The sequence below is a fragment of the Trachypithecus francoisi genome, unplaced genomic scaffold (genome assembly GCF_009764315.1).
Source record: "Trachypithecus francoisi isolate TF-2019V2 unplaced genomic scaffold, Tfra_2.0 Lachesis_group19, whole genome shotgun sequence".
NCBI classification, from domain to species: domain Eukaryota; kingdom Metazoa; phylum Chordata; class Mammalia; order Primates; family Cercopithecidae; genus Trachypithecus; species Trachypithecus francoisi.
The window spans coordinates 47,067,253-47,988,926 of NW_022681464.1; the positions used below are offsets into that span (position 1 = coordinate 47,067,253).

The 921,674-nt window shown below is 45.7% G+C and overlaps 7 protein-coding genes, 3 long non-coding RNA genes and 3 pseudogenes across 36 annotated transcripts; 6 read left to right on the plus strand and 7 right to left on the minus strand.

Moving 5' to 3' along the window:
- The first annotated feature begins 21,173 nt into the window (after positions 1 to 21,173).
- Positions 21,174 to 22,124, plus strand: LOC117064185 (annotated as a pseudogene).
- A 6,492-nt stretch (positions 22,125 to 28,616) lies between these two features.
- LOC117064186 lies at positions 28,617 to 55,511 on the minus strand. Of its 3 annotated transcripts, XR_004429312.1 has the most exons (6): positions 53,299 to 55,511; positions 42,900 to 43,031; positions 42,151 to 42,236; positions 35,075 to 35,179; positions 31,702 to 32,388; positions 28,617 to 31,036 (listed from the first exon to the last, which is right to left on the minus strand). It is a non-coding gene; the product is annotated as an uncharacterized LOC117064186 (long non-coding RNA). The 3 variants fall into 3 exon arrangements; XR_004429313.1 differs by lacking the exon at positions 31,702 to 32,388; XR_004429314.1 differs by lacking the exons at positions 31,702 to 32,388; positions 42,151 to 42,236.
- Positions 55,512 to 55,672: 161 nt separating this feature from the next.
- SEH1L (SEH1 like nucleoporin) lies at positions 55,673 to 94,765 on the plus strand. 2 transcript variants are annotated; one of them, XM_033178413.1, is made up of 9 exons: positions 55,673 to 55,919; positions 59,837 to 59,887; positions 63,646 to 63,792; positions 72,298 to 72,509; positions 80,252 to 80,350; positions 88,476 to 88,616; positions 89,757 to 89,914; positions 91,279 to 91,429; positions 94,089 to 94,765. In XM_033178413.1, the coding sequence occupies exons 1-9, from the start codon at positions 55,809 to 55,811 to the stop codon at positions 94,282 to 94,284; spliced, it is 1,266 nt and encodes a 421-aa protein (XP_033034304.1). In that variant the 5' UTR covers positions 55,673 to 55,808; the 3' UTR covers positions 94,285 to 94,765. The 2 variants fall into 2 exon arrangements, with proteins under 2 accessions (XP_033034304.1, XP_033034305.1); XM_033178414.1 differs by having other exon boundaries at positions 55,674 to 55,919; positions 92,481 to 94,762.
- Positions 87,049 to 87,618, minus strand: LOC117064188 (annotated as a pseudogene).
- A 4,112-nt stretch (positions 94,766 to 98,877) lies between the features above and the next one.
- CEP192 (centrosomal protein 192) lies at positions 98,878 to 278,097 on the plus strand. 6 transcript variants are annotated; one of them, XM_033178418.1, is made up of 49 exons: positions 98,878 to 99,006; positions 99,665 to 99,832; positions 104,282 to 104,449; positions 106,268 to 106,393; positions 113,353 to 113,516; positions 118,473 to 118,525; positions 120,829 to 120,949; positions 122,687 to 122,835; positions 124,282 to 124,417; positions 131,335 to 131,459; positions 143,159 to 143,498; positions 143,963 to 144,106; positions 150,436 to 150,500; positions 151,554 to 151,763; positions 154,402 to 154,528; positions 155,793 to 155,923; positions 162,983 to 163,808; positions 163,892 to 164,018; positions 167,380 to 167,551; positions 170,238 to 171,156; positions 172,108 to 172,256; positions 173,616 to 173,846; positions 183,311 to 183,436; positions 183,573 to 183,716; positions 183,838 to 183,901; positions 184,340 to 184,479; positions 184,577 to 184,669; positions 185,241 to 185,359; positions 186,832 to 187,005; positions 188,552 to 188,642; positions 188,804 to 188,980; positions 204,089 to 204,349; positions 204,604 to 204,719; positions 206,845 to 206,954; positions 210,368 to 210,518; positions 213,745 to 213,923; positions 214,425 to 214,548; positions 216,421 to 216,526; positions 217,260 to 217,467; positions 220,468 to 220,547; positions 221,937 to 222,032; positions 229,967 to 230,086; positions 230,511 to 230,632; positions 233,327 to 233,456; positions 234,250 to 234,308; positions 240,314 to 240,659; positions 244,024 to 244,199; positions 251,380 to 251,463; positions 276,295 to 278,097. In XM_033178418.1, the coding sequence occupies exons 2-46, from the start codon at positions 99,726 to 99,728 to the stop codon at positions 240,450 to 240,452; spliced, it is 7,719 nt and encodes a 2,572-aa protein (XP_033034309.1). In that variant the 5' UTR covers positions 98,878 to 99,006; positions 99,665 to 99,725; the 3' UTR covers positions 240,453 to 240,659; positions 244,024 to 244,199; positions 251,380 to 251,463; positions 276,295 to 278,097. The 6 variants fall into 6 exon arrangements, with proteins under 6 accessions (XP_033034309.1, XP_033034307.1, XP_033034306.1 ...); XM_033178416.1 differs by lacking the exons at positions 251,380 to 251,463; positions 276,295 to 278,097 and adding an exon at positions 245,416 to 246,129 and having other exon boundaries at positions 113,341 to 113,516; XM_033178415.1 differs by lacking the exons at positions 244,024 to 244,199; positions 251,380 to 251,463; positions 276,295 to 278,097 and having other exon boundaries at positions 113,341 to 113,516; positions 240,314 to 240,809.
- LOC117063822 lies at positions 257,989 to 258,897 on the minus strand (annotated as a pseudogene).
- Positions 278,098 to 307,010: 28,913 nt separating the features above from the next.
- LOC117064195 lies at positions 307,011 to 318,327 on the minus strand. Its single transcript, XR_004429318.1, has 2 exons — positions 317,866 to 318,327; positions 307,011 to 308,607 (listed from the first exon to the last, which is right to left on the minus strand). It is a non-coding gene; the product is annotated as an uncharacterized LOC117064195 (long non-coding RNA).
- A 1,095-nt stretch (positions 318,328 to 319,422) lies between these two features.
- On the plus strand, positions 319,423 to 756,141 carry LDLRAD4 (low density lipoprotein receptor class A domain containing 4). 11 transcript variants are annotated; one of them, XM_033178426.1, is made up of 7 exons: positions 319,423 to 319,515; positions 384,504 to 384,587; positions 494,445 to 494,864; positions 545,616 to 545,756; positions 725,942 to 726,096; positions 746,899 to 746,952; positions 748,586 to 756,141. In XM_033178426.1, exons 3-7 carry the CDS (start codon positions 494,825 to 494,827, stop codon positions 749,114 to 749,116), a joined length of 921 nt encoding a protein of 306 aa, XP_033034317.1. In that variant the 5' UTR covers positions 319,423 to 319,515; positions 384,504 to 384,587; positions 494,445 to 494,824; the 3' UTR covers positions 749,117 to 756,141. The 11 variants fall into 11 exon arrangements, with proteins under 11 accessions (XP_033034317.1, XP_033034322.1, XP_033034321.1 ...); XM_033178425.1 differs by lacking the exon at positions 319,423 to 319,515 and adding an exon at positions 320,504 to 320,737; XM_033178431.1 differs by lacking the exon at positions 746,899 to 746,952.
- On the minus strand, positions 749,718 to 766,529 carry LOC117064194. 2 transcript variants are annotated; one of them, XR_004429315.1, is made up of 5 exons: positions 764,298 to 766,529; positions 760,255 to 760,382; positions 758,864 to 759,082; positions 757,492 to 757,583; positions 749,718 to 754,695 (listed from the first exon to the last, which is right to left on the minus strand). It is a non-coding gene; the product is annotated as an uncharacterized LOC117064194 (long non-coding RNA). The 2 variants fall into 2 exon arrangements; XR_004429316.1 differs by lacking the exon at positions 757,492 to 757,583.
- Positions 766,530 to 767,926: 1,397 nt separating this feature from the next.
- Positions 767,927 to 828,505, minus strand: FAM210A (family with sequence similarity 210 member A). Of its 6 annotated transcripts, none has more exons than XM_033178439.1 (6): positions 828,254 to 828,493; positions 822,079 to 822,210; positions 794,637 to 794,799; positions 787,387 to 787,887; positions 774,314 to 774,425; positions 767,927 to 769,171 (listed from the first exon to the last, which is right to left on the minus strand). In XM_033178439.1, the coding sequence occupies exons 4-6, from the start codon at positions 787,857 to 787,859 to the stop codon at positions 768,938 to 768,940; spliced, it is 819 nt and encodes a 272-aa protein (XP_033034330.1). In that variant the 5' UTR covers positions 787,860 to 787,887; positions 794,637 to 794,799; positions 822,079 to 822,210; positions 828,254 to 828,493; the 3' UTR covers positions 767,927 to 768,937. The 6 variants fall into 6 exon arrangements, with proteins under 6 accessions (XP_033034330.1, XP_033034331.1, XP_033034332.1 ...); XM_033178440.1 differs by having other exon boundaries at positions 794,566 to 794,799; XM_033178441.1 differs by lacking the exon at positions 822,079 to 822,210.
- A 52-nt stretch (positions 828,506 to 828,557) lies between these two features.
- On the plus strand, positions 828,558 to 863,227 carry RNMT (RNA guanine-7 methyltransferase). 3 transcript variants are annotated; one of them, XM_033178422.1, is made up of 12 exons: positions 828,558 to 828,653; positions 831,985 to 832,113; positions 832,824 to 833,282; positions 836,296 to 836,431; positions 839,188 to 839,313; positions 842,700 to 842,812; positions 844,162 to 844,343; positions 845,145 to 845,309; positions 848,344 to 848,461; positions 855,020 to 855,121; positions 856,162 to 856,195; positions 862,220 to 863,227. In XM_033178422.1, exons 3-12 carry the CDS (start codon positions 832,866 to 832,868, stop codon positions 862,255 to 862,257), a joined length of 1,431 nt encoding a protein of 476 aa, XP_033034313.1. In that variant the 5' UTR covers positions 828,558 to 828,653; positions 831,985 to 832,113; positions 832,824 to 832,865; the 3' UTR covers positions 862,258 to 863,227. The 3 variants fall into 3 exon arrangements, with proteins under 3 accessions (XP_033034313.1, XP_033034314.1, XP_033034315.1); XM_033178423.1 differs by lacking the exon at positions 831,985 to 832,113 and having other exon boundaries at positions 828,574 to 828,653; XM_033178424.1 differs by lacking the exons at positions 831,985 to 832,113; positions 832,824 to 833,282 and having other exon boundaries at positions 828,596 to 828,653.
- A 9,618-nt stretch (positions 863,228 to 872,845) lies between these two features.
- MC5R (melanocortin 5 receptor) lies at positions 872,846 to 874,896 on the plus strand. Its single transcript, XM_033177677.1, has one exon. The coding sequence runs from the start codon at positions 873,065 to 873,067 to the stop codon at positions 874,040 to 874,042; it is 978 nt and encodes a 325-aa protein (XP_033033568.1). The 5' UTR covers positions 872,846 to 873,064; the 3' UTR covers positions 874,043 to 874,896.
- A 5,238-nt stretch (positions 874,897 to 880,134) lies between these two features.
- Positions 880,135 to 882,818, minus strand: MC2R (melanocortin 2 receptor). The gene has a single exon (XM_033178444.1). The coding sequence runs from the start codon at positions 882,698 to 882,700 to the stop codon at positions 881,792 to 881,794; it is 909 nt and encodes a 302-aa protein (XP_033034335.1). The 5' UTR covers positions 882,701 to 882,818; the 3' UTR covers positions 880,135 to 881,791.
- Between the last annotated feature and the right edge of the window lie 38,856 nt (positions 882,819 to 921,674).

Consider the following 921,674-nt stretch of genomic DNA (forward strand, 5'->3'; position numbering starts at 1 on the left):
GCTTCGCACATATTGCCATCTGGTGTGTGTCTTGGTGCCTGAGTATTTCACAAAGGCTAAAGTAATGTGTCTTTAATAAATGGTGCAGCATCCAAAAGAGCATAACGATATGTTTCCATTTTATATGAAGTTCAAAAATAGACAACAGAATAGTGTTACCTGGGGGGTGCCTCTGGTAGGGTGGGGGTGTTGCCTGGGAAGGAGCATGAGAGAATCTTCAGAGGTCCTGGAAATATTCCATATTTTGATTTGATTGGTGGTACACTGTTGTATATAATATACACACATTTGTATGTGTGTGTATAAAATGCCATTCAGCTCCACATTTAAGATATTTTGGACTTTATTATATGTATACTAACCTCAGTAAAACTAAAAAAATCCTCACTCAAGCTAAAAGTGAAATTTTTTTTAATTTAGATGAAAATAAATGGTGCTATTTCATTTAGAAATGGAAACCAGGCACATTATCTTACACAGTATTTCATAAACTACCATCACCTAGTGAATACAGCAAAAGACTGTATATGGCTTCAAAGTCACACAGTGCACCTAGATTCTCTAAAATTGCCAGCAATTACAAGGTGATAGATACGAGCCACATGGGATTAAGATTTTGGAGCCACAAAGTATATCTGCTGCCTAGGTTTGGACCAAATGCAATTAATGTATCTAACAAAAAATCCTAATATTTATTCAGCTTCATCCACAGCCTCCAAAAATGGTTTTAGTAAAAGACCAAATAAATTATGGTTTAAAAAAAAACTTTCGGGGCTGGGCGCAGTGGCTCACACCTGTAATCCCAGCACTTTGGGAGGCCGAGATGGGCGGATCACGAGGTCAGGTGATCGAGACCATCCTGGCTAACACGGTGAAACCCCGTCTCTACTAAAAAATACAAAAAACTAGCCGGGCGAGGTAGCGGCGCCTGTAGTCCCAGCTACTTGGGAGGCTGAGGCAGGAGAATAGCGTGAACCCGGGAGGCGGAGCTTGCAGTGAGGGGAGATCACAGCCACTGCACTCCAGCCTGGGCGACAGAGCGAGACTCCGTCTCAAAAAATAAAAATAAATAATAAATAAATAAAATAAACTTTCGGGCTAGGTGTGGTGGCTCACATCTATCACTGCAGAACTCAAGGTGAGTGAGTCGGCCTGGCTAACACGGTAAAACCCCGTCTCTACTAAAAATACAAAAAAAAAAAATTAGCCGGGCCTTGTGATGGGCGCCTGTAGTCCCAGCTACTCGGGAGGCTGAGGCAGGAGGATCGCTGGAACCCGGGAGGCGGAGGTTGCACTGAGCCAAGACCAGGCTACTGCACTCCAGCCTGGGCGACAGAGCAAGGCTCCGTCTCAAAAAAAAAAGAATAAATAGCTGGGTGTGGTGGCACATGCCTATGGTCTCAGCTACCCAGGAGGCTGAGGCAGGAGAATTGCTTGAACCTGGGAGGCAAAGGCTGCAGTGAACCAAGATGGCGCCGTTGCACTCCACCCTGGGTGACAGAGGGAGACTCTGTCTCCAAAAACAAAAACTTCCAAAAAGAACTGCCTCACCCAACCACACAGAATATGTGGTAGGCCTTCCAATGAACTATCATAGTACTTAAATATGTCAGTTATCAATGTATTGACATTAAGCTCAAGGCTTCCTTTTTCACCTTCTCTATGAGACTGGATCTGGGCCCTTTAGATACTTTTCCTTTGCCAGCTGACAGAGTGTTAAGCTTTGTCTGCAGGGGGAGTGGAGAGACACTTAAGGAGAAAGAGCTTGCCAGGAAGCGCACAGGGGAACTGAGACTGCTGGGCTGACTCCAGTGACCAGCGGCCTCCCCCAGCACGTCTGTGGCAGAGTACCACCCATGAGACATCTCCCGGTGAGCAACTTTCCCGTACACCCAGAGGGCAATAGAGAAGATTGAATGGAGGCCTCCCAAAAATGTGTCTGCCTGGAACCCGTGAAAGTGACCTTCTATGAAAAAAGGGTATTTGCAGATTGAGCTACAGATCCTAAGATCAGATCATCCTGGATGATCAGGGTGAGCCCTAAATCCAATGACAACTGTCCTTCTAGGAAAAGGGCAGGGAGAGATTTGAGACGGGAAAGCGCCATATGAAGATGGAGGCAGAGGTTAGTCACTCAGCCATGGGGAACACCTGGAGCACCCAGAAGCTGGAAGAGGCACTGAAGGCTCCTCCCTGAACTCTTCCGAGGGAGCAGAGCCCTGCAGACACCTTGGTTTTGGACTTCTGGCCTCTAGAACTAACTGAGGATAAATGGTGTTTTAATCCACCAAGTCCATGGTCATTTGATACGGCAGCCAGCTGTACAAGGTTTCCAGCTGGTTCCACAAATGCATCCTCACAGGGAGGGCTCTCCATGCAGTGGGCTAGAGGCATGGAGAGGTCTAAGGAGGTCCAGGGCTCCTTAGAGCTTCATCCCTCAGCTTCTCAATGAAAAAAAATCCTTCGGCTTCTCAATGAAAAAACTTCTGAATTGAAGTACCTTAAAATTAAGGATTTCTGTTCAGCAAATGACAGCATTAAGGGAAAGGTTGAACTGCGGAGTATAAGTTTTGCAATGAATACGTCCCAAAAAGACTCAGGCCCAAAACAAAGAATGCCTAGAAGTCCGTATGAGAAAGATAGCTTAATAGGAAAATGGGCAAGATATTTTTGAGTAGGTATTTTGTGAAGAGGATATCTAAATGGCCAGTAAGCACGTGAACCGTACCCTCATTAGTCACTAGAGAATATACCAGTTACACCTATAATGAGATATTACCTCACCCCACCAGAGTGACCGAAATGGGGAGCAGCTATAGGTCTTACACCTGCAGAGTGAATGAATGTTGACTGGGGGAGAGAGGAGTGTAACTGGGCCCTTTGAGATTTCAGCACCCTGCATTTTTAGTGGCTGAAACCATAAACATTCTGATCAGGCCCTTGCCTACTTGCACATGTTAACTGCCCACTTTCTGCCAATATCTCTTGGTCCCTCAATATAATGATAAACTGCTGATGTGCTGTTTCTTCGTCAAGAGAAGGAGATAACTTCAAGGTCACAAAACATTTTTGCAGAGGGAATGGATGCCATTAAGGATGTCACAACCGGCTGCTGACGTCCAGAAACACCAGTGTCTCAGTGTTTGGCCCCCACTGCTCATGGGGTACACAGGTCTGAGTTTGGGGTTCTACAGTAGAAGTACAATTCTAGCAAATCAAGCCACATTGAACCATTCCAGAGGACAAAGGGTGGCATAAAAATCTGTTGGAAGGGAAGTTACCAGAGAGTAACAGGTATATACTTTACCACATTGTTAAGATAAATATCACAATTTTGCCTTGATTAGTCTTGGAAGGAAGAATAAATAATGAATAAAGGAAGGTGAAAACTAGGTGACTTTGATCAGGATTCTAAAAATGATTCATGTGTGTTTTGTTGTTGTCGTTTTAGAGCAAGGATCTCACTCTGTCTCCCAGGCTGGGGTACAGTGGTGCGATCATAGCTTACTGCAGACTCCAACTCTTGGGCTCAAGAGAGCCTCCCGTCTCAGCCTCCAGAGCTGGGACTACAGGCATGCATCATGCCCGGCTAATTTTTAAATTTCTTTTGTAGAGACGGGGTCTCACTATGTTGCTCAGGCCAGTCTCAAACTCCTGGCTTCAAGTGATCCTCCTGCCTTGGCCTCCCAAAGCATTGGGATTACAGGTACATGCCACCATGCCGGACCCTAAAATGATTAGTTCTTGAGTACTTTGTTAGAACCATATTCCTTTGTATGTGTTAGATGGTTCTCAAGTCTCCTTAGTTATTGAAAATCTAGGGCTTTTTATTTATTTTGATAGTTTTGAGTCTGCATCCGTCACTGTCCCAGAGGATGTACAGTTGTGAAACAGTTGGCACACTAAAAAAGGTAATTAGAGAGTTTAAGGACAGAACGATTCACAGAGTTGTGAACAAGATTAGAACAAATCAGTAAAGCAGGGCCAAACACTCAGGGTTAGCAACTGTGCAGAAATTCTACCAATCGATGGGTCTGAAGGTGCAAGGGACAGGAGCAGTTACCAAAACCCAGAGAGAGGGCAGGAGAGGGCTGCCAGATGGGCACTGTGGCTTTCTTTGAAGGAGCACAGCCACAGCAGGCCCGTGACTTCGGCAGGAACACACACTGTATTCCTTTCCTACTGCTGCTGTGACAAACGACCACAAGGAGTCCAGGGGCCCTGGCTCATATTCAACTAGTATGAGGGCTCACAGAAGTGAAACAGTGTTGAAGCAATTAAAGCTTCTCCAGCTCAGCTTATCACATCTGAATTCAAGACCTTGTCTATAGGCCAGGCGCAGTGGCTCACGTCTGTAATCCCAACACTTTGGGAGGCCGAGGTGAGTGGATAACCTGAGGTCAGGAGTTTGAGACCAGCCTGGCCAAAATGGTGAAATCCCATCCTACTAAAAATACAAAAATTAGCCGGGCTTGGTGGCGCGCCCCTGTAATTCCAGCTACCTGGGAGGTTGAGGCAGGAGAATGGCTTGAACCCGGGAGATGGAGGTCGCAGTGAGCCGAGATCATGCCACTGCACTCCAGCCTGGGCAACAAGAGCAAAACTCCATCTCAAAAAAAAAAAAAAAAAAAAAAAGACCTTTGTATAAAACTGTCTTCTTTCCCTGTTTTCCCTATCACAGCTAATGGCATCACTTATTCAACCAAGCTACACACCTGGAAGTCATCTTCAGCATCTCTCTATCCTTTATCTTCTGTATCTAATGGGTCGCTGGTTTCTGTTGCGTCTTGCCTCCTAAATCTCTCAAATCAATGCTCTGCTCTCTGTCTCCCCCTGCTGCTGCCTTAGTAAAGATTTTCTCCTCTTCCTGTCTCCTGCTGTATCCCGAGGCTCGAACTTCCCTTGGGTACCACCATTGGGTACCAGTGTGGTGCCTCAGTATGGTGCCTGATTATGATGATGGAAAGTCAGTGTGATTGCAAGAATAACAGTGAATCTTTGTTGGACGTTCTATTGTTTCCAAATTTCCTATTACATAAAAATATGTAATATCTTTTTCAGACATAACTCCTCCCTTCTTCTTTTTTTTTTTTTTTAGATGGAGTTTCGCTCTTGTCACCCAGGCTGGAGTGCAATGGTGCGATCTCGGCTCACTGCAACCTTCGTCTCCCGGGTTCAAGCGATTCTCCTGCTTCTGCCTTCTGAGCAGCTGGGATTACAGCCACCACGCCCGACTAACTTTGTGTTTTCAGTAGAAACAGGGTTTCTCCATGTTGGTCAGGCTGGTCTCGAACTCCCGACCTCAGGTGATCCACCCGCCTCAGCCTCCCAAAGTGCTGGGACTACAGGTGTGAGCCACTGCACCTGGCCCACCTCCCTTCTTTTTAAGAATTTTTCCTTTGGATAAATACCCAGAAGTGTAATTATTGGTCCAAAAGGTTATTACCTCCATTTGAGTTTGTCTAGAAGCAAACCTGAGATGGAGATTTGAGCGTGTCCTACATGGGAGGTGATGCCAGGAAACACTAGTAAGGGAGAGGGGAAGGGAAACAGGGAAAAGAAGAAAGCCAATGGCATGTTTATTAACAACCAGTTAGCACTGTGAGCAACAGGAGGACTTCCGGCGTGCTGGGAAACTCGCGGGGGCAGCAAAGAACATACTGTCAACGGTTCCAAACCAAAGGGCAAGGAAACTCAGTGTTAGCCACAGACTCCCCACCTGTCATGGTTGGAAGATGGTTTCTAGAGCTAGTTAGCTCTCTGGCACTCCTACTTTGCCCTGTGTGTAAGCTGAGCTTGTTTCCATGGCCAGAAAAAAAATTAAAGCAGAAAATAGCCTCTGGGTGTAGAAGTACGTGCTGAAGGTATGCGAGATAGGTGCTCAAAGCACCTGCTGCTCTTTTTTTTTTTTGAGACAGGGTCTTACTCTGTCACCTAGGCTGAGTGCAGTGGTACAATCTCAGCTCACTCTTGGGCTCAAGTAATCCTCCCACCTCAGCCCCCTGAGTAGCTGGAACCACAAGCGTGTGCCACCATGACCAGTTGATTTTTGTATTTTTTGTAGAGAGGGGGTCTTGCCGTGTTGCCCAGGCTGTTCTTGAACTCCTGGACTCAAGTGATCCACCTGCCTTCACCTCCCACAGTGCTGGGATTACAGGTGTGAGCCACTGTGCCCAGCCAGATATTTTTATAGCTTTTGAAATCCACTGTTAAATTGCTGTATGAAAGAACAGAACCAGCATAATGCTATAGGCAGCAATTTAGAACTGTATGTTTGCCCACATCCCTATTAACTCTGGTAGTTGCAATTTTCTTAACAGAATGTCAAATGTACTTCACTGTTTTTTCTTTTGCTTTCTTTTTTAAAATAAAAAAAATTAATAGAGTCCTCCTATATTGCCCAGGCTGGTCTTGAATTCCTGGGCTCGAGCCACGCTCCTGCCTTGCCTTCCCCAAGTGCTGGGATTACAGGCATGCACCACTGCACTTGGCCTGCTTTCTTTTTATCCACAGCTACTTCCCACTTCTTACTATTTTATGCTTAAGTACATATCAGGCTGCTTCTAAAATGAAATACTATCATGTTAATAAAAAACACAAAAGAATTGATGTTGTTGCAAAAACATACTTTCTCCCAGGTGAAACAGAGTTCAGACAGTTTTAAGTAACATTTCTTTGACTAGAAAAATTTACATGAAGTATATTGTATATTCTTGTCATGAGGAGACACATTCAAATCCCTGAATCTTAATAAATTCACCGCCATATGAACCATCATCTCTGAGCACCTTTTCCTGTCCACTCTGGGGCTTCTCTGATGCCGTAACTTGCAACACTTAAACAAACACACCAGTCATTCAAACATTCTTAACTCAGATGTGCACAGGAGTTAGCACCAGTGGCATCACTCTTCACCGATGTGGATTTCCCCTTTCACACCCCAGGCAGGCAATTATTTGATGTTGTTTTGTTTTGCTTTTGTTTTGTTTTGTTTTGAAACAAGGTCTTGCTCTGTTGCCCACGCTGGAGGGCAATGGTGTGATCATGGCTCACTGCAGCCTTGACCTTCTGGGCTCAAGTGATCCTCCCACCTCAGCCTCCCGAGTAGCTGGGACTACAGGTGCATGCCAACATGTCCAGCTAATTTAATAAAAGTTTTTTTGTAGAGATAAGGTCTCACTATGTTGCCCAGGCTGGTCTTGAAGTCACAAACTCAAGGGATCTTCCTGCCACGGCCTCCCAAAGTTGCTGGGATTATAGATGTGAGCCACTGCACTGAGCCTCCAGGTGTCCGATTCTCAGTTGCATTTCTTAAGGCTCCTTAGAAAGTCCTAGTGGGGGCCGGGCGCGGTGACTCACGCCTGTAATCCCAGCACTTTGGGAGGCCAAGGAGGGTGGATTACCTAAGGTCAGGAGTTAGAGGCCAGCTTGACCAACATGGTGAAATCCCGTCTCTACTAAAAATACAAAAATTAGCCGAGTGTGGTGGCAGGCACCTGTAATCCCAGCTACTTAGGAGGCTGAGGCAGGAGAATCGCTTGAACCCAGGAGGCAGAGGTTGCAGTGAGCCAAGATCACACCATTGCATTCCAGCCTGGGCGACAGAGTGAGACTCTGTCTTAAAAAAAAAAAAAAGAGAAAAAGAAAGAAAGGAGAAAGTCCCAGTGTGAACAAGCATCATTTGTGCCTGGTGATGGACGTGAGAAGGCTTTCTTATGTTTGCTTTTCCTCCTCACCTGTTCATCCCCCTTCCCTGCACTGATGCGCTCTAGAAGCACTTTCCCAAAAAAAGTCCTTGCATACAAGCTTTGCTCTCAGAGTCTGCTTTCAGGGAACTCAGGCTAAGGTAATTAGTCACAGACATGGGCCTAGGAGGCAGATTCTCAGGGTGGGATTTTGGAGCTGGGAAACACAGAGCTAAGAAACACAAGACTGGAGTGAGTGGCATCTGGCAACATCACGATTGCTAAGGATCTCACCTTGGTGGCTTAGGATGAGGTGCAGGGGGAAGGTAAAGCATTGGGCTGTGTGGCAGCTCTGGCACCTAAGTGGCATTAGGGCGAGGGGAACTATAACGATTTTGGACATTCCTGGTCTTTGTTAAATGCTCCGAAAGTCTTCAAAAAAAAAGTGACACAGGTTTCTGCCCGCAACTGTCAGCCTGAGGCAGGTGTGGAAGCAAAGGGTCTCCATAACCACATTCAAGGAGACGCTCATCTTACTCATAGAGTGTGTAGATGAAAATCAGGCACAGCACTGGGTTATTAGGAAAACAGAGATACAAAGGAGCCTGAACTCACAGTCACAAGTGGTCTTGTCCTCAAATCATTGACTTGAGAAATACCTGGGTGGACTTAGACCAGCCTGAGAACCTTGCAACCCCAAGTTTTTTGGCTCCCCCGGGCCAGCAGATGCACACCCCCATTCTTACTAGATTCACAGAAGCCCTCACATGAGAAAGCGTCTCAAACAATGCTGTGCTTCTCGAGAGCACCCCCTGCCACCACTTGTGACCTCTATACTGAGAAGCAGGGTCTGATCCCGACACAGCTTGGGCAGGAAACACAGTCCAAACTCCAGGCAGAAATCTTATGTATCCAAAGAATTGTAAGATCTGGCTCATGTGGACCAACAAAAAGAAGAGGAAAATGGGCAATTATAAAGCTTAAGGTGTTGGGCCAAGAAAGAGGCAAATATAAGGATGAGTAGAGGAGGATTTATTGATATAGGAATATACCCCTTGGTTTGGGAGTCCTAGGGAGGACATCTGAACCCACTTCTCATCCACTGCTCGGATAGTTTCCTGAAGCTTGGGCAGGATGATGCCCTACAGTGAATGAGGTGAGGATGCTTTAATTTCCTTGGCAGAATACTAGAAGAGCTCAGGGAAATTAGACATTAGAATAGGCTTAGTGTGTGGGATCAGAGAACCCACTTCCTGGCTGTGCTCTCTGGGAAAACTCAGAGGAGACTCCCTTCATAAAGTGCAAAGACCTACTGGAGAGGGAGGCCTGATCATCTTTGAGAAGCTTGGTAGGAAGTGTACTTTGTAGGCCAGAGCCAGCCAGTGGAAGATGCTGCCAATGGATGCCAGGTATCAATGGGCATGATGGGATTCTGAAAGCACAGAAGGGAGGCAGCAGCACAAGGGGAATGAAGTTGCTATCATGAGCAGCAAGGCCAGCATGGCAGGGAGGCTGCTGTGACCTGCTAGGATCTGTGAGCTCTGTTCCAGGGGCTGAGATGGGTGAACAACAATTAGGTTGTGACTTGACTTGGACAATTTGAAAAAAAAAAGAAGTGCTATGAAGCTGAAGTTTGAAATTAGCCACTGCAATGGAAAATCACAATCCTTCATTCAATTTCCAAAGCTAGATCTGTCAGTTCACAGATCGAATGCACATTGAAGGGAAGCCTGCCGGTTCTCTGTAATGAAAGACTCCGCACCACCACTGAAAGTACAGATGAAAAACATTACCCTAGTCCTTCATCAATAGAACCTGCAGCCACCTAGCAGCCCAGTGGTGCCAAGGGAATGGATAGAAAATCTGAGTTGAAACTTCAGATACCATGGGACCTGAAATCCCATTATGTTCCTCCAGTTATACTCAGGGCTTTTGAAGGGCAGATGATACATGGAGTTCTGACCCAAGTATACCCTGCAGTGGGTCCACTGGGTCCAGGAACATGGCCTGTCGTTATTTTCTCAGCTCCCACATGTATAATTAGGATAGATAGATACCTAGTAGTTGGCAGAAACCTTACAATGATTTCTTGACGTGTAGACATTGGGGGAAGACACAGGGGAGAAGTCCCTGAAAAATCAGAAGCAATGCTAGGAGGAATTGCAGAGATTAGCACCACCATAAGCAACGTTAAAGGTGGAGGGTGGCGGTCCCCTTCAATTTACCTAAGTGGTGCTTACAAAAATTACATGGATCGTGGCAGATAAGGGTGGACTACTGTACCCCTAACTAAATGGAGCCCTGCTGGGTGTGGTGACTCACACCTGTAATCCCAGCACTTTGGGAGGTTGAGGCAGGTGGATCACCTGAGGTCAGGAGTTTGAGTCCAGCCTGGCCATCACGGTGAAACCCCGTCTCTACTAAAAATACAAAAATTAGCTGGGTGTGGTGGCGTGCACCTGTAGTCCCAGCTACTCTGAAGTTTGAGGCAGGAGAATTGCTTGAACCTGGGAGACGGAGGTTGCAGTGAGCAGAGATCATGCCACTGCACTCCAGCCTGGGTGACAGACTGAGACTTTGTCTCAAAAATAAATAAATGGATGAATAAATAGGCTGGGCGCAGTGGCTCATGCCTGTAACCCCAGCACTTTGGGAGGCCGAGGCGGGTGGATCACGAGGTCAGGAGTTCAAGACCAGCCTGGCCAACATAGTGAAAACCTGTCTCTACTAAAAATACAAAAATTAGCCGGGCACGGTGGTGCACGCCTGTAGTCCCAGCTGCTCAGAAGGCTGAGGCAGGAGAATCACTTGAACCTGGGAGGCAGAGGTTGTGGTGAGCCGAGATCAAGCCACTGCACTCCAGCCTGGACAACAGAGCGAGACTCCATCTCAAAAAATATATAAATAAATAAATAAAGCCCCAATCATAGGTGGTATGGACTGTAGCATGGACTGAACATTGTGGTATGTGGTATGAACCATCAACATAGTTTTCAAAGCTTGTTGTGTTATGTGGCTACTGAACCATTAATATCATACTTCTCAACATCCGCCGATAAAGAGGATCAAAATAGTTAGTTTTTACTTGGAATTAACAACATTCATCACACTCACTGTCTTGCCCCAGAAACTCTACTTTCTGTCACAACATAGCCCACCAAGGTCTTGATCTTCTTGGAATCTGCAGAATGTCACATCAGCCCACTGTTTGAGGATGTCATGTTAACTGGACCTGGTAAGCAGGAAGTCGCAAGTCCTCTGGCTGCCTTGGTAAGAAGTGTGCATCAGAGTGTAGGAGGTACACTGTAAATATTAAGACATCCAGGCCGGGCGCGGTAGCTCACTCCTGTAATCCCAGTACTTTGGGAGGCCAAGGAGGGCGGATCACCTGAGGTCAGGAGTTCGCAACCAGCCTGACCAACATGGAGAAACCCCGTCTCTACTAAAAATATAAAATTAGCCAGGCGTGGTGGTGCATGCATATAATCCCAGCTACGCGGGAGGCTGAGGCAGGAGAATCGCTTGAACCCGGGAGGCAGAGGTTGCGGTGAGCTGAGATGGCGCCATTGCACTCTAGCCTGGGCAACAAAAGTGAAACTCAGTCTTAAAAAAGGAAAAGAAAAAGAAAAAGAAAAAAGAAATCCATCCAGTTGGGTGTTGCAGTGCACACTTGTAATCTCAACTACTCAGAAGGCTGAGGCAGGAGGATCCCTTGAGCCTAGCAAATGGAGGCTGCAGCATGCCATGATTGTACCACTGCCCTCCAGCCTGAATTACAGAGTGGGACCCTGTCTTGAAAAAAGAAAAGAAAAGAAGGCCGGGCGCGGTGGCTCAAGCCTGTAATCCCAGCACTTTGGGAGGCCGAGACGGGCGGATAACGAGGTCAGGAGATCGAGACCATCCTGGCTAACACGGTGAAACCCCGTCTCTACTAAAATATACAAAAAATTAGCCGGGCGAGATGGCGGGCGCCTGTAGTCCCAGCTACTCGGGAGGCTGAGGCGAGAGAATGGCGTAAACCCGGGAGGCGGAGCTTGCAGTGAGCTGAGATCCGGCCACTGCACTCCAGCCTGGGCGACAGAGCGAGACTCCGTCTCAAAAAAAAAAAAAAAAAAAAAAAATACAAAAAACTAGCCGGGCGAGGTGGCAGATGCCTGTAGTCTCAGCTACTCGGGAGACTGAGGCAGGAGAATGGCGTAAACCCGGGAGGTGGAGCGTGCAGTGGCGCGATCTCAGCTCACTGCATGAGATGATTGTGCACCTATAGTCCCAGCTACTTGGGAGGCTGAGGCACGACGGTTGCTTTAGCCCAGGAGGTCAAGTCTGCAGTGAGCCATGACCAGGCCACTGTACACCAGCCTGGGCGACAAAGCGAGACTCTATATCTAAAAATTTAAATTTAAATTTAAATTTAAAAGATGTTGTGATAAGCTAAGGTTAATTTATTATTGTTGTTGTTGTTGTTATTTTGAGACATGATCTCACTCTGGCACTTAGGCTGCAGTGCAGTGGCACAATCACAGCTTACGGCAGCTTTGACCTCCCTGGTTTAAGAAATCCTCCCTCCTCAACCTCCTGAGTGGTTGAAGCTACAGTCCTGCTAATTTTTCAGTTTTTTTTTTTTTTTTTGTAGAGACAGGGTCTCCCTATATTGCCCAGGCTGTGTTGAACTCTTGGCCTCAAGTAATCCTCTTGCCTCAGCCTCCCAAAGTGCTGGGATTATAGGTATAAGCTGCCACACATGGCCTAGGCTTGTGTTTAGTAGTTTCATTTAAATGTCCTGCTGCAATGTATTTATTCAATCCCCTGTTGTTGGGCGTTTAGATTGTTTCCAACTTTTCACTATTAGAATAACAGCACAGGGCTGGGTGCTCACGCCTGTAATCCCAGCACTTTGAGAGGCCGAGGTGGGCAGATCACTTGAGATCAGGAGTTGGAGACCAGCCTGGCCAAGATGGGGTAACTCCGTCTCTATTAAAAACACAAAAATCAGCCAGGTATGGTGGCACGGGCTCGTAATCCCAGCTACGGGGGAGGTTGGGGCGTGAGAATTGCTTGAACCCATGAGGTGGATGTTGCAGTGAGCTGAGATTGCACCACTGCACTCCAGCCTGAGCAACAGGCAAGATTCTGTCTCAAAAAATATACAAAACCACCCCCTCAAAAATAAATAAATAACAGTACAATTAAGAGCATTTAGATACCCATTGTTCAGTTTCCTTACAGAGACACCGGACCCATCCCCTTCCAATTGGCAGCGTGCTCTGTGTGACTAGGGCAACCGAGTCTGGAAATACAAGTCAGCCTTGAACACCGGGACTACTCCTGATATGCAGCATCCTGGACAAATACACACAGCTTGTTCTAATACAAATGTGTACACAACTTGTTTTTAAAATGCATTGCAACATTCATAGGTCCACATGATATATATAGATTTATTGATAAACTATAATGGATTTAGAATAATAGAGAGATAAGAGGGATTTCTGTATTTTACCATCCAGCCAATGCACATGAAGGTTCTCTGTAGTATCCAGGCACCATCGCTTCTTGCTTTTCATTGTCAAGTGCCTCTCCTGGCTAAAGTCGTATCTCCAGGAGGAAATGGTAGCAAAGCTATCAGCACTGCCCATGCTGTGCTCTCAGGAACTCGTTTGTGCTGAAGCAGTGTCGACCTTCCTGTCTCTGCAGCTGCCTGGGACTTATACCCCACTGGTGGCATCCTCACTTGTGAGGCTGCAGCATCGCTTGCTGCCATGCATGCTGGCTTCTGCTGATGCTCTCAAAGCTGCTTCTGGGCTTCCTTGATGATCACCAATGCCAGTCCTACCGGTAGGATGCAGGAGAATACAAAGGTTGGTGCTTCTTCTGGTCATTGTAAATTCACTACTTGGGATTTTATAGCATGAAGGTAGAATAGAATCTTCCATCCATGTCTTTCCTTGAACTCTTTAGCATAATCACTGCAGTCTTAGAAGGTGATCTCTCTCCAAGTTGAGCCCAACCTGCTGTCCACACCCTGCCACCAGTGCAGTGGTGGGTAGCAAGGAGCCCACACCTTCCCAGCAAGCCAGAAACTCATCCTGAAGGACTTAAGCCTGACCAGGTAAAATGAGAGATGGTCACATTGACTGGAGGCAAGAGAGGACAACTGCAGGTCCCATGAGCAGTGGATAGCAAAGGTCACACAAGTCCTCAGAGGACACAGCATGCGGCCTGCAGAGGGGCCGAAGCGACCCCTTTGGGTGCCAGAGGCAGGGGCATAGGGTACAGGACACTGAGGCCACCCCTGCTGCCCTCAGGTGCTGTGGCCCATTGGCAGCATCGCACCCAGATGGGCCACGCTGGTCCGCACACATGCCCATCAGTAACTCAGTGCTCTGAGCTGGCCAGGAACCTGAGGCAATCGAGAGTCACCACAGTCAGTGTGTCGGCGACACTCTGGTGGCCCGGCCACTTGAGATTCCGGGGGAGAGGCATTGTGCCAGTAAGAGCTTGCATGGACTCGTGCCCTCTGGGAACAGGGAGTCTTTCCCACCCTCTTCCCACCCCTGCAGCCCTGGCCAGCACTTTGGGCTGTGGATCTGCACTCAGGGTGGGAAGCAGAGGGTCAGAGTGTGCTCTGAAGGACAGAAATGGGCACAGAAACCCCTAGAGTCCTGGTCTGGACCTGGGGTACCCACCCAGTCAGCCAGGCCCAGTGGGGGCTTGGAACATGTTACAAAGGTGGCACAAAGCAGGCTTCCGAGGCACAGCACCTGCGTCTAAAGGCTGAGTTCTACCTGCAGCAGTCACTGAATGGTGACTTTTTCGGTCCATTCACCCCAGCGAGGGGTTGTTCTTCTTACCACTGCTGGAGGAGGGAGCACATGTAGACAGCCTTGTGCCTTCCAGCCAGGGGTACCCCAGCACTCTGTTTAGCCAGACTGTTAGTAAATGTACAGTAACGGCTTATAAAATATAGAAAGGGAAGTTCGGGAACACACCGTTCTCATCCACTAAAAGTAACTTGGAATGCTTATTTTTTAGTAAAACTCTTTTAGCTCTAGATTTCCTTCATAGGCTCTTGAATCCTTGACTCTCTCCGGCTAAGCGCTGAGACTAACTTTTTTTTTTTTTTGAGACGGAGTCTTGCTCTGCCACCCAGGCTGGAGTGCAGTGGCTGGATCTCAGCTCACTGCAAGCTCCGCCTCCCGGGTTTACGCCATTCTCCTGCCTCAGCCTCCCGAGTAGCTGGGACTACAGGCGCCCGCCTCGTCGCCCGGCTAGTTTTTTTTTTTTGTATTTTTTAAGTAGAGACAGGGTTTCACCGTATTAGCCAGGATGGTCTCGATCTCCTGACCTCGTGATCCGCCAGTCTCGGCCTCCCAAAGTGCTGGGATTACAGGCTTGAGCCACCGCGCCCGGCCAAGAGACTAACTTTTAAAACGCTGTTCTAAGGAAGGCTAATGTTTTTACAAGGTTTGCCAAAATAGATAGGGATGACTTTTTAAAATAACAGTTCCAGGAAGTATGTAATGACTTTTTTTAAACAAAGGATTCAGAATCTGGATTGTGGAAAATGCTGTACGGATGCTTCCTACAACATTTTTGGGAATGTTTTAAAATGAAAGTAATGATTTAATTAACAAAAATATGTGGCTTAAGGGACTGCTTGTGGGCAGCTTGGGATTGTTTAAAGCTAATTTTTTCGGCTGAGCGCGGTGGCTCATGCCTATAATCCCAGCACTTTGGGAGGCCAAGACAGGCGGATCACCTGAGGTCAGGAGTTCAAGACCAGCCTGATCAATATGGTGAAACCCTGTCTCTACTAAAAATACAAATATTAGCCAGGCATGGCGGCAGGTGCTGGTAGTCCCAGCTACTCAGGAGGCTGAGACTCGGAGGTGGAGGTTGCAGGGAGCTGAGATCGTGCCACTGCACTCCAACCTGGGCGACAGGGCAAGATTCCGTCTCAAAAAATAAAATAAAATAAATAAATAAACCTAATTTTTTATCTTTTACAAGCGGGAAAGAAATTTTTCATACATTATGAGAGCGAACAGTGATTGTTTCTTCGTTACATGGATTTTTAAAATCGCTCAAATTTTAAGTCTTTACCCATCCTGGGTTTTTAGACTCTAGGATCAGCTTTCAAATGAAAACTTTATGCTAGCAGTTTTGTCTTTCTAATGTTTTTCCAAGGAAGAGAAAAGAGGAGACAGACAGGAAGGAAGGAAGGAAGGAAGCAAGGAAGGAAGGAGGGAAGGAGGGAAGGAGGGAAGGAGGGAGGGAGGGAAGGAGGGAAGGAGGGAAGGAGGGAAGGAGGGAAGGAGGGAAGGAGGGAAGGAGGGAAGGAGGGAGGGAGGGAAGGAGGGAGGGAGGGAAGTAAAGAAGAAGAGAGGAAGGGAGAGAAAGAAAATATAAGCTTCTGGATTCATAATTACAGACCACCTAGCTAACCATATCCACTTTATGTCTGTGTTTAAAGGACAGGACAAACAGACAATGCTTTCAGCATGAATTCTCAGTGACACCGCCTTGCAAAGACTACTTGTATGTTACTCTCTGCTTTACAAGGTTAGGTTGTTTGAGGGCAGGAGTTGGTGAGAATTAGTTTGGAAAACTGACTTCTCTCATTCAGACATAGCTTTTCTGAAGCAGAGTTTTTCAGAACATTTACTGGCAGCATAACATAGATGATGTCACAGAAGTAATTCCCGCACTGCCGAGCTGCTTAATTCCCCTATTAAACGCTGCCCTCATGTCAGCGGCCCACGCCAGGAAGACTGTCAGAGCTGTGCTGCATTCACAGACTCCTTACCACCTCTAGAGCTGTCCTGCATTCACAAAGACTCCTTACCACCCCCAGAGCTGTGCTGCATTCACAAAGACTCCTTACCACCCCCAGAGCTGTGCTGCATTCACAGACTCCTTACCACCCCCAGAGCTGTGCTGCATTCACAGACTCCTTACCACCCCCAGAGCTGTGCTGCATTCACAGACTCCTTACCACCCCCAGAGCTGTGCTGCATTCACAGACTCCTTACCACCCCCAGGAATGCCATTTTTCAGTAACATTGATTTCAAATTATAAGTTATATTGTTCTAATCAAGATTTGATTTACTTGAGATTTGAAATTTTAACTAAAACTTTTAGAAGTTAATTCATTTCAAATGATAGAGCCTGATCTCATGACACCAATGTCATCTATAGTGGGGCTGGGAAAAGACATGAAGTTGTGGTTTTCATATGTTTGCCACATGTAACATATAAAAAGCAAGGTGGTACTGAAAAATACAGAAGAATCAAGAATGTTAGCATTTTTTAGGAATGCATATTCCCTGCCCTCAGAAAGATGTTTTAAAAAGGTATGTAATTCCTTTATATTTCTTTTGTTGTTGTTGTTTTGAGACAGAGTCTCACTCTGTCGCCCAGGCTGGAGTGCAGTGGCGTGATCTTGGCTCACTGCAAGCCTCCCGGGTAGCTGGGACCACAGGGACCTGCCATCACACCTGGCTAAATTTTTGTATTTTTAGTAGAGACGGAGTTTCACTGTGTTAGCCAGGATGGTCTGGATCTCCTGAACTTGTGATCTGCCCGCCTAGGCCTCCTAAAGTGCTGGGATTACAGGCGTGAGCCACCGCCCCCGGCTAATTCCTTTATATTTCTAGTCCTAATTTTCAACATGTTTTGGATATAAAATGCCATTTTGTTATACCTTAAAGGTCTTTTTATAGTTCTGTTATTCTAAGAATTCATTGCTTCATCAAAGAAGAGAACTGGACACAGGACTTTAGTGGCCAAGAAAGACCTTTGCGGCCGGGGCGCAGTGGCTCACCCCTGTAATCCCAGCACTTTGGGAGGCCGAGACGGGCGGATCACGAGGTCAGGAGATTGAGACCCTCCTGGCTAACACGGTGAAACCCCGTCTCTACTAAAAAAATACAAAACACTTGGCGGGCGAGGTGGCGGGCGCCTGTAGTCCCAGCTACTCGGGAGGCTGAGGCAGGAGAATGGCGTAAACCCGGGAGGCGGAGCTTGCAGTGAGCTGAGATCCGGCCACTGCACTCCAGCCTGGGCGGCAGAGCAAGACTCCGTCTCAAAAAAAAAAAAAAAAAAAAAAAAAAAGACCTTCGCTATTAACACTCTTATTCACGTTATATTGCAGTACTGCGTGGGGATGAGTGAATATCTGGGCTTAGAAGGTACTCTGCTATTATAACGATGAGGAGCACCAGTTCCTTTTCAGTAAATCTACTGTCAGAAATCATTCTGTTCACATCTCTATCAAACATAAATCCAGCCAGGTGCAGTGGTTCACGCCTGTAATCCCAGCACTTCGGGAGCCTGTCGCAGGTGGATCACGGGGTCAGGAGATCGAGACCATCCTGGCTAACACGGTGAAACCCGGTCTCTACTAAAAATACAAAAAATTAGCGGGGCGTGGCGGCGGGCGCCTGTAGTTCCAATTCCTCAGGAGGCTGAGGCAGGAGAATAGTTTGAATCTGGCAGGCAGGGATTGCAGTGAGCCATCTGGCCACTGCACTCCAGCAGCCTGGGCAACAAAGCAAGACTCCGTGTAAAAAAAAAAAAGAAGAAAAGAAAAAAGTCCCAGACACGAGTGGCTTCTGTTTTATGGGTTTTTTTGTTTGTTTGTTTTTGGTTTTGTTGAGACTGAGTCTCCCACTGTCACCCAGGCTGGGGTGCAGTGGTGCAATCTTGGCTCACTGAAACCTCTGCCTCCCGGGTTCAAGCGATTCTCCTGTCTCAGCCTCCCGAGTAACTGGGATTACAGACGCCTGCCACCACGCCTGGCTAATTTTTGCATTTTTAGTAGAGATGGCGTTTCGCCATGTTGGCCAGGTTGGTCTTGAACTCCTGACCTCAAGTGATTTGCCTGCTTCGGCCTCCCAAAGTGCTGGAATTACAGGCGAGAGCCACCACACCCGGCCAATACTATTTTTTAATTCTAGCTAATATGTACAAATTTTATTGATCTAGATGTACTTTGGAATAAATTTTAAAAGTCCACCAAAATCTTGTTGGTCGAAACTCTTTTAAACATATAGATTATTTTGGGGGAAATTGCCTTTACAGTATTTAATCTTCCTTTCCATTTGTTCCAATCATCTGTGCAGAGTGCAGGGCTTATAGAACTCTCCTCATATGAATTCTACAGAATTTTTCTTTTTTTTTTTTTTTTTTTTTTTTTTGAGACGGAGTCTTGCTCTTTCGCCCGGGCTGGAGTGCAGTGGCCGGATCTCAGCTCACTGCAAGCTCCGCCTCCCGGGTTTACGCCATTCTCCTGCCTCAGCCTCCGGAGTAGCTGGGACTACAGGCGCCCGCCACCTCGCCCGGCTAGTTTTTTTTTTTTGTATTTTTAGTAGAGACGGGGTTTCACCCTGTTAGCCAGGATGGTCTCGATCGCCTGACCTCGTGATCCGCCCGTCTCGGCCTCCCAAAGTGCTGGGATTACAGGCTTGAGCCACCGCGCCCGGCCCAGAATTTTTCTTAATAGTAACAGCCAATACGCCTTCAACTCTTACTATGTCAGAAACTGTTTCAAGTACTTGAAGTGTATTAACATTTTAATCCACAACCCTATAGATAGTTGCATCGATTAATATTATTCCTACATAGGAGCCCGCTTCTTGGCAGACGGGGAGGCCCAGCGTCCCCGGGCGAACGGAGGCTGCAGGTTGGGGGAGGCCGGGTGCGGCCCCGAGAGTGGGCGGAGGCGGGAACGGGCCCGCGCTGCACTCCTGCCCGGTCTAGTCGCCTCCCAGGCGGCAGGCGCGGGGTGGCTCGCCCCCGGGGACTTGCGAGTGGGGCCCGACTAGCTCTTCACCACGCTCCACTGCATCGGCGCGAGCTGGTTCTGGGAGGGGCGCAAGGGCATCCACCCCCGCACCAAGGAGGTGACGGCCGTTAGGGCAGCGGCCCCGGAGGAGGCGGAGGACGCCCAGCAGGAGATCCCTGCGCTCAGCTGTGCTACGGCCCCGAGTCCACGCTGCTCCTGCCGCCCAGTGTGGGTTTCCGACGGAGGGCCCGAGCGGCGGCAGCGCGCAAGACTTGCAGAACTCGGGTCCCCTAGAGGAGACCGGCCTGCCACGGCCCTGGGGAGGTCCCGGAGGGCCTCTGTTGTCTGCACTCCCAACGCAAGAAACTCCAGAGACGCGAAGCCGCCAGCGTGCTGCCCTCCGAGCAGGGCGACGCGAAGCCGGCGGACCCCGGGGTGGCGGGGCAGCCCACAGAGGCGCAGGCCGACTGGAACAGCTCTCGGCAGCCCCTTCCGGAGGGCGTCTGAGGTCGCCAGCCGGGCCTGCGGCTTCCAGGCAGGCTTCTGGCGCCTGGGGATCGCGGCCATCGGACTGGCCAAGGAGGAGCCCTCGCACTCCGACCTGCCCGCGTGCGCGTCCAGTTCCTGATCTCCAAGAACAGTCCGTCTCCGCCGGGGGACCGCGGCAAGCCCTTGGAGGAGCTGGCAGGTCTGGCCAGGCGAGGACCCCGCGTCCTGCCACCTATCGAGGAGCTCCGGGAGCGCAAGGCGACCGCGCGCTCCACCAACACCCTTTCTTCCGGGGTTCATGGGCGCCGCCGGCGCTGGAAGTCCCAGGGGCACCGCGAGGAGCGCAGCTCCCAGGATCCCGACATCGCCAGTGCGCAGAGGACGCGGATCAGGCCTCCCCTACCCCGGCGTCCGTCCACAAACCGGCGGAGTCCACGCAGCAAGCTGTGCGGGAGGCCCCGTGTTCGTCCACGCCGGGCGGCTGGCCTCCCGGGAGCGCAGAAAGAAGCGGAGGCAGAGCTGCGGCCGCAAGGCCCGCCTTGGAGCTCCACGAGCCGGCGCTGCACACGGCAGAATCCCCGCCACGTGGGCCCGCGCAGCCGGAGACAGAGAGAGTCTGAGCTCCGTAACGGCGGTGATGACCTGGAGGTGCCTCGTGCGCATTGGGCCTGCAGGCCAGGTCTCCTCCCACCCCTGCGCTGTGCTGCGCTGCACGCGGGGACGCGGGGCCTGCGACGAGCTCCCCCCCTTCTCGGCCCCGCTGCAGTCACACCAGGCAGCGGAGCCCGACCCCTCTGCGGACCCGCGCGGCCCGGTGACTGCTCAGACCAAGGAGCACAGCAACTGTCGGGCAGCTCTGCCTCCTCCTTCCACGGGTCGTTGGGGAGGCGACAGGGCAGCCCCCAGAGGAGCGCCCTGGCCGGGCCTCTTACCCTGCCCCCGGCCGCGGTGCTCTCCGCCCGTGATGGCCATAGATTTGCCTTGTGGTGTTGGATCAGGAACTGTGTCTGCTCATAAGTGCTTGTGTCACCCAGAACGTTTTGTTTTTTAAGAAAATTGGTCTTTTCAGTTGGGTGCTGAGTGGTTTTCCAAATCACGTCTCGGATTATAACAGAGAACATGGCGGCCCAGAGGGAATAGACTCAGATGGTGTCATCTAGAGCACCTGGGATGAGATTGTTGATAACTTTGATGATATGAACTTACAGGAGTCTCTTCTTCGGGGCATCTATGCTTATGGTTTTGAGAAGCCTCCAGCTATTCGACAGCTCTAGTATTTTCTGCATTAAAGATCCAAACAGTAATTCCGGCACCGACTACATGGGAGTCTGCATTGTCTTGCTTGCATTGGTGGAACAAATGTTCGAAATGAAAGGCAAAAACTGCAGCCTGAACCATCACATACTGTTGTTGGTGCACCAGGGAGAGTGTTTGCTTTGTTAAACAGAAGATATTTTCTCCAAAATGGATCAAAACTTTTGTTTTGGATGAAGCAGAGGAAATGTTGAACCAAGGATTTAAGAATCAAATCAATGAGATTTTCCAAAAATTAAATACAAGTATTCAGGTTGTGTTGCTTTCTGCCACAGTGCCAGCTGATACGGTGGAAGTGACCAAAACGGTCATGAGAGATCCAGTTTGAATTCTGGTGAAAAAGGCAGAATTGAACCTTGAAGGAATCCGTTTTATATTAATATTGAGAGAGAGTAATGGAAGTTGGAGATACTCTGTGACTTGTAGGAGACACTGACCATTACACAGGCTGTTATTTTTCTCAATACAAAGCACACTGTCAACTGGCTGGCTGAGAAAATGCATGCCGCGGACCTCACAGTTTCTGCTCTGCGTGGTGACATGGACGAGAAGGAGAGAGATGTCATCATGAGGGAATTCCAATCAGGGTCAAACCATGTTCTGATCACTACTGATTTGTTGGCTTTTGGGATTGATGTGCAATAAGTGTCTTTGGTTATAAACTATGATCCATCTACCGATTGTGAAAACGACATTTACAGAATTGGCAGAGGTGGTTGATTTAGGAAGAAAGGTGTGGCTATAAGCTTTGTTACTGAAGAAGACAGGACGATTCTTGGTGACACTGACACTTTCTATACACTACTACAGTGGAGGAAATGCCCATGAATGTGGCTGACCTTATTTAATTCCTGGGATGAGATAGTTTTGGATGCAGGGCTCAATGTTGTTGAATAGGGATCACAACCTGCATTATGCCTCTTTCTTTGGGAATATTGAATCTTGTCTCAATACTCATAATGGACCAGAAATACAGATTTTGATAGCAAAGTGGCATTAGTCATGAGGTCTTGTGAGGAAAGCCTTTGGCTTTATCCTCTTTAGAGTTAGACTGTTGGGATGGGTATAAAACATGGGATCTGTAAAATCTTTCTTCTTTAGAAATTTATTTCATAGTTCTGTAGAAATGGTTGTATTCAATGTTCTCTATCATTTAATCATATACTTGTGGACTAAAAGATATAAGTGCTGTATAAAATCAGCTAACTATGTTAAATGACCGTATCTGTCTTTACTGCGTTTGTCATTAGCCTGAGTAGAAAGGCCTTTCAAATTGTTTTTTAAGAAAGCATTTGAATGCATTTTGTTTGGTATTGTGTTTTTTGTTTTTTTGTTGTGGGACCGTGTCCCACTCTGTCACCCAGGCTGGAGTGCAGTGGTGCCATCTTGGCTCACTGCAGCCTCGACCTCTTGGACTCAAGTGATCCTTCCATCTCAGCCTCCCCAGTAGCTGGGACTACAGGCACTGGCCACCACACATGGCTAATTTTTGCATATATTGTAGATACAGGGTTTCACCATGTTGCCCAGGCTGGTCTTGAACTCCTGGACTCAAGGAGTCTGCCCACTTCGGCCTCCCAAAGTGCTGGGATTACAGGTGTGATTACTGACACCTAGGCTTTGGTATTGTATTTATTCAATAAAGTATTTAATTAGTGCTAAAAGTGTCTCATAAATGCTACCTTTCTCCTTAATATTTTCACTTTTTTTGCTTGTTTGTTTGTTTTTTGAGACGGAGTCTCGCTCTGTCGCCCGGGCTGGAGTGCAGTGACCGGATCTCGGCTCACTGCAAGCTCCGCCTCCCGGGTTTACGCCATTCTCCTGCCTCAGCCTCCCGAGTAGCTGGGACTACAGGGGCCCGCCACCTCGCCCGGCTAGTTTTTTGTATTTTTTAGTAGAGACGGGGTTTCACCGTGTTAGCCAGGATGTTCTTGATCTCCTGACCTCGTGATCTGCCCGTCTCAGCCTCCCAAAGTGCTGGGATTACAGGCTTGAGCCACCGCGCCCCAGCCAGTATTTTCACTTTGTTAGCTACACTAGAATTAACTCAGACCTGTTAGCAATGAGACTATCATGTTCTTCCATTCTCCTGAAGTTGCCCATTCTCAGGCAGAGATTGTGACAGTGTTATGAGGTGGTGCCATTTCTGGTTTCATTTGTTTGTTTGTTTTGTTTTTTATGAGACAGAGTCTTGCTCTGTCACCCAGGCTGGAGTGCAGTGATGCGATCTTGGCTCACTGCAATCTCCATGTCCTAGGTCCAAGCGATTCTCTTGCCTCAGCCTCCCTAGTAACTGGGGATACAGGCATGCACCACCACGCCCGGCTAATTTTTGTGTTTTTAGTAGAGATGGGTTTCACCATATTGGCTAGGCTGGTCTTGAACTTCTGACCTTAAGTGATCCACCTGCCTCAGCCTCCCAAAGTGTTGGGACTACAGGCGTGAGCCACTGAACCCAGCCCGTTTCTGGTACCTAAAGCTTTTGTGTTTCTTTCTCTCTCCTCCTAGTCTAACACTTTTAGAAATTTTATCATTTCTTTTTTCTTATAATGAAATACTTAACTCCAGCTTTTCAATAACATGCCAGGTGTGTAACCAAAAAAGGTGCTTTTTCCTTCTGCTTGGAAATTATAACCTTTCTTTCTTTAAGACAACTCTGTCTCACAGGCTTATGTTTATGATCTACAGATCTTTATGGTAGTCTCAACTCAGAGTTGCCCTTAAAACAAAATAGGGTCTACCAGTCATGTAAGTTACTTGAGTTCACGTAGACACACAGGAAAGGTTGATTGTACTGAACTCAGGCAGGTCCATTTGTTGAACTGAAAGCCTGAATCTAGCCAGTGATATTTCCACCCCAATTCTGTTGAGAATTAGTTAATAACCTTCAGCTTGGTATAATGCTTGTAAAATTTATTAGATTTGAATAAATAAATTGGAGAGAACCCTGACTTGGAAATTCACACATACATATATGCTACTACGGGAGAGAAAGGTACAATGAACTGTGAGTTTGTAAAATGTCACATTAAAGAATCATTATTTTAAAACTTTAGTGATTTTAATAAAAGCTGCTAAAAATAAACTCAAGCTGGATCAAGGATTTAAATCTAAGACCTGAAACTATAAAAATTCGGGAAGATAACATCAGAAAAACTCTTCTAGACATTGACTTAGGCAAAGATTTCATGACCAAGAACCCAAAAGCAAATGCAATAAAAGCAAAGATAAATAGCTGGGACTTAATGAAACTAAAGAGCTTTTGCACAGCAAAAGGAACAGTCAGCAGAGTAAACAGGCAATCCACAGAGTGGGAGAAAATCTTCACAAGCTATACATTTGCAAAGGACTATTATCCAGAATCTATAAAGAACTCAAACAAATTAGCAAGAAAAAAAAAAAAAACCAATCCCATCAAAAAGTGGGCTAAAGGACATGAATAGACAATTCTCAAAAGGACATATACAAATGGCCAACAAACATATGAAAAAATGCTTAACATCACTAATTATCAGGGAAATGCAAATCAGAACCACAATGTGATATCACAATCCTGCAAGAATGGCCATAATAATTGAAAATAATAGATGTTGGTGTGGATGCAGTGAACAGGGAACACTTCTACACTGCTGGCAGGAATGTAAACTAGTACAGCCACTATGGGAAACAGTGTGGAGATTCCTTAAAGAACTAAAAGTGGAACTATCACCATTTGATCCAGCAATCCCACCACTGGGTACAGAGGAAAATAGTCGTTATATGAAAAAGATAATTACACACACATGTTTATAGCAGCACAATTCACAATTGCAAAAATATGGAACCAAACCAAATGCCCATCAATCAACAAGTGGATAAAGAACACACACACACACACACACACACAATGGAATACTACTCAGTCATAAAAAGGAATGAATTAATGGCATTTGCAGCAACCTGGATGAGACTTGGAGGCTGTTATTCTAAGTGAAGTAACTCAGGAATGGACAACCAAACATCATATATTCTCACTCATAAGTGGGAGCTAAGCTATGAGGATGCAAAGGCATAAGAATAACGCAGTGGGCTTTGGGGGCTCGGGGGAAAGGGTGGGAAGGGGATGAGGGATAAAACACTACAAATTAGACCAGGCACGGTGGCTCATACCTGTAATCCCAGCACTTTGGGAGGCTGAGGTGGGTGAATCACCTGAGATCAGGAGTTCAAGACCAGCCTGCCCAACATGGTGAAACCCCATCTCTACTAAAAATACAAAAATTAGCCAGGTGTGGTAGAAAGCACCTGTAATCCCAGCTACTTGGCAGGCTGAGGCAGGAGAATCACTTGAACCTGGGAGACGGAGGTTGCAGTGAGCCGAGATAGTGCCACTGCACTCCAGCCTGGGTGACAGAGCCAGACTCAGTAAAAAACAAACAAACAAACCTACAAATTGGGTGCAGTGTATAGTGCTCGGATGATAGGTGCACCAAAATCTCACAAATCACCCCAGAAGAACATATTCATGTAACCAGACACCACCTGTTTCCCAGTAACCTATGGAAATAAAAATTAAAAAAACAAACAAATAAAAGCTGCTGAAACCACGCAGCCGCCTTCACAGTGAAAAAGGTGCTGTGTTTTCCACGCCCATTTGCAAACTTTGTGCCAAACTAAATGTTAACAAGAACCTTAAAGAAAAGTTTCACCTCCAAACCGCAGTGCTCTGAAAGTGCAAAAACAGCAAAAAGTCAAACACAAACAAGCCTAAAGCTTTGTGAGGCCAGAAGAAACCACAGGTCATAGAAAAATACACTTTCCCTTTCACACTCTCGGTGTCACACTCGGGGGCTGTCCTGACAGCGAGGGTGTCTGGGCTTCATACAGTCACCGTGCAGCACCTAAGCCCTGATACCTCAGCCATCTGCGGGTAGCACAAGGAGGACGCTGAACAGGGATGCAGTGTGCACATCGCTGAGAGCGTTTTTATGTTGACTTTCCTCTCTGCATCAGCACCAGAATGTCTTCCTGTTAGCTTCAGTGGTCTCTGTGTTGTCAAGGAAAATGACCCACAGTAACTGTCTACTCACCAGCTTTGCCTGAGTCATACTTATAAGGCTCTTGATGCGTAACAGGTTTATTCGTTTCCAAGCAGGCAGCATTGATTGGTAAAGGAGGAAATGACTCCATTTATACTATCAAGCAGCCTCTCTTACAGTAATCTTTTAGGCATTTCAACAGTAAAGTAGGCAGGCGTTTACCAAAAAAGCTTTCGTAAGCACATCAACATTCATGTTTTAGCTGCTTAAGAAAAAAAATTAACTATGGGACATTTCCATAAACAATAGAGCAGGCACAGTGGCTCATGCCTGTAATCCCAGCGCTTTAGGAGGCCGAGGCAGGTAGATCGTCTGAGGTCAGGAGTTCTAGGCCAGCCTGGCCAACATGGTGAAACTCTGTCTCTACCAAAAATACAAAACATTAGCTGGGCGTGGTGGTCCTCACCTGTAATCCCAGCTACCTGGGAGCTGAGGCATGAGAATCACTTGAACTCGGGAGATGGAGGTTGCAGTGAGTTGAGATCACACCACTGCACTCCACCCTAGGCGACAAAGTGAGACTCCATCTCATAAATAAATAAACAAAGAAAGAAATAAATATTTTGTCTTAATGACTAATTTGTAGAAGTCAATGTATCATTCAAGGCAATGAAGTTTAACATAATGCTCAAGAGCTCAAGATCATATATAAAGACCTGACCTCAAATTCCCCTCAAATGAAAAACAGTATGCCAGTAAGTTTGGTAAATAATTCATGGAAAAAAAATACATTTCTAGAAAATGAATTTTTTAAAAATTTATTCATTAGATTGCACTGTTTATAATAGCAACAAATTGGATGCCAAGCAGTAGAAGACTGGTTAAAATACTGGCACAGAGTAAATGCTCACTAAACACTTACTGAATGAATACATGAATGATAATAGTTTCCATTGCTTCCAAAGCTCCCTTGCTTCCCTCCTGTTCTCTAGGTTCCTGTTGATTCTGTGAGCCCCAAAAGCTCTCCAATAAATCTTGTCTCTGTTTATGATTGCAACACAAAAAAGCTGATGGATATATATTAAATGTGGTAAAAAAAATCACTTTATACCAATTCTATTCTACAAACAATATTATATTTCAGTTCAGTATAATTATAAAGGTATAGTTTTAGAATTAGTTTGGTTGTTTCCTGATATACCAGATCCCACTTCAACCCTTAAGAAGTTTAAAAATAGGCCGGGCGCGGTGGCTCAAGCCTGTAATCCCAGCACTTTGGGAGGCCGAGACGGGCGGATCACGAGGTCAGGAGATCGAGACCATCCTGGCTAACACGGTGAAACCCCGTCTCTACTAAAAATACAAAAGCTAGCCGGGCGAGGTGGCGGGCGCCTGTAGTCCCAGCTACTCGGGAGGCTGAGGCAGCAGAATGGCGTGAACCCGGGAGGCGGAGCTTGCAGTGAGCTGAGATCCGGCCACTGCACTCCAGTCCGGGCGACAGAGCGAGACTCCGCCTCAAAAAAAAAAAAAAAAAAAAAGAAGTTTAAAAATAAAGTGAGCTGTCATCACTTGACATGTATCAGAATGGAACACTGGTAATTAGGAGGACTTCTCGGAGATCATAGGCTCCAATGGAGAGAAATGTCCCAGATAGTCACAAGGTGAAAAAATGCACACCAGTGACAATTATGAAGACACACAGGTTGGTGGTAGGCATACTGATTTAGTCGCGAGTAGAATCGGCCAAGTAGGACAATGAAGAAGGATACTGAAGGATATTGAAAGGATACTGAAAAACAGGGTCAAGGAAAGCAGAAGGCACTCTTTACTGGAGGACTTAACACAAAATAGGTAGCAGAGAAATCCAGGATTATCCTAATTCAAAATACGGGACCTGAAGGAGAGAACTAGTAGGGGAAAGCAGTTCTATGCTGTAACTTTATACTCCGCAAATACTGCCATCCAAATAACCTGCATTTGGGCTGGGTTCTGTGACTCACACCTGTAGTCTCAGTGCTTTGGGAGGCCAAGGCGGAAGAATCATTTGAAGCCAGGAGTTCAAGACCAGCTTGGGTAACAAAGTGAGAGCCCGTCTGTACAAAATAAAAAGTTAGCTGGGGTCAGGCGCAGTGGCTCACACCTGTAATCCCAGCACTTTGGGAGACCGAGGTGTGTGGATCATCTGAGGTTAGGAGTTCAAGACCAGCCTGGCCAACATGGTGAAACCCCATCTCTACTAAGAATATAAAAATTAGCCGGGCGTGGTGGTGGGGCCTGTAGTCCCAGCTACTCAGGAGGCCGAGACAGGAGAATCACTTGAAGCTTGAACCCGGGAGGCAGAGGCTGCAGTGAGCTGAGATTGTGCCATTACACTCCAGCCTGGGTAACAGAGCGAGACTCCATCTCCAAAAAATAAAAAGGTAACTGGACGTGGGGGTGCGCACCTGTAGGCCTAGCTACTTGGCAGGTTGAGGTAGGACGATAGCTTGAGCCCAGGAGTTGGGAGCTGCCGTGAGCTGTGATCATACCATTGCACTCCAGCCTGGGCAACAGAGTAAGACTCTGTGCCTAAAACAAACAAACAAACAAACTGTATTTAATCTTCAAAGTAACCTTATGAGGAAGGTATTATTATCCCCAGTTTGAAAGTGGGAGACCCAGACCTTAAAGGTATGTATTTGTCTCAGCATAGGAAGCTCAGAGAGCAGAGACTCAGGCAAAGGCTCGTGTGCTGTATGTTATCAAGGGGACGAAGCGCAGGCAGCAGGAGCAACAACCAAGGGAAACAAAAAAGGGAAGGAGGAGGAGCCCAGTGGAAAGCTTGGTGTGGGGTCAGCCGCCCTGGATCCCGCTGCACAGAAGCTTACCCCACAGGGAGTTCACGCCCCATATGCCTGGCCTGTGCATGCATGGGCGCTGAGAGGGCTACGACCATGCACCCCTGGCCTCATTGTCTACTGAGAACTCTGGGCAGAGGGCACTACGGGCAGGCAGGGTGGCGTGAGGTTACACCTGTGTGACGTCAGCTGGAGCCTTGCAGGGCTGATCACTGCAGAGGCAGCTGCATCTACAGAAGACCTAAGTGGTAGCCAGGAGGTGCCACACACCGTGCTGTTCAGTGTGTCTGGGATTTGTTCTGTGTCTTCTAGTACATCTGGATAAGGGATGAAGGGATAAAGGTAAAGGAAGTGGTGGTTGAGTTAAATTCCAGGCTGTAGACAGTCTGAGAGTCATGCAGTTTAGGAGAATCCCAAGAATGTTCTTAGTATGACACAGGACTTTCCACAGTCTTATGGTTTGTGCTTCACAGGTAGACACTATATAAACTGTTCACATACATGAGCACAATTTAAAACTTTAGGGTAAAAGAATGGATGAGTTGGCTTTCATTCATTTATGATTTGAACAAATATGTTTGCATTTGCCAAAATGTATCAGTCCCTTATTCTACCTTGACAAAACCATGATCCGGGTACAATGAGGCATGAGAAGCCTTGTTGGCAATTGCCTTCGTGCTGTCCAGAGACAGAAACATTGTTTCTAGGTGGGAGCTCCTGGTTCCAAACCTCTTACCTGGAAGTGACTTTGAGTGGATGATAAAATCTCCCTTCTCACCCCCATCTTTTACATTGAAAACACCCTTAATTTAAGTGAGAAATTGAATCAGTATAATGATGGATGAATCACAAACACACACACGCGCGCACACACACGTGACCCTCTTGCTTCAGCCCCCCAAGTAGCTGGGATTACAGGCGCCTGCCACCACACCTGGCCTAAAAATATGGACTAAGGTCTATTTTTTAATTTAATTTCATTAGTACTGCAGATTACTCCATGAATATTGAGTTATTATTAGCAAGTTCTATAAGTTGACTGGAAAACATCTATCATAAGGCAGGGCAGCCACTAACGGGCAGAAACAGGCGCCGTGCAGAAGAATCCATTACGTTGTCCTCCAGAGTCGCTGAGAAAAATGACTGTATGGTAATTCATTGTGAAGACCTGGACTCTGCAAGGACTTTATAAATACCAATGTCAGCATATCCATTCATCACATGGAGTGGCTAATATGTATTTTTCAGGGAACTTTCTAAGAATTAAAATGTATTCATATAGAAAAATATCTGTCATTTATTTTTGTTGGATTCTAATTTATAATCATGAAAATCAATAATCTCATTTGAATTTACTTGCTCTTCTTACCATCATCTAAATCATTATTAAATGAAGCCAAGTGATATGCTTCTCTTCATCTCTAAGTGGAAATGCACATCCAATTTATTTTAAAACATTTTTGCAAAGCAACATCACTTTCGGAAAACACTTAATAATTGCCTGGCAAATTATTCTCTATGGCCTAGTGCTATTCTTGTTGTATGCAAGAGCTCGGTGCAGGAAAACCTCAGGGGACTGAATAAGGAGCATCCTCCCATTCTAAAGATGGGCCAAAGGGAAAGAAGCCCAGACTCCATAATCTTTCTCCCAAAACTTGGACGTTCAGTTAGCTAAGTTTAGCTGTCCTGGCCCTTCTTGTGCTAATGGCTTGGTTTGTTCCCATCTCTGTGTTGCACTCAGGAGCTGAAGGTGCCCTTCTCCATGCAGCGTAGACAGAGCTGTGGAGGCACAGGGCACCCAGCTGCAGGAGAGTCCAAGGACTCAGTGCTGTCTCAAAGCTTAAGCTCATCATGGCTCTTCCTCCTTCAGCACAGGAACTGCTTGCCCTTCTTCTGTGTCCCCAAACCTAGAGGAGATATTCAAAATATGTAAGGGCCAGGACAGTGAGGGCATTGATGAATCAGAACAGATGCCCACCAGTACCTGAACGGGGACTTCCCAGCTAATGGTCAGACCCGTCCAGACCCCTAATCCCTAACCTGCCTCCTCAGCTCTCCATCCACCCAGGCCCTTGAGAGTGTTTCTAGATATCGAAGAGTAGCCAAATGTGTCAGGAGACATGGCCTAGGGCAAGACATGTGGGAGCAACATTCTGGCCTGGACAAATGACAAGGGAGGATGAGCCTCAAGGAGGACGGTAGGAGAGAGAGAAGTGCCAAAGAAAGTAGAATAAAAAAGAGACAGGCCGGGCGCGGTGGCTCACACCTGTAATCCCAGCACTTGGCCGGCTGAGTGGGGGCGGATCACTTGAGGTCAGGAGTTCAAGACAAGCCTGATCAACATGCAGAAACCCCGTTTCTACTAAAAATACAAAAATTAGACAGTCCTGGTGGTGCACACCCATAATCCCAGCTACTGGGAGACTAAGGTGGGAGAATTGCTTGAACCTGGGAGGCAGAGGCTTCAGTGAGCCAAGATCGTGCCACTGCACTCTAGCCTGGGCAACAGAGGGACGCTCTGTCTTAAAAAGAAAAAAGAACAGAAAAAGCAGCTAGACAGACAGACACACACCCCGCTGGTGGGATACACGCAGCTGGACCAGGTCTGCAGGGACTCAGACGATCTGCTCCGGCTCTCGCCCAACAGCTGGGAGTGGTCCGACTCATCTGGCAGGCAGTGGGCAGTCAGAGGGTCTGCTGTTTTGCATGTTTGCACCTGGGGCATGGTCCTCAGAACAGGCAGGAGTGCAGAAGAGGGGGTAAAGCCCTTCAGAGTGCCAAAGGGTGTGTTCATATGCCTGGCAATCTGCTCTTCCAGCAGGGAGACTGGCAGATGCATGTGCCTGGGAGGATCTGGGGAACGCAGGGTCCTGCACATCCAGCTGGAAATGCCATACTTCTTCCTCCTCTGTGTAGCCTTCTGTGTCCGCTGCCTTTAGAGAAACCTTGTGCCATTTCACTGTTTGTGTTTTGTGAATCGCTCTCTATTGTGGCAGCAGCACACATACACATTTGCAGATAGATTCCAGAACAAGAGTGGTAATTGGCCGTTCACAAAAGCACTCGGCTACCAGGTTATAAGCCACATTTTCTATATTATTTCTCTTTCTTCCAGGACAGAACTCTTGTGAGGAAAAGTCTGACTCACAACCATTTCTCCAATCACCTCCCTTGAAGAACATTAGGGTAGGAAGCTTCCTGGGGAAAGGACCTTTGTTCACCTGGATGCAGTCTTTGGCTCTGTCTCCCCTAGACATTCCTGGGAAAAGGGGAGCACATCTAAGGAAAACAAAGCTGCAGTTGGGCTCGTCAGTGGGACTTACCCTTGGAAGGTGATACCTAGCTGAAAGGCAACCTGGAAGTGATTTTTGTTCTGCAGTCAGCAGTGTATAATGACAACTACTGAAGAACCAGGCATACGACTAGTTGATTGATTGAAATGGAGCGTGGTGTAGTGCCTGGCCACTCACAATATGATCCATGGATCAGTATCAGCACTACCTGAAACTCATCAGAAAAAGAAGCACTTGGCCCCATCCCAGACCTATTGTGTGAGAATCTGCATTTCAACAAGACGCCCAGGTGAGCTGTAGAAGTGAGCTGCAGTTTGAGAAGCCCTGGTGTGGTGTGCAAAGGTGCTGGACTTGGAGTTGGAAGATCTGGCTCCTTGTGCCAGCTCTGAGCCTTACTAACCATGTGACCTCTGAGCCTCAGCTTCTTTATCTCTAAAATTGAGATGATCCTAATAATCTCTTCCAGTATTTCCTTACACAGTTGCTATAAATCAGCCTGAAATAAATATATGAAAGCATTCTATAAATGTACATCACTCTGATTAAAGCACTATGATGATAAGGTCACATACGTTTAGTGTGGATTCGATTCCTGTGTTGATGTTACCTAAAGCTGTACGTTGTTGCAGGTTTAGACAGTTGCTTGTAGACATGAGCCTTGATTCTCAGAGAATCCAAGTATGAGAGTGAACTGATTTAGGATTGCTGAATATGTGACATGTCTCGTGCCAATTTCAGCCTCGAAGTTTTGCATTTACGATATCTGCAATGCCAGACTCCGTGCTACTGCCAGCCCTTGCTGCCTGCACTGTTTCTGTCCTCCATGCCTTTCTTTCACTTGAAGTACAAGGCATTAAAAAACAAATAAATACCCCATGGAGATATTATTTTGTACAATTTCCTCATGTATCTAAAGCGTTATAATAACCCCCACACTCCTAGTCTTTTATCTATGGCAAATATTGGTGATCTGAAAATTATGCCTAAAATAGAAGATATTCTCCGTAACTATGAGAAATTTTAAGTTGAAACCTGATACTGCCCTGCAAATATCATAATCTGTGCATGTAGTGGCAGCAGAGACATCTGCTTACGACTACTTAATTATTAAAACAGTCTAGGCCGGGCGCGGTGGCTCAAGCCTGTAATCCCAGCACTTTGGGAGGCCGAGACGGGCGGATCACGAGGTCAGGAGATCGAGACCATCCTGGCTAACACGGTGAAACCCTGTCTCTACTAAAAATTACAAAAAAACTAGCCGGGCGAGGTGGTGGGCGCCTGTAGTCCCAGCTACTCGGGAGGCTGAGGCGGGAGAATGGCGTAAACCCGGGAGGCGGAGCTTGCAGTGAGCTGAGATCCGGCCACTGCACTCCAGCCTGGGCGACAGAGCGAGACTCCGTCTCAAAAAAAAAAAAAAAAAAAAAATAAATAAATAAATAAATAAATAAAACAGTCTTTCCAGAGCCCGATTCTCAACTCCATCTTAGAGATGAGAAAATGGAGGTAAGAAGTCATTTTAGGTCATTTTAAGTGACTTGCCTAGGGTCACATGGTAGGCAAGTGTTGGAGCCAAGTCAAAGTCAGGCGATTTGATTCCCAACCTCCACACTGGACCCCAGTTTTGTCCTTCCAGGAAAAGGAGGAAAAAAGCACCAGGCCAACGGTCTCAACCTTGGCTACATGCTGGAGTCATCTGTGGAGCTTTGAAAACTACCAACGTCACATAGACTGGGAAAAAATATTCACAGCTCATTTATCTGACAAACGCCTTGTATACGGAATATATACAGAATTCCCACAAATGAACTAAAAAAAGAGAAACAACACAGTGTTTAAAAATGGGCAAAAGACTTGAATACATGTTTCACAAAAGACAATATACGAATAGCCAGTAGGCAAATGAAAAGATGCTCAACATCATTTGCAATCAAAGGACTGAAGATAAAATGACCATGAGACGTCCTTTCACACTCACTGGGAGGGTTAACATCGAAAAGATGATCACACCAATGTTGGCAAAGACGTGGGTGACGGAAGCTCTTGCACATGGCTGTGGGGAGTTTAAAATAGGACAGCCATGTGGGAGAACTAGAGCAAATCTTTATAACAACTTTAATCTTCAACCTAGAAATTCCTTCCTACGTACTTAATGGGGAGAGAAATGAATAGGTTCCCAAAAGAGACTCCTCCAAAAATGCTCATACAACATTGTTCCAGTTTATCCAGTGTGACTAGAAAAATCCCCCTACGTTGGTGAAATACAGCCAGCATTTTTCATGCGCATCAATTCCGCCCGTGGTCAGGAACTGAGAAGGGGCATAGCAGAGAGCTCTTGTCTGCCCCATGATTGCCAATGTCGGGCACAGCTTGTCCCCAGTGGCCCTCCCACTCACGCGCCAGCAGTGGGGCTGGGTGGCTGAAGACTGGGCCAACCAGGACTTCCATTTGGAGTGTCTGCAGTGGCCTCCCAGCCCTAACGCCAGTGTTCCCAGAGAACTCCCAGCTCTGGGAAGCTGCCCAGCCTGTTTATTTGCATGGCCTTTTTAAACATAGCCTCAGAAGCAACATAGCGTCTGTAGTAGGCTACTCGGGCTGTCGTAATAAAATGCCACAGATGGTGGCTTAAACAACAGATACTTACTTTTTTCTCACAGTTTTGGAGGCCGGAAGTCCAAGGTCAAGGTGCCAGCAGGGTCAGATCCTAGCTTGTGAACAGCCACTGTCTTGCTGTGTGCTCCCAGTTCCTTCCCTCTGCACCTGTGCGGGGAGAGAGAGAGACTGAGATCTGGTGTCTCCTCTTGTTCTCAGGAGGACACACCAGGCCTGTTGAATCAGGGCCCCACCCTTATAACCGCATTTAATTGTAATTGCCTCCCTAAAAGTCCTACCTGCAAATACAGCCACACTAGGGATTAGACTTTGACATGTGAATTTTGAGGGACACAGTTCAATCTTTTACTAGTCTCTATTAGTTGAAGCAATTGCAAACCCACCTGGCTCCAGTGGGAGGGGCTATAGAAACCGTTTCTGGTGAGAGTGTCAAGGACTGTGGCCCTGCTTCGAAACCTCAGCCTCATTCATAATAGCCCAAAACTGTAAACAATTCAAAAATCAATCACCATCAAAATGGATAAATACATCATGATATATTCATGTAACCAAATGTTACTCAGCAATAAAAAGGAACATACAGCCACATGGGTGAATCTCAAAAACATTGTTTTGAGCAAAAGAAGCCAGACCTACCAAAAAAACAAGCCATGTGATTCCATTTATATGAAGTCTAAGAAGAGATAAAACTCATCTATTGTGATGGAAGTCTGAAAGTGGTTGCCTCTTGGGGTTGGAGTTCATTGCAAGGGGCATTACAGACATAACTTTCAGTTGTGATGGGGATACTCTGTATCTCGCTTCGGATGGTGGTTACAGGGGTGTCTACAACTGTCAAGTGTCTTTGAAGTAAACATCTAATATATGTATATTTCCGTGTCATGTAGATTATTCTCTATTTACAAAAGGAATGATGATGATGATGCTGGGTCCTACTCCCAGAGATTCTCATTCAGTTAATCTGGGGCAGATCCTGGGCAAGAGGATCTTCAAAAGTTTTCCATGGGATTCCAAGGGAAAGGGAAGCTGAAGACCACCATGCCAGGCCAGCGCGGTTCTCAGGGGGAGGAGAGGCTGACAGAGCATCCTTCGTGAGAATCCAGTGCTTGCTGTGTCACAGATGGCCACACACTTCGCTTAAAACAACTCAGATTTGGCTGGGCGCGGTGGCTCAAGCCTGTAATTCCAGCACTTTGGGAGGCCGAGACAGGCGGATCACGAGGTCAGGAGATCGAGACCATCCTGGCTAACACGGTGAAACCCCGTCTCTACTAAAAAATACAAAAAACTAGGCGGGCGAGGTGGTGGTGCCTGTAGTCCCAGCTACTCGGGAGGCTGAGCCAGGAGAATGGCGTGAACCCGGGAGGCGGAGCTTGCAGTGAGCTGAGATCAGGCCACTGCGCTCTAGCCTGGGTGACAGAGCAAGACTCCGTCTCAAAAAAAAACTCAGATTTGTTCTTACAGTTTTAAAGATCAGAAGTTTAACATTTGTCTCAAGGAGGCCCTGGAGAATATCCATTCTGCTTTAGTCTGTTGGGGCTACTATAACAAAATACCACAAATTGGGTGACTTCCAAGCAAGAGGAATATATTGCTCATAGTATGGAGGCTGGGAAATGCAAGATCAAGATGGATTTGGTGTCTGGTGAGGGTTCGTCTTCTCACTGGAAGGGGCAAGCTAGCTCTTTTGGTGGACCTCTTTCACAAGGATGCCAGTTTCAATCATGAGGGTCCACCATCGTGACCTTATCACCTCCCCAAGACCCCACCTCCCAATATCATCACCTTGGGGGTTAGAAGGAAACACATACATTTGAGGAGACACAAACATTCAGACCATAGCACTGCCCTGCCCCTTCCAGCTTCCAGGGCTGTCTATTTGCTCTGGAAAGGGCTACCCTGTCTTTCAAGCAATTGTGCTTTGTTGTAAAGAGTGAGAGCAAACCGCCTTTTGCTCTGGAGAAAGACACTATTGTTTGTCTTCCACGGCTGTTCATTTCACCAACACTCTTGGAAAGGTAACCCAGAACAAAGGGAAGCCGGCGTCTCACTGCCAGACATGGCCGCATTGCTCTAATCACAATGCCTCCTCCGACACTGACCCTCCTGCAACCCCTTACAAGGACTGTTCCGTCACATGCGGCACCCAAATAAGCCAGGACCATCCCCCCATCTCAAGGCTCTTAACTTTCTCACATCTGCAAAGGTCCTTTACCATGTAAAGTCACCTATTCACAGGTCGTGGGGAGTGGGACATACGTGGGGGGCCGTTATTCAGCCACCACACTGTGCTGTTCAAAATGAACTTTGTTGAGATGTCAGAGTGAGGACTAAATCTCTACCTAGAATATTGGAACCCAAAGGGCTCAGAAAGTTTCCAGAGCCGTCTCAAACTATTTCTTAAAAGTGACCTACAAAAAAATTTCCATATCTCCCTAGACTATAGCATTACACATCAGCTGTCCCAAATAAACGGGCCCTGGGGTAGTGGTCGCATTAACCGAAAACTCAATTTTCTTTCTCAGGTCCCAGGACAACAAGCCCCATTACAACATAAGAACTTGGGAACAGTAACTGCCCTTTGTGACAAGGGGAAGAGGAAGTGCAAACGTTAGTTACAATAGCAGTGAGGAGTACTGGTGGCAGTATGCACTCCTATTTCTCCCTTCACAGAAAGATTGAAGTGGATCCCAGCTGTTTCTTACAAGCATGTTGGTAGGACTGATCATGGAGCATTCTGTCTTCCTCCCTCTCTCTCTCCAAACATTTTTAAGAACTTACTGTATGCTGGGCAAAGAATGCTTGCGAAGATCCTGTGCTTCCTTCCCTCCTCTCTCACTCTTCCAGTGTCTTCCAGAGGCAATTCCTGCAGTTCTTGCAGTGGTTGCCAGTTTTCCTGCTTATGGACTGCCGATTGCTCTCCTCTGCCTACAGGATGAAGTCCAGAGCCTCCAGTCTGGCATCTGCGGTCCCGCCTTGTCTAGGCAGTGTTCTCCCCCAGGACTCACAAAATGAATCTCACACCCCAACAAAGTCCATCTAAATAGGGACACCCAGCCATTTTTTATGGTGTTGCTTAAACATGAAATTCTTGACATAAAGCACCATAAAGTTTCCTTCCTGCAGTTTACAGTGGAGGATGCTGAAGCTGCTGGACACCAAGGTGGCTGCCATTGCCACCACGATGCACAACAGCCTGAGAACTTCTCTGGCCCAAGGCCTGCTTCCTGATGCCAGCCATGTCTGAATCTGCCTGGCTACACTGACCTCTTCTTGCCCAAACTCCAGAGACCCATCTGTTCTGTGACTTATCCGTCACCTAGGAATGGTTTGATCCCAGTCACCTGACAAACTTCTGCAAACTCAAATGTGTCACACTAGAATAAGGTTGGATCCCTGAAACCCATCCAGGAAAGCCTGAGTAGTCCCAGGATCTCGGCTAAGAAACTACTAGACTAGGCCATCTCTGAGGTCCTTTCCTCCAGTGAAAGTCTGTAATTCTGTAATTTTACTCCAATTGTGTCCTTCCAATACATAATACAAATTCCAGTGGGAAGAAAAGATCCCAGGGAAGTCATCAAGGAAGACCCACCCTTCCCTTATTCCCAGCCACTGTAGGCGTCCCAGGCCTGCAGCATACACTCTTCTTGGCAAGGCAATCCAAAATGCTCTGACTCCTTCACAGGAAAGAGATTGAGCCCTTCATCCCTGCCCCAACTGCTGCTGCTTGTACACTAGGAGAGTGGCTAGAATAGCAAGCGTTTCCCTCAACAGAAGGACTGTTGACCTAAGGAAGAAAGGTGGCTCTCCTGGGCTCCTGCCACCTGGCTCTGCCCTTCTCAGCACTGCTACTGCCTCTGCAAGAGCCTTCTCTCACCTTGGACCTCAATCAGAAAGGAAAACATGCACTCGGGGCTTCTTTTGGTTTAGAAAGGCTCTCCCCTCCAGAGCACAGGAGTGAGGAGCAAAGGATGTCTGCATGACATTGTCTCCAGTGCTTGCTATGGGGAGACAAGAACACTACTGCCCAAAAGTTCCAGAGGGGAAGGCCACTCAAGGCCATGGGCCCCAGGCAGCCGTTACTGTGCAGATGGCAGCCCCCTGGTGCAGAGGACTGATGTGACTCCTCAGAAAGCCTCGAGGTGCCATTCTGCAGCCACCTTCTCCATTCTAGCCACACACTTTTCTCCCCCACCACACCTCCCGGGGAAGAGGACCCTCTTCATCCTCTATATTCCTCTTGCCGGATGAGTCTCCCTGGGGATCTCACATTTTTGCACGTCTTGCAGTCTTTGCATGTCTGCCTTCCCTTTGTTCTGGGTTACCTTTTCAACGATGGTGAAATGAACAGCCTTGAAAGACAAACAACAGTGTCTTTCTCCAAAGCAATGGGCAGTTTGCGTGCACTGCTTACGGCAAAGGGAAGTTGCTTGGAAGATAGAAAGAGCAGCTCTTTCCAGAGCAAATGGGTCGGCAAGCTTACTGCCCACTGTCAGACATTCAGGGCCCCCAAGCTCAGAGACTGTCCTGAATTGCAAGTCACTGCCTGTGCAGGTGTCATCCGGCCCCACATGCTGGGACTCAGACAGGGCAAGGAAATGTGGGTACTACGGCTACAGTGATTGCTGTAAATAATAACACGGCTTCTAGCTGGGCACAGTGGTTCATGCCTGTAGTCCCAGAACTTTGGGGGTACTGAGGCAGGAGGATCGCTTGAGCCCAGGAATTTGAAGCTGCAGTGAGCAATGATTGCATCACTGTACTCCAGCCTGGGGGACAGAGTGAGACCCTGTCTATAAAATAAAAATTAAAAAAAAAAAAAAACACAGCTCCTGCCAGTATCATATCCACAAGTCTGTGACAGCCCAACGCATTAGCTGTCAAGGAAAGTCCCAGACCCCTCCAGGGCATTGACACTCCCTAGTGCTGGGCTCAGGGCACATCAGCCCTCTCCTTTCCCCCTGCCACAGTTTACTTCTGTGAAGGCCTTCTGTGTCCTCAGCACTTCAATTTTTATTATTATTATTACTACTATTATTATTATTATCATTATTATTGAGAGAGAGTCTCACTCTGTTGCCCAGGCTGGAGTGCAGTGGCATGATCTTGGCTTACTGCAGCCATCTCTTGCCGGGCTCAAGCAATTCTCCTGCCTCTGCCTCTCGAATAGTTGGGATTACAGGCACCCACCACCACATCCAGTTAATTTTTGTATTTTTAGTAGAGATGGGGTCTCGCCATGTTGGCCAGGCTAGTCTCGAACTCCTGACCTCAAGTCATCTGCCTGCCTCGGCCTCCCAAAGTGCTGGGATTACAAGCGTGAGCCACCGCGGCCGGCCAAATTTTATCGACTCAATTAACATCAAATTTAGAAATGTGAAGATTTTATTTCTAGTTTGACGACAAGCTATCTGCCCTGTGATGTCGACCACTGAAAAATTCAGCTGTGGCTAACTCCTAGGAATTTGCAGTTACAGGACTTTTCCAAGTTCCATATGAGATGTCGTAGTGCCACCTGCTGGCTCCTGTCTCACAGGCACTCTACACATGCAGACGGTGGGTCTTACCCCACAGTGCACGCACAGTTCACGGATGAACCTGAGGAAAGTAGGGATGAAGCTCACAAATGTCATGCAGAACAAAAGGAGCTGGGTAGGAAAAGTGTAGATTATGTAATTTCATGCATAGGTAATTTCATATAAAAAAAGTGAAATGTCACAAAACAAGTGAAACTAACTGTACGAGTCAGGTTTTCACAGAGAACTAATAGGAGATACATGGATATATTTTAAAGGAATTTATTTAAGGGAATTGGCTCATGTGATTGTGGGGCCTGGCTGGTCTATAATCTGTAGGGCAGGCCAGCAAAGCAGAAAGTCTGGCAGGATTTCTGTGTTACAGTCTTAAGGCAGAATTCCTTCTTTTTCCCTGGGAAACCTCAGTCTTTGCTCTCAAGTCCTTCGACTGAATGGGTGAGGCCTACTCTCATTATTGAAGGTAATCTCCTTCAAGTCAATGGATCATAGATATTAGTCATATCTACAAAATATCTTCACAGCAACTTCTAGAACTAGTGTTTGAGCAAACAACTGGGCAGCATAGCTTAACCACAGTGGTGCATTAAAGTAACTGCTGCAGGCTGGGCGTGGTGGCTCATGCCTGTAATCCCAGCACTTTGGGAGGCCAAGGTGGGTGGATCATGAGGTCAAGAGATCAAGACCATCCTGGCTAACACAGTGAAACCCCGTCTCTACTAAAAATACAAAAATTAGCCAGGCGTGGTGGCGTGCACCTTAGTCCCAGCTACTTAGGAGGCTGAGGCAGGAGAATCACTCGAACCTGGGAGATGGAGACTGCAGTGAGCTAAGATTATGCCACTGCACTCCAGCCTGGCAACAGAGTGAGACCCTGTCTCAAAATAATAAATAAATAGATAAATAAATAAATAAATAAATAAATAATAAATAAATAAATAAAATTAACTACTGCAGTCAAGTCTTTGTCAACTTGGCACCTCTATGTATCTCCTTAAACTATACTTAATCTCCAAATAACAGCAAAATCATGCTTGCACCTCATCTGATTCAACTATCCTGGGTGAAACCAGAGACACACTAACACTTCCCCAGAAGAGGACGTAGGGTTCTCGGGTCATGTTTACTCTTCTCTTTGGTATCCTATAACTGAAATACTAAGATATATCTTATGTCATATAAGGGAATAAGAGAGAGAAGAAGACAAAGATATTTTCTAAACACACACACACACACACACACATACACATACACACACACCCCCCCCCACATTTGTAACCAAATAAGGAAGAAATACTCATAACAATTACAGCCAGCATTTTTGTAAATGGCCATGTGGTTGTAGCTGGTATTTATAACTACCTGCTTCCACTACCCATTCCAGATTCCCTTTATCCTCAGCAAGCACCTCAGCTGGTCACGGTTTGTCACCTGGTGGGGTGACCCAAACGTTTCTTCCCTCCTGAAGAGTTTGGACCATTGAGTAGTATGGCCTGAATTAGGCTGTGATAGTTTTCCATTGACCTCAATCACAGTGAAGAGTAATATTGAGATTGCCTGTACTCCAGATGCACTCTTGCTTACCTCCGTGGGGGAGTAGCAGCCCAATTTTTCCTTGGTAGCTAGCCAGCACTAATCATCCGAGAAAACACAGCAGCTCCCTTCTTAGCCTGTTGATTCAAAAGCATGAGGAGCCCAAAGTGGCTGGGTGGCATCTTAACTGAGAGTTCAGTGGAATCACTTTTGTTTTCCCTGGTGGAAGCACTCTTCCTTTTGGAACTAAGACTTTTACATCAGCAGAGCATTCGGTCATAGGACAGGAAGAAAACACTTTGCTAGTGGGTCAGTATAGGGGTAATAGTGAACGGTGCCACTTCCATTTCCATCCCTTGATTCCTGGACTTGTGTATCACGGCTACTGGCGAAGCAGCACCCTATATTGGATGCTAACTTATATTTATTTATTTTGAAACAGGGTCTTGCTCTGTCACCCAAGCTGGAGTGCAGTGGCATGATCAAGGCTTACTGCAGCCTTGGCCTTCCGGGCTCAGGTGACCCTCCTATCTCAGCTTGCTGAGTAGCTGGGAGTACAGGTGCATGCCACCACGCCCAGCTAATTTTTTTAAAACTTTTTTCTTTTTAGAGACAGGGTCTTGCTCTGTGTCTCAAGCTGGTTTCAAACTCCTTAGCTCAAGTGATTCCCCAACCTCAGCCTCCCAAAGTGCTGCGATTACAGGCATGACCCACCATGCCCAGCCCCTTGGGTGCTAATTTGAAGCATACATAACCTCCCGGAGAATATTGCCCCAGTCCTGCAAAGCGTTACCACCTACCTGACACTGTATCTGAGTCTTCAAAAGGCCATTTCACTGTTCTGATCAAGGCACTCACTTCACAGCAAAAAAAAGTGCAGCGATGGGCACAGGCTCATGGAAATCGCTGGTCTTACCACGTTCCCCACCATCCTGAAGCAGTAGGCAGAAGAGAACAGTGAGTAGAATAGAACAGGCTGAATAGGATAGAAGCAATGCTTTGTGGAATCTACCACAGTGGTGAATACCGCATTCTGTGGATTCACGGATAAGTTTTGGCAGAGGTATTGTGTACAGGGAAAGCAAATCCATATTCAGACTAAGTGTCCACTCCAGGACCTACCATGATGGAAGGAGTCCCACGTAACCAACATGCCACATGTAGCTGGCTGATTGTCCTGGGGAATGGTGCCATATTGAATCCTCAATGTCGGTCTCTACCACTGACAGATTGGGCACTCAGTGGTGGGTGTAGCCAGGTTGGCCTTAGTGGGTGGATGTCCATGTTGCTGAACCCATGTGTAACCTCCATCCCTGACACCATGGCTGCTTTGTTCATGAACTCACTGGGCACGACAGGGATGGTTACAGAAAGAGACTGCCTGGCATCCACAGAACAGGTTTTTCTATCCTATTATTAAAATTCTTCTCTGCAGATGTCACCCTTTGGTGGGCATTTATACGGAACACAAATATCTTCTATTTTTTGCTCATTCAGAGAGAGAGAGACATCAAATTTCCTTGTCACCAATTTCCAATAATGCTCCTTCCAAGTCCCTGACCATCAAGCAAAATCTCATAAATTAATATACAATTAAACCTCTTGCCATGTCTCCTTCCAAAGAAAAACCACTGGATTCATTGCCTGAAGTTGGGGATTGCTCCTGATGGGAGGAATTCCCTTCACCACTGTTTCTTGGGGATGTCCTAGAAAGGGACTATGGTGCTGCAGTTGTCCATACTGGGGTGCCTGCATACCATGCGGAACTATCTACATGCCTGGTATACCTCGTCTTGTCTTCCTCAGTCAACTGATTGTAGGAAACACTGTATGAGGCCATAGATGGGGCTGGAACAGGTAAGACTGTGTAGCAGGACTGGAAGCCAAGTGTCCCACTCAGAACTAGCAGCTTTTGGGCCACTTGGTGGATAAGCTGGAGTGGCACACCCAAATGAGGAATGTCTTGCCTCCAAAATCCAAAAGGGCATTGTACCTCTTTTTTGGTTACAGGAGGAGCCAAATGTAACAACTTGTCTTTCATTTTGTGAGGAATATCTTGACATGCCCTACACCACTGGATCCCTGGAAATTTCACTGATGGAGAAGGCCCCTGCATTTTGGTTGCATTCATTTCCCATTCTCTGACATGCACATTTCTTACTAATAAGTCTAGAGTAGTTGCTACATCTTGCTCATCAGGCCCAATCTGCATAATGTCATCAATGTACTAAACTGGTGTGATGTCTTGTGGAAAAGAAAGGCGATCAAAATCCCTGAAGACTAGATTATGGTAAGAATGGAGAGTTTAATCTACTCCTGACATAAGACAGTTGTTATGGACTGAATTGTATTCTTCCACATTCTTATGTTGATGTCCTAACCCCTCATCTATGTTTGGAGAGAGGGCCTTTAGGGAGGTAGTTAAAATTAAATTAGATCATAAGAGTGGGGCCCTTATCTAATAGAACTGCTGACCTTATAAGAAAAGGAAGAGACAACAGAGATTTCGCTCTACACACAAGCATAGAACAAAGGCGTGTGAGGACGCAGTGAAAAGGTTGCTGTCTACAAGCCAAGAAGAGAGTCCTGAATAGAAATCAAATCTGCCAGCACCTCCTTCTGGGACTTGTAGCCTCTGGAACAGTGAAAAAGTAAATTTCTGGGCCAGGTGCAGTGGCTCACGCCTGTAATCCCAGCACTTTGGGAGGCTTAGGAGGGTGGATCATCTGAGGTCAGGAGTTTGAGACCAGCCTGGCCACCTTGGTGAAACCCTGTCTCTACCAAAAATACAAAAATTTGCCAGGCGTGGTGGTGCACGCCTGTAATCCCAGCTACTTGGGAGGCTGAGGGAGGAGAATTGTTTGAATGGAGGTGGAGGTCACAGTGAGCCAGGACCGTGCCACTGGACTCCAGCCTGGGCGACAGAGCGAGACTCTGTCTCAAAAAAAAAAAGTAAATTTCTGTTGTTTAAACCACCCAGTCTGTGGTATTTTGTTATGGCAGCCTGAGTAGACTAATAAAACAGTAACCTTGCCAGCTGGAAGCAAATTACTTCTGGTAATCTTTATTAACAGATAGAGGAAAAAGCATTTGCCAATCGATAGCTGCACACCAAGTACCAGGGCACCAAGGCATGTGTTAACTTACTCAAGCAGTGAAACCACATCTGAGACAGCACTTGCAATTGGTGTGGCCACCTGGGTAAGTATACAGGTGTCATTCTCCAAGATCCATCTTTTTTTCTGCACAGGCCAAATAAGCTAATTGAAGGGGATGTGGTAGAAGTCACCATCCCTGCTTTGTTCAAGTCCTTGATAATGACGCTCATCTCTGAAATCCCTCTAGCAATGTGGGATAGTTTTTGGTTTACTGTTTTTCCTCGGAAGAGGCAGTTCTAGTGGCTTTCACTTGGCTTTTCCTACCACAATATCTCTCACTCCACAGGAACCAGCGTGGGGATTCTGCCAGCTGCTGAGGAACTGGTCTATACCAGTTATGCATCCTGGAACTGGGAAAGTAACCACTGGATGGGTTTAGGGACCCACTGGCCCGGTGTGAGATGGACCTGGGTTCCACTGACCATTTTACTTCCATAAGCCCCTACTCTGAATGGCCTCCTGGAATGAGCATGAGTTCAGAGCCAGTTCAGTAATCCCACAAAAGTCTGATTGTTTTCTTTTTCACAATGTACAATCACCATGGTAAAAGACCGTAGGTCCCTTTAGGGCCACCTGAGAGGAAGATTAACAGTATACACTCTTGACAGTGCAGCAGTGTCCTTCCTCAAGGTGACCTTGACTTCCCTTCGTTTGAGGAATTCTGGGTCATAAACTGGTTCAAGTCCAGGAATTGAGTGAAGAGCTGCGACTCTTTGTTTTTATGATTCAAGTTAGGTGTTCATTCACTTGACCCAGAACTCTTCTAATTATACAGATAAAGTAAGAATTTAACAGGCTGTCCGTCTACTCTCTTCTAGGGACACTACGATCAACAGCCAATGCCATAGGTCTCTGCCAGTCAGACCATTATTACCAGTTTGACTCTACTGCCCATTACGGTGACTATGTTCTCCTTGCTTTTGGCAATTACATGTTGCCACTTGTCCCCTTCCATCCCAGAAACTAATTGTCTGCACTGCATCTAAGGATTCCCAGTTCCATGACAGTAGATCCCACTGCAATTTCCAACCTACAAGGAAAAGCAACCACAGGACTCCTCAGGGATGCAGGGGCTCTACTCACAAGTGCACTTCTCAGTCATGGTGAAAGCCGTGTCCTCTGGATGCTCCTAGGGTGGGTGGGTGGAGGTCACATGTTAAATCTAATATTCTGACCTCCCTATACCTTCCTCTACAGTGCACAAAGTCAGCTCTGCCATTTCAGCTTTATTTAGTGTGGGCCACGTTTTGGTCCATGCTTCAGCCAAACCAGACTGTCAGAGCCCTTTTCTGAGCCCTGGTGGTACAGCACTGAATCCAGAAGATCTGAGCAGTGGGCCCATCTCTATAAATTACCCCCAATCCAACTTCATGCCCTGGAGGTACAGCACTGAATCCAGAAGATCTGAGCAGTGGGCCCATCTCAATCAATTACCCCAATCCAACTTCATGTTCCTTGCATCATTATCCCACACCCTAACACTCATTCCCAAGATTTGTCTGTACAAATTGGAACCATCGTGCAGTTCTTTTGGAGCACAGTGAACCTCCTGAGTCACACTTTGGATCTCACCTTTTGGGGCCTGTAGGGACTTGAGTCTTGTCATAGTTCTAGAAGCAAAGAGGTATTCCTAGGGTAGGTCCTGAGGAATCAGCACTGTCTTCTGAGGCAGCTACCTCAGAAGAGGCCACCACACGCTCCTGAGTGATAGCAGAGTCAATGTCCTCAGATGGGATGGAAGGCTTGCTTCTACTGGCAAAGAAGACTCCACAGAATTTAGGAGCTCAATGTCCCCAGCTTCACCAGGATCTGCCCACAGGTCCCCATTCAAGTTTTTAGGTGTCCTTCTCATATGAAGGCAGTAGGAGAGAGAAAAAAAATTCAGGACCCTGTTCCTTCCCAATTCCTGCCCTTACTTTAACAGCAGAGGCTCCTGTGAGGTCGGGAACTCAACTTGTGTCATCATTCAACCACTTGCAGGATGAGACTCTGGATTTGGCTTTCAGAAACGTCAGCTCGGTGGCGACAGGAGATGTGTTTTTCTTCTCTTTTCTTTTCTTTTTCTTTTTCTTTTTTTTTTCAGGGCAGACAGAAATGTTTCATTCAGTTATGTAGTAGTTGAGCTGGGAGTTTGAAACCCTGAGAGTTCATCCTTTCTTTCGCTATCTTGTCAAGCACAATTAACAGCACCGGCCAATTTCATTATACTCATTAATTTGATAAAAATGTTCCAAGGTGGCAAATATATGGCCACCCAGAACCTTGCCTCTTATGAATATTTGTGTAGGAGTGTCCAATGGCGGTATTTTGGGTATCTCTTCTGCCAGATCACACTATAGGTGCTCCCTTTACCACTGGAAGTAGTCATTAGTGCATTAAAATCCAACCAGAGGCCGGGCGCGGTGGCTCAAGCCTGTAATCCCAGCACTTTGGGAGGCCGAGACGGGCGGATCTCGAGGTCAGGAGATCGAGACCATCCTGGCTAATACGGTGAAACCCTGTCTCTACTAAAAAATACAAAAAACTAGCCGGGCGACGAGGCGGGCGCCTGTAGTCCCAGCTACTCGGGAGGCTGAGACAGGAGAATGGCGTGAACCCGGGAGGCGGAGCTTGCAGTGAGCTGAGATCTGGCCACTGCACTCCAGCCTGGGCGGCAGAGCAAGACTCCGTCTCAAAAAAAAAATAAATAAAAAAATAAAAAATAAAAAAAAAAATAAAATCCAACCAGATTGGCCAGGTGCAGTGGCTCACACCCGTAATCCCAGCACTTTGGGAGGCTGAGGTGGGCGGATCACAAGGTCAGGTGTTCGAGACCAGCCTGGCCAGCATGGTGAAACTGGTCTCTACCAAAAATGCAAAATTTAGCCGGGCATGGTGGTGCCTGCCTGTAATCCCAGCTACTCAGGAGGCTGAGGCAGGAGAATCGCCTGAACCCAGGAGGTGGAGGTTGCAGTGAGCCGAGATTGTGCCATTGCACTCCAGCCTAGGCGACAGAGCAAGACTCCGTCTCAAGCAAACAACAAACAAACAAACAAATAACAAACAAACAAACAAAATCCAACCAGATTAGAGAATCAATTCCAGAAACCACAGAACGAATTCCGAAAACTCATCCTTAAGATTCTGTTCTTCTAGGCTGGGCGCAGTGGCTCACGCCTGTAATCCCAGAGGGTGGATCATGAGGTCAGGAGATTGAGACCATCCTGGCTAACCCAGTGAAGTCCCGTCTCTACTAAAAATACAAGAAAATTAGCTGGGTGTGGTGGCGGACACCTGTAGTCCCAGCTACTCAGGAGGCTGAGGCAGGAGAATGGTGTGAACCCGGGAGATGGAGCTTACAGTGAGCTGGGATTGCGCCACTGCACTCCAGCCTGGGTGACAGAGCGAGACTCCGTCTCAAAAAAAAAAAAAGATTCTATTCTTCTAGAACCACTCTCAGTATAAAATCTGTATCAGTCAGGGTTCGCCAGAGAAACAAGACAATATTTACATCTTTCTGTCTTATTTCTAGGAATACAAAAGTGTTTTATTTTAAGCAATTGGCTCATGTGATTGTGCAGGCTGTTAAGTCTAAAATTCTTAGGACAAACTGGTGGGCTGGATATGGGCTAGGAAATGATGTTGCAGACTTAAGTCTCTAATCTGTAGGGTAGGTTAGGAACTCAGGAAGGATTTCTTTTTTTTTTTTTTTGAGACGGAGTCTCGCTGTGTCACCCAGGCTGGAGTGCAGTGGCCAGATCTCAGCTCACTGCAAGCTCCGCCTCCCGGATTCACGCCATTCTCCTGCCTCAGCCTCCCGAGGAGCTGGGACTACAGGCGCCGCCACCTCGCCCGGCTAGTTTTTTGTATTTTTGATCTCAGCTCACTGCAAGCTCCGCCTCCCGGGTTTACGCCATTCTCCTGCCTCAGCCTCCCGAGTAGCTGGGACTACAGGTGCCCGCCACCTCGCCCGGCTAGTTTTTGTATTTTTAGTAGAGACGGGGTTTCACAGTGTTAGCCAGGATGGTCTCGATCTCCTGACCTCGTGATCCGCCCGTCTCGGCCTCCCAAAGTGCTGGGATTACAGGCTGGAGCCACCGCGCCCGGCCTAGAGACGGAGTTTCACCGTGTTAGCCAGGATGGTCTCGATCTCCTGACCTTGTGATCCGCCCGTCTCGGCCTCCCAAAGTGCTGGGATTACAGGCTTGAGCCACCGCGCCCGGCCTCAGGAAGGATTTCTGTGTTACAGACTTGAGGTAGAATTCTTTTTTTCTTTAGGAAATCTGAGTGTTTTATCTTAAGGCCTTCAGTTGGATAGATGAGGCCCAGCTACCTTATCAAGGTTAATCTCCTTTACTTAAAGGCTACTTGTAGGGACAAGAGTGACTTTTTCATTTTTTATTTTTTATTTTTTTTGAGACGGAGTCTTGCTCTGTCACCCAGACTGGAGTGCAGTAGTGTGATCTCAGCTCACTGCAGTGTCCGCCTCCCCAGTTCAAGTGATTCTTGTGGCTCAGCCTCCTGAGTAACTGAGATTACAGGCAGCTGCCACCGTGCCCGGCTAATTTTTTAATTTTTAGTAGAGACGGGGTTCCACCCTGTTGGCCAGTCTGGTCTTTAACTCCTGACCTCAGGTGATCTGCCTGCCTCAGCCTCCCAAAGTGTTGAGATTATAGGCGTTAGTCACTGCCCCTGGCCGATTTAAAATGCCAATCTACCATGTAAGTTCCCACTAACCCTGAGTTTGAAAATGCTTCCAACATGTCTAGTTGATCTGTTACTCTTCGTGTAGGAACACCTATTTATTGTAAGTTGCCTCCAAAACAACCTTTGCTGTTGCAGAAATCACAGGCTGACAGCATAGCCACCTACCCATTCCTTCCAGAGCACGTATGCTTTTCTCCCAAGATATAAGCTGTGTGTCGGGGGGGTTGTGGAGTGGAGATCTACCTGTCTTGCAGCCACCCAAGACCGCAAGACCCAAGACTTCTGTCTGTAAGTTCCCCATATAAGTCAATAAATATAATCCCCTAATAAATTCCCCAAAATATACTGCTGTAATAAATCGCCCAAAACTGACAAACTGGATTTGTCTGCCTCTTTCTTTGGTTTCTCAGCTCCTTCAGCAGTTGGGGGTCGCTTTGTATATATTAATATGACCCTTTCACGGAACACAACTGATTGCAGATATATATATATATATATTTTTTTTTTTTTTTTGAGACAGAGTCGCGCTCTGTCGCCCAGGCTGGAGTGCAGTGGCCGGATCTCAGCTCACTGCAAACTCTGCCTCCCGGGTTCACGCCATTCTCCTGCCTCAGCCTCCCGAGTAGCTGGGACTACAGGCGTCCGCCACCTCGTCCGGCTAGTTTTTTTTGTATTTTTTAGTAGAGACGGGGTTTCACTGTATTAGCCAGGATGGTCTCAATCTCCTGACCTCGTGATCCGCCCGTCTTGGCCTCCCAAAGTGCTGGGATTACAAGCTTGAGCCACCGCGCCCGGTGATTGCAGATATTAATCACATCTACAAAATACCTTTATAGCAACATCTGGACTAGTGTTTGAGCAAAGCACTGGGCTTCATAGCCTAACCATGGTGACACATAAAATTAATCACACCAACCTATGTTGTTAGGAAGGAAGTCAATAGTTACTGCTTGGGGAGGGGTGTAAAGACCAGAAGGGACCACAGGAGAGCTTTAAGGGTGTGAGTCATGCTCCCTTTTTCGAGGTGATGATGGCTGCATGAATGTGTTTAGTTTGTGAAAATCCAGTGAGCTGTACATTTATGATATGTGTACATTTTGGAATCTATATTATACTTCATTGAAAAGCAAAATGTTAAGAAAAAAGATAGTAAGACAAAAAGCAATGGAAACAAGAAAAAAAGCCTTACATCAGATACGGAGACTTTACAGATTGCAAGAAATTGACATATATAACTCTATATTAATAAGTTTAAATATTTTGGTGAAATGACTATTTATTTATTTGAGACAGTGTCTCACTCTGTCGCCCAGGCTGGAGCGCAGTGGCACAATTTCAGCTCACTACAACCTCTGTCTCCTGGGCTCAAGTGATCCTCTTCCTGCCTCAGCCTCTCAAGTAGCTGAAATACAGGCGTGCGCCACCACACGTGGCTAATTTTTTTTTTTGTAGAGATGAGGTCTCACTATGTTGCCCAGGCTGGCTTTGAACTCCTGAGCTCAAGCAATCCTTCTACTTCGGCCTCACAAAGTGCTGGGATTACAGGCATGAGCCATCATGCCCGGAACAAAATGGCTGATTTTTTAAAGGAAGATACAAATGATCAAAATTGTCTTGACAAAAGGTAAAAAATCTGAAGAGGCCATGAATAAAATAATTTTAAAAGGTAGTTAAAATTAACTATACTTATCACCAAAGGCATCAGGCTGATAAAATTTTGTGAACGTCATCTACAAAATCTTCACAGAATCTTCTACAAAATCCTCATAGGAATCTTTCAGTTCCTATGCTATTTAAACTGGCCCAGAGCAGGAAAAAAATGTGAAAACTTCTTAACCAATTGTAGGTTATTTATTTATTTATTTATATTTTTGAGATGGAGTCTCACTCTGTTGCCCAGGCTGGAGGGCAGTGGCACAATCTCAGTTCACTGCAACCCCCGCCTCAAGGGTTCCAGCGATTCTCCTGCCTCAGTCTCTCGAGTAGCTGAGATTACAGGCGCTCACCACCACACCCAGCTAATTTTTGTATTTTTAGTAGAAACAGGGTTTCACCATCTTGGCCAGGCTGGTCTCAAACTCCTGACCTTAAGTGATCTGCCTGCCTCAGCCTGCCAAAATGTTGGGATTACAGGTGTGAGCTGTCATGCCCAGCCTTCACTGTAGATCGCATTCTTTCCAGAATACGAGCTGGAAACCTCCAAACTTGCTTTCCCAGACTCTTATTAGCTCTCTATTTCGAGTTGGGTTCTGCCATTGAGAGACACAGGGGATTCAGATGTAGGAGGAAGAAGACCTTTTATCCAATTTGTGGAGGCAGCTCACACAGCTGAGTAGTGGTGGCAATGGGTGAGCTTGGCTTCCTGCTCAGAGGTGATCTGAACAGCAGCAGTAGCAGCAGCACTCAGCCCTAGCCCCAGCAGTAGCAGCAGAGGTTCCAGGAACCTCAGCTGTTCAGAGTTTGTGGGCTCCATGGCTGTTGCTCTGTTGGATGCCTGCAGTGTAAGCTGGAGTATTGGCTCCTGGCTTTCTGCCTGTTGGTGGTAAAGGCGCCAAAGTGAGCAGCCTCAGAGAGGCAATGATGGTAGCTCTGGGTAAAACTATTTTCCCTTTCACACTTCCAGCCCAGAGTTTCCCGTAGTTACTAGTCTCTGGGTAATCTCATATGTTCCCTTTTTGCTCTTAATTAACCCCTCGGATATATTTGTAACCAGTTTCCCGTGTTAAATTCTTTTTTTTTTTTTTTTTTGAGATAATGTCTCCAATTTTTTTTTTTTTTTTTTTTTTTTGAGATAATGTTGCCCAGGATGGAGTGCTGTGGCGCAATCTTGGCTCCACTCCTGGGGCTATTTTTTTGTATTTTTATTTTGTATTTTTAGTAGAGACAGGGTTCTCGCCACATTGCCCAGGCTGGTCTTGAACTCCAGAGCTCAGATAATCTGTCCGCCTCGGCCTCCCAAAGTGCTGGATTATAGGGTAACTTAGCCACCAGGCCCAGCTGACACAACCACTTTGGAAGATAGTTTGTAAGTTTCTTGTAAAACCAGGCCAGGCACAGTGGCTCATGCCTGTAATCCAGGCACTTTGGGAGGCCAAGGCAGGAGGATTCCTTGAGCCCAGGAGTTTGAGACCAGCCTGGTCAACACGGTGAAACCCCACCTTTACAAAAAATAGAAAAATTAGCTGGGTGTAGTGGCACTGTGCCTGTAGTCCCAGCTACTGGGGAGGCTGAGGTGGGAGGATCATCTGAACCCAGGGAATTTAAAGCTGCAGTGAGCCATGATTGTCTGCCATGACAGAGTGAGACCCTGTCTCAAAAAACAAAACAAAACCCCCAAAAACAAAACTAAACTTACTCTTACTATATGATCCAGCAATCATGCTTCTTGGTATCTATCCAAAGGCGTTGCAAACGTGTCCACACAAAAACCTGCGCACTGATGTTTGTGGGGGCTTCACTGAGAATTGCCTAAACACAGAAACAACCAGGATGCCCGTTAGTTGGTGAATGAATAAACACTGTTACAGCCTGACAATGGAATATGATTCAGCACTAAAAAGAAATGAACTATCAAGACAAGACATGGAGAAAGCGTAAATGCATACTGCTATAAAGGAAGGCAATCTGAAAAGGCTAGCCACTCCCAGATTCCCATTATATGCCATTCTAGAAAAGTCAAAACCATGCAGTCAGTGGAAAGATCAGCGGTTGCCAGGTGTTTTCAGAAGAAAGGGATGAACAGGAGCACTAAGGATTTTCAGGGCAGTCAAACTGTTCCGCGTGATACTATAACGGTGGATCCATGTCATTATATATTTGCCAAAACCCATAGAATAAAACACCAAGAATGTTTTGAGATAATGTCTCCCCCCTTTTTTTTTTTTGAGATAGTGTTGCCCAGGATGGAGTGCTGTGGCACAATCTCAGCTCTACCACCACTCCTGGGGATTTTTTTTTTTTGTATTTTTATTTTGTATTTTTAGTAGAGACGGTGGTCTCGCCACGTTGCCCAGGCTAGTCTTGAACTCCAGAGCTCAAATAATCTGTCTGCCTCGGCCTCCCAAAGTGCTGGATTACAGAGTAACTTAGCCACCAGGCCTGAACTTTGGGTGATAATGACGTGTCAATGTAGGTTCACGGATCATAACAAAGCTACCACTTTGGTATGGGACGTTGATAGTGGAGGATGCTGTGCGTGTGTGGGAGTATGGGTACACACGGGAACTATTTTCTGCTCAATTTTGCTGTGAACCTGAAAGTATTCTAAAAACTAAAGTCTATTTTAAAAAATCCACTGTTTCACCTAATTCAACACTTCACTTCCACTCTGATAATCTCTGGCAACCACTGATTTGTTTACTGTTTTTATTTAAATTGAATTAAAAGAATTTTTAAACTGTTTTGTTATTTTTATAATAATCAATATATTTTGATTGGACTTTTATAGTGAGCACTTTCTTTGGATATGAGTGTCTTTGACCTTCAAAAAAGTTGTAGTTGTTATCAGTTATCATAAGAGATGGGGTCCACCTCTTAAAGTAGCAATGCAATCTTATTTACGGTTGAAAAAGGTCATGTCGCCACTTCTCTTGGCAGGTTTCTGTGCAATCCGTCAGGGGAGAGCTGGGACCCATCATTTAAAAACCTTTCCAGCCTGCTAATCTTACTGTACCCCACGTTCTTGTCATTCCTGGCCAAAATCCAAAGGGGTTTTCTACAGCCTCAGTTTTAGTTTTTTTTTTCCTGTACTTTTGCTCCCCTGACGCAAGCTTCCAACGTCTCCATCCTAAGCTTTATCACTACGCCCTCTAGAATGCCTTTTCCTGATAAGCAAACCCCGAGTCCTTGGCGTCTCGGAAGAGGCTCCTCCACTTTCCCGTTTTGGCAGAATCCGTGATCTGAGCCAGGCCTCCTCCCAGGGCGTCTGGTCCTCCTCACTTCCTTTCCCCGGAGGACTCTGGCTCCCGGCGAGCAGGCAGCCACTTCCCCCGGCCGCTTCCTTCCCCCGGGATGACACGTTTCTACAGGCGGACTCTTGTAATTCCTCCTATTTCTCTACCCCGTGGTGGCTCCTATAACCCCCAGGCCTGGTCTGCCGGTAAAATGTTGACACATTTAAACCACTACTTCCGATACTTTCCTCCCCGTCCAGCCTTCGCTCTTCGGCTGCCGAGCCTGGACTGCTTGTCATCCCCTCAGGCGTCTCCCCGGCCCTCCCTGCTCTTCAGCCTTCCCTGCAGAGCGCGGCTCCTGACCACACCCACGGTTCGCCTTCTCCACCTGCTCCGCGCGCCTCGCACGTGTCTGGGGGGAAACACATCCAAACGTCGACTTAAATGATTCATCGACGAGGACCCTGAGAGCAGTCTTCACTCTTCAGCTTTCTTCATTTGCACAGTATACCAATAAGCTCTTACTACTTCTCATCACAGGTAACTCCCCTTTTGCAGAGCAACCTCCGCCGCGGAACGGTCAGAGCCCGGAGGCACCAGCACCAGTCTCGCAGGCCACGCCGGCCGAGGACAGCGCGGGGCTTGAGGGGGCGGGAGGGTGGGGCGAGGCGTGACGGCCCGGGGGGTAGGCGGGGCTTGACGGGCCAGGGGGCGGGGCGAGGCTTGAGGGACCGAGGGGTGGGGCGAGTCATGATGAGCCGGGGCCTGGGCGGGGCTTGAGGGGCCAAGGGACAGTGTGGGGCTGGACGAGCCCGTGGGTGGGGCGGGGCTTAATGGGCAGGGGCGGTGCGGGGGCGTGGGCAGCACGCGCCGTGCGCTCCCGGGCTGCGAGGTCTGGCTGGGCTGCGGACCGCGCGCCGCTGCCGCTGCCGCCGCTACTGTCCTCTTCGGAGGCGCGGGCCCGACGGAAACCATGTTTGTGGCTCGCAGCATCGCGGCGGACCACAAGGATCTCATCCACGATGTCTCTTTCGACTTCCACGGGCGGCGGATGGCGACCTGCTCCAGTGATCAGAGCGTTAAGGTGCGCGCGTCGCTTGCGGGCGGGGCCGAGCCCGGAAGGAGGGGGAGTGGGTGGGAGGTGCGGGGAACAGGGCTGTGTCTTGGTTTCAGTGACGCCGCGGGAAGCTGTGGGGTGGCGGGCGAGCGCTGGCTGGACCGGGCGGAAGCCCTCCCCGCCCGCTTATTGTGGGGTCACGGCGGCCTCGCGGGCCGCGCTCCCGTGCGCCTGCGCAGCTGGTGCCACGTGCGCGCTCCCGCCCGCAGGGGACGCCGGGCTTTCGCGCGGGCAGCGCGGCGGTGGCTGCGAGCGGGAAACCAGGGGCGTCCCGCCGTCCGCCTGGGCGTGGTGTGTCTTGCCCGCGCTGTTCACCCGAGGACCTGCAGTGGGACCTGGTGGGAGACTCTGCCTGGCTGGCGCTGTGTCGAGTTCTGTGCTCCCCCGGTGTTCACTTCCTAGGGCACATGGTTTTCTCCCTGGGTTCAGAGCAGAAGCTCATTTTGTTACGCCAAGGAAGAGAAATACAAACCATTTACATCCAATGACTTCTCTGCTTGCTGCCCAGGAATCGGAGGGTTTATTTCTTGAAGTTCCTGTAAAAGTCTGTAGACACTTCCGACAAGCAGAATTTCTTTTTTTTTTTTGGAGACAGAGTCACTGTCACCCAGGCTAGAGTGCAGGGGCACGATATCGGCTCACTGCAACCTCCGCCTCCCGGGTTCAAGCGATTATCCTGCCTCAGCATCCCAAGTAGCTGGGATTACAGGTGCGCGCACCACGCCCGGCTAATTTTTTGTTTGTATTTTTTAGTAGAGACGGGGTTTCACCATGTTAACCAGGATGGTTAGTAGAGATGGTGTTTCACCATGTGGGCCAGGCTTGTCTTGAACTCCTGACCTCGTGATCCGCCCGCCTCGTCCTCCCAAAGTGCTGAGATTACAGGCATGAGCCACTGGGCCCAGCCGACAAGCAGAATTTCTAATGTGGGGATGCTATATGGGATTTAGGAACCACCCAGATGTGTTGCAGGATGAATGAAAGCTGGAGTGCGGCTTATTTTGGTTCTCGACAACTCCAGAGTCACTGAAAATCTTAAGGACAGTTTTTCCTTTTTCACATTCGAGTTTGATACCAGTGATCTCTCAAAGATACACTTTTTATAAGTAGTGTTGCAGTTCTTAAAAGATGTAGTTTCTTTTTTTAAAACAACTTTATTTTTGTTGTAATAAACTACGTTAACCTTTTTCAAGTGTAGAATTCAGTGACATTGAGCACAGCATTCACGTTGCTGTGCAGCGTCACCACTGCTCCTCTCCAGAACCTTCTCATCATCCTAACCTGAAACTGTACCGAGAGCACCCTGTTCCCTCCAGCTCACCCTGTGGTAACCTGTTTTCTACTACTTTCTATTAATTTGCATATTCTAGGTACCTCAGATAAATAGAATCATAGAATATTCCCCACCCCCCCCTTTTTTTTTTTTTTTTGAGATGCTGGCCCTGTCGCCCAGGCTGGAGTGCAGTGGCCGGATCTCAGCTCACTGCAAGCTCCGCCTCCCGAGTTTTTTTACGCCATTCTCCTGCCTCAGCCTCCCGAGTTGCTGGGACTACAGGCGCCGCCACCTCACCCAGCTAGTTTTTTTGTATTTTTTAGTAGAAACGGGGTTTCACCGTGTTAACCAGGATGGTGTCGATCTCCTGACCTCGTGATCCGCCCGTCTCGGCCTCCCAAAGTGCTGGGATTACAGGCTTGAGCCACCGCGCCCGGCCTAGCCCTTTTATATTTGGTTTATTTCACTTAATTTTTTTTCTTTTTTTTTTTTTTTTTTTTTTTGAGACAGGGTCTGGCTCTGTCACCCAGACTGGAATACAGTGGTGTGATCTTGGCTTTTTGCAGCCTCAACATCCCAGGTTCAAGCCATCCTCCCACCTCAGCCTCCCCGGTAGTTGAGACTACAAATGCACGCCACTACACCTGCTTACAAATTTTTTTTTTGTAGAGGCAGGGTGTTGCTGTGTTGCCCAGGCTAGCCTCGAACCCCTGGGCTCAAGTGATCCTCTCACCTCAGTCTCCGAGAGTGCTGGGATTACAGGTGTGAGTCACCTTGCCCAGCCTGCTTATGTCCATTTATTCCAGAGTACTTTTTTTTTTTAAAGGAGGAGCCATGTATTTATTTGTATATATTTTTAAATGAGCAAGTAATATATTTTTCTTTTTAGAAAGTGAAAAAATTACAGGCTTATTGCTAATGTTTGTTAATATTTATTGATTTCCTCTGTTTTTCCTTTAACATTTTAAATTGCCATGGTAGTGTGTGTGTATGTACATATATGTCTTGTCAGAAAGTGTTGTACTGAAAATTTTCATTAGTTTAGCATTTTATGTATTTTGAATGATTTTCGTAGGCTAATTCCAGAAGAGAAATTAGTGGATATTTTAAAAACTGTTGAAGAGAATGGGGAAATTGCTGTTTTTCAGGTCGCACCACTTTATCCTGCCAGTGATAGGTGTGATTTCCTAGTGTTACTGCCTTCGTTACATTTTTAAGAGGTGAAATTGGCACCTGCTTACTGTGTAATCTATATTTTTTCTGGGTAATAAGGTTCAATTTTTTTGTCTTGAGATGGAGTCTTGCCATGTTGCCCAGGCTGGAGTGCAGTGGCTCTTCACGGGCGTGATCAAACTCCTGGGCTCAAGTAATCCCTCCTGCCTGAGCCTCGTGAGTAGCTGGGACTACAGGTGTGCACCACCATGCCTGGTTTCAATATTTTTGCTTTACCATTTGTTACATACACAGTTGAGCCTATTGTTTGTAGATTCTGTAGTTTTTGAATTTGTCTACTCTGCAGTTTACTTGTATCCCAAAAGTCACACTGCTTTTGCAGTCATTTGTGCCTGTGTGCGGAGTGGTGAAAAGTTGGAGTGTCAGGACAGACGTTTCCCATTGAGGTGAAACCAGGCAAGACTCTCTTTTGGCTCGTACTGTAAGCAGGTGTTTTTTGTGATCTATTTAGTGCAGTGACTTTTTTCATTATTTGTTCTTTCTATTGGTGATTTCGCTGTTTAAAATGGCCTCCAAGCGTAGTGCTGAAGTGCTGTCTAGTTTCTAAACACAGGAGGCGGTGATGTGCGTTAAAGAGATAGTACGTGTGTTAGAGAAGCTTCCTTCAGACATGAGTTACAGTGCTGTTGAGTGAGTTCAATATTGATGAATAAACAATATGTATTAAATAAGTTCTCTTTAAACAGAAACACACATTAAACAAGGTCATGTACTGACTGGTTGACAAAAATGTAGACCAGAGACTCACAGGAACCTAACCTCGTATTTCCCCTGGCAGCACTGTTTCTGTGGTGGAGGCGACGCTGTAGAAAATAACTACCTTGAATTAGGAGATTTGACTGTAACTAATTGTCTCTGTTATTTAGAGCTCAGCTTCCTGCATCCCTCAGTGCTTGGCCCAGTGCTTGACACATTCAAGGTTCTCAATATATATATATATATTTTTTGAGACAGGAGTCTCGCTCTGTTGCCCGGGCTGGAGTGCGGTGGCGTGATCTCAGCTCACTGCAACCTCCGCTTCCGGGGTTCAAGCGATTATCTTGCCTCAGTCTCTCTAGTAGCTGGGATTACAGGCATGGGGCACCACGCCTGGCTAATTTTTGTATTTGTAGTAGAGACAGGGTTTCACCACGTTGTCTAGGCTGGTCTCAGACTCCTGACTTCGTTTGCCTTGGTCTCCCAAAGTGCTGGGATTACAGGCGTGAGCCATCGCACCCGGCCTCCCAATAAATATTTAATTGAATGAATATTTACTTGCTGGTTGTATTCTTTTGTGAATTATATGTTCATCCCTTTGCTTGTACACTGATTCAGTCTTATAGTTTTTGTATCAATTTGTAGGAATTTTTGTATAACATATCTGCCTTTTATTTTGTAGGTCTGGGATAAAAGTGAAAGTGGTGATTGGCATTGTACTGCTAGCTGGAAGGTGAGTGTTTATTTTTACAGTTATTAAAAATACAGAAATATTTACTGTTTATTTCATAGTTATCAATGAATTGTTTTGAGAAGATGATAAAATTAATATAGTAGTTCTTTTCCTGGAGAGACATTTTACTGTTTTTCTAACAAGTGTGTTTCTCAGAATTTGAGAGTAAGAAAATCTGTAATCATGTAGCATTCTAACATAATTATCTTAGTAATTCAGAATATTCCTTTTTCCTTTACGTATTTTAATAGTTGTAATGTAACTGGCCGGGCGCGGTGGCTCAAGCCTGTAATCCCAGCACTTTGGGAGGCCGAGACGGGCGGATCACGAGGTCAGGAGATCGAGACCATCCTGGCTAACACGGTGAAACCCTGTCTCTACTAAAAATACAAAAAACTAGCTGGGCGAGGTGGCGGGCGCCTGTAGTCCCAGCTACTCGGGAGGCTGAGGCGGGAGAATGGCGTGAACCCGGGAGGCGGAGCTTGCAGTGAGCTGAGATCCGGCCACTGCACTCCAGCCTGGGTGACAGAGCAAGACTCCGTCTCAAAAAAAAAAAAAAAAAAATAGTTGTAATGTTACTTACATAGTTTTCGCTTTAAAAAAAAACCTTTACTCAAGTAGAAATTTTTTTCTTTTTTTGGGGGTGACAAAGTCTTGCTCTGTTGCCCAGGTAGGAGTGCAGTGGTGTTATCTTGGTTCACTGCAACCTCTGCCTGTTGGGTTCAAGTGATTCTCCTGCCTCAGCCTCCTGAGTAGCTGGGACTATAGGCGCACACCACGATGCCCGGCTAATTTTTGTGTTTTTAGTAGAGATGGGGTTTTGCCATGTTGGCCAGGCTGGTCTCAAGCTCCTGACCTCAGGTTATCCACCCTTGGCCTCCCAAAGTGCTGAGATTATAGGCGTGAGCTACCGTGCCCATCCAAGTAGAAATTTTCATACCTTAAAAGTCATCCATTTGAAATGTACAGTTCAGTGAGTTTTAGTCAACTTACAGAGTTGTGCAGTCATCATTGTGATCTGGTTTTAGAACATTTGTCTCAAACTCAGACATTTGCTTGTGGCCTATTCCCACTCCAAGCCCCAGGCAACCACTGATCCATTTTCTGTCTCCATGGGTTCCTCTCCCCTACCCTCCTCTGCCCTTTTCTTGAGCTGGAGTCTTGCTCTGTCGCCCAGGTCGAAGTGCAGTGATGTGATCTCGGCTCGCTGCAACCTCGGCCTCCTGGGTTCAAGCAATTCTCCTGCCTCAGCCTCCTGAATAGCTGGGAATACAGGCACCTGCCACCACGCTTGGCTAATTTTTGTATTTTTAGTAGAGACAGGGTTTCACCATGTTGACCAGGCTGGTCTCGAATTTCTGACCTCAAGTGATCTGCCCGCCTTGGCCTCCCAAAGTGCTGGGATTACAGGTGTGAGCCACCACGCCCGGCCTGGTTTATCCTTTCTAGAAATGTCATGGAAATGGAATTTTGAAATACATAGTCCTTTGTGTCTAGTCACTTTCCTTTTGCATGTTTTGAGGTTCATCCATATTGTGTCATGTGTCAGTTTGTTCCTTTGATACTGAGTAGTCAGTTGTATATATATTGCCATGTTTTGTCTGTCTGTTCACCAGTTGATGGACATTTGAGTTGTTTCTAGTTTTTGGCTATTACAAGTAATATTAAGAACGTGCCATGTAAGTCTGTGGACATATATTTTCATTTCTTTTGGATAGGTGCCTAGGAGTGGAATTGATGGGTTATATATACTTAGCTTTCTAAGGAACTGCCGAACTCTTCCAAAGTGACTGTGTCCACCAGCCGTGTGTGAGGTTCCAGTTTCTCTACATCCTCACCTGCACTTGATGATACTTGTCTTTTTTATTATAGACATTTTAGTTGTTGAGAAGTGACCACAAAATCATTGCATTTTATTTGTATTTCCTTAATACCTCATGTTGATTATTTTTTCATATGCTTATTTGCCATGCATGTATCTTCTTTTGTGAAAGTTCTATCCAAACTCCCTCCCTCCTTTGAGGTGAGATTCACATATCATAAAATTAATGCTTTTAAAGTAAACAATTAATTGGCTTTTACTTAATTTACAGTGTTGTGCAGCTATCACCTCTTTCTAGTTCTAAAATATTTTTATCATTCCAAAAGGAAACCTCTATCTCTTGCTTGTAAGCCTAACATATTTCATATGTACTTTTCTATATCTAAAGGCTTTTTATTAACAGCCAATAAAAATACCATTTTACTTAACTAATGGATATTTAAGTTTCCATTTTATTGTCATGAGCATCTTTGTGCAAACCTTATTCTTTAGATTGCATTTTACTGTAAATCTAATAAAACTTACCTGCCTTAATGTGCATTTTTAACTTTATAGCCCTGTATAAGTAAGAATTAAAGATGGTACAGAAAACACTGGACAAAACAAGGTTAAAAAATAAGGGTGCAAAATGTACCTTTAATTGGTGACATTACCATGTTGAAGTTATTGGTTAAACTATTTTTATGTTGTTGAATGTAAAAAATGTTAGCTATAGAGTGAAACACATTTTCTGCATGTTGTTTGTTATTATACAGTATTTTCCCTGAGAAGCACCTGAGAATTATTTTGATGGTGACATTCTTTAAGATCTTTATATCCCTTCTCTAATCCCCTCCACTCCCACCCCTTGCCAACATGAGGGGTGTAAGGATTTGGGCTTCCCCATATATACTCTTCATACAGTAGTCTATTATCAATAGACTATATTGTCAGTTAAAATCATTTAAGCATTTTATGGCTACAATTTCTATATATTATTAGACACCCAGGCTGGAGTGCAGTGGCGCAATCTGGGCTCACTGCAGCCTCAACCTTCCAGGCTGAAGTGATCCTCCCACCTCAGCCTCCCAAGCAGCTGGGACCACAAGTGCTGCACACCACCACGCCTGACTAATTTTCTGTAGAGATGGGGTTTTGCCATATTGCCCAGACTGGTCTCGAACCCCTGGGATCAAGCAGTCTGCCCACCTCAGCCCCTCAAAGTGCTGGGAATACAGGCATGAGCCACGATGCCTGGTTGAAGCAAATTTTTAAAAAAAATATTTTTTTCATTGAGCTATAATTTACATATCATAATGTGCACCCATTTAAAGTGTACAATTTAGTGATTTTAAGTATATTCATTAAATTCACCACCACTTCTAATTTCAGAACATTGTTTGCCACCTCTAAAGGAAACCCAGCACTCATTTAGCCATCACTTCATGTTCACTCAGCTCCCAGCCCCTGGTAACCACTCATCTACTTTCCGTCTCTGTGGATTTTGGAGCAAATAAATCTAATGTTATTTATTTTATTAGATGGGTATTTTCTGTAGAAAGAATTTACAAGTAAAATGGTGGACTTGTAGAATCTTTGTTTTACAAAGGTTGGTTACGCTCAACTCTGAAGCATCTCTCCACCTGTCAGCACTGGAAGTAGTCAACTTTATCTGGCTAGATTTTTGTTTTATTAGTAAAATGTCAAAAGAACTGAACTCCAGAAGCGCTGTAATCCTAAATATAGAATGTCTTCTAAAGGTTAAAACATTCCGGATTTAACTTTTTATTTACGTGTTATGTTGATAAGTTTTCTCCTCTTATAGAAGTAAAACTATATTCTGTTTCCTCACATAAAACCAGTGTTTATGAAATATAAATAAACTAAGTTTTTAGGAAAAAAAGGAGCCCTGGAATAATGAATATCTGTTCTGTTCTTTTTCTTTTGGATTCCCCAGACACATAGTGGATCTGTATGGCGTGTGACATGGGCCCATCCTGAATTTGGACAGGTTTTGGCTTCCTGTTCTTTTGACCGAACAGCTGCTGTGTGGGAGGAAATAGTAGGAGAATCAAATGATAAACTGCGAGGACAGAGCCACTGGGTGAGACATTTGTTAGTATTCTGGGGACTGGGAAGACGTGAGCAGCCAAGGAACGTTAGTCTCAAGGCTACCTCAGATAATTGGTAAATTATCACCACTCCCTCTATTTTTACCAGTTTTAAAGTTCTTTCTTCCATGTTTTTTTCTTTCTTGTTTATTTCATTTTAACTTGGGTCTGAAGCAATACTTAGGAGCATCATTGCATTGCTTATAACTTTTATGATGAATCCAGAATATCTGCATTGTATTTGAGTAGACCTATTAGTGTATTTTATGATGGTCGTATATGATTTTTAAGTATTCTGGTTCACTGCAGTCTCAAACTCCTGGCCCCACCTCAGCTTCCTGAGTTGCCGAGATTATAGGTGTGAGCCACTGTGCCTAACTCTAAAATTCTTTTTGTTTTTTAACCTTAAACTCTTAAGGGTTAATTCAATTCTTTTTTTTTTTTTTTTTTTGAGACGGAATCTCATTCTGTCGCGCAGGCTGGAGTGCAGTGGTGCGGTCTCGGCTCATTGCAAGCTCTGACTCTCGGGTTCACGCCATTCTCCTGCCTCAGCCTCTCGAGTAGCTGGGACTACAGGTGCCCACCACCATGCCCGGCTAATTTTTTGTATTTTTTTTTTTTTTTGAGACGGAGTCTTGCTCTGCCACCCAGGCTGGAGTGCAGTGGCCGGATCTCAGCTCACTGCAAGCTCCGCCTCCCGGGTTTACGCCATTCTCCTGCCTCAGCCTCCCGAGTAGCTGGGACTACAGGCGCCCGCCTCGTCGCCCGGCTAGTTTTTTGTATTTTTAAGTAGAGACACGGTTTCACCGTATTAGCCAGGATGGTCTCGATCTCCTGACCTCGTGATCCGCCCGTCTCGGCCTCCCAAAGTGCTGGGATTACAGGCTTGAGCCACCGCGCCCGGCTATTTTTTGTATTTTTAGTAGAGACGGGGTTTCACCGTGTTAGCCAGGATGGTCTTGATCTCCTGACCTCATGATCTGCCCTCCTCGGCCTCCGGTCAAGGGTTAATAAAATTCTTTAAAAATTGTTTCCTCTGTTTTGTGGTTACTTTTGTTTTCTTAGAAAATATACTCTCCTCGGCCGGATGCAGTGGCTCACGCCTATAATCCCAGCACTTTAGGAGGCCGAGGTGGGCGGATCACCTGAGGTCAGGAGTTTGTGACCAGCCTGACCAACATGGAGAAACCCCGTCTCTACTAAAAATACAAAACTTAGCTGGGCATGGTGGCTCATGCCTGTAATTCCAGCTACGCAGGAGGCTGAGGCAGGAGAATCGCTTGAACCCAGGGGGCAGAGGTTGCCGTGAGCTGAGATCGTGCCGTTGTACTCCAGCCTGGGCAATAAGAGTAAAACTCCGTCTCAAAAAAAAAAAAAGAAAATATCCTCTCCTCATGCCTGTAATCTCAGCACTTCGGGAGGCCAAGGCGGGTGGATCACCTGAGCTCAGGAGTTTGAGACCAGCCTGACCAACATGGTAAAACCCCTTCTTTACTAAAAATACAAAAATTACAAAAATTAGCCAGGCATGGTAGCAGGTACCTGTAATCCCAGCTACTCTCGGGGCCGAGGCAGGAGAATCATTTGAACCCAGGAGACAGAGGTTGCAGTGAGCCAAGATCGCTTCATTGCACTCCAGCCTGGGGGACAACAGCGAGACTTCATCTCAAAAAAAAAACACTCTCCCTTATCTGCCTCTGTTTTTATCGCTGTCTTTGCCTGACTGGATGTTTGATTTTGGGCAAGAACATAATATAATCTGTGTGCTGTTGAAGTTCTTCATCTATAAAGTGGAAACATTGAATTAGATTATATGTAAGACTCTCTAGCATTTTCATATGAAGGTATTATCATCTGCAGGTTTTTCCCCCCCTTTTATGATTTGTTTTTTGTAATAGATAATCATGGACATGGTATAACTTTCAAAAGAAACAAAAGGAAGTATGTAGTGGGAGTGTCCTGCTGTTACCCCTCACCTGCCCTCCCTAGTGCATGATACTACATTAGACCAGTCGCAGCTCATTGCCTTCTCAACCTCCTGGGCCTAAGCGATCCTCCCACCTTAGCCCCCCAGGTAGCTGGGACCACAGGCGTGCGCCACAGGCTAATTTTTTTATTTTGTAGAGATGGGGTTTCACCATGTTGCCCAGGCTGGTCTTGAACTCCTGGACTCAAGCAGTCCTTCCACCCAGGCCTCCCAAAGTGCTGTGATTATAGGCGTGAGCCACTATGTGGGCCATGATGCAGTTTTTTATTGTGGTAAAATATGTATAATGTAATATGCCTCAGTTTAGCTATTTTTTTTTTTTCCCCCCACACAGAGTGTTGCTCTGTTGCTCAGGCTGGAGTACAATGGTGGGATCCCGGCTCACTGCATTCTCCGCCTCTGGGGTTCAAGTGATTCTCCTGCTTCAGTCTCCTGAGTAGCTGGGACTACAGGCATGTGCCAACATGCCCGGCTAATTTTTTTGTGTTTTTAGAAGAGACAGCGTTTTACCACGTTGGTCAGGCTGGTCACGAACTCCTGACCTTAAATGATCCGCCCGCCTTGGCCTCCCGAAGTGCTGGGATTATAGGCGTGAGCCACGGTGCCCGGTCCATTTTAACTATTTGTAAGTGGTATAGTTCAGTAGAATTAATTATGTTCACAGTGCTGTGTACCCATCAGTTATCTATACCCAAAATTGTTCATCATTGCCAACATAAACTCCGTATTGTTAAAGAATGCCTCCCCCTTCCTCCTCCCTCTACCCCCATTCAACTCTCTGTCTATCAGTTTGACTAGGTACTGCATATAAGTGGAATCACAGTATTTGTCCATTTGTGACTGGCTTGTTTCACTAAGTAAAATGTTTTCAAGGTCTGTCCATATTGTAGCATATGTTAACTTTATTCCTTTTTATGGCTGGGTAATATTCCATTGTGTGTGCATACCACATTTTGTTTATCCGTTCATTTGTAGACGGACCCTTGGGTGGTTTCCACTTCATGGCTATCGTGAATACTGTGAGCATTGTTGTACAGATGAATGTTTGAGACCGTGCTTTCGATTATTTTGGATATACACCTAGGAGTACAATTGCTGGCTCATATGGTAGTTCTGTGTTTCACGTTTTTAGGAACTGTCCGACTTTTCCACAACAGCTACACCATTTTACATTCCTACCAGCAATGCTCAAGGGTTCCAGTTTTTCCAGATCTTCATTACCACTTGTTATTGTGCTTTTTATTGTAGCCATCCTAGTGACCGTGTTGTGAAGTGATATCTCCATTGTGGTTCTGATTTGCATTTCTCCAAGAATTACTGATGTTGACCATATTTTCATGTACTCATTGACCAACTGTATGTCTTCCTTGGAAAAATACTATTCATATCCTTTGCCCATTTTTTAAAATTGGGTTTTCTGTTGTTGTAGGAGTTCTTTATATGTTCTAGATATTAATCCCTTATCTGGTGTAGGTTGAGTATTCCTTATCCATAATGCTAGGATTCAGAAATGTTTTGGATTTCAGATTTTGGAATATTTGCATTTATACTTACCAGTTAAGCATTTGCCTACTTATTTATTTACTTAATAGAGTTGCCCAGGCTGGTCTTGAATTCCTGGGTTCAAGCGATCCTCCACCTTGGCCCCTCCAGAGTGCTGGGATTACAGGTGTGAGCCACCATGCCCGACCCCAGTTAAGCATTCTAAATCCAAAACTTTGAAATTCAGAATGCTTCAATGAGCTTTTTTTCTGAGCATCATGCCAGTGCTCAAAAAGTTCTGGATTTTGGAGCATTTCAGATTTCAGATTTTTGGGTTTCATATGCACAATCTGTAAATGATTTACAAACACTTTCTCCCATTCTGTGGGTTGCCTTTTTCACTCTTGATGATTTTCTTTGATGCACAAAATTTAAAAATTTTGAAGTCTAGTTTATCTATTTTTTTCTTGTGTTTCCCATGCTTTTGGTGTTATATCCAGGAAAGCATTGCCAAATCCAGTGTCAGGAAGACTTTCCCCAGTGTTTTCTTCTAAGATTGTTACAGAATCCTCAATTCAGGCTTGTATCCCCAGTGCGGAGCTGAGACCAAATACTGAGTCACCGGTACTTGGAGATAGAGAAAGGTTTATTCGATTTGGCTAAAGCAAGAAGGTGGGAGGGCAAGATCTCTTAAATCCATCTAAACAAAAGGAAGCAGTGGGTAGTTTTTTTTTTTTTTTTTTTTTTTTTTTTTTTTGAGACGGAGTCTCACTCTGTCGCCCAGGCTGGAGTGCAGTGGCCGGATCTCAGCTCACTGCAAGCTCCGCCTCCCGGGTTTACGCCATTCTCTCGCCTCAGCCTCCCGAGTAGCTGGACTACAGGCGCCCGCCATCTCGCCGGCTAATTTTTTGTATTTTTTTAGTAGAGACGGGGTTTCACCGTGTTAGCCAGGATGGTCTCGATCTCCTGACCTCATGATCCGCCCGTCTCGGCCTCCCAAAGTGCTGGGATTACAGGCTTGAGCCACCGCGCCCGGCCTGCAGTGGGTAGTTTTTAATGTGACTAGAGAGTAAGGGAGGGGGAGTTCCACAGAATCTAGTGGAAAAGTCTGTGTTTTTTAAGTCTCAGGTAACGCCTTGAGCAACCAGACATCTGGTTGTTAGCAGCTGGTAACAGTGTCCCTAAAGCCATTCATTTCTTCTGGCAACATTTTTCTTTACGTGACCCTGAAGTTATCTCTTCCTGCTTGACAAAGAAAAGCAGTACATCAACAGTTTACCATTATATTGTTTGCAACAAGGAATATTTAGCAAAAAGTGAGTGATTAACATGTGCAAGCAAGCAACGGCCTGATAAAAATTATTTATTTCAGTCATTAAAAAAATGCTAGGGTGCTGAAATCTAGTTTTCCCAGCACCATTTATTGAAAAGACCATTCTTTCCCCTGTTAAATGGTCTTGACACCTTTGTTGAAAATTAATTGGCTATATATATGGAGGATTGCTTTCTGGGCTCTCTTGTGGACCACTGGTTTGTATGTCTCCTTGTCCTAATAGCGCACTGTTTTAATTCCGGTAACTTTGTAGCTTGTGTGGCTATTCAGACTGTTTTACAGCTCTTCTAGGGGGAGGAGTATGTCTGATTGTCTTTGCACTAGGGCTTCCCTAAGCCAAACAGCTGCTTATGGGGAGGAAAGAATAGAAATTTATAGACTTATAAAGGATTTTTTTGGCGTTAAGTCAGAGGTGTGTCAGTTCAGTATACTATAGGTTGGACTTGGGAGTGGTGGCATAAGAAGGACTTTTCTTCGAACTTCAAGATACTTACTTGTATTTAGTTTAGTCACCTTTCATTAATATATTAGCAGTGGCAAATCCATTTGTGTGCAGCAACCTTATTTCTTGCCTCCTCAGAAGAAAGAATTCCACCTAGGGGCATAAGGCAGAGTAAGAGACTAAGGTAAGTTTTAGAGCCAGAGTGGAAGTTTGTTAAAAATTTTTACAGCAGAAATGAAAGGAAATAAAATACACTTGGAAGAGGACCAAGTGGGTGACTTGAGAGAGTCAATGCGAGGTTTGACCTGTTGTAACTGAGCGAGTGGTGGACAAACGTCACACTGTGAGACTAATTCAGGAGTCCTTTTATTGCTGGTGACCGAGACGGCTAGCGCTCAAAATTCTCTCGGCCCCGAAGAAGGGGCTAGATTTCTTTTTATACCATGGTCTAAATAGGGGAGGGGGAGTTTAGCTGAAGCATTTTTTACAGAAGCAGAACAGGCGAAAAGTTAAAAAATTAATTGGTTGCAGAAGCAGTTACAGAAAAATAAACAGTTCCAGGCGCAGGGACTCAAAACTATCACAGAGAGATACATGCAGGGGCTTTAGGTACCATCCACCAAGCGCATCCCCAGGAGCTGCTGATTCAGCTTGCCTCAGTATCTTATCAGCAAGTGCATTCCTGGACGTCAGCTTGCACTGGTTACGCCTTTAAGGGGGGAGGTAAGGTGAGCTGCAAGTGAAGGCACTAAAATGGAGTCTGTCCGGCTCTCTCAGCTAAGAGAGACAATCAGGTTAAAACAGACCTTTGACTTGGCTTGTTAGACGTCGGCGTGCTTCCCGGGGGTTGCGTCTCTTCTCTGATTCCTCCCTTGGGGTGGGCAGTCTGCGTGTGCAGTGGCCCACTCGTGCTTGGGAGGGGCTGCGTGTGCAGTGTGTTTACTGAAGTTGTGCAGATGCTCGCTTGAGGCGGTCTTCCCTTAACAGAATGTTCCTAGAAGGTCATAGATCAGCCGAGTGCCGCCATTTGGCCTCATAGTGCCCATGCGCAAGCCCGCTCGTCCCCCTCCTGAGGTCTTGCCAGGCGCTGCTGATCGCCAGTTTTCGGTGTGTGTGTCTGTGGGGAGACTGCCTTTCGCGGGCGCTGGCTGCAGCCAATGATTAGTTCAGAGAGAAAGTTTAACAACTGCCTGCCCGTCACCTGATGGTTGCTTGATGTTCCTGGTGGGGTGGGGTCCTCTGCTGCCCTGCTCGTGTCTGACTACCTACTGTAACAAATGCATTGATTTTCTCCACATCTGTGTTTATATTATTCAGTGGTGTCTGTAGACAAAAGTTTGCTAAGGTATGATCTTTGAAGTTTATGTAATATCATCCTTTTAATATTGAGACTCTTGTTTTTTGAGACGGAGTCTCCCTCTGTTGCCCAGGCTGGAGTGCAGTGGTGCGATCTCTGCTCACTGCAAGCTCCACCCCCTGGGTTCAGGCCATTCTCCTGCCTCAGCCTCGCAAGTAGCTGGGACCACGGGAGCCCACCACCACGCCCGGCCAATTTTTTTGTATTTTTAGTAGCGACGGGGTTTCACAGTGTTGGTGAGGATGGTCTCGATCTCCTCACCTTGTGATCCGCCCGCCTCGGCCTTCCAAAGTGCTGGGATTACAGGCGTGAGCCACCGCGCCTGGCCAATATTGAGACTCTTTAAGAAGCATTTTGGTAACCATAGACAGTAATCTGTTGATTTCTAAACTTTATTGACTTTTTTTTTTTGAGACAGAGTCTCACTCTGTCACCCAGGCTGGTGAGTGGCATGATCTCGGCTCACTGCAGCCTCCGACTACCACATTCAAGCTATTCTACTGCCTTAGCCTCCCTAGTAGCTGGGATTGCAGGCGCCTGCCACCAGGTCTGGCTAATTTGTATATTTTTAGTAGAGATGGGGTTTCACCATGTTGGCCAGGTAGGTCTTGAGCTCCTGACCTCAAGTGATCACCCACCTTAGCCTCCCAAAGTGCTGGGATTACAGGCGTGAGCCACCGCACCTGGGCTTATTGATGTTTGTAGTAAGGTTTCATCTTATCTGTGTGCCAGAAGGTAACTTTTAAATGTGATGTTGGAATTTTACAGTGATCACAGAGCTTGCTTTCTACCATTCTTTTGGTCTCTGTTAAATGCCTTCACTTAAAAGTGCATGGTAGCTGCGTGCAGTGGCTCACACCTGTAATCCTAGCAACTTGGGAGGCTAAGGTGTGAGGATCGCTTGAGGCCAGGAGTTGGAGACCCATCTGTGCAACATAGTGAGACCCCCATCTCTAAAAAAATAAGAAAAACTAGCTGGGCGTGGTGGCAGGTGCCTGTCATCCCAGCTACTGGGAAGGCTGAGGCAAAAGGATCACTTGAGCCATGATCATGGTGCTGTATTCCAGCCTGGGTGACAGAGCAAGACCCTGTCCTTAAGAAAAAAGAAAAAAGAAAGAATAATAGTGGTTCAACTGGGATTAACAGAAAATTACTCTTGAGAGAAGAAATTGCATGCCTTCCTTAGTGTTTTTATTTATTTATTTTTTTGTTTGTTTTTTGAGACAGGGTCTTGCTCTGTCACCCAGGCTGGAGTACAGTGGTGCGATCTTGGCTCATTGCACCTTCTGCCCCACTGGCTCAAGCAGTCCACCCCCCTCAGCCTCCCAAATAGTGGGGGCCACAGGCGTGCACCACCACACCTGGCTTTTTTTTTTTTTTTTAATTTTTAGTAGAGATGGTGTCTTGCCATGTTGCCCAGGCTGGTCTTGAACTCCTGAGCTTAAGCAATCTGCCTGCCTCGGTTTCCCAAAGTTTTGGGATTACAGGTGTGAGCCATCATGCTCAACTCATTTGCTGTTAAAGGATCTAATGCCTGCAGCATGCTTTATATGACAAAACTACTTGTCTGCAAATTCTAACGTTTTCTGTTTTTTGTGACCAGTCTGCTTAAGAGAGATTACTTATATAATAAAGGTAGGCTTTTGGAGGTAGACTTTTTTTTTTCATTAAAGGGAGTAACTAATTATAGCTCGCTAATTTGTTAGTGATTCCCAGCCATGTATGTGGTATTTTGCCATGTACTTGTAGGAAATTGTGGCCCAGACACATATCCAAGCTTGTGCACCTAGTGAATGACAGAGGAGTTTCCGTGTGAATCCAGAGTCTGTGTGTCTTTCCCACTCTACCATGCTTGCTTTTTGTATAGAATTTAAATTGTAAATTTTTTTTTTTTTAGGTTAAAAGGACAACTCTGGTGGATAGCAGAACATCTGTTACTGATGTGAAGTTTGCTCCCAAGCACATGGGTCTTATGTTAGCAACGTGTTCGGCAGATGGTATAGTAAGAATATATGAGGCACCCGATGTTATGAATCTCAGCCAGTGGTCTTTGCAGCATGAGATCTCATGTAAGCTAAGCTGTAGTTGTATTTCTTGGAACCCTTCAAGGTAAGTTTACATGTTAAACCTCTGATAACATCCTAGTAAAATAAACGAGTAATTTTTTTTTTTTTTTGTGAGACAGCTTCTAGCTCTGTCCCCCAGGCTGAAGTGCAGTGGCCGGATCTCAGCTCACTGCAAGCTCCGCCTCCCGGGTTCACGCCGTTCTCCTGCCTCAGCCTCCCGAGCAGCTGGGACTACAGGCGCCGGCCACCACGCCCGGCTAATTTTTTGTATTTTTAGTAGAGACGGGGTTTCACCCTGTTAGCCAGGATGGTCTCGATCTCCTGACCTTGTGATCTGCCCTCCTTGGCCTCCCAAAGTGCTGGGATTATAGGCGTGAGCCACCATGCCCAGCCCATAAACTAGTAATTTTTAAGGTAACAATTTGATAATTTATTCTCTCAAAAGTGCTTTTTCTCAAGATATATAGATTATATGTTCTCCGTTTTTCACCCAGGCATGTCACTTGTCCCTGTTTTCACTCAACAGAGGGAACCAGCATTGTCAATATGTTCATGTGAACCTTTTGGATGTTTTCTATGCATATACAAATAACTAATGAAGTCATATACACACATATATGCAAACACGCCCAGATGTTTACTAGTACAGGTAGACACAAAGCACACAGACATTGAAACCCATACATTTGATTGATTGGTTGATTGAGACGGTGTTGCTCAGTTGCCCAGGCTGGAGTGCAGTGGCACCATCTTGGCTCACTGCAGCCTCCACCTCCTAAGTTCAAGCAATTCTCCTGCCTTAGCCTCCCAAGTATCTAGAATTACAGGCATGCGCCACCACATCCGCCTAATTTTGCATTTTTAATAGAGACCATGTTTCACCATGTTGACCAGACTGGTCACCTCAGGTGATCTGCCTACCTCAGCCTCCAAGAGTGCTGGGATTACAGGCATGAGCCACTGCACCCAGCCAGAAACCCTCACATTTTCCTTCCTTGCAAGTAGCTTTTTTTCACTTAAACATACATTGTGGGCATTTTTCCATATATTAATATATTTAGTTCTACCTCATTTCTTTTTAACTGCCATATAGAGCATGATTGCATGTACATTACCATAGTTGCTTTTTATTAAACTATTTTTAAACAATTACAAGAATCACTTGGTAAAGAAAAGAATTGAAATAATCTATGAGAATACAGAAAGAAAGGTAAAGTTCTTTTACCCCCTAAAAACAAATGCTGTTATTAGTTCTGTTTTCAGACTTTAATTCTGGTAGTCACTAGTATATTTTTAAAGGATTTACTTATACCTCTGGTTCTTGCTATGTTATCTTTTTTTCTTTTAATTTTTATTCTGCTATTTTTCCACATGTTCTTGCTATGTTATCATTAAACAATATCCAAACTGATAGGAAAGATGAATAGAGCACATTTATACAACTTTCCACATCCCAAGGTATGACTTGATAGATATCTTATTTGTGGTGATGTTGATAGTTGAGTTATGTTGGTAATTATTATAATTTCAAATAATATATATCTCTATACATATTTATCAATTTTTAGACTATTTACTCCCCCCCTTTTTTTTTTTTTTTGTTTCTTGAGACGTAGTCTTGCCTTGTTGCCCAGGCTGGAGTGCAGTGGCGTGATCTCTACTCACTGCAACCTCCACCTTCTGGGTTTAAGCGAGTCTCCTGTGTCAGCCTTCCAAGTAGCTGGGATTACAGGCGCCCGCCACCACACCCAGCTAGTTTTTTTTATATTTTTGGTAGGGATGGGGTTTCTCCATGTTAGTCAGGCAGGTCTTGAACTCCTGACCTCAGGTGATCTGCCCACCTTGGCCTCCCAAAGTGCTGGGATTACAAGCGTGAGCCACTGTGCCCAGCGTCCACTCTCTTAAAAAAAGAGGAAATCAGTTTAGTTTGCTTCCCCCTCTATTGCCCCTTCCATTTCCTCATCCTTTTTTTTTTTTTTTCCTTTTATTTGAGGCGGAGTCTCGCTCTGTCACCCAGGCTGGAGTGCAATGGCGTGATCTCAGCTCACTGCAACCTCCCGGGTTCAAGTGATTCCCCTGCCTCAGCCTCCTGAGTAGCTGGGATTACAGGCACCTGCCACCATGCCCAGCTAACTTTTTGCATTTTTAGTAGAGAGAGGGTTTCACGGTATTATCCAGGATGGTCTTGATCTCCTGACCTTGTGATCGGCCTGCCTCGGCCTCCCAAAGTGCTGGGATTACAGGCGTGAGCCACCCAGTCCATTTCCTAATTCTTGTATTGCTTGTATACTGGCAAGATTTGTAATATTTACATTCTGTAAATATTTAACACATATGTATAAGTATTTTGTCTTTTGACTACAAATTGATTCTAAAAATTAAGTAGCAGCCAGCTTTACAATCTAGATTATGTAAGTATTCATTTAGATGCCAATATCTGTTTCATGAAAGCTTTGTTGTTCCTGTAGCATAAGCTGGTATTACCTTATGATGAGTGCTCTGTTTTCTTTCTTGATTTCTTTTACTTCTGGTTTATACTTAGCGGTCACAAATTTTCTGTCACATGTTGTCTTTAGATTTTTTTTTTTCATTCAAGCAGTCTTCTTCGCCTGGCCTCCCAAAGTGCTGAAATTACAGGCATGAGCCACTGCACTTAGCCAGTCCTACTTGACACTCAGTGGTCCCTTTAAAAATGAATGTTTTTGTCTCAAATTGGGGATATCTTATGATCCTTTAATAATTTCTTTTTATTCTCTTGTCTCTATTCTGTCTTTCTGGCACTCCTATTTGATTATTCCAGGATTTACTCTCCATTTAAAAAAAATTGTTTGGAGATTTAGTACTCCATCTCCCAGAGCTCCACTTTGTTCTCCAGGTATACATTTTATCCCATCATTGAATTTTTGTGTGAATGGCAATCATTTTTAATTGTTCAGACTTTCTTTTTCTCTGATTACTTCTTTTTTATACCAGTCAGTTTTTGTTACATGTATTACACTATTTCCCTGCGGTTCCTAGTTAGGATTTTTTAAAATTTGCATTTGTTTGCTGAATTACAGTCAATTATCATTTGCCCTGGCTATGTTCTATAACGTTGCCATGAACACTGAATTAGCTAATACTGGATACTGAATTGCTCCTAGGGGAAATACAGGCTTTCCACAAGTCTCTCACTACATTTCTGTCAACTGATCAGTATATAACCTTTTTGTGTGTCTTTCTTTTTTTTTTTTTTTTTTTGTTGAGACGGAGTCTCGCTCTGTCACCCGGGCTGGAGTGCGGTGGCCGGATCTCAGCTCACTGCAAGCTCCGCCTCCCGGGTTCACGCCATTCTCCTGCCTCAGCCTCCCGAGTAGCTGGGACTACAGGCGCTCGCCACCTCACCCGGCTAGTTTTTCGTATTTTTTTTAGTAGAGACGGGGTTTCACCATGTTAGCCAGGATGGTCTCGATCTCCTGACCTCGTGATCCACCCGTCTCGGCCTCCCAAAGTGCTGGGATTACAGGCTTGAGCCACCGCTCCCGGCCGTGTCTTTCTTTTTAAAGGTAACTTATATGTTGTTGATTCATTAACATGGAACTCACAGCCAACAACACAAACTACTCAGGCCTGAACAAGGCATTTTGAATATACATATTTTCTCCATAAAGCGCATCCCGGCCTTCCTATGTTTAGGAACACTAGACAGCGCTTCAGCAGCATCCACGGGATTTTAAACTGTGAAATCACTTTTGAATAGCACAAAAATGTGAAAAACGTGAGGTGAACTGACTAGACTGTGAAAAGGACATTCGTTTACCAGTGAGAGCCACAGGAGGAAGGCATCTGCTGGGAGACTGTGCATCAGGCAACTGGATTTTTTTGCAGAGCTGCTTTGTACCTGCCAATCAATGACCATGAAAGCCTGGGCCGGGCACGGTGGCTCACGCCTGTAAGCCTAGCACTTTGGGAGGCCGAGGTGGGCGGATCACTTCAAGTCAGGAGTTTGAGACCAGCCTGGCCAACATGGCAAAACACTGTTTCTACTAAAAATTCAAAAATTAGCTGGGCGTAGTGGTGTGCGCCAGTAATCCCAGCTACTCAGGAGGCTGAGGCAGGAGAATTGCTTGAACCCTGGAGGTGAAGGTTGCAATGAGATCGTGCCACTGTACTCCAGCCTGGGCAACAGAGTGTGACTCTGTCTCAACAAAGAGAAAAAAACAATAATAAAGCCTGAGAGAATTGGGTTTTATGGTTACAAATAAATTTTAGGCCAGTTTACAAATGCAGAATCTCTAAATAGTGAGGATTGGCTATATGTGTTTTCTCAAAGATCGGTCCTTTTCATGTGCCTTGGTCTTTATCTTCTGCACTGCTTGTTTTTCTTTGGTGTCCGCTGGTCTTTGCTTGTTTGTATTTATGAGTGAGTGACTGTTACTGCTAGTGGAGAAAACTGGTATTGGCATTTTTCTCCTGCTGGGTGCTCTGTTGGGTTAACAGCTTACTCTCTCCACTAGGGAGGCTGACTGCATTTTGTGGAGGGCGTGGAGTGGGTCGGCAGGGTTTCCTAAGGATGTGTGAGCCAAGAGCAGGCCGGGGCACCCTCAAACTCGCAAAGCAAGAAAGATTTTCCATTGAGCACGACAAAGCATTTGAACGTATTTTCTTCTTCCCTGCCCCTTTCCCCGTTGGTTTTGGAGTACCCCTTTATTTCCAGCTCTTAACTTTTCTCTTTCAAGTTCTAATTGTCTCACTAAGACAGTGTTTTTTGACCAAATCACTCCATGATTGTCCATGACTCGTTTCTATTCTTTGCATTTATTAATTGGAGGTTAGATCTTCTGGAATTTTCTTTTTTTTTCTTTTTTTTTTTGAGATGGAGTCTCGCTCTGTCCCCAGGCTGGAGTGCAGTAGCATGATCTCAGCTCACTGCAAGCTTCACCTCCCAGGTTCACGCCATTCTCCTGGCTCAGCCTCCTGAGTAGCTGGGACCACAGGCACCTGCCACCACGCCTAGCTAATTTTTTTGTATTTTTAGTAGAGACGGGGTTTCACCGTGTTAGCCAGGATGGTCTCGATCTCCTGACTTTGTGATCCGCCTGTCTCGGCCTCCCGAAGTGCTGGGATTACAGGCGTGAGCCACCGCACCCGGCCAACCTTCTGCAATTTTCTACTTACTGATGGTGATATGGGCTCTTTTTTCCTTTGTATTTTCTTTCTCAGTCTGATCTGCTTCCTGACTTCCTGGAAGCCCTGCAAGTTTCTTGATTTCTAATGGCACTCTTTCTAGATTTCTAGCCCAGTATGATAATATTATTTCATCATTTCAGTGGGGTTTAGGAGGGAGGCAGAGATCCAGGTAATCTGTCTACACTATTCAGTCAGAAAGCTAGATGGTTTTTCTCACTGTTTAGCTGTGAATCATACTTAGAAAGTGGTTTAAATGTGAATATCTTATATCTGGTTGTACAATTGAGGTAATCCTCAATTCAAGTTGCTGTCTGGACATTTCATGACTGGATTTAAAAATATTTTTAAGGCCGGGCACGGTGGCTCACGCCTGTAATTCCAGCACTTTGGGAGGCTGAGGTGGGCAGATCACCTGAAGTTGGGAGTTGGAGACCAGTCTGTCCAACATGGAGAAAACCCCTCTCTACTAAAAATACAAAATTAGCTGGATTTGGTGCCACATGCCTGTAATGCTAGCTACTCAGGAGGCTAAGGCAGGAGAATCATTGAACCCGGGAGGTGGAAGTTGCGAAATCGCAACATTGCACTCCAGCCTGGGCAACAAAAGCAAAACTCTGTACCTCCACCCCCTGCCCCCACGCCAAAAAAAAAAAAAAAACACAACAAACAAAGAATTTTAAAAATCTTATATTTTTTAACTGGGTGTGGTGGTGCACGCCTGTAGTTTCAGCTACTTGGGAGAAGGATTGCTTGAGCCCAGGAGTTCAAGTCCAGCCTGGGCAACATAGTGAGACTCCAATCTCAATTAAAAAAAAAAAATCTTGGCCGGGCGTGGTGGCTTATGGCTGTAATTCCATCACTTTGGGAGGCCGAGGTGGGCAGATCACGAGGTCAGGAGATCGAGACCATCTTGGCCAATGTGGTGAAACCCCATCTCTACTAAAAATACAAAAATTAGCTGGGTGTGGTGGTGCGTGCCTGTAATCCCAGCCACTCAGGAGGCTGAGGCACGAGAATCGCTTGAACCCAGTAGACGGAGGTTGCAGTGAACCGAGATTGTGCCACTGCACTCCAGCCTGGTGACACAGCAAGACTCTGTCTCAAAAAAAAAAAAAAAAAAACCCACAAAACTTATGTTTTTAGTAATTTAGAATATGTTACTATAAATGTACTTTTGGTCCTCATTCACACTATTAATGTTATAAAAACAAAACTAAGTATTTGTAGAACACTGAAAAAGGAAGTTTGTGGCTGGGTGTGGTGGTTCACGCCTGTAATCCCAGCTACTCAGGAGGCTGAGGCAGGAGAATCACTTGAACCCAGGAGGTGGAGGTTGCAGTGATCAGAGATCTCGCCCCTGCACTCCAGCCTGGGTGACAGAGCGGTGCTCTGTCTCAAAAAAACAGGAAAAAAAAAAGCAGAAGGAAGTTTGTGAGATACAGAAATTTGCTGTGGAATTTACGTCTCTTTGAATGGCCAAAAATTATTATCAATAACTTAAAATTTTATTTTATTACTGTAGCATTTTGTAGTTTGCCTGGTAATTTTCTTAATTAGATAATTTGATCTAATTACCTGAAGCTTTAGTAATAAAGAACTAAAATTTTTTATCAGTTACCACATTTTGTTTTTAGCTTTAAGAGGTCAGTAGTTCACAATATCGAGGCTAAAGATTAAGCAAGGGTGCCAGGTTCACAGAGATATTAATCTGGATGAGGGAGGCAAAGGAAATTATATTAATTAGGCATAGAAATTAAAAAGTCGTTCGACTGTTAGTTCAGGAGGGCCATTCTTTCATTGCTGGTCTTTTGCTCTTTCAAAATGAGGTTGACCACAGATGAGTCTGGCGGGGGGGATGATGTGGGATCATGACTTCTGCAGGGGCAGTCTTTTCCACTTTTCCTGTGTCCATCTGGTGTTTTTTTTCTGAAAGAGGCTCTCACTCTTGCCCAGGCTAGAGTGCCATGACACGATCATAGCTCACTGCAGCCTCCAACTCCCGGGCTCAAACTCCAACTCCCGGGCTCCTAAGTAGCTGAGACAAAAGGCACACGCCACCACAACAGGCTAATTAAAAAACTTTTCTTTTGTAGAGGTAGGGTCTCATTATGTTGCCTAGGCTTTTCTGGCCTCAAGTGATCCTCTAGTTTCAGCCTCTCAAAATGCCAGGATTACAGGCATGAGCCACCCTGCCTGTTTCTTCTTTTTGTCAAAGCACTTAAAATCTTTTTGTCATGAAGTTAGTCACAGTAGGGTAACTTTTTGTTTCATCGTTAATGACCAAAAATTTCAGGAGGAAAAATTACTAAGACCTCTTAAGTATTTTTTAAAAATAAGTTGATTGCTTGAAAGCTTTCTTTCAGGCAAAGAGCTCCTTTCTATCTGAGCCGTAAGAACATACTAAACACAGTTCATAAGGATGGAATCCTCAGTTCCCATGTGTGCCATTCTAAGTGCACACACTTGCAGTGTGGCCATGTCAGCAGTGTGGCAGAGACCTACATGTCGCTAGTAGTGACAGACTGGCTGTAAGCTGGGTGACTGCTTGCCTGCCGTGTGTTCATTCTCTGAAGTATTTCTTTTGTTACCTAAAATGTTCTTTCTCTCCGTTTCTAGCTCTCGAGCTCATTCCCCCATGATCGCTGTAGGAAGTGATGACGGTAGCCCCAACGCAATGGCCAAGGTTCAGATTTTTGAATATAATGAAAACACCAGGTCAGTCCTGCTTTGGTTTTAATAATCGTTCAGCATTGCATTTCAGTTTTTTAAAATGTTATTTCTTTATTCGTTTACAAAATTATGTATCATTCGTCATATGTTTGCTGATTTACTATAATATACCAAGTTCTGTGCTAGGCTGTGATAGTACAGGCATGAGTGATAAAGAGGAGAAGGTAGACCAGCCTGGCCAATACATTGAAACCCCGGGTCTACTAAAAATACAAGCAATTAGCCGGGCGTGGTGGCAGGTGCCTGTAATCCCAGCTACTCAGGAGGCTGAGGCAGGAGAATCACTTGCACCTGGGAGGCGGAGGTTGCCGTGAGCTGAGATCGTGCTATTGCACTCCAGCCTGGACAACAAGAGCAAAACTCTGCCTCAAAAAAAAAAAAAGGAGGGGAAGGTAATTGATCTCCCAGTACTTACCATCTTGCAGTGAAACAATCATAGTAAAAAACAGTGATGAATTTTATGAAGTGGAAGAATCAGGGTGCTAAAGAGCTTACACCTGGGGAACCTAATCTGGTTTAGGGACTAGGAAGGTTCACCTGGAGGATGACCTATAGGATGAGTAGAAGTTAGCCAAACGGAGGGCAGAAGCGCTCCTGGTGGAGAAAACTGCATGTGGTAGGGCCCGTGAGCAACAGAGAGGGAGTATATTTATACTGTGCTTGGAACATACTGGGCAAAAGTGAGTGTGGAGAGAAATAGGCAAGACTTGTATCTATAAAAAGTAGTGTCCAGTGTTTCAGTTTTATCTTACAGGTAATGTGAATAGGGACTAATGGGGTCAGATGGATCTTCCATAGATGTGACAGGTATGTTGGAGGGAAACATGGTGGGTTCAGGGCTTGGATGCTGTGAAGACAGTCCAGGTAGGGGAGTACGTGGCTTTGGGATAGTAGTAGCAGTGGCATGGAGGTAAGTGGACAACTTGAGAATAATTGAGAAGTGGAATCAATAGGATCTGGTGATTGATTGGATAAGAGAATTGAAGGAGAAGGAAGCAAGTGTTAAAATGATTTCTAAGATTCTGGCCTAAGAGTTCAGTGTGTAATTTCAGTGTGTGTAATTTCTTGAGATAAGGAACTCTGGGAACAAGGCAGATTTGGGTAGAGTGTAGCAGCACGTGAAGGGAAGTTAATTTTGGTCATGCTGAGATACAAGTGTCTGCAAAGCTTCTGAGAGCCAAAAACACTGTCTCAGAGGCACACTACTCAGCCTTACGGGAGATGAGAGCACCTGTCACGTGATCAGATGGGTTTCACAGGTACTAGACAAAATTCTTGGGTCTAATAGTCAGATCTTAGGCAGGGCCAGCATTAGAGAAGGAACTAGTGTTACTCCCGTGGACTCTGCAATTCCAAATGTTACCATCTGAGTTGCCAAGGAGATCTTATACCTTCTGCCTTCCTAGATTTTTGATGTCTGCAGAGAGGCTTGGTCTTCAACAGTGCCGTCCAGTAGAACGTGCTGCCATGGTGGGAAATGGTCTTAGAGATTTTCATGGTTTTTTAAGCTGTGAAAGCTATGAGCCCTATTAATGGCACATTTTATAGAGGCTTCATGAAGTGTTGGGCTTGTTAAGTAAATTTCAACCTCAGCTGAGCAGAATGAATATGTAGACATAAGCCCGAAACGTAAAAAGGTGTATCATTGGCCAGGGGAGGTGACTCATGCCTGCAGTCACAGCACTTACTTTGGGAGGCCGAGGTGGCTGGGTCACTTGAGTCTAGGAATTCAAGACCAGCCTGGACAACATCGTGAAACCCTTTTGCTACAAAAAGTACAAAAATTAGCTGTGGGGATGGTGGCACACGCCTGTAGTTCCAGCTACTTGGGAGGCTGAGGTGGGAGGATCACCTGAGCCTGGGAGGTCAAGGCTGAGGTAGGTCAAAACTGTACAACTTCACTCCAGCAGTGTCAAAAAGAAAATCCTAAAACATAAGAAAAGAAAATGTATTTCATAAATAAGATTCGAGTGAAAAGGTAAATAACTTGCAGTTAGTTCTGAAAGAAAATACAGGCAAATAGAAATTACCTAATTTTGTTTTTTTTTTTGAGACAGAATCTCACTCTCACCCAGGCTGGAGGGCAGTGGCGCAATCTTGGCTCACTGCAACCTCTGTCTCGCGAGTTCAAGTGATTCTCTGCCTCAACCTCCTGAGTAGCTGGGACTACAGGCTCCTGCCACCACGCCCAGCTAATTTTTGTGTTTTTTTTTTTTGAGACGGAGTCTCGCTCTGTCACCCAAGCTGGAGTGCACTGGCCAGATCTCAGCTCACTGCAAGCTCCGCCTCCCGGGTTCACGCCATTCTCCTGCCTCAGCCTCCTGAGTAGCTGGGACTACAGGCGCCCGCCACCTCGCCCGGCTAGTTTTTTGTATTTTTTAGTAGAGACGGGGTTTCACCGTGTTAGCCAGGATGGTCTGGATCTCCTGACCTTGTGATCCGTCCACCTCGGCCTCCCAAAGTGCTGGGATTACAGGCTTGAGCCACCGTGCCCGGCCAATTTTTGTGTTTTTAGTAGAGATGGGGTTTCACCATGTTGACCAGGATGGTCTCGATCTCGTGACCTTGTGATCCGCCCACCTCAGCCTTCCAAAGTGTGGGATTACAGGTGTGAGCCACCACGCCCGGCCTGTTTATCTTTTTCTAAGTAGTATCACCATTTAGTAGACAGGAGACATTTGCCAAATTAGCCGATGTTTGATGTACTTATTTGTATTTGTGAGTGAAAATACTAAAGCAGATCTAGCATTGATAGTGATGATAGAAGTGCCATGTGTTTTTATAGGTTACAGGGCATTTTTATATGTATTATGAAGTTTGAATCCTACCCACCACCTTGTAAGTAGGGGAGACACATTTTCATTAACACTATTTTACAAATGAGGAAACCGAGACCAACAGAGTGAATGGCTAGTCTAAGGTCCAGAGTCAGGGCCAGAAACAAAGTCTTTTTTGTTCATTCCTTTCATATACACTCTCATTGAGGATCTTATTTGGCTCCTCCTGATAAGAGAACCTTTAGATAACCTTAATTGTTTTTATTTTTATTTTTTTTGAGGAGAAGTTTTGCTCTTGTTGCCCAGGCTGCAGTGCAATGGCACGATCTTGGCTTACCGTAACCTCCGCCTCCCCAGTTCAAGCGATTCTCCTGCCTCAGCCTCCCGAGTAGTTGGGATCACAGGCGCATGCCACCACACCCAGCTAATTTTGTATTTTTAGTAGAGATGGGGTTTCTCCATGTTGGTCAGACTGGTCTCGAACTCCCGACCTCAGGTGATCCTCCTGCCTCTGTCTCTCAGAGTGTTGGGATTACAGGCATGAGCCACCGTGCCCGGCCACCTTAATTAATTACAATATTAGCTTGCCTCAGGTAAGAAAAAAAAATCTAACTTTTTCAACATTTCATAAGCAGCAGGGACTGTATTAAGAGCTGAAGGAGCTCACAGCACCTAGGATATGGACGAGGATGGTAACCTGCTAGAGATGGCAGCACGTACCTGCCTGGCAGGGCAAGAAGTGTCAGGTGGGAGCTGATGATGTTTGAGCATTAGTCTTGAAAGACAGAGGGTGTTCAGCAGGCAGAGAGGAGGCAGGAACAAAGACAAGGGCACGGGGTTGGGCCTGGTGAGGTGGTGGCTGGGGAGGCTAAGGCAGGGGAGGGGCAGGCCAGCAGGGCAGGCAGATTTTGGAGAGTGCTGCTTGCCAAGTCTGGTCTCCATCCTGGCAGCATTTGGACTTTCGCAGGGTCCAGTAGAGTTACAAGGTTGTATTTACCTTTTAGGGAGATGCCTTTGGCAGCTGTGTGGACGGGGAGCAGGGACTCAGGGATGAACGCAGTAGCCCACGGTGGTGTGGAATGTGGACATGCACTGTGGCGTGGGATGAAGAGGGACCAGGGAGACTTGTCTAGGAGGCACTAGCCGTAGGTCACGTGAGTCTTGGTTTCTGACCTGGCTGATGGTGGTGCCACTCGTTGAGATGGGAGTGAATGTGGTCAGCATGGTTTATTTCAGACATACGTTTGAGGTGCTTGTGGAACATCCAGGTTGGGATGTGTAAAGGCAGATGGGTAGAATAGCTGAGATTAGTTGTCTGTTGCTGCACGACAGCGTTATCACTCAGTGGCCGAAACAGTACAGATTCGGTATTTCAGTGTCTGTGGGTCAAGAGTCAGGCCAGACTGGGAAAGACTCCACTTCGGCGCTCACCTGGTTGTTGGCAGCACTTGTGTTCCTGCCACAAGACCCTCCCTTGTGTCCTCACAGCATAGCATGGCAGCTGCTTCTGCAAGGCCTGAAAGCGGGAGAGTCTTCTCATAAGGCAGGTGTCACAGGCTTGTGCCTTGCAGTCACACAAGTGTCCCACCACCTTGCCACGTTCCTTCCCCTGGGTGGAACACAAACCGTGGGCCCCACTCACACTCATGGAGAGGAGCCTTTACGAGGCCGTGACCACCAGGAGGTGCGGGTCATGGGGGCTCTTAGAATCTCTCTGCCACAGTCCTGGTGTTACTCCCACTTTATGGAGAATTTCTTGCTGAAGGTCAAGTTACAGCCTGGATTCAAATACGTTCTGGCTGCAGCGTGTGCTCTTAGCTCCCTCTGTCCTATTTCTGGCCTTTGGTAGAAGGTCCTGAATCGCAGGGGATAGATTTAGGAATTACTGGTTTATAGGTACTGAAACCGTGAGTGTAGAAACTTCAGTGTCTGTGTGAATCATCTGGGGATCTTGTTAAAATGCATATTCTGGCCGGACGCAGTGGCTCTCGCCTGTAATCCCAGCACTTTGGGAGGCCGAGGCAGGTGGATCATGAGGTCAGGAGATCGAGACCTGGCTAACACAGTGAAACCCTGTCTCTACTAAAAAATACAAAAAAAAAAAAAAAATTAGCCAGGCGTGATGACGGGCGCCTGTAGTCCCAGCTACTCGAGAGGCTGAGGCAAGAGAATAGCGTGGACCCGGGAGGTGGAGCTTGCAGTGAGCTGAGATCACGCCACTGCACTCCAGCGTGGGCGACAGAGTGAGACTCCGTCTCAAAAAAGAAAAAAAAATGCATATTCTGATTGTATAGGCCCCGGGAAGGGGCTGAGATTCTGAATTTCCCAGAAGTTTCCAGGCTACTGCAGACCACACAATAGAAGCAAGGATGTGGATGAGATTGCTTAGGGTGATTGGATGGGTGAGAAAGGTCAAGGAGAGAACCTTGAGGTGTGTACCAGCTTGGTAGATGTTTTAGGAAGAATGTTGCGGTGAAAAGAAGGTCAAGCACAAAACGCTGGAAGCGCCACTGTTTTAGAAGAAGGTAGTAGAAAGGTGGGATGGGGAGATCTCTCCAGCCGGTCTCCTGCACTCAGGGTAACGTGCTGCAGTTCTGTCCAGGATATTCAATCTTAGAAGAACCTAGTAGAAAACTCTGATCTACCACTGCCTTCATTATCCTCTTATTCTGTGTTTATATGTGAAGAAATAGAATTGCAAAGATGAAATAGCCTTTGCATAGTTTCCTTTTATTATCACTTAACTCAATTCCTGCTGAGCGCAGTGGCTCACACCTGTAATCCCAGCACTTTGGGAGGCAGAGGCAGGTGGATCACCTGAGGTCAGGAGTTCGAGACCAGCCTGATCAACATGGTGAAACCTCGTCTCTACTAAAAATACAAAATTAGCGGGGCGTAGTGGTGCACACGTGTGTAATCCCAGCTACTCAGGTGGCTGAGGCAGGAGAATCACTTGAACCCAGGAGGCGGAGGTTTCAGTGAGCCCAGATCGGACCATTGCACTCCAGCACAAGAGCGAAACTCTGTCTCAAAAAAAAAAACGGAAAACTGAAAAAACCTCAATTCCTGTTACCAGCTTTACTTTTTTATTTACACTCAAATACTTAGGCAATGCATTACTCTTTTCCTAAGAAAGATGTCAGTGGGTAATAAATCAAGACCTTATTCTTTTTTTTTTTAAATGAGTATTTTAATTCAGTTTCAAAAAATGGTACATGACTTTCATGAGAAAGTATAAAATTAAGAGGCTGTTCTGGAAATCCAAGAAAAAGAAATAACCATTAATATGTTCAGTGATAATTTTCTGGATTTTCTTCTTGTATCAAAAGCTATATATTTTCTCCTCAAAAGCAGCTGCTCCAAGAACTGACTAGCCCTCTTTATCTCCCTCTAGCTGGGACAGACTAATTCCCCTCCCCCCACTTCTCTTCTTTCAATAACACTGCATAGGTCTTAATGGCCTGGGCTCTCACCAAAGAACAGAATTGCCCTTTAAGCCAGCAGCCCACAGGCAGTGGCACCCAAAGCCTCATCCCCCATCCTCAGGGCAGAAGCCACAGAGCTGGCATTGTTTCCAGTGTTTCAGGAAGAAGGAGCCAAAAGCTGACCCTCAGCACAAATTAGAGCCCAATATGGAGAGAGAATAACTGCTTCTAGGCCGAGAATAGGCAAGCTGTGGGCAAAAAAGGGGAGTTTTTGCAGCCACCCCATTTTTAGAAACGAGGAAAACTAGACCCTTTTCCACGATTATAATCTACAAGGTAGTCTGCTGCTCAGCGGGGATCTGAAAGTACAAAAGGATCTAAACAAATAAGGAGAACTTTTCCCAGGCTGGAGATAGGAATGACAAACAGAAAGATGGGTGAATGTTATGTGTAGGAAGATGATACTGGGAACCTCCGTTCTTCACATGGCTGCCAGCCCCATGGAGGACATCACGGTAAGAACCAGGACGACCGCTCCAGACTGGTGTACGTGGGGAATCTTGAGGCCTTTTCCTAGGTCCCACATCAAGTGTCGGATCCCATTCCAGGTGTGATACGTGAGAGGGAAGACGAGTGCAAACTTAGCTGTGTGGATCAGTGCTGGCCCCAGACACAGGGACTTCACGAGTTCCAAATAAGACTGAGAGTTCCCAGGGAGTAGCAGGGCCGACATGCCAAAAAGAGAGACCCCTGCGCTCAAAGCAATACCAGTGCCAGGCGGCAGATGGACATCACCATGGGAAGAGACCAACTGTAGATAGTGATGTGGGGAGACACAGGACGGTTTGAACCTGTGTTCTTATTCCAGAACCGCTCTTACCTCTTCTTTTGCCGTGGTCCCCAAGGGAACAGCATTTCTGATACCCAAAGTGGGCTTGGAGGTAATGACAACCCACATGTCTCAGCAAGAGTGCAGCCATCTTGGGTTCCTTTTTTTTTTTTTTTGCAATAGAGCCTCACTCTGTTGCCCAGGCTGGAGTGCAGTGGTGTAATCTCAGCTCTCTGCAATCTCTGCCTCCTGGGCTCAAGCCATCCTCCCACCTCAGCCTCCTGAGTAGCTGGGACTACAGGTGTGCACCACCATGCCCGGCTATTTTTGTATTTTTTGTAGAGATGGGGTCTTGCTGTGTTGCCCAGGCTGGTCTTGAACTATTGGGTTCAAGCATTTCTTCCACTTCAGCCTCCCAAAATGCTGGGATTACAGGTGTGAGCCACTGTGGCCAGCCAAGACCTTATTCTAGTTAAATTTTTATTAAACTATTTCAAGCTCAATATACTTTATCAAAGGAGGAAACATGGGAGGTTGTATTAATTTCCTAGGGCTACCATAACAAATTACCACACATTAGGTGTCTTAACACAGAAATGTATTTCCGCAGTTCTGGAGGCCGGAAGTCTGAAATCAAGGTGTTCGTGGGGCTGGGCTTCCTCTAGAATCCTTCCTGGTCTAGTCCGGCTCCTGTTGGCTCCAGGAGTTCTTTGCCTTGTGGCAGCATAACTCCAGTCTCTGCCTCTGTGTTCACGTGGTCGCCTCCTCTGTGTCTTCATGTCTCTCCTCTTCTTTTTTAAGGATACTTACTGCACATTGGATTTAGGACCCACCCTAAATCTAGGATGTCATTCTGAGGTCCTTAATTACGTTTTCAAAGACCTTTTTTTGAATAAGGTCACATTCACAGGTTCTGGGGGTCAGGACTTGGACATATTCTTTTGGGGGACACTATGGAGCCCACTACAGAGGTGAGCACGACATGACTGTGAGCAGTATGAAAAAGGTGAGATGCAGTGATGTGTGCATTTTGGTACATTTTATTTCTAAAATGTTTAAATTGTTTCTTTTTCCATTAGGAAATATGCAAAAGCTGAAACTCTTATGACAGTCACTGATCCTGTTCATGATATTGCATTCGCTCCAAACTTGGGAAGATCTTTCCATATTCTAGCAATAGCAACCAAAGATGTGAGAATTTTTACATTAAAACCTGTGAGGTGAGTTTTCGAAGCATTTATGAATTTGAAAATACTCTTGCCTCCTGATTACCTTTGTTTGTGGAGGAGAGAGTAGAGGTAACTATGATTTGGTTTATATTTCTGCTCTGGAAGTTTTACTTAAAAATGTAAACTCTGAAATATTTTTTAAAAATGGTCTTTTACAGTTACTTTTAAATTAATGTCATTTTTGAAGAATGGACTATTTAATGAACATTTTATATATAAATATGTCTTTTTGGAAAGGGGAATTGAGTAAGGAGTAGATTTATATTCTCTTAATTGTGCTTTATTTAGGCTAATACTAACAATTCTCTGAATATAACTGATATTCTATAAATATTTAATGACAAGTGGCAGTCTATTTAGGGAAAACTAAATTAGTATTGATACAGTCTTGTGAATAACATATTTAACTTTAATTTTGAATTGTGAATTTCAGTCTTTTCTTTCTGTTCTTTCATTCTTCCTACTTGCTGCCCTGCCTTTTTTTTTTTTTTTTTTGAGGCAAGGTATCGCTTCATCACCCAGGCTGGAGGGCAGTGACTTGATCTTGGCTCACTGCAACCTCTACCTGCCAGGTTCAAGCAATTCTTGTGCCTCAGCCTCCTGAGTAGGTGGGACTACAGGTGCCCACCACCACGCCTGGCTAATTTTTTATTTTGTATTTTTAGTAGGGACTGGGTTTCGCCATGTTGGCCAGGCTGATCTTGAACTCCTGGCCTCAAGTGATCTGTCCATCTTGGCCTCCCAAAGTGCTGGGATTACAGGTGTGAGCCACCGTGCCTGGCCTTGCCCTGCCTTTTTAAATTAATTATTGTCATCTGTTTTATTCCTCGGCCTTGTGTGGGAGAATAAAATCATCCTGTTTTGTTGTTTCTTTGTTCCATGAAACAGTCACTGAATACCGTTTATGTGCTGGGATCACTCCAGGTCTTGGCGAGTTAAATGGAAATGACATTGGCCCAGCTCAAGGGCCAGGGGGTGTGGTTTATGGAGATGAGTACATTATTATAAAGTGATGTGGTGGGGAGACCACTTGTATTAATTTAGAATTTTATATATGTGTGTGTGTGTGTGTGTATGTGTGTATTTTAAAACTTTGCTTAGAATGCCTCAGAAAATGTTTTTTATTAACAGGAAAGAACTGACTTCCTCTGGTGGGCCAACAAAGTTTGAAATCCATATAGTGGCTCAGTTTGATAATCATAATTCTCAGGTCTGGCGAGTGAGTTGGAATATAACAGGAACAGTGCTAGCATCTTCCGGAGATGATGGCTGTGTAAGATTGTGGAAAGGTAAGATTTCAGTGGAGGGGTAATTGTTGGTTTATATTTCTGCTCTGGAGTTTTTACTTAAAAATGTAAACTCTGAAATATTTTTAAAAAATGGTCTTTTACGGTTACTTTTACTGTCATATTTATGTTATTTCGAACATCAGTTTAGTTCATAGCAGTTAATCACTGAATTGTTTTTCAAGTTATATGGAACAGAGCAACTTTTAAAACTAAAGTAATTACAACAGAATATGCAATATCTCCAATAAAAAGATAGCAGTTGTCATATATGTGCCTTACATGACTGCTCTACAAACTCAGGCTAGGACTATAGTCGCTCTTATTTTATCAAATAAATTACTTTAGACAATCAGTCCTCAATAGGAGAAAATTCAGTATCTTCTCTGCTTTGTCTGTGCAGCTTGCAAAAGTTAAGAGCCTTGGGGCCCTGATTGTAAGTTTTTTGCAAGTGCCAGGGTGAGTGAGAAGGTGTGGACAGTTGACACTGACTGTGGTCTCTGTAGCCTGGTTCTGCACTTCTCTCTGGATGATTATCTGTTGGGCAGACATTTCTGTGATTTGTGCATCACCATAATGAATGGTGTCCCATACTTAGCATTTAAAATTATAGCTGTCTTAGGTTATTTACCCTTTAGCAGTTATTGTTTCCCAAAGTGCAGTTTGGGTAAGCTTGAGGGCCTCCCATGTTCGATTTTGGGCTTTGGCAAAACCAGCTCAGACCTTCCTTTCTTCAGTATAATTTGATTTCAAGGGCTTTGCTGTCATTTTCTGCCTCTGGGCTTCAGTCGGGACCACCTTGCCACGCTCCCCAGCAGGCTGCTCAACTTGATTTTCTTGGGCTCATTGTCTTCAGAGACCAATTTTGCATTCAAACTAATAAGGCCATTTTAGATAAGCCACTCAATCTTCAAAGGTTTTGTTACCTACATCCATTTCAGAACACATTAGGTACCCATATAACTTATACTTGCATAATTAAGAAGACAACTTCATGACCTTATATATATATGTAAGTGAAATGCATTATAATGAAGACTTTAATATTATAATGGAGATTTTAATATTAATTTCATAATGTGATAATACGGTAGCTCAGAAAATTGTCTCTGCTAATATCTGTAACATGGATGGTGAAAGCTTTATATTTTTAAAGTTATTGATACTTTGAAAACGTCTAAAAATTTGTTAATACTAAGATAATGTGTCTTTCATTTAAAAAGTGTCTTTAATGTTTATCCTGAAAGAAAGGTAGCCCCTAGCCTCTCCCTCATTTCTTTAATTGTAGTTTAAGGACATGGGGACAGACTTGTGCCCTTAGGCACTGGTATTGATCACGTTAATGTATTCGATTATTTTCCTTTCAGCTAATTATATGGACAATTGGAAGTGTACTGGTATTTTGAAAGGTAATGGGAGCCCAGTCAATGGGAGTTCTCAGCAGGGAAACTCAAATCCTTCCCTAGGTTCAAATATTCCAAGTCTTCAGAATTCATTAAATGGATCTTCTGCTGGCAGGTAGGCTGTTTCATGGGAAAACTAGAAATTCGCTTTGTTTTAAATCATTCTGGTAGCTGTACTTAAGGTGGATGATTTCCTGGATTATATGATGGAGTGGAAATGTTCACGTGTGATTATATTAGCATTTAAGGATTCATTTCGTTAGCTCTGTATTTGGCTACTTGGCCATAGTATTTGCAGGTAGGTTATGAGGCCATTACATCATATTCTGAAGCTTTAGTGGTCTGTGGGTAGAAATGTTACAGGTTTAAGATTCAGCTTCACTTCTGCAACAGTGAGAGGCAGATTATCTGGTTTAATAGTGAGGGTTTTAGTCTAAATGAACATTAGTGTTTTTTACTGCTTGTAGTGTGGTCTTTGCATTAGGTCAAACTGAAATTTTAAATAAAATACATTTATTAAGGCTTTTTAGAAGAGAGTACATTAAATTATTTGGCTTTTGTGTTTAAAGTTTAATGGAAATAAGAGGAAATAATAAAACCTGAGATTGATTTTTAGAATATTTAGCATATGTTACATTCTTGTGTATCATAATAAGGAATATTTGATGTCATCTAAAGAGTCACCCTTTTGTTTTCATGTTCAAATTTTAAATATGTGAATTTGTAAGATAAAATTATTTTAATATGTCTTTGTGAATAATTTGGAATAGAATTCAGGAAACGTCAAAACACAGCCTAATGGACTGTCCTGTGGTTATCCTGTTGTTATCCTAAATAAAAGAAGAAAATTGTATTTAAAATTTCAACTATTTTTATATTGTTATGTTTTTATAAAGAAGTCCTGCTTTTGATTTTGAGGTTTTAAGTATGTGCATCAAAACAATTTCAGGTTACCATGGAAGATACCAGATTATAAAGATTATTTCATGAAACAGATAATATTAGAGTTGATTTTTTAAGGCTGGTTCTTGGTCACTGCCTGTACTGCATATTTTCTTTTGTAAATAGCTTCTGTTTTTTGATCTGTATTCTTATTGTGCCAATAACCATCTGTGTTAGATCTGTGATGCATTTCCCTTTTCCATTTGTATTATGTCCTTTAACAGAAAGCACAGCTGAGTACAAGCTAACTGGAGTAACTTTGCTGTTTTGCTGCTTGTTGCATGCACACTGGAATGGAAAGCGAGCTCCTTTCCCCCTTCCCCAGCGCCGTTTGACCTCTCCCAAGATACACCAGCAGCCTGCTTACTACTAAACGCAATCCAAAAGGCCTTTAAAAATACAGTGTATTTTTTTTGTATTAGTCAGTTTATTGACACTATTTGAAACTTTTGAAATATAAATGGAGAGGCTTTCTGTTGAGACGTTGTCACCAAAACAATTTTTTGAAATATTCCTGAAACTAATTTGGGTTTCAAGATTAAAAGGGTTGTTACCATTCTTATCTAAGTAGTTGGGAGGAGGGGAAATATCACTTTATTTCATTTGGAAAATATAGACATATTTCTTTTGCTTTCTTAAAACAGCTTAAAATGATGAACTTTTATAATTTTAATTTGAAGATTGAATAAATATTTTTTATAAAGATTGTTTTGAGTGATTTACTTTTTGTAGAATTGTTTTATACATGATATTCAGTACAACTCTGTCATTTCCTTGTAGTATTTGAAGAATGTTAGTAAAGGAGTGAATTAGTAAAGTAGTGATAGTGAAAGGAAAGGAACTTGACTGTAGCCAGGTTAAGCATTTGCGATTGTTTCATTTACAATTTGGAAGATGGAAACACTTTTTTATAAGTTTTTAATTCATAGTCACTAAAGAGATAAATGTTTCTTATATACATTTGTATATTTTTATGGTGTTATTTATTCCATGGCTTAGTTTCCTTCAAATCGAAATTTGGACACACACTATTAAGAGAAGCCATTAAAATTTTACTAAAATTGTGCATGTACATTAATATCAGCATTCCATGTCTCAAGATTTTCTTAATTGAGTTGGCTGTTTAAATTAGTTCATATCCTGTAAAGCTCTGACCTTGATAACAAAGGTATAAATATTTAAGCTTGCTAAAATGTGTAAGTATCACTGGTAAGTTACAAAATGGAAGAAGAATAACAGTAGGGCACAGTCATTCTGTGAGTCCTTTCACTTATCAAAATTTGGTAGCTATTCTAAGGCTTTTGCAGAAAAATAAGTGTTCAATGTTTGTAGTTCTTCAAACGCATGTTGCAGTAGCCAGCCATACTGTGTGCGTTCCCAGTGTCATGTATGCACTAAAAAAAATGTGTGCTTGCTGCTGTTGTGAGTGAACCATTGCTTGAGAGAAGAAACTGACTAGATTTGTAAATGTACAGAATAGCATCAGATATTTCTGAGAGATTAGAACATGTTTTGAATTTATAAAATTAATGTTTTTCTTTGTAACATTTATATTGATTTTTTTTTGACATTTTAAGTTTAACAGATTGTATTCCTTTCAAGTTTCTATATTTGCTTAAGCAATCTTGATTTGAGTAAGGGTCTTGATTTGTGCTATTATGTTCTGTTAGTTTTGGCATGAACATACTAAAGCTTTTTTTTTTTTTTTTCTAGCATGTGTTTTCTCCTCTTTGGTTCTCTTTGTATTTACTATTTTCTCTTTTTCTTGTGTTTTTTTTTTTTTTCCTGTTTTTGTTTTGTTTGGTGTTTTGTTCCTGTCTTCATTGTTTCAGGTATTTCTTTCCCCCTCTGGATTCCCCACGGGCTGGATCGAGATGGTCCAGTTATGCCCAGCTCCTTCCTCCTCCTCCTCCTCCTCTGGTAGAGCCCTCTTGCGATGCTGACACTGCCAACCTCCAGTATCCTCACCCTCGCAGACGATATCTCTCTCGGCCTCTTAATCCCTTACCTGAGAATGAAGGGGTTTAAAACACTGATTTAACATTGAAAGGCCTTATTCAAGTGCTTGTAAATGCTTTCATTTCTGGCTGCTTTTTGTTTTTCTTCACTTTCTTTCAGAAGATTTTTCTAACTTAGGGTCTGTCTTGCATGTATTACAACTGGAATACGGTGTTTCGAACCTAAATCTGTTTGTGCGTCTCCATCAAAGGAACGTTTGCTTCACTGGGTGATAACCTTTGATGAAATGAGACATGTCCAAGTAACGTTAACTGTGAAGTTACACACAGTAGCTGACTTCAAAGTGCCTGTTTTGTAAATTTTATTTTGAACTGTTACCATAGTCTTAAGTTGTGTATGCTTTATCAGACTGGCTAATGTGAAAGCATATTCTTATGAAGTTGATTCTGTCTTTGAGATCTTAGAAAATGGATTTCATTTTACAGGCTAATGTTGCAACCGACTAGTATGTAAAATAAATCATTCCTGTGTATAAAGCAGCAAAACCCAATGTGGAGTTTTTGGTCTTTTTTTTTTTTTAAAGGAAATTGCCTTTCACTACTTGGAATTACTGTTTAAAGCTTTTGTAATTATTATCCAAGTAGGTTCTGTAATAAAATATATTTTAAAATACACAAATCTCTTGCCTTACAAAAACAGAATGTATTTTATTTAAGATAGTTGCTAAGGCTTACTCTCCTTTCACTATCTCACAAAAAACGCAAACAAACAAAAATTAGGAGATGTGAGCAAAAATACTACATTTATTTAAAAGGTAGAAAGTCAGTATGTAGACTAACATTTAGAATGCACAGATGTTGACTTTCAACCTAGTTAGTCAACATTAGAATATTTTCTAAAATATTTTAAGATGAGAATGTACTTGATAGAAATTGTGGTAAAATGGTTAAAACTAGTAATATGCTTGTTGTTTCAGTTCTGTCAGGAATTGTCAAGGGTTTAACCTCTTATCAGGGCTAGAGAGAGAGAGGTGTTCTGAACATTATGTCATGGGTCTTATCAGGTAATCACATAGGTGACATAATTGTTATAACTATCCTAATTTTCAAAGACGCCTTTCCTTGAATACTGTCATATCTCTAGTACTTCTTAATATGCAAAGGATTAAGAGCTATTCGTTTTATTTTTTTTTTTATTTTTTAAGACAGGGTCTCATGCTGTTGCCCAGGCTAGAGTGTAGTGGCATGATCATGGCTCACTGCAGGCTTGAACTCCCAGACCCAAGCGATCCCCTGACCTCAGTCTCTTGAGTAGCTTGGACCGCAGGTGCACACCACCATGGTCTGGCTATTTTTTTTAAATTTTTCGTAGTGAGGGGTCTCAGTTTTTGTCCAGGCTGGTCTCAAACTCCTAGGCTCAATCCGTCATCCCACCTTGGCCTCTTAAAAGTGCTGGGATTATAGGCGTGAGCCACCTCACCTAGCCTATTCATTTTAGTTTAAGGAACATGGGAGTTTTATTGTCTAATCATCAAAGTGTTTTGTCTCTAAAGTTAGCATTTCTATGTAAATATCTCTTTCAGATAATTCTCAAAGGTCTTCCTCTGGTTAATTGACTTGCTAGGCTTGTAGCCTTATGGAGGATCAAACCAGAAATCTTAATGCTGAATCTAACTCAGAATGAGAAGGCATGTCTTTGAGCTTTCAGTCATAGAGGTACCTGGGGTAAGAATGGGATAATGAAATTGAGACCATTCTCCAATTTAATGTAGTGAATCCTGAGCATCTACCATGTGCAAGATACTGTATGTAAAAAAATAGAAAGGTAGTGTGCACACAAACTTACACTCGTGGGAGAAGGCATTTCTAGAATTTACAAAAGGTAATGGCTTCAGCTTTGTAATAATGGTAGAAATTGTATAGTAGGCATAAAAGACAAGTTATTTGAGCTGGCAGAATTTGGAAGGGATGTCTGATTTCAATAGGTAAAAGAGGGTAGGGGTATGTTTACAGAACAGGATATAAGTAACAGTCTGGTTCATTTAGGGAACTAGTGGGACATAAATCTGGAATCATACCTTGTGGTTACATGGGAGAAGGTTTTGAGTATTGGTGGCTGAGGCATACCACTTTAAGCAGTTGGTAAAAGGGGAGCTGAGAGATGTCTGAACTTAAAACTGGATAGGCCTCACTTCTAATTCCCTGGGAGACACCCTGGTCATGGGGCCTCTGTGGGCTCTACTCAGTGTCTGAAGAGGTTTGGAAATCACGGTGGGAGTTCTGTTGCTCCTTTCCAGTCGGCCTGTGAGGTGAGATACTGAGGTATAAGATAATAGCTGATGTCTGCTGAGTATTGCCATGAGCCAGTACTTTTCTAGATACCCTACAGGGGTAGCTTTAAATTCTCTCAGCAAGCCTCTGAGGCAAATGCTTTATCCCCTTTTTACAGACAAGAATACCAGCAGGTTAAAGCTACTTGCCCAAGGCTGCACAGTTTGGAAGAGGGAGGTAGAGCCAGGATTCCGATCCAGGCAGCCTGGCGTCAGAGTCCAGGCTGTCTTGCTGCCCAGACTCTGAATCCGAGATCTCTATCAACAGAGTCCTATCAGGTTGCTGAGTGTTGTGCGGAGTGCTTTGGTGACTTGAGGATATTTATGGAGGAAGGACATTTTTTTTTTTTTTTTTTTTTTTTGAGACTGAGTCTCGCTCTGTCGCCCAGGCTGGAGTGCAGTGGCCTGATCTCAGCTCACTGCAAGCTCCGCCTCCCGGGTTCTCACCATTCTCCTGCCTCAGCCTCCCGAGTAGCTGGGACTACAGGCGCCCGCCACCTCGCCCGGCTAGTTTTTTGTATTTTTTAGTAGAGACGGTTTCACCGTGTTTGCCAGGATGGTCTTAATCTCCTGACCTCGTGATCCGCCCGTCTCGGCCTCCCAAAGTGCTGGGATTACAGGCTTGAGCCACCGCGCCCGGCCGGAAGGACATTTATTAACAAGGATTTGGTGTGAGTGACAGTCTGGAACATGTAGACATGTTTAAGCAGTTCACCTCCAATGTGTGACCGTTTTGTAGAAAGAAGTTAAGATACTCTGAGAAAGAAATGTGGCTCATTACACTCCAATATACTCTTTCAGCTCTAGGGCTAAGCATTTGGCTTAACTTTTTTGGATTCAGAAAATCTTGAGATTTTCTGCATTCATCTTTGCTCATTGAGTGTGGACAAAGGTAGAATAAAGGTAATTACTCTTTGCAAATACCAAGGCTGCAGGGTTCCACGAAGAGGTGTAAAGAACTGTGGAGATAATCGCTGAGTTTGACCATTAGGAGTCTATGCCTGATAAATGTTAAAGTTTTTAGGACCCAGCTAGACACCATGAAATGCGTCAAAATAAGGTGTAAAAAGTGGAAGCCTGGCTTCTTCTATGGAAAAAAAGTGGAGACCATTAAGGGAAGGAGCCAAGAATGGTCATTAGGTGATGAAACAGAATCAAGGAAGGGGTGTGTGTGGTGTGTGGGTGTATTTGTGTGTGGGTGATGTGTGTCTTGTGTATGTGTGTGGGGGGGTGTATGTTGTGTATGGATGTGGTGTGTATGCGTGTGTGTGGTTGTATGTGGGTGTGTGTGGCTGTGTGTGGTGTGTTTGATGTGAGTGGTGTGTGTGGCATGTGTGGTGTATGTGTTTGGATAGAGAAGTGCTGCATTTTTGTAGGCAGAGAAGGAAACCAGTGGTGAGGATATCCAAGAATGACAGCTGAGCCATGTTTGCAGGAGGTAGAAAGCGGTCAAGTAAACAGACGTCTTTCCCCACCAAGCTAACCTCAGGTCTAGGGACTTTTAAACTTTGCGTTTTCCCTATTCTCTCCTCCAAAGTGCGCCGGGCATCTTTCAGTAACTTGAATGAAGTTAAGGGGTTAGCTTTGGTAAAGAGGGACTTTTCCCTCTGTGACTATATGGAATAAATTTTGAGATAAGGGACCTTACTGAAAAAGACTGAGATACATTTTGAGTGAAAGGCATGGTCTCAGTGAAGCAGTATAGTAGTTAAGGGCTTGTGCCGAGCAGATGGCGGTGATGGGATTTGTGGCCTAAGAAGGATGGACAAAAGTAGGAAGCTACTTAGTAGGACAAATTATGCCTCACCTCACTTTTTTCCAATCGAGACAAAGCCTACTGTGTCACAAAGAGGCGACTAGATGTGGCGAACTGTCATGAAACTTGGATCCCGAGGAACTGACTGACTGAAGGTGAAACCTGACGCCTTTCAGGTCTACCAACAGGAAGGTCTGCATCTGCCCACGGAAGGACGAACCCTATCGGGGGGGATTTGTTGGCAGGGAATACTTCTTTGCGCATAGAGTGACTGGCGGTGCCCTGGAGCCCCAAACTGAATAAATAAGCATTATTTTCAAATTCGCCAAGACCTTGAAGGCGGCGCCAACGGCAGCAGCCCCCCGAGTCCCAGCCGGCGCAGAGCTCCCTCTCCTCCTCCTCCTCCTCCGCAGGCGCACGGCGCGCGGCTTCCTCGCTTCAAATCCAGGAACGCGCGGTCCCCACCAATCACTGGGCTTCTTCCCGCCCCATTTCTTCCTGCTGTCCAATCAAAAGCCGGCTCAGTCTCCTCCCCTTGCCTGGTGCTGCGAACAGACGTAAACCGGAGGCGGGCGCGGTACGGCCGTTCGGGGCTGCAGCGGGAGCGGGGTCCGTGCGCACACGCACCTGCAGCGCCTGGGACACCCCTTCGCTGGGTGGACGTTCCCGCTTCACGCTGCCCCCCGCAGTCGGGGACGCGGGCTCGGTGAGGAGGGACCCCGGTGCCTCGGCCTGCGCCTGGACGGGAGGCAGACGCATGCCCCTTTGGCCTACGTTTCGGCTGCCGGACCGGCGGGACGGTGACGGTTGGGCCGGGCGGGGGCGCAGGCTGTGGGCGGCAAGGCCGGCAGGGCGCGAGCGGGTTGCCTGCCGCCCTGCCCGCGCCTCCACGCCTGGCCCGGCCTCCGAGCCGAGCTCCGCCTGGTTGGGATGAATTGCACGCCTGTGTGTCATTGGGCTTTGGCCGGGCGTGATGAGATAGACTGTTAGGGGATCACATCTTTCCTGCCTCCCCTCTTGTCTGGGGACTTCCACCTCTTGAGGGACAGGCCCCCTCCGTGCTTCCCTCTGGAGCGTCTTGCCAGGTGCCTGTGGACTGACCGGTGGTGTTTGCTTTCAGTGCCTTGTGTTGGGCGGTTCTGTTTCTCTTTTTTGTTTAAAATTGTGACCCAGGAAGTAACTTTATGAACTTAATGCTTAATGCCCTTGTCTTCCGTGTACTCGCTTGCTTTGGTTTCTGCTGGATTGCGTTCATTTCTTCCTAATAGTTTACCTACATTCCTTGCCTATGATTTCATTATCAACAGAACGTGAAATGAGACGAATGTTAATACACTCTGCTTGTACTTTGCTGTTAATTTCAGAGTTTGTTTAGTAAAACGTGAGGACCTCTTCAAGGCAGTCGTTTGGAGAACAGCTGTTCATATGACCATAGTCCCATTTGCTGTTAGTATTTTGAAGTCATTCGACTGGCGTTTTTACTGCTCCAAAATCAGCTTTTTCTCCAAATTTCAGCTTTCTGGGCAAAAACGGTAAGCCTTGAACAATAATATACCAAATGCCTACCTAGTTTTAAAGTATATCTTAAACTGCCAAGAGTAAATGATGAGTTTTGGGGAAGTTTGGCTCGGCTTTGGGTTCCACGGCATGTGCTTTTAAATGTGTTTAATCGTATACCGAGACCTACGATTGCTGACTATAGTCAATCATCTTTTATGTATCTGGGAATGTAATTAGTGAACCCAGATGTGAAATTTGAGGTCACTACTTTAAGGAAATAGCAAGAGAAATTGCAAATATAGCTACTCAGTTCAAATATAGTAGAAGAAGAGATAACATACTGTCTTCACTTGAGATGATGGAGGAGGGGTGGGTAATGCAATAATGTGAGAAGTTAAAGGAAATTTCTTTCAGGAATGTGTTATGTCCTTGAATGGTTTACAAGTGTAATCTTTTCTGGAGAAGAGACTAGGTATTAGGTTACATCTTGAGGAATCTTCCCGTGGGTGTTGTTACCTTTGCACCCTTAGCAAAGGTCTGTTGAAGCACTTACCCCTATCGTAGTTGATAGGGATTGTCGGCTCCCTGGAGAGAGCTGCCTTACTTATTTGTGCATTCTTGGGGCCAAGTAGAGTGTTCTTCATGGTTTGTGTTTCATAATGATTGCTGCATGAATGATCTTTGCATAATTTCTGAGTTTTCTTTGGATTAGGCCCCTTCTAAATAGGAACAACTGTTGAAGTGTTTTGTATACATTTTAATAGTTTACATGTCTGTGTATGAATGAGTAACTTAGTAATTACAAGACTAGACTTGGGGAGGCTAGTTGGGAGATTTGTGTGATAGTTCAGAATAAAAAGTGATGGGCATCCGGCATTAGGAATATGGAAGTGGAGCTCAGCTCCAGAGGTGTATTTGACGTTAGAATTTGGTGAGAGAGCAGGAGGGGATCAGAATGGTCCTACGTGTCGGTCTTGTATTGCCAGTTAATAGGGATGGATTTGGGCAAAGACTAAAGATAACGGCAGGAATGAACGGAGGAAAGGTAACAAGTTTAATTTTGTATTTTGTATTGCACTGGGGGGTAAGGTAGATGTCAGAGAGCCATTTGGAAGTATGGTTGTTCCCTCAAGTTATCCATGGAATTGGTTCCAGGATCTGCCTCTGCCCCAGGATGCTGAAAGCCTGTAGATGCTCAAGTTCCTTACGTAGATTGGTGTAGTATTTGCATATAACTGATGCGTATGCTCCTGTGTATTTATTTAAGACAGAGTCTCACTTTGTTGCCCAGGCTGGATTGCAGTGGCTATTCACATGCGGGATCATAGGTCACTGCAGCCTCAAACTTTTGGGCTCAAGCTGTCCTTCCATGGTGGCCTCCTGAGTAGCTGGGACTTCAGGCATGCACCACGGGGAGATGGAATTAGTGCAGAGGAAAGAATACCCTGGGGCCAGACTTGCCTGGGTGGGAATCCTCTGGCCTCATTTGTGCTGTGTGCACTGGAAACGTCTGTTAATTGTCTCTTTCAGCCTCATTTCCCTCAATAATAGGAAGGATGGCTACCTTACAAATTTGACATGGGGATTAGAAAAATGTATGTGAAATAATTAGCACATTATTTGATAATAGACACTGAGTATCAGCAAACTAGGAGTTACAGATTCTTCTTTACATCTCATTTTTTCAATTCGTATTTCCACTTCTCTGTCAGTGGATGAACAAGATAGACATTTCCCCAAGAAGCTGCTCTTCTAAATATATAGGGGTTAAAGTTAAAGTTGAGGTTACCCACTGCCTGAAAATGTTGTCATTCATTAGTTTCACAGATACTTACTGAGTACCTGCTGTGTGCTAGGCGTTGTTCTAAGTGTTAAGGAAATAGTGATGGACAGATAGGCAAGGCCCCTGCTCTTAGGGAGAAATTATTTCACGGGAAGAAGACAGATAAATGCAAGAATAAATAGTGATAAAACTGGATGGTCAGTCATGATTCCTCTGGAAGCTTGTGATAAAGGGAGCATGGATAGGTGTGGTGGCAGTTCAGGGGATAACGAAGAGGAAGGCTTTTTTAAAAGGTGGGAGAAATAGCGGCATGCCCAGCGTGGGAGGACTTGCACAGACAGAAGACTCGATCACATTAAGAAAGGGGGCCGGTTGGTAGAGTAGTTGTCAGTGCAGTGAGGGGTTGGGATCGAGTGAGGGGTTGGGATCGAGGGGTTGGGAGCGGTGGGCTTCAGACAGGGGCATGGGCACCTCGTAAACTGTTGTGGGATAGTTTAGGAATCAGACTGAAGGATTGAGGAGGATTTATTATTTAGGTGCACCAGACCAGTCAGATTAACATCCAAAAAGTCTGAGCCCTGGACAAGTCTGAGCCCTTCAAAGAGTTAAGCTACCTTTTAAGCATTTTGTGGGGCGGCCGGTGGGGGGGGGGAGTCTGTACAGGGAATAGCGTATTACAGAAGCAAGAAACAAGAACAGTTATTCAATTAATTTGAGACATGCATTACATCATTTCTTACTTTCCAAGGAAAAACATGTTTTCCGGCTTGAGTTTATCTGTCTAGTGACCTTGCAGCTGCACAGCCAGAGAAACAGGGTCTTCACAATGCCTTGGAAAGGAGGAGAGATAAGGCTCACTAGCCACAGAAAAACAGACAATTTTTGAAGGGCTCCAGCTCTTTCTCTTTCTCAGGGGGAATTGGGTTTTCTTACATAGAACTGAGTTTCGGCTTACACATTCTTTAATTTGTTTTAATTCCTATTCCAAAACAAGTAAGTTCTTCTTATTTTTGGTGGGGGATAGAATCTCGCTCTGTCGCCCAGGCTGGAGTGCGGGGCCGCAATCTTGGCTCACTGCAACCTCCGCCTTGCAGATTCAGGTGATTCTCCTGCCTTAGTCTCCCAAGTAGCTGGGGTAACGGGTGCCTGCCATGACGCCCGGCTAGTTTTTGTATTTTTAGTAGAGACGACGTTTCACCTCGTCTTTGGCCAGGCTGGTCTTGAACTCCTGACCTCAAGTGATTCGCCTGCCTCAGTCTCCCAGAATGCCAGGATTACAGACATGAGCCATCGCACCTGCCTCATACTCTCTTTAGTGGTCGTGAAACTTTTTCTTTTTATATTTTGTAGAGTAATTAGTCCATACTGTCTACAATCTGTGCTTTAATCCAGTTTGTCATTCATCCTAGCATACTCCTGTATTACTGAAGCAGCTCTTTGACTAATCTTCCAGGTTTTTCAGTTCTCTCCCTTCCCATCTTATAGGTTGATTGTGCCAGTCCTTCGTTGGTTGCAGAATACAGTTCAAACTTTCCAATACACCATTTCAGACTTTTAGAATCTGGCTCCATTCTGGCATTCTAGCTTCGTTTACTGTGTTATTTTGTTCACCTGCTGCCAAAATACGTTGGAGTATTTGCTACTGCCAGCATAGACATAGCACTTAGAGTGGGTTTTCGAGTCAGACCTGGGTCTGAATCTTACTACTTACAACCCTGGGAAAATGGAGCTAATTTAGTCTCTCAGTTTGCTTCTTCATCTGTCAAATGGGGTAACACCTATATTGTAAGATTTCCTGTGGATTCAGTGAGTTAAGTTGGTAGATATGCAATAAAATTTGATTCTTTTCCTTCTTGGCTCATGTTTGTCATCCTAAATAAACTCTCTTATCCCATACTCTGCCTTTTAAAAGTTCTTCTCAGTCTTCAAGGCACATTGCCAGTATCTTCTCTTTTTTTTAGCTTTTCCTGATTATTTATCTTTTTGTCCTCCTGACATTATTTCCTTTACTGATTTCCATCCAGTGTATATATGATTCGTACTCTGAAAAATTGTTGAGGCTGGCTAACATCTTCAGAGTACCGTGGTCAAGTTCTCTAGTAATGGCATAGGTTTTGTGCTGGTCTTTTCCAGATTTAGTCATTTGGGTACCCCTTTTACCCCTTTTACCTTGTCCATGTGCCAACTATACTTTAACTGAAAATTTTTCTTTGAATGTGTTCACTTTTTAATTTGCTCTTAACGGCACTCTGAGATCCAGGCTAGATTTTTGCTAGTTGTACTTTCTCTGTTCTGTATTAGATTGAGTACGTAACTACCAAACTTTTAAATATGCCCTAAAATCATTTGTATATACCATCAGTGTTCTGCCATCTTTGCTTTCTTTACTAGATAAGTTTGTAGTAATTCATTTTCCTTGCTACATCAAGCAAACAGCAAATTAAAATGTGTTGTATTGCGTTATTATGTTAATTATAAGAAGATAAGTTTAATGTTTAAAGTTTCTCTTCTTATCTATAAAGTAGCAAAGTATTCTGAGATTTATTTTACCTCAGACTGTTTGGCTATTTCCCCCTTACTGATGCTACAAAAAGGATTTTTTTCCTAAGATTTATTAATTTTCTAAGATGATGCTTTTAATCATTTAAAAACATTTTATAGTAATATGTGACCTATTGAAATACTTTTGTTATTGCAGTGAGATGGAAGATTTTCGAGGTATAGCGGAAGAATCATTTCCAAGCTTTCTCACCAATTCATTATTTGGTAACAGTGGGATTTTGGAAAATGTCACTCTTTCTTCAAATCTTGGCTTGCCGGTTGCTGTTTCCACACTTGCTAGGAATAGATCCAGCACTGATAACAGGTAAGATTTGTTTGAGCAGATTTTTTCCAGGTCCATAAAGCCGACAGCATGCTGATACTTATGTTATGTTTCTCAGTCAAGCCTGAGCTTTTTGTTTTGTCTATGAGGGAGATGGCCAAATATGTGAAATGAATACGAAAAAGGCAGAATTTACTGTCTCTTTCCCCATTGCATTGCCTTTTCAGTGGGTAGGTTTGGGATTTGAGCAGCAGTTACCTATTTTGGTCTATTATTTTTTTTTTGTCTATAGTGTTTTGGATTTGTATTAGTTCAGTCAGATTAATGGCTAGTAATGTAAAACAAGTTGTGTTAGCGAAGTTCAAAGGAAAATTAATCATAAGGTTATAGGAGTACCTCTTGTCATCAGGGGGAGGAGTGCAGAGCTTTGCTGCAGGAAGGGACGGGGATTGAGATTTGGGAAGCCGTCAGGACTTGGGTTTTTGTCATCCCACTCCGTGTCTCCCTGTATAACTCATTCTCTTCTCTCTCTTTTTTTTATTGCTAATTAAAAAAATTTTTTTGTAGAGATAGGGTCTTGCTGTGTTAGCTAGGCTGTTCTTGAAGTCTTGGGCTCAAGTAGTCCTCCTGCCTCAGCTTCCCAAAGCGTTGGGATTACAGGTGTGAGCTACCATACCTGGCCTCTTCTCTTTTTCAATACATTGGTTTTATTTGCTTTTCTGTTTATGTTACAGAATATGGCAACACAAATTCTCAAAAGACATCTATAAATTACATTTTTAACTACACTGAACTGTCTCCTCATGTCTCATGAGTTTCTGGTCCATCTTAGGTTAGGTGTCTGTTCCAAATCCAGTCACCTGGGACTAGAGTTTTGGGTCATTGGATCTGTTTAGAGGTCTGACAGAGTCTGACTTTTTAATTCATTTCAGCCAGGTTTACTCTTTACTGGACTTGTATGGCTGTCTTTCTCTTTCTCTTCCAGCTTTCAGTCTGTCCTAGGTTTATGAAGTAACTCTTCAAGTAACTCTTGTTGTTCTAGTAACTTTCATCTCCTGAAGTCAAGTTTCTCTTCCTTAGAAACTCAACCAGGCTGGGCGTCATGGCTCATGTCTGTAGTCCCAGCACTTTGGGAGGCCAAGGCGGGCAGATCACTTGAGTTCAGGAGTTTGAGACCAGCCAGCGAAACCCTGTTTACTAAAAATACAAACATTAGCCAGGCGTGATGGCTCATGCCTTTAATCCCAGCTACTCGGGAGGCTGAGACAGGAGAATCGCTTGAACCCGGAAGGCGGAGGTTGCAGTGAACTGAGATTGGGCCAGTGTACTCCAGCCTGGACGACAGAGGGAGACTGTCTCAAAAAAAAAAACCCCAAAACTCAACCAGCTTTTATTTTCTTTACTTTTAAAATTTCTGTTTTGTTACCAGATTGATGTTTGGTTAAATACACCTTGTTTTGTATCTTCAACTGTACTGTGTATAGTTTATACATCCATTACATGTAGGATCTTGTGTAACGTATGAAGTTTGCCTATGCTTAAACTTTCCCGTCTTCTCTCAACCTAACCATTTAGTGAGGAGCATCATCTTGACCTTTGGGATGAAGGGGTTGTATTAACGCTGTCAGCTCTTATGGCTTTAAGATTTTTGTGACTGTGTTGTTGAATACAGATAAACTCCCCATTGCTGAGCCACAGGTTTCCGTGCTTTGCACAGAGGATGATGGTTTCAAGTATAGGGGCCGTATTTGTTTTTGTCCCTGTGGTTGGTTTTACTGTCATGCAGCCGTATGTCATGATGACATTTAAATATGTGTAATTTTATTCTTAACAATTAAAACAAAATTTTTTCTTGTGTAGGTATCCTGATGTCCAGTCATCTTACTTAGTAGAAGGGAGATTTTCAGTTCCATCCGGGTCATCTTCCGGAAGCCAGAGTGATGCTGAACCAAGAGAGAGGTTACAGCTTAGCTTCCAGGATGATGAGTAAGTTCATGCCATCATTTGCTTGTACTATGTTAAAAGTAGGTCTTATGCAGTCTTGCGGAAATTGACAATGTGATTGTGTCTGTAAGTAATTCTGATTAATTCTAAGAATCTTTAAGAGTTTTCTTTTTTTTTTGATGCGGAGTTTCACTCACTCCGTTGCCCAGGCTGTAGTGCAGTGGTATGATCTTGGCTCACTGTAATCTCTGCCTCCCTGGTTCAAGCAATTCTCCTGCCTCAGCCTCCTGAGCAGCTGGGATTACAGGCATGTGCCACCACACCCAGCTAATTGTTTTTGTATTTTTAGTAGAGATGGGGTTTCACCATGTTGGCCAGGCTAGTCTCAGACTCCTGACCTTGAGTGAACAGCCCGCCTTGGCCACCCAAAGTGCCGGGATTAGAATTACAGGTGTGAGCCACTGCACCCGGCCAAGAGTTTTCTTTATGCTTTTTAATCACATTTTTAGTCTTTCAAAACATTTTTTTATTCTAAAATTAACATGTGCTATTGAAAAAAACAGAGAATATAGAAAATTATTTGAAGACAGTAAAGGCCTATAATCCCACTAACTAGAGAACAGCCATTTAGTACATTTTTATTTGTAGTCTTCCATACTACAAACTTTTGTATGTGCATTTATGCCTTTAAATATTCTTTTTACTTCTAATATGAAGCTATAGAAAAAAAATGAAAATTTTATTTATTTATTTTTTTTACAAAATAAGTTAAACTCTTATTCTGTTTATTACACAAAAACTTAAGATGCAGTATTATGTTCAGCTTTCAATTACTATTAATATGAGTCTGTGTCATAATGTTAATGGACTGTATACTCAGGTCTGTGCTGGTCATTTAGATTATTCCAGTTTTGCTATTATAAATGTAGTGAACTTCCCTGTATGTACATTTATATATACATTTTTCACACCTAGGATGTTATTAAGATTTCTAGGGTTTAAATTGCTGAGGTAAAAACAGTGTATTTTAAAGGGCATGACAGGTTAACACATTGCTCTTGAGCAAACTTGTGCCAGTTTCTTCTCCTAGTAGACGTGTGATGAAAATGCCGGCTTCTCCCAGCCCTGCCCAGCATTTGCTGGTGCTATTTTTAATCTTTGATTTTTGGAGGGAAAAATAATTTGTATAATACACACGTGTATATGCATAGAAGAAAGTCTGGAAGTCTAAAAAACCAAAATGGTAATGGTGGTATGACAGACAATCTTGTTTTCTGTGTTTAAATTTGTATTTGAGTGTTTATGGAATTGAGCTTACTTTAATGTCTGTTCATTACTTATATTTATGTTGTGAATTGCCTCTTGATAGTCTTTATATATAGGTGCTTTCTTTGTATTAAAGATGTTAACCGTTGTGTATTCATTGCTTCGCTGTGCAATTTGGACTGAGTGCCTACTGTGTGCGCCACACACTTTCCAGGTGGTTAGGAGATGCCAGTGATGAAAACAGATGTTAAACAAGACACTAAAATATGCTAATTTTATAGTATATTAGAAGGGAAAAGTGCTAGAAAAAAGTAGAATATGATAAAGGAGGGTTATTAGGAAGGCTGAAGGCAGTGTTCAGTATGGGTCTCATTGTGGACATAAGATAGGAGCCAAGGGCACAATGGCTCACGCCTGTAATCCCAGCACTTTGGAAGGCTAAGGCAGGTAGATCACCTGAGGTCAGGAGTTTGACACCAGCCTGGCCAACATGGTGAAATCCTATCTCTACCAAAAACACAAAAATTAGCCCAGTGTAATGGCATGTGGCTGTAATCCTAGCTACTTGGGAGGCCGAGGCAGGAGAATTGCTTGAACGTGGGAGGTAGAGGTTGCGGTGAGTGAGCCGAGATCACGCCACTGCACTCCAGCCTGGGCAACAGAGTCAGACTCTCTCTCAAAAAAAAAGAAAAAAGATTTGAGCCAAGACTTGAGGGAGGGAGTTAACTATGTGGACGCCGGGGGAGGCAGACTTCAGGCCAAAGGTGCAGCCAGCCTGAAGGAACTAAGGCAGGCGTGTAGCCCGTGTGGTTCACAGAGCCTCAGGGAGGCTGGGAAGGTGGTGAGCAGGACCTTGACTCGTAGCCTGTGTGGTTCACAGAGCAGCAGGGAGACTGGCGAGGTGGTGAGCAGGACCTTGACTCAGAGATACGGGCAGCCACTAAAGGGCTACATCTGAGGATGTAAAAAGCCCACTCTGAGGATCACTTGAGCCCAGGAGATCCAGGCTGCAGTGAGCCGTAATTGCACCACTGCACTCTAGCCTGGATGACAGAGTGAGACCCTGTCTCAAAAAAAGGCCCCCTCTGGCTGTTGTGTGGAAGAGACTGTGGGAGGCGAGAGTGGGAGCAGCATGGCACTGAGTCTTGATTGTCTGGAAGTGAGGCAGATGGAAGAGAGCAACCAGGCCTGGTCCTGAGGGGCTTCACGGTGAGAAGCTGGGGACAGGAGGCATCAACAGCGAGATGAAGAGTTAGTGATCAGCGGCAGGAGGAAAACAGAGCATCCTGGAAGCCATGTCAAGAGCATGTGTAGAAGAAGAGTTACCCAACTATGTCAAATAAAATGAGGACAAAGAACTGACCCTTGGAATTAGCATAGATTAGGTCATTCGGAACCCCAGTAAGTAGTTTGGTGGAAGTAGGGACAGGCACCGTGATGGCCTACTCAGAGTGAGTTTCAGAGAGAACGGGAGTTACTGTTAGAGGCAGTAGACAGCGTGTGGAGTTTTGCTGTGAAAGGGAGTAGAGAAGCGAGGTTGTGATAGCTGGATGGTTGTCGTGGGTGAAGAGAAGTTTCACTTTTTTTTTTTTTTGTGGTGGGAGAGGTTGCTGCATGTTTACGTGATAACAGGAATAATATCCTGGAAAGGGTAAAGCTTGGCGATGTAGAAAGGGAAGAGAATTGCTGCAGTAATGTCTGTGTCAGTAAGAGAGGGTAGGCCACAATGTGCAGTGCGGGGAGTGGCTTTAGCTGGGTAGGACTGCGGACAGTGCCTGTGCGGGAGCAGGTGGGAGGATGGCCTGGGTGGGTGCATGTAGTGGTAAGAATCTGTGGAAGTTACCTTTTCAGTGCTTCAGGCTGAAAGTAGGGTTAGTGAAGTAGGAAGTATAATCATGAAGTCAGAGTGAGGGTGGAGGAGGAGGAGTTTGGTGGTTTAAAAAAAAGATGTAAAATTATCACATGGGAGCATAGGCAAATGAAGGGACAGGGTTGAAATGTTAGGATTCCTAGACGACAGCAAGGGCCCAACCTGAGGGCCATGGGCATGACTGTTAAGGGTGATTGTGATGTTTTTCCAGCCACACTGAACTTAGGAGTGCCGGTGAAGAGGAGGCAGAGAATTGGCTTTAACCAGGGTTGTAGTTTATAAAGAGAGTGAGGGACAAGGTTGCTGAGGATGTCAGACTGGCCATGGGCTTTAGGTTAAGGAGGAGGAGAGGGTATGGACAGTGGGAGGGAGAGTGATGTGGTGGTACAGATGGGTTGGAGGTGCAGGTAGGGTCAGCATCATATAGTTGTGGTACTAGAGGCAAGAGGGGTAGTAGGTGATTCAAAGCTGTGAGGCTCTAGGGAGAGTAACCTGGAAGTGGCACTGAGGGCAAGAAGGGCGTATATATTCCATCTCCACGCCAGGTGATGATGCCACGGCTGTGGGAGAGATGAGGGTCCCCCCTTGTCAGAGCTTGGGGGTAATAATGTCCTCACAGGATATTCAGGCTTTCATTACAGCAGTAAGGTGAAAGGAATGTTCAGAGAAGGGATTCGGGAATGGCAGATCTTGTCAACCCAGCTCTGTAAATTACAGAAGGCACAGTAGAAGGGTTTTGTTTGTTGGGGAGTAGAAGGGCTGGGCAGTCTTAAGGGGCTTGGAGTGCCAGCAGTGAGGCATCCTGGGCTGGTTTTAGGAGCTGAGAATCGGTGGTGAAAGGGCATTGTGAAGGTGGGCCCACTCACTTGTTGCTGTCAGGGATGGGAGGACACCTTGGGGGGTATCCTCTTGACTCTTGCTGGAGGCCAGGAGCTCTGGAAACTGGTCTTGTTGGTCCTTGTTGATGGAAGACAGGCCTGGTGAGATGGAGTCTTAGACTCAGTGCCTGGGGAGAGGTAAGTGCTTGGAGCTAGCTCTTGACTTTTGAACAGTCTGAAGCCCTGAGTTGTTGGTCTGAGTAATAAGCTTACTTGGACACTGTACTGGAGGGGCCAGCAGCCTCGAGAGGCTTAGCCACAGTCTCCTGGTGAGGGGTGACTTCTTTGACTCTTTCTTGGGGAGGAGGGAATTTGTGTTTCAACATGTCTTTATTCTAATCTTGGAATAAATTAATACTTTAGCTGAGTACAGACTTTTAGGATGAAAATAAATTTTCACACAATTTTGAAGATATTGCTACATTGTACGTGAAGTCTGGTGTAATTTCGATACTTGGTTTTTTATCTGAACTATGTTTTCTCTGGAAAATTTAGAAATCCCGTCCGAGTCTCTTGTGGGTGGGGCTATTTTCCCCATTCACTGAATTCTAATTGGCATTGATTTGGAGATCAGTTCTAGATAATTATGGTTTTTCTTCTAGTTTTTCCTTTTCTTTTTCCAGAACTACTGTTGTGGATTGCCTGGGTTGTTCTACTTCTATTTTTTTCCCTTTTTTTCTGTTTTAGTGCAAAAAGACGTTGTTCTAGATAAGTTTCTTTTTTTTTTTCCTGCTCATTAAATCATTTGGCAATGATAATTTTAATCATGAGAGCTCTTTTTTTGACCTTTTTTTAAAATGGGTCCTTTTTGTGGATGTACACTTGACCCTTCAACAACCCAAGTTTGAACTGTGTGGCTCCACTTATAAGCAGATTTCTTTCAACCAAATGTGGATGGAAAATACAGTATTTGTGGATGTGAAACCTGAGTGTAGTCAGTGCTAACTGTGGGACTTGAATATTGCATATTTTGGTAGACACGGGGGTCCTGGAACCAGTCCCCCACGTATACTGAGGGTTGACTGTAACAGCTACATGGATACTTCTGAAGATTCTAAATAGAAATTTTGAAAGTTCTGTAAACTGTTCCTTTTCTCCGGGGCTGCTTGTATAGTTTGTTCATTTTTATTTTTGTCTCTTGAACTGCTCCTTTTTTTCTTGTCTGATTTGTGGCTGTCTTCTAGGCTGCCTAGTGTGGGCATCCTTACTGTTGTGTATGTAACTCTCGTTTCTCATTGACTTCCACGCAAGAGGGACGTTGTTCCTGGCCATTTACTGTAGAGTGCGCAGGTTGGAGTCTTAAATTTTATGCCAGATGTTTAGTGCTTTCTTCTGGGTCATTGTTACTGCCGTCGCTTCGTTCTCCACAGGCATTTTCTGTACTTGGATTGCAGGCAAGCCCTTCCCTCCCCCTTACCAGGTGTTCACTGTCGTGTGCATGGCTGTTGTCTCTGGGGTGGGGCAGAAGGGTGGGTGCTCCTGCCACACTTCATGCCGGGCTTTCAGTCCCCCCTCTCCTGCCCTTCCCGACTCCCTCCTGCCCTCCTTCTGACTGTAGTCACGGAACTTTTTTGTGGTTCTTCCTGGCAGATTTGTTTCCTTTTCTGCTTCTGGGCCCTTCTGTTCTTGGATTGTGGCTTTCTTTCCCCCTGCACACCCCATCTGCTTTTCGGATTCCAGAATCTGGGGTAAGCATGGGTTAGGACTGGTAGTTCTTACCCAGATTGCCTCACTTTTATAGCTTTCCTTGCTGTCATTTTATTGGACACTTGGAAGTTGCTCTTTCCTCTTTAACTTGAAACTTGTGACTTAGTTTGAAAAGGTGTTTTGAGCTAATAAAAATATAGGATATCTGTAGTTTTGACGAAGTAGCTTTTTTCGAGGGATGGTGGTGAATGTAGGGTGCCCTGCTCTCAACTGTCCCTGTCATTCTAAAGTTCTGGTGGTCATACTACATGCTTTTCTCAGTGTGGGGCTTTAACATATGGAATGGACCTAAACGTCCTGACTGTTGTTTATTTATTTCCTGTCACCATCTTGCGCCCCCACCTCTTTTCCGTTCTGTCCTTGCTACCCCTTGACTTTGTAACTGTGTATAGTCTTTCCACTGATGCCTTTCCTTTCCTGTACTCAATGACATTTTCCTGTACCTACCCACCAGTGCACCTTTGGCTTAAGCTAGTGACTTTGTATGTACTACAGCTCCAGCAAAGAGATGGAGAAACTGGGAAGTAAATTGTAGTTAGGGTTGGAGTGTTGCCTCAGGCATGAAAGGTTGGGATTTGAGAAATATGGAAGGGCTTTTAAAAAAAAAATTCATCCTGGCCAAATTTGAGTCCGGCTCTTGGTATCAGTATGTCATGTAATGAATTTGTTGCATTTAGAGGCTTTTTCCTGAAGTTCCATTCCCACTCCTCCTCTTTCTGTGGTGAGCTGCTCTAGACCCAAGAGCTTTTGGAGTAGGGCAGGAGGAAAATTGCCTGTAAGAAAAATACTTTCATCCACACAGAAAACAGCAGAGGCAGAAAGAAAGATAAGGATAAGAACCAGGACTAGGGATAAAAGTAAAAACAATTGAAACCTTTATTAATTCAGAGATTTGGCTATTTTGGCAAATACGCCAATATCCTTTAAGTCTGCAGATTTTAGCAAGCTGTATTGTGTAGCCTGGTTTCAAGGATACTTATTCTGGAAATAAAAAAACCACTTTTTGCTGCTTGAGAGAAAGAGCAGCTGTATGACGTTCTCTTTGATTTTGGTAGACTGTATATCACTGCACCCAAAAGGTTGGTTCAGTCCCCAGAATACCGTGCAGTGTTAGCAGTTGTAGTTTTCTGGCTAGACTCAAATGTTTCTTTTTATTGCTTCCATTTTTTCTTTTTAAGAGGTGGAACACATAACTGATTAATAGATATTTTGTAGATTTACCCAAGGTAATTAACATTTTATCATTCTTCTATTTCCTAATAAAAAAGTTCTGTCTCTAGGAAAAAGAGCTGTGTGGAAAGTCAGCGTTTGTCAAATGCTCTCAGCAAACAGTCAGCTTTCCAAATGGAGACAGCAGGACCAGAAGAGGAGCCAGCCGGAGCTACAGAATCCTTGCAGAACCAAGATCTCTTCAACAGGGCTTCACCACTGGAACAAGCACAAGGTACTGAACTATTGGAAATTATTGCTTAATGCATATGTTTTTATTTCCTTTTTCATTTCCCCAGCTTTGGAATTTTTTTTTTTTTTTGAGGAAGAGTCTCACTCCTGTGGCCCAGGCTGGAGTGCAGCAGCGTGATCACAACTCACTGCAACCTCAACTTCCTGGGCTGCTCAACCTATCTTCCCAGCTCAGCCTCCTTAGTAGCTGGGTCTGCAGGCACACACCACCACGCTGGGCTAACTTTTTGTGTTTTTAGTACAGACAGGGTTTCGTCATGTTGCCCAGGCTGGGCTTGAACTCCTGGGCTCAAGCGATCTGCTGTGCCTTGGCCTGTCAAAATGCTGGGATTATGGGCATGAGCCACTGTGCCTGACCTTTTTTTTTTTTTTCCTTTTCCTTAATTTTGAGATGGATTCTAGCTGTGTTGCCCAGGCTGGTCATGAACTCCTGGGCTCAAGCAATTCTCTCATCTCAGCCTCTCGAGTAGCTGGAACTGGATGCATGCATCGTCACTCCTGGCTTGGATGTATTCATTTTGTACTATCACACCGTAAACTGAAAATGCTTTGGTTTGCATTATACCTATTAGTATCATGTTTGCAGTACTTTTATAGGAAAAGGTCTCCTTTTAACCTTGTTGACTGATGTAAGCTGAAATTCTCTTTGCTTTGGAAACCATGCTGTCGGATGGCCACAGCATACTTTATATTCAAGACGAGCCCACTTTTAGTGTATCTTCCACTTTTCTCCCACTATTTAATTTATATTCTTATTGAGAGTCAATTTTATTTCTAAGCTTATTTTTTTTAAATAAAACTGGTGAATTATAAGTTCTAAAAGAAATTATTGTTTCTAAGAAAACCAGGTTAAATGTATTGGAAATACTCAAGGGTAAGACATTTGAAAAAGTGCCCTTGGGTCAGGCATGGTGGCTCACGCCTGTAACCTCAGCACTTTGGGAGGCTGAGGTGGGCAGATCACTTGAGGTCGGCAGTTCAAGACTAGCCTGGCCAACATGGTGAAACCCTGTCTCTCCTAAAAATACAAAAATTAGCCAGGCATTGTGGTGGCTATCTGTAATCCCAGCTACTTGGGAGGCCGAGGCAGGAGAGTTGCGTGAACCCGGGAGGCAGAGGTTGCAGTGAGCCGAGGTTATGCCACTGCACTCCAGCCTGGGTGACAGTGTGAGACTCCGTCTCAAAAAGAAAAATTGCTGTCAAATTAGATGTGGAGAAGAGACTACAAAAATATGGGGTTTCAGGCACAGTGGCTCACGCCTGTAATCCCAGCACTTCGGGAGATCGAGGTGGGTGAATGGCTTGAGCCCAGGAGTTCAAGATCAGCCTGGGCAACAAGGTGAAACTCTGTCTCTCCAAAAAATACAAAAACTAGCAGGGCATAGTGCTGTGCGCCTTAAGTCCCCGCTGCTTGGGAGGCTGAGGTGGGATTGCTTAAGCCCAGGCGGTCAAGGTGATCATGCCATTGCACTGTAGCCTGGGAGACAGACCCAGACCCTGTCTCAGAAATAAATAAATAAATAAAAATATAGGGAAAGTTGTTTAAAAAAATTATAGGTTTCTGCTGTCTGATTGCTCTTAAGTACTCTGCATTCACTTTCTTTCGTCAAAGAAATCAAAACTGAAAATTGAAAAGTACATTTTATGTACTTACATGGCAGTGGTATTCTGTAACTCCGAACGAGTTCAGTACTCAAAAGGACTTGCCTGATTGTATGTTGTAAGATTGATGAATGAGTACACATTATATGTTAGAAAAATTTTAAGGGAGGTTTGTGTTTCTCTTGATGAAAAATGTTACATATGTGAAAGAAAAAAGGGGTATTATAACTCAAATAAGCAATAAAAGAAAAAAATAGATGAATTGGACTTCAGAATTGAAAACTTTTATGCTTCAAAAGACGCTATCAAGAAAGGGAAAAGACTGGGCCAGGCGCAGCGGCCCACGTCTGGAATCCCAGCACTTTGGGAGGCCGAGGCGGGTGGATCACCTGAGGTCAGGAGTTTGAGACCAGCCTGACCAATGTGGAGAGACCCCGTCTCTACTAAAAATACAAAATTAGCTGGGCGTGGTGGCTCATGCCTGTAATCCCAGCTACTTGGGAGGCTGAGGCAGGAGAACTGCTTGGACCTGGTAGGCGGAGGTTGCGGTGAGCTGAGATCGCGCCATTGCACTCCAGCCTGGGCAACAAGAGCGAAACTCCGTCTGAAAAAAAAAGAAGTTGTACAAATGGCCAGTAAACACATGAAAATATATGCAGTATCATTAGACATCCAGGAAATGCAATTCAGAACCACAATGAGGCTGGGCTCAATGACTCATGCCTGTAATCCCAGCACTTTGGGAGGCTGAGGCGGGTGGATCACAAGGTCAGGAGATCGAGACCGTCCTAGCTAACATGGTGAAACCCCGTCTCCGCAGAAAATACAAAAAATTAGCCGGGCGTGGTGGCGGCGCCTGTAGTCTCAGCTGCTCAGGAGGCTGAGGCGGGAGAATGGCGGGAACCCGGGAGGTGGAGCTTGCAGTGAGCCGAGATTGCGCCACTGCACTCCAGCCTGGGCGACAGAGTGAGACTCTTGTCTCAAAAAAACGAAAGAAAGAAACAATGAAAACAAAAACACAGTGAGCTGCTGCTTCACACTCAATAGGCTAGGCTAACTATAATAATAATAAAAAAAAGGAAAATAACGTGTTTGTGAGGATATGGAGAAATTGAAATCTTCATACATTATTGGTAGAAATGTAAAGTGACACAGCCACTTTGGAAAGCAGTTTGACAGTTCCTCAAAACGTTAACCGTTGTGTTACCATGTGACTCGGCGTTTGCATTCCTAGGTATATACCCAAGAGAAAGGAAACCATATGTCCACACAAAAACTTGTGGTTTTTTTTGAGACAGAGTCTTGGTCTGTCCCCCAGGCTGAAGTGCATGGTGTGATCTCGGCTCAGTGCAACCTTCGCCTCTTGAGATCTAGTGATTCTCCTGCCTCAGCCTCCCAAGTAGCTGGGATTACAAGCGTCCACAACTATACCCAGCTAATTTTTGTAGTTTTAGTTGGGGAGGGGTTTCACCATTTTGGCCAGGCTGGTCTCGAACTCCTCACCTCAAGGAATCCATCCGCCTCAGCCTTCCAAAGTGCTGGGATTACAGGCATGAGCCACTGTGTCCGACCTCACACAAAACCTTGAACGTGAATATTCATAGCAGCATTACCCACAACAGTCAAAAAGTGGAAGCAATTCAAATGTTAGTAAACTGATGAATGGACAAAGAAAATGTAGTGTGGCCACATGAGTGGAGTATTACTCATCCACAGAAAGGAGCAAAGTGCTGATACGTGCTTTCATACAGGTGAGCCTTGAAAACATGCCAAGTGAAGGAAGAAAGACACAGAAGGCCACCAAATGTATGGTTCTGTTTATCCATAGGGAAATCTATAGATCCAGAATAGCAAATAACAAAGTAAAGTATTGGTTGTCAGAGGCTGGCAGGTAGCGGGAATGGGGAGTGACTGCTAATGCGTATAGTGTTTCATTTTGGAGTCGTGGAAGTAGTGGTGATGGCTGCACAACCTAGTGAACACACTAAAAGCCACTGAATTGTATGCTTTCAAAGAATGAATTGGCCGGGCGCGGTGGCTCACGCCTGTAATTCCAGCACTTTGGGAGGCCGAGGCGGGCGGATCACAAGGTCAGGAGATCGAGACCACGGTGAAGCCCCGTATCTACTAAAAATACAAAAAAAAAGCCTGGCGCCGTGGCGGGCGCCTGTAGTCCCAGCTACTCGGGAGGCTGAGGCAGGAGAATGGCGGGAACCCGGGAGGCAGAGCTTGCAGTGAGCCGAGATCGCGCCACTGCACTCCAGCCTGGTGGACAGAGCGAGACTCCGTCTCCAAAAAAAAAAAAAAAAAAGAATGAATTAATGATATGATGATATGTGAATTGTATGTATCAATTAAAAAAACCTCCCCTGTACTTATCCATTGGTATAGGATTTTATCATACTTGCATCATCTCTCCTTTTTACTACTTTTTTCTGATATTTTATTTTTTTATTTTTTGAGACAGAGTCTTGCTCTGTCGCCCAGGCTGGAGTGCACTGGCCGGATCTCAGCTCACTGCAAGCTCCACCTCCTGGGTTTACGCCATTCTCCTGCCTCAGCCTCCCGAGTAGCTGGGACTACAGGCACCCGCCACCTCGCCCGGCTAGTTTGTTTTTTTTGTATTTTTTAGTAGAGATGGGTTTTACCATGTTAGCCAGGATGGTCTCAATCTCCTGAACTTGTGATCCGCCCATCTCGGCCTCCCAAAGTGCTGGGATTACAGGCTTGAGCCACCGCGCCCGGCCTTTTTCTGATATTTTAAAATTTCTGTTGCCATTTGTGCATATTTCAGTATGCATCTCCTAAAGTGTGGACATTTTCTTATATAACCACAGTACTATTAACACAGCTAACGAACTTAGTGATTCTTTTTTTATCATCTGATAGAGTTGCTCGTATTGATTTGTGTGAACGGGGATCTGAGAGAGGTTTTTTTATGCTGTGCACCTTTGTTGCGTCTGGTGTGTCAGTGCCTTGTTGAAATACTCTAGGTCAGTCACAGTGCAGTTTGTCCCGCTGTTTGGGTTTGTCCCTTTGGTTAGTCATAAGATGCCATTTCTCTTACTTCTCTCTCCACATCTCCTTCAAAGCAAACGTTAGCTGTAAAGTCTTGATTAGATACATACTCAAATTCTTTGGTACAGTTTTTTTTTATGAATCCCCACCCTAACATTTAAAAACATTCAACTGACCTGTGATGGACTCGTATACATCATTTAAAAGTGCTTCTATTCTACTGCAAGAGAAAAATATTTCTTGTTATTTTTAGGTATCGTTGGGTATTTAGTTGATAAAATAACCTGGTCTCTCAGTTTGTTTTTGTTTTCTTATACAGACTCACCTATTGATTTTCGTTTACAGTCACGGATGAATGATAAGGAACCCAAGGTAACCTTTTATATATTTGTTACCATTTTCTGGAGTATTATAGGGGAGTGAAAATTCATATTTCACATATGTAAGTGTTAATATGAGTTAGACGTCATCTACTTTTTTCTAGTAGAACTCTAACTTACCCAGTTTCAGTAAAAATGGGAGTTTCTCTCAAGTAAAGTGAAGGTTCAGGGGTAGTGCTGGTGCCTGGGACTGTATTCTTGGGCTTGGTGATGTCGGAGCTGAGTCCATCTGTTTGCTCTGCTTCACTCTGTACTGGCTTCATCTAGAACGTTAGCTCCATGAGGGCAAGCATTTCTTAGTGTGTGTGTGTGTTTCATTGTATCCTGAGTGCCTGAGTGTCTCATGGCTCTTGGCCCTTAGTTGTCACTTAATAATTTGTTAAATGATAGGCAGTCTGTCTCATTTGTTGGCAACACAAGCCTACGCTCTTAACACTTGTGATCAGAAAAGAGGAAAAAGACAGATCTAACGAGCTCACTTGGCTCACATGTCCTCCCCTCTGCATATCACTGTGCCAAGGGGTGGGTTGGGATGAGCCTGGTCTAATGTCCAGTTCTGTGTGTGTGCTTGTGCATGAGTGTGTATACATGCACAGATAGAGGAATGCAAGTGACAGCCCCACTGGACCACGTGAAGTATAAAGGATGGTCTCTTCAAACGAGAGATGCTGAGAAGATAAACAGTTTATGCCCAACATTACCACCAAACCTGAATTTCAGGCAGGCAGTCATGAATTTATGAGAGTTGCTTACAAAATATAAACTAAACACTGTTAAAACTGATAAAAAAAGAGGTACACTTTTTGTTTTACTTTTGTAAGAGTTGTAAAGTTTATAGAATGGTTGCAAAACGGTCTAAAGTAAAAGTTACTTCCCTGTACCAGTGATTGGCACACCATAGTTTATGACTTGCATCCAGTCTGCTGGCTGTTTTTGTGAAGTTTTATTGGAATACGGTAGTGCCCATTTGTGTATGTTTTGTTTATGGCTGTTATTTGTGCTACAATAGCAGAGTTGAGAAGTTGTGACAGAGATTGTACAGCTCATAAAGCCTGAAGTATTTATTATCTGGTCCTTACACAAAATGTTTGTTGACCCTGCCCTATGTGCTCACCCTGTATGTGACCCCTAGTAAGTTTCAAGTGTGAGAGGTGCTTTTTAGAGGAAGTGCAGGTGTAGTGAAGTTGAAATTAATTTTTGGAATTACTAATATAAGGGACAGTAAAACTGGAAAGCAACAGAAGTATAGAAACGTGAGATGCTTGATTAAAAAGAGGAAGAAATGAGAATAGGGGAAAATAAATGTGTTAGAAAGCAGACTGAAGGGAGCTGCTACCACATGTAGGTCTCGTCTCACCTGTGGCGCTGTGCCACTTTATCGGAGTGCAGACGTTTTCCAGGGACCAAGCCTGGCAGAGTACGCGGTATTCTCAGTAGCCAACGTGACCAAAAAGACAGGGACGTTTTACATATTGTTCTTTCCCATATAGATTTTTTCCCAATTTTTATATTATAAAAACTTTCAAAGCACAGAGCTTACATTGCACAGCTGTTAACGTTTGCCATATTCTAAGTGATCATCTATTTTAAATAACAGTTGATTATAGTAGTCTTGGATGCCCCTGGTGCTTAAATATTTGTGAGAATAGCTCAGCATTGTCCTCTGTAAATGTAAAATTGGATTAAGATTCCATGTTTCTGTCTTAAAAAGTAGTGTGCATTTTACAATATAATTACTATGCTGGTGTTATTTACATATATATTTATGTAATATATATGACATGTAATCATGTTATATTACACATAATTACATTTTCATTCTGGGCCTTGGTTATGCTTATTAAATGGCTGTGTGCCCTTTAGGGTTACATGTTGCCGGATTGTGGAGCAGAGAAGTTGATGATTCCAATGTAATGGTGCAGAGAGTTCCTTAGATACAGGCTGCCAGGTCTCGCTTTGTTGTTATCTTCACTTTCTTGTAAGCCTTGTGTTGCTGAAGTTCAGTTATGCATTTGTGTACTTACTATATTACGAGCCTCTCTGAACATGTGCACAGTTTCAGAGAAGCCTTAAGTTTTAGGGATGCTCTATTGGGTAGGTCAGGTGAGGGAGGTGGCGTGGGAGAAAGGAAAGTTCTTAATACATGCACCGTTGCTAGCCCTTTATTTCCTAAGCTGTGATTTACAGATACTGAGCACACTGGAAGTTGAGAGCGTGCTTGGCCCTTTTTGGGCCTGTGCTGTGCTCTTCAGAGCCTGAATGTGCTTCTCTTACCTGCCATTTTGCTTCTTACAGATTGTTGTGCTCGATGCTGGAAAACATTTTGAAGGCAAGACTCAAAACAGTGACCTAAGCCATACTAGCTTATTAGAAAATGAGAAACTTATGTTACCGGCAAGCTTGGAAGATTCTTCTGGTACTGCAAGTGACCTGTGTTTCCCTGCTCTTCACCTTGCCACTCCACTTTATTCTTCTTTGTTGCAGTAGTTATGATGCCAACTTGTTGGGTTTTTTGTCCTTACCTTTTCTTCCTACCTGCCGGCACTCAAATGGCCACTTCTATTAAGTGATGCAATTCAAGAATTTATTTCTATATATCTATCCTGATATGATTATACTCATCCCTCATCCTCAGTTTAACATTGTTATGGTATAAAGTAGTCACCTGGAGGTGCCATTTGGTATATAGCACTGTGTTTAGAAATTGGGGAAACCATGAATTTTTTTTTTTTTTTTTTGAGATGGGGTCTCGCTCTGTCACCTGGGCTGGAGTACAGTGGTGTGATCTTGGCTCACCACAACCTCCGCCTCCTGGGTTCAAGTGATTCTCCTGCCTCAACCTCCTGAGTAGCTGGGATTACAGGTGCCCACCACCATGTCTGGCTAATTTTTGTATTTTTAGTTGAGACAGGATTTCACCGTGTTGGCCAGGCTGGTCTGGAACTCCTGACTTAAAGTGATCTGCCTGCGTTGGCCTCCCAAAGTGCTGGAATTATAGGTGTGAGCCACTGCGCCCGATCAGAACCATGAAATATTTGGCCTCTGCTCTCAGACACCTTAGGTGCAGAGAAGAGATGCAGAGCCAATTGTCAGATTGGGTTGCATAAACCCAACAGGCCCCAAATGTGCCTGGGAATTATAGGGGGTGAGAAATTAACTCTGATTGAGGCAGGTAATGAAGCCTTCTAGAAAAAGGATGGAGCTTGTGCCAGGCCTTAGATATGGGAGGAGGAGGACATGTCAGGAAGCAGGAACAGCATCAGCAAAGGCCCTGCTGTAAGCACGTGGGTTGTGTTTTGGGGAACAGCCAGGGGTTTTGTGTGGCAAGTTTACAGCACATATAGGAGGCCACGTTGGTATATAAGCCCAGAAAAGTGTGAAATGGGGCCACATTATGCATGGCTTTGAAAGCCAGGCTGATGAGCTGAGTGAGCATCACATCCATGGAGAGAGCAGGTTTTGCTACCAAAGGAGTTTTCAGACTTTTTTGGATTTTGGAATAGTGGATAAATAATTACTGACCTGAATGTATCTACTCTTTGAGTGCTTTAGTATGCTAGATTCTTGTAGACGGAATTGCTAAGACATAGGTGATGAGTGTTGTTGAGACTCTTAATAATTGCAAAATTGACCTCTAAAATGACACTGCCAACTTAGAAGACCAGCACTGATTGAGAGTTCATGTTTTATTTTGTGCTTGCTGAGCTGGGTGTTACAGCGTTGAAAACTCCTGCAGTGGCCCTTCTCCTTCCCTCCCTCCTCCCTGTTTCCTCTCTTTTTTCCTTTTACTCCTCGTGTGATAGGCTCATCTATACTTTTTTGATAGAGGTAACCATTTGCCACACCATTTTCTGAAAAGTCTGCTCTCTTCTCATTGATTTGTGATGCCACATTTATGGTATCCTAACTTTTGATAACATGCCAGGGTCTGTTTCTGTCCTGTCTTCCCAAAGAGGTTAAATATTTATTTTGTATTAAAATGTTCATAATGATTTATAATTGACTAAAGTTACAATAGTTTTCTCATGTCAAAAAAACCCACCAAAATCTTAGTCCATTGACTCATTTATGTCTTATCAGCCTTTTTAATTACAAATTATTGCTTAGTCACCACTTTAAAGCGTATTCTATTTTTTCTCGATTTTATCAATAGATGATGATATTGATGATGAAATGTTTTATGATGATCATTTGGAGGCTTATTTTCAACAACTGGCAATTCCAGGAATGATATATGAAGACCTAGAAGGACCAGAACCTGCAGAAAAAGGTTTTAAGTTACCCACAAATGATCTTAGTCAGGTGTGTTCCAGTCTTTTTGTTTTTTCAGAAATTTGACATTAGAAAATTACTATTGGCCGGGCGCGGTGGCTCAAGCCTGTAATCCCAGCACTTTGGGAGGCTGAGACGGGCGGATCACGAGGTCAGGAGATCGAGACCATCCTGGCGAACACGGTGAAACCCCATCTCTACTAAAAATACAAAAACTAGCCGGGCGAGGCGGCGGGCGCCTGTAGTCCCAGCTACTCGGGAGGCTGAGGCAGGAGAATGGCGTAAATCCGGGAGGCGGACCTTGCAGTGAGCTGAGATCCGGCCACTGCACTCCAGTCCGGGCCACAGAGCGAGACTCCGCCTCAAAAAAAAAAAAAAAAAAAAAAAAAAAAGAAAATTACTATCAGTCTCCCTGGATGTTCCCATGAAATGTGAGCCTTTGGTTTTCTCTGGACTCTGTTTCCCAGGTGTGAATTGATGAGATGTGTCTGCCCGCTCTTCCTTCTTGGTACCTTTCCCTCACAGAAAATTACAGGAGTAACACAATGGACAGCTACACCATCTTCCTCCAGTTAACTAGTTGCTACAGTTTGCCACTTTTGCGTTTTCTTTCTCTCTCCATAAATACTTTTCTGAATCATTTGAAAGTATGTCGCAGAGAGTATGACATTTCACCGGAATCCTTCAGCATTTATCTTTTGTAGATAAGGACATTTGCCTGCATAACCACAATTCTGTTACCTAACTTTGATATAATAATTTAAATTACTGTACAGTCCATATTCACATTTACCCAATTGTTCCCAGAATGTCCTTTATTCTTAAAATTTTTTGTCTACAATTTAATCAAAGATTAACCTTGGCTTTGGTTGTCCTGTCTCTTTATTCTCTTTTAATTTGGAGTGGTTCTTTCATGACATGATCTATTTTGTAAAATCTAGGCCCTTTGTTTTGTAGAGTGAACCATAATCTAGTCAGGAGGGAAAAATAACCATAATCTGTTTGCCCTCCTGACTAGATTAGATTAAACATTTTGGCAAGAATACAGATTAAACAGTTTCTCATGAGTGGATTCATAGTAAACCAGGCAGTGTTGTGTACTTCTCATTGCCCTACACCAGGAGACGTTTGTCTCTCCCACAATTGGTGATAACTGTTTTTGATAATTTTGGCTAAGGTGATGTCAGCTGTATGTCTCCTTGTGAAGGTAGCTTTTCCCGTTTGTTATTAATAAGTCATCTGTGGGATGAGATATCAGCCCTTTGATCATCTCATTCCCCGACAACCCTTCACTAGCTGGCTTCAGTGTCCTTGCTGACTCTTAGAAATACTGATTACTCTTGTGGTGACAATGGTGATTTTTCTAATTCCTTCCACATTTATTTTCTGGCATCCTTCAGTAAAGCCACATTTTCTCTCTCAAAATATTTCATTTTAATTTAAAAGATTAATACAGCTAAGATATTTTTTCAACAGGCAAATGAAAACGGTAGCTTAAACTGCAAGTTTCAATCAGAAAATAACAGCTCTCTGATTTCCCTTGATTCACACTCTTCTGAAACAACTCACAAAGAGTCTGAGGAAAGCCAAGTTTTTTGTCTACCTGGGACTAGTAAGTATAGAAATATGATTCTTTTGTTCTTAAGTTCTAGTTTTGAATTTACCTTTTTTTTTAACTTTTTTTTTAAAATTATACTTTAAGTCAAAGGGTACATGTGTATAACATGCAGGTTTGTTACATATGTATACATGTGCCATGTTGGTGTGCTGCACCCATTAACTCGTCATTTACATTAGGTATATTTCCTAATACTATCCCCGACCTGGGACAGGCCCTGGTGTGTGATGTTCCCCTTCCTGTGTTCAAGTGATCTCATTGTTCAGTTCCTATCTATGAGTGAGAACGTGCGGTGTTTGATTTTTTGTACCTGCGATAGTTTGCTGAGAATGATGGTTTCCAGCTTCATCCATGTTCCTACAAAGTACATGAACTCATCTTTTTTTATGGCTGCATAGTTTTCCATAGTGTATATGTGCCACATTTTCTTAATCCAGTCTATCATTGATGGACATTTGGGTTGGTTCCAAGTCTTTGCTATTGTGCATAGTGCCACAGTAAACATATGTGTGTATGTGTCTTTATAGCAGTATGATTTATAATCCTTTGGGTATATACCCAGTAATGGGATCACTGGGTCAAATGGTATTTCTAGTTCTAGATCCTTGAGGAGTCACCACACTGTCTTTCACAATGGTTGAACCAGTTTACAGTCCCACCAACAGTGTAAACGTATTCCTGTTTCTTCATAGCCTCTCCAGCACCTGTTGTTTCCTGACTTTGTAATGATCGCCATTCTAATTGGTGTGAGATGGTATCTCATTGTGGTTTTGATTTGCATTTCTCTGATGGCCCATGTGATGAGCATTTTTTCATGTGTCTGTTGGCTGCATAAATGTCTACTTTTGAGAAGTGTCTGTTCATATCTTTCGTACACTTTTTGATGGGGTTGTTTTTTTCTTGTAAATTTGTTTGAGTTCTTTGTAGATTCTGGATATTAGTCGTTTGTCAGATGAGTAGATTGCAAAAATTTTTTCCCGTTCTGTAGGTTGCCTGTTCACTCTGATGGTAGTTTCTTTTGCTGTGCAGAAGCTCTTTAGTTTAATTAGATCCCATTTGTGAATTTTGACTTTTGTTGCCATTGCTTTTGGTGTTTTAGACGTGAAGTCCTTGCCCATGCCTATGTCCTGATTGGTATGCCTAGGTTTTCTTCTAGGGTTTTTATGATTTTAGGTCTAACAGTTAAGTCTTTAATCCATCTTGAATAATTTTTGTGTAAGGTGTAAGGGATTCAGTTTCAGCTTTCTACATATGGCTAGCTAGTTTTCCTAGCACCATTTATTAAATAGGGAATCCTTTCCCCATTTCTTGTTTTTGTCAGGTTTGGCAAAGATCAGATGACTGTAGATGTGTGGTGTTATTTCTGAGGCCTCTGTTCTGTTCCATTGGTCTATATCTCTGTTTTGGTACCAGTACCATGCTGTTTTGGTTACTGTAGCCTTGCAGTATAGTTTGAAGTCAGGTAGCATGATGCCTCCAACTTTGTTCTTTTGGCTTAAGATTGTCTTGGCAATGTGGGCTCTTTTTTGGTTCCATATGAACTTTAAAGTAGTTTTTTCTATTCTGTGAAGAAAGTCATTGGTAGCTTGATGGGGATGGCATTGAATCTATAAATTACCTTGGGCAGTATGGCCATTTTCACGATATTGCTTCTTCCTATCCATGAGCATGGAATGTTCTTCCATTTGTTTGTGTCCTCTTTTATTTTGTGGAACAGTGGCTTATAGTTCTCCTTGAAGAGGTCGTTCATATCCCTTGTAAGTTGGATTCCTAGGTATTTTATTCTCTTTGAAGCAATTGTTAATGGGCGTTCACTCATGATTTGGCTCTCTGTTGGTCTGTTATTGGTGTATAGGAATACTTGTGATTTTTGCACATTGATTTTGTATCCTGAGACTGCTGAAGTTGCTTATCAGCTTAAGGAGATTTTAGGCTGAGACAATGCGGTTTTCTAAACATACAATCATGTCATCTGCAAACAGGGACAATTTGACTTCCTCTTTTCCTAATTGAATACCCTTTATTTCTTTCTCCTGCCTGATTGCCCTGGCCAGAACTTCTAACACTATGCTGAATAAGAGTGGTGAGAGAGGGCATCCCTGTCTTGTGCCAGTTTTCAAAGGGAATGCTTCCAGTTTTTGCCCATTCAGTATGATACTGGCTGTGGGTTTGTCATAAATAGCTCGTATTGTTTTGAGATACGTTCCATCAATACCTAATTTATTGAGAGTTTTTAGCATGAAGGGCTGTTGAATTTTGTCGAAGGCCTTTTCTGCATCTATTGAGATAATCATGTGGTTTTTGTCTTTGGTTCGGTTTATATGCTGGATTACATTTCTTGATTTGCATATGTTGAACCAGCCTTGCATCCCAGGGATGAAGCCCACTTGATAATGGTGGATACACTTTTTGATATGCTGCTGGATTCAATTTGCCAGTATTTCATTGAGGATTTTTGCATCGGTGTTTATCAGGGATATTGGTCTAAAATTCTCTTTTTTTGTTGTGTCTCTGCCAGGCTTTGGTATCAGGATGATGTTGGCCTCATAAAATGAGTTAGGGAGAATTCCCTGTTTTTCTATTGATTGGAATAGTTTCAGAAAGAATGATACCAGTTCTTCCTTGTACCTCTGGTAGAATTCGACTGTGAATCCTTCTGGTCCTGTACTGTTTTTAGTTGGTAGGCTGTTAATTATTGCCTCAATTTTAGAGCCTGTTATTGGTCTATTCAGGGGTTCAACTTCCTCCTGGTTTAGTCTTGGGAGAGTGTATGTGTCCAGGAATTTATCCATTTCTTCTAGATTTTCTAGTTTATTTGCATAGAGGTGTTTATAGTGTTCTCTGATGGTAATTTGTATCTCTGTGGGTTCGATGGTGATATCCCCTTTATCATTTTTTATTGCATCTATCTGATTCTTCTCTCTTTTCTTCCTTATTAGTCTTGCTAGCGGTTTATCAATTTTGTTGATCTTTTCAAAAAACCAGCTCCTGGATTCATTGATTTTTTTAAAGGGTTTTTTGCGTCTCTATCTCCTTCAGTTCTGCTCTGAACTTAGTTATTTCTTGCCTTCTGCTAGCTTTTGAATGTGTTTGCTCTTGCTTTTCTAATTCTTTTAATTGTGATATTAGGGTGTCATTTTTAGATCTTTCTAGCTTTCTCTTGTGGGCATTTAGTGCTATACATTTCCCTCTACACACTTCTTTAAATGTGTCCCAGAGATTCTGGTATGTTGTGTCCTTGTTCTCATTGGTTTCAAAGAACATCTTTATTTCTGCCTTCATTTCGTTATGTACCCAGTAGTCATTCAGGAACAGGTTGTTCAGTTTCCATGTAGTTGAGTGGTTTTGAGTGAGTTTCTTATTCCTGAGTTCTAGTTTGATTGCATTGTGGTCTGAGAGACAGTTTGTTATAATTTCTTTTCTTTTAAATTTGCTAGGGAGCGCTTTACTTCCAATTATGTGGTCAATTTTGGAATAAGTGCGATGTGGTGCTGAGAAGAATGTACATTCTGTTGATTTGGGGTGGAGAGTTCTATAGATGTCTATTGGGTCTGCTTGTTGCAGAGCTGAGTTCAATTCCTCGATATCCTTGTTAACCTTCTGTCTCGTTGATCTGTCTAATATTGACAATGGGGTGTTAAAGTCTCCCATCATTATTGTGCGGGAGTCTAAGTCTCTTTGTAGGTCTCTAAGGACTTGCTTTATGAATCTGGGTGCTCCTGTATTGGGTGCATATATATTTAGGATAGTTAACTCTTCTTGTTGAATTGATCCCTTTACCATTCTTTGTCTCTTTTGATCTTTGTTGGTTTAAAGTCTGTTTTATCAGAGACTAGGATTGCAACCCCTGCCATTTTTGTTTTCCATTTGCTTGGTAGATCTTCCTCCATCCCTTTATTTTGAGCCTGTGTGTGTCTCTGCATGTGAGATGGGTCTCCTGAATACAGCAAACTGATGAGTCTTGACTCTATCCAATTTGCCAGTCTGTGTCTTTTAATTGGAGCATTTAGCCCATTTACATTTAAGGTTAATATTGTTATGTGTGTATTTGATCCCGTCATTTTGATGTTAGCTGGTTATTTTGCTCATTAGTTGATGCAGTTTCTTCCTAGCATCGATGGTCTTTACAATTTGGCATGTTTTTGCGTTGACTGGTACTGGTTGTTCCTTTTCATGTTTAGTGCTTCCTTCAGGAGCTCTTGTAGGGCAGGCCTGGCAGTGACAAAATGTCAGCATTTGCTTGTCTGTAAAGGATTTTATTTCTCCTTCACTTATGAAGCTTAGTTTGGCTGGATATGAAATTCTGGGTTGAAAATTCTTTTCTTTCTCCTTTTTTTTGAGACAGAGTCTCGCTCTGTCGCCCAGGCTGGAGTGCAGTGGCCGAATCTCAGCTCACTGCAAGCTCCGCCTCCTGGGTTTATGCCATTCTCTTGCCTCAGCCTCCCGAGTAGCTGGGACTACAGCGCCCGCCACCTCACCTGGCTAGTTTTTTTTTTTTTTTTTTTGTATTTTTTAGTAGAGACGGGGTTTTACCATGTTAGCCAGGATGGTCTCGATCTCTTGACCTCGTGATCCGCCCGTCTTAGCCTCCCAAAGTGGTGGGATTACAGGCTTGAGCCACCACGCCCGGCGAAAATTCTTTTCTTTAAGAATGTTGAATATTAGCCCCAATTCTCTTCTGGCTTGTAGAGTTTCTACTGAGAGATCCGCTGTTAGTCTGATGGGCTCCCTTTGTGGGTAACGCAACCTTTCTCTCTGGCTGCCCTTAACATTTTTTCCTTCATTCCAACCTTGGTGAATCTGACAATTATGTGTCTTGGGGTTGCTCTTCTTGAGGAGTATCTTTGTGGCGTTCTGTGTATTTCCTGAATTTGAATGTTGGCCTGCCTTGCTAGGTTGGGGAAGTTCTCCTGGATAATATCCTGAAGAGTGTTTTCCAACTTGGTTCCATTCTTCCCGTCACTTTCATGTACGCCAATCAGATGTAGATTTGGTCTTTTCACATAGTCCCATATTTCTTGGAGACTTTGTTCATTTCTTTTTACTCTTTTTTCTCTAAACTTCTCTTCTTGCTTCGTTTCATTCATTTGATCTTCAGTCACCGATACTCTTTCTTCCAGTTGATCGAATCGGCTACTGAAGCTTGTGCATGCGTCACGTAGTTCTCGTGCCATGGTTTTCAGCTCCGTCAGGTCATTTAAGGACTTCTCTACACTGGTTATTCTAGTTAGCCATTCGTCTAATCTTTTTTCAAGGTTTTTAGCTTCTTTGCGATGGGTTTGAACTTCCTCCTTTAGCTCGGAGAAGTTTGATCGTCTGAAGCCTTCTTGTCTCAACTCGTCAAAGTCATTCTCCATCTAGCATTGTTCCATTGCTGGTGAGGAGCTGCGTTCCTTTGGAGGGGGGAAAGGCGCTCTGATTTGTAGAATTTACAGCTTCTCTGCTCTGTTTTTTACCTGATCTTTGTGGTTTTATCTACCTCTGGTCTTTGATAATGGTGACATACAGATGGGGTTTTGGTGTGGATGTCCTTTCTGTTTGTTAGTTTTCCTTCTGACAGTCAGGACCCTCAGCTGCAGGTCTGTTGGAGTTTGCTGGAGGTCCACTCCAGACCCTTTTTGCCTGGGTATCAGCACTGGAGGCTGCAGAACCATGAATATTGCTGAACAGCAAATGTTGCTGGAAGCTTCTCTGGAAGCTTCCTCTCAGAGGGTTACCCGTCCCTGTGAGGTGTCAGTCTGCCCCTACTTAGGGGGTGCCTCCCAGTTAGGCTGCTTGGGGGTCAGGGACCCACTTGAGGAGGCAGTCTGTCTGTTCTCAATTCTCAAACTCCGTGCTGGGAGAACCACTGCTCTCTTCAAAGCTGTCAGACAGGAACATTTAAGTCTGCAGAGGTTTCTGCTACCTTTTGTTCGGCTGTGTCCTGTTCCCAGAGGTAGAGTCTACAGAGACAGGCAGGTCTCCTTGAGCTGCAGTGGGCTCCACCCAGTTTGAGCTTCCCGGCCATTTTGTTTACCTACTCAAGCCTCAGCAATGGCGGGCGCCCCTCCCTGAGCCTCAGTGCCGCCTTGCAGTTAGATTTCAGACTGCTGTGCTAGCAATGAGCAAGGCTCGGTGGGCGTGAGACCCTCTGAGCCAGACGCGGGATATAATCTCCTGGTGTGCCATTTGCTAAGACCCTTGGAAAAGCGCAGTAGTAGGGTGAGAGTGACCCGATTTTGTAGGTGCCGTCTGTCACAGCTTCCCTTGGCTCGGAAAGGGAATTCCCTGACCCCTTGAGCTTCCTGGGTGAGGCGATGCCTCGCCCTACTTCAGCTCACACTCGTTGGGCTGTACCCACTGTCCTGCACCCACTGTCTGACAAGCCTCAGTGAGATGAACCCGGTACCTCAGTTGGAAATGCAGAAATCACCTGTCTTCTGCATTGCTCACGCTGGGAGCTGTACACTGGAGCTGTTCCTATTCAGCCATCTTGGACCCAACCGACTTTACCTTTTTGAAAAAAAAAAAAAAAATTTCTCTGGTATGATTTAGCATATATTAACTCTTCTAGTTCCCTCAGATATTTAGACAGTCTAAAACTTTTCAAAAGAGCTTTTAATAATAGCTAAGTAAATTAGTGTTACTAGAAATACCGTAGTATATATTTCTTGGATTGAATATTACAAATAATTACATTCTTTCCAGACATCGATAATTAAATATGAATTCTTTCTGTATGGTAGCAGTTTATAATGTTTATTATTGCCTCTTACTGTTGCTTATTTTCTCTCTATGAAAATGGCTAAATTTGTCATAGGAGTGCTAAGTATTAGGTTTACATAAAATAATTTCACTAGGAAGAAACAGTTATTATGTTAGATTGCTCAGATTCAGTGTGGCTCCGTTAACCTTTTTCTTTATTTTTTCAGGTAATTCTGTAGGTACTGGAGGTAGTAGAAGGCACACAGATGTTATGTTACCATTTTCCTCTGGTACTTGGGGACTTGAGAAAGAAATAGAAAATGTGAAGGGTATCGTTCCAGATCTTAGCAGTGTAAGTTATGCATTTTTCTTAGATTTCCTATGAAAAAAGGAATAAGGTATCTTTTGTGTTTATATGATATCAGTTTTTCTTTTAAAGGAACAGTTACTGTTGACTTCTGAAAAATACAGAAAAAGTAAAAAACTCACTGCTGATAATGTTTCAATATGTTTGTAAGTATCTTTCATACAATTATATACATTTTCTTGCATTTAAGTATTCAATGACTTGCATTTAGATTAGTCATTTGGAAAGTTCTTTAGCCCATTGTTCAGTCATTAAATGAAAAAAGCAAACGGATATTTTACCTTGGTCAAACATAGTTGGTTTTCATTGTTTCAGTTTTTTCTGTTTCTTAATATTACCCCATTTCTCCTGTGCCTGAAGCTTGGTAGTTATTTTGGACTCATACCTATTCATTATGCCCCTTTTCAGTAACGTTATTATAGTTTTATAAACTGTGATTTGAATTTTGCATGTGGGTTAATTTTTTCTGACTTAGACCCACTTGTCCAGTATTGATTAAAATAATGCTTGCTGTTTTGCTTTATTCTGTGCATTTCTGTTTTGTACGTTAAATATATTTTTAATTTAAATTTTAACTTGTGAAATACATATAACATAAAATTTACTATCTTAATCTTTTTTTTTTTTTTTTTTTTTTGAGACAGAGTCTTACCCTGTCGCCCAGGCTGGAGTGCAATGGCGCGATCTTAACTCACTGCAACCTCTGCCTCCCAGGTTCAAACAATTCTGTCTCAGCCTCCCGAGTAGCGGGGATTACAAGCGCACATCACCACCTGGTTAATTTTTGTATTTTTAGTAGAGATGGAGTTTCACCATGTTGGTCAGGCTGGTCTCAAACTCCTGGCCTCAAGTGATCTGCATGCCTTGGCTTACCAAAGTGCTGGGATTACAGGAGTGAGCCACCACGCCTGGCCACTATCTTAATCATTTTTAAGCGTACAGTTCAATAATGTTAAGTACATTTACATTGTGCAGCCAATCTTCAGGACTCTTCATCTTGTAAAACTAAAACTCTGCCCATTAAACAACAAACCTCAATTCCCTCCTGCCTTCCAACTCATGGCAACTACCATTCTACTTTCTGTCTCTATGAATTTGCCCACTCTGGGTAAGCTCATATAAGTGGAATCATACAATATTTGGCCTTCTGTGTCTGTCTGATTTTATTAAGCATGATGTTTTCAAGGTCTGTTCATGTCGTAGCATATATCAACATTTCATTCTTTCTTATGGCCAAATAATATTCTATTATATACACCACATTTTATTTATTCCCTCATCCTTCAATGGACACTTGGGTGTTTGTGTCTTTTGGCTTTTGAGTGTAATGCTGCTGTGAACATCAGTGTACAAATACCTGTTCGAGTCCTAGCTTTTAGTTTGTTTGGATATATATGTAGGAGTGAAATTGCTGGGTCGTATGGTAATTCTGTGTTTAATGTTTTGAGGAGCTGCCATAATGTTTTTCATAGCAGCTGCACCAGTTTACATCCACCAGCAAAACACTAGGATTCCAATTTTTCCACATCCTATTTAACACTCTTTACTTTTTTCCCTTTTTAAATTATAGTTATCCTAATGAGTATGAAGTAGTATCTCGTTGTGGTTTTGATTTGCGTTGTCCTGATGACTAGTGATATTGAACATCTTTTCATGTGCTTCTTTTCATGGATGGCTTCCTTGGGGAAATGTTCATTTAAGGCCTTCGCCCACTTTTTAATTGAGTTTTTTTGTTGTTGAATTGTAGAGTTCTTTATGTCATCTGGATATTAATTCCTTACCAGATGTCTGAATTGTAAATTTTTCTCTCATTCTGTAGGTTGCCTTTTACTTTCTTGATATTGTCCTTTAAGGTGCAAAAATTTTAAATTATGATGTAGTGTGATCTATTTTTATATTGCTAGCTGTGCTTTTGTTTTTATGTCTGTGAAATTGTTGTCAAATTCAGTGTCATGAAGATTTTCCTGTTTTCTTCTAAGAGTTTTATAGAGTTAGCTCTTACATTTAGATTGTTGATCTGTGACTTTGTGAGAGAAAAAGAAAAAAGGGAAAAAGAGAAAACGATGGCTGATTTTTTTTTTTTTTTGAGACAGAGTCTCGCTCTGTCGCTCACGCTGGAGTGCAATGGCGCGATCTGGGCTCACTGCAAGCTCTACCTCCTGGGTTCATGCCATTCTCCTGCCTCAGCCTCCCGAGTAGCTGAGACTACAGGCACCCGCCACTACACCCGGCTAATTTTTTTGTATTTTAGTAGAGACGAGGTTTCACCATGTTAGCCAGGATGGTCTCGATCTCCTGACCTCATGATCCACCCGTCTCGGCCTCCCAAAGTGCTAGGATTACAGGCGTGAGCCACCACGCCCGGCCTGTTGATTTGTTTTTAGTTTATTTTTATGTGTGGTGTTAGGTAAGGTCTTACTAACATCATTCTTTTGCATGTGGATAGTAAATTTTCTCAGCACTATTTATTAAAAAGGCTGTTCTTTCTTCATTGAATGGTCTTGACACTTTTATGAGAAATCAATTTATCATGTATGTGAGGGTTTATTTCTGGCTTCTCTGTTCTAGCCCGTTGGTCTACTTGTCTGTCCTTTTGACAGTGCCACACTGCTTTAATCACTGTATCTTTGTAGGATGTTGGGAAGTGTTAGTCCTTCAACTTAATTCTTCTCTTTCAAGATTTTTTTGGCCGAGGCCCTTGGCAATTCCATATGAAATTGAGGATCAGCTTTTCCATTTCTTTAGAAAAGGCTGTTGAAATTTTGAGAGGGATTTTGTTGAATCTGCAGGTCACTTTGGGTAGTATTGATACCTTTGCAGTGTTAAGTCTTCATATTCATGAAGACACAGGACGTCTGTCCATTCTTTTAGGTCTTTTGGTCTTCTTTCTTTCAACAGTGTTTTGTAGTTTTCAGTATGTCTTTCACTTCCTTGATTAGATTTATTCCCAAGTACTTTAGTCTTTTAGATACTATTGTAAATGGAATTGCTTTTTTTGTTGTTTTGTTTTGTTTTTGTTTTTGTTTTTGAGAGCGGAGTCTCGCTGTGTCGCCCAGGCTGGAGTGCAGTGGCGCAATCTCGGCTCACTGCAAGCTCCTCCTCCCGGGTTCCCGCCATTCTCCTGCCTCAGCCTCCCGAGTAGCTGGGACTACAGGCGCCGCCACCTCGCCCAGCTAGTTTTTTGTATTTTTAGTAGAGACGGGGTTTCACTGTGTTAGCCAGGAGGATCTCGATCTCCTGACCTCGTGATCTGCCCGTCTCGGCCTTCCAAAGTGCTGGGATTATAGGCTTGAGCCACCGCGCCCGGCCTGCTTTCTTAATTTACAGTTTGGATTGTTTATTGCTTGTGTTTAGAAACATCTGATTTTTGCGTGCTGATCTTGTACCTTCTAGATTTTTCTCCAGTGTTATCTTCTAGGAGTTTTATAGTTTTGCATTTTACATTTAGGTCTGTTATCCATTTTCAGTTAATTTTTGTGAAAGGTATAATGTCTTTGTTGAGATTCATTTTTTTGCATGTAAATATCCAATTGTTCCCGTACCATTTGTGAAAAGACTATCTTTGCTTCATTGTGTTGCCATTGTTCCTTTGTCAAAGATTAGTTTGACTATATGTATGTGGGTCAGTTTTTCGAATCTCTGTTTTGCTGATCTGTTTGTCTGTTCTTTCACCAATACATCACTGTCTTGGTTGCTACAGCTTTATTAAGTAATGAAATTGGACAGTGTCTTCTCACTTTATTCTTATTTTTCGAGATTGAGTTGGTTGTTCTGGGTCTTTTGTCTCTTTGTGTAAACTTTATTTTTTAAAAATTTATTATTATTTTTTATTGTTTGAGACAGAGTGCCTCTCTGTCACCCAGGCTGGAGTGCAGTGGCATGATTTTGGCTCACTGCAACCTCCACCTCCCGGGTTCAGGCGATTCTCTCTCCTCAGCCACCAAGGTAGCTGGGATTACAAGTATATGCCATCGTAACCAGCTAAGTTTTGTATTTTTAATAGAGATGAGGTTTCACCATGTTGGCCAGACTGGTCTGAAACGTCTGATTTCAAATGATCCACCTGCCGCTGCCTCCCAAAGTGTTGGGACTACAGGCATGAGCCACCATGCCCAGCCTGTGTAATCTTTAAAATCAGTTTGTCAGTATCCAAATTAAGAACTTGGCTGGGATTTTGATTGGTATTAAATTGAATGTATAGGTGAAGCTGGGAAGAACTGACATTTTCACAGTGTTGAGTCTTCCTGTCCATGAACATTGAATATCTCTCTCTTTATTTGATTTTCTTTTATTTCTTTCTCAGAGTTTTGTAGTTTTCTCGCATATAGATGTTATATATATTTTGATTTATACCTAACTTATTTCATATATGGGGGTGTTAATGTAGATAGTATTGTTTTAAATTTCAAATTCTACTAGTTCATTGCTAGTGTATAGGAAAGCAGTTAACATTTATGTAATAAATATGTATGCTGTCATCTTTTATTAGTTCCAGGAATTTTTTTGTCAGTTCTTTTGGATTTTCTGTATAGGTGATCATGTCATCCACAAACAAAAGACAGTTTTTATTTCCTCCCGATCTGTATACATTTTATTTCGTTTTCGTGTCTTAATTGCATCAGCTAGGACTTATAGTGTGATGTTGAAAAATAGTGGTGAGCGGAGACATCCTTGCCTTATTCCTGATCTTAGTGGAAAGGCTTCTAGCTTCTTACTATTAAGTATGATGTTAGCTAAGGTTTTTTTAAAGGTTTTTTTAACTTTTATTTTATTTTTATCAAGTTGAGAATGTTTCTCTCTAGTTTACTGGGAATTTTTATCATGAATGAGTGTTGGATTTTTGTCAGATTTTTTTTTTTTGCATCTATTGATATGATCACATGATTTTGGTTTTTTTTTTGTAGTCTGTTGATGTGATAGATTACATTAATTGATTTTTGATTTTTTTTTTTTTTTGAGACGGAGTCTCGCTCTGTCGCCCAGGCAGGAGTGCAGTGGCGCGATCTCGGCTCACTGCAAGCTCCGCATCCCGGGTTCACGCCATTCTCCCGCCTCAGCCTCCCGAGTAGCTGGGACTACAGGTGCCCGCCACCTCGCCCGGCTAATTTTTTTTTTTGTATTTTAGTGTATTTTAGTAGAGACGGGGTTTCACCATGTTAGCCAGGATGGTCTCAATCTCCTGACCTCGTGATCTGCCTGTCTCGGCCTCCCAAAGTGCTGGGATTACAGGCGTGAGCCACTGTGCCCGGCCAATTTTTGATTGTTGAACTAGGCTTGCATACCTGGGATCTCCTTGGTTATGATGTATAATTCTTTTTATATATTATTTGATTTGATTTCCTAATATTTTGTTGAGTTTTGAATCTGTGTTTATGGGAGAAATTGGTCACTAGTTTTATTTTTTTGTGATGTCTTTAGTTTGGGTATTAGGATGATGCTGACTTCATAGAATCTGTTAGTAAGTATTCCCTCTGCTATTTTCTGAAAAAAGTTGTAGAGAATTAGTATAATGTTTTCCTTAAATGTTTGGTGGAATTCACTGTTGAACCTATCTGGGCATGGTGTATTCTATTTTGGAGGGTTATTCATTATTGCCTTTATTTCTTTAACAGATAGGGACCTACTCAAATTGTGTTTCTATTGTGTGGGTTTTTTTCTGATAAGAAGAATGTGTATTCTGCTGTTTTTGGGTGAAGTATTCCATAGACGTCTATTATATCTAGTTGATTGTTAGTGTGTTCATCTGTGTTCTTATTGAATTTCTTCTAGCTGGATCTGTTTCTGATAAAGGAGTGTTGAGGTCGTCAGTTATGATAGTTGGTTTATCTATTTCTCTTTGTAGTTCTGTTGGTTTTTTCATACCTGTATGTTGATACTCTCTTGTCAGGTGTATACACGTTAAGGATGGTTATGTCTTCCTACAGAATTGATTCCTCTGTATCATTATGTAGTACCCTGCCTTATCTCTGATAACTTTTCCTACTTTGAAGTCTGCTCTGTCTGAAAGTAATATAGCCATTCCTGCCTTCTTTTGATTAGTGTTTTAATGCCATATCTTTCTCCATCCATTTACTTTAAAAGTGGTTTCTTGTAGACATCATATACTTAGGTCTTGTGTTTTGATTCTCCTCTGAAAATCTCTTCCAGTTGGTATGTTTGTTTTTTTATTTATTTATTTTTTTGAGGCGGAGGCTTGCTGTGTTGCCAGGCTGGAGTGCAGTGGTGCGATCTCGGCTCACTGCAACTCCCTGGTTCAAGGGTTTCCCTTGCCTCAGCCTCCTGAGTAGCTAGAATTACAGGCATGCACCACCATGCCCGGTTGATTTTTGTATCTTTAGTAGAGACGGGGGTTTCACCATGTTGGCCAGGATGGTCTTGATCTCCTGACCTCGTGATCCACCCGCCTTGGCCTCGCAAAGTGCTGGGATTACAGGCTTGAGCTACCGTGCCCGACCTGTTTATTTTTACTTATTTATTTTTTTGATACTGAGTGTCACTCTGTTGTCTAGGCTCTAGTACAGTGGTGCGATCTCAGCTGTCTGCAATCTCCACCTCCTGAGTTCAAGCAAATCTCCTGCCTCAGTCTCCTGAGTAGCTGGGATTACAAGTGTGTGCCGCCCCACCCGGCTTTTTTTTGTATTTTTAGTAGAGATGGGGTTTCACCACGTTGGCCAGGATGGTCTCGAACTCCTGACCTCGAGTTATCCACCCGCCTTGGCCTCCCAAAATGCCGAGATCACAGGCGTGACCCACTGTGCCCAGCCAGTTGGTGTATTTAGACCATTGACTTTGAAAGTGATTAATTGATATAGTTGGATTAACGTCTACCATGTTATTCTTGTTTTTTTTTTTCCCTATTTTTTTCTTCCAGTCGTGTTCTCTTTGTGGTTTTATTTTAAGAATATTATTATTATTATTATTTCTATTTTGAGACAGGGTCTCTATGTTGCCCAGACTGGAGTGCAGTGGCAGAATCATAGCTCACTACAGCCTCGAACTGCCAGGCTCAAGCCATCCTCCTGCCTCAGCCTTCTGAGTAGTTGGGACAACAGGCATATGTCACTACACCTAGCTAACTTTTAAATTTTTTGTAGAGCTGGGATCTTGCTGTGTTGCCCAGTCTGGTCTTGAGCTCCTGGCCTCAAGGGATTCTCCCACCTTGGCCTCCTAAAGTACTGGGATTACAGGGGCCAGCCACTGTGCCTGGCCTCTTTGTGGTCTTAATTCAGCATTTTATATGATTGCATTTTCTCTTCATTAGCATATCAGATATATTCTTTTTCGTCCCACTTTTTTTAGTGGTTGCTCTAGAGTTTGCAATATATATTTACAGTTAATCCATATTCACTTTCAGATAACATTATACTGCTTAACAGGTAATTTGAGTATTGATAATAACAAAATATTCCTAATTCCTCCCTCCCATTCCTTGTATCATTGCGATCATTCATTTCACTTACATATAGGTATATATAAGCATATATGTGTCTACATATAGGCACACCCTCACATATATATGCTTATACATACACACAGGTAACCATACATAATTGAATACATTGTTGCCATTATTTTTCTGAACAGTGTGTTATTAGACCAATGAAAAATTAGAAAAATAAAATTTTTGTTTTACCTTTACTTATTCTGTCTTCGATGCTCTTCCTTTCTTTGTAGATTTAAGATTCTGACCTGTATATTTTTCTTCTCTCAAAATAACTTTTAAAAAAATTTCTTGCAAGGCAGGTCTACTGGCGATAAATACCTTCAGTTTTTGCTTGTCTGAGAACGTATTTCCCTTTCATGTTTGAAGGATAATTTCTCAGGGTACAGAATTAGAGATTGTTGGTTTCTTTTTTTCAACTCTTTAAAGTAGTTTACTTCACTGCCTTCTTGCTTGGCATGGTTTCTGAGATGTCAAATGTCGCTCTTTGTTTCTCTGTGAGTACGGTGATTGTTTTCCTCTCTGGTTCTTCTTTAGGATTTTTTTCTTTATCTTTGATTTTCTGTAGTTTGAAAATGATATGCTTAGGTGAAGTATTGGTTTTGGCTTTTATTTATTTTTTTCCAAGTACAGCCCTATTGCAGTAGGCCTTGATCTTATTTGGTGTTCTGTGGGCTTCCTGGATATCTGGCTTGTGGTCTGAATTAATTTGGAGAAATTCTCATTCATTAGTGTTGCAAATACTCTGTTGCTTTCTGTTTATCTTCTCTTTTTGATGTCTCCGTTATGCATATGTTATACATTCTGTAGTTGTCCTGCAGTTTTTTGAGATCGTTTTTTTCATTCTTTGTTGTCTTTGCATTCAGTTTTAGAAGTCCATTTGCATATCCTAGAGCTCAGAGTATGTTTCCTGTGCTGTGTTCATCTGCTAATGAGCCCAGCATAGACATTCCTCATGTGTTATAGTTTTTGATCTCTGGCATTTCTTTCTGATTCTTTCTCATAAGTTCCATTTCTCTGTTTACATTGCCACTGTGTTCTTGCATGGCGTCTGCTGTATCCATTACAGCTCTTAGCATATTCATCATAATTGTTTTTGATTTCTGGCCTGAGTATGCCAACATCCCTGCCATATATGGTTCTGATGGTTCTGATGCTTGCCTTCTCTCTTCAAACTGTGTTTTTTGGCCGTTTTGTATGCCTTTTTCTTTTTTCTTTTTTCTTTTTTTTTTTTTTTGAGACGGAGTCTTGCTCTGTCGCCCGGGCTGGAGTGCAGTGGCCGGATCTCAGCTCACTGCAAGCTCCGCCTCCCAGGTTTACACCATTCTCCTGCCTCAGCCTCCCGAGTAGCTGCGACTACAGGCCCACGCCACCTCGCCCGGCTAGCTTTTTGTATTTTTTAGTAGAGACGGGGTTTCACCGTGTTAGCCAGGTTAGCCAGGATGGTCTCCATCTCCTGACCTCGTGATCCGCCTGTCTCGGCCTCCCAAAGTGCTGGGATTACAGGCTTGAGCCACCGCGCCCGGCCAATTGGACGTGATGTACCAAGTAAAAGAACTGCTGTAAATAGGCCTTTCCTGATGTTGTGGTAAGATGTTGCGGAGGGAAAGCATTCCGTGATTCTGTGGTTCGGTCTCAGTCTGTAAGTGAGCCTGAGCCTTTGGACTGTGCACTCCACAAGTGTTTCTCAGTTTTTTCCTCCCCTTAGCATGGACAGGGTGGCTAGAGGGAGCTGGAGCTGGGTATTTCCCTTTCCCCAATCTACTTAGGCTCTGATAAAACCCCAGCAGGGTTAGGTTTTCTTGAGGGCAGATCTAAGCACAAAGTGCCCTGTTACATTTCAAAATGACCACTTTCTCCTCCCCATACTGGAAGCCCAGGGGGATTTTTCTCCATTATTTGCTGTGAGAACTTGGTCGTGCTGGAGTTGAAACTCACAAAAGCATAGGACCCACCTGTGACTGAATCCCCTGGAGTTTTTAACTCAGACTTTTCCACACTGAGCCTGCAGCAATTCATCAGTTACATGTTAGGTGTTCCTTCTCTGCTGCTTACTGTGGAGGTTTCTGCTTGGGAGTATATCCCGTAGTAGGTTAGAATTCTCTGTATTTGCCTGTCTCTCCAGTTTTAGAGGCAGCAGTTTATCCTGTTACCTTCTCTTATGGATCTACGAAGAGTTGTTGATTTGTCAGTTTGTTCATCTTTTTACTTGTTGTCAGAATGGAGTGGTGACTTCCAAGCCCTTTACACGCAGAACTGGAAGCTAGAAGTTGTAACTGCCTTCTTTATTCAAGATTAAGTTGCTTTATGGATGAGACAGCCAGTTTTCTACATTATGTTTCTTTTTAATCTTTGCAAGTGTTGTATATGAAAAGCAGTTATCTCGTTTTAAGTAGCATTTGTCATTTTTTTTTCTATTGGGGTATTTGTATTTTAACTTAATTTTATAAGGTTTTTATGTTATGAAAATATAGTGATCTTTATATATGTTTTAGTCTTGAATGTGTGTATGAGCTTCCTAGGTTGCCAGAGCAAATTACCACAGGCATGCCTAAAACAACAGAAATTTATTTCCTCACAGTTATGGAGGCCAAAAGTCTGAAATCAAGGTGTTAGCAGGGTGGTTCTCCCTCCTAAGGCTCTTAGAGGCGAATGCTTCCTGATTCTCCCAGCCTCTGCTGGCTCCTGGTGTTCCTTGGCTTGTGGCAGCAGCACCACTCAAATCTCTCTCTGTGTGTCCATGCGGCCTTGTCCTCTGTGTCTTTGTCTGAAATTTTCTTCTCTTGTCTCTGATGCAGACATTGGTCATTGTGACCAATTCAGTATGGTCTTGTCTCAGGATCCTTAAGTTCATTACATCTGTAAAGACTTTGTTTTAGAATAGTATCACAATTTATAGTTACCAGGCTTAGGACTTGGATATATCTTTTTGAGGGGACACAATTCAGGACATTAGAGTGTTACACTTAGAAGATGTTATTCACTGAAGAATAAAAGACAGTCCATCTGTATTTTTTCCTAGTATTTTTTTATCTAAATCTTTAAGTCATCTGCAATTTGTTTTTGATGTTTGTTTATTTATTTTATTTATTTATTTTTTGAGACGAAGTCTCTCTCTTGTCCCCCAGACTGGAGGGCAGTGGTGGAATCTTGGCTCACTGCAACCTCCGCCTCCCGTGTTCAAGTGATCCACTTGCCTCAGCCTCCCGAGTAACTGGGATTATAGGCGCACGCCACCACGCCTGGCTAATTTTTGTCTTTTTAGTAGAGACGGGGTTTCACCATGTTGGCCAGGCTGGTCTTGAACCCCTGATCTCAGGTGATCTGCCCGCCTTGGCCTCCCAAAGTGCTGGGATTACAGGTGTGAGCCACCGCGCCTGGCCTTGATGTTTATTTTTATATAATAAGTTGGCAAAGCCCCCAGTTAATAAATGGTGGCACTAAGATTTGAACCTATGTCTTTCTTATTCGAAAGTCATCATTTATTTAGAATGACCTCCTTTTAGTGTTGTAACTTTCAGAAACTGTGCCTTATCAGGTTGTTCTTACTGCTTGTCTTATTATAGCAGAAAGGACTGCTGTGAGTAAGTTTCACTGGCATGTGATACCATGGTGGCAGCCAAATGTCCACACACAGTATTGAAGACACTGGAGCCCCTTTTCAGCAGTTGTTATTGTAGGAAAGAGTAAGAAGTGCCGCTTGGAAAAATGTTTTGGAGAGCATAATTTGACGGCACTGGATAAATTTGCTCTGTCTGATACAAATTTTATTGGACTGGCCAGGGGCATTTGTAGTATAAATGGCTTTACTTCTATTAAAAGATATTAATATCGAGGGCTGTTTATCCATATTAATTTTATGAGGCTAGTCACACTTATAGAGGCTTACCATGTTTGTAGAGACTTTTATTGATAATGGTAAAAGTTGAGCTGACAATGTTTCTGTCATCCTGTAATGTAATGTAATGTAATGCACACGTAGAGCCCACTTCTGGTGTGTAAATCTCTTGATGTGTTTCCCATGACCACATCACAAAGTCTGGTTTTGGTAAGTTTCTTATCAATGGTTCATATACTCACATATAGTCTAGAATACAGTGAATACTGTGTGTTCTGTTCCTTCATATAATAAACATTTTGTATCAACTGTATAATTTTTCCCATAAGTTTTAAAATAAGTTATAAAAAGCAAGACTTACTGTTGCTCTATGAAGAAATCTGATTTTTTTTTTTTTTTTTAAAGGAAAGTACAAGTAAAGATGTTCTGGTGAAGACCCTCAGGACTACTGACCTGAAACTTAACTCTGATAATTTTCATGATGCAAATGCCAATAAAGGTGGTTTTGACCCGACTGACCCTGTAAAACAGGGGGTGGAGTGTCCTCATCAAAATAAGACAGTTTTGCACATGGATGGATGTTTAGACACTGAGACTCCTACAGTGTCCATTCAAGAAAATGTGGATGTAGCCTCTTTGAAGCCCATTAGTGACAGTGGAATTAATTTCAGTGATGCCCTTTGGTCACCAACTTGTGAAAGGCGAACATGTGAACGTCACGAGTCCGTCAAAAAGAATAAAGACAGTAAGTGGACTTTTAAAAAAATAGAGTGAAAGAAATAAATGTTCATACATCTTAATAGGATATATTTTCATGTGAAATGTGCCAGTCTTTCCTATTGAAATATTTTAGCGTTTTATAGTTTAAACAAAATTTTAAATCTACTAGTACAGGGAGGATTGCTCAGAAGTGGTCTCTTTTCTCAGAGATCTAGTGAAAACCTACCTTTCTAGCTAAGTCTTAGCATTCTTTTCCTTTATTCCTCATTCTCCATTATAGACTTTTTTGGTGAGTAAGGCTGGCTTGTCTTCCGTGAAAGAGATACTTTTCTTTTGGGGAAATGGTTTTTCCTTTTTCTAACTAGCTTTGGCAGACTTCAGTACTGTTGGTAACTAAGGTAGTCATCTGAATTTTTAAAAAATTGAGAATGTTTTATCATTTTAGTTGTTACATGTATCATTTGATATTTTGGGGATTTTATTTTTTAGAAACAGATCTCCCACAGAGTGTGGTCTATCAAAATGAAGAGGGTAGGTGGGTCACAGACCTTGCCTATTACACATCTTTTAATAGCAAACAACATTTAAATGTGTCTCTAAGTGATGAGATGAATGAAGACTTCAGATCTGGTTGTAAGTATATGGATAAACATTTATTATAACATTTTCACTGTTTCTGATCTTTCTAAGATTACTCTCTATATGTTGGTCAGTAACATCAGATCCCTTCTGGACTATCACTGTATTCTGGATGCGCTTCACTTGTTTTTATAGGACCTAAGGTTTCAGCCAGTCTTAATCGTTGTAGAATGAGCCGAGCCATTTCCTTAAGCAAAGCCAATGAGTGAGAATAGCATTTGTATACTACTGTGCAGACACCATAGTATTGCAGGGCTGGAAGGGACTTCAGGTTTTGCCTGTCCCTTTAAAATTTCTGACTTGAGCAAAGGAAATGTCCTGGTAAATCAGCAGTTACAAAAACCAGTCCATGAAAGGTAGAAAGTGTGGTAGAAATGATGGAAGAAAAGTAACCAGAAAGGTAATGAAATCTCAAGGGATAAAAGCGTTAACAGAAGCAGTTAGCTTGTTGATCAGCATCATCCCTGACAGTGAATAGAGAAACTGGTTTCGGTCTACACGAAGCCAGGTCACGGGATTTTGAGCTGCAGCCTGTGAAGATGCTGTGCTGCAGCCCTCAGGGCTGAGCTCTGCTGTCACTGTAAGGAGCCACGCCACTCACGGGCCTGTCAAGCCTGGCCTTATTGTTCAGAGGCTTGCGCCAGGGGAGGAAATTTTCCCACTTACTGCTTGTACTAAGCTTCTTTCAAAAAGTCTCGTGGTGTGGAGTTACAGCAATAAATGAGGTAGTATGCCAGTCCTTAACTGCTCATCAGCCCAGAGTGATGAGACGGGAATGCAGTACACAGTTGTCGGCATCGTGAGAAACTCAAACCAAAAGCAATGGAATTCAGAGAAGAAACAAACGTTGCGTGAGTAGGTAGCAAAAGAGTAGGAAGCCACTTTTGAGGTAGAGTTTTCACAGGTAATGCTTTGGGGGCATGAGAAATTTCAAATGGAGAGAAAGCCCAGTTTGGAAGGGAATGAGATGGTGAAGTGTAGGCATGTTTGAGAAGGTGCATGGTCCAGTGTGGCCAGCCTTTATGGCAGGATTAAAGGGAGAGTGGCCAGAGGCTAGGAGGTGAAGCTGGAGAGGTCAGTGGGCCAGGAGTGGATTGAGTTTTGACGACCATGCCCAGGATTGAGGCTTGTCTGGAAAGCGTGAGGACTCGCTGCTTGTGGATCTTGCTCGGTGAGTCTTCTTTTGGCAGTCACGGTCGTTTGGGAGAGTTCTTAGGATGTTGTCGAAATCTAGATGTCCCAGTGAAAATGAAGAGAGTAGCTAATGAAAGACGCAGAAGTAAAATGGTTAGGATTTGGTGGCTGGATTTCAGGGGAGAGTAGAGAGGCAGAAAGAGAGGGAGGGTCTGTGGTCTGAGTTACTTGGGACAATGGCAATACCATTACCTGAGGCAGAGAGTCAGAAGAAAGTATAGATTTTGGGTGATTGTGGTTTGAGGCAGAAGTAGTCATTAGTGGAAATAGGGGTCAGAAGTGTGAAGCTGAGTTGCAGTTGGGACTTAATGATATCTTGATCTAAAAATGATGATGCAGACTGGATGGTGGATATTTATCACTTAAGAGATCATGGAATTCTCATGTGTTGCTGGTGGGAGTGTAAATTGGTACAGCCATTTTGGAAACCTGTTTGGCAGTGTCTTGTAAAGGTGAACTTAATGAACTTCATACTTTATGACCTAATAATTCTATACCTGAGTACATACACAGCAGAATAGGGTGTACATATTCACCGAAAGACATACTAGAATGTTTATAGCAGCACTATTTGTATCAGCCCTGAATTCTGAAATTCCCATTAGCAGTGGAAGTTTCCAAGTCGCTGCGGAACCACCCTCCCCTCCCCCAGCCATAGAATGGATTATGTTTATTCATACCCTGGAATATTAGGTTGCAGTGGGAATGAGTGATGTGAAGCTACTTGCAGCAACATTGGATGAATCTCAGTAACATGTGGAATGACATGAAGCTGACTAAGAACGCAGGCTCTGTGGTTCTATTTGTGTACAGCTCAGCCGTGCAGTCCTGCAGAGCCAGCCGCAGGGCAGTGGTTACATGTGAATGGGCAGGTAGCATGGGAAGCAGGCTCGGGTGGTTTGGGTACTGACAGTGTTATGCTTCTTAATCTGTGCTGTTGGCTACACAGATGTGTTCAGATTGTGAAAGTTCCTTGAGCTGTACACTTCACCTCTCTATCGTAAAAAGTTTTTAAAAATTAGCAATCAAACTGAGAATAAAAGATTTGTAATTCATATTATAGGTTTAGAGCCCATTCTCCTAATATATAAACAGTTGTAATAAACAATAAGAAAAAGACCAACTACCTCAAAATTGAAAACAATTTATAGAAAAACAAAAATGGTTGTTAAATGTACAACAAAAAATGTTCATTTTTACTCATGGAAAGAAATGCAGTGTAAATCCACCCAGTCATAGTATTTTTCAGTTACTTCCTTGGTAGTGATCCAAATGTTTGATAATAAAACTGTCTTAGCAAAGATGTGAGAGACACAGGTACGCTAGTCCATTCTTGGCACAGCCTCTGGGTATAATGACATGGCAGCATCTAGCAAAGTTACATGTGTACTATCCTGTAACTGAGTAGTTCTGCTTCTGGGAATTTATTCTTCGGATACACTTGTACAAATGATACATGATGTATGTGCAAGCTCATTACTTGCAGCATTGTCTGTAATAATAAGGTTGGAAGCAATGTAGATGGACAAAATAGGGTATAAATTAAGGGGCATCCATACAAGGAAGCACCCTGTGGCCATACAGAATGGTAAAGGAGCTCTTTAATTACTCAGATGGAATGATCACCAAAATAAATTATGTAAAATCCATCTCCAAGCACATAAAGTATTCTAACATTTGTGTAGAAAGGTAGGAGAGGGGAGGATGGACATACAGATATTTGTAAAGACATACAACGGAAAGATAAAGCAAGATACTGACTACAGGAATCTCTAGCTACTTGAACTCAAAAATCAAAAATTCAGATAGACATTTCAGAAATATTTTAGCTATTGGTTGCATCTGAGGGTGTGGGAACGAGGGTCAGGGATGGGGAGATAGTTTTCAGTATATACCCTTGTAAGTCTTTGGTTAACTTTGAAAAGCTCTTTATTGTGGTATCATACATACACCTTTTAAATTTGAATTATTAGATATATTACTATTAAAAAGTAAAAAATGGTATTGGAAAGACTGAATGACCAACCTTGTGCTTGGGGAATGAATGCGAGTCTGGTTGGAAAGGATGACTAGCGTGGGTGGGAGGAAAGGGAGACGGGGAGATGGAAAGCTGTTAAAAAGGTTGGTGGACAGAAAAAGCTGATGGGTGCTGGGAAGGATGGACTAGATCCAGGGAAATAGGAGTGGAGGTAGCATTAATGAAATGGGAGCCTTTGTACTGAAAAGGAGAAAGGAACTTTAGAAATGTAATAGAAGGAGATATTCAGAAGAGGAACGTTGGAAAAAAGGGTGTAATCTTGTTACGTCCAAGTCATTTTAAATGAAAATTTGCCTACTTACAAACTTTATTCAGAACAGTTCCTTAAGACAGCCTGCCTCGGCCAGGCGCAGTAGCTTGTGCCTGTAATTCCAGCACTTTGGGAGGCTTAGGTGGGTGGATCACGAGGTCAGGAGATCGAGACCATCCTTACTAACCCACGGTGAAACCCCCATCTCTACTTAAAAAAAAAAACAAAAAACAAAAAAAACACAAAACATTAGCCTGGTGTGGTGCCGGGCGCCTGTAGTCCCAGCTACTTGCGGGGTGGGGGGCGGAGGGGGGAGGGGGGAGGGGCTGAGGCAGAATGGCATGAACCTGGGAGGCGGAGCTTGCAGTGAGCCGAGATTGCACCACTGCACTCCAACCTGGGTGACAGAGCAAAACTCCGTCTCAAAAAAAAAAAAGAGAGCCTGCCTCCTCTTCTTCCCCGTGCCTGCCTTCCTCCTTGCTGATAGCTCAGCTCTGTCTATTCAAGGTGCTCCATTGCTGCTGCTATGACCTGAAAGTTCAGCAGTGGGGGAAACGCAAATGGGCTGCTTCCACGTTTAGTCTCAGAAGCATTCAATACAAGAGGATTGTTGTTTTAGGTATGCCGAAGAATTGGCATAGATTCTCATAAAATAGGAAGTTCTGCTTTCTTATTGGCTGTGATTGATTTCTGATGAGTAGACAACATAGTGTTAATATAGATGTTTCTCTGAAGAATCCCTTATAGTTCAGAGAAAAAGCACTTAGGATTATAATAAATACTATTTGGAGCCTCTTGGTCAATTATTTAAAAACCAGGTGATATTTAACTCCTCAAAGTACATTAAGTTTCTTTTGGGTTACCTTCCATATTAGTTCATTTTTATGCTGCTGATAAAGACATACCCGAAACTGGGAACAGAAAGAGGTTGACTTGGACTTGTAGTTCCACGTGGCTAGGGAAGCCTCAGAATCATGGTGGGAGGCAAAAGGCACTTCTTATGTGTCCGCGGCAAGAGAAAAAATGAGGAAGAAGCAAAAATGGAAACCCCGGATAAACCCATCAGATCTCGTGAGGCTTATTCGCTGTCATGAGAACAGCATGGGAAAGACCGGCCCGTGTTTCGATTACCTCTTCCTGGGCCCCTCCCACAGCATGTGCGAATTCTGGGAGATCAATTCAAGTTGAGATTTGGGTGGAGACACAGCCAAACCATATTACCCTCTTCAGGGCTGAGTTTCCTACTTCCCTTCTCTTGGCTCTCAGATTTGGTTGGTTGGTCATTTCATCTTTTAGGGCAGTGGTTTTTAACTTAGCTTGAGTTATAGATTCCACAGTGAATCTTCATAGAAATATATTTATATGGAATGTATGATTTTGCACGTATTCTGAGGGCTTCATAGTTCTTGTGATGCTCATTCCTAGGTTCTATGCTGTAGGTTAAGAATGTGTGTTTTTTTTAGGCCAGGCATTTTGGCTTATGCCTGTAATCCTAGCCCTTTGAGAAGCCAAGGTAGGTGAATTACTTGAGCTCAGGAGTTTGAGACCAGGCAGGGAAACATGGCAAAACCCCATCTCTACCAAAAAATACAAAAATTAGCTGAGGGTGGTGGCACATGCTTATAGGCCCAGCTACTGGGGAAGCTGAGGCGGGTGGATCGCTTGAGCCCAGTAGGTAGCGGTTGCAGTGAGCCAAGATTGTGCCACTGCACCCCAGCCTGTGTGACAGAGCCAGACCTTGTCTCAAAAAATAATAATAATAATTGTGTGTGTGTGTGTGATAAGAAATGGTCACTTAACAAGTTGAAGAACTAGCACTGTTCTGACAGGTAGGAAGCCTCAGCAGTCTTTGGTGCTCTGCTTTTCCTGAACGGAAATATCCTGTGTCTGCTTTTCTTTTGTCTTAGGTTGTGAATGTGGGATACAGTCTAGGTTCCCAAAGGAGCACTGTGGATCTGATTGGTCCCTCATGGACACATGATAGTGGGGAGCCTCCATCATGTTTGGGCCATGAGTGGACTGTGCCCTCTGGGTCACCATTCACTTTTTTCCTTTCTGCTCCAACCCTGCAGTGCCAGGCAGAGGTCCAGAGTGCTGCAGCCAGGCAGTCTAGCATCTGGCTGGCAGACATTTCACCAACACATTTAAAGTTCTTGGCAATTCTGATGCCTCAAGCAGGGTCTTGGGCCTCCTAGTTTGCTACGAATCCACCACTCCCAGTTGTGTTTCTGGCCCTGGCCCTCTTTGCCCATTTGCCCCATCCCTCTGGGGCGTTTTAGTGATGGTCTTCGGCCTGGGGTTGAGTGTGCTCAGGCTGGTGTTCCTTTCCCAGGGGGAGCTGAGGTACTCGGCAGGAACCTTGAGGGCAGACATTAGGGGACTCCTAGCCTTTGTCCAGTCCGGGGTTTCCTGGGATGGGGGGCCAGCGGGTCCTGGGGCACCCTTGCAGCCATCTTCATGACAAGCTTATAGAGGGTTTATCAGTCTGATGACTCCCGATGAAATTCCACCAGCATTCATGGACGAATGCCTCAATGCAAGAGTGCCTAACTCTCCAAAGCAAAAATTAATTTTAGAAAGAAAAAGCTTTCATTGTAAAGCCCCTGAGTAAACTGGGGTAAGTTAGTGACAAAACCAGCTACAGCAAGGTGTTCTTTAGCAAAAGTTTGACAACCGTAGACTTCAGCATTTAATACCGATGCGTCAATCGTGAGTGCAAGCTTTTACATACTTGTTACAACTTTATTTCCTTAGTATTTCATTTTCCTAACTTGTATCTGTATGCTAGTGTTTGTTTAGGTATTAGTGTAATTTATTTATATAAACATATTCTTTTTTAAGCTGAAGCATTTGATTTGATTGCACAAGATGAAGAAGAATTTAATAAAGAGCATCAATTTATACAGGTTTGTAATTATTTGTTTTATCCAAAATTTAAAATTTTTCCTGTATTAATGTAAGTGTAGGCAAAATGTTCATTTCTTTCTGAATATACAGTTAGCATAGAATTATTTCATATTTTTCTTGTGGCTAGACGACTTCTGCTTTTTCCCTCATCCTCTAAATTATTAATTGGAGATCATTGACATGCTGAAATGTATCTTTAATTCACTTAAAATTGCTTTAATGGCGTTAATGGATATTTCCATAGTTTATGTTTATTTTTTGAGGCAGGGGCTTCCTGTGTCACCCAGGCTGGAGTGCAGTGGTGATCACAGTTCACTGCAGCCTCAAGCTTTTGGGCTCAAGTGATCCTCCTGCATCAGCCTCCTGTGTAGCTGGGATTGCAGGCATGCACTACCACACCTAGCTATTTTTTTATTTTTTATTTTTTGTAGCAATGGAGTCTTGCTACATTGCCTAGACTGGTCTCGAGCTCTTGGGTTCAAGCAATCCTTCCATCTTGGCCTCCCAAAGTGCTGGGATTACAGGTGTGAGCCACTGTACTGGGCTGTATTTCTATAGTTTTAAAAATACGTTTTAAAGTGAGGCAGTCCTACCTCCTGTTTGTTTTTTATGAAGATTCTTATTTATGACAATCTTATTTCAATCTTATTTTGAAGATTCAAAATTTATGACAGTGTTTGATGAAGCAATAGGTGAAGATAACATTCTTATTATTTTTCAGATGGGGTCTCGTCATGTTGCTCAGGCTGGTCTTGAACTCCTGGGCTCATACAAGTCTCCCAGGTAGCTGGGATTACAGGAAAGCTCTGTCATGAGCAACTCAAGATCGTGTGTATTATTACTCAGGTGTTCAAAAATACTCATTGTCCTCTACTGGACTTCATTAGCTGTGGTAGCTGATTATGCTTCAGTTTGTCCAATTTTTTTTTGTCTAGTTTTTAAAAAATTACTTTTTAAATTTTCTTGGTAAGACTTTTTTAGTTTTTGTATATTAGGACAACAGAAAAGTGACTTGCTGGGGGAAAGAAACGAAACAATAACTTTCTCCCCAGGAAGAAAACATAGATGCTCATAATACTTCGGTTGCACTGGGCGATGCGTCCTGGGGAGCTACAATTAATTACAGTCTGTTGAGGAAATCACATAGCACATCAGATTTGGATAAAGATGATGCCAGTTATTTACGTCTGTCTTTAGGAGAGTTCTTTGCTCAAAGATCTGAAGCGCTTGGTTGCCTTGGTGGTGGTAACAATGTGAAAAGAGTAAGTATGGAATCTGCTGGGAGTGCTCACAGCCACCAGATTGTAGATTTTGAGTAGTATGATGGCAGAGTGACTTTAAAATAGAGATAGAACAGGATGGGACAGAAGAGTGGTAAAAAACTTAGGTTTCATCATCAGTCAGACCTTTACTGCAGTTCTAGCTCTGTCTTTTAGCTAGTTCTAGGACGCTGAACAGTTTAACTCCTCTGTGCCTTCATTTCCCATGAACAGCACAGTTTTATCGGGCTTTGTAAGAGTTAAATGTGATGGTTCATGTAAAGCATTTAGCGCTAGGCCAGCGTTTGGTAAGTATTTAATAGTTGTTCATTGCTATTGTTATTGCTGGTTGGTGTAAAGAATTCTAAAACTGATTTTTAAAAACTTTTGTCTAAAGAGATGTTTTGAAATATAGAAGTATTTTGATTTAATTAAATGTAATGCATGTACAATTAAAAAGACACAAGTTATTCAGGTAGTGATAAGTCCTGTAAAGCATGAGTGAGGAGAAGGAGCTACTTTAGCTTTGCTGGTCAGGTTGACGTTTGGGGGAGGACATTGAGTTGGCATCTCAGTGATGAAAGGAGGCAGCAGGCCAGGCGCAGTGGCTCACGACTGTAATCCCAGCACTTTGGGAAGCTGAGGTGGGCAGATCACTTGAGGTCAGGAGTTTAAGACCAACCTGGCCAACATGGTGAAACCCGTCTCTACCAAAAATATAAAAAATTAGCCGGATGTGGTGGCGCATGCCTGTAATCCCAGCTACTCGGGAGGCTGAGGTAGGAGAATCGCTTGAACCTGGGAGGTGGAGAGTTGCAGTGAGTGGAGATCACACCACTGCATTCCAGACTGGGCAACAGAGTGAGACTCCATCTAAAAAAAAAAAAAAAAGTGTTTTTTTTTGTAAGAAGAATTAAGACTTCTCCCTCCATTAGTGACCTGGCCTTTGTCTGTGTGCAGGCCTGGAGGCAGGAACCAGGGTGGCATATTGGAGGAGTGGAAAGCAGGCAGGCAGAGCTGCTCTGAGGAGCAGGGTGGGAGGGTGTGAAGGGTGAATGGCAGATGATTGCAAGGGCCAGATCATGAGGGCTTCTAGTAGGAGGGGCTTTTATCTTAGATGAACTGGGGAGAGGTGCTTAGAGGCCCAGGACAACTTGGTTGTGGTGCTGGCCCATCTCCAGGTGCAGCAGGCTGCCGCCATATGTCAGGTGCCCAGGTAGTGAGAGTTGGCAAAAGACAGAAGATGGAAAGAAGCAGGCAAATGCTTAGGAAATGGGAGAGACGTGATGAAGGCTGGGGACAAGGATGACCTAGTAGAAGCAGAGAAAAGGGCAATAATTCAAGATTTATTCTATAGAGTCAAAGAATTTGTTGATAAATTCCACAGAGGGAATTAGGGTTATTGGAGGGAGCGTTTATCAAAACTGGATTTCATTAAGAGTATGATTTTGAAATAATAGATGTAGTGTTAGAAGTCACAGCTGGTTCATAGAACTTTGAAATTGAACTGTGGTCTTGCTCAGTGCAGTGAATTGAAAAATGAAAATAAATACTTTAGAAAGGTAGATTTTTCCGCTTGGATTGATTGTGACTTTGAGATTATGACAGAAGTTGAAGAGTAACTGAATTCCTTATTAATAGAATTATAGTAAGGGAAGATAAGATGGACAGAGCACTGGATCGTGAAAAACAATTGATCTATTCTTTGGAATTTTTGTTTTGGTATAAGTAGTGAAGTTTTATTTGCATTCAAGTTACTGAATCAAGGGAAGAAATTCCCAAGTGAAGACCAATAAAAAATTGAGTGCATTTAATGAGTTGACATTTTAGTTCTGTCATGTGACTGCTGTATAAGAAAGCCAAGTGGAAACTGCTTACTCTTTAGCAAGCTCCTTGAATGCAAACCTTCCAGAAACTTTCATGCAAGTTGGTAGGAGCGTCCCTAATCCTAATACACGTTTTTCAAGGATATGTTTATTCTATAAAAGAAAGTACATTTGTATTGTAAGTTCCAGGAAGCAGGAGTTTTTATCTTTTTTCTCATTAATGTGTCACTGATGATTAAACAGTGCTTAACACATAATAGGTGTTCAGTAATAATTATTGGAGGAATAAAGTATCATTTCTGTGTTGTTTTTTTGAGACAGAGGCTCTTCTGTTGCCCAGGCTAGAGTTCAGTGGCTTGATCTCAGCTCATCACAACCTCTGGTGCCTCCGCCCCCCGAGTACCTGGGACTACAGGCGTGCACCACCATCCCCAGCCAGTTTTTATAGTTTTAATAGAGATGAAGTTTTGCCAAATTGGCCAGGCTGGTCTTGAACTCGTGGCCTCCCAAAGTGCTAGGATTACAGGTGTGAGCCACTGTGCTCGGCCTCATTTCTGTGTTGTTTTAATTTGAATTTCTTAGTAAGGGCAATTTATTTGACAATATGAGTTCTAATGATTAAAAGGTAGCTAGTATTAAGGAAATGAAAGGTTCTACCTGGACCTTTGAAGGTCATCTCTAGTAATTTGAGGTTAAGTGGGAAGAACAATTTTTTGATGTCATTTAGCTGTGTTACCACTCTTAGATAAAATAGTCTAGAATTTCTCAAAGCAGTTGAATATCAAAGAAATAATTTACATTTAATTATTTTGTAGCCGTCATTTGGCTATTTTATTAGATCACCAGAGAAGAGAGAACCTATTGCCTTAATAAGAAAATCTGATGTATCGAGAGGTGATTTGGAAAAAGAAATGACTCATCTTAACCATGATCTATATTCAGGTAATGGATTCAAAGCAGGGGCCGTTAGGAATCTCTTTTTTTTCTTAAATGTGTAACTTAGGGGTTAAATGTGTGACCATGTTCTTTATGAGTGAAAATTTATGTAACACTTTGTAGTTTCTCAGTGCTGGTTATAGATTTGATTCATGTGTAACCCCATATATCCTTTTCAATCTAAAGTGGAAACAAGTCAGCCAAAATCTACCTAAATTTGTGAAAACCACAGTACATGATATAATTTCAAATCGGCTAGTTAATGTTGGATGTTGAATTATTGAGTTAATTAATTGTAGATATATTTACTATTTAGGTTGACTTTTAAAGAGATGTTTTGAGATTTAGACTGTGATAATCTATGATAAATTTTTATGATGAGTATCTATAATATTTTTAATCAGATGTTCTTGGTCAACTTAGAATTATCAAGCAGCTACTTTTTATTAGTACAATGTCTTGTGCTACATATCATATAAAGTTGTATAAGATAAGCTCCATTCCTTAAAAAGCCTGTATTCCAGTAGGGAAGTTGGGACAGAGGGTCCATGTATACAAAGTCAGTTCATTTTCCATTTCTCTAAAGATGCACTCACTTATTTCTTTCTTTCTTTTCTTCTCTCTCTTTTTTTTTTTTTGAGACAGTCTCTCTTTTTTTATTTGGAGATGGAGTCTTTCTCTGTCACGCAGTGGCGTGATCTTGGCTCACTGCAGTCTCCACCTCCTGGGTCAAGCGATTCTCCCACCTCAGCCTCCCGAGTAGCTGGGATCACAGGCTCACGCCACCACGCCCAGATAATTTTTTGTATTCTTGGTAGAGACAGAGTTTCACCATGTTGGCCGGGCTGGTCTCAAACTTCTGACCTCAAGTGATCTGCCCACCTTAGACTCCCAAAGTGCCAGGATCACAGGCGTGAGCAATTGCACTCGACCAAGTAGTGCTCAGTTTTAAATTCAACTTATTGTATGTTTGTGAAATGTTTAAAGCTGAAAAATATTAAATGAGTTTATATGTGCATTTGCAAGGGAGATATTAAAATTCACAATCCTCCTTCAAAGTTTGGACTCTGCAGCATTGAGCCAAATTAACTATGTTGTTGTTCTCTGTCCAAATGTCTATACATTTAAACTGTTTTAGTGAAGGCAGCTGACATTTGGGGTACAAAGACATCTTCCTTGGTAATTAGTCATTTTGCCTGATCCTTATTCCACAGACTGTGTTTGCCAAATAGTGTATACTTATAAGTTGAATATTATATATTTCCTGCAGGAGATTTAAATGAACAGTCCCAGGCACAGCTAAGTGAAGGATCAATTACACTTCAGGTTGAAGCAGTGGAGAGTACTTCACAAGTGGATGAAAATGATGTGACGTTAATGGCTGATAAAGGCAAAACAGAGGTAGCTTAAGCCTTTCGTAAGGAAATCTAAGATTGTCTTGTTGTAGTTCTTATATAGGATGAAGACGAGATCACCTGTGAAAAATATATGCCGTTTGGCATGTTTTCTTTCCTGGCTTCAAATTTCTTGCAAATGTCTTTTAAATTTTTATTTTGAAGTTTTTGTTGTGATATAATATACACACAGATGAGTTTATAAAACAGATTTGTAGTCAGTGAATGAATGATCACAAGGCATACACTTGTGTACACGTCAGATCAAGAAAGAACATTGCCAACAGCCCACAAACAAGTTTTTTGCCGCCTCCAGTTGCCTGAGCTTTAATCCTGTATTGATTTTATCTGATTCTGAACTTCATGTAAAAGAAACCATGTGGCATGTATTCCTTTTCTTTGACTTTTTTCACCTCACCTTACATTTGTTAGATGAGTATAGTAGAAACTTATTTTTATTACTGTATGGTATTCTGTTATATGAATATTCTCTTGCTTTTATATCCATTTGTGAACATTTGGAATATTTCCACTGCTGGACAATTATAAAACAGTGCTCCATGGACAGTCTAGTACCTGGGAAGTGTGCACACATTCATGTGAGTTGTGTGTGTATGTTGTGGGGTTTGCATAACTTCACTTCAGTGGTTTTGACAGTTTTCCAGAGCAGTTGTACCATATAGATTTGTTCAAGAGCGTGTGCTTCCTGTCACTGCACATCCTCACCAGCACGTGGCTTTACTCGTTATTCTGGTGGGTGCACAGTGGGGCCTTCTTGTCTTCATGTGCATTTCTCTGATTACTAATAAAGCTGGTTCGTGCTCATGTTTGCTGGTCATTTGGAGGCTTACGTTGTGAAGTGCCTGTCCAAGTCTGTTGCTCATTTTTCCAATGGACAGTTTGTTTGATTTGATTTGTAGGTGTTCTTTACATTGGATAGGAGCCTTTTGTCAGTTATGAGTGTTCCATGTGTCTTCTCCCAGTCTGTGACTTGCCTTTTCACGTTTTTAATGGTATTTTTATTTGTTGATTAGGCTGTGCTTTCATTATTTCTCTTATGTGCTAACTTTGTCATAAATCAAATTCCATGACATTGTTGGTGTATTTCTGGGGTCTCTGTTGTGCTTCTTTGGTCTGTTTATCTTGGGTCAAGATGACACTTGAATATTGTAACTTTATTATAATAAGTCTTGATACCTGGAAGAGTAAATCCTCTCGTATTTTTCTTTAAAAGTATCTTGGCTATTCTTGGCCCTTTACATTTCCAAGTGTGCTTTGCAGTCACGTGGTCAGCTTCTACACACCAACCACTAACCACCAACAACCCTGTTGGACTTTTTTGGGGATTAAATTTAATTTATGGAACAGTAAAATTGACATCTTTATAATATTGAGTTTTTCTAATCCATGAAACTTACATATTACTTGTCGTATTGTATGAGTTTTGTGCAGATTTTTCACGTCATCTTGTTACATTTCTTCCCAAGTTGTTGAAACTTTTATTTTAAATTTTTGTGGGTATATAGTAGATGTATATATTTATGGGGTACACGAGATGTTTTGGTACAGGCATGCAATGCGTAATAATCACATCATGGTAAGTGGGGTATCCATCCCCTCGAGCATTTATCCTCTGTGTTATGAGCAATACAATTAGATACTCTCAGTTATTTTTAAATGTACAATTATTTTGACCCTGTTGTACTATCAAATGAAACATTATTTTAATATTATGTTTCTTTATTTTCTGTTTGTTTTGGCTAAACAAATACACAATTGTATTTGTTTTTTAAATATACTCACCTTATATCCAGCACATTTACTTATTAACTCTAATTATCAACTCTTTGGATTTCCTATATATATAGTTTTTCATTTGAGAATAGAAGTTTTATTTCTTCATTTTTAATTTTTATACCTTTGTTCTTTGTCTTGCCTTCCTTGACTGGATGGACCTCAGAACAGTGTTGATGTCATGATGTTGGGTTGCCCTGATTCAGTGGGAACTCTTTTTTGGTATTTCATCTTTAAATTTGATGCCTGCTGTAAGGTTTTTGTTTTAAATTACCGGATCAACAAAGTGGTCTTCTTTGTTCACTAGTTTTTTATTCTGTTTTGGTGTCAGATGCTTTTCTGGATCTGTTAAGAAGAACTTGAGCTTGCTCTGTTTTTTTGATGTGAATTTTGTCAAATGGTTTTTGAATATTAAACTATTCTTTTATACTTGAAATAAACCTCACTAGGGTTGTAATGTGTTATCTTTTGATATATCATTGGATTGGGTGTGCTAATAGTTTGGTTAGAATTTTGCATTTTTGTGAGATGAATGACTTTTCATATAATGTTCTTGTCTGGTGTTGGTATCTAGGTTTCACTGGTCCCATTTTTTCTGTTTTCAGGAAGAGTTTTTGTAAGGTTGGTGCTTTTTAAACGATTTTGGTAGAATACATTAGTGAAATCACTTGAGTCTGGTATATTCTTTTTTATGTATTTTTGTTTTTTGAGACGGAGTCTTGCTCTGTCACCCAGGCTGGAGTCCAGTGGCATGATCTCGGCTCAATGCAAGCTCCGCCTCCCAGGTTCACGCCATTGTCCTGCCTCAGCCTCCCGAGTAGCTGGGACTACAGGCACCCACCACCACTCCCAGCTAATTTTTTGCGTTTTTAGTAGAGATGGCGTTTCACCGTGTTAACCAGGATGGTCTCGATCTCCTGACCTCGTGATCCACCCGCCTCGGCCTCCCAAAGTGCTGGGATTACAGGCGTGAGCCACCACACCCAGCCGAGTCTGGTATATTCTTTATCTAATGCCTTTAATTGCAGATTCAGTTTTCTTTAATAGTTGTAGTACTATTCTGATGTTTTAATTTTTTTATGTCAGTTTTAGTAAATTGTAGTTTTCTAGAGATTGTAATCTTCTGCTACACTTGAAAATTTATTTTACTATCATGCTGACCATAATATCCTCTTGTGGTTAATATTTTAGGTTGTTAAGCTATGTCTCTTTTGTTATTTCTATAATTGACTGTTTTGCCTCTCTTTTACTTAGTCTCACCAGATACTTTCAGTTTTGTTAATTTGTCAGTTTTATTTATTCTCAATTTTGTTTGTCTTTCTATTTCATATTTTCTGGTCTTCATTTCTTTCCTTCTACTTTCGATGGATTAAATGTGTTGTTTTTCTGACTTTTTGAGATGGATGCCTAGTGTGCTTATTTTTCTGCCTTCCTGCTTTTTCAGTGGTGTAAGTGCATCAGATGCGTGTAGGAGATTTTCTAATTTTTGAAATAATTGATTTTAGATCAAATGTACTGTGGCCAGAGAATGTTTAGTTTTAGACCTTTGAAATTTGTTTAAGTATGATAGATAGCTCAGCATTTGTTCAGTTTTTGGAATTATTTTCTGTACACTTTAGGGAATGTCTGTTACGTGACTTAATGTCTGTCTCACTTAGGTGAGATTGATTTAAATCGGGATGCTCAAGCTGCCTGCATTCTTAAAATTATTGTGCTGTTCTTTTAAAATCTCCCACCATGACTGTGGGTTTGTTCATCAATCATTAGAGGTATATCAACATTTGCTTTAAACATTTGAAGCTGTATTTTTAGGTGCATACAAATTGCGCATAAAACTTGTTGCATTAAATTCTTCATAAAATTGTTTTGGTGCATAAAATTATTGTTGCTGACAAATCAAATCCTTTATTGAGCATGTCTCCCTCAGTGTGTAGTAATGCTTTTTTCCTAAATCTAGTCTGAGATTAACAATGTCAATACCAGCTTTCTTTGGTTAGTGTTAGCATGTTGTATTTTTTGCCATTATTTTACTTTTAATCTTTCTGTGTCCTTATATTTCGGGTGTTATAGGGACATACTGTTGGATTTTGTTTTTCAACCAGTCTGGCAGTCTGTATTAGGCTGTTTCTTGCATTGCTATCAAGAAATACCAGAGACTGGGTAATTTATAAAGAAAAGAGATTTAACTGGCCCATCGTTCTGTGGGCTATATAGGAAGTGTGGTGTGGGCATCTGCTTGGCTTCTGAGGAGGCCTCAGAAAGTTTACAGTCATGGCAGAAGGCGAAGCGGGAGCAGGCACGTCACGTGGCCAAAGCAGGGATGGGGAAGGTGCCACACACTTTAAACAAGCAGGTCTGGCCGGGCGCGGTGGCTCAAGCCTGTAATCCCAGCACTTTGGGAGGCCGAGACGGGCGGATCACGAGGTCAGGAGATCGAGACCATCCTGGCTAACACGGTGAAACCCCGTCTCTACTAAAAATACAAAAACGAGCCGGGCGAGGTGGCGGGCGCCTGTAGTCCCAGCTACTCGGGAGGCTGAGGCAGGAGAATGGTAGGAACCCGGGAGGCGGAGCTTGCAGTGAGCTGAGATCCGGCCACTGCACTCCAGCCCGGGCGACAGAGCGAGACTCCGTCTCAAAAAAAAAAAAAAAAAACAAGCAGGTCTTAGGACAGCTCGTTGACTACCGCAAGATAACACCAAGCCATGAGGGGTCCACCGCTATGACCCAAACACCTCCCACTTGGCCTCACCTCCGACACTGGGGATTACATCTCAGCATGAGATTTGGAGGGGCATTCAAACTGTGTTACAGTCTTTCTACTTGCACTTAAGGGAATGTCCAGTACATGGGGGTTTGAATCTGCTCACTTGATTTGCTTTTTATTTGTTTCACCTAGACTTTGTTCTTTTTCTTCTGGCTTTCTTTGAGATCGTTGAAGAGTTTTATATGATTCCAGTTTTCTCCTCTGTTGATTTGGTAATTATATATATTATTTTAATGATTACCCAAATAATTATAACCTGTCTCTTGGCTTACTGATGTTTAGTAAAAATTCTTTGTTTTCTTTTAAATGTCTTACTTGGCATTCCAGGGATCACAAAATACTAATTTATTCCATACTTAAAAAGCTTTTCTTGTATTATGTTTTATTTCTATATTTAACCCAATAAGATATGATGATGGTTTATAAATAACCAATACTTTTGATGTTTCATCTCAGATTAGTTTTCTTCTTAAAGAATATCCTTACTTTTTTTTTTTATAAGGGACTGCTGATAATGAATTTTGTTTGTTGTCTCTCTGAAATGTCTTTATCTCCCTGTTATTCTTGATGTGTATTTTTTCTTGCTATAGGATTGTTAGGAGCAACTTTCAGCACTTCGAATGTATTTTTTCATGTCATTTCATTTTAAAAGTTGGCTGTTGGTCTTTTGTTATTTTTCTCTTTGGTTTTTATCCATCTTACTGTGATGTGCTTGGGTAGCTTTTGTTTTACCCTACAGTTTAGAGGAAAAATCTTTGAATAATTTGAGGCTAAGGGAGATGATGTCTTCCACACTAGATTTATGTCGGCTTCTGACAGGGAGCAAGGAACACTAGCATTTGCAGATCACTTTCATGCATTTATTGTAGTCAAGCTGATTGGAACTGAGCCTCATCCTTATGAAACCAGTCAGATGCTGATTTACCTTTGCGGCTGGAGTGTATCCCTTTGTCATCTCATCCCAAAGCATGGATGTTTTACTGCGGTATCTTTCTCTCCCTCAAACATGTACACACACGCACCTCCTAATCCCCCAGTGCCAGTCATTCATTGGCAGACTCAGTTTTTTATGCCTGCATTCCCACAAGAACAACTTTGCTTAGCCTTTTCTTGAAGCAGCAGATACGCTTAGGGAACAGCATCCCCCGTGTTGGGCTTACCTCTCTGGGTTGCTTTCTTCTCTTAGATTTTGGCCCCATAAATTTACACTGCTTTTTAAACTTGCTAGTCCTTTCAAAGATAAGTTTTTGCATATGCTATTCAGTTCTAGTTGTTCTTAGCAGGAGGTTGGTTTGCTTTACCTAGTCTGCTATTAATGGAGGCAGAGGTCTTAACACGTGTTTTTGTTGTTGTTGTTGTTGTTAAATAGTTTATGTTTCTTAACTGTTGGGCCCATTTCAGTTTTTTACTCATGGTTCCTATTTATGTCTTGCTTATAAATAATTCTAACAGTTGAATGAAATTACCAAGAATTATACTTGTAGTCACAATGACTCAGTGGCTTTTCAATCTCAGTATCTTAAGTTTTTGGTTTTGAATTATTATCTGATTCAATTTTACCATGTCTTTCGTTCCTGATGATTTTTAGAAAACAAAGCATAATCAATTGGATAAATAACCTGGTACTATATAATTAAAGTTGATGGCAGCTGTCTTTTTCATTAGGATATTTAACTGGTATGCCCTTAATTTTTTTGTTGCTATTAAATCCTACATCGTGGTTATAAAGATCAAACTAATATAATAGCCCCGTCTTTTCCACAGTTTTGCCTTCTGCAGTTTTAGTTACCCATGGTCAACTGTGGTGCAAAAATATTCAGTGGAAAAGTCCACAAATAGTTCATAAGTTTTAAATTATATGTCATTCTTAGTAGCATGATGAAATCTTCCCACCAACTTGCTCCATCCTGGTAGGATATGAGTCTTTCTTTTGTCCAGCCTCTCCACCTGTATTCACTTGTTGCCTATTAGTCACTTAGTAGTGTTTGGTGATCAGATCAACTCGAGTGATATTGCAGTGCTTGTGTTCAAGTCACTCTTATTTCATAATGGCCCCAAAGTGCAAGAGTAGTGTTGCCTGCAGTTTGGATACACCAAAGAGAAGCTATCAGGTGCTTCCTTCAAGTGAAAAGGTGAAGGTTCTCGACTTAATAAGCAAAGAAAAAAAAAATGCTGAAGTTGCTGAGACCTATGGTAAGAATGATCTTCTTTATGTGAAATTACAAAGAAGGATAGAGAAATTCATGCTTTGCACTCCAGACTTCAAACGTTCCAGCCACAGTGAGTGATAAGTGCTTAGTTAAGATGGAAAAGGCATTACATTTGTGAGTGGAAGATGGGAACAGAAACATGCTCTGATTTACGGCAGCTGGATTTGGTACTATCTGAGGTTTCAGGTATCCACTTGGAGGTCTTGAAACGCATCTCCCAGCGATAATGGGGGGACTAATGAATGTTCATGAAACTGGGGTAAATTTATCTGATGTTTGATGTTCTCACTTCTAGGACACTTTCTTTATGAGCAACACACCCCAAAGATACAAAGACAAGCTACCAGATAGTGGTGATTCTGTGCTTAGGATCAGCACCATTGCGTCAGCCATTGCAGAGGCATCAGTTAATACTGATCCTTCCCAACTTGCTGCTATGATCAAGGCACTTTCAAATAAAACCAGAGACAAGACTTTTCAGGAAGATGAGAAACAAAAGGACTGTTCTCACGTGTGTCATTTCTTACCTAATGATTTAGAAAAAAGTAATGGATCCAATGCATTTGATATGGAGAAATACCTTAAAAAAACCGAAGTTAGTAGATATGAAAGTGCATTGGAAAACTTTTCAAGGACTGGTGTGTCTGATACTTGGGATTTATCTTTGCCCAAAGAACAAATTACTCAAGACATTCATACAGTGAACTTAAGTGCTACTAATGTAAGTGTGAGGGAACCAGAAGAAAACACAGCAGCTGTTGTTTATGTTGAAAATGGAGAGAGAGAGAGTCAAGAGTCATCTAGAACCGTAAAGTCTTCAAATTCAATTACAAATATGAGAGAGAATAGCAGTGCAGTAGTTGATGGGAAGACATGTTCCATTGACAACAAATTACAAGATGTTGGTAACAATGAAAAAACTACCTCAGTTTCCACTCCATCTGAGAGTTATTCATCAGTGAGGAGCTCCAGAATAACATCCCTTTGTCTGTTAAAAGAGTGTGAAGAAATACGAGATAGTAGAGAAAATCAGAGGCAAAATGAGTGTGTCAGTGAAATAAGCAACAGTGAGAAGCATGTGATTTTTAAAAACCATTGCATAGTCTCACCTAAAAATAGTGGTAAGTGTCTGAGTTGTTGGTCACATTCATAAAATTACAAAGTTTATTTTCTGTTTTCACTGGAAAATACCCCTTTCTGACAGATTTGAAAAGTATCTCTCCTGAGCATGGTGGACGTGGCTCAGAGGATGAGCAGGAGAGCTTCAGACCTTCCACATCACCACTGAGTCATTCTTCTCCTAGTGAAATTTCTGGAACAAGTTCATCAGGGTAAGTGTACACCTTCTTTTTAAAAAAATAAACATAGAAATATGTGCTCATTATGGGAAACTGGGAAAAAAAATGTGTAAAGAAGAAAAATTACTCATCTATGCATTCATCTCTCAAAGGTAACTCTTGTAAGCTGCGAATTTCTTACTGGCTATTTTTCTATGCAAATTTTTGTATACTGCTTTTTTCTTTTACTCATTATAACAATCACTCTCTGAATTTGAAAGAAAGCTAGTAATGTTACAGACCACCTAATGGGTCTGTCGTGGCTCCTTTGATGCTTCTGGTGAATACTTTGTATATTAACTTTTGCTATCTAAATGATATTGGGTTGAATAACTTTGTTCATAAAATTTTAATTTTACGAATGTCTTTTATGGCTTTATAAAAGATCTTTTATGTATTTATTGAAAGAGTCTAATAAAAGGAAAAATTTGCCTAACCAGCAAAATTGTCAAATATGTTAAATATAGTTTTGATTTGTTTCAAAAGATCAGATTTCAAAGATACCTGTTAGCTATTTCCCAAGCTGCCATTCACGTTTTTCATGTTCATCTGAAGCGGCATGGTGTGGTTCAGCTGGTACTAAATGTCAGTGGAGAGTTTAGTTCTTTCTGTGACTCCTTATGGATGCCTCAGTTTGAGACACTCATATATATATACACAGTCACTTCTTATTTAATAGTTGATTGCTTTTTTTTTTTTTTTTGAGATGGAGTCTGACTCTGTGGGCCAGGCGGGAGTACAGTGGTGCAATCTTGGCTCCCTACAACCTCTGCCTCCCGGGTTCAAGCAATTCTCCTGCGTCGGTTTCCCGAGTAGGTGGAACCACAGGCACATGCCGCCATGCCTGGCTAATTTTTATATTTTTAATAGAGATGGGGTTTCACCATGTTGGTCAGGCTGGTCTTGAACTCCTGACCTCAGGTAATCCACCTGCCTCAGCCTCCCAAAGTGCTAGGATTACAGGCATGAGCAACTGTGCTCGGCCTGCATATTTTAACAAATGTATTACTAGTCATCCAGCCCAAAGCAAATTTGAAGATGATCTGGCTGTGATACGGTGTAGTATGTTTACAATCTTTGACTTACACATTCTTCCCTTATGTTTCTTACCGGTATTGCTTTACTCTCCCTATGGAAGACTAGAGGGATATCTGAGACTAGCCTGATTCTTTTTGGCTTTGAATTGACTTGATGTTTTTGCAAGTTTTTGCCAAAATTCTTTATTTTTCAAGTCTAATAATTGTATTAGGCTATATGTCTGTGTTGATTCTTCATTGTTACTTTGCTCTATCATGTAGTATACCCTTTCAGTATGTCTCCCCTTTTATTTTGCATGTGTTCTTGCAGTTCACTTTTCTTTATTTTAGGTAATTTCACCTAAATGCATTTGTTCTTGTTAACCAAAGGAGTCAAATGAATACAACACATCATCCAGTGACTCAGAACATTTTCCGTGCTATATCATGCTGTGTGTATGTGTTTGTGTGTATGTGCGTGCGTGTGTGCGGGTGTGCATGTGGATACAGAAACCCATGTAGGTGCATGTCATGGGGGAGCTAGAGAAGGCCTGAAGCAGTTTGGTAAGTAATTCTTTGTTGCCATTGGTTAGAAACTTACTAACTGGTATTTTGACAATACCGTCTTGATTTGGGACTTTTTACTTTTATTTTTATTTTTATTTTCATGAGACAGAGTCTTGCTCTGTGCCCAGACTGGAGTGCAGTGGTGCAATCTCGGCTCACTGCAAGCTCTGCCTCCCGGTTCACACCATTCTCCTGCCTCAGCCTCCTGAGTAGCTGGGACTACAGGCGCCTGCCACCACGCCCGGGTAGTTATTTATTTATTTATTTATTATTATTATTTTTTTGAGACAGAATCTCACAGTCTCGCCCAGGCTGGAGTGCAGTGACGCAATCTCGGCTCACTGCAAGCTCCACCTCCTGGGTTCATACCGTTCTCCTGCCTCAGCCTCCTGAGGAGCTGGGATTACAGGCGCCCGCCACCAAGCCCAGCTTATTTTTTTGTATTTTTAGTAGAGATGGGTTTCACCATGTTAGCCAGGATAGTCTTGATCTCCTGACCTCGTGATCTGCTTGCCTTGGCCTCCCAAAGTGCTGGGATTACAGGCGTGAGCCACCGCACCAAGCCCACACCTCGCTAATTTTTTGTATTTTTAGTAGAGATGGGGTTTAACCATGTTAGACAGGATGATCTCGATCTCCTGACCTCGTGATCCACCTGCCTCGGCCTCTCAAACTGCTGGGATTACAGGCATGAGCCACCATACCTGGCCAATTTGGACTTTTTAAAAGTTCAGAATTCAAATTTGAATTTTCCGTGTGCGTCCGTTGCCTAGCTGAGTATTCTGAACTTTGTACAAAAAAGAAAGATGGGGAATCCAGTCAAGTGAAGGGCTGAATTCAAGCTAACCAGCAGAGCGTTGGTGTGGAGACTGTTTCCAAAGGTGGCTTGACACTTATTTCCTATCCCCTGTGCTCTTTTGCACTGTGACTTTGCCGCTTTCCCTCAAGAGGTGCAGTCCGTATCCCGCTCCATGCGTCTCTGCTGGCAGCCCTGTGAAAGATGCTGATGAACAGAATAATGAGGAAGTAACCCTGGTGTGTTTGCAGATAGATGTGAGACTCTCTGTTTGTCACTTTCTGATCTTTTCATTTCACGTTGTATAGCAGGGACATCTTTCTGAACCAAGGCTGGAGCAGCATGCTTTTGAATGGCTGCATAGTGTTGTATAGCATGTTTGTGCTCTAATTTCTGTAGCTCACTTCCTCCTGGGGAATCGGATTTAAGATTTCCCACTTATTGTCCATAGTGATGTGATGACATGTCCTTTTTGTGAAGTCTTCATATTTATCATTAATTTTTTTCTCAGGATAAATTCTTAGATGTAGAATATCTTGAGTCCAGAGGCCTTGGATAAATACGGCTTAATTGCTCAAGTGAAAGTTGAACAACTTGATCGTCCCACAGTGGCGTGTGACTGTTCTCATTTCTTTGCATTTATCTGCGTGATTTTTTTTTCCTCTTTGCCCGTTGAGGGTTGGAATTCTTCTGTTCATTTCTCTGTATGAGATACTTAGTAAATTTTTATAGAATGAATTGCTGACATTGCTGTGTGTCTTTATATGGTATTTATTAATGAAAATGCTACAATACATTTTACAGTTGCTTAACAGAGGCTTAATTCAATGGGAATAGTTTTTACAGTTTTAGATAATTAAGTGTAAACATTGAATTCGAGGTAGAGTTATTTGTAAGATTATAGGCACATAGGAGTGGTTTTTTGCTAATGTAAATAGTTGAAGAACTGCAGGTATGAGCTCCTCTTCTCTTCCAGGTGTGCGTTAGAGTCCTTTGGTTCAGCAGCTCAGCAGCAGCAGCCTCCCTGTAAGCAGGAGTTGTCTCCCTTGGCGTGCTCGCCTCCTGGGGTGAGCAGGCTGACGTATGTGTCTGAACCAGAGAGCTCCTATCCTACCACAACCACAGATGATGCTCTGGAGGACCGAAAGGTGGGCAGCCACTTGGATTATTTATTACTAAGGCTTTCAACTCTTAAAAGTGTTACAGGTATTTGATTCAGACAACAGTTCAAGCCTATATAACTTCTGTGTTGCTCTTTTACCTTTAAATTGATTTTTGTATTTGTGTGCACATATTAAATCCCTACTCATGCTGGTAGGCACAGAGGCACAAACATTTTAGGATCTGCCCTGGAGGAGCTCTGTCTGGTGAGGCACACTGTGCAATGAAGTGCGTCATGCTGCGCGTGTACTAGGGGGACCCAGAAGGTGGTGGTTGGAAGTCTCACTGCCTTTGCTTCAGCAAAGGTTTCTGCAGGGATAGATACACTGAAGCCACACTTGGCCCGACTGCTAGGAAGGAGTTAGGCAACAGGGAAGCAGAGTTAACACATGGGGAGGTGGAGAGTTGTAAGATGCAAACTGCGTCTGAGGCACTCCAGGAAGTTTAGAACAGCCACAGTGAATCATGTCAATGGGGAGAAGTGGATGAGGCTAGAATAGGGGGGCTCCAAACTGGGAAGGGTGCTGGGTTTAAAACATGGGAGTTTGAAGGCTTTTAAGCAGGTCACTGTCGTGATCTGTTTTGATTTCGTTTTGTTTTTGTATTTTTTAGAGATGATCTCGCTCTGTCACCCAGGCTGGAGTATGGTGGCACGATCACAGCTCACTACAGCCTGGGACTCCTGGTCTCAAGTGATCCTCCTGCCTCAGCCTCCCAAGTAGCTGGGACTACAGGTGTGCACTGCCACACCTGGCTAATTTTTCATTTTTTTGTAGAGACAGTGTCTTGCCATGTTGCTCAGGCTGGTCTTGCACTCCTGGGCTCAGGTGTTCCTTCTGCCTTGACCTCTCAAGTAGCTGGGACTACAGGTGCCTACCACCACACGTGGCTAATTTAAAAAAATTTTTTTGGAGGTGGGGTCTTGCTGTGTTGCCAGAGCTGGTCTTGAACTCCTGGCCTCAAGCGATCTTCCTGACTTGGCCTCCCAAAGTGGTGGGATTACAGGCATGAGCCACCAAGCCCAGGCTGGTTTGATGTTTTAAAAGCTCATTCCAATAGCCGTGAGGAAGGAGGGACCAGTAGGAGAAAATTAAAATCGGAGATTTGACATGAGACCACTGTAGTGGTTTAGGCAAGAGACACTGGATGCTTGGCCCAAGACCATAACAGTGGGGACAGAACAGAAGAAGATCAGAGAGATTTATGTGGGAGAAGCTAGTATTACCTGTTTTTGTGTGTGGAAGTTGTGGATGTGACATTGTTCAGTTTTTTAATGAGCTGACTGACTGCTGTGGGTATGCTGCGTAGTCTTCCTCCACCAGGCTGCTGGAGAGTTACTGAATACACAGCATAGTGTTAGAGCATTACACCCCTTCCTTTGAAAGCTGTCTTTTTCATGTCGTTGTTAGATACTGAGTCTGTGTGTTCTTAGCGTAGTGGTTGAGACCTGGGTTATGGTGTCAGATAACTTACCTTCTGCTGCCTCCTCAGACAGATTACTAAACTTCCCTCAACCTGTTTCTTCATCTGTAAGGAGGAATAGTATGTGAGGGCAGTGCCTGTCACCTAGTAAGTCACCACGGGATACTTATTATTTGTTATTATTACTTGGCAAATAGTATAGTCTTTGTTTCTTAGTGTCTTTATTTCTGAAGCTTTGGCCAGGAGAAATTTATAAACCAAGTACCAGAGCAATCAGTGAAGGTTACGTCTGTCTAGTCTGTAAATTTCAGCTGGTCTGTCCTGCAGAGCTGCAGATGTCACTCCTCAGATTATGCATTACGTACAAAGAAATGAGTGTGGACATTTACCAGGACTGTTAACTTCATGCTTCATAGAGCCACACAAGTTTAGAAATGGGAGAGGACTTAGAACACATAAAAGATAACATCTTTGGCCGGGCATGGCGGCTCATACCTGTAATCCCAGCACTTTGGGAGGCTGAGGCAGGCAGATCACCTGAGGTCAGGAGTTCAAGACCAGCCTGTCCAACATGGTGAAACCCTGCCTCTACTAAAAATACAAAGAATTAGCTGGGCATGGTGGCGGGCCCCTGTAATTCTAGCTACTTGGGAGGCTGAGGCAGGAAAATGGCATGAACCCAGGAGGCCAAGGTTGCAGTGAGCTGAGATTGTGCCATTTCACTCCAACCTGGGCAACAAGAGCGAGACTCTGTCTCCAAAAAAAAAAAAAGTTAACATCTTTGAGTGTTCAAGCCCAGGCAGTAGCATGGACAGGTGGTGGGGTGGGGCCCTGCCAGCCTGCTGAGCCGCCGCCTGACCTCAAAGTCGTTATCATTTCAAGCTTACTCGGCCCCCGCTCCTTCGTTACTAATTTATTTAGATTTTTATTGTAAAGTTTATAGAAATCCCTTAAATCCTTAAAAAGTTACTAGACTCTAGTCCTTTATCTGTGCAAAATTTTCAGATATTCTTAGTGTATACCTATGTTCCTCATAGTATAACTCCTTTTACAAAACAACAAACACACATTTTCTAATGTAAGTCTGCATTTCACAACTGCAAGACTACTATTTTTGTGTAAAACAATTTTTTTTTTCAAAGAGAAACCTCATGCACATCTCTTTGTTACTTGAGCTTTTACCAGCATGGTTTCAATTTGTTGTATTAAGTTTATCTGTGGATTGTTAAAAACAAATTTTCTTGCACTCAGAGCGATACCACCAGCGAGTTGAGTACCACAATTATTCAAGGCAGTCCAGTTGCATTGGAGGAACGGGCTATGGAAAAATTGAGAGAAAAAGTTCCATTTCAGAATAGAGGAAAAGGAACATTATCATCTGTTATCCAGAATAACTCTGATACAAGAAAAGCAACTGAAACCACTTCTCTGAGTAGCAAGGCTGAATATGTAAAACCTGACTTTAAATGGAGTAAAGATCCCTCCTCCAAAAGTGGAAATCTGTTGGACACCAATGAGGTAGGTTTGACATCAAACCCGGAAGAAGTGGACCTGATCAGGCTGGCTCTCCTGGGCAAGTCAGGTCTGAGCTGCCAGGTGGGGTCAGCCACATCCCGTCCTGTGTCCTGTCAGGAGCCTGTAGATGAAGATCAAAGAATAATTCCTAAAGATAAGTCAACTGCTGGCCATGAGTTCAGTGGCCAGGTTTCTCATCAGACCACCTCTGAAAACCAGTGCACTCCGATTCCCAGCAGCACAGTTTGCGGCTCTGTGGCTGACATGCACAACGTGCCTGCTGCTGTGCACGCACTCTTGACGCAGCCCTCTCTCAGCACAGCTCCCTTTGCTCAGCGGTGTTTGGGAACACTCCCTTCAGCTGGAAGCACCACCTTGCCTCAGTGTCATGCAGGCAGTGCCACAGTCTGTGGCTTCTCAGGAGGCCTCCCCTATCCAGCTGTCGCAGGAGAGCCTGTGCAGAACTCTCTGGCTGTGGGAATTTGTCTAGGATCAAATATCGGCTCTGGATGGATGGGTACCTCTTCCCTCTGTAACCCATATTCTAATACCTTAAATCAGAACCTGCTAAGCGCAACAAAACCTTTTCCTGTGCCGTCTGTTGGTACCAACTGTGGAATTGAACCATGGGATTCAGGAATGACATCAGGATTGGGTAAGATGCTTTTTCTCTGTTATTGTTGCTTGGTATTATTTTCTCAAATGACACCACAAAGCTGGTTTGTTCCAAGGAGTTACTGGTTAGCATGAATTCTTTGTGAGTTTTGTGCTTCTTCCTAAACTGAGAACACCATATATTTCTGTGCAAATATCCCTGAAGTTGGCTTAGAAAAATGCTACACTTATGCAGGTGACAGGCTGCCTATGGCTCTGTCTTCCTGATCTCTTTTTTGCTCTGCCATTGCAGTGTTGTGATTATTTCACCTGGGAAATGTCCAGTTTAGAGTTGAATCCCAGAATGAGTGAGTGCCCCCACCTTGTGAGCCTCTGGGTGGCCAGTTTAGAGTTGAATCCCAGAATGAGTGAGTGCCCCCACCTTGTGAGCCTCTGGGTGGCTGTTGTGCTGGAGAGGCAGCACTCTCAGGTGCGTGTGTGGGGCAGCTTCTCTCTGCGAGCTGTGCTTCTACTGACATGGCACACACGGCCACTGGGGCACTGTCTTCTCTGCCCTCCAGAACAACTGCATGAGGATGTTGGAAGATAGGTGGCAGTGGTAAAATCTGCTGAGTGTCTACGTCTGGAAAGTTAGAGCCTCTGGAGTTCTTTGTTTTTGTTTTTTGTTTTGTTTTGTTTTAGCATAAGCAGTGACTTATAATTTATGAGAGGAGAGATTACTTACAGGCAGTAACCTCAAAGAATTGATTAGCTGTAATTGTGAGTTTGATCCAATTTTAATTTTCTTTTCCTGGGCTGGATGGAAGCAGGAAAAAATTGTTGGCAGGTCTCTGAGGCTCATGCAACATCAAGGACTCCTTCATCTGGAGCACTTTGACTCTAGCTCTTAAGTGTAAACGGGCCATCTTATAAACTCCTTGCTGTTTAACAGATTTGGCTTATAATCAGGAGTTTGCTGTAACTTGCGTTTTTCTGCCTTCTTCTCACCCAGGGAGTGTCCGAGTGCCGGAGGAGTTGAAGCTTCCTCATGCTTGCTGTGTTGGGATCGCTTCCCAGACCCTCCTCAGTGTGCTCAATCCAACCGACCGCTGGCTGCAAGTCAGCATCGGGGTCCTCAGCGTTAGTGTGAATGGTGAAAAGGTAGCTTTCTACGTCTTTCTCATGTAACCTAACAGTTGCATTGTGATTAGGTGCTTGATTTCCCCCATCTCTAGTGCTCGGTTCTCCCTTCACCCCTTTATTAATGCACTCAGTCATTGCCATGCTGTCTTCCTCTCAGACCCGTTTTGTTGAAGTGCTTGTAGAGTGTAAAGTGAAAGACTTTTTTTGCATTTTCCATCATTTATTGTTTATATTTTATTGTTATTTACTTGTAAAATCCTATAAATTTGCTTTTAGTGCTGTTATTTAAATCATCCAAAGCTCTGAGTTTCTCGTTGCTACTTGTCAGTTTTGTTAAAGGTGATTGAATATAAGTAACCATGACTTATCGAAAAAAAAAAAAAAGAAAGCAGCTACTCTTGGAGCTTATGCCTTCATTGGCAGGGGAAGTCTTTTTGACTAATTTATCTGATGATTTTCTTACATTAGCTTTTGAAATACCTGGAAACGCAGTTTTAATATGAACTCCTAAGACAAACGTCTCTTACATGATCAATTATAGTTCCTATAATTCTAGACTCTAAATCTTCTCTCCTGGTTACAGTGACCGTTTGCACGTCGGTGAGTGGGGAGCTGGGTATGTGGTCAGCAGCTGTTTTGAAATGCCCCAGTTTGATGACTGTTACTTGTGAATCACCACTGGTGCATGGGTTTCCTCTTCCCTCCTGCCTCTTAGTGGCCATTGTTTGCCTGGTAAAATAAGATAGCCTCCCCCCACGCCTTCTTGGCTTTTCCCCTCTACTTCCAGTCCTCAGGTTAAATGAAAAGCAGGTGATTGAAGGAGAGGGTTGAGAGTGGAAGGTGAGCTGTGAAGACTTTGTAGGGGCATCCTGGAGTCTGTGAATGAAGCAGTGTTGTCTGTGGAAGTGGAGAGTGGAAAAGAAGATCCCCATTGACAGTGAGGAGGGAGGGTGGCTGGAGTTGTCACTGCAGTTGAAGCAGAGTCAGGGCTGTGGGACCTCCGTGGTTAGCCTGACTCTTCTTCCCCCCAGCCCCCGCCCACCACTGTGTTGTGTGTCCTAGAGAGACTTACAGGGCTGTGAAAGAGTGACCCTTGTCAGTGTCCTTTTTAAGACAAGTGAGTGTACAGGTCAGTGTGCTTGCTTGGAGATGGACTGGGGAGACAGCCCTGGTGCAGCAAGAACATTCAACTCATGAAGGATTTGACTCGTTGTACTTTAGAGACCATGGATGACAAGGTTTTGACATTTTTGAAGGATAATAAATGTCTTAATTTGGCAGTTTGAGTGATTGGGAAAAGGAATCTTAAACTAGGTGATTCTACTTGATTTTCATTGTGAAGCCATTAATAACGAACTTTGTGGCTCTTTTTTGAAGGTGGATCTTTCAACATATCGTTGTTTAGTTTTCAAGAATAAAGCCATCATAAGGCCTCATACCACAGAAGAGATAAAAGTGCTTTTTATACCATCCAGTCCTGGGGTTTTCAGATGCACATTCAGTGTTGCTTCTTGGCCATGTTCGACAGATGCTGAGACCATCGTACAGGCAGAAGCTTTGGCCAGTACCGTCACTCTCACTGCCATTGCCGAGAGTCCTGTTATCGAGGTACCCATTTGTAAATGAATCTTTGTTACACCTGGCATTTTAAAGAAGACTGTTTAATGTTAGAAGTAAAATTTGGGAAGAAGAAATTTGTGGACAAAGGAGCCACAAAGTTAGTTTCAAGCTGAACTTTATTTTAGTTCTTAGTATTTTTTTATTTCAAAATTTAAAATTAGTTTTACAGAAACACAAGTATACTTGCTAAGATATCTATAAAGCAGAGTATAAGGTTAAGCAGTGTTTTCCAACTGATTTCTATTATATAATCCGGTGTCCACTTAGCAATGTGCCAGTGGTTCATATTCTTTTTATATTTCTGCACCTGGACATTATTTGCCATCTGGAAAGGTTTCCCTTCTCTAGTCACCTATTTTCTGGAAGCCAAAGAAATTAAGTCTGGGCAAGTTGGGATAATAAGTGGTTATTAGATTATATGCTCATTTAGGATGATGACTCTCAACCGTGGCTGCACATTGGAATAACACTGGGGTCTTTTTGTTGTTGTTGTTGTTGTTGTTGTTGTTGTTGTTGTTGAGACGGAGTCTCGCTCTGTCACCCAGGCTGGAGTGCAGTGGCCAGATCTCAGCTCACTGCAAGCTCCGCCTCCCGGGTTTACGCCATTCTCCTGCCTCAGCCTCCCGAGTAGCTGGGACTACAGGCGCCCACCACCTCGCCCGGCTAGTTTTTTTGTATTTTTTTAGTAGAGACGGGGTTTCACTGTGTTAGCCAGGATGGTCTCGATCTCCTGACCTCGTGATCCGCCCGTCTCGGCCTCCCAAAGTGCTGGGATTACAGGCTTGAGCCGCTGCGCCCGGCCCCACACTGGGGTCTTTTAAATGTACCCCAATACCCGAGTCCCACTTAGACTGATTGAATCAGAATGAGGGAGGGTGTGGCTGCCTCTCGGTAATTTTTAAATCTTCCCAGATGATTATAATTCATAGCCTTAGTTAACAACGACTGTTTTATAAGAGCTATCTCCTCTTAGTTATAGTGAAATCAGAACTCACATATTGAAAAAAATTAAGGAATGTGAGAGGGAGAGATGGGAGGGTGCAGAGCAGAGGAAAAGCAGAACAGGTCTTGATACAGTAATGAGTCGCTTAACAATAGGGGTATGCCCTGAGGAATGTGTCCTTAGGCAGTTTTGTCATTGTGTGAATTTCGCAGAGTGTACTCACACAAACCTAGACCTTATGGGACAGTCCATTGTTCCTAGGCTATGCACCATTGTTCCCATACAGCTTGTTACTGTACTTAATATTGCAGGGCAGTTGTAACACCATGGTAAGTGTTTCTATAGCTAAACGTAGAAAAGGTACAGAAAAAATACATTATAAAAGATTAAAAAATGGTACATTTTATAGGGCACTTACCAGAGGACTCAAAGTTGCTCTCTGTGAGTCTGGTAAAGGCCTAGGACGTTACTGTACACTCTTGTAGACGTTATAAACACTGCACATTTAGGCTATGCCAAATTCATTAAAAAAATTATACTATGATGTTATGATAGCTATGACATCACAAGGTGTTAGGAGTTTTCCGTCTCCATTATAATCTTATGGGATCACTGTCCTGTATACAGTCCGTCATTGACCAAAACATCATTATGTAGCATGTGACTTTAATTAAAAATTAGTTGATTTCAGCTGGGCACTGGCACACACCTGTAATCCCAGCACTTTGAGAGGTCAAGGTGGGTGGATTGCTTGAGCCCAGGAGTTCGAGACCAGCCTGGACAACGTAGTGAGACCCCCCGTCTCTACACAAAATTTTAAAAATCAGCTGGGTGTGGTGGTGCATGCTTATAATCCCAACTACTCCAGAAGCTAAGGTGAGAGGATCACTTGAGCTCAGGAGTTTGAGGCTACAGTGAGCTATGATCACATCACTGTACTCCAGCCTGGGCAACAGAGCGAGACTCAGTCTCAAAAGAAAAAAAAATTAATTTCCTAATATGTGAATTGAACGTAACATATTTAGCTAACCATACTTAACAGGTGTTACTGATATCCTCCTAAAGTTAATTAGTTGTTTCAGGCCAGGCGCGTGGCTCACGCCTGTAATCGCAGCACTTTGGGAGGCCAAGGCAGGCGGATCACCCGAGGTCAGGAGTTTGAGACCAGACTGGCCAACATGGTGAAACCCTGTCTCTAGTAAAAAGACAGAAATTAGCCGGATGTGGTGACGGGCGCCTGTAGTCCCAGCTACTCAGGAGGCTGAGGCAGGAGAATCGCTTGAACCCGAGAGGCGGAGGTTACAGTGAGCTGAGATCACACTATTGTACTCCAGTCTGGACGACAGAGCAAGACTCTGCCTCAAAAAAAAAAAAAAAAAGATAATGAGTTTTTTCATTCTGCAAAGCTGTAATTGTGACTTGCAGTTTAGAAGTGGGTATTGGGGATGAGACACAGGGTAGCCACTCTGGGAGACGGGTGAGAATCACCAGTGTTTTCCCCACAGTACACGTTCTCCAGGGGATGCTTAGTGACCCAGCTCAACAACTTTATTTTCTAGGGCATGGAGGAGGAAGTCGATTGGAAATGTTCTTATAAAGTTTTTTTTTCATGTTTTCATGTTCCTGTGTCCTTACGTTGATATCTGCACATATTATAAACTTTTAGTGATCTTTTTTCTTTTTGGCTAAGTGCCATTTTATATACTTCTCAGTCAGCTCTGCTCTGCTTGCCTTTCTCTAGGTCAAGGTTTTTCAGCATTAACACTAGTGCCATTTTGGGCTAGAAGATTCTTTGAGGGTAGAGAGGGCTGTCTTGTGCAGTGTAGGATGTTTAGCAGTGACCCTGGCCTCTACCCACTGGATGTGAGTAATACCTCTTCCCCCACTGTGGTAACCAGTAACGTCTCCAAACATGGTCACGCCACCCCCGATAGGAAGCACTGAGAACCGGTGTTATTAACCTCCTGCATTTCAGTACATTTCACTATACCAACTGTTGAGCCTGCCTTTAAGCAGCTTACCTTTCTGTAGCAGACATGATAAATCACATTTATGCAATATTTGGCATTGCTGTGTCCCGAGTGGCTCACATATATCAGCGGTGTTTGGTAGTAGAAGGCAGTGGTTCCCTACTGGTGTGCTTATTGGAATCACCCGATGAACTTCAAAAACTACTGATGTCTGCGTCTGAGCTTTGAATCCGACAAACAGACAAGTTTGGGAACCACTGGTATAGGGAATAGTTCAGTATTAATCAAGCTAGTTAAAGTTGCCTTCTTGGAGGAGTGGAACTAGAGGAATTAGGCCCTGATGGCTCAGCAGGGTTTGACTGGGGAACAACATTCCCTATGAGAGAGCATTCGGGAATTTTATGCAGAGACCACATGCATAGAAACTGTTAGATTACTTTCTCAGCGTGATAAAGGGTCTCCCAGGTACATAATGCAAATGTTACAGTTTAAAGTATGTGCACCTTTGTTTTGGCTAGATATTGCCAATTTGCTCTCTCTCTCTTTTTTTTTTTTTTTTTTTGAGACGGAGTCTAGCTCTGTTGCCCAGGCTGGAGTGCAGTGGCGCGATCTCAGCTCACTGCAAGCTCCGCCTCCCGGGTTCACACCATTCTCCTGCCTCAGCCTCCCGAGTAGCTGGGTCTACAGGCGCCTGCCACCTTGCCCGGCTAGTTTTTTGTATTTTTTAGTAGAGACGGGGTTTCACCGTGTAGGCCAGGATGGTCTCGATCTCCTGACCTCGTGATCCGCCCGTCTTGGCCTCCGAAAGTGCTGGGATTACAGGCTTGAGCCACCGCTCCCAGCCGCCAATTTGCTCTCTAATTTACATTCCTGGGAGAAATGTATGCAGGTTCCTGTCACTGCTAACTTTTGGTATTGTTAGATTTTTTTTTTTTTTAATCATTCTGGAGTGGTATGGAATTTTTTTTAATTTAAAATGTTTCTTTTATTTAAAATTTTTTTTGTGGGTACCTAAATAGGTGTATGTATTTATGGGGTACATGAGATGTTTTGTTACAGACATGCAGTATGAAATAAGCACGTCATGGAGAATAGGTTGTCCCCTCAAGCATTTATCCTTTGAGTTACAAATAATCCAGTTACATACTTTCAGTTATTTTAAAATACACAATTGTTGGCCGGGCATGGTGGCTCAAGCCTGTAATCCCAGCACGTTGGGAGGCTGAGGCAGGCGGATCCCGAGGTCAGGAGATTGAGACCATCCTGGCTAACATGGTGAAACCCTGTCTCTACTAAAAATACAAAAAATCAGCCAGGCGTGGTGGTGGGCTCCTGTAGTCCCAGCTATTCCAGAGGCTGAGGCAGGAGAATGGCGTGAACTTGGGAGGCGGAGCTTGCAGTGAGCTGAGATCCGGCCACTGCACTTCAGTCTAAGCTACGGAGCAAGACTCCGTCTCAAAAAAAATAATACACAGTTATTATTGGCTATAGTCATCCCATCGTGCTGCCAAATAGTAGGTCTTAATTCATTCTTTCTATTTGTTTAGTACCCATTAACCATCCCCACCTCACCCCCAACCCCTACCCTTCTGAGCCTTTCATAACCATGTTTCTATTCTCTATGTCTGTAAGTTCAATTGATTTGATTTTTAGAACCCACGAATAAGTGAGAACATGTGATGTTTGTCTTTCTGTGCCTGGCATATTTCACTTAACGTAATGGTCTCCAGTTCCATCCATGTTATTGCAAATGACTGGATCTCATTCTTCCTGTGGCTGAATCGTCCTCCATTGTGTATATGTACCACATTGTCTTGATCCACTTATCTGTTGATGAGCACTTAGGTTGCTTCCAAATCTTAGCTATTGTAAACAGTGCTGCAACAAACATATTTCTTTAATATACTGATTTCCTTTCTTTTGGGTATATACCCAGCAGTGGAATAGCTGGATCACATGGTAGCTCAGTTTTTAGTTTTTTGAAGAATCTCTAAACTGTTCTCCATAGTGGTTGTACTAATTCACATTCTCACCAACAGTGTGTGTGAGGGCTCCCTTTTCTCTACATCCTCACCAGCATTTGTTACTGCCCGTCTTTTGGCTATAAGCCATTTTAACTGGGGTAAGATGATATTTCATTGTAGTTTTGATTTGGATTTCTCTGATGATCAATGATGTTGAGCACCTTTTCATATGCCCGTTTGGCATTTGTATGTCTTCCTTTGAGAAATGTCTATTCAAATATTTTGCCCAGTTTTTGATTGGGTTATTAGATTTTTTCCTGTAGAGTTGTTTGAGCCCCTTATGTATTCTGGTTATTAATCCCTTGTCAGATGGATAGTTTGCAAATATTTTCTCTCATTCTGTGGGTTGTCTTTTCACTTTGTTGCTTGCATCTTTGCTATGTAGAAGCTTTTTAACCTGATGTGATCCCATTTGTCCATGTTTGTTGTGGCTGCCTTTGCTTGTGGGGGGTTGTTCAGAAGAAGTCTTTGCCCAGTCCAATGTCCTGGAGATTTTCGTGAATATTTATTCATTCATTCATTCATTCATTCATTCAGAGACGGAGTCTCACTCTGTCGCCCAGGCTGGATTGCAGTTGCGCAATCTCGGCACACTGCAACCTCCGCCTCCCGAGTTCGAACTGTTCTCCTGCCTCAGCCTCCCTGGCAGCTGGGATTACAGGCGTGCACCACCACGCCCGGCTAATTTTTGTATTTTTAGAAGAGGCGACGTTTCACCATATTGGCCAGGCTGGTCTTGATCTCCTGACCTTGTGATCCGCCCTCCTCAGCCTCCCAAAGTGCTGGGATTACAGGTGTGAGCCACCGTGCCCGGACCCAATGTTTTCTTGTAGTAGTTTCATAGTTTGAGCTCTTAGGTTTAAGTTTTTAATCCATTTTGATTTGATTTTTGTATAGGGCAAGAGACAGGGTCTAGTTTCACTCTTCTGCATATGGATATCCAGTTTTCCCGGCACCATTGATTGAAGAGACAGTCTTTTCCCCAGTGTATGTTCTCGGCACCTTTGTCAAAAGTGAGTTCACTGTAGGTGTGCGGGTTTGTGTTTGGGTCCTCTATTCTGTTCCTTTGGTCTGTGTACCTGCTTTTATGCCAGTACCACACTCTTTTGGTTACTGTGGCTCTGTAGTATAATTTGAAGTCAGGTAATGGGATTCCTCCAGTTTTATTCTTTTTGGCTGGGATAGCTTGTCTATTCCAGGTCTTTTGTGGTTCCATGTAAATTTTAGGATTTTCTTTTTCTATTTCTGTGAAGTAGTATGGACATTTTAACAATGTTGATTCTTCCAGTCTATAAACACGGAATGTTTTTCTATTTTTTTGTGTCCTCTTCAATTTCCTTCATCAGTGTTTTATAGTTTTCATTATAGAGGTCTTTTACTTCTTTGATTAAGTTAATTCCTAGGTATTTAATTTTATGTATGGCTATTGTAAATGGGATTACTTTTTAAATTTCTTTTTCACATAGTTCAGTGTTGGCGTATAGAAATGCTACTGACTTTTATATGTTGATTTTGTATCCTGTAAGTTTACTGAAGGTTTTTAATCAGTTCTAATAGTTTTTTTTTTTTTAAACATGGTCACTTACTTTTAATAACAATACATATACCATGTTATCACCGTGGGATATAAATTCAGGTTAGACAAGATAATTTCCCAAGTGTAATAGCATTCTGTAGTATATAAAAGTTTGTGTATGCTCTCTGGCCAAACCAGCTTGCTCAGAGACCTTAATCAGTTTCATTATAGGTAATTTGTTTAGTTTAATGTTTACAGTTCTTACGGAGAAAATAACACACATTTAAAAAGTGTTCATTTTTTCCATGAGTGCTTAAAATACATATTTCTATTTCACGGTGACATTTAAAAATTATTCTAACATAATAGCAGCAAAGATATAGTCTGTAGTTACAAAAGAAGTAAGCTAGAATCCGTAAGTTATGCTCATGTTTACAATTGTGATTCTTTAATAAATACTATTACTATGCAGCTCTATTGTAAACTTTCAAGATTTGGTTTAAACACACCCACATACATACTGTCAGTTGTGGGAGGCTTTACAAGTTATAGGCCAGAGTTCTAAAAGAGCCAGCCAGACAAGATAGGCATTAACTGGGGCAAATAGGACTCTTATATAACATCCAAAACATGAGATTCTGCAACAAACTGGGGGCACTACAGGGTTGGCCTGGTATCTTCTTTAGAACTAATTTCATCACACAGTTTAAGAAGGTGGACATTTCAACACCATCAAGTGCATTTAGGTGACATGTTTCCTTTACGTTAACTTGACTTCCTTGAATGGCCTAGTTTGTAGACTAGTCACTAGTAATTTGGTCACCAGGCAAATCAAGAAAGGAAGTCAATATTCAAAATGCCATGTTACCATCTGAACTCACTCAAATAGTTCACTTTCAACATTAATATGTAACTTCAATAATGAGATGTCTAACTAAAGCAAACTCCTCCAACAAGACGAAGACAGCATCTCATTTAAATGCTCATCTTTTCCTTCCGTATTACCTTTGACTAATGTTTTAGTTCTAAACAGTTTTTACAGTCCCAACATTAACATTGTTAACAGATTTATCAAGCTATTTATACGTCTTTTTGCTCACCATTGCTTCATGAATCTCTTGCTTTTCCCTCTGTTATGGACTCTGTTATCTAAGTTTTTAAAATTTTTTTTTTGAGACAGAGTCTTGCTCTGTCACCCAGGCTGGAGTGCAGTGGCGCAGTCTCGGCTCACTGCAAGCTCTGCCTCCCGGGCTCACGCCATTCTCCTGCCTCGGCCTCCCAAGTAGCTGGGACTACAGGCGCCCGCCACCACGCCCGGGTAATCTTTTTTTTTTTTTGTATTTTAGTAGAGACAGGGTTGCACCGTGTTAGCCAGGATGGTCTCGATCTCCTGACCTTGTGGCCCACCCGCCTCGGCCTCCCAAAGTGCTGGGATTACAGGGGTGAGCCACCGTGCCCGGCCCTGTTATCTACATTTAAAGTGAATTTACTTCATAGTTTATTTCATGTTTCTAGTTCTTGGGTTACTAATGCTTCTACTAGTTACTTTTGCTAAGTCTTTCTGATTTTCTTCCAGTGGCTTCTAATTTTTTGATATTTAAAAAATTTTAATGTGAGCTCACATTCATTGAGGCTGCTTTTTGCTTTAGGAATCCCATGATGTGTCTTAGTCTTTGGAAGTGTCTCTAGAGAGTACTTTTGCAGAAATGTTGGAGGTGTTAAAAGCCTTTGTGATTTTTTTCAACTTGGGGATCCCATGTCCCATATGGCCTAGGCCTAGGCTTTCATGTTCTTGCAAATAATCTTCTATGCCACCCATCTCTGGGCAGGTTCCTTGTTGACTCCAAAGACATGTGAACAGCTTTTGCAGTTCCCTTTTCATTTCATTCCTTTGAATTTCTGGGCTTTATGTGCAGATTTCAAATTCCATTCTAGCTTCGCCCTGCTCACAACAAGTTTGAAGTCACATCTTCTCTCCTCTGGAACGTATTAAAGCTCTACCACCTTGAGGGCAAGTCTGGAACCCAGACCTTCCTGGGCCACCATGGAAATCAGCTCCCACTTAGTGGTCTGCCTTTGATCTCCACTTATTTTGTGTTTGGCTAGAGCAAAACGAAATATGTGCACGTGTGTCTTTGTGTGTGTGTGTGTGTGTGTATAATACAGTCTGTTCTCTGAATCTGTGGGTTCTGCATTCTTGTGTTTTACCAACCTTGGATCAGAAATACTCAGAATAAAAAAAGGGGTAGTTGCTTCTGTATTGCACATGTATAGACATTTTTTTCTTGTCATTATTTCATTATTCTCTAATAATAAAGTATAACAACTATTGACACAGCATTTACATTATATTAGGTACTATCAGTAATCTAGAGATGGTTTGAAGTATACAGGAGGATGTGCCTAGGCTGTATGCAAATCCTGTGACGTTTCCTATCAGGGACATTCACGAATTTTGATACCCGGTGGGGGTTCCTGTAGTGTCAAACATTTCCACGTACGGCTGTGTGAGGCTCTTGAGTTTGGTTAGTTTCCCGCATTTAGGGAAGTGAGTCTGTCATGATCACAGGCACTTGTTTTAAAGTTTTGATATGTCTGTTTTGATAACATTTTAACATTTGCAGATTAAATCTGAAAATGCCAAGATATTCATAGCATTTTTGAAAGGAATTGAGAAGTCATTATTCTAATAATAGAACTCATTGAAAAAGGGTCTATAATTTTATAAAATTATCAGTTCATCTTAAGATACAGTGTTTTCAAAGTAACAGCAGCTGAATTCTGTAGTATATTTGGGTAGGTAGACTACCTCAAAAGAATAAATTAACATTTATTTTTGTAGAAAGTAAGCAATTGTTAAATAGCCTGGGAAAATGTAGGTAAGTTTTACTTAATGCTAACTCATAATTTGTGGCTAGAAATGGCAGTCATATGAACATATATGTTGTGCTGTTTATTAATATATTGCTTTTCAATCATTCTCTTTTTTTGGTAATTAGGTAGAAACAGAAAAGAAAGATGTTCTTGATTTTGGTGACTTGACTTATGGAGGCTGGAAAGCTCTCCCACTAAAACTGATAAACCGAACGCATGCCACTGTGCCCATTAGGCTGATTATTAATGCCGTAAGTACGATCATGCAGTAAGAAACTGTTCACAGAATGCACTGATCTTATGAAAGTACATTTTTTAAGGATTTTGTTAACAAACTGAGCATTACACTGTTGGCTTTACTGAGCTGATTCCTGTATTTCTAAACAGAACGCCGCAGCCTGGCGCTGTTTCATGTTTTCCAAGGAACCCGTCCGAGCTCCTGTGGACGTTGCTCCTTGCACTGATGTGGTCACGCGGCTAGCCGGCCCTTCTGTGGTCAGCCACGTGATGCCTGCTAGTTATGATGGACAGGTAGGAGAGAACTGGCTTAGAATTAAAGAGAAAATTAAGCTTCCACACTGCTTTTCTTTGATTAAGATTTTAATCTTAATACCAGTTTACATTAAGTCAAATTTTTCTTTTAATTTTATAGGATCCAGAATTTCTGATGATTTGGGTTCTTTTCCATAGTCCAAAGAAACAGATCAGCTCTTCAGGTATCATGTTTGCATTGTGTGGGAACTGCTTTAATCTGCAGCTAAATAAACTACAAATTTGAGATGTATTTCCTTTGTCAGTAAATGTCAGTACTTCGAAATTTGTCAAGTATTTTATGATTTTTTGAAATTGAGGCAGATGGCATGCTGTTTTAGGTCAATCCTGTATTAAGTGTGGGTAACTTCTGCAGGTAGCACTGAAAACCTTTTCGAATGTTTTCTGTTAATTGATCTTATCACATTTACCAGTTGGATGTTTTCTTTCTTTTTCCACCTTTCTCTTCACTCATTTCTATTCTTTTAACTCTTAAAAATCTTCTTGCCTAAATGTTCTTATTGCCCCAAGGGCGCTGCGTGGGACTGCTGATGGCATTTAGAATTAAGTAACTAACTCTCTGGCCTCTGAGCTAAAAGAATGTATTTTTTTTTTTTTTTTAGAGGTTCTGGACTCAGCAGAAGAATTCTCTGCAAAAGTTGATATAGAAGTAGACAGCCCAAACCCTACGCCAGTTCTTAGAAGTGTGAGTCTCCGAGCAAGAGCTGGAATAGCGAGGATCCACGCTCCCAGGGACTTGCAGGTAGCCGCAGTCCTCCTTTCTGCCGTTACTGCTTTCATTCATGCTGATTTCACTTTATGACAGTTCGTTGAAATGTCTGTCTTGCCCCATCCTCCAGACGATGCATTTCTTGGCCAGAGTGGCTTCCTCAACAAAGCAGCACTTACCTTTGAAAAATGCTGGGAACATTGAAGTTTATTTGGATATCAAGGTATGCACTTCCGTCAGAGTGCCGTACGCACTTCCGTCAGAGTGCCATAAGACAGGCTTTCCGCAGACGGTGAGAGCGCCTTGCTTTCTGCAGGACTGTTGTGCCCTTTCTGGCCCAACAGAGTGCCCTGAGCCTCAGATGAAAGAATCACTGAGAGTTTTTAAAAACTGGGTGTTATGTAACGTAAAATATATGCTGTGGCGCTTTTAAGTTTGAAGTCCAATGTCTTGAATATGAGAACCAAGTTCTTAGATTAGTTCCTGAAAAACATGCACGTCACCCTTTGGTTGGAGTTGGTGAAGAGTGATCCACACACGTTGACATCATTTCTGAGATCTGAGGGGGAGTGAGAGGGGGTTAGTGATTCAAAATTGGGGATAAGGTGGAAGATAAGGTTTGCTGTAGAAGAGAAAGAAATATCCTTTCTAAGAGAACAGGACAAGTGGAGATCATGACAGATGAGGACAAACAACCTGTCCTAGTAAATGAGAAGGGCACGTACGGCAGGAGCACTGAGTGAAAGCTGAGGTTTGTAAGTTGGCTTCAGTTATGATTATGTAACTGTATTTAGGTCCCAGAACAAGGAAGTCACTTTTCAGTGGATCCAAAGAATCTATTCCTTAAACCTGGAGAAGAACATGAGGTTATTGTTTCATTTACTCCAAAGGATCCTGAAGCCTGTGAGGAAAGGTAATATAAAAATGTTATAATGGGCCGGGCACAGTGGCTCATGCCTGTAGTCCCAGCACTTTGGGAGGCCGAGGCGGGTGGATCACCTGAGGTCAGGACCAGCTTGGGCAACATGGCCAAACCCTGTCTCTACTAAAAATACAAAAATTAGCAGGATGTGGTGGTGTGCACCTGTAGTTTCAGCTACTTGGGAGGCTGAGGCAGGAGAATCACTTGAACCCAGGAGGCGGAGGTTGCAGTGAGCCGAGATCACACCTCTGCACTCCAGGCTGGGCGACAGAGCGAGAGTCCATCTGAAAAAAATAAGTTTTAATGACAGTTTTACTCGTCTCTCAAAACAGCCACTCACATGTGCTTCAAAATTCCACAGCCTGAATGACAAAGTCCATATATTTCTTACCTAACAGATGATATGACTCTGTTTAATCTCCTTTCATTTAGCTTCAGATTTTCTTCTCTTTTTTTAACTAAAAATCTTCTTTTAAACCAGCTGAATAGAAATGAATAAATTATTATTTTCAAGTATATTCTGACAAATAATAAAAGATCAATTTGATGTTTTTTTTTTTTTTTTTTTTGAGACAGAGTCTCTGTCGCCCAGGCTGGAGTGCAGTGGCCGGATCTCAGCTCATTGCAAGCTCCGCCTCCCGGGTTTATGCCATTCTCCTGCCTCAGCCTCCTGAGTTGCTGGGACTACAGGCGCCGCCACCTTGCCCGGCTAGTTTTTTGTGTTTTTTTTAGTAGAGACGGGGTTTCACTGTGTTCGCCAGGATGGTCTCGATCTCCTGACCTCGTGATCCGCCCGTCTCGGCCTCCCAAAGTGCTGGGATTACAGGCTTGAGCCACCGCGCCCGGCCTGATGTTTCTCACTTTTTCTCCCGAAAGTATTAGTTGACCATGTCAGCTGTTGAGATATTTTTCTCCATTTCTTCTCTAGGCCCGTGAGTTCTTGGCACCCAAATCATCAGTGAATATCAATTTAGAGTCAGAGCCCCACTGTCATGAGTACTGAGCTTGCTTGTGTGACCCTAGCTTAAAGTACAGTCTCCTCTGACACACACAAGGCTTATCCCCCTGCCTGGGTTATAGAACACTTCACTGTGTGCTCAGTCTGTTCTTGTGACCTTACAGAAGAGAAGAGTCTGGTCTGCACCAGCATGAATGCCTCTGCCTGGAATGCTTGCTCTCAACCTCCCTGGGCTGGCGCCTTCTGGGACACTTTCCTCCACTGTTCCCAGATGTCTCATAAATAGCATTCCCAAAGCACGATGGCTTCTCACACCCCCCACGTGCAGGTGCCATTGTGATCGTCTCTCTCCTTGTCTGTATTCTTCTCTGCAGCACAAGCTCTAAGGGTGGGAATATCATCATATCCCCAGCACCTAGCTCAGTCTTTTGAACGATGGAAACATGTAGGAAATAGTTGGGAAAAGAATAAAATATAGGACCTTCAACTCAGAATTCTTTCTTAGGATGTTGAAAATACTTGTGCAGCCATGTGGACCTCAGTATGAAGTCATGTTGAAAGGTGAAGTCATTTCTTCAGGAAGTAAACCTCTGTCACCTGGACCTTGCTTAGATATTCCATCGATTTTGTCCAACAAACAATTTCTGACTTGGGGAGGAGTCCCTCTTGGTCGAACACAGTAAGTGTCAAAGACTGACAGTCCACTATTTATACATATTTTGGAGCAGACCACAAATCAGTGTTTGCAGGAAAATTTTGTCATAATAGACACTCTTCAGGCTCAATTGTGCAGAACTGGAAAAACCTCCTCGATGGGCACGTGTCCTGAGTCAGCTTTTCTTTCACATATATTCCAGTCCTGCAAAGAGCGCCTGACACATGACCAACAATACGTTTGCTGCTGAGGAGGGAGTATCCCCTTAAACTCACTGCCACTCTGTATTTTTCAAAAGCCAGCTGAGAGACAGGTTTATGGAGAGCTGCGTAGAGAATATGCAGTGCATTCATTCTTCTGAATGATCTGAATTTCTCAGTCAGCAACCACATGGTTTTAGCAAAACTCATAGAAGTGTTTTTAATGCACCAGACTTGGGTGCCAGACTTCCCGACCACACTGAATGGAGCATGTAGGGGAGAGGGGTGCCTTAGGAGATGGGAGGTAGTATTTACTATAAAATTGTTTGGTGGGTTTTTTTTTGTTTGTTTTTTGAGACTCCCTGTATTGTACAGGTTTATCTTTGAAAGGATATCTGGAAGAAACATCTCTCAGAAGCCTATGGCAGAAACAATTACACTTCACTCAAAAAGTGACTAGCTTGTTCTTGACTTTTGAGTACGTTTAACTGATGATATGACTCTATGGAAACCTAGCCTCTCCCATCCCACCTGATAACTCTGTACTTGAAAATGATAAGCACAGTGCTTTACGAATTATAAAATAAATACATGAGAATGAAAACTTTACAAAATAATGTTTCTTTTAGGTAATTCTTCCCCAGTCATTGTCCCTGTGGAAGGCTTTTCCTTGAGGTGTCAATAGCCAGAGTTGTCTGCATTTATTTTAACACAAGGTAGATGAGTCATAGACCTCAGCTGCTGATTTATTAGCTGCTGATCTTCTCCAACTTTGAGTAAAACAGAGATTTACTCATGTATTCTCTGTTCTCTAGTGAAGACAGGATTCACAGTTTCCACAATTGAAGTGTTTTTATCAGTCAGGTGCTATTATATGTCCATTCTTTTGCATTGTAGCTTCTTTAAAAGTAGAGTTAATTCAATATACTGTTTAAAAGACTACTTTGTGCAAATGAGCCTCTTAGCCTAGGACGACCCCTTGTTTCCCTGAAAGCTCGCTTGGATAAGCTAGGTGTTCCAGCTAGTGTGATACTGACTTAATGACTTGATGAATTTCTTCACCTGGATTTTCATTGACTGATGTTTTATATGACAGATAATACCTATACACATAGTATAAATAATAAGGTCAGCTGCAGAGCTGTATCTGGAGAGAGATTAAACCAAAAAGCCTCTATAAGGTGAGTCTTGAGCCTACATTTTCAGAAACATAGAGTCTAGGACTGTGGGGAGACAATTGTAGCTGCTGAAATGGCTCGTATAGTCAGTTCTTCTCTAGACATTGTGGCTGGTTTTAATTGGCTTTGTTCTTATAACGATAGCAATATCCATGGAGAAAAACTATATTTAAAATGTGTAATTGTTTTTAGGCTTCAGAAGCTAGCTTTAAGAAATAATTCTGCATCTACAACTCAACATTTACGACTGCTTATTAGAGGACAAGATCAGGACTGCTTTCAGGTTCGTAGAGTACGTGGATTCTTGTTGTGTCTTCTGTCTGGGTCTGGAACACTTACATATGCAGACCCTTTTGTGTTATTACCTTTTAAGAATTTGTGTTAATGGTATGTTTTATTTGTGCTACTGCTTTGTTTTATGCAGTTACTATTTTTAAATTGTAGCTTCAGAACACTTTTGGTTCAGAACAGCGATTGACCAGTAACTGTGAGATCAGAATTCACCCAAAGGAAGACATTATCATCTCTGTATTATTTGCACCTACTCGATTATCTTGCATGTTGGCTAGACTAGAAATCAAGCAACTTGGAAATCGATCACAACCAGGCGTAAAGTTCACAGTAAGATCATTTTATTGCTTTTCCCTTCCTCTGGGGTTTATGCCGTGTTATAACTATTGGTTTAACATTGTAAATTATATACTCTGCCTTTTATAAGTGAAAATATGTAATTATCTAGACTTACAAGCAAGTTAAGGAGTAATTTATATGCTTTGTAGAATTGGCAAGTTATAATAGCAGCCAGCATAGTATGCTTACAGGTATTAGTCTTTCTAATGCTTTTAAGTTTCATTTTATTTTATTGTATTTTTTTTATCCTGTATCTCCAGTGCTTCTGAGCATAATAATCAGTTTTACCCTATCATCATCTTCTAAATTTCACTTGGTACCTCTTAAAATAGGCCTTATTCTCAACAACTTTAACAAACCCCATCCTGTGAAACAAAGACTTGACAGAGACCTGCAGGCCCAGCAGCGCTCCTGGGTGTTTGTTTATTTATTTATTTATTATTATACTTTCAGTTCTAGGGTACATGTACACAACAGCAGGTTTGTTACATATGTATACATATGCCATGTTGGTGTGCTGCATCCATTAACTCGTCATTTACCTTAGGTATATCTTAAGTTTCATTTTAATTTGGACATTTAAAAATGTACCCAGCTTTTTAGGAACACGTCTTTGGGTAAATCCGTGTGGAGCTATTTAAGATACTAACTTTCACGTTAAGTTTTATTTTTTCAATTATCAGCACAAATACTATCTTAGTCTGTTCAGTCGGCTATAGCTAAATACCACTGGGTAATTTATAATAAACAACAGAAATGTATTGCTCACAGTTCTGGAGGTTGGGAAGCCCAAGATCAGAGCACCAGTAGATGCGGCATCTGGGGAGGGTTGCCCTCTGCCTTTTTGTGCCCACACACGGTGAGAAGGATGAGAGTGCTGCCTTCAGCCTCTTTTATAAGAGCACCAAGCCCATGCATGGGGCCGGAGCCCTCATGGCTTATTCAGTTCCCCAAAGGCCCCACCTCTTAGTACTGTCACATTGGAGACTAGGTTTCAACATGTGAATTTGCTGGGGGACATCCCTATTTAGACCCTACCAAATACCCACTGACTGAATTTGCCCCAAGACAAGAGTTTTATGCTTTCTAATTGCCAGCATAATATGTAAAAAGGATTTGAAGCCATTTGTGTAGACACATTCAGAGCAATTAGAGATAAAAGTGATAAATCGTAGAGGAAAGGAAGCAACGGCAGGGCAGTCGGAAGAAACTCCAGCTACATGGTTGTGCATGCCTTATAACTGCACAGGTGTTCGGCAGTGGGGCTGGAGCTCAATTTTGGTTCTATATCCTAGTGTTAAAGAGGGGATGTGATAAATTACAAGATTAACAATATCTGAAAGTTTTTAGAATTAGGTGTGTATGACAAATACAGCTTTATTTGACACTGGAGCTTGACCTCTGTTTTCTGTGGAGTCACTTGATTGGCCCCATGAGCTGTGGTGGACACAGCTGTTTAAAGATGTTAGTGATGATTTTTACAACTGTCGTCCTTCCATGTGCATCCAAGAGACACTGTCAGAGCCTTCAAGGTCTCCGACGATCTGATTTTGTGTAAGGATAAAACTTGGTTTGTGGAGAGGACTAAATGGGCTGTATTTTTCAGATTTCTTGAATATATTCTGATTTGTTTAGGTTTACTAGCCATGATTTTGAGGTTGTTCCCAAGGAAGAATCTCTGATAAGTCTCTAGTGATTTAGGGCAGAACCATTTGATTTAATAATCAACCAAGCAGGGGTTTGGCATCCTTTGAAGACAAACCAGGATCCTGGTGGGATTCCTACCTGCATAGATGGCTGCCCTGTCCTCTCACAGAGATGGACTGGATGGGGTTTGCCTGTGGGATGAATATGGCTATTATTTTACAAGAAGACTCAGAATTAACATTGCTGTGCCTTTGTAAAGATAAAGTAGCCTGGCAGAGTGGCGGAAGAGCTGTTAACAGACAGGAGAATCCAGGGAGCCAGCCCTGTCTCTGTTACTTACGCTCACATTGGCATTTCGGCACTCATCTCATCAGAAGCTGCTTGCTGTCCCAACTTGCCAATTTGATTGTGAGGAACAAATGAAATGATCTGTGTTTTGAATACCATAAACATGATAGGACTGCAATAAAAATGTATTGATTATTTGTTTCATGTTGATTGTATTCCGGGGACTACCCTCAATCACTGTGTCGATGGTGTAATCTGAATGTGTCTCCCAAATTTCTGTATTGGAAACTTACTCTGCAGTACCACAGTGTTGGGAGATGGATCCCTTTGGGAGGTGTTCAGGTCATGAGGCTCTGCCCTCGGGAATGGATTAATGCTGTTACAAAAAGGCCTGAGGGAGGGAGTTTGGCGTTTTTGCCCTTCTGTCTTCTGCCATGTGAGGACATAGCATTTCTTCCCTCTGGAACATGCAGGAGAGAGCAGCCTGGCCGGCTGCGATGGCTTACGCCTGTAATCCCAGCACTTTGGGAGATCGAGGTAGGTGGATCACAAGGTCAAGAGATAAGATTATCCTGACCAACATGGTGAAACCCCATCTCTACTAAAAATACAAAAATCAGCTGGGTGTGGTGACACGCACCTGTAGTTCCACCTACTCGGGAGGCTGAGGCGGGAAAATCGCTTGAACCCAGGAGGCAGAGGTTGCAGTGAGCCAAGATTGCGCCACTGCACTCCAGCCTAGTGACAGAGCGAGACTTTGTCTCAAACACAAAGAAGCAGAGAGCAGCCCTCACCAGAAACCAGCACCTTGATCTTGGACTTCCAACCTTCAGAACTGTGAAGAATAAATTTCTGTTCTTTATAAATTACCCGATCTATAGTATTCTGTTATAGCAACACAAACAGACTAAGATGGTGGATTGTCACATTTTTATCTTCAAAACAACCATCCGAGATACAACCACTCTTGCCATTTTGCACTTGTGTAAACTGAGGCTGCGAGAGATGCGTGGCTCTGATTTTGCATCTTACTTGCTGGTCAGTGGTAGACGCAAGGTTCAGATTCAGTCTGGCTGAATGCAGAGCCCACGTTTATGTACCATGCAGTCTCTAGGGTGCTAATAACAGCTCTGTGTATTGTCATCTGGAGCAGTGGTTCTCAACCAGAGCTTGTGTTACTGCCAGGGGACATTGGCAGAGTCTGGAGTTATTTTTGGTTTGTCATAACTGGGGGCAGGACAGGAGTGCTACTGGCACCAACTGGGTAGAGGCCAGGGAGGCTGCTGAACATCCGAGAAAGCCCAGGACAGTTCCACCACAAAGAATCATACAGCTCAACATTTCAGTAGTACTGAGGTTAGGAGCAATCGTTTTTCCTGTTTAGTCTGTGGATTTACGGTGTGAGTCAGATTTGTTTCATTTAATCATTCTTTTTTCTTTTCTTTTTTTGATACGGAGTCTTGTTCCATCACCAGACTAGAGTGCAGTGGCATGATCTCGGCTCACTGCAACCTCTGCCTCCCAGGTTCAAGCAGTTCTCTTGCCTTGGCCTCCCGAGTAACTGGGACCACAGGTGCGTGCCACCACGCCCAGCTGATCTGTGTATTTTTAGTAGAGATGGGGTTTCACCATGTTGGCCAGGATGGTCTTGATCTCATGATCCACCTACCTCAGCCTCCCAGAGTGCTGGGATTACAGGTGTGAGCCACCGCAGCTGGCCAATCATCCTTTTTTCTTAACCTTGTTACTCAGTAGTAATTTGTGATTTCTTAGGCTTTGAAAATACAGGCAGAATACTTAAATAATGAGTATTTTCAAAGGTACCTTTTCCCTTGTTTTTTACTATTTAGTTTGATTGATAAAATTTACTTGTACATTTCTATGGTAAAAGAAAAATTAGAAACATTTTTGCTATTGAAACTACCAGAGGCCACTGAGCGAGGGAGGATTTGTAGGGGCTTCCAATCTGAAACCCTTTTAAATGTTGTTTGTTTGTTTATTATGTAATTATTTATTTATTTTGATACATCATCTCGCTCTGTCGCCCAGCCTGGAGTGCAGTGGTGTGATCTTGGCTCACTGCAACTTAATGCCTCCCAAGTTCAAGCGATTCTCCTGCCTCAGCGTCTCGAGTAGCTGGGATTACAGGTGCCCGTCACCACGCCTGGCTAATTTTTGTCTTTTTAGTAGAGATGGGGTTTTGCCATGTTGGCCACGCTTGTCTCGAACTCCTGACCTCAAGTGATCCGCCTGCCTTGGCCTCCCAAAGTGCTGAAATTACAGGTGTGAACCACTGTGCCAAGCCTGAAATGCTGTTTATTTGCACTAAAAGTCAAGACAGTACAAACTGATGAAAAAAATGACTTTTTCAAAATGTTATTTTGGTTTAGTACATACCAACTCGGAATAAGTTATGATGGTTTCAAGTTTGCAAGGAAGTATTTGCAACCTGTTTTAGTACAGCTTGAGTATCCCTAATCTGAAAATTCAAAATCCACAAGGCTCCAAAATCAGAAACTTTTATTTTTTTATTTTTTATTTTTTATTTTTTTTAGAAATGGAGTCTCACTCTGTCGCCCAGGCTGGAGTGCAGTGGTGCGATCTCGGCTCACTGCAAGCTCCGCCTCCCGGATTCACGCCATTCTCCTGCCTCAGCCTCCCGAGTAGCTGGAACTACAGGTGCCGCCACCACGCCCAGCTAATTTTTTTGTATTTTTAGTAGAGATGGGGGTTTCACTGTGTTAGCCAGGCTGGTCTCGATCTCCTGACCTTGTGATCCGCCTGCATCGGCCTTCCGAAGTGCTGGGATTACATGCGTGAGCCACTGCGCCCGGCCCAAAATCAGAAACTTTTTGTGTGCCAACATGATACTCAAAGGAAATGCTCTTTGGAGCATTTTGGATTTTGGATTTTTGAATTAGGGATGTTCAGCCAGTATAAAGCAGACAGTCCCACATCTGGAACACTTCTGGTCCCAATCACTTTGAATAAGGGATACTCAACCTGTAATTAGGAATGAAAGAAAATTTTTGAAGGTGTGTATTTCAAAGAGTATGGAAAGTTTCCAGCAGGGTGAATGTTTTGCTTACATTCGAATTTATGGGATGTATTCTGTGAAGCCTTGCTTCCTGTAAGGATTGAGCCCTGTGGAAGCAGCAGCAGATGGATCCCCAAACCTGCCTCTAGTATGCTGCCTTCCCCGTTGACAATATGTCTGCCCTTGAAAAATTGTTTGAGTTCTTTAGCTTAGTCCCTGTTGCATGCTTTTCTCTGACACTGGCTAGACTGCACACTAAGAGGATTATAAATACAGTTTTCCCCAAAAACATTTTATTATGAAAAGGTTCAGAATTACTGAAAAGTTGAAAGGATTATACAGTAAACAGTCACATACACTATCACTTAGATTCTATAGTTAACATTTTGCTGTATGTCTTCTCCCACATATCCATCCATCTTTTTAAAAATAAAGCTCATCTTTTTAAAATTTATTTATTTACTTATTTTTATTGTACTTTAAGTTCTAGGATACATGGGCAGAATGTGCTGGTTTGTTAGACAGGTGTACACGTGCAGTGGTGATTTGCTGCACACATCAACCCGTCATCTACATTAGGTGTTTCTCCTATTGTTATTCCTCACCTAGTCCCTCACCCCCTGACAGGCCCCGGTGTGTGATCTTCCCCTCCCTGTGTCCATGTGTTCTTATTGTTCAGCTCCCACTTATGAGTGAGAACATGCGGTGTTTGGTTTTCTGTTCCTGTGTTAGTTTGCTGAGAATAGTTTCTAGCTTCATCCATGTCCCTGCAAAGGACATGAACTCATCCTTTTTTTATGGCTGCATAGTATTCCATGATGTATCTGTGCCACGTTTTCTTTATCCAGTCTATCATTGATGGGCATTTGGATTGGATCCAAATCTTTGCTATTGTGAACAGTGCTGCAATAAACATACATGTGCATGTGTCTTTATAACAGAATGATTTATAATCCTTTGGGTGTATACCAAGTGATGAGATTGCTGGGTCAAATGGTATTTCTAGTTCTAGAATCTTGAGGAATTGCCACACTGTCTTCCACAATGGTTGAACTAATTTACATTCCCACCAACAGTGTAAAAGTGTTCCTGTTTCTCCACATCCTCTCCAGCACCCGTTGTTTCCTGATGTTTTAATGATCGCCATTCTTTTTTTTGTTGTTGTTAGTTGTACTTTAAGTTCTAGGGTACATGTGCACAACGTGTAGGTTTGTTACATAGGTATACATGTGCCTTGTTGGTTTGCTGCACCCATTAACTCGTCATTTACGTTAGGTATTTCTCCTAATGCTATCCCTCCCCCTACCCTCGACCCCGCAACAGGCCCCCAAGTGTGATGTTTCCTGCCCTGTGTCCAGGTGTTCTCATTGTTCAATTCCCACCTATGAGTGAGAACATGCAGTGTTTGGTTTTCTGTCCCTGTGATAGTTTGCTCAGAATGATGGTTTCCAGCTTCATCCATGTTCCTGCAAAGGACATGAACCCATCCTTTATTATGGCTGCATAGTATTCCATGGTGTATATGTGCCACATTTTCTTAATCCAGTCTATCATTCACGGACGTTTGGGTTGGTTCCAAGTTTTTGCTATTGTGAATAGTGCTACAATAAACATACGTGTGCATGTGTCTTTATAGCAGCATGAATTATAATCCTTTGGGTATATACCCAGTAATGGGATGGCTGGGTCAAATGGTATTTCTAGTTCTAGATCCTTGAGGAATCGCCACACTGTCTTCCACAATGGTTGAACCAGTTTACAGTCCCACCAACAGTGTAAAAGTGTTCCTATTTCTCCACATCTCTCCAGCACCTGTTGTTTCCTGACTTTTTAATGATTGCCATTCTAACTGGTGTGAGATGGTATCTCATTGTGGTTTTGATTTGCATTTCTCTGATAGCTAGTGATGATGAGATTTTTTCATGTGTCTGTTGGCTACATAAATGTCTTCTTTTGAGAAGTGTCTGTTCATATCCTTTGCCCACTTTTTGATGGGGTTGTTTTTTTCTTGTAAATTTGTTTGAGTTCTTTGCAGATTCTGGGTATTAGGCCTTTGTCAGATGGATAGATTCAAAAGTTTTCTCCCATTCTGTAGGTTGCCTGTTCACTCTGATGGTAGTTTCTTTTGCTGTGCAGAAGCTCTTTAGTTTAATTAGATCCCATTTGTGAATTTTGGCTTTTGTTGCCATTGCTTTTGGTGTTTTATTCATGAAGTCCTTGCCCATGCCTATGTCGTGAATGGTATTGCCTAGGTTTTCTTCTAGGGTTTTTATGGTTTTAGGTCTAACATTTAAGTCTTTAAACATCTTGAATTAATTTTTGTGTAAGGTGTAAGGAAGGGATCCAGTTTCAGCTTTCTACATATGGCTAGCTAGTTTTCCCAGCACCATTTATTAAATAGGGAATCTTTCCCCCATTTCTTGTTTTTGTCAGGTTTGTCAAAGATCAGATGGTTGTAGATGTGTGATGTTATTTCTGAGGCCTCTGTTCTGTTCCATTGGTCTATATCTCTGTTTTGGTAGCAGTACCATGCTGTTTCAGTTACTGTAGCCTTGTAGTATAGTTTGAAGTCAGGTAGCATGATGCCTCCAGCTTTGTTCTTTTGGCTTAGGATTGTCTTGCCAATGCGGGGTCTTTTTTGGTTCCATATGAACTTTAAAGTAGTTTTTTCCAATTCTGTGAAGAAAGTCAGTGGTAGCTTCATGGGGTGACATTGAATCTATAAATTACCTTGGGCAGTATGGCCATTTTCACAATATTGTTTCTTATTGTTTCTTATGAGCATGGAATGTTCTTCCATTTGTTTGTGCCCTCTTTTATTTTGTGGAGCAGTGGTTTGTAGTTCTCCTTGAAGAGGTCCTTCACATCCCTTGTAAGTTGGATTCCTAGGTATTTTATTCTCTTTGAAGCAATTGTGAATGGGAGTTCACTCATGGTTTGGCTGTCTGTTTGTCTGTTATTGGTGTATAGAAATGCTTGTGATTTTTGCACATTGATTTTGTATCCTGAGACTTTGCTGAAGTTGCTTATCAACTTAAGGAGATTTTGGGCTGAGGTGATGGGGTTTTCTAAATATACAGTCACGTCATCTGCAAACAGGGACAATTTGACTTCCTCTTTTCCTAATTGAATACCCTTTATTTCTTTCTCTTGCCTGATTGTCCTGGCCAGAACTTCTTACACTATGTTGAATAGGAGTGGTGAGAGAGGGCATCCCTGTCTTGTACCAGTTTTCAAAGGGAATGCTTCCAGTTTTTGCCCATTCAGTATGATATTGGCTGTGGGTCTGTCATAAATAGCTCTTATTATTTTGAGATATGTTCCATCAATACCTAGTTTATTGAGAGTTTTTAGCATGAAGGGCTGTTGAATTTTTTGTCAAATGCCTTTTCTGCCATCTATTGAGATAATTACGTGATTTTTGTCATTGGTTCTGTTTATGTGATAGATTATGTTTATTGATTTGTGTATGTTGAACCAACCTTGCATCCCAGGGATGAAGCCCACTTGATCATGGTGGATAAGCTTTTTGATGTGTTGCTGGATTCGGTTTGCCAGTATTTTATTGAAGATTTTCCCATCGTTGTTCATCAGGGATATTGGATTGAAATTCTCTTTTTTTGTTGTGTCTCTGCCAGACTTTGGTATCAGGATGATGCTGGCCTCATAAAATGAGTTAGGGAGGATTGCCATTTTTTTTTTTTTTGAGACGGAGTCTCGCTGTGTCGCCCAGGTTGGAGTGCAGTGGCGCGATCTTGGCTCACTGCAAGCTCTGCCTCCCGGGTTCATGCCATTCTCCCGCCTCAGCCTCCGAGTAGCTGGGACTACAGGCCCCCGCCACCACACCCGGCTAATTTTTTGTATTTTTAGTAGAGACGGGGTTTCACCGTGTTAGCCAGGATGGTCTCGATCTCCTGACCTCGTGATCCGCCCGTCTCGGCCTCCCAAAGTGCTGGGATTGAGCCACCGCACCCGGCCTGGATTGCCTTTTTTTCTATTGATTGGAATAGTTTCAGAAGGAATGATACCAGCTTCTCTTTGTACCTCTGGTAGAATTTGGCTGTGAATCCATCTGATCCTGGACTTTTTTTGGTTGGCAGGGCATTATTGCCTCAATTTTAGAGCCTGTTATTGGTCTATTCAGAGATTCAACTCCTTCCTGGTTTAGTCTACAGAGGGTGTATGTGTCCAGGAATTTGTCCATTTCTTCTAGATTTTCTAGTTTATTTGCATAGAGGTGTTTATAGTATTCTCTGTTGGTAGTTTGTATTTCTGTGGGATCGGTGGTGATATCCCCTTTATCATTTTTTATCACATCCGTTTGATTCTTCTCTCTTTTCTTCCTTATTAGTCTCGCTAGCAGTCTATGAATTTTGTTGATCTTTTCAAAAAACCAGGATTCATTGATTTTTTGAAGGGTTTTTTTGTGTCTCTGTCTTCTTCTGCTCTGCTCTGATCTTAGTTATTTCTTGCCTTCTGCTAGCTTTTGAATGTGTTTGCTCTTGTTTCTCTAATTCTTTTAATTGTGATGTTAGGGTGTTGATTTTAGATCTTTCCTGCTTTCTCTTGTGTGCATTTAGTGCTATAAATTTCCCTCTACACACTGCTTTAAATGTGTCCCAGAGATTTTGGTATGTTGTGTCCTTGTTCTCATTGGTTTCAAAGAACATCTTTATTTCTGCCTTCATTTTGTTACTTATCCAGTAGTCATTCAGGAGCAAGTTGTTCAGTTTCCATGTAGTTGTGCGGTTTTGAGTGAGTTTCTTAATCCCGAGTTCTAATTTGATGGTACTGTGGTCTGAGAGACAGTTTGTTGTGATTTCTTTTCTTTTACATTTGCTGAGGAGTGCTTTACTTCCAACTATGTGGTCAATTTTGGAATAAGTGTGATGTGGTGCTGAGAAGAATGTATATTCTGTTGATTTGGGGTGGAGAGTTCTGTAGATGTCTATTAGGTCCACTTGGTGCAGAGCTGAGTTCAAGTCCTGGATATCCTTGTTAATTTTCTGTCTCGTTGGTTTGTCTGATGTTGACAGTGGGGTGTTAAAGTCTCCTGTTATTATTGTGTGGGAGTCTAAGTCTCTTTGTAGGTCTCTAAGTACTTGCTTTATGAATCTGGGTGCTCCTCTATTAGGTGCATATATATGTAAGATAGTTAGCTCTTCTTGTTGAATTGATCCGTTTATCATTATGTAGTGGCTTTCTTTGTCTCTTTTGATCTTTGTGGGTTTAAGGTCTGTTTTATCAGAGACTAGGATTGTAACCCCTGCTTTTTTTGTTTTCCATTTGCTTGGTAGATCTTCCTCTATCCCTTTATTTTGAGCCTATGTGTGTCTCTGCACATAAGATGGGTCTCCTGAATACAGCACACTGATGGTTCTTGACTCTGTCCAATTTGCCAGTCTGTGTCTTTTAATTAGGGCATTTAGCTCAGTTACATTTAAGGTTAATATTGTTATGTGTGAATTTGATCCTGTCATTATGATGTTAGCTGGTTATTTTGCTCATTAGTTGATGTAGTTTCTTCCTAGCATCGATGGTCTTTACAATTTGGCATGTTTTTGCAGTGGCTGGTACCAGTAGTTCCTTTCCATGTTTAGTGCTTCCTTCAGGAGCTGTTGTAAGGCAGGCCTGATGGTGACAAAATCTCTCAGTGTTTGATTTTCTGTAAAGGATTTTATTTCTCCTTCACTTACGAAGCTTAGTTTGGCTGGATATGAAATTCTGGGTTGAAAATTCTTTTCTTTAAGAATGTTGAATATTGGTCCCCACTATCTTCTGCCTTGTGGAGATCCGCTGTTAGTCTGATGGGCTTCCCTTTGTGGGTAACCCGACCTTTCTCTCTGGCTGCCCTTAACATTTTTTCCTTCATTCCAACCTTGGTGAATCTGACAATTATGTGTCTTGGGGTTGCTGTTCTCGATGAGTATCTTTGTGGCGTTCTGTGTATTTCCTGAATTTGAATGTTGGCCTGCCTTGCTAGGTTGGGGAAGTTCTCCTGGATAATATCCTGAAGAGTGTTTTCCAGCTTGCTTCCATTCTCCCTGTCACTTTCAGGTTCACCAGTCAACGTAGATTTGGTCTTTTCACATAGTCCCATATTTCTTGGAGGCTTTGTTTCTTTCTTTTTACTTTTTTCTCTAAACTTCTCATCTCACTTTATTTCATTAATTTGATCTTCAGTCACTGATACCCTTTCTTCCACTTGATCAAATCGGCTATTGAAGCTTGTGCATGTGTCACGTAGTTCATGTGCCATGGTTTTCAGCTCCATGAGGTCATTTAAGGTCTTCTCTACATTGTTTATTCTAGTTAGCCATTCGTCTGATCTTTTTTCAATGTTTTTAGCTTCCTTGCGATGGGTTTGAACATCCTCCTTTAGCTCGGAGAAGTTATTACCAAACTTTTGAAGCCTACCTCTGTCAGCTTATCAAAGTCATTCTCCGTCCAGCTTTGTTCCATTGCTGGCGAGGAGCTCTGATCCTTTGGAGGAGAAGAGGTGCTCTGGTTTTTAGAATTTTCAGCTTTTCTGCTCTGGTTTCTCCCCATCTTTGTGGTTTTATCTACCTTTGGTCTTTGATGCTGGTGATGTACAGATGGAGTATTTGTGTGGATGTCCTTTTCGTTGCTGTTGATGCTATTCCTTTCTGTTTGTTAGTTTTCCTTCTAAGAGTCAGGTCCCTCAGCTGCAGGTCTGTTGGAGTTTGCTGGAGGTCCACTCAGACCCTGTTTTCCTGGGTATCACCAGCAGAGGCTGCAGAACAGCAAGTATTGCAGAACAGCAAATATTGCTGCCTGATCCTTCTCTGGAAGCTTCATCCCAGGGGGGCACCAGCCTGTATGAGGTGTCACTTGGCCCCTACTGGGAAGCGTCTCCCAGTCAGGCTACACAGGGGTCAGGGACCCACTTGAGGAGGCAGTCTGTCCATTCTCAGAGCTCAAACACCGTGCTGGGAGAACCACTGCTCTCTTCAGAGCTGTCAGGGACATTTAAGTCAGAAGAAATTTCTGCTGCCTTTTGTTCAGCTGTGCCCTGCCCCCAGAGGTGGGCTCTATAGGGGCTATAGGCCTTGCAGTGGGCTCCACCCAGTTCAGGCTTCCCTGGATGCTTTGTTTACCTTCCTAAGCCTCAGCAATGGCAGACGCCCCTCCCCGTGTCAGGCTGCTGCGTTGCAGGTCAATGTCAGACTGCTGCACTAGCAGTGAGCAAAGCTCCGTGGGCATGGGACCCATGAAGCCATGCATAGGATATAATCTGGTGTGCCATTTGCTAAGAGCATTGGAAAAGCTCAGTAGTTGGGTGGGATCATCCTGATTTTCCAGGTGCAGTCTGTCACGGCTTCCCTTGGCTAGGAAAGGGAAATCCCCTGACCCCTTGTACTTCCTGGGTGAGACAGTGCCCCGCCCTGCTTTGACTCATCCTCCGTGGGCTGCACCCACTGTCCAACCAGTCCCAATGAGATGAACCAGGTACCTCAGTTGGACATGCAGAAATCACCATCTTCTGTGTCAATCATGCTGGGAGCTGCAGATGGGAGCTGTTCCTATTTGGCCATCTTGGAACAGAATCTCTAATGATTGCCATTCTAACGTGTGAGATGGTATCTCATTGTGGTTTTTATTTTATTTATTATTATTATTATTATTTAGACAGAGACTTGCTCTGTTGCCCAGGCTGGAGTGGTGCATTGGCACGATCTTGGTTCACTGCAACCTCTGTCTCCTGAGTTTAAGCGATTCTCCTGCCTCCAAGATTCCCAAGTAGCTGAGACTACAGGTGCATGCCACCACGCCCAGCTAATTGTTTGTATTTTTTTTTTTTTTTTTTTTGAGGCAGAGTCTCGCTCTGTGGCCCGGACTGGAGTGCAGTGGCCAGATCTCAGCTCACTGCAAGCTCCGCCTCCCGGGTTTACGCCATTCTCCTGCCTCAGCCTCCCGAGTAGCTGGGACTACAGGCGCCCGCCACCTCGCCCGGCTAGTTTTTGTATTTTTAGTAGAGACGGGGTTTCACCGTGTTAGCCAGGATGGTCTCGATCTCCTGACCTCGTGATCCGCCCGACTCGGCCTCCCAAAGTGCTGGGATTACAGGCTTGAGCCACCGCGCCCGGCCTGTATTTTTTTTTTTTTTAATAGAAAAGGGGTTTCACCTGTTAGCCAGGATGGTCTCGATCTCCTGATCTCACGATCTGCCCTCCCAGAGTGCTGGGATTACAGGTGTGAGCCACCGTGCCTGGCTGATTTGCATTTCTCTAATAACTAGTAACAGTGAGCTTTTTTTTCACATGTTTGTTGGCTGCATAAATGTCTTCTTTTCAGAAGTGTCTGTTCATATCCTTTGCCCAGTTTTTGATGGGGTTGTTTTTTTCTTGTAAATTTGTTCAAGTTCTTCGTAGATTCTGGATATCAGCCCTCTGTCAGAAGAATAGATTGCAAAAATTTTCCCCCATTCTGTTGGTTGCCTGTTCACTCTGATGATAGTTTCTCTTGCTGTGCAGAAGCTCTTTAGTTTAATTAGATCCCATTTGTGAATTTTGGCTTTTGTTGCCATTGCTTTTGGTGTTTTAGTGATGAAGTCTTTGTCTATGCCTATGTCCTGAATGGTATTGCCTAGGTTTTCTTATAGGGTTTTTATGGTTTTATGTCTTACATTTAAGTCTTTAATCCATCTTGAGTTAATTTTTGTATAAGTTGTAAGGAAGGGATTCAGTTTCAGTTTTCTGCATATGGCTAGCCAGTTTTCCCAACACCATTTTTAAAATATGGAATCCTTTTCTCATTTCTTGTTTTTGTCAGGTTTGTCAAAGATCAGATGGTTGTAGATGTGTGGTGTTATTTTTGAGGCCTCTGTTCTGTTCCATTTGTCTGTCTTTCTGTTTTTGTAGCAGTACCATGCTGTTTTGGTTACTATAACCTTGTAGTATAGTTGGAAGTCAGGTTGTGTGATGCTTCCAGCTTTGTTTGTTTTGCATAGGATTGTTTTGCAATTGTCTCTATGGGCTCTTTTTTGGTTCCATATGAACTTGAAAGTAGTTTTTTTCTAATTCTGTAAAGAAAGTCAGTGGTAGCTTGATGGGAATAGCATTGAATCTGTAAATTACTTTGGGCAGTATGGCCATTTTCATGATATTGATTCCTCCTATCCATGGCCATGGAATGTTCTTCCATTTCTTTGTGCCTCCTCATCTCTTTGAGCAGTGGTTTGTAGTTCTCCTTGAAGAGGTCCTTCACATCCCTTGTAAGTTGTATTCCTAGGTGTTTCATTCTCTTTGTAGCAATTGTGAATGGGAGTTCACTCATGATTTGACCCTGTTTGTCTATTATTGGTGTATAGGAATGCTTGTGATTTTCGCACATTGACTTTGTATCCTGAAACTTTGCTTATCAGATTAAGGAGATTTTGGGCTGAGATGATGGGGTTTTCTAAATATACAATCATGTCATCTGCAAACAGAGACAATTTGACTTCCTGTCTTCCTATTTGAATACCCTTTATTTCTTTGTCTTGCCTGATTGCCCTGGCCCAAACTGCCAATACTATATTGAATAGGAGTGGTGAGAGAGGGCATCCAACCCCTTGCGCTTCCCAGGTAAAGTGACGCCCCACCCTGCTTTGGTTCACCCTCCGTGGGCTGTACCCACTCTCTCACCAGTCCCAATGAGATGAGTCAGGTACTTCAGTTGGAAATGCAGAAATAACCCGCTTTCAGTGTTGATCTCACTAGGAGCTACAGACGGGAGCTGTTCCTTTTTGGCTACCTTGACAGCCCCCGGTTCATCTTTTTAATGCATTTCAAAGTGAATTAAAAATATTAGTATATTTTACCCTGTAAACCTCTTAAGCATATCTGTACTAATCTTTGTATTATTCCTCTGTCATCTAAGCTTGGCTTTTGAAGTAGTTAATTCTTAGCATTTCAGAAGCCAGGTAATTTTGCAGCTCTTTTGTTTGTTTTTTCTTTAAAACAAAGTCTTTAATATACTGCTGGACTGGAAATGGGGAACTACTACTCAAAGTACACAAACATTAAAATTTTTAATTGTATTAAATCTTTCTGAATTTTCTTCTAATTCAGTGTTTTGCTTTCTGCTTAACATTAAAATAATTTTGGATATGTATATTCTTTTAGATACCTTTGTCTGGATATGGAGGAACAAGCAATCTTATTTTGGAAGGCGTTAAAAAATTATCTGACAGTTACATGGTAACAGTGAATGGCTTAGTACCTGGCAAAGAAAGTAAAATTGTTTTTTCTGTCCGCAACACTGGCTCCCGAGCAGCTTTTGTTAAAGCAGTAGGTTTTAAGGATTCTCAGAAAAAAATTTTGCTGGATCCTAAAGTATTGAGGATTTTTCCAGATAAATTTGTACTCAAGGAAAGAACACAAGAAGTAAGTATAAAAGTTTCTGTGCTAACAACATCAACTCATTTTAAAATTAAGTTAATAATTATGTATTTTAAAACCAAAAATTAAAATAATATTTGAAAATAATGTAGGAGTGGACATACTTATGTGATCTTGGAAATGCCATGCACATGCACTTGTGTCTATGTGAGATTTTTAGACTCATAAGATTGTTGAATCAGAATGAAATTAGTTAAAAATGTTTAATATTTACTCCTGATTTTTTTTCTTGGCATCAGGATGTTACTTTAATATATAATCCGTCAGACAGAGGAATCAATAATAAAACTGCAACAGAACTATCAACTGTATACTTATTTGGTGGAGATGAAATTTCAAGACAGCAGTATCGCAGGTAGATTACTTATCTTACACAATGTTGGGAACCATTCAGTAGAAATGATGAAGTCTTCTGTGGCTTGGGATTTGGAATTTTTAGAACATTTCACTATTAGTGAATTGGTAGATGAAAAATCATGGTAGAATTTATGTGGGTGATGAGCTACCACAATGTGAGGAAAAAATACCCGTAGGAAACTCATCTCCTATATTTCCTCAGGATGTGCCTTCTGTTCTAGATGAATGTATTGTGCCACTCTTCCCTTACTCATTAGCTGCATCATACTTCATAATAGGACCATTTTCATAATGTACTCTTGACGACATGTCAAGTCACAGTGTCAGTTTTATAAAAGATTAGAAACTATTGAATGATTATATTGTGTAAACAGATGACTAGTTAGTAATGTTTCTGGGAATGCTGTGAATTATTTGAAAGGATCAAGTCGAATTTTCGAAATGTATAAGATGTTTGACTTGTAGCTATTTAAAAAGTACAAACTATTGTAAAATCTGATCTATTTAATGTAAATATAGGCAGGCTACGTGTCTCATGCCCAGCACTCTCGGAGGCTGAAGTGGAAGGATTGCTTGAGGTCAGGAATTCAAGACCAGCCTGGGCAACATAATGAGACCCTGTGTCTAGAAAAGAAATAGAAAATTCAATTGGGTGTGGTGGTGTGCCCCTGTAATCCTCGCTACTTCGGAGGCTGAGGTGGGAAAATCACAATCCCAGGAGTTCAAGGCTGCAGTGAGCTATGATTGCACTCCAGCCTTGGCGACAGAGCCAGACCTCTCAAATAAATAAATAAATAGATAAATAGATAATTTAAACATAGTTTGATATGCTGAACTGTTGGAGAATTTAGGATGTTGATTTAGGTTTAGGTGTGATTTTTTTTTTTTTTTTTTGAGACGGAGTCTGGCTCTGTCACCCAGGCTGGAGTGCAGTGGCCGGATCTCCGCTCACTGCAAGCTCCTCCTCTTGGATTTATGCCATTCTCCTGCCTCAGCCTCCGGAGTGGCTGGGACTACAGGCGCCGCCACCTCGCCCGGCTAGTTTTTTGTATTTTTTAGTAGAGACGGGGTTTCACCGTGTTAGTCAGGATGGTCTCGATCTCCTGACCTCGTGATCCGCCCGTCTCAGCCTCCCAAAGTGCTGGGATTACAGCACTTTGTAATTTTGAGCCACCGCGCCCGGCTAGTTGTGATTTAAAGATAGAAATTCTCTCATTGTAAAGTGTAGTTTCCTAGACTAAAGGACCTAGACACAGGATGAGTGCAGCTCATGGTGTGTCACCTGCTAATAAAAAATCGTTAGAAAGGGGGTGTGGAGGAATACGCCTGTCTCCTTCTAACCCTTTGTGCTTGGCTGTGTTTTATTCTGATACAGAATTTGGGAAATTGTTTTGTTTTTAATTTGTTGAGGGTCATTGGAATGTTTTACAAGAGAGAATTTAATGGCGGCTTGCTACATGATGTTAGAACAGACCAAATAAAAAGCTTGCCTTTGAACCTGGTTTTGTTTCTTATTTAAGTATTTTGGAAATAGAAACTGACATTTGGAGAAATCATATTATGAGGTATTCTGATGTTTTTCTTTTTCTTAATTGGGATATAGAAGTCAGCGTATTGTTTTCAAACTCCTCTTTGACATAAAATTACAGTAGTGAGATTTTCTTTGTGGACATGTGAGTATTATAGAGAAATTTACATTTCAGTGTTCTCACCTTAGATTCTCTGGAAGGAGCCAGATAAACATAGTTATATGGTAATTGAGATATTCCCCTTCAAAACTTCACATTTTTTAGCATGTTCTTTTGTGTTCTGAGACAAATTTCCAGCTATGACCACATTATCACAAATAATGAAAATGTAGGACCTGAAAAGAATCTAGTTTTACTCTTCTGTTAGGGAATTCTTGTTTGATGTTAATATTTAACTGAAACTGATAATTTTATTACCATGTGTAAATTTTGAGGGAACTTCCAAAACAGGTTTTTCTTTTAGGTGTAAGGTCTGTGTACTGATATTTCAGTAGTAGTGGGATTTGCCAAATGCATTAGTGAAAATCTAATTAAAGTTATTTTATATATAATGTCACTTTTAAATTAAAAAAAAAAAAAAATCTCTCATGCCAGGGCCCTGTTACATAAACCAGAGATGATAAAAGGGATACTTCCAGAACACAGTGTGTTTCAAAACATTAATTTTGTTGAAGCGTTTCAAGATGAGCTATTAGTAACTGAAGGTAAGAATTTCGTGTGTCTTGATGTATTAAATCTTTTGGGTCATTTATAGTATTATCTAGGTCCAGTGATGTGATATAAGAAGAAAGTGTTAGTTTAGATACAGTGTCAGGCAGAGTTTGAGCCACAGCCCTGCTGTATGAGTTTGAACAAATTACATTATTGAATATCAGTTTCCTTATCTTGTAAATGGGAAGAGGAGCAACATCTAGCTTTTCATCCATACAGAGTTGTTACAAGGATTTGATGAAGGAGCTTTGCTGCTGTATAAATGTTACATGTTACTAATATTTTCTGCACTTATTCTCTAGGCAACCTTGTAAACAGGAAGAAGAAAATGGTCATTATTAAATCAAATTAATTGTTACTTAGATTTGATTGCAAACTCGTACTCATTTTGAGATTACTGTCCTATCGTGCCTATTGTAAGATTTATGGAAGGTGTAGTGGTGGCAAAAAATCTTCAAAATAGATAGTAATAAGGTTACACTAACCTAGATGGTTAGCCCTGTTTACACTAAACATTTCAAATATTTAAGAATATTTATTATTCCTACAAAATATAAATATATTGAGACATACAGACTGTGTAAAAATGTGTATACAGATTTTCACCATAGTGTTGTTTATAATAGCAAGAAGCTAGAAGTAACCTTAATGCCCAAGAATAGGGAGTCATTTAATTATGCGGTAGAATTTTTTTTTTTTTTTTTTTGAGCTGGAGTCTTGCTCTGTCCTTCAGGCTGGAGTGCAGTGGTGTGATCTCTGCTCACTGCAAGCTCTGCCTCCCAGTTTCATGCCATTCTCCTGCCTCAACCTCCCAAGTAGCTGGGACTACAGGTGTCCACCACCACTCCCAGCTAATTATTTTGTATTTTTAGTAGAGACGGGGTTTCACCATGTTAGCCAGGATGGTCTCGATCTCCTGACTTCTTGATCCCCTCGCCTCGGCCTCCCAAAGTGCTGGGTTTTCCAGGCATGAGCCACTGCACCCGGCCACAGTAGAGTATTTTGAAGCCATTAAAACAATAATATGAATCTGTTCTGAATGACATGGAAAGCTCTTCATTTATCACAAAACCTTTTTGAAGTTTGTGTAGTAAGATCTCATTTTGCTAAAAATTATTACATATATTTACATAAGTAAAATTACAGGCATATACACATCAAAATAATAAATGGCTAGTTTTGGTGGTAAATTTCAGGTGGTAGCTTTTCCCTGTTTTTATTTTCAACTTTTTTAGTGATGGATTATATTTTGCTTCTGAAATATGAAGTGATAAAAGGACACTTGTGCCTTGGTGGGGGGATGTTGAATAGTTTGTGAACTTTTCTTTTTTTTTTTTTTTTTTGAGACGGAGTCTCACTCTGCCGCCCGGGCTGGAGTGCAGTGGCCGGATCTCAGCTCACTGCACGCTCCGCCTCCCGGGTTCACGCCATTCTCCTGCCTCAGCCTTCCGAGTAGCTGGGACTACAGGCGCCGCCACCTCGCCCGGCTAGTCTTTTGTATTTTTTAGTAGAGACGGGGTTTCACCGTGTTAGCCAGGATGGTCTCGATCTCCTGACCTTGTGATCCGCCCGCCTCGGCCTCCCAAAGTGCTGGGATTACAGGCTTGAGCCACCGCGCCCGGCCAGTGAACTTTTCAATAAGTGGGTGTCTAGATCATCTGCTCAAAGGGAAGACAAGGATGAGTTAGTTAAAAATGACGAAAAGACTTGAAATGGACTTGTTAGGAGTGTGCTAGGGGACCAGAGCAAAGGAAAAAAACCTTGGATTTGAAGTGGAAACTGAAGACCCATCAGTCCCACTGCAGCCCCACCTCTTCCTCAAAGGCAGGATCCAAATACGAGATAAGCTGAAGTGTGCTGTGGAGATGGGACACTAACACTTAGTAACACGGCGCAACTGTGGGGAAGACTGTAGGCAGCCAGAGTTTGCAGTGGTTCAGAAGGTGGCAGAGCCCCATACGACAACAGTCCTCTTGTTGAATGGTGGACGCATCCTGAGAAGACAGAGTGCCAGTAGGTCTGTGGACACTGGATGCAGAGGTACTGGATGCAGTCCTTGTCCAAGAGGGGCTTACAGACTCAGGGGAAGACAGATGACTCAGGTGTGATGTGAAAAGTGCTGTGATAGAGCTGTGTTTATAAATCTGGGAGGGCACCTCACTTAGAATGAGATGATTCTTGAGGTATACTTGAAGAAAAAGGAGGAGTTGGTAAGGTGAAGATGAGACCAGAATAAGGGCGAATGCTCCAGGTAGAGCTGCATATCCAAAAACTAAGTACACATACTGTATTAAGAGTTGTGTTGACACAGCCAACCAAGAGCTCAAGTAGCTGTCAAGATCACCCATCTAAGATGGGGTTGAGCTGGGTGGAACTCAGGCCAGGTCTTTGGGACACCAGAATTTCACCTCAAGGAATATTGTATTCCTTGCAATTATATGCTTATTGTCCAGATGAACGGAGAAAACAGTTTCACTTTATTTCTTGGTTTGTACCATAGATCACCTGTGAGTACACTTTAGTTGAGGCTTTTATGTGATGAATTTCAGTAACATTTCCTTGAGCATGTTACTATTCCAAGGATTTGTAACAATCTTGCTTTTACAAAATGTGTAATTTATGGCACATATTTTTGTAGTTGATTTAAACTTTTTCAGTCAGGAGTCTTGGTTAAGTTATAAATTTAAATTTATAGTTACTGTGTTCTTTTAAAATTTCCACGTCAAAATATATGATACTCAAAGACTATCTAATTTAACATTTCTTGTATATACAAATTTGGGTGGCCTAATCTAGAGATGTTAATCTTGAATACTATTTCACTAATCTAGTTATATTAGTAGTGCTGGTTTCTAGATTTACTTTAAATTGAATGTCTGTGAGACTGCTACTTAAAAATCATGGACCCTTAACTTCTGCGCTTCAGATTCTCCCTCTTTGCAGTAAGGGTAACAGTACCTATCTCAAAGAATTGTTTTGAAAATTAACTAAATTAATATATATAAAGGGATTAGAACAATGTCTACATTAAGCTTCATATAAGTGTTTGTTGCCGAATATATCTGCAAAAGCATTCTTATTTTAATGCTCACAACCCCTGATACAGATCGTTACTCTATATTATAGTTGAGGAAACTAAGTTCGGAGAGGTTAAGTAACTTGCCAAAAGTCACAAAGTAAATGAGTGGCAAAGGTAATTCAAATTGAGGTTCCAAGTCTGAGCTGTCAGCCACTGGTGCTGAATTGACTGTAATTTTGTGCCAGGAGGTATACTACTAATCCGAATGTCACCTCCCCCAACCCAGGAAACTAATATTCTATAGCTGTAAATATACAAATGTATCTGTTACTTTGTGGTGTGCTTGTGTGAACATTAACGTATTTCAAACATTATTTTCTATTTCAGTATATGATCTTCCCCAACGGCCTAATGATGTTCAGCTCTTTTATGGAAGCATGTGTAAAATTATACTTTCAGTAATTGGAGAATTCAGAGATTGCATTTCTAGCAGAGAATTCCTTCAGCCTTCTTCCAAAGCTAGCTTGGAATCTACAAGGTAAAATAAATGGCCAGATTTCAGGATGATTCGATTCGTAGCAAAGCTTATCTTTTTTCCTGTACTTTACTATTATTATTATTTTGTCTCAAAATTTTTATTTCACCTTTATTTTAAAATTTAAGTTGAAATAATTTCAAACTTTCAGGAAAGTTTAGAAATAGTGCAGAGAACTCCCATATACGCTGCACTCAGACTCACGTTGTTTTATCACCTTTACCTTATCATCCTCTATTTATATGGAACATTTTTCTGAATCATCTAAGAGTAAGTTTCAGGCATGATAACCAATTAGCCCTAAATTTCCTAAAAACACTCCTACGGCCGGGCTTGGTGGCTCACGCCTGTAATCCCAGCACTTTGGGAGGCCAAGGCAGGCGGATCACAAGGTCAGATCAAGATCATCCTGGCTAACACAGTGAAACCCCGTTTCTACTAAAAATACAAAAAAAAAATTAGCTGGGCATGGCGGTGGGCACCTGTCGTCCCAGCTACTGGGGAGGCTGAGGCAAGAGAATGGTGTGAACCCGGGAGGCGGAGCTTGCAGTGAACCGAGATGAAGCCATTGCATTCCAGCCTGGGCGACAGAGCAAGACTCTGTCTCAAAAACAAAACAAAAAAAACAGTCTCCTACATAGCCCTGGAAAACTCATCCAAATTAGGACATTTAATAGCAATACACTACAATCATTTAGTCCACAGGTTCCATCCACACGTTATTGTTTGTTCCAATAATGTCCTTTATATTATAGTTAAATGACAAAACAGCCACAGAAAATAACCTTCATCTTTGCCGCTTCCTCTCTGGTCCAGAATGTAATCTAACATCACATGCTGCAGTCTGCTTACTCTCTTTCAGAATAGAGTTCCTTAGCCTTTCCTTGTCTTTCCTGACTGAGATAATACAGAAGGTTCGATTATTGTATCAGATCCACGAAATCAAAGACTTCACCCAGAATTAAGCTTACTAGTAATTTTAGGTGAAGCCTGGAGAAGTCTGGGACTGGCAGTGGCGCTTCCTAGGTCCTTTTGACTGCATTAATACTTGAGCTCTTGTTCAGTTTTGACACAAGGTCTCTAAATTGTGCGTGTGCTACATGGCTTACCCGAAAGGAGGAGCTGTATTGAGCATGAGAGTTCTATTTTGCACTTTGATAATCATATAACTTTTGTGGTAATTTTCAAATAACTGTATCCCATCAAATCAGAAGCTTCAGGTTTCTTTACCACAAATAATTCTAGACAGAGCAGATACATCTTGCAAAAAGCATTCCATGGGTAAGGACATTAGTGTGTTTGCTAGGAGATCTGTCACTAGCAAGATCACCAGCAGATTTCACCAAATCACCTTTCTTTTTTATTGAACATTCCTTGGTAAAAATGAGAAAATAGACTGCAGGCCACCTGCTAACCCTTTCTTACCAATGACCTTGATGTTTTTTTGGAGTCCAGGCCAGTTACTTTGTAAAACATCCCGCAATTTCAGTTTGCAGATTCAGTTTTCACACTTTTGGCAGGAGTGATGCTGTTTGTTTTCTCAGTGCATCTTCTCAGGCAGTGTACAATGCTAATTTGTCCTATCACTAATACTATTTTCATCACTTAGTGAAAAATGGTGCCTGCCAGATTTCTCCACTGTAAAGCTAATGAATATCTTAGAGGGAGTTCCTTAAAGATCATGATTATCTGTTCCTTATCAAACTGGGAGCATCCATTGATGCGTGTTGCCTGAATTATCTTCATCATGGTTACCGAAGGGTGATTTCTAATCCATCTTACTACATGTATGTATTGGCTTTTTCCTGTGAGGAAGAGATTTGCTTTTGGCCCTTTTGTGTAATGAGTCACTGATGCTGGAGTGGGCTCGTGGGCGCAGTGTGGGTCCTTCACTGTGGTGATTTGGTCCCGCGTTGCATTCTGGTCCTTCACTGTGGTGATTTGGTCCCGCGTTGCATTCTGGTCCTTCACTGTGGTGATTTGGTCCCGCGTTGCATTCTGGTCCTTCACTGTGGTGATTTGGTCCCGCGTTGCATTCTGGTCCTTCACTGTGGTGATTTGGTCCCGCGTTGCATTCTGGTCCTTCACTGTGGTGATTTGGTCCCGCGTTGCATTCTGGTCCTTCACTGTGGTGATTTGGTCCCGCGTTGCATTCTGGTCTTTCACTGTCGTGATTTGGTCCCGCGTTGCATTCTGGCTTCCGATCCTGTTGATGGGTCCCCCGTCCTTCTTTGAGCACTTTCTTACTCATTGGCACAGCAGGATGTTTAGGCTCATCCTGTACTTTCCCTGCGCTCCCCCCCGCCCCGCCCCCGGAATAACCATTTCTCTCAGAAGCTGAGAGTAGAGAATGGTGTTAGAAACCAGGGTGCGGGCACTAGGTGTACTCATGCTGTTGAGGTACCCTTGCTTCTAGGCTCTCCCTGTGGACAAACCCAGGAAACATGGACTAATACACAAAGTAAATACACTTCTGTATTTACTTGTGTTTATAAATATGTTAACTGAGCTTCCTCCGAAGCTTCCAATTCTAGTCTAACACCACAGTGCCTTTCCACATTTATACCCTTTTCTCCAGTACTGGGAACCCTGGCCCCATTATCCTCAATATATTTACATTTTTACTTAATCCTCCTATTTTTTAACTAATCTTTCCATTGCACGGCTGTCTCCCTGAGCCCAGTGCTGCTGATCTAGACTGGCTGGCTGTTCCTGCAAGTCCCAGTGCAACCACCCACCCCGTCACCCCTATACTTCATGTATTTTTTTTAAAGACAGGGTTTTGCTGTGTAGCTTAGGTTGGACTCCTGGCCTCAAGTAATTCTCCTGCCTCAACCTTCCTGGTAGCTGGGACTACAGACACCTGCCACCCCTCCCAACTAATTTTTCTTTTATCTTTTTGTAGAGGTGGTGTCTTGCTGTGTTGCCTAGGCTGTTCTCAAACTCCTAGCCTCAAGTGATCTTCCCGCCTCAGCCTCCCAAAGTGCTGGGATTATAGGCATGAGCCACCACACCCAGCCTATACACACTGTAAACTATACGCAATATGAATAATTTTTATTCGCTAAAAAATACCTGATATATAATGCACTTTAAACTTTGTCTTAATGTTTTTAGATTTATGAAGAATTAATATAAAAATGTGTGATACAATCTGGCCTTTTATCATTTTTAACTTCTATCTCTGTCTCTTCTTGTCTAACTTTTTCATTTTTAAATAATTTTTTAGCGACTTGGGAGCTTCTGGGAGACATGGTGGCAACATCTCTTTGGATGTTTTACCAGTCAAAGGTCCTCAAGGTTCTCCTCTTCTCTCACAGGCGGCTCGCCCGCCTCCGAATCAGCTGGCCTCCGAAGAGCCGTGGACTGTCCTTCCTGAGCACTTGATTCTAGTAGCTCCTTCTCCTTGTGAGTATGTCAGCTGTGACACCTCAGAGGTCTGTTCTGGCGTCTGGGCCTGTACTCCCTTTGTACCCATGGCCCATCCAAGACATACATGGGCTGTTGCACATTGAGCTGTGCCTTGCCCAGGTCCTGCTTCCACTGTTGGAGACCCCACTCAGACTTGCCTAGAGCAGAGTCCTTGTCCCAGGGCCACACTCCTCAGCGAGGCTCCCAGTTCCCCAATGGCAGAGCCACACCCCTGCCCACAGAGATACAGCATTGGTGCAGAGTAGAGTGAATCCGCTATGTAGGTGTGTGCTCAGGTTAAGACCAAGCAGTGACGATTTCCAGGTTTCCTTTTTCCTTTTGTTTACTACCAAGGATTGGAAATTTCTGTAATTGTGCAGTTGAGAAAGCAGTCGCATCCTCATGTATCTATTTAGTGTTCTGGTTTATTAGTTGTTAACATTTATCTTTTTCACTGTTGTTAAATGTAAGTAACATTTTATTTATCTGACCAAATAGGTGACATGGCAAAAACTGAATGTTTTCAGATTGTGAATAACTCTGTGAGGTTATTGAGATTTGAGCTGTGCTGGCCAGCGCATTGTCTCACAGTCACACCGCAGCATGGATGTGTCGCCCCAGAGTAAGTCTGACTTCTGTGTTCCTCTGCGTGTTACTTAGATGCTGGCTTGGTGACTTTCTAAAGGTCAAATAATATGTCATTGTAGTTTATCCAGTTAAATTTGCACCGTGCTGACTCTGCACAAAGCGCGTGCATGGTTCGGCAGGTCAGCTGTGAGCTCAAGTGGCAGGTGGACTCGTGGAGCAGAGATCTGCACACGGCTGGTTATGTTGTCACCCAAGAGGGTAAAGGGACACACACATTTGAGGTGGAACAGAGTCCCTGGTGTGGAAGACTTCGGAGCGTTTCCTTCTTAGGACTCTGCCCACGAAATGACAAAGCGAGGAACGCAGCTAGACATGGGATGAGAGGTCGCGATGTGTCCCGAGCCCAGACACTTCTGCCGCTTCTTATCTTGGTTTGGGTTATGTGTTCTGCTAGCTTTTTCTGAATGTTTTTCAGACAAAGCTTCCTCACTTTTCGTATGTATGAGCCATAACCTTGCTGACCGTTTTCTACGTAGAATATTCTAGGACAGAAGGACGTCTTTTGGGGCCAGCCGTTTACACACGGCTGCCTGCCCTCTGTCCACAGCCTGGTTGTCGATAGGTGGGAAAGCCACAGCTCTGCAGCGTTTCCGGACTTCACCTGGTCAGCGCATGACGCCCACGTCTGCGTGTTCCTTTCTATCTAGGATTAGCAGCTTTGCAGAAAGACAACATGAAATTTATTTAGTTTTTGCAAAACGATATGCTGAAATTTTAGGCGAGTTTACTTGACGGAGACTTTGAGCTGAGGCGTGGTTAGGGATACTCCAGAGAGACGTTGTGGGGACCAGAGCAGTCAATTCGGCATGCAGCAAGTGTTTCTCATGTGCCACACACTCTTTCAGCTAATGGTAGAGCAGGTTCCTCACAGGCCGCTTTTTCTATAGCCCTGTGTGTTTGTCAGGGGAAGACAGTCTTGCCCTGTCATTTTTGACATGTTGACTGAAAGAGCTTTTCAGTCGGTGATTTCTTTAAAAATCACAAGTCTGGGCCGGGCGCGGTGGCTCAAGCCTGTAATCCCAGCACTTTGGGAGGCCGAGGCGGGCGGATCACGAGGTCAGGAGATCGAGACCATCCTGGCTAACATGGTGAAACCCCGTCTCTACTAAAAATACAAAAAATTAGCCCGGCGTGGTGGTGCGCGCCTGTAGTCCCAGCTACTTGGAGGCTGAGGCAGGAGAATGGCGTGAACCCGGGAGGCGGAGCTTGCAGTGAGCCGAGATCGCGCCACTGCACTCCAGCTTGGGCAACAAAGCGAGACTCTGTCTCAAAAAAAAAAAAAAAAAAAAAAAAATCACAAGTCTGATCCCATTGTCCACTTTTAAACTCTTCTCTAGCATCCCCTGGCTCTTGAAGAGAATATTGAGCCCAGAAAATATGAGCAGCCGGGTCATATAGAAACACATTTTTTTCTTCATTTCTTCTCCGTCTCCCCCACCCTTTTTTCCAGTTTCCTCTGCAGCAGCTTCATTCTGTCCGTGCTGCACCTACATTCTTCTTTATTCTCACGTGGCTCAGAGCTTTTGTAGTCTTGGTCTTTTGCTCTAGAAATTTTTACCGTGAGTTGCTTTTAAAATGATATTCCTAAGTCATGGTTTGTTTTCACATGAGTTTTGCCTTGCGTCATGGGTTCATGCTGGCAAGTTCCTTGTTAGCCATTGAGTCGGGTGGAGGTGGGCTGTGCGCGTGGGAGCCTCTTGGGAGCCACATGGGAGTAGCTCTGTTCTCTGCTCTTCCTGAGCAGTGAGGAAATGGCCATTGGCTGGTAGACAGTATTTATAACTCCTATGATTACTGCTGTTGAAATGCAGGCTTTTAAAATTTTTCTTACTATTTTTTTTTAAAGGAGTAAACTACAAATTCTTGTGAGTCCTAATTCCTCCTTATCCACAAAACAGTCAGTGTTCCCATGGAGTGGTTTGATCTATATACACTGTGATGCTGGACGGAAGGTACTTTGAAAAGTGGTTTGGTTTTTCTTTGAGTGACAGTTCTGTTAGTTTGTAGCTTCAGTTTCATAATCCTTATCAGCACTTAATTTCAGAAATCAAATGGAAGTATACTTGGCGCTTCATATTTGTGGGTTCCACATCCAAGGATTGAAATTATTCAACCACAGATTGAAATTATTTGGGGGAAAAATAATACAAATAAATACAATATAACAAATGTTTGCATAGCATTTGCACTGTATTAGGTATTATAAGTACCCTAGAGGTGAACTAAAGTGTATGGGAGGATGTATGTAGGTTATGTGCAAATACTGTGTCACTGTATATACAGGACTTGAGCATTGAGGATTTTAGCGTCCTCAGGGGATCCTGGAACTGATCTGCCATGGATACCGAGGCATGATTATTTGTATTCTGAGGCCAACTAGTTAGAGCATTGGTATAGAATTTTTCCATAGTGATCAGAACAATTATCTTGGGGAATGGGTGTGGGGAGTGGAGCCTAGAAGTGATTACTAATTTTCAAAATTTGCTTTAAAAATAAAGGTAGTGGGAGAGAGGAGATAGAGTCACAGATTTACCTTGAGATCTAAATAAACTTTAATTCCTAAATTTATTGATGTTTCGTTTGTTTGGCATTTCTTTTCTCTACCATGATTTAAAAATAGAATTGTTTCGTTTAAAATGATAGGTACTTTTTTTGTAGCTTATCCCTTTCTTTGGCTCATTTCAGAAAATTGTGAAAGTTCAAATTCGAGAAGATTTAACTCAAGTGGACCTTTTAACTCGTTTGACCTCCAAACCATTTGGAATTCTTTCTCCAGTATCTGAGCCTTCAGTCAGTCATTTGGTGAAACCAATGACAAAACCGCCTTCCACAAAAGTTGAAATAAGAAACAAGAGTATTACTTTTCCTACAACAGAACCTGGTGAAACTTCAGGTATTGTATCATAAAATTATGTAATTCAAATGTCTGCTGATATATTGAGTCTAATGCTTAATTCTTAGCCATAATAAGTTGGTGATAAATACAAATTTCCTCCTACTTCAGGAGGAAAGTAGTCACTAGCAATCATTTCAGTGATGGGCTGGATTTGGGATCTGAACAATCTTGAAATGTGAAATCTTGGCATTTACTAACTGTGTGTATTCCAGGAATCTTAGATTTTATTTGATGGTCAGAATCTTTCCTGTGCAACTCTCATAAGATCCTTGACCACAATTGTTAATAAGTTAGCAGATGAAGAAGACAGGACAGTGGGTGGAGCCTGGCTTCATCACTTACTCACGTGACATTGAGGCTCCAGACAGGTCCAATAGACTTGCTTAGTTTCCCCATTTGTAAAATGGCTTTGGAATTAACTCCTTCCAGAGAAGTCTTCGAGGATAAATTTAGTAATTCCTGTATGGGCAGACCCTGACTTACGGTGGCTCGATTTACCATTTTTTGACCTAGTGGTGGTGTGAAAGCCATGTGCATTCAGTGAAAATCGCACTTTGATTTTTGACCTTGCCCTGGGTAGCGACACACGGTGCTGCACCCTCTTGTGATTCTGGGCGGCGGCAACCCTGAGCCACAGCTTCTAGTCAGCCGCGATCACAAGGGTGAACAGCGGATACTGTATTCTGCAGTGCACTTTCTTCAGTAAATGACATGAGATATTCCACCCCTTGTTATAAAATGAACTTTGTGTTAGAGGATTTGCCCATTTGTGGGCTCAGGTAAGTGTTCTCAGCACGTTTAAGGCAGGCTCGGCTAAGCTATGAAGTTGGGTAGGTTAGGGGTATTAAATGCGTTTTCCACTTAGGTTCATTTCAACTTAGGATGGGTTTATTGGGACGTGAGGAGCGTTCGTGTTCAGTGGTAGTGATATATGTACAGCAGTTAGCATGCTGTGTGTTGTCCGTTATGCACTCTGTATTGCTAACATTCCTCGAGAGTCCTGAGATCATTTCTTTTTGTCCCTGTCTGTCTCTCTCACTGCTGGCTCAGGCTAAATGAGCAGTGTTGTCGGGGGACCTGTTAGAAATGATATGGGTGCATCTCTTGCCTGGCCCTCTAACTCCTTGCCTCTCCACTGATGTTGTCTACCCCCAGCCTCAGCCTCCTGCTTCCATGGTCTTCCTCCTAGACCTTGTTATTCAGCTCTGGAGCTCCCCACTCTGAGCCTGGCACTTGCTGACTGTCACCCATCTCTTCAGCTCACTCACCCAGGGCTCACAGCAGTTCTCTGTCCTCCCTGAGACCCCTCTGCCCGGCAGCCCTGCCTGTTTTGTGCTCTCTCCCAGCCCGCCCATGCCCCTCTCCTCTTGTCACTCCCTGGACTCCTGAGTCTGTCCTTATAGTGGCTGTTTCCCAGGCTTCTGTGACTGTGGGGTGCTCTTCTCCTTCTCTGTTCCTGCCTGGCAAGATCCCAACCCTGGCTCGTCCCAGGAGCCTAGCTCCTCCTGCCTCCACCCTTGCAGTGAAACCACGCTGGCGGGAGCTGTTCCGCCCTGCTGGGAGTTCCTGGTGCCCTCCACATGAGGCTTTGCTGCCTCTGCTCCTCTGTGTGTGTCCTGCAGCTCCCGCCACCCCCCGCAACTGGGGGCTCTTCTTTCCTCTGGGAGCTTCTGCCCGCTCCCCTGCTCCTGCTGTCACTCTTCCTAATCCTTGACTTTGCCTCACACGTGAAAAATAGAGAGGCCCTGAGACTCAGTGAAAGACTTTTGTTTCCATCACAGATGAACCCTCTGCCTGGAACCGGGCCTGTCCCTTCTCACCTTTCAGGGGGCTTCCTGTGGTCCCCTCTCTCCAGAGCCATCAGCTTCTCCCTCCTTGTTGATGCGTCTCCACCAGCACCCAGTATACCCCACCATTACCGGGTTAAGAAGCATCTTCCTTGGCCCCCACACCCTTTCCTTGTGGCTACCCCCGTCTCAGCAGCCCCCTGCCCGCACTTCCTTAGGCTTTGGCTGCCGTCACCTCATGCCCGGAACCCCGTCCTGTGGAGGTCACTTAAGAGCTCCATGTGCCAAATCCAGGGTCTGTTTTGTGTCTTGGTTGACTTGACCTCCCAGCACTGTCGACTGCTCCTCCACTTTGGAGGACTCCTCCGTGCAGCTGCTGTGCCCTGGGGCTCAAGTTTTCCTGCCTCATCTGCTCCTGCTCAGATCCCTTGTTGACTCCTCTCCCCGATTTCTGAAGACTGGCAGGGTCCTGGCCCGGCCTGCCTGTGCCTTTCTTTCTGTCTGTGTTCTCCTGTGTGATGATGGCCTGTGGCCTGTGACTCTCATGACTTCCCATGTGCTTGGGCCCAGGCATCACACCCTGGCGCCTGCTTGGCTCCCACATGTGGGCATCTCACGGGCACATCAGGTGTGATATGCCCAAGAGAAGCCCTATACCTCCTCCAGGCTCAACCATGTCAGTAAGTGGCACCACTATCTGTTCATCAGATGTTATTTCTGAGTTCTCTTCTTCCTCCCTCTTCCCACTCAGTCCATCAGCAAGTCCTGTGAAGCCTGTCTTCAGAGTAGAGGCCACACATGCCCACGTCTTTTTCTCCCCTTTGCCACTGCTGGAGGCAGTCACCCTGTGCGTCATCTCACAGCCAAACTGCTGCAGCCATGACTGACTTGGGCTTCCTCGTCCACTTCAGTGCCTTGCAGTATCTTTTCTACAGAGCAGTCTGTAATGCTTTAAAAATGTAAATCATCTTATTGCTCCTCTGCATAAGCCCCTCGGTATCTTTGCATTATACTTGTAATAAAACCTAAAACAGAATATCTGACATACCTGATTTTTTAAGAAAATACTGTGGTTCTTGTTGAACTGCTTTAGGGAATCTAATGATTGGGTTTTTTTTAACCCCAGTATGAGGTAGTAAGGCCTGTCACAGTCATCTGCTTGTTCTCCAGTCTCTCTGAGTTTGAGTTATGATATTTGTGTTCCTTTTAGAGAGCTGTCTGGAACTCGAGAATCATGGCACCACAGACGTGAAATGGCATCTGTCATCTTTAGCTCCACCTTATGTCAAGGTCAGTCGTGACTGCCTCAGATATAATCGTTTTAATGTTTAAACTTTTTCCAGGACGTTCTAAAACCTGACTATGAGCATAGGTTGATATTGCTGGTTATTTGCTTGTTTGTTTTCTGAGACAAAAGTCTTGCTCTGTCGCCCAGGCCGGAGTGCAATGGTGTGAACACTGCTCACTGTAGCCTCAACCTCCCAGGCTCGAGTGATCCTCCGGCCTCAGCTTCCCATGTGGCTGGGACCACAGGTGTATACCACCATGTCCAGCTAACTTTTTGTTTTTTTGTAGAGATGGAGCCTGACTTCACTGCCCAGTCTGGTCTCGAACTCCTGACCTCAAGCGATCTTCCCACCTCAGCCTCCCAAAGTGTTGGGATTACAGGTGTGAGCTGCTGCACCTGGCCTTGCTGGTTATTTGTTCCACCAATTCATTTAGTTGGTTTTCTCTTTAGATGAGGATGATATATATCCAGTCTTTTTCACAAGGTGATTTTGAGAGTCAAATTAGAGAATATGTGTGGAAATACATGTTTGCTCCATTTAATGCTGTCTCCTAGCCCTAATTTTATCTGAAATAACTTTATTTTGAGAAATATGTAAAAACTGTATTTCTGAGCATTGTATGTACACATGCATGGCTTTCCCCTCATGTTCTGAGTGCTGTCCTATGTTCCCAGCCAGCGGTGCAGGAAAGGGAGCTGAGCGCTCTTTGCCAGTGAGTGGTCGACTACTGTCTATGGTACCAGGGTACTGCCTGAATTCAGTGGGTTTGTCATTGGTGGTGTTTAGAACAGGGCTGTGGTCTCTCTGCCATATATTTTGTGTGATAGTAACAGTTTTGAGCCATAATACTAACAAAATATGTACAAAAAAGTTTCTGGACCTACTGTGAAAAAATTAAAAACTACTTGGGAGGCTGAGGTGGGAGGATCGCTTGAGCCCAGGCAGTTGAGGCTGCAGTGAGCCATGATTGTGCCACTGCACACCAGCCTAGGCAGCAGAGCAGGTATTACCCTGTCTTAAAAAAATAAGTCAATACAAATTAAAAACTGGTATTGCATAAGTTATTAAAATGCACTTTCAACAGGGTCTTCAGAGTCTTTGAGCAAAAGATAGTTATTTGACATTGTGAGCCTCACCATAAAGATCACTATAGCCAGGGAAGTGATAAAAGTCGCCTCGTGTGACCTCTCCTTTGGTGATGTGAGTCAGCGTGATGGCCTTCTGCAGAGCTCAGTCAGGTAGCACTCCCATTTTGGGAATACCTTGCGTTCTCCTTTTCAGCTGCTAAGTGTGGTGGTGTGCTCTCAGCAGCCGTGGAGGTAATAGTGTCTCTGTGGGATTGATCCATTGGCTTTATGGTTTTTAATTTGTTTAAATGATTGCTTTGCAGGGAGCTGATGAAAGTGGAGATGTGTTTAGAGCCACCTATGCAGCATTCCGATGTTCTCCTATTTCTGGTCTACTGGAAAGCCATGGGATCCAAAAAGTAGGTTTCGATATTTTTTTCCATAGGCAGTTAGTAAGAACATCATTTAAATTGTCCAGGAGTGCCTCATTTGATTCCACCCATTTAGCTTGTTTCACCCAGAGCATTGCTACTCACAGAGCGAGTGTGCACCTGAGAGAAGAGCCTGCCTCACTCACAATGCGCTGTAGCAGACAGTCTTAGTGTCAAGAAGCAGTCAGCTAAACAAAGTGGTGCACTTAGCAGTAAAGACCACAGACTGCCAGTGCTTACAGTCTTACTACACTGATGGAGATGAGAGTTTTGTCTATCAGCCGTAGCCAGAAAAACCTGCCATTACTCAAAAACAGTTCAGTGTTTGTGGCATAGTCAGCAGTGTATCTTCATGGGTGACACATCCCTCCAGCTACTATGACCCTCTTAAATGTTAATTTATTCCTATACCTGACATATTCCCTTCAGATGTCTCCTAATAACACTAATCCCCCACCTGGCCTCAGCAATATACTTTTTCGTTCTAATTGCTGAAGCTTACTGGCTCATTTATTAGACATTCAGACTTAAAGTAAAGTAAGTTATAGAATGTAGCTGTGAACTCAGAAATGACCATAAAAGAATCTTGAAGCAGCTGTAGCAGTTGTTGCAAACTACACACTTGACTGGGTCTGTATAACAGGCTTTCAGAGGGTTTCTCACTTTTTTTGGAAAGACACACAGTTCTACACGTGTAGTTTAGTTCGTTTCCCAAACCACAACAGAAGCAAAGCAGAAGAATGGGATAAACACACTGTTCAAGTAGAGTTCAACGTATGAGGAGGTATTGCAAAAAGAAACCCAACAAGAAAGACATCCCGTGTCAATCGATCAGAAGACTTAACCTTGTTAAGACAGCAGTACTCCCTAAATTGATCTACATGTTCAACACAGTCCCAATCCAAACCCAAGCTGGGCCCAAAGCAATCTATAGTTAATGCTGTTCCTATCAAACTACCAACGTCATTTTTCACAAAACTGGAAACTACTATGCTAAAATTCATACAAAGCCAAAAAAACAACCTGAATAACAAAAGCAGTCCTAAGCAAGAAGAACAAATCTGGAGGCATCGTGCTACCTGACTTAAAACTATAGTATAGTTTTAGTTTGGGAGGCCGAGACGGGCGGATCACGAGGTCAGGAGATCGAGACCATCCTGGCTAACATGGTGAAACCCCGTCTCTACTAAAAAATACAAAAAGCTAGCCGGGCGAGGTGGCGGGCGCCTGTAGTCCCAGCTACTCGGGAGGCTGAGGCAGGAGAATGGCGTAAACCCGGGAGGCGGAGCTTGCAGTGAGCTGAGATCCGGCCACGGCACTCCAGCCTGGGCGACAGAGCGAGACTCCATCTAAAAAAAATAAAAAAAATAAAAAATAAAACAAAAAACTATACTATAAGTCTACAGTAACCATAACAGCGTGGTAGCAAAACAAAAACAGACACATAAACCAGTGGAACAGAATAGAGAACCCAGAAATAAAGCCACACACCTACAACCATCTGATCTTCAACAAATCAGCAAAAATAAGCAATGGGGAAAAGACTCCCTATTCAATAAATAGTGCTGGAATAGCTGGCTAACCATATGGAAAGGAATGAAATTGGACCCCTGCCTTTCACCACATACAAAGATTAACTCAAGGTGGATTAAATATTTGAACATAAGACCTCAAACTGTAAGAATCCTAGAAGAAAACTTAGGAAGCACCACTCTGGACTTTGTTCTTGGGAAAGAATTTTTGACTAAATTCTCAAAAGCAACTGTAATTAAAACCAAAAATTGACAAATGGGACCTAATTAAAGAGTGTCTGCACAGCAAAAGAAACTATCCACAGAGTAACAGACAACCTACAGAAGAGGAGAAAACATTCACAAACTGTACGTCTGACAAACATCTGATACCCGGAATCTATAAGGAACTTAAAACAATTGAACAAGCCCCAAACAATTCACCCCATTAAAAATGAGCAGAAGACATGAACAGACACTTCTCAGAAGAAGACATACAAGCAGCCAACAAACATGAAACAATGCTCCAATCACTTATCATCAAGAAATGGAAATCAAAACTACAATGAGATACCATCTCACAGCCGTCAGTATGGCTGTTATTAAAAAGTCAGCAGCCTGGGCAACATGGCGAAACTCTGTCTCTGCAAAAAATACAGAAATTAGCTGGGCATGGTGCCATGCACCTGTAGTCCTACCTACTTGGGGGGCTGAGGTGGGAGGATTGCTTGAACCCAGGAGGCAGAGGTTGTAGTGAACCAAGATTGTACCACTGCACTCCAGCCTGTGTGACAGGGTGAGACCCTGTCTTCAAAAAAATAAAAAGTCAAAAAAACAATAGATGCTAGCAAGTCTGCAGAGAAAAGGGAATGCTTATACATTCAGTGTGAATGTAAATTAGTTCAGCCACCGTGGAGACCAGTTTGGAGATTTCTCAAATAACTGAGAACTACCATTCAACCCAGCAATCCCACTACTGGATGTATACCCAAAAGAAAGCAAATTGTTCTACTAAAAAGATACGTGCACTTGCACATTCATCACCGCACCATTCACAGTATCAGAGATATGGATCAATCCACTGTTGATCACCGGTGGACTGGATAAAGAAATGGTGGATTGGTACATGTATATCATGGAATACTGTGCAGCCATAGAATCAAATCATGTCCTTTGTAGCAACATGGATACAGCTGAAGGCAATTATCCTAAATGAATTAACACAAGAATAGAAAACCAAATGCCACATTTTCTCACTTATAAGTTGGAGCTAAATATTGGGTACTCATGGACATGAAGATGACAGCAATAGAAACTGGGGACTACTGGAAGGGGGAAAAGGGCTGAAAAATTAACTGTTGGGTACCTGGGTGATGGGATCATTCATTTCTCAAACCTGAGCATTGTGCAGTACACCCAGGTAACAGACTTGCACATGTACCCCCTGAATCTAAAATAAAAGTTGGAAAAGAAAAAAGGAACAACAATAGACCCATAGTGGTACAGATATAGGTGTCATGCATCTATTTTAAAAAGTAAAAAATTGAAATTAATGAGCTAAGCAGTCAGTTGAAGAATGGTGAAAATAATAAATCCAAAGAAAGAAAGAAAAAGTTCTAAAGCAAAATATAGTGAAATTAAAAACAAAGAAATGAGAGAAGATTAACATCTCCAAAGCTGCTTTTTTTTGGAAAAAATAATAATAATAGACAATTTGGCAAAATTGACCACAGCAGGAAAAAGACAGTTTTACATAAAAAGCATTTGTCACATGAGAATCTAGCAGAATGAGATTAATCAAAAATTCAAAAAATTTTTAAAGAATTAAAGGTAAATAAATGTGTTACAAAAAGAATGACTTGAATATCAAAGATTTTTAAATGCCTCTTTCATGAACCCTCAAATGTTTTCCAAAGTGGTCTTCGTGAGTTGTCCTGAGAATTTGTACACCTTACACCGTTGTAGAACTTTGTCCCCTGCCCTGCAAAAAACTGTACCAAAATCTAAGCCCACTTTGTTCTTTGTTCATTCTAAGATTTAGTGCACAGTTGTAATTAAAATCTAAATTTAGTTAAATAAAACAGAAAAAACTTAAAAATCAATTCATCTGAGTTTTGTTTTAAAATTGAAAGGCTGATTCTGAAATCTCTATAGATATACAAGAGACCTAGAATCAGACAATCTTGAAATAGAACAAAGTTGGAGGATTTTACACTTCGTGTTTTCAAAACCTACTACAAAGCTGCATTACACAAAACAGTGTGGTTTTGACAGTACCATAGAACTATGGAATAGGATTGAGAGTCCCAAAATAAACCCTAATATTTATAGTCAATTGATTTTTTTTTTTTTTTTAATTTAATAAGGGCACCAAGACAGTTCAATGGGGAAAGAATATTTTTCAAAAAATAGTGCCTGGGAGAACTGGATAGCCACATGCAAAAGAATCTGGGTAGACTGGCCAGACGCGGTGGCTCATGCCTGTAATCCCTGCACTTTGGGAGGCCGAGGTGGGTGGATCACAAGGTCAGGAGATTGAGACCATCCTGGATAACCCAGTGAAACCCTGTCTCTACTAAAAAATACAAATAATTAGCCAGGCGTGGTGGTGGGCACCTGTAGTCCCAGCTACTTGGGAGGCTGAGGCAGGAGAATGGAGTGAACCTAGGAGGCGGAGCTTGCAGTGAGCCGAGATGGCGCCACTGCACTCCAGCCTGGGCAACAGAGCCAGACTCCGTCTCAAAAAAAAAAAAAGAGGGTAGACTCTTACTGTGTTAGGGTTTTCCAGAGGGACAGAACTAATAGGATATATGTATATATGGAAGGGAGGTTATTGGCTGGGCATGGTGGCTCACGCCTGTAATCCCAGCACTTTGGGAGGCCGAGGTGGGTGGATCATGAGGTCAGGAGATCAAGACCATCTTGGCTAACAGGGTGAAACCCCGTCTCTACTAAAAATATAAAAAATTAGCCGGGTGTGGTGGCGGGCGCCTGTAGTCCCAGCTACTCGGGAGGCTGAGGCAGGAGAATGGCGGGAACCCGGGAGGCAGAGCTTGCAGTGAGCCGAGATCACGCCACTGCACTCCAGCCTGGACGACAGAGCTAGACTGCGTCTCAAAAAAAAAAAAAAAAAAAAATAGGAGGTTATTAGGGAGAATTGACTCACACGATCACAAGACAAAGTCACACGATAGGCCATCTACAAGCTGGGGAAGAGAGAAGCCAAGTAGCAGCTCAGTCTGAGCCTAAAAGCCTCAAAAGAGGGAAGCCAGCGGTGCAGCCTTCAGTCTGTGGCCAGACTGTCAGAGGGCCCCTGGCCAAACACCAAGTACAAAGGCTGAAGAACTTGGAGTCTGATTTCCAAGGACAGGAGGAACAGAAGGAAGCATCCAGCACGGGATAAAAGTGAAAGCCAAGAGACTCAGCAAGCAAGGTTATCTCACTTTCTTCCACCTGCCTCCTCCTAGCCTGCTGGCAGCTGATTGGATGTGCTCACCCACATTAGGGTGGGCGTTCCTCTCTCAATTTGCAGACTCAAATGTCAGTCTCCTCTGGCAACACCCTCACAGACACCCAGAAACAATACTTTAGCAGCCATCTAGGCCTCCTTCAGTCCAACTGAGGTGACACCTAGTATTTGTGGGGTTTTGTTGTTGTTGTTGTTTTGAGATGGAGTCTCGCTCTGTTGCCCAGGCTGGAGTGCAGTGGTTCAATCTTGGCTCACTGCAAACTCTGCCTCCTGGGTTCAAGTGATTCTCCTGCCTCAGCCTCCAAGTAGCTGGGACTACAGGCGCCCACCACCATGCTCGTCTAATTTTTTGTATTTTTAGTAGAGACGGGGTTTCACCATGTTAAGCAGGATGGTTTCAATCTCCTGACCATGTGATTTGCCTGCCTTGGCCTCCCAAAGTGCAGGGATTACAGACATGAGCCGCCGCGCCTGGCCTGAGTTGACACCTAATATTAACCATCGCACTTACCTAGTACCATATACAGAGATTCACTGAAAATCGACCATAGACCATAAACATTAGACCTAAAGCTATAAAACCTCTGAAAGACAACATAGGAATAAATCTTCTTGACCTTAGGTTAAGCATTGGTTTCTTAGATTTGACACCAGTAAAGCACAAGCCACAAAAGAGAAAATAGATTAATTATCAAAATCAAAAACATTTGTGCTTCAAACAAAACCATCAAGACTATGAAAGACACAGAATAGGGACAAAAATTTGCAAATGATTTTTTTTTTTTTTTTTTTTTGAAACGGAGTCTCGCTCTGTCGCCCAGGCTGGAGTGCAGTGGCGTGATCTCGGCTCACTGCAAGCTCCGCCTCCCGGGTTCCCGCCATTCTCCCGCCTCAGCCTCCGAGTAGCTGGGACTACAGGCGCCCGCCACCGCGCCCGGCTAGTTTTTTGTATTTTTAGTAGAGACAGGGTTTCACCGTGTTAGCCAGGAGGGTCTCGATCTCCTGACCTGGTGATCCGCCCGCCTCGGCCTCCCAAAGTGCTGGGATTACAGGCTTGAGCCACCGCGCCCGGCCGCAAATGATATTTTTGACAAAGGACTTGTATCCAGAATATGTGAAGAACTCTTACAACCCAGTAAAAAGACAAATAGCCCAATTTTTTAAATGAGCAGAGGATTTGAATAGACATTTCCCAAAGAAAACATACAAGTGATCAATAAACATGCAAGAAGATGCTTAGAATTCCTAGTCATTAGCAAAATGCAATCAAAACGAGAAGTAAAATATCACTTAACACCTTCTTAAGATGGCTGTGAATTTTAGAAAAACAGAAAATAACAAGTGTTGGTGAGGATGTGGGGAAATTGGAACCCTCATGCATTGCTGGAGGGAATGTGAAATGGTACAGCCGCTGTGGAAAATAATTGGGCAGTTTCTCAATAAGCCAAACATAGAATTACTGTATGACCCAGCAGTTCCACCTCTGGATATACACTAGAAAAGTTGAAGCAGATTTTCAAACAAAAGCGTGTTCACAATAGTGTTATTCGTAGTAGACAAAAAAGTGGGAACCACCCAAATGTCTGATGGATCGATAAACAAAATCTGGTATATCTGTAAAATGAAACATTATTTGGCAGTGAAAAGGAATGGAGTTACTGGTACATGCTATATCCAGATGGATGAACCTTGAAAACATTGTGCTAAGTGAGAGAAGCCAGTCACAGAAGCCTCCAGATGTGTGATTCTGTTTACGTGAAATGTCTAGGATATGCAAATCTCCGGAGAGAAAGTGGAGTGTGCTTGCCAGGGGATTAGCTGAGATACTGAGTGTTAGAGTTCCCAGTATGTGCCTAGGGTGTAACATGCAGTGATGCTGGTGTTCCCCTCCTCTGTTCTCTTGGGTTTTTGGTATTTGAAGGGGTATAGTTAGGGGTTTGTAGTCCCATAGTGACCAGTGGTGGTTTTTACCCTTTCCTTTGGTTTTACTCTTTCCTTCCTTCATCTTCTCAGAGTCCAAGTCCATAGTGGTGTAATTCTCTAGTCAGATGCTCTCCTCTCCCTGACCAGACCTACTTTTGCCTCCAGGCTCTCAAAAGCCTTGAGCTCAGGCTGACTGGGTTATTACGTTTAAGGTTCTGCATGGGCAGAAATTAGGCCACTTACATGTTTTAATGTTTAAATCCAGACTCAGAAATACTGATTCATTGTTAACCTGATTCATTGTTAACTGATTGATTGTTAAGTGATCAGTATTATCAACACTAAATTATTTGATAAAGCTAAGGCTCTTAATATTGGTAACTGTTATCAAATGCTGTTTTAAACGTTACAATTGTCCCATGATTGAGCTTTTTACAGGTTGTACACATGCAGGGTGTGTTTATCACTGAGCTATGTGCCCAGGGTCACTGGCTGTTACTGACATTTGGAAGCTAATCATAATGCAAGCTGCCACTGTGGAGTGTCTGGTGCTTGTCTTGTTCTGCCTCCTGTAGCCGCCGCCCCCCTCCCTGTTGTCCGTCCTCCACAGCTCCCAGCCACTGTGAGGCCTTCGTCCTGGTACTGCTTGGCCAGCAGAGGGTTCCGTAAGCATGCGAGGGAAGACAATTGCGCGTCTGTGGTTGGACCTTCCTCGTGTAGGTGTTGTACTTGACAGCTTTAGTGCCTTCTGATAACATGTCCCCCCCACAGTAAAGCATTTATTGTACATTTTAAGGAATATGTCATATAAAGCCTTAAGCAAAAATGTGTTTTGGATCTGGTATAGTAACCCGTTAGAAATGAAATTGTTCAAATTCTTTCAATTAGTGGGAAAACTAGGCAGTGCAAAAGCATTTGTTCCTTTAATTTTTTTCATACCAAGTCTTTGAGCTGGTAATCTAGCTGCCACTGTGTTGAATGATCAGTGTCTCAGTTTCTCTTCTGTTTGTATTTTGTAGGTCTCCATCACATTTTTGCCCAGAGGTAGAGGGGATTATGCCCAGTTTTGGGATGTTGAATGTCACCCTCTTAAGGAGCCTCACATGAAACACACTTCGAGATTCCAGCTCTCTGGACAGGTGAGTAGTACACTCAATTTATGTAAATCATTATGTGTATTTTAAAAACAGAAAGGAAATTAACAAGAAAAGTTGACCTGAAAATGCAGAATATAGTCCCATAATCCTAATTTTCTTGTTTGTCTGTGTTAATTGGCATGTTTGAGGTCTGAGTTGGCTGTATTGTTCGTACAGCCCATGAAACCCATGTTTGACTTAGTTATGTAAGAAGCTCTGTGTACGTGTGCATCATGCATGCACATGGGCACATGAGAGAGAGGAACCAGGCAGTATAGAGTACAGAGCTTGCAATTTAGGGGATTTAAAAACCTTAAATCTCCTTTTAAAAATTTTTAAAGGAAATGGTAGAATTCAAATAAGTAAATGTCCATATATTTTCTTAGTTTTTATTTCTTCTCCCTTATCCTGTGATTTTTCTGTACAGAGCATCGAAGCAGAAAAGGAGCCTGAAAACGCACACCTTTCCACGGATTCCCTCATTAAAATAGATCATTTAGTTAAGCCCCGAAGACAAGCTGTGTCAGAGGCTTCTGCTCGCATACCTGAGTATGTTGTTTTTGTCATTCTTACGAGTTCTTTACCAGTACTTTATTGAGGAATAGAGTCAGTACAATGCTTGATGACTTTACCTGAGTTCACATGCGTTACCAGCACTCCAACCACGATACAGAATATTCCTCTCGCCCAGAAATTTCTTACCTGTCCCTTTGCAGTCAAGATTTGTCCTGTTCTGATTTCTGTCATCATAGATTCGTTTTGTTTGAACTTCACATATATACATATGAATGTATCTCTTCTTTGTGTCTGGCTTCTTTTTCTCCACATTCTATTTTTAAGAATTCATTCATGTTATTGAATGTACCTATAGTTCATTTCTTTTTATTGTTTGGTATTCCATTAAATGAACATATCACAATTTATTCATTTTCCTGTTGACTTTTGGATGTCTTATAATTTGGAACTATTATGAATTAAGGTGCTGTGAACATTATTCTGTGTGCATTTCTGAAGATGACATACATTTTCATTTCTTTTGAGTAAAAATACCTAATTTTACCCAAAATTGCCGGGTCACATGATAACCATGTGTTGAACTTTAAAATAAACTGCCAAATAGTTTTCCCTAAGTAGTTGTACCGTTTTATGTTCCCATAAACAGCATATGAAAGTAGATTCTTGGCCGGGCGCGGTGGCTCAAGCCTGTAATCCCAGCACTTTGGGAGGCTGAGACGGGCGGATCACGAGGTCAGGAGATCGAGACCGTCCTGGCTAACACGGTGAAACCCCGTCTCTACTAAAAAATACAAAAAACTAGCCGGGCGAGGTGGGGGCGCCTGTAGTCCCAGCTACTCGGGAGGCTGAGACAGGAGAATGGCGGGAACCCGGGAGGCGGAGCTTGCAGTGAGCTGAGATCCGGCCACTGCACTCCAGCCTGGGCAACAGAGCAAGACTCCGTCTCAAAAAAAAAAAAAAAAGAAAAAAAGAAAGTAGATTCTTAAAAAGCTTTAAAATGTAAAACTTACACCAGCCGCATATATAGCTTTAATGAGAATATTATTTAGTATTATACCTAATGAAAATATTTCTTACAATCCTTAATTAGTAATTAGGTCTAATTAGGTTCTTGAGGAAGATGCCTGGAAAGACAATATATGTTAAATATCTGCTGAATTTAATATAAATTTAGTCATTTACTTTTTGGGAGCCAATAATGCATTTGGAAGAAATTAGAGTCCTTTAAAGAATGCGTGTTCTTGGCACACTCCCTCTGGGCTCTTATGCCTCACTTCTCTCTTGCTCTCCGAGCCCAGCGCCTCCACATCTCCCTTCTGGAGACACAGCCTCGCCAGCCCACAGCTCACACCGGCTGGGGGGAAACAAACAAGAAACAGGGAGAAGTTATGGAGGCAGCTTGGTCTGTGAAACCTGGGAAGGACTTGCCTGAAAGGGGACATTTAAGTTGAGGAGGATGAGTGGAAATGGCCTAGGTGAGGAGGGTGGGAGAAGTTCAGTGTGAGAGGGGAGGTGGGGGGCGGCAAGGCCAGAGCTGGGCCTGGGAGGTGGTTGCTCTTCTGGAGAGCTGGAAAGCCGGGAGTGACATGATCAGGTGTGCGTGTATAGGAGGAGTGACATGATCAGGTGTGCGTGTATAGGAGGAGTGACATGATCAGGTGTGCGTGTATAGGACAATCCCCTGGCTGTGGTATGACTGATGGGATGAAGGTAAGGAAGGGCTATTTTAAAGGAGTCCAGGAGTAAAATAGTGTCAAGGAATAGGAAGAGAACGGGCAGACTGGAGATAGGAGGGCCTCTGCGATGGACTGGATGAAGGGTGATGGCTGTGAGAAGGTCGGCTCCCGGATACCATTCAGCAAACACAAGTGGAGGATCAGGTTTGAGGACAAAAATCACAAGTTCATTTTTGTATTTGTGGAGACTGAAGGTGTTTGAGCTATCCTGAGGGACCATTGTGTAGTGACTGAATAGATAGGGCTGGTGGGGGTTGCCAAGCTAGGTGTGAGGGGAAGGTCCGATGCGCAGAGAGTTGGGGGTGGAGGGGAGCCTGCGGTGACCCGGGAGTGGCCGGAGAAAGGGGAGGCAGATGTGCAGGGTTCAGGAAGCCCAGGCAAGAGCCAGTGGCGCCGCCAGCAAACATTGTCTGGAGGCCATACCTGCATCAGGCGCTTGGAGCAGCCTGTGTTCCTGTGATAGTGAGGTACAGTTGGTCCTGCGGCGTGAGGGGCCAGGTGAAGCAAACTGAGTTAAAGGTACAGTCGGTCCTGCGGCGTGAGGGGCCAGGTGAAGTGAACTGAGTTAAAGGTACAGTCGGTCCTGCAGCGTGAGGGGCCAGGTGAAGCGAACTGAGTTAAAGGTACAGTCGGTCCTGCGGCGTGAGGGGCCAGGTGAAGTGAACTGAGTTAAAGGTACAGTCGGTCCTGCGGCGTGAGGGGCCAGGTGAAGTGAACTGAGTTAAAGGGCCACCTTCACACAAACTGGGCTTCTGGCAGGTAGAGACACGGGCTGTGAGGAGAGTGAGGCCTATCCCGCACACTTTGTGAGAGGATTCCTGCTGGCATCTTCTTCACATAAATTAGATAAGTTGTCATTACAAAACTTATATTTGAAAATAAATCGCCAGGAAAAACACAAATTAATGCAATACTACATAATTTTAATATATGAAAATAGTTTAAGTTACTGTGGATTTCAAATTCTTAACTTTTACATCTGTTTCCAAAGCAGGCAGCTTGATGTGACTGCTCGTGGAGTTTATGCCCCAGAGGATGTGTACAGGTTCCTGCCTACTAGTGTTGGGGAATCACGGACACTCAAAGTCAATCTGCGAAACAATTCTTTTATTACACACTCAGTAAGTTGGAAATATTAGTATGGGTTTTGGAAAAATAAATGCATTCAACTCGGGTAACAAACATTTTCCTGATGATTCTAACAAGCATTTTCCTGATGATTCTATAGACTATATTTAAGTTGTAGTAATGAGGTAACTTTTAAAAATGCAATTATAAGGCCAGGTGCAGTGACTCACACCTGTAATTCAGGACTTTGGGAGGCCAAGGCAGGGGGATTGTTTGAGACCAGGAGTTTGAGACCAACCTGGGCAATATAGTAAGACTCCATCTCTACCAAAAAAAAAAAATTATCAGGGCATGGTGGCACGTACCTGTAGTCCCAGCTACTTGGGTGGGGGCTGAGATGAGAGGATCGCATTAGCCTGGAAGGGTGAGGCTGCAGTGAGCCATGATTGTGCCACTGCACTTCAGCCAGGGTGACAGAGCAAGACCCTGCTCCCATCCCCCCCAGAATTCCTTAATATTGTATTTGAAAATAAACCCACTGGGAGTTTATAACCCTTTACTTAAAAACCAAAAATTTGTTTTTATATTTTAATTTTTAACTTTTTCTTTTTCTTCTGTACACACATATTTCTGGACAGCCTTTACTTTAGTTAAAACTAGATTAAATTCATGTTGAAATTTTCTTAAATATGCTTTCATTGCCTTAGCATTTGTTGTCCTACCTAATTTTGTGGCAACACCTAAATTTACGAAATGTATCTGTAATAAATAAATGCGTGGTATGCTTCTATATGCTAGAAGATCTAATTTTCATAACTTTATAAAGTGTTTTCTGTTAAATTCCAGCTGAAGTTTTTGAGTCCCAGAGAGCCATTCTACGTCAGACATTCCAAGTACTCTCTGAGGTAAGTTTATCGCAGATCGCAGTGTTCTCATCAGCAATGCAGGACTTTCGTTTCTTGGGAGTTGGGGCTTGTGAGGTCTCCTCTGCTGCAGGTCCTCCAGATTCCTTACCAGCACCGAACAGCATTAATCAAATGAGTCTTCGCAAGTAGAAGCAGAGAAAAGGAGCCTGCAGGGGGACAGCTCCTGACTGTCCATGGTGCACTTAGCGGTGCCGCAGGGCGCAGCATTTGGGCTGGTGTGACTCCTCCCACCCAGGATTTGCAGCCACATAAATCTTAGAGCTGTAATCATCTTAAGATTGACTTTTAGAGTAATTCCTGTTTCAAATGTTATTTTCACTGGTATGCTAAGAGTCGAGGACTTAGATTTTCATTAATTGGGACAAAAACCTTTCCAGGTTAATTGGGAAAACTTTTATTGTGGTGTTTTTCAATTGTCATTCTTCAGACACCGCTTACTATTCTTAATCAGGGCCTCATTTTCTTATCATCCTTGCTAATTTTCTTTTCTATATGATGCACGTTTAGGTTGAACTCTCGAACTGGGTTGTCGTTATTTAGGACTTAATAGTAGGGTTGTGTTGGACTTAATGCTGAAGAATAATTTTAATTTCATCTCTGAATCCTTAAGTCCTTTAATTATTGTAAAGTCTCTCATTTTAGCATCAGGAGACTATTCCAGAAACATGTTCTATTCTGTGAAAATTTGGACCACTCTGCAAACATTCTAGGCCTGCCATTTATTCACTTACTAAGACCAGTGGTGCTGTACCACTGAAGCTCCACTCGCAGCCTTGGATACTGGAAAGATGGCTTGATTGAAGACTGTTCCTTCTACCTTACTCTTTCTTTTTATTCTTTTATCTCTCACACCACCTCTTCCTTCTGTGGACTGTAAAATATTTTAATATGCTTGAGGGCTAAACCCTTCCTTTCGCTCCCAGGAGACTGACCTAAAGGCACAAACTATAGATTTTAGTACTGAAAATTCAACAATGAATACATCTAAAAATTATCATAAACTTGATAAACTCTTTGGCCTCAATTTCCTTATTTGTAAAATGGGGATGCCAGTGCTAGCTACTGACAGCATAGAATTGTGAGGAATATAAGAGATGTGGTAATAATGCCCAGACATAGCAGGTGTCATTGTCAATATCTTCATCATCATCATCATCATCATGATCATCATCAAATCTCCCCTGTAGGTGACCTTGGCTGGCAGGATGCATCAACACTCACTCTACAGATTTTGATAGAACCTCATTTTATTATCAGTGTGTCTTCATTTAATCCCTATGACAACTACATAGAAGAGAAAGGCCCAAGTTTAAAAATCAGCCAAATCCAAGTTTTCCGACTTCTGTTCTCCAAGTTCTCCTCTCATAGTAGTCTGTGGATCTCTCCAGTTATTGTACGCTGCCCCAATTGATTTGAGACTAGTGAGTGATGCTCTAGTGTGTGTAATAATAGGTTGGAACTACTAACATACATGGTAACACGACTGCAGAGGCAATTAGTTTATTCAGAAAAAGATCATTTAAATTTCTAATTGTTGTAACTATTTTTAGTAACTGAATACAAATAGATACTGAATAATTTATCCTGAACACTATTATTATCTAAACTCAAATTTTATCGTAACTGCATTATTCATTCTCCTTCCTCAGATTGGTTCACATCCCACATCTTCACCAGCCAAATGTTTTGCAGGGTATGTTTTTAAACATGCAGTGGATCAATGGAATACTTCTGTAAAAACTGGCATCCGTCATCTGTCACAAACTGGAAGGACTTTAGATTTTTATTTCAAGGAGCTCTTCTTACCTTAAAAAATATTTTTTTAGGCCAGGTGCAGTTGCTCACACCTGTAATCCCAGCACTTTGGGAGGCCGAGGCAGGCGGATCACGTGAGGTCAGGAGTTTGGACCAGCCTGGCCAACATAATGAAACCCCATCTCCACTAAAACTACAAAAATTAGCCACACATGGTGGGAGGCGCCTGTAATCCCAGCTACTTGGGTGGCTGAGGTGGGAGAATCTCTTGAACCTGGGAGGCGGTTGTTGTAGTGAGCTGAGATCACGCCACTGTACTCCAGCCTGGGCAACAAGAGTGAAACTCTGTCTCAAAAATAAATAAATAAATAAAATATTTTTCAAAGCTTCTAAACAAAGTTTCATTTAAAAAATCATCTTGAATAGGCCGGGCGCGGTGGCTCAAGCCTGTAATCCCAGCACTTTGGGAGGCCGAGAGGGGCGGATCACGAGGTCAGGAGATCGAGACCATCCTGGCTAACACGGTGAAACCCCGTCCCTACTAAAAAATACAAAAAAACTAGCCGGGCGAGGTGGCAGGCGCCTGTAGTCCCAGCTACTCGGGAGGCTGAGGCAGGAGAATGGCGTAAACCTGGGAGGCGGAGCTTGCAATGAGTTGAGATCCGGCCACTGCACTCCAGTCTGGGTGACAGAGCGAGACTGCGTCTCAAAAAAAAAAAAAAAATTATCTTGAATAGTACCAACTTTAAAAAAAGAATATTTACATATACCCCATCCTCATCTGTAGTTTTCATAAAGCATCATTATTTAAAATAACTTGTTAAATCGCAGCTTTATGTCACTGTTCTCCATTTTATGGGTAGGTATGAGGCAGTCAAAACTTTCCTGCAGTTAAACATTCATTTTCCAACTTCCATTGAATACGTCGTCATTTCAAATTCTTTTTTGATGTTATATTCTTTGCTTAATTTGCCTTCACAGATTTTTTTTTAAAGAATTGCTTTTCTGCCAAAATTTGTGGGCCAATTCAGATTTGACTCTTTGCAGAGAAAGAACCTAAACCTATTTCATCACAATAGTGCTACAGATGGCGGAGTCTATTTCTGACATGGAGTGTAGGGACAAGACCAGCCGAGTGGGAATCAGACAAGGGGATTTTTGAAAGATGCCTAGAACATTTTTAATGAGAAGCTCAAATTTATAAATGAGATGACATTTTGCTTAGCTTCAACTTGTTTTCTATAAACCACTTTTGAGATACGAAATGTGTTCCTTGCTGGTCATGTAAAAGTAGACATTTTTGTGGACGTGAACTTGTAGACTTGCCATTCCAGTGCCTGAAATTAAGAGTCATAAATTACAGCACTGCGTTCCTGTGCAGCCTGTGTCATGTTAATGGCATCAGAAGGAACTTAGAAACATGAGAAACTATTTTTAAATTAAGCAAAATTTGGACAGTTCAATTAAGTTAGCATTTAAAATAGTATCGCAAGGTGCATAGTTTGTACTCTGAACATATTTAAATCTTTTTAAACTTTGATGCTTTGAAGATAAATTTGAATGAAATAATTTTATACTTTATTAGTGGCAGACACTTAAGTTATTCTGATTATGGTGAGTTTCCAGAAAATCTTCATCGATACTATCACTATGGGACTATAGGGTAAATGCATAATAGTATCGATTTCAGCAATAGCTTTAATAGCAGCTCATTGTAAATTTGGTAAAGTATGAGTAAGAAAATCATGTGTATGGGCCGGGCGCGGTGGCTCAAGCCTGTAATCCAAGCACTTTGGGAGGCCGAGACGGGCGGATCACGAGGTCAGGAGATCGAGACCATCCTGGCTAACCCGGTGAAACCCCGTCTCTACTAAAAAATACAAAAAATTAGCCGGGCGAGGTGGCGGGCGCCTGTAGTCCCAGCTACTCGGGAGGCTGAGGCAGGAGAATGGCGTGAACCCGGGAGGCGGAGCTTGCTGTGAGCTGAGATCCGGCCACTGCACTCCAGCCTGGTGACAGAGCGAGACTCCGTCTCAAAAAGAAAAAAAAAGTAACTGGGCCTGGTGACGTATGCCTGTAGTCCCAGCTACTCAGGAGGTTGAGTCAGGAGATTGGCTTGAACCAGGGAAACAGGTTGCAGTGAGCTGAGATTGCGCCACTGCACTCCGGCTTGGGCGACAGAGCGAGAATCCATCTGAAAAAAAAAATGTTTTGCAAGAAAAGAAAGAAGTGTAGTTGCTAGAATTTGTAGGTTCCACTAAGCCCTTTCCATGTAGACAGGGCCTGCAGGGAGTTGGGGGTTGAGTGTGCACAGCCTGATGGCCTCTCTGCTCCCTTGATGTGTTTCTGCTCTGCGTGCCTTTGCGGATAAATCCATCATAGCTAGAGAGAAGATCTGAACTAGACCTCCCCACTGGATTCAGAGGACTTTCCTGCTACCTTTTCCCGTGTGTGTGTGTGTGTGTGTGTGTGTGTGTGTGTGTAGATTAAATTAGTTTTTAATAATAGTACTACAAAGTACTTTTTAAAGTATTTCCATCTTGCTGGGAGTGTTCTATAGCTGTATTAAATGTTGTGGTTCTTTCTAAATTGCATTCCAGTTTATTCAGTGTATCTGTAAATCTAAAGCAGATGATATATTTTAATCACAATAGACTTAAATTTTCAGTTTGATATAGAACAGTTCTATATTCTGTGATGAAATTTGTTAATAATGAGCTCTTCCAGAGATTTGTTTTGGGATACTTTATTATTTTTAGTAATTCATAAGTTATAATGCCTCTTAAATAGGCAAATGATACTATATATATCCAAGTATTGACCACCAACATGAAACAGAAAATTGTAGCTAATGCCATGGACCAGGTTAGTTTTTTTTAAAAGGTACGTTATCTTTGACATGGTAAAACAAGTGTAATGCGTTGGGGAAAAATCACCCAGCCTTTAAATAAAAATAGAGAGAGATATGTATACATACACACCTTTGTGCTATATAGATATATTTAAGAACATACGTTATCTGTATTATCAGTTATATCCAGGAAAAGGCTTTGAAATACTGAAGCTGTTTTCTAAACCTCGTGCCCGGTGTACTCTTGTGCACCCAAGAGCCAACACTGCTGGGTTTTTCAGGAGAGATGCTGGAAACCAAAACGTCCATCACTTCTGGTCGCCAGGCTTTAAAACCCACAGCTCTGAGACAAGACTAAGGGGTGAAGTACCTTCCCCTGAGCTCGGAACGTCCACTTAAAAACAGCTGAGCCTTGAGGTTGATGACATCACATGGCTGTGTGTAATACACTGTGAATAACTTGTTAAATTGCATATTTTGAGGCGTATTTTGAAGCTCTTAGGACATAGTTTTAGGGACAAAAACCCCCCAGAATACTATTTTTAACCATAGGGCACTCATTACCTGTCTCTATGTACTGTAATCTGAAAGTAACGTTTCTAGAATATTTTTGATGAAAGTTTTGAGCCAGGCCTGGTGGCTCACGCCTGTAATCCTAGCATTTTGGGAGACAAAGGTGGGCGGATCACTTTAGGCCAGGAGTTTGAGATCAGCCTGGCCGACATGGTGAAACCCCGCCTCTACTAAAAACACAAACGTTAGCTGGGCGCGGTGGCGGGCGCCTGTAATCCCGGCTACTTAGGAGGCTGAGGCAGGAGAATTGCTTGAACCCGGGAGGCTGAAGTAGGGTGCCATTGCACCCCAGCCTGGGCGTCAGGAGTGAAACTCCGTCTCAAAAAAAAAAAAAAGGTTTCATATGAATTTTAGAGCAAAACCTGCACAGCCCATTAATGATGGGGTTGGGACAAGTTGTTTTAATCTTTCCAGTACAATATGCTATCTGGACTGAGTAAAACGAGCAATTAGGGTCTTCCCGAACCCTTTCTTAGGTAGATGGTTTTTGCAGGCAGAATATAAAGCTGTATATATGATAGTTTAGACTATATATTTTCGTTTTTATATATTAGTAGTTACTGGATAGCCAGGAATATATATGTATGTAATACTGTTTTAATCCAATTTTAGATTTTTCTCTCCTTTGTGTCATTTTCTCATTAAATAATAGCATCAAAGAAACTATAAATACATTTAAGCTTAATGTGGCTTGACCGAGCTCTTTCGTCAACACCCGAGCCAGGTGCTGTGCTGCTGTGCTGCCTGGGACAGGGTTGCGGGTACTATCACAACATGCCGCTGTCATGTGCCTCTCTCTTTCCAGAGCCCAGCATTACATCAACATGCCCGTGCAGTTCAAACCGAAGTCCGCAGGCAAATTTGAAGCTTTGCTTGTCATTCAAACAGATGAAGGCAAGAGTATTGCTATTCGACTAATTGGTGAAGCTCTTGGAAAAAATTAACTAGAATACATTTTTGTGTAAAGTAAATTACATAAGTTGTATTTTGTTAACTTTATCTTTCCACACTACAATTATGCTTTTGTATATATATTTTGTATGATAAATTGGATATCTATAATTGTAGATTTTTTTTTTTACAAGCTAATACTGAAGACTTGTCTGAAATATCATGTATCTAGCCTACAGTATTATACTTAACTTTTACAGGTGAGAAGAGAGTTCTCTGTTTGCACTGATTATGATATTCTGAATAAATATGGAATATATTTTAATGTATATCCAGAAGTTTTTCAGTTAGCTTGTCTTTTTCTATAATGTCATACAGAAATTAAATATCACTTTATTCTGTTAATTATTTTCAAGCTTCTGTGTCTGTTCTGTGATTTTTATCCTCCATCGCACAGTTTCCTTTCTCCTAAGAAATTCCTTCTCTGTTCCACTTTTAGCCAGTTGCCCAGAGTAGAAAGGACAATTTGCTTTTCAAGCAGCTGGTTATTTTACCGAGAGGGGAAGCCTTCATAGTCTGTGCAAACACAGTGAAGAGGTTCCCACGTTGGTACCTTGGGTGTTTACATCTCCTCTGACCTCACATACTGTATGTAAAGCTAGACAGGACAACTGCTGCAGAAGCTGGTACAGATGGGGTAGGTTCCAGTGGGACACAGGGAGGGAAACAGCAGGCCCCGAGAGCTGTCTATGGTAGGCTTGAGGTCGAGGCGGTGACACGGATTTTGTTTTTGTCTTTTTTTTTGAGACGGAGTCACACTCTGTCCCCCAGGCTGGAGTGCAGTGACGCAATCTCAGCTCACTGCAGGCTCCGCCTCCCGGGTTCATGCCGTTCTCCTGCCTCAGCCTCCCAAGTAGCTGGGACTACAGGCGCCCGCCACCACGCCCGGCTAATTTCTTGTATTTTTAGTAGAGACGGGGTTTCACCATATTAGCCAGGATGGTCTCGATCTCCTGACCTTGTGATCTGCCCGTCCTGGCCTCCCAAAATGCTGGGATTACAGGCATGAGCCACTGCGCCCAGCCAGTGACACGGTTTTACCCAGGAGGAACGTAGTTATTAATTGCTCTTCTCACCATTATTAGAGAGTCTCCTGATGAAGCTTTCTGAGCCCCAGCTCATTGCCTTTGACTTTGAAGCAACAAAATCCCAGATTTGTGTAGTTGCTCCGGGATGATCACAGTTGGATATTATGTGGAGTAGAAAGACCTCGGGGCTTGTAGAAAGCTGGCCGGAAGACTTAAACCAATTCCAGTTTACGAGTAATGACTGTGAGCTTGGGAGAAAAACAGATCCCTTTTCCCTTTTTCCACTTCACTCACTTTTGCTGAGTAATGTTTGCTTAGAAATCAAATTTGTAAAAACATTTTTTTTCACAAGTTAAACAGGTGGTACTTTTACTGATACTGCTTGACTTCTAGATTTTGTGCATGAAATATGGGATGACCTCACACTTGAATTTGTGCTTATTGAACAACATTCAGCCTTAAAAGTTTTAAAACCGTGCTATTGTGTTTTAAGACTGTTTGCCATGGTCTTTTAAGTGTTTGCCAAGGTCAGTTCATAGCAGTCATAATAGTTTCAATTCTGTGCAACTGGTACTTTGCCTTTCAATTTATACTCAGAAGGTCAAAAAACAGGGTTAAACGACAAAACTATAAAGGTGACTCTTATTTATTTATTTATTTTAAGACAGAGTTTAGCTCTGTCGTCCAGGCTGGAGTGCAGTGGCACAATCTCGGCTCACTATGACCTCCACCTGGAGGTCAAGTGATTCTCCTGTCTCAGCCTCCCGAGTAGCTGGGATTACAGGCGCCCACCACTATGCCAGCTAATTTTTGTGTTTTTAGTAGAGACAGGGTTTCGCCATGTTGGCCAGGCTGGCCTCAAATTCCTGACCTCAGGTAATCTGCCCGCCTCTGCCTCCCAAAGTGCTGGGATTACAGGCGTGAGCCACTGTGCCTGGCCAAAGGTGACTCTTCTTTAAAAGTGACTTTTAGGGATCTGCAGTTTGTCCTATGCCTCCGTGATTTGGAAACATGATGCTTGGCGTTTGAAGAGCAGGTGGGTATGGACAAATGATTTGTGCAACCAGTCACCACTCCTAAAGCAAATGCAGACTACGCTGTCTTCAAGACAGCTGCCAGCGTGAGAGCAGTGCCCAGGCAAGGTCGTTGCAGAAGCGTGGCTTTAGCAAGCCTCCTATCTGAAATCTGTCTCCGTTCTTCCCCGTCCCTTCCCACACTGATGTCTTCAGTCTCCACCTCTCCTCTGAGCTCCAGACTCGTGGGTCCAGCCAGATGCTTCCATTTGGTTGTCATGTAGGCGGCTCAAACTTCCGATTCTCTCCCTGCCTCACGGGCTTCACCTTGCTTTCCTCATTCTACCAGCCCATTTCCTCACCCTCAAGCCCTCACATCGCTCCCTCTAAATTGTGCCTCTAACAAACCCTCATCCATCCGTCTCAGCGCTGGCCACAGCAGCCTCACTCAGTCATCTCTGTGGCCGCTGCAGTCATCTCCTCACCAGACCACCTGCTTGCTCTTAGCTCCAGATCCTTCTCTCCACAGAAGACAGGGTTATCTTTTGAAAGAGGTAAACCAGAGCCTCGGTTCCCTGCTCATATGTGAGGACAGTCACCTGTACATGGCATAAAGCCCAGATTCGTCCTTGTGGTTTGGAGGTCCTCACCCCTGGCCACTGCCATCCCCCTGAGCTCCAGCTGAGTGGCCTCCCTGCTCTTCCAGCCAGCTCAGTGCTCACGTCTCAGGTTCTTCCCCAGGCTTTGGTGTGGCCAGCTCCGCTTCTCAGAGAGGCTCTCCTGCCCCATCCAAGGCAAGCTCCTCCTCTGTGCATCGCACCGCCCGTTGTGGGTGGCCTTCGTGTCCGCCGCATGTGTTCCTACTTGTTTGCCCTCCCTCCTGTGGAATGTAAGGTCTGCATGACAGGACACCTGGCCGACCCTGCGCACACGCATCCTCAGCACCTGGACAGCCTCGTGTGGCCTACAGGAGTGTGACTGACCGCCCAGTGGCTCTGGTGCATTTGCCACACTCTCCTGTTCTGGGAGGCTGGCTGCTCACCACCCTGCTGCAGATGCCCAGCTGTTTCTCCCCACTCCCAGTAAACACTCTTCTCGAGAGAGCCTCCACCTTTGCCCCAAGATTTCTTACCGGTTTCTTACGCGTCTCCAGGACATATTTCCTAGTAGTCACAGCTAAATGTATACTGGTGCTTCAATGTGCCAAGCAGTGTCCTAAGTGCTCAGTGTCTGCTGTAGTACTTAATTCTCAACAGCTTCTTGGAGAGTGGGCTTTTTATGGCGGAGGGACCTGCGAGTGGAGAGGAGGGACACAGCCCTTCCTCCTACGGTGGTCTGTCCACAGTGGCATCTGTGGACAGAGATGAATTTATAGGAGGCTGGGGCCGGGGCTGGTCTGGCCCACGGAGTTGATACTTGTATTACGTAAAGAAAGTAAGGCTCAGAGGGTTAAGTAACTCACCAAAAGTCACACAGTTAAAACGTTTGAGCTGGGATTCAAACCTTGTTTTTTTCTGACTTAGGTACCCAGTCACAGATGGTAGAAACTGTTCTCAGCGTAGAAAACATGGAGCATTAGTGTACGGCTGCTTCTAAAAGCTGTTAGGTTGTAAAGCAGACCTAAGATGGCAAATTAATGTGTCCTGCAGCTAAGATTACTGGAGTCCACAGGAGTGAGGATACTTCTCTTGTCAAGCAGGTAAGACATTCCGCAGGCAAAACTTAAGTTCTGTACAGCTCAGTGATGATCAATGTGCATCATTACTGATTTAATGAGTGCAGAGACAAGACTGTGTAAGAAGGCAGCTGTTTTTAGTTTTCAGTAAAACTGAGGTTGGGATGATTATATGCAATACATAGATTTTATGGGACACAGATTTCTGGGCAGAATTACACTGGGCTGTTTCTCACAACTGTGAACTTGTTCTCTTAACGAACATTCCCCCTTTTCAATTCAGTATTAAGTTTTTAAATTTTGATACTTAACATGATAGATTATTTCATCGAAGACTGATGAAAGCCTTGCTCTAAAGTGAAAAACTGTTTTCCTAGCCTCTTCCGGAATTAGATCATTTTTTAATATGTCTTTTTCATTAATGAAAATCCACTTGTCAGTTCTCTTAAAGGCACATTTCCTGGCCACTGCACGCTTTTGATACCCAACTTGGTTAGGATGTGTGGGTTTCATATTGATGGTTCCTGAACTCTCAGAGCAGATTCACTTGGCATCTGATAAATTTTACTCACTCTTTAACTTTTATGCAAGTTTTTAGGTTTGCTAGTTGGCTTTTACTGAATTTCAAAATGCCACTTAGCGAACCCCACAAACACAGGCCCAGCTTCTTGTCAGTTCACCTGTCAGGTGTCACTGCCGTACACACTTAGGACTCCTTGCTCCACACCTCCTTCCAGGTCCAAAAATCCCACAGGACCACTTTAGGGGAAATTGTTTGATGCGAATTTTTTTTTTTTTTTTTTTTTTTGAGGCGGAGTCTCGCTCTGTCGCCCAGACTGGAGTGCAGTGGCGCGATCTTGGCTCACTGCAAGCTCCGCCTCCCGGGTTCACGCCATTCTCCTGCCTCAGCCTCCCGAGTAGCTGGGACTACAGGCGCCCGCCACCTCGCCCGGCTAGTTTTTGTATTTTTTTTTAGTAGAGACGGGGTTTCACCATGTTAGCCAGGATGGTCTCGATCTCCTGACCTCGTGATCCGCCCGTCTCGGCCTCCCAAAGTGCTGGGATTACAGGCTTGAGCCACCGCTCCCGGCCACGAATTTATTTTTAAGGATTAGTTTGTTGACTTGTTTTGTGTTTTTCCACTATTTCCTGTATTACCTGAGCATGGATAGGAGAATGAACAGATAACTATGAAAATGTTCAGAGCAGTGCCATTCTAAAATAGTTCCTTTGCAAACAGGATTATTAGAGTAAGAAACAGGTGGATGCCCAGGCAGCTTCTAAGGGGGCCCACCATGGTCCCCACATGGCCTTGTGCAGTCCTTCCCTCCAGCCCCAATAGAAGGCCTCCACATTGAGGAAAATTTCACCTGCCTGATCCCATCACAGAAGATTCCGACTCTTGTCTGGCTACCAGACCCTCCCTTACTGGCCTCAGTAAAGCAAGCTGCCATCCCAGGGAGGGCCACATGGCAAGGAATCAAGTGAGGTTGAATTGATGGGCAGCTAACTGCGAACTGAGGCTCCCAGCCCAGCAGCCCGGAAGGACGTGGATCATGCTGGCACCAAGTGAAGGCACTTGGAAGTAGGTCCTTCCGCAGTTGGGCCTCAGATGAGACCCCATCTCGGTGACACCACAACTGCAGCCTGAGAGCCCACAGCAGAGGACCCAGCTAAGCTGTGCCTGGATTCCCCATGCCAGACGCTGGAAAATCGATGCTTGTTGTTTGAAGCCTTGGCACCTGTGTAAATTCATTCCACAGCATCAGATAACTCACACAGCGGGTGTTTAATTAAAGAGAAACATCACTGCAGATATAACCAGCTCTTTGAAATCGGCCACCTTGATGGCAAATAGTTGCTTATAAAAGATTGAGACAAGCCAACAACTGTTGACGTTTTGTGATTAAAAACTCTGTTAACCTTTAATAAAACACTCGCATCTTTTGTTTCACTTTCACTTTTTTTTTTTTTTTTGAGACGGAGTTTTGCTTTTGTCACCCAGGCTGGAGTGCAGTGGTGGGATCTCGGCTCACTGCAGTCTCTGCCTTCTGGTTTCAAGTGATTCTTCTGCCTCAGCTTCCCGAGTAGCCAGGATTACAGGCGTTCACCACCATGCCCAGCTAATTTTTGTAGTTTTGGTAGAGACGGGGTTTCACCATGTTGGCCAGGCTGGATCCTGACCTTGTGATCCGCCCACCTCAGCTGCCCAACGTGCTGGGATTACAGGCGTGAGCCATCGTGCCGGGCCACAGTTTTAATTTTATGCCTCAGCGTAAATGTAGGCACACTGATAAAAGATCCTGTAAGTTAAATTCAGGCCAGTGTAAAGGAGTAGAAGGATTCAGAACTTAGGGAACAGTAAGGGAGATTATGGAAATGAAAGAAAACGTGACCCATCTGGTCTTTAAGAAATTTGCTTGTCGATATGGGAGAGGGGTGCAGTGAGGATGCTAGCACCCCTCAAAAGAGAGCCCGACTCTGGAGGCTGACAGCCAAGGCCTTGGGCTTTGGAGAGTGGCTCTGAGTGAAGGTAGAGTTGAGCAAGCAAAGCCACAGTTGGAGCCGGAATCCTCCCTGGTGTGTTCATGACAGTTCTCATCCTGCTGTGTCCTGTGCCCACCCAGAAGATGCACAGGAGTATGTCACTGGCGGGTAGGTTCTGCGACATGTTGGCAGAGATAGCCAGGCCAGGCAGCCCTCTTCCCAGCATGACTTCAGAGGGGGAAGGACTCACCCAGCCCCAACCCCACTGGGTGCAGCCAGATTCTGCTTACATTTTAGTTGCCCCACGAAATCGCCCTTCTGTCAAATCTGTGAGGAGAGGCAGTCATTTATGCCTTGCTATGCACGAGACGCTGAGGCAGGGCAGAGAAGGAACCCTCATCATCTGAGCAGACTCCCAGGGGCGTCCTCAGGATGTGTCTAGCGTGGACAGAAAGGCTGCTGGGAGATCTGGGGAGGGTGCAGAGGCCAGGCCTTGCCATATCACAGTTTTGCAGAGGCCACCTCTGTGTCCGTGCGACGTGTACATTTTCAGTCTTGGAAGTTGGTGTTCAGCAGCTACCCTGGCCCTGTCTTTATGGAAGCGTCTGGAGAGCTCCATGTGCTCTGCTGGTGGAGCCTGCTCGCCCTCGTCCCATGTCTCTGCAGCCTCGTTTCCCCTCACTTGCTCCTCATGTCACGTCCGCCCTCATACCCCTGGAGTGGGGTAGCCTCTTCCCGACTTGGGCCACAACACGTCCTGTCTTCCACCAGGACACCTTCCTCAGCAGGAGGATGTCTCCTTCCTGCCTGCCAGGTCCTCGGGAAGATGGCCCACCCACTGGTGAGGAACTGCTGGGCCATTCTCTGTTGAATGTCTGGTTCTGCTCATTAAACCTGAAGTACCGTGAGGTAGGGACCAGGGCTGTGGTCACCTCCGAAGCCTTGGTGCCCGGAGCAGAACCAGCGTGTGGCGGGGCTCAGACCTTTTGAGAGAACGGACGCGTTGTCCAGGGAGGCCTGTGTCTTTAGGCAATGGAAATGTCAAGAGGATGTGGACACTGGTTTAACATAACAGTGCAGGCCGGGCGCGGTGGCTCAAGCCTGTAATCCCAGCACTTTGGGAGGCCGAGACGGGCGGATCACGAGGTCAGGAGATCGAGACCATCCTGGCTAATACAGTGAAACCCCGTCTCTACTTAAAAATACAAAAAATTAGCCGGGCGACGAGGCGGGCGCCTGTAGTCCCAGCTACTCGGGAGGCTGAGGCAGGAGAATGGCATAAACCCGGGAGGCGGAGCTTGCAGTGAGCTGAGATCCGGCCACTGCACTCCAGCCTGGGTGGCAGAGCAAGACTCCGTCTCAAAAAAAAAAAAAAAAAAAAAAAAAAAAAAAAAAAACATAACAGTGCATTTATATCTCGAGCCAAATGCGCACCATGTGAGTGAAGAGAGGCGTAAAACTGAAGTCGGGAGCAGGCCAGGATACTGTTCACCACAGCCGCATACCACATGACAGGAGGGGCCTCTGATGGCCACTGGCCCTGGAGGACGGGAGGAGATGAGCTGCATAAGGTCTGAAAGAGGGAGGCCGACAAGCCATTCACAGCTTCCTTCACTGTTGATAGGGAATTCCAAGAGAATTCCTCCTGGAAATGATAAGCAGTAAGAGATGTGTACGTAGGAATGCGACGGTGCCACATTGATGTACACAAATCAATGGTCTTCCTCTACACAAGGAAATAATGGTCAGCCAGAAAACAGCGGAAGACGGAACAGCAGAAATAAGCTTAGAAATGTGTGACCTGTATACAAAGGAAACGGTGAGGTCCCCCGGAGCATGTCGGAGAATTGAGTTGGAGTGACTTGCCGGACTGCACCGGGGCCTTCTTCCATAACATGAACGGCGCCCACGAGTGGGGATGGGGCTGGGGCCACAGCAGTCCAGGCAGCATTTCCCCCTGCGGAGGGGGAGCTCTGCTGGTGCCCAGCCTCCCACGCTGTTTCTCCTCCCACTGGAGAGTAGCTTGTTAGGAACTCTCCAGACACGGGTAGTGGCCCAGACGCCCGTCCCTGCTGTCGCTGGGTCTGAGCATCGCCCGTCCTTTGTTTAAATCCTACATTTAGCTGGCAGAGCTCACGCCTGGAATCCCAGCACTTTGGGAGGCTGAGGCGGGCAGATCACGAAGTCAGGAGATCGAGACCATCCTGGCTAACACGGTGAAACCCCGTCTCTACTAAAAATATAAAAACAAAATTAGCCAGGCGTGGTGGCGGCGCCTGTAGTCCCAGCTACTCGGGAGGCTGAGGCGGGAGAATGGCGGGGGCCCGGGAGGCGGAGCTTGCAGTGAGCCCAGATCACGCCACTGCACTGCAGCCTGGGCCACAGAGCGAGACTCTGTCTCAAAAAAAAAAAAAAATTCTACATTTAGCATCTATCTATATTAGGATTTTACATGTCTTTTTTTTTTTTTTTTTTTTGAGACAGAGTCTCACTCTGTCACCCGGGCTGGAGTGCAGTGGCCGGATCTCAGGTCACTGCAAGCTCCGCCTCCCGGGTTTACGCCATTCTCCTGCCTCAGCCTCCCGAGTAGCTGGGACTACAGGCGCCGCCACCTCGTCCGGCTAGTTTTTTGTATTTTTTAGTAGAGACGGGGTTTCACCATGTTAGCCAGGATGGTCTCAATGTCCTGACCTCGTGATCTGCCGGTCTCGGCCTCCCAAAGTGCTGGGATTACAGGCTTTTACATGTCTTTTTAACTGTGCCAGAATTTTATGAGGGTTGTTATGGCAATTTTTTTTTTTTTTTTTTTTTTGAGAGACAGGGTCTCGCTTCGTGACCCAGGCCGGAATGCAGTGGCACGGTCATGGCTCACTGGGACCTTGAACTCCTGGGCTGAAGCAATCCTCCTTCCTCAGCCTCTCAAGTAGCTGGGACTACAGGGTGCACCACCACACCTGGCTGATTTTTGTATTTTTTGTAGAGAAGGGGTCTTGCTATGTTGCCCAGGCTGGTCTCAAACTCCTGGGCCCAAGGAATCCTTCCACTTTGGCCTCCCAAAGTGCTGGGATTACAGGCGTGAGCTACTGGTCTGGCCCAGTTCTTGGTGTTAGTTACAAAGTTGCATAGATTTTGAGTAGTCAGCCCCTAACTCTACCCATTAGCCAGATTTTACCTTGGGAATGTAAAGCTTATCAGGAATGCATATTTTGTGTTAAAGTACAAGATAACAATAACTAAAGCTGTCAGTTCTCTCTAAACCAATTTCTACATTTAATGCCTTTCCAATAATGATACCTACAAGGTATTGATTCAAGTAGAAAAGTGGTTCTTAGGTTGGCATGGCAGTGCCAACAGGACAGCCAGGATGTGCTGAAGAGAGAGAGTGATGGCGTCTGGTTCTCCCGGGCACGCCACACAGGATGTCATTGTCAGCCTCCTGGTGTCGATGTCAAGGTGAGGAAATGTGTGCTCCCTCTGAGAGATGGTGGGAGCTTCCTATTGCTAGGCTTTCTCTCTGGAAGGGACCGGTCCTCAGGATTGACATGTGTCACCTTCTGCTGGTGGTCCATTTCTGCCATGTTTGCTGGTTGGGTTTAATTCAGGAGGGAAGCTATTAGGAAGAAACATAGCAACAACTAAGCTTGTATGTCGGCCTCTGCCTGCTGGAATCCCAGGTCTTCTCTCAGTGGAAACTCGTGGGGCCACATCCAATCCTAACAGTAATTAAAGCAGCCTGGGTGAGACTGGCTTGTGAAAAGATCAATGAAACAGGATGGAATCCAGAAAGACTCAGATACACACAGAAATTTAGTAGATGGTAAATGGCAACATTTCAGTGAGAAAGAGATGGGTTAGCCCAAAATATCTTCCAGGTGAATCACATGTTAGAAATAAAACTAAGAGTCCCAGAAGAAAATATGAGAGAACAATTTCAGTTATTCATTTCCAATTAGAAACAAAACTCAAGTTTTCTCTCACCAGCGCGGCATGTGAGTTCTCAGAATTAACCAGGTAGCTTCACGCAGGAATGTTAGCTTTGCACATGAAGTGTGTTCTAATTTGGTGTACACCATGAGGAAATGGAGGCTGAGCAAGCGAAGCGGTTTAGTTACCTTCTGGGCTGGTCACCCGGGAGGTCCTCTGTGAGAAAGAGATCTGGACAGGTTTCTCTGGTCTTTTTTAGCTCAGGACTGCTGTCCAGCACCCGCCCTTGCTAGGATACCTTCAGTGGTGTGGCTGCTGGTTGCTGTATTGCAGACAAATGTTTGTCTTTCCCTCTTTCTGTTAGTTTAATAGTAATCTTAAGCCACTTAAGAGGTTTTAAATGTTTCCAGTTATTTAAATCTTTAGACCATGAAGAAAGCCATTGTTTTCTTGGGTGCTAAAGAGGGTGGTGGGCCAGTTCCCTTCCAGAGCCTAAGCGTGAGGCTACCCCTAAAACTGATTAAAGATCAGTTACTAAAATATGCGAATCATGCAAAGATGACCAAGAGAATAAAATAAAAAAGATGTAAACAGTATGTAAAGTGTGATACTTTTCTGTAAGGAAAATTACTCATATTGGATGCAGGTGCACCGAGAACACTTCAGGGAACATGTGCAGGTGGAGAAAGCAGGGTGCCTTTGAGAAGGCGAATGGCAGGATGTTTGTTCATGTTACATCTTTCTGTCACGTTTTGATTTTGAATAATAGGTATTATTTCTGTGTTCTGAAAAGGTGGGAGAGAGACCAAAAGTCAGAGAATATAACCAACCCAACACAGCGGAAGCTAGTGAAGCCCTCTGAATGGCTGATCCCAGGGTAAGTTCCCATGTGCTAAGCTGGAATCAAAACTGTGGGGTCTTCATGGCGCCCGGTGCATGTACAGTTGAGTGGATCTGCTGCCAGCACGTGTTGTGCTGTGCCTGCGCTTGGCGTGTCTGCACGTGCTGTGCCTGCACAGGGCTTGCATTGGTACCAGGCTGGCGCGGTCTGGGGAGGGCCTGGGGAAGGCCGACTAGGGCCTCCACTGTGGGACACAAGTCCTCAGACCTGGCTGCTTTACTGTAGGTGACAAATCAAATGGGGGTGCAGATGTTTGATGTTGGCCAACAATGGGGGAATCAGGTAGGTGTGCCCCGGCATCCTTGCTCCTCGGTGCAGTGTGCAGGGCTCTCGAGTTAAAAGCAAGCGTTCCCGCGGGTGGGGACGGTCCCTGGGCAGTTCTGGGCCACACCTTCCTGCCCGGTTTCCCTGCGAGGCGGGCGGCAGTGGAACTCATTCCACAAAGGCTGCCTCTCACTGCGGCCGCCGTGTCACCGCCAGAGCTGTCAGGTACGTCAGTCATGCTGCTTTGTGGTCATGTCACTGGCATAATCCCAAGATTAGGTGGCCACAAAGAGCCATGAATGAGGTGGTAATTGCGTTCAAGGGAAAAAGAGTTAAAGAAAAAAAGACTCTCCTTTCTCACAAGATCCGTGAAAGAAGTGACAGCTCATATTTTAAAGCTGGAGCCAGATAATTGTGGTGAGAGATCTTTGTGTGTTCTTCGGAAAGTGCTGCAATGCGCACAATGAATATTCAAATGCCGTTTTGCGCTGTGAATCCCAGATCGCCGGGCTGGGGCCGTCTGCACGGCCGTCGGGGGGAGCCACACCCAGGGCCTGGGCGCGCTGCGGGGACGCCGCCCCTCGGGAGTCGCTGGGAAACGAGTCAGCGCCGGGCAAGCAGCCTGTGCCGGGGAAACCGAGTCAGCCGTGCGCGGCGGGGGGGCTCGCTCCGCACTCCGTGCCAGAAAATGCCCAGAGGAGCAGGGCGGCCCCAGGGCCTCCTTCCGGAGCACGAGGCCCGGCGCGGAGTCCAGTCCCCCGGTGTGGGGCGCCCGCACCTTCCCCTCAGCGACCGGAGCCACAGGGGGGCCCGGGCAGAAGCGAACCGTCGCCGCCCTGGCGGGGCCTCGTGGCTGAGGCTGCAGAGCTGGGGGTCCCCGCGGGCCCGCGTTTCAGGGGTCCGGAGGCGCATCCGCGGGGTTCCCGGGCAGCAGCAGGAGGCGCCGGCCCGGGAGGAATCCGGATCCGGACAACCGCGGTCGCAGTGGGAGGCGGCGCCAGGCCACGCGGGGCGGACGGAGGCGGGAACAGCCCGCTTTCGCGGCGCCAAAGCAGGAATGGCGACCCCTCTGCGGGGGACCTCGGGAGGAAATGCCTGGCTTGGGGAGTCCGCGCTCGGCGCGGGTTGTGGGGGCGGCCGGGTGCTCCGGGGTCAGCCTAGTCCTGCTTTTCAGGGGCTGGAGGCGGAGGGGAGCCGTGGAGCCCGCTCCCGCCGGACAGAAGCTCAGGTGGGGAGGCCGGTCCCAGCCGCAGCGGCGTTGCCCCATTCCTTGGGTCCAGCGCCGGAGCTGCCCCGCTGCGCCCCTGGCTTTCTGCCTTTCACTCTCACCCTCACCCTCACCTTCACCCTCCCCCTCTGCCCTCCCCTCTGCCCTCTCCTAAAGCCAGTCCTTCCTGTTTCTCCCGGGGGCTTCCCCGGGGGCTTCATATGTGTCCCACCCCAGCTCTGGGGTAAGAAAGGGCGCCACGGCAGGGCTGCCTGGGTTTAAGGGTCTGTCCACCAGACTTATGGTACTTGACCGCTCTGTGCCTCAGTTTCCTCATCTGAAAAGTAGAGCTCATATTAGCCTTGACCTTGTAGGTGCTGAACATCAAATGAGCTCGTACAAGGGAAGGGGTCGTTTTACCGGTAGAGGGTCGTGACTGCGCGTTGTCCAGGTTGTTGGCATTTTGAACAAAGAAATAGACAAAACGTGCGGCAAAGCAAGGAAAGAAGGAAGCAACGAAAGCAGGGATTTATTGAAAACGAAAGTACATTCCACAGTGTGGGGGCGGCCTGAGCAGGCTCAAGGGCTGCCCCAGAATCTTCTCTGTCCAAATACCCGCTGGAGGTTTCCCATTGGCCACTCATGTGCTCCCCTCATGTAAATAAAGTGGTGGCCCAAATCGGTCTGATTGGTTGCAGAAAGCAGCTAAGCAGAGGCTGGGGTGAAGTTACGAAGGTCACACTCCTGCGCAAACATCTGATTGGTTGCAAAAAGCTAACCTTAAGAGGCTAAAGTGAAAGTTACAAAGTTGGACTAATATGCAAACGAAGACTGGCGGCAATGAGTCTGATTGGTTGTGGACGGCCAATTTCCTTTCGGCCCCACAGAGAAGGTGGGGGTTTGCAAAGGGAGTAACTTCTGGTCCTTTTGTTACTTTGGCGTGGAAAGTTAGTTTTCCTTTCAGTTTAGTTCTAGAAAGTCCTGCGTGAAACGGCCTTAGGTTCCCTGCCTCCATACCCTGTTCTCCTGCCTCACTTAGACCCGTGAGTCCTAGAAAGGATGGCCATCGCTGGCCGCCACATCATCGGGGTCTCCTGCATCCCTGCTCTTGCACCTCAGGAGGCAAGGCTGGGCTGCCCAGGGTTCGGATCTGTCCTTTGGAAGTGCTATGTTCTGTTTTGGTTTTGCTCATTTGGTTGTTTGGTGGGAGTTGGCGGAGCAGGGGCAGAAAGTGGCGCCCCTGGAGAGCCGCGGGCCCAAGCACTGGGGTGCAGCCCGGCTGTGAATCCATGCATTGAGACGCCGCCGCCTGCCCTGGTGTGGGTGCCTGTGCGTCTTGCTTGTGGTCATCCTGGCTGCTCTAGCACACAGGTGTCTAATCTTAAAGGCAGAAAGAAGACGTGGTCACCCCCCAAACCCTAGACTCTGTATGTGTGTGAAGTTTTCAGTGTTGTCTCAGGCGTGGTCTCAGGGGCAAGGAGAGGTGCTCAGCACGCAGGAGCTGCCGCACCAGACAGGAATTCACCAAAGAGGGAGTCCAGGTCAAAAGGGACTTGGAGACACAGCAGAAGCAACCACAAAGACCTTGTCTGAATCCGGACTGGAACAAGCCACCTGACAAAAGACATTTTGAGACAAGAGAAATTGAAACACTGATAAGCGGTTAGATATTAAGGGAGTACTGTTAATTTTGTTGGGTGTGATAATGATAATTTTTAAAAAATTTCTTGACTGGGCGTGGTGGTGAGCCAGCACTCCCAGCACTTGGGGAGTCTGAGGCAGGAGAATCGTGAGCCCGGGAGTTCAAGACCAGCCTGGGCAACATAGCACGACCTCAACTCTACAGAAAATTTTAAAACCTAGCCAGGCATGGTGGGAGGCCAAGGTGGGCCGATGACTTGAGGTCAGGAGTTCGAGACCAGCCTGGCCAACATTACAAAAATTAGCCAGGCGTGATAGCGCACACCTGTAATACCAGCTACTAGGGAGGCTGTGCCAGAACAATTGGTTGAACCCGGGGGTGAAGGTTGCAGTGAGCCGAGATCGTGCCACTGCACACCAGCCTGGGCGACAGAGCGAGACTCCATCTCAATAAATAAATAAATAAATAAATAAAATGTCTGCAAAAAAAAAATGTTTTAAGTTGAAGAGTAAGATCACAAAAATAATACTCAGATATAACAAGTTTTTCTTCTGTGACTCATATGAAGGACTCCAGAGGCCAGGATGGTGGTGAGAGCCACTACCTCCATGTGACACGTGGGTTGCCTGGTGCTCTAGGCCTGCCCGGCCTCGGGGCCTGGCACCTGCTGCTCCCTTGGCCTGGAATGTTCTCACCCAAGACCCCTGCATCTGACTCTCACCTCCTTCCTTGTGTGTTCCTCACGTGTCTTTTTCATGAGGTCTTCCTTGACTTCTCTGAATAAAACTCCCTCTTCTCCTCCTCCCAATCCCTCTCCCCTCCAGTTTGACACCAAAGTACCTTTCACCCACCTGAGGTCCTGTGTCACAGAATGAAACTGTGGGGGCAGGATTTTGTTCTGCTCACTAACGGATATCCTCGGACAGTATGTATGTATGTATGTATGTATTTCTGATTCTTTTTTCTTTTCTTTTATTCCTACTAAACCACCAAACAGGCAAAACCCAGCACAGTGTTTAATGGTGGGAGGTCCCTGATGGATCTCTGCCGGGTCTCTGCCAGGACATGAAGAAGCGGCTGGGGTTCCAGGCTTCTGTCAGATGTGCTGGCTGTCTAGGCTCCCAGGGCCTTCTATGCTTACAGCAGGTGGCCGCCATGCCCCTGATTTTCCGTGACACACAGGCTGCCTCCAGGGCCATCGCCGAGTCGGTGCAGACTTGCAGACCCATGTAAACCCAACGGGCCCCTTAGAGGTTTGGGAAGGAGAGGTCACCATTGCTGGCTCTACTGTGACTGTCCTGACTTGGCTTTCACTGGGCATTAATGCTTCAATTTCGCAATGCGCTTGGGCAGATGTCCCCTGGTCCTAAGAGAGGCCCCGCTCATCCCAGGCACACTTACTTAGTATTAGAGAGCGCCCATCTTTATCTTAAGTGAAAAAGAAAGAAAGAAAAGAAAGAACTTTAACAACGCTGTAGACCAATTGAGCCTAACGGACACATACAAAACACTCCGCCCAACAGCAGCAGAATACACATTCTTCTCAAATGTACACAGATGTACATAGATCACAGGTTATGCCCCAAAAGAAAATCTTTTTTTTTTTTTTTTGAGACAGAGTCTCGCTCTGTCGCCCGGGCTGGAGTGCAGTGGCCGGATCTCAGCTCACTGCAAGCTCCGCCTCCCAGGTTCACGCCATTCTCCTGCCTCAGCCTCCCGAGTAGCTGGGACTACAGACGCCCGCCACCTCGCCCGGCTAGTTTTTTGAATTTTTTAGTAGAGATGAGGTTTCACCGTGTTAGCCAGGATGGTCTCGATCTCCTGACCTCGTGATCCACCCGTCTCGGCCTCCCAAAGTGCTGAGATTACAGGCATGAGCCACTGCGCCCGGCCCCCAAAAGAAATTCTTAACAAATTTAAGAAGATCGGGCCAGGCGTGATGGCTCATGCCTGTAATCCCAGCACTTTGGGAGGCCAAGGTGGGTGGATCATGAGGTCAGGAGATCGAGACCATCCTGGCTAACGCAGTGAAACCCCGTCTCTACTAAAAATACAAAAAAATTAGCCGGGCGTGGTGGTGGACACCTGTAGTCCCAGCTACTTGGGAGGCTGAGGCGGGAGAATGGCGTGAACCCGGGAGGCGGAGCTTGCGGTGAGCTGAGATTGCGCCACTGAACTCCAGCCTGGGCGACAAAGCGAGACTGATCGAAGTCATACAAAGCATCTTTCTAAACCACAGTGGAATGAAACTAGAAACCAATAGTCGTAGGACAAGGAGAAAATTCCCAAATATGTGGAAATTAAACAACACACTCTGAACAACCAATGGGTCAAAGAAGAAACACAAAGGAAATTACAAAATATCTTGAGAAAAAATGACAATAAAAACACACATAACAAGTTATGGAAGTAGGAAAAGTAGTACTGAAGAAAAAGTTTATAGCACAGAACACGTACATTAAGAAATAACAAAGATCTCAAATCAACAACCTAACTTTACACTTCAAGAAATTAGAAAAACAAAAACAAACTAAAAACAAACTTAGCAGGGGGTAGAATACCATAAGCAGAAAGTGAAGAACAGCCAGCACGTGCAGAGATCACACGGTGAGAGAGGAAGCAAAGGGGACAGAGGGGATGGTGCCAGGCTCTAGTTAACAACCAGCTCCCACAGGAACTCACAGAGCAAGAACTCATCGCAAAAACGACACCAAGCCGTTCATGAAGGATCTGCCCCCCATGACCCAAACACGTTTCACTAGACCCCGCCTCTCAACACTGACACATTGAGGATTAAGTTTCAACATGATATTTGATGGGAACAAACCAACCATATCCAAAGCATAGCAGTGCAGCTGCTATGGAAAACAGTATGGAGATTCCTCAAACAATTAAAAATGGAATTAACATACAATCCTTGAACCTTGAGGATAGTATACTAAGTGAAATAAGCCAGTCACAAAAAGAAACATGCTAAATGTTAATTTCATTTATTTTTTTTATTTTTGTGGATTGCTTTTACATTTTTTATTTAATATTGATTTCTAATTATTATATAAAATGTTTACATGGTTCTAAAATCAAATCTAAAACAAAGGAATCAAAATCAACAACAAAGGAAGGTACATTCCGATGAGTCTAACTTCCATCTGTTGTTTCCAATACCCAGTTCCCTCCCTCATGCTATAAATAACAATTTATATATATATATATATATATATATATATATATAATGGTTATTACTATTTTAGAAAGAGAATATTCCACAATAATTAAGACCATAGGCTTTATAGTTATGAATTCCTTCATTTAGCAAGTATTTAGTTCACACCTATTATGTGTTAGACCCTGGAGATATAGTGATGGTCTGTGTCATCATAGAACTTTTTTAAAAACTGTGGCCAAAAACATATAAATTTTACCATTTTAACCGTTTCTAGGCACACAGTTTAGTAGTGTTCACTGTAAGTACCTGGTGTGCATCAGAGTTCTAGAAATTTTCATCTGGTAAAACTGAAACTCTAGACCCATTGAAGAAAAACTCCTTTCTCCCTATTCCCAGATGATTAAGATCCCACCAATAAAATCTTCCACCATGTGTCATGCGGTATATCTGTTTGTAACCTTCCCTAGACCAACTGGTACAGCTGACTGATGAAATTGAGTTTCAGGTTGTAACCAGTGCATCCTCTTCATTATCAACATTAATATCAAATACATTTACCAGGCCATCAGGTGAACCTGAGACTACCATGTTGGGATTGCTGGGATGGAAACGTACTTGAGTGACATCATCGCTATGTGTCTCTGAATACGCACCAATCGCGTCTTTAGTTGTACGTAAATCCTGAGAATTCATCCTTGCATCCCAAAACACCAACCATACGTCATCATCAACTTTTCTGTACCAGCACAAATAATGTGATCATTACAGTTAATATTAAAATGGATAAAAGTATTGGAAGGGTAATCCTTGAAGAGCTGGACAGGTTTGTCACTGGCTATTCGAGCTTCCCAACATTTTACAGTGCCATCCTGAATATACACGGTCACAGGAATTCACAAATTTCACTCCATTAAGAAGTCCAGGATATCCACTAAATTCTCAGAGTACATTTAATCTTTCTCTGTCATATATTCTGATCAATCCATTAGAATATAAAACCGCAACCAAGTTTTATTTTCCTGCTTGCACAGTCTTTGATATGTCTATGCCAAGAAGTTAAGTGGGCTTTTTGGTTCCTGAGGAACGTTTAACAATGTGCAGATTAGCAAACTGTTCCTCAGTCTTTTACATATCAACAGTAGCATCCAAGGGTAGTAAAACTCCAGAAATCCCACTTTTAGGTATTTACTCAAGAGAAATAACAACTTATGTCCATACAAACACTTGTACGCGTGTTCATCACAACTTTATTTATAACAGCCAAATACCTCAGCAGTTGGCCTCCAGTGAGTACTGGAGAAAATGCAGGCTCCCAGATTTCTTTCTTGATTTCTTGTTCAGATTGTTTACTCTTGGCATATGTAACTCCTACTGATTTTTGTATGTTGATTTTCTATCCTGCAACTTTCCTGGATTTGTTTATCAGTTCTAACAGTCTTTTGGTGGAGTCTTTAGATTTTTCTAAGTGTAAGATCACGTCATCTGTGAAAAATGCTAATTTGACTTAATTCTTTCAAATTTGGATGTCATTTATTTCTTTCCCTTGCCTAATTTCTCTGGTTGGGACTTACAGTATTATGTTGAATAAAAATGGTAAAAGTAGCCAGGTGCAGAGGCTCACACCTGTAATCTCCACACTCTGGGAGGCCAAGGTGGACAGATTGCTTGAGGCCAGGAATTCAAGACCAGCCTGGGCAACACGGAGAAACCCCGTCTCTACTAAAAATATAAAAATTAGTCAGACACAGTGGCGCATGCCCGTAATCCCAGCTACTTGTGAGGCTGCGGCATGAGAATCACTTGAACCCAGGAGGGGGAGGTTGCAGTGAGCTGAGATCACACCACTGCACTCCAGCCTGGGTGACAGAGCGAGACTCTGTTTCAAAAAAAGAAAGGGTTGAAAGTAGGTGTTTTTTGAGTTGTTCCATATGTTAGAGGAAGGGTCTTCAATTTTTCCCTATTCACTACCATATAAGCTGTGGAACTGTTATATATAGCCTATATTATTTTGAGGTATGTTCCCTTTATACTGAGTTTGATGATGGGTTTTATCATAAAGGGATGCTGAGTTTTATTGAATGCTTTTTCTGGATGTGTTGAGATGATCATATAGTTTTTGTTCTTGGTTCTATTAATGTGATGTATCACATTTATTGATTTGCATATGTTAAACCATCCTTGCATCTCTAGGATAGATCCCATTTGACCATGTTGAAAAATCACTTTAATGTGTTGTTAAATTCAGTTTGCTAGTATTTTGTTGCATATTTTTGCCTCTATGTTCAATCAGTGATACTGACTTACCATTTTCTTTTTTTGTTGTGTCCTTGTCTGGTTTTGGTATCAGGGAAATGCTGGCTTCAGAGAACAAGTTAGGAAGTATTCCCTCTACTTCAATTTTTTTTAGGTGTTTGAGTAGAATTGGTTCTAGTTCTTTGTAAAACATTTGGTAGAATTCAACAGTGAAGCCATTATATCTGGGCTTTTTTTTTTTTTTTTTGAGACAGAGTCTCACTCTGTTGCCCAGGCTGTAGTGCAGTGGCCGGATCTCAGGTCACTGCAAGCTCTGCCTCCCAGGTTCACACCATTCTCCTGCCTCAGCTTCCCGAGTAGCTGGGACTACAGGCGCCGCCACCATGCCTGGCTAGTTTTTTGTATTTTTTAGTAGAGACGGGGTTTCACCGTGTTAGCCAGGATGGTCTTGATCTCCTGACCTCGTGATCTGCTCACCTCAGCCTTCCAAAGTGCTGGGATTACAGGGGTGAGCCACTGCACCTGGCCACTTTCTTTCTTTTTTTCACAGAAAACTTTTTATTATGGCTTTAATCTTCTTACTCATTTTTGGTTTGTTGAAGTTTTCTATTTCTTCATGGTTCAATCTTGATGGGGTGAATGTGTCCAGGAATGTATCCATTTCTTCTATGCTTTCTGATTTGTTGGCATATAGTTATTCACAGTAGTCTGCAATGATTCTTTGTATTTCTGTGGCCTAGTTGTTATGTCTCCTTTTTTGTTTCTAATTTTATCTATTTGGGTCTTCTTTCATTTTTCTCTTAGTCTAGCTGAAGACTTTTATCTTTTCTTTCCAAAAAAAAAAACACAACTTTTCATTTTGTTGATTTCTGTATTTTTTTAAGTCTCAATTTTGTTTATTTTTGCTCTGATTTTTATTATTTCTTTCTTTCTACTAATTTTGGGTTTGGTTTGTTCTTGCTTTTGTAATTCCTTGAGGTGTATTTTAGGTTGTTTATTCGAAGTCTTTCTACATTTTTGATATAGCCATTTATTGCTATAAACTTCCCTGTTAGTACTGCTTCTGCCACGTCCCATAGATTGTGGTATGTTGTATTTTCATTTTCATTTGTTTCAAGAAATTTTTAAATTTCCTTTTAAATTCCTTCCTTAATCCATTGATCGTTCAGGAGCACATTGTTTAATTTCCATGTACTTGTGAAGTTTCTGAGGTTCCTCATTGATTTCTACTGTTATTCCATCATGGTCAGAAACACATACTTGATATGATTTCTGCATTTTTGAATTTGTTGAGACTTGTTTTGTGGCCTAAGATATGGTTTATTTTGGAGATTATTCCCATGTGCTGATGAAAAGAATGCAATAATTAGGTGAAATGTTCTGTAAATGTCAGTTAGGCCTAGTAAGTCTTGGGTATAGTTTAAATTTTTTTTTTTTTTGACTTTCTCTCTGAATGATCTGTCCATTAATGAGTATGGTGTTAAAGTCCCCTACTATTACATTTCAGTCTATCTCTCCGTTTAGATCTGTTAATGTTTGCTTTTCTATGCTTCAGTGCTCTGGTATTGGGTACATACATATTTATAATTGTTATATTCTGTTGCTGAATTTACTCTATCATTAAACGGTGACCTTCTTTGTATCTTTTTAGTCTTTGATTTGTAGTCTGAGATAAATATAGCTACATCTGCTCTTTTTTAGTTTCCAGTCCCATGGAATATCTTTTCCTACCCCCTCACCATCAATCTATGTGTATCTTTATAGTTGAAGGTGGTTTCTTGTAGGCAGCATATATTTGGGTCTTGTTTCTTTATTGATTCAGCCATTTTATGCCTTTTATCTAAGAGGACTGAGTCCTTTTATATTCAGTGTTATTAATCATAAGTGAGGACTTACTACTGTCATTCTGTTGCTTGTTTTCTGATTGTTTTTTACATCCTTTCTCCTTTTCTTCCTTTCTTACTACCTTCTTTTGTTGTTAACTTACTTTGTCTTGTAGCATGTTTTAATTTGTTTCTTCTTATTTTTAGGAAATCTATATAGGTTTTGGATTATGGCTACCATGAAGTTTATAAAAAGCATCTTATAAGTTATTTTAAAGAGATGACAACTTAGATTACAAAGAAAAAAATAACTCTGCACTTTAACTCCATCCCCCCATATTTTAACTTTTAGTTGTCTCAATTTACATATTTTTACATTATCTATTTCTTAACAGGCTGCTATAACTATTATTGTTTTTGATATATTTGTCTTTTGGACTTCGTGCTAGAACTATGAGAGGACTGCACAACACAATTGCAATATTAGGGTATACTGGGTTTGTCTGAGCTGAATACTTAATTTTTTCTGTAGGTTTTATACTTTCAAATGTTTTTCATTTTTTATTTTTTTCTTTTGGCATTTTAGTGTTTTTTTTTTTTTTTTCCAGATTAAAGAACTATCTTTAGCATTTCTTGTAAGATGGGTGTGGTGGTGGTGAACTCTCAGTTTTGTTTGAAAAAGACTATCTCTTCATATTTGAAGGATAACTTTGCTGAGTACAGTATTATTGAATGGCAGGGTTTTTTTTCTTTCATCACTTTGAAAATGTGGTCTCCTCTCTCTTGGCTTGTATGGTTGCCATTGAGAAGTCTGTTGCTGGACAAATTGTAGCTTCTTTATGTGTGATTTACTTCTGTTCTCTTGCTGGTTTTAGGACCTTTCTTTGTTCTTGATCTTTCAGAGTTTGTCTTATTTGAATCAAATCTGGTGATCTCTTACCTTCTTGTACCTGGTTATTTATATCTTTCTCAAGTTTTGGAAAGTTTTCTATTTTTCTTTTTGAATATGCTTTCTACTCCCCTTACTCTTGTTCAACTCCCTCTTGAACACCAATAATTCTTAAGTTTGTTTTTTGAAGTAATTTTCTATATTTTATAGGTAATCTTTGTTCCTTTTCACTTTTTTTTTGTCTTTTCTCCTCATACTATGTATTTTCAAATAGGCTGTCTTCGGCCTCATTGATTCTTTCTTGTGCTTCATCCATTCTGCTGTTGAGAGCCTCTAGTAACTTTTCAGTTCAGTACATGTATTTCTCACTTCTAAGAGTTGTGTGTGATCTTTTTAATTATTTCAATCTCTTTGTTAAATTTCTCAATTGCTTTTCTGTGTTATCATGAAGATCATTGAGTTTCCTTAAAACTGCAGTTTTGGGCTGAGCATGATGGCTCACACCTATAATCCCAGTGCTTTGAGAAGCTGAGATAGGAGACCTACTTGAGGCCAGGAGTTTGAGACCAGGCTGGAAAAAAAATAGTGAGACTACATTTTTACATAAAGATAATTTAAAAAGAAATTAGCCAGGTATGGTGGCATACGCCTGTAGTCCTAGCTACTTGAGAGGATTGCTTGAGTCCAAGAGTTTGAGGTTGCAGTGAACTAAGATCATGACACGGCATCCCAGCCTGGGCTCTGTCTCTAAAAACAAACAACCCCTGCAGTTTTGGATTCTTGGTCAGAGAGCTCACATATTGCCATCTTATTAGGGTCAGTCACTGGTTCCTTGCTTTTTCTGTTTGAGGAGGTCATGGTTCCCTGTTCACAGTTGTTTCTTGTGGATGTAGTCTACATCTTTGCATTGAGGGATTATTTAAGTAAGTCTTCTTTGTCTGGCTTGTATTGGGTTTGTGTCTGTAGAGCTTCTTTACCACTAGGTTGCCTGGTTCCTTTACAGTTGTGGGTGGTGCCTAAATCCCGGTCCACCCAGCTGTAATGAATGACATGAATGCTGCCCTTCTTGAATGGGGGAGGCCCCAAAGAGGATGTTCCACCAGTATGGGAAGGCTGGCAAGGGGTTTGTGCCCAGGAGACCTGTGAAATGAATCTTTTACATGTGGTGCTGCTGAACAGCCTCTCTGATTTGGTGTCTTCTTTAGCCAAGTTACAGAGCAGAGTTTCCAGGACTGGGGATGGTTGTCCTGCCTGCCTATTTCGTCTCTGCCTGTCCTCAAGGATATTTCTCCCTTCAGGCACTCATAATGCTTTCCATGGGCTAAGGTAGGGTCAGATGTGCCAGAGAATCCAAGACAGTGGGGAGCTGGTTGTCCACCTCGATCTCACTTTTTCCAGTGTAGAAACTATGAGTTGAGAGGAAATTTTTCCATGTGCTTGGTGATAGGCAGAATGTGGGGAGGGGCATCACAAATGTGAAAGTCCAGTTCTCTTTCTGTCTGCTCAGAGTTTCTTCATCTGTGGCTGTGGGAACTGTCTCATCTTCATTTTTGAGTTCTGAGATATTGCTTGGGAGAATCTCAGTGCCGTATAGATATATGTTTCAGTTTTCTGGGGCAGGAGGTTGAGGGGAGTGAAGCCAGCTTGCTTCTACACTGCCATTTTGAAACAGGAAGTTCTTGCCTTCAAGTCCGAAGACAGTTTTGCTGGTTGTAGTATTCCTGGTTGGTAGTTTTTTTTGTCTTTTAGCACTCTAAATAGATCATTCTACTACCTTCTGGCCTGTAATTTCTGCTTAGAAATTACTGATAGTCTCAAGGAAGCTCCCTTGTGTATGACAAGTCGCTTTTTCTTGATACCTTCAAAATTTTCTTTGTTTTTGACTTCTATATATTATAACCAAGCTGTGGACCTGTTTATGTTCATCCAAATTGGAGTCCTGTGAACTTCTTGGATTTGAATATCTGTTTCCTTCCTCAGATTTGGAAAGGTTTCAGCCATTGTTTTTCCAAATAAGCTCTCTGCCCCTTTCTCTCTCTTATCTCTGTCTGGGACTTTCATATGACATGTATTGGTTGGCTTGATGATGGTGTATAATTCCCTTAGGCTTTCTTTACTTTTCATCATTCTTTTTCCTTTCATTTCTCTACTTTAATAATTTCATAAAACCTGTCTTCAAGTTTGCTTATTCTTTTGTTGTTTGTTTGCTTGATCAAGTCTGCTGTTGAATCTCTGTAGTAAACTTTCCTTTTTCTTTCTTTTTTTTTTTTTGTGTGTGTGTGTCTGGCTCTATCCCTCAAGATGGACTGCAATGGCGTGATCTCAGCTCACTGCAACCTCCACCTCCTGGGCTCAAACAATCCTCCCACCTCAGCTTCCCAAGTACCTGGGACTACAGGCACATGTCACCATGCCTGGCTAATTTTTATATGTTTTTGGTAGAGATGGGGCTTCACCATGTTGTCCAGGCTGGTCTTGAACTCCTGGCCTCAAGTTATCTGCCCGCTTTGGACTCCCAAAATGCTGGGATTATATGTTTGAACCACTGCAACTGGCCCCTGTAGTGAATTTTTCAATGCACTTATTGAATTCATCAGCTCTAGAATTTATGCTTCGTTCTCTCTCTCTCTTTTTTTTTTTTTTTTGCAGTTTTTATCTCTTTGTTGATAACCTCATTTTGTTCATGCATTGTTTTCCTGATTTAATTTAGTTGTTAATCTGTGTTCTCTTGTAGTATATTGAGTTTCTTTAAGAGAAATATTTGAAATTATTTTTGAGGTAATTCGTAGACCTCTATTCATTTAGAGTCAGTTTCTGGAGATTTATTTTTTTCCTTTGGTTCACCCATGTTTTCTTGCTTCTCCATGGGTCTTATTATTTCATGCTGTGATTTGTGCATTTGGAAAACAAGCCACCTATTGCAGTCTTTTAGGTCTGGCTTCATAAAGGGAAAACTTTCACCAGTCATCTGGGTGGGAGATTCCAGAGGCCTCTCCAACCTTTGGGATGTGTCCTCTCTGGGCGTGTGCATGTCATTTCCCAGGTAGAGCGGTTTTCTGGTTTCTTTTTCAGGAGCTTGTAATCTCTTGCTCCCTCTGGTGTCTGCCTGGAGTCTTGCAGGTTATTTGGGGCTGCCAGAAGCCACTGAGCTCTTTTGTTCCTGTGGCTCCTCGGATGTCCAAAGTGTATCAGCTCCAGCCGTGGGTCCAGTTCAAGTGAGACAAAAACCACTGCTTCAGGCGGCCCCTCCCTGAAAAGTCGGAATCTTGGACACATGTTCCAGTCTTTTCTTTCCCTTGAGGGAGAAGCTGTGAACTGGGTGCTTTCTGCTGATTGTGCTGCTTTGAGGAATGGCTTTTGGGGTTGAAATAAAATGGCTTTTCGTACCTTTTTCAAAGTGGCTGTTCTGGCTTTGAGTTTGCCTAGGGTGCTGCAACTTCTTAAATGGTTTCTGGAGTTCTCATACAGACTTTCTGGACCGTAGATTGTGAAGTCAGCGTCTTGGGAGGAATGATACTTGAGGCGTCTTACTCCACGGTGTTGGTGATGCCATTTCCCTGTGGTGACCTTTTAGAAAACAAATACGAGCGTCACAGGGAAGCAGCGAATAAAATTCACATGGTGAGGAGCTAGAGGACCACTACTTCGGAGGAGTCATGTCCTTTGCAGGCCTCAGCCTCATCCCCTTCCTTCACTGTGGACAGAGAAATCGGCCAATTGCCAAACATACACTGAGTGTCTGTCTTGCATAAAGTACTGACCGATGTGCTAAGGGTCCCAGTCTGTGCATTCTGGCGGTGGCACTCTTGTTGGGGATGCAAAGGGTCCCCAGTAGTTGCAGTCACTAGGTGAGAGGTGTCCCGATGTGGGGATGAAGGAGGGGCCTGTGGCCTGATGCAGGCTGGTGAGGCACCATGGGAGGGCGGGGCTGGAACCAGCTGCCGGGGGACTCCAAAAGTGCAGTAGTGGAAGGAATATTCCATGGTGAGATGCGGGAATAGGAAGTGATGTGTGTGTGTGGCGAGGGTGGTAAAATATACACCTCATACATTTACCATTCTAACCATTTTTAAGTGTCCGGTTCAGTGGTGTGAAGTGAGGTGTGTTTTTGAGTAGGAAGTGATTTATTTTGGCAAGGGTAATCCAGGGTTGGCTCTCTCAATGGCTAAAGGATTAAAATCCTTTCAGAGAAAAAAATAAAAGGGCTGCTTACCAGGTAATAAATCCTTAAACAAGTGTGCATTGCTTATAGTATTGGCTAAGGAGGTGATCATTTGACTTGAATAATCTTGCAAAGTGAGATGAGCAAGTATTATTATCCCCACTTCCCAGGTAAGGAAGCTGAGGGTCTGATTAAGTGACCGGCTCCAATTGCACAGGACATGGGGGCGTATCCAGGACCAGAGCCCAGGTCTCTACATCTTTCCTCTAGGCCTCTTTTCTCTCTCCCTCGGTGGCTGGCTTGCCCCCTAAACCGACTCTTTCTCAGTCTATGTACAAAATTACCTCCGGAGAATGCAGGGCTCCAGAGTTGGTTAGTGGCAGGTAACAGCAGTGATTGGACTCCAAGCTACTGGAGCCACACATTCTGCCCTCAGGGTATCACCGCTCCTTTCTAGCCATCAATGAGGACAGAGCTTAGCAGGTCAAGACGAGGGGTTTGAATTTCGTGTTTCTGCGCATTCCATTTGTTGGGGAGCAGTGTCCCTTCAGTCTTGTGATTCGTAGTGAGACCCTTGGCGTGGTGCTGGTTGCCGGAGGAGTCAGCGTGGCACCATTGGCGCATGGTGCCTGGGGAATCACGGAGTGAGCTGCCTGCTGGCTCAAATACACTGAGCCATAAAAAGTCTCGAGACTTGGGTGTCCAGGGATGCGTGGCTGTTCTGTAAGTGCTGAGATGACCTCGAAGCCTTGTGGGCATGGGCTCCTTGGGACCCCTTTGTGGAACCATGCAGCGGGACGTGAAGTCAGCCTGGCCTTGGAGCCCGACTCTGAGCTCTGGGCAGCCTCCCCACAGCAGTGTACTCATATCTGTGTGTCCAGTCATAGTGGGAACCCCGGCTTTGAAGGATGTGCAGAGTCCACATGGCCCAGCTCTCTCCCTAAGGAAAGAATCCTCTCCCTGCTTCCCACGGGGGTCTTGGCCTTTGGCCATATAGTCCCAGAAGTGAGAGACCCACTTTTGGAAGGCAAGAATTTTGATGTTGGGTAATAGCTATTATCTATCATCACCATCCTCTTCTCCACCTCCACCTCTTCCTCCTATCCCCCCTGACAGCCAGCACCATCCTGTGCCTTGCAGCACTGAAGACTCTGCCTAGATCACACATCCCAGGAGGTGGAGGCCGTGGGGAGGGCTGAGGGTGGGGCCTGGGTCCCCCACCTGTCGGGCTTTGTGCCCTGGCATCACTGCTATTTAAGCAGCTTTCTCTCACACACAGACCCTGGGTACCTGCCTGGAGCTGAGGTCATCAGTTCCAGCTTGGTCCTCACAGCCACCAGGAATTGCAGGTGTTAAGAGAAGGCAGGTAGGAGTGGCCCAGAGAGAGTTAGGATTTCGTCCCAGCTTTGCCACTAACTGATTGTGGGATCTCAGGCACGTCACACTACTTCTTAACAACTTCTCTTTTTCTGTTGCAAAATGAGAGACTTATACCAGATTTGATTTGTTTGTTTTTTAGCACGGTTGTGTACATTTCCATAGGTTGTGCTCTTTGCTGGATGCCAAAATGAGAAGATAGTCCAGGCAGGGGCCTGAGCCACACACCATGGTTATAAGTGGGACGGGGTGAAAGCACAGCCACGGAGGCCATGGGGTCAGGAAGCCCCTTCCACAGCAGCAGCCTGGTGAGGGAGTTGGGAGCGTCTGTGCCAAGGAAGGGGCACACCGGGTGGGAGGTGGGCACTACAAGCCCTGAGGCCTGGAAGTGTGTGAAACCCCATGCTTGTGAGAATGGAAGCGTCAGAGTCCAGGAAGAGAGAGGAAAGGCTGGGAGGCCACGTCAAGCTGGCTCTGCTGCCCAGACTGGAGTGCAGCAGTGCGATCACAGCTCACTGCAGCCTTGAACTCCTGGGCCCAAGCGATCCTCCTGCCTCAGCCTCCCGAGTATGAGAAAGGGTTTTTCTGAGGCAAATGGCTGATCCGATTCGCCCCATGGGGAAGCTGGCACTCTGGGAGTCCCGGCACAAATGGCAAACAGAGGGTCTGCCGGAGAGGAGCCCAGTTCAAAGGAACAGAAAATTGGGTCGCCCACATGTGTCTGGTGGGGAACACCAAAGGGAAAGGTGCCGTCTCAGGGTGTAGCCCGTATGTAACGGCAGAGAACGCCAGGAAGGGTTCCTCCAGCCGTACCTCTTTGAAGACATTTGCTGAGCCCTCCACACGCCTCTCCTCCCAGGTCTAAACATTCCCAGTGTCCCCGCTGTTTCCCACGGCATGTGGGCCCTCAACCTGCTCTGGGTAGAGGGAGGGCCTTAGGGGCGTGGACAGCAGTCCGAAGTTCTGCCTTTGGTCTGACGCCTGATCACACACAATTTTTTCTCAAATATAACACCATAAAAATCCAAACAATTTGGTCACACAATTAGTCCAATTATATCCTAATGAAAAAGGAGGACAGATTCTTATTGAATCTTTGCAAATAATGCCAATTAAAGCAAAGAACCTCAATAAAAATACTTATGAATCCTAAGAGATGAGTGAGATATTAAAGAATGTTTTGTTTCAGCTTACAAAAGCGTAGTTTATTAAGCTACAGATTAAGGACACATCCAGAAGAAGGAGAAAGGCTACATCGTATACTGATCACAAAGAAAACATAAAAAATCACAGTGGCGGCCGGGCGCGGTGGCTCAAGCCTGTAATCCCAGCACTTTGGGAGGCCGAGATGGGCGGATCATGAGGTCAGGAGATCGAGACCATCCTGGCTAACACGGTGAAACCCCGTCTCTACTAAAAAAAAAAAAATATAAAAAATTAGCCGGGCGAGGTGGCGGGCGCCTGTAGTCCCAGCTACTCGGGAGGCTGAGGCAGGAGAATAGCGTGAACCTGGGAGGCGGAGCTTGCAGTGAGCTGAGATCCGGCCACAGCACTCCAGCCTGGGCGACAGAGCAAGACTCCATCTCAAAAAAAAAAAAAAAAAAAAAAAAAATCACAGTGGCAAAATTCAGATTTCCCTCATGCATCCACTCAATCCCACTTCCAAAGGCTCTCAGACCTGGTCTATTACCACTTCTTGAATATCAGACTAAATACTCCAAGACCACTTCTGCCGTTTTAACAGAGACAAGACCCAATTCTAGTCTGGCATTAATGTAATATTTGGCAGCAAAGGATTCATATGCTTTTATTTTTTCTTATGAACAAACCCATTAAGTATGAACAAATTTTGCCCAAATTGTAATACATTTCATTGTTTTTTTTTTTTTTCAGACTCATTATTTGCAGATATTTGGAATCAAGGAAAATAAGGTTTACTCTCCTTAAACCTGCCATAATTTTCTATTTTCATTCAAGTTGTATCTTTCACTACTGTCTTTCCCATTCTGGAGCAAACAAACACTTTAGACAAAACGAATGTCTTTATCCTTGATGAACAAAAGCACATCCCATTGAATGCACAATCATATTTCTTTGCCACTATTGCTCCTAGTGTAGTCTCAGTCACTAATGTTAATTATAAATGTTAACCCAACCAATAACTTCCATTTGCAGGTAGAATTGGGAGGTGGAGATAGAGAACCATCTGTTGTCACACAAGCCATTTTAGCAGACAGTGTCACCCCGAATTTATAAAACAATTACTGCTAGACCTAAGAAATGAGATAGACAGCAGCACAATAGTAGTGGGGGACTTCAACATCCACTGACAGCACTAGACAGATCATCAAGACAGAAAGTCAATGAAGAAACAATGAATTTAAGCTCTAAAAACAAATGGACTTGACAGATATTTACAGAACATTCTACCCAACAACTGCAGAATATACATTCTATTCAAGACCACATGGAAAATTCTCCAAGACAGATCCTATGATAAGCCACAAAACAAGTCTCAATAAATTTAAGAAAATTGAAATCTTATCAAGTACTCCTTCAGACCACAGTAGAATAAAATTGGAAGTCAACTCCAAAATGAATCCTCAAAACCATACAAATACATGGAAATTAAATAACCTGCTCCTGAATGATCACTGGGTCAACAATGAAATCAAGATGGAAATTTAAAAAGTATTTGAACTGAACGATAATAGTGACACCCCCTATCAAAACCTCTGGGACTCATGCTTGTGATCCCAGCACTTTGGGAGGCTGAGGCAGGTGGATCATGAGGTCAGGAGTTCAAGACCAGCCTGGCCAAGATGGTGAAACCCTGTCTCCACTAAACACACACACAAAAAATTAGCTGGGTGTGGTGGCAGGCTCTTCTAATCCCAGTTACTCGGGAGGCTGAGGCAGAGAATTGCTTGAACCTGGGAGGTGAAGGTTGCAGTGAGTCGAGATCTCACCACTGCACTCCAGCCTAGGTGACAGAGCAGACTCTGTCTCAAGCAAACAAACAAACAAAACACCAAACAAACAAACAAACAAACAAAAACCTCTGGGATATGGCAAAGGCAGAACTAAGAGGAAAGTTCATAGCCTTAAAAAATGCCAACATCAGAAAGTCTGAAAGAGCACAGACAATCTAAGGTCACACCTCAAGGAACTAGAGAAACAAAAACAAACCAAACCCGAACTCAGCACAAGAAAAGAAATAACACAGATCAGAGCAGAACTAAATGAAATTGAGACACAAAAACAACACAAAAGATAAATGAAACAAAAAGGTGAAAAGTTCTTTAAAAAGGTAAATAAAATTGATAGACTAAATTAGCGAGATTAACCAAGAAAAGAAGAGAGAAGATCCAAATAAGCTCAATTAGAAACAAAATGGGAGATATTACAACTGATACCACAGAAATACAAGAGATTATTCAAGGCTACTATGAACACCTTTATGTGCATAAACTAGAAAACCTAGAGGAGATAGATGAATTTCTGGAAATATACATCCCTCCTAGATTAAACCAGGAAGAAATAGGAACTCTGAACAGACCAAGAACAAGCAGCGAGATTGAAATGGTAATGAAAAAATTGTCAACAATAAAAAAAAGCCCAGGACCAGACGGATTCACAACTGAATTCTATCAGACATTCAAAGAAAAATTGGTACCAATCCTATTGACACTATTCTAAAATACAAAGGAAGAGGGAATCCTCCCTAAATAATTCTATGAAGGCAGTGTTACCCTAATACCAACACCAGGAAAGGACATAACAAAAAAAGAAAACTACAGGCCAATATCCCTGATGAATATAGATGCAAAAATCCTTAACAAAATACTAACTAACTGAATCCAACAGCATGTAAAAAAGATACTCCACCATGATCAAGTGCGTTTCACACCAGGGATGCAGGGATGGTTTAACACATGCAAGTAAATAAATGTGATACACCACATAAACAGAATAAAAACAAAAATCACATGACCATCACAATAGATGCAGAAAAAGCATTTGACAAAACCCAGCATTCATTTATGATTAAATCCCTCAGCAAAATAGGCATAGAAGGGACATATCTTAATGTAGCAAAAGCCATCAGTGACAAACCCACAGTCAACATAATACTAAATGGGGAAAAGTTGAAAGTATCTCCCCTGAGAACTGGAACAAGACAAGGATGCCCACTCTCACTACTTCTATTCAACATAGTACTGGAAGTCCTAACCAGAGCAGACAAGAGAAAGAAAGGGCATCCGGATTGGTAAAGAAGAAGTCAAACTGTCACTGTTTGCGGATGATACGGTTGTATACCTAGAAAACCCTAAAGACTCTCCCCAAAAGCTCCTAGAGCTGATGGAATTCAGCAAAGTTTCAGAATACAAAATTAATGCACCCAAGTCAGTAGCTCTGCTATACACATCAGCAACCAAGCTGAACTCAATCCCTTTTACAATAGCTGCAAAAATAAATAAATAAAATGAAAGACTTAGGAATATACCTAACTAAGGAGGTGAAAGACCTCTAGAAGGAAAACTACAAAACACTGCTGAAAGAAATCATAGATGACACAAACAAATGGAAACACATCCCATGCTCACGGATGGGTAGAACCAATATTGTGAAAATGATCATACTGCCAACAGCAATCTACAAATTCCATGCAATTTCCATCAAAATGCCACTATAATTCTTCACAGAACTAGAAAAAGCAATCCTAAAATTCATATGGAACCAAAAAAGAGCTTGCATAGCAAAAGCAAGACTAAGCAAAAAGAACAAATCTGGAGGTATCACATTATCTACTTCAAACTATACTACAAGGCCATAGTCACCAAAACAGCATGGTACTGGTATAAAAATAGGCAAATAGACCAATGGAACAGAATAGAGAACCCAGAAATAAACCCAAATACCTGCAGCCAACTGATCTTTGACAAAGCAAACAAAAAAATGAAGTGGGGAAAGAACACCCTATTTAACAAATGGTGCTGGGATAATTGGCAAGCCACATGTGGTAGAAAGAAACTGGATCCTCACCTTTTGCATTATACAAAAATCAACTCAAGATGTATCAAGACTTAAATCTAAGACCCGAAACCATAAAAATTATAGACAATAACATTGGAAAGACCCTTCTAGACATTAGCTTAGGCAAAGACTTCATGACCAAGAACCCAAAAGCATATGCAACAAAAACAAAGACAAATAGATGGGACTTAATTAAACTAAAAAACTTCTGCACAGCAAAAGAAACAATCAGCAGAGTAAACAGACAACCCACAGAGTGGGAGAAAATCTTCACAATCTATACATCTGGCAAAGGACTAATATCCAGAATCTACAAGGAACTCAAACAAATTAGCAAGAAAAATACCAACAATCCCATCAAAAAGTAGGCTAAGGCCATGAATAGACAGTTCTCAAAAGAAGATACACAAATGGCCAACAAACATGAAAAAATGCTCAGCATCACTAATTATCAGGGAAATGCAAATCAAAACCACAATAACACTTTGGGAGGCCAAGGGAGGAGGATCATTTGAGGTCAGGAGTTTGAAACCAGCCTGGCCAACATGGTGAAACCCTGCCTTCACTAAAAATACAAAAATTAGCTGGGCGTGATGGTGGGCACCTGTAATGCCTGCTACTCAGGAGGCTGAGGCATGAAAAATGCTTAAACCTGGGAAGTGGAGGCTGCAGTGAGCTGAGATCGTGCCACGGTACTCCAGCCAGGGTGTCGGAGTGAGACTCTGTCTCAAACAAACAAACAAAAAGAACAAAACCACAATGCAAAACCACCTTACTCCTGCAAGAATGGCCACAATAAAAAAAAAAAATCAAAAGAATAATAGATGTTGGTGGGGATGTGGTGAAAAGGGAACACTTTTACATGGCTGGTGGGAATGTAGACTAGTACATCCACTATGGAAAACTGTGGAGATTCCTTAAAGAACTAAAAGTAGAACTACCATTTGATCCAGCAATACCACTACTGGGTATCTACCCAGAGGAACAGAAGTCATTATACGAAAAAGATACTTGCACACGCATGTTTATAGCAGCACAATTTGCAATTGCAAAAATATGGAACCAGCCCAAATGCCCATCAATCAACATAAAGAAATTGTGTTATATATACACCTTGGAATACTACTCAGCCATAAAAATGAATGAAATATTGGCATTTGCAGCAACCTGGACGGAATTGGAGACCATTATTCTAAGTGAAGTAACTCAGGAATGGAAAAACCCAACACTGCATGTTCTTATAGGTGGGAGCTAAGCTATGAGGAAATAAAGGCATTAGAAGGATACAGTGGACACTGGGGACTCAGGGGAAAGGGTGGGAGGGGGTGAGGGATAAAGACTGTAGATTGTGTGCTGTGTGCACTGCTTGGGTGATGGGTGCACCCAGTCTCAGAAACCATCACTAAAGAACTTACTCATGTAACCAAATACCACCTGTTTCCCGAAAACCTATGGAAATAAAACATAAAAATAAAAATACATTTATAAAACAAATATTACTAATAATGATGCATGGATATTTTATTTAGGAAGCTTATAGGGATTTATTTATTTATTTATTTTGAGACAGGGTTTCTCTCGTTGCTTAGGCTGGAATGCGGTGCTGTGATCTCTGCTCACTGCAACCTCCGCCTCCTGGGTTTAAGCAGTTCTCCTGCCTCAGCCTCCCGAGTAGCTGGGATTGCAGGTATACACCACCACGCTCAACTAATTTTCTTTTTTTTTTTTTTTTTTTGAGACGGAGTCTCGCTCTCTTGCCCAGGCTGGAGTACAGTGGCCGGATCTCAGCTCACTGCAAGCTCCGCCTCCCGGGTTTATGCCATTCTCCTGCCTCAGCCTCCCGAGTAGCTGGGACTACAGGCGCCCGCCATCTCGCCCGGCTAATTTTTTGTATTTTTTTAGTAGAGACGGGGTTTCACCGTGTTAGCCAGGATGGTCTCGATCTCCTGACCTCGTGATCCGCCCGTCTCGGCCTCCCAAAGTGCTGGGATTACAGGCTTGAGCCACCGTGCCCGGCCCTAATTTTCATATTTTTTTGAAGAGATGGGGTTTCACCATGTTGGCCAGGCTGGTCTCGAACTCCTGACCTCAAGTAATCTGGCAGCTTCAACCTCCCAAAGTGCTGGGATTATAGGCATGAGCCACCGTGCCTGGCCGCTAATAGGGATTTAAAAACAGGAAATAGACATGCTTAAATGTCTTGGTAAATATATCTAGATCATAAGGATGTGTGTGAAATTGTGTATAGCTTTGAAAATAAAACAAAAAAAGACAGGGAAAAGAACTGGAGAATTTAAACCTAAAAACATAAACAAATTTACATCTTATCAAAAATAAAATGTATGCCTGCATTATATGCAACATAGAAAAAAATGAAGAAAAAGGCGTATTCACTGTCTTTAAACCAAATTTATCAAACTGATTTGTTTAATCACTTTGATTACATGAACTTAGTTTCTTATAGAAAAAAATGCTATAAGGGATAGTAATTTTGAGGAGAAATATTTTTTCTTGAAAGGCTAACACATTTAAAATATTAGAAGGCCAGGTATGGTGGCTCATACCTTAACCCCAGCACTTTAGGAGACTGAGGTGGGAGCATCGCTTGAGGCCAGGAGCTCAAGACCAGACTGGGCAGTATAGTGAGATCCCACCTCTAAAAAAATAATAAAAATAAAAATAAAATATTAGAAGTTCAGTTTCTATATTTTCTGGGGATTTTGAGGCTATTAAATTCATATAAGCACTTATCAGCCATTCAGGACAAAGTACCTTTGCTGTAAGAAACTTTGTAATCTAATTTATCAATACATTGTTGATATAAGAAAAGATTTCAGACACCAGGAGAGGTAAAGGCTTTTCTCGTTGGAGGCTCACAGACCCACTGAGTGCATGTGGCTTGTGTCATGTGTCCTCAGCCACAGGCCACAGCCAACCCAGAAGCACCACTCATGGGTCCAGATCCTAAAACCTGTTCTCTTTTCCAGGGGGCGCAACACATCCTTTTGATGGAGTTGAGCTCACAGGAGGACAGGAGGAAAAGAACAAGCCGGATTTTCTGTCCTCTCTCCGTGGAGAATGGACCCCTCCTGCCCCAGTAGAGACAGATCCCCCCAGGGCAGACCGGAAAACCTGGCTTCAGTCATTGCTGAGAGGACTTGCACATTGGATAGGGCCAAACTAGAACCAGAACCAGAACCGAAGCAGGCCCCACACCAGCAAGGAACACAGCAGCACACGGCCAGGAATAAGGCAGCGCGGGGAGTCAGTGAGGGAAAGGGCTTGTGCCATGTGGGGTCCGCCATGGGCTGAGACTGAGTGTGTCTGCAGCAGGTTCAGCAACCTCGAGGCTCGTTGGCAGGTGGAGTTCTGTGGCTTTGCTGGGTGAGTCGCAGAGGCATCTTGGCGGGACCCCCAAAACCTTCAAACAAATTTGCAAAAAGATGAAACATAACTTTCTACAAATATAGAGTGAACACGTGTCCTAGATTTAGTGAGCTCGTTAGCGCAGAGCCAGAAGGAGGCTGCAGCTCGTGCCCATGTTCCTCGTCTGAAATATCTTTCTGGTGGGCTGAGCTGCATCTGAGAGTTTACACAAGAAGTCACACTGACCATTCCTACAAGGTGGCAGAACATTCCAGAACTCCTTGACCACGTTCTCCACATGGGCCTGTGACAAGGAAACAGCTAAAGAACGGACACAACTAGCTCCATTTTTGTTGAAGGGGCCTCTACCCACTCCTGCACGTAGGCTAGGATAATTTTAGAGCACTGAGATAAAACACAAAAACAGCAATCATGCGGTTTTTGAAACTAACTCTGGGATTAAAAGGGAAGTATGTAAACAGCTAACTATGTTTTGTTAAGGATTTATAGAGACAGGGAGGTTTAGCTACCGTCACATGAGAGACCATTACGCACGGACAAAGAAGTTTTACAAACTTCCTCCAGACGCTTGTTGGAGCTCAGACAATTGCGATTGTCAGTCCCCTTCTTTCCCTCTCACATAGAAGACAAGCAAGGCAAAGCCCGCATGATTCCGAGATGGATCTCTGGGACGTTCGTTTCCACCATCTTCTCAATTTTCTGACTCTCCGAGATAAAGTCTCCTTCCTGGCCCCAACTCCATGTCTCTCGATGCATTGGCTGCTGTGTGGCCGGCAGAGCGAGTTTGGACTCAGTCACGGCCTCCCCATGCACCTGACCTCAGTTAGAAATGAAAGGGTTCCACCGTCCCTCATGGCTGCCCCTGCAGGAACAGCACGTGGAGGAACCAGCTGGCTTTGGATCCTGCTCTCTGAAGCCCGTGTGCATTCTGAGGGTGCATTTGGAAGAGGATGCCAAGCCTGCGTTGTCCGTGGTATCGCCCATTTCCAGGGATATGAGGCCGTCATCCAACAGGAGCACACCGTGAGCCTCTGGCAGTGCAAAAGAGCCACAGTGAAGCCTGCCCTGCTTTTTCACAGAGAAATGTTAAGAACCCAATAAAGATCCTCCAAGTCTAAGTATTTGTAAGAGGGGAAGTGCTCTCAAACCCCGAGGCTGAGGTCAGTGGAGCTGCGAGAGAGGGGGCAGGTAGACCCAAGCAACCGGAAAAAGGGAAAACGTCACTGCACTAACATAAAAAGCCAGCATGTGGATACATAGAGAAAAATAAATTTATTTATACATGAAGTAATTTTATCCTCAGAGGCTTTAGCTGAGGATAAAATTCTGCTGCTGCAGGGAGAAGGGGACTTGCTTCAGATGAACAGTGTCACTCCCTAAGGGCTACCTGGCCTCAGCCTCAGCCCTGGAGAGGTGACCCCTCAGCCAGCCACACTCCCGCAGGCAACAGTCACAAACTTGGGACAAAAAAATAAAAAACAACTGTGGGGAGTGCTGGAGAGAGCCCTGAGGAGGCTGACCCTGGACGGAGCCCACACCTGGAGGCAGGGATGGCAGGGGCCAGCCGCCTGCTTTCTGTTGCTTTTCCCTAGAGGACGGCCTCAGTCCAAGCCAAGCAGAGGCAGCAAGAATCTGTACTAAAAGCCTGCAACTTATTGCCTCGAAGACCCAAAGAACAGAATTTGGGCAGCTCAAAAATCCAGGAAAGGAGAAAGCCAGAGAAGGGGAGTCCTACCTTCCGTGGTCACCTAAATCTCCCGACATGAATAATCAGCACAACCCTTACACTAGTCACCATTTTAATCTTAGGCTTGACTTATGTAGGAGGCCCCAGCTGGGCTGAAAGCAAAGTTGAGCGAAATCGTTCAGTTAGCCTCCCGACTGCCACACCTCACGAGTTTTAAAAATCACGTTGTGAGCCTGAGTCAGTCCTTCAAGGCAGATCCTGAGTGGCTGACTGGTCCTAAATTCAAAATAGAGCCACAGGGCCATTTGCTGGAAAACCCACATGCTTGTGGAACTTCGGGACTTTCTGCTCCTGTTCTCACGCCACCCGAATCAACAGCTGCCAGGAAATCCCATGTCACCTCCTGGACCTTAACCCACAGACGGTGCCTACGTTGACCAATCATGACTAAACAAGCACAGGCCAATCAAAACTAAGCAAGCGTGCATCCCTCATTTGCATAAGCAGACCGGAGTGGGAACCGGGGTGGAAACCGTCTGTACAAGACGATGCTTCTCCTGGTTTTCTTGGCGCACACCGATGTTTTGTACCAAAGGCTGTGTTTCTCCAGCTGGCAAACTGCTTGCTAGAATGAAGTCTTTTTTTTTTTTTTTTAAAGAAAATCCTTTTTTGTAAACTTTTTGACAATATCTACATGGCCTAGCAGCGTATCATGATGTGGTGATGTTATTTATTCTGAAATTATGCTGAGAGAAACTGGTTATTGGCAGAAATTGAGTAAATATACACATAGTGAAACGGTGACTATAGTCAAACAAATGAACATATCCATCATCGTACATAGTTACCCATTTTTTGTGTGGCAAGAACACCTAAAATCTACTTTTTCAGCAAAAATCCCCAATACCATGAGGTCTTATTCCTCCAGCCCTCATGCTGCTCTCTGGACTGGCCTCCTCCTTACCTGCTTTGTCTCCCATTTCTTCCCCAGCCCTGGGAACCACTGTGTTATTCTCTGTCTCTGTGCATTCAACTGTGAGGAAACAGAGGCCACGAGAGGCTGAGTGACCTGCTGGGGTTGCTGGGTGAAGACGCCAGGATTTGGACTCAGGCCCTGACAGGGTTCCCGGGCCCTGGGAGATGGGATTTTGTCCTAAGTACGGATGTTGAAAGACAGTTTCTACATCTGTATTAGGTGTGTAAACTATATCTTATCAAAATACAAGGGCTCCGAGAAAACTAGTCAGGGGTTTGGGCGTTAGCAGGCGTGTTTGGTGCATCTCTGCTGAGGTGGGCGCGTGTCTCTGCTCGGTGAAGGCACAGTCCTCACTCCGGCGAAAGCGGAGCCTGTGTAAGTGACGCCTGAACACTGCGAGTGGATTTAAAGGTGTAATTGTGGAACTGAAAGGGTTACTGTAGCTCAGCAATATTTGAGGCCGGACGTGGGAAGCAAATGACCAGCGTGAGAAACCATGTCAGGATTCCACAAGGAGCGTGAGGAAGGGGCCAGCCGGCCGCTAGTCTGTGTGAGGTGGGCACAGGCATGCTTCACAGATGCTCACCTATGGCCAGTGCCTGGGACATGCGTTCCTCTATGCTGTGAGGTCAGCAGCACAGTCTGCACGCGAGGGAATGGATCATTTAGCAAAATGTGTAGATTTTTTTTTGACTAGGCCATATTTATAGTGGCTTTAAAAAATCATGTACACATCTTTTTTTTTCGTTTGTTTTTGAGATAGAGTCTCGCTCTGTCGCCCAGGCTGGAGTGCAGTGGCCGGATCTCAGCTCACTGCAAGCTCCGCCTCCCGGGTTCCCGCCATTCTCCTGCCTCAGCCTCCCGAGTAGCTGGGACTACAGGCGCCGCCACCTCGCCCGACTAGTTTTTTGTATTTTTTAGTAGAGACGGGGTTTCACCGTGTTCGCCAGGATGGTCTCGATCTCCTGACCTCGTGATCCGCCCGTCTGGGCCTCCCAAAGTGCTGGGATTACAGGCTTGAGCCACCGCGCCCGGCCCACATCTTATACCTTTAATTAATATTAAGGCTTCACATACGTATTTAATACATGTGTTTGTTATTTAGTGTGTGGTTATATTTTCTCAACAGCAGACATCCATATGTTCCTATTTCTAGCAGATCTGCAGGGCTCGCATCTTCATGCTGCGTCGGTTGTCTGTCACGCACGCGGCTTTCACCTTTTGTGTTCACGGACAAACTCGATCTATACCATTGTTGAAGAGCAGGTCATTTTGTTTGTGTGGTTGCGTGTTCTCCTGGAGTTCTAAATTTTTTGTAAAGAATCTGATGTTTAAAATTTTATTATTATTGTTGTATTTTGACAGCGTCTCGCTCTGTTGCCGAGGCTGGAGTGCAGTGGCACAATCACTGTTTACTTCAGCCTCGACCTCCCAGGCTCAACCAATCCTCCCACCTCAGCCTCTAGAATAGGTGGGACCACAGGCATGCCACTCCATGCCTGGCTAATTCTTTTATAGTTTGTAGAGACGGGATCTCCCTGTGTTGCCCAGGCTGGTCTCAAACTCCTGGGTTCAAGTGATTGAGCCTTTCGAAATGCTGGGATTACAGGCATGAGCCACCATACTTGGATGGCATTTAAAATTTTATCATCCTTTAAAAAGTTTCTTCCTGGCTGGGTGCGGTGGCTCACGCCTGTAATCCCAGCACTTTGGGAGGCGGAGACGGGTGGATCACGAGGTCAGAAGATCGAGACCATCCTGGCTAACACGGTGAAACCCCGTCTCTACTAAAAAATACAAAAAACTAGCCGGGCGTGGTAGCGGCGCCTGTAGTCCCAGCTACTCGGGAGGCTGAGGCAGGAGAATGGCATAAACCCGGGAGGCGGAGCTTGCAGTGAGCTGAGATCCGGCCACAGCACTCCAGCCTGGGCGACAGAGTGAGACTCCATCTCAAAAAAAAAAAAGGTTTCTTCCTAAATGAATTTAATTTGAAGTAGGACCAAGATAATTGAGTGTACATGAGCTATTTTCTGTGTTCTCCTTTGTTTAGAGTTTCATAATTATCTTCCTGATTGGAATACATAAATAATACTTATCTTATTATCACATTGTAATTCTTTGGCTTTCATTGTTAATTGCATTTGTCAGTGTCTTCAGTATATGAGACTATTGATCAAGCCATATAGGACGTATAAATATGACTAAAGCGTCCAGTGGTTTGTGAACGTTATGGACAGAGATTTGTTTGCAGGTTGAGATGATCTGTTGTCTGTCCCTGCAACCATGGGGTTGATTTGAATAGAAAGAACTTAGCCTGAGGCCTGTTCCAGGGGCCCAGGGTGGGTGGCCCATCATGAGGGGGCTACAGAGAGCCTGAGTGCTCTGCCCAGCACCTTGCACCTTCCGGGGGGGTCCCAGCAGGCCCTCACCCCCCAGAGGCACATCTTCCGTTCGATTCTCATATCAGGCCTATTTCCAAAAAATTTTCTGAGACACTTTATAGTATTAAGACATATAGGCAAAAGGGCTCTCAGGCAAAAATAGTCCAGAGACTTTTTGGAAAAAAGAAATGTAATTATTCCAGCTCCCTGGCCTGTGGTCATTACTGCTTTTCTGGAGTAGCAGGAGTGGTTATTTGTTTGTTTGACAGCTTTATTAAGATGTAATTGATACATGGTCAGCCTTTGCACAACACAGGTTTGAACTGCCAGGTCCAACTGACATGCGGATTTTCATTGGCCTCTGCCACCTCTGAGACAGCAAGACCAACCCCTCCTCTTCCTCCTTCTCCTCCTCAGCCCACTCAATGTGAAGACGAAGAGGATGAAGACCTTCATGATGGTCCACTTCCATTTAATGAATAGTAAATATATTTTCTCTTCCCTATGATTTTCGAATAACATCTTATTTTCTCTAGCTCACTTTATTGTGAGAATATACCATATAATCTATATGGCATACAGAATGTTCATTGACTGTTTATGTTATAGGTAAGTCTCCTGGGTAACAGTCAGCTATGAGTAGTTACATTTTGGAGGAGTCAAAAGTTATACTCAGATTTTCGACCATGTGGGAGGTTGACATCCCTAACCCCCACATTGTTCAAGGTTCAAGTGTACAATTAACTGCACATATGTAAGGCATGCAATTTGATGAATTCTGACATTTGTATACGCTAGTGAAACCATCACCACAATCAAGATAACGGACACAAACCACAATTCCTCATGGCCATTACTACCAGATCACTCTTGCAGGAATACAGACAAGAAAATGATCAAAGCCAAGCTGTAGTGAGTTTCTATTTCATACCCACCAGAATGGCTGTCATAAAAAAAAAAAGCCAGGTAATAACAAGTGTTGGTGAGGATATGGAGAAATCAGAACCCTTGCACACTGCTGATTGGAATGAAAATGGTGCAGCTGACTTAGAAAACCGTCTAGCAGCTCCTCCGAAAGCTAAAGGTGGAGTTACCGTATGACCCAGCAATTTCTTTTCTGGAGAACTGAAAACATATGTCCACATAGAAACTCGTACTCAAATGTTCACAGCGGCATTATTCATGATAGCCAAAAAGTAGAACAACCCAAATGTCCATCAGCTGGTGGATGGGTAAACAAAGCGCCGTGCCTCCATATTGCGGCATATTCAGCCACGGGCAGGCATGAAGGGCTGCCACACGCTACCACACGCACGGACATCGAGAGCCTCATGCTTGAGTCAGTAAGCCAAAGGCCACGTGTAATGTGACCCCACTTCTGTGAAATGTCTGGATTGTGCAATAGACAAATCCAGAGAGAGTAAATTCGAGGTTGCTTAGGGCAGGGGACTGGGGAGGGTGGTGAGTAGGGGAGGTAGGTAAAGGCACAGGATTTCTTTCTGGGGTGAGATGACATATTCTAAACCTGAGTGTGGTGCTGGTTGCACAGCTGTGTGGCACCGTAGAAGCAGTGGAGTTACATGCTTTAAATGTGTGAATTGTGTGGCCTGTGAATTACAGCTCGATCAAGCTGTTCTTTACAGAAGAGGGTGCTGATGACCGGTAACACCAACAAGGCTCCATGGTTGCTCTGCGGAGCCCTCTGTGCCCCATCCCATTTAGGGGCCCTAGATAGACGCTGCCGTCTCTGCATGAGAAAGCTTAGTGAGGTTCAGGACCTTGTCCAACATCCCTCTACTTAGCCAGTAAGGGGCAGAATCCGGTGATTAAAAAAAACAAACAAAAAAACCCCTAACTTTCTTATAGTGTAATTGACATATAATAAACTGCACCAATTTTTTTTTTTTTTTCAGATGGAGTCTAGCTCTGTCGCCCAGGCTGGAGTGCAGTGGCACGATCTCAGCTCACTGCCACCTCCGCCTCCCGGGTTCAAGCAGTTCTCTTGCCTCAGCCTCCTGAGTAGATGGGATTACAGGCACCTGCCACCATGCCCAGCTGATTTTTGTATTTTTAGTAGAGACAGGGTTTCACTGTGCTGGCCAGGCCGGTCTCAAACTCCTGACCTCGTGATACACCCGCCTCTGCCTCCCAAAGTGCTGGGATTACAAGCGTGAGCCACCACGCCCGACCAAACTGCCCCGATTTAAAGAGCACAATTGCCTAAGCTTGGGCACGGGTGTACCCCTGTGAAAGCATCACCATAATCAAGACAGTGAACACGTTGCGAAAGGGACCCCAGTTCACTCTGCCAAAAGGAAAAATAACAAGCTGAAAGCTGAGTCCTGCAAGAAGCTGCCTTTCCTCTTATTCCTGAGCAGATAGCTACGGAAAACAGGTTAAACATCTCCACAGGGAGCTACTCTGTGTTCACTTTCTCTTATGTGAAGTGCTGGTTTACTTAGCAGGAGACCAATACATAATTGACTGTTGCCCTACCTGCTCCTTTTCTCTTGCAACACATGGATTACCATACCCCTCCTCTTTCCCCTCCAGCCCACTTTTCCCCTTTAAATATTAAAGCTTCAGGCTGGGCGCGGTGGCTCAAGCCTGTAATCCCAGCACTTTGGGAGGCCGAGACGCGCGGATCACGAGGTCAGGAGATCGAGACCATCCTGGCTAACATGGTGAAACCCCGTCTCTACTAAAAATACAAAATACTAGCCAGGCGAGGTGGCGGGCGCCTGTAGTCCCAGCTACTCAGGAGGCTGAGGCAGGAGAATGGCGTAAACCTGGGAGGCGGAGCTTGCAGTGAGCTGAGATCCGGCCACTGCACTCCAGCCTGGGCGACAGAGCAAGACTCCGTCTCAAAAAAAATAAAAAAATAAAAAATAAATAAATAAATAAATATTAAAGCTTCAAAATCATCTTTGGAAAAAGGCACAGACTACAGACTGTTTCTGGGATTCTGTCTTTTCTTCTTCCGGGCATGTCCTTAACCTTGGCAAAATAAACTTGTAAATTGATTGAGACCTGTTTCAGATACTTTTTGGTTTACAATATCCATCCCCCAGAGTTCCCTCCTGCCCAGTCCTAATCTCCAGCATCTCCCTGCCCCCTACTCTGTCCCCAAACAACTGGTGGTCTGTTTTCTCTCATTAGAGATTCGTTGGCATTTTTATATTAATGAAAACATATGGTATATTTCTTTTTTGTCTGGCTTTTAAAGTTCTGTGTTGTTGTTTTGAAATTCTTGCAGGCCATACACAATACGCATATCAATAAGTCATGCTTTTTGATGGCCAAGTAGTATTCCACTGTACTGATTACACCACAGTTTCTCTATTCATCTGTTGATGAGCATTTGGGTTGCCTACAGTTTGGGACTCTTACAAATATAGCTGCTATGAACAATTGTGTACAAGTCTATATGGATAGGCAGTTGTCCCCCCTCATCCATGGGGGATGCCTTCCAAGATGCCCCCCACAGTGGGCGACTGAAACCTCCAGTAGTACTAAAGCTGACTGCTGTCCATCGGAACACGTCTCCACTCAGGACTTCCATTCACAAACTTAATGCTTTTTCCATCTTACCTAAGCACTCACTATACACTGTGGCAGTAACTTTTGCAATTTGAGGAGCAATAGCAAAACTCAAGTGAATTTCTTTTTCCTTCTTCACAGTTTCACACACAGACACTTTGTTCCTGCTGTAGAGCTCAGCAACCTCAGCGTCTGATTTTTTTCTTTCCTTATTAAGTCACAAATGCTTACGTTTTCATTTGAAGGAAGCAATTGATGGCTTCTCTTTGGCGTATCCAAATTGCCAGCACCACTACTCTTGCACTCTGGGGCCACTCTGAAGTAAAACAAGGGTGGCTTGAGCACAAGCACTGTGGTGCCGTGACGCAAGCCAATCTGATCCCGAGACAGCTCCTAAGAGGCGATGACAGTGCGGACATGCTGGAGAAAGGGAGGATTCACGCCCCGCCGGGGACCGAGCGGAACAGGGCAGGCTGAGTGATGCTACCCAGAATGACATGGAATTTAAGACATGAATTGTTTATTTCTGGAATTTCCCATGTAACATTTTCAGACCACAGGTGACTGTGGGTAACTGAAAGTGCAGAAACCGAGATAAGGGGTGGCTGCCGTGTGTTTCCTTTCTCCTGGGGAAATACCTGGGGGTGAAGTGGCGGGGTCATAAGATGAGTCTATCGGAACTTCTTAAGAATGGCCAGGCTGGCTTCCAGAGTGGCTATTCCTTGTTGTAGCCCCCACAGCCAGGGGTGAGAGCACAGCTAGCGTTTGGAGTTCAGCTGCCCAGATCCGAAGACCACGAGGGCTACAGTCACGCGTGTGGTGGGGCTGATATGCCACTGGCGTGCGGACCCCACAGCCACTGCAGCTGCTCCCCTGGAACAGGCCCGACCCTTGAAGGGGATGCTCCCCCTTTCTCAGGTGTGTTTCTCACGGCTTTCGTGGGAGCTGTTGCTTGTCTGTCACTGTCTACCAGAAAGTAATGAAACAAATGAACCAGCCGCAAATGAAATGGAGTTGAAATTAGGAGTTCGCTTTTAGTAGAATAATTTGTTATTTTCCATTAACTTAGGCTTATGGTTAGGACTTTATATTTCCACCTCTAATGTGTTGATCTTTAAAGGTGTTCCACACAGAGCTCCTTGATTTCCCATCTGAGCCTAGAGGGGGACACAGGAAACCACTGGTGGCTTCTGGGACAGGGAGTGAGCTAGGGACGAGGAGGTTGCCCCTCTGCTCTTGTGGTCCTAGAACAGTGACCACATGCCTGTAGGTGCTTGAAATAAAGAGACAAATACGGCCAGGCACAGTGGCTCATGCCTGTAATCTCAGCACTTTGGGAGGCCGAGGTGAGCGGATTACCTGAGGTCAGGAGTTCGAGACCAGCTTGGTCAACATGGCGAAACCCCGTGTCTACTGAAAATACAAAAATTAGCCAGCTGTGGTGGCGGGCGCCTGTAATCCCAGCTACTCGGGAGCCTGAGGCAGGAGAATGGCTTAAACCTGGGAGGCAGAGGTTGCAGTGAGCTGAGAATCAGCCACTTCACTCCAGCCTGGGTGATAGAGCGAGAGACTCTGTTTCAAAAAAAAAAAAAAAAGAGACAAATACAACTTGTATTGTCATCCTTTACTGGGGAAGCAGATGGTAAAAAATAAAAATGAATAGAGGTAGACACACATGAAATTAGTTGCTGTGTAGAAGGAATAGGAAAGACAGATGAAAATTAAAGGAATCAGACAGGGTGCTACTATAATTAGGGTGACCATGTAATTTATTTTTTGAACTAGGATAATTTTTTAAAAACTTTTAATTTTGAGATAATTGTAGATTCGCACACTGTTGCAAGAATTAACACAGACAGAATTCCATATGCCCTTACCCACTTTACCCAGCAGAAATATTTAGCATAACTCGTCCACTACCACAGCCAGATAAAGCACTGATGCACTCCCAACCCTGCTCAAAGCTTACCAGTTTCACATCAAACCATGATGACTTTGTGACAGATGTGGACAGGGACTGTCCATGGTCTGCCGTGCTTTTTCTAGGAACCTACAGAACCTGTTCAGGGAGATACAAAGAAAAACGGGACATAGACAGTTCCTGCCATAAGGACTTTCTGTCTACTGGAGGCATACCTCAGAATTCAGATAATTCTATGCAAAGTGGAACGCATGAAGCAAATGACAGAGCAATAGGATGCAGACAGCATTAACCTCCACTTGAGAGGCTGGGGAAAGTGTCATGTTGGACAAGACAGCTGAGTTCGTCCTTGACCCCTGGGTGGCTGCCTCTTGCAGTTCCTGGCATAGGTTAGTGGCTAGGAGCCAAACTGTCTGGGCTGAAATCTTGCCTCTCTCCTCACTGCCTGTGTAACTGTGGGCAGGGCGCTTGACCTCGAGCCTCCTTTTCTCTTCTGTAAGAATGAAGGAGTAACAGCGCCTAGCTCGTGGAGAGTGGGGAGGGCTGCCCGGAACACACATACAGGGCGCTCAGAACGCATGCGGCCTTGAGGGCGTGTGGATAAATGGCTACTTTGCCATCACCCACAGGTGGAAGATGCTTCATATGCATTCATTGACTGGGTATGAAAGTGGAGAACCCGGCTAGCCATCCGGTGGGAGCGGATGGAATATTTAACCTGGGGGTGAGTTGGGCCTACACGGAGGACAGGTTGGGCGCGTCGCGTGGAGCTGGGGAGGAAGGCTGTGGCTGGAGATGCAATTCTGCAGGGTTACTGGTGAGGATGGGGCAGTGTGAACCTCGGGGGTTCAGGTGGCCAAGTCAAGTCAGGCGAGAAGAGAATGCAGGACGGGGCGACGGGCTCTGCTCTTCTGGGAGTTGCGAAGGTCCGGCAAGGGCTGATACTGTCCAGGTGGGTTCTCTGGGATGCGGCTCTGAAACTGGGGCTGGTGCTCAGCAAGGGAAGAGCATTGTAGGCTGGGGACGCCGGGCCACCTGCCATCTCCATGGTGGCCTCCGCCCATCCCTGCAGAGTGCTGTGGTGTGGATGGCCTTCAGAATTGTCCTGGCCATGGTGAGGGGGCCTGGCCCTCATACTGCCAAGACAACAGATGGTTGGATGCGGGCTGTCCCCGAAGGAGGGGTGATGGGGGAGTGAGGCCCTCTCTCCTGAGGGCAAGCCTGATGTGCACTGAACATCTTTCACATGGGAACGTGGCTGACTGCTGTGGGGTCTCCAGGACGGGTGAAGGCAGGAGAAGGGTCTGGCAGTGAGGAGTATGAGGGTCTAGGAGCAACTGGCCATGGGGTTTAGGGATCTAAGCCTTTGGTGATGCCCGGGAGACTGGGAGCACGGGAGGACATTTCCTTGTCAGTACACGAGGTGAGGAGGTGGAGGCAGAACCGTGAAGAGCCTGTGGCAAGGAGCCACGTGGCCCAAGGAGGCCTGGCTGGTGGAGTAAGAGCTGATGGGAGGGCTTGCTGGGACTGGCACACCAGGCTGCGCTGCCCTCACTGGGGGGTGAGACTTTCTCCCTGAGGCTTCTCCGTGCAGCCGGAAGGTGCGCCCAGGCCGGCGCGTCCTGGAGCTGCTTCCTCTCCCTGCAGCTTCCGTGTCCGGGCTCCGTGCCATGCTGGTGAGATCCTTGGCATTGGGAACATAGTTTGTGCTGGGGCTGGATTCTGAGCAGCAGGGACTGGGCCTAATCGGCTTCCCTGTTGCTTTCCAGAGCCCTCAAGGGCAGAGTGCCAGGCATCCAGGAAAAGAGAAGACACTTCCGCCGACTGGAGAGCCTGCACCGAGGCAAACGTGGATCCCTTAACTGCTCACTGGAGAATCCAAAGGCTTCGCTCACAGCAGAGAAGCCCTGTGCGTAGCTGGGCTGAGCTTTGGGGCCACAGTCCCGTGTCTGAAGCCTGGAGCGGCCAGAGGGCACTTCTGATCTCCTCACGGGCCTCAGTTTCCTCTTCAGTGAAACCAGGGTGGATAAGAATGGTGTTACCTGCAGAGATCTTGGGCTCAGAGATGAGCCAGATCATGGAAGCAGAGCATTAGCCCCTAGGGTGTCGGGTGCGTGTTTGCTGCTGTTACAACGGTTGCAGGTGGGTGAACCCATTTGAGTAAAGTCCAGCTGGAATTGAGCAACTCTGTTTTGGTCATGATCAGCAATCCTGTTCCAAAACACACAGCTCCCACCTGGACACCTCCCTCCCTTCCTCTGGCAATGAGGGCTGCCAAGGTCGGGGCTTCGGATGGCCTCCACTGCCATTAGCCAGCACTGCCCTACCTCCAAACGACACAAGCAGTGGCAAGGCCTCCTGGGTGGGTCAGCTGGCAAGGAGCCCTGCCCTTACTGTGGGCTCTGGGGGCGGCCACAGCCACTCTACTGTAACCACATGCAGGCATCCTCTGGCTGTGGAGCAGCCGCTGGCCCATGGCCGAATGTGCACTCAGCTGTGTCTCAGGGGACAGCCTGGCCAGGTGGAGTCCAGGTCAGTAGAGGAGAAGGCCCAGGGAGAGTAAGGCGTGCACAGGGGGCTAGCAGCGCCTACAGCAAGCGGCCGGGATGGTCCCCCTATGCACAGGAGTAGCCTCTCTGAGGTCAGTTCTAAGCCACACATTCCTAAAAACACGGCTGAAGGACGGCTGAAGGAACCCATCTGGGAGGCGGAGAATCTCACCTAGTACCTAGGGGTGCTGGCCTACCCCATCCCATCTGTGCCGGGCATTGTCCCTTCCTTGGAAGCTGCTACTCCCTGATTTGTCTCCCTTTGCCCTGGTGGCTCCTTTAGAGCTGGGTCATCTTTATTTTTGTATCCACAGGGCCTGGCACAGGTAGGGGTTAATAAGTTCACCTGGCTGCCCACCAGCGCCTCGGGTAGTGCTGGCCCAGGATGATCGCATCCCGCTGAGACCCTCCCACCAGCTCTGGGGCCCAAAGGCTCAGCAAGTGGGCTTCAGGCTCTGCCCAGGGCTACGGTTGGGCTCAGGATACAAAGACCTGTCCTCAGGAAGCCCAAGACTTACAGGAAGGTGTGAGGTGAAAACACCTTAGGTTTCCGCAGGGCCTTCATCCTAAAGATTGCCCTCGAATAAACTCTTCAACTTTCAGCACCCAGGGGTGCTGCCAGATCGGTCATTCTCGCCTCCACTGCAGGCCAAGGGCCCAGAGCTGCTGGACCATGGGTCAGATGCGAGCAGTACCTGGAAGTCACACCCCTCTGCCCTCCCCAGCACACCCCCAACTATGACACAGTGCCCCGCATGCCCCCGAAACCTGATGGATCTTTTCACATGCCTGAAAGGCTCACCTCGCTCCCAGGGAAAAACTGTGAGCCAGGTACACTCTGGCAGGGAGAAAATAAATCCTTCTGAACTTTGGTGCCCTTGTTTGTTGATCACAACTCTCATGTATGCCTGTGGGTTTAAGCAATGCCACTGTAAAAACCCCATTGCATATTTACTGATTGGTGTGGGAAGCACTGTGCAGGGAGGCCTGGCTCCTGGAGGCTGACTGCGGAATTACTGTGGAAGGAACTGGGGTTAATAGTTCTTACCCGTGACTTTTAAACAAAGGTCGTCAGAGAAAGAGAAGAAAGAGATTTCATGGAATAAAGGAGCAATATTATTTTCCAAGTCATGCTGCGAGCTAAGAAAATTCTGTTTTCTATAACGTAACTCTTCATAACCTGCAGGTATAGGGATGACATGCCAAATATAAACACCATGATGAAAATGAGATATTCCTCCATATGCGTGCGTTACATTTTGTGAATTTACAGTATGTGTTTTCTTCTTTGTATTTATAGTTCTTCAATAATTATTACCTCACTAAAGGATGTGAAGTACATAAAAGTTGGAACCTGATTTCTAATTTTTTTCAGCTTACTTCTTGTATTTAGGAGAAATGTTTTTGTGTTTTGCCACTGAGGCGTCCTCCAGAAATGAGCTGCCCTGCTGGCTCCCCAGAGGATACTGCGTCCTGCCAGCCAGATCACTGGGCTACTGTGGCCCCTTTGTGCAAGGGCCCTGGGCCCAGAGCCCAGCAGGAGTCCGAGAAGCTGTGCAGCCGTAGACCAGGCTTGGAAGGAAAAGAGCAAGGAGAATGTTTTAGGCTCATTTTGGTTTCAAAATTAAGTTTTGAGATTCTTTTAACTATCAGACATTTCACCTAAATTTCATGTTAACAATGTTTTAGGAGTCGATTCTAAAGCCACACAGGTACAAATACCGAGTAACTCAGGCACATGGTTGCTCATCGTGGCCTCATTTATAGACGCAAAAGCTGTTTGTGAGCAGGGGTGTGGCTGGGTGAACCACAGTCCACCCACAGTGGGGCTGAGGCCCCGAGGAGGGCCGGGCACTACCGTGCAAGGATGAAAAGGGAGAGCTCAAAATGTGGCTAAGTGGGAAATCAGGATGCAGAGGTGTGTGTATTCGATGCTCACTTTTGCTAAGAAAGGTAGAGAAACACGAGTATGTTCTAGCAACTTGCTTGTATTCATAAAAACCAACATTGGAGGATAAACCAAAATCTGCCCGGGAGGGAAGGGACAGAGTGAAGAGGACAAGGGTGTGAGATGGAGGCTTCTTCTTTCAGTAGGATTTTGACTTTGGGGTCAGGTAAGTACTATATATTTTTTTAAAATACTAAAAGCAAGAACAATTATTAAAAATTAAAAAGAAACCGAAATGAATGAACCTGCATGGTTGTTGACATATGCACCCAGAGAAAATGGTTATTTTAAGAGACTTTAAAACACAGTATTTACACCACCCATCCTTAATGGAAACTCTTCTAGACACAGCAGCAGACCTGCAAAGAGATAGAGCTTTAACCTCATTCAGTAGTCTTGTCGTTCATAGGAACATGGGATTGCTAACTGCTAAACCATTGTATATATAATAGATAAACCATTTTAGATATAAAACATATAAATGCATGGGTGGCTGGGCACGGTGGCTCAATCCCAGCACTTTGGGAGGCCGAGGTGGGAGGATCGTGAGGTCAGGAGATCGAGACCATCCTGGCTAACATGGTGAAACCCCATCTCTACTAAAAATACAAAAAAATTAGCCAGGCATGGTGGCGGGCACCTGTAGTCCCAACTACTCTGGAGGCTGAGGCAGAAGAATGGTGTGAACCCGGGAGGCAGAGCTTGCAGTGAGCCGAGATCGTGCCACTGCACTCCAGCCTGGACAACAGAGTGAGACTCCATCTCAAAAAAAAAAAATGCATGGGTATGTATTTTATATGTGTATTAAATGTATTCACAATTTTTACATATATATCTTGATAAAGCAAATAAATTAGGTTACAGTTGTTATCAAACAAGAGTTTTGGAAGATAAAATATTATGATGCAAAGTATTAGGTAAAGTCCCTTTGAAGTTAAATTTAAATCAGAAGTATTAGCGTCACTCGTGATTTTGAAAAATTCATATTTCCAGCTCTGTCCGCTAAAAATGTCTGCAAGGAAATATAACTCGTTGACAATGGCCCCCCCTAGAAAAAAAAATTATGTATACGCAAGCGTAGATACAGCTGCTGTGTATCCATGATTTGGATAATTATTTCAATGTTAATCTTGTTATATTAAACAATGTAATTAAGAATATAAAAACCTGAAGCTTATATTCAAGTTATGATGTCATGTCTATAATATACAAGTTGAATTGAATATCTGTAATTATTGTAGATTAGTCAATATGAATAATTCAATCCTCAACATGCATTGTGTTTTATTGTTCATAATGATTAATTTAATTAATTATCATATTTCAACGTTGTTTTGGTTGCATGGGTGAAGACTTTTACAACAATACTCTGTATTGCATCTATAGAAGAGTGCAAGTCAATTATTTAAATAGTCTCTTCACTGGGAATGATTTAATATATGCATGTAAGCATGTACACATGTATTTTCCTAGGAAGAGTGATTAGAAATCTTGCTGATTCTAGAAATTTCATAGTCTGCTCAGAGAAAGTAATTTATTAACTTCAGTAGAAAATATGCAGTGGCAATTTCTTCCTCTTTTTCTTCTTTTCCTTTTTTGAGATGGAATCTCGCTCTGTCTCCAGGCTGGAGTGCAGTGGCGCAATCTCGGTTCGCTGCAACCTCCGCCTCCTGGGTTCAAGTGGTTTTCCTGCCTCAGCCTCCTGAGTAACTGAGACTACAGGTGCCCGCCACCATGCCCAGCTAATTTTTGTATTTTTAGTAGAGACAGGGTTTTACCATGTTGGCCAGGGTGGTCTTGATCTCTTGACCTCGTGGTCCACCCACTTCGGCCTCCCAAAGTGCTGGGATTACAGGCGTGAGCCACCGCACCCGGCCCAGCAATTTCTAATTTTAGATAAAATAAAACCAGAAAGTAGACATTATAGTAATGAAAATAAAAGAGAAATCTCAAGATGATAGAGTTGATAAACAGCTAGAAAGGCATTACCCCACAATTTAAAAGTAAATTCTAGATGGATTGAAAATTTTAGTGTAAAAAATAAAACTATAATATTAGAAGAAATTTTAGGGGAGTATTTCTGTAACTTTGGATGGGAGGGAGGCACCTAAGCAGGAAAGGAAACCAAGAAGATGGAAAAGACAGGTATTTAAAAATTTTTTTTATTTGGTAAAATATGCATAACACAAAATTTTCGATTTCTAACCATGTTTAAGTGTACAGTTCAGTGGCGGTAAGTACCATCACACAGCTGTGCAACCATCACCACTGTCCACCTCCACAACATTCCCATATTCTCAACACACAACGTTTATATACTGCGCAGCAAAAGATGTCATAAGGAAAGGCAAGAGATAGTATGTTGAATAAAAACTTTAGCAACACTTGATATTTCTGGCACACAAATCTCTCCTATTATTTGGTAAAAGACATTCCAAAAGGAAAACTGATAAAATAACATGAATAGATGTTATTTTACCAAAATAGATGACTAATAGACATCTGAAATCTAGATGACTAATAGACATCTGAAAATTGGTTGATGAAATGCAAATTAAAGCAATAATAAAATACCATTTTAACCCATCAAATTGACAAAAATTAAAGTGAGTCTTCATCCTTACATTGCTGGTATGAATAAACTGCTGAAAATTGATGTGGGGAATAGAAATTAAAGCAATAATGTGATACCATTTTTCTTATTAAACCAACAAAAATTAAAATGAGTGAAACATCCTTGCATTATTTGTAGGAGTGTGAACTGCTAAAGCTTTTGGAGAATGTAATCTAAAAATATCTGTTAAAACTTGAAATCCAGCCAGGCTTGGTGGCTCACACCTGTACTCCTGGCTACTTGGGAGGCTGAGGTGGGAGGATTGCTGGATCCCAGCAGGCTGAGGCTGCAGTGAGCTGTGATGGCACCACTGTACTCCAGCCTGGGCAACAGAGCAAGACCCTATCTCAGAAAAAACCACAAACAAACCAAAAAACAAAATTAAAATCATTTGACCCAGCAATCAACCTTTAAGAGTCTATCCTATAAAAATGAGAGAATCAGTGGTGTGTGTGGGGTGGGGAGGGGGAGGTGTGTGTGTGTGTGTGTGTGTGTGTGTGTATGAAAGGTTATTGCAGCATTGTTGCACTGGCCAAAAAAAAAAAAAAAAAAACCCAAATGACCTGATGTCCACCAATAGGGCTGTACAAGTTAGGATATGCTACTTTATCCGAAGGAAATAAGCCAAATAGCTCAAAAAAGTCAATGGCCTAAAACAGGTTTCCTTGTAAGACTGCAGGAGAGCTGCACAAATTGCCCTCAGGAGACCAGGGGGAGGGTCATTCCGGGGATGTGTGTTCCCTCTTGCCACAGCTGGAGGAAGCAGGCCCTGAGTCTTGCACTGCGAAGCGATGAGAACGAAGCCCTGGTTATGCTGGACTTCAAGACATGCCTGCCCAGAAGGATAACAGGATATTGAGGAACTGTGAAAAATCTCTGCTGCAGAGGGAATGGCTGGATAAACTGTAGTTCTGTCTAACTATGGAATAGTGTGTGTTCCTGACAAAATGAGTTAGACATGCTGGGAAGATTGCTTGTGGTCTAGTAAGTGATTAGCAAGTGGCAGAGTGAGATGCATACAATTATCCCACTGAACACAACAGCCGACAAACATCTGCATGTGCAAGCATTTCTGTTTGTATGAGCATGTGTGGAGGGACACATTGGGTACATCAGGAAGGGGAATTGCATGAGGGCTGGGGATATTGCATTAACTTTAAAAATATGTATCTTGGCTGGGCGCGGTGGCTCATACCTGTAATCCCAGCACCTTGGGAGGCCGAGGCGGGCAGATCACGAGGTCAGGAGATGGAGACCATCCTGGCTAACACGGTGAAACCTCGTCTCCACTAAAAAATAAAAAAATTAGCCGGGCGTAGTGGCGGGTGCCTATAGTCCCAGCTACTCGGGAGGCGGAGGCAGGAGAATGTGAACCCGGGAGGCGGAGCTTGCAGTGAGCTGAGATCGCGCCACTGCACTCCAGCCTGGGCGACAGAGTGAGACTCCGTCTCAAAAAAAAAAAAAAAAAAAAAATATATATATATATATATGTGTGTGTGTGTGTGTATATATATGTGTGTGTGTGTGTGTATATATATATATACACACACACACCTTTGGGTAGTCTCACTTGTTAACATGAGCATACTTGATTTTCCTAATTTCAAAGGAAAGTTATGTAAAAAAAGTAAAAATTATTAAAGAAAAAACCTTTAGTTTTTCTAGTTGAGAGTCTCTTTACCTCAAGACCAGTCCAAGTAATAAAAAGGAAACATGATTTCACAATGTGTCTGCGTGTATTTCTAAAGTCTGCTGGAATGAGATCTGTGTCTCCTGTGCTCATTTGCAATGTGAACTTGCCGCTTTCTCATGGAGAGATTGTGGCAGGGGGTCACATTCCAGGGCGATGCTGGGCCCGTGCCAGGCGGGGCCCTTCACTGGCCTGGAGCCCGGTGCCAGGGGAAGGGAGTGTAAATATCCTGAGAAGGCCCTGCAGCGAGAAGCCCGAGGCCTGCTGTGAAGCCCCAGAGGATAAGATGCCTTGAAGGGAGGGAGGCCAGGAGCCCAGGGTGCCGAAAAGTGAGCGGAGAAACCATCTCATGCCGCCACCCTCGCTGATGCCACGTGCATCAGAGACCAACTGCCCGGCTCAGACTTACCAAATTCTTGACCCACAAAAATATGCACATATAAAGTGACTTTTAAAAAAATAGTAAAATCTCATTTTATTAATAAAATTAATAAGTTGATTAACTTAGTTATAGGGCAGTGTTTTATGCAGCAAAGCACATGACAACCACCTGGTTTCTACAGGGAAAAATGTCTCCTCTACATTTGTTTACATAATTTATTTTTTATATTACACATTAACATATTTTGTCTTTTTTTTTTTTTGAGACGATTCCTTTTTTTTTGGCACTCAGGCTGGAGTGCAGTGGTGCGATCTGATCTCAGCTCACTGCAACCTCTTTCTCCCCGGTTCAAGTGATTCTCCTGCTTCAGCCTCCTGAGTAGCTGGGATTCCAGGCATTCACCACCATGCCTGGCAGTGCTGTGATCTCAGCTTACTGCAATGTCTGCCTCCCCGGTTCAAGAGATTCTTGTGCCTCAGCCTCCTGAGTAGCTGAGATTACAGGCGCCTGCCACCATGCCCCGCTAGTTTTTGTATTTTTAGTAGAGATGGGGTTCCACCCACCATATTGGCCAGGCTGGTCTTGAACTCCTGACCTCAGGTGATCCTCCCACTTCAGTCTCCCAAAGTGCCAGGATTACAGGCATGAGCCACTGTGCCCGGCCTTTTTTTTTTTTTTTTTTTACCAGAGATCTTTCTCCTTTCTCTTAAGAGGATCAAAAAAGCAAATTAAAATAGGAGGTAGAGGAAAAAGCATTAAGTTTTATGTAAAAGGTATTATAATATTGGTATTTGTTCAGGAGAAACACCTATAACCAGGAACAACAAACTTTTTTTTTTCCAAATAAGCTACATTGCCCATTATTTTAGTAGGCAGTACCTTGTAATTGTTATGTGTTTTTTATTATTCTTTTACATGTCTTAAAATTTTGCCAGCAAAGCCTTACTAGTACTGCTGAAAAGACACTTTTCCTGCTTACTTGGGAAAGTTTGCTCTCTGAATTAAAAAATAAACAGAGTGACAGCTCTGTCATCCTTTTCTTTCTTCTCCTCTTTATCTTTACCCCTCCCTCATTCTGCCTTCTTCCTGCCCTCTTCTGCTTTTCCCCACAGGCCATCAGAGTACTTCTGCATAAACAACAGGATCTGACTCCAGGTCTCCCAGGACAGAAGGGGCACTTGCAGGCCCATGTGCTCAATGGCAGGGTAAGAACAAGGGCTGGAACCTAGGCAGGCGCTCTGTATTCTCTGGAGGGAGGGCACATAGCACACAGACTCCGGCTTGGGCATCCCTTTGGGTGAATTTGACTTCTGGTAATTCCCACTTCCTTAAACCACTCTCTTAAGCCCTGTAGAACATCTCAGTGGCCCAGCCTACTTACAAGTTGTCCCCTGTTGAATGGGGTAGGAGGAAAAGATCTCGAGCAGGAGGCACAAGGGAAGATGGTCCAAAATGGAGATGGGGTGGCTGGTAGGAAAGGTTTGCATATTGCACAAAAATGGCCACTACAAATTTAATTTCATCAAAGTTGTGCTTTAAAAATGCAACCAAAAATTCAAGATGAAAATACCGTAAGACACAGAAATTCCATTCTAATGCAGGCACTAAGAAAAACTCTCATACCTGTGTACCAAGAGACAGGTACAAGGATGTTCACTGCAGTAACATAAGAGGGCAAACAATGGAAACACCTAAGTGTCATCAACAGGGTAAGTGGTAAATGCATTGTGAAATATTCACATGGTAAATACTATTGCCAGTTTAAATCAGTGAACTAAAGCCACGTGTGTCAACTTGAATGAATTTTGATAATGTAATGAGTGAAAAGGTCATACATACACTATGATGACGTTTATATAAAGTTTAAAGCCCCACAAAACAATACATATAGTTTAGGAATATGTTATATGCAGCGTAAGTGTAAAAACATGGGTAGAAAGGAACAACTAATGTTGGAAGACAGGTTTCCATTGGTCTTTACATGTCAGCATGTCCTGCCAGTCAGTTACCGGTGTCCTTGGTTCTGAGCCATTCCTTGAAGGATGTTTGTATAGCCTTCGAAGATGGAGACAGTGATTCCTATTGGAGCAAAGGCCAGACATGGCCACTGCCAAGGATAAAAGGCTTAGGTCCCAGAACTCAGGGCTCCTTTCTTACAATGCAACCTACTGTGCGTGTAGGTGTCATCTGACTCTCTTTGCATTGCCCTGTGGGAACTGGGGCTCAGGTTATTGGTGCAAAAATGCTGATGCTGCTGTTGCTGTGGAACAAATTTTCCTTTGTTTCTGACCCAGGAGTCTTATGTCTCCTGCCAGCATCTAAGAAACAGTAATGGGCTAATTTATTAGTTTCAAAAATTAACTAATAAATTATTACTAATTTATTAGTAAAATTTTAGATTCTTCACGGCTCTCAAAACTACCTTCAGGGTAAGAATGATCTCTAGGAAGGAAGAGGAATAGAATAAGGGAGGGGTCAAGGAGGGCTGCAGCAGTTAATTTCTTAAGAAAAAGCCCTGGCTGGGTGCAGTGGCTCACACCTATAATCCCAGCACCTTGGGAGGCTGAGGTGAGTGGATCATCTTGGGCCCAGGAGACCAAGACCAGCCTGGTTAACACGGTGAAACCCCGTCTCTACTAAAAATACAAAAAGTTAGCCAGGTGTGGTGGTGGCCACCTGTAGTCCCAGCTACTCGGGAGGTTGAGGCAGGGGTATGGCATGAACCCAGGAGGCGGAGCTTGCAGTGAGCCAAGATTGCACCACTGCACTCCAGCCTGGGAGACACAGCGAGACTCCACAAAAAAAAAAAGAAAAAAAAAGAAAAGAAAAAATCTTTGTGCTTCTCTTTCCCTTTCTCTGTCCGTTTCCTTCTTCCTCTCCTCATTTTTGTTTCCTTTACTAATTACTTCCCATGATGCCTTTCTCCTTTAATTAGACATCATAAAGAACTGAAGATGTTCTTTTACTTGTTATTGTTAGGTATTTGTGTTCATCTTATTAATTAAAAGCAAATAAATGAATAGATTTTTTCTTTAATATTAAAGAGAAGTGGATAAATACACCCAAATAAGTGTATTTTTGGCTCTGGGTTCAGTTTTTTCTGTTAATAAATGGCTTGCTGTTAGAGAAAAACAGATCTTCCGCCCCACGGCAGGGACAGTCACAGTCCAACAAAAATGACGTATTCATTTATCCAAGATGTTTCCCTTTTTAAAATACATACCTTCAGTTTTATTTAAATTGTTTTAGTCATAGCCAAAAACAGGATGGTCTCGATCTCCTGACTTCGTGATCTGCCCACCTTGGCCTCCCAAAGTGCTGGGATTACAGGCGTGAGCCACCGCACTGAGCCTATTTTCTTTTTTTAAATAGTAGCCATACTAATAAGCTGGAAGTGGTATCTCGTTGTCATTTTGATTTGCATTTTCCTAATGATTAGTGACTTTGAGCATCTTTTCATATGCTTGTTGGTCATTAGTATAACTTGAGAAATGTCTATTCAAGTCCTTTATCCATTGTTTAATCGGATCATTGTAATTGTCATTTTGTTGTTGTTGTTCAGTTATAGGAATTCTTTATATATTTTGAATACCAACCCCTTATCTGATACATAATTTGTAAATATTTTCCCTGATTCCATTGGTTGCCTTACCACTCTGTTGTTTGTGTCCTTTCATGCACAGAAATTTTTATTTTTAATGTAGTCTAATTTGTCTATTTTTTTCTTTTGTTGCCTGTGCTATTGATGTTATAGCTAAGAAACCATCGACAAATCCAATCTCATGAAGTTTTCCCATTTTCTTCTAAGAGTTTTATAGCTTTAGCTCTTACATTTAGATCTTTGATCCATTTTGAATCAATTTTTGTATATGGTGTTAGGTAAGGGTCCAACTTCATTGTTTTGTATGTGAATTTCCGGTTTTACCGACATCATTGGTTGAAAAGAACTGTCCTTTCTACATGGAATGGTCTTGATGCTCTTGTTGAAATCACTTGACAATTTTTGTGACCGTTTATTTGTGGGATCTCTATTCTATTCCATAGGTCTATTTGTCTGTCTTTATGCCAGTCCCACACTATTTGGATTACTATAGCTTTGTAGTAGGTTTTGACATTTCTTATATTTGATATGTTAGTTTATATAATTAATTTTTGGTACATGATTTGAGATGAGAATTCGTTTACCTTTATTTTTGTCGAATCACATTGGTAAGTGGAAACCATTCATAGTGGGAGGGATTGCCCCCCAAAAATCAGCAAACATTACAAATCTGAGCTTTTCTCTGCACCCCAAAGAGATTGTTAAACCTTGAGGTGCAAACTACTCTTTCAGACTCTACATTTTAAATTGCTTTTGAGTTTTATTAACAATACCTACTACTGCAAAGTTCACATTCTTGAGTTTTTGACTTTCAGTTATAGCACAAATTCATGATTCATAAATACAATGTACATGCTATATATTCAAATAATTCAAGAAGGATAGTTGAGAAATATATTTCCTGAGCCCTTGTGCAATATATGAATGAATACTATAACTGTGTCCTTCAAATCCCTGAACCTAACTGTGACATTTCCTTGAAACAATGCTATGAAGAAGTCTGAAGCCACCTTGATTCTTACTCCTTTGTAGATAACCTGTGTTTTTATGACTGCATCCTTGTAGAATTTTTCTCTTTATTCTTCAAGGTAAAAATGGTGTCAGAAAAAGTCTAAATGTGGGTCTTTCCCATTAATTTTACCCGGAGTGTGGTAGGTGCTTGTTACCTGTGAACCAGCTCCTGTTTCAGCTTTGAAAAGTTGTAGTTAAAATTTGTTTTTTCTTATTGGTTCTCATGATTCACTATGTTTTATTCCTTCTTGATTATTCTTAGAAAACCTGTACTCTCTATATAGGATCTCCTTTTCTCCCTCTGTGTTATTTTTCATCGTGTTTGTCTCTGTTGTTCTTCACAATTTTTTTTTTGTTGTTGTTGTTTTTTGAGATGGAGTCTCATTCTGTCTCCCAGGCTGGAGTGTAATAGCATGATCTTGGCTCACTGCAACCTCCGCCTCCTGGGTTCAAGCGATTCTCCTGCCTCAGCCTCCTGAGTAGCTGGGATTACAGGCACACACCAACACACCCAACTAATTTTTGTATTTTTAGAGATGGGGTTTCACCATGTTGGCCAGGCTGGTCTTGAACTCCTGACCTCAAGTGATCCACCTGCCTCGGCCTCCCAAAGTGCTGGGATTACAGGCATGAGCCACCCCACCCGGCCTCTACATTTTAAAAAATAAATTTGATTCCTTTTTTTTTTTTTAACTGAGGTGAAATTCACATAACAAACTAACAATTTTAAAGTGAACAATTTAGTGGCTTTTAGTCCACTCACAATGTTGTGCAACCACCACTTTTATCTAGTTCCATAACATTTTCTTCATTCCAGAAGGAAGCCCTGTGCCTGCTAAGCCATTAGTCTCCGTCTCTCCCTCTCCCCAGGGCCTGGCAACCATCAGATGCTTTCTGTCTCTGTGGATTTACATGCTCTGGATGTGTCAGGCAAATGGCATTATACAACATGTGACCTTTTGTGACAGGCTTTTTTCATGTACTATAATGTTTCCAAGGTTCAACCACATTGTAGATTTAAATTACTGCTGAGAGTTACTTTATTTTAGCCTGAAAAACTTCCTTTATTATTTCTTGTCAGGTGGGTTGGCCAAAATGAATTATTTCAGATTTTATTTTTCTGATAATGTGTTTAGTTAACCTTCAGGTTTTCAACATTTTTATTTTTATTTATTTATTTATTTACCTTCAGTTTTGATAGTTTTGCTGGAATAGGATTTTGGGCTGACAGTCCGCCCACCCCCACCCTGAGCACTGTGAATGTTTTCCATTGTCTTCCGGCTTCCATCGTTTCTGTGGTGAGTCATCTGCTAATCTTATTGGGGCTCTCTTGTAAGTGTTGAGTTGCTTTTCTCATGCTGCGTTCAAGATTTTCTTCTTGCCTTTGATTTTCAGCATTTCTACTACAAAATGTCTGTCTGTGGATCTCTTTGAAATTGTCTAACTTGGAGTTTGTTGATCTTCCTCAATGTCTGGGTTAGTGTTTTTCGGCTAATTTAGGAGTTTTCAGCTAATACTTCTTCAAATATAATTTCTGCTCCTCTCTTTCCTCTCCTTCTGATACATTTGTGGTATGCTTAATGGTCTCCCACATTTCTCTGAAGTGTTGTTTATTTGTAATAATTACTAATTATTAATTCTTTTTTCTCTTTGGTTTTGAGAGTACATAAACTATCAACCTATCTTCAAGTCTGCTAATTCTTTCTTCTGCCAGGTTAGCCTCTCCAGTGAATTTTTAAATTCAGTTATTGTGCTTTTTGACTCCAGAATTTCCATTTGGTTCCTTTTCTTACAAAAATTTTTCTATCTCTTTATTGATATTCTCTATTTGATATGATGATGGCATCATATGCCACTTATTTCAGCATGGGTTCTCTAGTTCTTTGCTTTTTTTTTTTTTTCTTTATTGAGATAGAGTCTCTCTCTGTCTTCCAGATGGAGAACAGTGTTATGATCATAGCTCACTGCAGCCTTGGACTTCTGTGATACTCAAGTGATACTCTCACTTCAGATTCCAGATTAGCTGGGACTATAGCACCACTGTGCCCAGCCAATATTTTTATTTTTGTAGGGACAGGCTCACACTATGTTGTCCAGGATGATCTTCAATTCCTGACCTCCTCCCACCTCAGCCACCCAAAGTGTTGGGATTACAGGTGTGAGCCATTGTGCCAGGCCTCTTTTAGTTTTTTAACAGACAATTTCTGTTGCCTGCTTTTTTTCTGGTGTCTGAGCCATGATTTCCTTTTCATTGTATGTTTCCTAATTTTTTGTTAAAATTGAATGTTTTAGAGTTTTGTTAGAATTGTACATTTTAGATAAAATACTGCGGCAACTCTGGGTACTGGTCATCTGTCTGTGGGGCTTGTTGTTATTTGCTGGTTTTTTCTTTAGTGAGTAGCTGGATTACTTCATTACTTCAGTGAGTCCATTTCTCCAAGAAGTGTCAGACCTCTCACACCGCTCCTCAGGAGGTGCAGATTTGGGTACACTTGGACACTCTTCTTCATCTTTTCTGCACCGCCCTCAGGTCTGTTCTTTACTTAACATCCAGAGTAATTCTTTTTTTTTTTTTTGACAGAATCTCACTCTGTCGCCCAGTGCAGTAGTGCACTCTTGGCTCACTGCAGCCTCTACCTTTCAGGTTCAAGTGCTTCTCCTGCCTCAGCCTCTGAAGTCGCTGGGACCACAGGCACAAGCCACCACGCCTGGCGAATTTTTGTATTTTTAGTGGAGACGGCTCCTACTGCTTCTTTAAATTGATCTCATCAGGCATTGCATGAGGATGAATCACCTCCACACATCCTGCATGTCCACCCCACTGCCCAGCTGCTTGTTGCACACTCCAGAGGTATCAGTATGCTATTGTTACTGTAACAAGCTACCACAAACTTAGCAGCTTAAAATAACACACATTTATTGTCTTACATTTTGGAGGTCCAAAGTCCAAGATGAGTGAGCACGACTGTGTTCCTTCTGGTTGTTTTTTTTTTTTTTTGAGACGGAGTCTCGCTCTATTGCCTGGGCTGGAGTGCAGTGGCCGGATCTCAGCTCACTGCAAGCTCCGCCTCCCGGGTTTACGCCATTCTCCTGCCTCAGCCTCCCAAGTAGCTGGGACTACAGGCGCCCGCCACTGCGCCCGGCTAGTTTTTTGTATTTTTTAGTAGAGATGGGGTTTCACCGTGTTAGCCAGGATGGTCTCGATCTCCTGACCTCGTGATCCGCCTGTCTCGGCCTCCCAAAGTGCTGGGATTACAGGCTTGAGCCACTGCGCCCGGCCCCTTCTGGTTGTTATAGGGGAGAATCTACCTTCTTTCCTTTTCCAGCTTCTAGAAGCTTCCTGTATTCCTTGGTTCATAGCCCCTTCCTCCATCTTCAAAGCCAGCAATGCAACATCTTCAAATTTCTCTCTCTTTCCCTCTGTCCATTTTACCCCTCTTTCCAACATCACATCTCCTGTGACTCCGACCCTCTTGCTGTCCTCCTGTAAGGACTCTTGTGATGACATTGTGCCCACTCAAATAACCCAGGATAACCCCCTCACCCCCAAATCCTTAACTTAATCACACCTGTAGGATCTCTTTCCCCACCTAAAATAGCATATTAACAAGTTGCAGGGATTACCACATGGACATCTTCGGGGGCCATTACTCAGCCAGCCACACCAAGCATGCACATATCCTACAACCAGCAATTCCACTTAGGGCTGTCTGCCTTAGAGAGATTGCTGTAGTTACACAAGAAGATGTGCACAAGGATGTTTACTATAGCACTCTGTATAATGGTAAAATAGTGGAAATAACTTCTTTTTCAGCATAGTACAGTGATTAAAAAAGCAATTCTGAAGCCAAACTTCTTTGATTCAAATTCCAGCTCAGCCATTCACCAGCTGTGTGACCTGAAGCAATGTATTTAACTTCTCTGTAGCTGGTTTTCTCATCTCTAAAAGGGTTATCATAATAGATCACATATCATAGGTTCATTTTGTGGACTTAACTACTTAATGCAAATAAAGTGCTTAGATAGTACCTGGCATACTGCAAATGCTATATGAGTGTTTGATGTTGTTATTACAGTAGAAGAATGCCTAAAAAGTGAGATTGGTTCATTTAATGCCACTCTCTTCAACAGCTAAAATAAGTAAGTCATCCCTCATGTGAGTGAAATATCTCAAAAATATATGTGTGTGTGTATATATATATATATAGTTTATTTTATTTTTTGAGATGGAGTTCTGCTCTTGTCGCTCAGGCTGGGATGCAGAGGCGCAATCTCGGCTCACTGCAACCTCTGCCTCCCAGGTTCAAGTGATTCTCCTGCCTCAGCCTCCCAAGTAGCTGGGATTACATGAGTGTGCCACCACGCCTAGCTAATTTTTGTGTTTTTAGTAGAGACAGGGTTTCACCATGTTGGCTAGGTGAGGCTCAAACTCCTGACCTCAATTGATCCGCCCACCTCAGCCTCCCAAAGTGCTGGGATTACAGGCATGAGCCACTGCACCCAGCCTCGAATATATTTTATTGAGTGAATAAAGCAAGATGCAAAAGATGCATACTGTATAATATCATTTAAATCATTTTGAGGACACAAAGCAATTGAATAGATTGTTTATAGATGTAATAATATGTAATAAAGCACAAAGTGGGTATAATGCACACAAACTTCACAGTAATGTTTACCTGGGAGGAAAGGGAGAGAAAGAAGGACTTAAGCTACAGCTATACTTTTCTTTATTAGTTCCCTCATTCATTTTTTTTAAACAAAAAGATGTGAAGCAAATAAAGCGAAATATCAGTTTCTGATTTATCTGGCTGAGGATATAGATGTCATAGTATTCTTTTACTGGCACATTTGAACCGTTTCATAATTGAACATTAAAAATTCAAGAAGCTTAAACTTGGAAGTTTTGCGTGTTGGTCTTTGCTGTCCAGCATGCTGTTGGCTGTGGTGTGCAGGTGCAGGTCAGGGCTCTGTTGCCTTCCAACTGATGCCAGGTGGGTGGGGCTCCTTCCCCCAAGGCTGCTCACTGGTGCCCAAGGAGACTGCACCTCCCTCCTGCTGGGCACGGGTGGTGACGTGCAATGCTCTGCCAGTGGTGAGGCTGGTGCTCTGCAGCAGCCTCCTGAACAGTCTGGCTGCTTCCACACCATCTCCCTCCTCCCAAAATGATGCTTTTAGAAAGGACGTCGAGTGTTCACACGCCTCCGGTGACTTCCCATCTCCTTTGGAATCCAGTCTCAGGTTCTCATCATCATCTTAAAACCCTGCAGGACCCGGGCCCCACTGGCCTCTCCCTGCTCATTTCCTACTTTCCTCTGGATCACTGTGTGCCTGGCACCAGCGAGCCTCCTCTCTGCTCCTTGAGCAAGCCCAGTGTGCACCTGTCTCATGGCCTTTGATGGCCAGAATTTTTGTCCCCATATCCTGGAAGTTCTCCTCCCCGTGCAAGTCTCTGCTTTCAATTCACCTCCTCCAAGATGCCTCCCTGACTTCCTACCGGTAATAGATGGCCCTGCACTCTCTGTCCCGGTGTCTATTTTCGTTTCTTCCAGGGATAGCAGCACTTTTAATATTACCTGTCTGCCCTACTGGGATGCAGGCTCCACGAGATCAGAGACTTTGCCTGTTTGGTTCACCATCAAATCCCCTAAAAGAGTACCTGGGACAAAGTTGCACTCGATACGTTTGCTGAAGAGCTGATTGAGAGCAGGACAGAAGGCCTCACGGTCAGGTGCTTTGTCTTCCTGCCTTAGCACTGGTGCCCTCATCTAGAGCCTCTGGGAAGCTGCATCTCTGGAAGATGACCCTTGGTCTCCAGAGAGAGAGAGAGCGTGTGGGGGGACGTCTCTTGGTTGCTCATGGGGAACGGGCCCAGTGACCACATCACTTTCTGAGCAGCTCCTGCCCCATCTCACGTCTCCTCATTCCAGCTGCCTCTCAAGAGTTTGCAGGGAGGGTCAGCTCACACCATGCTCTAAGTATGTACCCATCTTCACAGTGCTTTTCTTTTCTTTTCTTTTTCTTTTTTAGAGATGGAGTCTCACTCTGTCACCCAGGTAGGAGTGCAGTGGCGTGATCTTGGCTCACTGCAACGTCCACCTCCCGGGCTCAAGCCATTCTCCAGCCTCAGCCTCCCCAGTAGCTGAGATTACAGGTACCTGCCACCTGCCACCACGCCCAGCTATGTGTGTGTGTGTGTGTGTGTTTAGTAGAGACGGGGTTTTGCCATGTTGGCCAGGCTGGTCTCAAACTCCTGACCTCCAGCAATCCACCTGCCTTGGCCTCCCAAAGTGCTGGGATTACTGACGTGAGCCACCACGCCCAGCCCGGGAGCTTTTCTAAGTCAGCTCTGTGGTCTTTCCATTCTCCAAATATCCTCTGAAATCTTATGTCTGCTGTTGGTCTCTTCTCCCTTCGACAAGTGGGTTTGTATGTTTTCAATTCTTATCCTTTTAACAGTTTTCTTGAAGGGAGAGCAACAAACACATGCAGCTCATCTACCAGGCTTAACTGGGAGTGCTTGATCCACAAACTATCTTTTTAAAGAGTATATTTTATTAAGCTTGTGACAGGTTAAATGTGATAATTGAAGAAACAAATATGGCATTATAGATGTTGAGTTCAACATCATAATAAAATAACTATTACTAACATTGACATTCGAGACGGCCAGGACTGTCATCTTCTCAGTCCTGTATCAGCAATGCTTGGGCAAACCTCTTTGACATGGGACCACTCTTAATTTCTGGTTCTGTCTGCTAATAGGATACTGGCTTAGTCTCCCATCAGTCCATTTTATGAGGTGAGTTGATAAGAAATTAGTAGTTTTACTTTAATGAATATATTTTATTTTGAGACAAATTGAATAGAATGTGCAGAGGATTCTCATGTCCCCTCACCAAGCCCCCATGTTGTGTGTTGTAAACCTCTTGCATTACTGTGATATACTGATGTTGCACCTGATGAGCCAAGAGTGATACTTTATTGCCAACTGAGGACCAGGGGCGAGCCTGGGTGGTGGCATTCCCAGCAGTTTGGGAGGCTGAGGCAGGAGGATGGCTTGAGGCCAGGAGTTTGATAATATCCTGGGCAACACAGTGAGACCCCGCCTTTATAGTAATTTTTGAAAAATTAACCAGGTGTGGTCGTGTGCACCAATAGTTTCAGGTACTCGGGAGGCTGAGGCAGAGGATCGCTTGAGCCCAGGAGTTGGAGGTTCAGTCTTGCTGTTGTACATTCTACGGTTTGGATGATTGTATAATAGTGTGTATCCACCATTATAGTATCAGACAGAGTAGTTTCACTGTCTGAAGAATCCTCTATGTTCTATCTGTTCATCCCTCCCCCAACACCCAACCCTTGGCAATCCCTCATCTTTTACTGTCTCCATAGTTTTGCCTTTCCCAGGGTGTCACAGAGTTGGACTCATACAGGTGTGGCCTTTTCATACTGTCTTCCTTAACTCAAATAACGTGCATTTAAATTTCCTCCCTATCTTTTCATGGCTTGATAGCTCATTTCTTTTTGGTGCTGAATCATATTCCAATATTGGGATGCACCACAGTTTATTTACCCATTCACCTACTGAAGACATCTGAGTTGCTTCCACGTTTCTGCAATTATGAAAAAAGCTGCTATAAGCATCCACGTGCGCCGGGTAAACGCCACAGAGCATGAGTGCTGGGTCCCATGGTAAGGGCAGTTTGGTTTACATAATTGTTCATGAGGGTTCACTGAGCTAATATTTTCTACACTTGTGCTTCCCCTAGTGCTTGGAGCGCTTCATCTCTGCATTGCCAACATCTTAAAAAACACATTTTGTCTTAAAATGAACAAAGCACATGAACACTGATTTTTTTCAGCTTACTCTAATGATATCTTTGTTTCTGCATATCATTTGAGATTGTTCCCTTGGGATTAGCTGAGACTGACTCCTTTCTCGTAGGGTTACTGGAACCTCTTCAAGGCTTCCTGTGCTCCAGTGGACTGTTATGGGCACTTCCTTTTTGATGTGCAAAACATCACTTTGGCCAGTGGAGGTTCCTTGTTTTATTTAGCAAGATCTCATATATTTTGAAAAACATTCTCTGGCAACCACAAGATGTGCTGGACCCGTCTTGATTTTCCCCGTTTTCACCATGGAAGCAGCGACTTTCCAAGGATTTTTGGCCACTGTTTGTGGAATGGAGAATTGGAGGTTGAAATCCGGGGCTCTCTCTCTGAGGGCCTTGCGCTTCCATGAGTCCAGGCTGCACACAGGTAACGAGGGAAGCAGGGGCTGCCGGTGCTCCGGTGACAGAATCAGAAACCCTTTTAGAGTGTGTGAACTCACACTGATGTTCTCACTCAACTCCAACTTTACTAAGCCATTCTTTATTTTGTTCTAACACTAAAATATGTTTTAAAATGGTAAATTGTATCCCTTTTGAACATAAAGATTTTTTTTTAATAAAATTACCCCCTCCAAAATAAATTTAGAGATGCTTCGTGTCAGTTAAGTACCTTCGATCACCTTCTCAGAAGATGCCTTTTTCCAAGCCAACAGCCATTTCCAAGACCTTGAGACATTCAAAGTCAATTTTTAAAGCTCAATTAATTACAATACATTTGCACAGATCACACAGCCTAAAGCCACAGCTCATTGGCAGAGGGTATTCTCATCTGTGAAGCAGAGAGCTTAACTCACACATACTGAGTTACTCGCAGTCAGCAGTGATAATATTCAACCAGGGCGGCCATTAGGATGAAATTTTCCTGTAATTGGCCTCTCTTTTGTGGTATATGGGAAGGACTTAATCTCTGGGCCTGTGACGCTTTTCTTAGCCTCTCTCCTCCTCTGCCCTCCTAATTGAGGAGGACTCTCTCAGGGATTTTCTGCTGTAGGCAAGTCCCCAGTTGCTGGAAAACCCTGGCTTCATGGGGTGCGGGGACTGATGAGTCGTCCGTACCTGTGATGCTTTATGTGTTTAATTGTTTAATTTTTACGTAAGTCATGAGTCTACTCATGCCTGTGAGCCAATGATTTACTCTTATTCTTAATGTCTTTATACATTGATTACAACAAATCCTCAGGAAACATCTTTCTGGAAGCTCCTGGAATTCCTGGGCAGCTGGACATCAATGCCCCGACACCTAGACTGCCTCGTCCTCCTTGCTTTTATGCAGTTTTCCAAATAGCACCATGCTAACCCTGCTGTCACACTGTAGTGGACAGAGGACGGTTTTGAAATGGTTTGCATGAGAAAAGTCCTGCCCCCAGATTTTAAAGAAAGAAAACCTTTCTTTTAGTAAAGGACACGGCTATATTGCAAGGCCAGCCAGTTGCCAAGAAGCATTCTGGCCTCAGCTTCTCGAAGCCTCTCTGTCCCCGGAGTAAAGCAGTCTACTGAACCCAGAAGACATTGCGAGGTGAGGCCAAAGACACAGGCAGACGACCCAGGACTTGGCCCTAACCCATTAGTCCACTTGCGTTTTTGCTTTGGTGTTGGGATCTCAGGGGAACGTGGGATCAGCCCAGGCCAGGGTTCTCCCAGGACCTTTCTGCCAGGCTTCTTGGGCAAGACACACTCTTTCCTCAGGGTCACTAGACAGGATAGCACCTGGGGCCACTGCTGCCCTATGGAGAGGCCCCAGCTGAGAATCAGACCCAACTGAGGCAGCAGAGCAGGAATGGAGAGAGACAGACAAAGTCACAAAACCTTCATTCGAAACGGGCTTCAGACCTGCCTAAAGCCACATCCACCCCTTGAACTTCCCAGATAAAGTGAGCCAAGATTTTCCCTTATTCAGCGTCGATTTGAGTTTTGTCTTACCACTTGCGTTCCAAAGAATCCTGTTGAAACAGAACTTCGGGGTTTTAAATACGAAGTTGTAGGCAATTTGCGAGAGGTGGCTAAAATGAACTCATGCGATATTAGTTTGTACTACCCTATCTGCCCTGGCAGGGAGGTGACCAACCTGGTCTAAATAGAAAAAAAAACATGCGTGGCATTATACTTACTGTTGGCCACTATCCTCTAAGTGTCTGGAAGTGTCCAGAGGAATGACAGAGGACTCAAGGACACAGCACATGAAAGATGGTTGGACGTGCCACAGCTGTCTGTTTGGAGAAGGAAAACGTGGGAGAGAGCTGCTTCAAATAGTGATCTCGTGCAGAAGACGCCAGTGGCTCTGCATGCACAGGACAGCTGATCTGGGCTGGAGGAGGTCACCTGCTGAACCCAGGTCTCAGCTCAGTGCAGGAACAAACTCCCCTAACTCAGCATGGTCCCCATTTAGTGTTGTCTGCCTGGGCAAGCATGAGCTCCAGGATAGTTGGAAGACTGCTTGGCAAGGAGGTGCTAGAGACGTTTCTGAGATGGCTTCACCCTTGAGGGCACGTCCCTTGAGAGTCTAAAATTTATAAGAATGTCAAGCTATTGGCTTGTGCTTTAATTGAGATTAGCTGGCAGCTAACTGAGACTAAGTCGCCTGCTTCACAGTTTTGGCCTGAATGGGGGCTGGCCTTGCTTCTCAATGTTTTCATCACGCCCGCAGCGGCCAAGTGAATTGAAGGGAGGCTTCTGCCCAAAACGCTGAGATGGAGCGAGCCGCGCGATTCCTGCCCTTTCCTGCAGAACTCGTTTCTCCAAATCGCACTTGGCCATTTGGGCTGTTCTCTGTCTTTCGTGGGTGAAGACTTTGTGGTCCTGGAAACATGCGTCCTGATTTGAGATTTTACCTAGAAAAGGTAGGATGAAGCCGGTGGGGACGGAGGCAGTCTGGAGCACCTACCGACTTCTAAATGGGAACAATTCTTTGCTGAAACCTCTTTTTTTTTTCTGTGTTGGCTACCACAGGTTCACATCCCATGAAAACGTAAGCCCGGTGAAGCAGGGACTTTGGTTCACAGCTGCATCCCAACACATTGTGCAGGCCTGGTGCACAGTAAGAGCCCCATAAGTATTTGTTGAATGAAAGAGCGGAAGGTCTTAAAGGGCCTCTGAGATCACCTGGTCTATGTCTCTCCTTTTCTAGGATTTCCCCACCTCTAGAACTGTAAGAAGTAAATTTCTGTTGTTTATAAATTACCAAAATCTAAGGGATTTTGTCATAGCAGCAGGAACGGACTGACACAATCAGCACACACATCAGCAACACTGATAAGAAATGTGATATATCCACACATTTACTTACGTAGGCAACTTCACACTTTTACAAAACTTTTATTTTTGGTTTAGTGGCACAAGCACATGTTTGCTACGCAGGTAAACTTGTGTCATGGGGGTCTGTTGTACAGTTTATTTCATGATGCAGACACTAAGCCGAGCATGTATTCCTTGCTTTTCCTGATCCCCTCCCTCCTCCCAGCCTCCAGGCTCCCAAAGGCCCCCATGTGTGCTGTTCCCCTCCCTGTGTGCATGTGCGCTCATCATTTAGCTTCCACGTATAAGTGGGAACATTCAGTATTTGGTTTTCTGTTTCTGTGTTAGTTTTCTAAGGATGATGGCCTCCAGCTCCATCCACATCCCGCAAAGGACATGATCTCTTTCTTTTTTATGGCTGCACAGTATTCTGTGGTGTGTATGTGCCACATTTTCTTCGTCCAGTCTACCATGGATGGGTATTTAGGTTGACTCCATGTCTTTGCTATTATGAATGGTGCTGCAGTGAACATACATACGTATGTGTCTTTATAATAGAATGATTTTTTTTTTTTTTTTTTTGAGACGGAGTCTCACTCTGTCGCCCGGGCTGGAGTGCAGTAGCCGGATCTCAGCTCACTGCAAGCTCCGCCTCCCGGGTTTATGCCATTCTCCTGCCTCAGCCTCCGGAGTAGCTGGGACTACGGGCGCCCACCACCTCGCCCGGCTAGTTTTTTGTATTTTTTAGTAGAGACGGGGTTTCACCGTGTTAGCCAGGATGGTCTCGATCTGCTGACCTCGTGATCCCCCCGTCTCGGCCTCCCAAAGTGCTGGAATTACAGGCTTGAGCCACCGCGCCCGGCCATAATAGAATGATTTATAGTCCCTTGTGTACATGCCCAGTAATGGGATTGCTGGGTTGAATGGTATTTCTGTCTTTAGGTCTTTGAGGAATCACCACACTGTCTTCCACGATGGCTGAACTAATGTACATTCCCACCAACAGCACTTTACCCTTTTTACTTCAAGCATTTAATTTAATCATTGCCATCTAACGGACTGCCCAACAAATAGTTCACACTTTAAACGGAACATGAGGTTCTTAAGTCTTGCAGGCTGAACTGGACAGAGCAGAGAAATTCCTGAGGCAGAATCTGTGACTCAGGCCTAAAGTCTCACTATGTGTCCCCACGTTTCCAGGTGGAATGAGGTTAAAGAATGCCACAGGCAGCTTCCAAAGGTGTGTCAAGGAATGGATTGGAAACATGCGGTTTAAAGCCTCAGTGCAGTGTGAGTGTCTGCGGACTATGAGCTTCAGGCCCTCCTCAGCGGCACTTCATTCAGCCCAGGGGTGTGAGCTGAGCCCTTCCCTGTGGAGGGAGGGAGGCCTGTGAGGTGTCTGGGGAGCCTCATCCAGTGGGCAGACTGCCTCTCTGCTTTTCCCCGCCTGAGAGAGCTGACTCTGCTGCTGAGTGACCCCACCTTACAAAGTCCTCCCACATCCAAGAGTTCCCTTTTTGCAAAACCTTAAAAACGTGGTGTATAATATAAATGTATATGAAGTTCACATACAGTTAGTGAATTTTTACATCTGCATATACCCCTGCAACCACACTAGATGAAGACAGATCACTTCCCTCTCCCCCAGAGGCTCTCTTGCCCCTTCCCACCCACTACCATCCCGAGTGACACAGATTGAACTTCCGCCATCGCCAGTTAGCCTCTCCTGTTTTGGAACATCACACAAATACAACCATATGTTACTATTCTTTTGCACCTGAATTCTGTCACTCAAATAAGTTTTTGTGACATTTATCCATGTTGTGTATGCCAGCAGTTTCACAGGTTTAAAAAAAATTATTTTATTTTAAGTTCCGGGGTCCGTGTGTAGGACGTGCATGTTTGTTACATAGGTAAACGTGTGCCACGGTGGTTGGCTGCACCCATCAACCCATCACCTAGGTATTAATCCCGGCATGCATTAGCTATTTAACCCGAGGCTGTTCCCACCACCCCCGCCCCCGCTGTCCCGACAGACCCCAGTGTGTATGTCCCCCTCCCTGTGTCCATGTGTTCTCGTTGTTCAGCTCCCACGTATAAGTGAGAACATGAGGTGTTTGGTTTTCTGTTCCCGCGTTAGTTTGCTGAGGATAATGGCAAATTTACAAGAAAAAAATAAGTAACCCAATTAAAAACTGGGCAAAGGACAGGAACAGACACTTCTCAAAAGAAGACACGCGTGGCCAACAAGCATATTTTAAAAAGCTCAACATCACTGCTCGTTAGTTTCATAGTTTTTAAACTACTCTGTAATCTTCCATTATATGGGAGTACCAAAATGTATTTATTTTTTATCCCCTAATGGACATTCGGGTTATTTCCAGTTTTTTTCTCTTGCATTTGAGCAAGTCAGCATGAAGTTCCTTGTGGGTGCCGTTTGTAGGACGTCTGCCCTCAGTCCTCTTGTGCCTCTGTAGGAGGAGAATCGCCGGGATGCAGGTTCTACTGACTCCTTGCCCTGGTGAATGTTTCCAATTGTCACTGTTTTCAACCTCAGCTATTCTAGTGGGTGTGCTGTTTCGTGAGTTCAGTGCAAACTGAGCGCCTCTTCCCATGTTTGTTGGCTACTTAAGTATCTTCTTCTGTAAGGGAACTTTTCAAGGAATTCGCCCTTTTCTTATGGAGGGCGTTCCCGTAAGCAAAGCCACATTACTATGCTCTCTACAAATGACCCCTCTCCAGCGGGACAGGGAGATGCAGAGGCACATGATCCTGCCTCTCTCAGTGTTTGATGAAAAAGTGGAGCCTCTGAAAGCAGCCTGGGACCAGGGATTTATGATAGGTGGCTGTGGCTGGTGAGAAGCCGTGGGAGGCCGTGACCCTGGGACTGGCAGGCAGAGTAAGGGCAAACTGCACTCACAGGGACACCTGGAGCCCATGAGGACAGGGCAGCCCGGGACGCCTCATGCTTCGTCAACCTCAGGGATGCCGGTGACCTGAGGACAAGGAGGGTGTCCTTCTCCACAGGTGCCCTTCTCACATTCCTCACCCGGGACTGGGGATGCTTCGGGGGGAGGCCCAGTGGGGACAAGGGGACCTCAGGTAAAGGAGGCCTGAGGGCTTCACAGCACCTGGAACCCCACAAGACGCTGCAGAGGGTGACTTGCCTTCCTCCTTCCAAATCTCACACAACTTTCTCTGCAGCCAACTGGACCTGGAACCTTGCAGGGAAGGAATTCTGGGAAGCATGGAACCTGCAGGGCTCAGCAGACATAGTGTAAAGTCACCAGAGCTTGTCCTTGCTTGTAAGGCAGTGAAAAGGACTGAAGGAAGCTAAGATTTATTGAAAAGTAAATAAACATTTATTTATTTACCTTTTGGGCCAGGTACCTTGCTCAACACTTAACTAGCTGGCAATTTATGCCCCAGTAGGAAGCCGACTGAACTGTGAGTCAGGGAGAAATGGAGAATTCAGAAGGGAGGCCTCAGAGGCCACCTCACGCCAGCTGCCGTCACTGCAGCCTCAGAGACCCAGAGCTCAGGGAAGACTCAGCCACCCTGGGATGCTCTGTGGGGTACAGAGGACTTGGGGGCCACCTTGGCAACAGGATAGTTAGTGCTGTGGCCGTAAAGACTGAGATGCGGGAGGTCTGTGCAGGGCTGGAGAACCTTTAGGTACCGTAATATTTGTGAGAGATCTGACAGTACCTGTGTCTCAGCCCAGGAGGCATCATCATTTTTCACTGATGTAATGTGTAGATACCATACACAGATATGTCTGGCTGGATCGTCTTCGAGGTCACACATTTCTTTCTTTCTTACTGTGTTTTCCCTTTGTCTTTACTCCCCGGCCCCTAAGGAGAGAGCAGGTGCTATGGCTTTTGCTCAAGGAGAAAGTCGTGCAGTGAGGCTGAGAGCAGAAGTTGCCTGCAGAACACTTCTCTTTCCATCCTGTGTGATTTTCAACCTAATCCCAAAGGAAGTGAACGAGGTTGGGTCCCAGAGCAGCGGGGGCCACAGGATCCCAGGGAGGGGATGGGTATGGAGATGGGGACATGGCCAGTGTCACAGAAGACCCCATGAAGTAGGAACCATTACCTCCAGTGTGCAGAGAGACGCTGAGGTGTGGCGATGCTGCGTGTTGGGGCAAAATGCACAGGAGACGTCATCAAGGCTCAGGGACAGAACCCTTGGTCTAGGTGCTGCTTGTCGTAGATTCTGGTCCTGAGAATCTAGAGCGGGGCTCCCACTTCTCCAGGACCAGAATTACCCACATGAAACTTATCTTTCTCATTTCCTTCTATTTCTCATTTAAATTAAAGAGTACAAGGAATAGGATGAATCATTTTGGATAAATTCCATCTAAATGTTATGCATGAGATCCAAGAAACAAAATTGTATTCTCAGATTCACATTCAACTTGAGGTCACTTGGCCCTCAAATTCACTTTTTCTCAACATCCGCTCATGTTTGCCTTTTCTATCTATGTCTCCTTAGATGACTGACTAGCAAACTTCTATGGACTAAGTATGGCCAGGGTATAATTGACATGAGATAGGCTGCAAGGGATTGACAGTGAAAAAGAATCTTTTTCACCTCCCACTCTTTGAAGCCAATTTCAGTTGATTTCCACCCAATTTTAGTATGTTTACCTCAATATTGTTTACTCATCTATCCCACTCCTAAGGTGCCATTCATTCCAAAAAACCCTTTGAGCCCCTCGTGTCAGGCACTGTTCTGTGTATTGGGGTCCGAGTTCCCCACCAACGGAGCAAAACAAAGTCTCTACTCTCCTGAGCTTTGATCTGGGCCCTTGGAAGGAGCGAATGGTCAGGATGAAGCCGATAAAGAATTGTGCTGCATTTTACAGAGAGCAAACATGCATCTAAGTACCTCAAACTCTTCCATTGCTATAGGGAGAGTGTGTGTGTCTGGAATGGTGTGCGAGGGAAGAGCTGAAGTGGAAAGCAAATACAGGGAGGACTGAGTAGAAAACACAGGGACAGGCCAGGTGCAGTGGCTCACGCCTGTAATCCCAGCACTTTGGGAGGCTGAGGTGGGCAGATCACAAGGTCAGGAGATCCAGACCATCCAGGCTAACACGGTCAAACCCCGTCTCTATTAAAAATACAAAAAATTATCTGGGTGTGGTGGCGGGCACCTGTGGTCCCAGCTACTCGGGAGGCTGAGGCAGGAGAATGGTGTGAACCCAGGAGGCGGAGCTTGCAGTGAGCTGAGGTCGCACCATTGCATTCCAGCCTGGGTGGCAGAGCGAGACACCACCTCAAAAAAAAAAAAAAAAAAAAAAAGAAAACACAGGGACAGGTCCCTCCCATATTTTCTAGAAATAGAAACACAGAGCTGCAGTTTCCATTTATAAACAAAGCAACAAGAAAGGGCAACATGAGATTGAGATTCATCACAAACGGTAGAAATTGAGATTATGATTTTAAAATTCAGCCTCGATTTAACGGGGTTAAGTCAGACACAGAGAAATTATGTGCCAATGAAATAGAAGACATTGTTTTGTGGTTTTGGAAAAAAATTTCTTCTTCATTGTCCATGGGGTGTTTAGATGGAAAAAGTCATTTCTTTTTCTACCTGAAGAGGGCAAGAGCAGTTTCTCCAACCCCAAAGCATGTGAGTTTTGCATTTGTGGACATTAAATATAAACTAGGTACATGCTTGTCAGATTAGGATAACCTGTGTGAAGCACTTATCGGCTTATTGCTCATTTAAAAAGTTTACTCAGGCAGCCAGGTTCAAAGTTCCCCTGCTACAAGCTTCTCAATTAGACCAGGATCTGGGCATTCCCAGCTGGAGCGGGCTCACTGCCGGGCACAGGGCAGATGCTGGCTGGTTTGCTGGCTGAGCTGAAGAACTTCTGTCAGCGCTGCTGTAGGTAGGTGGCAGTATGGCATGCTGGTTCAGCTCCCAGCTTTCTGTGCAGCTAGTTAGGGATGTAAAACCATCTCTTTGTGGTCTGAGGACAAATTAGTAAATCCTTCTAGCCTCAACTTCCTCATGTGTAAAATGGAGAAGTAATAGCTCTCAGTTGTTGTGAGGACTCAATCAGACAATCCATGTAAAGTGCTTAGCACAGAGCTCTCCATGAATGGTAGTTGTTATTACATCACCTGTGAGCATTGATCAAAGGCTAGCGGCAATTACTACCACAGCTGAGAGCTGAGGGCTTAAGGGAAGCTGAATTCCGCCAACATTTCACTAAGTAAAAAGTCACTGACAAATTAGACAAAACGTAGGTTTCAAAAGATTAATTTCTCTGATATTATGGAAAGATGAGCTGGACAACCTTTTTGGGGGCTGTGGGGACAGTTGAAAACGTTCACTCCTTTAATCAGCTGCATCTGTCTTCAACCCAGCCTGAAACCCCTGCTTAGTGGAGTGTTTTGCTATGTCTGCAGGGGGGTTCATTTTGGTGACTATAATAAAATTGGGTTAAAATGTCCATATGCTCTGGCTGTAACCAATCCCCCATCAAACATGGTAGGGTTGGCTGGGGGCAATCTGTGTACTTCTGAACAAAATGGCATATTGTCTGCACTCAGGTGGAGGAGGTCAAGTCTCAAATGGTCTTCACAGATGTAGGTCCTTCAAGGAGAAAGGGTCACAGCGCGAAGATTCCATCTGACCTTCTGGGTAGGAGCCATTTCCTTTAAAGAGGACGAGATACTAAGAGGGCGACCAGGTGGGGTCCGGAGGCGCCTCAAGCTCCGCAAGACTCCCCGAGCACTGGCCCGTCCTACTAAGTGTCCTGCAGCCCGACTACGCATCTCAAGGCGGCTGCCCGAGGTCCCGCGGCCCGTGATGCACACGCAGTCCGCGAGGTAGTCTGTGCTCGAACGCGCCCTCAGCCTCCCGAGACAGCCCCCGGCCTGCGGGCGGCAAGCCGGCTCCTCCGGGCACCCCTGCCGCGGACTCCGCGCTCGACTTGGAGTTCCCCGTGCGGCCGGCGGTGGGCGCGCGCCACGCGGGCCCGAGCCCTGGGCGGGAGTGTAGCTCGGGGTCCCGCGGCCTCCGCGCCCGCGCACCTCCCCCACTGCCCACCCCCGGCCTCCGGGCCCGCCCCCAGCAGGGGTCAGCGTGGCTTGTGCGCCGGGGACCCCCGAGCCTCAGCCCGGCGGCCCGGGTCCCCGCGGCCTGGCCGTGCACCGGGTCCCCGCCGCGGAGTGGGAAGGAGGAGGAGAGACTGGAGGAGTTGGAGACAGACACAGCCGCGGCGCGCAGTCACGGCTGGAGACAGACGGCGGCGGCGGCGGGAGGCGGGACACTCCCCCCTCCGGCGACTGGAGGCGGGACACCTCCCCGGCGGCCGCAGCGCCGCGTCCCCTCTCTCCCCGCGCTGGGGCTGCGGACCGGGCCCGGCGGGACTAGCAGGCGAGTGCGTTGGCCCTGCCCGCTCCTCGCGCCGCCGCGGCCGGCCGGGGATCCCCTGCAAGCCGCGGAGGAGCCGCCGCCTCTGCCGCCGCCGCCGCCAGACAGGCTGCGGGTGCCTGGGAAAGTGGCAGCTGGGCGGGGAGCGCGGGGGAGGCCCGGGGGTGAGGTCCTCAGCTCTTAAAGAACCCCGGCGCGCCGCGCTCCCCGCCGGCCCGCCGCGCGCCCCCTGCCGCGCCCCGCACCGCGCCCCTCCCCCTGGCCGACAGGGCCGGTGGCCGCGGAGCCGCACTGCGGGCAGTCCCCGCCTCCGCTCCCGGGGGGCGGCCCAGGTGAGTGCGGACCCGAGGTGGCCGCCGTGGTCGCGGTTTCTGGCCCAAGTTCACCGCTGCGCTCCGGAGGGAGGGGTGGCCGAGGGGGGCGGGGGACTCGGGGACCGGACGCTTTGGGAACTGGACGTCCGCGAGCCTGCGCCGTCGGCGGGGGCCGGAGGGAGCAGCCGGGCGCCGAGCGCGCGAGGTCTGTGAGGCTGCGTCCGGGTGGGCTTGTCCGTGGGCATGGCGGGGGTCCGGCGCTGGCCCGCGGGCGGGGTTGCGCCGGTGGAGGGACCTCGCCGACCCCCACCCAGTTTTCTGTTTCCCGGTGCCCTGGGGCGCGGGTGTCCCGCGGTTGCAAGACTGAATTCTGCACCGCCTGGAGGCCAGGATGGGCGCGCGGGTGGCAGCCCCAAGTGTCTCGGAGCCCCTAGGCCTCGGCGAGCCGCGGCGGGCGGGGACTGGAGGTCAGCGGGAAGCGGGAAGATCCTGCAGGACCTGGCCGGGGAGTTTGCGGGAAGGAGGGGGCGGGCCAAGTCCTCTGTCCCGCATCCTGCACCGCGCGCTCCCCGCCCCCCGACCCCTCGGGCCCGCTTCACCCGGCGTCCCCCCGGGTCCCCCCGCGCGCGTTGACGTCGGTCGCGGGACCGCCCGGAGCTCCCGGTATTGGCTGGGAAGTCGATTGTCTCGGGCGGCTGCTGTTGCACTTAGGCTGGGTCTCAGAGCCCCGGAGGAAGCAGGCGTGTGTTGAATTTCTTTCTGCCCCTCACCGTGGAATAAACAGGAAGCGACGAGCACCCAGCCCGGCCCGGCACTTGCCTTTGTGAAGGGGTCTGCCCTGCGCAGCCTTTAGGAGGCTTTCTCGGGACCCCTGCCCGGTGCACCGCCCGGGTGGGCCTGGGGCGCGCCCTGTGAGTACACCGGTGGAAGACAGTGGGCTCGGCTTAGGTTAAATCGCTGTCGTGGCGGAGAGGGCATTTGCTTGTTTTTAAACTTTTTTTTTTTTTTTAATTGGAAAAGGAGGGGGTTTCCCGATGAGGCAGAGGTTTTCAGGACGACAGGGACGCGTGGTGGGTGGGCGGCACCGGGAGAAGGCGCATCCGAGGGCACCGTGTTCTTGGGTCACCTACCTGGAGGGACACCTCGTCGCCAGTCAGGGCAGCTAGAAGCTCTTTAAAGCAAGCAGGGCTCCTTAGCTCTGCCCTGGCACAGGAATGATTGCTGTGTGCCCCAAGCCACATGAACTAGCGTAATTTTTATTTTCCCCCCGAAATTTTTTAATTAGCTAGAATTGGATAATTTTGATTTACTTCTTTTCTTTTCCTCTGTGTCCTGGTCTGTTCCCTTCTCTTTTTCTCTTTTCTAATTATTTTGGCATCTTGTCATCCCTGGACCAGCGCTGCTTTCTAGATGTTAATTATCCTTGCAATACGTATTTATTGAGGGCCTACTATGTGTTAGGCATTGTGGGATGTGAGGTAAGAGTAGCCGTACAGAATGTGGGTTCTGAGCGCTTGTATTAGGAAGTTATTTGCAGTAGAGGTGGATAGAGATGGTGAGCAGCATTGACTCTCAAAAATAGGGTCCTGTGGCTGGTATAGGGGTTGGTGCCTTCTCGAAGGGCTAGTGCTGGGAAGCTTCCCTTTAAAAACGGCCCTTTCTGCCGGTTTGGCTAGCCAAGAGTGGCATCCTCCTCTCTGTATCTGCCCTGGAGCTTCAGGACTGAGTATTGAATGACAGAGAAGGTTCTGCAAAGTCTGCACAGGGAGACTGCCATTGCATCAAGTCATGTCTGAATTCTGTGTATGAGTATTGTCTTTTCTAATCTTGAACTCGAGTGTATTGTCAGCTGTATGTAACTCTGCCTTTGTACTCTGCACAGTTCTGGAATACAGTCTTTGTGTTCAGTCAAGGATCGTAGTGTCAAATCTGAGTCATTACATAGACAAATGAGGACATCTGAGTATTTCCCATGTATATTTATTGAATTATACTTGGTTTCCCATCAACTCTTGAAATGTTACTTGATGGACCTTTCTAAGCAGTGCTTTTTAAAACAGGGGGCTAACTTCCTTATGATCTTTGAAAGCTTAATTCTTTTTAAGAGCTTCATTTTGCTATTGACATTGAACACACTGTTAGGAATTAGGGCTGGGAATGTAAATGCCAGTAAGGGATTTGCTGTAATGGAATTGTAGCTACCTTCCTCCCTTGTTTTAAAAGACCTCTCTAATTTCTTAACGTTCTGCTGTTACCCTTGGAAGGGCTTGCCATTGTTGGCCGTGGTCCTGGTTCGTGTAGGTTTGTATTTACATTGGAGAAGACTCTTCCCGGCAGGATTTTAGGGCTGCCTCTTGAATCCTCTCGTGGGCTTGGATTGGAAGACCACAGCCCTGCCGTGGAACACAGCCAGTGCCAGCTGCTTATTAAGGGATTTTGTGCCAATTTGTTGGCACATTATTTGAGACTCCTCCACCCCACCCCACTCCCACTGGAATATATACATACATAGACAAATATTTATTTTCCCCCAACTGCTGACAGTGTTCTAAGAATAGTTTTCTTGCCTGGCACGCGGAGAGCAAGGGCCCGTCTGCAGAGGTGTTTACAGTTTGGGACTGTGCTGTAGTCTTGGTTGACTTAGCAGCCTGGCAGATCAGCCTCTCAGCTCCTGGGACGCTCTGTTTTTCCTCTGGGCTGCCGCAGGGGTAACCTCCCTGTCTGATAGGGAAACACGGTCAGAGGAGAGTCACTTTTGCTCCTTGTGGGTAGTTTCTGGCAGGCAGTCCAGCGGAGACCCCTGAGCTCCTGACCTCTTTGCATGTAGGCAGCGTAAAGTCTCCTTGTGCTGGTGTGTGGGAGGTGACTGCTCTACGTCATCACGTAAAACCAAAGCCACGTCAGGCCCTGGGCAGGATTCTTGCAATTGTAGACTGCTCTGGTCTTTCTTGGAATAATTGTAGACTGCTCTGGTCTTTCTTGGAATAATTGTAGACTGCTCTGGTCTTTCTTGGAATAATTGTAGACTGCTCTGGTCTTTCTTGGAATAATTGTAGACTGCTCTGGTCTTTCTGGTAGTCCTTGCCATGTTTCTTCTCATCTTTCTTTGGAATCTGGGCTTATCCAGTCTCTATGATGTGTCCTTTCTGTGTAAGAGTTAATAGAAAAGGAAAAATAAGTTATCACTCAAGAAGTGATAAAACAGTGTAAAAGAAGAGCATAACCTGGAAAAATTTTTGGAAATTTTTAACGGAATGCCTAGGGGCACATGGATATTAACTGTGAATAGCGGCAAAATTGCTATGTAGTCCAAAATTATTCTTTCCTTCCTTCCTTCCTCTCTGTCTCCTTCCGTATCTCCCTCTGTGTCTTCCTTTTTTTAGGTCTCAGAAAAAAATCTCCTGGAAGCCATTATTTTCTGATGTCAAAGAGACGTTCTGCCTACATGAACTGTGTTAGTCTAGAATTACATCTTGACCTATATTATGGGTGTGCATGGGAGGTGAATCTTAAGTTTCAAAATAGAAATGCAAAGGTTCTGCCTACTATTTGAAAATTTAGGCCACGAGACCTGCCACTTTTTAGGGAGATTTTTTTTGGGGGTGTTGTTTGCTTCGTTGTTAGGCAAGGAAAGGACTGAAGCTAGTACCTGTACTATGAATCACTCTGAAAATATTGGGTTTGAATTTCCAGTTAATGTCGTTTTTTTTCCGTCACAGGAGGAATTGAAAATGATGTCTGTTGTCGCATATCCGTGTGATTTAAGAATGGGTTGCTTTTCTTTGAGTTCCCACTAAAAATGGTACTTTGGCCTTTTAAGCTGTTTTTGTGAAGACTTTTCTTTCCACCAAGCTTGTTTTCCAGATAGGTCTTGGAGATTACAAAGAACATAGATATAATTTCTCCCTTGATTGGCAGCTGCGAGCTTTCCCGGACAAAAATAATGCTGCACTGTGCCAAATGGTTGACTTTTCTAGAATAAAAACTCTAAAGGGTATGCAGAAAGTCCTCTGGTTAATATATTGGCATTCCCAGAACCCACTAACACTCCGGCAGCCTGCCAGACTCCACTTAACGAGGACACAGAACGCCTGGCTCAATCCCCATGAGCAGACGGGGGTGGGGTCTAGATGTCCACACCCTTTATTAATTTTTAATGACTGTACTTTTGTTTTGCAGATTTTCCTCTGCACCCCCTTCTCAACCGTCTCCTACAACGTCACTCCCCCCATCCATTTATTTACTCATTTACTTGGCATCGGAAAAATGTCGAGCGGTTCAGGGTTAAGAGTCCTGCTGAGGGATCATTTCTGTTTGCATGGGTTCTTTTGTTGTTGGCTTTTTTTCTTTTTCTTCCTTTTTTTTTTTGGAAGAGGAAGAGAGAAAAGGAACAGAAAAGATGACAACTTTTTTTTTTTTTTTTAAGGATGCTTTATTGTCTGCTGGAAACAGAGAAGCATTTACGAAACTTTAAGTTTGTCAGACAGTTTATGTGACAGTGCAAGTTGGTGCTTGCCAAGCTCCAGACAGATTGTTAATGTTACATGACAGGGATAAATAAATTACCGCTGTCTGCAACACGCTTGCACTGCAAACGTACTCTGCAGCCGGCGGCCGGCTGGGCGCCGCTCATGGGCCTGGTGTGCAGGCGGCTGCGCAGAGGGCCTCTGCCTGCCGCCTGCAATGCCTCGGTTCGGAAATGAAAAGGATGTGCCTTGCTTTTATTTTTGGCTCTACTGCAGGGCAGTGGAATCCAAGGAGCAACTCTGTGTCCTTTATTTTGCTAGGCTGCTCCGCCTTCTCCCCTGTGCTGGCCCCACCTCTGGTCCACACTTCCTTCTTCCTCTGAGCCGGGAAAGCAGGCACCTAGCTTCTTCCCAGGAGACCTCAACTTTGTTCTTAGCTGCCCAGGGCCTAAAGTATCTCAAAGCCAAGTTTCAGGCTGTTTACAGTTGTGTTATTTCTGCAGGTGCAGACACTGAGAACAAATTGTCTGTGATAGATAAGCCTGTACTGGCCTGGGAGGGCCTGGGTGGCACTCCTTGGGCATAATGTACTTTCATCTGGGCAATTTGGAAGCTCAGCTGGCAGAGTGACAGGTGTAATGAACTTAATGGTCTTGCCCTAGTTGTTTGCGGACACACGGCTCGTGTTACAAAGCCGCCTCATACCAGGGTCCCCTGCCAAATGATTTGCTCTTCTCTTTGTGGATGGGACTTGGGGACTGGATGACTGAGTGGCGTTAAGGTAGGGAAGGGGGTGGGTGTGAGTGACGTGTGTGTGCCCTCATCTGCTCTGTTCCTAAGAGGACCTAGAGAATCTCCCAAAGGTAGGCCTTGAGAGAAAGAGATCCTTCCCACTCACACTGGCTAGCCGTCCTCCACGCCAGGTGTCAGGAGGACACTTCGTGCAGATGTGCTTCGACTTCCTGCCTCTGGGGTTTGTAGAAGGGCGGGCTTTCTGCCACATTGTGTGGCTTCCTATGTGCTGCCGCCTGGCTGCTGGGATTCTCCAGAAGAGGGCTGGGCCGGCAATGCACAGCCAGGCATTGTTCTGAGTCCGTGGCCTGGGGGACCAGCAACCTGTGCACAGAGCTGCAAGGGAACTTCCGTTGGAAAGTCTCTCTGTTTCCGCAGGCAGATGCCGGAGAGGCTGTAGGAGGCCAGGCTGCTTTCTGAAGGGCTCCCTGACCTCTAACCAGGGCACGCGGGCAGATAATAATAACAGCAGCTCCAAGTGCTCCTGTAGCCTCTCCTGTGTGCCAGGCTCTGTTCTGAGGGCTGCCGTGCACTGATTCACTAATCTAATCCTCACAGCGGCCATGTGACGTGGGTCCTCCTGCCATCCCCATGTTACAGAGACGTCAAGACATTGCCCAGAGTCAACCACCGTTTGAGTAAAGGGTGGGACAGCTTAGGCAGTATGGCTCCAGGTTCTGGGATCTGCCTCTGGACCTAAATGAGGTGGGGCCTGGGTCAGGAATTCTTCATCTGGGACCACTTGCTGGCAGGGTACCATTCTCCTCTTGTTCCCATACAGGTCCCACTGGGACTCTATCCAGCCGGCAAGTTCGGGGTTTCGTCCTTCTTGCCTCTCCGCTGTGGCCCTCCCTCTCCAACTCCCTCCCCTGAATCCCCAGAGATTTTAACCCGAATCTCTGCTCTCTGCCTGTCTTGCCTGTGGCAAGAGCCTTGGTTTTGAGGACTGGACCATGGCAGCTTTGTCTCTACCCACCTTATCCCTTGAGTTCCTTGAGAGAAAGACAAAGCAACAATCAGTAGGAGTGTTGGTATTGCCAGATATTTCTTCTGCACTGGTCCTTAAAACCACTTCCCTCAGCCTCCCCGTGGCACCTTGGGATGTAGCCTGGTGGAGTGTGACTGCCCGGTTCCTGGGAGCAGCTAACCACCTGGGTCTGGGGGTGTGTGCTGGTAATGCCCCGCCAGCTGTCTCTTCACTGGGGAGGATCCAGTTCATCCCAGGACAAAGAGCGCTATAGTTTCTTTCTTTATTTTTTTATTATTATTATTTTTTGAGACGGAATCTCACTCTCTTGCCCAGGCTAGAGTTCTGTGGCACAATCTCGGCTCACTGCAAGCTCTGCCTCCCAGGTTAATGCCATTCTCCTGCCTCAGCCTCCCAAATAGCTGGGATTACATGCGTGTGACACCACTCTTGACTAATTTTTTTGTATTTTTAGTAGAGACAGGGTTTGACCCTATTAGCCAGGATGGTGTTGATCTCCTGACCTCATGATCTGCCCCCCTTGGCCTCCCAAAGTGCTGGGATTACGTGAGCCACCGCACGTGGCCTACAGTTTCTTTAAAAATGAAAAAAAGTTATCCCATCTTTAAGAGTCTCCTTTTTTTTTTTTTTTCCTCTTAGATAGAGTCTCCCTTTATTACCCAGGCTGGAGTACAGTGGTGCAATCCATCTCAGCTCATTGCAACCTCCACCTCCCACGTTCAAACGATTCTTGTGCGTCCTAAATCGAGTAGCTGGGATTACAGGCATGCACCCCTACACCTAGCTATTTTTTGTATTTTAGTAGAGACGGGGTTTTGTCATGGTGGCCAAGCTGGTTTCACACTCATTACCTCAAGTGATCTGCTGGCCTCAGCCTCCCGAAGTGCTGGGATTATAGGTGTGAGCCACTGCGCCCGGCCAAGAGTCTCTGTTTTGCTCCATGGGGTATAGGTAAATGAATCATGCATATTGACTTGTACATCCTGTGAAATGTTGTCTACCTTGGACAAGCTAAATCTTCAAGATTGTGGGACCTAAAGGGAGTACCCAAGAGATGCACGTATCGTAAGTCTAGCAGGACAGTCAGCTCTTTGCAGACTGGTCCACAGTAAGAGGCAGGAAAGCGTGTCCCTCACAGCTCTGGAGTCACCCCCAGCCGCTGGGATGGATGCTGACCCCTGTGCAGATACTACCGAGCATCCCACATGTTGCAGGGCATTTCTAAGCCTTTGTGACATTTGATCTGCAGGCTAGCCTGGCATGGGGCTGGTCAAGTTACGGTTGAGGAGGTGAAGACCTCTAGAGAGACTGTCCTGGTCCGGGTCCTGTCTGCTCTGTCCACAGCTCTCAGCAGCAGCACATTGTCAGGACTCAAGCTGCGAGGCCTGTCTTGGGGTAGCTGCTCCTGGCGGTATCTGTGGAACAAATAACGTCGTCTGTTGCTGATTACATGTGTACTGAAGAGAATTAGGAAATAGGGAAAGAAGGAAGAAAGTAAAAATCCCTGAAATTATGATCTCACTGCTAGAGATGATTAGTAGGGTAGTAGATTCCAGGTTTATTGATTAATTAGAAAGTAATTTATGTACTTTTTAAGAAGCTTAGCATTCTTTCATGAACATTTTTCATGTGATTTAAATATTCTCCAAAATCCCACTTCTGGACTGTGGAACATTCTATTCTATGGTTATATTGTTATTTTTTTAAAACCAGTTTTAGGACATCGAGGCTGTTACCAGTTTTCTCTGTTAAAAATATGATTGCATTGAACATCTTTAAACATTTTTTTAAAAAAATTTATTACATAACTTTATAATTAAAAAAAAATGGAGATGGGGTCTTGCTCTGTTGTCCAGGCTGGAGAGTGGTGTGGTCTCGGCTCATTGCAACGGATGTTTCCCAGGCTCGTGGCATCCTCTCCCCTCAGCCTCCCAAGTAGCTGGGACTACAATTGCTGCCACACTTGCTTTTTTATTTTGGTAGAGACTGGGTTTCACCATGTTGCCCAGGCTGGTCTCAAACTCCTGGGCTGAAGCAGTCTTCCTGCCTTGGCCTCCCAGGGTGCTGGGATTATAGGTGTGAGCCACTGTGCTTGGCCTGAACTTTTTTTTTATTATTTTTATTTGGGTAGATTTTTTTTTTTTTTTTTTGAGACGGAGTCTCGCTCTATCGCCTGGGCTGGAGTGCAGTGGCCGGATCTCAGCTCCCTGCAAGCTCTGCCTCCCGGGTTCACGCCATTCTCCTGCCTCAGCCTCCCGAGTAGCTGGGACTACAGGCGCCGCCACCTTGCCCGGCTAGTTTTTTTTGTATTTTTTAGTAGAGACGGGGTTTCACCGTGTTAGCCAGGATGGTCTCGATCTCCTGACCTCGTGATGCGCCCGTCTCGGCCTCCCAAAGTGCTGGGATTACAGGCTTGAGCCACCGCGCCCGGCCTATTTGGGTAGATTCTTAAAAGGGAAATTAGGGGGTATAAGACTCTTAAGGGTCCTCCAAAAATATTGCCAGATGGGGCTTTCAGAATGGGAGAGGCAACTTACATTCCTGCAGACAAGAGGGTGACTGAACCCTTGTCGATGCCGAATATTATTTAAAAAACCTTTGCAAATTTGGCAGTACACGATATGATGTTTAAATTTTCTTTCCTATCTTTTTATTTTGAAAATCTGACTTTGTATCATCTGGGTCATCGATGAAAAGAGTTTGCTGTTTGCTATAATTTTGTGAAGGCCAGACATCATACTGTCAGTGGATGATCTCAGTAGGTGGGGTAAGACCTTTGTGCTTTTTAAAATTCGAGTTAAGTAAAATAAAGTAGAAGCAAATTCTACTCAGGTAGGTTCAGGGCAATAAACATTCTAATAACATGTCTTTTAAGCAAATTACAGGATATGATGGGCATAGACTGTTCTTGGTCTTCCCCCAGCCTCCTCATCCTCCCTCTTTAGGGGTAGCCTTGAACTCGCACTGGAGAGTGAGGGCCAGGAGAGGGTGGAGTCAGCACCTGGCTGTTTGGATAGCCCCACCATACCTTGTTCAGTTGCTTTTCTTCATTTCAAATGACCCCTGTTGGACCTCACGCTCTTTGCTAGTCTTGCCCCTAAGGACGCAGACAGAAAATTCATGATCCTCCATACTCCGTGCTTGTATCGACTGTGGAGGACCTCCACTTCCTCTGCAAATGTGCTGAAGTTTTCTGCTTTCCTCCGAGGCATCAGCCCTTCTAGAGCTGCAACAACTGGGCACAGTGCCTGACCTCGTAGGTTGCTGCTCCGCACAGTGCCTGACCTCCTAGGCTGCTGCTCCTAAAGCTTGAGAGAGGTGAAAAATCACTTTACTAGGTGGTGATGAACTAAATAAAGACAGTCTTTCATTGAGGGGTTGGAAACGGCTGGAATGGAGGGTGCTTACCGTGCTGGAGGGAGCAGCATGGCACCACTTTTTCTAGGCCTGGTCATGATCAGTGTGGTTTTGTTGACAGGCACCTGAGTGTATCAGGTGGGGAGACCCCCATGTACTATACAAGGCGCTCATCTGCTCTTGTGTGTGCTGGGGATGCACCTCCCCCGGCGTTGCCTGGTGGACAGTGAGTGGGCACCACAGGACCTGGTGGGCACATGTATTAGTCTGTTCTCATGCTGCTATGAAGAAATACCCGAGACTGGGTAATTTGTAAAGAAAAGAGGTTTAATTGACTCACAGTTCCACATGGCTGGGGAGGCCTTGGGAAACTTACAGTCATGGCGGAAGCGGAAGCAAACATGTCCTGCTTCACTTGGCAGCAGGAGAGAGAAGTGCAGAGCGAAGGAAGGAGAAGCCCCTTATAAAACCGTCAGATCTCGCAGGAACTCACTATCATGAGAACAGCACGGGGGAGCCGCTCTCATGATCTGTTCCCTTCCCATGAGGTCCCTCCCCCAGCACGTGGGGATTACAATTTGGATTACAATTCAAGGTGAGATTTGGGTGGGGACACAGAGCCCGAACATAGCACAGTTTCGTGTTCTGTGCCAAAGCTTTCAAGAAGGTGCCTAGGTGTGTGAGCCTGGGCTCTGCAGGTGCAGGTGGCGGAAGCTCAGCTGGCGATGCCATGCCCCATCTCCCTGGGCTGAGACTGCAGACTGGGTCCTTCTCATCTCCGCCTGGCCCGTCATCAGCACCACACTCTGTCCCAGGTGCACACCTGCCCTCACCTGTGGCAGTGCCAAGACCTTGGAGATGGATTCCAAAAGGCTGGAGATGGGATGAGGCCTGCAGAGTGGAGATGGAGTGTGCTGAGGGCTGCTAATGGGGTGGCAGTCCTCCAGTGGTCTGGCCAGTGGGATCCCTCAGTGTCTTTGGGGGAGCACACCACACGCCTCTGCTATAGTCCTTGGCGGTTCTCCATTTTCCCCAGCGAGGTGGTGGCTCTGATGTCACTGGGAGGGTGCTTGCCATTGACCCAGGGGGCTTTGGGTGCCTGACAAATCCACCTTGTGTTCTTGTGTTTGTTACTGGCTGAGGCGTGCAGAGCTGACTGATTTCTGTCTGATTTGACCTTGCTGTCTGGCTTGCTCCTGCAGCACAGTCCCTGCTTTCCTAGTGGGGACAGGGGCCTTCTGGACACGATGTGTGCAGGACTCGAGGAAATGTCGGCAGTTGGTTGGCTTGGTTGAACATTTGTTTTTCTGCTACTTTGGCTATTAAGATAAATCTTGAACCCTAGGCCAGGCACAAGGCTGGAGTTTGAGACCAGCCTGGGTAGCATAGTAAGACCCTATCTCTACAAAAAAAAATTTAATAAAATTATGCCCCTAAAACACTTAGTTTTCCTCCTATTGGTGTTTGACTATAACATTCAAAATTGTTTACTTCTACACTAGAGGTCCTGGGATTTTGCATTTTTTCATCTGAAGAGTAATGTAAAAATAATAAATGTTGTCTATGTACAGTTACAACTAGCTATATGTAGTAAGTTTAGTCCAGAAAAATCTTGACATTTGTTTTCTGATAAAGTTGAACTTTAAATGAAGCAGAGCAGTTGTTATCTGGTGGGGCTCTTGGGGCATTACCCTCTCATGTGAATCCTCGTCCTTTGGTTGCTGTAACATTGTTTGTCTGTTGGAGTTTTGTAGCCGGGGCGCATTTATGTGTCTGAGGGAATGGCTTGTTCTGCCATCTGCATGGAGGAAGCTGCTCCCATGAGACCCCCCGAGGAGGCAGCATCCAGGCTGAAGCGCTGGCCTGTGTGTCAGCTGCCACGCGGTGACTGCATCACTTGCAGTGTGCTTGGGAGAATTCGGGTAAACGTGCTGCCTCCTGGCTTCCTGAGGGCTTGCCACGGGCATTTGCCCAGTCATCCTTCTAGCCGTCCCTCCTGGGACTCTGTGCTGTCAGGCTCCTTGGAGGCCGTGCAACCTGGGGAAGGTCACTGACTGTAGGTCTCAGTTCACCCTTCTCTGAAATAGCTGTTTGCCCACCTCGTAGGTTTTTGAGACGATTGGATAAGATCATATGTATGCAGATGAGGTGGGACAGGGCAGCTACCACAGTGAGTCTCAGTAAAAGGCATCTCGTGAGCCACGTGTGTACTCGTGAGACATCTGCCCTGCGCTGGCACAGTCAGAGACCCAGTTCCCACCTTTTGGGGACATAGAGATCAAGGAGAAGATAGAATATGTGTGGTGGAAGCAATTAGCAAGTAAGAGTGGTTTTACAATCACGTCTTGAACTAAGCAGTTTTTCAAGAAAGGCTTTAGATGGAGGGGAGAGTGAGGCCCCCAGGCCCAGAGGTGGTGGCTCTGACGCCTCCTTCACTCCCTCCTTTCCCTCTCCTTCTACTCTTTCCTCTTCTGTGCATTTTTATGGAGCACTCAGGATGTCCACGCACTAGGCACTAGATAAAGACATGGCTCTGTCCCCAAACCGGTGGAAGACAGGTGTGCCCACGGTTGCCACACAGGGCTAACGATCGCACCAGGGAGACAGAGGAAGATGTGAGTAAACCTGCTGTCTCCTGACTTCCTGAGGGCTCAGTGTCTTTTGGTCAATCAATGGAGACTTCATGGAGGAGGCCAAATGCTGTTGTCTGAATGTCTGTGTGTCCCCGAAACTCCTCAGTTGAAACATAACTCCACTGTGGTAGTATTGAGCAGTGGGGCCTCTAGGAGGGGACTAGGTCACGAGGCTCCTCCCTCGTGTGTGGGATTAGTGCCTTTATAACAGAGGCTGGAGGAGCTTCTTCACCCCTGCCACCACTCGAGGACTCACCGAAGGCGCCATCTATGAAGAATGGGCCCTCACCACACACCGGATCTGCCAGAACCTTGATCTTGGACGTCCCAGCCACCAGAACGGGGAGCAACACAGTTTTGCTGTTTCTAAATGACGCCATTGAAGGTATTTCGTTAGAGCAGCACGGCTGGACTGAGACATAGACCTTAGGCTGAGACTTAGTGTAAGGACAGTTTTTTTTTTTAGGTGGACCAACAGGGAAAGAGTGTTCTAGGTCAGTGGGTTGCAGCAAGAAAATACTAGAGCACATATACTTATTTTTACTTTATTATTTCAAACTCTGTATATTATGTGTACAATGTACTATTACCATAGATATGTATATAATTTATAATTTATAAATAAATGTACATGACCTGTGTGCTTAGACATTTTTGCTTGTAGGAGTACATGCTTCAGAAACTGGGGGCCCACAGGTGGGCAGTGGGAATATGTGTTAAGACAGCGGAAGGCAGGGCAGGCCATGCATGGCCGCAGGTGGGGGAAGAGGTGGGAGGGTGTCTGCGGGTGTCATGGGTAGATGCTACTGCTTACAATGCCTGAAATTTCAAACTCAGACTCTAAATTACTTTTGTAGCTTTTAGTTGTCGTTAACCCAAAATCCGTGGACCATATGTTGCTCCTTTGCAGCCCTTACTCTCCTAGGCTCCTCTTTCTGGTCCGTCCCATCTGAACCCTCGAGGGCGAATCCTGACACAGGTCAGGGACGGATTGGATACACCAGTTTAGTGATCAGAAATGTTGATCGGGCTGCTTTATTTGTGTGGAGAAATCTTCCTTAGGAGGGTGAGATTATTGATCCATGCTCGGAGCAGGGGCACCCTTTTAAGGCCCACATGCATTAATAAGAACGGAGACTTGTCATTTGGTGAAGCTCCTTCAGGACGTCCAGGGTGCCGCAGGGGTGAGTGAAGGTTCCTTCCCTGCGTGCGTGGAATGCACGCCACGGGCAGCGTCGTCTTCAAGCTCAGAGGCATGTAGATGTTTGTGGGTGAGGCGAAAGGCAGGTGGGGTGGGAGGAAGTGGGAGGGAGAAGGGCAAGAGGGATCTGGACAGGTTTTGCTTGAGAAGAAATGGCAGTGGACACATGGCCTGTGTGAAAGCTGGGCATACACAGAAAGGCCAGAGGCTTGTGGGAGCTCGGGTGAGCCGGGCGCGGGGCACTGCGCTTGGTGAGCGTGTCGGGTGGCTTTTGCCTTTTGGGTCACTGTCCCCCGACTGCAGCCCTGCCCGAGGGAGTGGGAGTCTGGTTCTGGTGTGGAGTGTTTCTTCCCATCTTTGTCCAAAACCAAATCAACCAGCCACGCATAGTAAAGAAAAACAAGCCCGTTAGAACAGCTACCTGGATTTCATATCGGATTGTTTGCAGTGGGGAGCTCTGTCTCGACCACAGTGCTTTAATAGTTGATATTTGTTTACATTTCACAAAATGCTTAAATTTCATACTCTGTACAGTTCACGCCAGGAAGCCAGGTTTATCACTTTCACATGGGAATAATAATGCCTTCTTATTTGCAAAACGTGTAACTATTTAAAGCTTTCACAGACAACATCTAATTTCATGTTCCTTGGCTTTAAGGAACAAATAATTAATGAAAGGTACGTAGAAGTACAATTAATGGATTTGTTTCTTCTTCTCTAATGTGGCTATTAGCTGAATGGGGAATTCAGGTCAGAGTTTATGTTATTTTAATGTGTGAAACCTAATTGGAAAGTGATGCCCAGTGGTTCTCCAAGCCACATAGCGGGCTGTTTTCTGAAGGCCACTGGTCCCAGGGATGGCAGCTTGATGGCTGGGCAGGCACCCACCCAGTCGATGTCATTTTGGGAGGAAGGGTGTAGCACTAGAAACGGGATTCAAGGATACACATAGTTACGTCAAGGGGGCTGAAGGGGCAACCCGGGTGGGCCACGCAGGATGGAGTGTGGCCTGAGTGCGGTGCAGGCTGGGGCCACCGCAGGGGCCTGCTCTCATCTCCTCCCTGTTAGAGGAGCATCTTCTGGGCACTCTTATGGGACTTAGGAGTATGTCCTAGGTCCTGAGCAGTGCAGAGACTCGGCCTGGTGCCAGCGGTGGGGTGGGTCCACCAGTGTGGCCCCTCTCCTGTCTGTCCCATTCACCTTCTGCCTCTGTCTGCGGCCTGTGCCCCTTTTTGCCTGGCATGGTTTGCGTTTCTGTCCTGGTACAATTTGTTCGGCTGTGGATGCAAGGTGACTGACTTCAGTTCCATTTCTCCCCTTTCAACAAAATCGCCTTCCTTCCCCGCCTGGCCTTGTGCGGTGGGTGGCTCCTGCTGCCCCGTGCTGTGGCCTTTGCTCCAGGCCACCGCTGGGCTCCACAAGCCTCTGTGTCACCTCTTGCTGTCGCATCTTTCCCCAGCTCAGCTATTCACTGTTGTCTGCGGCTCTGACTCTTCCGCTCTGGCTGCCAAGTCCTCTGATCCCCTGCTTGGTTCCAAGTGGAAGCTGTGTGTGCTGTTCACACTGGCTTCGCAGCTTCCTGCTCTCTCCTCCACCCCGGGGAGGCGCAGCCTCCAGCCATGCTCCCTGGAAGCTGCGTGTGGGAGAGGCGCGTGCCGGCTGGGACACCTGTCGGAACTCAGCTCTGGACCCGAAGCTGACAGTGGACACAGAAGGCTGCCATGTCTGCTGGCTCTCCCTGGGGTGGTCCTCCTGGTTCCCTGAAGGGAACAGGAGCTGGCGTCCTCATGACCAAGGCTCCAGCTGGTTGTTCCAATGATGAGGTGGCAGGTGAAACGCTTTCTCATCTCCCCTGGTAATTAGTTGTGGGATCAATGAGGACTCCAGACGATGGCAGAGGGTTCGCTTGTTGCCAGACACAGTGTGTTAGGGGCAGAGCTTGCCACCAGTGGCTCCACCTCTGTTGCAGGCGCCTGCCCTGAAGGACATGAGCGGGTGGGGTGCTCTTGTGTCTGCTTAGACACGGGTCACTGGCTGCTAAGAAGGCAAATGCCATGCCATTCGGATATTTTCTCTGCTGCTGGATGAGGTAGTGCTGCTGCGATATAGCAAATGCATTGGCTTGCTGACTGTTAAGAGGTGGCATCAGGGGACCCTCTGGCTTGCTTTCGGGTTGGCAGAGGGGCCCACTGCTCACAGCCCAGTAAGGGGCGGGAGAGTTGTGTTTGGAAGGGGGCCAAGGAAGCCGGCACCCTCTTACTGGAAATATTCTCCATCCTGTGACCAGTTTGTCACTGTCTCTGGTGCTGTTTTATGGAAACCTTCTCTAAGCAAAGATGTCTTTGAGTATTTTTTCCCCCTCCCTCCCGGGGTGATGCAGGGAGAGCAGAACCTGCTGGTAAGGTGTGGCCAGCTTCAGAGGCCAGAGAACAGGGTCTCTCCCTTAGCTGTCAGCGGAGAGAGGTTTCTGAGCCTAGAACCTTATACTCACAGCTGGAGAGCTTAGAGGCAGAGTTGTGTCGCAACTATTGAGACTGATTGTTTATTTCCATTGAGGACCTCGGCCCGGAACTCCAGACCCCAGGCTTCTACACCTACCTGCCTACCAGGCATCTCTACTCAGAGGCACCTCCAGGCCAGCATGTCTGAGACTGAACGCTTACTCCCCCACCTGCTCCTCCCTGCCCCTCAGCTCCCGAGCCCTGTCACTCCCTCACTGTACCATTCCAGTCACCAGCATCCTTGTCTGCCCGGGGATTCAGGCCACACATCTCAGTCCCATTCCAGTCACCAGCATCCTTGTCTGCCCGGAAATTCAGGCAACACATCTCAGTCCCGTTCCGGTCACCAGCATCCTTGTCTGCCCGGAAATTCAGGCAACACATCTCAGTCCCGTTCCAGTCACCAGCATCCTTGTCTGCCCGATGATTCACATCTCAGACGATTCTTTCATTACCTTTTCCCATAGCCAAGTCCATGTTTGAAACCTGTTTTTTCTGCCTCCGGTGTTCATCCCAATCTGATCGCTTTTCACTGTCGCCACCAGCAGTGCTCGTGTGTCCTCTGTCCCTGGGTTTTGCAGGGCCTCTGACCGGGTGCCGTCCTCCCCACCCGCGGTAATCTGGTCTGGATGTAGCAGCAAGTGACCTTTGTGATCCTCAATCCCTGATGGCGTGCCCCATGCCCCTCGGGCCTCCCTCCTGCTGAGGCTCCTCACCCACGCACCTCCTCGCCCCACAGGCCTCTGTGGTTGCCCTACCCAAAACTCTCCCTGGCTTTGCCCTCGGAGGCCTTCCCTGGCCCATATGTCTCCTGCACGGGGCCTGGTCATTGTGCGCTCCAGGAGGGCAGACAGTTGTCTTCTTGTCCCTGTCCTGGCCCAGCATCGGGCTGCCAGGACTGTTTGTTGAATAAACAGATGGACTTGGGAGCAGGCACCCTGGCCAGGGGAGGACAGTGGGCAGGTCCACAGACTCACAGGCCTGGATGGGGCTCTGGACTCCTCCCTTCTGTCAGCTCCTGGGTGGGTGCCAGGTGTGGGTGCAAGGCTGTCTGGTCTGAGCCTCCATGGGTCAGGACAGGCCTCAGTGCAAACAGAGGGTCCTGCAGAAAGGCTGAATTATGAGCAGCAGTGAGAGGGATGCTCCCTTCCTTCCGTGAGCCCTGCCCCGCCCCATGGACTGCTACTCACCTACATTACCTTCTTATTTTACTGTTTTCCCCTAAGTAAACTACCTACCAGAAACCAGGAGAAGCGATTGTTTTTCAGACCAACTTTTGCCCTTCCCTTCTCTCCTCCCAAACTTAACTTGCTGGCTACATACATTTTGGATAAATTGCTTATTTATTTGCTAAGAAACCAATTTATCAAGCTGTAAAAAAATAATCAGATTAGGCCGGGCACGGTGGCTTATGCCTGTAATCCCAGCACTTTGGGAGGCCAAGGCAAGTGGATCACTTGAGGTTGGGAGTTTGAGACCAGCCTGACCAACATGGAGAAACCCTGTCGCTACTAAAAATACAAAACATTAGCTGGGCGTGGTGGCACATGCCTGTAATCCCAGCTGCTTGGGAGGCTGAGGCAGGAGAATTGCTTAAACCCAGGAGGCAGAGGTTGCAGTGAGCCGAGGTCGTGCCACTGCACTCCAGCCTGGGCAACAAGAGCGAAACTCCATCTCAAAAAAAAAAAAAAAAAAAATCAGATTATTAAGGTTTATTAAATTCCTCATATGTAGATGCTTTCTCTTTAGACAAGATGTCTCTATCATAACTTTGATTCTCCTAAGCAGTTTTCCTCTCTTCTTGGGATCAGGAAAAGTTCAAAGTAGAGAAAATGATGGTCTGTAAATCTCTTTTCCATCTTTTGAAAGAAGACTAAATGTTCGACAGCTACCTGGAAGTCTGACTCACCCTCCAGGCATCTGACTGTGCTTTTATTCTGGTATTAGTTCTGTTGCCTTGGATTTAAAATCCACAAGGATTGTGAAACCCAAGTGTGGAAGAAGGAGAAAAACCTGAAAAAACCCCACATTCTAAGTAGTGGTGAGGACTGTTGCAATTCATTCCTACTGATGGCCTTTAGCCTGTGTGATAGACCAGTAGCCACGTTGCAGATGCGATCAGCCTTGGTGGGACGAGTGGATTTTGTTTCCTTCCCAGTCTGAGGACACGTCTGCAGTCCGGCCCGGGGGAAGTGTCCGTCCAGCCCTGGTTGGGTTGCTTTTCTTGCAGGCTGGGCTCTGATCTTTGCCTCCGTTAGGAATCTGTTTGAACCTCCACCCGGAGCACAGACTGGAAGGAAGTACACCAGGACATTAAAAATAGAGGTCTTGGCATATAGTGCTAAGGGTGGTTTAAAAAATTCTGTTTTTTCATCTTTTCCATATTTTCTACAATGATCATGTGTTCCTGTTTTTATAATGAGAAAATTCCCAGTTAACTAGATTTGCTAAGGGTGTGGAATAAAAAGTCACTTTCTGAAAAATTGTGGAAAACAATTTGATGTGTGTCTTTTTAAGCATGTTGGAAGCGCGGTGGAGTTGCTATGGGGATAGCAAGGTTTACTCTCTGCAGAGAGTGGTTCCATCTGGCACCCATCGCTCCCGAGCTGGGCTGGGCAGTTCTGTGCAGAGCAGAGTTTCTCGTTAGATGTGGAAACGGTGACACAGAGAAGCGCTGTTCCATCTTCTCCCCGCTGGAACCATCATTTCGCTTTGATCTAACAATAGAAAAACCTTTTTTTTGAGTCAGAGTTTTGCTCTTGTTGCCCAAGCTGGAGTGCAATGATGCGATCTCGGCTCACTGCAACCTCTGCCTCCCGGGTTCAAGCGATTCTCCTGCCGCAGCCTCCTGAGTAGCTGGGATTACAGGTGCCTGCCACCACGCCAGGCTAATTTTCTATTTTTAGTAGAGATGGGGTTTTTCCATGTTGGTCAGGCTGGTCTCAAACTCCCAACCTCAGGTGATCTACCCTACTTGGTCTCCCAAAGTGCTAGGATTACAGGTGTGAGCCACCACATCTGGCCTAGAAAAACATTTTAAACTCCTTTCTGTACCCTCTGCTTCCTCTGGGTGCTGGCATTGCCTGTGTGGGGCCCGCCTGTGTTTCTCAGTCTGGAGGGTTTCTGACCTGCTGTTGGAGTGGGCTGTCTCCTGCACATCGTATTCCATGTTGAACTTTCAGATCACATTGGAATTAATTTTCTTGTGCAGACGTGTTGACATCTTCCTCTGAGGTTACGTTTTAATTCCCCTTTGCTTTGTCCTTGGAACTGTGGGCTCTCTCCCTCCATAGGCTTGCTTAGAACCAGCGTGGTTCCATCTCAGTTTAGAGATGAGGATTGTAACATTCCATAAGGGACTGTGCTTGGGGGCACAATATGTGCAGGTAGAGTTCTGTTTTATATTTAATGGAGAATGGAACACGGTGAACTAAGAAGCAACAGGCGTCTCTGTCTTTGTGATCTTGGGTTACCCCTGGAGGCCCCACTCTTAGGACGCATGCTGGGCGTGCTGGCTTGGGCTCTGGAGGCCAGCTTGCTTTTGTTCTGGGCTGTGGCCTTTTCCAGTCTGAGTCCTGCTCCCTCATCTTGAAAATGGGATCGTGACATCTGCCTGCTTGCAGGGTTACTCTGGCTGTCAGATAAGATGGTGCAGGTTCCCGCTGTGAAATGCAGGGGACTAAGTGCATCACCCCACGTCCTGGGCACTGACAGAGTCACTGGTGTCCTGCCTGCTTCCTCCTGTGATCTGATAGGATGTGGCTCTCTGAGGCCACCATAGATGGTCTGTTCGTCCCCAGAGCTTCTGGTTCACATGCTTAGTACTAGGAAAGGTACCGTGGTTCATGGTCTTGTGGGCAGTGACCGCCAACTGGCTGATTTGCTCTTGCGTTGGAGACAGAGGTGATAATTTCAGTCCTGGTCACGGGGCCAAGTGGAACTGGGGTGATCTGTTTGATGGAAAAAGCAGTTAGTTGGAAGACATTCAGGGAACGTGGATTCTTGTTCCTAGCTCTGTCTCCAAGTAGCATTGACCCCCGAGCAACCAAATTCCCTCAGTGGATACGATTGTGGGACAGCCCTGCACCAGTCACTGTGACTACTCAAGACCTCTGGCCTCAGTTTCCCCGTGGAGACCCCCTTCATGGAGGCATTGCGGTCCAGCACTTTGCATGTGTTCCTTCGTTTGACCCATGTAATTCATTTATGAGGCTGGGAGGTGTAGTGATCAGTCCCATTTTACAGATGAGGAAACTGAGGTCTAGGGAATTTAGCACCTTGTCTGAGGTCACATGCTGTTAAGAGGTCGTCTCTAAAATGGGAGCTGGGGTAGAGTCTGGTGGTCTCCTGGATGCCCACCCTTGGTGTATCTGCCTCCTTGCAAAGTAATGGCGCTTGGGCTGATTGTGAAGGAAATGGACAGTGGAGTGAGGCTGTTCCCAGCCATCCTTATGTACAAGCTTGCTCTGAAAATCCACGTAAGACCCCAGGAACTATTGGGAGCTGTAAACTAACAGCAGTTGCCAGAACATCTGCCTTTCCCAAGTCTAGAGGGCATGAAATCACAGAGCCACCCAAGCATGAACCCAGGATTTCACTTCCTTATTTTCCAGTATTGGAACTGGAGACAGATTGCTGGATGAATGGATGAGGTTTATTGTGAAACGAGAAGGAGCGCCCTCTTAAAAGCATCCCGAGCTGGTCCCCTTCGTGCATTGCCTCTTGTTGATGATTTTTTGCTCAACTGGAAGGATATTAGAGGTGCCTGTGCTGTGCAATCTTTTACGATTTGTAAGCGTCTTGAAGCACTGTCGGATGGACCTGATGCCTTCTTTATTTGGGCTGTCAGTGTTCACACAAAGGGAAGACTTTCTACATCTACTCTCTGCTCTTTCTGTGATAAGCTGGGTTATTTTGGAGAGCAGGTGGGAGAATATGCACATGTGGGACTCTGCACCCACAGAACTGAGGGACGGCATGGTGCAGGCCAGAGGGTGTGGGCTGCAGAGTCCTGCCAGCCTGGGTTCACATCTCTGTGAGGTTTGCACCAAATCTGGGTTACTTTCAGGATCCTGGAGACACTGAATGCCTGGGGAGGGGCCTACACGTAGGCAGCCTCTCCTGGGTCGTGACCACACCTGTGTTTCTGTGTGGAAATGTGTATTTATCACATCACATTCCTGGGAGCTCACTGAGATGCTTCCTGCTCCTATTCAACAGCCCCAGTCCCTGCTCCTGCAGGTTCTGGTGGGAGCGGGGACATTGAGATTATAGCTTGTAAGGCCAGGCGGGTGGCTCATGTCTGTAATCCCAGCACTTGGGAGGCCAAGGTGGGCGGATCACCTGAGGTCAGGAGTTTGAGACCAGCCTGGCCAATATGGTGAAACCCTGTCTCTACTAAAAATAACAAAAATTAGCTGGGCTTGGTGGTGCACACCTGTAATCCCAGCTACTCAGGAGGCTGAGGCAGGATAATTGCTTTAATCTGGGAGGCAGAGGTTGTGGTGAGCTGAGATCGCACCACTGCAGTCCAGCTTGGGCCACAGAGCAAGACTCGGTCTCAAAAAAAAAAAAAAAAAAAAAAAGATTACTGCTTGTAACTGTGGGCTTGAGAAAACATGTGTGACCTGTGAGGCCTGCAGTTGGAGGGGCCTGGTGTTAGGGAGAGGATGCTGGAAATGTTAATGCAGCTAATCCAATGAGATTAGCCTGCTGAGCTCAGGGATTTGAGGAAACAAAGGGGAGTGCAGGGGCCACTTAGAAGTTTAAACAGAGTCCCTCTCCCTTTTCACCTACGTCTTGTGTGAGGATTTCAATAGCTCCTAAATGAGCTTGCCTGAATGGCTGTGGCACTCTTTTAAATTCTAATTAGCTAGTGAATTAACCAGGATGAATTTTGATTAGTCAGAATGAATTATAGGTATTAATGATCATACAGTCTTGGAGCGAATGAAAGTAGCAGTTGTCCAGAGGGTGCTTGGGCCAGCCGTCCTGCCGGAGAGACCTTCTGTGGGCTCAGAACGGCTGCACTCATTCACACTCTGTTCCACTTTCTTGTAATGCCTGCGCCAGTCACAGCATAGACTGGGGACCAGATGCAGATGCCCTCGCTGTCCTTAGCGGGCCTGGAAAGAGTGGAGCCCCAAGTTGCTGGCTGGCAAACCTCCAGCTGTGGCCTGTGGGGTTTGCTCCATGGTGGCCCGGGCCACGCAGGCTGTATCGGCTGTGAGATGCTGTGGAGCCAAAGGCTGTGACTGTAACTGTTTGTGCTGCAGCCAGCCTTCACCCACTTCCTGACTGTGCTGTTTGCTTGGTTTGCCGTGGGTACTTCTGGGGACCTCCTGGCAGCTTACTGGCCCATGCAGCTCTCCTCATGCCAGTTGTAGGGTCCCTGTTCCTGCTTGGCCAAGGAAGGGATTTCCTAAGTGTGTCCATATTTCTTTGGCTTTAGCATGTTTGGATGACCTTGGACATAGAAACTCATTGCGCATTAGTTAAATAACTAGGCCAGCATTCTGAAAGACCTGACTGCAGACCCACTTCAGTGATGGAGATGGGCACGTGCAGGGTCAGGGTGCTTTGAAAGAGTCACACATTCACCTTCCAGCACAGCAGCCTGAGGCTTCCCTAGTCTCGCAGGGTCAACTCGCTGAACTCTTAGCCCTTGGTCCAGCAGGAGCTGTGAGCCTGCAGGCCCGGGCCCTGGTGTCCCTGGGAGCTGGTGGAAGGGAAGCGGAAGTGGGAGCTTTCACGCCGCCTCCCCCACAGATGCCCACATCCTTCCCTGGGCCCTTTCTCGCCTCTCCCATGGCCATCCTGTGGGTTCTTTGTCCTGGGAGGTGCTGCTTCAGCCTCCCTCGGCCTTGAGGCACTCCAAGACAGCGTCAGCACCTGGGCTAGAGGTCCCTGCTGCCCTGTGCATCCTCAGAGTTTGTCTGTAGTGTGCGTGTGTGCATGTGTGTACTTGTGTGCACATGTGCGTGTGTGTGCCTGTACGTGCTTGTGTGCATGTGTGTGCTTGTGTGTACGTGTGCATGCTCATGTATGCGTGCACACCATTGTTTTCCAATGGACAGTGCAGGCATCTCTTCTCTTCATGGACCAGGAACTCAGTGATCAGGGACTCCCCTGTTTACTTTGATATTCCAGGTGCCCCCCAGAGCGCTTAGCACATAATAGGTCTTCAGTGGCTGCCGGATGAGTGGATAAGTGAGACAGCAGCTTTGGAGGGATGATGACGGATTGTGGTCTAGTCTCACAATTTTTGCCTAAGAGAGAACTGACCCTACTCGAGGCAGGCTTTTTTTTTTTTTGAGACAGAGTTTCGCTCTTGTTGCCCAGGCTGGAGTGCAGTGGCACAATCTCGGCTCACCACAACCTCTGCCTCCTGGGTTCAAGCGATTCTCCTGCCTCAGCCTCCCGAGTAGCTGGGATTATAGGCATGTGCCACTACCTGGCCAATTTTGTATTTTTAGTAGAGACGGGGCTTCCCCATGGTGGTCAGACTGGTCTGTAACTCCTGACCTTAGGTGATCCACCTGCCTCGGCCTCCCAAAGTGCTGGGATTACAGGCGTGAGCCACTGTGCCTGGCCAAGGCGGGCTTTATTTGTGTCTGTTGGACACCTCACATGGCACCTCACAGGGCGTTGGTTCATAAAGACCCAAACAGTGTTGAGTTCCATGCTGCCCCGGCATCTGCTGTGTGCTTTCGCTGTGTGTATACATGCGGAAGTTCATTCCGGAGGCTTCCAGGGTAGCCTCCCGGGTGCTGTAGCAGGTCTGCCACTCATCACTGTACACAATGTCTTCATACGCTGAGGATTGAAATGGAGCAGTGATCCTGCTTCGAGGTAGACAGCAAAACCCAGGCTATGTGGAAGTCAGCATGGTAAGACCGAGGATGTGTCTGAGGGACAGATGTGGGGGCAGAGAGAGCAGCAGGTGAAGGCCGGGCCTCCTGCTAAAAGCCGGTGTTGCTGGGACTCCAGGGTCAGCCTCCCAGCTCCTCTTCCTGACTGACCGCTGGCAATGTAGGAGTGACTGCCCCAACCTCCCGCTGCAGGACACTCTGCCTTCAGTAGAGAATCCGCCTCCATCCCCACAGTCCCCTCCCCGACTGAACATCCTGGATGCTGCTTTCACAGGGACATGCGTGAAATGGGTCCTATGCCATAGTTACTCCTGTTGGAGACCGAGATTGCAAAGGTGACAGTCGTGTTGTCTTGTGCATCTAACATCTTTTACTGTGATTAAAAGTAAATGTCGTGGGTTTCACGTCCCACAGACCTTTGTGTACTGCAGAGGTCAAACTGGGGCGGGTTTCTCACACATGTCATCACGGCGAGGCCGGTGTCCGTTGGGGTGCGTGTCTGCAGGTGCGGGGCTACGTGGCCTATCTTTATGAACACCCGGCTTCCTTCCAGAGTGATGTGAAGCCAGCCACAGACAGACACAGACGTCATCTGAAAACAATAACAAAAGACTGGGATTCTAGGAGAAAGAGAAAATAGTTTAACAGAGCTTCATTAAACCAAGGAAGTGCTTCCGACTTGTTGACTTCCTGGAATCCCTTGTTTTCACGTCTGCAGGAAATTCATCAAAACAATTTTGTTTAGGATTCCAATATTTCAAGTTTTACCGGGTCACCCCAGTGCTTGACTTGATCATCTGTGTTTTCCAGTTAAGGATTAAGATTTTAGGAAGCTCTTTGAAGAGGCTGTTTAATTCCTGCTGGTGCTTTGGTTTCAGGCCTGGAGCTATGGCCGGGTGTTTGGTGGCATCTGACTCATCTGACTAAGGTAAGGCAGGCAAGAGCTTCATTGACTGCACTTTGATATGGAAAAACCACCTTCATGCAGTTACTAATGAGGATTTTTAGAACAACAGTACAGAGGTTGGTAGTATTTTACCCTTTAAAATCCCATGTAGTCTGTATAGTATGTAGAAAAAGAAATAAGAACCAAATGCAAACGTGGTATTTTTTTTGTAAGCCACTCTACATTGTTATTTTTTAATTAAAAACTTAAAAAAATGGATTTACAGGGTACAAGTGCAGTTTTGTTACATAGATAGATTGCCCTGTAGTGAGGTCTTGGCTTTCAGCGTAACCGTCACGTCAGTGGGGTACATTGTACCGATTAGATGTACTGTTTTACTTCACTCTCATAAAAGTGGTTTTGACTAGTTTATTTAAATCTTATTCAACAGCTTTGGCGTTGCACGCAGCTCTGACCCCAGCTGTTCGGCCTGGGTTTCAGCTGTTACACATGAGCACGTCCTGTGCTCGCAGGAGCTTTCGTGGCCTGGGTGCTCCTCTCCCTGCCGGCCTGCCCTGCGCCTGGCGCCTGCTCTGCCCCTGTGCCTTCATTTCCACATCTCGGTTCTGCAGCAGCTGAGTGTCTTGGGGCTGTTTTTTATGCTGGAAGCACTTAAAGGCTTTATGTCTGACTCCAACTGATCCGGCCATGTTTTCTTTGAGAGCGTTTTGCAGCTGGACTTTCCAAGGGAGTAGGCCACCTTTCCATGGGAAGCATCAGGGAGCTGAGCTGTCCCTAGCGTCTCCCACTTCCAGCTCTTAGCCTCGGGCACATCACTGACTTCTGTAGAGTGGACACTGGAATCTCTCTCAACCTATGAGGAGGATTAATGAGACAAAATACGGGAATAGCATTTGAAACTTTATGTCAGTATCCACCCACCCACCTACACATCCACCTATCCACCTGTACACCCCCCCACCCACTCACTCATTCATCTATCCATGCACCTACCCACCCTTCCTCTGTCCATCCACCCTACGCATCCATCCATCCATCCACGCAACCCAGCCACCCACTCACGCACCCGCATATCCATCCGTTTACCCATCCATCCGTCTACCCGTCCACCCATTCCTCCATCCATCTACCCATCCACTCATTCCTCCATCCACCCATTCCTCCATCCATCATCTCCCCAACCACCACCTACCCATCCACCCATCCATCTATCCACCATGCACTCACCCACCCACACATCCACCCACCCACCCACACATCCACCCACCCACCCACTCATTCATCTCTCCATCCATCCATGCACCTAACCCCCATTCCTCCCCATTCCTCTATCCATCCACCCACCCACCCACTCATGCACCCACACATCCATTTGTCCGTTTACCCATCCATCCACATACCCATCCACCCATTCCTCCATCCGTCAGTCATCTCCCCAACCACCAGCTACCCATCCACCCATCCATCTGTCCACCATGCATTCACCCACCCTACCACCCACCCATTCATCCACCCACCCATCCATCCACTCACCCATCCGTCTACCCACACACCGACCCACCAATTCATTCCTCTATCCATCCACTCATCCACTCACCCATCTACCATCCATTCATCCATCTATCCGCTTACCCATCTGTTGATCCATCTACCCCCCATCCACTCACCCACTCATTTCTCTATGCATCCATCTACCCACCACCCATCTATTCATCCATTCATGCAGCCATTCATCCATCCATCCAACCCACTAATCCACCTCCCCACCCATCCATTCATCCACCTATCTGTCCTAACATCCACCCACTGATCTACTCATTCATCTGCACGTCCGTTCATCCTGTCCACCCTCCACCCTGTCAGCCTGCCTGTTGATCTGTCAGTTATTTAAGTTAATTGCCAAACATAAATATAAAATGTTAGGGTAAAGGCCCCAAGTTTTCTCTGTTACCTACCTATGCCTCTCTGTTTGTTGTTATAATTACAAATGAATCCTTGAAATCTTTAAACATCTTTATTGACCCCTGTGGGGTGTACTCTGGTTAATATTGTAGTCATTTACTTTTACACCTGCAAGTGTTGCCATCAAAAGCTTAGGCCTCGCCTTCCCTCTTCCCCCAGGACACGCCCTGTGGCAGGCACATCCACATCCACACACAGCAGGTCTTCCTTCTGAATGTTCTGTGTGGAACTGGAGCTTTTGGCAGGGCTTGTGGATTGACCTCACGGTTGAGATTTGCTGTCTTCATGGACAGGTGGGAGTGCTCATTTTAAAGTGAAATTTAATGAATATTTAGAAAGCAGGCATCATATGCCTCGTTAGCAATTTTGTGAGCTTCTCTGGGAGAAACAAGCAAGAGCGTGGAATCGTCTGGTCCGTCTGTGGCCCCTGCAGTTCTGTGGGGCACTCTCTGCACATGAGGTTCCTGGGGAGCAGTGTCATTTGCCTTATTATGGTCGCCTGCACCCTCTCTTTGGTGGGGGGCATGGGTTCCCTTAAGGGGGCGCTGTGCCTGAGTCAGCGTCACGAGGGAAAATGTGGAGAAACCTCAGGGGCAACCAGTCCACGTGGAGCTCCTGGGCAGGAGTCCTCCTGAGTCTGTAGGACGCAGATGCACCTGGGCTGTGCGGATGCACGTGTGACTTCATCCCAGCCCCTCTGTTCTTGAGAGCTTATTCAGTATCAGAAATAATGGGGAGACAAGAGGTGAGACAGGCACATGAGGGTGGCCATGTTTAGTCTTGCATTGGATTCAAGTGATACCAATTTTGGGGCCTGCCTGAAGGTTTTGCTGAGTTTATTCCAGCAGGAAATACTACCACACCTGATTAATATTCATACAGGACTTTGCCAATTGCTATGATATGGGGCATTGGCATTATTAACATCGTCACTTTTCATATGTGAAGCCAAGGGTCAAGGGAATTAAGTGCTATGCCCAGGTCAGCCCAAGTCAGAAAGCGCAGGGCCGGCTCTCAGGCCTACATTTTGGACCCTGGCTCTCTGTCCATCTCACTATGGCCCATGTATCCCTAAGAAACGTGGAAAGCAGCGTTTCTCCGGTGGAGGGAACCAGAGCAGACAGCATGATCATTTCTGCTTCAAGCGGGTAGAGGCAATTGGAGTTTCCCGCATCACCCAGCTCAGAATGGCAGCTGGTGGCCTGCAGGTGAGGGGCAGGGCCCTTGCAGCTCTGCCACCTGGCGTGCATGCTGGCTGTTCTCCAGCCTTTCTTCCTCTTGGTTTCCTTGTCTCGAGTTGTCGACTTTTGCTTTTGGCCTGGTGGAGACTAAGGGAAACAGTGTGCAAAGTGCTGAGCCCGTGTCTTGCACAGAGCATCACTCGGGGCTCAGCACTGCAGCCATTATTACTCTTTTCTGAGGAGTCAGTATCTGCCTGGAATTACAAGGCAGGCACTGACAGATGTATAAGTAGATGCTCAAGAGCAAATTAAAAATGCATTGTTAAAAATGGATTCAATGTGTGAACAAAGATTGGCATGAAGGTTGCGTCCCTGTATTTTTAGAGGCTAATTAAAGTGTGCGAACAATGATAAATTCAGATAACCCGTATCGCCTGAAGTCACCACAAAGCATTCACTGAAGAGCTAATTGCAGCCTCCAGAGATTTGGGTGGTCTGCGACCATCGCCGGCCTCATGCTCTGCCTGCTTTTGCCCTTGCTGAGACCTCTCTGTGCCCTTGGGGCCCCCGTGCAGCCCTGGGGATCTTGCCGCCCTGGTGCCTGGTTATGTGCATTCCGGTGCATTTCTGCAGTCCTGAGTTTGGGATAGACAGTAACACTGTTGTGTTACCGCATGCCACTTGTCTCAATCGGTCCCAGAAATCTGTGGTCAGGTTTCTATAAAGTGCTTGATTGGTGATGAGGAGAGGCAGAGTGATTTATGGCATCCTGGCCCTCCAGCTGTTGATGGGTGTACACACACCGAGGTCAGTGCCATGTAAAATGCAGATACCACAGCCACTGCGGGGTGGCTGGCCAGCTGTCCCTGCTGCAGTCGGTATTGGAGTGTTCAGGAGTCTGTAAGGAAATGTGATCCAGGGCCTTAGGATCCCCTGTCTTGTCAGTGTGTTGGAAAATTGGCCTCCAGAGATCAACTGTGGAGTGTGCCGTGTCAGAGGCTATCTTCTCCTGCTGAGACGTTCAGCAGACCCGGTCTGCACACCTGATTTTCCATTAATCACACTAGAGAGGAGAGCATTTGTGCTTCATAACCTCAGGGTTAAACCAACAGCCCTGCAGGTAGATCACGATCAATAACAGGAGATCTTTATAAACTAGGTTAATTTTGTTCCTGAAAATCTATAGTGTCTTTTTATCTACCAGTTTTTTTTTTTTTTTTTTTGCTTTTTTAAAATTTCCTAATAGATGAGTATTCATTGCACACAGACACAATGATGGTGGGTAAGGACAAAAAAGACTTTGGGTAAACTCTAGGCCTCTCCATGTCATGATTAGAAACGTATCCTTTCTCATCAGACAGTCTTTTAAATTTCAACCAGGCTTGCTTCTTAGGTGCCAGGAGGTAGTAAGAATTACAGATTGTGTTTTTAGGGCAGCGGCAGGATTTTAAACTCTCTATGCCTCCCCTTTCTGTCACTAAGCCACCGCTTTTTTGTGAAAAGCTTTGTTTTGAAATAACTATAGATTTTCAGAAGACTTACGAAGATTGTGGAGAGAGTTCCTGTACGCCCTGCCTCCCGTAAAGGCATTAACATCATATGTAATGATGCATGCGTATCACAACTAATAAATTAACGTTGGTAGAAAACTGCTAATGAAAACCATCGACTTGACTTGAATTCCACTAGTTCTTCTACCAACTAATGTCATTCTTCTGTTCCCAGGTCTAGTCCAGGATGCCATGTTGCATCTAACCACTGCTTTTTATTCTTTGTTCTTTAATTTTATTTTTAACTTTTTATCATGGTAAAATTTTCAAACTGTAGTAGAGAGCATGCTAGTGGGTCCTGTTGACGGCTGCCCGTTTTCAGCCATGTTGCGCATGTCATGTGAATGAAAGGGTCTTAGTGGCTTAGCCCCGGCAGCATCCTCCACGCACGCACAAGGCCTGCAGAGTTTGTGCCTGGCGGTGTGCTTGTCTTGCATCTCCAGTCACCTTGTGTCTTGCTGATGGTGCTCCAGGGTTGCTACTGTAAGCACCTGTGCATAAGAACTGGATTTGGGCTTCCCCCGATTTCTGCCACAATTTTCATAGGCCATGGGATTTGCTGGAGCATCCACTCCCTCTGGAGTCTTTATTCATGACTTACAGTTGAGGTTTATTATTCAGTGTGACCCAGTGGTTCAGAAAACTTGTCCACCTGCACACAGCCCCCGACCTTTTTTTTTTTTTTTTAAAGATAGAGTCTCTCTCTCTTGCCTAGGCTGGAGTACAATGGCTTGATCTCAGCTCACTGCAACCTCTACCTCCCAGGATCAAGCAATTCTTCTGCCTCAGCCTCCTGAGTAGCTGGGATTACCAGCATGCGCCACCACACCTGACTAATTTTGATATTTTTTTTTTTAGTAGAGGCAGCGTGTCTCCATGTTGATCAGGCTGGTCTCGAACTAGTGACCTTGTGATCCACCTGCCTCAGCCTCCCAAAGTGCTGGGACTACAGGCATGAGCCACCACGCCCGGCCGCAGCCCCACTTTTTTGAGATACGTGATTATAAGAGCCAGACTAAAACAAAATGTCTGACAGAAGAAAAACTGCCTTATTTCCACGTCATACTTTCCCTCCATGCCAAGGGTCCAGTGTCACCTCTGCATGTCCAGTGTCCTCCTTTGCCCTGGCAGAGCTTTCTGTTTCTGTGCCTCTGTGGGTGATTGGCTGGTGTCGGCACAGCAGTCACCCCATAAGATGTGATGTAGCAATTGTGGAAGGAACCACTGGCCTGCTGGTAGGTTTGTAAGTTTAACTGCTAAGCTACTTCACACCAAGATGTTAATAGCTCTTAGTGTTTGTAAGTGTTAACTGCTTGCGGTTATTTACATGTTTGAAGTATTTTATTTTAAACATGGACACATAATAATTGTATATATTTATGGGGTACATAGTGATGTTTTGATTCGTATGTGCCAGGATCAGATCAGGGTAATTAGCACATCCATCATCTCAAACATTTGTCATTTCTTTGTGTTGGGAACATTCAGTATCCTCCTAGCTAACTGAAACTGTATATTATATTACTGTTACTTATAATCATCATACAGTGGCATAGAACACTAGAACTCCTATCTAGCTGTAATTTTGCATCCTTTGTCTCTCTCTCCCTATCCCCCTTTCCCTACAACCCTTCCCAACTTCTAGTATTCTCTTTTCTACTTTTTACTTCTATGAGATCAACTTTTTACAGCATCCACATGAGTGAGAACCTGTGGTGTTTAACTTTCTGTTCCTGGCTTATTTCACTTAACATCACGCCCTCTAGTTCTCTCTATGTTGCGGCAAAATGATGGCATTTCATTTTGTATGGCTGACTGGTGCTCCGTGGTGTCTATATTCCACATTTTCTCACTCTCCTCCTCTGTTGTGGATCACCTAGGTTGATTCTGTGTCTTGGCTCTTGTGAATAGTGCTGCAGTAAACTTGGAGGTGCAGGTGCCTCTTCCATATCCTGATTTCCTTTCCTTTGGGTAAATGCCGAGTAGCAGGACTGCTGGATCATATGGGAGTTCTAGTTGTAGCCTAGATCATATGGGAGTTCTAGTTGTAGTTTTTAGAGGAACCTCCATATGGTTCTATAGTGACTCCACTAGCTTACATTCCCACCAACAGCGTGTAACGGTTCCCTTTCTCTGCATCCACACCAGCATTTATTTCTTGTCTTTTTGATAGTGGCCTTCCTAACTGGGGTGAGATAGTACCTCATTGTGGTTTTGATTTGGGTTTCCCTGATAATTAGTGATGTTGCACATTTTTTCATATATTAATATTTGTTAACCATTTGTATGTCTCCTTTTGAGAAATGTCTGCACTTAAATTTGCCCATTTTTAAATTAGATCTTTTTTTTTTTTTTGCTGTTGAAATGTTTGAGTTCCTTGTATATTCTGTATATTAATCCTCCATCAGGTGCATTGTCTGCAGATATGTCCTCCAATTCTGTAGTTTTTACTCTGTTGATTGCTTCCCTTGCTGTGCAGAAGCTTTTAGGTTGATATAATCCCATTTGATTATTTTTGCTTTTGTTGCCCGTGCTTTTGGAGTCTTATTTATAAAATTTTTCCCTGGACCAATGTCTGGAAGCATTTCTCTGTGTTTTCTTCTGATGGCTTTAGAGTTTAGTGTCTTACATTTAGGTCTTTGATGCATTTTGAGTTGATTTTTATATATGGTGAGAGGTAGGGGTCTAGTTTTATTCTTCTGCATGTGCATATAGTTTTCCCAGTATTATTTATTTATTTATTTATTATTTATTTAACGTTCAGGGTACATGTGCAGGAAGTGCTGGTTTGTTACAGGAAGTGCTGGTTTGTTACAGGAAGTGCTGGTTTGTTACGTAGGTAAACGTGCCCAGCACCATTTATTGAAGAGAGAATGTCTTTAATGAGTGTTCTTGGCCTCTGTCAGAAATCAGTTGGCTGTGCATATGTGGATTGATACCTGTTCTCCCTATTCTGTTCCGTTGGTTTATGTGTCTGTTTTTATGCCAGTACATGCTGTTTTGGTTATTACAGCTTTGTAGTATATTTTGAGGTCTGATAGTATGACACCTCCAGTTTTGTTCTTTTTGCTCAGGATTGCTTTGGCTATTTTGTGATTCCATATGAAACTTTGGCTTTTTTTTTTTCCTACTTCTGTGAAGTATGTCATTGGTATTTTGGTGCTTAATAGAAGGAAATAAGTAAAGATAAGAGCAGAAATACATGGAATTGAGACAGAAAAATACCAAATCAAGGAAACAAATAGTTGGATTTTTGAAGAGGTAACAATATTAACAAACCATTAGCTAGACTAAGAAAAAAAGAGAAAAATACCCAAATAAATAAAATCAGAAATGAAAAATTGAAACATCACAATGGATACCAGAGACATATAAGGGATCACTAGAGAGTATTATGAATGACTACATGCCAATAAAGTCAAAAACCTAGAGGAAATGACTGAATTCCTGGATACATGCAGCCTACCAAGATTGAGCCAAGAAGAAAAAGAAAACCTGGGCAGACTAACAAGTAATGAAGTTGAACCAGTAAAAAAAAGTCTCCCACAGCAGAAAGGCCTAGGACTGAATGGCTTCATTGCTGAATTCTACCAAACCTTTAACGAAGAATTAATACCAGTTCTTCTCAAACTATTCCAAATAAATTGTATCAGAGATAATTCTTCCTGACTTATTCTACAAGGCCAGCATAACCCTGATACCAAAAGCAAATAAGGACACAATAAAGAAAACCACAGGTTAATATTCTTGGTGAACATAGATGCAAAAATCCTGTACAAAATAATAGCAAACCAAATCCAGCAACACATCAAAAAGCTACTTCATGATAATTGAATGGGATTCATCCCAGGGATGCAAAGATGGTTCAGTGTACATAAATCAAGAAACGTGATAAATCACATCGACAGAATGAAGGATGAAAACCATATGAACAGCTCAATAGATGCAGAAAAAGCATTTGATAACCTTTAGCACCCATTCATGATGAAAACTCCCAGTAAACTAGGTGTAGAAGGGATGTACATCAACACCGTAAGGGCCATAAGTGACAAAGCCACAGCTAACATCATACTAAATGGGGAAAAGCTGAATGCGTTTCCTCTAAGAACTGGAACAAGAAAAGAATGCCCACTCTCGCCACTCCCACTCATCGTGTGCTAGAAGTCATAGCCAGAGCAGGCAGAAAGAAGCAAAGGGTATCCACATTTGAAAGGAGGAAGTCAGATTATGCCTGTTTGCAAACGACATGATCTTATATAGAGAAAAACCTGAAGACTCTACCAAAAAACTCTTAGAGCTGGTAAATGAATTCAGTAAAGTTGCAGGATACAAAATTACCATACAAAAATCAATATTGTTTCTATAGACAACCAACCAGGTGGAAAAGAAATCAAGATGGCAATTCCATTTGCAGTAGCTACAAAAAAATTAAAATACCTAGGGATAAACTTTACCAAGGAGGTGAAAGATCTCTGCAAGGAAAACTACGAAGCATAGATGAAGAGAAATTGAAGAGGACACAAACAAATGGAGAGTCATCCTGTACTCATGGATTGTCAGAAGTACTGTATGGTTCAGATGAGCATACTGCCCACAGAAATCTACAGCTTCAATGAAGCCTCTGTTTACATTTTAAGGAGATGATATCTTGAGGAAAAATTGCTTATCCCAGATCCAGAGTTCCTGACTTGTGGCCTATTATTGAGGAGGCTGTGATGCTTTTCTCCTTGGTCTTCAAAACAAGTTAGTCAGTATATGGAGACTCAACCCTCATGACTAAAAGAAGCAAGCTGAAAAGAATGTTATTTGTGTGGTTCTATAGATATGTGATTGTTTGGAGGGGACTTGGGTCTTCCAAGGAGAAACAGTCGGCATTGCAATATCTCCTTGTATTAGAATATATCTCTTGTCAGCCTCATTGGTTTTTTTTTTTTTTTTGAGATGGAGTTTCATTCTTGTTGCCTGGGCTGGAGTGCAATGGCGCAGTCTTGGCTCACTGCAACCTCCACCTCCTGGGTTCAAGTGATTCTCCTGCCTCGGCCTCCCGAGTAGCTGGGATTACAGGCGCACGTCACCACGCTCGGCTAATTTTTGTATTTTTAGCAGAGATGAGGTTTCATCATGTTGGTCAGGCTGGTCTCGAACTCCTGACCTCAGGTGATCCGCCCACCTTGGCCTCCCAAAGTGCTGGGATGACAGGCATGAGCCACTGTGCCTGGCCTTCATTAAATTTTTAATGAAAACTTGATGTTGTTGCTGAAGCTCAAATGCAGACACACATTCATGCCTTCCACGGTTATTCATTGTGCAGACTTGGCCAGGTGTACTGTTAGGTGTGGGGACCAAGGGCAAGGCCGCACCTCATGTCTGACCAGGTGACTGACCTCAGGCAGCCTTTGATGCACAAATGATGAACTTCCAGTTGCTTAATACTATGACAATGACAGCTAGAAATAATAAGACTGATGACGAGGTTGGTGCTGCAGCTGCACCCTGGGAACGCGGTGGTGCCCCCAACCATATTGGGCATAGCTGCGGATGTGAAGGATGACAAGGGGTCCTGCCAGCTTGAGGAACAGAGATGCTCTTCGCTTCTGTGAGGTCAAGGGCTCATGTCATGTGACATGTAGAACCAGCTTCACTTGCTGTCGGCCCTCCACATCCACAGCTGTTTCTGTGTAGGGATGTCTGGCTCTGAGGCCTTCTGCAGAGCAGTGTTGCACTGTTCCTGGAATAGTGTCCGTGTAGTCTTAGTAGGCTTTGCTTCTCTCTGTGTCTTGTTGTTTTGCTGGTTTTCCAAACCACTAGCTGCACCACGAGGCTTCTGTGAGCAGATGGCGTGAGACAGGTGAGTGCTCATGTGGAAACTGGGGCACCGGGGGTCCAGGGTGCAGGCCTGCTTCACTCTGGGCACCCTGTCTCTGCTCCTGCTCCCAGGTCCCAGTGATATTCTGCAGATACAAATGTGGGATCACATTGCCTGGGCCCCAGTCTCCGAGGAGCCTGGTGGTGGTGGCGGTGGCCATTTTCAGCCTTGGCGTGTTGTCAGGACCTGAGAGGGTGACAGGAGGAGGTGGGAGGTGAGGAGGAGTGTCAGACATGGGGTGGGGGATGTGAGGCTGGAGACCAGGACCCTTGCCCGGAGCCTTGCTGTGATCGGCTGTGGTGGAGAAGCTGGACGCTTTTGCTGGGCGCCACCGCTCTCAGCATGAATGTGCTCAGGCGTCGACTGAAGGGTGCTGCTCACTCTTTTTTGAGAAGCATGATATACATCTAGGAAAAGTCATATTTTAAAAGTGTTTTTTCCTTTTCCACACCTCCGCTTGAAGGAACTGCAAAGCCTGCAGGGTAGATGAACCATGTTAGGATGGCCGAGAGCTCTCAGGCTGATTTAGTGCTCGTAGGCAGGGCCCCTTTTCGGATTGATTAGGACACTTGGTGCTAATGGGGTTGATTTGTAGTGGGAGGTACAGTACATGTGACCCTTTGAGTTCTGCAAATGAGGTGGGGAGAGGAAGGAATGCATTCAAAGAAAACAGGACGTGGAATTCAGAATAATCTTTTTGATATTCTCTTAAAGGCACAATGATCAGAGGCTGCCATGTTTTATTTGTTTTCGTTAGAAGTAAGGTTAAGTTCTGGGTATTGGGGCATCTCTGGCACAGGTTGTACTCACCCTTTGGCCCTCAGCTGTCACTGAACAGGAAGCTGCCGGGTGAGTTTTTGATAACAAATCTCATGGCAGGATGGTGGCGCCCCCCTCGCCTGCTCACCTGCCCTCCAGGCCGGTACTCACTGAGTGCCCAGTGTGTGCTCAGCCCTAGAGCTGAGGCCACAGAAGGCCTGGTGCTTGGGGGCTTGCTGTGACATGGGGCATCCCAGGAATCCAGTACTCAGATGAGTCAATGTGGACCTGCTGCTGGGAGAGAGTGCTGGAGGGGAGGCGTGTGGCGGAGAAGCGTAAACCCTGGCGAGATTCCATCGAGGGGAAGCCCAGGGATTTCTGGAGGCAGGTGACGGAGCTGAGGGCTGAACATGGACAGGCGGTGTCACGCTGTGAAGGCAGAAGAGCCTGTCTGGGTGGAGGGCACAGCCCGAGGCCCAGGGCAGGCAGGGAGCTTCGAGGGCCCGGAGCTGGTGGGGTGAGGAGTGAGGGTCCCCAGATGGGCTGAGGGCTTTCTTTTCTGAGACTGAGTGGGATCTTACAGGCCTTGGGGAGCCACTGGAGTGTTTTCAGCAGCAGCGACAGGGTCTGTTTGCACTGGGCCACAGTCTGGAGACTGGGCAGGGTGGAGGTGGGAGGAGTTTCCCTGGCCCAGCTGAGCAGGGCTGGCACAGGCTCTTCAAGATCCCACCTCTTCCAAGGTTGCTAAGCTGACCGTGAGCATAGCTGGACCTGCAGTGCCAGCGACCCTCCGTGCTTCTACCAGGAAGTCCAGTGGCATCTTTCCGTTCATGGCAGTTACGGAATTGGCTGTGTCCTTACTCTGACCTAGAGTGAGCCTCAAGAAACAAAAATGTCCACCTATTTTATTTTATTTTTTTGAGACGGAGTCTTTCTCTGTCGCCCAGGCTGGGGTGCAGTGGCCGGATCGCAGCTCATTGCAAGCTCCGCCTCCCGGGTTTACCCCATTCTCCTGCCTCAGCCTCCGGAGTAGTTGGGACTACAGGCACCCGCCACCTCGCCCGCCTAGTTTTTTGTATTTTTTTGTAGAGCTGGGGTTTCACCGTGTTAGCCAGGATGGTCTCGATCTCCTGACCTCGTGATCCGCCCATCTCAGCCTCCCAAAGTGCTGGGATTACAGGCTTGAGCCACCGCTCCCGACCCACCTATTTTCAACAAATTAAACATGTAAAAGAACACACTGGGTGTGGTGACCCACGCCTGTCATCCCAGCACTTTGGGAGGCTCAGGCAGAAGGATCTCTTGAGCCCAAGAGTTCGAGACTAGACTGGGAAACGTCGGGAAACTCTTGTCTTTACAAAACCCCCCAAAATTAGCTGGGCGTGGTGGCACTTGCCTGTGGTCCCAGCAACTTAGGAGGGTGAGACATGAGAATCGCTTGAGCCCAGGAGGCAGAGGTGGCAGTGAGCCGAGGTCGTGCCACTGCACCCCAGCCTGGGCAACAGAGAAAGACCCTATCTCAAAAAAAGTTAAATAAAAGAAAAACGCAATTATTTTTATTTAATTAGGGCACTGAGACTAAAACAGTGATCATCAGATGAAATGATAGTAGAAAATATGAAATATGAACAAATGATTGAACCTGTGAGGGCTCACGAGTAAGGGGCAGAGACACAACTGGGGTGTCTGCGTTCAGCAGATACTTCCAGAGCCCTGCTGTGTGCTGGGCACGGAGGCCGCAGACAGATGTCTGGCTCCCCGGGATGCTCCACACCCAGAAGATGCTGCCAGATACACAGCAGGAGCCCCTTCCGGCCTAGGGTCTGTGCTGAGAGAGGCAGAGGCGGACAGTGGAAAGTCTCCACTCTAAACAAAGAGTGGAGTTTGAGGTATTGCGGTCAGAGAAGGTAGCATTAGAACAGGAAGTGACCATATGGGAACTGGGGAAGATTCCAGACTGAGGAAACTCTGTGCAAAGGCTGTGGGTGAGAGGCTGCCTGGAGTGGTCAAGGCCACATGGCTGGAGAGGGGCAAGGGGTGCAGAAGGCACATGTGCATGCGTGTGCACATACAGGCGTGTGTGAACATATGTGTGGGTGTGTGTGAGGTCCCATAGGGCCCAGGGTCCAGGTGGAATGGGAGCCCTTCCAGGTTTGGAGCAGAGCAGTGTCTGGGCATAGGTTTCAAGAAGGTCAGGGTCTCTGGGGAATAGATCACGGTGGAGGAGAGGCAGGGTGCCATAGGGACTGTTGCAGCGTTGAGGTCCTAGACACGGCTCCCCAGGCCAGGGCTGTGGGGTGCTGGGAGTGGAGGAGAAACCAGAGGATGCACCACAGTGGAGAGCTGGCCGAGGGAGATGCGGTGCATCTGAATTTCTCCTGAGCACCCGGAATTCCATTTTATCGGGGTGAGGATGGTTAGGGAAGGAACAACTTTGATCATTGCTTTTATTGTGAGGAGACAATTAGTCATCAGCGTTAGTGTTATTTTGGCCTGACTTTTATCACTCTTGTTCATCATGATCTTGTTTCTGCCTAACTTTTGTGCTTGCCAGCCTTTTAGAAAGTGACGTACCACTTATTTAGGATATTATGTGTTAATTGTTGTCCAGAAATCAAACTGAGTTTCTTTCCAAGAAAGATGCGATGTAAAGCACTTTGATTCCCTGGGGGAACAGGTGCTGTGTGTGCACAAGGTTTGGCTGCCCTATTATTCTGGGGAAAATGAGACAGTGACTCAGATCACGAACTGCCCTGGCTGTGGAGGGAGGCTTGGGTGAATCTAAAAGCATCCTCCTGCGATTTGAGGTGAGTCATCTCCATGTTGGGAGTAGAAATTGTTCTTCTTTTAAAATAGGGTCCCGTTCTTGGCTCTGTTTCTGAGTCACCCTCCTGGGGACTCATATCAGCTACATGGGTACAGGTTAGGAATGTGGTCTCAGCCTCAGCCTTGGACCCCATCCCCCCATCAAAATCTGCCTTTTAACAAGATCCAAGGGGATTCTTGCGCACCTTAAAGTTTGGGAAATACTGAGTTAGGACAGTTTTAAGACTTTCTGAGGACTTCTTGCTTCGGGATCAGTATTTTATTAGGGCAGCTGGGTTTAAATCCCAGGAACGCCAGCAGGTGTGTAGGACTGGTGTGAACAGTGCTGAGTACTTGGGTCAGGTTACAGATCGACCCCACCAGCGTCCTGCATTCTGGCACCCCATGGATGTTTGCATAGAGAGCCCTTTGAAAATGAGAGCCCTGGTAAGCTGGTGTGTGTGCTGGCGTGGAAGAGAGCCTCTTTTTCCTAAGGAAGGCGTCAAAAGCAGGGGTTAGGTGAACGGAGGGAACCCAGGTGCGTCAGTGTCCAGTGGGGCAAGTGTGTGTGCTGGGGAAGGAAACCTGTGTTGTTGGAATGAAGTCGCTGTTTGGTGGAATTTGGTGCACTTATTTGGAAAATAGTGCCCAAAGAACTCAGAACTGTCTGTTGCCTTTTCCTTAAACATGTCTCTTGTCAGAGTGATGAGAAAATTGCCTATGTGGGAACTTGGGAAGTGCAAATTTGTTAATACCTCCTTTGACAATGGTTTGTATTCAGAACTGTTTATGAGCTGTAACAAATCATTTCCAGTTAAAATGTTTCTGCCGTGGAGTCACGCCATGCTGGAGGGTCCGGGAGGACAGACGCGCACAGCCTTGAGGCCCTGGCTCAGAAAGGCCTGAGCCCATGTGCCGTGGGTCTGGTTTTTAAGCTGATGAATTGAATTGCGGAGAGTAAAAATGGTCTGATCTCTGTGGAAAAGCTCTGCTTTGAAAATTTTCTTCCTTTTAATGATCTTCAGAAGCCCAATGTCAAGGCCTAAGTGGGAGATTTCGCCATTCTTTTGATGGCTGGGGCAGAGCGGAATTCAGTGCCAGTTCTTTCGTTGGTAATGATGATGTTTGTGAGACTTGGGGATGACACTTTTGGCTCATCACTGGTAGGACGTGGACATGCGGTTGCTTTTCCATGAGCAGGGCTGGGTTTTCCTGACCCACCTTCGCTGCCCCGTCCACGCTGTGCTCATGGCAGGCGTGTGTGGGGTGGCAGCCTGGGCTTCAGAGTGTGGCCTGCAGCCTGGATGTGAGGCACTGAGTGGTCACATGGGGGACGATTTTATATGTCTGGGTGCTTTCTAGCAGTGGCTCTCACCTGGGGGCGATTTTGCCCCCCAGAGGTCATTTGACAATGTCTGGAGACATTTTTGGTTGTCACAAGTGGGAGGTGGGAGGTGCTGCCAGCATCTAGTGGGCAGAGACCAGGGATGCCATTAGACTGCCTACAGTCCACAGGACAGCCTCATCACAAGGGTTTGTCCAGCCCAACATGTCTGTCATGCCCAGATTGAGAAACCTGCTTTAACAGTAGTGGTAGCTTGGATAGTGGCTTATGCCTGTAATGCCAGGCTGAGGCAGAAGGATCGCTGGAGCTGAGGAATTGGAGGCTGTGATCCCACCACTGCACTCCAGCCTGGGCAGCAGATCAAAACCCTATCTCAAAAGAAAGAAAGAAAAAAAGCATACAATGGCCAGATAGTGGTTGAAAACATGTTAGATCTCTAATGTCTGGTTCCATTTCTTTTTGTTTTCCATTTATTTACTTAGTATTCAGAAAAGAAATTCCACTGTCCAAAATCCATGTTTTTTCCAACCAAGACAGTTGAAAATTCCTAAATTCTAAATAATCAGATACCTTCAGTAGGTACCCTTACTTTTCTTCTATGCTTCCATAGTATTTTACTTGACAGAGAATGTTAGGGTTTTCTTTTTGAAGCTCCTGGTTTGTCTTAATGAGTTAATTCCACGAAATCTTTTTTTTTTTGTTAACATTAAAATGGAATCTGCTAATGAATGGCCACTAGGGATGATGGTGAAAACACTTGAAATGAGATGCATTTATTTGAAGATTTTATGGTCATGGAATTGACTATTTATTTTATTTTTGCTTTTATGATTTCAAAATTCAAATTTCTTTGAGCAAATGTTTAGAGATGACAAGTGGGGAACTCAGGGAGTGGAATAATCTATTGAGTGTGAACCTTAGATTAAATTCTTTTTCAGAATTGTCCTTCCTTCCTTTTTACTGGGTCCCTTAAAAGCTTTTGTGGTCTGATTGTACCTTACTGATATTTGCCAATTGATACATTTCTTGGTCATTCATTCAGTATTTAGGTCAATGATGTTTCTTCCTGGCTTAATACGAAGTTCAACCTTTCATGATACGTGTTTCCTCTTTCTTTAGCTAGATTACCAATAATGTTCAAACGGGGCGGGGGAAGGGTCACACCAGACAACTAGCCTCTTACCTTTGTGAAATGGACTTCCCAGAAGCACCATCTAAAGGCAGGTTATGATTTTAATCCAGAAAGGCCAAGTGCTGCCGCCGTGTACAACTTCTGACCAGCTTGCAGGTCGCCAGGTGGGTTCGTTGAATATTTAGGTCAATGATCTTGTGCTCGATTCGGGGTGACTCAGTATTCCCGAAACAAGTGCTATTTCTGGCTGCTGCCATTCTCGCAGAGCACTGGTGCAAGTTTGTAAGACTTCCTAAGTGAAAGGGGAATTTGCAGGTTTGTGGATTCCTTCCTTCCTTCGTCCTCCCCTTCCCTCCCCTCCCCTTTTCTCCCTCCTTTCTGCTCTGTTGCCCAGGCTGGAGTGCAGTAGCATGATCATAGCTCACTGCAGCCTCATACTCCACAAGTGCATCCTCCCGCCTTAGTCTCCTGAGTCACAGGGAGTACAGACACACACCACCATTCCTGGCTCATTTTTTTATTTTTTGCTAAAGACAGGTTCTCAAATATGTTGCCCAGGCTGGTCTCGAACCCCTGGGCTCAAACGATCCTCTTGCCTCAGCCTCCCAAAGTGCTGGGATTATAGGAGTGAGTGGCTGCACCCAGCCCTCCTAATTACTGGTTGACTTTTGAGTAAGATGAGTTTTAGTGCTAAAACATCCCACATCAGTAGCTCTTAGAGAGGTACTTAGTGAAGGAAACCACATGCCTTCGAATGCTCATATATATGTGTGTAAAGCATATGTTGGTGTGTGGTTTTGGTTCATTTTCTTCCATTTGTTTCTTTCTTCTGTTTTCTGATTCTCCCCTGTAATCCATCCATCCATCATCCATCCATCTGTCCGTCCGTCCGTCTGTCCGTCTGTCCATGCATGCATCCATCCATCCATCTCTCCATCCATCCATCCATCCATCCGTGCATCCATGCATCCATCCATGCATCCATCCATCCATGCATCCGTCCATCCATCCATGCATCCATCCATCCATGCATGCATCCATGCATCATCCATCCATCCATCCATACATGCATGCATGCATCCATCCATCCATGCATCCATGCATCCATCCATGCATCCATGCATCCATGCATCCATCCATCCATCCATCCATCCATTCATCCATCCATCCATCCATCCATCATCCATCATCCATCATCCATCATCCATCCATGCATCCATGCATCCATCATCCATCATCCATCCATGCATCCATCATCCATCCATCCATCCATCCATGCATCCATGCATCCATCATCCATCATCCATCCATGCATCCATGCATCCATCATCCATCATCCATCCATGCATCCATGCATCCATGCATCCATGCATCATCCATCCATCCATCCATGCATGCATCCATGCATCCATCCATCCATCCATCCATCCATGCATGCATCCATGCATCATCCATCCATCCATCCATCCATGCATGCATCCATGCATCCATCCATCCATCATCCATCCATCCATCCATCCATGCATCCATCATCCATCATCCATCCATCCATCCATCCATGCATCCATGCATCATCCATCCATCATCCATCCATCATGCATCCATCCATCCATCATCATCCATCCATCCATCCATCCATCATCATCCATGCATCCATCATCCATCATCCATCCATGCATCCATCATCCATCATCCATCCATGCATCCATCATCCATCCATCCATCCATCCATGCATCCATGCATCCATCATCCATCATCCATCCATGCATCCATGCATCCATGCATCCATCATCCATCATCCATCCATGCATCCATGCATCCATGCATCATCCATCCATCCATCCATCCATGCATGCATCCATGCATCCATCCATCCATCCATCCATGCATGCATCCATGCATCATCCATCCATCCATCCATCCATGCATGCATCCATGCATCCATCCATCCATCATCCATCCATCCATCCATCCATGCATCCATCATCCATCATCCATCCATCCATCCATCCATGCATGCATCCATGCATCATCCATCCATCCATCCATCCATGCATGCATCCATGCATCCATCCATCCATCATCCATCCATCCATCCATCCATGCATGCATCCATGCATCCATCCATCCATCCATCCATGCATCCATGCATCCATCCATGCATCCATGCATCATCCATCCATCCATCCATGCATCCATGCATGCATCCATGCATCCATCCATCCATCCATCCATGCATCCATCCATCCATGCATCCATCATCCATCATCCATCCATGCATCCATGCATCCATCATCCATCATCCATCCATGCATCCATGCATCCATGCATCCATCATCCATCATCCATCCATGCATCCATGCATCATGCATCATCCATCATCCATCCATCCATGCATCCATGCACATCCATCCATGCATCCATGCATCATCCATCCATCCATCCATGCATGCATCCATGCATCCATCATCCATCCATCCATCCATCCATGCATGCATCCATGCATCATCCATCCATCCATCCATCCATGCATGCATCCATGCATCCATCCATCCATCATCCATCCATCCATCCATCCATGCATGCATGCATCCATCCATCCATCCATCCATGCATCCATGCATCCATCCATCATCCATCCATCCATCCATCCATGCATGCATCCATGCATCATCCATCCATCCATCCATCCATGCATGCATCCATGCATCCATCCATCCATCCATCCATGCATCCATCCATCCATGCATCCATCATCCATCATCCATCCATGCATCCATGCATCCATGCATCCATCCATCATCCATCCATCATCCATCCATCCATCCATCCATCATCCATCCATCATCCATCCATCCATCCATGCATCCATCCATCCATCCATCCATGCATCCATCCATGCATCCATCATCCATCATCCATCATCCATCCATCCATGCATCCATGCATCCATGCATCCATCCATCCATCCATCCATCCATGCATCCATCATCCATCCATCATCCATCCATCATCCATCCATCCATCCATGCATCCATCATCCATCATCCATCATCCATCCATCCATCCATCCATCCATGCATCCATCATCCATCATCCATCCATCCATCCATCCATCCATGCATCCATGCATCCATCATCCATCATCCATCATCCATGCATCCATCCATCCATCCATGCATCCATCCATGCATCCATCCATCCATCCATGCATCCATGCATCCATCCATCCATCCATCCATGCATCCATCATCCATCCATCCATCCATCATCCATCCATCCATCCATGCATCCATGCATCCATCATCCATCATCCATCCATGCATCCATCATCCATCCATCCATCCATCCATGCATCCATGCATCCATCATCCATCATCCATCCATGCATCCATGCATCCATGCATCCATCATCCATCATCCATCCATGCATCCATGCATCCATGCATCCATGCATCATCCATCCATCCATCCATCCATGCATGCATCCATGCATCCATGCATCATCCATCCATCCATCCATCCATCCATGCATGCATCCATGCATCATCCATCCATCCATCCATCCATGCATGCATCCATGCATCCATCCATCCATCATCCATCCATCCATCCATCCATGCATGCATCCATCCATCCATGCATGCATGCATCCATGCATCCATCCATCATCCATCCATCCATCCATCCATGCATGCATCCATGCATCATCCATCCATCCATCCATCCATCCATCATCCATCCATCATCCATCCATCCATCCATGCATCCATCCATCCATGCATCCATCATCCATCATCCATCCATCCATGCATGCATCCATGCATCCATCCATCCATCCATCCATCCATGCATCCATCATCCATCCATCATCCATCCATCCATCCATGCATCCATCATCCATCATCCATCCATGCATCCATGCATCCATGCATCCATGCATCCATGCATCCATGCATCCATGCATCCATCATCCATCATCCATGCATCCATCATCCATGCATCCATCATCCATCCATCCATCCATCATCCATCATCCATCATCCATCATCCATCCATCCATCCATCCATCCATGCATCCATCATCCATCATCCATCATCCATCATCCATCCATGCATCCATCATCCATCATCCATCATCCATCATCCATGCATCCATCATCCATCATCCATCCATCCATCCATCCATCATGCATCCGTGCATCCATCCATCCATCCATCCATCCATGCATCCATGCATCCATGCATCCATCCATCCATCCATCCATGCATGCATCCATGCATCATCCATCCATCCATCCATCCATGCATGCATCCATGCATCCATCCATCCATCATCCATCCATCCATGCATGCATGCATCCATCCATCCATCCATCCATCCATCCATGCATGCATCCATGCATCCATCCATCATCCATCCATCCATCCATCCATCCATGCATGCATCATGCATCATCCATCCATCCATCCATCCTGCATGCATCCATGCATCCATCCATCCATCCATCCATGCATCCATCCATCCATGCATCCATCATCCATCATCCATCCATCCATGCATCCATGCATCCATCCATCATCCATCCATCATCCATCCATCCATCATCCATCATCCACATCATCCATCCATCCATCCATGCATCCATCCATCCATCCATCCATGCATCCATCCATCCATGCATCCATCATCCATCCTCCATCCATCCATGCATGCATCCATGCATCCATGCATCCATCCATCCATCCATCCATCCATGCATCCATCATCCATCCATCATCCATCCATCATCCATCCATCATCCATCCATCCATCCATGCATCCATCATCCATCATCCATCATCCATCATCCATCATCCATCCATCCATCCATGCATCCATGCATCCATGCATCCATCATCCATCATCCATCATCCATGCATCCATCATCCATCGTCCATCCATCCATCCATGCATCCATCATCCATCATCCATCATCCATGCATCCATCATCCATCATCCATCATCCATCATCCATCCATCCATCCATCCATGCATCCATCATCCATCATCCATCATCCATCATCCATCCATCCATCCATCCTCCATCATCCATCATCCATCATCCATCATCCATCATCCATCCATCCATCCATGCATCCATGCATCCATGCATCCATCATCCATCATCCATCATCCATGCATCCATCCATCCATCCATGCATCCGTGCATCCGTGCATCCATGCATCCATCATCCATCCATCCATCCATCCATCCATCCATCCATTTGTGCTGCTCACAAACTCAAGGGGCATCACTTACATGGGATCATTTGCCTTTACAGCCACCCACAGCTGCTTTGAGAAAGGAAATGTTCCCATCGCCTGTTTTCCTTTGCTGGCTGTACCTGTAATGACTGAGACCCACTGGGTGCGCAGGGCAAGATCAGCATTCGTGTCTCTTGGCCCGATGGAGGCCCTAGGAGAGGAACGCGTGGTTTGGAGAAGCCCCTTCCTGCACCGCTGCTCCCGTAACTGACCTTGGGCTGTGTGGTCTGTCCAGACTCGGTTCCCTCTCTTTCAGATGGGTGTAACAGGACCTCTCGGATTTCTTGGGAGGCATTGGGTGGAATATGGCAGATAAGTTTCGTAGGATAGTGGGTGCTCAGTACAGGTCAGTTACGTCCCCTGAAATAGAGAAGACTGTAAGTGATTTTTGGATAATCTCTGAGAGCACACCGTGACTCCTATTGGAGGCCATCACCTTGACCTTGACCTCCTTATGCCCAGGGGCAGCTGAGTGCCCACGTGCCAAGGTGTGGGCAATGTGCCCTGTTCTGCTGCCAGCCTCCTCAGAACCCTGCATAGAGCCTGTTCCCTTCCACTCACCGCTGGCTGCTGTCTGTGAACAGTGCCCTCCCTGGCCTTTTGGCGGCCCTGTCAGGGTCCTGAAGCCTTTCTTTGTCTGAGAAATCTGGCTGCGGAAGATTTTCCTTTGTTTACTTTCGTAAATGCCTTAAATGTATTACGGTGCTTTGCAAATCTTTCTCTAATCCATTTTGACAAATAGCCGAGTAGTATTGGTTTTATGTGAACTTAGCAAAATTTGCTCCCGTTCAGGGTGACTGGGGCATGTGACAATTAGTGGGAGGTGGCAGGATTCCCGAGTGTAGTGTTTCTCTGACTCAGCTGACTATTTCCTTTTTCCTGTCGCTTTATTATTTTTTGTTGCTATTCTTTCTGCCACCCTCTCCCTCCCTCCTTACAGATGTCTGTCTTTCCAGGACTGTCCTTGTGTTTTTTGATCTTTTCTCACATAGACGTCAATGGTGGGTCCATCTTTGAATCCCCACTATTCCATCCAGTGACTACCATGGTGTGGCAGCTCTAAGGGCAGGGAGCTCATCTCTGCTGAATGCAGCCCATTTAGGGGACACCGTGGCACCTAGAAACCTTCCCGGGTGCAGCTGAATGTGCCTCCCTGTGGCCTCCCCGGCTGGGATTCAGAACAGGGCTCCCTTTTCTTCTCTTTGTTGGGACTAATGTGTCTGAAGACGCTGCCGGTGCCCCACCTGGTTCCCTCTTTTCCAGGTCAGGCAGCCCAGCTTGCTTTCCCCATCCCTCCTCTGGTACGTTGACAGCTCCCTCATTTCTCTCCTAGGTGACAGTGCTGTGGGCTTTCAGAGCTCAGCTGTGATGGAGTATGTCTTAGCACAGCAGGCGTGAGGAAGTGATGAGGGCATTGGCAATGGTGAGGTGCTGGGGCACATTAGTCCTGGCTCCAGGGAATAGCAGAACTCTGCCCCTAACATTCCATTTGCTGGTGGAAAAATTGACCAGTGGATTCTTGCTGTTCTACTTGCTAGATGGTAGATGTTCTTCATCTTGTTTACCAAGAAAGAATGTGGCTTCTTAGCCAAGGACTTGATTGCTGGTTCCTGGTGAACAGTTTTCAGAGTACTCTGAGTCTCTTCATTTGCAGAATGGGAACTTTGAGAAAATGCCCAGCACAGTGCCTGCCTGGGACAGAGTGATTTCAGCAGATGTTTATAGAAATCCCGGTTTAGTTCAAGTTGTGAGCTGAGAATCCTTTGCTGCTGGTTTTCAGTTTCCAGCCTCAGACCTTCAGAACCTTTGGGGGTTATATCCCTAAACTCAGCCGTACCCTAGAGGCCAGGTCAGCGGAGTGAGCGAGAAGCCCACTCGTGCCATCAACCTTGTGCTTAGAAATGTAGAGATTGTCATTAGAAAGCGCAGTTTTTCTATCCTACGTTTGAATTTCAGGGAAGAGCATTGGGATTTGTAAAGACTTCATCTATATTGAAGACTGCCCAAGAGTTATGGCTTACCCAGCTGCAGGCATAATGCCACCTGTCTGCAGTACCCGTGCTGTGTCTAAGGAGGAGGGACTTGGCGGTGGGGGTGGGGGAGAGGCAGGACTGTAAGTGCCACCGGAGCCTGAGAGCAAAGATGAACAGAGGGGATGGGGGTGGAGCTGTGTAGAGCAGGGCCCACGTGCAGCTGTGTGCGTGGAAACTGAGTCCCGTGCGGCTCTGTGTGTGGAAACTGAGTCCTGTGTGGCTCTGTGTGTGTGGGGGCCGAGTCCCGTGTGGCTGTGTGTGGAAACTGAGTCCTGTGCGGCTGTGTGTGGAAACTGAGTCCTGTGTGGCTCTGTGTGTGTGGGGGCTGAGTCCCGTGCGGCTGTGTGTGGAAACTGAGTCCTGTGCGGCTGTGTGCGTGGAGACTGAGTCCCGTGCGGCTGTGTGCGTGGAGAGTCCCGTGCGGCTGTGTGCATGGAGACTGAGTCCCGTGCGCCTGTGTGCGTGGAGACTGAGTCCCGTGCGGCTCTGTGTGTGGAGACTGAGTCCCGTGCGGCTCTGTGCATGGGGATTGAGTCCCGTGCGGCTGCGTGCATGGGGATTGAGTCCCGTGCGGCTGCGTGCGTGGAGACTGAGTCCCGTGCGGCTCTGTGTGTGGAGACTGAGTCCCGTGCGGCTCTGTGCATGGGGATTGAGTCCCGTGCGGCTGCGTGCGTGGAGACTGAGTCCCGTGCGGCTGTGTGTGTGGCGGCTGAGTCCCGTGCGGCTCTGTGCATGGGGATTGAGTCCCGTGCGGCTGCGTGCATGGGGATTGAGTCCCGTGCGGCTGCGTGCGTGGAGACTGAGTCCCGTGCGGCTGCGTGCGTGGAGACTGAGTCCCGTGCGGCTGTGTGTGTGGCGGCTGAGTCCCGTGCGGCTCTGTGCATGGGGATTGAGTCCCGTGCGGCTGCGTGCATGGGGATTGAGTCCCGTGCGGCTGTGTGCGTGGAGACTGAGTCCCGTGCGGCTGTGTGCGTGGAGACTGAGTCCCGTGCGGCTGTGTGTGTGGCGGCTGAGTCCCGTGCGGCCCTGTGTGTGGGTGCTGAGTCCTGTGTGCCAGCCTTCCCGTTGCCATCTCAGGAATCTTCAGGGCAGCCTGGTGAAGACAGTGAGGGCATGGGATTGCAGCTGACACACAGGGCTGTGCAATGAGGCAGGCAGGAGCGTGCTTGGGAGAGAGGCAGGGGAGTCGAGGGGCACCTGGCACCTTCTCTGGGCCAGCTGACGTGGGTTCGAGTCTCAACTGTGCCCATTGGCAGCCGTGTGACCTTGGATGCTTCACTCAACCCTCCTGTGCCCTGATTTCTCCATCGATAAAAGGAAAACGTTGGTAATCATATTACCCACCTCATGGGTTCTTATAAAGATGGAAAGAATAAGAACCAATCATGTCCTGAGCTTGAGACACAGCTGGCTGGTCCTAAGTGTTTGTTATGGCTGAAGTGAGGGAGTCCGGCTTGGACTGCGGACCGCCTGACTGCATTGCTCTCCCTCTGAAGGTCATTACTGGGTGGTAACCGAACTTCAACTTCTCCTGGGTTCATAATCTTATTTCACTTCATAAAGTACAGTCATACAATCAACACGACTTTAGAATGTTGGAGGAAACTTTCTGTGTTCCTCAAGTACCATTTAATTAAAAAAAAAAAGAATTTTGGATGAAACTAATATAACCCTGGGGTGGGCAAGTCTGTGGGAGCTTGGGAGGGGCTGTGATGGAGCAGGGCAGGACACAACCCCACCCTGTCCCCTCTGGCGGATTGGGCCCCACCTGTCCCCTTCCAGGCCCAGGAATTGCAATTGGTTGAGTGGGTGGGTGGGTGCAGGATGGACGAGGACGCGTCCTTTGAGGAGGTGGCCCTTCCAGGCGGCTGCTGTACGTTAACGGCCAGAGAAGCTGGGGCCACAGACCTGGAGGGCTTCCCAGCCCTGCCCCCCGAGTTATCCTCAGAGTGGGCCTTGCTGCGCTTTCCAAAGGGCGTCTGCAGACCGTTAGACAGTTCCTTGGCCCATGTTCAACAGTGTGCAGGAAAATGTTTAGAAAGCCAGGAACGAATGGTTTCTGAAGTATTTGCCATCATTCAATCCCCTGGTGTCCCTTTATGAGTTTAGCTAATGAGGAGTTGACTTCTCTCTGTAGATACTCTGAGCCCGATAGCTTAGGTGATGCATTCTTGGCAGGGAAGCCACTAGCCTGTTTTTTCAGAGGAGACGTCGTCCTGTGCTTCCTGCCCATGCGGGTTGAAGACGGTTTCGTGCTTTTCTCTGCAAATAGCTGTTCTTTGGACCGTGTGAGGTGATTCTCTGTAGCCTCTCCCTTCTTCCGGGATTCTGAATCTGGATTGATTTTGTTTATGAAGCTTTCTGAGATGCATTTCACTGAAAAGAGTAGTTGAAGAATGTGTCTGGAGAAAGCACAGGGCTGCATTTCACAACTGTGCTGTTGCACAGAAGCATTGCAAGTACAGTCTTCCTGAACCTACAGACTCCAGTGTTTCAAGGTTGGGGGAGGCATTGGCAAATTGATCTGTAAAATTATATAAGAGCCCTCTCTTTTCTTTTACCTGAGTTAAAGCTGAGTTGCCCAAGCCAGAACCTGGTGCCGTTCTGACCCCCTCCTGGCTCCCTGATCCGTCCACTGTGTCACCAAGGCCTGTGATTCTACCTTTGAAGTGTTTTCCACGTGGCTCCTTTCCTCCTGCTGTGGTCACTGCCTTCAGTTCTCAACATTTCTTGCTTGGACTTTTGCAAAAGCCTCTGAACAGACTGCCCTGCCTCCAGCCTCCGCCATCTCTCCCCTCCTGGTATCCTTCCCTGTGCCTTCCAAACTCCTGGTCCAGGACCTCGTTCTGAGAACTGCCACCACCTAGCGGCAAGGCTGACCTGTCACTGCGTGACTTTGAAGGTCAACGCCGAACTTACCTGTGTGGCCTGGCTGGGGTCTCTGTCTCCAGTCCCCATTTCACTCAGTTCCTCCAGGGACACTCGAAGCCCTCCGGCTTCCCACTGTGCTGCCTGGAGCATGGCTTCCTCCGTCCTGCAGCGCACACGGCAGCTGGCCAGGTGAGCCCTTTTCTTGGCTCATTGCAATTTGTCGAAATGTGCGACAGGGATGAATAGCTCCGTGCACGCAGGAGCAAGGCATGCCACGTCTCTTCATTTTTGTGGAGAAATAAATCTGCTTTGATCCCTGACTCACTGGGAAAGATGGGGCGGCTGATACTGGTCATCTGGGGACTGTCCTCCCCAGGCACGTTTCCGAGGACTTGTCACTCAGCCACACCCGGCCCCACTCCCCAGGACTTTGTTGGCTGTGGGTCCTGCTTGCCTGGTGCTCAGATCTTCTTCAAGGTCTGCTGAAGTCATCTCCCGTGGGGGTGACCCTGGGACCCCGCTCTGCTGCCCACAGCTCAGGCCTCCAGGGGTCCTCCTCAGCCCACTCCCCACTACTCCTGAGGTCCTCGCCCTGCCCCGGGTGGGTCCCTCTTCTCCCACCCCTGAGCACTCAGCCGCCTCCTCACCCCTAAGTGGATCTGCCTGATCTAGGTTTAGAGCTCTGGTTTGGAGCATCGATATGTTTAAGCATTATCTGGGGAGCTTGTTAAAAATATGGATTCCTGGACTCCACCCCAAGAGATTCTGACTCAGACGCTGAGATGGTGCCCAGCAGTGAACGTGTGTTTTAGCGAGAATGGCAGGCCCCTTGACACAGTTGTTCTGTAGTTTGGACAATGAGTAGCACTTGCCCAGACCTTAAAAACAAAGGCTTTTTTGGGGCTTGTTTTTAGGGTTCCCCCAACTTCTTCCTGTGGACCCAGGAACACAGAAGGTCATTTAGCTACAAGAGTCCCCGTGAGCCCTCTGCCCTCCAGCCCTGCATTCACAGCTAGCCCGGGAGCTCCTCGAGGGCAGGGCCTGGCTTCATTCCTCCTGCACAACTCCTGGTGCCTTGCACTGGGTCTGCAGCCAGATGTGGGCAGGAGCAGTCCTGGGGACTACAGACACAGCCCGCTGAGGAAGGCGCCCAGCCCTGGGCTTGGCGTCCCTTTTCCTGCTGGCACGGGGCTCGGGTGTCCAGAGGTGGGAGGATTCCGAGGGTCTCTGGGGGCTGCCTTCTCCAGATTTGGGCTTGGACTAGACGCAGCTGGGAATGAGTTTGTGTTGTTTTGTTTTGAATTGGCATAGTGACCGTCTTAGGCAGAAGGCAGGCTGCTGCAGGGCCTCCACACTCAGGCGCTGCCTGCGATGGCTTCTCCGGGGAGGAGAGGGAGCTGCTCTGAAGCGAGCCCAGCACCGCAGTCCTGGCCAGACTCCTGGGCAGATCCCTGGAGCCCTGTCCCCACATCACCCTTGGAGCTGCCTTCCGAGTGTTAGCTACAGTTTCAGTCACAGCCTCAGAGGTGGCAAGTCACTGACTAGGAAGAGAGTTGAAACGAACAGAATTCTGAGTAAGAGTAACACTAGGAGTTGCAATTTTTATGTTTAGTGAGGCAGAAAATCTTCTACGTCAACTGAAGGCTAGATCTACTTTCATGTGGAATCTCTTTGTGAAAGAACAGCATTTTTTGAGTTCAGGCCTAGGTCTTGGTTAGAATGAACAGGGTAATGGTGGCAAGGGGGAGGTTCGTGAAAATATTCTCAGACTGCAGGTCCGAATTATGAAGGTGACTGCTAACATTGCTTTAGCAGTTCAGTGGTACCTATCTTTGCAAAATGTACTTTCACTTGTAAGGGCCAAATAATTCTAACAGAAACATTTTTTGGTATGTAATTATGTAGATGTAGAGTGATACACTTTTTTTTTTTTTTTTTTTGCTGTGCACTTAAAAATTGTCAAAATAATGTTTGGAACTTCTGGAACTTCTGGAAACTCTGCTACTGATCACTGATCGGTTTCCTGCATGTGTGTGTCTGTGTGTGTGTTGTGTCGTTTTTAGTGTGTGCACACAGGCCTGCAGCATTAGTAGTTGTCGGAAGAGTGGTCCATTCCCTTCATTTTAAAACCAGCACCACCCGTTCCACCTGTCACATGTGGTGGTGGAATCTGAGAAGAATGGGGGCAGTTTGGTCAGGATGGTGAAGCTGCCGGGGCATAGCCTGCGAATGCTAATTCACTTTCTGTAAACAACCCCTGCGGTGTTTGGTGTTCGCATGTATGAGATCAGCCATCAGTTTTTGCTCAGATCCAGCTCCTGCTGCTGTGTAACTGAGATGAGCCTCACCTCAGATGTCGCATGTAACTCAGCTACTTCATTTGTTCATTCTCATCTTTTGCTTTTCTGGAAGGTTTAAGCCAGAGGCTGGGGCCCCCCATTCTGGCTGGCTGATTGGAGATCACACACGTGTAAGGATTGTCCAGCAGCTCTCCTGGGGCCCCTGGTGACAGCTTGCATGCCATGAGAACTGGCACAGGCTGTGAGACACCCACGGTCCTTCCTGAGCGTTGACTTAAGGTAACACAGGCAGACCAATGCATTCTTTCTTTTTCTTTTAAAACAGTTTTTTAGAGATGAGGCCTCACTATGTTGCCCAGGCTAGACCTGAACTCCTCACTTGGAGCCATTCTCCCACCTCGCCTCTGTAGTAGCTGGGACGACAACTACTCCTCCCAGTGCACCTGGCTTGACACATTCCTTTTTGTCTTTTGAAACTCTTGTACTTTCCAAGATGTACCTGGAGAGATATTTTCTCTTAAGTTTAGGACTATAGTTTTCTACTGATTTCCTTTGTTTTCTTGTCCCAGGGCAGAATATTTTGTTCCTGTTGATGGGCTGCAGATGGTGCCACTCCGCCTCCCCAGCCAGTCTGTCCTGGACTCTCTATCCTTTTTCCTTTGTCTCAGTTCCTCCTTCACCCTCCTCCCCGCTCGGCTTGACTCTTCTCCCTGCCTCCCTCCCCTGTTGGGATTCTGGCCTAGTGGAGATGGTTTCATCTGAGCATCTGAAAATAGGGGGCTTCTTGGTCTTTATATGCACATCTGAGCAGACTGCTGAAGGCAGAGGAAGGGAGATCTCTTAGGGAGTCAGCAGATGCCAAATGCTGTGCCTTCAGACTGCCTCTGCTGTGTGTTATAAGCAGCCTCACGCCTCAGGCTGCCCTTTAGCTGTTCCCTCGGAATGCAGCCTTGTTAAGTCACTGCCAGCATTTCCCCACTTGGCGTCCCTTTCTCTTACCTACGTCGTTAACTCCAGACTCTGCTGCTTTCTTAAAGGCTAAAGTAACGGGCAGAGTAAAACCCTGAAACCTTTAGAAGCTATGCAGTATTGTATTGTAAACCTGTAAAAATCCTTAACAAAGTTAGTGGCTTGGAAAGATTTTCATGAGAACTTCAGCTAAAAGGCAGTAAAGTAAATGCCTTAAAATAACTAAACTGTGGCTTATAACAAGGCCATTGTTTGGCAGTGTCCACTTTTTAAAGACTTTCCAGATCTCGGAGGAGGAAATGATCCTGAGACAAAGTAGTGATTTAAAAAATGAAGACAGTAAATTAACATTGACATTATTTGCCAACAATCGATTTCTTGTCTCCCAGCTTTTTACCCTGCATTCTGAATAAATTGGACCACGTGAAGAACTAGAAGATTAACTTTAGGGTTTTTGTTTGATTGAAATTGGTTTTGCAGAAGCGGAAAGTTGGCAGCATGTATGGAAACCAGCAAATCAGTTTACAGTGTTCTGTGCTTCTTAGTTTATGAAACCCACAAGAATGAGGAAAGGCTGTGTGTCTTTGGATGCGAGAAAGCTGAACTCATGTAGGGTTTGCCTTTTCTGGAAGTTTATTTTTACCCTTATTAATTTAGTAGCTTGTAGAACAGCATGTCCAGACTTTAACTAGTTAATAGTGGCTCCCAAGCTGGGCAGGATTTCAATGCCAGTGGTTATTTTTCAGTGGTCTCACAGAGAAAGTACTGGGAAATACTCTAAGAATGGTGTAAAATGAAGAGGAACTTGGTAATTTTTTTAAAACGCGGGCTCAATGAAATGTAAGCAGCTGGCTTACACACAATGACAGCCTTTACAATCAGATATTATGCTCTGAACTAGTGCTCTGATGAGGTAGTAGAAGCGTGTCTCTATTTTCAATTAAAATGATCCGTTAATGTGGGAATATTTGGAGCATCTGTGTCTTTTCAAATGAACCGGGGTAGATGATTTTTTTTTTCTTTTTTTTTCCTGAGGGGAAGCCCATTTGCATGGTGGCTTCTGCTGGTGGCATCGGTGCCTGTTTCCCAGCCTGCTGGGGCCCTAGCGAGCTGTCTGACGTCATGCTCACGCTTGAAGTCAGTGTGAGTCGGCAGTGTGGGAGTTCCTTCCAGAGAGATGTGCTGTTTTCGTCTTGAACGGTTCATGGGTTTCTGCAGCAGGCTTGATCTCGCTCTCAAACTCAGTGTTCTCACGGCCTTCTTCGACCCCTTCCTCCTGGTGTCCCCTTGGATGTTCTGTCCTCCATCCTCCCACGTGGCCCTGTCCATCACCTGACGTCCATGTTAACTTGCTTATGGATGTCACTCGAATAGCTGCCTTCTCAGCAGGCTCTCGCTGCTGTGGATTTGAACAAGTATTTGTAGGGGAGTCGAGGCAGGCTACCTTGATCTGCAAACACACCAGGCTGTCTGGAGCCTTGTTACTGGACTGCCGTGCTGGTGTCTCCTGGGAGCTGGTTAGAAGTGTGAAGGCTGGGCGTGGTGGCTCACATCTGACGTCTCAGCACTTTGAGAGGCCAAGATGGGATGATCTCTTGATCCCAGGAGTTTGAGACCAGGCTGGGAAACATAGCAAGATCCCAATTCTACAAAAATTTAAAAAGTAGCTGGGCGTGGTGGCATGTCTACGTGTGGTCACAGCTACATGGGAGGCTGAGGTAGGAGGATCACTTGCACCCAGGAAGTGGAGCCAGCTGTGAACTGTGATCGCTCCACTGTAATCTAGCCTGGGTGACTCGGTCTCTTAAAAAAACAAAAAAGAAAAGGAAACGTTGACCCTCGGGACTCGCTACGGATGTGTAGCGTCTGAATTGGCCGGGTCAAGAGTGCAAACTATGCTAATTCCAAGCCTATTTGCATTACTGCGTACAAGTTTATCAAAGCGTTGGAAGGCAAGGCAAAGGTGCGTTAGCAGTAGAATGTGTTTTCATTAAGTTATTTCAGAGTACTGGATCCAGGACTTTATTGGCAAAGTTTATGCACAGATAATACAGATGGGGTGAGTTCTGTTTGGCTTGAGCGGAACACAATTAGCTGCTTTCTGCTTTCTGGACCCTGCACGGTTGTGCTGCGAAGGACCCCTCCTCAGGGCATCGGCAGGCTTCAGTGCAGGAGCGGAGATCACAGCCGGCACTAAAAAAGCGATCTCCAGTAGAAGGGAAGAGAAAATGTATTTCAAGCAATGAGACTAAGTATTGTTTTTAGAAACTAAAAAGTTATACATGTGATATGTATGTATGTGTATGTATTTAAATACCACAACCCAGAGTGTGTGTGTGTATGTGTTTGGACATTATCTGTGTATATATGTGTACGTGTGTATATATTGCATTTGAAATATATCAAAGTATACAATGACTACTACTATGGGGGATTTTTTTTTCCTTTTTCTTTTTTTTTTTTGTGAGACGGAGTCTTGCTCTGTCGCCCAGGCTGGAGTACAGTGGCCGGATCTCAGCTCACTGCAAGCTCCGCCTCCCGGGTTCCCGCCATTCTCCTGCCTCAGCCTCCCGAGTAGCTGGGACTACAGGCGCCCGCCACCTCGCCCGGCTAGTTTTTTGTATTTTTTTTTTTTTTTTGTAAAGATGGGGTTTCACCGTGTTAGCCAGGATGGTCTCGATCTCCTGACCTCGTGATCCGCCCGTCTCGGCCTCCCAGAGTGCTGGGATTACAGGCTTGAGCCACTGCGCCCGGCCTCCTATGGGGGATTTACAGAGGAAAGATCAAACATAGTTTAATGGAGGAGAATGGTCAATAATAGATGTTTATTATTGGCTCAGTTTACCTAAACAACAACTAAACACATACACCAATGAGCAGTGAACATTTTGCCATCCAGAAATGCTGGGAAATAGGGTGTCATGATTTTTAAACCATTCTAGTTAATATAGAACTGTCCTATGATACCATTGACAGACTTAAATAATGAGAATCTAATGAGGCTTAGCTAAGACTCAAGTGACTGTAACCGAAGTTATTTCTTGCTGTGGATGTAGATGACTGTAGAGTTCTCCGTTTCTTCGGTGTCGTGACGGTAGGCATTCAGTGCCTGTGTGAAAGCAGCGGGTGGAGAGGGACCCTCTGAGCCTGTAGAAGGCCCATTTCCTAATTCCCACTGGGGGCTTCCAGTGCACTTTCTGGGTATTTAGTTCACGAGGTCTTTCTGAGTCCGCCGAAGGAGACCTTAGCTACCCCTGAAGACTGAAGAGTCCGGGTCGAAGGCCTCTTCTCAGTGTTCTTCCCCTTGTGCTGTCCTCAGCGTCTGACACAGGGCCTGGCACGTTCAGCATCTGATAAGCCCCTGTTGCGTGAAGGCCTTGGATGCCGGTAGCATTCCCCGAGGTTGTCCTCGTCCTGTCTTGCTGTAGGTAGCTCTGGAATTTTTGACGCTCAGGAGGTGGGGCCTCTGAACTTTGCTGCCTGAGCACTGGAGCCAAGAGCGTTAGTTGACGTTAGGCACATGGACTTCTTTTGCTCTGACTGACAGATGTTGGTTGAAGGGAGAGGGTGGGAAAAGCTGAATCAGCCCTGATACAGGGCCTGCTCCCATCAAGTCAGTTTCCACCCCACCCACCGTGCAGTGCTGTTTTTTTTTTTTTTTTTTTTTTTGAGACGGAGTCTTGCTGTGTTGCCAGGCTGGAGTGCAGTGGCGCAATCTCAGCTTACTGCAACCTCCGCCTCCCGGGTTCAAGTGATTCTCCTGCCTCAGTCTCCTGAGGAACTGGGACTATAGGCGCCGCCACCACACCTGGCTAATTTTTGTAGTTTTAGTACAGATGAGGTTTACCGCGTTGGCCAGGATGGTCTTGATCTCTCGACCTTGTGATCCACCTGCCTCAGCCTCCCAAAGTGCTGGGATTACAGGCGTGAGCCACTGCACCTGGCCCTCAGTGCTTACTCTGAGGGATGCTCCTGACCTGTGCGTGGCAGCTGTGTGGGGCCCGGGTTGCCTTGGTCCAGGTAGAAATCCCCTAGAGGGTGTCCTGGGGCTCAGGTCTTTGAAGACACTGGGCACTTGAACTGTGCCCTGGCCACGGCCGGAGGTGGTGCTCTGTGCTCCAGAAGAGGGGACTTGCCAGGGGTCCGTCACCATTCCTCGTTTGTTCCCGGCAAGCAAAATCGGACCACTTTATTGTTGCATCTGGTTTGAAGAGACCTTCACTTCTGTTTGGGGAGAAGAAAACCCAGACGCAGCGAGACAGCTGCCAGACGGTGCCCGGCTTTCGCCTCCGTCTCGCTCCTCCTGGCCGAGTGAGTGTCCCTTGGTGTCGCCCCATGCTGCGTGCTGCATGCATATCCCTCGGGTCTGAAAGGCGCTGATGAAATGCTTGCTGCAGCTTTGTTAGGACGCAGGCGGTCACGCTGTAGGCTGCTGCAGGGACAGCGGCATTATGCAGCCTGCAGGAGCCATGGCCAGTGCGTGGTCACTCTGCGTGGCAGCCTTGTAGACCTGGCCGGGACTCTTCAGGGACAACTGGAGACCTCCTGCTGCTCTGTGACTGGGGTTACCGTGACCACTGTCTCTTCACTGAGGCCAGACTCAGTGAGTGCAGGTTCCTGGTGCTGGCCAGTGAGGCCCCGGGAAAGACACACGTGTGGTGGGTATAACTCGGCTTCAGTTTGCTCAGAATAATGCAGCCCTGTGAGAGAGAGGAGCTAGGGAGCTGTGGTGCATCAGCTTGTAAAGAGGTTAGAAAATTATCAAAACGAAAACGATGTGGCATTTACAGGTCAAATGCAGGAGTGAATGCACACGTGCATTTTATGGTGTGAAACTGTCCCTGATGCGATAATCGGGTATGTTACTGCATCTGTGGTGACAGGGTGGGTCCATCTGCAACGTTTCTGAAAAAAGCATCGTAAAGAAGGTTGGTTTGGGGAAGGATGCCTTTCTTTTCTATTTCATATGTCACCGGCTGCTCTGTGTGTTTTCTGTCCCATTACGATTTCCCTGAGATGGCCCTTCACTCTCTCTCTGGGCCTCCTTGTGTTTGTTTGTTGTTGAGACAGGGTCTCACTCTGTTGCCCAGGCTGGAGTGCAGTGGTGTGATCATAGCTCACTGCAGCCTCAAACTCCCGGGCACAAGAGATCCTCCTGCCTCAGCTTCCTGAGCAGATAGGACTGCAGGCGTGCACCACCACATCTGGCTAATATTTTCTTTCTTATAGAGATGGGATCTTGCTAAATTGCTGAGGCTTCTGTTGAACTTGAGTGATCCTCCCACCTCGGCCTCTCAAAGTGCTGGAATTCCAGGCGTGAGCCGCCGTGCCCAGCCCCTTGTGTTTTAAATGGCTCTGCTTCCCAGGACTCAGCCACCAGCTGGAGTGAGTCCTGCTCGGGAGAAAGGCCGGAAGCCTGTGGCCAGGCTTCTCTTCAACATTTGCCCAAACAAATTTCCCATCTTCCTTTACCTTAACGAGAGAGTGAGAACACTGGAAAGATGAAGAATAAGTGCACCTGCTTCCCTTCGGGGTTTTCCATCCTCCAGCCCCTCATGCAGTCCTGTCCTGGTGCAAGAGCGATACTGCCTGTCACTTTTCAGGGGTGGATACTTTTCACCCGAGGATACCCACCCACTCTGCCTCTTCTCGCTCTGCTTCTCGGAGGCCCATGGCTCACAGCCGTGTCTGGGACGTGTCATTCAGGAGGTGGTTTGGGGTTAGTGAGATCGGCAGCCCCTCAGGACCATGCTGTTGGAAAGCCACGTGTGGATGCCCCGATTGGTGCCTGGTGCTGCAGGGTGTGGTGTGCGAAGAGCTCAGCCAGCGCCTTCTCTTCTCTCCTCAGTGAGCGGCAGTGCTCGCTGGCTCTCCTCAGTGGCTTCCTCTTGAATGAACCTTTCTTCTGAAGGCTTGATTTCCTTGGGGGAGGCTTAGTGTTTCTGCTCAGCCTTCTTTCTTGGAGGCCTGGGCTTGATGTTGAGTTGGGTTTGGTGAGGTTATGGAAAAAGCCTGTGTTTACGAGAACAGAGGGAGGAGGCCCGGGTGGGGCGTCAGGTCTGCCTTTGTGCTGTGACCTGGAGCCGTTGATCCCTTGGCTGGGCCTGGGGAGGGGTCGGTCAGTGATCCCCCCGGTTCCCTGCTGGTCCCCGCACAGGGCATGCTAAGCAGCAGGTCAGTGGCTGTTTTCACAGCTAGAGAGTTAAAGTTATGCTGAAAGGAAGAGGTGAGTTTGTTGCAGTTCTCTGCCTCGTGTCATGGAACTGCTGTTTTTAGTTTTTCTTGGCTTGGGTGTGAGAATCCTGCTGCCTGAGAGGCTGAGCATGAGGGAGAAAGCGTGGAGATGATGATCGCGTTTGCTGAGTGATTGATGAAGAAGTGGGAATGTATTATACAGTCCTGAATATAGATTTCAGGGGAGTATGACAGGTTTCTGTAATGAATAAAGTTTTTTTTTTGTACTCTTTTAAGTAATTTTATTGATTTAAGTATTTTAAAATATCACTGTCATTAAAACTATTCCTTTTGGAATGTAAAATAGACACAATGTTGGGTGGCAGGAACTGTATGTGTTGAATTATTTTCAACAGAGCTTAAAGTCTTGCTTAGAATAGTTAAAAATTATCAGTGTGAAAACAGAATATCTTAAAGAGCTGGGCATGGTGCTGTGCACCTGTAGTCCCAGCTACTGGGGAGGCTGAGGCAGGAGGATCGTTTGAGTCCAGGAGTTTGAGGCTGCAGTGAGCTGTGCTTGTGCCTGTGAGCTGCCACTGCACTGTAGTGTGGACACCAAGCAAGACCCTGTTTCAAAAAAAATCTAAAAGAAATTTTGAAACAGGTTGCCAGGAAATTGGATTGGTATTTTGTTTCAGAATTAGAACCTGGTCATGTGACGCATACAGGTTTTGTCACTTTAGTTGGGAAGGAAAGATTTATTGATACTAATGGAAAATTAAAAATGAGTCACAAATTCTTACTTTGGAAATTCTCTTAGGGAACTTTTTGTTTTTAACCTTGAACTGCAGATAGCTAGATGCCAGAGAAGTGGCAAGGATATTTGACAAAAGTAAGAACTACTGAGTGACATTTTAAGCACTGACTCAAGTTCACCGGCAAAATGAAATCAGTGCTGGAGAAGTTGTGCATTCATTCTTTGGGGGTAGAACATGAAGCCAAATATCTTCAACCTATTTTGAAATTCAAAGCTATGGGCTCTACTTTGAAGACTTGAATAAGTTTGGTTGCTATGGCCTTTTTGTGACTAGACATTGACAAATCATAATTCTTTTACTGTGGCTCATTTAAAAAATTTTAGTAGCACAACAAGGTAATTATAGTCAGTGATAACTGTATATTTTAAAATTAAAGAGTGTAATTGGATTGTTTGTAACTCAAAGGATACATGCTTGATGGGATGGACAACCCATTCTGTGTGATTTGCTTATTTCATATTATATGCCTGTATCCAAACCTCTGATGTACCCTGTAAATAATACATATACTTACTATGTGCACACAAAAAATAAGAATAAAAGAAAACAAATGTTAAAGGCCTCCCATGTGCCACATACTCTGCATAGTCTTGGGGATGCCAGGATGACAGGGATGTGGTTTCTGCCCACGAGGAGCTAAAAGTTGAGTAGGGGAATGAATTTCCACTTTTGGTCGATGAGGCAGGGCAGAGGCCTGCTCTAATGGACAGTTGCATATGCATTTAGTATATGCATATATGCTTTATATTGTGTCCTCCATATTTAATTACTAAGTTTGTTTATTTATTTATTTATTTTGAGGTAGGGTCTCACTCTGTCGCCCATGCTGGAGCGCAGTGGGTCAATCTTGGCTCACGGCAACCTTACCCTTCTGGGTTCAAGTGATTCTCATGCCTCAGCCTCCCGAGTAGCTGGAACTATAGGTGTGCACCACCACGCTCAGCTAATTTTTGTATTTTTTGGTAAAGACGGGGTTTCACTGTGTTGGCCAGGCTGGTCTTGAATTCGTGGCATCCTGATGCACCCGCCTCAGCCTCCCAAAGTACGAGCATTATAGGCATGAGCCACCATACCTAGCCTAATTACTACGTTATATTTACAGTTTTCTGTTGCTGTGTAACAAATTATTATAAACATGGGAGCTGAAAACAGTACTCATTTGTTATCTTACAGTCTGCACGGCTCCAAAGTCAGACATGGCTTAGCTGGTTCTCTGATTAGGCTGTAGTCAAGGTGTTAGCCAGGCTGTGTTCCCATCTGCAGGTTTGAGTGGGGAAGAATCCACCTCCAGACTCACTCAGGTTGCTGGCAGAATTCATTGACTTGTAACCGCAGGACTGATGTCTCTGTTCCCTTGCTGCTTGGCAGCTGGGGGCTGCTCTCAGGTCCTGGGGATCCCCTGTAGTGCTTTGCCAAGTGGCCCCTCCCAGGCCCCATCACGAGGTGGCAGCTCGCTTCTCCAAGCCAGCAAGGGAGTCTGTCACTCCCTCGTCGCTCAGATGGGATCCTATGTAGGTCACCTGGTGTGGGGAGAAGCATTCTTGGCGGTATTCGGTTGGGTAGAAGCCAGTCACACCTTCCGCCTACACTCAAAGGGAGGGAGTTGTACAGAGTGGGAGCAATTTGGGGGGTCACCTTGGAATTTTGCCCACCACAGTACCTTTCTGGTTATTTCACGGACTTCTGTCCCCAAGAAATCTGAGCGTTTGTGTCCTAGGAGAACTGGCGAGAACAGCCCCAGTGGAGGAATAAAAACTAAGATCTGGAAAATCAGCAGTGGGTTGTTTTTATCTCTCAGCAGGCAGGAAACAGGAGGAGAAGGGAATGACTGTAGGCCCCCAACACGGATGGGAAGGAGGTGTTTGGCTGGGGTAGAGCTCCGCAGGGATCTCCAGGCTCCTCTAGCTAGGTGCAGCCGTGTTTTATCCGGCTGTCTTTACATGGGCTGATCACTCAGGAGTGGCATATGGCAGGAACACGCTTTGGGGTACGAGCCTCCTGGAGAATGAACTGCAGCACACAAGCTAGACAGATGGTGGCTTAGTCCCCCTTGGACAAGCGTGTGTCCTGCACACTGGCGGGCAGGGTGCTGAGAGGCGCTTGTGGTGTCTGAGGCGGAGCTTTGCTGAGTTCCCCTGAAACTGCTTTGTGAGCTCGAGGCGGTCACCCGAGGATACGCGGCGCTCCACCTGGGATGGTGTGGTGCCCACAGAGCATCCTCGCTCAGTTGGGATGGGGACGCCAGTGACAGGTTGTATGGACTGGACAAAATCTGGAGCACCAGCTGGGAGGACACTCTCCTAACAGGATGGAGGGCAGGTCAAGGCAGCCTTGCAGGCAGAGTCATGAACGTTACCATCCCAGCAGTGTCACTGCTAGAGGGCCTGCTTCTTCCATTAAATCAGACATGTATTTCAGCGGAGGAGTCACCGGGGCCTGCCCGCTTTTAGGTGGACCCATGTTGTCTTGGGACAGTTTGGATTGCTGTGAAAGAAGATGGTCTTTTCACAGGCTTTAGGGTGTGTATGAATTTTAAGAAGACCAGTCCAACAGGGATACTGTGTGTTATTTGGCCTCTCATCAAAGAGGAGGCCCGTGCCTCTGCAGGAACAAGCGTGTGTCCTTTGACAGATGAGGACTTGGTGCCCTGTGGCTGAGTGGAGGCAGAGGGGGATTTTGCCCCAGTTTAGTAATTCTGTGCTGTAATTCTTCTCTCTTCCTTCCCTTTATTACTGGATGCTTATTGTTGCATTTTTATTGTGTTCGTTTTGATAGTTATGCCTCTTCTCATGACAGCCCCCAAATGTTTCACCAGTTTTGGAACTTGGGAGGGGGACACACAAAAAGAAACCAACGGCTCACAGAAGCTCTTCATCTTTCTTTCTAGTGGTTCAAGCTCGACATTCGTGACATCAAACCTCCTGTTGGGCCATTTCCAAGAACTCCCATCAGCTTCTGTACAGTTCAAAAGGTAAGTGGAGCTACTTGTGGCTGTTCTTTGTGGTGACGTCTGGGAAGTCGAGCTTGTCGTGGCAGGAGCTGCTCTGCGATGGGGGACCTGTCTGGCTGCGCTGGTTTTTACAAGGGTGCGCCTCGTTGCTGTGTTTCTTCTTTGGGGCTGGATGTCCATTGCTGGGGCTTGGGTGTGTATTCACAGTAGAAGCTTGGGTGACACCTGTGTGTTTTCAGAGCTAGCCCTGGTGGGGGACAGTCAGTGGCAGAGCTGGGAGGTGCCGGGAGCCCCCCTCTGGCATGCCAGCGTCAGCCGCTGGCCTCAGGCTGCCCTGCCTCTCTCAACACCATGTTTCCTCAGTTCCTCTGGGATTCTAGTGATGCTAAGTTTGTCTCATTATCAGTCTTCATTTGATGTCAAAGAACATCAACTGAAGAAATACATGAGAATTTTCAGGAAGGTAAGACATTCTATAAAATATAAGATCCAATTTTTTTCTAAATTTTTAATGTGCCTGGTGGTGGGACTCATCGCTTATGGGAAATCCCTTTCTAGAATGTAAGCCTTTTGAGGGCAAGCACCTTCCTCTCTCCTGCTTGTCTTCCTTCCTTCCGTTATATTTTTCCTTCATGGCCTAGAACAGTGCCAGCAGTGTCAGGAGCGCGATAAAACTTTTGGCAAATGAAACCAACTTGATGAGGAATCCACCCCGAAGCTCTCAGAGCATATCCCAGCCTTTTCCTTTCTGGTTGCTGTTGGCAGCTGAGGAGGCACCTGGAGAATCCAGGAGGATTTGCGGTGCTTCCTTGCTGAGGCACACAGACCCTGGAATGTAAATGGACTTTTTACAGTTTGGCACCTTCCCGAATTGCGGGTGCAAAGCAGTATGCATGGCAGAGCAAACCACGCTTGGGTTCAGTGTGGGGGCAGCTCCTCCACCGCTGAGCTCGAGTGTCTCTCTCCTCTCTCCTGAGTGGATTTCACGCCCATTCGATTGGCTCTCGGGAAGCTGGGGTGGAAAGAGCTCATGGGGAACACCCAGACCACACGCCTCATGGATGTTCAGTGACTGACGAAATGCTTGTTATTCACACGATGCCTTTATTAACCTGACAGAACAGCACGGTGTTTGAAAATCCCAGCTCTTCGCTGGCTTGGTGGGTGGGGAGGAGCCGTTTTTCTTCCATCGTTTGGCACATTCACCGCCAGCTTGAAGTGGGCGGTGGCAGCACCTCTCTGCCAGGGCTGACAAAGGCGTGGGCGCAGTTTCATTTCTCTTTTATTGTCTCAAATACAGTTCCCATTGAATTGACCCACCAAAAACTAGCACTGTCTTCAAGTAGAATTTTACCAGGTAGTGGAACACACACACCGCTGGACTATGCCCCCGCAGACTGAAACTTGAGTTACAACATTTCAGCAAAAGTAGAAAGAATCGTTGCAAATGACATAAGTATCTGATTTCCCCCCCTTACGTAGGGTTACCTCACTCATCAATTATTTTAAGCAGCTTTCAAAATTGGTAATGGAAAACTTCGTCTTGACTGTACTGGTATGTGTGGATTTTAAATTAAATACAAAACTACGTCGCTTCTCCTGAAAATCAGAGCAGCTAAAGAAGGAATCACTGTTTCTGCAGAACTGCATGGCGCTTCATCATCATGGGTGATTTTCAAGCACAGACTTAGATTGCGAGGTGTCGTAAGAACTTTCACACCTCTAAACTAGGTTCTTACAGCTGACTGTCCTGGAATTTATATTTGCTCTGTTACTTGCAAAATTTTGTCCCTTAAGCAGCTCACAGCTGGGCTGTGAGACATTCCTACGAGCTGATAAAATGGACAGGTGGTCTTGCCTTCTTCTGCTCTGTCTGCTTGCCTGGGAGGGCCCAGGGAGGCCTAGAGCTTTGCATTAACTGCAGGATGTGCCTGTCTCCTTGTCCAGTGGATTTATTTGGACTTGGTTTTAAAATGCAGCCGGGTCCACATGTTTGGGTTGTTATTAAATGCACTTTTGAGTTTTTTCCTCCTCGATGAATCTGAAAACATTTGCCCTTACCATATTGCATTTGTGTGGGGAGCTCAGAAGCCACAGACCTTGGGTTGAGTTCTGGCCTGGTGACTTCCATTCACTTTGTTACCCTGGTGAGTCCTAACCCTGTGAGTCTCAGCTTTCCTCATCTTTAAATGGGGATAATATTTATCTCATGGAATTACTTTGAAGATGCCTAATGCAGCATTCCATGCACGGTCGTCAGTCAACAACATGATGGCTATTATTTTCCACCCTAATGCTGGCTTTCTGCTGTGATCTGTGTGCTGGGGGGATTGGAGGAAAATAGCAGAGGTCCTGCTCTCTCTGTCCTCTTTCAGGGCTGTGGAAGTTTACTAAGGAATTTCACGCAGCATGCTGCTGGAGCGCATGGGGGAGTGCTGCTGACGTGATTAAGCACAAAGCCACGCGGGTGCAGGCAAAGAAATGATTAATTCAGGCTCCCTGCACTGTTCCCTGACCTCCACATAAGACAGTGCAGCCTCAGACTGAGATCTGGCTGGCTGTCAGCACAGACTGGAAAGGTGCAGCTGGAGAAAACTCCACCTCTCTTCTGCTCTCCTTCTTGGTCCTTAAGGGATCTAAAGGCACCGGTGCAGACCAGGGGCCATGTGGATGTCTTCCAGTGTGAGACCAGGGGCCATGTGGGGAGTCACAGTGAAACCATGAAAAAGTAACTTTAGACCCAGGCGGTGCATCCTGACCTGAACTTCCATCTTTGCACTCAATTTAAACTTTTTAAGGTGAAATCAAAGAGGATCAGTACTGGGAGAAACGGTCATTACCTTTGAATGTAGGTCCCTGCTGTCTACAGTGGCAAATAGAGTCTTGCTTATTTTCACCAGATGTGTGTACAAAATGATCTTTGGCACTGTTCAGTAAAACAGATTCACTCGTGAAAATGTTATCGAACACAAAGAATTGGAATCCCGGCACTTTGGGAGGCTAAGGCAGGAGTATCACTTGAGCTCAGGAATTTGAAAGCAGCCTGAGCAACATGAGACCTCAGCTCTACTAAAAGGTCGACAAAATTATCTGGGCGTGGTAGCTCATGCCTGTGGTCCCAGCTACTCAGGAGGCTGAGGCGGGAAGATCACTTGAGCCTGGGAGTTTGAGGCTGCAGTGAGCTATGATCATGCCACTGCACTCTAGCCTGGGCAGTACAGTGAGATCCTGTCTCCAACGCCCCCCTCAAAAAAACACAAAAAAACCCACAAGAGACAATCGGAGTTGTCATGTGAATGATCGTCTTGTGCTGGGGGCTCCTAGCTTGAGGAGGACTGAAACTCAGCCCTGAAGGTGCTCCCTGCAGAGGGTACCCTGAGGTTTCCCACCTGCATGGGCAGTGGGGAAGCTGTGGGTCAGAGCCTCTGCTGGCCTTCCAGCTTGCTATCAGGGAAGTGACGCCAGTATGGCCAGTGCTGGGGTCCTGGGAGGGATCCCAGGTTTGGGGGTCCTAGTTCAGGGTTCTCCCTCAGCTTCTGAAAGAGTTTCTGAGTTCGTCAGCCTTATTTGGGACTACTCTCTGTGTCTCCCGTGTCTCCTCTTACCTCGTACTCTCTCCTCCTGGGCCTCTGTCTACCTAGCATCAGGGGACTGGAGTCTGAAGCTCCATCTCACCATCGTCCCCGATTCTTCCACTTTAGCGTTGTATCAGTCCGGATTCACGCTGCTGATAAAGATAATCTGAGACTGGGAAGAAAAGGTTTAATTGGACTTAACAGTTTCACATGGCTGGGGAGGCCTCAGAATCATGACGGGAGGCCAAAAGGCACTTCTTACATGGCGGCAGCAAGAGAGAATGAGGAAGAAGCAAAAGCGGAAACTCCTGATAAAACCATCATATCTCATGAGACTTATTCACTGTCATGAGAATAGTATGAGAAAGACTGGCTCCCATGATTCAACTACCTTCCTCTGGGTCCCTCCTATAACACGTGGGAATTCTGGAAGATACAATTCAAGTTGAGATTTGGGTGGGGACACAGCCAAACCGTATCATCCCACCTCGGCCCCTCCAAATCCCACATCTCCATATTTAAAACCAATCATGCCTTCCCAGTAGTCCCCCAAAGTCTTAACTAATCTCAGCATTAACCCGGAAGTCCACACTCCAAAGTTTCATTTGAGATAAGGCAAGTCCCTTTTGCCTGTGAGCTTGTAAAATCAAAAGCAGGCTGGTCACTTCCTAGTTACAATAAGGGTGCAGGTATTGGGTAAATACAGCTGTTCCAAATGGGAGAAATTGGCCAAAGCAAAGGGGCTACAGGGCCTATGCAGGTCCAGAATCCAGCGAGGCAGTCAGATCTTAAAGCTCCAAAATGATCTCCTTTGACTCCAGGTCTCACGTCCACGTCACGCTGATACAAGAGGCGGGTTCCCACAGCCGTGGGCAGCTCCACCCCTGTGCTTTCAGGGTGCATCCTTCCTCCTGGCTGCGTGCACAGGCTGGCATTGAGTGTCTGTGTCTTTTCCAGGCACGCGGTGCGGGCTGTCAGTGGATCTACCATTCTGGGGTCTGGAGGATGGTGGCCCTCCTCTCCCAGCTCCACTAGGCCATGCCCCAGTAGCGACTCTGTGTGGGGGCTCCTACCCCATGTTTCCCTTCTGCGCTGTTCTGGCAGAGGTTCTCCGTGAGGGCCCCACCCCTGCAGCAAACTTTTGCCCGGGCATCTAGGCATTCCCATACATCTTCTGAAATCTGGGCAGAGGTTCCCAAACCTCAATTCTTGACTTCTGTGTACCTGCAGGCTCAACCCAAGGCTTGGCAGCTTCCACCCTCTGAAGTCACAGGCTGAACTGTATGTTGGCCCCTTTCAGCCACTTCTGCTATGGCTGGGACACAGGGCACCAAGTCCCTAGGTTGCACACAGCACGGGGACCCTGGGCCCAGCCCACAAAACCACTTTTTCTTTCTGTGCCTCTGGGCCTGTGATGGGAGGGGCTGCTGTGAAGGTCTCTGACAAGGCCTGGAGACGTTTTCCTCATAGTCTTGGAGATTAACATTAGGCTTCTTGCTATTTCTGTAGATTTCTGCGGCCAGCTTGAATTTCTCCCCAGAAAATGGGTTTTTCTTTTCTATTGCATAGTCATCCTGCAGATTTTCCAAACTTTTATGCTCTGCTTCTCTTGTAAAACTGAATGCCTTTAACAGCACCCAAGTCACATCTTGAATGCTTTGCTGCTTAGAAATTTCTTCCGCCAGATACCCTAAATCATCTCTTTCAAGTTCAAAGTTCCACAGATCTCTAGGGCAGGGGCCGAATGTCGCAAGTCTCTTTGCTACAACATAGCAAGAGTCACTTTTGTTCCACTTCCCAACAAGTTCCTCATCTCTGTCTGAGACCACGTCAGCCTGGATTTTATTGTCTATATTGCTGTCAGCATTTTGGGCAAAGCCATTTAACAAGTCTCTAGGAAGTTTCAAACTTTTGTACATTTTCCTGTCTTCTTCTGAGCCCTCCAAACTGTTGCAACCTCTGCCTGTTACCCAGTTCCAAAATCGCTTTCGCATTTTCGAGTGCCTTTTCGGCAATGCTCCACTCTGCTGATACCAATTTACTGTATTAGTCCGTATTCACCCTGCTGATAAAGACATACCCGAGACTGGGAAGAGAAGAGGTTTAATTGGACTTGCAGTTCCACATGGTTGGGGAGGCCTCAGAATCATGGCGGAGGCAAAAGGCACTTTTTACGTGGTGGCAGCAAGAGAATGAGGAAGAAGCAAAAGCAGAAACCCCTGATAAACCCATCAGATTTCGTGTCTCGTGAGACGTATTCACTGTTATGGGAATGGCATGGGGAAGGCCCTCATAGTTCCATTACCTTGCCCTGGGTCCCTCCCACGACCTGCGGGAATTCTGGGAGATACAATTCAAGTTGAGATTTGGGTGGTGACACAGCCAAACCATATCAGGGGTTAAGAGTGGCACTGAGAAAATCAGCAACGCAGCAAGGGCATCAGGGATGCCGAATGCCCTTGTTTATCGTTTGGGTGAGAGAATGCCAGCCTGCAGGAAGAAAGGCCTGTGGTGGGAACACACTTTCAGAGGTGGGAGGGAGAAACTTGCTACCTCTGCCACTTCTCCCCATGGCCTGGGACCTGGGCCTTGTCTCCACCTGCTTGTTGGATTCTGTCTTTCTGTGGTTAGAGTTGATTAGTTTCTCACCGAGCAGACCTGCGGAGTCATATGGGAAAAATACCTTGATGCTTTGCTTTAAACTCAAATGCGCTAGCAGCTCCGTCAGTTCCTGCCTAGCACGGCATTGTCAAACTGCTAAAAAGCTAGCAAATTTTCCACCTAAAATTTTGTGGGGGAGGCCAGGGTGGGGGTGTGGGGAAAAGATGTAAAAATAAACCCTCAGATTCTGGGTTGCTTGGTGGCGTGTGTATTTTTCCGTGGTGCGGGAGGTTAGAAATAGCATTGCTTTTTATGGGATTCTCAGCAGCAGCTTGAAAATTTGGCTTTGAGGGTTTGGTCTCCCTGTGTGGGTGAGGTGACTCCTGCAGCACGGTGTGGGGGGCAGCGTGCCCCAGCACCTCCCTGTCCGTTTTCTGCCTCCCTGCCCCTGCTCGAGGCCACCTAAATAAACTGTGCTCAAGTGTGAAACGTGCTTTGCCAAGGTCAGGTTCCTGAGATGATTCGTCCGTGGCAGCTGGTGCCAGTGGTAACAGACTGCATCGCAGCAGTCCCCATAAGTCACATTGGTGCGTGTGTGAGGGCAGTCGCAGGGAGGGGCATCCTTTGGGGATGTGGCGTGTCAGACGGGCTGTGCCTCTGAAGCCGATGTGAGACGACCTCCTCCTGACACCCTGACATGGGTGGGGGGCGTGGGCCGCCCTTTCAAAGAGAGTCCTGAGGGGTTCTTGAAATTTGTTAGAGTTACGTAATTCTTACACAAGGAGGGAGGTTGCAGCGTCCCTCTCAAGTGCAGTGCGGAAGGGAAATGTGAAGGAGACGGAGTTTGTCAGCCCCAGGGGTCCAGGGGCATCTGTGAATTCCTTGAAATGTTGCCATTGCTGGGGAGAATGCCAGGGCTTTGATAGGATTCTCAGTAAGGTTTTGACCTCTGGAAAAGGTTAAGAGCACTTGCAGTGGAGCATGAGGCGTGTGGTTCTTTGGCTTGGGGCAGTCACTTTGGCGATGGCCAGATTGGAGGTGTCACGAGTGGGTCGAGGGTGACAGACGGGCTTGCCGAGGACAGTCAGGGGATAGGATTCTGTTGTCAATTGTATAACTTACCTGGGGGCCATTGGAGGTATCCGCTGGACTTTTCCTTTGTGGGCTTTCTTCTTGAACTTCATATGAGGTTTTAGAGTCGGCATGCTTGCTGCAGGAGGCTTCGCGGCAAGGCTGGGTTAGCTTAGTGAGCTCAGTGCTTGGGAGAGGATCCCGCTGTGCACAAGGGGTCTGGGGTCTGTTCGCTCAGCCTGACACTTTAACAGTTTCCCTGTTTTTCTCCTGGGATCTGGTTTGCCGGGGCTGTCCACATTTTTCCACATCTTTCTTGAAACTTGGGGGTTGTGGTAGAGACGTCAAGGCTGCACCCTTGTTAGAGAATGGTGGGGGAATCTCAAGCCAGTCCTTCTCCCTGCTTTTCACAGCACACTGTTAACTTTGTTTCTCAAACTTTTTGTCCCTTCTTTAAAAAAAGCTGTGGTAAGATATACATAATGTGGAGAAGTTGGAACCCTTGTGTGTTGCTGGAAAAAATGTAAAATGGTTCAGCTGCTATGGAAACAGTATATTTTAACCATTTTTAAGCGTACGGTTCTGTGGCATCAAGTACATTCACGTTGCGCAACCATCACCACCATCCGTTTCCAGAACTCTCTCCATTTTCCCAAACCAAAACTTTATACCCATTAAACATTAACTGTGCGTCCCTCTCCCTGCAGCCACTGACACCCACGATTCTACTTTCCGTCTCTGTGATTCTGACTGCTCTACACACCTCGTGAGTGGAATCATGCAGTATTTCTCCTTTTGGGTCTAGTGTATTTCACTTAGCATAAAGTCGCCAAGGTTCACACACACTGGAGCCTGTCTCAGAATCTCCTTCCTTTTTAAAGCTGACTCATACTATGTTGTCCTTGGAACAGGAACATGATAGCTCGAGATAAAGTTGGAAAAGAAAGTGAGGGCTGAACTATCGGGTTTTGTTTATTTATTTATTTTTAGAGACAGGGTCTTGCTCTGCCACCCAGGCTGGAGTGCAGTGGCACAATCATAGCTCACTGCAGCCTCAACTTACTGATTCAAGCAACCTTCCTGCTCATCCTCCTGAGGAGTTGGCAGTACAGGTGTGTGTCGCCATGCCCAGCTAACTTTTAAAATGTTTTGTAGAGATGAGGTCTCACTGTGTTGCCCGGGATGGCCTCAACCTCCTGGCCCCATGAAGTTTTGAATGCTCTGTATAGATTATCCCACAGGGTGTGGGAACCACTACACTTGTCAGAGGAGACAGTGTCATTAGATGCGTGTTTAGGAAGCTGAGTCTGGTGGCCGAGGGTGGGAGTCAGTGGAGAAGGAGACGGAAGCTGAGAGGGCCAGCCGGGAAGGGCAGTGAGGAGCCATCCCTGGCCAGGGGCAGGGCCTGAGCTGAAGCAGCAGCTGTGGAGAAGAGGCCTTGGGGTGGAGGCATCCGTGTGCCGATTGTGTTGGTAGCTGGACTGTGCAGGGCAGGTGGGGCAGAAGGTGGATTGCAGAGTGACTTTTGGGCTTCAGTCTTGGGTAAAGAGAAAGAGATGGTGGTCTGAGGGGAGACAGCAGCCTAGGAGGCGGCGCTCACTCCGAGCGGAGGGTCTGGATGGAGCCAGTGTGGCTGGATGCGTCTGGAGGGCGAATGTGGGGAAGTGACTGGAGACGATAGAAAGCAGTCAGGCTGGGAGAAGTCACAACACCCTTGGAGACCTGGTGTCACCCGCAACAGCACGATCCCACCAGGACGTAGAGGAAGTAAGAGGGCAGCCCTCTGAAGAGCGGGAGAAGTCTGCAGATATCTTAGTGTATGTTTCTATGAAATACTGTCCTATAAAATACAGTAAGACACACTCCGATGTGTTGATCTTGGTGCTGTAATGACCTTTATCTTAGTATAATGAGGATGATCTGTTCTGTTCTCAAGTTTTTGTCTGTTTTTCATGATTTTTCACAAAACAGTTGTTACACTTTTTAACATTTAGCCAAGGCAGGAGGATCCCTGAAGGCCATGAGTTTGAACAGTGAGGTTGAAATGAGTTTGCCTTCTGTATCTCTTTTTTTTTTTTTTGAGATGGAGTCTTGCTCTGTCACCCAGGCTGGAGTGCAGTGGCTGGATCTCCGCTCACTGCAAACTCCGCCTCCCGGGTTCACGCCATTCTCCTGCCTCAGCCTCCTGAGTAGCTGGGACGACAGGCGCCCGCCACCACACCCGGCTCATTTTTTGTATTTTTAATAGAGACGGGCTTTCACTGTGTTAGCCAGGATGGTCTTGATCTCCTGACCTCGTGATCTGCCTGCCTCGGCCTCCCAAAGTGCTGGGATTACAGGCGTGAGCCACCGCGCCCGGCCACCTTCTGTATCTCTTGAGTTGTATCTGATAAAGAGAAATTTCCTGGTACTTCCCTTTGGAGAGTGGGTGCGGGGTGTGGACATCCTCTGGATAAGTAATTGGCTGGTGACTGCGACGGCATCACCCTGTGGTGTGGGCTCCTGTACCGTTCTCCACTGTCTGCCCTCAGGTTATGGGGTGGGGCAGGGGGTGCCCAAATTCTTATTCCTACCCTCTCAGTATGATTTCACATTGAACTTAGTGTGGCTGGATGGAGAGAGAAACACTTATTATGAGGATTAGATTTAGTCCCAGTTGAAACCTGGTAATCAAATATTTATTTCAGAGAAAATACAAGTAATTAATATAAACTTCCTACAATTTAGAATAATTAATGAAAGACTGACTGGAAAATACTGACATTGGTTCAGTACAGAGAAAAACATTAAAACCCTTATCTCACAAGAGGCAAAGAGATGAAGGCAAAATGTACCTGCATAACTAGTTTCAATTTAATAATTCAGGTGTTTAGGTATTTTTAGAAAATCTCATGTAAACCTAGAAGCCATCAGATAAATGACCAGATGCTAGTATCATCTTCTCCAAAGTGATCACTCTATTCTGTGAAGAAGGTAGGATGGGAACAATTACCAATTTGTATTCCTTTGACATTTCAAACTGAGAATTTGCTTCTGTAACAATCCTAATTGTAATATTTGGGTGGTGTTTTTAATCAATAAAATGTCTGGCAGTTTTATAATCCTCCAGATAAATGTGAGCTGAATGTAATGCGGAATCAAATAGCAAATGTCCCAAACTCAACTTCACTTGAATAAAGGAAAATGATACCCTTTTAGCCACCTTCTGTTAGCTTAGCCAGAATTACACTGATAAAGGTCTCCTCCCCATCTGTTTAAAGGACGTGTGTATTGAAATTGAAAGATTATTTTAGCTCTCCATATGAGAGTTGTTTATATTAAAATGGTGTCAAATTTATAGTAAAGAAAAATTTAGTTGATAATAGGCCCAGCTACGCAACTTTGGCTATTTCAAGTTAAAATATTGCTGAAAAATGCAGTTTGAACAATCTAAAAATAATCTATAAAGGTATTAGCACAGTATAGTGGCTGTGAATGAAAAGCCATACAGAAGCCGCCCTGCAGGGTGAGTCACGGGCCTCGGTAGCAGCCCTGCAGACCATGGCAGTCGACCGCACCTTCTGCACTGTGATGACACCCGCAAAGCATGAGGACCTCTTGATACGACTGTTCTACTTAGAAGCACTTAAAACACCACCTAGAAAAGAAAGGAACAGGCACAGAGCTTTGGCAGGAGAAGTAAGATGCTGTGGAAACAGCCTCGTCCAAGCCCCCAGCCTTCAGGCATTTTGACCTTCGGGGGCTTTTAGAAACGCCAGTCAGGCCTCATGAGGAGCTGGGTCTCTGCTCCGCTTTGCAGCCATTCAGAAGGCTCCACTGCTTGGCATTTTCCACATTGCTGTCACGGTCCCAGCACTAGACCTGTTTAGCCGTTGTTTTGAATATGCTCTTGTGTCATAGTCTTCTGAGTTCTAAAAGTAAAACTGTTTGGTTCCAGCATGCGTCATGGTTTAGTTCCTAGGGGTTTAAATCACATCGTACTCACTTTCTCATTTGTCTCATTGTGTAGGTGTATAAACTGAGGAAATGAGAGACTACATGAGGCCTGGACTCTCTGTGATGACTCTAACAGTGTTAAAGGGAGTAAAAGCATTTTGTAGATTGTAGGACATTGAACTGTTCAAGGATTCGTAAGTGTGTAAATATAAGTAGAAGTTAGTACTAGATGGCCAGTTACTTGTCTAATCACTTAACATGAAATCTTCAGGAGTGTCATCTGTCTTTAATTTACAGTTGAACAAAAACACAGACTCCATCTTTTAGGAACTTCAGTGAAGAAAGCATAAATAAGACTATGATGAAGTTTGCTAGTTGGCCACTGTCATACTTTGCAAAGTAAAAGAGAGATGAGTCATTGCTAAAATTATGGGACCGTCTGACTCTATGCTCAGCCACAGGCCCAGCTGTGTCCAGTCCTGAGCCATTGGGACTGCCGTGGAGAGATGGGATGTGGAGGGAACAGCTGGTCGCAGAATGCTAGATGTAAATTCCTTCTTGCTGAAGTCGGGTGCTTGAGCTTCTAGGGGTGAAGACTTATATTCAGGAATAGGCTTCCTCCTATATGAAGAATAATCCCACCATATCTCAGCCTTCCTCGTGATGTTGGGGGCTACTGGAGGAGGTTCAGCAGCCTCTGGGAGAACCACGGGAACATTCTGGATGTTCTGTTTAGGACAGCAGATTCCTGCCCTTCCCATACCCTGTTGGGGAGTTTTACTGTGTGGGCAGACGTGCTGGGCTCGGTACCTGTGTGAGGCTCTGCCCCGTGGGGAGACCTCAGTCCTCCTGTTGGAGCACAGCTGGAGGAGCCGGGAGGGCCTGGGTAGTTGGGGCCTCCTCTTTGCAGTGGAGCATCCGTTCCTTCCCCTGGTTATCGTCAAACTAGATGATTTTGTTTCCCCATATTTCTCAGAGGCCTCAGTGCCTCGATCCTTGAAGAGGAAGAGGGACTGGGGATTCCTTCCTGTCCCTGGTTTTCCATAGAAAAGTGTTAATTAACGCTTTACGTGCCTAAAATGTTTGGCTCGCAGTCAGGCTCAGAGTTTGTAGCAACCTCCTGTCCGTTAATCGTTGTTTGCATCTTAGGCATTCTCCAACTATCTCAATATGTCTTAACTTATTCTGGGTAAAATGATCCTGAAACCATTAGAACCCTAAATTAGGCACTTTTTGCTTGGCTGGAAGAATTGATAGCTATTGAAAGTTTCCATTGATTTGCTTCTTCATTTGCTTGTTTTTCTTTATTTATTCTCCAGACAGGTATTCTTAAAAAAAAAAAAAAAAAAAAAATCTCGGTTTGTTTTAGGCTTTTCTTGGCACCTGCTGCTTGTACGTGTAAAAAAATTAGGGTGTCTTAAAAGGATTTTGTTGTTTACCATCCGATGTGTGAGCTACTCCTGATTTGTGGATTTAGTGAGATATGAAACTAAAGTAGAAGTCAGGCGCTGGTGCATTCTCAGAAGTTGGATTATACCAGAAGAACAGAAACACCTTTTATCCACTAATTTGAATCACAGTTCATTTATACCAAACTCTGCCTCTAAGATCATAGGCCTGTAAGAAGATCTGAGGGTGCCGTCTACATAAGGACCACATTTTCAGCCCCAGTGAACAGACCCAGAGGCCCTGCTCTGCGCGGTGGCTTCCTGAGTGAAAGTCAGCTCTGCCCAAGGACCCAGTCAGCCCTTCTTTTGTGACACACGGGGATTTTGATTTCCTGGGGCTAACTAAACTGAAGTATTTTCTCAGTTTACGATCAATAACAAAACTAAATAAAACTAAAACAGGCTGTTTACCAAGTCTGGATGGAGTTTGGGCCTCTGAGTCACAGCACAGTATCTGCTTAGAAGAGCGTCTGAAGAGTGGCACACACATCCTCGCCGCCTCTCCTTCCCCAGCCGGTCTGTTTGCTGACGTCTTTACACCTCTCCAACTGAGGCTCAATCTGTTGTGCTCCAGAAAACAAAATGACAAATGACATAATCAGCAGCAAAGCCCTCTGCCACCAACAGGGGCGTTGGAAGGCAAAAGCGATTGTTAGTTTGGAAGCTCATTCACTCATTCACTTATTTATTCAATACATAGTTATTGAGTCTTTGTTGATGGAAACTCTAAAAGGTTGGTCCTGGCCAGGCGCGGTGGCTCAAGCCTGTAATCCCAGCACTTTGGGAGGCGGAGACGGGCGGATCACGAGGTCAGGAGATCGAGACCATCCTGGCTAACACGGTGAAACCCCGTCTCTACTAAAAAATACAAAAAACTAGCCGGGCGAGGTGGCGGGCGCCTGTAGTCCCAGCTACTGGGGAGGCTGAGGCAGGAGAATGGCGTAAACCCGGGAGGCGGAGCTTGCAGTGAGCGGAGATCCGGCCACTGCACTCCAGCCTGGGCGACAGAGCGAGCCTCCGTCTCAAAAAAAAAAAAAAAGATTGGTTCTGGCAGAAGCCTTGGACAAATCAAATTGCACAGTTGCAGACGGTGAGGCGCAGATGGCTGTGATGATTGGGCTGTGGTTGCAGAACGGGTAGCTTGAGCTGCAGGGACCTGGCCGGGTCCCTGGGTGTCTGGAGCGCCTCTCACCTCCTCACAGGCGCAGCTCTTCCTTCCCCCACAGCAGGCTCTGCAGGCTGGCCCCTCCGAATCCCAGCTGAGTTACCCCAAACCCACAACTAGATCTGTTCCTCTCAGGAACAATGACGAGGGTCTCATCGGTGTAAGCGTGATCAGTCTTTAAAAACTCCTGAATTGTAACGAACAAATGTTTCTGAGGAATTAAAATGTGCCATTTCATGACCAATGTAATTTTCTCTTGCATTCTTGAGCATACAATTTTTCTTGAAGATTGTGCTTTTTTTATGCTTCAGATTGACTAGGTATCCCAAGCAGAGGTCCCAGCATGGAGCGTTTTCCATTTACCAGGGAAATATTGCCCTGAAATCTGTTGGGCTGACTGCTTGGTTGCTTTTTGAGCTAATTTGATGAAATTTTGGAAGATGTCCCAGTGAAACAAAATTTTCCCTTCTAGGCTACCAAACAGAAGTTGGGTGTTTTTAGTGTAGTCTGTCCGCATGCATTTGCTGTGTGCCCTTCAGAGGCGCAGCTGGGGTCAGTGAAGCACTGTGGGGTTCAGAAGTTCCCTGGCCTCCAGGAGCTTGCTGGCTGTCTGGCAGTCTCACACACAGGAGAGATTGCGGGTCTGCAGGCCAGATTACTCTCCTAATTCACTAGCTTGGGTGCTTCAGTGGCACGTGGCAAACAGCAGCACTGGGTGCACCTTGCTGTGCTCAGAGACCGTCTGTGGGTGGGCTGCTGGCATGATGCCTGGGCGTGCCCTGGGCATATTTGTGGCCCTGTGATCCACGCTCTGTTCCTGTCACTTTCTCCCGCTAATTCAGATGGTTGTGTGGCTTGAGATGACGGCAGGTCAGGAACAGTAGAGTTATAAAATATTTCTGGCATTTAGAAAGATTCTAGACATTCTCCCGTCTGTAGGCCGTGGGTTAGCCTTTATAAAATCCCATGAAATAAAACATCTCCAGTACGTTTTGAGAAAGGAGAGAGGATGCCGTTGGGGTGGGGTCTCTCAGGCCCGGTTCTACTTCTGAGTATATGATGGAAATGTTGGAAACCTTTGCAAATCATGCCTCTAGGTGCAGAAATTGAAGCATAAGGGAGCCCCAGGAGGGACTGAATACGGTGAGGCGTTAAAGGACCTTTCTTGGTTTCTGCTTTCTTCACTTAGCAGCACATTGTTTTTTGGTTATTGCACGGAGGATTTGTTTTGCAATTAACGAGGCAGCGGTAGGTGGCCTTCTACTTTGTGGGAGATCAACACTTCCGATACAGGTTTTTCATTGGTGATCCCTTTACTTATTCCTCAGTAATTCTGGGGCAGAAAGGCCACTGGAGAGAGATCTAGGACTTTTCCAACCTAGGGGATGCCTGGAAATGAGACAGTGACGGAGGCCACGTGGATTCCAGGGGTTCAGCGCTGGGTCTGGGAGAGAATGCCCTGGACGCAGGTGAGCTCTGGTTTTGGGTCTCGGGCACCACGTCCCAGGAATGCTGTGAACCATCACTGCTGACGTCTTCACTTAGGTGGACGCATGCTGAAAACACAAATGTGAAATCACTGGTTGAGCTCTTGGCTACATTATAGTTTTTGACAGTCTTTGAAGCCTTGAAATGTGTAATGTGGTTTTACGTCTTTCCTATGGCCCGTGGTCAGTTTTTGGAAAACTAACCCTTTTCTAGACATATTAATTTAGCCCTGGGTCGGGTAAAAGGAGAGGAGACAATATTCCAGGTGGCTGCTGCGACGCTTTTGCCGCATAGATGACTCGTGGCCAGTCTCCCGTGTGAGGGTGTGTGTTTGTGTGCTTTCTCTAAATCACCAGTATTTGGCTGGTTGTTTTATGGCTTCTGTTTCCCCTCTGCCATCTCTGAATAGATACCGAAAATATTGAATTAAGGATAGATGCATGGAGGAAACACCTCCTCATGTAGAAGTTATGCAGATCTATGCAAACCCCATACAAATGAGCTGGCCAGGCCAGTGTCTACTTGGGAAAAATATTGGAAATATTGTGCGCACCAGCCTGTCATTGCCGTCACAGAAGGAGAGCAACAGGGAGAAGGCTTATCTCTGGTGCATTTCTGGATTAAATCATAACTTGAGAATGCTTTTCTCTTTCACAGAGTCTGGCTGTCTCTCTAAGTAAGACGTCTTGAATAAATGTCCCTTTCCCTCTCCATGTTTCCGCGTTGCATGTTAATTTTCAGGTGGCCGTTTTGTCTCCTTAGTCATTGTCACTTTCGCTGATCACCCCTTTGAAGCCACATGTAAACTTGACTTTTAAACTTTCTAAAAATGCTACCTTCCCCCTTTGCTTTAGGTTCCAGAAAACGCTTTGTTCCTGGCACTGTCCGACCTTAGGGATCATGTAGGAGTCAGGCTCATGGCTTCTGGGACCAGGGGAGCACTTTAATACTGGGTCAGCGGTCACTCAGTTGTTTCTGAGGTTGAAATAGCAGATTTGTCTTAGTGGTTCGCCTTTTAAACCCTTTTATGCCGGAGGTTGCAATTTTTTGAATTGCAGACATGTGTGAAAAATCAGACCTTGGCAGTGACCTTGAGCAGTAGGATATAAATAACTCCCACATGCTTCGTGTTCCAATAATGGAACAGTACACATAAATGGGTTAATTAACCTCTGGTGATTTAAGTTTAACTCTGTAAGGTAAGCTGAGAAGTGTGCATGGGAAGTGCAGTTTCTGTCCACGATGAAAGGGCCGAAGGTGGTCCAGGTGGCTGCTGTTGTCAGCACCTGAGGGCTTGGGGCACGTCAGGCAGACGGCCCAGCCGGCGTGCAGAAGCGTTGACGAAGATAACGGTCCCTTCTCCGCAAGGCTTAATCACTTGACCTGAATGCGTGGCAAGGCATTTTTCTCATCAAAAGGATGAGGTCTGTGGTGGCTTAAAATATAGCTGTTATTATAGAATAGTGAGTTATGTCTTTTCTTTAGAACAGAAAGAGACCAAAGCTATCTCACAACTAAAACCCCTCAATGACAAGTGAGGAAGTAGATGTGAGAGGTCACGTGACCTCCTGAGGTCCCCGTCTTCCTAGGAGGTGGAGCTGTTGAGAAGGCTCTTCGCCGCCGCCTGGCCCATCTGGGGTGGCCTGCGCTGGGGGACACGGATGGATGAGGAGGACGCCATGGAGCCCATTGAAAATGAGAGTCTTCATGGTCACTAGGAAAGTTCCAGTTGTACACTTTTTATATTACACTTGATATTAGGACAGCCTACCTACTTGTTTGAGTGTCACAGCCCAATGTATAGAATAGTTAAAAAAAAAAAAAGAAAAGATTGTCTTTTTAGCTTGGTTTTTATGTGGAATAGCTGAGAGATTGTATTCTTGATGGGCATGAACATGAATTCTGTCATTAGAAAATGCTCAGGAAAAGGGAGTGTGTTGGGGACTGGCTGGTCTGATTTTAGCCGTATGCACAAGTACTTTGTAGTATCAAGCACAATGAAAGTCATACATTGGATTCACAGAGGAATTGGACCAACAGCCTTCCTAAGGGGGAGGTTGAGTCAGCAAATGTGGCAGCAGTAGGGAGACCCCATTTTGGCATCTGCACATTTTAGAAACTCAAGCTACTTTCTGTCTTGCTTGAAATTCCTCCTCCCACAGGGCTTATCCTCCACACACCAACATGCATATTCCTGCATGACATGCTCACATCCTGGAAAGCGGAGCCGGACCTTGTGGCTGGGAAGGCCTCCGAGTTGACGATGTTGTGGGGTTTCTTCTGTAGAAGCATCCGCCGACCAGCTGCACGTATGGGGTCGCCCTGTGCCTGAGCCCAGGGAATACCAGTGGCTCCTGCATGTGGAAGCCTGGAGTGAGTGCAGCGCTGCTTCACCGTCTCCCTGCAAGTCACTGCATCGTGCGTGTCACCTGGACTTACTAATAACATCACACATACCTTCCCTATGCAGTGGCTTGTACACAAGGTTAAACCTGTAGAAGAAGCAGAATGTGTTTCAGATAATCACCTGGCACCTTGAAATGTTAAGCCGTGTATACTGACTGAGCATACTGGCTGAGCTGCGATGGTGTAGTCTGGTGACTCCCAAGGGGGCAAAGTGACTTTGTGTGGTTTTCAGGGAATCCATATTCTTGAATACCTACCAGAAACAGCACAGCTGCTGTGGCTTAAATCTACATGCTCCCATGAGGCTATAGGCCTCCTCTAGTAGGAATAAACTATCATGTATATTTTCATATGTATGCTTTTAATGATTGTACAAAAAGAACTGTATTTGGGGTTTTGTGTGTGAGACGGAGGACTGTGTGCTGACGAAGGCAGAATTTGTAAAGTTGGAGCTTTGGGACTCCCAAGTACCCTGAAAGATCACTGACTCCCCTCTCATATTGTGCAAAGAGGAGATCTGAGGCTGCGAGGCGGGGTGCCTTGCCCAGGACCTCACCGGCAGCCCAGCATGGAGGCAGGAGCAGAACCAGCACTCTTGCCTCTTTCGTCAAGGGCTCCTGCGCCTGGCGGGCCTCTCTCGCGTGTCCCTCCAGCGCGGTTTCATGAGTGCTGTGCCCAGAAGCCAGGAGGTGTGACGTGCCGTGTTAGAGCAGGAACAGAGTGCCGTCGATGGCCTCTGCTTTGCAAGAGGCGCCAAATCAGACTGGGCTGTGATTTTTCTGTGTCAGCTTGTGAGATGTTTTAGGGTCCTCTGTCAGGATAGGCTGAGGTATATGAATCTGCTAGGGCTGTCCTAACAAAATACCACAGACCAGGTGACTTAAATAACAGAGATGTATTTTCTCTCGGGTCTGCAGGCTCCAAATCCAAGATCAAGGTGCCGTCAGGGTTGGCTTCTGGTCAGGCCTCTCTTCCAGGCTCAGAGACGGCTGCCATGTCCCTGGGTCCTCATGTGGCCTCTTTGGGCACACATGAGGGGTCTTTTCCTTTTCCGATAAGGACACCAGCCCCATCAGATTAGGGACCCACCCCAGGACTTTGCTTAACCTTTTTTTTTTTTTTAAAAAAAAGAACTCCTAGGCTCAAGCAATCCTCCTGCCTCAGCCTCTCAAAGTGCTGGGATTACGGGTGTGAGCCACAGAGCCTGGCCACAAAGAGCCTTTTATTATTTAATTTAAAGCATTTTAAAATAATAAAAATAAGAAAATTTAGAGGCCGGGCGCGGTGGCTCAAGCCTGTAATCCCAGCACTTTGGGAGGCTGAGACGGGCGGATCACGAGGTCAGGAGATCGAGACCATCCTGGCTAACACGGTGAAACCCCGTCTCTACTAAAAACTACAAAAAACTAGCCAGGCGAGGTGGCGGGCGCCTATAGTCCCAGCTACTGGGGAGGCTGAGAATGGCGTGAACCTGGGAGGCGGAGCTTGCAGTGAGCTGAGATCCGGCCACTGCACTCCAGCCTGGGCGACAGAGTGAGACTCCGTCTCGAAAAAAAAAAAAAAGAAAATTTAGAAACAAAGGAAAGGGCAGAAGCCATCCGTGTTGCTGGTATTTTCATACAACCACATTTTCCTTTCTGTGCATTTCTTTTCAGCCTTTAAAAATTGTTTTAAGACCTGCTTTCCACATAGCCATGTGAGGAGGGTGTGAGCTTCGAGGGCAGGCTGACCAGGGTGGGTTTCTGGAGCCACCATGGACTCGTTATGTGCCCTGGGCAGTCACTTCGCTTGTCTGCACTCAGGTTCTTTATATGTGTAGTGAGAGGATTCCTTCCCCGCGAGCGGGTTCTCTTGGGTTTGCGGGAGATGGTGTTGATGAGAGCGCCTGGCCTTCGATGGCGCACCGTTCACCATTTCTCTTCTCTCCTGTGCACTTCTTAATTTTGCTTCGTGTTCCGAAAGGAAATCACTGCCCTCTTTGGTAAGACAAGGCCCCTATCCCAGAGGATGTTTGCTGAGTGGGGATCGGGCTAAGCCACTCTGGGTACTAAGGGGCCTCTGCATTTTGGAAGGGACTTTGCCACTCGGGCCCGAGGTGGGGGTGATAGCACCCTTTGGTGTTTTCTGGCCAGCAGAGTCACGCGATCCTTGCTCTGTTGCTCTGTGTTGCACCTGCGGGTGCTGGGACCACTTAACCCTCATACCTACCAGAGCTGCTGGACAGCACAGGAACTTTCTGTAAGAGGAGCGCCTCTTCCAGTCATTAAAGCACCATCTCCTGAATCCAAAGCCATGATGTTGGTGCTCAAATTTAAAGTTTAATGTTGGGCCCAGCATGGTGGCTCGTGCCTGTAATCCCAGCACTTTGGGGAGCTGAGATGGGAGGATGGCTTGAAACCAGGTGTTCAAGACCAACTTGGGCAACATAATGAGACTCTGTCTCTACAAAAAAGTTTTTAAAGAAATTAACCAGGCATGGTGGCGTGCACCTGTACTCCCAGCTACTTGGGAGACTGAGACAGGAGGATCACTTCAGCCCAGGAGGTCGAGGCTGCAGTGAAGTATGATCCCACCACTGCACTCCAGCTGGGGTGACAGAGTGAGACTCTGTCTCTAAAAATAATAATAATAATGATAAGTCCAGTGTTGAAGTCCCTACCAGGCCCATCTGTGGTATCTAAGATGCTGGACAGGCCTTGTTTTGATGGCTCAGGTGCTAAGGCATGTGGCCGGAGCCAGGATTTGGACCGAAGCTGAAAGTGGAGGCTGGGCCCTCTCGTAGTTGTAGGTGCTAACCAGGAAGATGCACGGGGCATGCGGCAGGCAGAGCCTGGGTAAGACATGGCCATGGCCTGACATGGGGACATCCTAGGGGGACAGGCCCACCACAGTGATGGGGAAGCCAGATGGTTACTGAGAGGCAGCCTCTCTCCAGGGCCAGCACTCTGGTTCCAGGGTGCAATGGTGCACAAGCTGGGGGGCGGGGGATCAGTGTTCAGAGACCTTGGAGATTCCTGGCATCTATCAGTAGGAACCCAGCATTCTGGTCCAGGTAGGAATCCTGGGGCTGGAGGCCTGCCTGAAGCTTAAATGGAAATGCACAGGGATGGAGCTGCTCTGGGCACGGTGATGCAGCTGCTCCGGGCACAGTGATGGATCTGCTCCAGGCACGGTGATGGAGCTGCTCCGAGCATGGTGATGCAGTGGTTCCGGGGCACGGCGGTGGAGCTGCTCTGGGCACGGCGGTGGAGCTGCTGTGGGCACGGTGATGCTGGTGCTCCAGGCATGGCGGTGGAGCTGCTCCGGGCACGGTGATGCTGCTGCTCTGGGCATGGCGGTGGAGCTGCTCCGGGCACGGCGGTGGAGTTGCTCCGGGCACGGTGATGCTGCTGCTCTGGGCACGGCGGTGGAGCTGCTCCGGGCACGGTGATGCTGCTGCTCCGGGCACGGCGATGGAGCTGCTGTGGGCACGGTGATGCTGCTGCTCCGGGCACGGCGGTGGAGCTGCTCCGGGCACGGTGATGCTGCTGCTCTGGGCACGGCGGTGGAGCTGCTCCGGGCACGGTGGTGGAGCTGCTCCGGGCACGGTGGTGGAGCTGCTCTGGGCACAGCTCCTTGGGGGTCACCTGGGGGACAGGACATGCTGCAGAGCCCCTGGCCTGTGACAATCTGGTTGAAGTCCATCCTGCCTCAACTTGGGATTGCTCTGAGACCATCCATGGGCCTTGCCACACTCTGGGAAGGCAGACATCCATATGTCATGCGTAGTCTGACCATGTGGGCTTTTCCAAAATTACTCCATTCTTGAAATTCTGGAGGAGCATCATGGGCTGCCTTCATCACTGCCTCTGACGTTCTAAAAGCGAGTGCTTAACTTAGAGTCATGATTTTACGTAGCATGTAGGCATTTAAGGGACATTTGTAGTATAACAAAAAAAGGAAGGAGTGTTGATGTCCTTGGAGAAGTGACGATCATTTCTCTAAACTCGTGCCCAGTTAGTGTAAGATCCGAACACCCTTCCCTGCCAGGGGCTCGCTTACTCTGTGCTGAATGGTGGACGGGGTGACTGCAGCTCAATGCTGGCCAGACCCTCTTTCTGAAATGGACACATTTTAACAAAAGTAGTGGAGTTTCTCAAGCATATGGTGTGCCTGTTTGATATCTTAAAGCAAAAGCATTTAAAAATCTTTGTTTAGCGTTTTGGTTTTGAACACGTGCCCTTTCCTTGCCTCATTACAAAGTGGGTAGCATCCGTCCTCTGCCTTACACTTCTCCACCTTAGAGGAAGAAAAGCCTGAGCAGCTGGCTACAGGAGCCAGACACCTATGGAACTGGCACAAGAGCACTCTTGAGCCCTGGGTTTGAGACGAAAGCCCTCTGTGACACAGCCTTTCATTTTTAGTGGGGAGACCAGGCTGGTGTGACACTTAAAAGTGAATTTCAGGACTGGGTGTGGCAACTCACACCTGTAATTCCAGTACTTTGGGAGGTCGAGGCAGGAGGATCACTTGAGCTCAGGAATTTGAGACCAGCCTGGACAACACAGCAAGACCCCATCTATAAAAAAATAAAAATTTAGCCAGGTGTAGTGGTATACACCTGTAATCCAAGCTACTCACGAGGCTGAAGCAGGAGGATCACTTGAACCTGGGAGGTTGAGGCTGCAGTGAGCTATGATTATGCCACTTAACCCTCCAGCCTGGGCAATAGAGCAAGACCCTGTCTCTTAAAAAAAAAGGTAAATTTCAGGAAGCAGATTTGTGACTTCTGCGTGACTGCTGGTGGTGATGTCTGCATTGGTGGTGGCGGGTGTTCTGGGGTCCTCGTGTCTGGAGGATACTTTTCCCCACACTGAAGGCAGCCCACCTGTGTTCCCCTGGTGCCTGCACACATCAGCCTCTCATGGCTCAGTTCCTGGCTTTGTGTGAACACAGAGAGACAATGTGCTTGATTTGGGAACAGCTGGTCACAGCCCATGTGGCTCTGCCCCGTGCTTCACACATCTTGGTGTCTGCAAATTCTGTGCCCCAGCCCTGGCTTCCGGTTCCCGCTTGACTCTGGAGAGCCGAGGTTCCAGGGCCAGCACGTGCCTCCTTACAGTTGGAGCCTGTCCAGGCACAGCGGAGAGCCAGGGCCGCAGAGGGGGCCGGCAGCCTCTTCCTGCTCTCCTGCCCACCCCGCGCATGTGCTCTGCCTCAGCCACAAGGCCACCTCACCAGGCAGAGCAGATGGTGGTGGTGAGGGCTGGAGCCCTGTGCAGGGCCTGGGAACTAGAGGGCAGGCTCTGTTCCGATGGCCTTTTTTCTCAAGGACGTGACATTCGCGGGGTCAGCCATGACTGCTGCCCCAAGGGAGGCCTCCAGTGGGGCACCCGGTGCCAGCATGGAGCCCCCTTGTCCTCTGTCTTCCTCCTGGGCCTGTCCTGGTAGAGATGCCCAGAACCCGCTCCTTCTCCTGGCTTATTTCGGGGTGGGTGCGTGAGAATTGGCCATGAGATGAGTGACAGCAGGATGAAGGAATTTGGCATCTTTAGTTCATCTTTATAGGATCAGTCCCTGCACCCAAGAATTCCTTGCTGGCATTCTCACTAAGATGTGTCAGAGTGGGCAGAGGGAGTGCATTGGGTTGCATTTCAGTGAGGGTCTAGGCTGCTGAGGATTTCTCTCCGGAGGCCTCCATCTGGTCTTGCATTTCTGAGGCTGAACAGACACCTCTCGTGATCAGAGATGGGGTGTGGAAAGGAAGGAAGGGGAGGGTGGTGAACTGGGAGCCGGCAGCAAGTCCCAGTGCTGATCCCGTGGCACCTGGCTGTGTGGCTGTGAGGGCTGTGACCTTCCAGCGCCCGAGTCTCCGCCGTGTGCGCCCTGAGGAGCGTGTGTGTCTCCTCACTGTGCCCTCGGCGGCTGCTGGAGTGGGGCTTGTGTGTGCCCAGCAGCTGAGGGGGAAGGAGGCCGAACTGGCCGGGGTGTTCTGGGTGGAGGGGGTACGGGTGTTGGGAGTGGGAAGCCTTTCCAGCCAGTGAGTTCAGGGATGCCGCCTACTTGGTCCTGTCTTGGAGAGCCTCAGTGTACCTTTAGTGTGCTGGAGACACGGGTGGTCCTGCAGTGCAGAAAACCTCAGCGTTATTTAACCCAGAGTGTCCTAAATGTATGCAAGCCCAGAACACTCTTTCCCCACAACTCCAGTCAGCCCAGAGTAACCTGTGCTAGACCAGATGAGCTTGAAGGAGACTTCTTGCTGGAACATTCTGGAACTTGAGAGTGGGGTGGAGGGTGCTGTTGCATAGTTAGAGGGGTGACAGGGTGACAGAAGGCCGGGGCTAGGGGTGAGGCTGGGGTGGGGAAGATTCTCTCAACAGAGCTGCGGCTCCACATTCTAAAATTGAGTCCTCTGGGCCACCTCTGTGCCCACAGTGCCAGCAGGAACCGTAGGTGCGACCTCATCTCTTCAGCTGAACTCCCACCTGCAGAGGCACAGGCTCACTTTGTCACCAGGAGCCAAGGGCAGTGGCATGAAACCACCACGTTTCTGTCATGCTCATGCACTTTTTCCTGTCCCTCTTCTTAACGGATTGTAAGTTTCTTGAAGCAAGATTCCTTCAGTCTAAATTCTGTGACCCTCACTGGGCGCCACTGTCCATTGTGCACCTCCTGTGGAGTAAGTGATGGATGATGCTAAATAGACCGTAGGGACCAGGCGTCTTCTGTCCCCTTCTTTCTCTGCAGGGTCCGAGGTGGGTGTCATCGGGCAGACAGGCAGGAGAGCCCCCGGGAGGTTTTGTGGGTTTGATGGCAGGGAATGTATCAGCCCTGCTGGACAGCGGTGTCCTGACAGCCCACCCAGTGCTGTCTCACCCCGCCCCAGCCCTCAGTTTCCCTCCACTCACTCCCCTCCCAGATATGTACATATAAATGTGATTATGTTTAGAAGCTGAAGCATTTGAATAAATCAGATGCTTTGCCCAACCCTGGGATAAAGGCTGTAGTTATTTTAACAACAACAACAACACAAGCCCTGCAGTCTTCAGCTATTTCTGGATGTGGACTGGTAATTAGCCACTTGTAATTCATTGCTGTCGCCGGCTGTTTGTTGCCTCGTTTCCAACGCAGCCCAGTTTGGGAGACTGGGTTTATTTCATTTGGAAATGTGATTCTGTGGAGACCTCTAAAATGCCATCGCAAGATGAATGGTTTTCTGCAGCCAGAGTTTGCCAAACCTGGCGTTTGAAGCCCGATGATTAGTTTTCAGCAGCTCTGTGCAGGGGAGTAACAGCTTGCTGCGATGGTATTTCACTTCAGAGAAAACTGTTAAAAGCAACTGCTTCAAGAAGGACTGGCACTACCTGGGGAATGGGATATTTGAGGGGGACAGATTTTGGGATAGGTTAAAGGAAACTCACAGGGCTTTGCTGTTTCAGCCTTAGAGACCTTTTACATTTTCAGTTACGTACTTACTGATGTGCGTGGAGGCCAAATGCAGATGAGTGTACCGCGTGAAATTTATTCTGCCCCAAGCGGAAGGGGAATGTGTGCCCTGGTGACAAGGTTCCTGGAGGCCAGAACTCCTTGCTAGTTCTGCAACTACAGAGGGAAAGGAGGAAAATAAGCACTACTGTTACGGGCAGTTATGGTACATACAGTGATGTTTATGTAGTTATGTTACATGCAGTTACTGCTACATGCAGTTATGTTACATGCAGTTATGTTACGTGCAGTTATGTTACGTGCAGTTATGTTACATGCAGTTATGTTTATGCAGTTTTGTTATACAGAATTATAGTACGTGCAATTATGTTTATGCAGTTTTGTTATATGGAGTTATGGTACGTGCAGTTATGTTTATGCAGTTTTGTTATATGGAGTTATGGTACGTGCAGTTATGTTTATGCAGTTTTGTTATACGGAGTTACGGTACATGCAGTTATGTTACATGCAGTTACTGTTATATGAAGTTACTATTCCTGTTTTGGAGCCCGACCTGCTGCTGACTGTAAAGTGAGAACTTGGCCATGGTCCAAAAGGAAAGCTTTGGGTTCCTGCTTTTTAGAAAGATTTATTAGGGGTAGTCTTTAATGAATAGACAGATTCTCTAGACTTCTCCAGTGGCCTGGGGCTGTCTTCCCTGGGTGCTCAGCTGACCTCAGAGCTGCCCACAGGGAAGGCACCGGCGGGCAGGAGGGCACCCCTACAGGGCACATGCTGGACAGCAGCCATGTGGTGCCTAGACCCTGGCACAGATGTCTCCTCAGATCCATTGATGGGGAAATAGGTTAACTTTGTCTTCTGAAGACAATTTTGTTTTTCTTCCTAGAGGCAGCGTCTCACTCTGATGCCCAGGCTGGAGTGCAGTGGTATAATCATAGCTCACTGCAGCCTCAGCTCCTGGGTTCCAGCAGTCTTTCCTCCTCAGCCTTCTGAGTAGCTGGGACAACAGGGGCATGCCACCCTGCCAGCCAGTTGTTTTGTCTTTCTTCCTTTCTCTCCCTCTTTCTCTCTCTCTCCCCGTTTCCTTCCCTGCCCTCCTTCCCTCCCTTTCTCCTTCCTTCCTTCCTTTCTTGTAGAGAGGGACTCTCATTATGTTGCCTGGGCTGGGCTCAAGCAGTCCACTTGCCTTGGCCTCCCAAAGGCCTAGGATTGCAGGTGCGAACCACTGCGCCTGTCCAAGACTTTCCTTTGATGAAAGGAAAAGGGAGTTATTTTATACATGAGCTAAATCTTTTAAATGAATTCCCCTCCTCCTCACTCCCCAAGAAAAAGAGAAAGGAAGATGAAAACCCCCAAAATAGAACAAAACCCTCTTAGGAATGGGAAGCCTGTGCTTCGCTCCAGGGACCTCTTGTTGAAGGCATTAGCTAGATAAGCACCAGGTTCTCCTAGTAAGAGGGTTAAGGTGGTCCCAGCTGCTCCATAAGATGTGATGAAAAGAAGGAACGAGCTTCAGCTGTACAAAGGCCCACAAGTCATCCGCAAACTATGGCCTGAAGTGTTGGTAGACAGTGCAGTTGTCACCAGGAAGTCATTTCTGGAATTTTTTAGGCAAAGCAAGCACCTGGAAGGATTTGAGTAGAGTCCTGCACCGCCAGGGGTGGATCCAGGGTCCTGGGGTCTGGTCCCCGGGGAGGCAGGCCTGCTGCTGCGGTCCTGGACTCCAGTGCAGAGGCTCCCGGGCCAGGACCTGGGCAGCTTTCCGGCTTCCACACTCAGGCTCATCTTGGTGGATGTCGCACAGGAGTTGGACCTTAGATATTCCTGGAGGTCTCCACGTCTCAGCATCTCTGGCTGAAAGGTGGTTCGTCTACAGGATGTTGTGACTGTATGGTGTGGGCGGTGTGGGGAAGGGGAGGAGGAGGAGTTAGTTTTTCAAAGAAGATTTCCCGAGCTCACAGTCGGTTGGTACTCACGTGTTGAAGAGTGCAGAGAGGGGAGATGGCCCTCGTGGTGCCAGGGTCCGGTCTGTATCTCTGTGTTGGGCCTGGCTTGGCCAGAATGGTCTCATGCAGCAGGGGTGACTGCGGGGAGTCCCCAGCATGCTGTCGCAACTCAGGCTGTGGGGAAGGCTGCCTGGAAGCTGCCGGGGAGGGCTGGGAAGGTGGTTCTTTCAGACTCCCCTGAGGAATGAGGCCAGGCAGCCACTGCCCTGTGTACACCGACACATGCTTCAATCCTCGTCATGGCAACATCAGCCCTTTTGAGTTTCACCTGGTGCAGGTGTGGGCAATGGGCCCCATTTGTTTTGGTTTCAAATTATGATATTCAATAATAATTTCCATTTTCTGAAACTCCTTATCATGGACACAGACCTGAAGATGGGAGACTGCTAGACCTGGTCCTGCTGTGGGGGTGTGGGAGGGATCCCTAGGGATGGGGGCAGGGAAGATGACACAGGAGACGGAAGGAGTGTGAGGAAGGCGGACTCAGCCCGTACGCCTCAGCCTGCTGACGGAGGGCGTGGTAAGAAAGACAGCTGTCATTTCACAGTTGAAAAACTGAAAAACTTAGTTGACTCTTGAATAACATGGGTTGAAACTGTGTGAGTCTACTTGTATACAGATTTTTTTCAGTAAATATACTGGAAATTTTTGGAGATTTTCAAATATTTGAGTAAACTTGCGTATGAACCTCGTAGCCTAGAAATATTGAAAAAAATTAAGACAAAGTTAGGCATGTCATGAATGCATAAAATGTATGTAGAGACTAGTCTATTTTGTCATTTATTACCGTAAAATATGTGCATACCTGTTCTAAAAAGTTAAATCTTATCAAAACTTACGCACACAAAAACAGATATGCATGGCACCATTTGCAGTCGAGAAATGTAAAGCAAACACAAAGATGTAGTATTAAATCATAACTGCATAAATTAACTGTCATCCATGCTGTACTACTGTAATAATTTTGTAGCCACATCTGGTTGCTATTGTGGTCAGCTCAAGTGTTTTCAGTATCCACTTAAGACACCGTGTGATCCCTGTCATCTCCGCATGAGCAAGTCTTCTCAACAGTGAATTTCATGTCACAGTGAAAAGGAATCTCTTGAGGATCTTGCATATTTTCACTGTATTTTGTGCAATACCATAAGCCTTGAATGACAACATGGGACCCAAACCCGTAGGAAGTATCCCCCAGTGATGCTGGAAGTGCTCCCAAGACGCAGAGAAAAGTCATGACATTGCAAGAAGAAGCTGAATTGCTCCATTTGTGCTGTAGATTGAGGTCGGCAGCTGTGGTTACCTTGTGCTCCATTTCAAGATAAATGAAACCAGCATAAGAACCACTGGAAAAAAGAAAAGGAAATTTGTGAACCCGTCCCTGCAGCTGTATGCCAACAGGCACAAAAACTTTGCACTTTCTGCAAAACACCTTTTCATCTTGCATTGAAAATGCAGCTTTTATGTGGTGGAAGAATGCCTGTTAGAAAGACCTCTCGATAGACTCTAATATGATTTGAGAAAAAGCAAAGTCGTTATATGACAACTTAAAGCAAAAGAAACCAAAGGATCTAAAGATGGAGAATTCAGTGCCAGCAAAGGATGGTTTGATAAGTTTAGAAAGAGATTTGGCTTTAAAAAAGTCAGGGTGGTAGTAGAAGCAGCTTTTGCTGACTGAGAGGCAGCAGTTGAGTTCCCACATACCATTTAGAAAATCATTGAGGAAAAGGAATATCTGCCTGTATAAGTTTTCAAATGCAGATGAAAGTGGTCTATTCTGGAAAAGAAAGCTACAAAGGGTATTTATCAGTAAGGAAGAGAAGCAGGTATGGATAGGCTAACTCTATCATTTTGTGCAAGTGCAGTTGGGTTTATGAACAGGACTGCCCCTGAGCCTTGAAGGGAAAAGGTGAACACCAGCTGCCAGTCTTTTGGTTGTAGAACAAGAAGGCCTGGACAGTGAGAACTCTTTTCCTGGATTAGTTCCATCCATGTTTTGTCCCTGAAGTCAGGAAGTACGTTGCCAGTAAGAGATTGTCTTTTAAACTTCTTTCAAAACTGGGCAGTGCCCCTGGCCACCCAGAACCCCATGAGTTTGGCACTGAAGGCTGAAGACTGAAATGGTCTATTTGCCCTCAAATAAGACATCTCATATCAGCCTCTAGATCAGGGTCTCAAAGGACCTTTGAGGTTCATTACACACGGCATTCTACGGGAAGGATGATAACGCTGTGGAGGAGAACCCTGATAGAGGGAAGGTCCTAAAAATCTGAAAGGATTTCACCATTGAAGGTGCCACTCTTGTAACAGAAAAAACCGTGAGAGTATCAAACCCGAAACAATACATTCCTGCTGGAGAAAACTCTGTCCAGATGTTGTGCATGACTTCACAGGATTTGCAACAGAGCCAACCAAGGAGATCATGAAAGAGATTGTGGCTATGGCAAAAAAAGGTGCGCCAGGGGAGAGGAGGAAGGAAGGATTTCGAGATATGGATCGTGGAGAAGTTGAAGAGCTAGTACACACCACACCGGAGGAATTAACACAAGACGACTTAGTGGAGATAAGTACTTCCAAACCAGGGCCAGGTGATGGGAAAAAACCATAGAAGAAGCAGTGCCACAAAATAAATTGACATTAGACAGTCTGGCAGAAGGGTTCCAAGTTTTCAGACTGCTTTTGACTTCTTTTACGACATGAATCCTTCTGTGATGTGGGCATTGAAACAAAAAGTGGAAGAAGAATTGGTACTGTGTAGAAACACTTAGATAAATGAAACAGCAAAAAAGTCAGATGGAAATTACAGGGTGTTTTGTGAAGTTACACCAAGTGTGCCTGCCTCTCCTGTCCTGGTTCTCACCTCCTTCGTTGCTTCTGTCTCTGCCACCCCTAAGACAGCACGGCCAACCCCGACTCTCCCTCCTCCCCTCAGGGTACTCAATGTGAAGATAACGAGGATGAAGAACTTTATGATGGTTCAGTTCCACTTACTGAATAGTAAATATATTTTCTCTTTCTTATGATTTTCTTTTTTTAACTAAAAAAATGTTTTTTAGAGATAGGGTCTTGCCCTGTTGCCCAGGCTGAGTGCAGTGGTACAATGTTAGCACCCTGCAAGCCTTGACCTCTCAGGTTCAAGTGATCCTCCCACCTCAACCTCCCGGGTAGCTGAGAGCACAGGGCGTGTCACCACTCCTAATTTTTACATTTCTTTTTTTGTAGAGAAGGGGGTCTCACTATGTTGCCCAAGCTGGTCTCAAACTCCTGGCCTCAAGTGATCCTCCCCATTCAGCCTCCCAGTGTGTTGGAATTACAGGCATGAGCTGCCATGCCCGGCCCCTGAGTTTTTAAGTAACATTTTCTTTTCTGTACTATACTTTATTATAAGAATACTATAAGTATATGCATAATACATATAACATACAAAATGTGTGTTAATTGGCAGCTTGTATTATCTGTAATTGTCAACAGTAGGCCATTAGTAGTTACATTTTTGGAAGTCTAAAGCTATACTTGGATTTTTTACTGTGGAGGGGGCTGGCACCCCTAACCTCCATGTTATTTAAGGGCAACTGTAGTTAGTTAATACTATCAGATGGTTCAAAAATAAAATCAATTATCAAAGGCATTCATTCAAGCCTGCTGCTGTCCACTCTGTCCCTGCCCTGTCTCTGCAGTCATGTTTCTTATGTATCCTTCTAGAATTTCTTTATGCATTTATAAACAATGTTAAAAATAAATTAGCCACCCCACCCTTCATCAAATCCATTTTCCTTTACCATGCTTTCCACACTCAACGTGACTTAGAGATCCTTCCACGTTCTCACACAGAAAGCTTCCCTTTTTCTTGTCCCACCCCCTGCCCCACACCGCTCCTCTCCCTTTGTTACAGCCATCTGGTGTCCCGTTTAATAGACACTCCAGTTTATGTAACCAGTCCTCAATTGATGAACCTTTGACTTAATTCCAAATTTTGCTATTCTAGACAAAATACAACAGATGATACATTTTATTTCTCTTAATTTCAGTTCTCAAACATGCACGTGTACCTTTAGGATGAATTCCTGGAATTGGATGTGCCAAGGCCAGAGCGTGTGCGTTTGTGGCTTTGCTTGACATGACCAAGTCACCCTTCCTGGGGCCTGTGCCGGTGTACTCCGAGGCACGATTGTGTGAAAGGTGCCTCTTTGACCACATCTTCAGTGGCAGACTGGGTCACCACAGGTTTGGAAAGGTGGGAAATGGTACGAATTTGCATTTCTTTTACTGGAAGGGAGGCTGTGAGTGTTTCACATGGGAGCCCTGTGTGTTTGTGGTGGTTGAACTTTCTCTCGTGGATTGCTAGGAGTGCTTTATGTATCAGGGAAGCAGACTTGCGATAACGCATGCAGATACTGTTTCCAAGTTTTTGTCATTTGTCTTTTAAATTTGTTTTTGTATTTGTCTTTTGACTTTGATTTTTGCCAGGCTGAAGTTTTGATGTTTATGTGGTCATATGTATGAATATTTTCTTTTGTGGCTTCTGGATTTTGAGACATAGTGGCTATAGAACCACTATAGCCAAAAGTTACGTTTACTCTCAGTTTCATGTGCTTCGCTTTGGTCCTGTCTTCTTGACTTTATTTAAAATAATAAGATACTCTTACTACATTTTTCCATTGCCCATAGCTGGAAGGGGATTGTAATTACCATCAAAGAGGAAAAACTAAGGCATGTTCTCAGCGGAGGCAGGTTAGACTTTCAGTTAGAAGCTGGTCCTTGGTGCAGAGGCCTGTGAGCGTCCCAGCCCCACTTGCCCTGCACACCGTGGTGTGGGGCGTGGACAGTCACAGGGAAGACCTCTGGCTTTGCTGGAGCGGGGGTACGGTTCTTAGAGTGCCACTCTAGAGTGCCTCCATGTACTGGTGATGAACGCCCATCAAGTAGCCTGGGGAATTCATGAGCTGGATGATGATGACTTCGCCAATGAAACGCAAATCCCAAATAGGTTGTTTTCTGTGCATTCCAATTCCAATTTCTCTTCCAAGTAATTATTAGATGTGCCAAGCCTGTTATGTTTATTCCTTTCAGAATTGTTTTTCTCTGTGTGAGTTTACCAAAGACTTAGGGGTTGGTATGTGAGGAGGGGTCCCATAGGACACAGCCCCCCTTCTCCTGTGGGCTCTCCAGCCATCTTGATAATCAGTATTAAACATGTGGAAGGCCATAAAAGAAATAACCTCCTCTTATAAACAAATTAGGGTCAGTCAGAAAACTGTTTACCTAGACCTTGATCACTTAAAATAAGATGTTAGATGTGATGCGTCTTTGTGGAGTGTTTCCTGTGGCTCGGGAGATGTGTGTGAGAGTGGGGTCTGAGGGACAGGGAGGGGTGAAGGAAGGTGGGAGAGAGGCCCTTCAGTGACTGTACCAGAGACTCACAGACACTGGGTGTCTTGGTGATGGCCGCACACGGCCCTTCTTTGGTGACTGAAGCTGTGTGGCCTACATCCCCAAGGTCTGCCTTCTCCAAATAATTCTGTCACTGAACTTCAAACTGTTGATGGAACGATAGCGCAGTCTCTTAACAATGTTTCAGGACAAGTAATAGAGCTGTATGGGCAGCCTCAGTGACAGTGTTGGATGTCTGCCGAATGGTTTTCCCCACTTATTTCCTTTCAGAGCCAAGAGGAGACATTGAGGCTCGGCCTGGTGGCTCACGCCGGGAATCTGAGCATTTTGGGAGGCTGAGGTGGGGGGATCAGACTGCTTAAGGCTAGGAGCTTGAGGTCAGCCTGGGCAACATAGTGAGACCCCTGTCTCTACCAAAAAAAATAAAAATAAAAATTAGCTGGTTGTGGTGGTGCACACCTGTTGTCCTAGACACTTGGGAGGCTGAGGTGGGAGGATCACTTGAGCCAGGAGGTCGATGCTGAAGTGAGCTATGATCATGGCACTGCTGCCCTCCTCCAGCCTGGGTGACAGAGTGAGACTCTGTCTCTTAAAAAAAAAAAAGAGGAGATATTGGTGGACCTGCCAGGGCATGCAGTTGGACAGAATTAGGACCGTCGGTAGCATGGTGATAGATGTTGTGGTTGAAAAGGAAAAAAGACACAGTCCTTGCCCTAGAGATTTTGCAGTGTAATCTAATCAGGAAGGCCAGCGGCATGCGTGTGGAAGAACCAGACAAGCCAGAGCAGGTCTTTGTGGATGCTGCTGATAGTATGGAGGAGGCAGGGACAGCCAGCTGGACCCCTATTCGCCCTTTCACCTCCTCTTCCTCCCTCAGTCTTGACATTAGCTCCTCCTCAGGAACCTGAGGATTCTAAGTCACTCATTGTTTGCATCTGGAATAACAGCTTCCAGGTGGGTTTTGAGCGTCAGTTGAGTTGTGTGCTTTGTCATGTTTTGGGTTATATTATTTACTGTAGACCATCTGAGATTAAATCCATAAATTAATGTATTTATTTTTCCTTATTCTTGTATTTTACTTGAGAAATTTTACAGAGTCAGACTTTTGCTAAGGAGATGATTTGACATGTTGGAAAGACGCAGATTCTGGATCCAGAGAGACCTAAGTTCAATCCCTGTTCCATCCGCTAGCATTTCTGTAGCCTTACGCATATTACATAACTTACCGAGCCTCAGCTCCCTCCTCGGTAAAATACAGAAAGTGATACCTCCCTCACAGGGCAGATAAAGGATAAGGGCAAATAAAAACTCTATTGTTGGGGAAGACAGAGGATGGATATGGCCTTTCCTATCTTATATTTCAGATCCATTCATTCATCTGTCCATTCAGCTGTTGAGTCCATGAGAGCGTACTGGGTGCCTCCTGAGTACCAGGACATGCAATGGGTGGGACACAAACACAAATAAGACCCCATCCCACCCTCAAAAAGCCAGACAGGGACTGACTTCAGTCTTTGTCAGGGTGGATGGTGGGTGCACTCAGGCCTCTTGGCACCTGCCTACCGCTCCGCCCTCATGTGAAAGAGTGGGCATTCCGGTGGCAGTGCTGCGGGTGGCAGGAGCTCCGATGTCCCTCCAGGCTCGGCTTCTGCCACACTCCCAGGGACTGCTAAGGAGTCCCTTTCCAACCGCAGGTGACACTGCTGGACACCTCTCCAGTGTCATCCTCAGAATGCCAGCCACGCTGGGCAATGTTTGCAGCTGGTTGTCCCCGTGTTCTCGGGGGATATTTCAAAGAGGTCTCTTTTTTCTTTTCTTTTTTTTTTTTTTTTTGAGACGGAGTCTCGCTCTGTCGCCCAGGCTGGAGTGCAGTGGCCGGATCTCAGCTCACTGCAAGCTCCGCCTCCTGGGTTTATGCCATTCTCCTGCCTCAGCCTCCCGAGTAGCTGGGACTACAGGTGCCACCACCTCACCTGGCTAGTTTTTTTGTATTTTTTAGTAGAGACAGGGTTTCACCGTGTTAGCAGGATGGTCTCGATCTCCTGACCTCGTGATCCGCCCGTCTTGGCCTCCCAAAGTGCTGGGATTACAGGCTTCAGCCACCATGCCTGGCCTTCGTAGAGGTCTTTAAACGCTAAAGCATTGGACATTGTGACAGCTGGTGACACTGCTGGCTTCCCTGTTGTGCTCTCGAGGGAAGGCGGGCCTGGATGTGGAGGGCATGCCCATAGGCCCGAGTCCAGAAAGGAGTTCTCATGCCAACGCTGCCTGAGGCTGACCTGGAAAATAAAAACCCATAGGAGTAGTTAGAGGTTGAGCATCACTTAGCTGAGAATCTGAAATCCCAAATGCCCTCAAATCTGAAACTTTTTTTTTTTTTTGAGATGGAGTCTCGCTCTGTCACCCAGGCTGGAGTGCCGTGGTGCAATCTCAGCTCACTGCAAGTTCCGCCTCCCACGTTCATGCCATTCTCCTGCCTCAGCCTCCCGAGTAGCTGGGACTACAGGTGCCCGCCACCAAGCCTAGCTAATTTTTTTTATTTTTATTTTTTTTGTGTGTTTTTAGTAGAGACGAGGTTTTACCATGTTAGCCAGGATGGTTTTGATCTCCTGACCTCGTGATCCGCCCACCTCAGCCTCCCAAAGTGCTGGGATTACAGGCGTGAGCCACCGCGCCCAGCCAAATCTGAAACTTTTTGAGTGCTGACTGCAAGTGGAGAATTCCACACCTGACCATGGTGCTGGGTGGCAGTTTAAACTTCGTTTCATGCACACAATCACTAACAATATTGTATAAAATTATATGTGTAAGGTGAATGTGAAACATAAATGAATTTTGTGTTTAGGCTTGGGCCTCATCCTGAAGATACCTCATTAGATACATGCAAATATTCCAAAATCTGAAAAAATCCAAAATCCAAAATGCTTCTGGTTCCAAGCATTTCAAATAATGTTATTCAACCTGTGTATACTTAAAGGACCACAGGAAGGCATCATTACCGAAACGAGTTCAGGGCCAGGCACAGTGGCTCACACACTGAAACTTTGGGAGGCTGAGGAGGGAGTATCACTTGAGGCCAGGAGTTTGAGACCAGCCTGGGTGACATAAAGAGACCCCATCCCTACAAAATGTACAGAAATTAGCCTGGTATGATGACATGTGTCTGTAGTCCTAGCTACTCAGGAGGCTGAGGCAGAAGGATTGCTGGAGCCTAGAAGTTCCAGACTGCAGTGAGCTGTGATCGCACCACTGCGCTCCAGTCTGGGCAACAGAGTGAGATCCTGTCTATAAAAAAAAGCAAAGAAACAAAAGTATGCACAAAACTGAGTTCAAAGTTAAAGATAATAATACGTATGTTTCCTCTTAAAAGTTTATGAATAACTGTTCATATCCTTTGCCCACTTTTTGATGGGGTTGTTTGTTTTTTTCTTGTAAATTTGAGTTCTTTGTAGGTTCTGGATATTAGCCCTTTGTCAGATGAGTACATTGCAAAGATTTTCTCCCATTCTGTAGGTTGCCTGTTCACTCTGATGGTAGTTTCTTTTGCTGTGCAGAAGCTCTTTAGTTTAATTAGATCCCATTTACATATGTAACAAACCTGCACGCTATGCACATGTACCCTAGAACTTAAAGTATAATAGAAAAAAATAAAAAATAAAAATAAAAAAAAAGTATATGAATGAGATACCTTAAATAATCATAGTGAAACCACTTGGGAAAACTCTTCTGAAGCTTTGGCTGCCTTATATGTTCTCCGTGATGTTTTCTGACCCATCTGTACTTTGAAAAGATGGTAAAATATTATAAAAATAACACAAGGGGCCGGGCGCGGTGGCTCAAGCCTGTAATCCCAGCACTTTGGGAGGCCGAGACGGGAGGATCACGAGGTCAGGAGATCGAGACCATCCTGGCTAACACGGTGAAACCTCGTCTCTACTTAAAAATACAAAAAACTAGCCGGGCGAGGTGGCGGGCGCCTGTAGTCCCAGCTACTCGGGAGGCTGAGGCAGGAGAATGGCGTAAACCCGGGAGGCGGAGCTTGCAGTGAGCTGAGATCCGGCCACTGCACTCCAGCCTGGGCGGCAGAGCGAGACTCCGTCTCAAAAAAAAAAAAAAAAAAAAAAAAAAAAAAAATAACACAAGGTTCTGTTTGTGCGTGTTCTCCATTTTTCTTCTTTACCTTGGCCACTGACTTTGTTAAGAGGAGGAGGGACTGCTTTCCATGTTGTGTGGCTTGATGTTTGTAAGGATTTTTACGGGTCACATGCTGAACAGGGTCCCACGCTTCCTAGAATTTTGGGCGGCTAGAAGGATCTGTTATTTTGTACATGTTCTGTTATCTTTAGTCTTTGGAAAGAAGGGCAAGCTTGCAAACTTTTTGAGTCCGTATTTGCACAGAGTCCTGTTTGAGTTGGCGTTGTGCACCTGACCTGCGGCTGACCTGCTTGGATTAGGACGCCAGCCTAGGTTAGTCCCACAGCAGAGGCTGAGGTGTTATTCCCTAGCTCTGACTGCAAGAAAGCGATTCCTTCCCCACAGCCCACTCACACACAGCACACTAGGTTTTCCCATACCTCGGCTGTGTAGACAAGGGCTTCAAAAACCGTTCAGATGTGCCCTCGAACATTTCTTCCTGTTGCAAGAGCGAGCAAGCTTGAGTCGTTCTTATCTCTGTGGTGAACCCGGTTTCCCATGGTAAACAGTTGTTTTAAGCACTAGCCCACGACCCAGAGCTTCAAAACTGCTTCCCCCGCTGCCGTCCCCCGCACGGGGAACTCAAGTTAGGCTTCTTGGCACTCATGTGTGCATTTCATTTGAAAAAGAACGTTTTGCACCTGTTGATGTACTGCGTTTTAATTGTGCTTAGCTGTTTTCTTAGATTTTTTTTCTCTGTGAAATCATAGGGACTTTGAGGACAGTCACGGTATCTGCCTTTGTTCCCTGCAGCCGCAAAACATGTCCCTGTGCCTTGTGAAAATCCAGCCATCAGCCATGGGCGGGGAGGTGCCCACTGATGATGTATTTTAGTGTTTGGATTAAGGAGAATTGTTTGGTTTTTATTTTATTTTTTTTGAAGTTTATGAAGTTGTGATGTCAGAAAGGGAGGGAAGTAGGAGAAAGCATTATTATTTTACTGCAATTAGATGTGACCAAAACACATTTTTCCCCGATCTCAGTATATGCCTTACTGATACTGCCTGAGGAGATTTAGCACAAGCCAGTGTTTAAACATTGGTTTCTAAATTGTTGGTATCAGGTGAAGAAGCAACACCTTCAAATAATTTTGGTAATGAGTTTGGCAACCAGTGGGCCCCCAGGGGTAATAACTTAGTACGATTTATGGTGATGTTGCCATGTGTCCTAGTGACTCTGGATTTCTCAGTTACAAAGTGGTAAATCAGAAAGGAGACTTTAAAAGAGGCAATTTTGTTCTGACTTAGTGGAATGTTTTACAAATTAGAAGTACCAAAATTCTGTGAGTTATTTTCTGGAAAAATTGTAACTTCTGTTTTTAGATTGTTATCTTGTGTCAAATAATGTATTGAAAAAGTGATTTCTTAATTTTAACATTTTTCTGTGATGTGGCTGTTCCTCTTTTAATAATGTGTCTGCGTGTACGGGCACACCTTGAAGATGTTGTGGAATGCCCTGTAGACCAACATTCTCACAACGAGATCTTGAAAAGCTGGACAAAGTACAAAAGAAAGGTGGCCAACGCTGGAGGGACCAGGTCCTGAAGAGGAGGAAGCTTGTGGGCCGAGCGCAGTGCTCTGTGACGCTTTTCCTCTTGAGATGTTTGCTGGCTTGGCTCATAAGGGGCATGGAGCTGGATGGGTGAAGAACAAAACAAAGTGGTGTCCAGAAAACTGGAACCATGCATGGAGCTTCTGGCAGTCTTGTAGGGCTGGGAGACAAAACTTAAGAGTTTTAGCTACGAAGGCTACGTGAGTGTAAGAGACCAAGATCCTGGGGAGAAGGGAAAATATTAAGGTGAGCCCAGTAATCTGCACTTGTGTTCTCTTCAAGGCATTTGCTGATGTGTTAGCTCAGAGGCTGAGAAGGGAAAGCTATTATTATTGTTGTTGTTGTAGAGACAGGGACTCATATATTTGTTGCCCAGGCTGGCCTCAAGGGATCCTCCTGCCTTGGCCTCCTAGAATGCTGGGATAACAGATGAGAATTACTACACCCAGACAGAAGGCTATTCTTAAAGACCAGGGGAACCAAAAATTGGAGTCCAGGGCATGCCAAGGAGGAGGAACCCTGGTAAGCATCTAGACTTCCTGTTAGGTCCTGACACCAACCTAGGAATAAGGGTAAACTTGAAATAGTTTAGCCTTCACAAAAGACTGGGACTCAGCCTTGAACCCACTCATTTCAGAGAGGATTACGGCACCCTGCCCTGCTCTGCCTGCCAGAAACCAGAGTCAATGCTCTCTGAAGGATGATAACACTGGCCAGGGCCTCCAGTTCTCCTGTTAGTTTGTAATACACAGTGTTTGGTTTTCAATAAAAAATTAAGGTTCAAATGATTAAAAGATGAAGAAGAAAGAATAAAAGCCAATGATGGAAACAGCAACAGGTGATATAGTTATTGGAATAATGAGATATGAATTTTGAAAGCATTGCCATTAATATATTCAAGAAAGTAGATGACAAGATGGAGAATTTCACAAATAAAATGGAATGTATAGGCTGGGCGTAGTGGCTCACACCTGTAATCCCAGCACTTTGGGAGGCTGAGGTGGGAGGATCACCTGAGGTCGGGAGTTCAAGACCGGCCTGACCAACACAGAGAAACCCCATCTCTACTAAAAATACAAAATTAGCCAGGTGTGGTGGCGCATGTCTGTAATCCCAGCTACTTGGGAGGCTGAGGCAGGAGAATTGCTTGAACCCGGGAGGTGGAGGTTGCAGTGAGCCGAGATCATGCCATTGCAATCCAGCCTGGGCAACAAAAGCGAAACTCCGTCTTAAAAAAAAAAAAAAGGAATATATAAAACTGAACTTAGATGGAAATTCTGGGAATGAAAAATACAATAAATGAAATGAGGACTTAAACATAAATTGGATAGCAGACTGCACATAGGAGAGTGAACTCTGCAATGTAGACTGATAGAAAATATCCAGAATGAGGCATAGAGAAGAAAAGAATGAAAAAATAGAGGAAAGAGCATGAGAGCCACAGAGACGTGGAGCAAAGGCCCAGAGTGCGAAGCTGAGAGATGGTGAGGGGAGCGAGATGGGGGTGCCAGCAGGATTTGAAGTGACACTGGCTGAGAAGTATCCCAAACTCTGTCAGACATGAAACCATAAATTCAAGAAACTTTGTTCAAACATGGCAAATACACAGAGAACCACTCTTGACGTGTCACTGCAAAACTAGAACACAAGGCAATGTGGAAACGTAGGCGGAGCTGGGGGTGCATCTGAGTGAAAGGACAGCTCTACGGCTGACAGCTGACTTTCCCACAGAGATCTTAGAATTCAGATGACAATGACATGACAGTCTTTGAAGTGGAGAAAATAACTCTTTTCCTAGAATTCTATTCAAAAATGAAGGCCACCAAAGGACATTTTCAGACAAACGGAATCAGACAGAACTTGTCACCAGAAGAACTATAGTAAAAGAAATTATTAGGGAACTTCTTCAGGTGGAAGGGAAAAGGGTCCTGATGGAAGCATGGCAATGCAGGAAGGAATGCAGAGCCATGAAAACAGTAAAGCCACGGGCCGCACTGAGTGGACAGTGACTACCTGGCACCAGCAAGTCACAGCAGTGCCTTGTGGGGTGTGATGTGCAGGCAGAATTAAAACACACGATGGTAATGGCCTTGAGGGTGGATGTGGAGGGCGGGTCCTGCTGTTGTTAGGGAAGGTGTTGGAGAACTAATTTCTCTTGGGTGCTAGTGAGTTTAGGACACATGTTACAATCTCCAAAGTCACCACTAAAATACTAATAATGCTTGATGCATGTGGTGATAGAGGAGGGAAAACTGAACTGATAAGAAGTACTCAGTGAATCCAAAAGAAAGTAGGAAAGGAGAGATATACAAACCAAACAGATGGGATAAATAGAAAACAGATAGCAACATGGTCAGTTTTCACTCAAACACTTCATAATTACATAAAATACAGCTGAACTAAATATGCCAATTAATACTGAGATTGTCAAAACTGGATATTTAAAAAATTGCTGCTTACAATAGACGTGTTTAGATGAAGGAATCCAGAAGGCTTGATAGTGAAAGGATGGAGGAGGATGCCTTGTGCACACACTAGCCATAAGGAAGCTGGTGCACTGGTGTCGGTTGAAGCAGACATCAAGGTATCAGGCAAAGACAGCAGCTTCTCACACTGGCAACAGGTGAATTCCCAAGGAAGATAGTTTACTGTGAAGGCAGGGTCTATGGCCACTAAAAGGTATGTCTTACATTTCCCTTACATGTGTCCTAAGCTCTCAGGGACAGCTTCAGTCTGTAGAGACTCCCAGCTTCTTTAGCCCTAAGCCTAAGGTACACACCCCACAGCAATTTGGATGGAAGATCCTGACCTGCTCAGCTATTCAGATAATTTTATTTTATTGAAAGACTATTTCATTTTTGTCTCAATTCATTTTGATGGATTTACAAATAAGATTTCTTCACTAGAAGGCATCCATCACTTAAAAAATTAATATTTGAAATTGGTTATCCTTTATCTTTTTAATAAATTGAACAATTAGGATTGGTTGAACAATTGATGGTACACCTGTGTGTGTTCGTGGATGCCACTGGGAAGACCTTACAGTACTGTTGAAGTGTATCTGTTGAACCTGGCAACGTTCAAGGCAGGCTGAGTTAAAGAAAGCGCGTCACAAGGCAGTGTGTGCACTGTGATCCCACTTCAGTTAAAAATGTGTATGTTTATATTCATATAGAGAAAAGTCTGGAAGAATAACCCAAAATATAAGTAATGTTTCTGTCTGAGTGGTGGGATTATGGGTGATTTTATCTTCTCTGTTTATCTCTATTTTTGTATTTTCTCCAATGAACGTTTGTTACTCCTATAATAAAAATAAAAGCCATTTAAGAAAAAAAATTTTTATCATATGACACCAACTGTTTCTACTAGAGGAATCTATGTCTTCTTTTAATCTTTATCAGTGTACACAGTTGCATTTCACATTATGTTAAATATTTGTCTCTCTGTGTCATCTGGAATAGAAATTTCTACGTTACCGTGTGGTTAAGTACGCATCTGCCACTCGTCCGGTCCCTCGCTTCCTGTCCTTCGCTTCCTGTCGTTGTGGAGTCGCTGTTCCCTGAGTGTTGTCAGCACTGGGAGTGTTCAGTGCAGGGGTCCCTTCAAGGCAGGGCCACTCACCTAGAGCTGCTGGCTTTCCCTGCCCACCACTCCCTCCTTCCCCTGCTGCCTGTGGCCATCACTAATTTCTGGGGATGGAGCTTTAATTCATAGTGAATCTGTTTTTCTGTTTTTTTGTTGTTGTTGTTGAGACGGAGTCTCCCTCTGTTGCCCAGGCTGGAGTGCAATGGCACAATCTTCGCTCACTGCAATCTCTGCTTCCCGGGTTCAAGCGATTCTTCTGCCTCAGCCTCCTGAGTAGCTGGGACTACAGGTGCACACCAACACGCCCAGCTAATTTTTGTATTTTTAGTAGAGACGGAGTTTTACTATACTGGTCAGGCTGGTCTCGAACTCCTGATCTCATGAGATTTACCCGCCTCAGCCTCCCAAAATGCTGGGATTCATAGTGAATCTTAAGTGTGTCTTCATAAAATAGAATAAATGCCCATCCATAATAAGACTATTATTTCTTGTGTTTTTCTCCATCTGAGATTAAAATGGCACTGGATGACAAATGGAAAGCTTGATGCTGCTCTTAATGTGCCGCTAGGCATTCCAGGGATTCCAAAGCCAGTGGACGGGAGGTGGCCTCTGCCAGTGTCTGTCTGGTGTCTGTCCGTGTCGCTGTGGTGCTGCCCAGGCCACAGACCTAGGCAGGACCCTGGGTGATGGAGCTGCTGTCTGGTGAGTGCGTGTGGGCAATGCTGTTGCCATCTATGTTAGAAAAGCCCTCTTACTTTACACTGAGTCATGTTCCCTCTCCACCACGGATCGCAGTCCCCTTCCCTAGTGACTCGCTGTCCCCTTCCTTCGTTGCGCAGCTTTCTGGCTTTAAATCAGGAGAGCTTAAGAACGGATGGGGAGCTCAGCACTCGCAGTCACTGTTGATGAACTCAGAGCCTGCTGCGTCTGGAACACATCAAGCTGTTTAGAGGCAGAGGTCATTCACTGTTTTTAAATGCTGCTGCAGCTCTTATTTCTCGTGAAGCCCTTTATACTTATTAAGTACTTCATAGTATTGATTGACTTAACGGCTGCTCCTCTTTATCATGGTACCTTTGGCTCGTGTGGACTTTATGGTGTAGAAACACGAAATCAGTTGTTGTGATGAACAATACCCCTCTAAAGCGGCCACGGTGGGTATGATTCGTCCCAGTTCATGGACAAGTAGTGCCGTTGCGCCGTGGCGAGGCGGCTGGACCAGGTCGTGCAGCTGCTGTGCCTGAGCCGGGTCGCTCCTGAGTCTCCTCTTGTTTGACAGCGTTTTGTTTACAGACACCACACCCATCCTTGGTCTTGGATACGTCAGAAAAGTCGGAGTTTTAGAGACGGATGGAAGCAGGACTTGCACCCTCTCCCTGCAGCAAAGACAAGTTCATTAAGCATTTGAGACACTTGTTAAGTTCAGTGTGTCTCTCCCTAAAAGTTACCACTAGATGACTTTCTCGTTGTGTGTGTGTGTGTTTTAGATTTGCCGGTAACTTACGACCAGTGAGACTGGCTTTCTGTTTATGGTAGTAATAGAAATTCTCCTTTTAAATAAACTTATTTTCAGCCAAAAGAGTGATTAGGTATATCAAAACATGGTAAGGAAATAAAAAGTACAGATTGTCTGTATTTACGGCAAAAACCATGAAAAGGGCATTCCAGGGGCTGAAATTTTGGAAACTCTGAATGAGGTGACCTTTGAGGTAAGTATTTCAGGGAACAATTGCCTCATAGCTCTGAGACTTACGATTTGAAGCTAAGGTCATGAGACGTTACTGGAGGCCACTGTGTCTGCTTTTTATTTTATAATTTTTATAATAATTTCATAATAAACGAGTTATTGACTAATACACCCAAGGGAAGAAAGGATGAAAAACCAAAAGCAAAAAACTATGTGTGTTCCATTCACAGATCATAAAAAACTATGTTTTGAGTTGAAAACTATGTTATCTGTACTGTTGCAGGAATCATAGTTGACTCCATTCTGAGATTTCAAGTTTATGATGAGATCATGTATTTTATTGCATGTCTGATCATAAGCTCTTCCATAGTGTTTTTTTTTTTTTTTTTTGAGATGGAGTCTCACTTTGTCACCCAGGCTGGAGTGCAGTGGCCGGATCTCAGCTCACTGCAAGCTCCGCCTCCCGGGTTCCCACCATTCTCCTGCCTCAGCCTCCCGAGTAGCTGGGACTACAGGCGCCGCCACCTCGCCCGGCTAGTTTTTTGTGTGTTTTAGTAGAGATGGGGTTTCACCGTGTGAGCCAGGATGGTCTCGATCTCCTGACCTCGTGATCCGCCCATCTCGGCCTCCCAAAAGTGCTGGGATTACAGGCTTGAGCCACCGCGCCCGGCCCTCTTCTGTAGTTTTATACATCGTGTCTGTTTACAAGAGAGAATGCTGTGCCTCTGAAGGAAGATAATCACTGGCAAGTCTTTTAGCTGCATCTCTGACTTGGCCAGTCCTGCTTTCAAGCTTGTGTTAGTCGTATTAGGTGACTGACGCTGTGAAGTCCTGTGTCGACATAATCTGTTGCCTTTTCTTTATTTTTATGTTTCCGCTGCCTCCCGTCTAGGAAGGAGCCTTATGAACCAACACGTTGAAAAGTCATCCTTTAATTGAGGGAAGAGGCTATTTTTAACCCCATCGGAGCCTGCTGCTGTCCCCGTGGGACTGCAGTGACCAGTGCTCCCACACTGCTTACCACAATTCCTTACAGAAGAGTGAACCTGCTCTGAGAGAGGGTAACCCTGACTTCGTTGGAATTCTTCCAGTAACAGAGAGCTCACCCCGTAAGATGGCGGCCCAAGCTGATTTCTGGTCAGTTGTAGTTTTGGAAGCATCTTCTGTCCTGTGATGGTGAGGAAGGTCACTGCAGTCCCCAGCAGCAAGGCTCAGCACAGGCTGTGGGAATCCTGCTGCCAGGTGCAACGGCAGGGTGGAGCCGGGGAGCAGGCGGGCAGCTCTATGCTTGAGTCATGTGTGTGTTGACCTCATTGCTCCCTGAGTGTCACAAATGCTCATGGCATCTGGCACACCGTGTTCAAGTTTAATTCAGGAGTTCAAAGCCTAACAGGAATGTTGTCATTCCCTCCCAGTGGGACCCCCAGAAGGTGGCTTCTCTCGGTGACTGGATATACCAAGCTGCGCCTGTGTCTGCAGGTGGAGAAAAGGGAATTGGAGGCCGGGCGTGAATGCACTGGTTCAGTGAGCCCTAGTGAGTTCAGTGTGGAGAGCGTAGTCTGAGATACTTGGTTTTGCAGCTGCTTTTCTATAGCACCCTTTCTCCCCTGCCCTCTCGTGTTGATGAAGGCAGCAAGCAGAGGTGGTTTACTTCGGCCCAAGCACTCTGCAGAGCTCTGAGAGACTGGCTCCCTGGGTCTTCTCTGGCCCAGCAGACAGGCTGCCTGCTGCAGATGGGCCGGTTTCTTGCCCCTACCCGCCATCTGCACACTCAGCCCTGCATCTCCCACAGAGGCCTATGTGCGATTTGGCTGCCTGGCCAGGTTCCTCCTGAACGTTGTGAGTCTGTGATTTCAGATGTAGCTGCAAACGTTTCCAAAGCCTATCTCTGGGCCTATCGCCGTGTGATGTTTTAAAACTGTAGTTTATTTGGCTTTTTGTGGCCATTTAATTCTCTTTGGGACTCATTCATCTCCCTCAAATTTTAAGTGGTTGTTTACAGCTCTGAATTATTTTCTTTGTGTTCTCTCGTTTCTAGTCTTTTCCATTCAATTTTACAGCTGTCAGGTTTGGATAATTCTTCCAAAAATAAGGTATTAGGAATAAACACACAAGGCTGGGCGTGGTGACTCACGCTTGTAATCCCAGCACTTTGGGAGGATGAGGCCGGGGGGATCACCTGAGGTCAGGAGTTTGAGACAAGCCTGGCCAACATGGTGAAACCCCGTCTCTACTAAAAATACAAAAATTAGCCGTTGCGTGGTGACACATGCCTGTAATCTCAGCTACTAGGGAGGCTGAGGCAGGATAATTGCTGGAACCCAGGAGGCAGAGGTTGCAGTGAGCTGAGATCGTGCCATTACACTCCAGCCCGGGCAACAACAGCGAGACTCTGTCTCCAAAAAAAAAAAAAAGAAAAGAAAAAGAATAAACACACAAACTTAAAATCTTTATTTGTGCAGAAAGCAGTTGAAAGCCAGAATAATTATATTTAGAATTTTTTTTTACAAAAAAACTAGCTATGCTTGTTCTTTTTAGTGAAACACAGAAAATATTAATTCACAGCATAGACAACTTTATCCTAAGAAAAAAGTCAAGTGGTGATCTCATCAGAGTCTATGTTGTATTGCCACACACTTACATAACTTGAAAATTACTTCTTTGTGAAAAATTGTCTACATTTCCCTTCTTAATTTTTTTATGTAAGGACTTTTACTTCACAGCTGATTTTTAAAATGGCTCTCATTTCTTTATATCTATTATTTATTTAAGCCAGTCACTTTTCTCACTTTTTTTTTTTTTTTTTTTGGTTTTGAGATAGAGTCTTGCTCTTGCTCTGTCTCCCAGGCTGGAGTGCAGTGGCTCAGTCTCGGCTCCCTGCAACCTCCGCCTCCCAGGTTCAAGTGATTCTCCCACCTCAGCCTCCCCAGTAGCTGAGACTATAGGAGTGCACCACCACGCCTGGCTAATTTTTGTATTTTTAATAGAGACAAGATTTCGCCGTGTTCGTTGGCCAGGCTGGTCTAGAACTCCTGACCTCAGGTGATCCACCTGCCTCGGCCTCCCAAAGTGCCTCCACTACACCTCACCTGTCATCCATATTTCTTTTCTTTTTCTTATTTTTTGAGACGGAGTCTCTCTCTGTCATCGAGGCTGGAGTGCAGTGGCACGATCTCAGCTCACTGCAACCTCTGCCTCCCGGGTTCAAGCGATTCTCCCACCTGAGCCTGCCCTGTAGCTGGGACTACAGGTGTGCACCACCACATCTGGCTGATTTTTTTTTTTTTTTTTTTGATAGAGACGGGATTTTACCATGTTGGCCAGGCTGGTCTCGACCTCTTGTCCTCAGGTGATCCGCCTGTCTCGGCCTTCCAAATTGCTTGGATTACAGGCGTGAGCCACTGCACCAGGCCATATTTCTCACTTCTTTTTGTACTCGGCTGTACTCCTTACAGATGGATAATGTAAATTTGTGTCACAAAAACGCTTTGACTCAGTTTTCTTTTTCTTCCAAATAGTTACAAAATTGGTAGCAGCATCTCTCTGGATTTCTGCTTTTATGAAGCTTGCTCAGGGAGAAGCAGTTGGGAAGAGGAGCAGTAGACAGAAAACCCCTTCCTTCTCCACAGAAAAAGCTTTTGTTTTTTAGAAATTTGCCTTTTGAAAGATATGTCTTTATCCATTTCACTTTTCTGCATACATTTCTTTTTGTGGACACAGGATCTTGCTTTGTGCTTCAGCCTCCCAAGTAGCTGGAGCTGTGGGCGCCGCCACTGCGCCTGGCTGCAGCGTGTCACGCATTTGCTTTCACCAGGGATGCCCCTTTTTATCCTCAGATCCTGAAAGTGAGCTCTCGTGCTACGGAAATGGCAGGACTGGTGATTAGGAGAGGGCTGTGTGTGGGAAAAGGAACGAGGATAGTTTTTGCATCTTGAGCTGGAAAGAGCAAATGTGTTCCCATTCTTTGCTCTTTTCTTCCTTCCACGTCAGGTCCTTATTTGGCAGGGCCGTGCCTCAAGTGAGGTGCCACGTTTAAGGAAGCACCAAACTCCAAAAAAACAAACACCCCTCAGTAACTGAGTTAAATAATACTTTCATGTAATATTCAAAGTAAAGAAATTATGACAAACGTGCATGATGAACAAAGTATTCAGCATATGGGATTGTGACTATCGTTAAATGTATATAAGGTATAAGGATTTCCAGTGAATACTCTGAAATGTTTGGTTAATCTATTCATATTGGTATTTTTCCTTGATGAACATTTGTAATAAAGAAGGAAATAATCAAGTTCAGAGAAGGATATAATCTTCAAAAAGTCATCAGAGTTTATCATCTGAGGTCAGGAGTTCGAGACCAGCCTGGCCAACATGGTGAAACTCCATCTCTACTAAAAATACAAAAATTAGCCGGGCATGGTATCACATGCCTGTAGTGCCAGCTACTTGGGAGGCCTGAGGCAGGAGAATCGCTTGAACCCGGGAGGCAGAGGTTGCAGTGAGCTGAGATCATGCCATTGTACTCCAGCCTGGGCAAGAGTGAGAATAAAAAGTCATCAGGGTTCGTATACCAAATCTTGAAGATGAATTACATGTGCGTGCTCCATTAACCATCTTGAGTTCAAGTGTCTAGTTTTTTTTTTTTTTTTTTTTTTTGAGACTGAGTCTCACTGTGTTGCCCAGGCTGGAGTGCAGTGGCACAATCTCGGTTCACTGCAAGCTCTGCCTCCTGGGCTCACACCATTCTTCTGCCTCGGCCTCCCCAGTAGCTGGAACTACGGTTGCCTGCCACCATGCCTGGCTAATTTTTTGTATTTTTTTTTTTTTTTTAGTAGAGACGGAGTTTCACTGTGTTAGCCAGAATGGTCTCCATCTCCTGACTTTGTGATCCGCCTGCCTTGGCCTCCCAAAGTACGGGGATTACAGGTATGAGCCACCGTGCCGGCCTCAAGTGTCTATTTTTTGACAAAGTTCTGAAATTATTAACTCTCTGAGTATGTCCCGAGGACCTTCTGTGTGCAGAGAACAGTGGCAGAACGGGGAAGAGGGAGAAGCAGGCTGTGGGTTTGTCAGCTGGTGGCTTCTCGCCGGAGCACATTGACTCTGAGGCCAGGCATCTGGGCAGCGGGGGAGGGACTGGGGTGGCTGCTGCTGATCTGGAACCTCCAGTCCCTGTCTGCTGTAAGCCAAAAAATGGCTGAGACAGGCCTCAATCAATTTAGAGGCTCATTTTGCCAAGGTTGAGGACGCACTAGGGAAAAAGACACACGTCACAGTAGTATCCAAAAAGGGTTTTGACAACTTCATTATTTAAAGAGGAAAGAGCAGACAGGAGGGAAAGGAGGAAAGAAAAGAGCGGAGGGTAGGTGGTGAGGTGAGTGGTCACATTCCTGTGAGGCTTTGATTTTAGCTCACTGAATACATGTGACGTGTGAAAGGAGGGGTAGAGGCACGTCAATTACGCATGCGTCTCTTGTTCAGTAGATCTGCATTTTACACGGGATAAAGTCAGCACAGAGCAGAGGAAGAAGTCACGTACGCATTTGTCTCAGGGCAGCAGAGGGATGATTTCTGGTCTTGTCTTCGTGCCATGCCTGCCAAGATGAGCTGTTAACTTACATGGTTAGGGTGAAGGAGGCCTCCTGGGGAGACATGTGGCCTTCTCTCTGCAGCAATCTGTATGAGAATAAAAGGAAAGTCAGCTTTTTGCATGACTGTTTCCCAGCTGAACTTTTCCCCCTGGCGTAGTGCGTTTGGGGTCCCAGGATTTTATTTTCCTTTCACATTTTGAAGTGACGCTTGCAGTCGTGGGTGTAGACTTCTCGGGGAGGCCGACAGCAGAGCTTTGATCCTGCAAGGAAGATCCAGAGTAAGATTTCAAGAGGTGGAGATGTAGAGTGCACTAAGCCTTTGAGATGCCTCCAGCCAGAGGTCTGCCCAGTCCGCTCCCTTGGTGGAAAACCAGCTTCCAGCCCCACCTGGCACCACACACACCTCCCCTCACTGCCCGGCCTGACTCCACGGCTTGTAGTCCATCCACCCCTTTAAAGGGGGTTTTGGGGCCACGCCCTTTCCTGCTTCCTGTGGACTCCTCAGCTGCTCCGTGTCTCCTCCACTCTCCCTCTCCACGTGTGCAACGCTGAGGGCCCTTTCCAGGCCAGTCCCCATACTCAGCTCCGCTGCGTACCTGCCCGTCTCGGAACTGCTGAGTACTCTGGAGCCAACCCGGGTTTCCTCTTCTGTAACATGGGGATGGCAGTATAACTTTTATATGGTTACATGTGGCTGATAGCTGAGATGAGTGGCTGAGGCAAAAGTCTCAATCGTTGACGTTTATTAAGCCAGCTTTAGGGCGCATCTGGAAAAATACCAGCCACAGACACATCAGTATCTGTTTTTCTAAAGAGGTTTTTAGGAGGCTCAGTATTTATGTTTCCTTACAAGGGGGGAAGACGCGGAAGAGGGGAAGGTGGGCTGTAAGGTGAATGATGACATTCTTGTGAGACTTTAGTTAGTGCCAGTAAATCTGCATTTTACATAAGATAAGGTGAATGTTTGAAGAGAAAAAAGGGCGTAAAGGAAGAATCAGTTATGCAGATGTCTCTGGGCAGGTGGAGGAATGACTGATCTCATCTTGTCTTTGTCTTGCACCTGGGAAGCCAAGCTTGTGATAGACATGATCAGCGTGGAATGGAACAGACTTCCGTTTTAAGCTAGAATCAGATTGTAGACCTGAAGTTACGATGAGATGTTCTTGTTTATATGGGATGCCAGCAAATAATTGACTTCGGAATGATCTGTTGGGCAGCCCTTCCAAAGCCCTGAGGCTTTTGTCTTTCTGCAGGGTCTGATGCCTAACGCTCCGAACAGCTGTTCCTGGGGAAGAGGGCGTTGCCTGGCTCACCCTCTTGGCTTAACTTTTCCTTTTGCATAAGGAATTTGGGGGTCCTGAGCTTTTTTTTTTTTTGAGATGGGGTCTCACTCTGTCGCCCAGACTGGAGTGCAGCGGCGTGATCTCGGCTCACTGCAAGCCCCGCCTCCCGGGTTCACACCATTCTCCTGCCTCAGCCTCCCCAGTAGTTTCCTTTACATGGTTAAACGATACCAAGTGCTGACTGAAGTGTAACACAGCAGGTGTTGATGGGAAAGGCAGACATCTTTTTCTTCTCGTTGTCACTGTTACCGTCATCAGTAAGCTACTTCCTTGGTATCTGGTGCTCCCTCTGCTTTGGGAACCTTCCTCATGTGCTTATTCTTAGAAGTCAGGGTCTTGTTCTGGGCTGTTGCTTTCCTGTTTGACTCGTCGGTGGGCCGTGGACCCCGTGGCAGAGTCCCATCCCCGGGCTTCCGCATGGTTATCCACTGTCTTCTGAAGAAACGATGATGTTAGTGACGGACCACTTTGGTTAGCGTTTTGTTAAGTATGAACTTGTGAATCCTTCCCGCAGCGGTGCGGTGTTCCTGTCTCCAGGGCGCAGCATCTGGACCTTAATCAATGATGAGTGTTTGTGGCCCCAAGGGACACGGGGCCACTGAAGTTAAGGAAGGAGCTGCAAGTAGTGGACAAGCAGCAGCAGCACCACGCGGAAAGGTGGAAAGTTGGATAAGGACTGGCTGAGAAAATGCCATCGGAATAGCAAGAGGGGGTCATTGTTGAAGAGCACAGCTTCAGGCAAGTCTTTGAAATCAAAGCCCGATTTCAAGGAAGTTGGAAGGAGCAGATGGAGAGGAAGTGGAGAGGTTTCCGTATGGTGCATGTTTTTTTTATTAAGGATTGTGGTAGATGGAGAGGAAGTGGAGAGGTTTCCGTATGGTGCATGTTTTTTTAATTAAGGATTTGGTGTTAGATGGAAGTGGAGAGATTTCCGTATGGTGCATGTTTTTAATTAAGGATGTGGTGTTAGATGGAAGTGGAGAGGTTTCCGTATGGTGCATGTTTTTTATTAAGGATGTGGTGTTAGATGGAGAGGAAGTGGAGAGATTTCCGTATGGTGCATGTTTTTTTTTATTAAGGATTTGGTGTTAGATGGAGAGGAAGTGGAGAGATTTCCGTATGGTGCATGTTTTTTTTATTAAGGATTGTGGTAGATGGAGAGGAAGTGGAGAGGTTTCCGTATGGTGCATGTTTTTTTTATTAAGGATGTGGTGTTAGATGGAAGTGGAGAGGTTTCCGTATGGTGCATGTTTTTTATTAAGGATGTGGTGTTAGATGGAAGTCGCACTGGTGTTAAATGGCACTTGATGGCCCAGCAGGATGAAACGAAGTTTGTTTCTAAAGATGGGGGACATGGGCTCACTTTTAAAGAGAAAGAAAGTAGGTGGCCGTTGAGTTCTGAGAGGCTGAGAAGCTGGAGATGATGGGCCCCGAGACCCACCGAGCAGGCTCTTTGAGAGCAGCAGGTCTTCCTGCTCGGGGCCTCACTGGTGCTGTCACGAGGCTGTCACGAGCTGTATACCCCGGCCTTCTGCTTTGCTTCTGGGCTCTCATCACTCTGTTTTGTGGTGTTGTCAGACGAGAAATGAAATGAAATCCTAAGCTCCCAGCCACATGAATGGACCTCCTCTTGGCCAAGGGGCACCCAGAGAAACCTTAGAACTGAGTCCCGGCCGTGACAGGAGGGAAACATGCCTCATGAGACCCCACCTCACTGACCACCATCGGGCTCTCCTCCCTGCGGCCTAGAAGCTCCATACTCATTTCAGCAACGGCCGGATGCTGTCCCTCCCTTTTGTGGTTTTGACCAAAGAACTCACCAGCATTCTCTTCCTGATACGAAGCCACCGACCTTGGAGTGGTTCTGGTGAGTCTACAGAAGAGGCACAGTGAGGGTTCTTGTGTCCTCAGCTTCACCTTTTGACATCATATGGCTGAAAACTCCACCCTTGGATCTTGCTCATGCCACCATTTTTTAAACATGGATCCCACAGAGAGGCATGAAGCTCAGTGTGCATGTGCCTGTTTCTCCTTTCATAAATATTCATGAGTCTTCTAGAGCTCATTGAATATACATATTTGGCAACCCCATTCAGCATAAATCCCTGTCTTATTCTTCCCACCCTTGAAGTGCCTGTTTCTGGCTTCTGGCTGGAGGCTACACTTCCCAGCCTGTCAGAAGAGCCACCTGCAGGCTGCAGCCCTTTCTGAGAAATCATGCCCTCCTTTCCAAATGCACTAACCTCATCATTCTTCGGCTGAGACGTCCTTATCCCATGTAGAAGGAAGGATCTTAACATTTATTGAGCGTCAACTTTGTATAAGGCTCTGGGTTATCTTATGTGATCTTCACAATAATTTTAGAATATATTCATGTGTTCATTTATACCTTTCATTTTTAAAATATGCCTTTTTAGTCAAGCAGCTCAAAAACACATAAAAAGATGTTTATTGAGAAGTTTCCTCCTATGTCTCTTCTCCATCCAGTTCTCCCACTTCCCAATATTTAGTCATTTTTATTATTTTCTTGTGTACACTTTCCAAAATTTTAAGCATATAAACATAAAAAGATTATTTATCTTTTATGTATAAATTATAGATTCTATATACACTGTCTTACACCTTGCTTTGTTTCACTTGAAGTTTACCTTGGAAATCCTCACATATCAGTTCACAGAGAGCAGCCTCATTCTATTTTACAGTTGCATAGTTTTGACTGAATTGAGTGGATACACCAGATTTTTTAACCCTGTGTTGTGTAAATAGATGTTTGAGTAGTTTGCAGTCATTGAATATTATGTACACATATTTTCCCACATGTGAAAATGCATTTGTAGGCTACATTCCCAGGAGTGAAGTTGCTGGGTTATGGGTATATTTATTTGCAGTTTTGAGTGATCATTACCGAGGCCCATCCTTAGGCTTGCACTGGTTCACACAATCATCAGCAATATACTCGAGGCCTGTTTCTCTGCGTCTTTGCCCACAGAGCATGTTATCAGTTTTTTATAGGTTTCTGTCAGCCTACTAGGAAAAAAAGGAATAGAGTTATTTTACTTTGCATTTATTTTTTATTACGAGTGAGGTTGTCTTTCCACAGGTTTATGAGCTGTTTGTATTTCATTTTCTTTGACTGTCTGTTCTTACTCCTTTCCTCTTTTCTGGCCGGATCACTGGTCATCTTATAGGTGATGTGGTCAAATCTATCAGTCTTTCCTGTTGTGACTTCTGCTTTTACAGTTACAGTTAGGGAGCATTTTTCAAAATTATAAAGGAATTCTTCCAGGTATTCTGTTACTTTTAGAAAGTCATTTTTTTTCAAACAAGACAAAATACCCCAATCGTTTATCTTTGAAATTTATCTTAACTTATACTGTGGTATAAGTTACGAATCCAATTTCTCCCCTAGTTACCAATTCCAATATCATTTATTACATAATCTATCTTTTACTCACTGATTTGAAATGCTGCCTTTACCATATACTGAATTTCTGTTTGCATTTGGGTCTAGTTTTGGATTCATTATTCTGCTTCATTGGGCTGGCTTCCTGTTCTTTTAACCATTATTCTTCTTAATTAATCTATTAATTTTTGAGGCTTTCTACATGTATCCTTGTCTGAGGTAACTTCCCACTCCCCTCCAATTTTTTTTTTTTTTTGGAAATAGAGTCTCACTCTGTTGCCCAGGCTGGAGTGCAGTGGCACAATCTCTGCTCACTACAAGCTCTGCCTCCCGGGTTTACGCTGTTCTCCTGCCTCAGCCTCCTGAGTAGCTGGGACTACAGACGCCTACTACCATGCCCAGCTAATTTTTAAAAATAGTTTTTAGTAGAGACGGGGTTTCACCATGTTAGCCAGGATAGACTGCATCTCCTGACCTCATGATCTGCCCGCCTTGGCCTCCCAAAGTGCTGGGATTACAGGTGTGAGCCACTGCTCCTGGCCTGCCCTCCAATTTTTTTGATACTACTTTTTTGTTGATTTTTCCCACTTTCGTTTTATAATCAAGCTTGTCTAGTTTTCAAAAATACGGTATTTTTTATTTTGATCCTAATATATGATACATTTCAGAGAGTTGGCATCTTCAGGTTGTTAAGTCTTCCTGTCCTAATCCTGGTATAGCTTCCATTTCTTCAAGTCTTCTTTTGTGTCTGCTGTTTCTGTAGTTTTCTTCAGAAAACTTTATTAATCTTATTGGTGGTTATTCCTGAAAACCTAATCTTTTTTATTGCTACCATAAATAGGATCTGATTATTTGTAGCCTACAGCAATTATTTGCAAATAGCCATCTGTGATATTATAAAATAGGCGTTTGGTCTCCAACCGCTTTTCCTGACATACAGCTCTAAAAATCCTTAGAATCTCCACAGTGATGTCTTTTGTATTTTAATGACTGACTGGTGGGTGGCAGCCCCTAGATAGCTCCAAGATGGGGCTGGTCACCAGAAAGACCAAGGCATTTCTAGAGGATGGGGACCTTCAGCCCCATCCCCACCCTCCAGGGAGGGGAGAGCAGATGAAGGTTAAGCTGATCACCTGTGGCCAATGATGTACTCAATTATGCCCATATAATGAAGTTTCCATAAAAACCCAAAGGACTGGGGTCCAAGCGTTTCTGGAGAGCTAAACACATGGAGGCTCCTGAAGGGCTGCACCCCCTGGTAGGGCATGGAAGCTCCATGTTTCTTCCCCCATACCTATGCATCTCTTCATCGGTATCCTTTCTAATAAATGCTGTAAAATAAAGCAGTAAAGGTAGATAAGTGTTTCCTTGAGTTCTGTAAGCTGTTCTAGCTAGTTAAGCAAACCCAAGAAAGGGGATGTGGGAGTCCCAATTTATACCTGGTCAGCCAGAAGGACGGATCACAAGTTGGGGGCAGTCTTGGGGACCGAGCCAACAACCTGTGGGATCTGGCACTGTCTCCAGGTAGGGAGTGGCAGAACTGAGTGGAATTGGAGGACAGTTCACCCGGCGGTGTCCAGCAGAACTACTTGCTTGCTTGCTTGGTGTGTGGGGAAGCCCCCTCCCCACATTTGCTCTCAGAAGACTTCTGTGTTGTCTGTGTTGATTGTTGTGTTGTGAGAGTAGAGGAAAAGTTTGAATATTTTTCCACACCATGAGGTTATCTTCTCTTTTACAAAAAAAAAAAAAAAAAAAAAACCCAGTTTCTTTCTGGAACAGTTATCTGACCACATTAATTAGTACCTCCAGTACAGCGTTAAAATACGGTGGTGATGGAATTATTCATATCTTCTTCCGAGTCTTGCATCTGGTGTTTAGTAAACATGATCAGTATAACTAATTTTGATAATAAATTTCTAATGTTGAACTATGTTTTCATTTCCTAAATAAACTGCACTTGGATTATTCTTGCAATGCTTTATGATTTTTCCACTGAATATAATCAGTGAACAGTACACTTTTTGTTTGCTCTTTGTTAGGCTTTAATATCAGTGTTATTTTTACTTCTTGTAACAACTTGGAGGTGTCTCTGTTTCTCTTTTCTGGATAAGTATAAGCAGCTTTATAATTCTCTTTTATTAAAATAATTTTTATTTAGAGACAAGATCTTGCTATCTTGCCCAGGCTGGTCTTGAACTCCTGGGCTCAAGTGATCTTCCTACCTCTGCCTCCCAGGTAGCTGGGACTCCAGACGTGTGCCAAGGCACCTGGCAGATGGCTTTAGAATTGTGAGTCGTAGTTGACTACTCCAGAGAAACTGACTTAGCGCTCTTGGTGGTGGGTGTGTAGCCTTTGATAATCTCTATTTCTTCCTGTGGAAGTCAGTTCAAATAGCTTGGTACAACAAATTTTGGTAAATTATAATTTCTTAGAAACGTCGTTTTATTCAGAATTTAAAATTTATTTGTAGCAAGGTGAGCAAAACATTCTTTTTTGGGTTGAATTTTTTAAAAGTATTTTTTAGAGCAGTTTTAAGTTCACAGCCAAATTGAGCAGACACTACAAACATTTTCTCAAATACCTCTCACCTTCTCATAACCAGCCTCCTCCACTATCAACATCCCACATCACAGTGGTATATTTGTTACAGTTAACGAGCCCACACTGAAACTGCATCACTAAAAGTTCATAGTTTATGGTAGAGTTCACTTTTGGTGTTGTACATTCTGTGGATTTGGACAAATGTTTAATGATGTGTTCACCATTAGAGTATCATACACAGTAGCTTCACTGCCCTAAAATCCTCTGTGTCTCACCTGTTCATCTCCACCTCGCCTCAACCTGTGGCAACCACTGATTCTCACTGTCTCCATAGTTTTGCCTCTTCCAGAATGCCATGTGTTGAAATTGTAGAGTACGTAGCCTTTCAGAGTGGCTTCTTTCATTTAGTAATATGCGTTTAATGTTCTCCCATGCCTTTTTGTGGCTTGATAGCTTTTTTTTTTTGGTGCTGAATAACATTTCATTATCTGGATGTACCGCAGTTTATTTATCCACTCTTCTACCGAAAGACATGGTAGTTACTTCCAAGTTTTGGCAAATATGAAAAAAGCTGCTATAAATGTCCATAAGTAGGTTTTTGCATGGTTATAAGTTCTTATCTTTTTTTTAGTAAATACCAACGAGCACAATTGCTGGATCATATGCTAAGAGTATGTTTAGTTTTTTAAGAATCTGTCAAACTGTCTTCTGAAGTGACTGTACCATGTTGCATTCCCACCATCAATAAATGAGGGTTCTGTTGCCCTACATCCTTGCCAGCATTTGGTATTGTCAGTGTTCTGGATTTCAGCCATTCTAATAGGTGTGTGGTGGTATCTCATAGTTTTTTTAATTTTCATTTTCCCAGTGACCTGTAATGTGCAGCATCTTTTCGTATGCTTATTGGCTATCTCTATCTCTTTGAGAAACTATCTGTTAAAGTCTTTGTCCTATTTTTAAATTGGGTTGTTTGTTTTCTTATTTTTGAGTTTTAAGAATTCTTTGTATGTTTTGGATAACAGTCTTTTATCAGATGTGTCTTTTGAAAATATTTTTTCCCAGTATGTGGCTTGTGTTCTCATTCTCTTGGCATTGTCTTTCACACGGCAGAAGTCTTTAATTTTAATGAAGTCTAGCTTATCAATTATTTCTTTTATGGATCATGCCTTTAGTGTTGAATCTAAGAAATTGTTGCCATTCCCAAGATCATCTCCTGTGTTATTTTCTGGGAGTTTTATAGTTTGTGTTTTACATTGAGTGTTCTATGATCAGTTTAGAGTTAATTTTTGTGAAGGGTGTAAGATATGTGTCTAGGTTTATTTATTTTTGCATGAGCCTACCTAGTAGTTCCAGCACGATTTATTGAAAATAGTGTCTGCTCCATTTTATTGCCTTTGCTCCTTTGTCAAAGATCAATTGGCTATGTTTACGTCAGTCGCTTTCTGGAATTTCTGTTGTCTTCTTGTTCTATTTGTCCATTTTTCATCAATACCACACTGTCTTGATTACTGTAGATTTATAGTAAGTCTTAAAGTCAGGTGGTGCTAGCACACTGAATTTGTTCTTCTTCAACACTGTGTTGGCTACTCTGAGTGTTTTGCTCCTCCTTGTAAATTTTAGAATCAGTTTGTTGATTCCGACAAAATAATTTGCTGGGATTTTGATTGGAATTGTGTTGAATCTATTGATGAAGCTGGGAAGAACTGACTCTTGACCATATTGAGTATTCCTATCCATGAACATGGACCATACTTCCATTTATGTAGTTCCTCTTTTATTTCTTTCATCAGTTTTATACTTTTCTTTATATAGATCTTGTATGTATTTTGTTAGATTTATATTTAAGTATTTTGTTTTGGAAGTGATAATTTAATTAGTATTATATTTTAAATTTCATATTTCATCTGTTCTTTGCTGGTATATAGGAAAGCAATTAACTTTTTTTTTTTTTTTTTTTTTGAGACGAAATTTCACACTTGTTGCCTGAGCTGGAGTGCAATGGTGCAATCTCGGCTCACCACAACCTCCGCCTGCTGGGTTCAAGAGATTCTCCCGCCTCAGCCTCCCGAGTAACTGGGACTACAGGCACATGCCACCCTGCCTGGCTAATTTTTTGTATTTTTAGTAGAGACGGGGTTTCACCATGTTAGCCAGGATGGGCTTGATCTGACCTTGTGATCTGCCTGCCTCGGCTTCCCAAAGTGCTGGGATTAGAGGCCTGAGCTACCGCACCTGGCCTCAATTAACTTTTATGTATTAACTTTGTGTCCTAGAATCTTGCTATAGTTGCTTATTAGTTTCAAAATGTTATTGATTCTTCTGGATTTTCTTGGTATCTGTACACAAAGACAGTTTTATTTCTTCCTTCCCAGTCAGTGCGGCTTTTGCTTCCTTTCTTTTTCTTGACTTACTGCACTAGCTAGGGCTTCCAGTGCAACGCTGGAAAGTAGTGGCGAGAAGGATGTTCTTGCCTTGTTTCTCATGTGAGCGGGAAAGTTTCCAGTTTCTCATCAGTAAGTATGATATTAGCTGGTTTTTTGTAGATGTTCTTTATCAAGTTGAGGAAGTTCCCCTCAACTCTTTCCTTTCTGAGAGTGGGTTGAATTTTATATCATAGCTTTATCTGAAAAGCTTTTAATTCATAAACTTAGCTCATTTATATTATTGATATGACAATTATGTTTTGTCTAAGTTATGCCACATTTTATGTTTTCTGTTTTGTAGTTTTCAAGTCTTTTTCATTGTGTGACTTATCATGCTTTCATGTTTTGTCTGAGTTCTGTCATTTTATGTTTTCTGTTTTTATAGTTTTTAAACTGGTCCCTTATGGGGCCTATTTAGTCTGTGTAGTGTTACTATAAAGTACTACCTGAGGCTGGGTAATTTACAAAGAGGTTTATTTGGCTCACAGTCCTACAGGCTGTACAAGAAGCATGGTGTCAGCATCTGCTTCTGGTGAGGGCCCCTGGAAGCTTCCACTCATGGCAGAAAGTGTAGTGGAGCTGGCATGTGTGGAGATCACATGGTGAGAGAGCAAGCAAGAGGGTTTAATATTTGTGAACGTTTGTATTTTTCCTAATAGTAACCTTTTTGATGATGACTTTAGGGAATGCCTTCATTCCTCTGGTTCATTAGAGGGAAGCTTCTACCATGAACACTGGTGTTGAGGACATGTTCTCTTCCTTTGTATCCCCTCACTATGCTCCCTTATTTGTTATTAGTCGGTTATTAGTGTTTACTGTCATACTGTTAGATATGCTTATATGTGTATTACTTTTTTCATGACATTTGAATGGTATCTGTTGATTCTCAGCCACTAGGGATGAGGCAGTCAGTGATATTACCCTGTCTCCCACCATCTTTGACTGCTCTCCCCCAACACTACAATTTTTGCTGGTCGTATGATTTTTACATTGTCACGAGTTATTACATTTAGATTTGGTTGACCACTTTAATCATCACATTTGTTTTAGTCTTAGTTCTATAGTTAAATGAATTCAATTGCCAGTTCTTTTGCTTTTGTTTTCCTGATTGTCTCTTGGATTCATGGGGTCAAGAATTCGGAATGCCTGTGCATTCAAAACTGTTATTCAGTGGTCTTACTGCTTGAAGGAATGCCTGGCTGGGTATACATTCTTGGCTTATACTTTATTTGCTTAAGTATTTTAAGTATGTCGAAGCAGTAACATATGGATTTGTGGCATAGAGTATTACTGTGAAGAAATACATGGCTAGTTTAATGCATTTCCTTCTTACAGATGACTTGATTTCTTTTTCTTTTTGCCTAATTACTTACTCTGTGTAGTGTTACTATAAAGTACTACCTGAGGTTGGGTAATTTACAAAGAGGTTTATTTGGCTCACAGTTCTACAGGCTGTACAAGAAGCATGGTGTCAGCATCTGCTTCTGGTGAGGGCCCCTGGAAGCTTCCACTCATGGCAGAAGGTGTAGTGGAGCTGGCATGTGTGGAGATCACATGGTGAGAGAGCAAGCAAGAGGGTTGCAGGGAGGTGCCTGACTCTTTTAACAGCCAGACCCTGGGCAGCTAACAGAGTGAGAACTCACTCACCAGGGAGGACATTAAGCTATTCATGAGATTCCATCCTGAATCGAATGTCAGCATGAGGCTTGGAGGGGTTAAATATACAAACCATAACCCTAGCCCAAGGGTTGTTCTTTATCTTTACAGTCAGATTTATTAAGTCCAATTTTACTGGCATATGCCTGGTTGTTGACTGTTCTGGGTCCATTTTGGAATGGCCTGGGTGCCTTTTCAGGATGTAGATTTAAATCTCCTTGTATTTAGGACATTTTTCTTGAATAATACCTTTAAATATTTGTTTCATTCTATTGCTTGTTTTTATTTTGTAGGAATCCCTTTTATGCATATGTTGACTCTCATTTGTCATTCATCCAAACCTATCATTCCCCCCCCATCCTCTTTTTCGTTTTCTTTTACCTAAGTTTCAATTTCTAGGCTTTTCTAATCCATTTCCCTACCCTTCTGTGGATTCTGCAATATCTATTCTGTCTTATGCTCATTTAAAATTCATCTTCATTTCTGTGACTTTTTTCCCCTAAGTATTTCTTTTCTGATCTCTTCTAGTTCATATTCTGCCTTTTCTTTTTTTCTCACTATTTTTTCCTTGAGTTCTCGTATTTGTGCTCTGTGATGCATCGCTCCCTCCCTTCCGTCCTCCTCCCTCTCTCTCTCTCTTTCAAGGTGATTGCCTCATTAAGTTTTAAAAAATGACAAAATTTTGGTCACAGCTTTCGTCTGCTCACTAGCAACATTCTAGGGAGTATTGGTCTATTGGTAAGTTTTATGGCTTTCTTTCGCTTTTTTAATAGAATAACTTTTTATTGCTTTTCCAGTTCCCTTTTTATTACTCATGAATGAGTGAGCTGGGTTTTCCAAGACCAGCTTTATTGAAGAGATATTGTGATATGGAGAAGCTTCTGGGGTGGCTTTCCAGTCTTTACAACCCAGAACCTCTCTCCGTCTCCGTTGCACTAGAGAGAGGGATGTTTTCCTACAAATGTAATCCATCTCTGAGATTTTTAAAATGGTCTTGCCTCTGAATCTTTGAGATGACGTAAGTCCTGGAGGGCTTCACTCCTGTTTACATTCATACTTGCAATCATGGACTAGAGCCGCGTCCTTCAGGCTGTGTTCTTCACCTTCATGCATGCTTTTGCTGGTGCTGCTTGGGATCTTTCATTTCTCTGAGCTCTTTGCAGTTTCTGCACAATCTCAGCTGCCTCTGGCAGACCTTACAGATACTTGGAATTCTGGAGATTATACCTCTCTCCTAGTTCCGTGGAAAATGGAGTTCAAAAATTCCATGAAACTTTTTTCTTTGTCTTTTTGCTTTTGTTTGATGTCGAGAGGAAAGGAAAAAGTTCTGTTTGTCCATTTCGTTACAGATAAGGAAAGTGGATTCACAGATGTTAAGCAACTTGATCAGTGTCACCCAGGAAAGGGCAGAATGATTTTCAACACTGAGTTTAAAAGTCGGCCAGGGGCAGTGGCTCACACCTGTAATATCAGCAACTTGGGAGGCCAAGGTGGTAGGATCAGTTGAAGCCAAGGAGTTCAGGACTAGCCTGGTCAATATAGCAAAACCTTGTTTTTACAAAAAGCGAAAAAAAAAAAGTAAAAAAGAAAAAAAAGTTAGCAAAGTATGGTGGCATGCACCTGCAGTCCCAGCTACTTGGGACCTGCGGCTGCTGTGAGCTGTGATTGTGCCACTGCTCTCCAGTCTGGGTGGCAGCACTAGGCCATCTCTAAAAAAAAGAAAAGCTCATGCTCTTTCACTATACCATGGTGTTTCTTCAGTGCTGGAGATACAGTCACACTGGAAGGCAGTTATGGAGTCAAAGCAACTTTAGTCTCACTGGGTATTTGTTATAGGGGTAGACGTGTTTGAGTAGCAAGTTATGGTTGTGCCTTCAGTTAAGAACTTTATGATGACCTACAGGTTCAGGTACCCCTTTTCCCTTCTCTTTCCCTTCTCCTTCCTTCTGTGACCTCGAAAGGAGACTGTATATAGGTAGACACGCTCTCTATTTTCATCTGCTGCCTAGCTCACAACTTCTCTGAATGCAACTCGTGCTTCATATCATCCACCATGTTTCCTTTCTGTTCTCTCTTGATTTTTCTTTTTCAGAATGGCACCCACTGCTATATGTTCTCCCCGTTTTGTTTAAGGGGTCCTCCAGTAATACTGTTCTCTGGAGGTCAGGGATGAGTGGGTAAAATCAGATATCTTTTCTGTCCAGGTTCCCAAGTTGCTAGTGGCTGAGCTTCTTGAAACAGAGATCTGGAAACAGTTCCTGTTGTTGTTGACTCTGACAGAGGATCTGCAGCTCTGACCACTGCTGTGCCCTCTTCAGTGGAGCGTTGGTGGATTTGTTTGTGAACGTTTCTGAGAGTGTAAAGGTTACTATCACACATATGTTTACTCTGTAAAGATAAGGTTCTGGTGAAAATAGAATTGAACCGTGCCCCATCCTCTGTCTTTGCATTTCTGTGAAGAACACAGTTTAGTTTCTAAAAATCACTGGTAGTGGCCTTTGTATGAAAAAATAAGGCTTACTTCTTGACACTTAAGGTCATTGGAGGATCATACTTAATTGTTTGAACATACGAGTCCCATTTACAAATTCTGGCTCGTGTGTTTTTTTGTTTGTGTTTAGCTGGGTAGATTTGTGGGAGACTTGGGGTGCAGAAGAGAGGGAGAACATGATGCTGGCTTAAAATGATGCTTTCCACTGGTCGTTTCCTCTAAAGAAGACAACGGTGAGTCCAGGGGAGCTTTTATTTATTTTCCTGCTTAGGGATGGAAGGAGGGAAAAGACAATTTCTTTTTTTTTTTTTTTTTTTTTGAGGCGGAGTCTCGCTCTGTCGCCCGGACTGGAGTGCAGTGGCCAGATCTCAGCTCACTGCAAGCTCCGCCTCCTGGGTTTCCGCCATTCTCCTGCCTCAGCCTCCCAAGTAGCTGGGACTACAGGCGCCCGCCACCTCGCCGGCTAGTTTTTGTATTTTTAGTAGAGACGGGGTTTCACCGTATTAGCCAGGATGGTCTCGATCTCCTGACCTCGTGATCCGCCCGTCTCGGCCTCCCAAAGTGCTGGGATTACAGGCTTGAGCCACCGCGCCCGGCCAAGACAATTTCTTTAAAAAAATTTGTAAAATGTTTTGCACTTTTTTAATGCTTAATTTATATCTGTGACATGGAATTTGAGCAAAGTGGCCACGTATTTTGGTGGGAAAAAGGAGGCATCTGATAGTTTTATTTTCCACATTTTAGGGACTCGTTTCCATTGCAGCTTGAGAATGGTTTTCACTGATTAAAATTATGGCTTTTCAAAAATTAATGTGTTATATAGTGAGCACATGATCTTTTTTTTTTTTTTTTGAGGCAGAGTCTCGCTCTGTCGCCGGGACTGGAGTGCAGTGGCCAGATCTCAGCTCACTGCAAGCTCCGCCTCCCGGGTTTACGCCATTCTCCTGCCTCAGCCTCCCGAGTAGCTGGGACTACAGGCGCCCGACACCTCACCCGGCTAGTTTTTGTATTTTTAGTAGAGACGGGGTTTCACTGTGTTAGCCAGGATGGTCTCGAACTCCTGACCTCGTGATCCGCCCGTCTCGGCCTCCCAAAGTGCTGGGATTACAGGCTTGAGCCACCGCACCCGGCCACATGATCTTTTTAAATCTGTTATCCTTCTGTAGGATCACTACTTTTTTTTTTTTGAGATGGAGTCTTGCTCTGTTGCCAGGCTAAAGTGAAGTGGTGGGATCTCTGCTCACTGCAACCTCTGCCTCCTGGGTTCAAGCGATTCTCCTGCCTCAGCCTCTCGAGTAGCTGGGACTACAGGCGTGTGCCACCATGTCCTGCTATGTTTTGTATTTTTAGTAGAGATGGGGTTTCACCATGTTGGCCAGGATGGTCTCAATCTCTTGACCTTGTGATCTGCCCACCTTGGCCTCCCAAAGTGCTGGCATTACTGGCGTGAGCCACTACCCAGCCGTATCACTACTTAAGCTTTATGTCCTTTTGATATGTAAAGACAAAAAGTTAGCATAAAAACATAAACGAGAACTTTATATAGCCAGAAAAGGTACAGTGTAATGCTGATGTTTTTGCTTTAAGTAATAAAATAAAACTTTTTTTAAAATTATATAGATGGTAGTAAAATACTATGGAGAACAGTTTGAAAAGAGAGAATAATTTCAAAAGGAGATAAGAATTGATCAGTCTAGATCAACCTAGAGGTACCATTGTTAATGTTTTCTTGTTATAGTAGTTAAATATATATATAACATTAAAATTTACAGTTTTAGTAATTTTTAAGTATACAGTGTCATTATCGCCATCTATCTTCAGAACTTTATCTTCTTCTTTTTTTTTTTTGAGACGGAGTCTCGCTCTGTCGCCCGCGCTGGAGTGCAGTGGCCGGATCTCAGCTCACTGCAAGCTCCGCCTCCCGGGTTTAGGCCATTCTCCTGCCTCAGCCTCCCGAGTAGCTGGGACTACAGGCGCCGCCACCTCGCCCGGCTAGTTTTTTGTATTTTTAGTAGAGACGGGGTTTCACCGTGTTAGCCAGGATGGTCTCGATCTCCTGACCTCGTGATCCGCCCACCTCGGCCTCCCGAAGTGCTGGGATTACAGGCTTGAGCCACCGCGCCCGGCCTTTTTCTTCTTTTTAAACTGAAACTTCATATCCATTAAACACTAAACCCTGATTTTGCCCCCTTACCAGCCCTGGCAACTGCCATTCTACTTTGTCTATGAATTTGATTAGGAACCTTGTGCATGAAATTATTTGTCCTTTTGTGACTGGCTTATTTCACTGAGCATAACGTTCATTTAGGAAGTAGCACGCATCAGAATTTCCTTCCTTTCTAAGGCTGAATGAAAACTCACTGTATGTATATGCCACATTTTGCTTATCCCTGCATCCACTGGTGAACACTTGGGATGCTTTTGCCTTTGGCCTGCTGTGAACATTGATGTACCCATGTCTGCTGGAGTCCCTGCTTTCAGTGTTTTTGGGTATAGCTCCGGAAGTGGACTTGCTGGCATATATCGTAATTCTGTGTTTAACATAGAAGACAGAGTTTCCGTACTGTCTTCCACGACGGCTGCGCCATTTTACATTCCTACCGGCAGTTCACGGGGTTTTGGTTTTCCACGTTCTTGCTAACTTTCTATTTTTTTAAGTAGCCACCTTAATGTGTTTTTGATTTGCATTTCCCTAGTGATTTGTGATGTTGAGCACCTTTTCATGTGCTTATTGGTCGTTGGTGTATCTTCTTTGGAGAAATGTCTATTCAAGTCCTTTGCTCATATTTTATTTAGGTCTTGCTGCTGTTGAGCTTTAGTAGTTCTTTATAAATTCTGAATATTAAACCATAATCAGATATATGATTTGAAGGTATTTTCTCCCATTCTACAGGATGTCTTTTCACTTTCTTCATATATCTTTGGATGCTCAAAATTTCTTAATTTTGATGAAGCTCACTTCCTCTATTTTTTTCTTTTTTTGCCTGTGCTTTCAGTGTCCTATCAAAGAAATTGTTTCCATATCCAGTGTCATAAAGCTTCCCCCTTTGTTTTCTCCTAAGAGTTTTATAATTTTAGCTTTCGTATCTAGGCTTTTCATCCATTTTGAGTTAATTTTTATATATGGTGTAGGATAAGGGTCCAACTTCATTCTTTTGCGTTTAGATGCTCAGTTTTCCTAGCTCATTTGTTGAATACTCTTCTTTCCCATTGAATGGCCCTGACACCCTTGTCAAAAGTTGTTGGATCATATCTGTGAAGTTTTATTTTCTGGGCTGTCTATTCCATTCTATTGGTATATATGTCTATCTTTATGCCAGTATCACACTGTTTTGATTATTGCAGCCTTGTTCTAGCAAGTTTTGAAATCAGGAATTGTGAGTCCTCCAACTTTTTTTTTCCCCCCTAAAATTGTTTTGGCTGTTCAGGGTCCTTTGATATTTCATATGAATTTTATAATGGATTTTTTTATTTTGCAAAAAATATTGTTGGAATTTTGATAGGAATTATAGGAATTACATGGAATCTGTTGATCACTTCAGGCAGTACTGACATCTTAAAAATATTATTTTCCAATCCATAAACATGGAATGTCTTTCCATTCATTGGTGTCTTCTGTAATTCTTTCATCAACACTTGTAGTTTTTAGTGCACAAGTCTTTTCCTTCCTTGGTTAGGTTTATTCCTAAATATTTTATTATTTCCGACACTGTTATAAAAGGAATTATTTTAAAATTTCCTTTTAGGATTTTTCATTGTTAGTGTATAATAATGCAACTGATATTTGTATGTTGATTTTGTTTGTGGCAGCCTTGTTTATGTTTTATGTTCCTTAGGTCTAAAACTTTTTTTAAAAAAGGGAATCTTTGGGGTTTTCTACATAGAAGATCATGTCATCTGCGAACAGAGATAACTTTACTTTGTTCTTTCCAATTTGGATGTCTTTTATTTCTTTTTCTTGCCTGATTGCTCTGGCTAGGACATGTACTGTGTTGAACAGAAATGACAAAAGTGGACTTTCTTGTCTTATTCCTTATCTCAGAGAAAATGTTTTTAGTCTTTCACTTTTGAGTATGGTGTTAGTTGTGGATTTTTCATAGATGGCCTTCATAATGTTGAGGTAATTTTCTTTAAGTCCTAGTTTATTGGCTGTTTTTTAAAAAATCACGAACGGTGTTGAATTTTGTCAAATGATTTTCTGCATCAATTGATGATCACATGGTGTTTGTTCTTCATTCTATTAATGTGATATATTACGTTGATTGATTTTCACATGTTGAACTCCTTGCATTCCAAGAATAAATTTCCCTTGATCATGTTGTATAATCCTTTTAATATGCTGCTGAGTTTGGTTTGCTAGGATTTAGTTGGGGATTTTTGTATTAATATTAATAAGGAATATTGACTTGAAGTTTTCTAATAATGTCTTAGTCTAGCTTTGGTATCAAGGTAATGCTGGTCTCATAGAGTAAGTTAGAAAATGTTCCTTCCTCTTTAGTTTTTCAGAATAGTTTGAGAAGAATTATGTTAATCCTTCTTAAGTGTTTGGAAGAAGTCACCAGTGGGAACACCTTGTCCTTGGCTTTTCTTTCATGGGAGGCTTTGATTACTGATTCAGTCGCTTTACTAGTTAAGGTCTATTCAGGTGTTCTGTTTCTTCATGATTCAGTCTTTTTTTTTTGAGATAGAGTCTGGCTCTGTCGCCCAGACTGGAGTGCAGTGGCTGCAACCTCCACCTCCCGAGTTCAAGTGATTCTCCTGCCTCAGCCTCCCAAGTAACTGGGACTACAGGGATGTACCACCACGCCCAGCTAATTTTTGTATTTTTAGTAGAGATGGGTTTTCATCATGTAAGCCAGGATGGTCTTGATCTCTTTGACCTCATGATCCACCTGCCTTGGCCTCCCAAAGTGCAGGGATTACAGGCATGAGCCACCGCTCCCAGCCATGATTCAGTCTTGATATGCTGTGTGTTTCTAGGAATTTGTTCATTTCATTTAGATATAAAACTTGTTGGCATGAGATTGTTCATGGTAGTCTCTTTTATTTCTATAAAATTGGTGTCATATCCCCACATGATTTTCTGATTTCAGTAATTTGAATCTTGTTTTTAGTCAGTCTAGCTAAAGGTTTGACTTTTTAAAATCTTTTCTAAAAACAGCTCTTGGTTTGGTTGATATATATATATATTTTTTTATGAGACAGAGTTTCACTGTTGTTGCCTAGGCTGGAGTGCAGTGGCACAATTTCAGCTCACCGCAGTCTCTGCCTCCCGAATTCAAGCAATTCTCCTGCCTCAGCTTCCCGAGTAGCTGGGATTACAGGCATGCTCCACCACCCTGGCTAATTTTGTATTTTTAGTAGAGACGGAATTTCTCCATGTTGATCAGGCGGGTCTTGAACTCTCGACCTCAGGTGATTCGCCCGCCTTGGCCTCCCAAAGTGCTGGGATTACAGGCGTGAGCCACTGCGCCTAGCTGGTTTAGTTGATTTTCTTTCTTGTTTTTCTACATTCAATTTAGCTCTATTCTAATTTTCACTATTTCCTTTTTTCTGCTAGCTTTGAATTTAATTTGTTCTTTTTCTAGTTCTTTAACGTGTGAAGTTAGGTTGTTGATTTGAGATCTTTCTTCTTTTTAATATAAATGTTTCTAGCTGTAAATTTCTCTCTTAGCGTGGCTTTTCCTGCATTTCATGTTTTGGTATGTATGTTTTCATTTTCATTTGTCTCAAAATATTGTCTAATACCCTTGTGATTTCTTTTTTGAGCCATTGGTTGTTTTAGAGTGTATTGTTTAGTTTCCACAAATTTGTAAATTTTCCAGTTTTTCTTTTGGTATTGCTTTCATTCCATTGTGATTGGAAAGATAACTTTGTATTATTTCAGTATTTTTTATTTATCAAGACTTGTTTTGTGGCTTACCAAATGGTTTATCCTGGAGAATGCTCCATGTGCACTTGAGGAAAATGTCTATTCTGCACATATATTTTTGTGTGATGGGGTTCTGTATGTATCTGTTAGGTTATAATTGTCCTATAGGTCTATACTGTAGTTCAAGTCCTCTATTTGATTTTTTGTCTAGTTTGAATCTGTTATTCAAAGTAGGATATTGAAGTCTCTTACTGTCATTGGAAAGCTCTCTAATTTTCTGTCTTTCAATCATGTCCATGTATCCTTAGATATTTTTGAGCTCTCATGTTTGGTCTATATGTTTATAATTATTATAACTTCTTATATTAACCATTTTATCAATATATAATATTCTTTTTTGTCCCTTATAATAGTTTTTTAACTTAATGTCCATTTTGCCTCATATTATTATAGCCACCACTGCTCTCTTTTCATTACTATTTGCATGGAATATTACAAATAGTATTTTTCATACTTTCACTTTCAACCTGTATGTGTCCTTAGAGCCAAAGTTGGTCTCTTTTAGACAAAATATAGTTGGATTCTTTTTTTATGTTTTATTCAATTCTACTAACCTACAACTTTTGATTAGGGAGTTTAATCTGTTTATATTTAATATAATTATGGGTAGGGAAGGATTTATTTTGGTCAAGTTAGTTGTTTTCTGTTTTTCTTATAGCTTTTTTGTTCTTCGTATCATCCATTACTTTGTTAGTGCTAAGTGGATTTTTCTGTAATGACATGTTTTGATTCCCTCCTCGTGTACTTTTGTGTATAGTCTATAGATTTCTTTTGTTGTTACCTTGAGCATTACACATAATTTCCTAAATCTATTGTTTCTTATAACAATAGGTTTTAAATTAATATCAATTTAACATGAATGTCATACAAAAACTACTTTTACAGCTCCATCCCTTACTATGTTATTGTTGTCATAGATTATGTCTTTGTATATTGTGTGTCCATTAACATGCACTTATGATTCTTTTATGCATTTGTCTTTTAAGTCCGTTAGAATAATAGAAGGTGGAGTTACAGACCAAAATTACAATAACCCTGGTTTTTATATTTGTCCATGTATTTACTTTTACCAGGAAACTGTGTATTTCCGTGTGGCTCGAAGTTACTGTCTAGTGTCCTTTCATTTCCATACCCTTTAGCATTTCTCGTAGGGTGTGTTTAGTGGTAATGAACTCTCTCAGCTTTTGTTGATCTGAGAATATCTTAATTTGTCCCTCATTTTTATTTTATTTTACTTTAAGTTCTGGGATAAAGTGCAGAATGTGTAGGTTTGTTACATAGGTTTACATGTGCCATGGTGGTTTGCTGCACCCATCAACCTGTCATCTAGGTTTTAAGTCCTGCATGCATTAGCTATTTGTTCTAATGCTCTCCTTCCCCTCGCCCCCCACACCTCAACTGGCCCCAGTGTGTGTTGATCCTCTTCCTGTGTCCATGTGTTCTCACTGTTCAACACCCACTTACGAGTGAGAACATGCAGTTTGGTTTTCTGTTCGTGTGTTAGTGAGAGGTGACAACATGCTAGCAGCCCTCACTCTCGGTGCCTCCTCAGCCTCCGCGGTCACTCTGGCTGCGGTTGAGGAGCCCTTCAGCCCGCCGCTGCGCTGTAGGAGCCCCTCTCTGGGCTGGCCCAGGCTGGAGCCGGCTCCCTCTGCTTGCGGGGAGGTGTGGAGGGGGAGGCACAGGCAGGAATCAGGGCTGTGTGGGAGCTCACAACCAGCGCGAGTTCTGGGTGGGCGTGGGCTCCGCAGGCCCCTCAGAGCGGCTGGCACTGCCGGCCTCGGGCAGTGAGGGGCTTAGCATCTGGGTTAGCAGCCACAGAGGGTGCGCTGGGTCCCCCACAGTGCTGGTCCGCTGTTGCTGCACTCATATTCTCCCCGGGCGTCAGCTGCCTCCCTGCAGGGCAGGGCTCGGGATCTGCAGCCCGCCATGCCCGAGCTTCCCCTCCCGACCGGCCCTGGGCTCCTGCGTGGCCCAAGCCTCCCCAGCGAGCGCCGACCCCTGCCCCACGGCGCCGGGTCCCATCGACGGCCCAAGGGCTGAGGAGTGCAGGCGCACTGGGCGGGACTGGTGGGCAGCTCTGCCTGCGGCCCTGGTGCGGGATCCACTAGGTGAAGCCAACTGGGCTCCCGAGCCTAGTAGGGACTTGAAGACTCTTTATGTCTAGCTCAGGGATTGTAAATACACCCATCAGTACTCTGTGTCTAGCTAACCTAGTGGGGACTTGGAAAACTTTTCTGTGTAGCACTAGGTGTCTAGCTAAAGGATTATAAACTGCACCCATCAGCACTCTGTGACTAGCTCAGGGTTGGTAAATACACCAATCAGCACTCTGTATCTAGCCTAAGGTTTGTAAACGAACCAATCAGTACTCTGTATCTAGTTCAAGGTTCGTAAACGCACCAATCAGCACTCTGTATCTAGCTCAAGGTTTTAAATGAGCCAATCAGTACTCTGTATCTAGCTAACCTAGTGGGGACTTGGAGAACTTTTCTGTCTAGCGCTGGGTGTCTAGCTAAAGGATTGTAAACGCACCAATCAACACTCTGTGTCTAGCTCAGGGTTTGTAAGTACACCAATCAGTACTCAGGGTTTGTAAATACACCAATCAGTACTCTGTATCTAGCTAACCTAGTGGGGACTTGGAGAACTTTTCTGTCTAGCGCCGGGTGTCTAGCTAAAGGATTGTAAATACACCAATCAGCACTCTGTCAAAACGGATCAATCAGCTCTCTGTAAAATAGACCAATCAGCAGGATGTGGGTGGGGCCAGGTAAGGGACTAAAAGCGAGCTGCCCAGCCAGCCAGGGGCAAGCGGCTTGGGTGTGCTTCCACACTGTGGAAGCTTTGTTGTTTGGCTCTTTGCAATAAATCTTGCTGTTGCTCACTCTTTGGGTCCACGCTGCCTTAATGAGCTGTGAACACTCACTGCGAAGATCTTCAGCTTCACTCTTGAGGCCAGAGAGACCACGAACCCACCAGGAGGAATGAATAACTCTGGACAGGAGGAGCGAACAACTCCAGACGCGCTGCTTTAAGAGCTGTAACACTCACCACGAAGGTCTGCAGCTTCACTCCTGAAGCCAGCGAGACCACGAACCCACCGGAAGGAAGAAACTCCGAACACATCTGAACGTCTGAAGGAACAGACTCCGGACACACCATCTTTAAGAAGTGTAACACTCACCGTGAGGGTCCGCGGCTTCATTCTTGAAGTCAGTGAGACCAAGAACCCACCAATTCTGGACACATTAGTTAGCTGTGGATGATGGCTTCCAGCTTCATCCATATCTCTGCAAAGGACACAATCTCATTCCTTTTTATGACTGCATAGTATTCCATGGTGTATATGTACTACATTTTCTCTATCTAGTCTATCAGTGTTGGGCATTTGGGTTGGTTCCATGTCTTTTCTATTGTAAATAGTGCTGCAATAAACATACAGCATGTGTCTTTATAGTAGAATGATTTATATATTTTTTTGTTATATATCCAGTAATGGGATTGCTGGGTCAAATAGTATTTCTGGTTCTAGATCCTTGAGGAATGGCTACACTGTCTTACACATTGTCGAACTAATTTACATTCCCACCAACAGTGTAAAAGCATTCTTATTTCTCCATAGTCTCACCATTATCTTATTGTTTCTTGAGTGTTTAATAATTGCCATTCTGACTCGTGTGAGGTGGTCTATCATTATGGTTTTGATTTGCATTTCTTTAATGACCAGTGATGATGAGCGTTGTTTCATATGTTTGTTGGCCGCATAAATTTCTTCTTTTGAGAAGTATCTGTTCATATTCTTTGCCCACTTTTTGATGGGGGTATTGGTTTCTTTCTTGTAAATTCGTTTAAGTCCCTTATAGATTCTGGATATTAAGCCTTTGTCAGATGGGTTGATTGGAAAATTTTCTCCTGTTCTGTAGTTTGCCTGTTCACCCTGATGATCGTTTCTTTTGCTCAGCAGAAGCTCTTTAGTTTGATTAGATCCCATTTGTCAATTTTGGCTTTTGTTGCAATTGCTTTTGGCATTTTTGTCATGAAGTCTTTGCCCATGCCTGTGTGATTGCCTAGGTTTTCTTCTAGGTTTTTTATGGTTTTGGGTTTTACATTTAAGTCTTTAATCCATCTTGAGTTAATTTTTGTATAAGACGTAAGGAAGGTGTCCAGTTTCAGTTTTCTGCATATGGCTAGCCAGTTTTCCCAGCACAATTTATTAAATAGGGAATCTTTTCCCCATTGCTTGTTATTGTACAGTTTGTTGAGGAGCAGATGGCTGTAGAGGTCTCTATTCTGTTCCATTGGTCTATATGTTTTGGTACCAGCACCATGCTGTTTTGGTTAATGTAGCCTTGTAGTATAGTTTGAAGTCAGGTAGCGTGATGCCTCCAACTTTGTTCTTTTAGCTTACGTTTGTCTTGGCTATACAGGATATTTTTTGGTTCCATATGAAATTTAAAGTCGTTTTTTATAGTTCTGTGAAGAATGTCAGTGGTAGTTTGATGGGAATAATATTGAACCTATAAATTACTTTGGGCAGTATGGCCATTTTCATGATATTGATTCTATCCATGAAGATGGAATGTTTTTCCATTTGTTTGTGTCCTCTCTTACTTCCTTGAGCAATGGTTTGTAGTTCTCTTTGAAGAAGTCCTTCACATCCCTTGTTAGCTGTATTCCTAGGCGTTTTATTCTCTTTGTAGCAATTGTGAATGGGAGTTCATTTGCGGTTTGGCTCTCTGCTTGTCTATTGTTGGTGTACAGGAATGCTTGTGATTTTGCACATTGATTTTGTATCCTGAGACTTTGCTGAAGTTGCTTATCAGCTTAATAAGTTTTTGGGCTGAGATGATGAGGTTTTCTAAATATAGAATCATGTTGTCTTCAGTTGAATCCCTGAAGAGACCAATAACAAGTTCTGAAATTGAGGAATTAATATCCTACTAACCAAAAAACCCCAGGACCAGACGGATTCACAGCCGAATTCTACCAGAGATACAAAGAGGAGCTGGTAGCATTCCTTCTGAAACTATTTCAAACAATTGAGAAGGAGGGACTCCTCCTTAACTCATTTTTATGAGGCCAGCATCATCCTGATGCCAAAACCTGACAGAGACACAACAAAAAAAGTCAAAACTTGAGGTCAGTATCCCTGATGAACATCAATGTGAACATTTTCAATAAAATACTGGCAAATCGAATCTAGCAGCACATCAAAAAGCTGATCCACCACAATCAAGTCGGCTTCATCCCTGGGACCCAAGGCTGGTTCAACATATGCAAATCAGTAAACGTAATCCATCACATAAACAGAACCAATGACAAAAACGACATCATCTCAATAGATGCAGAAAAGGCCTTTGATAAAATTCAACATCCCTTCGTGCTAAAATCTCTCAATAAACTAGTATTGATGTAACATATCTCAAAATAAATAAGAACTATTTATGACAAACCCCAGCCAATATCATACTGCATTGGCAAAAGCTGGAAGCATTCCCTTTGAAAACCGGCACAAGACAAGGATGCCCTGTCTCACCACTGCTATTCAACATAGTATTGGAAGTTCTGGCCAGGGCAATCAGGCAAGAGAAAGAAAGAAAGAGTATTCAAATAGGAATAGAGGACGTCAATTTGTCTCATTTTTAGTTCGAGTTTTGGAACATATAGAATTCTTGGCTGACAGGTTGTTTTTGTTTGTTTTGTTTTTCCCTTTCAGCAGTTTAAATATATCCTCACATTGCCTTTGGGCTCCCAGGTTTCTGCTGAACAATGTGCTGATAATCGTACTGGATATCTTTTGTATATGATGGGTCACTTCTCTCAATACTTAAAACATTCTGTCTTTTGACAGTTTGAATATGTCTTGGTGTGGGTCTCTTTAGTTTTATCCTGCTTTGAGTTGTTGAATTTCTTGGTTTTGTCAATTTATGTATTTTCTCAAAGTTGAGAAATTTTCTGCTATTATTTCTTGAAATAATATCTTCCTCTTTCTCTCTTCTCCTTCTGGAACTCTCATAACATGTATATTTGTCCCCTTGCTTGTGCCCCATAAGCCTCTTAGGCTCTGTTCACTTTTCTTCATTCTTTTTTCTTTCTGCCTCTCAGATTCAGTAGTTTTAAATGACCTGTCTTTAGATTTTCTTATTCTTTATTTTACCTGTTTGAGTTTGCTGTTGAGCTCCTGTAATATGTTTTTGAAAATATAGTAGCATTTTTCATTTAGTTGTTGTGTTTTTCAGGTCTAGAATTTCTGTTTGGTTCCATTTTATAATTTCTGTCTCTTTGCCATTATTCTCATTTTGTTGTTAAATCATTTTCCTGATTTTCTTTACTTCTTAGTCCATTTTTCCTCTACCTCTTTGAGCATATTTAAGACTCGTGGTAAGATCTATCTAGTACATCCAGTGCCTATGTTTCTTCGGGGATAGTTTCCACTGCTTTATTTTCTTCATTTCAATAGGCCATGTTTTCCTCTTTTGTCTTTCCTATGTTGTGTGCTTTTCTTGAATTGAAAATTAGGCATTTGAAAAAAAATAACCACTTCCTTCTGTCTTTCTAGAATGGCTTTGTGTTGGGAAGGACCTTTGGGATCAGCTGAGCTTTATTAACAAGCTGAGCTTTGGGATAGCTCACTGTGAAGTGAAGGCTTAAGGCCTTGCTAGGCCGTTTTCTGGGTATGTGTCTTATCTGGGTCTGTGTGTATGCTTTTAAATTCCCAGTACAGATGGTAGCTTTTAATTTTCTTAATTTCCCCAAGACTCTCACCTTGGCTGCTGGACCTTACGTATTCTGTTGTATTCCTTTGCCTACAGTCTCTTGCCCTAGGTGTCTGTGGGTCTGTATTCTTAACCGTAGCTCTCACTGTTGCTTCCTGCTTCTTGTGCCCTTTCCTAGCCTGAGAGCCAAGCTGTGGTGGTTTTTGCCTTCTGAGCTCCGAGTTAGGCAATGCAGAGACCAGTCCTTAGGCAGTCCTCAGACAGGCTAAAATGTTGCAAATTAGGTCTGCTCTACTTCTTTCAGAGGGAGGAAATTGGAAACTTTGGCCACTGCTTCTTCAAGCCCAAAGGCTACACCAGCCTGGGAAGCAGGGGAAAGAAGAGTGAATAAAAATGAAATGAAATTACAGACATTTTGAATGTGGCTTCTTCAGTAGGCATTTGCTTAATGACTGCAGAACTTTGTTTTCCAGCTCTTTAATAAAGTTAATGTGGCTAGTCTCTAGTTATTTTTCTTCAATTTTTCTTTGAGTGAATGAGGGCCTGGAGCCTCCTGGTCTGCTGTTTTGCTGATGTCACTCCTCCAGATAATATTCTTTTATTTTTCCTGGTTAATACAACAGTGATTTAACTCACAGGATTAAAATGTTGAGAGCTTTAGCTGGGCATGGTGGTGCACACCTGTAGTCCCAGCTGCTTGGGAAGTTGAGGTGGGATGATCGCTTAAGCCCAAGAGTTCGAGGCTGTCGTGTGCCGTGTTTGCACCTGTGAATAGCCATTGCACCCCAGCCTTGGCAATATAGCAAGACCCAGTCTCTAAAAAAAGAAATAAGAAAAAGCTTAGCGTTTAATTTCTTCAAGTACTTTGGAGATTGTAATCAGAATGGTCAATTTTATGCTGAAATTTATCATATGGAAGTTCTTATTGTGCTGATTTAGTTGCAGCACAACTTTTTATTATGAAAAGGAATTTACTCTTTGAAATGGTAAGATTTTGGGGCCGCTTCCCCAACATGAAATGGATATAATGGCAAATGTTCTTTTATTGCTGTTGGGTGCATACTCTTGCACATTCTGTAATTTTGACATAGGCTACTGTGATTAGAAATTACATCATTCGTGTGATGGAAAAATGTAGAGAACTAGAGGCAGTCTGAACTAAATTACTGCTCCATGAAACCAAAGGGACCTGAGATGACTTAGGCACCATCCTTCTTGAGGATAGGGAATGAATCAATGGTTGATCAGCCGAGCCTTCTGGTGGTGTGATTGAGACATTATTTAGCTGGGATTCTGAACCCTGGATCCATTGATGGAGTTAAACTTTCTTTTAAAATATATTCCCAAATCATTTCACAGAGATTTATTCTCATTTTACTTAATGTGCAGTTTGGTCAGCACTGAGGGGAAGGGCTTGTGCTGTTCGATGAAGATAGACGTGCTGTAACCGTTCATTGAGTCCTCTGGCAGCTTAGGATGGACCTTGTGCCCCAAGGCTGTCTCCAGTGTCACCAACACCCATCTTCGAGGAGGTTCTGCTCTGGAACCTGTTGTCAACACAGAGGTTCCAATTTGATTTAATTAGATGCCTGAAAGGGAAATGAGTGGAGAGAGGTGTTTGTTTCCACCCCATTTCTATGCCCGTTTGACATGTTGGTCATAAACAGGTTTGATGGGCAGATTCAAGTTGTTGGACTGTCACACTGTGGCAAAGATGCCTGGTGCGGCGTTGCAGAGGACCTTTCAGATGAGGCGTGTGCTCCTGTGCTTTAGTCTATGTTGTTTTGTTTTTATGACATTTAATCAGATCCTACCAATTTTTTAAATCTAAGCTTGGAGTGAAACTTTGGCACCCTGACAGTGCTTAAAACTTAGGAAGACTGGGGGAATTGATTTATGTGGGGAAGCAGGAAGAGGCCAATTTTATCTTTCCATCTGGATAACTTGATCAATTCCTGCTATGCTGTTGAACTAGCAAGAGGGTTAGGACCCTTTACTCTTTGTCCTTTCTGAGGAGTTTCTATCATAAGCCAGTGGTAGAACTTGTCACATGAGGAAGTCAGTGGCTCATCCACATAAAGTAATAAAATATTTGGGCACATGCATTTAGTGTTCCCAGAAGGCAAATTCCTAGTTATTATGACTTTCTTTTTTTTTTTTTTTTGAGATGGAGTCTTGCTCTGTCGCCGGGGCTGGAGTGCAGTGGCCGGATCTCAGCTCACTGCAAGCTCCGCCTCCCGGGTTCACGCCATTCTCCTGCCTCAACCTCCCGAGTAGCTGGGACTACAGACGCCCGCCACCTCGCCCGGCTAGTTTTTTGTATTTTTTTTTTTAGTAGAGACGGGGTTTCACAGTGTTCGCCAGGATGGTCTCGATCTCCTGACCTCGTGATCCGCCCGTCTCGGCCTCCCAAAGTGCTGGGATTACAGGCTTGAGCCACCGCGCCCGGCTGTTATTATGACTTTCTAAGACCTATGCTGTCTGTCAGTAATTCTTTTCTATTATGCTGAAATTACTTTGGTCACTACGAAAGTGACTTTTCATTTCCAAGAGTCTGTTTCTTTTTTGAAAGGCAGTCTCACACTCTGTTGCCCAGGCTGAAGTGCGGTGGTGTGATTACTGCTCACTGCAGCCTCAAGCTCCTGGGCTCAAGGGATCCTCCCACCTTAGCCTCTGGAGTAGCTGGAACTGCATGCACATGCCACCATGCCTGGCTAATTAAAAAAAAAAATTGTAGAGACAGAGTCTTCCTTTGTTGTCCAGGCTGGTCTTGAACTCCTGGCCTCAAGTGATCCTCCCACTTTGGCCTCCCAAAGTTCTAGGATTAAGGCATGAGTCTCCATGTTGGCCTCCAAGAGTCTTAAGTTGGATTTTCTAGAAGCAGAGCCTGAAATCGCAGTCCAGTTTCAGTGAGTTATTGAGGCCATTTTAATAGGAGCTGGGGACTGAGGAATGTGGGATTGGGCAGTGGAGGGAGGAGTTTAAGCAAGTGAGCAGACTCAGCCAGGCTCCTGCTTCAGCACAATCCCATGAGGCCTCCAGAGCTTGAATTGCTCTATTGATTTGGTCCCACTTTGAGAAATACCCAGTATTGGGCACTATTGGCTCCTGGCTGCCTGAGAGTACTGGGGTCTGGGGCAGGCCACTGGGCATGACCTCAGTAGGGAGGAGGCTCCCATCCACCCAAGGAGAATCTGCTTGGAAGGATGGCTGTAAGCCTTTGGCAGCAGGGACCCGCAGCTCTTGGGACAGGTGCACTGCCACCACACCTGGTTTGCAAGTGTGCAAAGGACCTGGGTAATGTAAATGCGTTACTTAAAGCTAATGTAGCTTATTTGAGAAAAACAACTCTTATTACTTATTTTTAGTATCTATTATACTTCATCATAAGTCAGATTTAGAAGATGTAAGGCTGTAGAAAGATGAAAAAGTAGGACAAAACTTTTATTTGAAATTTACAAGATTTTCCTATCTAATTAAAAGTTTTACCTTTTTATTGTAAAATAAAATACAGGTACAGAAAAGATAGGAAGCAAATACATAGTTTAGTGAATTATTTTAGACAGTTTCCTGTGGAACCACCACTGAAGTCAGGAGCTAGAAATTTGCCGCCCCCAGGAATCCCCTCTGTGTGCTGCCCCTTTGCCATCACACCGTCTTCCTCCCCCCAGTAGCAACCCCTGTCTTGACCTTTAAAATAATGACTTCCTGACATTTCTTTATGGTTTTATCATCCAAGTTTGAGCTATAGTTTAATCTTCTCTAATTAGAAACACTTGAAATGTCTTTTAGGTCAGGCGCGTTGGCTCACGGCTGTAATCCCAGCACTTTCGGAGGCCAGGGTCGGGGGATCACTTGAGGTCAGGAGTTCAAGACCAGCCTGGCCAACATGATGAAATGTTGTCTCTAATAAAAATACAAAAATTAGCCGGGTGTGGTGGTGCACACCTGTAATCCCAGCTACTTGGGAGGCTGAGGCGGGAGAATCTCTTGAATCCAGGAGGTGGAGGTTGCAGTGAGCTGAGGTCGTGATGCTGCACGCCAGCCTGGTTGACAGGTTGAGACTCCATCTCAAAACAAACAAAACAACAACAACAACAAAAACTTGATACGTCTTTTAAGTTTCCATTTTAACAGGCAGGCTCTCTACTTCTTTCTTTTCCTTGAGGTTTAATGAATTAATTAGAGATGAGATCTTGCTCTGTTATGCAGGCTGGACTCCTGGGCTTAGGTGGTCCTTCCGCCTTATCCTCCCAAAGTGTTGGGATTACAGGCATGAGCCTCCACACCCAGCTCACTTGAAATTCATTTGTTATAATGGATGGTTAGATGCAGGAAAAAATAAAATAAAAAAAAAAAAGGGAAGTTTATTTGTTAAAGACCCTGGACCTGTTGGCCTCTATAGTTTCCTTCACCCTGGATTTTGCTGACTGAAGACTTGTGGTATAATTGAACATGTTTGCTGTCCTCTGTATTTCCTTTATCTTGGTAGCTGTATTAGGAATCTTGATCAGAATTTGGTCTTCTTTGGCAAGTGTAAAGAAGTGGTGTATTTTTTCATCAGGAGATATAATGTGTGCCTGTCCATATTCCTTTTAATGTTATCTTCCTAGTTGCATTCATTCATTGGGGGGTTATAAGATGGGCATCCAACAGTTCTGTTATTTTGATTTTACTTACTAGCTGGAACATTTTTGTAAGGACGTGCTTCCCTTCATCTACCATTTGGTTACCCATGGTATATGGCTCATATAAATGGTTGATGTTCCTTTTAGTTACCAAGTTTCCCAGTCATCCTCGAGAGATGACTGATTTTTTACATGTAATTATGAACTCTTGGATTTTAACATAGTTGGTGAGTTTTGATCATCACAATTATTATTGTTATTATTAATACTATTGAAGTTCAAACTATCCTATCCCTGACCAGTGAAATCCTTTTCTGGTTGTTTCCTGAGTCCTTTTGATGTGGCCCTAGTCTTTGATGGCTTCTTCTCTATTGAGTATGACAAGATTTTCCACACTCGTCTTGTATATTTTTTGCTTCAGAGCTGGAATCAGCCATTTATTTTAAACTCTAGTTTTTTTTTTTAATGATAAATTACATTTCAAGAGCATACTAGGGATATTCACTGACACAAGGTTATTGGTTTCAGGACTTTTTAGTGGACAGAGCCAGGGATGTATGTGTGTGTGTATCTATATGCATATCTATGCATCTATTCATATATCTATTGATATAGATATGTAGATTATATATGTCTAGATTATTTTATATATATATAGATTATATATATTTTTCACAAGATAAAAGATTTTGTGAATCTCTGTTGACATATCCAGTTCAAACAGAAGATTATTGAGTTTTTCTGTATTACATGTATCTCCTTCCATCTACACTGCGAATGCTGATTTTCAGGGACATGGGGGATGATGGTTAGAAATTTTGTTATTACTCATCTGATTTATCCCTAAAACATGATAAATCAAATTTATCCCATTTATCCCTAAAATGGGATAAATCAATTTATCCCATTTATCCCTAAAATGGGATAAATCAATTTATCCCATTTATCCTAAAATGGGATAAATCAAATTTATCCCATTTATCCCTAAAATGGGATAAATCAAATTTATCCCATTTATCCCTAAAATGGGATAAATCAAATGTACAGAGTTAGATGAAAACTACTAATTCTACCATCACAAATTGTGATGACTGGAAACAGTTTGTTGCAGAGGAAAAGTGATTCTAACCCTCCTCTTTTTGAAGTTTTTCTGTAATTGATACTTAGAAGACTGGCTTACCGTATTTCCAGCCGGAAATAATCCATACATATTATTAAAAATCATAATTCAGAAAGATATTGGGTGGCTAGAAACATCAGTTAACACAAATATGACATTTAACAAAGGTGAAAATTTTCATTCTGAAACTCCGTTATTTAATTTAGGATGGGAGAGTGAAAAGAACTCTGGATGGAGAAAAGAATAGTAGCAAAACCAAAACACAGCAAAACCCCAGACTGTGATGTACACCAATAATACCAGGCGGCTGAAAACCAGCAGAATCCCACCCCTGGATTTTCGGGCTGTGTTCCTGGGAACTTGGTGTTTTCATCAGTACACGTGGTTCCTCCATGGAATCCCGCATTGGTCAGACCAGCCTGTGCTCGGCCTCAGGCTTTGTGCACAAGGACAGGCACTGACACAGTATAGGTGGCTCTGAGACAGGGACTCCAGGGAGCCAAGAATCTGGACATTGTGTCACACAAGAAGCAGCTGAGGAGTTCAGGGATGGAGAGGACTCCATGGTTGTAAGAGACCTTCAAGTAAATGGAGTAGCCTTTCTGTGGGGGAAGGGAGCAGGGTCTTGGCACAGCTTGAAACGATCAGTCTGGGGCCTGTGGGTGCAAGGTACAGGGAAGCTAAACCTCAAGCCGTTGTCAGAAGGTGGTTTCTAACAGCAGGACTTGCCCAACAATGGAATGGGCTGCTTGTCACATGATGTACTTCCCTGGCTTTACCATTGTTTAAGACAGCTTGGGAAAAACCATATTCTTACCTGCTAACTCCAATACTCTGCTGTTCCATTTCCTATGTAATATTAGTAAGGAAGCAATTTAATTTTTTAATCGCAGATAGACGTGATTGTGAGCTCATTTTAGGGAACTTAATTTCCTGGGAGTTGTCTCTCATGAATGCCTAGTTAGGAGACACTGCCAGTTGGATTTGGTGTTATCATCACAGAGATGATGAATGATTTGAACATTGGAGGTGATCAGAAAGATTGCCCCTAAGAAACCAGCTTTCTGGTGATGTCTAGATTGAGCACTTCTTGATACAGGCCACCTGCAGCATTGCAGAGGATTCTGATGCCTCCAACCTGCTTCACCCTCCGATGACGCTGTTCTTGGCTTATGTGTTTCAAAGATTCCCTTCCAACCAACAAGCACGGCTAAGGCACAACTGAAAATTGATTAGCTTTGTTTCTGGCAATCTTTGGATTTTGAAATCAATGTGACTGAGGTGTTTTCAACTTCAGATGGAGCACAGAGACTGTGAGCTGTAGATGGGCCATGGAATGGAAAGATGAGAAAGTTCGAGCTGTGGCAAACCTTGGAGAACAGTGTGTCTCCTGAGTGAGGGGCAGGCTCGGCCATGTGGGATCTCCACCAAGCTGGCCTTGCCTGGGACCCAGGCCTCTGATCTTCCTGCAGGTCTCGGAGCCACTTTGGAAATAGGTTTATTTTAGGGTCAGACCAAGAGTAAAATATCCTGTAGATATTCCCTTCTCAGAAAAGTGCTGTGTGCCCTCAGGGAGGTTGTAGTCGCACTGGGAGTGCAGCGAGATGAGTCCAGGTGAGGAGATGTGTGGTATTACAGTGAAGCCGGCAAGGATAAAGCAGCACTCACCTGCCACGATCCTGGCTAGTTTTCACTCTCAGTGCTGTTGTGCATTTTGCCTGGTGACACCTGCTGCCCCTATTACAGATATCAACACTAAAAAAAGTACGACAAAAGATTCCTGGATTTTTAAGTCAATGGAATTTCCAGGTCATCAATAATAACCATGAATAGTTTTGAAAAGAGCATAAGTAGGCATGACCTGGATTTTCCAATGTCTGCCCTCAAATGTACTGGCCATTTACATTTATTGAAAAGATAAGTTGATGTAAGAGAAAATCTCTGGTATCATTTTTCAAAAGGCAAGCAAGACCACAGAGATGCAGGGCAATTGGCTACCCTCTTAGACAAGGCTTCTCCCTGGTGTGGAAACTGAGTGAAGGAGAGGCATGGTATGTACCGCTTTGATGCTACACAAGTAAGAGGTGACATGAAGATGAAAATTCCTGGCCCCTGGGAGAATTTCTGGTATTTTTCTGTCCCTTTTCTGCCCATTGATTTCTTTTTTCTTCAGAGGAGGAGGCAGATGAGTGGGAACTGAGTATAAAAACTCCACCACCTTTGCGTTCAGAATTCAGAATGGTCTTTAAGGTTTGCACCAAATATTTGGGTGTTGCCTGTGCATTATGGTGTCAGCTTGTTGTGGGAGGGAGTGGGGTCAGTAGTACATGCGACATCAGTGCGGAGCCCATCACTCCTCAGGAAGACGTCAGCGGAGGTCCTCTCCCTTTTCGACTCAAAGTACACTTCTGCAAGCTCCGCCTCCCGGGTTCACGCCATTCTCCCATCTCAGCCTCCCGAGTAGCTGGGACTACAGGTGCCCACGCCCGGCTAATTTTTTGTTTTTGTATTTTTAGTAGAGATGGGGTTTCACCATGTTAGCCAGGATGGTCTCGATCTCCTGACCTCGTGATCCACCCACTTCGTCTCCTGTCGCTTTAACATACATGATATACCAACATTTCTGGTGGTGATTTCTAGTAAGGGATGTTGGATTTGAAGAAGAGTATATATCTTTCTTTAAAACATTCTGAGGACTTCTAGTTGCACCCGCTTTGTTTGGTGGTTCCAGGCCCTCAGTACAGTTCTCCAGACGGGATGACCAATTTCACCACGGCCTTGAGCCAGAATTCAATTGTCCCGTCTGCTGGAAGATGACGAAGTCCTCTTCCTGGGCCTCTTCATGCCGGTTCTTTCATTGGCAGGAGTGCATGTTGTCTTGTTGGGGCTCTGGATTATATCACTGCCACCCACACCCATGCACGTGTTCAGGCTGGAGGTGAGGCCATGCTGACAGCTGAGAAGGGACAGTTGCATCAGTTTGTAGGATGAGAAATAATGAGTTGCATGTTTTCCAGGAGGGGCCTCTCCGTCGTAGCATCATGTCAGCTGCATTCTTGGTGATGTCTGCCCCCAGCCAGCCAAGGCAGGCTTGTGGTAGAGCGAGGCATGCCTGCTTGGATCTGTTTGCAATGGGGTTTGACAGAGAAGGCAAGTCTTGACTGTATGAAGGTTTAATAGGAGCGTCCCTGACATAGGAGGCGAGTCTTGACTGTACGAAGGTTTGAGGGGAGCATACACTTGTGATTGTCGCTCACCAAGGTCTGTGGGCAAAGGCACGCATTTGGAAGGTAACGCAAGCAGAGGCACAAGTAAGAGGAGAGAGGCCGTCTTTTAGATTTGTCATTGTGCCTTTGTCTCACACACTGAGTGTTCTGTTGAAGCTGGTGGTGGGTTGTGTGAGTTTGTGTAGGAACGTTGGACGGCTGTTCTAGTCTGATAGTCTGTCAGTGTGGACTGAAACCTCTCTCAGTTTATCAGCATGGGAGTGAAATTCGTTCTTTCATATGGTTGTGCCAGCTGACTGTTCCAGTGACCTTATCATTCAGTCTTTTGCAATCCAAGTAGACCTTGTAAATGGAGTTTTGGAATATGCCTCTCCACGCTGTAGATGGAGGGAACTCATAGATAGGAGACCAAAGTATGATGTGTAGCAGCCATTTAGGAGTCAGAGCCTGCTAGGGGTGGTTGGATTCCAAAACCTTCGTGCCAGCAGGGCGGCCAGGTGGCCTTCAGGTCGCAGTTTCCATGCTTTACCTATGCATGTAGACATTTCTAGCTGGACCTTAGTAGAAATGTGAACACATCTTAGAAGGCAAATTGAATAAAACAAGTGGAAAATTTAAAAGGCAAATGTAGCAGAAAACAGTTTGATAGATTAATGGTATGGAAACCAATTTAATGGAAATGAGAAGGAAAGACAAAGATGATACACGTAAGTTATTCTTGAGTGAGAGTTAGTCTTTGGGTTGTAGGCGGGAATGATCCTTCCGACTCTATGGAAGTTACCCGAGAGGGAGGTGGATGGCTGGATATGAGCTTGTTGGGTACTTTTATGCCTACAGAGAAGAGCTAAATTGGAAAAAAAATTTTTTTCTTTGCTTGAGATATCAGAGCCCAACTCACCTTTGGGAAAAAATGGATCATGTTTCTAACCAGTTCAGTGGTCTGTCATTAGTTATCAGGTTAATCATAAAAATGCCAACCGGCAGCAAAGGCTGGATAATATTAAGAATGCAGAAGTGGGGCCCAGCGCGGTGGCTCACGCCTGTAATCCCAGCACTTTGGAAGGCCGAGGCGGGCGGATCACAAGGTCAGCAGACCATCCTGGCTAACACGGTGAAACCCGTCTCCACTAAAAATACAAAAAATTAGCCGGGCGAGGTGGTGGGCGCCTGTAGTCCTAGCTACTCAGAAGGCTGAGGCAGGAGAATGGCGTGAACCCAGGAGGCGGAGCTTGCAGTGAACCGAGATCGCGCCACTGCACTCCAGCCCGGGCAACAGAGCGAGGCTCCGTCTCGGAAAAAAAAAAAAAAAAAAAAAAGACTGGAGAAGGAGGTGGTTAGGTGGGCAGGCTTCATGTTGTTTCCCTTAATGAAGGTCTTTAGGACTGCGCCGGGGAAAGGGAGAGTGGAAATTCAAACAGATTTCTCAAGTGTGCAAGGGTGTGTTTTAATTATTCCAGTGCCAAAAAGGGCTTTGTCTAAACAAAGCCAAACCTGTTATGCATCATGTCAGAGGAGCCTAGGAGTCAGCTTTGAGGACAGTTTTGCATTTTTAACTATCACATTGTCTTTGGATTGGTGTTGGCTTATGACCTTGGCTTTCAGGAACTGTTTTGACAGCTGACAATGATGATGCTAGTTCTTATTTCCATGATAAAATATGTAGTGTCAGGAGGAGTAATGTAATAAAAATAAAATAAATAATGGTTGTGGTCTCACAGATACCTTGAGTCTTTATAATTATAATCAGTTGCATTTTTAAAGATGTGAAACATTTTAATTGCCATATTAACAGCACTAGAGCACTCTTTTACTGGAATTGTAATGCAGCACCACACTTGGCTTTTTGCAGTGCTTGTCAGGTTCAAAAATCTCTAAATAATGCCATGTACTGTGCTTGTTTCTTGTGGCATCTCTGCTAGACTGATCTTGTCAACTGGCTTTAAAGTAGTAAACATACATTTTTAAAGTTTGGTCTTAAGTATTCTGAGGTCATAGAAATGTTCTGTTCTAGAGAATAAGTATAATTAGCATAAAACAAGTTTTAATATATATTAAGTGGAAATATCATATAATAGTGTCTGTAACATGATACTGCTTTTGGCAAAAGATATATATGCATAATCATCTGCTTTCAAGGAGACATGCCAGGCTACTCACATTGGTTAACTTTGGTCATGGGGTTATGAGTATTAATGTTTTAATTTACTTACCTGTATTTTCCATTTTTTTCCACAGTGAACATTATTGCCATTATTGCTTTTTAAGAAAGATGTTCTATAATGACATGTATTATTTGATTTTTTTTTTTTTTTTAAGAGACTAGGTCTTGCTCTTTCACCCAGGCTCGAGTGCAGTGGTGTGGTCATAACTCACTGCAGCCTCAAACTCCTGGACTCAAGCAATCCTCCTGCCTCAGCCTCCCGGGTAGCTGGGACTAACAGCGTGTGCCACCACACCTGGCTTATTTCTTAAAATTTTTTTTGTAGAGACAGGATCTCACTATATTGTCTAGGCTTATCTTGAACTCCTGTCCTCAAGCAATCCTCCCACTTCAGCCTCTTAAGTAGCTGGGATTACAGGTGCAAGCTGCCACACCCAGCTCTATTATTTGATTTTTTGTGTGTGGAGGGACCATGTCATACAAATAGTAAATACATTTGAAAATCCTCAGTGGACGCACTTTGTTCTGTATTTCTTACATACCCGAGGCTGACAATGCTGTGAGTTCCACTCGTGTGTTTGAAATGTGCAAAGTGTGATGGGGGCAAAGAGCACAGCATAGTGTCCTTGTGTGTAAGCAACTTACAGGCTAGTTAGGGAGACAAGACACACCCTGAAAGCAGCCAGTGAGCAACGCAGGTGCTGCTGAGTTGTGCAGGACAAGTAACTAAAGAAGCTGCTCAGGCCGGGATGCAGACAGTGGGGGTGATGGAGGGAGACAGGGAAAGGAGTCATCGGAAACATGTTTGCATTGCTTTGTTTATTCTTCCCCTGGAGACGAGGAGCAGATGCCTGTCCTTGGAACAGGCTCCTGTATGGCCACACTGTCCGTGCTTCCAGCATTAATCTTTTGCTTTTTACCTTGAGAGCTGCTTCCATGAGAGTCTCTAAAATAGAAAGATCCATTAACTAGGTCTGGGTGCTGTCTTCTTGCAGAGATGCTGGCAAAACTTGGCTTCCCTCATGTATATTCATTAATGCCACCTGAGGATGAACCAAGACAGCTGAGTCTAGCACAAAGTCAGGCTGTTGTGGAAGTGAATATTGTCAATATTTGTAGTGTGCTGTGAAAATGGTGAAATCCGTTATAAAGAACCTTCTTCGCCTTCCATGCATAAGAAAAATGCATAGTGTCACTTAGAAGACAGCCTTGTGCACGTGAATCCCCTCCATGACGGCGTCCTTTTCTGCCAACACACAGTTCTCACACAGCACCTCGCTGTGGGGAAATGTCCTAAGAGTAAGTTGACCTGACGCTGAAATGTACTTCCTGTAAAAGCCCGTTCAATGGATGTGATTTCATTCAAGGCACTGCCTGTCTCAAAGTCACCAGGATTCCTTAGCTGGGTTTTATGTATTATTTATTTTGACCACAAGGATACACTGATTATTTGCTTGATTGATTTGAACCAGAGTCTTGCCCTGTTGCCCAGGATGGAGTGCAATGGGACGATCTTGGCTCACTGCAACCTCCGCCTCCTGGGTTCAAGTGATTCTCCTGCCTCAGCCTCCTGAGTAGCTGGGATTATGGGCGCCCATCACCACACCCTGCTAATTTTTTGTATCTTTAGTAGAGGTGGGGTTTCACCATGTTGGCCAGGCTTGTCCCCAACTCCTGACCTCATGATCCGCCCACCTCGGCCTCCGGAAGTGCTGGGATTACAGCATGAACCAGTGCTCCTGGCCCTTATTTTATTTTTTTAAAGAGACAGGGTCTCACTCTTTCCCCCAGGCTGGAAGGCAGTGGCACAATCATGGCTCACTGCAGACTCGACCTCCTGGGCTCCAGCCATCCTGCTGCCTTGGCCTCCCAAAGCCCTGGGGTTTCAAGTGTGAACCACCGCGCCTTGTCCGATTATTTGAAATTCAAAGTAAATGTCTGTGTCTATAAATCCTGAGCTCACAGGAAGTCATGTGTTGATCTCACAGTGAATGAGTGTTTGGGAAGAGACCCTGGCTGCTTCTCAGCAGGCAGAGAGGATAATCCCCGGCACTGTTTCCTCCTGGTATTGTTTCCCCAAAGACCAATAACAGGATGACTCCCGGGTTCTTCCCTCTGGAAAAACCAGGCTTTCCAGATGCTCAGCTAAATTTAAATACTGGATCTTTTGAAGATCAGTATTTCTTTGCCCTGAATTGACCACTGTGGGAGATATACTCTTGGAGATCAGGGTCTAGAAAGTATTCATTTGATACTGAAAACTTCAACAGAAAAAAAATCCTTCTGGATAAATTTGAAGGTTGTTTCATCTTTATCATCTGAATTGTCTTTGGTCTGATCCCTCTCAAAATAAAACACTTTAGAGCTTCTTGCTTCTAGTAGCAAGAATACTTAGGATTTAAGTCCCACTTTTAAGGTACAATGGGTGAATATTGGTCTTAGCTCCTGACCTCTGTCTGTGAATGGCCTCTGTGGGAATCTGGGTCCTGGCTAACCTTAAGGTTGGCATCAGAACCATTCATCAGGACGTGTCCCCGAGGTCACTGCTGCCCTCAGGGCTCTGAGGATGTAGCAAAGGTTAACCTGTACACAGTTACTGTTTCTGTGAAGTCATTCAGGGGTGGAGGGCGTTAGCTGCTGCAGTCCCATGTGATGGCTGCATTCCTCAGCACCCACCACGGGCCACTGGCCTCTCTCCAGCACTGTGGTGATGGGTGCTGGGGGCCCATGAGGCTGCCCTTTCAGTCTTGCATGGTTCTTAATTATTAAAGAACAAAGACACATTGGCATGTTTCTTGTCAGTGCATGGAAGCCTGTCTTCCCATATTTCTTGCTTGCTGGTCCTCATTCTGATCCTTGTGGTCAAAATAAATAAATACATACAACCCAGTGAGGGAATGCTGGTGACTTCTGGACAGGCAGTGTGCTTCGAATGAAATCACATTCATCGAATGGGTTTTTCAGGAAGTACACTTCAGCATCGGGTCAATTTACTTTCAGGACATTTGCCCACAGAGAGATGCAAACTGGGTGTCACACAGAACAGTCCTGTTTGCTGTCCACAGAGAAGTCCTGTGGCTGTGGGAAGGAGGCTTTGCAGTCCCCTCCAGCCCCACTCCGTCACAACAAGTGGAGGTGGAACTTGGAATCTTTGAAATAAACTCCTTGATGATTTTGGTCCAGACGGAGTCAGAACCACTGTGGCGGTTCTGTGAGGGAGTTGTGTCAGGCGGTGTGGATGGCAGGTGGGGCAGAGGAGCCTGGGAGACGAGGTCCTGCTGTGCAGAACACACGGGGACCGGCAGGCAGGAACGGGGGTGAGGGGGTCTCAGGCACCGACCTGCGTGGGGCACTCCATGGGGCAGGAAAGAGCCTGGCAGGGTTTGGAGGTGCACCGTACGCTCAGGAAGGATTCAGTACACACCAGGCAGCTTCCGTCCAGGCGGAGAGCTGGGGCCCAGATGCCACAGCAAGGCGGCTGTGGCAATGCCAAGTGAGTGGACAGAGGGTCTGCAGGCTACTTGGTGGCTGAGAGGGCGGGCGAGCAGCACGCAGGGCCGGGTAGCCCCATCTGCTGTCAAGGGATGTGCCAAGAGGGGACAGCTGGGCATGGGGGCATGCGTTGTCAAGGGATATACCGAGGCGGGGGGGCAGCCGAGCCCATGGGGCACGCACTTTCAAGGTATGTACTGAGAGAGGGGACAGCGGGATGTGGGCGCACATGCTGTCAAGGGATGTACCGAGAGACGGGACAGCAGGGTGCGGGGGTGTGCTATCGAGGTGTATTGAGAGGGGACGGCCGGGCATGGGGGTGTGTGCCTGTGGTCCCAGCTACTCAGGAGGCTGAGGCAGGAGGATTGCTTGAGCCTGAGAAGTTGAGGCTGCAGTGAGCCATGATGGCACCACTGCGGTCCTGCCCAGGTGACAGAGTGAGACCGTGTCTCATAAAATAGGGAACAGATTTGGGAGGAAGGGTCTGTTTTTGGCTTCTTAGACCTGGGTATATCTGGGGGCGGTACAAGTGAGCCTTTCTAGGAGGCAGCTAGCAGATAAAGGTGTAGAGCCCAGGGGACGCTTCCTGTACCAGGCGACAGGTTTGGTGGCATTAGTGCACGGCTGGTGTGGAAGTCGAGTTTCTAGAGGGAGCTGACAAGAGGCTGAGTGTGAGTTCTTGAGGGATAAGCTGAGGAGCAAGAAGGAACAAGAGAGGAAGAACAGAAGAGTTGGGGGCCCTGCAGAAGATGGGGGCCTGGGAGTCTGGAGAGCAGGCATGGGCTCAGCACTGTGGGCATGTGAGGTGTGCACTGCCCTGGCCTGTCTCAGGAATGCCTGCTTTCTGTGTAGGGAGCTGCAGTTATGCACAGCCTCGCCTACACCAGAACTTCATATTTAAAGTGAACACATACTAAAAACATAGGCATAAAGCAGTTTTCTCACCGAAAGCAACTCGGATTGTATCCATCCATTCCTCCACCTGTCCATCTCCCCTGGGGTGAGCCTGCTGTGTGTTGGATGCCCTTCCAGGCACTCTCAGAGTGCCTCCTGCACCCACGTCAATGAGATGACTTCTCCAGTCACTTGGGTTTGGGGGACCAGGTTGTTTGGGAGCACCTTCAATTTTGGAGGATGCTCATGGCCAAAGGCCCATCTAACTTTGTCTACGCTGTTTGATGACTAGCTTAATTTGCACCCTTCCTGAATTCCTTCCTCGATACACTTTGGCACTCTGATAGTCTTCAAGTCCCATCTTTGTTACCTGGGGACACTGGAGATGGGAGAGGCCCAGGGCCATAGGGCAGGTGGCAGAAGCCCTGGCCTTCATGGACTCAGCGGTCCTGGCCTCAAGCGATTCTCCCGCCTTGGTCTCCCAAAGTGCTGGGATGACAGGTGTGAGCCACTGTGTCTGGCCTAGCCATGGTCTTTTTGCCAGAGGCAGCTCAGTCATTGTCTCTGTGTGTCAGCAGTGAGCTGGATGTCAGGCTATAGAAGGAATGTGGAAGCTGGCTATGGGAGCTGGCTATGGGAGGACCGTGTGCTTTGACCCCAGGCTGAGGCCGCGCTCACAGGCAGGGGACATGGGAACTGATCATGGTGACCACTCATTGACCTTCTTAGGGTGATCTGGTCATTTTTCAGTTAGTATTTATAGAGCGCCTGTATTTGGTGCTGGAGGTATAGGAATGAAATGCATTTTCTGCCCTCTAGGAGCTACCCAGCCTGGTGGAGACAGAAAAGGGAAAAATATGCCCAGGTGTCAGGCACTGTGTAAGAGGGCACGCGTGTGGGGAGCCTGGGGGCCTGTGGCCTCAGTAGGCTGTTGGGTGGGCGGCCATGGTCTTAGTGAGGAAGCTGCTGGCAGGGGCATTGTGGGCGCCTCCTGGTGTACTCAGGATGGCCAGAGCATGGCACGGGGTCTGCAGTTGGCGTGGAGGGAGATGAGGGTGGAAGGGAGGCAGTGTTCAGACCGTGAGAAGCCACAGGTGCTGCGGAGTGTACACCGCATCTGAAGTGCCTGGGGAGCCTGTGAAGAGTTCTAAGCAGAGAAGTGATCGGAGCAGATGTGCATTTTCAGAGCTGCCGTTGCACTGCAGCACCTTGGATAAATGCTCTGATTCCCTGTCAGTAAATACTGAGAGTGAACTTCATGCTCTTTAGATAAATATCCTTTCCTCGGTGTCTTTTCTTCTGATGCCAGGCGTCCGGTAATAAACGCCACGTGGGCTTAGGCACACAGAGGCCTCCTTCCACGCCTTCTGTTTCCTCTCAAACAAGAGATGACTGGAGGGGTAATTCAGCCCTGCCCTCCAGCCTGTCCACGCCTGCCACCCAGGAGCGAGCCGTGACTTGGAACTGTGGAGGGTTCTGGGGAGGTTTTGTGCTCTTGCCACTAGAATGCGTCTCCATTAGCATGGACTAGGCAGTGCGTGGACATGTTTAATCCTCAGCCAACGCACTATCCTGATTGCAGGTGGCCTGCCACGCAGGGAGCTGTGTCCATAGCACAGTATTTTCCAGGAAGAAGTGGGTTTTATATCAGGACTCACAGTGGGAAATCCATGCACCAGCACACATGCATACACCACTGCACGGAAGTTTCTGGAGAAGAACTTGCCCTCACCTTCTGAGATGTATTGGTTCTGACTCCTGCGTTCGCTTCACAGCCCACTCTGGGTTGCAGTCCGAAGTTTGGAAAGCATTGTCCTGTGGGAACATGGAGTCCAGGGTCCGGAGGTGGGGCTCGCGGTCTCTGCTGCTGTGCTGGATGGGCCCCGAGGGGAGCAGGCCGAGGATGGACCTGTGGAACCACATCTGAAAGACATTCTTTAAATCTAATTTTCACTTCGCCTTTATTGATTTGAGCTGTGCTGATGTCCCTGGTGACTCTGGTGGGTACCTGCTCCGTGCCAGGGACGTTACAGCCGCACCGTGTAGTTTAATGAGGAGATGGCACCTTTCCGTTTCCTGCTCGGCGGAAGTGGCCCAGAGAAACCGCGGGAAGAGCTCCATGGAGACTGTCATTTTCGGTGACATTGGGCCTTATGCTGCCTTTAGATGTAGGCAGCGTCTCTTTCATGTTTTTTTTGTTTTTGTTTTTGTTGTTTTGAGACGGAGTCTCGCTCTGTCGCCCGGGCTGGAGTAAGTGGCGCGCTCTCGGCTCACCGCAAGCTCCGCCTCCCGGGTTCCCGCCATTCTCCCGCCTCCGCCTCCCGAGTCACCGGGACTGCAGGCGCCGCCACCGCGCCCGGCTGGGTTTTGTATTTGTAGTAGAGACGGGGTTTCACCGTATTGACCAGGCTGATCTCAAACTCCTGACCTCATGATCTGCCCTCCTCGGCCTCCCAAAGTGCCGGGTTTACAGGCGTGAGCCACCGCGGCCGGCCTCCTTCGTGTGTCTCAGTCCCTGCCTTTTCTCACCGGAAAACACGGCCGGAATGTTCAGACTAAGCTGTGGCTCCTGGCGGGCTGTGTTGTCAGTGAGAGCGCGGGTGCCGGTGGCTGCGGGAGGCTGAGGGAGGCCTCGCCTTTGCGGCACAGGTGGCTGCGGGACTGCCGTGCTCCTGTCACACCCAGGCTCCAGGAGGAGCAGCCACAGAGAGGCTGAGACCGGGCCAGGGCTGGGGCATGCTGTGGGTGTGGGCGGACTGCTGCCATCACCTCTGAGAATGGGGCTGCCCCAGGAGGCCCAGCGTTCCGCGCCCTGCTGCTGCTGGAGCCCACCTCACAAACGTCACGCACTCGCCACCGCGTCGCTGGGAACCGCTGCTCTCCCCAGCGTGAACCCTGGGAGTGCCCTGGTGCCCCGTCCACTAGGGAGGCTGAGTGCGTCGGAACCCACGGCTGGCCGGGCGCAGTGGCTCACACCTGTAATCCCAGCACTTTGGAGGCCGAAGTGGGTGAATCACTTGAGGTCAGGAGTTCAAGACCAGCCTGGCCATCTCCCCTAAAGATACAACAAAATTAGCCGGGCATGGTGGCGTGCACCTGTAATTCCAGCAACCTGGGAGGCTGAGGCAGGAGAATCGCCTGAACCCGGGAGGTGGAGGTTGCAGTGAGCCGAGATCACACCACTGCACTCCAGCCTGGGCAACAGAGTGAGACTCTGTCTCAAAAGAAACAGAGAGAGAGAGAGAGAGAAAGAAAGAGAACCCACAGTCAAGGTAACTGCTGAATTTAGGAACAAACATCTTTTTACTAATTCATGTCTTTATTTATGAGGAAAGTTTCATTATAGGATTCCTTAAATAGCAGGAGTTTCTGTATCATGTTTAGAACAGCATTAGATTTACCGTGCTTTTACCGTGCTCTGGACCCAGCCCTTGGGTGTGTAGAGACACTCAAGCCATGGTTTCTGCTTACATGGGACAGTGAGTTAAACTGGATGATATTTAACAGCAATTTTAATTCCTGAATGCCATAATTCTGCTCAAATGTAAAAGGTTAGTTTACCATACATTTCATCACACTTGATCTATTGTTGAGTTCACCAAGCACCGCCGTGTGCCCTTGCCAGGCATGCCACCAGAAGGGCCGGTCCCTGCCCTCCGGAAGTGCTGGCAGCCACACCCTGTGCACCTGGTTTTTGCAGGGCAGACCCGGAGGTTGTTCCTCTACCACAGTTGCCTTGGGGTAGACATAAAGGTGCTGTAGTTTTTTTCCTGTTAGCCTTACTTTTTACCTGCTTTTTGAGAGCAAGAGAGGATTTGCTTGTCAGCAGTATCTTTTGCTGAACACTAAGCTAAATTCTAAGGGAAAATGCAAATAAAAACGTCTTGCCCTTGGAACTAGTAGAAGAAATGCAAGAGACAAGATGAATGCAAGAAAAATACAGAGAACAAAACAGCACACAACAAGCAATTATTTATGTTAATTGGTGGCAGCTGTACGGAGCTGGGATGGGCGTGCTGAGAATGAGAGGCCGTCTGGGTGTCCTGGAGGTTCCTCCAGGGTGACTGAGAAACAGAAATGAGAGGCCAGTTCTGCAGGGTTTTTCCCCTCCCTTCCCTGAAGCTGTGGAATGGAAGTTGAATAAGACATTTCGCTGGAGATGAGGAGGGTGTGGTCCAGTGCTCAGCACTTCATGTTCATGCTCCCTGTCCTGGCCAGGGCTTGTTTGTGTTAATAAAGTTTTATTGGCACTTGGCCACACCATGTGTTTGTGTGTTGTCTGTTGGGGCGGCGTTCCTGTCTTCTCCGCAGAGCAGAGGAGCCGGGGCTGAGGCGGCGTGGCCTGTGCAGAGCCGTTCACCATCTGGGCCTTTGTGGGAAGCTTTCTGTCTGGGCTCCAGTTGCGTCTTCATGTAAACACAAAGTAAACATATGTACACAATAAATATCAACAATGGATTTTCTGGCTAGGGTCTCGCAGACTAACAGATTTCAGTGGAGCTGGGTGTAAGCACATCTCTGTATTTATTCCCAATTATTTTTATCATTTTTAATGGAACTCTTAACAGCTCACACTCCTTTGGCATCCTCTGCCACAACTGTTTAATTTGTTGTGTGTGTGTGTGTGTGTGTGTGTGTGTGTCTTTTGAGCAAAGGCAGAAATCCCTTATTTTGATTTCCTTTTCTCATCGCAGCCGTTGTAGTGCTCTGGGAACCTAAAAAGCAACTGGGTCTCAACACCAACTCATGGCCTTTTTTTAAGTTTGTGTATGACATTATACACATATGTATAAATATATGTGTATTTTTGCTTCAGTGGAATGACAATGTGCGTCACAGACTGTATGTTCAGTGTTTTCTTTAGCTGCCCACAGTTACGGGATTGTGCAGAAACGCTTAGCTATCTTTGTTGCTTGTGTGCTGACTAATGAAATAATTGATTTTTCCTCTTTTGCATTTTTAGAATCAGAAGATTGTTTTTTCCAGTAAGCTTATACTATAATTCAATGATGGATGGTTGAGATCTGTGCTCATATTTTCATTTTCAAAGATTAATATATGCTTTTTGAAGGAGACAGTGTATTTAATAAAACAAACTGAAATAGCTCCCCTTTTATATTAAAGCAAACTGGATAGAAAATCAGTAACTTGCTTTTGAATAGTACCCGGCAGTTTATGTGATTTAAAAGTATTTTGCAGTTCAGTGTAGAAATAAATGCTACTTCTTTGTGACACTGCACACTTTTAGCTGAAACGTGGAGTATACTTTTACTCTGTACATTTTCATCTAGACTGAATTTTAAAGCTGCCTTATTTTTTTATAATAAATTCCAGAGTTTTGCAAAATTCTCGTATTTCTTTTAAAATGACATGTGTACAATTCCATTCTTCTTTGATAATAGGTCCACATTTATAAATATTTTCTAAATATTTCACATATTTCCACCATGGAAATGTTTGGAAATGTGTGAAATATTTAGAAAAAATGTGTACGTTTCATCCTCAACCACGTGAAATTTGCTTTTACCTTTTAGAGAAATCACACTTGGAAGTGACGTCATGTGTCATGATAATTACACGTGAATGTTGGCTGTTCCATTACCTTCTGACCCACACAGGTTGTCTCTTGGGATAGCACAGGTAGAGGAGGGTGCTGTGGAGGTTGGAGCCCTCTCAGCCCTGACCCCACACAGACTTCTATGGAGGCCGCACTTCTCCCAGCCCTGACCCCACACAGGCTCCTATGGAGGCCGGAGCCCTCTCAGCCCTGACCCTGCACTGGCTCCTATGGAGGCGGGAGCCCTCTCAGCCGTGACCCCACACGGGCTCCCGTGGAGGCCGGAGCCCTCTCAGCCCTGACCCCACATGGGCTCCTGTGGCGGCCGGAGCCCTCTCAGCCCTGACCCCACACGGGCTCCTGTGGAGGCTGGAGCTGGGTCGTGGACTGCAGGCTGCTGATGGGAGCAAGCTGTCATGTAGGAGTGGCTGTCTGTCCATTGTTGGTCTGTGGAGAAGGTTCTAGAGCCAAAGCCCCTGGAGTCTAGAATCTCACTAATTAGATGTGGTCCCCAGCAGCAGCAGCATCCTCTGGGAGCTGGTTGGACATGCAGCCTCTTGGGCCCTGCCCGGACCTGCTGAACCGAATCTGCAGTCACCACATCCCATGGAATTCACAGGCACCTTCATCTCAGGAAGCTCTGGTCTGGATCATCGGTTTCCCAGAACGGCCGTGCTTCAGAATCACCTTTGGAGCGGATGAGACTCTGCCGAGTCCTGCCCCAGCCCCGACAGACAGTGATTCAGCTGGTCTGGAGTGATGCTGCCGCCCAGCCAGGCGTGGGACCCCTGCTCTGAAATGGTCGTCCCTGTTGGCTGAGGGGCGATTGAGAAGGCCAGGCACCTGCCGGGTGTGTCTGGAAGTCTGCAGCAGCTTCAGCGACACAGTCCAGCTGCGGGGAGCCTCACCTCTAGGACTCCATCCCCGAGTGGACGTCTCGTTCCCAAAGAGCGCCCGGGCCCTGGACCTGTGTGCAGGTGCTGGCTGCAGCCCCATGACGGGGATGGAGATTTGCAGGCGTCTAGCCACCCAGCCTCCACTCCCTTCCCTTCCCGTTCCCATGGAAACAGATTGCGGGAACACTGGGCATGGTGCTATCTTTACCCGGTTTTTGGCGATCTGAGGTCTGTTTCCATGGGAACTAGAGGGAAGGGGACGGTAGTGGAGCAGCTAGACTGCTTTTAGATTTCGATGGCAGCCTCTGTGCTCACTGTAAAACCTGCTTTGCCCAAGTTTACCTCTAGGCCAGGGGTCTGTGCAGCTCTGAATGCAGCCAGGACTCATCTGGAGGAGAGGCCGGTGGAAAAGGAGGAGAAAAGGAGGTCTGAAAATATCCTTGAAAATGCCAGTCATTCCCTTTTCCTCCAGGAAGCCATTTTTAGGTGTTGGTATAAGTTATTTAAATGCCATCTTTAGTTATTATTTCTTGTATGGTTTTATTGAACATAATAACATGTTTTTATTCAAAGGAAGTGAGGAGATGAGTCATTTCGATAGGAGTGATTTCTCCGACGTGGGGAATCCCTGTGGCTCGGCAGTGCGAGTGAGTCACAGCTGGCTCTGTGTGCTGGGCTGGAAATGAGGGCCTGGTGGGTCAGGGCAGGGCAGAAGCTGAGTGAGATGGGGAGGCTTGGGGTGGTGATGAGGACAAAGTAAAGTGATGCTGACCTATGTAAGTATGTGAAGATGAAAATGCTAAATTCTAATCTAAGCAGGCCCTGGTCTGAGTGAACCCTCTGAGTGTTCATTTATGGAGTGGAGTTTGTTGGGGCAATCATGGTGCTCTGCTTTTCCCTCCCCTCCTTTTGTACAGTCAGGGAACAGCACCCTCTTCCTCTCTCCCAGGGAGCCTGCACCTGGCAGGAGGCCTTCTCCTCCTCGTTTCCTCCCTCCTGCTGGCGCCTTGCTCTTCAACGCTGGTCTTGTCCACTGGCATATGTGTGTTTCCTGATTTCAAATGGATTTGTTAATTATTTAGTTTTTAAGTAAAAATAGAGCGTAGTTTTGGTGACTGCATGGGGTATTGGGGATATTTGGGGAACACTGGCCCAGATTATCTTGGTGAAAGTGGCCGCAGCTTACTTTCCCTGGAGGAGTGGAATCAAGTCCCCTAGTTCTTGCTGTTTGAGGGAACAGTGTTCACTTCATCAGACTCTGGGAGGGAGGGTGGGCACGAGGTTGCTGTCTGTCATGGGAGAGCTGCCCCTCCCTGCCTGTCCTCCCAGGCCCTGCGGGCATTGGCTTCTGTCTGAAGAAACGTGCTCAGGTCTCCATGCAGAGTAGGGGTTGGAATAAATCAGTTTCTACTAGTCAACTCCAGTGGGGAAGGGAATAAATAAGGGCCAGATTCTGAGAGGTAAGCGCCAGATTCTGAGAGGGAAAAAGAAAAATCTAAAGAAGACGCAACTTTCCGTGCAGAGGAAGTCGGCGGTCAGGCCGGCGTGACCGATGGTCGGTTAGATCACAAGAGGCCTCTCAGAGCCCGTACATCCCCAAGCACGGCGGCGTGAGCTGCCAAGCGTGGCAGCTACGTTCCCTCTTGCCGGCGGTGTGCTGTGGTTTTCTTCGGTGGATCCCAGGAATTCTCTCGCCTGGATCTGACGGTGGACGTGTAAAACAGACAGATCCTTTCAGCATCGGGGATGCTCAGGGGCTGCTTCTGCGGGTGAGCGGGTGAGGGCACGGCTCAGGATGAGACGGCTCCTGCAGCTGCCGATCCATGCCTCTGAAGCTCAGCAAACTCAGCACACCCTCAGCCTCCGGTGCCGTGGGGGACTGCGCTATCACACGCGGTTCCAGAGGGGCCCGTTCTGTCTTCCAGGAGGGCACGTGTCTTTACGCTGCCTGGGCTGCCTGGTGGGACGCATGGTACCTGTCTGTGGTGCGTTCCCCATGAATAACCCTCGCTTGCTTTTCCTGTGTGAGAGCACACGCACGGGCCTTTGTTACCAAGGCAGTGGAAATTGGTCTAATGAACTCTTTATGCTTGGCCGGAGGCCTCCAGAACACAGCGGTGGGGTTTGTGGCCCCATTAGTTAGAGACCAGGCAGCCTTCCTCTGGGTTCTCTGCCCTCTGTGACAGCTGCTCCTGGGGACAGATACACTTTCACATCCTGCCTCGCCTGGCCTCGCAGGAAGTCAGGATGCTCTCTCAGTGCTCCCTGCAGGTGCATGGAGTCGGGACTGCCCGTCGGAAGGCTTGGTGTGCCGGGCCCCGCAGGTGGCGTTCGATGTTGGGCAAACACCCCCAGGAGCTCCTCTGTCACACTCTTGGACCTGCCAGCTGCCGGTGACATCGATGCCAGGGCCAACCTCTGACAGCACTGTTTTGCGTTCTGTCCTTCAGACATCGGCTGAAATACACATCTCCTTGGATTTCTGTGGTCATGTAAAGTTATTTCACCAACAGGAACTGACTAGGCTGCGCCACTTCTGTTTCCATAACTCGGTCGGCCTCAGTGATGGCTTTGCTGCTTGAAATGCAAGTCATTCTTGGAAAGGCTGGTCTAGAGGTTATCTTTTAGCTCTTAGATGAGTGCCTGTGGCTTCTCCCAGGTGGTGTTGCAACCCATGACTTTCCTAGGGTGGCACACGATTAATTGCAAATTATTTCTTCTTCCGGTTCCCTTAAATGGGAGAAAGAGCAGGGTGGTTGAACCGAAGTTTAAGTGGTAATTGGATATCAGATGGGCCTGTATCTGCTTCACCTCTGCAGGCAATAGAATCCTCTTCCTCTCGCCAGAGGAAAGTGGGACTTCCCCTACCTTTTGTCATAATGGACATACTCAGGCAGTAAGGAGTCGTCATTTGGCCAGAACACAAACCGCTGGGCAGTCCCAAGAGCTGCTCAAGTGTGACCCACCATTGAGCCTCCATTAAGTTGCGTGGAGCAACGGGCAGAGCGTCGCAGGCCCGTCCCAGACAACACAGACGCTCCCCTGGACGTATCTAGGAAAAGGCTGACTGGAGCATTGCTGTCCACCGCCGCTCACCTTCAATTGGATACTGAGTTGTGAAAAATTATATAAAGTGGACAGTTTTTCTTTGTCCTAAAGGAATATATATTCCTCAGATAATGAATGTGAGCAAATGAGACAGAAGTGCTTCATGAAAGCTCAGCTGTTCCCTGTGTGTGATTTAAGAGGCACTTGTGGAGCTGGTTTGGAACTTGGTGAACAAGGAATGCTTAGGAAGCTTTGTGAATGCAGGTGACTGAAATGCCTCCGACCGTTCATTTCTGTCGGGAACATTGGCTGTTTTATCGCTGATCAGTTTGTCTGAGCCTTAAGGTGTAGAGCGTTTTGCTGTGTGTCCTGGTGTGGCCCCATTCGAGACCAGGCAGCCTTCCCCTGGGTTCCCTGCACCCTGTGACGGCCGCTCCTGGGGACAGTTGCAGGTTCACAGCCTGCCTCGCCCGGCGGAGGGGCATGGAGCACCCTACTTGTCAGAAGGGTGGTTTGTTGGCCTCTCTGTGCTTTCATTCTCGGGGCTGTGTGGAAGCTTGAGAGGTGATGTGAAGAACTTCAAAGGTCAGCACTTTACCAAGGGAACAAACCACACGAGAAAAGCGACGGAAGAACAGCAGACGGGGCCTGCGTGATTATTTTCCGAGAAGGAGACGTAAAAACTTGGTCAAACTTATTATTTTTCTTTCTATTGCTGCTTTTTAAATGTGATATTTCAGTATGAAAACACGAAAAAAAAGCCAATCAAATATCAAGAGCCTCTATCTTTTTCCTTTTAAAGGCAAGTTTCTTTCTTGACATTTTTTTCCTCTTCTACTATTCTACCACATTTCATACCAAAAACCTCACCCACACACTTTCTCTAATTTTATATCCTTTCTCCTGTTTCTCTCTGTTGTTAATTTTAGCTGGCATGGAATGATTTGAGCTTTGATTTTTATCTATTGGGAACTTTTAAAAAAAATCAAGACAAATTAGCAGAGGAACCAGAAGATAAATCCGATGTTGTATCCAGTTGGGTCAGATAAGAACTGGAGGAGGGTGGGCTGAGACGTGTTAGAGACACGATTTCATCGGCCGGCTGCCGAGGCAGGTTGTAGTAATTTGGGAGGGGTGGGAATTTCTCCGGCCCTCGTTAGATCTAGTGTCTTGTTTGTGTTTTCTCATTACATACACGTTGGCTCTATGAGGCCAGTGCCATCGTTACTTCCATTCTACCGCCAAGAAAACTGAGGCTCGGGGGCTTTAAGTAACTGCCTAAGTCACACACAACCTAGAATGGGGTGTACCCAGTGTGGGCAGAGCCCAGACTCTTGTCCTCTGGCCCCTTTGGATAAGGCTCTTGTTTGAGCATGTTTGAAACAGCGTGGGGCTGGGCACTGCCTGTGCAGCAAACTCCCAGCCACGATGTCCCCCATGGGGCGCCCCCAGGCCAGCAGCCACTTGTGTGTGGCGCGCAGATGCAGAACAGAGGCCATAGATTGAAAAGGAGGTGACCCAACTGAGCCTTAGCTAGAATTCTGTGCCATACAACCAGCATTTATTGGGTACCTGCTGTAGTCTGGTCCCCATGGTCAAGGCCAAGGATAATCAGGAAGCGTTGTCCAGAAACACCTGCAGAGGCAGACGAGACATGAGGATCTGGGCCCCATGGCGACAGGAGCTTGGTTTGTTATGCTCACTGCTGTCTCCCCAGCTCCTAAAATAGTGCCTGCCAGAGTAATGACCCCACAAATAGCTGTTGAAATACTGAATGAAGAGATGCAGCTTTGGTGGCGTCCTGCAGGCCAGAGAGCAGGGAAGGCTGGGGGCCGGCACAGGTGTCCCAGGGAAGCCTGCTGGGAGCTGACAGCAAGGAGTGGCTTGGCAAGGGGGACGAAAATTGTTTCGTACAAACAGCTTGTCGGTTCATATTCTTTTCTACTCCCACCAAAGAATGAGACAGCTCCCCCTCCCTTCCTGCCCACACTTGTTAGCCTATGGTCTGACCCCCTTCTTATTGGCCTGTCATGCCCATTTTAAGCTGATTTTATCTGAAGAAAGCTGGAGTGGGGGAGATCCCTGGGTGTGGAGCATTGCAGAGGCCTGCCCCTGCCCGCCAGCCCCCTGCCCATCAGTCTGAGCCCTCACACCAGGCCACAGTGGGAGCGGAACCTCTACGGTGGGGGGCCGGGTTGGGGGGCATTTTTCTGCTTGGCTGGTAACCACAGTGGAGGTGTCCGTGATGTGCTCAGACCAGGCTGGGTGCCGTCTGAATGCACGTCTGCCCAGGGATCATCTGCTCCTGGGCCAAGCCCTGACCCTTTCCCGTGCCCTTGTGCATGTAGGTGCTGCAGGAATGACCTGGTTCGGGCCCTGGAAAGTGGAGATCTTCCCAGTATTCCCTGATTCCTAGTGAGCGGCTGGTGCAGGTGTGCACGGCTGTCTTCCTAGCATTGCAGGCTCTCCCTCCTGAGCCAGTGTCTCCTGTGGCCGCTGTGCATGGACAGTGGAACTGGAAACTTGGGCCAGGATCCAGACACCTGGTTCCAGCTGTGGCTTGCATTCCTCCCACACTCACCTTCAACCTGTCCCCTCTCCCTGAGCCTTGGATCGCCTCGTCCACAAAGCACGGGGGTCGGATCTGTGACTCCTTGTGGCTTCCTCTGCTGCTAGGTCGTATGAGTTGATAATTATAGACTTACTAATGCATTAAGGACAGTTATCCTGTTTGTTTAGTTTGAGGGGAACTCTCTCCAACTTGGTTTGAGTAGAGCCTCAGGATTTATCAAGTTTCAGATTTGTCAAGGTGACGTTTTAAAGAATGTTCTAATATAATTACCGCTTTTCTTGTTTGCAGCCTGTGTGTGTCTTTGAATCAGATGTTTTGGATTTTGTACTTGCTTTCTGAATTGGTGACCTACAGCAAGGCACTACGCTACCCTGAACTACATTACCCTGAACAAGTAACCAGAGCCCACTGAGCTACCCAGGGTGAGGATGGCTTGGAGGTTGTGTTACAAAAGCTACACATTATTTTGCACCCCCACATCACAGAGATGAAAAGTAGCATGAAAAATTCATCACATTCCGACTCAGTCTTCCCTGGCTATAGGCAGCCCGTTTTTCTGACTTGCTCTCAGATTTGCATTTCCGTGTAGATTTTCTGTGCTCCTGCACTATGTCCCTTTCTTTTGTTTCTCTTTAGTTTTTCTTTTAAGAGATAGGGTCTTGATATGTTGCCCAGGCTGGAGTGCAGTGATGCAATCACAGCTCACTACAGCTTTGAACTCCCGGGCTCAAGTGATCCTGCTGCCTCCCAAAGCATGGGGGTTACAGGCGTGAGGTACTGTGCCTGCCCACGCTGTCCTTTTTATGCCCATCTGCCCTCTCTCCCTCGGCCAGAGACATGGCCACAGGGGACTTTTTGGAATGGGAGGGACCTCCAGTTTCACCTCCTCATTGTATAAAAGAGGAAATGGGAGCCAGGGCCGGGGAGTCACCAAGGGTACCAGAAGCAGAGTGGGTCCCTACCTGGGGCTCTCTGCCTACAGCTGACTGCCTGGAGGCAGGGGTGTTTTATTTGTAGCACCTCCTTTTCTTTACTGTTAGGAGATCTTGAGACTGACTGGCCGTTGCCAAGGTCTGCGCTATCCATGAGCTCTGAGGCACTCACATGGAGACGTGTGACATCTCCCTTGGAAGGACACCTGGTGCCAGCTCAAGTTGGAAATAGCTTCTCAAGTGTCTTTTTCCCACTTTTTCTCTCATCTGTCTCATGACAAGCCCTTTGCCTCTTTGATCCTAAATGAACACAGGGTGAGACGATGCATAGGTGAGCTGTGCAGTGCAGCTCTCAAACAGTCATTTTTATTTTTTTTTAATTTTGCAACAGAGCCCCAGTTTGGCAAGGTTTAGAATGACCTCTTTGTTTTGCAGTGTTCCTTTCTACCTGGAACTTCTCTGGTGGGTAGAGTGGCCAGGGATCGGCGTCCACAGGCCGGCGCTCAGCCCTGAGCGTCTGTGGGGCCTGAAGCGGTCGCGGCGGCTGTGGGGCTGTCACCTAGGTAACCGACATTCTGCCAGCGAAACAGTCAGTCCACAGCAGGAGGAAATAAAAAAATGAAACTGCAGCGTCAGTTCTTCATGCACTACGGTATTTTGAATGCTCCTTGATTTTGGAAAAAAGGCTGTTTCGCTTCTCCGCTGGATTTTGGCCTCTGTGCCCCTGTGTGACCCTCACATTTCCTGAACCCCGTGTGTCTGGTTTTACAGTGTCTTTTAATGAAAGATGCAATGCGGACACAGTTCAGTTCTTATTCCTGAATGACTCTGAGGAGGACTGCGTTTCATATAAGTTTTTGTGAATAACCGGTAAGGCAGACATACCCCGTAACTTACTTGGTTAGTTACTTGGTTTGTGAGTGTTCATGTTTTTAAAACGTCCCTTCCTGTGCGGGTGTTTTTCCATTTGACGTGCTCTATTTCCTTAGTAACTGTTGCTCTGTTATGGGAGGGACTTAATGACATTTTTCAAGTGCAGTATTGAATTAATTTATTTCCTGGTTAGTTCTGCCCATCTTCCCAGTATAAATAGAGCCTCCGTGTGTGTGTGTGTGTGTGTGTGTGTGTGTGTGTGTGTAGAACGATGGCCATGTGCTTGCTGCCTTGGTGGGGCTCTTGACTGTGACCTTACATCCTGGGTAAGTTGCCTCTTCCTGTATCCCCCCCTCTCCTTCTCTCTTGGTTTAAGCCACTTGGGTTTAGGGAGCTTCCCAGGCCTCAGGAGTAGCGTGGGAAGCAGTGGCTTCGGGGCGAGAGGCCCAGGGTCAGTCCTGCTCTCCTGCTGCCAGTGTTGGGCGCAGTTCTTGAGCCTCCGTGGGATAGCGCTTGCTCTCTCCCTCTCTGTAGCCTGAGGGCATTTAAGTCAATGACCTCTGAAGGCCTTTGCTGGATAGGACTTTGTGGGAAGTGTGAGTGCGGCGGGATCACCGCTAATAATCATCATCTCGACTCTTCTAGTGGGGTGGTGGGAACACCAGCCCAGCCCGGAGGGTCCCAGCCAAGCAGGCTGAGGAGCAGCACCTCCGCCTGGGAAATGCCCCTTGCCAGATGCGGCTGGGGCTGGGTTATCTGTAGGTGTTTGCTGAGCCTTCTCTGTGCTGGGTACAGTCCTCGGGGAAGCTGCACCTAAGTGCCTTCCTTCACTCATGTGTTCGCTTGGGAAGTACATATTTACCGAGCACCTGCTGGGTGCCCAGTGGAACTGGAGGGTCTGTTGGCCACCGCCTTTACTCCCACAGCACTTGTAGGGGAGACGGGCAGGCGTGGTGCAATCGGGACACCCGCGTGGAGTTGTAACTGCAGATGTGTTGGGAAGCCGACCAGGTGTCGCGGGCTGTGCAGCAGGGTCCAGACTTAGACTGGGGGCCGTCAAAGAAGCATCTCCAAGGAGGGTTGTGTGGGCAGAGACTGAAAGGCTGAGTGGCAGCTCATGAGCAGGAGGCTCACGAGAGCAGAAGATTGGAGGGATGGCCGGCATCGGCGTTTGTTCAGCTCCTCCAACTTTCACACTTCCACGTGTTTGCTCCACAGATGCCCAGCGCGGCCGTGCCGATTGCTGGTTGGATTCTAAACTAGAAGCACACGTCTTGTCCAGAACAGGTCCTTCAGGCTTCTACTGACTGTGCTGGCCCTTGGAGTTTTCTCTGGGTCCGGATCACCCACCCTGCCCTGCCTCTTGGTCACCTGACACGCACTTACTGAGTGCCGCTGGGTTCTGGCCCCTTCTGGGTGGTCACAGTCTTTCACGGAGCAGAACGAAGCCTGCACTTCTGCTGCGTACTCCTAGAAAGGGTAGCTAATCTTTGTTGCTCGCGGTGAGGAAGAAGACTTTTTATAGCATTTATAATTGCATTTTACCTTGAAAATTGCATTGGGGAAGACTCAGAGCGTATATAGGAATAGGCACGTTATCCACTGATAAGGTAACACAACTGCGTCCGTCCTGCTTTTGTTGGGAACCGCACACATCATTGTCCTAAAAATCCTGGCCATGATCACGCTTAGACTTCATGAGAGCTATTACATACCTGCGTCCAGCCTCTCTTTTAGAAGATGTAAAGTTAAGGACTGGTGGGGGTGATTAAGCCAGCATAAGAAAAGTGGGAAGTTGCTCGTTTCTTCTGTTTTGATCCACATTGGCTTCAGTCTTTCCCATAGCCTTTTGACATGTGGGATGTATGATAAGTTTATTTTTCTAATTAGTTTTTTTGACAAATAATAACTGCATATATGTGGGGTACAATGTAATGTTTTGCTATATGTATGCATGGTAGAAATATTCAAATCAAATGAATTAATATATTTATCGCCTCACCAACTTACATTTTTTGTGGTAAGAATGTTAAAAATGTATTATTTTAGCAATTTTGAGATATGCAGTACTTTTTTATTAACTGTGGTCACCATGCAATGCAGTCTGTCACTAAAACGTATTCCTCCAGTCCATCTGAAACTTTGCTGTGTCTGATCAACGCTGCCCTTTTCCCCATCCCTCTTCCCCCTGCCTCTGGTAATCTCCTTTCTACCCTCCTTTTGTGAGATTGACTCTTTCAGATTCCACATATAAGTGAGATCATGTAGTATTTGTCTTTCAATTCTTGGCTTGTTTCATTTGGCATGATGTCCTCCAGTTTCATCCATGTTGTTGCAAATGAGAGTCTTGTTCTTTTTGAAGGTTGTATAGGACTCCATTCCGTATGTATACCACAGGGTCTTTATTCGTTCATCCACTGAAGGACACTTAGGTTGCTTGCGTATCTTGGTTATTGTGAATAGTGCTGAAATGAACGTGGGGGGTGTAGATATATTTTTGACGTACCTATTTCAATGCCTTGGATATATACCCAGCAGTGGGATTGCTGGATCATATGGTGATTCTATTTTTAGTCTTTTGAGGAACCTCCATACTGTTTTCAGAAATGGCTGTACCAATCTCCATTTCCACCAACAGCGTACCTGGGTTCCCTTTTCTCCACATCCTTGCCAATACTTCTCATCTTTTGTCTTTGAGAATGGCCGTTCCAGTGGGTGTGAGGTGATATCTCACCGTGGCTTTAATTTGCATTTTCCCTGATGCTTAGAGACTCTGATGCTTAGAGATGTTGAGCCTTTTTTCATATATCTGTCAGCCATTTGTATATCTTCTTTTGAGAAACGTCTTTTCAGATAATTGCCCATTTTAAAAATTGGCTTGTTTGTTTTCTTGCTGCTGAGTTGTTTGAATCTCTTATACACTTTGGATATTAGGCCCTTATCAGAAGTATGGTTTGCAAATATTTTCTCCCAATCTATGGGTTCTCTCTTCATTCTGTTGATTATTTCCTTATGATAACCTGATTTTTTAAAAAGTGAGGCAGCGTAACTTCTGCAATGGAACAAATAGACAAAATTCCCACAATAAAACAACAGCAAAAACCTCCCTTCAGTTTGGTTTTCTGAGTTTAGAGAATGAGAACAAATAAAGTCTAGCATATTGGCACACCAAAAGCATGACAGAAAAGGGCAGAGAAAAATCAGAGCTTTAGGGCAGGTGGGCTTTTGTCTGTATCTGGCAGGATAAATTCCATTTCCCGAAGTTCGTGATGCTAGTGCAACTAGTTTTCTTCTGAAGTTCCTGGAGGACCTGTGTTTGGCCATTTTTAGATGGAATGTTAGAATTCATAGAAAAAATGTTTTCTCGTATTTTCAAGCACTTCAAAGCCACCATTTATGCAAATAATTTATTTTTTAATTAAAATGTTACCTGTTCTTTAAACTTGAGGACTCCTACTGGGCCATACCTTATTAACCGAGGATGTTACTATAGATACATGAAGGTAATAGAATTGGATGTCTTAGTATCATTAAATTACTTCATTAATTTTTAATGTACTCCTTATAATTAGTACGTATCAGTGATGTGTTACTTCACTACCTTCTGTTTATAACAACATGTGGTTAACAGAGGACTCCTTTCTGTTCTGTGCTCTGTTCTCTTAAATTCTTTTTCTTTAGTTCGGTGGTGAAAAAGAAGAATGAGATTACATTTTCTAAAAATTGGTTATAAATTGATGAGGATGAAGTGATAACAGAAAAGAGATTTCCTAAATATTGGAGATTGATATTCAGGATTCTGTTTTAAAAGTCTGATCCTTTGGGCTTCTGACATTCTTGTTGTTAATATTGCTTTATGTTTAATGGAACATTAAAATATCTGAAAAACATTTTGTAAAATGCTTTTTTTATTATTCTGTTATTATTAATTCTTTTTTTTTTTGGAGACGGAGTTTTGTTCTTGTTGCCCAGGCTGGAGTGCAGTGGTGCGATCTTGGCTCACCGCAACCTCTGCCTCCCAAGTTCAAGTGATTCTCCTGCCTCAGCCTCCCGAGTAGCTGGGATTACAGGCATGCACCACCACACCCGGCTAATTTTTTTTGTATTTTTAGTAGAGACGGGGTTTCTCCATGTTGGTCAGGCTGATCTCGAACTCCTGACCTCAGGTGATCCTCCCTCCTAGGCCTCCCAACGTGCTGGGATTTTACAGGCAAAATGCTTTTATTATTATGTAACATATGGAGCAGTTTATAGACTAAATTTGCTTTTCTTTTCCATTCTCACTAAAAAGATAGTGCGGGCATTTGTTTTCCTCTTAAGAGTCCATTTTTAGACCAGGCATGGTGGCTCATGCCTGTAATCCTAGCACTTTGGGAAGCCAAGTGCTTTGGGAGGATTGCTTGAGGCCAGGAGTTTGAGGCCAGCCTGGCCAGCTTAGTGAGACCCTGCCATTCATTCATAGATAGATAAATAAGATAGATAGATAGATAGAATCACTTTTAAAAACTGCTCCATGCAAGTCCTGCATTTTCTTCCTGCAGTGCTGACCACAGTGGCCATGCACTGCAGACCCCAGTCTAAGGCCTTGGGAACCAGCTTGAGAAATGAGTTTCTTCCCCAGGGTGTCTGTGAGGGCAGAATGGCCCGGGAGGGACATTTGAGCCTTAGGAGGAGCATAGCTGTGGCCTTGGGGGGCAGATGGATCTCCTCCCACCCTGGCAGCCCCTGCAGGAGCCCCCATGCCCACAGTGGGGTCCTGGAGGCAGCTGCGTGGCTTTTCCTTTCTGGCCTCTATAGGCCTGTTAATTGTAATGCTTTTGCCAGTCATCAGGAAAGTGACCTCTTGCTTTTCAGTTTCAGAGGCGGAGCACAGCGAGCCGAGGCTGGGATCAGGAGCACCCGCGTGCAGGTGCGACCTGCAGGATGCTGGCAGCGGCGCGGCCCGGGGCGCCCGTGCTCTGAGGGCCTGAGGGTCAGCCCCTCCACCTGCGCCATGGCCTCCGCGCCCTGGCTGGACGGCTGACGGGAGCGGGGACCGCCGCCGCCCAGGTGCCACACCCGGGTACCGCTCGCCCGCGCGGAGCTGGGCAGGTGGGCCGCGGATGCTCTCAGAGGCCGGCCCAGCAGAGCGATGGACTCGGACAGGCTAAAATGGAAGTGACCTGAGCCTCGCCCGGCGGCTTCCTCGACGGGACAGCGCAAGAGTTGGAGCACAGGCTTGTCTGGGGAGCAGTATGCCGGAAGCTGGTTTTCAGGCCACAGATGCTTTCACAGGTGAGCGTGCTCCAGGTAATCCGAGGCTTTACCTCCACTCCTGGCAGGCAATAAAGTCCCAAACCACTGCATGCAGTGAACCTAGCTTTGCAGTCAGGAGCTGAAGGCCAGCGCCGTCAAGGGCATGCAGTGAACCTGGCTTTGCAGTCAGGAGCTGAAGGCCAGCGCCGTCAAGGGCATGCAGTGAACCTGGTTTTGCAGTCAGGAGCTGAAGGCCAGCACAGTCAAGGGCATGCAGTGAACCTGGCTTTGCAGTCAGGAGCTGAAGGCCAGCGCCGTCAAGGGCTCAGGCTCCTGTGGTGACTGATTTTGACAAAATAATAATGTGTTTTCCTTCACTCTCTCAATAGCAGTTTGAAAAAGCGTTTGACACTTTTTGCTTCTGTTTTTGTTGAATGATAGTCTACACACAATATCCTGCAGTATTCGCAGCGTCTTCCAAGTCTCTGTTCTCTAAGGAAATGTGTCACTTGCTGAGCGAGGGTCGGGGAAGTGTGGTTTCTTTCCAGAACCGGGAAGATTCTCCGAGGGAAAAGATTAATTGCCGATGTGTGCTTGATCCCTCCCCATCTTTAATTTCTCAGATTTATTTGTGTGCTTGGACAACTGGGCAGAACTCGTCTTGCAGTGAGCGGGGAGAAGTGGGACACCCCGGTGTGCAGGTGATTTGGCCCTGACTGGCAGGTTGCAGGGAACCACACAGTCTGGCTGGCACTCAGAGCCCTCACCCAAGACACAGGGGATTTTGAATTCAGATCCTAGCTCTTTTGTCTGATTCACATAACATCCCAGGAAGCCACTGAATCCTCTGGGCCTCTGGCTCCTTGTAGACAGACTGGGTGGGCTCTGTGACATTGAGGAACCTCATGAAATCCGGGGAGAACGTGTTTACATAAAAGAGGTTTTGAGGGGGTTGCTTTTTATTTAAAAGAAAGATGGTAGAAATAGTCACAAGAAGTGACCCTATTCTCTGGTTCCACGAGTCCCAGAAGTTTGCAGCTTTTCAGATTTTGTGGAGGGAGCAGGTCAGGCTGTTGGGATGCCTGGAGAGAGGGGCAGGGGCTCAGGCTTGATTGGCATGGGCCTTCTCCTTGGATTAGACGTCAGCTCCTAGACAGCCTCGCGCTCCTCCGCGCTCCCTGTGGCTTCAGTGTGAAGAGAAGGAGCGCCACTGTGGTGCTGCTCCAAGGAAGAACGAGGGGACGGTTCTTCCCAACCTTGGTCGCTTCCATGGGCACCTACAGGAGACCTCCTGAGGCAGCTTGCACCACATCTGTGACATGGGGTCTCAGTGACAGTGCCTCCGCCGAGGTGTGGGAGGTGGGTCAGGGCCTGTGCTGGTGAGCTTGGCAGCTGTGTGGATGCCTCCCTCCAGATTGTGAGGGGCTGGTTACTCTCTGGCCCATGTGGATGAGCTCCGCAGCTGTGTACACCTTCCTTCTGGGTTGTGGTGTGTGGGTCATGGCCCATGTGGATGAGCTCCGCAGCTGTGTAGACGAAGGGTTGGGGGAGCATGTGCAAAGCCAAGCTCTCTCGAACCATCTTCATACCTGCAGCCCAGCTGTCTGGAAACCCTGCCCTTCCTCATCCTTACCGTGTGTGCTTCAGCTGTTTCCGTCTCAGGAACAACTCCCTCGTGGATACCTCTCCCCTCCAGGCAGGGGTGGGCAGCTCCCTCGTGGATACCCCACCCCTCCCGGGGGGGGGTGGGCAGCAGAAGCAACTGAGAAGTGGCTGGATGTGCTCAGCCTCCTTGTCCCTTGTCCCTACACCCCAGGAGGCAGCTGGGGAGGAGCGGCACCTAGGAGTTGACGTAGAGAAGCTCTTCAGAGTAGTTCTGGGAGGAAGAGGGAACAAGAAAAGGAAGTGAACACGGAACAAAAGGAGCCCGAGAAAAAGTGGCGCACTCTCAGGAAGCTGCCCTGTCCATGGGCCTGACTGCAGGGTGGAGGCCGCAGGGTGGCCCACAGAGGCCAGGGTTCTGGGGCCGTCTCCTCACCCTGCTGCACCTGATGCTGGTCCACGTGGCTTCCACTGAGACAGCCACGCCATCCTCACACTCTGGGGTGCTGGGGGTTCCTCTGCCCCAAGGGAAAGGGAAAGGCCTGACTGAGCCTGTGTTTAGAAGACTCAGAATCCCGTGGTTCTGCCTGGAGGATTCTTGCAGGTAGCACAGTACCTCTCACATATGAAGCCAAGGTATGTGGCAGCGGTTACCCCTGGGGCCTGCGTCACCCCACCTTCCTCCCCTCTTGCTCACAGCCACCCACTTTTCGCTCCTCCGCAGCTCTCGTTTTTGTTTCATTTGTAATTTATGAATAATAGTTGTCTGTATTGGTAGGTTCCAGTGAGATGTTTGGATACATGTATGTGTTATGGAGTGAACATGTCAGGCTAATCGGCCGTGCTCATCACTGCACATTTTATCATTTCTTTGTACTGAGAATACTTTGGCTCCTGTCTTTCAGCTCACATTTATGAGTTTCCCAAGAATTCGTTTCCTTCCTTTGGCCTCTTGCCCACAATGTCAGCCTGGCTGAGTAACAGGTGTGCCGGCGGCAGTGGTGGGGTGTACGCCACAGCTGCTGTTTTGGAACCACAGTGTGCCGGGCACCGTGCTCCCGCTGTGTGTCCTTTGCCAGGCGTCACAGCAACTCTGAGGCTGGTGCTGTCACGCTGGCCGTGCTCCCCGCGGGGCGCGCTCGGTGCACGCAGGAACTGACTGGTGCCAGTGGCCTCTCCAGATTGTCTCACGCTGTGTGGCCTCGGGTACACACGGGGTTCCCTGGGGAGCTTCTCCACCACCTGGGTCTCACCCTCAGAGACTGAGATTTAATGGGTCTTGGCATCACCTAGACCGGCTAAATCAGGACTCTCATCCCCACAAGATCCCAGGTGCTTGGCTCACTTTAAAGTCTGGGAAGCACTGGGAGCTGGCACCCGGCAGAGCAGTGTTCAGAGAGAGGCCAGGATGCTCGAGGGGGGCATGTCTCAAAAGAAATCACCTGACTTGTGCTGTTCCTTCAGCAGGGGGGATCAAAATAATGGGTCTACCTGTTCTCAGGAGACCATCGCGTGTTGAATAGTGTTCACACTGTTGGGTGCGCCAGCACCTGCAGGGCGGCAGTTTTAGCTTCCCCATCTCTCTCTAGGAAGTAACCAGCAGTGAGATAAGGAGATGTGAGTGCCTGACCTTCTCTGGAGCTGGGTCCCTGGAGACTTGGCTCATCATTTTTATTCTTGGTCTCCCTTCCCATCTGTCTGCCCACATAGTTTGTAAGAGTCCCTGTGGTGCAGGATGAAGGACTGACACGTTCTGCCTGCCCAGGCAACTGGGTGAAGGTGGAGCTTTAGAGGGAGATGAGCAGGAGCCCGGTGCCCAGCCCACTGCCTTAGTTGGGTTGCTGCTTTTAAAATTTTGGATTTTGCTGATTCTGTGGGCTAATGGAAAGGAGTCTTGCCTTAGATAAGGCATTGAGGCATCTTCCCTAGGCTTTAAATCTTGTGTTAGGGCCAGGCAAATGTCCCTGGGCAGTTAACCATACGTCCACTAAAAGAAATTTGTCACTTTATGTTCCAGTTCTCTTGGAGGGTGGAGGCTCAGAATTCCTCTTTAAGAGGGTTTCGGGCGGCACTCCGGCTGTAGGGGAGGACTGGGCGACCTGGCGTGAAGCTGCGTTTGTTTGGAGCGTGTGAAATGACCGTGAGGGTGGCAGGAGTTTGGAAGGCCCGTGTCCCCATGCCACGCCGGCAGTCCTGCATGATGGAGTTCACTCACCTCGTGCCTCCTGGGTGAGTGTGGGTACACTCACATAGATGCCTATGGCACATTTAACTTCTTAATTATGATCTTAGGTGAACATGCTTGCGTACAGGAATTGGGATACATTATTTTTAATTTTCTTAGCATATACAATTTAGAAATGATTTCAGTCATTTAGATACTATTTTATATCAAAAATTAATTTTTTCCTTTTACAAGTAACATCGCCTCATTGTAAGCAAACTTGGAAAGCTCAAGAGTCAAAAGAAGAAAAATAATTTCCCACACGCATCTTTGCCGTGGGAATCTTTCTTCAGGCAACATTTTGGCTTAAATCCTTCTAGTCTTTTCTTTTGCAAATGTCTTCCTACAGAACTGTGTTCATAATAGTATTTAATATAGTAACCTGATCTTTCCTTTTAACATTACATTATGAGCATTTTTCTTATAAATACGATTTTAAATTGCTGCATAATATTTTCATGTACATGTACTTGAATTTTAAAATTGTGTACCTATTGTTGGATAGTCCTGTTTTTGACAGTTTTCACCCTTAGGAATAACGCTTTGATGAACACGTTTGTGCATAAAAACTCTTCTGTATATTTGATTATTTCCTTGGGATGAACTCCCCGAGGCAAAATTATTGGGTCCAAAGATGTGAATTCTGTTAAAGCTCATAACTGAATTTCCAGAAGGATCGGTTGATCCTAACTTTTGAGGCTACGCTGAAACTGGCTTCCTTCCGTTGCCGGTCGCCTGTTCACGGTGACTGTGCTCAGAACTGGGCGTGTCCTCCACGGTTCAGCCGTGCGTGGAGCAGCCCTCGCCTGCCTCACAGGGCGTTTGTGAAGCTCTTTGCAGCATGCGGCTCTAAAGGCCGCCTGAGTGCCATGTGTTGCACCCTCATGTTACAGTTGAACACGTAAAAACGCAGATGTCCAAAACTTACTGTTTTTGTTCTTACAGGCCCTCTTTCTGCCTGGCTGTCATTCATTGAGGCAATGATGTAGGTGAATGGACTCTGGAAAGATAAGACTCTGTCGGTCCTAAAAACAAACCCCCATTTCCTCTGAGCAGAGGGACGCAGGGACCCTTCCAGACTGGGTCCGCTGGCCTCCATCCCAGGTGCCATCACAGTGGTGGAGATTTCATCTGAGGTTTCTTGTGCTTTCGACTGACTTGGAGCGCATCCTGCCTGGGTGTCACTGCACACATCCTAAAGATGTTGCTGGCTTGAGATTCTGCCTCTTCCCGGCCCATGGTGCCACCCTTAGATACTGCAAAGGTTTTGCACAGTTAATTTTCTTAGACTTTTTAAATTATTTCAATGTTAGAGAAAAAGCATTTAACCTCAGTAACTAGGTAAGTGAACCAAATTCCTATAGAATTTATAGTGAATCTTTCCGGTGAAAGGAGAATCAGATCTAATTGTTAAATAAATTAAGGTTATTTCGCTCATAAAGGAGGAGGAGGGTAGTTAGTAGTCTTTATCTGAAAGTGCTATTTTGTGGATGTTGGTGACCAGGTTTTCTCAGCCACTAATGAGAGTGAAAAAGAAGAATCACGTAAGTGGAATAGTTGGAGCTGTTTACCCTGCGGGCTCCGAGTGCAGGATGTCGGCTTGCTGGGGGTGTGACTGGGCTGCTGGGTTCAGCAGCAGCTCCCAGTGTGCCCTTCCCACCCCACAGACCTTCTGCGCGTTCCTCATTTCTCTCCTCTGCAAGGTTGCACCTGTGGCTGACCCATGGTTGCCCTCAGCCCCCGCCTTCCAGAGCTGCCCAGCGAATGCGCGCTTTAAGACATATTGAGAGCTGTTCCTCCATAAAAGGAGTGGGAGTGAATTCATGGCCAAAGCTTGGAAGAAGAAACTTAAACCAGTTTCTTTACTACAGAACTTTTCAGTCTTTAACATGGGGCTGTGCAGTGTGAAGGTCCCAGGTGGGCAGACAGCGGGCAGTGTTTTCCCAATGACAAGACCTGGAAGGCGTTTTAGAGAGAACAGCAGGCAGGGACAGCTTCTCATAGCACGCACTCTGGAGAAGCCACAAATGTTTTGGGGGTCGCCTCCCACCATCTGCAGCTCCCGTGTGCCCGTCCCACCTGCGCCAGTGCAGCGGTCCCCGGCGGGCTGCTTCTGTTGAGCAAATATTGACGGAGCTCTTGCCAGGTGTATGTCAAGTGCTGCGGAGAAACAGTGTCATGAGACCACCTCCCTGCCTCCGTTCTGTCCTCTCTCTGATTCTGCCGATGCTCGTTAGAGTGAGGTTTTAGTGATAAGTTTCCTTTGCCCCAGAACTTCCCAGGGCTGCTTCTTGCTTCATAACAAGAGTCCAGACTCCTCATCCTGGAGTTGGAGGCCCCCTAGAGTTGCCTTCCTTCATTCTCGTGCTGTGACCAGAGTTCCGGACACAGTGACTGTGAGCCCACCTCTCAGTTGTTTGTGCAGTGTTTAATGGCGATGCTGTTGCTGATGCTTTCTCATCTCCTGCAGAGTCTCTCCTTCCACCCTCTTCCTCTCCAGCTTCAGGATCTGTCTTAGGTCCATGTACTCTTTTGTGATGTGCACAGGAGAAGCCTAGACAGTCTTCCTACTTGCAATTTAGTAGACATAGAAATGATTGATAATGGCTTTTTGTAAAAATCTCAAATGCTTTTTCTCCAGGGAAGTTAAGTTTGTTGAGAGCCATTTGCACATACTGTGGTGTTTGGACTTGGCTTTTCCTTCATGCTGTTTAGCCTTGAATGTAGTCCTCAGTTATAAACCTCACCTTAATTAATAACGTTTCTGTGTGTAAATAACATGTAATTTATGTTGTTATTCCCATAAGCACCAAACTCTTCTCCATTTTCTTCCCAGTAAACCATTCTATACTGTTTCAAGATAATCAAATGTGATTATCTTCTTTTGTTTTAGAGGCATGGTGGTAGTCTCATGTCTGAGATGTGTACTTACCCATTTTAAATAAGGGTGAGAAGTAATTTCAGTATTCCCTGAAACTATATTTATTTTAAGGTTACTTGAGTGTGTACAACATAAAGATAGTTATAAATATCTTTTTATAGCTCTTAAATAGCTAAAATAGCAAAAGAAATTAAATATAAAAATTATGAAGTCAAAACTATTCCAATTAATATTTAATCTGACAGATGAGTTTGTTCGCTGAAACCTTTCATTTTCCAGCTCTTTTTATTTATGATCAGAGCATCGCGCAGGGAGACTTCGTGATGGTGGCTGCTCATTGCTGGATGTTAGGCTGATAGCACAGCCAAGACCAGTTTGATGCTGGCTCTACAGTCAGTAACTCTGAGCATTGTTTAAGATGAACCCCTGCCACTGAGTATCCAGGATCAGAGCAACCGACATGTCTCATTAGGTTCTTTGGAAAATGCTGGCTTTTGTCCGTTGTACATCTCGATGTTGTAGTTATCCCTGAAATGGAGCCACTTAGCTCTAGAGAAATCAAACATGTGCAGAAAGCAGGTGGCTGCTTTCATATGTGGCCTCTCGTACTTTCTTGGGTCCTACCCTCCTTCTCTGAGATGGAGTCTCGCTGTGTCGCCCAGGCTGGAGTGCAGTGGCGGCTCACTGCAAGATCCGCCTCCTGGGTTCATGCCATTCTCCTGCCTCAGCCTTCCGAGTAGCTGGGACTATAGGCGCCGCCACCGTGCCCTGCTAATTTTTTTATATTTTTAGTAGAGATGGGGTTTCACCATGTTAGCCAGGATGGTCTCCATCTCCTGACCTCGTGATCCGCCTGTCTCGGCCTCTCAAAGTGCTGGGATTACAGGCGTGAGCCACTGCACCTGGCCTAGAGTCCTTCATACTGGATGCTTCTGTGCTCTCTGTTGGAGGATGAGCTCAGAGGCTGGGAAAGGCATTGCTTCCAGCAGGAGCAGCCAGCCCCGGTCACCCTCCAGTTCCTGCTCTGTGACGTTGATGAATCAGCTGACCTCTCTGAAGTGCCCTCTTTACCACACTGAAGTAGAGATAATGGCCAGTGAGTAGGTTCTGTATAGGGATTAAGTGAAATAACATTTGTGAAGTACCAAAACACAGAGTCTGGCTTATAGTGGTGCTCAATAAATGTTCTTCCCCGTCTTCTTTCATAGTCTTCTTGAAGTTGATTATACAGAAAGGCCTCATAAAAATCAGGGGTTCATTTAGCAGATATTTAACAGTTGTCATGCCATACTTGTGTCTCAGGAGTGCACAGTCTGAGTGTCATCACGATCTGCACAGTTAACTCTGACGACATCCCGCGCAGGTGTGGAGGTGGGAGCTGGCGTGGGGTTGGGGCTGGCAGGGTGGGAGCTGATGGGGGTGGGAGCTATTATGGGGGTCGGAACTGGCTGGCGTCGGGGTGGGAGTTGTTGGGGGTGGGAATCTCCAGCACATGGCTTCCCCTCTGGTTCCTTATATCCTGTTTGATAGGGCTTTTAGCTGAACCTGAGCCCTGCCACCTGCCTGTGCTGGGCTGATAATCGCCTCTCCTCCAGAGTCTCGTGGAGTCGTCACAGGCCAAGGGTCTTCAGACTTGGCTCGAAGTCAAGTCCTGGGTCTCTGTGTTTTTTCAGGATACTATGTTTAAATGGGGGAACTCAGAAATGGGATGCAAAAATAAACACGTTTGACATCTGGGTGGTGGTTTATGGTTCCATTAAACATTTTTAATCAATAATAGTCCAATATGGGAGTATGGACTCTTTTTCCTCTCAATTAAAGTTGGCATTTGTAGAATACTCCAGGATGGTGTGAGAAGACATCTCCTAGTTCAAGGTTTCCTAGGGGCAATAAAAGAATACAAAATAATAACATGGTGCCCTAGTTGGGCATCTAATTCTGTGCTCTGTTAGCACAATCAGCCTTGTTGTCCTTTGTGGATGCTCAAGTCCGTGATATAAAATGATGGTGCATATACTTATAACACACATAAGATTACTTACGATACCACATACAATGTAAATGTTGTGTAAATAGTTGTTATACTATTATTTTAAAAAATTGTATTTTTTACTTTTTAGACAGGGTCTTGATGTGTCACCTAGGCTGGAGTGCAGTGGTGCCATCATAGCTCACTGCAGTCTCAACCTCCTGGGCTCGAGTGATCCTCTCTCCTTGGCCTCTTGAGTAGCTTGGACTACAGGTGCATGCCAACACATCTGGCTAATTGTTTATTTTTTGTAGAGACGGGGTTTTGCCATGTTGCCTAGGCTGGTCTCAAACTCCTGGGCTCAAGCGATCCTCCTGCCCTGACCTCCCAAAGTGCTCGGGTTACAGGTGTGAGCCACTGCGCCTGGCCTATTTTTTATTGTTTTATTGTTATTTGTATTTTTTCCTCAATATTTTCAGTCTGCAGTTAGTTGAATCCATAAATGCAGAAACTGTGGATACAGAGGGCTGACAGTACAGCTGCAGAGATTGTACAGAAGAAAATACTTGTTACTAAATGTTTCTGGGTGCCGTATTGTATTTTAAAGAACTCATATTCCAGTTGCTAAGTAGACAACAGGCTTCCAGACTCCTTAGGGAGATGGGGGTGTGCCTGTTTCACATGGGGGTTCTGTGCTAGGCTTGCTAGGTCTGCCACCCCTGAGGGAGAGACCATCCACAGCTGTTGATGGGTTTGTCTGACTTTCTTTTTTTTCTTTTTCTTTTTTTTTTTTTGAGACCAAGTCTCGCTCTGTCGCCCAGGCTGGAGTGCAGCGGCACGATCTTGGCTCACTGCAAGCTCCACCTCCCGGGTTCACACCATTCTCCTGCCTCAGCCTCCCAAGTAGCTGGGTCTACAGGCACCCACCAGCACGCCCACCTAATTTTTTGTATTTTTAATAGAAATAGGGCTTCATCATGTTAGCCAGGATGGTCTTGATCTCCTGACCTCATGATCCGCCCACCTCGGCCAAGCAAACTGACTTTTGTTTTTAATTTTTAAAAACTTTAATGCCCTTTTGCAGCAATAGGGTCTTGCTATGTTTTCCAGGCTGGTCTTGTATTCCTGGCCTCAAGTGATCCTCCCACTGTGGCCTCCCAAAGCACTGGGATTGTAGGCATGAGACAGTGTGCCCTGCTGGGTTTGCCTGACTTCTTAGGAAAATCATCCTGATATCAGTGTTTCTGAATCCTACCACCTGTTTCTTGTCATCTTGTCTGTAGGGCCCTAGAGTAGCAGTGTCCTTGGCACTCACTGAAAAAGCCGTGAGACTCAGCAGGCCCTGCCCCAGGACGACAAAGCACGGTGTTACCACGGTACAGCCTTCCTCGTATGGGGAGTTGGGGAGAAAACCTGGCTGGTCTATCATCTACACTCATTTTTTTCTTTTGTGATAAAATTGCAGAAAATTCAGGGTGTTTTCCCTGCCCTTTTGGAAGGATGCTATCTTGATCTTGCGCACGCTGTTTCACAGAGCTGACATAAGGAGTGAAGATTAATTGTCTGCCACGGCAGGTGCTTTCGCATATGTGGCCGTGTGTGCTCCCTGAGACAGCCCCAGGAGGTGTGGGCGTGATCTGAGTTTGTGGCTCAGGATCTGCACAGGCCTGAGAGACCCTCCTCGAGGACACAGTGACCAGTGGGGGCCACCGTGTCAGGGTTGAATGTGGGGCTGTCTCAGATCCTCCCACTGTGGCCGTTTCCTTCGAACTGAGTCGGGGCAGGAGGGGACAGAGGGAGAGAGGCAGGAGGCTGAAGCTCGAAACTGAACGCCGATACTAAGCGTTTGATCGGGTTGTCTGTGTTCTAAGTTGGAAAATACAAACTTTTACACGTCTGCCTTAGATAACCTCACTGGCATTTGTCATTCTGCTTTTGGAATGCTTAGGCGTGAAAGCAGAAAGGCGTCACGATGGTGATAGGCTTGCATAGCAGTGTGAGTGTGCAAACCTGAAAATGGGAAAAAATGGGACATTTTATGTTATGTACATTTTATCATAATGAACATAAACAATTTTGAAAGAAAGAAAATTGCATCAATACCATTGAGCTTATCAGAAGGTTTGAGTGTGGGTCTTGATGGGAAGTAAGGGAGCAGAAAGATGGGTGGGAAAGTGGGAGTGGCTGTGGGTGGGTCATGAGGGTCTCAGTGTTGGCTTAAGGACAGGTTTCGAAGGAGATGGGCGGCCCCTGCCACTAACAGCTGATGTGTGGTGAACAATGCTCTGTTGATGTGGGTTTGGTGCCCACAGGGAGGATAGGCAGTGTGCTGGTGGGCTGCTGGTGTCCTCACAGCCTCTGACCACCAGCCTGGAAATGGGGATCCCTCTCTGCAGAAGCAGGCTCTGCCACGGCACAGCCCACCTTCCCCCCGGGGCAGTGTAGCAACCGTCTGCTGTTGCCTGGGACTCACTTCCCTACGGAACGTTGGTCCCAGTATTGCGTCCACTCTCATGGAGTATGCTCACGCACAGAGATGCAGCCACCCAGCGCTTCATCTTTGTAACGATGTTTGGGGCTGGGAGCAGTGGCTCACACCTGTAATCCCAGCACTTTGGGCGGCTGAGGTAGGAGGATCGCTTGAGCCCAGGAATTCTGGACCCATCTGGGCAACATAGCAAGATGCCACCAGATGTGGTGGCGTGTGTCTATAGTTCTAGCTACTCAGGAGGCTGAGACACAAGGTTTGCTCGAGCCTTGGAGTTTGAGGCTGCAGTGAGCTGTGATCACACCATTGCACTCCAGCCTGGGTGACAGAGTGAGACCCTGTCTCAAAAAATAAAAAGGTTCTGTATGTATTTTGCCCTAGAGCGAAGAGGACAGTGATGTGTTTATACACATGTACATGTTACTGGGCTCAAATCCTGGCTGTACCACACCACCCTGTGTGGCATATGGTGAGCAACCTGACCTCCCTGTGCCTCAACTTCCTTATCTGTAATGTGAAAATGACAACAACAGTAGGTACTTCAGAGGTTTGTTGGGGAAAATACATCCATTTATGCAGATAAAGCACTTGCAGCCAAGCCAGACACGTGTGTAAACATGCAGTAAATAGTTACTGTTATTTCAGGCACACGGCTGCTACTCAAAACATGACTTTATGGCAACAGGCAGTTGTTAGCCGTTGACTCGCTTTATTGACCAAACCTGGCCCCCAAATATTTGCGAACTCTGAGACCCCAGCTGGCTGTCTGCAGAGCCACATGGGCGTCCTGTTTGCCAGCGGCATCTGAGGACATCCTTAGAAGAACAGCTCCTAAGGGTTTCCAGGGATGGCAGCATTGTCAGAATTCCTGCTGTAAACTCACGTGAACAGACACTCTTCTGTCAGTAGTTCATTTCTAAACAACAACAGAACAAGCCTCAGATTCTTGTCGATGCCTTGGTAAGCTGAACTTACGTCGCCGCGTGATGAATTGTTCTGAGTGTATTCAGTGAAGATTGATTTCCACCCAGTGAGACGCTTTATTATTTTGCTGGATTTTAGAACAAAGTGGAAATGGAATTCAAACAAACATGTTGGTAAGCAGTTTAGACTCCATGTCTTTTCCGTTACTCTTCCCCGTTGTTTGTTGGATGCGATTCCCCGATGTTTGTTTGTCTGGGCCCGGAGAGCCAGTCGGCGTGAGCTCTTACTGAATTTCATTGATTTTTTTTTTTTTTTTTTTGAGATGGAGTCTCTCTCTGCCGCCCAGGCTGGAGTGCGGTGGCGCGATCTCATCTCACTGCAAGCTCCGCCTCCCGGGTTCACGCCATTCTCCTGCCTCAGCCTCCCAAGCAATTGGGACTACAGGTGCCACCACCGCGCCCGGCTAATTTTTTGTATTTTTAGTAAAGACGAGGTTTCACTGTGTTAGCCAGGATGGTCTCCGTCTCCTCACCTTGTGTGACCTTGTGATCTGCCCGCCTCGGCCTCCCGAAGTGCTGGGATTACAGGCCTGAGCCACCACACCCAGCCAATTTTCATTGAGTTTTTCGCTGGGCACTGGGCTAGGTGCTTGGAAATGACAAAACAGGAAAGTATTTCGTTGAATAAACACTACATAATTTGTTTGGATGACAGGCTTCTTTGGGGCAGCTCATCCAGGTCACACGTCCTTGCACAGTTAGGTTGTTCTTTAGCATGGGAGGAAAAGAGGGAATTGTGCATGGTGTGGCGATTTCACTTCTGCATGTAAAACAAGGGCCAGGGGTCTTTAATTCACCTCCTTGTGTCCTTTTAAGATCCTGGAGGCCTGAAGGGATTTCTGTTTCTGGCAGGAATTTGGGTTTGGGTCAGAGTCCGGGGTGAGGGTAGTCCCGCCCGTCACAGCTCCGGGACCGGGCTGCTGGGCGTGGGGCCCTTCTGTTTGTGTGGTCCGTGCACACGTGAGCAGCCCTGACTCTTAGAAATGTGGTGATGGGGAGGAGACACTCCAGGATGGTGAAAAGAGTACTTATGATGGGAGCCCAGGGATGGAGAGGAAGCGGGGCAGTGACGAGCCCAGCCGGGTTCACAGGCATATCTGTCATATTGCGAGCGAGCCCGTGAGAGGAGGCAGAGCCTTATTCTCTCACACATTCTCTTGAAACACTTTGACTAGAAGCCTTGCTGTGGGCATAGGGATGACGGAGGAAAGAACGCAGTTCACTTACGGGCCATGAGGCGAGCTGCTGAGGCCCAATTCTAGATGTATTGACTTCACATGTGTTCCTGCAGCACTTGCTGTATACCAGGCGCTGTGGTAGGCACTGGGGACATGGGGCTGAGTAAGGTGGAGGCAGACCCCATGTTCATGGAATTCACACGTCTTGGGGGACAGAATAGAGTAAACAGATGTATCCTGCCATTTCAGACAGCATCCAGGTCCCGAAGAAAATCAAGTATGGGAAGGATGTAGGCGAGGGATGGGGAGTGGCCCTTGCTGATAGGAGGGCAAGGCGAGGCCTCGCCGAGGACAAGGGAGGGCAAGGACACAGACAGCGGGGAGAGTGGGCTCAAGGGAGAGCAGCCAGGGCAGAGGGCTCGGGCTGGAACAGAGTTGATGTCTGGGGAACAGTGTGTCAGCTGTCCAGAGGCCACACGCCCCGGAGCGGACAGGCAGGTGGGCAGTCACTGTAATTCCATTCATTTCCAAAGGAAGGGAGAAGCTGGCTAAGACTGTCAATTTTGGCTAGGAATGTTTACTGTATATTTAATACATTTATATTGTCTTTTTCTAAATCATCGTTTTGGAAAAAAAAACCGTCCCTTTCTCCAACACTTGAGTTTCAGCACAGTAGAAGAGCTTGATGTTTCGGGCCACTGCACTTTCTGTATTTCCTGGCTCCTTGTAAGTGCATTGCTCAGACGTGTTGGTGCGAGCGTGAGAGGAGCAGGCAGGGGGCTGGGCGCACTCTCGGTGCGTCCCCGAGGCCCTGGGAAGGAAGTCGCCCATCCCGTGGTGGTGAGGGTGCCCCACACTCAGGTCTGGACAGCCTGGGCCTGTCTTCAGGGGCGTCCGGTGCAGAAAGCAAATGACGATGTTCTGCTCAGTCTTTGTTCCCCAGATGCAGGCTGCAGCCATTTGGGGCCAGACAAGTGGAGAATGGGATCTGCTCGCAGCCTGGGTTCACTTCTAAGTGGGACCTGCCTTGGGAACTCTGAGGCTTTTTCCTTCTGTGTGGTTCCAGCCCCCTCTGGCAGGTGACCAGCGCCACCGGGCCCTGCTGGAAGTTATCCTCACACTTCCCTGAGGTTTGTGGACTGACTTCACAGTTTCCAAGGGTGGTTCCTCCTTATCCGGGATGACGGCAGGATGAAACAGCACAGAGAATCAGTGGTGGCACTTTGCCAGATCGCTCTTTCATCTGCCATACTTTGTCTCTTCTCACCTAAAATGAGAACATCTGATGTACTTTTCATGATATTTCAGCATTCAATACCGTCTTTTGAAAAGATAGGAATCAACAACGTGCTTTTCCCTTCTTTTCCAACAGAGCCTTCAGGCTGTGGGCCCTGTTCCTTGTTGCTTGTGCCCCTGGGCGAGTCCTGGTTTCTGTGCGGGTGTCAGGGCAGCCGCTTGCCCTTTCTTCACAACCACAGCTGCTGCTTGGTTACAGGACCGTGCTACCCTGACCCGAGCTCACACTTCTCTTATAAACATCCCATTTTCAGAAACTCACTTCTAGCGCTAATAGTATCCCAATAGCCAAATCTTGAAGTACAGGATTCTTGTCTCCAATAACTTGAACAATTTTTATAATCTAGATGGATTACCAAAACATGTTTTGGCACCTGCAGGGCTCTTGTTTTAATTAAAAAGAGGCTTACGGAAAATTAAAGATCTCTTCGTTTTTAAGTGAAAAACATTACAACTTTTGGGATGCTAAATTGGTTTTTTTTTTTTTTTTTTGACCAAGAGTCCTAAGAGTTCTCATTTCAAAAGTATTTTTAATGCATTGTATTTGTTCTGTAGCTCCCAAGTCAGTGCTGCTTCGATAGACAGCAATCAGTAAACATATATCGAGGGAATGAAATGGTGTTTATGATGATCTGGGGACTCTTCCATCATTCAAATCCCAAATCGCGAAACCCAAAGAAAGTTGAATGCATAAATGTCAACCAGAAAGGAAATCGAACAATTTCTTCTTGAGGTTTTATCAGGAACGTAGGTAAAGGTGATGAAAAACGTGCTTATCACGTTTGCAAATGACGGGAGATTGGAAGGGGTCACTCTCCCATTGGCCGACACAATCAAAACTCAGAAACAGCAACATCAGAACATGAAGCAAGTCTCCAAGTGACATATGGTTCAATGATAATAGCATGTTCTTATGCTGAAACAGTATGTAGTTATTAAAATGATATTGAAAAACAGTATTTGCTGTCCTGGAGAAAAGCTTATGATGCATTTTTAAGTGGAAAAAAGTACATCCTAAAACAACAAGAAGAGGGTGATTCTGTTTTTTAAAATAAAGAACAAGACTTAATAGACGGATGCATACCAGAATGCTGACAGGAGCCACCCCTGAGTAGGAGCATGAGGCAGTTTTCACTTTCTTACCCTTGTTCATTTATACGGTTTCTTGTTTAAGAATGGAAGTGTTTTATTAAAAATGAGTTAATAATAACTGTTCTTTTGTGGTGAGTAAAATAAAATGTGGGGCCTGGAGTCTCTCTTCTGTGGTGAAAATAGATCGGTCTGGTGCAGTTTCCTAGACTGACACGATCACTAGGACCCACGATCACTTCATGGCGTCGTTGTTAGGAAAGAGTCCATCTGAGGATGGATGGCAGAACTGTTTGCTTTCAGAACGAATGGCAGTGAGCGTGTGTTGGCATTCCTGCATTGCGAAGCCCACAGCGCTGTGTGACCTTGGGTGAGTTACTTCGCCTCTCTGGGCCTCAGTTTCTCTGTGAAATCAGGAATTAACATGGTCTCTGAGACCCCTTCTGATGGTGAATGTGTGATGTGGTGATTTTGTGGCCCTGCGTCACGACCTTATTTAGTTCTCTTTCAACAGGGGATGTTTTACTACCTTGCAAAATCCTCGTGGGACTGTGTGTCTTTATAGGAGCCGGGGTGTAAATGAACAGAATTCAGATTGATTCTAATATATTTTACCTCTAAAAGAAAGGGCATGGGGAGACCGTGACCTTAAAGCATGTTTTTTTCTGTTGTCTGTGAAGCCTGTGATGATTGAGAGTGACTGGCGCTGGCGGGAAGATGTTTGGGTGGAAGAGGGAGGCGATCCGGATGCGCCCTGCCCCGTGGGGGCAGCCAGCTTGTAAGGAGGTGATGTCTACACTGAGTGCAATGACTCTGACCTGAGGGAGGTTGAGGCGGGGCCTCTGATTCCTGCCCTGTGCCCTGATGGCTAGGCTAGTGTGGCCTAGGAAGTGACTTTCATCTCCCCCTCCAGGTGTATTTAATCAGAGGCCAATAATTTCATATTCTGCTGCTTCTGGATGAATGTCTTAGAGAGGTGGGAGGTGCTCTGGAGGATGGAACCCTTCCTTGAGCTTTCTTGAGGTGTGTCCGGGGTGCCGTGGCACAGGCCCCTCCCCTGGGGGCATCACCGTTCCCTCGCTCTGCGTCCCTGCTGTTCCCCTGCCCCTAAACAGGCATGGAGATGTGCACGGGACACTCGGAGGCCAGACGCTCCACAGAGTGGAGTGCCGTGACGGCGTGGCCGCAGCCTGGCTGTGCCTTCACAACACAGCCGCAGTCAGAGGAGCCGTGGGACGCTGTCCCACGTGGACACAGCCCGCTCACTGGGTGCTGCTCTTGTGCTGGGCGCTGCACTTGTCATTTAAAATTTATATTGAGATGCTTAAAAGTTAACTACAAATCCAGGACCTGTTTTAATATGCGTTTCAGCTGTTGGTGGTGTTTCAGAAATGCATGCAAAAGAACTGAAATCGCAAATCTCTGTAGGTCATATGAAGAATGAAAGAAAGCAGTGTGAGCCAAACCCAATGAAGAGGCGGTAAAAGTAGGTGTGACCTCTGTGAACCCTGAAACAGTGGGAACCCCTGGGAAGGTCACAGATCTCCTAAGGGAAGTGCACTTTTGCTTTTTTGATAAACAGAAGGTAGTAATGATGAACAAATACAATAGTATTAGTTAGCATTTAATTATGTACCATGGGTCAGGTGCTATGCTGAGTACTTCATATATAGCATCTCATTTAATCTTCACAGTGACTTCAAGAAGTAGGTATTGAACCTGTTTTATGCCCAAAAGACTGAGGCTTGAAGAGACAACACATCTTGCTGGTGGCAGAATTGGACTTTGTACCCAAGTTATCTGACACTGAACTCAGGCCCTTAACCTAGTAGGTGTGATCTTAAAATGGAGAATGTAAACTACAAGTTCACTACCACGGTTTGTTTTGTTTTGTTTTGAGACAGGGTCTTATTTTGTCACCCATTCTGGAGAGTAGTAGTGATGCAGTCATAGCTTACTGTGGCCTTGACCTTCTGAGCTCAAGCCATCCTCCTATCCTCCTGCTTCAGCCTCCCGAGTTGCTGGAACCACAGGCACAAGCCACCGTGCCTGGCTAATTAATTTTTTTTTTTTTTTTTTTAAGAGACAGAGTCTCACTGTGTTGCTCAGATTTTGAACTCCTAGCCTCAAGCAGTCCACGCGCCTCAGCCTCCTACAGTGCTGAGATTATTGCAGGCATGAGCCACTGTGCCTGGCCCTATGCAAGCGTTTTCACCGTTGGAATCAGAAGCATTTCACTGTGGACTGATGAGCTGTGGTGTGCAGGGCACTATCCTGCTCTGAGCTGAGGGTGTCTGAGTGCCACAGTGATGTGGGTGAGCACCCAGGCTCCTGAGCCCGCTCACTTTCTGTCCTCTAGAGCAGGCAGCTTATCTTGCCATGAGAGACGGTTCCTCCCTAAGTCCGTTTCTTTAAACTCAGTAAAGGTTTCACGGTAATTCTTACTGTGCAACTTTTAAAACACCAATATCACATTTCTTTATGGCCAAGAGTGTTGCCTCTACGTTTGCAGCATATTTTATTCTGTCATCTAACAGAGCTGGGCACCCATGCTGGCAGCCCCTGTGCTAGGGGACCCACACCCAGGCCCGTGTGTTATGCCTGGGTCCCCTGGGGAGCACCGTCCTGGATTCCTGCCGAATGGTCCTCTCGGTGGTGCTGCGTGGTGAACTTACAGTCCCCCCACAAGTGACCTTGGTGCCTTCTACCTGAGAGAGTCACGGATCTCAGTTGGGAACACATGTTGCCAAGGCGCCATGGACTGGTTTTTGCAAGTTACTTGCAAGTCCTAGAAATGACAGTGACCTGTAAGCAAGAAGCTTGGGACCTCTATATGTTAGGAAGTTACAGGAGCAGCACTCCCTGGGCATTTTCTTTGTTCCAGAGAAGCTGGAACGCCTGGCATCATGTAGAACCCCAACACGAGGATACAGTCAGGTGGACCTCATCCTCTGCCCCATCGATGCCATGGTGTACATGATTATTTTGTTTACTGGGGAAGAGGCTTCCCCTTTGTGCTGGGCCTGCCTGCCATGGAATTCTCAGAGGAGCCTCATCATTCTGGCTACCTCTGAGTGGGAGCCTGCAGCAGAGGTGGGCAGACTCCCGGGACCTGGACAGGATGGGAGTGGGAGCCTGCAGCAGGGGTGGGCAGACTCCCGGGACCTGGACAGGATGGGAGTGGGAGCCTGCAGCAGGGGTGGGCAGACTCCTGGGACCTGGACAGGGTGGGAGTCTGTTTCCCATGGTGCTGGCTGGGGCCGACTCCCACCAGGCCTGGTTGCACTTGCCCTTACTTGCCATGGGTTTTTAGCAAATTAGTCCCCTCATGCACGTGCTGAGGGGCCTCTGCACACTCACGGGAGGAAGTCTGTTGTCCAGGGCTGCCTGTCCTTGAGTAGAAATGCAACTGTCAGGGTGCTTAGGATGGTGTGTGGCGGGTGAAGGTGGACTTGAGTCCATACCCTTTGGAGAGCAGACCCTGACTCAGCAATAAAATGAGGTGACTGTTAATTTATGGCAATTTGAGTCCAGGACTATTGGCCTCTGCCCTTTCATATGTGCCATAAACTTAGCATGGCGTGGCGGGCTGCGGGACGGAATAATAAAGAAAGTGCATGGTGGTGTGCATTTTAAGCTTTTCTTTTGATGGGTTCTCTGTGCACAGTGTGTAGGATGCCCCTGGGAGAGGAACTTTTCCTGCCCTTGTTGTAAACATGCGCGTGAGTGGGCGACGCTGCTGGACGTCAATTGCACGACTCTGGTGCACCCCTCGTAGAGGCTGCTCCGAATGTGGCTCCAGAGCGTCTCTCCTCTCATTTATTGTTAGAGACGTACAAGTCATTTAGCTGATGGAAAATGTAGTTTTTCCTTCATCACAGCATTAGATTAATTGAGGGTGAAGTGATTATCCCGAGTAAATCCACCCAGTGTTCTCGAACGCCCACCGTGCCGAGGCACCGTGTTAGCACCGCAGCTGGGGGCAATGATGAACAAGACGGTGCTCTGCGCCTCAAGTCACTTACATATGTTAACTGACTTTTCTAATTTGTACCAAGGTCTATGACCATACCACTCTGAACACACTTGATCTCATCTCATTTGTACCAAGGTTACCTGAGGGTACTAACACTGGTAGGAGCTGTATGAGTGCATCTTGTCCAAGGTTTTACCCCCTTGGGAGCAGATGGCCGTTTGAAGCTCAGAGAATCATTGCCTGGCCAAATGGTGGGTGTGGACCTGGCCAGCTTCCAAGAAAGGGAGCCAGGAGCTGATCGGGCAGTGGGCCCGCCTGTCTGCCTTGGAGATCTTTTCTTCCCAGCCCTCACCATTGCTTTTAATGACATATTTGTGTGTTTCTTATACTAGGGTCTATCCCACCACGTTCCTGAGGGCAGGACCTAGGTCCCTTTGTATTAATTGTTTTAAGAACTCCATGTGTAAGAAACCGTAATTAGTCAGTTTGACAAACAGCACTCCCTGCCCATTTCCTCATCTTCAAACCTGGAATTTGGTTTATAATTGATCAGGTCTTACAACTACAATTGTGTGTATTTTGTTTTTCTTTCTTATTGTTACATAAAAATTAGCGTCTTACAATTACTATCACCTTATATATATTCAATTCTATATGAAATATAAAGTCCAGGCACAATGGCTTATGCCTGTAATCTCAGTACTTTGGGAGGCTGAGATGAGACTATCACTGAGGCCAGCAGTTCGAGACCAGCTTGGTCAACATGGCGAAACCCCGTCTCTACAAAAATTACAAAATTGAGCCAAGTGTGGTGGTGCAGGCCCTGGGCCTTTAGTCCCAGCTACTTGGGAAGCTGAGGTGGGATGATCACTTGTGACTTCAAGTTTGAGGCTGCAGTGACCCATGATCATGCCACTGCACTCCAGCCTGGGCGACAGAGTGAGACCCTGTCTCAAAAAAAACAAAACAAAACAAAAACAAAAACGTGAGAAGGAGAGGGATAGAGCAGTAGGGCGTGAGCTGTGGAAAACCATAGTCAATAGAAGGTACCCAGCATGTATTTATTAATTTTTTTTTTTTTTTTTTTTTTTGAGACGGAGTCTCGCTCTGTCGCCCGGGCTGGAGTGCAGTGGCCGGATCTCAGCTCACTGCAAGCTCCGCCTCCCGGGTTTACGCCATTCTCCTGCCTCAGCCTCCTCAGTAGCTGGGACTACAGGTGCCCGCCACCTCACCCGGCTAGTTTTTTGTATTTTTTAGTAGAGACGGGGTTTCACCGTGTAAGCCAGGATGGTCTCGACCGCCTGACCTCGTGATCCGCCCGTCTCGGCCTCCCAAAGTGCTGGGATTACAGGCTTGAGCCACCGCGCCCGGCCTTATTTATTTATTTATTTTGGCGATGAAGTCTTGTTCTGTCACCCAGGCTAGAGTGCAGTGGTGCGATCTTGGCTCACTGCAACCTCTGCCTCCTGGATTCAAGCGATTCTCCTGCCTCAGCCTCCTGAGTAGCTGGGATTACAGGCACCCACCACCGTGCCTGGCTAATTTTTGTTATTTTAGTAGTGACGGGGTTTCACCATCTTGGCCAGGCTGATCTCGAACTCCTGACCTCGTGATCCACCCGCCTCGGCCTCCCAAAGTGCTGGGATTACAGGCAGGCACACAGCTTATTAATTGAGCTTCCTTTTGGCTTGGAAGTTAGGATGCGTTTTCTTTTTTCCCCCGTAACTTTTTTTTTTTTCTCCTCCTCTTCCTTTTTTTCTTCCTTCTTTTGCTTTTAGAAAGTTTGTTGGGTTTTGTAAATTCCATACAGTGAATATGGGTTACTTTTTAAGCAATGGAAATACGTTTACTGAAGTGATGATGACTGCATCATTTGGCTTTGTGTGCACAGAGCGAAGGTCTCTAAGAACATCCTACTGAGACTTCAGAGGAGCTGTGTGATCCTGCCTTTGTGTCACAGCCCACCCCTGACCCCACACAGGCCTGCCCATAAGGAGCTGGGTTCTGCCTGTTTTCCACATTACCTCCGTGACATCGTATGATCACACTGTTTATTGTGTTTTTGTTTGTTTTTTCACTAGGAAAATAACTGGGCTAGTTTCATAAAACAGATGAGACCAGGCCTTGTGGTAGTGGGCGAGTGACTGAGGAGGGCCTGGCAGGGGTGGGTAGGCTGCCACCTCCCCTCCCAGCAAAGGGGCAGATGTGTGGGGCCCCCTGGGGGATCCTGTCTGAAATGCTTAATTGCCCTTTAGGGATCTATCCTTAACTATAGACGATTCCTCACCATATTGTTTGTGGTTACCCTGCCTATAGATTACTAAATAACCTTGTCTCTTATTTATGGCCATTACACACAGGAAGACTAAGCTACTGATAGGCCAGATGATTAACCTATTATATCTTCTGTGCAGTTTACATTCTCAGACGTTCCTATCTTCAACCTGTATCTTATTTAGTTTCTAGAACCTATGCAAGTTTTGCATTATATCTGACAGCATGAACATTCTCTAAACTAATTCTTAATGGACTGTTTCATTCTTAGATTAGGGACAGCTTGGGCCATTCACAAGCTGGAGGAGAAGAATTTCAGATGAAGTTCAGTTAGTACATGTAGAAGAATTGAGGAAAATAGAAAATCACCGTCAGAACATGATCATAATGATTGCTGTAGGTGAGATCTGATACTGGGTGCTGAAATTAGTCAAGGAGAAACAAGATATTTCAATAGTCTCAGAGTATCTTTCCAAGTATAAATGTTTATTAATTATGAAAAGAAAATAGTAAGTTTAGAGTGAAGGAAACTGGCAAACACTGAGTGCTCAAGGTCAACATCAGCAACAATAAACGTACCCGTACGTGGTACCGCAGGACACGACGCACTGAGTGGGCACCCTGCCTCTGTGGTGTTCTTCCCAGTAACGCATAAACTTGCTCTAGTCGTGCTAGGACACTGCACAAACCGAAATCAAAGGACATTCTGCAAAGCACTGGACCAGCAGTTTTCAAGAGTGTCAAGGCTCTGAAAGGCAAGGAGGGACTTCAGACCTGACATGGCATGGGGGCACTGGGGAGACAGGACAGCTAAACACACCACAGGCTCCTAGATGGGATCCTGGGACAGAAAAGGGACATTATTCAGAAAAACTGGTGAAATTCAAATAATGTCTGTAGCTCAGGTAATGGGAATATGCCAATTTAATTTCTTAGTTTTGATTACTGTTCTGCAGCTGTCAGATGTAAACACTGGAGAAGGTGGGTTAAGGAGAGTAGACAGGAACTCTAGTGATTTTAGAACTCTTCCTCACATTTAGAATTATTTAAAAGTAAGAAGTTTATGGAAACCTTTATGGGTGTGTGTGCCCTTTTAATTGACATTCAGTTTTGCTGTTGTTTGCACAGTGAGGCCTAATCTGCATTAATGGATGGAAACGTAGCATGTAAGGAGTCCAGAATGACAGATAATGGCCACACTGGACTTTGAAATATGTTTTGTATACATTTCTCCTCCTTCCTCAGATTTGCCTTGTGATTAGGCTAACAAACTAAGAGATAAGGCCAACCAGATTAGATGCTGGCAGGAAATTCATAAAACTGATTATTTCTTGGGAAACTGAAAGCTCTGTTTGTAAAAGGCTAGCTTGATTTTAGTGGATGGCTTTTTGTTAGTAGGAAGCGGAGATTCAGGGCAAAATGCAGGAATGGGTTTTTAGGGTACAGTGGCTGCCCCTCCAGCTGGAGGTCCATGGGGTGCATTCTCATGGCCACTAGAGAAGATGGCAGTTAGTTATTATAAGTATCGATATGGGCCAGGTGTGGCGGCTTACACCTGTAATCCCAGTACTGTGGGAGACTGAGGCGGGTGGATTGCTTGAGTCCAGGAGTTTAAGACCAGCCTGGGCAACATAACAAAACCCAATCTCTACTAAAAGTACAAAAATTTTGCCAGGTGTTGTGGCATGCACCTATAGTCCCAGCTACTTGGGAAGCTGAGGTAGGAGGATCACTTGAGTCCAGGAGATGGAGGTTGCAGTGAGCTGAGATTGTGCCACTTCACTTCAGCCTGGGTGACAGAAGCAGACCCTGTCTCAGAAAAAAAAAAAAAACACACACACAAACAACAAAATAAGTGCCTCTGTAGAGTCCTATGAGCAAAATCATCTTTTGTTAGTGCCCTTTTCTCATGATTTTGCCGTAAGTGCTCAACAAATGCTTGAACAAAGCACTTGCTATTAGACTAGTATGTTACTACTTCCAAGTATTTTAGTTGGATACTGATATGGTTTGGCTGTGTCCTCACCCAAATCTCATCTTGAATTGTAGTTTCCATAATTCCCACGTGTCATGAGAGGGACCCAGTGGGAGGTAACTGAATCACGGGGATGGGTCTTTCGCATGCTGTTCTCATGACAATGAGTAAGCCTCACGCGATCTGATGGTTTTATAAAGGGCAGTTCCCCTGCACACACTCTCTTGCCTGCCACCAGGTAAGACGTGACTTTGCTCCTCATTTGCCTTCAGCCATGATTGTGAGGCCTCCCCAGCCATGTGGAACTGTGAGTCCACTAAACCTCTTTCCTTTATAAATTACCCAGTCTCTGTTATGTCTTTATTAGCAGTGTGAGAACAGACCAATACAGATACTTTTGTTGAAATTGCCATTATGCGACTCATCCCAGTAGTCTGCACCCAAGTTCTTTTTTGTTTCTTTGAGACCGAGTCTTACTCTGTTTTCCAGGCTGGAGTGCAGTGGGGCAATCATGGCTCACTGTAGCCTTGACCTCCTGGGCTCAAGCCGTCCTCCCACCCCAGCCTCTTGAGTAGCTGGGATTACAGGTGCACCTCACCAGTGCCCAGCTAATTGAAAAAATTGTTCGGTAGAGATAGGGTCTTACTGTGCTGCCCAGGCTGGCCTCAAACTCCTGGACTTGAGTGATCTTCCCACCTCAGCCTCCCAAGTGTTGGGATTACAGGCATGAGCCATCACGCCTGGTCTGCACTGAGTTCTTGGGTTTGTATTTGCTCAGGGCAATTCCCTAACTCTTTGACAGTAGTCAGATCAGTGACATGACTTTGCCTCAGTTACTGCGTTGTCTGCTACTTCCTCATCCATAGTCTCTGGCCCCATCACACAGACTGCTGTTCCTAGAGCATGGCATGTCCTTTACATCCAGCCTCTGTTCTTTCCAGCTCTTTAAGTATCCTTATCTTTCTTTTCTCTCTGAAAAATTTCTACTCATTTTCAGCACTCAGGTCAGCTAATATCTCCCCTATAAAGAAGTATTATCATAAGATTCCATATTTCTCTATTATAACATTTATCATGGTGTTTCTGTTTGAATGAATTAGATTCATTCACTCCTCTCTCATCCCTTCATATGATATTGGTTGAGTGCCTACTATGGGACATGAGAAACCAGAGAGACAGCAGTGAAGGTTTAGACAGGATTCCAGACTTTACGGGCCTCCACTCCAGCAGGGCAGGTGGACTTAACTAGCTACATAATTATGCTGGTGAGAAAAGGATTTGTTTACCTAGTAGCATTTCTAGATGACGAGCTCTTGGAGGGCATGGATTTTTGTCTTCCTTGTTTTTGTAGCCCTGGTGTCTTAGAATAGCACCTGGCAGCCAGTCGTCGCTCCATGAGTGAACGAATGAACCGAGCACTTAATGTACCAATTTGTACATGATCTTATGGACCATCCCTTTGCTCCCAGCAGCTTCTCAGATTGTGACTGATCTATGAACTGAGCGGAGAAGTTCGTAGTTGAAGACTGTGCTGAGCTTCCTGGAAGCGCTGCTTCCTTCTCCTGGTACGTAGTGAGGGTAGCATGGGCGGTATCGCAACAGGATCACAGCAAGGCTGCGTATCAGTCAAGATTCTTCTTGCAGGCAACAGCCACCACCAGCAGGAAGGGCTCCTCTTGAGCCTTGCTGTCGTCTCCTGTTTCCAGCACCATGTTAAGCCCAGGACAGCGCTTTGGGTGGAGCTTGGGTCCCCTGAGTGTGCTTGGCTGTAAGGAAGGTTGGAATCCAGTGCTATGCTCATATGTGTGTTTTCTGTTGCAAAGGTGCTCCCCTTCCCATAGACCTATCTGGTGGGGAGGGAAGGAGGTTTCAATGCTCGGCAAGAAATATCACTGTTCATGTTCACTACTCAGTGAAATGCAATTGTCGATTGTTTGTAAATTCCAGCTATTTTGTTTTTAAGCGAATAGAGAATTCTGACAAAGTAAATGTGAGCTCTGCAGAAGTTTCTATCACAGTATTTTTAAACATGCGTCAATATCTTTGTAAACTGAACTGCTCTGTTGAACGCCATCTCTAGTGTGGTCAGTCCAGGCCTCAGGTCTATGACCAGGCACTGGCAGTGAGTTTCACAGAGACAGCCTGGTAGAGTGTGATTTGGGAAAAGGGATGGTGTCTTCAGTTGAGTACAGAAATTACGTCTTTAAACATCTGGGAATGCTGTTCAATCATTCGGTCAACTGTCAACATGTACTGGATGTCCAGTGTTTGCAGGGACCTGACGCTTGCTGTGTAGTAATTTGCATTCTTCAGTAAGTTTTTCCAAGAAGTTCTTTATCTTCTTTCTAGGAGAGAGTATGGTTGGGCTGGGTGGGGTGGCGCATGCCTGTAATCTCAGCGACTGTGGGAAGCTGAGGCAGAGGAGTGCTTGAGCCCAGGAGTAGGAGTGCAGCAACACAGAGAAACTCCAGCCCTAAAAAAAAAATTTTTTTTAATCACTGGGAAAAGAAATAGTTACAAGAGAGCACCTGCTTGTTTCTACGCGTACCTGAGGTTTTCTCGTCTGTGATCATTAAATAAGTGGATGGTGTTGCTCTGGTGGCGTGCTGGACGTGTTTTCGCAAACCAGAGCTGCACTGCAGCCCGCCATGCTTTGTTCTAACATTTCTACCGGAGGTCTACCTCGTGTCTCGTTTTGTGCCAGGCGCAAAGGAAATCCGGAGATGAACACGTTGGGGTGCCTGCCTTAGTAGGCAAGACTCTCGTTTGAAGGGACCGCAGGTGGGCTTTGGGGCCAAGCATCCTTGGGAGATGTCGTCATCCCCACCATTGCTTGACTTTGTTGCTTTGGGCAAGTCAGATGACCTCGTGGAGCCCGTTTCCTCCTTGTGGGATGGGGTTACTGATACCCGCCTCAGTGCACTAAATGGGCCAGTGACAGTACCTTCCTCGTGCGGTCAGAATCTCTATTGTCACTGTCACTTAGAGGCCAGAGGACAGGCAGGACCCAGACGCTGGTGTGCGTTTGATGCCAGGCTGTGGAATCATGTTTCCCTTTTCTAATTACACGATTAACTGGAGAATATGCTGAAGTCCCCCATTGTCACAAATTACAGTTTCTTACTTACTTTTGCATTCCTGTGTTTGCTGCAGCCCAGCAGGAGGTCCATTAAACCAAAAGCCTTCATTATCTCCTCAGGACAGGGATGGGGAGGCAGGAGGCTGGCTTGCAGGCACCTGCCCTTGCTGTCCCCAGCAGGAAAGGGTGGGGAGCTCGAGAAGGAGGAGCCCACACGCCCTTCTGTCCTTGGACTGTGTAGACCTTCTTAGGGTGGCTTCATTATTTGCCATGCAGTAAACTCCCTGATTATCAGACACATCCATATGCCAAGAGAAGTATTAAAACAGACTCTTTGCAAAGCCTATCGAAGGGTTTTTTGGGCAACCACTCTTGCTACTGTTTTCATGCACGACCTTGGATAATTGAAATTTGTCTGTGGTTCAAACTGGAGATGTCCAGTGTTCACAGAGACCTAAAGATTGCTGTGTAGTGATTTGCTTCTTTAGTAAGTTTTTCCAAGAAGTTTTATATCTTCTTTCTGTGAGAGTACGGCTGGACTGGGGGCGGTGGTGGTCCACGCCTATAATCTCAGCTACTCTGGGAGGCTGGTTGGGGGGCATCTGTTGCCTGGAGGTCTCTGTAGTAATTCAACACAGGGCCCTGAGCCCCAGAAATGCTGGCTTATTCCTCTTGAGTTTCTGCCTCAGTGAAGGGATTATTCAGATTTCCAAAACACAGTCTATTACGACCTGAGAAAGGTCTCTGATTTGCATTTGCTCATTACGCTGGGTAATAGACTGGAAGTATGACCTTTCTCCAGTTAACGATCCTACCCCACAGACAGGGCCTGCGTGCCTGTGTCTGCAGCACATTGTGCACCTGAGCTGATGATGCGGCTCTTCTGAACAGCTGCGGGGGGCAGCCCCGAGGCCAAGGCCCGGCTACTCCAGGGCGGGTGTGGGGTAGGAGGTGTGCTTTCCCACCGAAGGCAGTCTGGTTGTAGAGGCAGACTTGTGTCCCCTGTGGTTAGGGCTGTCTGAGGAGCCGCTCTGGTTTCCAAGGGTTGCAGGTACGTAGTGTACCGAGGGGATTAATACACAAAGTGGATGACACTTCCAGTTTACTAGAGGGGCAAACCTCACCCCCACCAAGGACAGGCCCTTGCAAACCCTCGCAGTTCACTGTATCCATCTTTCCCACTGGATTCCAGTTCTCCAAGGAAGAGCCAGGGCCTGGAGCCAGGGCCACACTGCCTGGTGTCCCAGCCCAGCAGGCATCGGGGTGGGTGGGGAGCCTGGGCTGCCTGGAGGGGTGGTCCCTTATGCCCCTGTACCCCATGTGGCTCCTTCCTTGAAGGTGTGTCTCAGTCCCAGGGGAGAGCCTTCCAGGATGGAGGTAGAGAGGAGGGGAATGTGCGTGCCTCTGGCTTCATCTCCGCAGTGCCTTGCCTCGTAGGAGAGCTTTGGTGTGGGCTGTGCTGGCCACTCATCACAGTGCCCTGCAGGTCACAGGGCTGAGGGCAGGCTGACCAGACCTTCCATGAAGAGATGGGGCTGGTGGGGATGCTGGAGTCCTCCCTGTCGCCGAGTCCAGCTGTGCCACGCGTGGGCTGTTCTGGACTGTGGCGAGTCATCGTCCTCAGTCTCCCTTTGGCGAAGTGGGCCCAGTCATGCCCAGGCCACCTTCTGAGGGTTTAGCGTGTGCAGCTTTAAATGCGAAGGCCCACGATTGCTGTGTTCTCCAGCCACGTGTGGGGTACCCAGACCTCTTCCCGTTCTTGCCTCTCTTTTAAGTGGTTTGCGTGACATTCTCCTACCACTGTCACCTTTTGAAACCCTGAGTTTTGTATCCAGTTTCCTTTTCCAACAATAACAGGAACTTTGCGTTTAGTGGCTGGTGGTTCCACTTTCACTAATGGGTTCGTTCTGTCTCTGGGCATGTGAGCAGGGCTCGGGGATCACGTCTCAGCTGTAGAGACACACGATGGAAACAGGCTTCAGCCGAGAACCACGGTTTGAATTATATGATGGCTTAAGGAAAGCTCTGTGTCCACTTCTGACGTCTGTGTTTCTTGGTATGATGCTGGCACCTTAAAACGTTTTTGCCTGTGTCTAGTAATACAGGAATTCATTCACTCATTTATTTATTCCACAAAATTTTCTCTGCTATTTGCAAAAATATTATTTGCTATAGCAAATACAAGCTATGCTCTATACAATGGAGGACACAGGTATGAACTATACAAGATTAATTCCTTTACAAAACTCTTAATAAAGGGAAAAACAAATTTACGAAAATAGAAAGTATCATTAATAATTATAGCATACACTTACATAACATTCTCTGTGCCACACTATTCTTGGCGCCTTCTATTTCTATTATTTCAATTAATCCTCATAGCAACCTGTGAAGTAGGTGCTATTTCTGTCTCCTTTTTATAGCTAAGGGAACTGAACCACACAGGTTAAGTGGCTTGCCCAGGATTGCACAGCCAGTAAGTCGTAGAGCCAGCTTCGAAATCCAGGCAGTCTTGCAGCAGTATCCACTCTTAATCACCTGTGCTACGCTGCCTTGGAAAGCAATTGTTATATTAGAAAAGTGAAGGCAGATAATCCTGTGGGGAATGGCTTGTAGCTTGAGAGGTTCCAGAGTTCACATCTCACGGTAGTAGGGATACTCCCAAAGTCTGAAAGTTAGAAACATTATTTTAAGAAATGTGTTTGCATGAGTCGGTTCCTTCTCTTTCAGGTTTATCTGCCATAATTCCCAAGGCTCATACAAAAACTCAGTGCAAAAGTTAGGTCTTAAGGAGAACCGCGTGATTTCTTTCACTTTGGTGTGGTGGTCTAAACCTCTCTATATTTGCCAACAGAACAATGCTTTATTAGTTTGCTGTTTTTCAAACTACATAATCATGCTCCCTTACAGTGGCCTGGAGATGTCAATATTCCTTTTGCTCAATCAGTGTATTGTAGGTAAATGTGTGTGTGTGTTTTTTGTGTGTTTCCTGTTATCTACTGTCTTTGCTATATACATTTTGCAGTATGCAAATCCCAATAGCCACTGGGCACAGGTCTCTATTGGTAGACACCACTTATCCACGGAGGAAGTGAGGGCCCGGAGGTGGGAGCCTTCCCCACCAGCATGGCTCCCATCTCATTTGAGGAGCTGACAGTGCTGGAGGCTGGGCTGTTGATGGCGCTCAGCAGCACTGCACCTGCACCGGGCCGTGGAGCTTCCTCGTCCCACCCGCCCTCTGAGGCCCTCCCAGGCTGGCTCCTTTCTCCCTCTGTGGCTTCCTCCTCAATGAGGCTCTCTTCCAACTGGCAACTCAACCCGGGTTGTGCCAGGAGTGAACTCCTCTGTACCCCCTCCACCTGGGCAGGGCTCTACACTGCCACTCCTTCTGGTCACTTGCCTTCAGGGCCTGGCTGGGCACCATCCTTATAGGGATCCCCTCACAGCACCAGGGACCCAAAGTCCTGGTGCTTTCATCTGCCTCACCCCTGAGAATTGCAAGTTCATACCACTGGGTCTGGCCCGAGCCCAGCCTCTTCCAGGTTGTTCTTCCTGCCGGATGGACCCTTAAAGCTGCATCTCCTGTTGCTGCCCTGGAGACTCCGGTTGTGTTTTCTGTGTCTCCAGCTTCGCTGCTGATGGCTTCTGGATCTTTATTCCAGTGCGGGCCCTGTTGCCACAGACAGCCCTTGGGTTTTATGTGTTCAGCTTTCAACCAACCTGCACTTTGGCACGTTGCATGTTGTGACACATAAACCATTTTTGGTGTGCTAAGTTCAAAGTTTTGAACAACAGCTGATAAACAAATATTTTGAGCTATGATTTGCTGGCACTGCTTGCAAGTTTGGTTTCTGAAGCATGTATTTATTCAGTCTGCATTCATTCCAAAATATTTGCGAGTGCCTATTGAGATCCAAGCATTGCTCCAGAGAACAGAAGCTAAGCCGCCACACCTGGTTCCCACCCTTGCGGAGCTTTCAGCTCAGCCTCACCGCCTTCAAAATCTTTGTGCATTAGGGACTAAAAACCAGAAAGTAGAGATTTTGTATAAGTGAATACATAGATGATTGAATTTAGTGGTGGCCTGATTCAAGGACACCGAATACTTCTTCATGTACTTTTGTCACTGATGATCAAAACTTGCAGTAAGCGCTTCAACTGGAATGTATTTTATTGGGTTGACAAATGACCTTAGGGCTATATTTATAGAATCATTAAGGGTCTGAAGGGGTTCCTTCAATTTTTAGTTATACTTCGCTGTGTTTTATTGGGAACGTTATTTGCTGTAATGGCATCTGTGCACTCGGGGACCCACATAGGTTTTGGGACGAGGACATCTGTACCTAGGCATCTACAACAAGGTATGTTCATTAATGTTAGTTTTTGTGTCATTTTACAACATATTGTGTCATATAAATGATGATCCAAAAAGGCAAGCAATGCATTTGGAAGTCATCAAGCCATGGTTTTGGATCATGATTAGGTCCAAACTTTTGCAGATCTGATATCTATCTTGGAAATTTTTATTTTTTTATTTTTTAGAGACCATCTTGCTCCTTTGCCCAGGCTACAGGAGGCTGGAGTGCAGTGGTATAAGCATAGCTCACCGGAATCTGTCTGAGAGTCTTTTAAGTTCTTTACATGAATGATTCAATTTTATTGTTAAAATATCCACACAAACAGAGACTGTTGTTATCTGCCATTTATAGGTATCCAAACTGTGACCCAGAAAGGTTAAGTCACTTTCCCAAGATCACACAGGTAATAAGTAGTTGCACCAGGATTCAAACCCGGTCAGTCTTATTCCAGTGCCACCATGTTATAGCCGCTCCCTCCTTTGCACCTGAAATTTCTCAGCTCTAAAATAAGGGAGTTGGTTTATATAACCTTTAGGGTCTCTTCCAGCCTGACATTCTGTGGTCTCTGACGTGTTAGCGGTAGCAGACTGGATGTACCCTCACGTGCGCATGTTCATGCACGCCTCCACAGACACAGACGGCAGCCTGGTGGACTCCCCGGAAGGCTTGCAGCAGACATAAATCACGTGCAGGAGCTGTGGATGAGGAGAGAACCTCTGCACCGTTCTGCAGGCACCTTCAGGGGAGCAACACCTGTGTAGTGTTAACTGGCTACCACATTTTGTGATTTATAAGGGAAAAAAGTGACACCTACAATACGGAGAACCTGTTTGAAAGGAAGGTTCTCAGGACACAGCCTAGCAGCGCTCAGAATGTCTTCACATCTCAGTTTTTCACAAAAATAAAGCACGTGGCTCTTAATTGAAGATGGGCTTCATGAAAGCGTATCTGAGGTTGGTGGCAGATCGGGGAAAAGTGACACAGCATTGCTTTCTTTACTATAAACAAATAATCAACAGCTATAAACAGTGGATTAGGAATTAGAAATCGCTTGTGTTAGATCGTCCAGAATATCAAACACGACCTTGACGTTGTTGTTCCTGAAACCTCACTCTAAGATAAGCAGTAAGGGTGAGATTATAAGAAGGAAATTACATAATCATAGAACGTAAAATAACATCGCCACCAATAAAAGACGCCAGCACTAAATAACAGCCCCTGTCTAGCCCTGTCTCTGCCAAGTCCCACTTGTGTTCTGTGGGCGTTATCTCCCTGCCTGACCTCTGGAAGGAATTTTACTGCCATTTTACACGTAAGGAAAACACAGCTTAAATATATGACCCAGTCTGGCATTTATTTTCTAGTGGAGTCCGGGTTTAAACTCAGATTCTCAGCACTGAACCCTACTGTTTATCCTGCTGGAAGAAGTTCGAGGTAAAACTTGACTCAGGCTTTGGGGCCCAAGTGCAGAACTTACATGCGTGAGCACAGGACACAGTGGTCCCTGGTCAGCCCTGAATCCCTGCTCCCTGGGCTTCACAGAGGGTAACAGACGACCGCGGAATACTCACTTCAGAATAGTCGCGACACTGCAGAACACGTTAGTCCCATTCACTGGTGCTGGAAGGCACCTCAGGACTCAGCATCTCAGTGTACAAGGAGCCTCGGGCAGCCTGGGGAGACTCAGGTCAGCAAGGTGCCCTCGTGGAAGAAGCCGCCCAGCTGCAGTGATGGGATGGGGAAGCCGCTAAGTCTCCTTCTTGTACAGAGAAAGGCGCGCCAGGGGCACTGAGCAAAATAATCACGGCTCCTTAAAAGCAGGGAGAACATCCTTCCACGCTGCACACCCTTTTCTGCAGTCTCTGCGAGGGAGAGCCATGCAGGGCGGATGTCCACCAGGCTGCCGGTTCCAGTCCTTGCTGCCTGTGTAGGGGTGTCTGTGGGCACTTGGTTCTGGGCTTATGTGGGAATACCTTTGTATAGTTTGACTCTTATTTCCAGATCATTTGTGTCCTGGGCTGTGTGGGATCCAGTGGTAGGCAAGGAAGGGGTGTGGAATTAGGAGGCCTGCCTGGCTTCCACCCCTCTCCCTGGGTCTGCGGAGGCTGCAGCTCCATCAGGCCATCACCTGCACACCGCAGCTGGGCGTGCCAGGTGGGGAGGTGAGCTTGCAGGGTGGCCTCCCAGCCCTCCTCCAGGTGACCTGTGCTCATTTCCGTTTTTGAGCCCCCACATCCTCCTCGAAGGTCATGGCAAAGAGCCCTGGCGGCTGCTGCATCCAGTCCCATCGCTGCCCTGCCTGGGAGTCTTCAGGGTTCCCCGAGTCTCCCTAGGCAACTGGTCGCTGAGAATAGAAGCTTTGGGCCTTCATGTGTTGGAAGGCACCCGTGGCTGCCCCTCGCTTCTGCCTCCCTGCGTTTTGTAGACATTCTTCTTCTGAGTTCCCTCCCCAGCACCCATCCGCCCTGTTGGTTCCCTAAGTGCTGTTTGTAGAATTAAACAGATACTTAGAGGAGGCAGAAATACAGGTTTTCCTACAAACTGGGTCACCTGCAGGAAAAACGTGCCCTTCAGAGTGCAAGAAAGCCAGGCTGGGGGAGGGGGCTGGGGTGGGCAGGAGTCCTCCCTGCACCTGCAGCCTTGGGATCCCCACCGCACCTGTGCTGCAGTCATTGCCTTCTTAGACCTGTGCCTAGGCTCCAGCCGAAGGGCTGTGCCATGCTTCTGATGCTCACTGTACACCAGACACGGAACTCCCCTGGGGAGGAGCTCTGTTTCAAACGTGAATTTCTGTTGTGATGAATCAGTGACCGTTTATCTAAGCATTACTGAATTAATAGCAATTTTTGGCCAATATGTATTTCTCAGATTCATTCCATTATTGTGCTTTTGTCACTGAACATTCATGATTACGGAGCAAGTAGCTCAGTGCACATGCCACATGGGCTCACACTGTGGGAGGTCGGAGCTGCAGGGGAGACTAGACAGAGGGAAGACTAGAAGGCTAGACAGACAGAGATGGTGATGGGAGCCTCAGCCCCAAATCCAGAGAAATACTCTGTCTAGTCTGAATAAGCCTTACTCACTGCCTTCTGCAAATAAAGAGAGCTATTCCTGTAAACCTATGCTTGTTAAAAACCAGTAAGGCCAGGTGCAGTTGCTTATGCCTGTAATCCCAGCACTTTGGGAGGTGAAAGTGGGAGGATCACTTGAGGCCAGGAGTTCAAGACCAGCCTAGGCAACGTAGCGAGACCCCCCCCCGCCCGTCTCTACCGAAAGAAAAAAAAAGCCGAGCGTGATGCCCTGTGCCTATAGTCCCAGCTACTCGGGAGGCTGAGGTGGGAGGATGGCTTGAGCCCAGGAGTTGCAGGCTGCAGTGAGCCATGATGACATCACTGCACTCCAGCCTGAGTGACAGAGTGCGACTGTGTCTCCAAAAACAAAACCAAACCAACACCATCACCAAATTTAAAACTGTACTTTCTGCTTTCTGTTTATCTCTCTTCATATCTCCAGCAACAGATCTGTTTTTTCCTCTTCTGTCTCAGCAAGCCTTGCTCCAGCCTTCATAGTGCAAAGAGCACGTTAGCATGGTTAGGCACAGCGGCCTGGGAACCACGGGTCCAATCTCCTGTGTCATTTGCTGTGCCAGGCTGTGGGCTGTAGCTGCTTGCCGCTCAACCTTGGTAACATGCTCTCCATCAAGCAGAGGCTGAAAGCTGGGGTCAGGAAGGAGTGTGGCACTGGAGCTGGGGTCAGGAAGGAGTGTGGCACTGGAGCTGGGGTCAGGAAGGAGTGTGGCACTGGAGCTGGGGTCAGGAAGGAGTGTGGCACTGGAGCTGGGGTCAGGAAGGAGTGTGGCACTGGAGCTGGGGTCAGGAAGGAGTGTGGCACTGGAGCTGGGGTCAGGAAGGAGTGTGGCACTGGAGCTGGTAGCAGCTCCCTGGGGAGTCTAACAGGCTCTGGGTTAATCCTGGCAGTCCTCTCAAGCTGGGCACCACTTAACCTACATTGAGCCTTGGTAAGTGAATGCCTGCCACACTACTGGTGTCCAGAATCGTTTACTGTATTTCATTAATACTGGTGTAATCATGATGGACCACTGCTTCTAGAGAACTCTGAACATTTTTGGCCTTTAGAGGAAACAAGTTTCTAATTTTAAGACTAAAGAAGGCCGGGCATGGTGGCTTGGCCAGGCGTGATGGCTCATGCCTGTAATCCCAGCACTTTGGGAGGCCGAGGAGGGCAGATCACCTGAGGTTGGGGATTTGAGACCAGCCAGACTCTTTAGTAGAAACTCTGTCTCTACTAAAAGTACAAAAATTAGCCAGGCATAGTGGCGGGCTCCTGTAATCCCAGCTACTCAGGAAGCTGAGGCAAGAGAATCTCTTGAACCCGGGAGGCAGAGGTTGCAGTAAACCAAGATTGCGCCACTGTACTCCAACCTGAGTGACAGAGCAAGACTCTGTCTCAAAAAAAAAAAAAAGAAGACGAAAGAAGAACCCCATTTACTACATTTCTCATTGAGCTGTGTCTTGAGCGTCTTCCAGTACCGTACCTGGGAGGGCTGAGTCCACAAGGTGCTCATGCTCACTCACTCTCCATCTGCGCTACTAGCTGCTGACCTCTGGAGTGAATTTTTCTGCAGAAATCCTTGGCTGCTCCCCATGTGTGCACCTGAAGAGTTATAGAAAGCCCTGTTCACATGTTGCCTTCACACTTGTCCTTTGTGTCATGGGCAACCTGTGTTCATTGAAATTTTATGATTTCTTTATATCACATATGTATGATTTTCACTGTACAAGAAACTTATATACTTAAAACATCTTCCAGTGTTAGGCTGGGTGTGATGGCTCACGCCTGTAATCCCAGCACTTTGGGAGACCAAGGCAGGTGGATCACCTGAGGTCAGGAGTTTGAGGCCAGCCTGACCAATATGATGAAACCCCGTCTCTACTAAAAATACAAAAATCAGCCGGGCATGGTGCATGTGCCTGTAATCCTAGCTTCTCAGGAGGCTGAGACAGGAGAATCGCTTGAACCTGGGAGGTGGAAGTTGCAGTGAGCCAAGATCACACCATTGCACTCCAGCCTGGGTGACGAGAGTGAAACTCCATCTCAAAAAAAAAAAAAAATTCTTCCAGTGTTTTATTGGCTCCTGATTTGGACACTTAGTGGAGAGAGGCAGACATACTGGTTTGTGTGATTTATACAGCTTTAATATTTAATGGCTTAACACAGACGAATGAGCCCTCTGGTTCAAGATGAAGCCAGAGGAGCAAAGCGTGTGCCCCTTCTTGTCCATCTTCCTCTTTAGCTTGTGCATCTGTGTGGACGGCTGTGGCAGGAGCACAGATATCAGGTACAAGTGAAAGAGACAAAACTCAACCCCAAAGTACGCTGACCTCTCTTCCCCTCCCTCTAGTGCATTTGAGTCCATTTAAGTTGAAGCAACTATTAGCCACCAACTGTGCTAGCCCCTGGGGATGCCAAGATAATGATGTGGGTGAGACAGAGAGACAAGCAATGACAGCAAGGTGATTGGCACTGTGTTGGGGGATGTGCGGGTTGCCATGGGAACATGGAAGCGGTGGTGCTCAGTTCCTGGATGGGGATGGGAATACTGGGGAAGGCTTCATAGTCTTGGCGGAGGGTTTTCTGTTTTTGTTTTTTGCTAAAAGGTCAGTAGGCATTTGTCTACTGAGGAGCAGGTCATTCTAGGCAAGAGGAACCGTGTACATGAAGGTGCAGTGATGGGAAGCCATGGTGTGCCTGAGAGGCGTGTTGGCCTCCAGGAGGATGTGTAGGATTTAGGAAGGACTCGGGCAGATGCTCAGGACCACATAGCGAAGGCCGTGTATGCCTCGCTAATACGGACCGTGTCCTGGAAGTGATGGAATCTATGGAAAGATTTGAGGTCAGTGACATGACATTTATCATCCAGAAATAACAGTTTACTTAATAGAATAAACTTTCATTCATTCAGCAAATATTTTTGAGACTGTATTACATGCCAGACACTGTTCTGGGACCCAGGGAAATAACAAAAATAAACAATACTGTGAACGTTCTTTTCATTCAGGAGAACTTACATTCTAGCGATTGAAGGCAGTACGTAAAATGAAAGTTAATTATATGATGTATTGATTTATTTGCTTTTGCTTCATTTAAAGGTGGTAAGCCTTATAAGAAAAAATAAAGCAAGGGACGTAAGTCCTGGACATGGGTGTGGGGAAGGCCCATTTATCAATAGGTAGCTTTGTTATACTTAAATATGAAGAAAACTTGCTTTCATTTATATTTTTATGAATTTATTTTCAGTGTGCATTTTGGGAGTAAGCTTCTGGGTTACATTTGTCTCATTTATGCCAATTGTTCTTGCTGTTTTATGCACGTTTCCACAGAGGTAGTATTGAGAAAACCCGGATTGGCTGTGGAGCAGAATTAAAGCTCAGCCGTCAGCCTACTGGGGCACTTCCTCCCTCCAGGAAGGTGGAGGAATATGACACGTCCAGATAAGAGCTGTGGTCAGAGGAGGAAGTGGTTATTGCAGGTGGATGTGGCCGTCCCTCCTCTCTTTAGTGATGACAGAATGAGACACAGCAGAGCTGGCCTCAGCAGGAGTGTTCAGGCTGGACTGAGGACCAGTGTGAGTTTTCCAAGCTGGGGTCAACGGCCCGGGGAGGCGCAACTGCGTTGTTCTCATCCTGTGCTTCCCGAGGTCGAGGCTCTGACACCGTCCTGCTGTTCGTCTGGCTGACCTGGGTCCAGCGATGGCATCAGTGAATGCGTCCTTGGGGTGGGGCCTGGGTGGTGTTTGAGGTTTGTCTGTGTGGGGACGGGGTGGGGACAGAAGGGAGGCCCAGGTGGGGGGTGAGGGTGATTTGCACCTGTGAGAGGGAGGCCGAGATTCCCCGAGGGCAGGACGGTGGACCGCAGTGACCGTGTGGGAAGAGATCTGGGGACGGATGGCTCATGGCGGCAGGGTGCGCAGAGCTCCACATAGATGAAACTGACTCTCAACAGGACACGCCCTCGGGGAAGAACTGAACAGAAAGATGCGTTGTTAATTTTGGAAGGTAGGGGATTTTATTAGCCAGTGTTCCATTGAGGACAATGGGTTTTAAGCCCCTGCTCCTGTTTATTGATCACGTTATTTGGAAGTCTCCCAAGTCTACTAGAAGTATTCTCTTTTTGATTATTGAGGAGACAGGCAAAGGAATTTAGAAAATCCTTAACTGGCACATAGTACTATAAAGAAGTTCTTTATGAAAGGCCTGAAATGGGCATGTTCAGTCAAAAAATATTTTGTCTTTTCAGAGCCTGGAGTTCTGGCCTGGCACAGGTTGTCAGAAATAGGTAGTTTTTCCTAATAAAGCCGTAACTTTGAGGGCAGGTGAGAGGTTCCCATCTCTCCTGCCCAGTCGCAGGGCTGGTTCCAGGTCAGCCTGGAGCTCAGCTTCCTGCTAAGAACCCAGCAACCCCACCTGTGCCTCCTCCTACTGCAGCCTGGCGTACAGGGGAGTGCACGCGATGGCTTGCCACCCACTTTGACCCCAACCTCAAGTGTGATCAGTTATAGCAGCCAAAATCCATTCTTTTGAGTACCAAGTCTCCATCTGGGAATGAAGAGACAGTTTAGTTCACTTCCTTGTTTGGAACCAGGGACATTCTCCTGCAGTAGAACATCCTGCTATCCATAAAAGAGGTATGAAGATGCCATCACAAAATTCTGGTGTGGGTTGGTTGAAGAATACAGGGAACATGGGCGTTTATGAGCCTGTGCCCTTTGAGGTCAGTGAGGTTTGAGATCTCAGAAGGAAGGCCGGGTGCAGTGGCTCACGCCTGTAATCCCAGCACTTTGGGAGGCTGAGGCGGGTGGATCACAAGGTCGGCAGATGGAGATTATCCTGGCCAAAGGGTGAAACCCCACCTCTACTAAGATACAAAGAAAATGAGCCGGGTGTGGTGATGCGCACCTGTAATCCCAGCTACTCGGGAGGCTGAGGCAGGGGAATCGCTTGAACCCAGGGGATGGAGCTTGCAGTGAGCTGAGATTGTGCCACTGCACTCCAGCCTGGCAACAGAGCAAGAGTATGTCGAAAGAAAGAAGGAAAGAAAGAAAGAAAATAAAAAAGAGATCTCAGAAGGAAGATGTTTTCGAATTTCATAAAGTTGGGAAGGACTCTAGGCAGATGTCATGAGAAGCTCAAGGCAAGAAAGTCAGGCAGTTTTTACCCAAGTGGGAAAAAAATAGCCAGCTGTGACCCACCTGAGGGCAAGGCTGGGGACAGCCATACATGGGCTGGTAGAGCCCTGACTTCTCCCTGGCTCTGAGCTGGTCGCAAGTATTAGGAAATAAGACAGGTGGAGAACTCAGCACTCACACCTAGTTCTCAGGGTGCTGGAGGCTAGAAGGGAAGGAGCTGGCTGTTTCCTGAATCAACAGTCCAGGGCTTTAGCCAGACAATGGATTTTCTCTCCAAAACACACAGTGTTGCGCTGAGAGAGAACATTGTGATTTAGGAGCACAGCCAGATGACTGGGTAGGGACAGATGGAAAAAGCCTAGCTATTTATGACCTTGAGGACAGGAGAGAACGATTCCATAATTGAAGACCACAGGTAACTAAAAAACCATGTGGCCAATAACTTTAACTCTGCCTTTAAAAATCTTTCACACGTTGCTAATAATATATTATTTCCTTCTTTTATCTCCTTCCTGTCTCATTTTCCATATATTTATTTCTAGTGAGGATATTTGCTCAGCTAAAGAAAATTTTCTTCACCGAAAGGGACACCCATAGTTAATTGTGGTTCCTATAAGAACCTCTCCACAGCCTTTTACATCTATTCATTGATTTCTTTAATAATATTGGTTGATTGCTTACAATAGTAATACTGATTGATTGCTGGCCAGGTACTACACTCTGGGGGCTTATTAGTAAGACCAGGCAGACATACATCCCTGCCCTCGTGTAGTTCATGCTCTCATGGAGAAAAGAAGATGGGAAAAGAAGACAAGAAACGTTACGTGTATATTTGACTATCATGTTGGATGGAAATATGAGTAGGAGAGAGAGAAGCAGGAAAGGAAGCAGGAGGAGCCCGGAGTCTGGGAGGTGAGGTGGGGAGTGGCGTGAGGGGGGCCATGGCGATGGTGACGTTTGCACGAAGGCCTGATGGAAGTGAGGGAGTTGGCTGAGTGGGGGTCTCAGGAAAGCTCTGGGCAGAGGAGCAGCAGGTATGGATGAGCTCTGTGCGCAGGGAGCAGCGAGGAGGCCAGGTACCCAGAGCTGACCTCGCGAGGGCGAGGGGAGGCTGGAGAGCTGGTGGGGGCCACATCAGGGAGGGTCGTGTCAAGTTCATTATAAGGACTTGGGGTTTCACTCTGAGTAAAACGAAAGCTGTTGGAGAGACCTGATCTGACTTCCATCTCAGCAGGAACATCCTGACTGCTGTCTTGTGAGTAAACGTGGTGGAAGGACAGGGGAGGAGCCAGGAGATCACCATGGGGAGGGGAGATGGAACCTTGGAGAAGGGTGACTATAGTGAGGTAGGGGAAGGGGGCCATTTCCGGTGTGTTTTGGAAGTGGAGCCAACAGAGTGTATGGATGGGTTGGGGTGTAAGAGAAAGGAAGGGGTTATGGATGACTGCAGTGGCGTCTCTATCCCCAGTGTAGTTTCTGAGATGGGGAAGGCTACTGGGGGAGTGACTTTGGGTGGGAAAATGAGGCATTTGGCCTTGGACATAGTAAGCGGAGATGTCTGTTATACATTCCACAAGGAGATGTTGAACAAGTGACTGGAGGAATCTGGGGTCTAGGGCAAGGTGGAAAGGTCAGTTAGTGTGAGACAGTGACTGCCAGAGATGGCAAAGGAATGGCGTATGCAGAAAAGAGAATGGGGCCAAGGGTAAGCTGGGGCATTCCAAGGTTAAGAGGTCAGGGAGGGGAGGAGGAGCTGAGAGGTGTGGACAGGAGTGCGGTGCCGTGTGTGTCGGGACACGGGAAGGATGCGGTTCCCTGTGGGAGGGAGCAGAGGTGTCAGCTGGGGTCTGGTGAGATGCGGCCGAGATAACCACGTGGGGGTCACGGTGGACCTGGCTGGGCGGCGTTGGTGCAGTGATGCAGCCCAAAGCCTGATTCGGATCTGTTTAGGAGAGAATCAGAAATTAGACACAGTGAGTACAGAAAACTTGTTTGCAGCAGTAAACTGCGGGAGCAGAGAAATGGGCCATGGGGCCAGAGCATCTTCTTATAAGACTGGAAGTCAGAGCATGTTGGCCTTCTCATGGGAGTGGCCCTGTGGAACTGTTGTTGTTATCATCAGTGGGTGTCAGAATGTCCAGAATTGAGGAATCCATTTTTAAAGTTACCAGTCATTTGAATGTTCATTGGAATAATTCAGAGCAGGCGACAGAAGTACCAAAGAACTACTGTGGGATTTTATTCTTCAAAAGCCCTGTCTTAAAAATTTATAGAATCACTGATTATAACAATCAGAAGGACTTTTAGAACGTAAGACTTTTAGATGTGAGAATGCAAAAAGGCTTTCAGGCCTTTCAGCCAGGGGATGCCCTTGTCCAGCGAACCCTCCACGGAAAGCCTCCCCTGCGTGCAGACCCGAGCTGGTGCTCAGGGTTCCTGACCCAGCTCCCGCTTCTGCCGCAGATCGCGAGGCCCCACAGGGAGCACTGACGTTCAGAGGAAAAATGAAAAGCTGCCGGTTTAGTCCAGGCACCTCATTTTATCATAGGAATCTAGAGATGAAGAGTCTTGCCTGAGGATACGCAGAATATTGAGTGTAAGAGCTGGAGGGAGGCCGGGATCCTGGGTCCTGGGTCTTGGGGCGGTGGACTGTCCGCCTCTCCCTTGCAGCCTGTGGCTGTGCTCCTCTCCCAGGCAGTGACAGGCTCTTGGTGGGTGGATGCATGAATGAACGAGGGACTGACCTGAGGGGAAGAGCCTCCCGGCCCAGCCTTCACCGCGCCTGAGAATAAATGCCGCCAGGCCCTCCGTGGTCCCTGTTTTGGGGCCAGGGTTTCTGCTGTCAACACCTGTGATCTGCCGCTGTTGATCCTGCCAGGTGGACGTGGTCCTCGTTGCCACTGACCTCCAATGCACATGGAAAGCATGTCTGCTGGGGACGACCTGGAGCTCCTGCTGGGCTTCATGACTGATGCTGCTTTCCCTGCAGAACAGTCGTGAGAGGGTTACGCGAGGTTAGTCCTGATGAAGGTGTATTAAAAGCTTGGCACAGTTGGGGCCGGGCGCGGTGGCTCAAGCCTGTAATCCCAGCACTTTGGGAGGCCGAGACGGGCGGATCACGAGGTCAGGAGATCGAGACCATCCTGGCTAACACGGTGAAACCCCGTCTCTACTAAAAACTACAAAAAACTAGCCGGGCGAGGTGGCGGCGCCTGTAGTCCCAGCTACTCGGGAGGCTGAGGCAGGAGAATGGCGTGAACCCGGGAGGCGGAGCTTGCAGTGAGCTGAGATCTGGCTACTGCACTCCAGCCTGGGAGACAGAGCGAGACTCCGTCTCAAAAAAAAAAAAAAAGCTTGGCACAGTTGAGTTTCCGTCACATTCACTAAGTTTATTTAAACCCTGCAGATTGAGAGCCGTGAACGGGCCTCAGCAAGGCAACAAGGCTCTTCACAACGGGATGCCGTGGCCCCCAAAGTCCACCTGCCACGTTGCAGGCAGCAAGATCCTGAAACAAACGGGGTAGGGCCCCCGAGGGTGCCTTTCTGTGTCTTGATCAGGCTGCTGGTTACGTCGGTGCTTTTCAAACTGCGCAGACTCATTGAGCTGGGCTTTCTGATACACATGCATACATACACACATGCTGTGTTTCAATCACATTTTTTTTTTAAATGAAGTATATTTGTCCTTGAACTCAAAATCTTTTAATGCCTCTGGTCTCACACAAAGTAAAAGCCACAGGCTGTCCAGAGCCCCTCAGGCTCCATAGTCCCCCCAGCCCCCTGGCTGACCTCACCTTCTCCACTGCGCTCCAGGATCTGTCCCTGCCGAGCAGGCCCCTGCCACTCCGCACGGATGGAGGGGCTCAGTACACATTTCTCCAAAGGAAAGGAAATGTGTCTGAAATAGCATTATCCTCATGAGAAAGGACTCGTGTGTTGGGATTTCTGTTGAGATGATGCCATAGGGAATTAGGTGCTTTATTAGTGCCTTTAAAATTATGAATTTTAATGGCTTTAGAGTTCTATAGACATTTGGTTTTCACAGAGATTTTCCCTGTTGAAATAGAGTTTTTATTGTCCCTGACTATAAAATCATATATAAAATCCACAAGAAACTTGAAAGTTATCAAAGTGACCCCAGCACCCCCAGAGAAAGCCACTGTTGTTGATACACAGGTGGTATATTGTTTCAAACTCTTCTCCTGTGTGCACTGCACTTACTGATACTTCTGTTCTTCCAAGAGTTTGAAAGGGGATTCTTACCTACTTCCAGTACTGTTCTACCTAAGAAGTGAGGAAGAATGCCTCCTCGCGTCTTACAGACAGAAAACCACAAAAGCTAATTCGTTCATTCACTGGTTATAAACATAGACGAGAATTACTGTTATCCACCGTTTCAAGCCCTGAAGGACTTTTACGACTTTAAAATGCTGGGTGGTATTTTGATGGGAAGTTGTGTGATTTGTTCAAGCTGCTCTAAAGGGTAATTGTAGGTCTGCAAGTCCAAAGCCTGAGAGTACTTTGGACTTTTAAGAGCACGTCGTTGCGTTTTTCACTTAGGGTTCTCATAGAATTTGAGACCCATTAAAATCATCTTTTCAGCACCACAATGGGAGCGATAAGCCATATCATAAAATGGATTGAGTTTTTAAACATTTTTTATTACTCTCTTTGACGGGAGGCTCTTCTCTGGTAATCTTATTACTTGGGCAGATTTCCTTTTATCATGTCATACTCATCTTTCTGAAGGACAACTATGGTTTCAGCAGCACCACTTAAGATAGGACTTTTATTAAATGCTTTGGGGGTAACTTATTTCATTACACAGAATATAAACCTTCAAATTAAATTCCGCTTTGTTCCAAGTTTATGACCGGGAACCTCAGCCCGTCTTTGAGTGAGGACAGAGCGTCACCGGTGAGGCCGGTGCCTTTACACCGAGTTCCAGCTGAGCGTGGAACTGGCCTGCGACACCGGATGAGGCACGCGCACTGCTACATTCTCCTCCCTTAGGTTCTCAGACGGATTCGCGTTGATAGCACGCCGGTGCAGTCTCGCAGCTTGCTCCACGTGTGCAGCTTGCACTGCGGGTTTCCCCAGGCGAGTGAGTGCGTGCAGCATCCTCACAGCATTCCCATGCTGTCAAAAGCTGACGTTTAAGAAGAATGGCCCTAAGGATCGACTTTTCATTTCTGTAAACTCTCAAAGCTTTATCTTCGTAATTAGCTAAAGCACTACTTTCCGGATGCTTTGTTTTGGCAACTTTATGGAAACCACTTATGGAAACGAATATTTCAACCTCCCTGAAGGCTGATATAGGAAATTACAAGATGGGGAGTCCTTTTTCTCTTTTTGATAAAATTGGTGTTCAAGATAGCCTCCTCCTTGCTGAATAGCACCCTTTACTAAAAGAGCAACAGATCCTGTTGAGTTTTAGAAGCAGGAGAATGGGTGTTTCTGGTTGGTTGCAATGCCTACCCCTAGGGCCAGTGAGGTCCCATGACCAGGCCTTTGGTTTCCTCTTGTCTGTGGTGGCTTGTTTGGTTGGAATTCAGTTTAGAGATGAGTTCTTTTCAGTCAGTTTTCCTCTTCTCTTTCCACTGCATTTCCTGATTTATGTTTTGTGTTTTACTCATTATTTTCCATCTTCACTGAATTTTACTTTATTATTTATTTATTTATTTAAGAGACAGTGTCTGGCTCTGTTGCCCAGGCTGGAGTGCAGTGGTGTGATCTTGGCTCACTGCAGCCTCGAACTCCTAGGCTCAAGCCATCCTGTCACCTCAGCCTCCCGAGTAGCTGAGACTGTAGGCACATGCCACCATGCTCAGCTAATTTTTTAGTTTTTCATAGAGATGGGGTCTCACCATGTTGACCAAGCTGGTCTGAAACTCCTGACCTCAAGCTGTCCTTCTGTCTGGGTTGCTCAAAATTCTGGGATTACAGGTGTGAACCACTATGCCCAGCCTGAATTTTCCTTTTATTATAGGATATCTTATACCTTACAGGGGAATAGGCAGTGTGTATATAAATTAATAAAAAATTGTTGTCACCTCGGTGCTAGGGAATGTAAACTTATATTGGTTATGGTACAATTATTTATGCTAATCTCAGAACCCATTAATTCTTGGCTTCTGCTTCACTGGCAGCTAGATTTGACCTCTTTGCTGTTTACAATGTACGTACGTGGAGAAGGCGCCCATACAGAGAGCAGGTTCTAGACTTTAATGTCAGAAATGATGGAGCCAGAATCACTCTCCATTTTCAGGTTTGTGAATGATAGAAGTGTGAACTAAATGAGTCAGTGTTGCTATATGAATTTTAACAGAAATAACTAATGTAGACTACTTTGCCAATTCACAAAAAAGGCTGATTTTACAGCTGAGATGTAATGCTGTATATAGTCCTTATTTTGTGACTGCGATCGTATCTGTGAAAACTAAGACTTTAAAGGAGTGTAGTGGAAATTGAAAACAACTTTTTGTTGCCTGTTAACTAGTAGAATGTTGACTCTACCAAGCAGATTAAATTTAGTCTCTGTGAGGCTTGATTTGTTCTGCTTAAGATTGAGCATTTATCATTGAATCCTGACCGAGTTTAGGTTTACATTATTCAAATTTGTTAGGCTACTGGTCCTTACATTTTTTTTTAATATAGCCTTTTTGTGTATGAGTTTGGAAATCACAGAAAACCTTAAAATATTTCATTTTTCCCCTCGTTTTAGGGCTCCTAAAATTCCCTGTTTTTTCAAAGGTTACAAAATATTAGGACATTCCCTTCCTCTGAATCATTCTTTTCCTTTCTACTCTCGTGCTTGGTATAACCCAGCTGGCTAATGTTAGTCTGTACATAACTAGAATGACCTTCAAGACAAAAAAGGGTTTCCTCTAATCCGATGGAAATCTCGGGTTTCATGTTCCACTACAGGTAATTCATTCTCCAGCTTCGGGTAAGTCAGGGATTATCCCTGGCCTGCTTCCTCACCTGGGAGGTGAGGGGTGGACCCGTGTGTCTAGGTCCCTCTCAGCATTCAGATTGGATGACTCTGGGATAACTCAACAACACAGAAAAAACCCATCAGAAGCTTTATGTAGAAATGCAGAGAAACTGAAGACCCCAAATGTGGAGAAGACTGTATTATTACCGGAAGTATGCACAGTGATTCTAAAGTCTATTGTTGATTCTGGAAGTTGTTTCTCATTAAGTTTTTTTTTTTTTTTTTAAATAAGAAATCAAATAGGAAAATTTGGCAAAGAGGAATGCCACTTTCTTCACTTGGAAGGTCCTGACTTTTTTTTTTTTAAGAAGAGGAGTGATTTAAATCTTACAAATGGTTATAATACGTCTGTAGCTCCTGGAGGAGACACTGGTTCCTGAGCAGCTCATTCTGTCTTCCAGTCCAGTATTACACATCTGAGGTCGCCATTAATTTGTCAACAAAGTGTTTCTAATGTTCAACAATCCATGATTTCCCTCAACTTCTAGCTTGGCAGAAATACTCAAGTAGTTCCACAAAGAATAGACAACATATTAAAACATTTTTTCCATTGTCTTTCTCTGACTTAAGTTTTACTTCATGGAAGACTCCCTCTGGTTCTAGTCTGTCAAAGTGTAATTTAGGGGTCAAAACTACATTGGTTCCAAAGTTTCCAAAATAGCCCATTGACAGAACAGAGCTCTAGTGACTGGGCCCTGTAGTCAGCAGTTATCCGAATACCTGCTTATTTTAAGAGATTGTATTTTAGTTTTCTTCTTTGTAAATTAGCAAATACCAAATAAACATTCCAATAAAATACCATTAACTGAAGAGGAGGCTTGCTGTAAGTGAGCTACCTCTTTCCCAGTAGACAGTGGTTCTCCATCTGCGCTGCCCGTTGGAGCCGTGCCAGGGGCGCCAGAAACCCACACTGTCTGACTGCACCTCAAGCCAGCGAGAGTGGGGCCTGGCTGGGACCCCAACCCCAGCAATGCTGAAAGAGGTCCAGGTGATCCAATATGCAGCCAAGATGAGGGCCTGTCTCCTAGGGTTATCAGTTTGTTTGAATTACTACAATAATCTCGTGATTAGAGGATCTGAATGCACTGGGCTTTTGGGTGGCACAGCGTGCTGGGGACAGCCTGTCCAGAGTGGGGATGGAGGTAGAAGCCTGCCTGTGTCAACTCCAGTTTTGTTAACTTGGACAGGTATTTACCGTGCTCTGCAGTTCTCATTCCAGTTTTAGCATTAATTCTTAGCACTTTATCACATTACAATAATTTTCTAGTAGTTTCTGTATCACATCAGGAAGCCAGTAAATTAAAATTCTCAATCTGGTCATTCTGATTCCAGTGGCCAAGTGATGGAAAGACCTTACTCTGATGTTGGGCCAATGACTCACCGCTGAGATTTAGATTTTATAAATTTGAAATTTTTTTTATATTTTAGAGACTGGGTCTTGCTCTGTCCCCCGGGCTTGAGTGCAGTGGCATGATCATAGCTCACTGCAGCCTTGAACTTCTGGACACAAGCGATCCTCTTGCCTTAGTGTCCTGAGTAGCTGGGAGTACAGGAGTGTGGCACTGCACGTGTCTCATTTTTAAACTTTTTTGTAGAGACAGGGTCTCGCTTTGTTGCCCAGGCTGGTCTAGAATTCCTGGACTCAAATGATCCTCCTGCCTCTGCCTCCCAAAGTACTGAGAGTACAGGTATGAGTCACTGTACCGAACTGAATTTGAAATTTATAGGTAGATGTTATTTCCGTTATCTAAGAAGTAAGAACCAAGCACGTGGGTAGCCCAAGCCTTGTTAGTGCTGCCTGATGTTGAGACGACGGGAGACAACGAGCGATGTGGGGAGCTTGGCTATTATACATGGGGCCGTGCCCATTACAAGTGAGTCTCTCACCTTCCTGAAAGTGGATTTGGAAACTGAGGCAGTGCGGTGAGATGAGGCAAAATGGAGTCAAATGGGAAGAAGAATATCTGCCCTGATTATTTCACAGGGTTCTTATGTGGCTCAGATCAGATCATTCATTTATTCAACAAATGTGTGATTCACCGAGCGCCTGTCACAGGCTGGGCGGCGCTCTAGAATATGAAGGAGATAAAGAAGGGAAATGTTTGGCCTTGGAAGGAACGGCAAATTAGTCACTGCTCATATTTTTAAAATAGTTCATACCATAAACTCTTTGAAGAGGGCTAGCTCATTCATTTCCAAGTTTCCATGTCTCACTGCCTAGCACAGAACATAAAAGCGGCTAATATACGGTTATGTGAATGAATGAATGAGTCGCAGAATTCATTTCCTTGCAAGCCTGTCGTGTCTCCCTCCAGCAGGTTAAAATGAGTAAGGTGTGGATGTGGTCTCATTTCTTGGGTAGTTTAACGTTCCACACCAACTTGAATATGGTAGTCTAACCTCGGATCCTTTCAAACCACAGCAATGGTGAACTTTTTAGTTAGAGTTTGATTCAATTCAGGTTAGTATTCCTTTTTTTTTTTTCCCAATCACTGTTTTAGCAACACAGGGAGTACCTGTTTTTGGTTAATGGGCTTTTCATGTTTGGTATAAATCCATAGTCCAATATTTCTTTTGGAAAGGAAGATAAATTTTTCTAAATTTTTCCCTTGACATCCCTTTTTTCCATTAAGTTAAAAAAAATGTTACTTCGTAAATGTGATTTCAAACAGCTGGGTTTTAATCTTTCCACCTTATGGAAAGAGAGCGTTTGGCTCCGGCCGCACCCCCACCACGTGGCCCGGCCTCACTCCGCACACAGCTTTTCTAACCTGGATGGTGCCGCTAGCAAGGCGCTCGTGGGTGTGCATTTGGGCTGTGTTCACATGTTATTCTAAACTAGGTCAGCAGCTCGGCTGGTTTCTTTTTCTACACTCTTTTAGGAGAATGTGAACAAATGGAGGATTATAATACCCTTTTTATACAGGTTCACAAAAATACTTTGAGGACTCTTACGTTGTGTGTCTTTACAACAGGTAAAGGTCATTATCTTGTGGGCCATAGTTCGCCCCTGAGAGGCAGGCTGGGCTGGAGCAGCCCCACACATGGTTCGCGTCGCTGGAAGAGGCCTTGGTGTGCCGGTGCCCAGCCTTTTATTTGAATGACAGAAAATTTGAGTTGAAAGGTCCTTGGACTTGATCCAGGCCTGCCACCCTTATTCCAGACACAGAACTAAGGCCTGGAAAAAGGAAGAGGCTGTGACAGTCAGCGGCAGTGAGGAGCCCGGGACTCCTCCAGAGGCTCTGTCTTCCCGCTGTCTACTGAGTGGGTTGTGCTGTGTGAATCCTGCCAGCTTCTGTGGTCTCCTAGGGCCAAGCACACACTCAGAATGCAGGATGACGGTCACTGTAAGATGTAGTGGACCTTTCTGTGCTCAAGTGTATATAATTGTGTAACTTCCTTTATTCTTCATTGCTTAAACGGATGGTAATGTGTTAAGTGTGCAAATTTATTTTAAAGTCCTACAAAACTGAATTGGGTTTTCAAATACTGATTTGTACAGATTTTAGGGAGCCTGTGTTCAGGGTGGCCTGTAGGGATTTGGGTATGGGATCTGCCCTATTTTCATAATTTGCCAACGTGGCCCTTTAGCAGAAAGCACACATGGTTTTCCCGTGTTTTACATTATAAATTCACTGCTACCCATGCCTGGTATCATGTCTGATTTTTCTGAGGCATGAGACGAATGAACGTCTGAGAGGTGAAATGTGTTGTCCAGATTCTCACCACCAGACGGTGGCAAGTGGGAAATAAAATGTCTGAGTGTCCTTTTGTTAAGCCAGCGCTCCTGAGTTCTGCCGGCCCCTGCCACGGCTGACTGGACGGGCTCCCCCATTCTCGGAGGTGTGGAGAACTGCCAAGGATGTTCTCAGACCGAATAATAGAGCCCCACAGCTATGACTTTTGCAGAGCAAGTTATGGAAAGAAAGAGAGCACCTGTGCTACTCGTGTGGGCAGTGCCGTAGGGCGAGGCGTGCGTGGCAGCCTCGGCGCTCCTGTGGAGTGCAGGAGGGCACCATCCGGTGTGTTTCAGACGAGGGAGGTCCTTACCCAGATGGCCCCTTCTCTGAGTGCAGTGTCCTGGGCTCTGCAGACAGTCTGAGCCCCAGACAATCATGGCATGCAAATGGGGGAAGAAAAACCAACGACAGTAGCCGCTCAAGAGCACCGACTTGCACTGACCGCTCCATCTTTATATTGTACTTTTTTCAGAGTGCGAATTCACCTGCACCAGCGGCAAATGCTTGTATCTTGCTTCGCTGGTCTGTAACCAACAGAACGACTGTGGGGACAACAGTGACGAAGAGAACTGTCTCCTGGTGACCGAGCACCCGCCTCCGGGCATCTTCAACTGTAAGTCTCTGCTCCCACCTGGGTGGCACTGTCTGATGTGGTTCTGAAATGGTTAGGAGGTGGGGTCCCTGGGACATGGGAAGGAGGTTGTTTTCTGGTTCAAGAAAGAGATTTGCATTTTCACAAAGGAAATGTTTTCTTCTTTTAGGATAGAGGGACGGCATGTTTAAAAGTAGGAAATTCGTTCTGTTCTCTAAAGTGGTCGGCGGAGCTGTGTTTTGAAATAGGCTTTTGCTATTTATCTGAGCAATGCCTGGATTCCAGGGAATCGTATATTGATTTAGTATTCTTCATACCCACATTGTTACTTCAGAAGTAATTTTAAATAAGCAAAGAAAGACATGTGGAAGGTCCGTAATTAATCATGCAACTGAGATATGAAAGTAGAAACATTTACATGGGATCCTTAAAGGTTCTGGTCGTGTGTTTTCCTGTTAGATGCTGGACGGAAACAGCTGGAGTGAGGTTTTGACACTTGTGAGTCCCCAAGGCTGAGGCTTTGAGCATTTCTTGAATTTGAAGAAGTGGAGTCAGAGTTTGAAGCGTGTTGGTTTTTGATCTCATGGTTTTGTGACAAGGGGAGAGAAAGAAGGCAGCTTTGAAAGCCCGCTGAACTTCTCGTAGGAAAGCTGGCTTACTGTTTTCTGTGTTTCTCTGGGCTGAGTGAGGGGGATTGAGGGTGAGGATCTTGTTGCAGTTGCACACCTTGGGAAGAGCGTTGGCCGGGCCGACCCTCCTCACACGGCCTTCTTAGATCATTTTATGATGCGTTCAGCTTCTCTCCCCATCTTTACTGACATTATTTTGAGGAGTTATATTTGAGACAGATTTAAAATTTTTGTTATGGAAATTAGACTACATAAATACCAGTGCTGCAAATGTGAAAATGGGAGGGGATTTAAAAAAAGAAACTATTTTCTCTATTCCTACTGTATTTGTATATGGGGGGCAAGTTACGTATGTCCCCAATATAAAAATGACTGTGCTCTAGCACATTTTAAGCCTGCTATTTATGCTTGCTAAATTCAAGAGACTTATAGTACAAATAGTTTTTCTCAAGTTTTTCTATTGTGTTTCCATTTGCATTTTCTCCTACCCAGCGCTCTTTGAGTCCCATCTCTATACGTTGCATAGACAGTTCTCAGAGGCTCAGGGTGGGCACGTGCTTGCCTGGCCTTGGGTCCGTGTTTTAGGCAGTAGTCTCTGTAATACAGCTCGCCTCTCACCTGGAGTCATCTGGCCCACAGGCCCCGGCTGCCCCCAGGCCCAGGATGGCCCGGAGGCACTCGCTTTGGCTGTCCTACTTAGTGCATGGAAGCAGGGCTGGGTGCAGGAAGAGGGAGGAGGGCTGCAGGTCAGGACGGGGGACTGGGAGCTGGGTGAGCACCTCCCTGAGGACGAGCAGGCAACAGGCCAGAGGGCCAGGAGCCCCAAGGAACCCTGCTTGTCTGCCTTTCCACATGGATGGAACAGTGGTGTTTTCATCTCCTGAGCCTCGGTACCCTCAGCTGCACAATGGAGGCATAAGAATGGTTGTTGGAGCATCACACAGGACAATCCACAGACAGCACTTAGAGCAACATATTCCAGGCACTAAGCACTCAGAGATTACCTGAACTCAGGCTGGGGGTCTTAGAAGGAGGTGAGAAAGGCAGCATCTTACTCTGTTTTCTCTGGACTTGACTAACAGCAGACACACCGTGGTAAGCTGTGTGGAGAATATCAGGACCTTGTGTGCTGCCTTGACCGGGTTCAGAGTTCGGGAGCCCTGGCCTCCGCTCTGGGGTGCTCCACAGGCTTCTTCTGTGTCTGCGGGCTCCTCCTCCTTTACTACAGGGCCCTTTTGCTGAGGGCTTCCTTGTTTTCAACCCTCCTTCCTCCCTCGCTCCCTTTCTTGTCAGTATTCTTTCCGGTTTTTAAGGCCTGTCTCCAGATTGTTTTTCCACTCATTTTTTAAAATGCAAGCACTTTAATTCTGCCTAGAAGCCAGGGGAGCAGTTACATCCGTCAGTGGTCCAACTTTGCCCTAACAGAGGAGTCTGACCATCCTGTTGGCAAACTCTTGGCCCCCCACTGTTCAGATATGACTAGAACTTTTGTCTTTATAGCTAAAATGGGATATTATTTACAATATACTCTCTTCTAAGAAGACTGGAGAGCCAGGAGATGGAATGACAAAGGGCAGGACCGTGCCCGTGGCTTCAGATTGATCTGGGTTCACGGTTCGCCCTAGGGAAGTGACAGTGCCTTTCAGCTCAGGTCGTCTCCCTGTGGAATGGGCACACTTCCTGCCATGCATGCATCTATAGGAAAGAACGTCCGTGGGAAACAGTCTATATCATCGCGTTGCAGTTGCCATCTCTACTCCCCATGTGGCCCTTGCTGGGGGGTGTGCGGCTGTAACTTTGTATGGGCCGTCTGTAATGTCAGAGCCGTTCCGTACACAGAGCAGAAATGCACAGGTGTCTACAAGTGCACTTGCCCAGCGATCCTGGGTGATTCTCCCTATTCTGTCCCCTGAGGGAGGCTGCGACCTGGCTCGTGGCTGGCCCCCCACTTTCCCCTCAGGTTCTCTGCAGGTGCCGGAGGGAGCTGGCTGAGTGGTCATGGGGGGACACGCATGGCGCAGGTTGCCTCTGGATGGTTCTGTGTGGCTGGGAACTCCGGGGCAGGTGGTGGTTCCTCTGTCCTCTGCTGCAGCTCACCTCTGCCAGGTGTGCGGCATCCCAGGGGAGGAGGCCAGAGGGTGGTCTCCTATTGAATAGATGTATATTCTCTTCCCCGTATTCTACGGGGCAGTGAACAGGGATATTTCACTTCCTGTTAATAGCTGTGAATCTGCCTTAGAGCCTCTCCGGTTGTCAGTGGGTGTTAGTGGATGACACTTTTTATTGGATCCTTGACCAGCCCGTTTCCTACAGCTGACAGACAGCCTGTCTTTCATGGTGCACCGCTCTGACGGTAAGGTCCCCTTCGTCTCCACCTGGACGGAATCAGAGTATCCCGTGAACTCTTGTCTGTGAAGTACCACGCTCCAGAAAGGCGGTGCCTCGTTCTTCTTCCTGCTTAGGAGCAGGATTGCTTTGTGTGATCTGTGTTCCCTTGTTCCCACCTGAAGGATACACTCAGTGTTTCAGATCTGAGGGTACTGAGGGTGAAGCAAGATGAGACTTTCTGGATTTCCAGATGAGCTAGAATCAGTTTAGTTTCCTGTCCATGCTGTTAACTTTGAGTATGCTCCATGGCTCAGATGTCTTGGCCATATCTCCCATTTGATATTTGCCAAATTTCAGCATGAATTAAGGTTAACAAGAAAATGTTACTGTTATTTCTAAAGCCAACAATAATAAGAATCACAGAAGCTCTGAAAGTTGCTGTAAGTAGTTTTTCTCTTCAAACAAAAATGCATTTGGAGCTGAGGCTGAGGCACAATTGGTTTCATCTGCCTCTTGCCTCTCCTCACCTTGGTCAGGTTATCCTTGGACCGAGGCTGCTTTATTCTGCTGAGAGATCAAACGGTTTTGCATGGACGTGGAGATCTGGGCTGACACCCATTATCTCTTGGGGAAAGAGTTTTCCTGGCTGCATATTTCTGTGGAAGAGCAAATATGCTGTCAGCCTAAGTGACCAGCTTTTGTCACATCTTTTCTCTGGCTGCTTTATCAAAATATTGTACCCCTGAGTAGTAAACATACAAATTATACAAACACAATTATTTGTTATTTACACAAATAAAATAATTATACAAATTATTCCATATACAAACAAAATTATTTATGAAGTACTTTCTCCGGTCGTTGTACTAGGCCTTGTGGAAATGAGGAATGAAGGAAAATATAGACCCTGCTGTCAAGGTGCTGAGAGTCGGGAGGCGAATTCACACCTGCACAAAGATAACTAAAAACGGGCCCAGGGAGTGCGGGCCGAGCGGGTGCAGTCATTCGTGGTTCAGGGGATAGAGAGATTCATCCTGGTTGGATTAGTGGTCACAGTCGCTTCCTGGAGGAGGTGTGCTGGATAGCGAGAGGAGAGGACAGAGTGCCAGGGCCCAGAAGAGCATGAGCGTAGGATGGCAAAGAGGGTGGCGCTGTTCTGGGACAGAAGGCCATGGCTGGGGCCTGCGTGGGGCACAGCTGAGATAGTGGGTTGGGCCTAGAGAGAGAGAAACTGGTGTATAAAGCTCCACCTCCTGCCCTGGTCCCCGGACAGGCCACCTGCTAGCCAGCCAGCTGCGGGGAGCCTGAGACTGGCATCCTGCTTGGTGGACCCCTCACCTCACCATTCCTGCCCAGCCAAGGACATCCTGCGGTGCTGTGTTTCCAAAGCCCCTTGGCCACATCTCACTGGGGGACAGCAGCGCTCCTTCGGCTGTCCAGAAGTGATAATTGAGTGGTCTGTGCAGCCTGGCAAGTGCCACTTCCTCCAAAAGCCTTGGTGAGCACAGACACCCTGAAGCCAGCTCTGCTGCGGGATTCTCAGCACTGGACCTTAAGAGTAACGTCAGCACTGACAAGAAGCCACAGCTTTTCCCTTTGAGCTTCAGCGGAATTTCCAGTTAACTGAGAGGATCTGATTGGGGGAAAGCAGGGAGAGGAGCAGCTCCCCTTTGCTACCGGAGCGTCAGGGGGAAGCTGCTTCCCTCTGTGTAGAGACCTCATAAAACTGACCCCAAATCAAATGGACTGGAGCTGACAAAACGCACCCAGTTATGCCAGGATTATGACTTTAGGACCTTTCAAGAGAAAACTTTTTCCTCCCATTGCCATTTAGGGTAATAACAACCAAATAAAATAAAACCCAGCTTATTAAAATCTGAGCTGATTATCTTACTTCTGAAACCAACTCTTCCCACCTTCTTCATTTTTCCACCAAAGAGACTGGCATCCTGCTCGTCACCTGTAGCCACCAAGCTATGACTGCCCTGCTTCCCAGCTTAGGCCGGCACCTTCCCACCTCCCAAGCATGTTGTTTGTTGAGGACTTGGGGATCAGGCTTATAACCACATAACCACATAACCACATAGGAAACCTGTGCATAACCAGGGCTCGCAAGTGCTAGACACTTCTATTTTTTTTCCCTATAATGATTGCAGTAAACCTTAACCATAATTCTCTATATTAGAGAATAGTCGCCACATGTCCTTTTCGAGTTCCTATTTCTCCAGTTGTCTTATAAATGTGCGTTTCGGTTTGTTCTGTTTATCATTTGTTTGCACCAGGATCCAAAGAAGCCCCAAGCATCATAGATCACTTTGCTCCTGAAGGATCCCTGACTCTGAGGTTCTCCCTCCATATCTATTTCCCCTCCCTCCATATCTGTTTCCCCTCCCTCCATCCTCCTGTCTCTCTCTCCTCCTCATCCTCTTCCTCCTCCTCCTCTTCCCTTTTGTGACTTTGGGTGGAGGGGTCTGGCTTGTTTGTTCTGCAGTTTCCGTGCGCTGGGTTTTGCTCTCTGCTTTCCTGTGGAGTCACTGAACGTGCTTCTCTGTCCCACAGCATTGCTGCCGCGTGGTTGGCGATGCAGAGGCCTGGGGAGACTCAGGTGGGAAAGCACTATCTCACTGAAGCTCTTCCGTCAAGAGTACACTGTGTCTGCTGGTCTCTTGTGTGACACCATTGGGCATTTGGGTTTGCAAAACAGTCACCACCAAATTTTGTCCTTTTTTCTCCAGTAATTAGTGGGGATACGTCTATAAAGAGAAATTCCCCATCAACCGTTTGATTACCCTGAAGTGTGTATCATATAGGATCCATTAACTTAAGGATGAGGGTTCCCTGTCACTCTGCACGGGTGACCACTGAGATTTCCTCTCTATGTTATTATGAACTGATGAATTGAACTATGTTTCATGCATACACTTCACATTTTTAGGAACCCCCTCTGCTACACTTGGATAGCCAACTCCCAGGTCTCATCTGGAATTTGGGGATGGTCAATGACCTGTGTAATTCCAGGTTAAACTTCAGGCATGCAGGGGCTAAGCCCTCTCCCCTTCTCTTCTTTGTGATCCTCCTTAACATTTTCTCTTCTCTAGCTTGCTTTATTGTAAGAATGTGGTATATCATACATATGACACACAAAATGTGTGTTAATCGACTGCTTATGTTATGGGTAAGGCTTTCAGTCAACAGTAGGCTGTTAGTAGTTAAGTTTTCAGGGAGTTGAGAGTTATACACAAATTTTCCACTTCACGGAGATCAGAGCCCCAACCCCCAAATTGTTCAAAGGTCAGCTGCACATAGTGGACACTCAAGAGTGTTGACTGGAGACCGTTGATCCTTTCTCTGCTGCCTCCCAGCATCATATGAGCATGGCTGCCAGGTGAACAGTGCCCATGCAGTCTCTGCGGTAGCCTTGGTGCCTGCCACGGTGCCTGGAGCATGTAGCATATGGGGCATGGCCCTGTAAATATTTGCTGAGTGTAGGGGTGAATATTATTTTAGAAAACTGAAGCCTGACCAGAGGATGAAAAAGGCTTTTGCTTGCATGGCCTAGTACCTTGCAAGTGGAAGCAAGGATTGAAAATATCCACGTGATCCTGGCAGCCTGCATGAGAAGACAAAGGAAGAGACTACATAAGGCTGGTGCCCGCAAACTGCCTGTCCTTCCCAAGTGTGTTTCGACTGCCGTAAACACCCAAACCAACCAAAGTAGAAGCCTACTCTGGTAAGCATTTATTCTGGGACCAACAGTGTGATAGGCTTTTACTGTGCGTGTGACCAGTCAGGGCTTCCTAGTCCTGCAGCCCTGGAGGGACAGACCTTTGGCTTCTAAATATCCATCTGCTGTGTAGGAAGGACCAGTCGTGTCAAGCCCAGAGGAAATGTGGAGGGCTTCTGGCCGGCCCTAAAGACGTGTTATGTGTGTGAGCAGATGTGAGTCTGTGTGTGCACGCGTGAGATGTGAGTATACCAGAGTGGGACTGTGTCTTGTGTGTATACAAGTATATGTGAGAATGTGGAGTACTGTGTGTGTGTGCACAAGTGTGTGTGTGTCGGAGAGTGTGAGTCTGGTGCATGCATGTGACTCCATGTGGTGTGTGCATGCATGCGTGGGTGTGTCGTGGGTGGAGTGTGTATGCAGTTGTGTGACCGTGTCTGTGCACGTGTGTGAGGGTGAGTCTGTGGTGCATTTGTGCATGAGTGTGCACGTGTGTGAGGGTGAGTGTGGTGCGTATATATATGAGAGTGTATCTGTGTACATGTCTGTGCGGGTGTGTGCATGTGTGGGTGTGTATGTGTGAGGGTCTATGGTGCTTGTATACATGAGTGTGTGTGCCTGTGTGTGAGAGAGTCTGGTGTATTTGTACATGAATGTGCATGTGTATGCATGTTTGTGTGTAGGTGAGGGTGTGTGGTGCATGTGTGTGTGAGAATGTGCGTGTGCATGTATGTGAGTGTGTGGGTGTGTGCATGTGTGTGTGTGTGCGGTTGAGTCTCTGGTGCATATGTGCATGAATGTGTGTGTGTGTGTCAGGGCGAGGCTGTGTGGTGCGTGTGTGCATGAGTGTGTCACCTGGAGTCACCACCACTCACTGCCTGTGGCTTTAGGCAAGTTGTTCAGCCTCTGTGGACCTCGATTTTCTCATTTGTAAAATGAGGATAATACTGGTATCTCTTTCAAAGGGTTGTTCTGAGGATTTACTGCAATAGTGCAGGAAAGGCAATTAGAGTAATGCCTGGCCCACAGTACATGCTCAGTAAGCATCATCTGTTGGAGGGTCCACTGCTTCCTGGGGATGGGAATTAGGAAGGCAGCTGCTGTGTGCTGAGTGCTCACTGTTTACAAGTATCATCTCGTTTATCTCTCAAAAGCACCCTAGAAAGGTCATAAGAATGCAGCGCTCAGGGCGGTGAGGTGGTTTACTCAGAGTTACACAGCCAAGGTGTGCCGCTGCTGGGGTGTTGAACTCAGGCCGTGGTTTTGTTCGTCTTTGGAGGTGCTATTTTCCCTTCCCATGGTATTTTTCCAGTAAGATAGGGATTTGCTCCTCAGTTCTTAAAAGGCTTGAAGGGCTTTGATGGTGGGGATCAAACCAACCATATTCTCTTCAGGAGGGCCACAGAGGATGAATGTTTTCGGTTGATACACAGATGACGATTTTTGGTTTCAGGCTGGATTTTCAAGCAGATTATGAAAAATTAACCTAAGAGCCCCTGTGTGTCAGGGATCGTGGATTCTGTTGATCCGTTGGGGTGTGCTGTACAAACTGATAATATCCCTTCTTCGATTGTGCCCGTCCAGGTAGTACTCGTATGACCCAGAAGCCAACCCTCCTCTCTGACTCACTGTTCTGTCAGGAGGATGGGGATGATGACGGCTGCCCTGGGGAGGCCAGAGGCAGCGTAGCTTCAGCGTGGGGGCGGCTGTGTATCTGCCATCACCCTCCCCGCTTCACCTCCTGCCATTCGTGGGCTTTTAGCCTCTGATCCCCAATTTCCCTCTGACTCTCGTCTGAGCGCATTGGCCCCTCCAGCTGTGCTGGGAGGGGTGGGCCTGCCTCGGGGTGCTCCGGCATTCAGCAGATTGGACTTTCCGTGTTGACGCTGCTGACTGCAGGAGGCGTGGGACAGGGGTCTTCCGGTTGCGGTGGTCCTCGGAGCGAGGCTGGGGTGAGGGGCTCTGGGTTTCCACAGACTTAATTCTGGCTGTCCTCCATCAAGGCCATGTTCAATGAATTGGGCTGTTCTGCGGAGCAGCTTGTGTGCTTTGGACAGGGCTCCCCGCCCCCACGCTGCTTTTTTTTTTTTTTTGACTTAAAAAAAGAATCTATGGCAAAGCAATTACTGACTGTGACAGTGACCCAAGGTGGTATTTAAAAGAAGATGTGGAGGGCAATGTGCCTCTCTTTGGTCTTGCCACGGGATCGGGTTGCAGGGACTGTCACTGGCAGCTCACTTCTGCCTGAATGGTTCTGTGGGATGAGCCCCAGGGAGGTGCCGGCAGCCTCGCCCTCCCCTCCTGGTCCCGCCCCGTGTGTTGGCTGCCTTTGTTTCTCCAAGACGGTTTTCTGATCAATTAAAATCGTGTAGGGTCTTAAACGGTAATTCTGCCTTTTCAAATAAACAAAGGCGGAGAACAAATGGGAGGGTAAGTTTTAATAAACCTTAAGCATCATTTCCTCCTGCTGTGACACTAAATTTACTCGGATAAAAACAACCTCTTAGATTTACATTTTGATTCTGTTACTGCTTTCATGTGTGCGGGGCTGTCCCACTTCAGATGAAATTTATCCACTTCTTTAAATATTTAGTAGTCTAGCGTGGATGTTAATGAAAGTCTGGCGGTGCTATTTTGAGAATTGCAACAATGATAGTAATTTTCAGTGTCAGATTCCTGCTTCGCAAAGGGAAAGAGGGATGGGAGAAGGGGGAGGGAAAAATGGTTTCAGTTCTAATAGAGTTTGCCATCCGCTGGGCCGTGCCAGACAGATGGGTCATGAATACTGTCTAGACGCTCTCTGCCTGAGCGAAGCCCTGGTCTCTAAGGACACGCAATGAGACGCCGGCTTAAGTAACTGGGGAAAGTCAGGGCAGGCTCTCCTGTAATCAGATAGAAATCAATGTGACCCTGCTTCCTGGGGGAGGCCGAGGGGCGGCTGGGAGGGTGTGGGGAGAGGGGGTGCTAAGAGAAAAGGCCCTCTGTTACTGATCAGTTGTAGTGCAAACTTGACAATTATTAGGCATTAGGGAGCGCGTGAAAGGACAGTTGTAGGATGATAACTCTATTGATTTAGGCTGTACTGCCCAGAATGCAGAATGATATATTTCAGACTCGGGCTTCAAAGGCCAGAGAGGAGCTGGGGTGAAAAGGAGGATGTCGTCTTGTGTGGTTAAGACGGGAATGCAGCCCGCGGGGTGACCTGCGTTAATTGTGTATATTAACACCCTCGGCACTGCTCTTGTCGAGACCGTGGGTCTGGACTGTTCATTTAGCATTTTAATTTGCAGGGGTTTTAGAGGCTCACCGGGCTTGCTTTCTCTTTTTACGAATCTCTGTGCATTTCTCCACGCTGGGTCTCTTCCGGGCAGCTCCACGACTGGCAGAGCTGTAGGAAGGTGGGTAAAACATTCCCCAGCGCCTGCCTGGCTGCGCTTGGGTGCCTGCGGTGTCATGATGCTTGTCTTCCTCATTATTTTCTGAGTGGCAGGGATGGAGTTTATGTGACATCCGAAGTGAGTTTCTGCTCATGAAGACTCCCAGTGTAAGTGTGGTGAGAGTCGGGAAGGAGATGTTGCGGTAAAGATGAGATTGAGGGGCGGAGGCTGGGGGACGGCCGACAAGGCGGGGCGCGACGCAGCAGCCTGCCGTTCGGCTGGGAGGTGCTTTGTCGCTTGGCTTGATGGCCCCTAATCACGTCTTCATCTTGAAAAAAAATATCCAAAAGGGCACTACAGTGAAACTTGGAAGGGACCGTCTTTGAGTAATTGCAGACGTAAAGCTGAAGTGTAAAGCTGCCGTGGGATATGTCGTGGACTGCAGAGGTGGGTGACCCCCCGAGGGCTGGACCTCTGAATTCACCCTCTGGGCTGCTGCCTCTTTCAGTCATGTCAGCTTCAACGTGGGATAAAACCGGCAACCTGAACTTTTCAGTCATCATTTTTTCATTCCTTCATCCGTTCTTGTTCTGTCCCAAGAACTGATAGCAGAGGGAAAAGAAGATATTTTTTGCTTCTTCCTTCCCAGAAAGAAAAGAGAGATCAAAGATAAAAAATATTTTCAAAGTTGACGATCACTGGAGAGGGAGAAAATAAATATTGTTTCAGGTATTTGCAGTTGTGAGCAGCGAGTGGGTCTGTCCTTTTTCCAGACGGCTCCTGGAAAACTTGCCCTGGTCCTCCAGAGGGTGCAGCTGTTCTTAGAGGGCACCTTCTTGCCCTAGACCCTTGGCCTGCTGTTCACACCGGGACCTTCCACTTAGGGCGGAGACTTCATTCCCTGGGATGGCCTGTAGGGTAGGGGCACATGGCAGAGGCTGGGCTGTGGACGTCAGCACTTCTGCTACCAGCCATGAGGCCTGGAAGGGGAGCCTCATGCTAAGTGAGCATTTACCACCTCTTGGTTCTGTTCACTGAAAATCTTGAGACCACAAAGTGCATCTCCCCGTTTCAGAGACTCTGGTGGCTCAGTGGGGTGACCCCAGGCTCATATGTGTGCTTGGGAGGGGAGAATCTCAGATTGCCCAGCCTCCTTGAGAAAGGCCCCTGCCTTCCTGCGGGCTTGCGCCTGTTCTGGAGAGGGCCCCTGAGCCAGGCTGTCCGCTGTGGATGGCCCTGCCATGGCGCTGTCTCGTTCATCCTGATCTATCTCTTCATTGTTAGTGGGGGGTGCTGGGCATCTGTTATTTGCTTTATTCTAAAAATTCAGAGAAAAAGGAATTTGAGCTACACTTCTGGCCTTTTACCCTTAGATCTTGGGGGAAGGCCAGCGATGGTTCCAGGTAAGGTGTACTGCCCGGGCCCTTGCATGCCAGCTGTTCTCCCTGTCTGGGTTTGGGCGGGCGGTGGGTTCAGGCCCAACCGCTCTCTCTGTCACGGGCCCGGGGTGGTGGCTGAGCCAGTCAAGCGAAATGATGGACCTTCCATCACGGGGTGTAAGCCTGTGTCTTGACTGCACGTGACTTTTCGTGGAAGGACAGCCCCAGGAACACACTGTGGAGAGAGTTCCCTCTCCCATTTACGTAGGCTCTGGAGAGAGAAGTGTTCAGTGTTGTCTCTTCCTTGGTGAGAGGGGTTGGCATGAACCCAGAATTTTAAATGCCAATCTAACCTTAAAAGGCTGGCGGAGGCCCCGCCCTTCCAGGTCTACCCGTGCCTCCCGCGAAAGCCCCATGAGGCCTCTGGATCAGCAGCCGCTGCCTCCTGTCGCCCTTCTGGTTCAGTGTCTGCTGTCATGTTAGGAGACGTTAACTGGAAATGGCAGGACCTGGGGCCAGTGCAGTGAGCTTCTCCGTCCCCCCACCCACGCCCCCCGAAAACAAAACACAAGATCCCAAGACTAATTAGTTTTCATAAGTTGTTGAAGGAGAAATAGTTGTTGAAAAAATATGTCTGGATGGGGGCTGGAGGGTGTTATAGAGAAAACATGTTTGGGGTAGTCACTTGTGGAAAATTATATGCTGAGTGGTACAAAACATCCCGTCTTTGGGATACTTAATGGAAGGTATTTTTCTGAGTATTGAATGTGTGTGAGGCATGGGCTGGGCTTGTGGGCAGGTGCAGGGCTGCAGGGGCTGGGTGATACGGGAGAGTGCAGTGTGTGTGAGATGGAGGCTTTGCCTCCCACCTTTGTTCTGTCCAGTGCTAGATGGTGTCCTTGAGAAGGCCCGCAAAGTTGTGGCCCGTATCTGTGGTGCCAGTGTGTGGGACAGAGGGAACATCTTCCTGAGCCTGGGTGCTCAGGGAGGCCACCATCACTGGCTGGTGGGGTCTGGAGAACCCCTGCTCCTCAGGGCGGCCTGATGGGAAGGGCGGGGAGTGCTATCGGGAGATGGCTGGGCAGGGATGCCGCATGGGCTTGTCATGGAAGCTTGTGGGGAGGGAAAGGCTGACTTTGAGGGGCATCACTAGAAAGGTAGGTAGGGTCAGATTCTAGAAAGCCAGAGATGTCATAGGCCAGATCGCTTTCATTCTCTTTCATGAAGGAAGTCATTGAAGGTTTTTGAGCAAGAGAAGCTGTGACACAAAGCTGTTGTATAGCTGGAAGGTCCTTAGAGATGGCTTAGTTTAGTTCTGCACTCAGGAAATGAAAGCCTGAGAATGTAAATGACCGTTTCAAGGTCACAAAAATAGTCTTTGGCAGAAGTCCTGATGTGTGTGTTTCTAGTCTGTTTGGGCTGCTACTACCAGATACCCTAGACTGTGACAGGTTTGGCTCTTTGTCCCCTGCAGATCTCATATTGAGATGTAAGCCCCAGTGCTGGAGGTGGGGCCAGGTGGGGGCTGTTTGGGTCGTGGGACGGGTTCCTCGTGGCTTGGTGCTGTCTTTGAGGTAGTGAGTGAGTTCTTATAAGGTCTGGTTGTTCAGGTGTGTGGCACCTCCCCCCTCACTCCTTGTTGCTTCTGCTCCCCAGTGTGAGATGCCAGCCCCCCTTGACCTACCATGATGAGCGGAAGCTCCCTGAGGCCTCCCTAGAAGCAGATGTCGACACTGTGCCTCCTTATACAGCCTGCAAAACCCAGAGCCGACGAAGCCTCTTTCCTTCATAAATTACCCAGTCTCAGGTATTCCTTTATAGCAATGCAAGAGATGGCCTGATACAGATGGGATGGCTTATAAAGAACCAAAATATGCATCTTACAGGTCTGGAGGCTGGGAAGTCCAAGAGCAAGATGCTGCCAGACTCCGTGTCTGGTGAGGGCTTGCGTCCAGGCCCGCAGACAGTGCCTGCTTGCTGTGTGCTTACGTGGCAGAAGGGGAGGGGAGCTCTCTGAGATCTCTTTCCCGTGGGCATGAATCCCAATCCTTAGGGCTCTGCCTTCGTGACTGAATGCCTCCCAACGGCCTCACCTCCTAAGCTCGTCACTCAGGGGTTAGGGTTTCCACATATGGCTTTGGGGGTGGGGAGACAGTACAAAAACCTTCACACCCTAGCAGTGCTTGCCGTTTCTTAGGCCACTTCTCTTTCCACTAGACCATGTCCTCACACCAACCTGTCAGGTCAGGCAGTGTCAGGGTGGCAGGAAGAAATCATCCAGGACCCTCCCTTGCAGAGTAGGTGGCCGACAGTGAACGTGGCATGTGCCCCTGAGAGTAGGGACTGGGCCTAGCTAGGAAGGCTGTCAGAGGGGCAGGTCCCCAGAAGCTGTGCCTTTGGGATTCTGTAAAAAAGGATTTGGAGGAATCCCCATGAAAGCCACAGTGGGAGATGAATAGAGAGGGAAGTCAGAGTGTGCCCGGCACAGCAGGGTTCCCGTGTGGTGTCCCCAGTGTGGGGTTTGCGGCAGCAGCGCGGCTCCTGGACACCCTCCCTGCTGTGCTGGGAGGATGCAGCCGGTGCAGACTGGGTGCTGTGGAGGGCGCAAGGAGGAGTCTGGGGCTATCTTCCAGCAGAGGGATAGCTCAGCAAGGGTGGTGGGTGCACTGGAGAGAGAGGAGGACCCCTGTGAGCAAGTCTCGGCGAGGGTGGGACTGAGTCTGGAGAGGGGAGATGTGGACAGAAGAACTCCAGTGCACAGGAGGAGGCTCTTCTGGAACTGAAAAGGAAGAAGGCGGGAGCCCTTGCTCCTGGGCAGAGCTGCTGCTATGAGTCAGCCTGGGGCTGGGGAGTTGGAAAAATACTGATGTAGGAGGGATCTGCAGTCCTGACAGTCAGTGTCTTGGTCATGCTCTGCAATGTTCAAGAGAGCTTTCTGCGTGTATGAACTTCTCTCAACAATTCCACCAGGTCGCGTGTTTACTAATTGCTAAGTGCTTTACTTGAGTCATCCCATTTAATTGTTAGAACAACCAGATGTGATAAGAACTCATCGGACCCCCTTAGGATTAAGGAAGTCAGCAGCAATGAGTCCAGCCTCAGCCTGAGGGGCGACCCCCAGCGAGAACCTCCAGGAAGGCCAGAGGCAGCGTCCTGGGGCGAGTGAGGAGGACCACAGGGGATGCCTCTTTCCAAGTGCAAATGACCAGGGAGAGAAAGGGCGCAGAGGTGGGCTTGCGCTCTGCTCAGCACGGGGAGCACTGCGGGGGTGCACATGAGCGAGTGTGAGGTCACGGGATTTGCGTCGTGTGCAAATGAAATGCAAGAATCACAAGGACAGTCATGTTTTAAAAGAAGCAGGACCCCGCTGTCTTGCCCTCTGAAAACAGGTGACGGTGGACTTTGTTTTGCGTTGCTCCTGGTGTGCCTGCGGTCACGTGCATGGAGTCGCGTTACGGAAATCAGGGGTCCGTGAACTGGTGTCCTGCTGTGTGCGAACTTGGGGTGTGAGGTTTGAAAGGAGCAGGACCCTTCATGATGTTTTTCTTGGAGGCCCAGCCCTGAAACTTGCTTGTGTCATACATGACAATGGATTTGTGCACTTTTTCGTATCACAAGAATGAGTTAAAATCAAGAGTCAGCAGCTCTGCTGCTCCGCAGTGACCTTGGTTTATTAACACCTCAAGCCTGGTTTTTCAAGCTGCTGGCAAGGAAGGCAGGTTTGATCCCTGGAGTCACTTGTGACGCAAAAAAAAAAAAAAAAAAGCATTCTGAAATGGCAACTTGACCTCTGTTATTAACTTTAATGAGATAAATATTAGATGGAACATTTAGCCAAGAGGTGTTTCTTTGTAAATAATGTCATTATTTTCAGGTGTCTGAGAGACGTTCATCAGGGCACGCGATGTCTTTGAAACCCCGCTGAGATGAGAGCCCCAGCCCCGAGCAGTGCCCACCCATCCTCTGCAGGGCGTCCAGTGCTCCACCTGCCCTTCCCTCTGTTGCCCCTCGTTACCTCTCCACCCCGTCCCTAGTACTGCTGTGTAATCTGTTCAGTGGGGACAATAATGACGCAATGTGTGATCCAGAGTCTAGCACCTCGTGGCGCCTTGATGGAAATAGAAAGCTGTGATCACAGCATTAAAATATGCTAACAGGCTGCGGGAGCTAATGGGCGCCGCGTTCACACTGCAGATGTTCATTCCGGCGCTGCCGCCGGCTGCGGGGACAGAGCCGGAGGCTGCGCCGTGCACACCCAGCGTCTCGTCGTGGTTTTGTTTATCGCAGGGGTGTTCTCCGAAAGGGGCATCCTGCCTCCTTTATAAGGTGTGCTGTCTCTGGCTCTGCGATGATATAAGACCCTTTTTTGTCTGACTGTTAGATGCGCAAGCAGGCGCAGTGTTCACGTTAGCGATGATGACAGCGTGCAGTCGTTTGATGAAAATAAATAGCATTTTATCCTGTTTGTGGTTAATGTTTATCTCGTTGGAGTTTCTGAGCACTGGAAAGGGGTTCTAAATGTTGTCTAAATTCGTGAAAGAATTCTAGTATACCCCACATTTAAAGGGATGATTTGAGTGAATTGTATTAAGTTGTGAATAATACGGAATTTTGAGTGTCTGGCTTGCAGTGCTGTCTTCGTTTGCTTCCTGGGTCAGCCTGGCAAATGACTCCATTCTCGGCTTCATTTTTGCTGTTATTACTGCCCAGGCAGCTCACTCCTTATTTTCTTGCTCTTACTTTGGGGAAACCCATCGGATGAAACATACGCTCAGTGAGTAGACACAGCAGCCCGAGGCCATCTGCTTACAGGTGGGTGGCGTTTGTCACGCTGAAGGATGCCTGTCTCTGCAGCAGGACATGTCTGGCCCGGGCTGGCCATTCACCTGAGCCACAGGTCCGGGCACAGGCACAGATGAGCTGGGAAAGGGCCTGGCCTGGTCCTGAAGGTGCTGGAGGACAGAGAGGCACGGTGTTGCCGTGACAGTCCCTGATGTATGGGGATGTGTGGGATGTCGTGTTGCCTTGGGAGATCAGACCACTCCAAGCCCTCAGGAGCAGCCTCCGTCCTGTTGTGTTCATTCATCAGGCATCCCACTTGGCTGCGCACAGTGCTGGATCACCTGCGGCGGGAGCAGGGCAGGCTCAGTCCGTGTGTGTTGAGTGGATGATCACAACACTACAAACACAGTCACTGAGCTAGGCAGTCCAAAGGGTGTCCCTCCAAGGGAAGTGAAGCTGGTGGATGCTGGACACCTGTATGTGCAGGAGCTAGGGGCTGGTGAGGAGGCATCGGCGCTGCCTGGGAAAGGCACCAGGTGTCCTGGCACCAGGACCAGGGATTTTTCTCAGGCTGGGCTGGCAGGCAGGTCATTTTACCCAGTGGGCACTTAGGCAGGAGGCCTGGGGTTTCCAAGCTTTTGGGGGACTTATGCACATATTAGAGACCTGAAAAAAATTCTGCTTCCAAAATAGGAAGTGAAAACTGCCAAACTGAAACCGACACATTTAATTAAATGTTGACAAAACGTGAGGGCTTGTCAAATAGTCACGTGCAATTCCTTGTCTCAGGTGGATGCTTTTTCCTAGGTTGGGTGTGACGTCTGTGAGGCCTGTAAAGGGCATGAGATGCCCTGTGGTAGCCGTGGTGAGAAGAGGCTGGAGCCTGTGGGGGCACCTGCTCCTGGCGAGCAGGCAGAGGAGACACTAGGAGCAGCTCAGTGTCCTCCCACAGCCCGGGCGGCTCTGAGGGTGGGTCCTCACGCCCTCCGACGCGCCGGGCTGCATCACTTGAGGTACAGGCAGAAGGTGGAGAGGGGGCCGAGTCATGTCCTCCCCTGTGGCTGGTGCAGAGCTGTGCATCCGGCTTCCTCCTTCCACACAGCCCCAGGGAAGATATCCAGGGCTTGGCAACCCCAATTCAGCGGGGTTCAGCCCCACACTGGCTGCCGTTTCTGGTGATTTAACGTACAATTGAGCAGCTCTTGGTAGTGCTAAGATAAATGGGTGATACATTGCAGTTGTGTATTTTTAAGATTATGAAGAAAACAAACATTTAAAATAGAAGGCTGTTTATTAGTCTGTTTTACTCAGAGCCTGATTGCCCTGAATTCTGTGTAGAAGTTCTGCCGGGACTTCTGGCAGGAGCTCCTGCCATGTCCCGCGCTGTCTGCATTGTCAGGAAACGTGTCCTTGCTTGGCTCCCAGCATATGGGGGAGAAGTGAATGTGTCACTGCTGTGGCAGGAACACATCTTCCAAGAACTAAGGGACATCTTGTCACGGACTCCTAGGCAGGAGACAGGGCAGGGTTCCAGGTGTCAGGTGCTGTGGTTTGAGGTGTGAATAAATAATTACCAAAATGACTGACTGTGGTGGGGAACGAGGAGCAGGCACGCGTTTTGCCTGAAAGGGGTGACTGAGCATTAGCAGTGGTTCCCCCGCCGTCTGCCTGCCTTCCTGAGCGTGCCACATCTGCATGGGGGTGCCCCTGCCCGACCGGGGTGCCCTCTCTCGCCTTCCCTCGTGGTTCCTGTGCACCTCGCCAGGGGTTCTCCGGGCAGCTCTGGTGAAGGGCACGCATCATGCTATCCGGGCCGTCTCCACGTCTCAGCAGCCAGTTGCCTTTCCTTTCTTTTTCTATGATGCTCCTGTATTGCCCCTGTATTCCTCTAACCCACATCGTGTTGGATTTTAATTATGTGTTTAATGACTTCTCTCTTACTAGATTATGAGGAAATCCCTCCGAGGGAGGGTCTGTGTTTTGTTTATTTTTGGTCCCTCAGTGTCCAGTGCAAGGTCCGTGTGCACGCACATGTACACACAGATCCATCAGATACACATGTATTCATCATAATTTTGCTTTTTAAAAGGGTATTTTATATAAATAGAAGTGGGAACACTATTATATTTGTAGACATAAACCAATGTATGCTATCAGTGCAGGTTTGGGCTCCAGCTTCCGGCGCGGTGAATCGTGGGTCGGCAGAACGATGCCACTCATTTTTCCTGGGACATGTGGTTTCTTCTAGATTCTGTGGCTTACAGCGCTATCCAAAATTCCTTCCACTCCTCCTTTCTCGGCTCCCAGGATTTCTGTCCCTGTGTTTTTCCTGGTGTGAGAGCAGATCACAGTCGTCCACACAGAAGGACGCTTCCGTGGCCACGTGTTGGGGCTTCCCCACAGCCCGGCTGCAGCATCAGCTCCACAGGCTGGGGGCTCAGTCCCTCAGGCTGCCCCTCAGACTCCAGTTGCAAGTCTAGGCCTCAGGAATTTCTGACCGACTGGCTTCAAGTTGGGGTTCTCACAACCCCTTCGCTAGGTTTGATTACTTTGCTGCAGGGGTGGCAGGGGAGCGGCTACAGAACTCAGGGAAACACGTGTTTACGTTGACCAGTTTGCTCCAAGGATATCCCAAAGGACACAGACGAAGGGCTGCGTGGGGCAGGACTTGGGGAAGATGTGGAGTCCTGTGCCGTCCCCGGGCACCCCCTCTAAGAGCCTCTGCACGTTCCGCTATCCAGAAGCTCCCCGAACTCTGTCCTCTTGGATTTGTATGGCCGCTTCTTGATGTCAGTGTTCTTCCCCACTGGCGGGGCGGGGTCTTCTCTGAGAAGGGTCGTATGAGCAACAGAAAAGGCTGGGGGAGAGCGGTGTTTTGCCTGGCAGCTGAAAGGAGGGCAGGAGAAGGTTGGGGAGGTTCTGTTGCCGAGGCCTGATGCACCCGACCTTCTAACAGAAGACTGTAATAGGGCTGTGGGGTACACGAGCCAGGAGCCGTGGAGGAAAGCCTGGTAGATAGATCCACATCACAGCACCACCGCATCTCCCCATGGTTCAGTTCACAGGCCCTCCCCGAGCATCCCCAGGGCCCTCTGCTGTGAAGGCAGCTCCCCCTGCCTCGGTACCTGGGCCCCCCCAACCTGTGCAGTGGGCTTGTTTCAGTGCTGGTCTGACTTGCTCTTCGTGGCAGTAAGCTCCATGAAGGCAGGAACATGCTCAGGGAGTTTCCTGTCCTTCACTGCTCCAGGGTTGTGGCAAATCACCTAATCAGTGTTTGCCTATGGAGTGAACAGGTGCATGAATGGTCTTGGAAAATGATGTATCCCAGCACCGTGGTGGTCGTTCATACGTGTTCTCATGACTTCTTAGCTTTTCCTAATGGTGAGGCCGATAGGCCCATTCATTTCTTGCTGAAAAGTGTGGTAAAGGCAAGTCTCCTAACTGGACCAAGACTACAGCCTCCAGAACGTGCAGGGCCTGGGCGTGGGGAGCGTGGATGAGGAACCTGCTGCTGATGCCGAGCAGGAGCCATGGAGGGGCCTACACTATTGCGCTGACTCTGCGTGATGAGGATTCCGAATGCCATACATGCAAAACAAATTTAGCAACTAAGAAGGAGAGCGGCGCACTGCTTTAGAAGCGCCATGTGTTAGCAGGTGTGGTACAGACCTGACTTTGCTTCCGTGGCTGAGGAAGGGGAATGAATCTTCGGGGCATAAATGTTTCCACAAGCACCATCCTGGGTGTCCTGCCTGACCAGACTTGTGAGCCGGCACCAGGTTGGAGCATGTGCCCAGGTGAAAATCATACATTATTTATTCATGTGAGCAGCTCTGTGCCTGTTTTGAAACATTCACTGCTCTGTTTTGTTTGTTTTGTCTAATTGCATGAAAGATGTGGTAGACAGAATACCCCCCAACAAAAGGTGTCCACTTCTTAATCCCTGGAACCTGTGAATATATTGCCTTGTTAGCAAAAGGGACTTTACGGATATGATTAAGGCTAAGGACCTTGAGATGCAGAAATTATCCTGGACCATCCAGGCAGGCCTGGAGACACGAGTCCTCTCAAAACAGAGACACTTTCCCAGCTGTGGTCAGAACCAGAGGTGACCACCAGAGAGTGATCAGAGCCATGCGATGTGAAAAGGACTTGACTTGCCGTTGCTGGCTTTCCAGACGAGGAAGGGGCCTCAAGCCAAGCAATGTGGGCAGCTTCTAGAAGACGGAAAAGGCAAGTAAATATTCCCCCCTAGAGCTCTGGGAAGGAACACAGCTCTGCCACCTCCTTGATTTTCACCCAGTGAAATTCGTTTTGGATTCCCAACCTACAGAACTGTGAAGTAACAAATTTATGTTTTAAGGCCAGGTGTGGTGGCTCACGCCTGTAATCTCAGCACTTTGGTTTTGGAAGGCTGAAGTGGGAGAATCACTTGAGGCCCAGAGTTCAAAACTAGCTTGGGCAACATAGTGAGACCCCATCTCTACAAAAAAAAAAAAAAAAAGCCAGGCATGGTAGGTTATGCTTGTGGTGCCAGCTACTCTGGAGGCTGAGGCAGGAGGATTATTTGAGCCTAGGAGCTTGAGGTTACAGTGAGCTATGATTGTGCCACTGCACTCCAGCCTGGTGACAGACTGAGACCTTATCTCATAAAGAAAGAAAGATTAAAAAATAACATTTGGTGTTTTTGTGGTTTTTTTTCTGCTTTTGTTTTCCTGAGATAGAGTCTCACTCTGTCGCCCAGGCTGGAGTGCAGTGTGTGATCTCAGCTCACTGCAACCTCCACCTCCGAGGTTCAAGCCATTCTCCTGCCTCAGTCTCCCAAGTAGCTGGAATTACAGGTGCCTGCCACCATGCCCGGCTCATTTTTGTATTTTTCGTAGAGATGGGCTTTCACCATGTTGGCCAGGCTGGTCTCCAACTCCTGACCTCAGGTGATCTGCCCACCTCAGCCTCCCAAAGTGCTGGGATTACAGCTGTGAGTCACGACGCCCAGACAAATTCGGTGTTTTAAGCCAGTGAGTTTGTAGTAGCTTGTTATAGCAGCAATAGGAAGGAGATACATATGGCTTTGCCCATAGAAAGATATTCCTGAAATAAAAGGAAGAAAACCCTTCCGGGTCCGCAGTTTCTCAGGCAGTGCTTGCACTTTAAGGAGCATGTGCAGGAGATTTACATCAGCGGCAAGTCTATGAATTACCGTAGCCTGGCCTCATCGTTAGAGGTGCATAAACTCAAGGTAAGCATACCCTAAGTTTCCGCCCAAGGTCACACCCTGGATCCAGCACTGTCACATGGTGGACATTCCACAGCCAATGACTTAGCTAGAGCCAGAGCCACCGCCCCCATGTCATCACGCCACGGTCATTGCCATTTCACTGCAGTTTCTCCAGCTTCCTTTTGAAGAGGAACACAAAGGAGAGGTGCTTTGCGAGGATACAATATATTGTAGGAATAGGGACATGTTTGAAAATGGTAGTTAATGAACATTATTTTCCTAAATTGGTAGTTTTTATTTTATTTTATTTTTAATTTATTTTTTTTTTAAGAGCCAGGGCCTCACTGTCTTGCCCAGGCTTGAGTGCAGTGGCGCCATCACAGTTCACTGCATCTTTGAACTTCTGGGCTTCAGGGATCCTTCTGTCTCAGCCTCCTGAGTAACTGGAGCTACAGGCACACGCCACCATGCCTGGCCAATTTTTGTGTTTTTTGTAGAGATGAGGTCTCACCATTTTGCCCAGGTGATCTGGAACTCCGGGCACAAGCAGTCCTCCTGCCTCAGCCTCCCAAAGTGCTGGGATTACAGGCGTGAGCCACGCACCTGTCCTTAATGGATAGTTCTAGAGCAGTCCATTAGAGTAGACCCATGTCATCTGACAAAGCCATGTGTCTGTTTTGTATTTTCTAAGAGATTTGGTGCTGAGTAAAGAAAAAGAAAATTCTTCGTGTCTGATGAGAAGGTAGTGCTGTTGAGAGAGACCAAAAAAGGACAATTAGTGATGAGGGTATTTAAGGCAGACAGTTCATACCTCCTGAGTTTTTGGAACACGTGTCTCTTTTTGGTAAAATATTTGGGGGATAATCCCCGTTATATGTGTATTTATTTTAATATTATATACATATACTACCATAAACTTCCTAAGATACACACAAAATTATAGATTTTGCTGAAGAGCAAAATAAAAATAAATTTGTACTCCCCTTTTCTTCCAACACCAAATGAGTCAGCCCAGTGGGGTGTCCTCTGCCTGGAACAGCCTGCCGTGCCACCCTCTGCATGGCCGGAGCCCTTCTGCCGCCCCCCTGCACCAACCTTTGCCCGCTGTTAGAAGTGAACCCGGTGCCCACCTCGCCGTGCTGGGGTGGCCTGGCTTGCTGTCTCCCAGTACCGTGGGAACTGAGGTGGGCTGGCCTTGCCCCCCAGCGCCTGCCCACAGAAGGCACCCCATGGTGTCTGTCATGCAGGTGAATGTGTCCGTGCTGGGCTCGTACAGAAGATCGGGAGCAGGGCTCTCCATGGCCAGGGCCTGAGGAGGGCAGATAGCTTGGGGACCGCATGGGTTTGGAGAGTCTGGGGGAACCATGGGGGAGTAGGAGGACATTGTAAACAAAGGCCAAGAAGAGTGAGGAAGACGTGGGGATGGGGACACGGACCTGACTGCGGGAACGGAGGATTCTAGGAACACAAGTGTCATTGAAGAAGCAGAGTGCGTGTTACTGGTTGAGGGTGTCCTGGTTCTTGGCATCTTGAACAAAGAATCAGACAAAACACACAAAGCAAGGAAAGAATAAAGCAACAGAAGCAGAGATTTATTGAAAATGGAGTGCACTCCACAGGACGGTAGCCCTAGCAAGTGACTCCTGAGCCTGGTTACAGAATCTTCCGGGCTTTAAAGACCCTCTAGCGGTTTCCCATTGGTTACTTGGTGTACACCCTATGTAAATTAACTAGTGGCCTATGATCAGTCTGATTGGTTGCAGGAGGGGACCAATCAGAGGCTGAAGCAAAGTTACAAAGTTACACCCTATGCAAATGTCTGATTGGTTGCAGAAAGTGACCAATCAGAGGCAAAAGTGAAGTTACAAAGTTATACTCCTTTGCAAATGCGGACTTGGCTCCTGACCAGCCTGATTGGTTGTGGGAGGGGTCCAATCAGAGGTACTTTCAATTTTTCATCTGCCACACAGAAAAAGTGGGAGGCGGCAGGGCTGCAAGGGAGTAGCCTCTGGTACTTGTGTTACTTGGGCATGGGAAGTTGGGGTTTTCCTTTTGATTTCGTTCTAGGAAGTCGATGTGAATCGGCCTTAGGTTCCCTTCCTCCAGATCCTATTCTCCTGCCTCATGGGGTCCCTGCTTTCCTGGGTGGATGAGCTAGAGCTTCATTCTGTGGAAGCAGTGGGCTGGCTTCAGATCCCGTGACAGCTGCAAGTACAGCAGAACCAGGGCAGGCACTTGTGGAGTCCTTCACTGTCCTCAAAAAAGCAGGTGGTGGTGTCCACCGTGGTTACACTGAGCAGAAAGAACACTGTTACCAGGGGCCAGGTGTGCAACAGGCCTGACTAGGGCCGTGGGAGTGAGGCCGGGAAGCGAGGGGTCCATGCAGGCACTCGGAGCTGAGCTAACCAGGCTGACCGCTAGCGAGGGGGCCATGGGGGCCGGGCCAGGGACGCATTCAGGTGTCAAGCCAGGGTGCATGGTGATGTCTCTCCAGACCAAACAGCCGGGGAGGGGGCTGGTTTTCAGGATGAGATGCCAACTTTGGTCTAAGAAAGGTGACTTCTGCGTAGGACTGTGAGACAGTCACTGTTCAATAAGCAGTCAGAACAATTTTTTTTTTTTTTTGGATTTTAATGATTCCAAAAAAGAAATCTGGGAGCTACAGAATTAGAATTTATCTTTTTCCCTTAACTGATACTAATTCTTCTATGCTAAGCCTTGAAGAGTGCCCAAGAAAGGCGTATGTCAGTGCGGAAGGTGGGAGTCCAGGAGGCCAGTGTGGGCTCAGTCATGGTGGCTGTCACGGGTGGAGCAGGGACAGCAAAAGGACATCTCCTAGAAATGCAGAGAGCCGAGCAGAGCCCCACCTGGGAGCTTTTCTGCAACCGTGTAGCCAGAGAGGTCCAGCCTTTCCAGTGGAGGGCAGCTCGCAGCCTAGACTCGGTGAGGACAGTGTGCTCTCATGCGGAGATGTTCCTGGAAGCCTCACACGCCTGTGACCATGCTGTGGTGGCCTTTGCAGGACTCCCTAGGGCAAGTTGAAGGCAGATCCCGACCGCCAGGGGCAGCAACCAGGGACGGCTTACAGGGCAAGCAGAGCATTTTCCTACCTGTGGTCCCGCTGGGGGTCCCGAGACCAAGAATCTCCATGAAACAATCAGTGACCCCTGAAGGTGCCACACAGGGTTTCTGGAATCACACATGTTGTGTGTGTGCATCTAGGGAGTGGGAGCTCTTCCTGGGCGTGGCCATGTCTTCCCTGGACTCCTAAATGTTGGCCTTGAGGGATGTGTGACAACCAGCTCCCAGGCTCCCTCCCTCTCCCCCAGTTCTCCTTTCCTCTCCTTTCCTTCCCTTCCTGTACCTCTTTTGGAGGCCATGCTGCCTGCCCGCTCTGCTCCCTGGAAGTGTGCAGCCCCCTGAGCCTGGGGTTCGGAGGAGCAAACCTGCCAGCATCCCAGGGCACCTGCCTGACGAAGAGAACAGGATGCCGTCTCTGCGTTCCCTTCGTTGCCCTAAATTAACACTAGAGCTCCATTCTGTTATTTTTATGCTCAAACAGGCTTAAAAACAGTTGTTAACACATATTCTCATCTCCCAAATTGTCATTTTTTTGAGACGGCAAGGAATACATCATGTCTTTGGATGGCTTTAATTTACATCATCTAGTGTTCACCTCATTCACACGATTCTGATACTTATTTTTAATTCTGAGTAACTAACGGCAAGTGACAGGGCAGTCACCCCACAGCGCATGGCGCCCTGGGGCTTCGCAGCAAGAGCCCTGCGTGGGGACCCGTGTGGCACCCACACTTCAGGCCAGCTTGACAGCCACCCCCGTCTTAAGGGAGCTGCAGCAGCTAAGAAACATGTACGGCAGAATAAGAGAAAAGGACCCAAGATTGCTTTTTAAAAATGTGTTTCTTAACTTGTTCTTTGGCATAATTTCTGCATTAATGGATAGTACTTCTCAGCCTTTCATGAAATTTCTGCCTCTTATATGTGGAGAAAACAGAGGCTGCTTTAAATTATAAAGGAAAGCTTTAATCTCGTCCAAGAAACTGGGGGAAATAGACTTCTTTTCTCGCTTTCAGCCCCATTTCCCTACCTAATGTTAAATATGGCTATTTCTCCCAATTTAGAGGGTTTTCTTTGTAGAATATGAATGAGCTATTTACTGGGTAACAAAAAGACAAGCCTTTCAAGTACAAATGGAGCTTTGGAGATCTCTCAATTTGAAAGACTAATCTCTGCATAAACACAACTGTTTCTCCATATTGCTGGGAACACTCCATCTATCTGTTTGGCCACATTTTCTATTATGGTTTTTATAAAATGAAACGATGGCTAATAGCTCAGCAGAGAAGTATCTGGGCACAGTAGCAATAGGAATGTGTTTACATTGCTTTAAACTGTGTTGTGAGCAAAGAATAGTAATTTTCTATAGAAATTGCTCTAATCTGATCAGTAGAATTAGGCATTGCATATTTTCATTTCTGTACCTTTATCGGAGCTTATGTCAACCAATAATCTCATTTGGATCCTTGGGTTTTTCATCTTAAATATCTAGTTATACCTGCTATATCTTTCAGCCTCAAAACTCTGAGATCAGGTCTTCCCTTTTCTTTACACAAGTGGATAGCAGATGTAACAATACCACTTTCTGCCACAGGGAATAATTTGAGCGGCCACAGTGTGTCTAGAACCTTCCACAGGGAAGTACACTTGGATATGGAAAGATGGTGCCATTGCTCTTAGAAATGCCCTTTAGGGCTTACAGAGCCTGACTTTTTTTTTTTCACATCCCTGTAGATGGGGCTTTTGAAACCCTCCTTCCCTTCAGCCCCCACCCCCACCCCCACCCCAAGGTTTTAGGACAAAATGGGATGAGTGAATTCATGGCTTGACAGACTGAACAGAAAAATGAGGCTCTGTGCTCCATATTCATGTGCATCTGCCCCTCATGGTGACATGCTAATTGGTTGGCCAGTGCACAAGACAAGGAAGCGCAGGTTTCCTGTTGCTCACACAGTGCTTCCTGTCTGCTGTGGCGGGAGCCGGGAGGAAGGGAGTGAGCCAAGAGGGGTGCTGCCCACCGGAAACGGTGGCGCGAGGCCGCAGAGCTAACGGGAGCTTCTCCAAGACGTGCTGTGTTCACGGCTCCATTGCTGTTAAGAAGTATCTTGTCATTTCGTAATTTAAATGAGGTTGTGTTTAACCTGTGTAACATCTGGCTTTTAAAATCTGAGTTTATTTTTCTTTCATTTCTGTGCTCCGGCTCAAGCCACACTTAGTGGCTGCTTAGGTGTTGAAGTCAGGTCATGAAACAGCACGCCCTCTCTTTATTCTCAGGCTGCGTATTTCATTGATTCTGAAGGTCAGATGGCTGTGTTCAAGTTCTGTTAGTATATAGTTGTCAAAAATGAAAAGATAATGTAACCTTTTATAACTTCATAAAGGCTCATGTGTCAGGAAGTTAACTGTAGGAGTTATGGACGAATGCCCATCCTCATTATTTTCAGCCATGGAAGTGAGTAAAGGGGAGATGGGCATGGGAAAGGCTGCATGTGTTGAGCATTTGGTTTTGGAGTAGGCTCCATTCGTTGTTTGATGGAGTCTACAACCTTGTCCTGGTTCCGGAGGGCAGCCTTTGGCCCTGGGCATGCCCTCATTGGCTCACAACACCTACAAACCACACAACGTTTGGCATCAGGGTTGTATCTGTTGGTGGAGGACACGAGGCCAAAAGGAAATGGGATTTCCTGGTTAGGCCTGCGGCTTGGCGGATGATTGTTGTGGAAAAGACACTGAGTCTGTTTAGGCAATTTCTTCCTCTTTGCTAAAAGTGTTCCTATTTCGAAAGCAACGTTGAGTTGTGGACACGTGTATAAACCGTGATGCTGTAAGTTAGGCCTCTCTGTCTAGAATCTCAGCCTCTTCATACTCTTTTCCCTGTTTTTGCCATATTATTCTCCTTATCACTTCTCACTAGCTGTATATTTTATATATACCTGTCTCACTTGCTATCTGTCTCTCCTCTCAGAGTGTTACTCCAGGAAGGCAGAGATAACTGTTTAGTCCAGGCTGTGCCTTCAGTGCTCAAAATAATGCCTGGGTGCAAAATAAATATGTCTTGAATGAAATAATGAAGTAATCTTTAAAATGGTGCTCAGAGCATAATTTTCATATAGTAATACATAGTTTGTAATTGGTTATCTCTTTCAGGGATAATGGAATTGTTCAACATAAGAAAATCAGGGCTGGGCACGGTGGCTCAGGCCTGTAATCCCAGCACTTTGGGAGGCCGAGGTGGGCAGATTGCTTGAACCCAGGAGTTCAAGACTAGCCTGGACAACATGGCAAAAGCCTGTTTCTACAAAAAATACAAAAATTAGCCAGGGGTGATGGTGGGTCCCTTTGGTCCCAGCTACTTAGGAGGCTGAGGTGGGAGGATCATCTGAGCCTAAGAGGTTGAGGCTGCAGTGAACTGTGATCATGCCAGTGCACTCCAGCCTGGGTCACAGAGTGAGACCTTGTTTCACACACAAAAAAGGAAAATCAAACAATACAATATACCACATTTATAGAACAAAATAAAAAAAATGAGATCTTCTCAATAGACACAGAAAAGGCATTTGACAAAATCTTAACCTTCTTTGATTATAAAAACACACAAAACCCTAGAAATAGAAGGAACTTCTTCAACAAGATAAAGGGCATGTCCTCGTCCATCTGGGTGCCTTTAACAAAATACCATATACAAGGTGGCCTGTAAACAACAGAGGTTTATTTCTCATTGTTCCGGAGGTCGGAAGTCTGAGATCAGGGCACCACCAGATTCTGTGTCTGGTGAGGGCCTGTTTCCTGGTTCATAGACGGAACATTCTTGTTGTATCTTCACATGGTGGAAGGGGCCAGCCAGCTCTCTGGGATCTCTTTGATAAGGACACTAATCCCATTTATGAGGTCTCTGCCCTCATGACCTAATCACCTCCCGAAGGCTCCACTTCCTCATATGCTCACGTTGGGAATTAGGTTTCAACATGTGAGTTGTAGGGGGACACAAACATTCAGTCTGTAGCAGGGTATTTATGAAAAACCTACTAACAGCACACTCAGTGGTGAAAGCTTTAACCCCTAAGACAAGGAACAAGAGAGGATACCCACTTTTACCAATGCTGTTCAACATTGTACTCCAGGTTCCAACCAGAGCAACTAGACAAGAAAAAGAAATAAAAGGCATCCAATTGCAAAGAAAAGAATGAAAACTATCCCTGTTAAAAATGACATGGTCTTATGTGTGGAATATCTCCAAGACTCCACAAGAAAGCTACTAGAACTAATAAATGAATTCAGCAGAATTGCTAGGAACAAGATCAACATGCAAAAATCAAGTGTTTCTATACATGTGCCATGAACAATCTGAAGAGGAAATTAACAAAGTCATTTCATTTAAATTAGCTCTAAAAGAATAAAATACCTAGAAGTAAATTGAACCCAGCAAGAAAGATGTGTACACTGAAAAAAATACAAAATATTGCTGAAAGAAATTAAAGAATACCTAATTAAGTGGAGAGACATTCCATATTCGTGGGTAAGAGGACTTGCTATAGCTAACATGTCAATACTACCTAAAACCGTCTACAGATGCAATCAATCCCTATCAAAACTCTAACAGCCTTTCACTTTGGCGAAAGCTGATCTTAAGATTCATATAGACTTTCAAGGCACACCTAACAGCCAACACAGTCTTGAGAAAGAACGAAGTCAGAGGACTCACACTTCCCAGTTTCAAAATTTACAAAAGTACTGTAATCAACACGGTGTGGTGTGGACCTAAGGATAGATGCATAGACCTATGAAGAGAACTGAGAGTCCGGACAGCCACACAGCTATGGCCGGATGATTTTTGATAATGGCTCCAAGTTCATTTAATGGAAAAGAATAGTCTTTTCAACAAATGGTGCTGGAGCAGCTGGGTTTCCCCATCAAAAGAATGGAGTTGGACCCTGTCTCATATCAGATACAAAAATTAGTTTGAAATGTATCAGTGACTTACATTTAAGAGCCAAGACCCTAAAATTCTTGGGAGAAAACAGGGGTAAGTTTCCATGATGTTGGATATGGCAATGGGTTCTCAGCTATGACACCTAAAGTATGAACAACAACAGAAAAAGAAAAACAGATAATTTGACTTTATCAAAATGAAAGACTTGTGTGCATCCAAAGACATTATTAAGAAAGTAAAAAGACATCCTACAAAATGGGAGAAAATATTTGCAAGTCACTTATCTGATGAGGGCTTAATATTCAGAATATATAATAAACTGCAAAAAAAAAAAAAACAAAAAAAAAACTCAACAACAAAAGGACAAATAACCAAACACAAAAATGGGCAAATAGACATTTCTCCAAAGAAGATATGCATAGCCAATAAATAAATGAAAACATACCGAGTTTTCTTAGTTATTTGAAAAAGGAAAATCAAAACCACAGTGAGATACCACTTCACACCTCCCAGAGGGGTTATGATTTAAAAAATCAGAAAATAACAAGCATTGGCAAAGATGTGGAGAAATTAGAACTCCTTTTTATTACTGATAGGAGTTTAAAACGATGCAGCTACTATGGAAATCAGTTTGATGGTTTCTCTACATGTTAAACATACAATTACCACTTGACCCAACAATTCCACTCCTAGGTGTACAACCACAGGAATTGAAAACAAGGACTGGAATGGACATCTGTACCCACTGTTCATTACAGAATTATTCACAACGGCCAGAGGGTGGAAATAACTTACAAGTCTATCAACTGATAAAGAGATAAGAAATGTGGTATATCCATGCAATGAAATATTACTCAGCCATTAAAAAGGAATGAAGTTTGGATGAACCCTGGAAAATATGCTAAATGGAATAAGCCAGTGACTAAAATATCTGATATGACAAATATATGATACTGCTTATATGAAATATCTAGCATACACAAGCTCATAGAGACAGGAAGTAGATTAGAGGTTACCAGGAGCTTGGGGGAGGGAAGAATGGAGACTTTACTACTTGATGGTTACAGAGTTTTCTGTTCAGGGCAGAGATTTGGAAATGGATGGTGGTGACAGTTGCACAGCAGTGCAAATGTTAGTAACACCACTGAATTGTGTCTCAGTTACTGGGAGGCTGAGGAGGGAGGATTGTTTGAGCCAGGAATTTGGAGGCCAGCCTGGGCAACATAGTGAGACTCCATCTCTAAAAATAAATCTAAAAATGATGAAAGTGGCAACATTTGTTCTATACATTTTACTACAATAAAAAGTTAGAAAAAATTGTGGGACTCTTTGGAGTGCAATTAACAACATTGAGTTTTATTTCTCCTTCTCCAGACAAATATCTAACAGGTCTGTGGATCAGAAATGATGGTGGAATAGTTGCCCTCTGACCTAGTTGTAGACCATGTGGAAATGGTATTCAGTAAACCCTTGACGTCCAAAGGGGTACACGTGCAGACCTTTGCAAGTCTCCAACAGAGGGCTGCAGAAATGTCTGTAGTCTCTTGGCTTTCTTCAGACTCATGTTTTCATAGAGAAATAAGCGTTTCCTGTGTATTTTCTCACCTGCAGGTTTAACCTCTCACGAATGGCCGTGTTTCATGAGGAAATAAAGTTTTCAGCACTTTGGGAGTGTGTATAAGGAGGGTTAGAAAGTCAGACTGTCAGGCTGAGGTGCGGATTCTCATCCTTCCGCCGGCGCCTCACCAACCCAGTGCTTGGCCACCATCCTCATGGCACGTAATTCACGTCTGCCACAGCAAAACAACCGACGTCCTGGAGCCCTGAGCCCTGTGAGATGTGTAGGAAGGCACCCTGCCCTGCCTGGCATCTAGTGTGAGCTCTAGGCATGTTTGTTGAATGAGTTAGTGTGTCACTCACTGTCTGTCAGAGGCACATGTTGGGATGTGTTGCGGGAAATGGAGCGCTGGCCCTCCGGTCATGGCTCTCCCGCCTTCCTGCTCTGGTATGGGCCTGGGTGAGGGTGCAGGGGTGTCTGCTGGGGTCAGCTCTGCTTCCCCGAATCCCGGCCACCCTCCTCGGCCTGGATGGGGGTGCAGGGGTGTCTGCTGGGGTCAGTTCTGCTTCCCTGAATCCCGGCCACCCTCCTCGGCCGCACATAGCACTGACCTCACTCCCCACACGCTGCCTTGTCCTCAACTTCCATTTCTCCCAGTGTCTTGGGCCAGCAATGTGCCCACAAAGACGCCTGTTAGGACGCGTGCCTCACGGGGGTCTTAGTGGCCCTGGTAACTGCCCTCTCCCTCTCCACCGGCCACTGCAACTGCAGTCACCTCTCCACGCCCAGGCTGCCCTGGTGAAAAGAAGCTTGTTTGTAGACAAAGTGTGGAAGTGTCTTTACTGTGGGTGAAAGAGCAAACTTGGGGTCTGTTTGCAGAGTCCTGGAGATTGTTAATGACGTCATAATTAGTAGGCAGCACCCAAAGTGTTACGACATCATTAACCAGTGGTTGTCGTACTCCCTGGCCTTCCTAACTGGCTTGTGATTGGGCCCCAGGATTGCCCGGCACTCCGTGAGACCATGTCTGCCTCAGGCAGAGGACTGCCCTCTGTAGCCTCCGAGTGGCCCAGGGTGCCTGTGGCCTGCCTTTGCCCTGCCCTGCCGCTCTCACTGTCTGCTGTGTCGGGACACTGAGCAGAGATGGCGATGGAATGCACAGTGCAGCGTGTCACGGTGCACATGGGCTCCCCACTGGAAGGGATGTAGCGTTGTTTTTCTTTCGTAATGGAGAGAAGAGGGGAGGGAAGGGCCCAGGCACTGGTTCTCCAGCTCTTGTACATCCAGTCCCTGTGTGAGATTCAGAAGGTCTGGGGTGTTCTGAGAATTTGCATTTCTGGCAAGGTTGCGGAGAGTGATGTTAACGCTGCTGGTTCAGGGATCCACTCGGAGAGTCAGTGGCCTGGAGCAGTGGAGGGCCCCATGGAGCTGGGGAGTATGGAGGGATGACAGCCTCGGGATGGCAGAGGGAGCTGCCGGGTGAAGAGGAGGTGCTGGAAGCAGGGTGGGGCAGCTCATGGCGCTGTCTGGGATGGCCCCGTGGCTTCTACCAGGCCAGATTCTCCTGTTTCGTAAGATTGCTCACTGGCAAGACTCCATTTTTCTTGAAGAACAGTGTTGGCTTTATTTTTCTTTTCTCTTTCAGGCATGTATAGAGTCTTTGGCACTATAGAAAGCATTTGCCGTATAATTTATACCTAGTTGTTCCCAGAGAAGACACAATCTTATAAGGGGAGGTCATAGGAAGAATGAAGCTCTGGTCATAAAAGCACGATTTCCGCCTTCGGTGCAGAGAAACTGCACTCTTAACTGTAGGCAGACGCGTTTTGTTTGGGTGAACTCACCTTCCCACTGGAAGATGCCGCCCACCGCCCAGCCAACCCCCTCTCCGGACCCAGGGTGGACGGGCCTAGCCATCGGGAGGCCTCACATGGAGCCATCCAGCTGGGGCTTGGCCACAGCCAGTCTGAGGCGGTGCAGGCTCCTGCGCCCGTTGTCTTTGAAGCCCTGCAACCAGATCAGCTCTCTGCCCTCTGAGATCCCGGGGCTGTCGAGCTCACTGAAGCCTGCAAATGGGACAGCACCGGCCTTCCTCCTTTTTATTCAGCCACTGGATAGGGCTGGCCCACGAGCCAGTAGTTAAAAGAAGTCATTTAAGCTTCGATTTCAGATAAAAGACTTGAGGTTCATGAAATGTTCCAGCATAACAGTGCAGCTTCTGTTCAGTGCTGCAAAACACATTAGAATACAAACAAAGGGACCGCTCCGTGGAGCCTGCAGGATCCCGACCCTGTCCAGGCTGGGTGCCAGGTCTGAGGGTTTGGGCGTCCTCCGAGCCAATGAGAAACCCACCTGGCGGGCTCCTCTGTCCTGTTCACCCTCCCACTCCCATCCACTTTGTCTTCTTACCTTAATTTGCACCTACTTGGCCTTAATGTTAGCAGAAAGGTTCTGGAGAGACCGTTGAAGGTCAGGTGCAATAAAATGATTTTATGTACACATCACATAGGTCCCTGGTTAATACACTGCAGAATGTTCTAGTCTCATGAAGAGTCTTGCTCCACAAACATACTCCATGTTTGTTTTCACTGGGTAGAAAGGGACAGGTTTCACAGTTAACAGGGAGTGCATCTGAGCAAACATGCACCTCTTTTTCTTGGGTAATGTGTAGAGAACATTTTGTGGTTGTGTTTATGTCTGTCTTTTACAGACGTTCGAAGATAGTGTTAATTCTTTACTCATCATCTCAGTATGTCATTATCATTCTCTGAACAGCATTTGTTTGTAGAAGTCAACATTAATTAATCTTCTCAACTGAAATGAAAATACTTTATGGGAATGCACTCAGAGCCCCCCGCCCCTGCCTGCCAGCACATCAGATGGATTGAAACACTTGAAGGCAGAATACAGTTCACAGAAAAAGCAAACCTAATTATACCCTAAAGATCATACACCAGGTGAGTTATGTTCATTTCAAAACAGAGACATTAAAAATGTGTCTTCTTCTTGCCCAGGCAAAGTTCCCACAAGGGGAAGAAAGAGCACGTGGCCTGGATTCTTCATCCCATCTCCAGCTTCTCTAGCTGTTTATTGTAGGCGTTTATCCCATAGTCTGGGTGTTTCTGCCTGAAAATCATATCACTGCCAGACAGGTTCAAAAACCTGGTGAGGGCTGGGCACTGTGGCTCACGCCTGTAATCCCAGCACTCTGGGAAGCTGAGGCAGGATGATAGCTTAAGGCCAGGAGTTTGAGTCTCTACAAAAAATGAAAATTAGCTGGGTGTAGTGATGCACCTGTAGTTGTCCAGCGACTCAGGAGGCTGAGGTGGGACACTTGCTTGAGCCCAGTTGGAGGCTTGCAGTGAGCTGTGATCGTGTCACTACATTCCAGCCTGGGCAGCACAGTAAGATCCCATCTCTAAATATATGTGTATATATATAAGAATAAAACATTTATATATATAATATATAACGTGTTCTATATATTTATAATATACATGTCATATGGGGATGGGGCTTGTACACCAGATCCAAATTCAAACACTTTCTTTTTGAGAGACTCACAAGTTCCTGAGAGCCTGTGGCATGTGTCTGTGATCCAGGAACCACCTTAACCCCAGACAGACAGGACCCATGCTCTTGCTGATGTGGTTTGGCTCTGTGTCCCACCAGATCTGATCTTGAATTGTCATCTTCAGCGTTGCAGGTGGGGGCCTGGTAGGAGGTGGCTGGGCCGTGGGGGTGGTTTCTTGTGGGTGCCTCAGCACCATCCGTTTGGTGCTGTTGTTGTGGTGGTGAGTTCTCATGAGGGCCGGTTGTTTGAAAGGGTGCAGCACCTGCCTCGTGCTCTCTTCCTCCTGCATTGGCCATTAAGATGTACCTGCTGCCCCTTTGCCTTTGCCATGATTGGAAGCTTCCTGAGGCTTCCCCAGAGGCAGAAGCCACTATGCTTCCTGTACAGCCCCCTGCAGAACTGTGAGCCACTTAAACCTCTTTTTTAATATGAATTACCCAGTCTCAGGTATTTTTGATGGCAGTGTAAGAACAGACTAACACAGCTGCTAAGCCATGAGGAATCCTCAACCACCCCAGCCCCTGCAGCCCTTGGGCTGCACGTTTCCTAGGTCAGCCTGCAGAAACGCCGAGTCAGACGTATCCAGCGCAACCTCAGGAGTCAGGTTCAAATGGATGCAACAGTGGGAAGTGGCGCCTAGCCCGCTGGCTGCAGGTCCAAGCCACTGCTCCCTCCATGCAGGACAGGGAGTGATGGTGTGGCCAGTGCCGCGGTCCTGATACCCCAGTGAGGACTTTGGGGCCAGGTGGGTGCTGCTCCCTTCCTCCTGGGTGCAGAGGAGGATCTGCAGGGGAGCAGAGGAACTGGGATGGAAATGAAGTGGCGCCTGGCCCGGGGGAGAGGGACCACAGGTGCAGATCATGGGCGCGTCTGGAGACTCCAGAGGTAGAGGTGATTCTGCCCCACACCCGCCTGGCACCCTGTCTCAAAGACAACAACAAACCAAACAACATGAAGGTCTTTGACTCCCGAGGTTAGGATGGCTGTGTCTGACTCGGGGTTTTCGGGGGACAGTTAAGGACTCAGGCGGACCCAGGGAATGTGCAGCCCGGGGGCTCCAGGTGCTGGGGTTGGCGGAGGATTCCTCATGGTTTAGCGTGAGCGCGAGTCCTGCTTATCTGGGCTTAAGATGGTTTGTGGGTCATAGACAAATGCCATGGGCTCCCAGGAGCCACAGTTTGGGGCCTGAGGGTGCTTGCCCTGGGTCTGGGGTGGCTCCTCTTGATGGCTAGGAAGCCCCCAAAGAAGCCTGAGTGATGTCCAGTGCTGATGTGACTCCAGAGGGAAGTGGATCCTCAAGGGTGCAAGCGTTAAGTTCGCTGTTTTCAGTCTGTGCTTGGCACTTTCTTCGCTAGATCTTTTTCACTTAGGTTAAACAATTCTTTCTCCCAGCACGAAGAATGCCAAATTCACAGTGGTGGCTCTGTTTTTTGTTTTGGTTTGTTTTAAGAGATGTCTCACTCTGTGGCCCAGAGACAACAGGATCCCTGGAGCCCAGGAGCTCGAGGCTGGTTCACTGCAGCTGTGATCTCCTAGGCTCCAGGGATCCTTGTGGCTCAGCCTCCAGAGTAGCTGGGACCCTGGTGCTTGCCACCACACCTGGCTGATTTTTTTTTTTTTTTGTAAAGATAGGTTCTTGCTATGTTGGCCAGGCTGGTCTTAAGCAATCCTCCTGCCTCAGCCTCCTAAAGTGCTGCGATTACAGGCATGAGCCGCTGGTCCCTGCCTGGCTGTTCTGTTTTGTATCCATTAATGCAGTGTGCTTTGTGGCCAGTGTCCTGGGTGCTTTTATAGCTTATGGTGCACATGGACTCCTGTTACCCTAAAACACAAGAAAGCTTGTGAATAGCCAGCAAGACCTGGCCTCTTCCCTCCAGAATTCAGAGCCTCACCAGGAATACGTACGAAACAGCTGGCTCACAATAAGCCGCCGCGCGTGACGCCGTGCTAAATTATGTGGTGCAGATAATAAAAGACACATTCACCAAAGGAGGCAAGGACAATGGTGGAGAAAGGTGGGGTGTGACTGTGCTTCGTGGCTCGAAGGGAGAGGAAAGGACGTTGCAGAGGAACGAAAGAATTTGAGCCAAGGGATGGAGGAGGAAATGGAAATGGTCTCTGCTCACAGGCGCCCAGGAGATCGGCCTCATTGGAATGGGGTGTTTGTCGGGGGAATCTGAGATGCATTTTGGATTAATCCAGGGGGGCCAGACTGAAGGGTCTGTAAATCTGTCACAGATTTAAGACTCGGTATGTTGGCACATGGATTCCTGAAGTGACTGTGGATTCCTTACGGAAGGGGCTGTGCTTTGTGTGTGAGAGGTGGCAAAGTAATGTTCGGGGTCACATCTGGTCCAGATGCATGTTTAACTCAGTGTATACACCTCATTGTTTTAAAAATAATGTCCTCAGTGTTTAAAAATTATAAATAAATGGCCAACATCAAGACTAAATTAGGAGACTTCACGTTAAAAATCCAACCAGGTCCGATGGCTCACGTCTATAATCACAGCACTTTGGGAGGCCGAGACAGGAGGATCACTTGAGTCCAGGAGTTTGAGACCAATCTGGGCAATGTAGCAAGACTCCATCTCTTAAAAAAAAAAATTAACAAGTAACCTGGCATGGTGGTGTGCGCCTGTAGTTCCAGCTGCTCAGGAGGCTGAGGTGGGAGGATCCCTTGAGCCCAGGAGATCTAGGTGGCAGGGAGCTATGATGGCACCACTGCACTCCAGCCTGGGCAACAGAGCAAGACCCTGTCTCCAAAAAAAAAGCCAGTCATATTTCTTGCAAAAAATGGGAAGATGCAGTAGCCAGTGGGCCGCGTGTCCCTGTCCCCAGGCCCTCTCCGTCTCCTCCACACAGAGGCCAAGAGCCTCTGCAGGATCTTGAGGCCCGTCATGTTGTTTGCTCACAGCCGCCTTCACTCACCGTGGGACCTGCTTGGTGCCTGATGAGGACCGTTCCTGCCCCAGGTGTGGTCTCCGGCAGATACTTGCTTCAGCTTATATTTTTGGACAAAGGAAGGGAGTGACATGGATAATACTTAAATTGGAATAGATTATGCCTTTTATCTGAAAACGTTCTCTTATGATATTTTTTCTTATCCTTTTTGATGTTTCAAGAAAACTCACTTAGATCCATTTGTACAAACATGTTTGAATTCGACCTCACAATGGACTAGGCTTTGTAGGAGACTGAACTCATGGTAATGAATACTTTACTAATTTTGGTGGAATTTCTCTGTGGTAAAGAATGAAAGAAGGAATACCGGGAGGATTGGGCCCTAATTTTCCCCAGAGAGGACCTTCTTTTAGGCCTCACTTTATCTTCTAGCAAGACAGCTGTGGTGTTAGACTTCCGTTCCTTGGCCTAAGCAAAGCTGGGGCCCTGACCTTCCTGGGCATGGGCGTTTGTGGATGGAACCATGGTCAGAAGAACAAGGAAGGAGGTCCACGAGGTGGGAAATGCACGCTCACCCGAGAAAGCATCCAGCAGCGGGTCCTCCGTGGCCACCCAGCTGCCTCCATGACCCATGAGAAGCAGTAGCAGAATGCTTCTAGAAAAGCCCTCCCACCTGCCTCTGTCAGGAGGGATACTTGTCATGCATTTCTCTTCAGTACTGGCAGAAGCCCAAAAGGAGGAAACCTGACCCTGTGCAGGCAGCATGGCTTGGATGTTGATCTTTGGAAACAAAGGGAAGGCTTTCAGAGGCTGAGGTGAGAGCTCAGATCATGGGATTCTTGAAAGGCGATTAGAGGTATCTTCTAGACCAAGTCCCCCTTTTCATAGCTGAGAAAGCTACAGTTTGGAAAGCAAAGCAGTGAGCCCAGGGGATATCCAAGTGCTTATGTGACCCCACATCTCTCTCTCCTTTTGATGAGCCGTGTTCGCATTTTGGAAGGAGAAAGGGGGTGCAGAAGAGGCATCTGACGCAGGCCCTGCTGACAGGCAGTCAAGGGCATCCCTCAAGTCAGTGTAGCCAAGGGCCAGGGCTGCAGGACAAATCCAGCGGGCACATCGTACTGGTTAGGGGAAACTGGCAGCTTTTCCGTGGTCCCTGGCTCGGATAATGTATCTCAGATCAACGAAGGATACCAAAGGCAGGTGCTTTTCACTCATCTGCTCCCACTGACTCCTTCATCCCCCTCCTTCCTGCTCCAGACCAACTTCTGATACAGTGAGGGGGAAACACAAGAGTGGCAAGACAGTGTCTCTCTCTCTCTCGACCACAGTCCTTCCTCCCCTCCTCACTGTCTCTGCCTGAGCTCAGAGCCTCATCCGCTTTCCCCCAGACCCTCTTGACTCAGGGTTGTCTGAGAGCCTGCAGCGTTGGCATCACCTGGGGCTTGTTGGACATGCCGAATCTTGGATTCCAACCAGGCCTACCACAGCGTATCTTCTACTGGAACGTAATCGCCAGGTGATGAATATACACATCCAAGTTTCGGTGTGCTGCCTTAGAAGGTCAGAGTTTCCCGTTGATATTTTCTTGTTTCCTCCAGCACCTATTCTCCTTTAATCCATTCTGAACATCAGCTGGGTTGTAGTTTGAAAACAAACTTCAGCTGTGTCTGTTCTTTGCCTAAAATCCTCGCTTGGCTTCACGCTGCTTTTTTCCTAGATATGAACAATAAACAAATGGAATGTGAAATTTAAAACACAAAACCATTTATAATAGCATGAAAAAAATTACATACTTAGGTAAATCTAACAAAATATGCATGAGATTTATCTGAGGGAAACGACAAAACTGATAGAGAAGTCAATGGAGAAATATTCCGAGTTCATGGATAGGAAGACTCTAGACAGTCAAGATGCCAGTTCTTGCCAAATTCATAAATGGATCCAGTGCACTCCTCACAAAAATGCAAGTCAGTTTTTTGGATATGGACAAACGGATTCTAAAGTTTGTATGGAAAGGGAGAACGCCTGGAGTCGCCAACACAGGGCTGAAGGACAAGAACAAAGGAGGAGGAATGACTCTGCCTGACTTTAAGACTTACCGTAAAGCTACAGGCATCAAGACAGGATGGCAAAAGAACAGACAGATGGATCAGTCGACCAGAGCAGAGAGCCCAGAGGCAGATCCACATAAAAATATGGCCTACAAATCTTGACAAAGAAGTAAAGGTAATACGGTGGAGGCAAGATTATCTTTTCAACACATGGCACTGAAACAGCTAGCTATCCACATGCACACACAAAAAAATGGAATCTAAGCATAGACCTTATACTTTTCACAAAAATTAATTCAAAATAGATCACAGGCTTAAATGTGAGACACAAAACTTAAAACTCCTAGAAGATAACATAGGAGAAAATCTAGATGACCTCAGGTTTGATGGTGATGTTTTAGATATAATGCAGAAGGCATGGTGCATGAAAAAAGTAATTGATAAGCTGCACTTCATTAAAATTATACATTTCTGCCCTGTGAAAACACTTTTAAGTCAACGAAAAGAGGGCTGGGTGCAGTGGCTCCCGCCTGTAATCCCAGCACTTTGGGAGGCCAAGGCAGGTGGATCACCTGTTGTCAGGAGTTTGAGAGCAGCCTGGCCAACATGGTGAAATCCCATCTCTACTAAAAATACAAAAATTCACTGATCATAGTGGTGGGTGCCTGTAATCCCAGCTACGTGGGAGGCTGAGACAGGAGGATCGCTTGAACCTGGGAGGCGGAGGCTGCAGCAAGCTGACATTGCACCATTGCACTCCAGCCTGGGCAACAGAGTGAGACTCCATCTCAAAAAAAAAGAAAGAAAGAAAGGAAGAGAAGCCATAAGGAAAATATTTACAGAGACAATCTGATAATGGACCAAACTATATGAAGAACTCGTAAAACTCGACAGTAAGAAAAAAAAAAAAACCTGATTAAAAAATTGGCCAAAGACTTTAATAGACACCTCACCAAAGAAAATATGCAGATGGAAACTAAGCATATGAAAAGATGCTCCAGGGAAATGGAAATTAAATAATGAGATCCCACTGTATACCTCTTAGAATGGCCCCAATCCAGAACACTGACACCACCAAGTGCTGGCGAGGATGTGGAGCCACAGGAACTCTCATCTATGGCTGGGAGGATGCAGAACGGGGCAGCTGCATTGGAAAACAGTTTGACAGTTTCTTTCAAAACTCAGCATAATCTTACCATATGATCCAACAATTGTGCTCCTTGGTATTTACACAGAGGAGCTGAAATGTAACGTCCACACAGAAACCTTTGCATGGAAGTTTATAGCAACTTTATTCATCATGGCTAAATCTTGGAAGCAACCCAGATGTCCTTCAGTAGGAGAATGGGTGACTAAACTGTGGTATATCCAGATAATGATATATTATTCAGCACTAAAAAGAAAGGCGCTTTTTCTTTTCAAGCTGTGAAAAGACATGGAGGAGACATAAATGCCTGTGACTGAGTGACAGAAGCCAGTCTGAAAGGTTCCAACTGTGTGACATTCTGGAATAGGCACAACTATAGAGACAGTAAGAAGATCATTGCCAGGGTAGTGGGGAGGGAGGGACGATTAGGAGGAGCACAAAGGATTTTTAGGGCCATGAGCCTATTCCATATGGTGCTGTAGCAGTAGATCCATGGCAAAATACATGGCAAAATACAGTTGTCCCGTGAGAACGTACAAGAGTGAACCCTAACGAAGGTCACAGACTCTGGGTGATGAAGGAGTGGTGGTGTCAGTCCATCGAGCGTAACGATGCGCCACTCTGGGTGGGATGTGATCATGTGGGAGGCTGTGCATGTGCTGGGGGTGGGAGGCAGAGAGCACGTGGGAAATCTCTGCATGTTCCTCTCCAATTTTGCTGTGAACCTAAAACTTCTCTAAAAATAAAGTCATAAAGCCTGACTGGAGCTTCATAAAGTGGAAGAATGCTTTTAAAGTTAGATTTGGGTCATGATGACAAATGTTAGAAATAAGCGACCTGGAGTAGGAAGTGGAAGGTCATCCAGCCTCACAGACACCCATGTGAAAACCCACATCCTGGCTGTCAGCCGTGTCAGCCAGAGCCTTGACTAGTGTGTCAACATCTAAGAAACATATAACATTGACCTAAGCAAAAATCCAGCATTCTGGTCTGATTATTGTCCTCCTGGGAACTCTGGTGTGGGAGCTGTGAATGCGCTTGTCCTGGGGACAAACATGGGGTGGGGCAGAAATGCATGCCAGACAGACAGATATGCCATTGTGGGCTGCAAAATGGCTGAGCCTGACCTGGAAGCTGAGAGCAGTTTGGAACGTGTGTGGCTGTCCTCCCGTCGTCTTCTGCCCTTTCAGAAGATGGGCAAATTCTTCTGTCTGGTTGAGAGTGAACACCCTGCTGTGCGAGGTTGTCTGGCTGGGGAAGCGGGGACAGGACAGGTGTCTGGAAGAGGACAGAGTGTTGAGGCAGACACTTCCCTCTGCTGTGCCTCGGCTCTCACCTTGATACTCCAACTTTGTGGACGGCTTCCTCTGCACGGAAGGAGTGGTTCAGGTCCACAGCCTGAGAAGCAGGGGCATGTGTGGACACTGACTGTGGCCTGACACTGACTGTGCTGTCAGCAACATGATTTCTTAGGCATGTGCTGTGACATGGTTGTGCATGGCCCTGTCTGCTGGGAAGACCTCCGGGGACCCTCAATCTGTGACCACCACCCAAGACTGCGCCCCTGTTGTCACTGTTCCTGTGCCCCAGTCTCTACCCCCTCCCCACCGTGCGCACCTCTTCCAGAGGCAGTGGTGTTTTCTCGCTAGACACCATAGCTCATGTATTCATTCATTCAACAGGCGTTTACCAAGTGCCTGCTCTAGGCGGGGTCCTGAGCTGGGCCTGAGGCTCCAAAGGATCCAGGCAGGACAGCCACTTTCTGTTCTCCATGGGCTCCTCTAGGAAGGCAGATAGTTAGATTCATCATTATGGGAGGCAGTTGGACAGAAGGCTTCAACTTAGAAAAGGCCTCCTGGAGGAAATGACAGGGAAGCAGGGCGTGAGAGGTGACTGGAGTTTGCCGGGCAGGAAGGGGAAGGCAGAAGGCCCACAGGGCAGGAGGGAAGAGGACGGAGCAGGGCTGGAGTGGGGCTGGGGGAGACAGAGTGACCGAAGTGAGAGGACGGGTGGGCCTGCAGGGGCGGTGAGGAGCTCTCTAGCCTGAGGAGGGAGAGTGAGCCTCTCCGTGGCCAAGGTGGACAGCGGGGAGGCAAGCAGGGACAGGGAGGCCAACGCCGCCTTCCAGCAAGGAGACCCAATGGGGAGACCTGGCCTGTGGTAAGCTCTGGGGGCCAGTGCCACACTCACACCCCTGGGGACTGTTGCCCCTGAACCCACCGCCCACTTCACCCCCAACTTTCAGATCCTTCTGCACTCACTTCCTCTACCAGGGCCAGGACAGGAGCCCAGGCAGCTGCACAAAGAGGCGACCCTGCAGACAGTGCCATGTGCTTGCTCTGTGTGAACCCCACCCTCCCGCCTTCCCCACGGCTGACTCCCACGGGTGTGAACACACAGAAGCTCTGTACTGGCAAAAAACATTCAGCTGAGCAATGAGACAGGACGACTTATCTAAAGTATTTGAGTGTTTCAGTCCCTCCCATCACTACTCAGAAACAAAAGTGGAAGTTGAGGCTAACTGCATGGGAAGGAGCACAGCACACCTGTGGGAGGGGCCAGGTCAGAGCTATCCCATGGGGACTGCAGGGGCTGCCTCCCTGAGCCCCATCAGTCGGTGTGGAGGGGCCCCTCAATGAGGAGATGAGTGGACGCGAGAGCAGACAGTGGACTGGGACAAAGTTCCTCTGGGCCCTGGGGGACAAGTTATGGGAAGGTGAGGGGCGGAAGTGCGCTGTGAACAAAGGTTGTCTAATTATGCAGATTAAGTCTCTCAGGTAGCAGCCCTTTAGTTGAAAGAATAGGTGAAGTCTGTCGTGGGCGTGGAGACTTTGAGTTTTCTCTCCTATGTTAAGAGTTAATCTTCTGTGATTAATATAAATCCTAGGGAGGGGAGTCCAAGGCAAATGCATTCCTTCTGGAGGAACTTCTCCAGGTCAGATGAGGGACCGTCAGAGACAGCCCACCCCGATGCTTCAGAAGGGAAAGACGGCAGGGAAGCAGGTTGGAGAGAGGCCTTGGTTCTGAGCTTATTTCTGAGGCCTTTCCATCTCCATTGTTCAACGCACTTGGCGTGCCAAAGCACCATATCTTGGGGTGTTGTTTTCTGAGCCCTTGTTTTCAGGGCAGGTTTTATCCCTGGTCTCAAACCCATCTCTCCCCAGAGAGAATATATTGAGCCCCAGTCCTCTTGGCCCGGCATCTAGCCAGACCTGCCACAACACGGCTCTGTGGTTACCGAGTTTCTCACTGTGTTCTTGGGCTCTCGGCTTTACCTGGTGTGCTGAGAACCGAGTTCTCTCCCTTGAAGCTCCCATCTCCAATTCTAGTCTTGCATCCCTGCTGTGGACACCTCTGTGGAACACTTGTGCTGTCCCTGCCTGGACAGACGGGTGGACTCAGGGGTCATGTCAGGCATCACTCAGTGGTGTGACTGCCTGCCTGCCCTGCTGAGAAGAACCCTGAGCCTGCAGCCAGCATGCTGGGCGGGAGCCCTGGGGTCCGTCATGTCTACCCTGAGAGGGGCTGAGGCGTGTGGGTGCTGTGCCTCTCTTCCAGGCTTCTGGCCCCTAGTCGGCAAGATAAGATGTGTTTGCCGAATGCTTCCCAAATGCCAGATACTGTGCGTGTTGTATCGTTTAATCTCCCCCACCTCTGTGAGGGTGGACGTTGTCTCCACTTTACAGATCAGAAAAGTGGGACTCAGATAAGTGAGACTCTTTCTCAAGCAGCACAGACAGGAAGGTGCTGGGGGCAGGTCCTCCCAGGTCTTACCCAGCAGTACTCGCCAGCGCTCTGCCTGTTCTCAGCCCCTCCTTCCTGGTCCTATGACGGTCTCTGTCCTCTCAGTACCAGGCCGCACTCTCCGCTCGTTTGCTCTGTCTCCTGCCATCTGCTTCACAGCTCATGACCCCTGGGCTCCCTGCTTAGCTGCTGGTCTGTCCCACTCTGACTTGGCCTGTGAGATGTCTGTTCTCTTTCCCTCCATCCAGGGAAGGGGCAGAAGCCCCTTCCTATCCCTGTCTGACAGCAATGAGGCGAACCCAGGGGCCGAAGCCCACCCAGGGAGTTGCTGCTAAGACTCACCTTCGTTTTCCTTCTCCTCCTCAGGAGTGTGGCTCCTTCCTCTGCATTTGCTGGGCGATGCTGGAGCCTGTAGGCTAAGAGGAGCAGGAGATCCAGTGGCAAGGAAGACAAAAACACAGAGCAGGCCGGGCATGTATTTTTGGACTAGTTTTAGAAAAGTTCTCAGCTGTGATTTTTATGTTGCCTTTAGAAAATGTTAAAATACTTTCTAGACTGGGTGCAGTGGCTTGTGTCTGAGGCAGATGGGTCACTTAAGCCCAGGAGTTTGAGACCAGCCTGTCTCTACAACAAATAACAAAATTAAAAATTAACTGTGTTCGGTGGTGTGCCAGCTACTCCAAGCTACTTGGGAGGCTGGAGTGGGAGCCTCTGTTGCTGAAGCATTGAGGCTGCAGTGAGGTTGAGGCTGCAGTGAACCGTGATCACACCCCTGCACTCCAGCCTGGGTGACAGTGAAACCCTGTCTCAGAAAACAAGACCAGCGAATCACTTTCTGTCTCACTATGTGTATTCTTACAGAAAAGATCTGACTCCCCCTGCCCCCACCTGGAGAGAGAGGCGCTAATGCGCATATCCAAACCAGTGCTGGTGTCTTCCTTGGTTTTTCAAATGGATGTCAGTAAATCTGAATGGATTTGGGTATTTGAGGGTAGGTTTAAATATCCCTAGCTTGCTTAAGCTCACCCTTGGATGCAGTCGTATTATTAGACGTTTAACACTTATGGTAGAGGATCACTGTGAAACATTAGAACGTAATTTGTATTTCTGCAGCTCTGCTGGGACTTGTAGACAGGCACGTCACCCAGCGGATGAGCTGTATCGCGACACCATCTCCCTGTCTGGAGAAGTATTCTGCAGCGTATTTACTGACCAATATTTTCCGAACACCTGTTGTTTACTAGGACTTTGCTGCGTACTGGGCATCCAGGGGTGTGAGTGGAGAGTGTCGGCGCTCCCGCCTTCTCTCGGTGGACCTGAGCTCCTCGTGAGCAGGACCTGCTTTGTCGGCCTGCGCTTTGCTCTGCAGGTGTCTGGCTGGCGTGGTGCTGGCATAACTGTTACCGCTTGGGGCTGCCCCTTTTCCGCTGACCCCACTAAGCCTCTGGTAGGAGTGTAGTTGGTGGTAGAAGCGTGGACTTGGGAGCCAGGAAGGCCTGAGTGAGGGGCTCAGCCTCAGCCACTAGACTGGGGAACTTGGCCACGTGCCCTGGTGACTCCTGGGCCTCTGCCTGCTCCCTGCTGGGCGCAATGACCCTGTCTGCTCTCCTGCAGGCCAGGGACGTGCATGGGGCATCGGTTCCGCGGTACAGCGTGACGGGAGCGACTGTCCTCATGCTGCTTGTGGCTGCTGTCCCTGCTGCTCTGAACCCACTTGTACAACAGAGGCACACCCTCCTGGGCCCGGGGCGTGGCCTGGGATCACCTGCTCACTGCTTCGTTCTCTCTGCTAGGTGCTTCAGTTTTAGTAACTTAGTAATTATCCCCATGTGTCACGTCGTGCCATCTGTGTGGTAGAATTTTTGTATCAAGAACACCAGGGAGCGGTGGCTCACGCCTGGAATCCCAGCGACTTCAGAGGCTGAGGCCAGAGGATCGCTTGAGCCCAGGAGCTCGAAGCTTCAGTGAGCCATGATCACGCCACCACACTCCAGCCTGGGCAACAGAGCAGGACCTTGTCCCTAAAAAAGACACCAGGATAAATAAGTAGTATCACTTCAAAAAACAGGAATAGGAAGCATCAGCTATGGTTAAAAATGCAAAAGAGTAAAGCTTTATTAATTAACTGCTTTAAAGCGGGACTCTTCCCTCCTCTTCTGGTTTAGTTTTGTTCGGAAGCCACCTCTGCTGGGGGCCTCTGTGTTGCTGATAATTGCTCGTGGTTGTGGGGTGCATCCACCATCTGGAAATATCAAGAACTAAGAATTCTAGAAACTGGATTTTCACCCCGTTGTCTGCCCTTCAAACATTAATCATGTTGGGCTGCAGAACCCATGTGGTGAGGACGTTACTGCAGACGCGGTTCCCTGGGATATTCACATTGGAGGTGATTTTCTTGTGTCAAGATGATTTTACTACATATTTATTTTTGGATTGTGACTTTCCCCCTTACTGAAGTAAAACAGTTTCCTTTCTCCAAAGAGTTGGGAGTGTGGCAGCTTGGCTAAGCATACAAACAAATAGCGAGTTACAATTTAAAGCCATCTGGAAAGGTTACCAGTGAGTTTTGTCACATGTATAGAGAGTGCAGAAATCATCATCAGAAGGGAATCTGGTGATAGACAGCAGAAGCCACCTGAGCCTGCTCCACCAGGAGAAAGCGGAGCGGCAGAGTCAGCGCAAGCAGTGCCAGCGCGCACACCTCCTCTCCGTTCACACGGCAGAGCTGCTCGGAAGAAATGCACTTGAGGAAGGACCGCGTTTTACTTTTCATCACTTCCTCATTCTGTTTATTAGAATCTTCGTTGACATGATTTATACATTCAGAAAAGTGTATGTAGAAAAGCTCACGGATTTTTTTACACACTGGAAATACTTGCGTGAAATACCACCAGAGGATTCCCTTTAAAATGGTTAATTTTGGCCGGGCGCGGTGGCTCACGCCTGTAATCCCAGCACTTTGGGAGGCCGAGGAGGGCGGATCACGAGGTCAGGAGATCGAGACCATGAAACCCCGTCTCTACTAAAATTACAAAAAATTAGCCGAGTGTGGTGGCAGCGCCTGTGGTCCCAGCTACTCAGGAGGCTGAGGCAGGAGAATGGCGGGAACCCGGGAGGCGGAGCTTGCAGTGAGCCGAGATTGCACCACTGCACTCCAGCCTGGGCAACAGAGCGAGACTCCGTCTCAAAAATAAATAAATAAATAAATAAATAAAAAAGGTTAATTTTATATTAATGCAAATTTCACCTCAACAAACAAACAAGCCCCAGAACTCAAGCAGCCCCCTGAGCTGCATTTTGCTGGAAGTGTCAGGGTGGAATCGCCAGGGCCAACAGTTTCCCATTTCCACGCCCGCCGGCGTGTTCGGAGACCCCTGCGCTCCCACACGTGCCACGACGCTTGCAGTCCTCCCATTTCTCCTGCGTGGGTGGTAGAATGACACTGTGGATTTCCTTCGCATTTCCTTGATGTGTAGTGAACCTGAGCACCTTTTCATATGCTTCTCAGGCATCTGAAGTTTTATCATTGTTTTAAATACGGGCCTTTTTTCCTTACGTAAAACTTTGATGAGAGTGATCATTTCTTTTTTATTCCCCAACCGTGATCCGGTTCAGAAAACATCAGGGACCTTGCTGTCTCTCCAGGAAGTGTAGCGAAAGGCACCTGCCCACTGTGCTGGGGAAGAGCAGTGGGCTGGGTTAGCCACTGTCCCTGGTGTGCTGCACTTACACACCCCAGCCAGCATCCAGGCTCTTGACACTGTCGTGAGAAGGAATTCAAGGATGAGTCAGAAAACAGTGAAAGTACGAAGATTTATGGCAGGGTGAAGAGTACACTCTCGCGAGAAGGAAATGTGGGGGCAGACTCCAGAGAGTCACATGGTGGGGTTGGGGGCTGCTGTCTTTATGGGTTTCTTTAACCAAGGGGTGGAATATTCATGAAAATTCCTGGAAAAAGGTGATTTAGTGGAATTGTGGTGTGCCGCCACCCATTCTTTTTTTCTTTTTTTCTTTTTTCTTTTTTTTTGAGACAGTTTCACTCTTGTCGCCCAGGCTGGAGTGCAATGGTGTGATCTCAGCTCACTGCAACCTCTGCCTCCCAGGTTCAAGCAATTCTCCTGCCTCAGCCTCCCGAGTAGCTAGGATTACAGGCATGCACCACCATGCCCAGCTAATTTTGTATTTTTAGTAGATACAGGGTTTCTCCATGTTGGTCAGGCTGGTCTTGAGTTCCTAACCTCAGGTGATCTGCCTACCTCGGCCTCCCAGAGTGCTGGGATTACAGGCATGAGCCACTGCGCCTGGCCCAGTGCCACCCATTCTTACACCAGATGAGGGTGTCCTGGAACTGTCATGATGTTGGTGGTGTGTGATTGAGTACGTCAGTGAGCGGATAATGAGGTCCGAGCTGAGACCTAGCTCAAATCCAGCACTGCATTGGGTTCGCGGTCTTAGCCAGCTTGGTCCACACCCTGTTTTTCAGGGCCTAGTCACCCTACAACCTCTAGTTATATGAAATTGTTGCCTGGAGTGTGTATTCTCCGGCGACCAGGTGTATTATTCCTGTCGCAGAACAGTGACACAGCAGCAGCCCTTTCCCAGTGTGTGGGCACAATCACATTCCTAGGTGTGGAAGGAAAACCTTCGCTGCATTAAATTATCCCCAGCATCTGTTTGCTGCTTTTAACATGAGTGACTTAAAGGGACATGGGTTAGAAGAAAGAGGGAGGAGATTTGTGCCAGGGATGAAAGAAAATAGCTAAAAGGTGAATGAAAGTTGCATATATCTCTTTGTCTTCTGTAAACAACTCATGGCAAAAGGGAATAAAATTTAGATTTTCCCCACTTGGAAGAGACATGGCCAAAGAGACATGGAACGTGTGCTTTTCCTAAACCGCTGTGAAGGTAGCGTGAAAACCAGGCTTGCTCTTCAGAGACCAGGAGGCTCCTGCTTTGGCTCCATCTGCCCTGCTGTCGTGAAAGCTCTTGGACACAAATGGCTTCCTGTGATCCACTGTGGTCTACTTACTATATTCCCTTCAGCTTTGTTTGTGACTGTCAACAGCCACAGGGTGAGTACCCCTAATCCGATAACAATAACCTAAAATTTTGAACGCTCAAAAGTCAGAAACCTTTTAAGCGCCAATATGATGCTCAAAGGAAATCTCATTGGAGCATTTCAGGTTTCAGATTTTTGGATTAGGAAGGTGGATGTATAATATAATAACTGGTAAGTATAATGCAAGTTTTCAAGATTCGAAAAAGTTCAAAATTTGGAACACTTCTGACTCCAGGCATTTTGGATAAGGGATACCCAACCTATATTATGAAGTGGTAGCAAGAAAATTACATTGAAATGGAACTTTTTTTCAGTTTATGGATCCTTTTGTGAGGTTTTTTTTTTCCCCCCAAAATATCAGAGTCCAAGCTAAAAAATGTACATGGGTGTTTCAGTTTATGAAAACTGTAAGTTATGTGTGCTTTTCTGTATGTATATATATTTTTACCTCAATAAAATGATAGCCCCAAACCCTCTTCAACTTCACCTCATCTATGTTTTATGGATGTTTCCAGGGGAAGTTTTTTAAAATGATGTGTTCCAGAAAGGAATAAATGGAATATTAAAAGCAAATATGCGCATCCTGCCATCTCCCTGACAAGCGTGGCCCTCCTCCAGAACGGGCCGTGTTGCATGGGCTGAGCTTCCTGGGATCCCTCCGGGCGCGTGCAGATGACAGTGCAAGGGACACAGGCCTGCGGGAGGACAGAGCTGGGGCCAAGGCAGGGTGAGGGGGCTTCTCTAGTCTCTCAGTTCTGTGATAGCCAGCATGGAACGTGCTTCCCCCTCCTAGAACTGAAATAGACCCCTCTGTCCATGCCTCTACCTCAGAGAATGTGAGAGGTGGGGACTGGGGACTTTGCCCTATGTTGGCTGTACCAGATTCTGGAGTCCTTGGCTCGTTGGTGTGGCTGGGAGGGTCCAGGTAAAGCTTCTGCACACCCCACCCCCCATTCCCTTTAGATCTGGGCCTCCTGTCTCTCTGGACAATATTCTGTATCTCCAGCCTGAACCTCTCAGATGTTGGAAATTAGCCTCAGAGTTCATCACTGGGCTGTCAGAGGGATTTAGTTGGACACAGTGGGTGGCCGACTCATCTCTCCTCCTCTTCATGGTAGACCCACCCTCATGGAAAAGGCCACAGAGTCCTACTCGGCCTGCGGGACACCAGGCAGAGTCCCTGGCAGTTGACGATGAGGAGCTGAGGTGTGCTGCATTTCTGCCACAGGGGTTTGTGAATGATTTACTTTAAACCTCCACCTGCAGGGCAGCTGGGATGACGAAAGCATCCCAAGACCTCCCTTTTCCATCTGTGGGAGATCACCTCTGGAGCCAAGGCTGGCCGGCTGCTCCTGTACTATCAGATGGTGGCTGCCAGTCACGGGCTTCTTGCCAAGGGCATCCGTCACGCTTGGGCCATGGGCCGGCACCTGTGTGTGCGTGTTCAGCTTAACGACAGAGATTTTTGGCAAGACACCCTAAGATAAACATATTTGGAACTGAGTGAGAATAAGTTGGACTTACTTCTTTTTGAGATACTTTACATGTTTGACATAATTAATAGCTGGCACCAGTGAATCTAGTTTGTGTCTGTTTCCTTTAAAGATTATATTAGTGTCGGTGATTGGGATTTAGTAAGCTGTAATGAAGATACTAACATTTGATTTTATAGCAAAAAGAAGCATTTGTGTGGAGCAGGGACGTTTGTATATGAGCAGTAATAAAGTTAATGTCAAGTGGCCCGGCAGGGAGTTTTACACCCATTTTACAAAGAACAAGACCCAGAACTAGAGGCCAGGAAAACAGATCTTCTGTTTCTCAGCCTGGTGCTTTGCCCATCAGGGGGCGGTGTTTGGGTCTGCACCACGTCAGGCCAAAGCTTTGCATGTTGGTGCTGTCTGATAATGAAATTTGCAGAACACCGCAGAGGCTTTCATGAATCAGTGCGAGGAAAAGGAGAGGTGTTTCCATCATTCAGTTGATGACTATGAGGCTGGCTTTATTGGTCCTAGCACTGAAATGCTGTTTTTCATGGGTATAATGAATACAGTACCATGGTTTATGCTACCTTCATACAGTTTTTGCCCCCGACTGAAAATGCAACTTATCATTCTCTAAGATCCATGCCACCAAGATCCCCTAAGACCGATTTGGGCAGGTCTAGCTAGAAACAGGCCATGCTCTTGTCCCCAGAATGACCAGGACGCCATCAGGCCTGAAGGGCACAGAGGAAGGGTGCAAGTGGCCTGCCACAGGACTCATCCACGCCAGCGCACAGAAAGGTGAATCCTGGATTTCTCCCCTGTTCCCGGGCTCTTGATGGGATCTCATCTTTGTCAGTTTTCTTCTGGTTCCGAGTTGCCTCTGCCGGAAGGGACATCCTTTCACAGCCCAGCATTGCTGCAGTCCGGTGGAGCGGCTGCAGTATTAGCAGGAGTTGTTCCTCCCTTCCCCCCGGATCTGAATCTGCCTGCTCCTGTGTGTTCACTCTTCCTGCAATCCGGGTGGGGAGCAGCAGCTCCTTTGCAAACGCCTTCCTCCCCAGCCCTGCAGGACGCCTGGCCTCCCTGAAAAGGCCGCAGGATGGCCAGTGGGCATTGTCAGAGCCTACTCAGGATGGGATCTCCACTGACTGGGCGGCCCTCTGGAAGGTGTCCCAGGGCCTTAGATCCCTCCAGGGAGATGGCAGGCGCTCAGAGAGGGAGCTGTCCCAGCAACTCCTGAGTCACCTGGGCAGTGGGGTGCCCTAGGAGCACCAGGCCACGCCAGAACCCCTTCCACATTTTCTCCAACACCACAGCCCCTGGAGAGATTTCCAGTCTGCCAAGTTTTCACAGTGAGTGAATCATGGTGAGAATGACCTCTGAATGTACATGTATGGGACTATTCAGAAGGGCTATGCAGCAGGATTCAGAGGGAAGACCATTAAAATTCCAGTGTACACCAGTAAATCTAGAGTTTCATGGTAAATTACAATCAGGAATCATTTTGTCCACGGCCTGGCTCCCTGCGCAGGGAGATGGTTTCAGTTCCAGGGCCAGCGAGGTGAAGGCGGTGTGGGGAGGGCTCTGAGAAAGCAGCAGAACCCAAATCACTTTCCTTCTTTAGCTGATGAATCTCAGGGCTTGAAATGCTGCAAGCAGTTGAGATTGTCAGTGTCTCCCGTCTGTGTCTGATTCTGCCTTCAGTCAACAGACGTTTTCTGTTCACCAGCTTACTGAGAAGCAGCTTTGGTGCTGGTCCTTGCAGGATCCCACTGAGTTATCTTTCAGAGGGAACACAAGGGCGTGTTTCCCCCGATTCTGAAGTGTAAGGTGGTGTCACTAATACCGTCTTAGTAAAGGGGAAGAAAATACACTGAAGATTCTGAAATCTTCCCTCAGCTGCCACGAAGAATTGGGTCAATAACCTTTCGAGTGGTGAAGATGGCTCAGGAAAAGGTTAATACACTCACAAATTCTAGAACAAGGAAAGACTTCAAAGGTCTTAGGGTGCAGCCCTCTGTCTTTTGGAAGTTGAGTTCCTGATTTTGTACTGAGATGTCAACTGAAGCTCGGAGGATTGTCGCTGTGCCTGGATCACACGGCAGCGTCACCAGCGCTGCCACTGCGTGCCGTGCAGAGAGCGCCAACACCTCCATCACCTTCCAGCTCAGTCGGGTCCCCTCGGTCTCCGGCTGCCAGGCCCTCGTGGAGTGTTTCTTCCCACGATTTGTCATGAGCTGCCCAGGCCCCTGCTGAATCCTGCAACACACTGCATGTTCTCCTGGCGCTCCTGCCACCCCTCCGGCCTCCCTTCTCTGCCTGGAGGAGATTTGGCTGTGTATGGAGGAACAGGGAAAGTGAGTCTGCAGGGGACAAGTACCAGCTGTTCTCCATGGGTACCAGTGAGGGCACAGGAGGAAGTGAGCGCTGCGGTGGCTTTGGAGATTTAGGTTAATCATGAGGAGGTAAATCCTGAGTCGTGGAGACTGTCAAGAACTCGTGTGCGTGGTTCAGGAAGATGGTGGAGTCTGTTCCTCTGGAAAAACAAAACATCTGCCTTAAAAATGTGGCGGCCTCACTTGCCCAGAACAATTTCAGTGGGGTCTGGCCTGAAGTCGGGGGGTGGACCAGATGACCCCATCTCCTTTGATTCTATTAAAAGATTTTCAGGGGATGAGGTTTCTATAGGCAAGAGCGCAGTCTAATGCTTAACAAATCTTTTGTTGAAGATTTTTAATACCATCTTTTCATCTGACCTAAATCTTTCGTGTGGAAGTTGAGCCATGTGCCCTGTGGAGAGGAAGAACGGAGGAGATCAAAATTCAACCTCTGAAGTATCCAGTTAAATTTAGTGTTTAGAGTTGGGGAGACTCAGGTGTCAGCACTGAACTGGGTCACATCATTGATGTTTTCCGAGAGGAGCACACCACAGAAATCTGACTCTTGGTTCTGGTATCGGAGTCAAAGTCCCCCACACTCGAGATTAATAAAGGGACTGGGAGGTGGGAGGGAGAGGGTGTGATTTCAAGGTTTGTGGCAGTTACCACAAAACCACTGCATTAATGCAAACCAAAATTAAAACCACAGAGTATAAAATGTCATGCCCACACATCTATTTGTCCAGCAAATCTCAAGGCAGCCAGCCCGAACCTGGGCACCCCGGCGGACATGAAGACAGGTAAAGCCAGGCAGCCCCAGAACGAGAGCTTCCCCATTAATAACCTTTAAACATGGCCTTTTATTAGTTTAACAAAACCTAGGAAATGTGCATGTGTTCAAGAAAGGCAGTAAGTAAGATGAATTAATATGTTTTAAGCCGTAATGTTCAATTAATTAGTAATTTCCATCCAGCCTGCTGCCTGACTCATAATAGCATTCCCTGGTCTAAATAAAGTGGAGACTGCTTAGTTACAGAGCATTTTATTTGGCTTCCTTTTATTTCAACTTAGAGAAGGGTTCTTTTTATTTTTTAGAGATGGGGTCTCACTCTGTCACCCAGGCTGGAGTGCAGTGATCACAGCTCACTGCAGCCTTGACTTCCCGGGCTCAAGCAGTCCTCCTGCCTCAGCCTCCAGAATAGCTGGGACTACCAGGACGTGCCACCACGCTCAGCTAATCTGTTTGGTGTTTTTGTAGAGACAAAGTCTCACTATGTTGCCCAGGCTGGTCTTGAACTCCTGGCCTCAAGTGATCCTCCTGCCTTGGCCTCCCAAAGTGCTGGGATTATAAGGGCGTAAGCCACTGTGCCTGGCCGAAGGATAGCCTTTTTAGTGTGTATTTTTTTTTCTTCTTTTTTCACATGCCTGCTGTGTCAGTCTTGACTTGTTTTTAAAAGGCTGACTACTGTGTATTTTTAACCGTTCTTAATTATTACCATTTTTCAAAAGTAGTTCTCTAAGCCTTTGTAAGAAGGTACAAGTGGCTTTCATGCTATAATATCAGGTCAGAACACATATGGGGGAGCCTTAATGTTCTTTTATGTGAGGAAAGTCCTCCTGTTGGGGAGGAAAGAAGGCTGACTTCTGAAAACCAAAGCTACAATGGGAAGATACACTTTGTCAGCTGGGGGTGAGGTGCCAGGGAGAACGATACTGGGGAATCCTCCCCATACACGTCCCGCCGTGGACACTGGAGAATCCTTCTTCACACACACGTCCCTCCGTGGACACTGGAGAGTCCTTCTCACCACACACATCCTGCTATGGACACTGGATAATCCTTCTCCACACACACGTCCCACCGTGAACACTGGAGAATCCTTCTCCCCACGCACGTCCCGCCGTGGACACTGGAGAATCCTTCTCGCCACACACACGTCCCACCGTGGATGCTGAGCATCCTCCTCCACACGCATGTCCCGCCGTGGACACTGGAGAATCCTTCTCCAGACACACGTCCTGCCGTGAAAACGTCCACACTGCGCTTCCGGTTTTGCTGTCATCTGGCCTTCCAGTGTGATTCTTGGGTCAAGCAGCCTCATCTCCACGGCCCTGACGACAGAAGACACCAGCACGGTCTCACTTCCTTTCCTCTTCCCCTCCGCAGCATCACCTTCCTGATGGACGGGGACTTCGGTTTCCTATTCAGAAGCACATGTTTGGTGCAGACATGTTGCCCAAGACTTGACGTTTGGAAATGTTGGGAATAACTTGAAAGTCCTCACAATGTGATGTTTTGGTCTTAAAAAAATGTTTAGGAAGGGTTGTTAGGCTTTAAAAATATATATGTAATGTAAATGAAGAGTTAATGGGTGCAGTACACCAACATGGCACATGTATACATGTGTAACAGACCTGCACGTTGTGCACATGTACCCTAGAACTTAAAAGTATAATAATAAAAAAAGTCAAAAAGCTGAAAAAATATATATATTTTATATATATATATATATTTAGCTGCCTTGTGACTTCCCGCAGCAGGCACATTGCGTCGTCTCTCAAAGCCCCTCCTCTGGAGTTGCCGCCTCTGCCCATGGGGCTGTGCGGGACGAGTGGCTGCATCTCTGTCTTACTGCGGGACAGCGACGGGTCTCAGGTGCTCTTTCCTGTTGTCCACACCTAACTCGTGCTGCTCCTGGGAGCCTGGTTTTGAAACTGCCGCTCGGCGTCGTGCTTTCCCGCCCTCCTGGGAGCAGCGCCCCTGGAGGGCAGCGTCATTCCCGGCTCCTCAGAGAGGAGACCACATCTGTGGCAGTGTGTGACTGTCCCTTTCAGCGGTCCTTTGTGACGCCCGCGGGAAGTTCTGCATTCATTTCCTGACTCCCAGAAAAACGTCCTGTCTTTTGAACTGAAACCAGGCTGATGTCAGAGCCTCCTCCAGTAACAATGGAGAAAATCTACATTAGAGGAAAGAGACCCTGAGCTTCTTTAAATGCTGCTGTAAGATGATTTGCCACAACACGACTGTGGATTGTTGGCAGTAACCACAGAGACGAGATCATTGAGGGAACCAGCTGGGAGTTTGTGAGGCCGTAAAACAGGTCGTCAAAAATATGGTGAAGCAAATTTAGAAGTGGTTTATAGAAGGGAGAAGAAACCGTCGGCAGTCTGACCCGTCAATTCTACATTTTCAAATGTTATAATTATGAAGGTAGCTTGAAGGAGCCTTGAAGCCCCTCATGCCCACCCCAAACCCACTGTCACTGCTGGGTCCCAGATTTACAGCCACCTGGAGAGGAAGTTGCAGGGGTCTCTGTGCAGCTGAGGATGATGGAAGGGATTGCAGACGGCTGGTGCTGTGACTCTTAGGGGGAGATTGAGGCCCGGGGGTGGAGTCAGGGGCTACTTTCTTCCTCCTGCACCTGCTATCATGATTTCAGCAAAACCTTGCCTTTCTCCTCCTCAATCTTAAATAGGTACAGTGACTGAGTATTAATATTAATGAGCATAATAACAATAATAAAACTGGCAGCAGCCTCACATGAATGTGGTCTCCTGCAGTAGAAATATTTACCCGATGTGTCCTGCCAGTGAGCGAGATTTTGGCATTAAACCTAGACATTACCTCATCCTCCTGGGCAGACAGCCGATTGCCATGCTAAGCAAGTCTGCAGCCGAGAAGGGCTGAGTACCTGCCGACGGCTGCTTGGCCCAGACCCTGGGGAACACAGTTTCCTTGAGCCTGTCTGTCTGTCTCTCTGTCTGGGTCTCATCCTTATTTCCTTTCTTTCTCTTTCCCTCCTCAGGTTGTCATTGTGTATTTTCAAATTGAGTTGCTTTTATTTTTTGCAGAATCTTGTAGGGTGTGTTGTGAAAAGTCTGCCAGCCAGGTGGGTGGGTGTTATTAATAATCCACAGAAACCCGAGGGGTCAGGAGTGAGAAGAGGAACGTGACGTGCCTGTGTGTGCACGGGACGCCCCACACTCGCTCACACACGAACATCCGTCTCTCTCAGAGCCAGGGAACGGGGTGGGGGTGGGTTTGGTTTAATGCATGATAAAAACAGGGGCATTCCGTAATAACAGAGCTTTCATTTCCAGATTTTTAGCAACTAAAATAATATTTTGAAACATTTGGAATTGTGCTAGAAATGTGTGTTTGATATGTTCAACCTAAGAAAACATCACACTTAAAATGCTTTTACTCCACGGGCTTCAGACCCTTTGAAATTGGTGCCTACGCAACCAAGAAGTCCGGACAGGCGCCAGAGGCAAATTGAAGGGAGAAAGTGACATCTTGTGTAACGCTGCAAATTCACAGAAGGCTTTGAACCATCACCAGAGTAGCAAATACTCATTGTGGAAGTTTTTGCAGTGAGGTACGGAAAACCATCAGCTGCTCTGATTGTCAGGCCTCCTGAGTTTTCTGTAGCTCCTGACTTAACGTTTCACATCCTGTCAGTTTTGTTCCTCTTACTACTTAGTGCTTTAGTTTTTAACAGCTGTTGCCACATCTTTTAAAATTCTGTCCCGGTAGCCTCCGTGCTGGTCCTGACTGATTCACCAGCTCTTGGGACTGTGCCCAGATGCATTTTGTGATGCCTCTTTTCTAAAATGCTTTTATTTGGGTTTAAGATTTACTAATTCTTTTACACACCCATCAGTGAATACCAATTATTGGTATGGATACTACCAGACTTCTGTGTGTGAAGTTCATACGAGGCACCAAGTCATTTAAAACCTTTTAATTGTGTGCTGAGCTTGTAAGTGTACAATATGACTGTCTAGGAAATTCTTAATTATTTGTCGACTCAGAAGAAAAAAAATAAGTAGGAGAAAAGGTAAGGTAGCATTCAGCCGGTGGCAAAGGGACGAGCCTTGCAGCTTCTCACCCACTCTCCGCCAGCTTGGGCCGCGGCTGCCCGAAGTGCACAGGTTTGACAGCAAACAGGAGCGCCACTGGGAGGACCGTGCAGGCCACACCCATGGGCGTGATCCGCCTATGAAACAGGTCTTCTCGGTGCTTTGGGTGGATTTTGACTTCTCCTGAGCCATCCTCAGAGCACAGCTGGTGGGGAACCTCACCCCGTCTGGTCACTCCTGAAGCAGTCTGGCTGGCAGCCACAGGCTAGGATCCCAGTTGTTGGAGGTCAGTGCACACAGCAGCTATATGCTGTAGCAGAAAGAATTTAGGGGAGGAAGGGCTTGAGGAGGAAGGGCAAGAGAGAGCAGACTTTGTGGCATCAGTCAGGTATATGTGCTTGTATTAACATGAACCTGAGAGGCTGATGGTATTATGTGGAATTCCAAGTTTCAACTGCATGAATTCTGTCTCTTGTGGTTTATCTGTGGCCACCATCAACCGATGATGTGTGACAAAACGTTTAAAGTATGTACACCTGAAAGTGGAGATAGATACTAAGGACATTTAATTTTTTAAATTTACCTCCAGGATTTTTTCCTCAGTTACATGGAGGATGGCCCTAGGTACTAACTGTTGGAAATGGCAGCACTGAAAAGTGCAGCACTTTCTGCTTCAGCAGCATCTCAATTCTGTGCAGCCTTTGAAAATCCTTTTCTACAGATAGCTGGCAACCTGCCATTGTTTCCAGCCGGCAGCATGGTCCCTGCCACCAGGTGCTTGAACAAACGGCGATGTGTGTGAGGGTCTCTTCTCCTAAGTAAAATTACCGTAAAGTTTCTAAATGAGAATGGAGACTTTGAAAAAATCTTCTATATTTTTCTACTTTAAATATCAAGTAGGGGAAACAGATCTGAAGGGGAAGAGGAAAGAGGACCAGAAGGGGGCTTCCTGGCTGTGCAGGAGACCTGTGGATCCAGTGGAAAGCAGCCCTGTGTGAGATGGAGTTATCACACGGGTGGGATGTGCCAGAGGGGGAGGCAGGCAGCCCAGGCATGCGTGCGTGGATGGAGCCCCTTTCTGAAGTGAGTTCGGTTTTATTCTGGGCAGGCCTCATAGGCTGTACAGCTGGCAGGAGATGAGAAAGGAAAGACTGGCTCTTGTTTAAAAAAAAAAACTAAGTAAAAAATGATTATTTAAAAATGACTCAATAAATAATTACGAGAGTAGTTACGATAGAGTAAGATGATTTGTTCTTCATTTTCCAGATTTTATGTAACATGGATATACTATATTTAAAGATTTATTTTTTCAGTAACATTACTAATGATAGCCAAGGCTTGTATAGTACATAATACATGTCAGGCACTTTGTAGAAATGAACTCGTGTAGTCCTCCCCACAACTCTATGAAGTTAGCATGATTCCCGTCTCCACCCTAGAGCTGAGGGAGGGAGGCTCGCGCAGGTCACGTACCTCGCCTGGAATCACACCATCGGTAAATGGTGGAGCCAAGAGTTGAGCTAGGCAATCTGGAGTATGACCCTATGCCATATACTCCCCTCTCAAAAACAGAGACTCGGACACCAGATCCAAATTCAAACAAGACAGTTCCCCGCTTGTATCAACCTAAAGCATCACGAGTGGGTTGCTCTAGTTCGCAGTTACGGATGAGTGCTGAGTGGCATTCGCCAGATGAAGACCATGGCTTTTAAGGAAAGTGTCCGCGGTCTGTAGATGAACAGTTGCAAACTCAGAGAGAACTAAGCCATCTAGAATATTGCATTCATTCTGTATTTTTATTTTTGTTTTATTTTCTGTTTTTGAGACAGAGTGTCGCTTTGTCATCCAGGCTGGAGTGCAATGGCACCATCTCAGCTCACTGCAACCTCCGCCTCCTGGGGTTCAAGCGATTCTCCTGCCTCAGTCTCTCGAGTAGCTGGGATTACAGGCGTGCATTATCACGCCCGGCTACTTTTTGTACTTTTAGTAGAGACGGGGTTTCACCATGTTGTTCAGGCTGGACTCAAACTCCTCACCTGAGGTGATCTGCCCGCTTCGGCTTCCCAAAGTGCTGGGATTACAGGTGTGAAAGAACCACCCCGCTCAGCCATTCTGTATTTTCTCTTCTGAGAGAGGCATGGCTGTGGCTTATACCGCCAGCTGTTGGCTGATAACCCTGTGCCACCATTCCCACAGACATGCCCCACTATTGTCCTTGCTGTTTGTGATGGATTCTGACTTGTGAATATCCACCCTGAGTAAGAATCTTCACCTTTCCACTAGAGGACACCTGCAGTGACCAGGAATGGTTGGAGAGGGTGGCTTGAGTCTGGAGAACGGGACTCCAGCACTGCCATGAGGATGGGGATGGGGATCTCAGGGGTTGCCATCCATTGTCCCCACACCAGACGATATACCAGCGTCGTCCCAGGCACACTGTGAGGGCCTAAGAGATGGTGATTCCTTCTGAATAAAGAACTATAAAAATGTCTGTTAATTGCCCTAGGCAGTAGGAGCTGGCTACCCACAAGCGAAGCCTCTGTTAGATACTCCTGCAGAGAAAAGGAGATCTTCAGGCTAGTCCCAGTAGGAGCAGGACTCGGCAGAACTTTTACTTGGATGCTGGAGATGATGCTGTGTATCTAATGCTCACAGCCCTCACTTTGCACAGTAATGTGGGACCATAAAAATGGCCCAGTGAATTGAAACCACGCAAAGTGATGTTAATAGTCAGCAGGAAAATTATAATTGCTGCCGTGACCTTTAAGCATATTTTTGGTCACAGCGTTAAAAACTTTTCTACCATCAATTGTAAATGCATAGGGAAATGGCAAGTGATAGTAGAACTGGTATTTACTTAGCATACTGTAATTTAAAACATCAGCAAGCGACCTTGAGAATGGAAGCATGCTGTTTCTTGGTGAGACTGATCCCGAGTGGTCTGAGCGGTGCCGCCGCCTCTGATCCTGTCACTCGCGGTGTGGGGTGCGCAGCCTTCCTGCGCCGCACGAGCTGTCACACTCCCTCCTCGGTGTGGGTCTGCTTCCCGCCTGTTCTCCTGTGTGCTCGCAGCGTTGTAAAGTATCTCCAGGTTACTTTAATGTGAACTTGTTTCCCGGCATTGCTTCCTCCAGGCTGTCTTTGTCCCTTTCCTTACAGCCACTTTCCTCCTAAGCTCACCTTCCCCCGGGCACGACAGGCGTCCGTCACTGCAGCCGGGCCACCGTCCCGAGGGCAGCCATTTCTTCAGTAACCCCATTTACGGTCGGCTTGGATTTCACTCCCAGCAGGACTTTTTATTTCTTTGGTGCCCTTTTATCTTCATTGGTCGTTTTCCTCTTTTGATGACCCCTTTTTATAAACATCACATACATTTACCCATGGGTTACAGGGACCAACACAACTACATGCTTTGCATTCTGTGCATGAAAAACAGCTGCACGGTAACCAGTCGCCAGCGGACTTTGAGAGTAGTGGCCTGCTCGGCCGCTGACCATGGCACTGCTCTGTCATTTGCGTGGTGACCTGCATGGCTGAAGCGCGAGCCGTGAAGTCTGCAGTTTCGGTTCTGACGGTGACTGTACAGGCGCGCCTCGCTGTACTGTGCTTCACAGATACCGTGTCTTTTACAAATTGAAAGTCTATGACAACCTCACGTGGAGCAAGTCTCTCAGTGCCATCTTCTCAGTAGCATGGGCGTGTTTCATGTCTCTGTGCCACGTTTTGGCAATTCTTGTGATATTTTCAACTTCTTATTACATGTTATGGTGATCTGTGACGGTGATCTTTTTAAATTTTTTTTTAATTTTAATTTTTAACATTTTTATTTCAATAGGTTTTTGGAGGAAGAGGTGGTTTTGGTTACATGGATAAGTTCTTCGGTGGTGATTTCCGAGATTTGGGTGCACTCATCACCTGAGCAGTGTACACTGTACCCAATATTTAGTCTTGTTTCTCTCACCCTCTTCCCAGCTTCCCCATCAACTCCCCAGGGTCCATTATATCATTCTTATGCCTTTGTATCTTCATAGCTTAGCTCCCACTTATAAGCGAGAACATATGATACTTAGTTTTTCGTTCCTGAGATACTCCACTTGGAACAATGGCCTCCATCCAAGTTGCTGCAAAACACATTATTTCGCCAGTGTGGTGGCTCACACCTGTAATCCCAGCACTTTGGGAGGCCGAGGTGGGTGGATCACGAGGTCAGGAGATCGAGACCATCCTGGCTAACACGGTGAAACCCCGTCTCTACTAAAAATACAAAAAATTAGCTGGGTGTGGTGGCGGCGCCTGTAGTCCCAGCTACTCTGGAGGCTAAGGCAGGAGAATGGCGTGAACCCGGGAGGCGGAGCTTGCAGTGAACTGAGATCGCACCACTGTACTCCAGCCTGGGTGACAGAGCGAGACTTGGTCTCAAAAAAAAAAAAAAAAAAAAGACATTATTTCATTCCCGTGTATGGTTGAGTAGTGTTCCACGGTGTATATGTACCACATTTTCTTTATCCACTCATTGGTCAGTGAGCACTTAGTTGGTTCCATATCTTTGCAATTGTGAATTGTGCTGCTCTAAACATGCATGCGTATGTGACACAGTGATCTTTGATGTTACTATTGCAGTTGTTTTGGGCAGCACCAACCATACCCATATAAGACAGTGAACTCAGTAAGTGTTGTGTGTGTTCTGGCTGCTCCACCAGCTGTTCTCTCACTTCTCTTCCTTTCCTTGGACCCCCCTAATTCTCTAGGACCCAAGAATATTGAAATTAGGACAAATAATAACCCTACAATGGCCTCTGTGTGTTCCAAGTGGAAGGAAGAGTTGTCCATTTCTCACTTTAAGTCAAAAGTTCAAGATGATTAAACCTAGTGAGGAAGGCAGGTTGGAAGCCTGATAGTCTGAAAGCCTCTCGTGCCAAACAGTTAGCCAAGTTATGAATGCACAGGAAAAGTTCTTGAAGTGCTACTCCAGTGAACACACAAATGATAAGAAAGCAAAATAGCCTTGTTGTTGACATGGAGAAAGTTTAAGTGGTCTGGATAGAAGGTCCAACCAGCCACAACATTCCCTTAAGCCAAAGCCTAATCTAGAGCAAGATCCTAACTCACTTCAATTCTATGAAGGCTGAGAGAGGTGAGGAAGCTGCAGGAGAAAAGTTGGAAGCTAGCAGAGATGGGTTTATGAGGTTCAATGAAAGAAAACATTCATATACCCTCAAAGGGCAAGGTAAGGCAGCAGGTGCTGGAGTAGAAGCTGTGGCAGGTTATCCAGAAGCTCTAGCTAAGATCACGGATGAAGGTGGCTGCACTAAACAGCAGATTTTCAATGGAGATGGAATAACATGCCATATAGGATTTTCTGTTGGAAGAAGATGCCATGTAGGATTCTCATAGCTAGAGAGGTCAATGCCTGGCCTCAAAGCTTCAAAGGACAATTTCTCATTAGGGGCTAATGCAGCTGGTGACTTTAAATTGAAGCCAATGCTCATTTCCCATTCCGAAAATCCTAGGGTCCTAAAGAATCATGCTAAATCTACACTGCCTGTGCTGTAGAAATAGAACAACAAAACTGGATGACAGCAGATCTAAAATAGATCCATAGATGTATTTTTAGCCCACTGTTGAGACCTACTGCTCAGAAAAAAAAGATTCCTTTCCAAGTATGACTGCTCACTGACAGTGCACCTGGTCACCAAGAGCTCTGATAGAGACATACCGGGAGGCTAATGTTATTTTCATGGCTGCTAACACAACACCCACTCTGCAGCCCATAGATCGAGGAAAGTCTTACTCTTTAACAAATACATTTCCTAAGGATATAGCTGCCGTAAATAGTGATCCTTCTGATGGATCTGGGCAAAGTAAATTGAAAACCTTCTGAAAAGGATTCCTCATTCTAGATGCCATTAAGAACATTCATGATTCATGAGAGAAGGTCAAAATATCAGCGTCAGCCAGGCACAGTGGCTCATGCCTGTAATTCTAGCACTTTAGGAAGCTGAAAATGTATAGAATATTTCAATGGAGGAAAAATTTCTGGAAATTAACCTATGTATTTATACATTATTGCATAAAATTTATTTAAAAAAGATATCTAAAATGATTAAACATATTTCTTATATATTTATAAGGGAGGATTAAATATATTATATATTTATAAGGGAGGATCGCCTCAGCCCAGGAGTTCAAGACTAGCTTTGGCAACATAGGGAGATACCATCTCTACACAAAATTTAAAAACAGAAACAGCCAGGCTTCATGGTGTGCACCTATGGTGCCAGCTGCTCAGGAGGCTGAAGTGGGAAGATCACTTATGCCCAGGAGGTTGAGACTGTAGTCAGCCATGATCACGCCACTGCACTCCAGCCTTGGCAACAAAGCAAAACCCTGTCTCAAAGACAACAACAGAAACACAACAGGTGTTTGGAAGAATTGGATGCCAACCCTCCTGGATGACTTTGAGGGATTTAAGACTTCAGTGAGGAACTAACTGCAAATAAGTTGGAAATAGCAAGAAAACTAAAATTAGAAGTGGAGCCTAAAGATGTGACTGAATTGCTGCAACCTCATGATCAAACTTGAGTGGATAAGGAGTTGCTTCTTATGGATAAGCAAAGTAAGTGGTTTCCTGAGATAACGTCTGCTCCTGGTGAAAATGCTGTGACTATTGTTGAAATGATAACAAAGGATTTAGAATATTTCATAAACGTAGTTGTTAGAGTGTTGGTAGAACTTGAGAGGATTGACTTCAATTTTGAAAGAAGTTCTGCTGTGGATCGAATGCTATCAAAACAGCATTGCGTGTACAGAGAAATCTTTTGTCAAAGGAAGAGTCAATCAGGGAGGCACTCTTCATTGTTTTCTTATTTTAAGAAATTGCCACAGCTACCCCAGCCTTCAGCAACCACCACTGTGATCATTCACCAGCCATCAACATTGAGGCAAGACCCTCCAACAGCAAAAAGATTACAACAGAGTGACGGCTCAGGTGATCAGTAGCATTTTTTAGCAATGAAGTATCTTTGATTTAAGATATGTACCTTTTTTAGACTTAATGCTGTCACACACTAGAGAGATTACAGTCTAGTGGAAACCTAACTTTTATATGCACCAGGAAGCGGAAATATCTGTGTGACTCACTTGGTTGCAGTATTCACTTTATTTTGGCGGCCTGGAACTGAATCTGCGGTGTCTCTGAGTATGTCTGTGCCATAGGAACTAAAGTGTGAACCGTATTGTTCAGAGGCAGGTGTTATTGAACTAAATCATGGTAACTGAAATGTTTTTGTATCTGAACTGTGTGAAGTGGGGATAGCCTCTCCCTGGTTAGATCTGGAATGGAAGAGGTAATATGTGTTTGTGGGAATGGGGACCTATGATTTTAGCTGAATCCCAGGAGTCAGCTTGGAGACTTTCTTCATGTCATGCAGCCTCCTGGGACCTCAGTTTCTCTTCTGTACAAGGCTGAATAACCTTCACAAAGTCTTTTCTAGCTCTAAGACTATTTGGTTCTATGATGCAGGAGTCCTTTAGAGAGAGTTCCAAAGAAAGTCATCAATATGATTAAAAATCATCTTTGATATAATGGACTTTGGAGAGTTGGGGGAAATGTTGGGAGGGGTGAGGGATAAAAGATGACATATTGGGAACAGCATACACTGCTTGTGTGATGGGTGCACTAAAATCTCAGAATTCATGGCTGTAGAACCCACCCATATAATTAAGACCACTTGTACCCCAAAAGTATTGAAATAAAAAAAATCATCTTTGAAAATATGAGGAAAGGCGAAGGTCAGCTGGGTTGGCCTTCCTGGTGCGGAATGACAGTGTCAACACCGGTTAAGGTTCCCAGCCAGGGCTGGTGACGGACTGTCTGTCTCCACTGCAGAGTGTGGGAACAGAGAGGCACTGCCTGGGGCAGAGGGAGATACGGCTGAAAGCATGGAGAGGATTCATGCGGCTGGGGTGAGGAGTGAGAGGGAAACTTCCAAACAAAACAAAACAGGAAGATAGTGGAGATGGTGCTCAAGTGATCTTTTCATCTGCTTGGAAAAAGATGGAATTAAATTCAGATCCTCCAAAGAAAAGCGAATACGTGGAAGTTAGGAGAACGGCAGTGATTTCTGGGAGCGACGTTCTTCAAGCCTGGATTAGGTCACCCATAGAAGTCATGGAACTTGTGTTCTCACGTACAGGATCTGTGAGGAGTGGCCCAAGTGCAGCCTGTGGAAGGAAGAGGAGAAAACTGGACCTGCTCAGAAGGTCTCTCTCCACTGAGCATTCAATCCTGTTTCTGAAAAGGGAAGGCAAAACGTGCTCAAAAATAATCACACAGGGCCAGGCGCAGTGGCCCACACCTGTAATCCCAGCACTTTGGGAGACTGAGGCAGACGGATCATGAGGTCAAGAGTTCAAGACCAGCCATCTCTACTAAAAATACAAAAATTAGCCAGGCGTGGTGGCACATGCCTGTAATCCCAGCTACTCAGGAGGCTGAGGCGGGAGAATCGCTTGACCCTGGGAGGAGGAGGTTGCAGTGAGCCGAGACCGTGCCACTGCACTCCAGCCCGGGTGACACAGCAGGACTCCATCTCTAAATAAATAAATAATCACACAGGTTATCAGTGCACTATTAATAGAAAATGGGCATATTCTTTGAAAAGTATCAGTAAAGAAATATGTGTCATAAATTCTGTAATCTCTTTGTGATGGGGAGAAATTTCCCTCAGGGACTGACTTGAGGGGGCAGGGATGAGAAAGGCAGTGATTGTTTCTGGCCCCCCAGTAGGAAAGGCGAGGGCCTGGGTACAGGTGCTGGAACAGCCCCAGCGTTGGTTCTCCCTCGGGCCAAGAAGCACTGGCTCTCAGCAGTAAAACTCCCCAGACCTAAAACAAAGAGAAGACCTTGGCCTCCTCTCTGTTTGCTCAACTTAATGCCCCCAAATCAGACTGTATGAGGAAACACACAAGAAATGTATTTTTAGTGTCAGTGGCATGGGGCATGTTCTGGGGACTAGAAAGATGTGCAACATCTGGGTTGTACATCCAGTGACAGATGATGTATATAGTTGACATTTCTTTGTGCATAGAAATTAAGTTTCTAACAAGGAGCGCTTGCGTTGCTCAGTTATATCTAAGTCAGGTTGGAAGGCAAAACATCATGTTTTGTTTTTAAATGTGATTTCCTTCCCGTTCCTTTTCATGGTTGTGTCTCATGCTGGCCCTACAGGGTAGATATAGGCTGAATAAGAAAATGTGGCCGTATTTTAGCTACGCCATTATTTTAACCCCTGAACCACACGTCTGTTGCGGCATGAAGTACCTGACTGAAATAAGTCTCCACCAGAGGCTTGATACGGGAATGATCTTCCGAAAACCCACATAGCTGTAGTCACTCAGTCATCTCTGGCCTTGTTTCCTACAGGGACAACTTGGTAAGAAATATTCTCAAAACAGGAATGTCCCTTGTGGTTTTGTGAGGTGCTCACCATGAGCTTCTGGAGTGGAAAAGGTTGTGTGCTTACAGTGTGGGCGTTGAGTTCTTTTCAGACCTTAATGCTTTTGGACGTACATTCCGAACAGTTTTGCTGCTTTTGATGTTCACATTCTGGATGTTTACTTCCTTGGATTCGTTGAGTAATTTTATGTAGTTCACAGTTCCCAGGTTAAATGGACTTGATCAATTCTTCCTTGAGCTTTAGAGAACTAATGACTACTGCATTTAATTTGAGAAAATTAGAGATTGATTTTTCCAGATATTCTGCCTCCTTCCTCGTCTAACTCTAATTGCATTTATGTCTAACCTTAATATTTCCACCTATACTTTTGGGATCACTACGTTCTGATAGTGTCCTGGGTATTACTGGTCAAATTCCAGTTGGCTGGAATATGTTGGGATTTCACATTTTGCTTGAAAATAAATTTGGCAGTGGAGATGACTTACACTGAAAAGTAAAATTTTTAGGCTTTTTTATATGTTACCCTATCCTGTCTTCTCTCATTGCCTTTTGGACTTCAGAGATTGTCTCTGAATTATCGAATGACAGTGCAGAGGATCAAGTTTGACCACAGATACTAGTTGCTTAGCAGCAATTCCTTTAAACGAATAAGGGTCTGAACTGCCCAGAGGGTCAGCCCCAGAACAGGGTCTTGCACGTTACATAAGCTCCATCAGTGTGCACAGTCTGACGATCGTGTCATCCAGCCTGCCCTGCATTGCAGTTTGTTTTGTTCTGGGTGGCACTTGCCCCTGGGTCACAGAGCTGCCCTGAAAGGTGACAGAGCCTGGCCAGCCCTCACTGTAATACACTCTGCACCCTTGCTGCCTCCAGGCTTACAGACAGCCTAGTAACAGTTTCTGTAATCTGAGCTGTCTGCTGCTTCGGAACACATTTAGTGAGCAGTAAGCAAGTCACATTTTCCGTGTTACCACTGTGGGCTAAACACAAGATGTTTTTGTGGGTGGGCAACTTTGTGTCTCCATGGACATTTTTTGGCCATGCTTGTATAGTTAAGTAATTCAATGACATGTTTTTTCCCCTTCTTTTGTTAGGGAAAATGTAAACTTCAGGAGCTTCAGATCTTCTTCTTGGGGATCCTGTGGGGAGCTGGATCCGCGGATTTTAGGAGCGGACAGGTCCTCACAGGCTTCCACCTTCATGGTCTTCATCAGTCTTTATTGTGAGCTTTCAGAGCTTTTGCTGAATTTTCTTGCTATGTTGAAATCACCAGTGCCCCAAGCCTTGGACCTATGTTGGGCTTTGATTTCATGAGAGCGTGTTAGAAGTTACTTATGGAACACCTGTCAGGCCAAGTTAACAGTGTAAAAGGTGGGTCCTACCCTGGCACACTTAGCCAGTCTTTTAAAGCTTGAAACGTGTAAAAGTGTTTAGAGATCTTGTTGATGAAGACTCTGATTCAAAGTCAGAACTTGGAGAAATTCAGATAGACATCCTGAGAATTTTCAGCAGAAAGTAATGTCGGCTTTTTCAGCTACAAGGGCCACAGCACACCGTTACGGGTCAATTCGGGAGATGGGGGTGCTGGAGAGAGGGTGATCCATACAGTCCCAGCAGACTTTTGTCTCTTGCCGAGAAGTTGAAGAGACTGGAAATGATTGTTGTATTTCATTTGTACTTTGTTGTCCATGTTAACTCTTGTACTAACTTCTAGTAAATTGTGTATAGGTCTTTTTCCATAGTAGGAGCCCACCCATTTTCAAGGAATCCTTAACAACCCATGGAGGGCTAAAGTCCTGGATTCAATCCTGACTCCCTCCGTGAACTGTGACCTTGGAAGAGTTACCTGTGTCTTTAAACTTCAGTTTCCTACTCTCTGCAATGAGATAATCAACCAATTTCACATAATTACTGTGGAAGTTAGATGAATACAAATAAATCACCTAGCACAGTGTCTAGTATATAATAAATACATGACAGATATCGATTCCATTTCATTCCTTCCTCCATTTATAAAGCTCAGAGTTAGATAACCCATTCTTGTTTAATTGACCATGGATGTCTGAGCCAGGTGGGCCTCGCGGACAGGTGAGCCAGGATTCTAGGGCCAAATAGAGACAGACGAGGTAATGGGAAAGGCTGACATCAAAGCCGTGGTATCCCTCTCTGGTTACACAGTCTTTAGACTATTTAAATTCCATATTTATGTCCATGTGTATATTTATTTAAAGAAGCCGTGGGTTCACTTGGTCTTATAACTTCTACCTCGTACAGCTGTGTCTCAGAGCACATCCCAGGATCACAGGCTTAATGCAATGCAGCTTGATGAGCTAAGCTCATGCATGAGTCCTAGTGAAGCCTAGGCTGGTGTTGCTGTCCAGCCTCTGCAAACGTTCTGGTGCACAGGTGAGAGCTGTAGGTTCAGTGTCTCTGCTCAAACCCACCTTACACTGTTTGTAGGTGAGCAAGCTGTAAACAGAGGCTCTTTGAAGCCCTAAACTATAACATCTCTCCATGCTTTCATGAAGGGCATGTTCTCCCACCCCCACCCCCTCTTCTCCTTCACTTCTTGCCACATTACCACTGTGGGCAAAGCATGGAAGGTATTTGGGTGGGTGGGCAACTCTTTTTCTTTGTGGACATTTTTGCTATCTTGAAATGGTTATGAAGTAACTGGATTACATAACTGTTAAAGCGTCAGCCTTTAGAGAAGACGGATGTAAGCGGTGGAGCCTGTGGTCTCGATAGGCTTGGTTTCTGTTGGTCCCCCGAACAAGCCTTCTTTTTGCACAACACTGGCGTACATTCTTTCTTCTGCCTGCCTCTGTTATTACATTGGTTTTAAAGAAACCAGAATCCTTGGTGAGCTGCCTATAGGCATGAGGGAAGGAAGGATGAGTATTTCTGATTTTGCTTTTTGAAAAGCTTCCAAATATACAGCAAAGGACAGGAGATAAACAAGGAGTGGTGGTGGTTCTTACATGTCACTTTGAATGTAACTTTGAAGCCAGATCGTCCTAGATGGCTTATGGTTATCAGACAGTTGTCTTAAAAAACAAAAACTAAAGCACATAGACACCAACACAGATGAGCAAATGCTAAATTGTCATGTAATGCAAGCGATTGATCAGATGTATAGCACTGGTGAAAGATTCCTCCTGTTTTGCCAACCTCCTGAAGGAATCTCAGTAGGCTTACAAATTCAAGTGTTTATGTTTCATCATTTAACAATGGTTCTTTATTTTACCTTTTTAAGGATCTAATAAATAAGTCAGACAATGACAAGATTTGTAGAGCTGAAACATTTCTAAATTATATTAAGGTCACTACTGCTTGAGGCATTTATTTGCATTTTATGGGGAGTTTCTTAAGCAAACTGAAATATTTTGTTTTGTTTGAGTCAGTGTCTTTCTGTGTCACCCAGGCTGGAGTGCAGTGCCACAGTGATAGCTGACTACAGCTCTGAATTCCTGGCCTCAAGGGATCCTCCCACCTCAGCTGCCCGAGTAGCTGTGACTGTAGGCACATGCCACCATGCTTGGCTAATTAAAAAATTTTTTTCGTAGAGATGGGATCTTACCGTGTTGCTCAGACTGGTCTTGAACTCCTGGCTTCAAGTGATCCACCTGCCTTGGCCTCCCAAAGCACTGGGATTACAGGCCTGAACCATTGTACCCGGACTAAGCTGAAATGTTTTGATTCCTAAAGGTCTCCATGTGTGAGAAAAAAGAACTGTGGCTCTTTGGACCATATAAAGGTTTTATTTACATATCCCCCTCTTCCCTGCATCCAAAATTGAATGTAGAAAAAGTGAGGGTGTTGCAAATACATGTGACAGTAACAAACTTCTGATGAGGTTTTTACGGCACTTTACAGCAGCAGTGAAGCCGTGAACGGTCTCTTCTGATGTTCTAGAGGAGCCCTCGTGCCTTACAGAAAGTTCTAGCCCCATGCAGCCAGCACATGCCCGTCTTTGTTCAGATGTCACCTTGGTGGCACAGTGCAGATCCGGGGGACACCTGTGCCTGTGAGGCCGTGGGGGAGGGTGTGACGTGGAGAGACCTGAGGACTCTGACAGCTCCCTCCTTCACCAGTGTGTGTACATTGTGTGGCTCTTTATTGCTAGGGTGGCATTTGAAATTTCATTTATTTCTAAAAACCAACAGCGTGGCTCTTCAAATGGACACTATTTTTGATTCAGGGATCAGTGTCTCAGAGCATCAATGTATTTCAGTCCTAAAAAGTTTTATAAATTCTGGATAAGGTCATATAAAGGTGTTTAGGTTTGTTACCCTGGATAATGGCAATTCATTTGGAGAAGAAGCCTTTCACGATGCTTCCTGTTGGCACCTTCTCTGAAGGAGAGTGGCCTTGCATCAGCCCATGTTCCTTAGGCAGCTAGCATCCCTTCATTTCATTTCATTCGTCGATTTATTTTGAGACAGGGTCTTGCTCTGTTCCCCAGGCTGGAGTGCAGTGGTGGAATCCTAGCTCACTGCAGCCTCAAACTCCTAAGCTCAAGTGATTTTTTCGCTTCAACCTCTCGAATTATCTGGGACTGCAGGCACATGCTACCACACCCGGCTAATTGTTTGATTTTTCTGCAGAGACAGAGTCTGGCTGTGTTGCCTAGGCTGGCCTTGAACTCCTGGACTCAAGCGATCCTTCCACCTTGGCCTCTCAGAGAGCCAGGATTACAGATGTGAGCCATTGCACCTGGCCTGGCATCTCTTTTAAAAATGGTTTATTAAATACTGAGTTGATACAAGCAAATATGTGTAACCTATGTGTGAAGTATTAAGAATCATCAGAATCCAGTGGATGCTTATGTCCCCACTACCCAGTTCCAGCAGAAGCATGTTCCTGTCGTCTTCTACTTCCCTGACACAGACACATCTTGTTTCTCTAACTGGATGACTCCCCGTGTGCCACCCACATGAGTAATGATGTGGTTTTCCCTCCACGCGGTCCCGAGGAACCAGAGGTCGCTCCGTTTTGGAAAGAGCTTCCCGGTTGCCTGCGGGTTATGGAGTCCGCTGGTGGGGCTTCCTTCGATGTCTGAATGTCACTGGGGGCCACCAGTGAGGTGCGGTCCCTGTGTTCGGGGAGGGCGGCCCGTGAATGCCTGGCTTCCACGTAAGCAGTTTGGTCCTGGAGGCACACGTGGGTCCCTGGAAGGAGTGCGGTTTGCAGTTGTTGAGGCCCGCAGATGGGGAGTATTTCCCTCTAGCTACCTTTGGGTCTTTATATGACATTCTGTTCTTACAACATGTCTGGGCATGACTTGCTTTTCTTTTTGTCCCGTTCGTTATTTTGTGAGATTCCGAGTCTGTGGATTGGTGTCTTTCAGCAGTTCTGGAGAACTCACAGATTTTCAAGATCTCCTCAAACACTGCCTCCGCCTTGGTCTTGTTATCCTCCCCGTGTGATGAGTTGTGGGTTAGACCTTCCCACTCTGTCCTCTGCGCTCCTTCTCTCTCTTCTGCATTTCCTGTCTCTCTGCTTTCACATTCTGGGTAACTTCCTACAGTCGTTAGTTCCCTCCTCAGCTGTGTCTGGTATTCTTAGATCTATCCAGTAGGTCTGTGCTTCATGTATTCTGTTTTTCATTCCAGAAGTTGTGTCTGTTCTTTTCAAATGGGATTGGTCCTTTTAAAAAGTTGTCTTTCTCCTTATACAAAGTTTCCAATGTCTTCTTTTCTTTTTAAGCTATTAAACGTACTTAATTTTACCCACTCATCTGGTATTTCCCACCTCTGAAGTCTTTGCAAGTCTCATTAAACGTCCTGTGTTTATGCTGGATCTCACTCATGGTGCCTTGTTTCTTGTTTGTTTTGTGATTTTTTTAAAACAAAGTGAGCTTATAATTCTTAGAAGTACATCTGTGGAAACTCTTGGCCTAGGCTGAAGGTGGGTTTCTCCGGGGGATCCGTGCATTTATATGCGCCAGATGTCTTGGAAACATCCCCAGCTTTGACAATTTTCTATTACTGGCTTCGGTGTTTTTGACTCACCCAGAGAGTATGGTTTTAGTTTATAAACCTCCTTATGGGCAGACTTACAGTTACAGATTCTCATGGGTGGAGATGGTTGTTCCCATCCTCTCAAGACTAGTAATTTTCCTTGCAGGCCGCTAGGGTAGGGTGGGCCTCGGGGATGGATTTATTCCTGGTTCACCATTCTATGGAGGATATAATTTGGTGAAGACCCGGCTTTCTCCAGCAGCAGTGTTCGTTACGGGATCCCCACCGTGGAGGTGCCCTGGGCTTTGTCTCCTGTCTGCTAGCTGCAAGAGTGTACTAAAATGGAAGCTCAGATTCATTCCTCTGGCAAATACTTTCGAGGTGGAAACCTTCCGTGCTCAGTGAACTCTCTAAGTTCCTGCGTTCCTTAGCTCATGGGCTCCAAGTACTGCTGACTTTTTCTTACTGTCATTTTAAAGATTATTGTTTTATCCAGCCCTTTCGTTGTTTACAGCGAAGGTTCCCCTGGGGATCTCACTCACTGTTGCCACACATGAAACTCACCATCCCTCTAGTTCGTTCCAGAAACATGTGGCGTCACCCTGCGTGGCTCCCCCGGTGTTCTGGCGGGGGCCGGGGAGCTGGGGTCAACTCTTTGCCTGTCTGCCTTGGATTTTCCTTCTTTTCATTGATTTCCTCAAGGGGGTGCTTTCCTTTTCTAAAAAGACGTGGCAACTTCCAAAGGTTGGCAGAAATGGGCCGGGCATGGTGGCTCATGCCTGTAATCCTAGCATTTTGGAAGGCCGAGGCGGGTAGATTGACTGAGCTCAGGAGTTCGAGACCAGCCTGGGCAACATGGTGAAACCCTGGCCCTATTTAAAAAATACAAAAAAATTAGCAGGGTGTGGTGGCATGCACCTGTAGTCCCAGCTACTCAGGAGGCCAAGGCATGAGAATTGCTTAAACACAGGACGTGGAGGTTGCAGTGAGTCGAGATCACGCCCCTGCGCTTCAGCCTGGGCAACAGAGTGAGAGTCCATCTCCAAAAAACAAAAAAGTTAGTAGAAATGAAATTTTCCACCATACCTCATGTTATCTCAGGTAAATACCCCAAAAGCACTGGTTTACCAGCTCGTATTGATTTTTCATTTTCATGAGTTTCAAATCTTCTGAGGATGTTTTATAACTAAGTCCTGTTGCCTCAAGTCTATGCTGTTAAGTACAGAAGCTTAAAGCTTACAACATGCTTGGAATTTGCTACGTAAAATGTGCACTAACTACAGGTGCATTTAGGTAATGAATACACGCGAAAAAGAGGGTATGTGCCCTTGAGAACAAGGAATTTTCTCAACCATAAGAATCCTTTATAGACCCTGTAATTTGCTGGTTCTTTTTTATCTCACACTTGTTAGGGGCTTGGGCAATGAAATGTTGCTGGTAATTCTTCAGCAGAATTCATGGGGAGGAGCTGAATTTTCTCCCAGCACTTTGGGAGGCCGAGCCGGGCAGATCACGAGGTCAGGAGATCGAGACCATCCTGTTTAGTTGGAGGCAGCTTCCCAAGTCTGCTAAAGCCTGTCTTCAGCTTCCCCCGCAGGTTGGCCCTGTTGGCATCCTCTGACTGAAAGGAACGAGAACCTTGAATAATAGCAGTGGGATATAGAGTAACCATCACCCTCAAGACTCTAGGGTGATTCTTCCTAAACTGTACTTTACGTATCTTGAGTGCTCTGTTTGCTGAGATATCAATAGATGTCTCGACAAAGGAAGTGCCGTATTCAGACAGCGGGAGGACATCGTGTACACAGCCCAGCTACCTGGAATGTCCACGCAGGAAGTGCTCGGGGCAGCTGTTCTTTCCGATGGGAGACTTAGAGGGAACAACTTAAAAATACCCACCGACTGGGCACAGTGTCTCACACCTATAATTCCAGCACTTTGGGAAGCTGAGATGGGAGGATCTCTTGAGCCCAGGAGTTCGCAACAAGCCTGGGCAACATAGGGAGACCTCATCTCTACTGAAAATTTAAAAATTAGCTGGGCATGGTGGCAGGCGCCTGTGGTCCTACCTACTCAGGAGGCAGAGGCAGGAAGATCACCTGAGCCTGGGAGTTAGGGGCTGCAATGAGCCGTGATTGTGCCACTGCACTTCAGCCTGGGCATCAGAGTGTGAGACTCTGTCTAAAAAAAAAAAAATGCTCTCACATTCACATGAGATTAAGAAGACAGGACAGGAAAGTCCTTGTCAGAGAATGCAAGGGATATTGCTGTCGGAGACTACATCCCCACCCTCGGCACCCTAGGCCCCTGGAATTCGTCTTCCTGGAGACTTGTCATAGGAGGTAGCCTAGTGAATGCCCTGCAGAGTCAGAAAGCCCGTTAGACTTTGCTTAATGAGTCAGTCTCCCTATATTGTAGCCTTGGAGTTCTTTTTTGTTTTTAGAAAAAGACCCATTAGCAGCTTGCAGAACACGTATGTCCCATGCAGGGCGGTTTGGCAGAGATGCCGACCCAACCGACATTGATCGCTGGCACTCACGCAGCCTGGCTTTGCAAGCTCTGAGGATGTGCACACTTGGGAATTGTTCTGTCTTAACCGTGAATATTTGTTTGCAAAATTTGGTTGAGAAGATTAATTACCTTCTTGTTAAGCATATTTACATGATTAGACTATTTTGTGATTCGCTACAGGTGTAAAAATCAGCCTGTTATGGAAGATCTGGAGTCATTAGGAGCTTTTGCGCTTGTTCTCATTAGAGATGGGATAGAGCAAAACAAACCAGGAGCACTGAAAGTGTGACGGATTGCCTTATTGATGTCCTCTGAGTACCTCTGCTGGATGGATTGCCAGTGGAGTGACCTGGAAGGTGGTGCAAACTCACGAGATGACAGTCATCTTCTGTCACTGCTCTCTTTTATGATGTGAGTGACGTGAGGAGGAAGAAGGGAGCAGTTGCTGCATTTGATTTGGAAACTGAAGTTGTCACGGGGTCTGTTCCATGAGCACGTGACGAGGAGTCATCTGAGCTTTCTCTCAGCCCTGTTGCTGACTTGCTCTGTCTTGGCATACAAAAATTATCTTTTTTTTTTTTTTTTGAGACGGAGTCTCGCTCTGTTGCCCAGGCTGGAGTGCAGTGGCCAGATCTTGGCTCACTGCAAGCTCCGCCTCCCAGGTTTACGCCATTCTGCCTCAGCCTCCCCAGTAGCTGGGACAGGCGCCCGCCACCACGCCCGGCTAGTTTTTTTGTATTTTTTAGTAGAGACGGGGTTTCACCGGGTTAGCCAGGATGGTCTCCATCTCCTGACCTCGTGATCGGCCTGTCTCGGCCTCCCAAAGTGCTGGGATTACAAGCTTGAGCCACCACTCCCAGCCAAAATGATCTTAAATATGGGCACTCCCATAAGATGAGGATGAGATATATGGAAAAATAGGCAAATTATAAGAAGTAATAGTCATTACTGGCCCTGTAATTTGACATCTAGGAGCCATCTCTGTTTTCTCTAAGGCTGGTGGGTAATCCGCTCCAAGACTTGATTTTGTCTCCATGGCAAGTGGCTGAGCGTGCAGTGCCCAGTCTCCTTCTGCAGGTGGGCTGAGGACACTGATGCTTACTTTGCAGGGTTGTGGTGAAGTAATTCGCCTGAAGCTCTTAACAAATGCTACTTGTTGATCACGTTTGTATCATTTTTCCCCTAAAGCAGTATTTTGAAAACTGGAAAATATTTCCCATCTATTTCTTTTGTTTAAGGTGATAAATGCTGTGGCATTCTATTCTCCTTGCTTTTTAGCAGTGACTGGCCAGGCTGACTTCTTGCTCTCTGGACAAGCTGGGTAATTCTCTACTAGCCTCTAGCCTTGCTGTTTTCTAGAACCAAAGGACCTCTCCTGCTATCCAGGCAGACCCTTGAAAGTGGAACATTGTCTATACATGGTTCTAGAAAATCTCCTAAAACAGACTTTATTATTATTATTTTTTAACATTTGTGTAGCATGACATCGTACCCTCGTCGCATAATGTTGCTTAATAGCATATGCCTTTTACATGTCTTTCCCCTGCAGGGCCTTGGAAGGGCTGGTCTGCATATCTCGTATCTGCACTGAGTGGTCCTACGGGGTTGGTTGGTTGTTTAAACCGCAAATGCGATCTGTTTTCAGAGATGCCACTGACTTGCTGGGCTTCATGTCCTGGAACATGGCACCTGCTTGAAATCCTCAACAGTCCTTGTCTGTGTCATCCAGGTAGAAGCTTACACGCTACAAAAAAGGGACCAGAATAATATGGCATCAGACACAAAAGCCATATTTGGAATGTTTAGCTCTGTCTTTTTTATCTGAGCCCAATGTATTTTCTACTCTTTTAAATGAACCCAACACTTAAAACCCAGCAGCAAATCCTACGGTGTTTTGGGGTTTGAGGGGGGGATTTTAGTCAGAAATTCATTGTCAGCTTTTTGCAAATATTTGATAGCGTTATCTTAAATGTATGTACAGAGTTTGTAAAGGTGCGTTTGACGCATTTACAAGGTGCTGAGAGTGGATGCGCCCACCTGTCATTCCAGCCTCACATCCCCACCTTCCTGGTTCTGTCCTTTAGCCCAGATCCACCTCCCCAGGAGCAGGAACACTGTGTCCCCAGCAACATTCTAGAGAGCCGGTGCCCGTGGGGGTCCATGTCCACAGCAGCCTCCTCCTGGGGTTCCCACTGTGTGTGAGGCAGACTCTGAGACCGTCCCCAAGACCCCACCCCCAAATGTGCACACCCTGGTGGTCTCCTTTCCTAGGGGGGTGGGACTGGGTCAGATGGGTTCTCCTCACATTAGGGCACATTCAGTGGGATTTGGCAGATGGAGTTGACATCCCCGATCAGTTCATGAGAAGGGAGATCGTCCTGGTCTAATCAGGTGAGTCTTCAGGGCGGACATGCAGCAGCATCAGACACCCTCCTGCCGGCTATGAAGAAATGAGCCACATCGTGGGGAGGGGAGTGGGCCACATGGCAAGGAAACAGGGACCCCAGCCCTGCAATAGCAAGGGACTGAATTCTGCTGAGGGTGCAGGCGAATGCTGAAGAGGACCCCAGGCCTGGGATGGGAGTGCAGCCTGCCTTGATCCAGCCACAGGAGAGCCTGAGCCACCCGAGCTGATGGCTCCGTGTTGTTCTGAGCTGCTGGGTTGTTGCCATGTGCCAGGCCGTGGTGGAACACGGTCTCCTGGGCTCTTCAGAGCCGCTGGCTGGAACATCTCCTCATTTCCTTGCTGTGCACCATGCGATTGCTTCCCTGGCCACTGCCCCTGGTATCTGGATGACGCCTGCCACAGACCTTTTCTATGGGGACCGCATTGCCTTCCCAGGTGGCCGTTCGGGAAGGATCTGGACCGACCCCGGTGGGCTCTCCCTGGTGACACGAGCCTTTTGCTGCGGCTGACTCTAAGGTCAAGGTGGTCCCGGCCCCACCCTGTGCAGCAGGAGGCAGCCCTCTCTCTGGGTCTCTGGCGTTCTTGGGTGAGGATCAGGCCACAGTCCACAAGCCTGCCTGCCCTGTTAGGAGTTTTTCGGCTGGTGAACCTCCCTCTGCCTTGGCCTGGACACAGGAGAGTGACTGTCTGCTGTCCCTGGAGAGGGATCCTAGCGAGATCCTTGTCACAAATGCCTCAGAAAAGCTTCTTTTCACAAAGGCACCTCTGGCTGTCAGCACCTCAGTCTTCCAGGTCAGGGCCCCCGACCTCCCTTGGGAGTGAGAGGAGCCTCAGAGCACCAGGGAAGCCCCTTCCGAATCAGGACCGGGCCCCTCTGCGTGGTAGAGAAGAGCCAGAGGGTCTTGGGTTGGTTTTTGTGTCACACTTTCCTTTGAAGAAACATGTGATCAGCGCCCTCGCTTTGATGTGTTCTATTGATTGTATCTTGATGCTTCCTTTGAAACTTTACAATTACACATTCTCTTAAACCCGTTCCATTGTTTCTAAAGAAAAATACAGGTTATTTATGCTTAATAAGATGAAGTTAGTTGAGTAGATGCAAATCTCTTCACGTGGGGCTTTGAAAAAAATTTTAAGCAGGGTGGTGAGTCTGTTATCTGGGAACAGAGTTTGAAGGAAGGCCCTAAGTTGCCTGGTCACCTTAACACTGAAAAAGGAAAGTTACTCTCTGTATCAGTTAGCTAGTGCCTCAGTAACGCCGTGTAACAAATCACTCCCTAGCTCAGTGGCTTCAAACAGTCACCATTTGTTATGAATAGCTCACTAAACATCACTTTCATCTATCTGTGCTCCAAAACCTGCTCATTCCAGCAAAAGCCGAGACAACCAGATCATGTGGAATCAACTGTGCGTGTTTCAGCTCCCTGCAAAGGAGATGTGGCTTCATGCAGGGTCCCCAGAATGGAAGCCTTGCATTTTTCTCCACATCAGAACTAAGCCCACGATTTTATCCTGAGCTTCTGAAGCTTTAAGTGTGATTTGATCTTCTTGATCTTAAAAAGAATTAAAATGCCAACTAAGTTGGCGTGTGTCACTCTCCATCTCGCCCCAGTTCTAAATTAAGGCTGCCCTAGTTAAAGCTGCTTATATCTTCACTGTGCCTGAGTGTTAGAAGAGCTTAATTACAATCCCCGCAATTGGTTTGGGAGTGTGCGTGCGCCTTTGCATGGATGTGTGCGTGCTCGCGGGCAGGCGCAGACACACGTGTACTCAGGTCTAGATGCAAGGACTAAATTCGTCTGGATGCGGTGCTTTGTGATGAAGTGGGAGTGGCGTGGGAGCTGGCAGACCTGTGTGTTGAGCCCTGACTCTCCCACATGATTATTTCGACCTTCAGCAAATGACTTAATGTCCAAGAGTTTGGGTGTCCCTATTTGTAAAACAGAGACACTGATCTTAAGCTCTCTGTTTTTCTGGGAGAACGAAGGGCATAGACCAGCACCTGGCACACAGGGAGCCTCATCCGCACGCCCTGAGTCCATTTTGCAGATCTCACATTTAAACACGCTAAAGGCAACCTCTGCCTTTCAGACCACAGAGCTGCTTCTAGATCCTGGCCGTCCTGGACACCTGGAGAACGAAGCAGTCGGGATCTCCAGGGAAACAGGCATTCCCATAAATGATTGGTTCTGCAGAAATCTGACCAATGTCATTGGAGGTTGATGGGCGTGCTTTGGGGGCTGGAATCGCATTTCCAATCTGTGTTGTCTCTGGGAAGGTCTTGGCATCTGCTGGGGTGACCCACAAAAGGCCCGGCCTTGCTGGGCTTGAGGAGGCCCTGGAAGCAGAACGAGAGCAGGAGGTTAGAGCTGGGTGGGAACCAGAACTCCAGCTTGCCCGCGCCTGGGTCCCAGGCAGAGTGGCACCTGTAAGTGGAAAACTAAAGCACTGACTGACGGAGCAGCCTGTGAGACATGCTGTGCCCACTCTAGGGGCGGAATGACCGGGAGGAACGGTTCTTCCACCTGTTCCCTGGGCCATGTACCCCAGCGGGGCCTCACCACCCGCTTTGTCACTCTCCTCCAAAGGGTGTCTTGCCCCCTCCTGTGTGTCTGTGAGGTTTCTCTCTGCATGCAGATTTAGAGCAGCTTTTTCTTTTTTTTTTTTTTTGTTTTTTTTGTTTTTTTTTTTTTTGAGGCGGAGTCTCGCTCTGCCGCGCAGGCTGGAGTGCAGTGGCCGGATCTCAGCTCACTGCAAGCTCCGCCTCCCGGGTTAACGCCATTCTCCCGCCTCAGCCTCCCAAGTAGCTGGGACTACAGGCGCCCGCCATCTCGCCCGGCTAGTTTTTTTTTTGTATTTTTTAGTAGAGACGGGGTTTCACCATGTTAGCCAGGATGGTCTCGATCTGCTGACCTCGTGATCCACCCGTCTCGGCCTCCCAAAGTGCTGGGATTACAGGCTTGAGCCACCGCGCCCGGCCAGAGCAGCTTTTTCTATTTCAGAACACTTTTTAGGTATTAAACATGCTTGAAATCTCATGGACTCAATTGCAGTTTGGGAATTTTATTATATTTTGGGAGGAAGGGAGCTAATTTCCTGTGGGCATGTTACGGCACTGTTAGCAGCACACACTCCTGTAGGGTGGGTATGGGATGTATCCTCTGTGCATGTCCATTCCCTTTGCAGTTGAGATGGACATCATCTCCTGAGCCTTCAGGATTTCTGCAGGAGCCTGCGAGGCTCCTCTTGTCAACGAGCCTGCAGTGACTCCTTACACTGCATGTGGTGGGGAAAATATCCCCGGAGAAGCTGGGGCATGTCGTAAAGTGTGTGGAAGGGATTTTTATAATATTGGAAAACATGTAATGCACTCTGAACAGCTTTAAATGTGTGAGAAGAGAAAAAGAGATGTGTCTGTGAGAGGGGAAATGAAGTTAGCTCCGAAAACAAAGCCAGAAGTATAAGAAAGCAATTAAAAAGTCTTTCGCATTTTCGCGTTTTCCGTGTCATGAGATCACTTGTGATTGAGCCATACTTTTTTTTTTTTTTTTTTTTTGAGACGGAGTCTCGCTCTGTCGCCCAGGCTGGAGTGCAGTGGCCGGATCTCAGCTCACTGCAAGCTCCGCCTCCCGGGTTTACGCCATTCTCCCGCCTCAGCCTCCCAAGTAGCTGGGACTACAGGCGCCCGCCAACCTCGCCCGGCTAGTTTTTTGTATTTTTTAGTAGAGACGAGGTTTCACCATGTTCGCCAGGATGGTCTCGATCTCCTGACCTCGTGATCCGCCCGTCTCGGCCTCCCAAGTGCTGGGATTACAGGCTTGAGCCACCGCGCCCGGCCAGAGCAGCTTTTTCTATTTCAGAACACTTTTTAGGTATTAAACATGCTTGAAATCTCATGGACTCAATTGCAGTTTGGGAATTTTATTATATTTTGGGAGGAAGGGAGCTAATTTCCTGTGGGCATGTTACGGCACTGTTAGCAGCACACACTCCTGTAGGGTGGGTATGGGATGTATCCTCTGTGCATGTCCATTCCCTTTGCAGTTGAGATGGACATCATCTCCTGAGCCTTCAGGATTTCTGCAGGAGCCTGCGAGGCTCCTCTTGTCAACGAGCCTGCAGTGACTCCTTACACTGCATGTGGTGGGGAAAATATCCCCGGAGAAGCTGGGGCATGTCGTAAAGTGTGTGGAAGGGATTTTTATAATATTGGAAAACATGTAATGCACTCTGAACAGCTTTAAATGTGTGAGAAGAGAAAAAGAGATGTGTCTGTGAGAGGGGAAATGAAGTTAGCTCCAAAAACAAAGCCAGAAGTATAAGAAAGCAATTAAAAAGTCTTTCGCATTTTCGCGTTTTCCGTGTCATGAGATCACTTGTGATTGAGCCATACTTTTTTTTTTTTTTTTTTTTTTGAGACGGAGTCTCGCTCTGTCGCCCAGGCTGGAGTGCAGTGGCCGGATCTCAGCTCACTGCAAGCTCCGCCTCCCGGGTTTACGCCATTCTCCCGCCTCAGCCTCCCAAGTAGCTGGGACTACAGGCGCCCGCCAACCTCGCCCGGCTAGTTTTTTGTATTTTTTAGTAGAGACGAGGTTTCACCATGTTCGCCAGGATGGTCTCGATCTCCTGACCTCGTGATCCGCCCGTCTCGGCCTCCCAAAGTGCTGGGATTACAGGCTTGAGCCACCGCGCCCGGCCGAGCCATACTTTTAAAATAATGGATATTTTCTCCATTGTCTCGCTTGAGCATTAACTACCATTTCTGTGTTACTCTTGTGAGGTTGTTTTTGGTGTGATTTGATCCTAGTCAGAACAAAAATAACATGTCAGTTCTACGATGATGTACTCTGTAATGTGCAGAGCACCTGCCATGTGTCGTGGTCTCATCTTTATCACATCCTCGAAGGTGTTTTTCCATTTGTATGTGAGTGAGCTGGGCCTCAAAGAGGACAGGAGATTTGCTCAGGGGTGTAAGGCTGAGAAATGGCAGACACGGTGTGAACTAAGGCTTCTGAGTCCTGGTCCAAGGTCCTCCCCTCCTCTCCCCTCCTCTCCTCCTCTCTTCCCCTTTTCTTCCCTTCCTCCTTCCCTCTCTTCCTTCCCTGAGTGGTGTCCTGGACCCTTTTCTGGTTCCTGTCTGTCTCATGAATATAGATGATCTGGATGGGTGTATAGAATGCATGGGACTGTTACGTTTGTGCTGCAGGATGAAAAGCACCCCTGTCATTTGCAGCTGCCCTTGGCAGAGAACGTTGGGCAGTGATGCTGACTGGGCTGGGACCTCATGTCCTGGTGCAGGTTCCCTGTAAGACACCATTAAGTTTCATGCTTTTACTCAGCTCAGTGGAGAAGGCTGTGAGGCGGAGAAGCCAAATAAGTGAATTTAATGGTGCTTAGAAAATACCAGTTCTGCAGACACTTCATGACAACGGTCACAGATCAGCCTTAGAGTCATGCATGGGACGATGTCTTAATATTACTGATAGGGTTGTCACTTGGCATATGCCCTTGTCCTTGAATGAGGCGTGAACTGTGCCTTGTGTAGGAGGTGGGCCTCCAGACTGACACCGAAGGTTTGCTGACCTTCTGGGGACTGGGCCCTCATGGCGCTGGCCCAGGCCAAGGGAGCCTGCTGCGCACACAGCTTCTGCAGAAAGCCTTATTCTTCCCACCTCTTCTCAATCCTCGCCAAAGTCCTAGCTCCAGGCTGGCCCAACGTGAGCCTCTCCCCAGCCTACAGTCCCTCATCCGTGGGCTTTCCAGCTTCTCACCTTGTTCTGCTCACCGCCCCCTCTGGGAAATGTGTGGGGACTTGGCCGTGTGCATGGCTACTTGGAAGAGGCAGAAGAGAGGGCTCAGCTGGAGGGAGAAAGCCAGACAGAGTGTGAGAGCAAAGGGAAGTAGACTGGCCCAAGCAGTCCTACATGGTCTAAATCGGTGGGTGAAAGGCATGGGAAGGACCCTGGGGGAACTGCCTGAGTCCCAGGAGGCCACCATGGCCTTCACAGAGGCAGCCCATCAGGTCTGGGGCTGAAGACCCCGGCCTGCCACTCCTGCAGCACCCCCTGCTGCAGCCCCTGCCTCCCTCGCCATGGACATCCATTCTCAAAGCTTGCCTCCTGCTTTAGCCTGGCTTGATGTCCTGGGCCAGCTGCCTCCATTTCTCTGTCGGCTCCTGCCCTCCGTGTAGGAGGCTGGGACACTCCCTCCAGGCTTCCTGGTGACTGTCGTCTGCCTTTCTACCCAAAGATGCGGCTTCTGCACCTGGCCTTGCACTTCACTGCCTGATGTGCTACCCTGGTCAACCTACCCAGGCTTTCCTGCAGCAGCCCGGTAGCAGATTCCTGAGAGTGGGTGCTTGTCCCCAGCTGAGTCTAAAAATATATTGGGGAAAACACAGTGACTCCTAGCCCACATCTGCCAGTACTCTTCCTGTGCCAGCACTGAGCTGGAGACGCCTTACCTGCATTACCCTGTTAGTCCTCACAGCAGAATTGAGCACCATTATTACTATTGTTTTTTTGAGATGGACTCTTGCTCTGTCACCCAGGCGGTAGTGCACTGGCACAATCTCGGCTCACTGCAACCTCCACTTTCCAGGTTCAAGCGATTCTTCCGCCTCAGCCTCCTGAGTAGCTGGGATTATAGGTGTGCACCACCGCGCCTGGCTAATTTTCATATCTGTAGTAGAGATGGAGTTTTGCCATGTTGTCCAGGCTGGTCTCAAACTCCTGACCTCAGGTGATCCACCCACCTTCACCTTCCGAAGTGCTGTGATTACAGGCATGAGCCACTGCGCCCGGCCCAGAGTCGAGCGCTATTATTATCATGTTTTCAACCTTCTTTCAACGTTAGTATAATTTACATAAGGTTGCAAATTTATGCCACTTTCAGAAAGAATCGTTTGCTCTTCTACAACTAGCTTGTTGCAGAGTTGGATTCTGCAGTGACAGTGACACCCGTGGTTCGCATGGCACACCCCACTGGCTCCTGCATAGCAGCACTCCCCCAGCTGTAGGATACATGAGTCCCAGGGGGTTCCAGGAAGATGCAGATACTTATTCTCATTCTGAGATTGGGAGTGAAACCTGGACTGTTGCTGTTGGTCTGTGGCCCAGGCTTTGTGTAGTGAGAGCTTAGATCCTCAGCCATGGTTCTAGCTTCACAATGCTTTGGGATCACAGGAGGCCAGAGACAGTGGCCCAACTGATGTCAGAATGATGGGAAGTCGAAATAGCAGCATCTACTTGAAACCCTTGCTTAGAAAGTATGGAGATTAAAGATGTGTAGGAGAACCTTGTTAAGGAGCTCACTGTCTGATTCTGGCTCCAAGCAAACCAGAGCTTGCCCCAAGCAACCCCCTCATTTGGCAGTCCTGGGCCCCCAGTTGCCCGGCACTGGCCAGATACCCACGTACCATAGTGGTGACCTTTCAGAACTAGCTACTTGGGAGATTCAGGTTCCCTCTTTGACGTATTCCTCCCACATTCCCAAGGGAAAGGTATTCCGAAGATGGCCTTTGATGATACCAATGGTGGTGATGACTGGAAGCTACCTGGAACACTGATGCCTGTTAAAAGGAGGTCATCCACAAGTGGAAAACGAAAAATGCATATGGAGACCTTGGCAGCCTCAAAGGCAGGCTGTCGTGGTGCAAGACTTTTAGAAAGCCCTGTAGGAAGCTGGAATGCCAGAGAGCTCAGAGAACTAAACACAAGTAAATAATACATGCTTTTAGGATGGGATCTGTCAAGTCGCTTTGTGAAGTGTGGTTTTCATAGTCATGTGGACATGGCATGAAACAAAGGTTGAGCTGCTAACCCCTCCAGTGTGAAAAACACCGAAAAGAAAATGTAACTTTTGGATCAATAGCGATCCTATCCTTTCTCCGAACGTTGGCAGGACATTTGAATAATGTGTGCACAAGACAGCGTTCTGATGCGATGAAACTTGTATTTCATCCACGCAGCTGTGCACAGGTTGTGTTGTGTTGTGTTATGCTGTTACTGCTTTAGAGACTTCCATGGCACCATCCCGCTGAGATGGAAGAGGTTCTGTTTTGAAGCACTGTCATCCTCAGATAATGTTTGCTTTCATGAAAATGATGTGTTTGTCTCTGTGGTGGAAAGCTTTCTCTTTTGAAATATCTCAGATAATTTGAGGTGACTAGGTGATATTTCAGGATGAGTTTCATCCTCAAATATGTGTCCTTAGAGGCCAAGTTAAAGAAAAAAGAAGATTGCCTGATCATAAACATTCACATTTGAGTCAAAAGAATTAAATTTGCTCCCTACCTGTGCTTCCAGCCATGTGTCTCCAGACTCCTTGACAGCTGATTTGTGGAGTCAACGACCTGCTGCAGTAAAACACATAAACCTCAATAAAGCAATGTGGAAATGTAGTGTGCAGCTGCAGACTTTTAAAAGTAAGAAGAGGAAGGAACACATGTTCCTCTTCTTCCCCTAGAAGAAAAACAACATTGGATTCTAAAAGATGGCCTCCTTCTTTTTGTTCCCCCGAATGCCATAGCTGTTCATGGACAGTCTTAGAGGAGATGATGGGGTCATCAGTACGTTTCTGGAGCATTCCGAGGCTTTAGATAGGGAGCAGCCTGATTCTAGCTGTGCTGCATGTTCTTGGGCAGTGTGTCCTTCTAGTAGGAGTCTGAAAGCATCCTGGACAAAATGAAAGGATTTCCAGCAATATCTGCTGCGAGAGCAAATTGACTTGAGGATAATCTCCACGTGGCGCAGCAGAGAGAGGCAGCAGGGTGGGGTCCGGTCCGCTGGCCCAGTGAGGCACCCTGGACTCTGTGCCCACTGTGTTCTCGTGCCCTGGCACGAAGAAACATGGGTTCTTTGTTACGGCTTGGTGACGTGTGTGACATGCAAGGACCCTGCCAGGGCCCAGGGTGGACCCCCAGAGTGAGAGCTGTGGCTCCTGCTGCCTGGAAGCCTGCGCTCGAGCCAGGAGGAAGGGGGTGGGGCACGAGAACCATAGCATTTGGTGAGCAGCCCCCACAGGTGTCCCAGGGTCACGGTGGTATGGGCTGGGGCTGGGGGTGGGGGTGGGGGTGGTCCCGGGCAGCGGAACTTCATTTGGAAGGACTTTATTCTAAACCCTTCTGAACCAAAAGTCTGGATTTAGAGTAAAGTTAAGCTGCCTCTTAACACAGTGGTTCTCCTTCATTTCATCTGCTGACCACACTGTGCCACCTGCAGGCTGGTCTGCTTGCTGGCCGTTCCTGCACTCTACAAAACTAGAAGTTGCTATTCCTTAACCCCGGGGCCTGCCTTGGGCTCAGGACCAGCCCAGTCCTGGAGGCAGCCAGGGGTCCACAAAGGTCACATGGGCACTGGGTGGCACCATTTCCAACTCAGGATTAAACCACATGCTTGATGTTCCTTTAATACAAAGTCTGTTGAGTACAGAGACAGATGTGTGACTGTCCTACTTGTGGAATCAGTCTTAGGGCTTAATAATCACACTTCAGCCATGCGCACTGGCTCACATCTATAATCTCAGCACTTTGGGAGACAAATGCAGGAGGATTGCTTGAGCCCAGGAGTTTGAGACCAGCCTGGGCAACATAGTGAGACCCCATGTCTAAAAAAAAAAAAAAAAAATAGGTAACCTCCCAGCTCCTCAGGGGGCCAAGGCAAGAGGATCACTTTAGGCCAGGAGTTCAAGGTTCCAGTGAGCTGTGATTGCACCACTGCACACTAGCTTAAGCAACAGAGCAAGACTCTGTCTTTTTTTAAAAAAAGAAATCACACTTTGTGGTAACAATGTCATGGGGAGAGGCTGTCGGCTCTGGTTTGAGGTTGGAGGAAGGCACAATTCTTGGTGTTCAGAGATCTGCTCTTTGGGTTGGAACCCTGATGGGCCTCCTTTAGTAGGAAAGGCGGTTTAATCTGCAGATGGAGAGAAAGCACTAGATCTCTCTCCTTAGAGAACTCTGGGGTTGTGCTGGCCTCAGAGACAGTGGAGGGGGTGAGGGTCCTCTGAGGGTGGGAGCAGCCGTACGCAGGAGGCTGCGCTGAGGATGCAGGTGGCTGGTGGCCCTGCTGGGGGGCGGCCTGGCCCTCTGGAGACAGAGCTTCCCACACCAGTGGCTGTTTGTGCTGTGTGGAGTGTGACGTAGGCAGAACATGGTCCCCTGCCTGGTGGTCATGTTACTTTGGAAGATAAAGAGTAAGAACCCTGGTCCATGCAGGGTGGTGGGCGCTGAGAGATGGGAGCAGGGCTGGGGACAGCTGACGCAGCATCAGAGCTGCAGAGGCAGCTGCCAGGCTGCTAAAGTCACTGGGAGGGACACACCCTGCCATGCACATGGTGGATGGCTCCCGCAATTTCCTTCAGAGGGTAAGAGCGATTGGGAGGGGCAGTGAGGCAGCCAACTTCTGGAGTATGTGTTATTCCTCCCTCTGAAAAATATGTGACTGTACATTCAAGTTTGAGGCTGCAACTTTGTTGGTAGTATTCTGTCTGGATGACCTGTGGCATTAAACTGATGTTTATAAAGTAGATACGCTAGTTACTAGGATTTGGTGATCTGAGTTTATTTCCAAACAGGTCAGGCCTAGATACAAGCGACGTGCAGTTGGGAGAAGAGCAGTGCTGGAACAGTGGGTTCTTGTCTTCCACATTTCCTAAATTGGGAGGGGGGCGGAGGAGCAGGATGGCTTTTGATTGAGGGCGTTGGCATTTGTCTAAGGGATTAAACCACTGGGCAGCTAGATGACCTCAGTAACCAGTCTCGTCTCAGCCCCAGCCTTTTGATGCTCATCATCTTGTCTGTGGTTTTATAAACAGGGAGATGAAGCCACCTTCATTGGACTTGGCAGGACAGAGGCATGTTCATCTGTGTAATCAGGTTTAATAGCAGTAGCGCTTGTGAAATAGTTTGCAGTCCTGGCGCCCGAGGTGGAAGCCCTCTTTGCTCCTTTGTGTTCCTGGGGTGTGACGGCATGCCTGGCCCTGCACCCTTGGTCCTCCAGGCTCCCAAGCTGGGGGCCAGCGGCCCTGTCCTGGGCAGGGACCGTGAAAGGAGCCCTTGGTCAGGAGCTTGGAGCAGCAGTGTTGGGTCTTCTGAATGAGAAGCAAAGCAACACTCAGGAAATGAGCCTCCTTTGGCCGGAAAGGGTGCGCCAGTGTTGTCTTGCTTTTGGTAAGATACCAGTTAATTTACACATTGTTTTTCATTAACTCATACATCAGATTTCTGAGCACCTACTGTGTGTCAGGGCTAAGGGATAAGCCAGTGACCCACAGACAGGGTCCCTGCCCCTCACAGCAACCATTTCGTGATGGGCTCAAGTCACAGGTCTTCTGTCTGAATAAACTTGTGTATCTGCACAAAGAGATGTTTTTCTTGCTGCAATGGATTTTTCATCTTGAAACCCCAATGACTTTGATGTATTTCTGGTCCCCATCTAGTGTCAGACATTTACTTTTTAACCCCTCATGACCACTTTGAAGAACCAGAAAGGGAAGATAAAGAAAACAACATTGCAATTAGCAGATCTTTGGACTGTAGAGCATTTTAAGGAGAAAGGGCTTAATTTTGAAGAAAGTCAAAATAGAATTAAGCATTTACACTTAGCTTATCATCCCAATTTTTTTTCATATTCTTTCCATTAACCGTAACATTTTTCAGTGTGCCTGGCAAGAATTTGCTTTAAATATGTGGATTTGATTTAAATATAAATTGAATTTACAAACGGTACTCCAGTTGCCCATTACCGTGGACATTTTGGAAGTGACTGTGTACTGAATCTTACCATGAAGTGGTAGTCCATAATATCTGAATTACATAGTAGGCCTTTTAAAACATATCTCTTTATTATGTGTATAGTTAGGAGGAGTGATGAGATGGGCATTTTTGAATTGAGTTTAATGGCTTAGTTCAGTAGGTGAATAATGTTCTGCTCTGGGAATTAAAGGGAATTTTAAGTTTCTCTCTTGCCTATGATATGCCTTTCACTGAACTGTAATCGACCAGGGAGATGTGCCCAGCTCTCCTACTCGACAAAAGGTGAAATAGAATGATGCCGTGAAAACTGGATGAAATGCATCAATGTAAAATGCAGTTTTAAGATTGCATTTTAATTTGAGAGGGTCGCGAAGCTGTTGCTTTCCCGTTAAGCCCCCGGGAATAATCTGCAGGTGTGTCTTCTGGCACTCCACACCGCCTGCCTTCTGATGCTTCCCGTGAATTGTTAGAACCAACCATATCCTTCTCACTTCTGCCACAAAAACTCCTGGTGGTTTTGTACTTTGCCACCTTGTTTAGGTTTCCTAGGCGGTTGGTTCAAGGCAGTGCCTATCTGCACTTCCCTGTAACTCTCACTTTTTTTCTTAATGTGGCCTCCATATGAATATATCAACACTTTTTAAATTAAGAGGTAATGAACACACTGCACAGCCTGAGTACGTTTGGTATTTGGGCTTCTTGGAGTTGCTCTGCATGTGTCAAATGTTATTTTCAGAAAACTGGCTAAACTTTTAATGGGACCCATTGTTAAGCCACCCTGTAAACAAGCCTGTTGTTAAATCACCTTACGTTTTTCCCATAAACACGAATGTTAATTTACATTTTTAACCTAAATGAATGAGTCGTTTTTTCTTAAATTCCTTTGCAGTTTGAAGGAACATACCTTGCAACAGGAAAGCTTTAAGAAAGAGGACGAAAAACTTTATAATCTTTCTTGAAGAGACCCTGTTGCTAAAAAGAAAGAAAAAAGAAAGTCAAAATAAACACATGAAAGAGAGAGGCTGCATTTGTCTGGTGTGCAGGGTACTTTCTTATACTCGTGTTTGCTATCTGCTATCTATTGTGGTACATCTTTTCGTATGCTTTGCTGAGGTAGAATTCACACACTGTGAAAGTTACTCACCTTTGGTGAAGAGTTTGATGAATTTTGGTAACGACATACGGTTGTGTAATCTACACCACAGTCACAGAACAGTCTCATCTCCCTGAAAAGTTGGCTCATGTTCCTTGGTACCCAGTCCCCAGCCCCAACCCCAGGCGCCAGGCCACCTCGGACCTGTCGTCACTCTACTTTTTCCTCTTCCGGAATATAGTACAGTAGAAACATGCATTGTGTCATCCTCGCAGTTTTACTTCTTTCATTAGGATAATGTTTTTGAGACTCATCCATGTAATGGTGCATTCCCCTGGCTCATTCTGTTGTACTGCTGAGTGGTGTTCTGTGGTGCGGATGTACCATACTCTGTTCATCCACTCATCCATGGACAGAACTGTTCATTGTTTCCTGTTTGGGGCTGTTAGAAATGATATTTCTGTGAATATTCACATAGAAGTCTTTGGGCATATATTTTCATTTTTCTTTGTTAAATACCCGAGAGTTGACCGGCCAGGTTATATGTGTTTAATTTAATGGGTAATGCTATACGGGTTTTCAACGTGGCTTTACCATTTTGTAGTCCGGCCAGCAATGAATGGGGGTTCTGATTGAACCACATTCTCATCAACACTTAGTATTGTTGTCCTTTTACCTTTAGTCATTCTGGTGGTTGTGTAGTACATCTCCCTGTTTTTTAATATGCATTTCCCTCGTGACTGGTGATGTTGAGCATCTCTTTATGTCCCTGTTGCTCATTTGTGTCTTTACTTTTGTGATATGTTGTTTTAAATCTTTTGCACATTTTTTTATTGGGTTGTCTATTGATTTGTAAGAAAACGATGTATGTTCTGAATACAAACTTTTTGTTAGATATATATTTTCTGCAAATATTTTCTCCTAGTCTGTGGTTTGCTTTTTGTTTTTCTTAGCTGATTTCAAAGATGAAGAGTTTTTTATTTGTATGAGGTCCATTTCATAATTTTTTCTTGTATAAATTGTGGATTTCGTGTCCTGTTTAAGAAATCTTTGCCCAACCTAATGTCACAAAGATTTTCTCCTATGTTTTCTTCTATAAGTTTAATAGTTTCACCTTTTATGTTTAGTTCTATGATCCTATCAAGTTAATTTGTGGATATGATATGGAGTTAAGAGTGAAGTTCACTTTTCAAAATAAAGATAGAATTGTTTCAGCTCCATTTGGTGAAAAGGCTATCTTCTCCCCCATTGAATTACCCTGGTGCCATCATTAAACCTTAAAGGACCATATAACATTGAGTCTCTTTTTGGAGTCTGTATTCTGTTCCATTGATCTGTATGTCTATCCGTATACCAATATCATTCTCTCTTGATTACTGTAGCTTAATAGGAACTTTTGAATCAGGTTAAGTTCTCCAACCTTATCTCTTTTCAAGACTATTTTCGCTTTAGGTCTTTTCCTTTACATATAAATTTTCAATTTAGTTTGTCAGCTATTCAAAGAAGCATGCTAGGATTTTAATTGCAACTGCACTGAATTGAAAGATTAATTTAGGAAAAATTTCCGTCTCAATAATAGTGAATCTCCCAACTCATTAACATGGTATATCTCTCCATACACTAAGGTGTTTGATTTTCTTTTATAATTTTCAGTGTGCAGGCCATACACACCTTTCATTAAAGTTATTCCTAAGAATTTTGTATGCTCTTGGAAAGTATTTTAAAATTTTCATTTTAAGTCACTGCTAGTTTAAAGAAATACAGTTGATTTGTGTACATAAACCCTGTATTCTGTGATGTTGCTAAACTCCTTTATGTGTTCTAGCAGCTCTTTTGTGTATTCTCTAGACTTTTCTTTGCATAAAGTCATGTCTTTTGAACAGAGACACTGTTTTACATCTTTTTTTCCCAGCCTGTATGCCTTTAATTTTTTTTTTCTTTACTGCACCGTTCAGAACCTTCAGTACAAAGCTGAATAAAAGCAGTTAAAAAAAAAGACATGCTTACTCTGTTCCTCATCTGAGATAGGAAGCAGGAGCTTTTTAGGACTGAGCTGTATGTTTTTTGTAGGTACTTTTAATCAGATTGAGGAAGTCTCTTTCTGTTCCTACTTTGATGGTAGTGTTTACAATAAGTAAATGTTGAAATTTGTCATATACTTTTTCTGCATCTATTGAAATGATTATGTGGGTTTTAAAAATATTAATTCTGTAGTTATAATAAATTATAGTGATTGAGTTTTCAGATATTAAACCAACCTTACATGTTTGGGATAAATCCCACTTGGCCATGATATATTATTCCTTTTATATGTTGTTAGATTCTGTTTGCTAAAATTGTGCCAAGGAATTTTGCATCTGGCTTCATTAGAGATATTAGTCTGTTGTTTTCTCTTTCCTGTGTTATGTTTATCTGGTTTGGTATCAGAGTAGTGTTGGTTCATAAAATGAATAGAGAAATTGTTCTGTCTCCTCTATTTTCTGAAATAATTTGGGTAAGATGGTATGATTTCTTCTTTAAATACAGTCATGCATTGCTTACAGAAGGGGGTAGGTTTTAAGAACTGCATTGTTAGGTAATTTTGTCTTTGTGTGAACATCAAAGAGTGTCCTTACACAAACCTAGATGGTATAGCTGACCGCACACCTAGGCTATATGGCAGCAGTCCCCGACATTTTTGACACCAGGGACCAGTTTCATGGAAGACAAATTTTTCCATGGACTGAGGGTGTGCAGGAGGATAGTTGCAGGATGAAACTGTTCTACCTCAGATAATCATCATCAGGCATTAGTTAGATTCTCATAAGGAGCATGCCACCTCGATCCCTCACACGCGCGGTTCATAATGGGGCTCCCACACCTGTGAGAATCTAATGCCGCTGTTGATCTGACAGGAGGCGGAGCTCAGGAGGTAATGCTCCCTCACCCGCCGCTCACCTCCTGCTGTGCGGCCCAGTTCCTAACAGTCCATCAGCTGTACTGGTCTGCAGCCCAGAGGTTGGGGACTCCTGCCGTACAGTATAGCCAGCTGCTCCAACCACCGTTGTAAATGTGGTCCATCATTGACCAATACACTGTTATGAGCACATGACTGTGTTTAATGGAATTCAGCAGAGAAACTGCCTGGGCCTGGAATTCGTGTGTGTGTCTGTGTGTGTGTGTGTGTATGTGTGAGGAAGAAAGAGAGAAAAAGGGAGAAGATTTAATTTTTATTTTGATTATTTAACTGATACAGGGTTCTTCAGTTTTTCTGTTCTTTCTTATATTCGTTACCATAATTTATATCTTTCAAGAAATTTGTCCCTTTTCGTCTAAGTGGTTAAATCTATTGGCACAAAATTATTTGTAATATTGCTTATGGGCCTTTTAATATCCATAGGATCTGTAGTGGTGTTTCCTCTTTTGTTCTTGATCTTGGTAATTTATGTCTTCCCTGTTTTCTTCTTGACCAGTCTAGCTAGAGAACTTACCAGATTTGTTGATCTTGTCAGATACCCAGCTTTTCTCTTCACTGATTTTTCTCTATTACTTTTCTACTTTTTATTGAATTGTGTTATCTTTATTATCTCTTTTCATTTATTACTTTGGAGTTTGTTTTTCTTTTTCTAATTTCTTAAGGTGAGAATTTAGAGAATTGATTTTGTATCTTTTTGTACAACACAAGCACTTGAAGCTGTAGACATTCCTGCAGGCCCCAAGTTAGCTGTATTTCATGAATTTTTAAATGTTTTGTTTTTACTGTGATTCAATTCAAAATATTTTCCAGGTTTCCCCATATTTTTTTTCACCCGTTTTGAAGGATAGTAGAGTATAAATGAGAGAAAAAAAATGCAGCTTTCCATTCACATATTTTTTCGATGTGAAGAGTCTCATTTAAAATTTTGATGTCATGATTCTTTTTTTTTTGAGAACAGGTCTGTCTTGCCCAGGCTGGAGTGCAGTGGCACGATCTCAGCTCCCTGCAACTTCCGCCTCCTGAGTTCAAGAGATTCTCCCACCTCAGCCTCCCCCTTAGCTGGGACTACAGGTGCCTGCCACTGTTCCCAGATAATTTTTGTATTCTGGAGTAGAGACAGGGTTTCACCACGTTGGCCAGGTTGGTCTTGAACTCCTGACCTGAGGTAATCTGCCCACCTCAGCCTCCCAAAGTGCTGGGATGACAGGCGTGAACCACTGTGCCTGGCTTATGACTCTTACTGTCACTGGGAAAAGCCTTCCTCAGGGAAGTCTGGCTCTGGTTAGGGCTTATGGCTCTAGAGTTTATCTGCTTAATGAAGTCTTTGAAGAAATGATGACTAATCTTTTTCTTATCTGTCTCTAGGAGGGAAATTGGGGTCAGGTTTTTGTACTTCCTTGGCTCTTAATGAGAAATTCAGTCTCCTTTGGTGTAACTTTTGATTTTGGCTTTAATTCCCCACCCCTTGTTACAAAGGAAAAACAGAGAAGTAGTTTCTGCCAAGTGCTCTTTTTCTCAGAGTAGAGTGATTGCTTTTATAGGCTTGTTCGAGTGATAAAAGCTTGTTGGGAAATCATCTTTATGCCTTCCCTGCAATGCTGTATTTCAAGGCCTCTGGGGAGACGTGGGGTCCAGGAAGTGGGTGGGGAGCGTGTGACTGTGTGAGCACAAGGACCCACATCAGGGAGCAACTGTGTGCTTGTTTGAAGACCAGCTAGCTGAAGGAAGAGCTTCTTCAGGTAATTGCTCGGTCCCTAAATGGAGCTCAATTTCCTTTTGTTATATTTGCATAGAAACAGAGCTGTTCAAGGGAGGAACCAGAACTTGAAAAAGCTAATATTTCTCTTTTGCCAATAGGAAAACAGATGCAAGGTCTTCTTGACGTAGCGTCCGCCACTACAGAAAGCTCTTTTGTGTTTTGCGGACAAACACAGATTATTTTGCACCCCTTTTCCACCTCTTGCAGCATAGCTGTCTGGCTCCCCATGCACCTATTTAGTATTCATCACTGTTGTGATATTTGTACTTTCTTATTTGCCCAAATGGGAAAAGCAAATGAGGCAGGTGTCTTGATGGGAGGAAAGACATGACATCTGAAATTAATGGGACTCATGTAAGGATTGATATTTTCATGTTTGCTCAGTTGCATCCTGGATTAAGTACCTTCAAGAGGTAAAGAATTCACTGTCTAATTATAATTCTTCTTTCAAAGAAGAAACCCACAGTGCATGGAAAAGAAGTGTAACCAATGTCAACACTGGAAGGGAGAAACAGGTGCTGGCAGACAGATGTCCTGACATGGGGCCACCTGAGTCCTTGAAGACCACTGTCAGCCCACGGGCAAAGTCCTGTCGGCCCTGACACCCCCGGGGGTGGGGCCGGTGGAGCCAGAGTCACCCAGATATGCCAAAACTCCTTCTGGCCCAAGAACAGGGGAACGAGGAAAGTCCACGGTCAGAAATGACGCAGCCAGATGCCAGGGAGGTTGAGTAAAACAGGATGTTTTGTTTTGTTTGTTTTCATGCCAAATCTTCCCAATTTATCTGTGTTTGTCTTTTTTAAAAAATACAAGTTTTAAAAAACTGGCAAAAGATATGGGCCAAGAAATGGAGATCCCCGTAATTCTTTGTTTAGTCTGTAAGGCAGAGTAGATTTGCATCTGAAATTAAATGGCCATTGAATAAACACAGGGACTCAATATTTGTCAGGGCGCTGATGTTTGCAGATGTCTGCAGTTGTTAAGGGCAAGCCAAGGAAACAGGAAATGCTGGGACTCATTTTTTTCTGGAAGAAATGGGCATTCCACATGCGTCCTATATAACCTTTTTTTTTTCTTATTCAGGTACATCCATAACAGTTTCTGAAAGGTATTCAGTCCTGGTGGAGAGCTGGAGATGTGTTTATGCTGGGGGTTGTTAAATATATTTACAACCTTTTCAGAGAGTTCTGTGGGGGTTCGTCAGTGGTTATTTATTAGTCTGCTTCAGCATCTGCTGGCTGGAAAATAATCTGTCCAAGGCAATTCGCAGGAACATTATAAATTGCTTCCGATTATAATGAGCAGTAGGAAAGGTAATTTGAGGGAAATTCCACACATGTTAGTTACAGCGTGTCAGGAGCAAGGTCTGGTGTGAAATGCCCAGAGAATCAGTGTCTGCCGGTAACAGTTATCAGATGGAAGGCCCTGGATGACGCGACTGTGTTTTTCTTCCTCTCTCACTTCTGAGCTTGCTGGGCAACTTGCCTGCTTGTTGGGGTTCTTTGGAGCCTGTGGGCACCTCCGTGTGGGCACTGAGCAGGGCCAGGCCTGCCCCTTCCTGCAGGCACTGCCAGCGGTGCCTGAGTGGAGGTGGAGGTGGAAACCTTGAGTGTTGAGGCCCCTGGGGGCTGCTGCATTCTAGGTTCCAAGTCAGAGTCTGCAGAGCTGTGGCAACCCTTGGAGGGCAGGCAGCTGGGCCCACACACAGCTCCACAGCCAGCCCGACCCCAGCAGGGCACTCCCACCGGGGTAGAAGTTGGTGCTGCCATTTTGGAAGACGTTGGAGGAAAATGCAACAAAATGTAAAATGTGTCGACCATTCTCCTCAGCAGTTTAGACCGATGCACAACAGTAACTATTGGAGGACACTCACTGCAGCCGTGAAATGCGCGGTTCGCTTTAAGTTGCTTATGATAATACTGAAAACTTGGACTGACATTAACCAGTGCCAACAATAGGGACTTGCTCAAAGAAATTATAGAAGGAAATTCACTCTGTACTGTTCAGTGGAAAACAGTCGGTGAGAAGCATTTGCTCATATATGCAAAAAAAGGGCTGTGCACACTTGGGTGTGTGTACCGAGGTTACGGGAAGAACGATGTGAAGAGTGGTCTCAGGTGGTGGGAGTCCCAGCTTCCTTTCCGAGACATGAGCATGTAGAGACTAGAACTGGTCCTTCTCACAGAAAAACTGTTGGTTCCGGCATTCTGCACTCTGCACGTTTCTACTAATAATTAAAATACTTACTGCCTCTGAGATGCCCCCGGACACCCTTCTGAATCACAGTGCTCAGAAATGCTGTCTAAATCAGGAAGGTGTGGATGACCTTTGGACCTTCCCTGGTGTGAGAACTTTAGCACACTGAGTGTAATATATGAAAAAGACCACCAGGTGTGGCGGCTCACACTTGTGATCCCAGCACTTTGGGAGACCAAGGCAGGAAGATCGCTTAAGGCCAGGAGCTCGAGACCAGTCTGGGCAACATAGCGAGATGTTGTCTCTACAAAAATAGCCCCCAGAAATTAGTGGGGCTGGTGGTGCGCACCTGTGGTCCCAGCTACTGAGGAGGCTGAGGTGGGAGGATCCCCTGAGCCCAGGAGTTGAAGGTCGCGGTGAGCTGTGATCACGCCACTGCACTCCCGCCCCGGCAATAGAGTGAGACCCTGACTCCAAAAAAGGAAAAAGGTCACTGTGTACTCAAGTTCTACTTATGTAACAGCAGTGCAGCTCTCTTCATAAAGCTGGCTGTCGTGTAGTTTATGTTGGGGAATCAGTTCGTGGTTTAAAAAGTTCTGTCAATGCAGAGAACAAGCCAGTGTGTTTTATGGAGAGGTTGTTTAATCTCCACTGTGGGACAGTAAATATTTGGCTGTTGCATCATCGTGAAGCTTATGATCACAGTCTGGCGCCATCTCCCTCCTCGCCGGGAGTCTGATCTGTCCAGCCCGGTGTCCTCCAGGACCCTGGCCCCTCACGCCTCCTGCCTGCGCGTGCGCCGTTTCCTCTCTCCAGAGGACCTTTCCTGCCTGGGACTCATCATTGTCCCCTCCCTGGCAAAGCCATCCCCGACCTTCCAGGCAGAACCTGTTGGCTTCTCCTCAGCACTTTGCACGGATTTTTCTCACAGTCCGGGGTGCACTGTGTCGCCCTCTCTCTGCGTCGGCCTCCCGTCCCTACCGTGGGCTTCTCCGGGAAGGTGTGGACGCTCGTCCTCTTCCAGGCAGCCCTCCAGAACCTGGGGAGAAGACAGGGAGGCGGGCGGGGGGAGCGCTGCACACGCTCAGAACGCTGCCTCTGTACTTATTTCGTTCCGGTTTTTCTTTCGGGTCCTTGGTGTTTTTAAAGAAACCCTTCCCTACAGTGTGCTTCCCTTCCACGGAGGGCGGTTTCGAGCACAGATCTGCTGGGTGTCTGTGGGTACAGAGAGCAGGGGCCACTAGTGTCCGAGCAACACCGAGGGACAGAGGTGCCTCCCCTGCCTGTGTCCCCTCCGAGTCCTTCCGATGTTTTCCTTTCCAGCTGTCGCCTAGTTGCCTGGTGTTAGGGAGAATCAACTCTCTGGATAAACGTGGTCAATGTGGCCCATAGTCTCACCTTTCTATAGGCATTTTTCACACCTGGAGCAGCCAGAGGATGCATGCATGGCTCATCGGAAGGTAATTTAGGGATCACCCACATAAGTTTCCTAAGGTTTTGTTTAACATGGTTCTTCTGATTCAGTCTGGCCAGTTAAATCTAAATCTGCCCCTGAAAGCCATCCGGTGTGGATAACAAGCACACAAATGAGCAGTCAGCTTTTTGTGCCCTTTAGGGCCTGGGACAACCACGGGATCTAAATGGGGCTGGAGCTAGAGGTCTTGAGCTCCTGTTCCTAAAATCATCTTCGTCCTGTAGCTGCCGTCTTCTCCTGCCACAGCCACACCCACACGTGCAAGCCTCCCTGTGCTCTCGTCCTGAATTCTGAGACCGTCCAGCGCTTCCTTTGGTTTTGCCCCCATGCCGTTGACTTTTGTTGACTGAGGAGTGTGCTGGAGGCAGGACAAGGGACATGGAAGGCTGCAATTTAAGAGTCTAAAAGGTTTTAGAACCCTGAAGGAGGTTTAACAAGCTGAATTGAAGAATAAGACCTTTTTCAACTGGAGAGAATGTACATGATTGCATTATTGTTAAAATTTACATCTCATCTGTTAAAAGCATTTGTAGATTATCTTTGTACCTTCACTTTCTTTTTGTCTGCCTTACATTAGGTCTCAGAGGTAGATTGGTGGAGTCACCTGGAGTTTGTTGGTGACTTGGGGTTTGGCTGCCTGTGGCGTCAGCCAGACTCTAGCTCTGATCCAGATTCTGCCCTTTACCTCCTCTGTGCCCTTGGGGAAGTCAGTGAAACTTTCTGAGCCACCGTTTCTCCAATAAGTAAAAACTACCTCCAGTGGGGCTACCTGTTGAGCCTCCAGCAGGGCTGCTGGGAGCGTTAGCTGAAGAGCTGTCTGTGAGGGAAACCAGCAAACTCTGGCATGGAGTGGGTACCCGGGGATACCAGAATGAGGCCTGCCCTGAACAGGCACGCCCACATACATGCATACGTGTGGATGTGCACATGCATGCACACACGTGTGCACACAGGATGAGGCACCGTGAAGCTGAGGCCACACTTCTAGGCTTTCAGCCCTGGCATTGTGGTTTCCATCGCGGGGCCTGCTGTGGAGCCAGGCCGCTTTTCAGAAATACCTTCAGAAATACCTTCAGAAATGAGACTGGGAAACGAGTGAAAAATGTGTTGATTGCCCGAGGCACTGCTCTGCCTCCCGGCTGTTTTCCTGGTGCGTGATTTCCCAGTCAGAGTGCTGCAGTGGGCCAGGGACATGTCTAGGGTGCCATGGAGGCACAACTGTTGATTATGTTAATAGGATAAACAAACCTTCTTTGACACCATAAATAGCAGACGCTGTGCTTTCCTCCCCACCTCCTGGGCAGGGAAAATATTTGAAGCTGGAAGGAATTGAGCCCTGAGCTTTATACAGTTACAAACCCAGAAAGAAAACAAAGGTGGGTACAAAGATGTGTTTTCAGGAAACAGAAAATTGTGAAATCGACCCATCAGCCGGCCCAGGACGGGCTCACCTTGAGTGGCTCCTGGGACGAGGACGGCTGCGGATGGCAGCCTGCGTGGTGGATGGGAAGGCGGAGTTGGTGTGGGAGACAGAGCTCCTGCGGAGCTGTGCTGTTTTCTCTTAAGTAGGCTAGAATGGAGACAACTTACAGGGAGACCTATCCAGCACCCTGTTGACAGTGAAGCTAAAGTCTGAACACACCCGTCACCTTTCAGAGGACAGACAGAAGCCATCTTTATAAGACTGATTTTGCATAGACCAAGGAGAGGCTAGGTCCAGCCGTTTCAGATGCCGCCAGGTGGAGCACATCAGGTTAGACGTCAAGGCCGGTGATGGTTTGTGTGTCTTTTTTCTTTTTTTTTTTTTTTAGAGACGGAGTCTCGCTCTGTCACCCGGGCTGGAGTGCAGTGGCTGGATCTCAGCTCACTGCAAGCTCTGCCTCCCGGGTTCACGCCATTCTCCTGCCTCAGCCTCCTGAGTAGCTAGGACTACAGGCGCCCACCACCTCGCCCGGCTAGTTTTTCGCATTTTTTAGTAGAGATGGGGTTTCACCGTGTTAGCCAGGATGGTCTTGATCTCCTGACCTTGTGATCCGCCCGTCTCGGCCTCCCAAAGTGCTGGGATTACAGGCTTGAGCCATGGCGCCCGGCGTCTTTTTTTTTTTTTAATCTGCTCCTTTTATTTACCAGATTTTCTATAATGAACAAGTATTACTTTTATAACTGAAAGTATTATTAGAGAAAACATGCATTAAACTTTCTTAGAATGTAAATATCCACTGTGTGACACCAGCCCCAAAGTTTTAATGGCCACACAATCCAGACTTATGCAGTGGTGCTCCCCAGAAAGTCCTCAGCTGAGAGAGGGGCTGGCGTTAGTGGCCTCCTCTTGATGGCCCAGCCGATGGCGGGGATCTCTGGGACGCTGCCGAAGGAGCACCCGGGGAAGATGGCTTCAGGACTTGGAAGGGCTTCGTGTTTTTGCTCTTGCTCCCCAAGCCCCAGCCGCTTTGACCACACTGTTGAGCTGCCCATGTTCAGGGCAGATGCCTGGAACTGGGGAGCTCGAAGTTACAAATGGGGAAGCAAAGGGGACTCCTTGGGGACTCTGCTCTTTATGTCCAAATTATGGATCAGTGAATCCTTTTGGCAACACCAGAATGCATGCTGAGTCCTTGAAGTGTGGGAAAAGACAAAAATGATGACATGTGAAGTTTGCAGATGAAGACCAATTCGGTGGCCCTCCACTGACCAGCCAGAGAATCGTTCTGTGTCCTCTTGTCTGGTCCTGCTGGGATCCACTGATGGCTTTTTCTCCTTTATGGAGTCCTGTGCTGAGGCCAGCAGCTCTGGTTACTCTTCCACACACCTTCTTCCAGCAGCCGGCCGTGAGCTGCCATTTCTTAGCTGCAAATAGGCTGTGGGAGCTGAGGAGGGCGGGAAACCGGCGGGGCAGGAAAGAGACAGGAGATGTTATGGGGCCCAGCAAGCTAATTGATGACACCGAGATACCCAGTGCCTGCTGTGCACAGGCCACAGTGGGGTGGAACCTCCAAGGGGTGTAACACATAACCATGGCTCCAAAGTCAGGGAAAGCCGGTGGGGCAGGATGGAGTCTGGGAAGGTCTGAACAGGTGAGAGTCAGTGGCTTCATCTGGGAAGTTGTAGGCGCAGAGCTGTCCTCAGCGCTAAGCTGAGAGGGAGTTTCTTAGCAGCAGCAGTGAAGGATGGGGGCGGGATGCAGTGCTCATAACTGTGGGATCACAGGCCCAATATCTTCCCCCTCTGGACCGAAGTTCCCTACCTGTGAGGTGGGAGCCTGAGGCTGTTGGGGATTAGGGCAGACGGGTTAGCTCGTGCCTAGTGGAGAGTGGGTGGTAAAAGCCAGCACCAGTTGAGGCAGGGGACTGGGTCTGTGTGCACAGATGGAGAGATGGGTGCGTCCAGCCTGGACCCAATGGCCGTCACTCATCAAGCAGAAGGTCAAGAGGTAAGGGAAGGGAGTTCAGTGAGGCCGCTCTGCAGGGGAACCAGCAGGCCAACTCCACCACTAACTGCTGCTCAGGAGTAATTTGTCTAACTGCAGTGACTCAACAATAAAAGACTGAAGATGGCCTCCCCTCCCCTGCCTCCCCTCCCCTGCCTCCCCTCTTTCTTGCCTGACAGAGTCTTGCCCTGTTGCCCAGGCTGGAGTGCAGTGGTGCAATCATAGCTCGTAGCAGACTCAAATTCCTGAGCTCAAGCGAATCTCCTGCCTCAGCCTGGTGAGTAGCTGGGACTACAGGTTTGCTCCACCATGCCTGGCTAATTTTTGCATTTTTTGTAGAGACAGGGTCTTGCTATGTTACCCAGCCTGGGTGATTTTTTTTTTTTTTTTTTAAATACCACACACTCTACTGCCACGCGATGTCACTGAATAACACTGGTGGAACTACTCAGCACCCCGGCGCAGAAGTCGTCAGTATGTGCAGGGAACTTCAGGCAAGCTCATTAGGCCTGATGCTGTTGGGCACACGGTTCCCCCATCCGCCATCCCCACTTTCTCAGCTTAGTGAAAGCAGTGATCTCTGAGGATGCTGTCGCTGACCTCAGTGAGGGGCTTGCTGGATGATGAGGCGGCACAGAAAGGCAGCCTCTCTGTCGGGTTATGAAGTAGCCACATGGAAAGCCAGTTGGCTGGGAGAAGGGGTTTCACTGCATCTCCCTGGACAGATGAGTCCCTTTCCTTTTCATTTACAACACGTGAGAACATTTGACATTTTGGCTGGTGAGGTGCGACTGTGCAGTTGTAACTCTTTGCCATCTTGAAATGTAATGATGCTGGATGAGATTCCAGTGGGCCCCGACGTTGGCAGGTAGAGCTCTTGTGCCAGCGAGAGTTGTGCATTTGTCTCCCTTTGTTAACCTGCTTTCTGTTACTGACTTCATTTCCATTAAGTCATCCTGTGAGGGAGGAAGGAAGAAAATGCACCACTTCATCATCTCCTTGAGTAGCATCCATTAGGGTCCAGTGATTTTCAAGTTATAGTCTCAGATTCTGGGCTTCTTTGAAAGCTGGAACTATTTGAAAAATAAACTTCCCGCACAAGCTAAGTGAGAGTAAAAACAATGTCTTAAACCTGTGGGATGATCCACCAGTATCTAACTCTGTGCGTCTTCTGTATCAGGGTCACAGGATCCTTACGGTGTTGCTTCACCCGCCGGAAACCTCGTAGCCAGTGGCACCTTTGACTGAGTTTTGCTCGTTCTGCCCACTCGGCCTGGCAGGCTGCACTTGGCTTTCACTCCCGGCCCGGATCCCACACCTGTTAAGGGCAAGCCAGGCACAGAGTGGCGAGGGGTGCATGAGTGAGCGAGCGCAGAGTGTGACCACTATACACAGCCAGGTACGTGGCTGCAGTGGGGCGGGCAGCTGCCTGCTGTGGCTGGACCAGGCATAACCACAGGCAGCTTCCACTGCAGCCACCAGAGAAGATGGTGGCGCCCAGAAGTTTGGAACTGCAGAGCCTCAGAGAGGGTGTCACAGCCCTGGCTCAGGGAGCTCCTCCCATGTCTGGGCTCCCCAAAGGGCTGCAGCTCTTCCCTCGTTCTCTCTTCTCTCCTTCTTGTCACCCACAACATGGCAAGGAGGGGGATGTGTTTCAGGCCTGTTTCTGTTACAGCTCTTTCAGTCCCACCATTCAGCGGGTCCTGAGTTCTTGTCCTGCATCCAAGAAGAACAAGATACACAGACAACTGGAGGTTGAGCAAGGCACAGAGGTGCTTTATTGAGTGACAGTACAGCTCTCATGAGTCCCGAAGTGGGTAGCTCGTCTCCACAGGCAGGTCGTTCTGACAAATGCAGCTCTCAGCAGAGAGGAGACCCAGAGTGAGTAGCTTCTCTCCGCAGGCAGGTCATCTTCTCATCTGCCTGAGTCTGGCTGAGCCTGGGGGTTTTACAGGCTTCAGAAGGGAGGAAGTAGATGCCGATTGGTCCACAGGCAGCCATTGGCAGGCCTGGGAAAAGCACCGTAAGTTCTCACTCTGATCCACAGAACTGGCAGCACAGCCCCCAGACTTCAGGCCATCCCTGGCCCGAAGGTGGGGTTTCACCGGGGACCTGCTCCTTTCCACCCAGGAGCCTGTCTGCCTCCTGCTGCCATTCGTGGCGTCCATGGCGCCCAGGCTGTTGGTGCCAAAGGGTGCCTGCAAGCCCAGGCCGAGCCACCTTTAGCACCCCCTTGGCCTTCGTCCCCTGCTTGTTGGCACCCAAAGTCCAGAGGGGGCCAAGGGCAAGGGGTTGGCGTGTCAGTACCACTCCAAGTATGTGCACACCTGATCGGGTCACAACAGTGCCTGGGCTCGGCCACGACTTTGCTCCACATTGGAGTGGGGAGAGGTCAGGCAGCAGGAGCCGGCTCTTCCAAGCCTGCTGGGGTAGGGGGTGGTTTCTGGACCTCCGAGAGTGCAGGGGTGCCCATGTCCACAGCTATGGCTGGGGGGCTGCAGCTGTGCCTGGGAGGGTGGGGCTCCTGCCCCACCAACTTGGAAAGGGTTAGGGCTCCCACCCGTTCCTGGCTCCTGCCTGCTCTGGGGAACACACTGCCCCACCCATGCCTCCCCTGCCACAGCCAGAATTACGGCAGCGGCCACTCTAGACAGGCCATCGTTGGTACCCAATAAATATGAGATGGGATAATGCACGGAATACTTTTTTTCGTTTTACCATCTCAAGATGGGGATCTGTTAATTATTTCATGAGTCCTAAAGCAACTTCTTGAATTTTCAGCTCCCCAAAAGCAAGCAGCTACTTAGCCTAGCTGATTCTACAAGGAGGTGCATTTTGCTTTCTTCACAAGTGGATGCTGCTGTGTGCCTCACAAAGTCATAGTTGCGTGTGGTGTGGGGGTGGGCTGGTTGAGATGGTGTTATGATGTTTCAGAAAAGCTGTGTAAAGATGAGAAATATTTTCATCCAAACACAGAGGGAGGCACCATGCCAGGGTCTAATTTGCCAGACTCCCTGCTGGCAGTTTAAATGCCCTGTTGATTTTATTAAACATTCTTAAGAAGAAGTTGGGCCGGGCGCGGTGGCTCAAGCCTGTAATCCCAGCACTTCCCAGCACTTTGGGAGGCCGAGACGGGCGGATCACGAGGTCAGGAGATCGAGACCATCCTGGCTAACACGGCAAAACCCCGTCTCTACTAAAAAATACAAAAAACTAGCCGGGCGAGGTGGCGGGCGCCTGTAGTCCCAGCTACTCGGGAGGCTGAGGCAGGAGAATGGCGTAAACCCGGGAGGCGGAGCTTGCAGTGAGCCGAGATCGCATCACTGCACTCCAGCCGGGGCGACAGAGCGTGCCTCCGTCTCAAAAAAAAAAAGGAAGTTGGAGTTTTGTTTAGGCTAAAACCATCATGAAAACAGCTGTCTTCATTTCTCATAAACAGTGAGATTGCACAAGGATGAGGAATCGTGCTGGACAGTGGAGCTGCCATGGGCCCAGCAGGGGTGCTGCCCATGGAAGGTGCTGGGGATGTCCATGGGTGCTTCTGGGATAGGGCCCAGGAAGACCAGACGGTTCCGTTCAGTTTATTTTATTCGTGGAGGCATTTTAATGGGAGAACAGATCTATAATTGTGTTTCAACATTGTATGAAAAAGGGAACTGAATCTGAGTGTCTGAGCTGTGAGCGTGAAACATAGAAAGGCTGTGGCTTCCAAGAGCAGAGGACAGTGGGTTCTGCTGGAAGAAGGATGAGGAAACTTAGAGAGTAGACAAAGAGTTAAAATTAGCCCCGGCTGGACCACGTGTGCCGCAGACCAGCAGCACCCTGTGCAGCTGGGACAGCCTTATTTTAGTCTGTTTAATTTTAAAGCTTCTGGCATCTGGTTGTCTTGCTTCCTTGTTTTTTCCGGGGAAGCCAGCAGCAGACGGGTCAAGAAGGCAATTTTGCCGTCAAACAGAACTAGGTTCAAATTCAGGCACCACCAGTTTAGAAGCCAGGGAAACTTGGGCGAGAGTCTTCGTTTCTCTGAGCTGCATTTCTTGTGTATAATGGAGATGATAATTCTGCCTCACGGATTCTTCTGAACTGCTGCCATCATCCAACTAGCATATTTTAATCCAGCAACCTTTTTCTTTTTTGGAGCATTGGCCACGTGCCCACACAGGAAGAAAGCAGACACAGTTGCTGTCTACAAGGGGGCAGTGGGCTTATTATCTACTTAACATAAGACTTGAAAACAGATTTACCACAACATGACAATGTAAGTTCTACCATGGAAAAGGGTTCCAACAAAATGTTCTAGTGTCTTGGAGGGAGAATAAGGGGCAGCTCCACGAGGAACAGAAAAAACACAGATCCCCGAGCCGACAGACAGGCGCTTCACATGTAATAGGCAAATGGTTTCATCCACAGAAGTGTTTAGTTTCTGTAGAGGGAAAGCTAGTATAGGAAAAAAAAATCTTCAGCTGGTCAGTGTTATGCAAATTGTGATGGATGAAAACAAAATTCTTGAACCTGTCATGGGTTTGTGGAGAGATGTAATGCTGGGAACTGCAGAAGGCTTGGAATACATCAAAGCTCGAGGGGCTAGAGGGTGTCTGGACGGCTTGCGTCATGAACACAGGCTGTGAGAACGAGAAGGCGTCCCTGAGGACGGCCAGGAGGAAGGCCCAAGGCGTGAGTGCTGGTGGTGTCCATGCCATCAAGACGATGAGTCCGCTGAGCAGCCTTCCACAGTGGGCTTAGGAAACAGCAGCCTCGGGAGCTGACGCCGCCAAAGCGCAAGCCAAGGAGGATGAGAGGGGCCTGGCGGACAGTCCCCTGGCCGTCCAGATCTGGGGCGACGGAGGGAGCCTGGGAAGAGCAAGACCCCGGTCTGAGTCCCGCTGTGAGCGGTGTCCAGACCCTGGCCCCAAGTCCCTTCCCTGCAAGCAGGCAGGGCCAGCTTCTGTTTGGGGTGTCCAATTCTTTGCCTCGCTTGGGCCCCTCCTGTGAGTACAGATGCTGTCACCGTGGGCAGGGATGGCTGACCACACACCCTCCCGTCATCCCCCTCTGTGCTCAATCTCATTGCCCAGCCCAGGGGCTTGACCTCTGTCTCTGGGGGTAGCAGAGCACTGGGCCCTTCTTATCTTCTGTATGCCTCCCCAGCAATTTTCTGTGCATCTCTAAATTACACCCCTACCGCCAGCACCACTTCCTAACTCTCCTCAGGACCCAGTGTTTGACTTCACCTCCAATGGCCACGAGCAAAATAAGTCATCGGGTGCCAACAGCAACCCTCTTTCTTCCCACCCTCAGCAGTGTGGGGGCCTGTCCAGCAGCAGCAGCGAGGGTCCCCCACAACCCTGGGACAGCTGTGCAGGCCTCTTCCCATCAGGGGCACCTCGTAGAGACATCGTCATGAAGTCCTCCTGTTGTGTGTCCTACGGAGGATCTGTTTTGTGTTTAGTCTGTGCACCGGCTCCTTCGGCCCAGGCTCGTGGGCCAGAACTGCTTGTTGACACAGAGCAAAGAGTGAATCCTGCCAGGCTGCTGAGGCCCCGGCTGTCCCAGGGCACTTGTGATGAAGCTGAAAGCAAGGAGGTACTCCGAGAGCTCTGGTCTGCGGAAAGAGAGAGAAGACAGGATAGATGAAAAGTAGCCAAAACTCTGTAGATCTCGGGGGAGTTAGTGAGCAGACAGGACGGCATCACAGAGTGTGCCACGGTGAGGGTAGGAGGGCGGCCAGCAGGGACAGAGGAGGGTCCTCTGCCAGGGAGAGAAACTGAGGGTATTGGGGGGGAAAGCAGTTGCTGAGAAGACCCTGACCTGCCATGAATTTGGGCCTATCAAGTGAGCAGGTGTTAGTTCTTTTTGCGCTGCTACAAAGGAAGACCTGAGGCTGGGTAATTTATAAAGAAAAGAGATTTATTGGGTTCATGGTTCTGCAGGCTGTACAGGAAGTACAGCGCCAGCATCTGCTTCTGGGGAGACCTCAGGAAGCTTCCACTCGTGGCGTAAGGCAAAGGGGGGCCAGTGTGTCATGTGGTGGGATGGGGAGCACGAGAGTGACAAGGGAGTTCCAGGAGCTTTAACAACCAATATTCTATGAACTCATTACCACAGGGAGGGCACCCAGCCACGAGGGAGCCACCGCATGACCCAGACACCACCCACCAGGCCCCACCTCCCACCCTGGGGATCTCATTTCGCATGAGATTTGGAGGAGACAGACATCCAGACCATAGCAGCAGGGTGAGCAACGTCAGGCACACTGGGGTGCAGTGACCACCTGGGCCTGCAGCTCGTGGCAGCCAGCCAGGGTGAGCATCTACATCCCTTAAACTGTCCACCAGTCCTTTCCAGGACACAGTGCTTCCTACTTGCTGGGGCAGTGCAGACAGGTTGCTACTAATGTCATGGAATCCCAGGTTTGCTGGAAGGCATGCCTGCATTTCACTTCTTTCAAGGTACTTACGTCTTGTGCCTCCCGATCTCCTCTGCCTTAGCTGGACCTGGAAGGACAGTGCACTCTCTCTAGACCTGGGCTGATGCATCCTTGAAAATGCCTTTAAGGTTCCCTTAGCTCCTGAGGGTTCGGATTCTGCCCAGTAAGTCACGATCCTTCCCTCTGGTCTCCTCTCTGGTTCCCGGTGCAGTTTGATTGTGCCTTTGACAGATGGCCACAGGGCTCACCCTCCTTCCTCCACTTCCTAATGACGGGGAGAGGCTGATGGCCAAGGTGGTTCCTGGAGGACTGTGAGTCTTTACTCTTTCTTCCATGTTGTATCCCAACTTTAGATGATGCTGTTCTTCTAGACAGTACAGAGAAAGTGACAGAACCTAGGATCTGTCCGTCTCCCTCTTCATGAGCCACCCGAATGAGTGTGTGTGCAGTCCTTTACTGAGCTTCAGTTTGGGATTGCCTAGGGATCTCCTTTGCCTGGCTTTATTTCTCTCTTCTTAAGAATTTGGGCCTATCAAGTCAGAGTTTGCTGCACAGAAAAAGTTCCTAGAGTTAGGTTGAAACTAACCGATAATCATTTTATCTGGTTCATTTACTTCCTTTATGATGATGTTCATTTAAGACTTTACTCATCCTCTGTGTATTTTTAAGGAAGGATCTGAAAAATGGTAAGAGATTAGTATTTTGTTATTTTATATTTTTAGTAAATGTGACATTCGAGTTGAGACTAAATATGTACAGACGTGGAACAGAGTTAAAAGTGTTTGTGAGTGGGAAATAGATGGAAATAAATACTAAAGACTTATAGCTTGTGATTTGTTCCGTATCACTTAGCAACATCAATATTTTTGTCTACAAATAAAGGTCTCCTCTCTGGTACATGTTGAAAATATTTGTGCGCTTGCATGTTTGTGACCTTGTGTACACATCATCTGAAGCAGGAGGATCATTTTGGTTGTGGCTGGGTTTATGCTACTTAATTTGGGTGTCTAGACACTGGTTATAGTGACAGAAAAACGTCTGAAGATGTGAGACGAGATTTTGAAGAATGGCATTCTTAAAATATGTCTGTAAACTGCCTCTTAACACAGAAATAAATTACAGAGTTAGAAAAATCCTAAATTAAAAGGATGTGTTTCTTCTGAGATAATTATTTGCATGGTTTGAAATCACTTTTTCCGTATCAGAAGCTGAAACATGATGTTCCCTGAGCTGTGCCGAGAACAGGGGGTGATTCCCATTAGTAGCTGTGCAACTTAATTAATCTTTAGTTTTCTGATACCTTTATTTTGTAGGTCTTTCCTGGTGCAGGCTCCCTGGCTAACCTCCATTTCTACTGCTGATAACCGTGTCTGTCCTTCACATGGAGACAGTCACCTTGCCCCAGCACCCTCTGTTGTGCTGTGTGTTTTCTGTGTGTTCCCCCCTTTAGTGTTCATACATGAAGCAGAGTCTGGGTTGGTCTTGGGAGGGTGTCTGTGCCCTAGGAGAGTAACACCAACCAACTGCCCCTTTTGTCAGGAGGAACCGATTTCTCTTCCCTGAAATTCTCATCTGTGCAGTTAATTAGTGAGTGACCTCCCCATCCCAGGCTCTCTGAGTGTCTCTGTGTAGCCCATTTTTAACTCTCAGTGTGTTCTATTTCTTCTAATTATTCTAGTCACATAGCTAGCATTTAATCACATGATCCCACTTTTGTCTGCTTTGTGTTTGAATAGATAATGGAATGATCGTACTTTCTCTGCTTCCCTGGTGCCTGATACACAGTAGGCACTCTGCAAATAGTTATTGAGCCAACAGATCAAGGAATACTTCATAAGGAGTACAGGCATTAAAAATGTCTTTATATTCTCCCTGTTTGCTAAAGTTCAATTGTTTGAACTAAAACGATAGTTTTCAATATAAAAATATTTTAAGTTATGGCCAAAGTCCAAAGTTAGCCCATAGCAATGTATGCAACTCAGAAGGTAACTGACTAGCTGTTTTTATGTGTTTTTCTCTGTCAAGGGAGTCAAATGAAATAAACTAGTTGTATATTTTGGTAGTACTATTTTAAGCATTTACCTTAAAATGTAGCTTTAAATGGAGCCTTTTCTGTTAATATTTTTTTTTCATCTTTATGTGGTCAGGTCTCGTGTGTAAGGGTTGTGTGCTGCATGTGTAGACAGCATCAACATCTACACCTGGCTCTCCGTGTGAATACCTAGACGCCTGAGACTCGGGGTCCAAAGACATTCTCAAACAGATCTTCACAATTTTTTGCTACAGTAACCTATTGCCTTTAATAATGTTTTATTTAGGGAATACTAATATTCAGGAACATTATAACAGAAATTATTTTAATACTTTTGACCATTAAAAATTAGATTTTAGTGATTTTCCACTTTCAAGTGGTAATCTGTAATTTATGTAGACACTCGGCCCTCAAGGAGGGAGCCTAACCCTGGCTCCTGACGTGGGGACTGTGCATTGTGACGCCCTCCCACATGTACAGCGTGAAAGGAGGGAAGAGCAAACCTGATACACGCTCCAGGTGATCACGCCAACATTGACGCTGGCGTTACAGTGCTACGATGTGCGGGAAGTGACTCTGTACCCTGTGGCCCTCCTCTCCCAAACCCTTAACGTTAGTCTAATCATGAGCGAAAACAGCAGACAAATTCCAGTCAAGGAGAATTCTACAAAATACCGATTGTTATTCCTCAAACTTGTCATGGTCATCAAAAACAAAGAGTCAAAGACACTGTCACAGCCAAGAGGAGCCTAAGGAGACACAGTGACCAAAGGCGATGAGACATCCTGGGTGGGATCCTGGGACGGAAAAGGGACATTAGGTGAAAACAAAGAAAGTAGAAATAAACTATAGACTTCAGTTAATTTTCTAAAAAGATAATCAGCAAGAGGAAAGAAAGACATTCAGTGGAACCATTTAACCTCAACACTACCTTTCTGCGTTAGTTTGGGATACATTTTAAGTCTGATTGTAAATAACACGGAAGTAAAATGAGTCACAGCCTACCTTCTCCCTTGTTCTCCTCATCTCTTCCTCTTCTTTTTCTCTTTGTAGAAATGATTCAGCTGGTTTACTTTTGATTGGATAGCTTATGTTCTCTTACCTATGGAATTCAATATTAAATTGTTGATTTTCAGGTCACTGTTTGCACTTAAAATGGGCTAGAAAATGCAGACTATAAGTGTCTATAATTTTTTATATAGCCCTATAAGGCATATAGCAGTTGATACCCTAGGTTGCAAAGCAATGTGATCAGCTGTTTTTTGAGTTGAAAAATTACATGGTCTATCTTATTAAGTAAAGCCAGGTGTGTCTCAGAGAAACTGACTGTAATTAGACAAAGACAGAGAATTGCAGATGGAAAGAAGTTTATGAAGTATATAATAATTATTGTATAGATGGCAAATAATTGGGACTTCTTGGATTATTACTTAGAGATTGTTTGGGAGTTGTATTATTTTCTTTTTCTTTTTCTTTTTTTTTTTTTTGAGACGGAGTCTCGCTCTGTCTCCCGGACTGGAGTGCAGTGGCTGGATCTCAGCTCACTGCAAGCTCCGCCTCCTGGGTTTACGCCATTCTCCTGCCTCAGCCTCCCAAGTAGCTGGGACTACAGGCACCCGCCACCTCGCCCGGCTAGTTTTTTGTATTTTTTAGTAGAGACAGGGTTTCACCGTGTTAGCCAGGATGGTCTCGATCTCCTGACCTCGTGATCCGCCCGTCTCGGCCTCCCAAAGTGCTGGGATTACAGCCTTGAACCACCGCACCTGGCCAAGTTGTATTATTTTCTAAGATGGTGGGAAAGCAGATTTTGTATGTGACTTAATTCTTACCTTATTTTTAATGGCTTCATTGGTGTCTTCCTTGCAGCTTATTATAGAGAGAATGTGAATCTGTGGTAAGCATTAGATTTATTCTCCATCTAGCATGACCCAGATGGTAGTTTTGGAATGCATTCCTGCCCTGACTGCTCGGAGTCACTGAGATTTAGAATTTGTGTACTCATAAATTGGATAAATAAAACTCATCTTCGCCGGGCGCGGTGGCTCAAGCCTGTAATCCCAGCACTTTGGGAGGCCGAGACGGGCGGATCACGAGGTCAGGAGATCAAGACCATCTCTGGCTAACACGGTGAAACCCCGTCTCTACTAAAAATACAAAAAGCTAGCCGGGCGAGGTGGCGGCGCCTGTAGTCCCAGCTACTCGGGAGGCTGAGGCAGGAGAATGGCGTGAACCCGGGAGGTGGAGCTTGCAGTGAGCTGAGATCTGGCCACTGCACTCCAGCCTGGGTGACAGAGCGAGACTCCGTCTCAAAAAAAAAAAAAAAAAAAAAAAAAAAAAAAAAACTCATCTTCTACTGCTTCCGTGTACGTTATTGTCTAGAGTTCGTCATGTCTGGAAACTTGATTTAAGTGAAGCTGTGTATTAATTGCTTGGAATTTCTGAGTCTATTGCATTGTTGGTTGTAGGAGAGTGGGGAACATTTTTGGTGAACAGAGCTTACCTTCTCGTGACTGGTCGTTGTCATTTCTGCATGTTATCGGGAAGCCCTGGGGCCTTGCTGGAATAAGTACTTCTGAGTTGACAGAAATTGGATTGATATAAACTCTGCTTTCAGAAGTCTTACCATCCAGTGAAGACGCGTGATTACCTGCAGTATCTCTAAGTCTCTTTAATTGTGTGAAATTCGTGGGTGAGGATTAAGGTGGGTACATTGGGAGAGTAAGACTTGGTGCTTGGCTATGCCCGAATCCAGAGAGGCTTTTATAAAGAAAAATCATGAGCCCAGATCAGATAACCACATAGATCAAGGAGAGAGAAATAACTTCTGCCTCGGAGAACAAGGAAAGCGTCATGGAACAGGGAGTACTTAAGCCTGGTCTTCTGAGGATGGGGGTGTTGCCAGAGGCAGGAGATGTATTTGAGGGAAAGGGAGTGTCAGTGGGATGCATGGGGATATGTTTGGAAAAGGCCACGATGTGGGGGGAGGGGGTGGTTGTCACTGATTGTCCTTGTCCTTGTGCATCATGTCAAGGGTACAAAGTATCAACGTGATTTATAACTGCTGATGGTGACCTTGATCCCCTGACTGAGGTGTATTAGGTTTCTTCACTCCTGTCAAGTTGCTGTTTTCCCCTTGTCTAAAGAGAACCACCATTTAAAGGGTGATTAATGCTTTATAAACGGTGATTAGTGATGAAAACCAAGCTTGGATGTTACAGCACTTTCATCTGGCTTAGGAGGATAATAAGCATGGCCAGTCTCAGTGGCACACACCTGTAATCCCTACATTTTGGGACGCCAAGGCAGGAGGATCACTTGAGCCCAGGAGTTTGAGACCAGCCTAGCCAACATAGCAGACCCTATCTTTACAAATTTTTTTTTTTTAAATTAACCCGGCATGATGGCACATGCCTGTAGTCCTAGCTGTCCAGGAGGCTGAGCCAGGAGGATCACCTGAGCCCAGGAATTCAAGCTTCCAGTGAGCTGTGATCGCTGCACTGCGCTCTAGCCTGGGTGACAGAGTGAGATCCTGTCTCAAAAGAACATGATAAGCAAATAACTAGACTTTGTCTTCACTTTGAAAGTTATCCTAATGTAAACTTGACCTTCTCAAACACTAATGCCTAAAGGTGTGGTTTCTTTAGACAAAGCTTGCTTTTTTTTTTTTTTGTGATGGAGTCTCGCTCTGTCGCCCAGGCTGGAGTGAGTGGTGCCATCTCAGCTCACTACAAGCTCCACCTCCTGGGTTCACATCATCCTCCTGCCTCAGCCTCCCGAGTAGCTGGGACTACAGGCGCTGCCACCGCGCCCAGCTAGTTTTTTTGTGTTTTTTAGTAGAGACGGGGTTTCACCATGTTAGCCAGGATGGTCTCGATCTCCTGACCTCGTGATCCGCTCGCCTTGGCCTCCCAAACTGCTGGGATTATAGGCGTGAACCACTGCGCCCGGCCTAGACAAAGCTTTTTGTAGGGAGACCAGAAATTGTTAAGAAGTGAGCTAAAAATGTAAAATTCTTGGTATGCGCCACTGTAATATGTAAGTGTTATTGTCTATTATTACCATCACCAGCATCATCTGCATGGAGCAGCTGAAGAACCTCCATACCAGACACCAGTGTGCCCAGGTTCTTGATGTCCAGTCTCATTGTTTTCACTTTGAATTTGAATTAGAAGTAAGTTTTTTTTTTTTTTTTTTTTTTTTTTTTTTTTTGAGACGGAGTCTCGCTCTGTCGCCCAGGCTGGAGTGCAGTGGCCGGATCTCAGCTCACTGCAAGCTCCGCCTCCCGGGTTTACGCCATTCTCCCGCCTCAGCCTCCCGAGTAGCTGGGACTACAGCGCCCACCACCTCGCCCGGCTAGTTTTTTGTAATTTTTAGTAGAGACGGGGTTTCACCGTGTTAGCCAGGATGGTCTCGATCTCCTGACCTCGTGATCCGCCCGTCTCGGCCTCCCAAAGTGCTGGGATTACAGGCTTGAGCCACCGCGCCCGGCCAGAAGTAAGTTTTTAAATGGGACAAAATCTAATCACTTTTTCAAGGTACAAGAAAATTCCACGTATTGAAATATAATGAATGGTTCTGCAAACTTTGATTGGCACTTTAAAAGGTGTTGGAGTAGGGCGCTCTGGCAAACTGCCTATTGACTGCACTGTTGTCAGTTTCTAAGCAACCATTGCCAAATTTATCTTCATGTCACACAACTTGTGTGTTTATCCAAGCTGGTTGAAATTCTTACCCTTGTGCAAAAATAGACCAGGGTGAATATTGAGTGGGACTGTCAGAGGAGTGGGCTGCACTCCTCCCTGGTTCCCAGTAGGTGTCGCTCTGGCAGAAGAAAACAAGACACACATGGGTTCTGAAGACACATCCCTGGAGGTCCGCCCAGGCCACAGGGGCACATGCAGAAGCACCGCGTGCCTGCCTCAGTTCCCCCATTCTTACCTGACTTCTCTGGCCAGCAGGGGCAGGTTGCCCAGGCCACGTGGTGAGGAGCATTCCTGGAAAACATTGTTCCAGACCCAGCCCTGGCTACAGACATCCCAGCTTACTCATAAAGCACTAAAGCAGTAATAGAAGAAGAGCTGTATCTATGTAGCTGTAACCTGAAGAACTGGCAGCACTTGCTGGGATGTGGGTAGCAAATTTGTATTCCTAGTAGGGTCGGTACATAGATGGCTCAGTCATAAATGTTTATTGGCTAGCTGAATGAGTCCCACGGGGACTTCATGGGTTTCTGGGTAATCTTCCATAGGAGTTACTGTTTACTCAGAAATGCAAAATAATGTTGCTATTAGCTAATGTAACTAAGAAAAATAAAGTATGAAAAATATAAAACAGTAAGAAAAGTATAAAATATGAATACCCAAAGAGAAGCTCTGCCATCATTGCTTTCTGTTAATAGGTGATCAAGAGTAAGCATTACATAATCTTGAATTCTCCCACATGGCCCTCCCCCTGCCCCTCTACAAGAGCAGGTCATCGGGGCCACCCCGTGCACCAGGGCAATCATAGAAGTGGGAAGCATACCAGCTCCCCAGCTAATGCAACTCGCAGGCACTGAAGTACTGTTACTGTCAACAGACGTGCCACTGGCAGCGCCCCAGAATGTAGCATCCCACTGTCTGCAAGACCAGCGTTAGACAAAAGCAAGCAGGGAGTCTCGATGGATCACCGCTGATCTTTGGTGTCTGTGAAGGCGTCACTGTCTCTTTAAGGAAAGAGGGAATCCCTACTTCCATTTTTCCTCAATAAATAATCGTTGACTAATTAGTGACAAAGGGGGACTTTAGTGGGTGGTGAGCACAGCATCTGCATGGCTGCTTCCTTGTGGGGTTTCTGAAGTGTTACCAGCTGCTTCTATGACTCAGCCCCTTGCCAACAAACAAACAAATGAAGTAAATCACAGAGACCTGGAAGCGGGAACCTGCCTTGAAATGGCATTCATGGAAAATGTCTGGACACTTCAGCCAAGTTATTTGTATAATTTGTTAATTACATAGAAGGCCCAATACACTAAAAAACTGCAATAGGATTATTAGTCTCTACAAAGACAGCACAGCTGGTGCAGCCTCTGCTTGTATCCAGACAGCACTTTGCTGCCCCTGACCAAGAAGTGCCTGTCTTCAAACCAAGATGTGGGTCTGCCGTTGGCATAATCAACAGGGTTGGGCATTACTGCTTAGCAACAAGGAGTCCCTAATCCAGGGCCTTTGCTTTGATGGCCTTTGAGTATTATGAGGGTACTTTTTAGCTTTTGGATTAATTGGTAGCAGAAAAAGTGGAACTTTTTAGTTCCTGTCTTGCTTTTCTTTTTTTGATTTACATTGTTCAGAGCAAATATAGAAACCATGGAATTCTTTTCAGGGAATCGAAGTCCTAGAGGGTGTCCCCCTGCTTTTGACTCTATTGGCCTGAGCGAGCCCCATCCTCAGAACACCCCAGGGTGAGATGCTGAAGGACAAATGTGCACAGCCCGTGTCACAAGGGGTCTGTCTGGCTGCTAACCTTGTCTCTGACTTCTGAGCAGGTGTTTGGAAGCTGTAGGTAATGGCACAATCTCAGAGCCCAAGGGGATTCGCGTGCTTCCCCCGCAGGCTGTGACTGCTGTCCTTGGTTGGTCCTGGGAGGGACCTGCGTCGTGCCCGAGGCTCTGTGCCAGGGGGGATGGTGGGGGCTGACGTCTCTTCCCATGGGCTTCTATGGATTTGCCCTTCAGATGACCTGGTGGGGCTCTGAGTGACTGACTTAAAGACCTTCACAACACCAAAGTGGTAAGATTTTGGAGACAAATTTGTGTCTCCTTATCCATGATTTTTGACTTTAATCTTTTCTGACAAGACTAGAAATCAGAGAGTTTGTCTTCTCAGCTTCTCTGTGAAAGGATCTGCTGAGCTCAAGCTTCCCTTTTCAGCCTCAGTCTTTTAAGTTGAGAATAATGATTAAAGAAAACTCCAATCTCAATTCCAACATCATGTGTCCACGAAGCTGTGGCTGAGAAGAAAGTAGGGAACAGGGTGCAGACCTGCGGGTGAAATGACTCTTGGAAGGGCCTGTAGGTGACCTGGCAGCTAGCAGGTGCCTATCACTGTGGCTCTCTCGGCACAAAACAACTTCAAGCCTGTGTGAGATAAAGGAAAACCACGAGCCTCGTTCTGATTTTTACACAGACACACGTGTGTGACCTTAGGAACGTCTCCCAAGAGCTCTGGTTCTGTTTCTTCCCCTGTGAAATGGCTTATGATTGTGTCACTTGGCCTTACGGGCATGTAAAGCTCCTCAGTTTCCAGATCTTACTGTCTCGGGGAACATCCTGCAGATATTCAGGGCCCCACACTGGAGCTGTTCTTCAGGTCCCATGTTTGAAAGGTTGAGGGCGTTAAGAGCGTGACCTGAAATGAGCGGATGAATTTATTTTTGGGAAACAATATATCGGTAATTCGTTTTGGAAATGGGCTTCTGTTAACTTATCACTCCTTACGCTTTTCTGGGGCATCATCCGGTTATTTTTCCTCAGTCATAGAATTTGGGGCTTTTGAAAATTTATCTGTGAGAAATAGACACACACCTTGCAACTCCGTAAGATCTTGCTCTTGTAGTTAAAATTTGAGCACCATTTTTTATATAGGAGTAAATGAGATAATTAAGAGATATTTCAAGAAAGAGAAATATATGAGAAAATAAATGGTTTCTGCTGTGTGATTGAACACTGCAGCTGAGACCTTGACGAGCAGTCATTTGTTGGAAGTGTACTTCATCATCGGGAGTGGCGTCCTGATTATAGTCCAAGGAACATGTTGGGAGAAGGCAAAGATGAACGTGATGACACCTGTGCACAGACACGTATGCTGAAGCGTGTCTTCACTCAGCATAGGATTGATACCAGCATCTCTTGGATGTTGTGGGATATGGAGCATTAAAATATACAATAATCTATGCTAGTGGTGCAGCTTAATGAGGACTTGCTGTGAATCTTAAATCAATTTCAGAGAAGCTGAACCTGAATGTTTTCCTGATTGTCAAACCCTCCAGTAATAATTATAAATAACCGCTATTTTATTTATATTAGAGAAAACCTAAAAGAAAAACCAAACGTTCGACAATGAGCAACAGTACAAAAGAAGAAGTACAAAGTCTAGAATATCCAATAACGATTATTAGCTCTTTAATTTTACTCAACCACCTGGTGTTGGAGGTATCCCTCTCCTCTCTGGCATGAGTGAGAACTTTCTGGTCCTGTAGATCCAGGCCCAAATCGTGGTCCTGGCTCAGTGTTTTTAAGATATGTGTCCTTGGACAAGTTGCTTGATGTCTCTGAGCTTCCATTTCCTCATCTGTGAAAGGTGACCATCACACCTGCTTTTACAGGAAGATATGGCTTGCTGTGAGGGTTCATCTGTGAAAGGTGACCGTCGCACCTGCTTTTACAGGAAGATATGGCTTGCTGTGAGGGTAAATCTGTGAAAGGTGACCATCGCACCTGCTTTTACAGGAAGATATGGCTTGCTGTGAGGGTTCATCTGTGAAAGGTGACCGTCGCACCTGCTTTTACAGGAAGATATGGCTTGCTGTGAGGGTAAATCTGTGAAAGGTGACCATCGCACTAGCTTTTACAGGAAGATATGGCTTGCTGTGAGGGTAAATCACAGCGCAGCTGTGTCCAGTAGAGGGCCTGTCGTGGAATCACCATCCTTGATCCCGGTGACGCAGATTGGCCACCTTGAGGCTTTGAAACTCTCAGCCAGCTCTGCCAGCCTACATCAGTGAGACCTCAGCCTGCCTCGTTTCTCCACTCCCTTAACGAGGTCCATTACATTGAAATTTGTTATCAATGAATTTCTTCACATTTTTAAATTTTAATGTATTTAATTGACACAGATTGTCGATATCCTGGGTATACAAAGTGATTATTTGATATATGTATACATTATGGACTGATGACAACAGTCAGGCTCACACGTTCACCACCCACACGGTCTGTCAGAACCTCAGAACTTGTTCATCTTATAACTGAAAGTTTGTACCCTTTGACTAATGTCTCCCCATTGTCCCCACTGGCCCAGCCCATGGAAACCCCCATTCTACCCTGTGCTTCTGTGAGTTCCACTTTTTATATGCAACATATAACTGAGATTTAAAAAAAAATCCAGTGAAGGCTGTCAAAGGGACACTGATGAACTCAGGGGCCATGTGAGCTCTGGGCTGGCGCCTGCCCCTCCCACCGGAGGAATCTCTGCTTCCTGGGCTGTGCCCTCCTGTGTGATCTGAAGTAGGGAAGTGGTATACTAACTTTTGGAAACATTCAGCTGCCAAGTTTCCTCTGCTGCAGGCTTTAAATAGATCCAACTGAGAAAGGAAGGTAGAGCTTGAACCAACTGCCACCCTCTATATAGAGACGGTTGTCGCCTGGTCTAGTGTAACAAATAGAGTTCTTTGTTAGAAGGGGAAAGAAACGTAACCCCTCATTTCCCATTTCTGACGAGTTAGGGACAGACCTGGTGGTTTACCAAAGATACACCTGAAGCTTTACTATTTCTTGTCACTCTATATTGTTTAGTAAAACTTATTTTTATCTTTGGAGATGACAGGCGTCTTTGTTTCAGGGATAACTAATGATGCCTGTAGGGAACATGAGCATGTTCGCAACCCCCAATTAATCTTGAACCCCAGAATCCATAGAGCGTGTTTTAGGCTGACAATTAGATCCAGTTTAATTGTGGATGGATGGTAGGATTCCAGATACCTCAGATGCAGATCCATCCAGCCATGCCTATGGATGCCCCTTGGAAGGAGGTTGGAGCTTAGGCCAACTGAGAGGGTGAGTATTGCATGTCCTGACTCCCCACATCTGTTTACACAACAGCGATTTTCTGGATAGAGTAGCACGAGGAAGGAAGTGAAAGGGGAATACTCTTCATTTGGGGAAGGTGAGTCTAGGGAGCAGAATGGACACGTTCTGCAGCTTTGCCATGTGACTCCTTTCAGCACAACAGAAAACATACAGGGCACAGAGCTTCCTTACTGAATGCCTCGATGGTCACAGCATTAGTGCACCAGCAGGACTGGAGGATGGCAGCTAGGAGTGCTGATAAACGGGAGGTCCGTCCTTCTCATACATCAATAAACACTTAAGTGCTTCGCAAATGCCTGGCCCCACGGGAGATGCAGAAGCCACAAGACCGACCCCTGTTCTCGAGGATCTTTAAACAGATGGCCTCTAAAGGCCCCTCAGTGATTCCTGAGCTATGATTTCAACCCCCACAGCTAGGTTATAGCTGGGCCATTTTCTTTTTAAAAATTTATTTTTATTTTGCTATTATTTATTTATTTTTTAGAGACTCTCTCTCACCTAAATTGGAGTGTGATGGCATAATTACAGCTCACTGCAGCCTCAACCTCCAGGGCTCACGTGGTCGTCCCACCCCAGCCTCCCGAAGAGCTGGGACCACAGGTATACACCACCACACTTGGATAATTGTGGGTTTTTTGTAAAGATGGGGGTCTCACTTTGTTGCCCAGGCTCGTCTTGAACTCCTGGCCTCAAGCCCTGGCCTCCCAAATTGTTGGTATTATAGGCATGAGTCGACACGCTCCGGCATAGGCCATTTTCAAACTCCCAGATTCTCTCCCTTTTGATGCTTTTTGCTGATAATTATAGAAATTTTACTTTCATTTTTCCCTCCTAAATGGAGCAGTATCCTGGTTTGGAGGATGGCTGCTATTCAAGTAGTCCTTGTCAGAAGCAAGCCCATGTTGTTGTATCTAAAGGTAAATCGCACATCTCTGGCAGTTTTCCTTGCCCGCGCACACCGAAGCCAGCCTCAGCGCTCGCCTTTGCCAGGCCTCAGGGTGGGGCTTGCTTGTCTTTCCCTTCTGCTGAGAGCTGCACACTTAGTGCTCTTAGAACCTTTCCTCGCCTCACCTGCTCTCCTTGATTTTTCTGTTTCTGAGAATGGAAAAAGTTCATTTTGTGTTCCCATTTTCTTAAAAAAAAAAAAAAAAAACAACCTCACAAAAAAGCCCGAGCCTTTGTGGGGTCTAAGTCATGGCGCATGTGGCAGGTGAGGTTGCACAGACCCGTGAGCCCCGCTCCGTGCTGCCGCCCCCCTTCCTCCTGGCGGGGCCACGAGTCTGGAAACCGCTTCCCTTCATTGCCTTGGCAGTGCTCCAGCCCTCCCGTGCCAATTTCCCTGTGGCTGGTCGGGGTCCTTTAAGTCCAGGTGTGCCTTGCTCTTTAGGCATGGTTTAGGTCGGAATCTCCTGCCTTCTCTGAAGAACCGTTGCTTTCTGTCCATACCTCCTGCCTCCCCAAAGAAAAGGAAAACACAGACATTAAAAGCGAGGCTCAGTGGGTGGGCATTTATAGTCAGAGTTGCTCCATGCATGCCAATTATGCTTACCTTACAATTTTAGAACACAGAGTATGTATTTCACCCTGTGTGCCCTTGTCTGGAAGATAAAGGTAATTAAATCTCATGCCATCATGATTTGAACCCAAAGCAGCAATGTAAAACAAAGCCATACACCAGAGAACTAGGTTTTCTAGGATTCTGTCTCCCCATAAAACATCAAGTATCCTCAGAGGGGTTTTGTGAAATCACAGTACATTGGCTTTTAGGCCAACCAGTTGTCCACAATAGAGGATTGGCCGGGGGTCCAGGAGTGGGGTGAAGGCCACAGCTGAAGAGAGCATCTTCCCTGATCCCAGACAGCCCCTCTGACAGGCCTTTGTGCTGTGAGGGCCTGAGCCACAGAAGCAAACAGCCGTCGCCAGCGCCAAGCTGGGCCAGGGCCCGGCCGTGCTGGCCCGCGAGCAGCCCGGGCAGACGTCCAGGCAGCACAACAAAGGGGCACTGCGGTCCTCAGCCACACGGCCAGGGTGGCGGGGATAACAGCCCCTTGTCATTGCAGGGTTGTGACATTGGCATGAGCCGCCCTCACAGCTGGACCGTCCTGGCGCCTGTCTTGGGCTATGGAGCGAGCCAGCCCAGCTGTACTGAAATACCCATTCTTCTCTCCTTTCTCATGCCCCTGTCAACAAGCAGACAGACAAAAGGGTTCTATTGTGGCTCACACCGTGAGCAGAACCTTTCTCTGCCGTGGGAAGGAGATGGGTGTGGTCATTTGTGGCAGAGTTCTGTACCTGCACCTTACTTCGTCTGGGGAGGGGAATTGGTATTTGTGTTTTGTAGCCTCTAGGACAGAGCTCCTCCTTGCTTGCAGGGTCACACATTTTGGATGGGGCCTTAAGGAGTTTGTGTTGATATTCCAAGGAAGAATTCCATTAGCGTTGATCAAACGTGGCTCTGAAGACTGTGATGATGATGTCCCATGCAGCATTAAACGCGAGCCGGGCTGCTGCTCCAAGGCATGTCATTCATTCATTCATTCAGTTCACCAAGCTGGACCATGACTTTTCTCTGGGACCCGCATCATCTCGTTGTGGGGACACAGAAATGTTCCCTCCCAGCCCCTGCTCCTGGGGCTGTGGTGTCTGGTAGAGAAGGCAGGTGTCTAAGATGGTGACAGTTACATTCGCTTGGTGGGAGGTGATGACAAGACTAACGGGCATCCAGCGAGACCCCGGTCAGTGCTGGGGAGACAGTAGGGAAAGGGCACTAAGCAGGACAGTCAGCTGTCCCTTGGCTCCTGTTCCTGTCTCTGGAAGGTCAGTCTGTCCTGGAGGGGAGGCCAACACCTGTCTCCGCTCAGCACAACGGGCATGAGTTTCTTCCTATTTTCAATGAAGAGTATTCCTTATACTTTTTTTTTTTTTTTTTGAGATGGAGTCTCGCTGTGTCACGCAGGCTGGAGTGCAGTGGTGCGATCTCGGCTCACTGCAACCTCCGCCTCCCGGGTGCAAGTGATTCTTCTGCCTCAGCCTCCCGAGTAGCTGGGACTACAGGCATCCGCCACCAAGCCCGGCTCATCTTTGTATTTTTAGTAGAGACAAGGTTTCACCATGTTGTCCAGGATGGTCTTGATGTCTTAACCTCATGATCCACCTGCGTCGGCCTCCCAAAGTGCTGGGATTACAGGCGTGAGCCACCGCGCCCGGCCAAGAGTTTGCCTTATATTAAATGACAGCAGATGTCTCTTGGCCCGGTGGAAATAATTGATGTGCTATACTACAGCTTTATGTCTTTATCTTTGACTCATGGGTTCTCCCCCCGGTTCCTCAGAAAGAGAGGATTTAAATAGATGTATAGGTTTACTCACAGACGTCTGCCCAGTGGGTATTAGAGTAGCATGGAAAGTGGAAAATCCTTTAGACTTGTTGAACTTCTGCTTTGTGCTGAATACTGTGCTAGAAATTCAATGGATTCAGTGTCCCTGTGAGGAGAGGGTCCTGCTGAGCTGACGGGAAGGCGAAGCCCAGCCTGGTGCAGCCTGGCCTGGAGTCACACAGCGTGTGTGAAAGAGCCCAGAACCGAGCCGCGCCTGGCCCGAGGGGGAAGCAGCCCTGCCAGTGCACGCAGACGTGTGTCTGTGTCACTGACCTCATCATCATTGTGGGTTGCTCTGGTTCGCTTTGGCCAATATTAATCATTTTGCCCTATGTGCTTTTGTGGGTACCCTACGTGTCCAGGGACGCTGCTAAGAAAGACGGATATACACACATAGGGAAGAAAAATAAGTACCTTGCATCTTCCTAATCTAACAGCGTGTGGATTGCTTAAGATTCCTGGAGTAGCTGGACTGAAGGCAGAGATCAGGGACTTGTTGACCTGGGAGCTCTTTATAGCTACTGCCGCTCAGCTCCAGCTCCTGAGGCCTGCCAGCGTAGGACCTGCCTGCAGACGCACTGTCATCACCCCTCGCCACAGCAGCCCCCAGGAGTTACGCTTTTGCAGAAGACCCAGCTGCCTAAGTAAAAATAAACATCCTCAAGCTGTTCGAGGCTCTTAAAAACATTTTCTCAGCACTGAACTTCTCTGAAGATCTGAGACTATTAGCACCAAACCAAGAGTTCTCTCGACTGCTTTTCTCTTTCCCCTGAATGCAAATGAACTTCCCCTGCTGGTTTGCATTCATCTGACAGGTCATAATTGTGACGTTGGTAAAATAGAGAAAGTTCCCTTTTGAAAACTGAGCTACGAGAACATTTTTTCGTTAAAAAAAACAGAATATTTGCTTATTTTAAACATAGAGTAACACAGTGATAACGGTGTCATCATTTAAACTCTCCCCTGCAAACTCTAGTTTGGACATGTCTTGGCTTATTGGAAATAACGAAGTATTAACACTGTGGATCTGCTGTTACTGTGAGTGTCACTGTTGGGAATTGTGAGTCACAGACATCTGGTCATCGTGCCTTCAACCCATAAGCAGTTATTCGCTCACATTAGAAACAAGTTTAGCTGGGCGCGGTGGCTCACGCCTGTAATCCCAGCACTTTGGGAGGCCGAGGCGGGCGGATCACCTGAGGTCAGGAGGTCGAGACCAGCCTGACCAACATGACGAAACCCTGTCTCTACTAAAAACACAAAAACTAGACAGGTGTGGTGGTACATGCCTGTAGTCCCAGCTACTCAGTAGGCTGAGGCAGGAGAATCACTTGAACCTGGGAGGCGGAGGTTGCTATGAGCCAAGATCATGCCACTGCACTCCAGCCTGGGTGACAGAATGAGACTCTGTTTAAAAAAAAAAAAAAAAGAGAAACAAGTTTGCAGAAGGCAGCGTGGGGCTGGTATAGGGGCCCCACTAAGTCCTCAATGATCCAGGTTATTTCTCTCTTTTTGCCCCACACTCCCAGCACTTAGTGTCCAACTCTGAGGTTGTTTCATGGTCTAGAATGGCTGCTGGAACTCCAGCCAGGACACCCACACTGCAGTCTGGACCATGGAAGAAGAACCGAAGTCCAAAATGATCCATGCCTCCTTCCTTTAAAGACCCTTCCCAGAAGTCCCACTCACCACTTCTGCCACTGTCTCCTGGCCAGAACCTCACCGTCACCAGCTGCAGGAGGCACTGGGCAAGGTTCCCAGAAGGCGAAGGCGGAATAAAAATGAGTGTACTTCACACCCCACTTCAGCACCTGTGGCCTTCGTTACGATTTAGGGCCTATGTATCATGGTAGACACAGCCCGTGGTTAGAGGCCTGTCGAGTGTAGGTTTCAGGTCTTTCTGCCTCTTACCTTATCAAGTTACTTAAATTTATAACATAGCCAAGCGCACGTCTATCCAGGAGGTGTGTTCACATCTAGTCAGCATGGTCGTCTTGAAGGGCTCAGGGAAAGATCCTGCCTTCACCAATCCCTCGGTCATGGAGAATGTTGGCTCCTCTCACCTGCACCCTCTACCCAGTGTGATGTTTGTGGGCACCTCGTGCATAAACATTTTGTGAATGAGTTGATTTTAGTGGATTACACGAGCAACTACATAATTTGAAAAAAAAATGATTATAAGAAGCTAAGAGAAGTTGTGACACTAATTCAATACTGAGATGCTTATTTTAGATGACGTCATACTTTCACAGCAGAAACTAGAAAAGCGCCCTTTGCCCTCCTCCCCGCTACTGGGGCCTTCCCCACACGGGGCCTCAGAAACTTCTTTTCCACGCTTGGGCCTCCCAGGGCTGCCCCATCCTGCAGGCTCAGGGGCTCAGACTCAGAACTGAACTATGAGCTGCATACGAGCCCTGCGCTATCTGGGGAGTAAAACACTCTCTGTACTCTTGTCTCTGTAGAAAAACTGCTTTTCAGTTTCAGGATAAGCCAATTAGAAGTGAATTTTGGGAACCAAACTAATTCATAAGTTGGATGTTGCTTATCTTCACTTTACTTTAAAATGAATTGCTTTTATGTGTCCTTCAAGGAAGAAAATATTCTCAAAAATCTGTAGCACTAATGATTAGCATTACTTTGGGCTAATTTCCCTTTTTGATAGAGACAAATGATTGTACCAACAACTTGAATTGTATTAAATTTCCCTTGGGGCCGGGTACAGTGGCTCAAACCTGTAATCCCAGCTACTTGGGAGGCTGAGGCAGGAGAATCGCTTGAACCCGGAAAGCAGAGGTTGCAGTGAGCCGAGATCGTGCCACTGCACTGCAGCCTAGTGACAAAGTAAGACTCTGTCTCAAAAAATAAATAAATGCGGCCGGGCGCGGTGGCTCAAGCCTGTAATCCCAGCACTTTGGGAGGCCGAGACGGGCGGATCACGAGGTCAGGAGATCGAGACCATCCTGGCTAACACCATGAAACCCCGTCTCTACTAAAATATACAAAAAACTAGCCGGGCGAGGTGGCGGGCGCCTGTAGTCCCAGCTACTCGGGAGGCTGAGGCAGGAGAATGGCGTAAACCCGGGAAGTGGAGCTTGCAGTGAGCTGAGATCCGGCCACTGCACTCCAGCCTGGGCGACAGAGCGAGACTCCGTCTCAAAAAAAAAAAAATAAATAAATAAATAAATAAATAAATAAATAAATAAATGCAAAACATAAATTGCCCTTGGAAGAATAAGATGCTATTTATTTATTTGTTTGTTTTAAAAGTATGCATGCGGGAAGCAAGACAACAGATCCCCATCAAAATTAAGCTGCTGGGCTTAGAAAGTGTTTTGGGGGAAGGAGTTGTATTTTATTTTGCAGGCGGTTTTTCTTCTTTTTGACAAAATCATTAGGCCTTTGAAGGACATTTTCGATCTAAGTGAAACAAAGATCAATGGTAGTGATAGAAGGTGACATTTTCACTTGCTCCCTAACACTCGTGAGTCAGGCAAGGAAGAAGGACAGACGTGACTCGTCTGGGAGGGTCCGCACTGGAGCAGGTGGGGGCCTCATCTGTGTGCAGGTCAGCCCTTCTGTGGGTAGTAGTTTTCTCAAGATGCCACTATGTGGCTCGGGGCACCATGACCTTGTCCTGCAGCCTGTTGCCTAGACAACCAGCAGGTGGGAGCCCAGACGCCGGTCCACACAGGCAGTCGTCAGGGCCAGAGGACTGGTAAAGACTCCAGTGAGCGCTGAGGCGTCCACGGTACCCAGGGCTTCCAGGCGCCTCCTGCCCATTCCACACAAGGCAGAAACCTGGCAGCTGGAAGCAGCACAGTGTCAGCCAGGGACCTCCTTAATGAGGTACCTAATGAACGGGGAGATGCTGCTAATAGTCACGGCTCCCGCTGCATGGAAAGGGCATGCTCTTGATTTTGTACCTGGAGAGGGAAATGAGGAGTCGTGGTTCATTGGGAGATCCAGCAGGAGCCCCTCTCTGGAGCGCCGTAGTCTCCTGTGCCAGGGCGAGCGCCACCTTGGTGACAGAAGGCGCAGCCCTCTGGCTGCTCTTTTCATTTCATTTTTTTCTCTTTTTCTTCTTCTTTTTCTTTTCCTTCCTTCCTTCTCTTTCATTTATTTCATTTTCTTTTCTTTGTGTGGAGCCAAGGTCTCCCTCTGCCACCCAGCCTGGAGTGCAGTGGCATGATCACAGCTCACTGCAGCCTCAAACTCCTGGCCTCGAACAATCTTCTTGCCTCAGCTTCTTGAGCAGCTGGGACTACAGGCGCATACCACCATCCCTGGCTAATTTTTAAATGTTTTTGTGGAGATGGGGTCTTGCTATGTTGCCCATGCTGGCCCCAAACTCCTGGCCTCAAGCAGTCCTCTCCCGCCTCAGCCTCCTGAAGTGCTGGGATTGCAGGCATGAGCCACCATACCTGGCATGCCCTTTCTAAGTGTGGAGTTTGTGAATGTGTCCACTTTCCTCACATTCCCATTGGCCTGGCCAGGCAGATTCTCATCAAAAATCAGAAGAGCAGATGTTTCCATGTGCAGGTGTATAAGTATGCTGTCTATGATCACTGTAGCTCTGACTCAACCCCCGTGGTCTGAAGCTGGGAGCCACTAAGTTCAGCACAGCTGCCAGTTCCCTGTAGCTCCCGGTGCCTCCAATAACCTCATATAAAGCATGTGAAGTTGGTCACAGCCCATCACCGTGTTTCTGCCATCTCCGTCCACAGCCCCTGGATATTACTAAGAAGGAAGCATTCTTTGGTGCCACACTGTTGCCTCTGGTAACCCATGAGAGGAAGACCTGGGCTCATCCCCAGCAGGGTCAGAGAAAACATGTTCCCCTAAGCTCATGGATGATGGCGTTGGGTAGTTTGCCTGATATAATGCACAGGCCAGTGTTGCTTTGGATTCTGAAAAATGATATAGAGCAATTAAACATTTTTTTGAGATGGAGTCTCGCTCTGCTGTCCAGGCAGGAGTGCAGTGGCCTGATCTCAGCTCACTGCAAGCTCCGCCTCCCGGGTTCACTCCATTCTCCTGCCTCAGCCTCCCGAGTAGCTGGGACTACAGGCGCCTGCCACCACACCTGGCTAATTTTTTTGTGTTTTTAGTAGAGACGGGGTTTCACCCTGTTAGCCCAGATGGTCTCGATCTCCTGACCTCGTGACCCGCCCGCCTCGGCCTCCCAAAGTGCTGGGATTACAGGCGTGAGCCAGTGCACCCGGCCCATGAACTATTCTTAATTAATCATTGCTAACCTAAGTAAAGAGTGTTCAGGATTCATTCTTTAGACCAGCCAGCATTTTAACTGTACAGTAATTCCTCACTTAACATTGTCAGTACGTGATTAGAAACTGTAATTTTAAGTGAAATGACATGTGACAAAATCAATCACGAAAACAAAGTTGAAGGAAACAGCCTTCCCCGAGGCCTTGCTGTATGTCATTTGGTTTTACAGTTGCAGTTTACAGGAACCTATGGGCAGCATTAAGTGAGCGCATCCTGCATTGGGAGGAGTGAAATGGTTTTCAGTTTATAGCGCTTTCATTGATGGTTTTCAAGTAACAAAAGAAACAGGCCTGCTGCTGAGCCACCCCGGCCCCCTTCGCAGCCGGCCGTCCTGTGATCACTGTGAATGCGAACGTGAACGTCCTCAGCTTCCCTGCTCCAGGGTCAGTGATCGGAGTGCCCGTGATGTGCTTACAGCCTGGGCTTGGAGTGGAAGGAGGCTCTGGTTTAGTACATAAAGAGGATCCTTTGGCCTTTTTATGGATTTCTGTGTTTGCCTTAGAAGGTTTAGGGATCCTTCAGTCCTTGTCAAGAGGGTTCCTGAATCTTTTATTTGGCTTCCGTGCACATTGAGTAAGACACCGCAGCAGGAAAGTAGGGAAGGGAAGAGTCAGCAGGAGGAGAGAAAATTTGCTTCTAGTTGTCTTACGGTTCCATCATGCTTCTGAGTAACATTCTCAATTCCCAGAGATCACCGTTTTTTAGTTAAATTGGGGCTTCTGAATTCTAGCAACCAGCAGGTGTTTTGGAGGTACTTTTTGAACCCCCTTCCATCCAAAAGTGATCATTTTTATGTGGATCCCTCATAGAGTAGGAATTTGTTAGCAGTGCGTACCCGGGGCAAGAGTTGTAGCTAAAGCACATGCCCTGTCCCGTCCTGATAGCAGCAGCGCAGAGGGCACAGAGTGGCATAGGCGAGACTGCCACAGACGCCCGTGAGGCCAGGATGCGCTTGATGGCTCTGCCTGCTCTGTGGGGCTGGAGGTGTGCCCTCCTGTGCTGCGTGGGTGTTATTAGATGTTGGAAAGCTGCAGTGTTAATTTGGGAAGGAGTTACTGCTCTGAAAGGTTTGTTCTCCTTTGTATTATTTTATTTTTATTTTATTTTATTTTATTGAGATGGAGTCTCGCTCTGTTGCCCAGGCTGAAGTTTAGTGACATGATCTCGGCTCACTGCAGCCTCCGCCTCCCGGGTTCAAACGATTCTCCTGCCTCAGCCTCTTGAGTAGCTGGGATTACAGGCACCTGCCACCACGCCCCACTAACGTTTGTATTTTTAATAGAGATGAAGTTTTGCTATGCAGGCCAGTCTGGTCTCAAACTCCTGGCCTCAGGTGACCCACCTACCTCGGCCTCCCAAAGTGCTAGGATTACAGGTGTGAGCCACCGGCTGCCCTCCTTTGAAGAGAAGGTTTGTTCTCCTTGATTCTCCTGTACAGTTTTTCTTAAAATTTGTTTAGAAATCTAGGAGCATGCTGGGCTGACATTACAGGTGACAGGAATTGGCTGACAAAACACACACCTTGCATAAGCCAACAAGCACTGGACGAGAATTGATTTGCTGTCAGATTTGGGGGCAGTGATAGTCTTTTGGTAGAATTATAATCAGAGAAGCAAACTCAGAGAACAATCTGGGTAAAGAGACTGATGTCAGGGTAAGTTCAGATCTGTAGACCCTTCTCTGATGGTGAAGCCGAGACCACAGACTTAAATCCTGGAGAGGGATTAGAAGCCAGACATTGCGTGGGTGACATGCTCCTTCTCTTATTCCCATCTCCGCATTTCCTGGTCAGGAACTTCATGAAAGACAGCTGCATTTTTTCCAGGCTGATGTCTCTCACCAGAGTGAGGCATGTGGGCTTTATGCAGAGCCGTGGATACGGAAGCCGTGGCTGTTGGTGAAGACACTGAGGTGTGTGGATATAGTGACCGCTGTGGGGAACGCTATAAGTCTTGCTCATTCCACTTGCTCACTACTCTTCTTTGATCATTGAGAAAGCAGTAGGATGACCAGATTTGCAAAAGCACATCTCACTATTATCAAATTTAATAGTGGCTGTTCTGCCGTCTGCTATTATTACCCATGATTTGCTTTTGTGTGTGGGTATTAGAAAGTCTTTTAGGGAAAAAGCAGAACGTGACTGGGCTACAGGTCCTGAGGAAGCCAGCCGTGGCAGCACTGTCCTTGTGTTGTCCCCAGGCCTGGGAGAGCAACCGCTCTCTGTCCACAGTGTGCCATCCAGACCCCTGTTTAGATCCTTGTAGTCCATCCACCTGGACATCTTCCTCACCATGGCAGCCGTTCCTTGGGAGCAGGAACTGTGTCCTGTTTGTCTTTGTACCCCAGCACCTGCTAATTAAGAAGGACTCCAGAAACCTCAACCGTACGATGTGCTGCAGAACCATGGCCGATGTGTCTTTCTGGCACCTCTGTCTCAGGGTTAACTTTCCTCGCTGCCTGGGAGCCCCCAGCTTTGATGCTCATGGAGCCCTGGCATTGAGTGTGAGCACTTCACACCCCACGTCTCTCAGTTGGCGCTCTGAAATGCCCCAATTTAGGAGGGGTGCCTCACTATGGAAGGTATTTTCAGGACCATCTTACAAATTATTGTGAAGTGTTGGAAAAAAAGAGCTTTCCGCTTCTCTTGAACTGAGTTCTACCATGTTCCAAGCTGTAGCCAAAAGGAAAACAAATCAGAGCTTGAAACCAGCCTTTCTGATGGGAGTATCTGTCTGGGACACCCCTGCCTTTTTGTCTCTTGCCCCCCATACATCTCCTCCTCACAGCACAGGCTGTTTGGGAAGGAGGAGAGGATATATCGTCTAACTTTTTTTCCTTACCTAGCTGAGTCACTGATTATATTTAAAAACAAATGAACAGGCCGGGCGCGGTGGCTCAAGCCTGTAATCCCAGCACTTTGGGAGGCCGAGATGGGCGGATCATGAGGTCAAGAGATCAAGACCATCCTGGCTAACATGGTGAAACCCCATCTCTGCTAAAAAATACAAAAAAACTAGCTGGGCGAGGTGGCGGCGCCTGTAGTCCCAGCTACTTGGGAGGCTGAGGCAGGAGAATGGCGTAAACCCGGGAGGCGGAGCTTGCAGTGAGCTGAGATCCGGCCACTGCACTCCAGCCTGGGCAACAGAGCGAGTCTCCGTCTCAAAAAACAAACAAACAAACAAAAAAAACAAATGAACAAACAGAAAACTACAAAACCTTCCAGAAATACAAAGGAAAGGGTTTTGTTTGTTTTTTTATTGTAATTTTTATTTCTGTAGGTTTTTGGGGAATAGATGGTATTTGGTTACATGAGAAAGTTCTTTAGTGGTGATTTGTGAGATTCTGGTGCACCCATCACCCAAGCAGCGTATACTGCACCCAGTACGTAGTCTTTTATCCCTCACCCCCTCCCACCTTTTCCCCTGAGTCCCCAGAGTCCATTGTGTTATTCTTATACCTTTGCATCTTCATAGCTTAGCTCCACTTGTGAGTGAGAACATACGATGTTTGCTTTTCCATTCCTGAGTTACTTCACTTAGAATCATAGTCTCCATCCAGGTCGCTGCAAATGCCATTAATTCGTTCTTTTTTATGGCTGAGTAGTATTCCATGGTGTATATATACCACAATTTCTTATCCACTCATTGATTGGTGGGCATTTGGGCTGGTTCCATATCTTTGCACTTGTGAATTGTGCTGCTATAAACATGCACGTGCAAGTATCTTTTTTGTATAATGACTTCTTTTCCTCTGGATAGATACCAAGTAGTGGGATTGCTGAATCAAATCGTAGTTCTTTCTACTTTCAGTTCTTTAAAGAATCTCCACACTGTTTTCCATAGTGGTTGTACTAGTTTACGTTTCCACTAGCTGTGTAAACGTGTTCTCTTTTCACCACAGCCACACCAACACGTATTATTTTTTGATTTTTGGATTATGGCCATTCTTGCAGGAGTAACGTGGTATCGCATTGTGGTTTTGATTTGCACTTCCCAGGTCATTGGTGATGTTGAGCATTTTTTCCTGTTTCTTGGCCATTTGTATATCTTCTTTTGAGAATTGTCTGCTCGTGTCCTCAGCCCAGTTTTTGATGGGATTGTTTGTTATTTTTTTCTTGCTAATTTGTTTGAGTTCCTTGTAGATTCTGGATATTAGTCCTTTGTCAGATGTATAGATTGTGAAGATTTTCTCCCACTCTGTGGGTTGTCTGTTTACTCTGCTGACTGTTCCTTTTGCTGTGCAGAAGTTTTTATGAAGCAAGTCTTTGGGGAGGATATTTTGTCGCATAAAAGTTATTACAAGCATCAAGAAAGTGGATTCCTCTTCCAGTTTCTTGCCTGTAGCTTAAAGCCATGTAGTGCCTGCCAGCTCATATTGTGATTTTTCTGGCTTTCAGCACTTTGATTGGGATTTACGATTTTATTGAATAAGCTTAGGAGCTGGGGGGTGGGTGCTGTCTGGGGTCAGTTCAGTCAACCCCCGGTTCTCTTTGCACTTCACAGAATGTGGATTGTCTCTCTGTTCATGGGCTCTGCTGGGCTCTCTGAGCTTAGGACCTTCAGATTTGTTGGGCGAGACCACAGATAGTCATGGCAAGTGCAGTCATTCTTCCTGGCTGTAGCAGGGGGATGTCCGGAGGCTGTGGAAGGTGGAGTGTTAGGTGAGGGATGGTGACAGTGTGGCCTTGGAATCTCAGGAGGGCCTGGGGTGTCCATGAGCTCTGCTCAGAGAAACTGCCAGCTGAGCAGGCGGGAGGACCTGGCTTTGAAAGAAGTTATAACATTAAGCAAAACAATACATCGTTGTCTGTGGAAAGGAATCCTTAGCATAAGTTTTTGAAAATGTGATCAGGCGTCTTGACCTAACACTTAAAAAGTGAAGTCTGGCCGGGCGCGGTGGCTCACGCCTGTAATCCCAGCACTTTGGGAGGCTGAGACGGGCGGATCACGAGATCAGGAGATCAAGACCATCCTGGCTAACACGGTGAAACTCCGTCTCTACTAAAATACAAAAAAAATTAGCCAGGCGTGGTGGCGGCGCCTGTAGTCCCAGCTACTTGGGAGGCTGAGGCAGGAGAATGGTGTGAACCCGGGAGGCAGAGCTTGCAGTGAGCCGAGATCGCGCCACTGCACTCCAGTCTGGGCGACAGAGTGAGACTCCGTCTCAAAAAAAAACAAAAAACAAAAAACAAAAAGTGAAGTCCATAGCATTTAATTTCCTGGTGATATTTTTGTTTTTCTTTGCAGTTTAGCTTTTTTTTTTTAAGTATCTCAACTTGCATGAAGCTAGTTTTGTATTTGTGCAAGTTTCAGTCTGTGTGATTTGAAGCAGATGTCATAGTCACACAAGCAGAGTCCATAATGGGAAAGTCAACTCCTGGGCGTGCTGTTCCATGCCTGCATGGACTGTAAAGAGATTTGCTTACTTTGGGAAGTGAGCTGATATTTCAGGGGTTCTGTAATGGGCAAAAAAGGACATGTTCAGCGGCTTTTGAGAACTGAGAGAATGAAGGATTGGGTACTCCACAGCGGCAGTCCTGAGAGTCTCCAAGAGCGACTGTGTTGAGATGGATTTGCTGGCTGCTGGGGAACATGCCTTTGCTCAGCCGAGGACACCTTTTTACTGTGGTGATGTTAGAAACGTGGGCAGAGTGAGTTATGACTCAGTCTATTGTAACTAGAAAAAAGAGCAACCACTGGGAAAAGTCCTCAGAGAAAACGTAGGAAATGGGGATGTTCTTATTCTCAGAAAACTAAAGTGGGAAGTCATTCTTGGTGACAGTGAGGGGACAAGCAGAAGCGAAGGGAGAGGGGAGCTCTGTGTGTGGCGTCTCTAGCATTGCACAGTCCTCTTTAATGAATAAATGGAACCTTAATAAGGAAAAGTACCGGCTACATTATCGGTTGCAGATTGATTTGCTGTAGGCAAATTCTAATGTAGCTTGGCCATGTGAGGCATACTTCTTAAGAAAACAAAATCAGGTTGCCTGAAAATGGACTCTTGCTTTCCAGGTGAAAAAGGCACTGGAAACACCACACAGCTTTGTCCTGAAATGTTTCCTTACACTGGAATCATGAATGGTTTTTTCTCTTGCTGTACCTAAAACTCAGCTCTGATTATTAACTTTAAAGAGAGGCTGTGCTTACTTTCCACACCCAAATGAGGCTGAGAGTGGCTGTGAGGAAGGGACGTCAGTGTCTTCTACTTCTTTTTGTTGGAGCGAGTCGGGGAGGGAGAATCCATCTCTAAAAACCAGTGTTTCTTAACCTTTGAGAATCTGAAGCAGGACAAAGGCTTTCATCCCAAAGCAGTGCAAATACACCAAGTCTCGTGTCTGGTGCGGGATTTGCAGACCTCTGAAGCCCATCCAGGTCTCGGCTAAAAGCACCTGCTACAGACTCAGCAAGTGCTTTTCCCCCTTCAGTGACTGGCGGCATCATGTGTCTGAAGCGCTACCACCTTACTACTCTATTCTCTAATTCTCACTGTTATTTATATTCCCCCGGAACACCTTGAAATTTTCCCTAAAACTAGATTGACTAATCTGGGCCCCTCCTTCTGTCAGGAGATGGGGATGGTCTCCCGCTTCTACCCGTGCCCTCCCCGGCCACCAAATCATCATCCTCATCAGAGCCACCTTCTTCGTAACTGTCCTCCTCCAAGCAGTTTTGCCAAGCACGGTGCTAGGTGCCAGAGAATGAGCCAGAGGACAGGAAAGAAGAAACACGTAGCAGTATTAACCCTCAGCGGAAGAAGGCGTGCCCACCTGGCAGAAGGGACAGTGGCCATCTTATAGAGCCTGTGGCGTGCCCTGCAGATCATGCGCACAGCTGAATAAGATGCGGGTGCTGGCTTCTCAGTGAACCGTAATATATTTAGCTTGGAGCAACTTTTGTTTTTTGCTAGGATGAAAAACCTGAAACTCAGGATACATACAAGAGATCACAAAATAACCCATGAAAGTATAGTGACCTGTTTAAAAGTTGTCTGGTTTTTTTTGTTTTTTGTTTTTTGTCAGAGATCATGGTAGACCACAAATCGCTGAGTTAATAATATAATGCTATTTGGCCAGGCGTGATGGCTCACACCTATAATCCCAGCACTTTGGGAGGCCAAGGCAGGCAGATCACGAGGTCAGGAGATCGAGACCATCCTAGCTAACATGGTGAAACCCCGTCTCTACTAAAAATACAAAAAATTAGCCAGGCGTGATGGCACATGCCTATAGTCCAGCTGCTTGGGAGGCTGAGGCAGGAGAATTGCTTGAAGCCAGGAGGTGGAGCTTACAGTTAGCCACCACTGCACTGTAGCCTGGGCAATAGAGCAAGACTCCATCTCAAAAAATAAAAATAAAAAAAATATGCTATATCTTTAAAATGATATTGCTGATTTATGAATGTGGGAAATATCTAAAAATACCTATAAAAGAAGTGATTATTGAGTTATAGTCATTTGATGTTTATATGTAGTTATTATCAAATAATGATCAAGTTATCAGCGTCTGATTTTTATATGTAGTCATCTGTGACACATGGAAAACGTGTAAGTGGGCCTGTCCATTTTACTAGGAAGTGACTTCCTCCTACCTTCCGAGCCAAAGCTCTCCAGTCCCCACTGAGCCAGAGGATCACTCTCTTCATGGATGACCAGTAAGGGAAGAGAATTCCTTGCCCCATGTGGTAGCTGAAGGCCATTCACTTGGCTGGCGATTGACATCGATGGGAAAGGCCAATGTAGTTAAAGTCTTCCTGGGATCATAGTGAATTTCAGGTTTCAGCTGGTGGAGACGTATCACTGGACTTAGCTTCCCAGGCAAAGTCGCCAGAGATTCTATGTAGACGGCGTTGAAATGCCACCTTTGCCTATCACAAGAATGCATGCATGAAAGAGAGTGTTGCAAGCTCTCCTGGACACCACCCCGCCATTTGCGGTATTCTTTTTCCTGTGGAAAAATCAGTGTCCAGTTCTGAGTAGCCGACTTCTATCTGAGCTTTTGAAATGCAATCTGTCATGCATTGTCTGGGAGCCATAGACCTGCCCCTCTGCAGTGTCCCTTCTCAGCAGGGCTGCTGTCCGACGCTGTGAGAGCCAAGGCCCCTGAGTCTCCCTTCTAGGGCCCGTAGTCACACTCCCTTCCTTCCTTCCTCTTGTTCACTGCATGTCAGCCATAAATGAATCTGCATTATTAATGCGATGCTTTTCTCACGGTCCATGTTCATCAAGTTCTCATTTCCACTGACACTTCTCCTCAGGATGACTTTAGGACTCCAGGCTGCTCTCCTTGCTCCTGCTTCCTGTGTTTTATTCTGCGCCTCGTGCATCCTGTGCACACCCCCTGCTCAAAGCCTTCAGCGGCTTTTCCCTGAACAGGACAGGATGGAGCACCAGCTCCTGGCCTTCCCTGCTGTTCTGGAGGGCCTGCCTGGGTCTGGGCGCAGCTGTGGTCAGCCCACCTTGGCTCGTGACTCCACCTTGGCTTTCTTGGCTTGTGACCTTTTCATCGTCTCGAATCCTCTGGCTTTTCTGAATCACTCCCTGGGCTCTCTGTGCCTGTCAGGTGGCAGCACTGTCTCTGCAGCCAGAGGACAGGCCCCAGAGGGCCAGGGATGCATCAGGCTGCTTGGTTCACCTGATGCCTGGTGAGTGTTGGCTGCTGCTGGGAGGATGTTCTTGGGGTCAGCTTCAATGGCAATGAGAATGTCCCACCCCAGCCATCTGCAGGAGTCTTCTGGAATGTGCCGGCAATGGCGCTGGGGCCGCTGCTGACAGAGGCATAGGGTGGCCATCCCGGTCCCCGGACTTCTCGGGGGTCTGGCCAGCAGTCACTTCCTTTCCCAGGTGACTCGGCCGTGCCCTTGTCCAGAGGCAGGGCTTCGGACTTCTTAGTAGCCACAAGTCTAGTAATCTGCGTTTTCCTGATTTCTGAAACCGTCAAGCTGTCTTCGAACTACAGCTCCCTTTCTAATCAAGCCTCTGGCAAAGAGAAAAGCAGCATCGCTTAACAATTACAAGCTTGCCCTTTTAAAAATACCTCTTCAGCATCTGGTTTTGAACTTGAATAATTGCCAGGTTGCTGGTTGGTGGATACCTGATTTGTGTTCTGTATCCAGATTGAGTGTCCTGTAGCCAAAATGCTTGGGCCCAGAAGTGTTTTGGATTTTGGATGTTTGCAGATTTTGGAATATTTCCTTATACAGAATGAGATATCCTGGGGCTGGGGCCTAAGCCGGAACACAACATTTATTTATTTATGTTTCCTATCTATGTTACACACATGGCCTGAAGGTCATTTTTTTTATACAATGTGTAAGAATTTTGTGCATGAAACAGAGCTTGGGCTGCATTTTGATGTGACCGGCTCGAGAGGTCAGTGGTGGAATATTCCGCTTGTTGTGTCTTGTCGGCTCTCAAGAAGTTCAGGACTTTAGAGCATCTCAGAGGTTAGATTTTCAGATGCTCAACCCCTAATACATTTCTGCTGGTTGTTTTTTTTTTTTCTTATCCTGCAGTCTATATAGAGGCCTCTCTCTCATTTTCTCTCTCTACTGAACTGTCTGGAGACAGTCTAGCATATTCAAACAGCCGAGCTGCTGCATTCTGTTTTCCCTGGGTAGAATCTCCTAAATTCTTTGGAGCCTTCCTTTTGGGAACGTGGAAAAGGGACTCATGCAGTTATAAAAAGAAAGTAGAGATCATCCAGCTATAAAACTGCCTCTTAGCATTAGCTTCTGTTTTGTCTAGCATTCATTTTCTATTCATCCTTGTCTCAAGTTTGTCCAGCAATTTGAACCTGGTAATTTTAGTTCTGTGGTTTCTATTGGCTCCTACACCCTTACCAGTGGTTAAAAATACAAATTGCAAGCCTGTCTTGGTGGGCATGTATGCAGACAAAGCTGAGGACTTTCTGCACTGCTGGATCTGAGAACCCTGGGCTGAGCAGCCATGCTTACCAGCACCCTGTGCGTATGGATGCATGAGCTTGTGTGTGTGCCTGTGTGCGCTGTACACTCGTATGCAGAGCTGTGTGCACATGTATGTGTGTGCATGTATGTTCATGTGTGCATGTGTGTGTGGCAAGGGGTGGCAGGGACTGGACTGCAGCATTCGATGGTCTATCCTCGGCCCATCCCTTACAAACATGCATGTATTTTTCTGTGATTTATTCCGCACTGAGGCGCTGTGAAAGGGGCATGGCCTTGGGGGCGTTATAAATCTGGATTGGAGTCAGCCCCTAGCTCTCATGCGTCTGTAATCAAGTGACATTACCCCACCCGGTGTTAATATTTTCTACAAAAATGGGCATAGTGATTTATGCCAAAAATGAGGGAAAAAACAAAAACAAACTTAAAGCAGTCGGCACGGTGCCTGGCACAGAAGCACTCGGCGATGGCCAGCTTTCTTTGCCTTGGAATGGCCTAAAAGGGCAAGAGGTGACTGGGGAGAGAAGGAGAAGATGAATGTGTATGTCAGCTCTGTGTGGGCACTGTGCTGGACCCCGAGTGGGCATCCCTGGCTGCAGCATGGTAGCTGTGCTGTCAGTTAAAGAACTGCATCTAAACCACCTGGAGTGGGATTTGGCTTTGAGAGCAGCCTGCCTTTTCCAGGCAGATGCAGTTGGCTCCCAGGCCGCCCACTAAGACCCCCAGCCGAGGGCGGTGTTTGCAGCTCCTCTGCTCTGTCCACTTGGTTCCTCTGAGCAGGTGGGAGGAGGCGTTTGACAACACGTGGGCATCAATACTTGTCCCCACGGGGCCCAGGAGAGATACAGCATGGCAGGAGGCCCGTGCCCTCCTCAGCCTTGGCACAAGCTCTGCTCCTGGCTGGCTCGCCTTCCATGCGGGTCCACTTCATCTCTGCACTTATTTATTTATTTATTTATTTTATTTATTTTTTTTTTTGAGACGGAGTCTCGCTCTGTCGCCCAGGCTGGAGTGCAGTGGCCGGATCTCAGCTCACTGCAAGCTCTGCCTCCCGGGTTCACGCCATTCTCCTGCCTCAGCCTCCCGAGTAGCTGGGACTACAGGCGCCCGCCACCTCGCCCGGCTAGTTTTTTGTATTTTTTAGTAGAGACGGGGTTTCACCGTGTTAGCCAGGATGGTCTCAATCTCCTGACCTCGTGATCCGCCCGTCTCGGCCTCCCAAAGTGCTGGGATTACAGGCTTGAGCCACCACGCCCGGCCTATTTATTTATTTTTAATTTACTTTTCTTACTTTTTTTTTTTTTGAGACGGAGTCTTGCTCTGTCGCCCAGGCTGGAGTGCAGTGGCCGGATCTCAGCTCACTGCAAGCTCCGCCTCCCAGGTTTACACCATTCTCCTGCCTCAGCCTCCCAAGTGGCTGGGACTACAGGCGCCCGTCACCTCGCCCGGCTAGTTTTTTGTATTTTTTAGTAGAGACAGGGTTTCACCGGGTTAGCCAGGATAGTCTCGATCTCCTGACCTCGTGATCCGCCCGCCTCGGCCTCCCAAAGTGCTGGGATTACAGGCTTGAGTCACCGTGCCCGGCCTTTAATTTACTTTTCTACAGACGAGGTCTCACTTTGTCACCCAGGCTAGAGCACAGTGGCATGAGAACAGCTCACTGCAACCTCGACCTCCCAGGCTCAAGTAAACTTCCTGCCTCAGCCTCCCAAGTAGCTAGGACTATAGATGCATGCCACTGTGCTGGCTAATTTTTAAATTTTACATTTTGTAGAGATGGGGGTCTTGCTATGTTGCCCAGGCTGGTCTCCAATGCTGGCCTCAAGTGATCTTCCCACCTCAGCTTCCCAGTGTGCTGGGATTATAGGCGTGAGCCACCGTGTCTTGCCTGTATACTCATGTAAACCAAACCTTTATAGGTTACCATGCTGAAGAGCTCTTTCAGTCTCTGGGTCTTTTTGATTATTTGACCAGCACCATAAGACTGTGAATTGTAGCTCCTATTTTAAAATGTATTTACTAGCCACAGTGGGCTAGGTGCTATCCAAAAAATTAGAAGCTTTTGTAATATTAGTACAGAATTATATATAAATGCATGTAATTTAATATTTTAGTGTTTCTTTTATATTCTCATTTTTTTCTAAAACACTGTGAACTTGGTAGGGCAATATTTCTAGTCTAAATCTGCAGATGACAAGGTGAGGTGGAGAGAGGATGACTGACAGACCCACAGACTCAGCCCTGGTGGCAACTGGGGTGGCCTCCTGATGGCCCCGTGTGTGGTGACTGACTTTTGTTACCGAGACCTAGGGGAGGGATGTGGTCACGGCACCAACTTTGAGATGCCTGAGATCTAGTCAGTAGTACTAGAATGCATGGGATTGGAAACTTTAATGAGTTGTAAAAAAATAAGTTTTATTAGAGTTCCAAAAAGAAACAAATGAATTTGGCCCCTGAGATATATAGAGGAACGTAATATCACCACATTCAACTGAGAAATTAAATTTTAAGGAAGATCGATATTTCCCAAAAGATACGAAGTTAGAGTAAAAGAGGCTCAGTGGCTTGACCAGGGTGTGGTCTTCATTCTTTCATTCACTAACAAGTAGTGTTGGGGCTCCCGGCCGCGCCAAAGCCTGCCTGAGTCCCCGAGCCCAGGCGCTACGGCCCCGGCCCTGCTGGCAGAGTCTTGTTGTTGTGTCTCTGGCTTTGCTTTTCACAGTTCTGGTATGGCAGGGCTTAATGAATGTCAGGCTCAGAGGGAAGAGAATGGAACCTGCGAGCACTTTCTGCCACTCACACACCCGGTCACCTCACCCTGCTTCCCCAGCTGCCTACTGGCCTGCCGCACCCTTCCCATCTTGGCAGCCTCAGCCCGGCTTCCCTTGGGGACCACTGCCGTCCTTACCCCATCTCCCACCTGAGAGTGCAGGTGAGCCCGGCCCACGCAAAGCCGCGTTGCCTCCCATCACACTTCAGTGCCCCGGGGCCACAGCGGGAAGCCTGTGACCGGCGTCTGCCTCCACCTGCCTTGTTCTCTTCCTCATCGTAATGCCCTGGACTCCATTTGCTTAGAGTTGTCCCAGACACACTGTGCTCTGTCCTCTCTTAGCTTCTGCTTCATGACAGTCTCTCCCCCTGGAATCTTGTCCCCCGTTTCTGTCATCTAATTATTACTTGTCCCTTAAGACTCAGATGAGTGGCCACCTCCTCCAGGAAGCCTTCTTCCACTCTCTCTTCCTCCCACTGCTTGGGGCTTCCTCTCCTCTCCTGAGCTGAGCTCTGATGACTCCGTGATAGCCCTGCCCAGCTGGTTTGTAGCTGTCTGTTCATCTGTCTCCCCTTCCTTCCCAGACACCTCCAGCTTATCCGAGAACAGGAGCTCACCTGTGTTGTTCCCCTTGGTGGCTAGCACTGCACCTGGCGCCCAGGAAGACTTAACCAAGGGAGGGATTGTGGAACCGCTCGGTGGAGGGATGGCTACAACACCTGTCTTTTCTCATACTCGTTTCTTGTTAACTGTGCACAAATCATTCCATATTACCACTTCTTCTTGTGCTTAATCCTAACGTAAAATTAAGTTAAGAGTGTGCTGTGAGGGGGAAAGGCAAGCTGCCTGAAGATTATTCTGCAGTGAGAACTTTGGATCTGTCTCCTGATACATTGTATAACCAGGATAAACCATAATTGTCCAAATCCTTCAGGGCTTTCCTTCCAAATGAAGTGATTAACTTCCGCGGTCAACTTCCTCTTGTCCAGGCTCCGGGCTTTGTGCCGGACCTGACGGCACTCAAGCTTTGCTGCCCACGTAGGCGATTAGGGTGTCCTTATCCTTTGGTTCCACGGCCTGGTGAAATAGTAGATAGCGAGGACAGAGCTTATCTTACATGCGTCTGAGCTGACAAATATGGCAGCCTTTCAGCAAAAGGCGAATGCAGACGAGGCCTTTTCCCTGGCTGGAATAAGAATGAGCCTCACGCATGTCTGGCCCCATTGCCGATGGTCAAATGCACTTGACATGATTTCCATAGCACCCAGACAGCCTGAGTAGCTCCTATCTACCTGTCTAGTCAATACATCAGCTTCACTGGGGAGAGAGCAGGAGTTTGTCACTGGGGTCTATTTCTAATGCATCAGGAACAAATCTGTTACCGGCTCTCTTTATTCCGGCATGAATACTGTAAGCTGCGTTAATTTATTATCTTCGGTGATAAATAACACTGCCTTCTGGGTTCTGTTTTTTTAAAGGGTCTTTGCTAAGCCGTTAATATTGAGGTGAGGAGAGAGGAGAAGAAATGGATTATGCCTGACCGCGGAGATCAGCGGCCGGCTCAGGTGAACGGTGGCCACACTTATTAACGCACTAATGAGCAAGCAGGGTCATTGTGATGATTAGTAATTTTGGCAGCATAACTTCTGCCCCAGATTTGATTAAGCCTTCATACAGACTTCCTCTTCCAGGAGATTATCTTTTCAAAGCACATTTGGTTTCCCACTCCCCCTTTCAAGCCCATTAGGAAAATTAAAGCATTTAATTTTAGTGATGAGTTTTACTGATACAGACAACTGCTTTTCCAGGTTTTCTCCAAGTGTAAGCACAATTGCTACATCAACCAAAATATCTCTTATTGAACACAAACTGGCGTTGTGTAGAGATTGCTGATTCCTGGTAATATATTACAGAATAATAAGCTCTGTGGTGGAAAAAATATATGTATTTCAATATTGAACAAAGCCAGTGGAGCAAATCACATAGGAGAACCAAAAGTTAGCTAATATCTGCGAACTTACTTCCTCTTAAATGAACTTGTCCGTCAAACCTTCAGATTTCCCCTACTTTCTCCCTTACAGAAACAGATCAGAAATATTTTGTGATGCGCAAGCTAGCTAATGTCACACAGCTGATGAACTGGAGTGAATGAAAGTTGAAGATATGGCAGACTCCTTGAGGCTAAAATTACTGCAATCTAGATGTTGAAAAAACACCTAGTAAAGAATAGAAACTGAGGGCTGGGCACGGTGGCTCACACCTGTTATCCCAGCACTTTGGGAGGCCGAGGCAGGCAGATCACTTGAGGTCAGGAGTTCGCGACCAGCCTGGCCAACATGGTGAAACCCCGTCTCTCTCAACTAAAAATAAAAAGATTAGCTGGGCGTGGTGGCGGGCATCTATAATCCCAGTTACTCAGGAGGCTGAGGAGAGAAAACTGCTTGAACCTGGGAGGCATAGGTTGCAGTGAGTTGAGATTGTGCCACTGCACTTCAGCCTGGACGACACAGCAAGACTCTGTCTCAAAAAAAAAAAAAAAAAGAATAGAAACTGAGAATGGCTCTGAGGGCTCTGAGTCACAGCTACTATTTTACCTTTCCCCTGCCAACCAAGTGAAGTCAGATTATGGCAGTCGCTGTGCCATTGTGAGAAGAGCCTAGGAGCCCTGAAACAGACACACATCCATATCCACAAGGATCTGACTTTAAGGCAGGTCAATCTCAAAACAATCTGGATACCTTAAAAATTAGCAGGGAATCGTTGAGAAGCCAAGGTGGGCAGATCACTTGAGGTCAGAAGTTCGAGACCAGCCTGGACAACATGGAAAAATCCTGTCTCTGCAAAAATATAAAAGTTAGCCAGGCACACCTGTAGTCCCAGCTATCAGGAGGCTGAGTTGGGAGAAACCCTTTACCCTGGGAGGCAGAGGTTGCAGCCAGCCTGGGTGACAGAGTGAGACTCTGAATCTAAAAAAAAAAAAGGGGGGGGGATCAGTATGTGTATGCACCCCTGTAACATCACACTGTATCTACTTGCAAAGAAAAAAGGGGTTGGGAGTTCCAAGTCATGGGAGTCAGAGACCCAGAGAAATCAGATTGCCTAGGAAGCTGGCAATATCAAAATATTGCGTGTGCATTCATTTTCTTCTTGGAGGTTTCCACTCTTGAAACACCACCGCTTCCCTAGGTCACAGGGCCCTCAAACTCGAACGTACATCAGAATCTCCTAGGAGGCCTCTGTAAAGCCCAGACTGCTGGCCTCATGCCCAGAGCTTCCAGCATATCTGGGTGGGCCTGAAAATTGGCATTTTGAACAGGTTCCCAGACGATGCTGATGCTGCTGTTCTAGCAACCACACTTTGAGAACCACTGCCCTAGGCATTGCATTCCAGAACCCTCCATGTTAGACAGTCTCACTCTCATTTATTTTGTAAATAATGAGCCCTTACCAGATGCCAGGTACTGTGCTAGAAGCAGGGAATCCCAGAACCACCCTGCCGTGGCCTTTACCAAGAGCAGCCGACCTGTCAGCATCCCTCACAGAAAGGACCCTGGTCACCCTCAGCCCGCATGCCTAGTGAGTGGAAGACCTGCCAGTTCCCAGGTCCACACTTCATTCCATAGGGTGGAATCTTCAAGACATACAGGCTTAGACAATTTCAATTACTTGCTTTTCCTTATAAGCAGACCTCTTTCCCACCTCCAGTAGGCACGTGATAGTAGGTTTTGTAGACTAACCTCTCTCTTGGATGGCTGGACCTTGCATAGACTTGTGGGTTCTCTGATCCCTTCTGGGCCAATGTCCCCGTGGGCTCTTCTTCCACAATCTTCAGGACTGTTGTTTATGACTGAACCTTTGCTCGTTCATAATCCTGCTTGCCGGTATCCAATCCTTTGTTTATTTCCTTAGCTTTAGAATGTCTACACAAAGGGGAGAGGTCACTTTCAATCTTGAAAAGTTAGTCCCCAAGTAAGTTGATGTAGTAATAGCTGATAGCTGATCTTGAACCTCTTCATATAAATTGGATGGCTGTCTCTCTATGTTGCCAACAATGTCTTTATTTTAGACTTCTGGGACACTCTGCATCTGGAATCCAGAAAGCCTTTTTGTAGGGGTCACACCATCTTCTTGGCTCCTGTAGAGTACGCGGTGCTGACATTATTCATATATGAAAAAAAAAATTCTCAGAAGAATAATTTCTTTGTCCTCCTGTCCCATTGAGAAACTTTGTGAAAATACTGTGAAAAGACAGAATTATTTTGGCTTGAAGCTGAAACCTGACGACATGTGTGCTGTGAGTGGTCTCACTGTGTGTGGCCAAGGGGCCTGTGGCTTCTCTGTCACATGGTTGGTGGGGGCTTTCTTCTTCTCCTTTTCAATAATTTCATCTTGAGCCTCTCTATTCTGAGTGAATCAGTGGCAGTGATACTTTTTTACACAGAGATTTATAGATAAAATAACAAACTTGAAGGCTGGGAAATGAATCTATTGATTTCTTCGTTTTCTGAAAACGTTTGGAATTTTATCTTTTTTCAGTGAAATATTTCAAGTAAATTTACAGATGGGGCTTCATTAAGGAATGTATTTTAAAATATATGATCAAAATGATTCATTATTTTTTAAGTTTCAGTTTCCTCGCTTGCCCTTAGCGTTTTTTTTAGGGTCTCCGGTGGTTACCTCACCGAGCGAAGGTACAGCAAATTCCTGTTCTCCCTCTGCTGCTTGCCATCTGTTTTCTGCAGCTTCCATTTCTGAAAACACTTTTTGGCCTCTCTGTTCTTAGGATTGTATTGTTCTTGTGCTGTCTACACAGTCCACTCACGTCGCCGCTAGTTTCTTGAAACTATCTTGACCCTGTTTCAGAGAAAGTGGCTTCCCTAATCCTACAGTCCAGCAAAACTTACATTTCATGAGACACGCGTTCAGCCGTGTGCTCACTCAGAAAGCTCTGCGGAATCACCCAGCACTCTGCCATCTTTTTCCTTTTCTTTTCTTTTCTTTTCTTTTTTTTTTTTTTTTTTTTGAGACAGAGTCTCGCTGTGTCGCCCAGGCTGGAGTGCAGTGGTGCTATCTTGGTTCATTGCAACCTCCGCCTCCCAAGTTCAAATGATTCTCCTGCCTCAACCTCCCGAGTAGCTGGGACTACAGGGGCACGCCACCTCGCCCAGCTCTTTTTGTTTGTTTTCAGAAGAGATGAGGTTTCGCCATGTTGGCCAGGCTGGTCTCAAACTCCTGGCCTCAAGTGATCCACCCACCTCAGCCTCCTGAAGTGCTGGAATTACAGGAATGAGCCACCACACCCAGCCTGCCATCGGTTTTCTTCTGAGGTTGGTTCCTGCCCCCAACCTGTGATGGGAGAAGGCAGGTGAAGTGGTGGTTGGGTGCCACTGCAAGCTGCCTTTTCTGTGTGGACTCTTGGTCTGGTACCTGGCGCCCCATGGTGCACCGAGTTTTACCTAGGGAGGCTTCAGCTGTTCATTTTCATTTGCAAATCCTCAGTGGAGACCCCAGGGGAGTCTGCAGGAGTTGCTTCTTATTTCTCGACCAGGGTTTCCGCTCCCATCACCGTGGCTTTTCTGGGAGCCTCACTGGTGTGTTCCTGGGATGGCTGTGGCCTGCAACTGTGTCCTCGCACACAGGAGTCAGCCTTGGATGAGACCCGCAGCCCTGTGGCTGTGGACTCCCGCCTTTCCCCCAGGGTGGGTCCCTCAGGCATGGCCCTTTCCCCCAGCGTCCCCTCAGGCATGGCCCAGTTTGCTTGGCAGGGCCTGACACTCTTCAGATGGTGAAGTCAGAAAGAAAGGAAAGTTGAAAGGAGAGAGCAGCAGCTCAGAGAAGGGAGAAGAAGGCTTGGGAGGAAAGGGAAAGGGGTGTTGAGAGGTTATGACGTCCAGGAGAGGTGAATGCAGGGAGGGAACGGAGGGGCCCAAGGAGTGACAGGCAGATGGAGTCTCTGATCTGGGGGTGCTGGGCCTGCCCTGCAATCAGAGTCACAAAAGCCAGTGGGGAAAGACAAGGCAGGCATTGGGTGTGTGAGTGGGTGTGCATGTGTGTGGGTTTGCATGTGTGTGGCTGTGTATGTGTATGGGTGCGTGTGTGGGTGTGCATGTGTGTGGGTGTGCACCTGCGTGGCTGTGCACGTGTGTGGGTGTGCACATGTGTGGCTGTGTGTGTGGCTGCGTGTGTGGGTGTGCGTGTGTGTGGGTGCGCATGTGTGCATGTGGGGTATGGGGGAAGGAGGTGTGGGTGGGGTTTTGTGTATGGGAGGGTGTGTGGGTGTAAGTGTGTGCATGTGAGAGGAGATAGGTGTGTATATATGTGTGTGCATGTGGGATGTGGGAGAGATAGGGGTGTGTGTGTTGGTATGTGTATGTGGGGGTTGTGTGTGTGCGTGTGTGTATACACGTGTGTTGTGTGTGTGTGCCTGCGCACGGAGAGCCCACTCACGCAGCAGAAAATCAAATGGCCTCCAGTCAGAAACATGACGCCTATGAGTATGCCACTTCTTGTGTGCCTGTGGCTGTGCTCAGAGTGTACACGACCCTGCAGCTCCCGAGGGCCACCTCTGTTGCAGCACCTGCTCCGTCCAACACAGTCCTCACTGGTGTCTTTTCTTCCTCAAATCTGCAGCGTTTCTGATCTCTGCAAACCATGTAACCCAAACCAAATGCTGGCTGACAAGGCTACGTCTTGTTTCTCGTGCGTGATTAGCCTCGAGACCCAAGGAGCTCCCTGCCCTTGACTGACTCTGTACCTGCCGGACCTGGAAACGCATTAAAAGCTCAGGAAAGCTTACTGATCAATTGCACTGGAGATTGAGTCCGGTGTGGGGTTTTACATTTGTAAAGCATCTTCTGTGCAAAAGCAATTTGAAAGACCAATTTATTATTTCTAATTCAGAGGTCTCGTTATCATCAGATGGAAAGGAGGAAGTCGTGGCATGAGTTGGTGCCCTTGAGGCTGGCGCTTGTGTTCTCCCTGGAATTCCTGCTACTCTTTGTCTTCAGATGTTTCTTGAAGTATGAATTAACAGGAGCAGGAGATCCTAACCCAGTATCATGTCTGGGTTTTAGTGGCTTTTGATCAGGGACTTTTGAGGCTGCTTTATTGTCCTTGAAGAATTCCAGTCTCTGAAAGAAGAAAGACAGAACCCAAATCTTGTGCTCAGTTTGCTTACTGTAGAATTCTGTTTCTTCTCTCTTTTAAAATAAAGCCATATAAATAAAAACTCTTGGGGATTCCTTAAGAATGTCAAAAGTAATGATTTGTCTAAATTGAAGACTGTCATTGTAGGAACTGGTTTGCTTTCAAAGATTTTTTGAGTTTCATATTTAATATCACCAGGTAGTTAGAATGGGAATGAAGAGATTAAGTAAGTCTACTTTTGATTTTTCTTTCTTCCTGAAGTCAGCTGCAACATGAAGGGATGTGTTCCAAAGAGGGGTGTGTGTGTGTGTGTGTGTCTTCCTGTTTATTCTCGAGAGAGGAAGACAGCAAACAGAATGTTAAAAATAAAGAAAACAATCAGTAGTAACCCAGTCTAAAATAGTGATTCTTAACCTTGCCTGCACACTGAAATCATGTGGGGAATTTTAAAAGCAACAGATACCTAGGTCTACCTCCTTCTGATTTAGTTAGCCTGAAATGAAACCTAGGTATTCGTATGGGTAAAATACTCAGCAGATACAAATCTGCAGCCAGTTAAGAATCACTGCTCTGAACAATACATGCAGTGGAATTCCAGGATTGTGAGGCATGGAGCCAGCGTAGAACTAAGCGGTCATTTGTACATGAGGCCAATAAAAAATAATGTGCACTTTTTAATTGTGTGCCACATACACATGGATTGTTGGATTGTTATAACATCCTTAGGGCATTTGGGGGTAATCATAACATTTTATAGATGAGGAAACTGGGGCTAAGGAAGATTATGTGACATTCAGTCACATAATTTACAGACAGGGTGTCAGGTTCCAGCTCAGCTCATTCAGCCGCAAGGACATCACCCTGGGTCCTCAGACGGAGCCAAAGGCATACATGTGTCACCTTCTGAATTATAACCTTTGACCTTGAAAGATCTTCACTAGTGAATTGCTGGTTTGTTCCCAATACAGAATTGAGTGTTGCGGAAGAAGGTGGTTTTGCCTTGTTGAATAGGATGGAATGATATATTTGAATAGCTCGTCACTTTTTCAACCAGTGGCTTTCAGACTCCTGACCCACAGTGAGAAATGCATCTTGCATCATAACCTAGTATAAATACATACGTATTGTAATGACAGCAAAAATTTTTCACAATACCTGTCTTTACTATGCGCACTCAGATAGTTCCTATTTTGTTCTTTTCTTTTGGTTGCAGTCTGCTAAGTTGACTGTCCTAGTAGATTGCAACCCATGCTTTAGAAAATACTGTCCAGCTTCCTTCCTGTCTTCCCTCTGAAGGCCAGAAAAAGGAGGTAGCATTATGATTAGAGAAGTGGATGACTTGTCTTCTATTGCCACATGAAAAGATCTGTGTAGGCCGAAGAATGATTATTATTGGTAGAGCGTATGGGAAATATAGTCAACCAGGCTTTTAACCCTTTTAAGGACAAACCTTTCACAGTAAAAGTTGTAGGTATGATTTAGCCAAGGAGGGATAATCAGTGTTGTGCTCCCTTACATTTTTAATGTCTCACTTAACTCTTGGAAACCCAAGATGAAAAAATTAATTTGTAGATAACCTAGAAATATTTTAGAAGGAATTTATAATTTCTTCTGTAAATTGTAGTTCCCAGTTGGAAAGCGAGTGGAAAGAGACCAAAACTTTGTGGAGCAATTCAGTGTTAAGCAATCCTTATGCATTTAGTATCTGATTCTCACTTTTGAAACTGATTGTATCCAATGAGGTTCTAGAGAGTGTATTCTTAAATTTACGAAGTACTGTTTGCAAAATAGTATTGTCTTATATTTTTAATTGCTTTTTTAAAACAATCCAGTCTTGGCTGGGCACAGTGGCTCATGCCTGTAATCCCAGCACTTTGGGAGGCCGAGGCAGGCGGATCATTTGAGGTTAGGTGTTCGAGACCAGCCTGGCCAACATGGTGAAACTCTGACTCTACTAAAAATACATAAGCTAGCCAGACACGGTGGCGTGTGCCTGTAATCCCAGCTACTGAGGAGGCTGAGGCAGAAGAATCACTTGAACCCAGAAGGCAGAGGCTGCAGTGAGCCAAGATCGTGCCATTACACTCTGGCCTGGGCAACAGAGGGAGACTGTGTCTCAAAAAACAAAACAAAACAAAACAGAGAAACAGTCCTGTTTCTCCAGCAAGATTGTTAGGTTTTTGCAAGCTGGTCTGGGCATGGCTTTGTCTTCCTGTCCTTTCCTTGCGGTGCTTTCCACAGTGTTAGTTACAGAGGAGACTCTGAAGAGATCTTCAGTCTGAACCTAGGAGTGTTTGACCTGTGGCTTATCAGGATGTGAACATTGGGCAGCCTGTTTTCTATTTTGTTTGTTTACTTTATCTATCTATCTATCTGTCTATCTATCTATCTAGCTATCTGTCTGTCCATCCATCCATCCATCCATCCATCCTATTTATGTGTCTGTCTATCTATATAGCTAGGTAGCTCTGAGGCAGCAGCTTGCTATGTGGCCCAGGCTGGCCTTGAACTCCTGAACTTACACAATCCTGCCTCAGCCTCCTAAGTAGCTGGGACTGCATGCAAGTGTCCTTTGTAACAGCTCTCCCTCCCACCCTCCTCCCTCTTTATTTGTTTGTTGACTCATTTTAGAGACAGGGTCTCTCTATGTTTCCCCTGCTGGGGTGAAGCAGCTATGTACATGTGTGATCATAGCACACTACAGCCTTGACCTCCTGGGCTCAAGCAATCCTCCCACCTCAGACTCCAGAGTACCTGGGAGTCCGAGTGCACATCACCACACCCAGCTGGGCAGGCCTTTTAAAATTTTCTTTTCCTCCAAAACTTTCTTATATCCTGATTTTCCATCACTATCCTCATGTAATATTTGCATATATTCATACACACGCGCACACATGCAACTGCATTTTATACACGTCTTGAGGTCCCAGAGAGCTCAACGTGCTGGTGGAGTTGGTGTCTGCAGAGCGGTGATGTGAAGAGCAGCCCCTGTCTCAGAGGCAGCGCAGGTGTGTGCCGTGAGCTCTGGTGATGGCAGTGGAGCTTAGAGGAGATGGCTTGTGGTTTTTCCTTCCGTTGGTCTGTCACTCTCCGCTGACACTCTGCCACCATAGGGATTCCACTGTGGGTTCAACGTGTTCCTATGCCAGGAAATGTTGTTTGTGTATACTCATAATAAGCACTGGTTAAAGAGGGAACACTAGTGCTGAAATACTAGTGAGAGGCTGGGTGTGGTAATGCTTGCCTGAAATCCCAGCACTTTGGAGGCTAAGGCGGACGGATCACTTAAGGCCAGCATGGTGAAACCCCTTCTCTACTAAAAATATAAAAACTCGGTGGGTGTGGAGGTGCTTGCCTGTAGTCCCTGTTACTTGGGTGGCTGAGGCACAAGAATCGCTTGAACTCGGAAGTTGGAGGTTGCAGTGAGCCGAGATCATGCCACTATGCTCCAACCTGGATAACAGAGCAAGACTCCATCTCAAAAAAAAAAAAAAGAAAGAAAAACAGAAATGCTAGTAAGAAGCATTCAAAAATGATAATCATAGTCATATTTAGATCATACTAGAATGAGTGGGGAAGTGTTGTCTTCAAAAAGGAGTTTTCTGGAGGGATTGGTGGAGAATTAGTATTAATTCTTCTTTAAATGTTTGGTCAAATGTACCTGTAAAGCCATCTTGGTCTGAGCTTTTATTTCCTGGGAAGTTTTAAAGTTACTAATTCAATCTCTTTACTTGTTATAGGTCTATTGAGATTTGTTACTTCTTCTTGATTTAGTTTTGGTCATTTGTGCCTTTCTAGAAATTTTTTTCATTTCATACAAGTTATCTAATCTGTTGGCATACTGTTGCTCATAATATTCCATCATAGTCATTTTTATCATTGTAAGGCTGATAAGAATGCTGCCCCTTTCATTTCTGATTTTAGTCGTCTTTTCTTTTTATCCTGTGTCAGGCTACTAAAGATTTCTTAATTTTTTCTGTCTTTTCCAAGAACCAAATTGTGTTGATTTTCTCTGTTTTTCTATTCTCTATTTTATTCCTGTAATCTTTGTTATTTCCTTCTTTCTTTTTTTCTTGATTTTGGTTTAGTTTATTCCTTTTGGTCCAGTGTCTTATTGGTAGAAGATTAGGTTATTAATTTGATATCTTTCTTCTTTCTTAATATAGGCTTTTACAGCTCTAAATTTCCTTCAGAGTGCACTGGTAGCTGTATCCCACACATTTTGGTATGTTTTGCTTTTGTTTGCATTCACCTCACAGTGTTTTCCAGAATTCCTTTTGGGGGAGAAATTTCCTTGTTATTCCATCTTTGACCCATGGGTTGTTCTTTTTTTTGTTTTAGGGTGTTTTGTTTTTGAGATGAGGTCTCACTATATTGCCCAGACTGCTTTCAAACTCCTAGGCTTACGGCAACCTCCCGCCTCGGCCCCCCAAAGTGCTGAGGTTACAGGTTTAAGCCACCACACCCAGCCGAATCCATGTTTTTTTTTTAATGTGTATGTTGTTTATTGCTTACCTATTTGTGAATTTTTGAATTCCCCAATTTTCTTTCTGTTATGATTTCTAGTGTCATTGTATTTTAATCGTAGAGTGTATATTGGGTGATTTTAGTTATTTTGTTTCATGGCCTAGCATATGGTCTGTACTTCAGAATGCCATGTTCCACTGTTGTAGACTAGAGTGTTCTATAGGGTCCATCTGTTAGGGTTATTTGGTTTATACTGTGTTTAGTCTTCTATTTCCTTGTCGATCCTCTGTCTTGTTGTTTTATCTATTATTAAATGTGGAGTATTATGGTATCCAACTATTATTCTTAAGTTGTCTGTTTCTCCTTTCAATTCTGTCAGTTTTTGCTTCATGTATTTTGGGAGTTTGTTGTTGGATGTATATATGTGTGTAACTGTTCATTCTTTCTGATGGAATGAACTCTTTTCATTATTAAATGTCTTTTTTTATCCCTTCTAACTTTTTTTTGTTCTGAAGTCTGTTTTGTCTATATTGGTATGGTCACACCAGTTTTCTTATGACTGTTGTTTGTATACCTTTTTCCATTTTTTTTTTACTTTCAACCTATTGCTATCTTTGATTCTAAATTATTTTCTATACATAGCATATAGCTAAATCTTGTTCTCTTATCCACTCTGACAGTCTCTGCCTTTTGTTCATTTCACTCATATGTAATCTTACTGATGTAGTTTGGTTTGCACTTGCCACCTTACTTTTTGTTTCCTGTGTCTCATCTTTTTTTCTTCTCTATTCCTCCCATACTGCTTTAAGTTATTTTCTTAGTGGCTGCTCTCAAGCTTAACACACGTAACTTGTCAGAATCTACTTAAGATTTCCACTAAATTCTAGTGTAAGATATATATATATAATTTTACTCCAGTATAGCTGTTTTCTCTTTCTTGTGCTCTTGTTATACACATTAGCTCTCTACGTTACAAACCTAACAATACATTGTTATAATTGTTACTTTGTGTCATTTTGTCTTTTAAAGAATTTGAAAGAAGAGATGAGAACAAGCATCTATTTATAGGATGTCTTGTATTAGCCTTCTAATTTACCTTCTCTGGTTCTCTTCATTTATTCCTGTGGATTTGAGTTACCATCTTGTACCATCTCTTTGCCTAGTACAGTATTGCTCCCACTCACCTCCTCTGTGCTGTCATCATGAAATAGATTACATTTCTACATGTTATTGGGCCAGTGACACAATTACTTATGCATGTATTTGTTTTAAACAATTGCCTTTTAAATTAATTAAGAGAAGAAAGAAGAAGAAATATACATTTACACTATCTTTTATCATTATGCATTTATTTTTACTGGAGCTCTTTGTTCATGCAGATTCAAATTACTGGCTGGAGTTACTTGCTTTCAACCTAAAGAAATTCCTTTAGTATTTCTTAAGTGAGTCTTGTAGCAACAGTCTTTCTGTTTTTGTTTACCTAGGAAGGTCTTTATTTAGTCTTAACTTCTGCGGGATAGTTTTGCTGGATATAAAATTCCTGGTTCACAGTCTTTTTAAATACATTTCAGCATATCGAGTATGTCATCCCATTGTCTTCTGGCTTTCATTGTTTCTGATGATAAGTCAGTTGTTAATGTTAATAGGGTTATCTTGTAAATGAGGAGTTGTTTGTCTGTTACTGTTTTCCTTGGTTTGGCTATCAGCATTTTTACCATAATGTGCCTGTTTGTTGGTCTCTTTGAATTTATCCTATTTGGAGTTTGTTTTAATTCCTGTGTGTATAGATTAACTTTTTCAATAACTTTAGTACATTTTCAGCCATTATTCTTTGGATTTTTGTTTCTGTTCATTTCTCTCTCTCTCTCTTCTTTCCTGTGGTACTCCTATAATGTGTATGTTGGTGTGATTAATGATGTCTTGTGTTTTTTATCTGAGGCTCTACTTGTTTCTCTTCAATCATTTTTCTGTTACTCAGAGTGCACAGTCTTTATCAGTCTATAAGTTTGCTAAATCTCTCTTATGTCAGTTTAGATCTACTATTAAGCTCTAGTGAATTTTTTTATTTTGGTTATTGTATTTTCAGCAGCAGGCATTCCATTTCGTTTTTCATAAATAATTCTGTTTCTTTGTTGATATTCTCTGTTTGATGCAACATTGCCATTTTACCTTGTTTTTGCTTCTGTAATCATTGTTTCCTTTATTTCTTTGAATATATTTGTAATGGCTATTGTGAAGTTGTTGTTAAGCTGGATATCTGGGCCCTCCCACAGGTAGTTTCTATTGCCTGCTTTATTTCCTGTGTCTGTGTCACACTTTCCTTTGCTTGTCTCACTTTTTGTTGCTGAAAACGAGATTTTGAGAATACATTGTATTAACTCCTCTAGATACTGATTTTCTCCTCCTCCCCAGAACTTCTTGTGGTTTTTCTTGTTTATTTAGTAGCTTTGTTGGACTATTTCATTAAAGTCTGTTTTCCTTGCAATGTGAAGCCTCTGATGTCACTCCTCAGAGGGCACAGCCTTGGATATGGCACAGTCACCCTGGGATGGCAGTGATGTTAGCAGAGCTCTCTTTGTTTCTTTGCTTCATATTTCTGTCAAGCTGTCTGCCTTAGTTGGTATCACACCCAGCTGTTAGTTTCCACTAATTGCTGGCTAATTGCTTTATTGTTTTCCTCTATACCTGGGGCATAAATTGCTACAGAGTCTGGTCGAATTAAATTCAGGCCCTTTGCAGGGGTCATTTTTGCATCTAGCCTTTCAGGTTTGTTCTGACCCCTGAAAGCTTCTTCTTAACTGTCTCTTTCTCTGATTCTCTATAAAATTGCTGACCTAGAGTTAAGCTTGTCACTCTCATAGAGCTACTAGCATCCTCTCAAATTCTTGCTACCAAAATTTCTACTGTTTTTGAAAGCACTCTTACACTTGAGCTTCCTCATTTACTGTTCTAAATAAAGTAAGTTTTTGGTAGCAGAGCTTTGGAACTCTTTGTTCTTATGGCCTGCCTGTACACCCTAGGCAAAATCTCTGAGTTGATGCTCCACAGCTGGAGTGGGGACATTGGCTCACTTCTCTGAGTGAGCCCTCCTCAACTTTATGGGCAGGATGGGCAGGACACTGAGTAGAGGTAGTAGCCTCTGCTCTTTTTAGCTTGCCTCTCCTTACGTGGAATTTCCACCCTGCAAATGAACTGGGCTGAGAACGGTTGGGACCATGCTGTCATTAGCCTGCCATTCCTTGGATAGATCTTCTGCCCTAAGAGCGGGGTGAAGAAGGGGTAGAACAAGGAAGGCCAAGTGGTAATAGGAAGCCTATGGCCTCTTGACTGCATTCATCTGTAACTTAAGCTCTGCACCAGGGACGTGCTCATGCCTGCCTTTCACTGGAGATGCCATAGGCTTTGTTGGGAAGTGAGGAGAGAGGAAACCTTGTTTTATGCCACACCCACTCAGTGTAGATCTTCCCTGTGCTGAACTGGGGAAGGGAAAGGGAAGGAGTGGGTTGTGGCTCAAGTGTCACAGACTCTCACTGTTCTTACAATGGAAGTAAGAGAGTTAATAGATTTTCTTGAAACAAGATATTTACTAATCTGCTGAAATTCCCTTGGACAAGTTTCAGACACTCAGAATGGTTACTCTTTTATATGATTTCACCAATTATGGTTGTTTTCCTGGCAAGTGAGTCTGTGGAACCACTCAGCTCACGACTCTTTAAGTCTCCTACCTTTTTTTTTTTTTTTTTTTTTTTGAGATGGAGTCTCGCTCTGTCACCCAGGCTGGAGTGCAGTGGGGCGATCTTGGCTCCCCCACTGCAAGCTCCCCCTCCCGGGTTCACGCCATTCTCCTGCCTCAGCCACCCGAGTAGCTGGGACTACCGGCGCCGCCACCACGCCCAGCTAATTTTTTTGTATTTTTAGTAGAGATGGAGTTTCACTGTGTTAGCCAGGATGGTCTCCATCTCCTGACCTCGTGATCTGCCTGCTTCAGCCTCCCATAGTGCTGGGATTACAGGCGTGAGCCACCGCAACTGGCCGTGAGTCTCCTATTTTATATTTTAACTGTGTTTAAGTTTCAAACATAATATATATGTGATAAATCATGTTTTTCTTACTAATTGATTGAAACTAAATTATACAGCAAGCATTTCTTTTAAATGAGCCAAAGTAAGAAAATTATCTTTATATTCTATAAATAACATTCAATATTGTTTTGGATTTTATTATATATCTTTAAAAATAGAGACAGAGTCTCACTATATTGACCAGCCTGGTCTCAAATTCCTGAGCAATGAAGCAATCCTCTTGCCTCAGCCTCCCAGGTAGCTGAAACTATAGGCACATACCATTAGGCCTGTAATTTTATTATATAATTGTTAATAGTATGCTTGCCTCAAATGTTTTATTTAAAATCTGTAGCATATCAGGCCTGTGATTTTATGGATATTGTTACTTAGAGGTTAAGTTTTTTAAAAAATGAATTAATTGAAGTCCAGTTTAAAATCAGTATTAAATAAATAATAGAACATGTGGAGTGCAGGTATTTTAAGAATTCTTAGGGTGGGACTTGAAGGACTTAGACTGAAGTGTGCAAGACATTGATTTGGTCCTAGCAATGAAATGAGACGTGCAAGGACTGCACAGCTGTGTGACTCAAGATGTCACTCTCGGCTAGCAGGAGAGGTGGCACTAGACCCCGGGTCTCCTGACCAGCATCCGACCACATCAAGAGGCACTGAAGCCAAAATGTTCCAGGCATAATGACAGCAGACAGAATCTGTAGCCTAAGACTTCCAAGGCATTCAGCTGGAGTCTGATCAGGGTTCAGCATTTGCTGTCTTGTCTGTTTGAGATAAGAATCACCAAGAAGAGCATGTGTGACCAAATTGCCACCCTGCAGCCAACCTTGGCCAGGATTTCTGCCTCTCAGAGGATGAATGCTGATAGACTGGCTTGGAAAATTTTTCTGTAAGGTATATTACAGGAAACAAGATTGTAAAGGTATTTGCAGTATTACCATTTCTAAGCTTGTAAATTTTTTTAAAATTACTTTTATTTGTGTAACCAAAATTAAATGTGTTTCTGCCAGAATAGCATTCCTTCTGTGAGGACTCTACATTTTTATTATTAACACTCTATTTTACTGCATTTGCTTTCCTGCTGTGGGTGTTTACTATGTTGAGAATAACAGACTTAATTAAGGTCATTTTTAATCAACACAAGACCGTGTTTCTCCTTATCTGCATAAAAAGCACTATCAGCCAGGCGCGGTGGCTCACGCCTGTAATCCCTGCACTTTGGGAGGCCGAGGCGGGTGGATCACAAGGTCAGGAGATTGAGACTATCCTGGCTAACACGGTGAAACCCCATCTGTACTAAAAATACAAAAAATTAGCCGGGTGCGGTGGCGGCGCCTGTGGTCCCAGCTACTCGGGAGGCTGAGGCAGGAGAATGGTGTGAACCTGGGAGGCGGAGCTTGCAGTGAGCCGAGATCCAGCCACTGCACTCCAGCCTGGGCAACCGAGCGAGACTCCATCTCAAAAAAAAAGCACTATCAGGCCGTTAGGGAGGATGGGCACCTGTTCTCCTAACCCTTTGGCTTCTGTCTATTTCATGGTGGCAAGATGTCATCATAAAGCCCAGCCGATGCGTCTCCATTATCTCTGGTTAACCAGGGGCCTCCCATTCACAGCTAAGTTTGTCATGTTTCCATTTATCACCCCTGTAGAAATATTTTAAATGAAGAAATCTGATGCTATAATGCATTTAACAATGCTCATTTATCCAAAATCTATAAGCAGTGTAAACAAATCAATGAGAATAAAACAAATAACCCCACTAAAAACTGGGCAAATGACACGAACAGACACGTCTCAAAAGAAGACTTACAAGTGACCAACAAACATGGGAAAAAATGCTCCACATCACTAACCCTAAGAGAAATGCAAATCAAAACCACAGTGAGACACCACCCCATAGCAGTCAGAATGGGTATTATTAAGAAGACAAAAAATAACAGATGTTGATGAGGCTGCACAGAAAAGGGAACACTCTTGGTGGAAATGTAAGTTAGTTCAGCCACTGTAGAGTGCAGTTTGGAGGTTTCTCACAGAACTAAAAATAGAACTACCATTCTACCCAGCGATCCCACTACTGGGTATATGCCCAGAGGAAAATAAATCAGTCTACCAAAAAGACACTTGCACCCGTATATTTATTGTAGCACTGTTCACAATAGCAAAGACATGGAATCAACCTAGATGTCCATCAGTAGTGGATGAAGAAAATGTGGTACATATCCACCAGGAAGTACACACAGCTGTGAAAAAAGAATGAAATTATGTCCTTTGCAGAAACATGGATGCAGTTGGAGGCCATTATTCTAAGTGAATTAATGCAGAAGCAGAAAAAGTAAATATAAGTATTTTCTGACTTATAGATGGAAGCTAAGCACTGGGTACTCATGGACATAGAAATGGGAACAGGAGAAACTGGGGACTCCAAAAGGAAGGAGGGAAAGAGGTGGGAAAGGGCTGAAAAACTTCCTGTCGGGTACGGGAGACAAGATCAATAGAAGCACAAATCCCAGCAGCATGCAGTATAACCTTGTATCACACCTGCACATGTCCCCCCTGAACCTGATACTAAAAGTAGAAAAGAACTTGATCGTATGGGACAGTTTAGTAGGGGTTAGAATTTCAACCCAGGATATCTGACTACAAATCCATGTCCTTCCCAAAGCAGTATATTGCTTGCTTTGGGAATCATCATTGGTGGTGGGACGGGGGGAATTTTATCAGACATCAACATTCTTAAACCATGGCATTTAATTTTTTTTTTTTTTTTGAGACGGAGTCTCACTCTGTCACCCAGGCTGGAGTGCAGTGGCACCATCTCAGCTCACTGTAACCTCTGCCTCCCAGATTCAAGCGATTTCTAACTAATGTTTGTATTTTTAGTAGAGTCTGGGTTTCAACATATTGGCTAGGCTGATCTCGAACTTCTGACCTCAAGTGATCCGCCCACCTCAACCTCCCAAAGTGTTAGGATTACAGGCATGAGCCACTGTGCCTGGCCTAATTTTTTATTTAAAACATAAAAACAAGAAAAACTAGAAATTAAAAAACAAAATTTTTTCATTGTAGTACTTTTTCAAGTCACAAATAAGTAAGATATTGAGCTGAGCAGTCCCCTCAGACACATCATGGCTGTCAGCGTTGGAACAGGTTGCAGTGCATCCTATTGGAGAGGACATGTAACGGGAGGACACTGCTATATGTTTTCAGTCGGAAAGAAAAGAAAGCGCTGTGGACCTAACAAATTTTTTAAAAAGTGTGGAGGGAGCTTTTATTCCAGAAAACTCTGATTTTTGTAGATATTTAAGTTTTTAAATCGCCTTTTTATACTCTAGTACAGAAGCAGAAACTCCATCTTTTCAGGGCCCAAGATAAGGAAAAGGATAAAAGACAAAAACCTTAAATTTCCAGAACACAGGTTTACTTCAGCATGAAGGAAAATTACCCGGTGTGTAGTTAGTTTCTGGACCATCTTCCCTGAGGTGTGAGGAAGCTCTTTCCTGACAGTCCACTTAAAGGGTCTCTATGCACGTCCAGAGCTTCCTGGCTCCCTGGCCTCAGAGAAGAAAAAGTCATTCCTTGAGCCTTTTAAATGGGACTTGTCAATCAGGAGCCTTCTGAAGGGTGGTCCTCGGATCAGCCGCATTTAGAGTTGGCCTGTCCTGGCATTGCCGCTTACTGCTGTGTCACGTTGGGCAAATCACTTAACGTTTCTGTGCCTCTATTCTCTCACCTGTGAGACTGGGCTAATAAGTAGAATTCATCTCATGGTAGTTGTAAGTATCAAATGGCCTAATTGAATGAGTTAGAGTGCCCTGGAGCACTGCCTGGCCCACAGGAAGCGCCATCTCAGTGTTGGTTTTTGTCAGCATTTAGGTTAGGCACCCCTCCTGTGTGCTCCTGCAGCACACCCTTCCCTGGTGCCCTCAGCTGCTCCACGCTGAGCACGCCACTGGGTGCTGCGCCGAGTTGCACAGGCCTCACGACCCGGCAGGCTCTTGCTAGAGATGTGAAGCAGGGACAGCAGGAACAGCAGGGACAAGGGCAGTTCCTGGCTCTCTGTCTCCTGTAGTGCATCACGGTGGCCGGCACATAGTAAGCGCTTAGCATTTGCTGCATGCAGCCCTGGAGCTGACATCAAAGAGGATCCACCTCAGGCTGGAATTTTCTAAAACACTCGGGCACTGGAGAGCAGTGAATTCTTGTCTTCACAGCATCTGTGTGTCAGGCTGGTCTTAAAATGCCGAAGATGAAAACAGAGTATAGTTATATAGGTATGATGTCAAGGTTGACTTTGGACTAGCTTGGATTTTTGGCCCATACTTTCCCTAATATGTGGCTTAATATATGCTCCAGTATAAAACTAAAACCCTGGAATGTGCCTTGACTTTTATCTCAACTTTTGAAGAAATGAGTGGTTTGGCCAAAGCTGAAGGTCTTCGAGCTACCTGGGCACATCTTGGAGTTTATAAGCAAGACAGAGAGGAGCTGCAGAGGTGACAGTATGTGCTGCTGAGGACGGGTGCAGGCCGCTGCCCTAACAGCGACAGGAATAATGGCCCCAGGGGTGCAGTCACTTGGCAACAACGAGGACCATCATGAACACCACCTATGTGTGCCGTATACTGCATGTGTGCAAGAATGCGTGACGTTTGCCTGGATTAAGGAGCTAATGAAACTGGGGTTTCATTCTCTCAAGGGGCTGTTACACCTTTTATGGGGTTAAAAACTGAGAACTAGAATAGCAGTATCTAACTCCTGAGTTAATCAACATCTCCAGCCTCATTTTCTATGGTGTACCCAGAAATAAGATGAATTCCAAAAGTTATTCAGCCTTCCAGTTTGGGGATGAAAGTGAAAATTGTAATATATTTGAAAAGCAAAATAAAATATTTTCCTGAGTAACCACATCAAGCATTTTAAACAGTAAAATCTTCAGTGTGTTTTTCTATAGGAAAACATGTTTCACCTGAAATATGCAGATTTCTGTCCCCCTTCAACACCCTCCCCCACAGAAGATGTCATGGCAGTTTTCTGAAGGCACTGCCTTGTTGATAAGGAAACCTTTGGGGGCATGCCAGCAGCCACCAGGCAGGCAGGACACATGTGGCAGGAGTAGGCGCTGCTTCCAGGATGCTCAAGGGCCAGGACTGTCTTCCTGGCATCTGGCTCTCTCAAGGAACAGGAAGGCTGAAACGGGGACAGAGAGAGAGCAGGGCCAGGCTCATAGGGATGGAGGCTTGGTATCTTCATCATTCTGTCTTTATGAGAAGTCTGCTCCTGGCACTTGAGTTTGTCCAGAGCGCAGAATTAGAGTGTTCTCTTAACACGTGGTGTCCAGAAATCCTGAAAGACTTCTTGAGTTTTTATGAAGGATGCCAAATATTCTAGAGATAGTGTCTCAACACCAGAGCCTCCGTTTTAATGAGACAGGGTCTCATTCTGTTGTGCAGGCTGGGGTGCATTGGCATAATCACAGCTCACTGCATTCCCGACCTCCTGGGCTCAAGTGATCCTCTTGCTTCAGCCTCCAGAGTAACTGGGATGACGGGCCTGTGCCACCACACCTGGCTAATTAAAAAAAATTTTTTTAAAGACGTAGTCTCACTGTGGTGCCCAGGCTTGTCTCACCGGCCTCAAGCAGTCCTCCTCTCTTGGCCTCCCAAAGTGTTGGGGTTACAGTTGTGAGCCACTGTGTCCAGCCCAGAGCCTCTGTTAACATAAGCCAGCTAGCTTGGCCATTCTTGGGGACCTTGATGATGCTGTTAACCCCTGCTGGTTCTCCTGAAAGGTGTGAGTGGATCAATCATGACCCATTGGCACAGAGTGGAGGACAGCAGGAAGCACCTGCCATTCCCAGGAGGGCAGTGTTACTGCTTCACCTACATGTGCACACAAACTCTTGCTGGTTGACTACTGTTCTTTGAAATCATTGTTGAATGACAATTAGCAAAAACAAGAGCCTTCACATGTCCTCGTGGTGGTATGCTTGCGCCACGATTTCTCCAAGCTCCCAGCTTGGTCATTTCATCCAGGTGAGGTGTCTGGAGTAGAGCAGGGCTTCTGAAACGCTGACATGCACATCACTCACCTGGGCATCCGGTTAACACACAGGCTCCGGTTCCGCAGGTCTTGGCGGGGCTCAAGATCGCGTTTCGGATAAGCTCCCGGGGGGTGCTGCTGCTGCTGGTCTGTGGACCACTCTCTGAGCAGCGAGGGTTGGGTGTGTTATTTCATCCTCCTGACCACCCTGTGAAGTAAGTATTCTCAGCCTCATTTTACAGATGAGGAAACGCACCCAGCTCAACCTAACGCAGGTGGCAGGGTTGGAACCCAAAGTTGGTTCTAACTGACCGCTATAAAAACTTTATACTGCCTCGCATTTTCTTCTGGAGCTTGGAAGGGTAGCTGCAATTTCAGGCACAAACCCACTTAGTAGGAGGTAGCTTAGCCATTATGAAAATCTGTACCACCGTAAGTGAGGGCTCATAAGTAATTCCTTTTTTTCCGCTTAGTAGCATAGATAATGTGTAAGATAAACTCAAATCTGCTAATCCAGGGAGTCTTTTTGCATATTAGGAAGCTATTTTAAATCTGAACTAATTTATTTAATACATTTGTAATCCGCATTATTGGCTTGCTGGCTCCATGGGGTCACACACTTTTATATTTGCGAACATTCCTACCAGACGACAGGGCTGGTGGGAGCGCACGCAGAGCATTTGCGTTTCTACATAAAGCCGTCTCTGTGCTGCGTTTTCCTAAGCTCCAAGGATATATGAGAAGATTATTCCATGTTATAGGCTAATGTCCACAAATAACACACTATTTCCATGTTTTGAGTCTGTGGGAACATAAAGTTTGTGTTCTTTTAAAATCCTCGTTCATGACTTTAAGCATAACAAACTGACTTAAAACGTACTGTTTTGTTTTCTAAAGGCCAAATTCCAGGGATTAATTTTTATGTGGAAAATTTCATCTCAGAGCAAAATTTTGTAGCATAGTCGTAAACCTCAAAGAATGGGAATTTGTAATGGACTGAGCCATCGATTCTTAACAAGAGCTGCATTAACAGGCAGACGAGACAATAAAATGGCTCCAAGAGCCTCATGGCAACATGTGGAGATGTAGAATCTTTTCACGTGGATTTGCAAGTTAACACATCCCCTTAGTGCCCCAAAAGCATTGGGTAATCAAGCTAAAAAAAATCAAAGTAAGTCGTCATCAGTCTACTGGCATCCTTTGGTTAGTTTCGGTGGTCGCTACATTTGTTGACTGTTGGCTAATTAATTCTGAGCTTGCTGGCGATGAGCAAAACGAAGCGTGGGTGGCTGGCTGGGAGTGTCAGTCAGACTGCCCCGGCTCCAACTCCTAGCTGGCCTCTCACCAGCAGTTTGCCCTTGGACAAAAGACTCACCCTCTCTGAGCCTCAGTTTCCCCATCTGTAAAGTGGTAACAAGAAAAATGTGCCTCACAGGGTTGGCGTGAAGATAAGAGATACATAGTGCTTGAAAATGCCTTGCACATAGCAGTACATCTTTATGAATGTTTACAAATGCTAACTTTAAGCTGCAGAACCATTGAAAAGGTATTTCTAATTCTTTTTTTCTTCTTATTTTATTTTACTTTAAGTTCTGGGATACATGTGCTGAATGTGCAGGTTTGTTACATAGGTGTACATGTGCCATAGTGGTTTGCTGCACCTGTCAACCCATCATCTAGGTTTTAAGCCCTGTATGCATTAGTTATTTGTCCTGTTGCTCTTCCTCCCCTTGCTCTCCCCAGCCCCCAACAGGCCCCACTGTGTGATGTTCCCCTCCCTGTGTCCATGTGTTCTCATTGTTTAACTCCCACGTATGAGTGAGAACATGTGGTGTTTGGTTTTCTGTTCCTGTGTTAGTTTGCTGAGGATGATGGTTTCCAGCTTCATCCATGTCCATGCAAAGGACATGAACTCGTTCTTTTTTATGGCTGCATAGTATTCCATGGTGTGTATGTGCCACATTTTCTTTACCCGGTCTGTCATTGATGGGCGTTTGGGTTCTTTCCAAGTCTTTGCTATTGTAAATAATGTTGCAATAAACATACGTGTGCATGTGTCTTTACAGTAGAATGATTTATAATCCTTTGGGTACATGCCCAGTAATGGCACTGCTGGGCCAAATGATATTTCTGGTTCTAGATCCTTGAGGAATTGCCACACTGTCTTCCACAATGGTTGAACTAATTTACACGCCCACCAACAGTGTAAAAGAAAAAACAACCCCATCAAAAAGTGGATGAAGGATATGAGACACTTCTCAAAAGAAGACATTTATGCAGCCAACAAACCTATGAAAAGAAAAAAAGCTCATCCTCACTGGTCGTTAGAGAAATGCAAATCAAAACCACAATGAGATACCATCTCACTCCAGTTAGAATGGTGACCACTATTTCTAATTCTCCAAGTGATCTTTATCTGCGAGAATTTCTGTTGTGAGTGAAGCACCCACAGTGAGGCAGGCTGTGGAGGGGGAGGCAGCGGGGCACACGGAGAAGCCCTGGGGTGAGAGCTGGGGCTGGCTCCGGGGCTGGGCGAGATGCTAACTGGGCTTAGAAATGACAGATACAGATTCTGGGAGAGCAGAGCCTCCCTTTACTGCTCAGAAATTTTTTTCTAAAGCTAATGAGCTCTGAGTAGCCCCTGAGCTACTAACTTACCATACTTGGAGTGGCTGAATGAGAGCTGAAATCTCAGCTGATCGCCTCCAGTCAAATCCCTGGCCCAGGCTGCCTCTTTTTGGCCATTCAGTACAGCAAGGTTCCAGCCACCTTAGCTTGTCCTATGCAGGTCTCAACTGGTAGCCGACCCTTAGAGCCCGTTTGGTTCCTTAAATAAGTACCTACCTGCAGATGGAACCTGCGACGACTCAGCCACACAGAAACACTTATCTGTAGGACTTCACTGAGGGTCCGGTCGCTTCCTCCTAAGGACTGTAAGAGCTCGGGGTAATATTTGTCAGATGGATTAATGAACTGAACCCCTTTATAGAGGAAACCTTGAAGAGATGTCGTTAGAGTCTCAAGTCCTTGTTGCTACCGACAATCTCTTGTGAAAGTGTGTGTCTTTGGCATCCCTGCCTTGCTCCATTTTCAAGGCCCCTAATGCACACACAGATGCCTCCTAAGCTCTGAGACGTGTTGGTGACTGCACAAAACTCATATTAGAAGTGATAGCCATCAGAGTGCTTATGGGAAAGATGCGATGTAAAGATGATGAGAGAGAAGAGAGTTCTGAATGCAAATGTTTTTACACTTTCATATTTGTGTGTTCCACGGGCTTCCCTCTCCCATGGCCTTCTGCTGTGTGTGCTGCCATTTTCTGTGAATGAAGGGAAAAGAAATATTGGCAGCCCTCAGCTAAAATGCCCAGTGATGCACGTGCTACCATGCAGCCAGGGTGAGCTGTGTTTCAGGGCGTGAACCCTGAGTCACGACTTGACCTCTGCACTTCCTTTCCGAAGCACCATCTCCAGGTGGTGCTGAAAAGGGAGTAAAAGCAAATCTTAAGAGCACGATTTAGTGCATCCACCCAGACAGCCCCTCAGCAGGGACTGGGAGAGGCCCCGTGCCTGTGTTAAAGCCACACATCCCAAGACAGACTCTATACCATGTCCCCAGACACCCACAGGTGCACTCAGTATGTGTGCGTGTGCGTGTGTGTGTGTGAAGTGTGGGCAACATTTTCAAAGTAAACTTGCATTCATAAAGTCAAAAGTTTTGCAAGTGGTTTTTAAACAGGTTGAACTGTGAGAACATTAAACTGAGTGGACAAGGAGCTTAGTTAAGATGGGTCCATGGCCGGGTGTGGTGGCCACACCTACAATCCCAGGACACTGAAAGGCCGAAGCGGGTGGGTCACTTGAGGTTGGGAGTTCCAGGACAGCCTGGCCAACATGGTGAAACCCCGTCTCTACTAAAAATACAAAAATTACAAAAATTAGCCCAGCATGTTGGCACATGCCTGCAATCCCAGCTACTCGGGAAGCTAAGGTGGGAGAATCACTTGAACCCGGGAGGCAGAGGTTGCAGTGATCAGAGATTTTGCCACTGCACTCCCGCCTGGGCAACACAGCGAGACTGCACCAAAAAGAAAAGAAAAGAAAAAAGAGAAGAGAAGAGAAAAGAAAAGATTGGCTCCATGGCCAAGATGCCCAGTCACAGGGAAGCCCGTCAAACACAGTGTGTTGAAACACTGGGGAATAGGCTATGACCGTTAAATGAAAAAAAGTCGATTTTCTTTTTTTATATATGAAGTATTCATTTTACATCATGTTAAACCCCACAGCAGGCTATTTGTAACCATTTCAAAATGTAAATATGTCCATTAGCAAAGGACAGAAGAACTTTTCTAGTTCCATGAAATTCACCAAAGCCCAATTTGTTTTTTTTTGTTTTTTGTTTTTTGTTTTTGAGATGGAGTCTCACTTTGTCACCCAGGCTGGAGTGAAGCGGCCCGATCTCGGCTTACGGCAACCTCCGCCTCCCAGGTTCAAGCGATTCTCCTGCCTCAGCCTCCTGAGTAGCTGGGATCACAGGCATGCGCCACCACACCTCGCTAATTTTTGTATTTTTTGCAGAGAAGGGGTTTCACCATGTTGACCAGGCTGGTCTTGAACTCCTGACCTCAGGTGATCTGCCCACCTTGACCTCCCAAAGTGCTGGGATTACAGGCTTGAGCCACCGTGCTGCCCTGCAAAGCCCTAATTTTAAGAAACAGACAGGTACAGTGGCCTACAGCGCTCCTCACTAAGGCCGTGGCTTGAGGGCGAGCCTGTCATGTGGCTGAGCCTGACTAGGAAGTGCAGGCCCAGGTGGCAAGGAGCCGTGGGCTCCAGGGACAAGGAGGGCTGGCAGCCAGGGAGGGGCGGCTTGAAGTGGCCGCAGCTTCTAATTCTTTCTGAAGCTGCCTCTTCCTGAGGGCGACTCCCTCTTCCTTCAGCCAGCGGTGACTCTGAGAAGTCAGGGAAAGTCTGGCACAGGAAGGGGAGTTTCATTTTTAATATGGAAATTGCTCAGGAAGAATCATACCATCCGGATTTCCCCGGCGGCTGTGTATTAATAAACGATCACTTTCCTTGTGAAATTCTCTGGTTTCCTTTTATCTACGTGAAGCGTCTGGAAACTCTTCTGGGTGGTTCTTCTGTTGCTTTTCTGCTGCTGCCCCCAAAAATGAGAGCATGAGAAAGTGATGTCTTCTGGCCACCTGGAGGACCCTGCGGTGACATCAGGGCCCGGTCTCTGCTGTCATGCCCCAGGTGACGTGCCCCGGCTCACAGCAGGGCTGGCTGCTAACGTCACTGTCCTGGCTTCCAACGCTGGTAGTAACCAACAGAGTTTAGTTTTGCTTTGACAACTCCTCCTACAGCCAAAACTATTGTTATGGCCCACATGTCATTCCTATTTACCCTAAATAAGGAAAAACAAAGGCTATTCTGGGCTCCGGGCACTGCTTGTGGCGGGGGTTATTTGCAGCGTTACCATGGCAGGCTGCCCTCTCCACCGCGCCGGCGGCCACCCCGTGATTTTCTCTGAAAACTGCGACAGACTCGCAGCCTGCCCTGAATTTTCTTCACACAGCCTGGGGGCGTCCAAACGCACGGAGATGTTTTACACTCAGATGAAACAAAGTGTTTAGACCTTGGGGAAAAGAGACTGTGCTGGAACAAAGTCAAGCAGGAGAAAGCGCCCTCCTGAGACATGTGTCTGCTTTCATGTTCGAATTGCCTGGGATTCTTTTCTCTAATTTCTGATCCTCATAAACTAAAACTGCCAGGAACGCTGAGTGTCCTGACTTTGAAGGAGCCTCTGTGGCGTCTCTGTGCTACGATACGTGGGGAATAATGATGTGAGGCAGAGGGAGAGGGAAGGAAGGGGAGAGTCGAGAGGGAAGAGAGAACCGGAGGGACAGGAGCACGCAGTGTTTCCTGCTGTGGTTAGGGCCTCACCCCTGCCAGTACAGAGCTCGGTGGCGAGAGCCGCTGGGAGCTGCTCCCATCAGTTAGAGGATGTGGAGAGGGAGCCCCAGGAGAGGACAGCCCACAGCCTGGCTCGCAGCCTGAGGGACGCTGTGGGTGCTCCCAGCCGGGCGAGCACGCTCTGGGAGTGGATCTGCAGGGGAGAAGCACGCGAGCCTAACGTGAGTGTCCCGCCTGTCGCGTGTCCTGCCTTGGTAAGCGCTCTCTCCGGTCCTTCTGCTCTGAAAGCTTCCAGCAGAGATCAAGGGAAGGAGTATTGTGTGAGACGTGCAGATTTCCTCCTTTCCGTCTGGACTGGTTTGACATTTGCCTGTTGAAAAGATTATCGAACACAGTGAGACAAGATGAGCCGTCTAGCTGCGTTCTGCTTGCCTGTGTGTGTGACACGTCCAGGTGTCAGGCCAAACCCGAGACGTGCAGACTGCTCACTGATAGACGTTGCTGTAAACAGCACTGCCCTAGGTGTACAGCTGGTCTCAGGATCGGAGACCCTGGACTTACTCTCTGCTCGGTGACACGGCCGGCTTCCTGCCGCAGAGCTTCTGGTTTCTGTTGATGGCAGTTGATAATTGGTAGCCACAGTCTGCGGTCGGAGCCACAGCATTTGAGTCTAGCACCTGGGGTGGGCCCTGCTGATACAGGAGAGAGAGAGTGAACGAGGCAGACAGAAACACCCCCCCCCGCACTCACACACCCCACGCCAGCTATAACTGCAGCTCTGAGCTGCCTGGAGAGGAGATTGCCGGAAGCCGAAGGGATGCTTTGAACGTGGGGGGCTGCGTCACAGTTGAACTCCCACTTGCAGAGGACCTGATTATGTCCAGTGACCACCTGAACAACAGCACACTGAAGGAGGCTCAGTTCAAAGACCTGTTCTTAAAAAAAGGTACATTTCCCAAGAACTGCCGTGGGTGATGCATGCTGTTTCGGGTTTGCTGTGGTTCTTCCTGGAGTTTGGTCTGAGGACAGAGTTGAGAAGAGGAGAAGCTCTTTCTCAGGAAGTTTGCTTCTGCCTAACAGGGGTCTGTCAACTCAGAACATTTCAGGGTGGGACTCCCTTTAGGAAGATGCGTGTCAGGCTTTTTCATCTTCTTTCCAGCCTGGAATTCGTTTGTTCCTGTTGGAGGTGTTACGCATGAGTACACAGTTTGTTGCTTTGGAGTTTTGTTTTTTTCCAATGTCTGTCTATGAGGCTGAGACCTCCCCTGGAAATTCTGCTACTTGTTGATAGGTCCTTTCTCTTGACCTTCAGGAGTTGAAAACTGCATTTTAAAGAAAAGGTGTTTATCAGGATGTGGCTGGTTCATTGAACACTTTCTTAGGTCATCCACCTAGTGACAGCAGCTATTAGGAAGGAGAACTGTGACTCTGAGAGAGAGAGAGAGAGCCAAAGAAAGTGAGAGACAGACAGACTGGCTGTGGGATGAGAGCCTCCAAAGCCAGCTCTCTGCCCTGTGGAAATGAAGGTTCCATTCCATGTGCAGCTGTGTTTTTTTTTCTGATGCACTTTCCTAAATTAATAATGTGGAGGTGGAGGTGAGGGTGGATTTTAAATGAATCCTATAGGGGGAATTATGGCTTATGTATGTATTTTTTTCCATTTATAGCATGGCAGAGGGATAGACTTTTAAAAGGTTTATAATTGCTCTTACTCCTCTGCTGATTTTTTAGAAAATCCTGTCAGTCATCTTTGATCGGAACATATTTAGGTAAATTTCTTTCTGAAGAGATCATGAAACTCTAGGTTCTAAAATGCGTGGTGAGAAGTAATTGTAGTGGATGAATGCTTGGGCTTTCATAAAGCGAGGAGATGCCGCTCCAGCCGGACGGGCTCATGGAGTCTGCATTCGAGGGATTCCCTAGTCCGTCCGGTCATTGCTGGCGGCTGCCCGCCTGCCTGTGCCGTCCAGGGCACCTGGCCTTGGGCCGGTATCAGGTAGCTGTGCCTGGGCCACACCCGTCCTCCACGTTCATCTCTCCACCTGCAGATCATAGGGACTGTTTCCTCATTTTATTATCATGCAAATGTTGGACATAAATACATGACTACAAACAGGCCGCTCAGAGCAACCAGGAGGCTCTTTTCTCAGTGACAGATCACACCCTCTTAGACTAGTAAAATTTTTTGAATAATTGTTGCAAACTATGAAAACCTTTAGCAAAACTCCAGCGGCACTGAAGGCGTCGGGAAGTGTTTTGGGAGAACACGTGTCTGTGCCAGATGCTGTTGAAGCAGGTCAGGCTGTTGGGGTCCCTTCGTTCTTAGGGCTTCTCCACCAGCTTCTCAATGGGGAATGCCAACTTCGCGCCAGGCACACACTACCTGCTGAGACACTGTGGATGAACAAGGCGTTGACCTAGGGCTCACTCTATAGAGGAAGAAGACCAGAGAATGGAGACCACCAAGACAGTCGTAAGTGCTGCCACCGGGTTCCGAGCTGCACAGGAAGTCGCCAGAGGTAGTGAACCCATCATCGGGGCTTAGGAAAGAGCTTCTGAAGGAAGGTAAAGCCAGCAGGTGACACCAAAACCTGGGTATTTCTGTCGCGTGGCTTTTCCCTTCCGTTCCACTTGTTGTACTATACGGTAGAGGAGCCAACCCACCTCCAAGGAAAATAAAGTTCAAAACATATCATGTAATCAGGATGAGGAAAATAAAGTTCAAAACATATCATGTAATCAGGATGATGACAGCTCTTACTGTTTTGCTTCTGTACTTCAAGCTGTGAAGTCATTCTTGTAACACAGGCTGAATTTTCCCCCTCAGCCGTGGTGTTTAATGAGTGTGAATCTTCATTCAACCATTAAAATCTCCAAGAGTATTTTTGTACTAACAGTTCACAAACTTGAGGCAATTATAGTCTAAGTAGATTCCAACTCCTGCCCCCACCCGTCTTCCTGCCACCACCGCCGCCCAGTCTCTGGAGGATCTTGGAAAGAATTTACCAGCCTTTAGGAACATTCAGCACTTTGAAAGTGTCACAGAGCCATAAATAAAGAGTAAGACACCCCTAGAGCTGTCATCTCACCACCACACCCGTCTCTGCTGAGGACAGAGACAGGAAGGAAATGTGACAAGTTCACTGTGCAGAAGCCAGGCAGGCCCAGCCACATGTGGGAGGGCCGGTGTGTGTATGTCCCAGCAGCGGGGCAGGAGGGTGTGCAGGGGAAGCAGCTGCCTGGAGGTGAGGCTCTGCGGCAAGCCAGCCCCGGGCTTGGTGCTCCGGGAGAGGCCAGCACGCAGGGGAGCGAGGTGGGGTGCTGTGGTTGGTAGGGTAGGGAGTGACCACGCAGGGTGGGGCGAGGGCTTCGTGGCCAAGGGGTGGCCGTTTCTGTGACATCGCAATGTTCTGCGTGGAACGTTTTCTGGATTCTTGCCAAGATGCTTACTTGGCCTGGGGAAAGAGAGGAATGCATGCGGGGCCCAGACCGTGCCCCCTGCCCCATGATAGGGTCTTTGAGGGCATACGTTACACATCTGGAGCTTAAAAATAATTAAACTGTAGAAATAGGACTTCAGTGAAGGATAATATATTGGTGGAGGAAAGACCAAATGGAAGATGGTGTTAACCATCCCACAAATAGAAATGAGTGTTATATGAGGAGCCTAAGGTGGGACAGCCGCACTTCCCCAGAGCTCTTTAAAAATAGCGCAGACACTCATGCCTCTAGTATGATTCAGTTCAGCTCCTCATCGAACCAGGAGAGAGACCGACAGACTTCACACCGCTGCTTCTGTTCCCGTAATTCTCCAGTGTGCAGCTTGGGATTTCCTGGAGAGGTTTCCATAAAAATAGAGAGATGCCATCATCACTGTCGTCACTGTCACTGCTGTACAATAATAAAAGAAGGTGTTAGGATGCCTTCCTGTAAGTTTTAGGCTAGATGTATTAAAAAGTATCCGGTATTTCCATTGCAGTGACTCATCTGTCACAGCGTCATGAACTACAGCGCCGTAGAAGGGGGATGTGAACATTTGACTTTGGCCTCAACTTCTTTCCTTGCGTGCCCTGCTTTCTGGCCCTCTTCTGTGGACATCCGTTGCTACTGAACAAGGAAACTCGACCCGTCGTCTGTGCCAGAATCCGTGTTAGGCGCATAGCATCTTGGAAGCCCCAAAGCATCCGATTAATTTTCTAAGAATGCTACTATTCCTGCGGGTTTTATTTTTCCAAACTTTCTGTTTTAGCAGTTCTTCCAGAATTCATTCTCTTCTTAGCCTCCCCTTTCCAGCTGACTCCTTCCCAACCCCTAAAAACAAAACCCAAACCCCAGGCATCTTTCCTTTCTGTGGATGCTGGGCTCCACGCACCACAGCCACCCCCTGCCCTGCCACGTGAAAACAGGCTGTGGGTGTTTAGTGGAATTCTCCTGTTTAAAATGACTGAGAGGGTGTGGGAGGACAGGTGTTGGGGGGGGTTGCCACACACCCCTCGTGAGCTTAAAGAGGGTCATGGAGGGAGAGGGCATCTCAGTGCAGGGCTCACGGTCTGGGAATCCTCACACACATTTCCAAGAACCTGTTGACTGCAGTTTTCACTTTGAGGATCTCCTGGGCCCTGCCTGGGGAGGCTCTCTGTTCCTGAAGAGAGTACGATGCTCATCTTTTCGGTTGCTAGTGTTCTGGCTCCCGTGACTTAAAGGCGAGAAGGGGGTCTGTTTCCACTTATGGGTTTTGCCCAGAGTTCCCAGAGCAAGGCTCTGCTGCACGTGTGGGCCCTGCACTAGGCCCTGACGCCCTCAGGGGAGGGCTTCAGGAGCACCACGGGCCACCCTCGCCTGCAGCCAGGGACCAGGCTGCTGCAGTGAGATGACCAGGCTGTGAGGATGGTGGGCTCTGGGACCCAGGTGTCCCTGGGTCTTTGGTGCCTGCAGGAAGAGCTGCCTCTTGTGCCCAGGACTGAGTGTCCTTGTGGCTCAGGCCCTCATCAGGCTGCCGCCACCCCAGGGCGCCCCTCGGGGCCACTTGATTTTGTTCGCAGGCTCCTAGGCACAGTGTTCCTGCTCCCACAGCCTCTGAGTATGCCCGCAACCTTGACCTGCCCCAGGCACCATGCCACTAGGGTGCCCATGAACCCCCAGGCCACCGCTCATCCGTGTACTGTAGACGTACCTGCCACGGCTGGGCATGACTCATATTTGAATCGGCCTCGGGGCAACAGCATGGCGCAGATGTCCCAGCAGGGCAGGGCAGTGCCCATGTGTGTGGCAGGTCTATAAGAAGGCAGTCCCCTTAAAAAGAAAGATGGTGAGGGCTTTACTTTTTTTTTTTTTCTTTTTTTTTTTAAGAGACAGAGTCTCGCTCGATTGTCCAGGCTGATCTTGAACTCCTGGCCTTAAACAATTTCCCTGCCTTGGTCTCCCAAAGTGCTGAGATTCCAGGCACACCTGGCCTGGAGTTTATTTTTACGGAGAGTGATTTCATGCACTGTTTCATACAACTGAGATCTTTCTCATCCTTGCCTGAATTTTTAAATCAGACATTAGCTCAGAAAATGCACACCTTTCAGTCAATATCACATGTTCCATGTGCTGTGTCAGACCAAGAGGGGAATAAAATCCAGAGCAAATAAAGATCTAACATAAAATACAAACTCCAAAAATCTTAGGGAAAAAAATATGTTTAGAATATAAAAGAGAACCTTCCCAATCAAACAGGAAGTTTAGAAGCCATAAAGGAGAAAGAAAGTATTTGATGCATAAAATTTTATAGCATCTATAGAGAAACTCATGGTGAAGTTTAAAGAAATGACTGGCTAGGGGAAATAGTTGCAACACATAACAGACAAAGATGTGTAACCATAATATGTAAAGATTTCACATAAATGCATAAGAAATAAATGAGAAAACTATAAATACACTAATATGATTATGAAAAAGAGAAACACAAATTGCCATAACCATAGGGGAAGATCTGAAATTACCAGTAATTGGAGAAATACAAATTAAAATGAGATAGATATTTTTGCCCATCAGATTGTCACCGATTAAAAGGGTGAGTCTCCAGGGTGAATGAGGGCATGGGGAACATGCCTTCTTACTGGGATAGCCTAAACTAATGCAGCCTTTACAAAAGGCAGGTTCTCAGTAGCCATGAGGATTAAAAGTGATTATGCCCTGGGCCCAGAAATGTCACTTTTGGGAGTCTTTAAGTATGCTGACAAACGTGTGCCAACCACACACTTGCACATATACACATGCAATTTTGTGGTTATAAGAGAAAAAAGAAAAAAGCCACCTGAACAGCCACCAGCTGGAGAAGGCAAATTCCAGTATGTTTGTACTCCATAACAGACAGCTGCCACAGGGCGAGGCCAGTGCACGTGTGCTCTTGTTTAAAGAGGTCTGTGATGTGTTAAGTGAAAAGACGCAAACAAGATATTTGCACATCGATTGCAATAACTGAAAAGAGGAAAGCCTTCATTTCGTAGCAAACACACACACGTGAGGCAGCGGAGGCGTGGGCTTTCCCCAGGGACAGAGTAAGGCCTGGCATGATGCAGCGGAGGCCTGGGCTTTCCCCAGGGACAAGGCCTGGTGGAGTCAGGGGCGCTGTGGGTTGGGAAGGGAGACTTTACACTGCCCTGTTTCCTTCTGTGTGATTTAAATTTTCAAGAAGTTTTCATTTTTATAATAAAAATCCTTTTCAAATGAAACACAAATATGTAAAAAATGCCCAGAGACTTGTGAAAACATAATTTGATTTGCTTTGCTGCAAATGCGTATCTGCATAGCTTTCCCTAGTCAAGAACAGGTGACCTGGAAAGGTGCCCTCCAAGAGAAGAGTTGACTCATTGCACGACTTTGTGCTGATCCGTCCCTGTCACCGTGATTTTCCTCTATATCCATGTCCATAAAACAGTGAAGTTCTCTTGAAAAGAAAACATTCAGCTGGGCGTGGTGGCTCACGCCTGTAATCCCAGCACTTTGGGAGGCCGAGGCGGGTGGATCACAAGGTCAGGAGATCGAAACCACAGTGAAACCCCGTCTCTACTAAAAATACAAAAAACTAGCCGGGCGAGGTGGCGGGCGCCTGTAGTCCCAGCTACTCAGGAGGCTAAGGCAGGAGAATGGCGTGAACCCGGGAGGCGGAGCTTGCAGTGAGCTGAGATCCGGCCACTGCACTCCAGCCCGGGCAACAAAGCGAGACTCTGTCTCAAAAAAGAAAAAAAAAAAAAAAAAAAAAAACAAGAAAACATTCAGAAATCCTAGGGCATGCTTTAATTTGTGAATACTCCACTATTTAACTACAAAATAAAAATAAGAGTTGGTTAAAGAAGGCATTATTCGGGTCACAATAGAAATGTGACCTCGTTTCTTCTCATGGGCCATGGGAAGTATGACGTGCTTGTTTACCTAGAAACACCGTCTTCGACTTCGGGGTTCAGCGCTCATCACTGTGTTCACCGCCTTTGTCCTGAGCGGAATCTCTCTGCTTCCTTTCATGCTTGTCCCTGGGCGATCGCCTTGGGCTGGTGGCTGACCCCTGCACAGACCCTCGGGGCTGCTGGAGGCACACTCGGGCACTCTGCAGCCAGTGCAGGCCTTATCCTGTTGGCGGTGGCTGTCCTCACAGAGAGCACACACATGCAGCTGGGCAGAGCCAACCGGAGCCACACATCCCAGCCCCATCTCTCAGCCTGCGGGTGCTGAGTCGCTCATCAATTCACCTTGTACCAGTGAAGCCACTTAGCTGCCTCCCGTGTCAGGAGCGGCAAAGTAGGGGCTCCAGACTCAGCCTGGGAGACGTCACGTGGTGTCTTGGGGTAGGGTCCTGAGAAACACAGGGTCAAGGCCAGAATGTCCAGACACAGGAAGGTTATGGGCAGGGGCAGAGTCGGAGACTGTTCCTAGGTAAACAAGCATGTCATACTTCCCACGGCCTGTGAGCAGAAATAAGGTCACGTTTCTATTGGAACCCAATTGCAAAGGGCCCAAGCACCTGCTCGAAGACTCCGCACAATTTCAGTCTTTTCCAGAAAGCCCCCAGCATGAAAATTGTTGATAAGCCCCGGGGAGACTTTTTGCGTGTGTGTTGGGGTGGCGGGGGGGATGCATGGAAGTGTGGCAGTTCCGACGGACACTTCCTCCCCATAGGAAGTGGACACTCAAACCCCAAGGCTGGGCTGGGCACCAGGCCCCTAGAGCCCCCACCACTTAGCCGACAGGCTGCAGGGAACCCCAGAGCAACAGCACCCCCTTGGCTGGGGCGGGGCCAGCAGGCCTCACTGACTGCCAGCCTCAGGAGCTGCTCAGAGCATGGCCTCTGAGACTCTGAGCATGGCTCTGTCCATGTCCACAGGGAAGGGTGATGTTCCCACCAGCCTGGCCTCTCCCTGCCTGCGGGGGCAAGGGGCACTTGGCAGGTCCACCTGCTCTCTGTGCACAGCTCAGCCAGCAGCCTCCCACACACTCTGCTCTCCATTCTCAAGGCGCCAGCCCCTCTCCTGTAGGCCCCAGGGTCCCACTGCCCTCCACTCCCACCCTCAGTCCCTAGGGTGTGGGGGTCTCAGGGTGGAAGCGGAGGGCAGTACTGAAGGGTAGGACATGGGGCGATCCAGAGAACCCCTCGTCCAGCCTCACCCTCGGTTCCCAGGGTGTGACCAGCAGATGCACACAGTTGTAGCTACTGGGGAAGCACCACCTGATCTCTGCCTGCATCGCCCCACGTCTGAGCGGATACGCTGACAGATATGCCTCCCCACCGGCCGGGGCCTGAGCCCTGCTGCAGCACATGTATGTGCATATGCATGTGTGTGCGTGTATGCTGTGAGCCCAGGGCAGCACAGTTGATGGCGTTCTCTCCTCTTCCTCCTGCCTTTTGTCCACCACACCACCCCCAGATTCCTGCACTGTTTTCCTCATAGCATCCCGGAGCCCCTTGCTCTGAATTTAGGTCACTGCACGGACAGTCACTTCCTTCCAGCGTGGGGGACGAGGAGTGAAGCAGGCAGCAGAGCCATGGGCTGGGAGAGCGGGGGCAGAAAGTGGCTCCAGGCCGCCCGGGAACCCTCCACCTGCTTCCTCTCCCAAAACAGGGATCTGGCTCACCTGCTTCCAGCTGCCGGCCCAGTGTGCTGTGACTGGAAGTCGCTCTGTGTTGCTGGACTCACGTGTGAAGTGTGTGTCAATAGCATTTAGCGAATCTTTGGGGTGGTGGTGTCAGAAACCCAGGGCAGACCTGACCACTCCTGAAGCGCTGTGCCTGCAGGCCTGGAAGCAATGCACATGTGTTGCCTAACTCACCTGCATAGCCACAGCCTTGGAGGGACGGGGACAACGTTGATTTTTCCTTTTATGTATGGCTCCCTAGGGGAATTGCCTTGAGAAACTCCACTCAACCATAAAGACGGGTTTAACTTTCCTAGAGCAGTGACATTGGAGAAATAACTTCAGTTTGGGGAGGCTTTCTCAGCCCCCTGTGGTGGGGGATGGCCCAGGCTCCTCGATCCCCACGGCAGGTTTGCACAGCCTCCCAACTCTGCCATGGTGTCTCCTTCGCTAAAGCGGGATAGTCGTTTCTGTGTTCTGCGGGCCTGAGGACCAGATGTGTGTGAGAGGCTGGGGCGGTGGTGGTGCCTGGAGAATGGGTTGGGGTTGGAGGGCCAGGCGGCTAACCACTGTCCTCTTCCGTGGCAGCGGAGCTGGAGTTCGCCCAAATCATCATCATCGTCGTGGTGGTCACGGTGATGGTGGTGGTCATCGTCTGCCTGCTGAACCACTACAAAGTCTCCACGCGGTCCTTCATCAACCGCCCAAGCCAGAGCCGGAGGCGGGAGGACGGGCTGCCGCAGGTGAGTACCCCGGCCACCCGGCTCCAGCGTCAGGCAGCGGCCAGAGACGCGCGAGCCCATCAGGGTTCAGAGGCTGGGCGTGTTTTCAGTTGACATGTAACAAACGGGGCGAAGCACACCTCGTACGTGTTCCACTTAGTGAGTCCTCAAAACTCAACACACCAGTGTGACCAGCACCCAGTCAAGAAACAGGGCAGCCCCCCAGCAGCCTGCGTCGCCCCTCCCAGGCATCCCCTGGATCTTTGCTGCCCAACGTGTGGCTGAGCGAGTGTATAAATCTTTGGCTTTGCTGGTGGGCGGCGAGGCCGAGTGCCCAGTGCTGAGCCCTGTGGTGTACTGAGCACAGGACAGGCTTCTTTACAGAGCGTCCGTTTTCCAGAGCAGGGCTGTGCAGTTCCGGCCCCTGCCCTGACTTACCGAGGCTGTCCAGGGTATGGGTGCAGCCATCCAGGTGGGTTTCCTGGAGTGGCGGCTGGGCCTGGGACCCCGGGGACCTCTCTCAGGAGGGCAGAGGCTCACACTTCACTAGGATCATGGGCGCAGCCATCCATATGGGCAGAGCTGAGGTTTGTTGTCTGCTCTGCAGCTCCTGCAGGTAGTGGAGAGAGGGAAGGGGTGGGTGCCACCAAGTGCTACCTTCAGACCGTGGGGAGGGCTAGACGGGGCAGCCTCGGGGAGGAGACGGGATGCCAGGGGAAGGTGTGCACCTGACAGCCCTTTCCTCCTCTTGCCCCCTGCATCCTCTTTTGCCCCTTCTGTCCTCTCTCTGGGTGCCCAGTCCAGTCCACGAGCCCCTCCGGCCTGCTGTGTTACCTTCCTCAAGCCTCGACAGCATCCTGGGGCCCTTTGGTGTCCACAGAGCTGCACCATCCAGACGCACTGAACGCTTTGGCATCTTGATGCCTGTAGATTGTTGGACAGAGGAAGGACTAATTCTTCTGAAGTGCTAAACACACAGTGTATGGGATTCGCCTGTGTTTGGAGAGAGGACAGGGAGAAAATCTCATTCTAGCAGCAGTTTCAGAACCATAGAAGGCTTAGACATTGCTGCTTTGCCTTAATGTATTACGGGCTGTGAACGCCACCCCTGGACTTGGTGGAAACAGGCACAGCCTCCCCTGGCCCTCCAGGAGCTCCAGAACGCTCGGGGTCTCTGTGCGCGGGCACACAGGGAGCTTCTCTGTCCCCTGCCTGGGCGCTCCCCAGTCTTCCTCCCAGACCTGCCCCGGTGTTGGCTTCTCTCTCCCTAGTGTGGGTCAGGCAGCTCCTTGCTCTGTTCCTGGTGCAGACCCAGCTCTGCTTGCTGTCCCTGTTGATAGCACCTTGTGTCCTGAACACAGCACACTGGCCACACCCTTACCAACCAAGAGGCCCAGCAGAAAAGCAAAATGTGTCAAAAGAGTGTTTTCTGCGTCACGTGGCAGCAGGTTTGTGTGACGCCTTTTCCCAGGAAGCGCCGGCTGGCCCACCAGCAGAGCCTCCCTTCCCTGAAATCAGGAAGGTGATGAAGCGACGTTCAGAGGTCCCGTCAGGGCTGCATGCTGCGTGGCAGGTGAAGACATGCGCTAGTCAGTGAACTGTGTCCGCAGAAGTCCACATCCCTGTCTGGGCCTCATTTTGTTAATATGCACATACGGTGTTGCCCCTGAGAGCTCTGTTCTGGAGCTGAGCTAGGGCTTGCAGAGATCCTTGCTGCCTGCAGCGTGGGTTTGAGGTCCTGAGCTGCGATGCTATTTCTCCTCTTTTCTGAGTAACCTGAAACTGGGAGCTGTTCCTCCTCGAGGTGTGGCTGTTCCTCCTGTGGCTTCTGCATAGCTCAGCAAAGGACTCTGTGTGATGTTTCATAAAACACAAGATGCGTTCCGGCGCGATGACCAGAGGCAGGCTCGGCCCAGGCCCTCGCACCACTTCCACATCTGGTCTATTAGCCTAGTTGATGGTTCCCCAAAAGGGAGAAGAGTGGCAGTGGATGAGGAAGAAACCTCCGTTCTCTCCGGACACAGACTCAGGCCTCGCTAATACTGTGGGTGTGGCCATGCTGTGCATTCCCCTCTCTCTGCCCTGAGGGCCCCTAACCCAGGACCCTTTTCACCCAGGAATGCCCCATGCAGCCAGGCTTCCTGCCAGGCTGTGCCCCCTGTGCCCCCTGGCAGAGCCTGGCAGTCCTCTGGGCTGCTGTGCTGGCCTGTGCTCCGGGGCGAGGCGGCTGGGGAGGATAAGTGCGTGGGGCAGATGCTGCCATGCTCAGGGCTTCTTTCCTGTTACCAGAGCCCCTGCAAGCCCCTAAGCACCTCTTCCTTTCTCAGCACCGATGTCCCAGGCCTTTCTCCTGCAGCACCTGAGGCCCTGGGATTCCAGGCCCTGGCGGCAGCTCAGCACCCTCCAGTCAGCAGCTGGGGGCTGGTGCTCCTCCAGTCCTCTCTGTGGCGCAGCCTCACTAGGAGCCTGTGCACGTGCGGGAGCCTCCTGTGAGGGCCTGTTCATGGAGACCCACCCCAGGCCTCCGCGAGCACATTAGAAAATGCTGTTCTATTTAAACCTGGTGCGAGAGGGGCTGGGCATCGAATTAACCAGCTTCTGGGTGATCAGGCTTCACACTCTGATTCAACTAAAGCTGCGTCTTTCTGCTGGAAACCTGGAGAGTGGAGGTGGAAGCATAGCTTGGGGTAATAGGATGGGGTGGGTTTGGGTTTTGAGGAGGAGGACGAGTGGGCCAGCAGCTGTACTTGGTGGAGGAAGCTTCCGGCCCTCCTGTGAGTGGCCCCCTCTGCCTATACCGCGCGGCCCCTCGCCTCCCCTGCTTATACCACGCGGCCCCTCACCTCCTCTGCTCATACCGCGCGGCCCCTCGCCTCCTCTGCATATACCACACAGCCCCTCGCCTCCTCTGCCTATACCGCGCGGCCCCTCGCCTCCCCTGCTCATACCACGCGGCCCCTCGCCTCCTCTGCTCATACCACGCGGCCCCTCGCCTCCTCTGCATATACCACACAGCCCCTCGCCTCCTCTGCCTATACCGCGCAGCCCCTCGCCTCCCCTGCTTATACCACGCGGCCCCGCGCCTCCTCTGCATATACCACGCGGCCCCGCGCCTCCTCCGCTTATACCACGCGGCCCCTCGCCTCCTCTGCTCATACCACGCGGCCCCTCGCCTCCTCTGCTCATACCGCACGGCCCCTCGCCTCCTCCGCTTATACCGCGCGGCCCCTCGCCTCCTCTGCTCATACCACGCGGCCCCTCGCCTCCTCTGCTCATACCGCGCGGCCCCTCGCCTCCTCCGCTTATACCATGAGGAAGGGCCAGACCAAAGTTAACTAGACAGCATCGCAGTGGCCCTGGCTTACCTTGCTTCTTGATGAGAGTCCCCTTCTGAGAAGTGGTCACTGCCCTGCTGCCTTCTGTGGCCCCTTCCTGAGGAAGTGCCCAGCTCAGCCAGTTCCGGTCCTTGTCCCATAGGGTGTGCTCCTGTGCAGGTGCAGGTCAGGAGCCACAGCCAACCTCCCCTCAGCTGGCGCCCGCCTCCCCCGACCAGAGCCCTCGTCCCCTCAGCCAGCACCCTCCTCCCCCCACCAGAGCCCTCCTCCCTCCACTAGCACCCTCCTCCCTCCACCAGCACCCTCCTCCCCCCACCAGAGCCCTCCTACCCCCACCAGCACCCTCCTCCCCCACCAGAGCCCTCCTCCCTCCGCCAGCAACCTTCTCGCCTCCGCCAGTGTCCTCCTGACACTGGCACCTTCCTCCCATGTCCCTTGGCCTGGGACAATGCAGGCTGCGTGAATGTGATGGGTGTCCCAAAGCCAGTCAGCCTTTGTCGCCATGCAGTAGACACTGTGTCCCGTGGGGGCTCAGGGAATGGACAGTTACTGGGCCTGAATGTGGTGGAAGCAGTGATTTCTGGATGAAAATGAAAACTAGCCACCCAGGTGTAAATTACATCACAGGCAAAGCAGATGCTTACACCATAGCAGACAGCAGCAGCGGGTCTGGATCTGAATCCTTGCGCATTCTTTCAGAGGTAGCCTGAGCTTGGTTGCTTTGGAGCCTGGATTGTGTGACTTCTGAGATTTGAGACTGTCTAGATTTCTTTTCATTATCTTAGACCACTCAGGAATGGGAAGACCGTAAAGGGGCATGAATATTCCAGACACAGCCCAGAGAGCTGTTTGAACAAGTTGCTGGAACCTTTCTTGCTGGAGCTGAGGGAGTCCGGGTGACCTTTTCTGACTGCGGGTGGCCTGGCCCAGAGGGCCCAGAGGGTCCAGCTTGGCCTGTGTGGGCAGCCCAGGGTCTGGCCATCAGCGGGTGAAGGAGAGGCAGGAGAGGGACAGGGACCTTTGCCCAGATTGAAGCATATGAAATTGTGAACATTCAGCCATTTTTGACCTATAGAAATAGCAATTTCAATGTAAAATTTAACAAAAGGAATCGCATCACACATCTCTTCATTACCAGTTCCTACAGGGATTAAATCAGTTGTGAAAATCCAGGTGCCTGTTCTTCATAGCCAGGAGGAACACCCAGGCCTCACCCAGCACAGCCAGGCTCCTCCAGCTCCCCGGGGTGGACACTGGGAGGGGCCCTGGCTGTTGGGGAGGAGGACATGCACTTGGTGGCTGTCAGCCCTCTCAATGCAGAAGCTCATGTTCGTCAGATCCACAGTGCTCTAATACGGGGTGAGCCCTCCCCACAAGTCCCTCTCTGCAGAAGCCACAGAGTTAGCCTAGAGCATGGCTGTGTACGTGGTTTGCCCCACAGGGTGTTGGAACCTAAGTTGATCTAGCTTTTAAAAATTGGAGCCATGTGCGGTGGTTCATGCCTATAATCCCAGCACTTTGGGAGGCCGAGGTGGGCAGATCACTTGAGGTCAGGAGTTGGAGACCAGCCCAGCCAACATGGTGAAACCCCATCTGTACTAAAAATACAACAGTTAGCCGGGTGTAGTGGCGCACGCCTGTAATCCCAGCTACTTGGGAGGCTAAAGCAGGAGAACCTGGAGGTGGAGGTTGCAGTGAGCAGAGATCACGCCATTGCACTCCAGCCTGGGCGACAGAGGGAGACTCCATCTCAAAAATAAAAAATAAGAATTGGGAGATTTCCCATGAAACTGGAATTTCCATCTTCTCTTGAAAAGGTGGCCTCTGGGGCCACAGCCTGGGGCCGGGCTGTGAGGCGGCTGCTGTGGCGTGGGCCTGTGCTGCCGGGGCTGTCACCCGTCTCGCTGGGTACCCTTCAATACTGGGCAGCATCGCCCTCTGTGGCTTTGCACGCGAGGGTTGTTTTTCAGATCAAATGTTCTTCCGCACTCAGGCTTCTACCGCAAGGCTGAAGACCAAGATAGACTGAGAGGGCCACTGGTTCCCAGAGAAATGGGTGAGAAGGTCCTTGTGGAAGTAAAGACTGTTCCTGCCTGGTTAGGAGTTCAGACACGTGTCTGGGTCAACAGTGCACTGTGTGTCCTGTGCCCAGCCTGACATGGTCACTCGTGGCCACTGCTGTCCAGTCATCTCCCCAGGCAGGGCTCTCCTCTGTGACTAAAGCCTAAAGCCAGAGGGACAGAGGAGGCCGTGGGCTCCCTGCTCTCTGAGGCTCGGCCCTGCACCAGCAGCCTCTCTGCTGGCCTTGGGAGCAGTGGTGGCCAGAGGGCAGACGGTCCTGGGCAGGTGGCTGACAGCCAGGAGACCGCTGTGCGGGGGCTCGGAACTCACGGTGAGGGGACCTCTGGGTGCGCCACATGTGGCGAGTGCCTTTCTCTACCTGGGCAGTGTCCCTCCACCCTCCCCTGCAGACAGAGGCTCTGAGGTGGGCCCCAGGCTCACGGGTGTTTGAGAAACCCACAGGCAGTGTCCTGGGATCCCTCAGAGGGCACAGGGAGCAGGGGTTTCGGCACTACTGTTCATTCCCACTGCGGCTGGAGGGCTGGCTCGCTGTGTCCTGCTGCTGTCACCCCGGCCCGCCTCATATGTTTAGAAAAGCATGTAGAAAACGATGGAAAGGAATACGGTTGTACTGGTCTGTCTCTGACACCCCAGACTAAAGAAAAGAGCCACAGGCTTCCTCTGGCATCACTGTGGGGATGAACCCCAGGGGACCCTGCAGGCAAGGCAGACCCTACTGCACCACAGACCAGATGTGTGTGTGTGTCGGTTGTCCGATGACAACTCTTCGTTATTGCATTTCACGGTAACTGCATTTCCAAGAGCTCAGGGTCCGGGGGGTTGGCTGCACCGTGTCTGTCTGAGTGAGCAAGGACTTCAAGTTATCAGTCTTCCCAGGTGGTTATTTGAAAGGTTTTGCCCTTTGCTATGTCTGATTGAAGCATTAGAGGATAGACAATTTCACATCACCTCAAAATGAGAACGTCTCCCTTCAATTAAGGGAGACAGGAGCCAAGCGGCCAGGCAGAAGCTGTGAAAGGAAGCTGGACCCCAGGTCCACACAGGTTCCCGCCTGAACCACAGTGGGCAGAGCTTTGGACGAGTCAAGGCTTATCTTTAAAGTGACAGTGGCCGGGTGCGGTGGCTCCAGCCTGTAATCCCAGCACTTTGGGAGGCCGAGACGGGCGGATCACGAGGTCAGGAGATCGAGACCATCCTGGCTAACACGGTGAAACCCTGTCTCTACTAAAAATACAAAAAACTAGCCAGGCGAGGTGGCGGGCGCCTGTAGTCCCAGCTACTCGGGAGGCTAAGGCTGGAGAATGGCGTGAACCCGGGGGCAGAGCTTGCAGTGAGCTGAGATCCGGCCACTGCACTCCAGCCCAGGCAACAGAGCGAGACTCCGTCTCAAAAATAAATAAATAAATAAATAAATAAATAATAAAAAATAAAATTAAAAAAATAAAAATAAAGTGACAGTGTCTCAAATAGTCGTTCTATCTATGTTGGCACTGCTCAGATTGGGAATTACCTTCAGGTTTTGGGGTTATTTTTAAGTGACAAAATCTCACTTTTTTGCACAGGCTAGAGAATAGTGGCATGATCATAACTTACTGTGGCCTCAAACACTTAGGCTCGACTGATCCCCCTGCCTCAGCCTCCTGAATAACTGTGACTACAGGCACGCACAACCATGCCTGGCTAATTTTTAAATTTTTTGTAGAGACAAGGTCTCACTGTGTTGCCCAGGCTGGTCTTGAACTCCTTGGCTCAAGCGATCTTCCCACTTCAGCCTCCCAAAGTGCTGGGATTACAGGCCTGAGCCACTGCACCTGACTGGGTTGTTTTTGTTTGTTTGTTTAGTCAAGGGAAATTTTTTAAAAGCTTCTCCACAAAGGCAAATCTTCCTTTGCAAAGAACAAATAGGAAAACTATTTGCTCTTTGGAGTAGATTTGATTTTTGGTACCAGCCAAAATCCGTTTAGAGTTAAGTCTTGTTCATTGTAACCAAATGATACAATTTTGGTGCAAAGGCAAGCATGACTCAATTAGTGAGACTGACGTTTGAGTTACAAACTGATCTGTAAAGAAAGGTCAGGAAGGACCCACAGCAAACTGACAGCTGTGCCTGGGAAGGACGTAGGGACAAAGGAGCCCTGGTCTGTTCAGTAAAACATGTATGGTAAGAATGTATTCATGTATTACCTTTGCAATTACAACACATCCTCTGATCGTGTAAACGGAAGCTGAAGGTAGTAATGTTCTGGGCAGCTGTAGACTCCCAGGGTAATTCGTTTGAACATGGTTTCTATGGTAGCTAAAATAATAATCTTACATAAAATGTATGAACATTTTTATCAACAAATTTATAGTGATCTTTTAAATTATAAGGTATTAGCATTAATAATCTAATAGTAAAATCTGTTGGTTTATTTTTTGCTTAGTCCTTGAAAGTTGGTGTGGTGTGTTCTGGAAAAAAAAAAAAAGAGAGAGAAAAAAAATTAAAAATTATCTTAATGATCCTAAATCTGGGTGGCCCTTGGTGGGGAGGCTCGCGAGGCTGGGGTCTGGCTCTGGGCAAAGCCCCAGCGGCTCCGTGACCTTGGCTGAAGGTCATAGAAGCTCCCTCTGAGCCCTGACTTCTCACAGGTGAGACGAGGCAACTGGGGCTGAGATCAGGATGACGCCTGCCCGGATCTTGTGTGTTCCACATTTCCCTGCCGCCTGGAGTTTTCTCATTCCCAGGCTGATTCCTCTTGAAGCCCGATGGCTCACTAACCCCAGCATCAAGCTGGGAGAGGCACCTCGTATTGCTTTCCCCCAGCCCGTTGCATTGTCCTAGAAATAGAAAGGATTCCCTTCCTTTTCTTCCCAGGAGACCTTCCTAGATGATTTGTCTTTTCTCTTAGGGGATGTGCCCTAGATTGAGCAGAGTTGGGGGATCTTGAATCTGAGAAGTCTGATGACGGATTCCCCAGGAGGAAGAAAGGGGGAGGTGCAGTCTCTGACATCGAGGGGTGCCGGCCTCACATCCGGGCTGGGACTGCCATCTAGAGTGGAAAGGACGGTAGTGACAAAATATCAGGATGGTGGAGAGGCTGCATGAGAAAAGGGAGAAAACAGGGAAAATTGATTTTATCAGAAGACAAAGGTGCTTCTGAATATCCAAAGATCAGTTTCATCTCTTGTTTGAAATTCTCACTGTGGAACAGGAGAAAAATAGATTTCCAACTATTTGAGGCCATAAAATATGTTCATTCACTGGGAGTTTAGCCCCTTGGGTAGAAGGAAAATACCCAGAAGTAGTCTTGCTTTACCGCAGACTGGACGAGGCGCCTAGAGAAGAATGTGCCCTCTTTGTCCTCAGTTTCCCCCCACCTAAAATGAGGGATAACTGGCTTCGTACGAAGGCCTTCAGTCTGTATTTAGCCATGAAGAACAGTAAGAAATACATTTTATATCACAACACAAAAGCCTCCTAGTACGCAATTTAGGCAGAGGTTTTACAAAACAATAATTACAGAGTGCTCAGATCATTTCTATTCTATTTCAGTTTTTGGAATGCTGGCTGTGACCCACTTAAATGGATTTTCCAGCTCTCTAAGAGGTTGCAGAGCACACGCTGGAAAACACTGTGTTCAGTGTTTTTTCCCTGGTTGTTTCCAGTCCCCACATGTGATCATTCCTGGGGTCCTCTGTGTGTGTGGAAAGGAGAGTGTAGCTGAGAGCATAAGCCCAGGAGGGTTCAGGGCATGGTGTGGCCTTGCACATGTGGACGCATGGCAGCAGGCTACAGCCCACGGCACAGCACAGGGAATCCTCAGTACGTCATGGCTGCAGATGACTGTCCTTTAATAATGTGAAATGTATTAGTTGGATGACAAATGATCCAAAAGATACAGAAATGAAAAGGACTATAAAACAGTGCTGCAAACAATTGTATGCAAATCAATTGGATAACCTAGATGAAATGAAAAAAATATTACAAACAGCCTACAAAGACTGAATCATGAAGAAACAGAAGAATCTTAATAGAGCTGTAGCTGGTAAGGAGATTGAACCAATAGTCTAAAATCTCCAGCCTGGACCACGTGGCTTCACTGGTGAATTCTACCGAACATTTAAAGAATTGACATCAATCCTTCTTAAACTTCTAGAAATTTCAAGAGGTGGAAACACTTCCTAACTCATTGTAAGATGAGGCCAGCATTCCTGATACCAAAGCCAGACAAAGACACAACAGAAAAAGATAACCATAGACTAATATTTCTTATAAATATTGATGCAAAAATCCTCAACAGAATACTAGCAAACTAAATTCAGTAGTATATTAAAAGGGTTATACTGGCCGGGCACAGTGACTCACACCTGTAATCCCAGCACTTTGGGAGGCTAAGGGAGGCAGATTACTTGAGGTCAAGAGTTTGAGACTAGCCTGGCCAACATGGTGAAACCCTGTCACTACTGAAAATACGAAAATTAACCAGGCATGGTGGCATGCGCCTGCAATCCCAACTATTCGGGAGGCTGAGGCAGGAGAATCACTTGATCCCAGGAGGCAGAGGTTGCAGTGACCTGAGATTGCGCCACTGCACTCCAGCCTGGAAGACAGAGCGAGACTCTGTCTCAAAAATGATAATAATACTAAATAAAAATTAAATTTAAAAAAGTAAAAGGATTATACATCATCAGCGAGTGGAGATTTATTCCCAGAAGGCAAGGATGGTTCCATACGTGAAACTCCATCAGTGTCATATATTACATTAACAGAATGAAGTTGGGGGAAGGAATCACACAGTCATCTCAGTTGATGCGGAAATAGTATTGTCACAGGATCCTTAGGGCACCTTCTGCCTGAGTATTGCTCGTGCCCCTGCTCAGCTCACATTACCGGCTCAGATCCCACACCTGCCAAAGGCAGGCCAGGCACAGAGTGGTGAGGGGTGTGTGAGCGAGTGAGTGCGAGGTCCAGCCACTGCGCACAGCCAGGTGTGCTGGTTGCTGTGGCAGGGCAGGTAGCTCCAGGTGCTGGCACAGGTGCTTGCTCTGTGCAAGGCTGCAGCTGGACCAGATATACTGTATGCAGCATCTACTGCAGGCACTCACGTCTGGATGAGGGGAACATGATGGTACCCGAAAGCTTGGAGACACCAGGAACTGCAGAGTCCCAAAGAGGGTGTCACAGCCCTGGCTAGGAGAACCCTAGGTCTGGGCTCCCCAAAGGGCTGTAGCTCTTCTTTCCTTCTTGTCACCCACAGTGTGGTGAGTGGAGGGGCATGTTTCAGCACTATTTGTGTTACAGCTCTTTAATCCCATCATTCAGCAGGTCCTAAGTTCTTGCCCCACATCCAAGAAGAATGAGGTACATGGACAACTGGTGGGTGAGAAGGTGGAGAGGAGCTTCACTGAGCAACAGCACAGCTCTCGGGAGACCCAGACTGTAGCTCTTTTCTGCAGGCAGATCATCCTGATGCCTGTCCAGCTCAGAGCAGAGAGGAGACCCATAGTGGGTAGCTCCCTTCCCCAGGCAGGTCATGCCAGTAGGTGTCCAGCTCTCGGTGGAGAGGAGACCTGCAGTGAGTAGCTCCTATCCACAGGCAGGTTGATCCAACGTCTGTTCAAGTTGAACTGAATCCAGGATTTTTAATGAGCTCAAAAGGGAGGAAACGCATGGTGTTTGGTCCACGGACGGCCACGGGCAGGCCCAGAAAAAGCATCATAAGTTCTTACTCTGGTCTGTGGACTCCACTCAGAACTGACGGCTTGGCCCCCATGCTTTAGGCCATCACTGGCTTGAAGGTGGGGCTTCAGCAGAGACCTGCCCCTTTTTGCCCAGGAGCCTGCCTGCCTCCTGCTGCCATCAGTCATGTACACGGCGCCCAGGCTGTTGGTGTCAAGGGCCACTTGCAGGCCCACACCAAGCCACCCTCAGCCCACCCCTGCCTCAGCCTCCCACCCATGCTTATTAGCACCCAAAGTCCGGAGGGGGCTGAGGTGGCAGGGGGCTGGCATATCAACACCGTCCCAAGCAGACACACACCTGGCCGAATTGTGACAGTGCCCAGGCTCAGCCTCAGCTTCACTTCAAAACTGGAGCAGGCACCAGGAGCTGGGAGAGGCCGGGCAGCATGAGCCAGGAACTTCTGAGCCTGCAGGGGCAGGGGGACTTTGCTAGGCCCCTGAGAGCACAAGGATGCCTGGGTCCGCAGCTGCACCCAGGAGGGCAGGGCTCCTGCCCCACCAACTCAGAACAGGGCAGGGCTCCCACCTGTTCTGGCTGTCACCGGCTCCGTGGAGCACACAGCCCTGGCCATGCCTCCCCTGCTGCAGCCAGTGTCTTTGCAGCAGCTGCTCCAGATGGGCCACCACTGCCATCAGTACTTGATGAAATTCAACATCCTTTCATGACAGAAACCCTCAACAAAGTAGGATGGAAGGAAGCTACTTCAGCATCATAAAGGCTATCCATGTAAAGCCCATAGCTTATATCATACTTAATGGTGAAAGACTGAAAGCTTTTCCTCTAAGACCAGGAACAAGACAAGGATGCCTACTTTCACTACTTCTGTTCAACATAGTATTAGAAGTTCTAGCCAGAGCAAGTAGGCAAGAAAAAGAAAGAAAAGACATTCCAAGTGGAAAGGAAGAAGTAAAAGTATCTCTGTTAGAAGATGACATGACCTTATGTGTAAAAACCCTAAAGATTCTATTTAAAAAATAACCCAAAAAGTGTCAGAACTAATGAATTCGGCAAAGTAGCAGCATACAGAATCAACATGCGAAAATCAGTTGCATTTATCTTCATGTACAATGAACAATTCGGTAAGGAAATTAAGAAAATTCCATTTTCAATAGCATCAAAAAGAACAGAATACTTAGAAATGTACTTACCCAAGGAGGTGAAAGACTTGTGTACTGAGCAATAGAAAACATTGCTGAAAGAAATGGAAGAAGATACAAATAAATGGAAAGATACTTTGTATTCATGAATTGGAAGACTTAACTATTTTTAAGATGTTAGTACTACTCAAAGCAATGCACAGACGTCATTGTAATAACTTTTGAAATCCCAATGAGGCTTTTTGCAGAAATAGGAAAAAAAATCCATCTTAAAGTTTATATATTATCTTAAGGGACCCTAAATATCCACAATAATCTTAAAAAAAAAAAAAAAGATTTGAAAAGTTAAAGGTCTCGAAATTCTTGATTTCAAAACTTACTATAAAGCTGTAGTAATCAAAACAGTGTGGTGCTGGGATATACACAAATATATAGACCAATGGAATAGAATAGAGAGTGCAGAAATAAACCCTCAAATATATGGTCAAATAATTTTCAGAAAGGATGCCAAGGCCATTCAATGGGGAAAGGACAGCCTTTTCAGAGTGGTGATGGGGAACCTGGATAGCCACATGCAAAAGAATGACATTGGGCCCTTATAACATATTCAAAAATTAACTCAAAATGGACAAAAATATAAACATAAGAGCTAAAACTTTAAAATTCAGCCTTAGTTTGACTTCTAGAACAAAGTCCTGTAGACTGGGTGGCTTGTAAACAACAAACACTGATGTCTTATTCTGGAGGTCGGACGTGAGAGACCACAGTGACAGCACGGTTGGATTCAGATGAGGCCACTCTTCCCCGTGGCAGACTGCCACCTTCTCTTGTGGAAAGAGCCCCCAGCCTCTTCTTACAAGGGTACTGGTCCCATTCATGAGGACTCCACCCTCATTACCTAATTACCGCGCAAAGGTTCCACCTCCAAATACCGTAACATTGGAGTATTTCCCACCTCCCCCCAAAAAAGTGCCAAATGGTCTGATGTAAAAGGAAATTCAGTCACTGTGCTCCAGATCTGCAGATAACACGTCTTGGTTTTCAGCACCATAAAGACAATCATTTGGAAAGTCCGGTGATATTTTTTCTCTTTAACGCAAATGTTTTGGTGTCAAGCAGATTGAATTTGTGGGGAATTTTCCTGTTAGTGTGGCCGTTCACTGACCATTCAGAAGGAAGAAAATATGAAACAGATTGCTCAAGTGTAAAGGAGTCTGAAAATGTCTGTCCTCAAGCCTGCAAGATTTGGAACCGTTCTGTGTCCCTTTTCCATAGATGTAGGAATTAAAAGTCTGGATTCAGTAGAGCCATTTGACCAGCCAGCCCCTCAGGGTGGTCCCGGGGTCTGGGTAGCCATGCTCACCAGAGCTGCCCCTGGGGACAGCTCCCAGGGCCAAGCCAGAGAGGCCAGAGCACTAGACTAATGTTATAATTCCAAGTGTACGTAGCAGAGAAGACAGCTATGCCTGTGTGTGTGTGTGTATGTGTGTATGTGTGAGATCGTACCTTCTGTGGATGTCGGCTAGAGGCTGTCTCAGGAAAGCCTCTGCCTTTGGCGTGTTTACTGCTGTCAAGACCCTGCCCACAGCCTTACAGACCCCAAAGAAAAATGTTCTCATCCTACTCAGAGATGTTCGAACAGGAGTGGTGGTCTGACAGTGACTACACTCGCAGGAGAATGACAAACAGCAAGGCCCAGCTGTCCCTTGGTACCGTCAGGGGATTGGTTCTAGGACCTCCAAATACACCACAGTCCCAGCATGCTCAAGTCCCGCAGTCCGTCCTGCTGAACCCCCGGACAAAACAGGTCGGCCCCTCCATATGAGAGGTTTTTGCATCTCATGAATACACACTGGGTTGAAAAAAATCTGCATTTTAGTGGACCAGCCAGGTTTAAACACATGTTGTTCAATGGTCCATTGTATTCATTCACAATACAAATTTCATTTTAGAAAAAAAAAAAAAAAGCCCAAAGGAGAATAAAAACTTTTCACAAAGTTCAACATTATAAAGTTGTTCTTGTTTTTGTTTTTTCGAGATGGAGTTTTGCTCTGTTGCCCAGGCTGGAATGCAGTGGCATGATGTCTGCTCACTGCAACCTCGGCCTCCTGGGTTCAAGCAATTCTCCTGCCTCATCCTCCTGAGTAGCTGGGATTACAGACGTGCACCACCGTGCCCAACTAATTTTTTTTGTATTTTTAGTAGAGATGGTTTTTCACCATGTTGGCCAGGCTGGTCTTGAACTCCTGACCTCAGGTGATCTGCCCGCCCCGGCCTCCCAAAATGCGGGATTACAAGTGTGAAGCACCGCACCCAGCACTTTTTTTTTTTTCCCGAGATAGAATCTCGCTCTTGTCACTCGGGCTGTAGTGCAGTGGCGTGACCTCAGCTCACTGCAACCTCTGCCTCCTGCGTTTAAGTGATTCTCCTGCCTCAGCCTCCCGAGTAGCTGGGATTACAGGCACCCACCACTACACTGGGCTAATTTTTGTATTTTCAATAGAGACAAGATTTCACCATGTTGGCCAGGCTGGTCTCGAACTCCTGACCTCAGGTGATCCACCCACCTCGGCCTCACAAAGTTCTGGGATTACAGGCATGAGCCATCGTGCCTGGCCAAAAGTTGTTTGGTTTTTTTCTGTTTTGCTTTGTTTTGTTTTACCCCATCCACTGCCTCCCTGTGTGACCTCATGACATCAAGAAAACAGCGCATGGTGTAGATAATCTCTGCTGAGGTGTGTAGTCATGGTCACTGCCTCAGTGGGCAGCTGATTGCTATGCTGGGCTAATGTTTTAAGAGCACAGATAGTCTTTATGCAGTGGCGGGCCTTTGGTCTGCGTAGCACCTGGGGTTCTACTGAAACCAAGTAGCCAGAGCCAGAGAAGAACTTGCCTGTGAGGAGTCTCTTGGTTAATGCAGCACCCAACCTTAGGAGAAAGCTCCTGAAGAATCCTGGAATTAACACAACATTGCTTAAGCTGCCCCTATTCCTCAGCCTTTCCATTCAAAACGTCACCTTTGGAATACTGTTTAAAAAAAAATAATAAGGAAATGTCAATGAACTTGTTATCTTTAAAGGAATATCTTTTTTTTTTTTTTTTTTTTTGAGATGGGGTCTCGCTCTGTCGCCCAGTCTGGAGTGCAGTGGCACGACCTCAGCTCACCACAAGCTCTGCCTCCCGAGTTCATGCCATTCTCCTGCCTCAGCCTCCCGAGTAGCTGGGACCACAGGCACCCACTGCCATGCCCAGCTAATTTTTTGTATTTTTAGTAGAGACAGAGTTTCACTGTGTTAGCCAGGATGGTCTCGATCTCCTGACCTCGTGATCTGCCCGCCTCGGCCTCCCAAAGTGCTGGGATTACAGGCTTGAGCCACCGCGCCCGTCCTAAAGGAATACCTTAAGAGAGACAATGGAAATTATGCCGGGCGTGGTGGCTCAAGCCTGTAATCCCAGCACTTTGGGAGGCCGAGGCAGGCGGATCACAAGGTCAGGAGATCGAGATCATCCTGGCTAACACAGTGAAACCCCGTCTCTACTAGAAATACAAAAATTAGCTGGGCATGGTGACACATGCCTGTAGTCCCAGCTACTCAGGAGGCTGAGGCAGGAGAATGGCTTGAACCCGGGAAGCAGTGGTTGCAGTGAACCAAGATCATGCCACCGCACTCCAGCCTGGGCAACAGAGCAAGACTCTGTCTCAAAAAAAAAAAAAAAAAGAGAGATAATGGAAATGTATCCCCCTCTTTAACTGTGCACTGTGCGTAACAACAGCAAGTAACCACTACCTGTGATGAGAAGAGCTACCATTTGCTGAAGCTTATTTAAGGCGCTGTGCTAAGGAATTCTCGTAGATGGTATTTGAGCCTCATGACAACTTCTTTTTACAAATAAGGAAACTGAGGCTGGGAGAAACTAAATGAGCTGCCTGAGATCACAGTTTGGAAGTGGCAGAAGCTGAGCTCGGTGGCACACACCTGTAGTCCCAGCTATCCAGGAAGTTGAGGTGGGAGGATGGTTTGAGGCCAGGAGTTCAATGCTATCAGCACATTTATGAAAATGCACTGCTTCCCAGCCTAGGCAACATAGACTTTGTCTCTTAAAAAATAATAAAAATGTTTTAAATTTTAAAATGAAAAACGTGGCCAGAATTCTGGCCTATGCACTGGCTACCTACCTCAGAGACTTCTTACCCTTACAGATGTATACCTATGCTGATAGTGGCAGCCTCCATCTGTATAACATTAAATTGTCATCAGATAATTCTTGTTACCTTTTTTGTTAGTGCCGTTGTTCCAGGGAGAAAGTAAGAGAATAAAAACATGCTTGCAAGGCACTGCACATCCAGGAGGCCTCTGAGAGCTGCTGCCAGACCTGTGTGCCCCCAAAGCAGGTGCCTTCTCGTAAGCATCCTGGGGCAGGTGTAGCAGCCCCTGATGAGTCCTGCTCAGTGTGATGTGGGTCTCAAGGAACTGATCCTTATAGTGGTCAAACATGAGTGATTTGAGAGTAATGTAACTTAAAAAGTAAACTAGAATTCATTCAGTGATCCCTAGAGTAATGCCCCTCTAACCCACTGGCATTCCAGGATGCTTTCTTGAGTTTCTTGGGTTTGGAGTGACTCCATGAGCCCTGGGAACTGTGCAGAGCCCCCGTCTCCCACCCCTTGCGGACATGCAGCACCAGTATCTGTTGGACGTGTGCACATCTGCTCACATGTTGCAGCGGAAGAGGACTGAGACCCGCTGCAAGGAAGTATTCAGTACATGTATAGTGAGGTCATGAATGAACAGCTGGGTGAATGGCTGCCTCCCTTTTGGTTGTTCTTACAAGGAAGTAGCCTACAAGACAGGGAATGCATTTCAGCCTGTGTGAAGTTATTAACAAAGTTTTGTTCCTATTGCTCGAAATTCTGTGAACTACTTTCAGTATTATCTTATTTCACAGCTTGTTTGAGTAACACAACAATGCAAGCATTAGCCGAGAACATCAGTGCCTTCATTGTTGATTAAAATTGGCCCCATAATGAGGATGCGGGAATGCTGCCATCTGAGCAGAAGCCAGCTGTGTAGTGAGCCCCCTTCTCCCTGAATATGTTCTCTGTAGCATGTGGGGTGAGTGAAAAGACCCCCAGCCTAGACAAGGGAGACACATCTTTGTACTCAGCTGTCTGCGCTCTCTCAGTTGGCACAAGTCCCTTGGAGGACACCGGTCACAGAGTCAAATCCTTGTTTTATATAGAGATGGAGCAGGAGCCAGCAGGCTTCACCAGCAGCACGAGAGGTTTAAGGGCTAAGGACGGTGACCTTGCCGACAGTCAGCGTGTGGAGGCTGTGGAGTGAGCATCAGCTAATGGTACGGGGTGGTTGGGATTCAGCCTTTCTAGAACTCCAGTCAGAACTCGGGAGGCGAAGCTTGCAGTGAGCTGAGATCCCGCCACTGCACTCCAGCCTGGGCAACAGAGTGAGACTCCATCTCAAAAAAAAAAAAAAAAAACTCTGTTTAAGTATTAGGAAGATGGGACTGTAGATGCATTTCCTCCCCTTTTGGATTTTTAATTTTGCTGTTACATTATTCCTGCAAAAAACAAAAGCCAGGCAGGAAAAGTTCCCATCTCCAGGCCATCCTGTCTGGCAGATGTCCCAAGGCAGGAATGACCTGAACTCCTTTTCTACCAGTGGCCAACTCTCCTCCTGCTCTAGGCTTAGTTCTCAGGCTTTGAGAACCTCAGGGCAGGACACCCTTTTCCACCCCAGCAAGCAAAATGAATAGATAACAGTTGTGCCCTTGTTTTGAGCAACAGAAGCAGATGGGACCCACACTGGTGGGCTGCCTGGGAAAGGTCCAGGGCTGGCTTGGCCCCGGCAGCAAGACTGAGGAAGGTGGAGACCCAGGGCTGCAGGCAGGCCCTGAATTACCCTTTGCACCCCTTTCCCGGCTTCAGGAACTCTCTGTGGGATGTGTTAGACCTGCTGACAGGCTGGATAAGGCCAATGAGAGAGAGAGGGAACGGAGAAGAGGGACACCTGGGTTCACAAGCCTTAAGAAAGAATTTAGTTACTTATTTAACAATGTGTGTCACCCATATAGGTCTGGGAAATGCATTTAAAAAGACACAGTACAGAGGTGCAGCACCAGGATACGGGTGGATTTGGGACTCTAGAATGTCTTTGGTTGTGTGTGGTACAAGGGAGAATGCATACATGTATTACCTGTGTAGTTTTGTTAAAGTACACATATAGAGGAAAAGATGAGACAAGTCTGATGAGATGTCAACAGCAGCAGTTCTTAGTTATGGGTGCTGTGAATTTCCCAGAGAGGAGGAGAGTCCTTTAGCCCGGCATGGTGGCGCTAGCCTGTAATTTCAGCACTTTAGCAGGCTGAGGCAGGATCACTTGAGCCCAGGAGTTCAAGATCAGCTTGGGCAGCATAGCGAGACCCCCATCTCAATAGATGGATTCGATGGATGGATGGATGGATGGATGGATGGATGGATGGAGAGAGAGAGATATTTAGATGGCTAGATGGCCTAGATTGCTTGATGAATGGGTAAGTTGGATAGGCAGAGACAAATGGATAGAGATAGATGAGAAGGACAGATGGATAGAGTAGATGGATGAATGGATAGAGAGAAATAGATTAGACAGAGATAGATGGATCCATCGATGGATTAGATAGGTTAAGATTGTCCGAGGTTCAGGGAAGCCGCGGCGGTGCCGCCTAGCGCAGCGGCCTCTGCCCAGACACTCAGCGCTGCAGACCAGGAGGGAGGCCGGGGCCCGTGCGAGACGCGGGACATGCGGGCCGAGGGCTGGGGTGAGGGAGGGGGCGGCGGCCCAGAGGAGCAGCAGGCGCGCCTCGGGCGGTTTCCGGTCTGGGGTGGCGGGGCCGCCTGTCGGCCTGGGGTGCGGCGAAGGGAGCGGGGCGCCGGGTCAGCCGAGGGCCGGGCCTCGGGGGCGCAGCCGCGCTGGACGGGGGCTCCTGGGGGCACTTGGCCGTGTTTGCTTGCTTTTCGGGAAATAAGGCCACTGGGGACAGTCACTGCGTTTTCAGGAACCGCTCAGCCCCTCAAGAGTACCCGGCAGACGGACCCGGCGGCGCTCCTGGCTGCGGCTGCCTGGGCTCCCGGAGCGAGGAGCGCCCCTGCGGGCGGAGCCAGGGCCCCGGCGGTGGGAGCGCCTCCGCCCCCTCCCCGACTCCGCCCCCGTCCCGACTCCGCCCCCTTCCCGACTCCGCCCCCTTCCCGACTCCGCCCTCTCCCCGCCTCCGCCCCTCCCCGACTCCGCCCTCTCCCCGCCTCCGCCCCTCCCCGACTCCGCCCCCTTCCCGACTCCGCCCCTCCCCGACTCCGCCCCTCCCCGCCTCCGCCCTCTCCCCGCCTCCGCCCCCTTCCCGACTCCGCCCCTCCCCGACTCCGCCCCTCCCCCTGGCGCCGGAGCCCCGCCCTGGTCTGTGCCCGCCAAGCCGGGCCCTTCGCTCACGTTACAGGCGGTCCCCGAGCCCACCCTTCATCTGCGCACAGCTGGACCCCGCCGTGTGCTGCTGGCACCGGGGCCCTCGGAGCGCAGTGATGGTCCAGCCCGCGCGTTCCCGAGAATTCCCCACACGCGGGCTCCTCCCCGTGGAGTCCCAGCTCTCCCGAGACGGCCGACGGCCCCGCGGGCCCCGCTGACGGCCGCGTTCCGGGCTGAAAAGGGCACCACACGTACCCTTGGGAAGAATCTTTCCCGAGGCCTGTGGCTGGCCTTGTCCATCTGGCCAAACATTTTTGAAAAGAGATACTGAGCTACCAGACGTGGAGTTGTAGCTGCCTGTGAATACGCGGACTGGAGGAGACCCTCGCGGGGGGTCCCGACCCGTCTCGGACAGGGGTGTCCCTGCGAGCGCGGAGCTGCGCCTCTGCTGGGGGCCGCCTCTGCCTGGGCTTCCTCCACCCGCCTGCCCTCGCCGGGCGGCCCCTCACTGCCGTTGGACGGTCGTCTTGAGTGTATTTCAAGCACCCAGGTGTGGAGAGTGAGCCATAGTCCACTTCAAATCTAATCTGGCCAGGAGTTCAACGTTTCCATGTTTCCTTTTGTTCCCAGCCCTCCTCCATGTGGACATGAGATCTGAAAAGGGACCAGCTCTTTCTCTCTCCACTTTTGTTTGTGTGTTTGTTTATCCATGTTTTTGTTTTTGTTTTGTTTTGATACGGAGCCTCGCTCTGTCGCCCAGGCTGGAGTGCAGTGGTGCAATCTCAGCTCACTGCAACCTCCGCCCCCTGTGTTCAAGCGATTCTCCTGCCCCAGCCTCCCGAGTTAGCTGGAACTACAGGTGCCCATCACCACGCCCAACTAATTTTTGTATTTTTAGTAGAGACGGGTTTTACCATATTGGTCAGGCTGGTCTCGAACTCCTGTCCTCGTGATCCACCTGCCTCTGCCTCCCAAAGTGCTGGGATTACAGGCGTGAGCCTCCGCGCCCCATCTCGCTCCACGTTTTGTGCAGATCCCCCTTTCCAAAGTTGTGGTTCATGTTTTTAGGTGCTGTGGGGCTAATGATTTTCCTGTTTCTTGTTCCCCACTCTCCTCCCCTTCCCCTCCGCCAGGAAGGGTGCTTGTGGCCTTCAGACAGCGCCGCACCACGGCCGGGCGCCTCGGAGGTAAGGGGCCCCAGGAGGTGGAGATGAGGGGGTTGTGCCCCTGCCACGTGGGGTGGAAGGGGAGGGGGCCTCACCAGGCGAGGCGGGCTGACACTTTCTGAGGAAGGCATTGCCTAGAACTTTGGTCAAAAGCGGGAGGGGACTTCCCCTAGGATCTTCCAGGGATTATTCGTGCTAAAGCTCCTTATCAAAAACAATTTGAGAATCACATATCTTTACATGATCCCATAAGCTTCTACTAATGTGCCTTGGCAAGTGTGGGCATAGTTTATAAATAGCAGCATGATTCATTCCCACATCTCCAAGTGTAATAATGTGGATTTTAAAATAACATTTTTTGCCTTTAAGTTAAAAATAATGATGTGAGAGAAATCAATATCTCTATGTGTGTAGATATGTGGGTATATTAAATGCATGTATATACACATGTATGTATACACACACATCTATGCATATATGCACGTGCGCATGTGTGTGTATATATGTATATAAAAGAGCTGTCTCCTAGAATAAACTGGGATGGTAGAACAAATGAGAAGATTTTGTAAGAAATATACTACCTGGATTTGTTTTGAAAAAATAAATTATGATATTTACTTGAGTAAAAAAATTTTTCATGTCAGTGACTAAAAATAACTACAGGAAACTTTTATTCAGATTCCAAATAACTGGAAAAGTCTAGGAGCCACAAAGAAAAAACAGTCATTATTGGGGGATTTGTTAAAAAGTAATTAATAAGTCGACCCAGTGCTTTGTATCTGCTCCATGTACCACTGTGTGAAGTTATAACTCCTGCTTACCCAGAGTCCTGGCTGGCGCAGTAGCTCATGACTATAATCCCAGCACTTTAGGAAGCTGAGGGGAGTGGGTCACTTAGGCTCAGGAGTTCAAGACAAGCCTATGCAACATGACAAAACCCCATCTCAAAAAAAAAAGCCAGGTATGGTGGTATGCACCTGTAGTCCCAGCTACTCAGGAGGCTGAGGTGGGAGAATCGCTTGAGCCTAGAAGGCTGAGGTTGCAATAAGCCAAGATGGCACCACTGCACTCCAGCCTAGCTGACAGAGCCAGACCCTGTCTCAAAAAAAAAAAAAAAAAAAAAAAGATAAAAAAATAGAAAAAACTCGGAGCCCCTCCTTACTTTTCTGAATCATAGGTTCTAGGTTCTAGAGCTGGCAGGGACCTGAGAAAGCAGGCAGCCTTGTCCTGTCCTCGTAAGTTGTAGAGAAGCCGAGTCCTGGACAAGGTCACTGGTGACCGAATCCGAGTGCAGGCTGCAGTGCTGTTCGCCCTGTGACTCTTGGAGTTCCTAGTGTGTTCTGTTTCCAAGGGGAAAATGCACACGTAGCACACACAGTAACTCCCAGGAGCCCGAGCTTTCCATTACCCACAGCTCTCCGTTGCTCAGCCCTCCTGGATGCCCTAGGAGTTGGCAAGGTGAGTGGTCTGTCATAAGGAATCAGAAAAGTAAGCTTTTTTTCTGGAATTGGATTTTCCGTTGTTTTTTTTTTCCCCTGGGAGATGGTGTTCAAACTGGTAGTAACAGACCAAGCCTGACTTTCCTTGATTCTGACACATTTATGGTCATCATTGTGCTCAAACCACCTTCAAGCTTCTCCTCTTTTCCTTCCAGATCATGCATGCCCCGCGGTCCAGGGACAGGTTCACAGCGCCCTCCTTCATCCAGAGGGATCGCTTCAGCCGCTTCCAGCCCACCTACCCCTATGTGCAGCACGAGATTGATCTTCCTCCCACCATCTCCCTGTCCGACGGTGAAGAGCCACCTCCTTACCAGGGACCCTGCACCCTGCAGCTCCGGGACCCGGAACAGCAGATGGAACTCAACCGAGAGTCCGTGAGGGCCCCGCCCAACCGAACCATATTTGACAGTGATTTGATAGACATTGCTATGTACAGCGGGGGCCCGTGCCCACCCAGCAGCAACTCGGGCATCAGTGCAACCACCTGCAGCAGTAACGGGAGGATGGAGGGGCCGCCCCCTACATACAGCGAGGTGATGGGCCACCACCCGGGCACCTCTTTCCTCCATCACCAGCGCAGCAATGCACACAGAGGCAGCAGACTGCAGTTTCAGCAGAACGATGCAGAGAGCACAATAGTACCCATCAAAGGCAAAGAGAGGAAGCCTGGGAACCTGGTCTGATTCCCTCCAACGCGCACCTCAGCTGGAGAAAGAAACCAAGGAGGGACGCGGCCGCTGGGCCCCTGCGCAGTGTTGTTCAGTTTTACATGGTACAAATAAGTAAAACCAAATGAGCAAACACGGTCTTTGTTTCTGATTCCTTTTAGGGGAATTGCATGCAAACTAGACTGAAATGATACAAACTTCCATCTGGTTTGACCGCAAACAGTGTTTATTTGGGGACAGGGGTTGGGATGGGGGTGTGGGCAGGGGAAAACGAGAAAGGGATGCTTTGAAGACAACATGAAATAAAACCCACAGAGGTATGTGATTTATTTAATTGTGAAAGGAGACTTTGCAGATACATGAGGCCAGAATGGCCCGTTTTATAATTGAGTAAAGAAGGAAGCATTATTATATATTATTGTGAGGAAGAACCAGCCAGTGTGCTTTTTCTCCTAAGGTGTGGAACTTTTGTTTCAAAAATATGAATCAAAATTCCTGTTTTGTGTGCCAAGGTATAAAGTGGAGAAGTTAGATGAGTGCAAGGAGCTCCTTTGTGTTGTGATGATGTGTTTTCAAAGTTGCACTATCTTAATGTTGAAAATATTTACGAGGGAACTGTTTTACGTGAAGTTCTGTATGTTGTCTTTTCACCTGTGGATTGTAATCAGGCCCAAGGAATATCCTGGAGTGGTCCCCAGAATCACCCAAGAAAAGATATTTGGGGATGTAGCCTAACATTTTACCAACTTACGTAAATCAAAAAAGTCATTATTGTTGCAGGAGTTTGCATCAAATAGCAGTGCATTGCTGAAGCTTTTGGAGACATTTGGATGGAAGATAGGGAAGATTAAGTTCCAGCATTTCTGACTTGTTATTTTGAGTTACTCTGCTAATCTTAGGCTGCATATTTTATGAGAAAATGAACACGTGCATTTATGGATCCAGTATCATGCAGTGCTGCCCTCATCCTCCAGCAGTGCAATTTCTTCAGTAATTTAGATTTTTTCAGTATAGCATGAAATATATTCAAATACATACCTTATTTTATGCAATAAATTGTTTAAAATGCAAGGTGGTTATTCTGCACACTGTTGAAATATGTGACTCCTCAGTGTATTCCCACTGCCTCTCCCCTTTCCTCGACAGCTTAGTTCAGTTCTGCAGGGCTGCTCAGTTCACAGGAGGCTCCCAGCAGCCACCCCACATCCTGCTTACCCAGAACTTCGTGTGGGAGTGGTGTGGGTGGTGGTTTCTTATGCTTTGGAAGCCTCTAGAAATGACGGAAGAATGCCATGTTGCTGATCATGGTAATAAGCCATTGTACGTCACTAGTATTAGCATAGCATTCTTAAAGGAATGCAGTGCTCAGAACATACCCAAATTCCTGCAGGATTCTACCAAACCCTTCCCCAGGCCAGGCTTTGTACTGAAGGCAGGAACTGGACCCTCAGAGAACAGTGGAGGGGGCAAGTGACTGAAGAGCGCCAGGTAAAAAGCACAACATGCAGTTAAAATGCAACTAGAAAACTAATTTTAAATATTGTTAGTTTTAATATGCCTGATATTTACAAATATTCATTCTTATGTACAATTAAAAAAAAACTTCCTTCTGCAGATGTAAGCACTGGCTTTTGTAAGAGCAGCAGCCAACACGTTTAGCAGCCACTGCGCATGGAGAAGGGCTTGTCTGCAGCACAGTCTGCCGTGCGGAGGGTGGGCCTGTGGCCTCTTCACGTGACACGATGAGCTGGGATGATGATTCCGTGACTCCCATCTATGCAGCTTTAAAGCCGAATCCACGTATGTGTGTCTGTGTCTGTCTGTGGGTCTCGAAGGTGAGCCCCTCGGTGCGGTGGCTCTGCTGTAACTGGAGAGACTGTTCCAAACCCCAAGGGTGGTCTGATCCTAGTCTGTTCCCTTCTGCTGCTTACCTCTGGAGGTAGGCCACTGGCTTTTGTTTGTTTTGAGGATTAGAATTTCCATTACATTCATCGTTTTCACACAGTAACATCCACAGAACTAGTCCAACTCTTAGAAGGAGAGGAAAAACAAGGGCACCACTTGTCAGCTCCGCTTACAACCTGTGTGGAAGTGTCTACAGTTGAGAGTCACCGTGGAGGTTCTGAGACTGGATTCAGTCTTGTTCCAGTGACACTTGGAAGGGTCTGCTGGAGAGAAACCAGCTCTCAGGGCAGGGACTGGTTTGGGGCCAGAGAGGACCTTCCCCAACCCTGGAGATGCCCTGAAGGTTCTCTGGCTCTCCAGATGAACCTCCCTTCCTCTGTCAGGCGAAGATGAGGAGCCCGTGTTCGCAGCGGGCCCTGCTGGCAGGGACTTGCAGTGGATTCTTGGTCAGGTGTGCGCACAGACGCAGGGGCGAGGTGAGTGACCCCATCATTCCAGTTCTCACTCGCAGGTTTGGGGAAGCAGGGGACGCACTCCACAGCTCCAGCTCTCAGATGGCTTCACAGTCCATCCTTCTCCACCTGCCTCGAAGGGGCTCAGAGACGAGACTGTGAATTCCTTGGTAACTGTGAGTAATGAGTGTTTTGCACATGTCCGCAGTGTTGGTGAGATAATTATGTAATTCAGATACCTTCAATCGTCTTTCAAGAAAGAGGCTCCTCCCATTCAAGCACCCTAGAGAACGGGCTTTGTTAAATGTTAAAGACACATATATATCAAACCATGACTTTGAAATGGCTTTGAGGCTGGGGCTCTGTAATGAATTAGTTTAAAAGCCAAGGTCATAACATGAATTAATAGTCAATTTCCCTTCAGCACAAGGCAAAGGTGATTTGGATCAGTAGCTCTTTTGAAGGCTGTGGCTGACCTGTTCATACCGTGTTGCCTCATGGCTAGCGTGGTGTTGAGAGAGTGGCGATTGTGATGATACAGCTTGCCCAGTGGGGCCTAGTGTTCTTTCAAGAACCCTTCTTTTAGCTTGTAGAACCCACGGGTCCAGTTTAGTAACCGCTGATTTAGGCAATCAATGACAGGTTTATAATCTCAGATTATTCCAGCAAAGTGTGGATTGCATTGTTAGGAAGAACATTTGGCGGGAATGAACACTCGTGGGCATACCGCTGACTTTTGTCCCTTGTTCCAGGTGTGGGAGACCCAAGGCATCTTGAATCCCATCTATAAGAACACAATCTTCCAGCATAATTTGCTTTTTCACAAGCTCTAGCATTCTTTTTAAATAGTGAAGCAATCCTTAATGGAAAAGAGATTTCATGAAACGAATTATGTATTCCAATAGTTGATCTATTTTTGGTGTCCAAAATTTACTAATACAGAAGCTTGACAAGCATGTCCTCACCACATACACCACATACACATAGGGACACACACCCAAGCCACAAGAAATCCCAAGAGAGCAGAGGAGAACTTTCAAAAGATTTATCATGCAGACTGCATTTCCATTCACTATTTTGGCTCAAACTTATGAGGCAGGAAATAGGGGCCAAAAGTAAATGGGGGAGGCCTCCTGACACCAGCAGAGGTATTTTGTACCCAGGCAAGGACTTCTTGAACTTCTACATAAATCTCCATTTGATCTCTTTCACCTTTATTTCATCTTCCTAAGAATGAGAAAGGCTCAAAAGGAAGCAGTTATAGAAAGCTTCTCTGACCTAGAAGAATTCATCCAAACCCCTGCCTTCCTCTCTGAACCAACAGTTCTCGTCTCTGACAGGGGCCATCCTCTATCTTCCATCCAGTGGCTCTTCTTTTTAGGAAGGCTCTGGTGCAGAGTGCTTCAAGTATGTCCTCAGGCCAGGCACTGGCTGCTAGCACAGAGACACACAGCACCCAGCCCAGGCCCTCCCTCAAAGGACCGGCTCGTGGCATTGGTCACTCGCAGGCTCAGAGACGTTCTGCTGTTGGCGCAGGGAGCCCGGCCACCCACACCGCCCTGACTGGATGCGCCCCATCTGGGGGCTTGCTGCACTGCTCGCTTATTGAATTTTGCTACTTAGAATGGCAACATTAACTTTGTGTACCATTCTTTTTTTTTTTTTTTTTTTTAATTTCCAAAGCTCAGCCGTGTATGAGAGAAAAAAATGGGAAAGATACTTGGTTTCTGTTAACTTTTGGATTTCTTGCTTACATGATGAAAGCCAGTGCTTGCAGCCAAGCCTTCATGCCATGAACATGCCCCAGCCTGCCCTTTGCTTTCCTGCTCACACTGAGAATGCCGCGTGCTTGACCTACTGAAGTGAAAAGACAATTGAATGACAGATGGGCAAAGGGAGAACCTCCCCTTCTTGGTGTGAGGAAAGTCACAAATTAAATGTTGCTTAAAGCCCAGATCCTAAATGCTAGTTTTCAGCAGCTGCGTGGCTTACCGTTCACCAGTTCCACCAACGCCAGCTGCCAGCACCTCCACAGATCAGAGATGTGAGCAGACAATGGAAAGCACTCCTAGCCTTGCAATGGTCTATGCTTTTTAGGAACCAAGAGTTCAGCATTCTTTATTACCCAGCACGCGTGTGCTTTGCAGAGTTCAAGTTTATGTTACTGCCAGGGTTAGACAGTCATTTGCTGCTGCTGCTGCTGCTTCCCGAACTGGATGCATTAGGAAGCTGCTGTCTGAGTGTAAGAATGTCTTGCTGAGAAAGCAATGTCTTCCTTCACCCTTTTCTTTCTTCCCTCTGCGTGTGCTTGTTTTTGTGTAATGCGGGAGAGGGTCAGAGCTATAGAGATTATATATACACTATCCGTGCACATTATATATATGTAGATACAGACCCCTATCATGTCAGAGAGCTGCATGTCAGTTTTTCAGCAACGAAGGTGCCTCGTGTTCTGAGTTCAGCAGATACAGGAACCCAGCCGCCCCCTCCCGCACTTGATGCTCCCACCTTTGTTGTGCCTCACTTAAAATGGTGCTTTTTTCAGTTGTCTGTCTTTTCTTATGTTTTTATTTGTAAGGTGCTGTATATAAGTTGGATATATTATGCACATATCCTACCCAATGGGTAGAACAAGTTAATACTGTAATATAATGTATAGATGATACCAATTTTAACAGAAACGGCATAGAATTTGTGAATGCCTCTGTGCTTCGTCCTCTTTTGTAAGGAAATTTGCAAATGGATGCATACAGATTAAAGTCTATGTAGTTTATTTTCCTATTAAATATCAATATTATAACACGAGAAAGAAGTGTGAACAAACAAGCAACAGTTTATGACCAGCGTATATATAGCAATGGAAAGTTGCATCTTTGCTGTGAAAACACTTTAAAGAAAATACGTTTTAAAAAATCCCACAGCTTTTTGGTTGCCACTAGACGCTTCTTATTTCAATCATTTTAGTAATGCTCAGCTGGACCAGTGTTAGTTATATTTGAGTCAGCAAAATGTTGTTTTTCAACTTGCTTTATAACCTCCTGCATCTATCTCCTGCTGTAGCATCACGAAGGTGTCAGGCCTTAGTGAAAAGTGCACATTTTTGTTGTTAATATTGCAGAAACTGTGTCAGAGGAATAAGGAAATCAGCCTGCAGCAGAGGACTCTGTTCAGCTCCAGAGGCATCTGTGAACATCTGTGTCCAAGTCTCTCTGTGCCTTTTTCTTTTACAAACTGAAGCTGTGGAGCCAATGAAGTAACAGTAGAGATTGTAGGGAAAGAATACCTCAGGAAAAACAAACCCACTTACAAGAAGACCCTGTTCTTAGAAAAAGTGTTTAGTTACGGGTTAGCACTAGAAGAGACTTGGCTGTCAGCCAGCCAAGTGAAGGCTCTCTCATCCATTCCCATTCATGTCCCATCATAATCCTGACCCGAAAAGCAAACTCGGTTTTGCCATCAGTTAGAAATTACGTTTTGAATTGTATATTGTTACATCTCTCTTCCAGCTTAGTTTTTAGTGTCTGATTGTGACCTCTGCATTTATCTTCAAATACCCTAATTTTAAAAAGAAAGAACGAGAGACGTGCATAACACCGTGTTCATTAAAACCACGGTTGAATCTTGGGTGTGGGTGTCCTTTCGAGTGCTGTCCCGTAAGAGCAGTTGGTGGAATTTGGCCCGTCTGACCCATATTATCAGCTTATTCTGCCACCAAAGTGGAGTCGTCTAATAAATTCCAAAGTTTTTATTTGCTCCATGGTGTATGTTCTTTGAAAATCACAACAGAATCATACCCCTAACATCCAAGAAACAAATGACCGATTATCCTTAAACTGAAATGGACTCTACAAGGCAACTCCTAATGCTGAATGGATTAAAAGTCAGCCCTTTTAGTATCTGTCTGAAAGGGCCGTGAAGAGTTGACACTCGTGGTGTTGTGGCTCCCGCGCGTCTAGACCCGTGTGTGGGTTCCATCATATACTGTAGGGTGCACCCCTTGGGATTCAGCATTAAGAACTGAGGCTCGCTACTGTCAGAAACAAAGCTCCTACCCCCCAGGTTCAACCTTGTGGGAGAACTGTTGAGCATGAGAATGTTCTAGACTCAGAGGTACTAAAATTTGTGACCACATCATTGCTTCCTTTCTACAGGACGAATTGAGGCTTAAACTTGACTGTTAATGATACTGGTTCATTTGAATGTGCTCGTTGGTATGTTGCTATTTTTCATTTCATAGCTTTCAAAAATCATGCTACTTGTATACTTGTCTAGTTTAAGGCTCTTTTAAAATATGTACAATACTATTCACAGCATTTAGTTCATTTAATTTTTATTATAAAGCAATCTACTAAAAAAAGTACAACTGTATTTGAACTTTTCAATAGTTGGTTGTGAGCTATGATAATCAAAAGTCATTAAAGTTTCTTTTAGCAAACATTTGTGCTTACTTTTCAACATAATTCCCAGTTACATACAGAAAATAATTTCCACCTGTCACGTATCTGCCTCTTTTACCTGAGCAATGGTGATGTAGTTCTTAGACCTAAGGTCTGTAATTGCAATACTTTTAAAGAAAGATGTTGCTCTAAGTGCTGTTTGTTAGTTATGAAATCAGATTTTTCTGCTTGTTCTTAATGCTGTGGTCAAACCATAGCACAAAATCATTAAAAATAATCAGCGGCATACATTTGTCCCTTGGGTTTTTGTTTTGTCTTTATCTTTCAGCAACAAAGTACATGCATGGGGGAAATGCCGTGTGTTTTAAGACCTGTCTCAAAGGAACACTTCTTGTGGCTCCCTATCTCAACCTCCCATTCAGCTTGTAGTCACTCTGACTTTTCAAAACTCACTACTTCATATTCTACTAGAAGCAATTCTGGTCACATCATGATTCCTTTCCCAATGCTGGGTTCCACACAAGCCATCAGGGCCCCTCATGCAAGGAGTCCCCAGGGAAACTGCTCACCCTGCAGGAGGCGCCCACGGAGGACTTTCCAGATGCCTCGAAGCCTTTGGGTGGCTGCCACGCAGAACCAAAATGCGCAGCCCAAAATATGAACAAGATTCCTAACAATGGCAACTAGTCCACAACGGAACAGACCTCCTCGGTGTGCGTTTTAAATTCTTTGCCGTCGGAGGTCTCCAGTCAGTGGTAACGTAACAACAGAAAGGCTCTAAATTTCCTACACCGAGAGACCAGATGGTATTACCTCTGTGCTCTAAATAAGAATATGGGGTTCACAGATGATGACTGTGTGTGCACAAAACCCCACACAATCCACCAAACTGCTAAGGTGGATTTAGCATGGTTGCAGGATATGCAATTTATTTTTGCATTTCTATGTACCTATAATGAGCAAATGGAAACTGAAATTTTGAAAATACCATTCAAAATGGTATGGGCCCCAAATCTGGGTATGGGCCTAAATTCAAACGGTACATCCATTTTAGATTCTGATTTGAATTCTTTAAGATTATTTTGGAAAGGGGATTTGAAGAGAGCTCTAAGAAGGAAGACAGCAATGCAAAGTTTCTTTCCTGTCAAACAGCAAATAGTCACTAATAAACCACACCACACTCTGGAATAAATTCTATAATCTCTGAACTCAGCAGACCATTAGAGAAATATTAAAGATACCCCCCAAATTTGCTAACGCTAACACTATGCAAACTTTGTTCCTGGAGACAGCTCTGCACAGAAGGAATGAGGGGAATCCAGGCTTGGGATCCCTGCTCATGCAGACCATAAGCAGCAAATCCAGTAAAACCTGGGACTGGCTTGTCACAGTGGACACAGAGGGCTCCCCGCCCCCACTGTCCCTGGGAGGCTGCACCAGCTGTCACTTTGGAAGCTGTCTCAGAGCCAAGGGTGTGGGAGCTGTTAGCAGAGGAAACAGGCAAATGAGAGAGGAAAGAGAAAAGACAACAAAAGGTATATGCTGAGCTGTTCCCACTGCGGGCCCAGGGGCTCAGCCACGTTGGAGAAACCGTGCAGGCCGTGCCTCTGAAGGACAGGAGGCTGGGACATCTCACCTGCCCACTGCTGCGGAGTGCCCCTTCCAGGTTCATCTTCCCAGCCACCCTGGCTGTAGACTGAGCAAGCTCAGAAGGCTTCAGCAAAAGACCTGAGACAGAAAAACAAAGGCTTGGAAGTGCTTGGAAACTGCTGGTGCACAAAGGAACCGCCCGCTCTGGCTGGAGCTGGTGTGGGAGCCAAGAAGCACCCGGCTCAGATGCCTCAGAGACAGCACAGACCAAGAGACTGAGGACGGGCAGGGGTGGAGGGGATGACGGCAGAGAGAGCGGGCAAGTGCCTATGTCCAGTGCCCACACCACTGCTTTCTGTCTGAACCCCTCCTTGACAATGGTCTCGACACCACCCTGCCCTGGGCCTCCTTAATGCTCCAAAGCTGGCGAATCTGGGGAGTTCTCAGAACATTGTACTTCAGGGCCCCCTGACTGTTCCCAAACCCCTCCAACTTCTGAAGCTAAGCAGTTCCTTTCTGTCACCCACTTATTTTAGTCATTTGTTTTGCAAACAGAAGTGTCAACAGCTGAGCAGAATCCACCTAGTCACACACTCACCTGGTCGCCCGGGGGACAGTCAGAAAGGCATGCTTGAAAGAATCCCTCGGAACCTTCCAGAGACCCACCCAGCGTGGGCCATGGAACAAAGCCCCCTATTCTGCTCTCCCATGATGACATGTGCACAGTGTATGAGTCTGTTGCTGGGAACATTCTAATTAGATTTCCTTCACAACACCGCCTTGATGTTTTGTCTGAATGGATTCTAATTCAAACACACATTTTAAAATAGCTTCCCAAAAGTCTTAATGTCATGTTTCTGTCAAGACTCTAGCTTTTGCCTTAATAATGCAAACCGCATTCACCCTACTTTACACTTTCATGTTAAAAAAATCAGAAGTGCAAAAGCTCAGTTTTTGAACATAGCAGAGTGGTGACTAAAAATACTTTCAAAAGGACTTACTAGTAAGCACATGCCTTTTTTTAATTGTAAAAAAAAAAAAAAAAATGCAGCTGTATATAGCGGCTTATATAATTTCCCCTGCTTACAAAGCCGTTTTCATTTACGGAGTTGTATTTGTCTTCACTGTTACAGTCATCTATAAGCACAAAATGTTCTATCAGCCGACACCAGCACCTAGAGCAATCCACTCCACGCAGGCCCAGGTGCCCGGCTTCTGCACGGGTGAGGCGCTGTCTTTGGCGTGGGATTCCCAGGTGATCTGGCTCCTTGAATATTTCCTGCTTACAGTTAATGGGCAGCACAGGCTTTGAATCTTGAGAGACTTGGGTGGTCCAAATGTTAGCTTCATCTCAACTTAATTAATGTCCCTGACAGGTTTCAAAGTCTCATCTATAGAACAGCAACAGCAATACTTACCCGGCAGGACAGCTGTGAAGACCCAAGGAATGTGCACACCACAGGGCCTGACGTGGGGCTCCTCGTGAACCACAGCTGCTATCGCTAGAACTTTCACCTTCTAGGCTGTGCGCGGTGGCTCACGCCTGTAATCCCAGCACTTTGGGAGGCTGAGGCGGGCAGATAACGAGGTCAGGAGATCGAGACCATCCTGGTTAACACGGTGAAGCCCCGTCTCTGCTAAAAATACAAAAATTAGCCTAGCGTGGTGGTGGGCACCCGTAGTCCCAGCTACTCGGGCGGCTGAGGCAGGATAATCACTTGAACCCGGAAGGTGGAGGTTGCAGTGAGCTGAGATCACGCCGCTGTACTCCAGCCTCAATGACAGAGCAAGACTCCATCTCAAAAAAAATAAAATAAAATAAAAAAACCTTTCATGTTCTAGATTTAAAATTTTTTTGCCCAAATACAACAGATTTGTAAATGCCCTTTGCCTTTGGAATGCCCTCCACACTAAATGGCTGCAGCTTAAAATCTCAGTGAAATAGTCCCAGCACTCTGGGAGGCCGAGGGGGCAGATCACCTGAGGTCAGGAGTTCAAGAACAGCCTGGCCTACATGGTAAAACCCTGTATCTACAAAAATACAAAAGTTAGCTGGGCATGATGGCGGGTGCCTGTAATCCCAACTAGTCAGGAGGCTGAGGCAGGAGAATTGCTTGAACCCGGGAAAAGGAGGTTGCAGTGAGCTGAGATCATGCCACTGCACTCCAGCCTGGGCAACAGAGAAGACTCCATCTCAAAAAAAAAAACAAAACTCCCAGTGAAATACACAGGCACTGATTTTATACCTACACGAGTACCCCAGGGGCTTATAGCACCCAGTGACAAGGTACAGACCAAGTCCCTGGGCCCAGAACTTCCTTTCCATGAGTTCGAGATCAGCCTTGTCAACAAGGTGAAACCCCGTCTCTACTAAAAATACAAAAACACAAAAATTAGTACGGGGGAGGGACAATGTTCAGGACATAAACCCAGGCATTTGAGCCAGCAACAGCTACCCGCTTTGGGTCCCCTCCCTTTTGTACGGGAGCTCTGTTTTCACTCTATTAAATCTTGCAACGGCAAAATAAATAAATAAATACATAAATAAATGAAATGTGTTTCTTCTACTCTATTACTTTAGCCATATAGTTGTTGTTTAATGAAGCACACTGCAGTGGGGGCAGGGTTTATTACAGCCTTTGTAACCAAATGTGGAAACCCAGGACCTAGGGAGAATCAATGGTTCAAAATCATTTGGCTTCTTGCCTTGCTTACCCCACACTCTCTCCTGCCCTTCCTCCTTTCCTCTGGCTTTCCTTGTCTGAAGGATTCAGGGAAAGCACACGTGGGTCTGGGCACTGTCACTCACCATTCTCTCCACTTGCCTAGCTCCGTCCTGAAGCAGCCCTGGATGCACCCAGGGCCCTTGGGCAGCCTCTTCTGCTAGCGGGCCTTCTTGTTCTGCATTCCCTCTGCTGACACTGGCCCATCCGCCTCCTGTGGGAATGGTACGTGCAAGCACTTAGCCTTGTGCCTTACTGACAATTCCACTCTAAACCCCAGAACACATTCTTCCTGTCTCTCGCTCTGATACTTCTTTCACCATCTGCTGGTCTCCCTCTGAGGGTTCCAGCCAAGGAGAACTGGAGATGGGAGAGGCAGGGTGCCTGCACCTGCTGGGTCCTCAGCAGCCTGACGGAGGGGCCACTGCGCCTACAGGGTTCTCCCCACACTTGCTGTTTAACCATGAGTGACAAAGGCAAATGCCACACAGCAATTCTAAGCCCATCAGGTGCATGAGACACCAAACCCCGCACACAGACACTGCGGAGGGCACAGCCTGGCTGTGTCGCAGGCGCTGCAGTGCAGAACTGCCCAGACAGCAGCATATGAGGGGCCAGGGTTTTTGTTTGTTTTGCATTTTATTGTGGTAAAAATACCTAACATGAGAGCTACCCTCTTACCAATTTTTAAGTGTATAATACGGTATAGTTTGTTTTAAGGTTGGTAATTTTCATGGGATTTAGAGGCCAACCTCTGTGTTTTGGTGAAAACTAACAGTTCTTAATCTGAACTACTCAGCACTAAAATTTTCCACAAATGCCAGCTTCTCACTACTTCAGATGTTCCAGTGATTGGTAGCAATTAAGTGGAAAATTCCAATCTGGGCTGGCTCCCAGTACACCCCAAGTGCAGGATCAGAAGCTATGACCACTGTGTGACCCTCCTCATGGCAGCAAAGCAGGAAACAGCAAACTCAGTTTGTACCGACAGGGCAATGGGGAATTTCCCGAGGTCAAATCCTCCTTGGATGTGTGAAATATTTAAGCTTAGACATAAAGAAACTAGATTTAATAACTGTTTCCATTACTTGCCTTCTAGTATGGATTTGGATGTTTCAAAATAGTGGCCGAGCACAGCAGTTCACACCTGTAATCTTAGGGAGGCCAAGGTGGGAGGATTGCTTGAGGCCAGGAGTTCAAGACCAGCCTAGGCAACACAGTGAGACCCCTGGCTCTACAAAAACCAAGCAAAGAAACAAACATCAAAACTGAAATGAGCTGGGCTCGGTGATGTGCACCTGTAATCCTAGCTACTTGGGAGGCTGGGGTGCAAGGATTCTTTGAGCCCAGGAATTTGAGGTTGCAGTGAGTTACGATCCTGCCACTGTGCTCTGGCCTGAGTAACACAGCCAGACTCCATCTCTAAAAAAATAAATATTCAATTAAAAAAAAAAGAAAAGGGGCTTGGTGCAATGGCTCACGCCTGTAATCCCAGCACATTGGGAGGCCAAGGCAGGTGGATCACGAGGTCAGGAGTTCAAGAGCAGCCTGGTCAAGATGCCGAAACCCTGTCTTTACTAAAGATACAAAAATTAGCCAGGTGTGGTGACGGGCACCTGTAATCCCAGGTACTCGGGAGGCTGAGGCAGAGAATTGCTTCAATCTGGGAGGTGGAGGTTGCAGTGAGCTGAGATCACGCCACTGCACTCCAGCCTGGGTGACAGAGCAGGACTCCATCTCAAAAAACAAACTCTCTCTCTCTCTCTCTCTCTCTCTCTCTATATATATATATATGGAATAGCTACCTAACAGCTTTGCCAACACCAAGCTCACCCAGAAAGTGACAGACATCACTGAACTGGCTCACATGAGTCTCCCATCTCACGGTCCATCCCAGGTGAGGGAGAAAATGAAGCTGGAGCACGAGAGATTTTAATAAATACATGTTTCCTTCCTAGAGTCAGAAATTGAGGTCACAGAACAGTGACTATCTTCCCATCCCATCACTTTAAAGACAAAAAGATGAAGAGATCTAAAAGAAGCTAAAAGCCAAGCTAAAGAAGATGACAGCACCAGCAGAGGAGGAAGGTAAGGAATATTTATAATAAATTGACTTGAGCTTCTGTCTCCAAAAATACAAGGGATTTCAGAAGTCTCCAAGCCTGGCCTCTTACCTAAATAATTTGCACCAAAGGAAACCACTAAACTGGAAGCTGAGATCCCAATTTTAAATCCGGTTCTCTTGTGCTTCTTTCTTCAACCAAAAATATTGGTTCTAATGTGACCCATGAAATGTCAAATTCATTGGTTCTATAGGTGTAGGATTTGATTTATGTTGGAAAAAACTATTAATCTAAAATGTGTTTGAAATGCAATTAATGATTGTTTCTCAACAAAAATTGCATTAGGTTTTGTGGACATATTTGTTCCATAATATTCTCAACTTTTTTGTTAGAATATAAGACTTTTATTTCAGGACTTAAAGAAGTGAGGAATGCAAACTGCAACCCACCGCGCCCTGCATCTTCTTGAATAATGAGAGGATAAGAAGTGCATGCTGATGCAATGCTATGGCAACAAAGCCCTGTAATGCCAGCTCCAGGCTGCAGCTGAGTACGTGAGGACTTCTGGCACCCTTATAAGAAAAAGAACCAGAGTCGCCACTATTCTTAGAGAAGTAAAGCAACTGCGCTAATTAAGTCACCATATTAAGTGTCCAAAGAAAATACTGACTCAAATGGAATAAAATACACACTAGTCAAAATCTGCTTCAGCCATTATAAAGTCGCAAATCTTGTACATAGAGGGGCACAGACGGTAAGGCTGGAATACACGTGTATGAGAAAATGTCACGTGTTCATTAAAAAAATCATAGGTTTTAGAGTTAAACATCTAATTGGTGTAAGAGGAGATACAGAATTGCCATGATTTCTTATCCCATATATCAAAACAGAGGATAAGGTTGACGTTTGCCATGTATTTGATTAAAAAATGAGGGGAAGTTCATTTTATCAAAATAAAAAGGATGAAGTTTTAGGTTTTAATGCTGTTTCTCTAAGAACTAAAAATGACCTAGTATCAGTCAGATGCAGCTGGAAGTTCACCATCCTCGTCTTTGTGGAGACAGCGTGCCTATCCTCCCCTAGAGACCGCAACAGGGAGGCCCACACAGAAACGTCAAGCAGTACGTGTACCTGACATGCTCAGGGCAAATTTGTCTTTTTCTTTCTCACTTCAAAGTTTTTCTAACATTTACGTTATTCAAAATCCAAAACAGAAGAAGCTGGACAGAGGGAGGGAGGAGAGGGAAGGAAAAGACGAGAGGTTGTGTTCAATCCTCACTTTCAAGGAGAGTGAAAATCTGCTTCGGTGGCAGGCAGGACGTGTCTAACTGTGCTCCGCTTTTCTCATGGGGCATATTGTCCCAGAGAAAACACACTGAAACCTGACCCTTCATCTTAGAGACACGATCCTCTGAGAATGCCTCTGGCGGCCTGTGCATCTCTCTACCATGACTGTCCAATCAAGTCACTAGAATAAAGAACAGGCTTCATGATATCCTCTGCCCTGGAGGTTTCTGAAATCAGGATGCATTCTTTCTACTAAGGAAATAATTCTTATCATAATTGCCACGGGATAATTATGATCTAAAATTACTATTGTTGGTGACTGTCAATGATGCATAAAGAAGAATATAGCTTGATTTTCAAAGCCTAACCCTGAAGAAGCCAGACAATTAAAAGCTTGTTTTGACTAGTTAAAATGAACAAACTTGACACAAAAATCACAAAGGAAAAATTCTACAGAGGGAAAATATCATCAATTGGCCTGACTTGGCATTTCTCTAATACAAGTTACAAGCTCCAAGTGCAGGGGAAAGATCTTTCAGGAACCAGAAGGTCAGGCCAAAATTCATGACTGCAGATGAACTGTGGGAAGGAGGTGTGGTCCCCCAGACCATTCAAGTACAGAAAGGAAGAATGAGGTCATGACTCCCCTTGTCTTCAGGGAACATGATGCAGTACGTTCTGCAATCTCATTTAATAGTAACTTGATACTACATAACATACAAATGATCCGAAAGAGAACAACGTTAACATCTACAAAATGAATAGGTAAAACTCCCCACCTCTGGTTCTGTAGATTCTGGCTCAGGTGGTTGAATTCCAAGGCAGGCAGTGAAGAGGCTCCCACGTCCCCGAGTGCACATGTGCCACTCAGGCATCTGGGCCAGTATGATCTGACGCACTGTGTGACCTTCATGCTCATAAGGACAATTGAGTAGTGAGCTTTCAGTACCAAGAAATATAAGTGACTTGCAAAAAAAGATATTTAAACAGGCGCAAACAACTCTGATAACATTTAATATATTTTATTTTAGGCCTTATAGAGACTCAATTCTGAAAATCAAAAATAAATGAGGCCCCCATTTCAAAAAATGAACTTTGGCCAACAGAAAAAATATGTTCACATTACCTAACAAGTTGTATTTTCAGAAGGAATCCTTTAATTCAGAAATGCGTATCTCACAAAAACGTCTTCTCAACATATCATTTCAGAAAAAGCAGGAAAGATGACTTTTTTTGCCTCATTGGCTAAAAATCATCTTCTGTCCATTCCAACTACTTTCTTCTACAGTAGCCTGATTGACGTCTGAATTAGTTAAGAAATCCTGCATGACCCAAACCCAACACTAACAACACAGAAAGAAGCCCAATGTGTCAAACACACAATTTCCTTCTTTTCTTCAAACACCTTTTCTGCTCATACCATTAAGATCTTTAAAATTCCTGGAATTATCTTCTAAGATCATTGAAACAAGAGAGCCAGAATCTCCATTTCATCCTGAGCATAAAGCACTTGTAAGTAAGTGTAGATTCTGTGACAAACATACGATTATATTTCAAAGGATAATTTATTATTTTCACTACTGGGAGGTAGGTAATCTCAATATAAGCATTCTTTTTCTCCTTTCTTGAAATCTGTAAACAGCACCCTGTTGTATGCACAAAAAGCTGTCTCAGTAAAATACATTTTTTGATGTGGTTGGTTTTGCTCTTATTCCTGAATAAACTAAGTCTCTCACTTAATCCATCTTTCATTTCAAATATCAATTTGCTTAGTAAGCCCTTTTTGTGCATTTTACAGAGGCAAATCTCAGTCCCAGCTCCCTCCCCACCCTGTCAACACACCTTGCATAAATGCAGACATGCATTTAGCCAGCCATGGTGGTGTGCACCTGCAGTCTTAGCTACTCAGCATGCTGAGGTGGCAGGATCACTTGAGCCAGGAGTTCAAGACTGCAAGTGAGCTATGATCATGCCACTGCACTGTAGCCTGGGTGACAGACTGAGACTCTGTCTCAAAAAAATAAATATAAATATAAATGTAGACATTCAACGAGACACGGGCCTGCTTCTGCCGAGCACTCGCAGTTCACAGAGGTTATAGGTGAATTAATCCCAACTGTAAGATGTACTGTAAATGAAATGAGGTCTATTATATATAGCAAACTATAATTTATTGTATATATTCTCAATTATTTAACTTGGCGTATTGGTACTATATTCTGTTAGCCTGCTATTAATGCTCCAAACTCAACATACTACAGGGGTCCCTGAAGCTTAAAAGCTACATTAGCAATATGCTGGCAACAGCATCTTTGTAACATTCCTGGTGCCAAGTAATACAACAGAACTTCTCACATCTTCAGAGAACTTTTTACTAGAGAATTTCGTATCACTCAAGCAGTACCTCATTGTCTATTAGATAAACACAACATGATTATGAAACTGGATGGCAACAAAACTCAAATGGACTGAACAAAAGATGACTATGCAGGAAAAGCAAATTTCAGTTTCAGGATTATTAGTAATAAGAACCTCCAATTTATCCCCACTGGAAAATATGCAACACGAAAAGTAAAAGGAAATTGCTTTAGAAGAATTTCATATAACACAAGATCTTAACATTGGCAGTCTCCAGTGGTTAAAAAGAAAAAAACTAGGAATGTGTTTAATATTTAAAAAATAGCATTTAAATATGCAAAAGTGTGAATTATTTGATAAATACTTAAAACATGTTAATCATGTTTAGGTTTGCAAATGTGGCATCAATGTGAAGCAGTGCATTCAACCCTCTGTATCAGGAGACAACGGTGCTGCCTGCCCAAGACTGCAGACAGCAGAGACACAGCTGCATCCCTCAGCACTCTCCCCGGACCCCAAGAAGAAATATTCCAATCACAACGTATTCATTTAAAAAGCATTCTAGGCCGGGCGCAGTGGCTCAAGCCTGTAATCCCAGCACTTTGGGAGGCCGAGACGGGCGGATCACGAGGTCAGGAGATCGAGACCATCCTGGCTAACACGGTGAAACCCCGTCTCTACTAAAAATACAAAAAACTAGCTGGGTGAGGTGGCGGCGCCTGTCGTCCCAGCTAGTCGGGAGGCTGAGGCAGAAGAATGGCGTAAACCCGGGAGGCGGAGCTTGCAGTGAGCTGAGATCCGGCCACTGCACTCCAGCCTGGGTGGCAGAGCAAGACTCCGTCTCAAACAAACAAACAAAAAAAGCATTCTAATATAATAATTAGACTCGGGGGCCAGGCGCGGTGGCTCACGCCTGTAATCCCAGTACTTTGGGAGGCCGAGGCGGGCGGATCACGAGGTCAGGAGATCGAGACCATCCTGGCTAACACGGTGAAACCCCGTCTCTACTAAAAAATACAAAAAACTAGCCAGGCGAGGTGGCGGGCGCCTGTGGTCCCACCTACTTGGGAGGCTGAGGCAGGAGAATGGTGTGAACCCGGGAGGCGGAGCTTGCAGTGAGCTGAGATCCGGCCACTGCACTCCAGCCTGGGCGACAAAACAAGACTCCATCTCAAAAAAAAAAAAAAAAAATTAGACTCATCAAATGCAAACTTTTTTTCCCCTTTAAACTACCCTTTAAATTTGGCCAAACTAAGTACTTGATACAAAAATGCTGGCAAAGAGCAGGGGTCCCTGCAGACTGCGTGGCAAACCCTGACGTCCTCTTGCCTTAGCCGGTAAGTCCAAACAAGGACAATCTAAAAGGAGGCCATTCCCTCATCCAATTAGCAACTGAAGGGTTAGAACTGAAATAATCCCTGTTGGAGCACAGGAAACAGACACACACATACTCAAACACCCCACCACCCCAGCAACGCTCACAGCTGACAATGGCTGAATTCCATTACAAGCAAATGATTTAATGATAGCTTTGTTATTAAAAAAAAAAAAAAAAAAAAAATCAGCTGGGCGCAGTGGCTCACGCCTGTAATCCCAGCACTTGGAGAGGCCGAGGCGGGCGAATCACGAGGTCAGGAGATCAAGACTATTCTGGCTGAGACGGTGAAACCTCGTCTCTACTAAAAATACAAAAAATTAGCCGGGCGTGGTGGTGGGTGCCTGTGGTCCCAGCTACTCGGGAGGCTGAGGTCAGGAGTTGGAGACTGGCCTGGTCAACATGGTGAAACCGCACCTCCACTAAAAATACAAAAACTAGCTGAGTGTGGTGGCACACGCTTGTACGCCCAGATACTTGGAAGGCTGAGGTGGGAGGATCACTTGAACCTGGGAGGCAGAGGACGCAGTGAGCCAAGATCACACCACCGCACTCCAGTCTGGGGGAGAGAGGGAAGCTCCGTCTCAAAAAAAATAAAAAATAAAAAAATAAAAAATCAAGTAGAATGCTCAAACAAGGATAATCTCCCTTCAATGCAAGACAAAAAGCAGCAGCCACAATTTAAAGGTTTACTTCACAATGAAATCAGCATGAATTCTGAAACGAAGACACTGGGAAATTGCACTGGTTTGCGGAGGCAAGGCCGGTGCCTACCCCAAGGAGTTAGCAGTCTCCATGACAACCTGACTCCATTTTTAGTCTCCCAACCTTTTTCTGCTTGAGAACCACAAGCTTGAGTTACTGGTGAAAAGCATTTGATTTTAACAATAAATTTAAGGTTTAATGATTGTTTACCTTTCCTCTGAAAGATTAGCTGAAAAGGACACAAATAATTCATGAGAGGTTTATGTTTGAGGCGATCACCACCAATACACACTTCGAAAAATACCATCACCATATACATATTTGCTTAAAAAAATTATGATCGCTTCAAGTAAAAATAATTTTTAAAGGGTTCATTTTTCATTTACGTACAATCAATACATCGTTATTTACATATATATGACTAAATCTTTATTTTCTTCATATAAGAGATTTTAACTGGTAGGTAACTGCTCTATTCTGTTTTTATAGAAAGACTAAATATCTTCTTATTCACAGGCAGTTTTAATGATGCTAGTTTGTCTCCAAATTACGTACTGAATATAGTTAAAACCTTAATGAATAACATAAAAATTAAGATCCAGTATTAACAGCCTATTTTATGGGTCACACTGGTTATTCAAGGAGTCAACTGCCTACAGTGTGCGTCAATTACAGCTGCAACAAAACAGAAATCAAGTGTGGTTCTGAAGACCTTGAAAAAGAAGTATGACTTCTAAGACGTTCACCACTGCTTAATACTGCTACTGATGGGAAATTCTTACACTGGGTTCATTTCTTTCCTTGTAATAACACTGATTTTTCTAGTGATATTTAACTTTAAAAAGGTATTTTACTTCTTTAACCCTCAGAGAACTAGTATATTTAGGCGACTAACCAAAAAACTAATCAGACACACGTATCTTTGCCCATAGTTTCCAAAGGGTTAAAGTGCAGGAATTTTCTATACTGCTATAAGGCACCTTATTCCACTTTTTTCTTAAAGGAAACTTTGTCTTTGGTTTCTTGTAACTTTTCAGTGAGTCTGTCTTTTGTTTCTTCCATCTTCTCTGTGATAAGCTCCTTTGTCTCCTCCATCCGGCCCTGTAGATACTCCTTGACGGGGGGTGGCGTGGACATGTAGCCACGACTGCGCAGGCACTTCACAGTGAAGGATGTTCCTCCCAAAGTCACGGTATACCGAGCAGGCGTTGCAATCTTAAGCAAAAAGCAAACAGAGACAAATCAAAACCTGGTTATTATCGTCATCTTAAGCAAAAACAAGTTAAAATTAAAATTCTTGGTAGTAACCAATCAGAATAAATTGCTTCATTGTTTCACAAAGCTAATGTAGTAACGTCCTATATGGTTTTCCCTCCTAACAAGAGACACTTCTTCTGTAAACTCATTTTATGAATGTTTGTCCTCTACACAATCCTAACCCAGATAACAGAATCATAGCACTGATGTCCCTAATCACATGCTAGTAAACTTGGGGAACAGCTCAACCTGGAAATCAGAAACAGGGCTCGGTACCACTAAAAATAACAAAGGAACACATGTTTCTATTCCTTAAAACCCCTGCCATCCTGCCAAATGCTTTCTATCTGGAGCTAAACTAGAACTGAATGTCTTCAAATAGTGAGAGGCAGAGCATGAATCCACTCCCTGTCGGATTTAGGTTAGCTTCATTTCCAAATCCCTTTCCTTTGACTTTTCCAAACCAATGCTACCTTCTCATTACAATCTACCCTGAGTCTCAAATACTAGCCAGTAATTTACATGAGGCCAAAAGTAGTAAAATGGCACACCTGCTGTAGACATGCACAGGTTTAACGTTAATTGGAACTTTTAGGACCAATAGTCAATAGCAGATGACTGGTCAAAGAGAAACGTAAAAGTAAAAAGGCTGCATCACATTCTAAGTCAGAAATCAGGCCAGGCGCAGTGGCTCATGCCTGTAATCCCAGCACTTTGGGAGGCTGAGGTAGGTGGATCACCTGAGCTCAGGAGTTCAAGACCAGCCTGGTCAACATGGTGAAACTCAGTCTCTAATAAAAGTACAAAAATTAGCCAGGCATGGTGTCAGGCACCTGTAATCCCAGATATTCGAGAGCCTGAGAGGCAGGAGAATCGCTTGAACCCGGAGGCGTAGATTGCAGCGAACCAAGATTGCACCATTGCACTCCAGCCTGGGCAACAAGAGTGAAGCTACCTCTCAAAAAAAAAAAAAAAAAAAAAAATTTCATAGGTGTTGGCAGGTACAATGGCTCACGCCTCAAATCCCAGCACTTTGGGAGGCTGAGGCAGGAGGACTGCTTGAGTTCAGAAGTTCAAAACTAGTCTAGGCAACATAACGAGACCCTGCCGTCTCTTAAAACAAAAAGAAAAAGAAAGAAGTAAAAGAAAAGAAAAATAATTAGCCGGAAGTAAGTGGCATGCACCTGTAGGCCCAGCTACTTGGGAGGCTGATGCAGGAGGACTGCTCAAGTTTAGGAGTTCGAGGCTGCAGGGAGCTACGACTTCACCACTGCACTCCAGTCTGGGAAACAGAGCAAGACCCTGTCTCAAACAAAACAAAACGCATAGGTGTGCCGTATAACAAAACTCTGAAAGAGCTGTCTGCTCTATCTCTAATTTCTCTCCTAAACACGTTAAGCAAGCTTTCACCCATACCTCTTCACCAAACCTGCTTTCAAAGTCACAGTGACCTCTACAAAACTAAATCCAGTTATCAATTTGGAACCAGCTCCTGAACCACTGGAACCATTCAAGACAGCTTTCACTTCCCTTCACTTGGCTCCAGGCCCTCAACTCGCTGGGCTTCTTTCTGGTTCATGGCGGCTTCTCATTTTTGCCAATTCCTCCCCTTTCACCCACCTCTGAACATGGTGTGACAACAATCGATCCCTGGACCTCTTATTTTCTCTACCTCTCACTCTCTGGTCTTTAGTGCCGTCTATACACGGATGATTCTTAACTATAATCTCCAGACTGAACTTTTCCCCTGAATTCCAGTATGTACAACCACCTCTGGAGATTTGCATGTCTAATAAGATCTCAAACTTAATGCACGTGAGTCACTTAATAGGGACACGTTCTGAGAAATGTGTCATTAGGTGATTTTGTTGTTGTGTGAAACATCACAGAGTATACTTACACAAACCTAGATGGTACTGCACATCAGGCCACAAGGCACAGCCTACTGCTCTTAGGCTGCAAACCTGTACAGCACAGCACTGAGCCGAATACAGCAGGCAATTATAAGACCACAGTAAGTATCTGTATACTGAAACTATCTAACCATAGAAAAGGTATAGTAAAAAAATGATATTCATAAAAACATGGGACCTATGGGACCATCACTGTCTGCAGTCCACGGTTAACCGCAATGTTACTGGGTGGCACATGACTGCATGTTCAAACCTGACTTTCAGATCTTCAGCTGTCCTACTTCAAACCTGCTCCTCTCAAAGTCTTCCTCATCTCAGAAAATGGCAATTCTATTCTTCCAGTTGCCCAGGCCAAAAACTTACAAGAAAGCTTCAATCCCTCTTTCTTTTCCATAATTTATATCCAAACCATCAGAAAACCCCAGCAACCACGTCTTTAAAATATATTGAGAATCCAACTACTTCCTGCTACCACCTGGCTTGTGGCCACTTCTGCCTCTCAACTCAAGTACTGTAATCACCTCACCTCACACCAGGTCCCTTGGCTTTTCCCTTGGTCCCGCCATGGTCTGTTTAGAGGAGCCAAAGTGATTTTGACGGAACAGAGGCAGGATGCTTAAAATTGTCCAGTGGCTTTCCCTGTCCTCAGGGTAAAAAGCGAAGTCCTTGGCAGGGCCGACAAGGCTTTCCTGATCTGATGACAGGCCATTCTCTGCCCTGTTCACGGATTCCAATCACACTGGCTTCCCTGCATCCCTTAAATACTCCCAGGATCCTGCAGCCTCAGAACTTTGCCTTTCGGGTTTTCTCTGTTCGGAATGCTTCTCCCTCTTGGAGGAGCAACTATCTCACCTTCTCAGAAAGGTGTGCCATCTCCCATTGAAAAACAAATACCACAAACATACCCCCATCCCTAGTTTCCTTTCTTAGCACTTACCATCATCTGTGTGCACATACTTTGTGTGTGCGTGCATTTCTAACTTTATCTTGTCTCCCCAACCCACTATCACTCACTACACTATCTGCTCCACGAGGCAGGTATTTTGCACTGTCTTCTTTGATTCATTTATTCCCAGTACCTAGAATGGTATCTGGCACAGAGTAGAGGCTAAAACTCTGGGTGTATTTCAAAGAGATGACGAGGCAGTCAGTGAATACATCCTGCAGCTAGCTGTCACCAGACCACACAGGCCACACTGCATCTGGGGGCTTTGTCTTGATGAAGCAAAAAATCTGTGTCTGTTGTTCTATTTGAGAAACTATGGGTTACAGATAACACACAGGAGAATCCCCTCCATATCTCCTACTTCACAGAGGAATAGTGAGGGGGAAGAAACACCACTGGCACTCGTCTTCCTACCATGACGCCTCCAGCTTCATTTTCAATCCCAACTCCACAAACACGTACTGAGCATTTTATTCACCTACAGAACACAATACCAGGTGCAGCGCAAAAACAACAAGAAAGAAGAAATGATTCTGAATTCCTGGGAGCTCCTAATCAAATAGAGAAAACAAACACTGAACACCTAGCACAGACTGTGCTATCAACTGTCATGCTATGGGAGCGGGATAAGGAGCAATTAAATTAGGGAAGGTTTACATCAGCATGATAGTTTGACTTACTCGGGTTAAAATTATACCCACCATAACTAGAAACTTGATAATTTTTAAATTTAATACACTTTAATGTAGAAAAACTCAACAATTGTTAGCCCTCTCATCAAGACTGTAATAAAAGAGGAAATCTACCAAGATTTCAGAGGATGCTAATGAGGATGACAGAATGAAACAATGCTACTTTTGAGTAATGCTATAAAACTGTAATTCTTAGATATTCTTATACAACAGAAGTAAAATAAAACACCTAGTTTCTCAGTGTTTTCCACCTTCTTAGGTAGAAGTTTCACAGACTCTCAAAAGTATTTGTCAATTTAGAAAATGAGATTAATATGGCTAAACTCCACAATTTACAGTGAGTCTTCCCTTCCGAAATAAAGACCCACAGGCACAGAAGCTGTCAAGATGATGTTGTCAGGCCAGGTGCAGTGGCTCAGGTCTGTAATCCCAGCACTTGGCAAGGCCGAGGGCCGGCAAATCACCTGAGGTTCAAGAGCAGCCTGACCATCAGGGAGAAACCCCGTCTCTACTAAGAAAACACGAAATTAGCCAGGCATGGTGGCACACGCCTGTAATCGCAGCTACTCGGGAGGCTACAGCAAGAGAATTGCTTGAACCCGGGAGGCAGAGGTTGTGGTGAGCTGAGATTGCACCATTGTACTCCAGCCTGGGCAACAGGAGCGAAACTCTGCCTCAAAAAAAAAAAAAAAAAAAAAAGATGATGTCTGAATCCAGAGAAGAGTTATAAAGATTATCAACTTTTAAAATGAAACATATGTAAGGTTAAAATCTAACCAAAAAGGGCTTATAAGACAATCTGGATTAAACCTATTTTACTTGCTAAGAAAAGATAAACTATTAACAACAGTGAAATAGGGGACCTCCTCTTTCGGCTTTGGAGGCCCCGTCCTCCTGACCCTGTACAGGGGAGCTTCTTCCTTCTCCCTTCCTTCTTGCCTATTAAACTCTCTGCTCCTTAAAACCACACACAGAAAACAAAACAAAACAAAAAACAGTAAAATAAACGCCAAATTTTGCTAACGAGTCAGGTGGCACGCAGATCACTGAATAAGAAAAATAAATACAATTAATATCTTAAAATCACTGTATCTCCATTTATCAACAGGAGCAACGTCAGACAGATGACTACTACCACGGAAAATCACGCAAGTCTAACAATTATCTGATCACAGCAATTTATGAATGATCTACCAATTTTTAAGGCATTTCTTCCTAAAACCACATTTTCACTTCCGCTTTATTTTGTTATCTTGTACTCCCAGCTACTCGGGAGGCTGAGGCAGAAGAATCACTTGAACCCGGGAGGCGGAGGTTGCAGTGAGCTGAGATGGCATCAATGCACTCCAGCCTGGGCAACAAGAGTGAAACTCCACCTCCAAACAAAAAAAAAGTGTTATCTTACATTATTCACCAGACATATCAGAGATGAAATACAGTGTTTCAAGTTACAAAATACAATTGGACACTAACAGGGAGTCTCATGGGGAAATGAGCGGGTCACTGGTGAGGTCTGAGGAGCAATGGGTTTGTCACAGTCAGTACCCACCTTAAACAAGGCATATGCTGTGAGTGCATTTCCACTCTGGGAGTTTTTCAGGATGCTTACCACACTGTCAGGTAACCCAATGAGTTCTAGAAAAGGAACGACATTCACTCCTCTACAAAAAAAAAAAAAAAAAAAAAAAAAAAGGTAACTTTCATATGTACAAACTTTTAAGGATATTTTCAAAAATTATCTGAAAATACCAAAACCACACTATAATTTTATTAAATTTTGCTTAAAAGTTGATTCTACATTATCAAGCACTTTACCTTTACTCTAAGATCTTACCTGATGTACAAAATGCAACATACACACAAGCATTACATCACGTGGTATCTTACCGCCTACAACTCCTATTTGCTTCATGTGGGCATCCTAGTATGTTTAGAAAAAGAGGCAGTTATTAGAATAAAATTAGCAGCTTTAAGTAAAGTATGAGAAAGGATTAGAATCATTTGCCTGGTCTTAGTTTCCTCAACCAAATACCACTTCCTTAGAATGCTCCAACTCACGTTTTAAGACCTAAAATTTTTACCTTTAAAATTACATGGGTTTTTTTTTTTTTTTTTTAATTTTTTTTTTAGACCGAGTCTTGCTCTGTCGCCAGGCTGGAGCACAGTGGCACAATCTCGGCTCACTGCAACCTCCGACTCCCAGGTTCAAGCGATTCTCCTGCCTCAGCCTCCTGAGTAGCTGGGATTACAGGCACATACCACCACACCCAGCTAATTTTTGTATTTTTAGTAGAGACGGGGTTTCATCATGTAGGCCAGGATGGTCTCCACCTCCTGACCTCGTGATCCGCCCGCCGCAGCCTCCCAAAGTGCTGGGATTATAGGCGTGAGCCACAGTGCCCAGCCAATTACATGTAATTTTATGTGTAACACTGCATTGTAAAAGCAAGAGACATTTTAACGTCACGTTAGTGTGTTATCATGCAAAGAATAAATGATACTATGGGTTTGATGAAAACTTCACTTACTCTAAAAGGATGCCTCTATTAACATTCTTAAGGCAGGTGAAGAAGCAATTAACATATATCACAACAAATTTCTGGAAGCAGGAGAGAAGGCGGAGAAAGTCTCCAACCTGAGCCGTGACTTCATTTCCAGTTTCCTGATAATTAACAATTCTGAGCGGTGACTTCTTCATTTCCAGTTTCCTGGTTAACATTCCTGAGCCCTGGCTTCCTCATTTCCAGTTTCCTGGTTATTAACAGTCCTGAGCCTTGGCTTCTTTATTTCCAGTTTCATGACTATTAACATTTTGCCACAATGGCTCTTGCTCTCCCTGGACACTGTGACCCTTCATCCCTAAATTAGAATGAAGACATTCACCTACACAAACATCACATGTATAACAGACACGACAGTCTACAGTTAATATATCATCTAGATGACAGTTTCCTAATTTGTCCCAGTATATCCTTTACGGCTATTTTTCCTGTCTCTCTAGTCTGCTTTTCTCTAGAAGTGCTTCTCAGCATTATACGGTGGAGGAGGGCAGGATGTCTTTCTTGACATTCAGATTTCTGAAGCATGCAGGCTGGCTACTTTTCGAAGGACCCCTCTCAACTTGGGTTTGTCTGATTGTTTCCTCAAGACGAGATTCACGTTAAGTACTTTCCCCCGGAGAACAACAGAACGGACACTGTCCACCTCAACACATTACAACAAGGGACACATAAAGTCAGTCTGTCCATCCTTAGTGTAGCAGGATGAGCCACAGACAAAACCCCCCAGACACCAAGTTAAAGAAGGAAGGGCTTTATTCGGCTGGGTGCATCGGCAAGACTCACGTCTCAAGAGCCGAGCTCTGAGTGAGCAGTTCCTGTCCCTCTTGAGGGCTCACAACTCTAAGAGGGTCCACGTGAGAGGGTCGCGATCGACTGAGCAAGCAGGGGGTACACAACTGGGGGCTGCATGCACCGGTAATCAGAACAGAACAGGGCAGGGCAGGGATTTTCACAGTGCTTTTCTATACAATGTCTGTAATCTGTAGATAACATAACCAACTAGGTCAGGGGTCGATCTTTAACTACCAGGCCCAGGGTGTGGCGCCGGGCTGTCTGCCTGTGGATTTCATTTCTGCCTTTTAGTTTTTACTTCTTTCTTTGAAGGCAATTGGGCATAAGACAATATGAGGGGTGGTCTCCTCCCTTATTCCTCCCCTTTGAGAACTTCACTCAACAGTGGGAGTTCTCACTTTCATTCTCACTACCCATGTCTTCTTGCAAGACAGATCGACAGATTCATACAGTACACTTGTGCTGAAGCATTCTGGTGAACTAAGGTAGTGATGAAGCTTTTTACCATTTGAAGAAGTACAGGTAGCAAACAAGGGAGCAGTAAGCAGGTTCCTATTACTATTACGACTCCTATTGTAAGAGTTTTAAATCCTCCTAGCGCTGGGAACCATTTTCTAAACACGGCCCCAGGATTAAATCCATGCCACACTTGCACGGGCACATGTGCTAGTTTTGTCATATCTCTAACAATGTCTTCAACTACTTGCCCTTGACCAACTGTGTGTAGACCAGCAATTAGTAAGGTTAAATTTCCTACAGACCCCTCCTTCAGCTGCTAGCAAGTAGTCGAGAACCAATCTATTTGGATAGATAGCATTTCTCATCTGAGTTTCTTGCCGGGCCGGAATAGTCAAGGCTCTGCCAGTCTTATTCGTATTTATTTCTAAGACAGCTTGTAACCATACGATTCAGCTGACCATGCAAATGGGGGTCTGGTATCCCCACGAGCCGTCTTGTGCCCAAGGACCAGGCACATAATATTGTGTGATTCTCTCAGGGGGCCATTTATCATCTTTCCAATTTCCTATAGCTATGCTTCTCTTCTCACAGGAAGCCTAGACAGGGAAGCCCAGGAGTTCGCCTGTCTTTATGGGCAGTAGGAAGAAAGATGGTTTAATAGTGCCAATACCACAACTACCTTGCCCACTGGCTGGGTAATCTGGTGTAAGCTCTATGCCCACACATCCAGGGTAATCCAGTGGGGGCTGTCCAGTCCCGGTGGGACTCCGGGTGGTTCCACACGGTTTGTAACTTTGGGAATTTACTAAACGGATTTTTCTCAGTGTGGTTTGAACTCCACTGGGTGGCTGTGTTTGTTATTACACAGTTTTTGCCCAAGGCAGCTGAGTCTTCCCACAGGAAGAGTGACGTCCTTCCCCACTCCTGCTATACAGTATTGTCTAATGATTGAGGCTTTTAGGACCCAGAAGTTATCAGGGTGATTCTTTTGAGCTGGGAATTCATCAGGAACTGGGTCTGCAGGTACTAATTCTCGGGCTTCCCATGGCCACTGATCTCCCATTACAGTTCCTCCACATACATAACATGAAGTGACAATAAGAGACTGGGCTACATGCTCAGTTAACTGCAAAAACAAATTTCTTGTTTTTCCTGGAATTTCTGGTACTGGCACATTCAGTTCATCATAGAAGGTTTGAAATACTGGCTCAGGAAAGCGTTTATAAACTTCTCCTCAAACCACGGTATCTACTCGAGGATCCAGTCCAGCCCCATCAATTCCTAGGGTTACACACTCCCCTTTTTTCCAGTGAGGATCAAGGGGGTTGGTTATTACTAGTTCTAAGGGGTTACGCAGACCACTGGTACAGGAAGGGCCACTTTTCCCTTTCTGAAGGTGGACAGGATCCTCTTCATTTTTTATACAAGTAGCCTAAATGACACAAGACCAGTATCCACATTCATTCCCACACAGTCCTAATTCTGACAAATGTACTTATTTTCTGCCATATGGCCTCTTTCCTAATTAACAGAACCACATCCTATTCCTAACTTGTTACTATTAACGACAGCACAGGCATCAAACTTCAAGGTGACTTATTTGGACACCCCTTTTTCTTTTATTTTGGTTAACACTTTACTCGTATCATTTATGAGCCCTCACCAGTCCTCAGTCCTTAATCTTATTTCAAAAACTGTGGTCACGGGAGGCTCAGATGGGTCATAACACACATCAGGTTGGTCATTTCCTGGGCTACATACCTTGTATAGAATAGCATTATACAAACAAGTTCTTTCTAGAGTCCCAGTACACTTATAATAACCATAAAATAATAGGACTGTAGCAACTTTTTGTCCTACCTCAGTGACTTGATGTACACACTGGGAATAGTCCTCAGTCTGAGGAAGGTCAGCTGAAGTCCTTACCGGACAAGCCCAAATTTTAAGGAAAATGAATCCCGTGATGAATTTTCTCATGCTTCAGCCGTGTGTGGAACAGTCAGCTTCCGAGTGTGACTGGAGCAGGGCTTGTCATCTTCTTCAGAGTCACTTTGCAGGCACTGGCGAAGCCACCGCCACCCACGTACAGCTCACAGTCTACTGATGTTCAAGGACGGTCTCCGAGGTTGGGCCCTCTACAATAAACTGAGTCTAACACCTTTACACAGTTATGTTCAACTGGGCTCTGTGATCCCGGGAGCAAGGTGGCAGAGTTTAGGGTATTGCAAACTTCAGTGGTTATGTGGGGATTTTCACATCGCAAGCTTTGGTACTTGGTTAATCTAGCATTTGCTAGCCAATGACGGTCTTTGGTATTCATCAAAGTTACCACAGCACGGGGGACCTTTACATTCAGGTTTTGCCCAAGGGTTAGTTTACCTGCTTCTTGTGCTAACAGGGCCATTGCTGCCAGGGCCCTTAGACATGGGGGCCAGCCTTTAGAAACCCCGTCCAGTGGTTTTGAGAGATAGGCCACTGACCTTGGCCAGGGCTCCACAGTCTGGGTTAAAACTCTAACTGCCATTTTTTCTCTTTCTGACAAAAAGGTTGTAAAGGTTCCTTTACAACCTTTTTTTGTCAGGTCAGGTAGTCCCAGGGCCGTGGCCGACATGAGTTTTTCTTTTAACTCGTGAAAAGCTCATTGCTGTTGGTTGTAATAGATGTAGTTTATCCAATTTACATTTTTATTAACTGTCACCCACCAAAATATTGACTCAAATCCTACAGCTATTTGATTTCAAGCTTTAATTTGATCTGGTATTCCCCGTGGGACTCCAATTGTGCCTAAATAGACGTGAGAGTCAAAAGACCCATTAGGGGCTTCTCTCGCTTTACAATGTCTTATTTTTCCTCCCTCTGGTTGATGAAATGCCAGGGTGAAAGGGATAGCCAACAGGCTAAAGTACAAGTGCCACGCTAGTTATTCGGCAGAGTGCCCAGTAAAGGTCCACCACAATACCACCACACATCCGCTGGGGGATGAATAAGGGCTAACTGACTGATAAGCCCTTCAAAATTCTGAAGCTCACTGCATCCCTTCAGGTCTCCAAGGAACGCCAAGTTTCCTCCCTGTCATGAGAGAACCGAAGTGAACTTAGTGTTGGGAGACGGAGGCTGGATGGCCCTCGGGGGCTGACCCGCAGGGTGCCAGACTTTGGGGTATAGCAGAGAGAGCTCGGCATGACTTATCACTTCAGGCTCTAGAATCCTGGAAAAGAGCTACCATGCAGCCCATGCCTGGTCAACTGGAGGACCACCTTACTGGAAGGGGGACAATCTGGGCCTCTGGCCTGCCATGTGCCCAAGCATAACAACTGCTTTTGTTTCACGTGCGGATGGAATATTTGATCCTTTCCAATCACGCATTTCCATCTTGGTATCCTGTCTTAATTGCCAACATTTGTTTTAAGTCTTTAACTTCTATGATCCTCTAGTAAAATGAATGTACGGTTTGACGAAATTACAAAAACCAGTTGGGGCAGTCCATCCTTGCTCTTTAGTGGTCCACAGAATGTTGGACCAACTACGCCATAAAAGCTCTATATTGGGAGCAAGACTCCTGGTTAACACTGGAGTCTTTATCAAAATTTCCCCAGATTAAATGGTCCTAATTTACTAATGCCCAGTCTGAGGAGAGTCAGGAGGGACAGAGGTACTTTTCTGAAGTAGAGAGCTGTCTTTGACTTGGCCACAGGGTATAACAAGGCAAGCATTAAATGCAATACTTTGAGGCGAGATTGACTTGATTATGTTAATAACTAGATGGTCAGCAATAGAGCGAGGAAAGAAGAAACAGTAATAGAATAGATGAAAGAGTTAAATTTTTCTTAGCTTTAGTTTGGTAGGGTTTTCCCCTGGGACTATGGCTCACGATTCTGGAGGGGGTGGCACTTTCTTGACTCAGTTGTGATGAGTCCATCCTTTTTTCACTGTATGAACAGCAGTCTTGGTGATCAGCAGCACAAGGTAGGGTCCTTCCTAGGCTGGCTTGAGTTTCCTTTCTTTTCACCCTTTGATGAGAACGTGATCTTCAGGCTGGTGCTGGTTTTACCGGAAATTCTAGGGGTGGTACATGTGCTAAAAGACTTTTACTTTTGAGGGAAGGGAAAGTGGAAGATAAACCAAGTATGTAATTTCTAAGACACTGATCTTTTGTTTTAAATGTGGGAACATCAGCAGTGGACTTTATAGTCCTTGGTGCCTTTCTACTGAGAAATTTCCTTTAGCACTTATTTTTATTAGTTTTTGGACCAAAGAAGCCAAGCACCATTTTATATTTGACAATGCTTCCTGTATGATTTTTATACCAGATAAGCTAAATTTCACCTTTATATTAGTGTGTTATTAATGTTAAACTTCGTTTTAATAAAACTTTCTATACATATTTATTCAATTTTTTTTAATGTCAGACCATAAGGTAAGATTTTTATAGACTCTTTTTAACCTCTTATGATCTTTGTTAAAGAGCAGGTTAGTGCTTTAAGAAAAACCCGTTGTGTTTTTACTTTAATGTCCAGTTCACAGAAAAACCGATAATACCCCTTTAACTTTACCTAGTATGTTTACACACAGAATTTTCTTTATAATTAAAGTTTTAAAATTTGCTTAAACCTTCAAAACAATAATTTTTTAACCTTTTAATGTAGGTAAAAATGTACATTTTTATACTTCCTTATAATCCTTTTATCAAAAGTATATTTTACTTTCCTTATACACCTTGCACATCAACTGGTTTTTTTTTCAATAGTTGTATACTAAGGAGGCCTAGTTACTTTTATATTATACAACATTTCTTGCATTAATTCCTTTTTTAACACTTTTCTTTTTCATGACTTTCGCAGACAATTCTTTGAAATGCCGCAACTTTCTGACTTAATACAAACATTTCTTTGTTTAAACAACCAGTTAATTCATTTCAGGACAAGAATTAACTATATAACACTCTTTTTACATAAACTCTGCCCCCCCCACCCCGCTTTGTTTTTTTGAAGATGATAACCATTCTTTTCCAAAGCGAACTTTCTTTATGTCGGTGGACTAGACTGTCTAAGGCCACAAGATCAGAAGTTACCATAATACAGGTCACCCTGTTAACTCTTAGCAAACTTTACTTTTGTTGAAAACCTTGTAAGTCAGGGATTTTAATTATCCTTTGCTATTAATAAGACCTTATTTTGTCCAAATTAACTCAGTAGTGATGGCTTTTTTTTTTTTTTTTCCTTCAATTACCCGGGAGGAACCATCGATCATCCTGTCTTGAAAGGAGCTCCTCCTAGGTCTGGTCGGACCTTTGCACGGTAATTAAGATTTAGATGCCCTGTTAGGAAAACTTCTGGGTTAAGGGAATTTTCAGTGGTTAATGTTAAATCATCCCTTTTTAATTTTTTTTAACTACTTGTATATTTCTCTTTCTTTGACTTTCTGTCTTTCTCTTTTTGACTTTCCTTTTGCCTCTGTCTCTTCCTCTCTCTTTTTCTCCTTGACTGCCTCTTTGTCTCTCTGTCTCTTTCTCACTCTCTTTGCCTCTTTTCCTCTCTGTCTCCTTCCTCTCTCTCTCTCTGCTGGTCTGTCCTTGCCTCTGCCAGCCGCTTATGCTGCTGTTCTCTCAACCCCTGTGGGGGGTTGGGAGGCATCTAAAACCAGCTCTAACCAAGTGTCTATGTATGGGAACTGGTCTGGGTGCTCTGGCTTACAGGTTGCCTTGTGCCATACCTTTGAAACAAGGGACCTGTCCAGGCTTCCATCTGATGGCCAACCTACCTCTAATGCTGGCCAGTCTATTTCACACACAGTTATACGTTTTCCTGCTGTCACAGTAACACCGTAATCTCCCTTAAATCCTTTCTTGAAATTTTTCAACATAGTTCCTAGCACAGTTGGCTTACTTTGTGCCTCACGCATTCTTCAAGACAAAACACACACACCACAAAACAAAAAAAGGGCGCACACACACTTCTACGGTTTACACCAAACCAGAATCAAAACCAAAATCAGAGTATCAAGAAATCCAAGCCAGCTCAAAACCAAAATCAAAGTATCAAGCAATCCAAGTCAAGTCAAACACAAAAACCAAAGTGCCAGTACAGGCATGCCGTGGGTGATCAGGCCACGCTTCCACTCAAACGGAGTGGGCAAGTTTCAAAGACCAGTCTTACCAACTTTCAGATGTCCAGACTCCAAATGCCAGTTCCTTCCCGGTGTTCAGCCACTGTGGCGATCCTCTGCAGGGGCCTGCCATGTGCTGCTCTGGCGAGGCATTCCACCGGGGCAATTGCCTACCAGGGAGCACTCTCAGGATCTGCATCGCTCAAGCTGGCCAGAGTCTCCCGCAGGGATGCTCCACAGGGCAGGCCTGAGCCGCCTAAGGGGGTTGCCTCAACCCTCCGTTAATCAACTCGCTTCCTGGTCAGGGAACTAAGAAATGTTGCAGGGCGAGCCACAGACAAAATCCTTCAGACACCGAGTTAAAGAAGGAAGGGCTTTATTCGGCCAGGGGCATCGGCATGCCTCCTGTCTCAAAAAACCGAGCTCCCCGAGTGAGCAATTCCTGTTCCTTTTAAGGGCTTAAAACTCTAAGGGGGTCCACGTGAGAGGGTCGTGATCGATTGAGCAAGCAGGGGGTACGTGACTGGGGGCCGCATGCACTGGTTATCACAACCGAACAGAACAGGACAGGGATTTTCACAGCGCTTTTCCATACAATGTCTGTCATCTGCAGATAACATAACCAATGATGTCAGGGGTAGATCTTTAACCACCAGGCCCAGGGTGTGGCGCCGTGCTGTCTGCCTGTGGATTTCATTTCTGTCTTTTAGTTTTTACTTCTTTCTTTGGAAGCAGAAATTGGGCATAAGACAATATGAGGGGTGGTCTTCTCCCTTATTAGCATTACTGAGTTTGCCTCTTGGTGAAGGCAGGGCCCGTAGACCTCCACTGTAAAAGCAGCTTTCCCTGTGTCATTAAGAAAGAGCACTGCCTAGATCTATTATGATTACGGTAATGGTAAATTCTGAATCTATTTTTAATATTAACTAGGGAAAAGATGTCCCACTCTGTGACTTCATCATAATACTAAGCAGCCAGGGAGCACCCTCAGCAGACATGGCTGATCGTCCTCAAGAAAGGACTATTAAAATTACTTATCATCAGAAGTCAGAGGAAAAGAGAACAACGTAAGGAAACTTTAAACAGATAAATTAAAAAATAAACTATGAGTCCAATCTCATTTCTTCTACCTTCATTCTTTCTTCTATCTTCAGTTTCAATTCTTTTTCAAATCTCTTTCTAGATAACAACTGAATCTCATTAACATAAGGTTTAGGCCAGGCGCGGTGTCAACACTGTCAACACTTGTCTCTATAAAAAATTAAAAAATAAAAGATCATACAACAATGGACTGAGACTCCAGGAACAAACTGACTGCATCGTCACTGGCTTGTGTCCTTTGTCAGAAAAAGAAGCAAACATCTAGTTCCACTTTTTTTTTAGATGGAGTTTTGCTCTGGGCTGGCATGCAACAGCATGATCTCGGCTCACGGCAACCTCCACCTCCTGGGTTCAAGTGATTCTCCTGCCTCAGCCTCCTCAGTAGCTAAGATGACAGGCTCTGTAATCCTGTAGTGTAATGCACCACCATGCCCGGCTAATTTTTGTATTTTTAGTAGAGATGGGGTTTCTCCATGTTGGTCAGGCTGGTCTCGAACTCCCGACCTCAGGTGATCCACCCACCTCAGCCTCCCAAAGTGTTGGGATTACAGGCGGGAGCCACTGCGCCCGGCCCCACTTATTTCTGTTGATTTGATGACTTTTCTTAAAAATAACTTTCATTTCCCCTGGAAGTACTGAATGTGAAGTATTAATGAGGGTCTGATTCAAACAGAAACATCTATTGTTTGTCACTTTCTACTCTGAACTGCCCACAGCCAGCCAGGAATCTGTGCTTGACAAACTGCCAGCTTTACAACCATTTCCACAGAGGAGGAAACACACAAGGACAACGGCACATTCGCCGCCTGGACACAGTGCAGTAGAAATCAATCAGGGTTTTGCCTCAGAGTGGGTCTGTAACTTCAGGAACTTGAGGTCGCAAACACAAGGCATCTAAATGCAGGAACCACACCACCACTGCTGAGCCACGTTTGACCAAACTACAGCCCTCCGGACAGAGGACATCAGATCTCTACAAGGCTTTGCCAGATAGGAGTGGCAACGAAGCTCACTTTAAAATAAAATCTATTAGCATGCACAATTTAGAACTCCCTGAAATAAAGAATTTCAAAAGCCTGAGAACTTCATCACTCTGTTAACTAAATACAGAATGACATTTCGCTCTGCAGCGCCTAGAAAGGCAGTAACGCGACCTGTCAGAGTAACTAAGACAAACACTGGTCAGTAACAAGGCATGACGTCAAATGCCTGTCTTTCCAGCTACAACCTAGTTTTCTCCCTTTCTTTGAACAGTAATAGGCAACAAGCAAATAACACAGAACTTTTTTCAGCTAAAACAAACAAACAAACGAACAACACTAAAATATAACTAGCTTCTTGTCAGGTGAACTGACAATCTGTATTTAGTATAATCAACTTCAATTTTTACAATACAATCATCCTACAGTAAAAATATTCTAATTCTTTTTTCTTTCATCCATTAGTCTGATTTTTTAAAGCATTACTTGTGATTAAGATCTTCATTTAGAACAAATCGACTTTCACATTTTGAAGGATCTAATAAAAACCTCAAGGAGGACTGTTCTGGAAAGCAATTTATCCTGTCCATTATAAATTCTCTACGTGATGCTATGACAGAATTGACACAGTGGTCGTGGCAGGTAGTAGTGGTGGTCTGGCAACCAGATTCCTATGCTAACTAATAGCCCCAAAGCAAGGTGTAATGGGGAAGGGTATTATTTTAAAGTTGATAGTTGTACCACCATGTTTACATATAAGCATTTTGCAAAAAAGGAGGGGGGAAAACAAAACTAAGAAAGTTGCATTTTACAGGGGATGGCAGAGTATCACCCACAACTGCTTTAGGTGCCACACAGCACTGAAGAAATCTTAAGCATTATTAAGATCACTAGATTATTCTGGGTCTTACTTTTTCAGTGACAGAACTTTTACCAAAAAGAATAAGGAAAAGTAAAAGGAACAAAAACATTATTCTTAATAACCTAAATGAGAATCTCATATTCAATTAATTAAAAGCTTGAATTTCTCCCTCTCAGGCCAGCCAGGAGGTGGAATGCCTTGCCTTATCATACATGGGCAACCTGACGAGAGCAAAAGAAAGAAGTATTTTTCATGTCATCTTTCACAGACTGAATCACAAAAATCCTCCATGACTGAAAAAAGAAAATTTAGTATGTAGAAATCCATTCATTACATAACAGGACTGAATGCCTACAATAACTTTTGATCAAAATGGTAACTTTATGTTCTGTGAAAAAACCAAGGGCAGTTTTGAAGACTTCTATAAATATTAAACATGTACAAAAATGTCATTAATAAACCAAGAAACAATTCCATACAATATACACCTAAAGAATCTTCTGCAAGTAAAGATACAATTCTTAAAGAAAATGATATGCAACAAAGAAGGATATAACTAAATAACAGGAACATAATGTAAAGATACAAAGTGAAACAGAACAGCATCAATTACACAAGGTGAAAAAAAATCCTTTCAGAAATTTTGTCAAGAAACCTATGTAATCCTGTGTTCCCAAAAATAAGTAGTTTCTATTCCATCACCCTGGAAGAGTTAATTATAGCTTAGTCTGCAATAGGCTGCTTCTAAGGAGTGAGCTTTATGTACAACACTAACCATAATTTGTTAATGTCTTGATATCAAGCCGTTAAATATAATCAAGCACTGAAAACCACTCAACTCTGGAAAGTATAAAGTAATTCTCAACCCATTAGGAGAGTTTACTGAAGTGTTTAAGTCCTTCATGCACACCAGGCCCAGACACAGAGGAACGGGCACTCGGTCAACTAGTGGCAGAAATGGGAAATCACTGGTCCTCCTGCGCCTAAAGCAGTGTGAAGCAAATAACTTACCTTATTAAGTAAGGGGAAGGCACAGTATTAACAAGAGAGACGCACTTAAAATTGTATGTTTCAAAACACTGGGAGGCTAGACCTACCAGATTCACTTCTGATCAGAACAAAAGACCTTTCCTTGACACTTACTGGACTTGAGTAATATCAATGCAAACAGATTAGCCGGGCTTTCAGAAAATCTTGCAATTTCCCACCAAAATCATACACATGGCAAAATAGATATCTTTTCATATTTATGAACATTCTAAGAAATATATAATTACGGAGTCATGGTGCCGTCAAATTTCTGAAAATTGTATTTTATGTCTGTGCTCTCCTGAAAGCCAGGATGAGACCTGCATACAGGAGAGTGTATGCTTTGGGATCAGACACACCTAATTGGGTTTTTAGTCCAGGCACCGCTTTTAGCAGCTGAGTTATTTTGGGAAAAGCTGAACTATTTTTACTTCTCCTTGGCTAATAATCTGTTTTTTCATTCATAAAATGGGTGTAATTCTGTAACTTGCTTTATATGGTTGCTGGGACGATTAAATAAGATGAAACAGTTAAAAATTACACCAGGCGCTTGCTCCAAACAGGAAGCAAATATTAGCTATTATTATTAAAATGTGAAAAAGCTATGAAAAAGTTATCCTCTATGGATGAAACACTTCAAAGCATTTAAAAATCTAAAGCTATCATTAGTACAATGAAAAAGATTAATATTCTAGTAAGACAAGGAAAGACATTCAACTAATCAAAAACTTACTTCAAGGCCGCATAATAAAATGTTCCAAACCAAACACCAGAAGTTATTAGATGCACTGGAATCAGAACTTTTCCATACTGTCTAAATGTCTTCTTGAATCGTTGATAAAGACTAATAGATTTGTCTTGCAAAGGATCAGGCTCTTCCTTTTTTTCTGGAGTTCCCTGAGCTGTGCCAGTGGATGAAAAAACCCTCTTGAATGCAACATGTTGCTTCCCTTGCTTATGGCGAAGGACTCCTGGTTGGGGTGAATGAGCATCCAATGGCCTCCTTTCCTTTGCAACACACTGGGCAGCAGATAAATTCAACCATTGTTTTTGAGGGCCTTGTACCAAAACCACTTTGGATTCAGTATTGTACAAAAGTAAAGGTCCCTTTACATTTTGACAGCATCCAAAAAGACCAGCATTATGTGGTTCCAAGCATGTCCTGCGTGCCAGTCGAGACACAGTCCGTGGTACATTCCATTGCATTTTGAAGAGTGTTGATGGGTTTCAGCTTCTATAAAGACAATTTTTTAAAAAATTAGGTAATACTGAGGCTTCCGTTTTAAATCAATTCATTTGAAAATCAATCATTAACCATCAGGAAGTAAAAAGAGACACTGCTACATACTCCACAAAAACTGATGTTAGGGTATACAGTTTAAGCACAGTGTAATTTTAAAATCTCATAAAGGCCAGGTGCAGTTGCTCACACGTGTAACGACAGCACTTTGGGAGGCCAAGGTGGGTGGATCACCTGAGATCACAAGTTTCGAGACCAGCCTGGCCAACATGGCAAAACCCCATCTCCACTAAAAGTACAAAAATTAGGCAGGTGCGGTGGTGGGCACCTGTAATCCCAGCTACTCAGGAGGCCAAGGCAGAAGAATCACTTGAACCCAGGAAGCATAGGGTGCAGTGATCTGAGATCGCACCACTGCCCTCCAACCTGGATGATAGAGCAAGACTCGTCTCAGAAAAATAAAATAAAATAAGCCAGGTGCGGTGGCTCACGCCTGTAATCCCAGCACTTTGGGAATCCGAGGCAGGCGGATTGCTTGAGGTCAGGAGTTCGAGATCAGCCTGGTCAACATGGCAAAACCCCGTCTCTACTAAAAATACAAAAATTAGCTGGGTATAGTGGCACGCGCCTGTAATCCCAGTTACTCAGGAGGCTGAGACATGAGAATTGCTTGAACCCAGGAAGTGGAGACTGCAGTGAGTTGAGATCATGCCACTGCCCGGGCAACAGAGTAAGACTCCGTTTCAAAAACAAAATAAAATAAAAATCTCATAAAACACACCATTTAAATATGATACGGTAAACTAGTCCAGCTGGCACCATGGGGAATAATGTTTTGAGGTCTCTTATTCTATAGAAACAGTGTAGTATAGTAGGGGGGAAAAATAAGATCTGGGTTCTGATGCTTTGGGGATATAATTCTACATAATTCCCTTTCAGACTCCAAGTCCAGGTCCACTACTAAAAATGAAGATTACTTACAGGATTGTTACCAGGAATTACACAAAATTTCTGATGTAAAGACACTTTTGTAAACTAATGAGCATCGTGTCATTTATGATTACAAATGTTGAGATCTGATGAACAGTTGATATTAGCATTATTTACACTATAATGCCTTCAGACTGTTATCAAGTTATAAATCACTTATGCTATTGAATGGCAAGAAGAGATAGCCTGATATTTATTTTCTTCCCCACCCTCATATCAATGGGGGGAGAGAAAAAAGTGTACGGTGATATCTCACTATTTGATCTGGCATCGGCATAGAACAAAGATTTACAAGACAGCCAGACACAGTGGCTTGGGCTTGTGGTTCCAGCTACTCGGGAGGCTGAGATGGGAGGACACTGGAGTCCAGGTATGTAAGGCTATAGGCATTTGTGAACAGCTACTTCACTCCAGCCTGGACAATACAGCAACCCTGCAAGTCTTTTTTTTAAAAAAAAGAATCATAGAGACTTGCGGATAATTACTTAGCCTCTCTAGACAAAGGTTTTCCCAGTGGCAAATGTAACTACAGTAGCCACTGCCATATAGTCGATCAGTCCCCTTCCTTCAACATCAGGTGGTGCCACACAAGCCTTCCCACTCCCAATGCCAGCTCCACCTTACTACTTCTAACATGTTGAGAACAGATAATTTAACTATATCCTAAATAACAGACAGTGAGATCTGATTTAGCCCCCCAATAAATTAGCACTCCAATAAATACAGATACTCCATCTTACATGAATATTCTTTATCTGGTGTACAAAGTTGACTGACAAAACAAAAACTGTCATCGTATAAAAACTTTCGTTAGTAATTATCCACCAATAAAAATTAATCCCGACTCATCCCTCCCTAATGAATAATTAACATCAGCTCCTAACAGACTCTCACAGATAATCTGACAACAGCACAAATGAGTTGATAAGGGAAACTACAAATCTTGCAAAATAAATAGACCCCCAAGAAGTATTTTAAAAAGTGATACTGGGCCAGGAGCGGTGGCTCACGCCTGTCATCTCAGTACTTTGGGATGCCGAGGTGGGCACATCACCTGGTGAGGAGTTCGAGACCAGTCTGGCCAACATGGTGAAATCCCACCTCTCCTAAAAATACAAAAAAAATTAGTCGGGCACGGTGGTGCACGCCTGTAATCCCAGCTACTTGGGGAGGCTGAGGCAGGAGAATCACTTGAACCCCAGAGATGGAGGCTGCAGTGAGCCGAGATCGAACTACTGCACTCCAGCCTGGGCAAGAGAGTAAGATTCGTCTCAAAAAAAAGAAAAGAAAAAAAAAGTGATACTAGGAACTAATTTCAGACAAAGCAGACTGCAAACATTCTTTGATTATTAGAGTTAAAGAGGAGCACTGTATAATAACAATAATGAAAAGAAGACATAACAACCCTAAACATGTATATACCTAACAAGAGAGGATCAAAATAAATGAGGTGAAAACAGAACAGAAAGGAAGAAAGAAATCCACTCTTAGAGATGTCAATACTCTGGTCAACAACCTTGATAAACCCAGCAGGCAGAATGTCTGTAAGGACAGAGTTAAACTAAACAACATTGTTAATCAATTTTATCTAATTGACATTTACAGAATACTACATTGAACAACAGCAGAATATACATTCCCCTCAAGTTCACATGGAACATTCAACAAGCAGACCCCATGTTGGGCCATTAAATACACCGTAACAAATTCTAAAAAATGAAAATCATGCCAAGTTATGTTCTCAAACTGCAACAGAAGTATACTAGAAACCATTAACATAAAGATAGCTGGGAACTCGCCCCAACCCCAATTATGTGGAAATTAAACAACACACTTCTAAAAAAAAAAATCTTCAAACTTCTAAAAAGAAATTTAAAAATACTTTGAAGTAACTGAAAACAAAAATACAACTTAACAGAATCTGTGGGATACAGCAAAGCAGTGCTTTGAGGACTAAACTTTGACGTTTTTCCTCTTGCCCAAATTCCTGTCTAAGGGGTCTGGGGAGTCACACCCTGCAAACCACGAAATTTCACCAAAGGGGTTTTATTTAACCCTATATAAATGGCTACTTTCCAACTTGACTCTGGCATAACATCACATGACAGATAAAGAAGGAAATCCAAATATTGTACCCCAAAACATGCTTCTTTGCCATATTTTGAAATGATGATCCTGCAAAGCCTTTTTTTTTTGGTGGAGAAAAACTGTATTTGTAAAGACTCTATTAACATAATCAGAACCCCGCTTCCAGGTCTTTTCAATCCTGAAGCGGTTAACTGAGAGTCTAGCACCTTTTAAAGGTCTGAGTGGGAAACACCTGCCATCTATTGTCTCTAAGGGCAGCCACCTGTGAGACTTCATCTAAGCACTAAGAACCTTGGTATCCACAACCCTTATCTTAATTCAGACACTCTTTTCTATTGATTCCAGGTCTTTAGATAATAACTCTTCCAACCAATTGCCAATCAGAAAATCTTTTAATCCAGTTATGACCCATATGTCCCCACTCTGAATTGTCCTGCTTTTCCACATGGAACCAATGTATATGTATACCCTACCTATACTGATTGATGTCTTACGCCTCCCTAAAATGTTTACAGCCAAGCTGTAACCCAGTCACCTTAGGCACGTGTTCTCAGAACTTCTTGAGACTGTCTCAGACCTTGGTCACTCATATTTGGTTCAAAATAAACCTCCTTAAACATTTCACAGAGTTTGACTCTTTCATCAACAGCTTACAGGAAGGATGCACATACTAGAAAAGAAGTAAGATCTATACTCAATACGCTAAGTTACCTCCTTAAGAAACTAGAAAAGAGAAGCAAGCAGAAAGAAATAATAAAAATCAGAGCAGAAAGCAACGAACATGAGGAAAAGAAAACAAAAAATATCAACAAAACCAAAACCTAGTTCTTTGGGGAAAAAAATGAATAAAACTGATAAATCTCTAGCCAAGATAACTAAGAGAGAAAACAAATGACCAATATTAGAAATGAAAGAGGAGTCATAACTGATCCCACAGATATTGAAAAAGTAATAAAGGAATACTATGAATAACTTTAACTCGATGCCTGTGAGAAAAGATCTTATCTGAGGAATGCAAGTATTTTTAACTATCAGGCCCAAAGAGACATTAAAATGAGACCGAAATCACGCCGTACCTCCCCTCACCAACCCACCTCCTCTGAGTTGTGTATTCACCTCTTGAAACTGCTTGTTATTGCCATAAGTAGCTACGAATTAACCTAATAATGCTATAATTCACAATCTATAGCTTCACCAACACATAGCCAACAACTCAATGCTACGTCTGTAAACCAGTGAGAATTCCTGACAAGGAACTCTTTATTAGTTCATTCCCTGTCCCCCACAATTTGGCCTTTAAAAATCCATTGCTTATAACTGCTGCTAGGAAGTGTGTATATTCAGCGCAACTTGAGTCTATGCTCCTGGGTTGCAATCCTCAGGCTTTGCCCAAATAAACCCTCTACTTACAATAATTTCGCTTCAGCTTGTTTCAGGTTGACACCCACAAAATTGATAACTTAGATGAAATAGACCAAGTCCTCAAAAAGACAAATTGCCAAAACCCACACAAGGAGAAACAAAAGACTTTAATAATCTTATATTCATTATTCATTAAAGAAATGGAATCAAAAATTAATAACCTTTCCAAAAAAAAAAAAAGAAAGAACCCGGGCTCAGATTATTTGACTAGTGAATTCTACCAAACATTTAAGGAAAAAATCATACAATTCAGAAAACACAGGCAGAGAAGACTAACTCATTCCATGAGGCCAAAAGTGCCCTAATACCAAAACCAGCTACATAGAATCCAAGAAAGGAAAACTACAGACCAATACCTCTTATAAACATAAAAAGTAAAAATCCTCAACAAAATATTAGCAAGTCAAATCCAACAATGTCTAAAAACAATCATACGCCTTGACCCAGTGGGATTTAATCCAGATATGCAAAGGTAGTTCAACATTTAAGAATCAACTGAGAATAAAAAGGAAATTGTGATCACCCGACTGACTGAATGGACCAGCTCTTGGCCAAGCGGACCCTGGCGAAACCTTGGAAGCTGAGTTCAGGTCACACGCCTGTTACAGGTAGTTTGACAGGTATGCGGGGGCAGGAGAGGGCTCTCTCCCACCCACTAGAGATGTCTGCTGATGGTTCAGCAATTATCACACTACCTTTCTAAAAGTGATAAATTGGCAGCAGGGGCCAGAGAGAGGACAGTTCCTGATGGTCCACAGCTGTTACACTCAAGTGTTAATTGAATGCAGGCACCAGGGAGAAGCAAAAACGGCTTCCAATAAAATCTCAGGTGTTGGATGAGTGAGCCAGGCACACACATTAAGAGACAAAATGGCAGAGTATGACCTTCCAGGAGCACTCCACAGGAAAAGGGAAGAAAGCCTCAGATGGACGTGCATACAACTTCCTAAACACACTGCTCGTGCTCACTTCCCAAGTGTAAGGAGGGCACTGTACATGCAGGTAGCCCACCCTAAGGAGAATCATGGGAAAAGTGTGCAAGACACTGGAAGTGGGTCAGCCTCTGAAGTCCTGGGATCACGGTTAAACACGGCACTTACCCTTCACATGCCCGCTTGGGTCTTTCCCAAGCATACTTTCTTTCCTGTTCTAAAGCTTTTTTGAAAAAACTTTCACTACTTCTCTGAAACTTGCCTCAGTCTCTTTCTCTTCCTTATGCCCATCAGTCAAATTCTTTCTTCTGAGGAGGCAAGAAATGAGATTGCTGCAGACCCGTACAAATTCGCCACTGCTAACTTTTGTATACCTTCCACCAGTAACACACCCTTCAATATACCCCTATCTCACTAACCTCCATTAGGCTTTCTTCCCTAGGAGATAAACAGAAACCGGCTCTCCAAAAGACTCCACACTGATAACGCTGATGACTAGCTTATCTTCCCAGGTACGGAATAAAGACAAGATGAGAGTAATTATTCTGATACAATGACAGGGGCAGGAGGCAGAGAAATTCTAGGCAGACAGGAGCAGGTCCCTGGCAAAAGCCCACGTCCAAGCAGAAAAACCTGAAACCCACAGCCCAAAGTGAGAATTTCCAAACCTGTGTGCCCGCTCTCTCCTAACTGGTTCTTTCTGAATGTCTTGTTATCTACCAATGTCTTGTTGTCTTTTCCAAAACTACCTACAGCCCGGCCCCATCCTGTGCCTATAAAGACCCCAGACTCAGCTGACAGAGGGGAGAAGTGGCTGGGCGTCAGTAAAATCAGCTGGACATCAAGAGAGGCACCTTGACTTCAGAGACAATGGCTGGATGAGGCAGAGAGGCAACTTAATTTCAGGGGACAGCAACCTGCCCTTTTCAGCCCCTTTCCAGCTCCTCTCCCCGCTGAAAGAGGCTTTCATCACTCAATAAAATTCTCCATATTCACCATCCTTCAATCGTCTGCATGACCTCATTCCTCTTGAGCACTGGACAAGAATTCAGGAGGTGCCAAGTGTGGGTACCCAAAAAGGCTGTCACTCTGGCTCTTTACCCTCATTGGCAGAGGGCGGCCACCCCACGTGACTAGCCAAAGGGCCCACTGAGCGGATAGTGCTGCTGTCTGTAGATGGCGGAGCTAGGGCGGCATCGTACCACGGCCACTGGGGCCTTGGGGTCGCAGGCACCCCCACCTGGATGCTGCCACAGGGCCTGCACGGAGTTCGCTCCAGCTTGTGTGAAAGCAGCCGGTTCCTGCACTCACCCGCATGCACGCTTTCTCCCGTGATGGGTGGAGCGCAGCGGACAGACTTTGCTCCTGCTGGCGGCACAGCTGGCCGGTTCCCACGCTCATCTGCTCACATGCTCCCTCCTGTGTGGGGTTGAGTGGGGCAGGCCGAGTAAACAGGGCACCCCTGTCGCAAGTCCTGTGAAGGGGTCAAGAAAATATCCTGCGTCAGTTCCTTCATCCCTCCCTGAGGCATCTGCTTCCCCTGTTCCCTTTTCCTTCAAAGGTTCGCCATATCTTGTGTAAAATGCACATTCACCAGGCACTAAAACCTCACAAGTATGCAAGTTTTCCTGTCACTAAACCTCCTGAGAACCAAAAAATCAGCCACAGATGTGTCTGTAACTTGTGTTTTTTCTGGGCACGCCCTCAAGGTGGCCCAATAAGCCTCCACTGACTGGGACACCTGCCTCAGTCACTCACTTTGGTTATCACAGTCAATGTAACCCACCATATCAACAGGCTAAAGAAATAATATGATCATATGAATTGATGGAGCAAAAGCCTGACAAAATCTAACACCTATTCCCAACACCTATTCATGATTAAAAACAAACTTCTCAGCAAACTTGGAGGGGAACTTATTCAACCTGATAAAGAACATCTACAACAAACCTATTGCTAAACTCACGCATACTTAATGGTGGGAGGCTGGACGCTTGCCCATGGCTGGGAACAAGGCGAAGATGACAGACAACCTGTACCACCACCCTGATTCAACATCACACTGCAAGTCCTGGCTAGTGAAACAAGGCAAGAACAAAAATTTAAAAAGTATCCCGACTGGAAAGGAAGATGGAAAACTTTTCATTGCATGTAGTAGGACCGTCTATGTAGAACATCCAAAAGAATCTATTAAAAGACTCCTAGAACTAATACGCAAGTACAGTGATTTTACAAGATCAAATATATAAAAGTTAACTGTCTATAGATACTAGCAATGATACATAAGAATTTGAAGTTAAAAAATACCATTTATATAATAATATACTCTCCAAAAATACTCAGGTAGTATAAACAAAATATGTATGAGACCTACATAAGGAACTCTGTTTTCTTTCAAACTCTGAAAGAAATCAAAGGTCTAAATAAATGGAGAGACAGTCTACATTCACAGATAGAAAGACTCACTACTGTTAAGATACCAGTTTTTGTCAATATGGTCTACAGATTCAACAATAATATCTGAATCAAAATCCTAGAAAACTGTTTCTTATATCAACAACCTGATTCCAAAGTTTATATGGAAAGCTAAAATACTCAGAACCACCAACAAAATACTGGAGAAGAACAAGGATTGACATTTGTTAGTAGACTCACATTATTAGACTTCACCAAAAAGCAGAATCTGTGAAAGAAAAAATTGGTAAGTTGGACTTCACTAAAAATAAAAAACACCTACTTTGCAACAGATACTGCTAGGAGAATGAAAAGACAAGTCACTAAGCAGAAAATATTTGTAAAACATGCATATGATAAAGGACTTGTATCCAATACAGTCACATATCGCATAGCTTCAGTTTCAGCCAGCAATGGACAGCATAAAAGATGGTGTCGTAAGATAAGAAAGTGGAAGGCCGGGCACGGTGGCTCAAGCCTGTAATCCCAGCACTTTGGGAGGCCGAGACGGGCGGATCACGAGGTCAGGAGATCGAGACCATCCGGGCTAACACGGTGAAACCCCGTCTCTACTAAAAAAAAAATACAAAAAACTAGCCGGGCAACGTGGCGGGTGCCTGTAGTCCCAGCTAGTCAGGAGGCTGAGGCAGGAGAATGGCATAAACCCAGGAGGCGGAGCTTGCAGTGAGCTGAGATCCGGCCACCGCACTCTAGCCTGGGTGGCAGAGCGAGACTCCGTCTCAAAAAAAAAAGATAAGAGAGTGGAAAAATTCCTATTGCTTAGTGACATCATATTCATGTGTTTGTGGTGATGACAGTGGAGGCAGAAGACAGTGATACTGATGATCCTGCCCCTGGGTAGGCCCAGGCTAATGTGTGTTTGTGCCTTCATTTTTAACAAAAAGTTTAAAAAATAAAATAAAAGTAAAAATGTCAATAGGCAAAAGCTTATAAGGATAAAAATAAAGGTAGGCTAGGGTTAATTTATTAGTAAAGAATTTTTAAAAAATAAACTTAGTGTAGCCTAAGTGTACGGTGTTTATAAAGTCCACAGTAGCATATAGTAATGCCCTCGGCCTCCGCACTCACTCACTGACCCACCCAGAGCAACTTCCAGTACTGCAAGCTCCGGGTCATGGTAAGTACCCTGGCACAGGTGTATCAACTTTTATACTGTATTTTTACTGTACCTTCTCCCCATTTAGGTATGTTTAGACACAAAAATATTTACACTGTGTTACAACTGCTTACAGTATTCAGTACTGTGCTGTACAGGTTTGTGGTCTAGGAGCAATAGGCTGTTCCATCTCGGTTTGTGTAAGTACACTCTGTGCTGTTCTCACAACGACAGAACTGCCTAACTATGCATTTCTCAGACCACATCTCTGTGAAGCAGCGTGTGACTGTACACAAAGAACTCTTAAAACTCAACAATAAGAAAACAACCCATTTACAAAATGAGAAAAAGATCTGAACAGAGACCTCATTAAGATCTACGGATGGCAAAAAACACAGAAAAAGATGTTCAATGCCACATCATTAGAAAATTGCAAATTAAAAACAGTAAGACACTACTACAAACTTATTACAATGCCTAAAATCCAAAAACATTAACACCACCAAATGCTGGTGAGGGTGTGAAGCAAAAGGAACTCTCACTTACTGTTGGTGGGAATGCAAAACAGTGCAGCCACTTTGGAAGAGAGTTTAATAGGTTCTTAAAAAGATAAACATACTCTTACCATACAATCCAACAACTGGCCAGGCATGCTGGCACACACCTGTAATCCCAGCTACCAGGGAGGCTGAGGCACAAGAATCGCTTGAACTTGGGAGGTGGATGATACAGCCTGGGAGACAGAGAGAGACTCTGTCTCAAAAACAACAACAACAACAACAACAAAATCCAACAGTCAAGTTCTATTTACGTAACCACATGAACTGAAAACTTACGCACCAAAAAACCTGCACATAGATGTTTAAAGCAGCTTTATTCATAATTGCCAAAACTTAGAAGCAACCAAGATGTCCTTCAGTAGGTGAACGGATAAACAAATTGTGGCACCTTCATACAAACAGAACATTCTTCAGTAATAAAAAAAGTGCTATGAAACCATGAAAAGACAGAGAGGAACTTTAAATGCATGTTGCTACGTCAAAGAAGCCGGCTTAAAAAGGTTATTCCAGGAAATCACACTTGCCATACTCTCACACCAAACAGCTTTTGGCTTTTGGTACCGTGGCTCACATCTGTAATTCCAGCTTAAGAATGAAGAACTGGCCGGGCGCGGAGGCTCACGCCTGTCATCCCAGCACTTTGGGAGGCCAAGGCAGGTGGATCATGAGGTCAGGAGTTCGAGATCAGCCTGACCAACATGGTGAAACGCCGTCTCTACTAAAAATACAAAACTTAGCTGGGTGTGGTGGCGGGCGCTGCAATCCCAGCTACTCAGGAGGCTATGGCGGAAGAACTGCTTGAACCCAGGGGGCAGAGGTTGCACTGAGCCGAGATCACGCCACTGCACTCCAACCCGGGCGACAGAGTGATATTCCATCTCAAAAGATGAAGAAAAAAAAAGAATTAAGAATTAATTCAGATTAAGAATATCTGAATATCCTAGGATCCTAAGAATATCTGAGGATCCTAAGATCCTAAGATTAAGATCCTAAAATCAGGAATTAATTCAGATTAAGAATATCCAAATATCCTAAGATTCATTCCTTTCCCCCTCTTCTTTTCATTTATTGCAGAGACAGGTGAGTCCAAACTGCTTTTGCAAGCCCCCCGCCATTTTGCAGATCTTGGTCAAAGCGAAACATTCCCCAGGGGCTGGGACCGTGAGAAACACCCTGCCTCGCCACGTGACCACGAGGCACAGGAACGTTTTTATCACACCCTGCCAGGCAAAGGCCCCACTGAAGGAACATCCCTATCGTATCTTGCTGGGCAAAGGGCCCAAGGAACACACCTGGCCAAACCGCCAGATTATGGAAACATCTCAGCAATATCCTCCCGGCAGCAAGCCCTACCACTCAGACCTCTCGCCCCCCATACCTGTAAGCACTCCAGCCTATAAGTGGCAGTGGGTACTGGCATTAAACTGGCCCCCACCTCTCAGGTTTCTGCTGGACAGAAATGCCCGCAGTTGCTGTAGAGCCACCCTCTTTCTGTGTGTGTCTTTCTTTAACCTTCGTCTTCCCTTCAAAACCTAACAACAGGGACTCGCTATGTGGCCCAGGCTGGTCTCAAACTCTGACCTCACGCTATCCCACTTTAGCCTCCCAAAGTGCTGGGATTACAGGCGTGAGCCACCGTGCCTGGCCTCGATCTCTTTCTTAATCACATTTTGGCTGCTGTTTTAAATCACATTCAGTTTGCTGCTTAGAGAAAGGACACAGGTGTGCAGTTTGCTGATAGTACCTTCTGGGTTCTTATTTTCCTGCTCCCTAACGCACTGATGGCTCCAATTTAATTTCTATTATATAATCCACCTCCTTCAGCCTACTCTGCGTTGGGGGCGTTCTAACACCACATAAACACGCTGAATGGAGGATGGAGCTGCGGCAAAATTCTTAATTCTCAGAAAAGATTAAATTATGTCCCCCTAGTGAATTCCTATGGAAATTCATTAATAATTCATTCATTTCCAGAGCAGTCTTAAATGTCAAGTGTACCACTTAAAAAAAATCAACGATTTTTCCAAAATCACTAGATAAATCTATTCATTTATAAAAAATATTTATATCTTCATATCTTTTCAGAGGATCTGAGCCATAGTTATTACCTGTAGTGGTGACATAAACCCAAAATCCAGTTCCCTTGCATCCTCTCCTTTTCACTTCTGACAGGCTGCAATAAGAATGGAGGCTTTGCCATCAGAAAGACCTGAGTGCTAACATTTTCTTAGCCTTCTCCTTATCAGTAAAACTAAGTTATCCTCTTATCACGTGGTATTTATGATGAGATAAATGAGACGGTTAAGTGTCTAGCACTTACTATGCTATACCAGTAACTATTAGTTCTAGCTCCCTTCTTCATCTTCTCATCTATGACCTGGTCAAACCAAGATCATATTCTTCCTTCATCTAAACTTTTACCATTATTTAATTTGGGTGACCATGCAAAATCCTACGCTAAGGGTAAAAAAACTCTTTTTCTTTCTCTACTCTCACACTCAATGTAGAATACTTCTACAACTGAATGTGAAGGAGTTTTCTCCACACATCAAGCAATTCTCCGGAGGACACCAACTGGGTATCCTATAATTCAATTTAATTCTGATACTGTCTTATTTGAGTTAAGAGTCAGAATCCACAGATCAAGGGCTCAGTCCTACAACACTACTCCTACTCCCCACGTCAGATGCAAATCACAAGCAGTAAGTTGTTACCAATACTTCTCAACAGGCTATACATTCAAGTTCCCACCTTGGGTTCAATTAATTTGACAAACTTTCCATTGGAGAAACTAACAAGACTTACAGGCCAGGTTTTAGGCAGAATTATAGTTAGGCCCTGGCCAGGATCCATGTGCTGGTGCACTCTGGCCCACTTCCCTATAGCTGCTGAGAGTCACATAGCATGCTGAACCACCTGCTCCCCACTGTTCCTATAAACGGAATCTCTGACACTGGATCTTTTAACCTAAGAATTGGTTGAGATGTTTTCCAGATCCTGAATTCCAGCAAAACAGCTCACACCAAACTGTCTGAAGACTCCCACCAAGGAACGAACTCAGCAAAGGAATGTCGTTTCTTCATCTCCCTGTCACCAGACTTCACCTCTCACTTCTCGATTAATCAGCAATCCCCACACTTTAGCCCATCACTTGTCCAGACTCCTTAAAATCTCCATCTCTAAACCTCTCGAGGAGGCAGATTTGAAGTTCTTAAAGCAAACTAAATATGGCTTAAGAAGGACTCCATACTTGTATGTTTGAGTCCTTGTGGACGAACTGTAACCTAGCTTAATAGGCAGACAAGATTGAAAACCGAACTTAGGAGTATGCACCTGTACAACAGCCAAGTCTTGACCAACTGCAGTGGCCAGCCATACTTCAACCACTCAGAGACTGCTAAGTGTTCAAATAAGGCAAATGCCAACCTGCAGCCAATCCAGCTGTTTCTATACCTTGCTTCCGATTTCCATATATCATTTCCCATTTTTTGTCTATAAATCTTCCACCACGTGGCTGCATGGGAGTCTCTCTGAATCTGCTTTGAGTCGGGGGGCTGCCTGATTTGTAAATCATTCACTGCTCAATTAAACTCCTTTAAATGTCATCCAGCCTAAGCTTTTAACAGATGGTGTCAGAAGTGGGATCCGAAGTAGAGCTTCTAATGACCCCCAGGAGCGCTGAATGAACAAGCAATGTACCTGCTGGACCCACTTGTGTCCTCCTATCTCTCAGAGCAGCTGGGAATCCTGGTTCGTTCTCTCTCAGATTTCGGAGTTCTACACATTTGTGTTTTGAGCTCTCGAGTTTCTCTGAGCAAATTTCTGATCCAACTGGGTTTAGAAATCGCAACAGAGATTGAACTGGGTTCAGGATCAGATTGGACCCGGTAATTAACTGGTTTGGATCCAGTTAGAGGCCTCTTACATCTGACTGGGTCAGAAAGAAAGTGGTGGTAAATGGTAATATTGCAGGGGGTATAAAATTTGGTTTTTAAAAATTTGCAACAATTTTTGTGTTCTACCCTCCTTTGTTTCATTTTTCTTGTGTGTTTAGGTAGGGAAAAAAAAATCATTGGCTAAGTTAATCAAGGGAACCTGAGGGTAAAGCCAACATTTTAGACAAAAATAGGATCCTTAATTTCTGGAAATCTAAGTTCCTTCCAGCTTATACATTAGGCACAGAAAGCAGCAAAGTCTTACAGAATGGCAAAATCTTACTAAAGCTAACTTATAGTGGAACGGTCTGAATAAACAACAATGCATTGAAGTGCATTTAAAAATGAGGGCTCTCAGAAATTAAATCTATTAACCTTTTAGCTTAGTTATTATCCAGATCCAGAGGAAATAGACTGCAGTATCAATTGGCTGACTTTGGATAAGTAATGGGGTACATTTTACCTGAGTAAAGGATGGTACTGGGTTAGAGGCCCTCCCCTCAGTAAAGTCTCTCTTGGACAAAAAATGGGTTAAAGATGACAGGGCCCAATCAGGAGAAAATTTGAACCTTGCCAGTTAGATATTTGGCGCCCCCATGCAGCTGGTTGGGCAGCAACTTGCAAAATCAAGAGACTTTTACCTGTGGTTCCACAAAATAGAAAAAGATGATTTTGCTTTGTTTGTTGCGGCTTGGACCCCAGGGCTGTGGTGCGGCCAGCCAGGTCACAGGGCTGCTCAGAGGAAGCAAACTCAGAAGCCTGGCATGTCAGCCAAAGGGTAAGAATTTCTTACCAGTCAGCCTTCTACCTCTCTTTCCCTGTGCAAGCTGGTTGAATGAATGGTAAAAATCAGTTTATCTCCTGTAAAGTTTTCAGTAATAGGAAAAAGAATTTATCAGGCCAGTCTTAAGCTGTAGACAATTTGGTATGCTCGCTTTATGTGTCTTCCTGTATCTTTTTTTTTTTTTTTTTTGAGACAGTCTTGCTCTGTCGCCCAGGCTGGAGTGCAGTGGCCGGATCTCCACTCACTGCAAGCTCCACCTCCCGGGTTCCCGCCTTCTCCTGCCTCGGCCTCCCGTGTAGCTGGGGCTACAGGCGCCCGCCACCGCGCCCGGCTAATTTTTTTTTGTATTTTTAGTAGAGATGGGGTTTCACCATGTTGGCCAGGATGGTCTCTATCTCTTGACCTTGTGATCTATCCGTCTTGGCCTCCCAATGTGCTGGGATTACAGGCATGAGCCACCGCACCCGGCCCTTTCTGTATCATTCTGTCATAAAGACAGTGAACTTAGAATAGAGCACGGGCTTGAAACCCGTAAGCCCACTGCTTAAGAAGGCCCAGCAAGCTGGTCAGTAACAGACTTTGCTGCGGGTCCCTCAAACAAACAAAAAACCTGTATGAGGTCTCCATCTTGTTTGACGTCCTTGGGAGCCTGATCCTGTGACCACGTGGCTACACTTTCTCTTGGTCTCCGCCTTCCAGGGAACAGGAATTTTAAGGTTCATGTCATAGGTAGCTCTAAAAATCATCCTGAGTAGTTAAAAACCCTTGCAAGCTCAAAATTAACTACTCTAGACTCCTTCTGGAAAGCGCAGTGGAGGCTGCCCAGTGCTGTAGCTCAGCAGCTAAGGTTTTCTCCTTTCATAGTGGTGATCTGAGTCCAATTCCTGGCTTAGGGAAGGAGTTCTTTCTTGTTTGATATCTGCGTAACTGATACCATTTGCTGATTCTCTTCCCCTCCAGGAACCGTCTAATTCTCCTTTCTCAGAGCACCTGTGAGGCTGCTTTTGCTAAAGTTTAAATGCCAACAGTATCAGCCATTTAACTTGGCTAAAATTGGGTAACAGGAAATTTAAAAGGACTTAAAAAAAAAAGAGTGCTGTGGTTAAAAGTCAGCTTAATTACAAGCAGATATTTAAGCTCTAACAGCATGGGACCCCTTGGGAAAAACAGGAGGCACCAGAGACCCTATTTTGGGAAAAACTTCTGTTTTCCTCATGAAACCTCAGGAATTGGAAGTGGATAGATTCCTTTCAAAATCTAAGGCTCTGTATTGTTTTGCATCGTAGTATCTAACATTTTTTACTTTTGGGGATATCAGCAATTGCTTCACATTATGAAAGAGCTTTGGTATGTAATAATTAGGTAGGAAATACACTTTTAGGGATGTCTGGTGCCAGCTATGGGGAAATACTGAGCTCTGCACGTTTGCATCAGAGAAGCATGCTCTTGGCAACCTGGGAAGTATGGAGATGCCCCCAACCCCACTGAAAGGGAAGACTCCTGTAGGAGATGGGCTAACTACAAATGGGCTTATTGGTTTTCGGTTGCCCTACAATTAAATGCATGGTAAAAGCACTGCACTGTCTTTCCCAATAGTATCTCCCTCTTTTGGGGGACCCATAAAAATGGGACCCTTAATTTTGGGGATCTGTTTTTGCCTTCCAGCTGTGCCTGCTTATTAGGCACTAGAAACTGCATGTTTCCCTAGCCAGTTCTTCCAAAGACTCCACCCTAAAGCCAGTAACCCAATTAAGAAACTTAGAAACTAGGAAATAAACAAATCTTACAACTACTTAATTTTCTTCCATCTGTCTGTGTAGTTATATATGCGTTGTGTGTATAGTGTTTACGTAAAAAAGCTCTAATCAATTGCCTTAAAGAAAAACAAGTACTTAAATATTTTGAAAGAAAAATAAAAACTGTAGTATCTTTTAGTTCACATAACTTTAGTGATCTTTGGGAAATAAAAACAGCTTGGAAGGTTATTGGTAAAATGAAAACATGTGGTCCAAATTGTGATGGTCAGATATTAGGTTTGCTAAATGCTTTAAGGTCATAAACTACTGGCCTTTTAAAAAAAAGAGATTTTAGGCCGGGCGCGGTGGCTCAAGCCTGTAATCCCAGCACTTTGGGAGGCCGAGGCGGGCGGATCATGAGGTCAGGAGATCGAGACCATCCTGGCTAACCCGGTGAAACTCCGTCTCTACTAAAAAAAAAGAAAATACAAAAAACTAGCCGGGCGAGGTGGTGGGTGTCTGTAGTCCCAGCTACTCGGGAGGCTGAGGCGGGAGAATGGCATGAACCCGGGAGGCAGAGCTTGCAGTGAGCTGAGATCCGGCCACTGCACCACTCCAGCCTGGGCGACAGAGCGAGACTCCGTCTCCAAAAAAAAAAAAAAAGATTTTATATAAGAAACCATTTTGTATGGTAAATTCTTTTCCCAAAGTAAAATAACCAGTTGTTTAAAAAGAGGGATGTTTAGGACAAGTCAAAGTCCAAGCATGCCATAGATGGTCTAAGTCATGAAAGAAATTTATGCACCAAAAGTAAAAGATACTAAGAGTTGCCATAATAACGTGTAATTAAAACTCCTTAAAAAAAATAGTTTTACATGCAAGGCATGTGAGGAAAGTGAATTGTGTTTTTGCTAAAAGATTGTAAGAAGGCATAGGAGTATAACTTTTTGCCTAGAGGGTGAAGGGGTTTTTTAATTAGATAGCATAAAACTAAAGGTTTAAGTTGTGTAAGGTTTATAAAAACTAATCTTGTACAAAGAAATTGTTTGTGAACATACTGACTAAACTTAAAGGAGTGTGATTCAGCATTCCATAAATTAAACCTTGAAATAAAAGCACGATAGGGTTTTCTTAAAGCACTGATCTACTCTTTCACAAAAACTGCAAAGGATTATATAAGGTTTATAGAAATCTCACCTCATGGTCAAACTGGTTAAGTATAATATGAAGTGTTTTAAATCTTTAACATATTTGATAGGCTTCTGAAAGTCAATTTTCAGCTTCAGAAATTGTCTTTTCTAACTTTGGGATACTACATAGGGCCCCTGAGGCATCCAAAAGAAAGGTAAACACAGGATTATTTGACATGTTAAGTTACATGTGAAGAATTGTCAAAATAAAAAATTATGTTTAACCTTCTTCAAGTTCTATTTTAGTGAATGTTAATATATGTTCCAAAATTGTATAAGATTTCTAAAATTAACATGTCTGTGTATATGCTATCCATAATTACAGTTACTATGTTGTTTTAGACCATGGAAATAACCACATTTCCTTGTCAACTGTGTCTTTATAACTATTTAAAGTCATTTCCACAGTTAATTGCTTAATGCTAATGCAGTTTCTAAAAACTTCGTAAGCACGTAAAAGCCTAGAATATGGTGTCTTTTAAAAGATTCATGAAAGGATGGAAAGGACCCTAAAAAGCACTCTTGAATACAGGTTTCTAGTAGCCTTAGAATCATATCATTTAAACTGGGTAAGAATTCCTGGAACTTTAATAAAAAGACTGACTGGTTCATAAAACTGCTAACCCAAGTAGATAGAAATTAATTGAATACCAAGAAAATACTTTGCCAGATTTTCATGTTAAATCAGCTGGTACTGAAATTGTTTAAATACACAATTTAAATTAAATACACAACTAAATTAAATTAAATTAAATTAAATACACAATTTAAATTAAAGTCAAATTGCCTATGATAACCCATCAGTCATCAGTGCTATGCACCTCATTTGGAAAAACAACTGGCATTCAAGAGTTGTTAATTAAGTCTAATGTTAATTAAGCACGGACACATGGAGAACCAGGATAGCCACCTTGTCCTTCCTGAGTCCTTACAGCTTTTGTTACTAAAAGTTATGCTTCCCATGACTCATCATGGAAGAGATAAAATATAATTCAAATTAAATATATTGGTGTGGTACCTTATACATTACTAAAATAATTTTTTTTTTCTTTTTAAGACAGAGTCTCACTCTGTCGCCCAGGCTGGAGTGCAGTGGCACAATCTTGGCTCACTACAACCTCTGCCTTCTGGGTTCAAGCGATTCTCCTGCCTCAGCCTCCCGAGTGGCTGGGACCACAGGCGCGTGCCATCACGCCTGGCTAATTTTTGTATTTTTAGTAGAGACAGGGTTTTACCATGTTGGCCAGGATGGTCTTGAACTCCTGACCTCAGGTGATCCTCCCGCCTCAGCTTCTCAAAGTGCTGGGACTACAGGTGTAAGCCACTGTGCCTGGCCTGCCAAAATAGTTCAATAACCAATGTTTAGTTTGTCAAACCCACATGCCTGAGAAGACAATCAAAGCTTCAGGTATATTTGGCTACCTGATGGGTCATTTAAACATTTGTAGAGGGATTTCTTTCAACTATCATTTTCAATGCATGTTTTCTGGTTGTATAAAAGCTTTCCCATGCAAGAGGACTGATGTTATAACACTAAGTTATTATGCCACACTGTATTTTTATGGTTCACTGAAGAAAATAAACCCCTTCACAATCTAGAACCCAAAGACTGAATATTCTGAGAACATCAGAGAAAGACTGTCCTTGCTATCCACACTGCAGCAAAACTTCAGGACTTGTATTTTGGCTTCATAATCTCACAACAGAGAAGAGTCCCTCCACAATCTCGGAGCTGTACACCCGTTGGAACCCTCAAGGTAAAGCTAACCAGGGAAATTTCTCCCCAGAAAAAGATGGCATCCTTGATGTCAACAGTTTTTCCCAAGATCACAGAGCAAGAGTTCTACTACCACGAGGCTCTTATCTTTAAATACTTTTCCCCTGTTTATGCCTCTATGAACAACAGACATGAAAACACGGGGGTCTGTTGTATGCACTTACGGGGTATACTTTTATTTGAAAATGATTTTGCAGCCAGTAAAATGGATAACCTTATACCTTCATAGATAAAACATGAAGGCCCAATGTAGGTAAGAAACTTTAATGGTACATATGTTGCCTCATAATCAGTCAGAAACAGAACATTGATTCACTCCTCTTAACCCACATAGGTTAAAGAGAACATTGCCAGGAGGCCTTCACTCTTCTAGAAGGGCACTGTGTGTTAGGTCCTTTTTCCATGGTTTGGAATAAAAGAGGGAATGATTTAAAATGTATCCCTCATGATAGGCTTTATAGCAGTTTCTACTGTAAAGGCTATCGTTGCACAACAGACTTTAAATTATCTTGTGAAAGTTATGCTAAATAATGGAATTGGCTAAACAGGAAAGTATCTGTGCAGCTCTGGCACTTGTGGCCTATGAAGAAATACATCAAATGTAGATTATAAAAATTCAGTTGTAGGCGATTAATGGAAAAAACCACTTAGTTAAGTGAGTAGTCTCTTCATTTCGCTTATTCTTTGATCTATTTGATTTTAGGTGGCTTCTCCCAACTCTTGGTGTTATCCTCCCGATAGTCATGATAACAGTCTCCCTGGTGTGCTGTATTCTCTTAAAGGTTTTAAATGTTTGCATGCAGCCATCTCTAAAATGTCACATGGTCTCTCTTCAACTGGGATGACAAGAGCTGAAATAAATGTGCAGCCATGAGGACACCATAACCTATAAATGACATGCTGAAACTGAGAACCCGAAACAATGGTAACTGAGAGCAGCACTAAAGCTCTCGGTTTTGGTCACACTCTCACCTAAGTGAGAACCAGAACAGAAGGGGGAATTTTTTAAACTATGGGAGGCCATTGTTTTGGACTAAGATCATGCACTAGGCTCCAACAGACTAAATCAAACCAAAGTGGAGCCACTCCTGTTAACAACTTACAACTACTCAATTTTAATAGTTGATGTAAGAAAATTGAGTAGTTCAGTTTGACATAATCAAACTAAAACTTTAAGGAAACACATAGATCCCAGATCAGAACAGACCAGGTTTTTTCTCCTATAAACAGGACATTCCAGTATAAGGAGGTTCTCTCTACTCAGTCCTTGTTCCTGCCTTAGCAAAACTCACTGTTCTACTGTTTCCCAGCTGTTTTCAAAACCAAATAAGTATACTTATGATGGTAATAGTGACATCGAGGACTAATGTTTTGGTCAATCTCTCAAAATTGAAAAAATGACCAACAGAGGGGAATTGTTAAAGCAACCTAAACATGGCCTGAGAAAGACGCTGTACTTCTACATTTGAGTCCTTGCAGATGAACTGTAACCTAGTTTAAAAGGCAGACAAGACTGAAAACCTAACATAGGAGTACACAGCTGAGTCTTGGCCAATCCCAGTGGCCATACTTCAACCACTCATAGACTGCTAAGTGCTCAAACTGTGTTCAAATAAGGCAAATGCCAACCTGTAACCAATCCAGCTGTTTCCTATGTCTCACTTCCGATTTCTGTACATCATTTCCCTTTTTGATTTTTTTGTCTATAAATCTTCCACCACGTGGCTGCGCAGGAGTCTCTCTGAATCTGCTGGGATTCTGGGGGCTGCCCAATTTGCGAATAGTTCATTGCTCAAACTCCTTTACATTTAATTCAGCTGAAGTTTTTCTTTTAACAAGGTTTTCTTTTATCTTCTCATTTGGCTGCCCTACAATTATTGGACTCTTTCTCTGCTGCTGTTCCCATTGTTTCTGCATATTGGTTGTTGCCTTGCAATGGGCAATAGAACCTGGTGGTCCTTTAACACTGGGTTTGATTAATTTGCTAAGAAGGATTTACTGGATTACTATAAAAAATACTGCTGTAGGATACAGATGAACAGCCAGATGCAGATGCAGAGGGTAAGGTATTAAGGGAGGTGTCTGGATGTCCACGCCCTCTCAGGGTGTCCCACCCTTTCGGTAACTCCATGTGTTTAGCAACAGAGAAGTTTATCAAGTCTGTTGTTCAAGAGTTTTGGAGAGATTAATCTCCAGCCCTAGCCTTTCCTGGAGGATGGTGGGTGAGTCTCCGAGTTCCCTATCAGGTACTCCTATCAGAAAATTCCCAAGAGTTTTAGGAGCCCTGACACAAGTATGGGGGAAAAAGACCAAATATATTTCATATTATATTATACCTAGCTTCTGCAGCAATTCATTTCACTGGTCATGCCCTTGGCCTTGAAATCATCTGATACTGCTCCACAACTGAAATTCTGAAAACTACACTATCTCACTCTCAGCTTCCAGCCTCCATTCCCTTTTCTCCAGAGCCTAGTAGCAGCGCCTTGCCCAACCCTGTCCTTTCCCTAGTTCAAATCTAACAGTTTCTCCTGGTTTCACTCTGAAATCTTTAACCAGCCTAGATTCTACAGCACACTACTTGAATTACTACCTTGCCCTTCAACAAAATCCAACCTTCAGCCAGTCCTATTATCTGTTTCTTCCACAACCACATCTCACTAATCACTGCTAACAAAAACAACAGAGTAAAATAATGCCAGCATACATTGATAGTACATCATCATATCTCAGACAGGCTCTATCTGCTCTCTGACAGTCCATGACAATTTCTGATCAGATTCCTCTCACATTCCTCTCAGAAACTATTCCATACCTTTCCAAATCTCTTCAAGCCTCGTAGATAAGCTGACCATCTTCTTTTGAAAACTTTCCCATTTTTCTTTGAGTAAGAGCCAAAGTCCTTAAACTGTCAGACCAGGTCCTAAGTAATCCGCACCCTCTCCACACACCCCTATCCATGACCGCATCTCTCTCAGTGTTCTTGCTCATTCTGCTCCAGCCACCCTGGGCTTGCAGCTCTGCCCACAGGCTGAAAACGTGCCTGCTTTAAGACTTTCTGCAGTTCCCTCTCCTTGGAACAAGTCATTCTCCAGATACCTACATGGCCAACTCCTTCACCTCCTACAAGTCTTTGTTCAATTGCCACCTGCTCTGTAAAGCCTACCTTGACCATCTTATTTAAAACTATAGCACCACTCCTTTCTGGCCCCAGTATCCCAATCTTCCTTACCTTGCTCTATTGGTTTCATTTTTCCTACACCACTTATCTTCTAACTTCTTATGTAATTTACTTATTTATTATGTTTGTTACTTATGGTCACCCAATAGTAGAGTTTTTTCCCTGCATCCCAGGTGCCTAAAACTAAGGCTTGCTGGCACACAGGAGGCATTCAATAAATGTCTGTTGAGGGAATAATTAGATGAAACTATTCCCTCCTCCCTTTGAAAGTGAACCCAAGTTACTGACCCCATTTTCCTTGTGTGTTTCTACTGCTATTCTCTTTCCTGTCCCTTCAACTGCTCACTCCATCAAAAGTGCCTGTGCAAAGATTCTGTCAGTGAGAAATCTAGCATGGCTGACTCCATCTTGCTGCTGGCCTCACTTGCTGGCTGTCTTCGCTTGTTCCTGGGTATAGAGCAAGCTAACTAGGGGAGGAATTTAGTTGACAGTTTAACTTTGAAGCCAAGATAATATCCCTCCCTAAAACTGATGCCCTCCTTGTTTGGGAACTGAAATTGCCTTTGTAAAACGAATGAAACGCCACAAGATTAGGATTATGGGAGGGGCCTAAATTCTGATTAAATGTAGGCATAGTTTCCTTTTTTCTTTCTTTTTTTTTTTTTGAGACAAGGTCTCACTCTGTTGCCTAGGCTGGCGTACAATGGTGCGATCTTAGCTCACTGCAACCTCCACCTCCCAGGTTCAAGCAACTCTCCTGCCTCGGCCTCTAGAGTAGCTGGGACTACAGGTGTGCGCCACCATGCCCAGTTAATTTTTGTATTTTTTGTAGAGACAGGGTTTCACCATGTCGCCCAGGCTGGTCTTGGACTCCTTGAGCTCAGGTGATCTACTCACCTCAGCCTCCCAGAGTGCTGGGATTACAGGCATGAGCCATCGCACCTGACCTAAATGTAGGCATACTTTCTATAATCCCTTACTGTTCAGGAGTCGTGGGGCCAGAGGTCACAAGATCTGTGACTTCCCTAATGGTTTCTATGGATAGCATCACTATTGTAAAACTTAAGATTGGTCTTCTTAAAGATTTTTTATACTCACCCCACCTGGACTTGTGACTCATGACTCAACCAGTCCTACTGCTCCCATCCAGAGACAGGCTGGGCACACAAAGACCGTTTTCCACATCCTATGATTTCATCCTCAATGCAATCAGCAGCACCCATCCCCTAGTCCTCTGCCCACCAAACAATCCTTGAAAAACCCTAACCTCTGAGCCTTCGGGGAGACTGATTTGAGTAATAACTCTGTCTCCTATATGGCCAGCATCACATTAATAAAATTCTTTGTATACTCCAATAGCAAAGCCTCGGGGAACGGGTTTTGTCTGTGCAGTGGGCAGAAAGAACTGATTGGACAATGACACCGCTGGCTTCTTTCCTTCACTGTTGTATAGACACACCATCAAGAAAGCAGGTCTTTATGTGATGTGTGCCCAATTACTCTTCTTCCTGTTACCAGCAAAGTGTCTGAAAACACAGCCTTGGCCTGGCACGGAGGCTCACACCTGTACTCCCAACACTTTGGGAGGCCGGGGTGGGCAGATCACCTGAGGTCAGGAGTTCGAGACCAGTCTGCCAACATGGTGAAACCCTGTCTCTACTAAAAATACAAAAATTAGCCAGGCGTGGTGGTGGGTGCCTGTAACCCCAGCTTCTTGGGAGGCTGAGGCAGGAGAATCCCTTGAACCCAGGAGGTGGAGGTTGCAGTGAGCCAGGATTGTGCCACTGCACTCCAGCCTGGGCAACAGAGAGGCTCTGTCTCAAAACAAACAAACAAACAAACAAAAACAAACAAAAACAACCACAAACCCAAAAACCAAAAACCAAACCAAAACAAAAAAAACCAGCCTCCTCTTTTTCACTATCTCCCATACCAAAATGCTATTAAAACCAGCAATGAGCTTCTATTGATACCTTTCAGGCCTTTCATTCTGTTACACATAATTACCCTCACTACTTGCGTCCTACCTGTTCAAAGTTTTTCAGACTTCCCTTTCTGTAACTCCAGCTCCTTTCTTCTGGTTTTCTTATCATGGAGCCTCCTTCCTGGTCTTGGTAATAGGTTCCTTTTTCTCTTAAATCTGAATGCAGGCTCTATACATTTTATCTGGGCAACAACTTTTATATCCATTAGATGATGAACCCCCAATTTATGCTTCCCGTCCAGATCTTTTTCTGACTCTCAGCATCCACCTTAAAACTAGAATAGGACTTAGCCACCTGGATTGCTCAACATCTTTTGTATCTGGGTAACAAAAGATCCTACTCGTACTCAATGACTACGTCTTACTCCCACTTCCCAAATACGTGCCTCCTTTGGAGCCCAAGTCGTCCAAGACAAAAAGCTGTATCAAAGTCAGCCGAGGATCTTCCTATTCCCTTGTACTCAGCAATTTATCAAGTCTCCTAAAATCCGTACTGTGGAGAGTACTGCGCAAACTAGAGAAGCAGTGTAAGAATAAAGAGAAATGGCCAAGAAGATGAAAATGACGAAGAAAAGTTCACAAATACACAGATTCAAAAGAGATCTTAGGTTCCTAAAACTGTTATTAGAAAAATAATGGTGAAAAGACCGGAGACTGCAAAATCAACAGGTTCAACATGTTTAAGGCAAATTAAATTCCTTACATGAACTTGTTTAAATTATAAGAAAAAACATACTATTAGGACACAGGGAAAAACACCTTGTCTTCACAGACTTGACTATCATGCTGGCCTTAGACTTTTCAACTTTATTACGAACCAGAAAACAGCAGAGCAATTAATTGCAGAATTTAAAGAGATAAGCATGTGACCTAAAAATTATAAGAAATTTCAATTTAGCAGTCATGTTAAAGATATTTTCAAATATTTAAAAGCTGCCAAATCCTACACACACTACATGATCTGAATATTTGTGTCCCTCCACGTTGGAAGTCCTAACCTCCACGTTTTATGGCATTGGGAGGTAGGGCTTTTTGGGGAGGTAATTAGGTCATGAGGGCAGAGCGCTCCTGAATGAGAATAGCGGCCTTATAAAAGAGACTCAAGAGAGCTCACAGACCCTCCATCACCCTCCATCACGTGGGTTACAGTGAAAAGAGGGCTGTCTGTGAGCCAGCAAGTGGGCCCGCACCAAACCCCTTCATCTGCCAGTACCTTGCTCTTAGACTTGCCTGCCTCCAGAACCATGAAAAATAAATTCCCATTGTTTTTGAGCCACTCAGTTTACAGTATTTTGCTACAGCAGCCTGAACGGACTCAGACACCACATATCCTTCCGGAGAAAATTATTTCCATCGATAGAAGGACTCAAAACTAAGTACTTCAAAACATGGAAGCTGCTGTATACAAAGGCCGACAGCAGTGCGCTAACCTGAGAAAGGACTGATAGTGCTTGTGGACTTGGAACAGGCAGGTCACCTACTGGGGTAGCTCATCTGCCGCCCGGCTTTCCTCCAGCCCAGCTCTATCTTTCGTTGCTACAAACCCCAGAGATGCTAACAGCTAAGATGCTCAGCTCCTGAAGGGATGATTTCGTGATACTCTTATCTTTACTTACAAGTTTGAACTATATACCTGTAAGAAAGCCTCTTTCCTTACAGCACAACTTTTTTTTACCAATAAAAAATTTAACTTTTTTGATGTTAAAACCATTACCTTGTCCTTAAAGCATAAATTAACTTTTGCTGTTCTTGCCTGATACAAGTCTAGAATGTATGTTTGTATGTTGATACATAAATTCAACATAACTTAACAACATAACTTACAATTTCCATATCTGAGATAAGATTTTATGTTCTGCCACTATCATCCTTTATGGCCTTTGGTCCAAGTTAGCATGATATATTTCTTCTATTCTTAGTCCCCCTCTTCCTTACTACTGATTTAAACTCTCTCAACCTTCGGAGTACTTCTTAAACTAGGTAAAACTCACAACAACACTTAAATCACCCCATGTGTACATACATATAAGTAATCCTCAGTAAATTTAAACATGTTAATTAACAAAAATCTATTTGCAGTTTCTGAAGGTAATGCCTGGTGAGTGAGCACAGACCATTAACCCATGTCTGAGGACAGAGGATGCAGTTCCACCTCTTTCCTGTCATCACAGGGAAGTGACAGTGATTCCTCTACAGTCATTCCATCTCCTACTGCTTCCGGGATTAGTAGCAGGGAACTACTTCACTACAAAACACACACACACGTTTAGAGACAGGGTCTTGCTCTGTCACTTAGGCTGTAGTGCAGTGGCATGATCATAGCTCATCAAAACCTCTAACTCCTGACTCAAGCGATCCTCCTGCCTCGGCCTCTCAGGTAGCATACCACAGCACCGGGCCTGAGACACTTACTAAGCATCTCCCATTTGTTCAACATTACTCCCGGAAACTTAACTCTTAGTTTTCTCAACTAAATTATAACTCCTCTAGGGGTACAAACCAGGGGATTTTCTTCTGTATCTTCAGAGTACCTAAAATCTACCAACATAAAACAGTTACAAAAGAACTTAACGGTGGAGCTCTTCACTGACCCCTACCAAAGGGTGGACAATACACAGAACTGTAACCCTTTAGGTACCTAGAACAAATTAGTATATGTTTTCACTGTCTTTAAGTAATTTACAATCTAGTTATAAAAGGGTAATTAAATATTCCAAGATTGGAGACATGTCAGACATGAGTTACAAGTTTATAAACATACTATGTATTAGGGGAAAAAAGAAAAGGCCAACTGAACTGCAGTGGTCAGCTGAAGGCTGCAGGACACCTTTGAAAGCAAAACTTCAGAGCATTGGAAAAGAAGACGGAAAGTCACTCTAGGTTGAAGTGGAAACGGTACTCGGAAAGGCACGTAGTGTCAATATGTAAAGATGGGCCTTTTCAGGGTAATGAGAAATGAGGCTGGAACTCTAGAGGATTTTTTAATTCCTAAGGAGTAACTGAAGTTTTGTGCAAGAGAGTGATATGATAAAAGCAGGTTAATATACAGCAAGAAGGATAAAGTGAACTCAGTTGCTTCTGAAACTGTATTTTACTTTGTAGAGAAATCTGCTCAAAACAATTATCCGGCTGTTCAGTCTTCTTTGACCTTGGATTTTGTACACAAGAGCCAGCTGAGAACTAAACTGCATGAACTTATTTTAGATCCTAGATTACTTTCTGTATTACATGTAATTTTGCATTCTTTACCATTACCTTATGCATACACCATTAAAGAGTCACCAAAAATAGGAGTCTGAACAGCTGGATAAGAAATAATTCATTATCTTGGGGGATATAACACCCCATTACTGATTTGGTCATTCTCTTACTCTCAGAAGCTTAGATTTGTACCCAGTTTTAATGTACTATAAATAGCATCCTCATACATAACATTTTTGTCCATAATTTAAGTTCTTCAAGAAATTCCTATGAGTAGTATTACTAGGTTATCGAAGATATAATAGATTGGTTACTGGATATACATGTGTGTGTACACATCTCCAATAACCTAGTCATATAATGTATACATATAATCTCATATATAAATATTTATTTACTGTTTTAGAGACAGGGTCTTGCTATTTTGCCCAAGCTGGAGTACAGTGGCTATTCACAGGGATCCCCACTACTGATAAGATGAAAGTTTTGATCCGCTCAGTTTCTAGACTGGGCTAGTTCACCTCTCTTTAGGCACTCTGGTGGTCCTCTGCTCCAGGAAGGTCACCATATTGATACCGAAGTTAGTGCAGACACCTGCTATCAGCACTGCACACTACAGCCCAGAACTCCTGGGCTCAAGAGATCCTCCCGCCTCCCCACTAGCTGAGACTACAGGGGGACATAACTATTTTTGAGGTACTTAATATAACAATTCTTTAGCCCTAATTCCAGTTTGATAGATACGGCCTCAGAATAGTGGAGACAGGATTATATCAAACATATTTGTGATTGCACTAATACATATTCGACTATATTCCCTGAAAAGTTTAGCATACTCTACTAGAATGACAAACTGGGCAGTCACTTTCACTCTACCGTGAGAATCATTATCATGGGTATGTGACCACCACGTAAAGTTGTTCACATTACAACAATTTTCCATATTCTGACCTTCAAGGTGTCATCAAAATTGCACAGTTATTACATAACAAAAACTAATTTGTACTTTAATGGAAAAAAGAATATTTTTAAAAACAGCTCTGATATTTTTAAGTCCTAAGTAGTATCAAACATTATATTCAATCACCTCAATATGAATGAATTCCTATTTCCCATTTTGGCTACATTTTAGATCCTATAATCCCCAACGTAAGATGAATACCTAGTAAACTAGGCACTACCCTTGTTTCTACTGCGGCTCAATGCTCACACAGAAACCTCACCTGAAACAACTTAGAGCAGCTCTGTTCAACAGATCTTTCCGAAATGATGAAAATGTTCTATATTTGTGCTGTTCAGTAAGGTTGCCACCACACACAGTGCCTACCCACACCTGAAATATAACTAGTGTCACTTAAGTACTAATTTTTCTATTGTAATTACTTTAAGTTACAAAAGTAACAAGTGGCTGATGGCTACTGTATTAGAAAACATGGCTTCACAGTATACGGAAAGACTTCAACTTTAAGATTTTCTCGGCCGGGCGCGGTGGCTCAAGCCTGTAATCCCAGCACTTTGGGAGGCCGAGACGGGCGGATCACGAGGTCAGGAGATCGAGACCATCCTGGCTAATACGGTGAAACCCCGTCTCTACTAAAAAATACAAAAAACTAGCCGGGCGAGGTGGCGGGCACCTGTAGTCCCAGCTACTCGGGAGGCTGAGGCAGGAGAATGGCATAAACCCGGGAGGCGGAGCTTGCAGTGAGCTGAGATCCGGCCACTGCACTCCAGCCCGGGCGATAGAGCGAGACTCCGTCTCCAAAAAAAAAAAAAAAAAAAAAGATTTTCTCGAGTTACAAAAAAGAACAGATAAAACAGTGTTAACTAAATTACTGGTTAGATAAGATAATGGAAAGTGTTGGCTGCCTACTAAGCATCCACTCCCCTCTTCCCTCTTGAGAGGCCCTGTTCTGCTCAGATGGCTGTCTTTCAGCGCCCCCAGCTCCAACGATGGATCCCGATCAAAAGGACAGGACTCATAGCATTGTGTGGCTGGCTGGCTGTTACTGGTCCAGGGGTGGGCATGTGACTTAGGGGAATCTAAGGATTTTGAGAAGAACTTATATTCCATGGTTTGGGGACCCAATTCTCTCTCCCAAACTGAACAACAAAGAAACATATGGATTCTGGGGTTCTAGCAGCCACTCTGTAACCTTAAAGAAAATGACATGGTTTGGCTCTGTGTCCCCACTCAAATCTCATCTCAAATTGTAATCCCCACGTGCTGAGCGACAGACCTGGTGGCAGTGATTGGATCGGGGGGCGGTTCCCCCTTGCTGATCTCAGGATAGGGAGTTTTCACGAGATCTGATGGTTTTAAAAATGGTATATTCTCCCGGTGCTCTCCCCCTGCCTCCTGCTGCCTTGTGAAGAAGGTTCCTGCTTCCCCTTTGCCTTCCACCATGATTGTAAGTTTCCTGAGGCCTCTCCAGCCATGCCCAGCTGGGAGTCAATTACAGCTCTTTTGTTTATAAATTACCCAGTCTCAGGTGGTATTTTTATAGCAGTGTCAGAATGGACTAATACAGGGAGTCAGCCTAAGGACAAAGCTGACATGGACAAAGCAGAGCCGAAGCTCTGAACTAAGGCACTGGAGAGCGCTCTGCTTGTGGACTTCTGGTTACTGTGTCCCTCTTTACTGTGAATGCCAACTTGAATCCAGTTTCTGTTACTTGAGGCGGGGGTGGATAGATAGCATCCAACACTATAAGGCTCTCCAGAATGCAGGAAATACCATCTGCCCTTTCTCACATTATATGTTAATCCCCCCAAGCCATGTTTACTGCATGAAGTCTTTCAGACGTGAACTGATAAAGGATCATTTTGAAGTAGAGATTAGTGTCCGAGATTAGTGCCACCTGTTACCTACATTCAAGTCTAAGCTCTTTTTGTTTGTTTTTTAGAGACAGAGTGTCACTCTGTTGCCTAGGCTAGTCTCAAACTCCTGGGCTCAAGTGATCCTCCCATCCCAGCCACCCAAAGTGCTGGGATTACAGGTGTGACCCACTGCACCCAGCCCAAGTCTAAGTTTTGAACCTCACCACTGCACTGCTAACTGTAAAGCAGGGTTTGCAGAATTATTTGAATTCTAAAGCATTTTGGACTTGTGTTGGTCAGCTGCGTGACGCTGTGAAAAGAAAGCAAAAACTGAATGTTTAGAAATCTACTATCAAAAGTCTGCCAAAAAAATAAAGCACAGAGATGTGAATAAGAAGAAGATACATTTTGAATTATGGATTGGAGAGCAAAAAGCATACTCCAGTGAGTCATTTGGTAACATGAAAGTTAATTAACTTGCATGAAAACTGCAAGGGCCCAATGCACCAGAATGTCAGGTTTAAAAAGTTGTCTAATAGGCTCAAGAAAAGACTTATGGTATAGCAGAACAAATGGTAGAAAAGATGGAAGGGACTCCATCTCAGCAGACTGGAGAGACAGTCTTCTGCTGGCCTCAAGGAAACAAAGTGCCATATAATGAACTGCCTATGGACAGGGTCGCATACAGGGAACAGCCTGGTGTCCCTGAGGGAGGACACCAATCAACAGGAAGAAGACAGCACCCCCACTTATGCAGGCACAAAAGATGAACTCTACCTACAACGTGAATGAGTTTGCAAACAGGTTCTTCCACAGTTGAACCTCCAGATGAGAATGCAGCCCGCTTGACACTTTGAGATGCTGAGCAGCAAACCAGCTAAGATGTGCCCATACTCCTGACCCAGAAAAACTGCGAGACAATAAACCTGTGTTGTTTCAAGCTGCCAAATTTGGGGGTAATTTGTTACACAGCAATAGAAAACACAAGCCTTCTCTCCTAAACCTTCCCAACCTTTGCATGAGCAAGGATTATTTTCATCTTCTCAAAGTCTTTGTTAGGGGGACTACAAAAATGGCAGGCCATACAGTCCCTGAGTACAACTGTATAAAAGCAGCAACCTTAGGTTTAGTCACAGTTGTCTACATTAGAACTACAGGAAGACTTGGAAGGAAACTAAGAGGCCTCTCAGTACCATTCTTTATGTTTACAGATAAGGAATGCAAGGACGTGTAATAGTTCATAACTTGTTCCTGATCACATAGCTGATGAAAGGCCAAAAAAAAAAGGAAGACAGAAAAAGGAACTGCTAATCTAGTGAATTTCCCACATCTTCACTAATTGCTCATATGTATAAATTGTGTCTTTTCCCTGAAAATAAAGGATTGAGAGCCAAACTATAAATTTCATTTCTATCTCCTACCATGAAAATCAGTTTTGGCCAGGCGCGGTGGCTCACGCCTGTAATCCCAGCACTTTGGGAGGCCGAGGCGGGCGGATCACAAGGTCAGGAGATCAAGACCACGGTGAAACCCCGTCTCTACTAAAAATACAAAAAATTAGCCAGGCGCAGTGGCGGGCGCCTGTAGTCCCAGCTACTTGGGAGGCTGAGGCAGGAGAATGGCAGGAACCCGGGAAGCGGAGCTTGCAGTGAGCCGAGATCGTGCCACTGCACTCCAGCAAGGGGGACAGAGTGAGACTCCATCTCAAAAAAAAAAAAAAAAAAAAGAAAATCAGTTTTAACACAAAGTTATTGTTACTAATTAACTAAAACATACTTAGCAATAAGAATTTACTTCATAAATAAGGTCTATGCTTGTTAAACCAAAAAAAGACATATGAGAAATTATACATATATTTTATACCAAGTAAGTTGCAATAAAACCTGTTTCAGCTTGGCTTTGGTGAAAAATACCAGTATCCTTCCCTGCGGGGTTAACTAGTTTTGTCAGTGTTTACTGTATCAAGCATGTTTCAGAAAATGTGATTTGATCATCAGAGCACCAGAAGCCAAGTCGCAATAAAGAGTTCTTGTATTCTGGGTCCAACTTCAAAATAGGTGTTTTCAAAAACTTGCATTTACAGCAATGACGATGGCAAGAAAAGTAAAATAAAAACTTGCATTTAGAACTTGACATAGGTCTGCTTTATTTTATAACATGTGCCACAGAAATAAAATTTTTCTTAACATTATATATGACACTCATTTGGCAAACACTACATTGCAAGCCCATCACTGTTTATCTAATTCCTCCAATTTTAAGAAATGACTCAAATTACAATGCAGCTTACTAAGCAGCTCAAACTGTAACAGGAATTTCAGTATTTCAAATAGCAAGGAAGAGTTACTCTAATCCATGCTTACGTTAAAAATCAAGGACTCCAAATAAAACACCATGTTTAATTCAATTTATCAAGTCCAAGAAGTCACAAAGGCAATGTAAAAGAAGTAAGTAATAATGGGGAAGCCCTAATTTTTAAGTCTGTCTGGAAAACAGTTTTTGCTTATCAATAAGACTTTCTAATAGGACTCATCTTGCCATCAGCATCCACAAAATCTGAACCACCCACCTCCCACTTCTCCGTAAGGATCCCTTCCCTAATGTCTGATGCCTCTTCCCTCACCTCCATTCTTTGCCCACTGCTGCACACGCTTAAAGCCCAGCCACCCTTTCACCCACATAAGTTGTAGACCACTGCTACCCTGGTTAATTCTCAGAAGTAATAAATTCAGAACCTGAAAGCACATAATGCCTACAAGACTACTCACTATTTTGGCTGGGCGCGGTGGCTCAAGCCTGTAATCCCAGCACTTTGGGGGGCCGAGATGGGCGGATCACGAGGTCAGGAGATCAAGACCATCCTGGCTAACACGGTGAAACCCCGTCTCTACTAAAAAAACAAAATACAAAAAAAAAAAAAAACTAGCCAGGCGAGGTGGCGGGCGCCTGTAGTCCCAGCTACTCCGGAGGCTTAGGCAGGAGAATGGCGTAAACCCAGGAGGCGGAGCTTGCAGTGAGCTGAGATCCAGCCACTGCACTCCAGCCCGGGCGACAGAGCGAGACTCCGTCTCATAAAAAAAAAAAAAAAAAAAAAAAAGACTATTCAGTATTTCAAACTTCTGCTCTGCTTTACATGAATTCAAAAAAAAAAAAAAAAAAAAAAACCACTATTTTTCTGCTGTACCAAGGCAAAAAAATTCTACAATCACATTTAAAGACATGGACTAATGACTTCACATGACATTGTAGTAGCAGTTTCAGTTGTGTTAAGAGAAGCTAAAAATTAACAGGTTCTGTGCTAAGCACTGTATCATCTCATTTCTTCTGTAAAATCGCTCCATGAGGACATTAAAACACAAAGTTTGGTCACTTACTCAAGGACGACATACTTAGTAAATATAACATAACCAGGATTTGAACACATGCCATCTGCTTGTGCTCTTAACTGCTGAAACATTCTAGTCATTTTTCTAGTCAGGTCGCATAACTGGGTGGCCCATGGTTAAGCATGGAGTTTCTACTAAGCCCAGTAGCAAGCCCAAAAGCTGTTTCTTAAAAGAGCGGTTACCTGCAAAGGATGGAAATGCTTTGCTCCAAAATCCCAGGATCTACACTGCAATTATCTCCTACAGGGCTTGCCAAAGGTTCCAAACAGCATTTCAGTCTGCCACTGACATTTCAAGCCCCATAAGATCTGCTGGGTCATATGGCCTGAGAGGCAGAGCAGTTTGCACAGCAGCCTGTACCTGTTGCAGAGGCGCCTTTTGTTCTGGGATCCACTCAAAACTAGTAGCATTTTGGGTCACTCAGTAAACAAGCTGAAGTAGCACAGCCAAATGAGGAATTTGTCACCTCCAAAATCCAAAGAGGCCCACCAGACCTTGCTTCTCTCTTTTTGTTATAGGTGGGAACACGCCCTACACCACACCAGTGGACCCCTAGAAATTTCACTCAGGTGGAAGGACCCTGAATATTTGTTGGATTTATTTCCTGCCATCTGACAGGCAAATGTCTTACCAGTAAGTCAACAGTAGTTGTTCCTTCTTGCCCACCAGGTCCAATCGGCATAACATCATCAATGTGATGGGCCAGTATGATGTCTTGTGGAAGGGAGGGGCAATCAGGGTTTCTATTTGTTTGCTACAGCTGCTGTAATAGAGAACCACAAACTGAGGAGCTTACACCACAGAAGTGTACTGTCTCCATCTATGGGGTTAGAAGTCCAAGAGTAAGCTGTCAAAAGGATTGGTTCCTTCAAAGGGAGTGAGGAAGAATCTGTTTCATGCCTCCCCCCTTGCTCCTGATGGTTTGCTGGAAATGTGTGACATTTCTTGGTGCTCCTCTACTTCAGTTTCACATGGCATTCTCCCTGAGTGAATGTCTGTGTTCAAATTCCTCCTGTTTACAAGGACACCAATTGTGTTGGATTAGGGGTCCAGCCTACTTCAGTATGACCTCATCTTATCTAATCACATTTTTAACTACCCTATTCCCAAATAAGGTCATACTCTGAAGTAATGAGAGCTAGGAATCCAATATACAAGTTTTTAGAAGACACAATTCAACTCATAACAAGATCTCTGTGATCTAAGTTATGATACAGTGTTGGAAAATTGATATTTCCGAGGTAGGACAGTGAAGGTGTATTTTTGGCTTTGTTAGTTGAAAGAAAACTGCTTTTAGTGATCTTTACTAACAGATATTAAGACAAAGCATTCAGCAGATCAATAACTGCATGCCAGCTACTAGGGGATACGTTCTCAAGTAATGAAATGAAATATGGAACAGCGGCTGCAATTAGTCACCACTCAGTTAAGTTTATGATAATCCACTGTCATTTTCCAAGATCAATCTGTTTTCTGCACAGGCCACATAGGAGTGCTGAATGTGGATATGTCAGGAATCATCACCCCATATCCTTAAGGGCACCAATCTCTGCAGTTCCTCTGGGAATGAGGTACTGCTTTTGGCTTACTATTACTCCAGGAAGAGGCAGCTCTAGTGGCTTTTATTTGGCCTTTCTTACCACAATAGCCCTCACTCCACAGGTCGGGGAACCAGTGTGGGGATTCTGCCACTTGCTGAGTATGTCTATACCAGTTACGCATCCTGGAACTGGCAAAGTAACCACAGGATGATTATGCGGACCCACTATAAGGAGGACCTGGATTAAACTTCTATTGACCACCTAACCTCAACAAGCCCCTACTCTGAATGGTGGGCCAAAATGACACTTTGAGAGACCTGGAATTAGTGTCAGTTCACAGTTAAGTGTTCACTAATCCATGAGAAGTCTAATTATTTCCTCTTCTCCAATCCACACTTACCCTGATAAGCCATAGGCCCCTCCCGGAAACGCTGAGAAAAAAAATTAACAGTATAAATTCTTGGCAGCACAATGGGGTCCTTCCTCAAAAGGATCCAGCCTCCCCTCATTCAAGGGGTTCTCAGTCTGTAAAACGACTCAAATCTGGGAACTGATTGAGGGACCATGATTCTTTCTTTGGTAATTAAAGTAAGGCTTCCATTCACTTGACCTAGAACTCTTCTGCTTATAGAGATCACGTCAGAATTCAGTAGACTGCCCATCGAGTTCTCTTCTAGGGACACCATGACCACCTACCCAATGCCATAGGACTCTCAAGTCCTGTTCAGATTGCTGCTTTGACTCCGCTGTCCCCCATGACGGCAACACACCCACTTAGTCTTTGGTGACCACATGGCCCCTACCATTCGGGATCCGACCATCCCTGCTACAGTTAAGGACCCCCAGTCAGTGGCAGCAGCTCCCACTGCAATCTCTGACCTGAAGAGAAGAGCAGCCCCAGAGCTCTTCATGGATGCCTCAGGAGAACCAGCAACATCTTACAAGGTGACTACCTCAAGGGACACCATTACAGGTTCTTCAGGCAAAGCAGAGTTAATCTCCTCAAACAGAAGTGGAAGAATTGCTTCTATTGGCAAAAAAGAGTGAGTAAAATTTAGGAGTTTAACATCCCCCATTTTATCAGGATGTTCCCATACGGCCCTATTCCAAATGTGAGGATCCCATTCCTTCCCAATCAATGCCTTCACTTTAACAGCAGACCAAGGTGAAGAAGGGAATTCAGTTAGCACTGTAATTCAGCCACCTACAGGATGAGATTCTGGGTTTGGTTTTCACCAACCCCAGCTCTGCAGCTACAAGAGATACGGGTTTCTTCGGGGCAGACACAGAAACTTTTCAGGCCACTTACATGGAGCTTCAATCGGGAATTTGAAGCCTTAAGCTTGCCCTTTTTTCTTTTCTTTCCTTTCCTTTTGTTTTTTTGAGACAGTCTCACTCTGTTACTCAGGTTGGAGTGCAGTAGTGCAGTCTCGGCTCACTGCAACCTCCGCCTCCTGGGTTCAAGCGATTCTCCTGCCTCAGCCTCCCCAGTAGCTGGGATAATCCTTTTCTTTTCTCACTTTACCCAGCACAGTTAAAAGCAACCAGCCTATCTTATTACACTCATTAATGTGATTAAAATGTTCTAAGGTATCAAATACCTGATCATTCTGAATCTTGTCTATAAGCATGAGTGGGAGCATCCAAGTGTGATCTTGTGCGTATCTCTCTTGCCATATCACACCATGGACTACCAGCGCCCTCTTTTCCACTGGGAATACTCATTATTGCCTTTAAATCTGATCAGTTAAGAAAACCAGTTCCAGAAACACTATCATCAATCCAGAAAACTCATTCTTAAGATTCTGCGCACTAGAAGCACTCTCAGCACCCAAATTTGAATCAGTCAGGGCTCTCCAGAGATACAGAATTGATAGGAAAAAATACATAGATGTAGATAAAAACATAAATATCTTCATCTACATATAGACAGATATAGAGATATTGGTATTTTAAGGAACTGGCTCACACAATTGTAGGGGCTGGAAACTTCAAAATGTGTAGGGGAATCTACAGACAGGAAACTCAGGCAGGAATTGATGCTGTAGTCTTCAGGAAAATACTGTCTTTTTCAGGACACCTGTTTTGGCTTTTTTAGCCTTCAATTGATTGAATGAGGTCCACCCACATTATTTAAGGTAATAGCCTTTAGTTTAGGTCAACTGATTACAGATGTTAACCATGTCTTCAGAACACCATCATAGCATGAACCAAATTAGTATCTGATTAAATAACTAGGTATTATGGCTTAGCTAAGCTGACATAATAAAACTAATCATCACACACAGTATTACTCAACAAAATCTAATTTTCAACTGAAGGAAAAACCTTTTAAACAATAATATTTTATTTGTTCCAGAAAGGCCACAAAATTTTAGTAAGAACACTTTCCTGAGTGGAACAGAGGAAAAGCCCTTCATCCAAAACTACTTGGAGGAACAAAGCTTCCATGAACCACCTCTCTTCACAGAACACTATCTTAGAAAACTATAACATTGTATCTACATTTTAAAATAATCTCTATGTTTCAAAAATACGATCTTCAACTCTACAACAGAAATCACACTTTAAAATTCTACCCCTGACAGAAGTGCTCTCACCTCCTTACAAATGGGTTGAAATAAATCCTGCACGTCCTTTCCTCGTCTTGGTGGCGCCCCCATTCCAGCAAGTACCATCCTTATCTCCTTATGTTCTCTCTGGACATAATAACCCAGGCATTAACAAGTATCAAAACACTTTCTGAAAATCTACTATTTGCTAGGCAACTTCCAGTTCTGAGTATGACCTTCTAGCCAGCACTGTTTCATTATTAGCAGAATCTGGTCAGTCAGCCAGACTGCCTGGGTCCAAATCCTGATCCCACTACTTACAAGCTGCATGATCTTGGCCAAGTTACTTAACCCTCATCTGTAAAACAAACACTCATAATTATACCACTGGGTTCGGTTAGAATTAAACGAGTGCAAATGAATAAAGCACTAAGCTCAAGTATTAGCTATTATTATTTTAAAGTCCAGAAAACCAGAGATTACTCGGGGAATAATAAGGGAAAAATAACACCAATGGTAACTTTAAAATCATTTTTATCTGGCTCATTCACTTCTTACATTAACTGCTTTCAAGAATCCTTCCTCTCGGTTCTCAAATGAATTTACACAACTTCTAGTTAAGTTTTATAAAAACTAAAAAATGTAATCTCTATATATCCCATCATCGTGGACTTTTCATAAACACATAGTTAAGCGGCTTTTGATGTAATAAAATTTATTTGTTTTGATTTTTGAGACAGTCTCGGTCTGTCTCCCAGGTTGGAGTGCAATGATGCAATCTCGGCTCACTGCAATCTCTGCCTCCCAGGTTTAAGTGATTCTCCTGCCTCAGCCTCCTGAGTAGCTGGGATTACAGGCACGTGCCATCACGCTTGGCTAATTTTTGTATTTTTAGTAGAGACGGGGTTTCACCATGTTGGTTGGCCAGGCTGGTCTCAAACGTGATCCGCCCACCTCGGCCTCCCAAAGTGCTGGGATTACAGGAGCAAGCCGCCGCGCCCAGTGTTTAAAAACATTAACACATGCTTTTAAAAGTCAAAATTACACTCATTTTCTGTAAAATTACAACTGTAATTATCTCAAGAAACTTAAGCATCAGGACCAGGGAATGTAATTGCCTGGTTCTAATGCTTGGATATTGTCAGGCCTCTGAGCCCAAGCCAAGCCATCGCATCCTCTGTGACTTGCACGTATTCGCCCAGATGGCCTGAAGTAACTGAAGAATCACAAAAGAAGTGCAAATGCCCTGCCTCGCCTTAACTGATGACATTCCACCACAAAAGAAGTGAAAATGGCCAGTCCTTGCCTTAAGCGATGACATATCTTGTGAAATTCCTTTTCCTGGCTCATCCTGGCTCTAAAAGCTCCCTCACTGAGCACCTTGTGACCCCCACTCCTGCCTGCCAAAGAACAACCCCCCTTTGACTGTCATTTTCCTTTACCTAGCCAAATCCTATAAAACGGCCCCACCCTTATCTCCCTTTGCTGACTCTTTTCGGACTCAGCCTGCCTGCACCCAGGTGATTAAAAAGCTTTATTGCTCACACAAAGCCTATCTGGTGGTCTCTTCACACGGACACGCATGACAGGTATGCCTATAATGTATTCGATCTTCAAGACCTTCACTTTTGCAATTGTCAACATTCATGAAATGAGATTCTCAACTTAGCTCATTTCATATAAAAATACAAGCAGTCATCTGAAATTGATGGCTCATCCCTATTTGTGAAAAACAGGCCTCATTCTTGGTTCAAAGTTTCTAAGGGGTCAACAACCTCAGATGGGCTAATGCCCGCAATTTAGAAGTGATTACATTGGAAACTACAACGCTGCAAATGTTGCCTTCCCCAAAGCCAGGTCCATTCATTAATATATCTGTGTGCCTACTGACAAGAAGGCAGGCTGGTAAAGCACATTTTCAAAGCTGTTTTAAAGGGATCAATTTTGGTAAAGAGTAATTCAAGACGGATTGTAAATCTGATCAGTTTTACACCCTTGGAAGGTGGGGACTTGACGCACGTTAACATGTACACGCATCAATAATCCACAGGTAGTTCTGACCCTGATCTCAGGTCGAAAGTCCTCAACTATGGAGCTTTCGAGTTTCAGTACAGTAGGCGCTTTCACTTCCCAGTAGAAATCTGGGGTGATGGCCAAAAAAAGTGTGTTGTCTCCCCCAAACCACACCATGCCAAGTTCAGCCAACGCAGAGTAATGCACCCTTAGGTATTTGTCAAGAAGACGTACAGGCTGTCCCTTTTCTCAGAACCTAACGGGTAAGCATGGCCTCTTGTGGCTTCCCAAATACGACGGTAAGGACCAATCTGCGGGTTCCTAATAAGAAATTGCTAATTTTTAAAACCACTCCGACCGCGGGCGCTTCCAGACCCCTCCTCAACCGGCTTCCGAGGAAGGAAAGAGAAGACGGTGAAGGGTTACAGCAGAGCAGGCAGAAAAACAGTCCCAAAGCAAGATTTGCCAGGACACTGGCTCAACCCGGAAGGGCGGGGGAGCCTCTCTCGGCCGGGGGCGGGGGGTCGGCGAGTGTGGACGACCCCAGTCTGGCGGTCGTACACCGCCGCAGCCCGAAGAGCGGCGCGCGCACAGCAGTTGCCGGGTTCGCGCCGCAAGTCAGCTCCCGGACACACGCCCAGGGTTGAAGGTGCCCTCTAGACCCCTCCCGCTGCCCCCAGAGGCCTGGGGCCCATGCTACCTCTTAGGACGCTGGGGCCGTCGCCGCCGCTTCCCGCCGCGCAGGCCGGACCACAACTCCTCGAATGCCAAGGCAGTGTTACTCAGCCGAGTACCCCGACCGAGTGTGGGTCCGGGTGCCGGAACCCGCGGGACTCAGCCGCACGCTAGCGCCCTACCGCCTGCGGCCCGCCAGCCGCGCCCACTGGCAATGTGCTCGCGACCGCCCGTGCCCTCTCAGCGAAGCCTCCGCGTGCCGCGCGCGGCACGTCGGGACTCGTAGTTCCGGCGCGGAGGACTTGCGTCGCGGCACTCGCGCCTGAGCGGCGCCACGTGACTCTCGCACCTCCGGAAGTGATGTAACCAGACACGCGTGGCGCGGGCCGTCGTTTCCGCAAACAGAATCGCGTTTGGGTGTGCTGGTGAGTGTGACGGCTGGAACTCCGGCCCTTCCTTTCTTTGTGTTTATTCCTCGGCTGCCGTGGAGGGGTGGAAGTGGCACTCCCACTCCTGACATGGGCTCACTTCGCATTAGCCCTGTGCTTCACTGGCCGCGGCGTGCGTCTGTTGCCTTGTGTCCTCAGTCCCAAGCAAAATGGGAACTGCTTGGGGTGGGCGGGCGCTGTTGCTCCTCCAGACTGAGCGATCCCGGGTGGGAGAAGAAGCCCGAAGAGCTGCTCTAGCTCGCGCCCCAGGGCCGTGCTGGGGAGGGGCGTGGGGTCCTCAGGTCTGTCTTGAGCGGCGCCTCGGAAACCTGAACCAGAGGTTGAGTCACAGGCCGCGCGAATGACGGAGGGGGTGAACTTGACTGAAGAGTCCCTTCTCGCCTCGCTGCGTCCTCTCGGGCCCGTAGTAGAGGGTCAAGCGGCTGGCTTGGGGCTTAAGAGCTTATCCCGCTTGGGCTTTATCCTGGCGGCCCTGTCGGCCTGCTCGGTCGTACCCGGAGGAACTGGAATGACGCAGAGACTTAGCTTGCTCCGGAGGCGTGACTGGAAAGCCAGGTCGAAACGTCCGTGTCGCGTATCCATCTCGATGTCAGTCGACCACCTCTGGAAGGTTTCTCCTCTAGGATTCTGAGGGACAGCTGTCTTTCTTTTGGCGTGTTTTCATTATTCCACTTTGTGTTTGGTTTGTTCCCCTCCCCCCCGCCGTTTGTTAAGTTGATACATAGAAGTTGCACATATTTGGAGGTACAGGTGATATTTTGATACATGCATACAATGTGTAACGACCAAATCAGGGCAATTGGGATATTTGTCATCTCAAACATTGATGTTTTCTCTATGTTGGGAACATTCCAATTTTTTTTAGCTATTTTGAACTACACAATAAGTTACTGTTAACTGTGTCCACCCCACTGCACTATCAGGCACTAGATTTTATTTCTTCTGGGGTGTTTTTGTACCCATTAACCAGTTTCTCTTCTTCATCCCCGTCTTCCTGCTACCCTTCCCAGTCTGTGGTAACCACTAATTCACTCTTTACCTCCACAGTTTTAGCTCCCCCTTGAGTGACAACATGATATTTTCTTCATGTGCCCGACTTATTTCACTTAACATAATGACATCCGGATTAATCCATGTTGTTGCAAATGACAGGATTTCATTCTTTTTAATGACTCATATTCCATTGTGTATATACGCTACATGATCTTTATTCATCTGTTGATGGGCGCTTAGGTTGATTCCATATCTTGACTATTGTGAATAAACTTGAGACTGCTGATATTTCTTGGATATACTGATACGAAGTCTTTCTGATAAAAGCCGTTTTAACCGAGATGAGATGGTATCTCATTGTGGTTTCGACTTGCATTTCCCTGGTATTACTCATATTGAGCATTTTTTACATATACACGTGTTGGCCATTTGTGTGTCTTTTAGGAAACGTCTCTTCAGATCTTTTGCCCATTTGTAGTAGGATTGCTTCTTTTTTTTGCTATTGAGCTGAGTTTCTTCTGCATTCTGGTTGTGAATGCATTGTGAGATGAATGGCGTTGCAGATGCTTCCTCCCTTTCTGTAGGTTATCTCTTCACTCTTGTTTCCTTTGCTGTGCAGAAGTTTTTAGCTTGATATAATCCCATTTGTCTGTTTTTGCTTTTGTTGCCTGTGCTTTTGAGGTCTTACCACAAAAATCTTTGCCCAGACCAGTGTCTTAAAGCATTTCCACAATGTTTTCTTCAAGTAATTTCATACTTGCGGATTTTAAATTTAAGCTTTCAGTCCATTTTGATTTGATTTTTGCATATGGTGAGAGAGAGTGGTCTACATTTCCCAGCACCATTTTTTGAAGACACTGTTTGCTGTGTACGTTCTTGGCACGTTTGTTGAAAACAAGTTGGCTGTAAACATGATGCTTGGTTTTAAACATTCTTACTCATTTTTGTGGTCATCTGGAATGCTGTGTCATTTCTTCTGACCTAATTGATTATGTTTTTATGATGTCACATCTGTGATACCATAAAAGTAAGTGACATAAGTAAAATTCATGCTTAAATCTCGATACTAATTTTAGGTAATAATTATAGCTAAAGATAAGTCACATTGCTTTATTTGAATTTAAAGCCAATTTCCATTAAGAAATCAATGGCAGAGGAGGAGAACTAGGAATTTGACAAGTTGGTAGCCAGTTTTTCTAGATAATCATTTTAAGTATTTGTTCTGAAAATTACTTTTTTGATTTGTTGTTGTTGTTGTTCTCTCATTCAGTTCTATTTGGTACCTCTTGGTATTTTGTTACCTCAAATGGTGGGTCACGAAAGCTAATAACCCTTGAAATCCTTACCCATTCATAGTGACTTGTTACCCATTCCTTTAAGCAACTTAATTTCTTATTCTTTTTCATTATCCAAAAGGCTTACTTATTTATTTATTTATTTATTTATATTTAGCACAACACAAGCACTTCCTTCATGAAAAAGCTTTTTTTTTTTTTTTTTTTTTTTTTTTAGTGGGGTCTCACTTTGTTACCTAGGCTGTAGTGCAATGGCGCAATCACAGCTCGCTGCAGCCTGGACCTCCTAGGCTCAGGTCATTCTCCTACTTCAGCCTCCTGAGTAACTGGGACTAAGGCATGTGCTACCATGCCAGCTGTTTTTTTGTAGAGACGGGATTTTGCCATGTTGCCCAAGCTGGTCTCGAACTCCAGAGCTCAGTCTGCCCACCTCTGTCCCCCAACGTGGTGGGATTACAGGTGTGAGCCTCTGTGCCGAACAAAAGCTTAACATTTTAATAGTGGTATGTAAGCTATAAACATCTTGAAAACATAATTTACATTGAGCTTCTCTGTAGTAGGAGGTCACTAAGTTTGTTGAATGACTTAATAAATGAACCACCATAATTCTTACCCAATAGATAGTTCAGTTATTTCTCTCTCTTTCCCGTCTTAACATAGGTCTAAGAACATATTTGAAAGAGACTTAATGGTCATCAAACTGCAGTCTGAGTCCTGAAACTTGTCTAAAGTCATTTCTTCTCTCTTCGCTTTCTACCTAATTGGAACACCCATTATGAAATATGATTTCAGAAGTTCTTGCTGTAGAACCCCAAACTTTTTCTGTTCTTGATGCCCTTAGTGTCCGTAGGCCAAAAGAAATGTAACAGTTCCATTTATTAAGTAGTTTACCCCAAAGAATTTGAAAGTATTTGTGGTCTAACAACTTTATGTCTGTTTAAAAAATTAATGCACATAAATTGGGGAGAAAGGTAATGTTTGTGTTTTATTGTTAATTAATTGCAATCCCTTGCCAACAGGATGTGTGAACCTGTTGGGTACTGTACAACTTCAAGCCTCCAAATCAGATAGGCACTGCCAACCTCATTTCCTGTTTCACCTTGATTTTCTGTAATACCAAAATCTCAGCTTCACAAAATCATTGAAAGGTATGTAGTGCAATCTATTCAGTTGGAACTGTGCTGTACTTAAAGCTGGTAGTTTCTGTGATATCTTCCACGTTACGTCCTGTGGTGCCTGTTTGTTATGGTACCAACCATGCAGTTTGGGAACCAGAGTTATAGAGTAAGGGTCGAACTGAAATGGAGCTAGTGCATGTGTATCCCCACTTCATTCGTCAGCTTTAATGCCAACAGTGACTTTTATGAATAAGATTATAGAATTATGGCAGGATTATACTTAGTATTACCATATTCAGAAATTCATACATAATATCAATTAACATTTTTTAATATTCTCTCTACAATGGGATTTTTTTTAACTCCTAGTTGATCAAATTCTAGTTAAAATTATTTTAGGCCGGGCACAGTGGCTTACGCCTGTAATCCCAGCATTTTGGAAGGCCGAGGCAGGCGGATCACCTGGGGTCAGGAATTAGAGACCAGCCTGCCCAACATGGCGAAACCACGTCTCTACTAAGCACAAAAAATTAGCCGGGCCTGTTGGCAGGTGCCTGTAATCCCAGCTACTCCGGAGGCTGTGGCAGGAGAATCACTTGAACCCCGGAGGCAGAGCTTGCAGTGAGCCGAGATCACGCCATTGCTCTCCAGCCTGGGTGACAAAAGTGAAACTGTCTCAAAAAAAAAATTGTTTTAAAGTCTTATTGTTTACAAGTAATACCAATTTTTTGTCATTCTAGTGTTGGTTCATGAAGTTTTACCATCATTTCAAGCAATCATAAATGGCAAATTCTACAAAAGCAGAGGAATATGAAAAGATGTCTCTTGAACAGGCAAAAGCGTCAGTGAATTCTGAAACAGAGTCTTCATTCGATATTAATGAAAACACAACGGCTTCTGGGACTGGGCTCTCTGAAAAGACTTCTGTCTGTAGACAAGTAGACACAGCAAGAAAGAGAAAAGAGTTTGAAGATGATCTTGTAAAGGAAAGTTCTAGTTGTGGTGAAGACACTCCATCCAAGAAGAGAAAACTTGATCCCGAAATTGTCCCAGAGGAAAAAGATTGTGGTGATGATGAAGGCAATTCAAAGAAAAGAAAAAGAGAAACTGAGGATGTTCCAAAAAATGAATATTCTACTGGAGATGGCCCTCAAAATAAGAGAGAAGTAGCACTTGAGGATGTTCCTGAAAAGCAGAAAGTATGTTCAGTGTATTTTCTTTTACTCAGAATATGTAAGTCTGAAATGTGGAACACCTGTGCAGTCATACTGATCTTTTTACATAATCTTAATAGCTTCAGAATGTTCTGTTTTTAATAGATATGGTCTTAAGACAAAGTAGGCTTTTAACTCTTATGATTTCTGTTAAGGTGAAACGTCTCCTGCTAATGAGATAGATTTTTTAGTTTTTGTTTGTTTTTATTTGGTAATGAGATCATCTTTATCTTATTTTAGAATCTTATTTAACTAGAAACTTTTTTCCCCCCCGAGACGGAGTCTTGCACCATCGCCCAGGCTGGAGTGTGATGGTGTGATCCAAGCTCACTGCAGCCACAACCTCCTGGGCATTAGCCGTCCTCGCCCGTAACTAGAGACTTGAAAGCTACTTTGCTTTTTGTTGGTGTTTTTAAAAAGACTGGAGTATGAGATCCCGGTGATTTACCTATTTTCCTTTTTATTAGATGTTCGGCTCCAGTTTTTTTGTCAGAAGTTATCACTTAAAAAGGGATAACTTTTAAAATTATACCTAGCTTTACATCCCTTTATTAATGTAATTCCTTAAGCTGTTTTCAACTTACTAATGTATTTTGCATACTGTTTTAGTTAAGTGAATACAAATGCCTAATATGTGGTACAGAGCAAGTTGTTTTCATCTGAAAGTACCACATTAGGAATTTGAGGCAGAATTTGGAGTTAGAGGAAAAAAGTACTTTAATGAGTAAATAAAATTCTGCCATTGGCCCTTATGAGGAAAGTGACTGATAGTGAGGCTTTTGTCATTAATGGAATGTGAATTCTTTTAACAGAGGGGAGTTGTTTGTTTGTTTGTTTTGGAGACAGAATCTCGCTTTGTCTCCCAGGCTAGTGTGCAATGGTGCAAACTCAGCTCACTGCAATCTCCACCTCCTGGGACCTCCACCTCCTGGGTTCAAGTGATTCTCCTGCCTCAGCCTCCAGCTGGGACTATAGGCGCCCACCACCATGCCCGGCTAATTTTGTATTTTTAGTAGAGAGGGGATTTCACCATATTGGCCAGGCTGGTCTTGAACTCCTTGTCATGCGTGTCCGTGTGAAGAGACCACCGAACAGGCTTTGTGTGAGCAATAAAGCTTTGTAATCACCTGGGTGCAGGCAGGCTGAGTCCGAAAAGAGTCAGCAAAGGGAGATAAGGGTGGGGCCGTTTTATAGGATTTGGCTAGGTAAAGGAAAATGACAGTCAAAGGGGGATTGTTCTGTGGCGGGCAGGAGTGGGAGTCACAAGGTGCTCAGTGGAGGAGCTTTTTGAGCCAGGATGAGCCAGGAAAAGGAATTTCATAAGATAATGTCATCGCTTAAGGCAAGGACTGGCCATTTTCACTTCTTTTGTGGTGGAATGTCATCAGTTAAGGCGAGGCAGGGCATTTGCACTTCTTTTGTGATTCTTCAGTTACTTCAGGCCAACTGGGTGTATATGTGCAAGTCACAGAGGATACCATGGCTTGGCTTGGGCTCAGAGGCCTGACGCTCCTGACCTTGTGATCTGCCTGCCTCAGCCTCCCGAAGTGCTGGGATTACAAGCGCAAGTCGTTGCACCGGGCTGGTAGCTTGTATTTTAAACATAGTTTTCAAACTTTTACTAGCCCCAGAACCCCTTTTTCAAGTGAAAATCTTACACTTAAACCTGTTATGTAAAATACATCAAGGATTTGCTGAAACGCCTTTCACCACGTCAGTGGGATTCAGTACTGTGGCTGGAAAGGGAGGTGGGAGGATCTGAAGCCCTTCGCCTATCATGGCATTTTTACGGGATTTCTAGGGCCTCAGGAAGCACAAATTGAAAACTGTTGTGTTACATATAACATATATAATAGCGTTATTATCATAGAAATCACTGACACTGCACATTGCCTACTGAATTCTAATCCCTTTTTTTCTTTCTTTCTTTTTTTTTTTTTTGAGACAGTCTTGCTCTGTTGCCCACGCTGGAGTGCAGTGGCCCGATCTTGGCTCACCGCAATCTCCACCTCCTGGGTTCAAGCGATTCTCCTGCCTCAGCCTCCTGGGTAGCTGGAATTACAGGTGTGCACCACCACGCCCAGCTAATTTTTGTATTTTTAGTAGAGATGGGGTTTCACCATGTTGGCCAGGCTGGTCTCAAACTCCTGACTTCAAGTCCTCCCACCTGGGCCTCCCAAAGTGCTGGGATTACAGGCGTGAGCCACTTCTCCCAGCCCTAATCTCTTTATATACATTATCTTATTTAATTTTCACAACAGTTTTATAAAAATAATGTAATTATAGCTTATTCCTAATTTATTCTCTTGTAGAAACACCAAACATTGACTGTCATTTATCGAACTGAATAATCAGAACTCTGGAAGAGTACTGGGCTTATTAAGACATTGACACTAAAATTATACAGATGAAATATCACAATGAAAATGTTAAACCTAGAGATGTTTTTCAGAATAGGGTGATATGGTTTGGGTGTGTCCTCACCGAGCTCTCATCTTGAACTGTGGCTCTCAGAATTCCCACGTGTGGGAGGGACCTGGTGTGAGATCACTGAATCAGGCTGGTGGTTCCCCCGTACTGTCCTCATGGTAATGAAGAAGTCTCACAAGGTCTGATGGTTGGATAAGGGGTTTCCCCTTTCACTTGGCTCTCGTTCTCTCTCGCCTGCTGCCATGTAAGACCCGCCTTTCACCTTCCACCCTGATTGTGGGGCCTCCCCAGCCACGTGGAACTGTGAGTCCGTTAAGCCTCTTTTTCTTTCTAAATTACCCAGCCTCAGGTATGTCTTTATCAGCAGCATGAAAACGGACTAATACACAAGGAGTCAGAAAACAAATCTTAGGTCTAATGATAATTAGTGAGACTTCTGTCGTTAATTGCCATTGTTTAGTGAAGTTTACCAATTCTAATATTTTATCCATTCCCAGGTGAAATGTTCTGAGGCTTATTTTTACCACGTTCTGATCCTTGATTTTTTTCTATTCTGTTTTATTTTCAGAATCTGGAAGAAGGACACAGCTCAGCAGTGGCTGCCCATTACAATGAACTTCAGGAAGTTGGTTTGGAGAAGCGTAGTCAAAGTCGTATTTTTTACCTAAGAAACTTTAATAATTGGATGAAAAGCGTTCTCATTGGTAGGGTTGTTTTTTGCTGTTAGCTTGCCATTTTTCATTTTAGCTTATGTTTCCTTTTTTCTCCCCACCGGTTTAACCAACACCAAGCTACTGAGTCTTTAATTCCTGTTCATTTAATTATCAAACCTTGACTTTATAAAGCTAGAGCCAAGACTAGGTCTTGAAGACAAATTCTTCTAATATTTGCTTGTGGTTGACTGTAAGATTTTAATGAGTGTTTAGTTGATTATGTTAACCAGGCTTTCAGAAGGCAATATGTTTCTTTAATGCACAGAATTACGGTTACCTAGCACTATTAAGTAATGATTCTATTTCACCCTAATAGTTTTGGAGCAACTGCATATTGTTGGTTAAACATTCAGGTTTCATTAAGTCAAGAAATAGGCAGTGTCTTGATTTGTTTAGGCCTTCAATTAGTTGATAAAGATCATTTGTATTACATTGAGGATAGATAAAGACGTTCAACTTTTTTGAGCCAGCATTTTATTTGTGGAATGAAAGTGAGCAGAGAAAATATGATTCAGAATACAATTCTTGTCAGCACCATAAGATAGGGTAAAAAAAGGGATATAATTATTGCTCTGTATATTTAGTGCATTGAGTAGTCAGACTCTTAGATAAATTTAGAGAACTTTAAAAAGTAGTTTGTTTTAAAATTTTTCGTAATTTTTTTTCAAGCCAGTCGAAGAAGAAATGAGGATGCTTTCTTAATAATGCTAGAAAGAATAAAGTGCGAATTATGGGTACTTCGTACTAGTTTTGATGATAATTTACTAATTTTCAAAGATAAATTACCTATTCTGAGAAGTATTAGTAGGAACTAACTAGGCTTATTTTGAACACATTTTAGTATTTTGTGTATCACTTGTTTTTAACATTCATGTTTTGTTACAAAAATATTTGACTCTGCCATGTGTCAGCTTGGGCTAAATGAGTGTGCATTGTTTTTTGTTTTTTTTTTTTAAGATTAATGTAATGGCATTTTCAGTCTCTACTCATAAGGTTCTGTCTCTACCCCAGTCCTCATTTCTTTTCAGCCTTTCTCTTCCTTCATTATCCTCAATGATGCAGATAACTTACTGGATTTTTTATGAATTCTTATTTAGTCATTTATTTTTTACTGAATAACTTTTTCGAGTCCATGTTTTCCACATTGTAACATATATTATTTCTATAATCAGAAAAGAGGTACTTTTTTTAAAGGACTGAAGTCAGAGTTGGCAAAATTGTCTCTCAGCAAATACAGGGTATTCTTTCCTTCTTCAACTGTTCTAGCAACTCTCTTGGTATGTGCTTTGCACGTGTCTTTAACGTCCTAATGCAATCAGTGTGATCTGTTCCAAGCTTTCTCTCTGACTTTTTCTTTTCTCAACACCCATTCTTTGTCACTCATTTTCTCTTTCTTCTTGGTGCTTGTGGCTTGGTAAGTAAACAGTTGAGTACAGTTCTTGAATGTGATAGAGGCTTTTTCTTGAATGTGATAGAGGCTTTTTCTTGAATGTGATAGAGGCTTTTTCTTGAATGTGATAGAGGCTTTTTCTTGAATGTGATAGAGGCTTTTTCTTGAATGTGATAGAGGCTTTTTCTTGAATGTGGTAGAGGCTTTTTCTTGAATGTGGTAAAGGCTTTTTCTTGAATGTGATAAAGGCTTTTTCTTGAATGTGGTAAAGGCTTTTCCTTGAATGTGATAAAGGCTTTTCCTTGAATGTGATAAAGGCTTTTCCTTGAATGTGATAAAGGCTTTTTCTTGAATGTGGTAAAGGCTTTTTTGGAATTGTTTCTTGAGGATTTCCTGTCTCGTTAGTCTTACTGTAGATAAATGCAGAGATTTTATTTATAGTTGTTTTTCACCCTTTCAGTATTTTTATGGTATTAAGATTCACGGCAGAAAGGTAAATAGTATGGAACACTTGTGCTTCTGTTGAAGTTAAGTTCCTGCAGAAGGTGAAAGTACTTGTACAGGATATTTTAGCCATCAAAATAGTACACACTTGAGCTAGAAAGTGTTCAACTCAGTGACAAAGACAAGGAGAATGTATCTAGGATTCAGTATTATATCACGTTTTAGAACTGTTGAATACTTAACTTGCCTGAGAGTATTAATATGCCTTGAATTGATGTTTGAACAATTTGCCTACTGATACTTGGAGGCCTACTGATTTTATCTGTTGGCTGTTAATGTCATTTGGTAGACTGAGGTCTACCAAATTCTGATGATGCTAAAACTAAAAGACATAGCGCTTTTTTTGTTATTTTTCTTGTTTTTATATTTCTCTTGGTGGTAAGCCTGACATCTTTCATAATCAAGCTCTTTTATCATTCCATAACAACTTTGGTTTACTTATGTGTCTGCTGTTAAACACCTAGCTATGGAAAGAGAAAGCTACAAAATAAATTATGAATAATTAGTTTTTCTCATCCTTAATTAGCTTTTTCTCTCATCCTGAACAAGTGTTGTGTTGTCTTACTTAGATTTTACATACCTGCTATTTAAAATTCATTTTTGAAAGTAACATTCAAAATGCTACCTTCATTTTCCAAAACACCAGACACGTACTCTTTAATGACAGAGGATCAGGTTATTCAACTCTTAGTCTTATTTTTAGTTACTTATCAAAAGTTACAAATTACATAAATGGATGTGTAATAGTTTATGTTACATATTGGGCAAAAGATATTAGGTTATTAGAGGTAAGAGTTTATACTTGTAAAATTGAAGAAGAGGTAGTTTATTGTGACTGATTTCTCTCTTTTAGGAGAATTTTTGGAAAAGGTACGACAGAAGAAAAAACGTGATATCACTGTTTTGGACCTGGGATGTGGTAAAGGTGGAGATTTGCTCAAATGGAAAAAAGGAAGAATTAACAAGCTAGTTTGTACTGGTAAGATAAATAATGATATGAGAAAGAATAACTTGTAGTCAGGTAAATGGAAAATAAGAAGGATTGTCTCTAATTGCAAGATATCTGGGACTATGCATGAGATGAGTTTTTTTTTTTTTTTTTTTTTAATTAGTTATGGCCTGACGCGGTGGCTAACGCCTGTAATCCCAACACTTTGGAAGGCAGAGGTGGGTGGATCACTTGAGGTCAGGAGTTTGAGACCAGCCTGGCCAACATTGTGAAACCCTGTCTCTACCAAAAATACAAAAAATTAGCTGGGCATGGTGGTGCATACCTGTAATCCCAGCTACTCAGGAAGCTGAGGCAGGAGAATTGCTTGTACCCAGGAGGTGAAGGTTACAGTAAGATGAGATCATGCCACTCCACACCAGCCTGAGTGACGGAGTGAGACTCCATCTCAAAAAAAAAAAAAAAAAATTTAGTTACAAGACTTTCCTGATGGTTTTATTTTATAGTAAGATTAAATAAGCCTGGGATAACATTTCCTTCCCAAAAGGAAGGAAGCTATTAAAGATGGTTGGAGTCATGTCTAAAGGGAAGACTTGAAAAGGTTTCCATTGGCAAAAATAGGACAATTTTAACATTAAAAAAAAATAGTAGTTGGACACATCAAATCAGAAAAAAACATTGTTCACCCTTGGAGCTTGCTAAGAAACTTACAATTCTGAAACTTATAAATTAAGGGGAGGGAATCAAACATTTGTAATCAGATGGTTGAAAAGGGCAATTCTTTTTTTTTTAATCAGATAAATCGAAGAGGAATGATAGAATTAGAAAATTATTTTTTCATTCTTTATGAAATAATAGATCTAGGCAATAATTTTTTTTTACTACCGAAGCCATTAAGGGAAAAGTCGATAGTAATGCGATGAGTCAATCAATCAGTCACCTTAGCCCAGTGGTTAGTCTTAACACTGAAGTGGGACGAGCAGACGTCAGCATCTTTCTGATGTGGTGAGTTAAAAGAGATACATACCCCCACTACTGAAGTACTGCCCAAATTAGCAGTTCTCAAATTTTTGGTTTTATGAGCCCTGTACACTTTAAAATTATTGAGGACCCCAGAAAGCTTTTTTGTATGTAATTATGGTAAGTAGCTACTGATATTTACTATATTAGAAATTAAAGCTGAGAAATTTGAAAATACTTTTTAGTTCATTAAAATAAAAGTAAGAAGGCTGGCTTTTACATTTTTGCAAATCCCTGTAGAGTTTGGAATTACAGGAGACAGCTGGATTCTCACACCTGTTTCTGCATCCAGTATGTTGTGATTTTTTATTTTGGTTGATAAGTAGTTGTAAAATAAAGGAGTAGTTTAATAGCCTTTTTTTATTTTGATAATTGTAGATATTCCTCTTTGTTACTACATCAAAACTCAATAAGTGGTAGTTTCTTAAAAAGTAGTTACAATGTGGAATCTGAAACCTTACTGATGAACTTTTTATACTGTATAACATTAAAATCCATTGGTCTGTCTTCCACTTCCTGCATAATTTTATAGTATTTGGAAAGCAGTGTTCACTAAAGTTATGCAGATCTAATTGTTGAGAATCAAAAAATCACGTGTTTAATATCACTGCCAATCAGAAAAGTATTGGGAAGAAGTCCAGCCCACAGTGATCAATACAAGTTTTTCAGGATTGTAATTCTTATTTGAAAGTCAATTTTATTTTTGGCAACAAATACACTGTCCATTGTTTCCCTTTAAATCAGCGATCTCGGCCGGGCGCGGTGGCTCAAGCCTGTAATCCCAGCACTTTGGGAGGCCGAGACGGGCGGATCACGAGGTCAGGAGATCGAGACCATCCTGGCTAACACAGTGAAACCCCTTCTCTACTAAAAATACAAAAACTAGCCGGGCGAGGTGGCGGGCGCCTGTAGTCCCAGCTACTCGGGAGGCTGAGGCAGGAGAATGGCGTAAGCCCGGGAGGCGGAGCTTGCAGTGAGCTGAGATCTGGCCACTGCACTCCAGTCTGGGCGACAGAGCGAGACTCCGCCTCAAAAAAAAAAAAAAAAAAAAAAAATCAGCGATCTCTAACCTTTTTGGCACCAGGGGCCAGTTTCATGGAGGACGGTTTTTCCACACAAGCGGGGGATGGAATTCTACCTCAGATCATCAGGTGTTAGATTCTTATAAGGAGTATGCAACCTAGCTTGCCTGCCACTCACCTCCTGCTGTGCAGCCTGGTTCCCAACAGGCCATGGACCTGTACTGGTTTGTGGCCCAGGGGTGGGGGGACTTTAAGTGACAGGTTCACTTTGTTCATTTTCAAGAAAATGTGTGCCGGTTACTCAAGTCTGCATAACCATGGTTTGTCAGTCATTCAAGTCAAAATGACTTTCTCAGAAAAAAAGTGGCCAGTACAGCTCAAAACTCAGAACAGTCATATCAGTACTGTTCTTGAAGATGACCATCAAACCTTGTTAGGTAGCAGAAATGTTTTCTTCCCATTTCATCACACAACATTTTTAAAAGTGTGTATTCAAAAGCCCAGGTTTAATAAAATTAATTTTCACTATTTTTTCAAGGGCATTCTTAAATGAAACTGTTTTTTCCCCCTTTGTATTGTATAGTGGTGAAGAATACATGAAGTACTACTTAGTGTTGCTACTCTGTATCTGTGATAAGATTCCAGTGTTTTACCTACCATTGCCTTTGCATCATCAGTGTGAATCTTTAAACAGGGAAAAGGGCAGGCCAGGCACAGTGGCTCATGCCTATAATCCCCAGCACTTTGGGAGGCAAACGAGGGTGGATCACTTGAGGCCAGAAGTTAAAGACTAGCCTGGCCAACGTGGTGAAACCCTATCCTCTACCAAAAATACGAAAAATTAGCTGAGCATGGTGGCACACACCTGTAATCTAGCTAGTCGGGAGGCTGAGGTATGAGAATCACTTGAACCCTGGAGGCGGAGGTTGCAGTGAGTGAAGATCACACCGCTGCACTCCAGCCTGGGCAATACAGCAAGACTCTGTCTCAAAAAAGAAGAAAAGAAAAGGGCAAATAACATTTTATTATAAAAATATACCCTTGGTATTTCCAAAACTGGGCTTATTGATAGTGTTAGGTTTTATAATTCAGATTGGAATAAAACTTTCTCCTTTTTACTTTGAATAAGCATTTAAAAATCATGATAGAACTTTTCTAGCATCCGTACCTATTGAGACACTTTTAGTTCCTCTTGAAAACTGATAGGGTATTTGCATCAGAATAAAGCCCCCTTTTTTATTTTATTTTAAAAGAAATAAAACCTTTTCACTGGTACTAAAGCTGACTTTCATGCCAGAGTTTATCAGTCGAGGTCAGTGTCTCAATTTCTGGCATTCTGTCTTGATACTTACTAATACCCTTCCATCTTTCCAGATATTGCTGATGTTTCTATCAAGCAGTGTCAGCAGCGGTATGAGGACATGAAAAATCGTCGTGATAGTGAATATATTTTCAGTGCAGAATTTATAACTGCTGACTGCTCAAAGGTACAGTTTCTTTCTTTGGTCAATTTATTTTTTACATTTTTAGTTTGGATAAATAATTTGTTTTAAAAATCAACTCAATTTTTACTTTTTAAAAAAATTCTATTCTCTCTTTTTTTTTTTTTTATACTTTAAGTTCTAGGGTACATGTGCATAACGTGCAGGTTTGTTACATATGTATACTTAAGTTCTAGGGTACATGTGCATAACGTGCAGGTTTGTTACATATGTATATTTGAGACAGGGTCTCACTCTGTCGCCCAGACTGGAGTGCAGTGGCACAATCTCAGCTCACTGAAACCTCCACCTCCCAGGCTCAAACGATTCTCCTGCCACCTGAGTAGCTGGAACTACAAGCACATGCCACCACACCCAGCTGATTTTTGTATATTTTGTAGAGATGGTGTTTCGCCATGTTGCCCAGGCTGGCCTCAAACTCCTGAGCTCATGTGATCCACCCACCTCCCATGGTGCTGGGATTACAGGCATGAGCCATGGTGCCTGGCCACTCATTTTTTAAAATATGTTTTGAAACTTTAAAAACCTTGGGACATACATTCACTTTCGACTGGAAATTCTGTTATGATAAATTCCCTCAAATGACTCACTGAACACTTGGAATTTTTTGCTTTTAACAATTTGAGTTAAAATTAGCTGTTGCTTTTCTGTATGGACATCATTTATTTTCCAGTACTTTGAAATAGAACTGAACTTATACTGTGTTTTGTTCACCTTATAATTTATTGGTTTCCCAGCATATCAGAACGTGTTTGTTTTTTTTCCTACCTTCCACCTGTGTCTGAATTTCTTATAAAGAACTGCTTCAGGGGTGAAGGTCTCACCATGAACTTTTTGTTCTTCATTGACTTATTAGCTCATTGAATGTTGTAGATACCTTTAATCATACACATTTTGTTTGAAATTTGAAAGTGAAAAAGATAAGTGGGAGTATACTGCCAGAAAGTTGCAATACTTTGAAAACATTTTTGCATTTTTTAAAAAATCCCAAACACCAGATATTTTTTAACCCAAGTTATTGTTGAATGTCATTTTATTTTAGCTGTCAAGTAAAGTGATGAAAGAATCAACTTGAATATCATAATTGACTAATATATTTTAAACATGATTTCAGAATTCCTCAGTTTTTAAATACTGTGAAAATGGGAATCAAATTATTCTGTTAAACTAGAATACGTGCATGATTTCTGTGTGTCCTTTATTGTACAAGGGAAAGCATAGGTCAAAGATTGTGAGGGAAAGGAAGAACCTTACATTCTAGAAGTTAATTTACTAAAAGGTTTTTAATCTGTGTTGTAGTTACCTCAAAATCAACTCATTTTAATTTGTTTCAGGAACTTCTGATTGAAAAATTTCGTGACCCACAAATGTGTTTTGACATCTGCAGTTGTCAGTTTGTCTGTCATTACTCATTTGAGTCCTATGAACAGGCTGACATGATGCTGAGAAATGCGTGTGAGAGACTTAGCCCTGGGGGCTATTTTATTGGTACAACTCCCAATAGCTTTGAATTGATGTAAGTACTTTTAAATATATTGTGGTTTATAAAATATTCAGTATTAAGTAGCAAATGTTTACCAGAGGTCAATTTTATTAAAATACGCTATTTTAATCTTATAAGTATTGAACACTTTCATAAGATATTTGAGTAGACATTCAGAATTTAAATTCAATAGACAAATTTACAGATGAACTTTTAAAAGTTCATCTTTATGTGTAAGTTAGAGACTGAAGTTATAGTGATGGACAAACTACAGGTCAGATAGACAGTCACAGAGACTTCACCAGTCTTACTCACACTCATGAGAGTGACTCCTATTTCCAGCTTAATTTTATTGGTGTGACTGTCGATGATCTTTTAGTATATTGCTTCTTAAAAGTAACTCACATCAGGAGAGTGCAGTGGCTCATGTCTATAGTCCTAGCACTTTGGGAGGCCGAGACAGGAGGATTGCTTGAGGCCAGGAGTTTGAGTCCAGCCTGGACAACAAAGTGAGACCTTGTCTTTACAAAAAATTTACAAATTGGCCAGCATGGTGGCACACCCCTGTAGTCCTTACTTAGGAGGCTGAGGCAGGAGGATCACTTGAGCCCAGGAGCTGGTGGCTGTAGTGAGCTATGGTCACACCACCACACTCCAGCCTGAGTGACAGGTTAAGACCATGTCACTTTAAAAAAAAAAAGGTAGCCCATATCTAATTAAAAAGCTAATGAAGTGTGCATCATGTAGTTCTTCACATGCAAAATCTAATCAAAATAAGTCTACATTAATCACAATTTTATTCTTCTTATTTTGGTTGGGGGATAACCTTGTCAGAAGACGCCTTGAAGCTTCAGAAACAGAATCATTTGGAAATGAAATATATACTGTGAAATTTCAGAAGAAAGGAGATTATCCTTTATTTGGCTGCAAATATGACTTCAACCTGGAAGGTGTTGTGGATGTTCCTGAATTCTTGGTCTATTTTCCATTGCTAAATGAGTAAGAAGTCATTAATCTGTTCACTCTTTTCTTTTTGTCTTAAGGGAAAGAAAAGGGAGAAAAAGCAGTATTTCTTTTACTGTTTATTTTAAATGGGGACCAAAGAAGAAGTATAATCTTGTTTTTTTGTTTTGTTTTGTTTTGGTTTAAAAAAAAAAAAAAAAAAAAGACTAGCCTCAAATCTGGGGGATTATTGCCATAGGTCTCATATAGCCTAACTTAGTTTTTTCTCATTCCTGGAATTTTTTAATCCTGTGGGTGAAAAGGGGAACCAGTTGCCTTCAGCTTGTGGCACAAAATGTCTGACATTGCAAATAGCAAAAGTTTTTTTTTTAGTGACTGTTGGTCACTTTGATGATAAACAATGAGTCTTCATAAATCAAAGATCTTCCTATTGACAGAGATGAGTATTAAAATTTGTTTGCATTTCACTATAGCTTTGAAATTGCCTGTGTCTCACAGGCAGTGTCGATGTTAAAATCCTGATTGAGGAATGTATTCTCCCATGTGCCTGAATTCCTAGGAGTCCTGGCAAACTGTAGACACAGGAAAAGCTGGGGGTAACTGGGCCTTACCAGGTAAGGCTTCAAGGCCTTGTGATACACCTTGGTTTCCAGAGTTTCCCTGGTGTGGAGAGTATAAAAGTCAGCTTTAATGTAGGCCATGTCATGATTGATTGAACTTGATTTTCTACTTTTTTGAAACAAAAATCTTTTGTTTTGAATATTAACTGAGAAAAAGAAGAGGTATATTGTCTGTTTACTTTTGCTTGGTGATGATTTTAATTGTAACTCAGTCTAAAATTAGGGTTACAGTATTTTTAGGAGTTCTGTAATAGCTTATTCAATAGTATAAGAAAGACAAGTAGCATTGTGACTGAACATGAGGAAAATACTATGCATAATTTTATAAATATAAACCATTTACAAAATTTAAAAATATCAATTGCATTTTGCTTTTTAATTTTTAAAACGAATAAACTTGGGGGAAATGTTACTGCTCTTCAACTGTATTTAAAAAAGAACTTAATTGTGGAATGTTGTTGAGAATGTTTAATATGTTAGCTTGAGATTGTAGTTAACAGTATAAAACAGAAGATTCGTTTTAAATGCTAAACAAGACCTAGAGGGTTTTTTTTTTAAACTTTAATTGCCTAATGATGGTTAACCTAAGTCATCACTTTAATATCTAATTTTTTAAAAGATTATTTATTGAAACAGTATTGGATGAAAGAGTCTGAAAATGTGTGGGGGTTTTGAGATGCCTTTTTGCCATTTCATTAAGAAACTGAACAGAAGTAAGCTTTTTGTGTGGCAAAACTGACTCAAATTGGGCCGCAATTCTTTGAATCATGATATTTTTTAGGTGTAAAACTTGGTTTCATTTCTAAAGGCTTATTTTAGAGATTTACAAAAGAAAATGAACTATCTAGAATGAAAGACTTCATTTTGCTCATGTTGCCTTTCCAAGGAGAATTAATTGAAGTAACAGAATCCTGCCTTACGTGTGCCTCTTACCGAGAAACCTCGGCGGCCCTCTGGTGTTTGTCCTGTCCCCTCAAACGCCACCCTGTACACGAGCTCTCCAACCTGACTTTCAGGGTTTCCCACTTCCTTCCACTCTTCTTTAACTGCTGCCTGAAGTCATCTCCAGGCTCCCTTTTGTTGTCTACAGATACATAATTACAAACTTGGCAAATGCAGCGAGGAAAAAAAATACCTAAGAGTCTAACGGAGAGACCTAATATAATAGAAGATTTCAGGAAGATACCTGTAAAGAAGCAATGTTTGAGTCAGGATCTAAAGGATGGAAAAGTCGGTGGGCAGCTGAGGACTGGAGGGAAGAATGCTCCTGACAGGAGGACAGCGTGTGGGAAGGCCTGCAGTGGGAAAGCGAGGCTAGTCCAGGGTGTTGAAAGAGGCCATCGTGACCAATAATAGGGTGTGCCAAATGAGGTAGCATCTTTTCCAGATGAATGTCTCAGAGACCATGTTCTGTGTCCTACGTGCACTGGAGCCCAGTGGAGGGTGTTAAGGAGGGTAGAGACATGACTCAGGTCCACCTTTCTGAAAGCTTAATCTGGCTGCGATTGGAAAATTCATTGAGGGAGAGTAAGAATGGAAGCAGGGGACAAGCAAAGTGAGTTTATGGACTGGTACCACTGAGTGGTGATGGCGACTGAAGCAGCAGGATGGTGCCAAATGCAGGACGTAAGAAGTTGACCTATTTGAAATTGATGTTTTCTTTCTAGGTAAAATAGAAAGGACTTAGTGATGTATATTGAGCACAGTGGGCAAAAGGGGGAGATGGCATGGATCACTAGATGGATTTACTGAAGTGACAAAGATTGGCAGAAAAAGAGTAGTGATGTTCAGCCTTAGATATGGGAAGTTAGAGAGTGCCAGTGACGCGTGCAGGTGAAGATTTCTAATAACAGTAGAATCCATGAGTGATGAGAGAGAGCTGAACTACCGATAGCTGTGGGGTGGAAGTGAGTGGAGCTCTGGACTGTACTCCAGAACCTTGAAGTTTAGAAGTTGGGTAAAAAACAGAAACCTGCAAGTAAAAAGGAAAAAAAAAAAAAAAAAACCTGTGAAGAAGCAGTCCGTGATGTAGGGGAAAAATTAATAGTGTATCTTGCCAGAGAAGTCAAGAGATGAAAGTGAATCTTTGAGAAGGAAATCGGCGGCTGTTTTCAGTGCAGCTGTGAGAGATCAAGTAAAGTAGAATGGAATCAGTAGAAAAGAGTTTCCTACACTTCTTCCCCAACTCACGGCTCCGGAGACTCTCATTTGCTTCCTGACCTGTGTGTGGTACCAGGAGAGCTCTCTGAAACCCCCTGAGATTTAGAATGCATATTTCTTTTAGGTGTGATATGTTACTCTTGCTTCATTTTGTATTACTGTATTGTGAATTTATCAAGGAAATGGTAGCTTTTTTAGTTAAGTCCAGAAGATGTCACTGCTGTACAAAAGTAAGTTGAGGAATTACAAACATGTGGAAGCTTTTTCATTAAGTATCTTTTTTTGGACAGAATGGCAAAGAAATACAATATGAAACTAGTCTACAAAAAAACATTTCTGGAATTCTACGAAGAAAAGATTAAGAACAATGAAAATAAAATGCTGTTAAAGCGAATGCAGGCCTTGGAGGTGAGTATTTAGAGACAATGTAAAAATTCCAGTCATGGTGAACTTGTTCGGCTGTTGTTGAGATCCTTGCAAGGCCATCTGATCATGAAGTAGTTATGTGTATTACGCTCTTCAGCACTTAGGACAGAGCTTGATACAGAAACTGCATGGTGAATGCTCAGTAAATGCTTGACGAAAGAACGAACACTGCTGTTACCAAATTCTGTTTTCTAGATAGTACTGCTTTAAAATAGGATTTCTCAACCTCAGGACCATTGACGTTTTGTTCTGGTTAATTCCTTGCTGTGGGATGCTGTGCATTGTAGGATATTCAGTAGCATTCCTGGCTTCTACCCACTAGATGCCTTCCAGTAACACTCTTGTCCCCAGTTATGGTCACCAGAAGACTCTCCCCAGACATGGCCAAATGTCCCCTCGTGGGCAGAATTGCCGCAAGTTGAGAACCAGTTCTTTACAACAGTGCCTTTTGGTTATGACAATAATTTAGAACCTTCCTGGCCAGTGTCCAGACAAGCTCATACCATTCATAATTTTATTGTATGGTAATTCTTTAGCAGGCTTCCAGTCTTTTAGACTATGTTGTTGCTGAGACCTCTCCTGACCTAATGCAGCAATGAAGGTATCTGTATAAGCTTCAAGCACATAGCCATTGTTTTTCCTTTTTCTCCTTATCAGACAATGTCTGGTTGGACAGACCTAAAATATTCAGTGAGCATTTTTATTATTGATCAGTAGAATCGTATTCATCAGGTGGACATTAAACTTCTTTAGAGAGTTGATTCAGTTTAAGTACTTTAAGCGTGCTCTGATTTATTTGTCCTTATAATTAACTCCATGAAGTAGGCAGAATGGTAACTTTTCCTTTATTTTTTTCCTATTCTTTTTTTTTTTTTTAATGACAGGATCTCACACTGTTGCCCAGGCTGGAGTGCAGTGATGCAATCACAGCTCACTGAGGCCTTCACCCTCTGGAAGGTGATCCTCCCACCTCAGCCTCCTGAGTAACTGACTACAAGCTTGTGTCACCACACCTGGCTCAGTTTTAAACTTTTTGTACTGATGAGGTTTTGCCGTGTTGCCCAGGCTGGTCTCAAACTCCTGGCCTCATCGAGCGATCTCCCCACCTTGGCCCCGAAGCGCTGGGATTGCAGGTGTGAGCCACTGCATCTGGCCGCTCTCCACTTCTTTTCAGTAGGCAGCCTGAGACTCAGAGGATCAGTGACTTGACAAGGCCATACTAACCTTTCGATGTTCTGCAGTTTCTAGATGATACTCAAACAAAAGTGTCCTGTTGAAGTTGCACCTGCACCCAGCCACTCCCACAATGTTGAGTGGGAAGACTTTCTATAAATTCTAAATTGTCTTTGAAGAGACATAATCAGTAAAATGTTATATTCCTCATTAGTTGTATTTCCTATACTTTAGGTCTAAGAATGTTTTTATTGGCTTTATATTAGGAAGGGAGGCTTGTTTTGTCTTGAGGAAGAGGAGAAAACTAGCAAAAACCATGTGTGGATAAGTCCCCCTGCCCCACATACACAGCATACCTTTATTTTATTTTTTGTTTGAGACGGAGTCTCGCTCTGTCGCCAGGCTGGAGTGCAGTGGCCGGATCTCAGCTCACTGCAAGCTCCGCCTCCCGGGTTCCCGCCATTCTCCTGCCTCAGCCTCCCAAATAGCTGGGACTACAGGCGCCCACCACCTCGCCTGGCTAGATTTTTGTATTTTTAGTAGAGACAGGGTTTCACCGTGTTAGCCAGGATGGTCTCGATCTCCTGACCTCGTGATCCACCCATCTTGGCCTCCCAAAGTGCTGGGATTACAGGCTTGAGCCACCGCGCCCGGCCACACAGCATACCTTTAGCATATCGCCTTTATTTGATGGTGCTTTGCATGACAGTGGTCAATTATTTAGCTTTTCTCTTAGCATATGGGTGATGAATTCACTTGTGTAATTTATGTCAAAATGTACTTAGGTATAGTAGGGTATGGGATAACAAGAATTTTATGACATGTTATTTCAGTGAATAATGCAGTCCATGATGGGAACTGGACTGAAGTATTGAAGAAGCATTCCAAGTGCAGTGAGTATATATAAGGGCATTTTGGGAAGGAAGAAGACTGGTAGAGGACAGGCAGAGAAACCTGAGTGCACAGGGGATGTTTGAGGAACTAGTACTAATGGCTTTCACAGTTCTTCAGCAGTCTTCCTTCTCTCCCAGTACTGCACTTGGGGATGTGACCTGTTACGATGGCTGTCTGGGGACAGAAGCAGTAATAGCATGTAGTTTGAAATATCCTTTGGTTTTCCTACTTCTTGACCAAGTCACTCTGGTGGGCATGTAAAGGACTGGGGGCAGGAAAGGACATGACCAGATAAGAGTTAGGACGCTACTTGGGTGGCATAATGGGGGACGGTTTGGAAGGACTTTGAGATCACGCCAGAGGTGGAAAGAGCAGTCAGATGCCACTGCTTTTGACCAGGTCAGAGGTTTAAATGGATCTGTTTCTTGATATTTGCCACAAAATGTCTTTTCCTGAAGCATCCAGCTTTCATCTGGGTTCAGCACTAGAACCACTACAACTTTTCTGCTTTCCTGGAGCATTGGAACAGAGAGAAGAAAGAAGGAAAAGATGTAGGCCATGCAACTATAGGTCCTGACACCTGTTTTCTTTTTTTTCCGCCAGCAAACATATTCTAGGGACACTTGTGGAAAAGGAACTCCTTTAGAGGAGACACTAAGATACGTATGTTTTAATAAGATATATATGTTTTAATAAGTTTTGGGCCCAGCATGGTGGCTCACGCCTGTAACCCCAGCACTTTGGGAGGCCAAGGCGGGCAGATCACCCGAGGTCAGGAGTTGTAGAGCAGCCTGGCCGACGTGGTAAAACTCCATCTCTATTAAAAACACAAAATTAGCCAGATGTGGTGGTGCATGCCTGTAATCCCAACTACTCGGGAGGCTGAGGCAGGAGAATCGCTTGAACCCAGGAGGTGGAGGTTGCAGTAACCGAAGATCATGTCGCCACACTCCAGCCTAGGTGACAAAATTGAAACTCCATCTCAAAAAATAAATTTTAAAAAATAACGATGTTTTGCAGCTTTATAATCGTGTATTGATTGGTCTTTCAAACCGATCGGTAGAGAAGAGAAACTGGGTGTCCAGTGATAAGCAGATAATCACATGGAGGATAAGTTAAAGAACAAGTGTACAACAGAATAGTTTGGCAGGCATTCAGAAATGAAGTTCTGAAGCTTTGTGATATGGTAAAACTACAACATGTAGAATTAAAGTTCCAAAAACCTGATTGGTAGTCTGTGTTCTTTCTTATAGCCCTGTGCTGGGATGTGATACAAAGTAAAGTGGCTTATGCTAATGATACAGCAGTCCTAAATAGCCGAATACTTTTAAAACAGCAAATAAATAGGTTAATTTCTAATGCCTGAACTTGCCGCAGGATGTTTATTAAAAAAAGAGACGAAGATTGCACAGCAGATATTCATAGATCCTTTCTTAAAAGTTTGTTAGGGAGTTGTAAGTTTACAGTGCTTCCTTTCTAGCTGGTTTGTTGCAGTAAGACAAAGAATTATAAATGAATTATTAAAAAATATAAACTTTGTAGAGTAGATGGTTCTATTAAGTGTTCATGTAATTTATTGTGTTTTGATTTACATGTATCTGGTTTGTTTTTTGGTAGGGGAGTGGGGGAGACAGAGTCTCGCTCTCTCATCCAAGCTGGAGTGCACTGGCACCATCTTGGCACACTGCAACCTCTCCCCCCCAAGCAGCACCCCCCGCTCAGCCTCCCCCAACCCCGGCCTAAGTGATACTCAGAAGGCAACCTCAGCCTTCTGAGTAGCTGGGACTACAGGCATGTGCCACCACGTCTGGCTACTTTTTGTATTTTATGTAGAGACAGAATGTTGACATGTTGGCCCAGGCTAGTCTCAAACCCCTGAGCTCAAGCGATCTGCCTGCCTCAGCCTCCCAAAGTGCTGGGGTTACAGCATGAGCTACCGAGCGAGGCCTGATTTACATCTATTAAAAGGCAAAATTCAGATACTATTAAAGGGATATCACTTAAAATGGATTAAAAATAGCACTTGAAGTAATTTGGGTAAACATTTGGCCAGCAAACCCTTAAAAACACAGGATGTTTTTCTGACCCTTTTCCATAGTCTTAAGTAAATATGGGAAATGTCTGTAATTTGGAGGCAAGATTATTAAACAGGGTTCTCTGTTGACTTGACTTTTTTATTGCTCTTTATGCTTTTCATGGCTATTAAATCGCCATCATTTTAATATTTAGCTCTTTTTATGACATCTTTAAGCTCTGTATTTATGTATACAAAGCCTTTGGCTAAAAATAGAGAAGGTGCAAGTGTTTGCTGCTAAATGGTTCTTGGTGGTGATTAAATTATGTAGCTTCTTCCAGCTGTGAATATCCTAAGATTGTGATAAAAGTTGACCATAAGACTGGATGTGGTGGTTCACACCTGTGATCTCAGCACTTCGGGAGACTGAGGTAGGAGAATTCTTTGAGACCAGGAATTTAAGAGCAGCCTGGGCAACATACTGAGACCTTGTCCCTACAAAAAAATTTTTTTTAATTAGCCAACATGGTGGCTTGTGCGTGTAGTCGCAGCTACCCAGGAGGCTGAGGTAGAGGATCACTTGAGCTTGGGAGGCCAAGGTTGCAGTGAGTGGAGATCCTGCCACTGCAATACAGCCTAGGGGACAGAGCAAGACTCTGTCTCAAAAAAAATTGCTGGTTTACATCTGATCTTTGATAAACCTGATAAAAACAAGCAGTGGGGAAAGGATTCCCTATTTAATAAATGGTACTGGGAAAACTGGCTAGCCATATGTAGAAAGCTGAAACTGGATCCCTTGTTTACACCTTATACAAAAATTAACTCAAGATGGATTAAAGATTGACATGTAAGACCTAAAACCATATCAACCCTAGAAAAAATCCTAGGCAATACCAGTCAGGACATAGGCATGGGCAAGGACTTCATGACTGAAACACCAAAAGCAGGCCGGGCGCGGTGGCTCACGCCTGGAATCCCAGCACTTTGGGAGGCCGAGGCGAGCAGATCTGAGGTCAAGAGATTGAGACCATCCTGGCTAACATGGTGAAACTCCGTCTCTACTAAAAAAAAAAAAAAAAAAAAATAGCCAGGTGTGATCGTGGGCGCCTGCAGTCCCAGCTACTCGGGAGGCTAAGGTAGGAGAATGGCGTGAACCCGGGAGGTGGAGCTTGCAGTGAGCTGACATCCGGCCACTGCACTCCAGCCTGGGCAACAGAGCGAGACTTCGTCTCAAAAAAAAAAACCACCAAAAGCAATGACAACAAAAGCCAAAATAGACAAATGGGATCTATTTGTCTTAAACTAAATTAGATGTGCTTCTGCACAGCAAAAGAAACTATCATCAAAGTGACAGGCATCCTACAGAATGGGAGAAAATTTTTGCCATCTACCCATCTGACAAAGGGCTGATACCCAGAATCTACAAAGAACTTAAACAAATTTACAAGAAAAAAAGAAAAATCAAAAAGTGGACAAAGGATATGAACAGACACTTCTCAAAAGAAGACATTTATGCAACCAACAGACACATGAAAAAATGCTCATCATCACTCGTCATCAGAGAAATGCAAATCAAAACCGCAATGAGATACCATTTCACGCCAGTTAGAATGGCGATCGTTAAAAATTCAGGAAGCAACAGGTGCTGGAGAGGATGTGGAGAAATAGGAATGCTTTTACACTGTTGGTCGGACTGTAAACTAGTTCATCCATTGTGGAAAACAGTGTGGCAGTTCCTCAAGGATCTAGAACTATACTGGGTATATACCCAAAAGATTATAAATCACGCTGCTATAAAGACACATGCACACGCATGTTCATTGTGGCACTGATTCACAACAGCAGAGACATGGAACCAACCCAGATGTCCATCAGTGATAGACTGGATTAAGAAAATGTGGCACATACACACCGTGGAATACTATGCAGCCATATAAAAGGATGAGTTCATGTCCTTTGCAGGGACGTGGATGAACCTGGAAACCATCATTCTCAGCAAACTAACACAAGGACAGAAAACCACACACCACATGTTCTCACTTATAGGTGGGAGTCGAACAATGAGATCACATGGACACAGGGCAGGGAACATCACACACTGGGGCCTGTCATGGGGTGGGGGCCTAGGGGAGGGATAGCATTAGGAGAAATAGCTAATGTAAATGATGAGTTGATGGGTGCAGCAAACCAACATGGCACATCTATACCTATGTAACAAACCTGCGCATTTCGCACATGTAACCTAGAACTTAAAAGTATAATTTTTTTAAAAAAATTGGTTTAAGAGAGGATTCTTCCTTTATTTTTTTTCGTATTTCAAAAGTATGTGTAGTTTGTATTCCAGAAGTAGTACTTAGGGATTATTCTAATTTACGTTATTTCAGTGATTTAGCGTGTTTAATTCTGAATTGTAAATTTCAATGTGTTATTGTAACTAGGACTTTCATTTGGTTCCCCAGCCATATCCTGCAAATGAGAGTTCTAAACTTGTCTCTGAAAGGGTGGATGACTATGAACATGCAGCCAAGTACATGAAGAACAGTCAAGTAAAGTTACCTTTGGTGAGTTACAATTTTTGAAAGTATTTTATAGAGAATGAGAAAAAGAACATACCTTATATATGGAGACATAGGAAATTATTTCACTTACTTACAATACTTGGGCTCATTGACTTACAAATCAGTTGTTTCCCCTAAGTGATGTTAACTTGTTATAACCACAGAATATGGGATAAAATTAAATTCAGTGGACTGAGATGGAGTGCTATATCTAAGGCAGTGAAGATAGTGAAAAAATTACAGGCTTGGTGTGCAAGTTCCCTGCTAATGTAGGCACCAATGAATCACAGCATTTCATACATAGAATTCAGGGGTCCAGGAATTTAAATGGGAAAAATTACATCTTAACTTACACTAATTTCTGTGTAAACGTTTTTAAAAATAATTACTATAATAGTACCACAGTGATATTAGCTGCTACTATAGCTTTGTCATCAGTAGAAATTACAGATATTTTCATAGCACATTTTTGCTAATATCTTAGAATATTGTTTTATCATGTCTGGAAAAATGACATCACTAGAACTGCCACTAGATCTTGTTATAGTTAATGGTGTGTGCAAAGCAACACATATCTTTAATATTTTGATAGCTACATAAATGTAATGTATTTCCTTTGTGTAATATATACTTTATTTTGTTATTCCTTTGAAAAAAACACGAAAATTGTATTTTTTCCACCGGTGCTGTTTGATGTTTCAAGATAGGCCTTTTTTGTTTTTTCATTTTCCAAATTAAGAATACTAGATAGATGCATTTTCCAGTTACACACACACACACACAATTCCCTCTTCACACGCATTCAGTCTTTGGTTGAGAATTTGCAAGTTAGAGAATTTGGCAGGAGGATAAAAGTGTGAGAAGATGGCTTTCAAAGTTAATCTCACTGATTTCTTTTATATGCTCGAATCACAATGTAAGAGTGAATTGAATGTGTATTTACAATGAAGTTAGGGTCTTTTGGACATCTGTTTTGGTTATTTAGAAATAAGCATATGTTTACTTCCATATTGAATCTAAAGTTTTCTTTTTTGTAATTTTAGGGAACCTTAAGTAAATCAGAATGGGAAGCTACAAGTGAGTATATCATCAGCATAGATTAACTGATAATGTCAAAGTTCCTGTTTCAAAGTGATCATGAAAACCTGCGAAAAGGCTGGGCGCTGTGGCTCACACCAGAAATCAGTATTTTGGGATGCCAAGACAGACAGATTCCTCGAGCCCAGGAGTTGAGACCAGTCTGGGCAACATGGGGAATGCTTGTCTCTACCAAAAATACAAAAAAATTAGTCAGGCGTGGTGACATGTGCCTGTAGTCCAGCTACTCAGGAGGCTGAGGTGGGAGGATTGCTTGATCCTCAAGGCTGCAGTGAGCTGTGATCACACCAGTGCACTGCAGTCTGGGTGACACAGTGAGACTGTCTCAAAATAAAATCTGAAAACTTTGAGTTTTTCTGACACATTTTAGGTTGTGTTTGTGTTTACATATATCTCTATATATGTCTAATCTTCCTTTCTTGCACAACTGTGTAGTGCCAAGAGAAGATACACTGTACATAGAGTCTTCCTCAGTGTAAACTTTTGTGAGCATGTGTCAACATTCTCATTGCCTATTTGTTACTAAGTAGCCATCTCTATTTGAAGTGTTTACCTCAGATTTCTAGTGGAATTTTTGGCTTATAGAATACTTGCATGCCTTTTTTTTTTTTTTTTTTTTTTGGCCACTCTAATGTGACCATGAAGGCGTGATAATACTAGACCATTCAGTGAAACATCCGTGAGCAGGATGTGTTAGAGATGCGCACGATAGGGGGCAAACGTGGTGCAAAGATGTTCTGAAGTGAAGTTCCTGTGTTCAGAAGAGAAGCCAGAAGCACAGCAAATCTGTGAAGGCCTGTGGTTCTTCAGCAGTGGGTGTGAGGAAGTCAGGTCGCAGAGCCTCACTGTTACCGTAGGAATCCCCTTACATGGTTGTTGATGATGTTGAGGCACAAGTGGTCATTAAGGACAACCCATGTGATAAAACATTATTGATTTACATGAAGTTCTGTGAAAGGTAAAGTAAAATAAATATGTTAAATCTCTACCTTCTAGAAATCTACACTGTAATGGAAGGAGCAGACACAAATAAATATACTACTAGGCAAACTTTTAAGTGCTAATGTTACTGTAGTGCGGAACAAAGGTGAAGGAGAGCTTAATGAAAACTAATAAAATCTGGGAGGTAGTAATATTACTGAGTGTTGAACACGTGCAGGTGCGTGTAACTTTAATCCTTATAATAACATGTTGTAACTCATTTAATCCTCACAATGACTTTATGAGTATTATATCTCCTTTCACAGATGAGAAAACTAAACTGCTAAGATCACAGAGCTAACCTGTGATTAGCTTACCTAAGTGATGTCATCTTTTTTTTTTTTTTTTTTTTTTGAGGCGGAGTCTCGCTCTGCCGCCCAGGCTGGAGTGCAGTGGCGCGATCTTGGCTCACTGCAAGCTCCGCCTCCCGGGTTCACGCCATTCTCCTGCCTCAGCCTCCTGAGTAGCTGGGACTACAGGCGCCCGCAACCGCGCCCGGCTAATTTTTTTGTATTTTTAGTAGAGACGGGGTTTCACCATGGTCTCGATCTCCTGACCTTGTGATCCGCCCGCCTCGGCCACCCAAAGTGCTGGGATTACAGGCGTGAGCTACCGCGCCCGGCCAGTGATCTGTCATCTTAACCGTGGTTTCATGGAAGCCTGGCAATAGGAAAATTTAGTAAGACTTCCTGAGTTGGATAGAGAAGAAAAGCAAAGGAGTCAAACAAGACCAGTATTTTGAGGCTGTTTGTCTCTGAACATTGGTACTATTACTAGAAATGGGACTGGAGGGTGTTATACACATGTGATCGTGTTTGATGCACTAGTGAGCGTGTGCGTAAACTATGGATTTTATTACTTTTTCCCTTCAGTGAAGACTGGTTGCCTGTCTTAGACATCCTGCTAGTCCCAAAGTAGGGTGTAAATTTTGATCACGAGTCATCATGATGGTGGTACTGGCTGTGGCTTAGAACTGTATTTTTATATTGCCTATTTGTCTGAACTTCAGTCATCGTGTACAAATGAAAAATTAGATGGCCCCAGACAATTGGAAGAGATGGGCTGGACGTGTGAAGAGAGCAGTGGCCAAATTGCACCTAGAGTGTATTGCTCTGTTCTAAGCTAGAGGCTTCGTAGGTGGAGCGTATCTTGCATGCCATCACGAGTCCAAAAGGCCCAAGCTGGATTTTAGACTTGCGGTCATCAGAGCTGCTGCTCCTTTAGAAGATGGCTTTAAATGAGAAAGGAGAGAATTGCTATTGATTTGTTTCTGGAAGTGGAAGTGGTTCACGATTTGATTTTCTAAATCCCAATTGAAATGCCTGCATAGAAGGCATTTTATACAATAAGTGGGACTTTTTAGGAGTTTCAAGTTAGAAGGAAAGTTACTATGTATTGAAAATCAGACTGGAGCATGTTAGTGGTTTCAGATGACCCTAAATGAGGACCGAACAGGACTGAGGGGTTGTTTGCAATTGGTATGGGCCTGTGGGAGGTGGGATTTGGCAAGGCTGGACTGCACAAAGGCCACACAGAGTGGGGGACAGCATGAATGATAGTAGCCAGCTGTGAGTGCTGACGTGCTGTGCACACTGATGTGCTACAAGTGCTGGGGACTGCGTTTCTCCTTACTTTCTGGCAGGAGCAGCAGACTTGATGAACACCCTGCCTGTTTTCTGTCCTATCACTGCGCTGCTAGCCACATTTCATTTCAACTAAAAGAAATTGGAAACCAGTAAATAAGGGGCAGATAGTAGTATGACCAAAGTAGTGTTTTGGAAAAACTGCCATGGTATTCCTGTACAAGTTGGATTGGAAGAGCAAGAAGCTGGAGTCTTGGGAGGCCATCAGGCAGTTAGCTGTGTTCATCTACCCTCCCTTCAGAAGTCATCTCAAGGAGTGAGGCCTCCAGCTTAGATGGACTTGATCTTGACTCACGGTTGAGTATCCTAGCACATGCCCTGAACATCCTTGTGATGTTTTCGGGATTTGTCACCTTCTCAGGTATTTTCTTGCCCTAAAATCTATCGGTATTTTATTAGAAGATATACAGGCATACCTTGGGGATACTGCAAGTTTAGTTCTAGACCACTGCAGTAAAGCAAGTCACTCAGATTTTTTGATCTCCCAGTGCCTATAAAAGTTATGGTTACACTGTACTGTAGTCTGTTAAGTGTGCAGTAGTGTTTGAAAACAGTATACATACCTTAATTTAAAAATGCTTCATTGGTAAAAAATGCTAAAGATCATCTGAACCTTCAGTGAATCCAAATCTTTTCTGCTGGTGAAGGGAGGGTCTTTCCTCGATGACAGAAATACTCTCAGTGGATGGTGGTTGCTGAAGGTTGGTGTGGCTGTGGCAGTTAAGACAATGAAGTTTGCCTCATTGATTGACTGTTCTTTCACAAAAGATTTCTCGGTAGCATGCAATGCTGTTTCATAGCATTTTACCCACTGTAGAACTTATTTCTAAATTGGAGTCACTCCTCTGAAACCTCTGCTGGTGCTTTATCAACTAAGATTTTGTAATATTAATATTCTAAATCCTCTGTTGTCATTTCAACAATGTTCCCAGTGTGTGTACCAGAAGCAGATTCTATCTCAAGCTCATCCATAAGAAGCAACTCCTCATTTGTTCAAGTTTGATCATCAGATTGGCGCAATTCAGTCACATCTGCAGGCTCCACTTATAATTCTAGTTCTCTTGCTGTTGCCATCCCGTCTACAGCTACTTCCTCCACTGATGTGTTGATCCCCTTGAAGTCATGCATGAGGGTTGGAATACAGTTCTTCTAAACTCCTGTTCATGTTGTTATTTTGACCTCATCCCATGAAGCATGAACATTCTTAATGATATCTAGAATGGTGAATCCTTTCGATCAGGTTTTAAATTTACTTCATCCAGACCCATCAGAGGAATCGCTATCTATGGCAGCTATAGCCTTACAAAATGTATTTCTTAAATAAGAAGACTTAAAAATGAAAATCACCCTTGATCATGGGCTGCAGAACGGATGTTGTATCAGCAGGCATGAAAATAACATTAATCTCCTTGTACATCTTCATCAGACCTCCTGGGTGACTTCATCAGACCTCCTGGGTGACCAGGTACATTGCCAATGAGCAGTAATATTTTTAAAAGAATTTTCTTTTTCTGAGCAGTAGGTCTTGACAGTGGGCTTAAAATACTCAGTAAACCGGGATGTGAACAGATATGCTGTCATCCAGGCTTTGTTCCATTTATAGAGCATGAGCAGAACAGATTTTACATAATTCTTAAGGGCCGCAGGATTTTTGGAAGGATAAATAAACATTGGCTTCACCTTAAAGTCACCAGCAGCATTAGCCCCTGACAGGAGAGTCACCCTGTCTTTTGAGGCTTTGAAACCAGGTGTTGACCTCTCTAGCTATGAAAGTCCTAGATGGCATCTTCTAATAGAAGGCTGTCTCGTCTCCATCGAAGGTCTTGTTTAGTTAATGTGCCCAGCTTCATCAGTGATCTTAGCTAGATCTTCTGCATAACTTGCTGCAGCTTCTACATCAGCACTTGCTGCATCATCTTGTACTTTTACATTATGAAGGTGGCTGCTTTCATTAAACCTCCTGAACCAACTTCTAGTTTCAGACTTTTCTTGTGCAGTTTCCTCACCTCTCTCATCTTTCATAGAATTGAAGAGAGTTAGGGTCTCTGAATTAGGCTTTGGATAAAGGGAATGTTGTGACTAGTATGTTGTGACTTCTTTGCAGACCACTCAGACTTTTTCTGCAAATCAGTAAGGCTGTTTGCTTTGTTATTCCAGTGTGTTTATTGGAGTAGACTTTTAAGAACTTTTCCTTTGCATTCATAACGGCTGATTTCAAGCCTAGCTTTTTGCCTATTTTAGCTTTTGACATGCCTTCTTCACTAAGCGTAATCATTTCTAGCTTCTGATTTAAAGTGAGAGATGTGCAAGTCTTCCTTTCACTTGAACATGTAGAGACCATTGTAGGGTTAGTAACTGGCCTTATTTCAATATTGTTGTATCTCCAGAAGCAGAGAGGCCGAGGAGAGAGAGGGAGGGAGATGGGGGACGGCGGCCAGAGCGCACATGACATTTATGGGTTCTCCATCTTCTAAAGGCACTTCCGCAAAGTTTGTGGCACACCAAAGCAGTGATAATAATAACAGCAAAGATCACTGATTATAGATCGTCATGACAGATAATAATGGAAAAGCTTGAAATAATGCAAGAGTTACCATCATAATGTGATATAAAAACCTGAAGCAAGCATGTGCTGTTGGAAAAATGGTGCCAGTAGACTTGCTTGACGTGGTATTGCCACAGACCTACAATTTGTAAAAAAAAAAAAAAAAAAAAAAAAAAACACAGTCTGTGAAGCTAAATAAAGTTAGGTATGCCTTTAATAGGTTTCAACTGGATTCAGAACAACGAATCCTGAATTCGTGTAGCTGTCTTTTGAGTCAAAGCAGGAAACCAGGTGTTTCAGGGAGAGAGCTCTTGGGGCCAATACATGCAGAAATAGAAACTGTCTGTAAGTATTAATTGTCGTGGAGCTTTTGGCTCACTTTCTTCACAGGGCCCCACAACACAGTAATTGGGTGAATTGTTAACGTGTATGTTCCTTTAATTCTAGTTTTATAAAATAGCTTTAATATTTTAATTCTGGTTTTCTTTGTTATACTTTTAATTTAAATTTTAATTTGTTATACTTTTAGTTTAGTTATACTTTCATTTTTCTTACCTTAAACTGATTTTTAGAGCTGTTGAACTGGTTTTCCCATGTGCTGCTATATCACTGAGTATTATAGTAAGTAGATAATTGTTTTAAAGTAAACAAATACCATCCCATATCTGCCTAAAAATGATTCAAATAATAGAGGAACTCTTAGAATTTATGGGGATTTTCCTCTTCAGAAGCTGCTTGAGAGCATAAGATTTTTCACCAAATTATGAACAAGACAGATTCTTTTATTTATTGTCATCATATGAGAAACTAAACTCTTATTTATTTCCTTTTTAGGTATTTACTTGGTGTTTGCCTTTGAGAAACAGCAGTGAGCACACAGGCAGTAGTCCCAGAGGGGCTATGTTCTGTCCTGCACAAATTTGAACAACTCGTCTCGATATATTTGACGTTTCTCTGTTTGTTGATTTTAATTCTAAATGTGCAGGATACTGCCAGAAACTGCAGTGTAGAAATTCAGCATTTGCTGTCTGTGACAGATGAACTTTTGCATGTGTATATAAGAATGAATTGGGACCCCTGTCTTTAAAAAATCTATTTTTAGGTAATGTTCTAAGAATTCCATTTGCCTCTATGATCTTAGCTCATAAAAATATGACTTGTTAAAGCAACTAAACTCTTTCCACAGTGCTCAGATTTGTCCTGTGTGTATTTACAGTATTCAATTTATTGCAGTTGTAGAATTGGTCAGAGAGCATTTTCATAGTATGTTCATTTCTATGGTTTTGTTATATAGCATTTTTCAAGATTTAATGGTCTGTACAGTTGAATGTAAGTGTTCAATATGTATTGTTAAAGTTATAAGTTTAAGACTCAATTTCAGATGTTCATAAAAGTTGCTTAGCTGAAATTTTAGCAGTTTATTGCGTTTTGAAATAATCATTAACATGCCACAATTCAGGAGCTGGTTAGAACACTTTAAGTGGCAGCATAGAATTTTGGAATTTTGGGGCTTTCTTTTGAGAATTTACTACCACAGCAATTAATGTTTCCAGTTACCAATATTGTGATTAGACACATTTACCTTTCTTCATTGAACAAATGGTGCCATAGTTATTTTTCTCAAAATTTAATGAAAATCCCTCCCATGTAAACATGTTGCACATTTCTTCCAAATTTATACATGGAACTGCGTTAGGAATATTCTCACCAACTGATGCTGTGTACCCACTTCAGCCCAGAAATAAGCAATACCTGTTCTTCTGTTACAACCTCAGCACTTTACACCATACAAGCCATTGTTAAAATTGTCACTTGTATAATTGACTGCTTTTCCAAAACTGGTACCTATGTGAACTGTTGTTCTTACTTTACACCACCATTTGGAATACTTGCCAGTTTTTAGATGTAGATGTAGTGAATGAAGCAGAGTAATTGAGTATTCTTTTTTAAATTATTAAGCCATGGTTTACAAAAACATCACTTTCTGTAGTAATTCACAATACTTGTTTTAAAAACATAGTGTCTTCATTAGTTTGCATCTGTTAACCGTTGATGGTGTTAGAGCTGCAAGCTTTTTAGCAAGCAGATACGGATTTCCTCATTTCAGTTCCTTCTGCAACCTGTGAATCTCCAAAGTGTTACCAGTTTACAAAAATAAGTCTTTTTGCCTTAAGTCATTTGGGAAGTAAGTAATACTGCATCTGACTCTGGTGGCTGTCATTAGCTAGGAAAAGTTTGCAAATAGTGTTGGTGAGGTGGGGAAAGGAAGTCTTCTGTCACATATACAGGTTCGTTTTCATTCTAGGGCAGTGCCGGGAAGTGTATTGATAGCTTGGTAGGTACGGGAAAAGCATCATCATTATTTCCTCGGTTCGCATTTACTGTTCTTAATTAACAGGTAATAATAATACATGTACTTTTAGCCTCTTTCAGCCTCTTCCACGCCATGGGTAATTTGGGGGAGAGAAGAATCCTCCAAAGGATGGAGTAACCAGTGGTAATACAAGGCAGGGAGAACAGAAAGGTAGAGTTCCTAAGAACTCTTCAGCGAACAGAAAGGAGCAGAGAGCGAGATTAGATCTGAGAAGACACACTGGGGACTGAACCCACTGTTGCTGGTGGGTTCAGTCACGTCTGAACCACGTGAGCCACGTCTGCAGGCACTGTGTTCAGGCAGCACCTTCCTCCTTGAGCTTTGCCTGCTGGAGCCACGTCTGCAGGCACTGCATTCAGGCAGCACCTTCCTCCTTGAGCTTTGCCTGCTGGAGCCACGTCTGCAGGCACTGCATTCAGGCAGCACCTTCCTCCTTGAGCTTTGCCTGCTGGAGCCACGTCTGCAGGCACTGCATTCAGGCAGCACCTTCCTCCTTGAGCTTTGCCTGCTGGAGCCACGTCTGCAGGCACTGCGTTCAGGCAGCCGCCTTCCTCCTTGAGCTTTGCCTGCTGGAGCCACGTCTGCAGGCACTGCGTTCAGGCAGCCGCCTTCCTCCTTGAGCTTTGCCTGCTGGAGCCACGTCTGCAGGCACTGCGTTCAGGCAGCCGCCTTCCTCCTTGAGCTTTGCCTGCTGGAGCCACGTCTGCAGGCACTGCGTTCAGGCAGCCGCCTTCCTCCTTGAGCTTTGCCTGCTGGAGCCACGTCTGCAGGCACTGTGTTCAGGCAGCCGCCTTCCTCCTTGAGCTTTGCCTGCTGGAGCCACGTCTGCAGGCACTGCATTCAGGCAGCCGCCTTCCTCCTTGAGCTTTGCTTGTCTGTTGCCGTATCAGTTCTTCCTCCACCACCCTGCAACCCCTCCCCGCCCCCAGCCCGTGTCTCCTTGCTACAATTAAGTTTCTGGACATTGACTTAAGAACTGTTAGGAAAAAGACTAGAAATGGCATCCCCTGCCTATCCTCTCCAACCACCAAGGTGGAAGGGACCTAGTAGGACTCCCTCGACCCACCTTGCAGTCTAAATGTTCAGTTTTCTACTCGGGACTTACGGTGACTATTGTGAGGGGGGCATGGCTTTTCACCATCAGGCCAGGAAGAGCACCTGTTGCTGCAAGCTCAGTCAAGTGGGGCACTCCCAGACCTGCCATGCAGTTTATCCTCTGAGAATGGAATTAGAAATGAAGACCCAACCAGCTATTGGTGGGAATGACGGCACTGGGGATTGCGCTGATTGATCTGGGAACATGGCTGGATTGTGATGGAACGAAGACTGCTGATGTTCAATGCTTTGGGTCTAGAATATACTTGAGAAAAAGCACTGGTGGCTTGTGTTCAGGGAGGGGAGCTGGCAGTTTTTAACCACTTCTGAGGAAGCTATGTTCTAACCTGCGGAAAGTATTGCAATTCTGTGAGAGGGCCTTTGCAGAGCCACTGCAACATCCGGCTTGGCCCTCCTGTGCCTTCAGTACCCAGCCAGGCTCTCTGGGTCCAGGGTGACTCTCCAAAGAAACTGGCCTTCAGCCGGAGAAAACATTGGGTGGAGACTCTCACTTATGTTAACGCATTCTTGTGATGACTGAAAGGTAGATTGCCAGCACAGTGAGTTTCCCAGCCTGCTCCCCCACCCACACTTGGAAATCGAGGGAGCATGATCGCTGTCTGACTTCACATGTTAATAGAGAATCAGAGCAGAGTTGAGAGAGTATATTGGTCAGCGTCATAGAAAAGCAGACAAAGGTTGCTCAGCCATGAGATGGCCAGGTATCCAGTTTTGTTAACTCTCTTGGGAATTTCTTCTTAATCTGTTTTTTAGCTTAGCACCATTATGTCATTTTGATTTGTATTCAAGTACTCTTCAAGTATCTTTGTGATGAAGGTTTGGTTACTTGTATAGATCTGCCTGCAAGGTGAAAATGCCAGTGTGAATATTCTAGCTCCCGAACATTGTTTTTTGTTGAAAAACTGGCTTTCTGTTGTCTACCTCAGGCCTTGTGCGTTTGGGTTATCTCGAGCCAGTCACCACAGAGGGTCTCTAGGGTCTGCAAAATAGAGGCCAAATCCAGGGACCAGGCCGCAATAATGGAAGTTGTACCAAAATGCCTGTGGTACTTGATGGCCTGTTGGTCACATAGGAAGTGTGTGTGATGTTAGAACCTCCCTCGTTGCTGCTACATCAAACACTACACACTTGACAAGTGTCTTCATTCCCCGCCCTCTGGCAGAACAACATTCCTAATTCTTTGAAGGCAACTGGTGCAAAGGCTACTACACTTGCACAATGATACTTAGCAGATATGGACGGGACTGGATTCCCGGGGCACTGTCAGCACTTCTCTCCCTCTTGTGCTTCCCAGTGTGTCCTCTGCTCCCATGTAGGCCTAAAGCCACCCCACTCCTTCCTGCCTGCGCCTCACCACCATATTGAGGAAGCTGAGGACACCCAAGGGTGCTCTCCACAGTTTGGCTGTGGAGACTTGAGCAAGCCGTAAAATCCCTGCTGCCTGGACTTCTCCTGGGTTGTGCTTTTCTGGGGACAGCATACCTTGGACAGAGCTGAGCTGACAGCTTATGTTTATTAGTCTCTTGCCTAAGTCAGTCACTTTGCTAAATTCTTCACCTCTGGTAACTCATTTTGATTGTTACAACATCTCAGCACCATTATTCCCATTTTAATGATGAGGAAACTGAGTCCTAGAGGATACAGACTTGCCCAAAGGAGAGCCAGGATTTTCACACCCCCTCCCCAAGTCGGGCCTGCCCTCCAAGTGCTTGTTATATACCTCCACAGGTGTCAGCCCAGATGACTCCACCCATCCACCACCTGCAGCTTGAGGTGTTACCTGTTAGAGCTCCATGCTTTTGGTTCACAATGTTGGTCCCTACTTAGATGTTCCCTGGGAGGAGTGTTTCTGAGTAAGGGGCTTTTTTGGAAGAGGGGGTTAGAGAGAGCAAGACAGCCCTCAAGTGCACTGGCAGGAAGCAAAGATAAGACTTGAATTTCAGTTCGATAGACCTCCTCCTCTAGCAGCCCAACCTGTAGCAAATCTAGTTTAGCCTGCATGACAGGGAGAGGGGTTCTCTTCCCACCCTCACCATTTGCAAGTGGCAGGAGCTGAGGATTCCAGTACAAGAGTGTAGCTAAAGTGAGAGGCTGAGAGGAGGCCTTTCTTTCAGGTTTGAGTTGAGTATCCAGACAGGCAAATCATTTTAACTTTTTATTAAAGTGTAACTACAGAAACACACCAATGATTTTTCACAAATGGAACACGTGCATACAATCAGCACCCCAGAAGCCCCCCATCAGATTCCCTTCCAGTTAACTACCTCTCCAAGGGAAACCACTATCCTGAGTTCTAAGAGCGTAGATTAGTTCTGTCTGGTTTGGGATGATATATAAATGGAATTATGTATTCTTTGTATCTGGTTTCTTTTCACCCATATTATGTTTGTGAGATTTTTGTTGCATGTATTTGTACATAATTTTTCATTCTCATGGTTGTATAATATTCCATTGTGTGAATAAACCACATACTATTTATCTGACGGCTGTTTGGTTCGTTTACCATTTGGAAACTAGTACTGATCCAGATATTCTAGTACGTGAATTTTGGTGCACCCAGGTACATAACTTCTGCTTAGGAATGAGCTACAATTTGAATGTTTATCCTTCCAAATCTTATGTTGACATTTGATCCCCAGTATTGCAGATGGGGCCTAGTGGGAGGTGTTTGGGTCATGGGGGTGGGTCCCTGATGAATAGATTAATGCCTTACGGTGGTGGGAGTGTGAGTTCTTGCTCAGTTCCCAGGGAGAGAATGTTTTCCGATTAACAACAATGACACCTGGTTGTTTAAAAGAGCTTGGCACCTCCCCCATCTTTTGCTTTCTCTCGCCATGTGATCTCTACACACCAACTCTCCTTTGCCTTCCACCATGAGTGGAAGCAGCCTGAGGCCCTCATCAGAAGCAAATGTTGCAGGATCTCATCTCACCGGACCTTTGTCTTCTATGCGTACGTGTCCGCGGCTCAGTTACTCTCTACTGCTCCTTTGCCTTTGCTCTGTCACCCCGTTATCGGCAAGTGTAGGGAAGATACCAGTACACTCGAGAACCAGGAAGTAGGAATACCAGAGCATTAAAGATCAGTACAATAGAGGCCGGGCGCGGTGGCTCAAGCCTGGAATCCCAGCACTTTGGGAGGCTGAGACGGGCGGATCACGAGGTCAAGAGATCAAGACCATCCTGGCTAACCCGGTGAAACCCCGTCTCTACTAAAAAATACAAAAAAAAACTAGCCAGGCATGGTGGCGGCGCCTGTAGTCCCAGCTACTGGGGAGGCTGAGGCAGGAGAATGGCGCAAACCCGGGAGGCGGAGCTTGCAGTAAGCCAAGATTCGGCCACGGCACTCCAGCCTGGGCAACAGAGTGAGACTCCGTCTCAAAAAAAAAAAAAAAAGATCAGTACAATAATGTTTGGAGAAATCTAAAAGAGTTGGGGAGGGAGCCAAGCTGGCTGACTAGATGCGGACAGGAAGAGCATCTCTCACCAAGAGACCAGACCATCAAGAAAACTGACACACTCTGAGCAGATCTTTGGAAGGAAGGTGTTGAGCGTAGACAGTGGGAAAATACAGATGCTGGGCTCAAGGGGAAGGAAGCTGGGAACCCTTCCCAGGACAAGTGAGCACTCGGATTTGTTCCTGGTCCTCAGAGGCTCCTGGGGAAGGGGTGAGTTAAATAGATGAGTGACCCACTCTTACCATGGACCTCTGGAATCCTAGCTGCAGGAAACCCCACAACCCTATGGACATTTAAGCTGACAGGGAGAGTTGTTTGGAGTGGTGGCAGGGAAAGGACTCCAGTCTTTGCAGAACCCAGAGGGTTTGGCACTGGAATGGCTACAGTGGAGTACAACCAAGGACACCCATCCCCTAGGACTCACCACACTCCTCTGGGTGACTTTGGCTTTGTCAACTGTCAGACCTGGAAAGAGCAGGGTGGTCTTGCCCTTGGGACAAGGCCAGTCTACCTGAGTGCCCCTGCTCCCCTAATCTGGCCTTTCTGGGGGTCCCTGCCTGGCCATGGCCATTTGCAGCGCAGCCACAGATGCCCAATTAGGGTGCTCTCCAGTGGGAGCCAAAATAGCTCATTTACAGGCAGACCATACCTAACTGCCACAGAGCTCCAGCAGACTGGCCCCTACTGGTGAACACCCACCCGCCCACAGCCTCTTCCCACTACAATCTCCCATGCACCACTTTGCTAGCACCCACAGGTAGTCTCACCATCCTGCTCCCACCAGTACCCTTACCTCTGCTGACACACGCACACCCCACTGCACTGCCGCTTACACCACAGTTAAACCCTCAATGGCATCAAAGAAGATAAAAGCAGGCTGGGCACGGTGGCTTACACCTATAATCCTGGCACTTTGGGAGGCCAAGGTGGGCAGATCATGAGATCAGGAGTTCAAGACCAGCCTGACCAACATGGTGAAACCCCATCTCTACTAAAAATACAAAATTAGCTGGTCATGGTGGCGCACGCCTGTAATCCCAGCTACTCAGGAGGCTGAGGCAGGAGAATCTCTTGAACCTGGGAGGTGGAGGTTGTAGTGAGCTGAGATCACGTCACTGCACTCCAGCAGTTAAGAGCCACCACATAAGCACACTTAAGTACATAGCCCATTGACACTATAAATCTGCTACACAAGTCTGCATAACAACCAGCTGCCAGCATGATGACAGGATCGAATTTGCACATATCAATATTAACCTTGAACATAAATGGGCTAAACACCCCACTTAAAAGGCGCAGAGTGGCAAGTTGGATAAAGAAGCAAGACACAGGCCAGGTGCGGTGGCTCAAGCCTGTAATCCCAGCACTTTGGGAGGCCGAGACGGGCGGATCACGAGGTCAGGAGATCGAGACCATCCTGGCTAACACGGTGAAACCCCGTCTCTACTAAAAATACAAAAAAATAGCCGGGCGAGGTGGCGGGCGACTGTAGTCCCAGTTACTCGGGAGTCTGAGGCAGGAGAATGGCGTAAACCCGGGAGGCGGAGCTTGCAGTGAGCTGAGATCCGGCCACTGCACTCCAGCCTGGGCGACAGAGAGAGACTCCGTCTCAACAACAACAACAAAAAAAAAAACATTCGGAACCTCCTCCTAGAATTCCACCCCGTGGCTCCCAGCATGGCTCGGGACTCCAGTGGTATTTGAGACCAGCCAGACTCTGGTCCCCACACTCAAACTACTGGAAGGCTGTGATCGTCTGCAAAGCCCAAGGAAAGCTCTGGTAGTGATGTGGTCCCATGCATCCCGCCCTGGCTTGCAGGGGCAGTGGTGCTTCTGCCTATCGTGAGTATAATGATTCTTTTGGGGGTTGAAGGTCAGTTTTAGGTGTCAGAGAAAGGAGTGGTCCAGAAACTATTGTGAAAGGCCAGGATATTTGACAAGATGATATCCTTTGTTCTCTTTTTTGCTGGAGTAAGGAAAGCTTGTGTGGTTGATAAAGCCTGGCGTGGTACGTGCAGTCCTGGAGGAGGCGTGAGAGCCTCGGGCAAAGAGGGGTGCGGTAGGGCCACAGATGAGTGCTCCCAGGCACTGGGCCTCCTTCCCAAAGAACAATCATTAGGAGATCCCAGAGACCGCCATCCAGGAGAAGTGGGGTGACAGAGCCCTCTTTGAGCTGGGGAGCATTTTAATCAGTGAGTAAGAGGAAGAGAAAAGCAGCAAAAAGTGCAACCAGCCAGAAAAACAACCAAGCAGCCACCCACCCAACCACCCATCCAACCGGCCACCCACCCACCACCTACGCAACAAGCCAACCATCCACCTACCTATCCAACCAACCAACCCCCACCCACCCAACCAACCAAACACTCACCCAACCACCCACTCACTGACCCAACCAACCAACCAACCAACCGCCCACCTACCCAACCAACCAACCCCCACCCACCCAACCAACCAACCAACCACTCACACAACCACCCACTCACCCACCCAACCACCCATCCATCCACTCACCCAACCAGCCACCCACCCACCCAATCAACCAACAACCCACCTACCCAACCACCCACCCACCCAACCAACCAATCAACGAACCAAGCAACCAACCACCTACCAAACCAACCCCCACCCACCCACCCAACCAACCAAGCAACCATCCACTCACCCAACCACCCACCCACCCACCCAACCAATCAACAAACCAAGCAATCAACCACCTACCCAATCAACTAAACCCCACCCACCCAACCAGTCAAGCAACCAAGTAACCATCCACTCACTTAACCAATCAACCAATCAAGCAACCACTCACCTACCCTACTAACTACCCCCCAACCACCCACCCACCCAACCAACCACCAACCAACCAAACAAGCAACCACTCACCCACTCAACCAACTAACTATCCAACCAAGCAATCACTCAACCAACCAACCAACCAACCAACCATTCAGGAATGCGTTGGGGGAGGATTTTCGCTCGGGGCTGACGCGGTTCTCTGGCCGCGGTGCCGCGCAGGGCCACTAGGTGGCAGCGGAGGCCGCCCGGAGCCACAGCCGGCGGGGCGGAGGCGGGCCCGGCGCGGGCGGGCAGGAAGCTTAAAGCCTGGCAGAGCCGCAACCGCCTCGCTGGGGAAGAGGCCCGTCCCGGGCTGACCCTGAGCGCCGCGCGGCCGTCAGATCCCAGGGACGCCGGGGGCCCGGGCTGAGCGCCGCAGCCCGCGAGGAGGAGCACCGGTAAATAGCCACAGCTTTCTATCTCCTTGAGATCCTGAAAATCAATGCAAAATTGCGCTTCGGCTGCGTGTGGAAGTGAGCGGGGCGGCAGCTAGCTTGCCCCCTGAGTTTTTAACACAGCTCGATATGATGTTTAGTATAGTTCCATCATTTACCGATATCCCTGAGCTGCAACTGGACATAAACATGTAACAAATGATGGCAGTTCAATAAATACTTACGATTACCAATTTTTTCCTTTTTTATTTTTATAGATTTAGGGGGTACAGGTGCTGCTTTGTTACATGGATATATCGCCTAGTAGTGGAGCCCGGGCTTTTAGTGTAGCCAGCACCCCTATAGTGCACATTGTACCTATGAAGTAATCTGTTGTCCTTTACCCCCTCCCTCCCTCCCGGAATGATCACCAATATTAATGATGACAGTGATGACAGAAATTCTCTCCAGATGTGATCTGAGTTTGGAGAGCAAAGGGGTTTTTGAAAATGAATCATGAGAGAGACATTTTGCAACAAAGGAGTGTGGTACATGTAAATTGCTGTTTTTTTATACCGTGCTCACGCGGACCTAATAAACGATCAGTTAGACCTCATGGAATTCCACATAATGCAGAAGAGAGGGAAAAATAGGTATTGAGGAAAAGCAGCACTGTTTTCCTGAATTTTAACATGTATGTGCAGCCTACACTTCCAAACTTAAGACAGTAGCTTTTAACATGTGACTTTGCTCCGGGTAACAGACCACTCTGGTTATAGCCTCACTTACAGCTGTGGAGGCTGAATCCCAGTGGGTCTGAGAAGTGTCAGGACAAATGTTGGGGATGTACCTGTCTGTCTCTCTTAAGGGAATACGGGTCTGTACAGTCTTAAATCGGAGCTCCCTTCAGGAGAATGTCGTGCAGTAGCCTTAGGAATGTGAACTTCGGGAGACTGGCTGGGATTTTGTAGGTTATGAGTTGGGGACATTTTCGATAGCGAACTTGAGCCCAGGAGAGCAGCCATAAAAAGTGAAACTGTCCTGGGCACATGGAGGTGAGTGTCTCTCTAGAAAGATGCATGTGAAAGGCTGGGAGCTGAAAGCTAGGAGAGCAGAAGAGGCTGGGAAAGATTCTAATCCACATGTCCAGGGACACTCTTCCACGTCTCAGGAATGCAGGTCAGAAGGTGCAAGCCAGCGGCTGGGCACGTGGCTCACCCCTGTAGCACCAGCAATTTGGGAGGCTGAGACAGAAGGATCACTTGTGGCCAGGAGTTTGAGACCAGACTGGGCAACATAGGGAGGCCCTGTCTCTTTAAAAAAAAAAAAAAAAAAAGAATTGAGCAAGCCAAGCTCAGTCCTCTGATGCACTGCACTCTTTCATCCCCTTTCTTAGGCTGTGTTGTTTCTAGGCAAGCTGCTGTCTTTCTTTGGTAGGCTGCTAACTTCTCTGGATTGTGAATTTAAAACACGTTTTACAGTAAATTTGCTGCCAAGACAAGAGGTGTATTTCTCCAGCAATGAATTCCTCGTTTCACCTGCGTTTCTTGGATCTCAAGCTGAATGCCACAGAGGGCAACCTTTCAGGACCCAATGTCAAAAACAAGTCTTCGCCCTGTGAAGACATGAGCATCGCGGTGGAGGTGTTTCTCACTCTGGGTGTCGTCAGCCTCCTGGAGAACATCTTGGTTATAGGGGCCATAGTGAAGAACAAAAACCTGCACTCCCCCATGTACTTCTTCGTGTGCAGCCTGGCCGTGGCCGACATGCTGGTGAGCGTGTCCAACGCCTGGGAGACCATCACCATCTACCTGCTCAACAACAAGCACCTAGTGATAGCAGACGCCTTTGTGCGCCACATTGACAATGTGTTTGACTCCATGATCTGCATTTCCGTGGTGGCGTCCATGTGCAGCTTGCTGGCCATTGCGGTGGATAGGTACGTCACCATCTTCTATGCCCTGCGCTACCACCACATCATGACGGCGAGGCGCTCAGGGGCCATCATCGCCGGCATCTGGGCTTTCTGCACCGGCTGCGGCATCGTCTTCATCCTGTACTCTGAATCCACCTACGTCATCCTGTGCCTCATCTCCTTGTTCTTCACGATGCTCTTCCTCCTGGTGTCTCTGTACATACACATGTTCCTCCTGGCTCGGACTCACGTCAAGCGGATGGCGGCTCTGCCCGGGGCCAGCTCTGCGCGGCAGAGGAGCAGCGTGCAGGGCGCGGTCACCCTCACCATGCTGCTGGGCGTGTTTATCGTGTGCTGGGCCCCGTTCTTCCTCCATCTCATTTTAATGCTTTCTTGCCCTCAGAACCTCTACTGCTCTTGCTTCATGTCTAACTTCAATATGTACCTCATCCTCATCATGTGTAATTCCGTGATGGACCCTCTGATCTATGCCTTCCGCAGCCGGGAGATGCGGAAGACGTTTAAGGAGATTATTTGTTGCCGTGGCTTCCGAATCGCCTGCGGCTTTCCCAGAAGGGATTAAGTGCAAAGTGCTCCTCTTGTGGCTCTGTTCTCCTTTGTTTGCTCACCTATGACAAAGCGACAGCCAAGGGGTAGGCGGGAGTGCTAGCATCCCCTTTCTGTCTTTACCAGCTCAGACATGGGCCTAAGAGACTCTGTCTGTTCAGTTCCTGGTGATTGTGTCCAACATGCAAGGGTTGTTTATCCACTCTGGGAACAGTCATGACAACTTCTTACTGTCCTTTGTGTCCTATGGTTTCTACTGCTCCCACCCATTTCTGGGGGCCCCACCCACCCTCCACCTAGCAGGCATGTGCTCAGGGGACGCACAGCACTCTGAGTGCAAGCCAGGCATGATGAAACACAGATTGTGACAGGAAGAACAGTTCTGATATCCAGGTCAGGTGGAATTGCTGCTTCTCCCAGAAGCAGGTCCACACTCTGCTGGCTGCACTCTGAGCTATGCATGCTTTTCAGGGAAGGTCAGAGCGGCCAGATTCTTTCCATCAGAAGCAGTCTGTCCATTTGTTCTGAAATGTCTTCTTTGCCCGCCTTGCCTGAACTTTTGATTCATGGCTTGTGTTCATAATTGTCCGAATAATTGTACTTCTGTCAATCATGGTGTTGCACTTACCCAGACATAAAACCTTATGCTACACACCTTGCCTCATGTGCTGTGGAAGACTCTGTGACTCTTTCTTACCTTCTCATTTGGGCTCAATCTGGGGTTTCCAAATGGATGTTTGGGGCATTCCAGGGGCTCAAGGGGTTAAAGGTACCCAGTGCTGCATGTAGCACACGTTCACAGCCAGGCTTGCTTTGAGTGGCTCACACCAGATCTGTGTTGGAGTCTGAACTCTGGCCTGTATACTTGGCAGCACGTCAATCTCATTTCAGCAGCCAACAAAAGTTAGGGCCCAACCTATTGCCTGGGGAGCCCCATTTTCTCCCAGCCTAGACTGGAGTGGAGAAGCCCGAGTTCAGGTTCTAACTCTGCCATTCACTGCTGTGTGGCCTGAATCATCTCATTTCAGGTTCCACATCTGTGCTGGCTGTACACGATGGCCATGAGAACTGCAAAATTGTGAGAGCTTCTTGTAAATTTGTAAAGCACTGTAGGGTTTGCTTTTTATTTTAAAGAAATGCTGGGATTAGAGGCGTGAGCCGGAGGTTGCAATGAGCTGGGATTGCACCATTGCACTCCAGCCTGGGCGACTGTTCAAGACTCAAAAAAAAAAAAAAAAAAAAAAAAACAGAAAGAAAGAAAAGAAAAGAAAAACAAATGACTAGATGGGGTAGATACTAAGAAAGCCAGTGGTCAGAGCAGTGGCCTGGACACCAGGAGGTCTGTGTGGTCCTTCTCTGAAGCGAAGGGTTGGAGTCCTTGCAGCTCTCACAGTCCACTCTTGTAATAACTTTTGGTATGATTCCTGTTTTCTGCTTTGTTTTGGACATTCACATCTAGACTGCACCCAATGAAAAAAAATGTAAATAAAGCAGAGGACCATTGGGTCACACAACAGTGAGCCACTGGTGCAGAAGAGGGACGCCTCCTATTGAGGTCTGCCAGGACAGAGGGGCTTCCTGGGTGTAGCCATATCAATAACGTGTGCACTTGATCCCTGCCCCTGCAGAGTACAGGAAAGAAACGGTGCTGGCATGAACAGGAGTATGCATAAGACATCCAAATCATTTGAAAACTGGCAAATTAGCAGGCTGTTGGCAACTGAGTTTTGAAGAGGCAGCTGTGTTTTCAAATGTTTCCTCTTCCTTGTTGCTGAAAATTCACGTGTGTATCCATGAATGGGCAGTAAGTGGTCCTGTGTAACCACCATGGGGAACCACAGTGCATTGTTTCTGTGGGACATATTTCAGGAGCCAGGCTTCTGTGAAGGCTGGACTCTCTTCTGCCCCACCCAACTTGGTGGCCCCATGTCCTACAGCAGCTTCAGGCATGGAGAAGGTGCACCACGAATGCTTGTTATTGTTGAAAAACAAATGTGCATCGACTCTTCTGCCTGCTAGACCTGAGTACTAAGTGAGTTCCAATCCTGCGGGCAGAAACTTCAACCCTGTGGTTGACACTGGCACCAGCTGGGAACCCAATTCTCTTTAGACTAATTTTCTGCTCTGGTGCTTCGTGAGTTGCTGCAAGATCTGACCTTTCATATAAAGGTCTTTAGGGAGATGCTCAAATGCCTTTTAATCTTTATAAATAGTGCAGAAATAACCCAAGTATTTAGATATGTCTTCATTTGGAAGGAATACATGTATGTAGTGACTTGGTAAATATCTGTACGTAAATGAGCCACCCCCAGCACCCAACACAAAGTGTCTCCTCCAAAAACAATACATATAACTGTGGAATATTGTGTGATAGGGTATGTTAAATATCTGCTTCTGTAGGAAATTTGTTTGGTGTAAAAATATGTGTTCAAGGAAATGGTTAATAAAATGGAAGGAGCAGACCACCTGTTTGAATTGGTCAATCTGATGTGTAATATCCAGAATGGTTTTGGTCTTTCTGCCAATTTATTAGCAGCTACTGCAAAATGAGAAGGTACATTCGTTGGTGACTTGTGGTGAAGTCTCCTTGACGATATTTATTGCCTGTAGGATGGCCATGTCTCAGATCAAAATGATATAACACTTACAAATAAAATAAAATTGCACACTTGCCCTTACATACCGTGCAAAAGTCTGTGTCTTAGTAAGCAAAAGCATTTTGGGGATATCACCCAGCAGTGCTCAGGAACAGAAAACCAAATACTGCACGTTCTTACTGAGAAGTGGGAGCTAAACATGGACACAAAGATGGTAACAATAAACACTGGGGTTACTAGAGGCGGGAGGGGAGAGAGAGAGAGGGTGTGGGCTGAAAAACTAACCACTGCGTATGAGGCTCAGCACCTGGGTGATGGGATTATTCATACTGCACACCTCGGCATCACACAATTTACCTATGCAACAAACCTGTGCATGTACCCTCTAAATCTAAAGATTGAAATTATTTTAAAAATACCTACAAACCAAAAATAAAAGGCAAACAATCCAATTAAAAACTGAAGAGCTCAGTTTTAACTTTAGATATAGAAAATCACAAGAGCATATCACTCTAACATCAAGAGAGAAAAAAAGGATAACATACAATGATACATTTTGTTTAAGTCTGTCAGAAGAATGAAGTCACAAGTCAGGCAAGTGAACTGACTCACACAGACTGGTAAGAAGTCTCTTTCTTTTGGCAGAGCACAGGAAAGGAAGAGGTGGTTTCCATATAAGTAGTAAGAAGCAAACAGGTTAAACAAACAACAACCAAAACCACAGGCCCAGCACGATGGCGCACGCCTGTAATCCCAGCAGTTTGGTAGGCCGAGATGGGCAGATCCCTTGAGCCCATTAGCGACCAGTCTGGGAAACATGGTGAAACCCTGTCTCTGCAAAAGAACACAAAAATTAGCCAGGCATGGCAGAGTGTGTTTGTGGTCCCAGCTACTAAGGAGACTGAGGTGGGAAGTCGAGGCTGCTATGAGCCAAGATTGTGCCACTGCACTCCAGCTTGGGTGACAGAGTGAGACCCGGTCTCAACAACAACAACAACAACAACAACAACAACAAACCCCACAAATGGGCACAAAGAAACATTCGGAGGTGATAAATATGTTTATTACCTTGAGTGTGGTGATGATTTCATGGATGTATGCATATGTCCAAACTCATCAAATTATATGCATTAAATATTTGCAGTTTTTGTATAACGCTGTTAATAAAAAATACAAAGAAGCAGCCAGGTAGAAGTTCAACAAAATCTTAAAGGCGAAGTGTGGGTCAGTATAACTATTTAGAATAACTCACTCCCAAGCTTTGTCCTGGATTCTACCAGGATCTCATGAGAAACACTGGTGGCAGAGGGAAGGCTGGAGCGAACCTCTTTGGGGTGAGGTGAGAGGCACAGCCCACTTCCCTGGACTCTTCTCTTATAAGAAGCAAAATTCTGAAGCCACTGGGGTAAAGACTGGAAGGATACTCCCCAACCCTCAGGCCCCAGGCAAAAGTCCACTAATTCTCATGGGGATAGAAACAAAAGTCACCTGCCTCAGTCGGGGAGGCGGCAGGAAATCCTCTTGAGACCAGAATCCTGCAGGAGTACAAATCAGAGGCCAGCTGTTCCTGAAGGAGGGGAAGGAGACTCACGCTCACTTTCTCTTTCCTCTCCTGCCTGTGGCAACCAAACTCTGTTGCCACAGGCAGGAGAGGAAAGAGAAAGCCCACCTCTAAGGCTGAAACTCACAGGCTGAGCCTTGGCCAGGAGAACCACTCCTTGCAGCCCCCACCTCAAGCCTGGCACTGAGCACTGGTCTTCTGCTGTAAAGGAGATAAGACAATGGAGAGACATACCTTCCATGGCATAGGCATGCAGGATGGCAGAAACTTGGGCATTGAACAGGAAGACTGAGCAAAGACCTCCAGCACCCCGGGGCCAAAGTTCAAAGCAAACTAACAGGAACGAAATGCAGGATGCTGACATCTGTGGTTCTTCAGTCCTTCGGTGCGGTGTCACACACTGAAGGTGAGAGTAGTAAGAACAAACTCAAATCTAGCCCAATTACTCAATAGGCTGCATCAATTTTCCACAGTAAAGTCCCCACAGAAGTATATGCACACCCATCTCTGGGTATAGGTACTATTTACCTCAGTCTTCACTGTTCTACACCTGCTATCCATTGCTCAATCAAAACTCATAAAATATACCACAAGGTAAACAGATCAAGCAACCCATTGTCAGGAGGTAAAGAAAACAACAAAACCAGACACAAAGATGACCAAGAAGTTGGAACAATAGAACTGGAAGTTTAAAATAACATGACAAACATGTCCAAACATGTTAAATAGGGGCAACATGAATAAACACTTGAGAAAACTTAGCACAGAGAAAACCCTGAGTCAAACGGAAATGTTAGAAATAAAATACCTACAATCAGAAGGGAAGAATCCCTTCAGCAAGTTTACCAGCAGACTGGAAACAATTGAAGAAAAATTCACTGAATTTGAATATAAAATCAAATAGAAATTGTCCAAATAAAAACCTAAGAGAAAAATGTGCAGAAAAAATACAACAGAGCACCTAACAACTGTGAAACAGAAAGAAAAAGTCCAACTTAAGTGTAATAGGAGTTCCAGAAGGAAAAGAGGCATAAGAAATATGTTGAGGAGTGGCCAAGAATTATCCAAAATTGCTGACAGGCACCAAAAAAAAAAAAAAAACAAAAAACAAAAAACAAAAAACAAAACAAAACAAAAAACAACAGCAACTAAGAAAACACCTAGATACATCATCAAAGTAACACATCAAAGAAAACTAGAGACAAAAAGAATACATTTGAAGCAGCCAAAGGAAAAAAAAATTACATAGCTACGAACAAGTAAATGGATTATACAAGACTTTTTCTTTTTTTGATCAGAAAACACACCACAAGACAATTGAGTGTCAACTTTAAATTACTAAAACCAAAACACTGTCAACCAAGAACTCCATGCCGGGTGAAAAACACCACCCTTAACTGGAGGTAAAAGAAAAACATTTTCAGAAAACAAAACTTGCAAGAATCCATTGACACCTAACATGCTAACTGAAATGGTTAAAAAAAAAAAAAAAATTCAGGAAGGAGTAAGATGCAGGATGGAAAGCTGTGTATACAAAAAGAAAATGAAGACTGGAAATAGTGAAACTGAGGACAAATATACAATATATGTTTTCGTGACTTCAATTGCCTTAAAATATATTTGCCAACTAGAAAATGGGCCGTTGATTGAACAATTTCACTAAAGAGATGAGTGGAAAATGGAGACATGAACGATGTTAACAATGTTAGCCGTTGGTGAAATGCAAGTTAGAGCTATAGTGAGATACCAAGACACATCTATTAGAATAATTAAAATCATAAAAACTGAAAATGCCAACTGAGGACAACGATGGAGAGCAACCAAATCTCTTCTGCCTTGCTGGTGGGAGTGTAAAATGGTATAGCCACGCCAGAAACAGTTTGCCAATTCCTTGTAAAATTAAGTATATATAGCAAAAAGTATGTTCACACAAAATCCAGGACATGAATGTTCATAGCAGCTTTATTTGTTACTAAAAATTTGGAAACCACACAAGTGTCCTTCAATGAGTAGCTGGACTTAAAAAAGTGACACATGTACACGCTGGAACACAAGGCAGCAATGAAAAGAGCATTGATTCATGCAACAGTTTGAATGAATCTGAAGAGCACTGTGCAGAGTGAAAAAAGGTAATCCCAAAGGATTGTACACCATATAATTCATTAATATAGTGTCCCCAAAATGACACAATTATCGTGGCAGAGAACAGATTAGCATTTGCCAGATTTTAGGGTTTGGGAGAGGGTATTAAGGGGTGAAACAAGGAGTTTGTTTGTGGTGAGGGAATGGCTTTGGGTTCTTTCATCCCCTTCAGGTCACCCTTCAACTTAGCGGGGACTTACAATCCGAATGGGCTTCTCCTTCAAGCTGATTTTTAGCTATTAAAAATGAATGAACTCGCAAATTATGTTTCTTTCATTCCTACTGCGGTTGCCACTCTACCATAGCTGGCGTCTTGGCTGGTGGGAGGCTGACACTTCTCAGTGACCAGGTCTTCACACTCGTCTGCAGAAGGAGGTGGTTTTGCTTCCCTCGGGTCTTTGGCTTGGGGCTCTAATAACAGCACTGTCGCTTGAAGTCTTCTTTTGGTTTTGGTTTTCCCCATAGTCCAAAAGCATGGGGAAAATACACACACACTCTCTCTCTCTCTCTCTCTCTCTCTCTCTCTCTCTCTCTCTCTCTCTCTCTGTTTCTTAAAATACACATTGGGGCTCTTTTCTTGTACTTCTACATTTGAACAAACACACGTAGTTTGGTTATAGCTTCTTCAAATAGTGGCAATTTTCATCTGGCCTTTATGTATTCCCACATAGGAACTAAATGGATTAAATTTTCATTTCTTCCTTTGAAATGTATGCTCATAAAGCATGAGGAAACGTAACAGGAAAGGGTTTTAAGGCCAGTGGGATACTGAGTGACAAAGAAGACTAACAGAGAAGGTTCATTTGTTATTGGAAACTCGAAGCTGGTTATTTGACATTTACAGTTTATACTCAGCCTACTTTCAGAAACTGAGGTGGCTTCAATACATCAGGCTAACAGGGAGAAGGAGAAGGGCAGAGATTCCACATGGCTGTGGGAGACAGACAAATCCAGCTGCAGCAATGTATTCCTCCCAGTGTATTATTGACTTACAAAGACCCTACAGCTTCTGCCTGGAGTTGCATGACCAGGTACTTTAACTTCTGGAAATTGGCTGCAATGGCCTCCATCCCAGAACTGGCTTGCTAGATGTCCACAGGAAAGCAAGCCTTTGCCTTAGCCCAAAGCCCTTGAGTTTTTGTTGCCGTTTTTATTAGGTTGGTGCAAAAGTAAGTGCAATTTTTGGTCATTGAAAGTAACGGCAGAAACCTTAATTACTTTTGCACCAACCTAATACTTTGTATTCTATCCTTCTTTTACTACATTGTTTTATCTCTCCAGTTACAAAGTTAAACAGTTGCCCCTACAGTAAGACTGTTCACATAGAACCTAGCTATTAGAAGCACTAGCTGGTGGGATCATCCTTGCATCCATTAGGGAAGGAAGGCCAGTCAGGAGCACTGGCATTTGTTGGAATGTTACATTATTCTGTCACTTGGCAACGTTATTCCCATGGATTCTAAAATCAGGGATCAGTCATTCTAGCAGTACTGCTGCAGAAGACCATCTTTTTGAATGCGTCCCTGAGCTCTGGGCTCCGGAAGGCATATATGAAGGGGTCAATGACAGCATTGCACATGATCAACATGCCGTTCACCTGGAAGAGAGACATGTAGCAGGCGCAGTAGGGGTTACTTGGGCAGAATGTCATTAAGAGGACATGAAGGACAAAGGGGGCCCAGCAGAAGATGAAGACCCCAAGCAGGATGGTCAGTGTGATGGCCCCTTTCATGTTGGTTCTGGGGAGGGTGGAGATCTTCCTGGTGTGGGATCGAGCCAGCAGGAACATGTGCACATAGAGGCACAGGATGAAGACCAGCATCAGCGGGAACAGCGACGTGAAGGTGATCACTGTGGGCACGTGATGGGAGAAGATCACCATGGCGATGCCACTCGCCGTGCAGAACGTCCAGATGACCGCAAGCACCACCACAGTGCGGTGCATGGTCACGATGCTGTGGTACCGCAGTGCGTGGAAGATGGTGATGTAGCGGTCGGCGGCAATCACAGACAGGCTGAAGATGGACCCAAGCAGGGAGAGGACAAACAGGGAGTCGATGATGTCATCAGCTGTGGTTTCGAAACTGCCGCGCGGCTTGAGACAGCCCGTGTTTCTCAATATGATCAGGATATTTTCCAAGATCTTGTACAGGCTGCCCAGCATATCAGATACGGCCAAGCTACAGATGAAGAAGTACATGGGTGCCTGGAGATGCTTATTCTTGAACACAGCCAGCAGGACGATCAGATTCTCCAAAACTCCAACAACGGAAATTGTGAAAAATATCTCTTCTGGCAAAACCACACGAGGACAGTCGGAATTATTTCTTGCTGTGTCACTGATGTTTTCATACGTGTTGATAATGTGCTTCATGTCTCCTGCTTGTGGTTAAGGCAGTGGTGTTACTTGGACTTGACTTCACGGAAAACTTGATTCTTCAGGATCTTTTCTTCCTTGTAGCACTTGCTGGAGATCTAAGTTACAATCTCCAAATCACCTAAAAGAGGGTATACGGAAATATTAGTTGCAAAGTACACTAGAAAATAAAAACCAGCCACACTCGCTTAAGGAAAGTCTATTCCCTCCATAAAATACAAAGAAATCAGTATATTAGAAAGAGCCTGCACACGTATGTTTATTGCAGCACTAGTGACAATAGCAAAGATATGGAATCAACCAAAGTGTTCATCAATGGGTGAATGGATAAAGAAAATGTGGTACATATACACAATGGAGCACTCCCCAGCTATAAAAAAGAATAAGGTCATGTCTTTTGCAGCAACATGGATGGAAGTGGAGGTCATTATCAAAGTGAAATAACTCAGAAACAGAAAGTCAAATACTGCATGTTCTCACTTGTATGTGGGAGCTAAATAATGCATACAAGTGGATGTAGAGAGTGGAATGGACATTGGAGAGTCGGAAGGGTGGGAGGGGGTGGGTGATGAGAAATTATCTCATGGGTAACATGTATATTATTCGGATGATGGACACACTAAAAGCCCAGGCTTCACCACAACACAGTATATCCATGTAACAAAAGGGCACTTTTGTACCCCTTACATTTATAAAAATATATATATAAAGTGTTGCAATTTAGGTAAAATAGTATACTGGGCCCTCATCTTAAGCACTTTGTGAGAAACAGCATTAGTGGAATTTTGAGCTGAGAGATGATAGCAAAGATTATTCTTTGCCGGGCCACTTTCCCTCCCATCCTTCTCGTGAACATATGTGGGTGTGGGATGAACAGATGAATAGCAATGGTGCCCTTGATGAGCAAGGAGGTAAAGCAAGGAAAGGTTCATGTGGGAACTGGAGAGCCCACAGCTGCCTTCTCCGACTGGGAGGCGGCGACTGGGCTCGGTGGACTCAGGAGATGTTTAGGTCCATTCCTTCTCACTGCTCCTCTCCCTGGGTCACTGCCAGACCCCACAGCATGTGGGATAACGGCAAAGGTGCCGATGTATCATTCCCAAAGATGACTGTGCAATGCGCGTCACCACTTGTGTTTCAGAGGGGGAGCTCCTGGGACTGGCATTTCTAGAGACTTGCTTTTGGTGTCTCTGGGGGGAAGGTGGACTGCCGCAGTGCAACAGTGGGGAAAGCCAGCACCACCTGGCCAGGAAAAGATACTTCCTGGTCAGGACAAATTTGAGAGCACAACCTGTGATCCGAAGTCCATGGGGAGCCCCTCACAGCTTCACTCTAGGGACTCGTCTGGAAAGGAACTAATTCCCTTGGAAAGGATTGGGGCAGAGGTCAAGTGTTCAGAAGGAGGTTTTTGGGTTTGGTGGATGCAGAAGGAGGGGTTGACAGGGTGTGGCTGCTGCTAGGGTTCTGCCTGGAACGGCCAATTTACCCCGTTTGCCTGAAACATGGGCAGTGTTTAAAAGTCGGAAGTCCTGCATCCCAGGAACCAACTCAGTCCCGGGCAGACAGGGATGAGTCACTTTGTGCCTCCTGCCCAGGACCAGGGAAGCCTGTGTGCTGTGTCCCATCTGCTGGGGAAGCCTGGGGATGGGAGGGGAAGCCTGGGGATGGGAGGGGAAGCCTGGGGATGGGAGGGGAAACCTGGGGATGGGAGGGGAAGCCTCGGAGATGGGAGGGGAAGCCTGGGGATGGGAGGGGAAGCCTCGGAGATGGGAGGGGAAGCCTGGGGATGGGAGGGGAAGCCTCGGAGATGGGAGGGGAAGCCTGGGGATGGGAGGGGAAGCCTGCGGATGGGAGGGGAAGCCTGGGGATGGGAGGGGGCCTGTGGTGGTTGATGTTCATGTATCAGCCTGACAGAGCTTCAGGATGCCAGGTATGTCGTGCGACAGTGTTCTGGGTGTGTCTGAGGGTGTTTCTGGGTGAGATGCACATTTGAACAGGTGACTGAGTAAAGCAGAGGCCCTCCGGGATGTGGGTGGGCCTTGTCCAATCAGAGGAAGGCCTGAGGAGAACAGAACTGCTCCTGGAGAACTAGGGGGCTCCTCCTGCCTGACTGCCTGATGGAGACACTGGCCTTTTCCTGCCTTCGGACTAGCACAGAAGCGTGAGCTCCTCTTAGGTCTCATGTCTGTTGGCTTTCAGACCAGAACACACCATCTACTCCCCTGGGTCTCCAGCTTGCTGGGTGTAGAGCTCGGGACTGCGCACCCGTATAACTGTGTGTGCCAATTCCTTATAATAAATCTCTTTATGTCTCTACCCATCTCCTGTTGTTTCTTTTCCTCTGCAGAATCCTGGTTAATACAGGGCCCAACTCCTGTGGCCAGCATGGGCCATGTACAGAGACTCTGCTGGGACAGATACCCCCCATCTCATGAGTCCATTAAATGTCATCAGAATTAGTATACATTTTCAATTTCAGATGCATTTGATGGTAAAATTCATAAAAAAAGAAATATTGAAAGTGGTAGTAATTTTTTTTTAGAAACAGGTGGTTTGGGAACCCAGCTTCAGTTGCTGTGCATTGCTGACCTGCAACTGCCAATCCTATAAATCCATGGGGAAACCTGAATTTGGACAGATATACAGTGTGCCCATGGATTCCCTTCAAAAGGCCACCAATCAAGCATTGCTGCTGCACATTTGTGGATGCTGCCAAGCTGGTGGTGGGGGCTGCAGATGGTGTGTGACCCCATTTTTGGTTGAAGGGACAGTGACATCAATTGGTGGCCTTTATGAGTGCTCAGCATGCACTGGACACGGCCTAATACTCCACATACATTCAGTCACTCAACTGCCAGAGGAAGCTACCCCAGAGAGATTGGGCAGCTGCCCAAAGCCACAGTCTGGAGAGGACACAGCAGGGCCCGCCTTGTGACCACAGTGTCACATCCCTTTCACACGTGGCAAGGGTAATCACAACAGATGCAAGAGACCAGACACAGCACCCCCTACTCCAACACAAACTGCAATAAAATTGACACCAGTCATTTTCCTCTCGACTTGGCCTTTCTCAATGCCAAGTAAGATTTGTAAATTCTGCTGCGTTGCTATGCTCCTATTGTTCCTGCTTAGAGATTGCCTATAGAACACACAAAATGACAACTAGAAGAAGCAAAACTCACTCCATTTAAACTTCACTCACCCCCTGTGAGGTGGCATCAGCGATCCAAATATTTCAACAATGTCTTTGGCTTAAAGAACTTGGATGGGGGTCTGCACCTGCCATGTGTCTGACTCTCACTCATTCAAAGCTGTCTGCTGTCCTCTCCCATTTGTTTTTTTGTGTCTCGATTTCTTCACTGCAAACAACACAGGTCTAGAGTCCTTCCACCTCCTTCCAGGGTTTGTGGTTTGCTGGGCAATAAATAAGCACCCTTCAATTCCATGCTGCTTTCCTCTGTCCGTACCCTATTGAAACTTGTCTCAAGCTCCTGGGCTCAAGCCATCCTCCCACTTTAGCTTCCGAAGGCACTGGGGATTACAGATATGAACCATCCCACCTGGCAGAGTGATCTTTAAATCTCATTCTTTCTTATGTTATTGGAACCTCTGGAGTTAACTCCTGGCCTGAAGACCAAGCTCCATCACCTTGAGCTTGCAGTAAACAAGATCTTAGAAGGCTCTAACTCTGCGGTCCTCCCCAGAGGACCCCATGGGGTGGTGAATGAGAAAGGAGAAAAGAGGCAAGTTTTCCATAGCTTTAGAATCTGTACCCAGAAAGAAACTTGGTTGATTCATTTGTCTGAAGGCGTAGGTCTTGGCAGGCAGAGCAGACAGTTGGGGCAGTTACAATTGTTCAAGGGACTACAAGGAAAAGTGAAACCAGCTTTCGTTTTTTGACTGGGAGAGGCACACAAATCATCAGAATTAACAGCATCACAGGGCACAAGAACGTGGCCCCGGATACTCAAATGCGGCCCCAAATGTGGCTGAATCTGTTAGATGCTTTTTTGGAAAGTCCAGGGAGCATAGGCAACTCTAAAGTGAGTTTTTTATATCAATTACCATCTTTGACCCCCCCCAAATATATATATATATATATAATCTTTATATTTTTTAAAGGCTCCAAGGGTAAGGAGAAGGCTCTATTATGTGTTAAATTATCGTTATGTGCCAGCTGGTCCTGCGTCCTGTGCTGTGCCTGGTGGGTCTCATTTTAATCCTCTTGATGACAATATGAGGGAGTCCTATTCTCTGACTCACCCCTGAGGAGTTGAGGCCGAGAGACCAACAGACCAGTCTAAAGTCTCATAGGCTTTGCGTTGCGCAGCTGGGATTTAAATCAAGATCTGTTTGGCTCCAAAAATGATTAATCTTAGCATTTCCATGAATATTCATTTGATAAGGAAGTTTTAATGGCTTTAGTAAAAATGAATACAAAATAACGTAACAATATTAAACCTCGGTATCTGACCAAATCAGGATGGTTTTCCTGACTCTCTCTGAGATTTTTAACGAAATTTAGAGAACAGAAAGACCCGTAGTCTCCACCTGTGGTTTAGGAAGGGCGTTAATCGTGCAGAAAGCCTTTGAGCAGCAGGGCTGCAGCGTCCTGGGGCCCACGGGCTGTGTTTTCTGGTTCCGTGGATCTTGCTGAAGATAAGTGAGCAGCACTGTGCCGCTTTCCTCTGTGCTGCTGGGCATTTTCTTGAATTGCTCTTCTGGAGAAGAGCTGGGGAAGGACTGAGTGACTGAGTGATGTTTACCAGAGGCTTTCAGGCTTTTCTAGAGGGCAGTCCTGTAACCCAGGCTTTTGAGAGAGCCAGCATAGGACTGTCCTCCTGAGCTCTGGGTTCTGGGGGTGGGAGCTGTCACGCAGCTAGGGCTGACCTGCACTTGTCGGGGTGAGGTTCTGAGGTTCTGGGACCAGCTCTGAGTGAATCAGGAGCTCTTTTCAGCGTCCCAGCTTCTGTGCTGCCTTTTCCCCTTGTTTTCACTAGATGTATTTAAGATTTTTATGTCACTCTTTGAATAGGTTCTACGGCCCAATACACTTACATCTGTGTGTCTGTTTGTGTGGCTATGTATGAACAGTACAAAGGCTCCCTCCCCACGCTTTATCCATCGGCCCCATCGCCACCTTCGGATCACCGGTCTCTTTCTTCTGGAATTTCTGTATGCACACACCAGCAAAAGTGAATATGCATGCCTTCTCTCAGTTGTTACGGTTTCTGGGAAGCAGATGCTGAGATGGGATTAGCAATGCCTGTCAAGCATGAAGAGGAGCCTGCACACTGGAGGCAGGCATGACTCCTGGGCACACAAGGAGGAAGAGGATGGAGTAGGGCGAGTCTCAGACTGCAGCACAGATCTGAGAACATTTTCATCTGGCCATGGGGAGGCTTCAAGCCAAAGCTATCCGTGAACATTGGTGGGAGAGGAATTTGGAAAACTGGGCTGTCAACTCTTTTCCAATGACAGGAGACCTGAGTGGCTCATGTCCACGGCCAGAATGCCTCCACTTCCTGTGTATTCAAAGAGATTGTATTGTATATCATGTCTGTACCTTGTTCTTATCTTGGAGGCTTTCCAAAAAGTAGATGGATCACCTCCTCCTCTCCTCGCTCTTCTTTCTTTCCTTCTTCCACTGCATGGTATTCCATGTTATGGATGTATCCCAAGTTATTTAATCTGTTCTGTATCGATAGTTATTTCATTTCTTTGCTGTGTAAATCATGCTACAATGCATAATCATCTACGTATATAGCTTTGTGTGAACCTACATGAGGAGGATAATTTTACAAAAATGGAATTGTTGAGTGCAAATGTGTGTGCACGGGTGGTTGTGACAGACGCTGCCAGGCTGCCTTCCACAGGGACTATCGCGGTTGACACCCTTCCCAGCAGGGTCTGAGTGCCTGCCCCTTCCCTAGCCTCTTCAATGCAAAGTGCTGTCGAGTTATTGGATTATTGCCAGTGACGCATCTGGTGGGTGTTCCAGCGTCTTGCTTCGGTCTGTGCAGTCTGTGATCCTCCTTTTGGTGGCTTTGACATCCCAGCTGGGGCGCGCACGCTGCCGCTGCTGCGGTCTCACAGCGTTCTCGCCCTTTGGGTCTTGGCCTCCAACTTCTGCTTCAGTGCCCAGGAACACACCCAAACATTTGACAGAGGGAGGCAGTGGCATTTTCTCTTTGTGCATGACCTGTCTTTATTGCTGATTAGTGCTTCTATTTCTTGGTCCTGAATTCAAGCAGAGAAGAAAAAGTGGAAAAACTAAGGAGCAAAATAAGCTAAAGATGATCTAATAAAGAAGAGACGAAAAATGGGAAACAGGATGCACTAGTCAAGTACAAACAAACACACAGGCCCAGGCAGGGTTTTGCATAATTTAAAGGGACCAGCGGTGGTGGCCTGTGTCCTGAGAGGCCCAGAGTCTGGGGTCAATTCAGGGGCCCTTCACAGTCATGTGGGGTCGTGGTGGGGGCGCTGGGCTAGGGAATGGATGACTCCTCTTGCTGATGGTTCGGAGCCCCTGTGGCAGCTTTTAAGCATGTTGAATATTCCTCTGGTGGCAGGTCCGGATGAAGGTGGTCTGAATGTTGACAGCCACCCTCTAAAAGGGGAAGACTTATTGTGACTTTTGCTAGAGATTACTGGCTTTGACTCAAACTTAGAAAACAGGGGATGAAGTGGGGGGCGAGTTGGGAGATGTGGGTCCTCAATAATCTTGTTGGACTGGCTGCCTCTTCCCCTTGAGGGCCTACCAGTCCTTCCCCACCGGCACCCATCCCTGCTCAGCACAGGTCTCTGAGCAGGGTCTGGTGGTGGTTGGAGCATGGGCGGCTGATGAGCCCAGCTCACCTTGGCTCATGTGCCTTCCTTTTCTGCCAGGGCACCCCTTCACTCCTAGTTGCAGAGTACAAAATCAACATACAAAAATTAGTAACACTTATATACAGCAACAGTGAACAATCTAAAAAAGAAATGAAAAAGTAATCCCATTTACAATAGCCTCAAATAAAATTAAATACTTAGAAATTAACCAAGGAAGTGAAAGATCTCTAAGAAAACTATAAAATGCTGGTGAAAGAAGTTGAAGAGGACACCATAGGACGGGACAGCGCTCTGTGCATAGGGCGGGACAGCGCTCTGTGCATAGGGCGGGACAGCGCTCTGTGCATAGGGCGGGACAGCGCTCTGTGCATAGGACGGGACAGCGCTCTGTGCATAGGGCGGGACAAGGCTCTCTGCATAGGACGGGACAACGCTCTGTGCATAGGACGGGACAACGCTCTGTGCATAGGACGGGACAACGCTCTGTGCATAGGGTGGGAGAATGCTCTGTGCATAGGACGGGACAGCGCTCTGTGCATAGGACGGGACAGCGCTCTGTGCATAGGGCGGGACAGCGCTCTGTGCATAGGGCGGGACAGCGCTCTGTGCATAGGGCGGGACAGCGCTCTGTGCATAGGGCGGGACAGCGCTCTGTGCATAGGGTGGGATAGTTAATATTGTTAAAATGTCTATACTACCCAAGCAATTTATAGGTTCAATGCAATTCCAATCAAAATACCAATGACATTCTTCATAAAATAGAAAAAAAATCTAAAATTTTTATGGAATCACAAAAGACCCTGACTAGCCAAAGCAGTCCAGAGCAAAAAGAGCAAAGTTGCAGTAATCGCAGTACCTGACTTCCAAATTTACTACAAACCTGTAGTAACAACATCAGCATGGCATCAGCATAAAAACAGTTACACAGATCAACGGAAGAGAATAAATAACCCAGATATAAGTCCATGCATTTACAGTCAACTCACCTTCGACAAAGGTGCCAAGAACATACAATGGGAAAAGGACAGTTTTTTCAGTAAATGGTGCTGGGAAAATTGGATATCCATATGCAGAGGATGAAAGTAGGCCTCTATCTCTCACTGAACACAAAAATCAAATCAAGATGGATGAAAGACTTAAATCTAAGACCTGAAACTATGAAACTACTTGAAGAAGACATTGTGGAAATGCTTCAAGACACTGGTCTCTGCAAAGATTTTTGGAGTAAGATCTCAAAACCATAAGCAACAAAAGCAAAAACAGGTAGGTGGAGCTATACCAAGATAGAAAGCTTCTGCACAGCAAGGAAAACAATCAACAAAGTGAAGAGACAACTCACAGGATGGGAGAAAATATTTGCAAACTCTCCATTCGGGAAGAGATTAATAACCAGACTACATAAGGAGCTCAAACAACTTAGCAGCAAAAGAAAACAAGCAAATAATCCAATTTAAAAATGGGTAAAATATCTGCACAGCCATTGCTCAAAATAAGACATACAAACGGCCAAACAGGTATATGAAAAATTGCAAAACATCACTAATCATCAGAGAAATGAAAATCAAAGCTACAATGAGATATAATCTCACCCCAGTTAAAATGGCGTATATCCAAAAATGGATAATATCGGATGCTGGTGAGGACGTGGAGAAAGAGGAACCCTTGTACACTGTTGGTGGAAAGGTCAATTACTATAACCACTTTGGAGAACAGTTTGGAGGTGACTCTAAAAACTAAAAATAGGGTTACCATATAATCCAGCAATCTCACTACTGGGTATATATTCAAAAGAAAGGAAATCATTATATCAAAGAGATATCTGCACTACCATGTTTATTGTAGCATTATTCACGAGAGTCGAAATATGGGATCAACCTAAGTGTCCATCAACGAATGAATGAATAAAATGTGGTATATAAACATAATGAAATATTATTCAACCATAAAGAAGAATGAAATCTTGTCATTTGCAGAAACATGAATGGAACTGGAGGCCACTATGTTAAGTGAAATAAAGCAAGCACAGAAAGACAAATGTCACATGTTCTCACTCATATGTGGGAGCTAAAAAAGTAAATCTCATGAAGATAGATAGGGGTTGTTACCAGAGCCTGGGAAGGGTAGAGGGGAGAGGGAGATGAAAAGAAATTAACTAATGGGTACAAATACATGGTCTGATAGAAGAAATAAGAGCTAGTGTTTGATAAAGCAGTAGGGTGACTACAGTTTACAACAATCTACTGTACATTTCAAAATGGCTAGAAGAGAAGAATTTGAATGGTTCTAGCATAAAGAAGAGACAAATATTTAGGGTGACAGATACATCCTAAGTACACTGATTTGATCTTTACAAATTATATGAATGTATCAAATTATCACATGTACCCTGAAACTACATACAGCTATTAAAACTACATACGGCCGGGCACGGTGGCTCACGCCTGTAATCCCAGCACTTTGGGAGGCCGAGACGGGCGGATCACAAGGTCAGGAGATCGAGACCATCCTGGCTAACATGGTGAAACCCCGTCTCTACTAAAAATACAAAAAATTAGCCGGGCGCGGTGGCGGGCGCCTGTAGTCCCAGCTACTCAGGAGGCTGAGGCAGGAGAATGGCGTGAACCTGGGAGGCGGAGCTTGCAGTGAGCCGAGATTGCGCCACTGCACTCCAGCCTGGGCGACAGAGCGAGACTCCGTCTCAAAAAAAAAAAAAAAAAAAAACTACATACATACACCAGTTCATAAAATTGCAGTTCAATGGTACAGGAGCTTCTTTGTGTGTGTGTGTGTGTGTGTGTATCTCAAAGGCATAGAAAAATCCATGACATCAAATTTTAATGGTGGTTATCACTGGGTGGTAGCGCTATGAGCTATTTTTTAAATAAACATTTTATTTTAGAACAGTTTTAAATTTATGGGAAAGTTGCAAAGATAGTACAGAGTCCCCACAAACCTCACACTCAGTTTAACATCTGACATCGTGTTAACATCTTACCTGAGTACGGTGTATTTATCACAGCTAGTGGACCAATATTTACACATTATTATTAACTAAAGTCCATACTTTATTCAAATGTTCTTAATTTTGACCTAATGACCTTTCGTGTTTCAGGATCTCATTCAGGACATGGTATTATTACCTTTAGCCATCATGTCTCCTTAGGCTTCTCTTGGCTGTGACAGTTTCTCAGACTTTCCTTGTTTTGATGACCTTGACATTTTTAAGGAGTACTACTTAAACGTTTTGTAGACTTGCCACAATTGTGTGATATTTTTCTCATGATTAGACTGGGGCTATGGGCTTTGGAGGAGGAAGACCACAAGACCTAAACTATCATTCTCATTACATTACATCAAGGGACACGCTATCAAGGTGTCTCACAGCTGTGGTGCTAACCACGGTCACCTGGCTGAGTTTGTGCTTGCCAGTTTTCCCCACTGCAGTTACTGTTTTCTGCACACAGTTTCCACAGTGGATTCTTTGGAAGGAAGTCAGGATGCACAGCCCTCACATACAGAGCAGAGAGTTCTGCCCCACCTCCTTGAGGGTGGAGGGTCTACATAATCCATTTGGAGTTCTTCTGCATGGAGATTGGCCTATCCTTCCCCATTTACTTATTTATTCAATCATATGTTTCTATCAGTATGAACGCATGGACAACTATTTTATACTTTAGATTATAATAAAATGCTATTTGATTTGTTTTATTGCTTAAGTTGTTCCAACTTTGGCCACTGGGAGCTCTCTCAGTTGGCACCTGTGTCCTGTGCCAGCCCTGCATCCACTGTGGCTTTCCGCAACACGTATTTATTCTCTGGCACTGCAAGAAGTTCCAGGCTCAACTTGTTATTCCTGACATAGTCATAGAATAAGCCACTTTCCCCAAGGATCCCTGATTTCATCCACTGCAGAATGGTATTAGAAACCAAGATCAGAGTGCTCAATGTACTTGTTGCTACTGGGGTGCCATTTAAATTTTAATAAAGTTTGTTATTTATTTTTTCTTTCATGGATGATGCTTTTCATGTTATATCTAAAAACACCAAATCCAGTGTCATGGAGATTTTCTCGTATGTTTTCTATCAGACATTGTGTAGTTCTGTAATTTTCATTTAGGTCTATGATCATTTGGAGTTACGTTTTTTTTCTGTAAGGAATAAGATCTATGTTTAAAATAATCTTTTCCCCATATGAATGTCCAATTGTTCCAGCACCGTTTACTGAAAAGTCTACCCTTTTCCCATTGAACTGCTTTTGTGCCTTTGTTGAAATCAGTTGGCTGTATTTGTGTGGGTCTCTATTTGTGTGGCCCTTACTATTTCAGTGATTGATCTATTTGTCTACTCTTTTGCCAAGAACATGCTGTCTTGGTTACTGGCTTTAGAGTAAGCCTGAGAGTTACTCAGACTTACTGTGAAGTAAGGAGTGGCAGTCCTCTGATTTTGTTGTTCTTTTTCACTGTTTTGTTGGCTCTTCAAGCTCATCTGCTTTTCCACATAAATTCTGGAATAAATTTACTGACATCTTCAAAATAGCTTTCTGGATTTTTGACAGGGATTGTGTTGACTCTGTTGATCAAGTTGAGAAGATTAAAAAAGTGTGTTTCTTGCTGTTTTGCAAGTTTTCTGAATTTGGTATTTAAAACATACACTACACAGTGTCTGAGGGGAGCTTGTACAGCTTCCTGCAGCCTGCCTGGAGGAGAGACAGCTGCTGCCAGAAGGTTCCTGGGGGGCTGCTGGTCCCTGGCCCAGTCCTGGTTGGGCTGAGGCTGCTCCTGTTACGCTCAGTACTAGGGCTCCCTTCAGGGCACCAGGCATCTGGAGGACAGAGAGGCAGCTTGGAATGTCTCAATCCATCTGTTTCTCATCACAACAGTGTTTGCCCCAAATCAGGCCAGCCACAGTGCGGGAGCTTGTGGATGCTCCTGTGTTCCAGTGTCTCTCCGACAAAACTAGCACCAGTCACCACCTTTCATGGGTGAAAGCATCATCCCCAGAAAATGCTTCCTTTTTCAATTCTTATCTTTTACACCTGAGACCAAGTTGACATTGGCTCACTTAATCCCATGATTTATGATTTATTAAAAGCAGTCAGCATGGCTCAGCAGGGAACACAGGCAGGTGCAGCTGCCTGAGGTGAGAGTGTGAAGCAGCAAAACACCAGAAACGGGGTGATTGCTAGAGCAAGGAGGCCAGTGACAGTAGCAGGGACTAGGGGCAAAAGGACATGGGAACAGGACAGGAGCTGAGGGCCGGGCAGCCAAGGGCAGAGGCTGGAGTGTCAGGGAGCAACCCGGGCAGCCTGCAGTCTCTTCTGGAGCTCCCTTTTTATTAGATAAAGAAACTCCATTAAATCCTTGTAGTTCACCTTAAAAATGAGTACTAAATTCTTCCCTGCACGATCCCATTTTTGTTTTGTTTTGTTTTGTTTTGAGACGGAGTCTCACTCTGTCGCCCAGGCTGGAGTGCAGTGGCCGGATCTCAGCTCACTGCAAGCTCTGCCTCCCGGGTTTACGCCATTCTCCTGCCTCAGCCTCCCGAGTAACTGGGACTACAGGCGCCGCCACCTCGCCCGGCTATTTTTTTGTATTTTTTTAGTAGAGACGGGGTTTCACCGGGTTAGCCAGGATGGTCTCGATCTCCTGACCTCGTGATCCGCCCGTCTCGGCCTCCCAAAGTGCTGGGATTACAGGCTTGGGCCACCGCGCCCGGCCACGATCCCATTTTTGTTCTCATCTCTGAAACGGCTCAAAATTTTCCCTTTTGAAAAAGCATGAAGTGGTTTATAACTGGTTTAGTTAGCCAAACAAATGCCATTAAATAAAAGGATATCAGTAAAGATCTGTTTTTTTTCTCCCAGATGAAGGATTTAAAATGTACTGGGTATCTTTGGACAAGTGCCTGGAAGACTTCTCCGCCTTACCTAGCTCCTATTAGCCCTACCTTTAAAAAGTGGCCGAGTCCAGCCCAACTAGACCCCAGGGCCACCATGAGTGCAGCGTGTAGCTTTGGCTTCTAGACCTTGCTCTGGAGTCACTGGCTTTGTGCCGTTCATGGCAGGGTCTCCATCCTAGGGTCTGGGGGGTGTTAACTGGGAAAAAGGGGGTTGGGGTATATGGGGAGGACAGGAAGAAGAAAGATTTAAGATCTTCTGGGGACTTTAATCCAAGTAATCATTTAAGGAATTGGCAATTTTTAGCACCTCTAGGATCCAATTTTAGGTTATGTGCCATTGGAAATCCAAAAATACAGGAAACGCCGTACTGCCCATGAGCATCTAGCTGAGGAGGTAAGACATGCACAGCTGAGAGAGAGGACAGGTAAAGCTTTGGTCACTTCCAAATTGCGGTCAGAACTGCTCCATGGTGTGGATGGTATGGACAAGAGCTGGTTCCACTTACGAATGCTTTAGGTAATTCATTCTGTACTGTGTTGGGCCCACAATGCATATTCAGCAATTTTACTTAATACTCAACCAGATAAAATAGCAGATTCCTGGATACCTCGGCACATCCTTACAATTCTGCACTTTAAGGGCAATTTGATTTTGTCATGGTTTCTCTTACAATGTTAAAGGTTGGAGAAAGGGCAGAGTGAGAGGTATTCTCCCTTAATGCTCCAATTCCACGTGAAGGGTAGGTGTTCCTATTTCCTGCTCTGCTGCCTATATTATAGATAAGGAAAGTGAGGCTCAGGGAGGTTGGGTTACTTGCTTAAGGTCACCCAGCTGCTAATCTGCCTCGTTCCAAGGTCTGTGCTCGCTCAGTTATTCCAAAGAGCCCGTGAGGCTGAGTGTTTGGAAGCAGGACAAGCCTAGCTCTGAGAGCAGGTATGGGTAGGAGGACCGGGTCGGTTTGGGCCAAGAGCTGTGGGAGTAGCCAGGAACTGAGGGGCTCAGGACTCTGAGGCTTTGGTGCTAAATAAAACAAAATAACAACATAGCACCGTAATAAGACTTGTAGATTATTATTAATCAATTAATCAATACTCTGTTGAAATAGGACAACTTCAAGGACAGATGAATTTCTACTTTGTTTACTGCTCCTGGACTGTCCCAACTGCTTTGCTAGGGCCCAGTCACTGTCTCCAGCTGAAGTCAGTTTTCCTTGGTCTTACTGATGTTGATCTTACAGAGTTAAAAGTTACGCTTATCACTCTGAAGACTGGCTGCAGCCAGCGGAGCTCGTTACGGTAGGCAATGGCTCATCTGAACCCAGCGCACATCTTGTTTCGAATTCCGCATAGGCTCAATTATGAGAGGCCTTCAAGGGAGCCTTATTTTGGGGGTGGCCTTATTCTTTTCCCCCATGCTGGGCACAGGCAGAAGCATCTCTCGGTGTGAGCACCCTGCAGGCCACTGGGCAGGTTTACAGCTTTTCTGACACTTCACAGAGCACTGCTGCTTACAGTATGCTTTCTTTTTTAATATACACAAGACTGGAAATTAGGCATGAATGACAATGTTATCACATCTCAGGACGAGCAAAGGAAGGTCCCGAGAAGGGAAGCTTTCGCCGGAGCTCAGAGTAGGAAGGCGTGAAGCCTGGGCTGGGTGTTCTGGTTGGAAATCAGTGTGATGCCCACCTCCCTGCACAGCCTCACCCAGACCACCACCTTCCACCCGCTCACATCTCCCGTCCTCCGAGCTCCACTGCTCATGGCAGGCTCCCTCCATGGCGCCTTCATGCCTCTGTGACCCACTCAGACCTTTCCCTACCATGGCCATGACGCTCACACAAACACTCGCCGCTCCCCAGGTTTTGACGCTGGGACCCCTAGTAGGTTAACTTAGTCTCCATAATTTGCCCATGTTGTTTTCCCACCAAGTCAGGCTCTGTGTGTTACCCATGCTGCTAGCATAGTGCTTGGCACACACTTATTTTGAGTTTAGAACTTACTTTAAAACCGTCTTTCAAATTTTTGTACCCTGGCAACTCATAGTCAGAGAACAGAGAAGTTAAGATGTGAAGACTCCACCACTCTATAAAGCCCACGGGGTGGGGTCTGCATTCTCTCTCCCTGGGCCCGGACACGTTCTCTCTCCCTGGGCCCGGACACGTCCTTCCTCACTTCGCACACTCGGCACTGCGTCCTTGCCCAAGTACGGACTCTTCACCACGGCCTCCTCCCAAGGGGGCCCAGGATCATTGCCCATCTATGTGCCTGTAGCTCTTTGTTCTTATTTCTACAATGGCAATTATTCTACAATTATTCTACGATTATTCACATGAAAAGCCTGCAGATGGATCTGAGTTCCTTACGATAAGACCTGCCCTGACCATGTCTAAGTCTAGCCCTTGCAGACAACCTGGCCCACAGCAATTATATTTGCATAATGAAGGCAAGGAATGTGGCTTACACAGACATGAAAGTTCTCATTAAAATTTATTAGACACTAAGGATCCCATAGGAAACATACCTGGGATCATTAACAAGGTAAAGAATAGGATTTTTTTTTTTTTTTTAAGAGGTCTTAAGTTGCTCTGAGGCAGTGAGAGGGCAATTTGCTGCTGAGCAAAAACCTCCTCTGCCACAGAATCAGGCTCCACTGAGAAGTCAGGACGGCTTTGGAACCTTCTACCCCATTACCCTGGTCCATGCCCTCCTCCTCTGCCTCGGCCTAAGCGGGGTCCCAAAGGCAGGGTGAGGGCTCCCGTGTCCCTGCTCCCACAGCTCTTTGTGGGTGTATGTCCTGTCGAGCTAGTGTGAAGTGTTGTCTCAGCGTGCTGTGTCCTCAGCCCTGGGGCTCCAGGAGGCTCCACTCTGACTTAGGCCTGCAACAAGGCCCAGCACATAAGGGTTCAGTACCCCTTGATCCACGCATGAATGTGTGAGCAGAGCCTGTGACCACCGCTTCACTCCCACACCTGGGATGCGGTGAAGAGGGGATATGAGGGGTGCTCCTCCTTCTGATCTGCTCAGGGCTATACTCTCAGCACCCCTTTGTACCCCTTTCCCATTCCTATCCCTTTTGGGCTTTTTGCATGTTTGTGTGTATGTGTGTTTATAAGTGTGTGCACATGTATGTGTGTATGTGTGTGTATGAGTGTGTGTGTGTAAGTGAAGAATGGCGACAGTTATCTGAAGGCAGCTTAGATCAATTGAAATATGAAGAAGAGCTGTTTAATCGAAAACCTGGGCCTCCCTTCTAGGTAACATGTGCCCCCGACAGAGCCAGCCAAGGGAAGGTGTGAGCCCCTCGTAATGGCGGCGACTGCACACTTCCCGGGTCAAACACTTTGCAGGAGTATGTGATAATCAGTATACTTTTAGTTATTGTTCACGCTGCACCCCATGTTGCTGCCTAGGAAGGTGGAGGACGACTGAGCTAGTGGTTGGGAAAGGCACAGAAAGTGTGTGTGCATCTCCCAGAACTGTAACGTCACACGTGTGGGTGGTGGAGTTGCTTAAACACCAATGCCTGAGGTGCAGGAAGCCGCTGCATGCCCACGTCTTTGTGGCACTAAAACCCCCACACTCTTACACCTAGAAAAGCTCATCAGGTGAAGGGGCGAATGCCAGAAGTGATAATAGAAGCATCAGTTGTTTCACCCCTAATTCTATTAGAAAAAAATTGGCTGTAGTCCTTGAATAGAGCTCAGTGACAATTTGAAGAGTACTAGAGAAGCCAATAAATTCATTAATAAGGAAGATTGTTTTAACTAGACAAAAAGGTAATAGTTTAATTAGAAAAATAATAAACTCCCTTAGGAAGGATGAAAACCCATAATTAAAAAGAGGAGCTATTAGGAGGAATTCCGAATAGTACCTCTTCTCAGATTTGTTCCTAGCTGCTCTATTCATGGTCCAAAAGCACTCAACAAGCTGAGGAATTAGTGGAAAATGTACTTACCTTCTGCTCTGAAGCAGGAAGCTTCTGGGCAAAATGAATGAGAAGGAATGAGCTCTGGGCGAAAAGCAAGTGGACCTTGGGCCAGGAAGGGCCGGAACACATGCATCACCGGAGACAGATTGTTATCATTACCTTGAGTAAATGTCATCCCACATGAGCTGCGCATTTCTGGTAATGTGAAGTTAGAGAAATGGAAAGACACAGGCAGATGAAGACATAATTTCCATGAGCTCAGCCAGTCAAGGTTGCTTCCATTGTTTACACAATGTCTCCAGCAGATTATGGAATTGTCATCTTGCTCTTTTTAAATGCCACGTTAGAGTTGCATTTAGTTCTAAAAAGAACTAAGGAATTAAATACATCGGGTTTTTGAGGACACGGTTTTGGAAGAATTTGTTTTAAAACTTCTAGCAAACTTCTCGAGATCTCTTGCAAACATGTGGCTTGTTAGTCTCATTAAGAAGAAGCCTCATTATCCATATTTCACAAGACTAAACAATGAGAGCGAGAGACCTGCGTGCTCAAGTGCACATGGGACGCATGGGTCCAGACAAGAAAAAACCCTGTGTTCTGCCAATGCTTCTCCGTTCAAAACCTTCACAGAAACCGCCACAGATAAGAGCCATCGTTCAAAGCAAACTTCGTCTGTTTTAGGGTGCAATGCTGTGTGTTTTCTGCCTGCCAGGGCCTGCAGGGAAGGGCTACTGTTGGTGTCAGTCACAGCAACAGGAATGTTGAAGTGTGGATTTTGGCCAAGTTTCCGGATGGTCCTGGGTTTTTGGGGCTGGGGCCAAACCAGTGGCTGTTTCTGAAATGTGAGCTTCCACCCCAAGCCAAAAAGTGTTCACACGTGGGTGGTCTGGAGAACACCGAAGTGAGAGGCCTGAGTTGAATTTGGCAGGCGGGTAAACACAATTTTATGAAGTGGCTTTCCCTGGCCTGTCACTGAGGCAAAGCGTGTTGTTCCCAGGAACTCACAGACCCTCGGTCATCCCAGGCTTTGACGGTTTCTGAGTCTCTGTCTGCCCCTGCAACATGCCCTGCAGCTCAAACCTGGTATTCCACAGGCCTCTTTCCCCTCCTGAGTCATGTAGTTGAGATAACAGAGAAAAGCAAGGCATTGCCTCCAGAAAGCTACTGTATTATCTGGAAAAGTAGAGACAACTTGTCCTTAGCGCTTGTACTTGTACTTGCAGAAGCAGAGGTCCTTTGTCAGAGATCTGTGGATCTGATTAGCTGATTGGGAAAGCCCACCCGGTGGCCAGCCCCGGGGAGTGGGACATCAGGCAGGCTGCAGATGGCGGGGACACAGTCTGGAGGAGGCGAGCCTCACCCGGTCCTCTGGGTGGGACCTGGGCCACTCTGACTGGGAGGGACAGAGAGAGACTTCCAGCAGGAGGAAGGTTGCCTAGGGGTTGGCTAAGCCATGCAAAGAGAGTAGCTATTGCTATTTTAGTTCTTCCATTTTGGGGACTCATCTCTTTCCAATTTTTAGAAAAAAGGGGGCAAAAATCTCTTAGAAGGAGCAGAGTAGAAATGACAAAGGGTTTAGAGCCAGAAGACATGGGGTCAGAGTTCTGACTGCCAGGCCTCTGGGACTCCATCGCCTTGTGTAAAGTGGGCTGTTGTGAGAATTCAGTCCAGGTTTGTAAGAGTGCTCAGGAGGCCGGGAGCGGTGGCTCAAGCCTGTAATCCCAGCACTTTGGGAGGCCGAGACGGGCGGATCATGAGGTCAGGAGATCGAGACCATCCTGGCTAACACGGTGAAACCCCGTCTCTACTAAAACATACAAAAAACTAGCCGGGCGAGGTGGCGGCGCCTGTAGTCCCAGTTACCCAGGAGGCTGAGGCAGGGGAATGGCGTAAACCCGGGAGGCGGAGCTTGCAGTGAGCTGAGATCCGGCCACTGCACTCCAGCCTGGGCCACAGAGCGAGACTCTGTCTAAAAAAAAAAAAAAAAAAAGAAAAAGTGCTCAGGGAAATGTAAAACGATATGCCAATCCCTGTGGTTTTTATTATGAACCCATCCAAACACTCTTGAAATAGTGGCTTTTAAAAGAAATATCTTTGCTGTAGCAAAACCCATTCAGCTACGTTGTGATCATTGGAAAGCAAACTTGTAACTGGAGATGCTGGTAGATGAACTCCGATGACCATGTTACAACTGTGCCACCATTCCATCACCAACCCAGTCTCTCTCTCATCCCAAGAGATGGGATGGAAAAGGGGAATTTTAGGGAGCATTCAAAGGGCTTCTGTATGCACCCTTTTTTCTCTTCTCACACAATCGTATACAACTCAGTCACTTTCACAAATACAACTTCCTACCCAGTGCTTGTCTCTCTCATGGAAAAGCTGAAGAGGCAGAGAGTGAGAGGTTGGCAGGGACTTGGGAGGCAGAGCAAGGGGAAAGGAGTTGGAATGGGGAAACAGAAAGGGACAGGAAGAAGAGACAGGGCCAAGGATCTGTCTTTTGTGTTTGCAGGACTGTCCCATTCTGACATAGAAAATGCTGGGCTTGGAAGGTAACTCACAAATGTCTCTGCTGAAATCTGCAGTTGAAGCAATGGTAGTAATCCACACTGGGTTCCCTATGTGCCAACCATGATGAATGTTCTCAGTGCTGTACATATCTCAACAGTTAATCTTCTCAGCACATGTGTGAAGTCACCTTACAGACCCCGTTTACAGATGGGTGTCTGAGAAGTTCAGTAGCTCTGCAGAGGCCATGATAGCACTCAAGACTTCCCTGTAAGAACGATGAGGAGTCAAGACTAGGATGACATGACCTGATTCAGGTTTTAAAGGATCCTTTCCATGGAGAATGGGTTGTAGGGGCCAGAGGGAAGATGGGACAGTGGTGGAGGTGGGTGCCTGATGGGAGCTGCTTGAGGAGGAAATGGGAAGTGAGGACAGGAGACAGCAAGCATGGACGAGCTTTTATAAAACATTTAAATTTAAATTTTAAATAAATATTGTATATATTTAAGGTGTGTATGATGTTTTATGTGTATCCTTACAGTGAACGACTGACTGCAGCCAATCAACTGAACATATCCTTTTTGTGTGTGGTGAGAACACTTAAGATCTGCTGTCTTTGCACGTTTCCTTCCTGTTTTTTCTTTTTTTCTTTTCTTTTTTTTAATATCTTTTTACCTGTTTTTTTTTTATTATACTTTATGTTCTAGGGTACATGTACACAACATGCAGGTTTGTTACATATGTATACATGAGCCATGTTGGTGTGCAACACCCATTAACTTGTCATTTACACTAGGTGTATCTCCTAATGCTATCCCTCCCCTCTCCCCCCACCCCACAACAGGCCCTGAAGTGTGATGTTCCCCACCCTGTGTCCATGTGATCTCACTGTTCAATTCCCACCTATGATTGAGAACATGCGGTGTTTGGTTTTCTGTTCTTGCTATAGTTTGCTGAGAATGATGGCTTCCAGCTGCATCCATGTCCCTACAAAGGACACGAACTCATCTTTTTTTATGGCTGCATAATATTCCATGGTGCATATGGGCCACATTTTCTTAATCCAGTCTATTATTGATGAACATTTGGGTTGATTCCAAGTCTTTGCTATTGTGAATAGGGCCGCAATAAACATACGTGTGCATGTATCTTCATAGTAGCATGATTTATAACCCTTTGGGTCTGTACACAGTAATGGGATGGCTGGGTCAAATGGTATTTCTAGTTCTAGATCCTTGAGGAATTGCCACACTGTTTTCCACATCTTTTTTTGAGATGGAGTCTCACTCTTTTGCCCAGGCTGGAGTGCAGTGGCGCCATCTTGGCTCCCTGCAACTTCTGCCTCCCAGGTTCAAGCAGTTCTCCTGCCTCAGCCTCCCCATTAGCTGGGACTACAGGCGCCCGCCACCATGCCTGGCTTAGTTTTCGTATTTTAGTAGAGACAGAATTTCACTGTGTTGCCCAGGCTGATCTTGAACTCCTGAGCTTAGGCAATCTACTCGCCTTGGCCTCCAAAAGTGCTGGGATTACAGGCATGAGCCACCATCCCCAGCCCTTCTCTTTGCACATTTCAAGCAAAAAACACAGGATTAGCTACAGTCACCATGCTGTACCTTGGGCCTGCAGAACCTACTCCTCCTGCACCGCTGAAACTTCATGGCCTTTGCCCAGCATTGCCCCAAGTCCCCACCCCAGGCCCTGGCAGTCACCCTTCTCCTCTCTTCCTAATGATTCGACTTTTAAATTATTCTACATAGAAGTGAGATCAAGACATGGCGAGGGCTTTCAAAAGTTTTGATGTGAGAAGGTGTGGAGCAAGAGTGCACAGGGAGCAACAGGGGCCTGCCTTTTTGGAAGAGACCTCCTGGTTAGGTAACTTGTGTGTGGATGGGAGTATCCAGCAGAAAGCACAGGCTCACTCAGCAGGTCACAGTGCAGCAGAGATGGACACACGTTCCTGAGCAGGCAGGGGGCGAATCCTGAGCACTGGAGGAGGGGGTGACCTTGGCCAGAATGGCGAGACAACAGGCACAGTTGTAGGGAGGCCATAGCCTGGTGGAGGGGAGATGAGGGCCTGCGTCTGGATTGCATAATTTCTCAGAGAAGTACGAGGCAATCTTATTTTAGTCTGATATATAAACAACTGGGTAACTGCTCCAACATCTGAGCTACTCCAATGAATCAGGAGAGTGTATTTGACACCTGAGCATGACTGACAGGGCTCACTAAAGCCACACAACCTAAAGAGGACCAGCCAAGGACATAAATGTAGCTTCTACCTACAAAACCAAAGGAAGCAACATTTCCAGTTCAAATTTCCCATCTGGACCCACTTTTCAGTCTTCAAGGAAACATTTTGAAATCCGTTTGTAGAACACGTCCACTCTCACAGAAAGCCCCACAGTGACGACTGGCACAGAGCTGGTGCTCAGTAAGACTCTCCTTCTGCTCCTGACTTCTTTTGCTTTTTGAGACACAGTCTCACTGAGTCACCCAGGCTGGAATGCAGTAGCGTGAACTTGGCTCACTACAACCTCGACCTCTCAGACTCCAGCAATCCTCCTGCCTCAGCCTCTCGAGTAGCTGGGACTACATGGAAGTGCCACCATGCCCAGCTAATTTTTGTATTTTATGTAGTGATGGGGTTTTGCCATGTTGCCCAGGCTGGTCTTGAACTCCTGAACTCAAGTGATCCACCCGCCTTGACCTCCCAAAGTGCTGGGATTACAGGTATGCGCCACTGCACTTGGTCCCTGTTCCTGACTTCCTGTCAGCCCTCTGTTAATTTCCAAATGCATTTGCCTCTTCATCCTCCCACCAATCTCATGCATTGCATAAAGGATAATGAAGATTTATCCATTCATTTCCTCACTTATTCAGCTCCCATTTGATGAGTATGTACTGTGCGCCTGGCACCGTGCAGGTGCTGGAGATGCAGGTGTGTATGACACAGCCTCTGACTTTGAAGAGTTCAGTATCTAGTTGGGAAGAAGGACAACATAGGTGTAAGTGTGCCACACAAGTGATAAGGGCTAGATCCAAAGTCTATCTAAAGTATTTGGGAACTCTGATGTAAAAGTACCTATTCCTCCTTTAGGTAAGCATAAGGATGTCTTCCCATGTTGTTTAAGTTGCATTGTGAGGGGTAAATAGAATTTTGCTAAGCAGATATGGTTGGGACGAGGATCGCAGGAGGTGCAGGAAAGCAATTATGAAAGCGTGTGTGAGAGGGTCTAGGTGAAGGGGTGGCCAGTCCCTCCACACCTGTGGGCATTTCTCGTCAGGTGGGATGAGAGACTGAGAAAAGAAAGAGACACAGAGACAAAGTATAAAGAAAGAAAAGTGGCTGGGCGTGGTGGCTCAAGCCTGTAATCCCAGCACTTTGGTAGGCCGAGGCGGGTGGATCACGAGGTCAGGAGATCGAGACCCTCCTGGCTAACACGGTGAAACCCCGTCTCTACTAAAAATACAAAAAAATAGCCGGACGCGGTGGTGGTGCCTGTAGTCCCAGCTACTTGGAGGCTGAGGCGGGAGAATGGCGTAAACCCGGGAGGCGGAGCTTGCAGTGAGCTGAGATCCGGCCACTGCACTCCAGCCTGGGCGACACAGCGAGACTCTGTCTCAAAAAGAAAAAAAAAAAGAAAGAAAGAAAAGTGGGCCCAGGGGACTGGTGCTCAGCATACGGAGGACCCGTGCTGGCACTGGTCTCTGAGTTTCCTCAGCATTTATTGATCATCATCTCTACCATCTTGGAGAGGGGGAAGTGGCAGACAGTAGGGTAATAGTGGGGAGAGGGTCAGCAGGAAAACATGTAACAAAGGTCTCTGTGTCATAAACAAGGTTAAGAAAAGGTGATGTGCTTTTATGTGCACAGTACACAAACATCTTGGTGCATTAAAGAGCAGTATTGCTGCTAGCATGTCTCACCTCCAGCATTAAGGCAGTTTTCTCCTATCTCAGTAAATAGTACATACAATCGGGTTTTACGCGGAGGCATTCCATTGCTCAGGGACGAGCAGGAGACAGATGCCTTCCTCTTATCACAACTGCAAAGAGGCCTTCCTCTTTCACTCATCCTCTTCAGCACTGACCCTTTATGGGTGTCGGACTGGGGGACGGTCAGGTCTTTCCCTTCGCATGAGGCCATATCTCCCCAGGCTCACACATGGGGAGAAACCATGGACAATACGTGGCTTTCCTAGGCAGAGGTCCCGGCGGCCTTCCACAGTGCATTGTGTCCCTGGGTACTTGAGATGAGAGAATGGTGATGACTTTTAACAAGCATACTGCCTTCAAGCACTTTTTTAACAAAGCACATCCTGCATAGCCCTAAATCCGTTAAACCTTGAGTCAACACAGCACAAGTCTCTGCAAGCACAGGTTTGGGGCTAGGATTACAGATTAACGGCATCTCAAGGCAGAAGAATTTTTATTAGTACAGAACAAAACGGAGTATCTCATGTCTACTTCTTTCTACATAGACACAGTAACAGTTTGTTCTCTCTTTCTTTTCTCCACACTAGGAGGAGTGGAGAGTGAACCGGGAAGGGTGAGGGAAAGGACGTACCAGTCATGGTGGTTCAAAATATGGACTGTGGGGCCAGACTGCCCAGGTATGGATTTTGGATCTGCAGCTGATTTTGAACCAGTCACCTCACCTTTCCAGGTCTTTTCTTTTCAGTTTCCTTCTCTCTAAAAGAATATTAATACCTCCTAGCTGTGGCAGAGACACTGTGCTCACCAAACATCACATGTGATCATCCAAGTTTCTCAGTTTTTCTTTTTTTTTTTTTTTGAGACGGAGTCTTGCTCTGTGGCCCAGGCTGGAGTGCAGTGGCCGGATCTCAGCTCACTGCAAGCTCCGCCTCCCGGGTTCACACCATTCTCCAGCCTCAGCCTCCCGAGTAGCTGGGACCACAGATGCCCGCCACCTCGCCCGGCTATTTTTTTGTATTTTTAGTAGAGACGGGGTTTCACCGTGTTAGCCAGGATGGTCTCGATCTCTTGACCTCGTGATCCGCCCGTCTCGGCCTCCCAAAGTGCTGGGATTACAGGCTTGAGCCATCGCGCCCGGCCCAGTTTTTCTTATAGTTGGGTTAGGAATGACCGTGTGACTAGTTCTGGCCTTAATGGGCTGTGTGTGGAGTGTCAACTCCAAGCTGAGCCGGTGAAGTGCCTGTGTGACTCACCTGTCACTGTTGTTTTTCCTTGTGTGGGTGCCTTGGAGGCCATGTGTTTCATGTGATAAAACTACTGGAGCTTCTCTCAGCCTGGGTCCCTGAGTGACAATGTGGAGCAGAGCGCTCTTGGATCCACATTGCACACATCATGAAAAATAAACCTTTGTGTGGTAAGCTGTCGATATTTTAGGGTTAGTTTGTTACTGCAACTTAGTTTGCCCTATCCTAACTAGTACATTACCAGTTGGTGCCGTATAAGAATCAAATGAGTTAACTTGTAAAGCATTTAGAACAACACCTGGCATACAGTGAGTGCTACACAAGAGCTTGCTAAACTAAATACAAGGATAGAGGGTGCGGAGTGCTGAGGACATGGCAGGAGTTAAATCAGCACAATTTGGATCATAAAAAAATCTTGTATACATAAAAAGGAACTTAATTTTTAACTAGAGGAGTATATTAAAAGTAGGTAAGTATTTTGTCAATGTGGACAGAGAGAGTAAAGGCAGTGCCTGGCACATACAAATGCTTGGTGATAACTGCCCTGGTTGTTTCACTGTTGTCTTGTAATCGCAGGAGTTCCCTGACTGCTGGGTAGGGGCAGAGCGAAGAGCGACTTTGAGAGTGCAAGTTACTCATCGAAGGAGAGGTGGGGACACCAGCCACAACCTAAAGCTGAAGACTGTTATAAGAATTGTGTTTATTAGTTTATTAATTTTGGGAGGTGGTGGTGGCTATTTATGAAATAGGGTTTGTGCCTTAGCCCTACTGTGTGCAGATCACGGCCACTGGGGCTGGAGAATCTATAAAACGAAGACTGTATGAGACCAGGTCATGGAGTCATTGTTGGAGCCTGGGGAGAGCTGAAAGCTACACTGGAAATATTCTGTCTGTATAGCCCTCCTTGCCTCGCCAATGAAGAAACTGTCCCCGGAAAGGCTGACTTGCCTTCCTGCCCAGCGGCTGCTCTGCGGGGATGAAGGGGTGAGGCTGCCTCTCTTTGCCTGTGCCTGCTGTCTGCACAATAGCAAGCATTTTCTCTCGGCCTTCTCTGCTTCAAGTAACCCTTAGTTCTTCTGGCTTCTATATTTTCATCCCAATAATCACTTATTGTTTTATCTTCCTGAACTTTTCTAGTATTCCCACATCCCTCCCACATTGGAGCTTTGGTTAGACACAGAGACAGTCAATGTCCTGCAATGTATGGTTCACTCAGACTGGATTATTTGAGACAAGTTTAATAAAAGGGTCATTTACAAAGATGTAAGCAGAGTAGAGCAAGCCAGACCGCAGAGCACAGAATCTGGGCACAGTCATGCCTCTCAGCTGCCCTGGGTCTGAGGCATGTATCCAGCCTGTGGTGACCTGCAGGGGAGAGCTGGGAGAATACCCTGTCTCCCCTCTCTCCTGTTCGACTCATGGGCTTAATCCAACTAGAAGCCAGACGGCAAGGAAGTTACTGATATATCCTTTGTACTCAGCCTCCTGAGCACGAAGAGCTGTGGGGAGAGGCTGAACAGGGGATCTGGAGAGGCAAATGGTAGATTTCTGCACCATTAAATACAATGTGTGGAGGCCATTGTTAGGACTGAGCTTCTGAACCTGGCCACAACAGATCAGAGGAAGCCAGAATGGAGTCACCCGTGCCAGGTGCCACATAACCCAACTGAGCCTAGAAATGGGCCTGTTTCCCAAAAAAAAAACTGGGAGATTCAGAGCAACCAGTCCTAAGGGGCCCAGTCAACTAAGTCAGTGACTCTATAAGGAAAGTAACTCTGAAACAGCCCCTCTGCTCTGTGTTCCCTCTTTCTGCTTCTTCAGCCTCTTCTGCCTGCAAAGCCGGCCTCCTCTGCCCAGCTACCCATGCCCCTTTCATAGACGGGGTGCCACCCAACTCATGAATCACTCATAAAAGCCAATTCGGTCTTTAAACACAATTTGTTGAAATGTTTTCTTTGACAGCACAGATGAACACAGTCCATAAAAGCTGGCTCAGAGACGAGTTTGCAGAGATGGCAGTGTGTTTGCCACCTGGCAGGTGCCGTTAGCCGGGGCCTCCCAGCACTGTGTTTGGAGTCTCAGCTGTGGTCCCAGGTTCCAACTAGTGCTTATGCAGAGCCCAGGTTTCCCAGGGACTGGGCCTCTGTGTCACTGAGCAGTGGCTCTGGTCACACAGGAACAGAACGGCTCTGCGACAGGAACGCCCCTGCAATCCTCCAGGCTTAATCTCATGGCAGCGCTGCGGCTGTGTGCTCTTGAGAGACATATGTAGAGTAGGGTTTTCAAACCTCAGTAGCACAGAACCCCAGAATGCTCCTGTCACACTTGGCCAAGTCGTCTAAGAGGCTTCCCTTGCACTGAGAGTAAATTCTCCAGTTTGGGGCTGACCGTTCCGTCAATTCCTTTTGGTTTTAGAGCCTCCCTGGAAAAGGAAAAGGAAAGCATTTAACTTTGTTTCCGTCTGTATGCACAGGGCGGATTGTGATTGCTTTTAATCAAAAACCTCTAGCAAATCCCAGGCTCTTAGAACTGGAAGGTACCTAGAGGCCCATGGGTTTAAACACTTCGATGTGCAGAGAAGGAAACCGAGAACTCCCCAGATGTCTCATACCGGACACGGTTTGTTCGTGTCCCACATTTCCCTTGCGTTCCCTTTGACATAGAAATGAAATAACTCAAGTTTCCTTTCTGTGATGCTGTGGGGGTTTAGCTCCTTCCCCCAGTTGCTGCTGCAATTTCATAACCAGTGTCCGGTGACTGCTGCCAGCCTCTGCGTGTGGGAGCGGCTGCCCCTGGCATCTTGCCTTTGCTTTGGACCATGCCTGGAGGCTGTTCCCACGCCTCTTTGCTGGAGTGCACGTTGAGCCTCCCGTTTAGTCTCCTAGCACAGAGGACTCAGGGAGGTGATGACAGTCTCCAGGCACAGAGACCAGCTCATGGCCACACTGCACTGCAGGTTCACTCAACATGCGTTAAAAGTTTGGGTGCTGACAATCTAACAATTCACAGAACTGTCACTGCCCTACGACCTTCCACTTTAGGGCCAGTCCTCTTTATCCACAAGGTGCTTTCTCTTTCCTTCTCCTGCCTGACCCCACCTTGAGAGGCACCTGGGTCCCCAGAGCAGTGTCTTTTCTTTTAAACAAATAAATCTGTTCAAGAAAAGTACTTATTTACTTGATTTTCTTGAGCAGTGATTTTCACAGTGTGGTCAGCAGACAAGCAGCCAGAGGATCGCCTGCACATGTATAGGACAGCAGCAGACCGGAGGTCAGAACTGGGATGTGGGTAGGGGACCGCCCTCCAGGGGCTTCCGAGGCCCGGGAGTCTGAGAGAATCTCTGTTGCACAGCAATTAAACTCCTGCCTGTCTTGATGTTCCATCTCTTCTAGGCCTGTGCATCTCTGCATAAGCAAGAGGCCCAATAAAGTGCTTTCCCAAACAAAAGAAAGTTACTCCCAGTAAGTTCAAGGAAAAAACAAAAATAATCTAAGATTTATGACTTTTTGAAGACATTGTTTTTTAAAAAATGGATCATGGTGTAGATATCAAATTGTATAGTATTTAGACTCCATTGAATGTAATAAGTGATGTAACAGCTTAAAAGAAACATTTACAGTAGGCTGAGAATGACATCCTTTGCAGTTACTTAAACCTATAATGAAAAGTGCTGGAAGTCACCTGGGAAGTGTACTCATTGAGGAGGGAGGTTTCCTAAATCCTTTTGGGGGACCTGAGCACAAATATTTGAAGACTGCTGGTCTATCCCATCCAAGCTAGCTACACTCCTTGATGTAAACACCATTTGTGATATGGCTCCGTTACATCTCCAGGTTCCCTGGGAGCCGGACTGGCAACTTCCCCCACCTCTATGCACCCCGAAAAACCTGCAGGACCTGAATGCATGCGGGGCACTGGCTCATCTGTCAGTCTGTGCCCTCTTCCAAGCTGTGTGGCATCCCCCACCCATCCGCAGCCTCCGTCAGCTCCCATGACTCTACCTGGCTCCCTTGAGAGGGAGGGGAGTGCTCCGCTGCTCTCTTGTAGGACTCCCCTTGTGCTCACCTCGTGGTAGTGTGATGGCTTCCTGCAGTGTTTTCTCTGCTAGCACGTGAGCTCCTCAGGGGCAGGCACCTCCGCCTCCCTCATTTTGCCCTCTCTCCATTGCAGGTGCTTTTGTTTAAGTTATCTGGTAACTGGTTTCATTTCTCCTTGGGTAGCAGCTTTAACATTTTGTCTTGTTCCTTAAGACATCAATATATGTCACTTTGTCACTATTCTATGTGCCTGTGCAAAGCATGTAATGCACATTGTCAGAATAGTTTACTTTGCTGAATGCTCATAGCAAGTTGGAATGCACATTTTCCCCTCTGGGACGACTCACCTCGGGCTGGTGCTGCACTGTCCCTTCTCTTCTCTGAGCACACGCTGCTCCTTGGATCAGCTAGCGAGGCCCCCATGTGCCGATGGAGCCAAGAGGACTCCAGAGACTTACACCAGAAAGGCAGAACTGCTCAGCCACCCACAGACGGAGTTCCACCCTTGGATGGAAACTCGGAGGAATCCACACACAGCTGTTGGCTGAATTTTTATTTGACTTTACCAAGCAAGTAAAAAATTATGATTCAATGTCTTGCGTAGTGACTTCAGGTGAGAAAAGATGGTGGGATACCCCCCATTTGTTGGAGGCTCTGCACCCCAGTTGTCACTAAATTCCAACTTCTGCCGCCTCTGTGGTTGGTTCATTGATGTTCACATCTTTCCTGCTGTGTACATGTTTTTCTAATATATGTATACAATTATTGAACAATCTCAGATCACTATGGATAATAGTGCCTAAGATCTTAAATAAATGCCATGTTTCTTCCACGATACAATAGATATGGAGGCATGCCCCATCGGGACGTTTGGGATTTGATATCATTACTTGTGTGTGTACAGGCAGGGGCCGTGTCCTGACATATCTGGATGTTCTCCTCAGAACCACAGAAGGTGGGAACTGCACTGTCCAGCCTAAGAGTAGTTCCTGACCCAGTTCTGGGCGCCAGCATTGCACCTGGGGAGGACAGAGGCCGGGCTCCTTGCTGAGGCTCTGCTGTGCTCCTCAGTCCTGGTCAGGGAGCTTCGCTGAGCTCCTAAATTGAGTCATCCTGGATGTGGCCTGCTCTGGCCATGCCTGTCCCCAGGGCCTTGAGGGGACAAACTAAGGTGCTCTTCAGACCACATCTTGGTAACACAGCAGCCTTCTTGCCAGGTGGCCGTGGAAACGCCTGGGGGCCCTGTGTGGCTGGGGCCAGCACAGCCTGGGGACTCAGGCAGGGACCACCCACCCCAGCTGCCTCCAGAGGCTCATGGGCTCCTGCTGTGGCCGGAAGGTGACGGGGACAAAAGGACCTGCCAGGCAGCTTGGGCTTCACAGGTGCTCCTGGCAGGGCTAGCCCCTGACCACCCCTCGTGGCCGCCTCCTCTGACTTTCATGAGGGGCGGTAAATGTGGGCCTGGGGCTCCGCTGAGAACACTTGCCCGCTCAGGGACAGGAACCTCCTGGATAGCAGTCTTGACTTCCTCCCCTATGAGGTTTGGAATTTCAGCCTCTGCCGGAATTTTACTGACATATTCCCTGGTGGCAGCCGACTGGCTCTTCCCGGGTGAGACCCAGCTCTGGGGGAGGCTGGTCCCTGTGGTGCCTGTCCCTCAGCCCAGTGGCTGGGAGCAAAGCAGGACCAAGATCTTCACCGCTGCTGCCTTTAGTCACGTGTGGGACGGGCCTGGGTATCTGGGTGAAGGCTGGTATTTGGGCGAAGGCTGGTATCTGGGTGAAGGCTCGGATCTGGGTAAAGGCTGGCGTCTGGGTGAAGGCTGGCGTCTTAGTGAAGGCTGGGTGAAAGTTCACAGACCCTGGTGAGCCTCTGCAGTCTGGAATAGCTTCTTCCCCAAGATGTGAGAAATCAGTTTGAATGTGGAGTCCCATCCCAAATGTGAAGATTCCTGGAAATAATCATTTTTCATTGCACGGCCTCTGGGAGGAAGAGTTTGCTGCTTCCTAGCAGGTATCTGTGCCAGGCCAATGAGGTCCAATGTATCAACGGTTCCTTTTATGTTTCATACTTTTGACGTCAAGTCTGAGGACACTTGACCTCACCTTGCGTACCAAAGACTTTCTCCTGTCTTTTTTTCCTAAAAGTTTTGTAGTTTTACGGATTACACTTCTGTGTCTGATCCATTTTGTGTCAACTTGTGTATGAAGTATAAGGTTTTAGTGTGTTTTGTTTTGTTGTCTTGTTTCTGGTTTCTGCCTATGGATAAATAATTGTTCCAGCACCATTTGTTGCAAAGGTTTTTCTTCCTTCATTAAATTGATTGAACCTTCTGAACCTTCTCTCATCTGTCTATCTACATATATCCTACAGATTGTGCCTTTCTGGGGAACCCTGACTAATGTGATGACAATAATACAATATTCACTAGTTTATATAGAAGACTTAGTTTTTATCTTTACCCCATTTTATGTTCGTATTATAACTGTGTTTCTGGAAAATGGAACAAGTTTTTATCTTCTTCATATGAGGGTGAAAGCTTTTTTTCACCAATGTTTTTGGAGATTCTTAATATTTTCAAGATTTTCTTTAGACATAACCTTATGAAGCTGAGAATTAAATTTTTTTTATTTTTTATATTTTATTTTTCAGCCTCAGGTGTTTGCTTTTGCAGATCCTTGAGCACATTGAGAGCCTCCAAGGCATGGAGTGGGGTGCCTAAAGTTTCAGTGATTATAGGGAGTTAAGAAACTCAATTAGGAAAGGAAAGGTCTAGAGGAGGCAATTTGGAAGATCAAAATTTTCTCAAAAGAACTATTAAAGTTCTAAATAATTCTTGGTAAAGTCATGCAAACAGGAAAGGAAGTAGACAGAATTAGTTCCATATTGGTGGAACACACAGTCAGCACAGGTTTGAGAAGGGAGAATTTAGTCAACTGAGAAGTTCCCATGAAAAGAGCAAGAGCAAGATCACAGACACACCATGAAACCAAAAGCCAGGAATAACTTCCAACCCAAGAGGAGAACAGAGAAGCCTCAAAACCAAAGCTAGGATAAGAAACTTCTAGCCCAAGAGTTACCTTTCAGACAAAGAAGCCTGAGATTCCAACCCAGCTTCAGAGAGTACTCACTCAAAATGTTACTCAAACCTTAGGCTTTTTAGTGACTTAGCCATGCATGCAAAAGGCATTCCCTAAGGTTGCACAGAAGATGGAGCCCCCATATCCAAAGATAGCCAAGGATAAAGAAAGACCCTGTTGCCAGAGCCAGTGGGCAAAGGCAACAGAGAAAGAGACAAGGGTCCTTATGGGATGAGACCCTTGCAGATTTAGACTTATACAAACTCCTGAGAACTGGCAGGATGACAGCCATAAATGGGGTACCAAATTCCTACTCATTGGATTACAAGTTCGCAGGCATCCAATATGATTAACAAAATGGGATTTCTAGGGCTTTGTGGGAGAGTACAGAAGGTCTTTTGAACTTTTTAATGCTGTCAACTGAAGAATGATGAGCTTCATAAATTCGGAAAGGAGAGATTTCATTATGTTTTTGTTTTTTTGAGTCGGAGTTTCACTCTTGTTGCCAAGGCTGGAGTGCAGTTGAGTGATCTTGGCTCACTGCAGGCTGCACCTCTCAGGTTCAAGCGATTATCCCGCCTCGTCCTCCCTAGCAGCTGGGACTACAGGCATGCACCACCATGCCCAGCTAATGTTTGTATTTTTAGTAGAGACGGGGTTTCACCATGTTGGCCAGGATGGTCTCGATCTCTTGGTCTCAGGTGATCCACCCGCCTCGGCTTCCCAAAGTGCTTTGATTACAGGCATGAGCCACTCCACCCAGTGAGAGATTTATTTCCTGTAAAGGGTTGCAGCCTGCAGGATAGTCCTGACAGGCCAGGAAGCATAACTACAGCCAGAAGTCAGAAACAGACACTTCAAGGAGAGCTAAAGCAAATAGTAATTTTACGAGTGGCATGGCAAATACACATATTTAATAAGCTCTAGGAGAGTCATGCATATTTCTGAAAGGAGAAATGCATGCATGCGCAATTGAGTTTGTTGCTCCTTCATGGGTCCAATGTACAAAAATTGGCAGTGTTAGCATGATCCAGGGTGGAGTGTTCAGCCCTCTGACATTAAAAGTTGAAGCAGAGGATAGGAAAACTCGCTTTGTGCATCCTGTGTATGCTGTCCAGAACCTCTCCTCATGGGTGGTCTCTTATAGGCAAAAGAGGAGAGGCAGCTTCAGGCAGTTGGTTGAAATCAGTGGTGGAGTCTTTTGAAAGGCTTGTTTCTGTAAATTCTTAGGGAAGAAAGCCTCATCATGGTTAGCAAAGGAGGGGATATAACAAGGTGTATCTGACCCCTGTCATCCTATCCTGCCCACTGTAATAGGGGAGGAAAAATAATTTTCTCTCTACCTTCACGGAATTCTAAGATGGGACCCTCTGTAAATCCGAGAGACTCAGTTTTGAAAGTCACTTTGGGATCCCCTCAGCCAAGAGTGGGTCTGTTCAGTCAGTTGGGAGCTTAGGATTTCATTTCATTTATCAGTGCTAATGGGAATGTGTAGGCTGTCCCTGGCAGCTGATTAGAAAGAAAAATCCTTGGATGGGGTTAATGGCAGCTGTATTTTCTGGGAGCTCTGCTATAATTAGGTAAAGTAAGTTCTGGTAAGATTTCTTTCTTTATTTTGGTATCTCAAATGTTTTCATTTAAATAATCTTTATAACAACTCCTTTTTTTTTTTTGAGACAGAGTCTTGCTCTGTTACCCAGGCAGGAATGCAGTGGTGTGATCTTGGCTCACTGCAGGCTCCACCTCCCAGGTGTATGGCATTCTCCTGCCTCAGCTTCCCGAGTAGCTGGGACTACAAGTGCTCACCACCACACCTCGCTACTTTTTATTATATTTTTTTTTAGTAGAGATGAGGTTTCACCATGTAGCCAGTATGGTCTCCAATCTCTGACCTCGTGATCCACCTGCCTCGGCCTCCAAAGTGCTGGGATTACAGGCATGAGCCACTGTGGCCGGTCCCTGTGACAACTCTTGATGTCTGAGTGGGTTCCCACACAGTCATCTGTGTAAGACTTTTTGATTCCTTTTTTTCCTTTGGTCATTATGAATAGGGCTTCTGTACATAATGCATGGTAGCTTTTGTTTGGAAATAATATCAAATTAGCTGTCAAAAATACTTATGAATGTGATTTTGGATTGTAAGGTGAGACTTGTTTAGCTTTGGGAAAAACTGCCCAACTTGTAATAGGGGAGGAAAAATAATTTTCTCTGTACCTTTATGGAATTCTTAGATGGGACCCTCTGTAACAAATTACAGATTACAATGAGAAAAAAGTAGACAAGTTTAAAAACATGTATATCTTATGGATACATGGGAGATATTCAGGGAAAAATGAGTAAATCCCCAACAGGTGGCTTTCAATTCAAGTGTAAATGCTATCTTCACTTAAAGAAAGAAGAATTGAGGCTCAGTAGTGGGGAGGTAACAGCAAAAGCACAGTAGACAAGGGTAAGTTTTCTTATACAGACTTAACTCCATGCATTCTCTGTGATAAGACTCTTTAGTGATTTAGTTATCCTTCTCTTCTTGGTTGGTGGAGAGAAAGAGAGAGAGAGGAGATATCTTTTAAATGGGGATTTCATTTATAGATGTAAATTTTCCTTACACAAGGGTAGCTTCTACTCTGTTTTCAGAACTTCATTTTTTAGCATTTTTTCAGAGTAAAGCTCAGAATAGTCTTATGCCAAGGACATATTTTTGGGTGGCATATTCTGGTCTTACACACTGTCTTCCACAGCAAAGAAAAGAGTTCTTGTTTTTCCTCCAGCAATTGTCATTTTTTAGAGTTTAGCAGTTCTAACAGATACAGACCAGCTGTGCTATCTCATTGTGGTTTCAGTTCTCTAGTATGTTGGGCATCTTTTTGTATGTTTACTTGCCATCTGTAGATCGTCTTTGGTGAGGTGTCTGTTCGAACTGTGGTGCATTTTAATTGAGTGTTTAACTTATTGTTTAGTTTCCAAGAATTTGTATATATTTCGAATACAGATTCTTTCTCAGATCTGTATTTCACAAATTTTTTCAATATGTGGCTTGTCTTTTTGTTCCCTTAACAAGGTCTTTTCCAGAGCATAAACTGTAAATATTAAGAAATCCACATTGTCATTTCTTCTGTGTATATCAACCTTGTGTGTCATTTGTTAAAATTCATTACCAAACGCAAAGGCACATAGCTTTTCTTCCATAGTTTCTTCTAGAAATTGTATAGTTTTGCATTTTTAGTGTAAGGATGATTTTGAGTGATTATTTGTGTAAGTTGTAAAGTTTTCATCTCCATGCATATCATTTCCTATGGTTTCCAATAATCGTTCCCTCACTATTTTTGGGAAAGACACAGGGTGTGGGGCTCTGTTAGAGCAGATAGATGGCTAGACATGAAGAGGAGGGGGAGCTCCTGAAAAAGGGAAAGTCTGGGAAGGCTCACCTGGAGGGACCACGAAAAATTCCCATTTAGTGGCATCTGTAATGCTGGAGTGGACGGGCGCTTGTGAATTGTGGGTAGGAGGGAGAAGAGGTACCTATGCAGAAAGAAACACCCTAGAAATCCTCTTTTTTTTTTTTTTTGAGACGGAGTCTCGCTCTGTCGCCCAGGCTGGAGTGCAGTGGCCGGATCTCAGCTCACTGCAAGCTCCGCCTCCCGGGTTTACGCCATTCTCTCGCTCAGCCTCCCGAGTTTGGGGACTACAGGCGCCCGCCTCTCGCCCGGCTAATTTTGTATATTTAGTAGAGACGGGTTTCACCGTGTTAGCCAGGATGGTCCGATCTCCTGACACTCGTGATCGCCCGTCTCGGCCTCCCCAAGGCTGGGGATTACAGGCTTGAGCAACCAACGCCGGCACCCTAGAAATCCTCTTAAGATGCCCCAGTCATCATTCAGCTGCAGTAATAATGTCACAATATTGCTAGCTACTGGATCGGACAAAGGGACATCTTAAAGAAACCTGGCACCATAAGTACAGATTAGGGCAGAGAAGCACATTCAAAAGAGATAGATGCAGAAGGTACAAATGTGACCACTGTCAGGCTGCCTGGGATGGCAAGAAGGAGCCCTGGTGCCAGAGTGGATTCAGATCGATGACCACACATGTGCCTCAACAACAGTGAGGAGGTCCACAAGCCTAAGTGGGGCAAGTCGGGGACCTAAGGCAGTAGCAGGAAAAGCAGACAAAGAAAACAGGCGGACACTCGAGACACAGGCAGGAATGTAAAGAAGTCCAAAATAAAATTCCCTGCACAGGACTCTTAGGCTGCTTTCCTGCACGATCAACCTACTCCCAGTTTTCTACAATAAGCTCTTCACACTGTATTTTTCTGAATGAAGTTATGTGCCATCTTATGAAAATCTTTCTTCCAAGTTAGACAAGAACTGGGACATCCATTTTCAGAACTGATGGCACTTAATAACTGGCGCTCCGACTTTTAAGTGGTGCAGAGGCGGCCTTTAGGGGGCGCCAGCCGTCACCTGGAGCAAGAGGGCCCTGCACAGTCCCCATCTGCCTGCAGGTGTGTGCGCCAGGACACTGCCAGCAAGAGGGCTGGCAGTGTCCCCAGCTTCAGCAGAGGCGTAGTACGACATATACAGTGAGCAAGAGGATCCTGCAGTGTCCTTAGCTGCCAGCAGGTGGCGCACGGGCACCACACCATGAGCAAGAGGACCCTGCAGTGTCCTGGTTGGCAGCAGGGGGCGTGCTGCCACTCCACTGTGAGCAAGAGGATCCTGTAGTGACCCCAGCGGCCAGAAGGGGGTGTGCCCCCACTACAAGGCAAGCAAGAGGGCCCGGCAGTGTCCCCAGCTGCCAGCTGGGGAGCCAGCCGCCACTTGACTTGGAGCAAGAGGGCGGGGCAGTGTCCCCAGCTGCCAGTATCGGGGAGCGCTGCTACTACTCTGTGACCCAGAGAGCCCTGCAATATCCCCAACTGCCAGCAGGCGGTGTGCCGTCACTATACTGTGAGCAAGACGGCCCTGCAGTGCCCCGGCGCCAACAGGGGGCGCTGGCCACCACTGTAAGCAAGAGGGCCCTGCAGTTGCTCTAGTCGCCAGCAGGGGACGCACTGGCACAGCACCGTGAGCAAGAGGGCCCTGTAGTGCGCGGCTGCAAGCAGGATGCACGGAAGCCTGGCTTTTCAGACTGCTAATATTCCTCCCTCCCCCGCCCCGGCTCTGCGCTGCTCCCACGACGGCGTGCGTCTCTGGCCCTGCACCGTGCCCCCTCTGGCCTACGCGGTGTGCGTCTCTGCGCCTGCGCATCAATAATCCCCCAAGTATGGGCTGTCGTGCGACTCTGCGCCTGCGCTGGCCTGCAACGCCCCGGCGCAACTCTGCGCCTGCGCCACCCCAGCCTGCGACTCTGCGCCTGCGCGCGACTCTGCGCCTGCGTCGCCCCGGCCTGCGACGCTGCGCCTGCGCCGGCCTGCATCGCGTCGCGCGCGACTCTGCGCCGGCGCCATGCCGGGCGGGCACTGTGCGCCTGCGCCGCGCCGGCGCGCGATCGGCCTGCGCGCCCCAGCTGTCACTTTGCGTCGCGCCGGCCTGCGCCGCGTCGCGCGCGACCCAGGCTGCGTCAGCGAAGCGCCAGCCTGCGACTGTGCGCCCGCGCGCCCGTCGCGCGACTCGGGCCGGTGACGCGGCGCGCGACTCGGCGCCTGCGCGACCGCCTGCGGCGACTCTGCGCCTGCGCCGCCCGGCCTGCGACTCTGCGCCTGCGCCGCCCCCGACCTGTCACTCTGCGCCTGCGCGGGGTCGGCGCGCGACCCTGGCCCGGGCCTGCGCCGCGCCGGCGAGCGAGTCCCTGCGTCAGCGCCAAGCCAACCTGCGACTCTGCGCCTGCGCCGTCAGGCGCGCGACTCTGGGCCTGCGCCGCCACGACCTGCAAGCCTACGTCTCCGGCCACTGTGCGCGACTCTGCGCCTGCGCCGCACTGCCTGACCTCTGGCCTGCGCCGCCCCGGCCGCACTCTGCGATTGGCCGGCCTGCGCCGCGTCGCGCGCGACCCAGGGTCTGCGTCAGCGCCGAGCCAGGCCTGCGACTCTGCGCCTGCCGCTGCCCGGCCGCCACTTGCACCTGCGCCGCCCTGCCGCCCCTCTGCGCCTGCGCCGGCCTGCGCCACGCCGGCGCGCGATTCTGCGTCTGCGCCGGCTCGGCGCGCGACTCTGCGCGTGCGCCGCCCGGTCCTGCGACTCTGCGCCTGCGCCGCCCTGGCCTGTCACTCTACGCCTGCGCCGGCCTGCGCCGCCTCGGCGCGGACCCTGGGCCTGCGTCAGCGCCGCGCCAGCCTGCGACTCTGCGCCTGCGCTGCGCCGACCTGCCACTCTGCGCCTGCGCCGCCGCTGCCTGCCACTCTGCGCCTGCGCCGGCCTGCGCCGCCCCGGCGCGCGAATCTGCGCGTGCGCCGCCCGGTCCTGCGACTCTGCGCATGTGCCGCCCTGGCCTGTCACTCTACGCCTGCGCCGCGTCAGCGCCGCGCCAGCCTGCGACTCTGCGCCTGCGCTGCGCCGACCTGCCACTCTGCGCATGCGCTGCCATGCTGCCACTCTGCGCCTGCGCCGCCTCGGCGCCCGATTCCGGTCTGCGCCGCCCGGAGCTGCGACTTGGCGTGCGCGCACGGTTCTGCGATCTGCGCAGTGCGCCTGGCCTGTACTTGCGCCTGCGCCGAGTCGAGGCGAGACCCTGGGCCTGCGTCAACGCCGCGCCAGCCTGCGACTCTGCGCCTGCGCCGCCCCAGTCTGCCACTCTGCGCCTGCGCCGGCGTGCGCAGCGCCGGAGCGCGACTTTGCGCCTGCGCCAACCCGGCGCGCGACTCTGCGCCTGCGCAGGCCTGCCACTCTGCGCCTGCGTCGCCCCGGCCTGCCACTGTGCGCGTGCGCCGCCCCGACCTGACACTCTGCGCCTGCGCAGGCCTGCGACTCTGCGCCAGCGCCGCCGGGCGCGCGACCTGCGCGTGCGCCGTCCCGACCTGCGACTCTGCGCGGCGCCGCCCCGGCCTGTCACTCTGCGCCTGCGCCGCGTCGGCGCGCGACCCTGGGCCTCCCTGCGCCGGAGCGCGACCCTGCCTCAGCGCCGAGCCAACCTGCGACTCTGCTCCTGTGCCGCCCAGCGCCGCGCCGGCGCGCGGGTCTGGGCCTGCGCTGCGCCAGCGCGCGACTCGGCGCCTACACCGCCCTAGCCTGTCAGTCTGGTCTGCGCCGCCCCGGCCTGCCACTCTGCGTCTGCGCCTTCCGGGCCTGCCCCGAGCTGGCGCGAGACGCTGCGCCAGCGCCGCGCCAGCCTGCGACTCTCAGCCTGCGCCGGCCTACGCCGCGCCAGCGCGCGACTCTGCGCCGGCGCTGTGCCTTTGTGAAGGCGGAGCTGCATTCTCCTCAGCCCAGAACTGGAGGCGGAGCTGTGTTCTTCTCTGCACAGACCTCAGGGGTACCGTGAAGGCGGAGCAGCTTTCGCCTCAGCCCAGGTCCAGGCGTGGGGGGCACCGCCAGGGTGGAGCTGCGTTCTGCTCAGCAGAGACCCG

Coding starts and splice junctions, on each gene's coding strand:
- SEH1L (XM_033178413.1), top strand. CDS start 55,809: ATGTTTGTGGCTCGCAGCATCGCGGCGGACCACAAGGATCTCATCCAC. Junction 59,888..63,645: donor ATTGTACTGCTAGCTGGAAG/GTGAGTGTTTAT, acceptor TGGATTCCCCAG/ACACATAGTGGATCTGTATG. Junction 80,351..88,475: donor GAATATAATGAAAACACCAG/GTCAGTCCTGCT, acceptor TTTTTCCATTAG/GAAATATGCAAAAGCTGAAA.
- CEP192 (XM_033178416.1), top strand. CDS start 99,726: ATGACCATAGTCCCATTTGCTGTTAGTATTTTGAAGTCATTCGACTGG. Junction 184,480..184,576: donor ACGCTCCCAGGGACTTGCAG/GTAGCCGCAGTC, acceptor CCCATCCTCCAG/ACGATGCATTTCTTGGCCAG. Junction 222,033..229,966: donor AAAGCCATGGGATCCAAAAA/GTAGGTTTCGAT, acceptor TGTATTTTGTAG/GTCTCCATCACATTTTTGCC.
- LDLRAD4 (XM_033178426.1), top strand. CDS start 494,825: ATGCCGGAAGCTGGTTTTCAGGCCACAGATGCTTTCACAG. Junction 545,757..725,941: donor GCCTCCGGGCATCTTCAACT/GTAAGTCTCTGC, acceptor CTTCCGTGGCAG/CGGAGCTGGAGTTCGCCCAA. Junction 726,097..746,898: donor GGGAGGACGGGCTGCCGCAG/GTGAGTACCCCG, acceptor CCCCTCCGCCAG/GAAGGGTGCTTGTGGCCTTC.
- FAM210A (XM_033178437.1), bottom strand. CDS start 787,859: ATGCAATGGAATGTACCACGGACTGTGTCTCGACTGGCACGCAGGACA. Junction 774,426..787,386: donor TTTTATTATGCGGCCTTGAA/GTAAGTTTTTGA, acceptor TTTTTTTTGTAG/AGGAGTGAATGTCGTTCCTT. Junction 769,172..774,313: donor CAGCATATGCCTTGTTTAAG/GTGGGTACTGAC, acceptor TTTTTGCTTAAG/ATTGCAACGCCTGCTCGGTA.
- RNMT (XM_033178422.1), top strand. CDS start 832,866: ATGGCAAATTCTACAAAAGCAGAGGAATATGAAAAGATGTCTCTTGAA. Junction 833,283..836,295: donor ATGTTCCTGAAAAGCAGAAA/GTATGTTCAGTG, acceptor TTTTATTTTCAG/AATCTGGAAGAAGGACACAG. Junction 839,314..842,699: donor TAACAAGCTAGTTTGTACTG/GTAAGATAAATA, acceptor CCATCTTTCCAG/ATATTGCTGATGTTTCTATC.
- MC5R (XM_033177677.1), top strand. CDS start 873,065: ATGAATTCCTCGTTTCACCTGCGTTTCTTGGATCTCAAGCTGAATGCC.
- MC2R (XM_033178444.1), bottom strand. CDS start 882,700: ATGAAGCACATTATCAACACGTATGAAAACATCAGTGACACAGCAAGA.